This window comes from Ictidomys tridecemlineatus, chromosome 2 (genome assembly GCF_052094955.1).
Source record: "Ictidomys tridecemlineatus isolate mIctTri1 chromosome 2, mIctTri1.hap1, whole genome shotgun sequence".
In the NCBI taxonomy this organism is placed as follows: Eukaryota; Metazoa; Chordata; class Mammalia; order Rodentia; family Sciuridae; genus Ictidomys; species Ictidomys tridecemlineatus.
Genome location: NC_135478.1, coordinates 158,584,806 through 159,738,238, shown reverse-complemented (window position 1 = coordinate 159,738,238; position 1,153,433 = coordinate 158,584,806). Strand labels below are relative to the sequence as shown.

Here is a 1,153,433-nt window from a genome sequence, read left to right as displayed (position 1 = left end):
TAACACAAATAAAAATGTTTAAGATTGTTCTAGAAGGTAATTTTTCTTCTCCAAAACAGAGTTTGGCAGCAGTTTAGTTTCCCCCCTTACTTTCTCCCTTTTCTTTTCTCCTATATATTCTTTGTAACTTCAAAAACTTTTTACACTAAAAAACATTCTAATTTCCATTTGATATGCTTACTTTTACTTTGATGTTGTGTAGCTGATTTAAAGCATTTGGAATCTCAGTGCTGTGAACTGTGATTAGTAATGTCATATTTCTTAAGGTTATTTTGTTCATACTTTGCACATTGAATTTTGATCAAGTAATACATAAAATTACCTTGTTTATTCATCTCACTCTATGGTAATTGTCATAAAAATATAACTCTAGTTTAAATTAATAATTGATCCAGCAATTGGAGAAATAGGAAATCATTTTATTTAATTATATCCTTCCAAGAGAGCTGATGTGAAGAAATTAAAAAGTGTGTTTCATACTTTAGAAAGTTATAAGATCTTAACCTTCATCCATTGATTTGATTCTGAGGATGATAGACTGGGAATGGGTACTGTCAATGTGAAATTTCTAAATAAAATGTTTTATTTTCTCCTCTGAGAAATATACCCCATATAACTGGGTCATTTTGATTCTACATCTCTTTTTGTTTTCTTCTAAACCAAGGATCCAGTGTCACTAGGTCACTGCAGTTTAAGACTGCCTGTGTAGTGTAGCTGGGGATATAGCTTAGTTGGTAGAGTGCTTACCTCACATGGATTCAATCCCCAGCACAAAAAAAAAAAAAAAAAAAAAAAAAGACTGCTTGTGTTAAAGCTTTCCACATTTGCCAAATTAAAACTATCATAATGGTAATAATCATCATGATCAAATGATCTAAATTGGTTTGTTTCACACCACTACAATATGTTTCTGCACATGTAGTCAAGCTGACTATGTCCCTAGGATAGTTAATCCCATTCAGCTCTCTGAAGAGTTAATGAAATACTATGGGGGGAAACTATTATTCAAGTTGTGTCATGTATAGAATTTTCACATAGAATTGTTCTTCCTTAACAAAGAATCCACAATATCCAAAATTCCATAAGTATTGATGTTATATTGGTTACCAATTCTTTGCAAAACTACATCATTTCAGACTTCATTTTAGAAAGTTTTATTCCTAAATATAAACTTTGAAATTTGAAGCTACAGTAATAACTTTGAATAGAGAAATAATTCAATGTTTACAAACAGATGTAAAAAAATTAGATCAATCCAGTGAATATTTTTTCTTAATACTTTTTCAAAGATTATGTTTACTAATACCTTACATATGCCCACCATGGAGACAGATAGCCAAGAGAGAGTGCATTTAATATTTATGTTACCTATAGGAGAAGGTAGCATGTATATAAAAGAAGGATAAAAAGACTGAAAGAGGAAGGAAGGAAGGAAGGAAGGAAGGAAAGAAGGAAGGAAGGGTGGGTGAAAGGGGGAGAGAGAGAGAACAAAAAAGGAGAAACTGACCATGATGTAGTTATATCTGACATCAGCAGAACCAGTAACACTGAGGTACGAGAATTCCCACAGTAAAGGAGGATTTTCTAGCTTATGTGATTGTTTGATGAAAAATTAAGGGAAAGTTGAAGGATTAAAAGATACAAATTGAATTCTTTTTCATATTCCAGTTATAATGATGGAATTTCTGAAATATGCAAAGTCTAAAAGAGTGTTCAGTCACCTATGGGCTCTTGGAGGCTTAGCATACTCTCACCTGTCCCTTCTTTCATACTCAGTGACAAAAAGATGAGTCAGGAAAGTGTCAGTGCCTCCATGTAACAGAGATAAGCCCTGAGAAACTGTCTTCAATCAAAGAAACACAATCAGAGTCTAAACATCTATCTAGCCTACTCAAATCGTAACATGACCTAGTAAAAACCAGTTTTCTCTCTATTTGTTTGGGTATTATCACTTTTAAAAGAAAAATTCCCTTTGCCTCACTTCTGGGTTTTAACTACTCACCTTTACCTTTTACCAAGACCTCTGCTATTTTATATGACTTTCACCATAATAATAAAATGAGTTTAGCAAACTTATTTTCCGCTTGCCCTCATCATCATCTAGTAACCTTCCATAAGTTTATCTTGATCTATGAAACCACTGAGTATCCTTCTATATTCAGGATTCTTGCTTCAAATGACTGTGAGTTTCCTGTCTTACTATTTTTTTACATCAAGGTCTCAAATGAAAATTATAGTACCAGAAACATACATTGTATTTTCATTAAAAAGGTGATTTTCCTCAGAGCCACAGGCCCTACTGTATCATAAAATCTGATACCACCATTTTCATGGTACCTAAGAAAACAAAAACTTCTCTCTACTCCACAGACTATTTTTGTTGATCTTGTGTGTTGATCCCAGAGATAATCATCTTTCATTTAAAACCTCATATGTGCTTTTATTTATCCATTTGCTTCTACATTAATTCAAACTCAGTTTTTAATATTGTCAAGTACTTGGAAATATAAGAAAGCTACAAATACAATAAATAGCATAAAAATGTCCTTTCCCTCATAAGCTGACAAATCTAATTGCTGGGATGAAAATAGTTTTTGATCAACTAATTCTATGTAGGATACATGCTATAACAAAGAGGGCTCTCAAAATGCTTGGAAAACAAATAAGAAATCAAAGATGGCCCTGAAGTTCATAGATTAAGGAGGGAAAATATAGATGTTGTCTTGAAGATAGTGGTCAGAACTGGCTATGTAATATACAGGGCAGAGTAGAAAATGAAAATGCAGGGCTCCTTGTTTAAAAATGATTAAGAATATAAATGCAGCAATAGCAGACCAAGCGTAGGTCCCCTAAACATGATGCTCTGTGTGACTCCACCTGTCACATGTCCATGAAATCAGCCTTTGTGCCCATGAAATGTGCAACTATGTGTGTCAAGCGGACACTAGATTGTTCGAGTCTGAAGCTCAAGAGAAATATCTCACACAGATATTTGTGAGTTGTGATAAATTAAAGATGGCTAAAAATTGTTACTTTAATCATCAGAAGCTGACTTATCTCCTTCTATGAATGGGAACTGGCCCTATAAGTATTAAAACTGATCAAATCTAATGTAATGACAGTAAACATTATTTCAGATTCAAGATTTCAGATATGTGGTAATAAGAACATTTTGTAAAAGCACGCATGTGCCTTTTCAAAAATTTCTTCTAACAAAACTTCTATCCATTGAAGATTAAAAAAAAAAGAGGGAAATTTCTGTCACTTTTGTCTGAGAGAATGGAGTATGTTTTGATAATCAGGAAGCCCACAATAGTTCTAAAGGGATTATACCATTTGGTACTAAAAAGAATAGAGATAGTTCAAGTGAAGTGATCTTTAGTACACGCACTTTCAAAGACGAGGACCCAGCCTGAGAAAGATAGCTACATATGTGGGATGTTTCTTGGGTAAAGAATAACCAGTGTAACAAAATCAGGAGCTCACACCATAAGGTCAAAAGACACAGAGAATTAATCTAAGAAAGCGGAAAGAGTTCCAGTCGAGGCACTGATGTGCTCATCCATATTTCAGGATTTCTGTACACCACACTGACTGCTGATTCTATATACCTTCCTGGTTTCTGAATAAGTGCAACTGTTAAATTCCACATTCCTCATCTCATGGTTGAATAGTCCATTTGTGAGGCTCTTTAACTTTTATACTTTTATTCTCTGTTTCTTAATATCAAGAGGAGCCTAAGGAACCTCTTCCATTCTTGGACCTGACATAGATAATCAAATGAGGACTTTGAATCTAATGCAGTAACGAAACGAGACATTGAGGATCATGGGGAGTAGAGAGAATCTTTTGGACATAAGATAAATTTAAATAATTTGTGACTGAGTTATCATTCTTGTAGACTAAAGATGACCAAAGAATTTTGATTACTCTTTCCATCAACATGTGGAATTTATTTTCCTTCCCTTTTGAATTTGGGTTGGCCCCATGACAGCTTAAGAAACAGGATGTGGTAGAAATGACAACGCACTAGTCATAAACACACTTTTTAGGAGGACTTACATCATCTCCTTTCCCACCCGGATTTCTCACTCATGAACACTTCTTGGAGTTTAGCCACCGTGCTATAAGAAACCCAAAGCCACATGTATAAGACACATGTTGATATTCTAATCAATACTTTCAAATGAACTTCTTGACATATCAGCATCAAATGCCAGTCCTGTGAATGGGCTTTCTTGGCTGTCCCATCATTTGAGCTCACAGATAATGCAGCCATAGCCAGTTTCATATGGAGCGAGAAAGCAATCTAGTTTATCCCAGTCAACACCAGGATTAGGAAGTAATATTATTTTTGGGGGGGGGGGGTGGAGTGGGTTTAAGCCATTTAATTTTGGAGTAGTTTCTTCTGCAATAATAGATAATAGATACAGGCCTCTTCTGTGCATAAGGGGTTGATAAAGAGACGTGAAGGAAAGTGGATCAGAATAGAATCCCAAGAATTCTAAAATTGATGGACAGAGGATAAGAAACCAACAACAGATCTGGGAAATAGGTTTTAAAAGGTAGAAGGAAATCCAGATTTTCATGATCTGTGAATCAATGGAAGAGAGAGAAAGGCCGCAGAGTTAAGTGCTAATGTGAGATCAAATAAGACAAAGCTGATAATTGCTTGATACATTTAATGACATAGAAGTTAAAGGTGGCCTGAGCAAGAATAAATTATCAAACTGATAGGTAAGAAGTTAGAGGTAGTTGGATAATTAAACATAATGAATAGAAGGAAACAAGTAGATTTTTTTGAAGAGCAAGGAAAGTTGGCATGAAGAATTTCAAACTCTCCTTTTCTTTCTCCAACCCCATTTCTGCATGTGTATGTGTGTGTGTGTGTGTGTGTGTGTGTGTGTGTGTGTGTGTGTGAGTGTGTGTGTGTGCGTGTGAGTGCACATGCAATATGGGGTGTATATTAGAGATACAGAGATACAAGACCAAAGAGAAAGGCAAAAATTGAGAGAGAGAAACATAAAGAAAGAAATCTTAAAAGATTTCAATTACTTTTAAATGACAGTGAGAAGGAGAGAAGAGGAAAAACGTGAGCAGAGAAAAAGAAAAAGTAATATTTTACTCTTTCTATAAAATATCCTCAAACCACAGAACATCCATTTAGGTGCTATCTATGTCCATTGCTCAAACACACTGTAACCTCAAAAGAACATTTTCTATAGCACAGACTTTGTAATAACATGGTGGTATCATGATCTGAAAGAAATTATTTACTGATGTATCAAAATGGCTTTGTTAAAATGCATGTGATAGACTCTCTAATGAAAATTTTATCGTGAGATTTTATAGCTCAAATATACTTATATCAGAGTGAAATTCACCTTTTAGATAGAACATGCCTTCTTTTGGGAAACATTATGGGCGATATTCAGAAGTACAAAAACTTCTAATTACTTAGATGAAAATCATATACAAAATATTTGCTTGACAAGCTTCTGAAAGTCATGTAAGATTATGGGAAAAATAGTGCCCTTCCCCAAAGTATATCCATTCATGAATAAATTTATACTGGTGCAGAAGAGCCTTCTGGGATCAGAATGATGTGTACACTCTTAGTTGAATTATTACATTCAACTAAGATCAAGGTGTAAAAAAGAAAAAAATGGCACCAAAAGGGAAGAAGGTATTCCAAACCAGTGACTTGGGTTCAACCCTAGGCCCAGATGCTTAGAGAGGAGAGCTTCCTTTGCATATTATGAAACTTGATGCAGGAAGCCAGCCTGATCCTGCTACCCTGGTACTGTATGTCAGGAGGAATTTGGGGCAACAGTACTGCAAAGATGTGAAGTGAAAGATAATGTTTACACCTAAGATCAGTAAGTTATTCTTCGGGGTGAAGGCAGTTTTCTTGTAAAAAGAAAACATAAAAGATATCCTTAATTTCTGTCCTGGAAGTCCCTTCCAATATAAGAAAATCAATATGCTTCAACTTGAGTGAGTTGGGTTATCCACCAACCATTTTCTTTCCTTGTGTTCCTCCCCTTTCCTAAATGCTTAATTTCTACTTGTTCAGAATTTTCTTTACTGAGCCATTTTCTCCAATAGTTAATACTTTAGGAAGTAAACAAAACAGGAAATTTACATTCTATTCTTTTTCTGTTTTCGGGAATTAGAATGTCCAGTTTTCAGCAGATCATGAAGAATAAAATAAGTATAATTATAGGACCAGTTAAAAATAGCATATCAAATAATTTGTTTCTAGGATGATCTTATGAAGCAAAGCATAGGCCAGAGCAGATTTTTTTGAATGCATAAGCAATACTTGCTCAATTCCACCTGCCACCATTAAAGAAAAGTAAGCAAAAGGGTACACTGACAAAATGTGCAATTCCTCCAACCAGTCAAATATTCATGAATTGATTTTTTTTTTTTTTGCCTACACTCAGCAAACCAAGAAGTTTCCATGAGCTCAATGAGTTTCCAAAATATGTCTTTGTTCTGACTCAACTCCTTCCAATTACCACACTCTTTAAGTACCTTCAATATTTTGACAATAATTGCAAGTACTTTCAAAGTTAAAATGAGTGCGTTAAGAAAATGTGCCATAGCAATACTTGAAAACTTTCCATTAAGTGCTAAAATATCTTGTTTTGTTTACTTGGATAAAACACAACAAATAAATCCAATTACAATCTTACGTACACTGTCTGGCAGATATAGCATCAAACCACCAATAATAAGAGATATTTTCAAAATATTAACCAACATCTTCTCAAATTAAAATGAAGCCATTATAAGTAGATGGAAATGTTAAGTGTTCTGAATTGATCAGCATATATTGTATAGACATATTAAATTTTGTACTCCGTCTCGTAAATACTATAGTTATTACATGCAAATAAAATGTTTAAATTTTTAAGGAGATTGAAATGTTAACTACTCTAATTTGATAAATATACACTGTATACAAGTATCAAATTATCATACTATACCACAAAAATTTATACAATTAAAGTTATATAAAATAAATAAAACTTATAAACCCCCCACAAAAATTTTTTAAAATAATTGAAGCCAATCAGTTTCTAAGTTATGAAAACTACAGTTAGAATGATGGTACTCAACAGGGAAGATTTTGCTCCCCAGAAGCATTTGGTACTATCTGAAGACTTTTCTGTCACAAGTATGGTAGGTGGTGCTACTGGCATCTTTTGCCTAGAAATGAAGTATGCTGCTAAATATCTTCTAATACACGACCTCTCTCCCACAACAAAGAATTACCAACTCAAAATATCAGTGATACCAGATTTGAGAAATCCTGATTTGGGGTTATCACAAATTTCTTCTTCTTTATTCAGGAAACTGCCTCGGTTTGTATTAATAAAATCATAGCATGAGCATGTAGGAAGAAATATATTAACTAAATCATTAGAGTTTTAAGGAACTAGAGGAGATAATTACTATTACTATAATGACAGCAATACCAGGTAATTCAGAACCTAAGCAAAAAGCACTTGTCTGAGGCACAAAATCTTTGTACTATTTGATCTTTGATACACTAAATTAAGAATGCTTTAAAATATGGATAAACTCTCCAACATTAGAAGTTTATAACAAACTTTATAACACGTTTTAAACGTTAATTTTTCTGATGCAGCTATCAAAGAAGATATTGAGATACTTAACAATGAACTAACTCAAGATGTTTTATTGTTATAATGGTAGTTGAAGTACTAGACTAAAGGAAAGTAATAATTGAAAGTAAACTAAAAGACACATATTTAAATTAATACAGTGAAACTTTATTAATTGATACTTATACTTATTTATACTCATGTGCTAGTTTCCAGATGCAAAAAAAAAAGGAAGAAAAGGCTGTTTAATTCAATAATCTCAAATAGCCTAATTGAAATTACCAAATTTAAAGACATGAAGGAGGAAAATTGAGAATTTTATCAGGAAAGAGGCAGCCATGTGAGATTCTTTCCTAGCAACATCTTTCACTCTCCAATCTTATCATTTAAAGAAAACACCAATTCACAATAGCAAAGCGATGGAGAGAACCTAGGTGTTCCACACAGATGAATGGATAAAGAAATGTTGTATTTATGCACAACGGACTACTTCTCAGCCATTAAGAAGAATGACTTTATGACATCTGCCAGTAAATGGATGGAACTGGAGACTGTTATGCTAAGTGAAATAAGCCAGTTCCAAAACAATCAAAGCTTCCCTCTGATATGCAGAAGTTAACTCAAAATAAGGAGAGGAGAATTAAAAAAAGGAAAGTAAGTGGAGTAAACAAAGGGAAATGAAAAGAAGAGAAGAGGGATGAGATAGGGAAAGTCAGTGGAATGAATCCAACCTAACTTTCCTATGTACATACATGAATATACCACAGTGAATCTCACCATCATGTACATCTACAAGATGCTATTTTTTAAAAAAACTATAAGTAAATAGTAAACAGCAGAAATATCAGAAGAGTAAAAGGAAGGAAAAAGTGGATGAAAGGAAGAGATAGGAAGGTGAAATACTGCAAACTAAATTAGAACAAATTATATTCCATTATTCCATACTTTTATAATTATGCCATAGTATATTCTATTGTCATGTAGAGCTACTAAAAAGAAGCAATAAAAATATGTAATGTGGGAAAATACAACACTATGCCTGACATCTTGAGATGTATAACCTATGTTTCTTTTCATACACAAACACATACCTTAGGAATGAAATCATTGTGGACTGAGGCATGTCATATCTGAAGCTCAGGCTTCTCTTACAAGTTCAACTGATTATTGGCATACTTAACTTTCTTGCTGTTGTGAGACTCAGTGGTTTTTCATCTTTAGAGACAACAAGAGAGGGAGAATCTCTGTTACTTCATATCTCTGATGTATATGTGCTGATTTAAATTACTGGACTGATTAGATCAAGTCAATCCAGAATAGCGCCTCTTTTAATTAGTACAAATCAACTGATTAGAAACCTTAATTAAATCTGAAAAGTCCCTCCACCTTTGTCTTTGAAAAGATCTACTCACTTAAGTACAAGTTTTATATTCAGAGATCTGTCCTATACTCAAGGGCAGAGAACTATATAACTGCTTGGATCAGAAGGAAGAAATCAGAGACATCTGAGGACTCTATGAAACATATTGGGAAACTTTAGGGGAGGAAATTGCAGAATAAAGAGCTCAAAGAGAAGGATAAAATATGAAAGGAACTTAGATCCACAATCAGCCTCTTTCTTAAAGGCCTACCCATGTCCCAATGCGAAAAGTTACCATGTCACTTATGTCATTCTTCAAACTGTTTCACCCAAAGGACCAATTAGTTTCCCTATGATCAATGACAAAATAGACTACATTTCTATTCAGGCACCTACACTGAAACTTTTAAGCCATGACTGAAGTATACATACAAGAAATAGCAAACATTTTCTGGAACTTGCTTAGTTTTCTAAGATAACACCGTTCTGGCATTTTTTTCCTAATATGCCTTTAAACTTATTATCATAATAAAAAAAATTAAAATACAGTGTGACAAGGCAGAACCATACTGAAGAAAAAAAAATCATGTTTTTATAAGAAATTGAGGTAGATATAAATTGTTAAGTATAAAGTTCAATAAAATTTGTCACAATGATTTAACAGTGATTTGAATTTAGATTTCTAGTCATATATATTCAAAACTTATCTTCAAATAAAGGTTGCAATTTTTTCTGATTATAGTTAGCATTTAATTTTTTTTTTAATCATTTCTTTAGGGCTGGGTATATAGCTCAGTGGTGAAGTGGTTGCCTAGCATTCTTGAGGCCCTGGGTTAATCCCCAGCACTTCAAATAATAGTAATTTGTTTAGCCTTTACATATTATTTCTAAACTTAAGGGGAAGGATAAAACAATAGAAAATAGCAAGGAGGGGTAAAATAGTATTCTTATTATAATTAATTTTCTTAACATTTTTAATTCATAAACACAAACCATATAAAATAACATAGAACAAAGTCTGTTATTCACTTGATTGTTTCATGAAATCTTAAATTGAGTACTAAATGAAAGTTGAATCTCATTCCTGTATTTACAGTGATGGTTTTTAGTTTATTGATTTAAAAAATATTTTGCTTCTCTTTTCAACAGGAAGTATGAGATCACTGATAAAGCTTAAGCTCACATATCTTGATAGAGCACTATTCTTTGCACCAGTTATATACTGTACAATTGCATATTTTAAATTATTTATATTTCAGAGGAAAGGGTTAGCTAGGTAATTTATGAACTAACAGTAAAATCCTAGTCCACAAAACTAGCTGTAAAGGACACAATTGAAGCTTACTTCTGTGTATGATTTCAGAATTAAGATCATCATGTTATTCTCAAAAATAACAATGAAAAGTTACTTTTTGAGAAATAGAACAACAGATCCAAGTTTCAAATCCCTTGGACTTAGAACATAAATCAGGTAAAAAGATATAATTTCATATTGAGCCAGTTCTCTATTAGAAGGGGATGTGGGTTCTGTGAGGCATGCACTTAATCTGACTTATGCACACCACAGTGTTGTCCATAGAATGTACAAATAGCCCTGTGAAAAAGGTTAATCAAATGTGCAGTGTGACTTAGGATAAAATGCCTGGGATGGCTGACCAATTCGATTCATATCTCCTACTGGAGATCCATAATGTCTCAATTCTTAATTATCTAGTCTTTTGTGCATTAGAAGAAATGGCCAATAAAATGTCAGCCAAGAAACACACTGTTCATTCCTTTCAGGTTTATTTTAAACCTATTGCACTTAGGCTAGAGCTAAATCAATTTTTCATGAATATCTACCCTGGTAGATTGCACCTCAAGCCAGTTCAGATCCCCAGAGAATTTTAAAAAAGAGATTTATCAAGTAACAAGTAACACCTCAGGAAAAAGAAACAGGGTTTTTAATTGCTTTGTGCGCTCCATAATTGAAGGCAGGCACCTTCTTGAGGCTCTCGCTGCCAGGAGGAGTGAGACTCCACTTGGCCCTGCCTAATTAATCCTGTGATACAAACCTTCTGGCTTCAATTTTCACATTTCTGTCTCTTTTTAGAGGTGATAATAAAACTAAAAATTTATGTTGGTTACTGTATGACTATAACTGTGCCAGCGGAACACAAATAAAGCCATATGGGCTAAGGAGACCTCGTCTCCACATTTCTGGTTTCCCTGTGGTACAGGCGCAGGGGCAAGCTTTGTGCTAACGAGAAAAGGTAGGGAAACTCAATAGCAGGGTAGAAGTGCAGGTCAACCCCTTCTTGTGAGTTTGCTCTGTTGAGATGACTCATTGAAACATATGCCTTTTTTATTAACAAAAAAAAATTCTCAAAATAGAAATATATACCCTGAAAGCTCAACGGCTCAGTGACTACATATTGCTAAACTGAGCTAATGCTTTTAATGAGAAACAAATTGGGCAGCTTACCCTTATAAAAAGCTGTCAGAGTGACAAGTGGAGGGCCTATTATCTTAATAGCTTACATATTAAGACTAGTGTAACACATCCTTTAGAAAGTGGCCCATGCCACCAGCAATGTCCACAGTGGAGCTGGGATGCGTAATACACCCCACATCACCAACTGGCTCCACTATTGACTCAGGTGAAAATTATTTTGCATTAATGGAGAACCTTGATACGTAAGGTGGCATTATTATTAAATGTTCATCTAATGATAGTTACTATAAAGTGGAGGTGGCATTAAAGAATATGTTCCATCAGTAATACATAGTTCACTCCAGGTCAAAATCTGTGCATAGAAAAGCATGTACATTTGCCCTAATATTAGGTTATAAGAATTCCAGTTGTGTTATTTAAAGCAACATATGAAAACATTGAAATCATACTTCATGTTTAAGATTTTGAGCAGTTTATTTTTGCCTACACAATATTTATTTTTCCAACTTGAAATACCAGTAGCACAGTATTTTCAAAGATTAAAAACCTGAGAGGTATATTAAACCATGCTTCATATATGTCTCCTACATTTTTGAAAAGAGAGAAATTTCCACAAATAGTGTTACTTGAAGTATTTTTATAAGTACATAGATTTTTCACAAGCTATATGACTTTCTCTATTTAACTTTATTTCTTTTAAATCTATGTTTATTTTGAATAGACTTTCCACTCATTCTGCTCAATTTTTAAAAATATGGGAGCCATCTGGTGGTCAACAATTATATTTTTTCTTAAAAATGAAAACAGTTTTGTGTTTATTACAAAATAAAATGCTACTCTATTTTGTGATTTTGTGAGTTCTTTCCCCCCATATAACTGTTTTAACAAAGCAACAAATACTCTACTCATATAGGTGTATTTAAATACATTCTAAACATCAGTCTAACTTTTCAAATACTTGGTTTTCACTATATCCTCTACTCATTTTGTGTAAATATCAAAAGGGTTATTCTTTCCATATATTTCATATATGTACCATGAAGTACTTTAACTTGTGTCAGAAGTTGAGAAAAATATAAATACATCCTTAAGTACCTTATGAAATGTCAGTTTTGATACTTTTTAAAACAAAACATGAGTTTTTAATGAAATACTCCTCTAAAAGGGGAAGTTTGGAGAACTAGGTTCAAGGGTTCATAAAAAGACACTGATATGCAATAGACTTTACAAAGAAATGCCTGAAATGCAAACACTATAAATGTAGGTTCAAGTACTATAAAGTCCAATGATATGTGAAATATCAAAACAGAACCAACATTAATAGCAATTGTTGAAATTTTATATTCCTTATTCATACAGTCCAGAAATAAGCTATTCACCTTCTAAATTAGTATATTGTGTGAGTGTGTATGTGTGTGTGTGTGTGTGTGTGTGTGTTATGTACAATACATTTTGGTCTGTTGTGAACACATTATTACACAATTATATCACTCTAATCTCCATCTCATGATTAAACTGTTGTTTATGGCTACAAGCTATAGTGTTGTAAACTTTTTGTTGCTGTTATCATTGAGCTTGGTTAGTAGTTTTTACTGCTAGTAAATTTGCATTGAATAATTATTCTATGGCAGGTTTTTGACTAAGAGCTTTTATAAATGATCTCATTGAGTGAGTCCATGTGAAATATTACCTCAAGGTACTATTATCTTCTTATTTAACTAATGAGGCATATAAGGCTAAGAGAAGTTATGAAATATCAATAAGAGTGAGTGGCCTTGGTTTGACCTCAATTCTGACTCCAACATCTATGCTTTTATCTATCATTCAAAACCAAAATGACAGCTAGCCACAGTAATCACTTGCAATTTTTCTTTTTCTAACAGCGTAAGAATGATGTCAATCATTTTTGAATTAGTAACCTTATAAGACAAATCAGTTACTTATCTATCAAATGATGTGGGAAGTAAATTAATATGAAGCAGTCAAATGTCAGTATAATTGTTCATTGGACACTCTCTTTTTCCTTCTCTATAACAAAGTCTGCTTCCACTCAAGCTAAGCATTTCTCTTACTCTGGAGTTGAGGAGGAGGCTCCAATCTCAGCACTCTGAGGACAGAGTGATTAACCAAGGCGGACCACAGTTGCAGGGCCCAAGCCAGGAAAAGCAGAGATTTTAACTTACCTCTGGGAATGATGGTGACAGACAGTTCCTGTCAGATCTCTAAACTGAGATAATCTAGGTGTGAAGTAGTACTCACTCCTTGGACCCCTTGCTAGGACTCTCTTCTCACACCCTTCAGTACTTGGGATAACAGAAGAGATGAAGGTGAACACCCATGGCAACATGAAATGAGAATTAAGAAAAGCAGGAAGCCTTGCCTCCATCTACTCATCTGTGCCTAAGAACACCAAGGCAGGATTGCTCTTCAGAAGTTCCTTCAGCATCTGAGCCACCCATGAATCCTGCCAGTAAACTCATTGCTCTTTCTGGTTGGGTTTGGGTTTTGCTGCTGTTGTTTTGCCTTGAGCTGGTTTGAGTTGGATTTTTTTCACTTGAGCAGAAGAAGTCATTAGATTGTACAATTATGAAATATCAAGTTTCACTATGGCAAAAAGCTGGGATAACCACTGTTGGCCAATAGTGTCTTTGGGTATGTTTTAAAATAAACATTTTTTCCCTAGGAAAAGAGCCAGTGTGCCTGCATATGGCAGAGAAGTGTGACACAAAGCACCAGACTGATTTCGGCAAACACAGGGATAAGCCAATTTCCAAAAGCTCATAGTTTTAATCCCCACTGGTGTGTAATTTTTGTTTTTATCTCACCATTAAATGTGTAAAAGTGGACTCAAAAATTTTATGTTAAAATAACTACAACAGCAACAAATACACACACTTTTCTGATATTGCTATGATCACATTCAGGCCAGACATAATTCCTATTAGAACTCTATCTTCATAGTCTACTGCTATGGAAGCAGGGTAGACATATTGTAAGGAATAGTGGAAATCTGGATAGTCAGAACAAATTTAGCTATTGTGACTAAACACAGGATGCATTAAGCTTTCACATTGGACCACTGTATTTAGTGTCCCAGCTTTGCCACTTGTCTACTGTATTGGTTGGTTAGTCATTCTGAATGGCCTTTTTCTTTGAAATAGAAAAGAAGAATAACAAGGTCAATTCCAGTATATTGGTAATCTATGGAAAGAATCTAAAACAGATGTTTGATAAATGACAGCATTGCAGTGTTTTTTACTATAATTATTAAAGTCCGTATTATTAACTCTGCATACATTTTTGTTAACTAAAGCACTAAAACAAAACATAATAAAAAAAAATTTGTTTCACTCTTTGCCAATTTTACTTATTGTGAGAATTCATTATAACTTTCAAAAGGTATTCACAATCAAACCAGCAGTTAGATAAAACAATAAAGTCTAAAAATGTTATCATCCTTGCAAGCATATTAAATATTCTTTTTGATTTTTGTTTTTCCCAATGATTATTATTTAAATGTTAAGCATACCTGCCTCCAACTATCTCATATTTTGGTTTTCTGTTTCCTAAAATATGGGGAGAAGAGTTTTGTAGAGTCAGAGCCTGGGCCCATAATATACACAATGTATTATATAATTTATATTCAACCATTGTTTTAGATATATGTGTGTGTGTATGTGTGTGTGTGTGCGTGCACATGCAAAAATTTGCATTAAAGGGTTTAATATAAGAAGGATTTATTTTAAACAGAGGTAAGCTGAATTTGAAAGTGACACCCTGCATATGATAAAATAGTCCAGTAATTTCCTAATTTGCCTGTGAATTGCAATCACCAGAGAATTCCTAAAAGCTTGAATGCCTGTCTTATTTCCCACCCACATGCTAGATTATCATTTAATTTTCTGGAGTCTGGGCTTGGCTTTGAAATGTCACCGTTTTAAAAGTCACCCTAGTGATTCCAGTATGCAGTAAGTTTCACAAACACTGGTTTAGCTCCCCCCACCCTATGTCTCTCTTATCGTTGCTCAAGCAATTTCTGGCTGTATCATTTACTTTCTTTAAGAACAAGAACATTCACTATATTTTTTATTTGCTTCTTTTTAGATATACATGACAGTAAAGTGTATTTTGACATATCTTACATACATGTAGTATAACCTCCCATTCTTTTGGTGGTACATGATGAGTTACATTGGTCATATATTCATATATGAACATAAAAAAGACAATAGAATGACACTTATTATTTAAAAATATAAAATGAAAATTAAAAACATTTTTCAATTATTTAATCAAATTCATGTTTTCTGTTTCCCCAATATTCAGCACAATCTGGTAAGAAATGAAGAGGAGAAGAAAAGGTATAGGGAAGATTCTTTCTTAAAAATTTTTTAAAATACACTTTACATGATAGAACAAATATACATACAAAGAAAATTCTAAGAGTTTCTTTAGTGTCAATACTTCTGAAAGACCTTAATCACTTGAAAATAGTAAAAATTTCATTGAAGGGAATCATATAAGTCAGCCATCAGAGAGAAATCCACAATAATTTTTCTGTTGTTTATTAACATTTCCTTTAGCACACTTTTATTGAATGTTTGTTATAAGTCAGCCACTTATTCATCTATCTAGAAACCACTTGACTGGTTTTCATCTGCATTGAAAGTGAGCAGATAGATCCATTTATGCAGCTGTTTTCTGATCCAAAACAGTACTTTCCACATGCCTTCAGGCTGTCATCCAATCCCATCTGTGTGGACATCAGGAAATACAGACACTGAGACTTTTGTGAATGGGAGGCATTAATGTGTCCATAATATTCATATTCTTCAAAGCAACATACAGTGGAGGAAAAACTTCCACATTTATACAGATTTCTTCACTGATTTCTGAATATCCCAACTAACACAACAACTTGACATTAGTAAAAGATTTCCAAGTTTTTTGTTTGTTTGTTTGTTTGTTTGTTTTTTGTCTTAAGAATGCAAGCACTACTTCAGGCTGTACAATAAGGAGTAAAGGTGATGAGGGAAAAAGAGGATTTAGCATTGTTCCTGGGACACAGTGGCCAATCAATAAATGCTTGTTTTCAAGACGAAGGCAATGTCTTGTTCCACTGTCTTGAAACAATTGTATTAACTTTTAAAGTGCACATAAAATAATTCATTGGTCATTTTAAAAAGCATCATAGTAGAGAATAGGAAAGATAGGAGAATACAACAGTCACTAGTATGGTAATATGTAAAAACGTGAATGTGTAACCGATGTGATTCTGCAATCTATATATGGGGTAAAAATGGGAGTTCATAACCCACTTGAATCAAATGTATGAAATATCATATGTCAAGAGCTTTGTAATGTTTTGAACAACCAATAAAAAATGGGAAAAAAACTGACTAGTCTTAGCTCAGAGGACATTTCTTCAGAGAGGTTTTCCTAACTAGCCATAACTCTGGCCCTCCACCACCCATTTGCTCCCCATCACATTATTGTATTGCGTTCACAGCACTTCTCATTATGGTATTTTCTGGCAGTGTACTTGTCTTCTCTGTTTCTCCAGCAAGAATATAATCTTTCATAGGAGGAGGAACCAGGAATTCTTTTTTCTTGTGGGATCCCCAGAACTTGGAATAATTTCTGGTATATAATACACATTCAATAAATATTTGTTAAAGATGGAAAAAAATAAAAATAAGTAAAAAAGCAGCATTATATCACTTTATTAAAATTAAAAAGAACAAATACAAAGAAAAAAATTAATGCCACCTACTCCCTAACTTACTATTTTTTTTAATTGGAGTAGGTTTCCTTATTAGGGTTCAGTCCTTCAAAAATGAGTAGCTGTAGATTTGTAGGTGGTGGTCTGAAGGCAATCAAAAGTATTTTTGCCTAAGGCAACTTGAGAAAGGGATACACAAATAATCAAAAGTAGAATAAGTTTCCTGATGTCCTTCATGACATCTTCACTCTTTTTCCCAACAAACCTAGAGGAAACCAAAGTTATAGAACATCTGAACTCTGTCCAAACTTCAGCTGTATTTTTAAATTTCGGGTTAGGATGCATAATACATTAAGGCTATACAAATTTTATTGTGCTCACTTTAAAATTTATATTAAGTAGATTGCTACATTATGGTAATGTACTAAATTACCTAAGGCAAAGTAAGACAATGATTAACTGACTATAAACATTGGTTTATGGTCAGTTTATAAAGTATCACAATGATTAACATTATGCATTTTCATAACAGTAGAAAATTGCAGGCTGAAATATCTGTGGATTGACTTGGTGCCATTAGGAATAATAAAACAGTGGTATAACTCAGTCTCAAGTTACATCTTGAGAGTAAACTTTGTTCTAAATCTCCTCCCTAAGTGGTTGAGAAATTCATTAATTTAAAATGCCCAAGGCTTGCCAAACACAAAAGTGAGAGTGCAAGTGTTCATACAGATATATTAAGCAAAAGATGCCTTCACTAACATTTTAAAAAATAGTTTTCTTCAATATTTGTCTTTAGAATATCAAGAACATATCAATTTTATTTATTTTCCTTTCTCAATGATAAGAAAATATATGAAATAATATCCAAGATTTAGATCGCACCATTTAAATTTCTTTTTAGTTACAAATGGACACAATGCCTTAATTTTATTTTGTTCATTTTTGTATATGGTGTTGAGGATAAAACCCAGTGCCTCACATGTGCTAGGCAAGCACCCTACCACTGAGCCACAACACCAGCCCATAGATCTAACTTTTGAAAATCGATTTGAAATGGGACATAACTCCTTCTGGAAAAACCAGACAACACATAAAAATAAGAACCTGGAGGGGCAATCATATTCTTTGATGGCAAAGTGTTGGCATCTAGGTGAACCCAGAATAAAGTATATGGGAATCAGGTTGGTAGTACATAGGAAGTCATAGTGAGAGATTTATGCTGGAGAGCACTGAGATAGAATTGTCTGGACCTGAATTCCCTCCTTGCCACACAATTGCTGCATAATCTTGTGCAAATAACCTTAATTTCCTTATTTATAAAAAGATGCCAGGATGGTAGCACACACCTATAATCTCAGCCACTGGGGAGTCTGAGCCAAGAGGTTCTCAAGTTTCAGGTCAGCCTCAGTGAGACCCTGTCTCAAAATGAAACAAAAAAGGATGGGGATGCAGCTGAGTGGTAGAGTACCCCAGTATGAAAGAAAGAAAGAAAGAAAGAAAGAAAGAAAAAAAGAAAGAAAGAAAGAGAAAGAAAGAAAGAAAGAAAGAAAGAAAGAAAGAAAGAAAGAAAGAAAGAAAGAAAGAAAGAAAGAAAGAAAGAAAGAAAGCAGTTTTCACATAGGAGTTCATATCTTTTATAATCCAGGTCCCAATACAGTTAAAGGTTTAGATTAGATGTTCAATAAAAACAGACATTCATTAACAAGTAATGAATGACAGAAGAAAAATAGAAAGTTTCCAAATTAACAAAACTATACTCACATGCTTTCACTTTCATTAGTATTCATATGTCCATTTAGATACTTATTTGCAAGCCTCTTTCCTGCTTTCTATTATCTAAAAGATCAAAAGAAAATATTAATTGAACAGTTCAATTATCATTTTCCATGCTACATTTCTTAGGATGCAGTATGTATATGCAACATGGCTGCTATAAATAATAATCTGGAAAATAATAAAAGTTAAACTCATTGGTTTTTTTCTGCCTAATAAAATATGTCAATATAATGTCCCTGATCCGGAGTGGGTTGTATGACAGGAGAAATAGCAGCAAAGTCATTTCATATCCAAATATAGGTGAATGTTAATATTTATTGATATGGATGGAATTATATAGGCAAAGTTCTCACTTACAAAAAGTTCCACATATCCTAAATGATAATGATAATCAAATCTCAGTTGCTGAACTAATTTTGTTGTTTTACCCTTAAAAACAGTAGGAGGATAAATTGATATCATTTTCAGCATATAAAAATTCTTCACAAAAAAATCTAAAATATGGTCTATGAGGTATGAGATTTTTATTGCTCTGTAATGAGATGAGTACAGAAATTTGAATTGGTCCACATTATCTTTCAATGGCAATGTGTATAGTTGTGTGCCTTTATTCTCTCTCCCTCTGTTACATTTTTTAGCTCATATTTAGTTATGTGGAAACACAATTTTATATCTGTTGAAGCTAATACAAAAAATGAGACCTGTATTTTGTTAGTCTGTTTTTTAAAGTTTATTTTCTAAATAATTCATCTTTATTGTATTTTATAAAAGTATCAATTGGTAACAGATTTTAAAAGAGAGAGAGAGGAAAAAGAGAACTAGCTCTCTTCCACAGATAATTTGAGAAGCACTATCCTAGAGCAGGAAACCCTTTTCCCAACATTACATATTTTCTTAAGAAAACAAGACTATTTTTAACTTATTAAATAATTTTCAATCCTTTTTTCCCCCTAATCTTTCCAAGGTGCTGCATTCCATTTGTGTGCTCTGTACAGATCTTTCTTTAATAAATCATATAATAACATGACTGAATTTAGCAACAACACCAATTTTGATAAGATTATTTCCTGCTTAAAATGCTTTAGAAATATCAATTTAACAAACATTCCAATGCTTTCAAATACCCAAAAGACCCTCCAGGTTCTGCCTCTGACTCTTATTTCTTTTTAGCCTGATCTCCAGGTCTGTACTAACAACCATAGACATTTGCTGTCATCTTCAGGCCTCTGGATATATACTTCACTATTTCATGGAAGCTTCTTCTCTCCTCCTGTCCCCACAACACACACTCATAAATATTCACACATATGCACACACACCCATGTCTTACACTTGCTAAGGCCTACTCCTTCTTCAGCTGACAGGCTACAGCACTTTCTCTAGTCTTTGGCCTCTTACTTGTACTGTTAGTACAATTTCTCAAGTATGAAATTTACTAGTTTTGTAAAATGTTTTGAATAGTTCTAATTTTCAGTATTCTTTCACTCTACAAGGATGAGGATGTAACTGCCTGAGCTTTTGTGTTCCCAGAAACTAACACCATGTCTGACCCAGAGTAGGTTCTCACTATTTACTGAAGGAGTTAATGCTTACAAGAATTCATGACCTAGTGATTTAAAATACATTCTTGTGTTTCATATTCTTTCAATATAACTCGAATAATATTTTAAGACATCATAATTATGTGGTTAACTTAGAGAGAGCCTACTATACCCTCAATTTCTTGTCTTATTATTATTACTTAGATGCTACTTATTTCTGTGCAAAGCACTAAGTACTTATTATTAATAGTTTAATATTACTTAGTACTATACAAAGAAGTTTATAATAAAATTCCATCTTCTCATTTTCAGCAATTTATATTTTCAACTTCTCAAAATTTTCTTAAATTCAAATACTGTTCTTCAATATGATGCAAACTCTTACATACAAAGTCAAACATTAACAGAGAGGTAAAAACCTCTGAATTGCACTGTGTTTTCATCTTAATTTGAAATTAAACTCCCTATTAGCCCACTATTTCAGATTAATTTGCACTAACTTTAAGTGCAGTTACATCCTCAGTACATGCCTTCTTATATTGGTCTTTTAAAACAACACCCACCTGTTATCTTTAATATAGGAAGTAATTTAATAACTAACTCAAAAGCACTTATTTCTTGCCATTTACTAGAAACCAGGCTACATAATATGGTTTTTTAAATTTTTTTTAATAATCTCCATACTCACTGTAGTCCTCTAAGGCTATTGCTATTGTTTCTGGGAACCTGAATCTGAGAATGATTAGGTGATTTATAATGAAAACAAGGTATTCAAGCCCAAGTTTTCAAATTCCATATCTAGTACTAATGCAAGTCATTTTCAAATCATCATTACTGATATTTTCTAAAAATATATATGAAGAATTCCTCTGAGATATGAAAACTTCAAAATAATGGATAATTCAAAGATAATAATCAATATATACTCAATACATTCACTAAAGCAATCGAAAGCCATTTGAAAGCAAAACATAAGAGAAAAAGTTTAGTGCATAAGAAAAAGAAGGAGAAGAAATATTAATAATGAATAGCTGAGTCATATGTCATCACTTCTGGATTGATAGGAAAGGAGCAATATAGATCTCCCACCCCGTAGTCAGAGGCTTTGGCTTACTGAAGGTAAGCAACAGTAAGTCTGTACAATTTAAATTCAAATTTATTTAACAATTTTCATAGCAGGGAAACCTAGAAACCTTTGTATTTCTCTTAAGTATAGTCACATATTAAATGTGGGTCAGAGATGGATTAACTTGGTTTCCTTTCCTTTCCTATGTGACATTAATATTTGTCTTTGTGCCAGATCCATCTATTCACTCCTCTGTTTTTCGTTCTTTTTTTTTTTTTTTTAAAAAAAGAATGCTCATAGGGAATGTGCTTTCCTATGACACAGAGGCCCCTTATAGAAGAAGATCAGGTTGTATCCACAGAGCACAATGTCATTCAAGTTCTACAGCCTATGAATGCAGCTATAGTTGCTTAGAATCCATGCACAGCGAATATGTTAATCCAATCACTCAATCACCAATCAAGTTTTCCCTTATATAGCACATATTGTGGCCATCTTGTAACTAATGTGTAGGGTCAGATATGAGTCTAGTCTACCACAAATACTACTTTGAAAATGACTTTCAGTTATTTGTCACTACACATCAAAGAAAATCTGATAGTACATATATAGAAACCATGAAAATTTAAGGCAGCAATTATAGGATAGTCTCTTAAACATGTACCTATTAATTTCATTACATTTTATCCTATAAATAAAAAATCATTAGCCTTTATGTCCAATGAAAATACTGTTTTTAAAACTACCAAACTGGCAAGTAGATGTTTAATTCAGAATGAGTTCATTTTTTCATTTTATTACACAATTTTGCTGCTATGAGAATAAAGAATCCTCTTATAAAAAATTCCACAGTACATGAACAAGTAACCAGAAATTTAAACCAATTATGTTGTAATAAGGCAGACTGTTGTTTGGAAAATGTACAGATATTCTTCAGAATAACATTCACATGAAATGGGTTTTGCTTGTTGCTTTGATCATAGGGTTAGAAGTGATGAAGGAGGAAATCTTATTCACTATCCAGGCTAAGTGTGGAAACCTGTATTAAGCAATCTGATAAGCTAAGTACAGAACATTAAGTCTCTAGAAATAACTTGCACATACACCTGAAATAGCAGAAAACAGAAATCTTCAGGTTTGCATAAATATATCCACTTTCCATTTATAAGAGCAATTACCACTACAGGAAATGATATTTCATAGGGATTAATGACCAACTGAAGGTAATGAGTCCTGCCTTCATGTTAGGTCATCAACTCCCTTCAAAGATGAAACCTAATCAATCTGTCCTTATTGAGCTGATACTATATAGATACTTTAAAAAATAACTACCTCATTTAATGCCAATAAACTCTCGAAGATTCAGGAACACAATCCTCTTCAGCAGAACTTCACTGATTGACTTTTTCCCAAAAATCTGCAGAGAAATGTAACAGGCTGACAATAAAGCTAAAATGCACATCTACAATAACAGCCACATTAAATCACTGACTATATGAACTTAAAAAGTTCCGTTACTGTAATTGTTGTTTGTAGCATTAGGTAAGAATTGCTTTTACCCACTTCACCATGTAGAGTGACAATCAAGCACCAGGTATGTATGTATATTAGGATTTGGGAATACAACTTGACTAATGTATGGTCACTATCTTCCAGGGAATTATTGTACACTAAGGAAGAGCACCACATAATTGAAGAGTTTCAAACCAAGTAAAAAACTCCACAATGACTCAGAGTTGGTCAGGGGGCTTATATAACCCAGTTCTTGGAGTAAGAGGTGATTAGAAAAGCTTAATCATAGAAAATGACCTTAAAATAGAAAATAATCTGGCTAATATGTGAACTTTACAGGCAGAGGTGATAATGATATGCCAATGCTTAGAGGTGATTAAAGAATCAAATTGCACATTAAAGTCAATGCAAGTTTTCCTGGGCTCAATAATATAGGGCTGGGTGATGAAAGAAGAAGAGGACATTAGAAATAAAGTCCCTTGCAATCAACATGAATAGATCTTATCATGGAGGCAGTGGAAATTATTTTGAGGTTTTGAGTGTGGAACTGACTTAATGTGATTTTAGAAAGTTAATTTTAGCAGAAGAATTAGGAAAGTTTACCCTCAGCTAACTCTGTCGGAAACCCAGACCTGTGACAAAGGTAAGAAGTGATACTTCCACTGCAGGAAAGATAGATATTGATATCAAGGGATCATGATGAAGAATGACTTGAAATTTAATGGAATGAAAGAGTTGGGGAGGGGATGTCATTCCTGGAGAAAAAATGAACAGGAAAAACATAGCTTCCTAAAAGTAGATATCATATTTTTACCATAAAACTTGAGAAGTTTTAGGGTAGGTCATTTAAGTAAAGATGTTTGTTTGTTATACTATAGACATATGGCCTTCTTTGAAGACAGAATGCTGGGAACAAAACAAGATCTGGTATATATCAGCACATGTAAATTCAGATTAAAGCCTTCAAAGTGGATTGGATTGCCTTAGAGGATAGTTTAAAGGGCAGAGAGTGGGAAAGAAGAGGGGAGGGGAACCAAACACAAAGCTAAGAATGGTGGGAAGGGATAGAAAGTACATGAAGACATGTACAAAGAGGAATGCAGACGAGGTAGGGAAACATTAAGGTGAATGTGTTGGTTGTCCTAAAAGCTGTAGTAAGATGTGCCAGAAATCATTCCCTCTTCTCATCGTGATGTTAACTTCAATTTGGGCAATTTCTGTATTCCATTCTCAGCCATTTTATTTGGATTTTACCCTTAGGATCTAGAAATTGAATATATATGAAGTCAGTGACACCAGACCATTCCCTTCCTGTCTATGATGACTGGTTCAAGAATGGGCACAGGAATCAAATCGTGTCAATTATTGTCAATACAATTCAATTATAGACTTCTGAGTGACTAGGAAAATAGATTTTTTTGAAGAGTGTGTTTCAATTCTGTGTGAGGCACATAAGTGTTCTCCATACAGTCTGAGCAGCGAGTCAATCCAAAGGTACCTGGGGACAATATGTACTGTTGATTTCACACATACCCTTGATCAGAAACAGGTTACAGTAAGAGGAAGCCAATTCTCCCCAACTTCCCACCAAGAGTCACTGTCCCAAATAGTTCCATGTTTCTTTGCTTTCCTACACTCCAATCTACTTAAGAAATGGCTGCCATGTTTAATTTCTTATTTTCATTATTTTAAATCTTTTCTTCTGACTATAAGAAAAATATAAAATCATATACAAACTCAATATTGGATAAAGTATAATGTGAAAAATTAGTACCCATTTCATTACTCGAGGATACTAACTAGTAAAATTCCAACATTTACTAGTATCTTAATATTGTGTATAACTAAACTAAAGAGAAACACATCTGTCAAAAACTGAACTTAACCAGAAGGAAATGTGTTAAAATGTCAAATTAGGCTGTTTTGAATGGCAAGAATGTAGATGAATTTCATACTCCATTTGAGAGTTAGCATATCATCTCTCTACATTGCACTAGGGTGAATGAATTTAAGGATTTTATTATTCCTATATAGCCATGGTTCAGATCTTTCTATCAGAGATTGGGAAAACAGAAAGGACAAAGCCAGCATTTGTAATTTTCTCTTCATCTTTAAAAAGACACAAATTTGTGGTCGAGATTATAAGCACCACAAGACAAAGTTGGTGCTGCAAAAACAAGACAAGTAAGGATATATATTCCCTATAAGACATCACAGCTTTATGCTATCATCAAATAAGTGTGTGGGATTTGGAAATTTCAATAAGAGGCACACATGACACCAGACTTTGTGTTTCAAATTGTTGTTTTAAACTAGTTAGAGAGTATAAATGTACTGAAGTTTAAGTTGTGGCATACAGAATTACCCAAGTCACCTTGACAAAAGAAAACTGGGACAGCAAGTTGTAGTTCTGGATTCATGAATCAAATACCAACCAGTTTGGACAAGTAAGTTTTGACTACATTTATAAAATAAGGTGTTTCTATCCTGTTTTCAAAATCAAAAAAAGAAACTAATTCTTACAGAGTTTAAAATGATTTTTATGTTTCAAGATATCAGTATCTTCACTAAGAGGGAATTTTTCTTTTGTGGGTTACTTTCTGTAAAAATTAAGTAAACAAACTTCATAGGAAAGTACACCAAGGCACAGTCCCACCTTCATTTCTGAATAAGAAGTTGAACTGCTAAAGTGGCCACATCCTAATTTATATATAATTCTCCATGTCATTGTTTGGAACTTAATAATAAGATGATATTTGAGCAGTAAATAATATATCAAATACTTCCTCTTCTGATAGCCCACCTCGGTATAGATTCACTGTGTACTGCTTCTGAAAGTCTAAGTGAGATTTAAGATGACTCCCAGATATTTTAATTCTGTGATATAAATTAATGGCTTCAGCAAATATTCTAATGTTATATTTCTCCTTACAAGAGTTCCTTAACAGTTCATGACTCCTAACCAGGGCTGATATTAAAATCATGCTCTGAAGAAACATAATTTTAACCTGTCAAGTAGTTCAGATCCTTTCCAAGATTGAACAAGGATTAATTTTATTTAAGGCAATAAAATTTACTGCATAAACCCAAACTTGTAGAAATTATATGAGATTCAGTCTCTAGCTCTTGAATCAAAGATGCTCTTAGCTTCAAGGGCCTATGTGTCCTTCCTTCTCACACCACTCCAGACCTTACCCACAATTAGAAGATAAACTTTCCACCAGGTGTCTCGGTTTATATACATGCTTGTCTCAAGACACAGTAGAAAGTACTGTTTTGATTTTTAATAAACAGATGACAAGCAATTATTAATTATTATTCAGCATATATATTATGATTTCAGAACTCCCTAATAGAGAACCTACACTATTTTTTGTGTTTCTGTGGATTGACTCAGTTCCTAAAGAGGTGTCTATACTGCTTTACATATTGTTGGCTTGTACATTTTTGGGGGGGGGTGTCCTGGGAAAGTGGCTGAGATTTCCTATTTTTAGGACTTCTCTCTCTTTAAAGGCTCTAGTTGTCCTGGTCACATCTAGGACTTAAAGCTCAGTAGGATATGGAAGGAAGGCAGGAGTGAACTCCCTTTATCTTATTGTGGTTATCTGAAAACCCCCTCTGGAATTTGACTTTCCTTCCAACTTAGGGATCAGTTAAGATGCAGTCATGCCCAATCCTTGGCCCCAGCTAGTGCATTACACTTCTTTAATAAAGGAATGTTCTCCTAAGCCAGGTTTCCGGACATTCTTTATCTCTAGGCTGGAAAGTTACGTCTTTACACAACAGTTTAGATGAAGCAGAGATAGGAATGAAGTCTGGACCTCTTACTGTCTCTGCACAGCAATCTAAATAGCCTCTATGAAACGTGGAGGCTTTGTGAAACACAGTGTGAAAAAACACTAGCCTATAATGATCTTCTAGAATCTTCCAGGCCCCAAATCTTTAGAGTCTATATAACTCTAAACTACCAGTTTCTGGTTTAAGATTTTAGTATGATCCTCAGGTTCTAATATAAGAGGTTTATATTATGGCCCTGTTTCAGTCAGTATTTTTGCTGCTACAACCCAAAGAACTGACAAGAACAACATAGAGGAGTAAAAGCTTATTTGGAGGCTCATAGTTTCAGAGATCTCAGTCCATAAATAGATGACTTCACTCCTTGGGGCCTGAGGTGTGGCAGAACACCATGGTGGAAAGGTGTAGTGGAGGAAAGCGGCCCCTGAGGATATGGCCACTAAGAAGTAGAGAGACTTAAACTCAACTCACTATATATATTCCCAATACATGCTCCCAATGATCCACCTCCTTCAGTCCCACCCTACCTGCCCATAGTTACCATGCAGTTAATCCCTATCAGGGGATTAGCACACAGATTCAGTTAAGGCTCTCATAACCCAATTATTTCATATCTAAACCTTTTTTACATTGTTTCACACCTGAACGTTGGGGGAGTGAGGGAAGGATAGCACATATCTAAACTGTAACAGGCCCCAATTTCCCATATAGTCACCATGTTTGGAGGACAAGATTAGATTATGATACTGGCCCCTCATTCCATCAAAAATGCCCCCAATTTGGTTATTTACTGTGAGATGGAGTAAAAGATTATAATAATACATGAACATAAGTAAGTAGCAGAAATGGCAGTTTAAAGGTTTTGAGTACGCTAGCAAATTTCCACAATCTCATGAGTTAAGATCAAGAAGATCCTACCAATATGCTATAATTCGGTAAAGCCCTGGTATCCTGTGGGATGGATGCGAATCCTATAATTAGACCTGACATCTTTGTCTGGAGTGGACACTGCCCTCTGGCTGCCAGCATGAGTTAAATTCTTACAGAAGCAAATCAACACTTCTTCACAAGGAGCATCTTCCCTTTGGGAACCCAATCTTTGATGATCTCTGAAAGCCCCTCATTCTGGATCATGAAGCCAATACCCACTTCATACTCTCAACAGCAGAGCATTTCGGAAGGGTCTCATTTCAGTTCTCTGTTTAAAGCATTCAATATTTCCAATGAGAGGGGATTTAAAGAAAAAAAAAAGTACATTCTGCAAGAATAAAAATAAACAAACCTCATAGAAAAATCACAATGAGACAAATTCTTTTACCAGTGTCTCTGGCTTTCACATGTTTTTGCATAATGAAAGGGCTAATATAACATAACAAATCTTAAACTGTTTTCACAAGGAGTGGAAAAAAGATGTGTAAAAGTATGCTCTGTCTTGCTTCCTTCTGTTCACAATGTATCTAAATAAAACAAATGGTGTTCTTGCTCTTTCTGTCTGTTTCCCAATCTGTTTGGATAGTAGCCACCATTCCACAGCCAACGATAATATCTGACACTTCCTGACATCATGAAAGCCACCATCTGTCTATCACCGAAACCCTGTACTTTTTAAAGACTACTTGGCTTGATCCTTAATGAAGCTTCAAGTTGAATGCACAGATTGGTTTAGAAGGAATACAGGGAATAATTGACACAAGGAATCTGTATAAAATCACGTTTCCATTAGATTCCATGTGAAAATATAAAATGAAATATTAAGGTCCCATTGCAGGCAGAGAAGGTTTGGTTTAGTTTCAATTGTGTTTCATTTCCGATTTGTCTGTGAAAGTTTACACAGCGTTGAACACTAGGAATAAACCTAAACTAAAACCTAAGCTTTAAATTCAATATTTCCAGTCTTGTAAAATTAAACAGTTAGACATGACCATGCAGTGTGTATATTTGAGCTATGGAAAAAGAAGAAAATCCATCAATTATTTTCTGAAGGCTTGAGAAAATCATGCCATTTAAAGTTGAATCAACTTCTTCTTTAACACCTGAATGATTATCCAGGAAACAAAAGAAGGTTCTGTATGTCTTCACTTGTAAATGTCACAGGTGAACACAAACAACGGAGCGCTGGCAATGTCCAGTCCCTCTTTGTTTTATTAAACTATTGTAGCTCTATATGTGCAACAAGGAAGTAAGTTAGCAGAGGAGATTGAAGAAGAATATTTTCCTAAGTGACACTCTTTCAAGAAAAGTAAGACTTTCCAGGGAAAAGACAGTATAATAATATCATATGCAAAATTCATTACTGCACTCCATAGTTGTGGTTATGAATGTTGATTCCCACTAATGTCTTTTCTGTCTTTACTCCAGTGTTATCCTTACCAGTTTCATGAACCAAGTTTTGTGAAATCTGAAATTTCTTCTACTAGGCAAAGAAAAAACTGTGCACATACATGTTTATTTTATGTTAGGCTCAAGATCAAGCACTTTGTACTTGTTATTTTACAAGAGTTTGTACACTGTTATTATCCTAATGTTTTGTGGAGGAAATTGAGGCTTACAAAGGGTCTCTCACTTGACCAATATCCCACAGCTAATAAGTGTGAAATCATAGAGTCAAGCCAAAATACAAAATACTATGATTCAATGTCTGTGCTTCCTTTCACAATCACCAGACAGTACCTCTTGGTTAGCCCACATACTCTGGTACATTTTAGCCATAAGATTATAGAACTCAGAACAGCAGTGGAGGGGTAGGGGGTGGAGAATATGTGTTAGAATTTCCTTAGCCACTTGAATGACATCTTTCAAAATGATCATCATGAGATGACCTATCCCTGCAAGAATGCTAATGTTCTAGAAAGGCAAGTGACTCCAAACCAGGTTATCAGCATTTAAAAAAATTAAATTTAAAAAAAACCCAGATCTTATTGTATTTTATCCACGTTGTATATATAAAATGATCCCTGAGTTGACTATAAAGCAGCTTCATTGCTACTCTTTGCCTGTCCAACTCTACATCAATAGTGTGTTTTCAGATGGAAAGTGAAGAATGAATTATCCACTTGAAATAATGGTGAGGGAGGCAGAATGATTGACTTGAGTAGAGAGGCTGTCATAACACTAGGCTCTTACTCTACTAAAAGCACCATGATCCTTAAAACCAGTAGATGCTCAGGGGAGCTAAACTAACATGTTAGCCAAGCTTCTTCCTAACTTGTCATAAAAATAGCTGTGATCTTTTTCTGAACTAACTCAGAATAAGGTATATATGTTTATATCACTGAGTCTTCCACTTTCTGCTTATCACCTTACCTTTTGAAAAAAAAAATAGAAAATTTAAAATAGCCTTGAATTAAAACATGAGCAAAACAAGCAGTTAGTCCTCTTATTGTGTGTGTCCTGATAGTACTGGAACTCTCCATAGGCATCTAATTTTACCCTTTAATTTAATAGCACTTAATTGCTTCTCATTTGTTACATACAAACACATTTATTTCATGTAACACTTCAAATTTAGGCTTATGTTTCTCAACTTGGAGATGAGGCACTGTATTTTTTAGCATAGGAACAATACATGAAGCAAAAATGAAGGCAGATTGTTTAAATAAAAAGTGAATAAATTATTCAAAGCAGCTGTTTGGATTTGGAAGGAACTTTTCCGTGTTAATTAAAACCTCTTAATTTGTGTTGTACTGTTGTGGAAGAGTGGAGTGTAAATAAGCTGGAACAGAATGCAGCTGCCTGCCAGCCTTGTCCAACCAGGGTGGGTATGGCCATTAGATTCCATCTTAACCTAAAACTGTAGAACAATATAGGCAAACAGGTTTTTATAATGATACACATTTTCACTTTGAAAAGATCCAAGGTATTCACTAAGAGTATATTGCATGTTTTTAAATGATGGGGAAAGTGGCAGGATTGGCAATATGTGTACTTCAGAATAAAAAGAAAAGGACTGGGGCTGTGGCTCAGTGGTAGGCTTGCCTAGCATGTGTGAGGCACTGGGTTTGATTCTCAGCACCACATATAAATAAGTCAATAAAATATAAATAACTAAATAAAATAAAGGTCCATCAACGACTAATAAAAATATTTTTATAAAAAAAGAAAAGGAAAGAAAAAGGGAAGGGAAGAGAAGGGAGGGGAAGAAAGTTTGTCTCATGAGGAAATAAATAAAGTGACTGATAATATTTGTCCATCATTGCCTATCATCCATTCGTAGAGGTTATGGGAGTTATTAAGTAAACAAGAAATAAAAGAACCATATTACCCTCAAAGCCTACTTTGTCCTCACCCTTTAAATCTCAACTCATTCTTTTTGCATAGATTTATTGTGTTTTGGTTCTTACTCATTATAACCTACAAGTTGTCTTTAAATAAAAATATTATGGACATAGTCTCTAAGCATTTATTGCAATGACTATTTATGAGATTCTCATTTTATAACTAACATCAGAAATTTGACCTTTTGGCATTCTTTTAAAAAATATTATATACAGTGGATGATTCCTAAATAAAGTCTTTTCTGATTGTATACTGAAAACAGTATCTATGCATACTAAACTTATATGTAATTAGTGTTCATGAAACATGTGGTTTCATATATTTGTTATGTGTTTTTTAACAAAAAGATGGAATTTTTAGCTTATTTAGGCGAATGGTATTAAAATGTGTTCTGTAGAAGCAGTTGTCAATTTTTGCTTTTAGAACAGGTTTGGTGATATCAATGTGCTGAAAAAAAGATAAAATTGTTGGATTTCCACAGAGACACATTGGGAAAAGCCCTGCACCTCATATTATGGTTTGGAGGAAGCAACTGAAAAAAAAAAAAAACTGTTGTTTCTACACCAGGTTTTTATTTTTTTCTAATAAGTTGATGTTCAAAAGTCATTCACTGAGTATGCAGGCAATTTGAACAGCGCCTGCAGTAAAAGGGTGGGCTAGAGAGAGGAAGAAGGAGAGGGAAAGCATTCATTATTTATAGATATTATTCAACATAAACAACCCCAAAGATATTTGTAGAAATACCTAGAGTATAGGGAATTGTGTTGTGGGCTGTGGATCTTTCATTAACTATGCAAATTTACCAAGGCAAGTTAAGTGAAAAAAAGCATGCATTAAGTAAGAATGTTTATAACATGAAAATATGACCTAGCTTTAATATAATACATTTTAGGCTTCTGTGTTTTTTAAATACAGGCAGCAAGTAGAAGAGTAGCTACTTGGCAACAAAATACAGATGCTGCTGTCACCGCCTTCAAAGAACCCAGTAAAATTTAACAATGATAACAGCCCAAAATTAAAAGGGAAGAAGATACAGGATTGAATTTGGTTGAATAATGTGTAATGTATATTCTTAAGAAGATGATTTAGGCTTTTACTAATATAGTAAAATATAGAATGAGAAAGGAAATACCTAAAAAATGCTAATTTAAGAAACACCAAACAACTGGGCACCATAGCACACACCTGTAAGCCCAGCAGTTCAGAAGGCTGAAGCAGGACAGTTGGAAGTTCAAAGCCAGCCTCAGCAACTTAGTGAGGCCCTAACAACTTAGCAAGACCCTGGCTCAAAATTAAAAATAAAAATAAAAAAGGCTGAGGATGTGGTTCAGTGGTTCAGTGGTTAAGCATCCCTGTGTTCAATCTCTGATGAAAATAAAACAAACAAAACAAAAATACAAAACAAGTTACACTCATGATAAAAAGTATACATTAAAGAGAAATACTGAAAGAATATAGGCTAAATCTTAATAATGGTTATTTATAGATGAAGAGTTGATGGAAATTTTTTTATTCTTGTTTTTAGTTATCTAAATATTTTTCAAATTCCTCATTACGAGTGTGTATGTGTGTGTATATGTGTGTGTGTGTGTGTGTGTGTGTGTGTGTAACTTTTGTTATATTTACATATACTTAAAACTTTTAGGTTGAAAAAAATATGCTTATTCTTTAAAAGGGTGAATTCATTATACCATAAAAAATTATGTTGAATTAGTTTTAACTATTATTCTTTTCCTCCACAATTTCACTCAACAATAATTTTTTTTCCAAGGAAGTCTTTTTTCTCTCTGAACTTTTTAGAAGACTGCCTTTTTAATTCTGACTAAGGTAAGCTTAATACCCTGACTCATACCTACTACTATTACTTTTATTTTATTTTTAACCCTTATTATAAATTTTGCTGAAAGGGTCCTTTTTTCTTATTCATTTTGGTTTTAGTTGAGAAATTTACTTTTTTTAATTGCAAAGACAATAGCCTAAGATTAAGAATGTGGCATTTGGGGGCAATTACCTGTGTATAAGATGAAGACATCCACTTTTTAAAACTTAAAAGTAGACTATTTTTTTATCCATTCATCTATTGAAGGGCATCTAGGCTGATTCCATAATCTTGCTATAGTGAATTGTGCTGCTATGAACATCGTTGTAACAGTGTCTCTGTAACATGCTCTTATTAGGTCTTTAGGGAATAGACCGAGAAGGGGAATAGCTGGGTCAAATGGTGGTTCCATTCCCAGCTTTCCAAGAAATCTCCATACTGCTTTCCAAATTGGCTGCACCAATTTGCAGTCCCACCAGCAATGAACAAGAGTGCCCTTTTCCCCGCATCCTCTCCAGCACTTATTGTTGTTTGACTTCCTAATGGCTGCCAATCTTACTGGAGTGAGGTGGTATCTTAGGGTAGTTTTGATTTGCATTTCTCTAACTGCTAGCGATGGTGAGCATTTTTTCATGTACTTATTGATTGATTGTATGTCCTCCTCTGAGAACTGTCTGTTCAGGTCCTTGGCCCATTTATTGATTGGGTTATTTGTTATCTTATTGTCTAATTTTTTGAGTTCTTTGTATATTCTGGTTATTAGGGCTCTATCTGAAGTGTGTGGATTAAAGATTTGTTCCCAGGATGTAGGCTCCCTGTTTATCTCTCTTATTGTTTCTTTTGCTGAGAAAAAACTTTTTAGTTTGAGTAAGTCCCATTTGTTGATTCTAGTTGTTAACTCTTGCGCTATGGGTGTCCTATTGAGGAATTTGGGGCCCGATCCCACAGTATGTAGATCATAACCAACTTTTTCACAATGGAGTATTACTCTGCATTAAGGAACGACAAAATCATAGAATTTGGAGGGAAATGGATGGCATTAGAGCAGATTATGCTAAGTGAAGCTAGTCAATCGTTAAAAAACAAATACCAAATGACCCCTTTGATATAAGGGGAGTAAACAAGGACAGGGTAAGGACGAAGAGCTTGAGAAGAAGATTTACATTAAACAGGGATGAGAAAAGGGGAGGGGAGGGGAGGGGAGGGGAGGGGGATAGTAGAGAATAGGACAGACAGCAGAATACATCAGACACTAGAAAGGCAATATGTCAATCAATGGAAGGGTAACTGATGTGATACAGCAATTTGTATACGGGGTAAAGTTGGGAGTTCATAACCCACTTGAATCAAACTGTGAAAGATGATGTATTAAGAACTATGTAATGTTTTGAACGACCAACAATAAAAAAAAAAAAAAGTAGACTATTTTCCTCACTACAAATGTTACAGCATAACAAGCATATTGTTGGTGTTGAGAAAATATAAATGTCCAAACTAGTAATATAAAAATGTTCCAAAAAAGATTAAGTTTTAGTGTATATTCTTCTAGACTTTATTTTTTTTTATCTGTAAATTCTTTAAAAAAGAAGTCCTATGATCTTGATGAAACATAAATCACAATTAAACTTACTTCTTTTTATATCTACTTTATTCTTGAATCTTCCCAAAGAATGTTATTAGTTTTTTGATTGTCAGTATATTTCTACTGCATTCAATAATTTTGTCCTTTAATAAAAATAAATGCACATTTCAGTCATTAAAAGAAAACTATAAATGTAAGGCATCAATTCAATAGTCTTCTTTTGTTATTTTCACTGTTCTTGTTGGAATGTCCATTGTCACTTCTCCATTCACAAATCATAGCATTTTCTCCAAGCTCAATCTTATTCCTTCCATTAAAAACTTTCTTTTGGAGATGTCCTCAATTCCCAGGACAACTCTTCAGCCCATAGTATCTTGCATGAGGTAGGGACACTGACAATATCAAGCTTACAATTTCAGATTTCATTTCTAGGTCTCTAATTCATTTCATTCTCTCTCATCTTCACATTTTTAAGGTCTATTTGTTAATAGAAATACTGTAAAGTTACTATTTAGGGGGGATCAGTGGGGAGTTCAGTTTTGTTTTCCAAAGTTTGAAAGTCTCTCTCTTTTAACAACCAAATTAATTACAAACTTCAGGTTATGCAAATATACAAAGAAGTAACACATTTTTGTTTTATCTCCTTACTAATCTCACAGATTTATAAGTTTTATTAACTTTTTTAAAAAAATTATTGGTTCTTTTTATTTATACATAATAGTAGAATCCATTTTTTAAATTTATTTATTTATTTTAATTAGATATATATGACAGCAGAATGCATTTTGATTCGTTGTACACAATTGCAGCAAAATGGAATATTACTCAGCATTAAAAGAGAATAAAATTATAAAATTAAATTGATGGATTGGGAGAATATCATGCTAAGAGTAGAGTCCATTTTGACATAATTATAAAATCATGGAATATATCTTGTTCTAATTCAGTCCCCAGTATTTCTCCTTCTCCTTCTCATCTCTTAGCTGCTGTTCCCTTGCCTTAATTGACCTTTGTGCCATTAACTCATATTTTTTAATTAATTTATTTTGGATGTTCTTGATGGTGAGATTCACTGTGGTATATTTATATATGAAACTTTTGAATTGACTTCACAACTTTCTTACCAATGATTTCCTAAACATTGCAAATATTTTTCCTGGAACTGTAACAAGAATTCCTTGGTATATTAATCCAAATAATTTAGTAACTTTTAATACAACAAATTGAGCATATGATTTAATGTAATTATGATAATAGATAATTTGTATAGAATATTATGTGATAAGTATGAAACATTATACTTTATACCTTATACACTAGTTCTAGGGAATTTTTTTTATGTGAGCTAGCACAAAAAATAAAAGTGATAACTTATTTTGCTCAAATGTGATCAGAGATTAACTATACAAATGAAGTACATAAATGTTTCTTTAAACATTTTAACACTGATTTTTTTTTAAATCTTCCTTTTGTCAAGTAAATTAGATATCAATGTCTTTCAACACAGGTATATGCAACAGGTGCTTGTGTTTCCAATGCACAGTCACTATTCTTAAAGAGATAGAAGGTATTTTGATTCCAGTATTATAATCAAAATATTGTATCTTACAAAATGCACATCAAAACCATAATTTTCCATGACGTTTTCAACTATTATATTTAATCTAAGTCAGCAATAAAGTACAAAAGGAAAGTCCCTCTCTAAATTTAACATCATCCAGTATTTTCCTTCCTCGTATACTGTTTTATTTTACAAATCACAATTGCTATGTGGACCTCTGAATGCAGACACTCTCATTTGCATAAAACTACATTTACAAAAACAAAACGCCTGGAAATATGAGAAGGAAAAAAGCTGCCACCCAGAATCCTGTAGCTAAGCAACAGGATGTCTTCTCTTCAGTAACCAAATTATCCAGTCACCTCCTGTGGGCCCCAGAGCTCTAAAGGATTTCCATCATTTGACTTTAAGTTAAACCATTTCTGGACTTTTGAACCTCAAGCAATCAACACTATGTCAAGTTTATGGGGGTATGGATTTCCATCCCAAATTGGTCACAGCAGTCTTCCTGGAGGTTCTGCTCTCTCACAAACCATCTTATGGAATACTTGGTGGAACTGACAAAAAATAGTATGAATGGAAAACATAGTTATTCATTAAAAAAGAGGAATGTTTATACCTATAATTAGTTGGTATACATTCTGAGTTTCAATGGATGTTTCTTCCATATGCAAATTTTCTAATTTCAAACACAAGAAAGTATTTATGTCTAAATCCATAGTTTAAAGATGAAATTGCTTTTACTAAACCACCAATAAATTTATGTTCTAAGACAAAGTTGACCAAGCTCAACTCTTTTAATATTTTTTTGAATATGGAATATACTTTTAGAAATATGTACATATGCCAGACACCTAGGACTTTGGAACCTGGCAAACCACCTCCTTTTCTTTCTTTCTTTTTTTTTTTTTTAATTTTAGGAACAATGCCATCTTAACAGATGGGTGTTAGTGTAGGCATGCCAGGGAATCAAAATGTACATCACGTTCCACTACAAGGGGGTAGAATCTCATCCAGAAATGTCCGTCTGTGCCACTGGCTAAAGGAATATTCCATTGCAACTCCACCTCAGAGCCAGGTCACTTAAAACAGTAACTTCTAAAGCCACAAATCAGGTTTGGCTTGTTGTTGTTGTTTTGGGGGTATTTTGCTTGCTTGCTTATTTTTTGATTTTCTCATTCCATTAGAAAAATTAAGATGAGTTATTATAATCAAATTTTAAGCACCAAAACTAGGCCCCTTTCCTAATTTTTTTTTTTGACTAAGTGACTTACCTGAATAGAAAAACCATTTTGTTGAAATCAGAATATAGTTTCTGTTAAGTATAACCCCATTGGTCCTTCCTGACTAAATAATTTTGAAGTATTTTTTTTCCCCTTGAGAAAGTGTAGATAGCCATTTTTAAATTGAGAGTAGTTTTTCCTGACCTGCCCTACTAAGCAGAGTTGTACCAGTAGCTACAATGGAGTCTGCAACCCTGAAGTTGTGCATGAAAGTTCAACAGTAGTACTAAAGAAGCTACGTGCAGATTCTCTGGGTTTGACTAAAGTATAAGAGAAACATTCCCCGAAATAAAGGAAATTTTAATCTCTGTAGATTAGGTCCTTTGTATTCCTTGAACATATGACTTCATACCATTTAACAAAGCAAACTTTCATTAATATGGTCAATCATTCATGTGTAAAGGGTTTTAATTCTGATTGCTGATACTAAATGTTTTGGTCTTAGGTAATAATGGAAATTCAAGGGCTAACATCAATTACTGAGACAAATATTTTTAAGTTAGGTCTGAAAATAATCTCATCTTAAAATTCGCACTGTTCATATTTATAGCTGTTTTGCTCACTAGTCAAATTATTCCAGCTACTAATATATTAAATTTCACTGAGTATAAAAAGTAAATATTTTCATTAAATTATTTTAGGAAGTTATCAATTAATATGCATTCCCTAATAAATTGTAAGACAAACTTACTTTAAGCATGTGTTTCGAAATGTAAACTAAAATATTTTAGATACATAAGGTCACAATATAGTCTCAAGGAACATCCTAATTTATATCAATCATTTAAGTCATAGCCTTAAATATGACATTTTAAATTTTTGTTTTTTAATTTTAGTTCTATGGGAATATTTTGCTATTATTGTTATTAATGAGGAGTAATATCCATTTTCATAAGTACAGCAACAAAGTTTAGGTAAAACAAATTCATCAGATGGCAGTAAGAAATATAGTGTTCTAACTATTGAAGCAATTACACTTAAGTCTGTTTGGTGTACATTGTAATGCAACATTCATCATTTCTAGGGAAAATAAAATTTCATATTACGATGTATAGAGACTCTCTAGTTTTTTAAATTAATAAAGCAAAATTGTTGGTTAAATTCTCAAAATAAATACCTAATTTGTCAATATAATTTGCAATTAAATATATTGCAAGCTTTGAAAAGAAAAGTGACATATTAAGCTGAATGAACTATATAAGGATATAATCATCTTTTTTAAAATGTACATATCCCAACTAAATTTCTTTCACAACAGGACCACAAAATCACCTGGTGATTAACAGCTGTAAAGCCAGACATAAGTTTTTCATCATGTTCAGAATATATTGCTCCTTTTGATGAACTACTGTGGGGGAGAAAAAAGTCCAGCTGTCACATACACAAAGTTATCTCCTATTGGCTATGAGAAGTCTCTAAATGTTACTTGCTTTCATTTGCTCTTCTCATTTGCAAATGTGCCAAGTCGACTAGCCTTTCTATTAAAATAAAGACTACCTTAGCCAAACAAGAAATTGGACAGATTCTCAGCTTTGTCTGCAAACATGAAGAGGAAAAATACACTAATGGAAGCAGCATGATTCTTCATTATGGACCCCTCCAGGTCTTGAAAATCATCCAACAAGCTATCTCATCAAATGTTGAAAATCTTCCAAGGATCCCTTTACACACACCCTTTTTAAGTAGTGAGTTCCCATCAAAGATTTTCTCCATTGGAAATGGAGAGAGGGGCTTCTGGAATGATTTCCATTCTCTAAATCTTTTCCAAGTTCTATGTAAGTATTGACAAAAGAGTCAAAAAACCTTTTTTTCATTTTGCAAGGATGGAATACCTCCAAAGAAGTCACCTATCATCACGATTTTCAAGGACAAATCTTGCCTATCGTTTGATGGTGGAAATTATCCAATGGATATGTATTTGCTTCTAAATATATATCTTCCTTCAGCCTTGAGGAATGGAAAGATTCCAAGGTCTCCTTCTGTCAAGAATCTCCCTCACACTTACATACACATCATAGATATATCCCCCTTTTCACTACAGAAATATTTCCAACTAGGAGTCTTAAAGTTACAAAAAACTTTTGCCAATAAGCAATTCCTGCTGGCCACAATGGTAGTTGAACACACCTGTAATCCCAGGAACTCAGGAGGCTGAGGCAGGAAGATACAATTCAAAGTCATTCTCTTCAACTTAATAAGGCCCAAAGTAACTGAAAGAGAAGCTTTCTCAAAATAAAAATAAAAGAGTTGGGAATGTATGTCAGTGGAAATGTGGTAAAGTACCCCTGGATTCATTCCCTAGTTCCAAAAGACGAAAAAAGGAGAAGGATAACTACTAATCATACTGTGTTTTTATTTTGAAGAAACATTTTCTTCAGGTACTCTACTGCATTTTAAATACATGATAAAGAAAATTGATAGTATTTATATGTATACAGCAGAGCATTATGAACTATCTATTATAATATTTATATTATATCGAATAGTTCTAGTTATTTTTTGCTATTCCAAATAAAAATCATCATATAATAAAAGTTTAAGTAAGAAGAGAATATTATCCAATTTTTTGCTTAAAACTGGGAATCAAACTTGAGGTGGAGTCTCTGAATGCTAAAAGAAGGTGTTGCAGGTGTCCTGAAACCATGTGAATAGGAGCCAGGCTCCAGATGGACCCAAAAAATGCTACTGTCAACAATGCCAGAATACGTCTGCTGAAGGAAGGACTAAAGCCATCATGACTGTTTCAAGGTCATTTCCAGAACCACAGTGTGCCTTTTGGTTCAGTTGTTCTCTATTTGTGGCAGCAATTTCTCTTTGAACTCTCAAACCAAAGCAGTACTTGAATTTGCCTGAGTTGCTTTTGACTCCATCTCTTCCTATGTGAATGTGTTCAGAGAACAAGTGTTGACACAGGATTTTCAGAACATCCAGCTGAGCACAGGTGAAATTACTCATTTTTCCATAAGGTCAGATTTGAAAAAGACGCATATTCATGACTGACAAGAAGAATGAAGGAGATTCAATATCTGAGAAATAAGAATAGGCCATTGATTGAATAAGGTTATTCTTAAAAAAGAATGCCTGCTAAAATTATTGATCCAAAACATTTTCATTAAAATGTGGGAAATTATGTTCAAATGTCTTGTTTCCTTTAAGATGGTTTAGTTCACTTTCTTAGTGGGTAAACTCAATCATTTAGAGCCTTATGCACCTTCAAGGACTATCATCCAGAGTAAAAGCTTCTAAGATTTAGAAAACTACCATAAAAAGAAAATGAACAAATCAAAATTCCATTGCTCTGATATGACCCCTTTGATGTACTTCTTTAATTATAATACTTTTATATGATTTTAATCATGTTGCACACATGTTGGTTTATAAATTGATTTGCCCACTAAATGCAATGAAAAAAGCATTTTACATTTTGTTTATTTTTCAAAATTATACTTTTCTATGACTGCCTAATATTCCATTAAGCCAATATGCTACTGGGAATGTAATGATCATATTTTCATATGTTTTTTAAACATTTACTTTGTTTTAATTGCTTTTGTAATTAACACATTTGTAAAGATTGATCTTTATAAGAGTATTTTTTAGAGAGAGAGAGAGAGAATTTTTATATTTATTTTTTATTTTTCGGGGTACACAACATCTTTGTCTGTATGTGGTGCTGAGGATCGAACCTAGGCCACACGCATACCAGGTGAGCGCGCTACTGCTTGAGCCACATCCCCAGCCCTCTCTTATTTTTTTAAGGAAATTTTTTGTTTGTAATAACTTTACACTTATAAAAAAGCTGCATACATAGTACAGAGAGCTCTGATACAGCAACCTCACCAAAGCTTCACTTTCTCCTAATGTTATACATTTGTAAGACTGATTTATCAAAATTAAGAAAAAAAAATACTGGAATATTAGTATTCACTAAATCCAAACAATTAGGATTTCAACAAGTAGAAATTAAGATTTTACTCCAACTGTAGTAATAAGAAATAATTTACTTTAAATAATTTATTTTTAATGATGTTACAGGTTGATATAGGAGAAAAAGTAATTAGACTATGTCTCTGTAAGGCTACTAAAAGACAAAAATAACCTCTCATGTGATTTTGTAGGTTTTTATGTTTAATAAGAGATTAATTATCAACATTCATGGATAAGTCCAGATATTTCCATTCTAATTCTAATTGTAACTAAAAAAAAAACTAGGTGATATTAATCAAATGTTAAAAGTGAAAACAGTGATGTTCCCATTCAAATTCAAATTCCTAACTTTTTATCTAGGAAAAAAAATTATCGATATGTTCCTGCATTCTGACATATGTTTGTGCAGATGTTCAATATTTATTGAACTGTAATTATTTTTTCAAACTTCTCTCAGGTGCTAAAAAATGAAAATTATTAAAATAAACCTAAAATAGTTGACTGTCCCCTCAGAAACTTAAAAATTCAGAAATCTTAAAACAACGTAGGCTGTTCCCATAGTTAATACATAATTGTGATAATGGAGAGCACAGAAATGGCCATGCAAGTTTTTCTGATAAATTTAATCCTAAAAGATGTGGAAAAGAAAAAATGACAATGAAAAACTATGTAGGCAAAATATGGTGCCAAAAAAATGAAGAATTTTACCAGAATTACTAAAACTTTGGAATTTTGATAGTTGCTAAGCAATACTGATGTTATCAAGGCCTTTCTCCATTCCAAGAACTGTTGGGCAATTCATTCATTTTTCTGAATAAAGAGAAGCATTCAGCTCTACAAAAACAGCTATTTCAGTCCCCTTCTATCTAATAAATTGTAGGCCTCAATACAAAACTCTAAATCAGAATGAACACATCATTTTGGTGGGCCTCAGAAAAAAGTGGTTGCCAAAATAAATAATCAACTAATTTTTATTGAGCACTTAGTCTGTACCAAGCATGATTTTTTTTGCACTTTCCATGTATTTATTCCAGTAATCTTTATGACTAACCTGAAGCAATCTCTACAATTAGTTTTATTTTCCCTTGAACAAACTAAGTAACTGAAAGTCACGTAATGGGTTTAATCAGGAAGCAGAGGAGTCAGTACTGAAATTTGAGATGTCTAATTTTAATACTGGAGCCTATGTCTTCCCTTAGCCTACTAGAGTGGAGAAATGGGAAATGGAAGGGTCTGGTGAGTGGAAACCATCAGAGAAAAGAGCAATGAAGAAGCCAATTGTCTGAGTTCAGGAGATGAATTAGACAACATGGTGTTTATAACAACATAAGAAATTAATTAGCTGAAATGAAGTGGATGTCTTGAAAGCTTTGAAAACTGGGTAGAAAAAAATAGATTAGAAAAATAAAAGTATATCAATTTATATCTAATTTTCATACTTATATCACAACTAATAGAACAGCAGAATGCTACACTAGGATAACCTTAGTTTAAAAAAAATTACGTGAGAGAATAAAATTATGGTATTTGCAGGTAAATGGATGGAGTTGGAGAATATATCATGCTAAGTGAAGTAAGCCAATCCCCCAAAGCCAAAGTCTGAATGTTTTCTCTGATAAGTGGACACTGGTCCATAATGCAAGGGTGGGGGGCAGGGACAAATGGAGGAAATTTGATTGGGGAAAGGGGAGGGAGGAGGAGGGAGGGAAAGGGAGAACATGGAGGCAGGAAAGATGGTGGAATATGATGGACATTATTACCCTAGGCACATGTATGCACATATGGTGTGACGCTACTTCGTGTACAGAGAAATGAAAAGTTGTGCTGCAATTAAGAACAATGAATCAAAATGCATCCTGCTGTCATATATACTTAATTTAAATAAATAAATTTATAAAAAAATAAATTGCATGGACAGTTCTTTTGTTTTATATAAACCTCCTATTAATTTAGACTATTTTTATTAAGAAACAAAATTATGCACCATATCCTTTCACTTTTACCTATATAATAAAACAGCCATTGCAGACATTTATTTGCTGACCCTTGATTTAGTTTCAAGTGTTCATAAAAATCTTTCCTTTTGTTTTTCATGTATCTTCTAGGCATTTTGAAAATGCCTAGGTTGTTCATATTTCAAATTCTGTCCATTTGGTTGCAACCTAATTAGTTGTTTTGAGGCCCCCTTTCTTTGGGGCAGTTTTTTTTTTTAATCTCCCAATGACTGCTACAGAGCTAGTCATCATTGTGGATCCAAAAGGAAAGTAGATGAAGACATAATCTTGTCTATCACCTGCTCAGATTTAGCATAATCCTCCTTTTCTGAGAGCAATCTGCCAATTGACAATATTCTCTTATAATTCAAAAACAAGAACTTTTGTACCAGGCTTCCTTATCAAGCACTGTGTTTTCTTTTTTCTTTCTTTTTTTTCTGTTTAAATTTTGATTTTGCTCTCACTGTTTAGGTTTTTAATAGTAAGCAGGTATTTGTCAAAATTGTGCTTATTATCATGGTAATGTCAAATTATTTTAAATAATATTTAATGATTTTCCTACCATTAGAGAAGCTGAATGCAGGATATTTTTATATCTGAGGTTAAAATCTGTCCCAAGTTTTACTCTCATTTTCACAATGTTTCAAAAGTAGAACATTGTTAGTTAGGCACTTTATGCACTCCACATCACCATCGTTAAAGCTCATAGTTATTGAGCAGATAACAAACATTTTATAGATACTAATATAATCCTCACATCAACCCTTTCAGGTAACTCAGAGTTTATACCCATTCTGCAGATCAGGGTATAAACTGAGGCACTGAGGAAAGTAAATTGCCAGAAATTCCATCTATTACCTTATGGTGCCAGGATTCAACCCAAACATTTTCATTCTTTAACTTACTCTGTTAGACATATCAATATCATTTTATTTAATGTATAATAGAAGGAAATTCCTTGGTTAACATATTGATTATTGAAATCAATAATAAAAATATAATATCCAAAGAGAAAACATTGTATGTACAGAGATGGAGGAAGAGAGAAAGAGAGAACAGTTCAAAATTTTAAAAATTAGCAGTGTTGTTAAAACTGGTTTTGATTTACAGTTATATTTTTCCAATTGCCCAGCCATTTATTTGTCTAATATGACATCCCTCTAAAGCAACTATCATGGGCACCACTGTGAAAGGTATTATCTAAATGTTTGAATTAGTTCATAATGCTCTCATTATTTACTTAAGAATGATAAAGAAATTTGATTCCATAATTACAATCTAGTATGTTAATATTTTACCTTTATGGAGGCACATTTATTGCTTGAGTACTTCTGAAATTAGTTAGAAAAAAATATATTGCATGTACGTTAAAGTGCCTTCCTGTGTGCATATTACTTTAGAAGCATCAAATGCTGCACATGCTGAAGTGAAAAACACCTGGGAATTATTGACAGTTCATTTTATTCAGGTAACTGCCATTCTACATGTGGTCTATTTTTTTTATCACTAGATTCTGAGGTTAAAATAAAATACCATCTGTTTACTATTTATAACATGGTTCAATGAATAAAAAAAGAATATATTCCAAATGATTACAAATAAAAGGTAGACAACACATTGTTTCTAATGTTTCTTATGAAGTGATAAATAATTCACTATTATTGAAAGACATTGCAAATATAAGATGTATTATTAAGTCCAGTATTGTGTTGGCTCACAATGATCAGACTGAAGTTTCTGAGTAGCTCAGGCCCTGTTCTATGTCCTTGGCATTTTGTTTTGTTTTGTTTCTAAATTTCCTAGTAATATAGATACAGGGAAATAGTCATAGGTAAAAGATTTAATAGTTAAATATAGCTATCAAAGTGAACTAACTTGACTCCCATACCAAGTCGGAAATCAAAGACTGTTTCTCAGAATAGAATAAAATTCAGTATTCTTGCTGATGATAGTACAATAAATGACTTTGATAAACTCTTGAAATCAAATTTTTGGTTTTGACAATACAATGTTGAAATAAGTTGAGCAATTTTTAAAGATTTGATTATCTTAGATTTTTTAATCTATACAAAGGTAATAAAAATGAATGGCAGGGTAAGGATGAAACAAAATCATGCATGTTAAACACCTAGCCAAATGTTACTTTCTAGAAATTGAGAAATATTTCATATCCTGGAAAATTCCAAATGTTCCATGTGCTTCAATTTAGGAGTTGGGGTATTATAGTGATGAAGACCCGAAGCTTTGGCTGCCACAACTTGAGCCTTGTCCTGTTCTCTACTAACTGTGTGACCTGAGGATCACACAGCCATCAATGTGCTCTATGAAGTCAACAGTCAATATTGCCATGTGAATTCGTCACATTGTACCATGGTCAACAAGGTCATCCCACCTTCTACCATCTTTTTCTCCACACCCTCTCCTCAGCTCTTCTCTTCCTCTCCCCTTTCAGAATAGTAACAAAACTATACAGACCAATACATAGGAAATTGCCTTATTCTTCCTGAATAGTCCAACCCAGGCCATGGCACCTCATCAACAAAAGTTGTGCAATTTTAATCTCTTCTAATTAGTTATCTTTTAAATTGCCAGATGTTTTATTTGGCATCACAACTGGACAGATTAACTGAAAACAATGAATGCAATCCAGACGGGGGGCCTAGAGAGAACATCATGTGGCTTTCAATTAGCAAGGTTAACAGTTGGAAAACAGATGCCAACTTAAAAAGAAATGCATAGCTACTGAATTTCTGGATTACAAATTGATAAACCATTCTTTAAAACTAACGTCTCCAAATCTATTCTCTTCAGCCTCAGATTTCATTTTTCAAAGCCAATATTCTTACAGATAACCTTGAAGAAGAAAAGACAAGCAGCAGTCTGTTTACTCAAAAGAAGTTAAATGGTGCATGTAACATCTCTGTTACACAGTACACAACAGTGACTGACTTTAGCCTTTAAATTACATTTGTCATTTGCTTTTTCCATCAAGTGACCTATACTTGTTTATGTTGGTAGATATCAGATAATGCCCTTCAGTTTTCAACTAACATTGAAAAACAAAGACACTCTGATTAAACAAAGAAAATCTCTGTTGGCCAAAAACCAAAGCAAGAGATAGTCCATAATACTCAGCGTGACAAATGTTTACTGAGAACAAGGCACCAAATGGTGACTTCTAGATTTTTTTCCATTACTTGCCCTCCTTCCTCCCTCATATTTAATAGAAAGCTTTTGATTCAGCTCTATAATTATAAATCCCATTTACTTATTACTTAATATTTTGTGATATTGAACAAATTAGTTAACCTCTCTATGTTTCAAAATCATTTAAAAAAAAGAAATGGCAAAATTATTGTAACTTCCTAATAAAGTTGTGGAAAGAATGAAAAGAGATCATATATGTAAAGTTCTGTAAACAATAATTGGCATACAGTAAGAGCTCAGTAAAATTTGTGCACTCAATTTACCAGAGCAACTGCCCTAACCTGTAAGGGTGGGAGAACAGAACTTCATTAAATCACAAGTGTATATCAACAACTTGGTTATTAATACCACCTTAAACAAAAGTCATGTTTTAGGTCTGTATCTGTTATGGTTTGGAAGAGTGTTCCCAGAAGTCTCATGTGTAAAAGGCTTGGTCCCGGGGTAGTGGTATTGGGAGGTGCTGGGACCTTTAGGAAGAAGAACCTTGAGAGAGATCCTTAGGGCATTGGAGGCATGTGCTTATAAGCAAGCAATATGCCCCATCATGCACTCCCACTCTGATGTTCTGCCTTGTCAGAGGCCCAAAGAATTGGCCCCCACACCTTGCACTAGAATTTCCGGATCTGTGAATCAAAATAAACCTCTCTCTTTATAATTATCTCAGGTACTTTGTTATAGTAACACAAATCTGACTATAGTATCTTCAAATTGTAACAGAAGGTCAGGAGTCAAATGTGTGACTTGGCAAGACCCTTTTGACAGCATTTGAAAAACAAACTGAAGTAAGTCCAGAAACAAGATTATAGCAACTGTCAAAAAGAAATATATTGAGGACTTAAATACAAGCAACAGCCACAATTATGAAAAAGGATGGAAGAAACACAAGGTGAGTGAAAGAGACAGAAATAACAAGTATATTGATGATGAAACATGGGTAGTACCAAATAAATCAAAGTATATCAAGCTATTTTTTTATACCTTCTAGAGTACAGAACCATCTTATTTTTTCTCTACCGTATGCTTCATACCACAATATTACTAATCCAAATTTACCTGTCACTTTCTAAAGAATTATAATATGTTATATCATGGAAGACAATGATTACAGATGGTAAAATATGATTACCTTCATTAGTCTATCAGGCTAAACTATCCATATGTTAATCAATATATTTATGTTAATTGCTAATTTTCATGTCTCGCAACAAAGGTGCAAATTGTGGCATCATCTGACCTTCAAGGCACACATGATACCAGCAATGCTTTTTTTTTCTTAATAAGTTGTGCAACTGCTAAAATTAATTGCACCCCAGGGCTATTATATTATGCATGAATTGTCACCCAAATGAATGACAATGCTTCAGAAGGAGTAGAAAAAAATAGAGATTTAGATATGTTCTTAGTGAATGCTGCCAGCTACATGACAACTGACATGATGCCCAATTACAAGATTACCAATTAAGGCTATCAAATGAGCTCCAGCATTTTGCCTATCACCAGGATTTTCAACTTCAGTTTTTGAATTTTCTTTCAGTAAACAGAGAAGAAACCTTTGCAGAATAGTTTCTTGATTCTCTGAAACTAGGAGGTTTGATATGTCACTAAATATGGTAATTTTGCTGAGGCCAGTTCCACTATATAATAAAATAGCAACAATAGTTTTGACTTTCCTTTTCCTAACTCAACACTCAAAAAAAAAAAAAAAGCTAAGAAAGTTGGGTTTCTATTTCTTCTGAATTTAAGAAGACTGAAATAATGAAGGAGAAATCTCAAAAATTTTATTTCATTGGCAATACAAGGCTTTGTTATGGAGAAAAGCACCCTACAAATATATTATATATTGTCTTCTCTATTGGGAAGTAATTAGCTAGTTAGAAATAACGCATTTATAGCTGCCTTGTTCAGATATAAGGTGCACATATTAGCTCATATTCTTCAAATTTCTTCAGATGTAGAATACAGCCAGCTTTTATTTTACAAGATAATATTCCAGGATTGTCTCAATGCTTTGGGTAAAAATATTAGAAATGTGTGTATATGTGGACAAATATAGCATGACCTACAGACATACAGGTATATTCACTATAAGAGAGTACTGCTTAGGTGGACGTGATGGACCCTCACGTCCTTATACAAGACTCTGCCTTTGACCTCAGAACCCAGCTCACCTCTGAAATCAGCCATGCTTCTCTAGACCAGATTGACTACCCAGATGACTCACAGAATCATGAGAAGTGACCGAAGACTTTTTGTTAAATGCTAGTTTTGATATGGTTGAATCAACAATGGTAAGAAAGAACTGTTCTACTATCTTAAAACACCGAGATTATGAGGTCGATTCAGTAACTAGGTTTTCTTTTGCAGTCAAACATGACTAGTCATCCAACTGACACAGAAGAGAGTCACAAGCCTGTGGGAAAGAACTGCTAGTCTAGGGAACAGATAATCAAAATCTACAGCTGGAAGTGTTGAGGGAAGACTCTCATTTCAGTGAGTTTAATATAGTTTTGTAGATGCCCTGATTTTCAGTAAGAGCTTCAAAACTTGAGTGGAAAGAAAGGCCACCATTCTGCTTGGCTTTGCTGGACCATGTGTGTTCAATATAGAGGTTTCAGGAATGTTTTCTTTTAAGAAAATGGTCCCACCTCAAAAAATTGTTACAAAGTTTTGGAAATTACTAATCTTGTTCAACTCTATTAAGACTTATTAAACCAAGAACCAGGGAAGTAAGGTAGTTTATTCAAGTTTATGTAACTGGATATTACACAGCAGGAATTCAAACTCCCTTCTCTATCCAGATGACTTGGCTTTTGTCTCCTACAACATCTGAGATGTCTATAATGGAGGATGAAGATAGCTTCTGCAACCTTACATAGTTAGCACCTTGTACACCAAAAAATATCTTAGAAACTATTGTTTGATTTTCTCTTTAATTCAGTCAATCAAGTTTCCATCAACAAGTAGGTGCTATTTCAGATGTCTTCCCCTTGAAGGTGCAGGACTCATAAAGTTATAAAGTTATAAAATAGCAGGATTCAAATAGACTTTACAAAGCTCTAAGTTGTATATTCCATTCTGTTTATAAAAATATATTTTCCTTCCCCTCATACTTATTTTTTAAAGAAAATTCAGTCCTTTACCTACGATTACACACACACACACACACACACACACACACATTTTAATATTGTGTTTGCTCTTATGTAATCACACTAAAATACAATTTGAGTATCGTAAATGAGCTTCATTATTTTTGCAAACCAAGAAGAAGTCAATAGTGTTTTCTTCCAAGGTCAGCACTAACAAGTGCACTGTAATTTTTTGTCTTCCACTCTGTAACAAAGAGTGAAATCTCAGTTGAAATACATTCTGAGAAATAACTGTTTAGAATACAGTTAACTTTTAGATAAAAATTAAAATTCCTTACTCTTCGGGACACTCCTTTCTCATATTAACTTGCACATCTGGATTTATCCATAGTTGAATTTTTCCAAGGTGCATCATTTTTTTATTTCATACATGACAATAGTGGAATGTATTACATTCATAATTATCCATCCACAGCACAATTTTTCATAACTCTCTATATAAAGTATGTTCATGGCAAATTATGCCATTATACATGAGCTCTCTTATTGATTTATTTTGCATTACAATTCTTAATACACTTTTATATCACAATTTATCATATCTCTGTTTGCATATAAGGTATGTTGACACCAAATTCACATCTTCATACATGTATTTTGTATAATGATGACCATCTCCTTCCACCATCCTTGCTATTCCCCTTCACCCTCCTTTTCCCTCCCACCCCTCTTCTATATCTAGAGGTAATCTTCCTCCCCTGCTCTCCCTCCCTACCCCAATTTGAGTCACCCCCCCCTTATATCAGAGAAAACATTCAGCATTTGTTTTTTGGGAATTGGCTAACTTCATCTAGCATGATCTTCTCTAATGCCATCCATTTCCCAAGGTGCATCTTTATTGAATAATCTTTAACAAAAATAACTTTCCATTTTTGTATGCAACATAAGTGAATATGTGTATAAATAACAACTATTTATAAGCAAGTTATATTCACCAACTCAGAAAGTCATAGGTAGAGATAGAGGAAAATTTTATGAAGAGTCATATATTTAAAGTCCTTAATTCTTTTAGGATTGTTAGTGCAGAGCTGCTATACCTTAGATACATTTTGGACAAGATGCTCCTCCCTGGCACCAGTGAAGAAATCACACTTTTAATGCTCTCATAAAAGTGACACAAAACATAGACAACTTACCTCACAAATAAAAATAGTCATCTCCCTGCCTTGGAGGAAGAAGTTGTAGAGAGTGACATCAATTAACTTCAATTACAGCTCCCATCCTGGGGACCATGTGCCAGACCCTTTCATTACATTCAGTCATTCACCGTGCATTCTTTTCCGACAGTCTGACCAGGCAAATTTTATTATCGCCTCTTTTTCACAGGTAAGGAACCTGAATCAAAAATATCATATGAGGAGAAATACCAGTTATTTTATAGTAGAGAAACTATATAGACACTACTTGTGGTTGATAGACAAATATCCTCTACCCCAAGAAGTGCACGCCATAATCACTAGAACCATGAGTATATCATACTACTTGGCATAGGATAATTAATTTTGCTAATCAGGTAACCTTAAAATAGGGAGATTATCCAGGATTAAGCTGGAGGACCCAATATAATCAAAAAGGTTCTTAAAGAGAAACAGAAGAGATCAGTTGGGGAAAGATTTAAAGATTCTGTAATGTTGGCTTGAAGAGAAGTAAGATGAACTGAGGAACCCAGGCAGCCTCTAGAAATTAGAAGAGGCAACGGAATAGATTATTTTCCAGGGCCAGCAGAAGGGAGCACTGCTCTACTGATCCCCTGATTCTAGCCTGCTGATACACATGTTGTACATTTAGCCTACAGACCCAACTTATCTTAAATTTATGTTGTCTAAGACATTAATTTGGAGTTATTTGTAACAGCAGAAGGAATCACTATATCAATTTAACCAAGTAACACGTTGTTGCCTATCAATAGTGTGGTCATGCTGATAACCTGATGTATGGGGAAGGCATCTCTTCTCTGAAGACTTCTTCCCCCAAACCTGGCATCCCAACCTAATCATCAGTTAAACCCAAGTAGAATATGCATAAAGAGTACTCTTCAAAACTTTCAAAGTCACAAAGAAAAACAAGACTGAGAACCTATGATATATCAGAGGAGGGTAAGAAGACAACATAACTAATCAAATGCAATGCTTTATCTTGGTTTAATCTTGGAATAGAAAAGGGGAGTTAATGGAAAAACAGTTGAAACACAAATAAAGCCTATAGTTGAATTGAAAGAATTATGGAAAATTTAATTTCTTGGTTTTGACAAAGGTACTATGGTTATGATCAGTGTACTGATATTTCAATATAAATATATTCCAAAGGCACATTCCTGAGCATGTTCAAGATTTAAGTAATCCTAAATTTTATCTGTTATATTCTCCCTAGTATATTTGCTCTGTCCTTAGATTTGTAATCCACTCAAGCTGACCTTCTTTGTCCTACCATCCCATTAGTTCATCCAAAGTCAAAATTATCTGGAAAAAAGGGGAACAAGGTAAAATTTCCCACGTGTTTGAAAATATCCTTAAGTTTTGGAATAAGGAAAGTTTCTATAACTAACCACCTTCTCAAATTCTCAATTTTTTCCTATTTAGTTATTTCTTTTCTTGTTTGATTTTTGTTTTGAAATAGGGATAATCTAGAATAGACTCTGGAGTAGATGTTGGTCCAAAACTGTAGATGTAGATGTGACATCTTATGTCATCATTGGGGTTGAATAGAGAGTAATGATCCAAAGAGTTATTATACTGCGCTAGACACTATTCTAAGCCTTATCTCATTTAACCCATCAAGTATCCTTATGATGTATCACCATCTTTACTCATTTCCAAGTGAAGAAATGGAGACATAGGGAAGTAAACTGCTTCACAGCCAATAAGTGATAGAACAAGATTTCAAACCTCACCAGTCAGATTCCATTACTATGTGTCTGCTAAAACTGTGTGGGCTGAAAAGATGACACAGTAATATTCTTATGACTAATGAATGACTTTAGTAGCTAATACAAATTAAACTTTTACCTGACTTAAACCTAACAACTCCCCATATGAAGCAGATACTGTCATAGATCAGAGTCCCTGAACAGTAACTGCTGAGACAAACAATAGAATGCAGAAAGTTTATGGGAAGAAGCACTGTTAAGATTGACATCTGTAGTGGAAGAGAAGAGAGTGAGAGACGGAACTGTTGGCTTTGGTGAAATCGCAACAGAGTTCTCAGTCAATCTCCAGGGGGCTCTGGAGCTGGGTGACCCTGCAGAGTTATACAAAATAGGGCAAAGTGACTGAGGATTTCTACACCCTCAGTAATAATCACTGGATGTGGGCTACTTCTTGGAGGGGTTGAGGTCTTAGGAGATGAAGGGAGCAATCTCCAGGAGAGGACACAACTGCAAGTCATCAGTCGCCAACTCCCCAGAAGCTGGGGAAACACGCACTTCAGTGCTGGAGTGTAGGCAGAGGGCCAGGTGGATTCTGGGCAGTGTGCCAGATATTTACAGATTAAAAAAACTGAGGAATAGGGAATAAATTACATTCCTCAAATGAGATAAATAGTAAACCTGTTAGTCAAGGTTTTCCAAAGAAACAGAACCAAGAGAATATGTGAATGGATGGATAGATATTAGATTGATAGATAGATATATTATAAATAATTAATTCTTATAATTATGGAGAGTTAGAAGTTCAAATCAAGGAAAGCCAGTGGTCTTAGTTTTAGACCATTGACTGGAGGTAGGTGAAGAACAATGTCTAGGCTCCAAGACAGGCACAGGGAGAATATTCTTTCTTATTTAGTGTTTTTGTTCTTTTCAGGATTTCAACAAATTAGGTGAGGCTCATCCACCACCATTTCAGTCTATGGAAACAAATGTTAATATTATCTAGAAACACCATCACAGACATACTGAGAATGATCAACCAAATGTCTGATTACCCTGTAGCCCAGTCAATTTAACAAATAAAATTAACCATTACACTAAGTTATGTAGATAAGGTATGATTCCACATTGGCTAGGCTCCAGAGTGAGTCCTAGCCAGTGTGCTATGCTGCCTCAAGGTGTGTAAGAGCTATTGATAACCAAAGGAGAGGTTAGCTGGTGCATGATGGGAACCAACACATCAACCCACTACAAGGACAGATCCCTAGCTCAGTCCAGGATGTAAAATGCTTCCTGAGAAATGCCATAATAATGTAAGAATAATTTGAGTGTATGTTCTAATTTTACTTATAATAATTACTAGCTATCTTTAAAAATAATAATACAAAATAATTTATTAAAGAATAAATTAAGGGACTGGGGTTGTTTCTCTGGGGTAGAGCACTTGCCTAGAATATGTGAGGCATTGGGTTTAATTCTCATCACTGCATATAAATAAATAAAATAAAGGTCCATTGACAACTAAAACATAAGAAAAAAGGAATAAATTAAATTTCCAAAAGTTTCTATGTAAAACTATAAAAGATAAAAATAAATATTCAGGTGCAGTAGTAGTAGTGTAAGAATAGAATTCCCATACCTACAATCTTTAACTTTCTGGTAAATTAGGCTTTCTTCAACTAGAACTCATATATGTGTAATTAACTCTGCTCATAGAGGGCAAAGGAATAGAATTCTGTACGCAAACATATTTGTGAAAATTTATATACTGAGATTTTTTATATATTAACTCTAACTCAAATAATTGAGTGGTTAATTTAGCAATCCTGAGTATCTAAAAATATTTCTTTTTTTTTTGGTTAATTTAACAGCAATAGAATGAACTATTAAACTTTTTTTCCAAAATTATTAAACTTAGGAAGGAAGAGATGGTAAAAAGACTAGCTGGCTTAAAGTTTAATTATAGAAAGAAACATAAAGTAATTAAAAATGAAAAATATTTTAGACACTTTGTATTTTGTGTCTCTTTTTGACTCATATGCCTCTGAAAAACTAACAAGTCCCACTTTGCCCATAACTCTATTTTCATCTTGTCCTTAAACATAAAGATGGGAAAGTATCAAATGTCTGTCTAAACACAAGCATAATACTTCTATGATAGAGCATTCCCTGGATTTTCTAGTACAATAAACATTGCCTAAAAAGGAAATGAGTCTGGTCTGGCATTAATTCCTAGTAAATTTATTCTATAATCATTGCATTCTTTTCTTAGATTCATGAAGTGTCTGTTTATTAATCCATTTAATAACTTGGCCAGGGTTGAAGTCATACCCACATATCAATTCTATATAGTTCATAAGCTTTCTACTATTTGATATTTGTAAGATTTCAGTCTTTGACATCATGCTATCAATGGTTTCCCAAAGATCATTCCCAGCAGTAGGTAAGCATAAAAACTATTTTATATAAATTTTAATATAAAAATTATGATCCCTTTTGGAAAAGACATTTTTAAAATATCAGAGCTCCCATCCACAAAAGTTCTCAAGCAAAGCTATAAAGTTCAGTGCTGTTCTTTTCCTGGCTTCTTTGTATTCCATACCTTTTCAATGTAGTGTTATATCAACCATCAATGAAATATATTCTTTCCTTGAATAAATGGCTATTAGGAAGCATATTTTTGCTTCACTGCTATGCACTAAACACTGAAAACACAAACAAAAATAAGAGAAACTCTAAGCCTATGGAGTTCATGCTCTTATTAACATCACCAAAACTCATTTTATATGAATTGAGAGACCCCCTTAAGTAAAATATTTTCTAAAAATGCACTTTTAAGTTGAATAAATAGGTTCAAACCAAAGTATGGTCAAGGAACAGTTATCCTATTACAGAACTACTGAGTCCTTAATATACTCAAGTGTATTGTGAATCTGTAGGTGAAGAATGGAATATATAATGTTTTCCAAACTTATATGGCCATAGAATCCCCCTTTTCTCCTTTAGTCTTGTTAAGGGAGTACAGATTTGCAGAAAGAATGGGTGTATCTAATCTGCATAGGAAACAATAGACCTTAGGAGAAACATAACTTTAGCAAATTGCTACCCCTGATTCTATCTTCAAAGTTGGTTCCAAGCCAACAGATGAATGAGCAACAGAGACCACATGCAGGAGGGAACCAGATTTAAAAAAAAAAAAAAAAAAAAAAAAAAAGATCTTACAGGAGAAACAGTAAATAATTGGGTTGAGCAGGAGTTTTTGTTGTTGTTGTTTTTACTAATGTGAGTAGCTTCAGAATGTATGTTGTACATATGTACAATAATTCTTAAATTCAGGAGAATTTTTCATTTATGTGACCTAATTTTCCATCAGATGGATATTTATATTTATTTTAGGAAATCATCTTGAATCTTTCAAAGCAGGCTCAATGCTATCTCCTAATACTGATTCTCATACCTAATGGAGCATACTCACAAAACTCTTGGAATGCTCATCAAAAATTATGAATTTCTCAATCTACAAAAATTGTATATCAAAATCTTACTTTTAAAGAGGATTCCTCTATTGATTCATATGCACAATGAAATTGGAAAGACAATGAATTTTGGTTCAATCTGTCCTATTCCTTCTCCTTAAATTTAAGAAACACCTTACAATGCACCATTTTGAATGCTCAGAGCAATGAGCTAGAGTGTCAATACAGGCATCAGGAACCCACAGGTGAATTAGAAGCACTATTGTGTCAAGAGTGGCAACTTCATTAAAATGCAAACCTTTTAAAAGGGAAAAATAAAAGAAACAAAGATGACTAGTTTGAGATTAATTTCCATCTCATTATTGCAAATTGGGAAAGCTAAGAAGTCAGAAGCTAAGAAGACAGATAATGAGCCTGAAGATAATGAGATAATGTATTTCTAGGCATCTTTAATACATATTTATTTCTTAAGAAGTTAAAATCAGGACTTGGAATGGAGAGTTCTGAGAAAATGGCTGCTTGAGTTTATATCCTGATTCTCTTAATCTCTCCTCAGTTCCTTGTTAAAGAAACTTAACAAATAAGTTAATCTTGCCAGTAAATATTACGCAGAAAAGCATAGTTAGGTAGTCATTGTTTCACTACAATGAACTAATAGAGTTACTGAAAGTTTTATAGACCTTGGCAATAGATATGGGTAATGTTTCTATGACAGGTTAGAGAGGGATTTCTATGATTTGCTTTCCTGGAGGGGTGACCTCATTAGCTAATAAACAAAATCTGGAAGAAGGTGTATCATAAGCTTAATAATTCGTGGTCCTTTGGTCAAGAGAAGCCATTTCTCTTCTGCTTGGTCCTAAAATGGCCTGAACTGAGATGGGTTTCTCTTTATTCCTTAGCAGAATATTCTCAGTTTTTCCTGCCTGGGGGGCAGGGGGAACTGTGGAAGGCTTTTAACAGGATTGCCACACTTCAAAAGATACCAAAATTAGTTTTTGCTGTACTTATATTACTTATACCTGTGGACATGCAAATAAAAATTACAAACCAGGGATAGAGATACCATAAGCATATTGACTAGAGAAAATATTACCTTTCATATAAATAACAAAACACTAATATCTAAAATATATAAATAACATTTGCAAATTAACATAAAAATATTTAATAGAAAATGCAGTCAAAGATTGTGGAAAAGTATGAAGAGACATATATATTAATATGTATTTCAGAATTACAGAAAAGTGGAAATAACACATTTTTTTAATTGTTGATTCATATGGTTAAACACTAAATTAAAATCAATGAAATAGAGACATGAACCAATATGGATAAATCTCAAAAATCTAATATTACATGCAAAGAAGTACATGAACTATAAACATATGATACTATGTACAGACTTTATAAAGTATAAATTAATATTATATTTTATTAATGCATATATGCACAGACATTTTTGAGCTTGCATAGGTAAAACAACAAACTGAGGACAACAGTTATTTCTAAAAAGAGCAGATGAAAATATGACCTCATCACTTATTCTTACTGCTGAATCTTTAATTTTTATTTCTAAAACAAATCAAAAAAGGGAGGGAAGAAAGTAGGCAAAATGTTATACTCTCAGATGCTTATTTTAGAAAGGTTTTTGATATTTCCATATTCTTAAAATATTATTGAATGTAAGGATATTAAAATTTTCTGATATGCTCAGTAACAAACTCAAATTCTCAATTTAGAAGAGAATCACTAAATTCTAATTATAATGAATATAAAAGATATATCTAGACATAATTTTAAAAACTCCAGTATAATGACCAAAGTTTACAGGATTTTAGAGAAGTAAAAATCAAATAAAACAAGAGAGTATTGTGAGACTAGAAACAGATTTTTCATCTTCAATGTTAGACAGCAAAATACATTCATTTATGAATTATCACGAAGAACAGTGATTTCCAAATACTGCCATTAGCTAAGATGTAATTCTTCCATGAAAACAAAATAAAGACATTTCTGACAGGAAGGAAATAATGTATATACTTAAAATCACCTGTATGATTTTTGAGAAAAACTGTAGCCATAAAAATGCTAAATGACAACTTTGTAAGACAGTTAACAAAATAAGGGAAAACAATGAGAGCAGAGAAAATTTTTTATATGGAGAAATTAAATATATATAAATCTCAGCCTTTTACTATACATAAATTTGAATGTATATATAAGTACATACAAGTATTTGAACCTTTATAACTAGGAATTATAATAAAAGCATTAAATAATAAAATAATTATTCTATAAGACATAGTTCAAAAATAAAAAAATTGAGCTAATCAAATCCAGGAGTTGTAAAGTCATTCCAAATATCTTCCTCCCTAGAGATTTAAAAAAAAAATGATCCTATTAAATTTCTTGTGTAAGTTTAGTAATTATTGTAATTATTCAGTGTTTCTCTGATAGTAGATCCATTTACATATATGCTCACAATAGGCATGTAGTCAGTAATAAAGTAAGAATATAGTAAAAGTTAAAATAGGGAGGAAAATAGTAATAGAAACTTAAGTCAGCATAGGAAAAACAAGTTGAAACTGGGAAAAGGGAAACAAATTTAAGCAGTAATCAACTTAAAATATGATAAAGCTATCTTTAAAATATCATTAGTCACAATGAGTGTAAGGTAGAGAATTTGTTTATTCAAAAGAAAACACTAACAAATTGATTAAAATACAGAACTCCAGTGTCATGCCATTTGAAAGTAAACCATGTAAAATAAACTATCAAAGACAACTTGAAAATAAGGAATGAGGGGGCTGGGGATGTGGCTCAAGCGGTAGTGCGCTGGCCTGGCATGCGTGCGGCCTGGGTTCGATCCTCAGCACCACATACCAACAAAGATGTTGTGTCCGCCGAGAACTAAAAAATAAATATTAAAATTCTCACTCTCTCTCTCTCTCTCTCTCTCTCTCACTCTTTCTTTAAAAAAAAAAAAGAAAATAAGGAATGAACAAATTGTACACTTACAAACAAAAAAAAAACAATGTGGCAATAATGATATAAGACAGAGGGCAAGTCGAGGTCAAAGGAAAGACTAATCAGATCTTAGGGGTATTACACATTTATTAATTAAGTTGAACAATATAAAATTGATATTTTTTGGCAATTGGAAATTTGCCCTAAAAATATTGGAAATGTGTGAACATTCAAATATTAAAAGTCTAGGGCTGAGGTTGTGTCTTAGTGGTAGAGTGCTTGCCTAGCATGGGTGAGGTACTGGGTTTGATCCTCAACACCACATATAAATTAATTAATAAATAAAGGTCCATCAACAACTTAAAAAAAAATTTTAAAAGTCTAAAAAGTAAATCAAACTCATCACTATATTATAATTCTAGTGAACCAAACATTATTCAGTGTTGAGAAATGTTTAACATTACGAGAAAAAAAGAAAAGGTTAAAAAAATCCATAAATCTTATAAATATGTGCAAAACATCCTTTTTAAAACTATTTCTAACAAAACATGTAAGAAAAACAAGACTAGACAAACTAAAGTAAAAATTTTTATGAAAATTAATTTCGAATATTTATTAAACTATAAAATAGTAAAGATGTTTCAAAGAAAATTAAAAATAATATGAAGACAACCATTATCACCAGATTTATTTAACTTGCTTTTAATAAAATACAGTGGGGAGATATTTTAGAAAGGCATAAATACATGAAAGTCAGTAAAACCAATATTTTTATTTTCCTACAATATAGCTGCTTTTGGAAAAGAAAATACAAAGGATTATTCTCAAAATTTTTAAACTTAATAAGAGATTAGCACTGTAGGTACATAACTTACTAATTTTCTTTATAGTTTCATTGGATAGTTGAAAGTAAGAAACAGGGATTTAAACCACAATAACAACTGTTGAACTTCAACTGGTAGAAGAGACCATCAACAAACTGTTCATCAAGCAAAGTTAAGTCAGTTGTTTTTTGTATTAAGAGAGATCACTGCCTCCATAGTCTCTTAGTAGATCTTGTCAGGACAAGGACAAGGAAGGAGTATCTATAAACTGTGGTATTTGATTTAAGATAGGTCTTCCCAAGAGTGTGATTCTTTACTGGAATCTAACCTAGTTCATATTATAGTAGTTTAGGGTTGACAATCATGCAAAGTGAGTGCTTTGAAGCAAATGTTAAGGAGTAAAATCCAATGAGGAAGCTAATTTTTCTGAAAAGGGTGCTGTTTATCCTAATGAAATAACATTGAATAGAATTTGCTCAAATAAAAAAAATTGATGAAAATTCAATTACCATTATTTCTAGTGTTATTATCCTGAGCAAATATTTCCTAGAGAGATAATTATCTAGTAATTCAGATTAAATAGTAAAGTCACCTTGATATAGTCATCTTTCTAATCCTATCAATCTGTGGCTATTAATAGTTTTATAGTTTATGACCAAATTTAAAAATATCTAAGACCAAATGTAATAGAAGACATACAATATATACAGATATTTTTAATGTAATACAAAAGAAAGTTGAACAAGGAAACAGAATAACTGAAATGTGTTCTGATGTTTTATTATTATTATATAATATTTTTGCAATTCAAATCAAAATCTTTAAATAATTCCATAGAGGTGAAAAATGCTAAAGTCTATTTTTTATTTATATTAAGAAAATATGTATATAAAAGTTTTAAAGTTTTGAAAAATGAGAGATAATTAACTCTATAATATGCTAAAGCTTTAATATGTCTTTATTGAAAATTATATGGAATTGACTCAATAATAGCTAAATTAGTAAACAAATTAGAACATCAAGAAATAAATGCAGGAGTATTTGGGAAGTTATTGTCCTATAAACACAGTAGTTCAATTGAAAAAGATCTTTAATTTGCTGTGTCTAGCCATCTAACTAAAAAAAAAATATGGATCACATGCTTATATACTAATACAAAGCCTACATGAAATAAAATTCCTGCTGAGAAAAAAAAATGATTAACTTAAAGATAAGAAAATTTACTAAACTATTATTGTAATCTTTAGGAGAGGGAAAACTTTTACCTGGAATGAAACCTAAAACCAAAGACATAAAAATCATGTATTTCACTACTTCAGAACTCATTTGCAAAAAAACATAATTATCAAAACCAAAGACAAGATATAATGAAAGAAAATTATAATAACAAAATTTAAAAAAACAAAAAGTTAATATTCATAAGAAAATGATCATCTTGTTATGGTTTGAACAAAAGAATAAATACAAGATAAATATCTGAAGATGGCAGAGTTATGGCATCCAGTGGGTGTGGGTTCAGCTGAGTCCAAAAACCTGACCTGGCAGAGACCTGCAATGGGCATGATCCATTGTGACTAGAAAACCAGGTGAAATTCAGTCATGAAGAATATTATACCCAAAGGAATTAGGGACATTCGGACCTGGGAGATCCTGTGTCTCGAACCCTTTGAGTCTGGGAGTTGGCAAGACCAGCTGGGGAGGACCAGGAACTTGATTAGGCATGGATGAAGTGAGGGGGGCAGTGAATGTGTACTTCAAGACTGAGCCCAGGAAGCCTAGAAATACAGGAGCCACTGGTGATAGAGGTTGCAAAAGACAGGCTCCTCTGCTGCAGGAGTGGAACCCAGGGGAGACTCTAGTGGTGCATATTTCCAGTGTGCAAGTCAGAAGCAAATGGGCTCCAGAGGTGTGATGGTTTAAAAGCTCCAGACCCCTTATCATTCAACAAGATATACTGGGTCTAGCTTTTCCCAAACCCTGCCTTTAGGAGCTCTCCCTCTGGGAATCCCTTTCACAGAGCTCTATAGCATCCCCTTGCTTTGAGTAGAGATGACAACACCATCTAACCCCTCCAACCTCATACTGCTAAGAAAGGAAGCTGAGAATGGGAAACTTGACAAAGTCCACACACACACACACACACACACACACACAAAATGATCTGACAGTCTCTGACTATAAGTCTTGAGGTGTTCATTGAGCAAGGCAATTGGGAACGGACAACCAATGTATAACATTATTGAGAATCTTTTGACCACAACAGAAAAAATTTCCTAATCTTCCATCAAGAAAAAAGGCACATCAAAAAAATTGTGCACCATGATCAAGTAGGATTCATCCCTGGGATGCAAGGATGGTTCAATATACGGAAATCAATAAATGTTATTCACCACATCAATAGACTTAAAGATAAGAACCATATGATCATCTCGATAGACGCAGAAAAAGCATTTGACAAAGTACAGCATCCCTTTATGCTCAAAACATTAGAAAAACTAGAGATAACAGGAACTTACCTCAACATTGTAAAAGCTATCTATGCTAAGCCTCAGGCTAGCATCATTCTGAATGGAGAAAAATTGAAGGCATTCCCTCTAAAATCTGGAACAAGACAGGGATGCCCTCTATCACCACTTCTATTCAATATAGTTCTTGAAACACTGGCCAGAGCAATTAGACAGATGAAAGAAATTAAAGGCATAAAAATAGGAAAAGAAGAACTTAAATTATCACTATTTGCGGTGACATGGTTCTATACCTAGAAGATCCAAAAGGGTCTACAAAAAAACTACTAGAACTAATAAATGAATTCAGCAAAGTGGCAGGATATAAAATCAACACGCATAAATCAAAAGCATTTCTGTATATCAGCGACAAAACTTCTGAAACGGAAATGAGGAAAAACACTCCATTCACAATATCCTCCAAAAAAATAAAATACTTGGGAATCAACCTAACAAAAGAGGTGAAAGATTTATACAATGAAAACTACAGAATCCTAAAAATAGAAGTAGAAGATCTTAGAAGATGGAAAAATATACCCTGTTCATGGATAGGCAGAACTAACATCATCAAAATGGAGATATTACCAAAAGCTCTCTATAGGTTTAATGCAATGCAAATCAAAATCCCAATGGCATTTCTTATAGAAATAGAGAAAGCAATCATGAAATTCATATGGAAAAATAAAAGACCCAGAATAGCAAAAGCAATTCTAAGCAGGAAGTGTGAATCAGGCAGTATAGCAATAACAGATTTCAAACTATATTACAGAGCAATAGTAACAAAAACAGCATGGTACTGGTACCAAAACAGGCGGGTGGACCAATGGTACAGAATAGAGGACACAGAGACTAATCCACAAAGCTACAACTGTCTTATATTTGATAAAGGAGCTAAAAGCATGCAATGTAGGAAGGATAGCATCTTCAACAAATGGTGTTGGGAAAACTGGAAATCCATATGCAACAAAATGAAACTGAATCCCCTCCTCTCACCATGCACAAAAGTTAACTCAAAGTGGATCAAGGAGCTAGATATCAAATCAGAGACTCTGCCTCTGATAGAAGAAAAAGTTGGCTCCGATCTACATACTGTGGGGTCGGGCTCCAAATTCCTTAATAGGACGCCCATAGCACAAGAGTTAATAACAAGAATCAACAAATGGGACTTACTTAAACTGAAAAGTTTTTTCTCAGCAAGAGAAACAATAAGAGAGGTAAATAGGGAGCCTACATCATGGGAACAAATTTTTACTCCTCACACTTCAGATAGAGCCCTAATATCCACAGTATACAAAGAACTCAAAAAATTAGACAATAAGAAAACAAATAACCCAATCAACAAATGGGCCAAGGACCTGAACAGACACTTCTCAGAGGAGGACATACAATCAATCAACAAGTACATGAAAAAATGCTCACCATCTCTAGCAGTCAGAGAAATGCAAATCAAAACCACCCTAAGATACCATCTCACTCCAGTAAGATTGGCAGCCATTATGAAGTCAAACAACAACAAGTGCTGGAGAGGATGTGGGGAAAAGGGTACTCTTGTACATTGTTGGTGGGACTGCAAATTGGTGTGGCCAATTTGGAAAGCAGTATGGAGATTCCTGGGAAAGCTGGGAATGGAACCACCATTTGACCCAGCTATTCCCCTTCTCAGACTATTCCCTGAAGACCTTAAAAGAGCACACTACAGGGATACTGCCACATCAATGTTCATAGCAGCACAATTCACAATTGTTAGACTGTGGAACCAACCCATATGCCCTTCAATAGATGAATGGATAAAAAAAAAATGTGGCATTTATACACCATGGAGTATTACACAGCACTAAAAAATGACAAAATCATGGAATTTGCAGGGAAATGGATGGCACTAGAATAGATCATGCTTAGTGAAGCTAGCCAATCCCTAAAAAACAAATACCAAATGTCTTCTTTGATATAATGAGAGCAACTTTTTTTGAACAGAGCAGGGAGAAAGAGCAAGAAGAAAAGATTAATATTAAACAGAGACATGAGGTGGGAGGGAAAGGGAGAGAAAAGGGAAATTGCATGGAAATGGAGGGAGACCCTCATTGTTATACAAAATTACATATAAGAGGTTGTGAGGGGAATGGGAAAATAAACAAGGAGAGAAATGAATTACAGTAGATGGGGTAGAGAGAGAAGATAGAAGGGGAGGGGAGGGAGGATAGTAGAGGATAGGAAAGGTATCAGAATACAACAGTTACTAATAGGGCATTATGTAAAAATGTGGATGTGTAACCGATGTGATTCTGCAATCTGTATTTGAGGTAAAAATGGGAGTTCATAACCCACTTGAATCTAATGTATGAAATATGATATGTCAAGAGCTTTGTAATGTTTTGAACAACCAATAAAAAAAAAGAAAAAAAAAGAACCATTTTTAAGTTCTGTGTTCTGAATGGTTCGTACACATACATATTGGCCTCTCTTCTCATTTCTAGCATTTATTGAAGCTAGTTATTTTCTTGACTCTGTCTTTTGAGGGCTAGGGGTTTTGATTAGTAGAACTTGGTTTTGTTTTATGTTGTTTTGTTGTTGTTGATGTTGATGTTTTATATTGCTTTTGTTCCTATTTATTTTTCTTGATTCTCTTCCTCTCTTTTCTTTTGCTAACTACCAAATTAAATTGTCATGTCTTTCACTTTTCCTTTAATTTTTACTACTGTTCTCTCTCCTTCCCCCTCACAATTATGACATCCTATACCTTTTCTGCATTCTCTCTTCACCTTTTTGATATATAAAACATGTTTGCAAAAGACTATCTTTACTGTTGGCAATTTCTTACCATACTATATCCATTTATAGTGCCAATCAACATTGTAAATATCATAATAGAAACTTTGTTTATTTAGTTTAATGCAATTCATTATTTGCATTGGTTGTTGTTATTATTTGTCTACCCCTAAAGTGTGAAGTACTGGAAAACTTCAGGAACACTATAAAATTCATAGAGTATGAACTGTGCTCACCTTACCTCATATTCTTACTAATAAATGGGAAGACATACAAACAGTATGAAAAAGCAAGGAAATACGCCATCCTAAACATATACCTCATTAAAAGAATACAAAGACAGCACAGAGGAGGAAATGTCAGAGAAGGATTTTAGAAAGTTCTTAGTTAACTGGATCTGTGAAGTGAAATCAGAAAATACAGAGAGTGAAAAGTTACTTCAATGAAGAGATAGAAGTCATGAAAAGCAATCAATTGGAAATCCTCAAAATAAATGGAATCAATAAACCAAATGGAAACTCAATGGAAAGCCTCACCAGCAGACAAGACCACTTGGAAGATAGAGTTTCAGGCAACAAAGAAAAAATATATAACTTGAAAACAACAGTCTTTGAAACTCTTGCCAGAGCAATTAGGGAAAAGAAAAAAAAGAGGGGGAGATGGAGGGAGGAGGGAGAAAGGGAGGAAAAGAAAGAAAAGAAATTAAAGGGATACAAATGGAATAAATACAGCTCAAACTATCCCTATTTATAGACAACATAATCCTATATTTAGAAGACCCAAAACTCTACCAGAAAACTTCTAGAACTCATAAATGAATTCAGCAAAGTATTATGATGTAAAATTAACTCCTATTAAAAAAATCTATAAATCAATTGTGTTGCTATACACCAATGATGAATTAGCTGAAAGAGAAATCAGGAAAACCATCCCATTCAAAATAGCCTCAAAAAATAAAATACTTATGAATCAATCCAACAAAAGAGGCTACGGACCTCTACAATGAAAACTATAAAACACTAAAGAAAGAAATTGAATAAGATCTTAGAAGATGAAAAGATCTCCCATGTTCTTGGATAGGCAGAATTAATATTATCAAAATGGCCGTGCTACCAAAGGTGCTACACAAATGTAATGCAATCCTTTTTAAAATTCCAATGATATTCTTCATAGAAAAAGCAGTCATGAAATTCATTTGAAAAAATAAGGGGCCCTGAATAGCCAAAGCAATTCTTAGTGAGAAAGGTGAAGCAGAAGAGGCATAAAAATATCAGACCTTAAATTATACCACAGAACTATAGTAACAAAATCACCATCATATTGGTACCAAAATAGATATGAAACCAATGGAACAGAATAGAAGACAGAGAAAAACCCACATAAATGGTGTTATCTCATAGTAGACAAAGGTACAATGAACATAGATTAGAGAAAAAATATGGCCTCTTTCAAAAGTGGTACTGGTTAAACTAGAAATACATACATAGCAGAAAGAAATTTAAACCCCATTACTCACCCTGCATAAAATTCAACTGAAAATGGATCAAAGACAGAGGCATTAGACCACAGACCCTGCACCTACTAGAGGAAAATGTAACCCAACTCTCCATCAGGTTGACTTAAGAACCAACTAACTCAACAAGACTCCTAAAGCATAAAAAGTAAAATCAGGAATCAATAAGTGGGAAAGTATCAAACTAAAAAGCTTCCTCACAGCAAAGGAAACAATCAAGGATATGAAAAGAGAGCTACAGAATGGAAGAAAACCTTTGCCACCTCCACCTCAGATAGAGCATTAATTTCCAGAATATAAAAAGAACTAAAAAGATCGTAACAGCAAAATTAATAAATAAATAAATAAACAAACAAACAAACCAATCAATAAATGGGCTAAGGAACTGAACACTTTACAGAGGCAGAAATACAATCAATCAACAAATATATGAAAAAAAAATGTTCGATATCTATAGCAATTAGAGAAATGCAAATTGAAACTAAGATTTCACGTCACTCCAGTCAGAAGGGCAATTATCAACAATACAGTAACAATAGATGTTGGCGAGGATGTGGGGAAAGGGTACACTCATACATTGCTGGTGGGAGTGGGAATTGATACAACCACTCTGGAAAGCAGTATGGAGATTTCTCAAATAAAACCAAGAATAAAACTGCCTTTTGACTTAGTTATACCACTCCTCTGTATATATCCAAAGGAGTTAAAATCTGTATACTACAATGATATAGCCATATGAATGTTTATTTCAGGTCAATTCACAATAGCTTAACTATGGAACCAACCTAGGTGCCTTTCAACAGATGAATGAATAAAGAAAATGTGATACACACACACACACACACACACACACACACACACACAATGGAATATTACTCAGCCATAGACTATCATGCTAAGTGAAATAAGCCAATCCCCCCAAAACCACAAAGGTTGATTGTTCTCTCTGATAAGTGGATACTAGCACACAATAATGGGGGGAGGGTAAGTAGAAGTTCAGTGGGTTAGAGAAAGGGGAATGAAGGGTAGGGAGGGGGACAGGAATAGAAAAAACAGTGAAATGATTCTGACATAACTTTCCTATGTACATATATGAATACACCACAGTTCATCTTCACATCATGTACAACCACAAGACTAGGATCCTAATTCACCTAAGTTATACTCCACACTTGTATAAATATGTCAAAATTACTGTCATATATAACTAAAAAGAACAAATTAAAAATATAAACACAGGGTATTACCAAGTATTTCACAAAACAGAAATGACAAATGGAAAATAAAATAAAAGAATGCTAATTGTAGCTAGTGGTCAAGGAAATTCAGTCACTTACCATTCTGCAGGCATCAAATTTGTATAGAAAAAAAAAAAAAGAAACCACACAGTGGTTTTGAATGAAGATAGGCACCTACATTCTATGGTTTAATATTATAAATTGCCCTTTTTTTGAAGTCTCCAAAAATAAAACTGGCATATACTTTGAACCAGAAAAATCTCCCTTAAGGATTTAGCCTGAGGATAAATATGGAACATTTTGTAAGTGATTTATAGTTGTATGTGGAGTAATAATTTTAGTTAAATTTATATCATATTTTTACATATTACAATCCATAACCTGCTTAAAAACATCGACATGAACTGTACAATTGTCAAGTGGTGAAGTGACATGATTTTAGCTCTTTTTATAATAATGAAAGTTTATGATTTTTCTTCAAGATAGATATTTAAAATAAAGGCAATATAAACATATAAAAGTTTTATATGAGAGTCAATTTTTTCAGGAAACCTATGATTTTTTCACCTTGTCAATTATTATTCTTTCCTTAATTATACAATTTCTGAACTATAGAATTATTATAACAATTTATGAGGCACTAGGCAAAATTAACACACGAATATCCCTTTTTAAACCCTAAATTCTATATGCTAAAATGTAGCAATTTTTTTTCCTCAAAATTCTTTTCCCAACCATTCTCTTTCTATTAATCTTCTTACCCAAAACCCTGGGAAATCCTCTTCAATTCTTCACACTGTTTATATGCAATCTGCTTATAAGTCCTACTATGTTTTATTTGAAAATCATTTTGCATTTTTTACTTGTATTTCACTTTTATAGTTTGCATTGGTAGCAAACTATTTGTTGATTGACACTGAAATAACAGGTTGTACACATTCTCCTGAAACATATTCTCTTAGACACCCTTCTCACCAAGATCTTGTCAAGGAACTGCTCTCCTCTCCTTCCCAAGTACCTATCATGGTTTAGTTCAACAAACTCTGACAACTCATCTTGCCTGGCTCTTGAGTTTTTTATGGAATACTTTCTTCCTAATAGTCTCCATCTTTACAACAGTGGCCCTCTGGTTCTATCCAGAATAACTTCAAGATCAAAGCTTAGGCAAAGACATAGTGGTTGCCCAAATCCTGTTAGCAATTTAATAGCCCTTAAAAATATACTTGATTTTTATTTAAAGCAAAAGCCTAGCAGAGTTTGAGGGAAGGGAGGAAACAGGTTCACTCCTCTATTGTTCCCAGCAACTTACCTCTTTGCCAAATTTACAGTACATCCCTCACAAAACAAGCTTCTGATGCTTAATGAATCTGTCCTTCACAGAACTAAGTTTACTAACCATCGCTGGTGCCTTCAGTTCTTATAGAAATACTCTTCCAACAACCACGGAGTATTCATTCTCTGAGAGTCAAGAAAACATAACCATCTCCATTGTGTTATATTTTAATGGTGTTGCTCCTCTTCAGAGCTAATCTCAGCTCCTCTTACAGATGGTACCCCAGGGACTGCCTGTTTATCCTACTGCTTAATCCCACTTTATGCTAAATTCTATTTGCTTTCATCCACCCTCTTTCTTGCTCACCTACAGAAATAAAACTTAGAAAGATTTTGACTCAAATTTCACTCTTGCTTAAAGACATTTCTTACTAAATCAGAATATATTTTTCTCCTTTGGAAAACCACTGCTCTGTTATAAGACTCACTATGCAAGTTTTGTATCGTGGCAGAAAATTCAAGTAAGCAGTCATCAGGAACTTTTTGCTTTTGAGTCCTTATAATCACAAAGCACATTCCCAGTGATCCATAAATGCATTTATCCATCAAGTTCCACAAGTTGTAACAATTTGTTTATAGAAACAAATTTATAACCAAAAGTAAGTTTAAGTGGTAATGAATTATTTTTTCTTTTCAATAAACTCTTGCCATGCCACAAAAAGTTCTCACCAAAGAATACTTAAATGGAGAATCAATAGGCTGCTCACTATTCACCCAACATATTTAACACAATGAATTGTAATATTATATATTGAAATTGTATTTTCTGCCTCCAAAATCTAAAATTTGAATTGTCTAAAATACAAGTTTTTAGGCAAGTACAAATGCTGGCTCTCCCTTTGTATCTGCTGATGTCCAACAACCATTCATTGTTTTTCAGTCTTAATAAAACAATATAACATGGGGAAGAACAGGAGTCTAAGAAATACTAGGGAAGAGAAGAAACAGGAGGAAGTTTATATTTGTATGTCTTCTTGAAAATGTTTCCTGTATTTTAAACATTCCCAGGACCAGGACCGTTGTAAGTGCAGAATTAGCCATTCCTAATGTTGTCTATACATCTTTACCTGAGGAACTCAAATCAAGAGCACATCAACCTAAATGATAGATACCTGTTCTGTCAACTCATCTAGATTTATTCATGCATTTGAGAATAGGTGTTTCTTCCATATCTTCCTTTCCTTTTATCATGTAAATACTGAGTGAAATTTGATATGTTTCCAGATTTCCCACAACATTTCTATAAAGTTCTATCAGAAGTAAAAAATTATCTGTGTAAGACAATGGAAAAATCTTTCTGGAACATAAAGTTGGGCATTCAGTAAGATAAAGGAGCTAATTAAGCAATAATTTCTTTTAAGGACAATCTGCTTTACATCGAAAAGAAAACGAAAGGAGAGTCAATTAGTAAAACACTTGTAAAAACAACACTAATCTAAAATACTGACTTTCATTCAAAACTGTGTCTTCAAAATTTCCTTAAACTGCTAATTAAGCAGTGTAATTACTTTTACAATCATATTTCATAAGTGTGACTTAAAGCTCCAGAGTTAATGGTTCAAAGATTGTGGTTATTTAATGTTTTAGAAAAATAATAAAATCAAAATATTTTAGCAGATTTTAATATAAAATAAGAAATGGGTATGAAAAAAACAATTCAAATAAAATTTTACCACAAGTGGAGAAAAATCCACATCTAATTATGAAACATTAGTAGGAAAGGTCTGTAGTTTTATTATCTCCTAGTGAAGAGAAGGGTGTTAAATGTAGATATAGATATGGATATATAGATATATACATCAATATCAGTCAGCATTTAGGAAAAATGTTTTTAATAAAGTGCTAGATATATAAATGCAAAAGCAACAGGTTGTATATTTCTAAATTTTAAAAGTTTTGTTCCTTTTCCACTCTAGAATTACTTTGAACTTTTCCTCCTGCTAAATTTGAAACTTTTTGTGGGTCATTTTTAGATATCAATGTTATAATGTGTATTTACTATATTTTCTTACTTGAAATTAAGATAAGTTTTATTGATTATTCCTAATTTTATATGATACAAATGTTCATAATAGCCACTTATTGATATTTTAAGACTTTAGCTCACTTAATGACCACTTCATTACATTTTAATTAAGAATAGTTCAAAGTTAAATCTGAACCAAATGGAGCTATTAAATTGTGTGTGTGTGTGTGTGTAACTTTTTCTTTAATAAGTCTATTTTACTTACTTTTTCCTTTTAATGATGAACATTTAATTTTGCAAAAGTAGTTCCAAATGATACCAGGGAAGTGAAAATTTATATCACTTCTAATCACTTTTTAATAATTAGAATCCAAAAATTTATAAAACCTCTTTTTTTTTTCCCCCTGAAATTAAGTAGCAGCTCAACCATTGCCTGCTAATTGATCTCAATGTGAGTGAGGGCAGAAGTAAAGATCAATTATCACACAGTGGTATCCATAACATAAGGGGAGCTGCAATTAGAAGCTTCTAAACACCAGATTCAGTAAGGGTTTGTTCCTCTGTATTTTCAATGACCATGAAATCTTCCTTCCAAAACCACATACAATTTCCTCTGAAAGTGATTTCAAATGAGATGAGGAATTGGTTGAATTTAATGCATGTGCTGAAAAATCTAAAACTTGTTTCATTTTATTGCTTAATTCCCTGATCCTTTGGAAACTTTAATTCTCTTTCAGTAGTATAATAAAAGCCATATTCAACCTTGGAGACATATTTAAAAGAAGATATTTCTCAAATAATTTTTATAAACATTTTCTAACAAGAAATTTTTTCACTGCATGCCATAGTGTGACCCCTGATGACTTAAGGAACTTTAACAGGGCATCTATAAATAGGGTACAGGAACTCTCATTTACTCAAAAGAAAAATATAGGCAACACTCTTCTCAAGTTCTTTTGAATTTCAGCAAAGGTCAATACTGAAAAGAATTTGCTTACATAAACAAAGTAATTTCAGTGTTCTCACCTTTAGATAAAGAGAAACAATAGAAAAATTAAATATAATTACATTTGAGGAATATGGTTTAAGTGAACCCAAAATTGTTTTTCAAATGGTGAGTGTCAAATCTGAGGGACTGTTACAATCAATAATACAGGCAAAGTTGGAAGGCAGGGACTCACCAAGCGATTTTATTGGGCGGTTGCCGGAGGGGAAAAAAAGGAGAGGCAGAGAGAGGAGAGCGGGGCAGAGAGCAAGAGAAAGAGAGTAGAGGGAGGAGAGAAAGAGGAAAAGGGAAGAGAGGAAGAGGGGAAGAGGACAGAGAGCACGAGCTTAGGAGCTTTGGCTTAAGAAGGGTTGCATAGGCTGGTGCTGATTGGCAGGGTGACTCAGAAACTGTGTCTAGCCGGGATTGGTTGAGAAAAACTGAATCTGGCGCCCTTTGCCCTTCTGCTTGGCACCCTTTTGGAGAGGAATGGGAGGGGTAAGGGATTGCCTGACGTTCTCAAAAGACTGAAACAACTTCAGTGTCTCCCACACTCCCAACAAAAGTAATCTTGGATCACCATTATTTAGCATTTTATGAGATATGTAACAAAAGGCATGCTTTTTTTTATATTTACATGTATTTTTTTTAATTTGCATGGCATTAATAGAAATGTGGAAAAAAAAAACGAGATTGAAGAAAAAAAAAAAAAAACAGAAATGTCCCAAGCAAAGCAAACTTTTCATATAACGAACATATTTTTGTTACTTCCATTTTCTAAATTGTAGGGATATAAAACTTTTCACACAGTCTCAGATCTAGAGAGCGTACCACATTTGGCAGATAGATGAAATTATTTGAGTTATGAGTTGATAATGAGAATGGGTAAAGGTCTTGAGTTTAGCTAAGGTAAAGGAATTGGACATATACATTGATATATGTAGTTAAGTAAGAAGTCAGGAAAAACAGAAAATTATGTGATTCAGTATATCCATACTGAACTCCTGGTAGACACAGTTCAAGATGTTTAAAAAAAAAAAAAAAAAGGAAATTTGAGAATAAACATCTAACCTCTGGTTTCCCTTCTTTCTTGGAATAGGCATCCCTATGCCCAAAAATACTCATCATGACAGTGATTGGTCAGAAACTTTCAGTTCAGCCTTGCCCCTCACTGAGGCAAGAGAATGATAGATTTATTTAACATTTATTAAACAATTACTTTTTGAACATTGATTATGAGTATGGCATTCTATAGGGCAATGTGTATACAATAGAGATCAAAACATGCATGACCACTTCCCTCAGGAGCTTATAATCTAAGGTAAAGGAAAATAATAACCAAAGACACAAGGACTCAAATAAAGACTTGGATACTGCAATAACAGAAAAACCCAGATTGCCATCCTACATTGAGTTCCCCAGAAAAAGAGCTTAGATCAGAGTTCTCGTACAAGTAAATGAGGAAGTACTCTGAGGAAAATGGTATAAGCAGGAAAGAGTTAAGCAACAAAGTAGTCTCAGCTTTGGACTAGGTTGAATCTGTCACCACAGGAAGCTTGAGAACATGAATTGCAGCACAGAGTGGTCCCACATTGAGTGTGCTTTTGTAGCCTTGGTCATTGGGTGATGGCGTCCAGGTAAAACAGGAGTGGCAGGAGCAAATACTCCTTTTGGAATGATATCCAAGTTAAGAGCTAGAGGTTGTACAGTATTTACCTTGAAAAAAACAAAAGAACATTCAAAGTAGTGAAAGAGGTTGGTGGTTACCAAGTATTCACAAGAAGATGGTGCCAGCATAGGGCAGAGAGCCAGACAAGTAGTAGATGGTGCAATCATAGAGACTAGGTCAAAAATTTTGGTTCTATTCTGAGAACGATGGGCAGCTTTTAAGAGTTGAAAGCAGAGGAGGTACCTAATCGGATATGCATTTTTTAAAAGATCATTAGAGAAAAATAATCAGAGTGGGTCAAGGGAAGATCTTAGAATACCAGGTGATAATTATAGGAATCTAGAAAGAATTAACGGTGGTTTGAACTAGAACAGTGATAACACACATGAATAAATATAAATGGATTCAAGAGATAATTACCATGTTAAACTGACAGAGCATGGTGATAGATGGGTGCCCTAAAGGGTATAATGATGTATAACAATACTAATCCAGTTTGCTATAGCTATGTTGTGCTATCCAGGAACTGGCACAGAGAGAATTCAGTTAGCTCAATCAGAGTTGATTACTTGCCCAGCTGTAATGAAAAAAAACCACAGTACAAGAGAGTTTAGGTTAATGGTGAGACAGTTCTAATAGTGAACAAACTGGATCAAGCACATAAACTAGGACAAGGGAAAATGAAGAAAGAATTGGAGTTACTTTTAGGGAGAGACAAAGGTATCAAATTCTTGAAGCTACTGACTAGAGAGCCAAAATTTATCCAACTGTTATGTAGAGTTTGTCCAATCATTCTAATTGTGAAATTGTCCAAGTTAAGTAAATTAAATTTAATGGCAGTAAATTCCTGGGAAGTGTGCATGAAAAAAATTACAGATGGTTTTTACATGCACAGGAGAAAAATATTATGGTTATCCACTACCAAATGTAGACCTGGTTCAACAATGTATATCAATTGTACTGAAAGCAAATCCATCCCTGAGATGATAGAATGGAAAACAGCTTGTACCATTTAGGTATTAGTTAGTCAATATGCTCATCTCAGGAATTACTAGAAGTAAATAGTGAATTCTTTATTTCAACTCTAAAACAGATTGATAGAAATTTGAAAAAGCAATAAAAACATATAAATAAATAAAAAAAAAACGATTTTGGAATGTTCTAGGGAATGAACACTCAGATCACAGTAATCTTGGTATTTTAAATGCTTGGAGAATTACTTCACTTACTTATTTTTGAATCCATACACACAACCTCTGTGAGTTTTGTGTACGTTTTGTAGCCCTTGAATTCCACTAATGTCAAGTAAATGGAAACACGAGTGGAATCAGGAAGCAAACTCTGCCGTGTGTTCTCCACAGGAATGATGTGGAACTGCCCAACAGGCTGCCCCAATTGGCAAAGTGGATCTTGGATGTATGAAAAACACATCTGTGAGGACCAGTGTGTAGATCAAAGGTTGGAAAACCTATTTTTATTTTAATGTTATAAAAAAAAAACCTTCCTGGTCCAAGAAACACATAGATTTTGACATAAAGGCTGCAAAGAGAGAAGTCAAAGGCCTTCAGTTTCGAAGTCTCTCGAAAGGATCACATAGTAGTGAAAAGGTGGAAATGAAAGTGCTGAAAATATGTTTTTCTTTTAAATCACATAAAATTGTAAGATGAATTTTGGAAGTCTAAAAATAGCTTACCACAGCAGAATGGATTTTAACATGTTCCATACTGAACTTTTACTTCTGAAAATAAACTATGTGCTGTTTATAGCAACAATGAGTTGTTCTGTTTTTCTTAAAGGTGATTACAAATGTGTCAAGTTGACAGTTGGGAGTTCAGAAGCAGAGCTGTTCACATTATCAGATAATATTTTTGCTGGGCCGGGACTATGTCTGCATTAATTCTAATTTTAAAAGGTAAAATAGAAAAATATGGTACTGTGCTAATAAAATGATTATTTTAAGAGTAGTGTTGTTGTGTTAACTCATTTCATGCTCCTTCCCCTAATCTGGCATCATATCTTCTCTTCCTCCCACTGTCCCCAAAAGACCAATTTTTTTTTTACCTCAAAATATCTATTCCTAAAGACAAAAATCTATAACACTATTTCTGATGACTAGTTAATTGTTTATCTGTCCAAACCAGAGTTCACCCTATCATAATCTCCTTTAGATGGAAAAGCCACCATTGCTCAATACCTTGAAAATAGGAACCAAAACTGTTGAGTTTTGTATTAAAGTATGAAGTTAGATGTTCCAAGGTTAATGCTGAAAAAGGACCTCCAGTCACTGAATAAAGCAGAACTTTCCACTCCACCGTGGTTTGCCAAGCTTTTGGTGGACAGGCCAACACAGGTTTATAGAGTTAACCTGAGTAGCTTTCTATCTCATTTATTTTTATAGGCTCTTCATTTTTAACAGTTTTTTTTCTTTTTTAAAACAGCCTTTTTAAATTGTTTTTGGCAGTGTTTTAGATTCCTAATGTATGCGAGTTCTCAAAAATATCTGGTAAAACTCAAACAGTACAGAGAGATGAATGAACTCTTAAATAGTTTCCAAAAAATTTCCTAATTTTGATATTTTTCTGTAATCAACATAATACTTAGGGAAGTCATTATAGCATATGGGGGGAAGCATGTATGACCTTAATGGCAATGAGACTTTAATACATTACAGACATAGATAGGTCTTAGCACCTTTAGTATATATTGTGCCTTTAAACTTTGAAGGGAGTATTAGAAAAGCAATTTGCTCTTAATTTAAATAAATTACTAACAGAACAATGCATAGTTAGAAGAGTTTTATCTACAGTTAATTATTTAGCTAAGGGATTTAAAGCTCTGTGGTTAATGGGTGTCTCATTTTTGTAACCAAAGGTTAGTTCAAGCTTTTAAATGCTATCACAGGTTGGCAGCAAGGCTCCAGTTGGCCTGCATTCTTTCAATTTGTTGTTTGCTACCTGCCATCAGCTTCAATACCTCGGTTTGCCAGCTGCTCTCGTGTGTTCTGGGTGGCCTCACGCGATGCAGCTATTATGTGCAATTACACAACCATTCCCAACCACTTAAATCTAACATTTACCCCAGAGCTACAAAGGCAAATCGGTTCAAACCTGTCCAGTTCCACGCGTGTACTAATGTGTAAAATGATTTTCATAAGGTTTTGTGTCAAATTTACTAGGTGATTGTGAGGAAAGTACACCTTTACCCTAAGATCAAAATTGTCTGCCTCCCTTGCACTGTGTGAATAGGAATATTCTGCTGAAAACTGGGGGAGCTATTGTTTCTGGTACTCTCTGATACTCATGTTTTCCAGGACTGGGAACAGATGGTGCACCACCTGACTCAGAACAGTCTAATGTAAGATTCATTGTGCCTCACAGGAAATCAAAGATCAAGCAACAATACAGAAGGTGACGCAGCACCTCAGCAACCAGTCACACAGTATGATACAGTCAAGTGGCGAAAGGAGAGGGGAGGAGAAAAAGAGATTAAAAAAGAAAAAGAGAGAGAGAGAGAGAGAGAGAGAGAGAATATGAAACGAGCAAACAATATAGAAAACAGAACCTTCAGCCCTTGAAGATTAGTATATAAAAATATATCCAACCTCATCTGAAACCTTTACCCAGGACAATAACTTTCATTCCAAAGGACATGAGTATCTGAGGTTTCTGTTGTCAGTCCTAAAGGACAATTCTGGTGTCCTTCAAGACAAATGTAAATCACTTCTGAGGCACAACAATGGAGAATAATGATGCCGAGTTCATTGAATTTGTGATTTTAACAAAGCTATTGAAAAGGGGTCTAGGACAGGATAGCTTGGGTTACATGGAATAAGGTGCTTTCACATCTACTAAGAAAAGAAATAATGTAGAGCCCAAAGCATTCCCAAAACTTTCCTCCATCTAACCTAGAAAAAGAATAGGCAAAGGTTTGCGTATTCGCCAAATTTTCCCCACTGCCTATTGTTATAAATAAAATGTTACTCATTTACGCTCACTCATTCCTGCACCATCTACAGTTGCTTTTACACAACATCAGTAGAGATAAGTGAGTTACAACAGAGACTGTGTGGCCAAGAAGGCCTGATATAGTTGCCATCTGAGCTTACAGAGAAAGTTTACTAAACCCTTGAATTATTCAAGGGCTGTCTCCTTTGAATAATCTACATGTGAATACAAACTTTACCCACAGTGAAAAATGAGTGAGAACCCCTATAATAAGTGTATGCTACATATTTCTTTAACTTTTGGAAAGAAAGCAGTTGTCTTGGGCATGAATCCCTTGTCACCTGCTGAAGATATTATGTCTCTGGCTTTTCCACTCCACACAACCCACCATTACCATGTTTAAAACAGCACCAGCAGCAAAGAGATTAGGATGGCCCCTTAATGGTCACATGGCAGCTTCTGACTTCCCAGTGGAAAGAACCCATACAAGTAACATCATGGAGCAACTATGTGCTAATTGGTAGCCTCTCTACCCTTACGATGCTATAGCTTGCTGAATTGTTTGCTCCTGTCAGGCTGTCACAACATAAAAAAGTTACAGGCCCTAGACAAATACCACGTGAGGATGTATTCCTAACCTTGTTATCTCTGTAACTGGTTGTAACACAGACTCACCCCCAGAGACAGAGTGGCATTAAAGTGCAGTCAAGACATTTACAAATAAATTACTGCCCGAAAAAAAATCATAATAAGTGAAACAGCATTTCATCCACAAAGAGCACACTTGAAAATCCGTTATCAAAGTCAATTTGCTATTTCCACCCTACATTAGCCTAATATGATGCACACAAGGCACAGTCGGTGGTGTTCCAGCACGGACTCTCCAAAAAATAAGCCTTTAAGGATTTCAAAATATCTGAGAAACTGCGTTACTGGTCAAGATAATGGCATTTTTTATAACAAATGAAAAATAGCAGCTGAAATGCATAAAGGCATGAGATTGAGCATGAACAATCTGGTTCAGATACAACCCCACCATCTGCCACTTCAGGCATGCTTCTGAAGCAGGTCAGTGCTTCACCTATTTTATATTTTAAATAGGTATCAGCTAAAAGAGTGGCCCTAGGGACAGGGAGACCTTTTCCTACTGTCCTTCTTCAAGATCGTGCTGAGAGTGACATCACCTCCTGTTAAAATCCAATCGTCCCTCCAACTCCAAAGATGATTTTCCGATTTTCTCCCAAAAGAACAAGATCATAATAGACAGATAAGTGACTAGTTGGAAGCATTGAGGACAACTTAATTAAAAAAAAAAAAAACCCTTCAGAGATTAGGAAAAAGAAAAGGTAGAATTAATTGAATGATTTGTAGCAGGTGTATGTCCCTCTGTCTGTTTGGTATTCACTCATGTTTGATAGGAAGACTATCACCTGTCATTGACAAAATGGCCTGCCTTTTTGTTTCTCTCATTGAGCCTTTTCAGTAGGTCCATAAAAAGCTAAATGGCTTACTGTATTGCTTCCAAGGAATTAGGACTGCTATTAAGGGAATTTTCTTACCACTGAGAATCACTCTGTTGGAGACGATTAATAACATGTTCCATAACTTACATATACATTGCCTACATTCTTTGCATACAAAGTATTTCATAATAAAAATAGAGAAAAGCTAATTTTAAAAAAATCTTTCAGATTTTTTTTAAAATCCTTTGATTCACAGAGTTAACTCAGTAACTTAATTGAAATGTCAAGAACAGGTCTCGGAGAATTTTTCCTGTGTCATTCTCCTTGTTGAGTTGGTATAATATCTATAATGGTTTTTACTTTTGTTCTTAGAATAATCTCATTCTATAAACCTTTCAGATGGGTTTTCCAAGACTGTAAACCTTCAAGAATATAACATGATGGACAAATATATGTATATTTGTATATATATATGCCTCAGTCCGGCTGCAGCAAAATAACCGGGGGGGGGGGGCAACAACTTGTGTAGATTGATACAGCAGGAGTAGGAGCCCTTTATTGTAGGACCAGAGTGATATTGATACATTCGACACAGCTTATCTTAATTAGCATAAACTAGATACAGCAGTCAACCAATAAGGAATCTCCACACTTAATGGCTCCCTGGCGTTACTTCACAAATCACTCCCTCTGGCATTTTGCCAGGCGCCATCCAGACTTGTTTACAGACTCTAATATATATATATATATATATATATATATATATATATATATATATATATATATATATATATATAGAGAGAGAGAGAGAGAGAGAGAGAGAGAGAGAGAGAGAGAGTCAAAACTCAAATGTGCCACCAATATTTCTTTGTAAAATAAGAAAACATGCTACTGAAACTATCAGTATAATTGAAAATTAATGGAAAGAAGGAGTTATTGGTTTCTTTATGACTTTATATAACTTTCTCAATAACACATTTTAGTTATATCTCAATATTGAACTGCAGGAATGGATATTAAATTGCTTAGCAAAAATCAAGCAATAAACAATTTAGATTATAGCTTATAGCCAGAATTTGATTCCCCAGGTTTAAACACATATGAATAATTTGAATCTTTTACAGAAATTTCATTTAAAAAATCTATTTACTGAAATAACAGCTTCCAATGCTAACCTGTGATGCTATAAAGAGGAAATAATTATACAGGGTTAAGAAAGCAAATTTTTCAGAAAAGGAAAAGAGCTCAATCTCGCCTGCATAGCCCCGCATGGAATAAGTCAATGCAGGGGATACCAATTTTGCATTGACATGAAAATTAGTGTGAGTAGTTCTAATATTATGTTGATATGTTTTTAAATTGTCCAACACTTAGATCAACAAAACCAAGTGGAGTAATTCATTCAACAAATATTTACCGAATACATTCTGTACCCCATGGGGAACATGGAACAATTTGCAGTGAAAGGCTTCTAGAAGAATATGACAGCAAAGTAAGTTCTTAAGAATTAGCTAGGTCAAGGGTGGAAAAGGAGAGAGTCCTCCCAAAAGTGAGAGGAGCTAAATGATGTCTGACAAAAGAGGAAGCAGCTTGCCCTTGCCAGGATATAAAGCACAAGGCACTGAGGGAATAGTTAGAGACGAGGCTGAAGATGCAGGCAAGGATCAGAGAAGAGGGCTTCTGCTTTGAGTTTAAAGGTTTGGACTGGATCTCCTTGGTTATAAGAATTCAGACGGCTGGGGATGTAGCTTAGTGGTAGAGCACTTGCCTAGCATGTTCAAGGTTCAGGGTTTGATCCCCAGTACAAAAAAAGAAACCTCATTGAAAGACTGTAGGCACAAAGCTTTAAGTGTTTAAATTGACACTTGTAAAGGATGAATGGTCTAGCTTCGAAGTGGAAGATGGATTTGATTGGGACAAGAATGGAGAAAGAAGACCAATTAAGAAACTAATAAAGAGGAAGAAGCCATATGAGATAATGAGGATGTAAACTAAGATGATGGCCATAGGGCTGGATTAGAAAAGATGGATTGAGTTCTATAAATCAGGGTAGTATTATGTGATTTATTAAATATGGTTGGAAAGGAAGAGGGTTTGTGAATTTATTTCAAACTTTGACCTAAGTTTCTTGGCTGTTATTTATACAACTAAGCCAGAAAATACAGAATGAGAGAGAGATTTTTGTAAAGGAAGATAATCACTTTTCAAGTTTCTTATGGGTAATCATCTGGTGGTGCCAAGTACACCAGAATAGAAAAGTCTCCAGACAGTTTGAACCATATCTTTATGTTTGAAACATAAAACTAGTTGAGTAGATGAGATGCTCAAGTAGGCATCAGAAATGGAGATAGATGAAAAGAAAATGAATAAGAGATAAAGTAGAAGCAATAAGAAAGATAGAAGACCCTGGAGAATGTCTGATCATAAAAGCCAAGAAAATAGGGACCAGAAGAATCTAAATGGCAAATACAGCAGAGAATACCAGAAAACAAAGATTAGGAAAGGACTCTTTTGGCAATTAGAAACAATTTGAAGCCATGTTATAGTGGATAAATGAATAAATAGAAGGTTCATGTGTAATGTTATGTTAATCAAAGTAATTGGAAAGATTCTCAAATATCAGTAAATAGAAATGAAAACCTAATGTCAAATTTCATCAGACACCTGGTACTGTAAGGTAATTTTTCTTAATCTGACTAGGTTAGTATTCATTTGATTATAAAAGACTGAATTTTAAAAGTTGGAGAAATGTCACCATTAGAATGGAGACAATATTACTACTTAATAGAATTGATATCTAAGAATAGTGTGGGTAGAAAGGAAAACAAGGTGAACTGGGATGTGGAGGGTAGATAATGGCCACATTATTCCTCTCAAGTCCTTTGAAAGCAATTCTCCATAAAGACATTGTCACAAAGGACCAATTTCTGTCCATCCTTTACTTTAGGAGGAAGTGCCTTATTCTCACACACTAGAGAAAGAATAGCACATCACTGGCTTTGGGGACATGTAACATTATCATGACACATTATATTCTGAGCAAATGTGTTCTTTAAAATGTGACCATAAATTATTTCACCATATTCTCTCCCCATCTCTATTCTCTATTGAAAAATAATAGAAGACAATAGTAATTTAAAATCTGATTCATAGGCAAAAACTGCTTTCTCAGAAAAAAAAAAAGCAATTTTGCAAAGCCACTGATGAAGTTCAGATGATTCAATCACCAACCTCAACTTTTAAATGAAAGTCATAGTTTCCCCCTCACTCTGACCAGAATATATTACTGCTGCAAAGCAATTTGCACTTTGCAACTTTAAAGAGAGCAGAAAGGACTAGACTTGCCAGAAGGCACTTGGGCAATTGTCACAAGCAGATTGTTTATTCTACCCAGAGGTTTATTATTATTTTCATAGTATTCTGCAAAGATCAAGAGAAAGTGCTAACAGACTCTTTTTTTTTAAGATAGAGTTTAAAGTATTATAAAACATCAAATCACTTGACAAGTTATACAGGTAGGTGGTTCAAATAAGTATTTTAGCAGGGAATACATTTTATTTTCATTTTGTTCCAGAACCATGTGGCTCATTCAAATTAACAATTGAAAAGGATTTTCTTAATTTTTTTTCTGATTTTTTACCAAAACTCTGCAAGTGATTCAGTCCTTAACCCTAGTAAACCAATAGTGTTTGAAATAAGAATCAATGTTGGCACCAGAAATTACGATTCTGTCCTTTTTCAATTCCAAATACAGTTGATAAGAATTACATAACTTCATTGTTGAAAGCAATAGTTTCATAATTTATGAGAGACACAAGCAAATAAAGGAAAAAAATAAAAAAGAGGAGCTCCCTTTGTAATGACACATAATGAGAATAAATCAAGTTCATATCATGTTTCTGACTATGCAATAAAATTGCCCAAGCTGGGAAACCGAGAAACGTTTCTATGAGTTCCCTAGGGGTACCATAACAAAGTAACACAAACTGGATTTTTTAACCCACCCAGAAATTTGTTGTCTCACAGCTCTGGAGGCCAGAAGTTCAAGATCAAAGTGTTGGCAGAATTGGTTCCTGCTGAGGGTTTGTGAGGGAGAATCTGCCTCATGTCTCTCTCCGAGCTTCATATGGCTTGCTGCCAATCTTTGGCATTCCTTGGCTTGTAGACACACACCCAATCTCTGCCTTCATACTCATGCTGAATCTTCCCTGTGTGCACTTGTCCAGATTTCTCCTTTCTGTAAGGATACTGGTTCTATGACAATAGGAGCCTGCCTTATTCCAGCATGTCTTCATTTGAACCAATTACTTCTTCAACCATTCCGTTTACCAAATAAAGCCACTCCATCCTCCCCCACATTCCACCTTCAAATTTATTTTTATGTTTAACCTTTTCCTCCCAGGTCCACTGCTATTGCCCCTGAAATATCTTACTTCATCATCACTGAAATAAAATTCCACACATGCTGGGACCAGGCAAGACCATTTTTTTCCCCTCTACGTCTGCACAGCAAGCAGTCTCATATTAGCTAACTCTTTATATAAGGTCTGTTTAAATCACTTAATGATTTTTAAGTGAAAGACTTTATTAGCATTTATTTCTTATTAGATTTCCCATTTTTAAACTTAATCTTCATTTTATCCCACTCCTCTCATTATTAACAGACAAATCTTTGAAATATTTTTACTATGCTCAAAAATGTTTATTGGTTTTCCATGACTTACAAGATGAAAAGTCCAAATTTCTTAGTCTGGCACACAAGGAACTTCATCTTGGCCTGAGTTTCCCCCTTCAGTCTCATTCACTGTATCTAAATCCATGTCTTTTGTTCAATAAAAGTGGTAATGGTGGCTCCTTGAAAATCCCATGCTCTTCTGTGCTTCCATATCTTTTGTAAATCTTCTCTGTGCCTAGGCTGTGTTCCTCACCTCATTAGCCCCAACACAGACCTCCGTGTGAAGCCTTCATCAGTTTCTCTATTGTACATTTTATATCCACCTTTAATAGAACAGCCCACATATTGTCTCTTTAAAAGCTTCCTTTTGTGTTTTATTCTCTATACATCTCTGAATTCTCTGTGCTTCTTGAGGACCAGATGCAAGGCATTTCCTTTGACCTATGTATTCTCAGCACATAATATAGGACAAGGGCAGGCACCCAATAAACATTTGCTGAATAAACAAACACATGGAAGGAAAACTATGTGGCCTAATGTTCATTTACAGAGCTTACTTTGGACCCATTTATTAGTAGGAAATGTGATTTGAGGTGATTACAACTGTCCCTCAAAATCAGAAGCCAGAGTTGATAGAAACCCCTGTTTCTGCAGTGGCCTCAATATCATTCTACATCAAGTCCAGTCCAGCCAGAAAGGCCAGCGAATGCTAAGGGACACCTTAGTACCCCTTTGTTCCTAATGCTTTGCAAATATTTCCTTAGACTAAAGGACGGAGGAAAAATCAATACACTTAGGTTTATAATCTAGTGATGTCTAGTAAAGGCCACGATTCTAAGGAATCATATGGCAAGTGTGGGACAATACTTGCCCTTTCTTGATACATACTAATAGAGCAGGCAGTTTTTGAGCTATGACTCAAGAATAAAATTAAACCAAATCCACCAAAATCAACAGTAGAATTTGTGTGTGTATAAGAAAGAACTATACTTTGTAGCCTGATCGTATAGAGATATTTTTTTTTCTTTTAGCACTCAGGTGTTAAAGATTGAGTTTACTAAAGAATACAGTGGGCCTCTTATATGTGAGGCTAGCAATGACATCAGCAAAGAGTTCAAAATCTGGAAGGTATGTAGCTATGAGGCAGACACTGATGCCTTGGACATTTAGCCTTCTATGCCAAGTTTTTGTTATTCAGGTATCATTTAATTATGGGAGCTAGTAGGTTGATTTCTTCACAGCTCTGTTTTCAAATGGTACATGGCTTATACAAGATAATATCCAGCACTAAAAATGTAACAATGACTTCTTTCTTCAAGAAGATCACAACCTATTGAGTCATCACTTTATGAAAATAATGAATCGCATTAAATGTTTGAAAAGTTTTGCACCAAGTATACTGCAACCCCAGAATAAGAGGTAAATAGCATTATCTCCACTGTCCATAAAAAGAAAGAAAAGAAAAAGAGAAAGGAAGAAAACAGAGTTACAGGAACTTTCCTACTACCTAACACTCTATCATAAGAACATTTCCCAGTGTGGAATAGGGGGAACAGGGAGAAAAAATGGAAGCTGCTTGTATTTCAGCTTGATCAATATGGAGCACTAGTAAGAGATTGGAAGCAAGAGGAAGACAGAGACAAGGTATCTCTAACCATATCTCACTTCCTTGGATATCATCATCATCTTCTCCACAGATTCAGTAAGGATCATGGAGTCCTGCCAGGTTCCTGGATTCCATATACCTGACCCTTATACCAGTGGATGGCAAGCAGCCTCTTGCTGGTACTAGTCTCTAAATAGCATCTTAGCTTTTCCATCAACTGGACAATATACTCTAAGTATTGGTTTTCCTCAGTTTTAAATATTTTGTGATTTATACTTTCCTGGTGGGCTTTTATATGCATAGTACAAAAGAAACAAAACTAAGAATGGAAAGTACAAGCTTCTTTCTCATACTCTCATACTTTCTCATACTCTGGGATCTTCTATGTGTAAAACATTGAGTAGTCAGGAAACTGATAATTATCTCATTCTTTTAAGTTTTCAAAGCGGCTGTTAAGTTCAAATTACTAATTTTTTTTGACAAATTAATGTCAGAAATTCTGACTTTATATAAATGGGATGGTAGAAGTTAGTGAGGTAATTAGGATTTAAAGCTTATGTACACTGTTTAGCACAGTATCAGAGAGGAAAATAAACTGATCTTCATAAATACAAAATGCTAGAAATGCCACTTTGAATCCAAAATCTGCTAGAGCTTTGACATTGGGAATAAAAATATTGTTACCTGAAGGAGAGAAACAAAATTTTCTTTATTACTCTAATTTAATAATAATAGAGACAGCATGAATCAAATTTTTCATAAGTAAATCAAGAATAATAAATTATTTAAAAACTAATACCAATAATAATAATAACTATTGATGAATTGTTTTTCATGCTAAACATCTAACTACCCTTAATCACTTTGTAAAGGCACCAATTCTGGATCTCTTTGGGGAAACTGAAGAATTTAGACTTGTAATAATATTTTTCCAAACATTGGTACACAAGCCTAACAGTCATATAATTAAAGATAATAGTGACAGTTATTGCAATATCTATCACTTAAATAAAAAAACAAAATGAATTTTTAGAGAATGTTTTCTTTTGATGAGAGAAGCTTAAGACCTGCCATGAGTGACTGTATAATATATTCAGTCTTTTGGGCAGGATAAATGAGCTGGCTCCTGACTTAGTCACTTAGTTTATGACTCAGTTGATAACCAGTGACTAGTACATGAATTTTAAACAGTATATTGTTGTTGTTTTTTAATTCTCAGTCAAATATTCTTTAATTTATAATCCATAATTGACCATTTGTTTAAGGCAGGAAGCACAATGAACACTGATGTTGAAATGCAATAAGGAAACTAGGGGCATAATGATATAATTCTGCAAATTCTGTTCAATTTTCCTTTCATCAGATGAAAATTCTTGTGTATATTTAGTACATCAAAAATCAGTTTAAGAAGCATAAACTAATGTAATGATTATTAAATATGGCTTTGAATTATGAGGGGAAAGTTATCCTGCATGCAATATGTTATTTGCAGATTTTTCAAATAACAGCTTGAATCTTCTCTTATTTATCTAATTAGAAAAAAACTAATAGTAAAATAAACCCATTATTTATGTCTTAAAGCTTCAGGCAAAAATTCTTCACATTAGGTCATAATAGTAGCTTTTTCTCATAACGTAAATATTTAAATTGTATATTTTAATTGCTGTTTATTCACACAGACGAATATGCACTATTATTAGATTGTTAAACTTATTTTTCAACAAATTGTGATATATTAAATAAAATTTAAATTTAAAAACTAATTTTGATGAAAAAAATAAAAAATTGTATTTTTTAATTGTTTCTGTTCTTAGGATTATACATACGTATTTATATTTTTAAATAATTTAGTAATCAAGATCTCTATGTATATTGCATTTACCTACTTACTTAAAATATTTTTACCATATGCCACTCAAAAATTATTTTAAAAATTAAAATTCTACAAACTCTGTAAAAACTACATATTCCACTGAAATGTGTTTTCAAATCAAAGTGTGTGGAAAATGCTTAGTTTGGCTAATCTCTGAAGTCTTTTCAATTAAGACTTCATGAATCCAGTGGCTTTGATGATCTGAATTAGACTATCCTCAAAGGAATTCTAATGTCATAATTTGGATCTTTAAATGCCAAACTCAGGGGGAAAAAAAAGAGGAGGGGAAAAAAAGGATTTATCAAATATTTCTTTTCTGTTTTCTATTTTTCTGCTGCCCCTCTCCTCTTATTAAGTCCTCTTTCTGGGCTGTGTGATCCAGTTTTTAAATCAGGCTTAATGAAAACATTTGCATTATCTAAAAAAAATATAGAAACCTCTATTTTTTCTCTTGGAAGATAAGAAGAGTATCATTTGAGGCTTTTGAGAATCTAGGGTCTGGTATTTAGGCCTATTTACTCTTTTCCTCTTTTATTTCTAACTTCACAAAACAGAGACCAATGAAACTGAATCATTATTCTTAGTCAAAATGGAACTGAACTTGATGGAGGATGGTCTATATTGAACACATTGCAAAGTGTTCTTGATTTGAACACTTATAAGAATCCATGGTTTGTACAAAAGAAAAAGAGAACTCTAATAAGCAGTGCATGCACTTTTCAGTTTCCAATCACTTTGTGTAAGTTCCAGAAAGAAGACTAGCAACGAATATTTACTTGACAAATTTTCTGGTTCCCAGTACCATTAATCTTGAAAAGAATTTAATAAATATATCTAATATTTTGCCTCAATTCTAAGTTCCTGTACCTTGAAATCCCAGTTTAAATTATGACTCTCAATGCAAAAGCATCACTCTTGGAGTTAGGTGGAGATTTGCTCTGTTCTTTTCCTGTAGGAAAAAATGAAGAAAGAGCCTTTATATGAGAGATGTTACCCAGGTAACTAAGACGATAGTTCAAGTTTAGTAGCAGGTGTTTTGTTTTTGATACTCATTACCAGCACCTAATCTGTTACCTTAATATTTTTGTTGAAGGAAAGTTTAGTTTTTACTTTATATTTATAATTTCTTAATTCTTTTTTTTTGTTTTTGTTTTTGCTTTCTATATTTTTTAGTGAATGGAAATTAGGACAATAGTGCTTCAAGAGACTGCTTGGAGTGACATTAGAGTTGCATAGGGATGAATTATTCTTTTAAAATGATCCTTTGCACAGAGCATTTTAATACTTTCTGATGAATCTCACCAGTAAAATTTTGAAATACCAGCATTATTCAAGGAGATATGGTGCTCTTGTTATATAATACTATTTTTAGAAAGGCATATATTCCACTCATAATGAAGTGATTTCAAAACATTTAAATGAAATAAAATTCATGCTACACTAACACTATGTTGAAGAATTTTTAAAACTTGCGGGCCTTAGAGTTATCATGAACATGTGCGATACCTTCCTACAAAGATTGCTGTGTTTGTCATATCCTTTGTACATCATGAAGATGATATTTTTGTAGTGATTGATTAGTTTAATAGTGAGTATTATAAATATAGCAATAATAGTAAAGAATAAATAATCAATTTCCACAATAGTTCATTTTTATAGAAATGTAATCCATTGGATATCAGAAATTTCTCTATTCCTTACATCTTTATTTTTCTTTGAGTTTCTTTATATATGACAGCAGAATGCATTAAAATTCTTAATACACATAGAGCACAATTTTTCATGTCTCTGGTTGGATACAAAGTATATTCACACCAATTCATGTCTTCGTACATGTACCATCATTTATAACCCCTTTCCTCCACCCTTCCCTTCCAACCCCTCTTCCCTATCTAGAGTTTGTCTATTCCTCCCATGCTCCTTCTCCCCATCCCACTATGAATCAGACTCCTTATATCATCTTTATATTTCATCTTTACCTAAAACTTAATGTGCACCTATTCCAAACTAGAAAACCCACGGATTGATGTTTATATAAACATCATCTAAGTGAATTTTCATTGAAAACTTATAGGATAAGAATAATAATCATCTACATGATATTAATGTAATAATATATCTAATATAATAATATGAAATAAACATTTCGTGTAATAACAACATAGGTGATTTTCATATACATGTATGATTATGAAAATCAGAACATTTGGTGTTTGGAGTGAAAGTGGCAAAGTCCACCAAAAATCCTATACTTACTTGTGACAATTTCATAGAAATGAGCATATTTTCCTCAGAGTTTACTCCAATTTCCTGAATATGCCTCTCCTCATTCTCTTTGGATATAGATGATCATTCTCAAACCAGTGCCAGGTCAGAAGGGTGACACTTCCCTGACCAAGTCTAAGTCTTCTACCCATGTTTGGAAATGGAAAATGGAAATGGGAATTACCAGTCTATCTAAGCCATGTGCACTAAAAATAGGAAGAGGAGAAAGGCCTACCCCACAGAATTTCTGGGCAGCAGATCAAAATATAAATGTTTTTATTTTGTTCTGCTCCTTGGTTGCTAGTATCCACTCACACTACTCTCCCAAAATAAACATTCAGAACCGCCTGGCTTACATCATGCAACCATCCCATATACAACCAGAAAGTCTCACTCAATCCTATCAGGAGGCAACTCAAAACTCCATCCAGTTATTATATAGAGGTATGCAATGAAATATGATTAAACAGCCTCAATACAATAGATATACCATTAAGGAGAGAAACAGGGTCTCCTGAATAACACCCAACTGAAAGGATAAAGAAGAACAATAATTATAAATTTTAGTCCACTTGGGCTGCTATAACAAAATCCCATAAATGGGGTGGTTTATAAACAACATAAACTTACACTTCACAGATCTGGAGGCTGGAAAGTCCAAGATCAAGGCACTAGTGAATTTGGAATCTGAGATGGCCCATTTCCTTTTATATTCTTGCTCCTCATGTGTTGGAAGAAAAAAGGATTTCTTTTATGAGGTCATTAATCTTATACTTGAAGGCTCTGCACCCTTGCCTTGACCACCTCTCAGAGCTCTCAACCCTTAAAATACTGGTGACTAGGCTTCAACATATGAATTTTAGTGTGACACAGACATTCAGGCAATAGCCTATTTCAAAGCATAGGCTATATGTCCAGGGGCTGAAGAGAACAAGAATTCCTAGTTATGATAATGAATCAGTTGCTCAGCCAATTAATTGAGTTTCTCAACATTCTGTTCTCTGGTAAAATCCTCCATGAATTTTATTCTTCTTGACCAAATTTTGGTTGGGTATTGGAAAATTCCTTCCAGATGGGTTGGAACACTTCAGAACCCAGATCTTTCTGAGATAAGTCATGACTTTTGCATTAAATACAGAATAACAACATATTTTGCTCTTCAGTCTTGAGATTTCTCTAATTGTATACTTTCTTTACCTTCTTAACACTTTGCTTATATTTAAATTCCTTATATGTGCTATGTTTTAAAACCTACCAATGAGAGTTTTTATTTGCTTCTATTATTTTTTTGCAACCAAAAGTGATAGGAATATAACAGCTATGATTTAAAATTGCCAAGTCTCAAGTCCTTGCATGAAAGAAGTAATCAGCTAGGAGGAAGATTAAAAAAGACAATATGATAAAAAGAGCCTGTCTGCTGTTGTCATTATTGTTCACTTCATGCCTTTGATTGGAAGTATTTGTTAAACACCAACCAAACAAACAAACCTTATGTGGTAATTAGTTGTAGGTTTTTAAACCTCAAATTCATCAAGCCAAACTTCGGATCCATCATTTGGGGATAAGAGACCACTGTAGTGATAAGAATAGCATAGAGAAGTCAGGAAACATTAAGTCTCAGTGAGTTATCTAACCTATCAGTATTCTGAGGATAATATAGACTGTGGTAGACTGTGGAGGACTCTGGTGAACATTAAGATGCTTCCAAATATAGTTTTGCCTTCTTTCTTCTGAAACACAAAGTAAGTTTATAATTCTCTGCCTCCATACAATTAAATGTGGACTCCTTTAAAGGTTAGATGTGATTTGATTTAGCCAGTAAAATGTTGTCACAGCTGAATGAATGATTAAAAAGACAGTGAACAATTCTCCCCTTTCTTATTCTTGTTATAATTGCAATAAGCAATTATCTGAGCCCCTGTGAAAAGGTGTGATGCCTTCCCTTCCAAACCATATTGGGTACACAATGCCAACAATAAATATCTTTTTTTTATTAAGCCACTGAGTTTCAGACATTATTCCTTTAGAAGAATCAAATCAGACAAATTAAATATGATATTGTTAATGAGGCATAATAGAAGCACATAAATGTATGTTTTCTTTATTTTAGCTAGAACTATTTAATCATGTTCAAAAACTTTCAATGTTCTCATCTGTAAAATTGAGATAATATCCATATTCCTTAATTCAAATATGTAGTGTGAAGTTTAATTAGAAGTCTTAATTTTCTCTTAATACAGAAGCTATGAGGTGGAACTCAGTAACTTTTCTGACCACTGCTTGGTGTTGATTATTTCCATAATTGTAGCTTCCTTCGTTTCCATATTTATTCTTCTACAATCTAGCTCTTTATTTTTCTAAAGTCTATCTCTTTCAGTTCCAGACACTGTCACTGATAAAACATTCTCTCAGGGACAGGGATGTGGCTCAGTGGTAGAACACTTTCCCAGCACAGATGAGGCCCTGAGTTCAACCCCCAGTACCATTAAAAAGAACCTCCAAATTCTCTTCATCATATTTTAGGAAAAAAAGTGAACTTTCTGAGTTTTAAAAAAATCATAGATTGTTTTTAAAGAAATAAATCACAAATTTGAATTGGTAGATTCTCAGTTACTGGAATCCCCATGTCCCTAATAGATGGCATTTATCATTTAAGTTAGCCTCTAGAAGTGAGTCTGTTGGAAAGACAAGAAGAAAAGAATATAACATCTAAGAATAAGAATTTATCCAGAGAGAATATATTTGTTACAAAAATAATGTGTTGAAAGGGGGTAAACATGCAGTATGCAAAGCAGTTCAATCCTCAGAAGCATATTTTACTTACATTCCTTTTCCATTTAAAGGTACGCTACATGCATGAAGTGAGTACCTTGCACTTTTAAACCCTATAATTTCTTTCCCTGACCTTTGTTTTTCCTCACTGTTTCAGAATATATCCTTGTAAACACTGTGTAATGAGCTCTTAAGACTCCCTTCCTTGGCATATAAAGACAGTGTTTGAAATATTACAGAGACCTCTATACATGAAACTGTTGCCATCAAAACAATAGAGCAAGGGAGAATCAACCTTGGAAAAAGCTAGAAGGATCATCTGACAAGTTAGCCAGAGTCCAAAGACATATAGTCAGAAAAAAAATATACTACTGCAATTTTCCCAACAGAATTGTTATTTGTAAAATGTTTTCATGTTCATCTATCTCAAATAAAGTTTTTTTATATATTAGTAAATGAAATAACAGCTGTATGGTGTGATTGCCACTGGTCAACTTCTATTCCACCCTAGTTTCTTTAGCTCACCTCACTGAAATTCGCTGTTCACAGGGATATAAAGAACTATTTTAAATAGGAAATTCACATTTGGGTACCAAGCAGCACATTGGTGTCACATGCATTGATTCTGTAGTGAAACAGCAAACCAAGATCTTTCTGCATTACATGATGCCACATCTCCTTTCCTACTTCATTACCCTGGATTTCTTTCATGATGCCAGCTGTTTTTCTGGCACCAGAAGTGAAGACTAAGGCTAAACTATTCCCACTAAAACCAATGCTGGTGTCATAGCTCCAGATGTGCCATTCTGGCCTGTCTTCCACCAGTTGGAGTTAGAAGGCACATCTCCTCCAGGCCTGTTTTAGATTTTTCTTGTTTTGCTTGGATTTCATATTTTTGCATCATCCTTATGGGCACTGTGTTAGATAAACGAGTTGATTGCTGTTACTCACGAATGAGTTTCACAGCTCTTCATGCAGAGGCTTGCGCCTTTTTTCATGACATTCCCCATAATGAGAATGATATAGTTCAAAGAATCTCAAAGAAATAGAAATTAATAGTATCCATTCAAGGTGAGACAAAAGTCACAGTGTGGCAGGGAATCTGTTTACAAATGCATAGCTCTATGAATGATTTTCAGCCAGTCTTCCATGTAAATTATTGGAATACTGAGGTCACTTGCTTTGTTTTGAGCATATTTTATGATCCTTTTCTTGCAACAATGTCATAATGTTCACTTCTTTATCAAACTTTAAAATTTTGATCATCTTCGTGGTCCTACAATGTTAAGATTGACACGGGGCAAGAATTACCATTTTTCACCAAAGTGGAACCCTAAGAATGGGTATTTGGGCTTGAATTCAATGTCTGTATAGCAACCGTGCTCACCTGAGAATGAAATGAGAGAAAGGACCACACTAATGTCAAGCACACCAGGCAGAACCTCACTAAGAATTCTGTTTTAAAGAAACAGAATCAAAAGCAAATGGGCTTAATCAAAAAGAGTCTGTACTACCTTATGTATGTGGATGGTGCAAAGGTAGATATGTCATTAAGGTACTTCATTTTGTCCATTTCTCCTCATCCTAAGATTGTTTAGATGCCTGCCACCATCCCAAGAACAATACCCACATACCACACCTTCCTCAAAGACAGAAACTGCAGGCTGCAGCCAGCTCTCTCAGAAGGGTCAGGAGTTTTCTTTCCCCAGTCAACACCATCTGCTCAGGTTTCTATGGCTGAGATTGTCAATTCCTAAATAAATTTCATAGACAAGGAAATATTATAAAATCTACTTAGGGTAAACTCTGTGAAACAGTCATTACATCAGGAGGGATGAGGTTGTACTAATGGGTTGATCAGAGCATGCTTGTAGATAGAGGCAATCAGCCTTTCATGCTACCCCAAGTCACTGCCTCTATACTGGGAGAGTGATGGAAGAAGAATCACGAGATCCATACTCTTAATAATCATTAAGGTCTATCTTGCACCTTGGAAACATGGTCCAGATTATGGTGGAACTTTTATGTGGAACTTTTCCTGGCTAAGAGATTATGCAGGCCCCACCTTTGCAATGAGCTTTCTCAGAACTGAGAAAACCAAAAGCTTCTGAATTCTGAGCATTTGGGGAATGAAATCACAAATTACACTGAAACATTTTATGACCTTTAATATACAAGATCTCTCGAACAAATTTACAAGCTCAAAAATTCCCTGTTTGAGGAACAACCTTAAGCAATTGATTTGATGGAAATCGAGGCATAAATTAAAAGATGGTATCACCTTAAGGATAAAACAGTAAGCTGCTATTACTCAGAGAGCACATAAGATACGTACATCCACATACATATGCACTTTAGTCATCCTATAAATTCATTCTTCATTTGTAAAGAAACAGGAGGGAAATTCTGAAGTCTTCTTTAACCATTGTGATTCTCAATAAATTCTTGTATCAGTTGAAGAGTGTCTATCAGCAATTATAAACAGTTTGGCCCACAGATACGCCCCCTGGATCCCTATTTAGGCTGGTTTTCCTCTCTATATTTTAGATAAAAGCCACAATAACTCATCTAACACCAGGCCCAAATCACAATTTCCTCTAAATTCATCCTCTAAATTCACATCTCTAATGGTATTAAAGAACCTCTCATAGAGCAATGATCAAGACACAGTCACAGCCTGTCTTAACAGAGGTATATAGCTAAATTAACAATAAGGCTATTCCTTGGTGAACAAAATATAAGAAACAGGAGGACGTTCAAAATTATCCTTGCCTCATAACCAGAGACTTTGCTATCATTGTTTTTCAAAATTCTATTAAATAACATACTCTTTCTCTTCTTCTTTTTTTTTTAATTTTTAATTTGACAAGAGTCGAAGAAATTGAGTATGTGCCAGTTTTAGCCACGCTAAGGCAGGCACTCAACACCTACTCCTGGAAATTTGCTGTTAGGTGTTTCGAGACACTTCTGCCCTGGATTATCACTTCAGTTCAGTTATTTCTATAGATGGCTGATCTCAGTTGCTTTGTGACAATTGTGTCTAATTTTGTTCTCAGAGGGAAACCTGAATTCCAAGAGCTGAGGATTCCTAACTGTTACCTCCTAGGTACAAACTACAATTTTCACTGTGGGTGTTAAAGTCAAGATTTTAAAATATTGGTTCAGTATCACAACATGATATTAAATTGATATTGAATTCTTCTTGCTCTTTTAAATATTTTCCTACAGAGAGAGCCTGCTCTTGTAAGATTATGTTTTCTCTTTCAATGAAGTATGATAACACATTTTTAAGGCATGGAATTTCCATACATCATACTCTGTCTGACAATCTTGACAGTAAAACAATCAGTTTGGGGTACAACCAGCATTTGGAAATGGCAGGTCATACCTCACTTGCCCTGCTAAGTAAAGGGGCTTGATAAATTACAAACCTCACACACCTTTACATGTTAAGTGATGGTATGAAAGGTTTGCAGACCAAAGAGGTTTGCACTACATTTCTTCAGGATGTTGCTTTAACCAGCATTTTATGTCCAGAACCTAGAATAATACCTGGCACACATACAAGAACTGACAGTTATTTTGAGAAAAGTTCATTAACTCACAAGTTGGGAAAGAGCTCAGAGCAAATATTCTCCTGCTAATGTACTTAGAAAGCAAGCAGATTTTTTTTTTCTAAATAATCATATCCAAGGTGAAAATATAAATATCTACAAAACAATTAATTAAAAAATGATTCCTGTTTGGAACAACCAGAGTTGCAAAATACTCTATCATGAGCAATACTGGTTTTTAAATTCTATAGATTCAAACACTTATTTTTATGATTTCTCTGCAAAGTCACACATTTTTAAGGAGTCAAAATTATCAGAAAATTTTTGTGCACTTTATTAAAACATATAATCTTATTAAGAGAAGGGAGATTAGGGACTAAAATAAAGCATATTTGTGAAAGTATATGGATATTAAAGCATTACAAAGGTGTTTGTGCCTTTTGATTTATTTACCTAGAGCATACATGATTAGAGAATACATTTTATTTTGCATATTTTAAGTGTATAAAGAAAAAAATACCATAAAACTGATATTTTTAGCTACTTTCAGCTTCTTAAGAAGTTTGAATTATAAATAGCTTGCAATTCAAAGTGTTGATTAAAGTGTAGTAAATATTTTTGAGGGTGGGAAAAGTTGGTTGAAAACTTATTTGACTATTCCTTCTTTACAAAACAGGTGACCAGTCATCACCAATACCACTTGTAATTTTCTTTGGCTTAAACAATTTAGAGTACAACTTTCGTTCACTTATAATTCCAGTTTGAATCAAAGCATCTACTACCCCAAGCATCAATGCTCTTCAATATCTAATTTCACAGTTTTCTTAACACGTATCTCATGTTATTTATTATAGTCAGAGGCATCCCAACACCTTGTCTATCCCTGCTACCTTTTAAATGGTTTATCTGGCAAACCATCAATCACAAATCATGAAACATATTTTAAGTTAAGTAAGATCAGTTAAGAAAGAAAACAAAGCTTGTGTGGTCTAATTGGAAGCATTACTCACATCAATAAGTGATAAATGCTTGTTCTGGGGAAGAATATTTATCCCCCAGATCTGTCTGTAATGTATAATACAAACAAGATTAAAACTTCCCAATCACCTCCTAACTTAAGGCCATAAAAATATTGACAAAAACAACGCAAAGTTTTTGTGAAAATTAAAGTTGTTTTTTTTTTAAATCTCAATTTCAATTTCAGAAGGTTGCTTGTATTACCAAAGAACTGAACAGATGTATTTTATTTATTTAGGACTGATTCTCTAGTTAAAAGCAAAGCTCATGAACAACTTGAAAACAATACCTAATAAACTTTTAGAAATGTTGTAATATATTTCAAAAGCCCAGATAATTTGGCTTATTTGAGTTTATCCTGAATGACATGCTCTGGAAGTTTTCAGTAATCTCTTATTTGATATTTATACTATTCAAATAAGTTTATTAGTATAAAATTTAGAATTCAGAATTTATTGCTATTACATATACTATTTTCTATCTTATGGAGGATACATTAAATTCATCCAAGGAACTATATTCTCCAAATAGAAAAAGACACATGCTTTTGTCATAAAATTTTAATTTAAAGAACATAGATGTATCACTGATTCCATGAGGTCAATTGCACCACCGAAACCACATTAACCAGGTGATGTTCATTCACTTTGCAGGTAATTTATTATAACTGCAGCACTGTTTCAGGGATGGTTCACACAAATAATTTAACTTAGGTAAACACCATTTTCCAGTAATGATAGGACAAAATAAACTTTAGGAGCATTTATGAACAGTAACATCGCACTTTCAGTACACATTTGCCAACCTATATTTGTTGTTTGCAAATGAATTAACTATGGCTTGAAAATCATTAGAGCCATCTGCTTTGATGGTAAGGAAGAACTTCTATGATTATTTTATTATAGGAGCACAACTAAGAACTATTTTAGAATATTTTTAGCATCATTTACCCTAAATTTGACATGCTATCTAAAAAATGAACAGTATTATCTGTTCTCACTGAGGCTCTTTATATATTCATTACTGAGAAACCACTTTACAACAAGTAACTCTCTGTGCAGTTTTTTAGAGACGTTGAACATGAGAAGTGCCAATTTTTCCTTCATTAAAATCAGTTCTTATGTTTACCAAAATTTCCAATGTGATTTAATCCTTTAAGCAAGAATTGATGAAAGGAAAAAATTTGCTTAACAAATCAATTCCTTCAGTTGTTTTGAAAGAGTCAATAAATTCATAATATACTTTTGTTCAGTTTACTTTCTAGTTCAAACAATTTAGATGAGTGTCATTTTTAATGCCATCAACATTTGAATGGCACCTTTTTCACTTGCTTGAAAAGTATCAGCCTTTATTTTCTAATGGATGTTTAATTCGGGGACATGCTTGCAATTTGATGGCTAGTATCTGCTTGCATGTAAACACAATGGGAGATAAAGCATGTGCACACATGTGTGCACACAGAAGATGTAAACCAAGTATTGTATCTGTTTTTCAAGGATGTATGCATTTCTCAAATGAAAGGAAGAAGAAAGAAAAAAAGGTGAGGAAAGGGAGGGAGAAGAAAAGAAAGTTCACAGATATTTACCTCCGATGGAAATTTCACAATAACTACAGATTTTAAATAAATAATATTAAGACAATGCTTTTACATTTAAAAAAATCTCCATTTTTCTTTTAGAATGGGGATAGTAGATAGTTGATTGCAAAGGAGAACCTGTTGCTTTACAAGTACACTTAAATTAGGCAGATGAATGGATAGATAAATGGGTAGATAGAAAAATAAATCAAACTTCATTCCATCCAAAGCTCAATTAAGAAATAGGGGTGGGGGTGGGGATTTACCTTAGTGGTAGAGCATTTGCTTGTAATGTTTAAGGCCTTGGATCAACCACTGCACTGTCATAAATTTTTTTTAAAAAAAGGAAGAAAAAAAATCTGCATATGTAATAAAGAACAATCATCTTCAAATTTAGAAAAGTGTTATTTCTTATCTCAGTTTTCAGTTTGGAAGGGGACAAATATATAGTTTGTAAACCATCAGATTAGTAGATTGAAAGCTCTGAAACTGTGGATTAAGAAATATACTAAATATTCACTGTAACTGTTTACATAATGGTCTTTATCAGCAGAATACAAACAGGTGGGTAGATAGGTTGCACAAATGTTTCTCATAATCCCAAATGTGAATAACAAAACACCAAATGCATTTGCTTAAGACAGTGAATATAAAAGCATATATCCTTAAAACTTGAGGTTTGTTTATTCAAAATAGAATTTCACTACCTGGTAGCTGATTTTCTTTTAGATTGTTGAGAAAAATGTCACAATAAACTAAGTAGAGGCTTCAGTTGAAGAAGCCAAAGTCGACCAGAGACTGGCAGTAAACACCTGGACTCTTCCTTTAATTAGAAAGCAATGTAAAAGCAAGAAAGAGGGCTCAAGATGTAAACCATTGTCTTTTTGTAACAGTGGAAGCAGCACATCATTGTTTCTGTGAAATTCATTAGAAGCAAGTTTATCAGGATCTGTGCACGCACATTAGGGGAAATAAACAAGGCAAGAAGTATCAGATGGCGACCACCGAAGGCCAACCCAGAGGCTGGCCACCAAGCTCTTCAGTCCATGGTTAGCCCTGTCTATTGATTTATTCCAAGGCATGGCTCTTCCCTAGCTGACAGAAATTTCTTTAAATTCAAACATGATACCAATTAATTTATTTGTAGATAAGTCATTCTTTTCTACTTCCCAAAGAGCTTAGAGAAACTTCCCCTGTAACCTACCCTAGGACTATTCAAAATAGTAATTAGGTAATATCTAATATTTGCTAGAGTACCTATCATAATGTAATAATCCTTACCAGGTCACCTTTATTACCAAATTGTCTTTTGTGCAAGGTAAATCCCCACACCTCTACTCTAATCAACATCACCTACTCTTCTGCCCACTTCAACATCAATGACAGACAATTTAAAGCTGCTACCATATATAAAGTATATATGCTTATCTTACTCTACCTGTCTCAAGAATGAGAATCATTCTCATTTTTCTATTTTTGTCTATATGCATATTTTCCCTAAAAAGATTTTGCCTGTTCCATGAATTGATAAATGAAGCTGCTAATACCTACAAAACTCAGATCCTTTGCCCCATCCACTACCCTGAGACCCATATTTTTAACACTCAAATCAATATGTATGTTCTCTGCATATTCCAAAGCAGCATGTTCAAACTGGAAGTCATTTCTCCTCCCACGGCTCCCAAACATAGTCCTACTATATTCTCTTCCATGATAAAGTACAATACCATTTCCACAATCATCACATTCAGAAAATTGACATTAACTCTTCATGTATTTCATCAGGAATATCTCCCAATTTTGTATCCTCCTCTTTTATCAGAAGCCTCCTGGATCTCTGTTGTTATTCCTGAAATAAGAGTTTTCTCAAAAAGCAGTTATTATGACCATTTTTAGAGGTGGAAATTTAAACTAAATAGAATTCAATGCTTCACTCAAAGATACACAGCAATTAAGAATCTGACCAAGTTTCAAATCTAAGAAAACTGTTCTTTAGCATGTGGTTATAGGAAGCTTCCACACTCTTTAAAATAATTTTTCACCCAATAAAGTTTTGGCATACTTGTGGTATTCTTATGAATATTTTGCCACATTAGCTTTAAGACTTAGAAACTCTAAAATTATTTTTATTAATTAAATTTTATTATTTAAAAAATAATAACCCAAAATATACTAATAACATATATTTTTATAAAATGTGACAAAAAGTTCAAAAATAGGAATATTTAATAAAAGGATGTTGTTTTAAATGATTATTCATCTTTTTAATGTTTGGCTTAATAAAAGATACTAGATTTTCATGTCTGCTCCTGCTTTCAATTTGATATAAACTGTTGTATTGGTTTAATTAAATAAGGAAAACCTTGCTGTATATTGTTATACAATGAAAAAAATGGAAGAGTATCTTAATAACCTTTTCACATAATTGTGACTATTTTATTTCACAGCAGAACTCAAAAAAAGTAGTTTGTTAAAAATCAGTTTCAATATTGTATCTGAAATCCTATAAACTTTATAATGCATTACATTTAAGTCCATTGATTTAACAAGCATTTTATTATGACTATTATCCATACAAATCTTTATAACATCATTTGTTAGTCATTTGGAACATATTAATATATTAAATTATACAGAAATTCCAAATATCACCACAGGTCATTTTGTATTTTAAAAATCACACTTATCAATATTACCTTCAATTTCATCAGAAAAGTTGCTAAGTATTAGGTATAGTAAATGATGAATATAAGTTCATAAAAGTTCTGATTATCTCTTGAATACATAAATTTTACTATTGGTAACACCTATCAGTTTTTTCTATGAAGTAATAAGTTCCCTTCCTCCATGTTAAAGAAAATTTATCTATTGCCCACATCTGAATAGTGGTATTCTATTTTGTGTCAGACATTTTTTCAAGGACAACTAAATTTCCTAAAAATTGTGATTAGTTCAGTTTGCAGCAGAAATAATCACATAAGTACATTTCCTTGAAAGAAGTGTTGTGCCTAGATACTTAGCAGCTATTGTATATGAGTAATTCTTATTACTTCTTAAATACTCAACTCAATGAGTAACTGAGTAATACTTAGTAAGTTTTCTTTCCTTTTTACGCACTATTAGCACATTTTGGTGTCATTACCTTTATTTGTGCCAAGGAACCAGGAAAACTATCTAACATTGATTTCATACCAGAAATGCAAATTTCAACACAGTGAAAACAATCATATAAGTTCCTTGTCCTATTATTGAAAGATTTTGACTTGGCAAACTCCCTGAGAAGATCTCAAACATGATCATATCACCCTCCAGAGCCTATGTTCCTAAGGTTACACAAGATCTTCCCCACTTGGAAAATTTTTCCAGTGGAGTTGTCAGGTATGTGGTCTCTGAGGTCAGAACACGAAGTTTTAAGTCTGACTCTACTACTAATGCCTATGCAACTCAAGGCAAAAAAAAAAAATAATAATGTTAGCAATAATTATTGATTAAATTAGTAAATTAGGATTTTAATCCAGCTTGTCTGCTGGTGTGCAGAAAAAAAAAATCTTAAATTCTCTATATGCCATTGAAGTCCTTCATATTCAGATTTTAGTCTCTAGTCTCTCTGCCTGCCTTCCTCTAACTTTTCTCTAAGGTACCAACACCCTAGAACAGCCAGGATTACCCTGCCCATAGTCAACATTTACAGACACATCAGACCACATATTGCACATCTACTTGACTTATGCATATTTGCTTTGTGGTCTTTCCATCTTCAGTACAAACCCTAGTACTGCAGCCATACATGTTTTTATAAGAGCCTCAGTTCATTTCATTTCACTTCAATGTCTATATAACTGGTTTCCCTTTATCGTGGGCAGGCATCTTTTACAATGGAATGGATGAAATAACAGGTTGTTTTTATATCTTTCAAGGATTTTAATTTAGAAGATACAAAAGAAAGGGATTTATAGCAAAGCACTGTCAAAAAAATGTTGTCTTTCAAAAGAAATTATGAAAATTTCTCTTACAACGGGAGGAAATTTTGTCTTATCTAAAGATCTATAATTAGATGTAAATGAAATCTAGCTGAATTAAAATATCTTGAAATTGCAAAAAAGTAAGCTAAATTCCCATATATAAATAATGTGATAATCTGGAAGAGACTGGGAAGTGAAAGAGGTAAGGCTCTACCTGGAGGACCAAATCTCTCTAGAACTGATGATGGGTATCTTGGGACTGGCAAAGGAGGTACATCAAACAATATTTTTTTTTGGAAGGTGGAATAGAATATGCATACATGATTTTTTTATCTTATTTTTCTTTTGCCTCAAATTTTCTACATTGGAAGTGTCACAAATATATAATTTGGGAAAAATCTATTTTAAAAAAATAAAGAAAAAAAAACAACACAGAGTTTCCCAATCAATAAAACTTTTGAAAGCCTTTTTAAAGCCATTGGCTTCAAGGAATAGTAAAACATTTTAAGCCCCAAAACATTGATTTCAGCTAATGGAGGAAATTATGTTACCACTGCTAGAATTCAGGACATGCTACCCTAAATTATGGTATTATGTCATTTGAGAAAACAGCAGAAAAAAGAAGGTTATTTTCACCTCCTTCCACACTTCTTGCCTGAAGCAAGGCATAAAAGAATTCTCTGACTTTCCCCTGAAGTAGGATGTAAGAATCTCAGTCCCTAGGTGCCCTCCCTGTACCCAAAATAAAGGAACACTTTTATCTCTGAAGTCACAGGATAGAAGCCTGACGAAACAGGCCTTGCTTAGTTCCCCCATTTCACTATCATTAGATCATATACTGTTTGTCAGTCATATGGCTGCACAGCTGTGCACTTTTTATCAAACCTAAGCAAAATAGAAGAATAGTAGCAGAAGTTAAAATGTATTTGCACCTGCATTTTTCTCATTAAAAACAGGGTTAAGCTGGGTATGTTGGCACACATCCTACTCCTAGCACTCTAGAGACTAAGACTTACTTGAGCCCATTAGTTTAAGACCAACCTGGGCAATATAGTGTCTACAAAGAAGATAGAACAAAAACAGAAACACCCCAGGGTTCCCTCTTTCTTTCAATCTTCATTTACAAAGACTTCAATGCTATGTAAAACTTACATTAAGTAAATTCATATGCTTTTCTCTTGTTAATCTATCCTTTGTTAAGGGGACCTCAGCCATGAACTAAGTAAGGAAAAGACACTATTTTTCTTCCCCACAGTTTCTAGCACTCAAGAAATCACCTCTCTACAATACCATCTTAACAGGAACAGATAAAGATGAAGTTTAGTAAAGAAATAATAAAGATCCAGAGGTTGTTTAATTACAGAAATAAAAACAAAACCCACAGAAGAAAGGAATATTTAATAACATTAACATTGACTCTTGCCCCCCTTAAAATACATGCACCATAAACACACACACATACACATGTGCACACACACACACACACACACACTTTCCAGCACCTCTAATATTCATCAGCATATTCATACAGGTCCCTAAAGGTTACAATTATATCGGTCTCTATAATAACTTTGTTGTCTCTGGTATCTGCTAACAAGAGTTCTTGAGTGCAAGACGATCCATGGACTATGGGTAGAAGGAGTTAAAATGTATTCACACCTGCATTTTTCTGATTAAAAAACAGAATTGTTTGCAATACTTATTTTATAGGGTTGCTGCAAATGGTATGTAAGTTAATTTACTGAAAGCAGGTAGAATATTTTGGAAGAAAGTTCCTTGATCAATAAATGGCAGCAATTATTATTGTTGCCATTACTGTTTATTAAAAATAAGACACAAGTTGAGTTTTACCTATATTTTTAATGTGAGGCATCAGTGACAACTTCAGAAAGACATATATCTCAGATATTCATATTCAAAATGTTCACTGACATGTTTCACTTTTAAAATTTTGGATACCATTGACATGGAGAAAAAAAGACCAAAATTTCATTCCAATCCAGTGTGAGCCTAAATTCAGCCAAAGTGACAAGCTCTTTCTGTATCACTGTAAATGAAGTTTCTCCTGCCTAGAATTCTCTTACCAGCTGAGTAAATCATTCAATCCTCAATGTAATCATCTGTAGTCCTCAGAATTTTACATTTCCCTTTCTTCCCACTTCTTTCTTCTCGTAGTGAATTATGCATTTCTGTTTTATAACACCAACCTATTGTATTGCAATTGGTTATAAGTTTGTGTTTCCTGTTTAATTATGAACTTCTTGTGGACAGAAACTTTCTCTTAGTAAACATCTCTCTGATAACTAATGGAAAGCTGGCAGTCCACGATTGCAGAACAAGTATTGAATGAACTCTCTTTCCATCTTTATGTAAGATAGAAGAGTTTCCTTTCCTCTAGGATAGTAGAGGAAAAATGAATATACACATATTCATAGCAATCACAAATCTCTTTTATTTTGGGGGTTATAATAATATGGCCAGAGATTGATTCTACAATGACATCACCCCAGCGGTGAAGACTGTAGTTTTTCTTGCCTTCTCTCTGATTTTGATGTTTTAGCAAGATGTTCAAACTCTTAACCCAGAAAATGGCCCTGGGAGACTGCATGATGCAGGAGGAAAGACTCACTACAGTGGAATAGAAAACCTCACTTTATTGGCTCTGCCACTTGGGAACAGGATTTTTTTTTTTTTTTTGTAAAACCCAGGGATGCTTAACCACTGAGTAACTTCCCCAGACCTTTTTAAATATTTTATTTAGAGACAGGGTCTCACTGAGTTACTCAGGCTAACTCTGAACTTGTATCCTTCTGCTTCCTCCTCCTGAGCCACTGGGATTACAGGCATGTGCCATCATGCCTGGCTGGGGACAGGATTTTTGAGAAAGATATGTAAACATTTCTGTTATTCCATTATTTTATTAGTAAATTAAAAATTACAATGTTTTGTTTTAGTTTTGATAACACAAAGTCACAGACCCCACTGTACAACGTGCATTAATTCCCTTATACACACTTGACACCACTACTAACACTGCTGAATCCACCCCCACCTCTAAAATAGAGCTCATGTTTTTCAAATTATTTTTAATGTTAGATAACTAGCTCAATTCTTTAATAAAGGAAGCTTCTGAATGACAGAGTCAATCTCTTCCTCTTCTTTAAGATTCCCCTTCAATGCCAAGCCTGGAACCAAACTTGCTGAATCAATATTTGTTCCTTGAATTGAATTGAGCTGATAGTAGTATTTCCCTCCCAGTTTGGTTATTTTCAATGTGTACTGATGTAAATTTCGCTGTGGATGATCCACTCTCTCAAGTACACAGTACATGTGCCCTCGCTCAGCCAGCCAGGCTGTGATCACCAGCCAATTTTCAAATGCAAGCTCTTATTTTTTTTTTTTTAATTCTAGGAAGTTATAAAAATAACAATTCTGCCATCACTTTCTAATTCACAAAGTGACTTCAGTCTCTTGCTTTCTAATTCCTTTCATTTCTCCTTTATAGGCCTGCCAATAGCCTTGGCCTTTGCAGCTTACATATTTAATCAGAGTAACCAATGCTGAGAATTTTTACAGGGAATTAAGTTTGATTTGTTTTGAAATATTTATTTATTCCATATGGTGTTTAAAACAACTGAGTTATTTTTGGTGTTGGAATGAGGTTGCAGAACCCAGATTTGAATTTAAAAAGAAAAAAAGAAAGAAAGAAAGAAAGAGAGAGAGAGAGAGAGAGAGAGAGAGAGAGAGAGAGAGAGAGAGAGAGAAAGGAAGAAAGAAAGAAAGAAAGGAAAGAAAGAAAGAAAGAAAGAAAGAAAGAAAGAAAGAAAGAAAGAAAGAAAGAAAGAAAGGAAGGAAGGAAGGAAGGAAGGAAAGAAAGAAAGAACACAAAGAAAAAGGCCAGGAGTAGTTCTGAAGAAAACGTCTTCTGTAAAACAAAAGTAAACATACAACTGAGGGATCAGATCAGGAGATTTGACAATATCAAAACGAATTTTGTTAAGGCGAGAGTCCCTAACACCTCTCCTCAGTCTCAGGTCAACACTCAGTTGTGCACTAGCATGGACACTTTGCTTTCCTCTCTGTGAGCACCATGTAACTTCCTTACCATAGGACCCTTAATTTAGCTGACAGTGGCAGTGGACACCCTCTTATCTAGGTAATGATGTAAGTACTTATGCAGTCTGTCTTCACGTTCCTAGGTCCAGCCCTGTGAGGTGTCCAGGCCTAACTCCTGACATTGTCCTCAGTGATTAGTGATTGGTACAGCGGGGTAGAGATGTGCTCTGACTTTGTCCAATCAGTAAAGCATAGTACTTTTCTTCTATAGTTGGATAAAGATAAAAGCTCCATCATCCCTTATTCTACAGTTAGAAATGGGCATCCTGACACTGCTGCATCCATTTTCCTATGACAAAGCAAATGAATAAATAACCTGAGATGATTAAAGAATCAAAGAAACCAATCCTGATCATCAAACATGCTAAAAGTTTGCTAACATACAAACGAACCAAATATTGCCGTTAGTGCTAAAGGCAATGTGAGGTATGTTTTGTAGTGGGTTTTCTTGTTTGGTTGGGATGTTGGTGCTTTGTTTTCTTTTCTTTTCTTGTTTTTTTTTTTAATTTTTTTTTATTTTAACAAAAACTCCTGTACCTAAGCAATGAGGCAGAAAAATAAAAGTCTAATAATAAAATCTTTTTGCTGGGTTTCTCTCTCTGGGGCCAGTAGAACATGGTGTATATTACATGGTGTATATTATTTTACACATTCCTTTATCAAAGTAAACTTGCTCTTTAGACCTGAACCATGCTCACTGGGAAAGACTGTGCTGGGAAGACCGCTGCTTCTAATGTATGTTACGGAGTTGATGGTAATAAACATTTTAAACCAGTTAAGTGCATCATTGCAGTTTCCCTTCTCTCCGTGGTTAGAGGTGTGAGTCATGCTTCCTGTTAAGCCCAGAGACAGTGCCTCTGTTTGAGGTTTTATTATTTGGTAACAAAATGGAAAGCACAGTGGTTCTCTGTCAGTGAGCTGGAAGCAATCAACATTTACTAGGCTCACACACAAGAGAAATGCAAATAGGTTTCATTTGCAGGGATATAAGTTGGTGGCTTGACTCAAACACTTCGTACTCCCAGGAAAAAGGAAGTTAAACCGCAGGCTTAATCCTTGACTAAATCTTGAGGCATTTGGAGCCATAAAGTAGAAAATTAAAACCAAAATGTGTTCTTCCATTCCAAAACCAAAGAGCTGAGCTCTTACTTCAGAGGCTGGCAAACCCCTCCACTTTGGCCCATTCCGCTTGATTCTACCCACTGGTTTACTTTTACTAGCTGACCCCCAGAATGTCGAAGGCAGAGCCATGAAACCATGACTCTCAGTTATTGGACCAGAGATTATGTGGCAAATTAGGCCTGAAAGGACACCAGGTGCTTCCAGTGATATATACAGATGGTCCTTCATATTCATGGGTTGTGTGATCTCAGATTCAACCAAACATGGATGAAAGCTACTTGCAAAAATGAAATTATGCCCATACTGAACATGTATAGATTTTTTTTCTCATCATTATTTCTAAACAATACAGTATAAGAACAATTTACATAGCAGTTACATGTGTTTGATATTACAAGTGATGTAGAGATGATTTAACATATATGGGAGGATACGCATATGGGAATTGCAAATACTCTGTCATTTTACATAAGGGGCTTGAGCATCTGTGGAATTTAGTATCTGTGGTGGCCCTGGAATCGGTCCCTCTTAGATACCATAAGACAGGTGTAATTGCTGAATTTCTGGGCATAACTACCCAGGGTCTTTGGGCTGTCTAGGAAAAAATAAATAAATACTGATCTGAGAATTCACAGTCCTCACAGTTTTAACAGTCATTAATTACAAAGTATGGTAACTGTAGCATAAAGGTGGCTAATATAGAGAAGAGGAACCAGCTATGTCCTTCAAAATACAAAGGTCTCAGCCAATAGTCGTTGATAGCAATGATGTATTTCCTTCAGAAAGCAAGTAAAAAAAAAAAGAAGAAGAAGAAGAAGGAGAAGAAAAAGAAATCAAGAAAAGTAACAATTACTTAAACTTAGCTTATGGATGCCTGATTGTATTCCACAGAGGTTTTTACCAGGATAGTTAGAATACTTTAAGAAACCTCTGACTGCTGGGTGTGGTGGCACACGCCTGTAATCCCAGTGGTTTGGGAGGCAGAAACAGAAGGATCGTGAGTTCAAAGCCAGCCTCAGCAACAGTGAGGCACTCAGCAGCTCAATGATATCCTGTCTCTAAATAAAATACAAAATAGGATTGGAGAGGCCACTCAGTGGCTGAGTGCCCCTGAGTTCAATCTCCAGTACCTAAAAAATAAAAGAAAAAGGAAAAGAAAGCTCTGACTATTTTTGAGCATTGTTCAAATGAAATGATTAATATGAGGAAAATAATCCAGACAACAGAAGTTGCTTATGGTTTGTTTAAAAATTAATGATTTGGGAACAACGAGGTAGACAAGTAGAAAACTAATTTTGAGAACCTATTTCCTAGGAGTTACTTTAAAACTCTGGTTTATTTAATGCTCAAATAAAGAAAAATCAGAATTCCTACTAACTCAGGATTTCAGAGACAAAACACATTAATCTGTGTTTCTACAAATACTGAAGTATTGTAATGAATGTTTGGAATACTTTAAAGTGATACATTTTCATACCTTTCATGAGTTCAATCAATAAATATTTGATGACTGCAAATGTGTTTGTGAAACATAGGAGCTATTGGTCTACAAAAAAAAAAATGAATGAATGAAATGAAATGGAAATTTCGATCTTCCTGAAGTTCATCTGTCTGGAAAAGACAAAAGGCATGAAACTGGGTGATCTTCATTAGGACTTGACATGCAAAATGTGTGTCCCAGTTCTCAGATTTGGAATTTGATATTTATTCTACTTAAAACTAATAAGTTAGCCTGTTTCTGCTTCATAGATGCTGGCAGAAAACAGGAGACTCATGGTTTAGCAACTTTAATGATAATACACAGCTCAGCAGCCAGCAGGAGCATTAACGTGTTGACTCAGTTTCTCTTACAGTCTGCCAGGCCATGTTGTGAGGTGCCTGCAGCCCCAGTGTCTTGTGTACAGGGGAAAAATACTGAGCTGAGGGGGTCTACCACTTTCCTGGTGGTAGACTAGCCTGCTGCTTGATATAGGGGAAGGCATTAAAGAATCCCCAGGGCTGGGGTTGTAGCGCAGTGGTTGAGTGCTCGCCTCACATGCATGGGACACTGGGTTCGATCCTTGGCACCACATAAAAAATAAATAAATAAAATAGAGATATCGTGTCCATCTACCATTAAAAACAAAAACTTAAAAATTTAAAAATTAAAAAAAAAAATCCCTAAGGCTGCTCTTGGTAAGCACAACAGCAGGAAATAACTCCCTTAAAGGACAGTTGGTAACTTACTTTCTTGGAATGAAGGCAAGAACACAGAACAGCAAGGGACCCGTGAAGGACATTCTTAGAACACTAGTCAGGATCTAGAGTGCAATGCTGGAAATGTCATGTATTGGCCAAAACAGGAAGTCTAATCTGTCTCTCTGCAATGTGTCAAATATCTTCTTTCAATATACCTAGGGATTTCCATCTTATTACATGTGAATCCCCTTCAGGTCAAAGAAGGAATTCTGGCACGTATGAGGGTGCTGATTGCAAAATGAAGTCCTATAGTATAGAAAACATGCAAAACACAATATACCTACAGTAAAAATAACAGTATGAGTCCCATTTCTGTGTTCTCAAGGTTATCCCATGTTAATCCCTGTTGAAAAAGCCTAGATGATAAGTAAAATGTCCTCAGAATTAAATATACTTTGAGTGTGTTTTTAAAAATATTTTTTAGTTGCAGATAAATACAATATTTTTATTTATTTACTTTTATGTGGTGCTGAGGATCAAACCCAGTGCCTCACACATGTGAGACAAGTGCTCTACCACTAAGGTACAAACCTAGCCCTTCTTTGAGTATTTTACACAGCAGCAAATATAATAGCTTGCTTTGTTGGGGAAAGAGATATAAACAGAGTAACAGTTTGGCTGGAGGCTGGGATAGAACAAGGTCTGGAGTCAACAGAACTAGTTACTCCAATAGAATTTTTCATTCTAAATTATTAAGGTTTGGTATATCTGCCAATGTTCAGTTCATGGAACAAAAGTTATTTTATGCATTCTAAATCCAAAGAGTTTCAATATTGAAAATTTAAGGACTGTAAAATCACTGGGAAGGCTTAGGAACTAAAGTTAGGAATACTGCTACCTTTAATCCCAACCTTAGGCACCAATGGTGTGCTTCTTAAAAGCTCTACAGGAAGATGACATGATTTAAAGAATTTATGGGAGCTCCCATCCAATATTTCACCTGCTGCATTCAATTACTCTCAAAATTCAGATGTTGAATATCTAACCCCCAATGTGATGATATTTAGAGTTGGAGCCTTTGGTAGATCATTAGATTTAAATAAGATAGGATTAGTGCCCTTGTGAAACAGCAGAACTTTGTTCCTTTCCTGCCTGGTAAGGACACAGTAATGAGGTGGCCATCTATAAGCCCAGAAGAGGATCCACACCAGAACCTGACCATGCAGGCACCCTGATGATGAGCTTTCCAGTTTTCAAAACTGTGAGAAATGAATGTTTATTGTCTAAGTTGTTTTGTTCTGGACATTCTAAGCAGATAAAGATAATCAATTTAGAGTTGAAAGGTGAATTGTATGTGTCCATACATGTGTCCATACATTTCACTTCTTCTCTATGGGAAGTCATCCATCTTCACATTCTGAATCTCATACACAGTGTTTCATGGTGACAAACTCTGGGACTTTGCAGGGGAAATCATTCCAAGAAATGTAGTTACAACCTTTTCTCTGTGATAAAATGAGCAATTTTGACACTTGATCCAACCAGTTAGATTATTAAACTAATAAGTACATGATAATAAGTGTCATGTGAATGTTATAAAATGAGTGATATGAGAACAGTGACAGGACAGATAAATTTACTTCTGGTCCATCAAGAGTTGGGTAAACAGTGATGGCCTACAGCAGTGCATACAGTTCAAATGATGGCTGGCACCACCACCACTTTCTAAGCCTTTTCTACCAGGACAGCTCCCTTGGCAAAGCTAGTGACTTTGGTAGAGATACAGAGATGAGAAGATCTCTCAAGAGACTCCCAGGGATATGAAAAGAACAAAGAAGAACATAGAGGTTTTCAGGAAACTTGGGTGAGTTGTTTATTGGCAGGTGGTAGCAAGCACCAAAAACATTTATCAAAAAATAAAACAACCCAGAGCTGGGGTAGAGCTCAGTGGAAGAGCACTTGCCTAGCATATGGAAAGCCCTGGGGTCAATCCCAGCAGCACAAAAATTAAACAAGTAAATAAATAAAATCCAGTTGGATTTACTGACACATGTAATGAATTACATCTATTCAAAAGAATAAAAATGAAATGAAATAAGGACTTTCCTGGTAAAGATGGGAAATGATACTGGAAGCATTGTTTATAAGATGAGTGAGTTTGAATGTGTAATTAAAAAGAAAATAAACTTTGATCTGTAGAAACCACCACATTACATTGCTTTTCTTTAGCAGCTGTACCTTTTTGCAGTTCCCGACATCAGGCTATAAGGGTTCCAATGGTTTTTTTATGATAGTCCTCATAACAGGAAAGAGAGTATAATTTATTCTGGTTTTGATTTTCATTTACATGATGATTAGTGACATTAAACATCTTTCTATGTACCTGTTGGATATTTTTATGTTGTTTTGGTGGAAATGTTTATTTCTGTCCTTAGCCTAGTTTTTAATCATTATAGTTTTTTGATATTGAGTTTTAAAAGTTCCTTATATATTTTAGAAATTAACTCTTTCTCAGATTAGTTGCAAAAACTTTCTCTCATTCTACAGGTTGACCTTTCACTCTGTTGATTGTTTCCTTTGCTGTGCAGAAGGTTTTAGCTTGACATGGTCCCATTTGTCAGCCTTTGCTTATGTTTTGTGGTGTCATATCCATGAAGCTCATTCCTTAATGACGCATACTATATGCCAGATACTGTGTTAGATGTTTGGTATGTTACTATGATAAAACCTTACTCTCCCCTCAGGGGGTTCACATTTTATAGTCAAGCATATAAATATGTCAGGTAATATAAGGAATAATATTTTAAAAGTGTACTTTTAGCTCAAAGGAGAGAATCTGCTATATATAGTAAGGATTAGGCAGTTTGGGAAGACTCAATAGTGGAAGTGATTCTTAAGCTCTACCTTAAAAGAGAAGTAGGATTTGTCAGGTAGGTGAGGTTGGAGGAAAGGAAATCTAAGCAGCTCTAAAGGCAGAAAGAAAGTAGGGAGTTTGCTTTAGATGCCGGGGTACCTCTGATACTTCATACATTTAATGCATACATAGCTTCAGCTTCCATAAGTAGGTTCATCATTTTTATATTAATTAGGGTTTAAAAATAACATGGCTTTAAATGCATCAACATTTCTGATTCTTTAAAAGCATGTGCATATTAGAATACGTCCTTTATTTTGAATCACATGGAAATCCATAGTAAATGGTTTGAGCCTATTGCAGAGTAGGGACACCTTAATGCTTCATTCTAATATTAAAAAAAAAACAGAATTCAACCAAGATAAATAACAATCATAAGGTATTTCAATAGGGAGAAATTTTTAAGTATTTTTCATCAGGCAATTTATGGTTATAGATATAAACTATCACTCTTGCTTTCTTTTCATCTTTTTGGAATTCATATCTCAAAAACACATATTGATGTCATTTTAACTTTGAAAAATTTATGTGAAATCCAATCTATATTTATTTTGCTTTGGTCTTTAGTTATCTGTAACTACCTCCTCTCAGATCAGCACCACCAAAACACCCGAATATTAATCTTGGTAGTAATGATTTATCTGTATTTGGTTACTACAGTCTTACATCCCTGTGTGTGGTCTTAGTCAATTTATTTAATTTTCCTATTAAAATTCTAACATTATAGAGCAGGAATAAGGATAATACATAAGAATTCTTTGAGGGTTAGATAAAATAATATGACAAGAGGATTAGCTGAGTACTTGGCCTAGAGCAATGTTCAGTAAATACTAGTAAATCAACATTTTCTTAAGTGTACATACTACCTCTAACTATATATAGGATTCCTATGAATACCCTAAGTTAAAATAGTGCTTGGGGGCAAAGGAGTTACCAGCTTCAGCATGAATTTTTTCATCTGTTTCACGTATTTCTGGTAATGTCTGCAAAAATAATGAAAAGAAACAAGGAAGATGCCTTTCTTGGAGAACTAAAGAGCCTATGAGTGAAAACTCACCCTGAAGGGAGAGAATTATTAATGTCCAACTTGATTCTACATACATTCTATATTCTCAGAAGAAAAATTACTCTGAGTATAGTCTGGCATCAGAGTATCAATGGCCCAGCACCATGGATTTCTCTCTGGGTCCTGAGAGGGTGGGAACTGTGGGTTAAAAACAGAAGAGCAAGGGGAATGAAAAATTAAACACTAGAACACAACTTGAATTATTTCAGGTTTTGAAACAAACAAAAATACAAGCTGTTCCATTCTAAACTGCTACAAGTAATCTGTGAAGCTATGTCCTCTGAGGAGCCTTGTAATGACTGGTGGTCACAAAAGTTTCTAGTGAAGTGTGGACATGGTTTAGAGACACCCTGGAAGACCATAGCAGGAACAGCAACAATACACACAGGTGTGAAAAGTGGGAACCATCATGCTTGAAGTGCTTAGCCTATTTAACTGGTTCTAGCAACTACTCTTTTGAGAAGGATTATTGTTATGCCATTTTACACCTAAAGAAAAACTGTAAGTCAAATTAAGAGTGGTAAATGTGTAGTTCAAGAACATTCAGTTACCAAGGGGCAGTGGCACACACCTGTAATCCCAGCAATTTGGGAGGCTGAGGCAGGAGGATCGCAAGTTCAAAGCCAGCCTTGGCAATGGTGAGGCACTATGCAACTCAAGAGATCCTGTCTGTAAATAAAATACAGAATAGAGCTGACGATGTGGCTCAGTGGTAGAGCACTTGCCTAGCATGTGTGAGACACTGGATTCAATTCTCAGCATCATATATATTTAAAAAATTTTAAAAAGTTAGTTTTAACTCAAGCAATCTGACTTTAGGATCTAAGAATTTCTAGAACACATGTTAGAAAACCTCTAGAGCAGAGGTCAAAAACTTTTTTCAATCAAAGGCCAGATAGTAAATATTTCCAGCTCTGGGGATCTTATGGTCTCTGTCGCATCTACTAAACTTTGTCATCGTAGTGAAAAAACAACAACAAAAAAACAGCCCTCTGTATACAAATGGGCATGGCTGTGTTCCAACAAAAGCTGATTTCCAAAACCAGAAGTCAGCTAGATTGGGCCCCCAGGCCACAGTTGGCTGACCCCTGTTTCCTTTAACTGCTGTGGCACATGATGTGATCAGTCTTAGGAAAACACGGCTTATAAAAACAGCACTCAAGCCTGAGTCACATCTTTTTCTTCTATTACTGTTAAACTCTCTTAAACTGCTACAGGTTAGTAATCAAAACTGATTTACTTCATTTAGTGAGACAAGTCCCCTTCGGTCACCATGCCAGAAGCAGAGCCTGGGTATGAATTTTCCATAGCAGGTCATTAATTTTGGCACCTCTTTTGCTGCACCTGTTTGTCACCTGTGCTCTGCTTGCTCCCATAAACTGCCCTCTTTCCCTACACCTGCACCAGCCCATCTTCCTCTCCCCCTTTCCTTCTTAGTCACTTTCTGTTAATTTTTTCAGAAATTTCACTTGCTGTCTAAACTTTTCATTTATTTTCTTTAAATCTATGACTTTTATTCCATTTCTCTTAAACAGCTGAGTTTATAACACATTTGTTTATATCTGTAGCATCTGCAATTCTCTGGATAACATATGAATTCTATAGGTACTTTATATTTTTTATTCGAAAGTTTAATTTTTAATAAAATCAAAAGTAAATATAACATCAGCAATCAGGAAAAGATGAAAGGACAAACATTATAAAGTTGAAGTAAACCACATTCCTTAAAGAAACTATTTATTAGAGCTGGAGGAACATAACTAACAATACATCCATGACCTCCTTTCACTAAAAATGATGAAATCAAGAATTTGGAATAATTTATCTAATTGGTTGGTTTACTACAGAGCTGATTCTGAAATTATGATCTGCCCATTCACTATCAAAGGCTCTTTCTAGTTTCATTAGATCTGAACCTGTGAAAAGCAAGAGAAGCATTTCTAAATTGTTTTTTTTTCCTTCTTCCACTAATCTAACATATTGCATCCTTATTCCAGATTCTAATTCTTTAGGCAAAATGAATAGAGCCTGCTCCCTCACTGACACATGTTCCTCTCTGCTGTACACCCCCATAGATAACAAATATGAGGATCATAGCTCTTTCTTTAAAGAAATTCAGGTTTAAGTAATTTCTTCAAAACTTTGTTTGATGAATTCTAGCTATAAAAGAGTCTCAAGGTGGTACACATCTTTCCTTTGTTGGTCTTCTTTGTGTAATAATCAGATTATCTTTGCTAAAACACAACTCTGAATATGCTGCTGTGATGCTCAATAAAAAAAAATATTCAAAGGCTCCTCATTATTTCCTCACACTACAAGCATTTGCTTAATCTTCGAGCTTTGTTTTTCGTTTTCCTTTACCTAAAAAAAATAAAAATTTATTTTTCTCTCCAATTATTCTCATCAAAACCCTAATATTAATTTGCTAGGACCACCATAGCAAAGTTCCACCAGTTGGGTAGCTGAAACAACAGAATTTTTTCATTTGTTTGTTCCTGGTGGTGGTGTTGAATCCAAGGTCTCCTGCATGCAAGGCTGGCACTTCACCACTGAGCTATAAAAACAACAGAAAGTTATTGTCTCACAGTTCTAGAGGCTAAGAAGTCTTGAAATCAATGTTATTAAATTTCCAGAAGTCTTCCTGGAATGATTGGTTCCTTTTGAGGGCTGTAGGGAGAATCTATGCATGCTTCTCTCCTTGTCCCCGGTGGTTTACTGGAGACATCTAACAAGCCCAGTTTGTGTCAGCATAAAGCCAATATTCACATTGCATTCTTCCAGCATCTCTGTGTCCAAATTTCCCAATCATAGTAGAAATATGACCTCCCTTAGCCTTAATGACCTCATCATAACTTCACTACATGTGTAAAGACCCTACTTCTACTTAAGATCACTTTCTGAGGCAGGATGGGTCATGACTTCAACATGAATTTGAAGAGAAACACAGTTCAACCCATAACAATTCTCTTTGTATTTCAAGGTCTGGTACAAAAGCACTGTTTTCCATAAATCATTTCCCCACCTTCAGGATGAGGAAATATTTGCCCCTGCTGAGCCTCAAAGTAACAATTCTCTGTCTCCAATACAATATCACATGACATACTTCTTGAAATCAAAGCATTGTAGCTTTCTCCATTTGCAACTTTACCCCAAAATCTATTATGTCATCTGATATGCAATAGAAATTGAAACAGGTTTGCTGATTGAAAAGAGGGCCATCTAACCCTAGAAGTGACAGTGACTTTCAGGTTAGACACTTCTAGTATATATTAGAGCACAGTGCTAAGAAACAGTATAATATTGTGGTTAAGAGGATACCCTTGACAGACAAATTGATTTTGTCACTTATGTCTGTGTATATGTAACCTGATGACATTCCTTAACTTCTTGCAAATTTCTCAAACATTTCTTCATTTATAAGATATGACATGTTATGCCTACGTTGAAGAATTTGATTGAAAAATGCTTTAGATAGTACATGCAAACTCTAACCAGTGGTAGTTAATGATATTGCTATCTAAAACAGCTACAAATTATTTATAATACCAATGAGACTTCTAAAGATGTGTAAGAAGTTTATATATATATATATATATATACATATATATATATATATAATATATATAATATAATTTAGCATGACTATAAGTCACAAGGAAGCCTCCATACACACAGAGAAAATTTTTTTGAGCTGGCTTCATGAACAAGGAAAAATATAATAAGGGATACTTTGTATAAGATTAAGGAAACAGTGGTCACTACTGGTCAAGGAGAAAAAGAACCAATTGTATCAAATTCAGCTACAGAGTCTACCTTTGACTTTTTAGTCATGCCACACAATTAGCCAGAAAAGCCATTTTCAAATATCAAGGGCAATACAAACAGCGTTATTATCATCACTCACTCTTCAAACCAGTGACCTTTACTTTGGGCTACTTTCTTTGGCAAGGAAATTTGGCATGAATCTACTGAAGTAACATTAAAATGGTAAAAATCTGCTCTTATAACTATGTTGTCTTCATGACAATTGAACTAAACACCTAATTTTAGGCTCAGAGGTAAAAATGCTTAAGCAACCCCCTGAGACACCCCAGCAGCATATTTATCAAAACGAGTTAAAGTCACCTTCTGAGTAATTGCTATGGAGGTGTTTTCACAGAGCAAAGAAGTCACATTTTCTGTGGGTTGTTCAATTGATCACTAAGTTCTAGTAACAGGTGCATCTTGCTTCTGGGGCCTTGAAACATGACAGCCTGTAGAAAGACTATTAAAATCGCTTTGCTAACAAAGAAAAATCAATTGTTCTCCACAAGGAGGTGCCCTCCAGCACAATCAATATACAATAGTACAATGCTGGGCTGTAAAGTCTGTGAACAGATTTAAGCTTTTGATTAGATAAAAGGCACAAAGAGAGGGAAGAGGTTTTTCATCTCTCTGATGGACTCAGAGAGATAAAATATATTTTGCTGTAAGTTGTATTTGCTTTTCCTTCAGTAGATCCACTCGTTAAAATAGTTTATTTTCTCCCTATTGAGTATAATCCTTTATAAAGTATCATTTTACCTGTTTTCAGTTCAAAGTATGTGTTGAGGAGTTGGAGTTGGTAAGGGGCATTCTTATGAGACTAGTTCAAGAATAAAAATGAAGGGAACTATGGCAAGAACACTATCAGTTGCATTGTTAAGAGCTCTGGATAAAAACTATATGATATTTTTTGACTTTTCTGCTAAATATAAGACATACATGAATTAAGATGTCAGTCAGGTCTTGGTACTTTCTGTGCATTTTTCTAACAAATCAATAATGATCTGTCATTTAAAGACATATGTTTCAAGAACAGAAAAAAATGACATTTTCATGGCATTTACAACCTCTACATATTTTTATAAAGCTTTGCTGGCATGCCAACAATCTTTGAAGCAGGTACAAAACTGGAAATAAACCTCAATTCCAGCTGTTCAGACAGGGGAAACGCTCACTCTGCCTAACAAAGAACTGTATGTTGAGAACATGAAGTGCTTTTTTACTCAAAGGAATGTTACAATTGAATATTGTAGACAAAACCATTGAACAATTGTCAGTAACTTTTATACCAACCTAGAATGTGTATACAGAAACAGATTTGAAATTCAATGTTAAAAATGTTAAGTGTTCTTGAATTTACAAAATCAGCAGCACAAGTCAGGATTTCCATAGAAAATTAATTATATGCATTGGTTGAACATAAAAAAAGATAGTTTGCGGTGTATTTGGTATTGGTGAATGCACTTTATTAAAGAGATTTTTGTTCACAAAGATCAGCTGCTCATCAGCCTCGTGCACTAAAATTAGCAATCTCTCGAATTTGAGCTTAACTAAATCAATCCTGTCAGAGGAAGAAAGAGAAGTCAAAGTAAGTTGCCAAATCTACATAAATGTAATTCTCATTTCATGCATGAAAAATAAAGGTTTGGACTCTGACAGTGTTAGGGACTAAGGCCCAAATTCGAAGACAGATGAGTGCAATAGAGTCAAAAGCCAGGATAGATGTTTTCACTAACAGCTGTCCATATATGTGCCCACCTTTCAACTGGTACAACTTAAACAGGACTCTCTTTTTTTTTTTTAATTTATTATTTTTTTTTTATTGGTTGTTCACAACATTACAAAGCTCTTGACATATTTCATACATTAGATTAAAGTGGGTTATGAACTCCCAATTTTACCCCAAATGCAGATTGCAAAATCACGTCGGTTACACATCCACAATTTTACATAATGCCCAATTAGTAATTGTTGTATTCTGCTACCTTTCCTATCCCCTACTATCCCCCCTCCCCTCCCATCCCATCTTCTCTCTCTACCCCATCTACTGTAATTCATTACTCTCCTTGTTTGTTTTCCCATTCCCCTCACAACCTCTTATATGTAATTTTGTATAGCAATGAGGGTCTCCCTTCATTTCCATGCAATTTCCCTTTTCTCTCCCTTTCCCTCCCATCTCATGACTCTGTTAAATGTTAGTCTTTTCGTCCTGCTCTTCCTCCTTGCTCTGTTCATAGTTGCTCTCATTATATCAAAGAAGACATTTGGTATTTGTTTTTTAGGGATTGACTAGCTTCACTAAGCATAATCTGCTCTAGTGCCATCCATTTCCCTGCTAAATTTCTATGATTTTGTCATTTTTTATTGCTGCATAGTATTCCATTGTGTATAGATGCCACATTTTTTTTATCCATTCATCTATTGAAGGGCATCTGGGTTGGTTCCACAGTCTAGCTATTGTGAATTGTGCTGCTATGAACATCGATATGGCAGCATCCCTGTAGCATGCTCTTTTAAGGTCTTCAGGGAATAGTCCGAGAAGGGCAATAGCAGGGTCAAGTGGTGGTTCCATTCCCAGCTTTCCCAGGAATCTCCAAACTGCCTTCCAAATTGGCCGCACCAATTTGCAGTCCCACCAGCAATGTACAAGAGTACCCTTTTCTCCACATCCTCGCCAGCACTTGTTGTTGTTTGACTTCATAGTGGCTGCCAATCTTACTGGAGTGAGATGGTATCTTAGGGTGGTTTTGATTTGCATTTCTCTGACTGCTAGAGATGGTGAGCATTTTTTCATGTACTTGTTGATTGATTGTATATCCTCCTCTGAGAAGTGTCTGTTCAGATCCTTGGCCCATTTGTTGATTGGGTTATTTGTTATCTTATTGTCTAATTTTTTGAGTTCTTTGTATACTGTGGATATTAGGGCTCTATCTGAAGTGTGAGGAGTAAAAATTTGTTCCCAGGATGTAGGCTCCCTATTTACCTCTCTTATTGTTTCTCTTGCTGAGAAAAAACTTTTTAGTTTAAGTAAGTCCCATTTGTTGATTCTTGTTATTAACTCTTGTGCTATGGGTGTCCTATTAAGGAATTTGGAGCCCGACCCCACAATATGTAGATCGGAGCCAACTTTTTCTTCTATCAGACGCAGAGTCTCTGATTTGATATCAAGCTCCTTGATCCATTTAGAGTTAACTTTTGTGCATGGCGAGAGGAAGGGATTCAGTTTCATTTTTTTGCATATGGATTTCCAGTTTTCCCAACACCATTTGTTGAAGATGCTATCCTTCCTCCATTGCATGCTTTTAGCCCCTTTATCAAATATAAGATAGTTGTAACTTTGTGGATTAGTCTCTGTGTCCTCTATTCTATACCATTGGTCCACTCGCCTGTTTTGGTACCAGTACCATGCTGTTTTTGTCACTATTGCTCTGTAATATAGTTTGAAATCTGGTATCGCTATACCGCCTGATTCACACTTCCTGCTTAAAATTGCTTTTGCTATTCTGGGTCTTTTATTTTTCCATATGAATTTCATGATTGCTTTATCTATTTCTTCAAGAAATGCCATTGGGATTTTGATTGGCATTGCATTAAACCTATAGAGAACTTTTGGTAATATCGCCATTTTGATAATGTTAGTTCTGCCTATGCATGAACAGGGTATATTTTTCCATCTTCTAAGATCTTCTTCTACTTCTCTTTTTAGGGTTTTGTAGTTTTCATTGCCCAGACTGAGTCAGGAGGATACACACAATTTGAACAGACCAATATCAATGGATGAAATTGAAGAAGCCATCAAAAGACTACCAACCAAGAAAAGCCCAGGACCGGATGGGTATACAGCGGAGTTTTACAAAACCTTTAAAGAAGAATTAATACCAATACTTTTTAAGTTATTTCAGGAAATAGAAAAAGAGGGAGCTCTTCCAAATTCATTCTATGAGGCCAACATCACCCTGATTCCGAAACCAGACAAAGACACCTCAAAGAAAGAAAACTACAGACCAATATCTCTAATGAACCTAGATGCAAAAATCCTCAATAAAATTCTGGTGAATCGAATACAAAAACACATCAAAAAAATTGTGCACCATGATCAAGTAGGATTCATCCCTGGTATGCAAGGCTGGTTCAATATACGGAAATCAATAAATGTTATTCACCACATCAATAGACTTAAAGATAAGAACCATATGATCATCTCAATAGACGCAGAGAAAGCATTCGACAAAGTACAGCATCCCTTTATGTTCAAAACACTTGAAAAACTAGGGATAACAGGAACGTACCTTGACATTGTAAAAGCTATCTATGCTAAGCCTCAGGCTAGCATCATTCTGAATGGACAAAAGTTGAAGGCATTCCCTCTAAAATCTGGAACAAGACAGGGATGCCCTCTATCACCACTTCTATTCAATATAGTTCTCAAAACACTGGCCAGAGCAATTAGACAGACGAAAGAAATTAAAGGCATAAAAATAGGAAAAGAAGAACTTAAATTATCACTATTTGCAGATGACATGATTCTATACTTAGAAGACCCAAAAGGGTCTACAAAGAAACTACTAGAACTAATAAATGAATTTAGCAAAGTGGCAGGATATAAAATCAACACGCATAAATCAAAGGCATTTCTGTATATCAGCGACAAAACTTCTGAAACGGAAATGAGGAAAAACACTCCATTCACAATATCCTCCAAAAAAATAAAATACTTGGGAATCAACCTAACAAAAGAGGTGAAAGATTTATACAATTAAACAGGACTCTCTGATACCCGTTTTCTGCACCACCAGAGGAGGGCTGTGTTCATCACTGATCAGGCACTCCACAGTCCTCCTGTTTTCCTATGGAAATACTCAAGGGAACTCTGCAGGCAGATAAAATTGATAAAAAAGGCAAGCCTAGAGATGGAAAATAATTGGAGGAGTAACAGAAAGGGTAGAGCTGTAGGCAAAACTTAATGAATATTTCCAGTGTAAAATGCTAACAATGTGAAAGTCATAGTGTCTTGGATTTTACGCATGTGTATGTTTGTAAGGTCATTATGTTGTCTGAGAAATGATAAGAGCATTAATTTACACTAGACTTTCATCAATTAAAGAGTGTCAAAACCTTTAGAATAAATGTTAACACATTAAATAATGTTGTAATAGTAAAAATAGTAAAAGATTGTATAACTAACAAGCTAATGAGCATTGAATTAATAATTAAGAAAAGAGAACTTCAAAGAATAAAGTTTCATAGATCAGAAAAAAGAAATAGAAATTGCAAAATGATTGATTTAAATGTAAACTTACATAAATACATTGAATGTAAATAAATTAGCAGATTAAAATACTATAAATAAAGAATTAGATGCTGCTTTTAAAAGATACACTTCAAAAATTAAAAATCAGAAAAGCCAAGACAAAAATAGTACAATAAAAATTATTGAAAAGAAATTAAGAAAGCTTTGAAGTGATAATATTAGACAAAATAGACACTAAGTAATGATTCATTATTAAAGATCAAAGAGCTATTTAATAATGATAAAAATTGAGGTAGTAGGAAAAAACAAGAATTCTAAATTTGTACACACCTAATAGCCTCAAAATATAAAATGCGAAATTTCAGAGAACTATAAAGAGAAATAATCTCACAATTATATTGAGATTTAATACAAATATTTTTTTCCTAAAAAGCACAAGTAGATAAATCAGAAAGGTTATACAAAAACTGAAAGACATATTTGACAAATACATGCTTCAACTTGACAACTACAGAATATAAACTAGATTAATCTGTAAGGGAATATATTTGACTTCTTTTTTTTTTTTTACTTTTATAATCATTTATTTTGAACCATTTTGAGTACTCTTAGTAAAAAGTTCCAAGGTTTTCCATATATCATTTACCCAGATTCCCCCAGTATGAACATCTCAGGTAATTGTCATGTAGTGATCACAGCCATGGAGTCAGCATTGCTACAGCATCATTAACTGAACTCAGGATCTTCCTTGATTATCACCTGTTTTATTTATTTATTTATTTGTTTGTTTGTTTGTTTGTTTGTTTGCTTGCTTGCTTGTTTGTTTATTGATTTGTTTATTTAACAGCAAAATGCATTACAATTCTTATACATATATAAAGCACAATTTTTCATATCTCTGGTTGTATACATAGTATATTCACACCAATTTGTGTCTTCATACCTGTATTTTGGATAATAATGATCATCACATTCCACCATCATTAATTACCCCGTGCGCCCTCCCTTGCCCTCCCACTCCTCTGCCCTATCTAGAGTTCCTCTATGCCCATGCTGCCTCTCCCTATCCCACTATGAATCAGCCTCCTTATATCAAAGAAAACATTTGGCATTTGTTTTTTTGGAATTGACTAACTTCACTTAGCGTTACTCATACACTGCTGGTGGGACTGCAAATTGGTGTAGCCAATATGGAAAACAGTATGGAGATTTCTTGGAAAATTGAGAATAAAACCACCATTTGACCCAGCTATCCCTCTCCCCGGTCTATACCCAAAGGACTTAAAAACAGCATACTACAGGAACACAGCCACATCAATATTTATACAGCAGCACAATTCCCAATAGCTAAATTGTGGAACCAACTAGATGCCCTTCAATAGATCAATGGATAAAAAAAAATGTGGAATATTACTCAGCAATAAAAGAGAATAAAATCATGGCACTTGCAGGTAAATGGATGGAGTTAGAGAAGATAAAGCTAAGTGAAGTTAGCCAATCCCCAAAAGACAGATGCAGAATGTTTTCTTTGATATAAGGAGGATGACTTCTTATAGCCTATTATAACAGGGTATCTTGGGCTTCAGTTTTCAGACATTGCTCTTATGGGTTAAAAAATGCCCTTTGGATTTTCAAAGTTTTACTTATATAAGTTCTGCTTAATTTTGTGTATTTGATCTCGTTAACTTCTATGCAAAAAGCTGTCTTTTTGAGATCCAGTTATATAGATCCAAATCAAACTAAGAGTCATTCACAGAAGCACTTCCTGAAAAGATGGGAGTATTCCAATCAACCTTTCATTTCACTCTAACCCCTGAAGACACAAGATCCGGTTAAGTACCTAAACCTATAGCAAGCCTATTAAAACCCAGTGGAATGAGAGAGGAGTTTGCCAATGAAAAATGTTTTGCAGAACTGCATAAAGTTACATCATCCAGTGTTGGGACCTCAGAGGCAGTCTTTGATGCTGGGTAGTCTTAGAAAATTTTAAAAGAAGCATTCATTGGTTTTTTGAGGGGTCACAAATTCATCCCTGAATCTCTTTAGCCAAAAAAATAAAAGTTTCCCTTTTTTAATGTCTTTATTAGGGCATTATAGTTATTCACAATATTGGGGTTCATTTTGATATAGTCACACATGCATGAAATATAATTTGTTTCACTTCAGTTCCTAGTACTTCTATTTCCCTCCCTTCATGCCTCCCCCTTTCAATTTCCTCTACTGATCTTCCTTCTATTTATTTGTAGTATTTTTTAAATTGGTAACAAATTTCTCTTTTAGCTTTTTATTTGGAAATAATTGTAAAACTTCACAAAAATTGCAGTGATATTACAAGGAACTCCCTTATTTGGATCCCCCAAATTTACTAACAACATTTTGGCACTTTTATAATTTGTGTATGTGTATATGTAAATGTGTATTTCTAACCATTTCAAAGTGTGAATGTTGTAAATATCATGGGCCTTAACTCAACTTGGAATTTATTTTCTAAATACAATGGCATTTTTTCCCATAATCCCATAATTAGCACAGTTGCTAAAATTGTGAAATTTAATACCAATGAAATACTATTATATAATGTACAGTAGTATTTGAATTCCATCAGTTGTCCTGACAGTATTCTTTTTGTAACTTTGTTTCTGCTGTAGAATCTGATCCTGAAGTATGCAGTGCATTAGTTGGTAAGACATTTTATATTACTTTAATTTGAAATAACCTCTCAGCCTTTCTTTATCTTTCAGGGCTTTAGCATTTTTTAAAAGTTTAGGCTCATCATTTTTGTTTTGATCCTCCTAGGGTATGTCATTATTTAATACAGATTCTGCATTCTTGGCAGGAATACTACACAAGTGAGACTATGTCCTTTTCAAGGAATTCCATTAAGAGACACATAGTGACAATTTGTCCCTTTGTGGCTTGTGTAAGCTTCATCACTGTGAAAAGATGCAACTGGCATGATTTTTTTTCCCTATAGAGTTGCTATATTTGCTACCATATTGCTAAATAATTCATAGGAAGATGCTTGGGAACTATATAAGTACCTCATTCATCATTCAAATTTCATTCCCTAGTTTCAACATCATTGATGAATCTTACCTGAAAAATCTATTGTTATGAAAGCTGCAAAAATTTGAGGTGTTCTCATTTGACATAGGTTTCAGAATTGACATAATGTAGCAAATGATAGTCCCACTCATACTATGTATATATTGGGGGAGATGTGCCCACAAAGAAATGGGACTATTGCACAGAATAAAGGGAAAAGGAGAGAGCATTAGTCAGACACGTTACTGTTGCCACAGTCCATGGTAGGCTATCTCAATGACTCTCTGGCCAGAAACATACCATTAACTAAAGTATAAGAATCAACCACAAGAGTCTCATAAATCAAGGAAATCAAACCCACAGCTTATTTCTAATACTTATCTAATGACCAAGAGGATGATTCTCTAGCTCTCAAAACCCCATCCCCAGAAAGGGTCATATATAGCCTACTTCAGCTAAAGTTATGTGAAGTCCACTAAGACTTTCTCACAATATTCCTCTTGTTTCAATTATTTATATATGGAAATGAGTCATCCAGAAACTTAGGGGTTTAAAGCAAAAAATATTTTATTTTTACCTTTCTTGACCCTGGGAGTTGACTTGGCCCTGTTAAGAAGTTCTCGTTTAGGGTCTTTCATGCTGTGATGGTAACTGGCTGTCATGCATCCCATAGGTGTCCCCATGTCTAGAAGTTGTTATCAGCCAGAACATGGCCTCTCTATGCAGCATTTAACTCCTCACAGTACAATGGTAAATATCCCCAAAAGACGGCTAAGTGCTGCCTTTTCTGCCATGACTGTGCTTCAGAAGTCACATAGCAACACTTCTTTAATGTATTGCTGATTGAAACAGTCAAAGTTCAATACAACTCATAAAGGAAAAGGGAACATTGACTTTTAACAGGAGGAATGATAAAGAATTCTGATGTTCCATTTTTAAGCTACCATAATTCTGACTGAGGATTCTGACCTTAACTTCAATATTATGTCATAAAAATTCTGCTTTAACCTCTTTTTCCTTTATCAGATAAACCTCAATTGCATGGCATATTATTAGCAAGAAAGTGGTGTATTCTCTTGATAATTCATCCTAAGGCCACTAATTTATTATCATTATGGTTTAGATATGAGGTGGCCCCTAAAAGCTCATCTGTGAGACAATGCAAGAAAGTTTAGAGGTGAAATGATTGTGCTGAGAGCCTTAACTTAATCAATGCTTTGATCAACTTGAATGTATTAACTGGATGGTAACTATAGGCAGGTAGGTTGTAGCTGGAGGAAGTGGGTTCTGGGGGCATGATTGCAGAGTTTATATTTTTGTCCCTCATGAGCAAGAGTTCTCTCTGCTTCCTGGTGGACATGTCTTGATCTGCTTTCTTTCAATACATTCTTCCACTATGATGTTCTGCCCTACCCTGAGCCCAAAGCAATGGAGCTCACTGACTATGGATTGAGACCTCTAAAACCATAAGCCCCAAATAGATTTTTTTTTCTCCTCTAAAATTGTTTTTGTCAGGTCTTTTGGTCACCACAACAAAAAAGCTGACTAAAATAATTATGGATTGCAAAATTCTGATATTCTAATTCTATTATATTTTTATTATTTGCTAGTTTAATACTTTTATGAGGTTAAATGTTTTCTCATGAATTGCTCAATATGGAAAAATCAAGACAAATGAGTGTTTTTTTTTCTATTATCAAATATTTTTTAAAGTTATGAGCTGTTATTACAATATTTTTTTAACTGGTGGCAAGTTAACTTTTTTGTATTTTGTTTTTTCCTTCTTTAATGTTTTCATTTGTGTGTGTTTATATTCTTAAGACTCCATGGACTCATATATGTGTGGTCAGCTTTACAACTAAGTTGCCAAACCATCAAAGGGGAAAAAAAATATTTTCAAAAAATAGAGCAAAGAAAACTGGTATCCATATAGAAAATAATAACTACATCATACTACATACACAAATTAACTCTAAGTGGGTTAATAGTCTTAATGATATGATCAATAAAATGATAAATAAAAAACATTGGGATAAATCGTTGTGACTTTGGATTTAGTAAAGAATTCTGAAGTATTATAAAAAAGCACAAACAATGAAAGAAAATATAGATAAACTGGACTTTATTAAAATTCAAGACTTTTGTGTTTGAAAAATCATCACTAAGGAAATAAAAGATAATCCAAAGAATGGGAGGAAAATATTCGCAAATTTTATTTCTAATAAAGAAATTTTCTTGTGAATATATAAGGAACTCTTCCATCTCAATAATAGACAAACAGCCAATTTAAAAATGTGCAAAAAATCTGAATAAACATTTTTTCAAGGAAGAAATAAACACAACTGGTCAAGGAACAAAAATATGTTTGATATCATTAGTGTTTAGAGAAATGCAAATTAAAACTAGATAATACTTCATAACCATTGGGATGACTAGAATCAAAGTCAGATAATAACAAGCATTGCCAATGATGTGGAGAAATTAAAATCATTGCACATGGTTGATGGAAATGTAAAATGGTGTATATACTTTGAAAAATCGTCTATTAATAATAATGAAATTATTAAAAATGAAGCTACCTTATGACCTAGCAAGTATATTCCTAATTATACATCTAAAATAAATGAATCAGATTTCCACACCAAGACTTGAACATAAATGTTTATAGTTGTATTATTCATAATAGTAGTCAAAATGTAGAAACAAACCCAATATCCATCTACTAATTAATGGATAGATATATGTGGTATATCCATACAATGAAATAGTATTTGGCCATACATAGGAATGAGTACAGATACATGGTACAACATGGATGAAACTTGAATATGTTCTGCTAAGTGAAAGAAACCTGTCACAGGAACCAAATGTTATACAATTCTATATACAGCAAATGTCCAAAAGAGAGAGCTCCATCAAGACAGAGAATAGTGATTATTTAAGGCTGGACATGGTAGAGACAAGTTTTCTTTTTGAGGTGATAAAATGTAAAATTGACTATTATGATAGTTGCAGTCTGTGAATTTATTAAAAACTATTTAATTGACATGTCAGAATGTCTGAAACTTATTTCAAGTGGTTCATTAAAAATATATGCAGGAAAGGACTTTGAGAAAGAGAAAAACTTTAATATGGAAATGATGTTTCTAAATGAAGGGCACGTGCCTATTCATTGAAGAGTCTTCCAGCTTCTTTTGTAAGACTGAACATTTTCAAAATAAATATTAAGGTAAAAGAAAAAAACTATTTAAAAGTACACTTCAAGTGAATGAATCATAATATGTGGATACATCTCAATAAGCCTGTTCAAAAATGAGCTCATAGGGCTGGAGATGAATTAAACATATTTAACATACATTCAATTCATTGTCATTACCATTTATGATGCTCAGATTCTCAAACTTGGACAGGGGAAACCTGTTTGAATTAGTTCTTGAGTCTGATTGGTATATCTTATCTTTGATAATTTTCTTGATATTTATACAAAAAGATGTTCTATGCTCTTATTTTGCATCCCACAAAGAGCTGACTCATTATATCTCCAAATAGATCTGGTTCCTTTCAATTGGAAATGATCACAATCATTTACTGGGGATGCTGTTGCTATTATCCATTTTTCCCAGAGAAAACTAAGTTGTTTGTTTTGTTTTTAAAGTACACATTGTACATGAGGATCATAGGAGTTTTATTTAAACTCCTTTGTCCTCATCTGTATCTCTTTTAGCATATAACAAGAATCTTAGATCTTAAGGATATTGAGGATAAGAGAAGATCACATAATTACTGATTTGCTTTACACATAGGATAATGTCAAAATAATAAAATTACTACTACCACAAACAATATACTTAAGTATATTTTTTAAAATATTGTTTTTTCTGAGGTTGGGTATAGTGCACTAGAGATTCAGAATCAAGTAACTGTTTTAAAAGTCCCATTCCCGGGGCTGAGGTGTAACTCTGTTGTATAGCTCTTAATAGTGCGTGCAATACTCCAGGTTCAAATCCCAGAACCACATGCACACCAAAGAGGAGTTACATTTCCTCTGTTTGATTATGCTATCCATTGAAGACATAATTTATCTCCTTTACTTCATTTTGAAAATTATAGCAATTTAAAATTTTTGATTTTTAAATAATTGTGTGACACATTTAAAACTTTCCAAACTCAACCATAGCTGTTTCCACCAAGGACATAGAAAACTCCAGCTATCTAAGTATGTTATTTCCAACACAACACAAAACAGACAAAAATCCAGATAATAATAATGATAATAATAATAATAATAATAACTAACTATACTTTTGTTCATTTTTGTTTATTTGCTTTAGCTTACTAAGACAGCTAAGATGACATGTTCCTTCAAGTAGAGAGAGGGCATGTTTTAGGCAGAAAAGAAGAAGAAGTGGCAGCCATAAAAAAGGTAATCCAAAGAGTAATATATTAATTCTTTTAAGGGACAGTTTAGAAACCCATGAGCCTCAGATCCAAAGAAGTTTGCACACACTTGGAAACTCTTTGGCTGGCTCTTCACCAGGTCTCCTTGAGGAAGACTTGGGGGCAGAGCAGGAGATATTCTACAATGTATCTAATCAAGCTATCAAAGTTGAATATGTAATTTACTTTGTTCTTTCCATACTCACTTTGGTCCTCCACATTGTACACCTATTTACCTAAGTAGACTAATTTCTGTGTCTTTGATGGACAGTCTATCCCCTTACTGCCCTCTAATATTTCCTTTTTGCTTCTCTGAGCAGCTGTCATTAGATCTAAACATTCAGATCATGTCCCCCTTTTCTCTGGCCATAACCACCATTGTCTACAGCCTTCTGATGCCAATAGTTATGCTTAGTCTGCATGTACTTTGGGATTTTACAATTCTCGAATATGAAAGGTTATTCAAACTAAGAACAATTATTTTTCCTTCAGATGTAGGAAAAAACAATGTTCCCAGGCTTTTACCAATGTTTCTCCTAAGCCCAGGTTATATTTACATCTCCCTATAGTTAGAAATAAGTCAATTACTTTAATATTCAATAACCTCTCTGAACTTCCCCAGTCACTTACCTTAACTGAAAAGATTTCATTGATTTGTTTTTGCATGGTTACCTTTTATGCAGGGATATAGCTTTGTTATGTTCTCTAAAATGACCTTGACATGATTCACCTACTGCTTGATTAAACTTCAGCAAAAGTTAAAATAATGGCACAGCAGATCATCCTGTGACCCAGCACTCTCACTTCTATGAATTTAACCAAGGAAACTATAAGACAAAAGTACATAGATTAATCAATTCTTAATTTATGATAACACTGGGGGTGGGGGGAGTAAAACCAAACCCAAACCCAGAAGTAAATATATGCAACACTGGAAAACTGGTATAATAAATTGTACAACATCCACACAGTTCATTATTACATAACATTTAAAATCATTCTGTGCAACAATACTTAAAAACACAAAAGGACACACAATTTGTCTAGGTCAATAGGTTCAGTTATGAGTTGGCTACTCCAGAATTACTCCCAGGTTAGGTAGCAAAAGTTGAGACTAGATAGGATTGTTTTTTCTGGACTCAAAAGGAAAAGAAAGCCAAATGCAAGAACCATAAAAATTCTTGAGTGAAACTGCAGACAAAGGGGCTGGGGATGTGGCTCAAGCGGTAGCGCACTCGCCTGGCATGCGAGCGGCCTGGGTTCGATCCTCAGCACCACATACCAACAAAGATGTGTCCGCTGAGAACTAAAAGATAAATATTAAAAATTCTCTCTCTCTCCTCACTCACTCTCTCTTAAAAAAAAAAAAAGAAACTGCAGACAAAGTACATGAAATGCAGAGATTTGTTTGTTTGTTTGTTTTCTATCTTTTGGTGTCAAAATTAGCACAGACATAATGTATGCATTAATAACCTTTAGTAAAAGGAATATTATAAGAGCTTTCTCAGCCAATTGACAGGTTCAGAGCTTCACCACATTCAGCCTCCCTGCTTATCACCAAGGATTCCACCCAAGCTCAGTGGAAAAACTAGACCCTTTTTTGCAGTGCATTCTATATTTCTCTTCTCTAACCCATTTCTATTGGTCAGCTCCTCTTTAACCCTCTTGCTATCCAGTCTAAATACAGAGGTATAACAGAGAACACAATTCTTTCATTCCATTTCCTCCAACCCATAGGCAAAGTTTTGATATACCTTATACCACTACCACTAAAGATGACTATGTATTTTAATATGTCCCATCATCTGGCATTGATTGGATACATGTGCTGACTCTGCTAAGGTGAATGTGGCAAATAAGTTCAAGAAAAAAGTCACTGTAAATTTAACTGTGTAACTCTGCTGTTCATTCTACTCATATTCTTCAGCTGTGTTTTCCAAGGAGCTAATTTCTAACACTGTCTATCCATTGATTCTCAAATCAATGGGTTTGAGAATGGCTGAGGCTCAGTGGCAGAATGCTTGCCTAGCATGGGTGAGGCACTGGGTTCAATCCTTAGCACTGCATACAAAAATAAGTAAATAACATAAAGGCATGCTGTCCATCCTACAATTTTTTTTTAAATGACACAGGCATTAGGCATCCATGATTTTCTCCAGTTGGACAGGTCAGTGTCAAGATCCATGGGCTAGCTGTCTCTTCAGTCACACTCCACTCTTGGAATTGACCTGCAATGACAAAATGAGCTGGGTTCAAAAAAGCTGGCTGCTACATTAAACTAAGAAAACTGTGAAGAAATCATGCCACACACAGACATGAGTTTCTCAGATCAATTGTGGGATGGCTCTGCAACCTCAGTGGTCCTCTTCCACACTGGAAGGCAAGAAAGAGTGAGTGCACCCGGAATGCCTTTATTTATAGGGAAAAGAAATTTGATAGAATATTCTATCCAAATAAGGCAGGGGATAATATTTCAAAGATGGGGTCTTGCTTTGTGATATCTTGTGGTCAGCAGATTGATTAACATCTTTTCAAATCACACCCATCTCAGGTGCTGTGTGGGATCACAGGCAGAGCAAGAGGAGAGGCACACTTGTGTCACACAGCCCAATCAGCGTGCAATGCCAGACCTGTCCCCTCATATAGATCTAATGCCCATGCTCACATACACAGCCCATGGATGGCTTGCAGCACCCCACCTTTCAAGCTCCAACCACCACTGTGAAGTAGGTTCACTGTGCACTGGTTACTAGTCTGACTGAGCCCGGTGATTCAGAATGTCCCACCCACAATTGACAAGAAGAGTTTATTACTTATAGATAGTCAGCAAGGGACAAAAGCATTCTTTGTGAGCCCGTTCCCAGATGCCAGGAAAAGCTATCCAAGGAGAATGGAGTCTCATCTGCACATGTTCCAACTGCACTGCAGATGAGGAACCCCAGGGAGTAGCCCACACTAAGTTTTACACTTCAGCATTGCTAGGCTAAAGCACTGGAGGACAACCTCTTTGAGGGGGACAGTGAAGGAGACTGAAACAGAGTTTGGCTATGGCAACCAGTTTCTTCCTATCTCAAGATGATGCACTTCCACATATTCTACAGTTACTGAGAACTACAAGTGAAAAAGTAGAGAGAACTGGGTTCGCCTAAGGCCACCCGGAGAATCATCCAGGAACTACCACCTAACTGGATTTGATTTACTAATTTGTAAAAGTTGATCCACTTTTTGATCTTATTAATTTCACTCTTGGTGATATTTATGATTCATGTTACAGAGTCCCATGATTCTGAATAAAATCAGCATCAGTAGCCCATCTGGCAAATTTTATTAGTTATTAAAACTGCAAACTTTTCCAATATTATACCCAGAAACACCACAAACATCTGAATTTTTACCATATTTCTTAGAATGCATTAGTCATAGTTTCTACCTTTTAAAATTTTAGAGTTGAGTGCAATAACTTTGCACAGCCAACTCAGTTACTTTCTTAGCAAATGAGTCAATTTTCATTTGTTTCAAATGTCCATGTTTTTGATCATGTTCTTTCATTTCCAGGTGAGTTCTATTTATGACTCCATGATCAGCTTATGTATTTTCTATTTTTTTAGATTATTTCTTACATACATGACAATAGTGGAATGGATTACATTCATAATTATCCATTCACAGCAGATTTTTCATAACTCTGTATATAAAGTATGTTCACACAAAATTATGCCATTATACATGAACTCTCTTTTTTGCATTACAATTCTTAATAAACCTTTATACCATAATTTATCATATCTCTGTTTGTATATAAGGTATGTTGACACCAAATTCACATCTTCATACATGTATTTTGTATAATGATAACCATCACCTTCCTCATTTCTAACTGTCATAGCAAAGTTATTCACTAAACTTTTAGTGTTATATCTATATATCAGTGATTTACAGTTATTTATTTATATAACAAGTAAGGTGTGTCTCCTGACATATAAACTCTGAAAACAAAGAATCAGTCTTATTCAGCACTGTCTTCTAGCACAGAGCATGATACAGATGAAAAATGTATAAATGTTTGTTAAAAATGAATATATGCTCAATCCTGGAACCATTCAAGGACCAGGTAATGCCCAACCTAGAAAAACACCTGTTTTAGTCAGCTTTTCCACTGCTGTAACTAAAAGACCAGATCAGAAAAACTATAGAGGAGAAAAATTTTATTTGAGGGCTCATGGTTTCAGAAGTCTCAATCCATAGACAGCAGGCTCCATTCCTCAGGGCTCAAGGTGAAGCAGGACATCATGGTAGAAGACTGTGGCAGAGGGAAATAGATCACATGATGATCAGAAAGCAAAGAGAGACTCCACTCACCAGATATAAATATATACCCCAAAGTCACCCCCCAATTCCCACCTCCTCCAGCTATACTCTACCACTTAGTTACCACTCAGTTAATCCCCATCAGGGCATAATTCGCTGATTACATTAAGGCTATAACCCAAACATTTCTCCTTCAAACCTCCTTGCATTATGTCTCATAATGTCCACCCACCTTGAGCTTTTGGGGGACACCACATCTAAACCATAGCAATGCCTCCTTTGGAGATTTAGTGTTACCAGATCATGGAGGAGTAGGGTGCAAAGTCATAAGTAAATTTCCCAGGGTTTATGATGAACTTAATGAATATACATACATTAACCTACTATGCTGGCCTTGAATCCAAGGCCTACACTTCAGGACTTCCCTGTCCCAGTGGGACTCAATCATACAGGTTTGTGGAAGAAAGTAATCCAATCAAAAACAGAGACCCTAATTTCTTGCCAGGATCTGGTGCAGAGTATGTTCTAAATAAATATTTAACAATTTAATTATATCCCCATACGGTTATCAAAATGTCTAATAGTCCTTGATATATTGCAAGTATTTAGAAGAGCAAAATGATGCAGAGAGACATTTGGACACTATCCAAACCATGCTTTTTTTCCAAACTATTGTACTGATGCTAAATAATCCTTTTCTTATTCTTCTTTTTTTTTTGGGTGGGGGGGTTACTAAGGAACCAAGGGGTGCTAAGCACTGACCAACATCTCTAGCCCTTTCTATATTTTATTTTGTGACTGGTTCTCCCTAAGTTGTTTAAAGCCTCACTAAGTTGCTAAGGCTGGCTTTGAACTTTCGATCCTCCTGCCTCAGCCTCTTGAGTCCTGGAGACTACAAGCATGCACCACAATGTGCCCCACTAAGTAATCCATTGTTTTTTAAATCCCAGTTTTATAAAAGAAGAACAAGAAAGTCCCTTTCTCCTGTGAATCATAATACAAATGGCAGTTGTGATTCAGTTCCAAACAGCTTGAATACTGTTGGCCCCTAGTTAAACATTCAAACTCTCATGAGCTAAACTTGTAAACTAAGTCAGTGCTTAGCACCCCTTGATTTCTTTGTACCAAAAAAAAAAAAAAAAGCTGATCGATGAGTTTACTACTGTCTACTGATCTTTTCAGATCCACTTGGATCTGAATTCCATCTAGAATTTTTAAAATTTAACAATTTATCCCAGAAATGTTACAACTCAAAACCAACACATTTGTCCAGCACACCATTGCCCACAGTTAATGAATTTTTTAGGCATATTTATTCATCAGAACCTGAGCCCATTTGAGAAAATTAATATGAGAAAAGGAAGAAAGACAAAATTTATATCTGGAGTTGATCCATTATTGTATGGTATATTAGAAGAAAAAATCTTATAAAAGTTGATCAAAAATATTAAAGAATTAGAAATTTGTCTCCACTAATCAATAGGCTTGTTTTTGACAGTTTTATGCCAAGTGAGTTTTAATAACATTTTTCCTAAAGCAACAAAACATGCCCTTTCTTTACCAGGTTCAATAAAATAGTTTTCTGGGTACAGTAGCTGAGCTCATTTTAACATTGTTAAAATTTTATATTCTTCCTATATGGGTTGTTTCTTGCTTTTTAAAATTTTGTAGATTTCACTATTATGCAGTAGAAAACACAACAAAGAGCCTGTTAGGATGTGAGAAGCCTAGGACAGACTCTTCTATAGATTTTTGTCAGAGCTCAAAATTTAATGCAAGCTGTCTGGTGTATTTCTGACTACATCTGAAGTTCTGAGTGGGAAACCAGAATGCTTGGCAAACTAGTGAGGTTCTTGATAATCCACGTTGGCCTAGGACAAGGGGTTAAAAAAAAAAAGACATGGGTCACTGAAAAGAGGAAACATAAAACTGAAATCTGAGTAGCAAAATGAAAAATATAAGCATTGACAATCAAGATATATAAAAAGCAAAAATGAAAGAGAACTATAAGGTAATTTTCAGAAGAATGATGTAGAGGAAAGAAGGAATAATACTTATAGTTTTAGTTAACAATTTAGAATAAAAATATTAATTGTAAGTAAACTAGATTAAATATCAACATAGTCAATTGTACCTCATAGATATCCATGGCACTTTGTATATCTATTTGCAATGTAGCAATTAAATAGGCTTTTTTCCTTTCTTATATCAGTAGATGTGTGGATATTCAAGAAAGTAAAGGAAGAGGCCCAAGGACAGCATTGGGAAGGACAAAAGGGTAAATGGGTTTCTGCTGCCACAATTGATACAGTGTACCATAGGATCTCCAGAAAGACAATCACATGGGGCAACCACATGCCTTAATCCTACCAAAATAACAAGATACAACAGGGATGGTAAAACTTCAATAAATTGCACTACTAAAGCAGCGACTATGACTTATCTGCTGTTATGGTTAAATATGAGGTGACCCCCCCAAAGCTCCTGTTAATGCAGGAAGGTTCAGAGGTAAAGTTATTAGATTGTGAGGGTTATAATCTAACAAATCCAGCCAGTTTCAATGGGCTAACAGGTGGGTCATGGATGGAGGAGGAGCATCCCAACTGATGTGCCCCAGAAGGGTGCATATTCCCTGTAGTCCCTCCCCACCCACCAACACACACTCTGCTTTCTAACCCTGTCATGAGCTGAACAGCTTTGTTTCCCTGGGCCCCTATGGTGCACCTCCTCATCCTGGGCCCAGAGTCATGGTGTCAGATGTTTATGGGCTGAGACCTCTGAAACCCTAAGCCCCAATTAAGCTTTACTTACTGTAAGTTGGTTTTGTTGGGTATTTTAGTCACAGTGACAAAAAGTTAACTAAAACAGAAATTGGTACCGACAAGTGGAGTCATTGCTGTGACTAACTTGACCATATGGTTCAGAAGCCTTTGAAGTAGGTTTGCAGTACCAATTTTTGAAAAGTTTAGAGATGCAAGTCAGAAAAGCTTTAGAATGTTGTAAGTGGAGCTTAATGGATGGTTCTGGTGGGAGCTCAGAAGATCAGAATAGTGATGGGAAGGCAGAATGTGTCCATGAGGTTTCAGAGAGAAAGAAGAACTCCCTTGGGAATTGGAATAGCGGTCACTCAGGGTGTAGTCTGGCAAAGAACTTGGCTACATTTTGCTCATGTTCAGAGATTTTGTATGATGCTGAATTTAAAGGTTTTGCACTTGTGCAGAGACTTCATAGGACGCTGAATTTAAAGTGATGGACTAAACTAATCTCATGGAGGGAATTTCAAGGGAGCATTGCATTCAGGCAGACGTGGATTATTGCTAGCAGCTTTTAGTGAGGTTTTCTGTGAGAAAGAGAAGAAGGAAACAGAGATAAAGAATTTTTAAAACTTGTCATTTTGCCAGAGAAGGGCATATAAAGCTTGAGCCAAGGAAGAAGTGTTGGTGAAGTGAATGAAACCCCTAAAGAGATGCTAACTAAGAGACAATAAGAAAATGCCTTCAGGGGATCTCAGGAGTTTGTAGGACTATACCCACTGCAGGATTCAGGATTCAGTTTGTGGGACTATACCCACTGCAGGATTCAGGATGTAGAAGGGACAATTCCTTTGGGAAGAGATCATGGAAGTTATTTCACCATGCTAAGCCATCCAGGCACTCAGAGGCTACTGCTGCCATGATTCCAGGGGCCTACTAGGCAGTAGACCTTGACATCATCTATGGTGCCGGTTCTAGAGGAATGCAGAATGCTAAAGTTAATGTTTCATGGAGGATTCCACCAAGATTTCTAAAGAATACCTGGGAGGCTAGATAAAGTATAGCAGGGTCAGAGTCCCTGCAGGCTGCCCCTGGGAAGGCAATGCATGAAGTTATAAATGTGAAACTAAAGTTGGAAGGGACATCTCAAGAATTAAAAGATGCTATCAACATGAACTTTCTGCCAAAAAAAGCTGCCAGCTCTGAAAAGAAGAGACAGGCTAAAAGCAAGGCTTTGTACAATACAATGGTAAGGCCAAAGGGCCAGGACTTTTCAAGCCCTTTGGAAATAAATTCTCACAGTTCTGTGTCCTAGATGCTGTACACAGAGTTATGGAACCTGTTTGCCCAGCTGGGTTTCAGTCTTGTTTTTTTTTTTTTTTTTTTTCCATCCTTTCTCTCTGTGCTCCCATTCCTCCTTTTTTGGAATGGAAATACTTACTTCATGTCACAATATATTTGATATAAGAAACTTACTTTTTATTTTTATAGGATTCATATCCAAGAGTTTGCCTTGAGTCTCAGAGGAGACTTTAGACTTGGACTAGACATTTGGGAGATGCTGAAGTTGTTAAGACTATGGCACTTGAAGATGAGCCAAATGTGTTTTGCATTGTAAAAATGGAAATGAACTTTTGGGCACCAAGGGTAAAATACTATGGTTTGGATATTAAGTGTGCTAAAAAATCTCCTATATTATACTGTGAGAGGATAACCTTATCAGTCCATCCCAGTTTGAATAACTGAGCAGTAACTATCTCCACTCCTTGTCTCTGCTTTCTGACCTCACCATGGGCAAGCAGATTTCCTTCACCAGGTTCACCAACCATGTTGTGCTAGCTCACCTTGGGCCAAGAGCCAAAGAGTTGGCTGTCTGTGGAATGAGACTTCTGGAAATTATGAGCCCCAAATAAAACTTTTCTCCTCTAAATTGCTCTTGTGTATTTTGGTCAGATGATAGAAAGCAACGAAAACATCTGTTAGTCGTGAAATTCATTTGGAAAAACAAGAGGTCTAGAAGAGTCAAAGCAATTCTTAGAGAGAAAAGTGAAACAGGAGTCATCACAATACCTGACCTTAAATTATACTACAGAATGATAGTAACAAAAATAGCATGGTATTGGCACAAAACCAAAGTGCAGACCAACGAAACAGAATAGAAGATACAGAGACAAACCCACATTTGTCTAGTATCTCTCCTAGACAAAGGTGCCATAAACATACTTTGGGAAAAGATAGCCTTTTCAACAAACGATGCTGAGAAAACTGGAAATCCATATGCAGCAAAATGAAATTAAACCCCTTTCTCTCACCCTGCCCAAAACTCAACTCAAAATGGATCAAGGACCTAGGCATTAGACCAGAGATCCTGTGCCTACTCGAAGAATATGTAGGCCCAAACTTCCTATCATGTCTACTTAGGAATCAACTTCCTCACTAAGGCTTCTAAAGTAACGCAAGAATCAATATTTGGAATGAATTCAAACTAAAAAGCTTCATCAAAGAAGTATGATCTGTCAACAAATATATGAAAAAATGTTCAACATCACTAGCAATTAGAGAAATGAAAATTGAAACTACTCTGAGATTTCATCTCACTCCAGTCAGCATGGCAAATATCAAGAACACAAGTAACAAAAAATGTTGGTGAGGATGTAGGGGAAAAGGTTCACTCAGATATTGCTGGTAGGACTGCAAATTGATGCAACCACTCTAGAAAGCAGTATGGAGATTCCTCAGTAAACTTGGAATGGAACCACCATTTGACCCAGTTATCCCACTCCTCAGTTTATACCCCAAAAACTTAAAGTCAGCATGCTACAGTGACATAACCACATATGTTTATAGCTGCTCAATTTACAATAGCTAAGCTGTGGAACCAACCTAGATGCTCTTTAACAGATGAATGAATAAAGAAAACGTGGTCTATATACACAATTGAATATTGCTCAGTTATAAAGAAAATGAAATTATGGCACTTGTCAGTAAATGAATGGAACTGGAGAATATCAACCTAAGTGAAATAAGCCAACCCCCATCCCCACTACCTCCCCCCAAAAAACCCAAAGGCTGAATGTTCTTTCTGATATATGGATACTGACACACAATAAGGGTAGTAGAATAGAATTTCACTGGATTAGACAAAGGAGAATGAAGGGAAAGGAGAGGTAATGGGAATAGAAAAGTCAGTAGAATGAATCAAACAGAACCTTCCTATGTTCATATAGGAATACATGACCAATGAAGCTCCAAATCATGTACAACCACACAAATGGCATCCTAATTAAAATAAGTTTTATTCCATGTATGTATAATATGTCAAAAAACAGTCTAAAGTATATCTAAAAAAGAACACAGTAAAATAATTGTTAAACTCAGAGTACATGAAACAGTAATTTTGTTTTTTAAACCTGGGAAAGTCTTAGCTCCAGGCGATAGAGAAAGCAACAAAGGAACAACTATTTAAATTTAATTGAAATAATAATAGCAGCAGTTATCACTTACTGACCCTTGCTCTCCAGATGTTACATGTTAATCCACTTAGGTAGTTTTTCTTTATCAATCTTCACTTTCCTCTATAATACCAGCAACTTTTAATTATATTTTACAGATGATGAAATCAAGGCTCAAAAAAATGCAATCATTTAAGTAAATTTATACACTAAGTTAGAATCAAACTCTGAGCGAAGATCTGCCTGACTTCGAGCCTATGCTCTGAAATATTATCCTGTATTGAACAGAGAGAAAAAGGTGTTTAATTGTATAAACAGCATAAGGAACACATAGGTAAAAAGGTGACAATGGTATTCTAGAATTTGTTCTAGTCAAGGGATACAATTAATGGATATGTCCTATAAGGTAGAAGGGTAAGCTTGGTCTTTGGAAAATGCAACTGGATGAGAGATTAGACATGATTTTAAATTTATACCAAAATTGAAGGAGCAGTGGACTATATCTACAGTGAGAGTAAACATGTTTTCAAATGACACAGGTCTATCTTAAGTAAATAATTATGTATCCACATTTTAATTTGTATATAAAGTAGTAGATATTACAGTTATCTTTACAGTATTCACTATACTTCCATACTTCCCCAGAGCTTTACAACTCAATGATTTGCTTAGAACTAATCTTCCCATGTTCTAAGAATGGGTGATAATTGGAGTAAATAAGTAAGAGTAATTCCATTATCCTCTGTGATTTGCTCATAGCAGGGCATGTCACCAAAGTCGGTCTATTCAAGATAAAGCCACAGGTTTCTATTTGGAGATTTGGATGAAATGAAGAGTTATTTTTTTCTGGATAGTCCAGTGCATGACTTTGAGACCTTGAACATCAAGATCCATTTCATCACCATGAGGAACTCAATTCAAGGATGGAGCTGACACACAGAGAACACTGGGAGTACTACAGATCTGGTAGTCACAACCAAGTTACATCTGAAACTTTTATTTATTCTTAACTTTTCCAGTTACCTGTACCGACAAACTGACTTTGTTTGAATTTGTTTAAATCAGTTGATTTTGTTTTTGCTTTTGTTAAGTCCAATGCAACATATGTAGTGTTATAAAATCAAGCTTAACACCACTCTACCCACTAAGAAATCAAGTTTATATTTCATGATGCCAAATCCTGCCCCTGAGAGCTAATATCTCTGCACAAACTGTTTCTTATGAAATTATCAGACCCTCCCACAGCTCCAAATTGTTATGCTATTCACCTATAAATGTTGCACATTCTAGCCAAAAATGGGTTGTACTTCCACTGGACATCTGGTGGATGCCTCAAACATAACATATCTAAAACCAAAGTCCTGGTCTTCTCCACTCAACATCTCAATTGCTGGCAACTACATTCTTCTAGTTTTTCATGCCCTACTACTGTTCCCAACCTTCATGCCAGTTATGCTGACCTTCTTAATGACCTTGAATAGGGCAGGCACTCACCATCTTGGCATTTTCTCATTGACTATTTCCTGTGCCTGGAAAATCTCCCATCTACGGATCTGCCTAGTTAATTCATTTGCTTGTTTTCAGTATTTTCTTAGATGTCACTTTCTCCATCAGGCCTATATTCCTCTCTCTCTCTCTCTCTCTCTCTCTCTCTCTCTCTCTCTCTCTCTCTCTCTCTCACACACACACACACACACACACACACACACACACACACACTCCAAAACCCCTGTCTGTTCTTACTTTTTTCATAGGACCCAACACTTTCTAACATACTGTATATTTTGTCTGTGATGATCTTTATTATATATTTTCTCTTTCTATTAGAATTAAGATCCATGAGGCATACATTTTTGTCTTTTTTAAACTAATATTTTACAAATGTTAGAACATTCCTAGTGTATGAGTAAATTTTTGTTGAATGAAGAAGTGAATCACTCTGCCCTCAGTAGTCCAGCATAGTTCTTCATCCCAAAGAAATGTTGGGCATGAGAAGTTTTCATTTAAAGTCTTTATACTCACACTGATTTGTGATGATTTCCCATAGACATTGAACTGAATGCAAAAAAAGAATCAACTTTGATTTAGAAATTCCAAAATTCCATAAACAGACATACTGATATTTGGATGGCTAAGTAAAGCTCATTTGTTAGACCCTGATGACAGGTTAGCTCTGAGGACCATTGTCTCTAATTCTGTTGCTAGTATGTGACTAATACTGAGTGATGTATGAGATTACCCTGGAAGAAAAGCCATTCATCATATCAGATTGCTTCCAAGCCAAATCCATTTGCTATGATCTGAAATAAAAATCTTTTCACTTTCATATGTCCAGTTAAGAAAAATTCAGAATTTCCTCTCATTTAGGAGAATGTTCAATTATATAATGAAATAAGATAAAATATTTGACTTTGTGATTATAATAGTGTCATGAACTTTTTTTAATACTAGCACATAGTTTTTATCCTGTGGCACATAGTTTTTGTCCTGTGGCTTTAGTCAGAAAAATCCAAAGTGTGAGGAAAAATTCTTGAAAGATGAGAAGGAATTAGAGGATGAAGTTGGAAGAGTTGTGGACAGAGGAAAAACATGAACAAAAGCATAGATTTATTAGGGGGAATAGTGGGCATTCAGGAAAACACAACGTGTTCTGGAGGGAAGAAGGGAGTGTGTGTGTGTGTGTGTGTGTGTGTGTGTGTGTGTGTGTGTGTGACAGAGTAATAAAGTAGATGCCTCTAGAAGGATAGCATAGATCAAATACAAAGGGTTTTGAATAACATTCTAAAGAATTTTATCTGGCTTTTTATGATGATAGCCACTGAAAAGTTGTTTTAAGCAGTGGAATAATAGGACTAAGTGTCCAACTTAGAAAAAAAATCTCTGTTTGCAATTATGGGAAACAGATGAGAGGGGAGCAAAACTGCAGGTAAGGAGGCTTGTGTGAAGGTAGTCTCAGAGAGCAAGATATGATATGGACCTAAAGTAGATCAACAGCAGTAATAAGGGCAATGAAAGGATGACACAAAGAATTTTGCAAATGGGGTCTCAGTAACTAACAAAATGGTAGGATAAAACATATTCCAAGATACCACCCCCAAATTTCTGTATGTGGGAAGGGCGGATTGCTACAGGAAGAGAGAGGAGTGACTATAGACTGAAATAGGGCATAATCACTATAGAACAAAAGAAGTGTTGTAAGATATTTGCTGAGTTCTGTTTTGGAAACATTAAAATTTGAGGGACTTATGGACTATCCAGTTTGAGATGTCTAGCAGTATGTTTGAGAGTAGGATTTGGAATTGGGTTTGGGAATTTAGAATTTTAAACACATCAGAATAAGTGGTAACTGAAACCATAGGCTTCAAAGAGATCAGGGAAAAGCAGCAAGTAAGGCTAGAAACAAGGATACCACTAGAGTGAAAGAACTCAAACTGAGGATGCAGCAGTGACCCAAAAGGCAAGACCAAGCAAAACCTGGAAGCCTCTTAGACACAGAGAAAGTAATCATGCTACCAAAAGCATTGTCTCTAAATCCCATGAAAATCATCCTAGAACTGAAATTTCTATAAATGCTAAAACTCTTTTCATTTCAACATGCCCTCTCTATGCAGAGAAGAAATTGCTTTGTCCATTTTGAAATATCTGATTCATGGCAAGAACATTTCTTCTAGTTTTCCTGGGTGTAGTATGCCTACCACTGTTGATTCTGGCTATAGTCAAACTTTAGGTCCTGTTGTGATCTTTTCTATTCTACTGGTTCCTGTTTACCTTGTTGATGAGCCTTGGCCAGTTGATCCTGTTGGACTAAGCCATTCTTTGTTCAGCCCCCATCCACTCCTGTTCCTGTTGGAATGACACCAGATCAGAGTTCACCCTTATCTGATTTACATTGAATTGCTGTTGTGGACCCCTTTTGAATGTTCATATCGTATATTCTATCCCAAATCTCTCAACAATCACCACAGGTGATTTTGCAGTTTTAAAAAAGTATTTAGTCCCAAATAACATTCTAACCAGGCATGGTGTGTGCACACCTATAATCCCGTCTCCTTGGGAGACTGGGCAGGAGAACTGTGAGTTCAAGGCCAGCCTGAGCAATACAGCAAGACTCCATCTCAAAAATAAATGCAAAGGAAAAGTTGACAAATACCAAATAGGTTATTTTTCCACTGTAGTGTTCCTAAGAACTGCTTGAAGACTCATGCTACTATATCCTAATGCCAATGATTTGGCCTAAAAACAATATTTCTGTTTTACTTAGCTTTTTCGCTGCTGTGATTTAAAGACCCAACAAGCACAACTGTAGAGGAGGAAAAGTTTATGTGAGGACTCTTGGTTTCAGAGGTCTCAATCCACAGACAGCCATCTCCATTCCTCTGGGCACCAGGCAAGACAGAACATCATGGCAGAGAGTGTGGCAGAGGAAGGCAGTTCACCTGATAATCAGAATACAGAGAGAAAGACTCCACTCTCCAGATACAAAACATATTCCCCATAGCCATGCCCCCAATGAACCACCTCCTCCAGCCACACCCCACCTGCCTCCAGTTCCCACTCAGTTAATCTTATCAAGACATAATTCACTGGTTAGGTTAAGGCTAATCATTTCTCCTCCAAACCTTCTTGCATTGTCTCACACAGTCTCACAGCCAAACCATAACAAATATAATCTCTCTCCTTACCTTGTCATCAAAGGATATTCAAATTCTGATCTGATCCTTCTTCACTAGCCTCATCCACCATATACTTTCTCCAATTGCCCTCAATTTCCATCAGTGAGGTCAATGGATCATCTGTAATAGAATTGTTTGAGATTCTGATTCCTGAACCTCACTCAAGGACTGATACTGAAACTCAGGAATAGCTATATGAGAAAAAAATTCCAAGTGATTCTAATGTTAAAGGGCCCAGCCCTAGTTATTTAAATGAATTAAATGAAAAGTAGCAGTGGTGTTCATATAGCTTAAGGTACATTAGCATTATGGTGGAAGCTCGAACAGTATGTGAATGGCTCTAGTTTTTCTGTTGTCAATTTTGGAATTGGGAGATTGGATACACAGACTGTAAAAAAATTCTCAGAAGATTCGGATCATTCCAGATACCCCAACCCCCACCTCCTCTCACCTGCCAGTCCCCGTGAACCACCTGAAATTGTCCATCAAATTCATATACTTAGGTCATATATCAACTCATCTCTAATGATGTCTCCATATTCACATTCAAACAAGATTAACTGCTGTCATAACCGTACTCAAATATTCATTATATATTTATAATACAAAATCCCCCACATTGAATTATAGTCAATGGCCTCCATGTCTTTCTTCCCTACTAGTCTGTGAGTTCCTTTGAAGGTGCTTTGACTTCCTTTTATTTGTTATATCCGCACCATATTCAATGTTGAAGCAATTAAGAATTGTGTATTTTTATAAACACAATAGAACAAATTTCTCAGTGAGAGTCATGTATGGGGGTGATTTTGACCCTCTTGACGCTAGAAAATTCTGTGTGGCCATATGTGAAACAGTTCAATTAACATTTTCTTAAATTTCTTGTCTGAATATTATTATAATGACCATGACCTCATTTTAAGGTGTTGTCTCTACTAGGGAAATTCAAGATGAACTCCAGTGTTCCTTGCCTTGAAATTCAAAAAGAGTATTAAGGGACATGGGTAGTTTGTTTACATATATTGTATTACCCTACCTAGAAAAAATACTCCCACTCACTGAACTCAAACACAGCTGTGTGATATTCTATGGCCAATCACTATGAAGAGCAGAGTGTGACTTCAAGGAAGAAGCTCTAAGGGCCAGCAGATGAGTTCCATGTTCCTTTATCCTAGGCTAGCACGACTGTCCACATTCTGGCTTGAGACTACAATATCAGAACGGAAGCTAGAACAGAATGCAGCTGACCCATAAGGACCATGTAGGGAAAGACCAAAACAACCTTTGTTTTTATAAGCCACATAGCAACGTTTGGTATATTCTGACTGATAGAAGTGACATTGGACCCTTGAACAACCATAAGTGGAGTTCCCCAAGTAGGTATGATGATAAAACTGAACACGGAAAACTTAACTAGTTGGCTTGCTTTGATGAATGTGTTTAAATTTTTTTGAGTTTCTTTGTGAGGAAGAGGCAACCCAAGGGACACTTAGAAGTGTGAATGTGTTTGTGTATGTAGAAATTTGACTATTAAAGTTAATTAGAGATCTACTGACAGGTAGAGACAATGGCTACAGATGCTATACATCCTACTATGCAACAGAATCCTGCAGGGAAAGAACTATCCAGACCAAATGCCCATTATTCTGGTGGAGGTTTACTGGACTTCACACATTAGTGAAAACTAAGCAGATTCAACATTTATGTTTATAGTGATTTATGAAAACTTTGCACTGGAATTTGAATCTTAAAAAAAAAAAACTTTGCACTGGAATTTTTATTCAAATAACCTGTTGGCTCTTTTAGTTTGTGAAGAATGTTCTCATGTTCTTGACAAACCCTTGATCAGAAATTCATTGCATTTCTAATATTATGGTACATTGTCAAGATAGTTCTTCAATGAAAGGGTGGTATTTGAAGGCTTGACATAGTGTCTTCCCCACCCTAAAAAAAGATTTTAATTGTTACTAATATAGGTGTAAGTTTATTCATTCCAAGTTTTTCCAGTTGTATGTTTTCTTGCCCTTTTGAAAATATGTATTCTCTTTTGCTACTAGCCACTTCATAATCATCCTTGTTGCTATGCTCTGATTTTCCTCTGTACCTTTTTGTTATTACAGAAGGAAATGTTTCTAAAGAAAATAAATTCCATCTTCCAGAAGGAACTTTAGTAATATATTCCAAAATCAATGAATCTTTTCCAACATCATCTAATAGATCAAGCATCAAGTTACATCTCTTGGGTGATATCTGACATTGTAAACTCATAAGTTAAGTTGCTGTTTTCTGTCAACTCATTGCATTCTCTGGTGTTATTTCTCCTCCCAAGTGATTTGCATTTAATACACACATTTTTCACTTATACCTGGGTGCAGTTGTAATGCTACTGGCCTTTAGCAGCACCTCCTAGTTTGTAATGAATTGTTTCATTGGAATATTTCTGTTTCCTCCTGTTCATTTAATTAGGTATCGTATTTAACTTGCTCCTTGAAAGTGGGATCTAACATGAAATACTCATGTGTTCTGGTGGAATAATCCTGAACACTAAAAAGTCAAGCAGTCAACAGAACTTGTGTTATCTTCTTCTTCTTTATGGATTTTTTTTTGGGGGTAGGCAGGACCTAGGATTGAAACCAGCAGTCTTCTATCCCTGAGCTGCATCCTTTTGACTTTTTATCTTTTATTTTGAGACAGGGTCTCACCAGATTGCCCAGGCTAGCTTTATACTTGCGATCCTTCTGCCTCAGCTTCCAGAATAGCTGGGATTACAGGCTTCTACCTGCCCACTCAGCATCTCTGTGTATCTTTACTGTTAGGCCAGGCCAATGTGTTGACTTTAAAAATTGGCTTGTCCTGAGCTACAGAAAAAGATCAGATAAACAAGTCTACAACAGAAGTTTGAGCATGAAGTGACCCAGTGATAAAAGTAAATACTTTTGAAAACAATCAAAATCTATGAGGCTAAACCTGTTTTCTTTTTTTTATAAATCTGGATTGATTGTGTACTTTGTCTAGAGTCGTATGGGGTGTTCCTAGTCTTTTATTCCATTTCTTTTCATCAAGCCCAGGAAAGCTGTGTGAATGTTAATGCAGACTGAATAAATTCTGTGATCACTGTAGCACCTTATAATGATGTGTTCCCAAGTTGCATATCATGGTTGATTATTACTTCTTCTTCTTTGCAATCTTTCATTTAATATCCATTTCTTACCCTCGTGTTAATATTCCTGACTATTTGAATTTGTTTTAGAGTTCACAAAATGCTGCATCAAATGTTTTTCTAAAATCTAAATGTATTACATCTCCCACATTACATTCATCCACTAATCTTGTAATTCAATAAAAAAAAAAAAGCAATCAGATTTGTTTGGCATGATTTGTTCTGTATAAACCCATGCTGCTTATTGCTCAATGGTGCTTAAATGATAAGTAGTGCTCAACGCAAATTTCCTCATCTAACTTCTCATTTTAGCTCATCTCAGTAAACTCTATAGTGTTTTTATTCATAGACTTTTTGCCTCCTGTCACATACTTAGTTTCTAAGCCCTAAAATCTAGAGAACAGAAAGAGCAAACTGGCTTTATAATAGTACTATTTTTGTGCTTTTATGTCCCTGCTTTATCCATTTATTATCTCCACATTTTCTTATTAGATTTTTGCTAAATTTATTATATGGATACTTCCTTTATTCTCATTTTCCTAGAACATAGTTTTATGAAAAGAGTTAATTAGTGAAGGTACAACAGGACTATGAAAATAAATTTTGTTTCAAGCATCTCCATTGAGAATAAAGGGCAGTGCCTTGGTTATATCTGTACGATTTCTTTCTCTATATTACTCATATAAGAAACATACAGTTGCAATTTCTCTCTTAAACTTAAAACTTGAGGGCAATGATTTTATTCTTATGAATTCTTCCACTTTTGCTTTCACTTGATCATGATAAGTACTTGTGAGAGATTGAAGTGTGTCTCCCTAAAAAAAAAGATATGTTGGAGTCCTAAACTGCAGTCCCTCAGAATGGGACCTTATTTGGAAATAGGGTCTTTAAGAGGAAGTTAAAATGAGGTTATTACAATGCACCCAAATTCCAATATGACTGATTCCTTGTAAAAGTGGGAAATTTGGTCAGACACAAAGATGTGTAGGGGGAAGACCATGTAAGAAAACACAGGGACAAGATGGTTATCAAGGGAAGAGGTCTGGAACAGATCCATCCCTGAAAAAAATAACACCTTCTGCCAACACCTTGATTTTGAACTTGTAATTTCTAGAATTGTAAGACAATTATATATTTCTGTTGTTGAAGCCACTATTTTTGCTTTGTTGCCACTTAGAAAACTAATGTAGTACCCTAACCTACATGTACATTGTTCTAATCATTATTCCTTTTCTATAACCTGGTAAATATTTCTGGTTCTTACTAATCACTGTTTTTATGCACATGTACCACATTAGCAAAATCCTAAAGGCATCAAAATACTCTTGAAGAAAATGAAAGGACACAAAGGATATTCTAATTCATTTTCAGCTCTGAAGATGGACAATAATAGTATTTCTAGTGGCTTTAAGAAACACTTAACATCCAGCAGATAGTTTTCTTTTTAAGTTGCTAGTTACATGGGTGATGACTTTTCATACATTGTTCAGAACTTGATAAGACAAGTCCCCATGTCCTTTTATAAGCAAAAGGGTGTGAACACAAATCAAAGGGAAAAATCCTTGTGTTCTCTCCTCTGGGGCTATGAATTTTGAGTGGAACAATACAAAAATGGGAAAAAGGTTGACAATTAATGACATAAACAGCAGTGACTTAAATTAGACCTCTGATTATTTCCTGATCCTGGGACTTTGTAGTTTTTAAACTACGTTCTATCATTTCCATCAATTGTGCCACCTAATCATGTTCATTCTGGTAAGTAAGTTGCTTTTCTGATTAAAATGGGCAGAATAGTGCTGTATTCCTTTTCACAAGGACATGTCTACAGTTCATAAGCCTTAGAATATATTCAATTTAACCTCACACAAACCCAGATGCATATGTCTCTAATTCCCATAAATTCTTGTCATTCCTTGACTGATAAATTACAAAGTGTGTTAATATAAGAACAGAATTCATAATAACGGTTGAGGACCACCATATAGAGAGAACAGAAAAAAAGTACAGATCAGTTTTATCCAGGGCAGATAGTGTGATGATTTGATCATAAAAAGCTACCCAAGGTAAGTATTTTACCAGGCTTATATAGAACTATTTATCTAGAATTCAGATGAAGAGTGAATTTATTTTTCATAACTTTGAGATAGAAGTGGGCACTGCTAATAATATTCTGGAATAATAGGTGTAAGCCGAGACCATCCCTGGTGAACAAAAACTATCCTAGCTAACCTTGGGTACTGACATGTACCAACTTTTGGGCTTCATGCTATAAAATGGTCATTGCAGTGTACAAGCAAATGGAGGGCTGGCATCACCCATGGTTAGACGGATCATGTGAATCATGTCTATCACTTTTTGTGAGCATCAGTGGTAGGGCCAGTTGTTGGCAACATACCAAAAATAGCGGTTCCTGTCACTTAGAACCCACAAACAACTAATACAGCACAGTGAGGAATCCCAGTGTGTACATGTACACAGCAAGCAGGCATTTAATCAATGCATTTAATCAAGATGCTCAGGTTCAAGGCAGTCAAGATGTTAAAGTAAGCAACCTGCCCTGCTTCATTTTTAAATTTTCACACTCTGCTGCATTAGGTACTATATACACTTACACTTAGTGATTAATTAAATGCTTCATTTCATAGCAATAGGTGTGAATGAACTTAAACATTCACATATTTGAATGAAAGTATCCTTGTCTTTCATTGTCAAAAGCAAGATGTAATCTACTTCTTTGTTGCACTTCTTTTGCACAGGGTCTAAAACACATTATTTGGCACTAAATGATATACCCCATATATTTATTGTGTTTAGATATACATGGGCTGCCTTTTTTAGTTTGAAGAAAGGAATCATTTTTTACAAATCATTGTATCTTCCAAAGTCTACTTATGCATTTAATTTGGACCCAGAAAACGTATAATCAACTGATTTTATAGCAATGTTTAATACCAATTGGTAGAATATTTGCATTTGGGGCTCTTGAGGTATTAAATAAATGTACTTCCCGACCCAGAGTACATTAAAATGATTAATCCAAAGTCTATTCTAATATGAGTAAATGATTCAATACACAATATTTGCTTTTTCTCTTTTAGGATCTAAATTATCTAAATATTTATTTTCATGTTTCTCTTTGTTTTGGTTGTAGAAGTATGCCTCAGGGGTTGTGTATATCAAAGTTTTTTTTTTGTGAAAATAACCAATTCTGGGGAAGAAACTTTTTCCAGTTTGTTCTATTTCATAATTTTCTTGACACTAAATTTCAGAGCTAAGTTACAAATTTATTTGAATGACCATTTTTAGGTTATTTGTAGTATGCACTATTTACACCTGCAAAACAAAGGCAAAGAACTATCAATTTGGAATACAACTTCTTTTGGCCTGGTGTTATATATTTGAGGGAAAATTACACAAAATAAGAGAATCTGGTCTCTCCAGATGAATGAATATTTCAATCAAGAACCAAAAGTTTAATCCATAGTAAATGATTCTAACTAAGATACTTTAATTTATGTTATTAAGTACCATAAGGGACAGGTTTTGAAAGGAATATTAAATACTTTGGAAAGTTAAAAAAATATTCAATTGCTGTGTTAATATAGTGCTCAGGCTAAAAAATATGGTGAAGAGGTGATAGGGAGAGGTTCCATTTATCTTGTTAGCTTAATTTCACCTTAATTAAACATTAGCATGAATACAGCATATGTTTCAGTTTGAGAATTTTCTCTTTAAGAATGTTGTCTGAAATTATCACTGTCTTAAAGAGTTTAATCATAGACTATAGCTTCAATATGTTCATGTCTACATGATATGTTAATCAAATATGTCAATTCAAACTAAAGAAAGCATGAGTACAAAATATTTTTTTCATGTGACTTGTTTTAAGAGACTTTTTGTATTTATTAACATAAATTAAAATGTTGAGTTGTTCCAAAATACCCGATAAGTTAATTATTTGAATGTACTTTTTTTCTTGCCACAACTATTGAGCTATGTAGAAATAGTGTTTATACACAGTACTTATCTTTTTTCTTAAAAAAGCTATCGAGCTATAGTATAAAAATCAAAGCCAACCTATTAGTAAATGAACAACAATTACATTATTAGAAACATAAAGTTGCATTTTTTTCACATTTCTGATCCTAATGTATAATGTTTAATGTACAACTAAGTATTGCCTGTAGTATTTTAAATAATATTTTAACTAAGAATAAAAATCTAAACATTTGGGGAAGAAGGGGTGATGATTGCACAACACTGTGGATGTAATTAATGCCACTGAATTGTATACTTAAAAATGACTAAAGTAGCAAACGTTATGTTCAGTATATTTTACCACAATTTTTTATAAAGAATGAGAAGTTTTGTTTAAAAAATAAATATTTAAGACTATTTTTAAGAGTTAAGAAAGATTTCTGTGGTTAATTTAAAAAGAATAATATTTTGCAGTTTAAGAAGTAATGTCACATGCATTATTTTACTTTTTAATTTCACCAAAGCTGCCAGTTAAATTTGCATTTTAAATTTCCTATAGGACAACGAAGTTCTTTACAATTTATATAAGAATGTCATAGCCCCCTTTGCAGAAATGATATTAAAAATTAATATGCATTTATAAAGTAATTTCTATTCTTTAGTTCTACTTTATAAAACAGTTTTTGTTTCTTCTGAGTCATGTGACTTTGAAACATTTAGGCCTCATAATTTTTTTCTGAGAATTCTTGTTTTCAGAAGTCATGTTTAATAAATAATGCAAATTATGGAGGCTGTGTGTTTGACTTTCTGAAGATTTTTTTTTTTTGCACAGGAATTATTATTAAGCTGTATCCTTCTCTGATAGGAAAAAGAGTGTTACTTTAATCATTTTGTTTTCTAAATGCTTTCAGAAATTTAAAATTTTTACTTAAATCCATGATTCCTTGCTTCTGTTATTTAAATAAGCAGTGCTTGATTTCCTTTTTAGGTTTTTGCATACAAAATATTCAAAAATTTTAAAAATTTTTAATAGTCCGTGCTTCTGCAAAATGTGAGTCATTGTAATAGACATTTAGTGATTAAGAGTTACATCAGTGAAGCATCTAGGTCCGAGTTATGAACTTGCCTTTGATCACATGGTATCTTAACACAATGACATTTCATTTTTGCCATTAGCTTCAGCTTCTCATTGGACAAAGCCAGGAAGGATGGAAGCAGTAATATAAGTCATGTTTCCATGGTGTTTGGCCTAAAGAACTTACTGAAATGATTTATATAATTCTCTTCCTAAAAGTTCTTCCTGATACATTTATCAAAGGGATTAAATGAAAGAATATTTTAAGAAATTGGAACATAGAACTGGAAAAACAAAATTTATCATGTGTCCTAGTATCTAAATTATCCAGAAAGTGAATGGGAAGAAAATGATAGAAGTAGTGCAGAGACATCACTCAAATGATTTGGTCATAAATTATTGAAATGATCTAAAACTATTAGAATGCAGTTTAAACTTTAGATTACATTTGTCAGTTTAAATGTGCCACTATTCAGAGTGATCAAGACAGTTCCATATTTTCCATTTCTGGACTTTTATTTTATTCAAATTTTGAGCATATTTAACTTGCTGTAATTACATGAATTTCATAGCATGTTTTCTCAAACTGTAAGTATAATTTTAATACAACCAAGTGAATTAAAAAAATTTATTTCCCATAGAAACATAAATATAATTTTAGAATGGAACCAAATAAGAATATTGGAGTCTATGTATATGCAAAAAGAAAACCTACCTTACATATGAATTCATAAGTCAAGCTATTATATATACACTTTTAATTGAACATTCTAAAATCATCAGTATTTCTATAAAGCCATACACTAGTCTAATCAAACTTTCTTCTTAAACTATACTTTTCCATAAACTTTTAAAATGTCTCTTTCAAAGAAAAATCAAGCCCTAAAATTGCTAGTTGAGTTCTAAATAAATTAGATCAGCTCTCCAAAGTCCCCAGGAGGCAGCCAGGTGGCCCCTCCCAACCTCCTGTGGGCCCTCCCCCAATCCGAGTCAAATTCTTGTGTTTTGTCCAACACAAATACCTTTCTGAAACTTGACTTATATGCAATTCTTATCACAATTACACAATATGTACATTAGTCTTCTTTTAAATTTCTTCCTAACATTATTTTTATTCAAATTGTATGGTTTTTAATAACTCTAATTCCCCCCCTTTTTGTACCAAACAGCAATGGGAAAATAGCTTACTCATTTCTTTTTTTTTAATTTTAACTTTTTATTTTAAGACTCAAAGTAATAAAAATTCAAATGGCCTTCTTCTCTGTAATGTTTTGTCACTATAAGCTCTGAACTGCTTTTCATAATAGATAAGAGTGGCTTAATTTAGAAACTCCTGCGATCTGTCCAAATGCTATAACATCGAGCAATAAATTTTTTTCCTTGTCATATAAAGACAAGTTAGACATTTTTACAACTGTTCCTTTAATTAACAAGAGACATAGTCTATGTATTGTTCTTACCATTTAAGAAGGAATTATTTGCAAATGTTAAGATCATAGAATAACTACTCATAATAACAGTAAAAGAAATTTATTTTAAAAATATAATCTGACTTGTAAAAGATTAACTGTGCTATTACTGTTATTATCACATCTTCCTTTTTTTTTTCCTCATTATACAATGTTTACTTGCAGTGAAGGGGTGATCTGAATAATATAATAAGTTGAAGTGATTACCAGATGGACTAGTGGAATAGTAAACTTTAATATAGCAAGCTTTCAAAACTATGAAGTATAAGGGTCAGAGTATCTTAATGGTAAATGAAAACATTTCATAATACTAAACTTAGATTCCTTGATAGAACTTTTCTTTGTCCTTGAGTAAATAAGTTAGCATTTTTGCTACACAGGGTCTTCATTATATTAGGCTGGATAAGATAACAGGTTTCCTTGGTCCCCTCCCATGCCCACATGCTAATCCCCAGAACCTATGAAAAATTTCTCTGGCAAAAGGGACTTGGCACATGTGAATAAGGATCTTGAGATGGGGGAGATAAGCTTGAGTTAGTTGGTAAAATCTAAGTATAATCACAGGTATCCTTAAGATTTCAGAAGAAGATTTGACTATAGAAGGGATGTGACTAGTGAAATAGAGATTGACATGACATAGGTAGGAGCCAAGAGATACTGGCAGCCTCCTGAAGCAGGAACAAGGATTGCCTCCAAAAGGAGCCAGTCCTACAGACATCTTGGCTTAAGAACTGGCCCTAAAACACCTTGGTTTTTGCTCTATAGGCTAATGTTAGACTTCGTATTTCCAGAACTAGAATAATCTTGTGTTGAATTACTAAAGTTACTATAACTTACACAATATCTTCAGGAAACTGGATCTCTAAGGTTCTTCTGTGATTTGAGAAAAATGCTCTGCATTGCTTGCTTTGTGTATTTTTGTTTTCAGGTATATTTAAATAGGTATAAATTGAAAAAAAGCATTTTTTCATTAGTTATTTGAGATATAAAATTCTTTGTAGTTAATCTGTTGGATATTAGCATGTCATCAACAAGAGGCAGTGAATACTAGTGGAGATACTCCATTTAGTTTCTCTTACAAAGGGGAAAGAAGACATTATTTCAAATTTCTATGTTAGAATAGCCAATTCAATTAGAAATTCAAAACACGAGAATCTTGCAGAAATCAGCTGCCAGATTTATTAATCTACCTGAAAATTTAAAAAACATAAAAATACAACCAAACAAAAAGTAGAATAAAATCCAAACGTAAAAATAAAAACCAAAAAAAGTTGATACATTTCCCAAAAGAGTTTATAATGCAATATTTTGAATCCTTCTGTATTGGTAATATATTTTCTGTAGGCCAATTACTTATTTAGTTCAGTGAGTCACTACCATAAACAGCAATATGTAATCTGTCCTTAAATATTATATAATGAATGCCATTTCTTTCTTTGATCCCTTAAGATAACTCATGGCCTAATTCTTCCTGACTGACTAGAGTTAGAATATAAAAAGAAAAAAAGGAACAAAAAAAAAAGGAAGAGAAAAAAATCCTCAATATGACTTTCATTTAAACATATTTTAATGACCCACTAAGTTTTCTCTTCAGTTTCACCAAATGTCTCATATAACCATTTTCTTTCCAATAAAATTTCCACTGAATATTTTTAAATCTGTTTTTGTTCTAAGTGTTGCAAATGGCCACATGAGCATAGTGGGGTTTAAAAGAAAAAAAAAATAGTTTCTTATTTTTAAGGCATACTTATTAGCCCATAAAGGGCCAAATGATAGGTGACAAGTATATAGAACAATCGTTGAGATCACAGGTTACATACATATGTTGAAGTAGAATTTTTTTTGTAGGAATAATGTGAATAGTATTGATTTTGGCATGTGGGTTCCCCAATAACTATTTAGAGAAATAGCTGTGATCTGTGTAGTAATGGGTAGCAAGAGACCATCTTTAAATAGTCTTTCTGGTGCTTATCATGAAATGCTTTCATAGGTCTATTTTAGCTTCATGTATATGATGTTTTTTTTAACATTTTGCTATAGACTCTGAAAAAAATGCTTCTAGGATATTAATGGATTGAACAAAATTCATGTCACTTTCTTGATTCTTAACAAGCTATTCAGCGATACCATTTACTTATGGTTCTTTCAGAGTGAATGGAACAAGTCCTGCCTTCGATTATTTTCTCCAAATGCAAAACAAAATACAAAACAAAATCTTTCAAACTTCAAATCTTTAAATCTTCTTTCAAACAATCCAGTCACATTTACAGGAGTGTCCAAAACGAGATGATGGATAATATCAGTGCCAGCACTATGTCATACAGCAAACTTCCTCATATTCTTTGACAGTTTGTAATTTTCCATTTCACCAAAAGTTACAAAAGTTTCCACAGTTTCCCTTAGCAAGCTGAAGCTTACTCTTCATTTGTCAATGTGCATAAAAGCTGCTCATAGCATAGCATAGCATGGCATAAGCTATTTTTTAAGCAATAAATGGTTTGAGTCATCTATTTTGTCCTGAAATGCTATCTGTAGTTAACTGCACTGCTTATAAATGGTCATAGTAAATTCAGCATGAAAGAGAATATTACAGAAAAGACAGCAGCAGAAGCATTAGCATTATCTAATATTTATATATGTTATCAACATAACACAGCAGTAAAACGTTTAAATGCATATCAACGGGTACCATGTCTAAAAATTACTATAGTACCTATTTAGTGTAGTGGATATTTTTCTTAAAGAGTGCTTGCTGTAACTAGAACAGCATAATATGTGATTTAGTACAGTTAATTCTTATTGATTAAATAATGTATTTATGTACTGGAGGAAGAGAAAGGAGACAGATATTTTTTGCTTCATTGTGATCCCAGATTTAACATATAAATGAAGATTCCAAAGGACCATGACATGTCACTATTTAACTGAAACAGGCTTTAAAAATACTTAAAAGACAGTATGATATGTAACTAAAGAGCAAGGTGGCACCAGATAATGTGTAATGCTACTGGCCTATGGCTCAGATTGGAGCCAGAGTCCAAAACTGTGCCCCTCATTTACAGTCATGGTGATTACTCAGCTTCAGAGAGAACTGCCCACTTGCGTGGTTATCCTCTACGAGTCATATATAAAGCAAACAAAACAAAACAAAACAAAAGGTAAATGCAATCCCTAAATACCTTTTTACAAGAGGTGCAAAAACAGTCATTCCTAACAATTAAACTGCCATTTACAGTAGGTTTTTTTGTACACCTGCAGAGCCTCAGAAATGACGGGGGAAAATGCTCAAAGGCAAATAGTCTCCAAGTGGATATTTACACAATGTGAAATTAACTGTACCATAGGTATCCAGAGAAAATGAACATTATCTTATGTTATTATGAAATCGACAGACACAATATAGCTTCATACTTAAAACCTGTAGGACCCCATCCCAAAGCCTAAGTAAAAAGTAATCCCCAAATCCCTCTGCCCATTCACCCATTACCTTCCTGTTACACAGAATAAATGTTTAGATTACTCCCACCCACCCTCAAATAAAGTGCGCAGTCCATGGCAGACCATAGAATAATGCAACAGGAAAAGCCCCCTTTTGTATTATTATTTTAAAATAAAATACAAACAACAAAAATAAAACAAAGACGGAAGAGAATTCAGTGATTCTCTATATCTCGCAGAAAGAGAGAAAGCACGAGGATGCCCCCTTGACTGTCACTCATGTTAGTACACGTAGCCTTCGTTGTAGGGATGAGGGTTGCAGCAGCCCCCTTCAGGCATGTAGGCCATGCTCTCATCAAAGTGAGACAGAGGCACCGTGTCCTCCTCATTGATGTGACGCTCCATGTCTGTCTTCAGCAGTGGGCGCTGATTATCTGGAAAGGCCATAGAGAAAAGGGCTTCTGGATCACACACAAACTTGTAGACGTATCTCTCTCCAGCCACCTGATGAGAACACGGAGAAAAAAGCCCATCCTCACCATCCCCAGATGGGGAGGGGAAAGGAAGGGGGGAAAATGATTTACTATAGGAGAAAGTTGAATGAACAAAGGCAACCCAATACATAGCAGGTATACACACAAAGTTAAAAAAAAAAAAAGTCTTCGTTTTCACAATAAATTGTGATTCAATCAAGGAAAATACAAAATGATAACTGAGTAATAGTTAATCCATTCAGATATAGCTACGAATTTCAGCAGTTTGCTTGTTTTAATATAAAAGCAAAGTTATGTTGTTATTTTTTAAAAAACAATGATCTCACGCAAGCATTTCGCATTGGAAAATTTTTTATTTCATTTGAAGGCAACATCTACATTTGTAAAAATTTATATCTTTAAGGTATGGTATCTCCCTCTCAATATTCCATTTTGAGAACAATGGAAAAACTAAGCCTTGAAAGTTTAAAAGAAAAATGTGTTTTATTCCTAATATCCCCCACCTCCTGCTTTGTGTTGTGTATTCTCATCTAAAAAAGCAAAGATACATTGCCTTATTTAAATGAAAGATGAATCAAGAGGACAGCATTATCGTGGGTACATCACATTTTTAAAAATGAAGGGAAGATACATTAGATGGAACTTAAGGATGTGTGTAAAGTGTCAAATTGAAGCAAGAGGTGTAAAAAAGTGAAAGGAATCTAAAATATACAACGCATACAGAGGAAATGAGAAAAAGAAATGTGACAACTGCCTGAAATAAAAGAGACATACCATAATGTGTAGGGAATGACATACCTCAAACTTAAATTTGGAAGAGTAATGCTTCTGTAGAAAATTATAAGCAATCAAAGGAGACAAATATGGCTCCTACTGAAAAATAGTGCTGACATGTTCAACACCAGGGCAGGGGTGCACATTCATAGTTCTTTGTATTCACTTTGGTTTTGTGTGTATATGTGTGTGTGTGTGTGTGTGTGTGTGTGTGTGTGTGTAGCTCATAATTTCAGAAAGCTGAAAATTTCTCAATGTCTTTGTGCTCCCATATGTCAAAAAGAAATTGCTATTGGATTTGTGGTGTGGGGGAACAGTGTGTTCACGGTTTCTAAACTATTTGTATAATTTTTGGGGAAAAAGAACAACTGCCAAAGTCTTAATCCTCTGAACTCCGTTTCAGAACTTTTTTTTTTTTTTGCCCCAAATTTAAATAAGAGGAACCACTTTAGCAAATTCAAATAAGCTGAATATGCCTGAGTTTTAAAAGAGGCAGGACTTAGTAGTGTTTATGAATCTGGACATGTTGCTTAACTAACTCCCTCCTCAGTTCCCTGCCTTGTGAAATGAAAACAGGAATGGCTCCCTGGAAAGCCACTGTGGGACTGAGAGGAAAGCCTCTTGCACAGTGCATTGCAAACAGAAGCCTCACAGAATTATTTACTTTCCTGCCTTATGCAAAGGAAATTAATTTCTTAAAGGTGAACTGGTGAAATTATCATAAAAAATAAGTAGAAAATACCAGAAACAACCTGAAATATTAAATTCGAGTTTTTCTTTTCTTCCCCCTCCATTGTTCAAAGTATTTGCAGGGAAAAAGGAAAAAAAAAAAGTATATGGCCTGCATACCTTTGAGTGTTTTATAACCTGTTTTATTTTGTTTGGGGCTTCAGAGAAAGAAGGTATATATTTAGGTATATTTGCTTTTCTGTCCAACATGTTGATATTGGCTATAATTAGAAGTGATGTGATAAATGAAAAAGGTTTCACCACAGGGAATTTAAACGGATAACATGCAATCAAGATTATAAAATCTCTTGAGGACTTTGTCTTTACTCACTGTTTCCTCCTGTTTCTTTTCTTTTATTTCTTTATTTATTTTGAATAAACATTTTTAGGTTGACTACTGTATTTATTGAACTATATTAAGTGATGCTGAGTTTAGAACAAGAGCTGACATCCAAACAATGAAAGTGATGTCTTCCATTATTAGTATTACAATCACAATGTGAAAAGGGCTGTACATTAAGTGTCCCCAAATTACAATACTAAGAGAGGAAAAACAGGGATTTTGTGGGCAAATGAATCAGATGAAAACAAGGAGGCATCTTTGTAAGCTGTACTTTCAAAGGTTAAATATTTGAATTATGTTTTAGCTTTTGAAATTTCAAAAGTAATTCAGAGTTATTGGTTACTGAATTAGAAATGACAGATCAAGGGGGGAAAAAAGCTTCCTAATTATATCATCCAGAATATAGTCACTGTTTAAAATGTTGGTATATATTTTTCTAGGCATTTCTAAATTTTGAAATAGAGCACTCCTATTGTCTAGGTACAAGGAGCATTACTACACCATTTCTTCTTTCATAACTACTGAAATTAATTACCAGTTTTAATTTTAATTTTTTTTCATGTTTAGACTCATTGGTTATTTTTATTTTATTTTCTAGCCTTTTAATTTGTTTGTGTGTGTGTGTGTGTTTGTGTGTGTGTTGTATGTGTGTACTCTACATAATGCCCACTGTCAATTCATTGAGTTTTGTCAATGAATAAACATGGTCATGTAAATATTTCCCCTACATGTTGAAGTATGTAATTCTACATCTTTTTTTAAAAAAATAAAAAGGATGGCACAGTTTTCCACTGAATGAATATACTAGAATTGACTTAATCAACAGAACAGTGCATAAGTTAAAGAGGGAAGGGCAGAACATTCTAGAAAGAATGTGAGTGATGCACTGAAGTACAGATGTGTCTAGGAACAGCCAGACACAGAATGGCTATATAGGCATGAGGAGGAGGGATAAGTTTCACAATTAAACTTGTAAGTGTCCTCATTGTGCTAGCCATGAATATAATGCATTTTTTGCATTGAGCTATTGAGCATCCTGCCATTCTTTAAGTCATAAGAAACACCTCAAAAGGTCTGTCATAATTAGCATTTTACTTTCCTAAATTAACTTATAAATTAATGGTAAATAGTTTTCATTGGCAGTTATAGCCTACCAAGGGCAAATATGAGGAATAATGACATTTTTACTGGTATAATTCAGGATCTATATCATTATGTGATAGCATGTTGCCTTATTAACTTATTAAAATAAGAGGACATGGAATAAGACAACAAATGGGAATCAGTAGTGGTCCTACTAGTAATAAGTTTAAACATATTTGAGAATATTTAAGATCAGGTATGACATTCTGTAAATCTCTGTCTACCACTGCAATAGTCTGGATCTTAAGTGTTCTCCAACGGTCTATGTGGTAAAGTTTAGTCCCACACATGTTGCTGCTGGAGGTGGAGATAACTTCAAGAGGTGCAGCCCAGTGAAAGTTCTTTAGACCACTGGGGCCTGCCTTAAAGGAGCAGTGAGACCCTAGTCTCTTCTCTTTCTCTCTTTTGCTTCCTGGCTATGAGATGAGCAGGTTTCCTCTACCATGATATGCTGCCTTGCCATAAACCCAAAGCAAGAGGGCTAATTGATCATGGATTGAAACCTCTAAAACTGTGAGCCACCATAAAACTTTTGGCTTTATAAGGTGAATTACCTCAGGTATTTTTCATCGACATGGAAAGCTAATACAAATACTGTGTTTAAAACCAAAGGAGCAATTATGGGTCTTATAATAATTTTAGCTGAGAATGCTCTTAATGGTCTAGATAAACCACACATGCCTTGGCTTACCATGACTTCCGGATGTAAGCTAGGCTAGGCATCTATCATTTTATAGAGGCTTTAATTATGCCAGGTGCCATGCAAAGTATCTCAAGTACTTTTTATTTAATAATCATGACAACTTTAATGATGTAAGAACATTACCATTTAGTAAAAGAATCTGTTCAAGAAAGTGACCCTAGCGTTGAAACCTAAATGTGCCTGCACTTTCCTTCACTACTTTGTAGTGCTGCCCAGGGAAACTGTGATGGACTGGTACTGAGCTCCCATATGATGAGGAGGGGAATGAAAATGAAGAATAAGATGTATGTGAAAGGATAGGGTTACAAACTGAGTATGGAGGCGGGGTGGAGGGTGTGGAGACAGCAAACAGTCACATATTTTGAAGGTAAGATTCAGGAAATAGGGAGCAATTGAAAATCCAATTCAACTTTATCTTATAAGGATTTTAAAAGTTCTAACTTCTGAGATGGCAAATTCCAGAGCACCAATTCCCTGTGTTCCAGAAAACTCAATAGTCCTACTGCCCTCTATTAAGTTTTATGCAGCGACTGCCAGTTTTTCTTGGCACAACTATGATGCCATAAAAATATGCCACAATCTATAACATGTAACTATGTTTGTCTCCCAAATAAACAAAGAATAAATTGTAAAACAGAAATGTCCACAATGAATAAATCATCAACAAGGCAATTAGATTTGAATACAAATACAAGGCAGAAGGACATCATAACAAATATCTGAATGTTTAATCTTTATTCATTGCTTCCTTCAAAGATTTTATATTTTATTGTATGATTCACTTATCTCTACTGTATTTTTAAGTTACTTTCAAATATTAAAGGAAGCTCTTTTGGGATAAAATGACATATATTAAAATTTGTTCTACCAACCAAAAAAGACCTAGAATAAGTAGTTTAGCATAATAGGCTATTAGGTGACAAAGCCAGGCAAGATATCAGCCAGAAGAAAAAGTATTTTTCCTAATGAGTATAAGAAATATCTGAATGTTTAAGAATCAGAACATTTTAAAAAAAAGGGGGGGGAGAAAGAATTCATTAGCCTAAGAATCTTTATTTGCATTGGAATTTATAAACAAACATTTCAAAAACACAAAGTTGTGGAGAAAGCTGCAGAATAACAACTTCTTCTGGAGAGTTACAGATGCAGCATCAATACCGACATAACTTTTCTTTTTACTCTGTGTAGGAAAGTGGAAACTTCCAGAAAGCCTATTACTTTATATATAATATTATTACACATTTGTCTGTAATGTCCATGAATTTATAAACAGAAAGGCTTAGAATACCAAAACCAAGAGCTAAGCATTTGTTAGAATAAGTGAAAACCTTGCTTCAGCAATGCAATGATATGTGGCTTTTAAAGTATGACATGCAGATTAATGTGCAACATTTCAATGAATTTTAATGCTGTATTAGCTGCTCACCTTTTGCATGATTCCCTTCTCATAATAATAGCGAAGTGAGCGGCTAAGTTTATCATAGTTCATAGCTGGCCTGTTTTTCTGAATGCCCCAACGCCGGGCCACCTGCCACCAGAACAAAATTACATTATAGTGTTAAGGATTAGCAAAGGTTCACAAAAAATAGGTAATTAACTACTTCTAAACCCACCCAAACTTGTTCAAATCAAAGATACAAGTAGCAAAAGCTATCGTGATCTGAATTTCCTGTGCCCTGGTTTGCTTTTTAAACCAGGCATGCAGTGATCATTCTGAAACATCACAATAGAATTCTTTGTCACTATTGTTTTGGATACAAAATTAAATGGAAATAAGGGAATGTGTTTACAACAGAATGAACAGACTGCAATTCACCAAAATGAAGCAAGTTTTCCATTCTGAGATACACTATTTTTTTTCTTTCTTAGTTTTCCAAACCAAACTATAGATTAAAAGCTGCTTTAATGATCTCTTTGTAAAGGTGTTTTATTGAAATTATGATAAACCAAAGAAAAAAGATATCCTGCATAACTCTATGTAAAAGAATAAACAAGTGGGCAATGTATATAGCAGAAGGAGAAATATACAAATTAATAAACCAAACTACAAATAATTTTTATTGCCTGAAGCAGCATCATAATAAAATTGCATCCAAAACCAAACAGGAGAATCAAGCATTCATACATAGTTGGATGCTAAAAATAAGAAGGAAAAGGTCATCATGCATGAGTCCACAAACAAATATCTTTAAAGCAGAATGTTCGCCTCATTGTTTACTAAAATTTCTGAGAGCTTTTGAACATGTGACTTTGGCAGAATTCTTCAAAGAGCTTTAAAAACACATCTCCTTTTTCTATGTACACACCTCCCTAACCTTACTACTAGGCTGGGCGAGCGGAGGCCTTATACAGAATACTGTGTAGCCTGCTTTCCCTTCCCCAGCTAAAGTGTTCTCATTCATTTCCACTTTTATTAGTCTGAGCAAAAACTGCAGCTGCCATGCAAACCTAGGCAACCCCAAGAGAGCATTATCTAACAGGTTTAGTGTGTTCCTTCGTTTCCATGAAATTCCGAGTTGTTGCTACGTCATATATACTAAAATAGCTTTTCTAAGAGATCATTCTGTCTGTCTCCACTTCATTAGCAACAACCTTTTCCAGGGTTTCTTTTTCTTTCTTTTTTTTTTTTTTTTAATACTCATCCTTGCTATTTTTTCTCTCTGCTGATTGTATGCTCTCAATGAAGATGTACTTTAGCCACATGAATCAGTATACTTTTTCAGGGTAGAGAGACATGATATCACAGGGACAAGATTACATACCCAAGCTGCCAATAACAGTGGCAGATATATCTTAGTTTTCCAGAAATAAACTTTATTTTAATGTTAAGGTTCTGAGCAATACTGAAATGGTGTGGGGAAAAGCGGTGTTAAGAAATGAAAGTATTGTCTAAATAAAATATCTTTTAAAAACTTCACAATAGACATCAGTGAATCTTTAATAGACATGGCAGCTGAACAGCATGCAAACTTTGAGGAGATGTGAAAATAAATGCTTATCCCTTCAAATTAAAGAACAATTGAGGAATAATTATTCATTTATAAATGATTCTTTTCTAAAACCTCACCAGGATTCACCTGGAAAATAAAATATCCACAACAAAGTTCAAGAGGACATTCTGGAGATCTCTGGGGAGATAAATATGATTTTCTTAATACCACAAAAGAGTATTCCATCTTTACAGAGTTTGATTCTTATGAGACCTGGTAATTCTCATCACTGTGGGTACTAGTCCATATTTAAGAAAACTACAAGGCATTCTTAAACTTGTTTTAGTGACATTTCTTCACAAAGCTTAGGGGAATGAGGCAAAAAAAAATAAGTCTATGAGATTCAGACAAGAAAGAAGCTTAAAATTAACAGAAAACACAAAAAATTCCTAGGCCAGGTAGACCACCCATAAGCTAAGGAAGTCCACTCAGTCTCCACCTGTGACCTTCCAGTGCCATGCATGGTATCCAGCACCACCTGAAGCTAAGGCACAATTGTCAACATGGAGTGGGAGGTGGAAGCAACACTTTCAAGACTTCCTTATAACACTCATTCAAATAGAAACTTAGGGTGTTAGTGGGGAGAGCAAACTGTGGCACAATGGCATTCCTCCTTATTTTTCCACAAATTAAACAGGATAATGTAATAGAACAAGTATTAGTTAACTTTTTTAAAAAGACCTGCCTGTGTATATATACATGGAAATCACAATGGGGTCCCAACTATCAGACATCCTGGTGCTCAACAATCTTGCCTATTATAAAAAGACTTTGACACTGAGTCTCAAAGATGCCTTAGTAATTATTGCAATACTTTTTCCTGGAACATTTCTCTAGGATTACTGATTAACTTGAATATAATATCTCAAATATCTCAAAAAGAGATATTAAAGATTATGTATTTGCTAAAGTTATCTGTGCAGGTAATCAGCACAGATCTAGATGAAATGTAAAGAAAACAGAAGCCACAAGTCAATGGTTTTGGAGACACCTTTCCTGAGTTGTGCAGACATGTACACAGAGCTGCCATGTAGGGCAGAGGGGAACTATGGGCCACACAGGCTAAAGAAATTTCAGAAACCTGTTACAAAGAAGAAATTTTAACAAGGCATCACAGTCATTGCCTGATGGAAGCAATTCCAACAGTAAGCAATGCAGCAATCAGAAATGAGATTCACTTCATTTTGAACAAAAGCCTTAGGAAATATTCAGTACTTATTGCACAATTCCCATTGAGTTAGTTACCATTTGTAAATGGTCTACTGGCTCTGAATTACCCATTCCTTTTTTTAACTTTATGAGTCTGCTACAGAAAAGTTGTTGAAATGTCAGTTTATAGTACATAACAGATGTAACTATATTCCTTCTCTGTGTTAAAAAAAATCACAGAACCTCAGAATTTGATGGAACTTAATGGTCATCTGGTCATATCTACCACTTATTCAAACTCAAGCATCAGAAAGATCAATAGTTGTTATAAAATGAACTTAATCACTTGCAGAATGTTTATGCTTCTGAGTGGATCAAGAATTACTGACATAACTAAGTAATGTCCCTTATCTTAACAAATACATGACAAAAATTAAAAAGTCCTATTTCTGCTCAGTTTATTTTAATCACAGGTGAAGGGAAATAACTGTTTAACTACTAAAAATCCCTGTTGGACATGCTCAGTTGCTGCATGAATCAAGTCTTACAACGATTATTAGCATCTTCCATGAAGAGAAGAGCACACTCTCCCATCATGTTAGAGGGCTTTCAAATTACTTTGTTAAGCATTTCTAGTCTCAATTTGTTACTGCTTCACATTTTTGTGGTTCTTTCACTTACATCATTTAAGTACATCTACAGAAAAACTAATTTTCTTTGACAGCCAAATTGAGCTTTAGACAGACTCCAAAATTTAAACACCCAAACACTTATTCCACTCTAAATAAGGGGCATTTTCAGTTTCTGCTACTCTCTCTCTCTCTCTCTCTCTCTCTCTCTCTCTCTCTCTCTCTCTCTGTGTGTGTGTGTGTGTGTGTGTGTGTGTTTGGTGTGAGGCAAGGGAGATACTGCAAAAATCGAACCTCTAGTACAACTGGTGTGTTGATGTAAATCAGAGGATACAATCCTCTTATTTCATAGTTTTTAAAATACACTCTTGCAATAAATCATCTCTTAATAAGTTATGTAATTTTGTCTTCTGAACATCAAAAGAGGACATATTATTTGATTATGTTCAATATATCAAATAATAAACCCAGAACATTTAAGATATATGGGCCCAGTAGCCAGGTTATGGATATCCAGTGTCTAAACAAATCACTTTGGATTCCAAAAATTTTCAACTCTTACTAAATTTTTCAGCTTTGCTGAGGTGTTTAGATTCAGTAGCCAATATAATCAGTCACAGGCATGTCAGCCAAAAATCTTCATGGTTTTCTTGGCTGATATTAACTCAAGTCAATTTTTAAAATAACAGAGAAAGCATTTTAATAAAACAAAAATTTCATTGAATAGTCAGTCACCTTTCCCTGGAGGTCCAAAGTGTTATCGATGGATTATGCTATAGTCACTACAGTAGACTTATACCTAAACTAAGTCCTGGGGGAAAGAAAATTTTAATTTTAGGAGCTCTTCATGGAATTACTTCATTTGTGATTCTTTATGAAAATACTTGATTTGTGTGTGCATTGCAAGGTAAGGAGACAGGATTGGGAGACAGTTGAATACTTGGTTGAAAGTGTGTTCCATACATGTATATTATCTCTATCCAGAATGTCTCATTTTAATAATCCCTTGTATACTATAGCAATATTTTAAAGTTTATCCCTACTTTCCAATGGTGTCTACACAGTCCAGATGACTTGAAACAGATATCACTAACATTCAAAAGGAAACAATGTCTCTACCAAGCCTGTGTCTTGTAAAACACTCTTAAGTCTGTGAATTTTCCACTGTATATTGTGGCATTGGATGTCTCTCCCCATCCCCTAACTGTTTTTCACCTCCGCCTTACGCATGACTTTGGTCCTTAAATGCTCCTCTCCAAACCTCTTGATAAAATCCAGATTGTCCAAATAATGACTGCTAATTCAAAAGAACAATTCCTCTATCTACAAAATTAGTTGCGCCTCAGCAGACATCTCCCTTCTTTCCTAATCACCATGAAACCTCCTACCTCCTTCCCCAAATTAAATGCTCTTTTAGAGACTTCTCCAGTTTGGCCTTCCTGAATAAAGAGCCATGCTAATGGTGTTCTGTTTGATTTTCTTCAACATTCTGTAGGACAGTATTACAACGGAAAGATTATAGAATAAATTAGTAGTTTTAAATGTTGACATTATTCTTTTTTGTCCCACTGTCTAATTCAAAAGGTAGCCAGAGTTTTAAAACTACATGTTTAGCATATTAATCAAATATATCAGCTCCTTTACATCATAGCACATCTTATTCTCCCCTAAATAAAATTTACTAAACCAACCTCTTCAGGTTCAATCAGCTTAAATTCCATGCCTCTACCAGTCCAGGCAATGAAATGAGAATTTGAAGGGTCGTCCAGAAGAGCTACCAAAAACTGCCAGAGCTGAAGTGATCCTCGCCGTTGGTACGTGGGTCCTTCCCGATACATTCCTGGCTCTTGTTTGATATCCCCTAAATTAAAAATTTTAAAGGTTCATCATTAGCATCAATATTATGCTATTTATGTAAACTTTTTATTAAACCAATGAAGAAAATGGCTAAACACAGCCACTTTGTGAAATATAATGTAATCCTTAAATAAAGATTTAAAATAATTAAATGGTTGACTAAATCTGCAATCTGTACAAACTTACCAAGAACTATATGTAATATATTCACGTCAAAAATATTGTAAAAAGGTGCAGGAAAAAAAATCCATGGATGTCATTTGCTTACAAAAGTTTTGTATAACTTTTTTTTTCATTGATTTCTCTAAAAACCATGATATACATTGTTATACAGAATACATATATGATGTTGTAATGAGAAAAAGAAAAAAAAAGGGTGTCACATTAGATTGGATAGAGAGAGGATGGGAGAGGAGGGGAGGAGTAGGAGGATAGGAAGGGCAGCAGAATAGAATAGACAATATGATTGATGTATGTACTTTCCGTGTATGTATTATATATCAAAATGCATTCTACTGTCATGTATAACTAAAAATAAATAAATAAAAATAAAAAAATAAAAACATGATATAAGGGACTGAGATGTATTTCAGCCGTAGAAAGTTTGCCTAGCAAACTTGTATGCAGCCCTGGGTTCATTCCCCAGCACTACAAGCAAATATAGTAACAACAACAATAATAATTACCATAGTACCTAATCATACTTATTTGCTTCTTTGTTAATGATATTACTCACTTCTCTAAGCAACATTGAAGAGGGAGTAATCAATTTTAAGCTCAGGGCATTTTATTTGTACAAATTAAATTGTGCAAACTATAATTTGCAAATACCTTATTGACCTATGCATGACAAACTATTGAAAATTTTAATGTGCATATTTCAAAGCAAATGTAATAGACTAATAAACTCTGAGTTAAGTAATGTGCACTTTATATAAATTAGAAAACTCTCCTGGGTAATTCATAGCATACTAGATTCTCATCATACCATCTTTCTTCCACACCTTCATATACCTTCATAGAGAAATTATCACTTTCTTACTTGGCAACAAATAAAAATTCTCTCTCATATTTCTTTAACTCTTATTTGTATTTCATTCATATGAATTTGCCAATTTAAAAATATGCACGTCAGATATTTCTGTGGAAAAAAAGCTATTTTTAAGCAAGAAGATTTGTTTATTTTAGATTCATTTGGCATTCATATATAGTATAAAAATCTAGTAAATAACAATGAAGGTTATTTAGCAGTGTAATGCTTCTTCTATAAATCTGGTCATTTATCTTGGCTTAACAAAGCAAAACACCTAGTGTCATAATCATTGATTATTTACTGCTATCTCCAGTCAATTGTCTCAAAATATGTGGAATTGGTCACAATGGGGACTGAGTGTGTACAGTCAAATGAATACATCATTGTTAATGCATGAAGTTTTCTTCTCCACTAAAGAAACAATTCAGACAGGATACACTCAAGTGGATCTATTGACACTAGTGTGAATTTTAAAACAGACCAAATCATAAGCTTTCTAATTTTTTGGGAGGGGGTCTGTGGAGAGAAATATAACTCTTAAAAGAATTGCACACCAAAATGCAAAGTTATTCAGTCCCTAATTGCTAAAAAATCATTATGTTGTTTTGTTCTAAACTAGATAATACAGGAGTGTATCTTTATATTGGCTTCAAAGACAGTTTTATTTATCTTAGTTTTTCATTATGAGATTTATAAAAATTTTTCATGAGGGTAACTAAACAATTATGCACATAGAATGAAACACTGTTACATTTTTATTGTTTCTATAGCATTTCAGCCTATAAATGTGACTGATTGCACTGACCATGTACAATGAAACAATAATCCCTTGTTTTTTCTTTCTTCTGTTCTCTATTACATGGCAAATACTATCTTTCAACAATGTTCTCTTAGTATAAAATTGAAGAATATTTAAAAGTCAAAGGGAATCAATAATCAAGACAGCCAGTTCCCTAAACATCAGTGTAATTTGGACCTGTAAAACTATAACATAATCTTGTCCATAGCTTTAAGATAGTTTTCCTCCTCATGTGTTCTTGCTAATTTTAACATGACTTAAAATATGATGCTCACCACAAACAAAATAAACTGACAAAGGTCATTCCTACAAGTAAAAGCTTTAAGCTTTTTCGCCTGAAAGAAAAGGCTATATGTTAAGAATTGTGATGTTCTTCTAATGGTGTTAAATAGCCAGTTCTCACATATGAAACGAGGCTTAAAGTATTTATTACAGAATAAAGCCAAAAAAGTGACCCCCAAAGTGACTTTGGAATAAATCTAACAATTTAAAGGAGGTAAAGGAAGTGTATTTTCCCAAGACTCACCATCCCTTCTGAATGGTATAAAAGAATGAATAGCAAAAGCTTGGGAACATAGACTTCAAGTAACTAATTAGAGATTGAAAAGCAATCTGAGCATGTACTTTGCTGTTTAAATAATGACAATTAAAAACTCTGAGAGCTCCCAAGTCATTATAGCCATGATCCCCAAAGTTTGTGCAATCAGCTAATCAGAGGGCCCCTGCTCGTTTCCTGTTTAACAATCAAAGCAGGAAATATGGAGACCACTCTGAAGAACCACTAAATGAATTAACTGTTCACTATTTACCCAAGCTTCCTCATAAATGCCGACTTTTGCCACCTTGTCAAGAAAAGAAGATTCTATCTAACTTGACACTTTCTTATAATATCTGAGACCTTTCCATTGCAGCAGTGAGTGATTTTTAAGAAGATGCTTTCCTAACTCCCTTTTAAGCAATTACAAAGCAATGCTACATTAGTAATGTGCATCTTCCTTGGAAAAAAAATGGGGAGGGGGAGCTAACAATCACTAACTAAATGGGCAGTTATGTTGTTTCTGTCTTCCATAATGCATCTTTTCATGAACAATAAAAGAGAGGAGGGTTTGCATTAAGTTCTCAGTGCATCCACAGTAGCATGCTTTCTGCCCTGCTTTGTTAATTACAGGATCAGCTTTCAATAAATCTCAAATAACAAGCTGAATGTGCTCAGTAGGGCAATGGAAAGACCCTTCTTACTCTACACAAACTTGGCAAGCATGATGCTCGTTGGCTATATCTCCCAAAATGGACTGCCTCATAGAAAAAAAGAAAAAAAAGGTTCTTAATGGGTAGAAGAAAGAGAGAATTTGTAATAAGTTATGTTTAATTAGAATTGAGTACATGATAAATGAAGTGCATAGAAATCTTTAAGTAGTGATGTCAACTATTTTCAGAAGGAAGGGTGATCTCTTCAATCCCTCTCACAAAAAAAAAAAATCAAAATTTGAAGCACACTGAAAAACCTACCATCAAATTTCTCTGGCACAACACAGGTGTCATCATAAAACTGCCTGGGACCCTTTTCAAACATACACCCTGTTGGGGGAAATGGGAGACATTTATTCATGATACAAATTGAGCTGGTTAGTACTTTAAAATATAATCATTAGCACAAAAATTGTGGTAGAAAATGATTCTATGACTTTTCGGCTCTGTGACCCTGGATAAATTTATTTAGATTCTTTGACTCAGATTCCACTCTATATAACGGAAATACAGTAATACCATCTATCTTATAGAGTTGTTGTGAGGATTATATGATTTAAGGTATACAAGTTTAGAATGGTGCCTAGCTCATGGTCACATGTAAGTTAATTGTCACCCAAATATTGGCAAACCTAGGTTTTATAATGTATCAAGTCATTTTTAGTTTCTTTTAGTTTCCTTATTCAATGAGAAGAGAGTGAAATCAAAGTGAATTACTGGCATTTACTTTGCATTATTACTCCGTTGTTCTCGAACATATTTATTTCACAATCCTACTTTCTTGTGGAAGTATCTAGGTAGGTAATCTCATCTTTAATAGCCAAGATAGTTGGGGGGACTTTCTTTCTTTCTTTTCTTTTTTTTTTTTTTTTTTGCTGTAACATAACTTAGTCCACAGAGAAATTTCAAAATAAATTACAGCTTCCCATAATCATTTTTTCTCTTCCAAATATTCTTGACTGTGGTTCTTAATCCAATTGTTGTTGTCTTTAATTACCAGGAACAAATTTCAGCTGGGCATGGTGGTACATGGTGGCTCAGGCCTGTAATCCCAAAGACTGAGGAGAATGAGGCAGGAGGATTGCAAGTTCCAGGCCAGTCTCAGCAATTTAGCAAGACCCATGTCTCAAGATTAAAAGTAAAAAGAACTGGGTGATGCAGCTCTGTAATAAAGTGCTCCTGGGTTCAATCCCAGTACACACACACACACACACACACACACACACACACACACACACATAAATAAATAATAAAAATTTAAAAAGAAGAAAAGAAATTTCACATAGTTTATAGTTTTTTTTTTCTCAAGTGTATTAATCGCTTTGGTTGTTACATACTAGTAATATCAGCAATGATAATGACATTGCATTTGTGCAAAACTGGGTCTCAAATATTTTGGATTTACCATTTTATTCTATCATTTAAACCTCCATTAATATCATCCAAGTAAAATAACCAATAATAGATCTCATGCAAAAGGATGCATCTAGGTTTTACTGAAGAAACAGTGTTTAGGTCAAGAACTATTCACATATTTCCAGAAATCCTTTAGTGGGGATGATAGTCAGATGGAATCACTTTTATCTACTACTTTGCAGATGTCAAAGTCTGTTAGAGCAAAACTTTCCCACCATGGTTACCACAAAATACAGCTGCAATAAAAACTCCTCTAGGCCTCTTATGTGAAATCCCATTCTTTTTTTTTTTTTTTTTTTTTTTTTAAGAGAGTGAGAGAGGGGGACAGAGAGAGAGAGAGAATTTTAACATTTATTTATTTTTTCTTAATTCTCGGCGGACACAACATCTTTGTTGGTATGTGGTGCTGCTGAGGATCGAACCCGGGCCGCACGCATGCTAGGCGAGCGCGCTACCGCTTGAGCCACATCCCAGCCCCCGTGAAATCCCATTCTTAACAATTACGTGTCTAACTGTATAAAATCCAGGATTGTTAAAACTACATGTTTTATCAAGAAACAGACCCATGACTTAAGTCTGTAAAAGCAAACCTGAATATTACTCAAAGACCATTTCAGTAGATTGCAGTGCAGTAAGGTGAGCTGATCTATAAAAGCACAAGTTCTAGCTCAAAATAATGTGGTTGTTGCAAAAAATGAACACAGAAATGCACTTTTCAGCTATTTCTATGTACATGACTCATGTTAACAACCAAACACAAGGTATCATGACCCGAAAAACTTCCTTTTACTTTAAAAATATAAAGTTTTAAAATAATGGTTTAGGGAGCATGAACGAGTTTTCTAAAAGCATATAAATGGTTCATTAAATGATCCCATATTTGGAATGTCCAATTATTTTTAACAATATTAATGCAGAAGTTAAAGTATGTAAGGACTTACCTTCTGTTCTGGGATGAGCCAGGAAGCCTTCTTGCCTCATGTAAATGGAGTGGCAGCTAGGCACTTCTGAAAGAGGAAACAGCATTGGTCAAAGCTGGGTCTGAAGCTGAAAGGACACTGCTGTCAGTGGACAGGGTGAAGACAAACAGAAAGTTACAAAAACGGGCACAAGTCCCCATGAGAAGAATCTGTCAACCCCTGGTCAACATTTCCAGTGGGGCCCACAAACAAAACGTAAGAATGAGTATATCATGGTGAACACTGATTCTCTGGAACAGGACAGGCTCATAAATTTTAAGTTTACCAAAATCAAACTTGATCAGGTTCAGTTCTAACAGCATCTCCACATGAAGGTAATAATGTTCTTCAAATAGTATCCTGAGTTTGTTTTGGGGATACTTATATAATAAATTTATGTATCTCCTGGCTGCTTATATGCAAAGCAGAAATCAACAAATGGTTTGCCCATAGTTTATTTCATGAACACAAGATAGAAATTAGTATGAATAAATAAAACAGTTAAATTTCTTAAAACTTTTAAGGTGATTGCTATTGCTATTGACTGGCTTTTTCATCTTAAGAATATAGATCAAACTAAAAGCCACTAAGAATCTAAAACAGAGATAGAGCAACTTCATAGCAAATACGTATTACTCTAAGTGTGAAGCTTTGCCTACATGACTACAGCATTTAATTCCTGAGAAAACAAACTTGAGTAATGGGTACACCTGGGTCATAATGATGGCTCCAAATTTAAATTGTCTAATAGTTTAGAAATGGGAGAAAGGAAATAAGTATACATTAGAGACAATGGATTAAAATTCAAGTCATTCTCTTACTATTAATTAAGCTGCATAAATTTTTACAAACCATTTTGTGTCTATGTTTCCTTCCTTCCTTCCTTCCTTTTTTCTTCCTTCCCTCCCTCCTTCCTCCCTCTTCCCTCCCTCTTATAAAAGATTGAACCCAGGGGTGCTTAACTGCTGAGTCACATCGCCAGCCCATTTTCTATTTTATTTAGAGACAGGGTTTCTCTCAGTTGCTGAGGCTGGCTTTGAACTCATGATCCTCCTGCCTTAGCCTCCCGAGCTTCTGGGATTACAGGTGTGTGTACCACTGTGACTAGTTTGTGTCTATATTTCTATAAAGCAAAGAGTTGGGTCTGGTGATTCCTGAAATCAATTACAGCTTCCCCCAAGTTCCTTGATTCTGAATATAGATGTTCACTCACATAAAGAGAGGTAGATCAATGGTGAAGCAGTGAACCTCAGGACCTTCCACTTTTGTAAGAGTCCCTTTTGAGGTCCTGTACTTCATTTTGGATTTGCCATTTTACTTTTTTCTTCTTAAAGAGGAATTCACCAAATTTTTACATGTTTTAGTTCCAACAAACCTATGCCCAACCCAGTGTATAGCAACTACAAGTTCTGCAGGAAAGTATAAACATGTGTTCAGATAATTTCTATCTTCTGCATGTCTGTATGCATTACTAAAGTTTTCTTAACAACATGTACAAAAATAAGCTTAAAAATGCATATAAAAATGGACTACTTGACACAAAAAGTCTTCTTTGCCATCACTTGTGATAAATAGATGACCCCTGAAAAAGTAATGATGAACATTTAAAGGAATTGGAACCCAAAGGCCCTTATCTTTTCATAACCATCCAGCTATACACCAAGTTGTTACAATAGATAGCACTATTTTCTGACTCCAGGGGGATCTGGAATGTTCCATTTTTTAAATTCGACATATTTAAAAAACTTTGTCTACTGATGAGAGGGGTGTCTACTGATGAATGACAATCACAATGAGGAATTTTGCTCATGGAAAAAATTTTTATCTAACATGGTTTAGATAAAAACATCATAATGGCAATCCATAATACTAACAACATTTAAATGTATGAAGGAATTGATATCTTTCAAGTTGAAAATACTATAAAATTCATTATCAAATATTTCATTATAATATGCCTTCTTTTTATAAAGTGTTATAGAGCGTATAATTCTCACTGTACACAAGGCAGAGTTAACCCTGTGTCCCGATATCAGCATGTATAACAGGGTAGTAGTAATATAGTTGATCTTTTGTGTTACTAAATAGTGGAGCAATCCATTTTATCCCAACTTTTTAAAAACAATGACACTTCAAATTAATTTTTCATGTTATTCTGATTTATTACCAGGCATAAGGTCGCTGGCAGCAGCTGGGCTGGAAGGGACAGTGTTAATGACAGCCATCAGCTCCACAGCTGCTCCGAGGCAAGCATTTTGTTGTACCAATGTTGACACCCTGCCACAAAATACTTTTACTGACTGCTGCACACCTGGAACACGGCTGTAAAAACAGCTGGTTGACTCTGGAGGTGGCTAGAGGAAAATACATAGGCTAAATTCTATTACAGTAAGTGTGACTAAATACAGTCTTGAGTTCCCACAGGGGGAGAAAAGAAGGAAGAGAGAAAATGCAACGTTATTGAGAAATCTGCTATTCAAAGCTGACGGACACCTTATAAAAGTATTCTAATATAATACAAAACTAACATAATCCTGGGTAAGGATTATGACATCAAAGATAAGATGCCGAATTTCACTGTAACACTCATGTATCTGTTGAATTAGCTGATTTGTTCTCCACTGTATTTACTCTGTAAGAGTCTTCAAAAATTTTAACTATCCATCTATGATATTTAAAATATACTCATTTAAAATTCATAATAAACTGCTAACCATACAATAAGGCTCATGCCAATATCATTATATTTCCAAAGGCCTATTTTATGATCTAAATTCTAAAAAAAAAAAAAAAAAAAGAAAGCAATGAATAACAATTTAGGAAAAAAATACATGTATGAGAATATAATTGTGTTTTTACCAATTCCTCCTACTGGCTATTACACCCTAGGGTAAATGAAATTAACATCTAGCTCTTAAAATTGAGACACTTGGCTAGCGTTGTTTAAATCCAGTCTATCCTTAAATCGGTATCCTTTTTATGGTCTAGAGAAGCCTGAAAAAATATGGCTAAGAGGCTTATTCCCATAAAGTAACTAAAGTCATGTTATCCTAAAGTGATATCAGTTAATTTATGACTATCAGAGTGGGTCAGACTCTAATCAAATTGTAGAAACATTTCCAAAGTGATTATTCAATCAAATGACTAACATGGTTAATTAGGAGCCATAAACATTGCTCTGAAGTTCATCAAAGTAATGACTTGCCCAGAAAAATTACTGCTAATTAAATTGCCTGCTGCTTTCATTTCTACCTTATCTAATAAAAAATCCAACTGACGAAGTTTGGCATTATATTTTAACTTTTGCTAAATGCTCAACTAAGATCCAAACTAGCTAAGTGGCCACTTCAAAGGCAAACGTTTTGTGGTAGGGAATGGAGGCACTGCATATATATTCATTTCTGTTTTTTCATGAAACAAAACTTGAAAAATTTAACAATAATAATAATAAGCTGTGGTTTAACCTATACAAAATGTTAAGATGACAGCATATTTGCACTGTCCTATTGTGCATTCTTGGATTTTTTTTTTTTTTTTTTTTTGGTACTGGGGTCAAATCCATGGATGTTTAACACTGAGCTACATTCACAGAGCTTTTTTGTATTTTGTTTAGAGATAGGGTCTCGCTAAGTTGTTTAGGGCCTCCTAAATTGCTGAGGCTATCTTTTGAGCTCACAATCCTCCTGCCTCAGCCTCCCAAACTGCTGGGATTACAGAGGTGTGCTACCATGCTTAGCTCTCTGGATTATAATTTTAAGATCACTAGTGTAGCACAGTGATTACAAATAAGCACTTTGTCATCTAACACATATGATTCTGAATCTCATATCTGATATTTCGGGGCAGTATATGGCATTTTGTTAGTTGTTTGGCATCATCAACTCCAATCTCCTCAACTGTAAAATGGGAATACTAATATTGATATTAGTTTTTTGGAAGACCCCGAGGGGTAAATCAGGTACAACACTTCCCACAGTATCGGCACACAGTAGGAATTTGACACATGGAACTTTTAACAACAGGACATGTTTTAAGTGATCCTCACAAGTAGCCACACAGAATAAAGAATAGCACTTAAAACTAAGAGTAATTTTACATCCAAATAATTTTGTATCTAAGTTTTTATCCAAATTTGATGTGCAAATATACATATATATTTATATATTTGTCTTCACAATATTTGAACCCAGGGATGCTCTACCACTGAACATCCCCAGCCTTTTCTAGTGTCTATTTTGAACAGGATCTCACTAAGTTGCCTGATTTGGCCTCAAACTTGTGATCTTCCAAGCCTCAGCCTCTCAGGTAGCTGGGATTTCATGCATGCAGCACCACATCTGACTGACTATTGTTCTTAAATCATATAAGATGCTTGACTTGTGTGTTTTTTAAAGTTATTCCTAAATAATCTGTAGAAATCTATCAATCTTTGACACTAAAATATGCTGATTTAGAATTCACAATCAATTTATGATTTATACAGTATACCTCCAAATCTGCATTAGATTTTTTTAAACACCTGAGTATATATCTTTTAAATTTCTTTTTTTACAATATTAGCCCTTAATGTTTGTTCTTAAATAATATTGGTTCAAAAAGTTTTACATTCAATTTATAAATTATGAAAAATAAATGTAAGGCTTTTTAGTTAGTTAGAAACTGGTGGATCAAAGAGCTCTATAACATGACATTAGTACTGACCAAATCAGCTTGCAGAAATTAAACTGCCTACAATTTGTTTCAGATGAGTTCATGGTGATGAAAGCTGATCTAATATGCTCCAAAAATTCAAAGCAGTGAAGCACTGCCATCATTTTAATGTATTGGTTAATGTAGGTACAGTTTAAAAAGAATTAACATAAACGAACACTACAAACTACCAGATTTGGTTAGACTTTACTTTCAGTAATATTATTATTAAAGTAATTTTTGATCAAATTAAGACATGCAGGCACAAAACTTAAAAAAAAAAAAAAGTTGCTTTCTCTGTCTCTTGACTTGTATTTTAAAGCTGTGCTGGGAAATATAATACCGATCTGGGAAGCCTTACCCAAGCTTTGACCACAACGTGCAGTTGTGAATTTGCACATGTAATACTGCTGGGCACTCCTCTGATTTGCATATTTGCTGCCCAGTTGTACAGAATGAAATTTCCCCTTTAGGGCATCATTTGCCTAAAGTTTCTAAAAGCTACATCAGGACACAGCAGAAAGAAAAGATTTGCCATGAATGCCTGAAATCTCTCTACACAGGTTACTGAAATCTCTTTGTTATGAAACAGTGTGCAAAAGTGGGATTATTTTGTATCATAAACTCTGAACAGGGAAGAAAAAAAAGGAAAACAACTACCTTTCATGTGATGCTTCTCATTAAATTCCTGAAGCAATAATCAGTGTATAACTTACTTAAGATTTTAAATTTCCTAAAGTAAATGAGAAATCCCAGAAAACAGAAGTAAAGTTCAAGTTGTATTTTACTGTGGTTTTGAGTTTGTGTAAGTGTTTGTGTAATAGATTGATTATACACTCGACTGACTCCTTATAGAGTTATGTGACAAAATCCAGTCCACAAAAACTGGTTCACTGCATATTGAGGTTCGAAGACAAAATTATACCAAGAACCAAAATGTGTTATGTAAAACATACCTTTGAAATTGTCATGTACTTGATTTTAAAAAGTATGTTTACAGGTTTGTGTGTGTTCTATATATACCTAGAGTCAACAAGTTTTGTTTTTTATTGTTCAACAAATTGCCAAAATATATCTATTTTCTCAAGAAACATTAATTTAAAAAAAACTAATGATACCAATCTCACTCAACAAATGTGAATATTATGACATTATCTTATCAATATTTTCTCCCTTCAACTTTGTACATACTGGTTTGTTTGTTATTTTCCTCTTATTTCCTGGTACTCTCACAGATCACATATAAAACCTTAAAGTGTTATGCATAAATAACACCAAGCTTATGAAGATATGATAAAATGCAAATGCAGAAACATCCTCACTACAAGTTTCTTCTGCTTTCACATGTGCCACTTTAGATTTGGTATAATCAACCAAGAAAGCTCTTATTTTATAATGTTTCCAAAAAGGGATGCTAATGGCAAAGAATTTTTTATATCCACTCTGTTTTTTATACCACTCTGTTGTAGAACAAACCTAAAAGTAATTAACTTCAAAATAAGTCCAGCTCAAACATTCAGGTTTTCTTAGACCTATTTGTGACCAGTCACAAAACTCTGTGAACAAAATATCTCCATCTTGAAGAAGGCAGGGGAGATAGACATGATTTTAAGAAGGGAGTGATAAATTTGGTATTACCTCACTCACACTTAGATGGGATCTTTCTCTTTAGGGTTTTCAGTGAACTGTGAATACAGAAAATATAAAATCTGCAGAGCTATTTCTCCACCACAGCCTAGGTGCATTAAATCTATCCTTAATAGACTTTGAAGGCAGAGAACAATGTTAGACTTTAGTTGCCCACGATAGTGTTTGTAAAATGAAGGAAGGAAGGAGAAGTACATAATGTAGTTAAACAAATTCAGATGCTTTTGAAACATAAAGGCTGAATAGCATCAAATAACAGTATAGAATTGTGCCTATGAAATCACAAATTTCCCATACAAATAAGGATCAGATACAAACAGGATTGATTTATGTGATTTACTAGGCTCCGAAATGTACAGGTTTTACAAGCCTGTGATGGTTTGAATAAGACGGAGTTTAAAATGACATTGAAGTGATAGGAAACACAAGTATTTTGACTAGGTAATTATTAGGTATCTATCTGACAATTAACAGAAGTTTAAAAGAAAACATAAGGGAGGATGCCATTAGTGGTCACAATGGATCACAAAAAATTTATGAAGACATGGAGGATTTAATGCTGAGTTTCAATCCCCAATTGTCACCTGTTAGAATCCACACAATTAGCAACAAACACATCATGGTCAGCTTTGTCCTCTGGGTTTCATCTCTCCTTGAAACCCTTACAACATCCAGATAATTTATTCTGTTTGCTTTGAACATAAATACAACCAGTAAGTTTAGGACAGCTGTTTTCCTGTCAGAAACAGTAGAACAAAACAGTTTCTATCTGAACTTACACTACATGAGTGCTTCTGCTTAAGAAAATCTTTCTTGCTTTGTTTTATCCTCTAGATATCAATGTGTATTTTTAATTATTAGAAATAATAATAGAGAGGGCTGGAGTTGTGGCTCACTGGTAGAGCACTTGCCCAGCAGGTATGAGGCACTGGGTTCAATCCTCAGCACCACAAAAAAATAAATAAAATAAAGGTATTGTATTTATCTACAACTAAAAAATAAATTAAAACAAAAAAGAAATAATAATGGCATCTTATTAAAGGGCCATTACTTTTCAAAAAAATCTATAGAAGTCAAGATAAATTCATGCCAAAAAAATTTCTTTGTTGTTTCCTGAACCCCTAATATGTGCCAAACATAACCACATTTAAGCCTATGAAAACACTAAGAGACGCAAATTATTAACCCCTTTTTATAAATAAGGAAATTGAGGACATGCTCCATATGACACAAATAGTAAATAGATGTCAAGCTTAGGATTTAGTACATTTTCAGTGTCATTCAAAGTGGGTGGTTTTACTTTTCAATGCAAAGAATAAATACAAAACAGATCACCCAGATGAAGCAATAACTGTAGAGACCAGTACATTAAACAGCAAGGTCACCAGAACGAAGAGTTCAAAAATACTTCACTAAGTCACAGAGAAGAATTAAATAAATCACAATGAAACATGCTTGTCATTCTTTCAATTTTGTTTTGCTCTCTTATTTTTTTCATGTTGCTCTTTGAATTACCCACCCTTGTAAAAATGTCCAGACTGCATTAGAAATAATTAAATGGGAAGTTCATATATACCACATGCACACATGTACAGACAGAAAACAATAAGCACCTATTGAACCTGAGAAAGAGTCCTTAAAAATTATTTCAAGTTACTCAAATCCTAGATGGAAACATCTTGTGAAATAAAATAACTCCCTCATCCTTTTACCTACGAAATAGTTAACTCACTTAGGTATTGAAGCATAAAACATTTCATAACAATATTCTAAACCTAAAAACACATATCAAAAAATACGATATGTGTTTTTTTTAAAATTGCATTTTCTTCCCTTTTTTGTTCACATTCATGAAACCCACATAAATAGAAATATCCAAGCATGCATCCTTAAACTGTCTCATTTAATTTCAAACCTCACTCCTGCTTATAAAAACTGTTGTGTGCTCATTTCACCCACTGGCAGTAAGCAATTCTAGGCCCAAGTGTCCCGGTTGTTTTTGTTTAAAAAGAAACTATAAATTACGAGCTATAAAAGTATACTCCACCCCCTTCTAATTCCCTTTTTCCAAGCTAGTACAACTAACAAGTAGATTATCCTTCCCTTCCCCCTTTCCTGCCTGAAAAATTCAAGTTAGACAAACAGAGTGGGGCTGAAATGACATATTTGAATGGAATTCAGACCCACCAGTTCCTGTTTATGTTTCTGATTTAAGAATGTTGTCTTCTCATTCACTATACATTAGGAATGGCAAGGCCATAATGGTATCGGGTTACAAGCAAGCAAGACCAATGGGCATTAATCTTCACTCCCAGTCAACTAGCAAAAGCAGCAGCTGATGGAACACTACACCCTCAGCTCTGTATAAATGGACATTCCAGGGAGTGAGACTGTGTGTGTGCGTGCCTGCGTGTGTGCATGTGTGTGTTTCCTTTCAGTCTCCATTTTATGAATGAAACTCCAGGCTCTATAGAGTCCATTCATGTAGGAGGAATGCTTACAGGGCTCTGCCCCTAGGGATCAATCAGTCATGGGTAAAACTGATATGATTGGTTTAAGACAGCCTACAGCCTTCCATTACTGACTTAAAATGCAGTCCCTGTCCATTTGACCTGTGTTAATGCATAAAGAGTAAATCCAGATCGTACTCTCAATTCTCAAATCAAATCACTAGCCAATGCCACTTACTGTAACTGTAGATTTAGAGCATATTTAAGCATTTCTTAGAAAAACTGATATAGTAGACTGAAGTACTGGTTTGGGAGATTTGCAATTTTAACTCAGAAACAAAAAAGAAACTCCTATGAATAAGACATGCCAAGCAATAGAAAGCAAAGTCAAATCTGGGGGCCAACCCATGACCTCTTTTATAATAACAAAATCAATTAGAAAGACAGAAAGATTCACTGTCACTTTTCACAATTGAAGCACCTAAAAATATCAGAGATTAAGTGATCTACTAGTCCACAAATCACTGGCTGAGTAAAAGAAAATTATCTTTGGATGTTGGAAAAATAGATAGGATGTCAACATTTTCTAAAGGATCAATAGTTCATTCTTTAAAATTCCCAAGTGTTTCTCCACTTGAATTTCTCTAAGCAATAGTTTCAGAGTTAGGAGGTAAAAAATAAGCTGGTGTGTTTCAGGAGAAAATGTAGTCTTAAGCAAATGATGCTTTGTAATGGAATAAGGCCAAGGCTCAGCCTTTGGGAGTGTTACATACCAGGTACAAAAAGCCAAAGTTCATGGAACCATAACATCACTGCACTGGAAATTACCAAAGATGTTAATGCTTGAAAATAAAGTTTTTAGGGAGTAAAAGAAGTTACAAATGAGCAATTATAGGAATTATTTATGAAAAGTCAGTCTTAGACTGAACAGTGTTAATTAAATATATAATGGCTTTTATCAGCCATCTTTAAATTGGGATTTAACTCTGGAGTAAAGAAAACATTTCCATCTTCTAGTGACGTCAAGTCACATGGGAAAACAGTTGCAGTCCACAGTGCCTCTGTGAATCCCTCAACAAATGATCAAGGAAGTTTTACTAGGCTCATAGAAGCAAATAAGAGAAACAAGGAAGTGGCCCCCTCAATTGTTTTAAGCCCATAAAGATTTATTTAATATGATATTATGACAATTTAATATCTTACTCTGAATTTATAACATTTGTCAAGTAAAACAGTAAAGTTATGGTCATATCTCAGAGCTCAAATTGAAATACCTGATACAAGAATGTGAAAAGAGAGTTTATAAGCTACCTCAAAGAACAAAACACAGAAAAAACAACTACTGAAGAGTGAACATACACTAAATTATTAATTACTAATTAACAGATTTTCCTCAAGGCTTTAAGAACTATCCAGTATTCCTTTAGGAATTACTTTTTTAAGATGGTTCAAAGATATGTAAATAAAAATGACAGCATGAATCTGAATATTTGCAAATGTAATATTGCATATTTTAAAACACTTTAATATGCTGCATAAGCTCCATTATGCAACATGTTTAAAATTGGATGACCATTAATACATGGACAATCTTGTAATTATTAGGGGCTCGATGTAATATCCATAATAGATTGGTTGGAGCAGTGGGAGCAGTGTTTATGCTAACGCATAGATAGTCCCCAACATATGATGGTTCAACTTTATCATTTCAATCATTTCTATTAGAGAAATATGGTATAATACTCTCACAAGATGCTAGGCAATGGCATTAAGCCACAGCTTCCAATCAGCCACACAATCACAAGGGTAAATAGCCTATACTCTAGAGTGTACCATGGTTCAGCTATGTTGCATTAGTGACTTACAATGCATTATGGACTTAAAACATTTTCAACTTATGTTCAGTTTAGCAGGATGCAATCCATCATACGTCAAGGAGCAATATTTGGAGTAGTTTGAGGTGTTAAGAGTTCTAGATACTGTGTTTTTTATAATTTTAGGCCTTCCCTTTTACCTATAAGAACAAGGCAATTCTTGTGATAGATTTGTCTTTGCACAAAAGAGAAGATAAACATTGGAAAGAACCTGGGACTTTCCCATCCCTCTTAGGGAATATGAGCAGAAAATACTGTCCCACTTCCTTCCCCACTTTATCTAAAAAGAATGCAACCATGATTTGGTTTTAAAAATCACTAAAATAGGAAAAAATAATTTCTTCAATATGAAATCACTGGATTATAAGTCATATGTGAATGTTCAAGAAGGGGAAATTATGGATGGTAGGCCTTCCATTTTGGAAATAATAAAGATTGCTAGTTTATGATGCCTGGGGTGTTCAGGAGAAATATCTGTTATCTTTACTTCCTACATCCTGTGTCCCATCTAACTTTACTTGCATTTTTTTAAACAACTTCTTTTATAATCACTGCATTCCTTGTGTTTCTGGAACAATATTTTAGGCTGTTTATATGTGTCCCAATTGTTCGGAAAGGATGTAAGTAAATTTAGTAGCAAATATGTAGAGAGTCAATTTCCCTAGAATATATATTCTGTTTATAAATAATAAGAAATTGTTTTTAAAAGTAACAGTTATTTCTGAGCTATTGCTACCCTATTAGAGTAACAAATGCAACAGTAACAATTTAGAGATAAAGCATAGTGAGATTTTGAACTCTGAATTGTTATTTTTTAAAAAGTTTTTTGCAAGTTTAGTCAGTGGATTGAGGTTCTGGCAAATCATCTCCAAAGATATGAAGCACTATCTATTTATATTTGTATACAAATGCAGAAAATTAGCACATTATTCCTCCTGTTAACGATTTCATTTTATAACTCTAACTGCATGACCATATTATAAACTCTGTAAGGGGAAGCCCAAGCAGTGTTTACTAGAGGCATCGTTAAGAATGACTTCACTATTTCCTCTACTATTTGATTAGGATAAGTATCTACCAACACAGCAAAACAGAATAACATTTACAATATAAAAATCTCCCTCTTTTGCCATTTTGGAAATCCAGGAGCATTTAAATCTCTTCATTAAAGTGCCAGCTCAAGCCCCTGGGAACACCAGATATATCTGTCAGTTCTGACAGATGAAAGTTATACTTATTCCAGTTTTAACATATTTAACATGGGGTAATTTTTTTTTAGGACTTCTTTCTCTTTAGTATTTATTTCGTCCTTTCTCTGCCTAAACATAATTTTTATACAAGCTTAGAAGAGATAATAATTTTTTAAATTTAAAAGTTTTTCTGCTGGCCTTTGTTAAAGTCCTAAAGTGATCAAGATGTCTCTGGGATACTTGCTGAATAATGGATGGAGCTAAAATGAAGAATGAAAAAGGCACACACTGTTCTTCCCAAACAACTTTCCTTACATCTGTTTTAGATACTGGAGTACCTCGTAAGCTTACTTGTCAAAAGTGGATCCAGCTGACAGCAGTTTGAAACCCACTGTTCTAATTAAATTGCAAGTCATCAAGCTATCAAGTATTTTAAGAAAGAAGGAGTCAATTTCAGAAAGAAGACCCAGATAAACCAGTGTTCACACAAAGAATTACAGCAAGGTGGACCATTAATTTGTATCTTTTAAATAATTATTATTCACCCTTTTACAGAAGAATTTTTACAAAAGGCCACTTCTTTGATACTCTCAATTCTTAACAATGTTTGTGGTACATTTAAAAAATAAAAGTAGTAGGCATCTTAATCACTTATATAATTTGAGACTATGAATTTGCCTGCCTCGAAGCAGTAAATACCTAACAATAAGAGTAAAATTTGGGAACCATCTAATATGAAATATACTTCTTCCCAAAATGGAAAAGGCATCGCTTTATGGTGTTAAAGCAGGTGTCTTTATTTGTGGATCATGTAGAGAGCCTTTAAGAATTAAAAAAAAAAAAAAAATCCAGATTGAGATAAATGATCAATAATGTATGTAACAAACTAAAATATTCCCCCTTATTTTGAAAAACGTTTTGAACAACCAATAATAAAAAAAAAAAAGTTAGAGAGACCCAGCTCAGAATAAGCAAGAAGTTATATTACTTGGCAGTAGCTATACAAATTATTAAAACTGCACAAATAAATTTGTTCAGCAACTCCAGGCATAGGAGTTTACCTGAAAAAAAAAAAAAGAAAAGAAAAGAAACCATGAATTGTGCACTAAACTAAGAATCAGAAATTTTTTTTTTCATGGGTTTGGGCTACTTCAGGGTATAACTATATTACTGAATGTAAGTTACTTAACTTGAATGAGCCTCTGCAATTTATCTGTAAAACCTGGGTGTGGAGAGGAAATATGAAGTAGTTTTCTCCAGGAGCTTTAATGGATATAAAGTTATTTGTAATTCTAGCAAACATCTATTTGCATCAATTTTTCCAATTAAAACAGGTGGAACATTTGCCACCAGTAAGTGTTGTGCCTCCAATCAAAAGGCCTAATTCATAGCAGCAGGAGTGAGCCTATAAAAACAACTAAAAATGTAAAAACATTTCTGCAGTAGATATATAGGTTTGCCCCTGTAGTCTTCTATTTCTTTTCTACATAAGCTTAACTTTCCCCATCTTCTTACTTCAGCAACTTTCCTCTTGCCCCTAAATTTCTTTTTCACCCTCTTCGTTCCCAACTCTTTGATCACACTGTTCCACCACCTCGCTGAAAAGAATCTTTTAAACTAATGGAAGCAATAGGATAGAATTCAAGGCTAAAAACAACATATTAATATATTATCCCTCCTACCAACTCCTAGGTTAAGATTCTTAATATACCCCAAACGTATATTATTAATATATATACTAATTATAACTATATATTAATATATATACTAATGGTGGAATCACAAGCACTGTGGACAGATGAACATGAACCCCACCAAGTATAATATTAATTTTCCTTTCTTCCTCTAAGGTAGGCCTAGACCCAAAATAATAGAAGAGTCATTTAGGTTTGCAACATATGAGTCTATATAATGCCATCTTTTCACTTATAAGAATAATATGATTAATTTGAATACTTCTACAACTCTAAGTGAGAAGATTTAAAACAGAAAAGTAACGAAGGCTTATTCTGTCTGATTAGGAGAGCAATGAAGAGGAAAGAACTTCGTAAATAATCAAAAGATACAAATCACCTGTCATCATCACCCAGTATTTCTGTATTGGGCCTTACTTTGCAACTCATGTGCCTTACTTGTCTTTATTAACTCAAGAGCCTCATTTTATTAAATATTTTAAAAACATGACTTCTAATGGCTGTGTAATATTTCTTTTGTTGTAGCCTTAACTTATTTTATCATTCACCCACTCTATACTTGAAATATTTCACTCTCTTTTTGTCTGTCTCTCTCAAATATTCATTGGGTATCCCTTGCTATTTCTAGGATAAATTCCTGAAAGTAAATTACCTGATCAAAGTATATGAACATTATATGCTAATATTTTCTTAGAATCAAAATTTTATTTCATGTGCCCACAACTGCCTCAAACATTACCCTAAGCTATCAAAAAATTAAAGTAAATTAAATAGTACATAGTGCCAACCAATTAACACATACAATTTTAATATATTGTCATAAGTGTTTAAAATATCTGCTTCATTGGGCATTCTGAGCCTGCAAAACGACATGGGTATGAAAATGAGTGAATACCCAAGACATTACGAAATGAGACACGGTATATGGATTCTGCATAAGCCACTCCAAATGAATCACTTGACACTTGTAACTCTTTATGTGGTGACTTGACCATAGAGCAAAAAAATTAAATGAAAACAAAAAAGATCATGTTGGATTTGAAAAAGTCCAACAACAAACAAAAACCCTATGCACTGCTTTATGAAGCACTACTGAGCTAGAAGAGGGAAGGAAAGCAACATTAGTAGATACATTGTATAGGAAGTTTTAATACAATATCAAGATATTATTATGATCACACTGTACTAGCTCACCAAATTGGCTTCATAAATATCTATTTTTTAATCTCTTCTCTGTCTTCTGATCCAAATATTTTTCTCATGTCTTGAAGAAAAATGTCTACTCTAGTAACATAATATTTAGAATTTTTTATCTTAAAAATTCAGTACTTGATGTTGCGTTCCTGTAATTATAATTATAACTAATAGACCTTCCATTTCCCATGTCATAATTAATGTCAGGCTTTATTAGAGCACAATTATGCCATCTTTACCCTTACAAGGCATCTTTTATTGTTACAACATTTATGGTATACTGAATTAGTCAATAAAGGATCCAAGAAGCCTTCTCAAAGGATAACCTTTGGATCATAGATGTTAACTGACTTAGAAAATGTAAAATATTTCCTAATGTGCTGTATGTTCAACACCAATAGCTAACAAAAGCAGGTACTCAAGGATAAGTGTATTAGATTTCCTAAGTTATTCTATATGCTCTCAGCAAAGGTGAAAAAAACTAATGACAACAAATTATCTAGGTCATACTTTTTGATTGCAATATATAAACAGAGGTATCAACTTCAGACAGCAATTTGGTAGTTAAAATATATATATATATATATATATATATATATATATATATATTGATACTGAAAGATTAAATTTTTCATAGACACTGGTTATACTGTTACAACTTTTCTTTTAAATCATATCCAAAAATTCCATCTTTATCATTTAACCCTTCAAATAAAACAAAACTGAATTCTATTGGCAACATTGAAATTAAAATTCAAAGGTGGTAAAAATAAATTTAAATATAGTTAAAAGGGGAGAAAATATCATAACTTGATAGTTTCTCAATTTAAACCAGAAGTTTACAAGTCTTTTGCAATATATATGAAACACTTAGAAGAAATGCCCTATGGACCTTTAAAATGTGATGATGTGTTGTGCTTTTAAAGCTTATGAGTTACAGATTCTGTACTTCTGAAGGTCACACAGTGACTAACTGTGAAGTCCATGAGATAAGATGTATGGTCCACAAATAATGGAATTGACTATTTCAGTACCAGCTCTTTTATTTTTATTCTCATTAGAATCCTTAAATCTCTTTTCCATTTCATTTATATCTCCTCAAAAATAGTGATAAATACTCAATACTATGCAACATATAATTGTGTATATAATATAAAAACAAGATGATATATAAGGAGAAAATCACAGAATCAAGAAAGGAGTTTCAACATTTTACTTTTTTGGTATTATACATATAAATATTTATAAAAATCATTTCTAGAACACACAAAAACCTTTTTAAATGCTATGATATATAAATTTTTTTGGAATGATTATTTGGGCTAATTTGTGTATTTTCCATGAAGAGTTTCTTGAAGTATTGATAAATGAAAAAACTAGTGCAGCAAATTAAAATATTGTTTGTGAAATAAGGATAAATCAGTTAATAGGATGGGGATTTAGAGAAATACATTTTATCTGTAATAAAGTCCACTGAATTTCAGGGTTCATCAATAAGTAGCTTCATGGACAGATATAATAAAAGAGGATCTCAATTGAAACTACTATGAGACATTTCAAGAATCCCAAATTATAATCTTTGGGGCAAAAATTCAAATACAGGCCCTCATGCCATGTTCAAATTTTTTAAATTATAAATCAGCCAGAAAAATGGATAAACACATTTTCTTTTCCCCATCTTTAAAGACATGGAATGATAGTAATATGGAAAGATCAAGTCAAATTAGTTATTTAAGGAAATGTCTTAAGATTAGCTCTGGCAAAGGATGATGTGGAGATCACCAGTGACCAGTCTTCAGATAGTGATCCAACTGCCATTTTGCTTCTCTTCCTATCCTTCAACCTATTTATACCACGCTGTGGGGGACTCACATACAAGTGTAGGGGCATCTAAGCTCCACTTTCAAACACTCATGCACAGCTCCTTTGGCCACCCTCTTAGTCCTAGGGAGACACACAGGAGCAGTGTGCCCTGCCTTCAGTAAAAAAATATCTAGATGAACATGCTCAGGCCCTGGAATAGGACTCAGGGCCAGTTGGGAAGGATGCCCATGGGTCTTGTGGAGCTTATGTGCCCTTTGATTGAGACATGCTTCAGAGAGGCCAACTCCCTCAGTCTGGAAGGATGCAGTCAAAGGATCTCAAGGGAGAGAGCCTTTAAGTCATAAGTCTCCTTGCCAAGCTTTAAGGGCAGTTCATAAGAAAGCAGGTAACTTTACACAAGTTGTAAACTTAAGACCTAGAGTCAGTTTTCTTTTCCCCTCAAACAGATCTGATATAAAATCTCAGAAGAAGTATTAGTCAGGAAGCAATAATTCCTTCATAAAAACTGCGTATCTTTGCATCCAGACAAAAGAAAATTATACTGTTCTCCAATATGTCCATGTCTGCAGCCATCTATTAACCATTGTTATAATAATATTAACAATAGTATTTTAGAGGTATGCAGTGCCATTCTTATACACACTAGCATTTATTTCATGCATCTTTTCAAAATACCTGAGATGTGTGAAAAGCAGATGTCCTATTTTCCCATATTATAGCATGAAAAATTCAGCAGAGATGAGTTTAGTAATTTTTCTAAAGTCTCTAGATTGAATGTTAGCAAATTGATATTAACATTTCAAATAGATCTGACAGACTACACTTTTTAGTACTTTCTAACTCACTAAGACAAAGCTAAACTCCATAAATGAAACATAAATCTGTGTTTTGCTATTCCTGTCCTAATCTCTAAGAATTCTTACTTATGGACCCTTGGAGTCTTCGATACCAATAACATTTTAAGTTATAAACAATAAAATGCCCAGTACAGAAGAGTATTGCTTTATGGGAACACTGTTTTTAAATAGCACTGTAGTAACAAAATAGGAAAAAAAAAATAGAATCAATAATAATTCAATGTTACTCTCTTGGGACTCAGAGTATGCATAATTTTATAAATCGCATTTTTCTTTGAACTGATTTCATTTCCAGACACTATTTTGACCATCTGCTCATGCCAAAATGGTTTGATAGTCCAACCCTTCACATGAAGAGGAAGTTTCAAATAAGGGATAAAACCAGAAAGAATCCATTTAAAAATGATCAGGAGCCACCCAGTTTGACAACAGTACTAAACAAATCGACAAGAGAGGTGAAAAGATGACTTATGTGTAATTCCATCAAAGCACAGGCCTACCTGAATCGTATGCAAAGTCTCTAGGTTCCTGTTTAATCATCAGAGGAGGGGGGAAGCTTTGGCTGGCGGCACCTCCAACCATGGTGTTATGTTCATATACCGGGTCATGGTACTCCTGCTTAAAGCCTTGTGGTGGGAAGGGGATGTTTGGCTCAGACATCTGGCGTTGGTACATAGGACGTCCTTCCCTTGGCATTGTCGGCAAAGGAGGAAAGGAATTACAGGGTTCAGAAAGCTGGCGGCGAAATCTGGGGAATGAAAGAGTATGTTTCAGATAAGGTAGTAACACCGAATATTCTTTAAAATACCATTAGAATTTTGATCTGCTTAGTGAATGAACATATTACCTACTAACTGAAGTGTAAACATTTAATGCACACTAGATTTCTCTTCCTATGACTTCTAATTATACAATGACTTGTGTTCACCTTCTAATCTATCCCTTATAGCATGGTTTTGGTATATTTTCAGTTTAAAGGTGTATTTTGAGAAGAGAAGAGAAGAGAACAGTGAACTATTTTGAGTAAATCTGGATACTAACTGCTAAAATGCCCAATGTTAAGTCAATTGGATCATTTACATACCTTCCACAGGAAAAGGCACATATCTATCACATATCTATCTATCTATCTATCTATCTATCTATCTATATCTATCTATATCTATATATATATATGAAAAAGCATGAAAAACAGAGTCTTTCTCAGACTGCATCTTCAGTCTTTTAACTGTTATCAAACTAAACAAAAACCTAATTATTCATTCTCCTTCTGTGATCACCAGTTTTTGAGGAAGCAAGATAGCAATGATTCCCTTCTTAAATCACCAGGATTTTTAATTCTTCAACAATGTCCTAGCTAACAGTATGTTCCAGTGAGAAATAAAACTTGGCATCATGAGGAGTTAAATCCAACCCATTTTTTAAGAGACCACTTTTTTTCCTGTCAAATAGCAACACAGAACATACTAGCTTCCAATTTGCTTCAAATAGGCTGTCAGTTTGATAAAAATAAGCATAAATATACAGCCAACCACCAAAGATGTAGATAACATGCAATGCGCAGATTTAGAGCAAGTCGGACTGAAAGGTCCTCTGAATGTCCTGAGGCCTTGGCAGAAGGCTGAAAATGAGTCCTGTGCTCCTTCATTCTTGGTTACACTGTGTAACGATTGGCTGATCACATAATCGTTCTGTTCCATGTTTCTCATCCATAATATCATTGACCCACCACAAAGCTGTGGATTAATTAAAGATTTAAAAGTGCTCTAAAAATGCCCCAGGAGTGCTTAAAAATAACCTATAAAACATATCTATGACCAAATATAAGCCCATTAACCGCCCCCCTTCAACTAAAAGCATTCCTAAGACTTTAATTTGGAAAGTTAGCATTTAATTTTGGTAATGTTAAATGAAAATAAGGTGAAAGCTAAAGAATGGCAAAATCATTGCTTTAGAATTTCTAAGAACACTCCATCTTTAACGCTAGGCTCACTGGCTGCCATGGAAAGCACTGAAATTCCACCTACACCTGCAGAAAATAAACTTAGAAACTCGGATACTGCAAAACAGTTAGGCTGACTGGCACTGCATTCATTTCCCTTCTCTTGCTTATTTCATTAGCCAAAAAAAGAAACAGAAATTATCATTAGGAACTGTCAAGGAGTGAATCAGAAAATTGTAACTTGAAGATAAAATAAGAACTTGCTCGCTTGTGAAGCCTTAAAAGGAAGTTAATAATGCTTGTACTGAAAGCTTTGTGGGGAATCAAGCCATTTGTTCCTACAAGTTGACCTGATTTCAGTGGGTCCTAGTTGGGGACTATATATATCAAACGCCCAAGGTCCTTAGGCGGCTGTGTGTGCTTTTGGTGCCTATCTCATGATCCACTGACCAATGGTAAAGGAAAAGTGATTGAAGAAGCTACTGGAAGAAAGTTAATGGGTAAGGAGAGCATGCTGATGAACTCCTGGATAAAGAAAAGCAGGATGTAAGTGGTGGGGAATGCTGAGAAACAGAGACAGGGCTCTTGCTCAGTGGGTTCAGGAAAAAGTGCCAAAGGGCTGGCCCGAGGAGTGGAGGGAGGCTGAGGAAAGGAAGCAGAGTGCCGGCCAGTTGGCCTTAAAGCAATCCCAGAGTAAGGTGGGGTGCCTGGCTGGAGGGGGCTATCTGGGGAAAGGATCTGTTCCCAGAGCAAATTTGCCATTTATAACTAAGGGACTGTCATTTGTTGGCCAGAGCCCTCTAAGAAATCCTCCTCAGAAACATAAGGCTTCAGAGATTTTCCTGGGATTGGCCAGCTGGTCCTGTCCTCAAAACTCAGTTGGGGGCAGCGGGAAAAGACCCTGAGCTTCCCTCTGTAGTTCCGGCCGGCTGTTCTCAGTCTCAAATATATGACTTCAAGTTGTGAAATTAAAATGGATTTGGCGAAAGCATTTCAAGTTAGGTCACCTAAAAACAGCCACACTGCTTATTCAGCAGTCATCTTCCTAAGAAATGACTAGTCTTCACTGAGAGCGAACATAATACTCTGAAATTCTGGCTCTCGTTTGAAGCGTGAGGGACTTGGTTATGGAGAACTCTGGGAAGTCACCAGAAGTGGACAAAAGTTGCTTTTTTGTGGTTCAGACCCTTTTTTCCTTTTAGCCCTACACAATGTGCATCTGTTTAATGGCCCACCCTGCAATAAGCATTCTTTCATCTGTATTTACAAAACTGTTTACACAGATGCACATACCGTTTTGTTCTAACAAAGTCTCAAGTCCACCGAGTGAGAAGATGACAGGAAGCATTCAGTAATAACACACAAGGGACTTAGTGATGGAAGCAGAGGTATAGAATATATGGCTTATCTTCACCCTGGAAATAATGTTATCCCCATATTCCTTGTGTCAAAAAGAATAAGCTATAAAGGAGAGATTCAACTGTTCTTTTATACACAGAAAGTTGCCTATGGCACATGTTCTGCTCTCCTCTGCTGATCTAGGGGATTCCTTTGGCTGAGTTATTTTTACAGTGGTGTGTCAGAGCCTGTTACAGCTCTGGCTTACGGATAAATGTTCAGGAATTTTTTGAGCCAATTGTTAACCACAGTTATTATTAATACAACAGCATAACTAAAAGACATATTCAAACAAAAGCAAGAGAAACTCAAAACTCATTACTCCCTAATTATTTTACTACATTTCACTATTAACTATGCTCCAAGGTCATAGCTGCTATATGTGAATAAGAAAAATGAGATGATGCTTTTGAAAAACTTAGCACAATCCTTACAGATTATAAATGCTCGTAATTGTTTAAAAAAAAAAAGAAAGAAAGAAAAAGAAAAAGAAAAATACCGTATAATGGTATGCTGTTGGCTGTTGCACATCTCTTTCCACCTCCACCTCAACACTCAGGACTGTCACAGTGTTAGCTCAGAGTCAACCATCAGGCAGCAGCCACATCAACTACTCAGCAAATGCTATAGATAAGGTCTTTTACTCCCATGTAGTCTACTGGTGCCAGGACACCAGTGGTTATATTTGAGTACAACAGAGAAGAGAGAAGGAGGTTTGGTACATATAACCGACCTGTATTTTAAGCATATTAAGGCTGTATCTCAGAACCTCAAAAGTCTTCCAATGTTTTATTTAAACATGAATTTTTTCATCACTAGGAGTCAAGAATTGCCCATTATAGCATTCTCCCTAGTTCCACACTTGGGTTCTTTCCTTGTTCCTTTGTAAGCCTCTGTATCTTTGTATATTCTCCGTGTGCAGGGTCATGGGTCTGCTGACATTAAATATTCATCACTTAGGAAGGAAGGTAAATGCTTTTAACCAAGTAAGTTATATTATGCAAAACTATGTATAGCTAAACCATTCAATCTAAGGTAAAGAACCTAATTCCATAAGCCACCTACTAAAATTAGTCTCCTAACTTTACAGAACAAGTACACACATATGCTCATAGAAATAGGATGATCTGATTTAAAGTTTAAGTGAAGCAATTTAATTCAAGCAAAGCAAAAGGAAAATGTTCAAATGTCAGTATATAGATTAATTTTCCATTTTTGCAACCAATTTAAATGTTTATAAAAGGAATGTTTATAAATGACCTTCTTTAAAAATTATTTGTAAGTATAGATAGAGCAGCTCTTTCTAAATATATTTTGCACAGATGTGCAAAATTAATATGCTCACCTTAAAACTACTATAGGTTGTCAGATTTGGTAACAGGAATTTCCTCCAGGAATGCTAAGAAGATTTAAAAAAAAAAAAAATGGTATCTGCAGTTTACCTGTGGTCCATAGGGTAGCTGCTATCTGGTATGGATTGCGATGGAGGGAGGTGAGCTGGGAAGGCCCGGTCAGGTTTCGGAGTGTGAGTTGAGTTTGGAGATGCATGATGTAGTGGGGACACTGGAGTACTGGATGGTGTGGGGGGGTTGGAGGGCCTCATTCCCACTTGTGGCTTCTGATCATAGGCACTACCCAGGGAACAAAAGAAAACAGAACATTTGTTTCTTTGGAGCAATTAAAAAAAAATGTTTCTAATCCAAGGAAGAAAAAATATTTTATATGTTAGTCATATAAGTTATTTTTTTTCATTGTTTTTAATGTCAGACCATGTAAACTTCAAAATCATCACACCCTTAAACAGAAAATAGGATAATACAAAATCTTATAATGGCATAAATACATGTGTATATTAAAGTATATATTTTAATACATATATAGACAGTTTAGTATTAAAAATCACTATTAATAAAAGCAGCAGTACTAATTCCACCTATTCTTTGTTTGTTTGCTTATTTGTTTGTTGTTAGTATCAAGGATTAAACCCAGGGGTGCTTAACCACTAAGCCACATCCCCACCTCCCTTTTTTTTATATTTTATTTAGAGACAAGATCTCACTGAATTGCTTAGGCCTCACTAAATTGCTAAGGCTGGCTTTGAACTCACAATTCTCCTGCCTCAGCCTCCAGAACAGATGGGATTACAGGCATGAACCTCCATGCCCGTCCCTTCGAATAAATTTGATTGATCTTTTCTAAATCGTTAAATAGTTCTGAAAGTATAATTCTTCATCCATGTTACATTTTAAACAAGAAATAATATCAGCTTAATATAATATAATGGAGACTATATTTGCTCTGCCTTTATTTGTGGTGGAAATTTAGGCAATACTTTTGCCTTTTTAATTTTTTTTATATTAAATAAATGATCCATGCCATTAACTTCCTCAGATGGGATAATAAATATTAATAAGATAAATTAAAATGTCTCTGATAATTTCAAAATTTCTTGGAATATAAGAATAAGTATAAAATAATACTAATAAGAAAAATAATAGGAATAATAATAGTAATTCGAATTGTAGTCTAACTTTCACTCATAATTATAAGAGAATAAAATGAGTAAGCTTGATTTTATACTATGAATTTAAGTTGCTTTCCTATATGTAGCTTTCAGGAATATATTTAACCAATTTTTGTAATCTATAAAATAGCTGACATCTAATAATTTATTATTCTTCCATCGATATAAAGAATTATATCCAAGTGCAAAAATTCAGAAGTATTGTATGCTACAAATGTCTGCTCTAGCTTTAAAGTAAAGTCCACTGTACTTATAAAATAAAATAAACAAACAAAAAACCCCCAAAACTTGGGTTTGGTTCTACCTGTTCTTTCTTTGGCAGGTGGGGGGGTACCAGGGACTGAACTCAGGGACTTTCAACCACTGAGCCACATCCCCAGCCCTATTTTGTATTTTGTTTAGAGACAGGGTCTTAATGAGTTACATGTTCACTGTAACTGAGGCTGGCTTTGAACTCATGATCTTCCTGTTTCCTCCTTTGGAGCCACTGGGATTACAGGCATGTGCCACCACACCCTGCTGGTTCTACCTGTTCTTTACTAATATTTATGAATAAAAGTCACTGTTATAAAATAGTTCCCCAATTCATTTCCATGAAAAAAGAAACAAATGACACATTTTCTATCTTGAGATATTATCCCCCCTTCCCAATGAACACAAATTTATTCCATATACCTTGTATCACTGGAGAGCTACTGGTCCCCCCAAAAGCCTCAAAATACTCACACAATTCCTCTACTGTTTATTTATGGCTACAAGATATGTCACACAGAACAGCAGTGATTTCAATCACAGTTCTGATCAATGCTGAAATGCAATGACAACTCTACATCTAACAGCTTCATTGATTGGAAATTCTTTAATATTTTAAATAGCTATGCTGTGGACACACAACACCTTATGGAGTAAACATTAAAAATAATACTAAACTATAAAACTCTGACTGATCAATATTGTCTTATACTGAACTCAGTATGTTTTCATACCCACTCCAAGAGATCTTTTTATAAAAGCTTTGGAGTTTCAACTGAGCTGACCCGTAATTTCAGGCTCTGGCAAACCTCTTAGAAAAGCAGATATAAAAGATATTTATTTTCAAGAATAAATAGTAATGAAATATCAGGGATGCTGCTGATCAGCTGCTGTGAGATGGTACAAATCTAAGTATCCAAGTATTACATATCTTGGATACAAAGAGAATATGTCCTAAATGTATGAAGAAACAGAAGACCTTTGTTTCATAATGAATTATGAGGTTAAAATGATGTTATTATAAAACAATGTAAACATTTGGAAATATTTTTATTATAAGTTTCCAAACCAACTTATTTTAAGAACAAAGTTTCTAATGTGATTGAAAGCAATATTCAATAGACAGAGCCAACTTTTTCTTTATGCAATTAGAGGCCAATATGAAAATAAAAGCACGCAATTGACTGTGAAGAGTTTTTAATGAACATATATGTTATCAAATTTTCTAACAAATGAACAATGTACTTTTACTGCACCACCCTTTACTACCATCAGAAGAACAATTGGCTTTTTAATAGATAATAGCCTCTACTAAGCCTTATGAAATTCTAGTTTTATTGCAATTGTCCATGAATGCATTGTATAGATCATCTGCAAAGCCTGTCAGATAACTAATGTACTGCTCTGACTTGCCAAATGTTTCATTTTTTTTCTACAAACTTCCCATCTAAAGTGCATAATGCATTCATTCTAATGGGAACTTTCAAAAGCTGCTTGTGCCAAACAAGACCCTCTTTACAAACCCAAGATGCATCACTATAGAGAAAAGCAACTAACGATTTGGATGAAAATGATTGCTTTAAAATGAATGTTTCTTGAAAGTGTGTGATTGTATGGTAAAGGGTTCTTTAGAGTTCTGCTAAATGCACCACCTAATTAGCTTGTTCCATGCTTAAGATATAACTCAAAAAATGTGACATGAGATTTTATATTATTCTAGATTATTTATTTCAATAAGAACCACTTTCCTATGCATAAACTTGGTTGCTTTACCTGACATTGTACAGGCACTTTTCTCCATAGCTGAATTTAAAGGGCTGTTCTTGACTGCAGGCAGAGCTGAGTTCTGAACATGGACTGTGGGGTTCTTTCTTGATTTTCAGTGGTAGGCCATGAAAAGCCACTAAGAAAACAAAACAAAAAAATCCACAAAAGTTAAATGAAGTTAGGAATTAAGTATATTAATCTCTTTGGCTTCTCTCATTTAACATGGCATTAATAATTCTAATTAACTTACATATATTTAGAAAAATTACATTTGATGAATTTCAGGGGCAGTAAGATTCTGAAGAATCTCTGTATACTCCTTTTATGCTGTTATACTGTAACAAAATATAAGCCTAAATTTTCTCACTTTAAAGTAAATCAAATCACTTATAATTGACTTAGCTGGTAAATTACTATTAGACTTAAAGATGCTGAGTTTTTTTGCCCCAAGTATCATGAGTTTTCTCTGGGTCTAAATCTGAATTTTTTTGTCATAGTTCGATTGTCATTCCATTAAACAATTACCATTGATGAATTGGAGGCATTTTCCCTTCAATAATGCTTATTAAACTTTTATTACAGTGTTCAGTTCATTCTTAGTCATTAAGTTATATTTTTGTCTGCTTTAGTCACTGTAAATTATTGTAATTTCTATAAAATTGCAATTAAAACACAAAATGTTAAGTATGGATTTTATAAAGCAAGACAATGTCAAGAGAAACAGCATGATTTACAGTTCAGTTCTGATTATTCCATTACAATAATTAGCTTCAATTTGAAAAACTAATTTTTAATATAAGAATTGGATTTCAAAAACTATCAAGTTTCAGGAAACGAACACTGTGCATTTGTATGTGAACACAGTTTTGATGAGTGTTCAATAGTACCTGAGATCCAAAACATCCTAGGAAACAAATTTACCAACTAAGCAAATTTTACTCAAATTCATTATCTAAGGAAACTTAATTATACTGAGTTTTCTGCTTCAACATATTTTCTTAATGTACTGTATGTGCAAACACATGCTAAATATGACTATTCAAGGTAGAGAGAAAAGAAATGGCTGGGGGGGGGAAGAAATTTTATCTATCTCCATTTGCCAAGGTGTTTCACAAAACCAGAAAGTTATAATTTAGGGGCTGGAATACAGCTCAGTGATTGAGTGCATGCTTTCATTCATGAAGTCTAGGACTCAATCTTCAATAGTTGAAAAAAAATAATAATTTGTTAACTTCAGATAAAAGAGGATTAAAAATCTCAAAAATCAATTATGAAGACTTGTTTTTATTCTGATTTAAAAAACTTAAAAATAATAACTCTGAAATAAACAGGGCAATTGAATATAGACTGGATATTAGACAATTCAAAACATTGTTGTTAGTTTCCCTGGTTGAAATAATAATGTAATAGTTGTCCAAAAAAATTTTAACATTAAAGATTAACAAAGTGTTTTCAGGTAAAACAATAAGGTGTCTGCAACCTTTAAAATGCCCCAGAAAAATTTATGTATGAAAATAATCAAATTAGAAAAAGGTTGATAAATATGAAAAGTGGAATAATGGGAACATGGGGGTTCACCATATTCTCTTTACATTTATTTAAGTCCTAAATATCCACTTAAAAAGTTTCCAATATATATATACTTTTTAAAAACTGCCAAATATTTATCGTATTCTATAAGAAAATTCTGTCTCCTCTGTATATAGGTAATGTATGTGTTCATGCTACTTCTTAGAAAAATACTGTATGATGCAACATTTGTAGTACATTAAACTGTATTTATTGCTTTTTTGTCAAATATTTTTCAACTACTTATTACTTCTTTGAAAATATACAGCAAAATGTATATTTTCATGTTTTAGCTCTCTGTATCCTAACTATTCATTTTACATTTCCCTAAGGAAAAAAAATTAGTAACAAATAAGAAACTCAACTTGCATTCAGAGAAGTAAAAAATCATATTATACCTGAGATCTCAGATCTACTTTTTACGAATAAAAATCAATATGAACTCAGGAGCTGATAACTATAGTAGGATTCAAGGTTCACCATCTTAATCAAAATATCAGATACATCAGAGACTGTTACATTTCATATATTTTAAAAGTATTCGGAGCCATGAGGTTCAAAAGGACTAGTGAATGGGATTTAAAAAACACTGACCATAAAAGAAAGACTATCAACAAATCGGGCTTCACTAAAATTGTGAACTTCTCTTCATCAAAAGTCATCATGAGAACAGTGCAAAGTAAGCCACAAGCTACAAGGTGTTTGCAATAGAAAGAGCTAACAAAGAATTCATGTTTAATATAATTGCTACAAATCAATGATATTTGACAATTTACCTATTAAGATAAACAAAGGACTTGAACAGGCAGTTTATAAAAGAAAATATCCAAATGGCAAAACAGAAAAATGTACAACAAATAAAAGCCCACAAAAACAATGAGAAAAATGAAAATGTATTCAAAATCTTTACTCATCATAAATTGCAAATAAGCCACATTAAGCTGTCACTACAAACCCATTCAAATGGCTAAGCTGTAAAAGATTGACATTAGCAAATTTTGTTGATGACGTAAAGCAATGGGAAATTTTATACATGCTGCTGAGAATATGAATTGGTATAACCACTTTAGAAAACTTTGGCAATATCTACCCTGGGATCCAATAATTGCATGTTTGGGTATATATCCAAAAAAAGAGTGCATATGTTCACCAAAAGACACGTGTAAGAAAGTTTTGAACCTTTACTCATGATAGCAAAAGCTGAAAAATATCCATTGGTGAGAGAATGGATAAATCAACCATGCCATAATCATACAATATAATAAATATTATACAGAAATAAAAAGGGACAAACTACCTACCAATGCATCCAAAAAATATGGTCTCCCAGGCATGAAGTTGAGTAGAAGAAAACAAGCACAGGAGTATATAAATTTCAAAAACAGATAAAACGGAGAGAAAAAGAATTTCCTTCTGTTGATTACTATTCGAACTTATTTGGAAAACTAGTTAAATTAAGATGAAGTCACTAAAATGGGCTCTAATCCAATGTGACAAAAAAAAGTGCAAATTTGGATATAGAGACATGCACAGAGAGAGAATATCAAACAAAAATGAAGGCAGAGGTCAAGGTGATGCTTCTGCAAGCCAAGGAATGCCAGACTGCCAGCCAACCTCCAGAAGCCAGTGGAGAGGCATGGTACAGATGCCCTCCCAGCACTTAGAACCCTGCTTGACACTTTGTCTCTGACTTCTAGCCTCTAGAACTCTGAGACAATTTTTTTTTTCTTTTTAAGCCATCTTGCAGGTGGTACTTTGTTATGGCAGCCCCAGCAGACTAGTACACCACTCGAAGAAATTCTGATTCACCAAGGCTGAATGGAACAGGATTTTGTATGTTATAAAAAAAAATTTCTAGGTGATTCTCCCCATAATTGGACAAATTCTGAATCTGTCATGATGCTTGGCAACATCTGGATGAAGTGTATGCTGTATCCAGCTCATTGGCACAGGTCTAGCACTTGAAAATAGTTTTAAAAATGTCGAACATCTTTTTGTCTTAGATGCCAACACTCAAGGATCCGTATAAGTTCTACAACTTCCGAAGTTGAGGACTCTTCCTCTTCATAGCATATTTGATGTATATGGGCCTCTTAAAATCATCATTGGCCCCCAAAACTGATTTTGCTTTTTCTGATCATAAGCCAATTAAGTAATCCCATGAATCTGAGTTGGTGAGGATATTTTTGTTCGCTTTTTGATTTGTTTTTTTGTTGTTGTTCTTAGCTGCTGCATGTGAGGGGAAAAGGAAGCCACGCTGAAGATCTTCAACTTTCTACATGAGAATCTTGGGCTACTTTATTTTCCTCACCTTAATTTTCCTGCTTCCTGGAGATGCTAGGTCACAAAAATGACTTCTCTTATTTATCCTGAAATAAGGGTAGTCTAGAGACTCCCACCGAGAGGGCTGGGTTGGAAACATGTTGGGTATTTCATCACAGGGCTGAGAGCCTGAGCGTCTGCTAACAGGCGGTTTTCCAGCTCATTGGCACAGGCACAAGTGAAAGCAGCACATTCATTTTGTGCAATTTGCTTTACCTTCCCACATGGAGTTGGTGCATGTAAAAGGCTGTTAAGTACTAAATTATTCCTTATCAAATCACCATCATCTGGAGTCATGATCAACACTAATTAAATTACTTGTGCTGAACACGGCTCCAGCCTGCTGCTGAGGCTGCGAGGTACATTTCATTTCACTTACAGTCCCGTCCTCACTGGGTCTGGAACAGAGAGCTACAGGCATCTGTATTGTTTGTAGTTTTAATTAAAGTGAATCTCTCCTTCTTCAAGTCTATCAAATCAAGTGAGTTAACTCCTTCATTTCATTTACAAAGAGATGATAGTTCAAAATGATATTATATCTTTATCCCTGACTTCAGACAGTTCATAATTTATCTATGAAATCTACAGTGTTTCTCAGGCATTCCTAAGACACATTTCTCATGCAAACTTTTATGATCCACAACTCCTCCAGACAATCCGATCTTTGGGAAGAGAGGGAGAGAGAAAACTCAAGAGATGTTTCTTGCATTTTTGTCTTTGATGGAAGCTTGACCTTTAAAACCACATCTTAAGGCTGAATAATGATGACTGAGTTCTTTTAATGGTTAAATTTGAGAGATCAAAAATACCAGGACTTAAAAATATGCACTTCCAAAATAAACGTAACCACTTCTTAATTCAAAAGTTTACTCAGGGTCATGGTATTCATCATTAAATGTTTATTAAATTAGTAATTGCTTTCTTTTTGAACTATGAACTATGAGACATCATCTTGCTTCCACTTTGTTCCACCTAGATTTTAGAAAGGAGCCACAATCTTATCATGATTCCACTGAAGCAAAGAGATGCCTTAGCTTTCCACAACCAACAATGCTAGAGTATAAACACATTCTTGGCTGAGTGTAGATATAATATAAAATCACATTTGAATACTTGAAATATAGATGGAGAAAGCACATTTAAAATTTGCTCAAGGAGAATAATCTCCTAAACATTTGTGACACTGAGGCATTATTTATATTCTTAAATTGAAAGCACATCGTGTTTATTACAACTTCCCAGCAAATGTTTGTTCAGAAAATGAATAGTGAAAATAAATGAATGAAGTCTCTATTTATACTTCTATGGTAAAGGTGATGATAACTTGTTACATTAAGAAAGATAGGGCTGGGGATATAGATCACTGGAAGAGTGCTTGCCTTGCATGCACAAGGCCCTGTGTTCAATCCCCAGCACCATGGGGAAAAAAAAGAAGAAGAAGAAAGATAATATGTTTAACTTTAGGTATTGACAATAAATTGCAGTTGAGTTTAGATTCCTATTAGAATAATGCTATAATACTTTAAAAAAAATTATATATTTTACAATTTTCAAAGAACTGTCTCATACTTTATTCTCGACATCCAAGACAAGAACACTTTTTATAATTCCCATTATGTAGATTATTTAAAGAGACATTGCTATAGTTTGGATCTCAAATGTTCCCCAAATATCCAGGTGTTGAAGGCATAGTTTCCAGCCTTGGCAACAATGAGAGGTGGTGAAACCTTTAGGAAGTGGGGCCTCATCGAAGACAAGTCGGGGGTGTGCCCTTGAAGGGGACAGTGAATCTGGATCCCTGCCCTTTCCCTCTTTTGCTTCTTTGCCACCGTGATGGAGGCATTAACCACCATGTCAAATTGTGCACAATAGGCCCAAAGTGACAGGTCAAGCAACCGTGGACTAAAAACTCTGAAAGCATTTGCCAAAATAAACTTCCCTCCTTTTAAGGTGATTTTGTCATGTATTTTTTGTCATAGGCACAGAAAGCTGACTAATACGAGCCTATTGAAGTTAAGCATCATGTCTAATTAAAGACCTAAAACTAAATTATAACAGGGAAAGTATTAGAGCCCTGGGCTTTTGGCTGCAAATATTAAACCTTTCAACATACAATTCAAATTTATTTATATACATATTTAGAATTCCTTTCATGCATGAGCACCACTATAACATTATTTTAGATGTTTCTTTATTCATTCACTCCTTCAGTAATTAATTCACTAATTAATTCATCTACTATGTCCCAGATATGGAATGAAGACAGAGTAAAACACAGTCTTTACCCACAAGAGTTCCATGGGGTCTATTTCAAACTTGACTTAAGCATTTAAAAAACTCCTTAATAAATATACTACCCAGTACCATATTCTCTAAGTTTGATTAATGCATGTGTGTGATACAGACATCTGTATCCATGACCTTACAAACATATTCTTGGCACTCCTATCTAAGCAGAAACTCTTCTCAGAGCATTCATGCTTGCTTTTAGGCATTCTGCCTTATTCAATTTATTACTGTGACCAAAGACATTTAAAAATTCACACTACTTGTATTCCACTGAAGAAAAAATATTGCTATCCAACATCTAAATCTTCCCCTACACCCTGATAACCAAAATGTCACAAGGGAAGGAAAGGTCTCCTTCTATATATGGACAGCTAATGAAAATATGGTGGCAAGATGTCTTGGTTGACCTTTCCCTCTGCTTTCCTCCTTAACTCTTATCCTAAGAGGAAATTAGAGTACCAATTTCTGTGCATATAAAACAATTACACTGGGAAAAGAAACACATGACGACGTTTTTAATTCTTCTCTAAACAGAACCCTGTCTTTGAATCCCTTCTCGGAGAAAATCTCACTAGTAATACAGAGTCTTGAGGCTAGACTTGGGAGGCTTCATATTTCTGGTCTGTTAAAATATATATATATATATATATATATATATATATATATATATATATATATATATATACATACTGTTTTAGCACAGACTGCTATATGGTGTTCTGGAATAGGGGCTGGCCAATTATGACCCATGGGCTACCTTCAACCTCCCAGCTGTTTTTGAAATGAACTTTTAGAAGGACACTCTCCCAACCATTCCTTGGGGTGTATGCAGTCCAGGGCTCCTGGTAAGGTACAGTGGCTGAAAAGAGTAGTCCTGAAAGCAACCATAGAGCCCACAAAGCCTAAAATATTTATCACCTCTACAGAGAACCATTTTCTGATGCTTGTTCCAGAATATGGTCTATAATGAAAAAGGAATGGAGGGGGAAAAAAAACACATAAAAGAGACTGAGTGGAACCACAGAACCTGCTAGTGATAGGATACAACTAAACCCATCAACAAAGGACACTTAATTTTAATCTAACACTTTGTTTACTCTAACTCTCAAAACCCAAAGTATGCAATGGGCATAGTCAATTTATAGGGACATACACAAACTAGCTAATGGAAAATGACACAAAATTGAGACTCTAAAATACTATAAATTTATGAGCTTCGAGAAATTTCAAAGCATTTATTTACTTAGACCAGGGTGACTTATAACATGGAGAATTTTTTATACCTGTCTGGAAAATATAACTGAAAAAGTCAAAACAAATCATGCTATGGACACTAAAATGCTTAGAGATTTAAAAAAAAAAAAATCACTTGGCTATAACAGTGATGGAAAAAAAAAACTCTGTAAAAGTGAAAAAAAGTAAATGGTGTACATAAATTAGATTATTTAAGACCAGATACAAATATGGCATGAAAAATGCATGCAGCCTTTTATACAAATATATGTTGTTAGGAATACACTCAGTAGATGAAAAGCATTCACTTTAAGTTAATATCACTTCCATTTCAGGTGATAAATGGATGGCAATGACCTCAATTAGTGCTCAGTTAAATTCCAGAAGCAAAGGGGAAGGCTTGTGTACAAATAAAGACAATGGTGTCACATGCTCTATAAATTCGTCTTCTAAGACACAGAGAAAAGCAGAGGCCACTTGAGCTGCATCTGAGCCTCTCAAAGACATTCCCAGTACATTCACCTATTCCAAGCCCGCCCTTCTCCACTATGTACACACACCACTCACACCGGCACACCAACATCCATTACTAAAGAGCCTAATCTCAGCTATCAGCAGAGTGCCTTTATGGGGCCATTAAACCATTTCTCTTGTTTACAGTGCCTGAAGAAAGATGTGAATTATGTCTGTGACAAAACAAGCAATAACATTTCTAAACTGCTATCAAAATGCAAACTGAAACACATTTAAGGACAGGGACCCTGATTCGAGTTTTCATGATTTTCCATTATTCGCAGCATCTGGAAATATATTCACCTATAATATTTCTGAGACAGAAATTTAGACCCTAGCCCAGCAAGTTGATTTTTATTTTTTCTTAAATAAAATTCTTGAAGCAGAACAGCTAAAGAAAGGCAACACAAAAGTTTTTAAAGAGATTGCACACTTAGTTCACCCCCTCATGTTGTTTTGACTACATATAAAATACAGATAGAAAATAGACGAGGAGATATGGATAAAGTCCTGAAGGTGACCCTGGACTTCACGCCCCCATCTGACATGAGGTGTCTAAGGACTTGGAAACTGAAGGTAAAACAGAATGAGAAGCCAGGATTCCTTGTAGTCTGCAGAATGCAGCCCGCTGATGATGGCACAGCCTCCTCATGAGGCGGCTATTTCTCAAAAGCAGACTTTGAATTCCACTCTCCAATGCAGAGTACCATTATAACATCTTAACAGAATAAAGTGGATGTGTTCTGAGTTTCCGTCTGTCCTTCATCTCTTCAAAGAATGGTGGAGGCACCAAGATGTGGTCAACTCTCACTCATCTAAAAGTCACTTTTCCACCTTTGAGAACCTAACGATTTAAATCAGAGGCTATAACTTTTTTTTTTTTTTGATTCACAGAGTGGTTCCAAATAACTTCAACTAGTTGTGATCATTTAAAATGCTGCTTTAAAATATTTTTCTGGTTTTAAAATCAAACTAATAGCTTCTCCAGAAAACACACACATACACACACACACACACACACACACATACACACACACACAATATTCAGCAACACTAATCCACTTTCCAGTTTGAAAGAGGTCAGCAATTCAATGAGCCCATTATCAGCTGCCCCTTTGACCAGGACCTGGGTTTTCCTACTTGCCATGTTCTCCACTGTCCCCATGGTTTCTACTCCCAGTATCATTTGCACTAAACTCATTGCACTCATTTTTGTCTTCTTGGCTTCTGAGTATCTTACCCCTTACCTAACACGGAGCTAAGAAGTCATTAACATGCAAGTGTGCACACAGTGTCTCTTTTCCTCACTCACACTTCACCTCTAATCATAAATATTATGAAACTCATGTTACACTTATGGCTTACATCCTCAGACAATAACAAATAATGGCAAAGCTGGCACACACTAATATCTGCCTGGTTTTAAGTCTAACTTCATCCAGTGGCTGAGCTCTGGGCAAGGCACTGAGCCTCTCTGTATTTGTTTTCTTAACACTTAATTGTGATGACATAGCACCTGCTTCATGGAGCACTTCATATAAGGTATGTAGTGAGTCCTTCATGCGAGATGTTAAAGTTGTTATTATTCAAACCCAGAACCAGCAGGTGTTACAGCTGAGTAAGAACACATAGGTTGCACAGAAGCAGATGGCACAGTGGCTAAGACAAGGAGACTGACTCTTGCCTTTACCACTCGCTAGCTAAAAGGCCTCTGGGAAACCAGGTGACTTCTATGCAACAGTTTTCTTCTCTGTGATATGAGGATGCAGACCTTCCTCGAGGGCTTTGTGGGAGAATTAAACAAGGTAACACACATGAGAAAGAAGAACAGTACCTCACAAGAAGTGGTCAGTCTTCAGAAAATGTTTGTTTTTACTATTGTTGATCCAAATACTTCCTCAAACAGAAGCTAAATTGAGACTCAAGAAAGTAAAGTGACTATGACAGAAATAAGCCTTCTAGACCTCAAACTTATCTCACCTGTTCTTTTTTATCTTTTCCCAATTTCTCTTCAAGTCTGTCCATTATACATTATTAGCAAAAAATAAAAAAATTAAATTAAATTAAACATGAGAAGAAATACGTTAGAGGAGAATATTCTGACAAAATAAAAAAAGTAAACAGTATGGCCTGATATAATAAAATAAGCACTCCATTGGGAGTCATATAATCTCTACCTAATTCCTACCCAAAATACAACTAGCTGTGTGACCATAAGAAAATCGTGAAAGAGCTTCTGTTTCTAATCTCCAAAATGAAGGCATTCAGACTCAGTAAACTTTCCTTGTAATTCTAAAACGTCATGCCTGGGAGAAAGGGGAGGAGGTACTGGGGAAGGAAATTGACCAAATTATATTGTCATATTGTGTTCATGGATGAATATGTAACAATAATTCCCACTAGTATATATAATTATAGTATATGAATAAAAATTATTTTAAATAAAATAAAAGCAGGTATAATAAGTCCCTGCTTATTGCTGTAAAAGAAAAAGGGAAAAGGACAAAGACCTGATACAAGAATTTCAAGGGTATAAAATCCTGAAGCCGTTTAGTAAAATGGGCACAAAGCTGAAGGTATCACTGCATCCTATGAAGCAACAGACTTGATAATGACCCTCAATCACCATGAAAGAATAAATTCAGGTTAAATATCCTATCTAAGAAGGGAAGGTGCATAATGCACATTAGAAATACGTGCAGCAATGCGGTTGACATTTTAAAACACTGGATGTTCTAAAAGGTGTTTCGGAGTCTCCTTTAAACTCGATTACATGGACCACCTACTTTCCAGTTGATGTGAGAAAGTAAGATGTTATTATATTAATAAAACAAAAGGCAGAATCAAAAGGCAGAAAGTTACATTCCTAATTTTAAAAGCATCATTAATTGAAAAACAAAGAGATCAAATACACAATGTGTTGATTCTATCCCTCTAAATTTTGAAGTCTAAACTTAATATAATGGCACTTCAGCAGTAGTGGTACTAAATGATCCTCATCTTCTCAGTCTAATTGCCAGGAAAAAGTGCCCTGGGAGGAAACTGGTTCTTCCATCTGGAAAAGGGTAAGAACAGGCAAAGGAAGGCCTAATGTACGAATAATCCAAATCCGATAGATTTTGCATTTTGCATTGGCTTCAGATCAGATCTTCCTACCCCTACTGGTCCAGTAGATGGAAAGCAGCACGACACATTTTTTTTGGAAACAAATTCTGTACAGTGAGCCCAAACATACAGTACTTCATATCCAACTGGCAGGAACAAAACTGAACAAGCTGCAACTATTTGAGAAACAGATCTAATAAACTGAAATGAAGTCCCTGAATCAAGATACCCATCCAAATCTGCACCATTCAAACATTGTTCTGCTTAATAAATTTCCTAATTATGACCTTTATGAACATGGAAAAGACCTCTTCTACTGAAATTGTCTTTGTCTTGATATATATACTTTTTAAGGCTTGCAAAGTTTCAAAAATAAGAATTACTTCTCTACCTGGTAACTTCTTCCAAATAATGGATAACGGGTATTTGGAAAAGAGTATGTAGTATCTGCTGGGGTGGGGCTGGAAGAGCATTCCTAGCTTGGTTGGGGCTGGAAGATCCCAACACTTCCCAGTGCTTCTGAGTCCGGCATAAAAAGGTTCCAAGGAATGCTATGACAGATGGGTCTGCGGAATATCCAGACACCAACAGGGCTCTGTCCTGGCTTCTGACTGGCCAGAAGATGGGTTCTTACCACAGAAGAACATGTGAAAGGTGGGCTTCCTTCTATCCTGCATCCTCTGCCTCATCTACCATTCCAGAACAAAGCCCCGAGTGCTGCCTTCTGTAGATGACCTGTACAGTTCTCTAACCAACAGTTCAGAAAAAAATGTGGTAAATATGTTCTACAAAATTCAATGCCTCCCAAAAAGTAAGCAGAACATAGACACATCACAACTGATGAAGATAATTGCATCTAAAGAGATCTTACCTAAAAGTAAGAATAATGTGATCTTCAGTGTTCCTTTTTAATTAAATCGCAAACACAGAAGCTCCAACCAAAATTTTTACATTAATTACTTTAACTATGGGCCATACTAATATGCAAAACAGAATTAAGATAATATTGCATTGCCACAGACCACTGCCAAATACTAATATGCCTGTCAACACTCGGAGTAATAAGTACTAAAAAGCAGTTTCTAAGATTTGTAAATTTTACTCGTTTAAGAACAAGTAGTCAAATAAACATTTTTTATAAAATAAAATATAACCATTTTCTCCAGCAGTATTTTAAAGTCAATGAAATAAGTAATTAGTGATGCAAGTACTTGCTTAAATAAATTTATTACTGTGGTCTTAAAAACTAGAGCCGTATAATTCTAATTTTATAATTAATCTACATGCATTAATATGATCTGGACAAGTCTTCCTATAAACCCGGAAGTAAGGCATAAAGAAGACCTCCTGAAATTCCAAATCCGTATACCACACTCACAAGTGTAGCAAAATTATGCAATTGTTTTAGTTCTTCAAATGTTTATACATTACTTCTTTTAATATTTATCCCCTAGAAACAATCTTTTGATGTAAATTTGGTGACCCTTTGCTACTGAAAAAAATTCCATTTTCTTTGGAGTTATCAAGTCCTCACTTTTGATTCACAATTTCACATGCTTTTCTTTGAGTCTGGATGTGAAAGGAACCTGTAATTTGCATCATCTTAAATTGACCATTTTAGCACCAAAATGATATGCTGGTAAGTATGAAGCAACACTCAAATGGTTGAAGTACACCTGCAGCATTTGATGTCACCCTCCTGAAGACAAGAATGAGATCAATCCAGACATTAGCCACTTGGCTGCTTGTTCAAAAGGACCCCATCAGTAGACAATCAAAGCTGAAAATATATTCTCAATACCAGAGCTAGGAAAGTTTGCCTGAAAAAGAAAGCCAGCTGGCTAGGGCCAAAAAAAGTACCTTTCTGTAAATGCCAATAAAACTTTACAGGCTGCCAAAATAACAAAGAGTGATTACAAAGGAAACTTTGCAATTTTCCTGACAATAAACACCTTCTTAAAAAGAAATGATTTGTCACCTGGCCTCAACTTATAGCTGTTAATGCTAGCTGGGGCGATTCCTGCAAACACATTTTATTTAAACCAACTACTCATTTGGTACTATTTTTTATAATTTATATCCCAAAATAAATTTGGGAAATGTCCTTTAAAGCTGCCTTGTAATATTTAATTCAGTGTATATTAGAGCAATTTCCATGAAGAATCACCACTCTTCACAGAACGATGTTTACCTAAAAGTATTTCATCCATACTCTTCATTTAACTCTACTAGATTAAGAATTGCCCAAAAGGAAAGGGAGATGTATGAAACATAAAAGCAAAGAGTGAAGGGGAAGGTACTTTTTCCCTGTCGATCAAGCCCTTTGTTCATTTTCTTTTTTTTTTTTTTCTTTGTGGGGGGCACCAGGGATTGAACTCAGGGATGCTTAACTACTGAGCCACATCCTCAGCCCTTTTTATTTTTTATTTTGAGACAAGGTCTCCTTGAGTTGCTTAGGACCTTGCTAAATTGCTCAGGCTGGCTTTGAACTTGCAATTCTCCTGCCTCAGTCTCTGGGATTACAGATGTGCACCACTACACCCAGCCTTTTTGTCATTTCTTAATGATAAATATTAACACCTACAGCACGAGTGGTGCCAGAATAATAAACCTTAAGTCTCTATTGACAAGCCCAGCCCCCACCCACAAAACAGGAAGCAAACAAGCCCAATGTTAACAAAGCTTCCCAGCAAGACATAAATTTGACCATTACATAAACAAGAGAAAACACACATGGACTTATATTGGTAGAGTGCTTGCCTCATATGCACAAGTCCCTGGATTCAATTCTCAGCACCACAAAAAAGAAAAAGAAATTCTAATTTTACTTTTTAAGTATTGGAGGAACAAAATGTAAATATAGTGATGACATAGATCACATTTCAATGGCTACCGGATATAACCCCAAGAAAACTAACATTGGGATGAAGAATTTTAGATTTATATTAACATTTTTGGATCTAATATTTGTGGTTTCTTTTACACACTCATTTTTTTTTTCCTACAACAACACACCTCTAATTTTCACTGTTACCCAGTTGGGAGTTCATGAATCACAAATGAACAAGGTCTTATTATAGTATTTCACAAGGAGTTTAAGGTATTATTCTTATCTGCCTTCATAATCTTTAGAAAGAGCAATTATTGAAAAGCAATCATGGAGATAAAATTTGTTATATCTGACTTCAGTATCCTGCAGGCAATTTATGACATATCTACACAAATTTACAATATTATTTGATTTAGTTGATAGGATCCAGTGATTTGCAATTATTAGAACAGCTGAAAATATATAATGGAGTAATATATGGCTATTCATTAATGCATATACTTGGAACCTAAGAAATGTTCTTAATTTTAATACTATTAATAGTAATCCAGAAGGGCTTCTTAAATGTATAGAAAATTATTACTTAAATTTTATTACACTTTATACAGTTATTAATGTAACTTCCCGTTTGGTAGGTTCAAAGCATTCCTACTGCTTTTTTTTTTTTTTTAATCAACTCTAGAACCTCACTATTACCTTTAAGACACACCTTTAGGTTGTGCCACAGGACAACTCCATAAGAGATCCTCTGATCCTTCAGGAACCAAGTTCTATCTAATGGGAACCAACACATCTCACCTGCTACTAAATTTTGGCTCCACAGAAACAGTGTCATGGCAAAATTCCAATGTATATTTTTTTACTTTGACTTGCTAACTGCAAATAAGAAGAGATTAAATTACCACATTAAACATAAAATGTAATACAGAACTAGGTAGCAGTGATGTACAGGTGTTATTGGAAATGGAAACTTGAAGCACAGAGGCAATAATATTTTAACATTACAAATCTTTTTACTTCTATCTTGGGCAGAGTGTTTGTGTTAACATCAAAGTACAAATCAAATCATACTAATCCCTGCATAATGCAAGTTTTTATGTTATTCGTAATATACAGAAGACTAGCTAAAAAATAACTTCTGCATTTGATTTTATTCTTACACAAATTTCACTTATTATCTACTAATCCTTGAGAAATTTTGAGATGTGATTATAAAGGAAAGCCAGTTATAAATGAATCTCTCTTCTTAAATAAGGTGGCACATCTAAACACTGACGCAGTCTAATATACAACCGCATTCTTTTAAATTGCCAAAATATCATTTACTTCTATGTCAATCTAAAGCATCTATTTAAGTTTAACCTTTTGAGACTCTCAGATATTAGTTCATTTGAATAAATAGATTTTATAATGCCTGTTGTAGATCACAGATTAATTAGAGGAACAGTCATTTTTCTGAAATTTACTGATCAAAGAGGATGATAGACAATGACAACAAACAGCCCTGTTGTTTACCAACACAGTGCAATGTAGGAGAGTTGTATGTTGAATGGATTTTTTTTAATATTCCTCTTTTATTTTCTGAATTATAATCTAATTCTTTAGAGCAGAGTCCTGCCAATGTATCTCCTGTAACTCCAGGTGTAAGGTGGCTATTAGGTGTATTAAATACTGTAACCGCCTGATAGATTCAGCAGCTTATATTAGCACTTAAACAGACAAAGAAGATTTATACAGTGCTCTTTGTAATTGATAGCTCCAAGAAACTAGAAAAATATGAAGATGAAAGAGCGCTCTCCTCTCCTTCCAAGTGTGCAAATAGAAAAGATGAGCTTTGGAAAAACACATGGGTACCACCTGCAAAACAATCGTATGATCACAAACATAATAGGCCTGGTTTGCATTCTCCTCCTCACCCCTTTGAAGTAAATAGGCGCTTTGTAAATTGAGGGTGTGCATAGGGATAAAAGTTAAGTCAGATAAAGCTGGATTCTCCTCTTCCCTTAGGATAGTGCATAAATTCTTAGCCAGTGCCTATTTCACTGAATTATCACATTAGATTCTACTGATATAATTATAAAATTTAGTTCATTCTTTAATATCTGCTTTAAATGTGGTTAAATGCAAGTGCACCTATATGCTAAAATACTTTTTTTTTTTTTGTACCAGGGATTGAACCCAGAGCACTTAAACACTGAACCATATCCCCTGTACTTTTTTATGTTTTATTTAGAGACAGAGTCTGACTGAGTTGCTTTGGGCCCCACAAAGTTGCTGAGGTTGACTTTGAATTCATGATCCTCCTGCCTCAGCCTCTGAAACTGCTGGAATTATAGGCATGAGCCATGGCACCCAAGCTGCTAAAATACTTTTTAAAAAAATGAGACCACTTGGGCTTTTTTATCTTTTTTCTCTACTTTCTCTGCCCCAGTAATGTGACACCTAAATTCATCCAGGTTGGCCCATTTTTTATTTCAATGAACCCCAAACATGTCCTAGAAGAGGACATAACACACAATAAGCACTATGTAAGTACTAACTATCATTACCCAGTTGGTGGGGAGGCTATAGGTCCATATCATTGCTAATATTTCATGAGACTGAGTTTCTAATTCCAGGTCATGTTTCATTGTTTCCATGAGGCCTTTCAAAACTATTTCAATTTGTATTGATCTCTCTAAAAAGAAACTACAGAATTTAGTGTCTATAGAACTAATCTGTAGTCAGATAGTACTGCCTATATGTTGATATAATAGCAATCACGTTAATAATTATGAATGTTTTGACTTTATCTTTATTACACTTACATGGTATCCTTCCTATTCCAATCCCCTTTGGAAAATGAAGAATGAAATACTGAGAGATTCAGGGACTCACCAAGGTCCCTCAACTGGAAAGTAGCCAAGCTCCAGCTGCTACATTAACTCCCCATCCACTGTATCTTAACTGCTCCTAACCTGTGTCTCCCTTCTTCCTCCAAACTTGTCATTATGCTTTCTGAAGGCAGAAATCATGTTGTTGTTGTTCTTGTTACATATTTTAATGTTGGAGAATTATATTCCATATAAATAAATACTTAAATATTTACTTTTCTTAAATCTTGGCATTGTAACTATGGAAGTCATCCATATAAATTCCACAATGAAATGGCTCTCTAATTAAAACTGTATTTTAAATATATAGTTTGCTCTCTAGAACAAATAGTTCTCTAGAACCATTTTGTTTTTGTTTAATTGGGAAACACAGATATAATATTTGGTAGTTCTGTGCATAGACAGCTGACACACAATCTGAAAAAGGAGCACGGTCCGCTACAAATCTGCAGTGTATATGCTGCTGCGTCTGCTGTGCTTCCTCTCTTGAGTGGGTAGGGTAGCACAGTGGAATGGAAGCAGAGTTGTAATGAGCAATAATATCTATCTAGGGAAGCTATCCTACCAGTGTGTGGTAGCAAGAATAACATCACAAACCAAACTCTTTTATTGCTAGGTCGATCAAATACAATTGTCTCAAATTCTTTCAACCATACTATCGATATTACTATTCTGAATATTCATTACTCTTAATGTGGTTTATAAAATCCTCTGGGGTCAAAAGATAGCTAAATTAAATACATATTGGTATTGTCTTACTTCTACAGAACAATTGAGTTATTCAATACCAACCTATGTGTTAAAATTTTGACAAAAATTATGTCCTTTACTCATTATATCAACCCATTTACTTTTACATTTTGCTCACAAAGCCCAAAGAAGTAATGAGCTCCAAATCACAAAAGTGGTGAATTATAAAACCAAGATTTGAACCTGGACATGCTGGACTCCAGAATTCACACTTTGCCTCCTAAGCTTACAACTATACTTTTTACTGCAATGCTAAATAATTCTCTGATGCTAATAATTCCCTTTGGGGGATGGGGAAAAACTGGTTTCTCTTTTTCTTATATTTAGCAGACAGAATCCAGTTGAAGAAATTTAATTATAAATTATTTTCTTATTGTTTTTGATTTTCCGTGAAATTGGAAAATATAAGAATCTGTTACAAATGATGATTACACTAATGCTTGTGAAATACTTCGGGTCAAACATGTCTGGTCCTGTAGGAGCTGACTACTACTTAACAAATGATTTATTGAGGAAGAGCTATTTTCTAAGGATGGTCTTTGGTCATCCACAATTTAAGCAGTAATTACTTTTAATATGGGCTTAAGGAGGGCCACATATAAAGCCTAATATCACTTCACTGCAAGTAGAGTTACAGCAAGGGTCCTGTGGATTCATTTTTATTATTTAAGTAGAGATGATCATAAAATTAGCACCCTTCTAATGTAGTTCTCATCTTGATTATTGCTATTTAACTAGTGAAATTTTTTCTTCAGGCTGAATGAACACTATAATTATTATTGCTTTGCATTGTAAAGGTTGCATCTTAATTGAAAAATCAACACTTTTTTCCCTTTCAATGAATACATCAACTTCAAAATCAACAAAAACACTGAAGATGCAAGCAATTTTGCTAGACCCACAAATTAATGTGTCCTTGATCAACCAGAATTCATAACCCATAATCTCAAATAGAAGATGCTAACTGAACCTATCACTGGGCCTGTATTACAAGTATCATTATGTTTCTACCTGAACGTTCTATTTGTGAATGCATATGGTCAAAGTGTCAGTAGGTTTGAACCAATAACATTTCTAAGCTTGTTCTGCTGACAATATATCATAATAGATATGCCCTCAACTACATAACAAAATCAACAAAAAAATGTGCAGTTATTTTTGTTACTATTTTATAATATGTGTAGACTTGGCCTATAGGTTCATAGATATAGATATAATTCCTGGCATGGAAACAAAACTAACATATAATATAAAAAGGTAAACTGATCAGATAAAAGGTACTTGTGATATAATATGAATGGTTTTTCATTAATTATTTTTAGTTGTACATGGAGACAATACCTTTATTTTGTTTATTTATTTTTATGTGATGCTGAGGATCAAACACAGTGCCTCACATGTGTGAGGCAATTGCTCTACTGATGAGCGACCTCAGCCCTGAACAGTGTATTCTTAAACACTGCATATCCTATAATTTATATAAAGAATAAAAGCTTCTATAGTGTCTTCTTGGAATTATATATATATATAAATACACACACATATATATATATATATATATTTCATTAAAACATATGCAATGTTACACAAACACATAGTCAGATACATACTCATTTACTAATTAGGTCAAATAGGAGAAGGTAATATCATTATGCCCTTTTTATGTAGGAGGAACTGAGGCCCAGTGATCTTAAGATGCTTGTATGAGGTCATACATCTTAGTAAATAGCACAGATCTGAACACAAATGACTAATGTTCTGCTCTTATGTGATGTACTGTTCTCAGTTCCCTGGATAATGCTTGTCCTGTTTATAGTACATGGCTTTAGTGTCTACAACATTGAAACTATAAATAGTCCAATGGTTTTTCTTTTTTTTCAAGTAGTAATAAAGCAAAATGTGATGTTCAAATGTGATGTTAAATTAATTTTTGCAAGTTTTAGCAAATGTTTTTGGCCTAATTACACCACTGTCCAGAGATATACATTGTCCAAACCAAAATTCAGAAATTCATTTTAGGGAGATTATTTTGTTAAGCAAACATTCAGGATTCCTGAAGCTCAAGACCTATGTATACATAGGACTTAACTACATTTCTATAATTCAAAGCAAGAGGATGAAGATTTTCATAGAATAATAAGGAAATTAGCTTCCTGCCTACTTCACCTTTGCTTTCATTTATGTATTGTATTGTACACTATGTTATAAATTAGAAGAGCCCTGTAAGTAATAAAAAAATTGTTTTCCATTTTTACTGCATTATACAAGCATATAAATTTATATATGTATAAATACATGTAGCAAAAATACTTGTATATATTTACTCACTTGTATAGTCATACCAAGTAACTAAAAGCCATGATTAACACAATTTGCTGGAAAGCAGACAAAAGACAATGTTACCAGATGAGTCCTGGTTCTGGCATGTACGACCTAGAAGACTCGGGAGTTACACCAAAGTGGTAATGGACCTTGTCCATTCTCCATATAACCCAGGGTTGTTTTGAGAAGAAAATGAGATATGGGATATAAAAATGGTCTCTGAACTCTAAAATGCTAAACAAATATCAGAGATTAGTGTTGCTGCTAGTATTACATTTATCTTTCAGTTCCTAGCACCTAGCACAATGCCTGGTGCTGTGAATGTATATTGGCTTAACTTGGTTTTCATTTTGAGAAAGCCATGGTAGGAATTCAACTAAAAGGACAAGATGCATTTTGCCAAAAGAAACATGCTAAATCTTAATAAAAGTGTCATTCAACTTGACTACATAATAATATGGAATAAAAGCATATTATTTTCAATTCTGTAATCATAAGATTCATGTGTATTTTGCTACATGTATAATCACTGAAATTTACATTAGGAGTTTAGGAGGTATGTTAATACCAGACTTAAACAGAAAAAGGCTATGTGTGTGCAAGTGTGTGTGTGTTTGTATACACATATGAGGGTGGTGGAGATTCTAATAAATACATTTGACCAAAATTTTAAGAACAGTGAGAATGCACTATTTGGCATAAAATTCAGATGGAGTCCTTTATATAGGTAGTTTAGTTTATGAATACATTACATAAACACATAAATTCGTATGTCTGCCTCTATACACAAAAGGGCCGGACCATGTATTCCATGAGCACATTATCTAAACCTTAAGAAACTGCCACTTAAAAGCTAAGGGTCTAAATTTCCTCTTTGATCAATGGGATAGCTTTATCACAAGATGGGACTGACAGTTATTGATTAGCTGATAACCTTCTAATGTACCAGCCTTTAATCTGCAATAAAACCGTGAATGAAAGTTGAATTCTCACAAAAAAAAAAAAAAGGAAATAGGGTTTGATTATCCTGGAAAGAAACAAGAATGGGGACATTCTTGGGAAGGAAAAAAAAATCAAGAAAAACAGAGCACTGACATCCAGTTACTTGGCTGTCACTGCAGACCTGTGAGTTTAAGACCACTGCATCACCTGACATTCTGGCCGTGGTGCCAAAGACTGGAGAGTCAAATCAAATCAACATAATAAGGCTGTTGTGTCCATCAGAATAGAGAAAAACAACCTCAAACAGCGGTAAAAGTTCATTTCACAGCATGAATGCCATTTCAAAGGAAAAGCTAACACTACTGAAGGGTTTACTTCAATACTATCCATACATCTTGCTAGGAATGAGCCATTCTTAACCCAGTCCTGTGGCCTTGATAGTGTTTGACAGAACTTTTGCTGGCAACTTTGCAGCTGGAAAGAATTCTAAGAAGGGCATCCTGTGCTTTAGGACTAAATGTCAGTATTGAAAAGTTAAGGGGAAAAATAGAGAAAGGGGGATATGTATTTATAATAAAAATGCACTCAGTTTTGTGTGGGTTTATAGATCTTGATCATAATTAATGTGAAAAATCTAAATAAGAATCAACTAAGAATTATGTGTAGACACGCTAAAATTAATGAAGTGGATAAACAAAAGAGATATTGAACCGAATTCATCCTTTCATCCAACATTTACGTTTTTGTGCATGTGAGTGGCAGATTTTAAAAGTATCTTTTTAAAAAACAAAAATGGGTGATAAATGTGGTCTTATTCCAGTATCACAAATAGAGGATTCGATAAAGAAAACATCACTAATAAGTGAAGTGATGTTCACTTGGTTCATTGTTTTATTTGCTATTTTTCCCAACACATAACTAAGGTCATACACTCTTTCTTCTTTTAAAACCAGATAGGAAAAAAAAGAAAAACATATAAAGTCCAACAGCTATTTTGGATTTCTGTATTCCATCTTTAAGTTTAAAATGTTGATATCATTCATTTATAATATCTCTTCCCAAACTGCAGCTTGGGGTTTCTATTCACAATTACACTGAAAATTCCATGAATGCAACCAGTACTACCAGCACTATTTCTAAAAACCTCAGCTGCTGTTTCTACTGCCACCACTGCCCAAATGCTTCTTCTCCCCAGTAAGGAAAATGTGTCAAGGCTGAAATATTTGAAAAATCAAAAACCTGTACGTAGACAAGATGTATCATCAGAAACCTCTCTCAAATTCTGAATAAACAAGAGAAAATCCATGAGGCAGAGAAATGCAAGCCCTGCAGCCCAGATAATAAGTAGAGAATCTCTCAAATACCAAGCTGTCCCAACTTGTTTTCCCACAGCTATAAGCCCATATGAGTTCACAGAATATTTGTCCTGGCAAAAATTTCTACAAGAAGGTTCTCCTGGTCTCTTTTAATGTATCATGCCTTGATTTTTCAAGTATCATCAATGTCCTGAATGGGGGTCATTATTTGTTAACTGTGTACTTTTTATACTTCTTTTGTTGTTGTTGTTGTTGTTGTTGTGCTGCTTGGGATTCAACCCAATGCCTCATGCATGCTAGACAATCCTTGTGCAACTGACCCACATCCCCAGCCCCAACCATATCCTTTTTGTTTTTGTTTATACTTTTTCAGTGTAGAAGCAGCTTTGAAAATTTGTTAAATGGTCTGAGTACTAGCTGTCAGGGAAAGAAGAATATCCCCACAGACCAAGCAACCAAGCTGGGGACAGTTCAACCGAGCTGTGCAACTTCCATCTCCACATAACTTTGTTATTTGATTTTTTTATGTTATTTTATGCCCAGAATTTCCCTTTATATCAATTGAGAACAATATCAAGTTATTTCAGAGTATTTGTGCTAAATAGAGATTACTGAGAAATATATTGTGAGAGAGGAGTATCAAATAATATTTATTAGAGAGCCCTTATCTAATAACTGAGGTCTAGCTCTAATGTTACATATGTGCAAACATATTCCCATTATCCCTCAAGAAAAATGAAACAGGGAGAAAAAAAATCAAAGCAGATATTTGCATTAGATCTCAAACAACTCTGTACATTAATGTTTTTTAAAATGCTAAATACCCAAGAAGTTATTTATTCAGTTCAATTCAATATTCAGTGAATTCCTAAATGTGGACCAGATAAAGATAAGCAGTACATGATCCATCCCTCTGCAAGCTCATGAAACAGGAGTAAAGTTGGATGTCACTAAATTTGACTAAGAGAATCAAAGAATAAGTGATGGCCGGGTGTGATGGTGCTTGCCTGTAATCCTAGCAGCTCAAGAGGCTGAGACAAGAGGATCTCAATTTAAACGCCAGCCTCAGCAATGTCCAGGAGCTAAGCAACTCAGTGAGATCCTGCTTCTACATAAAATACAAAATAAGACTGGGATGTGGCTCAGTGGTTGAATGCCCCTGAGTTCAATCCCCAGTATCTCCCCCTCCAAAAAAATAAGTGACATTAGAACTGAATCTTAGAGAACAAATCTGTAGTAGAGTAACAGAGTTGGACAATACTCTCCATGTAGTAATAATAGTAGTGAACATTAAATACATGGGGCTGGGAGTGTGGCATCGTGATAAATTGCATGCCTAGCATGTGAAAGGTCTTGGTTAGATTCCCAGCACCACAAAACACCAAGCAAACAAACAAACAAACAGAAAATAACCTTAGTAACAAACTATAGTATGTGATTTTTAAAAAGTTATAAGATAATTTGCTTATTCCCTCATCACAGAAATTTGGCATAAGCTAAATAAGTATGGTCACAGACACTGAAGGCCATTCAGTGGGCCACAAAAGCCATACCTTTGGGCAGAGTTCATTTTTAGAAGTAAACTTAATATGAAAGAAACAAAATCTAAGCTCATTTTCTGCAGAATTTAATGAATCAGAGTCTGAATACACAATGGTTATGAAAAGACACTGTCCCCCATACAAGTTCACAACACCTATCTTAGGATGTTGTGATATATAACTTCCTATATCAGATACAGAACATAAGCTCTGCGATAGCAGATGATTTTTTTTGTGGGTTTTGTTGTTGTTGTTGTTGTTGTTGTTGTTGTTACTTCACCACTGTGTCATTTGCTGCATAGAACAAAGCCAGACACATGATGGGAACTCAAAATATATTTGTTGAATAAAAAAACTTGTAGAGTTTTGTAAACCTATCAGTCATCCGTATAGACACAATTGTATAGACATATGTACTTAATAAATAAATGTTAAGCTGAAATCTCATAAGGTAAGAATTATTCCATTTTAACAATTTATTGTTAAATAAATTTATTATTCATATTTGAAATCATAAAATTAATTTTATGATTATGGATATGGATTTCATTTGTAACAATACAATCATTCCAATTTTGCTAACAGAATGGTGATATAATATATCCCTAATATGAGATAAATAAAGAGATCATCACAACTGAACCTTTCTACAGAATTTCAAAATCACTTATAACAGAATTATAAAGCCAATAAATAGGAGTGATTATGAAACAGATAGCTTAATGTTGTACCCACAGTAAAAAACAAATCCTTTTTTTGTTAAACACTAGATTTAAATAATATTCAAAAATTGCATATAAAATCATTTTACAGAAATAATTCTTATTTATTGAAAGCTTAATTAGTCATTGTATTACCAGATTTTTTTAAGAGAGAGAGAGAGAGAGAGAGAGAGAGAGAATTTTTTAATATTTATTTTTTAGTTCTCCGTGGACACAACATCTTTGTTTGTATGTGGTGCTGAGGATCGAACCGGGCGGCAAGCATGCCAGGTGAGCGCGCTACCGTTTGAGCCACATCCTCAGCCCTGTATAACCAGGTTTTTAATCTATGCATTCCTGATATAATGCCAATAATTGAGCTCTTCAGTTATCATCACTCTCAGCTACAGTCAGATGCAAGTAGAGCTTGTTGGCATATAATTCATTAGATTTTTAAAAAGCAAACAGTATCAAACCAACATTTTTACTTAGTGACACACAGCAGAAACTCTCATTAGAAGAAAATTCAATAAACAGACAAAAGCAAATATGCATTGTGAATTTTAAATAGATGTTTATCATTATAAAAGAAAAATGGAAAAAATAAGGCTATAAATAAAAACCCACAAAAAGCAAACACTTAATATACAATTATGACATAAAGGTCCACATGTATTAGTTTAGCTCATATTATTTCCTCATTAAATCTGATTTAATAGAATTTATAAAATCTATGAAATCATGTCCCAAAAATACAATTATTTTCATGACGGATATTATTTTCCAATACTAGTAAATATTGTGTTTGCTTTTATACACATCACAGAATATTTGTGTATTTCTATATATTTAAAATATTAGAACAAAGCTTACAAATTTTTCTTTTTTAATTTTTTTTAGTTGTAAATGGACCTACAATATCTTTATTAATTTTTATGTGGTGCTGAGGATTGAACCCAGTGCCTCACACATGCAAGGCAAGCACTTTACCACTGAGTTATAGCCCCAACCCCACTACAAAATTTTCTTCTGTAAATTATTTTCCACCCTATTCTTTACATAGGTTTTCCAAAAAAATATTGTTTGGCTTGTACCCCTTAAAGGGCCAATCACTGCATAATATGCGAGGAGTGGTGGTACAGGCCTATAATCCCAGTGGTTCCGGAGGAGGCTGATGCAGAAGGATCACAAGTTCAAAGCCAGCCTCAGCAACTTAACAAGACCCTAAGGATCTTAACAAGACCCTGTCTCTTAAATAAAAGTATTTTTTTAAAAAAAGGACTGAGATGTGGGTAAGTGGTTAAGCAACCATAAAAAACGAAAGAAAGAAGATACTGATTTAATATTGAGTGAACTTCAAAAAAAGATGGCACAGATTACTTTTCTCAAAATAATTTGTTACTAATTATAGGCATGGTTGAGTGGAAAATATTTGTTGACATACTTCCTTTGAGCATGTTTTAGAAGTCAATTTAAAAGATACGTTATTACATGAAGGGCAAAACTAAGAATAAAGAATCTAGGAGGAAAATGCTAAAGACTTGGTTTTAGATATATGTTTTTAGCATTTAGCTATGGTGAATAGTTAGCCTCAGTTTTACAGAGTTTTTAATTTTGCTTTGTTTTTTAGATTAAACCTTGGAATTATGTCTGACCTATCTATCTTAACAAGAATGAACTGATACTGGATACGTTGATGCCCAACTATAATTCCAGCGACTCAGGAGGCTGAGAAAGGAGAATAGGAGAATCACAAGTTTGAGGCTAGCCTCAGCAATTTAATAAAACTCTGTCTTAAAAATAAAAAATAAAAAGGGCTAAGAATGTAGTTTAGTGCTAAAGCACCCCTGGCTTCAATTCCTAGTACAAAAAAAAAAAAAAAAGGTAAAACAAAAAATATATCTAAAACTATCAACCACAGGATATTTTATTAAAATTAAGATCAAGGCAATTTTCTGCTGTAAGCATACAGTCTTTATTTTATTTTTTTTTAAAGAGAGAGTGAGAGACAGAGAGAGAGAGAGAGAGGAGAGAATTTTTTAATATTTATTTTTTAGTTTTCGGCAGGCACAACATCTTTTGTTTATATGTGGTGCTGAGGATCCAACCTGGGCCGCACGCATGCCAGGCGAGCGCGCTACCACTGAGCCACATCCCCAGCCCATACAGTCTTTATTAATAGTTTCTACCTGCACATTATTCCCCCATTAATTATGTTTTTTCCTAAGGTCCACTTTTAATTTCAAATATGCACACAATCATATTTAGATTTTACCTTTTCTACTTGAATGTGGAAGAAGAAACATAAAATCATAATGTGATGTGCTGTGTCTAAGAGATGATTTAGTTCTGTCAACTTTTAGTTAAGTTAAAGGTTAAGGAAATGTCCTCAGTGTGCCATTGTGATTTTGTTTCTTCTATCGGATCTGATGGATTGCTAGAAGACGACCTGATTTGAAAAGTGCATTCCTTGTGAAACAAACACACACCAAACTAAAATTTCTGCCCTCCTGAAACAGTGGTTGCTAGGTTCTAAACTATGACAGACACAGGGCACATCTGCAACAGTGTAAAAATAGACTATCTAATGATAAGAATCCCTACCACAAAAACTGAGCAGGATGGGCCAACAATGCCCTGGTTCCCCTCTAATCACTATTGGAAATTTTATAATTTACTAGTAAGGCTTAAAAATCAGAATTTGCTCCTGTATGACAGTGAGTTACAATCAGGATTGATTCTCAAATTTAAAAGTAAGAGAAAATAACTAGAAAATAGTCTTCAGAATTAGAAAATATGCATGATTATAGCAAAGACAGCAAAACAATAAGAAGCTTTAAAAATTTAATTTTTATGTAGATTTCACTTTTAATTCTTTAGTATATTTGAAAATAAAATGACAATATATTTCTTACCTAAAATTTTCAGAAGCTGATTGCATCTGTTATAAATTTTATAGCTGTTTGCATAACAGGGTTCATCAGCTTTGACACTTCCACCTTTATTGTTCTGCAATTAAGTAAATAACAGGGCGGGCACAGTAACCAACCTCAGGTTCCAAAAAAAGCCTGCATCATAATCATCTATCAGTTTCTCAGAGATTCAGGACCCAGTTCCAGATCTATAGTCAAACTCTCACAGGATAAGAAATACTATGCTGTATTTGGAGAAGCTTCCCAAATGATTCTTATTCATGGCCAGGTGTGAATAAGATTACTGGACTCCAGTAGAACTGCACAGCAGATTACTGTCAGTCAAATAATTAAAATCCATACCAAATGCTACTTTAATAGGGCAACAAATAAAATTTAAAACTGATGAATTTAGAAGTTACAGTACCAGCATGTTATTTAAAATGTGGGACAAGTAAAAGGGAAAAAAATAAATTTTTGTCCTACAAAGAAGATCAGAGTTGTAGGATAAAGGAATGACTTCGTGTGTGTGTGTGAGTGTGTGTGTGTGTGTGTGTGTGTGTGTGTGTTTTCCCAACTCTATAAGTATATTGGTATATTGCCCTAATAAAATATTCTAACTGTAAGAAAGAAAAAAAAAAGGGGGGGAAAGCATTAAACAGCAACAACAAAAAAATATAGAAAGGAACAGATTTTTCCAGAACTAATTATTACTAAGATCTCAAGCAAATTACCTCAAGTGAGGAAGGATGGGACAATTTATCCTTCAAACGATTAGCTTGAATTCCACTTCAGTAACAAATTTAATTGTCCCGCAAAATTTAAAATTTTTTAAAAAATTGAACACAGTAACAAACACATAGTCTCAAACCTCAGAAATGTAGCTGGGAATGGGATGATGCATACCTATAATCCCCACTACATAGGAAGCTAAAGAACAAGGATCACAAGCTCTAGTCCAGCCTAGACCCTGTCTTTCAAAAAAAAAAAAAAAAAACAAAATTCAGTGGTGGAGCACTTTCCTAGCATGCACAATGCTTGGGTTCAACTCCCAATCCAGAAAATAGATAGATAGAAATATAAAGGTGAATATCCATCTATCCTGTGATAATTGAATTTCCTTACATACCTCAATGAAATAAGAAGCTTCTATTTTCATTTATTGCTATCACCGTAGAGAAGACTGAAATGAACTAATGTAACCAAAGAGAAATGAAGTAGTTATAATAAAAACACTACATAACTTTGTAATGAATAAAATGAAAATTAGATGTGAAGGTTAGTGATGTAAGTAAATTTAAAACATATAATTTAAAATATAAGATTATTAAGGTAAAATTTTAAAGCATGATTTATAAAAGTTTCAGTTTATGTACAATTTGCATCTACATCAGAAAGATAAGGCTCATCTGTGTTTTCAATACTCTTGATTTCTCCTTTCTGTTTATTTATTTGCTTATTTATTCATTGGATACTAGGAATTGAATTCAGGGCTGCTCTACCACTGAGCTACATCCCTAGTGCTTTTCATTTTCTTTATTTTGAGACAAGGTCTTGCTAAATTGTCCAGACTGGCCATAAAATCCTTCTGCCTCAAAGTTGCTGGGACTGTAGATGTACATCACCACTTTGGGCAGGAGTTCTCCATTCTGAAGAGATACACTTCCATTTTTTCCAGACTAAAGTGTATCCCTAAAGTAATTCAATGTGTACCAACAGAGTTACCTAAGAAGAATGTATTGCTAAAACACAAACAAATAAATGTATTCAAACCATGTTATTTGTTTTCTGGCATGCACTTGTAGGAAGTTGTTTGATTTATTTATTTATAATTTCTATACTTGTTTCAAAGTTCAGCATCTTCAAAATTTAGTAAGCTGTAGTATAACATGATTGGATTTCAAATTTCTAATTGATATATTAGAAAATAAGGAATACTCAGAAAGATTATTAGAAAATTCCCAAGTGTTAAGGTTTAATTCCCTTTTCACAATTTTTGAATGTTCTCTTCACTACTCTTCCACAAAAATTCAAACATGTTACAATCAAATGCATTTTCTTAACTGAATAGAATATGGCTGTTAATCTGGCTAGCCTTCAATTACTAAAAGACTAAAGCAATAAATGAAAATAGAAGCATTTTATTTCATTAAGGTATATAAGGAAATTCAATTATTTACATTTGAAAAAGTAGCTCCATACGCTTTATAGAGGAGCACACAACAGGGATAAAGTTGTTTTGTTTTGGTTTGGTTTGGTTTTTTTTTGGTACCAAGCATTGAACTCAGGGGCACTCGACCTCTAAGCCACATCCCCAGCCCTATTTTGTATTTAATATAGAGACAGGATCTCACTGAGTTGCTTAGTACCTCAATTTTACTGAGGCTGGCTGGTTTTGAACTTTCAATCCTCCCTGCCTCAGCCTCCAAAGCTGCTGGGAGATAGGAACCCTCTGAACCACTAAGCATCTACAGAGAGACATCCACCAAGCATTTATAAAAGGCATTTCGAAGACCATCTAATTCCCAGTTCTAGTATTTCATAAGCTTCACCATTCAGAAATCCTCCTTACAATCTATTCCAAATGCTATTCCTCTTCAAACCATTTTCCTCTTGTTTTCTCCTTAGTGAGGACTGAAATTAGCTGTCAGCCTCATATGAACAAGTTTTTTTTTATGTCATTAGAAACATAAAATAAAATACGCTTCAACTTTATTATAGACTATTTCTGGCTTTTAATTTTGTTATTAGAAGTGCCTCTTATTCTCATATCCCAAAGCCATGTTAGTTAATTTGTTGATATTCATTAAAGTAAAATAAAACATTAATCTAAAGAAACTTAAACTTTCATTGTTTCAGCAAGTTTCCTAGATTGAGACTATATATATTGTTTTAGACACAATTACATGTTTCTCCCTTTAAGAGAATAATGAAAACTCTGAAAATACTAGTGAGGAAATAAGCTCTAAGAAGCTAATCATGATTACCATGACAATTTTACTTACTTTGCTTCTATAACATGTAGGGCATGTTGAATCTGTCATCTCCCAATCCTTAAGGAGTTCACTCTTACGGAAGGCAGACATGTATCTAAGAAATTCTAAGACATAATCCAAGATACAAAATGATGTATAATCCTGGGAACTCTGCAGAGTGTGGGTAGCAAGAAAATAGTGAGGCAGGCTTCAGCAAGGTCAAGTTTTCATGGAGTACAATAAAGGAGAATCGTCAGCTTGCAAAGTGGAAGTGAAAACTTTCAAAGCAAAATGAGGCATGAAATGGAATAATCTGCTTGGAGGATTGAAAAATTGGGATTAAAGTGCTGAGAATGAAAAGGGACAGGGGTGCTAGAGTAGCAAGGGTCAAAACTAAAAAGGTAACCAGGGCCTGGGTTATACAACAATTTTCTGTACAATCAAAGAATTAGGACTTTGTCCTGCTGGAAGTTTAAAGAGAAAATTAACAAGGCCAGATAGCTGTGTGCTAATGTCACTGCAAAGGGCAGGAAGAAAAAAAAAAAAAAAAGCAGAAGCAAAAAAACCAATTAAAAAAAAAAAAAAGACTGATTCAGAAGTTCAGTCAAAGCCAAATGTGGGTGTGAACTAAAGCAAGGAAACAGGGATGGAGTAGAGACTGTGGAATTAAGATGTGTTTGAAAGGAAGAATCAATAATTTGGTTAGCAATCTTGGATGGTAAGGGCTCCAGGCAACCGAATTGAAATCACAGTTTTTTTTTTTTACTTTGGAGAATAATGCCATCAATTTAAAGGAAACAAGAATGAGAAATGTTGCCCAAGAAAAATAATGATTTCAACACTGGACTTGCTGAGCACCCTAGTAAAGATCAGGGTTGGTGTGTAAATGGTGTTTTACACCAACATAAGCCGAGAACGGAGGGGTGAGTCCAGAGGTGTTGCCTTTTTCTAATTTGAAGAGATCCTAGTGGTAGATGAGGTGAGGATGTCCAGTAGCTGAAGAAGGGAGTCCCAGGCTGGAAATAACAATGTGGCAGACATCATTTTGGGGGACTATACTGACCAGGAGAGTAACCAATAAGCCACACATCTAAAATTAATCAAAGTTAGCTAAGATTAAAACTTGAGTTCTTTGGTTCCATTAGCCACATTGCATGTGCTCAATGGCCAATGTGGTTAGCAGCTACTGTACAGTCAGTGGCACAGATGTAATTTCCATCAACAGCAAACATTCCATGGGACAGCACTGTGATACAGTAGAAGAGAAAATGTTTGGGGACAGAACCCCAGGGAAAGACGAGATGCACAAAGAAGAGAGAAGAAAGATATAAGAAATGAAGAGTGATCAAAGGAGGAAAAAGAGAAAGAAAAATATATATATATCACACTACTTTGACCAAGAGAAGAGTTCAAGGGAACAAAATGCTCACGAATGAGAAAAGCTGAAAATAGGTCAAACAAGAAAAGGAGTAAAAAATTAGCTCTAGGTAGTTTATTTTACCCTGACATTTGGTATTGTATGGGAATTGTTACCAATTTCTTCAAATGTGAAATGATTCAATGAGATTAATTCCTTGACTCAGATGACAGATTTAGCTTTTAGAGAGAAGAATTCAAGCTCCCCACGGAAAGCAAAATGTTAGAAATAATAACCGTTGCCTTCCCGCACTTTCATCAGTAAGGGGATACCTTGCTTGGCTGTTGTCCTTGGCCATCAGCCTTCTGCACATGTTTTGAAGGGTCTCTCATTCGGGTCTATATCATTGCTGAATATGTTTCTTGAAAGCATAGGACAAATACCTGCATTCAGATCAAACTGAATGCAAAATTCTCTTCTCATATCAAAAATAAAGCTGATAGAACAATGGTTACCAGGGGCTGGAGAGATAGAAGAATGGGAGGTAATTGTTCTATGAGTAAAATTTCTCTTTGGGCTAATGGAAAAGTCAGGGAAATGAATATTGGTGATGGAAGCACAATGTGAATGTACTTAATGGTCCTGAATTGTACACTTTTAAAAAAGGTTAAAATGATCGATCTTTTGTTATATGTATTTTATCATAATATGCTTTTTGATCAAGCTTACCCAAAATAGGCAAATGGAAGAAAATCCAAAAGAAGTTTCCCACAACCCTCTATGCCTGGGAAATTTAGGATAATAAACATAAAATTTGAAAACATTTCCAACAAATATCTGTTACTTGAAGTAATGTGTTTGTGATACTAAGGTATAAAAATGAGTTTGATTGTAAGGTATTCTAATATTACTGTTGACATTGCTTCAGCTAATATGATCTCAAAAAATAAAACAAGTTATAGCTCTAAATGGCATGGACAGAATAAAAATGCATTAGGCCAGTTTCACAATCAAGATGGCATTTACAGTCATTCCCTTATACATAGTTTCACTTTCTACAGTTTTATTTATCTACTATCCACCACAGTTCAAAAATATTAAATAGAAAATTCCAGAAATAATGTATAACTTAAAAATACCTTTCTCTCTAATATATTCTTTTAATTAGTCTATTTTATTTTTCCAAATTTCTTACTTGTGCCTAATTTATAAATTAAGCTTTATCATAGGTATGTACACATAGAAACAAAAACACCACAGTACACGGTTCAGTTCTATCCGTAGTTTCAGGCAGCCACAGAATATATTGGATCATATCCCCTCACAGAAAAGGGAAAACTACTGTAAAACTTGCTTCTAAGGTCAATAGGTTCAGTTAGTTGGTAGACTGGCAAAGCATAAATTTTAGCAGTAAACCCTAAGGCAACTATGTTAGTACAGGCAAAATGCTCACTCTGCAATTAAGGGAGGGCAAGCACCCCATGAATCACTCCTCATGCTTTCTCTGACAGTTGGGCCCTGGAGTAAGGTTCAGGAAAAGGAACCCTGAAAGGACCCTGAAAGAAACCAATGGCTGCTTCCATTTGTGTACCTGCAAACAGGAAGCAGAAAATTTCAGACTAAAAATTAAATCAAAGCAGGTGACAATTTATGAATGTAATGAATGTTTGGTCCAGAATCTTTTGTAAGCTATACAATAACTAATCTCATATGGATTTTAACTCCAACTGCCTCCCCTCAGCATCCAGACTTTTCCTGGTGAACATATTGGCCAAATGGAAGTAAACACTTGCACATTCATGGATCACACTCTTTGTTTCCTCTCCAAAGACAAGTACAAAATATGAAGAACAGAACATTTAAACAAATCAGTTGTCCTCGCCGGCCGAAGAAGTTTTGCTCAGATCATGCATTGATTCTGCTGATGTCACAACCTGACAAATAAAATCACCTTGACTGTAAGCTTAAAAAGACACTGGTATAACATAAGACCAGATACTAGAAGCGCAAACCAACCCCAAAAGAAAGAATGAAAGAATGAAACATACAAGAGATGAGTCATACTATACTTACAACTTTCAGCCTGATAGTCTGGCACAAACTGCTCATCATTGTCAGGTACCTGAGCTGTGGAAGAAGGAAAAAAAAAAAAATTAAGAGAAAAACTGCCAAGGCATAAGGAATGTCAACTCAGATCTGTCAAACACGGTCTTTTTAGGCTGAGATCAAACCTATTATTATTTGCCAATAAGCTCCTATTTAAAATGGTATTGACAGCGCTACTTAGTAGGAGAAACAGAAGGGATCATTGATGTCAACGAGGAAATATAAATATGTCAGAAATATGACAGTGGCAGGTGTAGTCCCTCGGAATTTCACCCTACCAGATGGAAATAAAAGAGACAAAAAATAAAAATAAAAGAAGCTCTAGGATTTCTATTTCCTGCAGGGTTTCATTTTGCAAGAGTGGAGCAAAAAATATTTCAGTTCACCCACGGCCAGTGCTTAAGCTGCCCATCAAAATGAGCCACACGATTCTTTTAAATCATACACAGGTATCACACACATCCCTCTGCATGTGTACAAACTACTGCTTTTGATATGTTCCATCTCTTACAAATTAGACTGGCATAATTAAAAATGGCTCAGTGGCACACGCCTGTAAACCCAGGAACACCAGAGGCTGAGGTAGGAAAATCATAAGTTTGAGGCCCACCTGGCCAAATAAGTGAGAGACTGTCTCAAAACAAAATAAATAAATAAATAAATAAATAAATTAAATGAAATTAAAATTTTTAGAAAAGGGCTGGAGATGTAACTCAGCAGTAGACCACCACTGGTTCAATCTCCAGTACCTCAAAATGTTTGCCCTAAATTTGACAAGAGGTTGCTATTAAGTTTTAAAAATGAATGAAAAATCATTAATTTGAGTCACATTTAACAAAAGTAATATATTTTGATGATTAGTCATAATAATAATTAAAAATAATAAAACAAATGCCATCTTTTCATGCAAAATATTTTCCTGGCATCTATGCAGCATTAATAAAAAGAATATCACTGTTTCTTCAGTTCTAATGTCAAATGACTTTCCTATTTCAAGTAAAGAAAAAATACTGAATAGCAAGGACTTAATGCATTTGGCAACAATCAAAACAAATTTTTCACTACTAAATTGTTTTTATCACAATTGATTTAGGCATAGAAATAACCTATTCCAAACTGACAGAATATTACTAAAATGAGTTTGCACAAATATACAGACTCTCACATACAGAAACTACACAAACAGAAGTTAGGTTACTTTTAATTTGGTAAACACATAATAAAGTATCATACTAATTAACTTTAGCGAGGATCTGATTAGCTGATATAGTCTTATACAATACTGAAACTTTTTTATCTCATTAAATCATATTAAAACAGACATCAATTAATTTTTTTAGAATGAGCTTATTCTGGATGAGAATGCTAATTAAAATAAATAATCAGTCTCTGCTAAAAATGTCTCAGGCTAATAATTGAATGGGTTAAGACAAATCTGTACAAAGTGGAATTTCATATTAAATATCCTATATAAAAAAAATCTACCATTCATAGAATTAAAGTTTGTTTTTCTCAGTTTGTAAACTGGTATTCTTTTTAAAGTTTGTTTTTCTCAGCCTATCTAATAGTATTCTCTTTAAATAAATATTTGTCTGAATAAATCTATTTATATTATTAAGAATATCACAGTCTAATGAGGCTCGCCCATTTGTGAAGTATATATGATTTGACATTTCAATTGTTTTCCCAAAAACTCTTACACACCAATACTTTACCTTATTAAAGTCACACCATCCCCTACCACCAAACAAAACCAAACAAATTAAGAACTTCTGCAAGTTTCTACTGATGCCTATTTGATTAGCCTATACTAGTTGAAAGGGAAAGTTTTCTCTTCACTTTCCACCAGTATCTATTATTATTATGTAATAGCTTGAAAGTCAGGCAAACTTCAACTCACAGCTCTATGACTTGCTAACTATGTAACTTTAGGTAAGTTATTTAGCCTCTTTAAATGTCATTTTACTCATCAGTATAGAGCAATAACATACAGGTTTTTGTTAGAATTATATAAAAGTCTCTACCCGATGCCAGATACACACTTTTTTATTTTCAGTCCTCCACTATCTACTCTCTTCCTTCAAATCACAATCGAAAAGTACTACAATCATTCATTACATGCCCAGTTACTCATGTCTTAATTTCTAATGAATTCTAGTGGAGACAAAAAAAAATTATTTAAACAAACAAAACAAAACAAAAAAACCCCTAAATTTTGTACAATAGCATTGTGTTAGCTATTAACAACATATTTTTGACATTACTGGCAGTTTGATTTGTCTCATAGATTTATAAATTATGAGTGTAGTGTACTATATTTTGTAATAAGTCTTCACACCAAAAAAAGCAAGGGTTTTAAATAAATACTCAACCAATAACAGCAAGTAAACAATCAAATCCTGCACATTTTTCTCTGATGTCACATGCTTTGGTTTTCCTTCTAACTTAACTAAATAGATGTAACAACTGAGGTGCAAAATTATCAACCACAGCAATTACTGTGCTTTTTAAAAATCCATGTTTATAAGAATCTAATAAAAATGTAATATCCCTTTACAGGAATAGTTAAAAATAGCTGGTGAGTAACAAAAGTATATTTGTAACTGAATATGCTGGTATGAATGTCCTGAAGGCTAATTTCTTTTTTTTTTTTCCCTTAGTATCATAAGACCAAGTCAGAACTCCATACACAATCATTGCAAGAGCAGCAGCAGCAAAATGCCTGATGTGGTGTGTGGTATGTATTGGGACACGTGTAGGGGGAAGAAGGCAAGGCACAAGGGCAAAAGAATCCAGTAGCTGCACTTCACAGATACACAAAAAATAGCTACATACTAACAATTTGTAAAAAGAGTAAGAATAAGAACTGCTATTTCTGTTCTAACTTCTTTACATACTGAATAAATACTTCACACTTAGGCTTGAACATATTACAGAATTTTAACAAAAAACATATGACTCACATTTTCACAGAAGCTAATCTTAAGAAACTGAATAGACCAAATGAAGCAGCATGCTACTTAAATAGACAAAGGCTTAAGTAGACCTCTAATTTCAAGTTGGAGTAAAAGGAAAGCAGTTAACTAAAAACACAAGTTGGATCTGGGCAAGGAAAATATGACAAAGTATTGCCACACTGGTATCAGACATTTCCTTTTTTCTTTAATTCACGAGAATTTTGTGAAAGAGCAAACTACAGCTGCCTGGAAATTTGTTACAAGCCATTCCAACTACAAAGTTGAAAATTAACAATACAGACCAACCTAAAGGTGAAAAAAAATTTTTTTTTTCACTGCTGTCTAGTATTATAAGCTACACTTGAAAGAATCACCTTAGGGGAATAAAAATGTTTCTCTGCACTATGTGATTAAAGAGAAAGGGAAAGAGGAAGAAAGGAGAAAAGGAAAAAATATATATCAAAAGACCAATAAAAGGCTTTCAAGGAGATTAAGCATGTAGATTTTATTGGTAATAGCTGGAGCAGCTCTATCAGTTCATTAACATTAAGACAAGTTGCTATCAAGTCCAGGGTCTGGGCTTTAAAAGGGTAATATCTGCACTCTCAGCTACTTGCTTTACCCAGATTATTATCCAAAGTTGTTCTTTAATTTTTCTCTCTTTTTACTACATCATAATACAGATTGTGGGAGAGAACTTCATAAAAATATTAATAACTACCTAAATGTCAGAAAATCATCAATGCTCAATTTTAACTTTAATATCCTCCCTAACTAACATTACATTAAGGATGGACAATTATGAATATAGCTTGCATTTACTTTATGCCTATTTGTAACTCTTATATAAAATAATATTCACTACTTAAAAAAAAAAGTTAGCATTTAAAAATTTTTCAAGGTCACAGGCAAGTAAGTAACCCTCCCCCCTCCCCCATATTCTCATAAAACTAGGTGCCTGTTGGGTTTTCTTTTAAAGCTATGGAAAAAAAGCGGAAAAATTACAAATAAAGCAAATGTCAAGTATAAAAGGGGTTAATATTTAATTAAAACCAGTTCTATCCACTGTAACAATGACCTGGAGCCAAACAAGGCGGAAGATGTATGAGTCATTCTTTCTGCCCGTGAATGAGACAGCTGATCTCCTCAGCAATTCCTCAAGACAAGCAGGCAGGACTGGAGTTCTGCCTCCATTCACAAAAACACAGTCCAGCATGAGCCATGTGGCCCAACCACAAGCTTTTCATGTCACACCCTTCCAGAGAGCTAAAGCAAGTAAACTTGAACTTGAAATATAAACATACCAATTTTATTGCTCTGTCTCAAATAGAGCTCAGATCCATTAAGAAACACATTTAAATAAATGGCAACTTTATACATACACACATATATTTAACCTATCGTGCTTTACAGGGAAACACAAAGTACAAAACTGAGGAAGAAAAGAAAGAGGAAAAGAAGGGAGTATCAGAGGAAGGAAAGAAGAAAAGAAAGGAAAAGAAAAACCATTCAAAAAATATCTTATTTTACTGGCTTATTATTCAAGTTGATTAACCTAAAACTATAGCAGATAATTGCTGAACTTGGTAGCATTTCACTTTGAATCAAAGGGTTAGAAACAAATTTTTTCAAAGAAATTGTACTTTATTTTAAGTAAAAGTAAAACAACAAGAAAATCAACCTTTGCGCTGTGAATTCCTTTTAATCCTAAATTGAAGCTGCTTCAGGCCATGGAACAAAATAATCATCAGTTCACTAAGCCTAGTTTTATACCACATCCGGTTTTAACATTAAAATGATTGTTCCAATGTAAAAGCATTAATTAATGCAGAAATATAAACATATTTAACAAACAAAAAAAGCAGACCATTTCCACATGACCGAAACACCTTTAGTATATTATTGATATATGTTCTGGAAAAAACAAGAGTAAGTTTTTTTTACTTGTCTTGAACCTCAAATCAGCTTCAATTTCTAACTAAATTGATCTGCAGTGACTTGAAAACTTGAAGCTCAGAGCCAACTAGTTATTTGCAGCCCCAAATTTTCTCTAATGCCACAGAAGTCTGACAGTATTATTATTATCATTTTATTGCAAAATTGTACATAAATCAAAGGGAATAAAGTTTTTCTCTGAAATGCAAGAAATTACAAATTTCTTGTAACTGAACTAGAAAAGCTCAGCAATATTAACATTTATTAATATTAACATTTATTAGGATCCCCTGGAAAAATTACACTCCGTTAACAAATACAACTTTTCTATTTAAAAAAAGGAAAAAGAAATCTTTCTTTTTGTAAATAGCCCATAAATGAAAACCATTTACATATTTTCCATGAACATTTAGAAGTAAAATAAATTTATTCTACCTGCTATCTTTAAATCAAGTCTAAATGAGAAGTCTTTTCTATATTATAGTATATCCTGTTACAACAAATAAAGGAGGGACAGCCACCCTAACAACACCTCCACATCAATTTCTAAGAAATTGTATGAATGTTTTTAATGCATAGTTCTTGATTCCTGTTTTGTATGAATCACATAAAATAATGTCATTTTTAAAGTTTAATTCTTTTCTTTGCAACATAGGCAAAAAAAAAGCACATATCTAATATCGTGTTTTTAAAAAGTAGAATATTTAAACAATAAAAATAGCACATATTATTTAACTAAGAAACATCATAAAATGACTTTGAATATAAATTTAGCTTCAGTCTTAAAAGCAACTGAGGGGAAAGTAATGACATTTCTACTTTTAAGATAGCCTGACAATTACTGGAAAGTCACATCAAGGAAAAAGAAAAAAAAAAACTTATTTTCATGAAGTAATAATAAACTTTGGAATAGAAAGGTTGTTCTTGGAAACAAAACTTTGAAAGTATGACAGTGCATGAAACTTGACTTACTACACCATTGAAAAACATTTTACTCGGAAAGCGGTGAACCCCTGTTGACTTCTTCCTCAATATTACTGATGAAATGGAACCTCAAGACTCTTAGACTCACACAGAATAGGTCAAAAGCAGCTATGCATTTACATCAGATATTTACTGAAATTTATTATTTTTCTTAAATTTGTTTTAGTAGATAAGCTGTGATAAACTTCAGTTTAGAAGAATATAACCCTTTCTTCACTCAGTTTTTCCATCCTTCTATTTCTGTCCCTCATACATACACAAGAGGTTCCATTTTAAGTAGGACTTTTTAGGACACTAGACACTACAGCACTCCAAATAGGTTAAGTACAAGAAGTTATCCATGATGTTGATAGGATTGATATTTGAACTCATTATTTCATGGGATCAAATAATCGAAATTGCCTTCCTGTCCATATCAATCTAATTCAAAAGAGAAAGAATCAATAAAGGATTGTACATGGTGAAAGTACAACATGAAGCATCTGTAGCAAAATTTAAAATAGGCATATTCTCTGAGTTTTCTTTTTTGTTTTTGTTTTAACTGCTGCTATGGTCATTGAAAACACTAGCATTTTAATTTTCTTCAGAATAAGATGAATATTTTAACTTGTGATATACATATTTTAAAATTTTAAACTGCATTGCTAGTGCTTAGAAAGTGATATTGATATTAGTATGACATTATATCCTTAAAAAAACATATTTTACATCAATTCATTGGAATCAAATATAGGGGTAAATGAAAGAATATTTTGAATCGAAAATACTAGTTGCATTAAAATCCTCAATAGAACTGCCTTACCTTTCTCAGTTTCCTCTTAGAGATAAAACACATTTTATAATTCATAATAATTTACTCATGACTAATCCATGTATTGCACTTAGTCTAATATATAAAAATTTTTACAGAAAAAAACAAATTAAGCATGTTATATATATATTATTTCTCAAAGATTTAGGGACTTTGATAATTTTTTAAAAATGTGATAATCATATGACACATTACAACTAACTTGAGTCTCATGTCTAATAAGATTTTTAGACTGTTTAACTTCCCAGTGGGATTCTAACTCATGGGAAAAATTTGATTAGTTGCCAATTTTTTTTTTTTTTAGGGTCAAGATGCCTTAAAATTCATGGTCATTTTCTTGGCTATGGAGCATTATGAAAAGAAATATATAAATCGTTTGTAGTGTGCCAGTGGAGCAATGTTAATTTCTGGATATCCAGAAAGAGATTAAATGGATAAATCTAGCTATAAATAAACCAAGGTAATTTGGCCATCTCTTCTTAGCTAATATTGTTCAAGATCTGGGTTAGTATAGTTAAAATATTAATGCAAAATAATATATTTAATTACTAAGAAGAGAAAGTAATAGTAAAAAAACTTTTTTCACTTTTAGATTTTTTTAAAATTACATTATCAACTTTTTGCTTACATCATGGCTTGATAAATTAATATAAACTATTTTGAAAATGTTTAAATTATTCTAAAATGCAATCTTATCCAGTTTGTAAATTGTAGCACACCTGAGTAATTCCTGAATTTAATTAAGCTTATGAGTTTTTTCTAAGAAAAAAAATCTATGTTCCAACCAATAATTAGTAATTTTCTAGATTTATTTAATATAAGCTAAATCTTCAGATTTGTTTTATAAGTATGTTAACAATCGTGAATAAGAATATTTTGTACAGTTTTTAAAAGTAAGTTCAAATAAATTATCCAAATCACTTATCTGAGCTACAAGACACAAACAAGTCAAAAGTAAAAAAAAAAAAAAAATGTACTGAAACTGATTATAAAATGCTAAGAATCTGTCAGTTCCACATTTTAAAATTCCAGGAACAGAGTTGCTATGCACATTCAAAATCTGCCAGCAAGTGCACTGACTTGGAATCAATCAGATTTAAACATCTTAAAAACCAATAAACCTTCCATAACAATTAAAAGAAATACTTTAAGTTATTTTGGAAAAGTGAATAAATTCCCTCATAAATATAATGTCCTTTCAGTCTTCAACTTTTCAAAACTAATAGCTGAAAGTTAACACAAGAATCTCTGCAAATTTTTCATAAAAAGTAATGTTAGAATGTATGTCTTACATTGCAATAATAAGTAATATGTTACAATAAGTTTCATTTAGAGGGACAAGCAAAATGACCTTTAAGTATAACAGAAACTTTCATTAATACTTACCTTTCATTAACATACAAATACAATCATTCTTTCAAAGGACTACTAGGAAAGCCATTTAACTTAAAAGATTCATAAAGACTGCAAAAGCTCTTTGGAAAACTAGAATATCAGCAAAACAAAGAAACTTATTTTACATGCTAACAGCAACTTGGTCAACTGCATACAAGACCACCGGATGAAACACATCAGTCTGCCTTAAAATAGCCACAAGAGCACTTGGGTTCCATTCAGAGACCCTCTTTCCGGTTAACCATCTTAAAAATCTTTTCCAAAAATGACATATTTCCCATAGAATGTGAACACAGAACACAGTTTATACTCAGCACTTAAATATCTATAATTTTCTGTTTCCCGCAAAACAAATCATAAAAATAATATTTCACCTTGATCATATCAAATCCAAAAAGAAAATTTCAAATCATAGTTGCCAACAAAAATCCCTCAATATCAGACATTTCTGAAGAAATATAAAGCTTCTAATGCAATGCCTCATTGTTTTTTTAAATAAAGTTGCACACAATAAATATATAATAGATTACACCATTAAACTTTATCAAAAAATAATCCAAAATGCCTTTAAATATTTCCTTGCTAAATATTAAGTAAATCCTAATAAAAGTGACAAAATAGCAAAGGTCAATTTCAATAAATATCACATACACAGTAATACACACAAAACATTTTTTAAATCTCATATCCCCCAAAGGTTGATTTTAAACCCCAAGATTTCCTAAGTATTGGATACACACCTAATGTTCTGTGTTGTGAGCAAGGTGGAAAGAAGACACTTGCACTTAAATCTTGAAGCATCCCGTCCTGATGAACCCAGAGAAACTAATTTCTGCCATCAGAAAAGTCCTCCACCAGAACACCAAATAATGATATGCGCTGCTCTAAAGGAAACAGCAAGCCAGCCGGGTTCTGGCTCTAGGAGGTCTCTCGAGGTACAATAATATAAACCTGATCAATTGCAATTAAAATCTGAACAGAGGCTTAGAACTTGAAGTCTTGGTGCATTAGTTCTTGCCAAAAGCAGATGTGATTGTGAGCTGGAAGCAATTTCTCCTGGTAATTTGTGATGACACTGGGTAGTGCAGCCCCAGAGTCCCCAAAGACAAACTCATCAGAGGCTCTAATGTATGCATGACACATGAGGTGGCTCTTTTAGAGCTCAATTAATTGGGCTGAACATTAAGACAGCAAGTTCAGGACTTTTTTTCCCCCTTCTAGAGTTGCTTTTCTCCCCTTTTAAGCAATTTTTTTTTTTTGCCTTACCTTCTGCAAGCCATGTTTCCTGTAATTGACTTAGATCTTGAAAGAGTTCTAAAAAAACAAGTCAAAGACATAAAAATAAGATTTGCAAATCTTTAGACTTCATTAAATAAAAATGTTTGTCATGAAATTGGCATTAAATATGAATTTAATTTAGGGAAAAGGAATAGATAGAAGAAAATAGGATTTATTTAGCTTAACTATCTCAATCACCCTGCCTACTTTTGATGCCTATTAAACAACACTTTAAGAAATTCTTTAATCTACTAAATAATAGTCAATCTCCTCTCCCTCCCTCCCTCCCCCCCCCCGTTTTATTTAACAAATAGCTTAATAAGTAAGTAGCTCAGCGAAACCAAAAATCACGTTAGAATTCACAAAAAGACTGAGGTGAAGGTGTTCTAGTCACAAAAACCTTCCTTAAATATACTCAACTCTGGCTAAAACAGGAGTAGGGAAAAGATTGGAAAGACTGGCATTTTTTGTCTGTCTTCTGAATCTTATATACAAGATATTACCATAACTTGTGGTAACTCTCAAAGTACTGTTTACAGGTTTAATGCCTCAAAATTAAAAGGTACAACTTTATATACTAGTTTTTAAAGAAAAATTTCTACATTAACAGGTTTATAAAAGTCAGAGACTGATAATCCCCTGGAACCAGTTTATTATCAAGTTTAAAACTGCATATCCTGTCATATTGGGGAGAGAAAGGGATATTCAATAAGTATGAAGATTTGAGGAAGTTTCAGAATTCAACTTAATACCTAATTAAGTTGCAGTCTGTACTCTGTTAAATAAATCTAAGTATCTTCAGTTCAATATGAATGCACACATATGGCTGAAATAATTTATAATACATTGACCTCCTACCAACAGTTCATAAAAAGAATCTGCAACCTAATTTCCTAAATAGTATTGTAATTATTAATTAGGCCTTAAGTATGATTCAGTGAACACTTTAAGGCCTATTAACAAGATGTGATGACTTCACAATGTAGTCATCAAACTCACCCATGAAGATTTTTGATAATGGTGTATTAGTTTAGTTTAAAGTAGATGGGAAATCAAACAATCTTTTTATTGTTTAACTTAAAATAAAGCTGAAAGAAAAACATAAGCAGTATTATAACTGTTTACTTTTTCCTACTGTGTTGGATATATTTAAACTGTTATCTTAGAATATAGAATTAGTTATATGTCATATGGTCAAAAGCAAACACAAAACAATGATTAAAAGAAAAATGTCATTGTTAAGTTTTTGTTTCCTTATTTTACTAGTTTGTGACAGGACCATAAAATATTTCCCTGGGCAAACCATCATATAATGTAAACTGTTCCAAGTAAGGTCTTAGTTAAATTCAGTAATTTCAAAGTTTATTATTTTTAAGGTAAGAATGAAGTGCTCCCCTTGTTTATGAGAGTGGAGTGTAGGTAAAGAGGGAGGATTCAGCTCAAAATCAAACCTCACCTTCTGAATCATGAGCCAGATCTCTGTTAATGAATTTTCTTTTCCTGACATTTGTTGGTTTCTCGTTACAATTTCTCCCACGCTGACTCTACAAAGGGAAAGATAAAATCCTTTAAAAGAATGTAAACCTCAAATGTCACACACAAAAAAATACATGCATATATAACATAAGTCTACTGGATCCTCTCTTTGAATAGAAAAAAATAAAAGTTCACAGGATCAATTCTAACATTCAGTTTCTGCCTTCATTTGACAGTGAAAGCTTATGCTGAGGATTCAATAGGCATGGAGAGTTGCTTCCCACCGACGATCCTAACACTGTTTATCAGTCATACATATTCTGGGTATCTCAGCATCGAACATTAAATTATAACACTTAACATTGTTTCTAGGCTGGATCAATACTAGATTAAAATACAGTGAATTATATCCTCTCTCTCACATAGTCCCTCCCCCCAAAAAGCAAAAAGAGTGGAGAAGTGAAAAGAGAGAAAAAAAATGAGAAAAAAAATAACAAAAAAACAAAAACCCATGTAAACAAAAAGTGTCAGCATTTGTCTCAACTTCATTCTTTTCAATGTGGCAGACAAACCCAGCCACAAACTTTGAGTGCAGCAGCTGCTGCTGCCCTCCATCTCCTCTTCCACTCATCTTGGGCACTTTAATCAGAAAAAGGAGTCTTAAAAATAAAAATATGCCTTATCCAAATCACTGAAAGGTAAGCTCATTTTGAAGATTGGGCTTCTAGAAGCACAGTCGCCCTACAGTGGCAACAAAGCAGATAAAGTATCTGCAATCCCAACCCCCTGCCCCCTCCCTTCTCATTCTCTCTCCCCACCCCCCGTCGGAGTCAAGTTTATAAACAGCAACTTTCGAACTGATCACTCACATTGGTGACCATGTAAGGCACTTGCTGGTCATAAAATCCATCCATTCTGCTGCTCTTCGCAAATATTAGCCCAGTATTTTATATTTTGAGCATTTAGCTGGAGATTTCCTCGGGATCTGGACTTCTATCAACCTAGAGGGGAACAAGATGGCTTTTAGGCTTTAAAAAAAAAATCATGAATGAAGCTTTTGAATTTGCATAGCTAATTACCCTCCGACAGTCCCATTCACAAAAATAACCCTCCCCTACACCGCCTCCTTCACCTGGATCCAAAGAGAGCCCAGAGAGTTCACAATTTACATATTTTCGGTAGTAGCAAAAATCCGAACAAGAGGCGATGTATTTATTTACACTCTCGATGTTTCCCTGCGCGGTCGGTGTACCCCGGGCAGCTCTGATTCGCAAACGTGTGCAAAACTAGCAATGGCGATCAGCGAGACTTGCTTTGCACCTAACGGGACTAAAGAGACGGAGACACCTCTTTCATAAGGATAGTTTTTGCAACCCACAACCATGCAATTATCTGGAGAGACATAAAAAGTTGTTGGAAAGACCCACCTGAAGGCCACCGCTGGGCGAACGGCTGCAAAAAATTCCCTCCAAATTTAATAAAAACATTAATTATTGCCCAGCACTTCCCTTTGCAAGCCGAAAGCGACTCTGACAGAGCTCAATTCGGTGGTTTTTCCTCTACTTCTCCTCCAGGGGCCTCCAATCCAAACTGATGGATCGCTGCCTCCCATTGGCTCCACGTCTCTTTCACAAGATCAGATTTCGGGCTGTCAATCAGGAGACTTGCTGCCCCTTCCCGCGGGTCTCTTGTGCCCCTCTGCCCAAACGAGTTCTCTGTCCGCAGGCGCAGGGTCCGCACCCTGGAAAAGCCATGGAGAAAATCGACTTCCTTCCTAACTCGCTGCTTATTGTTAAGGCGCCTGGGGATACTGAAACCATGTGTACCGAATCGCCAGTTCTCAATACTGGTGTGTTTGGTCCACTGTTGGGCTGATTTCCTTAAACATTATTGTTGAGGTTCAGGTATATACTCAGAAAAGCGATTCACAAAGCCCCTGCTTCCTCCTCGCACTCCTCTCCAAGATCTCCAACCCTTCTACTCTTGACCTGACAAGGATCCCACCTCGCAGTCTAGCCTCATTCCCACCAAGCTTTTGGCCCAAGTTCTATTCTCGTTTTTCAACACTAACCTTCACCAATTGCTTATCGAACCATTATTTTTTAAAGACCCATTCTAACTAAAATAAGCTCATGGGACAGAAAAAATAAAGAATCTTTGAGGAAAACATCTGGGTATAAAATCGAGGAATTGTTTATTAGGAGAGGTTGTAATACTGGGAGGGAGAACTATATTGCAATCTGGGTAAGGAAATACATAAAAATAACATTTGTCCCTACGTGTACATTGGGAAAAGGCACTTCAAGTCCACTGTGGGGGTGGGGAGGAACTGCGAGGGGATAGGGTGGTTTGGATATCCGAAGGACTTGCTTGTTTCCTGAGCTTTTGTTATGTATACATGGAGGCGGAGGGTGTCACTTACTGTACTTGACGCTTTCACTTCCTCTCCAGCTTTTAAACAGACAGAGCCCGGAGTTGGGGGCGAGTGGTGAGAGAGCTCGAGTTACAAGGACAATAACTAGGACGTTAAGTGAGAACTGCATTTCTGAAGTCACTTTCCCTGACTCTCCTATAGGACTTGAAGGACTGAAGGGTCTCTTTGGAAGCCCTGGTCCTACAGGGGAAGTAGGAGGCCAAGGGGAAAGAACCGGGAACTGAATGGTGACGAAATTCATTTGTGAATCTGGTAGCGGCCAGAGCTAGTGACCAAAAGAAGTTTCCTGCAGCCGTTTTGCCTAATAGGAAACGTGCTGCGGTTCTCAATTTCTATTTGAAAGTTCCCTTCCTTAAATAGAACCTTTGGAGACGCATTAAAATGGAGTGTGAGCGCCGAAGACTCAACCAAGGACCCATGGAGGAGGGACAGTATCTATGTCAAAACCAACCAACAAAACCCAGCACTTTTTGCTGGGGAAATAACTAATAGCCATGAACAGCAAGGATACACTACCGTGCACTCGCTGAAAATAGAGTTCACAGCGCTCTCATCTAGAAGCATTTTGAGCGGGAACTGTATTTTAACCCCTGCCAAGGAGGGATCCCGGGAACAGCCTGGGCCCGGAGGTTGGAATAGCGAGGCTCTCGGGTGCTTTCTCAGGGTGCAACTACTAGAAGGGACGATAAGAAGGGTGTCCTGCCACTATGCATTCCCAGGATAAGCAAGACCTTGTAAGCAGAGCAAGTTTCTGAAGACCTCTGCCGCCGGACCCAGACGGGTATCCAGGGTAACCGGGAGAGGGTGGAGCTTCAGTTCAGAGCCCCCGCGAGCTTCTCCTGCAGCCAATAACGAACCGTAAATTCCCAGCCCATTGTTGTTTGTTGCTGACCCCGCAGCGCTCCGCTCGGCGATTGGCCGACTTAGGGAAGGGGGCGGAGTCCATCCCGCCCCCTCAGCCACCTTTCGGCTTCATTCACAAAATTCCGGCCTTTCTGGGTCACGTGGTTGGGGGCGTGGAGGGGCAGGGGAAATGACACAACAAAGGCCCAAGTTTCCCAAACCGCAAAACTTTTTTTTTTTTTTTTTTAATGCCTTGCCACCTCCTCTTAGTCGCATCAGTAGAACAGATACTAGATCAGGAAGAGGCGCTTTGGATCTGGGAGCAATAAGGACAGAAAAAAATAGTTTCGAAATTAAAGGAATGCTCACACGGGAATAATTCCGGAGTGCGCTGCAAAGGAAAAAGCTGCGCAAAAGAGAAGGGAATTGAGAATGGGGAGAAAGTTTTAAGGAATGACTAGTAACTAGTTTGTTGCTTCAAAAGGTGTGTTAAAAGTGCCAACAGATCGATTATAGAAAGATCTCCGTTTGCTCACTTAACACCCTGTAATTTTCATTTCTACCTTTGATTTATTCCACAGTAACAATTTTTTAAAGCTTGTTTTAGGAATATTGGAGGTTTTCATGATCGTTCTAGTTTCCATTTCCAAACTCCATCACTCCTTCCCAGGCCAGGGTAATTTCATCACTCTTTCACAGGCCGGGCGCTCCCGCGCCCCTTCTCCATCCCTAGAGTGGAGGGGCAGTTGGAGCGGCGCCCTGAGCCTCTAATTTTACTACGTTTTGCAGAGACTCCATATTTTCCCTTTTGAATTTTTTTAAAGGACTCATATCTGTTAACTAGATGACTTTCCAATAACTGAAAAATGAAGTTCTCATGTGAATAAGCAACCATCTCGCTACAGCTCTGTTTTAAACAGTAGAGCTTGTTGAGATAAATGTCCTCCCCTTCAGAGCGAAAGGTTGAACCCTGCCGGTTCTCTCTCCCTCTTTCTCATCTCCTTTTCTACTTTGATACTTAGTGAGATATATTCTCTCATCATTTCTGCGCCTTGAAACTTAGTGAAACACTACTTTCTGGCCTGGGGGCTGTTTATCTTCTATGCTGGGTACTGGACCAGGGGTTGGGTGGAGGGGTGGAACAACAGACCTAGTGGCCAGACATTGGAAAGACTGAAACTTTTTTAGAAAATGTTACAGTGGTGGAAAATGTCCACAGAGGCAGCTGTTCCATCTACAAGAGAAGAATGTCAAAAGTTGCACAAAGTTTCCACTACTTTTGAGAATGTCTTTTAAAAATCAGTTTAGTAAATGCCAGTCCTTCTTGAATGGAAAATTTCATTTTGGCAGGGTTTCAGACATAGAATGGCAGAGCAGAGGCCAAGAAGCTTTGACATTTATTTACTTGTATTTTGAAATCCCATTTGGGTTTTCAAATAAGAACTCTTGAAAGTACCCCCCTCCTCAAAAAGTCCATTTTTTAGTTTAGAAAGTTCTAACACTTTTAAATAGTTTGTGTATAAAGTTATTTAAATCTTTATGGTTCCTTTGCAGTTATTTCGTGAAGTAAAGTAATATTCATTAATGGCTTTTCTGCAGTGAATTTATGGCATTATATTGAAAATGCGTGTAGTTAAAGTGAATTTCTTAAAGCAGTTTAAGAAGCAAACTAAAATAGTGCTGTTTGTTTAAAAGGGTTAATATGATTAAAATGGAATTTTCTCAAAATTAGATTAAGTAAACTAGTACTTTAATAACTTGTTTTATAAAATACTATATAATGCAAATTTTTGATAGCCTAGTTTACACAGGGCTATATCAAACAGATAAGGAAAAAAAATATAGACTACTAAGTAGCAAAACTGGCAAAGGAAATGAACACTTAAAAATAATTCCAATGGAAAAAGAGTCCTAACAGAATGGTGACAGATTATCAGTGGCTTTAATAGGCTCTCTGTGGGAAAGGAAGCTGGAATTTGGGAGGAGGGTGGAGCCTAGGAAGAAGGTAAAAGTAACAAAGAAAGATATTGTAGAAGATATTCCTTTTCCCATTCTATCTGTAAACTCCCTCAAGTAGAGAAAATATAAGTAACTTATGAACATATGATAAAAATAAAATCTTCACTGGAAGTGAGGACAACAGATATTTTAAAAATAAAGAACATTTTTATCATCTCAAGTTGGGAGTGTTTCAAATATACAGAAGTATGAATATTAGGATGAAGGTTCTCACATATATTCTGGTTGAAATGTGAATGTTTTTCTTTTTTCTATCTTTCAGAAGTAAGTTTATAATATGTACTAGATCCTGAAATGTATAATATCTATTAGACCCTATAATTAGATCCAATAATCCTGATTTGCTCTACCACAAATATTAAAACAGTGATACATTAGGATATAATGAAGTATTTATAGAAAGAAAAATCTAGAAGCAATTTAATATCCATCAATGAAAAAAAAAATGAATTTAACAAAGGTGCATATTCCCAATCTTTGGAATTCAATTATGGTTATGTGCCAATTATGGTATGCTAGTTCTTTGGTTCACAAACTTGAGATAACATAAGAAACACTATATTTAAAAAATTAGATTCCTCAAACTAAATAATAAAAAGAGCTGAGGATGCAGCTCAGTGGTCAAGTGCCCATGGGTTCAATCACTAGTACAAAAAAAAAAACCCAAAAAACAAATTCCTTAGTGGATGCAGAGGATTTCTAACTCAGCAGGATTGACCTGGGGTGCAAAAAAACAAGTCACACTGAATTTCTGATGCAAATTTTTCTGCAATTGATCTCTCAGCCGAGATTCCTTGGAGAATCTTGAGAGGCCTGCAATGTGTACCAGTACAAACATGTTTTGCTTGACCCATACACTGTTGATATTCATGGAGAATTCATATTTATAGTTTAAAATTCAGATTACACAAAAAAATCCAGCCTTCCAGTATTGCTGGGGAAATCAGGGAATATAACACTGGGCCCCAATTCTCACACGGCAACCATCTGCAGGAGTTGATTTAAAAGAGCTGATGATTCATTAAAAGAAATATGCAGTTTTCAATTTTACCATGGTCCTCACTCTTCCTCAACGTTTTCTTGTCTTCTTTATGCTACTACCAGACTTCTGTAATGATCTACATGTGCCATCCACAACTTACATTTGGTGTATCATATTAACTGGGGGAAAAAAAGTAGGAAAAAGAATATTCGGTATCATACAATTGTTGTTAAAAAAGAAAAAAAAAACAAATAGTATATATAAACATGGGTGTGTGTCAATTTATATAAACAATATACATATTCTCAAACTTTTTTCTTTATTGTCCCCTAAGAAATTTGTTTTGACATTTACTTTTATTCCTATTTGCTTTCTTCCCATTACATTTTAATAATGCAATTATAATGTGCACCTGTTTATGTCTTATATTCTTGGAGAGTCAAAGACCACTGGGATACCTAAGATCCATCCCTCTAAGAACCAATATTTAGCATTTGGGGACAATATCATCACTGAGAATGATTACACCTATACTGAATTTCTTTTTGTAGATACTATATTTACCTGTAAATGTTGTTTTTTTTTTTTAATTTTATCACCAGAAAAGAATGACATAGAAAGATATCCATCCATCTTTCATCAAAAGTTATAGTTACCATTAGTAGGTCTGGTTGGAGGTAAGAAATAAAAGATAAATATTTCTTCTAGTACTTGAAATGGATTGTTACAATCCAAGTATCATAGGCATACTTTAAAAAAAAAATCTACGTAATGGAAGAACAAATTAATAGTTTAAATTAGAGTTGGTATTGCAAAGCAAAAGAAATTCTTTCAGAATAGGTGGCAGTGGGTATTATCTTTGAAAGATAAAGTTTGAAATAACTAATAAGCAAGGACAAAAGCATGAATGCTTTGGAAAGGGAATCATTTGCATGTTTTTTTTTCTAATTGGTTATGCTAAATTGGTAACTTTAAACAGTAAAATATCAATAGACTTTCACCAATCACTACTTCTTGTGATTGTTCTATGGACATCAATGAGAAATGCCAAAAAAGGAAGAAAAATTAGAAATTAATAAACCTACATATTACAGAAATATATTTAGTACCATGTAACTTTTTAACATTTTTTTCAATAATAATTTAAACATAAAAATATTTTCTTGCTTTATTGAAGTATGATAACAAATACAATTGTTTAATTTATTATAATGAAATGTTTTGATATATATGTACATTGTGAAATAATCATTACAATTAAACTCTAACATTCACCACTTAGTCACCTTTTATGTGTTGGGGTGGGGTAGTGAAAGCACTTACTTGTTCTCAGGAACAAGAACAAATTTTTATCTAAAAGTTATTTGTACTCAGATTTTTCTTGTCTTTTTAATTCAGTAATTGTGTGTTTGTGTGTGTGTGTGTGTGTGTGCATTTTGTTTGCTTTCAGAGCAATCACTGCCACACAGTGCTTAGGTTGATAGTTGAAATTTGTTTATATTTTAAAGGAAGACAGTTTATAAGCTTCCTGTCCATTCATTTATTAATTAATTTGACAACACACACAAACACCTTCTATGTGCTTGTGACTAAAAACACAGGATATCATGGAATTTATTAAATGGAAAGAAATAATAAACATCTACACAGAATATAGAGCAGTGAACAAATACCAGCTTTGAGATCCCGTAGTGATTTTCCCTAAGTCTAATTTGGGGTTGAGAACTAGGAAAACATATTTATTCCAGGAGGAACTCACAGGGCAGGTACTTTGGGGAGTCAGTCTGAAAACATTATTCCTCCTAATGTTTAATATACATAAAATGTTAACTTTATTCTTAGTGCTTTAAATCATTCTAAATCAAATTATAATTCAGGAAGATAAAATTATTTTTCTATAATGGACTTTTGCAATCATTTTTGTTCTTATTACTAACCTGCCTTTTACATTTGAAAACATTTCATTATAATAAATTAAACAATTGTATTTGTTATCATACTTCAATAAAGCAAGAAAATATTTTAATGTTTAAATTATTATTGAAAAAAATGTTAAAAAGTTACATGGAATTAAATATATTTCTGTAATATATAGGTTTATTAATTTCTAATTTTTCTTCCTTTTTTGGCACAGAAACATATTCTTTGTGATTTCTGAGGCTGGGATATTTACATATCACAGCAAAATATCTGAAGTATGTAATTCAGAATCATAGCTTATATTAATGTAACCTCTTTCTTTTTATTTATTAAATGCAGTGTTTATACTAGATGTTCTTGCAACTCCTTATAAAATAAATCCCCCAATTTTCATATTTTTAATCAATGATTATGTTGAAAAAATAAGCAAAAAAAAAAAAAAAACAACAAACATTGTGTGGTGGTGGAATGAGAAATGGCATAGGACAAGCATGGGTTTGTATTCTGGCTCTCACACAGGTCAGATTATTTCATCTCTTTGAGTGTCAATTTCCATACCTGTATAATGGATATAAAGCCTATTTTCCAAAATTGCTGCCAGGAAGAAATGAACTCATTCATGTGAACTGTCTAGCCGAGTTGGTACTCCATAAAAGTTACCACCCTTATGCATTTAAAACTTCTCTATAGCATATGACAGTACATATCTCCTTTCTAGGTCAGCCTGCATTTGTCTGAAGCCATTGAGATCTATCCATGCAACATTCTATATGGGTTTCAGGACTGTTCTTGACACAGGCCTGATGCCCTGCCCACGATTAAAACAGTTTCCTGGCTTCCTATCCATATAGGTGCCAATGCAGACAAGGGATTGTCTGCTGCTCAGACATGAGGTTGACACATCAGAGTCCTCTCCCTGTTCTATGGTGGTCAGCTGACTTGATGCCTGTCACAGCATACCCATTATCTTGCAGTTAAGATCTCCTTACTGAGTTCAAAAGTCTAGCACAACAGGAGACTTCGACTCAAGAAAGTAAAACATAATAGTAGTCCAAAACCAAGCAGTTTCTAAAAGGGGGCAAAAAGAATGGCCTTGTGTCCATCACTTCCTTAAACCCTAGAAAGTCTCCTCTGAATAAGGGTCACCAATGATATTTAAGTCAGCTTCTTGGTATTTGAAGAACAATGTGTCTTTGAACTTTGTAATAGTGATTTCACTTCTTTGTGATCTTCTTGAATTCCCTTTTATATTTAAAATGTTCCTTTTGTCCTGAATTTCTTCTCAAGTTTAAAAATAGCCGTTTGACTACAGGCATTTCATGTGAGCACATCAAAGAAAGCTACAAATCTCCTTTGTATCTGTTTGACACATTCTAAATAAAACCCAGGATTTTGTTCTTGATTCACTAGATTGTAAACTGAAATTATTCCCTCCTTCAATGTGTCAAATAACATCAGTCCTCATTGGTTTGTCAAATATATTCAGGAGGAATATGGTCCACCCAGAAGTAATTTTTTATCAATTATTTATCAATGGGGGTCTAAATTTTCTTAGGAAAGGTTCGCATGTGACACTTTTGACATCATTTGAGTCAATAAGAAAGGCAGCATTATCAAAAAAGGCATCCAAAACACAGAATTTCACTGCTTGCAGTATGTGTATCAATGGGACCTAAAAATAATCTTTGCATTTAGAGTCAAAACAAAGATATTCTTTTCTATACAGGCACTAGTTGTCACACCTATTCCTACTGAAATCTACTCAGAATTCTTAAACTAATAAGTGTTATCAGTTAAAATAGAGGAAAAGGCCATGACATTTATTATAAATAGCTCTTGTCATTTGACTCATTCCTGACATAATGGGTAATAAGAGTGCTCGGATTCAGATAATTCAACCTTCTAACAGGAAGACACATCAATAGCTCATCTAGTTCGTTATCAATGACATAACTACTTTTATTTTCCAACACGCAGAGCCATACTTTAAAAGATCTTGCTAATTCTTGATCTTGCCAATTCTTACTTAAGCCTTCAATATCTGGTCACTAGTCAAAACACTCTAGGTTATATCTGCATTGAAAGACCTTTGTTAGTCATCTATCACTGAATTAAAAAGTATCCCAAAATTTAGCAGCTTAAATCAATCTACACTTACTAGTTTATGTGATGGAAGAATCCTGGAACACCTTAATCCTGGAACACCAGAAGGGTTCGGTGTTTCTGGCTTACAGTTTCTCTTGAGTTAAGCATCAAGCTATCAAGAAGGAGGTGAGTCATCTGCAGCTGTAATATCTGCTTCCAAGTGCACTTGTGGTATTTGTCAGGTCTCAGTTTCTTGTTGACCCTTGATCATATACCTCAGATTCTTGACATGTGGATTTCTCTATAATGTTGCTAACCACTTGGCCTCCCCAGTGTAAGTCCAAAGAGAAAGTCAAAGATGGAGGCCACAGCCTTTCACAATCTTCTCTTGGAAAGGACCTACATAGCTTCTGTCATATGCTATTGATGACACAAATCGACCTTTCTACATCATAAGAGCAGGGTAACAGAAGGAATGAAGACTAGGGGGCTAGATCATAGGTGGCCATCTTGGGAACTGGATGCAAGACCTTTTATTCTTTTTAACATGTCTAATCCATCACAGATTGAATAAATATATTTGCTCTCTTTATACAAAACTACTTCTACTATTAGACCTAAAATTCCAAGATGGAAGGACTCTATCTTGTTAGTAATTATATTCCCATCACATAATAGAATGGTTGCCTAGTAGTAGCCATCCAATGACTATTTGTTGATAGAATTAATATCTACTTTATTTTTAAATCTGCTAAAGCAAAGGTAATCCAGAACTTTAAGGTACAGGATCTTACAAGGATTTGACATCTTAAGCTGAAGACTTGTTCAGTTAAAACTAAATTCGTTATGCTGATGTTTAAACTTATTTCCTCATCTGAAATTTCATTGGGCATTCATCATTATGTACATGCAGATATTGTGTTAAATTAGGAATGCACAGTAAAGAGCATTCCCCGCCAAGACAAGATCATAAACTAAGAGTAGAGACACAAAACAGCAAAACACCTCTTCAGAGGGCTCTTCCATGACCCAGCTCAGGTTCCCTTGAAAAAGAAAATGCAACAGAAGCAAAATGGTGTCATTTGCACTAAGATTCCATATCAGCAAAGAAAATTCAGTTGTTTATTTGTAAGATCTGACCTTCCAAGAAACTGGGAGATAAAAGGTAACCAAATGCCACTAATTCAACAAAATATTTCTTATATTCCTTATAAGAAAGATAATCCATCTGCCAGTTTTTCCTTTCTTCATCCCTCTTTTATTGTTTCTGCCAGTAAAATTTACCCATTTCCTTAGCTCATTGGAACTCCTTTCTACTTTATAGTCTGGATGCAGCCTGGTTCATAAATCAACAATAAAAAAAAATACTTAAATTTTCAAAACTCAATTTGGTAAAATTTTGTTCCTTAACAATTCTAAATCAGACACTCTCTAGCATATTAATCTATTTTATTTTCATCATAGGATTTAGCTTGCTCAAGGTAAGATGGAAAATATTACTTTGTCCTATGAGTTGAGTCCTGTTCCAGACTATCCACGACAAAGCATACAATTTGTTTTGCTTCATTTGTGCTTTCACTTAAGTTCATGGCAATACTTTTTTTTTTTTTTTTTTTTTTTTGTACCAGAGTCTGATCCCAGGGGAGCTTAACCATAGAGTCACATCTCCCTTCCTCTTTAAATATATTTTATTTAGAGACAGGGTCTCTCTGAGTTGCCTAGGGCCTCACTAAGTTGTTGAGGCTGGCTTTGAACTCTCAATCCCTCTGCCTTAGCCTCCCCAGCCCCTGGGATGACTAAACATGCACCACCATGCCCTCCTCATTGCAACATTTTGATCCCATTTTGTTTTGCACTGAGACCACTCCATCTCCTCTAGTTCTATCATTTGTTTATTTATTTTTAATTTTTTTTAACTTATTTTTGTGGGTGCTAGGGATAAAACCTAGGGCATGGGGTTTGATATGCTAAGCATTTTACCATTCAGCCATACCTCTAGTCCCTCTTCAGTTTTACATTTAGGTTGTAAAAAGGATATAAACACAATATTCTTTTTCTTCACTGATTCTGCTTTCATAACTTTTATTACCTAATTTGGTTTAGAACTAAGTGATGTCAATGCAAATTTTGCATGAATAAGTAATGACTGCAAACGAATCTGTTCAAATTAAATGAAAATTAAAGAGACATTTTCAAGGACTTTTTTTCTAAAAATTGATCTGCTTTCAATTAGCTTCATGTAAAATTATATTTCAGTAGTCATGGAATTAGCAAGTAGCCCACTAGCCCATGACAAGTAAAATGGACCATTAGGAATTCATAAAAGTTTGGATAGAAGAAACTTCTTTTTTAAAAAAGAATTGTCTGTCTTGACTTTTAACTGTTCATTTGCAAAATATGGGGAGTAGAGGGAAAACTGGAAAAAGACACTTACTAAAGTTCTGGTTTGTGATAGGCTGTGTAGTAGGTAAATCATACACTGCACAAACCTTCTCATGGATCTTTTGAACAAAACCACCATAGCAGCACTAGTGACCTGTTTTGCAGCAGAGAAGATGCTAAAAAGAAGATTCAAAGTGAAGAGCCAGCAAAGGGAAACACTAATGGATAATGGCGTAGGTCTGATTTCAAACATTTTCCAAGGTGTTTTCTGAACAACTCTGCTTACACAATAAACAGGACAGTTTCCCAAAGTGTGTCTTGAGGGAAGGACATTAGGGGATTTATCTGGAAAATACAAACAAATTAAAAAAGTTGCCAAAAAAATTTTGAAAGTTTAAGGAACTCTTGGTTGAAAATAATTAAACCATTTTTTTTAAAATAGCACTCTTGCATTTATGAGAGCCTTTAGTATGCAAGTGTCCCTGTGAATCAAGGAGAATCTTAGATGAACAACTATTACTGAGAATGGCTAAAATGACTTTTAAAAACAAGCCAAATTCTTAATATTTTCATGGCCTGAGCGAACAGAAAAATTGTAAATTTAAGCAAAAGTCCACATGGCAAAAGTGTTCATCCCAAACCAGATCCAAGTGCAAGCGATTAGAGAAGTTGGGTACTGTGGCCTGTGAGCTGGAGCCTTTGCTACTCAGAGAAGGGCAGGGGGTGACTGAGGTTCGACCCAGCACAGTGACTGTCTCAGTCCAGGTTCTGAAGCTGTGGGGTGTGCAGATTCCCATTTCCCTCCTCTCACTTTATTTCTCTTCCCTCTTTGGATCCTCAGACAGATAAATCACTTACTGAAAGTAGACCAGCCTAGGAAAAAGCAGGGAAGGAGCACAGTAGTTATCCCAAGAAGCCAGTCCAGATTCTCTCCCTTGGGAGATTGGAGTATTGTCTAGTTTCAACATACCCTGCCATTCTGTTTAACAGGGCAGAAGCTTTGTTCCTGTCCTCCCCACAATCCATACTGCCACTCTGGTCCTCTGGCCTGAATGACATCCATCCTCTTCCAACTCTCCCTCTTGTAATCCTCATGTACCCAACAGGGCATCAGATTTTCCAAAACCCTTATGTATCCAACTTTTACAAAACAACAACAATGAAAAAATTAAAATGCAAAACCCAATAAGCATTAAAACGTTTTATCTTTGTATTTCTGTGGGTATGATACGTGGAGCCCATGAAGTATGGAGTCCCATATGTCTCTTTCTAAGGGCAGAACCACTGGATGCATCCAGATTCTTTCCTATTCCCTTCTATTGTCTCCCACTTTCAAGAATCAAAAGAGATAGAATGTATACATATATTTCATATTCATAATCTCATTCTCATGGTTAGCTTGGGTTCAACAAGTCTCTCATTTATGGCATATATTTAATGGAAGAATTATGAAGAAAAGGAATGTCCCCTTCCTGTTTGGTAAAATGGATACAATATGTAGAATTTAATAAATAGGTGTTGATATTACCAGGAGGCAGCTTTCAACTATAACAAAGAATTTGCTTCCTGACTAAAGTCATATATATGGGTATAATTTCTGGGCACAGGGAGTTTATAAAGGAAAGAGTTGAAATTTTAAGACAAGAATTAAAAGGGAGAGCACTTTAGGGTAAGTCCATGTTTATATAATATAAACACATCTTTTAAACACATGAAGGGGGAGTCAGAAAATATATTCATAATATAATCTGTCTTCTCATTAAAAATTTGACTGGCATATTTTCTGGCAGTCAAGGAAAGCAAAGATACATTTTTTTTTTTTTAGTGTTTAGATGTAAAAATTTCCTAGACACTTCAAAAAGACAGTGAAATAAGTATCATTTATTATCTATTTTGTGTTAGTTATTGTATTTTTTTTTGGGAAGTGGGAGAAAACTTACTTTATTGACCAAATATTTTTGCCTTTTCAGATAATACAAAGTATAGTCAGAAATATACTGAGAGAATTAATTTATATGTCTGTCTCTATTTTCTTCAAATGAAAGATTAATGACATAAGATTCTCTGTGTTCTGATATAGCCCACCCAAAACTTTTCAAAATTTCTATCATGACTATGCTTGAGTTTGCTTAACTATAAAAAAGAAATTTCTACTCATCTCTATTTTTGTTTCTGTCCTAAAACCATGTGATTAAGTCCACATATTTGGAGTTTAAGTGAATAACTTCATTTTAATCTTATTAAAGTATTACAAATGATTCCTGTTGATCAAAGCAAATGTAAAAAAAATATGTATGCATATTTTGACTTTACAGTGATTAGACTGATTTCCAGCAATGTTTCTGTATTCAAATTTAAAAGAATGCTGGCATTTTGACATTCTGGGTCTTGTTTAGCAGTTGGCATATGTCTAGTACATGCCTCTAGAACAGGGCATTTATTTAAGAAAATCATAAATAAAACAAATACACTTTTCTTACCTTTAGTGAATTAAATACAATACATATGCTAAAGGAGGATACTTATTTCAAAGACACTGTTATTGCCTAAAACATTTTCAAATCTCACCCTTTATAGTTCCATATTCCATCATCATTGGACATCCATGCTCGTTAGTTTAAACAGAAAAATATTTTCTATTTTTCATTTCTTAAATTCATGCATTTTAATTTTGCATAGTAGTGGAGTTCCTTGCTTCATACTTGTACATGCACACAATAGAAAAAAATACTATTTATTCAATTTCATTCCCAAGTACCTTCCCTTTCCTTTCCCTTTACCCTCCCCCTTATTCACTTTCTCTACTGGTTTCCATTCTATTTCCATGTGAGTCCACCTTTTTTCTTCCTTTTTTCTCTTTAACTTCCACATATGAGAGAAAACATACAATCCTTGATTTTATGACTTTGGCTTATTTTGTTTAATGCAATGTTTTCAAGTTCCATCCATTTTCCTGCAAATGACATAATTTCATTCTTCTTTATGACTGAATAAAATTCCATTGCATAAATATACCACATTGTCTTTATCCATTCATTTGTTAATAGTCACCTAGACTGATTTCTTAATTTGGCTGTTGTTAATTGTGCTGCCATAAACATGGGTGCACACATATCAGTATAGAATGTTGACTTTAATTCATTAGGATAAATACCAAGGAGTGGTACAGCTGGGTCACATGATGGTTCCATTTCTAGTCTTTTGAGGAATCTCCATATTGATTTCAATAGTGGTTGTACCAACTTCCAAACCCACCAGCAGTGTATAAGTATTCTCTTCTCTGCATTCTCCCTAGCATTTATTTATTTGGTGCCGGGGATTGAGCCAGGGATGGTTTACAACTGAATTACACCCCCAGTGCTTTTTAATTCTTTAAATTTTAGGACAGGGTCTTCTTAAATTGCTAAGGGTCTCATTAAACTGTTGAGGCTGGTCTCGAAGTTGTTATTCTCCTGCATCATCCTCTTAGTTGCTGGGATTGCAGGCATGTACCATTGCATCTGACCTCTCCTGCATTTATTACTATTTGTATTTTTGATGTTACATTCTTGTTGAAAATGTTTATATAAAAGAGTATTTAAGTGTGGATTTTCTTTGAAACAAACCATATGGAGGGCAGCTCACACATAAAACAAGATGGGTAATGTTTCCTTTGCCCCATTTTTTTGTTGTTAGTTCACTAAATTGGGTAGAGGTGAGATACACCAACAAGTGCTAAAGAATGTTCCATTCTTTTTAAATTTCAAGTTTCATTCTTGGTTTTTTAAAAATAAATTTGAGAGCTTCACATTTTTTCTATGCTTTGAAGTATTATGGAGGATTTTAACCTATAGAACAAGCCATTCTAACAAACTACAATTTTATTTCAATTTTATTGAAACATGTTTATTTGACATACTACATATAGTTGGAACTTTGTCTTTTGTTTTCCAGAGGAAAGAAGACTATTACATTTATATTAATTCTTTTTATTTTTTTAAATCTGTGTTGTGTTGAGAATTGAACCCAGGACCTCTTATCTGTTAACATGTGCTCTACTACTGAGCTACTTTTAGTCTTAGTGCATTTTCAAAGGATATTCTTTTTTTACTCAATACTCTCGGCCATTATAATTTTTAATTCCTAAATTCAAAACAAGAAATGTCTTCAACTTATCTCAGTATTTTAGAGGAAAGGACTCAGGGGATGTGAGAAGGGGAGGGAGAGAAGAAGTGTTGGAGAGTGACAATGGTGAAATTATACTGTTATATTGTGTACATGTATGAATATGTAGCAATTATGATTCGATCATGTACAATTATAATGCATCAATAAAATGTGGAAAGAAAAAAATTTAAAAAACAAAAATACATGAAATTTAAATTTCACAGTTCCCAAGTAAAATTTTATTGGAACACACAAACACCCACAAAAAATTTCATTTTATCTTTATGTCATTAAATCAAATCTAAAACTGATACTAAGCTTCATCTTCCTTGGCTGCTTAGAGAGCCAATTTGGGTCATTTTGGCAACATTCATTCACCTGTCTAGGGATTTGTGCATAAGAACTCAGTAATTTCACAGGATGACTGGAAAACTCCAGAAGCTCTCTGTGCCTCAGTCATTTGGGACTGTAGTGACATGCTCAATATACAAATCCTCTTCCTCTAGAAGGAAGAAAATGTCAGTCAAAAGAATGTTTGCTAAGTCTTTCAAGACTGGTCTTCCTAAAAGGTCCATGCAGTGAACCATCCACCCTAAGTCCTTCCATACTCTGTTGTTTCAATAAGAATTGTTTCAATATCTTCTCTCTCTTCTTTGATGCTTTCCGCCCGCTGCATTTTCCTCATTTCTCTGCTTTTCTTTTCAAACTTCAGCATAACCTCTTAATAAGCTGAGGTGAGGCTTTTGAAAACAAAATCAGGGAAGGATATTCATCTTCAGGTTTAAAAAAAAAAAAGGAACAGAAATGCTGGCTGCTTTTAGAATGAGGAAGGAAGAGAAGATAGATGTAAAAATAGAGTGTTATTTCTTTCTGAGCCTTTCATAGCAGGGAAAACAAGGCACAAATTAATATCTCAATCAATTATTCCTTCATATACATCATGAATATTTGTTTTCTTTTGTTCATTTTTTGGTACTGGGTCTTGTGATGTCATCCAGGCTGGTTTGAACTCCTGGACTCAAGTTAGCCTCTTGCCTTAGCCTTCCCATTAGCTGAGACTATAGGCATGTTTTCATACTTTTCATTTTGAAACAGGGTCTCACTAAATTGCTGAGGGCCTCTCTAATTAATTCATGTTTGCCTCAAACTTGCCATCCTCCTGTGTCAGCCTCCAGAGTTGCTGTGATTACAGGCTTGTGCCACTGTTTCTGGCTCAATTTCATGTTAATTTCCAAGGTGGGGAAGACTTTTGAAACAGTTACTAGAGCTCTAAATTCTCCACGTTACATTGTTTTAATGCTGTTTCATGTTTTTATCAAAGGGGCTTGAAAGAAATTTAAGAATTCGACTATTTCAGTATTATCAACAAAATGTATGGCTAACTGCATAATTATAGATTATGTTAAGTATCATGGTAAAAATGGCAAGCTTTCTAAAGTAAAATCTTATTTTACAATATGGTCCATCAATGTATTTTTATATAAGCCTTTGCTTAGGTTAAAAGCAATCTTGCAAGAAGGCAATGATTTGCTAAAATTATTAAATATTGAGTATTTTGTTTAATGGTCATTTTCACATGGAAATGTGCAAAATATATTTCAATGTATTTATATAAATGTGCTCTGTGAAGTCTTCTCTAAGGAAGGATTTATCTGAGTCTACAATTTTTGGTAACATTTATTGGAGTCAAACAAGGTGACTTAAAAATTTAAAACTTAAGCAATTTTCTTGTGAATTCTATCTCTAGACTAAAAATCACAATTTTTCATTCTTCTGTTTGGTACAAGCAGGAAACAAAACTCAAACCATTAATATTTTAAACATAATTTTATTCATTTCAATTTCTGCTGTGAAAAAAATTATTGTAATGTCTCACACTATGACAACTATGAGTAGTAAAGAATAGTTAGTACAACCAGTTATACATACATTTTGTCAAATATGAAATCAAAACTGTCTGCATGTATTTGTCACTTTTATAATGGGTACATGGAATATACATTTCTATAGGTTTAATTTCTCTTACTCTCTTACAAATTGCACTTGTTATAATGAGGAATACTTATGATTTTAATTTTAAAAATAAACTATTTTGAAAAATTATGTTCATTTTCAGATATTATATAGATATATGCAGAGTAGAAAGTAACTGTAGATACACATGAGGTAGGTAGATCTTATTCTCAAGTCATCACATCTTTCTGATGCTTCTATGCGCTTTGCTATGAGACTTTGGAACTTCTTCCACTAGAAGTAATAATGGAGGTTTTGCAATTATTTCCTTTGGCCAATGAAATTGGACATAGAGGGTAATGAAACAGTTCAGTCTATTCTTAGAGTGTCTAATGGTAGGCTAAGAGAAAAGCAGGCCTCAGGTAGTTAGTACAATTTTATTTTGGCCCCGAGATGCAACACATGTTAATAAAACCTAACTTTGCCTTTGTCTGTAGCTAAGTCCTCTGAGCTGCAACCTGAAGAAGAACCCATCATTGTTCAGATGAACCACAGTTAACCTGTCTCCTAAGCTTTAGGGTAGATGCTTCTTACACACCACTGTAACTGTGATTGTTGATTATATAGCATTGTTGCAAACTTTCACAAAAGAAAAAATAAGTACACTAATTGATGATGAAATAATGTTTAAATCATTTCAACAGGGAATTAATCCAACATACTTCTGAACTCAATGCCAGTCTTTGTTTTTTTTTTTTTTGTTACTGGGGACCGAATCCAGGAGTACTTAACTACTGAGTCACATCCCCAGTCCTTTTTATATTTTATTTAGAGACAAGATATTGCTAAGTTGCTTAGAGCCTCACTGAGTTGCTGAGCCTGGCTTTGAGCTCTTGATCCTCCTGCCTCAGCCTCACCAGCTGCTGGTGTGTGCCATGGCACCGGCTTCAGTGCCAGTCTTAATTGTTTGATCTGGCCAAGTCACTGTGGTTCTCAGGTTTTCAACTATATTGATAGTATTAGGTAGGGTGAATTTTAAAACCCATATACATTCAATAATGCAAAAATGCCTTTTTATTTCAAAAATAACTGAAAATACAAGAAGATAAGTATAAGTTGAGTGTCTTTAGAGAACCATTATGGTAAATTACATATTACTACCATTATTCATTGAGTGGTTATTGTAAGATATCTTGAATCCAGAATTATGCCACTGTGGGGGATCATAAAAGGCAGAGGTGATGTGTTCTTTGCTGTATGAAATTAAATATCTAGAAGGGGGCATCTCAATACAGAAAAAGAAAAATTGTCATTAGAATATTACAAACTAAGAACTTTGAGAGGATAATCTCCTTCACCTGCAGAGATTAAGAAATGCTCTTGGGAGGACATGGTTTATGAGCTGGATCTTAGTGAACATGATTTCAACAGGAAGAAATTTAAGGCCATTTGTTGACAGGAAGGGCATGGAAACATGGCACAATGGATTACTTATAAGGTTGAGCTTTTCTATTGTAGTACAGTACTCTACATCAGGATCAGATATAGACATGGCTGAAAAGAGAGGTTCCGCACCATATTTGTTGAGGATTTTGGTTTTTATTTTCAGGAGTGCAGAACTTTTCATGTACAGAATGATTCCAAAGAAGAGTATGCAGTGAATGTTTTAGAAAGCTCTAACTGGTAGTATTGGGGGCTGGGAGTGGGGGAGCGGGGAGGAAAGTGAAATTCCAGAGAAGACAACTCTAGAATGGAAGCAGATTTGCATGAAAGTCGTCCTGGGCATTTAATTTATTTTCCACATTTTTATTAGTATACTTGTATATAATGACATGCACACAATCTAACAATATAATTTGGCCCATATCACTCCCCAGCATTTCCCCAGCAGGCCCTGGGCATTTTAAACAGAAACCATAGCAATGTACATTTATTTTCTTTCAGAAAGACAGCATTTTGATAAGATAATATGAAACCTTTACAAAAGAAGCTTTATACTATTCCTGTATTATAAGAAACACAGCATTGTAAAAATGAAATTCAAGCCAGGTGCCATGATGTGCACCTGTAATCCCAGTAATTTAGGAGGCTGAGACAGGAGGATCACAAAATTTAGTGAGGATTTGTCTCAAATAATTAGAAAGACCAGGAGGTAAAGCACCCTGCTTTTGAATCCCCAGTACCAAATAATTATAAAAAAAATAAGTATTTAGGTGACAGTCTTGCAATTTTTTATGTGCATAAGAATTTTCTCATGAAATACAGATTTCTGGGGTGCAACCTTACAAATCTTGAAGCAGTAGGTATTATGAGAGATCCATGAACCTATATATTAATATGTACCTCAAGTAAAAATATGCAAATCACTGTTTAACACTTGTTAGGGAACATAAAAGTAATAATAAAAGAAAATATTTTTTGCCCACTTCCCTTTTGCCAGATACGTCGTTAAGTGTATGCATACACACATTTTCTAATTTTGTCCTCATAGTAAGCCTAAGATGTGTCTATTAGTATTATTTTCCAACTTACTGAAAATCAAGAATTGGAAGGATTAAGCAGAACTTTGAAATCACAGAACTAGGAAGGGACAAATTCAGGATATGAGCCAAAGTTTATCCAACTTCAGAAAGCACATTGAAGAAATCCATGATATTAAAAACTAACTTTTGTCTCTCCTCTTGTTCTTTCCCTTTTCAAAAGTTTCAACTGATTGGGACCAGTGCCACATTTAACAAGATTGCCTGATTAAATTTACTCCAGTAAAAATTTCATTCCTAAGTAGAGAAAGACCAGCTGGAACATAATCAGACATCATAGTGGGATGCCCTAGATATGAAGATGCCCATCCTACCAAGAATAATACATATGCACATAGCAGTAATTCCAAAATAAATATAGAAAATTTCTACAGCATGTGTTATTATAACCATTTAAGCAAAAACATAAGAACTTTAAAGTGGGACATTATCATTGCCTTGAACATTTTTTTCTCCCTGTCTCAAAATTGACATCTCAAAATAAAATTGTGATCTTGAAGCCTAAGCATTAATTGTCTAAAGGAATGGCCCACAATAAAACATGATAAAAGTCAGATTTAATTTTATTCAACTGTCTCTTGCCTCAAACTAGTGCAATTTTTTTTTGTATCAAAAGGCACTCATTTACCTACATTTCTTATGATACAGGAAACAGTAGTAGTTTATGTTTCCTTCAGAAAAAAAATGAGGTAAAATATATTCATGGGTTATAGTCAAAGTTCAGTCAGAATTAACATCTATTCCATTGAGAAACAGGATTAAAAACAGAAAATTAATACATATCACACTCCAATCTTAAGGAAAAAATACACAAGATTTCCATGAGTTGGAGTAACATTTGAGATCACTTATAATTCTCCAGTTTTGAATCCAACAGCTATTCATTATGATTTCCTCTATTCTTGAATATGACAGCTGAGGAAAAAGTGGTGGCAGTGTGTCATCACATTAAGTGGATACTGCGTTTTTAGTTACTTTCTTATAAGCAGTGTTATTTTATGTAGTCACATTTTCCCTTTGCTCCCAGAAGTGAGATCATAGTGTTTGGAAAACTTTCTTTTAATATTGTAGTTAGTAGTTCAAGTCAATTTCAAGTTCTTATTCTTTTTCCAGGCCTTTGGAGTTTATTCACAGTTAAACTTTTATTTGAAGTTTATTCAGAATCAAATATTTCCCAGATACCTTGCTAAACTCTGTGTGGGCACTGATCAGTGAGCATGGATTTCTCTGCTTTTCTTTCCATTTGTATCCAGCTTGCTGTGAATCTTATATCTTCAAGGAACTTAGTAAGCCAGAAAGAACTAGAGAAAAATAAAAAGCCTACTTGCTACCATGAGCAGAAAGTTTGGGACATGATAAAGAACACATGTTTGAAAATTTTATTAAAAATTATTTAAATTCTCACTTATTGTAGTGTTAAAATTTTTTGCTTTCAGAAGATACATTTAACCCGTCAGGTCCTATCCACATATGTTCTCTGATTTACATTTTGGTAGAATTATTATTATTTTTTTCTTTTTAAACAGGCATTGAACCCAGGGGCATTTCAACACATCTCCACCCACCCCCCTCCCCCTTTTTGAGACAGGGCCTAGCTAAGTTGCCTTTGAACTTCCAATCCTCCTGCCTCAGCCTTCTTAGCGGCTGGGATTACAGTTGTGCACCACCATGCCCAGTAGTGCATACTTTTTGATTGCCTAATAATGTAAGAACAGCTTGGTAGTAGATTTTTATAATAATGGAAGACTAAGGACATAATGCCAAAATATGTTCATTTATTGGAAAATCAAAGCAAAAGTCCACTGAAATAGATTAAAAGAATGTGTAAATGTAAGTAGACAATGATACATCTAAATCAATAACAGTTTTACATATAATCAAAAAATAGTTTGAATATAAAAGGACTATATTTCTAATAACAATACAAAACCAAATACAAATGAATGGAACATATATCAAAAAACTATAAAATTTGTGTCTTTTATAAAATAACTTTGCATATTTGAAGGGAAAACATGAGAATATCAATACTGAAGTGATGTTATGCCAAATGGATGTATAAATTTACCACAATTTCTCTAAACATCCCATTCAAATTTTTAGGCTTTTCTTTATTCTTTTCTTTTTTTAATTTTTTTTGTATGGAAATTGAATCCAGGAGAGCTTTATCACTGAGATACATTTACTTTAAATTTTGAGGCAAGGTCTCACTAAGTTGCCAAGGCTGGCCTCAATATTGTGATCCTCCTACCTTAGCTTCCTGAGCTTCTAGGATTAGTGACATGGGCCACTGCACCTTGCCCAATTAAAATTTTCTTAGATAAATGAGCAAATAAGAAAATGTCCCAAAGTTTCATCAAAAGAAGAGTATTTGAGATATAATTGGAAATATATTTTATATCACTCTTAATGAGTAAAATGTTGTATATGCATAAGATTAATAAACACTTAATTGGAAAGAAAAAGTAAATATAAAAATAGAATTTAATATGTATATAATAACTAGAATGTGATGATGTAGCTGCTGATTAATAGGGAACATAATTAAATATTTGGTATTTGGGAAATCATACATCAATAGTTCCTTTATCATATTACCTTTTTTTAAAAAAAATTAGGTTTGAATAGACTAAATATGATGATATTGAATATCATCTGGTTGCAAATTTGATCAAAGATTTTGACAGCATGTATCAAAAAAGTGAAAATGCACATAAAGAGACTTGTGTTAGTTTCCCAATATTGTCACCAATAACCTGAAGTAAATCAATTTTAAAATAAGAAAGGTTTATTTTGGCTCACAGCTTAGGAAGTTTCCCTCCACAATCAATTGGCCCTGTTGCTCAAGGCCTGTGTCTGCACATGCTTTGTGGCAGGATTATGTGCTGGAGTAAAGCTTCTCACCTCAGGAAGCCAAAAGAGATGGAAGAAGATGGGGCTATCACTCCACTCTCTGCTTCTAGGAAATGCTTCCAGTGACCTAATGACTATCACTAGGCTTTACCGCTTAAAGGTTCCACAATCTCCAAGTAGCACCACTCTGTGGAGAAATCTTTTAACTCATGGGCCTTGGCGGGACATTCCAGATTCTAACTGCAGCAGGAATGAAAGAAAAAGTTGTGAGAATTCATATCTTGAAAAGCAATGGAGAAATGTGAAGACATCGAAGTATAGAAATTTAGCATATTTTTGAACACAGAGAAAATTAGGCCTGACTAAACCGGTAACAGTTGAGGATACATATGATCAGTTATGACAGAATCATCTAATAGAATGTTCTGCAACCATTTAGAATGACAATAGCAATTGTGAATGAATTCTGTTTATTCAACTTGCCAACATTTTCATGTGCATGTGAATATAATTTTAAAATGTTCACAAACACACATATCTTGAAGGAAATACATAGAAATTTTAATAGTGGTTATTCCTTGATCGTAAGAAGAGTAGTAATTTTCCTTTTTAAAAGTTCTGCATATATGAATTTTCTTATCTTCAAATATAAATATGGTGTGTTTTTAAAGTGAAAAGGGAACAAGAAGTATGATTTCCTGAATCTTGAAAAATGACACAAACAAAAATTAAGGAAATAGATTATTTTCCAAGGCATTCCAAAGTTTTATTGCCATTCTGATGGACTTGCTACCTACATCAACCTTGTAGAAGTTTATTCCAAAGTTATCAGTATCATCATTCATTCACTAAGTTGGTCTTTATAGACCATTTGGTATGTGAGGGTAACACACAGAGAGGAGGTTCATTTGATTAGAAGAATGTAAGGTGATTCTATTGACATTTTGACATCTATTTTGTGATGAGAATTAGGCAGTACCTTTGCACAAGACAAACAGAAGATGTGTTCAAAAAATCTTTTAAAAAACCCCTTAGCATACAATATCCTTTCCTACCTCTTCCAAATTTAATTGTATCTGGTTATAACTCACAGAACAAAAAGGAAAGTGTAAATTTTTCTGATATTTGTCACATCATAGACATTAACTTCTCTTTGACAGGCTGTCACTTAGACATCTCATGCCATGTGCTTCAAATCCTAGATTGCCTTTCCTTTGTTCTTGTCTCCTTTTCTCCTTCCTTCCTTCCTTCCTTCCTTCCTTCCTTCCTTCCTTCCTTCCTTCCTTCCTTCCTTCCTTCCTTCCTTTCTTCTTTCTTTCTTTCTTGTGATGCTGGAGTTCAAACCCAGGCCCTTGACATTCTCTACCACTGATCTACACTCCCATTCTAAATCCTACATTATCTTGATCATAAAGTCATGATCATGTGTAGGAACTCTGTAGCCAGTATGTCTATATTGAAATTCTGTCTTTGCCTCCTAAGCTATTATGACAACCTAAGTACTCTATGCATCATTTTTTTTTCACTTTCAGGAAAGAAACTGGATTTTATGATTTTTTTCTGATTTGTTTAAATGTTAGCTCCAGTTTCCTCTGTAAAAACTGTGCTGTTTAAAGCAAGTATGATTGTAGGCAGCCAAGCCTGGCCCAAATTTCCAGTTACCTGACCTCTTGGAGCAGTCATGATAAACTTTAAACTACTAGGCTTTGCAGAAGAGTTCTGTGCTTGATTTGGTCCTCGCTTTCTCATCTGTTAGTTCAAATTTCTTAGTTTCATTTCCTCTTATGCAGCACACACCTCAATGCCTTTGCAAACTTTCTGTCTAAATTTCACCCCAACTCTGCCTCCATTCTGAACAACTCTTCTTATGTTGAGCCCAGGCACCACCTTCCCCAGAGATCTCCTAACCATTGCCTTAGAATAGACTGTGTTCCTTTCCTAAGTTTTCAGCAATAACCATTGCTCTCTTATAGCACTCAGTGAATTATACAACAGGTGTATAGTTGTCTCTCTAAACTATAAACTCTTTGAAGACAATCACTGTCTAATATTTTGTTTCTACACAGTTCTTCCCAAAATGGATGTTGACGAATTCCTTGTGTTCTGTCCCTTTGTACCTGGCAATGATGTACAAATTCACACTTCAGTGTCTGTTTTCACAAGTCTTAAGTATGGCTCATTTTCTGGTGTTTGTATTTATGTAAGTCATCTACCTTGTCAATATGACACAAATGTCCACATACTTTTCATTTGCTATGGTTTGGATATAAGGTGTCCCTCCAAAGCTTACATGTGAGGCAATGCAAGGAGGTTCAGAGAAGAAATGATTGGGTTATGAAAGCCTTAAACCAATCAGTGAATTAATCACCTGATGGGATTAATTGAGTGGTGGCTGAAGACAGGTGGGGTGTGACTAGAGGAAGTGTGGCATTGGGGGCATGGCTTTGGGGTACATATTTGTATCTGGCAAGTGGAGACCTATCTCTCTGCTTTCTGATCATCATGTAGGCTGTTTCCCTCTGCTACACTCTTCTGCCATGATATTCAGTCTTACCTTGAGCCCTAAGGAATAGAGTTAGCTGTTTATGGATTGAGATCTCTGAAAAGGTGAGCCCTGAAATAAACATTTTCTTTTCTTCAGTTGTTCTGGTTGGGTCTTTAAAATCATAGTAGCGAAAAAAGCTGACTAAAACATCATTTTTTAATTATGCTATTTCTTCAAGGCAAGCTATTTGCTGCCTTACATATTAGGCTGCTCTGCAAACACAAAAAGCATATGGGATTTTTGATCATGGACATTTTGTTTACCTGTTTTCCTTCTTAATCACTTTGCTCTCTGGTAGACTGACTGTTAAAATGTATAGAATATAAATTGAAAAGGAAAGAAGGAATATGGGTAACCTGTGTGATGGATAGGCTCTTTTAAATATTTGAGAGTTTGGCTACTTATCACTGCTAAAACGTTGCTTCTTAAGAGCAAATATTTATAGTGTTATACATTGTTTAAAGCTCCTATTGGTAAAGACATTGCCCAATCATTTAGGCATAGGCTCCAAAACAGAGATCCATAAATAATTCTGTAATCCTACTCAAAACTAAACTAATTAATCTTTTTTAGCATTCACAGCAGATATGGAATGAATCAAAGAAATAATTAACTAACACATAAAATATGCTTATATTTTAATCCATAGCAGCATAGCTCAAGTCTGAAAAAGCTGGGAGCCTTCTTCTATTTCATTACAATCCGCATTCTTGCCAGCATTAGAGCAAGCAGCCCAGCATCTCCTCATAATCTCAAAGACCTCCATCAGTAGTTGTAGCTCTATTGAGTTTTCATCAGATTCATTCAGGACTACCTAATCAGAATCATCTGGACATGCTTGTAAAAAATGCAAATTCCTTGGCACTATCCCAAATCTACCAATAATTTTCTGGACATTGTGAAGAGGGAACCTTCTCTTTTTACCCACCTTTCAGGTAGTTCTTATTCATGCTATAACCCTAATGCTGCAGAGGAAAAAAATGCTATATTCTATTTCATGATTATGAAAAAGATTACATAAAAGAAGAAATAATATACTTTGCACTAACTATGAATCAGGAACTATAATTGTATTTCTTTCTCAATAATAAAAAACAAATATTTCATTAATAAATTTAAAAATATAGAAGGTAGGGTGGAGAGAGGAGAGATCTTGAAATAAAGAGATTTATTGCTTTCTCATTAGATTGTATTCCTCCTTGCATTTTTTCTCCACTCTGCACTTAGAGTAGAATTTTAAAAATCTGTTCTTTTAGCTTAAAAAATAATTATGACAGACTAGTTTCTTTCTTGAAATTAGTGCATTTTTAAAAATGATATCTTACTTCCAACTTTTGCTTCATTTTCTGGCAACTATTTATATTCTTTAAATGAATTATCAGCATGCAAACCTCCTGTTATTTTTCCCAGTTTAAAAAAGTCTCTATCAACCTCACTTATTCCTCAAGCTATCCCTTGTTTCCCTTCCTCTTTTACAGTGAGACTCCATCAAATATGTTTCTATACTTTCAAACATTTCTCTCTACCTATTCATTCTTCAGTTCACTCTGACCCTCCCCAGATTCCTCTTATCAAGACCACCAAGCATTTCCATGTTGTTAAAATCAGTGGTCTGTTCTCTGTCCTTATTGCATATGACCTACCAGAAGCATTTGGCAGAACAGATGTGTTCAAACTAAACTTACTGATTTCCAGGACATGCACTTTTCTGGCCTCTTTATTTCCTTACTGTCTGCTGCCTCTCACGTTCCTACTTCTGGATCATCAGCCAAATTCCTGGTTTGATACTTAAAAGAACTTCCCTTTTCTGTTGTTTCTGAACCCTCAAAGGTCTTATCCAGACTGAAGGGCTTTTAAATACCCCCCTCTATTCTGAATATTCTTAAACTCAATATTTGCAGTTTGGACCTCTTCCCTGCTCACTTGACTCATACATTCCATCGATTACTTGGAGCGTCACTTGGATGTCAAATATGTGTATTAAACAGGCCTCACAAAGAGCTCCTCATATCCTTCTCTTGTGAGCTTACTTCTCTCATAGCTTTCCCCATCTCTGTAGATGGCAAATTCATATTGCCAGATACTTTGAGACATTCTCAAATTTCCCCTTCTTTCTCACACTCTACAAAGGTGAATCCTCTTGACTCTTTCTTTAAATGTATCAGATTCTGGCTACTTTTCCTTTTTTCCACTTGCTTACATCTAGTTCAGGCCTCCATCATCTCACACTTGAACTGGGACAATGACCTCTTAACTCTTCTTAATTTGTTTGCCTTTCTTCCCCTTAAATCATGCCTGATATGACAGAAAGTTTGCAACTCATCACTCCTTCTCTAGAACCTTCCAATTTTTTTTTTTTATTTCACCCAGAGAGATGAAAGAAAAACCATTGCAGTAGTCTATATGGCCTTATATGGCATATTAGTCATCTCTGATTGCATAACAACATAACAAACTTTGCGATTTAGAACAAGGCAGTTACTTAACACAAGGCACTTCAATTGGTTCCTCAGGCCCAGGGTCTCTCACAAGGTTTTGGCTGGGACTCCAGTGTCACATGAAAAATCTACTTTTAGAAGATCCACTTCTAGTATTGCCCACACCATTGTTGGCAGGCTCATGTTTTCTGTTGGCTGTTGGATGGAGGCCTTCCTCAGTTCTTGCCATGGGTCTCCTCTGAGGTTAGCTCACACTATGGCAGCTTGCTTGCATCAGAGAGAATAAAAAAATCAAGAGAAGGAGAGCAAAATTGGAACCCATCTTTTTGTAACTTGATCTTGGGAGTGACATTCCATGATTTTTGCTGTGTTCTCTTCATTAGAAACAAGTCACTAGGTCCAGCCCACACTCAAAGGGTGGGTGTTAAACAAGAGCACGAATCCCAGGAGGTAGGCAGCATTAGAAGCAACTTCAGAGCTGCCCACCACAAGAAACTACACCCTTCCCATTACACATCTGACTTTATCTCTTGAAAATTTTTTCCTTGATCCCTCTACTTCAATTACACTGGCTTCTTTGTTATTCCACGTTATGAGTCATAGCTTCTCATGCCATTTGGGCTAGATATATGAAGGGATTTTTGATTTTTAAAGGTTGCATCCAATTTGTAAGAAGTTATCTGAAGCAACTAGGATGATGGTGATCTCATTGGAACTTCACAGGAGTCCATTATCATGAAGCCAGTGGCATGTTAATCTTGTTGCTATGAGTGGGTTATGTAATGTATTACTATGTATTTATAATATCATGCATGATGAAAAATATCTCAGGAGTCATAAGGTTCGGGTTTTGTGAGCTATAGGATTCTTCTGGCCAGTTATAACTATTAATAGGTAGTAAGTGAATATCTGTTATACCAGGACCTCTTCATTGGCTAAGATAAGAATGTCACAGTGGCTACATTGCTCAAAATGATCAAGGAGAAATGCTGTATAAAAAGTCAAAGTACAAATTCAAATGTAAGGCTGAAAACATGCAACTAAATATTTTTAACAAGAGGAAGTAAAACTTCTACACAAGTTAACCAGATCAAGCTTCATAGGAACTTGACTTACTGATAACCCAGAGAGAATTTAGAAATGAAATGCAAAACAGTATTATAGAATATAGGTAAAATACACCAATACCATAGAAGGATGACCAAAGATATGGCCCTAAATAGTGACTGTAAAAACAATGTACATCAGTAGTCTGCTTTGATGGAATAGTGATGGGAAGTGAGAAAGTCTGAAGCAGAAAATTATTATTGGATTCCATTTTGGTGAAATATTTGTTCTACCAGATGTTTCATTAGTGACTCCTTATAAAGGTTGGTTATGTTAGTATACTCCTGCAGAGGAAGATCAGGCTTTGTGCATTCCAGTAAACTTCACAGAAGCTTTATAAATATTAAATAATCAATTCCAACTCAGCAAACAAAGGATCTTCAACAAATGCTCAATACTTTCCCAACCATCACATCATATACAGAAAACTGTATTTTTTAAAAAACTGAAATGATATGCTTAAAGTATTTCTTTTTAAATAATTTACTGTCTTCCACAAAATGTATGCAGCTGATTTAATAAGAAATCATGTTTTTGCTGAAATATCAACACAATTTTTGAGTATTTTCATTAGCTGTGTGTCACATGCTAGGGAAGAATATTTTAAAAGTAATTTCACTATATTATTTAAAGGTCCAGACCTTTAATAATTCTTATTCTGTAAAAATGTTGCTGTAAGTTAGATTTCTAAGGCAAACACTCCCATTTGCTATGTAGTGCATAAATACTAAGATTTTTTAATATTATATACTAATAGGTAGAGGTCATGGTTTTGATTAAAAGTATCTAATACTAGCTAATCATATTCTGGGTTCACTTTACTCAATATTGTTACCTGACATTTAAAAATTAAATAGAAAGAAATGCATCTAAATCTATGCTACACATTTGAAATTGATAGTTTACATTTGGTATACAAGGGATAAAATTTATAGTCCTGGGTGACAATTTTATGTAACAAGCCATGAGAATGTAAAATTCCATTCAAATTCTTTTCTTATCACTATTCATGAAAACAGCATTTCTCAGCTGGGAAAGCTAACAGTGATATTACATGGTGACATTATTTCAGAAGAGTTGTCTACGATGCAGAATATCTAATTTTTTCACACATGAGTAAGGACTATGTAAAATTTAGCATTTAATTTGCATTCTATATGCAATATTCTAAAGGGCAAGGTTAAGTATTTTTTGAAATATTATAATAACCTGAAATTAATTTAAAAACAAGAATTTAATATTTATGCATCTTTTTTTCTTCCAAGTCTTTCCAAATAGCTTTGCCAAAAGAATAGTATATCTTGATATACGAAAGATACAAACACTATTATTGCTGCTTAAGTAAAATGGAAACTGGAGCATGGAATTGCATAAATGATTTTTCTAAGGCAATCCAAATCAAGTATAGGAGCACAGGAATAATATATCCAGAGTTTCATTATGCCTCAGTCTAGTGTTTGATGCTTTTCTTTTAAATATTAAAACCAGTAGAATAGCCTAATAACGTCACGTGCAAAGTACAAAGCTGTTAACTGCACTGTTTTTATAACCTAACAGAATCATAGTCATTGCAAGATCATGCAACTTTATCCCCTTGGACAAGGAAATTTAAATCTAGAGGAATTGTGACTTGTCCAGGGCTATGAACTATGCAAATATTACAGACTAGACTCAAACACCAGTATCCTTCATGCCTTGTACAGTGCTGTGCCCACCATGATTGAAGTGAAAAAATTGAATTGACTTCCCAGATGCACTGATCCTTTATGCAATTAGATTAATGATTGAAAGAGGTACAAAAGATTCTGACTTTAATGTGCTTTAGATATAATCTGACCTTGATGTGTTGTTCTCACTCACCATGTTTCCTAAAAGACAATACGATTTTAAAAGTCTTTTTTATTTAATTCAGAAAGATGAAATGTTTGTTTACTACTCTTCACCTTTGACTCTCCACCTAATTTATTAGCAAAGCCACTAACTCTTGTATTCCTGAAGTTTAATTATTTAAAGCAGGGTCAACAAATTTTTCTGTAAAGCATTGGATAGTAAATATTTTTGTAACTACTCAAATCTGGTGTAACCACTGGTGTTTGTAGCACCAAGACAGCCATTGAGGTAATGTGAGTGAATGGAAGTAGATTATGATATAACTTCTTTTACAAAAACAGGTGATGAGTCATGGGCTTTATAACCTTAATCTAAAGTACAATGATTGCAAAATGAGGACCAAAATAATGATATACTGTGATGTTTCAGTTCAGGAGTATTTCAGTTCTAAAATAAAATCACCATCAAATCTGGAGCTACAGTTGTTCTAAGTTATGTCTACAGACATTCGCATTGGCATACCTTTTTAAAAATAAAACTTATCTTTATCTTCCCAGAGATTTCTTTTTTTAAAAGTTATCTTGAGTATTATCATTGGTGTTATTTTTTTAGAAGAGAAAATTGAGAATTAGGCAACATATAAGGTTTAAATAAATCATTGTATACTTTTAAAATTTTAACAAAAAATATTTTGGAACCCTTGGTTCTCACATCCATTTGTCTCATCTGTCACTTTTGCCTCTTGAGAATCCCAATGAAATGCCAAGAAGGCAATTAAAAATATATATATATATATATATATATATGAACCCATAAGTTTGCAGAGAACAGGAGGAGAGAAGTTGATGGGCCAGAATTCTCAGCACACTTTTGGTAGGTGGGAAGCAGCAGCGGTGGTGACTCAGATTAGTGGAGGAGGCTAAGCATAAAGCGCTGCAGAGGAGGGCAAGGATGAGAAATGGGCCAATGCAAATTTCCAGCTGCAAAACTTCAGGGGACTAAGAACATAAAAGCATCAGTTAAGGAGGAAGTTAAGATGTGAGCCATGGAAGTAGAGAGTAGGAATATTGTATTAAAGGGTACACATAAAATACATAGGTGCATACTTTCCCCACCTAGATCCCCAACTCCAAACACTTCCAACATCCCATCAACTCCTCCATTAACAGTAGGGACTGGAAGCATCCTCCGAAGAAATATAAAAGCTCAAGGCTCAGGGGCACTCATCCAAAGAGGAGCTGGAGAGAAGAATGGAAGAGAATGCAAAGAAATCAACTCAGTCCTACAGGAAAGACATGAGCCTCTCTGAGCTTCTTTTCCTGTCCTGCTTCCAGAACATCAGCTCTAAATACAGAGGAGTCTTGAGAAATTCACGATTTTGGAGAAAAAAAAAATAGAGGACAACAAACAAACCCCTAACTATATATTGATACATCAATATATATGATATACGAGGGTCCCAATTGCCCAACTTTAAATCCCAAACCCTTTTCTCTCTGCCTTCCCCTCTTTGATATGCATTTCCTCACTCCCATCCCTGGCCCACAGTTCCTAGAAAGTCTCCAAAGTGAAAGAGAAGACACAAAGCTTAAAAAAAAAAAAAAAAATCACAAAAGGAAACCATATCCCCAAAACAAGAACGCAGAAGAAATAGACTCAACATGGGATATGGAAGAAAATAGATGAAGGTATTTATTATAGCTCTGAATGAGAATAGAATTCTACTATAAAGGAATAATGATAGAATAATGAGAAATCTCTTAAAATTAAATGTATGATAGTGGGGCTGGAGATATGGCTCAAGTGGTAGCGCGCTCGCCTGGCATGCGCGGGGCGCTGGGTTCGATCCCCAACACCACATAAAAACATCAACAACAAAAAATTAAAGATATTGTATCCACCTAAATACTAAAAAATAAATATTTAAAAAAGTGTATGATAGTGGATATAAGTGTAGGAAACATAGAAAGATTTAAAAAAAGAGAAATTCTCATAAATTAGAATAAGGGAAAAAATGAAAAATGAAGAAAAACTTAACTTAGAGGATTGATTTGAATGGGCAACATTGAACAAATAGTTTCTAGAAAGTGACAAGAAGTAAGACAAAGGAATAAATAAATTATCAAAAAGCAGTACTTTTTTTGAGAAATTATTATTTTTACAGAAACTATCTTAAAATATTTTAACATTTTCTAGTTTGATATTTCAAAACATAGAGAATGGTTGTAATATAGATCAGAAAGTATTATACTGTAAAATTTAGAGCAAGTTTAAAAGTTAGACTATGGAAATTACAGATAATGCAAGAGAGGTGTTATAACTGCTATATTCCACTTTAGTCATATTGTAAAGTGAAATACTCTATTTTGGTTGGGTACCATACATTAAAAAGGTTAAATACTCTAAGGTATAAAAGTGATGGATAGCAAGCAATTCTGTATTATTTAGTCATTGCTGGATAACAAGACATATCAAAACTTTGTGGCTTTGAACAATAATTGCCGCAGTCTGGCTGGGCACAAAATCATGAGCCACTCACAACCTTGTAGATTCAAACAGCAACTCTTTATTCCCAAACTCACACCGGCACTCTACACACGTTCTGGGGAAATTCACGTTCTAGGCAAAATCCACTCCTCCACTCGGCTCTGTATCCCCCAAAATACTCTCTGAATCCCAGGAGAACTCAATAGGAACTCAAGGAGCGGGCATGCCTGAGGCAGCAGGATGTGTCCTATTCCCAGCAGGGTATACCTTAAACCTGGAACCGCCCTAATCCAGTAGGATCCTCCCTAAACCCAGATCCACCCTGGTCCTTGAGCAGGGTCACCTTTCTCAAACATACATGCAATGTCACTGCAAATGTCTAAGGCAAGTCCATTTCCACGAGTCCTTCCTCTAAGCAACATGGGGTACGCTGGCAAGGAAATTGTCATACCTACTTGGCTAATGGCTCTCAGCAAATAATCATTTCATTTGCTCATGGTTCTGGAGGTCAGCAATTTGAGCTGAGCTAAGCTGAACAGTTCTGCCAGTTCTGGGGTTATTCAAGCAACTGCAGCCAGGTAGTTATTCTGGGACTGGGTAAATCCTTTAAGTGTCTAAAGATTGGTGACAACAAGGTATAGTGCAACTGTAAACCACAGTTCCTTTTTCTTGGGATAGATTGCAAAGGCATGCACATATGCAGATGAGATACAGTTGTGACTATTATATAGCAATCTACTATATTCATCCCAAACCACACCACATAAAGAATGGTTGGAAAAAATGCTTGATTAGCCTATGCTATAGTATAGGAGGCTACGGTAGCTAATTTGAACATTTGAAGTGACGTTGGATATTACACTTCTTTTTAATGGACCCTACAAGTCAAACAAAAGATGCACATAAAAATAAAGGGAGACATTTTCTGCCTAATATAAAGAAGAACTCTTTAAAAATTGTGAAATGCTCTGCACGGGAAGATTTTGGGTACATATTGGAGTACTGCTTATTTTAAGAAGTGTCAGAAAATATTTGAGTATAGAAAGACATTAGGCTACATGATGTTTAATATCTCTTCTCATTCTGGATCCCGTGAGTCTTTACAATCTATTGGGACTATATATCAGTGGCCAGGACTAAATATTATGTTTGGGAATGGTCAGTGAGTAAATGACATGCCTGGGTACTGAGTTTATAAAGAGAGCAGAGAGGAGGAACCTTGGGTGATTCTGAGACACCAGGGAAGGAAGACGAAGCTGTGCCTTACAAAGGAGTAAGTAGAGGAAGGGAGAACTTCAGAATCACTGATTTAACATAGTATGTCATCTTAGCATTTATCTCAGCATGTAAAACTTCATACTGCATTCAGAATAGCTATTTCACCTTATTTCTCTCTGACACATAAATCTTTTTCATCTGAAATTCCTATTTGTGAAGTTATTACTTGGTTCCAGAGTTATTCAGGCTCAAATGGCTCCCACCCCTCAGAGTTTTCCATTTATAATAGCATCCTAACTAGTATATCTTTCCTGGGAGGATAAATTACAATAGCTGTGGGTTTAAAATCTACGGTTACCTTTCAACTTCCTGCATTTTTAACAGAGTTTATATTCAGGCTCTTCAGAGAGAAATATGACTAAACAACCAGGAGAATGTTACATTACCTAATCCAATTGTACATTAGTGGCAGGATAAAGATGAACTCTAGGCCCTATAAGCAAGGTAGACAATTTCCTGGAGTCTCTTGTTGTCTCCTACTTAGAGAAGCTTTTACCTGGGACTGACTCCAGTCTGTAATGGTCAAAGTTCTTGATATAAAGAGACATCCACATTTTTTATGAATCCCCGCCTACTGATAGAGCAACAAGACCTGTGAATTGAAAATTTAGTAGATAAAGCACCACAAAAGGAATAAAAACAAAAGTGTCAATGAAAAATTAATTATAAAAAGCATTTTCAAATGGAATCATGCAGCCCTCTGGTAGTCAGGTCAATCTGAAAGAGAAATATTTAGTTCCAGTAGGAGAAATGATGAGAATATAAGCCCTCAATGGGGTTTCTTCCCAATAAAGCTTAGCATTGGATGTGGCTTGAATGTGGGTGGTCATTTTATTAAGGCAGGTTAAGCAAGGAGAGGAGGGAATTGCTGGTGCTTGGGAAAATGGGTCCTCTTGGTCTCACATATTCCTCTGGCTTTCCTCAACCATGACCCAACAATGGACACGGAGGCCTGCAGCCTGTTTTTCAACCTGGAAATTCCTTGGCTGGCAGAATTGGCCCTTATTTCCTTGGGGGAATTTCTACTAATGGAGGTATCTGTTTTAATATATCCATTATTAATATTTCTCCATTTTCTCTAAACTAGACTATCTAAGGAATCCACATCCTTCCTTCCAAATTTCTCTAGGTTTTTATGAAGATAATCTTGTGTTGGGTTGTATGTATTATATTTTCTTTTCCTACATATTATGAATTTTCAAAAAAATCACAACAGATCTTTATTATTTCCTTTTTGACTTTTGTGAGCCTTTTATTTATTCTTAGTTCACAATTCAGAATGTCTAGCATTATATTTACACTCAGAAAATAGTAAAGAAATGTTCAAGGATGATTTCATACCAACAACTCCTAATTTTTGTATTTTTAAGTATCTCTTGTCTTTTTCTAATACTTAAGCAATCCATGCTTCAAATACTTTTTGCACACTTTTTTTTTTTTTTTTGGTACCAAGGATTGAACCCAGGGATGCTTCACCATTGAGCCACATCCTCATCCCTTTGTTGTATTTTACTTAGATTCAGAGTCTTGTTGAGTTGCTTAGGACCTCGCAGAATTTCTAAGGCTAGTTTTGAACTCACGATCCTCCTGACTCAGCCTCCCAAGTCACTGGGATTATAGGTGTGTACCACTGCACCCAGCCTTTCTGCACATTCTTTAGAATTGTCAAGAACAACTCTAAGTTAATTGAGATGTGATTAGTAACTGTTCATGTTTGCCCATATTTTTATGTGTCATTACTAGTGAGCAATGATCTATATCCACAACATATTTTGGGGACACATAGCAAGTAAATGCTATACTGTAACTCTATCCCCAAACCTGAAAGAAACCATTGGTTAACTTTAATGAAGACCAGAATTTCAAATGACCTCCATCCTGTTCTTTTGTTCTTCCCGTTAACTAGCATCAGGACAAATAATTTAATTTTGGTAACTTTATACCATTGATATTGTTCCAGATCAAGATATATGGTTCTATCTCATTTTTTAAGTAGTACAGAATATTTCTATATATTATTTAATAAGTTTTTTATTGCTAGACATGTAGGATACCTTTTGTTTTTCCTCTGTCATAAACAGTAATTCAGTGAAAATTCCAGCATACACACACAGAGTAAGATGTATTCTTGCGGTAGAACATAATTCTGTAAGTAGAATTGTTGAGTAAGAAGAAAAAAATTTATGTGCCAAAAATCTACACCAGTTTATACTTTCAATTAACAGTTCTTGAGAATATTTTTTCTCTAAGACATTGCTAAATTTTTTGACTCTGATGGGCAAAAATATGTTTATTAGTATTTATTTAATTTTTACTGGGAGTTACCATCGTTACACATTTGTTATTTGTTAATTTTGTAACATGATTATTCATATCCTTTGCCTATTTTTGCATTTGGTTTGTCTTTTTTTTTTTCTTGTATTGGAGATTGAACCAAAGGACATGTAATCACTGAGCCACATCCTCAGTTTGTTTTGTATTTTATTTAGAGACAGGATGTTGCTGAATTGTTTAGGGCCCTACTAAATTGCTGAGGCTGGCCTTGAACTGGTGATCCTCCTGCCTCAGCCTCCTGAGCCACTGGGATTACAGAAGTGTGCCACCACACCTAGCGTGGTTTGTCATTTTTGTATCAGTTGGCAGGAAGACCTTATAATATATTAATGTTATAGTTCAACACTAGGTCTGTATTATTTTTTGTGAATATTTTCTACCTGCCTGTTATTTTAGTTTTTCCATTTGTTTTTTTCCCTCTTTAGGAAGAGGTCTGCAGGCTACTACCTAATCACATTCCCTACCTGCTTACTTCATAGAGATAATCATTGTTTTGAAATTTACTTATTTTCTTTTTCCTTATTTTAGATGGTTCAACTACATACGTTTATATTCCTAGGGAGTATAGTAGTGCATTTTTATTATTTTTGCACCCTATATTTTATGCAACTTGCTATTATTCATTTATTTATTTTGGTGCTAAGGATTTAACCTAGAGTGCTAAGCATATTCTCTACTATACTCACAGCCAATATATTTCTCAAATTTGACTAATCCAAGTTGGTCCTGTATTCAATGGTGTGCTGTCATATTAGTCATATCAGTGCCCTCCCACTGATCTCCCTCTGTCATCCCTGATTTGTAGTCCTGATAGTTTCTGGAACTGAAATACCATGACCCAAGAAGTGTTGTAACAGACTCAAGGTCTTAGAATTCACTGGTCTTACTATGTTCCCCATCATCCTGAAATGGATATTTGAATGCAGTTACAATGCCAGCTAAGTGGCAATACTTTGCAGGGCTGGGACAAGGTTCTTCAAAAGGTTATATATTCTCTAAATCTGCATGTCGTTTATAGGTGCTGTACTTCTTGTAGCCAGGATACAAATTACCAGTAGTATTATAGATTTGAGAAGATATATGCCCAGTGGGCTCTCTTGGAGCCTGGTTGAGCAGGGTCTACCAGATTATCAGATCATAGGCACTCTACTTCCAAACTGTTTATATTTGAATCATGTATGCTGTATTTTTTCTCCGTTGGTACCTTTGATATGAAAAAGTTCTCTTCTACTTCAAGTTTGCCAAGTGTTTCCATCATAGTTTGTGAATGTTCTAGCAGTTTTTTTGCAACTAATAAGATGACCTTGATCTTTTCTTCTTCCTCCTCTAGTCTATTAAGATATAAATAAAATTTAGACCTTTATTTATTTATTCCTGTGCTAATGCTCTTTTGACCCTGGAACAACCTAGCTCCATAATGATCTATTAGTTTCTTTACATACTATTATAGTCTTTTAATATGACTCAACTCTAAGCTTCTCTTTTCCATGTCTCTGGATTAAAATTCTATGTTCACAGGATGGAGTATTGGATTGGCTCTCCTTTAATCTCCAGCCCCTTTTTGAGAACTTATCCAAGGACAGAGGTGAATTGAAGTTTTTTGAATAAAAATACCATTGTCATGACCTTGTCAGCTGTACCAAGAGACCTTTATTTGTCCAACACTAGGAGTACTCAGAGCATAATATATACTAGGCATTCTAGGTTTTTTGTTGTTGTTGTTGTTGTTGTTGTTTGTTTGTTTTAAATTAGGGAGAAAATACTAAACACCATAATTAAGTAAATATTTCAATTTCATAAAAATAATTCAATTATAAACTCTAAACATATAGTGCTTTATTTCTATGCACATGAAATACTTGATCTTTCTTGTGAGTTTATTGTATTTTTAATTGACAAAAATAACCATACACATTTATTGTATTAATTGTACATATTGTGGTGTTCTAATGTGTTTACATATTGTACAATGATCTTATTATAAGCTTATTAACATAGTAGTGAGAGCTTTTAAAACTGTCTCTCTTAGCAATTTTGAAAAATATTATATATTAACTATATTAACTGTGCTGTCACATAGATTTCAAACATTTAACCAAAACTTGGTGCCTGTTGACCAACATCTCCCTAATCCCCTCCCGTTCAACTCTGGCTCCTGGTAACCACTGTTCTACACTTTGCTTTTATATATTCAACTTCATTAGATTTCACATGTAAGTCAGATCATGTGGCATTTATCTTCCCAAGCCTGGCTTATTTCAGTTAACCTCATGTCCTCCAGTTTCATACAGACTATAGTAAATGACAACAGCTCTTTCTTTTTAAAGGCCTTGTAGTATTCCATTGTACATATATACCTCCCTTACTTTACTCATCTGTGATAGATACAGGTTGATGTCATCATATCTTGGCTAGTGTGAATTGTGCTTCAAGAAACATGGGAGTACAGATGTCTCTTCAATACGCTGATTTTGTTTCCTTTAGGTATATACCCAGCAGTGGTATTACTAGATCATGTGGTGGTTCTATTTTGTTTTACTGTTTTCCATAATGGCTGCCCTTTATTTCTCAGCAACAGTCCTTTTTTGCACAACCTTACCAACATTTGTTATCTTTTTTGCATTTTCATAAAAACTATTGTGACAGGTGTGAGGTTTTAATTTGTATTTCCCTGATGATTGGTGATATTGAACATTTTTCATGTACCTGTTTACCATTTGTATGTCTCCTTTTGATACACATCTAGACAGGTTCTTTGCCCATTTTTAATTGGGTTATCTGTTCTCTTCCTATTGAGTTCCTTGTATATTTTGGATATTAACTCTTTTTCAGATGTATGGTTTGCAAATATTTGCAGCATTAATCTTACAAGGAAGGGAGTCAAAGAACAGAATTTCTAAAATAATTTATTCATAATTGTTCTTATAAGTTATTTACTTAGTGGATATAATAGGTAGTTTGAAAAGTAGGACATGTTACATTGCTTCTCTATGAATGAAGATCTATGAAAAGGGGATTGTGAGGATTAAGTAATGTATTTAGAGGAAGTTAGAAATAAAAGTTGAAAAATATAATATTGTAATGGTTAGTCAGCGTCTAGCTTTTCCTGAATAGTTTTGCCAGATGATAGCTTGATTGTGAGCTCCCTAAGGATAACAATCAAATTCTTGTCATTTTGTTATCCTAAAAAATGTGGCAAATGATCAATGCCTGTGTATTTGATGGAAGAAAAGTGGCCCTGGGGAAAAAGGGAAATGGAATTACAATACAGTATATATATCTGAAAAGAGACTAGTAAAATCATAATTGTAAAGGTGAACTGGCATCACTGAATAGGAATGTGTATCCAGAGGAAGAAAAATTGGAGAAGGAGAGGTCAGGCCAGGCTGGACTGAGAAGCAGGTATAGGAGGGAGGACTTGATAAAACTTCAACTCAGCTACCACAGGCAACTGTCCATCTTCCTCTTGTGCTTGTGCCAGTCTGTCACTCTCCCCCGATTCTTTGAAACCATGCAGATTCTACGAGTCCAAGGAATATTTTTTTCTTTTATGGCTTTGAATCTTTAAATCATATTGGGTTGATATTTGACATACTTGTTGACAGCCTAAATGGATTTTTTAATAGTGTAGCTCAGATAAATCTTTTGTTGTTGTTGTTGTAGGGGAGCCAAAAATGTTTTTATGGCTAACTCTAGCTTAATAAGCAGCCAGAGTTTTTTTAAAAAATGCAACCATTTAATTTTTAATATGGATTGGTTCCTTTTGGTAATTAAAAACAAACATTTTGTAAAACTGCCAACATATTAATCAAAATAATGTAGGGTTTTGTACATTGGACTTTTAAATATGCTTTAAACCCTTCTGGGATGGAATCATGAAATAAAATTGAAACAGATGGAAAAAGTGTCTTTTATTGCTCATGCTTTTTTTAAAAAATATTTTTTAGTTGTAGATGGACATGATACCTTTATTTTCTTTATTTGTTTATTTTTATGTGGTTCCAGGGATTGAACCCAGTGCCTCACACATGCTAGGCAAGCGCTTTACCACTGAGTCATGGTAAAGCCATGACTGGCCCCACGGCTCATGTTTTATGTAGAACCGAGGTCATATGTAAAGTTCAGCAAAGGTCATATTAAACTTCAATAGGTTCTAAAGTTTACTTGGGGTAATACATATTTAAAGGTTTGTATCACTACAATGACATGTAGCACCAGGAAATAAAATAATAAAACAACTATGTGTCACCTTGGTTATGGAGGTCTTGAAGTTTTTGCCCCAATCAAGTTTGATCAACAGTGGCCAAATCCCTTTCATTTTTCATTTCATTAGCTGCAGTGTGAATCTATTGCTCTGAATTCAGGGTGATAATATATCTAGATCTTGCCAGCTAGAGCTAGAGACTCCCTGAATTAACCAGGGACTAAAGAAGAGAGCCCCTAAGGGGAGCTTGAAGTTTGCTTTCTTTTCCTTCCTTCTCTTCCTCTCTCACTTTTATTCTCCTCCTTCCTTCCCCTGCCCCCTTTCTTTCATGTCTAAAGAGCTATGTCTCTAGTAAACTCGCAGACATAAGGATTATCCAATATAATTATTTCAAATATCCTGGAATGGGGGCTGAGGATGTGGCTCAAGCGGTAGTGTGCGCTCGCCTGGCATGCACGGGGCGCTGGGTTCAATCCTCAGCACCACATAAAAATAAAATAAAGATGTTGTGTCTGCCGAAAACTGAAAAAATAAATATTAAAAAAAATCTCTCTCTCTCTCTTATCTCTCACTTTAAAAAAAATTCCTGAAATGGTTATATTTGTGTGCTTCTACAAAATGTTCTGGCCTTTCACTCACTTTTGCTATTTCTATACTACAGGCAGTATTCCAGAACTTCTCTAGCTATCTCAGCCATTACATGAGTGAAAAAGAAATCAATTACTAGTTATCATTTATTGGTTTATAATAAAATTTGACACATTAACATTCTTATTTTAATATCAAACATTATGTGTCTTATTCTTTTACTAATATCTTATTGATTTTCCAACATCAAATTCTAATTAAATAATATAATCTATCATTTTGTACTGACAGCTTTTTTGGTTTAATCAGAATGTTCTGCCATTAAGATATTAAAAATGATCAGAGGTATTCAAGCTATATCAATTCCATTCTTTCAAAAGGTAGAACTGAGATTATAATAAGGTTCTTAGTTCTCAAATTTGTTTTACTCAATAAGAAAAGCTAATTTAATAATATTAAATGATCATCAATTAAATGATGGGCTTTATAGAAGTTAGTTTAACAAAGTGAATTCAAAAGAACATTACATCTCTTCAAAGGTAATACGTTGTTATTATTTTTAGAGGCTTAATAGGGTCCAAGTGCTAATACTTTGGCTTGAATAGCACTTAGAAGTTTAAAACCCTTCAAAATAATGTGAAAGTATCTGTGGAGGTGAAGTTTGGACTGAAACTTGAACTGCCCTATAGATCTGTCTGCTTCCTCCTGACTGTTAGTTTTTCCATGTATTTTTGCAGTACTATGAAAATGAAGATCACTAGACTCTCATTTTCTTTATGTTGATGGAGCCACTGAAAGCCCCAAACTACCACAAAGTCAGGAAATGCAAAATGTGGTCACTTTCCACAACCTATTATGAAATAAAATTGCTTAGTATTCTTGCGTTATGTGAGGTTTCAGTTATTGATCTGAAGCATACATCATCAACAAGCAAATAAGTGAATGTGTGCCTCTTCCCCCACTTCATTTTCTATAAAGAATTATCCTGATATTACAGCCAACCACGAACTTTACTCTGATCCCCAAAAGATTAGTATAGGTATACTGCAAAAAGCAACAATTAATATGTTTTATTATTATGTATTATTAATGTGTAGCTTATTTTTGTGGTGAGATTCTAAAATCATTTTTTAAAAAGACATCTGTAGTTCTATGTTTGGAAAAAATGTAAGTATTAATATTTAGAAATATTTCAAGTGAAATATGGTGTACTGAATTTCTGGCTATTGAAATCTGAGGCAGTTTTATAGATGCCTCTGAATTGGTCTTCAATATTTTAATGATCAAAGGTAAGAAGACAAGACTTACATTTCGCTAGTTAGTGCAGGTATGACTTCTTTTAAAGTGAAACTGGGAATGGAACCCATGGCCTCACAGTAGGCACATGGTCCACCACAGTGCTACAATTCGTTTTTCTTAAATTTTATTTTGAGACAGGGTCTCACTGTTGCCCAGGGTGCCCTTGGACTGTGATCTTTTGGCCTCAGCCTCCTGAGTAACTGAAATTACAGGTTTGTGTCACCATGTTCAGCTATTAATGCAGATTCCCAAATAAAATTATGTAGGCTAAAGTGAGCTTGCATTTAAAATGAATTTGAGAAGTCTTCCATAGTTCCTCTAAGGCTCTTCCAAGTCTGTAATATAAAAGAGTATAGAATTTATACACACACACCACACACACACACACACACACACACACACACTCACACACAGCAAAAATTAACTTCTGTGTCACTCTCAAAATACTCTTTATTTACAATGCAGTGGATTAAAAACTACAGAACCCTAAAGAAAGAAATCAAAGAAGACCTTAGAAGATGGAAAGATCTACCTTGCTCTTGGATAGGCAGAATTAATATTATCAAAATGACCATACTACCAAAAGCACTATACAGATTGAATGTAATTCTAATCAAAATCCCAATGACATTTCTCATAGAAATAGAAAAAGAAGTCATGAAATTCATCTGGAAAAATAAGAGACCCAGAATAGCTAAAGCAATCCTTAGCAGGAAGGGTGAAGCAGGTGGTATCAATATACCAGAACTTAAAGTATACTACTGGACAATATTAATAAAAACAGCATGGTATTGGCACCAAAACAGACTGGTAGATCAATGGTACAGAATAGAGGACACAAAGACTAACCTACAACATTACAATTATCTTATATTAGATAACGTCACCAAAAACATGCATTGGAGAAAAGATAGCCTCTCAACAAATGGTGCTGGGAAAACTGGAAATCCATATGCAACAAAATGAAATTAAACCTCTATCTCTCACCATGCACAAAACTCAACTCAAAGTGGATCAAGGACCTAGGAATTAAATCAGAGACTCTGCATCTAATAAAAGAAAAAGTAGGCCTTAATCTTCATCATGTCAGATTAGGCCCCATCTTCCTTAATAAGACTCCTATAGCACAAGAATTAAAATCCAGAATCAATAAATGAGATGAATTCAAATTAAAAAGTTTCTTCTCAACAAAAGAAACAATCTGTGAGGTGAATAGAGAGCCTACACCTTGGAAGCAAATTTTTTCCCTCATACTTCAGATAGAGCACTAATCTCCAGGGTATATAAAGAACTCAAAAAGCTAAACACCAATAAAACAAATAACCCAGTCAATAAATGGGGCAAGGACCTGAACAGATACCTTTCAGAAGATAATATACAATCAATCAACAAATATATGAAAAAGTGCTCATCATCTCTAGCAATTAGAGAAATGAAAATCAAAACTACTCTAAGATTTTATCTCACTCCAGTCAGAATGGCAGCTATTATCAAGACAAACAACAATTAGTGTTGGCAAAAGGATGTGGGGGAAAAGATACACTCATACATTGCTGGTGGGACTGCAAATTGGTGCAGCCAATATGGAAAGCAGTATGGAAATTCCTTGGAAAACTGGGAATAGAACTACCATTTGACCCAGCTATCCCTCTCCTTGGTCTATACCCAAAGGATTTAAAAACAGCATACTACAGGGACACAGCCACATCAATGTTTATAGCAGCATAATTCACAATAGCTAAATTGTGGAAGCGACCTAGATGCCCTTCAATAGATGAATGGATAAAAAAATGTGGCATTTATACTCAATGGAATATTACTTAGCAATAAAAGAAAATAAAATCATGGCATTTGCAGGTAAATAGATGGAGTTGGAGCATATCATGCTAAGTGAAGCTATCCAATCCCCAAAACCAAATGCTGAATGTTCTCTCTGATATAAGGAAGCTGATAGTGGGGTAGAGATGGGGAGCATGGGAGGAATAGATGAACTCTAGATAAGGCACAGGCAAGGGAGGGGAATGGAGGGACATGGTGTTAGAAATGATGGTGGAATATGATGGACATCATTACCCAAAGTACATGTATGAAGACATGAATTGGTATGAATATACTTGTATACAACCAGAGATATGAAAAAGTGTGTTCTGTATGTGTAATATGAATTGTAATTCATTCTGCTATCATATATAAATTTTAAAAAATTAATTAAAAAGTGAAAAAAAATATTAGGAAACAGACATGTGCACCTATGGAGGAAAGATCATATAAGGATGTGGCAAGAAGGCAGCCATCTGCAAGCCAAGGAGAGGTGCCTTGGAAGAAACCAAATCACCAATATCTTGATTTTGAACCTCTAGACTGCAAAATTGTAAGAAAAATGCATTCCTGTTGTGAAAGCTGGCATTTTAGCCCTGGAAAATTAATGCATCTATCAAGGTCAATTTTCTCCTGTCCTTTGGAAAAAACAACAACAAAAAAACCCCTCATTACATCAAACAGGAGTTGGGCTTATGACTCTTCTAGGCCATGATCATTACAGCTATGACAGCCAGAGTCATTTACTTAGGCCCCAAACAGGGTTAGTCAGAGTCTTTCCATGGGCCATTTCTTTAGAGGGATGAGGAATGGTTCTAATTCTTGACTTAAGAGTGTAGTCCTAGAGCACAAAATCAGATGCAAGTACCAGCCTAGGGGAACATGGCAGGTGTCCAGAAAGAGGCAAAGGTGAGAGGAAGCGAAGGAAGCAAAGGTACTTCTTAGAGATGCCTTAATTTCTGAAGCCTTAATTTTATGAACTTCTCTCCCCAAAGTTTCCATTTTAAGTTGAATTGCTGTTACTTTTCACTAATAGAATCCCAATTATTCTTATTTTTTGTTATAGAAATGAACATAGGACTACTAGAAAAGGAGTCCCTTACTTAGAGTTGATATGTTATGGGTTGAATTGTGTCTCTCATTCACCACAGCATCCCACCCTTCTACCACGAAGTCTTCATGCCCAGCATATTAGAATGTGACCTTATTTGGAGCTGCTTCATATTTCTATCATAATTTCAAAGCATTTGTTTTCATATAACAGTCCTTTGTTTAGTGTGATTGTCTACCCTCTCACGCTCCCCTAAGTGATGTGAATGACTTGTCTTTATGCAGGATGCCATTTTAAACATGGCTATGCTTCAGGTACATATTCTCCAAATGCTCATTTGTTAAAGATTTGGTCCCCTGCACATGATATTATTGGGAGGTGGGGGAACCTTTCAGAGGGGCGGATTATTGGGGATGTCTTCAGATCATTGAAAACATGACCTTGAAGGGAATAGTTCCTTTCTGCTTCTTTGTTTCACTTTCTGGACATGAGATGAACCACTTTACTGAACTTTCACCAGGATGGGCTACTTCACCACAGTCAAAAACTGCACCAGGACCAATCTAAAATGGACTAAAACCTCTGAAACCATGAGACAAACTAGACCTTTTCTTTTACAGGTCCGTTATCTCAGGTATTTTGTTATAATATTAGAAATGGAATACAAATGTATATGATTTAAAAGAATGAGCGAATCAATTTCCTGTTTGAAAACCTCCAAATATGTTTGTCAGACTTAGAAAAAAAAAACAACAAAACCTGACATCCTTAACATGGGCCTCAAATCCTGGCCTCATTTCCCATCATGTACTCTTTCACAAAGCTCAAGAAGAAATGGTCATCTTGCTTTTTGTTGATAGACTAAGCACATTCTTAGTTCACATTCTCAGCTCCTTTAGCCTTCAGTCTACCTCTGGGTAGATTTAATGCATCTCCCCATACCAACAATATAAAATAGTAGCACATTTTACTTCTTACCTTTTTCATTACTTATGTTGTTCTTCATAGCATTCATTAACACCTAATATTTTTTATTGCATATTTATTATTTATCTCTGCGACTAGAATGTAGGTTCTCAGAAAACAGATGTTGTGTATCTTACTCACTGCCTTATGCTCAGCATTAAGAAAAGCTACATAGGACAAATGACAGAGTTACTGTTGAATGAGTGACTCACTCAGTGTGTCCAAGCTTTTCAATGGTGGGCATCATCTCACACTGCATTGTTAGATTACCAATCATCTGTAACCCAGTCTTCAATATAAAAAAAAATACCAAATTATTTTATGTGCATGGACAAATATGTAACAAATGAAGCTCACTATAATGTGTGATTATAATGTACTAATTAAAAAAAACCCTTTGGTTGAAGTTATTTTCATATGAGGATCTTAATTTCATGAGTGGTAGAAGCTACACCTTTTTTTTTTAAAGGTCAGTTATCTCAGGCATTTTGTTATAGTATTAGAAATGGAATACACATGAATATGTATTTAAAAGAATGAGTGAATCAATTTCCTGTTTGAAAGCCTCCAAATATATTTGTCAGACTTAAGGAAAACACCTAATGTCCTTAACATAGGCTGCCAAAGGCCAATGTCTCGGCTTGGCACCAGAATCACAAGCCACCACACACGTCCAGGGGCAAACGTGTTCTGCCGTCTCCCGCACCATTCACCTACTCCACGAGGCTCTCTCCAAATCCCATTTTAATCTCACGAGAACTCAACGGGAACAAGCAACAGGAACACCCTAATCCCAGCAATAATCTTCAACCTCTAACTTCCCTAAAACCCATTATCTTAAACTAGCAATGCCTTAAACTCAAGGAGCCGGTTACTTCCTCAAACCTGATCAGCTCTAAACCCGGATCCGCCTTGGTCCTTGAGCAAGGTCACCTTATTAAAGCATGCATGCAATGTCCCATCGAATGTCCTCTAAGCAGCATGGGGTACACTTGGCAAGGAAATTTCGATGCGTCATTCCTACTTGGTAATGGCCCTCAGCAATAGGCCTCAAATACAGGTTCTATTTGAAACCTTAGATCCTTACTTGATTAGGTATCAGAAGAGGAAACATCACTTGAATTGCTTATCCTAAATTTAATATTTGATTTTTCTGCTATTAAATTATTTTATTTCACCCTTCTGTTTTTCACATTATCTTCAGTTTTTAACATAGTATCAATTAATTGTATGAAATGTCCAAAGGAATGGGTACATTTCAGGTCTAGAGTAGAAAAGGGTCTTATTTGGGACACCTCTGACACTGACAAACATTGTTAACACTTCTGTATATCTTAAAGAAGGAGAGATAATAGATCAATTATATTTAATGCAATAAAGGATATGAGTCTCTTAAGGAATAATCTGGATTATACCATATAGATGATGAATAGTGACCAATTATGAGAAAAGGAAAAAAAAGAATGAATAATTTCACTAAAGTGTATATACTTTAGGGAAATAATTTTAAAATTCTTTTACATAATATAACTGAACATAGAATCCCTGAACTAAAATGTCAGAAATTCAGATTGAGGTTAAGCTGCAGAATAATTGTGATTTAAGGCCAAATGACTTAAACTTTTAGCATTTCAAATTTCTTACAAATTATTTTCAAAGCATCTGATCAAGATACATGAAATGGAGAGCCATATTCATCTCTTCTTTGAACAAGGTCTTATTTGTACTAGCAGGTGAGGTTTCAGCCTTTCTTTAAAAACAAAATCCATGGCACAGTAGACTAGGGTAGTTGCAGACCTTCCTAAAGGGAAAAGTTAAGTAGATATATGACGTGCACAGTAGGGAATCTTTCTATCTTAAACTTTATGTTCTGGTCATGCCATGTAAATTGAAAAAAAAAATGAGACATTTTGTTTACCTAAGCAGAACATTTTTCTTTTGAGTTAAAGGAATAGGAAGAAAGAAAGGAATCAATGCTGGGTCCACTATAAAAGTAATCTTAAAAACTATATGACTTAGCGGTTTTTTTTAATATTTAATTTTTAGTTATAGTTGAACACAATACCTTTATCTTATTTATTTATTTTTATGCCATGCTGAGGATCGAACCCAGGGCCTCGCACGTGCTAAGCCAGCACTCTATCGCTGAGCCACAACCCCAGCCCTGACCTAGAGTTTTTGTCAGCTTTTTTGCTGTTATCACCCAAAGACTTGACAAGAAAAATTTAAGGAGAAAACATTTATTTGAAGGCTCATGGTTTCAAAGGTCTCAGTCTAAGAGACCTGCCTCCATTTATGGGGGCTGAAGATGAGGCAGAACATCATGCAGAAGAGTGTGTTGGAGGAAAGTTGCTCAGGACTTTACAAGAAAGGAGGAGAAGGGGGAGGAGGGGGAGGGGAAATGGGGAGGGGCGGGGGTGGGTGGGGGAGAGAGAGCTGTTTTCCCCAGGACAAAATAAAAACACTCAAGGAAAACCCCCCAATGACCTATCTTCTTCTAGCCAAACCCTAATGGTAATTCTTTTAATTCCTATCAGGGATTAATTCACTGTTGGGTTAAAGTTTCATAACCCAATCATTTCACCTTTAAACTTTATTGCATTGTCTCACACATGAGGTTTTTGGTGGACACCTAATATCTAAACCATACACTTAGTGAAAGACACTGCAAATAGCAGCTATTAAAAGGAAGGCACTTTTTTAAAAAAACATATATTCCTACATCAGTGTTTTATGGTTTCAGATCTACCAACCCAAGGCCCATAAATCAATTTCAAGGACTTTGTGACTTTGGATGGGGAATATTTGAATTTTTATTCTCATTAATTCCCAGCAGAAATTTAGTTTTTCCTTTAATTATATTCTACAGTAACAACAGTAGAAGTATTACCTATAATTTAATCACCAATAGAAATTGGAGAGTTTTTAAAATCACATTAGGGTTCTTGGTGATATTACAACTTAATATTTATGTTCCTCACATCAGTGGTTATTATAAATAATTCTACGTCTTGTTATTTAATGTGTTTATGAGTCACACAATTCAAAAAGATTTGAATAGCAGTAATTCCATGTAATTGATTTCCTTTATAAATCTATATACTTTGTTTTATGAATCTCTAAACAGTTTTCTCAAAAATTATTATTATTATTATTATTATTATTATTATTATTATTGCAGGGATTGAACTCAGGGATACTCCACCACTAAGCCACATCTCCAGCCCTATTTTGTATTTTATTTAGAGACAGGGTCTCACTGAGCTGCTTAGTGCCCTCGCTTTTGCTGAGGCTGGCTTTGACCTCGAGATCCTCCTGCCTTAGCCTCCTGAGCTGCTGGGATTAAATGCATGTGCCACTGCACCTGGCTCAAAACTTATTTTTTAACGGACTACCAAAAGATTCTTAGCATGAAAAATAGTTTAAAAATCCTCTGATAGTTTTGTGTTTTTGTACTGTTACTATATTGTGCTAAGATTTATTATTATTATTTTTAGAATTAAAGTTTTATAGTTTATACGTAGTATACATATAGTTTATACACAGTAGTTGGGTTCATTCCAACAAACTCACACGTGTATGGAATTTTCTTTCAGTTCTTGATTCGCCTTCTTTACCCTTCGCCTTTTCCCTTATATCCTCCTTCCTCTCTCTCATTCTGCTTCCTCAACTTTACTAGACTGCATTTTCCTCATCTGTTAATTTATATTTGATTGGTTCTTTCTACCTATGCATACAGGCGAAGTGAATATTTATATATGCAAATAACATGATTTTTTAAAGAATTCATTCTACATTGCCTCTCCTTACCCATCCCTCCACTCTGTCTCTTGATCCCATTTTTCTGCATTACTAATCTTCCCTTTAACTTTATGTTATTCTATTCTTCTCCTCCCTTCTTTATTTTACTCTAGCTTCCTCATATATGAGAAAACATTTGATCTTTCAGTTTCTGAGTTTGGTTTATTTCACTTAGCTTCATATTCTCTATTTTCATCCTCTTACCAGCATTACCATAATTTTATTCATTTTTATGGCTGATTAGAATTCCATTATATATATAAAACTGTGAGATACAGATACATATATATATCACAATTTCTTAATCCATTCATGTATTGATGGGCATCTGAATTGATTCTATAATTTAGCTATTGTGAATTGTGCTGCTATAAACATTGAAATGGCTTTTTCACTGTAGTAAGCTAATTTTAGATCATGTGGGAAAATATCAAGGCGGGGGATAGCTGGATCATGTGGTGTTTACATCTCTAGTGTTTTGAGAAATCTCCTAATTGCTTTCTAGAGACATTGAAGTAGTCTGCAGTCCCACCAACAATGTATAAGTGTTCCTTTTCCCCCACAACCTTGTTAGTTTTACAGTTTATATTCTTGGTTCTTGTCATTCTGATTGAAGTGAAATGAAATCTTAAGTGTATTTTTTATTTTCATTTCTCTAATTACAAGAGATGGTAAATACTTTTTTTTACATATTTGGTGGCTGTTTATTATTATATTGTATATTATAATTATATTATGACCCATAAAATAGTTAAGAATATATTATATACTATATAATTATATATTATAATGACATTACATAAAATATGATATAAAACATTATATAAAATATAAGTTATTTTATTTTGATAAATTTTATTTTTCAAAATTATTTTTAAGGACAAAGTAAAAATAAGAACTAGGGAAAAATATTTCTTAAAAATCATCATGCTGATATTACAAGTGAGGTCAATAAAATAGCAATACTAAAAAGTACATACATTAAATTTATAAATTTGTGTTATAAAATAAATGGGAAGGTGACTATCTTCTAATAAGGAATACCAATATGATCCTGAAAATTGATTCTATACCAAAAAGGAAAGCCATATGACCTCTTAAGACACAGTGTCTGTAATGTGGATGGATGTATGCTTGCCAGAGAGCAGTTATTGAGATGTTTCCTTAGCTTTAGGCTGTCTTTGAAGTTGCGTATGTGAAAGTCTCTCAAAGTGATGAGATTTCTTGGTAGTTTCAATATTAAAGCCTGTATTATTTGCATATTTTTGTTAACAAATTTCCTAGACAATATTGTTCTTGTAAAACAAACAAAAATATCTGATTTCTGTTATTTCTTTATTTCTTTATTTTTATTTTTTAGTTCTTGGCGGACACAACATCTTTGTTTGTATGTGGTGCTGAGGATGGAACCCGGGCCACACGCATGCCAGGCGAGTATGCTACCGCTTGAGCCACATCCCTAGCCCCTATCTGATTTCTTTAAACTATCTAAAAAAGAAAAATATTTGAATGGAACATTGGGTTTGAGGCACTACAAAATGGTATCAATCAATCTCTATTTTTAAGGACGTCAGTCTACTTCTAGGAAGAAAAAGCACTTTATTTTTTAATTCCTAAGTAATTATTGAGGTATTGTTTCTTTCTTTGAATTTTTTTTTTTAGATCTAAATAAAACAGGTTGTATGTTAGCCGTTATATTTAAAAAAAAAAGCTTTATGGTACATTGAGGAATCACTTCATGAGTTCTAAAGATGAGAGGGAAGTCTGTTGACAAAGAAAAACAAATTTTGGTACCAGTAAAAAAGAAATCCTGAGATCAAAGAATTATTTAAAAAATCCTAAAAAAAATGGTGGGTTTAAAGATAGGATAAGTTTATATTATTTAATTTGGAAGAGCCATACCCTGTTTCATTTGTCTATTATATGTTGGTTATGGTTTGTACATGAATGTGATCCAAGGTCTTCTGACTTCTTTTTCTCACTATTTACCTTACTTGAACTTTTTGAGTGGGGTGAAGGCATGAGGAAGGAGAGGAGAGATGATGATGAGATATTTTAAAAGTTCATTTTAATCTTGCCTGAAAAATTTATGGTACAGTTGATACCATTTATTTCCAACCACAATCTGTAGACTAAAATAGATATTAACATGCCCTTTAAACTCCCCAGAGGGATTTTTAAAAGGTGCACTTTATGAGAAGTTAGACTAAAAATAAATACGCTTTTTTAAAAGAAATAGAGTAAATATATTTAAACATTCTGAAACTAAAGCCACATATTTAACCATATAATTTATATTTATTCCTCCACTTTGATAAACAGCATATGAACTACAACCTGACAATAAGTTTATGTATCTCCATTCCAAAAATTCCCCACAAATCCAAATTTCTTTATCTCCCTGGCCTACTAGAGATTTCTGCTTAGAAACTAAATAAACACCTCAAATTTTATGTGTCTTAAGCTTAAATCTGAGCTATGATGTGCCTGCTCTCTACCCAACCTTACAACAGCTTCTCCTACAGTCTTTGCCTTTTAAGACACAAATATTGGGTCTTTTTATTCACCCAAAGCAAATCCTTTTAGTACCCTTTTCAAAATATCTACCTAATATGTTTACTTCTCAACATCCCCAAGACCACTATCCTGATCTAAATGACCATTCAGCTCCTACTTCAATTACTGCAGCATTCTCTTAACTTTCTTCTTTGCCTGCTACAGTCTGATACCAACCTAGAATAATCCTGTCAAAACGTAAGAAGAGTCTGGCGTTTTTCTGCTCATGATCTTCTAGTGGAAACCAACCTCACACAGGAAAGGCCCAAACCTGTGTTCTGACTGCCAAGGCTTGTCAGGATATGCACCTTCTCATCTTACTGCTCATCTCCCTGTCCCTCTGTGCCCACAGTGACTCTGTGACCTCATTCCCTGATATTCTTCTTCTACTTAAGTTATTCTGCTCTCCTTTGCACATACCTGTCACTTTCCAGCACAGGGCCTCTGTGTTTATTTCCCCCTTTGCCTAGAATTTTCCAATACATTCATTATAATGCTCCTATTTTCCTTGAGTCTTTACTGACATGCAACCTTCTCACTGAGGCCTTCTCTGGACACTTAGTCTAAAATCATCCCTCTTCTCTCTATTAGGATTCCACAACCCCTTTCTCTGTCTTATTTTTTTTTTCTCCTTGCATCATCACTATTTTAAACTACATTTAATTTATTTATCTTTTTCATGTTTTATCTCCTTTTCTATAATATAATTTTCAGGGAAAGGATTTATTTTTGTCTTTTTTTTTTTTGTATGCCATGTAACCTAGAACTCAGAACATTGTGCAATGTGTAGCAGTTGTAAAATAAATATTTGTTGAATAAAAGATGAAATGATAAGACATACAGAGGTAGTAACCAACTACCTAGATCAGTATTTTTAGTATAAAAAGGAAACTCAGCCAAACTTCTCCAAGTTATGAGGGAGTAACTATGGGGATATGGATCCAGAAAGACAGGAATTTTGAGGCTTCCTCTGTGATAATTCCAAGTCAACTCAAGGAAGTAAGAGTATATAGATCTTTACTCTCATAATGAGTTGTTAATTCAGCAGCTCTGGGCAGACCTGGCTCCTCTTTCTCTTGTCCAGATTTACAATATATAAAATATGTCTTTTCTGGATTACTCGTTTGTATTCCTTCCTGCTTTGGGTTGAATGGAGTCCTTGTTCTCCCTCCAGCCTACACCCCCACACTCCCGGCGAAATGCATTACGAACTTTTTGCTTCAGTTCTCTCTACTGTTTGCTTTTCTCGGTCTCATATGGATATTATAAGAGAGTCTTCTTTACAATTTATATCGTTGGCAGGTCTAGAAGTTGGCTGTCTTGAGACATACCTCTATCACACCATCTGTGACAAAGGCGGTAGTGTTGTATGCATTGCATAATGTCTCCTAAGGACCCCTGTTTAGTAGAAGCTGTGAACAAGGCATGACTAATTATAAGAGTCTTGGAAAAATTATGGCATCAAGATTTATGGATTCAGTAAAGCACAGTGACATAAGAAATACCACAATTATTTTATAAACATTACAATTATCACAATGCATACTAGTATGACCAGTCTGTCAATCCACAGTCATTGAGCAATTTTTATCTTATTCACAGTTCCAGGAAATATTCCATGGTAGAGAACAAAATAAGCAAAATACACAAGATCATTGCTTGTGTAATACTTAATGCTGGAGTATAAGAAAAACAATAAACAAAAAATATATTCTAATGGCAATAATATTATGCAGAGAGTTTTAGATGGTATGTGTTATTTTATATTGGTAGAAACAATCCCTCTGTTTTAATCAACTTTTTTGTTGCTATGACTGAAGGACCCCATGAGAACAATTGTAGAGGAGGAAAGTTTATTTGAGGGCTCACGGTTTCAGAGATCTTAGTTCATAGAAGAGTGGCTCCGTTCCTCAGGGCTCGAGGGGAGGCTGAACATCATGGCAGGAGAGTATGGAAGAGGTAAGCAGCTCACATCATGGTGATCAGAAAGCAGAGAGACTCCACTCTCCAGATACAGATATATACCTCGTAGCCACGCCCCCATGAATCACTTCCTCCAGCCAAGCCCCACCTGTCTTCAGTTACTACTCAGTAATGCCATCGGGGATTAATCCACTGATTAGATTAAGGCTATAACCCAATCATTTCTCCTCCAAATCTTGCATTGTCTTACATGTGAGATTTGGAGGACGATCACATCTAAACCATAACTCCCTCTAAGGTGGATGTTAAACTGAGATGTGCATAACTAATGGTACCAGTAGTGGGGGAATAGCAGTTCAGGTTAGAGCAGCACACATTACACATATTAGCTAAAGTATAATAAATTTGGTAAATTTCATAAAAATTAATGACAGTGTGGTTATAGAGTTTGGGTTGCGCTGTAGAACAGTATGCTATGAGAGCTAAGAGAAATTCTAAAATTAGAATTTTGGAATTTGTCTTAAAACACTAGATGTGCAGCAATGTTATTTACCAAGTAAGGAAGGCTGGGGAGTGAAAAGTTTGGTTGTGCCTAAATATTATATTGATTCTCAGAACCTTCCTCAATATGCCTTGGTGGGGCACACCTTAATCCCAGCAACGCAAGAGGATCAGAAGTTTGAGATCAGCCTCACTGACTTAGAAAGACCCTGTCTCAAGATACAAAAATAAAATAAAAAATAAAAAAGGTTTGGGGATGTAGCTCAGTGGCAGCACATCTCAGGGTTTAATTGCCAGTACTAGGGAAAAGTAAGGAGCCTTTTCTACCTTGTTAAATTGTCCTCTATATGGCAGGGGTAGAAAACATGGATCTCTCAGACTCACATGTCAGCAGTTATTGGTTTAGGTTTTGCCAATGAAGAACTCTTGTGTGAGATTTGGAAGGAGAGCAAAAAGGAGAAGCCATTATTTTTTGGTGGGAGATGCAGGTCACTATGCAGATATTAGAGATGGAAGGCATGGGATTTGTTTTTTTGCTAGTGGCTTCTAGATGTCCTTCTGAGAGTCAGAAACTTGAGTGCTGCAAGTATCTGAAACTACTAGCAGTGGTTTCTGTGTTCAACGCAAATTCTGATTTGGCCCTACTTGTGGCTTCCCCAGCTCTGCCAATGGTCGTATCTCTCTCTCTCTCTCTCTCTTTTTTTTTTTCCTGGATCAAATGAATGTTTTATTATAGAAATTATGGGCCTACTTCCTCCATAAATAAATCTGTGCAGAATTGGGAAGCAGGACTGTGACATCTACAGGAATGAAGAAAGCATACCCTTAAGGCTCAGGGATCAGTACAAGACTTTAGCATCCTCCCATTTTCAAGTACAAGAACAAGGCTGCTGGGATCTTCTTTGGAGTGGAAACAATAAAACCCATGATACAGGATCTCTCAGAATTTGGGGGTCCATTGTAGATTTAACCTATGACTCAGGTCCAAAAGTCTCAGCTTTCTCTGCCACTTCCAAAGCTAGCTTCCCCTTCTGGTCAAACAGCTCACACCTGATGGGCATTTCCAGAGAGTAAAATGGATTCTTTTTTTTTTTTTTTTTTTTACTGGTAAAATATTCACTTTATTTATATAAATTTTATATTTATGTAATAAAACATTCTTATGGTAGTTATTAAGAATCTCTTTGCTTTTGGGGATCATAAATGGAAACAGTGATTGAGTCTGTCCTGAGCAAGGCTGATTTAAAATGTTTTTACTTTGAATAATTTCTAAATCTTTACAACAATGCTTTATGCATTTTTATATGTGCATCATACCTTTTTAAAAAAATATTTATTTTTTTAGTCATACATGACAGAAGAATGCATTTTGATATATAATACATACATGGAACGTACATACATCAATCATATTGTCTATAGAATGGGTTCTTGAAGGAAAAGTCTGAGTAAATTTCATAAATTTTTCGAAGATGAGATTCTATTGCAGCTTGCCCAGGATCTGCCAGCCCCACAAACTTTATCTGAGTGGAACATGGAGGTCGCCGGCATGAGCTTCTCACTGGAGGTGAGGCAGGGCTGACTGAATTGAATGAACACCCAGTAATTAACAGGATTGCCCAGGTACTCCACCTCCTCTTTCCCGTTGGCCACGAATTTGCTGTTCACTTCCATGCCATTGATGGCCAGCACTGTGTGGTCCACCACAGAGCTGAGGCTAAGTGTCAGCAAAGCTCCAAGCCAGGGATCCCAACAGGAAACGGGGGCCTGGAGCACAAGTTGTATCATTCTTTAGTTCTCTGAATTAAGTCACTTCCTGAAGGACATGCTTATGGTGGTTAATATTTTCCTGAAAAATATTTGACAAATATAGGCAGAATAAGCTTCTGTTCTGCCTTTTGAATTTCAAGAGAAAAACCAGAGATGGAGTTACAGATTTGGAAGTCACCAACAAATAAATAATAAACATGGAATATGATGAGGTTTCTTTGCAGATAAGAGAAATGAGGTATGAGAGAATCCTGGGTTTCAAGTTTTTTTGAAGACAAATAAAAAACAAATCAGAAAGAATACCAAGAAGAAGGTACATCAATGAATTAGAAGGAAATCCAGGTGGTATGCATTATAAATGTAAAGTCAAGAAAGTGCTCAGCAAGAAGGGAGATTGCTGACTAGAGAGGTTAAGGAGGTCTAGCTGATAAAAACTTATTTTGAAAGTGAATACATTTTGGATTAGAAAGGAAAAGCTATTTAGCTGGGTTTGAACATGGAAATAAAAGTGCTAATGCATGTAGGGGTCTGTGGATGGAGCAGTTTGTAAAAGATGGTGTAAAATGAACATTTAGAAAGGCAAAAACAAACAACTGGGGATGGCTTGAACACTAATTGAAAAAGTTTGGACCTTTTATTTTTCCTGTAAGTAATGAGAGCCACCCAGTATTTGAATTGATGAAAATTGTAAGTGGGGCAGACCATTCAAAAAATAAGGTGAGATAAGCAGAAGGCATTTTGTTATTGGAGGACATATAGTAGGCTTGGATAACTTATTAAATATTGATATAAAGTGCCTCATTTTTAGCAGTTTTGGTTGAACCAATGAGGAGTAGGATAAATTATTGATAAAAAAGGAAAGTCGAGAGGAAACTGGTACTGCCTTTCTGTAAAGGTGGCATTTTTAAACATAGAATAATGGTCACTCAATGGAATCACAAGAACCAATTAAGAGACAATTTCTTAGGAAAGAATTATGCGAGCAGTTTTTTATATTATTTATTTTTTATTCTAATTTGTTATATATGACAGCAGAATGCATTACATTTCAGATTACACATATAGAACACAATTTCTCATATCTCTGGTTGTACACAAAGTACAGTCATACCATTCATGTCTTCATACATGTACTAGTCCATCATTCCACCTTCTTTTCTACCCCCATGTCCTCCCTTCCCCTACCACCATTTATCCTATCTAGAGTTTATCTAATCCTCCCATGCTTCCCCTCCAACCACATTATGAATCAGCATACTTATATCAGAGAAAACATTCAGCATTTAGTTTTTTGGGGATTGGCTAACTTCACTTAGCATTATAGTCTCTAATTCCATCCATTTACCTGCAAATGCCATGATTTTATTCTCTTTTGTTGATGAGTATAAAAGTTATGTAATATTAATATTCATGAGAGGATATGCATACAATATATGTGTAAAATATGAAGCATAATAATAAAAGGAATAAACTGTAAATTCCAACTCAAGAACTAATATTTATCAATACCGATGATCTGCCTTCCCTTCCAGGATACAAACCTTGTGTTATTGTATAGGAAGTTAGCAGCATCCTGAAAAAATAAATCTTTCCTGAAAAAAAAAACTAGTTTTACTAAATATTCATGTTCTTAAACAATATCTTGCTTAGTTTTTTTTAATTTAAAGTTTTAGAAAAGTACATAATGGGGCTGGGGATGTGGCTCAAGCGGTAGCGTGCTCGCCTGGCATGCGTGCAGCCCGGGTTCGATCCTCAGCACCACGTACAAACAAAGATGTTGTGTCTGCCGAGAAGTAAAAAAAAAATAAATATTAAAAATTCTCTCTCTCTCTCTCTCCTCTCTCACTCTCTCTTTAAAAAAAATATTAAAAAAAAGAAAAGTACATAATGTAATTTTGCTTTTTCTCACTCAACACAATGGTCTAAAGTTCTCTCTTTTGCTTTGTACAACTGAAATCAATTCATTTTTATTGTATTTCTAGCCTTTTCTATCATGAACGATTCTTATGAAGAATAAGTCTCCTAGAACACATATAAAAGTCTGCACAGTGTGAATTAAAAAATGTAATTGCAAGAATGAAATTATGGCATTTGCCAGTAAATGGATGGAACTGGAGAATATCATGCTAAGTGAAATAACCCAGTCCCCTAAAAATTAAAGTCTGAATGTTCTCTCTGATATGAAGATGCTAACTCACAATGGGGAGGTGGAGTAGGGAAGAATGAAGTACTTTGGATTACACAAAGGGGAATGAAGGGAATAGGAAAGATAGTATAACAAATTGGACATTACTATCCCTTGAGCATATATGACTACACAACCAATGTAATTCTACATCAGATACAACCAGAAGAATAAGAAGTTATAATACACACACACACACACACACACACACACACACACACACATACATAATGTGTAAAAATACATTCTACTGGGGCTAGGGCTGGGGTTCAGTGGTAGAGCGCTTGCCTAGCATGTGTGAGGCACTGGGTTCAATTCTCAGCACTATGTAGAAATAAATGAATAAAATAAAAGTCCATCAACATCTAAAAAAATTTAAAAAAAGAAATACATTCTACTATCATGCATAACTAATAAGAACAAATAAAAAAGAATGAAATTTCTAGAACATAGTTTACTGTTATGTTCAAATTTGCAAAATTTATTAGAATGCACAGTGCAGTAGATCCTTATGGTATCAAGAATTTTCAGAAACAGTAAATGTTGTCCATGAAGTTAACAAAACATTATCAAATTTTGGTTTTAATATTCATTTTCCTGAGCACTAGTGAGATTAAAGACGTTTTCATATGAATATTTAACATTAAACTTTCTTCTGACCTTAAGTGACTGATCCCTTTTTGGTCTTTTTTATGGATTATTTGGCTTTGTAAAAATTATTAAGGTGGGGATGTTAATATTCTAGAATGTAATCCTTTATTACTTACATGATTCCAAATATTTTCTTCCAGCTTGTAGTTTTTAATTTTACCTACTTTTTTGATATTGCTTGATGAACAGAGATTCTCAATTTTAATATAATCAAAAAATCAAATTCTAGGTCTAGGTGTATAGCTCAGTGGTAGAGCAATTACTTAGCATGCAATGAGGTCCTGAATTTAAACTCTAGCACTGAAACAACAACAACAACAACAACACAAAAGAATAAATCATTTTAGTGTTAGTGATTATGTTAAGAAATCCTTCTTGCTTCAAGCTCATGAAAATTATCTTTTATTTCATCATAAGAATTGTGCCATTTGACCTTTCCCGGTTATGTTTCTATTTCACCCACATTTCATTGGATAATTCTGGAATAAATAAAACTTTACTTACTATTATACAGATTCTGTAAAACATCTAATAATGATTAAGTGAGTGATAGAGGTCAAATTCCTTTGTAAACAGATTTTTTTTTTTTTGATAAGAAGTTTATTTGGGGAAGGGTGAGGGCAGTTGAGTTGGCCAGAGGAGATTTAACTGTGATGAAATGACAATGGAATGCTTGTCTATTCCAGGAAAAGGCTCTGGAAGATAGAATGCCATTTGAAGTAAAGAAGTCCTCCCTTCCCCATGGTTTTTTTTCCTTTCTGTGGTTTCAGTTACCTATGGTCAACTGAAGACAGAAAATACTGAATAACAAATTCTAGAAATAAACAAATTGTAGTTCTAAGCGGAATGCATTTTGAGTATTGTGATGGACTTTCATGCCATCCCACTCCCTCTCACCTGGGATGTGAGTCATCACTTTGTCCTGCCTACCAGCTCTGTAAATACTACCTGCCCTTTAGTCATCACACCATAGCCATCTGGATAACTGGATTAACTGTTGCAGTACCAAAGAACTTGTGTTCAAATAACCATTAATTTAATTAAAAATGGCTCCAGAGTGCAAGAATAGTGATGTAGAGGAGGACGTTAAGCATGGAAGGACAAAATTAACTTTGGTACCATGTGGCAACACTGCCAGACATATAGCAGAAACATAGTACTGCATGCATAGCGCTTGGTAATATTGAAGATTTCAGTCATCTACACAGGAGGTAGGTCTTGAAATACATTCACCATAGATCATGGGGACCAACATGTAATACCAATTGATAAAACTGTAAAGCCTTTGCTGCCTTCCACCAATCAATCACTGATGTAGGATGGTTTAGGAGCTATAACTTCAAACAGGAAGACCCCTTGGGCCAAAGTCAATTCCTGGGAAGGGACTGAGGTCTAGACCTTTAGTGGCTAAAGTTCTTGGCAGTTAGGAAATGATCCCCAGAAAGGGGATTTTTAACAATTTTTAGGACTGCTATAATGAGTTTACAAAGTAAGTTTAGAAAATCATATTCATTGTTGTATTTCTAGTAAAAACACAGTGTCAGAATCATAGTAGGCATCCAATAAATAGTTGTTGAGAGAATGAGTTTAACACAAAGTAGACACAATAGGAAAACATTTCTATTCCCCCTAAATTGCTTTAAGTCATTTATTAAATAATTCAATACATCACATTGAATAGACTTTGTAGAAATCTATGTTTTGATCATCTTAATTGGTAATTGTTGTGCTCAGCAGGACTCTGGCTGCATGTAATAGAAGTTCAAATTGAACTAGCTTAAACAACAAAAGGGATTTGTTTTCCATTTATAATAAAATGAAAGTCCAGTGAACATTTCAGGTACCGTTGGTTCTAGGGGTCAACAGAAACCCCCCTACTTTACCCTATTGATTTAACCTACCTTTACCTCTTCTTTTATTGTCTTTGTTTTCATATTTTTCCTATATCAGAAAACAAAACAAAACATGATCATTAGAAACTCACAATCAGATATTGCTATTATGGCAACTGCATAAAAATTTTACTTTCCCCTAAGAACCTTAAAGATCTAAGTAAGACTTGAGGTGACTTTGCTTGCATCACAGACAGAACCTTTGATCTTTTGTGGTAGCTGGATGAAAAGAACACTTTAATGATTAGCCTGATTAATGTGTACCCCCATGGAGCACAAAGAACAGGCATCCAACCTCACTACAATTGCATAGACCAGACGTCACTGTTTTCACTTCAAGGCACTATATGAATTAAACTCTATGATGTCCCACTCCCAACTACATGGACTAAATACTGTGTCCACCTCACTCCAACCAAATGGACAGGGAAGGATTCTTACAAGAGAGTGTGGTTCCTAAAAGAGAAAGAATGAAGATATGCATGAATATTTATATAACTCTATCTACTCAGTTAATAAAAGTCAATTTTATGTAGTGGGAAAACTGGAAATCCATATATAACAAAATAAAATTAAACCCCTATCTCTCACCATGCACAAAACTCAATTCAAAGTGGATAAAAGACTTAAGAATTAATAGAAGAAAAAGTAGGCCCTAATCTCCATCATGTGGGATTAGGTCCCAACTTCCTTAATAAGACTCCTATAGTGCAAGAATTAAAATCAAGAATCAATATATGGGATGGACTCAAACTAAAAAGTTTCTTCTCAACAAGAACAACAACAAAAAAGCAATCTGTGAGGTGAATAGAGAGCCTACTTTTGGAGAGCAAATTTTTACTCCTCATACACCAGATAGAGCACTAATCTCTAGGATATATAAAGAACTCAAAAACCTAAACACCAAAAAATAAATAAAATCAAAAATAAAAATAACCCAATCAATAAATGGGGCAAGGACCTGAACAGACACCTCTCAGAAGATAAAATACAATCAACAAATATATGAAAAAGTACTCATCATCTCTAGCAATTAGAGAAATGCAAATCAAAACTACTCTAAGATTTTACCTTACTCCAGCCAGAATGGCAGCTATTAAGAAGACAAACAACAATAAGTGTTGGCAAAAGGATGTGGGGGAAAAGGTACACTCATATATTGCTGGTGGGACTGCAAATTGGTGCAGCCAATATGGAAAGCAGAACCACCATTTGACCCAGCTATCCCTCTCCTTGGTCTATACCCAAAGGATTTAAAAACAGCATACTACAAGGACACAGCCACATCAATGTTTATAGCAGCATAATTCACAATAGCTAAATTGTGGAACCAACCTAGATGCCCTTCAGTAGATGAATGGACAGGAAAACTTTGGTATATACACACAATGAAATATTACTCAGCAATAAAAGAGAATAAAATCATGGCATTTGCATGTAAATGGGTGGAGTTGGAGAAGATAATGATAAATGAAGCTAGCCAATCTCAAAAAAAAAAATGCCAAATGTTCTTTCTGATATAAAGAGGCTGATCCATAGTGGGATAGGGAGGGTGCACTCTAGATAGGGCAGAGGGGTGGGAGGGGGAGGGAGGGGGCCTGGGGTTAAAAATGATGGTGGAATGAGATGGACATCATTATCCAAAATACATGTATGAATATATGAATTGGTATGAATATACTTTGTATACAACCAGAGATACGAACAATTGTGCTCTATATGTGTAATAGAAATTGTAATGCATTCCATTGTCATATGTAAATAAAAAAGAAAGAAAACACTTGCTGATAAAATACAAAAATTTTTTGTACTTTCCAAAATAATGTATTATTACACCTATTCCAGAAATGTTAATTAATTACTTAGAATGTAAAGTTTATCACTCAACTTATTTCCTACTTAAAACTATGAATCAATTGCTATGTATTTATGAATTTGAGCATATTGAAGAACAAGTGTAATAATATATCTTTAAATATAGATGGGGTCCCCCAGGCAGCATTGTCATATTAGGAACCCCAGATGGGCAAAGTTTTAGCGTTTGGAAGAATTTGAATCTCTAGACTAATAGGCAATATGTAACCCATTTCTGGTTTTTATGTCAATTTTGACAAATTTCGATGGTTTTTATAGAAGTTAGCTTGTTCCCGCCTCACAGTTAAACAGCTCACCTGGTCTTCCTCATGCCATGTGCCCACTACAGATTTGACTTCTTACTTCATCATCATACTAAAGTCATAAGATTTAGATCGGAGCTTGGACGCATTTTCCTTTTTAATGAAATTACATGATTAATGACAATTATCCTTAAGATAACTATCATCTGGTATTGATTTATCTTGAATTATCTCACCTTTGGTAATTTTATTGAGCTTACTAGATGCCTGTGTCAATTAATGTATAAGGAACACAATACTTGTCTGAAATGGGTTTTTTTCTTCTTTATACATGAAATTGATATACCTGAGGGAGCTTTTGCCATATCATTTTTTTTTTTGTTCTTTTCATGGAGCAGCCAAGCTTATATCATCTTGCAGTCTATAGTGAAAAGCCATGGTAAAGGTTTCTTGATGGTTGCTAAGTTTTATTTCAGAATTTGTAATACATTGGACAAGTATGGTTGCATAGAACTTTATTTTTAATCTTCCCCAAAACACATAAAGGACTTGCTAAACAAGTGAACTTGATGTATTACGTTACAGAGAAAAACATTCTTTTAAGAGAAACAAATGCTTTCACTCATGATAGATTTCCAGTAATATGAATTGTATATTCCTTATAAACTATATAATTTCATCTTAGACAGGTACTGTCAGTTTGATTGATATTTCTGTCATACTCATTTCAATTATTTTCTACACACCAGCTAAAATATCAAAGATATTTGATTGGATTGTTGGGTGTTAAAAAATTATTAAATTTCTCAAAAACATGCAAGTATTCAGGTTTTATAGTAGTTTGAACAAGTTTTTTTCAATTTGAATTCACAAATTTTTTTTACATGATTTAAATTCTTTCACGGGTGGGAGGATGTGATAGAAAAGCAGTAATATACCAAGGAGAATAATTACTAGAGCTTTGAGAAAAGTAATATTTACCCAAGATAATCAACTGTTTTTTTAAATGAAGTTATTGCATATGAGAATGAGGAAATTATCCAGAAATTTGTGTTATTTATCCAGACACTTGATATCCTGCCACATAATTATAATGGTTATGTATGAGACTGATGACCAATAGCCCTTTCTTATGAGGATTTCCATCATACCTATGGTTATGGGGGGAGGGAAAGAGAAATTTTGGAAGACACCTCTGTGGCCCTTTTACAGTTTATCAATCCAAAAGTGATCATCCAAATTAGGTAAGGTTGTTCAAAATCCTGTGTAAGGATTTTAGGAATTAGCATTCAGAATACTGAGTTTTATCTCTTTCTCCTAATGACTATAAGGTATAAAGTGTGAACTGTTTTTGACTGACCTAATGTGAAGATGAAGAATAAATCTGGCATGGAGAGAAGAGCAAAGTTAAGAGATGCAGAGGATTACTATGAGCACCTACATCCCCATATCTAGTAGTTCTTCTTATTCAGGCACATTGTTATTATTAACAATCCTTATTGGTTATAAAAGATGAAGATTATGCCATTTGTAATCAAAATATTCAGCCTAATATAATTATTGTTTTCCCAATGGATTGTAGAGAGAAACTAAGTTTCATTTTGTACAACAGCTATAATCCCTACTAGTACTGGTATGGGCTACCTGGAATGTTGTGTTGAAAGTGAGTCATAAGAATATTTGTGGGATAGAGGGCAGGGGAGAGAAGGAGGCATGATCATGTAGAAGAGTCTTTTCAGCTTTAGAACAATTTTGAGCCAGAAATATTTGTTGGGGTCTTTTCTGTGTGTTGCCGATTCTGTGTCTTACTACATCTGTGTGATTAGAGGATTACTTTTTCACAGCTTGCTGTATTTTTAACCCACGTGTTTTCCCACTGCCTCTGTATACACCTGGTGTAAACTTTGGCTTTCTACCACCTTATTTCCTGATTTTACACATTGAGAACCAGCTCTGACCTGAGCGACCCAGCACACTTTCCAAGGTGTTGCAACTACACCTTCTCCAACAAAGTGTGACTTTCCACCCCCTGCAATCTTCCTTCCAACCTTGCCTTTCATTGCACACTTTCCTCAGCCCTTACATCCTGATACCTACTCCTCTATCATAGTGTAATAGTTCTTCCTATTACAGTGTTTCTGTTCAAATGACTGTGTTTTCTTTCTTCTGGTTGGTTTCAGATAATACCCCTCTTTATGATAAAGTCCATTTCTGTTTCTTGTGACCACAAGATCTACCTTCAAAGAGGCAGAGCACATAACTGTTTGAAATTCAGGTGCTTCTGCCCTTGTCCTTTGACTTCACAGAATTCCATAAAACTGACCTCGAGGCCTAGAGCTGACTGTACATGCCAAGATGCAGAACTCTTAGTTCATTTTTGATGAACATAAGGTTTGACATATTTGTCAATAGTCCCAGGAATAGTTTTGCATACTATAATATTTAAAAGCCACAGGAGAAGGGCAAACCAATATGATTAAGGTTAAAGGTATGTGGAATAACTGACTCAGAGAAGCTTAATGTGTCTCTATTTCTATTTTAACTTCGTTCAAGTTCATGAATCAACGAGCGAGGGCAAAGTATGTAAAACGAGTAAATTTTCAAATAGATTTTTGCTAGCCATGAAAGCTAATTTACCCATTTAGAAACCATATAATCTTCTTGATATATTGCATATGATCTGGGGCTGTAAGTCAATTTCTTTCATTTAAGAAAAAAAGTCACAAAATAACATGAGTGGTTATTCAGTGATTGATTTCATTAGAGTGTGTGCCTAGCAAATTTCTGCAGAATTTGAGTTATAGATATTAGTTTACTTTGGCATGGAAAACCTTAAAACATAAAAAGTAGGAATGAAGATCTTATAACCTCTCACCTATTCTACATTTGAATGTGCTTAGTGATTAATTACATGACTAACAGACTGAAAATTTGTTGTATGATTTGTTTTGTGATAAGCATTCATATAAAAATGTGAAATAGAAGAATTAGAGGACAAGATTGAATGGATATAATGCACTAATTTTAGGGATTTTACTATAATGAATACTTTCAAATGATGTAGTATATATTAACAACAGAAAGTTAAAAGTAATCTGACAATCAATAATTATGCGATAATACTGGAAAAAGCAAAGTACAATGATTTTCAGTATAGCTGACTCTTTAGAGATAAATATCTTATAGAATATGAAAAATGAAGAGCATCTCTATTTAGAAAAGCTGATTAAACATTATAGTGTGCAATCAATATAATATTTGTAGAACATCAAAAATTTGTACCTAAATATTAACCTACTCAAAGAAAATTATGACTAGATCACACTACATTAAAAGGAGACACTGAAAGGAGACACATAAAAGATTCTATGAATAATTTACTTTTTCATAATAGTTGAAAATTATTAGATTATGAATAACAAGTCAAATATAAGGAAGTAGTTTTAAAATATATTCTTGACATATTATTCAATTGGAATATAGACTTATAATTGAAAGTAAAAATAATAAAGGCACAAGGGTGTTTTGCAGAGAAAAGTGAAGAAATGTATTAGAATACCACAGAACTATTTTTCCTCTTGAATTAAGGCAATAAATGGCATTTAACTATATACTTTTTGGAGCGATAATTTTCTAAAACAAGTATCCTAATTCTAAAGAGCATGCTTTTAAGTAGTATTTCATGGGTATTTTCCTTAATTTAAACACATTATTTTTAAGTAGAATTATATACTTAAAGTATAAATCAAAGGTGTTCAGAAATTTTGAATTCAACAAAATTGAAATAAGATTGAAAGAAAACTTCCCAAAGACTATGACAGATTGTTAGTGAGTAATAGTGGAATGTAAAAAAAATGCAGAGAGAAATATTTAATATCTAACTTGGGCTCTAGATGCAAAGAAAGTTGTAGAAAGAACACAATGAAAATATATACTGAAAACTGAAATTCTTATGTCTTGTTTATTTTGAAAATCAAATTTTTGATAATATTGTTCAATAACTAAATGCCACTTATATTTGGTAAAAAGAGCTCAAATAATTCCTCAGAAATCTTAGAGAAAAATTTTAAATCTGTATATAAGGGTACAAATATCCATTCCCAATCCATTTCTGAAATACTCTAAAATCCCACTATCTCCATAAGGCTATTATTGAAGGATAGCAGAGATTATTGAGAATATAGTTCTCAGTTCCACATCATAATACCTGGAGTGATTTGGGTGATTTTATTAGCTTTATTTGCTTTAGTTATCTGTGAAAGTAGAAAATAATACTTACCTCATAGGAGTATATGAGGAATAAATAAGTAAGTACATATGGAGTGTTGAGAATAATGCTTAAAACATTAGGATGCAATCTTTATTTAGAATCATTTCAATAATTTTTATTATTATATACTCATGACAGTAACAATTGATCATAATTATGAATTTTATTTATCAGTCTATCTACATCTTCTGGAATAGTCTTGTTTAAATTCTTTTTTGCTATTCTATTTATTGTTTATAAACTTATAATGGTTCTCTGGTGGCTTGACCATCAGAGGTAAGTTCTATCTTTAGATACTGAGTCATACTAAATACTAAAACTAAGTCATCTTACTTTTTTGAGGCATTTCCAATTCACCCAAGGTTACATTCCATTTGTTTTGAGACTGACTATCTTTCTTACACGGGTCTTGCCTTTGTTCTTCAATCCAACTGGTCTAAAATAGCCTTTTCTCTTTTCTAGTCTTTCTGAGTCTGTTCCAAAACATTTCATGAAGTCCCATTTGTGCTTGAAGTCCCTTTGTCTTTATTCTTTAATCAGAAATATTTATTCAGTGACTAATCTTTGCAAGGCCTGGCTAAATTCAGCAGAGAGTCAGCAGGCATAGTCCCTGACATTGCTGACTCTACAGACAGGTATAAAAGAAGGGCAACAAAATAGCAACCAGACCACAGTTCATTTGCTTAGATTGTGCTTCTCTACACTCTTCACAAGACGGGCTCCTCTTCAGTCATTTTGGGTCTCAACTCCAAGGTCACCTTCCAAAGATGCCTTTTTGACCACCCCATCAAGAAACACGCATGTCTACCTACAGTCGATATCTTACATTGCCTGTTGTATATTCTTTGTAGCCTTTCTATTCTGGGAAAGTATGTTTTCCATTGATGAATTTGCTTATGAAAAGGGAGTTGTATTGTCCTCTGCTCTTTTCCAAAAGCCAATGACGACAGTGATGTGGTTATATATTTATGTATGTGTGTGTGTGTGTGTGTGTGTGTGTGTGTGTGTGTGTGTGTGTTGCTATAGAGTAAATATTAATGTTAGGTAGAGTGATTCCTTCAACATTATTCTCTTCTATTCTTTCTTATTTTTCTTTCTCTATCAAAATTGCTATAGCTGTGGCATTGTATTAACTCTATAGGCAAATTTTAAGACAGCATCTTTCTTACTTTGAGACTTCAAATCAATACATGTATAATATATTAAGTTCAACTATCAAGTATAGTGTTGATTGTATGGTTTTGGTTGATTTTGTGTGCTGGGTATCTAACCTAGAATCTCCTGCATGCTAGGCAAGCAGTTTATCACTGAACTATATCGCCAGCCCCTATCTATAGATGTTTTTATGGATTCTTTTTCCAAATTGAGATAATTCTCTCTATTCTTGACTTGCTGAAAACATTTTTTTTATTGTGAATTGTATTTTGTTAAATTATTTTTGTGGGACAATTGATATAATTATTTGACTTCTTTTTTTTTTAGGCTGTTGTTATGATAGATGTATTACATGGAGGTCTAACTGTTTAGTCCAACTTGTACACCTGGAATAAATGGCATTTGGTCATGGTGAATGCTTCTTTTATGCATTTTTGTGGAACTGTGTTTACCAATTTTTTTTGAGGATTTTGGTTGTGAATTCTTGAGAGATATTGGCATTGGGGGGATGCTTTCAAATCAGGGAAATTTTAATACCATAAAAAATTAAGGAATGTTCTGCCCACATCTATTTTGGAAATAATGTAAAATTTCCAAAAATGATGTTAATTTTTAAATGTATGATATGATTATTCAGTGAAACTACCTAGAGCTAGAGATATCCTTATTGTATGTTTTAAAAATACAAATGCGGTTTCTTTCTTTCTGCTTTCTTTTTTATTTTTAGTATTGGAGATTGAACCCAGGGCACACTACCACTGAACTGCATCACGGTCCCCCTTTTTAAAAGTTTTATTTTGACTCAGAGTCTTGCTGAGATGCCCAAGATGGCTTTAAATTTGTAATCCTTCTGCCTTAGTGTCCCAGGTAACTGGGATCATGGGTGTGTATGCCTCATCAGCACCTGGCTGAATTCAATTTCTATGATAGTTATGTGACTATTAAAATCATCTACTTTTACCTTGGATCAGTTTAGGTAGTTTGTAGTTTTTGAGGAATTTGTCTGTTTCTTCTAAGTTGTCAAATTATGAAAGTTTTCTGTTTATTTTCCATTAGATTTTAGATGGCCAAGGAATCTGATATCCCCTAATTTATTGCTCATTTTGGTGATATTTGTCTTTTATTTGGTGATATTTGTTTTATTGTTGTGAATGTCTTTTTGTTTTATTGTTGTCAGTTTTGTAGAGGTTTGTCAATGTTATGGATTTATTTGAAGAAACAGCTTTTGTTTTATTGATTTTCTCTATTGTTTTCCTCTTTTAAATTTCAGTGATTTCTGTTTTTATTATTTCCTTCTTTCTACTCTTGGGTTTCTTTCTCTTTTTTTTTTCTAAGCTATTCAGGTTGGGTTTTAAGAGAGTGATTTGAGAATTTCCTTCATTTGTAATATCAATATTTAGTGATATAGTTTCTTTTTCTCATCATGTTGGCAACTACATCTTACCTTCTTTGCTATATTGTATTTAATTTTTATTCAATTATCTGTATTTTTTTAAAAAAGTCCTTTTAGTCTTCCTTTTTCAGCCATAGAGTTTTTTTGTTGTTTGTTTGTTAGTTTGTTTTAAACACACATAAGAAGGGTATTTTCTGGTAGTTTCACTGGGGAATTATTCCAAACATTTAAAAATTAGCATCACTGTTTAATTTAAATGTGTTTGGAAATTTTCCTGTTGTATTTTATTGATTTCTAGAAGGAGTTATAGTTACAGATTACAAGTTATGATTTCAAGTATTTTAAATCCCCTAAGACTTTTGCTCTGGCCCAGGGTATGAATTAACCTGGTGAATTGTTCATAGTTACTTAAGGAAACATAAAATGTGTATCGTCTATTGTTAGGTGGAGTGTTAAATATATGTAAGTTTGGTCCTTTTGGCTGACTGTATTGTTCAATTCAGCTCTGTCCTTGCTGACTTTCTATCTGAAAGTATTGTGGGTTGATGAAAGAGGAGAGTTGAATTTTTCATTTATACTTGTGGATTGGTTGGCTTCTGTTTCAACTCTTGTCTGTTTTTTTCACATGTTTTGAAGCTTGATCTTTTTTGTATTTGTTCGAATTAGTTATACATGAAAGCAGAATGCATTTCAATTCATTCTACACAAATGGAACACAACTTTTTATTTCTCTGGCTGTACACGATATAGACTCATACTATATGTGCAATCCTACATGTGCCTAGGGTAATGATGTTCATCTCATTCCACCATCTTTCCTGGCCCCATGCCCCCTTCCTTTCTTTATCTCCCTTTTCCCAAAGTTCTCGAGGCTTGTTTTTTTTGGACGGTTTTGTTTTAGGACCATAGGACTTATTGGTAGCCTCAATTAAAAAATCCTTATCTTTCCCCTCTTATTTCTAGTGATTTTCTTTTCTCTGACTTCTATATTAATGGATATTTACAGATATTTATATTTTTAAAAAATGTTTGAATTGGGCTGGGGATATAGCTCAGTTGGTAGAGCGTTTGCCTTGCATGAACAAGGCCATGGGTTCAATCCCCAGCACCAAAAAAAAGTTTGTATGGTATAACTTTTTCTGTCCTTTTAGGTTCATTGCATTTGAAGTAAATTCCTCACAAATAACACATAATTGAGTTATATTTTATTCTTTTTGAAAATGTCTGCCTCTTAAGATGATTATTCACATTTAAAATAATTATTCATCTGTTATAGGGCTTAAGTCTAATATTTTATTATGTGGGTATTTGTTGTAGTTCTCTTTCCTGTTTCCTCCCTTCCTATAGCTCACTAAACTTTTTTTTTTTAAAGATTTTATCTTTAAAGATTTTTTAAATATTCTCCTTGTCTGACTTCCATAGTGGCTATGGTAGATGGTCTTACACATGCTATTTATCACAGATACAATATTGTACTAATTGTTGTAAAATGCAAAATCCTTACTTTATTTTTCTTTAATTTCTTTACTTTAGATATCAATATCTAGAGTATCAGATGGTATGGTCTGAATGTGTGCTCCAAAATTCATATGCTGAAACTTAATCACCAATGTGACAGCATGAAAATATGGGTGAGTTCTTCAGGAGGTGATTAAGTCATGAAAGTGGAACCCTCATGAACGGAATTAGTATCCTCATAAAAGAGGTTGAAGGGAGCTTCCTGGCCCTTCCACCATGTAAGGATGTGCCATTTACCACTTCTGCCAATGTGAGAAGGTGGCACCAAAACTCTCCATAGAGTAGAGAGCAAGCTTTAACCAGACATAGAATCTGTGGGACCTTTGATTTATGAATTTTCAGCCTCCATGACTGTGAAAAGTGAATTTCTCTATAAGTTACCCAGGGAAAGATGTTTTGCAGGACCAGCAGGGACTGGGTAAAACAGATGATATTGTAATTTTGTATTTCAAATAGCAAATATAAATCATAAAATTCATGAGGAAAAGATGGTCTATTTTATGTACCCATATTTTTGCTCTTCTGTTGGTCTTTGTTCAGTCTTAATTTCCAAGATTTTCACTGAAGTTTGTAACCCACACTATTCTGTTTGGACTACATGGTCCTAATGTTGAAATGGTATTAAAAGTATTGGCTAGTCATGCTTTACACAAAGTCCATCTCTATGGCTACTTAATCCTGACCCTATACTTTTAGTCTATAAAATTGCTTGATGCTGCTTTCTGGTATATTCCTTTTGATAAGTAGTTAATGGCTTGTCATTGGGCACTTCCTCAGATGCCCAAATAAGTAAATTGTTTGAGACTATGTTAAGACCTGAAATACTCATCGCTGTGGGGGTTTCAGAAAAACATTCTGAGAGGAAAATATCCAAAGAAATTGCCTCGAAAGATGAAATAAAAATGGCAAGGCCAATGTCTCGGCTTGGCACCAGAATCACGAGGCACTCACAGCTTTGTAGGTTCAAACAGCAATTCTTTATTCCCGCTCTCACACCGCCTCCACACAGGTCCAGGGGCAAACACGTTCTGCCATCTCCCGCACAAAACACCTACTCCACGAGGCTATCTCCAAATCCCATTTTAATCTCACGAGAACTCAACGGGAACAAGCAGCAGGAACACCCTAATCCCAGCAATAATCTTCAACTTCCAACTTCCCTAAAACCCATTATCTTAAACTGGCAACGCCTTAAACTCAAGGAGCCGGTTACTTCCTCAAACCTGATCAGCTCTAAACCCGGATCTGCCTTGGTCCTTGAGCAAGGTCACCTTATTAAAGTATGCATGCAATGTCTCATCGAATGTCCTCTAAGCAGCATGGGGTACGCTTGGCAAGGAAATTTCGATGCGTCATTCCTACTTGGTAATGGCCCTCAGCACAAATAAGAGCATTGTACCAGATGATTTACAGAAAATCTCATTGTATTAATGAACAAGTATCCTCTTTCCTCCTCTGACCTGTTATAGAGCTGCCTAAGGATTTGCTTGCTGCTGTTGGTGAATGATCATCACTTTTGAGCAATTGCCCAAGGATTCCATGCAATTGGCCTGGTTCTAAGGGCTTCCAGAGGCAGGAGATAAGACTGTATGAAAATCAGCTACCCTGCATTTAGCAAATAGTAAAATATTCATGGAAAAGATTAATTATTGTCTACATTAATTTAAAGATAGAAACTGGAAACAAAAGCTCCCATATTTGAGTTTGTACTGACTCTGGAACATTCTATTTGTTTTGAAAAATGAAACAAATGAACCATAAAGGGACTCCCATATGAGGTACTGCTGTTTGCAAATCACTGTGGATGTTCTGAGATAAAAAAACAAGGCATGCTGCTGCCCACTAAAGCAAATCTGTGCCAGAACCTACTATGATTGGAATTAAGAAGCTGATATCCTAGGTGGCTTTCTTAAAGAGGTGTTCTACGTCTGTGAAATGAGTGGACACAGGGGAATTTAAATCACATAACAATGTACCAGATGACAACATCCTGATGATCTATAGCAAAGCCCAAACTGTCAACAAAAGTTTCCCTGTTTGGCAGGGGAAAAGACAAAGTCTGAAGCTCATCTTGCCAGAATGTAGTTGGCAAGTGGATTCATTGGCTTTTTACCTCTTTCTGCCAGGAAGATACTTAAATGGATATCGGCAGGACTTGATACATATTCTAGGTTTGGGTTCCCATACTCACTAACTGAAGCCAATACTACTCATGCTCTCACAGGACTAGGACAAGAAATTATTGTATATTAATTTGATCATCCTAGTTGTGTTTCTTCAGATGAAGGCATTCACTTGTAGTGCAATGATGAATACACAAACAGAAATATCACTATTAATGGACTTCTTCCATTCCTTGTCACCCTAAAATGTGATGGGTTAATAAAAACTGACAGAGAAATGCAAACACCTGTTTAAGAAGATGCAGGTGACAAAGAATTTGAGTTCTATAAATTTCCCACCTTACATTTTGCAGTTTAATATCAAGAAGTCTAATAAGCAGTCTCCATTGGATAAATTATTACATACTTGTAAAATTGGGGAATAGCAAACGGAGGATGATACAGGCATTTATATGTAAATTTTCACTTATATGTAAATACATATTTTTTAAAATGTAAGACTTAGAATTTCTGGACTAAAGCTATTATCCCAAAGGTTCATAAGATTCAAAAACAAACAATGATATCTCTTAATCAGAACCTTACTGAAAAAATTGCAAAGATATTGATGGCATAGATTTTTTTCTTCTCTAGACCTTGCCAAGTTGGGCCTGATTTTGCCACATATGTTGCTACCTACTGTATGTGATGGCCCCATTTCTCCATGCTGAATCACTCCAATGCACTGTCACTAGGAAGAATAAGAGAAGAAGCCCTAGAATATGCGATCATGCTACCGTAAGTATGGACTATAACAGTGACTTAACCAAAGAGACCTATTTCAGTGAAAAAGCTTTAGATAAAAAGTAATGATAAATGCAAGAAAGGTGAGTTCTTGTAAGGGAAAAAGAGTCACAATTAAGGGGTGATACAAAATGGGAAATGCTAAGATATTTTTCTCTCTCCTCTAAAGAGGCTTGATATAAATCAACTCCTTTAATTTCAACTTAGATGCCTTTGAGTGAAACATTTGCTGAAACCTCCTCCTCTTCCAAAGAATTAGAGGAAGCTTAGCATTAACTCACATCCATTCTGGAGTGGGTCTATGTCTTCAAAATGAATAAACAGGAGCTCTGACTATGATTATATAAAATTATGAATATGGCTCTGTGTTGTGCTTCACATTTAACTGTATGTGTCTATTAACAAGAATCTATAAAAGGAAGAACAGAGAGATGATATTTACTGAATAAAATCCAGAGAACACAGGTTCATAATAATCAGAATAAATATTGTGTAGCCATTTATTGAGATAAAGGTTAAGAAAACATGGTAGTGTATGATTATAGAAGATTATATGTGACATATCCCAACTGTCATAATAATACACATAAAAATAGTTGTTTACTATGTTTTTCTGGACAGAAAATTAATATTGCAAAAGCTAATAAAACATGACAAAACTGATATTGATACAACTCAACAACAATAAAAACCAAGTAACTTTATTATAAAATAGGCAAAGACCATGAATAAGTACTTCTCCAAAGAAAATATACAAAAACCAACAAGCAAGTTGGAGAAACTCAACTCTCTAATAAGTAGAGAAATTCAAATTAAAATCATGAGATATCATTTCACATACTTTATAGTTTTCACGTGACCACTATTAAAAATAGCATTGTGTGTGTGTGTGTGTGTGTGTGTGTGTGTGTTATTACCACAGAAAATACATGTATTGGCAAGGATGTGGAAATCTGGGATCCTTGAGCATTACTAGTGGGGGTGGAAAATGGTGAAACTACTGTCAGAAAGAGTTTACAGGTTATTTTAAAAAACCCTAAAACTACTTCTGGGCATATATCCAAAATAATTGAAATCAGGATATTAAAAAAAATATTTGCACACCTATGTTCATTGCATCATTATTCATGATAGCCTAGAGACAGAAATAGCCTAAATAGCCATCAACAGATGAATGGATAAGAATATGTGGTATATATCTACAGAGGACAATCATTCAGTCTAGAATAAAGGAGATCTTTGTCACCTGCTCCTATAGAAATGAACCTTGAGGACATTATACTAAGGGGAAACAAGCCCATTACAAAAGAACAAACATTGTGTAACTCCACATACATGAGATATTTAGAGCAGTCAAATAATGAATAGAATGTAAAATTCTATTGTCAGGGCTATAGGAAATGAGAAATGGAGTATTGTTCAATATCTATAGAATTTCAGTTTTGCAAGATTAAAAAGTTCTAGAGATCAGTAGCAGTACAATGTTGTAATACAATAACGTTAACACTACAAAATTATACACTAAAGAATCTGTAAGAGAGTTAAATTTATTTTCTGCTAAACATTTTGAAAAAACTTTGATATTGATATGATGTCAAATGCACTGAAATATGAAATTAAAACATCCAAGGGCATTATGCCTGTGGGAAAAATGGATAAAAGAAGATTAAGACTTACTTAGTGATAGATTGTTTATAGTTCTCAATCACTCAGAAGGTGTATTACCATAAACGTAAAGGTAGTTAAAGACCAGAGAAGCAATTGACTTGTAACATTAATACAGAAACACAAGAAAGTTTGTGCTGATATTGTTGGATGGTCCAGCCATCTGTTGAAATGTATATCAACCCCTAACAGAACATTACAAAGGTATTAATGTGATCTTTATGTGCATTTTGATTATCTATTTGATTATGCATTATTATAAGTGAATAGTTATTGACAAACACAATCATTATAATTCCTGAAGCTGTAGTTTATCCATAATAAATGTCCATTTCAGTCCAAATTGTGCACATTGTTTCCTCATGCTAGCACCTTAATCACTTTGGGTTGTAGTAACAAATCATCATAGACTAGATGGTTTGAAAAATAGCAACTTTATTTTTCACAATCTGGAGGCTAGAAGACTGAGATCGGTTTGGATTTTGGTTAGAGCCCTCTTCTGGACTGCAGATGCTGACTATACTCAAACAGTGGAAAGAATTAAGTAGCTCTCTGGTCTCTACCTGTTAAGGCATGAATCCTACCCCTGAAGTCTCTATTTCTATATACTAATCACTTCCCAAAGCCTCCACCTCCAAATACCATCACATTCGTATTAGAAAGTCAGCATATGAATTTTGTGAAGGGATCCAGTCTACTCAAACTAGTAAGCTTTTTTAAATGACAAGTACACAGTAATATCTGTCACTTCCCAGCCCATCTTCCTATACCAGATTTCTACTTTAGAATTCTATCCTTCTTTTAAAAAAACAGTAAATGATGATTGATTTGCTAAACATTGGTCAGATTTCAAGGAATATCGGTGCAAGTTCTTTTCCTTTATTTTTACTGTATGCTTAAAACTTAGTGAAAATCACAAAGAAATTTGTGACTTATTTCTACTCACAACATTTATGGCATCAAAGGTGAAATTGCAGTAATCAGTTATTATGGCTTTTTCTACAATTTTACCAAGGACTTGTCTATTTCATTTCCTTCACAATTTAGAGACTTCCCCCCATCCCCACCAGTTAGAATAGCTAATGCAATTAGACAATAAATATGGACTGTAACATTTTAAAATATTTTTGGTGAGATTTTTTTTTTTATTGAGCACACCAAAGATGGAATTTTCAGAAAAGTTTGGGAAAAGGAGGTCTAAAATAAGAAGTAGCATAAAGAGGGAGAGAAGATGGCCGATTAGTGGAAGAACACTGCAGTTCCTCAGCACCAGAATTACAAAGTGGAAAGCCTGCTTCTCAGAGAGGTGGTCACTGAGGGAACTCAGTGAAACTTAATACTGACTGTAGAATAAACCATAGAATCACAGAAACTCAGAAACTTGAACATAATATAAGAAATAATACATCAGAGACAGGCCAGGTTGGCTGCCAGCAGCAGCAGCAGCATCGAGGAGGGGGAGGAAGTACAGGCAGACAAAGGACACAGTGTGGCCAGCAGAAAAAGAAATTAAAGAGAAAAGAAAAGGAATATAGAAATATTAACTAGGGAAAACTCGTGGATTGGAGAAGAGCAATGGTTTTAATGGTAATAGAGTCCATAAGGGCAAATCCCCAAATTGCTTGCCCCAGAGGCAGGAAGCATTCAGTGGGTGCAGAAAATGCTCCTGGGTACAGGAAGCACCTGGCGCATGGCATGGGGTGCAGGAAATATCTACAAGCGCTCTGCAGCTGTAGAGATTGGAAACTCATATAGGAAGTTACAAGTAGCCAAATAAAAAACTTCCCAGAGGATGCCTGAACCAGAGAGACTGAAATGGGCAAAAAGAAAATTATACCTGGAATATATAGACTCTGAAAAACAGAGCAAAAAGTTCCCTTTGTGGCTGGTGCTACGTAAGAGGTATTGAGAAGTTGCCTTTAGCAGCCACACAGAAATAGCTTCTCTCCAGGGCAGATGCCCACTATTCCATATTCATAGTGATGAAGGTGAAGCTTGTGGAGATTTAGACCCTATACCCTAAAAGTGGATCTTATTAGAGACCCTAGAAATTCAAAAATCCTGCAGAGACCAAATCTCCCCAGAAATAGGGAGGGTGTATCAAATCTCAAAAATCCATCCATAGAATTCCATAGTTTGGCCAAGACTAAACATCAACTATTGGAACTTCCAATTTAGAACTCTGCTCCAACCCTGCTACAGAAATACACATTTTAACAGCAACGAAATTGTGCTCTCCTACTCTTTACTGGGAGAATGAAAGCTGAGATCTAATACAACCAGCTTTGGCCCCAAGCCACAACAGTTAGACACTAAGGAACATTAAAGTGTTACCCCCAGTCTATTAACCAAGGGTTACAAGTTAAAAATAAATACAAAGAATGATAATCCACCCCTACCAAAAGTTTTGACCATTTTAGTGGAATAAGCCCTTCATTTCTCAGTAATATTTTTCTTTTTTCCCCTAATTTTACTATTTCCTTATTTATTTTTTTCTTCATATTTCCAATATTTAAAATATATTTTGTGTATTTCTTTTTAAAATTTTAATTCTAACTTTAAAAAAAATTGAAAAATATTATTTTATTGTATTTTATCATTTTTTACTTATTATGCATGATTTTTTTGTGTGTATGGACATGTGTATATGTACTCTGTGAATAGGTTTGAAAAATATGTGTATATTCACACAATTTTATTTTCACATTAATTACTTTCTTCTGCTTTGTGTATTATTAAGCCTTGATTTGCTTGTTTTGATCATACATGGGCTGGTTTGTTCATACCTCAGTTCTTTCCCTTCTTATCTCCCTTTCTTCACTCTCTTCCCCCATCAACAACCAAGACTTTCTGTTCCTACTTCCTCTCTCTCTTTTTTTTTATTACATTCAGTTGTTTATTTATTCTTTTTAAAACTTGACAACTGCTAGCTACCTCCTGCATCATCTGATAGCTTTTTAAAATATTTCAATCTTTCTCTCTTCTTCTCATCTTGTTTTCTCTTTACTTAAGAAAACTTCATTGAATAATAGATTTATATAGTTTATGTAATTCCTATCCCAGTCATGTTGCTGTGACTATGAATGCAGTGAACAGCATAGTATACACCTGTTGTCAAAAGTCTGTTCCCATTCAGTATTTTTAAATTATTGATATTGATGTTAAAAGCTGACACCACCATTCCTATATAGGTGGTAATTATTATTACGGGTGTCAAAGTAGACCCTGGACATTTATCTTAAGGCTGTACATCTATTGATGACATTAGTGGTATTCCAGGTTCCCCCTTTCTTCCAAGAGGTACTAGAAAGTGATTGGGACATTTCAAAATGAGATCTTACTGCTGAGAAATACAACTCAGCCAAGCAACAGTGAATCTCACCCAATATATGAAATATCCCCACCTGAGCCTTAAAATTATTTCAATTCATGAATGGAGGAGATAAAAATCCCAAACCAATAACCAGTTCCTAAGGAGAAACAATCAGAGGATACCATTAGGTCCCACTCCTTGATGCCTACTTATATATCGAAAACAGAAATTCCAGAACAAAAAACATAACAACACATGAAGGGACACATGCAAGAAAGAGGAAAGAGAATCCATCTCCATTGATGTATAAGTTTGAGACCTAAAAACATAAGGAAACAGGCAAATAAATCTTCCCTCAACATTAACCAATTCCTCAACAAAGGATTCCACAGATATGGATGTGGATGAAGTTCCAGAGAAAGATTATTTAACAAAAAAGATTATTAAAATGTCCTGTGAATTGAAACATGATCTGAGGAACAAATTAGAGAGAGAAGATGTGAGGGAAGGGGAGGGGGGATAGTAGGGGATAGGAAAGGTAGCAGAATACAACAGTTACTAATAGGGCATTATGTAAAATTGTGGATGTGTAACTGACGTGATTCTGCAATCTGCATTTGGGGTAAAAATTGGGAGTTCATAACCCACACTTCAATCTAATATATGAAATATGATATGTCAAGAGCTTTGTAATGTTGTGAACAACCAATTAAAAAAAAAAAAGTGGTAGCGTGCTCTCCTGGCATGCGTGCGGCCTGGGTTCGATCCTCAGCACCACATACAAAACAAAGATGTTGTGTCCGCCGATATCTAAAAAATAAATATTAAAATTCTCTCTCTCTCTCTCTCCCTCTCCCCAACTCTCTCTCTTTAAAAAAACAAACAAAAAAAAGAGAGAGCAAATATAGGAGATGAAAGACCATTTCAATAAAGAAAAAATTGAAAAGAAAACAATCTGAACTCCTAGAAATTAAAGACTATCAATCAAACTAAAAATTCACTTGAAAGTATCATCAACAGATTATACTGCCCAGAAAATAGAACTTCGGCCCCTGAAGAGAGAACTTCAGTGTTGAGAGCTGTCCACGGGCTGTGTGTGGACATTGTTGGCATCACAGCTCAGTGAATAGGAACATCTGGTGTCTGGGAACTTCCATGGACATTTCCTCTGTGTAACAGTTCCCAGAGACATTGTGAACTCCTATTCCACTCTGCCATGTCCCACACAGTGCCTGAGATGGGTGTAACCTGCCAAGATGCCAATCAACCTACTGAATGAAAGACATCATGAAGCAAGACTCCGCCCTTGAAACCTTACCCCTGCCTTTGATGTACCCCCTTAAATTCAATGCTGGAGCCATTTTTTTTTTTTTTTTTATTGTCTAGCTCCAGCTCCCATGTGGACAAAAACCTATCAGGGGCTCTTCTTTTGAAAATATCTTTCTGACTCTTTGTCTTTTGTTCTTCACTAATTATTCCAGACTTTAATTTCTCAGGTGGATTACACCCTCCTTGGCAGGAAGAAGAATTGCCACCCGTCCCCCACCAACGAGATGCTTGCCATCTCTCCATACTTCAACCTTGAAGACAGGGTAGGTGAACTTCAGTACATGGTATACATAAAAGGGAAACATGGTAGAACATGATCAGAATATACAATATCTATTCTCCTAATCTATGGACACATTGAAAGACTAAACTTGAGAATCATTAAGGCATTAAGAGGCATTAAGAACATTTCCAATGAGATAATAACAGAAAATTTTTCCCCATTATCAGCAAAAATATAGATATCCACATATAGGAGACATACAGGACCCCAAATAGACCAATTATGAAAAGAAGTTCATCTAGACACATAATCAAAATGCCTAACAAGGAAAATAAGAAAAGAATATTAAAATTTGTGAGAGGGAAACATAAGATCAAAATTATAAGTATACCAATAAAGTTCGCTTCTGACCCTAAAATCAAGAAGGCCTGGAATGAGATACTCCAAGCCTTAAAAGAAAACAATTTTCAGTCAATATTACTATACCCAGTAAAGCTCGTTCAAATTCAATGGGGAAATAAAAACTTTACGTGACAAGGATAAACTACAAGAATTCATAATCATCAAACCAGCAGTACAAAGAGTACTCAAAGGTAACACGCACATAGAGGATCCAAGAACAAATCCCAAAGCTCCCAATTCAGGATTGGGAGATCAATAGAAGACTAATAACACAAATAAGAATCAAGACAATTATATATGACAAAAAATCAAAATGGCAGGAAACTGCAAATACATATCTGCAATAATACTGAATATAAATGGCCTCAGCTCCCAAATAAAAAGACATAGATTAGCAAACAACTATATGTTGTTTTTAAGAGATTCATTTCATAGGCAAAGACACTCACAAGCTCAAGTTGAAAAAATGGAAAAAAGTTAGTCCATGAAAATGAAGTTCAGGACACGAAGCAGTAACTATTCTCATAACTGACAAAGCAGATTTCAAGCAAAAAATTAATCAGGAGAGACAAAGAAGGCCACAGCATTCTTGTAAAGAGAACAATCTAACAAGAAGATAGAATGATAGCAAAAATATATGCCCCAAATGTCAGCACACTCAATTACACAAACAAAAAATACTCCTCGACATTAGATCTCAATAAACTCCAGAACAATAATACTGGGTAATTTCAACACACCCGTATCACTAATAAGCCATTGAAACATGAAGTCAATAAAGATATTTTCAACTGAAATAGTACCATAAATCAAATAGTCTTAGTAGACATTTACAGACTATCTCACTCAAAGACAACTGAATTTACTATACTCTCAGCAGCTCATGGAGCCTTTTCCAAAATAAATCACATTCTAAAAATGTTTGACATGTCTAGCAATGAGGGAAATTCAAATCAAAACTTCACTAAAATTTCATCTCACTCCAGTCAGAATGGCAATTATGAAGAACAAAAATAATAATAAATGCTGGCAAGGATGTGGGAACAAAAGTACACTTATACTTTGTTGTTGGGACTGCAAATTAATATAACCACTCTGGAAAGCAGCATGGAATTCCTCGAAAAACTAGGAATGGAACCACCACATAATGCAGCTATCCTACTCCATGGTGTTTCTCCAAAAGTCAGCAGACTAAGTGATATATTCACCTCAATGTTTACAGTAGCACAAATTACAATATCCAAATTATGAAATCAGCCCAGATGTGTGTCAAATAGGTCAAGAAAATGTGGTATACATACACAATGGAGTTTTATCTAGAAAGAGAAATGAAATAATGGCATTAGCTAGTAAATGAATAGAAATGGAGAACATCATGCTATGTGAAATAAGCCAGACTCAGAAAATCAAGGATTGAATGTTTTCTCTCATGTGTGGAAGCTAGAACAAAATAAGAGAAAGCAGGTAGTGGGGGAGACCAGTTATCATAAATATATAGAGAAGATCTATGGAGTAGAAGGTAGAAAATGAGAGGGAGGAAGAAGGATAGGAAAGGGAGGGAATATGGAATCATTTTAACAAAATCAAGTTATATGTGTATATGAATGTACCACCAGGAATTTCACCTTTATGTATATAAAGAAAGTACTAATCAAAAAATAGATAAACAAAGGAGCGAAAGAAAGATAAGAAGAGTAAAGGGAATAGGGGGAGGGAGGAAGAGAGGAAAAAGGTGAATGGGATTGAAATCAATTTCTTTGCATGTATGATTCTGTCAAAATGAACCTAACTATTATATATAACTACAATGCTATAATAATTTTAAAAAGTAAGAAAAGAAATATGAACTAAATATAAATACACCCTCACACAAATAAACCAAACTTGCCATCACAGTGTTAATAAAGTAGATGAAAATATCCTGACCAAAATATTATTAATTCAAAACCAGTAATATATACATGAGACATCACACCATGACTAAGTGATATTATTGCTGAAATGCAAACTTGATTTCACATTTTGAATATCAGTTGATATAAATCATCATATTAATAGATTAAAGATAAAATTATATGATCCTATGACTACATCTGACAAATTTTAGTGCCCATTAATGATAAAGTCTCTGCAAACTGGAAATAGTTAGGAACTTCTTCAATCTAATAAAAGGCACTTATAGAGCAGCTATAGCTAGCTGATTAAATAGAGAAAGGCTGAATGCTTTCTTTCTGTGATCAGGATAAGAAAGGATAACCCACTGTTACCAGTTCTCTTCAATTGTTGTACTAGAAGTCCTAGCCATTGCCAGAGGAAAAAAGATAAAAGAAATAAAAACGTACACATTGAAAAAGAAAAAAGAAAAGAAGTACTGTAAAGATTTCTATTAACTGTGTGTTATGGTTTGGACATGAGTTATCCCCTATAAAAGATCATGTGTTAATGCTCAGAGGTGAACATTATTAGACCTATATTCTTTTTTAATTTTTTTAAAAAATTTATATATAACAGTGGAATTAATTACAACTCTTATTACATATATAGAGCTCAATTTTTCGTATCTCTGGTTGTATACATAGTATACGCACACCAATTCGTGTCCTCCTACATGTACTTTGGATAATAATGATCACCACAGTCAACCATCATTAATTACCCCGTGTCCCCTCCATTCTCCTCCCACCCCTCTGCCCTATATAGAGTTCGTCTACTCCTCCAATGCTCTCCCTCCTTATTCCACTATGAATCAGCCTCCTTATATCAAAGAAAACATTTGGCATTTTTTGGGGGGGATTGGCTAACTTCACTTAGCATTATCTTCTCTAACTCCATCCATTTACCTGCAAATGCCTTGATTTTATATGAGACCTCTATTTTAACCAGTGGATTAGTCCATTTAATAGATAAATAATTTGAAAGAACTACTGTGCTGGGTGGTAAGTATAGACAGGTAGGATGTGGCTGGTGAAAGTTGATCACTGGGATAATGTCCATAGGAATTGTATTTTGTCTGGCTCTCTCTCTTTACTTTCTAGCTGCCTTGAGCTGAGAAGCTTTCCTCCACTATACCCTTCCACCATGATATTCTGCTTCACCCGAGCCCACAGCAATGGAATTGCTTGACTGAATTCTCTGAAAAAAAGAACCCAAAATAAACTTTTTCTCCTCTAATTAATTCTTGTCAGATATTTTGGTCATAACTATGAAAATTGGACTAACACTCTATCCTAATGCTTATCTAGCCAGTTCTAAAAACTATGCATGTGAATATACACTTTTGTTTACTATATTCCAACACCTACTTATGAAGACGTGTTTTTTAAATTTTTTTAAAATTTTTAATGATTTTAAAAATATTTGACACCAGAATGCATTACAATTCATTGTACACATATAGAACACACTTTTTCATATCTCTGGTTGTATAAAAAGTATATTCACATCAATTAGTGTCTTCATGTATGTACTTTGGATAATGATGTCCATCACATTCCACCATCATTGCTAACACCCTGACCCCTCCCTTTCCTTCCCCTCCCTCTGCCCTATCTAGACTTTTTCTATTCTTCCTTGGGCTCCTTCTCTACCCAACTATGAATCAATATCCTTATATCAGATAAACCATTCAACATTTTGGATTTTGGGATTGACTAACTTCACTTAGCATTATCCTCTCCAACTCTACCCATTTACCTGCAAATTCCATGATTTTATTCTCTTTTATTGCTGAGTAATATTCCATTGTGTATATATACCAAAATTTCCCTATCCATTCATCTACTGAAGGACATCTAGGTTGGTTCCATAGTTTAGCTATTGTGAATGGTGCTGCTGTAAACATTGATGTGGCTGTGTCCTTGTAGTATGCTGTTTTTAAGTCCTTTGGGTTTAGACCAAGGAGAGGGATAGCTGGGTCAAATGGTGGGTGGTTCCATTCCGAGATTCCAAGGAATCTCCATACTGCTTTCCATATTGGCTGCACCAATTTGTAGTCTCACCAGCAATGTATGAGTGTACCTTTTTCTCCACATCTTTGCCAATACTTATTGTTGTTTGTCTTCATCATAGCTGCCATTCTGACTGGAGTGAGATGAAATCTTAGAGTAGTTTCGATTTGCATTTCTCTGATTGCTAGCAATGATGAACATTTTTTTCATATATTAGTTAACTGTATATCTTCTGAGAAGTGTCTATTCAGGTCCTTGGCCCATTTGTTGATCAGGATTTTTTTTTTTTTTTTGGTGTTTAGCTTTTGAGTTATTTATATACCCTAGAGATTAGTGTTGTATCTGATGTACGAGGGGTAAAAATTTGCTCCCAAGATGTAGGCTCTCTATTCACCTCACAGACAATTTCTTTTGCTGAGAAGAAACTTTTTAGTTTGAATTCATCCCATTTATTGACTCTTGACTTTAATTCTTGCACTATAGGAGTCTTATTAAGGAAGTTGGGGCCTAATCCGACATGATGAACATTAGGGCCTACTTTTTCTTCTGTTAGATACACGGTCTTTGGTTTTATTCCTAGTCCTGATCCACTTTGAGTTGAGTTTTGTGCATGGTGAGAGATAGGGGTTTAATCTCATTTTGTTGCTTATGGATTTCTAGTTTTCCCAAAACCATTTGTTGAAGAGGCTATCTTAAGAGGTTTATTTGGCTTGCAGTTTTGAAGGTCAAAGCTTAGAATTGGGCATACCTGTTAGTTCTGGCTCTGGCAAGCATGGTGATTGCAGACACATCATGGTGGGAATGCATATAGAAGCATGTGGTCATATTTTAAACAACAAAACAGAGCCAGAGAGACTGTGGACCCACAATCCCTTTTAAGGGCACATTACTGATGACCAAAGGACCTCTCCCTAAGCTCAAATTTTTAAAGGTTTTACCACCTCCCAATACACTGCATCACTCTGAATACAAGTTCCCACTATAGCACATTGTATATGGTTTGAATCTGGAATTTTCCCGCAAAGCTATTTGTTGAAAGCAAGTCCCTGGTGAAGCAAGGTTTGGAGGTAAGGCTCTGGGGAGACTGACTGGATCATGGGGGCTCTGATCTCACCAGTGGATTCATCCACTGATGGCTAATTGGACTATTAGGAAGTGAGACCTACTTGAAGGAGGTAGATCACTGGAGGAGTTTATCATCTTTTGGGTCTTTTCCCCTCTATTTCTCTGCTTCCTGGCTATTGTAAGGAGCCTATCCACCATGATGTTTCTGCCATAGAGTCATCCAAGTATGGTCTGAATCCTCTGAAACTGCAAGTCTTTCCTACTCTAAATTGATATTATCAGGCTTGTTGGTCACAGTCACAAAAAGCTAACACATACACACACACTAATACACGTAACTAAAGCTAAAATGATCACCTATAGTGATTAACCAATTTTTCTTAAAAAATACATTTTTAAAGCAGCTCTGCAAATTCTTGTTTAATTGAATCATATTATAAATTTTATGCTTTCTTGTTTTTTTTGTTTGTTTCTTTTCTATTTTCTTTTTTTTTTTCTCTTTGGTATATTCTCTTTAGCTCTCTACTTGGTCCATTTAATAGACTATAGAAATTAAAGTAAAGAGAAACTATCCTAATACTCTCATGAATTAACTATGAATTAGACTCTGGGAAAAAATTGTCATATGAAATATTTTTTCTTTTTTAATTTCTAGAGTTAAGCATTGACAATATAAATGACTTTTAATTAATTTTTTTAAGTCTTGGAAAAGTTTATTTAAATCAATTCTTATGGGCTGGGATTGTAGCTCAGAGGTGGAGCACTTGCCTAGCACATGTGAGGCATGAGTTCAATCCTTGGCCCCACATAAAAATAAGTAAATAAAATAAAGCTATTGTGTCCATATACAACTAAAAATATTTTTAAAATAAATTATCTTACAAATACAAAGAAGCTTAATATGAAAAACAGGCTAAAGTCAAATTTTTCTGATGAGGATGCTAAGCTTATTGGAGCTCCACTCACTTCTACCATCTACATCCCCTACACCTTTTTTCCTGTCAAATCTGTACCGAAATTGATTCTTCAAATTACTTGGAATTCATTTAGTCCAATTAGAAAACTTGTGGATACCAATATTTCCATTTTTATTTACTGATCTACAATTCTTAATACAAAATTTAATTTACATTTAAATGAATCATATAAAAAACAGCCCAATAGCTTAGAAAATATATAGTTTAACCACTCACAGGAGTTAAATAAAGTGTCACCTACATTTTATTCTTGAGAGGCTATATATTTCTGTAGTAAGGGAGCCAGAATTTGAGATAATACAGTAGTTTAGAGCCTCATAAATTAGATGTTTTTCTGTGTGGCAGTCAAGACAAAGTATTAGATTCCTAAATCATTTGATATAATCCAAGTCATAATGAGACTAGATATGTAAAAGATATGTGTTGTTTTATTAAGATTCAAAATTCATGTTAAGACCTCTAGCTCCATCAAAGTGTTTACATTTTAAATCATTGTTCAAGGACATTGGTACTTACTTTGTGTTAATGGCCATTCAGCAATGTGGAGTAAAAAAAAAAAAAAAGCACTCAGTCCCCCAAAATATAAAACAAGTGCCTACATGAAATAGGGTACAGAGATGCTTTGGGCAACCTTCCTTTGAGTATTCTGTTGCTCAGTTTTCATTTCTGTTTCATTAGACCCAGATGGTGCAGCTTCTCAACATACCTAGTAGAAAGGCAACAGCAAGATGTTCACAAACTAACAGACTTCCAGTGATGAAAATGTGACTGTTAATTGCAAGGTTTTATTTCCAGATGTTCAGATAGCTGAGTGCTTTTCAGACAGCACAAAAAAAAAAAAAAAGCTGGCAGAATAGATTCAAGAAAGTAAAATAAGACAAGAAATAGAAAACGACTGAAGTTTGAGAAATATGAAGTTACCATAGGAGTGGATATTCAAAAAACTTGAGCGATAGGAACATCTGGGAGATATGCAGAAGATGTACTAGGAAATAGAACAGCCACTTTAGGTTCACTTTGTAGATCATAAAACTCACGATAATTTATTTAACTTGCCTAGTAATGCACACTATTCGTCTGTTACTAGGCCTTTATTGTGAACATCAAGAATTCAAGATGAGCAAATTAATTTATTAGTACTTTTTAAAATAAGTAATATGATTAACTGCAAAAGCTCTGTGGTCTTATCTTTTAAGTACTCCTATAATTCATTATTCTTTCAAAAAAAATTCTACCAATGCAGAATATTGCCATATTTTTTATTAAAGGACAGTTGCAAAAGTACATATATATAATCGTATAAAAATCAGATTTAACATATGTGTAAATATTTTTCATCCAGGATGATAAAAAAGGTTGATTTTATTTGTAGATTTGTGAGCATGATAAGAAATAAAACATAGGTAGCTTTTAGGGAAGTTTAAAAGGACAATTTCATGAAGTGTGATATACAAGCACTGTTGATCATATAACAGTATCTCCAAAACATTTAAAAAGCATTAACCTTCAGTGTGTATATATTAATTTGGGCAATAAAGAGTAAAAAATGTAATTCTATTCTAGAATTTAAACTACATTGTAAAATATATTTATAAATAATATTTTAAAAGGAGGCAATGGTTTCTGGGTAAGATATAATACACTGTGGCCAGTAAAAGTTACTGAAAATTAAGAATATAATATTAATAAAACCATAATTTTGAACACAAGAGTACTTTGTAGATGTGGCTAGAAAATTCTTAATAAAGGCAGAGGGAAATATTCTGTAATTTTGTGGTGCTTGGGAAACAAAGTCCTCCTAGAGAAACTGCTTCAAACTCATCTCTACCTCCAGATATAACCTTTATTGGGTGGATGGACCCTTATAAAAAAGGTATGCTCAAAACCTGAAAATTGTGGAAAAAATACTCCACAATATTTAAGGCCACAGAAACAGAGATCGATCAGAGAGTCCAAACTCAGATGAATGTCTTACTGAAACCCTGACTCACCCAGACCTATGTTTTCTTCTTCCATTCAACACTTTTTAAATAGCTCACTCTTGCTACATGGATTTTGAAGAGAAATCTCATGTTATTTTTATCCTCTATCAGTGTGGCTAAGCAACAATTTTTCCCTCTGGCTTCATTCAACAATTTATGTTTGTCTTTGGTTTTCTGTAATTTGACTATGGTATGCTCAGATGTAGATATTTTTGTGTTTGTTTTGTTTTATATTGTCTCAGCTTCCTAAATCTGTGGTTGTTTGTGTAATTCAATTTGGAAAACTCTGAGCCATTATTATTTCCAAGTGTATTCAACGTCTTTATTTCTTTTCCTTCTAGTATTCCCATTATGTATATGTTTCATCATTTGTAATTGTCCCATGGGTATTTTAATTGTTGTTTTTCTTTTAGCTTAGATCTGTTTAATCTAGTGATCAGGACATCAAAGATATTCTTCATTTTGTTAACAGTGCTTTTGATTTTTAACATTTCATTTTAATATTTCCTTAGTTTTTCTATCTCTCTGCTTCCATTACCAGTTTGTTCTTGACCATTAGCCACTTTTTCCACTGGAGCTTTAAGAATATTAATAATCGTGTCTTTAAATTCTGGGTTGATAACTGAATGATCTCTGACATCTACAGATGTGTCTGGTTTGGAAGGTTACTTTGCCTGTCCAGACAATGTACTTTGAAGCTTTTAAGTATGTTTTGAAAGCCAGACAGTGTACCAAGTAAAGATAAACGAGATAAATAGTGTAAATTTAGTGTGAACTTCCATGTTGATCTAGCTAGAATGTTATGCTATATTTAATGTTTGTCATAGAAGTCAGTAGCTTCTTGTAGTCTTTTTAGTTTTGTCTTCATTGTTGTGTTTTGGTTTCCATGGAAACTCCTTAAAAAGAGCCTGCATATCTCATCTCAGTTATGATCTACTCTTATTACTGGGTCTGTTGATGTAGTGGCAGAAGACTCTTGGGAAATGAAGCATTCTATAATGTGTGTTTTGTTTGAAACTTTTTGTTTCCTTGTTTTTCATAGTGGGCTTGACTTCTGGAAATTAACTTTTGTAAGTGTTTCTTATTTTTTCTCCTCTTATGGGAGACAGCAAGATTAACATGACTTATAGTTGTGTAGTTGCTCATTGTCTAGGTCAGATAAAGCTCTAATAAACCTAGTTTGCTTTGAGAGTAGGCTTTGATATGGAGAATGCAATTTTTGGAGAATATTTCAGAACGGTTACTTTCGTTTCCCTGATATTTACCTTAAGAACCTGCTTCAAGGTCCACTTGTTATGGAATTTATTCTAAGACACCACTTATTTCCTTTCCTTACCATATTATAGTAGCTAAGGTCTCTAGAAATAGGTGAAGAAAAGAGTATGTTATGTTTTTAGAATATTTTAGATTTTTCTTCTTATCTTATTGTCTTTGTCCTTTATACATTGAACTTTAAGGCTTGGTATCTATATACAAGTCTTTTTACTTCCTTCCAACATTATTTTTGATAATTCATTTCCATCTTATGACTAATTTTTTTGTTCAGACTGGAAAGATTTTATTTTTAGTCTTTCTTTCGTTCTTTCTTTTCTTCTTCATCTTAATTTCCTTCCAGTCCTCTGTGGATTAGATGGTGGAGTTTCTGAATAAACCCTTTATGACTTTCAACTTGACACTTGTAATTTGATTTTTTTTCATGGTTTACCTTACGTTTCAGGAGATTCTTTTATTTTGCTTTACATAGAACAGATTTTTTTCTTCATCTATTTATTTTATCATTGTTTTCAGTAAACTTTTATGGTGATAACACTGTTTTAACTGTTTTTTAAATTGTTATTCTGACTACCATAAACCCATTTTCATGAAAATAGTAATTTCTCAAATAATTCTGAAAAAGTCAAAACTTTTAAATTCTCTTTTATTGGTTGTGTTGTTACCTTTTCTATAAGTTAAATTATTGTGCTTGTTTGTCTTGGTCTTCTCTTTCCTGCTGTCAATTTTCCTCAATGACAGGTAACCCTTAAACATTTGCTTATTTCTTCTTGAGCAATAAATGAAGTTTCTTGACTTTTATAAATGAAATGCCTAGGAGTGATCAGGTATGTTGAAACATCTCTTGCTTCCATTTCTAATTTCTGTTTTCGTTTTGATTCCTTTTACTTTTAGAGAGCAATCTCCTAGTAAAAAAGATTCTCTCTGACAATTCCAGGCTAACAAAATTCCAGTTACCAAACATCAACTACTAGCTTTGCTTTTGAAAAAGTTTCAAAAAATAAGCTGATAAGGCACATTTAGACTGCATACCACAAGTCCATTTTAAAAGACTTATCAAGGAAATACATGTTAATTATAATACTTTTTAATCTTAGATCATACTTTTCTTTTAAAAGGCAATCCTCCCACTCTTATTTTAAAATATAATATAGATTTGGATTATTATGAAGTTAATAATTTTTCCCAATCCAATTTTAAAGGTAAATATTTTTCTTTCAATTTGCTGTCATTCTTTTCCACGTATCTAAAGGATTTAAAATTTTGCCTTTTGGTTTATTATGATAGAATAAGGAAGCTTTTTATTGTACGAGAATAAATGCCATGAGTTAGACAGTTATTTTATTGAATAAAATATGAAAGGGTAAAGCTCAAAATGCAAAATATACTACTTGTTTACATCTTTATATTTGGGAATTCATTCCTAAAGTTCTATGGAATATTGGAGCAAAATATAGACTATACACTATGAAAAATTACTTTTTGTTTATGACCTGCATACCAAATTTTATTATAGACTTTAGTTTGAGACCTAAAAATGATTGTTTGTAACTTATAACCTAAAAATGAAGCTGTTCTGAGTGATCTAATACATGTACTACCAAATCCAAAAATTATTTCAATTTCAATAATTACTAGTACAGTTATAGATTAATTGTATTGATACAGGAGAGGAGGACTATCCTATTGGAAAAGTAACATTTTCTGTACAAAAAGATCACTACCAACCAGTGAGAAGTAGAAGAAAGAATGGTGAAGATCAGCATGAACCTGGGACCATTGCATAAGAACTACAGAGAAGAGTTCTGACCTGGAGACAAAAAGCCTTTTTCAGAACAGGATCAAAGCCCTGAAGACAGAGAGGAAAACTGCAAAGAGCAAATTGCTGAAGGAGATCATAGAAATAAGCTCTCTCCTCTTGGAATGAACTTACTGAAATTTTGGGGACCATTCAAAAATGCTTTAAATACATCACTGAAGGGTTTCTTCAGAAGAGACTCAATCTAACAACTGAAAGTTCTCTTGTTGAAAAAGGAGAAGAAAGGGTTTTTGTTATGTAATGTGCTATGCTTGCTTTGGATACTGCAGTTTTTAAAATGTCTAATATATATATGGAAAAGAAGAACAGAAGGACACATCCTATATAATCATATTTCATGCTAATTTAAATAAGGAAAGCACTGCCTTTTGAGGTGTACACTACAAGATGAATTTAATAGAATACAGGACATTATGACAAAATAGATATAACACGTTGCTTTAGATTATTTTGATAGTCTATAGATCTATATTTTATACCAATTTGTAATTTTGTGTATGACTATCTTGAGCAATTTATAGCATAAGATTACAGAGTAGAAATGAGCTTTGGCTGGCAAGTGAGGTGACCACTGAACACTTACATTTATTTCATTGTGGCTTTGTTTTCTCATCTCATATTTTCAGTAAAATTCATTCAAAGTGCTGCTGCAAGATTGTGTTTCTCTATGGAAATTACTCCAGAAAGAAATTCAGGTGCTAGTGGTGGGTATACATTCAAATTATTAATGCTTTCATCTATAAAGTAACATTTTCAATAAATTAAAAATGGATTGTCAAATTACACGGCAACTTGGAAATTCGATGTTGTCAAGCCCACACCACAAGCTCTATGTGGAAACAAGAAAAAATGATTTGTGAGGCTGATTCAGCAAATGTTCTAAATAGTCTGAAATTTGCTCATATTGTGAAAGATAAAACTTTAGTAAAATCTGAAAAAGCAATTAACTTGTAATGTGAAATATGTAACTTTAGAAGAAAATGTGCTTTTGGAAAAGTGTATTTTAATAGCTGTATAAATAAACATTGGTCTGATATTATAGATACTTGAATGCCTGGAGGTATCATTGGCATTTTCCAGTTATGCTCTGTTGCATCTGAAGCAAAAAAAAAAAAAAAATCACAGTTCTTAAATTTAAGAAGGTCTCCAGATCACTTGCTAGAATCTGAAGGTGTACTTTATTTCACTAAAAATAATCAGTAAGAATTTATGATGTAGTGCAAGTAAAATATGATTAGAATCCAGGAAATCAAGATTGTAGTCTTCATGTCACTACTGGCTATATGTATGATTTTGTTCAGCCCATTTGATCTTCCCAGGGTTTTAGGCCCCTTTTCTTTTAACTACAGAGGTGAAATAGTAAACCCAGATCTATCTTTCCTAATTCTAAGTTGCTGTGCTTACTCTGATGTTCTTTGTACACAGAAGAAGTTATCAATGTCCCAAAGAATCTGCAGATGAGTAAAAGCCACTTCATCTGCTCCTCATTTTACATGTTGGCAGCACTACAATTAAAGAAAGCTTTTCTGCCATGAGATGAGTAAGAGATTGAGATCCATCTACTCTGAGCAGACTGGCTTCTCTTCTCTCTGCCATACGCCCTCAGAATGAGTGGGATGCAACTGCCAAGCCAAACTTGACGAAACTGTGGATTTGAACATTAGCCTAAAATACAGAAAAAGTTAAATGCTATTAAAACTGCCTACAGTTCCATTTACCCTTCAGCTTAGTATTCATTGATGGGATTCTGTCATTTAAATACATTCTGGTATTCAAGTATTTCAGTAGCTCCCCGCCCCCCAACTTTTTATCTTTGAGAGTAATGTTTATGGCATTTTCTTTTCTCTTTAAAGAAGAAGTGTAAAAGGAAAGAAAAATAATGGGTTAGATAATGCAATCACTGTTCTAACCTTATGATGCCACCTAAAGTTTTGAGAACAATGTCAAGATAAAGTTTCATTATGAATCAAATTTTAAATGGTAGAGATTTTTATAATGCTTCTTGATGGAAGAATATGTTTAACCCCTGAAATAGGCTGGGATTTTCAGCCAGGTTTCAGGGGTCCATTTGGATCTGATCACTTCTGTGAATCCTGCTCCCCACTGAGCTGACTTGGCATCCCTATCCTTCATCTTCTACTTATTATGATTTGGTCTTAAATGTCCCCCAATGGCTCATATGTTGAGCCTTGATACCCTGAACATAGCACACTGGGAGGTGGTGGAACCCTTTGGAGACAGGACATGGTGGAAAGAAGTTAGGTCATCAGGGGTATGCCCTTAAAGTAGATCCTGGGACCTTGGTCCTCTCTCACCTTTCTTTGCTTCTTGGCCACTATGAGGTAAGTAACTTTCCTCTGCCACATGTGTCCATGATAATGTAGTGCTGTGCCACAAAGCCCAAAAGCAATGAAGCCAGATAACCAAGGACTACAACCTCTGAAACTGTGAGCCAAAATTATTCTTTTCTCTCTTAAGTTCATTTTTCAGATATTTTGTCACAGCAGCAGAGAACTGACTTCTCCACTATGCCATAGCCTGCATACACACTTTCTAGCATCCATCAGTTTTAGCCTAGCCACATGAAGTGTTTCAAATATGAAGGAAGAGCCATTGAGGACAGACTTGCTCCTATTTTCTAATCAAAAAACTATAGACACCTGACACATTGTAAGCACTTAAAAATACATGTTGAATAAATGAATGAGTCATGCTTCTCTGATTCTGGATATACCCTTTGGAATCTTTCTTTCTTCCTTCCTTCCTTCCTTCCTTCCTTCCTTCCTTCTCTTTCTTTCTTTCTTTCTTTCTTTCTTTCTTTCTTTCTTTCTTTCTTTCTTTCTTTCTTTCTTTCTTTCTTTCTTTCTTTCTTCTTTCTTCTTTCTTTCTGCTTTGCTTAGAAGATCAGAAAGAGATAATGGTTGAGCTTTGACCAACAAATTAGTTATCAAAATGTAAGAGGAATCAAGTTTTTGAAAATGAGAGGAAATTTATTCTAGCCAATGTTGATGTAATCTAATATTAGATAAAGTTTATTTTGTGATGGGCTCTATCTTAAGTTCTAATTTACATATATTAATTAATTTAGACCCGATTCAATCATATGTGACAGTACCACTATAATTCCCATTTTACAGATGAGGAAACTGAGGCAAAAAATTTAAGTAACTTTATCATAGTCTTACAGACATTGTAGAGCCAGGATTCAGGGCTGTGCAGTCTTTTTCCAGTGTTCATGCTTTTAACCCTTTGTCTCTGGCACTTGAAACTGTGCTGTTGTCAGCCAGGTGGAACCATAATTTTAGAATTAATAGAGATGACTTAATTAATTAGGATTGGAATACATCATTCAGTGGAATCCGTAGTCAGGGATAATGGCTAAAAATACTCTATCTGGAGTTGTTTTATTTAGTTCTATAAGATAAGTGTGAATAACTGCCTCATTTCAAAAGAGAGTTAGTGTTCTAAAAATTTGTCATTGACTTTGGTTTGTAAATCTGGGAAATAGTTCTCCTACATCTCTACTGTAGCTTAGACTGCAGAACCAATGAGAAATTCAAGGAAGCTTTGGAAATTCTCTGGCCAGCAACTGCATTACCTCACTGACCTTCCAATACTGTATTGGCTGTCTGACGATCCCTGTGACAATAAGAGCAAAAATGTGAAGATGTAGAATCTGTGATCCAGGAATTGAAAGTCATCTGGACAACCTTGACGAACTACTGTCCAGAACACCCTGTGCCCCACACATGTAGATTGCTGTCTTGCATTTCAGTAGGGGCGGGGATCTAGTATTAATCTAAGCCACCTCAAGAAAGGGAAGAGAAGAGGAAAAATATAAAAGTAAAAAGAATACTTAGCATAATGCCCATTTATCAAGATAATTTTGAATTTTCTGAGTCTAGAAATCATTACAGCACTAAGCACATAATAAGTACCAATTTGAAAAATATTTACTTTTGATTAACAGCATGTACTATTTTTTTCTAAAAAAATGGTAATTAAGCAGTCAGACTTGAGAGAAGCATATTCCAAATCATCAAAAGAGTCCCTATTTCTTCAAGGGCCTGAAAAGATCAATAGCAGCTTAAAGTTAAATTTCTTTTAGTAAATTAGGTACATTTACATTACTTTAAATAATATTTTTTTTGTTTTAGCTGTCAAAAAGAATAGTTACATAAGGTACATTTACTACATATATTTTAAATTTTTATTAGGAAATTGAAGTTTATGTTACTGAACCATAATACTGTTTACTGCATTTTTGTAGACACTCTATTTCATGGAAGATGTACTTCACAGCAATTATCTATGATGGATTATTTCATCTTATTGATTATTTCTCCACTATTGTTGAGTATTTAGAATGTACTTTAAAAATATGAACTAGTACCATACAAGTACTGAAGATGGTATATGCAGATGCTCATTTTTTAGTTTCTAATATCCTTAAATATATTACCCAACAATTTGTTATTTAAGTTATTACATCTTACATAAATATTTTAAATGAGAGATTAAGGATACAATTATATTAAGATGAACTTGAATATAATAGAATGATTTTCAAATGCTCCAGAAAAATCTGAAAACCTAGTAAGGTATCCTTACAGAACATTCTTCACAGCTAAATCAGTAGCAACTGTGAGTGCCCCTTGTCATAAATATCAACTGACACTCCTGAATCTCTCTTACTTACCTGTTGGCATCTTTCCCTATTATTGATTTCTCTCTCTCTCTCTTGTCATATGGCTCCTGTAATACAGGCTCCTGGTGGTTTTTCTTTCACCATCTGGCTGTGTCTCCCCCACCCCCAGGTTATTTTTCCAGTTCTTCAACCTTTACCCAAGCCACAAATGTTGATGTTTCTCAAAATCTATAGTCCAGACATCTCTAGTCAACTTTTTTTTTGTTCTATAGATATTTAATCTAACATATTTATTTAAATAATTACTTTATGCTTTCCCTCCATTAAAAAATGTTTGAAAATCCAGACTACCATATCTATGTTCCTCTGACATATTTCCTTATATTTGATGGTGGCATCAATAGCTATTTCTTTGCTTAAACCAGGAACAAGAAAGTCATCCTTTTCTTGTCCTCCTCACTAATCTTTTATAATCAATTACCAATATCTCTACATTTATATTTGTTCCGTTTTTTTTTTTTTGCTTCTTCTGTTTTCTTTCTTTATGCTCAAAGCAGCTTCTTCAGTTACCACAAGATGTAGTAACTTTGGCGCTTATATATATTGACATGCTTGTCTCATCTCCTTACTACTTTTTTTTTTTTTTTTTTTTAAGATAGGGGCCTTGCTCCTATGTTAACCAGGCTTCTGAGTTTTATGATTCTTCAGCCCCAGCCTCAGGCTCCTGAGTAGCTGGGATTACAGACATGTTCCATATTACTATTAACATCACCTATGCTGATCTAGGCATCCACAGACTCTCCCACACATATATTTTGATTGTATGTTTAAGATAAACTTAAAACACTTTTGATTTGCACTCTACATGTTTCAACAATCATATATCATAAATAGGCTGATTTCTGTACAATCTGAAATTATTTTATACCATGGTCTTCATCATTCAAACTTAAACTGTTCATCCCAGTTAAAAGCTTCTCTCCTGACCAAAAAAATTTCTTCTTTGTCCTGGACTCTCAAATTGACTACATTCCCCAATATCCTTTGCAGTTAGATGTAGCCATAGTTCTGAGTTTTAGCCAGTTTCTTTTTCTTACGTATACCTTCTCTTCTCTGCCTAAATACTACATTTATTTGAATAATTGTGAGAGTGACACAATTATGGGGCCAGAGAGTAACACAGTATGGGGGCCAGCTTTGTTTCCATTGTGAAATAAGGTTCATGAAATCTGGATAAATTGTCTCTAGTTTTCGTGGACAAGGGGAAGGTAATGGTTGTATCATTTGAAGTCTAATCTTCACTCTTTTCATTCAGAATTTTTTATATACTGTATTAGTTTACTTTTCCTAGTTAGACAAAAGGGAATTGAAGTTTTGTGAGTTTACAAATATATGTAATTAATTAAGTTAATATCACTTATTAGGAAAAGTAATGCAAAATTATGAATACAAAAGTAGGTTCAGGGTCTTAGAGTGCATTCATGTGAGGGAAGCCTGAGACATAAGCTTCATTGCCTTTTAGTAAATGTGACTTACCTTGGTGCATTCTGAACCCATATGAACTTTATTTTTCTTGTGGGAAGTGTAGTCCTGAGGTCTTCTTTTCTATGAAGGTGAGTTACCTTCTTTTGATTTTTTCCACATTTTACTGCCTTCTTTCCAGATATTTTTTCCTTTGCTTTATGGTCAGAAGAATAAAAAGGAGAGTGGACAACCTTTGGTTGTTTCATTCAAGATTCGGAGATGTTGCTAGGGAATTATTTTTGCACAAATACCAGCCTGGTTTTAAGACATGCAGTAGGACAGAAGCCTGCTGTGCTCCCTTGTCTTACTCCAGTATGAAATTGTATACGTTTCCTGTTTTACATTTATTGATTTAGGTGGTTATTATTGCTTGCCTGGCTATTTTTGGAAATTTATTGCATTTTTATTGTATTCAAGGAGAGAAAAGATTTCTGAGAGATTTCTTACAGTAGAATAATCCAGTTGTTCCTCAGTTCTTTGAAACTGCTCTCATCATGTTTCCGCTCCTCTCAAGGGCACAGTGACCTCTGTCTTTGAACTTGTCTTCCTAGATCTCTTAACATAATTTACTATGATTGTCCATTGTCATTTATTGAAAGATGATCTCCTTTGGTTTTCCCTGAAAACAGCCTTCTCCTATTTCTTTTGGCAATAATTTTTGCTGTCCCTTGGTTGGATTTTTCTTTCTTACTTCTGAAATAAAGTTGTATTCAGAGTTCAATATTGAGCCATCTTCTTTCTCTCCACACTCATTCACTGGCTAAATATCAATTGCATTCTAAAGATTCTTACACTTATGTCTACAGCAGACTCCTCCTTTGAGCTCCAGAAATGAATATCTATCAGCACATGGATATTTCACAGCCATCTGAAACTTGTCTGAACAAAACAGAATATTTTTTTTTACTTTATCTTTTTAAAATACTTTATCCTTTTAAAAATTCTATTTTACATTCCATATGAATTCTGCATTTGCACAAATATGAATAATGAATTATTTTGTTCATGTACTTACAATTGAAAAGTAAAGGACACGTATGAAAGGTGTGTATGCATAATCCATGTGTCTAAATTAATAGTTATTAGTATAGTAAACACAGTGTATGCATGTTAGTGAGTTTAAGAAATAGGTCAATGTTGATAGTTCTGAAACATTCTTTGTGGTCCTCTCATATGTATCACCTTTTACAACTCCATCATGTAATCACAATTCTGATTTTTCTTGAATTTCTATATTTGTTCCATGCATATGTAGATATTCATATAGCTGTATGTATTCCTGAATATAACTATACATAACTCTCTATGTACATGATTGATATACTATATAACATGTATTTATAATTTTAGAAAAATTGATCAACAAAAACATATTAATGAATCCTGTAATTGACGGACACCCATAGGAAAATATGATAAATTTAACAGGTGGGATTGGGGATCATTGGGGCAAAACTATTTGCATAAATAGCAATGGGACAATTAATTATGTGAATAGAACAAAATTAAATTGTATTCTCACACCAAACTACTTACACAAAAACACTCTTAAGAACAAATAACAGAAAAAGAGGTGACAGCTATCAGAACAGGAATAAAAAAGAATGATGCCATCTTCTCACATATGGTGATCACTACTATTCAGTCATCATCAATATCATGAAAATAGAGGAAAAAAAACAGATACATTTAAGAAAAGGAAAACATGGTTATTAAAAGGAGGGAAATATAAAAATTGGAATACAAGAAAAATTATTACCTAACAGTATTGGTTGAGACAGAAAAATAAAAAGTTAAAACCAGAAGCTAAGGTTTGGAAGCTGAAAGGCTAAGAATTTATTACGTTGGAACAAAGCAATAATCAACATACGAGAATAAGATTAGAGAGATAGAAAAAAAGTGGTAAAATTAAGATAAATCTAACATGCTAATGATAAAAAATTTGATATTAAAGGAAGCGGAGTTAAGAGTTCAAGAGAACAAAAAAGAGTGAGCAAAAAGCCTTAGAATGCAACAAGGAATACGTAATACAGAAAGATTATTGAGGATCTGTCCAGCCTCCTTGCTTGCCTGAGCTTCTGCCATTGTCTTCAATGTTCTCCGTGGAGACTTCATTGTCTCCATGTTCTCGGAGATCTGAGGGACAGAGGATCATTGCTTCGCATTTCTATTTCATTATGTTTTATCTTCTACCCTTCACAGAAACCTTATTTATTTCGGATATACTCCCCTTTGTATATTGACATTTTACTCTTGCCTCTTTTTTTTTTTTTAATTACAAGAAGAAAACTGTTAGATTTCCATTTCAAATCTCCACAGTTGTGAGATTGTTTTCACATACAAATAAAACTCATGCCATACTCACACAATGTTCTAAGCATAATGTGTGTACTTAACAAGCAAGTATTCACTCCCCAACTTCCAGGAGCAATAAGTACCATCTTATTATTTAAAAGCAAATCCAGTTTGACTCAGATTCTCGATGATGAGAATCTTTGAGATTCATTGATGCTGGGAACACAGGAAGGTTTGATCCTCCAGCCCTGGTTAAATGGCATCATTGCTTTTTTGCCCTTCACCACAGGACCACACCACCTACTTCCAGTCTGTAAATGCCTTCTCTTGGAGGCTCGGGGGTGAATCTCACTCACAGCTGAGGCAGCTCCTCTCCAGGTACCTGTTTAGATTTCACAGGTGCCTTCCTCGACTTCTTCTCTGACTGTTAAGAACAAACAGTCGGCTGTATACATCATTACCCAAGAAATTCTAATGATCTCCCCCAAATTCTTCCTCATCTAGTCTCAGGGTAGATTGAAATCACTGTTTTGCAAGTCCATCACCTTTGCAAACCTAAGAGCATCCTCATACTTCTACCTACTTTCTCCAAAAAAAGAAAAAAATAAGTTTTTATCTAAATAATGAAGACTTGATATCTCAGGGGCAAGAGATCTTTCTGGGTTCCTGGAAACCAAAACTATTGACTGTCCAAGCAAACAGAATAAAACCAAAGCAAAGCAAAAAACAAACAAACAAAAACTCACACAAAAAACACCTTTTGTCACTTCAAGCTTTTCTTACTGGCATAAAATCAAGATCTCAAGGAAAAGTTTCCCTGTAAACATTACAGCTTTTCTGAATCCTCTCTGGTATTTTGTCTCTTAATTTTTTAGTATTCCTGTGGTGGGTGTTTCATGACAGTTTATTTCTGCAACTGCTCAGACTTGGCCACCTGTTTATCTCTATGGCTCTTGCTGCTCTGGATGCTACTGGAATTGATGACATCATTGTTCCTTTTCATGCCTCCCTCACAAAATTCTTTTACTCTTGGAAGTATAAGGTCCTCTCCCTCTGGCTGCATGTATCTTGAATATATTCTTTGCTCCCTTTCTATGTTCTCGCTCTCCTCTGAAAAAAATGAGAGGAAGAGTATAGTAAGACCTGTCTTTTAGATGAAAGAAAGAAGCTTTCAGGTTGACTTTGACCCTAACCCTTCTTTGATATTTCTTCAATTGCAATATCAAACAGCACCTAGATTCCCCAGTCCATCTGAAATGGCACAAAATATTGTAAGTTAACTCTTTTCTGACCACTTCTCTGTGGGTTGCATTGATAGATTCTAGCATACTCCTATATTCAGACAAATCATGGAAAGATTTTAATTAGAAATCAATGCTCATAAGAGAAAGCCTCCTTTGCACTGGTTGACTTTTTTGGGGGGGTGGGGGCTGCTGGGTTAGAACTCAAGGTCTGAGCATTCTAGGCAAGTGCTCGACCATGGAACCATACTCCCAGCCTGCTGGAACTGTTCTATTTGTGAAAAAAAAAAATGATAGCAGCTTATGTTTCTTCCTAGCAGCTGACTCAGCTTTTACTTAGTCTGACAAAACTCAGATAGGACTTTTATTATCTTCCTTGTACCATCTTAGAACTTCACAGAAGAAAAAGACTGAAGAGGAAAATGCAATGGGATTTACCTCCTGGGGCTTTAGGAAAACTTGGGGATCTTCATTTTTTTCCTAGAACAATTTTTCTGGGTGATGGAATTAGCATTTAATTGAGGCATTGCTTTCTTCCATGGAATATCACATTACCTAGAACCTGTCATCTTCCGGAAAATGCTTAGGGTTGAACTCATTAGTACACTGCTATTAATTGTCGGTTTTAGCCACTTAATCGAAAAAGCCACTTGTTCTTAGAAATAGTTAAGTGCATCTTTTCAGTTTTTCCATAATTCTCTGAATGGATCTAGAAATTAGTTATCAGCTGATAGTTTTTTCCCAACTCACAAAACTGTCTACTATATTAAATTATCTAACATTAAGATGTACAGATCTAAATTACAAAGTTGACACTGCTTTCAGGCTTACACGGGACTCTTATTTTTATACATTGTGTAGAATAAACACTGAGAATGTTATTTTTAGCAAATAAACTTATTTTAATAAGAAACTACTTAATTTTTTTTCAAATGCAAGTTAAATGAGAATGCCTGCTTCATAATTAAAATATGAGAAAATTACCAAACTCTCTGAGGCAAACTAAACACAGGAATTCCTGGGTGGCACTTTCCACTTACTTTTTAGTTCTCTTACAAGAGTTTTTAAAGTTTTCGACCTATAGTGTCAGTGAAAGCTCTCCTGATGAACCGTCTTTGATCCCTGTGCACTATAAATCAGTTAGAAAGTACAGCATAAATCTACCTCAAGAAAAGCAAAGATATTTACATATCTGAAAAGTTCCCTGGCCTGGATCTAAACATTTAGTTTTCAAAAACTAATTTACTTGAAAGTAAATATTAAATAGGTTAATAGAACATATACTAGTTTCAAACCATAGACAGCAATTTTGTACATTTTAATAGATTATTTTACATGTATCATCTATCTTATGAACATCTAAAGTGATATTTTTTCCTTTCCCTTTCTATTTTATTCTATACAATGATTCTCAGCCTCTGCATCTTCCCACTATATAACTTTACCCTCTTATCTCAAGCCATGACATGACATCATCTCTCAGCATAGACAACAATATAAATATATCTTTTTGTTGTGGAGAGAAGAAAAAAATTTAGCCACACTAAATATGGTTTTGGTTTTTATTATATAACAAATGCCACAACCTGTACTGACAGCAGAGTCACATCTCTATACTGCAGATAGAAAATGAGAGAATTGGAACTTGCTGTGCTAAACTGCTGAGATCACCATCATACATTATTAATTAAAATAAATAAGAAATAAAAGAAAAAATGACTTTTGCTCCTGCTATTTGAAAGGTCTGTAGTGCATTATCTAGTCATCAATTCAATTTCTTTTACCACATCATGCACCAAATTTATACTATGTGGGTGACAAAATTCTCTCTATGACCTTGTCACTTTAAGTTTTCATACCCCCCCCACTCTACTATCTTTCTCATATTCACTAGAAACTTACTTCTCTGAATTTTATGCTCACAATCACAAAGCTTAGGAATAAAAGCCAAGTTGCTGTCATTGATGGGTTATTTCAAAATAACTAAAAATAAGATGAGCAAATCTGTCACTCAGAAAACTTAGACTGACTTCAACATTTTGTTGTTGACCTTGAAAGAAACAATTAGGCTACACCTACTAGGCTTCATAACAGACGACTATTCTAAGATCTAAAATAGTAGATCTTAGAAGATGGAGGTGGAGGAGGAAGAGGAGGAAGAGAAAAAAAGAAAAAGAATCATCTTATTGAAAAATATGTTTAAGTGAATTTACTAGACATTGAACTAATACAGCCAGCCTTTTAAATTTAAAATTAAAAAAGCCTAATTTTTCATATAGTCTTTGGCTATTTGAAATATTTCTGTATATCCATTACTATTCCTTCTTTTAAAATGGGGAGACTAATAACTGTAGGCTGGACTTTTAATGACTAGAATGTGGTGAAAATCTTGCTGTGTGACTTGGTCATAAAAAATATAACTTTCTTAATCCAAGATCTTTTGTATCACATTTGGGGGAAGCTAACTGCCATATCGTAAAGATGCTCAACTACTCTAAGAAATGTTTCTGTGGAGAAGACTGAGGCCTCTCAACAACAATGAGCATCAACTTGCCAGTCATAATAATGCACCAGAATTGGTATTATTTTTATTTTTTTTCTATCCATTTTTTCAAGAGTTAAAGATTATCATATCCTATTCAGTATTTTCCTTACTGCAGCTGATGTCTGACTCTCGTCACATTTTTTCATTCCTGGAAAAGCTTACCTCCCAATTCACTGTCACTTCATCACAACTCTAGCAGTAATTCTTGAGAACTTTACTACTTATGTCGATGATGCTCTTAGTATCTTGGTCTTATCCTTTAAAGCTGGTGTCCCTAGCTACTCAATCAGAGGTAATGTTTCAGAATTTGCCATTACCAATACCTGAAGTTCCCCCAAATTTCCTTCACATGCATTCTATTTTCCAACAACCACTTTCTATCTTTCTAGTTCACTTGGACTAAGATTCCAGCTCCAAAAAATACTTTAACTTTGGATTTTCTGCCAGATGTCTAAACATCTAAGGTGTACCCCAAAGATAATATATTTGAGAAATAAATTTCTTGTATCCTTCTTTTCAAAAGCTGAGTTCCTTTCAGTCTTTTTCATCACTTAAAGACAATTCCATTCTTCCTGTTTCTCATGCCAAAATCTTTGAATCACTCTCTTTCCCTAACACCCTAATCCAATCTGTCAATAAATCATTTTGGCTGTACCTTCAAAATACATCCAGAATCTGACCATTTCTTACCACCTCTTCATTTGCCATCCTCATCCAAGCATCCTCATTCACTGGAATTCATGTTCAACCCTCCCCATAGTCACCAGCATCTTCCACAGGCCCCTTCAGTCTATTTCATTACAACTGTCAGATTACTTCCTGTAAAATATAAATCATACAAGAGCAAACCTCTGCTCATGGATCTTCAAATTTCCCATCTCATTTCATGTATAAGTGAAGTTATTGGAAATGATCTGAACTCCTGATGAAACCTCTGACGTCATCTATTACATTTCTACCCAAGAGGTTTCATTTCCCTGCCACACAACTTCTCTCTCTGTCTTCTTGAATATCTTCATGTAATAATAGCCGGCTTCCCCCAGAGTGAGTGATCCAAGGGAAGAAGGTAGAAGTATCAATGTCTTTTATGACTTAACTTTAGACATCACATGTCATCATTTCTTTTAATACACTCTGATTACATGAGCCAACCCTGTTCCATGTAGAAAAGCACAAGACAAGGATGTGGATATTAGGGGGTCTTTTTGAAGACTAATAAAGATTTCCAAAAATGAACCAGTTTCTACATTTTCTAGCAAGGGCATTATATTTTTGAAAAAATGGGCATAGATGCTGAGGACTGGATAAATGGACTTTTTTAAATGGTGTAAAAATAGGTATTTTAACTCAGTTGCTTATGTTCAGAAAACAGTTTCTAATTCATACTTCCCTGCCTGCATTCAATACACTCCAGCATTCAATTCTTCAGGAAGCTTGGCCAGATCAATCAGTATACAAGCAAAGATAGAATCTCTCAACTCACATAATAATAAAATATCTTTACCGGCACTCCTACAGCAATAATGGTTGCATAATCCTCATTAATTTAACATTAAATATCCAGCAAACATTACCTCATCATGTAGGTCCTGTTGTTACAGCACTATCAGTTCCATTGCTTTCTATCAATTTAAATGTATTCTTTTGAGCAGAAATAGTGATGAAGCCCATGCAATTTGTAGATTTGCAATGCAAATTTTAGGTTGTAGTAAAAACAACCTGATACAATTAAATGGGATTGATTACATTGAGAATTTTATCACTTTTAGAGCTTGTATTATATTAGTTAATAGATAAAAATGCAATTATCAACATTAGCAAAATAATTTGCTCATGATAAAACCATAAAATACATTGTGATCATAATTTTAAGTATCCTATAAAGTTTAAAACAGTCTAGTCCAACATTTAGCCCAATAATGTCCTCTTCAATATAAACTACAGGTGACCATCTTGACCAGTGGTGAGTAAAATTTTTCTGTGAAGAGAAATACAATAAATATTTTGGGTTTTCAGTCCATAAGGTCTTCCACAGCTACATAGGCCTTGTAGTGTGAAAGCTGCCATAGATGATACATGAAATAAAGAGTGTGGCTGTGCTCTGTTATAACTTTAATTATAAATGCAGGCAGTGAGCTGGATTTGACAATGGCTATAGTTTACCAATCCCTGATCTAGATCATGGATCATATGTTTGGAAGCCAGGCTTAATATATGACTGAGGTATGAGTTTGGCTTGAACATTCTTGATTCCATGTTGTTTAGAAAGAAATGCACTAGGCCAATGAATTCTTAGAAATATTCATCTTAGATTCTATTATCATCTTTTACTAAAATTGTGTTTATTGTACATTTATAAGTGTATTTGAGTCCAATTCAGACTTGGTTTTAAATCTGTGTGATGTCTCAGCACCCCTCAAGGTAACCCGTTTAATGATTAAACATATTTAAATGAATAGACCACCCCATCTCTGTGCTCCCTCAGCATACTACATTGTTTTATCACACTTTTATTAATTTTAATCTTGTAGTTGTTAGTGTCTTCTACCTTATTTAAAACACTTTTAGAGCTAATATTTTATTAGTTAATAGATAAAAATATAATTATCAACTGATATCATGTCTTATTATTTTTGAACCTCAGCATTTAGCACACTGTGCAGCACAGAATGTATGCAAAAGAAATATTTTTTTTGTTGTCATTGATTCATTAATGCAGAAAGGTCTTCCTTCTTCCTGATCGTCATCATTCATCACTGGATATGTTCCCAGTTGTTGGCATCCCTCTTAGAATGAATGCCCACTATACCACAATAGTGTTTAGCAAATCATTATTTTGTGCTAACTACACACCACTGAACTGGGACAGACTCTAGTAAGCTCCATGCTTAACCAGGGACAGGTAAAGGTGGGGGTTCTTATTTCTTCTTCTTTTCCTTGTAAGTACTTAAGGGTTATTTTAAGTATTCTGAAATTTATGTAGGGATGGGTGTTAACACCCTTGGTCTGACAGGATTGTTTTGGTACAAGTCTCACCTATTGGCCTCTATTGATCTTCAACTGTACCTTCGAATACAATGGAAGGACTCTTTAGATTCCTGAGATATTGTTTCTGGACCACAGATAAAACTTCTTAAAACAATCAGTGCCCCTTTTCAGGTTTCTTATCTATTTTTGACTTAAATTCAGCCTGGCAAGTGCAGAGTTTGTCAGATGCTACTGGGACTCCTGTGGAATACTAATGAAGTAAGACTCCCTTATCTGTAACACATATAATTGACAGAAGGCTACTATTAAGCATATGTAAAGAAAATTTCTAAAAATCCACTATAAAGAACTCACCAGTACATTGACGGGCAAAGGTAACACTATAAAATGAGCAAACAGGAAAACTGCAAGGCCGGAAAAACCTCCTCAATTATCAGAAAAGCCCTGTATACCTATGTGGACATATGTATTTTCTTAAGACAAACTTTCATGTGTATCCTATTTATCGTTGTCTAGGTATTTGTATCAAAGAATTCAATGCCAAAATTGTGTTCCTCCATATATGAAGGTACTGAAACATCACACTGTACCCCATAAAATTATGATGATGATGATGATGATTAAGTTTTGTGGATTGAACTCAGGGGGCTTACCCACTAAGCTACATCATCCCCAGGCCTTAAATGTTTTTTTTTTTTTTTTTTTTTTTTTTTTTTTTTTGAGACAGAGTCTCACTAAGTTGCTCAGGACCTCACTAAATTGCTGAGGCTGGCTTTGAACTTCCAATTCTCCTGCCTCAGCCACCTGAGTTGCTGGGATTACAGGTATATCCCACCATGCCCTGCTAAGTTTTACAATTATTATGTTAAATTTAAAAATTGTGTTCCTGCCATTTTTTTCACTTGCTTTTTTGTTGGTTCCTCTAATTTTTTTCTACAGGTTTCTTTTTTGTGATTTTTGGTTACAGCCATCAAATTTTATTTAATCTCTTCTTTAATCCTATGTATGTATTGTGACTTCTGATTTCTTTATTTTCCTCCCAAACCTCTAATTTCTCTAATAGAAAGTTTGAAGGCATTGACAAAGCCCATGTGACTTATGATTTCCTATCATAGAAAGATGTAATGCATGTTTCAGATTTCTTTTTGAAACATTTCAAATGTACTATTTTGAAACACAATAAATTTTTGTTAAATTTAATGAAATGAAGGACTTAACATCTCTTTTTCTTACAAAATCAGAAAAGCAGGCAGCATGAGTGGGGTTTGAAGAACATTATGCGATTAGCCTTGTTCTACTCAGCCTCTTGAATAGCCTTCCTCTGTGGGTAGTTCACAAGCTTCTCCTCTTGTGAGAATTTTTCACCAAGAAGACTTTCTTTCTTTTTTTTTTAGTTACAGATGGACACACTACCTTTATTTTATTTACTTATTTTTATATGGTGCTGAGGATCGAACCCAGTGCCTAACATGTGCCAGGCAAGTGCTCTACCACTGAGTTACAAACCCAGCCCCAGCAGTGTGAATATCTTGAATTAGATACAAATAGCATTTGGACTGGAGTATGGTTTACCAGGTAGTTAGGAAAAAGCTATACTATACATGGTGCTTTTTTTATAGTGAGAAATAGTGACTGTACTATGAATATTCTTTGGATAAAATCAAACAAGTAAAATGTGGGCAACACCTTGGATTAAAAAAGAATTAAACTTCAGGAGTCTGAATCCCATTGTTGTCAAATAAATTTCACTTTATGCACTTGCTTGATGTCTAAGGAGAAAACAGAACAAAATTATATTTAGAGGTTTACAAATAAGGTGTATACTACTTAAAAATAAAAACTTCAGAATTTGTCTTATTAGAACATTTTCCTCTGTTTTTCTCCTTCATGGAAAGGTGTTTTTTTTTTTTTTCCTACAGTGAGGATATTTTTCAAGCAGTGGTAAAATGTCTGAGCATGAAGGAAAGACAGTGAGTTGGATCTTTCACCTCCTGTGGCATTCGTGTTGAAAGAGTACATTAGGGCATGTGAATTGACAGCTTTAGATAAATTATTCAAAGTCCTCTATATATTTTGGTTGATCAGGAGCAAAACCTTTTCTGCAAGGTGTTTTTCATAGCATTCTCTAGAAAATGCTGTAAAGATTAGGAAAGCATGTGGTATAACTTAGAAGTTTTTATTTCAGGCTTAACATAATTGATGTTATTGATAATGTAACCACTATCCAGTGCACCAAGGAAAGATTATGGTTTAAAAAATATATTCTTAGAAAATAAAAAAAAATCTATATGCATCCTGAGGGTCAATTTATCTTTTTTTTTGGGGGGGGGTGGAAGCTTTTTTTTTCTTTAAAACCTTATAATAATGATCCATTGGTCTATGAGGATTTTAACTATAATTGTGGGCACTGGAAGTCAGAATTCAGTTGATTTTTCTGCTTTGGATTTGGAAATCTGTGTGTCATTTAAGTTAAATTTTCTTAATACTTAAACATCCCTTGCTTTTCAATAAAATTCTACTTTTTAAATACAAAATTTTCATTTTTTATTATCTTTAACAGTTCCAATGTTAGTAAAGAGAATCGGCCACTTCTTTAAAGGTGTGTTTCTGTTCTTAAATGAAATAATTGCCAGAAATACTTAGAGATAGACTAACTTGTAGTTAGTACCACTAACCTGTGGTATTGTAGGCTCCTAAGAAGAGTATGCCATAGAGGCTGATGTGAGTATCCCCCAATTCCTTCTTGTTCTTTCATCATCTTAACTGAACAAGGTTGGAATTTGTATGAGCCAAGAAGATTCCTTTTACTTCTTTACCGCAAGGCTCACTAAATCAAGCCAAACAGTCTACTTTGGTTTTTTACCCCTGATTGGAAATCTACTGTTCTACTTTGCTGTTGAGGAAGCATGAAAATTTTCAATCATAGAAAAGCAATGACTATCTTCTTTAAAAAGTTTTGCCCTCTCTATGGTTTCAAACCCTACCTGGACCAGCTAGGCTCTTCAAAGGCAGAGAGGAAGAACTGTGCAGAGAGAAAGGAAGAGAGGAAATGCTGTCCAAATTCATAAAACTAACATAATAAGCAACATTTTTTACCCTTACTCTTTCAGGCACTGTCCTATGCACTGGAGCGCGCTCTCTCTCTCTCTCTCTCTCTCTCTCTCTCTCTCTGTCTCCCTCCCCCAATCCAGAGATACTAAGAGTCAGTGGAAGACCAATGCAAACAGTGAGTAAGTGAGGGAGCTGGTGTTCAAAAGGAATGTTTGAGAAGGTAACAAAGAATTTAGATGCTGTATTAACCTTTTTCTTCTCACCTAAAGCTTTGACTTCTAGTCACGTATTTCCATCTTGCATACTAAGGTCCTTGAATATAGGGTACTGTAGGGACAAACAGAAAACTTGACCCACAGAGGGCAAATGCCAGTATTTATTTACAATTTTGTTTATTACTTTATTATTATCATAATCTTTTCAACTGCATAATTTCTGTAGATTTCCAAGGAGGGGAAACCATAGGTTTCCCGTGAATGAAATCCACTGAATTATATGCATTTACTGAGGTGATACAAACATTTAACTTCTGTTTAATGCCAATGTCAAAACATCCATGTGTGCATCCAGAATCCTGCATGGCTAATTATCTAAAGTATTCATTCGGAGTCTATGCCATTGAGAGTTGGTGTCCTGTGGGATTGCCTTACTTTGGATGCAATTTTGTAGGGGAGAAATATTTTTACCAACTTTGTTTTCACATTTATTTTGCTCTCCTGATGAACTTGCTTTTTCAAATATTCTCTAAGGACAGGAGAAATTAATAGTAATGAGCTCATTTGGAAAGAAATGAGCTCATGATCATCTTGGCTTTGTTCACACTGCGGTAATGGCTCCTGCTCATTTTATTTTAAGGAATTTTGCTTAGGCAAGATGCTGAGTACAGCAAGGTGGTTTTCACTAAAATAAATTTATTGAATTTTGGTGAGCCTCTGGGACAAAAAAGGAAAGACAATTGCCTATAAAATGTGGAATTGTTATCTTTTGTCGGAGAAGAACAGTAGGTGTATGCAGCTTCTAGGTGATAAACATGTACGTTTCTAACTTCATTTGTACACTTGCCAAGTCTCCCCAGCAGCTGTCTTCATTACAGCCCATCTGAGCGCTAATAGAACAGGTCCAAATTTTCCTGAACAACATGCATCATATCTAAACTTTAAAAAGGTTTTTATGTCATCAATTGGAAAGTTTCTGACAGTATATGCATAGTAAAATTTAGAGTGTAACATTTGTGGAGATTTTTATTTCCTTTGGTTTACATAAACACTCTGTTTTCCAAAGGTAGCATATTTAATAAAGGAGAATGAAAATGATAACAGAGTTTCTTCCATGAAACAAAGATCTGTTACTAAATTAGAAATACTGACTAGTAAGATTGTTTTGTCCTGATCATGTTAAAGGAACGATTGTATCATATCACAGGTTCTTATTTTCAGTACACACAAATATGAGTACCCCATTTCCTATTTACTTACCGGGAAAACTTTGGGAACAGAGATGGAGGAAAAACTTCTGTTTCTGATGGTGATTCTATGATGGTGATGCTCCTAGGTTCAAGTCTGAACAGCTCATAAGTTTTCTTATCCACGGTGAGCAGTTTAAGGTAGACTTTTGGAACCATCCCTACTAGTTTTGATTTGTAATCACGGATTCTCTACTTATTCTGTTGCTTTCAGTAATTTGCTTCACTTCTCTGATTTTGCACATTTGACAAATAGGGATAAGGAAGAGCATTGATTACTTATCAGTTACAACTGATAACATAATCTCTGCTAGATATTTAGCATATTATCTGGCACATGTTGCTAAAGGAAGAAAACGATGAGATCCTTCATATGAAAACTGAAGAATCTTACCATGCACTAATTTTCAACATTTGGAAACAAAGGATTTTTTGACAGGACTTATGAAAGGACACAGAACCTATCCTGAAGGCTGTAGTGTATTCTGCAGCTATCCCTAAAAGGGGCTTAAAAGGTGGTCAAGGCCATGTTGCATAGACTTGATGATTACTATGGGAATAAAGCTCTAGCCTTTCAAAAGAGGAATGAGGCACGTGGCTCCTGGTGTGTGTGTGTGTGTGTGTGTGTGTGTGTGTGTGTGTGTGTGTGTGTACAGGGGGAGAAGAGGAAAAGAGTACAAAAGCCTGGAGGTTACAGAAAGCAGGAATCTTAAGAGTCTGAAATCCTGAGTACTGCCTCCTCATCTGCAGCTCACAAGAGTTGGGAACAGTGTTTAGAAATGGATTGTTAGTCTGGTGGTCATTGGTGCTTGCATTTGTCAGGGTTCTCCCCAGGGACAGAACCAATAGATTTTATCTACAATTACAAGAGAGAATTTATTAGCTTGTCTTACAGGATCGGAAGCTGGGTCATCCTACACAGACCTTCTGTAGGCTAGAGAGCCAGAGAAAGCATTAGATGCTTAGTTCTAGAAGCTGAAAGCCTCAGAATAAAAGAGACCACTGACACTGCCCCAGCCTGAGGCTGAAGACTTGGATACTTCCTGGAGCATCATGGGAGAGACCACATTCAAAGGCTGAAGAAGCTGGAGTCTGAAGTCTGTAGATAACTGCAACTGCAAAACACCACATCCAGTCAAGAAGTGTAGTGTGTGAGTGTGCGTGAGTGGGTGCACGCACACTTCCCTTTTCTGTCTTTTTCCAGCTGGCCCCAGCCTATTGGATAGGGCTTCCCACCCCTGAGAGGGTCTTGCCCCTTAGTTCCCTCACTCCTATACCAAGAGTCTGGAGACACTCTCACAACACACCAGCATCTGTTTTCTTATTATGAAATTTTAAAAAATATATTTTGTTTTCTAATTTTTAACTGATACATAAAATTGTGTTTTTATAGGGTATCATATTAGGTTTTGATACATGCACACATTCCATAATGCTCCAATCAGGGTAAACACAGCTGTCTCTTCAAACAATAAACACATCACTATGATGAAAACTTCAAAATCCCTTCTCCTAAGATATTTTGCTTCTTTTACAAAACAAAGTATATTATCATCCTCTATCGCCACTTCCCTGTACAACAGAACATCACAACTTCTTTTCCCATCTAATTTTAACTTAGTACCTGTTGATCAACCTTTCTCCATTCCTCCTTCACTCTATTCTCCCCAGCCTCAGTAATCACCATTCTACTCTCAGCTTCTCTGAGGTAAACATTTTTAGATTCTGGATATGATTGAGATCATGTGATACTTGTATTTCTGTGCCTGCCTTATTTTACTTAACACAAAGAACTCTAGTTCCATCCTTGTTGTTGCAAATGATAGGATTGGTATGGAATTCTAGTCAAGTAAGTCTCTTTGAACTGAGTGCCCATGTTTAGACTATGAGAAGTTTCAGTACCTACCTTTTAGGATGATTATGAAAATCAAAGTGAATACCACATGAAACACTTATGACAGCATTAGGCTTATTATAGCACTTAACAGATATTTTGTTAGTAATAATGGAGTTTTCATAGTTAAATGATGGGGGATATGGCAGCTAAAAAATTTATGAAAATGGATAAGAAAAGATGTTTCATATAAGTTTGAGTAACTGAATCAGATGCTTTTATTAGAATATGATGATTCAGTAAAGCCAATCACTTAATAAGAGTAATGATAAAATAGATGAATGGATAAAAATCTGTGGTATATATGCACATGGAATATTATTCAGCATTAAAAGAGAATAAAATCATGGCATTTGCAGGTAAATGGATGGAGTTGAAGCATATCATGCTAAGTGAAGTAAGCCAATCCAAAAAACCAAAGGCTGAATATTTTTTCTGATATGTGGATGCTCATCCATAATGGGAGTAGGGGTGGTGGAGCATGGGAGTAATGAAGGAACTTTAGATAAGGCAAAGGGGAGGGAGAGACAGGGAGGGGGTATGGGGGTAGGAAAGATGGGGAGATGAGATAGACATCATTACCCTAAGTACATGTGTGAAGACACAAATGGTGTGACTCTACTTTGTGTACAACCAGAGATATGAAAAAATTGTGCTGTATATGTATACTATGAATTGAAATGCATTCTGCTATCATGTATAACAAATTAGAATAAATAAATAAAATTTAAAAAGCGTAATGATAAACCAGTTTACTGAACTCTCATTATGTTACAGGGACTGTTTTAAGTTCTTTATATATCACAATCAGTCCTCACAGAAGTCTTGTAACATTAGTAATAACCCACATTTTATAAATAAGCACAAGTGTGAAATTTAGGACTGTGATAGAACATAAAGAAGAGCAAACACAAATTCATGTACATGAATAGGCATACGTACAGACACATTCTAACTAATTTTCTTAAAGGTTTTGATAGTTTTCTACTAAATTAAGTTACAAGAGAAATGTAACAATTTACCATGCTTTGGTTTCAAGTAAGATATTGAAATTACTGACAGGAAGTTACTCTTTGGAAATAGTTTGTTTTTAATAATGACACATTTATAATGATACTTTACGTTGCTCTGATTTTGAGTCTTGAATTCCACACATTTTCTCTCAGGAGAAGAAGTAGAGAGACCAGCGCTGTCCACCAGAATTCTGGGGTGTTAATTTCACCTACTTCAACCTTAAGTTTGTAATTTTGGTTAAATGAAAACTTTTGAACCTCTTTTCTCAATCATGAAAATGAGCATGGGTTAGATCTCATTCTAAAAACTGCTTCAAGGCACATAGATAAAGCTAACAATGACAACAAAAAAAGAAACATTTGAAATGGCTGTTTTTGGTGTAAGTATATTATCATGGTAAAGTAGTAAAATATTTCCCACTACTGTGAAGAATCCACTGTGCAACTTTTACAGTGTGTTGAAGTGCATATTTGAAAAAAGAATTCATAAAACATCATTATAAGGAATATTCAGGTAAATTTTTAATTTTATTATTTCAAGAGTTGCAAGTAGATTATGTATATGGTGACTCAAATTACACATAAATTAAAATTCTCTTACATTTTAGATGCCATCACTGAAAAACAGCTATCTTTAAATTCCTTTGTAAATCAATCCATATTGATTGCTTTTCGTGTTCTGATTTGTATTTGTCCTGGTAGATGTAAATTTTCCTGTATGAATTGTATATAAAATTATGGAGTGACTAGTATAATACATATATAAAGTGTTCTATCATCAATTCATATTGTATGTTTAATTTATTTTGCTGTTGCTTTTTCAGGAGAATGCTTAAAGTTGACATTACCAGAAGATTTTTACTCAAAATTAAAGCACAAGTGAATGGTTTCAGGTTCTGATTATATGATGAAAATATTAACACATGAAATAAACATGCTTAGGGTCCTTTTATCATTTTAGAGACATGGTTTACTTTGAACTCTTAAAATTGTTTATGACACAGAAGGAGACGCTTAGCAAATAATAGGAAAAGCACAGACATCAAATGTAGATTGTGGTATTTTCTAACTTTAACTTTTAGTTACCAAAATCCAAGACTAATGAGAATTTATTTATTTTGAATTATTTTCAAAAGAATTCTTATTTTTATGGATGAAAGAACAAATTAGAACAGTAGCAAATATCTAATAAGATGTCACAAGGAAATTTTTTTTCAAAAAATCATTCGGATTTGATTACTAAAGTAAATGTATAAGGCCACCAAGAATCTAAAAATATTATTTCTTAGGATGAGTGAATGCTTGATAAATAACTGGTTTTATTTCTTTGTAAATTAATGATGACATCTACCTCTGAAATGCAAAATTTTACCACCATGGCAGTAAATAATTATAGGAAAGCTGGAAAGCTAGTTGTGTGAATAAAATGTGACATGTATGTAAATAAATAAATATGCATATTTTAATGTATTTTTTATATTGGAGAAAGCTACTAACTTAAAAAAAAAAACAAACATAAAAAAGCATAGTGTGTCCAAACTACCATGAGTTAGAATCTACTTCTTCAAACAAAATTAAAGAAGTCTTGAAATCTCTTCTTCACTTAATGCATTTCATTCTCCTCTGTGAAATACAAATAATTATTCTGCACTTTTAAGAGTTTTTCTATTTTTAATTTAAATTGCTTTCTACCTGATATCATGGGCTTGGATCCCAAGGACTTGGCTGGCCTCCTTATTCATGGAAGGAAATGGTCATAGATGATGCTTCCTTCTATTGAACTCAGTAGCAGAATCTTTTCATTGATGTCTGTTTCTTATGACATTTGGTTTATTTTTTATGTAACAGATTTGCTTTTTAAAAAGGCTCAAGTCAGAATGCTTTTTCCTGGAATTTTCTTCAAATTTCACTACACATACATTTTTAAAAATTCACTATTCATTATTTATACTGCTCAAGTTCACGGCAAACTCTCTTATGTATAAACACTGCATCATTCATTTCAATTTCCAGGTGGTACTGTCCAAATACAATAATCACGGTGATCACAAGAACAGCTTTTACTTCTTTAATTCATCATTGCACATTTATTCTTTCCTTCATTTCCTTCTCCCCCCTTTTTAAAAAATTTTCTCATGATTTTGGAATTATGTCTTATGGATGCAACCCAATGAGCTTTCTGCTACACTAGGTTGTTTCTTTAAGGTAGCATTTTATAAAAGCTAACCTCTAAATAGAAAAGATCTGGTTGTAAATATTAGCCACTAACCTGGACAACATTATCAGTTGATCACTGAGACAGTACTTGTTTCAGGAATCATTTCATTTCAATTACTGAAATAGTGATCATTACAGTGGGAAACATGAATCATTTTTGGTAAAATATAAAATTCTAGTTCACTTTGTCAAGGGGATTCTGAAGAAAGATACAAAAGACTGAAGGAAGGAAAGTTTTGCTCAATTTACAATATTGACCAAGACCAGATCAGGCATACTGGTATTAAAGGGGTGCTGGGGCTGTCAGTATGTATGTATGTATGGTTCCCAGGAGAAGCTGAATTATGAAATGTGAAGGGGAGAATCTGAGGACAGCAGGAAACCTGTAAAAGGATGTGATAGAATCTCTTGTGACTCCCTCTTACTGTGATGTCCTGGGGTTCTTGTACTTTCTCTCTGACCACAGGAAATAAGAGGGACATATTTTGCACGATTGTGAGAGTTGGGTGAGAATCTCAACCCTTGCTTTCTAAGACTTATATTGTTTCGATTCTTGTGTAAGAGCTGACTAGGATGTTTGCAGAAAAGCTTCCTCTCAAGGTAAAGGAAACCAGACCCTTAAGTAAAATGTCTTTGAGGAAAGGAAAAGTCTAAGCTTGTGTTTCAGCTTACTACAGAGGTTCAAGTAGTAATGGAGGAGAGTTGGTGTGAACACAGCATTTACCAGAAGAAGAAAGCTCACCTCAATGGTATAAACACTGCATGGTGTTATAACATGGGGGAAATGGCCAGGTTTTGAGATAGAAGGAAGGCAAATATTACTTTGCAACAAAAGGTTGTTGTCACTCCTGCAGCACTGCTGAGTGTCAAGCATCCACCGGGCACAAGCAAGCAGCATCACAAACAACTTGGTGGACCCTGCTCCTGAGCATCTGGTACAGACATGATCAGCAGGGAGGAGAGCGAGAAGAGACTCTGCACTGGGCAATGGTGCTAGAGAAAAGGACGCTTCCCCATTCTTCCATGTAAATGGAAAGTTGAGGACTGGCCTGGGAGATGCATGACTTCCATAGTAAACCAGTAAAGAAAAGCAAAAAGTGAATATGTTAAAAAATAGTCATTAATATATTTATTCTAATGTGTTGAATAAAGGGACTCATTTTATTGGTAAAAATTGCTACAAACATCTTTAAATAATTGTTTTATTCAAAGGAAAAGAAGTATTTTTTTTCTAAAACTAAAATGAATTACAGTATTAGGTGTCCTCTTGCACACCATTATAGCCAGATAATATTATTTTCTGTTACTTAGTGCTTCTAAACCAAGGTTTCAAAACCAAAAACTTGAAGATATCTAAGAGCCCATATTTTTAAAAATTACCAAAATTATCTCTATAGTTCAGATAAGTATGGAAAGATTATATTTTCTTCTGACATTATTGCCATTTTACAGTTATTTCACTCCTAATTTTTAGTCATGTATTTACAATGCTTTGGGGTTTGCATTTTATCCAAGATGTAAGTTAAAATTCTGAAAAAAATTTCCAGCTACTGTCTTCTCCACACTTGAGTTATCTCCATTATCATTAGGCTTTGCTTGTTTAAGGGAAGGAAAGTAATTTTAATATTTGCCTACTAAAAAAATAATTATGTAAATTACTTCTAACATTAATCAAACTGTTCTCTAAAACTAAATATTTTGGAAATAATTACTCTATGTCATACACATACTTTTTTGATAATTAACATCATTTGATTGTAATTATTTTGTTTCAAAAGTCTCAGAGTTTTGTAGTTGTTTTTTTTTTCCCCATTTCTGCCTACTTCAACTATTTCTGGAGATAATTCTGGAATATGTAGTTGTTTTATTCTTAGCTTTATCATTAGTCAACTGTAGAAAAGTGGCCAAAGACCTAACATTTATTTGCATGTAACTAAAAAAAAAAGTTTAATGAGAGCTTTTGTCAGGTCTGAATATTTTCTGATACAAATTAGAGTTGTGACACAAATTTAAAATATAATAGGAAATAAATAACTTTGTTTAGCTGAAGATACCATGAGAGAGAATAGTATGCAGCTTTTAAAAATATCTATTACCAAGGCTTAGAAAATGAATAAGTAATTTAAGTTAAAAATGAGATAATATATTTAAGGCAAACTTTCTTAAATTTGAAAAAGTGAAATTTCAAATTGGATCTGAAATAAAATTTCCAGTAACTTAATAATACTTACAAAAGTAGATGCTATAATGCTCTTCAAAATATAGTGTATCTAGAAACTAATGGAGATATTAATCAAAAGGTACAAAGTTTCAGAATAAGTCCTGGTGATCTACAACATAGCACAGTGACTATAATTAGTAGAAATATATTTGAAAATTTCAATATTTCAAAATTGCTAAGAAAGTAGATTTTAAATGTTTTCACCACACAGAAATGTTAAATATGTCAGGTGATGAATATGCTAATTAGCCTTATTTAAGCAATATGCAATGTATGTATGTATCATAACAACATATTGCATCTCATAAGTATACACAACAATTATTTGTCAATTCAGAACAAAACAATTTAAAATATCAATGGAAGATTATGGTCTATAATGGAGTACTGATTTGATGCTATTGTTTCCTATCTTCAAATGTCTATTTTCCCTTCTCTTAAATTGACAGGGATGTCTAGTTTAGGAATATTTATGAACTAGGAGAGTAGCTAAACTCTAACTTAAGATCAAAAAGCTCAGAGTTTATTCTTGAGTTTACAAATTTTATTGTCTGAAATATTAACCCAAGGTGTTTGGGTGTTTTATTTATTTGGAAGCAAATAAAATTTATTTGAAATCAATGGATCATTTAGAAACCTTCATTTGCTAAGCCACAAAATATTTTTACCAAAGGGTTACCATTGAATTTTTGGTTATGTGAACAACTGCATAATGGACATAATGAGCATTTTTAATAATCCTTTAAAATTTTTATCATTAATATGAATTGCAATTCCTTAAAATTAACATAGGTTGTATATGACCAAAGTCTCTTCCATTAAATTTACTTTGCCAATTTGTGTGTGAGGTAGCATTTATATGTGTGTGAATAAATGAGCATTTAGACAAAACTTGTGTCTTTCTTTAAAAAAAATCTCTAAAAGGTAAAATACACATATTGAGAACACACAAAAAACCATATCTATGATATAACAACTTTAAAAGAAATGCCAGATATTTAGAACTGCATATGTTAAGGTAATTTAAAATATTACAAGCCAAAACCCAACTAATTCTCCAAGGATGTACAAATAGAGCTCACAGCATGTGGTTACTAGAGAGCATAGAAAAAGTTACAAATAAGCATAAATATTTTGAAAATATTATTTAGCCCATCTGCAGCTCTTTATATGATGCTGAGTGCTGTAAACTCCTGTATTATCCATTTTTTACCATTTCCAATATAAGTCACAATTTGTTTAATGACTAGATGCAGTGAGACAAGCTTTGAATGCATTAATAAATTCTTTACTAAAAAGGAGATATTAAAACCCATGCGTTTCCTAAAATGGCAAGGATAGAAGAGAGTAAAGGAATATGAAGTCCACGTCTGGGAATTCCTAGAGAGCTGACCTCTGAATTGTACTGGAAGAGTCTGCTAAGTCAGCTATTATCCAAATCCAACACCTTCTGATGTCATAGTTAAGCTCATTCTTCACTGCTACACACCTACCTTGACTCAGGACTCTGGTGTTGATAAGATACTGTTAATGTGTATTCCTATTATTCTTGTCCTTTCCTCACTCCAAATAGATTATTCTAATGCAGGAGTATAAAAACACATTATCATATAAGAACTTCTAAGCTACTGACATTTATACAAAAAATTGACAATTTACTTTATTCAGTATGTAGTCATTTTTCAGAATATATTAATGGTATATTAGTAATTATTTTTGTCAAATAACTGCGATAGCTTATCACTAATCATGTCATTATTCTTCCACTTACTGAATGTTTGTTACCTATTCATTGAAGTCAAGTTTTATGTTAATTTTCAAATAAAATAATAAATGAGACAATTTCCACTATATTAATAAAGATTATATTCCTGTGAGAAAGATATTAATTTTAAAAATACACAAAGTTTGCAGCAGTGATCGCTGCCATGAAGTTGAGATACATCATACCTCAACAGCCTACAGTATGAATTCTGCAAAACTTGTCCTGTTTTGTGGCCCGAGGCTGGAAACTCACAAACTATAATTCTAGATAACTTTTAACAGGCATCATTCAAAAGAGGGTTGGACACACCAAAAGTCATCAGATTCTCCCCAACTCCTCCTCCTGGTTTATGGCTTTCACTTATGAAAGGACATATGCGTTCCCAGTAGCATCTGTTGAGTAATAGCAGTATAAATTTGGGTTCCTAAGTTTCTTTATGATGGTGGCATTGTGGTTCCAATAGCTGCAGTTACAATGTCAGAACCTCCAACAGTGTAAAACAAGCAGCCCATGGAAAGTTTTTTTTTACTGGAAAGTAATGTTTTAGGTATCAGAACGTACAGACAGTTTGCTCTGCCTAGAACATTTTTCATTCCCTCGTTTTCAAGGTGAAAACAGCCCTAAATGGAGGGATATATATTTTAGGGATTGGAAGAAAGCCTTTTTGACTGAAGAACCAAAAACAAGAGGAAGGAATAGTAAGAGATAAGGCTGGAGAGGAAGGAAGTTGACTGAACATACAATATTCACAAACTCTAAGTAACTTCAGATAGTACAAAAGAAGCCGTAAAAGATTTTGAGACATGCATATTTTCTGTTTCAAAATTTTAACTTTACAATTGGAACTTTGCCATCAAATGATTGTCATACAATATATGAGAAGTTTTGTTGAAGACTGCTTGAAACAGAGTCCTTACTTTTTTGGGTAAAGGGCAGGATGTTGTTTGCCCTATCACACTACATAATAATAATGATAGCAACAGTAATTGTGGGAGCACTGTGCATAATATCTTCATTTTTTGAGAGATAGTATGCTACAATATTTGTAACAGATATTGCGATAAGCATTTAGCATGTACACGTTAGTTCTAATAGAAAGTGGAGAAAAGTGTTAGTTTTTCTAATTTATGAATGAAGAAACAGAACATTATTATTCTGAAGTAACTCTCCAGAAGTCAAATGGCTAATTTGGTTTAGTACTGTCCTATTCCTTTTATTTTTGGCCTGGTGATTTTTTGCTTTCTAACCACCTAAAAAAAAAGAACAAAATATGTGCTACTAATCATTTAATATTATGACTCAAAATAATTTATTATCTTTCTTTGCTCAATCATATTCTATTTCCAAGATAATTAACCCTCCAATTGCATCTGTCCACCTGGATAAATATGGACTAAATTGACTTGAAAAAGGGGCATTGTCTTTTCATAACTGAAAAAAATAGTAAGATTATTATGGTGGTTAGAATGTCATCTTCACCAACACTTTATATATATATATATATATATATATATATATGAATGTATATGAATGTATATATATGATTATATATATATGATTGTATTTATATATGAATGTATATATATATGAATGTGTATATATATGAATGTGTATATATATAAATGTGTGTGTATATATATATATATATATATATATATATATATATATATATATATTTGACATACTTTTCACACTCCCTTAAAGTTAAGTTCTGGAGTGACTGATGTTTATGCACACCCTTATCCATTTCTATAGTGACCTCAGAGGTTTTAAACTCAATTTGACAGCATGGTATCATGTAGTTCAGGAGTGAATAAGAAATAGGCTGTTTTTGTCTAATGCCATCATTTTTAAAATTGTATCTATTATTAATTACCTTGTATACTAGAAAATAAAGCAGCATTATTTGTTTTAGAGTGTTAGGGTAGAGTATTAGGAGATAAAATTGTATAATTGAATATGTTTAAGGACCTTAAATATCATTTAGGGCCTTGGTTACTGGGTTAATAATTTAGATTTTTAAGTAGGATGAATAGCTATTAAAGGTTTTTAATATATAAATGGAATGATCTTTCTTTTTAGAAAAAAAATCTTGTATCATGTGGCAAGATCAATTGAAAGAAGAAAATACTGATAGCAGGTACATCAGTTAGGCAGTTATTTTAAAAGTTCAAATAAAATATAAGGAACAAAAAATAGACAATAATGGTGAGGGAGAAGTAGAAGGTGAATGAAAGTGTGTCAAATAAGTGAAATAGAAAAGACCTGGTGACTAGGTAGGAAAGAGAGGGTCATGTTCTCATTAAGTGGAAAAGCAAATATGGACAGGTGAACAGTAGCTATGAGGAATGTGGATGAGTTAAGTTTCCAGCATGTTGAACTGGGGACACCTGTGAACCTTTGAGGAGAGATACATGTAGATAGTTGGACTCAAGTCTGAAACTTTGAAATGGGATCTATACTGCTGGTAAAGATTAGAGTATGGGTCAGTTTTTTTCCCAATGCACATTCCAAAGTTTTAATCACCTAAGGATGTGAGTTTTATTTTAATTTCTCTACTTTGTCTATCTGGAACACAGACATGGATTTTTGTGTTAATTTTTTCATGAAATTTAATTTTTTTCCAAATCTTAGACAAAATTATTTTTCCCCCAAATCTTAGATTTTATCTTAAATCCAAGAAGATACTTCCCTTACCTAAGTCACATTTTTACTTATCCTACCTTGAAAGGCAGTGATATAATGAGTAGCTGGAAATGACAAGGGGTTGGTAAGGAGGAAATGTTCTTGAAAGATATTAAGGTAGTAGAGTTGATAAGTCTGATAGTCATGGCAATCTAGAAGGAGTGGTTCAGGGTTTTCCTGAAATTCTGACTTCAGTCATTAAGTGTATGCCAGTGAAATTCACCTCTAAGAAAGTCAGACATACAGGAAGCGGAAGAGATTAATGCCAATAGTTGAAGTTGGTTTTACTGTGGGTATTTTTAGTTTAATATACATGTGGCATACTCAAATATAGATGTGGAAATAGGCAGTAAAATATAAGTTGGACTCGAGATATAGATTTGATAATTCTAGGCATGTAGGTAAAACTATGGTTATGGTAATATCCATCCAGTATATGTAATGAATTGAATACAAAGAATTAGAAAAGAGAGTTGAGAAGGCATGATGTCAAGAACACTATTTAACTTATAGGTGGAGAAAGAGAAGCCAATATGCCAGGGTTAAAATTTGAAATATTCAATATCTCTAAAATATAAATAAATCAATAGATCAGATATGTTTTAAAATTCCCTTTAATTTTCCCCGGAAGTTATCTACTTGCCTACTTATCTATTTATTCCTCAATTCACACACATTAGTACTATTAATTGATTAAATTAGTCTAATAATTTTCAAATCACCTGTGGAGTTTTGGTGATAACTGGTGTGATCTTTCACTTGGTAAGGTTGTTAGTAGATGAACATCACTTGCCTTTGAGCTATATTTGATGTAAAGGACACCATCAAACTGTTCCAACAACTTCCATACTTAATTTATACTCACTAGGTAACTTCAAGTTTCAATAATATCAAGGATATTGCTCACTGTCTTGGTTATTTTTTTCCTTCTATTTCTATGAAATGAGATTTCTATTTAACATTTTCTCTATTATAAGTTAAATCATAAATATAGTTCCTTATTATATTTTATTTAGCTAGATCAAACCCAATCCTGCAGGCTAGGAGAGGCAGTGTAGCAGGGTGATTATGAGAAGACCATTAGTTGTAATATCCCAGAGCCTCATTCCTAACCCTGTTATAGACATTTTAAAGAATATCACTGTTCCTCCATTTTCTAATGTGTGAAATGGGGATGGTAGAATTTAAATGAGTTCATTTATATACATAATCAGCCTGGAACACAGCCTCTACTTTTATTGACAAAATTAACATTGTTAATACCTGTAAGGTTCTGGTGTGTTTTCATTCATCTAAATGGAGGGGTAGTTTATAGGGACAGTGCAATGTAGGATACACAGGAGGGGCAACCCTAATTCTCTCCTGCTCCATTTGCTTCCTCTATCCCCTGCAGCCTCCTTTCTATGGCTCATTGGTTTGTGTTCACTTATGTCACAGTGGCCTCACATTAGCCCCACATACTCAAAACCACTTTTTTAAACTGTCCTCTGCTTTCTCACAGCCCAAAGTCCATTCAGTGCACGGAATCTGCAGCTTTCGCCATAGCCTTTGAGATAGAATTTCTGTGATTGTGCTGGCTGGCAGGTGAGATCTGCTGCCTCCCCTGCTGGTGTCGGATCAGGGGTAAGAAGTGTAGGTATGAGCGAGCATGTAGAGTCATGCAGGTGTGATAGGCTATAGACACTGCTCAGCTTTGGTTCTTCCCAAAGCCTGATGGCCCTGGGTGGGTGGTATTGCAGGAAGGAGACATTTCCTTAGTCCTATGGCTAGATGAAAGAGAAACGAGTGCCCCAAACAGTGCCTTTGAAATGGACTTTTGGGAATTGACAGATATTAGTAAAGTCCCTAATAATATGAGAATTATCATTATCATGAATATATATATATATATATATATATATATATATATATATATATATATATATATATTGCTCTACCGCTGAGCCACAATCCCAGCCCCCATGAATATATTTTTAATATATTTTTAATGAGAAATTTTTCCCTCAAACCAACTTATTTCATGTAATGAGGGTTTGCAACGAAAAAATGGAGTAAATGAGAGAGAGCTATTTGGGGCTTGTTAGTGATTGCCACCAGTTTTCAGTCATCAGAAAGACTTCTATTATAAATGTTTAGTTTGTGTCATTTACATATATTCTTAACTTTCATACACTTAGCATCAACATTTTACAATCTGTATTGTCTATTATTTTAGCTTTCATAAGCTTTAGAGGGCTTATAAAATTATGTAAATTGGAAAAATATTATCTCATCACAAGTCTTTGGAAATGTAGAATGGCCAGATACTGATTTGAGATTTTAAAAAAATAAGGCTTTCTAGGAATTATTTATTTATTTTCCTCTCTTCTGGGGTGCTAAATTAATTCTTGTCTCTAACCCTAATTTGGGGTTTGGCTTTGTTCTTTCTTCTTCTAACCCTCATTTACTTGCTTCCTGTCTCTTCTTCTTTCTCTCCATTCTTCTCCTGCCCTTTCTCTCCCCAATGACTTTAAGAGGAAGCACTGTCCTAATGCTCCATTCATAATTTTCTCAGTATTTTTATGAAAAAAGGCAACAGCATATGCAGGGCTTGATTTCTGTGCCCATGCTCTTACTCATGTTCTCTTATTCTGAATTCCCTTAATGATACTTTCCTTGTGTAAAGTTCTAGATTTTCAAAAAAACATTTGCAGATCCATTTTTCTTTAGATGTCTTTTTAAATTGCTTTACCAAATCACCATTTTCTCCATTGAACATGTGCCACATTTACCTTATTTACTCACACAATCCAGTCTTTAATATACTTAACTTGTCTAACAGATATATAAACCCTTAGAAAAGAGATTGTGTCCTTTTAATTTTTAATTGCTTCAGATCCTTTGCAAACTATCTTTTACTTAGTCAATGCCCAAGAGATATCTGCTTAAGTCTGTTACACAGAATTAAATTAGAAATCAGTTTTATCCCAAAAATTCAACTCAAGACCACATAATTCCATCCTCCTGGCTTGCTAGCTTTTCTTCGATCGATGAAATTGCCATAATAATGTTCACAGCAGCAACTCAGGGCACAAAGCACCACAAAGTTGAAAGGGTTGGTTTTTTTTTTTTTTCTAGGTAAAAATCTTTTTTTTTTATTATTTTTTATTTTTTTATTGGTTGTTCACAACATAAGGGTTGGTTCTTAAAGACACAGAATTCAATCCCAAAATACACAGCCTCCTTTCTTTGTGAGGAAAGCCAGGGTAGCTATTCCAGCACTCCCAGTGGATGCTCACAGGAGTAGGCTGACTACTGAACTGCTGAAGTAGCTCATTTACAGAGAACATTTGGCTCAAATGGCAGTAAGGAATGACACTTAAGTAAGTGGTTAACACTTTTATTTCAAAAAGCAGCATATCTTATATAACACTTTCTGAGAAAATAATTAAGATACTGTAATTAACTGAATCCGATATTTTAAACACAATAAGAATGTATAGAAACTTTCAAATGTGGGTTTATTCAAATTTTATTTAAATACAATACAATTTAACTGGGAGTTTTAAGTGGTGATTCTGTCTTTCACAAAATGAAGCTCTTTTGCAGATTTTCATTAATTTATTTTCTTAAATTTTACAGCCTTGATGTATCTTACAAGGGTTTGATCTTTTAATGTAGAATATAAATAATGCTTTTAATATTTTTTGATGGTATATGTGCCATGAAATGTCCATTTTCCTTTTTATAACCAATACAAGACAAACTAACACTAGCACAAAAAGGAATGGAAGCTTTTAAAAATCTTGTCCCACTCAAGTAGCATACAGTCTGACATTCAAAACAGATTCTTCCCTGAAAATTGTAATTGCTCTCCATCCTCTTCGAAAAGGAAAACAGAACATAACGTAGAAACATGTATATGATTCATTGGTCCTCGATAGATATACATTTCTGCCTGTATTGGCTGTCCAAGGAAATGAAATGTCTAAACCTATGGTTTCTTTTCTTTTTTTTTTTCATTTAAAATTTTTTTTAGCTATGATCATATGACCTTTTTAAATTAAAAACTTCTTTACAATGTTATTTCTTTTTCAGTTTCTATAAGCTATCTCTTTCCACTACAAAAAACCGATGGGCACTTTTCACATTAAATACACATGAAAGTGGAAAAACAAACTTATAACCTTTAAGTTTTCTGGGTGTTATATAGAAATCTCCATTCCTATTTCTTAAAAGTGTGGCTATCTTGGTTTATTCTGAATTCTCCCCATTTACCAACTTAGCATTTAGTACTTACTATTCAGTACTGAGTATGGCAGTGTTTAGCAATGTGCATCTTTTTTCTCCCTTTTTCTTTGGTTCCCATACTTGGGTCCAGTGTTAATTTTCATGTTAAAGCTTTATTCACTTAAAACTGTTAATCATTATGTCTACTATACTTAAAAGAGGTTGACTCACAACTCAAATTCTCACCCACACACACTGAAGAAAAGTTTCCATTTTGTAAAGCTAACATTCATTATTCAGTATTTTAATATGTCATAGAACTTTCCATTTAGAATTTTACTTAAAATATATATTCTTCACATGAAGCTGTCATATAAAGGAAAGAATATCTTCTCTGATTTCAAAACCATCAAAGTAGATTTTTAAAAACTACTTTCCAAACCCCAGGAGTAGCATACTTGAAGGGCAAGAACAGCAGTATCTTTTGAAAATGAATTGGGAAAAGTCAAATTGGATTCATATTTCAACATTTCTTAATGGTACTAATGATTCCAACTGACTGAACAGGTGAGTAACTACTATTAGCACTAATTGTAGGTATGTAACTACACCGAAGCAAAACTGCATCTCATTCTTTCAATTATTGAAATCATGTAGGCAGGTTGTTTAATTTGCCTCATCTCACTGTCTCTCTAACAGCTTTGCAGTGCACAGATTGTTCAGAGGGATTCACAAACTGTTGCCGCCTTCAAACTATATACTACTCTAAAAGGTAGCCAAGAAATAATTGTATGTTGTACTGAACATAAAATAATTTGTGGCTTCAAACATGTTTTTGACACAAAGCCTGAGTGCCCATTGTAGAAAATTTTGTCAATTCATGTGAAAATATTTACTACCTGTAACCATAGATACACAAAATCATTGTGTGTGTTATGTAACATTATGTCAGTAATGCATTTGTTACTGTTTTGAGATTTCTTTTGGTCTAGATTACTGTTCCGTCAAATAACTTTTATTATTATTATTGTTGTTATTATTATACTACAGTAAGTGATTGCTATACTAAATTTGCAATTTTAATCATATCATAATTTTCCTGGGAATGCTAAATTATGTCTTAATTTTATTCAAAGCTTTTATTTTTAAAGCAATTAAACTTATTGTTGATTGATATTTACCATCCAATGTTCCTGAAACACTAAAAGAGTATGCTTTATACATAATCTTCCATTATACCACAGTGCTAGAGAGTAGCTATTTGATATAACAGCATTCAGTTGAGTTTTCAAACCAAAGAACTAAAATTATAGCAATTTCACTTGAAATCCATAAATCCATGCACAGGATTGTGTTCAACAGAATCACTAAATGCTATTTGTTATTCAAAGATGAATGAATCAATAGAAAAATAGAACTGATAAATCATTGGCACTTTAATGCAGAGTGGAGAGGAAAACTAATAAATCATGCATTTCAAGCACTTGTTTTTCTTATGGCATGTTTGAAAACATAAAACATGCAATGATGAGATGCAAGTCAATATGAATGAACAATACCAAGACTGCTCAGAAGCATTTCATTTTATATCACAAGCTTAAAGAAACACTAACAAAAGTAGTAATTCCATGATTTCTTTAAATAATCAAAGAACCCAACCATGCCATGAACACCTTAAATAGTGATCTAGGCCATTTAATATTTCCAAATAAACATTTGAAATGTCATAGAGATGGGACTGGAATATGTGAATGGGAGGGGGCTAATTGCATGCATGATTTGATTCAATGAGCTCAATATTATTACAGATACCAATTTATACTAGAAGGGAACTGATACAATCATTTACTTTCTTCAAGTGCACTTAACTGATCCATTAAAAATTAAAGACATCTATATTTATAAAGGACCAAATAACCAAGAAATTGGCTCAAGCTTTGTGCTGTATGATGTATTGTCTATGAAAGGTGAGAATTTTGATCATAATAAATGGGTAACTCACTCTCTTCCAGTATGTTACCTCTCAAAAATTAATCATAAGAACCATAAATTTTTTTCCACATAATTATGCGTTAACCCATTTCTCTGAAGCATCTTTTTCTGAAAATTTGGTGAGAAACACATTAATTAAGCACATATTTTAAAACATCTATTTGGTTTCTGGTGTGATTATAAATTTTCTTCTATATTCTCATGCAGAAAGGGATAAAGCTTGCCATATTATCACACTTCACTGCCAAGAAACATATTTTCATTCATTTTTTGGAATTGAAAACCAATGAACAAAATAAAAAGAAACATTTTCTATTTTTTAGCACAAGAAAATCTTATACCTGATATGTACTTCCACTCAGAAGAGTTAGGATGTTGAAGGAAAAACTATTTAGTATCATAGACAACTATTGAATAGAACCTTTGAGTTAAAAGTGTCTCCTTAAGTCATCAAAGATCATTGATACACTAAGAGGGAAAAGTATAGCAATCTGCAACTATGATCACTGCAGCATTACTGATTAATGCTTATTAATAATTAGAATCACACTGAGACTTGTGTTTCCCATGGTATTTCCTTTTCACGTTTCACAGGTTTTTCTCACAGATTAGTAAATGGAAATTGAGTAAGATGCAGTGGGAGACATAAAACTCTATGGGAATGCATGCAACAAAAGTATGCAGTACCACTTCATGTAAACTTCTGCTTTCTTCATGCAAAGGTGCCTATAAAAACTGAGACAATAAATTTTCTAATAGCTGAATTTTACATTAGCTTGGAAACACAATCTATTAAACCAATTCCATGATTTTGCATGAACAGAAGACTTGAAATGGTTCGAAGATTTCCAGCATAAATGTTCCATGGCCCAATTATTCTAATTAAATTTCTAAGAACAAAATCATAGAAGATTATTCCTTGCTTCGGTTTCTTGTTCTTTTGACGAGGGAGCAGAATAACCCGGTTTTTGGAGGAGGGCCCATCAGCATTGGGGCTTGGTTCTTGTGTGTGATTTTTATCTAGAAAAAAAAAGAGAGAGAGAGAGGAGTAATCTCCAAATACAATACTGATTTCAGAGAATCCCTGCTAAGGTTAAAAGTATTTCATTTGTTACTGAAACACCACAAGAGTAAAATTTGCTTTCAGTTTTTTTTAAATTTCTAACATACTTTTAAAGGAAATAAGGATATGCATTTGAATAATATTTCAATGCTAAATATACTAACAAAAAATAAAATTTAGCTGAAGTCACATTTAAATATGATGTTATCTCTAACCTAGCTAGTAGTACTGTAAAACCCACAAACTCTTTATTTAGGCTATACAATAACCGACTATAATTTCTTGACCATTAGTTATGTATTATTTATTGAAAGCAGGAAAAGATGCACCATTACTGTATCCAGAGTCCCAGTGATGGCCCCACATTAACATGTGCTTAGTTGGAGAGCCTTATTTATCTTGCTAATCATATTGTTTCTTTCTTTCAACATGAACTGCAAGGTTTAATTCCCAAACAATCATTAAGAATGAAAGTCAAAAGTTAACATGCAAAAAAGGTCAGAAATGATGAACTAGCTTTCTAATTTGTTAATTAATTGGTAATAGAAAAGAATCAAATATTGAAAAGCCTGCTTAAAACACTTGGAGAGACTGTTCTAAAGCTACTCGTTTTGATTTCTTTAATATAAAACTACGAATCACCTTAAATGAGACAACCTTAAAGTAGATTATGTCTGCAATTTTCCCTAATTCAACTCTAAATTAGAGAAGACATTTTATGAATATATGCTATGCTCAAAGCTAATTGAAAGCAATTATCAAAGTGGCATTTTGTCTGTGACTTTAAGATACATTGTAAGATAATAAATGATTCTCATTATGTAATAAAAAGGTCACATCTTGCCTTTGGGCTAGTGACGCTAAGAGTTTTTCAAAAGCAATCTGAGACATTTTCTTTAGCTTACTGTGACTAATACAAGAACCATCGCTTATTAAATATCAGTTGTCACCTGCACGGTATCCCTATCAGAGATGAGTATTTCTTTCAAAAAGAAACACCACCTCATTAAAACCTGCAAAAAATATATCTCTTAAAGTGCATACCTGACATTTTCAAGTTAAAATGAATATCCTTCACTTGTCATTCATTAATAGCAATGAAACAAAAAGAAAAAAGTTTGTCACATGAACAGGATCATTAAAATCAGTACTAGGCTTTTGGCAAATGGAAATTCACTTCACAGCCTAGAAAGACAGGAGTAAGTGAGAAACCTTGAAAGAATGAACAACTTTATTTAAGTCTGTTGGAATCAGGTTATACTAGAAGGGTTCAGTGTTCTTCTTTTCACTGTAAAAATAAATTGCACTTGTAAAAGGTCACTAGGCTAAGCTGGCCCCAAATCTCTGGATATCTTACTTTATTATATTTTTGTTATCTTAAGAAGTGGGCAGATGATAGCCACACAGATGAGATGCCAAAAATGTACCTGTCTGTATAGATTTAAAATGGTCTCTACCAAATTTTCTCTCTTAATAATTGTTTTAGATTACACTGAATATTAAGCCATTGATTTTTAAACTCCTCTGAATTCTAGCTTTAGACAAGATCTAATATAGTATCAATCATCATTTATTCATTTTATGAAATTTATTCAGCCTCTATTATTCTTTGGACATTTTACCAGGAACTTAGAATAAATAGACCATACACAATCTTTGCTCCCAAGAAATTATAGTCTAGTAGGACAGAGAACTTGAGGAAGCACATTTAATATTATTATCCACACTAAAATAGGAGGCTAAGCAAAGGCACTGTATTTTTCTGTGCTGGAAATGAAAATGAGTCAATTTATACATGCAAAAAAAATATTATTTTTAAATGAGTACCTGGGGAAGTGTTTATTACCTATTACTTACATGATAACCTTAAAGTCAAATGAAACAGCAGGTAAAATTAGAAGACATATTTCTGATTCACAATTGATAGACTAACTCCTTTAAAAGGTATAGTATAAAGACATTTCAGAAGATGAGATAATTTTATTCAATTGTTATTAAGTCTTTGGAAGAAATTACTTTTATAGTCACATATAAAATGAGCATCAATTTATGACAAAGTATAGCCAAGATCTTACAAATTATTGCCTATGATATTTTTTTGTTCTTGTGTGTTTTTTTTAGATATTTGAATTTTGTTGGATCATGAGTATCTTTATGATACTCATGAATATCCTTCTTCAGAAGAAATCATATGTTCTTATTCCTTTGAAATAAGAGTATCTCATTCAAATCTCTTTACAGACTTTGACTCTGTATCCTTGTTACTAATAATTCACTTCTATTTTTCTGTTTTGAAAGAGTTTAACAGCCAATTCTATTTTTACAATTATTTATAATCTGATTTCTTCTTTGTTTAACTTTTCTGTTTAGCTTCTTTGTTTAACTTTTGGTCAAAGTATACAACTCTTTTTAAAATCTAACTTTATTTCTGTAAAGAATTAATTCCATATCCTTTTTATCTGTCCATGGAAATGAAAAACAACTTGTTATTTCCCTCATGATGAGGGGAGGTAACATGGAGGAAACCAGCATTCACAAAATATCTATAATGTGTCCACATTCTCTGCACATATCCTCTCATTGGAAAATTACATGTCTTTGCATATTTGGGCAGAAGCAAAAATGTACCCATTAGAGATAAACCTGGAATGAATGCAGAAGTTACAACATTGCCGTAAAACTGCAAGGTAAATATTGTCTGTAAATGGAATGGTCCCCTATCAAAACTCTTCGTGTCTCTTGAGTACCTACTAGTTTGAAACCAACAGCAGCAGAAGAAAGGATTTCTGCTGCCCATAGTTTTTCTATTTGTCTTTCTATTTGAAATTAATTTTGTCCACATCTAAAAATATGGAGATTAAAAGTTTGATTTTGGTTTTAGTTTTATGAAACAAGGGTTTAACATAGAAACCAATAACCAAATCAAAGATTAAAAGCATTGTTTTTTGTTTGTAAACTGTTAACATTATTAAGGTTGCATAGTGTGCTAGCTTTAGCTCCTAATAGTAAAAATGTCACCACAAATATATGCAATTATTATTTATCAATTAATTTTTTTTCAAAGACTAATAATAAGAATACAGTATTTATTTGGCTTTTATTCTAGGCTGAGTTTTATGTCCATTGTTTGCTATCTGGGACTTTTGGGATATTGTTTTCATTCATTTCTCTCATTGGTACTGTAAAGATTTTAAAATAGTGTCTTATTGGTTTCTTGTAAACATAAATGAATCAATGTACACAAAATGCTTAGAATGTTATTTGGCACATAAAAAGCACTCATTAAATGTTAATTATTAGTAGGAGAATTAGAGTAATGTTATTGTTAAGAACCATCTCTCCACAAAATGAATTAAATACAGTGTACCTAAAACTAACACAAAATTAACAGAAAATTACTTACACATATGAAGTAAACTATTAGAAGAATCAGAACAGTTCATCTGAGGAATGGACATGTGACACAGTACTATTGATGAGACAAGTCTATAATTGTAGTTTTTCAAATATTATCTTGATATAAATGTTAAATAATTTTAAAAATTCCCTATGCAGTGATTATATTGTATCCCAGTGTCCTTAATTCTTCAAATGCAGTCCAAAAACAAGGCACTTACATCATTCTTAAGAAATACAGACTCCCCATAACTTCTGAATCAGATTCTGCTTTATACCAAGAATCACACATGATTTATATGCATGTTTAAATTTGGGAAGCCTAGGTCCATATGTCATTTTATTTTCTTCCTAAGAGGCAAGGTCAATAAATCACTGCTGACTGAAAGAGAACAGCATCCCATAATATGACTGAGAGTTAATAGTAACAAAACAAATATTTTCAATTACTTGTTATCTTTATTCTTAATCTTCTAGGTACCACCTAATTTTCATTTAGTGCTGGAGATTTCAAGTTAAATAGCTTTTTTTCTTTTCTTAACCTAGGAATTTTCTAGTCTAATGACAGTGAGAAATATGTGTACATGTTGTGCTATAGAGATCCTTTCAGTTTGTCACACACACACACACACACACACACACACACACACCCCATTAGGATCATGGTAGAAGGACAGTGATGTAATTAAATGAGTTTCAGTCACACCATCATAAATTAAGGGTTGGGTGCCTGACCAGAGGCAGGAAAAGGAGGTATACAGTTAATGTAGTAATTCAGAAAAGAAGTTTAAGAACTTTAGTTATGGTAGTGCCAAAGACATTGCAGTAGGGGGCATATATAAAAGGCATTTAGGAGGCAAAATCTATAGGCTGAAGCAGATGACTGGATGTGTGGTATATTGGAAAAGGAAAAATCTCTAGTATGATTCCCATGCTTTGGGTATTAGTTGTTAGTTGTGAAGTGACACTATTTTATAGCAAAATAAGCATTTTTTTTTTTTTTTGGCAGGGATGAGAATCACAAAGTTAGTGAAGTCAGAATTGAATGTGACATTTTAAAGGAGAGGTTCAAAATTTTTTGAAAATGTGAGTCTGGTGTTTAGAATGGGGAATAGATCTTCAGACAGATTTAGTTTTGCTACACATATAGTAACATCATTCACTTAGATTACTGAAGAATGGTATAGCAAATATAAACAGCAGATGTTAGACTTTGTTACTTGGGAGTATGGAAATTAGAGGATAATGCAAGAGAATGATATCCTATGAAGAATATGAGTACAAAGAACAGGAGAGGCAGGAGAAAAAATGGAAAAAAATGCCATTATGTAAACATTTCCAATCCATCTTCAGTGTGGCTTATTTCTCTTCTATTAAGTAAGGCGAAGCCTTCATATTCCATTAATCTAGTAATATGCCTGTGTATAAGATAGTTTTGTGTCATTGTGACCAAAATTCATAATAGAAACAACTGAGAGGAGAAAAGGTTTATTGTGCCTTCTAGTTTCTGAAGATTAGTGCATAGGTGGCCAGCCCCATTTCTCTGGGCCATAAAGATGAGGCAGAACCTCATGGCAGAAGGGTATAGTAGAGGAATTCTACTTAGTTCATGGCAGCCAAGAAGCAGAGAAAGGAGAATTCATGGAAAACACCCTTCCAGGGCACATCCCCAGTGAACTATTCCATCCAATTATTTCCCACCTTCAAATGGTCTATTCAGTTATCAATTCATTTTATGGATCAATACACTGATGATCCCTAATGATCCAGTTGTTGCCTAAAAGCTCACCTCTGAAACTTGTTGTATTGGGAGGCAATGCTTTCAACATGTGAGCTTTGGGATTGGAGAGGACATTGCAGATTCAAGCCAAAACTGTATGCATGCTGACATTATTCACAATGGTCTGCATATAAGGGACGTAAGGTATTAAAATGTTTAACCTAATTCTAAATACAGAAATAATCATATTTGAGAGCTACATATGTAGGATCTTTAGGTAGATATCCATGTAATTCTGAGATTGGCAGATATTTTCTGTAAAGGGCTAGAAGATATGTGTTTTATACAACAGGCTATGTGGTCTTAACCTGAACAACTGAACAGTGCCACTGTAGACCATTGGTACTTTTAGACTCTATGTAAATAAATGATTGTGGCCATGTTTCAATAAAATTTGTTTAAGAAATAACATTTGAATTTCACATAATTTTCTCATTATAAATGTTTTATTTTTTTCAACCATTTATAAATATGAAAACCATTTTTAACTCTTTAGTTGTACAAAAATAAGAAGTTGGTTATTTTGGCCCATAAGGTCATAATGTGCTAATACTTGATGTTATTAAGTCAAATACTAAAAAGTAAACCTAGAATTATGAAACATAAAGTGAAATAACAAATTTTAATTTATAATCATGATTTATTGGGCTCATAGCTAAAATATGGATAAAAGTAAAAATAATTTTCTATGGTATGTCTTTGCTCTATTGAGTGCCACTATTGGAATCTATTTTGTTAAAAATCTGAATTGGAATATATACTAACTGCCTTGATTTCAGTATTATACCAACTGATCAAATTTGGTTTAAGTACGTAAAGTCTTTAATTAATTCTCATTGTTGTGTACTAGGGTGAGCTTAATAACATGATTCTTTGAAAGTACCTCAGTGCATAGCAACTTACTTTTAAAATAAAAGTAAGGAGTCTAGGAGCTGCGGGTGGTAGCACATGCCTATAATTCCAGGAACTTAGGAGGCTAAGGTAGAGGGATCACAAATTACAGATCAGCCTCAGCAATTTAGCAAGACCTTCTCTGAAAAATTTTAAAATTAAAAGAATTAGGATATAGCTCAGTGGTAAAGCACCCCTGGATTCAATCTTTAGTATCAATCAATAAATAATAAGTCAATAAATAAAAATAGAGATATTCTCTCTGAATCTAGCCAAAATTTTCTTTCCCTGCTTCATCTCTTTGAGAGTTCATTATTACTGGATTTAATCAGCTACCTTAAAATAAATGGGATTTTCAGAAAATAAATGCCATTGAATATGTGTGGGCAGACAATTTAGCAATTATCTAGAACATTAAAAGCTACTTCAGATTGTATCCTTTCAATAATAAAAACTATTTTGAATTCAAATATGTAGCTGAGCCATATGACAGCAGGGATAAAGTGCATGCTGAATTTCTCAGGTCCATAACTGCCAAAAAAGAAAGGCAATGAAACATAATTTTCTAAAATCCCTTCCCAGCTTCTTTGTGATTCTACCCATTATTTTCTGGAATGATAGTAATTTTCAAGTTTAATACTAAAGTCTTTGATCTAACATTAAATTCAGAGAAATCATTGTGAAGATTTAAAACAAAGTCACTAAAAAATGAGGTTGAGAGGTTTATTTGCTGATGAAATTCACAAGCATTTTAAATATGTATGGAAAAGAAGAACCTTTTTCCTGAAAGTAATGGGCTATTTGATCACATTGCAAGAAAAATAGTCATAACTAGACCTGAAATATCTTTTAAGATATAAATTTTATTTTCCATTCCAAAATATTTTTATGGCTCTAAGTTGGTTGGCAATGAAGGTCAAAGACATTTGAAACCATTTTTATTTTTCTAGTGTCTCTATGGAGAAATTATACCCACAATTTTAACCCTGTTTTTCTGTTTATCTTTTTATAGGGCATCTTCAAATATATGGTCACATGAAAAAAAAAAGAAAGAAAGAAAAACAATAGCAGAACAAAAGAAAACATTTTGGTGGGGAGATTCTCCTTCCTGATTATAACCAAAGTATATTTGCAACTAGAAGTTTTAATTTTCTTAATGAACAATGTTTCATATAAAATTTTCTATGTAGGCTTTCTCATCTAGCATAGGGCTTCAGAATATAGACTTGGGATATAACATAACAGTTTGATTCTCACCTTGGCCAATGGTCAGCTATAAGGTCGTGGCCAATGGATATCCTGTTTTAGACTAAAGCCTTAGTCTGTATTTATTAAAGAAGTATAAGAATAGCACCTACTTTGTAGGATCACTGGAAGCACCAAATGAAATATGTCATACATATACTTTATAAATTTTACATATTATTTTTAGTGTAATTATATACAGTTGAGTTAAAACCACATTTTGCTAAGCCATCTTCTATCTGAGATGACAAAGCTTTCAAAATATCTTGGTGGCACTGGGGAATTGCATATTATAGCTATCTGCTTTCTCTGTGAAATACCAGGCAGCATAATTCCTGCCACATGGTAGTTTCTACTTCCACTCAAAGGAAAGATTAGGGTGAAAAAAGTGTGGGGCATTTACTAGTCATCAGGAGTCCAATTCTTAGATTCAGCCATATCCTTTTCTCTTTGGAACATTATAGCACTGATCTAAAGACTTTCTTCTCCCTCAAAGTTAAAGCATTACATGTTAATCAAATTGGATACCCAGTTTTGATGTCTTATCCATAAAACATATATTCAATTGTGTAATGATAATTGATATTCTCAACAATGTGTCCAGATCAATGATTAGGGAGCATAATTCAGTTGAACTAGTACTAAAGTAGATGGAGAAAACTACCTGATTGTTTTCTGGATTCTATTTCAAAGAATTGTCTTAATACTATTCAGTTCCTCAAGATAATTCAGAAACCAGGATAATCCTTGATACTGTCTTTTTCTTACCTCCCATAACCAATCTGTTTATCAAAGTCAATTTATTGTATCCCTCAAATATTTTGGGTATTTCTTGATTTTGCCCCCTTACTCCCACACTTTAAGGTCCAATTACAGAAGTCCTCTAACTGCTCATTGACTATCTTTTTAATCCATTCCCCACCCAGATTGTTTTTTTCACCATGCAAATAAGCTAACAATTCTCTCCTGATTAAACTTTTCTTTAATTCTATGAGACTCTGAAACTAAGGCTAAAAATTCCTCCTTTGGGCTTCAAGGTCCTACTGCTCTGAGTCTTACACAATTTCCTGCTTGGCCCCATATCTGTTTCTGTCCCATATCTATCATTTTCTCTCTCTGATCCTTGTCATATCAGGCTCCTTTCCACACTGCATAGGACACTCTTTCCTTCCTTTGGGCTTCATCATTTCTTCCTCATCTTTTCTTTCTCAGGTCCACTGTGAGATTTTTGAAAGCTTTCTGGATCTCTTTTGACCAAATAAAACCATTCTCTGTCATTTCCTTATTGTACCATTGAATCACAGTACCATGAACTTTTCCTTCATAATCCTTATATCATTATTAAAATCTTATATTTGTGAGAATATTTGGGTAATATATACCTGCACTGATTTCATAAATCACATTTTGTTTTGGTTTTCTTTGTGCTGTTCCATTGTAATACTCTAGGACAAAATGTCAGCACTTGTTGTCCATACATCATGTTGACAAGGCATTATTAGGTTATTAATATATGCTTTGTCAATAAGCATTTGTTAAATTACTCACCAATATTCTTGAGATGGTTTGGGTAAAATAGCTGCCTTATTTTATTAATTTTTATTCATTAATTTGAACATCTTATTTAATAATATCCATCATGTTCACCCCACAGAATTATCATGATGACACAATGGAATATGTTAAAATTCCTTGAATTTCTTAAGTATCCTTATGAACCATGTGCAATGTGTTCTGAATATCCAAAAAATAAAAACAATAAGTTATCAAATTATTTTTAGTTTATTTCCTAGAGGGGTTTTAAGTCCATATATATATATATATATATTTTTTTTTTTAAATGGGTAGGAACCTTTGTAAAATACTGGACCAGTTTTTATTAACAGATAAGAAGGCTTACTCATTAAAATTTTGAACAATACAGATTGTTGCTTCTTAACAAAAAGCTTGGAATATGTTTTTGGCCTTATTTCCTAATTTTAATACAGAAAAATCAAAGAAGACAAAGAGCTAAATAAAGTGTGATCAGAAGGCAAGTGTAAGAGAAAAGTCAAACTCAGGTCTGGTGATTCTATTGTCTGTATCCACCAGGAGACAGATTTCCAACTGCTGAAAGAAATTAAAACTGTGAATTAGTTGACAATTTCCACCAACAAGGAGATTACTTCTAACTGTACCCATTTTAGAGGAACTCAAGTTTGAACTAGATGTGAATATTGGTCCTCTTGAAAGCTTAAAAGTCTATTAGGTACAACAATTTCATCCCTTTTAGCACATTTACAGTCTATATCCATATCAATATGAATGCAAAATTTATTACAGATTTAGCATGTCTCTTTTCAATTTTGCATATTGTGTTCAACTGGCTTTGGAGTTACTGTTGGAGACTACAAAAATGAGAGATTATTATCTTTTAACCAAAATGAAATGAATTTCTCAAAATTGAAAACAATAACTTTCAAAGTAAATAGAAGACCAATTTATGCTTATGTATAATATTTAAAGAGATATATTAGAGAAACATAAAAAGTTAAAGCCCAATTATAAATACAACATTTGGGAAGGCTTTTAAAATATAATGTAGGAAGAAAAAAGTCTTTAAAATATTTTTGTGCAAAATGCAATCAAATTTAATCAGTTTGGCATTAATTAAGCTCTAATAATGTACTTCAGTAACTTCCCTAAGTAGTGGATCCGTTTCCCCTTCATCCAGGTCGATTTGTGCACATTATGGTGTCATCATAATTTTAAAACATACTGAGAAAATGACAGAGCTGCAAAATTAAAATAAATGATTAATGGTATTTTTTTTCATGTTTTGTACTAATAGGTATTACTGAGACTTTAACTTAATAGAGCTGTCAAGCTCACAGGTTCTACAGATCCAGCTATGAACCGAAATGAAAATTACATATTCCAGAGACACCTAAAGATGACACTTTGGAATATTTTAAATTTTAATTAGTAGGTGCAATTGTTTTGTTCCCCTGTAACCACTGCAAATTAATTGGAAATTAGTCTCATTTTTTTTTTTTTTAAACAACCTGAAATGAAGAGATTGGTGCTTTACACCTTAACATTCTTGTTTGGGGGCCAGAAAGCACACATGCAGTAAATTGCATTGTCAATTACAAAAAACAACAACTCTTGTAAAATTAAGAAAAATTATGCATAGATAAACAAAACTAATTAATGCATAAGTAACAGGGGAACACACAAAATAATGCCCAACTAAACACAAACGTGTCAGTCTTTGGAAAAAAAATTAAGGTTTAGAAATGTAAATTTATGCAAAAGTATTTACCAATTAAGATTTAGGTAAAAGGGTGCTATTAATCTATGTTTTATTTAACTGCTTTTAGGGTATAGTACCACTCACACCTTAAAAGCCTACTGCCCACTAGAACAGCAGTCTGATTGTTCAAATGTTTTAAGATGGCAGATGACTGTAATTTAATTTTCTATTCCTCAAAATACCAGGATGTAGGCTCATTAAATAACAAACTATAGTATTTCCTTTTTTAAACTTTCTCATTATTCACTATTTAAATATTAGACACACTGCAATTTCTAGGCACAGCAAAATGTTCATTATCTGTACCTACATGTTAAATATTTTCCTCCAGATAATTTATGGGTTACTATTTTTCTTTCATGACTGAAAACACAGCACATTCCCTTGTTGAATTTTTTTCTCTTTTGAAAGCAAGTCATTAGAGTAGCTTAACATTCTTTAAAAAGTGTGTCTACTAAGCCAGCAAGTGTTAAGTTTCAATAGCTGTCTAACTTTTAATAAGAAAATAATATTTTTATCAAATTTTCACAAGACTGATTATTAGGAAATCAACCTGGTACATTAAACATTATTTTATAGTATTTAATCAGTTTAATGCAAGGGTCTTGGGAGATTCCGGTTTGGTAAATTTGCAGATAACTTTCATAGCATTATTCTATTCTGAGTAAATTTTAACGTAATTTACTTTTTAGATGATTATTAATGATGTTATATATTTCAACAAAATGCTGTCTTTTCCTAAAATGAGTTTATCTGTAAATGATAATATGAAAACAATGTCTCTATTTTCATAATATTTAAAGATTTATTAGCCAAACTTAAAGTGTCAAATTTTGTTCTAACATAAAATAATATGGGTTTGACTCTTATTTTCCTGTTGCATAATTCAGGATTATAGGGAAGTTGGTCTAAATTATAAAATTAAAGAAATCTAGATGAATTATTAAATATAACAATGTACACCCTAAAATCAATGCTTTCTCTGTGTTGCTAAATGTGATATAAAAATTTTCAAGAACATTTAAATATTTCCTTGTGATGTGTAGTAACTCATTTTAGGAATAAGGAAACAGTTTCAAGAAAATCCATTAAGTAACTCTCTGAAATCCAGAAGTCACTGATATAATAGAAGACCTAACCTTGGACTCTGGCCCTCATTCCTACTTTCTAACCATTGTGACACTCTTTCTTAACAGCAATTTTCCTAAGTAGTTTTTCCCTCCCTCCTTACAGGAATCGAATGAAACATTGCTTTCAAGGAGTGAAAAATATTTTTAACTTCTGACTGCATTTAATTTCTGCTAAAGTGCAAGAAAAGTTGACTATTTCACTTGCAGATGCCAGCTTCCTCAAAATAACTTTTAAAATAGTGAAACCTAGAATAGGTCTTAAATAAAAAGCTGAAAACAGAAGTTTTAATAAAACTTCTGTAATAAGAGAGTAGTAAGACTATAACTTCTAATTTGTTTTTGGTCTTCAGGTCTTTCGTTAGTTAGCTTAGGTATTAGGCATAAGGAGATTTACCTACTGTAAAAAAAGGACGAATTCTAGCTATTTGCCTTCTTCTCAAAATTGCTCCATTTTCTCATAAGTCTTTCCTTGTGTACTGTTTAAATTTAGGTTTTACCAGGATCTTGGCAGGAAACATAGTTCTACCTTTGAGTTGACATTAAGAAAACTTATTATTTAGCTAATATTCAAAAGGGAGGTATAAGCACAAACTATGGGGAAAATTAGCAGATGTCAATGTATTTTCTCATATGATATTAGATAAAATGCTCTTCTGAATACTATTACAAAATAAAAAAGATTTTCATGATATTCAACTTTGGATCTTTGAGAGGGTCATTAAAGCAGTATCCTCTTAAAATGGCTTATTTTTGTTTTTAAAAGTAAATGTTCTGTATGACACTTGCTAGGGAGAGAACTACTAGGGAATGTCCACATGGAAAGGCACCTCACTGGACTGGCTACCTGCTTCACAACTAGATGTTCCCTTTTTCAACACAGTGTACTTTAGGACTCTTCAGAAACATGGCATTTCCTCTTTTGAACTTTTTATCCTTAGGCAAACAGGCTTAATGGACTGATGACAGGTTTAAGAGTAGAAAAACAGGTTAGAAAGTCCCAGTCACAGAACTCTTTGCTTCTTGACCTTGGATCACCTAACCTTGCCTCCAGGTCTAGAAGTCTCCCATACTAACAGATAACTAATAACAGTCTTAAAATGAATGTCTCTGTCGATAAAGTAATGGAAAACAAAACCTCATGTGGTCATATACATCATTCTTGATATAGAGAAATATCTAAAATCTTAATCTTGTCTTTAGAGGTAAATAAAAGAGCTGTGCTTTGGGGCCACATTATTTTCTCTTAAATAGGTAGATGCTGTCTCAAATTGGCTAACTATAGGACATAGGAGTAGAAAAAAATTAAAGACGGTTTACCAAAATGGGTCTGACATTAAGATTAAAGACTTAAAAGATTTATTAGATATAGTTAGTATTTTTTAAGTGATATGAAAATGCGAAATATATTGTGAAATCCACAAGTTAGTGGATTAACATGCATGGGTAATAGGCTGATGGAATGCTGACTCTTGGAGAGAATTCAGTCACATCTAAGAAGAGCCATGAGCAATATAATATCTAAGGATATAGGGGATGATTTCAGGTCTAGCCAGGAGGGAGTAAGTACACTCTACTCTGTTGCTCCCACTGGATATGGCTACAAACCCTGAACATCCTATACCAAGCCTTTGTCTGAGGATACCAAAAAGTAAATGATAACAGACAGATTAGGGAAAAAAAGTCAGAACATTAAATGTTACAGAATTGGTGATGATGTTCCTGTTGTTGTTTCTCCCTTCTTGTATCTCCTGGCTTGGACTTAACTGGAGCTTCTTTATTTATATTGGGCACTGTATACCAAGTATACATAGAGAGTTTCAAGGAAAATCCTATCTTTCTCATTCAAAGAATAGGAGAGTAAAGCCCTTCGGATCAAAGACAGTAAGGAAAATAAAATGTTGTACAACAACCCTACCACAATCTCTACCAACACAGGTCCATAGCCAATTACATAGTAGCGGCAGGTGTCTAACAATTTAGTGCAGGACAGACTTTAACTCATTAAAGGAATTATGGGCTCAATAGGAGATCCCTGTTCTTTCTTTCTCTCTGTATCCCCTTGCCATCCTGGAGGAAGATGCTACTTCAGGAAATACATGGCAGAGCAGAAAAACTAAACTCTTGGATTCTTGCTAGAACATGAGACTGCATGGAATGAAAAACATTAGAGAGATCATGGAGAGGAGGGAGCTCAAGCAAGATATTCTGCCAAGCTTTGTAGAATTCCCTGAATTTGCTCTTTATTTGACTAGGCCTGGATCTGACCTTAAATAGAATACTGATAACTTATAACTGAATTTGAGTGTAGGCTACCATTGGGAGTCCAGACAGACATATAGATCTTTTACATGCAATATAAATTTGAACAATATTACAAATACTTTGAAAACTGAGCTGATATCAGGGCCAAAACTTATAGAAGATGAATTAACATCTGTGACCTGAACCTAACCTGGTAAGGCACCTGCTAGAATAACAATAATGACAACAGCAATGCAATATTTTCCATGGGAATTAAATAATAGCCAGGCCCTCAAAACATGATATTTAAGATGTTCAGGACATAACTCATAATTTCTCAAAATAAAAAGAACCAGGAAAATTTCAAAACGTATACGGTATAAGACACCCAGTGATACAAGCCTTGAGATGATATAATTGTTGAGATTAACAAACAAGGAGTTAGCAGCTATTATAATCATGTCCCAAGAAACAATGGGAGATACTTCAAGAGTAAAGACAGAAAGTGGTAGGTGAGAAATAGAAGATACAAAAAGAATCATTGGAAAATTATACAACTGAAAATTCAGTTTACAATTGAAAAATACAATTATCAAAACAAAAACTGTAAGTTTTTAGGCTCAAGAATAAAATGGAGATAAGAGGGGAAAACAGCAATGAACTTGAATGAAGTAAATGTTTATTATCCTATCTAAATAATAGAAAGAACAAGAGGAAAGAAAAAAGAATGAATAGGCTCGGAGATCTGAGACAATAAAGTATGTAGTATGTACATGTCATAAGAGTTTTAGAAGAAGAGGAGAAAGAGTGTTATGTAGAAATCAGTATTTGAAGAAATAATGACTGAAAACTTCCTGATTTGGCAAAACATAAATCTACAGACACATAAAACTCAGTGAAACTCAACTAGTATAAGCTCAAAGAATTCCATGCCCAGACTCATCAAAATCAAACTGCTGAAAACTAAGAACAAATTAAAAAGTTTAAAAGCAACCTGAGAAAACCGACATATTACATAGTGCAAGCAATGATTCAAATGATTGTGGACTTACTGGAAATCATATTATGTAAAAGATAGTATGCAAGGTGTAAAGGGGAAATAAAGAGGAATCTTAAAATGCTTACAGTTAAGTCAGAAGAGCTGGATGCACACACACACTAGCAGAGAGAGAAGCTTGTGGGTTTGGACACCATGGAGATATTAGCAGAGTCACAGAAGTACAAAGGATCAGGCAAATATTTCAGACAGATAGGGAGTTAAAGAGACTTCAGGAGGAAAGTGCTTTTAAGCTTGGCATTGAAGAAGAGCTTTTAAAAAACTTTTTGTGTATGCAAGTACCTATAATCCCATCATTGTCCAGGAAGATTTTGAAGTAACTTTAAAAATACATATATCCTAAGAAAAGAGAATAATTAATTCAGGCAATCTGAGTAAAAGGGAAACATTAAGTATATAAATATAATAAACCATTGGTAAGATTAGATGAAAAAAATGCAAACCATGGGTTTCAGAGAACTGTTGGAAGAAGCTATAGATTTCCTGAAGCTTGACTGGAGGCTAGAGAATGAATTTATTTCTAAAGCAAAAAACAGAATGGGAATTTTAGGCACAATACAGAAGGAAGCAGTATTGTTAGAGCAGGTAGCTAGACAGATGTAAACAAAAGTGTGGAAGGAAAATTCAGGTTCCACCCCTGGGTGGCACCCATCTGGCTGCTATATCTCCCCACAGACCAACTTGTGCACCAACAGCTCTCTGTCAATCTGAAGAAAGGATACAATCATCCTCAGAGGGACTAGTCGTAGATGACCTTGGGATCATAATTCTATTGTTTGCATTGTGTTTTGTCAGGAGTTCCATAGACTTTGGTGACATCTCTCCCCACTCACCACCCCCACCTTTGTTTTATTTAGGTAGTGATAGGAACAGTTCTGACATAGTAAAATTGGTACAGGTGCAGAAACTTAGGCAGGTGTAATCATCCCACCCAAACTGAATAACTCCTGAGCAAGGAGGATACCAAGCAGAACTTAAAACCTTACAGTGCAGAAGACCACCCCTTTCTCTTGAAATGGCCAGCTCCATGCTCTCTGGGGTGTACTTTTGTTTTGTTAAATAAAGGAGCATGCTTACTTATTCTCATCTGCTCTCTGTATAGTTTGATTTTAAGTTTTTTTGGGGGAAGACAAAAACTGAGGAATCTCCACCCATAACAGTGTAAGTATGAATCTTCCAGAAGTGGTCCCTATGCAGCATGCCAGGCTGGTGCTAGTGTTGGGGGTATAATTTAAGGCTGTGATGAGGATTCTGAATTGTATGCTATGTGAAAGGAGGAGGTACTGGACTTGAATCAAGGAATGCAAGGTATCACAGCTGTGGTGTTCAGTAGTAATTCTGGCAGTAATGTGCGGCATGGCTGTGCTACACTGAGAAGCAAAACATAAAAAGTTCAAAAATATAAATAAGCTAATAAAGATTGGATTCTGTTATAAATAATGTGTTTTAGTTGATTACTACTTTTAGAGATACATTAAGACTCTGAAGAGGAACTGAGTGAAGCAGTAAGCATCAAAATTAGGAGAAGGCAGTAGAGACCAATAGCCTGCTTACTCTTACTATGTAACCTTGGGCAAGTTACTAGACTTCTTGGGCTTCCAGTTTTTTAAAATTTATGATATGGAGATTATAATAACTCTACTGACTTCTTAAGATTTTGTGAAGATTAAATTATTGATGAATATTAGCACACTGAACAGAAAATAGTATATGGTATACATTTAATAAACATTAGGTGTTGAGGCAAAGGTTCCCCTTAAATAACTCCAGTCCTTTAAAATGTCTAGAAAAATCTATAGGCCTTCATCTACTTAGCAGTAAATTTCTGGGTCTGGAAAAATTTACATTTACAAAATCTTTCATTATCAGTATCAGTGGCCTGAGATTAATGGTATCTAGCAAGTGATTAAAGATTAAATAACGGGCTGGGGATGTGGCTCAAGCGGTAGGATGCTCGCCTGGCATGCATGCAGCCTGGGTTCGATCCTCAGCACCACATACAAAAGAGATGTTGTGTCCACCGAAAACTAAAAAATAAATATTAAAAAAATTCTCTCTTTTTCTCTCTCTTAAAAAAAAGATTAAATAACATCTTATAATTATGATTATTTTTAATAATTAAACACAAAACCGAGATATATTAGGCCTCCACTGTTCCTCTTTACAATTTTAAAATTGTGCTGGAGTTTATGAAAACAAGGACCAAAATGAAGATATATATATATATATATATATATATATATATTTTTTTTTTTTTTTTTTTTTTTTTTTTTTACAGGTATCTGTAGTAACTGGGTATGGGGAAAAGATCCCATCTTTCTAGATAAGTGTGCAAGCAAACCCCAAATGTTCAAGTCAAGGAGGTGCTAGAGTCAGTGGAGGGAACTGTCATTCCAGTCAGAAAATTGTGTTTCACTGAAGGGAAATTCAGGGCAGCAGGAGGCCTCAGAAATAACAGGGATCAAATTCTCCAGGCAGCAAGACCACCAGACTCAGCAGGGAGCAGCTAAGTGCTAGGTCAGGGCTGTGTGGCATCTTGAAAGTATTTACACACAAGAAGCTGACATTGGGTGAGTAGGTTCAGGATCCAAAGAGGTATATACTAGAAGGGCAAAGGAAGACCTACACACATAAATACTTTCCAGAAGTTACTGTGACTGCAGTTGTCACTTTGATGAGTCCTCATATTATCACCTGTGGTTTGTTGTTTCACCATTTAGCTTATGATCATGAATAAATTCCTTCGCATTCTCTATGATGTAGGAGAAAGTTTCAGGAATTTTCTCTACCTTATTCATAGACAATGTGCTAAAGGGATCCTGCATTAAAACCTAATTGGTATTATATTTCATAAAAGTGTAACAGATAATAACTAATACAGGCTTATTATATGTCAAAGAATCTGTACAATAAATACTGTTATAGCTTGAATCAGAAACGTCCCCGATGGGCTTATCTTTTGAAGGCCCCAGTGCTACCACGTTTAGAGGTGGGAGGTGATTGGAATGGGAGTCATGATCTGATGGCATTATTCTGAGGTGGTAGAAACCTTAGGAAGTGAGACCTAATTGGATAAAGTGGGTCATGAGGGGCATGCCCTGGAAGCGTTTATCTTATCAGCAGCCCCTTCCTGTCTTTCTCTCTGCTTCCAAGCTACTAAGAGTAGAACAGCTTTCCTCTGCCACACCCTTTCACCATGATATTGTACTGCCCCTCAGGCCCAAAGCAATGGAGCCATCCAGCATGCACTTCATTGAGACCTCTGAAACTGTGAGCCCAAATAAATCTTTCCTCTTTTAAGTAGTTTTTCTCAGGTGTTTTTCACAGTGAGGAAAAGCTGACTAACACAAATACACAATGGATAAGTAAAAGGAAGTAGCCCAAGGAAGTTTACTTGTACCATACCAGGAAACAGAAGGATTACATCTTGTGAGTTGGGAAAGTATATCTTCTCTGATACATTCAAATCTTTGCTTTGAGAATATAATGAATAAAGATAACTCAAAATAACTTTTACATATATTTATATATGAAAAATATGTGAATGAATTGCTAGCCAAACTACATTATGTTCAGTGAAAAAAGATTTAGTAGAAAGCATTTTTAAAAATGTGATACTACCCCATGAAGTGTTTAAGAAATTCACAAATTCAAAATGCACTTGGTATTGGCAATCAAATCATATTTGAGGCACAGTGCTATACTCTGGCTGTACTAAGCTGGCAAAAATTTGGGCTTATATCCTCAGAAAAGCAGCAAAACATGATTTCAACATAATTTTGGAGATACTGACCATGGAGGCTGAGTTTGCAGGTGAGTTGGTGTTAGAATGGGTGCAGGAGTAGAAGGGCAGTACTCAGGCAGGCTTTGTGGAGGAGGGGAGGCTCAGAAGGAGTTTCAAAGGATCAATTGATGCCATTCAACTAAATAAGAGGAAAAGTTTCTTTGAACAAGGGAGAAGTATATGAAAAGGTAAAATTGAAACAGGAGATGAAGTTGGTAAAATAGGAAATCTATCTCAAATTATTATATTTTATCAGATAGAAAATAATTAAATAATTTTAAGTAGAAAGTATCATGGTGAAATTAGTATTTTATAGTGATCATTCTCATAGAAATGTGAAGGATTATTTAAAATAGAACAAAAAATGGTGGTGGAAGAATATATGTAATATTTGCCAGGAATGAGAGAAACGTAATGGGCCAAGTCTATGACAGTGGTAGTAGGACTGGAAGAAAAGATTCTAGAAATAGGTCATATCATTAAGTGGGCATGGTAATTGAATTTGGGAATATATAAATAAGCATAGTATGACTCTGAGATTGCTAGCTAAGAAAACACTGGGTGTGTAATAGTTCCACTAAATCAAAATAACATAGAGAAAAGCAGCAGATCTGGGATATGAGGAGAGGTCAGTATTTGGAGAACAGGAAGAAGAGACAGATGAACAATTCATTTTGGTTATACTGAATTTGAAGTTTCTGATGCCATGTGCAGTCACTTCTAACTTAACAAAACTTTTCTGGGCACCCATCAGTTGTAAAATTTGGAGAGTTAATGGGTGTTGTGTGTACAGATACAAAATAAAGCTAGACCTAATCTTTGTTCTCCCCTATCCTATCATGTAACTCTCTTCTTCTCTCACCCCAGCTGTTCTTCTTCCTGTTTTAGGAATATAAGGACAACAGAGTCAATATGTTCTCTGTATTCAGGAGAGAGGATCAGAGGAGGAAGAAGGTAGAAATAATTTCACTCTGGAGTCCAGCCAGAATAAAGGTTCTGCTAGAACATTTTAATATACATTATTCTAGAATTAAGATCCTCTTAAGTTAAATATGCTTATTTGCATGACTAAATAGTTATATGGCTAAAATATATATTTTTTAACTTGGTGATTATTACAATACTATGAACACAGGGATATTTAACAAACTTCTGTAGATTGATTTTCAGTGAGAGAATTTAAAAAGTCATAAAAATAATTTAAAAATATATATTTCAAGGGCAAATTTAAAACTTTTGGTCTTTGCCTTTCGTCCTATTTTGAAGTCAGGATTAGTAAAGTTTATAAACAAGTATTACATTGTTTCTTAAATCACTTTTTATTGTGGTTATATATATATAAACTTACCATTTTAACTTTACATTTTTAAGTTCATTAGCATTAAATACTTTCACATTGTTATGCATCATCACCAGCCATCTTAGGAACCTGATTTTTAAAAAATATTTATGGATTTTGAATCAAGACATTTATTGCTTGTCCTTCTATTTTATATATTCTATTTAAAGAAAAATAAAACTTCTGCTTTCTTCTAAAATTATATCTAGAGAAACTCTTCATAACTTGAATATCAGTTCATGGGTATTTAAATTCAGCAAAGAATTTTAACATTCTACCAATTCTTATGTTCTGTAAGAGAAATATTGTGTTATTGATTGAAGAAAATAAAACACTTTCTAGTTAAATCATACTAATGCTATGGATATTAAATATTCTCTTCAATTAAAATGAAATTTAAAGTTCAGAACTCCATGTGGTTCTAGGAAAAACAGAGTGAGCCAGAATGTGAAATAACAATAATGAGCCATAGTCTAGTACAGTTCTTGGCCCAGTGTAGGCTGCAGTGCATGTTTTAAATGAGTAAGTGAATTTACAAGAAGAGAAAATTAAATGTAAATTATATACACATTATTACTAAAATAACAATTGTAGATCATGATAATTAAGAAGTGAAATGAATATACTATTACTAACTAAAATAAAAGTTAAAAGTATTATCAAAAGTACTATGTGAAATAAGCTACAATTATTCTTAAACACTATTTAAATTTCAATAGACATAGTTTTTTTAAAGCTGGAGAAGGTCAGTAAGTGATTTGTAAATGGTCACATTCTGGAGGTGGCTCACTTGGGTACACTGGGATCTTTCCAGGGTGAGATCCATGGTAGACGCAGTGATGAAGAATGAGGACTCTGGAGCCAGGCCACCTGAGTTTCAGTTTCTACCCTGCCACTTAATAGGTGTGCAGAATTAGACAATCTGTTTAGTCTCTGCCTACCTTAGTGGCTTCATCCATAAAGTGAGACTAAACAGGTTATTTTGGGAGAATTAAATATGTCAACAGAGAGAGTACCTCAATATGTACACACAATAAGAACTTAATAAATATGAATTTTTATCATTGCCATTTCAGCTTCTTTACTCACAACATAGTATAGAGACTCTACTCTCCCAAAGAGTCTAAAGGAATACAATGAATATTCATAGAAGTTATTTGGTTTCATTGTTTTTTAAAAATTTATTTTGTTGTGACATGACTGATGAATAGTGACCTTTTATTAAAGACAAGGGAACAACTGTCACTATAACCACTACCATTCTGCTTTACAATCATGAATACCATAATCACTGCAACTACTATCATTACCATTACTAGGAATTTTTCCACTATTTCCACCATAACCATCATAACTACTATTACTCTTCCACCACTATCATGAATGTCTCCAAAATGTCATTACCAGTAAAACTATCACTGCCACCACCACCACCACTACTACCAACATCACCGCCATCACTACCACTACTTCTACACCCTTAACATCTATGTGAATATAAATTTGAATTCAGAAGTGTCATTTGGAGAGCCTAAAGAGGAATAGACAAAGTATAAATGTAGACATTCCGGTAAGTAGAGGGAAAGGAATTTTTAAAAAGGATATTTGGAACCAAAAATAAAAAATGGCAGAAAGCACAGGAAATAGCCAATATTTTTAGGAAATAATGAAACAGAATAAGAAACGAACAAGAGGTTATGTTTATGTGCTATACTTAATGTTTGAGCCAACAGCTCCAGAGTTCAATCTTAAAAGGTAAAATTTAAAAATTCCCTTTGATTTGCTAGGGTGTGCTGTTTGGAATCAGTAGTTTACATTATTTGAACTAAAAGTTGAGAAAATGATACTTCAATAAAGAGATCTGAGTATGAGTTTCATATTTGCCGCATAACAGAACATGAATAAGTTATTTAAAATCCCAAAGACTCACTTTTCCATCTGATAATTCAGATGTTTATTCAGGGTTCGTGTGAAAAATAATAAATTCATTCAACATCAGCACTTAACACAATGTTTATACAAGATGAAGGCCCTGTACTGTTATTCCTTAATCAGTTTCATTTCCAACTTTACTAAGTAAATAGCATTGTCATTTATAGGTCCGAGTTAGCCTCAACTAAAACTCCTCGTTCATCTCCCATTTCCCATCTCAAAAGAATGCATTAGTAAATTCTTCCTGCTCAAAACTCCAGAATGTAGCTCAAATTACATACCCTTGGCAAACTTTAGTTTTCCCTTTTCCTTCCCTGCCACCTCCCAGACAACAGGGATAAACCTGTCTCTTATCTGCTCCTCAGCATATTCTCCACATAGCAGTCAATGTGAACTTTAAACATGTAAGTCAGATGATACTTAAAGCATTTAATAGCTTCTTATTGCATTTATAATAAATAAAATACAAAAAATGGCTGAGGATGTGGCTCAATGGTTAAGTGTCCCTGAGTTCAATCCCCGATACCAAAACAAACAAACAAACAAAAAATAAGCAATAATAAATGTTGGTGATGATGTGGGGAAAAAATGTACATTTATACATTGCTGGTAGGACTGCAAATTGGTGTACCACTCTGGAAAGCAATATGGAGAGTACTCAGAAAACTTGGAATGGAACCATCATTTGATCCAGTTATCCCACTCTTTGGTTTATACCCAAAGGACATAAAATCAGCATACCACAGTGACAGAGCCATATCAATGTTTATAGAGGCTCAATTCAAATAGCTAACTTATGGAACCAACCTAGATACCCTTCAACAGATGAATGGATAAAGAAATCATGGCATATATGCACATAGGATATTACCCGTCCTTAATGAAGAATGAAATTATGGCATTTGTCAATAAATGGATGGAACTGGAGAATATCATGCTAAGTGAAATAAAATAATCCAAAAGAACCAAAGACCAAAAGTTTTCTCTGATATGAAGATGCTAATTCACAATAAGGAGGAGGAGGTAGGTAGGGAAGATAAAGGTACTTTGAATTAAACAAAGGGAGGGTAGGAATGATAGTTGAATGAATCAGATATTACCCTATGTGCATATATGATTACATAACCAGTGTAATGCTACAATATGTACAACCAGAGGAAGGAAAAGTTAGATTCCATTCATGTATGATGTGTCAAAATGTGTTCTACTGTCATGAATAACTAATTAGAAAAATAAAAAAAATGATATCATGTTATGAAGACAACAACTATGGTAGAAAAAGGGGGATTTTTGTTTTTTCTATAGAAAAGCAAACCCACAAGTCCCTAAATGGAGACAAAATAACAGATGAGTAATAAATTCAGGGAGACTTATGTCTGAAGTTCCCATAAATAATTTTCTCATAAGGTGTTCTGAAATAAACACAAGAAAGTTTAGAAACTTTGTATTTTGCTTAGTTCCAGAGTTTATAATTGATCCATGGTATTTAAAGTTATACGTAGGTTAACACATATATTCAAAAACTGAAATTTGTCAAGGGAATATAACTGCTAAACCTTGAATGCAATGGCTTTGATACATAAGTAAGAGGGGAATTATTTGATTATAGGTCCTAAAGGAGGCAAGACAAAAGATTAGATACTGTGATTATTTGTTTGTTATTTTCATTTTGTAAAAATGAAACTGACAGGGTATTTTAGCTGTCCTGTACTCACTGTGCATGGTGTCTGCATCCATGGTTCCCCATCAATCTGCATTGGCAGAGACTTGCTAGTCCTAGGGAAAAATATGTCCCTGTAAGTATAACATTGAAATATATCATATAAAAGACTATATATAGGGTAGATGATGATGAGACCAGGGAAGGCAAATGTGGTAAAGTGGACCTCTAAAGTTATCTCATCTGAAATGGAGATATTTATTCACTATTAATGAATACTCTGAAAGGCACCTAGGTCATAAGAATGTTAAGAGCTTCCTGGTAAATATGGTGTTAAAAACAAAAATTATTAATGCAAAAAAATATGTCAGGGTTTATTTTTAAGGATACAGAATTCGTACATCCAAGAGACTGATTCCTTGTCAAAATGGACTCCCCCCCCCCTTCACCAGTGAAATAATGGGAAACTTTCCTTGGAAAATTTCAAATTTAATTCACATTTTGTTTTACCATACAATAACTTATTACTATTTAATTTCACAGAAACAGTGTTGCAGTTAGGCTATGAAAGAATTTAAGTTCGTAGTTGATTAATATCTTTTTTATTATTATTTTGGATGTATTTACTTGATAAATACTTTAGTGCCTCAGTGAACTTGAGTGTGCATGAGCATAGAGCATAGTGGAGATTAAATTTGCATATTAGAAGGGACACATCACCATTTCCATGGTAGTCAACAAGGGAGACTCAGATTTCAAAGGACCTGATAAGTAATAGCTAGCCAACACTCTATAAAAATCTGCCAATTTCTATCATTTTGAAATATAAATATTAACCATTGCTCATTTGAAGCAAAAATAAATGTCACTATTAGTCTTGTGTGCTTTTGATTATTTTTGGTGAAGTTATGTCAAACCTCTCTGTCAATTACAGAAAAAGAACTACCTGATGACCACAGAAGAGCACTGAGCCAGTCTTCGGCCAGCACTTTTCAGTCCTGTGTATATTTGCCCCATCTCCATGGCTCCTTCCAAACCAACCACCTCCAGCAGCTGATCACTCAGATCTGAAAGAAAACAGATGCCTTTAAGTTATAGTGAATATGCATATGTCCAAAATTTGATGTTATTGGATATTATGGAAATAATGAAAGCCCCTTCACAAAGAAAGATTCTCTGTCTTAAAAACAGAAAGTAAAGATGGCCTAATTCTATAACTCTCAGTTTCACAGAACCTTTGAGGTTCTATGGAAAACGATGTGCTGTCAGCTTATTCTAAAACAAGTGGGAAGAAAAAATTCTGAGCCAAATAATGCCAAAAAACATACCAGTAGTTTCTAACATCAACAAACTTAATGTTATTCCACATGTATATATGGAACATTTATACATCCTACATCAGACATTTGGCAGCAAATACACATCTCATCACTATAAATAAAGTATGAGGATATGCTGTCAAACATGATTTTTAAAAAATTACTCAAATGAGAGACCTTAGAGATCATGGAGTTGAATCTTTTTATATTATAGACTAGAAGACTGAATCCCCAAGTCCTTGAGTGACTTGTCCACAGTCTTAAGTAACTTTGTGTAGAAGTTCAAGAAAAAATGGTCGTTTCTAGAAATGTTTTCTTAAGGAATATTCCCTACCAAATTAATATTTAGGAGCAGATTAGAAAATTAGCACAGTGCAATTATTTATTGTTATTAGGAAAAAAACATTAAAGGTGGGCTAATATTAATAAGTACTACTTGTTAGGTGTTTATCAAGTAGCTGTCACTGGACTAATCATGTTCTATTAATCTCATTGGCTCCCCCTCAGAACCAATTTAAGAAAAATTAAATTATCCCCATTTCTAGAAAGAGAAGCTGAGAATCAGAGAAGGTAATTTTTTATATTTGCACAGTGAACAAGTGATACAGTCAAATATCGAAAGCAGCCACTTTAAAGCATAAACACTAGGCTAGTCTTTGATAAATCAGTTATATGAAGAGCAGACACTTTTAAAACTATATAAATGTCACTCAGGAGTAGAGGCTGAACTCGCATCAATAGAACCCAGAGATGCTGCCCCAAGAGTCCATTTGCTCAGGTACTGACCTGAGTGCTGAGACCCTGGATTTAGAAGCAGTAGTATGGGTAATCACACCCAGTCCATTTCTATTATAGCAGTCCCATATATTCCTAACGTGCTTTTAAATGAAAATTTAAAAATTCAGACTGTTTTAGTAGAAAAAAAATCTAGAGGAAGTGGCCTACAGTGGGAATGCATAATGATGATACCAAATAAACATGTGCTAGTTGGCCATAGCCAAGTTAGACTCCTAGAAAAACAAGAAAGTTGTTTTCTATGGAACCATTTTGTATAGAAAGCCCTCACTCCTCATTAATGAACCCCTTCTAGCCTGGAGTTCAGAAATGCTAATGATTCACTTTGAGTGTAGTTCAACTGTGGCAAAGAGCGTTTGAAATCTCAAAGTTCATGAGGCCTATGATCATTGGAAATTTTAAAATTTTCACTTACAACAGAATGTGTGACCAAACCATCATATGTTTTTTTAAAGCAAATGATTAAAAAGTATTAATCAAAAAAATTTAAATTGTAGCTGTGGCATGAGATTGCTCCAAGTAAAAACAACCTTTCAGGTAGGAAATAAAATGTTACCAAGTCAGAGCTCAGAGCTTCCACCTCGCTGCTCTAACCCCTATTGAGACTTATTTCTCATGAAGCTTATTCTGTTTCTAGTTTAAATTTATGTTGCCAAGAACAGATGGACAAGGAATAGAAACATATTCTTTCAGCTGTAGCCGGCACTAAAATGTGCTTGGCTCTGTAGCCTGGGTGTTAATATACGCATTTCTTAGATATATGTCAACCAGAAAACAGCATTGTGGCAAGCTCTAAAGCCCCAGATGTGTGCCTGGTGATATTTATAAAACAAAAACCACCAGCAGCACGGTCACAGGACTGAAGTTCACACTTGGTATTGTAGGTGTTGTACTGTCTAATTCCTAGAGAGGTGAAATTCCATGTTAATTTTTTTAATGATCTGAGGCTGGTTGATGGGAACTATTCTAGAAGAAACGAAACACTTTCTCGCAACAGAGTTAATCTGTGAGCCCTAACTTTTCCATGAATCATAGAGATTTGTCTACACTCACACCATATTGCTGCTGTCTGCCACCCTCCTTCTATTTTTTCTTTCTTTTAATTTGTCTTTGTTTTTTTTCCTGCAAAAATACTCTGAAAATCAATTCTAGTATTAATAATCACTAAAGAAGCTATTTCTCATGAGTTTACAACACCTAGGCTTTCAAATGATTATGTTGTTGCTAACACAATAAACTGTATGGGAATAGTGGAATGTTTACAAACACTGGCGAAAGTATAAAGTGTCATGGGGTAGAGACAAAAACAAAAGAACTAAGTTTGTGACACACAAATCTTTCTCTCATATTGCATGGGCAATTTTTGATGCAGTGCAATCTGCACAGTATATACATAACTGATGCCCTGATGTGTGATCTTTTAGATCAGTCTTGATTGATTTTGTATAGAGTTTCTATCCATATATTTTTTGAACCCTTTTTCTATATGTGGTATGCTCTGAATATCAAGTACTTCTTCACCTCACATTCTAGCCAAAATTTAAGTGCAACTCTCCCTGCGATGGCCTAATCACATTAACTTATTTAATTGGTTTGCTACCTTGTTATTGATTTCACATTTTAGAATAGGAGTAGCAAACTATAGTCCATGGATCAAATCTACTTCACTGCCAGTTTCTGTATGGCTTATGACTTAAGAATTACTTTTGTTTATTTAAAAACTAAAAAAATGTAAAAGAATAATATGCTGACACATATAAAAACTGTATAAATTTAAATTTCATGGTCCATTAATTAGTTTTTATCAGGCATAGTCACACTTATTTAGTCTGTTTCAGCCCTAGTACTATAATCTCAGAGTAGAGTAGTTGTGACAGCAACCATATGGTCCACAAAGTCTAAAATCTTCACTATCTGGCTCTTAAGATAAAATGTTTGCCAACCTCTTCTTAAGAGAAACATGAACTCTTTCAGATCACTGAAAATTTTACTTTAGCTCTGCTTCAATAAATGTTAAATGGCATCGCAATGGCCTGAAAGGCATAATGTGGCAGCACTGATTCCACAGTGCCTGTATCTATGTATAGAGAAGCTGTTCTCAACCATGGTGCCTTACCACATTGGTGGACTAGGAGATTTGCCACAATACATTTGTTATTTATCATGAAATAATAAAGTTTCTAATTAACCTTATTTCAAAAGGAACCAGAGGAGGTTAACTTTCAACTTTATGCTCAGTCATTGCATTTTTGTTACCTTTTTTTGAGTATGCAGAAAAAGAAGTGGAGTTACAGATAGGAGGGCAAAAATTGCAGCCAGACTTGGAGATCCAGGTGAAAGTTAGCTCTACCTTCTAGAGTTACCTGCAAGCATGGAGACATTCTCACACCCTGATATAGGTGTGTGTGTGTGTGTGTGTGTGATGTGTGTCTCCTCAGGAAGATCTTCCTTTTGTTCAATTGGATATTATAAAATATATTTTTGAAGAGGAAAATACTACTAGGTTTTTGAGTTAATGTCTTTCCAAATATCTCCATGGGAGTAATGGTGGCAAGATAATCTTTCAAATTAGGTACTTTAAGTTGTAAGATTAAAGTCTTAGGAGATGGTTCTGAGGGAAAAACTTAATTAAGTCATCAAAATTGGGTCATATTATAGCTAGATTCTTAATACAAAGTCTGTGAATCTGAATGGGGGAAAATACAAATTTATTATCAGTAGCCTGTAACTGAAACTAAAAGTTATTTCAAGTATAAATTTAAACAAGAAAACGTAGTTGTAGTAGCAATATCTATGATCTATTGCTACTGATAGTTATCAGGGACATTTCCATATTACATCATAGCTATTATAACTTCCTTTTAAAAAAAAGATAGTAACAAATTTCAATCATCCACAATCCCCAAATATCTTCAGTTGTCCCTAGAAAATAATAATCTAAGGTTTGTTTTATTTAAATTAAAAATATTTGTATACATGTAAATATTTGTATATATATAATATATATATATATACACACACATATATATATTTTTTAGTAATCCCTTGTTCTCTGCTAGATTTTTGAAGTTAATTTGCTAATAAGAAAGCACATATATTACTAAATCAAAATTTTAGTATTATTTCAACATAATTGACTACATTTTAAGCCTATATATTTTATCCTTTGAATTTTAAAACACTATTTTGAGAAAAATCAGTAGATTTCAATGGAATTACAAAGACGACTATATCACCAAAATGGCAAGAAACTCTCCTTTACAATAGAATTTGCCTCTGCCTTTGTAAATCTGTTCTTGAATATTGTACCATATTATTTTGCTGCATAGGCAATCAAGGGTATGAATATAAAATCTAAAATTAGGGGCACAGATAGAGAATGCAAGAGCTGCATAGCTAATAAGTGGATAATATTTATTCATTGCTTAGTCTCTTCGGTTTGACAGTTATGCCCTGATAGTATGTCTCATTTTGTAATTGTTTCAGACTACCATATGTGGTGGAACAGAAGAGGATACATTGCAAACACAGACTGAATGTGGGTTGTAGTATTTCATAGAATATAGTTAGTCTTGCTGGAGGGGAAAGGGAGCTGGAGCAAGGCAGGTGAACCTTTTGCCTGGTGCATGATGCATGGGCATGACATGTGGTATCCAGCAATGTGCTTCCCCACTGTGGGAGACCACCTGGAGGTATGCTCAGTGACTCAATAGTAATACTGTAATAATCACAACTTGTTGATTATAATACCATTTATTAAATCCTTATTTGGCCATGGCAAGACCAGACTAGCTCTGCAGTTGGACATCCCTTCAGAAGTGAAGATATGTAGATATGTAGATTGTATGCCCTTTCAGTGATGTTTTATTTATCTAGCAATGATTGGAAACATTTCTGGGATCCAAAGTAACCAATAACCTCCCCCACCCTCTCACTGTGTATTGAACGTAGGGACACACAAATACCAAACCCATACTCTAACACCAAGCTACACATCTGGTTCCCAGAGTAAACTTAAAAAAAACAACAACATATATATGTGAAATACATTCATTAAAGTGAAGATTTCAAGGATTCTTCAACATGTCCACCCATTGCTCATTGATCCTTAATTTAGATGTACTTCTCATAAGCACAAATAACTACTTTCCATATCTCCATAAATTAAAACATAGAAATGAAAAAGGGGGTTAGCAGAGAAAGTTTTAGAAAGAATTTATGTATATAAATATAAAATGTTTTTTTAACAATAAATAATTTATTATAAAATATCAGGTCTATTATCAAAAGAGGGAATGGGAAGGGTTGATATATACATTGTGTGCTTTCTATTAACACACTCTCTGCTCAGAGCTTTACAGATATTTTTTCCATTTTTCCCCAATAATCCTGGTATTATTCTCCTCATTTTATTGATGAATAAACTTGTTTATTGATGAAACTGCTCATTCAAATCTTCACATGTAATATAAAGCCTGGTGTTTCAGCTAGTTATGTTTGACTGCAAATTCCATGTGATTATACATACTGATAACAATAATTAGATGTTATCAGTGATAGAAGAGAAAAAATGCTACAAAGGAATATTTATTCCTTTGAATATATTCAGTGAGCATGCCTCCAGGAGGTCTCCCACAGTGGAGCAGCACATTACTGGACTCCACACAACAATAAGTGTTGCCCTTCAATAGATAAATGCATATATATATATACACACACACACATACACACACACACAGGAAAAAGATAGCCTCTTCAACAAATGGTGATGGGAAAAGAACTGGAAATCCATATTCAACAAAATGAAATTAAACCCCTATCTCTCACCATGCACAGAACTCAACAAAAAATGGATCAAGGACACTTAGAAATACAACCAGAGACCCCACATCTAATAGAAGAAAAAGAAGGTCCTAATCTCCATCAAGTGGGATTAGGCCCCAACTTCCTTAATAAGACTCCTGTGGCACAAGAATTAAAATCAAGGAACAAAAAATGGGATGGCCTCAAACTAAAAAGTTTCTTCTCAGCCAAAGAAACAATCTGTGAGGTGAATAAAGAGCCTACATCTTGGGAGCAAATCTTTACCCCTCATACATCAGATACAGCACTAATCACTAGGGTATATAAAGAACTCAAAAAGCTAAACACCAAAAAAATAAATAAATAAATAAATAAATAAATAAAATAAAAAACAAAACAAAACAAAACAAAAAAAACAACCCATTCAATAAATGGGCCAAGGACCTGAAGAGACACTTCTCAGAAGATGATGTACAATCAATGAACAAATACATGAAAAAATGTTCATCATCACTAGCAATCAGAGAAATGCAAATCAAAACCACTCTAAAATTTCATCTCACTTCAGTCAGAATGGCAGCTATTATGCATACAAACAACAATAAGAGTTGGTAAGGATGCAGGGAAAAGGGTACACTCATACACTGCTGGTGGGACTGCAAATTGGTGCAGCCAGTATGGAAAGCAGTATGGAGATTTCTTGGAAAATTGGGAATGGAACCACCATTTGACGCATTTGTCCCTCTATACCCAAAGGACTTAAAAACAGCATACTACAGGGACTCGGCCAATGTTTATAACAGCACAATTCACAATAGCTAAACTGTGGAACCAACCTAGATGCCCTTCAATAGATGAATGGATAAAAAATGTGGCATATATACACAATGGAATATTACTCAGTAATAAAAGAGAATAAAATCATGGCATTGCAGATAAATGGATGGAATTAGAGAAAAAATGCTAAGTGAAGTTAGCAAATCCCCCCCAAAAACAAATGCTGAATGTCTTCTTTGATATAAGGAGGTTGATTCATAGTGGAATAGGGAGAAGGAGCATTGGAGGAATAGACAAACTCTAGATAGTGCAGAGGGGTTGGAGGGGGAGGGAGGGGGCATGGGGTAATTAATGATGGTGGAATGTGATGGTCATTATTAACCAAAATATAGGTATGAAGACATAAATGGGTGTGAATATACTATGTATACAACCAGAGATATGAAAAATTGTGCTCTATATATGTCATAAAAATTGTAATGCATGCTGCTGTCATACATAAATAAAAAAATGCTACAAAGGAATATATATTTATATATTATATATCATATATAATGTATATTATATATAAATATATATTATATACTTATATATTTTATAATTAATACATATAATTATATTATTATTTATTATATTTATATAATATATTATATTTATATATTATATATTAATATAATTTATATAATTATAATATATTTAAATAATTATATTATTAATACATATATTTATATAATAATATTATTTATTATATATTATATATTTATGTATCTTATACAATTATATAAATATATAATATGATATAATATAATATATATGCCTAAAAATGGTGCTGCTAACAATCCTACCACTAAATTGTTTTGGATGTCATCACCAAATTAAGACACACTACAGAACAATTTATAATGATTGCTCTAGGTCACATGGGAATTATCTCTGAAGAATCCCCATAAGCAGACTAAGAAATGTAAATCACTTTTTGGAAAGATTTGTATCCAAAATGGTTAAAATGTAAAAACTGAAAAGATTGTGTAGGCTAATTTATAAATGGATTAACTAGAATTATTGGGAAAATTTAGCATGAAATATTCATTTTCTTTTGAAATTTGAAAAACAAAGGGTTAATGTCTTCTCGTGCTCGTGTGTGTGTGTGTGTGTGTGTGTGTGTGTGTGTGTGTATGATGAAATCACATGCCTGATTTTAAAAATGCCTTTTAAAGAATGGATTTGATCATTTCTTCTAAAGCCATCTGTTTTTTTTTTTTAACAACCAGCCAGAGATGACTATAACTTTATGTGTTTTCATTCTAAAATTCTGATCTTGTCTAAATGGATCCAAAAAAAGAAGACCAGAAATGACAGTGTTGTCAACAACCTCCCTATTTTGACAGAGAAGTTCAGGGCCTGCAGATCACTTTGTTACACTGTACTTGAAAAGTGATCTTCACCACGGGACACACAATCCAAGGAATCATAAGCATTTCTTTCATAAGACCCATAGAGGTTAATGCATTGCTGAGATCCACAGCGAGCATTCTCAGGAAAGGTATGCAGAAAGTCTATGAGCAGAAGTAGGTGGTGACTGTGCTGCTCCTAGGTTGAGAGTTGGTTTGTTCTGCCGGGCTTTGTGGAGGGACTGAAGGCTCTCACTTGTTTTCTGTGTGAATGAGCCGCTAGTGTCTGTGGGAATGTTTTCACAGCACTGTGCCTCTTCTGCCCTCTTCTATAAACTAAGCTACTTCACGTGTCTCCTCCTATTAGCGCCATCACTGAACAAAGCAAATGCTCCTGAATGAAGGCTGATGTCAGGGAATACTGAATAGCTTCTGGAAGGGCATCTGGAAGGACTGAGCCAATGAGGGGGGTGAAGTCCTCAGGGAAATCATCAACCCTTATTCTCCTAAGAGACAAACAGTTTCAGCAAACAAAAAACAAAAAACAAAAACAAAACAAAACAAAACAAAAGTTCCAAATTAAAATCTAATTTCTTAGAGGGCAATATCCATATTACCTAACGTATGACTATTTAGTCTTTCCATTCATTTTCCAGGAGCACTTCGAAAACACTCATTTTCTTGCAATATAGTATTTAATATTTCTACTGTTCATTTATTTTACTTTCAGTGAAATATGAAAAAATAGATTTTTTAAAACGTGGTGCTTTTGAACTCACATATAAATTTAATGCTAAAAATTAAAATGAGGACAAAATATAATTATAGGGAATAGTGATTTACACTAAACATTTCCTGTATAACTGAGCTGTTTTGGTATTCAACTATCCTGGTTACATATAAATATTATACTCCTAGCAAGAGATTGAAAGACTCTATTATATTTGGGGTTATTGTGCATAAAAACATTGCTGGTCAGAAGTAAATCTCATTCTCCTGGCAGTTTGTCTTCAGAGAGAAGACTACATGACTAAATGAAATTAAATTCCAGCAATGTTCCTTTGGAACTTTTTGTTGTGGGGAAAATATAGGATTATGTCCTGAAGTCTGGTGTCTTGGCCAGAGAACCCTTGAAAACCTGCTGAATTCAAGGCTCTGCACAATAGGAATGTAATAATTTCTACTTTGAACAGTGTGTGTACTTAGGGAGCTTTGCTATTAATACAGGACTGAGGACCCATCCATGCACTGAGACAGGACCTGTCATTATCCTAAGTACAAATCCCATTTCATATCTTCATTGCCTCACTGTTTAAAGATGAACAGTTCTTGACTCATTGGTGCCTCTAGGAAAGAATTATTCCAGTCCAAAAGACATAGCTAAATTTGTTTTCCATCTATTTGAAAGTTTATAACAGATTGTGGACAGATGGACCATCATATCTAATAGGCTGTCTGCTAACAAGTTAGTACAGCTTAGTATATACCTGAACACTTCTATTTTGCATATATTCTCCTTTTTCCTCATTATTGTGCAATAAGGCAATTTTATTTTATGACCTTATGCTTTCAGAAAAAGAATTACACTATTATCCTGGATTATTACACTGAATTATATTGACATAAGTAGTTTTTTTTAAATGGGACTTTAACATTAATTCCATTTGTAAAAACTTATAAGTAATACAATATCCTTTGTCATGTCAATTATAAAATAAGCAGAGAAATTCATTCCATACATGAAATCACTTAGAAGAGAAAACCTGCAATGTACTGCTGTATAGGAGATTTTTGGTATTCAGTCACCTCCTGACAATTATTAATCATGTTCTATGAGTTTCCAAAGAGCTCTAATTTTTTAAAAAATGAAGAATAAGCTTTTGTGTATAGACATGTTGAAGGATTCACATAAGTACAAAAAGTCTCTGTGAGAAAGTTTTCCTTTACATTCTACAAAGCATGCTATTTTATCTCTACAAAAGAACTACACTGATATTAATCCAGCTTTTAGAAAACACAGCAACATTCATGACTAATAGTAATGTGAAAGTAAAACTGGGACATTAAAAGTACCTTCACTCCTAGCAACACTGGAGAATATAAGGGAAGTTCAAATGCAAACTTTCAGACTTCTAGGACTGAGAAACTAAAGACTTTATCTTCCCTTTCAAGGAGTTACTTTGGGGGATGGGAGAAACCAACCCCCCCCTCCTCTCTCTCTCTCTCTCTCTCTCTTTTTAATTTTATTAATACTTTGCCAATGTATCTCATTCTTCTTACACTTCATTTTACAAGAGATATATCCTTTTTTTACTAGTTTAAAATACTATTGCATTGATAGCCTTGGTAAAAGAAAAATTATTCTATTTAGCCATATTCTTTTAAAAGTTATTTGTTTAAAAGGGCTTCACTGTATTGGTCTTGTAGCCCTTCATACAACAGAACAAAAGCAGTTCTATGAAAGAAGACTAAACTTGGACAAACCGTAAAAAAAAGGGGGGGAAAAAAAGCAAAGTTCCTCTCTGTTTTTATCAAATTTGATTGCTGCAGCTGTTCCCAGTTTCTGTATTTTAAAAATAGCCTTATTCAGTGCCTTGTTGGCTAAAGGCCAGAGTGCCATTAGAACATGCTGTACGGAAAACCTCTATTCAGTTACAGATACAGAAATATATTTAAGATCAGTGGGGGTCATCTGCAGCAAACACTTGTAAAGGAAAATAGAATTTTAATGTGTTTGGACGGATCTCCACTTTTACTAGCTAGTTTCAAGCTCCTGTGCAGACCCTTCCTATTATTATTTTCTTCTCTTAGATAAAAATGTGGAATGAGTATCAACTTCATTGGAAAAATAACTGTTAGAATGGTATGTTTCTCCAACAGCAATTGTATGGCTGGCAAACATATTTCAAAGTATACCTATTATTGGTCTCGGTTGGACAAGTTCACAGGCATCCATCCACTGGAAAGGTAGGTAACTGAAAAATGCTATAAATGAGTCATAACTACTTTCTCATATAAGCTTCCTAACTGAAGTAGACCAGTCTGCCCACCTCTCCTCATAAATGAGCCCAGGGGCTCCTTTTGGACAGATTGATTTATCCCTTTGGGCTCAAAGTATGCAGAGATTGGGTCAAAGAATTGAATTGTTCCCTGAGTTTCAGAGCTGACTTCCACATTTTCTCAGTTCATTCTTTTTTTCTCAACAAAGGAGTTTAACTAGACTTGTCACTATACAGATTCATTCAGGAGTGTTAATCTGAATTACAAGTAAAAAGAAAATATTCGGCATGGATCATCAATAAAAAGAAGGAATTTATTAAATTCAGGGAATGAGAATAGTAAGAAAGAATTAGAAGGTGAAGTCTAAGGAGAACCTAGGAGAGAAGAGGAGCTTTCATTAGAGAAGTGTACACCAATCTCAAGGCGTGAAGCATCTGAGAGTTAACTTTTCTTGAAAGCTAATATGCTAACCAGCCACCATTTGGTAAAGACTGACAGTGGGTATGAGCCTCTTGGGTTAAAGACTAGAGACTTTATTTCTCATATCAATAGCAGTAGTCAAAGAGTCAAATTTATATAAGTGCCCTGACCCTCAAACATAAGGTAAAACAAATAGATTTAGTATACACCTGCATGTACAGTGGAGTGTGTTATAAGAAAGACCTGTAGGTTGGAGAACCTTGATCTTTTATAAGGAGCATGAGCTTCTGATCTTTTCCCAGCTAACAAACTGGTTAAAAAAATTAACCATTATTAACACCCTGGTCAAATGTGAATGGTAACCTAGTTGGTACCAAAGTAGGGGAGATTTATAAAATATTTTGCAGTCAGAAATACTGGTCCATCTGAGTGGATCTTAGCTATTACAATTTAACAGGGTTCTGAGGCCTCCACTATATCAGACATTGGCCTGGTTGCTGCATCTATAAGTCTATAAAGTCATTGGACAGGATGAGAGAAATAGAAGCTCATGGCCAATAATGAGCTAATGTTAAATAGTTAACATTTGGTACAGTTATGCTGACCAGAAAGCAGCTGTAGATAAAAGATACTATACTGAAATATATTATCAGTTCCTAGAGTTTTAGTGCTAATTTTTTGCTTTACCTGAAAGGTAACCTCAGGAAAGTCATGTAATATTTCTGGGACCAAGATACCCTGTCTCTAAAAGAGAAATGGTACTGACTTTATTTGTCAGTACCATTTTTTTAAAAAATTTTATTTTGGTCAACCCTACAGTATGTTTTTCTTACTTATTCTTTTTCTTTATCCTCCAGACTAAATATACTTTATGAATAAGTGGTAAAATTAGAAGTTCTCTGAATGTTGTACTTTTTTTTTTTTTTTTGTACTAGGGATTGAACTGAGGGGCACCCGACCACTGAGCCACATCACTAATCTTATTTCGTATTTAGAGACAGGGTTTCACTGGTTACTTAGTGCCTTACTTTTACTTAGGCTAGCTTTGAACTCATGATCCTCCTACCTCAGCTTCCCAAGCTGCTAGGATTACAGTTGAGCCCCACTGTGCCCTGCCTGAATAACATACTTTTGATAAACCAACATTTCTATGAAAGTAGTTTGAACAATATTGGAGGCAAACTAATTAATAAGAGTGATGTGACTCAGATGAAGATGTGACTAGGAATATTAAAGTGTGGGTATATAGAATGAATAGAACAAAAGAAAATGAAATGAAAATGTCTGATCTAAGAAATCATTTGGGTTAGATAAATGTGAAATAAAGTTCATCTCATGAAAGGGTCAGAATATGAGCATTCCCCCCATGAAGTCAAATGTAACATATTAACTAGGAGGCACGAGACAAAATTGGGCACACCTGAAGAAAAAAATAAGACCCAGACTGCTCTAATTGCAACCGGAATGGGACAAAGCGGTTATACCCAGATGTTCTATGTAAAAGGCATAGCAGAATAAAAAAAAAATCAATGAATTCACTTAGTAAGTAGAACAAAGTTGCACTACAATAGGACACGTGGTATCCTATTGTCAATGAAGCTATTTAATAGGGAATTAAATGCAATGACTTCACTATGTTATTGCTTCATAATTTCTGAACTAATAGTAGCAGTGATGACAAAGTATACTTTTTCTTAAATAGTTTAAACTATTTTTTAATAGTAATCTTACAAAACAAGGTATTTGCTATTTATCACATGCTTATTACAATTTTTGAAACTATAAAAAGAGAAAAAAAGAAAGTATTGTTTGAGTGCTTGGTTCAGTCATTCCTGAACCTAGTCATGAATTTTCCACTGAAGTGAGCAAATGTATCCATTTTGTATCTTTGCAATCCAACAATACATATTCATAACTTTATTTCTAATACTTCTCTGTGCAAAGTCTAAGACCTTGTCTAAAATACTGTTTTCTCCAGTGAGGCCTGATTACCACTGTCCAATCATAAAGAAAGCTTTACTACTTCTCCTATTTAAGTGATGTTAACCCTTTCAGGCTCAGTTTAATGACTACTCTCCTTTAATGTTTTGTCCTGTCATTTGCCTTCTTCTAAAGGTTATAAAAACACAATATCTTTATGACCCATTTAGTTTGCAATGAGGCAGCAATCAGAGAATTGAAATTTCATATGTATGGCTCCTAGCATGCAAGACCTAGCAATTAGAAAATAGCGCACATTACTTTTTACTTTGATGTTTGGGGTTTTTTTTTTTTGTTGTTGTTGTTTGTTTTTTGCTTTTCCTAGTGGTCTCTTATCACAGTTTCCTATTGTTGAGCATAATCAATATGAATATTTTAGACCAGCTTTCATTTTTCCTCCACACTACCCATGTGGTATATCCCCATTTTTATATAGCTACTCTGAATAGTCAGTTATTTCTTTTTGTTTCTTCTTGCTGGGAAATCTTGCCAAGGATTTTTATTTTTATGGGATAAATTGTATCTTCATATTTATTTTGTAGTAACATACAAATGGCTTAACAATTCTACATAATATATATTTTGTACATTTATTCACTTATTTCATCCAATGAAGTAATATTAAGCTTGAGGAAAAGTGCAATAGATGCATCTATGCCAGGTAGTCTGGAAGGTACTGGGTGTGAAAAAGAGTAGTGTCTTCAAGTGAACATATAAAACTTATTAAAGCTTTGCCAAAAATGGCAGGTGCTTAGCTCCAGGAACTGTGGTTGGTGGTGGGGAGAGTTAGGCTGGAAGGAGTTCAGAGAAATAGTAGAGCTGTGGGTATTAAACAACGAAAGAACTTAGACCCTTGCCTGGTAGCTTGGACCTTCCCTGTGGTTTGCTGAGGTGCAGTTAATATTTCTAAGCCAAGTATAGAAATGGTTAGCTTGCATTTTAAAAGAAAAATTTAGAGAGTTGTGGAATTAGAAAATTTAGAGAGTTCATTCAGCTATAACAAAAATAATAAGTTGGGTGCTTATCAACAACAGAAATTTATTTGCCACAATTTTGGAGGCTGCAAAGTCCAACATTAAAGTGTCATCAATATCTGGAGAATGACTACTTCCTTGACAGCTGTCTTTCAACTATGAACTCATATGGAAGAAGGGGCAAGGGGGCTCTCTGGGGTCCTTTTATAAGGTTGCTAATTCCAATTATCATAGAGCCTAAGCTCATGATTGAATAATTTCTGAAAGGTTCCACCTTCCAATACTATCACCTTGAGGGTTATGATATCAATATCCCTATTTGAGGGAAATCTGTCGACATATTGTAAGGAAATGGAGTAAGAAACAGGGTGATTGAAGAAGCACTGAAATGATTCCAGTGAAAGATGATGAGTTAAAGCAAGGCTGTGTTCATGGCAGAATGTGGACAGGTAGGTGGGGAGTGTCTAAAGGGATGAGGATGCTTGGTTTCAGGCTTTCGAGACAAGCTGGTGGTGAAGCCACCAGCAAAGATCTGGATAGCTGAGAGAAAAGCAAGTAGGAAAGTCAACAGCAGGGTAACTGCAGCTTAGAATGTGCTTATGTTGTTGGCTCTGTGGGGTGTTCACAAAAAACTCTCATTAGAGAGGACTGCTTAGAGAACATATATCTGTGGATGTAAACATTATTTCCAAATTAACTTAAAGTCTTTGGGGATAAGAATCATATAGTGTGTTGTTTTGGAGTTTGTTGTTTTGTTTTAGATCCCCAAATGCACAACCTGGCACAGAATAGACAATCAATAAGCATATGTTGAATTAGTAATAATGCACTGAATTAAGTAAACTTGAAGCCTTCCTGACAGCCTCCTATAAGTGTCTCCAAAAGAAAAATAGATTAGCCTTTAAATTTGGTTTATAGGGAGGACTATTTGGGGAAAAAATGGCTCAGGATTTCAGAGAAAATGTCTTAAAGTAGCAAATGTATTCTTTTTGATTAAAAGTAAACATTGATGGATTATCTTCTGTGTAGTACTCATTTCTTACATTTATTTAACTCTGTTTAGTTTCTTGCATTTTTTCATGTTTAATGTATGCTCACAGTACTTGAATGTTTTATGCTTGAGCCACTGTTACATGGATGTTTTAAAATTTTTACTTGTAATCAAAAGCATTCCTTACTGAATCAGATGGAGAAAAATGCAATATAAAATCAATTATTTACTTACAGTTTTACAGCAAATGTGTAGGGTTCTTCCCATGATATCACAATTCACAATTATTCCCTACATCTCAAATTTACTGATGGGAAAATTATTTGGATATCTGCCTTTAGCTAATAGCATTTTACCTTTTCAAAGGTAAAACACACACACACACACACACACACACACACAGACTTTTTTTATATAGTCATTCTCTTTTTTTAATAAAGTCCTTTGTAATTATTAATTATTCTCAATATTTATCATTATTCCAAAATAATGATAATTTCACTGTTTTTTTTTTTTACTGACTTCTCTAAAGATTGAAATCAATGTGTCATATTCTTGGGTATCTTCCGAATAGCATAAATAAATTTGAGTATGATTGGAATAATAAAATAAAAAGTTAACTGCCTGCTAATGTTTTGTGTTTTCAAATATTTTTGAATGATTAAAATCTGACAGCATTTCTAAAATTTAAATTCTTTGTAATTTAAATAGCCAGGTACTTATTTCTTGTTATAAACACTAATGATATCATCACGTTGCTGGTTGCTAGAAGTATTTTATGAATTTTGAATTCTATTAAATGATGATTTACTTTTTCCAGATAAGTCACCAGGCAAGAGGCCCTTACTTATTACACATGTTTTTCAGCATATGTTGCAAGTTTATTTTAATGCTGAAGAGGCACATTATGATCAAAGCAGAATTCTGCCCAATTTAAACTGTTCCAAGCTATTTTCATACATTCACTCATGTAATACTGTAAGATTTACATTAAAATGAATACTTGTCTACAATTAAGCGATTCAGTCAACATTTAAAAAAAAAGGTGCAAATGTGTGCAATGTGAAAAAAAAAATCAACAGATGTGCAGATAATCTCTGCTTGGGGCCAGTATCAAAAAGAAGAGTATCCCCCCACCCGCCCCGCCAAAATCCAACATTTATTTTTTCTATCCTCTAACATTTCTTTAAAACTAAGTTAAAGGACACACACACATACACAAATCATGAGATTTTCTCTTATGATAATAATTTTATTAATCAATAATAAATGGGGCCAAAGAGCAAATGATACACTGCAAATTCATCAGTAGAACTTAGAGAAGGATGTGTATTTTGGTTTCTCCTCATTCTTATGTTTCTCTATTCTCATAATGAATAAATTTCAAAGCAGAAATGATTCACACACAGAGAAGATTACATATGTATAAACCAAAAAGATTAGCATGAAAGAATTTAAATGATAGTTAGACAGTTAAAATACAATAAAGTGCCTCAGGTTCTGAAGGTCAGTGAACCTGAAAGCCAGTGCAGGCCTGTAGTGATACAAATTGTGTAGTACTTGACCCTGGGAGGAATCATTCACATTGTAGTCTAAGTGAATTTTAGCCTCTCAAATTTTATGAAGCACACTGAGCACACTCATATGTACAGGGCCCTGGAACACATCAGGAAGCTATAGGAAATTTGAAGAGGTTAGTTCAGATGGGATGATTTTGATCAAGTACTCCATAAAGTATCATTTGTTTCAATGAAGTATATTTTGGTGACCACTAGAAGGCTATCTAGTATCCATCTACTTTAGCAGGAGTAGGCAAAGAAAAACAATGCTGATTGATAATCTATAATATTTGGACATTCTGAAGCTTCTTGCCAAACAATATCCATAAATGGTACTTAAGTGTCATCTCTGTTCTTTGCTTCCCTCGTGAACTGCAAGATGTTCATCTCTTTGTCAAATTAACTGAGTTTTCCAATGCCATCTATTTAGAAAATATACGACTAGAAATAGTACTCCCTGGCAATACTATTTCAATATAATACAGGGAAGAAATGAGTTAATGCTATTGTATTTCAATAATGTTGTACTTTGATTTTTTTCAACATAATTAACATTTGTGAAAATTACTGATCTGTATTCTATGAAATCACATACTTTAAAAAAACGAGGACAGTGCTTTTATGTACAAATAGCAACATTCTCTGTTTTCATAGATGAAATTTTGACATGGAAACTTCGATCCTGGGGATTCTTACATGTGCATCTGTGTCCAATATGATGTAACTCAAAGTTTCACCTGTTCTGATTAATTGTAGGGCTTCTACAAAGTTCTAAAAGTAGACTTGGTGAACTGAATCTTCTAAGACAGATGTGTGTCTCTATTGATAAATCTGAGCAAGAAAATGATTAGCCTGAGGTATTTGATTAAATAACAAACTATAATCTATTAGAGGAGACCACCTCTCCACACACATTTAAAATGAGGGAACATAAAACTGCTGAGAAAATACAGGGTTTATGATTTGGTGAGAAATTAATATGTCTTAAATTGTGTCACAAAAAACTTCATTGGCTCTTTGCCCATGAGAACTAAGAGGTTCAAGCTCTTAGTCAACTGGTTAAAAGGGAGTTTTCAGAGCATTTAGAGTGTTGCAAAAATATCTCAGACCCACATTGTCACAATAGGGCAGCAATTATTTTCTACAGAAAATATAAGGATGTTAAAAACAAGGTCATGGGTATGAGAGAGGAACATATGCTCATGTGAATCAGTTCAAGGGAAAAAGAAATATATTGAATTGTTTCTATTCTTTATCTTGAATAATTATTTTCTAGCAGTTCTTTAATATGTGATAATGAATTTTACTTGGGAAAACTTCATGCGCTCAAACAAGCTTTCATTGTGTGTGTGTGTAGGTTCACGACATTAGGTGTTCAAAGAATACCATTTTTTTTCTTGTTAATCATTTCAATTCTGTCTCCATGTTCTCTTTACTCCATCCTATCAGTAAATTCCACCTCAAATATTTTAAAGGTCTATTTCCTCTCTAAAGATGGTATAATATCCAGTAAAATATGAAAACAACCTCTTATTCATGGTCCATCCCATGGGCACAGTTATTCATGTTATACAGGTTTGCCTTCTGATGCCATGAGCATTTGAACTGAGGAAACTTCCTGAGAATCATCTTGGTTGTGTCCCCACATATGTGTATTCACATCTGTTCCAAGTGAGGATTCCTTTCCACCTCCATAGTACTCTTCCAGGGAGCCTCTGAAATTCTATATTGTTTTCAGATTTACCCACAGTAACTATCTCTCTTGCCTGGACCATCAAAATCTTGTTTCCCAAACCTTCTCTTTCCTTGGGATACTTCATGTCATTTCTGCTGGGGAGGCAGAAATCACAAATTGTTGACCAGACTATTGAATCTGGTCTACAGAATTCTCTGGCTCATAAAATATTGTGTTCTGAATATTTTAATGTTTGTTAACATTTTTAATAAAAGTAGATTCCACATAAACATGTGATTCTGAGATGCTCTGAAAGATTAGAAGATCTGACAACACTGGTGAACTTGCCCTCCTGCAAACCTCCTCCTTGAAGTGCGGTAGACCCTTTCCACTTCACTGAAAGCTCTGCCCAGGGTGCTTCACTACTGGCTTCTGAATGTATTTGTGAGTTCATCTTCTGAGCCAAAGATTTCTAACTGCCTTTACCTTGTACTCTGCAAAAAGTCTCAGGGACAAAATGTGGGAAAGATCCTTCCTATATCTGGAAACCAGTTAATAAATAATAAAGCACATATTCAAAATAAAATTTTGTGTTCTAACTATAAGATCTTAATTCTTTCATGAGTTGACATTGTGGAAATGGAAACAACAGAGATGAATCCTCATAGAGATTATAGTCTAATAGAGAAGGTGTGTGTAGAATTCATATAGGCAAACAGTCAATTAATACACCAATTGGAAATCATAATAGGTGATATGATAGAGCCAAGTTCAAGGTGCTAGGTAATTTGTAGGAAGGGAAATTAACCAACCTTAAGGGAAGATTTCTCCAAGGAAGGCATGTGTAAGTAACAACCTGAAGAATATGAGACTCATCCAAAAGAGAGGGCTGGTGATAGTGGGTAGAGGAACAGCATGCAAAGGAACAATGGGTGACATAGAGCCCGGTGCTCAAAAGGACTTCAGAATTATCCAAAATGGCTATAGCATAGAACTTCAGGGAGCAGGAGGGACAGATATATTTGGCTAAATAATGCAAGCAAGTGCATGCACACAGGATTTTATAAAGCCTGTTAGAGAGTTTGGCTTAAGTGAAGAACTGTTGGCTCCCAGTTGAATGTTTTATGTAATGGATAACATAATCAAGATTTTTGATGTTGAAAAATCATATGACCCCTATGAAATCAAGTTTCTTTATTCATAAAGCTGAAATGCCATAAATCCTAGTTGTTTCACTGAATTATTGCAAAAATTAAATCAAATAATATATGCTGTAGTTCAGCAAACTCTATGATGCAAGTCAACATTTTATTAGATAAAATTCATTTAATGCTGCAACTCTTTTTATAGGAGGTAACCAAGCAGGATCTATCATAGATAAATAAGTCTTGTTATATAAGATAGTGGTAGTAGAACATCAGTTACTAGCAAATATTCAATTGAGGAGAAAGAGAGATGGTACAGAGAGCATAAGTATTAGGGTAAAAAGGCAGAAGTTGCCTTCCCCTGCCTCCTTTGAGGTTAGTGTGTGATCCATCAGTGTGTCATCCACCAGATTGTAATCTTCCAATATCTGATCTAGACTTTGCCACTCAGGTGCACCAGTGAAGGACTAGCTAAGAAAATGGTGCTTTAAAGAAAAAGGCAGAAATACTTCTGGCCAGGATGACATGGACATTCTATTCTCTAAGGGTCAGTGTCAGAGGTCCTAGCAATAACCATGTTTGTCCAGCATCTCCCTATGAGGGCTTGCACCCTTTCCCAGAAGCAGAGGCAGTGAGCTCCCCGTGGAAAAGTCAGATGATGCACTTTGTAAGCAGCCTCTGGCTGCACAGCTTTTAAGCTTCATTCTCTGTCCTTTGGGGAGACTCTGGAGACACACTGATGGATCACATGCTAACCCAAAAGAGGCAGGAAAGGTAACTTCTACATTTTTACCCTAATACTTAGGTTCTCTGTACCAAATGTCTTTCTCCTCAATTGAGTATTCACTAGTAACTGATGTTCTACTATCACTATCTTACATAGCAATATTAAGTACATTCCTTTTCTTCCTTAAGTGAAAGTGGATCCTGCTTTTTTCAACTTAACTTCCTGACTGATACATCTAAGTGCAACCATGATTTTCACCCTGCGGTGGCAATACATTTTTTTTTAATTTCCTCTCCTTTACTGTACTTCAGAACCATGACATGAGAACTGTGAGGATGAGAGTATAAATATGGGACAAAAAAGAAGGGAAAGAAATGAATTTCAAGACTGTATCTTCAAATGGAACTAAAATACATTTAAATCATTAACATTTAAGCCTATATATAACTTATCAATACATTTTCTTACGTGATTCTTGAATATCCCTATGGATTTTTCCTTGTAAAGCTGTACTACACTATCTTTTTTAGCAAAATTTATATGATTAAAGGTTCAAGTTTTGTAATGCATGTTCTGGTCCAAATTGTTGCCCCTTAGGTTATTAATTATGTGACCTTAAAAAATTAATCTTTGAAAGCACCTTTATAGAAATAAAACACCTATTGAGAGAGTATATTCAGCACACTTAGTGCCACAGTGGCATAGGACAGGTCCTCAATAGTTGCTATTAATGTCAGTAACAGTAAAAATTATTTATTTGAATTTGAAACAATATTCCAAGGATGGAACAGGAGACTAGTCCCCAGGATTCTTGAACTGCTGGTGTGAATATTTGGGAGCCCTAAAACTTGAAGAAGAGAACTAAGACTAGTCTAAGATAAAGATATACATTTCATTTTAACTTTTGAAGGAGGAGGCAGGAAAGATAAATGGTAGTTCAAGTTCTACTTCAAATAATCCCCATCCCTTTTACTGGACACAGAAGATTGTTATACAGCCACAATTCCCCCCTCTTTTTATATTTCTCCCCTTTCTACTAAGTTAAAGATCCATATTTCTTTGTGCCTTTGAGTACACACATGCCATATTTATATTTCTGTATTGAATAAAGGTTCAAAATAAAATAGTTGTATTAATTTTAAAATATTCAAAGAAACAAGCAATTATAGGTTTTCTCATCTTTTTCTGCATTATAGCTTTAGTTTTTATATTTTGGAATATAGGAGTAGCAGGTACCATCTGCAGGTAGCTTGATTCTAAAACTATTCACTGAAAATATTGCTGTTGTTTGTTCCATCCTATTCTGGTGCCCCAATAGGTGTTAAAAATAAACAAAAGGACTTTCAGAACCTCCTGGATATGGATAGTTTATTTTTTTTTCCATTTATCATTTTTTCTTCTTTATTTTTTCATGTTAGATTCTCCTCTTCTTTCCACTAAATCTCTTAATTAGCTGACTTCGTGGTAATCTATGTATTCTCCCAATTATTCACTAAATTACTGGAGTAATACTGATATAATTGTGTACATCTTTTTTTAATCTATGTGCTGTACACCTCAAACATAATGCACTTATAACTATATGATGATTGAAAATAAGTAGCACTAATATATCTAGGACATGAATATAAACCTGAATAAGTATTACTACTGATTAAAAATAATTTAAACTTAAAAAAATCACCACTCATTAATTTTTAAAATGAATTTCTTCTTTAAACATTTATTTGCTTCAAATAAATAATGAAAGGCAGTCATAACCCCCCCACAACCATAATTATGTATCATTGAAATTCATTTTCATGGAGACATAGATGATAAAATTAGGTATTTGGAAAGATACAGACACTGCTTGCAACTATAAAAATCAGATAAAAACATTTTGATGCCCTTTCTCACTTCAGTGGGACAGCAACTATACAAGGCTATTCTCTGGAGTAATGATCTTGTCTCCTTCCAAAGGCTTTTTATCCTATACTCAAGAGGTCATATTCAGTCTTCAGCTGCACAGAGCTCCACTCCTATTAATTTAAAATGGGGGTTTCAGAGGTTCACATTCAGCAAAATCTGTCCCTTCAGAGGTAAATTCTACCAACCAATTTCTCATTGAAAAAATGAGAGTTTATTTATGGAAAAGAAAAATCTATTTATAGAATCTGTCTCCTTACTAGTAAGAAACAAAGAAAGCTTTTAAATGGAGTTAATAAAATATCTTTTTGCTTAAAAAGTTCATTTTAATTCCATGCTTCAGTAACATTGTTTTTGGGGATTCGGGGGTATTGTCATTATTATCGTTTTGTTAAGTTATCTAGCATATGGAAAAGGTTACTCATCCCATGGGTCTCTCTTTTAAAAAAATACATTGAACATTCATTGAAAAAGGATGAAAGAAATCTAGTGAAGATGCAGGTGCACTAATAAATGGGTGATCTTTGGATTACAGTATTTATATGTACTATGGCAAAGCTGAGCAGAAACCTAAATGTTATACATACAAAGTGGTACAACAAGAACATCTGTGTTGGGGGGATTGAACTGGCATGGCTAACACCTCCAGTGCCAGGTGCAAAGGAAATTTCAATACAGCTTGAGTAATCTTGACTGCAAGCATCTGCCTGCATCAGATTATCTCTGATGTTCCTAGTCCACCACTATCCATTTGAGTATTTATGTGATACATCTGGTGGTTCCATGGCCAGGCAAGAAGAAATGATGCCTCTGCTACTGGGGGCAAATGCCTCACTCTTTAACTCAATACAAAGGCAAGTAGGAGTTCTTTTCAGGCCTGTGGGCAGCCAGCCAACTCCACAAGACTGATTAGCAGATAGCACTCAGCATGATAGCTGCTTTGTCCTTTCAGTTCAGTTACATATCCATGTGCATAATCTGGAGACATTAAACTCTTCAGTTTGAAATTGTGTTTCTAAATATTATTGCCAGGAAAATATCAGGGTTTTAGTGTGTTGCCATAATCATAACAGCTTTAATGTGACTTGGCTCAATCCTAAGTCTCAACATACATCTGATTTTCAGAATGAATATGTGTGGAAGGGTAAGAGAATGGTGGAGCTCCATCCATCAGTCTCCACAAACATAAAGGACCCATTCTGCACAACGATTATGTCCCTTTTCTCGAGTCACCAAATCTCCCTCTCCCTCAAGAGATGACCATGCCACCCACTGCACAGAAAATTTAAGTTACCAGGTGGCCACTGCTTCAGAATTTTACAGTCTTAGAACCTATACAAACCAGCACCCACCATTCTCCTTGTTTCCTGTTACAACAATTTGTGATAACTATGTCTGTATATAGTAAACTTGTATCCTCCTGCTTTTTATTCCTATCCTTCCCTGATTTTTCACGTAGTCTCCCTCTGCACTGAATTTTTACCATCTGAAGTTTAACCTGCTTAGTTTTAGGATTCTCTCATTAGAAGAAAACCTTTATAGATGCTGTGTCCCTCTACAACTCTCTCCTATTCTCTTCTTTCATTATCAAACATCATTACATATTTCTTTACTATGTTCTCCTCCTACTCACTTCTTAAATATTCAAATATGGCTCCTTCCCCCAACATTTCATTAAATTTTATCACGTTATTTCATGTCCATTCATGCTGCTAAAATGAAAGGACTTTAATAGATATTTTTGCAGCATTTGACAAGTGTGACTGTTAACTTCTTCATGCAGTCCCTTTCCTTAGACTCTACTTTGTGATATTCACCTTCTTGTTTTGTTTATTTGTCAATAAACTTATTCCCAGTCTCTTTTGCCTCCCTTTCCCCCAATATTTAACAACTCAAGAATGGAATTCTGCAGGGCATTGTCCTGGACTCTCTTTTCACTTACTTTTTTTCTTGGAAACTCTCATTCTCCAACATGGCATCAGTTTCCATCACTTTATAGATGACTAGTAAATCTTAATCTCCACTTTAGACTAGCTCTGAATTCTAAACTTTAAACCTTATCACCAAAATATTCCTTCAATATCTGAACTAGCATGACTCATAAATACTTCAAATCCAGGAGTTCTGAAGTTCACTTATCATTCCCAGTTCCATACCGACACCTATTCCTTTTCTCGAGTTCCTTGTCCTATCAAATGTCACTACTATGCACTCAATTTATTAAGCCCGATATTTTAAGTCATTTTTGACACCACTGTCCTTCTCCTTTGCAAAATCTATCAATTTACAAGTCTTGGCAAATAACTTTAAAAAATTAAACAAGTCATTCATGACTATGTACTTTGTAAAAAATGGCTACAGGGTCCTTTCATCATTATTCTTAATCCTTGACCATCTTACTTTCCCTAGAGCTTATACGAATTATGAAGTATATATAGTCAAATCTTTAGTCTATTCTTACATGTGCTCGTACATGTAATAGTTTAATTTTGAATGTATTAGTTAGTTTCATATGTTTTCACCAAAAAAGATAACATACTCTGTAATTTTTTCAGCACACACACACATATATAACTCATTTTAATTAATGCACCAAATATTCCAAATACCAGATTATAGGTATCACATGGTTACCTTTCTTATATTTAATGTTAAGATTTCTCTTTTTTTTCTGTTATAATGTTGCAATGAATATCTTCATATATGGCATTCTTATATGATTGTTTCTCAAAATGGAAAATCATAAATTTAAAAGATAATGCCAGATTATGGTCCCAAATTGTGTTGGGAGAAAATTCTCTAAGAATTTGTCACATTTTTGTATGTCTATCAAGCAAGGCATTGTTGATACTTTGTACTACTTTTTCTTTTCTTATTTTAAATTGGTTCTTTTTAGTTATACATGACAATAGAATCTAGTTTTATATAGTTATATAAGTATGGGATATATCTTACTCTAATTAGAACCCAAGTCTTGTGAATGTACATTATGGTAAGATTCATTGTGGTGTATTCATATATGTCCATAGGAAAGTTATGTCAGTTTCATTCCACTGTCTTTCCTTTTCCTATCCTCCCTCACTTCCCTCCATTCCCTTTTGTCTAATCCATTGAACTTCTATCTTCTCCCACCTCTGCCTTAGTGTGGGTTAGTTTTTGCATATAAGAGAAAACATTCTACCTTTGGTTTTGTGGGATTGGTTTATTTAACTTAACATGATAGTCACCAGATCCATCCATTTACTGGCAAATGTCATAAAATGTCATTCTTCTTTATGGGTGAGTAATATGGCATAGTGTATGTATATCACAATTTCTTCATGCATTCATCTGTTGAAGGGTACCTAGATTAGATTGGCTCCATGGATTAAATATTGTGAATTGCTGCACTATCTTTTTCAAAGATGTGTAGAAACAGCCTTAGAAGATAAAATATCTCCTTCCAAAGAAAAGGGAAGGCATGCTTACTCTTCAGGAAAATGATATTCCTCCCAAGCTTGGAGTTCTTCTATTATGTGAATCATTGTATAGGCAAAAATATGTTATCTGGTCCTATTTGTGCCATTCTGTAGGCATTGGGGCCTAGGAAGCTGGTGCCAACATGCTGATGTTCTGAGTATTGCTAATGCTATGAGTGATAAATAGTACTGCCCGCTTACCCAGAATTTTTGTGTCTTCCACCAGCATTTACAAAACAATGACAGAATATCAGATTCGTCATATTATGGCCAATAATTGAGAGTAACAAATTTTTATTTTTTGTTCCCAATAAAAGAGGATAAAATGGTATTACATTAGTTAATCTGCATTTCCATTATTACTCTAGTGAGATTGTACATGTTGCATTTTATTCTTTCTCACCTATATTCAAAATCTGTGTGGACTTCTTAAGGCCAAAACTAGTGTGTTATGTGTCATGAGTATTGTTTGTTTTAAATATTTTTATGGGCTCAAATTATAGATGCATAACATGATTTTGAAAATATACATAGTGCCAAGTTACCACCTTTGACAACAAATATGTGTATGTGAAAGTGCGAAGGGAGGTGTGCTCATAGAATAATTTAAAAGATTCATACCAATGTGCTGGTAATGGTTATCTTTGGAAGATAGAATTATGAATGATTTTTGTAACTTTTCAAAAATCTACAACCTTTATTTTCTATGTATGTGTCAGTGCTTATATATTACATTTAATAAGAAACCACACAAATGTACTTTTTAAAAAATTCTGTAACTGTAACCTAGCTTCCTTCATCTCACACATTGAATGGGAACTTACATGGACTGGGAAAGTCACTTCATTTCTTACAGACCAGGTTCTACATCAAATGATAAGAGAAAGATATTCTCTGAGGTCTCTTAGAGATAAAAAGCTTAAATTTCTAAAGGATATGTATAAGGAATCTACAGTAAAATTTGTATATTAAAATTTTAAAGTGAGTAATTCAGTTTCATTTATCAACAATATCTGCTCCAATAATAATCATAATTGTGAGTAACTATCCATGTTTTCTTTGCCTTGAATTGAAATTAATATTTATATTTTTTTACTGTCTTGAAACATGGAGTATTTTTCTAGATATCAATCTCTGAATCTAGTATTTAATTCCAATCTCTATGATTTTACTTTCCTCATTTTCAGTAAAAATCATCACCAATATTCTTGGTTCTTAATCTGCTACAATTTTCTAAAGCTATCCCAATGCTCTGAGACTGGTGTCAACTTCTGAAGTGATTAAATACACACAAGATTTACATAGAAGTCTATAGTGACCAGGCATGTTGGGAATTCCAAAAGACCTATTCAGAACTATTATCTTTTGGATCTGGAATGTCCTCCCCAAATCTTGTCTGTTGAAAGGATAGTTTCCAATACAGCAATGTTCAAAGATGGGGCTTTTAGGAAATGATTGGATTATGACTGCTGTGACCTCATCAGTGGATTAATCCAGTTGATGGGCTAATAATTTGAATTAACTATTAGGTGGTAATTGTAGGCAGATAGGTATGGACAGAGGAAGAAGGTTATTGGGATGTGGCCTTAGGGACTATATCTTGCCCCTGGTCCCTTTCTCTTTCTCTCCTTCTCCCTCTCTCTTTTGTTCTCCTTTCTGGCTTCCATGAACTGAGCAGTTTTCTCTGTCATGCATTTCTGTCCCAGGATTTCTGCCTTGGAACTGGCTGACCATGGACTGAATCCTCTGAAACCATGAGCCAAAATAAATCTTTCTTCCTCTAGACTGTTCTTGTCAGATATTTTGGTCACAGCAATGAAAAGCTGACTAACACAAGAACATAAATAGGAAAGAGCAGAGAACAGACTTCAAAACAAGATAAAAGCAAGAGAGATGCAAGTAGGAAAACAAACAAAAACATCATTCTTCCAAGTATAGACCAGTGTGATTATATTTCACATGGAGCTCAAGCCTTCTATTCCCTTATTCCCCATATGGGTGGTCTGGCCCTTGACACAAAGTTATGTTCCCTTTAAGGCAGTTGACTCTTCACCCTTTCCTCACATTCCTTTTAACCTTTTCATCCCTTTGTCCATTGATGTCTAGGTGGTGACAAATCCATTTCATTTGAACCCGTGGTTCTGCCCACACTTTTGTAGTAAGTTCCTTAGTAAATAAACACAATTTTATTCATCCTAACATCAACTTTTAATCTGTTTACCACTAGGACCCTTATTAATAAGCAATTATTACATTTCATTTGGCTTTAAGATAACTAAGTCTTACTTGGTAAGGTAAATTTATTCATATAAATGCACAGATTTTACCTACCATAGAGTTTTTTTTTGTTTATAAGACTAGTATTTGAAGAGTTCAGATAATTTAGAATTTACAAAAAAGCAATAATTATTTCCAGTATAAGTAATTCCAATATTGATATGTTCAACATAGATAACAGAAAAATAAATGTACTGGCTCATTCAGAGGAAATGAAAAAAGAATTTGATACCTTTTTCAAATATATAATAAATTTAAGCATTAGCCTAACTTAGCTATGGCACTTGAAATCATATTCACAAGGTCACAGCTTAAAAGTTATAAATCTTGATCGAATTTATTTTATTTATCTCAACACTAAAACCATCTTACAAAAGCACTCAACAGTTAAATAAAAATACCACTCTAATAAAAATCCAGTGAAAACCACAATGATATTTGCTCAACCTCATAGGTGAATGTGTTGGTGGTCTAAGATGTCTGCCAACAAAAGTTCTTTTTGTACTGTAAATTGACTAAAGGCCAAATGCTAATGGAAATGAAGACCTGATCTGTTTTGGAAGTGGCTCTGGCCCATGATGAATAAGAGATGGCTTAAAGAGAGATAAGGGGAAACTGATCATATTTTTGTCCATTTATGGACTTTCTAAACTAAAATATTACATTTTATCTTTTGAGAAAGAAACTGAACCACCATTCTTGGGACAGGTTTCTTTTTTATAGCTTTATTGTAATATAATTCACATATAATAAAATTCAACCATTTAAAATGTGAAAATAATTTTTTTATTATATTTGAACATGTATGTAACTATCATCACAGTAAATTTGAGAATATTTTCATCACTTCAAAAAGAAATTCTATATCCTTTAGGTACTGATTCCTTATTTTCCATTCCTTCACCTCCACGTTCAATCCCAGTGTCTACTCAGCAACTAATAATTTATTTCCCACCTCTGTACATTCACCTACCCCAAATATTTCATATAAATGGAACCACATAATATGCCATTGTTTATACTTCAATTTTTTTCACTTAACATTTTTAAGGTTACTCTATGTTGTAGTATGCATCAGTATTTGTTTATCTTTTTGTGGCTGTGACCAAAAGACCTCAGGGGGAAAAAATAATTTTAGAGGTGGGAATGTTTAATTGGTGCTCATGTTTCAGAGGGCTCAGTCCCAAGATGGCTGACTCCATAGCTCTGGGCCCCATATGAAGGGGAACATTATAGCAGAAGGAAATGGAGGAGGAAATCAGCTTAGGAAATGGCGATCAGGAAGGAGGGGAGAGAGAGAGAGAGAGAGAGAGAGAGAGAGAGAGAGAGAGAGAGAGAGAGAGAGAGAGAGAGAGAGAGAGATATGAACTCTACTCACCAGGGACAAAAATATAAAAACCCCCAAGTTAGTGACTTCAGTGACTTACCTCTTCCAGCCACACCCTACCTGCCTACAGTTACCACCCAGTTAACCCTCTAAACTTTCTTCTCATGTCTCATGCATGAGCTTTTGGAAGAACACCTCATAACTAAACCATAACAGTACTTCATTCCTTCTTATGAATCTATCATATTTTGTTTAACCTTTCATTTACTGATTGACATTTTCATTGCTTTGACTTTGGCTATTGTTATGACTTGGATCTGAATTGTCCCCCAAAAGCTCATGTGTGCTCCCAAAAAGCTTGTTGCCCAATGCAACAGTGTTCAGATGTGGCCTTTGGGAGATGATTGGATGGAGAGGGCTCTGACCTCATCATTATGGATTCATAGCTTAATGGGATTTGGAAGAGGAATTTTTTTTTTAAATAAAAGTAAGCTTTTCTCTGTTTTCTGGTCTCCATGAAATGAGCAGATTTCTTCTACCATGTGCACTCTGCCATGATGTTTTGCCTCATTGTGGGCATAAAAGCAATGAAGCCAGACAACTGAAAAACAGGGACTGAAATCTCTGAAACTGTGAACTAAAATAAATCTTTTCTCCTTTAAGTTGATTTCACTCAGATATTTTGTCACAATGAAGCAACACTAACAACGTTTATGATCTTACTATAAATCTTACTATAAATATAAATGTTCAGGTTTTTGAACACATGCTTTCGTTTCTTTGATATATACCTAAGACTACTAAATTATTTATTCTCCATTTATGTGAGATTTTGCTTTATTTTTATATTCTGTTGTTAGGACATACATTTGTAATTATTGTACTATAAGAATGATGCTTTGTTTAAAAAAGTTCCTGTTTATCTATACGAATATTCTTTATTTTAAAATTTATTAGTATAGCTGTTCCACATTTCTCATGATTACTGTTTGAATGATATATGTTTTCCCAGTCATTTACTTTTAATCGCTTATAATTTTTAAAGTTTGTCTCTCATAGACAACATATAATTTCATCTTCCCCCTCATTCTTATCATCTCTGTCTTTGATTGGGTTGTTTAAGCTATCCACATTTAGTACCATTACTTATTAACTTAGATTTTCTTTTTGTTTGCAATGATTCATTTTTCTGTATCTTTTTTTGCTTTCTTTTGCAGTAAGAGAATATTTTATATTGTAGAATTGTAATTTCTTTAATGATTTTCACTACATTTTCTTGAGAAATCTTACCATATACTTTTTATAAGAATCAACTTCAGTTTTATCTTACAGTAATTCCAGTGAGGTATTGAAATGTTACTCTTAGATAACTATTTCTTTGTCATCTTTTTGTGATATTATTTTTCTAACATTACATTAATAAGTGTTACAAATACAATATTACATTACTATAACTATTATATTGCATAACTGCTATATTTTAGAAGATGAGAGAAGAATACAAGTACATATTTATATTTCTGTCTATTAGCTTTATTTATTATTTCTGAAATCTAGAGACAATTTCTAACTCAATATTCTTTGTTTTCACCCAATATATTATCAAATACGTTACATTTCTATGTTATACACCCAATGACATTTATATGTAATACAGAAGTTTTTTAAAAAGTGGAGAGAAAAGGAGAAGAAGTTGCATTTCTAACATATCCTATAATTATATAGTTATTTTTATCATTACTCTTTGTATTTTAAGGTGGATTCAAGCTACTATCCCAGGTCAACCAGAATATTTTCCTGTAGTATTTCATGTAAAATATGTTTGTTACCAACAAATTCTACCAAATATTGTTTATTTGGGAATGTTTACTTTGCTTTTACTTATGGAAGTTAGTTTTGCTCGATATAGAATTTTTGATTGAGTTTTATTTTATCTCTGAACTATGGTATCCCAGTGCTTGCTAGCCTTCATTGTTTCCAAGAAGTTATTCATTAATCTTATTGTAATTATCTTGTACTACATGAAGTGCATTTCCTCTTCTTGCTTTTAAGGTTCTTTTCATCCTTTGGGCTTTCAATATTTTTACTATGATGTGTATGTTTGTGATTCTCTATATTTATTTTTAGTGCAGTTTGCTGAGCTTACTATATAAGCAATATTTTTTTAATAAGGTTGGGAATTCAGTCATTATTTGTTTTTACTTATGTTCCTTTTTCTCCTTTTCTTCTGATATTCCATTACACATATGTTTGCATACTTGATGTTCTGATATTTCTTTGAATTACATTTTTCTTCATTTCTTTTCCTCTTTATTATTTGGATTACATAATTTTTATTGATCTATTTTGAAGTAACTAGTTCTTTTTTTTTGCCAGTTAAAAGTTAGTGAAGTTTTCATTTTAGTCATTATAGTTTTCAACCCCTGGATTTAAAAATGGTTCTTTTTAGAATAATTTCTCTTCATTGATATGGTGATAATATTGATTATTTGATATGTCATTGTTATATACCTTCATTTACTTATTTGAACATATTGATAATGGCTACTTTGAGAACTTTGTTGAATCCAACATTTAAGTGCAATCACACATAGTTTCTCCCCCATCCTCCATATACGAATTATAATCTCCTTCTTCTTTCCCAGTCTTATACTCTTTTAGTGGAAACTTGACACTTGAAACTTTGTAAATACTTTCTCCCATTCCCCAGCACGTTGTCTTTTTTTTTTTTTTTACTTATTTGTTTAGTAACTTGTTGGATTAACTCAGTGTCTGTTCCACTACAACCACCAGCCAAAACCCACCCTTCTCTGCTGTCATGTGAAGCCTCTGACATTGCTCCTCAGGGAATGCAGCCTTGGAAATGCCTCTAGTCACACTGCACTGATAGAGATATTTGACATGAGCATCTTTTTGAGTATCTCTTTCCATAATATGGCAGCCCCACAACTTGCCAGTTTGTAGTGTTTTTGTTTTAACAGTACCATAGTACACTAATTGCTTGACCAACAGATCTAAGCAAATCCAAGATCATTTGAAGAGATAGTTTACAAGATTTGAGGTTGAGATTTTCTTTGAGTCCAGGAGAGCAATTCCTAGCCATTTCTTTCCCTTTAGCAAAGTAGCCAGCCTACAGTTTAACATCTATTTACACCAAATCTGCCAATCTCTTTCAATTTACTATTTACCATAACCATCATTGTTTTTGATAGATCCCTTAGGTTTGAACTTCTCAATACTTTCTTACAAATGAAATCAGTGATTGTGGAAAGAGAAATGGAACTTTTTATTTTATAGCTTCAATCATCCCACTGCAAAAATATCTGAATTATAGTTTCAGAGCAGGGATGGGACAATAGCACATTTCTCTCTGAATGACACCCCAATTTTAGGTGCTGAGTGCTCTATGGATGAAGGGACACAGTATTTTTCATAGATTTTCTTCTATGTAAATAAATATATCTTTATCTAGGCATTATATGACCCACACATGCCATTCTAAACACAATTTCTGGAGATTTTGATGTCTCTAAGAATTATAAATTTCCAGAGACTTCAACATTTTTAAAAACAAGTTTTATAAGTTTTAGTAGGGAGTAAGTCCACTGAGTTCATTGGGCTGGCATATTGTACCAGAAATTTTTATTTTATATATATAGCTGTTGGCTAGGGGTTGGCCAGGACTGGATTTACAAGATCCAGCTTTATATATTTACAAGATCCAGCTTTATATATTATAATTTGAGGTAAATTTTAGGAAAAGAGAACTGTTAAGCATGTGGATCTAGGTATTTCTAGTGTGGGGTGCATGTGGATGGAGCAATTGTAATATTTACAAGTCCTCCAAAGTGAAATTTTCCAGATAGAAAGAAGTTCATCATGGTTATGAAAGAAGCACAATAACTAGGTCCAGAATAGAATGGACGAAGTTAGAAAATCTGTAGTATGACCTGGACTTCTTATCAAATAGCTATGGATTTTTAGAAAAGTTTCAACTTAAAAAGTTGTCTTTTATATAGCTTGGATGCAGTAGTCAAGACATTGATTGGTTTTGATCAGATTAATTAATGATGTAGATGACTAATTGGGCTATTAAGAAGCAATAGCTAGAAATGAAAAATAAGAAAAATTAGTGAGTTAATCATGAGTATAATGTTCTGCTTTCTCTATCATACAAAGAATTGAATTTATTCTTGTCAGGTTTATGATGGTGAAATGTGCTATTGTTATGAAGAGGAAATTTGTTTATTTTTTAGTAAAAGAATTCAGACCAAGCTTATAATTTTTTTTCTCAAATGAATTAGGAAAATACTATTCTCTATAATTTACATAATTTGTTTATTTCAAAAATTTTAAATTTTTACTTAGTTATAGAAATCTAAGGATTAAAATATGTTCAATCATATAATAAATAATCTTTCAGAATCCCAAGATAGTATAATAGAAGTTAAATAAGTAAAAATAAACCTATAGACACAGAAGCATACCAGAAATCATTACAAATAGTTGAATTTCAGAGAAAAAAATGCTATTATAAATATATAATCTCTAGTTACTCACTTTTCCCGTGATTCTTAGATTTAAAGCCAGATTCCTTCATTATTTCTGACCCAATATGAAACACCATCTGGCATGTGCATGTTAAGAGGATTATATGTAAGCAAAATAGATATTTTCTCTTCCCTAAGACTTTTTCAAGTCATGTACAGTATTTAGGTTTGAAATATGAAAACCAAACTGGTAAAGAGGGAAAAAAAATGTTGTTTAATACCTCTTTTATAAAACTAAAGCAATTTTACATTGCTTTACCAATTAACTCTTTTAATTGGAATTCTGTAACTTCTCTTTTAAATTTTAGCCTCATGACCATTTTCCTTGAAGAAAGATTATAAGTTGAGATGTTATAGAGGAAATGATAAGTTAAAGATTTTATAATTATGTTACATACATATGCTAAGTTAAATCTTAGATCTTACTAAATTTATATTGACTAAATTTTCCAGATAATTATCAAATGTTTTACCAATATCCACTTCCATTGTACTTATAGTATGTAAAATAAATCAATTAAAATATAATATGGCATTGGAATCCACAGTTGTGATTACTTTTAAAGGGAAAGAATCCCGCCAATGTTTTTTATGTAAGTAAATGTTCTTTTTTAAAAATTTACTTAGAATAATAAACTTTTAAAGCTAGTAACAGATTTAAAAAGAAGAAAGTTGAAACTTTTCTAAGAATCCATAGCTATTTGGTAAGAAGCCCAGGGTCATACCAAAGATTTTCTAACTTGGTCCATTCTATTCTGGACCTAGTTATTGTGCTTTTTCATAACCACGATGAACTTCTGTCTGGAAAATTTCACTTTGGAGGGCTTGTGAATATAACAGTTGCACCATCCACATGCACCCCACACTAGAAATACCTAGATCCACATTCTGAACAGTTCTCTTTTCCTAAAATTTACCTCAAACAATCACAGTGTCAGTGTTCAGGCTTCAAAATATGGTCAAATTATGCAAACTTCTACAGAAGTCTATAAGCTAAACATGACTAACCAATACAAATAAAATAATAGACTATCATAAAATTAACCAAAAAGAATTTGATAAGATCAATGCACTAGAAATGTAAGTCAATAATATTTTTTGTTTCAAATATGGAATGATCAAATGAGGTTCATTTGGTTCTGTCTTGTCAAAATTACACAGGAAGAAAAAGAAAGAAGGAGGTAGTCTGAGGAGGAAGAAAGGCAACAATCTTATTTATCCATCTATTCCTTTATGTTGGTCCACAGGAAAAAGAAAAATAAGCAGGTACTAAAAACATGGAACAAGTTACAATTGTTCATATGTTTCACACACACTTATGTAATATAATGTTTATCTCTCATTTATTTAAAACAAAAGAACAGCAGGAAGTAAAAAGGGGCATTTAAATTTTGAAATTCTATTAATATTTTATTTACTCTCTTTCATCTTTTGTATATAAGATCATTGTATTTCAAAATTCTGAATGATCATGTGTGCTACTATAAGATATAAAGTTAAAATAGCAATTTTTTACTGTTGTTATTAGGTTGTGTCTGACAAGAATGCAATCTATTAAGCCAGTATTTGCTAAGTTATTGTCCATGTTGAACTAGCTACTCTACATAGTAGTTTAACTAACCTCATCCTATAAGCTCAGGATTTCAGAATCATAGAGAATCTCTGTCTTTTCAAGTAAGTGCTATTAAGTCATCTACTTCTGTGGCTCACTAATTACAGTGACAATGAGGTTATTTGTAATTTAATTTTGTTTTATTTTTACAACTGATGTCTGTTAGGCATACTACAGGCTAGAAACATCTTTGGTTTTTGTTATTATTTCATCACTTTAAAGCAAATAATGAGGCTGACAAAACTAAGGGACGAAGACCAAGTTTTGCTAGACATGCTCTGGCACCCAGGCCACTTCCCATTACAAAACCTTTAAATTAATACAGAAAACATACTCATTGCTATTTTAGTGATGTCACTGTCTGAAGTTGCCCATTATAATCAGAAGGTTCATCTTATTGTTGTAAAACTAAAACTAAAGTTTGAAAAGAAACTAAATTTAGTGTACATAACTTGCAAGTGTAACATGGGCATACTTGAACACACAGTGTACAATACTGTATGGGTGCGTCTTGATGGTAGCCACTCAGCATTATGCACAGAGCCAAGTGGCTTGCCAAGCACAGGGAGCTATGAGCAGATGTGAAACTGGCAAATGATTTTGCACTTGATGCAATCAGAGAAACCATAAAAAAAAATGAACTATAAAGTTTTCAAGGTCAACCGAACACTCAATCCGTGCCATTGGTCTAAACATATTAAACAAGTTTTAAAAATTTACTCCTGCCTGTCTCAAAGCTAATTTCTTCTATCATCACTACAGAGGACTAAAACTTTAACTACCTAGCTTATTTGTTTTTCTCTTTTAAGTATATGAGTATTTCATTTAAAAATATTTTCCTATAAATCATGAAAATTCAATGAATTAAGAGGAATAGCATTTAAGATTATTCATAGTAAATTTGAACATACAAATTTCATTAAGGAAGTGAACAATTTGTACTGAAATCATACATACACAAACACACGCATTCACAAATATGTATATATATATATATATAACTTGTATAATGTATATATATACACACATACATACTATACATACACACATGCATAGTAATTAAGATGTAAAAGAAAATTATCATATAGTCTGATCCCTACATTTTATAAAGGAGAAAATCAAAATATATGTGCCAAAGTATATTGTACAAACAATGGGAGAATATATATTACACCAAATACATTAAATTATATTGTATCTATAAAATCAGCAGATTTATTTCTTTATTAGAGATAGTTTCTAATTTTAAACATCATTCATTATCTTACTTATTATAACCCATTTATGTATGTGTTTGTGGTGTGTTTTGCATACACATTTACCTTGTTTTCCTACAAAATTTATGTCACAATAGAAATTTAAAAAAATTAAGTCATTCAAGGGAAAAATTCTTGGGGTTAAGGATATAGCTTTTTCAATAATTACAAAATAGATCTATCTTTTATTCAATGACTGTCATTTTTTAGGAAGAGGGTACCGAGTACTGGTACACTTAACCCCTGAGCCACATCCCCAGTCCCCCCTTTTTTTTTGTATTATTTAGAGACAAGGTTTCACTGAGTTATTTAGGCTTCACTAACTTGCTGAGGCTGGCTTTGAACTCTTGATCCTCCAGCCTCAGCCTCCCTAGCCATGGGGATTACAGATATGCACCCCACACCCAGTCCTGTCATTTATTCTTGAAAAACTTGTTTCTAAGTTAAAAGCTGTGAAAATTTTTTTAATTAATTATAGTAGGATAAATTATGATGTGTTCTGTCTCATGCAAAGCTAGTCAATTTTCACTGATAGAAAAATGTATTAATTGAATGCTAGAAAAAAATATATATAATAAACATTGATTCAAAAGTAAGCAAATGTGGTTTGCACATAAGTGAAATGCAAGGGAATTTTATTTTCTTTGCCAAAAGATGAAGCTATCTCATAGTGAGAGATGGCTGGTGAAGGAGGTGTGAAAAACAGTTGGTCTTTGGAAAGTTCATGCTTGTTGCATCCTCTTTTTCAGTGTCTTTACTTCCTTTGAACTCATACTTAACCTATACTAAATCTGAACCTAATATTATTAGGGGAAAATGAACATTTAACACAAAGTGCTTCAAAACAGGACAAACAGACTTCATATTCAATAGACTGCTGAGTTGTACAAGATGCCTTATCTTCATTCTCACACTTTTGAATACATACAATTCTAATTTATTCCATATGACTTTTTGTTAGTAAACATGACTTCACATAAATTGATGAAGACATTTTGCCTAAAATCATAATGTCAAAATAATATTTATTATGGCCTAGTCACTTTGTGTGTTTTTTTGGGGGAAAGTCATTTCAATGGGAATAGAGGAAGTTTTGCCTGGAAAAAAAATGACATTTATTTTCAAAAACACCTATGGTGAAATGCCATTATTTGAAGAGATACTATGTGTGTTAACTTTTTTTTTTTTTAAGAGAGAGTGAGAGAGGAGAGAGAGAGAGAGAGAGAGAGAGAGAGAGAGAGAGAGAGAGAGAGAGAGAGAGAGAGAGAGAGAGAGAGAGAGAGAGAGAGAGAGAGAGAGAGAGAGAGAGAGAGAATTTATTTATTTTTTTAGTTCTCAGCGGACACAACATCTTTGTTGGTATGTGGTGCTGAGGATCGAACCCGGGCCGCACGCATGCCAGGCGAGCGCGCTACCGCTTGAGCCACATCCCCAGCCCTGTGTCAACTTTTAAACTCAGAAATTCTCCACAAATTAAGAAAAAAGAGTGGAGATTAATGACATCAACATAAGAAAGACCAATAGCTAAACTGTTTCAAGTGTAAAGCCAGTATGACCAGAGAAATACTGCAACATGGATAACACTGCGACATTTTATTATAGCTCTACAGATTCATATTTAGAAATGTTAGCAAAAACTTTAGAAAAAATTTTCAAGGCCAATAGGTTATCCTTGCTGGTTTTACATCTTCTACTCTTTGATGTTTACTTTCCTCATTTCAGTTCCCATAAAGAACCATCCTTTTCTATTCTGGAGCCACCTCCATATCCGGTATTGCTTCTGTCTGGATCCCGCCTCCAACCCCCATTGTTTTTACTAAGCCCAAACACTCTAGCAAAGTCTTGCATTCTTTCCTGTGAGATGATATGTGTTCCCAACATCTAAGCCTAACACAAATACTTTCAGGGTAATTAAATAATTACTGTTATTTTTTGTCTATTGACAATTATGCTAAAACCTCCAGAAAGACAAGGGCTAAATCTTTGTTATTCAATGCTGTTTGACAGATTAGATTAAGTAAGGTTAGAATACACATTTTAAAGCTTTCCAGAGGATGGTATAGTATTTAACAGCATTTTATAAGAGAAAGTATTTGATAGATAATAACTTGTTAGCATTTTGAAAACAGATATTATAAGAAAATCATCAAAGGGTTATGCAGGAGGCTAATTGCCATCTCAGAAAATTAAGTGAAGTTTGTTAAGTATTTTTTGAACATATATTTTGTTCCAAATTAAGTAAATTTTGTTAAAAATACTTGTGGTGTTGTACATAATATATGCATATGATTACCCATGTACATGTATTTGTGTGGATGTGTATATAGTTTTTCTGTTTGGAATAGATGATAATTTTCTGCTATCCATAAAATAATTACATAAAACAAATTATTGTGTTCTATTTTCTGATTATCCCTTAAGATTCACTATAATGTGATTTTGATTACAGATGATCCCATTAACTGGTTTTTAAAAAGAGAAGGAAGAACCAAGTCTAGTTGATGTGCAGTTCTGACATTTACAAAGAAAAGAGAACATTGTGTTTGGGGTATATCAGTAACGTTATTCAATTATATCAGTCATTAAGTGTTCTTTAAATGTTTAACACCACCTAAGCCCCATCCTATGGGTTTAGAAAAGTTGATATGTTTCATTGAGTTATCCTGTTAGTCCTTATGAGAATTATTAGGAAGACTTTCATACCATTCAAATCTCCTGAGTGGTTGCATCCTGAACAATGCATATATTTTTCTGCTGGCTCACCTCAGTTTGCTCAGGATCCTTCTCTAAAATGCTGGGTTCCTCCTGCATTCTTTTGCCTCTTAAAAAATTCCCTTCCTGTATTTTATACAATCAAGATCTATCAGTAGAGCTGGGTGCAGTGGTGCATGCCTATATTCCCAGCTGCTAGGGAAGCTGAGGCAAGAGGATCTCAAGTTCAAAGCCGGCTTCAGCAACTTATCGAGGACCTAAACAATGAAGCCAAAATTAGACAGGCAGTCAATATAGACAGGTGAATTGAGTCAGGCTGGGTCAAGGAGGCCAATTTGAGTGAATCTGGGAAGTTGGAGACTGCACCCTGAGGGACTGAAATACGTTCAGGGACCTTTCTCCACCCTTATTATGATAACCTGCCCCTGCTTCAACCTGTTGCTAAGGTAACCTGTCCCAGGGATTGTCACTCCCTACAGGGAATTGGGAATCATGTCTCCTTCTTGCCCAGATCACTCCACCTTGGCCCCTCCAGCCCATCTGCTTCTCACCTTTTGACCATCCCGCCAAGCATCTCCTGGGCCTAGTTCAGTATGCAGGAAGGAGAAAGATAAAAGGGAAGAGAACAGGAGAGCAAATAAAGCCTAGGACATATAAAGAAAGTAGAATACCCTCACTTTTTGGGATACCAGGATATCAGCTGTAGTCAGTCCCCTTCTCCCTCCCGGGAGAAGTCTATGTTACCCCTATTTATTTATTTTTTCTTTACAGAGAATGTAGTTTGGTATTATTTTTAGATAAAATGTTTGTGCACAGTGCAACAAGTACAGTTTTTTTTTTTTAAGAGAGAGAAGAGAGAATTTTTTAAATATTTATTTTTCAGTTTTCGGTGGACACAACATCTTTATTTTTATTTTATGTGGTGCTGAGGATCGAACCCAGCACCCCATGTATGCCAGGCAAGTGCGTTACCTCTTGAGCCACATCCCCAGCCCAAACAAGTAAATATTTAAATCTGTTTGGAAAATGTGACTTTCTTTTTGGGTTTCATACTATTAATTACTTCTTCCATGATTTGTTTTACTTCTTTATGTCTTGTAACTGCATGGTTCATAGAGTCCTGAAATTTAGCTCCAGTGAGTCCACTTCCACCTGGTTTATGAAAACAACAGAGTTTGCCTTCCTCATCCATTATTATTGTCAAGTTTCCTATTGCCAGATGCTCCTCCTCTCCAGTACAGTCAACTATCAGCAAAGTGCCATCAAACATAGCAATGAAAGTTACCACAGGGTGAGTTCTAATATTCAAATAACCTTTCTTCTTTAAATTAACTTCTGCTAAAGCAGTTTTCTTCATTTATAGTAACCTCAGGCAACATTTTTTAAAGCCACTGACAAAGCAAATGTGCAGGCATCCAAAATGTTTCCATCGTAATCAAGGCAAATGAGATCACAGTATAGAAACCAAGGAAGCTTTCCTGAAGAAACGCAAAAGTCCTCTTTCTGAATTATCTGTGAATTTTCAGTGACATTTGCAATAAACTGGTTAGCTACTTGGGTCTCTTCTCCAGGAGGTCAAGACTAAAATCTTGATAAACACAGGGGTGGTAGATCTACATTAGGAACAATATCCTTTATTAGGGGCATCTGTTGGTGGTTTCGCAAATTCTGCTTTAACTCCATAAACTACTGTAGTATTTCCCAGCTTCACTAAAGCAGAACCATCCGTGGTACTAATTGGAACTATGTTGACAGTTGTGGTTCTGAATTTGCCAAATTCTCTTCCATTAGTATGACAGTTTTCTTTCAGAAATCTCCTGTAATACTCCATAGGTTCTACAGTTTTGAACCTGACCACCATCTTCCCACATGTGTGCCCACACCAGCCTATGTTACCCCTTTTTAAATAAACCCAGCTTCATATGCTTGCTTCAGAGTGCTTCTCTAATGTTGTACTTCAACATGTGAGGAAGCAGGACTTGTCACCAGTAACCAGCAGTATCAGCAACTTAGCTAGGCCCTAAGCAACTTAGTGGGACTCTGTCTCTAAATAAAATATATAAAGGGCAAAATGCTAATGGCAGTACTAGATATTCCCTTCCCTAGAATATATCAGTCTGGCCTTCTCAGGGACTCCACCTACCAGTGCACTTTATATGCAACCCTTCCCCTTCAGTGCTTTGATTGTCAGGAAACTGTGTCCTTTATAGGAAAATGAGCACTTAAAATTTCTTCCTCTTAAAGTGTAAGGCAAATTCAAGGGGGGAGTGAGTGTTAATCCTTTCAGAAGGCCAGATGTGGCTTCTTTTTTTTTTGTGAATTCAGAATGATTGACAGTGAGATCATGCATTTGCTTCAGGAAAAAATCCCATCCCGCCATATAGAGGGATCTAGATCCTGGAGACAAAAACAAGGAAATCATTAGATTAGACCAAATGCTTCCCCCCGATTTTTATTTTTCCATCTTAACTCACCCAAAATGGGGTATGCATTAAGATAGGACCAATTCAAACTCCTAATTTGGAAGGCAAAGAACCAATGATTAAAAATGCACAGTCCTGCTAGAAGTATTCAATTAGTTTAAAAAGTTATATTTAGTGAAAATTGTTTGGTTATTTTACTAGGTTAGTGTTTGATTGGCCTTGAAGCAATGAACAGGTATTTGTAAGACAAAAAAGTGTTCACTGAAATGGCAGCTTTCCCTAGAATAACTGGTATGCCTGCTATAAGGAAAAATTCCAGGCTCCAACCTATGAGTAAGAATTCTTTACAAGCCCTAATATGTCAGTATCCAAGCTCCAAATATTATAAGATCTAGACAACATCCAGAGTAACAGGAAGAATGTGATCGTCACTTTAAAATACCATTTTGTCTTTGCTAGACAAAAAATATTCAAGCTTGTTATCCATGCTTGTTAATTAGCCTTAATGGTTACAAAAAGGAAGAATCATTTCTCTAGGTGTCTTGACTAGAACTGAAAAAAGAGAGGGAAACACATGAAGAGCCCTCAAGAAAATTCAATCTTATGTATAAAAAAGGGCTTGCCTTAAGCTATGTTCAGGCAAAGAAAGAAGAAAAGGGACATAGAAAAGAAGTGGCAGGGAAATGACTTTTCAGACAATTCCCCACCCTAGTCTGGTCACCCATGACAAGTAGGGCTATCTGAAGCAACTTTGAGTGAAGAGCATTGTAAAAGTTTTCTCTTTTTCTTTGTACTTTATACATTAGCCAAGGGAGGATGTTCATATTTGCTATTTTGTAAAGCAAGATTTCATGCCGACGCCCTTTGTTCTTGCTCTGAAGTTGAATCCAGAATTTTCTTTTTGATATCAACAAGTCTGAGAGGGTGACATTGCAGAATATCTTCCCACTTCAGAGATCCGCATAAAAAAGAGATAACTTTTTTTCTTAAAGATCTTGGGACTGAATCCTTAGGATGGTCTGTAAAGCAGGAATATATCTGTATTCATTGAAGTGAATATTTTGTGTACCTCAAGAAATTGCCTAAGTATGATGATCAATCAACCAAGAATATTAAGCATAAGCTGTGTGTGTATGGGTGGAGGGTAATGGTAGTACCAGAGGGAAACTGTCTCTACAAGAAGAACCAACTATAGAGACAAAGGAACTGGAGAACTGGGAAAGCTGATGGGGAGAACATCTGCTCACAGTTCTCTGCCCTCCCCACCTTACACCAGGAAGTGGAAAAAAACTGGAAAATAAAGCACTCTCCATCCCCCACTCCATCACAAAAACACTCGGTAAAGCCCTGGCTAGAGTAAACTCTGAACCTCAGGGTGTGAAGGCTCCTATTTTGGGTTATGTGAAAGAACCCTAAAATGCTTGGAAGCCATCTTTATCTTCTTGGTGAGTAACAGCCCTGTGAGAGCTCAAAACCTTTGGTTATGTGCTCTTCTTGGGATGAAATGGTTCATTGGGAGAAAAAGCAAGGGAACTTTTGAAGGTTATTGACTTTTAACACAACTCTATTTTTTCAAAATAGTTAAAAAATTAAAAAAAATTCAAAGTAAAATACAAATACTATTCTCCAAAAGTACTTTTGAGATTTCTGAAAATGTAGGTAGATATTTATAGTTCTTAAACTGAACCTATCTTAGTAATAACATATTCCTGTCCTTTCTGAAAACATGGACAACAAAATGCTAAGTGAAATATTTGTTATAAACACATATATCCATGGGTTAAATACTCCAAATTCCAAATAATTTATTAAAAGTAAAAATAATATCTTAAAAAATTAACTTATGTGAATTGATTATTTTTGCAAACATGATTTTATAATCTGAATACAAATAATAAAAAAAACAGTTCAACATATTCTCATTTTATTTTACCATCCTATCTGGTTTTTACTAACACCTATGCCCACAGAAAGCAATTTTATATTGATGCCTTTCTATTGGCAACAGTAAAATCTCAAGGGACTTTTAAAAGGTGACAGAGGGGGTGTATTCCCAATCTTATATCATTGCAGTATTCACTTTCCTTTTCTGTTTCTGCCCCAACATTTCATAATTATATCATTTTACAAGAATTGTGTAATTTACATAACCACCTAAATTGTCATAATTGCTAGAAAGTGCTGAAAAAGCATACGGTAGGCATTTCAGATTCATTTCTGCTCTCTGTTTTAAACTCATTTGAAATGCCTTTTGCATAAAAATTCTTTTGGTCAACAAAAAAGTAAGTTGTGTTTGATTTTGCAGGAGCCCTTTTTGTTTCTTTTTAGGCTGATTTCTCCTTTTATTCCAGAAGCCTTTCCCAGGTATTCTACCTGAGTAAAGAGAGGGCACAAGGACCTGCTCTTGATTTTACACAAAAGAAAACAGAACAGAGAAGTTAACTGACTGGATTTGCATGCCACAGGTCATCTCTGCAATTTTTTTTTTTTTTTTTTTTTTTACTTGCATGGCTTGTTCATCCTCTCATACTCTTATCTACTGCATTTAGAAAGAGGAAAAAGGAAAAATCCAAGAATGAATGGTCTCTCAACAGTTTTCTCAGCATGCCATTTCCATTATAATTATCTTAACCATCTGTTTTGCTTGGAACAGGCAAAAGAATTTGATATTAAGAAACTAAACTGTCATTCTGTACAACAGAGAAGGGCTTTGGAAATTGGATCTTATTTCAGGATACATGAGTGAATATCAATTTGGTCAGAGGGTTCATCAGTAAAGAAGAAAGCCAATATTTGATCCTTATTCTTTGAAAATCAGTGGCTTATGTAATTTTATAAATAAAATTTTAAAACTAAAAGTCATTGCAGCAGATTGTATATGGTATTTGCTAAAGCTATAATCAGGAAATGTGAGCTAAAACACTACTAAACAGGTCAGGGTATTTGAAAATGGCAAGTAATTTTCTTTAATTCTGCCTTAACTTCTGTAAAAATTAATCTATCCTTGCATACTTAAAAGACAGTGTATTAATGTTGAGCTTCCTGAAGTTAGTTTGGCTGTTATGTGACACTATAAAATTCTGTGGCAACATAAGACATATGCATAAATAGCAAGCCACATTTCTGGAATACTTACCTTCTGCATGTATAAACATGCATGGACACATACACACTGCACACAGCACATACATATACACACATACAATTTATGCTACTAATAATTCAGAATTTGAAATGAATAATAAATGAACCAATTCACTTTTTAATTTTTTTGTCAAATATTAGTGTAAAATATGCATTTTAATTATGATTTTAAATAAAATTTAAAGACTGATATACTTATCATTCAGTTATAGGCTTTTTAAATTATAGATATTATGTAAGGATACCAATTGTACTTCAAAATCATTAAATAAATTAATTATAATTGTTACAATTTAACCAAACATCATAACAGGTAGTTAGTAACAGAAAAGGCAGATTATCACTTCCAAAATAAGGAGGGAAGGCAGAATAATTTTCTAAGGAAAATGAAAAGAATATTGAAATCAATTCAGGAAGAATAAAATGAATTATTATTTATTATTTTTTTCCAAAATTTGGAAAACAATAGCAAAGTTAAGAGAAATCAGAGATTCTTTTAATATGAACATCTTCCAATTATGAACATCTCCTCATCACACTAACACTCAAGAAGAACAAAAGAAAATAAATTAAACAACGTATATTTTTTATAAAGACAGTTTTGTGTATTCAATGAGAAACAAATTGAAAAACAATTTATACTGCAGATAGACATGACATAGTCCTATCTGTAATTATAGTCAAATGATTTTAGAAATGGTGGGAAATCTTCATTGAAAAATAAAACAGAATTTATATTTCCTAAAATTTAAGCAAATATAACTTTCTACATTGTGAATTATATACCAGGAAAAAATATACATTACAAATTACAAATTTCTCTTTCATGGGACAGTTATCAAAAAACTTTTAAATCAACAATTTTACATGTGTAAGCCAATTCAATCCTTATCTCCTGGTAAACCAAAAAAAAAAAAATCAAACTTTTGAAATAAAATGGAAAAAATATAAAATGAAAATAAGTACATATATCCCTAGACATCTTCAGAATTCAAAATAAGGTGTTTTTATTTTTTTCTCATGGTCACTTCTCAGTTTTCTTTTCCTAAGTGATATTTATCTTTTATTTTTTTAGTTTCTTGGCAAAGTGGTAGACCAATATATCAACCTGGCATACACATCCTAGTAATCAGTTTGGAGTACAGAGAAACCTATTTCTGAGATTGCTCACATTCAATCCCTTCTCATGAATAAGATTCATGTTTGATGACACAGGTAAAATCCCACAATCCAACATGATACTTGCCTAACACATTTCTACAAAAATAATTCATGATGTCTTTTTACTCTGTTGAAAAAATATAGAGAGAAGTATTTATATGCATATTATTTTTATATTTCCATAAAATGAAACTGAATCCTTTATTGAAATAAGCACCATTGATGTTATATTCTCACTTGTAGAACTAACAGATGGGTACAGGAGCATCCAAATCCCTTTATTAACTTTGTATTGATGCAGTCTTGCACTTTATGAAGTTGGATTCATCACATCATGGTGGAATTTAAAGAATTTTCCCCTTCTCAATTCTTTTCCATTATAACTTTTTATTTTATCCTAAAGATTTTCAGTTATCGCATCTATATCTTCTGTTATTAAGCTTAAAAATACTATAGTAATTAGAATAGTCTAAATTCAGGAATAAATTTAACATTTCTTGAACAATTATACTAATCAAAGATTTTGTGGGGCTTGGATTATAGCTCAGTGACACAGTGACTGCCTTGCACACGTGAGGCACTGGGTTCGATTCTCAGCACTGCATACAAATGAATATATAAAAATAAATAAATAAAGGTATATTACTAACTAAAAAATAAAAATAAAAAATCTTGTAAGACATGAAAAGAAGAAAATCCATTAAAGTGTACAGAATAGGTACTCAGTAAATTATAGCTATTATTATTCTAAGTCAGAATTATGTACATTTATGAAAAAATAAAATGAACTCACTTAATAAACTAGGTAAGTTTAGTAGGAACAAATATTAAGGCAGCAGTTGGGTACTACTCAAAGGCATTAGTTGACATGCTACATATTACATCTGAGTGTACTTGATACTTAGTTTTGGTAACTAATTTAAAAGTTCAGTTAATTTTTAGATGCTTGTTGAAATACCATAGAAATGTAACCTAAGAAAATTATCAGGCTTGTCTCAAATTTAAGTTTAAAGTTTAAAAAAAAAGGATTTTACTTATGAAAAAGAGATACAGACATCTACAGCAAAGATTATATTACAGTGAAGAAGGATTTTGTTTTGTCAGCAATAGCATGTTTTCCAAGGGAGATAGATGAATGCCCACTCCCAATGCCTAACTTTGTAACTGCTTTTGCTGTTTGTTTCCTCTCATTCATTTTGCATCCGTGTTAGGCTTGCATCTGTTTATGTACTTGTCTATTATTCATCTACAGGATAACTGCTCAGCAGTCATTACTTCCTTTCATATCTTTTCTGCATCTTTTGTTTCCATGGGTTGTTTTGGCAATAAAACCAAGAAACGGGTACAAAGCTTATAAAAAAGTGCAGTTGGAACATCATGTTTTTACAGCTCTAAGATCATTATTGCTTATTTCAAAAAGTTTTAAAAAATGTTAAAATGTATTCAGCAAAGTTTAAAGCTCATAGGTATGATAGATTTGAAAATTTGAGTGAATGGAATTTAAAAAGTGTTTTCTGGAATGGCTCACTACTGTTTGATCTTTAGATGGCAGCCTGCCTTGTGCAATTTTCTGTTTACTGTACATTTTAATATCAAAATCTCAAGCAATGCAGTCATAGTAATTTCTTACATTTATATAGCACTTCATAATTTTATTATGTGTTTACCCATTCATTATGCCCGTTAATCTTTCTAGATAGATAATTAGCATCTTCATTTTAAGGACAAAAAAAGAGAAAGAGTATCTATGTTAAATGATATGCAGAGGTCAAAAGGTCAATGAATCTCCCAGCCTAGACTAGAATCTACATTTACTTAATCCTGGTATGGGCCAGAAAAAGCCTCACAATATAAAGTTGTGCCAGGCTTCCTGAAGGTCAAGGGATGAAATATGATTTTTTTTGTCACAGGGGGGGGGGAGTCATAGATAATGTAAGAATGGCTTTATGTGTGATCCTAAATCATTATAATGTCCTCTTACCCAATAAAAATCTATTGATAATTAAATTTCATTAACTCAGGACACAAAAACTTTACTTTCTATGCCAAGGGACCCTTTGATTCTATGAGGTCTTCCCATATACTCCAGATTGTCTAAATTATTTCTCTTTTGGTTGGGGGGATACTTAAGGATTGAATAACCCAGAGGTGCTCTAACACTGAGCCACATCCTCAGCCCTTTTTAGTTTGTTTGTTTGTTTGTTTTGAGACAGATTCTCCTTAAGTTGTTTAGGGTCTCATAAATTGCAGTAGAGGCTGGCCTTGAACTTGGAATTCTCCTGTCTTAGCTTCCAGAGCTGCTGGGATTACAGGCATGGGCCATTATACACAGGTACATTTTGTTATTTATTAAGTACCTGATTCATGCTAGGGTGGGCCCAAGGTATATTAATTTATTTTCAACAGGTAAGTTGAAGATACAAAAAATCAAGTTTGAAGAATCAAAACCAAGACATCAGTACAAGCTCTTGCATTCTGACTATGCTATGTGTTTGTGAAGCTTTTATATATTTACATAAGATTATTTGTAGAGTATCAAGAATAATTTTTCTTTATCAGACCTTTTTAATTTGTTCATTAAGCTTTTGCAGCTATGAAAAATGTACAGAATTATCCAAAGGCAGTTACAATGCTCTTCCTTCAAATGCAAGGTCCACTAGTCAAAAACTATGAAACTCCTTAAAAATTGACAGGCATAATAAAAGAAAGAAAATTATAATAAAGTCCTTATTTACTGTTTAGACTTGGTTGAGTTTAAAATGTTGAAAATATCATTCAGAACTGGTTCTGACTAGGGCATGTATTTCTATCCAAATGATACAAAATTCTTGTTTTGGGAAATCTAAAGGATGTCTCATATTTAGAGCATCACTAGTTCTTTCATTAAATGCCAAATAACTCCAGGGAACCATAGGTGATTTTCTAAATAGTGCTGAGCAGGTTAATTGGGGACAAAAGTAACCCTCAGCTAGCCTGACTATTATGGGATTGAAACCCAGTAAGTAAAGGGATGGAGATGAGAGATTGGAGTGTAAAGATGAAATGATAATTCTACAGAGATTTAACTGTCTTACCATATTCCTGATTTTATAACCTAGCTGAGAAAGATTTTAGGTGTTATTGTTGACATGAGATATAATTGGAAAATAATTTGATACTGTTACCTTAATGGCCACTATATATAAAATTTTGATTAAACATCAATGGGAAAGAAAAAGGGGAGGGACTGTGTAATAAAACAGTTGAGGTATACATAGTTCTATATTTTCCCTTACCAATTACATATTACCATATGTTCTTATTAAGCACAAATTACTGCCCAATAACTTTCATTATTTTCTCTCCAAACACTGGGTCCCCTTCCATCAAAAACAAAACAAAACAAAAAACAAACCCAACCAACAAACCAAACAAACAAAAAGCAACAATTTACTAACCTTTTAATGCCTAGGTTCCATATAAAATAAATTTTCAATGAGAACTATGTCATGCTTGTGAAAAATCATAGAGTTTTAACAATTCATTTGATTTCTACCCCCAAACAACCAAGAAGTGTCAATTTTTAAACACAACCACAATTATTTTTAAAGTTATCTTTGGAGTGCATATACTGTCATTAAGTGATAAATAACAACATGTCTTTATTTTAGACTATGTGTTTCAGGATTCTCCTAAGAAGCCTCAGTGCATACTTTTTTATTCATTATCAGAGCTGTCATTGTTGCTAACTACCATGAAAAAATAAACTACCCCCCTCTTTTAAGCTCTTAAATAAAAAATGCCAGAAATTGCCCCCTTACTTCTATTCCCTCCTGGAAAGAAAACCATTCAGTGAAAAGGCTTAACTTCTGCCATTTGGGACTCCTATTTACTTACAGAAATAAAGAGAGAAAAAGCAAGTTGCTAGAACATGTACTATTCTGCTCTGACATCTTGCTCTTTATTGTTATCTTTCAGTCACCAAGTAATTATCTCTAAGTGACAGTGAATGGTTGGAAAGATTAATAGAAACTGCTTATGGCTTAAAATAATAAGCCTTCGAGGTCTGTGAAAAATTTTAAATGTGCCTCTTAGTGAATTTGTAGAACCTGGGAGTTAATCACTTCACAAACCCATGTGAGAGGTCCCTCTGTCTTTTTCAAGTAGCTGTGGTCATTGACATGGTCTACTGCCCATTCAGCTCTGTCCTCATGTTTGACTTTCACTCATAAATGCTTATTAGTGCTTAAAAACCAAGAAATGGCCTAGATGTGACTTAATTTGTGTTCTAAGCTAGACTGACCCTTTCAGGGCACTAATTAAATATATGGAGCTTTCTTCTAACCCATCCCCACAGTCATCTAATAAAAGTAAGTATTCATTATCATCATTGTTATAAATGATAATATTAAATTATATATACACTATGTATAAAACAAAAGTTCACGATATAAAAATAATTAGCAGTCCAATCTTCATTTAGTAGTGAAAACATAATTTCTCCTATGTAAGGCTGTAAACCTTAGCTATCCATGTGAAGACTTTGTAAATAATTATTCTACACAAATACTAGTACTTTATAATTAAATATGCAAAAGTTCCTAAATTCAAATTATATAGCTTAGTATGAAAAATTACATGTAAGTAATACTGTACAGACCTTATGCATGTCATAAAATTATCCTAAAATTAAGCTGTTAGGAATAAGAAATTAGAAAATAGGAAATATTGCAAATTATAAGTCATATTTTTATTTAAGTGAATGTGAAAATGTTTTGCTATAACTAGTGGCCTTTTACTTAAAAATAGGAAAATAATTAAAATCAACAAATAGTAAAGTTTATCTGCCTGAACTCCAGGAACTTATAAATATTCTAGAAGAACATATATAGACATGACAACAGAAAGAGGGAGAAAATTAGAGATACAATATGTAAAATGCAGGGAAAAATATTTAGAAAAATGAACAGTTTTACAAACATTCAAAAGGACTAAAAATCAATGATTAAATAGTAAAGAAAATACCTTGCTGTAAATTGTTTTTAGAAGCAATAGATATAATAAATGACCTGTAATAGGGAAGTAATTCGACATATCTATATAAAAGGACCAAATGAACATTCTTCAGTCCATATTTATTAGGCAGATGATACCTGATGAATGGGAAAACCTTAGCTGATTTCATTTGATTGCCTTAGTCCCTGACCTGCCTGCAGGCTGACAGTTCTCTTCACAAAGACCAGTCACCAGTGGTTACCAGTCTTGATCTCCTCCAGTGTAGAATGAGTTTCCTTTGAATTACTGGTGCAGGGTGTGTATTAGGATGGATAAATCAGCCAAACAGAAAGGCCTAACAGGGCAAAGAAGCAGTAGGGCACCTGTCCTTATATTGTCCTGAAAGTGACCTCAAGTATGACTTTCTGCAAGGTAAGAGGTAATTCTGTCTCTACTTTGGCTAAGCTTATATCACTCACAGTAAAGGTCACAAATCCTGACAGATTTTCTGTACTTAAGAATCAGATTACTGTTTGTCTGAGAAGGAGCAGAGAGCTGTGAGACCTGCTTCTCTTAGGAATCTAGGTCAGAATTCATCCAGTAATGCCACCCAGGCCCTTCAAAGCAATATCATACATTGTGGAAATACTTTGAGCAAATCCTGACGGTTGTTCATAAATTATATTACAACCTGAAGGGAGAAAAAGTTATTCTGTGCCTTTTTTGACTCCAGCTTTTCATAAAGTAAGTCATAAAATAATTAAGATGACCTCAGAGCAAGGTCATATATAGTTCTTGAATTCAACTATACCCTTCATAACCTCCAAGTCAATAATAATAATAACTGAAGATGTTAGTGCTTCTAGATTCAATAGAAGTGTCATCAGCAGTTAACACACAAAAGCCACATCCAAATATATGAAAGATTTTTTTAAAAGCTTATGAAGCCTTTTGTGTATCTCTGAAATGCCATAGATTTTGGGAATTTGGACTTTATGCAAATAACAAGCATAGGCATATTTATTAACTGGGTGACAATACCTGAAAATTGGAGATAAAAAAGAATATGATGGGGAGAATAATCTTTTTTTAAAAAATCAGATTCAAACATTAAGTGTAAATAAATGAAAAACTGAACAAATGCAAAAAGACTATTTTTAGGTGATTTTACTTTTCTTTAACAGAGAGGTAGGAAGAATGGAAAAGGAGAGGCTTACATACAATTATACATATTGCTCTGAATTTATATAAATATTATCAAAGTTATGTCCATGCTTACTAAAGTGCAGGGAACTTTACAAAGAACTTTCGCAGTTGCAATTTCAAAGTGTGGAAGGTGAAGGTATTGGAAATTAAACTGAACATCCCATTTCCTTCAAGGGGGAGGCAAGTCTAAGGAGAAAAACAGGTGAAACAAGTGACTGAAACTGTTGGTTAGAAGCAAGTAATACAGATACTTTAAAATTCCTAGAACCAGATGGATGCAGTGATATTAGCTTTTAATAATGAATAACTGACTCAAATATATTGACTATCTTTAAAAGTCAAGGTCATATGCTGCATCCACCAAAAACACTATTTGAAATGGGGAAAACATACTTTTAGGCTCTGGCATGTCATTTCACTTTCCAAAACAAATATATTCAAGAATGTCTTTAGAAGCATTAGTGTAGCAAAACACATTGCTTTTCAAATATTTCTTTCTGAAGTAAGAAATTCCAGATGAATTATTTCCTTGGTACACTGCATCTGTTAAATACAAATCTCTCTTCTTAATATTAACACTATTCACATAATAAGTCTAAGAACTCAATTTTCTTTAACTTCTTCCTCCCATAAGTGCACAATTTGTCAAATTTTGATTCAAAATAACACATTTTGCCCTACCGTGATGGACACTTGTAGTCCTAGCTAGTGAGGAGGCTGAGGCAGTAGGGTCATGAGCTCAAGGCCAGCCAGACAAACATAGCAAGACCCATTCTCTAAATAAATAGATACAACAACAAAACCAACTAACCAAAAGAAAACAACAATAATGTTGTCCTTTCTGTTTCCACATCCATTGTTATAATTTGAGAAACTAAACTGGGATTGCTAATAACTGTTTTCTAGTGTCATTTGACATTGGTCAAAACATCTAATCTTACTAAAAGAAAGGTCAAAACCTTTAAATTTACATCTCTATTATCAATATTGTCCTTCTCTATATAAATAAAGTGCTATGGGACATTATTAAAGAGAAAGAGAAGGAGTCAGAGAGTGAGGATGAGCTCAGTCTTCTAGGTACTCATTATCATAAACTCTGGCCAAGAGGTGGGGGGCCTGTCTCCAAGTGCCCTTCAGCATTTAAATATTGTGGTTTTTTTGCAAAGACCAATGATATAATAATAAGAATGCATTAAGCTATTTTCACTAAAAGACAAACTTACAAAAATTACAATAAGTTTCCCTATATTTATTACCTTTGTGAAGCAAATGTGTTGACCAGATTGAAGTGAAAATGAAATTATTTAAAAACCATTTCAAGTTGTAAATAAGAATTAACATTTTAATTATAAATTGGCATTCTGAATATAAAGAAGCCTTATTAAAGGACATTGCTTAACTGTCTTATCTGTAATGCTTAAGCTTCAATCAGTCCAGGAATCTACTACTGTTCAAATGAATTTTCTGTGTCAGTATAAAATAAAGTGTGTATATAAAGGTCAGTATTTATTGAATGGTGATTAATTGCAAAATGTAATTTTAAGTATTTCACATTTAATCTTTACAATATTCCTATATATTATATATGTCTTTAAATTAATGCTATTATACAGTTGAGGGTACTAAGGGACAGAATTGCTAAGTACCTTGCCATTATTGCCCAGCTGGTCAGCAGAGGAGACAACAAGTCAAGAGGACATAATCTATACCTGTAAACCTACATTCCCACTTACTGTGGCAAACTGCTTATTAGGTTTTGTTGAAAATATCTATACCCATCTTTTGGGCTGAGAATGGAATGTAATTCAGTATAAAACTGAAACAAATATAAAACACACTCAATAGGGTTGGAACTCTTGCTTAATGCCTTTGTTTTTATTTTCTGGCTTATGAATAGGGACTGGAAGTAAATTCTATCAAAGGTGACTTGGAATTGTCCTCTGAGTTGTGTCTGCCCTCCCCACCGGTTTTATGGAGGTACAATTGGAAAACAAAAATTCTATGTATTTAAGATGTGTAACATGGTGTTTTGCTATACATATGAATTGTTAAACGATTACCATACTCAAGATAAGTAGATTACTTTTTATATGTGTGTAGTAAAAACAATAAATACCCACTCTCAGAAAATTTCAAATATATAATGCACTATTATTAACTTGGTTCTGTGCATTGTTAATTATACTGCAATCCATACTGTGCATTAGACTTCAGAACTTACTCATTGTGCATAAATGAATCTTTGTATCCTTTGACCAACATCCTCCTATATGCCCTAGCCCCTCACCATTGCAACAACTTTTCTACTTTCCAATTTTAGAAATTTTATGTTTTTACATTCTACATTATAAGTCCCTCAGTATTTGATTCTCTGTTCCTGGCTTAGTCAGTTAGCATAATGTTTGCTAAGTACATCAATGTTGTTTCAAAAAGTAGTATTTCCTTATTTTTAAAGGCTGAATAATATTCCTGTGTGTGTATGTATGCATGTGGTTTTGTTTTTCTTGCTCAAGGATGCTTTGGTTATTTTTAAAAATTGTTCCAGACATATTTTAATATTATTTTTTCCATTTTGGTACAATATGTCATTGGAGTTTTGATAAGGATTGCATTGAATTTGTAGATTGTTTTGAGTAACATGGATACTTCAGTACTTACTAATTCTTCCAATTCACAAACATGGGTATCTTTCTATTTATTCATACCTTCCTCAATTTCTTTCTGCTTCATAGATTTCAGTATGCATATCTTTCATCTCATTGGTTAATTTTCCCCTAAGAATTTTGTTTATTGACTTTAAGTGGGATTGTTAATTTCTTTTTCAGAGAGTTCCTTGTTTGTGTATAGAAATGCAACATCCATCAACATCCATCATATATATATGATTGAACTCAGAGACCCTTAACCACTGAGCCATATCCCTTGTATCCCTTGTATGCTTGGCTAAGTCTTCTTCCCCACAGTGAATTGTGTCTCTCCCCATGTGCTGCAAGGGCTTGGAGGAGGGTGGATGAAGGTAGTGTAAAATATCCTTTCTATCCTCTCTGATATCTACATTCTTATTTCTTCTATTCCACTCTATCATCTTTTTGTTTGTTTGTTTGCTCCTATCAATGTACTTTTGCATGTAGATAGTTGTTGAAATTGATTTTTTTGTAAAGAGATGTATGCTATAAAGGACTACTCTGCCATCCTGCTGATGTCACTCAAAGATCCCCTGACATGTGTTTGTGTCCTCCTCTATATCTTCAACTCTCTGGCCCCAGATTATATGTATTCCATTGTCTAATATTTCCTAGAGGGATCCACTGCCTCATCTTAATGACAATTGAAAACAGCTACAGTGTCCTATTTTTTTTATCCTTAATGCTTCTATGTCAGAAATCTCTCTGGCATCTATGGTCCCCCCATCCCCAACACATACTGAAAGATTAGATTTTTCAATATTCTGATGATAATGATGAAATTTTAAAATATTCTCACTTAACTTGGCTTAAAATATTTTCTGTATGGAGGCGAAAATTAAAGTGACTTTCTTAGCATTTTTTATTCTCTCAGAAATATGTATATATTCTGTGAATGCAATTCAGCCTGACCATACTAATGATTCAACAACTCTCATTCTCCTTTCCTTCTTTCCTTGCCATTTGCCTTCCCTTTCAAAATGCACACCAAAAAATATCCACTTGGGTCAGTTAGCCACCTTTTGAAATAGAACTCATTGGGCAGTTTTCTTGTGTTAGGCTGCATCTATGGACATTGGTCTCCCAAATACATAGTGTAAATATTTATTCCTTTGGTTGAAGTACTAATGATTGCCAGTATCAGTTATGAAGAGGAGGGGTTTACTATATGCAATAGATAAAACCTGGTGAGCCAGTGGTAACAAGAAACTTTCCTGAAATTATGTAATAAGGAAAGGAAAAAGGATTTGGGTTGAAGGCATTATGCCTGTCTTATATTCTCATGCTGCATTCCAAAATAGATTTCAGATTCAACTTGAGAGGTTTTCTCCACATTTACAACTGAATCTTGTTAAACATATTCATATGTTTATGAGGATGTGAGAAGATTTAAGAGGCTGATGAATCATTGGACATGATAACTCTATTACTCTGAAATTGACATCACATGATAGACCATGAAGATTAATTTTACTATGGAGGATTAGTGGTATAAGAAAGGACCACAGGATGAACTATCTGGTTTGCATTTGAGTTTCAACACAGGTATACAGTAGATAACATGTTAGATTACTTGACAATTCTGAATCTCATGCAGTTTATTCATATATGTATTCATTAGTAAAATAATCATACTTCTAGTTTAAAATCTATAATATTAGAAAAGTTTGTTTTATCAGCATTATACACAGAGAAATCTATGTATTTCAATTATTGTTTCAAACTACTTCTAAATATTTAGAAATTTTTCTAAATATCCAAATGAGTTTCTTTCTTTGTTTACCCTGTTTTTCCTCTAGAGCAATCACTACAGTGTATGACTAAGTTTCTTGTAAAAGAAAGAAAAATGAAAAATAGAACCCAACTGAGATTTTTCCTTTCTTTACTTCATCCTACCCCATATCTCATAAAAATACTATGAATATTCAAAAATACTGATGATTTCCCTTGAGTGAACAATGTAATGTAAACAACTGGATTTTTTCTTTTATATTTAGCAAGGCAGCCAAAAGAAGTTGAAGGAAGTCCCACATTTGATTTTCTATATATTAATAATATTAAAAATACAAAAATTTTTCAGGAAAAGAATGAGTTATGAAAGGAAAGATGATTATGAAAAAAGGTATATGTGAAATATATATAATATAATAAGGGTTGAACATGGTATCAAAGCAATTAAATTTGGCTTCGCTTAACATTGTTCTCTATTGTCTGGCTAAGAATTATTTGTAATCAAAAAACTTGAAGAATCCTACTCAAAGACAGATGTAAACTTTCAAACAAAAATAAAATATTCCCATTTTGAGTCTTGGAAAAAATAAAATAATTTAATTAGATGTGTTTTAATGATTAAAATATTTTAATATTAATCACCCTCCTATTGCTCCTAACCATAATGCAATCAGCAGAGTCAACAAGTGTATGCTCTTACCATGGTAAAGACCCAAGACATAGAATTCAACAATTACTAATAGGGCATTATGTAAAATTGTGGATGTATAACCGATGTGATTCTGCAATCTGCATTTGGGGTAAAATTGGGAGTTCATATCTGCATTTGGGGTAAAATTGGGAGTTCAAACCCACTTCAGTCTAATGTATGAAATATGATATGTCAAGAGCTTTGTAATGTTGTGAACAACCAATAAAAAAATAAAAAATTAAAAAAAAAGAAAAAAAAAGACATAGAATTCAATTAAAGATATTTCATTCTACTCAAAGCCTTGGCCCCTAATTAAGAAGAAAGAATTCTTATAATCTCTTTAGAGAACTGTAAAACAGTAAGTATATCCAGAGATTACTTGGTAACCCTTATACTATTGTAAAGGTAAGAGAGAAAAATCAGTGTTACAATGATGTCCTTACCCTTGCCCTTTAACACACGCAAAACAATACAATGTACTCCTACTTCTAGCTTCTTAATATTGACCTCTGATGTCCTACTAAGTGTGAGACTTAAGGCACATATTTCAGTCCCTATTTTCTTGAACTGATTCTGAGGCTTCTGGAACAGCTCTGTGTGCCTGAATTTTTTATTTCCTTATGACAATGTTCTCTTGGCTTTATCTCATTTTTTATTGATCATTTCTTTTAACTCTTGATAGTTTTGTCCATTTCATTCAGCTCTTAAAAATCTAGTTTGCTTGTATATTTATTTATCTACTTAATATTTATTGTCTACTAAATCTACATTTACTCATTTTCTCTTTAGATACAATTTGCATTTATTTTCCAATTTTCCGTTTTTGTTTTTTTTGTACCAAGGATTGAACCAGAGTTCACTTAAACACTGAGGCACATTCTCAGCTCTTTTTAATTTTTTTTTAAAGTTAGGTTTTTGTTAAGTTGTTAAGTTTGCTAAATTGCTGAGGCTAGTTTTTAACTTGCTGTCCTCCTGACTCCACCTTCCAAGCTACTAATGATTACAGATGTAGGCCACCATACGCAGCCATTTTCCTAACTTCTTGAGTTGATTTCTTAGCCTATTAATTTTTATTTCTCTTTCTTAGTACTTCTACTTTTCAAGTACTTTCTTCTTTGCTGAAACTCATTTGCTATAAGTTATATATTTCTTCTTTCTTATTATATAATTTTGCCTCTAACTACTATTTGAGATACCGCCCTTGAATCTATAGTATTTTATATTTAATTTCATTTTACTATTTCCTCAATTTCATTTTTATGCTTTAAAATTTCCAAAACATATGGATATTTGAAATACTTCTAAATATGAAAAATGAAATGATCTGTTCTGTGTATTTTAAAAGATTACTCTGGCTGTTAACAGTGGATAAAATATAACCAGAGTAGATGCTGAGAGACAAATTATACATTACTGCATAGATGAAGAAGAAATGTAGGAAAGCAATATACAGATTAAAAATATACACTGAAGTTAACAATGGACAAGGCAAATGACAGGTAGCATCATTCAGATCAACATCAATAAAAATGTGAGATGACCAAAAATCAGGATTAAATACTTTCTCCCTTGCTTTTCTACATGTATCTCTTCTCATTAAATAAGAAAAATTCATATTAAGCTTGATTGCTATCTGAACTCTTAACTAAATGCATGGTTCCTACCTCCAACAAAAAGATCTAATATTTTTATTAACTTGGAAAACAGACTCTAAAATGGAGTCAAAACAAAAGAAAGGCATTTCTTGTAAGTGTCTCTGGATAGGAAAGCCAAATGAACCAATGCACTATGATGAGTAAAAGTTGACTTACTTGATAGAGAATTCCTTATGTGAAAAGCTTAGTATGAACACTGTTCAACATTCACATTTTTGGTAAACCAGAAATATATTCTATGTAATTTATTCAATGGACATAGTTTCACAATTTTTAATAGACAACCAGCATAAGGAGACTTGGTATATTAAGGGCAGGTAGAAGCATGCTTGAAAAAGGAACTTTGGATAAGAAGAATACAGATTGTTTTTGTTGGTGCATTATGTTTTTTTTCCTTTTCACTAAGAACCAGTAGTTAATCTTGATTAAATACATTTTAGATTTATTGACTGGAGGAGTAATTAAAGATACATTTTCCAAGACTATAGATAAAATGTGCAGATAGCTGAAATCAGGGTAAAGTACAACAGGACATTCTTTTCTACTTTGTCTTATAGCCTTCTTACATAATCCAAGAACATTAATCAGTTCAAATTTGCCTGAATGGAAGAGAACAAAAATTGCTAGAGGGTGAAAGGGATGGGAGGGGACAAACTCAGAGAAGGCAAATGCAGCTGTAGCTCTCCAATAGCAACAAGTGTTATGGAAATACACATAAGCACAATTGAGTCTATGTACAGCAGGGACTCGGTCTTTGGTATGAAAAAGAACACACTTTTCACAGTTGATTTAATTTTCCCATGTTATACAATGGAGTAGTGAACATATAAAGGAAGAAGAAAGAATTCATAGCCTTAAGGTAAGTGTGTTGTCTCAACTAATCCACACACCAAAAAAAAAAATACAACAAAACAAAAAGCAACAACAACACAACAGAAACATATAATTACTCCTAGGAAAACTGACAATTTTAAAATTATTACTGGGAGGCATTTATTTTCAACTGAGAAAATTTTGATTCTTAAAGCCTAATTTAAATCCTGCTCTAATTTGTAATGTAGTATTTGGATTCATGACTCCATGAAATTTGCTCATCATGATCAAAGATACTATCTTTAAGCATAACTTTTTTTTTTTTAACTCTGTAAAATTCTCTTCTGAACATAGCTTTAAAAACCCCTTGGGCATCTATCTCTTTCCTCCCAGGAACAGAATATAAATTCACAAATGGACATTGTATCCTACCAATGAATTTTTTCGTAGAAAGGAAAAAATTAAATACAAACTGAAAGTGGAAAGTGAAATTATATATAGTGATTATTGACCTATAAAGGCTTATTTTATAAACTTATCAAGAAGGATTATTTAAAAACCCAATACTGTCACAATAACCAGGGCTGTTGAGTAAATCCTAATTAAATCTTCTTCATTTATTCAAAATATAGTAAAATTTTATCAGTGAAGCTCATGTATTTAAATGTTCTTTGTCACTGCAGCTACCTTATAAATATAGAACATGTGAGATACTCAGTATATAGCTATGAGAGTCTCTTCTCAGGAAAAAATAGGAATTTCTGATATTGTCATTGAGGCACTAAAATTACAGAAACGTTTGATTGTTTCTGTCCATTCCTCCATCTTTGATCTAATATTAAATGGTATTTCTTATTTTCATAAGCATCTTATTATGTAAAATAAACATATTTCAAATTGTTGAGCACTTTTTATCTTTTAAGTTTGCAATTATGCATGTTCTGACTTTGAAACATTATTGCAAATTAAAAACAGATTTAAAACACACACATCTTTACACACACACATACGCACACACACACCCTTGAATTTGCTTAGGAAAGAAATCCATCAAAATAAATAATTCATGTTGGGATGGACTGAAATCTAGTCTTTTAGGAGGTGCCAACAGATGGTTTACATTTATAGAATGCACACTTGCTGACTTCCAAACAGAAATTAAAATTCATAAAGTATATCATTAGGACTCCTTATAAGCAGCATTATGTTTATGATATGAGTTTGGATTTTCCCAGGTGAACAGTTTTCCATCATAATTTTACAAAGAAAAAAGTGAAACAAATTGCTTTCCAGTACTATTTTGTGTTAGCAAGTTTAAAATTAAACTATGCTGGTGATCATCCACTATAGAAGCCACTAAACTCAGATATAGATGAGGCTGCTGTTTTCAGGATGTTCATCATTTTATTAAGAATTCTTGGACATTTTTCATCATTAAAATAATAGGCATTATTATTACTAGTAAAATATGGCAGCTTCTCTAGCCTTTATTTCCTATTACATCCATCAGGCTAGAAACTTTCTACCAACATGATTAAGACTTCAGTTTATTAAAGGTCAGGGAACTAAGCAATTTTAGTTAATTTAAGCAACTCTTTGGCTACGGTATGGCCACTTAATACCATGAAATTATAGTAACATTTCAGTTTGAGTGAACCTTGCTACTAACCAAAATGTTAACATTTAACTTGGGCAAGGTTAAGACTAAAATTTGCTTTAATCCCAGAAAAAGAGATGATTTATTGCTCATTAAGGTTTTGTCTACATAGTACAAAGTGAAATATTGTCAGTTATACATTTAGTGAAATAAAAAGAGTCATGAACATGGACAAATAGAAAAAAAATAAGCCCAGGACTGTTATATACTAAGTTTAGCTAGTGGGTTATTTGATCAAATTTACTAAATAAATGACAAAGTCTTTTAAGAATGGCAGTATTTACAAGTGCAGAATATAAGAATATTAAAGTAATGAACTGGACACTTGCTAGACACTTTTAACCATATTTTAATTAGTTTAAATTATTCAGGCATTTTACTTTCATTTTCTTCTTCAACATTTTGGGCTGCCTAATACCAAAATAATTAAATAGTTCTGGTGGCAAAAATCTATCAATTCAGTTCAAAAACTATAAAAATATAAATGTTTTGATATCATAGAAATAAAAACAACTAGTGCTTTATTCTGGAATTGTTGGTTTTCAATCAACAGTTTTAATAAGGTATAGACAGTTTCCTACTATTTTTATGTAGAAATACCTAAGTGCTGACATGAATTATTCCAAGCAAGTTTGGTATTTTTCCCCTCTGCAAACTTTAGATATCATATACCCTAGAATGGATGAGGTACAGAAGTTTTGAACATATTTGTTCAAGAAAGACAAGAAAAATTGAGTTGATATTTTTGCCTTTTCACTTAATATCCTCAGTTGTAATAAGGAGAAGGACATGATACCTAGATTCAATGTATTCATAAGTAATTCAATATGGCTATATATATACATGGCCAAATATAAAATAAGATTGAGAAACATCATTTTCCTTAAAATGGATATAAGAAAGAAACCAAATACATTTCAAATGTATCTTTACACATATTATATACATATATTACATATTTCATATATATGTGTTGTATATATGTATGCATATACACAAAGCTGCTCACCTCATGGTAGCCGGAAGCACAGAGAGAGAAGCAAGAGCCAGGGAGATAAGATTTAATATATGTACATATATTATGTAGACATAGAATTTCAATATTTCAATAGAGAAACAATGGTGATATTTTAAAATTTTGTATATTAAAATTTCATATTCTTGTAGGTCTTATTCCTTTACAAATAGACACACAGTATTCTAAAAGCTTAAATTCCATATTCTTTCTTGAAAAGTCATTGGCTTTAAGTGTCATTAAGAATACAAAACAGAAATATATTTGTCATGTAAAGCTTCTGAATTAAACAATTTTAAAAGAAGTTATGAGAATAAGATTATGTACGGAAAAATGTGGATTTTTGTGGAGAATAATCAATAATGTGGATTTATCCTCTCTGCTTTAGGTTTAAAGATGGTGTGAGGACATAGGGGGCCCTCTGAAGCATAGGCATTCCCCAGATGATGATATACCATTGAATCTTCAACCTAACTAAAGAAACCCAATAGTCCAATGGTGCTGAGTAGAATAAGTTTAGCATCTTTGTGCCAAATCTTTACCTTGAAGAATAGAGAGTGCTATAGACTAAGTGCTAGTGTTCCCTCATAATGAATATGCTAAAATCATCCCCCAATATGACAATATTAAGAGGGGGGATTTGAGGCAGATTATGAAGAAACTAGTGTCCTTAAAGAAGAGGTCTAAGGGAATATGTTTGACCCTTTTACCTTATCAGGATACAACAAAAAGAAACTCTCTGTGAGCCAAAGAGCTGGCCTTCACCACACACCAAATCTGTCATCACTTGGACTTTCTATCCTCCAGAAAGGAATGGCTTGGAAGACTTCTCTGGGCTTAGAGTCAGTCACCTGCCACAGGTCTGCTGCAAAGGCTAGTGTGAGAAGACAAAGGTGGAATACCCACATAAGGAGTAGACGTGGGATGGTATATGCAGAGCTACAGACAAATAAGCTCCAACCAAAAAGACCACTTTCAACTAGAATCATCTTTCAGTTTAGAACATTACTTGGGCAAATTGCAACAAATTAGACAAGGGTCCTTTCCCAGGGAGCAAAAAAAGTCAGAGGACATCTCATGCAACAAGTTAGATTTTCCCTTTCCTACAAGAGGTGGTCATAACCCTTCCTGTGTTAGTCAGCTTTTCATCACTGTGACTAAAATATGGGAAAAGAACAATTTACAGGAGAAAAAGTTAATGTGAGGCTCATAATTTTAGAGGTTCTGTCCTTGGGAGGGGGGGGGGTGGACATCTGCATTGTTTTGGGCCTGAGTAAGGCAGAGCATTACAGTGGAAGGGCATGGTGGAAGAAGCTCTTTAACTCATGGTATCTGGAAGTTGAAAGAGAAAAGCCTGTGGGGGGTGGGAGTAGGGTGGATTTAATCCCCAAGGGAAGATCCCCTGTGACCCATCTCTTCCAGGCATACTCTACTTCTTACAGTTATCACCCAGAACAGTAGTTATTTCAAAATTATTAACCCACCAAATGTATTAATCCACTGATTTGATCATAAGTCTCAAATTCTAATCCTTTCCCCTCTGAACATTCCTGCATTAACAGAGGAGCTTTTCGGGATACCTCATATACAAACCTTAGCACTCACCTCATACATCTGTATAATATCTTGGAAGGAGTCGGAGGAGGAGAACAGTTGGTTAAAAACTAGAAAGAGGTGCACATTTTGTATTAGAAAGACTAAGAATACTGCACAAAGATTGTCAGAACAAGCACATTTGAAAATAGATAGGACTATGTTTTTGTTTCCTGCTATTCAGCAGAGGGAGGTAAATTAGACTAAATTATAGATAAAACAAACTAAACAATTACTACATACCTTGGTAAACTGTTAGTTTGTAACCCATCAACAGCAGGCAATATTATTAACATTATCATCATTTCTTCTTCATTTCATTATTTTTCAGTCTCCTTCCAGGCTAATATTTCTAATTCCTAGTAGCTATATCCCTCTTTAAATATGATGTTGAGACAAACCTACATATTCTAACATCTACTTCTCTTCCTAAACTCACCCATTGCCATTTTACATCAATCCCTAGTTCATGTTCCAGCATACTCAAAAGATTGCTGAAACTGAAGCATGCTATTCTCTCTTTGGCTTCTGATCTTTGAACAAGCTACTCTTACCTCTTTCATTCTATGCCTGGCTAAACCCTATTGATGGGTTTTAAAATCAGTTCTGATACTACTTCCTTGACAATGTCTTCCAGATTGATGTTGACCAGAATAATAAGCATAATACTCTTTCTTGCTTTTGAGCATTCCTCAAAATCAAGGATGAAAGCTAATCAATGTTGAGAATATTGGGCAAGAGCTGCCTAATTTCAGGACTCCAGTCTCCTGGAAATTGATTGTTGAGTTTCCTTTATACTTTAGGCAATATTATATAATTTTATTTGTTACTATCATAAGCCAAACAAATTTTTTATTTTAGATGCAACTTAAACTGATGGTCTATATTGAAATGAGATATATGTGTATATAAGTAACAAAGAATATTCATTCTAACATGCAGTAAGGCTTATGTAGGAAGAGTAAATATAAGGGGGTTTCATGATCTATCTTGTGATTACTTCTCTGTTTTATTTTTGTTAGTGTATACTTTAGTTTCAGAAGTTTCTTCTGTGTTTGGAATATTTAACTTTCTCTCATATCCTAATTTAAAATTTCATTCTCACAGTGGTCTCAGTTCAGATGGCATTTCACTGTACTACTCGGGTTTCCATGTTTCTACACTACCTTCCCTATTTTATAGTAGTTGCTGCACATAAGATATGTTTTTTTACTATTCTGACACTTTCATATCCCGTTCCTTGTGTTGTGTGGTCACATCCCTTCCTTGATCGGGTTTATTCCCACATTTTCTCCTGGTACTTATTTTGGAAAATCCTTCACCACTTCTCTATGATTGAGTTATGAGACACACCTATGTATCCTATAATATACCATCCTGTCTTCAGTAGTTGCATTTTATATCTATCAATCTTCTTTGATTCAAAGTTATTGAAGGCAAAAGCTGATTGTTTCTCCATACTCTTGCTGTGTACCTGGCACCAGCTGGTTCTTTATAAATCCACTGAAAATAAGTGAACAAATTAAAAGTGAGTCAATGATTGAGCCAAAGTTCTATGTACTTTTCCCCAAATATGACTATTCTGGAAAAGTAGACATATATAAAACATTTCCCAAACTGGGCTGTTTATATGAATTTCAGTTTGCCTCTTAATTCCTATTATGAGAGGATAATATAGTGAAAATAATGGCATAATGGAATAGTTTGAATTGCTGAAGAATCCTTTTACCCTAGTTCCAGACTAAGTAGGGAAATGCTGTTGAGTGCTACATTAAAGGCAACTTTTTCTATGGTGGCCTATTCTCTCTGCTCACTTAATTGTAATTTTTACAAGGCAAATAGCTATCAGTGTATAGTGAAGCTATCAGACTCTTATAGATGGTTTTAAAATACTGTTTTTAGTTTGTATGCCTTCAAATTGCGCCTAAATAACAGAGTTATTTTTGACTGATTGATTCTAAGAATTTTGCTATTACAGCCAAACTATGACATTTTGCATCATATATTTTTAGCATTTTTAAAGAATGAAATGCTTTTCTATTTTTTAAATGATTTTTCATTTTGATTTTCAGCCAAATATCTCAAAAATTCATAGCTCCTAGAACTCACAGAAAGTTAGCAAGGCCAAATAAAATACATGTGGTTTACTGCTGCAGCTGTATATTTTAAAGAAAGCTAATATATTCACTAATTCTTAGAAAAGCATCCGCAAATTGCTGTGTTTGAAGAATGTTTGTAGTTATACAGGCTACAGATGATGTCATTTTGCTGTTGCAGGTAAAGAGGCTTCTCTATGTTTTATCTTTCAGATTATGTTTGTTGAGATTCTAAATGAGTATACCAAAAATATATCTATCACTATTTATCAACAATGCTCAAAATAAAATGACAGTACTCCACTGTATCAATAGATGTCTCTTGGTATTTTTACCCTCTATTATTCTAATAGTTCAATTGCTTTCTACTACACAAAGGAATATATATTGGCTTAACTAAATGAATAATACTGTTCACTTTAATACAATCTAATAATTAAAATATTCTCTAGTAAGGTCCTTGATATTAATGATCTCTAACATTAAAATTTTAGCACTTAAATGAGATGATATGTTGGAAGAGGCTTTGTTTTAATTTCTTTGTAGTATGAAGTGTCAGTTCTCTTCTAGAGATGAGATACTTTGTGTGTGAATGAATGTCTTCAAGGCCCACAAAGTGTGGAAGATTAAAAATGCTGCAAATATGTTAAATGCTTTTCTTATTAAGCCTCAGAAACTTCTGTGACTACCTCAACAACAACGAGTAGAAGAAGAAAAAAATAAAAAAGGCAGAAATGAACTGTGCCAATCTGTGGTCCAGACTTTAGGAAAGAATGGCAGTCCCACCTCTTGTCTCAACATTTTGCTCTTAGAGAACTGAGGTAGTTTTTAAGAAGCTTGACTATTTAGCTAGAGAAACACCATGTAGAGGGTCTGAGTCTATATGCAGAGAATGATAAACTCAGATGAATCCACCCTCTCAGCCCTTCAAGCTGAGGTTCCAAACTAAATACCACCAAAGGACCAAGTCATGACACTGGAGTACAAAAATTACCAAACTGCTGAGCCTCAAAGCCATGAGTTGTAAAATATTTCTGTTGCTGTAAGTCACTGTTTTGAGTTATTTGTTATATAGCAAGGGATAACTAGAATTGAGAGTGTAGAGTGTGATTCTGTAAGCTGTATCTATTTGTGATTCTTTTTCACCAAAGTATTTGAGAATAATTCTACTAATCAGGTTACAAGATAAATATCTTCATAGCATAAAATGACTCCAAGAGTATATAAATTGAAACTACTAATCTATAATTTTAAAGTTAATGAAAAAAACATAGAATTTTGCCTCTCTAGTATTACCCAATTTCCATTTCCATGTTGGAGATAACTCAGCTGTACTCATTATGATCTAGCCTACTGGTGTAACCACTCTGTAGAACTATCTGATACCTAGATTTTAAAACCTCTGTTTTACACATTAAATCACACACATATGCACACACATAGCTAACACACACACATATCACATACAGATCTTCTATCACCAGTTAATAAATACTTTATAAATTCCCTTATAAAGATGTATGAGATTCACCCACCACTTATAGGCAGCCATTTATCTAGGGAGGAACTAGCTACAACAATAAGTAAGTAAATAAATAACTCATGGGTTGGAAAGCACCATACATATTTTAGTATTCATATATATATATAAATACTTCAAGCATATGCAGGGTTATTGATTTAGAATTCAGCAGGATGAAGGGCCCAAAGAATTCTTAGAATAACAATGTAAAAAGGCATAAAAATTTTTCTTCCAATTGGTTTCTTTGAAGGTTTAAAAATGAAATTTGTATGATTTAAGAAATGAATAAAAGAAATATATTAGAAGATGTAGGTTCTTTGGGGTTCCTAGTATTATTAATCAATTTTAGACAAAGTCAATTTCCTTTAGAAAAAACAAAAGCACATACAAATTATGTAGATTGTGCAATTAAATCCATTTAATCCCTATAAAGCATGATGTATTTAGAATATTCATTGAACACATTGAACAAAGATATTTTATGTATCACTTCTGATAGGAAAGGGGTTATTGAAAAGTAATGTGAATATTAGAATGTTAGGTAACTTTTATTTTGATGGTGGTTCTGTAAAATGTAAATGCAATATATCAATTATGTATTATGGGTAACCTCTAGTCTTCAAACAGCATGTTAAAACAACAAACATTTATTGTCTCACAGTTTCTGTAGGTTATGAATTTGAAGGTGGGTGATTTTGTCTCAGTCTTTCATGAGGTTGTAAGTAAGCCATCAAGGAGCATCTGAAGACTAATTGTATCTGATATGCTGCCGTGATGGCTCACCCACCCATAGGGCTGTTGGCTAAAGGCCTTAATTCCTCACTGGCTGTTGGTAGGATAATTTATTTCATTGTCATGTGGCTCTCTCCACATGGTTGCCTGAGTCTACTCATGGCATGGCAACTGGATTCCCCCAGAGCAAGGGATTAGAAAAAAGGATGAAGCCACAATGTCATTTATGACTTAACCTCTGCAGTCACATGCCACCATTTGTCCTTTATTTTGTTTATTAGACATGAACCACTAAGTCAATAACACACTTAAGGGCAGAGGAACTAATCTGCACTTCTTAATGGGAACAGTATCAAAAAGATTTTTAGAAATTTTATTTATTTATTTATTCTAATTTATTTATTCTAGTTTGTTATACATGACAGCAGAATGCATTTCAATTCATAGTACACATATAGAGCACATGTGTTTAAGTCTTTTGTTGTACACAATGTAGAGTTGTACCACTTGTGTCTTCATATATGTACTTGGGGTAATGATGTCCATCTCATTCTACTGTCCTACAGACATGTTTTAAAATCACCATAGGCTGGCTCACAGATTTGTCAAAAATCAACTTCATTGGTTTATTTGGTACTAAATTAGAGGCAACAATATAGTTAGTGAACATTTCATTGCTGTGAGCCATAGTTAATGAGTAGTTTTGAAAGCCACAGTCTTTCATGATATATTTAGAACATACACTGAACACATTCATGGGCTCTCCTTGAATTCACTATTTCCCTCACTCTACCTCTGAATCTCATAAAAATCAAAAATATCTCAGGATTCAAACTCATATTCTGGGTAGAGAGGTAGCATTGCAGTTCAGGACAATAGCTAGATCACAACCAGCATTGAATTGCAGTTCATGAATATAGAAACTTACTATTTCAATAAAATCAATTTACCTTCTTTATTTTGTTAGGGAGATTTTATTTTCACTCCTGAGAAGTGTTCTAATATGATTTGGGTCCAAACTAAATCTCAAAATCAACTACATAGAGAAAATTTTATAACACATTTTCTTTTAATGGGTGGCAAATATTTAACTATTTTGCTAAAATCCTGTAATACTTCGTATCAAGGAGACAGAAAATTGACAGATGGGCATTGTGACAAGATAGAAAGGTTCTGACCTTTCTGAATCATAGGTCATTGATTTCTATGTCTTTCACTAAGTTTAGTATGAGGCTTTTATTGTTTATTGCAAGAGAAAGTTATTAAGTTTATTTCATAATAAAAGGTTTTACTTTCAATCTGCAGGTAGATGGTAGTGGAAAGAGAAAAGTAAAGTTGTCAATATTGATGCAGCTCCAGTTTTATGCTATTCTCTCTCTCTCTCTGCTGTTTCTTGAGGTATTTCCATTTTTACTGAAGACAAACTGCATTGTATTCTAATTCTGACTCCAAACAGTTTCCCCTGTTCACTCTTAATTTCTGCTCCCTTATAGTTCTAGATGGCATATGGTAGCTCATGGTAGTTCATCTGCTCCTCTTCATCTAGACTTTCAGCTCCTAAGACACTGTTAAGGTTATGGTCTGTCCTATGTGGATCGGGGTTGCTCCCATTCTTTCAACCAATCCACTCTGGCTGGGGTAGACAGGAATTGTTAAAACACTGACTCCTCAGGAAGCACTGTGGTCAACTTTGTTTCTTTTAGGAGGAGCCATCGATAAGCCTTTGCCTATGGTGCACAATTATAAGTAAATAAACAAAAATGTCATTTTAGTCCTATCTCATCTACTAATTATTTTTATAGTCTTAATAATCTTTTTATATCTTCTCTTACAGTGAAAACAGAAAGTCATCTGGTAATTTAATAATTAGACATATTGAAGACCTATTGTTTGTCATCATATGTGCTAGAATTTATGAGGTCTTGAAGGATGCTTCAGAAGATTTCCTGTCTTCAAAAGCTCCTAGTGACTAATGGGAATGGGTTGAGATAGACAATCAAGAATTTTATACTTAGTGGAGTTCAGATAAGAAATAACTAAAAGAGAGATAATAATATTTTCCTTACCTACCTTATAAAACTGATAACATTAACTGATATAACGTAGGTACAAACCTTGAAGGGAAAACTTAAAAAGTCAAGTTTTGAGAAAAAGAGACTTACAAGAATACAAATTTCTTTTATGACTAAAGAATAACTTAGAAATCAATGACTCAGCAATTAAAATTGACTTACATTATTTAAAACATTTTAATGACTCACAGCTTTTTCAAAAAATTATGTAGCAAAATCAAAATTCACTTTCCCTAACCTGAACTCCTATTCAAAGACACCATGAGAAGCAGAATATGTAGTAATCCATGCTTTGTTGCTCACTGTTATTATGATCCTGTGCAAATCTTTTAACATCTGAGGCCTCAGTCTTCCTTGATAATATGAGGTAATTAGACCAAAAGAATCTTGAAGGTCCTTGTAGCTCTGTGATTCTATTGCATCTTGTCCAATTAGTCAGTTACCTGTCATTACAGAGATTGTGGTGTATGCACACATTTTAGCACAAAACCACAATTTAATAACAGGGCACAGAGGCCACAAAGCCTCCTGATTTGGTTCCATTACTAATTTATCAGGGGCTAAAAGCAACCAAACTGAGGATCCTAGGCAGACAATGGGGCCTTTGAGGGGCAAGGGTAGAATCATTTAAAAGGAAAGCATTACCATTCTAAAATAATAGCAAAGCACATGGCCTGAGTGCTCTGAAAGAAGGTACTATAAGAAAGGTATTCTCAGTTTAAATGCCCCAACTCAAAAGCTCTTAGTTAGGACTTTGTAAGAGAAAAAGAAAATAGCTCCCTATAAATTGTTTTCATCAATATTCTTTGGTGTATGTGCCGGTGTCAAAGGGATAAAGTAAAGACAAATAGGCTTTTCCAAAACCTAACCATATTATGTTTCCTATTCAGAATGAAACTAACTAGGAAAAGTAAAGCAGAAGAGATATTCTTGGGCTCCTGTTTTGAATATTGAAATGCATACAGTAGTACCCTCATGTTAGTACTATAGTTGTATATCTTTTGTGTTCAACTCTCTTTAATGCTTTGACATAAAACATAAGCATACAGTAATATAAATGCATATTTGTGACTTTATTTAATCTGAAGAGGAAAATCAGATTGTAAGCATAATAACTATTATTGCTAATTATGTCTTTGGTGTAGTATCTCTTAGAAACAATAGAAGAAGAAGGTTTATAGTATACTGATTTGGAGAACTAGATGAATTAATGGTCAATAAATTTAAAATAGCATGAAAATATATATAAGAATATGAACTTTCATGTCATAATCAGTAGGGCAAGGTGTTTGTTCACAGATTTTCAGCACTAAAGTTCTTCATGAAAATTCTGCACAAACACCAGGTATTTTTATTATCATATATATATGTAAAATTATAAGTTGGAAGGCAAATCTCATTTAATAAAAAGGAATGCATTTTAAATTGTGCATAGATAACAATAAACTATACAAAATTAAAGATTTAGGTTATAAAACATATTTTTCCAACCATTTTTCTACTAAGATTATGCCTTGAAGAAGCTCTGCACAGTTACTAGAAGCCTGCACTGCACAGTAGTTATCTTTATCTGCCAGGCTGTTAGCACCTTCTTAACTGTATCAACTGTCACTCTACTTTTGTTGTCTAAAACAGATGGAAAGCCTTTTCTCTCAGACTCATTAGTGTTTCAGTATGACAAAATAAATCCTACAAGAACCAAGAAATGTTTATAACTCACCTTGTTGATTCCTAACTATTTAATAATTTCACTTATCTTGCAGAAATGGCTGTTGCCTAAAGTATCTTCAGATCCAAGAGAGATTTCTGAATAATCAAAGTTTTGAAAGAGAAAGGTTATACAATTTGTGAATTTCAGAAGTGAGAATAAGTAACCTATTTTGGAGAGTATATGAAACGGTAGAATAAAAGGATGTTTCTGTTAATAGTTAGAATATGGAATATACCCAAACTAGAAATAAAGATAATGTAATTTAACATGTTGGTCCCACTATTAGTTCTAATTTCATAAGAAATATAGCAATGATTCTCTTCAGGATATGTAATAATATATTTGGCAATCTCATTTCAAAAATCATGATAGAATAGGGACAGGAATTACACAATTACAGGTGTAATTGTGGTTTGTAGATTCAAGTTAATTGCTTTATAGCCAATTTAAGTATATCTCAAGCACTGTAGATTCTTTGGTTTAACACACAGTTTTAGTAACTATAAGGCTAGAATAATAGTTTGAGAATGATTTGAGATATTAGTATTTTCTTAAACATGACATTGGTGGATCTTTAATGTTTCAGAAAATACATTTTAATACACAAATAAATGCTATAGCTATCACTAAGAATAAGTTCATTTCTCTTTTGAAAAGTATTTTCTAAAACTTAACAAACATAATAGCACTCAGTTGTTATAAGCAAGTGGTTCTAACGCCATCCTTTGTTTCATTTATTTATTTTTCATCAGTTTATATTGAGGTTAGAATGTATATGTATGTGTATATGCTAAAAATACACCTGATATTCATAATATTGTATCCATAGGTGATCAATATGGCAATATGTAGAACTAATTATTTAAAATTTTACACTAGGAATGACTTTTAAGAGGGTTTTCAATTATTGGAAATATAATTGCTTTGTAGAAAAATTTCCTTGACCTCAGCAGTGATTTCCCTTTCTGATGGGCCAAAGGGATTTCAGCTGATATGAGCGTATCATGATTTGCTTTGCTCATTTGCAGGACTCTTCCAGGATTGTGGTTGAAGGAGATTGTTTATGTGGTCACTGACTCCTTGCTCCTAAACATCTCCTCAAAAAAATGCGAGACATTTGGATGCTTCATATTATTTCTTTGGCTTTTGGCACTATACCTGGGAGGTTCCCCAAAGATAACATGAAATGATAGGTTCTGTGTTTAGCAACAGCTTCCAAATTTTACACTATTTCTGGACAAAAACTCATCCTACCTTAATAAAACCAGACAGAATTTTCTTAATAAAATATAGGCTCCTCAAATCACTTTTTAAAAACATGCAATGATCCCACGTTATCACAAATTCAACAATGTCTGCATAGCATAAAAATTCCTTTATAAACCCACTACTACCTACTTGTCCTGGTGTTATCTTTATCAACTGATATATTTCCTCTTTAACTTCAGATTTAGAGTGTCTCACTCTCTGCTAATTTTTCCTTTATGTTTGTCTGAGTTAAGGCTGCTACAATAAAACACCATAGACTGGATAGATTAAACAACAATTCCCTTTCACAGATCAGAAATCTGGGATGTCCAAGATGAAGGTGAGGGCAGATTCAGTATCTGATGTGGCCCCTTCCTGGTGTGCAGACACTGTCTTTTTGCAATATCCTCACATGGCAGGGAGATTTTAGGTTTTCTTGTTTTCTTATAAAGGAACTAATCTCATCACAGGAACTCCAACTTCTTGATCTCATCTATACTTACTTATGTTCCAAAGGCCCCACCTTCAAATTTCATCACATTGGGCATTAGCCCTTCAACATATGAAATAGAATGGGGGCATAAACATTCACTCCATAGTTCTGTGTTATGTATATGTATATTTGTCTATATTTCAAATGCGGTTTCTTGTTGAAATAGCCTTCTCCACTACCCTAAATGAATTCTTTTTCCTTATTCAAAATTCAGATTAAACATCACCATTTCTGAGGCATTCCTCTGTCACCTGTGGACAGAAGTAATTAACACTTTATAGGTTACCATTGCTTTGAATGTAATACTAAGCTTATTGATACTGCATCATAGTTTTTTTTTCTGTTTTTAAATTTGTATATCTTCTGATTTGGGGGCAGGTGAATATCTCATACACCTTTATAGTACTAACTCCTGCCATAGGCATATAGAGTTGTCCCACAATAAAAATTGAAGTAATGTTTGATTATGAACATTCTTTCCACAAAGAATGAAACACATAGTCCTTGGTCACAATTTGACATGAGTCTATTTCTTCAGCTAAACTAAGCTTACAATTTAAATCTTTTTAACATTTTTCACTATAATTGCTTTTCAATCTGAGAGGAAAGCAACATTTAGCAAGCACTTAATTGCAGCATGTGTAGAAATGAGTCAAATGGTGTGCATGTGTGGAACTTTTAATAGTTCCAAATCACACAAGGTCTCTGCCTGTTGGAAAGGCTGTTCTTCTCTATCTAGACATTTGACAGCAGACAAGAAACAGCTATAACAAATAGTGTCTTTTAATAAAATCAACTAGCAATTCTTAACAGCCCAGGGGTCAGCTATTGCACAATGTCAGTGATGTCTTGTCAGTAACAGGGTAGAAGAATTCCAGAAGTTTTGAAAAACATTTCCAAATATAATTATAACTAACATGGTCTGATGCATCCAGCCAAATTTTAGGGCAATTCAAGTTGTAAATATCATAATAGTCTGTCATTTATTCATGTGTTTATATAATAGTTAAGTATTTAACTCCTAATTCATAAAGAACAAAGAAATTAAATGCAAGAAGTTCTAAAATTCTTTTTATGCTTTTAGTTGCTAATTTCATATTCCACAGTAATAGACCTAGTATACAAGGAATATTCTCTTTTTAACATTTAAAAATTAGATGATATAAAATTCATATTAAGGTGATATAAATAGTTGAAGCTTTATTTTTTAATGACACAGTCATACATAATTTGCCACTGATAAGACCTGTGGTCTCACTATTTAATGACAGAAATTATTTCAATACATGATCCCACACAATTTCCATCCCCTATAATAAAGGCAAGAAAGCTGTTGATTATTTTTATTTAATTGTAGAAATATATATTTTATTACATTGTACATACTCCTCTTGATTCAAGATCTTTTTGCGCTCTAACACTTCCTTGTACTCTACTTTTTAGAGAAGTATTTTATCACTTAATAAATACATGATAAAACATGAGTTAAATAAATTATAGTATATTTACAGGATAAAATATTATGATGCTAATGCAATCTTTTATTTTAAAATACATATATGATATAAAATATTTTATTTTAAAATACATGTATGATATGAAAGAAATACCCAGTGTATACTTTAAGAGAAAATTTTAGTTATGCAATATTATATGCATAATAATATCCTAGATTTGTGTTTTATATATATATATATATATATATATATATATATATGTCTTATATTTGTGTGTAGGTTAGAAAATTGCTGGAAAATATGTACAATTTCATTAGAGGTACCATGCCTAGGTTATATTACTTGAATGATTTATATTTTACTTCTGTGCTTTTCAGTATTATAAAAGTAATAATCCTTAACATTTAGAATATAAGAATATGGGAACCATTTTTTTAAAGAGAGAGAGAGAAAGAGAGAATTTTTTAATATATTTTTTTTAGTTTTCTGTGGACACAAAATCTTTTTTTTTTTTAAAGAGAGAGTGAGAGAGGAGAGAGAGAGATAGAGAGAGAATTTTTTTTAATATTTATTTTTTAGTTCTCGGTGGACACAACATCTTTGTTGGTATGTGGTGCTGAGGATCGAACCCGGGCCGCACACATGCCAGGCGAGCACGCTACCGCTTGAGCCACATCCCCAGCCCCACAAAAATCTTTATTTTATTTTTATGTGGTGCTGAGGATCACACCCAGCGACCCGCGCATGCCAGGTGAGCACACTACCACTAGAGCCACATCCCCAGCCCCTGTGAACCATTTTTGATGAAATATTACCTATGAATTATCTCAGTATAACAACCATTAGCTAGATATTATTATAATATTCATTTGAAAGATCAAGAAACAGAACATTTATAAAAAACTTATTTTTTAATTTATTCTTTTTAAATAATTTTTTAATTGACAAATTATATTAATGGGCTACAAGGTGATGATTAGATACATTTATACAAAGTGTAATGATTAAATCAAGATGAATAATATTCATCACTCAAGTTATTTTCTGTGGTAAGACATCTGAAATCTACTTAGGTGTTTTGAAATATATAATTCATTATTATTGAATACTGTCACCTTGTTGTGCAATAGATTTCAACACTATTCCTTCTAACTGAAGCTCTAGACTCTTTGCCCAACAAATCTACATTCCCTCTATCATCCCATCTCTTATACCATCATTTTATTATCTGACTTCATGAGTTTGTTATTTCTATATCCACATATAAGTAAGACCCTGTGGTATTTGCCTTCTGGCCTCACTTATTTCACTTTGCATAATTGTCCTCCAGTTTCAACCATATTGTCACAGGATTTCTTACCTTTTTAGAATTGAATAGTATACCATTATGCATATGAACCACATTTTTTTTTTACCCATTCACCCATTTATGAGCACTTAGATTGATGGCATATCCTGTCTACTATGAATCTTGGCTTTGGTGAACATGAGATTTTAGATCTCTTTTCAACATATTGATTTCAAATTCTTTGGACATAAATCCAGAAGTAAAATTGCTGATTAATATGGTAGTTCTACTTTTAGTGTTTTGTGTATCTCCATACTATTTTTCCATGATAGTAATACTAATTTACACCCCAATAATAGTGTACAAGTGTTTTTCTCTACAAGTATACCAATACTTGTTGATGCTCATATTTTTGGCCAGGGCGTACTGAAGATTGAACTGTAGGGCACTCAACCACTAAACCACATCCCCAGCCCAATTTTGTATTTTATTTAGAGACAGGGTCTCACTGAGTTGCTTAGCACCTCGCTTTTTGCTGAGGTTGGTTTTGAACTCAAGATCCTTCTGTCTTAGCCTCCCTAGCTGCTGCTGGGATTATAGGTGTGCACCATTGTGGCTGGAAACTCTCATATTCTTGATAATAGTAACTCTAGCATGTGAAATGATATATCTTTGCAGTTTAATTTATAATTCCCTAATAATTAGTGATGATGAGTATGTTTTTCATGAATCTGTTATTTATATATTTATATAAATATGTTTATAAATTCATATATTTATATGCCTTCTTTTGAGAAATGCCTACAGATTCAAGTAATTCCTGTCAAAATTCTGATGGCATTTTTCTAAAAAAGAGAAAAAAAACCCCTTAAATTTATATGAAAATATGAAGGACCTGAGCTAAACAGCTAAACAATTGTGAGCAAAAAAGAACAAAGTTGGAGGCAACACATTCACTTAAAAATATAAAGTGATAATACTCAAAATAGTATGGTACTGAAATAAAATGACACATCAACCAATGAAATAGGATAGATAGCCCAAAAATAAACCCATTATCTTAGAGTCAATTTCAGCTTATGTTCCAAGAACATACAAAGGGAAAAGGACAGTCTCTTTAAAAAAAAAAAAAAAGTTGCTGCAAAAATGAGATATCCACATGCAAATGAATGAAACATATGATGAATTTAAATATAAAACTTCAAGCTATAGAACTACTGGAAGAAAACACAAGAAAATCACTCTATGACATTAGGCTGGGCAATAATGTTTTTGGTTATGATCCTAAAAGCTCAGGCAACAAAACCAACAGAGACAAATGAAGTTGCATCAAACTGAAAAGCTTCTGTATCACAAAAGAAAGAATGATTAGAGTAGGGACATCTAACAGAACAAAAGAAATTATTTACAAACCATAAATCAATAAATGTTCAACATTCAAAATATATAAAGAACTCAATAACAAAAAATTTTTTAAAAAGATACTTTTTTATTGCAAGATGTAGCAACTTTATTTTTTTAATTAAACCATTTAATTATTCTAATTTGTTATGCATGATGGCAGAATGCAATTCATTTCATATTACACATAAAGAGCCCGTTTTTCAAGTCACTGATTGTACACAAAGTATTCTCACACAATTCATATCTTCATACATGTACTTAGGGTAATTATGTCTAACTCATTCCACCATCATTCCTACTCCCTTGTCCCCTCCTTTCCCGTCCCTCCCCTTTGCCCTATCTAAAGTTCCTCCTTTCCTCCCATGCTCCCGCTCCATCACTATTATGAGTCAGCATCCTCATATCAAAGAAAACATTCAGCCTTTGGTTTGGGGGGATTCATTTACTTCATTTAGAATGATATTTTCCAACTCCATCCATTTACCTGCAAATTTCATGATTTTATTCTCTTTTAATGCTGAGTAATGTCCCATCATGTATATATACCAAAGTTTCCCTATCCATTCATCTACTGAAGGGCATCTGGGTTACTTCCACAATTTAGCTATTGTTAATTGTGCTGCTATAAACATTGATATGACTATGTCCCTGTAGTACACTGTTTTTAAGTCCTTTGGGTATAAACTGAGGAGTGGGGTAGTTGGGTCAAATGGTGGTTCTATTCCAAGTTTTCCAAGGAATCTCCATACTGCTTTCCATATTGGCTACACCAATTTGCAGTCCCACTAGCAATGTATGAGTGTGCCTTTCCCCCCTAGATCCTTGCCAACACTTATTACTGTTTGAATTCTTGATAGCTGTCATTCTGACTGGAGTGAGATGAAATCTTAGAGTAGTTTTGATTTGCATTTCTGTAATTGCTAAAGATGTTGAACATTTTTTCATATATTTGTTGATTGACTGTATATCATCTTGTGAGAAGTGTCTCTTCAGGTTCTTGGCCCATTTATTGATTGGGTGATTTGTTATTTTGTTGTTAAGATTTTTGATTGCTTTATATCCTAGAGATTAGAGATCTATCTGATGTGCTTTATGGTAAAGATTTGTTCCCATTCTGTAGGCTTTATATTCACCTCACTGATTATTTCTTTTGCTGAGAAGAAGCTTTTTAGTTTGAATCCATCCCATTTATTGATTCTTGGATTTAATTCTTGTGCTATAGGAGTCTTATTAAGGAACTTGGGGCCTAATCTGATATGATGGAGATTTGGCCTACTTTTTCTTTCATTAGGCCCAAGGTCTTTGGTTTAATTCCTAAGTCCTTGATCTACTCTGAGTTGAGTTTTGTCCATGGTGAGAGATAGAGGTGTAATTTCATTTTGTTACACGTGGATTTCCAATTTTCCCAGCACCATTTGTTGAAGAGGCTATCTTTTCTCCAATGCATGTTTTTGGCACCTTTGTCTAATATAAGATAACTGTAGTTATGTGGGTTTGTCTCTTTTTCCTCAATTCTGTACCATTGGTCTATAGGTCTATTTTGGTGCCAATACCATGCTGTTTTTTCTTTCTATTGCTCTGTAGTATAGTTTAAGTTCTGGAATAGGAATTCCACGAGCTTCATTCTTCTTGCTAAGAATTGCTTTGGCTATTCTGGGTCTCTTATTTTTCCAGATGAATTTCAGGTTTGCTTTTTTCTATTTCTGTGAGCAATGTCATTAGGATTGCATTGAGTCTGTATAGTGCTTTTGGTAGTATGGTCATTTTGAAAATATTAATTCTGCCTACCCAAGAACAAGGGAGATCTTTCCATTTTCTAAGGTCTTCTTTAATTTCTTTCTTTAGCATTCTGTAGTTTTCATTGTAGAGGTCTTTTACCTCTTTCATTAAGTTTATTCTGAAGTATTTTTTTTTGAGGCTATCATAAATGGGGTGGTTTTCCTAGTTTCTCTTTCAGAAGATTTGTCACTGATGTACAGAAATGCCTTTGATTTATGAGTGTTGATTTTATATCCCGCTACTTTGCTGAATTCATTTATTAGTTCTAGGAGATTTCTGGTGGAATGTTTTGGGTCTTCTAAGTATAGAATCATATGATCTTCAAATAATGATAATTTGAGTTCTCATTTTCCCATCCATATCCCTTTAATTTCTTTCGTCTGTCTGATTGTTCTGGCTAGAGTTTCAAGAACTATGTTAAACAGAAGTGGTAAAAGAGGACACCCTGTCTTGTTCCAGTTTTAAAAGAATTGAAAAGTTCTACTTGTAGTTAGCCACACTTCCTTACACTGTATCCTTAGAGACTATGTTTTATGACAAATCAAAATAACTTGATTTTTTTCCCCTAGTTCCTAATAAGTGTTTCTGGTTGATTTGACCATGTATGTATTCCCTGCCCTAACTGACTTCCTAAAATACATTGCCATTGTGTGGGTGTTACGAAGTTGAACAAGACATGAAACTTTCTACCTTGTCTAGAGGCAAGCCTCTGATTGCCCACAATTACTGCTATCATAGACAGGCCTTACATCACCAGTGTATCAAAATAGGGGGAAGCATATGGTAAGCAAATGTCTCATAGAGAAGATGCCCTTTCTACTGGGCATTTAAATTTCCCACCTTATTCATCTTTCTCAAGGCATGCTGAATATATCAGACTGAGTAAGGACAAATAAGAAAGATAAAATATATAGTTATTTAGAAGAGGCCAGGAAAGCATTATTTTCTGAATAAATCTCATAGACCACTTTGTGGATGAGTTGTCAGTTGGGTTGGGTACGCTGCTAGTTATGCCAAACTGCATCTGGTAACTCACATTATGTAACTGGACAATAATATATGCCACATGATGGATATCAAATGTCTTTTGTTTTTTAAAGCAATTATGATACGTATTTTGAATGATGCATCTACGTATGTGGAGAGCTGTTAGATAATTTAAAGAAGCAAAGAACACATATATAAAATAAAAATGTGTTTAGCATATTTGAAAAATTCTTGCCCTTAATATTCCTAACAGCAGTCAGCATTTTGGGGGCAGGTTCAAATACTTAAATGTATGATATTTTTCTATTAAAAAAATTAAAAAGGAGACCTATGTTTGGCTCTTCATTTACTATATTAGTATAAATTGTATACATCAATGGATCAGAATAGAGTTTTTGGTTGTTGTTCTCTAATTCTCTTTAGAAGGTATAGTGCTTAGAGGCTGGAGATCTCTTTACCTAAGAAAGTTTCAGTGTCAGAAATCATTATTTATAATTAGTGCCAGTGCGTATTGAAGGGTTCTCGGCAACCACCACCGGAAGCAGGTCATGAAATCTATTTTTAGAGATTTCACTCAACACCTGTGAGCCACCCTGGCCCAGAGCTGTGTGGTATCACTTCCAATACTTCTGAAGGGTGCCTCATAGAGCACTGGGGGCACAATTCTTTGGAAGGACAAAGTCTTATAATTGGAGAAACTTGTGAAACTATATAGCTGCATAAGTTATTATAGTTTTAACAGGAAAATTCTGGCATCTAGAATTAGAACAGTGAAAGAATACAAAGAAAGTATTACTTAGACACAAAAACTTGTATAAAAGAATATGAAAAGACCAAAATTTGCAATTAGGATCTCTGTGGTAACTATCTTCATTTAAAAAAGGGTAAGTCAGAATCAGGGATTGAGTAATTGTCCATACAATGGAAATTTGCTTATCTACATAGAACTAATCTTGTTATTTATACTTTAAACTTTTTATTGCCCTAAATTTTCATTCTAGTAGTCCTTTAAGTACGTTATAAAGAGGTTTTTTTTTTTTTTCTTTTTTTCCTAATCTTTCTGGATAAGAAACTTTCATAAGTTCACTGAATGTTCAGTGTCTGGATAATTTCTGAGATTCCAGACTGTGCTTCAATAACTGTAGTTATAAATACATAAGCATATTATAACTTAACATATTTCAGTTATTATTAGAATTATAAAATATGTGCCAAAAACCTCAGACAATTTTAGAAAAATGATTCAATGGACAAAATGACTCCATGATATAATTTTTTTTCAGCTGCAACCAACACATTAGCCACTTAGATTACTTTCTGTATTGGTCACACCTTCTTAAATAAAGTGATATATACACATATGGACTTCTTAAATCATGTTTATTTTTGGTATATGTGGATAGAAGGGAAAGCGAGACCATGTGATCTCTATCATCTCTTTAAGCACTAAGATTCTGTGAATATGGTTTAAAATATAATATTTCTTTCCATTAGAAAACAGATTTATTAACTTATGGTGAAAGATTTATTAGACCTTATGACTCTAAAATTCAAATATGACACAGAATAAAAGCTAGACTTTCAGTATGCTAAATATATCTGATGAAAGTGTAGGAAGATCTTATTGGTTCTTCTAGCATCTGTCCTTTTACAATATTTCAAAGGGTTCTTAAGTTTTGTATTTCAGTGTCTCTCTTCTATTAGGTTAGCTTTGCCCCACTGAAGTAGCATTTTTTAACACCTTTTCTCATAAGCAGAATTTTTAATGAGAAATTTCTAGAAACATCTGAGTTGTTCTAAATGCCTGTCACCATACTTGGCTTTTGGTAGATTAAGATTTGTTGAAATATCATCCATTTTCTTATAGTTAAAAGATTTGTTGAAATATCATCCATTTTCTTATAGTTAGTTTTATCTACCTCCATTACATGGTCTACAAGACTGATAATGAAACCAGGTTATATAACAGTATGAGTAGGATCCACAGTTAAGGTGGTATTAGATCATTAACAGGAATACATTGCCAATTGGGGATTTTTGACCAAAGTTTTACAGAAAAGCAACTTTTTAAACTGAGAGAGGAATAGTGAAGATGCAATAGAAAAAGGTGCATACGGAGATGTTTGAATGAAAAAGGTCCTGAAACTGAGCTTTCTAGAACTTAGTGCCCAATTATTCTTTAATTAACATGCTTAGATTTAAGGCATCTTAAATTTTTAATTAATGGGAAGGTATCTTAGCCTCATAGAAGACACTGTAAAAAATACCTGAAAGGCGAGAATTTAAAACACAATGTTCTGAGATCTTCCACATTTAGAATCTTTAAACTTTCTGTTCACAAAGCTACCTTTTTTATGATTGCAATTGTTAACACATAAATTGTTCAAATTAATGGGATTCATTGTGGCATTTCTATTCATGCATGTGTCATGCTTTGATCATGTTCACTCTCCTGCTCCCACTTTCTCCTACCCCTGCCTCTTGGCCCTCTCCCCATTCATAACAGACACTCTTCTATTCTCAGGTCATCTTTTAAACACAATAGTATTCCATGGCATTGCCTCATTTCCTCATTTATCCTGTTGAATATATGAGAGTCTGTAATGGAGAGGAAATGTCAGGAGCAGCCAAGGCTACACTAGTCAAGGTTTGCCTGTAAATAGGTTTTGCAAGGTTTTATGCTTTTTTTTATTTTGTTAGGAGTAGACATAGAGGCAATGGAAGGGCCATATTAGAGCTGGAAAGATAGTGTTTGCATGTAAGAAATTCCACCTTCAACTTTCTGAACTGATTTTGAGAATTTGCATCTCAAAATCTGAGTGTCTTTATAATTTGTGAGACTATATCTGAAGTTTTTATTTTGCCTTTTACTGATATATCCTTAAACTGGTGGCTCAGGAGAAAAGAATTATCCTTATTTTAAAATAGTTTTTTTTAGTGTCATGCCTATGGTGTATTTCATACACTAAATCAAATTCATATTTGAAAAGAATTTACTCAGGTACTGATTGAAGGGATTATATATCTAGGCCTACTTGACAATCGCTGTCCCTTATTTCAGTTCAATTGTATAGTCCCAAGAATAAAGTGCTCTTGCACCCTCAACCATTAGCTATTGTTATTTTCTTCCTTGTACCTTTTTGTCTCTGATTTTGTCTGTTTCCCTTTTAGCCTTTCACCTTATTCACATCCTTTCTTTTCTCTTTGCCTTCAGCATTATGTCCTTGTAGAGTAGCCAAAGTCAGCCTTTGGTTGTTAGTCAGACTCCATGGGCAATTTTCTCAATGTTTTCATTGTTTACATGAAAGCATCCAAATGTATAGCAAATAGACCAGCTGGAAACCTCCCGGCAGACAGACGTATCCAAACAGGAGGTTCTTTGATGTGTTGTGGTGGGTCAGTCTGGTTCTGCTACCAGAAAGAACAGCCCACACCCATATGCACTGTTGCTCCTGAATGGAAAGATTGCGATAGCATCCGCATGGACTGGGCCTCAGCCAAAATTTAGCCCCCAGCATATACAGTGAGACAGAAAGATGTGACGGCGACAGAGTTTTGGAATACTGTGTATAGCATGCTGTTCTTTGGCATGCTTCTTCAGAATGTAAGAACAGATTTCTCCTAATTTTCTAAAGACACATTGTTTATTGGAGAACTGGTCTTTAAAAATAAGTATAGGTTTGAAGACAGTTGGTCAATTTAATACTAAGCTCAGTATTTATTGTAGATATTATGAAAATTTAATTTGAAATGTTGCAATAGTTTCTCATGCTTGAAAAACCATTTAATTTTTTAAAATATATTTTTCAGGATGTGGAAAGGTAACATTATTAATGGGACAAATACAGTTATTCTGGACTTTAAATTAGAGAGATGCTGTAAAATTTATCAATAAAAATAGAAAGCTTAAAAGCAGAAACAGATGTATTTGAATGCATTTCACAAACACAGAGTTTATAAGAATAATATATTTGTATGAGTGTGCATTCATGTTACAAAGCATACTAAAATCCTTATTGAAAAATAAACACTTCATAATATTTAAACATTCTATGTTGCAAAGGATCAATATGGGATACTAACACATGTGTAAGTCAGTAGATATATTTGTTATAAATGATTTTAAAGGATAATATATTACAAATTTCTATCTAAGCCACAGCAATATGCCACCATAAAGACTAATACCATTAAGAAAACAATTTCAGTTTTTAAAACTACCGCTTTGTCTATCACTATAATTAAAAAAATTAAAATATATAAAAAATGGTCAACCTCCTCTAATGAAAGTGATTCTATAAGATAATGAAGTTAGATAGACATGTCTTTAGACTCTGCTAAGCAACCACCTTGATCAAGGCAAAAGAGACACTGTAGATATGATATCCTTATTAGGAAGGGAAACAGCTGCTGCATTTTTCTGTCTCTCATGCTTATTACTCCAGCATGGTCAACCTGAGTACAAAATCATCCACTGACACTCAAGATGTGTGCCAAATCAAATACTATATCCCAATCCAAAATGAATAAAACACTGCTACAGATTTGGCAGACATCATAAGCAATATGCAACCAGTCTGGAAGACTTGAAACTACCGGTTTGCAGGTTAGACTAACAGATAACATGTTCACAGACATACTGTAGGTAAACATAGGCTCTGGGGGGAAAGCTATGTGTCTTAATCTAAGCAGCTTGAAATTTTCAATGCTATTCATTCCTAGAAAGACATTTGAAAAATTGAAGAGTAAAAAAAAAAAAAAAGTTCTCATATCCCTCTTCATGATAGATACAATATTGAATTCCACAAGCTTGCTGATTGAAATAAAATTATTTGGTTTTCTCTAATTTGAACATCTAGAATAAGGATGATTTTGAGACTTTACCCATGGCCTGAAAGCATACAAACTGTGAGAGGTGGAATTTGTATCACTCATAAAAGGCTATGCTATTCTAACACATAAATAATCCTGATGTTTTTGGTGGTTTGGTGTCTACCAGCATCAGTGCTCTGCTTCCACAGTTTTATTTTATACTCACAATACATATCCATCAAAGGTGAACTGTAAGTTGTCTGCACCTTCTCTTCTCTCACACTCAGGCCCACTGGGCACCCTCTATCTGGATCATTGTTTTTGTTGTGACAGGGGGAAAGGACACCTAAGCTATACATTAGCTCTTATAGCTTCTGTCCAGAGCAGACACCAATAACTTCTACTTACATGCTATCAGGCAAAGAGAGTTTCATGTTGCACTGGATGTCAATGGGTCAAAGGAGCCAATGCAATCTTTTCTTCTATCAACATAAAGTCTTTGCAGACGAAAATAACATTTTTCATAGATAATACCAGACAATATATATTCTAGGAAAAGGAATGTCCTGCTACTGTGGACTTCAGTAGGGAATGTTAGACTAATAGATACTTGGGTGGACTACGACTCACAGTCAAGAAAAATGTTCACAAATAACGGATACATGATGCTAGCCTTTGAGCAGTAGGAGGAAATGCCAAAGTATCCTACTATCTAAAAGTAGGCAAATGCTATAAAATATTAAGCATAGGGAGATGAAATAGTAAACAATTTTCTCTTTTCTGAGTTCAAGGAGTTTCTTCATTTCTGAGCCAGATATAAGGGAAAAAATTCACTTATGATTCAAGTAATCATGAGATCAAGCTGTTTGAAATGAAATGGGTCATAGATTTTTGAAATGTGGGCTATTAAGATTTTGGCTTTTTCCTTGGCAATCCCAAAATGGATTTGGTTTAGGAATCTTGAGTCCTTCTCAGGGGAAATTCTCCTATCAGTATTAGAAGGAACCTGTAATTTGGGGGTCCTAAAGACCTGGCTGTAAAAGAAGCTTGAAATTCTCTCTGACATTTTTGTTTTGAGGGGAAAATTTTTCAGTGTAATTTCTTTTAGGGATGCAGATAAGAGTTTTAAATTTTTTCACTAAATTTTAAAAATATTTTTATATTAAAAATATTTTTATATGTAGAAATACATTCAGGTGATTTATCCATTATATGCAGAAAATTGTGACATTACTAGTGAAAAGAACAAACCTTAAAAAATAGGCAACGAAAATCCTGTTGCCCTGAACATTTTGCTTCTCTAAGCAGCAAATCGCATTGTCCTTTTAGACAAAGCAAACACTGGCCTAGAGAGGCAGGAGCTAATCTCAGGAGTTTCAGAGAGTATAACTTCTTAAAATGGTCAGTAGCATCTATTATTTATCTCCTTTTCAATTTCTTCACAAAAGAGGCACAATCTCAGAGGGACAAATGGTCACTTTTGAAATTTGAACATTGTGTTTATCACGGCTATGAAAAACAGTGGAAAACATGACAGTTCATTTGTTCTGCTTGTGAAGAGTCCTTTTGGCTCAATATTTTGGGGTTTAAAAGCATAATTGTGAATGTCTTTTGGGAAGATATAAATTACAATGTTTGAATTCAAGAGTCCTCTCCGTGAGAAGTTACCTCACTTTGATCTGTGGTGGGTAGGAAATGATTCATTTACATGGTTCTTTTTCCCTCTTGCTGGGTCTTCCCTTGCAAAATCTCCCAGCTCTGTCAGCACTGACTTGGAATGTGGAGCTTGGAGGGGCCGCCTTTCTCACAGTATTTTACGCATATTCAAGCTGTGAAAAGTGTCGCAGCAATACTCCCATTCTGTGTCAGCTGAACTGTATCTGCTCATACTCACATTTTGGATTGATGACAATTCAAAACGAGTTATTTGTTTTTTTATCAATTGTCACAAAATAAAAGGAATATTTCAGCAGTGTTTTTCAGTCTCCAAATAGGAAACCAATTTTTAGACAGATCTATACCATTCCCTCTTTGGGAGTATCAATCCTTAAACCAGCAGGTGAGGCTACGTTTTATTAAATGGCTCATTCTAATTCAGATCCTGGGGTGGTCTTACTTATGGATGAATTTTGCTGCTATGCCAAGAAAACCATTTAACCTATCTGCACTCAGAGACTGCCTCTGTGTACCTGCTGTCTGATTTCAAACCATGAAATGAGATGCTTCTGTTTTTGAAATCAGATTTCTCAGAGATGCTGGTTTGATAGTGGCTACTACTTCATTGAAGAAAGAATAAGACAAATAAGCAGAGCTTTGACCACTACTGGTTTCATGTTAGGTCATCTCTACATGATGCAAAATTATACACAAAAAAAATGAGTCATCTGGTATCTTGGGCTTTTTGGACAACCAACTCAGAAACTGAGAAAACTGAGATGATTGCATGCAGTTCATCCTTAGAATAAGAGAAAGATAAAAAAAAAAAAAGGAAAAATTCAGTGGACATGTATTGACATGTCTTTTGAGAATATGTTTAAAAATTATTGTATTTTGCTTAGAGCTATTTGTTGACCATTATTAGTGTTACACACATATTTTACTTAATAGAATAGCAATTATTGAAAAGTCTGTAAATAATCTTTCATAAATTTTGTTACACAAAAATAGAAAATCTGTGCAGAAGTCATGTTAAGAAAAACAGTTTGCCTGAATTTTCAGGTACATGATAAAATTACCTCAGTGCCAAGCTTCTATTTGCACCTGTGTAGATGAAGCCTGACAGATTAAAGAGAAATCTTCCCATAGATTTTGGTTTCCATTTCATTCTGGGGTCATTCACTGTGTCTTCTCTTTACAGGGAGGGGACTAATATCTTAAACCTGTGGCTGATTTTTTTTCTCCATATGTTATGTCATTTATTGTTTTCTTTTTAATTACCACAGAAAATGTGTTCAAGAAACTTGTAAGACAAAAATAAATAAATAAATAACACATAAATCATCTGTCATGTCACCACCAGAAATAGCTACTGGCAGCATATGGTTTGCCCTTCCAGTGTTTTTCCATGTTGCTTCCTCCTCTTTTTCTACTCCCCTTCTCTTTTCTACCTGCATACTTCTTCCTATGTGATATCCTCCAGGATCCCCACAATCTACCCTACACACCTTTTAAAACACTCTAGTTTTAAACCCTGTAGTAAATTTCACTTGCAATAAATTTCAAAGTCTTCATGGTGTTCTGGCTGGTGGTCTTTAAAAATCTTTGTGTCTGACTTTGTATACTCTGATTTTTTTTGTCCTATTCTGTATTTGCTTCTTATTGCTGATACAAATTGCCACTAATTTAGTGACTTAAAGCAACACAATTTTTAAAATCTTTAATTTCGGGAGGTCAAAAATCCAAAATTGGTCTCACAGAGTTAAAATCCAAGTGTTGGCAGGCTGCATTCTTTCTGGCTATCCCACAGCACAATCTGCTTGCTTGCTTTTTCCATTTTCTAGAGAGCATTGCTTGGCTCATGGTCGCCTAGAAAACTAGAAACTTTGATCTGCCTCACCTCATCTCTTTCTTCCACTTATAAAATCTCTTAGGAATACATTGGGCTCACCTAGGTTATCCAGATAATCTCTTTATTTAAAAGCCAGAAGATTCACAACCTTATTTCTTCTTTGCCATGTAACATGACATATCAACATCTTGGGAGAGGAGCCATCTTCTGCCTAGGACACTTCCGCACACTCTTCAGAGTCAAATACTCTTGCTGCCTGGTACCTTCAGGCACACCAAACATGCACAGCCTGTGCTGGCCCAACAGCCACAGTGATGTGCAGATCATCATACTTGACCTTCTAAATAACTTGAAAATTTTAGAAATGCTGGAATTTTGAAAACTGCAAGAGGTGAGAAGATCATGAGTCTGGAGCACAAGTTTATTCAGCCAAAATTTATAAGGAACAATAAAAATATCTATTGCACTGTTCTGACATTAGTTTGCTGTGATTTACCAAATATACACTTTATCTTTTTCTTTGAATAGAACTTCTTCAGAAACAAATAATACACTATGCAGTGTTTTGATGGCTATTATTCCATTGTTAAAACATGCCAAATATCTTATATAGGATAACCTTGGGAATTCAGCTGGGACAAGTGACCTATCAGTCTATTGAGAGAATCACACAGGTGACGTTTAATATACAGAGTAAGAAAATTTTGGTGTAGGTTTCAGAGGGTCTTACTGGAGTTGAAAAGAGATTAACCAGGAAAGGTCATCTAACACAGTCTAAACCAGAGAGGTTCAAAAACTCTTTCCAAACAGAGATGAACAACTATTGAGGGGAGTATCTGTCAACAGGTACCTTTCTTTATCATCTTTTTCCTTCTACTGGAAAGGAAATTCCTTTTTCCCTTGTGCCCATCACTAGCATGCAGACTAGTTCCTGGCACATAACAGGTTCTCTAAAGGTAAATGTTGAATAAGAAAACAAAACAAACAAAAAACTATACACACACACACACACATATACACATATATATGTATATATTTATATATATATAATGCAGTTTTTCTTTATAAAAAAGTCATCATACTGAATGAACTATTTAGGAATATGCTTTGCTTTCCTTTGGCAATATGCTACCACCATTGACTGATCCCATTTTACTGAAATCCAATCCCAAATATATCTGGAACCATAATTTTCTATATTAGATATTTATAGTTATAGAATGTAAAATATTTTCTTGGTACTTATTAGAGGAGCTTTAGAGACCAAATGTAGATTATAATTTCCCAAAGCCTAAAATCTGCATTTGTAAGAGTCTGTTCAAAGTTGTGTTTTAGATCTTTCCTTATCTCCATTCCTATCTGAGCTCACAGCTATAGATCCTGCTGCCTCACTTATTTTTTCCTGGATAAGGTTTTCTCAGCTAGCTTATATTCAATACACTCTTAAAACTTGAAGGCTATGCTTGCTTTCCAATAAGCTCAACCTATAATTCTCCATCTTCATTGTTTTGAGACCTTTATGTTATATAATTCTAACAATTCTTGTAACTCTATTTCAAATATAACAAATGATAGTGGAGGGGTGATAGTGGAAATAAAGTATTGGATGGAAAGTAGGTGGTAGCCTAAAACATAAAGGACCATTTTATAATAGTTTCTGGTTGGCTACAAATGTATAGTTTTTAAGGGGAAAAGTAAAAGGAAAAATACCTGTGTAGAAAAGAACATAAAATATGTGGGATTACATTTCTTTATATCATAATCTTCTAAAATAGCTTCTGATACATATTAAGGACACAATATTAAGTGAATGAATGCATAAATTATATATGAATGAGAGTTTTTGGGAAAAGCTAAGTTTGTTGCAATACAGAAAAATAAATATATGAATACTACTATGGTGCTTCATTTAAACCAAGTACTACATTGTGTTGTAGGCAAAAACCATTACCCACAATTTAGCACCTCTGTTCTCCCTCTTTCCTTCTCTTTTTCTCTGTGTGGCTGTTGTTGGGCCAGCACAGGCTGTGCATACACACACAATGTATTTACCCATCGTGATCAAAAACTCATGATTTGACTGAAAAGACAGGCGAGTAAATAAGAGGGAGGGGTCTTTAAAAAGAAAAATAAAAGGAGCCACAATCTATAGTACATGGAGGTGGGGAATCAGGGACTGTTCTTGCACCTGCTCCTTTCTTATACTCTACTACACATCTCTAAGTGATATGCTCTCCATTCCTAGATTCTGAGAAAGGCTAGCCAGTGAACTGCTATCATGTGTATATATCTGTGACAGTTATTTAGCAATAAACAAAGCCCTCCACAATAAACAAAAACAAATAAAACCAAAGTAGAAACAAACAAAAATCCTATATTATGAGCCACATAAAAATACCGGAAAATGATGTATTTCCTACAACACAGGACATGTGGTTGCTACATTCCTGTAGCAGGAACTTCAAAACACACATAGAAGAATGTGTAATTATACTTTCATATTTCTGAAGACATGTACCAAATATAGTGTATTTTTCTAAATCCATTAATATTTACAAACAATATGAAATAAACATTTTCTAAAAATTAACTCAATAAAAATGTTTCATTTTAGCCGTCACGTTCATTTTAAATGATAACATATATTAGCAAAGCATACAGTCTTATTTCTTAGTCCTATTTCATTTCTTTCTCCTCTTATCTTCTATCTGATTTTCCTTAAATTGTCAATGACATGATTCAGGGATTGATGCATATGATTATTATGCAATAATCACCCAGTTTATGACTTATTCTAGTTTTAAAAGCCCTAAGTGGAAATGATTATTCATTTTTATTAGTAAATTAATCTTCACAACCTGTTTGATACAATTAACTGTACAATAAATCTATGAAAACTTTGTCAAATCTAAATTTTCCCTTAACTTTATATTTTCTTCCTCTATTATGTCATTTTATTGTTGCTCTTTCTGAGACTTATTACTCAATTTCAATTGTAAGCATATCAACTCTCTTAAGTACATCCAGAAACCACTTTTAACAAATGTATCATTCATAAGAACATCTCCTCTGTGGCTGCACTGTTTTTCAGCTTCCTGGTTTTGAATAGTCTTATTTCTATCAACAGCAAATCTAAAGGTACCTCATTTCAACTAAAGCAAATGGCTGTTGAATTCACTGACTCACTCAGCACAGAAATTCATTAGACATTGGTTTATCAGTCAAAGATGACATTTGTTTTGAGCCAGATGGGTTTTCTTGAGGAAATCCTTTAACTGGATGCAGATTTGATTACATTTTAGTTTTCCTACACTATTAGGCATCAGGGTTTCATATGGCACAAGCAGCCTGCAATATATTTGTATATATTTGATACAATTTTAATAGCTAAAGTTTTAAAAATAAAAGATTGCACTTTTCCTTTAGTTTATGTATTTGCGAGATTTGACATTTTATTTGTTTTAATACATGTATCGTCTTGTAAATACATTTTTGAATCCTAAAATCTGAGAATGTATTTTTAAATCAGAGAATAAACAATAACAAAAAGGAAAAAGTCTCATTTGATTAGGATGTCCAGTAATGACACAATGGGAACTGTTGATTTGAGACATAATTTTTGCTTTGGTATCAGACTCAGTGTCTCCTCTAATTTCCCACATCATACACATCTTAACAATTGGCAAGTCCTGAGATTTCTATCTAACAGAAAAAAAAAATTTCTTTTTCCAAACACCATTTTAATGAAGACATCTACATTTGTTGCACACAACAGCAGTATTAATCCAATTTGCATCCTATCTTTAAATATGACTGCTTAAATCCAGTTTTATAAAAGCAGCCAGTAACCTTTTAAAAACATAAATTAGAAAGCTCTACTTATTGTAATAAGAACCATAACTGGGCCAATCCTTCCTGTGAGGACAGTAACAGTACTGAGTACACAAACACATAATATATATTCACACACATTCACAGATACAGATGCATATGCACATACACCTACATAAAAGCTCAGAAAGTTAATAAGAAAGTAAAGACTCAGGTTCAGCCTCTGGCTAAAGATGGAGATCTGGAGAAGTAGGCTACTTTCCCTGTGAGTTTTTTCGTCTGTTCTAGGGGATACTCCATAGAGTATACAGTGCTTTTGTTGGACTCATGGGACTGAGACTTCGAGGGTCCACTAGAGTAGGGTGTTGGGCAAATTCCCCTAGTCATGAGTTTGGACACCAAATAGCAATGAAAGCAAATTAAAATTAGGCAGACTCATGAGAATGGCAGGTGATTCTTTCTATCTCTCTCATCCTCTGCAGGAGTGATTATGAAAAAATTAAACCCAAGATAGCAAAATGAGAAAATCTCAGAAACATGATTTTGAGTAAAGAAACTGAGACACACAAGCAGAGTACTAAATGATCTTATTTCAACACATAAGATATGTTTAGGAATGAATTTTTGGATGTTAAATTTATAGGGTAATCAAGACAATTTATAACGAAAGTAAGATAATGGTTCCTCTAGAACAGAGAAGAACCTTGCAATTGAGAAGAGGACAGGAAAAATTTCTTGGATACTGCCAATTTTTTTTTTTTTTCACTTTTTAGGTGATGTTTACACAGGCAATGACTTAGTGATAAATCATTTGAATGTATGCTTTGTTTTGAAATTTGTGTGCTTGCATGCTCTATTTTAAACTAAGAATATTAAAGTATATATTGGTTTTATTGCTCCCTATTGAAAATCTTCAAATTATAGGCCTTTATCTATTTCCTGTTCTTATCCAGAAATACCTTTTCTTTCCTTTGCTCACTTTACTCTAGGTATAAGGAATTCCTCCATTTTCTTCAAAAAACACAGCATCTTGACCACTTCAGAATCTTTGCACTTCAACTCACTTTTATTTCTGCAGTACACTTCTATTGGCTTGTCCCATAATTACTTCTTTATCATTCAACCTCAGATTAATTGTAGCTTCCTCACAGATGCATTTCTTGACCACTCTTTCTAAACTGACAACTGAAAACCCAATAATTACTCCATATCCTCTTGTTTATTTTCTTCATTTTAGAAAGTACCGTAAGATGAAATTTAATTTGCAATTTTTATATATATCTTTCACTTAATGTAAGATTTTTATATAAAACAAAATCTATGAGGATAAGTAGACTTTTGGTGTTTATTCTCATCATCAAATGAATCTGTGGCCATGAAAATCATTTTGAAAGGGACTTTTGAGCTGGGTATGGTGATACACTCCTCTAATCCCAGTGACTCCTGAAGCTGAGGCAGGAGGATTGTAAGTTCAAGGCCAAACTCAACAACTTAGCAAGGTTCTAAGACACTTAGTGGGACCTTGTCTCCAAATAAAAAATAAAAAGGGTCAGTGATTAAATGCCCCTGGGTTCAATCTCCAGTACCAAAAAAACAAAAAACAGGAACTTTTTGCAGTTCCTGAAGATTAGTCTATTTTACTAGGGGTGGTACAATAGACTTATAATAACATTGTATAATTTGGTTATAGCCATACTGTTAGGCAGTAAAGATATTAATTAGACCAAATATCTAAAATTGTCTTAGACAAGCTAAGTTGATAAACAAAGTTTCATTACTGATTATTGATCCTTTTGACACTGTGCTTTATAATTCAGCCAGTAATATAATTTATCTTCCATATATACTGTTTGAATTTTGGTGTATTTTCACCCTTAATCCTTTTCTTTACTATGTGTTATTTCTTTGTCAGACCAATTCCGGTCTTCATCAAGCTGCATTGTCAAAGACATCTCATAAATCATTGTAACATTCTCTGTCACTTTGATACTTTGATAAGTCAAAGTCAGCCTGCCAGAACAGTGATGGAAATTTGGAAGATCAAATGCCACATACACTGCCACACTGACTCCAGATAACCACTGAGTCATTACTTTAGTTATACATAGGCCCAAAAGCTTTAAAGTGAAGGTGGCTCAGTGCTCACTGGAGGTTTTCATTCACTTTGTTTCCCCAAACTCTCTTGCCATCATGAAGGCCATCCAAAGGTTGAAAAATCTATTGAGTACTATGAGAAAGAAAGCTAATATATAAGCACATAGTTTAATGAAAACCTTGACTAGTAAGTATGCACCTTCACTCTTGTTTTATCTTAGTATTATATTGCCTACCCTGGTTCATGGCTAGCTCCTATGAACTAACATAAATTCACATGTGCACATACACCATTCAAGCAAACAGGATGAAAATATTTTTTACAAAAATAACAAACCAGGACTGGGGATGTAGCTCAGTTGGTAGAGTGCTTGCCTTGCATGTACAAGGCCCTGGGTTCAATTCTAGCACCAACAAACAAACAAACAACAACAACAAAAAGACACCAACCTGTAATTCCTCACCCTGAAGGTAAGATTTCTACGTATGATTCAAGTTTTTCAAGTTAAAATTACTACCTTTCAGTTAAATTATTTATTTATTTATTTGTTTGTTTGTTTATTTATTTATTTATTTATAGAGCTACCTAGGCTGTCAGCATTCTACATTCAGCATCATCACATCCAGTTAATGTAAGACAGCTTATTTTTATATTGTGGTGTTTTATAGATTTTTTTATTGCACCATTAAGAGCATTTTGATTTCTGCAATATTACCAGATTTTCTTGTCATAATACACAACATTCCACAGTCCCACTTTGTGCTAAGCCTCATAGCATTCACTTACATCTAGTTTTCTGCCTCAGAACGCCAGGTAATGAGATGAGCTTCAGCAAAAGAAATTGCTGGTTTCGTTTTTCACATTACAGCCCAAACAGATTGTTTTTTCTTCAATTGCTAGCCAATACTCAGTTCACACATATTTCCCCTGGTAGGTGAGCACTGCCAATTTAGTGTCCAATAGTGAGCTTACAACTCATAAATGTCATTTGATTTTCAGTTTTTAAACTGAGAAATAAAATGTTTCTTTCAATATTCTGTGAATTTTAATGGAAATTCTCTGGAATTTTTAAAGTGCTCAATAAAGTAAAAATTTGTTCATTCATGACATGTTAGGACTATTTTAAGCCTAGTGAAAAATATCAAGGTGATTTATATTATTGACATTGACTACTTTGTGTAATCTTACAAAACTATTTCAATATAGGCAGACTCCAGCTTTGGAGCTTGTTTTGCACATACCATTACCACATTAACTATGTTTTCTCACTCAAAGTATACACATGTCTCACAAAATGCATTTAAGACTCTCACCTCATTTTTGATGATATTAAATAGAGGTCGAATCTTTGGTAGTTATGTCTGAGGTTGACATGAGGCAAAGAAGTCAGTCATAATTAGAATAAACTGATATTAAAGATAGAACTCATATATATATATATATATATACACACACACACACACATACAGAATCTCACACATGTGTGTGAATAAAATGTTAAAAATAATGAACTTCAAAGTTTTCTGAACATGTGAACAACTGCATTTATTTATAGGCTTAATGGCTTGTGATCCATCAGAAGGCACAAATGCCACCCTTCTCAGAGACTAGGTGTTCTCAGCAGTGATCCTATATGGTGTCTGTATAATTTCTAATCTCTGACTTGTCAACAATTTTACAAAAGCAGTAAAACTCATAGTCTTTCTGTGTTTCTCACTTCATAAGAACATGAAGAAGCAGAAAGTTCTATAATAATACAATAGCTTGACCAGTTCTTAATAAACAGGACTACTAAATTTCCAGCTACTTTGACTTTTCTTTCAAAGTTCTATGTTTAAACATTTTCCCAAATGATTAATATTTGTTTGCATGACCATTCAAAGGAATAAAAGAATAGATGAAACCTATGTTAATTCCAGGATTTAATACTGAAGTTGGCCTGAAATCTAAGAGACAGTATTTGTTGCTTTCTTTCTCCTTAGAATAATTGCAAGTAGGATTTTAAAGTTCATTCTAAAGCAGTTAAAAATCTTGAGCAGCTATTTAATTATTTGGAATCATTCTTTTTTATCACAGTGATATCAGACATAGACATATATACATATATGAATTAGAATTATCAATAATACAAGATATAAAAGTAAAATTGACTGAAATAATAAAAGGCTTAACAATGTATAAAAGTGAAAATAAGAAGGGAAAAAATATAAGATAGTGAAGGGGCCTGGAGGTATATGAGTGGTAAAGTAAATACTTAATACAATATTAACATTAAATTATTATTTCATCTTCATATTTGGGCTTTCATGAAGTCATAGTTGTAGCATTCCATGACTGAATACTCAAGGTCACTCCAGGTCAACTGGACTTTAAGAAATAACCACACAGTGACAGAGAAATACCTTTTTCTTTGGGTCCTATGATGGATCCTCTGACCTTAGGTCAGACCTTAAGTCTATGGAAAGAGAGAGAGAAGCATGTGCTCTACCCTTGTATTGGGAAGAAGCCATTCAAATTAGGCAAGGGGTAGGAGTACAAGGAAACAGGTGAGTGTAGCTCAACCCCTCTGGGTGCCACTCACTCCTAGGGTCACTCCCAGAGCCATACCTTATTATCAGAGCAAGGGAAAAGCTTGAGTCACAAGTCATGGCACTACCACACCAGACTACAGTGGTCTTTCAGATCCCTGTGGTACATCAGGACTTAAAGATGCAAGTATTTGGAGTGGCTCCCCACATATAGTAGTCTTTTTCTCAGGATGTCTGGAAAGCCCAATTGGCAGAGAAATGTTCCCTGGATCCTTGGACTGTGCCTCAGAAATGGGTCATTGCCTTTTAAGAAATGTTATGCCGAATTTGGAGCCATACTAGTTTTGATAGAGCTAAGCCTTATCCTCACTTTACTATGTACAGACTTTGAGTTTCAGCAAGATTTCAAATGTTTAATCTTAGTTTGCTCACCTGAAAACATTGGTATTTATGAATATTAGCATTTGATGTGCACAAAGTTTATCCTCAACTTCACCTTTTCCAAGTCCTTCCCCATTTTTCACAAAGATTCTTTGGGTTACTATTGAGTGCCAGAAACCATACTCAATCCTGAGAATATAAGAGGAAATAAAATACTTATGTTCCTTGTCCTCATGGTGTTTATAGTTTGGTAGGAAAGAAACAAATAAATAACAACAATAAAAAACACATAATCATGCCAGTAATTGGCTAATTGTATTGTAATTTCATACTGTCTTATCTTTGTAACTCTATCCCTGTTGCTCCATAATATCAATATTCCTTTTCTTCTTTGTCTACTTAATCCATTCTTATGTTTAGGTCTCATCAAAATGGCAAATACTCTAACTTCTTTATTGATTTCAACAAAATTTGATATCCCTAGTATGGCTTTGTTACCAGTACTTCCCCATTATAACACTAACATTATGTCATCATAATTACTGGTTTAATTTTATTTTCCACCCTTTTTTTTCTATTTGAATTTCTTGGCATACCATATTATACACAAATATTAATAGAAAAATCGGTAATTAAAATTTATGCTTAATTTTGTATCACAGTATAGAATCAAATACCTAATAACTAGACTGTGCTACAGTGCTTGCCTAGTGTGGATGAGGCACTGGGTTTGATCCTCAGCACCACATAAAAAACAAATAAATAAAAAATAAAGGTTAAATTCTTTAATAAAATTTCTAATAACTATCTTCAATATCTTAAACTATAACTCTAATTTATAAAACTGAAGAATTTTAATAGTATGGAAAATGCTTATAGTCATTTAATACTTTCCAACTTCAATTAATTAAAGTCTTCCATTGAAAATGATGTGGTATTATAAGGTTTCATCCAAGACACTTAATTCAAGTTTTAACATATTTCTAATGTATGACTGGGCATATTAATTGAATAAAGTCAAATAAGAGAAAAGGTTAAATACTTTAAGGTGTTCTAAATGAAAGATGAACATTGGTTGCTATGTATGCATGTGGGAAAAGAATAGTTGGAACTTATCTTAGTATTGAAGGAACATGCCCTTATATGTACAAATAAAATACAAGTCTTTACCATGTATAGTACTGAATGTCAACTAATAAGTGGTTGAATCTGTGGAGGATACTTAATGTTAGTAGTTAATATAAATAAAATAATGTTAGTACACTCAAAGGAAGGAATTTGTTTCCCTTATCCATTTTAACTGTATCCATTGGGCTTTTCTCTGATATTGTATCATCTTTTCTTTTAAGATCATAATATCTTACTGAAATTTTATTTAGCTCTTTAGTTTTCTGCCATTCAAATATTTCCATATTGACTTGTTTATGTAGCTTGTTTATATAGCTCCATACCAGACTTTATTCATGTGATTCTATATCATAAACATTCTCAAATATTATGAAAAATGCCTCAACCTATGATTTTAATGACTATGTAATGATTAATTTGATAATACTCTTAATTTGACTATTTATATTATTTATTAATAACAATGAATTTACTTGTATATAAATCATTTTCTAAGATTATTAACATAATATTTTACAGTGGTGACTAAATTAAAATATTTAAACTTCTTTCTTATAGTATATACTTAACATTAACATATTATTTAACAATATAATTATATATGTTCCAAAGGAGTGTCACATTACAAATTAAATGGTTCTTCCAATCACAAATACTTTTGCCAAGCTTTATAAGCAATAGATAGAGTAATGTGTGGGCATAAATGTTCTACTCAGTATATTGTATGAATGGAGAAGGATATGGAATTAATTATATGGCCACAAACATTAAATAATGCTAAAAAAGCTATTAGCTAAATCTAAAATCAAGTGTAAAACTGCAAGTATTAAGGTAGATAATGGGGAAGTGTGTAGGTGACATTCAAAACACAAAAGAGGGACTATTAAACCTGGTGGGAAGCCCATAGAGACTAGGCTAGGATAGAATGCAGTCTTGTTTCTAGAAAAAGCCAAAAACACAGGACACATTTTTCTCAGTGACATATTTTTTCTTAGTTCCACAAGTAGGTCTCCAACAATCTTATGCTCTTTTGTTCCAGGATTTAAGAAAAATGCTCCAAATTTCTTCCACTTTGAAAATGGTCAAATGCTACTTCCTTTACAGGATTATTGTTGGGATTAAAGGACATAATCTGTTAGAGTCAGTGCCCTGCCTGTTTTGCTCACCACAGATCTGCAGGGGTTGCATATAGTAGAGCTTCAGTGCCATTTTTCTTAATGGACCTGTGTGAAAGCAAATACCACCCTGATTAATCACCAATTCAAGGCAAAAAGTGAAAACCAAAGGGCCTCTATTGCAAGAGTTAAGGAAACCTACTTTTCTGCAGTCAAAAAGCAAAGAGAGGACTATGCTCAAAACTTAGTCATAAAAGCTGCAGAATTCAGAGAAGTCTGGTTTCCAACTCAAGTTCAAAACCCTGATAGTAATGTATGATTATATGGAGAGATGTAATTAAGAAATTGGAATTTCTAGATTCTCTCTGGATCACTTTTACTTTTTATGCAATTGTATACTCCATACTCCTGCTTGAAGATCATATACAGACCTAAAAACTGGCAGATTCTTTATAGGATAATCAGTGCCCTTCCTCAAGATTACTATTATATTTTTTTCTTGAAAACCAGACCAATATTGACAGTCAGGTATCAGCACAACTAGAACACAGAGTGCATAGAATGTTATAGGACTAGTAAGAAAGAAGAAGAGCAATCACTGAAGTTGCTGAAGGATCTAGAGGAGCTGAGAAGAGGCACATGACATGGATCCTGAGGGTCCTTGACAATGTCTGACAAAATATACTTGAGTGCCATATTAGATATGGCAATTAATTGATATGGAAGCACTCTACTGTGATACAAAATTTAAAATTCTGGCACAAAACCTAGAACATGGTGTTAAAAGCTTCCAGAATGGTTCTTAGAAGCTTGGAAAAATTTATAGCCCACCCTAACTGAGGTAAAAATTCCAGAACTGCCATGAAAGATGAGGAAGGGATTGAAGATAGCATACTGAGCATGCCTGAGATGATATACATAAGGTTAGAAAACTCACCAGATGAAAATAATCCACATTATCAACCACAAGATATTCTACTTACTAAACAATAAGAATTGTGGTTCAGAAAGGGACAACAATATGCAGTGGCACACATCTGTAATCCCAGAAACAGGAGGCAGAGGAAAGAGGATCACATGAGGCCAGCCTAAGTAACATACAAAGACCTTGTTTTAAAGTTAAAAAAAAAAAAAAAAAAGGTCTGGGGTGTAGCTTAGTGGGAGAGTAGTCCTGCATTCAATCCCCAATCCAATCCCCAGTAACGCACACACACACACAAACAAGAAAAAAAAAAAAAAAACACAGAAAAGGGGGAAAAAAACACAATGGGACAACAGTGTCATTGAGATGCTCAGTGACAATTGTCCTCCATAGGTCAGCTGATAGGACATAGTACAAAATCATATTATAGAACTGGGGTTCCTGATAAAAATTGGGAGTGATAGAATCTCTAAATAATAGATACCAATAAGTTGTAGTTAATGACGAGAAGAAATATAGATGCAATTAGTACAATGAGCAGAAAAAAGTGGAACTTAAGAGGAAGCAGTACTAGTAATTAATACATTCTTCATTGCTAAGAAATAGTTTTTTTTAAAAAAAATGTACTCTTAGTGAAGGAATAAAAATCATATTAGATCCTTATTCCTGAGTACATTTTTAAAATAATCTTTTTGGTGAAATGAGAAAAGTACATTAAGCACCAAACAATGATGTCAGATTAAAGAATGGAATTTCCATAACTGACAGAGTTGTGAGCTAAACTGATCACGATTTTTTTTTAATGGAACACCCTTTTTTATTCTTTTATTTAAGCTTCAAATAACTTCAGACTTGGATATTTGGAAGACTTATTTTTTTCTTTTATAACTGATAACATATTGTTCCAATAAGAAAATCCAATTTATAAAATGAAAACTAGGAACTCAGAAATTTTATGTTTACCAATGAGAGCTTAAAATTAGCAACTATCATTTTTTTATATTATATAAAAAACTATCTCAATAATTAAAATCTTAAAAATGTAGAAATTTTAATTTTCAAAAAGATTCATTTATGGTTTTTTGTGTAGGCAAAAACCAATTCAAAGTTTAAGATAACTCCTGTTAATTTTACTGTAACTATATGAATATTAATGTGTTTTATATTGCACATTTCAACTAACCTTTAAGAAACTACCACTTGTTCAATTTTAATATAAGCCAAAGAATAATATGCAGCTACATATTTGTGTTAGACTTATTTTTCTTCATATACTTAAAAACAAGATATTATAATAGGTTGAATATCAAAGCAGATTTGAGAATGCAGCTGTATTCTATTAGGCCAGACCTTAAGGATATTTACAGGTATTCAAAACAATGTTGTTATTCTTATTAATTTTTTTGTTTTTTAAAATGCTGCTATTTAAATATATACCATTTATATTAGCATGTGATAATTTATTATTATTTTCAAATAAATAGACAAAATATTTTTCTCTATCCTAATTTCTCATCTGTCAAATTACAATAGAGATAGACATAATCTATTAAGCCAAAGATTTTCTTTTGGGGGGGTCTGTAATAATTTTTAATAGTGTAAATGGGTCTTTATACAAAAAATTTGAGAATAACTATACTAGTTCTCTAATGGGGCTAGATAAACTGAGCAATAAACTGAATGTGGGTTGGAGACCTTTGAAAGACAATGACTTGCCAGAAGATGAGAGATAAATTCTATGAAAATTCAGCTCTCATCTTTACATGGGTCTGGAGATCTTCAATATGTCAGAGAATGTTCTCCAAAGTAAAAGATAAAGTAAGTATCCTGTACTTCCCAGCACAAAGAAAAAAGTACAACATTGATAGCTCTTTAGGATTTGGAGGCAGCATATGTTGCACTTGTGAGGCATAGTCTTCCTTCTTCATCTAGTAACATAAAAGTTTTAAAGCTTTGTGTCAGATGCAGGAAAAGAAAGGACTCTGGAGTAGGTTAGACTGAAATGTATTCAGCTCAGTGACCGGAGCCATACAGGACAGCACATAATTCCAGATATAAGTATGGTTGAAAAGATGCCTTTTGGACTTCGTAGCAAGCCTAATAAAGAACCATAATGTAGGCCCTATGGCTGTAGAGCAAGGCTATCACTACTGCAAACAGAATTGTGCAATATAAAGCTAAAATAATTCAAGTAGAAAGCAGCTCTGGTCATGACACTAGGAATGTGTAAAAAAAAAAAATCTGATGATGTGATATCAAGTAATGATACTACCATTTCAGAGGCCCACCATAACCCAAATTTTGTTCAATCTGCTGCATAACTTTGCTTTTCATTACTATAATATAATACTAGCAACTGGGAAACTTTATAATGAAAAGGGATTTGCTTAGCTCACAGTTCTGAAGGTTTAAGGACATGGAAGCCGCATCAGCTTAGGTATAGTGAGGACTTCATGGCAGATTGGAGTACAATAGTGGGAGTGTATGTGGAAGGAGACCACATCACTGCACAGGAAGCCAAGGAGAGACTTGGGTGTCAGGCTTAGGCTTTTATAATAACTTTCTATCATTAGAACTAATGCATGGCTCCCATGAGAACTATCTTCATCCCTTCTAATTACAGTTCCCCAGTCACCTAAAGACTTCACTCTAGGCTCCACTTCCTAATGGTCTTACCACTTTCACAACACTGAACTCTAACCCTTGTTCACAAATGGTTGGAATATAAATTATTACTACCACTTATAGAAGTACCTGCTAAACTAAATATACACACACCCTATGACCCAGCAATTTTCATTCCTCAGTATGTACACAGAAGAAATGTATAATGTTCAACATGAAAATTCATAGAAGTAGAGTTAACAGTACTCCTGCACTGTAAAAATATGTATATCACATTATACATATTATTTAATAATAAAAATATGAAATTATGGAAGCCCAACTTATATAATTCTGTTTACATAAAATTCAAAAACTAGAACAGCCTATCCATGTGAAAAAATTTAGAATATTGAGTACAGCATGTGATTGGGACTTCTGTGGCATGGTCATGTCCTGTTTTTGATCCAACAGAGTGGCTATGTACTTTGTCAAAATTCATCAATTGTACATCTATAATATATGCACCTTTCTGCACATGTTATAGTTCATTATAGTGTTTGGGCTTTTAGAAAGCATAACACATAGTGGGAGAGGAAGTAGAGATAGGAAGGTATTTTTGACAGGAGGTCAAAGTAATCCTATTTCAAGAGAGTATACTTAATAGTAACCTATTTTCAGTGATCTGAGGGAAATAAAAGAGAAGTCATGTGAAAATCTGAGGTAAGAATATTCTAGACAGAGGGAATGTCCATACAGTTTCTGAGATGGTATAATGTTTGGTGTACTTCATGAGCATTAAAAAGGCCATTTGAACTTGAGTGGGCTTAAGTGAAATGGAAGCCTGCCACAAATCAGATGGGCTGGGTACATATTAAGCTATTGAGCAAAGAACCTCCATACTTATTGACATTTATGGTCTTAATATGATTGTTCTCTGTTATCTGTCCATTAAATATACATGACAAATTGCAAAAAATGGAGAAACTTTGATTGAGAAAAGGGTAGGGAGGGAGCATGGGGGCAGGAAAGATGGTGGAATGAGATGGACATCATTACCCTATGAACATCTATGACTGCATATATGGTGGGACCCTACATCATGTACAACCATAGAAATGTAAAGTTGTGTTTCATTGTGTACAATGAATCAAAATTCACTGTGCTTTCATAGATACCTAATTAAAATATATATATATATATATATATATATATATATATATATATATATATATAAACAAATTTCAAAATGATTTTTTTAAAAGCCTGTCCACTAGGCTTACAAAAAAACCCAAAAAAACAAAACAGATTTAACACAAGGGTATTCAGTTTACTCAATTCAAGAATAAAGTCCCATTTCATTTAATCTTTAGGTTTCATCAATCCCACATAATTCCCAATGAAGATAGAAACTATCAGTTAATCAAGAACATAGTTGAGAAAAAAAGTGTTATTAAAAGCATAATCTGTTCCTTTATTGTCATTTATGGAAAATGAATTCCATGCACATTACAGACATGCATATTTAAGTTTTGCTGAGAGACAGTCATATTTAAGACATGACACAAGCAACAATGGAAACAAGGGAGAGTCATTCTGTAAAGGGCTATATTGCCTTATAGACATAATTACCTCAAGGTTGTCCATGAAAAACAGGCAATAACATTTGAGGTGATTGATATCATCAAATAGCAAAAGAATATGAACAATCATTATACTTTCTCTATTTTACAAGAACCTAGACATGCATATTCTAACTCTGTGGGAATTTTTGATTTCTAATTAAAAAAGGAAAATCATCAATATAATCACCACCAACAAAACAATAACAGTTTATGCAAGAACAATAGAATACATATTCAAAGTCTCAGTATCCCTCAAAGTTGCAAATAATCTGCAGTGAGATCATGACCCTACTGCCTAAAAAGTATTGCATCAGGAGCAGGAGGAACTAAACTTTAAACAAAACCATAGAACTACTATTACCTTTCCTCTCTTACTGAGTCTACATTAAAGTACCATAAATCTTGTTGACAGTTATTGCCACATCTATTGGTGCACAGTCAGTGCCAGTTTGAAAAGAGTTTTGCAGCATAGCTAGGGCCCATTACCTGTCCCCTGTCTTTTCTTACAATTTATTTTCACCCCAGCAGGCAGCACCTCACAATGTCATTAATTTGCTAGGCAGTTTGTATTTTCCATAGAGCCTACTTTTGAGAATGCTCTTAGAAACAACTCTGTGTATCACCAGCAACACATTGAATTTCCAAGAGGGCATCAGAAATTTAAGAGCAGCAGGGACAACCTAAACTGGTTGCTAAGGTGACTTGGACTGGGCTGCAAGATCAGTAGGGGCAGTAATTTGCTTATGTGGGTCCTAGGGATTCAGTACTGGGGCCATCACAATTTTAAGAAAGTGAGAGATGTTAGACATGTAACAAAGGAAATGAAGGAAGAAAATACTGTATTCCATGATTCTCTGTGAGGAAAAGGCAATACATGGGCAGAGAAAACTTAAAGAAATAACATGCATTATTAAGTTATTTTGAGAACTCTAATACCTGAAAAGAGTCAACTGTATTCTAATAAACTCTTATTGATACAAATATTCTAACAGAAATTGCTCCGTTCTTCATAAAATATTGTAGAAAAATAAAGTAATTCAAGTGGATCAGAAATCTGTCAGGACCTAAATCTTTATTGGACAGTCCTTAAATGTTTTAAGACTTGAGAACTCCACTACTTTAATCATAATACAGTTTTTCCGGAAAGGAAAATTTTCACATAAACTGAAATATTAATCCTATTTGTTTCTAATCATTCAGTGGTGCCAGGATTAATTCCTAGAAGGACTATTGATTCAATAGTGGGAGAATGACCCCTAGTCCTCTGCTTCCTCTTACAAATGTGACCCAAATGCTTCAATAATACCAGAGTGGAATCTTTCACATATTTTAAATTTTATGAACAATAATTAGAGCATCTTACATTTCCACCGTAAATTATTATTTAAAATGTATTGAGATGTACAGATAATCCTCTGTGGTAGACAAATCAGAAATGCTTGTTTCCATCTACAGAGGTTATGAAACAAACGTGGCCAAATTAATAATTGGCCCAAGATTACAGATTTCTTCCTCTTTTTACCATATGATTATAGCTATAAACTTATACTCCAGCAAAATAAAAACTAAAGCTCATCTATAAAAAATTCAGTTGTCTTCAATGTTCATGTCAAAGTTCTTCCCTATCAAGGGATACTGACTTAAAAGAAAGTAGACAGAAGGCATCATAGGGTGAGAGAGAATTCTGGGTAACATAAACCATTTGGTGTGATAATAGTTTACTCCTTTTTCTTGCCCCTGGAATGATAACCACTTTTTATCACATACCTCATGGGGAGTCATAAAACAAATCAACAAAAGAATGAGAAGTCAAAACAGAATTTCACTGAGTTTCCCCATAGCTTCAGAAGCTACTGTCTCCTGGTCCATGGATAACTATAACTGTACTACAAGAGACAATCCAGGAGGGGTTGTTCAGTGCATGGCAGGAATCATGATAGGATTGGCCTTTTTATACAGAAGAGGAATAGGGATGAAATCTGAAGAATACATTATTCTTAAAGGATCACTGCTATTGGTTCCCTGGTTCTCTGATGGAGACTTCCAAAACAATATGCATTCAAGTGCTGTTATTCTGTGCTTCGTTTCAAACACACACACACACACACACACACACACACACACACACACACCCGTCCAACACATCTCTGCAAGATTTTTTTTATCTGAGTACTCATTATTAAACAGATTTATTTACAAATTCTAACAACAGAGGTTTTGTGTGTCCATTTTTCTTAGTTTAATTCAAGTTTTATGCATAAACAAATTCACTTATTTCAATTCTTTTTTCTTTATAGTGTTTGGATAACAGAATGGTTTCTCGACTTGCAAAGGATGTTAAATTTCAATATCTGCCATAAACATCACATTCATTTGCTTCCTCAAGAATGAAAACACCTGTTATAGTTTCTTGTTGATTGCTGATTTTTAAATGAACATTTGGATGAAAAGTAATGTTTACAAAGATAACATATATAAAATATTCAAAAACAAAACAGCAGAAATGAAAAACAAAACAGAAAAAAAACAAAAAAAATCCAAATAGAAATCCAAAAAGTTGATTTTAACAAAACTATAAGGCTATGTGTGTAATGAGACCCACTGAGCCAGATACAGTGGCATATGCCTGAAATCCCAGCTATTAGGGAGGCGGAGGCAGGAGAATCATAAGTTCAATGCTAGTTCAGGCAACTTAGTGATACCCTGCCATAAACTAAAAAAATAAAAAGGGCTGGAAATGTAACTCAGTGGTTTAGTGGCATAACAACCCTGGGTCCAATCCCTACTACTACTATAAAAAAAAATAGTCCTCATTAACAAAAGAAAAGACATCATATTAATGAATAATTCTAAAATAACACTTAACTAAAAAATGTATTAAAACCTAAGATTAAACCTGTAATTCAAAATAGCACTACTCATGTGTCAGCATATATGTTTTTATTAAGATAGAAGAACTGTTTTTATTAAGATAGAAGAAATATATATATATATATACATATATATATATATATATATTTTTTAATCAAAAGAGCATCTTTCCTCCTGTTGGATCAGGTAAAAGATGCATGCATTGGTTCCCTGCTTTTCACTAGACTCACTAGACATCCTGGTGCTTCATCTTGGTCAGCTGGTCAAGATAATGTGAAGAAAAGACTAAACTATAAGCAATCATTACCATCAAGTACAAAAAGTATGGTCAGACCATCACTAATTAATATATTGTTTTATTCTTCCTGAATTATTTACCAAAGTATGTATCCACTTGCATATGATCTACATGTTTGAACATGAAATATATCTCAGATCTATTTTCTATTGAAGAGAATTTTAATGTACTCATTCTCCTTTAAATTACTAAAGACCTTACTAAAAAAATCCATAATCCTTTGGTGCAAGAAATCTAAAATTAGAATTCACTTATACTCATTGATTTTCTCTCTTTTACTATTGTTCTACAAAGATATTTTTAAAACTTGAATACTATACACTTGGTAATAAAATGTTTCATGTGTTTTGGGTAAAGAAGCATTTATTGGGGAAAAATATCAGTATATTAAGGATTATCAGAGGAGATTAATATGAATCATGAGAAAAAATTTAGTGCTTTTAGATATTAAATATTTTTAAAATATAGTTATGTTTGTGTTTCATTCATAGAAACTGAGTTTTACAAATAGCAGCTAATTCTTTCATTAAATCAAAACCAAATTACTAATTTCAGTATTAATGGTTAGCTTTGACATGTTTAAAAAGGGTAGAAAGTACTTAATAGACCTGTCTTCAACTATGAAATGAACAACTGTTCAGGGAAATGGAATTGTTCAAAGATACATTTTCTTTCTGCCAATCTGTGAAATATAATACAATTATTCTCTTTTAATGAATCTCTCAACTAGGAATAATCTTTTAGCACTTGAACAGGTAAAATATAATGATAATGGGAACAGCTTTGTAAATAAAAGGATGAAATGAGATTGTTATTTTGTGCTATATTATGGGATAATTAGATAACAGTGCCATGTTCATCAGGCATTTTAACTTTCTCAAAAAAGCTCTCCAGGGCTTATTTAAATTAGTCATGTTTATCCATGTAGACTTTTAGTTTATTTCAAATGACTGGCACCTTATAATATTCAGGCCTCAATATTTAGCCTAACCTGATTAATAGCTGATACTGTACAGCAGACAATAGACCTTACCTAAAACAAATGTTAAAAAAACAGAAGCCCTAACATTATAAACTCATAGTTTATCAAGGGAAGAATAATGGAACTGTTTTTATTAAGATAGAAAAAAGTCACTTAATGTAAACGGACTGTTATTTATACAAATTTCTGTCAATTTCTAAAAAAATGGACTGGGCTGAATACTATCCCAGAATGTACCATGCATATGTTAATTAGCTCTAATAAATGACGATATTCATGGAAACTAAATTCATGGCAAGGGACTCCAGAAGTTGGTCCCTTTGGTTAACTCAAACTCAATTATTCAAAGATAATTAAGTAAATGGTAGAATTTAATTCTTTTAAAAACAGGTTTCTTTGCTGTTTACTGAGACCCCCAGCACTTTTGGTAGTTAGATAACTGTGCCAGGAGGACCAGGTATAGAGTGTGCCATTTTATTATATCCATAAAGGTTATCAAAAAATTGTAAATAAAAAAAGGTGAAGTTCAAAGTTCAAAATTTCCCTGATATTACTTCAAACATTTAAATGAGATGCCAAACCACAATATGGTATAACTGAATATGAATTCTCATCTAGGTAATAGTGGTTAATTTTTCCACCTTAATGGAAAGGAAAACATGGTATTTAATAGCGATCGGAAAAAAATAGAACCATGACTTAGGTTTTAAACAATGTAGTTAATTTCATGCCTTCTTAAAGAGTTCTTTCACATTTATAATTTTAAAGTACTCCCTAAGTTATTGTCATGTCTCTTGATAATAGAAAAAATCATTATAAGTCCCCGTGGGGACATCTACCTCCTGATATTCAAATAATTACCCTCAAAGGACAAGGTTACTATAGTACTTTATATTTAGAAAATTTGTATGGATGGTCTCATATTTGAGATATAAAATTTTTGTGGACACGATTTGAATTCAGATTCTACAATGTTATTTAACTGGATGAAACTTATGTAGAGAACTAATATTTATTTAACTTGAAAATCTATTTTGTATTTCCACCACTGTGTAACCAACCTATATATACTTAAAATTACTTTTCAGCCTTAACCTGGGTAGAAAACCTGCCATTATTTTCAACAGACACAAGACTGGACATATAATGTCACAGAAACAATATGATAATTTTATCACCAATATCAGACATGTACATGTACAGAAAATGACATGTTAAAACATTTGTATTTTCCATCTGGTTTTGAAGTTACAATAAAATCAATTGTTAGAAATGTGCAATGGCTCAGGATAGCATTTAGCATTTTGAAAACAAAGAAGGTATTCTGCCTTCAATGCCATATAAGCTAAACAGCTTGGGGTTTCATTAAAAGCCCTAAGTAAATGAGTCCCTTTCCTTGGACCCTTGCACCTATTAGATTGACTGATAAATCATATACTTTTCAATATGCAGCTGTTACACAAAGCACATTTCTTTGCACATTTTCCCAAATTCATTTATTCAGCCATTCTTATCTTTTTAGATTTTACCCATTTTTGTTTTCAGGAGTGAAACCTAAAGGGCAGTGATTTAATTTATGTTTTAGAAAACAGAACTTTCCTATTTAAATAATTATCTATTATTTTCAATACAAAATGACTTCGCAGCTATACCAATTTTACCATAAGAAGTTCTAGAATTCTACCAGATGTCAGCTTTTGGTTTTAGAATCATATTTAATGTATGATTTTTAAAAATTGGACTGTTAAATTAGAGAAAAAGGGACAATAATAATGGCCTTAAAAGCATAAAGTTATTTTATACAGCTTCAGAAGCAACATAAAGAGTATTCTAAAAATTGTCCTCCACTATTTTCAGTTGTCCCTAAATATTAATTTATTCATATTTCTGGCTTCTGCTTTTAATGTTCCCAGAGGTTAGCATTTTGTGTGAAGTTTTTACAGTACAAGTAGAAATTTCAAAAATGCTTCTTAATAACATTATATGCTTTATCACATAGCTAGACCAAAGATTATACCTGGTCCTATATTTTTATTATATTTTTATGTAAAAGAATTGTCTTCTGTGTTACAAGACAAAAGTATTTGTTACTGATTTATAAACTTTAAAGGCATACTTACATTAAGACTTATGAGTTACATAACATTAAGACACCCAGATATATCATATAATCTTAATTGCAAGCAGCAATTCTGATATAGATAGCTTTATTAAGCATATATTTGATTATTTGATTGTCCATTTCTGAAATTTTTCAAAAGAGGCGATTGAAAAACATATGATTAGGAACTCATTTGGAATTATCTTAAAGGTTACTAGGTAGCAAATGTTTGAATCTATTTATTTTCAACTAATGCAATTATCTTGGTATTAGAATATGCACATATTTTTGTGAAATGAAACATCTCAAATACCATGATCTTTTTTTCAACAATTTAACATCCAGGTATAATAATGCTACATGAAATTCTTTTCTTGTTTCTAAATTTAATTGATTTAATCACTGAATTTAAATGCTTGGAAATTGTTCTGCTTGCTGGGGTTTGAATGCCAAATACATCATCTACAGTTCTAAAACGAATATTGCATTTATATTTAGACAACTTAAAACACTGCCTTCTAAGTTACCCTAAATAACCCATAGAAATATCTGAAAAAATTGGTAATAATAGATGTCAAATGTCCATTACCATAAACTTTCTGATATACCTAACTTCTGCAAGGTATTGCAAGTAATAGTTTTACTATTTAAATGATTTTTGTGCAATTCTCCGGTTAATACTGTGTACAAACACATAGATTAATCTCACCTCTTCCAGAGATCATCACCCTCATTTTCAATATGAAGATATTGAAATTATGTATAGTATTACTCTTCAGAGATAAAAGGAAATTCAAATTTTGTCAAACTTGCAGACATTCTCTAATTCATTCTCTTTGATCAATTTGGTTTGGATTGATTTGTTTTGGTTTGTTTGTCTTCCTAATTTCTGGAAATTTTTTTAAAAAAACTGTAATGATAAAGCCATTTGATGTAGAGATACTCTGACATCGCATCAGATAGATAAAAAATAAACAGGGATATAGTCTTCTATGGATACACAGTGCTCCAAGAAATCAAGTAAGGTGTGATAAAGGCAGGTTTGGTATAAAGTATCTAGAAAAGCTTGTTCTTGGGAAATCACTACGTAGTAAATTTTATGCAAGAAGACGACAAAGAATAAAAATAGTTTTTATACTAAGTAGTCATGCTTGGAGCTATGTCAAAGATAAAAGGTGGTAGAAGTTGCCTGTTTCGGTTTTCTAAACTTTAATCTGTTTTGTCCCACCTTCATAATTTTTGCCACATGTAATTACTTCCTATGTTATTATTTATTTTAATTGTTTTACTCTATTTTCAGTTAAATGAATTTAGGTCAAATGAAAAATTGCAATTACCATTATAAATAATAATTTAAAACAGCATTGCTAACAGAAAGAAGACAACTATAATAGTAAGTATATATGAAACTAGTAAACTTTAAAGTATTTGTGGACCTGCTAAACCATCTCAGTTTTCATGAATGAGTGCTTGGTGGGCTTTGATAAATTCTGACCAAATTAAAAAAAAATAGGGTTGTTAAATGTGAATGAAATTACTGAAAATTTCCTGGATGACATAATATGTTAATCAGTTTTTAAGATAAACTTTCCTGTGACAAGTACCTGGCTAGCTATACTATGTGCAGGGTAGACAGACATCTACTTAATGAGGTTTCAAGCAGGAAGTCCAGCTGCTCTTGGCAGCACCTCCCTTAGCTTCTGGCAAATGCTTGAAACTCTATGGTTTGAATGTAATTACTTCTGCTCAGTCATTTTCAAACTTTTTAAAGCAGTCAACAACTTTTGTTTAAACAAATGAAGCAATATTTTAAAAACAAGTAAATAAAAGAGAAAATCAAAATTTTATTTGTACAAATACATTTCAGAGGTTCAAGTTGTTAGCATTTTCAGTTAGTTGATTTACGGGAATAATAGGACTATTTTGATGAAGTCAGTTGCAATGTTACAGCCATCCTGCCTTTCTTAGATTTCTACAGTTTATTTTGGTTGCATGGTATTAGGACTATCCTGATGCAGATATATAATTAAGTACATGAACTTTTTTGCATCTTACTTGGTCACATTCTGATTCCATTAGTGGAAAGTGTAAGAGTTTAACTTGACTATTCAAAGGTACATCAATTAGAACTAAAATAGGTCACATTCCTTAAAAGGTCCTCACTTTTGGTTAAAAAACAGTTTTCATATATTTGTTGAACAGGGTAGGGAAGAAAAGAAGTACTTTGGATTAGACAAAGGGGAATGAAGGGAAGGGAAGGGGAATGGGAATAGGAGGTAGTAGAATGATTTGGACATAACTTTCCTATGTGCATGTATGACTACACAACCAATGTAATTCTGTACAATGTATAACTAGAGTGAGAAGTTATATTTCATATATGTATAACATGTCAAAATACATTATATTACCATATATAATTAATAAGAACAAATGAAGAAATTAAAAAATTTAAAAGTAGTTTTCAAAGGTGCTTTTGTAATCCAAAGTTTTCAAAGGTGGCTTTTGTAATCTAAAGTTTTCCACTTTAGTTAACAGAAATTTATTATATAATGTTACTTCTGCCTGGTTCATATTCTTCTAAAGTTTAAATTAGTAGGATTTATTTTATTCTGCATAAAGACCTAAAATTTTTAATTTCATGCCTGGCTCCTTAGCCACAGTTGTGAATATGTTTAAATCAAATTTTCTCTGACTAAAGCATGCTTGTGATATACTTTGGTATAACCCTATTATTGGAGCTAGTTAATTAATGCAATTTCTTTATGAGCAAAAATGCTATTAAAAAGGATCTTTGTTTTCATTTAAAATATTGGTGTTGTAACCTTGTTTTCACTTCTGCTGGTTGGTATGTGCTGTTTTGTTCTTGTGCCAAAAAATGTGTCTGAATTTGCTGGTCTTTTAGTTCCACTGAGTTCACATACACTATGGTGGTAATGTGTGCATTTGTAGCATTTTTCTCATTAAATATGGAAAGGCATGTTCTTTTAAATGACCACTGAAGAGTTATACACTTTCCAATCAATACCACAGTTATTTATTTATATGTGTGTGTGTGTGCGTGTGTATGTGTGTGTGTACACAAATGTATATGTGTGGCATGTATATTTTTCTTTATCTCCTTCAATCCATCTATTTCTCCCTCTCTCTCTCTCTGTCTCTCTCTCTCTCTCTCTGTCTCTCTCTCTCTCTCTCTCTCTCTCTCTCTCTCTCTCTCTCTCTCTCACACACACACACACACACACACACACACACACACACCCTTTCATTCCACTCCTTTTTTCTAACTAGAGAGAAGAAAGAAGCAGAGAAAGAGGAAAGCCAGAGAAAGCTGATTTTTTCTGGTAACACAAGTTAATCATTTGAGAATAATATGGCAATGTGTTTTTATAGAATATAACATAGGCTATTTTTTTTCATTAAAGACTTTTTTCATGTTTCAAAATACGGCCATGTTTGACCCAAGTTTTTATAGAGCTGCTGAAGAATTACAGTTGTAACTCAATGGAACACAGTATGAAAAATAATGTTTTAGCTAGAGGCCTTTATTTCTTTAATGCAAATACCTCTACCTCCATGTGCAATCATTCATTTATACATTAATGTGAAGAAATTTATTAGACATCTTTCTGAGGTTAATTTAGAAGAGGGGGAGGTAAAGATGAACTCAGCAACTAAAAGACATGGGAAAGATTAAATATTAAGGCTGGGAGCATTGAAAATCAACTTGGCTTACTTTACAGATTTACTTAAAGACTATGCTATCTTTATATAATACACTTACTATACTTATAAACACACACACACACACACACACACACACACACACACACACACACACAGAAAATCCCTACTGATTTAGATGAATGTGAGCATAAATATGTTTCAGAATTGAGTCCAAATACTTTAGTATATTTCAATGAAATGATAATATAATGCAATGAGTTACTTATAATTTTATTCAACCTTGAATTAAGTCAACAGTATAATTTACAACAAATAAATTTATTGACTAAAAATGTTACAATCTTATGTGAATATCTTCAAAGATTGCAAGCTAGTGAATTGTTCAAGAGTCCCAGATCACACATAGCTTGAAGATATTGAGGATATGATGAACCAAATTTAATCTTGCACCTTTGGTCTATGAAATTTATTTAAATAAATTTAAAATATAGTGTACACATTTTATTAATATCATATCAATCTGCTTATTAATAAAATATCTTAGCTCTATCACATGAATTTAGTTATATGCTTCTTCCCCCACCACACAGAAATACTTTCTAAAGTTTAGGGGGAAAAGTTTCCATTCCAAAATATAGTAAAAAATTAGTTGCAACTTGTGATAAATTTTTAAAGAGTCATACAATGACCTTCAAAAACGATACACTTACAAAAATGTATTCCTGACTCACAAATCCAGGATATTCCCACTTTCCTCTTTCTCAGTGTGTATGGGAAATTAGATCTAATAGTTCCACATTAGAAAAAAAAGGCAGAAATGGAATAGAGAGGTTTTCCTACATTTATGGCAGTAAGAATCAATGATAATAGCTGTGACTGGTTTGTCTGGGCTTTATTTAAATCATACATTCTTGAAAAAAAATCATATAAATATCAGAGTTAGTAAGGCCAGGCCAATAGAATCTCAGCTCTGTGCAGGGCTTCACACACATATGTCCATAGAGATATTTGTTTGGATAGAGTACAGCCCTGTTTCTTAGAAAGTTCCAGTGGATGAATGTAGGCAGCTGAGCCACTGGGAACCAATTTGGACACATACTGTAATGTGTACAAGCAAAGGATCTGCCTAATATTGTAATGTAGTGGTCAAATAGAAAAACAAACCAATAATATTTTTGTATATATTAGTTTATATGTGATTAGTACAAAATATTTGTAAAGAAAGAGGGAGTGTATATATATATATATATATATATATATATATATATATATAACATAATAGTGCAATCTGTGGAATTCAAAAGAAAACTTTATAATTTGGTCTTAGTATGTTTCTTAGGCTAATTCTAATTTTCAGAAAATTTTAAACATTTTTAAACTCTACTAATCTTTAAGATGATATTTAAATATGAATACAATATTAATGTCAATATCTTCTAAAAGCTAATAATCATATTTATTTTCTACTTACTATTAATTCATATAGGGCAAGCCTCTCAATTTTTCTAGGTATGTCTCCTTTAAAGTGCTATTTTGTCCATATTTTCATATAGTTATATTGCATTCTGAGTATAAAGTATTCTAATTGATTTTTTAAAATCTTGCTTATACTGAATTCCATAGATATTCACTATTACTTCTACATTTCAGAGGAATCAAAACTTCTAGTCATTGTCAGGTCTTAATAACCTTTTCCTTCTAGAGCATACCCAACTCTTTCTCCATCTATCCTTGTCCCTCTCATCATGATACTGAATTCTGTATAACAGAAGTCATTGCCTATTGCAGACACCTAAATTAATTACCAGTTACCCCCCTCAAAAAAACAACAACATAGAGCTATTTACTACCACAAGTCCACCAACTACCTTCAAATTTTATTTATTTTTTTACTTTGACAATGTGGTCTTATTTCTAAGGCAATCAGTGGTAGTAGGTAAATTGTAGATGGTAAAAAGAAACATTATATACATTCATTTTATTGATTTTTTAAATTCCTATAGATTTTATGAACAAAGATATTACTTTGTTTATAAAATTTACCAAGAAAAATTAGATGTCATATCCCACTGTGAAATATATTACAGTGGAGTTGAAAATTCTTCCCCATAGTCATTGTATCCTATTTTATTAGTATTTGCTCTTTGTTTCCCAGGTGTCGTGTTACTAACTCTATGGAAAAATAATAGCAGATAGTCATAATTTATTGTAGAACATTGAAACATTCCCTGATATATGGTTCTTAGAACAACAGTTTAATGTAAGACAGTTCAGTATCACAGCCTGACTGAAGAAAGACAAGAACAAAACCTCTTAGGATTCAATCTTAGACATGCCTAAACTAGGTCCTTGTTAAATTCGTACATCCTGACTAAGATGATTACATTCCAGAAGAGCTAATGAATACCCTATCCTATTTTACTATCCATTATATATATAGCACACATTTTAATTTTTGTGGGAAAAACCCTAATCAAAGAATGAGAACAAGGAAGGAAAATATTCAGAATCCATTGTGTAATTTAGTAAAACTTGGGTATGTGATACTATGAAAAATACTACTGCATAAATATATACATTTGAGTGCAATGAAAAACTCTTTAAAGGTAGCCTTTGAATTCAGATTAACAAGCAATTTGACAGTTAGTTATTAGGAACCTTACCTTGACTTGCAAACTTCAACTCTTTGGCATCTGTGAGTGTGGTCCTTTTGTCAGACCCTTTCTTCTCTATCCGTCGATGGCTTCTTCTTTTCTTAGACTCTCCCCAGAGGTTGGATCCTCCATGCATGCTTGGTATATTCAAAATAGCAATTCCTTCCAGAGAGATGTTTATTAAGTCAATCTGTACGCCATCACACTGGGGGAAAAAAAAAAGGAACATAGACTGGAACATAATTTATCTTTCTTTGATTTTTTCCTTATCTTTAAATAAGGGCTTTTAAATTCACCATTGTACCTTTTCTAAATAAGCTTTTCAAGAATACCTAAATGCTTATTATAAATATCAACATAAAAGATAAATCAGTCACTAGTATTAACTTATTATCACTAATAATCCTTAAAAAATGATAAAATTAAATCACTAGAAAACTTCCGAGAGAAACATGTTTAGTGTCTACAAATGTGTATCCAGCTGCAAATTTCCAGTATGTTACAAGGAGGTTGATTGTAGGAAGAATGGTCAAATTTGAAGAAGAAATTTTAATGATTGTCACCTGACACCTATTCAGAACATATTGTAACACATTGAAGGGCACTATTCGGGAAAATAAAGAAATAGAATTCTTGAATCATGGCTTACATCTTTAAAACAAAACAAAACAAAACAAACAATAACAACAACAAAAAAGAATAAAGTGTTTTAAAGGTAAAGTAAAGTCCAAAGCAGTAATTCTCAACCACTCTGGAGTGACCAAGAATGGTATCTTGGTCTAGATTAAGTTCTAAGCAGGACATCAAAGGCAACTGGAAGCCCAGTTGTCCAAATGAATATAGAGAGCTAGGAAGATCAAGTAAGGGAAATGATAAGAACAGCAGAAAAAGGGAAACTCCAAACCACTCTATTATGGTAATGGCTTGCTAAAAACCCCAATTAATTAGCCAGAGTTTTTGTTTTGGGCCTGGTGACAAAAAAACCCTGCTGAATATAAAAAGTGTGGACAGTTCTTTGCTGTATTCAGTGTTCACTTTTTAATTTTTTGAACATTTTGATCATTTCCTCTGATGGGCATGTGTGGAGAATAACAGGGCCATTGTCTAATTTTTGAATGACTATGTATTAATTGATACGCTGTAGGTTTTATAAAATGGTAGTTAATATAAATATATCCCAGAAATTATTCTCCCATTTTCAAATACAAGTCAATATGAGTAAAGATATACATACATAACTCTGTTAAAAAAAAAAAAAACTTTGTTAGGAATAAGCATTTTATAAATTGAAGCAAATCTGCAGTGGGATTAGTTCATTTGCCATGTCTTATAAAAATAATAATCATTACTACTAACTTCCTCATTTCTCATAGCAATCAAAACTTTTAGACTTACAAGAGGTAATGCTCCACCAAAATGACAACAAAACACAACCCTCTCTTTTACATTAACTTCATCACACTGACTCTAGAACTGCTTCTTGTTCACCAAAAAATAAAAGCTGTGAAATAAAGCAACATTTTGAGCCTAGTTGGCAGAGATAGAAACAAATTCTAGAGAAAGTGCCAAGTTTTCATTCCATTTGTTTCAAGGAGGGTGAAACCAATATCCGAATGATGACTTTTTTTTCCCCTCAGAAATAAGTGATTTTCCCTCCTTTTCATGTATTAAATTAAGATGATTTCTTTTTACTAAAGAATTCTGCTCATGTGTATACTCACTTACCGCTATATATTCTAGATAAACAGATATTAATTTCATAATTAAAAGTAATCTTGTGTAAATACCCTGCAGGCCTCAATGAATCAAACACATACTGTGTGTCAGGCCTCCCACTGACTTCAAGTGGAATGTACTGGCTGGATAATTAGATAGTACATATTTTTTAACCTTATTTGCATGCATATTATATCTTTTGCACACTGACAAGCAGCAGTAACAACAAAAGTCAGATTACCACAGGGAATTCCCACAAAGAAGTCTTCATTCCTTATAATTTGCAGCCTAAATTAAAATAATTTGATCTTTGACAAGGATGAAATGTCAAGCAGAAGGGGGTCCTCTACAAGCCACGGCCTGTGGCTTCTGAAATCTGCCTAATTTATGTCAGTCACTTCTTAATACATATTTAAGTATTACACGAAAAAGATGATAAATATGCAATCTGACACCTTTGGTATTTCCCTGCTGTTAATTTATAAAGGTCTGGCTTCCCCCAAACTGACTAAAATCATTTAAATAACAGAAGAATTGTGAAATAAGCTGGAGTTGGGGCCTGGCTTCCATTTTCACTCAATATTGAACACAGCAGGTAATACACTAAGACAATTATTTGACTAGGCCTTAGAACCCCACTGTGACAAGTGACTTTCAGAATTAGTGAAAGAGGATTCCTTTGTTCATCTGCAGAAAGGGAGAGCATGCTGCAAATAGGCTTTTTTTTTTCTTTTAATTGAACTAGTGGAGTTACATGTGACAGTGGAAAAATACCAGTGTATACTATTATTCATGTTTGCACTATTCAGAGTCATGTCAATAGTCGTTTTAAGGAAACAGAGTGGGCTGTTACTCTAAGAAGTGAAAAAAAAATTCTTAAGGAGTTACAAAGAAAAAGAGCTGTTGAAGAACACTGATGCTATTTGGGAGCAGGACAATGTATTTAAATAAATTGCAATTTATTGATACTTTGTTCCCACTAGTTCTTGACCCCAGGTAACCTTCCTCTGTTTGCTTTAATGTTATGTTCGTTAATCTGGAAATTTTCAGTGCTATTGCTGATAGAGACCACGGAATGTAGCACACCAGTTGAATACAGGAAAATAAAAGCTGAGGTGAAGGCTATGAAATATAAACAAGTGATAATATTGTGTCAGATAATATTTTCATATGCTTTGAAGATTTATGATTTCTAAAAAGGTAGCTACAGAGGAAAGAATATAAAAGCTTAAACGCTAACAGCCTCAGTTATACAATAAATTCTGAATATTTTTATTGTGTAGGAAAAGGTCATTAACATATAGAACTGTGGGAGCTATTTATAGAGTGCAATGCTATGATGCCATTGTCTACCCTTCTTCATTTTAAAATGAAAGACCTTATTCTAAAACAAGTTTACCTAAAGGAAAAGAATATTTCAAAAATATTTTGGTCAATGTATATTAATCCTAGTTTATAAACTTTGGAGAGCTATAACTTTTGATAGATAATTTGATGAGATTAATTAAACATTAATGATGGATTGTAAATCTTTTATGTAATGAGTTTGACTCTGTAACTCTATCAGATAAAATTATTAGTAAGTTTACTCACTAAAACATTAAAAAACTGCTTTATAGTTAATCTTAGTATTAGGACCCACAGAGTAAAAGCCATACTGGGAAAGAGCCTTGTTGACTTTAAGAATTCTGTTTTCCAGTTTATGGGAAAACAAAAATCTCATCTTTCAAATTCTGAGAACTTGGGCTGGGGATGTGGCTTGATGGTAGAGTGCTTGCCTAGCATGTGTGAGGTTCTAGATTCAATTCTCAGCTCCACATAAAAATGAAAAAATAAAATAAAGGTATTGCGTCCATCTACAATAAATAAATAAGTAAATAAATAAAAATTCTGATAACTTATTTTGTGAACCTGATATTCTTTTTGTCATTTGTTAATTCCTGAGATTAGATTTGTAGAAGTACTTATTCATTGTAATAAATTTCAGCATTTTTGGATGAAAATTCCTGACTTTAGAATTTACCATCTTTCTTAGGCTCATTAACAACCAAGTCTGAAATACTGGAAGAATGTGTTTTCTTATTCTCTTAACAGCTTTTTCTGCTACATGGGGCAAAATGAAAACTATGATCTTTATAGTTTAATTGTAGATGCAGACCTGAAATATTAAAGTATATATCCACTCCTTCTCCCAAATAATTAAATGCAAACTTCACTTTTAAAATGTATTCTTGTGGACTGTGGTTGCAGCTCAGTTGTAGAGCAGTTGTCTAGCATATGTGAGGCACTGGGTTTGATTCTCAGCACCACATAAAATAAATATATAAATAAAATAAGGTATTGTGTCCATCCATAACTAAGAAAAAGTATTGTTTTAATTTTAAAGTTTTTAATTTTATCTATTTTTTCTTCTATAATATAACTTGAAATTATTAAAATTAAAATCTACATTATAGGTTATATATATGTATATATAAATTATATTTGATAAGTGTATATTATATATATTTCTAATATTTTCTTGATTTTAAACATTTTAGCAGCAGCAACAACATGATTCTTATTTCTCTTAAATTACTGAATAAGATGTTTAAATCTACAATAGAGATATAATAGCTTGTCTCTAATTCAGTGTTTTGAAGAAGAATAAATCAGGTAATGCATATGTGTTGCTTAGCACAAGGCATGGGGTAATATTAATAAATTTTAGATATTATTATCAACTATTGTCCCATGATATTTATTTCCTCTCAAACATTTGTCCCCTTTTGAAGGAGACAAATCTGATCTGATCTATATAAAAGAGGAATGTGGTATAAAAAGAGACACAAAAAATGGCTTGTTTTTGAAGAAGCTGCCAATAAAACATATATTCATTGCTTGAGGTTCTGTTGTTACTAAAGTGGTTTATTCCCTGTTATATATTTTTCAAACCATAGTTGGTATGATATTTAGGCCACATAGGAAGCAATAGCAAGCAGAATCAAATTTCCGAATTGCTGTTTTTGTTCTATTTAATTATGAAGTAACCTTGAGGGTAGAAAGGCTTATTCTGCTAATATGATAGACTGGATTCATTAAAATGTGAGCAGAGAGGCAGATTTGGCATTGACATCTATCTACATGTGCATGTGTGTGTGTGCAAGCGCACACACATGCACACACACACACACACACAACTTTCAAGATATGAAGCAATATAATGGAAAGTGCATACTGTGCTGATTGATTTGTAAATACCACTGTAGTGTTTCCCAGAACAAGCCAGTAATGCAAAGCCAGAAAGTTGGCCTTGGAAAATATGTACAATCACAACTATAAGAAAAATAACTTAGCTCTAATTGTCCAAATTTCTTTGAGTGTCTTCTAAATAGTTTTTCTATAAGATGTAAACAGTTCTATAGAACAAAATCACTCACTTTTATCATTGTATAGAACTTTAAAGATCAATGTTTTCCATATTTTATTCAAATATCTTTTGCTATATGATACAACTTTTTTTGTCTTGACCACTTTTTACTTTATAACACATGTAACATTGCTTTATTTATTGAAAGTTTTTCAAGGGAGAAGATGAGGTAAAGAAAGGATAAGAAGGTGCAGAAGGGTTTGGGCTCTCTAAATGTCTTCAACTAGAGCCATACTTCTAATTTTTTTTTTCCTTATTTTTGGCTTCTGCTACAGATTTTCTTGAACATAGGTTTCTGAGAAAAATAAATGCTCAAAACTTATTGTATAAAGCAACTTTATAAAAATAGTAATGCTGAATGTAAAGGGAAATTGCAATTTTTACAATAAATACATAACACATATAACTGTATTTAAAAACATATATGGCATAAATTGCTATATATATTAGATTGTTTATTATTAAAATATACATCTGTGCTATATTTTCATTCATAATTGTATCCATGTGATGCATATATAAAGATATATTATTATAAATAGTAATCACAGAAAGTCCACATTGAAATTAAAATTCTTTACTTTCTGTGATCAAACTACTTCTTAAGGTTATGATCTCATCCAGTTATGAAGGGTTCTCCCCATTTTATAAAACATCTAGTGTTACTTCTAATGATTCACCTTATTTTCCAGTCATGATGAGAAGAAAGTACAAAGAGTTTATTTGGGGAATAATGTCATTTTGATATTATTACTAATAACATCAAATTATAAAGTTAGGACAATGATGAGCCTAGCCAGGCCATTATGAACCTATGTGATCCATCACTTCTGTTTACTAACCTATTACTTGAATGTTTGCCACTAATGATTTAAGTATTAGCAGTTTGTGAATTTATGTTTAAAATGAAAAGCATCAAAGCCAATATTTCTGGATTCCTAAGAGATATTAGGAATTTATTTTTTATTTTTCATGTTTATTATTTGGTTACTTTGTTTTTGTCCTTGCCATTTATTAAAATGCAACTTTTAATTTTCCTTTATCCTTAAAATCTCTCAACGTGTCATTTTCTTTAAAATATGTCTCCAAAATTTTAAGTCCTAAGGTGTCTATGTATTTTTGGTAGACCTATGTGCTCCAAGTCTTTTGAAAGTGTGTCTTGTCTTATTATCTTTGCTCTTTTTCTTGGCATTTTCACTTTCTATACTTGTAAGGGGAAATGGCAACCTTGGGAACTGTGAAAACCTAGTTAATGAATGGGAATGGAATGGGAAAGTATACTTTTTAACGTTGATTCATGAAAGTAAGTACAATTTTTTGTGAACTGTGTTTTAAAGGTTATGAAATATTGAAACTTGAAAATACTAAGTTTTTTTATATATTACAAAACTTTTTCTTTCATTTCATCCACGACTTTTATATCTTTTCACTCTACATTCTCTATGCCCACTAACTTCACTAATTTCCATAGTTGTGTTCCACTTCTCATCCTTCTATATTATATTAAAACAACCTGAACCCACATTTAACTTTATTCTAATATTTCAAATTATGCTACTTTCTTTAGAGTGGCATAAATGACATTTTAGCAACTTGAATAAACGGAAGTGGGTTGCTTAAATTTTATTTCATCCTGTGAGCTACACCACAAACATGTGAAGAACAAAACACAAGCCATTCCATACTATTATAAAAGGGAATTAATTTTCCTTACTTCTATTTCTACAGATTCATGGAGCTTCTTGCAGGTGGCTGAGAAAGTTTCAGACGTGCCAAACTCAAAATACCAAAATTTGTTCTTCATTCTGAAAAAAAAAAAAGAAGAAAAAAAGAAGCAGCTCAGACAATTATCAATAACAGAAAAGTTTTTTTTTTTTAAAAAATGGCCTAACTTTGTCTTGCAATACAAGTAATAAAAAAGGTTTGAAAAATAAGACATCCAAAATGTAATAAATGATCACATAATTTTCAAAGCTTAAACGTTGGTGTCAAATTGTGTGATAGTCCCTAAGGGGATTACAGGAATGGGTTGATCTGACAGATTCATGTATATCTTTAACTTTTCTAACTATTGGTTGATAAGATTTCTAAAAATGTTTTAGTGCTTATGGTTTTCTGTTTTAGGTAACTTGATTTAGGAACTAAGCATTCTGTAATCATAAAGAGAAACAAACATTTTCCCATTTCATGTGAAAAGATAAAGTATAAGCATGTTACATGGGCATGGTTATAAATTCATTAGAAATAGGCATGAATAGATAGCATATTATTAAGAAAAATAATGGTGATCCATAAAGCTAATATTTAGTAATTTAGAGATTTTAAGACATTATTCTTTCTCATATTTCAGTAGCAGGATATTAAGATACACTGTGAACAAAACAAGGAAGAAATAATGATATAAATATAACAAAAGTTGCAAAGAAAGTAGAGTTTAAAATATTTCAGTATTTAATCTTTTTTTAGGTATTTAATCTTAATGTAATATCATGCAATTTTTTCTCCCATGACCCAATGATATTCTCTTTAGCTCTTTGCTCACTTAATGTAAGTTTACAAAGTTGACTATATTTTTCTACTATCCATATTGTACTTAAAAATTCATTCTTGAAAAAAATAGACAGTTTTGAATTATACATATTTCTGATATGGTGTCATGCCCTCAATTAGAAAAACTGCAGGTAAATTGACATACACATCTTTACATACAAAATCAAAACATAAACTTCCATTTAGTATTTGAATATCTCTCACATTAAACTATTTTGTGTGACCTATAAATATTGATATCTGTCTCTTCCATTAGAATGCAAAATGTTTTGATAATTAAAAAGATATTTGGCAAGGGAGTTTTGTACTTGATTCAATGCTGTTATTGGTTAGGAAAATGGTGTGAAATCCAATAGAGTGGTTAGTAATCTGCTGTTAAGTAGAGTTTATGACATGAAATTATAAACTATAAAAGTAATTTTATTTATCTACACATATTCAATAATATCTAGGTTTATACTAGGATTTATTTCCATACAAAATTTTCACAAGCCCTTCTTGTATCAGCCACATTCAGGTCAGTAATCTGAAGATCAAAACAGGTTTCAGATTTCATTGGATTCTGGTACCATGTATCATTATTATTTTTCAGATAATATTTTTCTTATTTAAAGCCTGATTGTATACAATATATATGCTTTTATAAGTTGACATACTTGCTGAAGTTATGTAAAATTAAAAACATTTTCCATTGATTTATCATTGTAATAAAAATGGACATCATTTTATAAGTTAAGAAAAAATTGTTGGTCTGAGATGGTCTCAAGACATTTTTAGTGGTAAGATTATAGGCATATGAGATAATATTTAAAAAATTAATTAGTTAAATAAATATGTGCAAAAAATAATGTGAGCACACTTTGATAATTCAACTAATTTTGCTTTAGGGAATGCAAAAAAATCTTTAAAGGAAAAAGTTATGTTTAATGGTAAGTTAGTAGAAAGCAAATAGAGAAGGAAGGAAGAAAGATAAGTTCTGAGCATCATATCAGTGCAGTATGATGTGAGAGTATGCTGAGTATGGATGGACAAGTGCAGTGAGGTGTGTCTCAGAACATGTATGCCACAGAAAAAGGTTAGATTTGATCTTGTATATTAATAAGATGAATAAGAGGCTGACAAGTTTATTAGCATTGGACTGACATGGCCAGCTTTATTTTATAGATAAATATGTCTAGTAGAAAAGAAAAAGTGGTCTGGAATGTTGAAATGCTGTTGGTGTTGACAGAAACGTGGCTGTTGGAATAATCCAAATGAAATATCATAGGAGGCCTAAACTAAGTGACAAGGGAAATGGAGAAGAGAGTCCCAATTCAATAGACATAAATGAGGTAGAATCAATAAGAACTGGTAATATTGGATTACACTTAGATTTATGCCATACCTAGGTTATCTCTGAATGTGCTTATGGGAATAACAGAGTATTTCTCTGGAATAAAAAGAGCCATGGGTTCATATTTTGACAGGTTCTATGATCTAATGTATATTGTGTTACAGTTGGAAATTAAATATACAGATGAGGCTTTCAGGTGCATAGAAATGATTATACCCTATATTTTCCATTCTGCCTATCAAAATTCATCATAGTTTAATTTAGGGCAATGTGGGACTTTGATCTGCTAACCAAGATTTACTCACTTTAACAAATACATCAGAAGAAATAGAAATTCTGAGAATTTACATTCAGCCTTTATTCACAATATTAGTTAGCATTACTGCTCATGTGCAAAAGCTACTTTAAATTCTCCATTATTACAACCATTTTATGTTTCACTTAGATAAATATATAGAGGTAATAAAAAGCACATAGAGTCAGATTCCACATGACAAATTAAAGGCTGTGAAATTTTATTTTTTCAACCAAACTGGTCTTTAGGTTGTAGAAATGCAAAAAAAAGCCATTTAAGCATGTATGCTGTCTATTTTTATGACTCACATTATAAAATGATCCAAATAATTCAAACACAAATTTGTCAGAGAAAACAAATGTGGACTTCAAGAATGTGGTAAATGGGCATTAACCCATTGTGAAATGGTCACACCAAAAATCAAATTCATTGTATTTATGGGCAGGTTTTATGACTTCAAGCAAGATGACAAATGCCCCAAAAAGTCCAAAAAAGTTATCCATGCAATTCTAATTTAATTGACATATTAAATCCTGTTCAATGAATTTAATTGTAAACCTACAGGTTCCAGTTTAATATTCAGAGTGCTTGGCTAGCAGATGTTCATGTTAAGATGAAAAAATTTCCATTTCCAGGCATTTTGTTACTAATTTTACTTCTATTATATATCCTGAAAGAAATGTGAACTATCAGAGATTTTCCTCAAGCAAAATCATTTTTGTCATTATAAAATTTAGTTAATATTTAGTTCTACAAGTTTTTAACTTTCAAATAGAGAATTTGATTTCTAGCCATATATATATATATATTTTCCTTTGAATATTTCTTTCTAGTTCATTGCTTTTTGCTTCAGCTTTCATCTGTTTGGTAACAACAATGCCACAAACATAAAGCAGAACATTAAGTACCAGTGCTTTTCTCAAAAGAATACAAAAGAACTTAATTATATATAAATCTCATTTCTAACAAAGATGCATCATGAAGAGGGAGATGCTATTACTTCATTTATTTTATGTAGCAAGCTCTATATCATAAACACACAGAAGTTTTTAATTCAGTGAAATTACTCTTAAAGGTCATCTTTTTATCTTACAGAGATTTTAAAGTTATTTTTATGTATTTATGGGGATATAGAAGATTCAAACCAATCATTTAACATGTATGAAACTGAAAAGTCTTCTGTAAGACATCTTCGTCCCTTTTCAAGTATCCTGAACTCAGTGATTCTAACTAAATTGCATGGATAACATACTCAACAAATGAAAAAAATAAATCCTCTTTGATCTTTGGTTTTCAAATGAAAGCAAAATCATAATGTCCTAGGTAAAAACCAATAAATATTTTACTTATTAAGGATGTTTCAAAATCCTATCTTTTTCATTATTTTTGTTTTACTTTTGTCTTATTACTATCATAGTTTAGTAGTCACTTCAAAACGGAATAATTTTCTAATGTAAGTCTTAATCTTAACAATTTGATGGCATAGCTTTGAAGCATAGTAGGGATTTGGTCTTGACTAATATTGCTGGTGTTAGGACTTCCAGTAATGTCAACTTATTGTAACAGTGTTTTAAAAAATGTTATATTTATATCATAGAATCAGTTCAGTTTTATTCATTTTTCATTGCCAAGAAATATTACACTAAACATTAGTTGTAGAACTACTCATTTATTCCTAAATGTAGTGAAATATTACTTTTAAAAATATATTACAAGGAAAATAGAAGAGCTCCTGGGGGAACTGATTTTACCAGTGAAAGAGCAGTGTTGGAAAGGTGCAACTCATCTAAGGAAAAGCACTTGCAAAGTAGCTGTGACAAGCAGAATGCTTGCAGGGCCATGGGGCCCTGTCAGTGCAAGGTCAGTCCAGGAGAAATGAAGGGGCATGTTGTAGCTTATGTTTTTCATCACTTTGTGAAGTCTCCTGGGCAAACAAATGTCATCTGTAGAGACTAAGGTAATAGGTATTTGTTAACAAGAAGGACCTGACCCAACTCAGATAAATTTACCAATTTAATTATTTCTTTTGATTGGCAACTACAAAAATCACAAATAAATAGTTATGAATAAAGTTGTTCTAAGTACAAAATGATGGAATGAATGGGAACTTTTACTCAAATTTATTTTTAAAAATAGCATCAAATATTTAAGTATATAGGTGTTACATATTTGATTGCAGAAACGTAAGACTACAAATAATGAGAGCAACCAAGAAATCATCCATGTGAATGTGCCAGAGAGGAAAGTGACCCTATGTTTTAATATCAGTATAAGTTATGTAAAGAACTCCATTTCATTTAAACTCTCTAACTCATGAATTTTGTTGTTGTTCTTGTTCATAGAATTGTATGTCTCTTATAATACAGAATGATCCTTCTGATATTATTTTATAGGGAAGAAACACTGCTATGATGACTACAATGGGGCTATTTTATATTTACACCAAAGAAAACAAACATTTTTCATGCTTCCTTACAATGGACAGAGCTATATATTTTTTTAAATGACATATAAAAATGCCTGTATCTAATGCTCATTCTTTTTTTTTTAAATTTTTTATTTTTTTTATTGGTTGTTCACAACATTACAAAGCTCTTGACATATCATATTTCATACATTAGATTGAAGTGGGTTATGAACTCCCAATTTTACCCCAAATGCAGATTGCAGAATCACGTCGATTATACATCCACAATTTTACATGTGGCATCTATACACAATGGAGTACTATGCAGCAATAAAAAATGACAAAATCATAGAATTTGCAGGGAAATGGATGGCACTAGAGCAGATTATGCTTAGTGAAGCTAGTCAATCCCTAAAAAACAAATACCAAATGTCTTCTTTGATATAATGAGAGCAACTATGAACAGAGCAAGGAGGAAGAGCAGGAAGAAAAGACTAACATTTAACAGAGTCATGAGATGGGAGGGAAAGGGAGAGAAAAGGGAAATTGCATAGAAATGAAGGGAGACCCTCATTGCTATACAGAATACAACAATTAATGCTCATTCTTAAGGTGTGATTGTTAAACCCAGGGAGACAATGAAACAAGCTATAGAAACTTCAGACAGAATCATATAATACTTTATCTTAGTATGTTTAAAAAAAAAATGGATATTCTAAAAATACAATTTTTAACTTGAATTACTTTCACAAGAATAAAAAAACTTTCTCAACTGTATGAAAATATGAAAATATTCAATCAAAAATCAAATATTTTTTCAGTTATTTAAAAAATTGGTTATATCAAGGTTTTATGTGAAATAATTTTCTCCCCATTATTTATGATCTAAATGTTCTCTTTTTCTCACCTTTATATTGCACAATACATGTAATTAATTGAATGAAAATGAAAAAGTACAAAAGCAGCAGTGTTGTCACATTATAGTCTGTCCTGGATAGGTACATGCATATAGTAAATCCCTAAGAGCAGTGATAAATTTATAATTATACAAAATGTAAAATGAATGTTAAAGAATGTTTAAACAATGACCATGTATGTTTAGAACCAAATATCTTTCAGTAGTAATCATATCTTCACTATTTAAAATAAATTTTTCATAATAATAAAAGTTTCTTTAGGAAAATGTTAGGAAGATTGAACAACATTTGTGGTAGCAATAATTACAGCTGTCACTGAACATGGCGCTGTCTCAGGTAAGCTTGTGGGTCATAGGAGTGATTCTCCTGATATTTTATAGGAAATACCAAAATTTAACTCAAGAAATCCTCTTAAAAGTTTTTTCCCCAAAAATGTTTCTCATTAAATATAATAATAGATTTTAGCATCACGGGAAGCTTTTTCCTAGACTATAAAGAAAATGTTCTTGATTAGACAGGTCATCATTAGATGACAACTTTGTTCCTTTTTCTATTTAAGGGCTTTTATTTCCTTCTCCTGAAGCAAACCCTCTAAATAGGACAGTATAATCTAGAGCTGATGAATGGTACCTGAAGAGAGAATACTGTCAGCTTCTGGGAAAGATTTCCTTCCTGGTAGAGACATACATGCAGAGTGGAAGCTCTCCCCTCCTTTACCATTTTTGTGTGTTGTCACGAAAGGATATTATAATCGGAGATGGAGCAAACATTTTGTTACCATGAATGGGCAGGCAAGGGAAACCAAGAGATGTTGGCAAAATAGAAGGTAATTTTCTGTGTAGTTCAATATTATGAATGTGTTATCTTGAGTCATGGAATTGTGCATCTGAATCCACAGAAAGGAATTATCACCGCCATCTCTCTATTTTAAGTGTATAATTTTTTTTTGGCGGGGGGGGTACAAGGGATTGAACTCAGGGGCACTCAGCCACTGAGCCACATCTCCAGCCTTATTTTGTATTTTATTTAGAGACAGGGTCTCACTGAGTTGCTTAGCACCTCTCTTTTGCTGAGTCTGGCTTTGAATTCTCCATCCTCTTGCCTCAGCCTTCCGAGCTGTTGAGATTACAGGTTGTGTGCCTGTAATATAGTTGTAATATAGTTTATAGTTGATCACATTGAGCAGGTGGATAAGAGCCTGATAAGTTTTAGGTGCCACAATTCAATTATGTTTCTACATTTACCAAAAGGAGGATGAGACTCCAGACTATGTATAATACATCACCAAGATATTGTTCAATGGTAGACCTGCTAGAAAATCCATATATCCTTCCTAAGCAACAGAAACACTAGCTGGATAATGGCAATTGAATATATTGAGTTAGAATATGTAATAACTGCTTACAACATTCACTTTCTATCTACCAATTGACTTTCTTGAAATACCTTGGTGATTTCCCTGATAATTTTCTTTCCTCTCGCTCTTTCTCTCCCAGCTCTTTTTTCCCCTTCCCTGTTTTAATTGTTTTTAGAGAAAACACTGCCAATCATCTGGAATAAGAATATAAAGTGCATTAGTTTTAATACAGTTCAACATGTATTTCAGAAGCACATAATAAGTTTCAGGGAAGTACAGTACACATAGACATGCAAAGCAGTTTCAACCTAGGGAGTTTAAAACAGTTTAAAACAATTTTTTTTTTTCTGTTTGTTTGTTTGTTTTTTCAGTACTGGCAATTGAACCCAGGGGCACTTAACCATTAAACCACCTCTCCAACACTTTTTTTTTTCATTGTTTATTTTGAGAAAGGGTTTTGCTAAGTTATTTAGGGTCTCACCTAATTGTTCAGGGTGTCCTTGAACTTACAATCCTCTTGCCTCAGCCTCCAGAGTTGCTAAGAGTACAGGCATGTGCCACCATGCCCAGCAATTCCACATACATATTTTTGAAAAACACATATACTTTCATCACTGAAGGGCCAACTGATATTTTTCTATTATCCTAAATGTAATAAGATAATTTTAAATCAATAATTTTGTCATAGAATATATTTTGCCCTGCTGTATTTTTGTCTGTGTCTCCTAAGGTTTAGATGCTATATTTTGTAAAACTTGCAAAAATCAAGAAAAATTACACTTCTCTAGCTCCTTCACACATTATATTCCTTACCTATATTCTGTGAAAATTGCTGCAGCTTTACAACTTAAAAAAAAATACTTCTAATAAAAGTTGTTTCCATTCCCTGAAAATTAGTTAAGTGCTTTACCTTTTGTTTCTCTTCACATTTCAGCAGTCTTTTTCCAATTCTGTAACAAGAAGCAAAACTCTACATTTTGCAAATGCTGTTCACTTTAAAATGTCTCTGACATTAGAACTAAAAAAGGAAATTCTTTCTCTTCCAGTATTATAGAGGAGTTCTATAAACATTAATTATCTTGAAAAAAATAAGGGGTAGGAATCAGACTATGTGAGTTATATTGACAATATTAATATTTTAATCAAATTGAAGAATTACTTGGTCCAACATATGAATCAGTAGATCCATTATTATTTAGATTACATTTTTTTGTCACTGATTTACATCATGAGGGACCCAGATGACTCCCTGAAACATCATGATCTTCTTTTGTTTCTAGTCATGATGCTATAATTTATACAAAATATCTAGGCTGACTTATACATGAACTAATTGACAGATATAAGCAACATCATTTGGAGATTAATCATTGTGCCAGTACTCCAAGTGCATGTAAGATAATTTTAAGATAGATGTGAAGGAAACAATTCCTCTCTTTTTTTCTCCACTACCTTTTGTTTTATTTTAAAAACATGCTAGTATATACTATTTTCTCCTGTTTGAAATTATGCCCATATCAGCAGATAATAAATGGAGACTAATTTCAAACTGAAGTAGTTTTCTAAGAAGAAGCTATTTTCAATATATATCACCATCAACAAATTGCCAAACCACTAGATTTTATTATATTAAAACAATAGTAACATGTTGCATTGATTTCTAGGATTTAAACGAAACAACATCTTTACTTTTCCATTGAGTCATAACCAAGTGTTTATAAAAATAGAACTACAATCTGAAACTAGATACAGCATTGAAGTTGTCACATTCTGAATATTGTTACATATTTATGGTCACCCATTCAGCCCAATGACTCATTTAAAGATGTTTCCTGTTCTGAACAGATTACAGAGATTAGAGAAACTATTCTATTGTACTTTGGTCTACCTATTAAATAGAAAACAGAATCTCTGAGATGCTCATTTTAGTGGGTGGTCACATACTCTCAAAATAAGTCATAATGTATATTCTTATATAATGTGAGAGTTCATTATTATGAACTCATGATACCACTTATGTGAGCAGGATCTTTATTTCCTATTTCTCTAAAAATTAGAAGCTAGTCATTTCAGACACAGGAATAAAAAGTAACTTCCTTAAAAACATGAAAGACCAAAGGAAAAATGCATATTAATGTTTCTTAATTATTAAATATTAATGTTTCTCATTAATATTATTAATGAATGATTAAAGTTTTTGTCCTCATATTGATCACAGCAATTAGTTATATAAATGTAAGAAGAAATTGCCTGTTATCACTCAGAAATAATGAATCACTCTCCCCTTTGTCATTCTTAGAAGAGAATGTATATACCATAGAACACACTCCCCATGCATAAAACCAAACTGATCAAACTGTTAATTCAATCAATTGCTGGAATACTTTTTATAATAAATGGCAATTATATATGTAATTACCTTATTATTGAATACAACACAAATTTTTAGTGAGCACAAATTCTTCCTATTCCTCTATGCTTCCTTCTATATAGTGGAACTAGATGGTTTCTCCCTTTTAGAGGTAAATCTCTTGTTTTACTCCCTTGAATCAGGACTAGCTTGTGGTTTAAATGAAAACCCAGCCTCTAGCTCATCTACCAATGTACTGAAGTGGAAGAACTGCTCAACTAATCCACAGAAATATGAGAACAAAGTGATTGCTGCCTATTGCCAGTAAGTTTTGGTGTAGTATACTCTGTAAGTACTGAGAAAAGAGATGAAAACTTAGTACATAACACACGGTGTGCTAAGCACAATATAAAAAAGTCACCAAGAGCTTTCACAAACTACCTTCCAGGATAGTGGGAAAGACAGCATTCTTCACATGTATACAATATAATTACTATGGTAATAAATGAAAATGGAAAAAGTGAAATAGTTAATGAGACATTATGATTACTTTAAAAAAAGTACATTTCCATCACCAGTGATTCTAAGCAGAAAGACCCTGTGGTAAAAAGGAACAGATACCTAAAATCCACTGAAAAAAAGGCCATCAAGCCTGGATAAGGAGCCTTAGCTCACTGAGAAATAAGATCACACTGGCAGGTAAGGGCCAGATATTTACAGTATGGCCTATTTGTCTTATGAATGATATTATTAGAAGCAATGCTTGTATGAAAAAAAAATACATAGAAAAATTTGGTTTCATTGTGTATGTCTTCTTATTTTTTATTTTTTTTGAGGCAATTATTTGCTTCATGAGCATTCTGGAAATGGCAGCAAAATATGCTCCTAAAAAATCCAGAGGCAGCACTTGAATTTCATTATTAATCTTTTTTCATATTCAAACCCTCAGAGTTTGAAACTAAATAACCTAAATACATCTAATAATGAAAATGAATTAAACAGAATGAGCTTTGGTAATTGTGATTGTATTTGTCTTTTCAACAAATAGATTTTTACATAGAATATAATGGGAAAGTTGAAAATAGTAATATAACCAGGCAAAGCAACAAGTTTCTATTGTATGGATTGACTCTGTGCTATGCAGTCATAAACTTTACTAATTTAGTATAACATCAGGAGTGTGCAAAACATCAAAAGGGTGATGAAATTTTTCAAACTCTTGTTCATATAAAAGGAGAGTGTCAAATAAAAAAATCTATCAATTATTTTCAAGCAGATAAAAACTAGTAAAGTACTTCTATTGGCAACAATGTCTTACTTTTTGAGTTCTAAAGATACAAACAGCCACTAACAATTCTGTTGTTCCCTTTCTTTATTAGGTTCATAATATAATTACTGCCCAGAAGAACTGTCAAGTGACCAGAAGGAGGAGGCAGGCAGTGATTACTCATTTAAACAATAAGCTCTTAAAACAGGCAAGAAGAAAAACAAATTTTAAAAAAAAAGAAAGAAAGAAAAGAAAAATTCTGAATTCCTTTTGTTACGGTCAATCGTCACAATAGAGTAATTTTCTCTCATCATCTGTAAATCTATCATCTTGCTAATGCTATGTAAAATCATTTTCATTGTAGCACATAATATATATTAATAAGCTACTAGACTTTTTCTAATATTCTACTTTCCTTTCCACTTTAGATTTAACAATCATATAATAATCACTATTCTGCTTGCGAATGAATCATATGCAATAGTAAGGAAATAGCTAAGAGGGAGATGCCGCCCATGAGAGATTTAATCATAGGAAATGGCTGACTTTTTATTTCCAATAACCATCTGCACTCATGGTAAATCAGGTGCTAATGAAGCTCAGGCCCAGACTGCACAGGAGCATAAATCTCAAGAACCAAAAGTCATGGAGCAACAGACATCAGAAAAACAGAATTTTCTAAGGAAATGTACCAGGATTATCATACAGAAGGTCACCATCTGCAAATGTGTCACATAAATGAATATATTTGGTAGCTGTAATGGCACTTTATGACACTGGCTGTAAACATTAAATCTCTACATTATTTTTTGAAACATCACTTTCAAATATTATGATCGTTTGTGGTTTTATATCACCTCTTAGACAGTCAACATCTTGAGGGTAGGAGCTCTCCATGCCAGTGTAAATTTATCTCCTACACAGTACTTTGCACTCATAAGGACTCAGGATCTGGAGAATAATGATGGAAATAAACTTATTTATTCTGGAATCCTACTTTAAGAGCAAGAAAATACTGCAGAATTTTTTTTTTTTTAAGTGAGTGAAGAAGCCAAATCTAAATTGGGCAGAATCTGTACCACATGGGGAGTTTAATTCAATCAACATGACTATTTTCTAAGAGTTTTTGTCTCTCTGTTATCCATAATCCTCAGCTTCATGTGCTGCTCAGCTATTGTTCAGGTGATATGCACAATTAGAATCAGAATGGAGGTTGGGGGAGGGACAGCCCAGAACAGGCTGGCTGATAGAGTCAAATTCTACATCCCCCCCAAATATTCAAGCCTGAGAATCTGACAGAAAATCTTTTCTATATTCTAGTGTAAACCATGGGCCATGTATTTTATTAGTGATTATTAATGGTTACATTGTCAGCCATTTATAAATAATCCAAAAGCAGGGACCTGAAATCATAGGTAAAGCTGAGATGTGGGATCTCTATTAACATTTGAAACAGCCTAAGTTCCATAGCACATAATTTGCCCCATTTTCCCCACTGGTTTCCATGTGTGCAGAAATCCCAGTGAAGTGCCCAAAAGGTTCTTCTCTCACTTTTGTAAAAAATAGATTTGAAGGCACTAAAACAAAACCTAATTGCTAGAGCCAATTATTCTGTAAATAGCTTTTATAATTACCTGAGGCAGACACTTCAAGCACTAGATCGTAATTTTCCAAGGATCATGGACACAAGGAGAGTTTGACTACAGTCATGAACCCTCTTTTCTGAAATATATACTTGACATATAGGAATAGGATTATGCCTAAAATTTCAGAAGTTTACAGTCCTGAAATCTGTGCATAGCACCCAGGACTGTGTAATTCCACATCAAAAGTTGTGACTACAGCTGTGTTATCAAAATTGAGGATGAGTAAAGATCTTAGATGATACCATAAATTACAGACTTTGATACAGAATATTATTTTCTTCTTATTCAAAGTTACTTTATCAGGTTAAATCACAAATACAATTTCAATTTGTATTTTCATATAGCTCTATGTGAAATAAAATGATAATTCTTTTCATTTAAAACTGAGAAGATACATTTATCATTTAATGTATATATGGAAATGATATATAGAATTGTATTCAGATAATGTTCTAGAGTACTAGTAAGAATTCACAAAATTAGAGTTGTTTATAATTGATGAGTGGGACTCAGAGGTTAGAGGCTAGTTAGTCCATACTTCTGCCTCAGGAAAATTTACGTGGCTGTATCCTAAATATGTTGACATTTGATCTATAAGAAACTTACTTCCTGTTAGGACAATGACCATTTATATATATATATATATATATATATATTCATATCTCTTCCTTTCTTATTTTTCATTTATCTTAATACATGACAAAGAACTGACCAATCTTTGTTTCATAATTTAAATTATTTTATCTGAAGCCAAATCTAATCTCTTTCAATTCAACACAGATAACATGAACTGAGAAGTGACTTTGCAGCATGTGATATTACATATTAGGCATATTTTAAGATTAAAAAATAGTATTAAAATGGATGTTAGTAAAAACCAAGTATTACATTTGAATTTAGAGTTTTCTTCAAAGATAGCTTATTATGTTAAAGATGGTATAAAATTCTTCAAAAACAAATTGTGAAGAAAAGTTTGGTTTATGTTACAGCATATAAAGCAAGGGTATCATAACTTATGACAACAAGTAACAGATGAGTCCAAGAAACACCTGCTGAAGCAGTGCTCTCACAGGCATCTGCATCCTTGGGACCTGGCTCTTACTTGTTTTGTGACATCTTTACCATTATGAGAAAGATTTATACAAAGAAGTAAAGAAGGTTCAAAATTTGTTTTTCAATTTATTCTGTACACTTAATTGTTTGCCTAAAGTTTCAGTTTCAGTTCTTTTTTTTTTTTTTCTTTTCTTTTTTGGAACTGGGGAGTTTGATTTTGAGAATCCAAGGCAGACATTTTGCCACTGAGCTATATTCCAGCCCTCAGTTTCAGTTCAGTAACTTTCACCAAAACTCATTTCCTAAAATAGAATTTTTTTCTTGCCTTACTAATAATTTTCATAAAAATTTTCATAATAATTTTCATAAAATTTTTCCTAAAAAGGAAAGGAAAGGAGGGCAACTTCACTATGCATTTGTCACCCAGGACTTCTTTATTCTTGCTGCAAGTGTTGTCCAAGTGGTCTGACTCCTCCAAGTAGTAGATGAGGTAGAGAGAGTAGGATAGCTCTTATCTGATTTGTACTGTGGTAGAAAACTTCCACTAGCATTTTCTAGTTATGCTATATTTTTAAAATTAACTTTCCTCTTGGGCCTTTGCTTTCAATCTTCAGAGATTCTTTCCTCTGCATTCCTACATCCTTCACCCTAACACAAGGGATCTCTCTCTCATTCTCATGCAGTCTCCTCATGTGGTCAAGCATACCGCTACTTCCCCAGTCCAATTTGACCTCCTCCACATCCCTTGGCGTCTGCTAATCCAACTCTCAATTTTTTCTGCTGAGGTCTCTTTGCCCTTTCTGAAGGATGTAACACAGATTAGTTCCAAAATAGCTGGTATTCTTTCTCCCCTTGCTGTGAGCTCACACACCTAGCCAACAGGCTGCAATGTTCTACCCTGGTAAACTCGGAAATCACAATATTTTTCAAACTGTAGTCCTCCACATCACTAGCCATAGCTCTCCATCCTTTGCTCAGATGTGACTCCTACATGATTACAAACAAGGAATTAATACATGTTAAGATCTTGAAGCGAGTTCTTTAAACCTACTCTCTTGCCTTTATGTCAGGAAATGTTACAGGGAGTGGCCTTGTTGGAAAGGGAGGGTGGACTTGCCTGCATGTCTTTCTGCAGAGACTCATCTTCCAAACTCTTCCAGTCTCCATGCAGGGCTCTCTTATAGCTTTGGTGTGGCTGAGTGCTTCATCAGTGTTCAAATTAGTTCTGAATATACACCTCTCTTTGGAATGTGTCTCAGCTGAAACTTCTATTGTACCATGTGTCTCAAATAGAAATCAAGTCTTGCCAACCCACTTCACCCAACTCAAAACACATGTCCTGATTAAAATTCTTCAGAGACTTCATTTGAATTTAGGATACAATATAATTAAACTTATACAACCCCACATGATCTAGATCCCTCCTGTCTTAATAACTGTGCAATAATAAAAGATACTGACACCGATCTTCTTTATTTTCCATGAAAGCATGCTCTTGCTATACAGCAGGTTTCTCAGTCTCAGCACTATTAATGTTTAATGAGTAGATAAGACTTCATTGTGAGGTACTGTCCACTCGATGCAGGATGCTTAGTAGCATCCCTGGTCTCTACCAGATGTCAGTAGCACCTTCTCCCTTATGACAATCAAAAATGTCTCCAGATCTTGCCAAATGTCTCCTGAGGAGGAGACAACTTGTCCATCTATTGCCTTGCCAAACTTTTAAAATGATTCTTCCTCTGTCTAGATGTCTTTCTCATCCTTCAACTAGAACTCTTGAACTCACCTTTAGCTCTGAAAGACTTCCAGAATAAAATCAGGTCTTCTTATGGTGAAATATCTGACTTCACCTATTCTTTGTGACACGTCCATGTTAACAATCCTCTTTCCTCTCCCCCAAAGACATACTTTTTGAGTCAGTTCCATGACACATGTCATACATAAAGGCCAGAAAAACAGAATGAGACCTTTGATAATGTAGTTGAAGACTGACGCAAGGCCAAGCTTCCTTGGAGAGCCCTCCAGACCATGTAACACCTTGAGAGTAATAAACAGCTACACGTACTATACATGTACTCTATGTCTGAAAAAATGACACATTCAGTCCTCATCATGAATCAGCTACTAACACTGCCTTCATTTTACAAATAACATAGCTGAGACCCACAGAATAGTTAATTAGTTCAAGGTCAAATATTGACTTAATTAGTGAGCTTTCTCAAGCCAGACAGAATGCCTTAATTCTTTATATATATAATACACACACACACACACACACACACACACACATACACACACATATTTAGTTGTAGTTGGACACAATACCTTTATTTTATTTACTTATTTTTATGTAGTATTGAGGATCAAACCCAGTGCCTTGCACATGCTAGGCAAGTGCTCTACAGCTGAGCCACAACCCTAACCCCTGCCTTAATTCTTTATACCTGCTTTTCCTTTTGTCTGGAATTTTCTCCTCCCCAAATAATCACATTTCTGCATACTCACCTTCCAGGTATTTCCTTTAATGGTAATTTCCTTTAATGGTACCATCTTAGGGAGGACTTCCTGATGCCCTTATGTAAATTTATAATAGTACCCTAATCTCGTATTTATTTTGACTTGCTTTCTCCCATAGCACTCTCCACCCACTAAAATACAGCTTTCCCTCAACATCCATAGGTCCTGATTTCAGGACCCCCATGAGTAACAAAATTCAAGGATGCTCAAGTACTTTATATAAAATGGCAAAATATTCTCATATAACTTATGCAAGTCTTGCCATATTAGGATTTTATATGATTTAATACTATTACAATCATCTGTAGATTACTTACAGTGTACAGCATAACACAAATGCTATGTATATAATTGTTATACTGTAAGTCTGTAGGCAAACAGTGAAGGCAATTTTTTTTTCTCATAATTTTGATTCAATGCAGAACCTGCAGGTATGGCATACTGACTGTGCTATTCTTTTGCTGATTATCTCCCCACAAAGACTAGAAGTTCCTTTTCTTGAGGACCACACTTTAATTTCAATGCTTTATCCTTAACAACTGCAGCACACCTACCTCACCCATGGTTCATGCTCCATAAATATTTGTTGAACAAATGAATGAATAAATGTGCAGTCTCAGCGTAAGGGTGTTAGGAGTTCAAGTAGGCCAGACAGCAGAATCCTGTGTTGCAAAGTAGACTTTAATTTGCTTTAAGAATTGTATTCATATTTGTTTTCTGCCCATAAGCATTTTGCTTACATAAATGGTATACAGATGATCCCGAATACAAGGGAGAAGTGATGATTCTCTTGCCTCTCTAGTTTCTGCCCTGAGACAGAAAATGGAAAGGAACACCCTGAGTCAGAAAGCTGGTGGAACCCTGCTTATACTTGTGGTAGAAGGTTGCCAGCTTAAGGTGTGTCTGTGCTTTCAATAACATCCATAAGTAGCTGTGGCCAAAAGCAGATGGGCCAAGAGAATTTTTCATGATACATCAAAGTTACCTGCTATAATAATCCACCACTAAACCATGAAACAGGTATGTACTCTCATTACAAAATTAACCTTACATGAGATGAAAATTTTACTAGCCCATCCCCCCAAAATTAACAAAGTTACTAGCTATGCAATTTTTCATTTTAAATTAAATCAAAGGAATAATTTTCCTCTCTCCCTAAACCCATTAAAAGTCCAGTACTTTATAGCAGACACGACATTGAAGGATTTGCAAATTAATGAAACCATTGTTACAGTGCTTTAAATTTTAGGGAACAGAATTATAAAAACCTTTATAAAACCACGACTCTCCCACCCCTGCCTTTTGAGCAGCACATGTGTTGCTTATTTGAATACTAAACCTGTGTAAAGTCGTTTTGTGAACACTTACTGTTAAAATGACTTTTCTAGGAAATATAAAGGCTACCTCAATATTTCCGGAGACAGATTAGAGAAAATGTTCAAACTGTAATCTTATTCTATAAAGCAGAAGTGAGATTTTTCAAAGTGACCAAACTTGGAAGAGAGATTTTGAAAATGGTGTGAGATACTGGGTCCCCTTATCGGCTCCAGAATCCAGGAGAAATATTTTCAAGAGACCCAAGGTATAAGGCTATAAACAGCATGAACTTTGTAACTTCAGTCAATTTCTGGGAAGGGTAAGTATAACTGTGTTTGCATTTCACAGGCTCAAGTAATATGAAGTTAAGGATACAAGTTAAAGGATAGTTCTGAACCAGGAAGACTGATACTATTTTGTGTCAGGATATTCTGAGCTTTGTCTCAAGAGATTTCATCCTTTGACCCATTATGTAGAATTGTTTCTTGATTAGGCTGTTTCAAAAAGAAAAAGGACAAAAATAGGGCTGAGCAGTGAGCCAGCCAAATGTAGCTTTTATAAATCTATCCCTAAACTTGTAGTGAACTCTAACAATGGTTTCATTAATTTAGCAATCACTCAATGTCATTTCTATTATAATGTACTAAGCTCTTAAGAGAGAAAGAAAAAGGAAAATTATTTTATTCCCATGATTTAATTTAAAATGAAAAATGAAAAATTGCATTGATGGTAGTCTTGTTAAACTTTTTTGATTTGCATTTTGATTTAAAGTCTGGAGTTTCTTTTCTTGAAGACCATGCTTTTGTCTTCTGTTTTAAAACTCCTCAATGAATATCCTTATCTTTCTAAGATAGTTACAAAAATACTTGACTTGAATAATTTTAATAAAAAGACATATACTTATAAATTGGTAATAAATACAGCCAAAAAGGGATGCATATTTAAACAGTGTATACCAGGACAATGTAATTAGCAGTACCTAACTTGTCAGTAGGAAATATGAAACCCCAACCCCGACACCCATCACTGAGCATGTACTCTATGCTGGCTGGGTCATTCCCCTGGATTCCTGAGATCTTCCAGGGATTCATATCAAACCCCATTCTCAGGGTGGCTTGGACCCATTGTTGCCCGTGTGGAAATCTTTCACAACCACAGCCTTCCCTCAGAAGGATCCCTGTAGACAATATAATACCATCTCTTGCTCATGAGTGCTCTTAGATAATGTTCTAAGATTTCTTTCTTTTGAATCCATAGGATGTTCTTTGAATGGGAATTTCCTAGATCTCCCCAGGCTACTATAATGCCCCTGTGATTCGGGAATGCAGTTAAAATATCTGGGTTATTCACAGAAATTCTTGAAATAGTTAATGTTTATGGACAGCCCAGCCAAAATTGTTGAATTGTGTAGCCCTGCAAGTGAATGGTTTCCACTGAAGGCAGAAAATAATGGAAGACAAATAAATTCAATTCTAGGCTCACAGGGCTCTGTTTCCACCCTCTGACTTTGAAGATGACCACCTTATGGACCTTGATTTTCTTTGGAGAGCCAGTCATTCACAGGAGAACAGGCAAAGACTTTCCAACACATTTGCCCATATAAACAGTATTTTTTTTTAAAAAAATAGTAATGTTAATTTCTTGTTTCCCAGTATTCATTTCTTAGTTTGACAAGTGTATCACGATTATATAAGATACTAACTTAAAGAGAAAATGGGTAAAATGAATGCAGGAATTCTCTGTGCCATCATTATAAATTCTCTGTAAACCTAAAATTAGTCCAGAATCACAAAACCATTTAAGAAGTTAGTGAGTGGCAGAAGAGAGCTGCAATAATTCAAAATCACTTATATTCTTAACAATGCTGCAATCAATGTTTTTGAAGGCTTGAAAATTATGTATTACCTGTCCTAGAAACATTGAGAATATTCATTGAAGACAACATCAAATACCTAAACAATGTCTATATCAGTGTAAGACAATCATAGATTTAGGGCAAGATGTACAGTAGGATGTGTATTAAAAACTTTAAAAAAAAGTTACTAAAACATGCCTTATTTTAACTTGAAAGTACCCTACTTATTTGATTTAGGTTTCTGTTTTACCAGATAATTATGCAAATAGAATTGAAAAGGGAAAATAATCTACTTTTTGCTCTTGTCCATTATAAATATATGCACATTTTGGTAAAGAAGGAAAATGGTTGTTAGTAAAACTGATTTGTAAGGATAGGAGGAAATTTTGATTAAAAATAAAGTACAGCATAATGAGACTGGGGAAAGTGTCATCTGAGGAAAATAATTTTTAATTTTTTTTCCAGTTTTTACCAACATATTTTTGACAATACTATAGACAATTATGCCACATGCACATTTTAAAGGTTTTTTTTTCACATTAACCTAGACTTCATAATTTTCTAAATTTGTTATTTGTAAATCAAATCATTTCTCTGGCTTCATTTTCTTGTCTCATTATGCTGAATTCAGTGTTTGTTTTGAAGCCCTCTTTACAAAAGACGTCCCATTTCTTTTCATCTTCTTTAAGTCCTCAACCACGTATAAAATCATTTTTATTAAACCATTTTATTAAACCAATTTTTATCACACCAGTGCTACTAGAAATTCTGCAATGAAATCCATCATTAGGTGACTCAAAAAAATTAGAGAGATTTGCCTTCCACTTTCTCTTCATTGCCTGCTCTTAAGAAAGGTGGTAATTCCAGGAAAAAGGAAAGAGAGTGGGGACTGTTCTGATTGGTGTCAGGTAGTCCACTAGTTGATGATATCAGCTGACTTTAAGCAGTTGCTCTTAACTATAATTCTTCTTCTAAATTCAATGTGAGGTTTCTTGAAAACATTTATTTTGGTAACTGTGAAGTCCAGTGGTATTGTTGATGGAAACTGGATACATATATGCTCTGGACATCAACTGTCCTGTCATCAATGAAGGGATCCAATGCATGTTACACACCTAACTGTATCCATCTCTGGCAGAAATTCACTTTCAATTATTGAAGCAGTTATTATGTCACAGACCTAAAAGACTGCTAAACACTTTTAAAAATTTAAAACAACTTGTTTATCACAAAATAACAGCAGTATGTTTCAAATTATGATTAACTGGGAAAGAAAATGTAGAATTTTTTGAAAGTTAGGTGAAGAAAGGTAAATGAAAAGTCAAATAACTGGTGTTTTTTTTTTCTAAAGAAAATAAATTCTGTAAAGGAATACAGCTATAAAAATGCAATACAATATTCACACTGATAGTTATAACAAGAGTTCCCACTAGGCTGGGTAATAAATATTACTTGTATTGTTTTATTTGTCTTAGCTTAAATATTCTTGAAAGATATTTATTCACTCTACACATCATCTAAATATATGATATGTATGATTGTGACATAGATAATTAATTTTGTTAATTTGAAATATTTTGTGATTATTAGAAAATTGAAATTCAAGAACAAAAAATATTTCTTTCATCATGTATTGATTAAATATAGTTTTTGCAGGGTCTATTAGGTACAATGCACTACATTAGAATACTATATATTGCTTTAATTTTTTTCTAATTATTTCTTTCTTATTTATTTTCCAGTCAGAGTGTATATACTGTGTTTTAATTTTATAGACATTGTGTTAGGCAAAATGGTTAACTAAACCCATTTTCTAAATGGATTTAGTTAACCATTTTGTGAATGGATTTTCTTACAAGGCTAAGGGACTTTGCAGATGTAATTAAAGTTACAAACTTTTCAAAATATGAAGTCCTATTACCTAATCAGAAAGTTCTTCAAAGCAGAGAAGTTTCTCTGGCTGAGTAGAACCTGCCACTTCATTGATAGCTCTGAGATGGAAAGGCCTAAATGTAAGAACTCAAGGAAGCTCTCTTGAGGAGAAGGGTGGTGACCAGCATGGAAATGGAGACCATAGTCCTGCAACTGCAAGGGACTGTTTGTCAACACCTGCAGGAACTTGGAGGTATACTCTTCCCAGAACCTCCTGATAAGATCCCAGCTGGAAGGCTGGGTTGTGGCCCAGTGATAGAGTGCTTGCCTTACATGTATGAGGCACTGGGTTCAATTTTCAGCACCACATATAAATAAATGAATAAAATAAAGGTCCATCAACAACTAAAAGATATTTAAAAAAAAAAAAATGGAGCCCAGGTGACTGACACCTTGATTTTTTCCTTTGTGAAACCCAGAGCAAAGAAACCAGCCAAGCCCACTCAGACTTTTGACCTACAGAAACTAAAATAGTAAATTTATATTGTTTTGAACTGTTAAGTTGGTAATTTGTTATAGTAGTAATAATGAACTAATACAGACAAGGTGATAACTACAAATAAATAAATATGAAAATACCATCTAAGCATTCAGTTCATCTTTCCCTTTAATATACATGTTATTCTTAAATATTGAACATTGAAAAAAAAAATACTCTATTAGGCATTTAATTTTTATTATAGTGAAGGACTTTGAGCCTATTTATTTTAGGAAAACTTGACACTCTCTGAGAAAGATGTATTCCTGAGCCAAGTTTATCTTTTGTAATGGCCTCATTCAGCCCTCCCCTAGCATTACTTCCCTCTCCCTCCTTCCTGGAATAAAGACTCTGTTAGACCAATACTCCTGGGGTTCTCTGCTACGCACACCCACAGTTACCTGGAAACATACTCCTCTGCCCAAACAGACCTAAGCCACTTTTATAGCCCACACAGTCTCCTTCCCTGATGACAAAATGTGCTATCTGCAACTTTGGGCCCAAGGATAAGTAAAGGCACTACTGTGTGCAGGAGTTATGTGTGGATTGGCACCCCTGTAGTGGAAAAGAGCTCTTCACACTGCCTGAGGAGCTAGGGTAAAGAAAAGAAGAGTAGCCACTGGCAGAGAGCTCGGGGCCTCACTGTCTCTGCATTTCTTTTCCAGGTGAGAAACTCAAAGGGTTGGAACCTGGCCTTTATGTTGTGTTAAGGTAATCATATAGAGACTATTTTATTTAACGCTGTTAAATAGATATAAATTTTTTCAATGTTTAGGAGGGCGTGTGTGCATCCATTTGTGCTTTTTTTCCTCCAGGTTTTTAATGTCTCAGATATAGCTCTGAGGATAATTCTAGCAACCAAGACTTATTGAGTGCCTTCTATTTATTAGACACCATCCAAAAAATTTTGATGCACTCTTGTATTTACCACAGATCACATCAATCTGAGATAGGAACAGTTTGTATACATGTAAGAGATAAGAAAATGAAATTATAGGAGTAGAGTGATCTTATTAAGAAATCCTTTATCTAGTCACACAAATTTCACAAGAATTCTATTTCTTCAGCATGCAGGAAGTGGGTGTTCCTCACACCCCCAGTTTTCCCCTGTGTTTAGCCATGGCCTAACAACAAAGCTTTTGATGACTGAAATTGGTCTCAGAGGAATAGTGATGATGTTTGTCATAGTTTTAGTTTCCATCTGTTTTTAAAGTGGGTTTACACACAAATCTACTGATCTAGAACCCTAATTCTTCATTCTGCAACCTTTTTTGAAATAATGCAGTCTTTTGGTGAGTGTGACCTCTTTCTGGATCCTGAAGTATCCATTTCACATGGGTTCAAATTTAGCTATCCTTCTCCATTTTATTTATACAAAGCAATTTAATCTTAGGAATGCAAATAGTGTTCATCTCAGATTTCTGCTCTGATAGGCTGGTATCATCTTCCTGAATAGTTCTGCTAAGAGAATCATGGGATATAATAAGAAAGAGCACACTTAGAAGAGAGGAGTGAGAGTATGTTTTCCTTGAATTTCTTATCTGCAGTCAGTAAATTCCTTGTGCACAAATACAAAAATAGGTGTAATTTATGTCTACCAAATAATTATTCAAGAAGGTACATTCAACATACAGAGAATTAGATGGTTCTATATTAACTCAAATATACTTATTTTCTTTAAAAATAAAAACAAATAACTACACATCTTACTGTACATTTATACATTTGCCATAATTTGGATGTGGAATGACCACCATCTGGAATGGCCCATGTATAAGGCTAGGTGTCCAGATTGGTACTATTGTGAGGTGGTGAAAACCTTGAGGGGCATAACAGGAGATATTTAGGTTATTGTGGCTTTGCCCCTAAAGGGGATTGTGGTAGTCCAGTTCCTCCTCTTTCTCTCTTAGGATACATAGTTATGAGGTGAGAGGTTTTGCTCTACCATGAGTTTTCAGCATTGCCACTCAGCAATGGGTCTACCTCATGATAGAATACAGCCTCAAAAACAATTCCAAAATATACCTTTTCTAAGTATAAATTATTATCTCAGATATTTGTGATAACAATAGAAAGCTAACATACCATTTCCAAAGATCTTTGGATACTTGAATGTGTGTGTGCATGTTCAGAGGCACACATGATATCACACACACATGCATCCAAAAGTATAAAACTTTAGTTTGCCTCATGGAAGGAAAAATCTGATCTTACTCAGAGGCACAATTAAGTTTAGACATCCCTACTGTTAGGTATGACTAGTTAGAAAACCTTAGTACATTATTGTGGCTGATATTACAACTCTTAGGAAATTATACATTTGGAGAACAATACAGTTATCTTTTAAGAAAGCACTATTTATCACATGAACAACCATGAAGATTATGCACTGTAACTACCTTCTTCTGTATATAGATAAGAAGAAATAACAGAAGATACTCAGAGTTTAAAAATGAAAACTTGGATGGTTACATTTCTGAATTTTTGCTTGGCTAACAAGGGATCCTTCAGGAAATTGAAAAAAGGAAAGAAATATGATAGAAATGCACTGGCTAAGAAAGAAATTGAATAATATCATCCTCGTTCTGATTTCCAAGTTAATAATATTTTTATTGTTCTGAGAAAGAGCTTCCTTCTCTTTTTCTTTGGAGTAGTCTGCAGAGAAAGGCCTATGGTAATATGAGATTCAACAAGAATATGTTTTTAAAATAGCTGTTCCTATTTATAATGACTTTTTTTTTACTCTCAAGAAGAACATTGGAGGAGATCACAGGGTCCTTGAATAACACTGTTATTTCTCCACCTTTTTCCTCTGGAATTGATGCCTTGCCTGTTAATCTGAGGTACATCAGTTCCTGTAGTAATATATAAGAAAGCCAAGGATTCCTAGGATAATCAGGTTCAGAATCAGTTTCAAACTTATGGAGTCATTTAATCAATTATGATCATATTTAGCCACATGTAGAATAAAATCCAAATCATATAAGCTTAAGGGAAATATGGGGTTTCATTTTGTTTTCATTTAGGAGAAATCAGGAGGTATCTAGACCTCTATGTGACTTTCCAGTACATCAGGGGCCCAAATTTCTTTCTGCTCTGTCATCTTCAATGTGTAGTTTCTATCCTCATGGTCCATAGTGGCTTTGATTCCTACCATTGTACCAGACCAGTAGAGTGAAGAAGCTGAGGAAATAAAGGGGAAGGAGGGGTGGGGAAGGTGCATGGGGGCAGGAAAGATGGTGGAATGAGATGGACATCATTACCCTAGATATATGTATGATTGCACATAGGTACAACGCTACGTTGTGTACAACCAGAGAAATGAAAGTTGTGCTGAATTATGTACAATGAATCAAAATGCATTCTGCTGTCATATGTGCCAAATTAAAATAAATTAATTTTAAAAAAGAAGCTGAGGAGAACAAAAGGAGGTTCTTTTCTAACTGAACCAACTTTCTTCGCATATCTTCCGTGTATGTCCCATACACTTTTGCATGTGTCTCATAGGCTATAACTTAGTCACATGGACACATGAAATTAGAGAAGAAGCTGGGAAATATGATCTATTGCTAAATGTGTTTTTCCCATGATTTTAAACTGAGGTTCTAATTGTAAGTAAGAAGGAGAGGATGGCTATTATGTATGTCATTTGATATAGTTTGTCTATTGAGAATGTGTTTAAACAGGCATTCTTACTGATATTGCACAAAGCACAAAATTTTGTGTATAAGAACAGGGTCAACTATATCTTGTGGCTGTCCCTCATCCTGGTCTATCATGGACTGAAACTTCTAGAGTTGAGGTGTGCACTGCCCAGCTTTCAGTAACAATCCAGGTAGGAAGTTCCATATTAAATTTGGCATATGTTATTAAAATGTTAATATATCTGAGAGAAATAGGCAAGGCTGATTTAATTACTCTATGTAAATAAAGCTTTAAATAAGAAGCAATAATAACTTTGAAAATTTGTGTGGTTTAATGATTAAATTGAATGTGTATCAAATAAAGTAAATGACATTTTCTACCTTATAAATAATTTTCCTTATTCTAGACCTAACATGAATACATGGCATTTAGTATAAGTATTGGCAAAATACAGCTTTCAGGCCAAATATGTTTTGACTCTTTTTCTGTTAATAAAGTTTTATTGAAACCTAGCCACCCTCTTTGTTTTACACAGTCAGTGTCTGCTTTCAGCCTATATCTGAAGCATTGAGTAGTGTATGAGACCACCCTGCCCACAAAGCCCACAATATTTATTCTGGAATCATACAGAAAATGTTTCCTTGTCCCTGGTATAAGGTATGATAAAATCCTGGGCACATTGAATTTCCCTTATATGTAGAGGTTAGAGCCCACAAAACTGTTCTGAAAAACTTGCTTAAATAGTAACTGAAATATATAGCAGTCATTTTTTTTTAACCTTAAATTTTTCCTAGGGAATGACAAATTTCTTCCTTACATAAACTAAACATTTGCTCCAGAAGTTTTCCAGGGTTATAACTGTGTCTGCCAACTGCATTTGGCAACATCTGGAGACATTTTCAGTTGTTACAACTTGAGGTTAGAAGGAGTTGCCACTTTCATCTAAAAGGTAGAGACCAGGGATGAATGTAAGCATCCTACAATGCACACATCTTGAGCCACAACAAAGAACTGTTTGGCCCCACATTCTATTAGTGATAAAGCTGAAAAACCACAAAAGAGTGAGAACTCTCCAGGACTGACAGGTGGTTCTCCTTCATCAGGAGAAATCAGTGTCCTCCAAAGTAAAGAGTCTGTAGCATCACTTATTGTGGGGGGAGGGACTTTGCTCAACATACATTGATTTCCTCAGTGTTTTCCCCTCTAGATGAAAAAACCTGCATGAGTAGCTCAAAGTTGATTTAAATTTTATTTTTATTTTATTATTATTTTAATTAATCTCCTATATGGACTGACACAACATTTCACACATAGGTGTCAGGGATGAATGTAAGCATCCTAGAATGCAGGGGTCTTCAGCATTGTAGAAGACTAAATGCTAGTCCCAAGTTTGGTTTTGAGAAAGAAAAGTATCCCATGGTCAAAATAACTTATGGAAGGGTGCTTAAAATGCCATGGTCTTAGAAGTTCACTGTGCATCTCCAAGTTATCTGTGGCACTGAGAATACTGATTAATTAATATGTGAACTGTGGACATAGCTAACTGTAGACAGAGTTCTACAGAAGATGCACTAAGTCAGTGGAGAAATGATCATAGTAGAATTTCTAAACAGTGTCACTTTTGTAACTAGATGGCTGAATTAAACATGGTTATCAGAATGAAGTATAAAAGAATTCCTAAGTAAATTAGTTTGGAGATTTCACATCAGATAAAGCTTAATAAGTGTAGTTAGTGCTAGCATTTTAGAATCTTTTTTGTGTATATGTGATGGTGCTGTTGGTGGTCAAAAATTCCTTAATAATGTCATTATATACACAAAACAAAATGTGTAAGATGTCAAAGTAAACAAGTTATATTGTAGTATAATGATCAAAATATGAAAATAAATTTGTAATATGTTAAAATGCAACTATATTCTTGTTAAAACATTGAATAATAAGATATAGCAGTAGCTCTAATAACTGATAATTTTGAAATAGTAATGAATGTAAATTATATTTTAAGAGAACTGCAATAACTGTGATACTATATGAAAATATCTGACATTTTTATTTTAATATAGCCCCAGGTACTGTTAATAGTCCTAGAGTATCATTCAAATTGAAGAAAATGCTAAATTTTAGTTAAGTGAAAATTAAGTTTAAAAATATTAAGAGCATTTGATAATAGTGTTATGTTCATTTTGAATTTCTAAGAGTGAAGAATGTGGGATTATTTGAACTTTCTTTAATATATGAACTTTCAATATATTTCAAAAATACAATTCCACAAGGGATGTGGGAAATTCTGCTTTAGTGCTTTAGGCCTAGAAGATTCTAATGTGATGATGCAATATTGCATTTATAATCATTGTTTTAAATGAGTGTTTTAAATCCAGTTCAGTTCCATAATAACATCTGTTGTTTTCTTTACTGATGTATTTAACTTTCAAGATATGATTTTTAAAAAATTCTTCAAATTATATACTTTTTTCTTAGGAAGTATCTCCATTTAAATTCCCAGCATGAAAGAAAAAAATGAGTTGTCTCACACCTCCACACTTACCAAATCTAGACTGACTGTGGCCTTTTGCTCCAACACATGACTTTTGTATCAAGTATAATTCCCTTCTAACTAAGTAGCCTCATTCATAAAGAAAGACCTGTGGCAATAAGGTAATTTTTTGCCACAGGAATCATAACACAACCATGTGCCAGTTGCTGAAATAGTTGCACAGATTTTCATGAAAAGTAAGAGATAAGTGAGAAAGAAAGTGAAAATTGTCAGCCCATAAATTACTGCTGCCCTTGGTCTATAGTAATTACAGCAAAGATGTAGTGAACTGTCCCTCTGGTGAACTCTAGCAAACTGGTCTTTTAAGTTTATTAGCATATACATGTACTGCCCTCTCCTAGGAGCACTGGCCTCTTCTAAAGGATCAAAGGTTTTAGGGGCAGGAAGAGGACCAAAAGAGAGAGAGAGAGAGAGAGAGAGAGAGAGAGAGAGAGAGAGAGAGAGAGAGAGAGAGAGAGACAAACGAAGAGAAATTATTAACATGAATAGATTAATTTTTACATTTATTAATTTTAAATGATCTCTCCAGTAGAAACCTTCTAATTTGTGATTTAAATGATACTAGCCATCTTAATGACAATAGCTGTAGAGAACAGGGAGGTTGCTAAATGTTGTACTGTGAAAGCAAAACACAGGGGAGACTCATGATAAGCCATTTAAAAGCATAAACTCAAAGGATCAGTCATTATTCCTATCACATAAACATATACACTGACATATATATATTTTACATTTTCATTTCTTCCTATTTCATTCTTCTTATTTTATACCCTCTCAATTTGATCTTATGAGGGAGTTAATTTACCTATATTACCATTTTACAGGTTAGTTTTATCAATTAAAATAACATTTTCAAGTCATTGCTAGGAAATTCTTTGGCCAAGATTGGATGTAGGATTCCATTTTTCAGATTAGGTTAAGCTTTCCTGAAATAATGTTCAGAAAAACAAAATGCATATACACTTGTTCCATTATTTTAAAAAAATTTAAGCAAATAAACAGAAATATCTAAGGAAACTTTTAAGGAAAAAAGAATGTAAGGGTATAATACTTTAATAAGAAGCAAAAGTCCTTATTCTGGTCTGAAGGGATTATAAGTCTTTTTAAATTTATACAATTTTCTGTATTATCTAAATTTTCTACAATATGTAACTTTAGTTTTCATCAGAAAAAAAAATTCTTCTGAAATAAACATGATTGTATACCTTTTAAATTTTAAGAATAATCAAGTCAATGAATGCCAAGGTTCTGAACTGATTTTTATTAATAAGCAGAGAAAAAAGAATTCTAACAAGAAGCACCATTGCAAAAAAATATAGAAATGGGCATACTGATGACAACTAAGAAAAGAGCACAGAGCTGAAAGCAGAAGCTTGTTGAACTCTCTTCTCCCTCTCCTGCCAACATGGAATGGAGAGCTTTTATATAGAATTTCAAGTGCTGTCCTTTACCCCTTTGTTAACTCATTCTAAGCATGAAGGCAAGCACTCTTGGAAAGATCATTTAAAACACTCCCTGCCCTTTCACTATAGTTTCCCCATACCTTGCCAGCTTAAACTGCAAATCACAAACCATTGTTTTGTTGCTGTTATTGTTGAAGTCCACTCTTCAATATTATCACTGATTTAAGAGTTGATGTATTTCTAAAAGTCAGACTAATATGGCAGCATTTTGGATGAGCCTTCTTTTGTATGGCTGCTTCATTCCTTTGTTGGAGTTACACATTTTCTGTGTGTGGGATTGAGGAATCATGGAAAATTGCCACTTGTGTGATAAATTACTGTTTTCACCCATCAAACATCGAAAATGCTCCATACAAGCCTTGCACACCATTATGTTGTCCCATCTAGGACCCTTTGAAAGTCAGCAGGGTGCATCTGGCTGAAATTCAGTCAGGCGATTAAATTTATTCAAGCTTGGTGAACTTGAGAGCTTTCAAAAGGAGAGTAGCTGAAGGGATGAGATTATAGTCCTGACAGGACTCTGGAAAGGTGTCTGACACCTGACGGCTCACAGTGAGGCATGGTACCTGTTCCCATTGATTTGCAACAAAGTCTTTCTCAATAAGTATTTCCACTTAACATTTCCTCTCAGGGAACCTGTGCCATTGAAGATATTTACGAGTTGCTTTCAGCTTAAAAATAAATCACCTCTAATTCCTCTAAGCGAAATCAATCAAAAACCTGTAAAAAATGGACTGGTTGTTTGGTCGATTCTGGCAGAAAAGTAAACAGCACTTCAGCTTTTCTCCGCCATTAAGGCCTAAATGGCCTAGAAAGTAAATCAATACTTCTAGTCAGCCTTCTGGCTATTGTTTAGCCAGTAGATATGGATTTACTCTGGCTTACTGCACTCCTTTGGGACTAACCTATAATCCTCTGAGAGGAATAATAAGTTCGTTATCTAGTTTAGCTCTCTGTTGTACATTTAAATGGACCACATCCATCAGCCACCCTTGTTAAAGGTAAAGGATGAGGGCATCTCATTCAACCAGCTTTATAGTAAAACACTTTCAACATAGTGAGAAGGAAATTATAACTCAAAATTCTACTGGTTGCCAAATGACCTAAAAACCCTAAGTGGGGGTGAGGCAATCATTTGAGTATGAAGAGATACCTCAAGCTGCTGTATCAATACAAGAAATGCTGCTAACCCATTTATGAGTAAACTAGGATAGATATGTTAGAGACAATAGAATCTTTCATTGTTCCTATTAACTCTCAAATATTTCTTTTGAAATCTCTTGTGATTGTGAACAATAAAAACTGGTCAGAACTTCCCTTTTATGAAATCATAAACCAAAATGCCTCCTCCTCTCCATATCAGCAAATGATTTAATTTTAATAGCTTGGACTAATAATATTTCAATAAAATTTTCAAAGATTTTAGAAAACCAGAATTCTAGAGAAAATATAACTCTTGAACTAACTTATTTGCCTTGTCAATTTAATAAACTAAAATTCTCCTTTAAGTGCCACTCACATTTCCTAGCTTAATATGAGCAAGTGACAATGGAGGAATAATTTATGTTGGAACTATTTTATAGCTTTAATCCTTATGTCATTTTTCTAATTTCTTGGTAAGAGTCACAAAAAGATGAATTTTGCTCATCTGAAAGTTTTAAAATTTAGGTATTTATTGTGCACAAGATATTTCTTCAACACAGCAACAACCACAATAAGAAAACAGAAGCAATATTATACATCCAGGGGCAGTAGGCATCTCTCATTGCATTGGTCTACATTTCACTTAGATCTTTCTCACAATATTTAAGTAAAATTATCACAACAGAAGTGCTAAGGGGAAGTATAATTACTTTAATAACACAGACACAACAGAATTTAGAAAGTAGACATGTATGCAAAGTATACACATTTAAGAAAGGTTATCAATGATTCAAAAGTAGAATAGGGGAACTGACTTGTTATATGGAGAAATTTTTGCAACTTCCTTTTTCAGGAAGAAGGATTTTTACTGCTTCTCTCCTCAATTTCTGAAAAGTTTGTTCTAGAGAGAATATTTAATTATGTGATCATCAGTAATAGAGAAAAATTAGTCAAGAAAAAGAAATATAAAACCAGTACGCATTCAGCTTGACCAATTATTACCTATACATGCTAATTAGAGGTATTTGGGGGATTAAATAAATCTATTAACAATTAATTCATCTTTAGGAATTCAATTAAACATTAATTTATGTGAAAATAAAAAATTTATATCCTTTGTTTTTATGCCATATTTTCAATAAGTCTATGTCAAGAGTTTATGTCAGATCTTGACTTTTGCAAGCAAAGCTAATTTTCTCTCCTCATCACCTTTCACAATTTCCATCCTAATTCAAGACTGAGCTTCTAAGAAGGGTAAGAGAAGGTAACTTGTAAGTACTCTTCTCTGTCTTTCAGATACAACATACGGATAGTTGAAATTCATACTTTCAACTTTTGTAAGGCATATATGCTTAAGGATATGCATAATGATAACTATATTCTCATTATGGGTTGGGAAGATATTGAGAGACTCTACTAATTATATAAGATGAAAATCAGACAGTACGAATACTCTTACCAAAATGAGTTGATTCCTTTTAAACTTTAACATCCTTTTTAAAAAGAAATTTTACTTAAATTATTTGAAGATATGAACATAAGTTCATTGTGTTTTTTGAAACAATATCATCTATATAGGCTGATAGAACCACAGAATACCTATTTCTTATTTGTTGGGAACATTGAAAACTTAAATGCATACAACTTTTCTCTGTATTTTTTTGCTGTATTTTCATTCTGATATTTCAAAAATTCTAATATATATGTAGGAGCACTGTGAAATTAATAGGGTAGAATTTGCCAGTCAAAACTTTATGACTATAAGTTTATACATTTTATCTTGGAGTTGTCACTCGTAGATAATGACAGTAACACATCAAGTAGCAGGACTCTAGCTGAATACTTATTTTTATCAAGTCAATAGCATGATGTAACCACCTGAGATATTTTTGTGAAATATTTCTATATCCTTATAATTATCAGTGAATGCTATATTTTTTTGTACATGATGCATGATTGTTGAAAATGTATAAGTAAATAAATATAATAATCATTTGTATTGTTTCTGCAGTGGCAGTAGAAGTTTAGATAATTTATCAGTGGGTCTTTGGGATTTCACTGGGGCCTCCAGAGTCACTGACAGAATGAATGCACTAAGAAGGGCAGATTTAGTGCTGTTGTGTGCTCTGAGGGAGTGAAGAATAGTTGACAACAAATAATTTTGGTCAAGTCCTATTGGAAATTCCAAATACCATGGACAAAAAGTGGCCACAACTAAAAAATAAGAATTCAAGAGTATTTAATCAGCTGTATTTCACTGACTTAAAGATCTCTATGTAGCAAGATAAGTTGGGGGTAAGAATTTCATTAATATTCTCCCATACAAAAGAAAAAAACCTGCTAAAGAAATAGCTTTACACTAGGACAAAAGTATTTTAGAGAAGATTTTACCAACTAAGGCTGAAGGGCCAAGCAGGCTGTTTTCATTCTGCATGTACGTGTATACTTCATTCTATGAAAGAGTACACTGATTTGGAACCCCTAAGTGAAATGTTATTTTCCCCAAACACAAATTCATCCTCATTAATAAACCATATTACAATAAAATTAACTCAGTTAATAATATATTTTTGATGTTATTGATATACATACTGTAGAAATTTGTTTTATTTTTATATAATGTATATAATATTTTAAATATTATATCCTGCACTGCAAAGCATAAGTATTTACTATTTGACCCTTACTGAAAAAGTTTCCAACCCTTGTTCCAGGATATCATACTGCTTTCTAAGGGTCATAAAATATTTACTTTGCCAATTTAGCTGATTCAACATCTTTGGGTCTTTATATTCTTTCACTTCCTCTCACCATTTGCTTTACAATTTTATTGTTCCACTCTTGCTTATGAAACAATAAAGTATAATATTTTTATAGTGTCTAATGACTTCTTTGTTTCTAAATCTAGACAAGAAATTCTGTGCCTACTATGGTTCTGTAAAAACTAAGCAAACTTGGGCTGGGGCTGTAGTTCAGTGGTAGACTGCTTGCCTAACATGCATATGGCACTGGGTTTGATCCTCAACACCACATAAAAATAATCAAAGGCATTCTGTATATTTATAACTATAAAAAATTTTAAAAAAACTAAGCAAACTCTATGAAATGACTTATATAACATGATGAGTGTGAATGCCACCACAGTCTTAACTAAGGGCAATAAGAGTCTGAGGACACAGTCCAAAACAGAGAGGAGACTGTAGACACAGCCATATAGTGAAATTAAAAGTATGTATTTAAAAGTTCACTTCATCTTTTTTACATTAAATAGCAAAAAAAAATATATCCCTTTTTTCATTTAATTCATAGTAGTATCTACAAATCAGTGATGAAAAAGAAGATCAATTAGGTCATTTAGTTCCTTTCCAGGGTTCCAATTTTCTCATTCAACATATTAACATTGCCCTGTCCAAATTTAAGTGACTGAAGAGATGGGTTTCCACAACTTAACTTGGAAGATATTTCTAAATCAAATTCATCTGTACCAAAGCATCATTAAAGACTTTGCTATTAGAGCTATACTAAATTGTTCTCTGCTTAATTGCATCTCATTTGTCCTTTATTCCCCTTGGCTACCCAAAGCAAACTCTTTTTTTTCCCTTTGACTAGATTTATTTGAGACCAGCTTATCCAGAGGTATTACTGATAAAAAATATGTATCACTAATAGTTTCTGTTTATTAGATGTATTATTGCTTAGATATTTTCAGATCTTTTGCCCAGAAACCACAGTGGAAAGGGCACCCTTGCTAACAAAAATAACCACATTTCATAGAAAAATTTCTTAAATTCATCAGGGTTCTGGTTGTTTATGTCTAAACATTTCTTACTACATTTTCAACACTTCAAACCATGAATGCCCATATAATATGCCATTGTATCTGCACTTTCTTCCTGCTATCCATTTTCCCATCAATGCTCATATTTTTATTTTCTGAAACCTCAATCACATTAAGCTTTCTTTTTTTCTGCAATAAGCACGGCTCCCATACCCCTCATTGATTAAGTCTAACTCAAGAAATTCTGAGGATGCTAGGTTCAACAGCATATTGTTCTCTTCTTCCTGCCCAATTGATGGATATCCTGTAACACAATCTTGAATTCAAAAATGAGCTGATTAAAGAAGTATTAAGAAAATCCATAAATATGACTAAGTCAATCCATCAGTGTTTTTCTTAGCAGGGTCAACTTTTTCTGCATGTAGAATATACCACTGCCAGGAGATAGTAATGAACTACGACCTCTGAGAGTGTTGCAACAGGAACTAACGACAAGAAAACATTTGCTATTAGAGCAAATAGACTCCTAATCAACATATTATTGATCTTTCATTTTTGTCAAGGTCACTTTGTGTTTTAAAAAATGATCCTACACTAAGGCTTTAATAGGAAAAGTAGACTAATTTGATTTAAAGAGTAAATGCTATTAATTATGAACGACAGTCAATAAAAAGCTTGTTCTTCCAAACATAAAGGCAAATCTTCCAGTGCCTTTGATTTATGATAATGAATACAATGATGAAATATTTTCACTAGTCTCTTTTTCTCCATCTCATTTTGAACTTTTATTTGCTCATAAATTACAAACTCTTTAAAATAATCTCTACAATTCAAAGAAAATTTTGACTGAAAATATTTTTTTCATTATTATTACTATGCTCTTTTAAAATAGAGAATTCTTTTACACAGTAATTTGACAGGGTCTCCAGGAGAAACATAAGAAAAGGGGAAAAAAAGGGGGAAAAATCCTATTTTATATTTAAAGATGCTGTTAAAAATTTTAAGGTAGTTATGAGAAGTTGATGTTCAAATATACCATACAGTGATAAGATTTAAACACAAGCTGTAACATTATGAAATCCAGATAGTTAAAAAAATTAGAAAACTACCATGTTTAAATAGTATCTTATTATATGTACAGATGTGTACTTTATCATATGTAAAAGTATATATGTAAATAACAAATCGGTAACATTCTAGATAATGGAATATTAAGTATTGGATTTTTTCTTCATATTATTTCATCTGCAAGAAACTAAGATATTAGTTGTTTAGCTAATATTAAAATAAAACTCAGTAATTTTAAAATAAATTCTTGAACCTATATATGTAACATATTTAATTATTGGTCTCTCCAAGGTAAACAGTAAATACTTTTTTCTTCTAAAATGATTTAATCATAACCAATGCAAGCTATTCTATATACTACTTCAATAAGCTAAAATTTCTTGGTTATAAAATATGCATTTGAAAAACTGCCTTCAATATAAGTTTTCCCATTGTGAGTCATCAATATGTCAACTGAAGCTTGCTCTCCTGGACTGTAATTATGTGACTATGTCACTGGAGAATGGCAGAGCGGGTCAACCTCACCTGTCTGTTAGGATGCAATTTTCTTCTTTTTATGAAAGAACAATTTATTGGTTAGGATAATATATATTTTAATATACTAACTAAATGTGAATAAATGCCAAATACCAGTCTAGTGTACTTGCAAATCTTACCTGAGCAATCCCAAATATTGTTCTGAATTTTATGAAGATGATTTATTTGAAAAAACAGTGGCAAGGTAAAAATAAAGGAGTATATCTCTGAGAAACAAAGGGCACAGAAGTCTAGCTAGGCATGGTGATTAAATGACTAAAACTTTACATTCAACAAATATTTTGTACCATTTATTTAGCATTTAAAAGATTATAATTTCTAGAAAGAAAAGCTATTCTGGTTTCTCATCAAGAATCTCATTAATTCTGGAGTTTTTAGGTATTATTTATTAATCTTTCCATATTGGGATTTAATGCAAAGAATATACTCATGCTCACTTCAAAGCAGGAGAAATCCCCATCTCCCTGTGGCATGGGCTAAAAAAGGCTACCATGAGATTGTATTTGTAGATGGACTGTCTTCAAAACCTAATATTAAACAATACTGATGAAGTTAGGTCAGTGCAGATAGCATATTTAAACAAAATCAATGTTTTATTTTAAATATGCTACAAGCACTGTCTTAAACTGCTTCTGGCTGCGTTTCATACTAGAGTGACAATATGCTTCAATCCACACCCAATTCTCTCATATCCAAAGCTGTTATGTATCTATCTACTGAGTTTATAGAGTGATAAAACTGTACAGAGGAAGGCTAGACATACATACACAGGTTTCTCACTGAATAAAAGAGGCAGAAGATGTTGACATATTCTCTCTTATTGATTCAGGAGAGAGAAAATTTCCAGCAATGTACTAAAGTTGATGTTGTCTACTTATCCATTTTATATTTTTATTATGAAAATTATATAGAAGAGTTGAATAAATTGTATATTTTAAAAAGAGTTCTTGAAGTGTGTGTGTGTGTGTGTGTGTGTGTGTGTGTGTGTGTGTGTTGAGCAGGGCAGGGAAATCGTTTTCTTGCAATTTTATATAAGTAGGACATGATTTAAATTTTCTTGATGATAGACAATTGGACAATTGATTATTAGCATTACTGGTGGTGTTGTACTATATAAAGAGCTGAAGTCACATATGTCTTTTTTTTTTTTTTGATATAGAATTGGACAGGGGATAAGACCTGTGAGTGCACTGAGCTGTTCTCTCAAACTGTTTAATCATAGTGGTTGCCCTACTTTTAACATGCAGTCTATTTTAGCAGTAATAGAAGTACCAGCCCACATTTGCACCTTTCCCTATTTGAATTAACCAGTCTTATCAGATTCTATTCTTAGTTACCTCATTCCCCCTTTACTTCTTTTAATGTAGCAAAGATCACCTCTGTTGGAATCCAGAACTGCCGGGTCCCTCAAGCCAGCAAAGCTGCTTTTTCTATTGTCTCTTCACTTCTCATTTCCATTAGCTTTACAGAATCTCTTCAACACTTCCATCACTACTGCCATGGTCCAATAGACCCTTCTATGTCATGTACTTCCTATTTCATTATACATTTTCACTTTTGTTTGATCATGTTGTGTTTCATGTTATTTTTCTATGCTTCTCAGTTCTTAAGTGAAAAAAGTGGTTTGCTCTTGTCAGCTAATTAGAACATTTATTGTATGGATGCTTTCTTATATCAAGTGAAATCTTTGGATCTTCTGCCTCTTTTAGAGAAATTAATTATTTCAGAGTGCTCATCAATTCAGCTTTATTTTCAAGGAATTGGAAGCCATCTTTTGTGTTTATGCTCTCTCAAATGAATGGGGTGCAAGAAGTCTGATTTCAGGTAGCCAAAATTTTATTGTAATCTCTGAACACTTGGCATTGATGCAAATTTTGGAATCACTTCAAAGAATGCCTTCCATATTGGAGAAAATGCCACACAGTTGCCATAAATACTCACCTACAGCAGTTTATCTAAATATCTACTTTGATCTCATCTTCTTGAATGTTTTTGATCAATGATAATGACCAGTTGGAAAGATTAAAGACGGAAAAAATGAAGAAAACTCAAGTTTTATGGTATCCATTGTGAAACATTATGCTAAACCACATTTACCCATAAATAAATAGTGTCCTAAGTTTCCTTGAACTGAGGCCTTGAAAATGTCCTTGTGAATACAAAATGTAAATTAGGAAAACAAACACCTTATAATGAATGTCTGTGAGATCTCTATATGGTATTAAAAGTATAATTCATTCAAAAGATTGAGTGACTGACAACCAATGCTTCAAGCACAAATTCATATTATGGTTTTGACAGATTCACACTCTCATTTTGAAAAGGAATAGTCAGGCAAAGCTACAATATTCTACTTTTATAAAAACATAAAACTGGCACATACAAAAGCAAAATCTTGGACTCTGTTTTTATTATCATTTTGCTCTTCTCAAATGAGCAAATCATCTACAGAAGTAAAAGATTTAGTAGTGATTTTACTCTGATGAGCCAAATGATGAGGGTATACCCAGAAGAAGGATTAGAAACACATCATGGGAATGGAATCAGAGTGAATTGTGGTTCGAATTTTTTTCTGGAGATATCTATGGAGTGATATGAACTTAGGATGCTAACACTTGGTTTGTGACTTACAGAAGCATAAAAAAATAACAGAAACACAAACAAACAAAAGGGAAAATGTAAAAATATGCAATAGAGTGAAGCAAATTAGTGGCCTGCAAAGGTCATGATCTTGAGCATCATTCAGGTTTTCAAGTTGGTTGTAAGTTATGAGTCCAGCTTGATGCTAGAGGGGATTTAGGTGCCATGTAATTGCAACTTCAGCAGGTTCTCTTGAGGTGAGAGATGACTGCAAATTCTGCAGTTGAATATAACACTCACATTTCCATCTAATGTTTGCAAAGGAAAGGTATGGTGTAAATAATAAGAGATTTGGAATCAAGATGAATGCAGGAGTTTGCTCTACAACTTATAAAACATTCAAATGTGAGTTAGTTTTTAAACTACTCTATACCTAACTTTCTCACTGTCAAAATAGGAATATCACCACTATTACCACCATTACTCCAAGAATGACAGTGGCTTCAAGTATTTGACAACATATCTGAAAATATTTTAGTATATAAAAATATGTTAGTATCTCTTATTATAAATAATAATAACCATTAATTATTGGATGGGATATGCTTCTGAGAGGAAAAAAAAGAATTTACCATCTCCTTTTGAGTTTTCAGTTCTTCAATAACTTCACATGTGGTAAGTGTTCTAAAACCTAAACATTTAGTAGACAGAAGCACTTAATTTATCTGATATCAGTTAAATTAAGAAAATTTCCTTTTATCCTCAACACTTTAACATTCTTCATAGTGCATTCAATCCTGAAAAAGCAAAACAGATATTTATGCTTTAAACAAATAACTTTTAACAAATACTATAGCCAAGTCGTAGGGTTGGAGGAAGAAAAGCAAATTAATTACTATGCATTGTGATAATTCTATACATTTACTTTTATAAAAAAAATCATTTGGAATTTGACCAAGATAAAAGAAAACTTAGAGTTGATAGTGCATGAATTGAGACACACTTTGGGATGACATCCAAATTATGTGTTTCTAGAATGGCAAAGAAAATCTACTTCAACAGGGTGTTCTTTGAAAAAGCCATTTCTCTTGAAGTTCTCAAAAAAGAGACAGAATAGGGCACAGACTATTCTGAAGTCTTTGAATCTAACAAAATGAAAGTTTCAAAAAAAATCTTCATAGACTGCCAGATTTACCCTTTTTGATGGGATAGATACACAACGAAAAATATTAACAAATTTTTAAAATTATTATGAAAACTACCATGAATTTTGCCAAGAACAAAAGGATTTCCTTTCAAAGTATTTTAGGGGAAGTTCTATCTAAGTATTTAACAAATTATCACACAAAAAGCATTTACATACTGAAGTGTATGTAAAAATACTTTCTAAAAAGTTATTTTGAAGTACTATATAAATCGTCTCAATTAGATGGCAAGTCTAAGACAAAACCACCCTTTATGGTCTCCCTTAGAGTCAGCATCATTATTGTACTTCCTTTTGACTCTTAGCAATGCCAAACATAATGCATATTCAGTAAACAGAACAACCCACAGCCTTCCTTTCATTATGTTTAATAATTTGTGACTTATAGAAGTTAAGCAGTGATTCCTCAAAGAAATCACCCATCTGATCCAATAAAAATTCGAGTATTTCAGGCCTCTTCTGCTATTTCTTCACTGGCCAAGTACAAGCATATACTCTGGCATTTGGACAGATACTGGTGCCTGTACAGAAAGCACCATATTCTCCAGAGATCTGGCAAAGAACAAACTTCATCTTGCCAGTGTAGAAATAGCATTAGAGCAAGACTAATTGCTGGAAAGCCTGTTCAGAAAGATTTGTCATTCAGGATGGTAAAAATAATCCCACTTTCAGAGTACATTCAAACTTTTCTTAAATTTCTAGTATTTAATAGAGATCAAAACATTTCCATTTCCACAAGTGAATGCATTTTATGTAATGCCACTATTTCCTTTGATTTGAATTCAAACAGGGAAACTAAAATTTAAAAAAAAAATCTGTCTAGACGTACCATGTTTGTTCCTTTTGTAAGTTGAAATTTATTAAGCCTGAAATGTGGCTTAAGGAAGTATTTATTGTTCCATAAATACCTTATTGAAAAGTAAAAATGCCAAAGGGAGAACTTCTTGAGGTATACAGTTGAAAATACAGTAAAGCCAAATAGGCTAGATTGCTGTAATGGGCCTAAAGATTTATAGTAAAGAAAGAGTTGCAGGGAATCCAACACACCAGCCTTTGCTTGACTGCTTCCGAGCTCAATTTGCTGCCCTGTGCTAGATACACTGTCTTTTTACCTATAACATTTCAAACATACCTGCTTATTTCACTTAGCATGAGGTTCTCCATTTCCACTCATTTACCAGCAAATGCCATAATTCATTCTTCTTTATGGTTGAGTAAAACTCCATTTTGTATACATACCACATTTTCTTAATGTACTCATGTGGATGGGGGCACCTGGGCTGGTTCTAGAACTGAATTGCTATAAACATTGAGTGCCTATATTAGGCATGTATATATACTGAATATATCACAGCAAATTATTTCTTTATGTATATCTATAAACCATCAATTAAAAAAAAAAGTAAACAGAAGGAAGACCAGTAGAGGGGAGAAAGAGGCAGAAGTGGAAGCAGAAGGGTAGAGAAAGAGAAAGCACTAGGGACTAAAATAGAGCAAATTATATATTCTATGAGTGTATGATAATGTCTAAATGAAACACATTATTGTAAAATTATAATGAACTATTAAAAACATAAAAATAATATGACTGCTTATAGCAATAGTGGCCAGAACCTCTCATGACATTAATAACTTGATTCTGACAGTGACAACAGGTATAATGAAAGGCACTGTTTCTAATTAATATAACTTTTCATGCTGCATTTTTAGTAGAATGTTCTCTCCTAGAATTACCATCAGAATCCAAAATGTCTTCCATTATGCAGTGCTAAATTGCCATAATCTATGTGAACCAAGTCCAGAGTAAGCCTGATTCTTCACTCTTATCCTTTAATGGTACTGTGAACATAGTGTTGGATTTCTAGCATCTACAATACCTAGTTTCCTTATTTACCATCCATTGAACCTAAGCAAGCATATCTGTGATTTGTAACTCAAGAGAGCCAACATAACCACAGTAAATAAAAGAGAAACATGTTATGATGTTAAACCATGTGCACTGCTTGGCATTCATTCAGTTCACTGTAGCTGAAAAAATAACTGTGAGGCTCCATATCCCATTAACACTGTGTTAATTATTGTCATTGTCTCATCAGTGGTTTGTTTATGACAGCTCTGGCTGACAGGAATAGTGGGATGTTCTGTCAAGGCCATCACCTGATGAGATTTTTATTGGCAAAAGATCTTTCTTTCCTTTACTCAACTATGTTAGGGGAATCAGTGCTTCATTAACTCCAAGCATAATCACTTCCAATAGGCTAGTTTTTAAATGTTTCAAACAATTGGCATAATCGTCTCTTCCTAGCATTATAGTTAACCAATTCATCCTCTAAAAATGAGAGCTTCTTCAACTTCTCTCAGATTAAAAGAATTTCAGTTTCTTATAGTCAAATATGAAAGAGAAATATAGTCTCACTGGGAATACTTTTTAATACTGATAATATTTTTTATTTCCTTATTTATCATACTTGTGTATAAAACAGTGTTAATACAGGGAAAAAATTGTGTGCCAAGAAAAAACTAGTAATACACACACATGCACGCACACATATCCCCCCCACCCCGAGACAATTTTCAACTGATAGGAATAACTGTCCATTTTCTTTTATATATGTGCAGGGGGGTTAAATATCACTAATGGTGGGGATGTGGCTGTGGCTCAGTGGCAGAGCACTCACCTAGCACGTGCGAGGCCCTGGGTCCGATCCTCAGCACCACATAAAAATAAGTAAATCAAATAAGGGTATTGTGTCCAACTACAAGTAAAAAAATAAATACTTTTAAAAAATCACTAATGGCAAGGGAAAAGGGTACTACAGATTCTTTGGAAGGGAGTGATAATCATTGTTCTCTTTTCTAATTCATATAGACTATCTGAAAGTGATAGATATATTTAATTTCTTGTATGATATTTAAAGTTTATTATTCAAAATAGAAAAGAGGACAGCATTGTTCATATCATTAAAATTATTTATCATAGCCTATTTTGGTAAGTGAAAATATTTCTGGCTAACTAAAAGTTACTTACAATTTCTAGTTCATAGAATAATTCTAATTTAATTATAGCAATGCTAATCCTGTCTTCATTAATGCTTAATTTTAATTCAAGAAACTTATTTTGTTACAAATTTTGTCTTTCAGATTTTTCTGCTTCTTGACCACTGATAAAAATTCATCACAATGGATATAGGCTCCAATCTAAAATTTAAGATTATGTTTGTTTTGGATTGAGTTTCCTTATTAATGTCACTAGAACAAAATGTACTGCCCTGTTTATGTGGCAATACTGTTGGGAATATGTGATGTTTATGATTATGACAGCATTCAAAAACCAGTACCAAAATGGTAAGGTTATTATCCATAGCTCAGACATGGGCCACAAGTAGGCACAGTGTGGTGGTTACTTTGATACATCAATTGACAAGTGTATGATTCCAGTTGTTTGGCCAAATACCAGTCTAGACGTTCCTGTCAAGACAGTATTTTGTAGATATGATTACCTTTTACACTAGCAGATTATGGATAAAGTCGATAACTCTCTATAATATAAACGGGCCTTATCCAATCAGTTGAGGGTCTTAAGAAAAGAGACCAAGTACACCAAAAGGAAGGAATTCTACTTTTTGGACTACAACATGGAAAGTCTCCCTGAGCTCTGAGCTTTTTTGGACTAAATACTAACCACATGAGCTCTTGCTCCCCAGCCAGTCATTGTGTCACACTCTCCTATTCCTTTCAGAATTGGACATGCCAGTCCCACAACTGTATACCATAGTTCTTTAAAACAAATCTCCTCTTTTTCTCTGTCTATATCCACAGTAATTCCTTGATAGAGTGGAGATTGGTTCTAGGATCCCCAGTGGATACCAAAATCTGCATATGCTTAAATTCCTCATATAAAGTAGCATTATAGTATTTGCATGTAACCTATTCACATCATCCTACATACCTTAAACCATCTCTAGATTACTTGTAATACCTAATACAGTATAAACACTATGTAAATGTTTCTTATACTGTATTATTTAGGAAAAATTATAAAAGTCTTTACATGTTCATTACAGGAGCAATATTTTTCTGAATTGGAAACTAAATCCACTGATGTGCAACCCACAAATGGGAAGGCTACCTGTACTTCTTTTGGATTTCTGTTTCTCCAAATACCCTGGCTAATAAAACAGGTATTTGCTGGAAGAAATTATATTCAAGTACATAATTCTATTACATATTTTGAACGCATACTCTCTCCTTTAATAACAAAGGCCTGATGTTCTGGAGTAAGATCTTCTCTCTCATTGTGTCATAATTATTTTCTGCTCCTAGAGAGCAGTAAAGTTCTGCTGTTACTGCCTCCTCCTTCCTCTAGTCTTATGCAAGCAGGAGAGTAATTAATCCTCATGCCTCCTTGAGTTTGGTTTGGCTTTGGCACAGCATGCTTTCCCTAGCAAACCATAATTGATTCTGAATAATTGATCAGTGACGAACATTCAATTTTCTTTATCTTCTCTTCCTCTCATTCTCTTATGATATATGTTTTCTTTGGGGAACCATTTTCCATTTTAAAAAAGCCCCAAATGCAAGGCCTTTTAGCAATCAAATCAATTTATGCTGCTTTCTGCCAATTCACATCAACTCCAATGCAACTCCTCTTGGAGAACTCTTAGGGAACCCTAATTAGTGTCCCGTTGTATCCATTAGTTTTCAATAAGGAAGTAAAGTTCTTATGTAAAGACCTCAGAAACTATTTACATGTGACTGCTTTGTCATGTATCTAACCACATGATGTGCTTTTTTTCTTTTCAAATATTTTTAGATAAAGATTGTTATTGAACTTACTAAACCCTCTGTGAGTCATGCAATCAGGCTGACCAGTCACCTAAAATCAGAAATTGTGATACTATCTAAGCTTTTAAAATTCATATAATGAATATTCTCTTCATTTTTCCCTCATGTGGAAGATTGCATTATAATAATGATTGTGATAGGGCCCCACATATCTAGTAAACACAATTTTTTAGCAATCAGAAAAAAAAAAACCTTGCTACCAAAACAGAAGTAATATTTCCTTTGAGGAAAGTAGTTTTCAAAAGTCCATGATTTGCTCCTGTCAGAGAGAAGTGGATATGCTTAGTGTATTGTGCAAAATTAAGTTCACCACCAACCTAGCAAGTTTAGAGATCTACTTTCCTCTTATAGTCAAAAGACAGGTAACAATGAAAAGTAACAGTGTAGTAGGTTAGAAAATGTTGGACATTGTTATTTTGAGATGTACCACAAATGACCCAGTATTTCCATTTAACCCACTGTTTCCTTTGGAGGTAGTGTCTTTCCTTCTCTTCCCATCTTTTGAAATAAGACATGTAATCATCACTTTCTCTTTACTAGATATCATGCTATCCATACCTTTCCACTCTGATGGAAGTCAAAATATTTAAATGGACAAATCTACAAATGAATCTTTTTTTCTCATTGTTCTTTCTGCCTAACAGCAAAGTAACAAATACACACAACAATTTATTATCAAAAATTCTACTACATGACCTTAACAATATCTTTCAAATGACATTTTCAAAAATAAATTTCATTGTAGAATATGAACTAGGGAATCACAAAATCCCACTTTTAATATAGAAATTCTACCATTTATTAACTTTGTAATGTTACTTATCTTATGACTTCTGAAATAACTCTTCCTAAAACAAATTGTAACTTAGTATTCAATTTAATGCAGATGCCTAAAATTAACATTAACTGAATAATCAGGAAGTGCCAGAAGCTTAGCTCAATGCTGGAAAGAGGGAAGAACGACCATTTTATCACACAATACCCAACATATGTTATCTAGTCACTCTCTCCATCCCTTCGTCCACACCTCTCTCAATCACTTTCTTTCAGGTTCCTCCACTGCATCTCTTTTGCTCTGCTCTAATGTTGCCTTCATCACAGTGTTTTCTTCTTGAATTCTCTGCTACTCATTTCTGTGAACCTACACTTTCTGTGTTTCCTTTAACCTTATTGGTTGTTCCTTCTTGGTCTCTTTTGTTCCCTTTCTCTTCTCCCCTCAGCCATTAAACACTTTCAAGAGCCCAGCTTTAGTCTATTGCACTATCCCCATTATCTCCTAGGAGAGAATCTCACATAGCTCTTGGGAAAAAAAAAAAAAAAAAAACACCACATAAAATTTGATCAGACCTTAATTCAGATCAAAGTCCCAATCTCCAAAAAGTTGTCAGATGTCACCATTTACATCTCACATCAAATACATCTAAGCCTAATTTCTTGATTTATACATTTCAAATCTACTTTATTCCAGGTTTTCAAAACTAGTAATCTTATTCATTATTGTTCATTTGGACAGCTTGCACTATACATTCAAGCAAATAACGGAGAAAAATTCAGTCAGATGCAGTTTGAGGTAGTGTACACCTGTAATCCCAGAGATTTTAGAGGCCAAAGGAGGGGATCATAAGTTAAAGGCTAGTAGCAACAATTAAGCAACTTAAATTCTTCAACTTAACAAGATCCTATCTCAAAATAAAAAGTAAAAAGAACTAGGGATGTAGCTCAGTGGTAAAGTACTCCTGGGTTCAATCTCCAGTAGCCCCTGCCTCCCCCATGTGAAAAAAATTCTACTACATGCCCTTATCAATATCTTTCAAATAACATTTTCAAAAATAAATTTCAGGTTAGAATATGAACTAGGGAATCACAAAATACCACTTTTAAAATAGAAATTCTACCATTTATTAACTTTGTAATGTTACTTCATCTTATGACTTCTGAAGCTACTTAATCTCTATAAATGTCAGTTCCCTTAACTATTAAATTTAAAGCATAAGAATAATTATGCATCAACTTATACTAAGAGTTAAATGTGTTAGGCTTTCTAAAGTCTATGACCAGATTGTCTCAAATATTTTTCTTTCACTTATTTAGAAAAATATGTGCCATAAGCCTAGTGTGCCTCATTTGAGGTGTTGAGGATAACAGAGATAAATCAAGACAGACAAGTTTTCAGACACCACAGAACTACAATGCAGTTGGAGAATACAGGAAAACACAGTCAACCTGTATGTAAAACAATATTCATGTAAACTAGAGACTGTGAGTCAAGGAATGAAAAGATTCCACATGTGAGAGACTAATGGAAACAAGGTAGATGTTGTAGGTTGGTGAATGGGGTGAGACTTGAAGGCAAAGGAGCTTTCCATAGAAAAAGAGAGATCTTTCTAAGCCAGAGGCAGCAGGAAGGGCAAAGAAATTAGGGCAGAAAAGAACTTGGTGTCTTTCTGTAATAAACAAGTATCCATACTAGGGCTGGTGAAGAAACCAGAGTAGGAAGTCAGAGTAGGAAGTCACAATTACTTCTAGGATGCAGAGGAAGAAAGGAGAAGGTGGTTTTAACCAGAGTCCAGATACAGAGTCACCCAGTCTAAGATGGAATATTAGATGTTCTGCTCAAGGCAAGTTGGGTCCAATGAGATACAACAAATCTCACAGAGAAGAAATATATCTCCAAATATCCCTCTTGTCTCTTCATTCATTATCCCACCAGTAACTGAACCAAATAAGATGCCAGATAACATAATAGCCTGGCAAACATAGCTTAAGAATCATTATCCAAATATATTTAATAGAGCAAAAGACAAGGAATTTATCTGAGAGCAAGTTGGCCTAAATTAGCAGAAAATGCTTGAGGTCATGAAGGGTTAATTTTGGCAAATAACACCAATGTGCAGGAAAAGGAAATAAATCTAGAAATGTTAAATTTATAGGGATACAAACAAAAATATTTCCTGATCCTGATTTTAGAAGTTGAAATCAGATAAAGGTGTGTATCTACACATTGGTGTACTCCTAAATAAAACTACATTTTAAAGCTGTAACTAGGTGATAGTTTAATGCAGTAAACAATAATAAATTTCAATTTTGGCCCTTGGTTTTATGGGAAAAAAACAAGCTCTTAGCATTAAGTAGAATGATCCTCTTTGGTGTTATCTAAACCTAGGAATCTTGGAAAATGTATAGAGTGAAATAAAACCTCTAAAAGATTCTAAACTTTCTGCTATTAAATTAAGTAGCTTCTTAAACAATTAACTTAGATGATATAAGATATGACCATATTACATATTGTTTTGTGGAACTATTCAGGTTATCAACAATTTTCTCAAGAGCTATTACTAGACTGGATATAGAAGTTAAGAGTATAAATTGAGGGACTGGTCTATGTTTGGTGTTTTCCGGGAAGACAAAGAAAAGGAAAGAGGAACATATTGGTTGAGGATATAATCAAATAATTATCACAGGTACTATATGAAGAGAACATTTAGTTCAAGAAGATGCATATAGAGTGTGGGGGGAAATGCAGGAATTAATTATCTGAGGATATAAGAGGTTAAAAAGCAGTGGAGAAGAAATGAGAGAGCTAAAAGGATGTGAGATGTGATATAGGAGTGTTTAGTAGACAAGCAGCCATGAGAAAGTGGTAGGGGGAAGACAATAAGGGGCAGTGACTTGGAAGACATCAGACATATATATCAAAAAGCATCCATGAGTCACAGCAGTGGGACTCTCAGGAAACCTGAAAGCAGATAAACTTGTGGAAAATGGGAATCAGTATGCCAAACCTCCCCTAGTTAGAATTAATCAAAACCCCTTAAAGGAACTATTTGTAAAACATCATGTCACATCCTCCACTTTTATGAACAGTCATCATGACACTCATAAAAAAAATTTGCTGAGAGCTATACAAAGGGTAATAAACCATTTAAGGGAAAATGTGAAACTAAGAGAAAAACAAAGGAACCTCAAATCCTTAAAAACTCCAGATTCCTTAGGAGTCATGTTGGAGTCCTCTGAAGAGGATGGTCCCTATATCATGGGTTATTTTTCACTTTTTAAAAAATAATTATTTTTAATTTTTTTTTCTTTTTAGGTATATACAACAGTAGAATGTATTTTGATATATTAGAATAAGTTATTTCTCACTCTTTCTCATAGACTACTAGTTGTTCTTATGTATAACACATTTGAAATTCTTCCTACAGGATTACAGGAATGGATGTCTGTAGCCCCTGAAGTCACTTTGGCTCCTCTACAACAGAAGTAAGATGAAGGTATTGATTCTAGGGTATGAATCTGAGTGGGTGAGGCTAAACAGAATGAAAGTGATAGTTCTTCCAGTTCAGGAGTTCCAGGAACTATAATCCTAGGGAGCTAGAAAGTTACCTACATATATTTAAAATTTGTCCTGAATGTATTCATGAAATGTGTTAATTGTTTATAGTATCTATTATTCAACTTCACTGAATAACAAACAACCTTGAAAATTTCTCTGGTTTACAGGTAGCACACATTATGCCACTAGGTCATAGGTCTATGGCTTGACCATATTCAGTTGATCTAAGACAGGTTCCCCTGAGCCACTCTGCTCCAAGTTTCTGGTAGGGGGATTTTGATCTAAGATTTAGATTTCCTGTTATGTACATTTGTGTTAGAGGCCAGGCTGATTCTAAACTACTTCAGTAAGCTTTCATAAGAGGAAGCAGAAGAGGCAAATCTAACTACACAAATAAAGTCTCAACTCAACTCATATTACATTGGCTAAAATATATACCATGACTCACTGAAATTAATAAGTGTTTTACTTGTTTGGATGACATCTAGCAAGCTTTGTGGTGTTAAAGACAGAGTGATGGATTCAAATTATGATGCAAGAAGAATGATGACAAATGCTCTATAATAGGTACTTGGGTAATCTTTTGAGACTATTGATAAATGAGTGGGAGGTCAACAGATATTGGCAAAAAGAAGAGAGAAAATAGATAGAATTAGTTCTAAACTTTGAAGAAAACATAATCCAGCTCCCAAATCCTGCAAAGCATAGAAGAAGAAACAGTCTGGAAAAAGCAACAATGCAGTGCTACCAACACGCAGAAATCAGAAAATCCAGTGTGGGTGTTATTGAAAGCTTAGTCCTTGTCCCTGATGCCAATCCAATAACAAGGATATGGTTTTGAGAAAAAGAAAAGAGGTTTATTGCTTTGCTAGCAAAAGGGAAACACAGGGGACTCTGTCCTAGAAGCTGTATTTCTACCCATCAGTAGGAACAGGGGCTTTTTAAAAATGTGATTCAAAGACTACATTCTAAGAATTCTCATGTTCTCTGTTGAAGCTGTTGTTCACTTATTAATCTGGAAAACTGTAGTCTTCTCATACAGTCCTCAAAGATCGAATTACTTTGTTCATATGGTGGATGTATACTCAAGGACAGATAAATCTGCCCAAAATGGGAAAGAAAGGTAATTCTCTTTCTCCTGAGATTAGGAAGGGGGATGAGATTAGGGAGGAGCAGGGAGAGAGGAAGAAAAAGAAACATGTTCTTTTAAAAATAAGTTGCAGGGCTGGGGATGTGGTTCAAGCCACATGTAATGTGCTCACCTGGCATGCACGGGGTGCTGGGTTTGATCCTCAGCACCACATAAAAAAATAAAATAAAGATGTTGTGTCCACTGAAAACTGAAAAATAAATATTAAAAAAATTCTCTCTCTCTCTTAAAAGAAAATTTTTTAAAAAGTTGCAGTGTCAGAGCAGCAAGGGCTATATTCAAAGCATAAAGTGGACCACTGTTACATGGCAGGGGGTGGGGTACACTGAACAGTAGTAGTCATTAGGATTTAAGTTGTGTATCACATACTAAGGAGATGCTACATATTATAGCAAACACAATTGTGAAAAAAAAATTCACGAGAGATCTTGATAAAGTGACCATATGCTTCTTTCAGGGTTTAGTAAGCAGTTACTTAGTTGAAATTTTGATCTCTGAGGACATAACAAAGTATTTGAAATTGGCAATTTATACAATTTGCCACTAATAAGCCCCAGGTGAAAGAAGCAGGAGAAGTGACCATCGCCAGGTTAATTTTCATGGAAGTTCTTAGGCCATTTGTCTTGGGTAGAGTAAGTATGGAAATAAGAAAACATCTCAAATTAATAAGCAGACAATTATGCATTTATGTGCTAGCATGTGACTGGTAATGGGCCTAGCCCTGATGAGGAACATAGAAGGATTACAAGACAAAACAATTATTTTCAATGAGTGAAACTGACCACAATATTAATGTTACTAGTGTTAGGCTGAACCAGAGATATTTAATAATTTATTATATTGAGATGAAGGTAAAATACCATTGAAAGATATATCTAGCAACCTTCCAAATTCCAGTAACAATTTCCATTTCTTACTCATTTTATAATCCTAGTCTTCCTAGTTCAATGATTTTTAAAAATTTTAAAATTTTCAAATTTAATGCTTCTCTTGTTTATTACTTAATAATCATTGGATATCATGAATTAAAAACAAACTAGAAATAAAAAATAAAAACAGTATACCACAATTAACAAGGCCTTCTACCCATACCAAAATGTGTCAGGTATCCTTCCACCAATACTTCTGAACTTTTATTTGCATCAAACCTATTTACACCAATTATGTGTGTGTGTGTGTGTGTGTGTGTGTGTTGTGTGTGCATAGAATCTTTTTATATCTTCTTTCAGAGGAGCTTAACATATTTTTAAATTTATAATATAGTTGTATATTTTTATAAAGTCTGGTTCTGTATAAGTTTCTATTCATTTTGATCCAAATTCATCTCATGTGTACATTCATTCTATTTCCAAAACTTTTGCTATTCCTATCTCTAAGACATTTTTATTCAGCAAGACACATCTAAAATAGATTTCATCTACATTCACTTATGTAACCAACCATATTTATCATTTATATTTCCAAGCACTTTTCTTTCAAGAATTATTTAGCATTTATCTATTGTTAAAATGTTTTCAAAAGTCAAATCTTAAATATGGTAAAATCTATGACTGAATAAATCTGGCCATATTATAGGGTTAAAATTATTATCAGACATATGTTATATACATGCCCCATATTTAAAATTAAAAGGAATTTAACAATATGAATAAATATTTACAATATAAAAGGCATGAAAGAGCTCTGATGAGTCAATTTCATTAAAAAATATGCCAGTCAAAACAATAAAATGTAAGATCAGATAACTCATGGCAAGAACACAAATATACTGAACATTATTTGTACTCAAATATGTAAAAATTTATTTAAGATTAGTTTTTATATCTTCAAATAACAAAATATTATTCTTTAATAATAATAGTGATGACTCAGATATGGGTTGGAGATCTAGAGATTAATATAAAGTCCCTAGGACACTGGACAATAAATATCAAGATATTAAATGTATTATTTATCAAATCTTATTGTATTCAGAGAATCTTGTATTCAAATTGTTAATTTTCTCCTTGCTTGCTGTCTAATCTCCCTAACTTCTTTTGCTTTTTGAATCTTAACTTACCTTTCTGTGTAATAGGGACCATAATAACCATCTCAATGGGTGGTTGTAAAACACACACTTTGGCACATTTTCTGGCAAATAATAATTACTCTCCAAATGCAATATGCTAGCATCTCATCATTCTTTCTTACTTTTCCTCTGGAAATAATTACAGATAGAAACAAAGTTCAACCCATGAAGATGTTAATCAAAGTATCACCTATAGCAGTAAAGTAAGAGGACACTGGTAGAATACACTGTCACATTCATACATTGAAATAATATGTGGCCACTGAAGCAATATTATAGAAAATATTAATAAAATTATTTGGTAAAATCCTCAGCAGTTTTTGATAGTCTAAATAATTGAGTTGTATAAGTTATGTGTATTTTACTATCATAATTTTGTTTACATGTGGGGGAGAATTATTCATAAAGGTAAGCATTTATGTGTAGAGGTCATGCATCAGTATATGTGACTATACGCTTATGTGTGATACTATATATGCATGTATAAGCCTCGAGGAAAACCAGAAGCCTGTAAACATTCATTCATTCAGAAATATTCTACAAATTCCTGCTCTAAAGTAGATACCATACTAACTTTTGGTGATAATAAGTAATAAAAGACCAACACAAAATTTTGTTATACAGTAAGCAGTATACCTTACTGCTTACTGTATAACAAAATTTTTAGATATTGTTAGAATTTGCTCAAAATTTGATTTCAAATTGCACTAAGAAAAATGCTATGAAAAGACAATGTTATAAGAAAGTATGTAACTGGGATGGTTAGTTTTTAAAAGGAAGTCATAGTAAGATTCCTTTGTAAAGGAATTTACATTTGAACTAAAATTTAAAAGAAGAGCAGAACCTGTATAGTGGAAAGGGAGGAAAGACAGCTCAGGGAATGCTCTAAGGTAAAAAGCAGCAAAGGAGTTGACAAAGGAGTCTGGTGCTCAGTGAGGCTGGAGAGGCAGGTGTATTGACTGACCAATAAAACAGGGTTTATCAGAGGAGGTCATTAAGGTCAAATGATCTGAGATTTGTTAGGAAAATGTCAACTGGCTATTCACTGAAGAAGAGAATAGTCAGTGAGAATTGTATTCTTGTTTGAGTAATTCAAGGGGCAGGAGACAGAAACCTGGGATAGGATGGAGCTTATGGACAGGGAATGAAGTGAGTAATCCAGGAGCTTTTTATAAGACCAAATTAAAATGATATAGCAAGAGAGCCCTATGAAGAGTACAATGTGGAGACAATAATAATGCCCATCTCAGGTGGCTATGGGAATTAAAAACAAAACAGTAAATCAAATTTTTAGCACTCAGCACAAGGCCAGGCACAGATAGGTGCTGATATTGAGGGAGAAGGAGCTGCTAAAGGTGGCTAAATTCATAATGAGATAAATAGCATTGCCATTCTTGGAGACAGTAAATGTTGGAAAAGGATCAAGTTTGAAAGTATAATTGCAAATTCAGCTTTGTATGCACAGGCCTTGAATTACTTTCCAAATATTCAAGACAAGATGAGGTAGTTGGAAATGAGCTCCGAAGTCAGAAGAGAGGTTTGGATTATATATAAAATTTGGAGGATTACCAACGATGTCAATAAGGCTAAAGTTGAAAGAGCCTAGTGATGAGCAGTGAGACAATCCAGGTAAAGGACAATTAGCATGCAGGAGGGATAAAACCAGGTGTGGCCAGATGAGAGTATCACAGAAGCTAAGTGGGAAAAAAAAGTGTATGAAGAAGTATCCAACTGCAGTGAATCTTGTGAGAACTCATGTAACCTGTACCTAAAAGATGTTTGACCAAAGAGACTGAGATGCATGGCATTGGTGCCCATAGCAAGACTGATGGATGTGTAAGACAAGAGTGGATCAGACTTAAATTGGGAAGACAAAAAACATACAACACATCAGTGTTTTGATTACAAAGAGTAGGAACAAGAACTATAACTTGAATAAGGCAAATTTTTGAGCATATGAAGAATCTTCAAATCTTCAAAGAGATTTGCTCTTTGAAGTTAAAAGGCTAACTCTACATTAAACCTTTTCATTTAATATTTAAAAATCAAATGTTTATTTTCAATGACATTTGTACTCTTTTTAATATATCATATATCCTTTAAGTTTACAGGATTTTGATCATTCAGAGACAATTCAAGAAAATAAAGATTCTAGTAAAATATATGATATTTTAATATGTGTCAATAAAAAAGTTGAAGTAGACAACTTAGGGGGAAAATATGTATCCTTTCCAAATGCCTAGAGCTTAGCAAGTGAACACTCCATGTAAGAGACTGGGGCTGTAAGAGTTAGACATAAGAGAGTGCAAGGAATTTGAAGGGATAGGCATACTTTACCCTCTGAAAGCAGAATAGAGCAAGCATTGGAAGATTAAAAAACGTACTTGAACAATTGAAAAAATAAGAAAGGAAACAAATCCTATGCTACTAGGAAGGCCATTTCAATATTATAGGACATATAAATTGTTCTGAAGATGATGCAGAATGGTAAAGCTAAAAAAAAGTGTTTCCCATGTAGTCAGGCATAAAAGTTAGGTTTGCCTCTGCCAATAATAAAGAGGAGCATCTTGGATAAGGCATTCAATTAATAGGAGCTTTAGTTTCTTAGTATATATATTTAAGAGGTTCCCTGTGTTACCTGTAAATCACTTACAACATTAAAATCCTGTACAACGTTACCAAAAGAAGAGGGATGGTATGCTGTAAGAAAAAAAAAAAGAAAAGAAAAAAAAACATTGATTTAACTTTAACTATCTGTATATTCTTATTTTTCAGAATTTTTTAGGGTAGGTCTCTGTGTAAATGGGGTTAAAAGCTCCACACATTCCTTGTTTTAGTTCTGAATAGGTTGGCAGGGGTGTGAAGTGACATTTTCTAGTCTTAGGGATGTATCAAGGGCACTTAACATTTCTGACAAGCTGAGTCATTTGATATTATTCCCTTTGTACCTTATCTATTAAATTCCTACCTCTGTGCACATAATTTTTAACAAGTACATAAAATTTAAATACTCTGAAGAAAGTAGCTAGTAATTTTCAGACTTTTTCGTGGGATCTATGTTTAAACAAAAAAAAATTTACTATAGAATCTCAATAGAGAATAGATTTAGAAGTTAAAAGATGTATTTTATAGAAGTAAACAGATAAAAATAGCATATACAATGATGAATATAAGTATATGTGTATTATTTCTTGATTTGTTTTCTACAAAAAGATTAAAATTAATTTGGCTTTATGCAGCAGCAAGTCAATGATTAACTGAATCAAATGATACTCAGTTATCTTTAAATAGAGCTTTGCTGTATTACATCTAAGTAAATAAAATTCTATGGTGTATCTTCTCAATCATATGTTTTATGGAACCTGGATAACTTGTAAAATTTTGGAAGGTAATAGATACCCACTCGAATTCTTAAACATTGCTTATTAAATTTATAAAATATACACTGTATGTAAAATATATACATTCAGAATTTCTTTACATTGTGAATTATGTCCAAATCTTACCATTTCCTTCAAATCTTCTCTATTTAAAATTAGTTCATTTCTACATCTCCAAATACATTTATTCAATATTTCCTTTGGTGATCAATTCAAAACATTTCCAAGTTGCAACCAATGCCATCCATGGATAAGACTGTATCTGTTCACCAGGTATCATAGCTTATTAGACAACTTCTTCTTTTATGTACACAATCTAATAATATCATATTCTAATAGCTACTGAGAATTTTATAGATTTTAAATTTTACTGATTTTAAATTTTATTGAGTTTTATTAATTTTAAGGATAAGAACAGAAACATTATTATGTTGTTTCTACTAAATTACTGTGAGAACTTAGGAAAGACACTTGATTCCTCTGTGCCCATAGGGATTTTGGTAACAATTAGGAGTTTTATGAAATCTTTTTTCCAACTAAAGTTTTCAAGTTCCAATTTTAAAATAAATTATAATAATGACTTTTTTATTTTTTAAATTAATTAATTTATTTATTCTAAATAGGTATATTTGATAGCAGAATGCATTTTGATTCATTGTACAAAATTGCAGCACAATTTTTCACTTTTCTGGTTGTACACAATGTGGTGTCCCACTATGATTGCTAACCCCTTGCCCCTCTGCCACTCTCTTACTCCCCACCGCTCTGCCCTATCTAGAGTTCCTCTATTTCTCCCATGCTCCCCCTCCCTACCCTACTATGAGTCAGTCACCTAATATCAGAGAAAACATTCTGCATTTGTTTTGGGGGGGATTGGCTAACTTCACTTAGCATAATCTGCTCTAATGCCATCCATTTCACTGCAAATGCCATGATCTTGTTATTTTTTAGTGCTGAGTAATATTCCATTGTGTATAAATGCCACATCTTTTAAATCCATTAATCTACTGAAGGACATCTAGGTTGGTTCCACAGTTTAGCTATAGTGAATTGTGCTGCTATAAACATTGATATGGCTGTGTCCCTATAGTATGCTGTTTTTAAGTCCTTTGGGTATAGACTGAGGAGAGGAATAGCTGGATCAAATGGTGGTTCCAGTCCCAGTTTTCCAAGGAATCTCTATACTGCTTTCCATATTGGCTGCACCAATTTGCAGTCCTATCAGCAATGTATGAGTATGCCTTTTTCCCCACATCATAGCCAACATTTATTGTTGTTTGTCTTGATAATAGCTGGTATTCTGACAGGAGTGAGATGATATCTTAGAGTAGTTTTGATTTGCATTTCTCTAATAGCCAGAGATGATGAACATTTTTTCATATATTTGTTGACTGATTGTATATCCTATTCTGAGAAGTGTCAGTTCAGGTTCTTGGCCCATTTATTGATGGGTTATTTATTTTTTTTGTGTGCTTAGTTTTTTGAGTTCTTTATATACCCTAGAGATTAGTGCTCTATCTGATGTGTGAGGGGTAAAGATTTGCTCTCAAAATGTAGGCTCTCTATTCACCTCACAGATTGTTTCTTTGCTGACAGGAAACTTTTTAGTTTAAGTCCATCCCATTTATTGATTCTTTGTTTTAATTCTTGTGCTATAGGAGTCTTACTAAGGAAGTTGGGGCCTAATCCACATGATGAAGATTAGGACCTACTTTTTACCCTAATAGACACAGAGTCTCTGGTTTAATTCCTAGGTCCTTGATACACTTTGAGTTGAATTTTGTGCATGGTGAGAGAGAGGGGCTTAATTTCATTTTGTTGCATACGTATTTCCAGTTTTCTTAGCCATTTGTTGAAGAGGCTATATTTTCTCCAATGTATGATTTTGATTTTGGCTCCTTTGTCGAATATAAGATAATTGTAATATTGTGGGTTAGTCTCTGTGTCCTCTATTTTGTACCACTAGTCTACTAGTCTGTTTTGGTGCCAATACCATGTTGTTTTTATTACTAATGCTCTGTAGTATAGTTTAAGGTCTGGTATAGTGATGCCACCTGCTTCACTCTTCCTGTTAAGGATTGCTTTAGCTATTCTGGGTCTCTTATTTTTCCAGATGAATTTCATGATTGCTGTTTCTATTTCTATGAGGAATTCCATTGGGCTTCTGATCAGAATTGCATTAAATCTGTATAGTGCTTTTGGTAGTATGGTCATTTTGATAATATTAATTCTGCCTATCCAAGAGCAAGGTAGATCTTTCCATCTTCTAAGGTCTTCTTTGATTTCTTTCTTTAGGGTTCTGTAGTTATCATTGTATAGATCTTTTACCTCTTTTGTTAAGTAGATTCCCAAGTATTTTATTTTTTTGAGGCTATTATAAATAAGGTAGTTTTCCTCAATTCCCTTTAGGAGGATTTGTCACCAATATACAGAAATGCCTTTGGTTTATGGGTGTTCATTTTATAACCTGTTACTTTGCTGAGTTTATTTACTAGGTCTAGAAGTTTTCTGGTGGAGCTTCTAGGTATTGAATCATATCATCAGCAAATAGTGCTAATTTAAGTTCTTCTTTTCCTATAGGTATCCCTTTCATTTCTTTCGTCTAATTGCTCTGGCCAGTGTTTCAAGAACTATGTTAAAAAAAAAAAGTGGTGAAAGAGGGCATCCCTGTCCAGGTTTTAGAGGGAATGCCTTCAATGTTTCTCCATTTAGAATGATGTTGGCCTGGAGCTTAGCAAAGATAGCCTTTAAGATGTTGAGATACGTTCCTGTTATCCCTAGTTTTTCTAGTGTTTTGAACATGAAGAGGTGCTGTATTTTCTCAAATGCTTTTTCTGCATCTATTGAGATTATCATATAATTCTTATTGAATCTATTGATGTTAGTTCTTTATATATCCTGCAGATATGTGCTCTATCTGAAGTGTGTGTGGCAAAAATTCGCTCCCAAAATGTACGCTCTCTCTTAACCTCATTGATTGTTTCTTTTGCTGAGAACAAGCTTTTTAGTTTGAATTCATCCCATTTATTGATTATTGATTTTATTTCTTGGGCTTTAGCTCTTGTTAAGAAAAACAGGGCCTGGGTCAACATGGTGAACATTTGGGCCTAGTTTTTCCTCTATTAGGCACATGGTTTCTGGTCTAACTCCTAGGTTCTGATCCACTTTGAGTTGAGTTTTTGTGCATGGAGAGAGAGAGAGAGAGAGAGAGAGAGAGAGAGAGAGAGAGAGAGAGATTTTCATTTTGCTGCATATAGATTTTCAGTTTTCCAAGCACCATTTGTTGAAAAGGCTATCTTTTCTCCAATGTATGTTTTTGGTGCCTTTATCTAATATTAGATAACTGCATTTATGTAGGTTTGTCTCTGAGTCTTTTATTCTGTACCATTGGTATATGTGCCTATTTTGGTGCCAATACCATACCATTTTTGTTAGTAGAGCTTTGTGGTACAGTTTAAGGTCTGGTATGGTGATATCTCCAGTTTTACCTCCAGTTTCTTGCCAAGGATTGCTTTGACTATTCTGGGTCTCTTATTTTTCCAAATAAAATTCATGATTGCTTTTTCTATTTCTATAAAGAATTAATTTGGGATTTTAATTGGAATCACATTGAATTTGTATAGTGCTTTGGGTAGTATGGCCATTTTGACAATATTAATTTTGCCTATCCAAGAGTATGGGAGATTGTTCTATCTTTTAAAGTCTTCTGCAATTTCTTCAGTGTTCTATAGTTTTCATTGTAGAGTTATTTCACTTCTTTTCTTAAATTGATTCCAAAGTATTTCTTTGATTTTTTAGGCTAATGCAAATGGGGTAGTTTTCCTAAATTCTTTTTCAGAGGATTCATCACTGATGTATAAAAATGCATTTGACTTATGGGTATTGATTTTAAATCCTGCTACTTTGCTAAATTCGTTTATTAATTCTAGAAGTTTTTGGTATAATTTTTTGGATCCTTTAAGTAAAGAATCATGTTATCAACAAATAATGATAGTTTGAATTCTTCTTTTTCTATTCACATCCCTTTAATTTATTTCATCTATCTAATTGCTCTGGCTGGAGTTTCAAGGACAATGTTGAATAGAAGTGATGAAAGAGGGCATCACAGCCTTATTCAAGATTTTACAAGAAATGTTTCAATTTTTTTCTTCATTTAGAATGAAGCTGCCCTTTTGTTTAGCATACATAGCTTTTATGTATGTTGAGGTATGTTCCTACATCCCTAGTTTTTCTAGTGTTTTGAACATGAAAGGGTGCTGTATTTTGTCAAATGCTTTCTCTCCAGCAACTGGCATGATTAATGATTCTTTAGGTTTATTTGATGTGATGAATTACATTTAATGACTTCTGTATGTTGAACCAACCTTACACCCTGGAATGAACCTTACTTGATTATGGTACACTATTTTTTGAAATATGTTTTATATGCAATTTGCCAGAATTTTATTGAGAATTTTGGCATCAATGTTTATCAGGGATATTGATAAAAAAAAAAAAATTTTTTTTCCTGATGTGTCTCTGCCTGGTTTTGGTATCAGGATGATACTGGCCTCATAGAATGATTTTGGAAGGGTTCTCTTCTTTTCTATTTCATGGAATGATTTGAGGAGTACTGGTATTAATTGTTCATTGTAGGTCTTGTAGAATGCAGCTGTGAGTTGATCTGGTCCTGGGTTTTTCTTGGTTGGTAGGCTTTTGATGTTGTCTTTTATTTCCTTGTTTAAATGGTGTAAATCCTCTTGACTCAGTTTGGGTTGATCATATGTCTCTAAAAATTTGTTGGTGTCTTTGAGGCTTTCAATTTTACTGGAGTATAAATTTTCAAAATAGTATCTAATTTTCTTCTGTATTTCAATAGTGTCTGTTGTGATATTTCCTTTTACATCACAAATTTTAGTAATTTATGTTTTCTCTCCCGTCTTTTCCTCAGGGTGATTAAGGGCTTATCAATTTTATTTATTTTTTTAAAAAACAGCTTTTTGTCAATTTTTTAATTGTTTCTTTTGTTTCAATTTCATTAATTCCTACCCTGATTTTAATTATTTCCTGTCTTCTACTACTCTTGGTGTTGGTTTGTTCTTCTTTTTCTAGAGCTTTGAGATGTAATGTCACATTGCTTATTTGTTGACATTTTCTTCTTTTAATGAATGAACTTAATGCAACCAACTTTTGTCTTAGCACTGCCTTCATAGTGTCCCATAGATCTTGATAAGTTGTATCAGAGTTCTCATTTACTTCTAAGAATTTTTAAAAATCTTCTCCCTGATGTCTTCCGTTATCCATGCATCATTCAATAGTGTATTATTTAGTATCCAGGTGTTGGAGTAGCTTCTTTTTTATTATTATTTTCTAGTTTCATTCCATTATGGTCAGATAGAATACAGAGTAATATGTCTATTTATTTATTTATTTATTTATTTAATATTTGCTAAGACCTGCTTTATGGCATAACATAATCTGTTTTGGAGAAGAATCCATGTGCTGCTGAGAAGAAAGTATATTTGCTTGTGCTTGTTGATGGATGGAATATTCTGTGTATGCCTGTTAAGTCTAAATTACTGATTATTTTATTGAGTTCTATAGTGTCCTTGTTTAGTTTTTATTTGGAAAATATATCCAGTGGTGAGAAAAGTGTATTAAAGCTACCCAGTATAATTGTGTTGTGGTATATTTGATTCTTGTAGTTGAGAAGGGTTTGTTCAATATACATAGATGCCCTCTCTTGAAGGTAGCATTTTTTAATTCAATCTGTCAGCCCATGTCTTTTTTTTTTTTTTAAAGAGAGAGTGAGAGAGGAGAGAGAGAGAGAGAGAGAGAGAGAGAGAGAGAGAGAGAGAGAGAGAATTTTTAATATTTATTTTTTAGTTCTCGGCAGACACAACATCTTTGTTGGTATGTGGTGCTGAGGATCGAACCCGGGCCGCATGCATGCCAGGTGAGCGCGCTACCGCTTGAGCCACATCCCCAGCCCCAGCCCATGTCTTTTAATTGATGAGTTTAGGCCATTCACATTCTGGTTTATTATTAAAGTATGATTTGTATTCCTTTTTTTTTGTTTGTTTTATTTTTGGTTTTTAACTTGACATGGTTTCTCCTTTGATTGGCCTTTCCTTTAGTATAGTTCCTCCCTTTGCTGTTTTTCATTTCCTCCTGGAATATTTTGCTGAGAATACTCTGTAGTGCAGGGTTTCTCGCTGTTCAATTCTTTTAACTTTTGTTTATCATGAAAGGTTTTTATTTTATCATCAAATCTGAAGCTCAGTTTTGCTGGATATAAGATTCTTGGTTGTCATCCATTTTCTTTCAGAGCTTGGTATATGTTGTTCCAGATCTCCTGGCTTTGAGGTTCTTGGTTGAAAACTTTGCTGATACAAATTGATCTCTCCCTCTATGAGATCTGATTCCTCTTTTTTGCCACCTTTAAGATTCTATCCTTATTCTGTATGCTACAAATTTTCATTCTAATGTGCCTTAGTGTAGATCTGTTGTAACTTTGTACATTCAGTGTCCGTGTAAGCCTCTTGTATTTGGTTTTCCAATTCATTCTTCATGTTTGGGAAATTTTCCAATATTACTTCATTGAAGAGATTGTGCTTTCCATTGGTTTGAATCTCTGTGCCTTCCTCTATCCCAATAAATCTTAGACTTGGTCTTTGATTTTATCCCATAATTCTTGGGTATTCTGTTCATGATTTCTTACCATCTTCACTGTATTTTCACTTTATTTTCAAGATTGTATATTTTATCTTCGTTATCTGAAGTTCTGTCTTCCAAGTGATCTAGTCTGTTGGTGATGCTTTATATTGAGTTTTTTATTTGGTTTATTGTTTCCTTCATTTCCACGATTCTGGTTGTTATTTTTTTTTCCAGAATATCTATTCTTGAAGTAATATTCTTTTAAAGTAATCTTTTGCTACCTGTATTTTCTCCTTTATCTCTTCATTGGTATGATTAATTTTTCCCCTTATTGCTCACGTAAGTCATTCTTTAATTCACAGATCATTTAAATTATGTACATTCTACACTCCTTCTCTGACATTTCATCCACTGCACTGTCAGTTGTTTCTATTTTTGTAGTATCTTGGTTTTGGGGGGCACCTAATTCCCTTGTTTTATCACATTGTCTATGTGTCTTCCTTTATTGCAGCACAGACCTGAGATATTACTGGTTCTACCCTAAAATCTTGTATTGTCCACACAGATTACCTGTACCTCACCTGGAATTGGGCTTCCAGTCCCCAGCCAGTGTACCAGGATTGATGCTACTGCAACTCAATGTGGTGGCAGCAATAGTGGAGGTAATTCAAGATAGCAGTGGGGGTGTCCCAAGATGGATGCAACTACTCTCAGAGTTGGGGCTAAAAGGGTGGGTCTTAGAATGCTTTGTGCTGGCTCTTTGGAGATGCAGCTGCCTCCATGGCCTGTCTATTGTCCCAAGGTATAGGCTACCACATGGGGAGGGATATGGTGATGTCTATAGCCTGGGCTTTGACTTGGGTTGTCCAGTTGCAGGGGTGATCCTGGGCCTCATCATAATGTCTAATTCTATGACTTCAGATTTCAGTTTAAGCTTGCTTTGAGATTGATGTATGCAGATATTACATCAGAAAATAACAGAAACTGTGAAATAACCTTCATCTTCATATGTCCACATAAAACATTTTTAAGAAGCATGGTAAAAGGAGGAGGGAGGGAGTTTTCTTGTCACAGTGAGTTCAGCTGTAACATTTGGATTGGCAGGAATTGTTAGAATAATGAGGCATCTAATAATCCAGAACAAAATACCTGAGATATATTCTCTGAATAATTTCCTTTTGTATAAGCTGGTAAAATTAGCCTGGGATAACAGAAGCATTTTATAAATACTATTTAAAATTATTAAAGTTCATAGAATTTAAGGAACTTTCTAGATTATAATTTGCAGTTGTGTTTAATTTCTGTATCAATGTTACAACTGGGAAATATAAATTGTTTCTGGTCATTTTCATTTACTATTTTATTCATAAGCTATACCTTTGTGTTATGAATGCTACAAGTAATTAAAAATAATCAGAAGAGCTTTCTTCTCTGGAACTCGGATAAGAAAACTGAATAACTGTGTCTTTGGTATATTTGAAGTTACATATTATAGTAATAAAAAAGAAAACAAAAACTTCTTATAGTTTGGATAGGAATTTTGTTGAACATGTTATATATTCATTTATTTTTAAGAAATCCCGGGAGTTTTAAATGTAACTAAACTCAGGTTTGCTTATATCAAAGTTATCATTTGACTATTAATGAATACAGCTTTCTGTAACACAGTGATGTTTATAGAACTCTGTGTACATATATCTCTGCACTAGGTATCTACAGATCATAATTCTTCTCAAGTTTGAATTTCCCTGAAATCATATATATGTGTGTATGTGCATGCATGCACACACACACCATACCACACACAATCTTCCTTCAATGGCAGACATATAATAAGAATTTCCTCTAATTAATAATGCTTACAATGCAAAGCAAGGCACAGTGTCTGGTACATTGCAATTACTCTACAATGTGAACTATTATTATTGATAAACCTCATGTCTTACACCAATTTATCTTTTTATATACTATCATTCAACTACAAAAATAAATAACAATATGGACTCTGCTTAAAACAGAGTTAGATTGAGAGTCTAGGTACTTAAGTTTAATACTGGGAATGTTAATTAATAGTTGCTTTAATTTCATTAACATTTTTACCCTGAGCTTCTCATGACAGGTGTCAAGCAGAGATAGTAATAGTGACCTCAAAGACTTATGGCTACGTGATAAATGTAATAAGAGTATGTATAAAATGATCTATATCAAAATGGCTACAGATGAGGAATTTTAAAAAAGTTAAGTGAACCTGAAATCAGGAAATAAAATTGTTTCTTAATATATAAATGTTTGTAAACATTCTCAATATTCTCTACATCACATGTTATGCATAGCAAATGACAGAGATCGGTCCTACTTCCATCTTAAGAAGCTGTCATTGAGTATGATTATTGTGACCAAGAGAAGGAGAATGTTAGATTCTTTGGAACATGAAAATTTACTACAAAAAAACTTTACATAATTATAATAAATTATTTTATTCAAAATATTGAATAAGATAAATAAAATAAACCTCTGAAAAACTATCTCATCTATTGGAATCATCAGAATGAGAAAGTAGAATGAGAAAGTATTTTGAGTAAATTATGTTAACATGACACAACACATTTCTTAGTTCAGAACCTATGGAAAATATGAATAAAGCTAAATTGTATGCAGAAATTTACAAGGAAATAGTTATTTAAAGACATTCCAACAAATTTTTTTGCCTGATTCTTAGTTAACTATAACACTGTAGAGTTTTGGATATATAAACTGAGTTTTGCAAAAATTCAAATCATCATTCCATTTGGCTTTTAATGACAATGAAGGAAATTGTGACTATCTCTTCATATTGGTTTTATGGCTGAAAAGAATGTAAAAAAACAATGTCATTTTGTAAGGTACTGGTGTTCCTCACTTTTCTCAACATTACCTTTGAAATTGTGTCAAAATTATTCAAGGTACAGAAGCCTAACTTTAAAAACTACTAATGTATTAGAACAGGCCTGATAGTGCTGCAGGAAAGTTAAATGAGCAGGAAAAAATAGTGCACAGACATACAGACATCCAGACTCCCAGTTAGCTATAACTGACACATACAATAATATAGAAAACAAGTTAAAAATGACTCCTAAGTATCAAAGCATGAGCCTGGTTTTGGGACTACAATAATAATGGTCTCAAATACTTTTTATTTCTTACTAATGTCCATGGATTTGGGAAAAGAAGTATGCTTGGCCAGGTTAAAGAGAAAAAGAGGCCTTGTATCAGGCTACTTCATTCATTTTCATTCTGAAATTTGAGACCATATAAGAATGTTAATTCACTTTAGATATTAAATTACTAAATCATTATCTAGCTGATGAGAAACAAAGAGTTTGCTCATACTTTAAAAATATAATGCAACTTTAAAGAACAGAAGTTTGGTTGCTTAAATACTTTCAAATAATCAAGAATTGTACCTGCTGTTTACCAGCTGTCAGAGCATAAATGAAATGTTTTTTAGCTTCTGAAAACAATACATAAATAGATAATGATAATAATAAACACAGTCCTTACCTTTCAGCATTTTGCTCAGACTTAAATAGAACAATTTACCTTTTAAAAAGACTTACTAAACTGTAAACTATTATAGTAATATATTAGTCATTGCTATTCTTGTTATTTTTCCAGATAAGCTAAGTAATATTTATTCTATAATAAGTTATTCGATTATCTTGGGTCATTCACCTCTGGAATTTTTTTATTTGAGAATAAGGAAATGTTTTACCTTTGAGCCTTTATCAATGGAAAACATTTCACTCAATTTCAAAATATAATTTCTACAAATATTTTATTGGGTAGAGTTATTTTTAAAAGCTCTAAAATAAGAACATGGTGATAATGGAAAACAATGTTTAGTACCAACATTGAATAGGCACAAAAAGCACTGTTGTAATTAGCCATGTTTAGACATGTAGCTAAAGAAAATATACCTCCGGGAGAAATTTTGAATGCTGTTACTATTTTGAAACAAATATGGGACTCAAAAGTACCTATTTCAGTGATGGTATTAAATGTCTCACCATTTGTCCATTATAAACCCTTCTTTTAGGATTTTATAACTAGACCATAAAAATTCACTTCAGCCACTCCTTAGCATCCAAAAAAGCTATTACAGCCTCCTGGGAAAATAATAAGCATATTTATAGAAGGTATATATAAAAATATTGATATATTATGTTTACCTATTTTTAAAAATGCACTTGTGACAACTAATCTCCTTTATCAATTTGCTGAATCATATTACCTTCTTCAGTTCCATTAACCTAAAAGGAAAAATACAATTAAATTCAGTCTTCTTTTAATTGTTTCTAAATATGATTAATCTAGTATCAACAAAGTATCACTATACTTCAGAATTTGCTTGCAGGTCTCTAAAAAGTCAGGGGAAGGCTAAATCTCCCTTAGTGGGAATAGATACATATTTATTTTCCTGAAGTTTATTTCAATTGTGTTATTAATAAGAATTTCTGTTGGAAAAATTGTGTACAATTGAAAAGTTTGCTATTAAGTAAAAGAAATGAAGCAACACCTGTTGTCTTAGATGATTTCTTTAGAATTAGGAAGGTTTGAAATCATGGCTATTTCATTTAGATAAAAGACTATCCATTTTTCCCCCAGTTTTCACATGTAGCACATGGAATACAAAGATCTTCCAGGTTTTATTAATTTCAATAATGAAAGGATTCCCTTGAAAATACCTTTGTTGTATTTATTTGATAATGTAGTCTTAAGTTTCTAAATCTCATAGGATTTTGATTTTTTTTCTTAACTGTTGAAAATTCTCCCCTTAAGACCATTTTCATGCTTAATCTTATGGTTCTCATTAGTGAGATTAGGTAATTAAGAATGTTACAGGTGGAACACATTCTTCACAGACTGATGATGATGATGATGATGATGATGATGATGATATAATAACAATACAAGTATACTCATACAATTACTTTTTTTAGTACATTCTGTCCCTTTGTTCGGTGTTAGTTTCTTTACATGTACCATCTAATTAAATCCCTAAACTAAATATGAGATTAATCATATCCTTATGTGGAAAGTAGACTCTATGAATGATATGACTGAAGTAATATGGTATAGGTAATTATTGTCAGTGCTGGGACCCAAATTCTATTCTGAGGATGAAGCCTATATTTCAAATCAAAACCTAGCTATATCTTTAGAAAGAGGTCACTATGATTTGGTTAAATTAAATATTTTAACAGCAACAGAACATAAACTAAGTTACAGATAAAAAAAAGACAATAAATAGTCAGATTGCTTGGCCGTAGACAGAATAACAAAATATCCCTATGCTATTTTTTTCAAATTTGGATTATATTTTTTGCTATCCTAGACACTACTTTTTAAAGTTGCTACAAACCCTGCTATTCAACTGTGAATGTAAGATAAAAAATAATGGACTATGTTTAACTGTCAAAAAGAATAATGCTATTTATCTTTTGAATTCTCAATGGGATATTAATTACTTTTAAACTAATAAAATAATCTGACATTTAAGAAGTTTTAAATGATCTCCTAACCAGTGTAAATGCAACTTTAGTCATTATAAAACAGGTTTTGAAATATCATCTCGCCCATAATTAGTAGAAAAAGTCAATGGTTCTAGGTATAATTCATTTTTTTATTTGAGTATGTAATTACTGCTTAGTAGTTCATAAAATTAGTTTGGATATACTTTGAGAGGCTTAGCAATAACTTTGAAACTTTTAACTCATGAGACTGCAATTCAATATAAGTTAGACTAATTCAGAAAAGAAGAATTTAAAAAAGTTAACTGAAATCATTGACATTTTACATAATGATGATTACATTAAAAGCACTGACACACATTTACCATTTAGAACTACTCTAACCTTTTAATTTGGCACATGACAATATGTTGAAACTAAAATTCCTGATCTCCATTTCATCAGTCTTTTTCTTTGATACTGGTTTCCTCCTAGGAAACAGCACTTCTACTGTTGCTATTTTGCACCAAGTGTTTGACTTTTTATCATTTATTTCTTCTTCAGACCCCACATAAAATCAATGAACAAATCTAATTAATATTAATTTCAAAATGTATCCAAAATTCAGTCACGTCATCATTCACCACCATTTCCTTAGTCCATCTAATATCAATCTTTGCCAGCACTTGGGCACAGGTCTCCTAACTGGACTCACCTCTTAAATTTTTGTGTTTATTCACTGAGTTTTTCAATATCCAAAGTTGTCCCTGAACACTTTGCCAAATCCCATTATTCTGTAAAACTTATTGCTCTTTTTCTGTCTTCCTGCCACCTTGTCATTTTCTTCTTTCAATCACTCTGCTCCTGCTATATTGGCCTCCTTTCCTTGAATTTACCAAGACTGACACTTTTCCTGAGACTTCATGCATATTCTATCCCTTGTTCCAATTGCTCTTTCTCCAGATTTCTGCCCATTATTTCCTCTTTATTTTTAAAAATCTCTGCATAAATATTAATTTTGAAACATCTTCTCTGACCATCCTATATAGAAGAAGTGTTAGCTCCATCACTCCATAGAAGTTTTGCTATATTAAGTAATATCCATCATTTATTTACAGTCTGCTAAGTGTGCTACTTATTCTTATTCATAACCTTCAAAACAATTCTAAGAGGTAGCTTTTATTTCCTTTTTATATTGAAGCTTATGGAATGTAAGTACTGATTAACATTTATAAAACACACTGAAGGTACAGCTAAAATTCAAACTGGGACTCCAGATGTTTTAGTCCTGGTTCTTGACCAATTGCCTAAGCTTACTTATTCTTTTTAACTCCATCAATTTCAGAAAACAGTAAATCAGAGGCTCAGGTACTATTACAACAAAATCACAATAAAATTCCTACTCATTGCTCATATAGTTAATGAAAGATAAGGATCAATCATATCATACATTTGCTTTATACACAAATCAGCCTGTACATATTTGCCAGAGGTGAAAAAAAAATGTCAACTACATACATGATTCAAATATAAACCTCACATGAAGGGCATGAATTTAAAAATGTATGTAAACATGCATCAAGCCACTACTGGTACACCTACATCCAATACACAGACCCAATTAACTATAAGCACTAATCCAATAGTCAATATTACATTAAAGCCATCGAAACAGTAATGTTTCCTGCTCGGAGAGTAAGCATTTCAGTTTCATACCGCATTTATGTAACAGCAGGAGAGAGAAGACAAGTTATCTTTTGACAACATCCTGCAGTATGTCATTGACATTATCCTGTAATTAGACTTGTATTAAAGATGATTAATAATGTTTTTGGTGCCTAATCAGTGCAATCCCAAATCAGCATATATAAAAATGAACATTTTAAATCACTTTAAGAAGGTATTAGTTATAATAGTCTTGTTTCATTCCCTTTAAAGTCATCTCAAATCAAGTAACAACAAAATACTTATCCAATTTTGTTGAGATTCTTTAAAAAGAAAAACCATGGTATTTAGAGTACTGAGATTCAATTGTTTTCAATTAAATTCAAACTCTTGTTTCTAAATCCAGTTTTCAGTCACTATTTTGACTGTAGCTCAGAGTTTCATGAATTGATAGAAAATTGAATATTCTGAGATGAATATACCATAGGCTACCTTTACTATATTTAATTTATGGATTAAAAGTACTTATATAATTATTACTTCATTATTTTAAATTAAATCTATTTAAATTAATATTTCTGTTTCCTTGTGTTTGTATTTAGACTTTCATTTTATTTTATAAAAATACTTATAGAATTTCATAAAAATATATTTTACCCTTAATCTAAAATTACAGTAATTGTATGCATCCACTAGTCCTTACATTATACATCTTCAGTGTTTTCACATTATTATATTCAGTTTGATCTTAAATTTGAGGAATCACCTTTTATGAATTTAAGGATTTTATGGGTAAATTTTATATGATTTTCTAGAATTGAAAAAGTATGGGGCCAATGAGAAATCTGTCTTTATAGTCAATTTGAAATTTTTTATCCAAATATTCTAGGCAATCTGTTTCTTTCTATATTTTGAATCCATTTTAGGTGACAGTGATAGGGTATGTTGTTGGGTTGTTCATTTCATCATTTCAGAATACATCTGGCTCTAAATACTGAATTCATGTCAATATCAAATCTATATCAATTTCTTGAAAGTTATCTTGAATTGTGTCTTTGTATTTTTAAATTGTTTATTATGTAGTTCTTTTCTACCATAACATTAATTTATGTAGGTCCTTTCATTTGCTCAATTGTCAATCAAAAATAATAGGCAATTTTTAATATAATCCCTATAATATACGAGGTGCTATTTTTTGTTTTCTGCCTTACCTTTATAATCATATCCATAATCTTGCACTATTTTCTTTCATTTCCATTCATTTTGATTACATCATTAATTCTGAGTCCTTTATGACACAGTCAGCATTTTTTGAGTTGCACACATTTTGATTTTCATTTTAATAGTCGTTTTACATTTTATCTCACATCTTTCTTGATTCTTCCTGGTTCAGTTTTTATCTTTGTCTCACTGTATATTCTGAGATCTGAATTTTTGCTTTGATCTGTTACACTGAGGTTTTTTGGATGTCCAGAGAAGCTTATGGTTCATGATAATAAGATTCTTATGACTACCTTCTGCTCATTGCAATAGTTTTCTGCTCGGTTTGCTCAGCTCACTATTTTATTCATCTTTCTTCTCCTTTTGCCCACTTAATCACAGTAACTAGCCTGTACTAATTAAGTTTCTATGTTATTACCCTTATATAATATGAACTTTTAGACTTTGGAAGTGTACTAGTATTCTGCCTGTACCTATATACTCTTCTAATGTATTAATTTTTCTCATATAACAGTATTTAAGAAAAAACTGGAATGAAATAGTTGATCTCATCAATTTGAAAATTCAATTTTCTTTAAAAATACTATTTAAGTTTCTATTGTAAATCATTCAAGAAAACAAGTTTTGTGCTTTACTTGTTATTTATGAAAGCTATCTCTGGAAATATCTCCTGATCTCCCAAAAGTCATGTATAATTTTTGAATTTTGACACATATTAAAGTAACATTACTTTTTTGGTATAGAGAACAAATGAATATTCTAATAGATTAGGATTTGGAACAGTATCAAGGGAAAATTCTAAAGAAATCATCATTGTTCTTCCAGCACAAAATATTGCAAATGTAATTTAATGCCTAATTTTTTTCCATTATATATTTGGCATGTAAACAAAGAAACTGTGGACTTTAATGGAGAAAATAAAGTCTTAATTATGTAAGATGAATACATTCCAGAATTAAATATTGTCTCTATGATTAACAATGCAACATTGTACACTTAAAATTTTGTTGAGGGTAAGTGTTCTTACTAAAATAATTTTTTTAAAATGTAGAACTTTAAAAACTAATTCCTCATACCAATCAATCATTATTCTCTATTTATTTTTAATAGCATTGCATGTTCAGCTCTTTGATCCAGAGCATTAATAAATAAGTAATAAGCTTAATGTTAGGTTCCATAAACTAATATTTATAATAAGAGTTGGGTTCATTTACCCATCCAGTGGATGCTGTTCTTCCTGTGGGCCATGGCAGAGCCGCCCCACTCTTCATAATCATCTAACTTCCTATATAATTATCTTAGTAAGCTGTCCTCTGGGATACAAGTTGCTATATTTCTGTCCATCTTATAGCCTTTTCCCATGAAAGGGAGATGGCAACCCTCCTCTCCAAAATAAGTTTTTATTTTAAACTAAATTCAATAATTAAATTATTCAATGCTATTGGATGTTACCTTGCTTTTCATTTCACTATCAACGGTTTCCCCTGTGATTCATTTGCAGAATGTACACATATTTCTAATCCAAAATTCATTAAAGAAAATCTAGTCTTGGATCTAATTCTAGGATTCTGACCTTTGTTTTTAATTAGCAAAGTTGCAATATTGCATTATTAAAAGTACTGAAACCTCAAAAAGAAGAGTATGATTTTCAAAAATATTTTAATGAACCTCAGAGTGAAATTACCCAGGTAAACTATTAAAAATTATATCACTGTTAGGATGCTTTCATAGCACCTATTAATTAGCATAATTAATTTCATCTTCTTTAATGATCTTAACTCAAATGACATTTGGACTTTCTCTTTCTCTGGTTACTTTATGCTTATTTGTGTGTTTTAGCAGTAATGACTTGCAGCCTCAGCAAATGATAAATTTTATTTTTTATACACAAAATATTTTTCTGGTTGCCAAGACCTAATGATTTATGGAGATGCATTTTATTTTTTTAAAACATAAGCGGTTAGAACAATAACATTAATAGGAAAAAATAATCAAGTAGATGTGGTTATAATTAAAAATTACAACCAAATCTAGGATAGCAGAGATTAAAATGTTCTTTATTCAGTAATGTAGAATTAACATAAAATAGCTTTGATCATTCTAAAACTATTTGTGCTTTATGTTTGAGTTTTCTATATATTACTTACAACTTTATTGGATACTGGATTAAAAAAATAAATTAAATCTAAACTGAGGCACAGTATTGACTCAATAGAAAATGTGCTTCACTATCAAAAGTATGCTAAACATACTCTTAAAAGTTTCTCATTAGACAGTATTTACTTACCACATGTGACTGCACGTGCCAGCTTTATTCAACTGATTTATTATTTTGATTACATACCTCCTAAATATGTTTTCAACTAAGATAATTGTGTTAATTTGCATCTTGAAAGGGAATATTTCAGGACAGAGAATTGTCTTCAAGATAATCTCTGAGGAATTAAAATATATTTTCAATTATTTATCATACGATTTTTTAAGGTTAATTCTCCACTTACTCTATAACCCCTAAACTTCCCCCTAGGGCTCTCTCTTAAGCCTTTCTTAGGAAATGACTATAAGATTGTGCCTTAGAGAATTCTAGGGAAAGCTTTGTAAGGGCAGAAAGTATTGCTCTTTAACTGTAAAATAAGACAAGGAAATAAAAGCTTATTTTCCCTATAGCATAGTAGAGATGAAATTACCAAAAACTATATTTATATAGATTTTCCTAAAGGGTTATAGAGTGACAAAAATCATTAATATGTCATAGTAACTATAGGACAATGCCTTATTATCAATACTGAAGTTTGGTAAGTGTTGAACTTAAAAAAAAAGATTTCTTTTTCACTATAAGTGTTGATATAAATCAAACACAAAATTCAGGGATACTAGGACAAATTAATTCTGACTTAACAGATTGCTGACCTAAATTGTCAGTGTAACACTAGAATAGTCAGATTAAGAAATGGGGCTTAAACTGCCTCATTATCAGGTTGTACCTTGTCACTGCTTCTTAGTGAAGCTGATGGAGCTGCATTCCTGGGTCAAAAGAGCAAAGCTAGCCAGTTTTGTTTTTTTTTCTTTTAACCATTCTACCAAACATGTGACATTTGGAGAAAGCACCAGAAACACTTTGTTACCTTGTACTTGCATTCTACAAAAGAAGAAAAGAAAATTAAATACAGACCCTCTCATTAAAGTGATGTTATCAAGCCAGATTTTATTATGTGTTTATTGAGAATAATTTACTGTCCTAATTCCTATACAGGTAACATAATAATTTAGATACAAACAGGAAGAAAAGTGCAACGATCTTACTTCCTGGAGTGACAGAGGTTGGAGCATGGGTAAGATTCCAGTGAACTACACTTATGAGGGGTTATGAATTATAGATGACATCACAGTTAGATGCACTATTTCATCTCAAATTAGAGCCAGATATTGGGAAGCAAGATGTCCTTCTAGCAATCTTAGTAAGTGTTGGTTGCAAGAACATGTTTCAGTCTAGCGATATACTCCTTAAAGAAACAGGTAATTAAATATTACCTAATTATCTTCATTACATCTTTTGAAAGGTTACCATTTGTTCCATGGTTTAAAATCTAAGTGATAAAAAAGGAGTGTTCTGATTATACTCTCTAACCTTTAAGTTTCTAAGAATTTTTGAATTCCTACATTAGCATGAAAATTACATAATAATGAGGGAACCCTTTCTGTTATTTTTTAACAGTAGTTCAACTTCTTTCCAAGGCAAAAGTACCATGCATTCTACTGGAAACAACATAACTAGATAATAGTTCCACTAAGTGTCTTTAAGGGAAAATATAAATAAAAAACAAATGGAGGAGTCATTAAAGAAGGTTTAATTTCAATATTTGTATTAATCTTCAAGCTGTCCCCTTTACATTTTTTTTTCTATACTAGACTCAATTCTGGTAAAAGCTAATGTATTTTCAGTGTTAATTATATTTTTTATAAAGGAAAAAAAACATGAGGCTTCTCCCAATAAGATACAAATCTTATTTGTTAAGTTTAAAATTTTTAATTTTTTATATTTTAGAAATCATAACATATAAATGCTTTCTCTATGCAGCATTTATTAACAAATAATTTATATCTTCTATCAGTCTGCTTTTATAAAATCCAACATTGGAGTTTATGAGATATATTGAGGCATATAGCTGTATCTCAAATCCCTTCATTGCCACTGATATTCTATTATTTGAATTTCTACCACAGTTTTATCCACCACTGATGACACAGTTGACTCCAATGTGTTCTGCCTATTTAAATAAGGCAAAGAATGTTGAACTTTCTTAAATAAAACTCCGGTACACAAAATATGAAAATTATTGGTTCTTAGATATCAATGTGTACATATTATAGATTATGTTTAAGATTGCCCTTTGCTTCCCTTCCATGCCAGCAGTTGCACTGTCAAATCTTATTCTGATAGTTTTGGAATGATAACTTGTATTTTACTTTACTTTTCGTTAGTTAAAACCCATTGAGTAGCTTTATTGGGCCACAGGTTGTTTTATTTTAGAATTGTTTTTGTGTGTGTGTATGTGTATTTTGCAGATTCTTTTGCCAAATAGTTTGACTTCCTCTTTACATTACAAAGAGTCCTTCTAACATTCCAAAAACTAATTCTTTGTCAGTTGTAGGCTTCATAGTTTTCTTCCACTTTGTGTAGGCAACCTTTCCTCTGTGGTTTGTTGTTTGATACACAGAAGTTTTCAACTGTGATGAAGCTTTTTTTGTTGTTAACTTTCCAAATATTTCACAGCTCCAGTCTTCAAAATTTGTTTCCCTCTCTGAGTTCAAAAACTGTTCTCCTATATTTTCTTCTAAACAAGTTAAAATTTCTTTTTTAAATTTAGACTTTCAGAGCATTATAATTTTATATAAATTTTCTAGAAACAAAGATTATGATTTTTATATTATTTCTATATCAAAAGAAATGCTTCCAATTTTCATCATTGTATATCAGGTTTGTTAACTTTTTTATAATAGTGACCTTTTTGTTTCCAATATGCTAAGAATTTTAATCAGGAATATTAAATTTTATCTACTGCCTTTATTTTATGCTAAAACAAGATATTTAATAAACTGTATTTTATATATTTCTTCCATAATAAAAATCCTGACAGTGAGTCACCTTCCATAATAAAAATCCTCACAGTGAGTCACCACACCAAGTATGTTAATACTTGGAATTAGATTTAGTTTTCCTATCTCATTCTGAATTCAATTTCTTTTCATCAGTATGTTCAAACTGATAGAATGAGGGGGAAGGATTTTTTTTCCTCATACTATAGATTGGTAAATATTTATACTACTAGAATATTTGTTAAAATTTGTCTTCAAAAATATCTGTGAATGAACAGGTTCACTCATTTTTAACTACTGAGTCAATTTCTTCAATGGGTTAAACCTAGTAAGATTTTTTATTTCATCATCATTTATATTAATATATCAAAGGCCACATCCCCAGTGATCTACATCCTCCCGAATGCCCCATCTGGCTAGAGTAAGCACCCAGCAGTCCTTCCAAATTTTAATACATTAAGTGTATTAATCCACTGATGAGTATACAACTCTAATCCTTTTACCTATGAACTTTGCTACATTTGATATAATCTTCCCAAAACATGAACTTTATGGGGTATACTTCATATCCAATCTATAACATTTCTACTTACTGTATATGTTGTTACTTTCTATATTATGTAACATATACCCATATATTCTTAGCTTTCTTCTAATTTCTTTGAGTCTATCCTAGCTTTTTAAGTTGAATAACTGTTTCATTAATTTTTGGACTCCTGCCCCCCATAGTAAGTATTTATAGCTATATACCTACTTTAAAGTTCTACAGTAACTGAGTCATTAAAGTTTAACATATAGCAATTTATTATACATTATTTCTAATTTTATCTAATGTGCAATATAACTTTGGTCTATAATGTGTGTGTGATTTTGAAGTTCTAATGAAGTATTTAGGTTTTTTCCTGTAGTTGATAATAGTTGACAATAATATTGAGGATTATTCTTTTGTGTGAAAATATGGTTTATATGACAATAATTCTTAAAAAAAAGTATCACTTACATGGTGGTCAACTATACATATTCAAATTGCCAATATCTATTTTATAACTGTCCAGGTTAACTTATAATGATATGTATTTTGTATTTTCTATATTTTTTCTTTTATATGCATTTTTTGCAAATCCTTTTTTATCTTCCTTTACATTATTTGAGATTCATTTCCTCAATTTTTACTTTTACTAGATTGGAAGTAAAGTGTGACACCTGAAGAATTCAGTATACATCAGCACCATTAGATCCTATGATTTCTCTCCTAACATATATGTTTGAATTATACTTTGTTGTATACCTCCTAATTAGACATTACTGATTGATTCAGCTATTTATTTGTAATTATATTTTACACAAATTGATTTCCTCTGCATACACTAAACAGTTTGTTCTCGGGAAGACATACATTTTAGAACTTCCTAGAGTTAATGTTTGTTGAAGAGAAGATCTCTTGCTTTTTATGGGAAAGGATTTCATTTCCACTTGATCTCAAAATATAGGTTAGCGTATTACTTAAAAATGGGTTGGCAATTACTTCCTTTAAAAACTCTGAAGATTTTGTTTTCAATATCCTGTCTTCTAATGTTAATGAGTAGCCAGTTGTCACTCTTGTTGTGTTCTTTTGATGATAATCTGTCCTTTCTCCCTGGTATTTCTAAGGTTTCTCTTTTTACTCAATAATTTTGCTTCGAGGAATCTGGAAGTTTTGTTCAGGGGTTTTTGTTATAGTTGTTTAGGTAGTGGTGTTGCTTTTCATAGGGTTTATTATGATTCTCAGATTCAGATTTATATACTTTGTTACTTCTGCAATTTTTTCATCATCATTATTAGTTTACCTTCTCTTTACATCTTCTTTTGCAAGCCAATCACGTGCTTCTCTACTTAATTTTTCTTTTCCTTTTGTTCTTTTTCTCATTTGTTATTCTGTTTTCAAATTCATTGTTACTCTCTTTAGCTGTGTTTAATATGCTTATTATCCTCCATTTGGTTTTTTTTTCAAATATTAATAATCATATTTTATATTAGAGATATTGGATTTTGCTTGTTTTCCAAACTTATCTTTTAAAAAATATATTTTGTCCTCAAGCTTTAAATGTATGAATTGTTTGCATTTTAAAAAGGCTTATAATATGTATCAATTTAATTCAATGTTTATTGTTTGTTTTATTTATTTATTTTTTTAATATTAGCATAGCTTGCTTTGTTTCTCTGGTTTCTGTGTCATGTAATTTATACTGCCATCTCTTGTCTACAATTAGGGCTTTATCTGATTTTACGGGTGAGAATTGTATAAGCCCTGGGTTGAGAGACACTTTCTCCAGATTGAAGATACTCTTAGTCTGGTAGATAATCAGTGGTCCTTTCAACCTTGAAGTTCATTAAATTCTTTACTTTTTTATTTTCAAACCTTTAATATAGTGAAAGTTTTTAATCTTAAAATTGCATGAAAAACTTATGTTTTTTAGTTCTTCATGAAATTTTATTATACCAACTTTGTGAACAGGCTGAAACATATCTTTCTCATTTCTTCTGTTGAGCATGATTTTTTTTCCCCCTCACTGTGCCTTTTCGCTCAGTTTGAAGCATTTCAAAAAGTCCAGCTTTGTGGTAAAAGTCTCTTTATAACTTGAATTTGAAGAGGTTGAAGACTTTGTCTCATGTCTCCAGTACAATATATATATATATATATATATATATATATATATATATATATATTGAATTCTTAAGACATGCCCAAGATACCATTGTTTCCAGTTAAACTTAAATGTTTAGCTTTTCTCCCTGTCATAGTTTTCAGGCTTTAGAAATTCTCTTTTACTTGCAATATGGCATGAATTTTAAAAGGTGTTATCTAGAGTTTGAATGTGTTTGGTTTGAAATTTCTAAGTATAACTATCTACCATGATGAAGAAACTAAATACAACATTTAAGTATTTTAAAAATTTCTGTGTATGAAATTCATTTGAAACCACTGGATGTTATATAAACACAATTATTCCTTATATGAGTTAAAAACAGTCTCCTTTCTGATAAATACACTTATATATACAAATTTGGAAAAACTTGACAACAACTTTGGTACTGTATCACTTGAATTTCATAAATTTTCTTAGTGTCTACATGTATATATTTTAATGTTAATGGTTCTGAACAATAATAATAATGATTAATTTTATGTAAAATCTAATAAAAATCACATGAGGATTCTTAATTTTTCCCAAAATCCTAAAATGTGGGGGTCTATTTTTTTTTGCTTACACAAAATCCTTACTTTTACTATTCTACTAATTTACTATTCTACTAATGACCACATAAAAGGCATTTCATGATGTCAAAATAGTAAAACCAAGGAAAAAATTAATTTTATTTCCAAATTACAGGTTTATAAATTATGCTAATTTTTAGTAAAAGCATTTCCCCACAATTTTCATAATAAAAATGGAAAAAGACTGCACTTATCTCTTTTTCTCTCAACCTAAGTATAAAAAATTACAAAATATTTTAAAACACAAACACATTGGTTTTGTAACAGTGTTAGGGAAAAAAATAGACATGAAGATAAAGTAAAATAAAAATTTAAATTTGAGAGATTGAGAAATACATAGGATATATCTGCATAACTTAAATATTAAAATCTTAATATCATAGAAAACAAGTAACTAACAACTATCATTCATAATATCAATTCCTGAATGAATCATTAAGTTAATACAACCTTATAAATTATATTGAAACTTCATCAAGAAGATTATTTTCAATAAACTGGTAAAAGATAAATGAGTATACAAAGATAATTCTGGTTAAGTTACTAACAGAAATTTAACAAATCACATCACATGAAAAGTTTGTGAGGGTAATTTTTAGCAATACACTTCACCAGATTTAATTTAATGAAAAAGAGAGAGTAACAAGTGCTAATATTCTAGTCAGGCGTGGTAGCAGACACCTGTAATCCCAGCAGCTGAGGACACTGAGGCAGGAGAATCATGAGTTCAAAGCCAGCCTTGGCAAAAGTGAGGTGCTTAGAAATTCAGTAAGACCCTGTCTCTAAATAAAATACAAAATTGGGATAGGGATGTATGTGGCTTTGTGGTCAAGTGCCCCTGAGTTAAATTCCCGGTACCCACCCACCCCCACCAAAGTGCTAATATTCTAGTGATATATCAAACTCTGAATAAAGTAAAATTAAAATTAAAATTTAATTAAAATAAAAACAAATACATTAAAGACATTTCAGAGAAAATTGTTTTTAAAAATTTTATATAATCTTTTTCCTAGCTTGTTTCTTTATGCCTGTTTTGCTTTTCTTTGTAGCTCCTTTGATATTTATAGAATAAAAACTTGCATGGCTTTTACAATGATAAATACTGGTATAAATTGCTGAGGGCCATTACCAAGTAGGAATGATGCATCGAAATTTCCTTGCCAAGCGTACCCCATGCTGCTTAGAGGACATTCGATGGGACATTGCATGCAATGTCTCGGCTTGGCACAAGATTCAGGAGGCACCCACACTTTGTAGATTCAAACAGCAATTCTTTATTCCCGCTCTCACACTGCCTCCACACAGGTCCAGGGGCAATCGCGTTCTGCCGTCTCCCGCACAATTCACCTACTCCACAAGGCTATCTCCAAATCCCATTTTAATCTCACGAGAACTCAATGGGAACAAGCAGCAGGAACACCCTAATCCCAGCAATAATCTTCAACTTCCAACTTCCCTAAAACCCATTATCTTAAACTGGCAACGCCTTAAACTCAAGGAGCCGGTTACTTCCTCAAACCTGATCAGCTCTAAACCCGGATCCGCCTTGGTCCTTGAGCAAGGTCACTTTATTAAAGCATGAATGCTTGGTAATGGCCCTCAGCAATAAATAAGTAATGTCTGTGATCTATGGATTTCACATATTTCCACTATGTACCCTCTGTATATAATACCAATGAATTTCACCTTCCTTTGCATTATTGTGCACAAGGTGAAATCAGTAATTATTATCAAGCAAAAAATGATTAGGGGCTGGAGCTGTAGTTCAGTGGTAGAGTGCTTGCCTAGCATGTATGAGGCCCTGGATTCAATCCTCAACACCACATAAAGATAAATAAATAAAATAAAGTATTATGTCCAACTACAACTATAAACAATATGTTGTTAAAAAACGAATTGATTAAAACTGACAAAACATTTTGAATAGAATTATCCACCAAATTTCATAATTGTTCCTTTTCTTAATTTGCTGTGTTCTATTTACTTTATTCAATTGGTTAAATGTTTTTTTTTTTTTTTTTTTTTTGCTAGGAAAAAATTCAAAACTATTCTGAAACATGAAGAATCAGCAAAAAAGAGATAGGTTAAAGAAGACCACAGAAATGGACCCTAAAATGAAGCTAGACTATCTAACCTGAAGTCTACATACATTAGCAACAACTTGGATTTAATTAACAATGATTATAAGATAAACTGAAACAATTGTTCAATAGTTTCTATCTATAATCTTAACAGATGAAAATTTTTCCAAAAAAAAAAAAGGAAAAAGAAAAAGGTGGTACTGGATATTTAAAGATAAAATGCTACTAATGACTAATAAAATATGTCAGGTCTTTTGTGCTGCCGAAATTCACTAGAATCCTAAGTCTTACCAAGAGGGAATTTTATTTTGAATTGTTCAGTATTTATATTTATATTTACGTTCATTTTTTATTCGTAAGTTAAATTTGAATCATTACATGAATGGTTACTGAGACTGAAAAGGGATTTGAGAATGCCATAGGGATAGAAACTTAATTCAAAACAATTAAAAGGAAAAAATTTCCAAGAGAAAGATACAAATATTCAGCTACATAAAGGAAAAAGGTCACCAGTAGTTAAGTCAACCAAGTCTACCTCAAGATAATTTACAATTGTGTTCTCAAAGGTTAAAGAAAAATAGAAGGCTGCAGGAGAAAAGAAACAAATAGCATCTTCATATGTACCAGTTCTCCTAACAGCAAACTTCTCAGCAGAAATCTCACAGGCAAAGAAAGAGTGACATGAGATTTTTACAGTATTAAAGAAAAAAAAAATCTGCCAACCAAATATACTATTCTCAGAAAATTATCCTTCATAAATAAAGGAGACATAAAGACATTCCTATACAAATAAAAGCTGGGGGAATATAATTCCCACCAGACCAGTCCTAAAGTACATAGTAAAGAAAATTTACTATGTACTTTAGAGACAAAAAGGCAGCATTAGAAGGCATAAAACTCAATGGTCAGAGTAAAAATATAAGAAATTGAAAATATTCTAACATTATAAACATTATAACCTCATTAATATGTTAAGTTACATGCAATAAAGAAATATACAAAATTGGAAACTAAGTTTTCAAAGTATGAGGAAGAATGGAGTGCAGGTGAAAAGCTTCTCCTTTTTTAAAAAATATTTTTCTCTATTTCTCACTTTTTTACCCCTTTTCTTGTGTTGCTGTAGTTTCAAATAGCTTGTTATAATCAAAAGACATTTTTTTTTGTAAGCCTCATCATGAGCAAAAAGCAAAAATCTGTAATGGACAAACCAAGTATAATAAGCAAAGAATAAAACTACTAGAGGAAATCATTAAATCACTAAGATAACTGAGAGAGGGAGAAAGAAAGAATGGAATTACCATAAAACTAGAAAATGTGTTGTAAAATGGCTATAATAGAACATTACTTATTGATAATTACTTTAAATTAGAATGATTAAATTATTCAATTAAAAAGCAGGAGTGTCAGGCGCAGTGGCACACATCTGTAATCCCAGTGGCTCGGGAGGCTGAGACAGGAGAATCATGAGTTCAAAGCCAGGCACAGCAACAGCAAGGTGCTAAAAAACTCAGTGAGACCGTGTATCTAAATAAAAATAAAATGGGGCTAGGGATGTGGCTCAGTTGTGGAGTGCCCCAGAGTTCAATCCCTGGTACCCTCCCCCAACAAAAATTTTAAAAACTGGGGATATAGCTCAATAGTAGAAGGCTCCTGAGTTCAATCTCCAGAACCTAAAAAGCATGTGTGACTAAATAGATTTTTAAAAAAGAACAAAAAATAAAAAAGCAACAACAGGAACATGACCCAAGTGTATGTGGTTAAAAAAAATTCAATTTACTTCTAAGAATGCATAGACTGAAGAATAAAAAGATAAAATATTATTTTTCATTAAAATGAAATCCAAAAGAAAGAGGGTATAACCATGTTTAGGTAAAGTAAATTTAAATCAAAATCAGGAAAAAGGCAAAGCAGGGGAAAATAATTCTAAATGTAAATGTACCCAAGTATTGGAACATTCAAACATATAAAGCAATGTTTTAAATAGCTCTTTTTAATTGTATAAGAACACAATATCTTTATTTTATTTATTTATTTTTATGTGGTGCTGAGGATCAAACTCAGTGCATCATGCTTTCAAAGAAAGAGCTCTACCACTGAGCCACAACCCCAGCCCCATAAAGCAATTTTTAACTTGAATGCAGAAAGATTAGAGTCCAATACAATAATGTAATATCCCATTTTCAACAATGTGCAGAACATCCACACAGAAAATTAACAAGGACAAGGGAACTAGAATTAAACCCTCTAAGGAATTGAACCCTATACCAAAAGGACCTATCACACTCCTACATAAAATTTTACCCAACAACTTCAGGACACATGTTCTTCTCAAAAGCATATAGAGTATTCTCCAGGATAGATCATATGATAGGTCACAAAACAAGCTTTGAAATTTTAAAACATATTAAAATCATATTGATTATCTCTTCTGAACACAGTATTAACAAACTAGAAAGCAAATACATGAAAAACTTTGGAAACTTCTTAAATTAAGAGAAAGAAAATAATTTACTCTTGAACAATCAATGGATCAAGGAAGAAATCAAGAAGGTAATTTTAAAAATACTTAAAACAAATGAAAATGGAAGTGCAAAACAGAAAATCCTGTATAGCAGAGGCAATATTAAAAGGGAAGTTTGTAGTTATCCATGAAAATCCATGCATCAAAAAGCAGAAAGACCTCAAACAAACAATTTGTCACCACATTTCAGGGAACTATAAAAAGAAATACCAAACCCCAAATTTGTAGAAAGGAAAAGTAATAAATATCAGAACACAAATTAATGAAATAGATACTAAAAAGCAATTCAAATGATAAAGAGCTGATTTGTCTTAAGGACAGCACAATATAAAAAAGCCAAAGCTAGAGTAAGAAAAAGAGAAAAGCTCAGATAAAAAACAAAGATGGAAGGAGATACTTAACACTTCACACCATAGACATACAAAAGATTGTTAGAGATTATTATGAACAGCTATAAACCAAAAAATTCATAATCTAGAAGACATACACAAATTCCTGGACATAAACACCTTACCAAGATTGAACCATGAAGAAATAAAAATCTAAAAAAAAATAATGAATGATAAGGTTGAATTAGTAACAAAGTTTTCCATTAAAGATTATTTTACTTCTGAGTTCTACTAAACATTAAACTAATCCTTATTCTTCTTAAATCACTCCAAACAATTGAAGAGTCAAATGTGGTGGCACATGCTATAATCCAAGTGACTTGGGAAATTGAAGAAGGAGGATCACAAGTTTGCAGCCAGCCTCAGAAACTTAATGAGGCTCTATAACAACAACAACAACAAAAACAGATCTGGGGATGAAGCTCACTCCTAAATCACCCTTTAGTTAAATTCCTCATCTCAAACAAATAGACCAAAAAACCCAAAAATATGAAGAGAGAATTATTTCAAATTAATTCTCTGAGGCCAGCATTACCCTAATAACACAAAGGAAAATATCTCAAGATAATAAAGGCCAAATATAATTAGCCAACAGCCAACATCATACAGAATGGGGAAAAGGTGAAAGGCTTTTCTCTAAGACTTGGAAGAAGAGGAGGATACCCACTTTCACCTTTTTAATTCAACATTGTATTGGATATTCTCATCAGAAAAGTCAAGAAAGGAGAAGAAATAAAGAGCATTCAAATGGGAAAAGAGGAAGTCAAATTGTCACTCTTTGCTGATGGCATAATTTTATATATAGAAAAATATAAAGTCTCTACCCAAAAGTATTAGATCTACTGAATAAATTTGGCAAAGTTACAGAATACAAAACCAACATAGAAAAATCAGTAGTATTGTTATGTATCCAATAGACAATTTCCTAAAATAGAAACTAAGAAAACAATTCCATTTACAATAGCTACAAAACAAGATAGAAATAAATTTAACCAAAGAGGTGAAAGAGCTCTATGATGAAAATTATAAAACATTAATTTTATAAAGTATTATTTTATAAACATTATTTTATAAAACATTTGTTTTATAAAACATTAATTTTGTGTGTCTTTCCCACACAAAGGGGAAGACATCCCATGTGCAAGGATTAGAAGAATAAATACAATTAAAATGTCTATACTACCCAAGAAAATCTAAGGATTCAATAAAATACCTATCAAGATACCAACTGCAATCTTACTAGAACTAGAAAAACATCCTAAAACTTATATGGAACCACAAAAGAGCCCAAATAGCAAAAGCCACCTTGAAAAAAAAAGAAAAAGCAAGAAATGTTACACTGTCTTACTTCAAAATGTATTGCAAAGCTATGGTAATAAAAGCTGCATGGTATTAGCATATTCTTAGACACATAGACCAATGGAACGAAATAAAGAAGTAGAAATAAACCCACACAATTAGAGCCAACAGATTCTTGACAAACATACTAAGAACTTGTATTGGACAAGGGGTAGTTATTTTAATACAAGTTACTGGGAAACTTTTTCATACACATAGAGAAGAATGAAACCAGACTTCTATGTATTATCAGTTACAAAAGTCAACACAAAAGGAACTGAATACTCCAATATGAGAAACTATAAAACTCCTAGAAGAAAATAAAGAGGAAATACTTTAGGACATAGGAATGTGCAAGAATTTATTGGTCGAGACCCCACAAAGCACAGGAAACAATTGCAAAAATAGATAAATGAAATTAAATCAAACTATGAAGTTCTCAGCAAAGGAAACAACAAGTAAAGAGACAACTTACAGAAGAGGAGAAAGCATTTGTAAATTATACTTCTCACAAAAGTTCAATATCCTGAATATATAGGGAATTAAAAAAAAAACTATCTATCCTCCAAAAACCACAACTAAAAAACTGGTAACAAATCTTAATAGAAACTTCTCAGAAGACACATAGATGACGAAAAAGAATATGAAAAAAAGTTCAATATCATTAATCATCAGGAAGATGCAACTCAAAACCATAATGAGATAGCACCCCTCTTCAGTAAGAAAAGCTAATATCCAAAGAGACAAAAGATAACTATTGTTGGTGAGAATAGGAAGAAGGAACCTTTGAATACTGCTGATGGGAATGTAAATTATTACAGTAATTACAGAGAATTAGCAAATAGTACAGAAGTTCCTGATCAAATCAATATTAGAAATACTATATTACCAGTAATCCCACTTTTGGAAATATAACCAGTGAATATGGGAGTGATATCTGCACTCCCATATTCACTGCAGGACTATTCACTGTAGGAAAGGAATGGAAACAACCTAATTGTTCATCAATTGATGAATAGTTAAATAGAATGTGATATGTATACATCATGGAATACTGTTATGCTATTTAAAAATAAAGAATGAAATCTTATCATTGTGACAACACGGATGGAATTCAATGCCTTCATTTTAAATGAAATAAGCTATACACAAAAAGGTAAGTACTGTGTGATATCATTCACATGTGGGATTTTAAAATAATACTCCAATAGAAGTTAAGAATATATTGGTAGAGCTGGGGATATAACTCCCTTGGCAGAGTACTTGCCTTGCATGCACAAGGCCCTGGGTTCAATATTTGTATATATATGGTTATCAGAGGGTGAGGAGGGTATGGAGTTGAGAGAAATGGGGATAGATTAATTAGTGAGTCCAAGGTATAATTAGATAGGAGTAAACAGTTCTGGTGTGCTATTGCCCAGCAAGATGATTATAGATTAAAAGAGTATATTGTACTTCAATAATCTAGATGTGTCTGAATGTTTTCATCACAAAGAAATGATAAATGAGAAGATAAATATACTATACAATTACGTAAGCAATAAAATATCATTTGATATCCCTTAAATATGTATTATTTTTAAGTTTTTAAGTATTAGTGAAAATAAAAAGTAAAAATAATAAGCAAAATATACAATTACTATCAAGTAAGTTAAACATTATTTATTAAAGAATTTATGCCTACCATACACATATAGGAATTAGGACATAATATGATATAATAATCATATGCCTTTCAAATATCTGACCTTCTAAAACACAAACTCTCCAACTGGTTTCAGTGAGCTTTTTCTCAATCAGGAAATGATTTATTTATTGTTGTTGGAGGTAAATTATAGCCAAGTGTTAAATGTACAAACGTTGACCATGGCTTGCAACATTCTATTTTATGTGGTGCTAGCTTTCTGTTTATATACCTTTGCATTTTACTAATTCGGTACAGACAAAACTGTGTCTTAATGAATTGTCTGTACGATTTCTGAGATATAAATTCCAGGTTATTTTGAAGTTATGCCTGTTTGTATCATTCGCCCACTCAAGACATCACACATTCTTCCAACCACCCCCTACACTTGGAACAGGCACCCAATTAATATACGCCAGGCAGGCCACCTTGCTCTTCTCCTTCAAAAATTCTGAAAAAACCATCTGCTCTGGGAGGCATTCCAGCTACAATAACCACCTACTTCTTTCAATTGCCTATAATATCTGCATCCACTTTCTTGAACACTGATTACATTTTTTACCATTACAAAATCTATATAGCAAGATAATTTTTTAAATCCCTCATAGTGGTATTTAATCTTCTCTCAGACTCCTACATTCCCTTAGATTAGTAAGATATGCTTGCATACACTCTTCCATGACAGAATGAGGAAAAATGAGCTTCTAAATAGTAAGAGAATTAACATTGACTCTGGGATCAAGATGTTTAGCCAACCCAGTTAGACGTTCTGATTAGTGTTTGTGCCACTCATGGAGACTGTTCTGTCAAATTGTCTAATTGGATTCTTGTGAACATACTATAGTGTAGAATGTAAACAATGTAATGAATTGTTGTTAAATTAGCATATATAGAATTTCAAATTTCATTATAGGATACTTGCTAGGCAATGACAACTAATTTGATCTCATGATATTTTTATAATTTTTTTCATGGAATAAAAAAATGAAACATATTCAGAACATGTTCTATCATGAAAAATAGACATAACAAAGAAAATTTCTTTTTTTTTAGACTTTTAAAATTTATATAATTGTCATACTGGATGATAACAAATTCCTGAATTCATGTGACTTTTCTCCCTATTATGTCAACAATATGCAGATGTTCGTGGGAATGGCCTTCTCTAGGTAATAAGCTAAAGACACACATTTCTGATTCTAGCAAAAGTCAGGCCCTGTGAAAGATAAAGGCGTTTCTTTGTATTTCCACAGCAGGGATTTCAGATTAAGAGACAGGTACCAGAGAACTGAGGACAGAAGAATTAATACACTGAAACTATATACTAAGGAGACACAGTGGGAAATTTCTGCCAAACTAAAAGTGCAAAGCACTCAGTGTAGGTGGTAGATGGCAAGTTGGAGCCAAATCATAGGAAAAGAGAGCCAAGAGATTAGATGTAAGCTCTAGTCCCCTCATTCTTTCCAATGAGAAAAACACCAAGTAGGAAGAGGCGATCAAACAATCCTAGCCATGGGAGGCCCTTTCCTGTGACCGAGAAAGACAATTGTAGCTGCTCTCATAATTTTAAACCTTATATTGTATGGGAGCAGCAAGTGTAGCATGGCTGGAGGAGGCATCCAGTCAGGTACAGCAGGGGAGGCCCTAACAAGGTCATGCAGATCTTACTATGGTGAGCGCAAAGTATCCTAGTTATAAGCCCCCCCCCCAAAAAGAATACACACTCAAAAGTGCTAGAAGGATAAAATAGGAGGGAGCATGGGTTAGGATGAGTGATAGGTGACTGCAGGATGTCTCTAATTAGTTCCTTTTCTCTGGAGGACTCAAATACACCTTTTTAAAAGGAGATGCTTTATGCCTTTGGTACCTAAACATTGCTAGAGGAAGGAGGAATGGAAGGGCATAGCCAGGGATTGGAGAGATGTCTAGAAAAACTGGATGGCTGCATGAATGAGAAAAGGTTTTGAACCAAAAAATGAATGAACTACTTTTAATTGACAAAACCAGTTGTTTACTCCATCAGTGAGAATGATGACTCAAGAACAAGATGGAGTAATTCCTACAAATTAATGAAAATTATTCTTTTCTACAAACATCTGATTGCTCCATGTTTTACTGCTTATTTTCTCATAGTTAATATCAAAGCTAGTAATTCTTATATAAAAATTTAATTTGCTCAGCTATTCTTAACTTGACCTAAAAACATTTAGTTAAAAACAGAAAATAATCATTAAAATTTCCTTTTAAATTTATTAAAAGAGGTTTAAAATTATATCATTTAATGACTACTGTGTATCAGGTACATGATAAGCAATGAAGATACAAATATGAATAAGATATGGTTCTTACCTTCAAAATTTTAACCTAATAATTATTTTCTATAACAGTCCTATTAGGAAGGCTTTCAAGAAAATTTCTCCTTTTTTTTTTCATTCTTTATGTCATTCAACAAGTATGTTTTGAAATTTTTTTTCAATTTATTTGGAAAGGTACACCTGTTTTTTGACTGTTTAGAAAATATTAATTATCACCATCAATATGCTTGCAATATTTCCTGCCAAATAAAAAAGAGCAAGGATGGCATACATCTCTAGGCTTAAACATCTCAAGATCACATAAAATAGTTCACATAAAAGCAAATTTAAAACTGTAAATCATCATACACATGTTATTTTTTTAATTTACACAAAAATGATAAAGGTCAACAGTCTTAGAATCTAAAAGAAATAAGGCAATTACCTAGGATCTGTTAACAATTTTATCCTCATGTGAACTCAAAAGTATTCAACACCAGATCTTAAATTAATATTCATTTTGAATTTAAGGGAAAAAACCTGTACACATTGAATGACACATATTATCCTTTCATAGGAAGCATTTATATTTCTTCATCTACTTAGCCCTGAAGAAATATATATCTAGCAACCCACACTTGAGTAGCTATTGTTTGTAAATAATTTATAGTATATCTTGACAAAGGCATTTCTTGACTAAAATTTCCACATAAGATTTCCCTGAATGAGAATTTAGCTCAAAAACTCCACAAGGACAGTAGAATATAACAAGATATAATGAATTTATATTATATAAGGAAAATGATAAAGTATATAAAAATGAAACAGCTAATGTAAGCTAATATAATATATACTTTTGTGTGTTAACAGCAAGAGCAATGGTTTACACGTAAAGTGCGAACTATATGCTGGGCACTGCTCTCAGTGTTTGATAGTATTGACTCATTTATTCTTTTCTGCTCTATGGAGAAGGTACCATTGCTGTGTCATTTGATACAGAGTATTGAGCTGCTTGCCCAGGTTTATCCTTTTGGTAAGTGGGGAAGCTTGGATTTGCACTAGGACTGTCAAGTTCTAGTGTGTTTGCTGTCACTGCTATAGCCATTTCAAATACCAAAGTATGTGGCTGTGGTATGCATTTTCTTTACTGACAAATAAGCGAAGCTGGTGTTAATAAAGGACTTGTCTGTTCTAGAGTCTCTGTTTCAATTATTTTTATAATTCACTATTTTGTGTAGCATATATGGATTGGAACTAGAATGCATTACATTTTGTAAAGAATCTGTTTCTATGTTACTGCTCAAAATATCACTTAGTAGAGTGCCTGCCTCAAACTGTGAGGCACTGGGTTTGATCCTCAGCACCACATAAAAATAAATAAATAAGATACTGTGTCCACCCACAACTAAAAGAATATTTTTAAAAATATCACTTAAGATGAGAAGTCTACTTAAAGTCCTCATCCAATGTATTCTCAACTGTATATATTGTATAGATCCCTAAATCTCAGAACACGAAACGTCTACTCTTCTGATTTGCTCTTAAACCTATTCCCAGTCTTTAGAACATTTTCTCTCAGAGCAATTGTTTTTCATGTGTTACAGAGGTAGCAAACTTTCTCTGTAAAGGACAAGGACCAGATAGTAAATATTTTAGGTTTTGTGGGTCATATGGTCTCTGTCACAACTCAGCTCTGCCCTTGCAGTTCAAATGCAGCCATAAACATTAGAAAAAAAAAAAAACAGTGATTGGCTGAATTCCAACAAAACTTGTTTTCTTTCTTCCTTATTTTTTATTTCTTACAAAGGAAGCAGAGGGCTGGAATTGGCATGATCCTTGATCTTACTATTCAATAGTGGGAAGTTTTTTTTTTTTTTTGTCTGCCTGTTTGAAGGGAGTATATTTTGAAAATACTTCCACATTTAGAGAAGCCACTTAATTCTTTGGCATTTCCTGTGTATCTCTATAAAATCTGTACTCTCTTCTTGACTGTACTCTCTTCTTGACTTTGATTGGAAAACCATGTTAAGCCAATTCTTGTACATCCCATATTTTCACAAATATTTGTGTTTGATATAACAACTCTGAGTAATCTTACCCAAACCATTCTAATATATAGAGGAGGTAAATTTTATAACCAGAAAGTAATACATTGGCCTAATATCAATTTTGTATTTTTTTTTACTATCTAGCACTATTTGCATTGCATAGAAAAATCATATGTGATTATTATCAGATCCATGATAATTCTTGCTTAACAGAGTTTTCAAAAACTTCAAAATCATTTTCCCTTTCCAAGGATCACCTAATATTTCTGACACAACTTCCTAAATTGCAGAGAATTATTGGAATTCTACATTATAGTATATAACATCATGCACTTGGGTTATAATGATAGTTTTGATAGTAAATTCTGGAGGGAATGAAAAGGAAAACTGGCATCACACTACATAACATGCATTATTCAATTTAATTTAACCTTACACCAAACCTCAGAACTAAGTATTACTATTCCATTGTTACAGGTAAATGAAACAGAGGCTCTAAATTCTAAATAAGTTACCTCAGTTTTCATAGATGATAAGACATAGACTCTAACATCAGCAAAGAAAAAAAATCTGAAAGTTTATGCTCTTTGTATGACATCATGAAATGTTTCATGGCTGAGTTGTATGTGAAGCCCAATATGAGCTTCACATTTCTCGACCATCAATTTACTTTTTGTTTCTATAAACTCTGATTCTAAGTCTCTGTATTTCTTATTGAGAACTAGGAAAACATGCTTGTACAATTTGAACAGTAAAGTTAAAAATCACAGAAATAACTTAAATATGAGTTTTGTTACTGTTTATATGCTAGAGAAGTTGGAACATTCTGAATGAAATTAAAATGCATTTCATTGGTGTGGAATCATGAGCATTTTTCATAATTGTTTTGTACAAAATTCCCTGGGTTTTCACAGCTGTATAAATGCTCCCTCAAAGAAATATGTGCAGAATGAATAAAAACAGATGTGGCATTTTTGCATGTTATCAACAAAAATCTCTTTTTATTTTACCTTGGCAATATTTTACTATAACTTCATTTATGTTATAATTATGTACATGTCAGTGTCAGTACTTACAATGGTTTTCAGTAGGATTTTCTGGTTACTTATATTTCTCTAGAGATTACCTTTGCACAGAAACTAATTTTGTATGTTTTCTTACATGAAACCTAACCTTTCATGCTGTGCACTCAAAGCTACACCAAATATTCTCCACTCTATTAAAAGTAATTGAGTCAGAACATTTAAAGACATTTTAAATGAATGTGCACTGAATATTCTCCAACTTGGTCAGGAAATAGATTTAGGGAAGTTTTTAATACCCTGCAAACTTTAAGAAGAGGAAATTACCTTTCGTTATTTAAGGCTAGAGAAGATTGGGCTTTGGACCTGTAAGACAACATGCTATCATCAATTCCAAGGCAGGAAAAGGGTCTGTGCTAAAGTCACCAGTGGCTCATAAGCTGTGCTTTCACTGTTGACATTCAAACATCAAATAGGATTCATTTTGGCACTCAAATATAGTTAATTTTGTGTAATATAAGCTTAAAAAGTATACATATTCACCAATACTCATAAATAAATAGTCAAATAGCTCAATACTCAAATTCTCAGTAACATTTAATGTTGAAGATGTTAGTACACATGCACAAAACAACCCTATGTGACACTTCTAAAACTAAATTGCTCAGTACAAATGGAAAAATTTGGGAGAGATGTAAGTGTTGTTTTTTTAGGTGGATATTCTGACAAAATCTCATACCAATGTTTTACCTGTCATGTTAATAACTTCTTATGTTATTTTCCAATTGTTGGTCATCCAAAGTGTTATGTTAGTTTAACATTAACTTGGAATATTAGCCATATTTACTTTAAAAAGTCTGCACATATTCTACAGCTTTTACTTGTTTCAAATTTATAAAAGAGATCAAATATATTTTAACAAGCACCTACACAGGTGACATAATTATTTTATTCCAATCTGAAAACCTAATTATCACCTTCTTATGAGGACAAGGATCAGAATTACAGGCAAACTAATATATCCTATCAGTGGGACAGTTTGTCACTTTCTTAAATAATTATTGCCTTTGCAAATACAATTTTTACTAGCTTCATATAATGAAGAAAAGAGATGGAACCCTCTCACACTATTACACATCAAAATTAACTTCCTACAGGTTTTTAAACTCTTTACATATCTTTAACTGTACTGGATCATAAAGTAAAAATGTTGGCACTATTAGCTTTTTAAATAATAAGAGGCCAATATGCACACTTCAGTTTTTGTTTGCTTACTTATTTATTTACTTATTGCAGTCATGAGCATTGAACCGAGGGCCTTGCATCTAGGCACATATTCTACCACAGAGCTATGTCCTTAGCCTTTTCATATTAGCTTTTATAAATAAGCAAATTTCATATACTACACAGATTCTACTCATGTTATAATATGAAAAACTCATAATTCACTAGTAAAGATAGCATATAAAAAGATCTACATCTTTAAAAACTAATTGGTGTTACTAAGCAATTACCCAAAAGGAACAGTTGTTAGAAAATTTTCAGTAAGTAGCTTCCATATAGTAAATTCTTTTTACTTGTTTATTTTTCTAAATGGAAATACAAGAATTATAGTAATATATGTATATAAAATATATAAAACTTGTTAAAATAGTCTTAAAGAAGACAGAATTGCTTGTACTTTTGAAAAGTTTCTAAAACAATATTTTGCAAGATCATTAAATACTTCTAAAATAAAAAAGATACATGGAAAAAAATCTTATAAATAGTCTATAGAGTAAGTCATAGTAATGCTATTATTTTAAAATTTAATTACTTGCAAAACAGTTAAATTTTTTGAGAATGATCTCAGTTCCAATTAGAAAATTATTTCAGACATTTTGACATTTATTTAATATGCAATGCTACAATTAGAAAAGAGTATCAACACTTTGACTTTGACTTTTACTGAAGCAAAGCTCCTTTCACGTCAGGTTAAAACTGGTCTTGTTCATCAGATGTGATCAAAAGCTCCCTAATTAGTTAGCAAGACTGAGGTACATAGATGGCCTTTGACTTCCCACCACAGATTGCTAAGATTTTGGCATTTTATAACAGTGTGCTGGCTGGCATTCAAATGCAACTAAAATTACACTTTGCTAAAAAAAATGCATACTACCACCTGATAGGATTATTGATGTGAATCCTAAGTCCTGGCAAAGCAACACAGCAAAAGAATGGCCTTGCTAGTGTACACACAGAGGGAGGACTCATCCCCATGTTTTCCTGGTGGCTGAATTCCTGCAAGGCTGAGTGCATATGGGTGTGCGCCCTCTGCTGGCTTGATTCTTCTTCTTAAAAGTACTCAAATGTGTTTCCAAGTGTTGCTTACAGAAAAGATGTCCTGTTAACAAACTATGGGAAACTCTTAATGAATTTAGATTTTAAACAGAATTTCAGACAATTGAAAACAAGGTGATTCCGTGAAGATAACTGTAAAATTGGATTCCTAAAATATTTATAATGAAAGCTAAAGGAAAAATTTGATAAATTATTTTACCTCAAAAATAAGAGCCTCTGATAAGTATGTATTTTTAAAATTGATAAAGCTATTTAAATAAACATTAAATAAATATTTCTGATAAAACGAATAATGTGTTATACTGAGTTTAATGATTTTTGCATAATATATAAAATGCAATTTGAATTTGCCCATTGATTTTAAGTTAATTTCTTCAAAAAACATAATTATATTTATAACAAGTAGACTACGTTCAATATTTGTAACAAGTAGAATTTAAAATGACAAACTTCAGCCAACTACCCAGTTATCCCTACTCTAGATTTAAGTGATGTTCTAGCTTGTACATTATGGAACAAAAAGAGCTCCTTTATTTCATAACTTTATTAAATTCTAGTATTGACATGTGACCTAATTTCAGACCAGTAAAATCAGTCATATATGGGATTGGCCCATGTATTTCACTGATATCTTACATTCAACATGTGTAGAACTGAACTCATCATCTTTACCTAACATACCTTTTCTTTATATTCACCTTATGGTTGATATTGCCAATATTCTGCCTTTCTTTACAACTTTCACTCATCATTTTCTTCCCCTCCACATTAATATAATTGTCAGTTACTAAACTATGGAACAATAGCCACCTTTGCCTTCTACTAGCCTATATCCTTAGTCTTATATCACATCCTTATTTAAAATCCATTGTTTCATATTAATGGATAAAGGCAAGTTTTCAAGAGAACTACCAAAGTTCTATGTTTTTGTTTATATTTTAATTATTTTTCAATACATGGATTTAACCCAGAAACAATTTACCACTGAGCTATATCCCCAGTCCTCTTTATTTTTTTGAGACAGGGTCTCAGTAAATTGTTTAGGACCTTGTTAAGCTGCTGAGGCTGGCTTTGAACTTGTGATTCTCCTGCCTCAGTCTTCTGAGCTGCTGTGATTATAGGCATGTGATACCAGGCCCAGTTATGTTCTGTATGATCTTACTATGATTTGCAATGCACATTCAATCTTCAATTTCTCATATTTCCTTTTCCTTCCTTCCTTCCTTCCTTCCTTCCTTCCTTCCTTCCTTCCTTCCTTCCTTCCTTCTTTCCTTCCTTCCTCTCTTGTTCCCTTCTTCTCTCTTTTTATTATACATTTCTGTTTAATAACACTTTTCCTTAACACATGATATTCTTTCTATTTTCTCCAATATCACTTGTAATAGTCCTATTGCTTTTGTCAAACCATGATTGGGTATTGTGTCAACTAAAGTCTTGTTAGTGATCACTGCCCCACCACTGCATATGATTTTTCTCCTTTATATCCTCTTCATATGATTTTTAAATGCTGCATTCATCTAACAGTATTATATGTATTTACTCACATGTAACTTTTTCTTACTAATTCATAAACTAGTTGGTTGGAATATGTCAAACTCATCTTTTCTCCTGAGCTACATAGTAGCCATATCCTTTCAAGGAAAGAGATTCCCATCTTCTGGTGAAAGTGATTGTTTCAGTATCAGACATGTGACAGACAAAGAGGCAACAGAAATGGAAATCAGGATTCTCTTTGTCTCATTTTCTCAGGACACTGTGGGCTTGCAAATGTAAATTACAGAATTGTTTTTCACTATAATCTAATCCATTGTGAGGACAAATCTAACATATGAAGGAAGTTGGACATAATAATAAAAGAAAAATGAAATTAGGACCCGCTAATTTTATTTATCTTTGTATTAAAGTTGGTCTGAAGCCTGCCCTTATCATATTTGTCTTGAACCAAAACTTGCTTTATCTTTTGAACCAAAGTGAGGTGGCTTTTGAAAATTTCTTAACAGATGGATTTGTTTTTCTCAACAAGGGCTTTTCTTTTAAAATCATACCCATACGTGTTTACTCTGTGATGTATTAAAGGAAAACTAAAACGTGGCTGTCATCCTCTTTAGTTCCCTCTTCCCTGGAGGGTTGAGAACTTTGTGGAGTTCAGGCAACTGAGCACAAATGCCACATCAGAGTTGCCGAGCACACGTTAGAGACCCAGGTATGCTATTAGAGTTTATATCCCTTGCCATCTGCCCAGAAAAGAGGTCTGCAAATAAAATTCCAATGATGCTTTCAGACTCTCAAAAAACTATCAAGGAGCCAAGATGTGAAAATGTTTGGTGACAGTTAAAATGCCCTAGAAACACAAATGGAATGAATCAAGAGAAACTCCAGAGGTGGGGATTGCAATCAGAAATAAGTGATAAGGTCATGAATCATAATTATTAAGATTCATTGGGCACTTACAATTTGCTACTATCAAAATGTTCTTTGTTCATTGTTATTTTGTCTTTGCAATAACAATGCAAGATTGGTATCATTAGTATCATTACACTAATTAGAAAGTAGGCACAGAAAAAGGAGCAATTTTCCAGAAACCACACATCCAGGAGGTAGAAGAGCACTTTTTGAAGCCAAGGTGTCCTAAAGAGTATGCAATGAATGTATGCAGGAGGGAAAAGGTGAAATGAGGAATTCTAGGCATGGCCTTCATTAAGACTCACTGATTTTTCGTGCTGGGCACAGTGGCACATGCCTATAATCCCAGCAGCTAGGGAGGTTAACACAAGAGGATCAAGAGTTCAAAGTCAGCCTCAACAACTTAGTGAGACCCTGAGAAACTCAGTGAGATTCCTGTCTCAAAATAAAATACAAAATAGGGCTGGGGATGTGGCTTAGGGACCAAGTGCTCCTCAGTTCAATCCTGGTACAAAACAACAACGAGAGAGAGGAGAGAGGAGAGAGAGGAGAGAGAGGAGAGAGAGAGAAAGAGAGAGAGAGAGAGAGAAATTCCCTGGGGCTGGGACTGGGGCTCAGTGATACAGCACTTGCCTCACATGTGTGAGACCCTGAGTTCAATCTTTAGCACCACATAAAAATAAATAAATAAATAAACAAAGATATTGAAAAAAAAGGAAGAAAGAAAAAAAATTCCCTGATTCATCATGGAATTAATGAAAAATACAGTCTATAGGTCATATTGTCCTCATGGTATATAAAGCTGGATCATCCTTCTTAGAGATTGTATGACCACAAATGTTGCTGCTTTCAGTGACATATTATATATAAGAGTTGCATGCGTTGGAAGCATCTGTTTGAATGTGTCCTCAAGCTAGCCTAAGCACAGAAAGGAGCCATCAACCAGGAAATAATGGTTATGTTAGTCAGTTGAGGAAAGGTTTATTTTAGCTTACAGTTTCAGGGGCTCTGGTCCATGACCAATGGACCCGGTTGTTTTGGGTGCTAAGGCAGAGTCTGTGGCACAGCCAAGTTGTTAACCTCATGGCAGCTGAGAAGCAAAAGAGACAAGAAAGTGCCAGAGTCCCAAAATCTCCTTCAAGGGCACATCTCTAACGACCTAACTACCTTCTACTAGCTCTACTTACTAAAGGTTCTACCACCTCCCAATAGCACCATGGGCTAGGGACAAAGTTCAAAACATGGGCCTTCGGGAGGATATTTAAGATCCAGACTAGAGCAAATGCAGTCAAACGATGTCAAATGAAAATATCGTTAAGATTGCTAGAATGTTATCAGATGAAGAAGATCCAGGAAACAAGGTAGAAAGAAGACAGTTGGAAATTTCAATAAAAGATATGACTGAAAAATTAAAAGAGTAAGAGTCATGGAAACAAGAGCACAACATGAAAAGTCAAGCTGATATTTAGAGACATAGTTTAGCCCATGACTTAAGAGCATGGCCTTTGGGTGTACTACTATGAAATATATATGAACAGTGAAAACAGAGAAAATAACATTTTCTCCATACATTGAAAACAGAGAAAATAACAATAGCTACAGAGTAGAGATATTTAAATAATTAAATAAAACATCTCATGACAAAAATAGCTTAATGACTTGGAAGAGATATTTCTAAATAAATAGTATCCTTTACTACAGTAGTACATTGTGGTTTTATCCCCGTTAAACTCTGTAGTTCCTTTGAACCCAGGGCCTGACATTACTTGTATCCCAAACTCCTGTGAGGAGGTTTTAGAACATATTTGATATTCCTCCATTTGAGAAATGATAGCTATATCCCTTTACTCTAAATCTGAGTCTTTTAAGAGTTTTAATCAATAAAACCATAGTGAGCATGATACTATGCATTCTCCAAAAGTAAGTCAGAATAAGCCATATAGTTTTTGCCTGTTTTCTTGGGGCCCTTAGTTTTGGAGACATGGACTCTCATGTGAGAAATCTGGTCACCTTAGATCACCACAATGTGAGAAATCCAGGCCACATGGAGAAGTCATGTGCAGGTGCGCCAGGTAAGGTCTCAGCCACCAACTGGAATCAACTACCAGACATGACAATAATCATATCTCCAGATGAGTCCAGGCCCCCACTGTTAAGTTAACTCAAGTTGTTGAGTGTTTCCAGGTGAGAGCTCAGATATCATGAGACAGGAACAAACCATTTCTATTGTACCTGGTTTTAATTTCTGTCCCACTACAGCTAGGTACATAATAAAATTATTGTACATATTGCTAAGTTTTAAGTAATCTGTTATGTAGTAATACTAAACATAAAAAAATTTTGATAGGTAAAAGTGAGTGTTGCCATAATAAAAACAAAAAATGTGACATTTACTTTGGGACGTGGGCAGAAGCATGTACTTCAAAAGAAAGGCATTAGTAAGTATGGCTTAGGTGAAGCAAGAAGTAACAAAGTATCTAATTAGTTCCAATTAGTCATGCTAGGGGATTGTTTTCTAGGTAAGATTACCATATAATGAGGTGATTAACTTCTTTGGAAAGAGTTAAGATAGACTTATTTTATGCTTAATATGTTCTATAAAGAAGTGTTACAACAAGGGTCCTAGAAATTGTTCCCTGGGATAAATTCTACCCAGAATGATTTTATTCCAGAACAACCACAAATCTCTTTTAATATGTTACTGATATAGAGTAAATCTGATAATTCTAAATATTAGAGTTTGTATATTTAAACTTCATATCAAATCAACTAACATATGACTTTATCTATACAAAGAAAATAATAACTGAATTCTAATCAATTTCAAATGCTGGTCTACAGGCTACCCATGAACATCAGAGGAGATCACTGACATCAATCAAGGTTATAGGTCACTCCCCAAACTAGACTGTTCATTTTTTCTTTTTCAAAAACTACTTGATTACAAGGAAACAGTCTTACTTGGGTTTTTCTTCTGAAGTTTTGTGGGCATTTATGAATTAAGTACTGCTACTTCATAAATCTTGCTGCATATTTACTATCCTAGGAAGTGTGTGTGTGTGTGGGGGGGGTGTGTGTTTGCATAGCCCACATACAGTTTTACGTAAAAACTAATACAAATCATAGGAATAGCAAGGCAAAGTCAAGGAGTAAAATATAAGCATGGAAATGATACTAATAAACTGTAACTATCTTGCAAACTGAAACTAGAATTAAATAGTTAGTATCTCAGTTGAAGAATATATAACCAATCCCTACTTCAACATATATTCTTTAGTTCTCAGGAGTCACTCTAACTTTTATAACCCCAGGGAATAGCCTTCCTACTGTTCATTTAAAATACAGAATTCCCCTGAAGTTTACATTCTTCAGGAGAACTTGTCATTATGATCTCTCTGTAACTCCAAGTTCACTTTCCTCATTGGCTTAGAGATTCCTCAGGTTCCACATCTATTGCATGACTATTAGATAAACAGGATTTCCTAGAAAATGTTTGCATAATAAATAATCAACCAAATCAATAGCAGATAGGCAGTATTTTATCCAAGTTCAGGATTTCAATTGAGATTTTTGTTACTCTACTGAAGTAGAAAAGAAAAGTGGGGAAGTGCATGGAGGGAGAAAAAGAAATGAAGAAAGAAGAAAAGAGGGAGAGAGCAGCAAAAGAAAGAATAAAGTTACTGACTCCAATCCTTATTTATCCTCATGCACTCTATTCCAAAGAGCTATCTTCCAAACATGGCTTTTCAGCAGCCTGGACACAGAAGTAAGTGTTCATGTTTTATGATACCAGAAAATGATGGAGGAAACTGCAGGTAAAGCAGAGGTTTTCCTGTCAGTGTGCACACAGTTAGATTAAACCAAATATCTAAACAAGTCTCAACATACAAATGAAAATCTAGGAAAAGAATGGCAGTTTGTAAATTATTTGAAAAGCCTTAAATTAGAAATACATGTACAGCAATAAGTATGAAAGATTTATATAAAATGATAATGTAAGAATGGTGTATTTTAGACTTCTAGGCATCACAAATATATGAATATATATATATATTTACATATATTTATTATTTACTTGCCATTTGTCTATACCCTATATGACTTATATGCAAACAATAAGTCATCAATCTGGAAAAGTTGGTTTAACAATATTTCTTATATAGAAAAATGTCAAAGAATCTTATCTAAAGGGTAAAGTTTTATAATCATGTACAGTTAGAATAAAAATGAGAATGGTTCACTAAAAGTAGACCAAAGTTGGTACTGGTATGCAGAAGAGAAAATTACACAAACTTTTCACAATAAAATTCTTTGAGTATATGATTTTGCCCAAAAGTTTTCTATGCAATGTTGATATGGCTAATGAATAAAGACATTATAAAATACTAAAACTTACAAGTATTTAATTTTAACATTAGAAGTAATGTTAAGAATACTAACAATACTAGTTGTATTATTAAAATGGTACCACTTATAGAAAGTAAAATATGCCTCAAAACATAATAATTTGCATTTTTAAACAGAAATGAAATTTTACTATATAATGTAGTTATCCTGATGCAAAGGTAAGGTCAAGTACCTCAACAAAGACATATGTATATGTGATATAGATTCCATTCAGTTTTCTATATTTATTGTTTTTAATGGAGAATAAATGTCAATTATTTAAAAATCAATTGTTGTACACATTAAAAACTATTACAAGTGAGTTAATATATGAAATAAAAGTTTCATTCTTAAAGAGTTCAAAGTGCAAGGAAAACTAAATTCTTCCAAAAGCAATTTGGCATGCATACAGATTAAAAATCTTCAGAGAAACATATGAGAATAACTTCTATATTTATTATAGAAGTTATTCTATAATATAGAATATTCTATAATATAGAAGTTATACATTAATATAGAATAATTTCTATATTATTTCCTGTTATTCCAACTCAAAAGTATGTCAGACATGTTGTGGGCTGAAATTGTGGCTCAGAATTGTGTAAGGCACAGAGTTCAATCCTCAGTATCACATAAAAATAAAATAAAGGTATTGTGTTCATGTATAAACAAAAAAAAAATCTAAAAAAAAAATGTATGTCCGCCATGTATGTAAAAGTATATGTCATGAAATTCCCTGAAGACAATTTCAATTGGTTTTATTAAACATACATTAAAATTCTTATAGTTGATGAAGAAAATTATCTGAATACATAATCATAAAATTAAAAAAAAAACCTTAAACAACTTCATACCTTAAAAATTTTATTACATTGAATTCAGAGAAACAACTTTTCAATGATACTTTACATTATAGATAATAATATTTGGTTAGAATACAGCATTTTTTTCTGTTACTACTTAATCATTGTTTCATTTTTAATTTCATATTTTATTCAAGAACTACAGCTGGATTTTTTTCTGTCTAAATAACAAATGGTAACTTTCCATTTTGTCATTGTTTCCTGTGTGCTTTTCTTTCCCTTTTAAACATCAAATTAGAAAGTTAAAAAAAATATTTAGGTTTGGTTTCTCTATTTTTAACTTGGAAATTGTAATTTTCCATATCCAATAGAGCAAAATATCTAGAAATTTATAATTTCCAAGTTAAGAATATATATTCACTTATAATACAGTTTAAAGTAAAGAATGCTCAGGTATAAAACTGGCATTTTAAAATAAATAATAAAAATTTATGAGCTATTTTGGTTAATAAAATATTTGTTTTGGTAATATATCTCTTCAGATTGATACCATTTATGGAAAAATGAATTTTACAAATTTCAGCATATGGGTTGGTATCACATGCTCTGCAACTAATAAAATAATTTATTTATAGAATTGTCATTCTCTCTCTCTCTCTCTCTCTCTCTCTCTCTCTCTCACAGACACACAAACACACACACACGAAGAGTGATATACTGTCATCAGTTCAATACTGTCACCAGGTAAAAATCAATAAGTGGTCATAATTATATTTTGTTGACCTATAAAACTAAAAATAAGAAGCACAAAACTATGAACCACAAAACTAATCTATAACTGTGTATTATTTATTTGCAACTCAGAGTGCTCAGGGATTTATCTTGTAGAATTTGTTTGTTTTATATTGCTGTGTTGTGGAGGTTAGGTACATGAAAGTTGACAATACTAAAAGGTATTATTGATACTTGAGTGATAATTATGCAGAATCAAGACTCATTTTAGGCATCCTGGAATTCTAATTTTTTTCTATTACTTTTTTGTCACTATAAAAACCATGAACCATAAAAGCAGTAAGATATTGGGAAGAGAAACGTATTATGAAATAATAAATAATTTAATGAATAAATATCTATTGAGTGCTCATTTTATTAAACACACTGCATACAGCAAAGTCCCAGAGTAAAAAAAACAGTAAAACTTATTCCATGAGCTCACAAAACCTCATGTCAAAACAAACAAACAAAAAAAAATCAAGTATTGTTCTATAGAATAATTACTGTAATTTTGAAGGCAAAATTTCTAAGTTCATGTAGGATATTAATTTCCTGGGTAATTTTGAGAGAAAATTCACCACATAAATTCTGAGTTAAATTGCCTTACTTACATTCATACCTCAATTTCAGTTTTTTGGTTATAGAATCCTTAAGAGAAAAACCAGTGAGTAATTAGAAATGAATCACTTTTTTCTGAACAGGGGTCTCAGTAAAGTATTTCTGTTTCTTTCCAGAAGTTTAGAGACCAGATGCCTTTAAATAAGCAGTAGAGACTTTATGGGATAGCATCTTTATCATTACTAGTCATAGTGCTTATGAGTTGATTTACTTTAGTTTACTCGACGAAAATTATTTTAAAGTAATACATTAAGAATTTAAATTGATTCTTCAAAAACATGCTATGACTAAAATTTTGAAGATCTTTGAAAGATCACCATTTTTTTTGTATTACAAAAAACATGTCACAGTTACTTGCAAGTTATTGTTAATATTGCATAGTTAGACTCTTGGAAATCAACATTGTTTTGGATTTTTTCTATAAAAATTATTACTTTAAGTTTTCATAATTATTAGTATGTTGATGGTTAGTTGTTAAAAACCCAAGAACTTAAAATACTCTAGATATTTTAAGACAGGAAAGGTGTAATATCTGAGAAATTACAGAAGAACATCACTATTATTGTAGATATTTAGAGTCAAATTATATAAATATTTTAAACACCAAAGTTATGTAACATATGTTGTCAAATTGTAGTAGCAAAGGTGCTTTAAAGAGTTTTAATGTAAAAGATGATAGAGGTTCTTATGTAAATTTAGTTTTATCTTAAGAGTTTAGAAATTTTCATAGCATGCTTCCTTTCAATAGTTAACTTAGATCTACACAGAAATCTGAAAAGAATACGACATAAACCTCTCAACTAGCACTCTCTTAAGCACCGGAAAAATCATTACCTTTTTCAGTTCTTTCAATTTCTGTCATAAGAAGCATAGAGAGCAGAACTATATATTTTGGTAATTAATTTCCTTAAGATAATGTTAGAAACATCATGTTCTCTAAAATATAAATGAATTTCAAGGTGAGCATTCTAGAGGATTATATTAATGGCATATGATTTATTGTGACAAGAGATCTGATCTGAAACACCATTATTAGGAGTACTTAAAAGAAAATCCATTTGTGAATTCCTGAACATGTGAAAGTGTGCTATGCCTGAGCTAGTCTCAATGTTGAATTCCAAAATCCACCTTTGAGGAACATCTGAACTTGCTTGAATAGGATATCTTGTCTTCAGAGAATCTGGTCAGAAAGTATTCATATTCTGAATGTTTACATTATAGTTTAGGGAATTATCTAAATGCTTGGAACTCTAAGTAAAGACAATCTACAAAAATATAGATGGAAATGCAAGTATCTAATTGATTTGGAAATGTAAGGAGTTTTAGGGCTAACTGCTATCTTAAAAACTGTTGGTCAATAATATGTTAAATATCTATCGTATACTTTTTTCAATTTTTCCAAATTTTGTTAAAATTATAAACCTTTCGATTAAGAAGTTTAATGAAACTCAATCAAAATTAACTTAAGTTCAAAACTATACAAAACCAACTGCTAAATTGTTTACTAATACACATATATTAAATAAGCAGTGTAGACTTATTTTAGAGGTAGGAATGAAATGCCTTCCTAATCCCCTTGCCTTAGGATAGCAAGTTCATAATATTAGGCCTTATAGCACTTTTGTGTAATAATTTTCCTCCTCCACTAGATTGTGACCTCCACAGGGCAGAAACCTATTTTGCCACCATTCTAGTGCATATCTCACACACTTGCCTAGTCTGGTTCTTCACTGCTCTGGTTTCCTCAACAAAAGTAGTGAGTCACCAACCAAACCTCTCACTCTGCTAACCAACAACAAGAAATCTCACCTGCTGACCCTACCTGCAGAGCTAGGTAAGGATGGAGACCAGCCATGGCTCATTTAACCTATAATGGCTTGTTCCATGGAGGGGACCTGGTGTTGAAGTGGAAGTAAAAGAGATGTTCATTCCCCAGACCTTTAACTGGGTCATAATCACCAGTGACTGGGTCACTAATAAGTCCATACTACTTCTATTTTATATTATGTCTACTTGGCTTCAAGTTAGGTAGAGGACATTTGGATACCCTCCCCAGATAAACTGACGCCACTAGCAGCACCAACCTAAGGGCAATAAAGAATGGGGAAAGGGGTGGAAATGCAAAGGAAGAGGAAGGTACATCCCAGGCCACAAGGCTTGATCAGAGACTGAGAATTAAATTTGAGCCTATCAAGGTCTGCAATCTGTCCTTGGCAGTACTGAACAAATACAGAATTTTTATCTAACATCTTTGGCTTTATGAAGAAGTCGAGTGTCTTCATTTACAAACCACTGGACCTTAGTGTCCAGCACAGGGCAACACTAAGGGTACAGGTTCAAGAAATGGGATGAATGGCTGATACCCATGAGACCTTCAGGTTTGACTCAGGAATTGCCTGAAAAGTCTTTCTTCCTTGACACATCCTTTAGTTTTCTTTGTGCTCCTCACAATTGGTCAATATAGCCCTGGTGCTATTTGCATTGTGGGCTCAAAAATTCTTGGTTGAATGAATATAAACTTGCAGATGACTATCTGAGCAGTTGCCAGGTCAAGTGTTCTTTCTGGAATATCCTTCATTCTTCATTCACCTGATCAGTTTATTCTAATGTTTGAGTGGTTACCAAATGTTACACTCTCTTAATGGGCTCATGGGTTTCCTTCTCCAAAAAGCCTTTCTGACTTCTTCTTTAGGAACTCCTCTTCACAGTGGTCACTTGTCTATGTGTACCTCTCAGCCTCTAGACCAAGATGGTGCCTTGAGCACAAGAACCAATCCTGTTTAACCTCTCTGTGGCTATTACCTGGCAGAGCATGATACGGGACTGGGTTCAGGCAACGAGTATAAAAGGCATCATCTCTCTTGGAAGAAATGCACCTCTGGAGAAGATAGATCCTGCATGGCATTCCAGCTTGCCAACTGACAAAAGCTACCTTGTTTTCTATTAGGTTGCATATTAATTAAATGTCCTACCAAATCCAGAAATAAGGTTCTATACTATCACACTGAATTTCCAAGATAATCTTTATCTCTTCATTATCTCTTCAACCTTTTGTGGAGACAGTAGGGCAGGACAGGCCTCTTAATATATAGTATTTGTTAATTCATATTCCTGGGTTAAATGGATAAAGGAGATGAGGTTAAAACAGGATTCTAGGGTTTTTTTTTCCCTCCAGTCTAATGTCCTCCTCTCTCTCCACCCCAAAGTAACCCAGAAAGCAGTGACTAAGAGAAGATCAAAGTATTGATATTTTGTTTGGCAAGTGAAAATATAAGACATTAGGAGTTAAAAAATATAAGTAAGGCTGGGAATAAAGGGAGGTAATACAAGGTGATATATTTCCAGGCTGAAAATTACTTCATGAAAGACTTGAAGAAGCACAGGAGTTATGCCAATGGGTACTCTGAAGGATTTTCCAGAGGATGTACCAATTGTAGAACAGATACTTTGTGGCAATTTATGAAAGAGACTAAAGAAGGCAGAATTCATCAGCCTGTCTCTCTAGCTCCCATTTCCCATTAGTCAAATTTTACCCATGAGTATGCCCCCATACTTCTAGATTCCCAGCCCATACTTGGAATCAGAGATCAAATGCCTTGTGGTGGGACACTGCATCCAACTCTGGAGATGGCAGGAAGAGGCAGAAACTTGGCACATGGTTATTGGGAATTTGATGCAGCCCATGCACAGTCAAATACTTTTTTTGTCTCATTTTCCAGAAGCAGAAACATGGCATAATGAGCAAAGACCTTTCCTAAGTTTACATGGCTAGTAAGAGGTAAATTCTATATTTGAACAAAATCTGGATCTGGAAACTGTAAGAACAACAAAAATAACTTGGATTCTATGTGGTAAGGAAAAAGAGTCACTAAAAGGTTTAAACCTGGGATTTACATGAAATAATATCTTTTTAATAAAGTTTCCAATCTCCACTGTGCTCTATCTTCCCATCTATCTAACCCTGGCAACAGCAGGTGGCTCCAGAGAGGTAAGGGCATTCAGGGTATTTTTTTTTCTTTTATTACTATTTTGACTAGTGAATATATGGAAACAACTTTCTTTTTTAATATTTATTTTTTTAGTTATAGGTGGACACAATGTCTTTATTTCACTTTATGTGGAGCTGAGGATCGAACCCAGTGCCTCCTATATGCTAAGCAAGAGCTCTACCTCTGAGCCACAACTCCAGCCCTAAGGGCAATTTTTGAGGGTTTTGAGGGCTTCCAGACTGAGATCAGAGCTTCATTTAGGCTTCAATACTACATTTTAGTCTTTGTTTCACCTAAGTCTATATATACGTCAAAATGAAGAGCTGATCAAACTCAGAAAGCATCTGGTTAGAGAAGCCAAAATGAGAGGAACTGATTATTGACCTAAGGACTGGGAGCATGAGAACCATATACCTGTCTACTGTGGGTCAGGAATCCATGTATGCTGGCCTTTGCTGATGAATTATTTGATATTGCCTGAGATGGCCAGGTATCATAAATTGTTTCACCACATCAATGTCATCCATATCTAGTATGTTTTCACATATATTGTCCAAGCTCTTCAGAATGAAAGACCATAGCCTAACTTTCATACCTGCATATATGGGATGGATGGAGTGGTGCACTATCTACTTCTGGCTCACTCTCAGGCTTGCTGCTCCATCTCAGCCTGAATTAAACAACTAACTCATAGGGACTGTGCAGAGGTCCACTTTAGATCAGAAGGGAGAGCAGCCTTGATAGTGCCACAGAAGGATGGTCCAACACCTCTAACTCTGGCATTCTTTGAATTCACCATGGAATGTGTCGCTGTATATCATTATAGAAGTCATTATCTGTCTTTGATTTCAATATTCTCTGTAACCTATTTATAAGTAAGATTTACTCATGTGTCAAATTTACAAGGAAGTTTCAATGAAGTAAAGTTCACATCCTATGAAAATATTGAGGTATACAAACACATTATTGTAAATATCATATAATCATATATTGGGCAGTGAAGAATGTTATAAATTAGTGCTATCAAGAATAAAAAGTGAAATGGACATATGTAAAAAGTGGAGTCTTTATTATTAAGAAGAATTAAAATTATTCAGCAGAAAGTAACTCATTAGCTTATGACACAAGAGGGAGGGTCATCAATGTTGGCAATCATATATAGGATTTGATTATCAGATAAATGCACTGATGTATCTCTTTATGTTTTCAATTGTCTCCCTCTGATAACGCCCAATTCCATTTCTCTCACTCCAGAATTACAAAACTTTTCTGAATCCTTCTAAAGATATAATGTGCACTTATCAATAACCATATATGAATTCTTCTATTGCCTTTAAAACAAAAATTACAGCTTTTTGAACTCTGAGATAACAATAAAACTATAAGTTCATGATTTATTATTTTTAAGATAAGAAACAAAATGATATCTAAGGTAAAGTACAATAAATAAGAACTTATTTGTTTTAATAAAACACTTAGGTAAATTTAATGAAAACTCTGATACAACTTCACTAATCATGCAATTTTTTTACTAGGATAATATAAAGCAGTATGCTTAAGTGTACAGTTTAAAGAGATCTAAAATAATTTTGAAAGTATGTCTTAATAGCATTTATTTATTACTAATATACATGGAAAAATTACTTTAATATACTAGGGTATGACAAATTTGAAATAAACAGAAGAATTTCCAGGTGGCAGTTATCTAATGAATTGCGTGGAATATTCTTGGCCAATTGTCAGCTTCGCCAAGTACAGAGAAAACAGCCTTTTGTTTTGAACATTATTGTATAAAATCACTCAAGTATTTATACAGAAATACTGCTTATCATTTTTTAACTTTATGAAATGAATAGAGTGTAAATGAATGTAACCTGAAGTAGAAGACACTTTGCTTTTTCTGCCTCATTTTCTAGGGGAGTGAGGTTAAGAGAGACATATTTCCTCTAGCATGGAGCCAATACAGAGCCAATGATTTCTCTACTCCTTTGAGTAACTACAAACATTTATTGTCTAAATTTTGAAAGGGAAAATGTTTGCCAATTGGTATTATGAGAAAACTTATTTTATGTCAAGACTTTCCTCTGTGAGCAAAAACCCTTTAAGACAATTTATACTGGCATTGACATGGCTGTTACTTTGCATTTAATTGAGGCCTACAGGGAACCAAGAGTCCAAAGACTAGAAGATTTTTAACATACCTTTGGACTTTTCCTTGGGATTAAAGATGATCACCATTTACATACTAAGCCATGTAAAGGTTACACGAATGTCTTACCTTAATAAATTATTACTGTCAAAATTTATAGCATTAAATGTAATTAAACCTAAAAAGAAAAATTCAACTAATTTATACTTTAAACCATTATATATAAAATGTTTTTAACAAAGAGATAATTTATTGTGACACAATTTGATTACCATACTTGTAATTTCATCCTTTGTTACCTTACCTACTATTGAATTTCTCTGGGTGTTTTTCTCTCATGATGTGGAATCTGTGTGCAATGGAGGCATCCTAAAGGGAGAAATGGGGGAAAAAAACAGAATAGTTTATAATCCTATTATCCTACAGAAGTATAAATTTAAAATGACCAATATTTTAAATTCAAAATAGTTTTGTCAAGATGTTTTAAAATTGACATGTAATCTATGTTAAACCTGAACTAGTGTGATTTATGCTATCATGTCATGATTGGTTACTGGTCATCTTTACATCTAGGAGTTGATTTCTATTTGTTTTATATATATCCTTTAAAATATCTAATTTTGGTACCAGACTCACAGTATGTTTAAGATAGCACATAAAGTCATAAATATCAAATAGTAGTTGAAAGTATTGATAAAGAACAGTTAAAAGGACAGCCTAATTGGGAAAATGATGGTAGAAAAGCTCCTACTTCTTTGAGTGGGTACAAAGATAGTATGATGGTGCTGGTCTAGTAGAGGCAACTATAATACTTGACTTCAAAGTCAAGTCCTTGGTTCAGACCACAAGAAGTTTTCTGAACCATTTTGCTTAATGGTAAAAAGCAACAAAGAGAAAGACTTATTTCTAGAGAACTGGTAACAGGTATAACTCATCTCTGAAACCCTAAGTGTAACAGTTCTGAACTCAAATGGGTGTTTTTTACTATCAAGAAATCCTTAGGGTTTTTTTTTAATAAAAATTACAACGAATGTGTGAGGTTGGTGGGATATTGTGATTCAAACTTTTCAAGGGTCCATTCTGACATTAATGAGTTAAACCTATCATATCAAGTGAGATATTTTCCTATTCCTCATCTACATGATTAATCATTCAAATGAGAAACTAATATATTTACCAGTCATCTCAATAGTAAAGAGCTATTGTCGTGATTAAATGTTATTTTGTCTCATAGTGAAGTTAAAGAAAAAGATCCAACACAAAGGAATAAAGAAGTTGTATATTTAAGAGAATCTTGAAAACACTAGTCAAGGATTAAAAATCTAATGAATGAAATGAAAAGGCTCATGTGCTTACTCATGCATAGTAAAGCATGAGGCCCAACAAGAGAGGGACCAATGCCCAATGCAGATGGCAGAGAGTTGCTTATCCCTGCAAGAAAGGGCTAACAATCATTTTTTTTCTGAATAAACATTTTACTTTCTAAAAATTGTCAAATGTTTTAATTAATCCATAAATGAAAGAACTCATGGATATAGGCAGATGAGTATAGAAACAAAACCTTTAAAAGTCACCCCAAAATTTCTCTATTTCTACTTTTTCAACATACAACTTTGTTAAAAAAAAAAAAAAAACAAGGTCAAGTTCCTGGTTTGCTAGGAAGTAGGAATATGAAAACATGGCTCATGTTTATTGATCCAATAGCTCTCAAACCTAGTCACAGAATTTCTCTTTAGAATTCTAAGTCATAATCATATTATAGATTATGAAGTTATCTTATTGTGGTATGAAATTGTAGAAAAATCTGAACTGAGCTACTTGTAATATACATGTGGCATGATCATTCATTAATTAAAAAAAAAAACTTTATCCCTACTCTGGTGCAAAATCAATTTGGAATGCCTTCTAATTAAATGTATACATCAGCAGATCACTTAAACAAAAGCACAGTAATATGAATCAAAGACTGAAAATGAATGATCAATATTGGTTACTCATAGGAAGAATATCATTGAATTTTCTCTTGTTTGAATTATTTGTTTCTGCTAATTTGGAGAAACAAATTTATACAAATGGATTATGTAGTATAATTTTCTTTACAAGTGTATATTTTTTCAAATAAAAAAAATTATTCTTTCTACAGCAACATAAACAGGATAGAGAAAGGGAGAGAGGAGTAGAGACAAGGAGAGACATATAAAAAGAACTAGACTAGACTTACAATGGAGTACACTAATATGGACCATTAGGACACCAAATAACCAGAGATGAACTTAATATTGGCTCTAAATCCAAGACACTCAGGCAATGGATCATTCATTCAGTAAAAAAGAGGGCAAAATAAAAACTAGTGTGAAACACTGGGAGGCCTTTTCCATGTTGAATGGGTTCCACCACAAAGAGAGTTCTGGCTTTGCTGACTATAGAATTGATAGGAATAATGACAGCAGGTGTTCATTTGGATGAGAATTCAAAGTCACAAGGGACCTTGTCACTTTGGCATTACTCCAAGGGGCTTCAAAGAGTTCTGCCAAATGCTGGAAACTTACTGAACAGTCATATTTCAGGGATACTTAGGATTCTCTATCCAGAAACCAAATAAGAAAGAACAAAAATGACATTTTTAAATAAATTGTGCCCTTCCTGTCTTTATGTGGTATAGCTTTCAGGGAACAGAGACTAAATCAACATTAATTCCACTTCCTAAAATGACACTGAATTCAGTTAGACTTTCCCTACTCTAAGCCTTGCAACTTTGAGCAAACTGTTTATTCATGGAGAGTCAGTGCTTTCTTATATTGAAGAGAAAATAATGTACCTTATAACTACCTTGATGGAGACTAAATGAGATTATTCTATATCATGACTGGAACAGTGATTTGTAAGGCAGATGCTCACTTATTTTATAAACAAACAAGATTTTTCTGGAATGCAAAAGGAGGTGCTAAAACATGCTTAAACAACATAATTTTCAAATATGTTTACTGACACTTAAATTGGTTTTGTTATTTCCTGAACTATAAATAGTTTTAAATTTTTTAAAATCACATCTAAGAAGTAACAATTTTCAAAAAGCAAAACATAAACTCATGTTATTTAAGCAGAAAATTTTAAGAGTAATTTCAAAAGATATTCTTACATATGAACCAATACATATAAATATTCATATATAAAAGAATCAGCTTTTTAATCATATCTATCCCAAGTACTTTTGCTCTTCTGAAAATTGTTTTCTTCTTATATGGGATAAAACTGCCATAAATATTCAAGGTTCCATTTTAGGATATTAATTTGAAGTAAATGATAATTTTCTGTGGATTATATTTTTTAAATTGGGAGACTATTCTGTAAATGCTGATATATTTGAGTATATAGTGAAAGAATATTATCAATTCTAAAGACTTTATTAAAATGTGAAATATATTTCACCAAATTTTTCCATGGGTACTCTCTTTTATTCTGTTTAAAGAAATTTTCACAAGTATGTTCACAAAACTTTCAAATACATTGTTTTAATGTTAGAATATTAGATAATTGTACCAATTAAAAGTCTTCTAATTTCATACCATTTTAGGATACAATGTAAATTTACAAATAGGTACCATCAAAGAGGTTATTCCAAAATACAACTGTAGAATTTAAAATTAATTCTTGAATATTATATGAGTTTTTGTTGTTGAAATGATTCAGCTCTTCCTTGATTATGGGGAGATAAATTCCAATTTTTCCCTGTATGCAAGCTTTTTATCCCCCTAAAATTGTAACTTTCTAAAATATTTCAAAACTGAAGCTTTCTGGTCCTCTATTTATAGAGGGTTTTTTTTGTTTTGTTTTGTTTTTTTTTTTTTGTTTTGTTTTGGAGAGGGATAACCTGGGATTGAATTCTGGGGCACTCAACCTCTGAGCCACATCCCCAGCTGTATTTTGTAGTTTATTTAGAGACAGTGTCTTACTGAGATGCTTAATACCTCGCTTTTGCTGAGGCTGGTTTGGAACTTGCCATTCTCCTGCCTCAGATTCCCTAGCTACTGGGATTACAAATGTATGTCACTGTGCCTAGCACACTGAGTATTTCATTAAAGATTTCCAGTGATATATTTTTCTTTTTTGAGCTATTATTAATACAAAAAACCCAACAATTTAAGTGTGTAATTTGATAAGTTTTGACAAAGTAATAACCACCATCCTATCATATGCTATATACACATTTTTATTTCTTCTCATGTGATATACTTACTAATGTTCATTGTTTATTTCAATGATGTATATTAAACTGACTGGATTCAAGAGATAGCTCTATATTTTACTGAATATTTGACCTTGAAAAGTCTGCTTAGACTTTCAATGCTCCCATTTACTTATCTTAAAATAAGAATAATACTAATAATCCTTGATTTTTAGATATAATGCTAATACCTGGAGATAGATAGAACTGTGCATAGCATGGAGAAAGCAAGAAAATAAATGCTAGCTGTTATCATTATTGAAATATATTGATTATGATTTTGAGACTCATATTATTTTTCTCTTTGGTTTATAGATACTGTAAATTAAATTCCATAATTCTAAAGATGGAGCTCTTGGGAAAAGTTGTGTTTTAGTATTCAACATTTTGTGGATTTTAGAAGGATTATACCATGCATATATTATAAATTATTTAACAAACCTAAAAGGATCAGGAACAGTATGCTGTAATTAAATTTCACATAAATATTTCTGCACTGTACATATGAATATTGACTCAGGGAAAGATAGATTGGCATTACAAAGAGGAGGTCAGTTCCACTTATATTTCTACCAAAGACACTAAGAAAATTTTGGTTTTCAAACCTTTGTTAGACTCTGAACTTTTAGATGAGAGTTGTAATGCTATAATATATTTTTCATTTGTAATTAACAATCTTTGCTCACCTGATAATCTTTATCTGGGTATGATATTTCTAGAAGTCACTGTTTTTGCCTCTTAAGATTTTACTTAAGAAAATGATTATAATAATCACAAGTGACATTATTTAACAGGTAGGTTTTATCAGATATTGATTATATGAGATTCTGCCTTAATGAATCAGAGTTATTTTTTCATGCTTTACAACAGTTAATAACACATGGAAATTATTTATTTCTTAAAGTTTTTAAAGAATTTATTTGTGAATTGTTGGCTTAGTAATTTTTGGACTAATTGACATTTTAGTTTTCTTCATTTCTCTCCCTATTTATATTTTCTATGTCTACATAAATTAATTAAAATGCCATTTTTGTGATCTTATCGGTGGTGGGCTGAATGGTGGTTCTCCAAAGATATTGGGTCCTAATCTTGGGAACTTGGTAGATTGTTTGCAGAATGATATCAAGTTCATGACTGATATTTCTTGGGAATTGTGACTGTTTCTACCTGCACTAATTATTTTGGAATAGAAATAGTCATAACTATTTAAAATAGTTAATAGAAATAGCCATAACTATTTAGATAGCCATAACTATTATATTTGTTCGACCACTATATTTTAAAAGCAGATCATTTGTTTTCTAGTTTCATAGGTCCACAAATGGAGAGGGATTTTACTCCTAAATGAATTATACCAACTCTCAGTTATGTTTAATGTACATGATGAGGTTTGGCACTTTGAGCTGATGATATTTAGATGAGATTTTTCTGTTTCATTTGATGTTGGAAAGGACTGAGACAAGTGAACACACTGGGATGGAGTAAACACATTCTGTATACAGGAGGCATGAATCTGGGTTTGAGAGGATAGACAGGGGTAGGAAGAAAAGTGATTCTTAAATATATTACATACTAATTCCTAGAAACTGAAAATGTTACCTTGCATGGTACTATGGCTTGAATACAGTTTGTTTCCTAGGAAAGTCATGTTGGAATTTATTTCCTAAATGCTCTAGTCTTTGGAGATGGGGCTTCAGGTAAGGTCTTGGGGTCTTGGGGGTGGAGCCCTCATGAGTGGATTAGTGTTGCTGTCATAAGAATGGGTTTATTATTGTGGAAATTTGGCCCCCTTTTCCTCATATTTACATGCTGGTTTGCATTTTGCTTTCCACCATGAGTGGTAGTACATGAGTTCCTTACCAAATATTAACATCATGCCTGTGGAATTTCAAGCCCACAGGGCTGTGAAACAAAATAAACCTCTTTTCTTCATAGATTACCCAGTGTTAGACATGCTGTTATAGCAATAGAAAAATAGACAAAGATATATGGTAAACATTTTGCAAGTATTATTAAATTAAGTATCATGAGTTGAGAATATTATCCTAGGTTATTGGGAGCAAAATATCTTCACAAGTTTTCTTACAAGAGAGAGAGAAGAAAATTGGACAGAAGAGGGACTCCATGTGCCTTTATCAGAATTGACTGGAGTGATACATCCATGGTACATCCACTCAAGAAATAAAGAAAACCACCAAAAGCTAAATCTTTTATGGAATTTCTTCTCCCCTATAGTGTCTTGAGGAAACACAAACTATCTGAAAGTTTGATTTCAGCCCAGTGACACTAAATTTGTATTTGCATTCTCTTAAACTGAGAGAGAATAAATGTCGATTGTGCTAAGCCACAAAATTTTGTGATAATTTGTTATAGAAGGCATAAAAAGCTTACATATCATTTAGATTTTTTGAGAAAAGCATTATCTTTTAATTTTTTTTCTGAACCCATTGTTGTTCCTATTCTCAATTATAATTTTTATTACCTTTGCACATAATATGATATTTCTAATTTATAATTTATCAAACAAGCACATAAGTTAATTAGAATTGGGCTTGCAAGGTCTATAAGTCAATTCCATGAAGTAGGCACTAAGAAATAAAACAGCAAAATCCTAGAAAGGAAGAAATATTTGTTTATAAAAGAAAGACTTACTGTAACCCCCAGATAATACTGCTGGTGATCTATTTATCATGCATTAAAGGTCTTTTAAAATACCATAGAATAGATCAAGAATAAAATGATAACAGTTATATGCACTATGAACAAAACATATCTTTTTAACAGATGATAAATATTAGGAAGAAAGAATTCAAAGGTGCCCCGCTGACTGGCAGACTTACACCAGAGACAAGGCTCTGACCAGGCCCTGGACCAGGACCACTTCGCTGACCCACAGACCCACTCTGAAGCCCAGGCTCAGTCCTAGGACTGCCCTCACCGACTTGTGCAGAACCTAGGCCAAGGTTAGTATCATAACCCCTTGTCGACCAGCAGACCCATGCTAGAGCTCAGGCCTCAGCCCAGGACTGCCTCACATACCAGCAGACCCACACCAGAGCACAAGCCTAGCACACCTCCACTTTGGGACACTGCAGCCATTGCCATATCCCTCCCCATGCAGTAACTTCCACTTTGGGACAACTGAAAGGGCATGAAGGTAGCTGCATCTCTGAATAGGCAGACCACCCTTTCAGCCACAGCTTTGAAAGTGGTTGCTGCATCTTGGGACACCCCTACGACTATATTGAGTTACCTTCGCTATTGCAAGTACCATCTTTAGTTCCAGTAGCATTTATCATGGGACACCAGCCAGGGTCTAGAAGCCCAACACCAAGATGAGGTACAGTTAACCTACAGGAACACTACAGGTAAAAACTGTAATATCTCAGATCTGCACTGCAATAAAGGAGGACAAATAGCCAACATGAAAACACAGGGAGAAAAGTGCCCCAAAATCCAAGATACTACAATAAGAGAATCCATGGAAAGTGTGATGAAATGCCAGAGAAGAAGTTCAAAATATACATAATTAAAATGATCTACAAATTAAAGAATGCTTTAAGTAGCAAATACAAGCAAAAATTGACCACTCCAACAAAGACATAAGAGAACAAATACAGGCGACCACTGATCTCACCAACAGAGAGATAAGGGAGCAAATACAGACAATCAATGACCACACCAACAAAGAGATAAGGGAGCAAATACAGGTAGCCAGGTAGCAAAAGATTACTTCAAGAAAGAGATAGAGATTCTAAAATTAAACAACAACAACAACAACAACAAAAAAAAAAAACAGAAATCATGGAAATGAAGAAAACAATAAACCAAATTAAAAACTCAATAGAAAGCATAACCAACAGACTAGATCACTTGGAAGACAGAACTTCAGATAATGAAGATAAAATATACAATCTTGAAAATAATGTTGACAGCAGTGAAGATGGTAAGAAATCATGATCAGAATAACCAAGAATTATGGGATAAAAATCAAAGGACCAAGTCTAAGATTTATTGAGATGGAGGAAGGCACAGAGATTCAAAACAATGGAAAGCACAATCTCTTCAATGAACTAATATCGGAAAATTTCCCAAACATGAAGAACGAAATGGAAAACCAAATACAAGAGGCTTACACGGACACCAAATGTACAAAGTTACAACAGATCTACACCAAGGCACATTAGAATGAAAATTTGTAGCACACAGAATAAGGATGGAATCTTAAAGGTGGCAAAAAAGAGGAATCAGATCTCATAGAGGGAGAGATAAATTTGTATCAGCAAATTTTTCAACCGAGAACCTCAAAGCCAGGAGATCTGGAACAACATATACCAAGCTCTGAAAGAAAATGGATGACAACCAAGAATCTTATATCCAGCAAAACTGAGCTTCAGATTTGATGATAAAATAAAAACCTTTCATGATAAACAAAAGTTAAAAGAATTGAACAGCAAGAAAGCCTGCACTACAGAGCATTCTCAGTAAAATATTCCAGGAGGAAATGAAAAACAGCAAAGGGAGGAACTATACTAAAGAAAAGGCCAATCAAAGGAGAAACCATGTCAAGTTAAAAACCAAAAATAAAACAAAATAACCGGAATACAAATCATAGTTTAATAATAAACCAGAACGTGAATGGCCTAAACTCATCAATTAAAAGACACGGGCAACAGATTGGATTAAAAAATGCCTTCAAGAGAGGGCATCTATGTATATTGAACAAACCCTTCTCAACTACAAGAATCAAATACACCACAAAACAATTATGCTGGGTGACTTTAATACACTTTTCTCACCACTGAATATATCTTCCAAATAAAAACTAAACAAGGAAACTATAGAACTCAATAAAATAATCAGTAATTTAGACTTAACAGGCATACACAGAATATTCCATCCATCAACAAGCACAAGCAAATACACTTTCTTCTCAGCAGCACATGGATACTTCTCCAAAACAGACTATATGTTATGCCACAAAGCAGGTCTTAGCAAATACCCCCTAAAAAGAAAAAAAATAGAGATATTACTCTGTATTTTATCTGACCATAATGGAATGAAACTAGAAAATAATGATAAAAAAGAAGCTACTCCAACACCTGGATACTAACTAATACACTATTGAATGATGCATGGATAACAGAAGACATCAGGGAGAAGATAAAAAAGTTCTTAGAGGTAAATAAGATCTCTTGATACAACTTATCAAGATCTATGGGACACTATGACGGCAGTGCTAAGACAAAAGTTCATTGCATTAAATTCATTCATTAAAAGAAGAAAAAGTCAACAAATAACAATGTGATATTACATCTCAAAGCTCTAGAAAAAGAACAAACCAACACGAAAAGTATTAGAAGACAGGAAATAATTAAAATCAGGATGGGAATCAATGAAACTGAAACAAAAGAAACAATTCAAAAAATTGACAAAAAGCTGGTTCTTTTAAAAAAATAAATAAAATTGAAAAGCCCTTAGCCAACTTAAGGAACAGAGAGAGAGAGAAAACACAAATTACTAAAATTTGTGGTGAAAAAAAAATATCACAACAGACACTATTGAATACAGAAGAAAATTAAAAACTAGTTTGAAAAGTTATGCTCCAGTAAAATAGAAAGCCTCAAAAACCCAACAAATTTTTAGGGGCATCTGATCAACCGAAACTGAGTCAAGAGGACATACACCATTTAAACAAGAAAATAGAAGACACCATCAAAAGCATACCAACCATGAGAAGCCCAGGACTAGGTGGATTCACAGCTGAGTTCTACAAGATCTACAATGAATGATTAATACCACTACTCTTCAAATCATTTCATGAAATAGAAAAGAAGAGGTCTTTTCCAAACTCATTCTATGAAGCTACTATCACCCTGCTACCAAAACCAGTCAGACACACATCCATTTCAGAACACTGATGCAAAAATTCTCATTAAAATTCTGGCAAATTACATACAAAAACATATTAAATAATTAGTGTACCATGATCAGGTGGGGTTCATTCCAGGGATGCAAGGATGGTTCAACATAAGGAAATCAATAAATATAATTTATCACATCAATAGACTTAAAGATAAGAATGATAATATTATATCAATGGATAAAGAGAAAACATTTAACAAAATATAACACCCCCTTTCATGTTCAAAACACTAGAAAAACTGGGGATGTAGGAACCTACCTCAACATTGTAAAAGCTATGTATGCTAAATGCAAGGCCAATATCATTCTAAATGGAGAAAAATTGGTAGCATTCCCTCTGAAATCCTGAACAAGATAGATGCACTCTTTCACCACTTCTATTCAACATAGTCCTTGAAACTCTAACCAGAGCAATTAGACAAAAGAAATTAAAGGGATGTGAATAGGAAAAGAAGAACTCAAACTATCATTATTTGCTGATGACATGATTCTTTACTTAGAGGATTTAAAAGACTCTACCAAAAAAAAACTTCTAAAATTAATAAATAAATTCATCAAAGTATCAGCATATAAAATCAATACCCATAATTAAAATTCACTTCTATACATCACTGACAAATCCTCTGAAAGAGAAATTAGGAAAACCATCCCTTTTGCAATAGCCACAAAAAAAAAATAAATACAATACTTGGGAATCAACAAAAGAGGTGAAAAACCTCTACTATGAAAACTATAGAACACTAAAGAAAGAAATTGAAGACCTTAGAAGGTGGAACAATCTCCCATGCACTTGGATAGGTAAAATTGTCAAAACGGCCATACAGATTCAATGTGATTCCAATTAAAATCCCAATGTCATTCCTTATAGAAATAGAAAAACACATTATGAAACTCATTTGGAAAACTAAGAGACCCAGACTAGACAAAGCATTTCTATTAAGAAATGTGAAACAGAAGGTATCACAATACCAGACCTTAAACTATACTACAAAGCTATAGTAACTAAAATGACATGGTATTTTCACCAAAACAGATATGTGCACCAGTGGTACACAAAAGAAGACTCAGAGACAAACCTACATAAATACAGTTATCTCATACTAGACAAAGGTACCAAAAACATACATTGGAGAATAGGTAACCTCTAACAACACCATTTGTTGAGAGAACTGAAATCCATATGCAGCAAAATAAAACTAATCCCCCATCTTTCATCAAGTACAAAATTCAAATCAAAGTGAATTAAGGACCTGGGAATTAGACCACAGACCCTGTGCCTAATATAGAAAAAGGTAGACCCAATAGCTCATATTAAATATGGTTGTTCTTATATGGGTTTTATCCCTTCCTATAAAGTTTGCAGTAAATATATAAGAAAGTTATTATTATATTGCTTAAACCATAGGGACCAATACATTACTACAATATCCACCTATTTTCTCTAAGTATCAGTTGACTATAAAATATTTAACCAAAACACTTTGTTAAGAAAATCATGGACCTAAATATCTCCCAGGTTCTGTCAGTATCCATTGAATAATATAAAGTTTCAATGTTTTCGTCAAAATTTCTGAGCTCCTTATAATAGAATTTTTATCTCATAATTTGCATTTTTCTTTCTTTATTAGAAAAATGTGACAAATGTATAAATTTAAATAGTTGTAAATTAGATTATAATCATGATATGTGCCTGAGATTTTGCTTTCAAAAAATTTAGGTCAACACCATATATTTTAAACTATTCTTTCAATAGTAAATTAAATACTTAAATATGTTTCAGTGTTTTTCTGATAACTATTATCTTTAGTAATCAAGGTATCATTTTTAGTTAATGCAGAAATGCTGAATCCATTAATTACATTTATGTCTGAGTTTCATTGAATTACTACAGTAGCTATTCACCCTTTTAAAAGCTGCAAATGCATTCTGCGATTTCAGCCAATCTGTAAAGAAAGAACTGTTGCTTCTGAATACTAGGAATTTGAAATGTGATATCATGTTTAATAAAGTCAAGCTAGGCATAATGTTTGGGTTTGCAAAATAAATCCAAGTCAAAACCTCAGTCATCGTACTGGGGATTGGAATGACCAAAGTACAAATGGCAACCAGTAAACTGGGATGCAGTAGCATGAGGAACAGGTACTAAAACAGGCAGCACAGAGGCTGCATTGCCACAAAGGAGGAGGAGAAATGAGGCTGAAGAAAACCAAGCAAAATTTTTTTTTTAATTTACTATTTTTGTAGGAGTGGAAATAGATCTCAATAAGGAGAGAAGAAATAAACCTGTATAAGAAACTGATGGTTCCTCTGTAGGATTATACTGGGGTAGGGAATTGAATAGTTTATTAGAACCAGAATTTGAATTAATACAACTTTCACAACATAAGTATGGAAGTAAGGCTTGCTGTAACCTCCATAAACTCAATAAATGTCAACAGAATCAATGTGGCATTCAAGGATAAGATACAATGTATAATTATGTAGTTTTAACTTCATTAATATCCTTAATAAATTTATGAGAGTGTTTTAGATAAAAAAAAAAGCCTGGAAATCTAATTGATTTCTGTAACTCAGTATAAGTCATAAAGTTGGTGTAGTCAAAACAAAAAGCCAAAATATATGTTATCTACCTATAAGTATTGTATAGCCTTGGACTGTCTCTAAGAATTACTTCCAAAAATATTCTATTTTATAATAAGAATGATTTCCAAAATATTATTAAATTCTGTTTAAAAAACAATCATATTACTAACTTGGTTGATTTAAATAAGGTATCTCCAAGTGAGGGAACACAGTATATTGATTTAACTCTCCTTTCATCTGGCAGCCATGTGGCTAGCTAATAAACAATTAAATCCTGGATTTCTCAAGTTACTCTCTAAGTGGGAATGGTTATTTAAGTATTGTTCCTTTCTATTTCCTCCACTCTTAATCAGCACCACCTTACAGAGCAATATGCATCTATCAAAGATAGATTGACCAAACTTCCTTTACATGTCCTGCTACCTGGAAAAAGAGGATATAATTTGTAACCCCTGTTTGTAACTCTTCATGAAGCCAATCACTCCCAATTGAAACACAGACACTAATTCCCTCACCCTCTGCACCTCTGAGAACCTTAATCTAGTGATTCTGCAAATTCTGCAGTGTGATTTCTATAAAATATTTAATTCAATTATTACTCTGTTTAAAATTACAATACTTTATATTTATGCAGAGTTGTGTGATTTGTAAACGATCTTCTGATAAATTATATATTTCAACCTTATTAATTTGTGTAAATTAGATATCTGACCTTCTGAAACAGAAACAGGGCATTCATTAATATTAGAAAGAAAATATCTAAATGGGTTTAAATTTGTGTCTTTTCAGAAATGAGGCTGAGTTTAGTCTTTTGATTGCTAATCCATTATTCAAGCTTTTACTTCAACACCTAGCAAAGCATCATGGATCCTAAAATAATAAATATTATTCAGAAAATGAAAAAGTGATTATGTTCATAATCCTATTCTTAACCTAATGGTGAGTTTTGTTTAATTAATGATGTGGTTTCTAGGGAGTGTTTGAAAGCAAAATGATGTTATTTGGTTCTTATTAAATAATAAAGAGAATTTGAACTTATTTTGTTCTCAAAAATAAATTTTAAGTATTATTTTCATGTAATCACAATCCTAAAAGGACTGAATCAGTAAACCAGTAGCGTGAGACTATCTTCAGATATTAAGTTATAAGACTTGAGTCCAATATCTCTCAGTAAAAATACCCATATGCCTCAGGGCTTCAGAGAGCATTATAAAAAGTGACCACAGAACTCCATATTAGTGAAGTAGTATTTGAAAGAGAATAAAGACCTATGGTATAATCCGCATAAATAAATAATACTGAATTTGCAAAGACTTCAGAGACAAAAATATTTTCTTCTAATATAAGAATTAAAACCTATTGTAAATTCAGAAAAAAAAGTTCTAGAAAACAATAGGAAATTTTGTTCCTGTTAATCTTTGCTTTTACTTTGTTCCTGAAAGAATCTGCAAGTAGTTTGTTGTGACTGTCCTATGCATAGGAGAGAAAGGAACAATAGTGCCAACAACTGTTATCACTGAAGGAATTGCCCTGTAGGAGGAGAGATGGGGTAGATATAGTCTGAGGCAAATGTGATGGCTATATTGAAAGCCCTGAGGAAAAATCTGAACATAACAATGACAGTGCTTTGGTAATGCTGAAAGTATATCCTTAGATATTTCCACCAACATGAAACTTTAGATCTATTTCCTGTGTAAGAACAAACATTTTACAATTTTGGCCTGTTTGAATATAAATCAATATAGTTGTCACATTTATTAGAGTAACACCAATTGTGGGGTGTACAGAAGTAACGGATATTAGATTCTACTTTAAATTTGACTTCACACAAATCATAAGCCCTATCCCTTGACTTCATCCCATGAAGTGTTTCTAGAAAGTTCAAAGAAGTAGTGGTCAAAATATCTTAAACTTCTGAATATCAGCCACAAGACTTTCTTAAGAAGTTGCTATATATAATTGGAATTCTATAAAAATTTGTCTTAGTAAATTAATAAGACATTTGGCCCTAAACTGTAATAATATATTCAACTTCCTGCTACTGCCTTCACCCAATGAACTTCACTGTTCTTCTGTTTCTTACAAAGCAAAAGTTTAGATAACATTTAGATAAACTCTATAGAGAGCACAACATAGGGAAGAATTACAGCCCCATTACAGGGTTCCTTGTGAGAGAGAATGCAATTTATCCAGCACACATATTATAGGGCTGTTTCACTGAAAACAGGAAAGTTCAAGCAGGTGGTAGAGGGAAAACTAGTGAGTTGTGTCAAAGTTGGAAAATCTAGAGGTGATAGAGATTGAAAGGGAGGGGCAATGTTAATATGAATTTCTGTGTTCCAAGGAAATATGAATACAGATGAAAGGTAATATTTGGGTCATCTTCTAGGTTCAAATTTTCTTCAAAATAGGATTTCAGAGGTTATTTCTTTATAAACAGTTCAGGCATTTTATTTATTTATTTTATAGTTTTAAATATTTAAAAATGTTCTATGAAACCTTCTTCTGTAAATATTTATTTTTCATGAAGAAATAGCCTAGGAGAAGAAAAATAAAACAAGATTCTTCTTAGAATAGAATTGAGTATATATAACTTCTGGTTTAGGACTTGCCAATCAAATCTTCTTTTAATAAACATGTGGGCACTGTTACCATTTGCCATGGTTGAAAGTACAATTTTCCACAGTTGTTCTAGACCTGATGTTTTATGCAGGTCTAAACCTAACTGGGGTCTGACTTGAGTTTTGACTCTGCAAAAGTCCTCTTAGTTCAGATTTTCCAAGAGTATTTCACACAGAAACTTTTTGTATTTATTAGGCATTTTCTGCTCTTCTCAAACCTGTACCTACTCTCCTTCCCTGTTCCATGGTTGTGGGGGTTCCCTTCTTCCATTGTAAAACTCGACCCCATCCCATCTACATTTGGATCCTCTGTCTTCTCAATATCTCAGAAACTTCATTAACTTGGGTATATATATTCCTTCTTTTCTGTGTTTTTTATCAGCTCCCTCCCTACTGTTTATTTTTTTCTAAACCTAAAATTGCTTAGGTACCAATAATCTAAACTAGTTTCCCGTAATCTCCTATGCCTATAAAACGTTATCACACTCCTCTCCCCCTTCACCTAAACTTCTTACAAATAATGAATAAAATTTGTCTTTTTGTGGGTTCAATATTAGAGAATAAAATAACATTTAAACCATGTGGTAGTATTATGGATGGAAATAAATAGTCTTGTTTATGAAAATTTGAGAGGTTAAGTATAGGATTGGGTGACTGATTGCATATAGATTGGTTGAGTAATAATGAAGAGGAAGGGATTGGATAAGGCTCCCTGGATTTTAGCTATCATAACTTCATTAATATGGAGCTTCCAATTCAGATACAATAAAACAGGAAGTTTGGCAGATGACAAAGTCCTACTTGGTCATTTTGAAGCTTGTTGCTTGTTTATCTTTTTATTGAAATGTCATATATATACATATATAAATACACACACACACACACACACACATATATATTAAACTGTATAAAATGTTAATTAGATACAATTGTTCTACTCACATTCAGGTGAAATAAATAGCACATTTACATGATTTCCAAAGTCTAGTTTTTTTTGTTGTTGTATTTTTAAACATTTCTTAGTGAGCCTTGACTTGAGGTTCGCTAAACATTATCAAAGTATGGCATTTATCTGTAAGTATTATGTAAATGTTTGAATGACTGAACATGTAAGGCCTATTTATCTCTAACTTATGAACTAGTATGCAACCATGATTATGTCATGGTACATATTAATGTTTAAATAATTAACTAAGAAAAGGAACAGATTAATGGATTTTTGAGAATATTAATAGGCTACATTAATTGGAAAACTATTAGAATCTCAAACAAAAATATATGTAAAAAATAGTGCTACAATACCAACAAAGCAATTTTTTCCAGGATTTATTTTTCTGTTGAAAGTTGCCAAAAATAATTTGTTTAGATAAAAAACAATTAAAACAAAAATGTTGAAAAACATGGAATTCTTATATATAATGGTTAATGATTCAGATTTTGCTACTTTGTTATTACAAAAATGTTGATTCTACCTTAATCTGGCAAAGTTAAATAAGTAACCATTTAATTTTTCATTGGGGGAAAAATGAAATCAAACCAACAATTTCTTCAGAATATAAAAGTCTTTCTTGGAATCTGTTTCCTACCAGCTTCTAGCAGTAGATCCAGAAAAAATGATTTTCTTTCTTTGAGGTACTTGAAAGGAATAAGTGAGAAAAAATAAGAGAAAGAGTTGAACTAATAGCTACAATAGAGAATATACTCTAATGATAGTTATTCTTTTTCTCATTTTTATGAACTTACAAATGTGAACCATGTCACTGGAAATTAAGAAAATGTCAAATTTCTGACTTCAAAACTATGATATTTTAAGATACCTGTGTTCCATTTTAAATAAATCAATTAAAAGCACTACCTTTTCTTATAAATTGCATAAATGCTTGACGATGTGTTTTTTTAAATAACTAAAATATTTACATTAGTAACTTCATACATTAAAATTTGTTATAGCTATTGAACTTGTGTGTTTTTACCCCTGATTTGTCTGGTATTATTAAAATGTAAGCATTTGAGGATGTGTCATGCATTTGCTTTAAGATCTTGTTAAGTGATACTGGGACACATCCAGCTACTTTCTTGAATTTATTTATGACCTCTCAAAATTTTCTGGTGGAGTTTTGACACAAACAAATATAGGTTCATGACAGCAAAGAGAGATAATTTAAGTTTTTCTTTTCCTATTCATATGCCTTTCCTTTTCTTGACTGATTGCTCTGGCTAGAGTTTCAAGAACTATGTTGAATAGGAGTAGTGAAAGCAGCCTGTTCTTGTTTTTAGAGGAAATGCTTTCAGTTTTTCTCCATTCAGAATAATGTTAGTGTTGGGTTTGTTATATATAGCCTTTACAATATTGAGTTAAGTTCCTTCTATTTTTAAAAATGAATGGATGCTTATCCTGTCAAACACTTTTTTTCTGTATCTATTGAAATAATCATGTGATTCCTGTCCTTAAATTTATTTATATGGTAAATTACATTTATTGATTTCTACTTGTTGAACCAAACTTGCATCCCTGTGATGAAATCCACTTAATCATGATGCACTATCTTTTCAATGTGTTTTTGCATGCAGTTTGCCAATATTATACTAGGAATTTTTACATTTATGTTCATTAATTTTATTGGTCTGACGTTTTCTTTTCTTGAAATGTTTTTGTGTGGTTTTGGTATCAGGGTGATACTGGCTTCATAGATTGAGTTGGCAGTGTTCCCTCTTCTTCTATTTCATGGAATAATTTGAGGATGATTGGTAGTAATAGTTCTTTAAAGGTCTAGTAGTACTCAGCTAAGAATCTATCTGGTCCTGGGCTTTTCTTTATTGAAAGTTTTTGATGGCTGCTTCAGTTTCATTACTTGAGATCAATTTGTTTAAATTTTCTGTACTCATGATTGAATTTGGGTAGGTTATATGTCTCTAAGAATTTGTTGATATCTTCAAGATTTTTCTAACTTATTGGAGTCTAATAGTTTCTGATGATCCTTTCTGGGTTTCAGTATGTCTGTAGTGATATTTAATTTTTCATGCCAAAAATCCATCTTCATTCCTTTCTTTTCTGCAGCATTCAACTACCAACCCTGATAAAATTTAGTTCAGTATCTGCAGCCTTGTCTTCTCTCTTGATTTGCAATCCCATGTTTCCAAATCCATGCAGTTTTCTTGATAAAAATGTAAACTCAATAGTGTCTTTTCCTTGAAAGTGGGTCATCTTCTTAAAATGTTATTCCCATCAGTGATGCCATTACCCTATTTCTAAGCTAAACAGGCTGAGAGTTAGAGTTATTTCATATTTTTCCCCTTATCTACCATATCTAGTATAGACCAATCTTTATTAATTGTAGTTTTTCATTTCCATTTACTTTACATTAGTTTAAGTCTGATCATAACCCAGGTAAACTACTTAGGAAGTTCCAAATGATTCTTCCTGATGATAATCTGCCCCACTACTACCATTCATCCTAAATTCCATGACTTATTTTAATGCAATAGTCTTTCCCATGGAAATTCTAAATATGAGACATAGCTTTTGAAAACTCTGCATCCTCTGGCCATTCTATAAGTATTGCCTCTAGGACCCTACTCACAAACTTACAAATATTTAAATATAGTATATATATATATATATATTTCTATTCCCACAATTAATTTACTTCCAATTAACAAACATTTTAATCTGTTACATAATTATAAAATAATTTTACAACTCTAAAAAATAATATCCATGTTCATCTCATAAAAGCAATACGTGCCAAGAAGTTCAAATCCTTTTGATTACTTACCTTCAAAAGCAATAAAAAGCAACAATAATAAAATTACATATTTAGAGTGCATGGAAAACAGAGTTAAATTTTCATGGAGATGAAAAAATCAACTGTATGTTTGTAGACCGCATGGTACGGTTTAACCACAGTCAAATAGCAAAAGGTAAAATCATCTATGTATACTTTCATAGACATAACAATTTTTAACATAACCATTTTGAATGCTTAATCAGTACGAATTTTAAGAGGCATATTTGTCTAAAGTTGCTATCTGTGATAAAATAGTTTTATATTATTTTTAGCAACAAGGTTCTATGATTAGGCTCAAAATATGTGGTAAATTATGTTTACCTTAATAAATTATGGATTATAAATAGTTTTATGTTTCACATTGCTATATGAAGACTAAAAAGAAGAGAGATTAAGTCAACACTTAATCAATAAATGCTAAAAACATACAGCCTTCTAAAGTTTTGGATTTATCCATAAAGAAAACTTCTCACATACAAACTAAGAAGAATCATCACAGAATTATATATGACATCTGTATATACATTAGAACAATTAAACTGTGATCCTAATTGATGTGCCACAATCCAATAAAAGACAATTATAGCCCAAAAGCCCCATGTTATTTTGGCATCAGTGTATTAGCTTCACTATCTTAAGGGCTTTGGAGGTTGAAAATATACAAAAATTTTCTTCATACAAAATTATTAAAAAAGTACCCCTTCATTAAAGAAAAAATAAATAAATAAGATGTGTTGATTTATGCAAATTTTTCTTGTGAGAGTATATACTCTGTTATATTAATGTTGAATCTTCGATCCTCCACTATCTATCATTTTATTTTGTATGTTCATGCAGCATTTTGATTTATTAGATGTCTAACTGAAAATGTATGAACTTCATGAAACAATTTTTATTTAATATTTCTAATGGTATAATTTCTTTCTGTTTTGTGCTGATCTTAATTCAGGACACCACAACCCAAAAGAGGTAAAAAATAATCAGTTTTTCAAATACAAAAATTTGAATTTAAACTAACTATTTTCATCTCTTTTCAAATTAACAGCATTTCTAAAAATGGCTTTCACTTATTAAGAATTACAACCACATTAAATTAGTCTTACAAAAAAATATTATGGGGCACATTGGATTGAAATATTTTGCCAGGCAAAACCTCATCCATTCTGACATCAATTATGCAAAGTGAGACAAAGGATGAAAGTGCCTGTGAGTTTTTTAAGGTATTCAAAACTACACATTTGTAAAGCACTGCTTTGCTTCCATGATTTAGTTAAATCATTGTATATATTTCAAATTATATGCTGCTCATTTTCTCTAGCAGGAAAAGAAAAAAAATTAAAAAATGAAGACACTGAAGTAGTATCTAGCACTACTGATGTTAACAAGCCTAATGGATACATATGACATATGGTTTCATGAATACTGCTCTCTTCACATAATTACAAACACTAACTCAAAAAAAGCCTTTCAGTAAAGCAAAGGTTTTAGAAGGTAGTTTAAATTACATTTGATAGTACCATTGATATTTATCACAATTTATATTTTCTTTATTATTTTAATAAAAGTCCAAGTATATATCCATTGTATTTCAAATTGGCTCATGAGTTTCTAGATACAGTACCCACTGATCAGTGCCTATATGGCATTCAGACACAAATCTTACCTCACACACACAATGGAAAATACTTTGAAGTGAACACATAAGAACCTACAATACCATTACACAAAGAATACTACAATAATGGCCAACAAATGGCTTTTTTTAAATGTATTATTTGTCACTGAATATAATGCCATTATAACAAGAAACCTTTTGTGCTTTAAAAGGGTATGTTTTGTAGTAAAATATTTATGCTTTTAGAAATTTCCAGACTATATAGCTGATCCACAACAATTTCACTGTTATTACATAAAATTGTAAATTATTTCTCTTAAATTATTAATATGATTGAAAAAAGGAATATTTCAGGCTCATAGTCTTTTGAAAGGACAGCAAAATAGATGAAACAAACCAAGATGACAATTTCAGCATTTAAAATCTACACATGATAATTCAAACAAATGTTATGACATTTAAGATAATGAAAACCTTCATTTATTCTACTATCTGGTATGAGTTTTATTTCACATATAAGGAATAAGAACAGATGTCCAAATATTGTAATGCCAAAAGAAAGTTAGGGCATATCTTGATTAATACCCTCAGAGCAGCCTGCAGTGTCTCTTTAAAACTGGCATGTACTACTTCAAAACAACTCTTCAAAATCCATTCTAGGAAACATAGCTAGACAAAGCATTCCCAAGACAAAAAGAAAACAATAAAGTTCAGTATAACCCTTTTAGCTATGAGTTGCATATTATTGACATAACATTCATTGCAATCAGCAAATGATTAATTGCAAATTTGTTGCTAAATTGACTATACACACACACACAAACACACACACACACAGAGTTTCAGGCTACTGCTAAAGAGAAAAAACTTATGTTAAAAATTATTGGAGACTTTTTGTAGAGAATTAATTTTAATCAATATACTTATTGACTACAGAGTGGAATGATGACTTCCTTAAATAGTTAGAGGTACCCATTATTGTAGACACTCAAATTAATATTTAACATACTGACTTGCATGATTTTAAAAAATTTACTAAAGTAGCACTTTATTGCCTTACCTTTAACAAACAGTCCATGTTTTATCAAACATGTACACACAATTTATTTTTAATTTGAAATGTAGAATGAAGAAATAATGCCCATATGGTCAAACTTACACTAACTGCCTGGAACAATTTGTTCTTGGGTTTTTAAAGATAAATTTTAGCAGAATATAAAAAAACATAAAAAATGAGAAGATGGTATTATGCGTAGGCATTTGTTAATCAGGTACAAATGACTGTTATTTCCATACAAAAGAACAATTTTGGGGTTGTTTTACTCATACTGATTGAACCAAAAGGAAATGTTTATTGACTATTGACCTATATGCTATATGCTATGTTGGGTTTCAAGACAACACAATTAAATAAAACACAGGCCCTGTGCTTAGGAAATCATAATTTTCACAAGTTTCTTTTTCTCTTCCTGTCTTATATTTGAATATATGTGTGTGTGTGTGTGTGTGTGTACATATATATATATGCATATGATAATAAAGAAGAAAATAGAAGGTGAGCTGCTTCAGATATTTACAATTTTGTGACTACTAAAATTATTTTGATTATTTTTAGTCCCATTTTCATGTAGTAAATCAAAGTCAATACACTAATAGGAATGAATTTCAAATTGCAAATGAGGGTTCTTCAAGATATAGGTTGTAAAGGCAAGAAAGTCTCCACACTAGCCCTCCACTTTAAGATTACACTATACTTTTGGGATAATTTTACAGTGTTCTGAAACTCTATGCCCCACATCACTTTCCTTAGATAGATCTACCCTCCTGATTTGTTCCAAGAGAATATTTAGCAGAATGCACTGCTATATTTTATCCACACACATGCAGCTATGTGTCAGGGAGCATAAGTAGCCTAAGCCACATGATCTAGAGATACCAAGTTGTATAGAGCTAGTAATCAACAACTGGAAAGTTTCTGTGTTGTCCTGAATAAGAACACCTCATTGAATTATTGTAGGTTGGATATATATTACCATATATATAGTTGAACAAATTGAGATCTAAGAATGCTAGGTAAATTGTGTAATTTTGTAAAATCAATGGGAAGTTTGAACCTAGTTCAACTGTGTCCCTCTGCTCTAGGAGACAGATGATTATTTTATTTTTACTAGCTGTTGAATTGTTTTATAAGAACAGCTAATATTCCAACATTAACAAAACCCAAAGCACAAGTATTGCTATACATTTAATACAATCAATACAAACACATTATCTCCTTATCTATTTTTGTTTTTAGTTAGATTCTTGTAATTTTAAAAATACTTGGGATTAGTCTCTGTGTCCTTTATTCTGTACCATGGTCTACCAGTCATTTTGGTGCCAATACCATGCTGTTTTTGTTACTATTGCTCTGTAGTAGAGTTTAAGGTCTGGAATAGTGATGTCACCTGATTCACCCTTCCTGCTAAGGATTGCTTTAGCTATTCTGGGTCTCTTATTTTTCCACATGAATTTCATGATTGTTTTTTTCTATTTCTATGAGGAATGCCATTGGGATTTTGATCGGAATTGCATTAAATCTGTATAGAGCTTTTGTTAGTATGTTTATTTTGATAATATTAATTCTGCCTATCCAAGAGCAAAGTAGATCTTTCCATCTTCTAAGGTCTTCTCTGATTACTTTCTTTAGGGTTCTGTAGTTTTCATTGTATAGCTCTTTCTACCTCTTTCATTAAGTTGATTCCCAAGTTTTTTTTTTTTTTTTTTTTGAGGCTATTGTAAATGGGGTAGTTTTCCTCATTTCCTTCTCAGAGGACTTGTCACTAATATATAGAAATGCCTTTGATTTATGGGTGTTGATTTTATATCCTGCTACTTTGCTGAATTCATGTACTAGTTCTAGAAGTTTTCTGGTGGAGCTTTTTGGGTCTTCTAGGTATGGAATCATATATTATCTTATATTAGACAAAGGTGTCAAAAACATGCATTGGAGAAAAGATAGCCTCTTCAACAAATGTGCTAGGAAAACTGGAAATCCATATGCAACAAAGTGAAATTAAAACACTATCTCTCACCATGCACAAAACTCAACTCAAAGTGGATCAAGAACCTAGAAATTAAATCAGAGACTCTGCATCTAATAGAAGAAAAAGTAGGCCATAATCTTCCTCATGTCAGATCAGGCCCCAACTTCCTTAATAAGACTCCTATAGTACAAGAATTAAAAGCAAGAATTAATAAATGGGATGGATTCAAACTAAAAAAGTTTCTTCTCGGCAAAAGAAACAATCTGTGAGGTGAATAGAGAGCATACATCTTGGGAGCAAATTTTTACCCCAAACACATCAGATAAAGCACTAATCTCTAGGATATATAAAGAACTCAAAAAGCTAAACACTGAAAAATAAATAACCCAATCAATAAATGGGGCAAGGACCTGAAGAGATACTTCTCAGAAGAGAATATATAATCAATCAACAAATACATGAAAAAATGTTCAACATCTCTAGCAATCAGAGAAATGCAAATCAAAACTACTCTAAGATTTCATCTCACTCCTATCAGAAGGGCAGTATTATGGAGACAAGCAACAATAAATGTTGGTGAGGATGTGGGGGAAAAGGATATACACATACATTGCTGGTGGGACTGAAAATTGGTGCAGCCAATACTGGAAGCAGTATGGAGATTCCTTGGAATGGAACCACCATTTGATCCAGCTGTCCCTCTACTCCGTCTATATACACAGGACTTAAAAACAGCATACTACAGGGACACAGACACATCAGTGTTTATAGCAGCACAATTCACAATAGCTAAACTGTGAAACCATCCTAGATGCCCTTCAATAGATGAATGGATTAAAAAAACATGTGGCATATATACACAATGGAATATTACTCATCAAGGAAACAGAATAAAATCATGGCATTTGCAGGTAAATGGATGGAGTTAGAGAAGATAATGCTAAATGAAGTTAGCCAATCCCAAAAAACAAATTCTGAATGTTTTCTCTGATATATAAGGTGACTGACTCATAGTGGGGTACGGAAGGGGAGCAGGGGAGGAATAGACAAACTCTAGACAGGGCAGAGGGGTGACAGGGGAAAGGAGGGGTCAGGGGTTAGCAATGATGGTAGAATGTAATGGATATCATTATCCAAAGTACACATATAAAGACACAAATTCGTGTCAACATACTTTATATACAACCAGAGAAATGAAAAATTGTGTTCTATATATGTAATAAGAATTGTAATGCTATCAATTTATTTTAAAAAATCAACAAAAAAGCTTAAAAATGGGAAATAATCATGCTTTAGTCTATCAAAGGATTTTTAGTCTAGAATAGAAATGTTTCTCATTTAAAAGTATGTAATTTATATTTATTCATCCTGTATTTTTGAAAAGTATCTTTTGAAGGAAATATTTTCTTAGCACATTTGTTACCTCGAATATTCTCCTTAATAACATTTGTTAAAGATTCTTATTTTGCTTAAATGTCTTTACATCTCATTAAAGTTTATTCACAAACTTAAGTGGCTCATTTTTAAAAATTGTTTTGCAAAGAATACATTAATATAACCAACTTAATTAGCATATAGTATTACATAATCATAGGAATAAAAATTTAAAAGTGAAGTAGGATAGGTAATAAGCAATGGAATTTTTAAACTTAAAAGGTTTTAGAAATACAAGCTTAAAGATTTAGAGGATGAAATAACCCACCTAAATGTTTGTGTTGAACTAGGAATAGAATGAAATTCTGAATTAAAATTCAGGCATACTTTTATGACAAATCATCGGAACTGCCAATTTAGGTAATTGGTTTGTTTGTTTTTTTGTTTGTTTATTTGCTTTTTTTTTGCCTCAAAATGTGTACTACTCTGGGTCAATGAGTTCTAATATTTATCCATAAGCCCTAATAAGAATTTTGCTAACAAAGAAAGGAAAGCAAAATTAATTTGAATTTTGCAAGGAGAAAATATTAATTACAACTGACTAAAAATTGCTTGTTATATACAATGTGATATTTCTTATCTTGCCTAGTTTACTGATGGGACAGTAGATTATAGTTGATAAGGAAGATCTGGTGAGAGGAAGTACTTGGTGATGGAGGTGGAAGTCAACTAGGTGTTGAAGCCAAAGACAAGAAAGACATTGTGTGTAAACATGAAGGATTTGAGTGAAGAGTTTTAATTTCACTTGATTGAAACTTGAGTCCTCTTCATGAATTATTGAACAGAGGGAGGAAAATGGTATTTCTTGGAGATGGGCCTCATGCTAAAAATGTTTCTATGATTCTGTTTTAGAGAGATTTATTATTACTAAATAATGTAAGTTTTTCCATAGGTTTTATAAGTGGTAAAATGTAACAAATAATGTTCTAAATTTATTTATGCTCAATATAATTTGTGTCATTTTCACTGTTTTTTCACTTAAGTATATTGAGTTCTGAGTTGTTCTATATTAGCACTTAAGCATTGATACCATTTATCATTATAGTTTTAGGTTAAGAATTATCAACCTGGGCAGGAATAAAGACTTCACTTGGTTTTTTAAAAATAGGGATCATTTAGTAGCAAGTTTTGCTTCTTAGAAATAACTTCAAAATAAAGATGGGTGAACTTTTTGCTATAAAGTCTACAGAGACATGATTATTGGCTATTAATATCACCTCCCAAAGATTCATGCAGGTTAATTTTGGGTCAAGTCTTAACTGAATAGCAAACCTGGAAGTAAAGCCAGATTAGGGATTGATTAATATAATCAATCATAAAATTGTAAATGTTGAATCTCACAGATCACCTTATTTGAAAATTTCTTTTAAGCTGGGTACAGTGACACACACTTGTAATCCCAAGAACTCAGAACACTAAGGCAGGAGGACTACAAGTTCAATGCAAGCCTTGACAATTTAGTAAAACCCTGTCTCAATATAAAAATAATTTTTTAAGGGGTGGGAATGTTGAATACTACCCCCGAGTTCAATCCCATGTCTGGAGAAGGGAAGGAAAGGCAGAGAGAGAGGAAATTACCTTTTATAAGCAAGGGAACTTAAATGTTCATAAACAGAAAAATTTACAAATAGTTAATAAGCTGGTGGCCGAGCTACACATCCTGTTTCTGAGTATACAACCTTTATTCTACACAAACTTTAATGTAAAGTAGTAAAGAAATGAAATACATTTTGGCAAGTAAATGCCAGAAGTTGCTTAAAGCATGGCCCAGTGTAATAAGATAAAGGAATGATTAAATGTTTTTCCACATGCTGAAAACCTAAAAATTATCACAATGGATGAGATTTTTAGCTCATCCCAATATTTTCCATTGGCACTAACACTGAAAAGAGGACATTTTGTCTACAGGTCAACTTCAGAGTTGGAAATTCAAATCAAGACAACTATAATTCAAACAGTCTAGTTTTTGCTGGAGGAGTTAGTATTCACAGACTTGTCATGACTTTTCAAATATCTTACATATTTTTTTCTGTTTCCTAATTTTATGTTTCATAAATTTTCATAACTTTTTATGTACAATTTATTTGCTGTAAATCAACCCTAGCTTTTAAGAGTCAAGCAATGACCCTTTTTCTTTTATTTTGAAGTTTATTAATATTATTGCCCTTTAACTGTATTGAACTAAACTATAAATTATCTTATACTTCATCTTTTTGATGAAAAATTTCAAAAAACTCATATTATTTTAATTGATCAGTTTTTTAATAAAATTATTTTAACATTGCACTGAAAGATTGCTCATTTTTTATTATTAGCTTGTTCATTCATCTTGCTCTTATCATATGCTTAGTACTAGAGTAAGTGTTTAAGAGAAGAAAAGAACAGATTGAAAAGTTTGTTTTCCTTTGCTCTCATCTTTCCTCAAGTGAAAAAAAAATCAGAAGTACAAATTGAATTTCTAGTAATATTTCCACATAGTTTGTAAAATCTCTTCACCATCAATCTTGCTATCACTGTTAACAATAATACAAACAAAAAGGTAACTAATATCTATTCCTCTTTGAGATCAGCAGGCTGGTGGTACTGTAAGCATAGTGCTTTATGGCTGGGTACAATATTTGCTTTAGGAGAGGCAGAAGCAGAAGTTGAAAAGATCTGGGGACATCTAATAATGTGAATTTGAAGGATAGCAAGGAAAATGTTATTGGGTCTAAAGAAAAGTGGACCTCTGTTGTACACTGACGAAATGTTTACCAACATTATTCTTTCCTGTTGCATGAGAAATAGAAAGGGCATCTCATGAACTCATGAAAACAACTGAAAATTTCTAGGCAATTTGTAGAAAAGTGTCCATTCACAAAATCTAGTTGCCTATTATGAAATACAAAGGAGAGAAGAACAAAGGGACATAAATTTTTAAAGCAGATTTTTAGGGAAAACATTGAGGCTTCAGGGCTTGATTCATTCTGAGATAAAGTTGTTTTTCAGCCCATACCCTAACCCCCTTCCTTCTCAGCAAAAGATCCTCAAGACAAGAACTGACTTCTAGGAAAAGATTCAACCCAGTGCATTGCCAATAACACAGAGATATAGAATAATTATAAACCATGAGGTTGTAACTGCAAGATTCTTTCTTAGGACCTCAAAATTATTTAAACATCTTCCAGGTAGGATTTCTAAAGCCCCTAGTGGTATGCTTTGCATTCTTGCAGTTAATAGGTTTTTAAGAATCGCAGGGTATTGTCCCACAGAAGCCTCATAGGCAAAACCAAGTAGAGAAAAGTCTTGCAGGAAGGCAAAAATGGCAAAAATGGCTATGATTTTGTATAATTAAGTAGTCTTGTAACTGTACACAGATGAAGCAACTGAAGTTTTAAAAGAGCTCTTCTGGTTTGGCTGAAAGAGATAAAAAAATAATATAAAATGAAGAGGTTGTTGAAGCCCCAAACCTACTATAAGAAGGTAGAAGGCTGTGAAAACTTCTTCATGAAAAACACAGGATATCTTTTCCTGGAAAAGAAATAATGATTCATACAGCAGAACCAAGAGCTTAGAGAACCATCTCCAGGAAAACCAACAGTTCTAAACCAGAAAATGGCAGTATGTACTATGCTGGATTTTAGAATTGCTATGAATCGATGAATTCTGTGTACACTGGATCTTGTCACTTTTTGAATGGGAATGTCTATTTCTGTTAGAACTATCCCATTTTATTTAGGATTTATATATAGGGCTCAGATCATTTGTCTTTTTAGTTGATCCGTCCTTATTTCAAGGTAAATCATACTCAAGGAACTGTACCTAACGATGTGTTAATTATTCTTACAAGACATATTTAACAATCTTAAAATTCTTAAAAAAAAAAACCCTCATAGTCGTGTGTTCATCATCTAAAGTTATGGATCACCCTTTTTCTCTTGCATTGTCTTGAGATCTGCTTCCTTTCCCCTTAGCACTGCATGGGTTTCTTATATAATTTAGTTTTTGCATATTTTGAATTTATGCCATGATCTATGTTTTGATTCTTCTCATTTAAGACTAAGTGTTAATCATTTAATTGAGAGCACCCTTCATGTAAGAAGTGTATTATCTGTGGTACCTTTATTCTAGAAGTGGCTTTCAAAAATATAGTGGAAGTGAGATTAACTCCTGGATTTATTCAATGGGTCTCAAATAAAGGTAAGAATCTGTATTCCACTTGCTCTGGATTCCAGTTGTTTCAGGTACAGATGCCCTGAAACTTAACTATAAAACACTTTTATAGTCAATGGAATGTGATTCAAGAAAATTTTCATATAATAATAAAATGGAAAAAGACTAAAGGAGCAAGTCTAGTCAGGATATCTTTGTAAAAGTCCAGAAGAGTGCTAACGGATGCCTGATCTAGACAGTGACATTAGGAATAGAAAGGAGGGGACAGATGGAAGCTAAACTAGCTATTAACAAGTTCCTAAAACTGCTTTCTATTAAAGCTGCCTTAGAAAATGAAAATGCACTGTTGTAGCACTAAAACAAACACAACCAAAAAGATGTTTTCTTAACTGGGAAATTATGATGTGCAGTTATGTTTGGTATCTAAATGCAAATTTTGCATGTAGGCTGCATTTACGGAAGAACTGAAAACAACCACAATATACTATATCACAGTAGAAACAAAACAAACTAGCTGTACTTGGCATAGTAATGATAAGCCCTTTAAATTAAATCTTTATGCAGATTCTATTTTATACTCCAAACTTTTCATGGAGCCTTGTGTAATTCTGATGTGTAAACCAACAAATAGATATGCTCTGTGTATGAAGTAGCTGGTTTGGATACCAGCTGGCTTGGCTGTACGCCTTTCTAATGGTAATGAAGTCACACAGCTGCTAGGACAATCAGCTGGAGTTCAGATTATCACTAGCTAAATGGATATCCATTGACTAGCTTCTTATCCGGACTCATTAAAGTTCAGTATTGACAAATGAAGAGTGGCTAGAGATTTACAGCTAAGAGGCATCTAAAATGAACTTGTTGACTTTTTTCCCTATAGCTTTCTCCTTGTGATTCACAAAATTTCATTCATTTGTGATGTGCGATTAGTAATGCACTGTAAAATTTTAACCACTCTTCCACTTAAAGTTTTTAAAGTGAGTATACATTCTAAAGCAAGCATCCAAAAGAAATTATCAGTACATGAAACTAAAAAGAATTATCAAAAGTGTTAATTTTCCTTGAAAAAAAAAATTAGAAAAAAGCATGTTCCCCACAAAAAGTTTATAACTGGCTTGAATTTGATTTTTTTGTTTGTTTGTTTTAAAGACTCAAAGGTATTTTAATGAACAGTTTCTAAGGTTTGAGTATATCTAGATCACTAGTTAATATGGTGTTAAATACTAAGGTATTTTTCTCAATAAACAGACTAATAAGTCATGTGAATTGTAGTTAATTCTATATTAATTCCTCGAACATGTATAACCTTTAAAATCCTCAAAGAAACAAGAAGTAGGATTCACATCTGCTAAGTCTAAAGCGGAGAATAAGAAAATGAGAACCAATCACTATGATACAGCTCTCCAATATTCTTTCTTCATCCCATGCCACAATCAAGAAGTAGAGCTCATATACAATGTCCTACCTCTTGCCCTCAAATCCTATTCAGTTCCTGGTTTTAAATTTTGTTTTCTTTTATTTCAAGATCTCTTAACCTCCTTTTCCCCCTATCCATTTTCATCCTATCTTTATCTCCCTCTAGTATATAAAACAGATTTCCGGCTACAAATTTGCTGATGGGAAGACTATGAAAATATTCAGTCCATGCTACCCATTTTTTTTTTTTTTGCCTCAACTGTCAACTTAAAGTAGCCTCCTACATGTATATCATTTTTTTGCCTTAGACTCTTTTCTAAGCACAAAACAAATTTTAGTAGATCTTCCTTAAGAAGACAATAGAAGTAGAAAATGCTCGAGTAAACAAAACTCAAATACCCTGTTGTTTCCTTTTTTACCACCTCCTCGACTTAATTCTCTAAACTTGTTTACTTTCCTCGTCTGTTTACTGCTGATTCTAAAAGCACAGCAATGTTCTTCCTATGCTAATACTGTGACTTAAATGTTCTCATGTTCAGCTAGGACAACAGGTATATCTTCAAGTATACGTATCACCAAGTAGATCTTACGGCATTCAGGATAAATCCTCTAGCTCATAGAATGAACCCAAAAAAGATGCCAACACACTATGACTAACCCTTCTTCCTGGTAACTCAAAATAAAAATTCTGGCAGAATCCTCTGATTAGAAAAGAACAAGGTTCTAGGCCTCCCACAAACCAATAGATGTAAAACTCACCCACATGGCTGCTCTCCTGACTCAAAAAGGAACGTTCAAAGTAAGACATGACCTTCATGTAAAGTACAATTTTGAGGAGGTAAAATGGCAAACTCCTACACTCAAAAACTACTTTTCTACCTCGGAAACATTTGTACAAAAAGGTGAACAATATGCAAATAAAGCTTCCCAGTGTGGTACAGAGCTGCAGGAGGAATTACTCTGGAAACTCACTGAGTCCCTTAATCCCTTTAGATATGATAAGTAATAGAAGTTTCACTTTTATTCATTCATTCATTTATTCACTCACTCACTCACTCATAGAACAAAAGTGTGCCATACATAGTGCAAGGCAGTGGGGACACAGAATTGGAGAGCTATACATGCACTGACCTCTGAGGCCATCATCACATCTGGGATCCTTGGGAGTCCCTGACCGTCCAAAATTCTATAAGTGGGATAACAGAGCTATCATTATTCCCTCAAATTATTCCACAGACAAAAGATTGATTTCTGACATTATCTGCTATGGTGAAAGCTGTTTGTACTCCTGATATGTTATGCTCTATTGTATTTTTTGGCAGGTTGACCACTGACTAAATCTAACCAGTGGTTTGTAAGGGAGGTAATATGTGTCATTTCTGGCCTGGCATAGCCTATATTCCTTCTTTTTGACCTCTTTCCTATTCCATCTGCAGGCTGGATGATGCCAAGATAACAATGTAATCACAATGTGGCAGAGGCACTAGTGCCTGTGCCTCATACCTGATTTATTTAAAGACGAGCTTCATGACTGATGTGCTAGATAAGATTTCCATGTGTTAAGCCATACAGATATGAAGGGTCTGTTTGTTGTTGCAGCACAACTTCATCTAGTGTACTTCATTTAAACAATTACATAGTATTATAAGTCTGACTCATTTACTTCAAAAATTAATAGCAACATATTTTTTAGTGCTTATCATGACCATTCCAAAACCTAATATCTCTTTCATACATTTTGGCCCTCAAAACTTAGGAATAGCTGATACTTTTTTCAGGGCACATTGTCAGTTTTAATGAAATACTTGGTTCCCTTGAGCCTACTGCCAAGGTTGTTTGTGAAATACTAAATATGTCATTCAAAAGTCTCAATGGTCATTTAGTAGGCAAAATGATAGGGAATCTACATTCCACTTAATATTTAGATATTTTAAGAATTAAAGTTTTTGAAGAAATTTTCACTTTGTGTCTTGCCCAGAAATTTACACTGTTTTTATTTTAACCTTCTTTTGGAAGAATTCACGGATTTCTATCTTCTTTCACCCTTTCTCTTCAGTTATCCATGAAGGCCATATGTTGAACCAATGTGGTGCCCCCTGAAGCAGGTTTTCTTCTTTCAAATGCTACATCTTACAGCATTCTATGTACCAACCATAGAAATTCCATTATGTTGGCACAGGTCTGACCAACTTGCAAGGAGGCACAATGCCAAATACACAGATGGCGTGAGGGGAAAGTGCCAAAAAAACATGTGAATCAACTGTGGGTATTGATGGCATAATTCCCAGACATGGAAGTCCAAACACTTGTCCATCCTAAGCTTATAGTACATACTTACAGATACACAGATTTGCCAACAATAATCTAGCACTGAGTTAGATTAATTTTAAAAATATTTTTTAAAGCCATGCTTGGCTCCTTAAGACAACTATGAGGCAATGATTATACAAAGGTTGGTTCAGACTTTTGTCTTTCCCAAGTGATTTCTCAAAAGACAATCAAGCAGCATATCTAAAAAATTATTTCTACTTATATAAGGTATAAACAAAAGTGTACCTTGGGTTTATGTAGGAGTTCTGTGTTTGGGACTGGGGTCCCTGATCACTTCATGGCTGTGGCATGCTTGGTGCCTGGGAAAGTTTCTGTGCAAAGGCATAGGATGCCCAGTTGCTATGGTAATGCGCTCCCTGCTAGAGTCTTATCAGCTTCAACCTTAATCTTAGGCACATAACTCCTAGGAATAAAGGAACTTGCTTGCTTGATAACTACAAGGTTTCACCAAGCTCCAATGATCCTAGATCTTCCTGCCTAATAGTAATTTCAGACAATGGACTTTCTTGAGAGCTACACAAAGCCCATAACATTACATATTGTAATTGTGAAATGTAACTGCAGAATAAGCAACCTTACTGATACTCTAGACAATAATATAGTTACAGTACTAATGACCTAATGTAACCTATTAGTATAAATAAACGTGGCCACTTGGACAAAGAGCCACTCTACCACCTTCCCTGCCTCTGCACCTTTTTCTGTCTCCTCTTTATTATTATTCCTTACAGGTTTATTTATATAAACTGTACTAGTAAACCAAGAGAAAAATATCAATAAATTGTACACCAAGAACAGATTCTTATTAGCATATGAAGCTTAAAATTCTGACTATATTAAATATGCATCTTTGACCTTTCCTGCCTGTTTAAACTAAATTTTTATTGAGTTTTATAAACTAATAAACTTTACTATTGGATCTGGATCCATGAACACTTGTATACCAAATTCTAAATGCACATTTTGAAACACCACCAACATATTCCTCATCTGAACAAACTGAAATATAATCCCAGAAGATCATGTCCCAAAAGTCCATGCTAGTTTTACATTCTTTACAAGATGGAATTTTTTGGCTTCATTTTATGACCAACAAGGATTTTAATACTTGATGTATATCCAGTGACTATCCAGAGAATACTGTCTTGTGAATTCTATTAACTTTTTAAGAAATAGGCTTACTCTGGAAGTTCAACTTGAGTATTAGATAGATTACAATGCTCTTAGCTGGCTTGAAAACTCTCTAAAATCTCTTCCTATCAACTCCACCTTTATTTACTTATTTATTGTCTCAAATCCTCTTCATATCTCAGGTCTTAGAAAGTACCTTTCAGCAATTTCCCCAAAGAAGCTAGTATAGGATTACACAATTTTCTAAAATTATAATTAAACTATATAACTTGTTTATAAGTTTTATCACTTCTTTCTACTAAATATACTTAAAAGCCTCCATGCTCCTTAATTATAGAACCTAATTATAACACTACTTATTTACTACATAGGATTCAAAATACCACAAATTATAACATCTCCCTTAAAGCCAAAGTTACACATCAAAACTTGAGAAAGCTTATTTAAACTAAACAGAGATGTTTTTCTTAATGACAATACACTTAGTTTTTTATTTTTTTCTTTCCTTCAATCTTGTGTCATTTATTATTTACTAGTCATTGTTGAGCATTTACTACATGTCAAGAGCTGGGGCAGATACAAAGAAGATATGACATATAACCAAAAGAAAATTCCTCTTTGGCATAAGATTCAGAATTGAAAAGATTATATAACTTCTGCAATGAATGCATGAAAGGAGATGAGGTTTTCATTCAAGGTAGAAAATGACATCCATTATAAAAGTGCTATTAATAACATCCTTTTAATGTTTAATAGAACAGAGTGATTAAGACAGAATTCATACTTTATTATTCTATCTTCCACATGTATTAAGTAGGTTTGACCACATTTGGGGTATTATGTATAATTAAGAGTAAAGCTAAAAAGTTTTTTTTTTAATCCATATGGAACATAATAGACATCTGTGTCATTTAGAGTGAGTAGCTTAATCTGCTCTTATTTAATGCAATTTTTGTGTACTTCTCACTTCTCACTAAATTAAAAAGAATTACATATGAAAACATAATCAGAGGAAGATCTTCAAGAGTTTATTCACCCAACTTTAATGCAGAACGAGATCTTTGAAATTCTAATTCTAGGAGCACATATTACTCAAATACTTATTGCCTATTTTTAATGCTATACCAACAATAATTTACTAAAAAAAAGATTTTTGAATGCAAACATTGCATTTTATGATCTATTGTTCAAAGGCCATAATTTTTATTATGGAACTGTCCAATTTTTATATTAAAATACAAATGAAAATATCATCTTTCTTTAGATGTTTTTGTGTATAGGAACTATATGTGGTCCATATGTACATACACTCAAGGGTTTAGAACAATATATACTATTTGCTGAAAAAGTGTTAGAATTAAATTTAAATGGACATATAGGTGATTTTCTAAAGCTAAAAATGTCCTATTCAGTTATATTGTTCCATTAGTTACTAACTAGTAAAAATAGTCTACCTTTCATTTTGTACCAAAATCCTTTGGTGTTGCATTGGGTCTACTGACATTTCCAGAGAGTTAATTACCACAGAAGTAATCTGATTCTCTTTTAACATGTTCCTTTTTTTATCAATGCAAATTAAAATTAAAATCCACAGATAAATGATAAACATTAAACATCTATAAAATGCCAGTGAAACCCCTACTAATTAACTTGAGAACTGATTATATTTTGAGTACTATTTAAATTGCAAGGCTCTTTCTAGCCAATGAAATTCTGTTTTCTTTTACTAAATGAGTTTAAAAAAGTGGTTTCCTGTTGAATTATACAGGTACATTTCCCCCAACTGTACAAAACAGTTAAATAAAAAGTTTTCAAAATTAAAATTTTTAACTCAGAATTGATAAATGAAAACATAAATCAGGATCATTTTTCCAATTAAAAAAATTTTTAACAAATAGGATATATTAACTTGACTTTCTTAAATGCTACTTACCAGTTGAACTCTAGACTTACTGATTGCATAATTGGAAAATGTCAAGATATTTTTAACTATTATCTATATTGTATATAACTTGATCATAATTTCAAATAATTTTATTGAAAAATTTGAATATAAAATTTTTGTGGGTTGGTAATATAACTATAAAAAGGCAAGGGATTAAATATTTGTTATTACCAAAACATATGCTTATCAGAATCACAAACATATTAGTTAATATGAGATCTTATTTTATATCAAAAAAATGTAGTTTTAATCTATCCTGTATCATATTCCGTGATAAAATGAATGTTTTGAATTAATTAAAAAAAAACTTACAAGAAAGATGTTGGTAATGCCCCATTTAAAAGAAAAAGAGACTAAGGGTTAGTAGCCTAAAGGTTAACATTCAGGGAGTGTTAATCAACAATAAAAATTTCTTCACTAGGGGACTGGGGTTATGCTTTGGTGGTTCAGCACTTGCCTAACCTGTGTGAGTCACTGGGTTGATACTCAGCACCACATAAAAATAAATAAGTAAAATAAATATATTATGTCCATCCACAACTAAAAATATGTTAAAAATTCTTCAATAATAATCCTTAAGTTTATAGGTTTAGATAAAGTTAACAAATAGAAACATTAAATAAAAATGAAAAATTGAAATAGTAGAACATACATATATTTTGTTACTTTCTTATATTAATCAACAATTATAAGAAAATTACTCAAAACACTATGAAGAAACTGATTCAGACTATAAGATTATGTGCCAAGAAAATAATGAAATCAGTGAATAAAAATCAGTGACTAAAATCAGTTCAAGGCCCTATAACAAAGATCAAGGTTTCAAAGTTGATTGTTTGAGATGGATTCTGTCTCAGACATTCATGAGAGGCAGACCAAACACTTCTTTTCCCGACTAGTATGAATAAATCAGAGTCGAAATAACCATCTAACATGTTTAATAATTAAATTTATTAAACTATATTTTTATTTTTCTATTAATACGTACATTAACTACTTGAGAAAGGATATAGGTATCTCATCCAAAAAGCTATGAATCAAGGAAAGGAAAAAAATCAATAAAAATTTCTATATTAGGTGTTCAAAAATTAAAGTAATTGTATAGTAGTGTTGCAATCTGGCCAAAGGAACAGAGTGCAACACTATGTCTTTATCAGTAAAATATTTGAATAATCACCTTGACCATTTTTTCATAGCTGCTTGGATTACATGTAAATGACAAAGTACAGAGCAGTAAGAGGACATTTCATTCCAAATTGCTAGGTAAAAAGGTAGATTTTTTTAAAGAAGTAAAACAATTGTTGCACAACATAAACACACAAAACAATCTATTACTCCAGGAATAAGTAATCTATTGATGTTATTTCCTCCCACATGAAACAGAAAAATAAACCATCAAGAAATACATAATTTGAATACAACTCAAATTAATACTAATTAATTAAAAATACAGCTATAAAATCAAGCTATACCTACTCTATCACTAATGCATACAATTTCATTAATTTTCTGCCTAATTTAAGTATTCATTGTGCTTTCCACAATCTGTAATTTGCATCATTTGTTTAGGGTTGCATCAAAGTCAGGAGCAAACAGCTGAAATATAGAAGGAAAAAAAATAGCAAAGGTAAGAGAGGACAGCTGCATGGTTCAGAGGCATAATGAAGAACCTATACAGCTCAAGGGGTACTCAAGGGTACTTAGTACCTTGTTCCAGCTTAATACTTCCATGTAAGAGAATCAAGAGGAATACTACCATATGCGATTTTTTTTCAGAGAAATGTGAAATTAAAAATTGTAAGACTTTTCAAAAATTATCTGCTAAATATTTTAAAAATTTATGAAAAAATTGACTTATGGAAAATTAGGAGATACAAGTCCCCTCAGACCCATGATCCAGGAAAAGAGAGAATCTTATTAGCACAGGATTTACAGGTAGATGGCTCTCAAATTTTAGCAAGGTAGCAATCACTCAGTGAGATTACTAAAATACAAATTGTTGAGCCAACTGACCAGACATTGATTTAGTAAGCCTAAAACAGGGTCTGGTAAATCTACCTTTCCAAGAATTTCCAGTGATGCCAGTGGTGCTGTTTAAGAGACTTTAGTTTGAGAATCACCAACCTACATATTGATTTTCTCTTTTAATGAAGGGAAAAAAAATCTGGAGCTTCTATTAGTTTTTATTTTTTTAACACAAAAAGGTTTTTATTTCTCCAAATTTGATATTTAAGTCTTCTAACATCAAGTAAAACTGAAAACCTTACTGTTTCCTCACTAAATCTGCTACTTTTATTATCAGTTTCAAATTTTGTCTACTGTTTCATTTTTTTAGATATAAAATTGGAAACAGAATGTTTATTTAGGCTATTAGGACTGGGTTAGAAACATCTCTAGTATAGCACTAGTTGATTAGATCGTTCTAGAATTATATGGCTATTTAAACAATTTTATTATAGTGAATATACATTATAAAATTCTATCATTGTGGACTGGGATTCTGGCTCAGTGGTAGAGTGCTTCCCTAGCACATGTGAGGCACTGAGTTCAATTCTCAGCACCATATAAAAATAAATAAATAAAGATATGTGTCCATCTACAAAAAAAATTACCAAAAAAAATTCTGTCAATTTAATTGCACAATTCAATGATCTTTAGTAAATTTATAGATCCTATAACCATCCCAAATTTCAATTTTAGAATTTACTCTTATTCCCAGACCAACCCTGCAAAACTCCTTCAAACTGATTATAATCACTCCCTCTTCTGACCAGCCTAAGCACCTCTATGATACCTCTGTATATATAGGTCTGTATGTATAGTCTGTTTTGCATATTTCATAAAAATGAAGCATATAATGTGCACTATTTTTATCAGACTTCTTTCACAATGCTCTTGAGCTTCATCTATGTTATAGCATATATTGTCATTTTGTTCCCTTTAACTACTAAGTAAGCTGTATGAATGTATCACATTTAATTTAACCTTTCACCAGGTGATAGGTGTTTGGATTTCTTCCAATTTGGGAATATTATAAATAATACTGATAGAAACATTAACATATAAGTATTTGCAGAGATAAATTTTCATTTATTGGAGGTATATTTCCACATGTGGAATTAACTTTTCATGAAACTGCCAAACCATTATCTCATGTAACTATATAACTGGGAATTAATCGTCACTAAACAGAGCCTTGCTGGTTTTTTTTTTTTGGGGGGGGTGGGTATTTCTTTGTTTATTTTGTTTTAATAAACTCCTTAGTGAGTATGTAGAGGTGTGTCATTATAAATTTAATGTTCATCTCTTAGTACTTACTAATGTTGAGTACTTCTTTTTGAGCTTTTTAGAATTTTAAATTGATTTGTCATTTTTACTACTGGATAATGAGAATGATTTATGTAATTTAGAAAATGTTTCTAATCTGATATAGAACTTACAAATATTTTTCCACTGTGGTTTGTCTTTTCTTTTTCTTACTAGTTTTTTAAAGGGTTTTAATTTATTGAATTCCAATACATCATTTTAATTGATGTTTCCTATTTTCTATATGTCTAAGATATCTGACTCAATTTAAGGTTAGAAATATTTTCACGTTTCCTTCTAGAAGTTTGTAGTTTTAGTAAATATCATTATTATGGACATTGTTAATTCATATCATTTCCCATTTTTTGGTCAGTCTAGCAGGATTTTGCCAGTTTTGCCATAGTAGCAATGGATAATTCTGATTAGTTTAATTAATTGTATCTCTTTTGTATTTCATATTTCATTGATTTCTGCTTGGTTATTACCTCTATTCTGTTTGCTTTAGATTTAGTTTTCCATTTATGATTTTTTTTAAGGTATAAACTTAGGTTGTTGATTTAAAGCCTTTTTCTCTTTTGAGATGAACATTTAAATCTGTAAATTTTTCTCTGAATAAAATTTGTATATGTTGAGGCTTCATTTTCATTCCATTCAAAATATATGTGAGGGAGGTGGTGTGATCTTTCTTTGATCCAAGGGTAATTAGAAGCATCTTGTTTAAATTCTATCAATGAGATTCTCCTATATTTCTGTTTTGGATTTTTAATATAATTTTGCCATGATCAGGGCAACACCTTGTATGATGTCAGTCATTTTATATTTTATTAAGACTTGTTTTATGGACCAGAAAATGATTTCTAATGGAAAATGTTCCATGAGTGCCTGAATGAAACATACAGTCTGCAGTCATTTCGTGGGGATCTACAGAGCCAAGGAATCCTAACAACAAAAGTTTGTAGTCTTCGTTTATCTGGAAAAAAAAAATCTTCTTTCACATTCATTATTAGATGGTAATATTGCTGAACCCATATGAAAATATTTGAGACATTTTGTTTTCTTTCAACATTTTGCATATGCCAATATGTGCATTTGAGCCTCACTCTTACTGCATAGATGTCAGGCACTTTTGTACTATAATCCCTCCAATCTTAGAAGAGTTGTTTTTTTCTTTTGCTTCTTCCAAATTTTTCCCTTTGTCTTTGCCTTTCAACAGTTTGACTAGATATATCTCAGTTTGGAACACTTAGTATTGATATTACTTAGGGTTATTTAATTTCTATAATTGGAAGGTTATGGTTTTTCATCAAATTTAAGGAGTTTCCCACTATTGAATCTTGAATATTTCCCTCTTTTCACTTTGTTCTCTCTTTTGGGGACACACATTATACATACATAGGTATACCTTATATTGTCCCATAGGTCTCATGTTTTTTCTTCAGCTTTTTCTCTATTTGCTTTTCAGATTAGAACACTTCTTTCTATTAATCTATGCAAGATAATTGGTTCTACTTTTCTGACATGACAGGTCTGCACTTTATTCACTCTAGTGAATTAATTTTGTGTGTGGGGAGGTGTTGGGGTTGTAGTTCAGTGGCAAAGCCCTTGCCTAGCATTTGTGAGGCACTGGGTTCGATCCTTAGCATCACATAAAAATAAATAAAGGCATGCTGTCCATCTACAACTATAAAACAATTTTTAAACTTTTGTTATTTTATTTTTCATTATCACAATATAAATTTATTTCTAAATAAGATTATCTCTTTATTATTCATTGAGTCATTATTTTCATGAATCCTTAAACAAGATATTTTTTATTGCTTGAACATATAAATACGAGCAGTTTTTCTAACTATGTCTACTTTTGCAAATCTCAGAATGTTTGAAAATGGTTTTAACTACTTTTATCCCCTGAGTATGGGTCATATTTTCTTATCTCCTTGTATTTCTTCTTTTTTAAAAATACTGGACTTTTGAGATATTGTACTTTAGCAACTCTGAATTTTGACTTTGTTTTCTTCAGTTTTTTTTTTGCTAGTTTTGTTGTTATTGTGTTATTAGTTTGTCTTACTAAGCTTGCCTGAACTAAATCTGTGATGTATGTTTCTAGTAGTGTATAATATCTGTAATGTTTGCTCAGTTTAAAACTTGGCACTTTAAGGGTCACCACAATGACTACATACTTTAGTGTTCATCCCAGTGTATGAGTTTATATGCTTGGCCAGTAAATGTTTCACTTTCAGCTAACAGAACTTTATCTGGCCCAAACAGTGAACAGTTTTGGATTGTGTTTTCCAATTTTTCCAGATTCTTACTCTCTATGAAGCCCTCTGCTATCTCTGCTGCATATGAATATGATCTATATGCAGGAATCCATAGCTGGCTTTGGCATGATATGTTCTGTGTGGTGAATTCACATAAGCTCTGGACAACTGGGAATACATGTAGAGTTTATCAAATATTGTGTCTGAAAGAGTTCCCATTAATTTCTATCACATACTTGGCTAGTCCCCTCATTCACTGGCTGCAATGTCTACGACTGCATGGCCAGCCTAATGAAACTACTATCCCTGCCTGTTGACTTGCCCTGAGGTGATCACTTTAACTGACAATATGCCCTGTCAGGTAAATCATCTTTGGTGGCAGGAAGACCTGTCCCTCCCTAATAGAACTACCATATTGACATAGCTGGGAAGGGGACTGATTGGAACTTCCCCTAGGAAAAATGCCACAGAATTATACACTGACCTTAAGTTAGAAAAATAAAAATATAAATATTTCTCAGTTCATTTTGTGCCTTTGGTTGAATCCTAAAGGAAAGAATTTCTTAGTTTTGAAAGGGTTGTCCAGTTTTATAGTTGATTTATGGAAAAAGGATTTGTCTATTCCTTACTTTGACATGCCATTCATTGATTTTTCATTAGTTATTTCATAAAAGATATTTAAAATAACAAAAGTTGAGATTAATAAGCCTGTCCTATCCTTGTGTAGATGAAGAAAACAGACCATAATGAGTATGAAACTTCTTAAAATTTAATGACTGAAATGAATCTAAACCCAACTTTCTAATGAACAGCAACATTCCTTCCATAACTGTATGCTTCCTGAAGTCAGAGAATCAGAGAATTTAGAATTATAGTTAATTGTCACTAGCTATTGACTTTAAAATAAATGGTAAACTTCAATAACAGAAAACGATGCCACACTGAATGGATATCCTTTTAAATATGTTCCTTTCTTACATAATGTTCTTTAAAAACATTTGAAAATAAAATTTTTTCCTGTCATAACTTCTCTTAAGCACTTCATTTTAACATCACCTCCTTTGAGAAGAGGCATCTTGGAAACCCATCTAAGAAAAACACTACCACTTCCTCTGTTCATGAAAATTGTTTCAAAATGAGATGACTAAGTCTTTTTAGTAACTGGTACAAGCCATGTCCCATGCCTGTTCTCCAGGCACAGCCTTCTAGATTTGCTGAAAAATGGGTCAGGATCTACTTAAAAGATATGTTGCCTTCATACAGTTCAGTAACCAGCCTATAACACAGTTTTTCATATAGTAAGCTCAGGATTTCTGAGGATATTTATGCTAAAATTGTTCTTCACATCAAGAATACATTATAAAACATAAATGTCTGTATTCTAGATTTTAATATAATTTCAATAAAATAGTCATAGGGCATATTATTCAGTAATAATTATTATATACACATCATCTACAAATAATTATGAGGCATATGGATATAAAACTGATGCTGAGTATACTTTACATGAAATGTTGCTTGATATAGAGCTGTAGTAATAGAGCTAGTCATATCAGTGTATGAATCCCAATTCCACTGCTTTTTACCTGTGTGATTTAATATAATTTGGTCTGTTTTAGATTCCTCACCTTATTAATATGAGATTAAAATATCCTCATAGTGTGTTGTTGTGATAACTAAATCACATACTTTATAGATAATATCAGTATCTAACATATAAACTACAGCTAATATCATCCATTACTAGGAATCTCTCAGCTCTGAATGAGTATATAGCTATATCAAATAAATTGGTGATTTTTTTTTACTTTGTATGTTTCTAATTTAAAAATATTTGTCTTACATCTATTTAATGAGAGCTAAGAAACATTGCCTAGTAAATGTAATATTTTACATTTATTGCACTATGTTCAAAACAGATATATTCCATATTCTTAAGTTTCTTTAAAGATACATCAATGTTTAAATTTAAACTTGAAAAAAAACCACTATCCTTTGAAGACTACATTCTAAACAAATTGGTTAAAATATCTTTATTCTCTCTGGGTTTAGGTAACTATAACCACTCTTTGCTTCTGGCCAAGTGAGTGCTGAAAGCAATATTCTTTTCATGTGCTAGCCAGGCTACTGAACCATCTTTGTCTCTCATGATATCCTCAAACCCTGAGTCCATCTTTAGAAATAGTTCATTCACTAAGATCTTCTTTACATAATACCAGTTTGAATGTGGTATCTATTTCCTGCTGGACTTATGAAAATATTAAGGAATTACTGTTATATTGTCAAAAATGATAAAAACACGACCTCTATAGAATAAATAAAGTGTCCTTAAGAGTAGAATGGGCATACTAAAATATTTGTAAGTAAAATGACATCACTCCTGAGATTTGCTATAAATATTCCATGCCAAAAGTGGGGGGATACCAAATTAAGTCAATGTTGATAATTACTGTATGGGGAGAATGGCATTTTATAGGGTTGAAGGCTTTCCTAATAAAATTTTTTGAAAATATTTTAAATATTGCTACATTTAACCTTTTTGATAAGTCATTTTTAATTATTATCTCTGCTTTGGGTTTTTTGTCATGAATACAAATAGCACAACTGTTTCTAAGAGGAGTAAATTACTCATTCCTCATTTGTTCATTTTTGTAGCCCTGTTCCTGGTAACATTCTCCCCATTCCAGTTAAGAAGTTTTTGTTTATGATTCCAAATTTCATCTTCATTTGTACCTGGGAAGCTGAAAGGTGCATATGTGACCTTAGTCTCAGATGAATAGAAGACAGTCAATGGTTTGAGTTAGACTCTTCTAGAAATAAGAATGACTGTTCTGGAAATTATACTCTTTTGCTACATTTATACACTGTCTTGAAAAGAGTGTTATCAAGTTGTCTCCATTAAGCAGCCGAGAAAAATCATTCTGCCCAACAAGGGATTCTCTCTTGTTACACTAATGATTGGGTGCATGTCCTTGGCAGGTCACTTAAGTGACTTGGTCTAATGACCTTTAAATTAGAGACATAACTATTGATAGTAGGCAAGACGTGATGAGTCAATTACTATAATGAATACAGAGGTACTGAAAAAAATTTTTAAAAATCACTAGGCAAAGTAAAATAGTTTTATTTGTGAAATATATAATTTTTACTTTGAATTTTAAATATTCATTTAGTTCATTTCTATCTTAACATATTTCTAGGAATTTTAATGTGTTAATATCACAATTTTGTCCATATAATTCAATTTTGAAACAAAGAAACAGTATTAAAAAAACAAAATATTACTTTGGAGAGAGAAAATTTTAGAATTTTTAAGTCAGTAAGAAAAATTATTTAGTATGAATTTTTTACATATGCTGAAAAAATATGTACATACTCAACCAAAGCTAAAGAGACTAAATTTTATTTTATATTTGCTGAAGCATTATTTTAAATTTAAATTGTATTTCAATTTAAATTGTAAATATCCCTTTACTTCACTGCTAACTTTTTTCTTGACATGGTTTTCTAAAAATTTTGAGAAAAATGCACACTTTGTTAAAATTCCATGTGATTTATTTTATATTTTCAAGGTCAATATATGATCATCCCTTTAAAGCTTGGTTTTTAAAATCTCACTGCTGTGAACAATGAGACCAGAACAATTCTTTGTTGTGGGGCTATACTGTACTGTGCAGTTGTTACATAGCAGCATCCCTGGTCTGTACCCATTAAATAACAGTAGCACTCACCACAGAGAAGCTGGGACAACCAAAAAATGATTTGGGACATTTCCAGATGTCCCCTGGAGTTAAAATTACTTGCACTGAGAATTAATGTTTTACAGCAATGGATTTGCTTTATATTTGCCTATATTCTAATTATTTCTCAAATGATGGAATGAGTCAATAAAGCAAAAAAAAAAGAAATATTTGAGAAAGGAATTGTGACAAGAGATAGTTTTAAAATTAAAGAATTATTCTAAATTAAAAAAGTTCAAATAGCATTTGCTAAACATAAAGATCTATAAGAGGGTACCATAACAAACTGATGCTTAAAAAACTCAAGTTGCTTGCAAAGCTTGGAGAAATGGTATATTATGGAAGACAGTGCCTTTTCACCAAACTGATTTTCATCTTTTCATCATTTAAAGCAGTTCATCTTAGTGAAACAATAAATTTCAAATTTTTGTACTTGTGAACCAAAATTGATATCTCTTTCTCTCTCTCTCTCTCTCTCTCTCTCTCTCTCTCTCTCTCTCTCTCTCTCTCTCTTTCTCTCTCTCTGTCAGTAAATACTTTTCTCTGAGTTAATTCATCCATCTTCCTTTATGTTTTATTTTGTTTTACCTAAATCTGATGTAAAATCTGGTTGTTTCAAGAGTTATTTGGGCTTATGCTTATGTGTTTACCAATCCTACTGGTGGTGACATGCTCAACTCATTTATTTAGTTTTAAATGCTCTTACTAAATATCCTCAGCATTTACATTTAAGGATGGTCTAATACTACTGTGAAAATGTTTAACTATCTAAGCACTGATCTCTGATAGCCTTTTTGTCTTCTCTGCAACCACAGTCAGCCAAATTAGCACATTATACCACTACTAACAGTGTTACATCTAATTTAAAGACAAAATTTTAGATGTAATCACTAACTGACTTGCCAAGGACATGCACTGGATCATAAGTGGAATGAGAGAGCATCTGTATTGAGAGATCCTTTCTTAGGCAAATTCACTGGCTAGCATAATTAACTGTTTACAGAAGGGAATGGGGAATACAATAAACCTAAATAAATATTTGAGAAATTACATTGAGTTTTCTTCTATTTAGATTTTAGCAGCTCTATCAAAAGAGAAACAATGATCAAGAATAAAATAGCTCGAATAAATACCCAAATTGTTGGTGAATTAATAACTTTACAAATATTATTAATAGAGAATGCACTAAGAACTTAGTATAGATTTAAACTTAACGAGGCATTCCTACATACACTTGACCCTACATAAACTAATTTTGGAAGCATCAAGAAAAGGATAATATGTTCATAAAGTTCTATAATTTTGGTTGAGTTTAAATGTTTTCCCCTGTTGACATGAATAATCCCAATTCCCTTTAATATGATTATAGTGAAGATAATTATATATAAAATTAAACATTACATAATTAAATGAATTACACAGTTCAATAGGAAAATACAACTGTGTAAAAGTATTTCTAAAGCAGCAACTTTTATTTAACTCCTAGAGTGGAAAATTATCAATTCTTGCCATGCAACAACTCAATAAAAAGAAAATGTGCTAACTATGATCTTTTGCTGAGGTGCCAGGTGCTGGCACTTAAAACTTCTTGCTATATGGAAGTGAGATAGAAATTTTTAGCGTGTGAACCTTGTACTATGTGATTTTAAATGGTCTATTAGTATCCAAAAAAGCATCCTTGGGTAAAGTGAAAAGAAACACCTTAGGGAAAATGACTTGCTGAAAAGAACAAGTTGATGGGTTTCTTAAATTTTAAGTCAGTATAAGCTCTGTATTTCTCTTTTTGTGGTTTGTGTTTGCTTGCCATGTCAAAAATCTACAACTTTTCTTTAAGAGGCTTTTCCACTGTAAGAACACTGGCTCTCACCTCCACAGAACAGCTCACTCTGTCAGACAAGTTTTGCTCACATGCAGCCTTCAGTAACCTTTCTATAACTGAGTCATAAACCCCTAAACACAGGGGATGAAATCACTGACAGTGCCTTACATATGGTGGTGTGAATGCACTACAATAATTGCTCCATAATTACATGGTAATTATTGACCATTTAAGTACATTTAAGAACAGGGTGAGTACTATGTAATCAAAGACTAATTATCTGATTATTTCTGTCTTTTAAACTGCAGGCTTACAAGATATAAAAATTGCAAGTAACGTGGTGATTAGTCATTGAACTACATGGTAACTTGAAATATAATTATGAAGTAATCTCAGAAAATGTATTTGTATTGTAGTTCTCCTAAACACTAATTGCAGAATAGCTATATTGTAACACACATTCTATGAAGGTATAACAGAAAGAAGATCATCAATAAATTATGCTAATAGGACATAAATATATAAGCAAAAATTATATGAGTCATTAAATAAAAATGTAAATGGGGTATATATTTTGTAAGACAGATAATCAGTATTTGAAATAAGAACTGTTATGATTTGAATATAAAATACAAAAGTGCCACTGGATATTTGAATACTTCTTACAGAATTTCCTTTTATACTCCTTTAAGAAAATCCAATGATAGGGCAAAAAACTGGGGCAGTGATAGAAAAGTGAAATGAATAATTCTGGACAAATTCAACAACTAGTTAACTGCACTAGGGTTCAATTACTGAACCAGATCCAGAGTATAGCCTAATTTCTTAAGACACTGTAAGATCCACATTGGCATCATTTACAACCCTCACCCTTTTCATCCTGAAATTCTAAGTGAATAAAAACTATTTGTATAACTCTATGCAAGGATGCTGAAACACACTAAAGATGCTTACCCCAAATTAATTTCCCAAGTGTGTGCTTAATGTTTGAAAAGAATAATGAATAGACTCTCTCCTGAAAATTTACTTGATATAAGCTGAGTATAAATGGAAATTATGGCGCATCTATGACAAGCAACAAGAGAAAGGTAACTATAATTTGTATGTGTGTGTGTTACAAAAGGTGAATGTCAACTGTTTTTTGAGCACATAGGCTAAAAATTAATAATCTGTAAAATGTATTTGAGTGAAGAACTACTTTTTCTTTGGTAACATGATTGAAGACAACAATAACACAGGACTTGAAATAAAGACCATGTTGATTCCATTATGAAGTAATTGCAATATTTTATATGTGACATAGATGAAGAACTCTGGGATATCTTAATATTCTCATTCTCCATAAAAATGTCCTTAAGAAATAAAGAAAAATTCCATATCTAAGGGAAAAGAATGATTTGAGAGTATCCAAAAAAATTAATAATACTATTAAAATAGAACTTGGGGAAAAGTTTCAAAAGAATAGGTCACTTTCCTGGCTGCTCCATGATGTGAAACTGAGAAAGCAGACAAGTGGCATCTCAGCAAGGTAGGTGAACAAACAAACAAAAAAAGCAGGGAGGACATTATTGGAATTTAAAACTGGACATTCAAAGTAGATTTGGGACTCAGTACGATGGGTATAATAAAATAAGGAAAAAGTGCCAGCACAATAGCCACTACCATGGTTAAGCAGGAAGTACCAGCCAGAAAGGTCTCTTAATGAACAGAGTAGAGGGATAAGGGAACTAAAAGAACCTGAATATTTAGAAGGCCTAAAACATGTCTGGGTATGGAACACTTAGAGATCAAGGACATTACCCAACTAAACTGAAGGGGGAGTTGCACAATATCCTTGTGCAGGAAAGAAGCTGCCATCTCTCCAGGGGGCAAGCACAGAGCAAAGGAAGGAAGCATTTTGCAGCCATGGTGCAGGGACCAGAAATTGAGGGAACCAATTCCTTGAAAAACTGAGTTTGGCCGAAATATAAGCCCAGTGAACACAAACTGCGCAGCGTAGAGTATGCTTAAGTGACTAGGAGAAAATCAAATATGGAAAGAGGTTTATACAGGGGACAACTGGTTGTGGAAACCCACAGGACTCTACTACTCCCTCTCCAATCCAGCTGCTTGCAGGATCAGCTGGAAGAGACATGCCTATCCAGGAATTCAAAAGGGCAAGGGTAGGAAAGATTGAGTTTGGAGACTAAACCCAAGACCAGGAAACTTAGGGTCTGCAGGTGATGCAGGGGATTGAAAATTGGCTGCTCCACCACATGAGTAGAATGCAGGGGAGATCCTTGGGGTATAGTCTTCTTCCAGCATGGATCATCAATTACTGGGCACTGGAGGTACACTGATTTAGAATCTCCAGACCAACTTGCATTCAGCAAAGGGCTTGGAGCCCACCTAAACCTAAACCCTGTTTATAGAAATTCCACCTATGGGATTAGCTCTCTCACTGAAGCAAAACAGAAGGTGGAGCATCATTCTCCAGAGGACCCCACCTAACATTGCTGAGAAGATAAACTGAGAATCTTTTAAACTCCATGAGAAACAATTCTTTAGTTTTTCATTGGGATTTTTTCCCTTCCTTTTTTTTTTTTTTTTTTTTTTTTTTCCTTTTCTCTGTTTAACTGTGACCTTAATGGGACATGGACATTTATGAGTACATGTTTGTTTTTTTCTCATTTCTATCATTTTTGAAGACAGTTATTTTTCATGGATTAGTTTTTTTTTTTTGTTTTTGGTTTTGGTTTTTTTGAGGACTAGGATATTTGATTGTATATTTTAGTTCCATTTTTTATTTTTTATTTTTATTTTTTTAAAATTTTCTAAAAATATTTATTTTTAGTTGTAGTTGGATACAATACCTTTGTTTTATTTATTTATTTTTATGTGGTGCCGAGGATCAAACCCAGGGCCTCGAACATGCTAGGCAAGCACTCTACTGCTATGCCGCAACTCCAGCCCCAATTTTTTTTTAATTTCTCTCTCTCTCTCTCTCTCTCTCCCTCTCTCTCTCTCTCTCTCTCTCTCTCTCTCTATATATATATATATATATATATATATATATATATATATTCCCTTACCTGTTTCCCTTTGTTCTCTTTCTTCTGCTAATAGCCAATTTTTATTGACCTCTCTTTCACTCTTCTTTAATTTTTTACTTCTATCTTCTCCCTTCCTTCCTCGTAATCATCACATCCTATATCAATTCTGTTTCCTCCCTGGTCACCATTAGAAATTGTTTGTGAACTTGTTGTTATTATTATAGGCAATAATTAATCATATAATTCCCATGAATTGTGATAATTAACTTTGTAGGCATCATAGTAGGAAGTATTTTGTTTAATGCTATATATTGTTTGCATTGGTTGTTGTAATTATTAGTCTCCCCCTAACCAGTGAGGTACTAGAAACCTTTAGGAACACTATAAGTCCACAGGGTTATAACTCTACTGCCTCAGATCCATACTGTTAGATGGGTAAATACACAAATAACATGAAAAAGTGAGGGAACAGATCATCTCAAACAAACCAAGATATTCCAATAAAAGAATGCACTGACACAACATGAAAGAAAATTCAGAGAAGGAGTATATAACATACTAAGTGGGGCTGGGGAAATAGCTCAGTTGATAGAGTGCTTGTCTCACATGCACAAAGCCCTGGATTCAATCCCCAGTACCACAAGAAAAAAAAAAAGACAAGAATGTACACAGTTAAGTTGATCTGCAAAGTAAAGGACAGTATGAGGAGTGAAATCAGAAAAAAAAATAAAGTGAAAGATCACTTCAATAAAGAGAAAGAGGTTCTTTTTAAAAAAAGAAAAAAAAAGCAGAAATCCTCAAAATGAAGGAATCAATAAACCAAACTAAAAATTCAAATGAAAGTAACCAATAGACTAGATCACTTGGAAGACAAAGTTTCAGGTAATGAATACAAAATACATAATCTTGAAATCAAAGTAGACCATGTAGAAACAATGTTAAGAGACCATGAACAGAACTTCTAAGAAATATGGGATAATCTGAAAAAAACAAATTTAAAATTTATTAGGATAAAGGCTCAGAGATACAAATCAAAGGAATACACAATCTTTTCAGTGAAATGTCAGAAAATTCCCCAAATATAAAGAATGAAATGGAAACTCAAATACAGGAGGCTTACAAGACCCAAAATATACAAAATTACAACAGGCCCACACCAAGGCACATTATTATAAAAATATCTAACATACACAAAAAGGTTAGAATTTTAAAGGATGCCAGTGAAAAATGATAGGTTCACAGAGAGAAAGCAATTGAGATCTCAGCTGATATCTCAAACCAGACCCTTTAGGCTTGGAGGTCTTAGAATAATATATACCAAGCTCTGAAAGAAAATGAATGCCAGCCAAAGATAATATACCCAGGAAACATAAGTTTCAGAATTGATTATGAAATAAAAACTTTCCATGATAAACAAGTTAAAAGAATTCACAACTAGAAAGCCTGAACTACAAAACATAATGAAGAAGAATTGAAAAATAAAAGTGAAAACAGCAAAGAAAGGAAATACACTATAAAAAAAAAGAGTGAGTCAAAGGAGAACTAATTCAAATTAAAACCAGAAGTAACTCAAACTGACAGGAAATAAAAATAATATCTCAATAATAACATTTAATGTAAATGACCTAAAGTCATCTATCAAAAGACAGACACCAGCAGATTAGATAAAAAACAAGACCCAACAATATGATGTCTCCAAGAGACTCACCTCATATGCAAAGATGTCTATAGAAGAAAGATAAATAGAATGGGAAAAAACATACCATTCACATGGACCCAATAAACAAGCAGGAGTTTCTATCCCCATATCAGATAAAGTGGACTTTAAGCCAAAGTTAATCAGAAGGAACAAAGAAAGACATTTCATATTGCTTATGGGAATTTTACATCAACTTATGCCCCTGAACAATGGAGCATCTACATACATCAATCAAAACCTTCTCGATTTCAAAAAACAAATAGAACTCAACACAATAAACATATGTGACTTTCTCTCACCACTAGACAGATCCTCCAAACTAAAACTAAATAAAAAAGCCATAGAACTAAAAAGTAAAATTAACAATTTAGATTTTACAGACATACATAGAACGTTTTATCCATCAATGACTGAACACATATATAAAAAAGGCTAAAATAGAGAATACCTCGGGTCACAATGCTACTCTCAACAAATACCAAACAAACAAACAAAAAAACAGACAATACCTTGCAACTTATCAGATCATAAAAGAATAACATTAGAAATCAATGATGAATAAAAATATAAGCTACTCTAACACCTGAAAACTAAATTATATGCTACTTAATGACAAAATGATAGCAGAAGAAATCAGAGATTAAACAAAAAATACTTAGAGGTTAATAAGAATAACAGTACAACTTATCAAAATATCTGGGCCACTTCATAGTAGTGCTAAGAGGAAAGTTCACTACATGTGCTCATTCATTAAAAGAATAGAAAGTCAACAAATAAGTAACCTAACATTACATCTCAAAACCCTAGAAAGAAAAGAACAAATCAACATCAAAAGCAGTAGATAGGAAATAATTAAAATCAGAGCTGAAATCAATGAAATCCAAACAAAATAAACAATCCAAAAAAACTGACAAAACAAAGTAGTTCTTTGAAAAAATAAATGAAATTGATAAAGCCTTAGCCAAGCTAACAAAGAGAGAGGGAAAAAACCCACAAATTACTAAAATTTATGATGAAAAAGGAAATATCATACTGGACAGTATTTAAATAAAGATAATAATCAGAACCTATTTTAAAAATTTATACTATTAAGGTAGAAAATCTTGAAGACATTATCAAATTACTAGAGAAACATGATGGACCCAATTGAACTAGGAGTATATAGAAACTGATCAATTTCAAGCAATGAACTTGAAGATACCATCAAAAGACTACCAAGAAAGAAAAGCTCAGTACCGGACAGATTCTGAGCTGAGTACTATCAGACCTTCAAAGAAGAACTAACACCAATCCTCCTTAAAATCATTCCATGAAATAGAAAGGGAAGGAACCCTTCCAAACTCATTCTACAAAGCTAGTATAACTCTGATACTAAAAGCAGAAAGAGACACATCAAGAAAAAAAAAATCTGATAAATATCTCTGATGAAAACAGATGCAAAAATTCTTAACAAAATACTGGCAAATCACGTATATAAACATATTAAAAAGATAGTGCACCATATTCAAGTGCGGTTAGTCCCAAGGATGCAAGGATGGTTCAACATAATGAAATCAATAAATATAATTCATCACACCAATAGACTTAAAGAATCACATGATTATATCAAAGAATGTGGAAAAAGCATTAGACAAAATAAAGTATCTATTTTTGTTCAAAACACTAGAAAAACTAGGGATAGTAGGAATATACAACGACATTATAAAAGCTACATATGCTAAACCCATTGCCAATATCATTCTAAATGGAAAAAGAAAACATGAACCAAGGAACAAGGAACAAGGCACAAATGCCTTCTTTCACCTAGTTATATTCAACATAGTCTTGGAAACTCTAGCCAGAGCAATAGACAGAAGACAGAAATTAAGGAAATATAAACAGGAAAAGAAGAATGCAAAGTATCCCTACTTGTTGATGACATGATTCTATGTTTAGAAGACCCCCCCACAAAAAAAAACACTAGAAAATTTCTAGAACTCATAAGTGAATTCAGCTAAGTAGCAGGATATAAAATTAGCACCCATAAATCAATTGCATTTCTATACATCAGTGATAAAACCACATAAAGAGAAATTAGGAAAACTATCCCATTCACAATAGTCTCAAAGAAAATAAAATATTTGGGAATCAATCTAACAATAGAAGTGAACATCCTCTACAAAGAAAACTACAGTACACTAAAGAAAGAAATTGAATAATAACTTAGAAGATGTAAAGATCCCATATTCTGGGATAGGCAGGATTAATATCATCAAAATGGCCATACTATTAAAAGTGTTACACAGATTTAATGCAAGATTTAATGCAATTCCCATTAAGGATCTGAGGACATTTCTTCAGAGAAATACAAAAAATAGTCATGAAATGCATTTGGGAAAATTAGAGATCTAGAATAGCCAAAACTAAACTTAGAAAGAAAAGTGAAGTCGGAGGCATCACAATACCAGGCCTTAAATTATACTACAGAATTATAGTAATAAAAATGACACGGTGGGCTGGGGATGTGGCTCAAGCGGTATCGCGCTCGCCTGGCATGCGTGTGGCCCGGGTTGTGTCCGCAGAGAACTAAAAAATAAATATTAAAAATTCTCTCTCTCTCTCTCTCTCTCTCTCTCTCTCTCTCCCCTCTCTCACTCTCTCTTTTAAAAAATAATGACATGGTATTGGCATCAAAACAGACATGAAGACCAACAGAATAGAAGACACAAAGAGAAACTCACAGAAATTACCTTGTACTAGACAAGGGTACTATAACATATATTGGAGAAAAGATAGCCTCTTCAACAAATGGTAGTGGGAAAACTGGAAATCTATGTATAATAAAATAAAATTTAGATCCTTATCTCTCACCCTGTATAGAACTCAACTCAAAGTAGATCAAGACCAGAGATCCTGTGCTTACTAGACAAAAAAAAAGTAGCCCCAAATCTCCATTATGTCAACTTAGGAATCAAATGCCTCAATAAGATTTCTAAAGTTCAAGAAGTAAAATCAAGGAATAACAAATAGAAATGTAGCAAAAGAAACTATCAAGAACATTAATAGAGAGCCTACAGAATGAAGAAAATCTTTGCCACCTGCACCTTAGATACAGCATTCATCCCCAGGATATATAAAGAACTCTAAAAACTTAACAGCAAAAAAAAAAAAAAAAAAAAAAAAAAAAAAAAATCAACAAATGGACAGAAGAACTGAAAAGACACTTCACAGATCAAATACAAATGGTCAACAAATATATGAAAACATATTCAACATCACTAACAATTAGAGAAATGCAAATTAAAACCACACTGAGACTTGGCAAGGATGTGGGGAAAAAGGGACACTCACATTGCTGGTAGGACTGCAAACTGGTAAAACTACTCTGGAAAGCAGTATGGAGATTCCTGAAGAAACTTTGAATGGAATCATACCACTCCTCGGCATATACCCAAAGGACAACATATTATTGTGACATGACCACATCAATGTTTATAGCAGTTCAATTCACAATAGGTAAGTTATGGAACCAACCTAAGTGCCCTTCAATTGAAGAACAGGTAAAGAAAATATGGTATATATCCACAATGGGATATTTCTCAACCATAAAGAAGAATGAAGTTAAGGTATTTACGCGTAAATGGATGGAACTGGAGACTATCATGCCAAGAGAAATAAGCCAAACTAAATATTGTCTCTGATATGCCCATCCTGAGTCACAACAGGCCATTAGGCACAGATGGGAATAGTGGAGGTTCACCAGATTGGACAGAGGGGAATTGGGGGAAGGGTGGGGAAATAGGAATCTGAAAGACAGTAGAATGAGTCTGACATATCTTTCCTATGTTCATATATGAATATATGAACAATTTAATTCCACATCATGTGCAACCACAAGAATGGGAAATTATATTCCATGTAATTATGATATGTCAAAATACATTCTACTATTATGTATATCTAAAATGATCAAATAAAAAAACCTAAAACTTGGTTTCTTTCAAATCTTTTGTTGCATTTTTGATATATTCTTAAAGTGATTGGTTTTTATAGTGTTTGTCTGTTTTTCCCAAAGTTCCATGAAACACAATATAATTCTGAGTATATTTTAATTGCTTATTTTAATCTTTGATTTATATTGTTTTGCCTGCTATATTCCTTCTCTATAGATTTCTACACTACAACAAATTATACTCTAAAGTAATTTAAAATATTGTCTCATACAATTAGCTAGATACATATCCATAGTTAAGAGAAACGCTATTAGTAGTCACTTATAAACTTGTTAATCTTTTGACCTGAGCAGCTACTCATAAAGTGAAATCCAAAATGAACTGGAGAAGATTTATTTGATAGCATCGATTAATACATGTATCATTACTGAAGTATTTCCTTTGATTGAGGATTCATTATAGGTCTTTATCTTATTTCAAAATGTCAATAATCCTTCTAAGACAAGAATGCCATTTTATTAAGGCCATATTTTACAATATTGTAGCTTAAGTTACTTATAATTTGCTTTTCCAAAAACAAATCTTACACTTCCAATTTTAAAATAAATTACCATATACTATTTTACAAAGGATAAAAATACAGAAGATAGTACAGATCATATTTTAAATAATGCCTTTGGTTACCATCTAGAAAAGAATTAATAAATAATTTATATAGTTTGTCATTCTGTGCATACAATAACTTATTTCAAATTTCCTCTTTCTTATTTTTTTTTAAATCTATTGTGTGGTGTGAGACTTGTGGGAGAAAACAATGACTATTACACAAAATGCACAAATGTATCAAATGTCTTCATTTTTTATAAATGTTCATGTATTATATTAAGATGAATAATTCACATCTGAATTGACAGCCACAAAATAAACTTCTAGGAATATGAAAAATATATGACATTATTCATTATTGTACCATCGTTGACATATAAAAAGCTGTACATACTTCCCTTGATCCCAACTTTCAATTTAAAATTCTTACTTAATAGAGAGGTGAAAGTCAAAAGTTGATGGCAAATATAAAACATAAAATTATATTTTATATGACATTACTATGAGATATTGAGTTTCTCACAAAATATAGACAACATGTAGATACTGTTCATAGTAAGTTTCAGAGAAGGTGCCATAGACAGTTGTATACAGCAAGGTGGTTAAATCTGACTTCTTTTTTTTTTAATATTTATTCACAATACCTTTATTTCACTCATTTATTTTTTACGTGGTGCTGAGGATTGAACCCAGGGTCCCACACGTGCTAGACAAGCGCTCTACCGCTGAGCCACAACCCCAACCACTAAAACTGATTTCTTAATCATGAATATGCATGTAATTTTCTTAGACTAAACATCTCCATTGTCTTCTTTCCTCCTACCAACTCCTTTCCTTTTTTATGTCACTTTTCACAAATTTAAGATGCTCTTGTTGTGAATGTATAGAGAGTTCTTATTTTATCTATTTTTCCTTCATTAAAAAAACCTTTAAAAATACAATACAGCCAAATAATCTAAATTAAAAGCACAAAAATTAAAAATAAAAATCTGTCACATAATATGGTAAATTTAATCTGTTTAATAACTTGCTAAATATTGTCACAAGTACATTATAATTCTTTCCTTCCGTTCCTATACTTCCAAATATATGTAAAGGGCAGCTTGTGCCCTCAACTATACTTTTTTTTTATATTCCTTGGAATATTTGCTATGCCAAAGGGAATGTCCACTTCTATTATACTGAATTATACATTTACAACAAGTAAATTTTAGACTTTATAAGTTATACTTTACTTTCAGAATCAGAAGTTTAAAATATAGAGAAAGGTTTTGTTAAATATCAAAAAAGGAGGAAAGAACAAAATAAAGACAATTTCAGATATCCATAGAGATCAAGATAAAATGATAAATGTAAAATCAACAACATCAATAATTTCATAAATATGGATGAACTAAAATGTGAATTAAATGGAAGAAACAATCAACCCGGATATAAAACAAGGTTCAACTGCATACTATCTATAAAATCGTGCCTTGGAGTCAAGTGCACAAATAAGTAGAATGCAAATGTATGAAAACAAGCTATTCCATATAAATAATTTATCTATATGTGAGAAAATTAAGAAGATAATATCTATATGGATTGCATTTATCTATATGTGAGAAAATTAAGAAGATAGTAGAGCTGGAAGGACAAAGAATTATGCTTCATGTTGATAGAGTCAAGACATAAAGAGCATGTATTATTAGAAAAGTATGTCTGGAGCTCTAAAATACATGAAGTACAATAGTTGCAATAAGAATAACATTTGAGTATTTAAATACTGTTAGTATTGATGACACAGAAAACCAGTAAAAATAGAGAATACATAAAAAACACTGTTAACCAAATGGCCTAATATTTACATAACCCTCTATCCATAAACAGAAGCCACAAATTTCTTTCAAATGTCCAGGTATTTTTATCCAAGTTAGACAACATATTTGACCATTAAAAACAGCATAAGTAATTTTAAGTTTATTATAATCATCTGAGGGATACAATTCAACCAAAATTAAATGCAACTGGAATTCAACAGAAATCACCAAATATGTGTTCATTTATCATCTTCTGAAAATCCATTGCCAAGAGGAAATCACAAGGAAAATTTCTAAACTGAACACAAATAAAATTATTTCAACAAAATTTTTTGGTTTCAGCTACAGAAATGCCCAGAAGTAAAGTAAGAGTTGCCACCATCAGACACAACAAAATCATTTGATAAAATTCAATGCATCATGATGAAGAACCTATCAGTAATAAAAGAGAACTTCCTCCAATATATAAATGACAATACTCAAATCTAATGGTGAAAGACAATGCCTGTTTCCCTGAGATTTTGGAAGAAGAAAGTATGGCAGTTTTATCCAGCTCAGTAAGGAAAAAAAAATACATACACACACACACACAAGTCTAAAAGAAAGTAGTAACCTGTCTTGATTCTATAATACCTGTGTCCTATATGTAGAAAATCTTAAGATATATATAAAAATCTATTAGAAATATTAGCTTTATAAGGTTTCAGGTTCAAGATTGATATGCAAGTCAAATGTATTTCTAAAAAAAAAAGGAAAGGTATTCATTTCAAATTAGCATTGAAACTAAAGTGGACTATTTTAAAATAATAACTTTTTTAAAAAAAGGTTTAAAATCACCAAAGAAAAAATTTAAAAGTCTAGGTAAATGAAGACTCCTTCCATATGAAAGTGTTCAAATTCTCAAAATAAATAGTTACGATGTTACGTCTCACCACAATAATATAGAGAAAAAAATAAAGAATGCCATCTTCATCAATATCCTAAAAGGCTGCTACTTAATAGAAATTGACAAAGGTAAGCCTACAAATTTATAGAAATTCAAGGTAAATATAATAGCAAAAATCTTTGAAAGTAAACACAAATTTGAATTTATATTACCAATTTAAAATTAAAGTTAGAGGGGGCAATCCAAAATAGTGGGCCACAGGGAGGCAGCAAGCATTCTGTGTGTGTCTCTGTGACCTGGAATTCAAGTACTGAGAATACTGCTTCTATGTGAGCAATAGAGGACACCCACCCAGCTGCTTCCACCCAGGAAGCACATCATGGGCTCTAGGACCAGCATCAGAGTAGGACTCCCAAGTACTTGCACAAGCAGGACAACTGGGTCCTTAGTGGGACCACTGGCATCAACACTCACACAAAACTTTCAACCACCCACCCATGCAGAAATCCTGGATACCACTCCAACATAGGACTCCCATCCACTACCCACAAGTAGGAATTCTGGCTGCCACTCCCATGTGGACCCCCATCTACCAACGTGGGGCTCCCCTGGGTCATCTCCATTTTGGGACTCTGCAGCAACTGAGGTAAGTTCCCTATGACCAATAGCTTTACTGCACCAGGGGATATCACACAGGTTCTGAGCCAACAGCCATAACACTGCATGCCACAGAGCTCACCACTGACTGAACACACCACCCAACACCATCACCTAGCTCCCTACCACCCAACCTGACAACTCATTGCTGAAAGCAGTCACTTACATCTTGGGTCACCTTCATCACCACTTTAGTGGGGGCAACTTCCAGTCTGGAACTCCGGATGACTTGGTACCCATAATTTCCAAGCCCTTCCCTCCCCAGCAGCCTCCAACCCAGCACAGTATCTGCCCAATACAAAATACCTCTCCATTGGAAAGAAAGGTCCCTTATTAGGATGTAGAAAGGGAGAGGATGAATAAGAGACACTTTAGAGACTAACATACAGACCAGGAACTATGAGGTCCACAAGCAAGATAAGGAGATAAGACTAGGCACCTATGTCACATCAGCAGGCCCCAGAGGAGATCCTTGAGGTGAAGTCTCCTTTGGTGACCAGAGGGTGCCACACTCTACCTCCAGGTGCCTTGCACCCAAGATCAATCCTCTCACCCTGGTAACATTCACCAACCTGAGGACAGAGATAACAGCTAACAACAGATAGTTACACCTAATGGATAAGAAGGGAAGCAGGAAAGCTACTGATCTCCAACCAAAACAATCCTTGTTTCTTCCTTTGAGATTTTTTTTTTCTTCTTCTCCCTCTCTATTCTCCCACCCTCACATCCCCAACATATGTGAAACCAATGTGGATTAGTATACTGAGGACTTGGATGTTTGAATAGTATATAACATTTGTGTTGTACATTCTTTTTTCTGCCACTTTTACTTTTTTAACATTTTTAAAATTTTTCTTAATATATGTGTGTTGGTTTTATGTACTCTACTTCTTCCTACTTACTTGTCAATTACTTTGTCTCTCTTCTCCTGCTACTAACTTTCTTCTTTAGATTCCTCTTTCATACTTCCTAAGATATAATAATGATATCCTCCTCTCCTAACTCCTCAGCATATCATCCTACACCTCATCCCCAGTTCTTTGTCCTCCATCACAAACGTTAAACACTTTTGCAAACCTACTGATTATTGTAGATAATAAATGAATTCACCATTTATGTACATTGTGACCAAATTGTAAACATCTTAATAGCAACTATTTGATTTAAGATTGTATATAGTTTATATTGAGATCTGTTAACATAGTCCTTCCCCTGAAAGGAGAAGTCCTGAAACCCTACAGGGGAACTATAAGCCTATAGAGTAAAAACAGTAATACCTCAGAACCACATTGCTAAAAGGAAAGATACATGATCAACATGAAAAGACAAGGGAAGAAAATGCCCCCAAACAAATCAAGATACTCCATTATTAGAATCCATGGCCAACACAGCTGAAGAAATGAAAGAGAAGGAGTTAAGGATGTACATAATTAAAATATTCTGTGAATTAAAGGAAGATACAAAAGAGCAATACAGGTAGCAAAATATAATTTCAATAAAGAGCTACATGAGCAAATACAGGAAGCAAAAGATTACTTTAATAGGAAGATAAAGGTTCTAGAAAAAAAAAAAACAGAAATCCTGAAATGAAAGAATTAGAAGTTCAATCAAAAGCATCACCAACAGATTAGACCACTTGGAAGACAGGACCTCAGACAAAGAAGACAAAATATATAATCTTGAAAAAAATGTAGACCACACAGAGAAGATAGTAAGGAACCATGCGCAGAATATTCAAGAAATAAGGGATAGCATAAAAAGAACAAATTGAAGAATTATTGGCATGGAGGAAGGCATAGAGTTCCTAACCAAAGGATTAACAATCTATTCAATGAAATAATACAAGAAAATTTTCCAATCATGAAGAATGAATTAGAAAACCAAATCCAAGAGGCTTACAGGACCAAATGCACAAAATCAAAACAGATCCTCACCAAGGTGCAATATAATGAAAATAACCAAGAGAGAAAATAAGGAGAGAATTTTAAAAGCTATAAGAGAAAGGAATCAGATTACATATAGGGGGAAAACAATTAAGTTATGTGCAGATTTTTCAACACAGACCCTGAAAGCTAGAGGATCCTGGAACAATATATATCAAACACTGAAAGAAAATGGATGCCAACCAAGAACCTTATAGCCACCAAAATTAAGCTTTAGATTTGATGATGAAATGAAAACCTTCCACGATAAACAAAAGTTAAAAGAATTTACAATTAGAAAACCTGTATTACAGAACACCATTGCAAAATACTCCGTGAAGAGGAAATGAAAAACAACAATGAAAATCAACAGAGGTGTTACACTAAAAATGAAGCTAATCAAAGGAGAAACCAAGTCAAGTTAAATAACAAAGCTAAACAAAAATGGCTGTGAATACAAATCATGTTTCAATAGAAACCTTGAATGTTAATGGCCTGAACTCATCAATCAAAAGACATAGGCTAGCAGATTGTATTTTAAAGAAGACCCAACAATATGCTGCCTCCAAGAGACTCATCTCATAGGAAAAGACATCCACAGACTGAAGGTAAAAGGTTAGGAAAAATCAGACCACTCACATGGACTATGGATGCTAGCAGGGGTTTCCATCCTCATATCAAATAATGTAGACTTCAGGCTAAAGTTAATCAAAAAGCATAAAGAAGGACATTTCATACTGCTCAAGGGAACCATACACCAACAAGACATAACAATTATAAGTATATATAACCCAAACAATGGAACATCTATCTTCATCAAACAAACTCCTCTCAAATTCAAGAGTCGAATAGACCACAACACAATAATTCTTGGTGACTTTAACACACCTCTTTCACCACTGGATAGATCTTCCCCTCCCCCCCGCCAAAAAAAAAAAAAAAAACTGAGCAAAGAAACTGTAGAACTCAATAAAAAATACAGTCAATAACTTAGACTTAACTGACATACATACAATAATTCATCCTTCAGCAAGTTGATACACTGTCTTCTCAGAAGCACATGGATCCTTCTCTAAAATAGACCATATATTATGCCACAAAGCAAGTCTTAGCAAACATAAAAACGTAGAGATACTACCCTGCATTCTATCAGATCATAATGGAATGAAATTAGAAAACAATGATAAAATATAAAATAGAAGCTACTAAACTAAATAATATGCTACTGAATGAATGGGTTGCAGAAGACATCAAGGAGGAGATAAAAAATTTGGAGGTAAAGGAGACAACTGATAGAACATATCGAAATCCCTGGTATACTATGATGGCAGTACTAAGAAGAAAGTTCACTGCATGGAGTTCATTCCTTAAAAGGAAAAAAAAGTCAAGAAATAAATGACTTAATATTACATCTCAAAGCCCTAGAAAAAGAAGAACAAATCAAAACTAAAAGCGGTAGAAGACAGGGAATAATTAAAATCAGAGCTGAAATCAAAGAAATTAAAACAAAAGAAACAATTGAAAAAAAATGACAAAACAAAAAGTTGGTTGTTTGAAAAAAATTAATAAAATTGACAAACCCTTAGCCATACTAATGAAGAGAAGGATAAAGAAAACTCAAATTACTAACATATGTGATAAAAAAGGAAATATAACAATAGACACTATGGAAACATAGAAAATAAGTAGAAATTATTTTAAAAACTTGTACTCCAATAAAAAAGAAAATACCAAAGGCATCAACAAATTTCTAGAGTCATATGATTTGCCCAAATTGAATGAGGATGATATACACAATTTAAACAAATCAATTTCAAGCAATGAAATAGAAGACACATTCAGAAGCCTACCAACCAAGTAAAGCCCAGGACTGGATTGATACACAGTTGATTTCTACACACATTTAAAGAAGAACTAATATCAATACTCTTCAAATTGTTTCGTGAAATATAAATAGAGGGAGCACCCAAACTCAGTTTATAAAGTCAATATCACCCTGATTCCAAAACCAGGCAAAGATACATCAAAACAAACAAACAAACAAACAAACAAACAAACTTCAGACAAATATCTCTAATGAACACAGATGCAAGAATTCTCAATAAAATTATGGCAAATTGAATACAAAAACATATCAAAAAGATAGTGCACCATGATCAAGCGGGATTTATTCCAAAGATGCTAGGATGTTTCAAACTATAGAAATCAATAAATGTAATTTATCAATAGACTTAAAGAATCAAATAATCATCTCAATAGATGCAGAAAAACTTCGACAAAATATAGCACCTCTTCACGTTCAAACACTAGAAAAACTAGGGATAATAGGAACATATCTCAATATCATAAAAACTATCTATGCTAAGCCCCAATCCAACATAATTCTAAATTGAGAAAAACTGAAAGCATTCCCTCTAAAAACTGGAACAAGACAAGGATGCCCTCTTTCACCACTTCTATTTAACATAGTTCTTAAAGCACTGACCAGAGCAATTAGATAAAATTAAAGGGATATGCATAGGAAAAAAGAAATCAAATTAGCACTATTTATAGAAGATATAACTGTATACCTAGAAGACCCAAAGAATTCTACCAGAAAACTTCTAGAACCAGTAAATGAATTCAGCAAATTAGCAGGATGTAAAAATCAACACCCAGTAATCAAAGGCATTTCTGTATATCAATGACAAATACTCTGAAAGGGAAATGAGGAAAACTACCCCACTTACAATACCCCCCCCCAAAAAAAAGAAAAGAAATACTTGGGAATCAACTTAACAAAACAGGTGAAAGACCTCTATAATAAAAACTACAGCATAATTTATAAGCATAAATAAAGAAAAGAAAGAAGATCTTAGAATATGGAAAGATCTACCTTGTTCTTAGATAGGCAGAATTAATATTGTAAAAATAATCATACTACCAAAGCAGTATACAGATTTAATGCAATTCCAATCAAAATCCCAATGAAATTCCTCACAGAAATAGAAAAGGCAATCATGAAATTCATCTGGAAAAATAAGAGACCCAGAATAGCTAAAGCAATCCTTAGCAAGAAGAGTGAAGAAGGTGGCATCACTGTACCAGACCTGAAACTAAAAATACACAGCAATAGTAACAAAAAGCATGGTATGGGCACCAAAACAGACTGGTAGACCAATGGTACAGAATAGAGGACACAGAGGCTAACCCACAAAAATTACTATTATCTTACATTAGACAAAGGTGCCAACAACATGCACAGAAGAAAAGATAGCCTCTTCAACAAATGGTGCTGGAAAAACTGGAAATTCATATGCAAACAAAATGAAATTAAAACTCTCTCTCTCACCATGCATAAAACTCAACTCAAAGTAGATCAAGGACATAGGAACAAAACCAGAGACCCTGCCTCTAATAGAAGAAAAAGTAGGCCCAAAATCTCCATCAAATCAGAGTAGGCCCCAACTTCCTTAATAAGACTCCCATATCACAAGAATTAAAATCAAGAATTAATAAATGGGATGAATTCAAACTAAAAAGCATCTTCTCACCTCATCAGCGAGGTGAATAGAGAGCCTACTAATTGGGAAGAAATTCATACCATACGCACGTCAGATAGAGCACTCATCTCTAGAATATATAAAGAGCTCAAAAATCTTAACACCAAAAAAACAAAAACTCGGTCAATAAATGGGCCAAAGAACTGAATAGACACTTCTCAGAAGAAGTTATATAATCATTCAACAAATATATAAAAAAAAGTTCAACATCTCTAGCAATTGGAGAAATGCAAATCAAAACTATTCTAGGTTTTCAACTTACTCCAGTCAGAATGGTAGCTATTAAGAATACAAACAACAATAATTGCTGGCAAGGCTGTGGGGGGAAAGGCACACTCATACAATGCTAGTAGGACTGCAAATTGGTGCAGCCAATATAGAAAGCACTAGGGAGAATCCTCAGAAAATTGGGAATGGAACCATCATTTGACTCAGCTATCCATCTCCTCAGTTTATACCCAAAGGACTTAAAAACAGCCTACTACAGTGATGTAGCCACATCAATATTTATAGGAGCACAATTCACAATAGCTAAACTGTGGAACCAATCTAGATGCCCTTTAATAGATGAATGGATAAAGATACTGTGGTATATATACACAATGGAATATTCCCCACTATTAAAAGAGAATAAAATCATGGCATTTGCAGGTAAATGGATGGAGTTAAAGAATATAATGCTAAGTGAAGTAAGCCAATCCCAAAATACCAATTGCTGAATGCTTTCTCTGATATAAGGATGCTGAATCATAATGGGGTTGGGGAGGAGCATGGGAGGAATTTAGGAACTATAGATAGGTCAAAGGGATGGGATGAGAAAGGAGGGGGCATTTGGGTTGAAAAGATGGTGGAATAAGATGTACATAATTACCCTAAGGACATGTATAAAGATACAAATGATGTGACTATAGTTTGTGTACAACCAGAGATAAGAAAAATTGTGTTATATATTATAATATAAATTTAATGAATTCTGTTCTCATATGGAACATATGGATTTTTGAGCTCTTTATATATAAAATGGAAACTTCATACATTTCTAATAACAAATTAGAATAATAAATAAATAAATGTTACAATAATCAAGATGGTGCAGTATCAATATAAGAACTGGAATGTATTTTTGATAATTTATTTATTGGTAGTGGGGATTAAACTCAGAGGCACTTAAGCACTGGGCCATACCCTCAGCCCATTTTTGTACAAGTTATTTAGAGACAGGGTTTCCCCTTTTTAGTGCATCCTAAATTGCTGAGGTTAGATTTGAACTCATGAACCTCTTCCTCAATCTCCTGAGCCACTGGGATTACAGGTGTGTGCCACTGTGCCCTGCTGTAATGTATTTAAATAGAAAATTCAAAAATGCAGTTTGGTATTTATGGCCAATTGATTTTTAAGTATAGCACCTAGAAATTTCACTGCAGAAAAGATAGTCATTTTAACTAATGGTGTAGGCACAATTTAATATTAATGTGCAAAAATATCTAATAAAGTTTGACAATGATGGATCACAAACCTAAATGTATGAGCTAAAATTGAAAGAAAACCTTTAAAAAACCATAGGAGAAAATTTTTGTAACCTGGAATTAGTCAAAAAATTCTCAGATATAACAATAAAAGGATGATTCGTAAAAACAAAAAAAGAAATTGAAGTTCATCAAAATTAAAATTTTGGTTTCCAACAGACATCATTAAGAAAAAGAAAAAAAAATAGACCCATTAAGAATACGTGAAAAGCATATCACATTAAGGATTTGCATTCTATCTAGCTATCCTTTCATCCATCTCTTTAAAATAATTTCTAACAACCAATAATAATATTTAAAAAGCATCCAATTAAAATATGAAAAGAAGGTTTGGAACAGACATTTAACTAAAGAAGATAAACAATTAGGCAACTAGCATGTTAAAAAGTTCAAAATATCATTAGTTAGTAGGGAAATCCATATAAACACCACAATAAACCTTATATATTGGAGAGGCTTAACAAAAGAAGAGACTATAGATAAGGTAACAGAATGTGAATAAAATGGAAACTTCATACATTTCTGATAGAATGTAAAAATGAATAGCCACTTATAAAACTTTTTGCAGTCTTTATTTTTTAAAGTTAAATATATATGTATCAAATAATCCACAAATTCCTCTCCTAGGTATCTACCCCAGAGAAACATACCCTTCACCTAAGATTTGTATGTGAATGTTCATATCAGTAACTATTAACAGGTAAAAAGTGGAAACTATTCACATGTCCATCAACTGATGAAAATATAAGCAATATGTGGTATTTATATATCATAGAACACTGGCAAAAAAATAATTACTGATACAGCTTCAAAAAATGGAAGGAAACGGATATAAACACTTTATATTATAAGGTTCAACTTATAAGAACTTTCTAGAAAAGATGTAAAACATATTGGTGGTTGCTTAGTGTTGAAAGCAGGAGGAGATGCTAATTGCAAAGAAGAACGAGAGAAATATATGGAAAATGTTCTAAAACTGTTTCTTGGAATAAAGAGTCAGTAAGTAAGATGGTGTAATAGGAAGTCCCCAACTCTAGTCCCAGTATAGAAATTTTGATTTAAAAACTTTTCATAGATACAAATATCATGGTGAAAAGTCAAGGGATAGGCTACAACACTCTGAAAGAGCATAAAAACAGGAAACAGTATTAAAAGAAGATTTTTTAAATGTTTCCCTTTGTTCCTGCCACTCCCTTCTTGATACAGTGAAGCACTCATATAGATACTTTCAGTATATATTTATCTCATAAAGAGAGATTGAAATAGATATTCCACATTTCAGGGTACAGTCCAAGAAGATATTTTCTGCCCCACCTCACAGGGAACACTGGGGCAATCAGCATGGAAAAGCTATCAGTGTATATCTAGAAAAACTTTCAGCACCTATGAGCAGGCAACTTGGCAGTAATCTATTTCAGCAACCCTGCCTAAATACAGAGTCCTGATAACTAGCTCTGCCCAGTAGGTGAACTCAGTCAACCCTTCCCACATGGGAAGCAAAGAACTCATGATCACAGATGCCAACAGTTACTGTTGCTCTAATTGTTTAGAATCTCATGCTATGCTGACTAGTCAAAGTCCTTCTCTAAAGACTAGATGAACTGTCCACTTCTAAAAATGTTCAGACATAAATACAAAGATGAAAGAATTACAAAGAATGAAGGAAACAAAACATAACACCAACAAAGGAAACTAATGAAGATCACAAAAATGACCCTGAAGAAAAGAGGAACTACAAATTTTCTGGCAAAGAATTCAAAATGATCCACAGAAATAAATTGGGGAACTACAAGTCAAGAAAATAGATACCCAAACAACTAAATATGAACAAAATGAGTTCAATAAAGATATAAACTATTAAAAAAAAGAACAAGGAGTATGGCTAAAGAAGATCGTGACTGAACTGGAAAAAAAAATGGAAAGATTCAATAATTGGCTAGATTCAGTTGAAAAACTAATGAACTTGAAAACAGGTAATTTGAAACCATACAGTCAGGTGGGCAAAATGAAGAAGCATACTGACAAAAGACTGCAGGACTTACAGGACATCATCTTATAAAATGACATATTTATTATAGGAGTTTAAAAAAGAAAAGAAAGAGGCAGAAGGATTATGCAAAGAAATAGTGGCTGAAAACTTCCCAAGTCTGGAGAAGGAAATGAACACCCAGATTCATAAAGCCCCATAAAACCCAAACAAGTTAAATCTTAAGAGTTCTACACTGAAACACATTTTAACAAAATTGCTAAAAGACAAAGCCAAAGATTTTGAAAGCAAGCTTACCACAAACAAGGCAACACTTAAAATAAACCATCAGGATATTTCTCAGCAGAAACTCCATAGGCCAGGAGAGAGTGGAATGACACATCGAAGTACTAAAAAAAACCTGCCAATTCATAATAGTGTATTTAATAAAACTATTCTTAAGATATAAAAGAGGAAGAAAAAAATATAAAAGGGATGAAGGAGACATTCTTTGCCAGATTAAAAAGAAACTGCAGAAATTTGTCAATACTAAAACATGTGCTAAAGAAAGTTCTTTGAGTTGAAATGAATAGATGCTGTTCAGCAACATGAGAAATATTTTAAAGCACATATCTCACTTGTAAAGGTAAGTATATAAGCAAACATGGAATACTTAAATCTTACATAAAATCACTTTTTTAAACTTTAAATTTGTTTATGTATTTTGATTTGTTATATATGACAGCAGAATGCATTTCAATTTATAGTAGAGATACAGAGCACAAGTTTTCTTATCTCTGGTTGTACACAAAGTAGAGTCACACCATTTTTGTCTTCATACATGACTTAGGGTAATGATGTCTCATTCCACCATCTTTTCTACCCTCATGCCCCCTCTCATCCCCTTCCTCCCTTTTTCCCTTTCTATAAAGTTCCTCCATTCCTCCCAAGCTCCCTACCCCCATTATGGATCAGCACCTACATATAAGAGAAAACATTTGTTTTGGGGGGATTGGCTTACTTTTCTTAGAATAATATTCCCTAACTCCATCCATTTACCTGCAAATGCCATGATTTTATTCTCTTTTAATAGTGAGGAATATTCTATTGTGTATATATACCACAGTATCTTTTTCCATTCATCTATCGAAGGGCATCTAGATTGGTTCCACAGTTTAGCTATTGTGAATTGTGCTCCTATAAACATTAATGTGGCTGCATCACTGCAGTAGGCTGTTTTTAAGTTCTTTAGGTATAAACTGTGGAGAGGGATAGCTGAGTCAAATGATGGTTCCATTCCCAGTTTTCCAAGGATTCTCCCTACTGTTTTCCATATTGGCTGCACAAATTTGCAGTTCCACTAGCAATGTATGAGTGTACATTTTTTCCCACATCCTTGCCAATACTTATTGTTGTTTGTATTCTTAATAGCTGCCATTCTGACTAGAGTGAGATGAAATCTTATAGTAATATAAAATTTAAAAGATAAAAAGTAATAATAAGTACAATTATGTTAATGTATAATATGAAAAGAACTAAACTAGCAACAATAACACTGTGTTTGTAGTAAGGAGAATAAAAGTATGGAACATTGATGTGTGATTAGAGAATAGTTGTTATCAGTTAAAACAATGCAGGTTCAATTCAGCCTCATAGTAACCATGTGAAAGAAGGAAAGGAGATCACTACTAAAAAAATCATCAAACCAAAATTGAATACAAGAGAATAACAGAGGAAAAAGCATAACCACAAAATAGAGAGAAGACAACAAACTGGCAATAGTAATTCTTTACCAACAATAATTACTTTGAAAACAAATTAATTACATTTCTCAAGAAAAGTAGAATAGAAAAATGTATGACAAATGCAGTCTACAAAAGTTACATCTTATATTTAAAAACACACCTGGGCTGAAAGTCAATGAATGAATAAATTTATTCTTTGCAAATGCTAACCTAAAAAGAGAGGTTGGCTATACTTAGATCAAAGAGACTTTAAGTCAAAATATAATAGACAAAAAAGGTCAATACATAATAAACAAAGATTCAGAATAATAGAAAGGATTAACAATTATCTATATATGTGTCCAATTCAGTTAGAGAGTATCTAATTATTTAAAACAAATAGTGACATATCTGAAAGGAATATTATAAAACAATAAAAAAGAGTAGAAATCCTTAATACTCTACTTTCATTAATGGATTAAATCATCCTGAAAGAAAACCAATAACAATACAGAAACAGCAGACTTGAATACCATAGACCAAATGGTCCCAATAGGAATATTCTGAACACCTATTCAACACAAATGGGATATATATTCTTTTAAGATATTCTCAGAACATTATCTAAGATAAATCACATGCTCATCACACACACACACAAAATCTCAAAATTTAAGAAGACAAATTTGTTATGTTTACTGACCACAATGAAAAAAAAAAGTAAAAGCAAAAATCGACTAGAAATTAATAGCAAAAGAAAAAGGGTAATATTCACAATTATTTGGAAATCAAGAAGCAAAATCTTGAATGATCATTAGGTTTAAAAAGAAATCAGAAGAGGAGTTAGAACTATTTTAAGACAAGTGAAAATGAAAATACAACATATCATAGCAAAACAAGTACAGAGAACAAAGTTTTTGGCAATAGATACATTTTAAATAAGACATTTCAAATAAATAAAACATTTCAAATAAACAACTTAACTATTTCTCAAGGAACTTTAAAAAAGAAGAGCAAACTTAATCCATAGTTTGTAAAAGGAAAGAAATAATAAAAATTAGAAGAGAAAAAAATAATAAAAACAAAATAATAGGAAAAAATAACAAAACTTCTTAAAGTAAATAAAATTGACAAATTCTTCTCTATAGATTATGTAAGAAAAAAGAAGACTCAAAAACACAAAATCAGAAAGGGAAGAGGAGCCAGTATAACATAAGAGTATTATGAAGAGTTATATGCAGCAAATTGGACAACTTATAAGAAATGTATAAATTCCTAGGAACATACAATCTATTATGTCAGATTCAAGATGATAGAGAAACCCAAAAAATACCCCAAAAATAATAATAATTAAGGTTGACTCAGTAATCACAATCCTACAATAAAGAAAATAATACACTAGATTTTTAAAATTCTTCTAAAAATCAATTCTAATCCTTTAAAAATTCTTCCCAAAAACAGAAGAGGTAGTAAATAATTCAAACGTTCTATAAGATTATCATCTTGATATCAATTCCAAAAATGCAAGAAAGAAATTCTATCCCTGAAGGACATAAATGAGAAAATCCTCAACAAAATATTAGTATACTAAATTCAATAGCATATTAAATAACCATATACCATGATCCAATAGGATTTGTCCCCAGAATGCAATAATTGTTTAACAAATACAAATCACCATCTTAGCATATAGAAATCACCATACAGATATACAGTTATCCAAAATACAAATATACAAATGACCATATTAGCATAATGAAGAACAGTAAATGCATAATAATCTCAAAACATTCCAAAAAAGCATTTGACAAAATTCAGTACCATTTCATAGTTAGAAACTCACTAAATTAGGTATACATTAAATATAGAAAGAACTCATTCCAACACAATAATAGCCATATTTGAAAAGCCCACAACTAAAATCATACTCAAGTGTGAAAAGTAAAAGATTTTCCTCTAAGATGTGAAACAAGGCAAGGATGCTCACCCTATTCACTTTTATTCAACATAATTATAGAAGTCCTAAACTGAGCAATTAAGCACACAGGGAAAAAATATATAGATTTGTAAAAGAATAAAATTGATGAAGGATGCTAATGAGGAGTAGGAGAATGAGAAACAAAGAGGCATCCAATTTTATGTGAGAAAATAAAATTATCTATTTTCTGATGATATGATCTTCTTGGTAGAAAATATTTAAGACTGCAACACAACTGAAGACAGTAAAATCAAACAAAAAGTAGAGCTAAATTTCAGATTATACAGTTAATACAAAAAATCAGTTGCATATCTATAAATCAAAAATAAACTATCCAAAAATGAAATAGGAAAATTGTCCCATTTATAATACCACCAAAAATAATAAAACACAGAAATAAACCCAGGCAAGGAGGTAAAAAACCTTGTTCACTGAGAAACCAAAAAGTCTGATAAAAGAATTTGACAGACACACAAAAAAAATGGCAGGCTATTGAATAGAATGCACTGGAAAGCATACAGTGTTAATATGTCCATACTACTCAGAATTAATTTATATATATTCTGTGAAATCCTTATCTATTCTCAAAAATGTTTTACATAGAAAAGGAGAAATTAACATTGCTAAAATTTTGTGGAACCACAAAAGATCACAAATAGGCAGAGCAATTTTGAAAAAATCAGAGGCATCACACTTCCTGCAGTAATCAAGGTAGTATAGTACTGATATAAAGATAGATATGTGGACCTATGGAGAACAATGGAGAACCCACAAATATGTAGTCAACTGTTCTTTGGCAAAAATGCCAAGAATATACAATAGAGAGGGAAAACTGGTTATCCATAGCCAAACCAATAATATTGGACCCTTAGCTTAAGGCATACACAAATATTAATTCAAAATAGAGTAAAAGCAAACTCAAAATCTAATACCATGCAATCACAAAACACCTGAGGAAATTTTCTTGCTCTTGGTAATGAATTCTTTGACATGACACCAAAATCACATGCAACAATAGCAACAACAACAAAAAAATGGGACTACATCCAACTAAAAAGGAAACAACTGACAGAATGAAAGAAGCAATCCATGGAATGGGAGAAAACATTTGCAAATCATATATTTGATAAGTCATTAATTTCCAATTTCTATAAGAAATTCCTTCAATTCAACAGCATAAAACAAAAACAAATTTAAAAATGGGCAAAGGATATGAATAGACATTTCTCCAAAAATAAAAGTCACAGTATATGAAAAGATGGTTGACATTTTTAATGAGAAAAATAAAAATCTAAACCACATGAAGTGTCACCACATATCTGTCAGAATAACAATCAAGAAACATAATAAGATGAAAACATGTGGTGAGTTTGTGAAAAAAGTGAAATATGCATAACGTTGGGGGTATGTAAAATGGCATAACTGCTAGAGAAAGTTTCCTGCATTGAACTGTGCCCTTACAATAGGCTAATTGTATGTTATGTAAGTTATATTTCCTAAGCCTACTTTTTCTTAATGCTGAGATAGAAACTTAAGAAAGTTATAACTTTAATGGACAAAATTAAAAAAAAATCTCACTTGTAATTGCAAAAGCTCATATAATACACAGTCTCTTGACAGCCATGGTGATTCAGTAATAAAAAAGCATAGTCCTAAAGTTGCAACCCAGCTCCTTGAACAATGCACTAAAAAGGTTTACACTTAGTACATGTATCCTTTATTCACCTTCGCACTATTGATTTTCTTCTCTACTTCATCAAGATCCAGAGGGGGATATTTTACCACTAAATATTCACAGTATATGGATTGGCTTTGGGGGTACCCACTTCAGGGTATTTTTATTTCAGGGTTTTTATGATTGATCATGTCTTTTTAATTCTCCATAATAAATGGCTGAATAGTTTTGACTAATCGCCTGTAACATGAATTTTCATGTGATAAGCACAAAAACATCAGTGAACATTTTCTCTCATTTGTGGATTTATCACATGAGTGGCTTCATTTATGTGAAATATTTGTTAGCAGGCAAACTCTGTACTTGGTCTTCCAAGGTGTAGGCAAATGACTGCATGCCAGAGTTGTCGGTATCATTTGATAAGGAAATTTGTCCATACATCACTTCTTGGATGTAATACTTGTTATTAACATTTCAATTGTTGTTTTAATACTCTCCAGTCAACATGTGGCATATTTACCATGAAGATGTAATTTTAATGATGCCTTAGAAGTGCTGGTCTCTTTCTTGCCTTTGGCAAAAATAAGAGTTATTTATTTTGCAAGCATTGTGTGACAATTGTTTCGAAATAATTCAATTGGTTTACAAAAGAGGTTATTGTGCTTTGTTTGAAAATTAAGGAAAAGTTCATAACCCAGATTGGCAGAGATATCTAACCTAAAAAGCTCTGGGGTAAGTTAAAAAAAATCATCAATCCAATAAAAGCTCATTTTAAAAGATTTTTATCTTCATAATTCCTATCATCTCTTCTGTTTTGTCTGTTTATACAAAGTCATGACACTTGCTAATTTGTTTATCTGAGAATATACAGATTTACCTTCTACAATTTATAATATAGTTCGGTTCACTATTTGAGTTACAGCTTTTATGAGTGATTTTATCATTACATTTATATTCCACTGGCTTATTTTGAGTTTTTCATTTTTATGAGTTGTGGATAAAACTCAATGTAATAGTAACCATGTTAACTACATATTTAAAGCACACAGCAATAACATGGAATTGATTTGAAAATATTTAATGAGAGGAAATTTAGCCTGAGTATTACTGAGACAAAATAATCAGCTCTGTCTTTATCATTGATACAGCCCTTCAGTGTATTGTCTATTAATAGTATAATAGAATATCTATGAAAATGGTAACTAATCTCACTTTTCAAATTTATGAAATATATGTAAACAAAACTACTTCATTTTGGTTTTATCTGAAGCCAGCAAATAGCTTGTTGACATTTGACAGATCAAAAAGATTCATGGTTTAAACTCCAAGAAAATTATTTTGTGTAATAAGAATTGTAGTACATTCTACTGTCATTCTTTAAAAACTCAATAAAAAAGAATATTATTTGTTTCTTTTTTTTTCCAGACACACTCATATGACAAGTGATTACATATCCAAAGGACTGTGAGATTCACTCACTTGTGAGAATAGAGAACAATTCAAGTGGAAGCTGAGTAGGATGGGGATAATAATGATTGGATGCTAAGATAAATCAGTCACAAGCATGGATCAGTCATCAACATCACTCCACGTGTGAGCCACACTGACCTGCTTCTAAACTGGATAATAAGATCTGGTGGTACCTTAGAGTCAAAAGAGAAAAGTGGCACTGTAGTCAACACATCTTGCTACTTGTGAAATACATCAAATAGAACAGGAATGAACTGAGTCCACTGAAGACACACAAGTAACAGATGAAATATCACAGAGATGTTACCACAATTGTAAAAGTAAACACTTCAGCTGTCAACATCTTATTCAGAAGCAATAGACTAATAATCACTTATAGAAGGTTACACAGAAGCACTATTATTCCAAAATTTTCCAAAGCACATAAATAATTCTCTTACTCATAAACTACTTTAATTTTCTATAAACTTGTTCATTTCTTTTTTTTTTTCAGGGATCAAACCCACAGGCATTTAACCACTAAGCCATATCCCAGCCTTTTTTTTTTTTTTTTTTTTTGAGATGGTCTTTCTAACTTGCTCCAGGACTTGCTAAGTTACTAAAGCTATCTTTGAACTTAAGATCCTCCTGCCTCGGCCTCCTGAGCCATTATGATTTCTATAGACTTTTTCTAGCAATCCCAACTCGTTGAGAGTGGGAAATAAATTATTGCATTGAACTCCATAGCCTTGGACAGTTTAACTGACACATTTGGAAATCTTTCCTCATGAAGGTATAGAAAAATACACCCATTTGCAGGCAGCTACTATTAATAGGGCCAATTCCATCCCTGGCATGGAATTTATAAGTTCCATAGATTTGAATTTATATGCTTGCTAGTCTTGGGTGAAAGAAATACCAGTGTACCTAAACAACCTTGAGGTACCAGCTGCCGGGGGGAAGAATTATTGTGCAAGTGATAAGGCCCCAACCAAGCCAATTTCCCACAGCCTCTTGCTTCTCCTTTATCTAATAAATTCCTTTGATATGGTGGGCTTTCTCTCTTTGTTAGTATCAGACCCATCAGGTCTTTTCCACCCATCAAGCTCACGCTTTAACTATATTTCTTGTGTCTTTGTCTTTATTTAATACGATTTTATCAGCCTTTTATTTCTAGTCAGCCTATACCTCTGAACAGTTTACTTATTCCCTCCCCATGCAGGTCATGGTGAGATCACCCTATCTATCCATGTACACTTAGACTTTATGTCAGTGACTGTTTTTATTCTGTGTTCCAGGCATGCATTTTTGACATTAGTAAATCAGAAAATATTGTGAAGTTCCTCAATGCCAAATCCATTACCAATGGCTTATCTGTGTCTTTTTTCTTACTACATTTCCATTTTTTTAATCCTAACAGTCCTATAACAGTCCTATTCTGTTTCATTATCATCTCATATCATTCAAATTTGTTATTGACCTCCCTAGCTCTATTTTTATCAAATTTAAATTAAATTTGTGGAGGTCAGGTTTTGTTCCCCCAACACTGTTCCTTTCAAAGGATCAACTGCTTTTCCAACATCTTCCTACAGTTCCTCATGACTACATTTTAACTTGCAAACTCCTTGTAATTGTTGTCAAGGTCCCCCAGGTTGCTCTTTTGCATCTCTTAGGGTCATTAACTTCTTCCCTGTAAGTGGCAGTGATCACTTCCCCTAAATAGGACTCGAACTATGTGTATTCTCCACTTACAGCTTTATTCACATCATTGTTCTTGCCCAGAAAAACCTAACATTCTTCATTTTCCTACTTAATACCTAAACTTCTGCAAATGATCCTACAGAAGGAGATTCTCTGTACAATTTTACTGGTTTTGCATTTTACTATTTTGCCTGGTCACCTGAACCAACCTGTAACTGTCTCTCCCCTGCAGAGGCAAGAGAGTCTTACATTCAAATATGGATATAATGTTTTTGCCTGTCAAAGGTCCAAGTGCACAATTCAAGAGCTCTCTGTTGGGAAGCACTTTGATTGTGAATATGTGCCTAAGACTTCAATCATACCTATTGTATACCAGAAGACTTTCAGCTCAGTTACCAACTTGCAGCTAGAGGACATGGGAGGATTTTTATCAATAGTTACTCAAAGAAAATATCCTATCTCTAAAACCACACTATTTCCAAAATTTTACAGGGAGTGTGGGAAGCTATATTTTGCCATGATGGTTTTGAAACAATGGACCTAGATAGGTCTATTTGGACCATTTAAGGATTTCAAGATAACAATATATATTCAAGTGTGAGATAGTTTCCCACACTATAAGCTATAATGCATTACTTATCTATATAATTTTATTGGCTCAGAACCATTAGAAATTGAAATAATTTCTAAACATACATGATGAACAAATGTCCGTTTGTTAATACTACAGGGCATAAAAAGTATATATTAATTTAAAAACCCTAATTATAATAGTTACAACTTAAAAGAATGAAATGACCTACTTAAAAGAATGAAAAAGACAGTGTTTATATTTTGATACCTCCCTGTATGCCAACTGCATGAACTTGGGAAAAGTAACCTCTCTGAATGACACTTTTCTCTTCAGTAGAATGAGACAAGAATAGTAGTGACTGACTCAAACAATATTTAGATATTGAAATAAAATGCTATTTGTAAAGTATCTTGAAGAAATGTTCACATATAGAAGCTCAAAGAATCATAGCTCATTGCTATGATCACAAATTAAAAATCAGAATTCTGCAACTCTGAAGGTACTGACTGGTTATAATTCCTGGAGAGGAAGCTCCATGAATCCTTTCAAGATGTCAGCATACTCCACAGGGATTCACAATACAGTAAAACAAATGAAACATAGGACATTGAAAAAAATGAAGTGTATCATGTAAATTTTCAAAATAGTATCATTGTGATAACAAATAAATAGGTTAATAAAAATTCAAATTACATATATTATTAAACATGTTGCTGTTGATATACTCTATTTCTCTCTATGTTTTAGTCATTAATTCTGAGCATTTAAATGATCAAGAGATAATTTAAAATATTTTTTCAGTTATAAGATAATAGTTTTATATATAAAATTACATATATTTAGGAAAATTTTAGAAAATCAGAAGAAAGCTTTTGGGATGGTTCTGGTTGTAAGATAGCAGAAGAAAAAAAAATATGTTGTTTCAGGTCCTAGAACTAAAGGAGATATAGATGAACTGAATAACTCATGTAATAAAAATTACACAGAATATAAACATTTCTATGATTTTGTGTTTGCCTATGCTACTAGAATAGCAATGGTTTTCATCAGTCTTTAAGTTATTTTTATCAAGAGGTACATGCTTATAGGATAAAGTGAAAAAGTTAATACAGTTTTATTCAAATAAAGAAAAATTTGTACTGTAGTAATTTTAATATTATCATGTATTTGTAAATTCACTTATTTTTTTATCTACCAAAATGTCAATAGCATCTTTTCTTGTCACAGATCTCTAACATTGCACATATACAATTCAAAATTCAATGCATACTGTAAAACAATTTATTTTTTTCAAAAAACTAAAAAAATATCAGTGGCATTTTTAATTATGAAGATAGTAAAAAATTTGGTGGTTTGGATAATAGTAATAAAATTTGATATAGTGTTTTCAACAGGGAAATTCTTGTAGGATAGGGTAATAAATTCCTTAGCAGTGTTGTTTTCTCTTTTTTAAAAGTTCTTCTCTTTCTCTGCTTTCTAGGCTTTCTCCCAAATGTCAATTTTCCCTCTCATTCACTCCCACTTGTATTTTTACTGTCAGATGCTTCTTCATGTTGATGCCAAAATATGTCCCTTTTTTAAAAATCAGTTTTTTAAACACTTTCATTTTCTTTATACCTGGTACTACTTCCTCCTTTATATTATTATGCTTTCTACCCTCCTGACACTGCTAAAATGTTTAATCTGTCTGTTTTTTATATATTTTTATGTATTTTTTCTATTACTTTCTAGGCATTCATGTTTTGACAGTCATTAGGAGTTTTTGTCTATATTTCAATTCCCCTATTTTTGGATACCATCAAAAATCAAGAGTGCCCATGTATCTTGCTTTAGATAAAAAGTTAAACCAAAATAATGCATGCCATTAGCAGTCAAACACCTTAAGGAGAGTTTATGGTTAATTTGACCATTAGAGAAACTAACAAGCAATTGTGGGTCATCAATGAGGATAATGTGGATTAGACTACACTGGCAACATATCTTAGACATGTAGCTTAGATAAAAAATAAACTATTATTGCCTTTAATCTACTCAGATTTAGGGAGATTGATACTTATACTAGAGAATTCTGGCATGAGTTTAAAAAGATAAAAATATATAAAAGTTTGCTTAGCAGTTTGGTGGTGTCCACTAAGGAAAGTATTATCAGAGGCTTAAGAGAAGTAGGTGATGATCCACATTATTTTGGGTGGAAGAAATTGATCCTGTACTTAAATATGTTGAGCTCTAGAAAGAAGCTTAAAAAAAATGGAAGTAATGTACATAGATTGCTAGTGGTGGTGTGTGGCAAGGTATCCTGAGAGAGAGATGAGCACAGAAAAGAATTAAAGAGTTTTCAAGCAGAAACAAAGAACTCATAGCAAGAATTCATCAGGAATGGAAGAGGAAACTGTGCTGCCCCATATAGAAAAATATGAAGTTAAAAGAATCTTAGAGAAACAGAAATAGATTAAAAGTCAGATTTTATAAAGAACAAATAAGATACATATTAAAACATAATAAAGTACCCTCCATTTATTAAATTACCTCAGGACAAGAGGGAAATTAATTTCTCTTGTTAGAACTTCTGAAAGATGGAGGCACAGTGGAAAAAAATAAAATTAATGGCTAATCATGTGACACAGCCAAATTTTTCATTTGGAATAGATGAGTAGGAGTGGGGAATTACAAAGCTCTCTCACTGAAGTTATGAGATTAAAGTATTCTTCAAAAAAAACAGTGGATAATGGGGTATATACAATGCTGCAGATTAGATCCAAACAGATATAAAGGCAACTGTTTTAGAAATATATTGACAAAAGCTGGGTCTATAAAAGATTGTGAATCTGTGAGAATAAAGATAACCTGGAGTCTCAATATTGGAGCAGAAGGTTCACTGTAAAAACACAATATCTTTTAAGAAGTACATATTATAAACTGTCTACATTAGATATGGCTGAAGAGGAAAAAAAAATACAGCACAAGAAGAAACTATGGAGAACAATCGAAAATAGAGCTTTTGGAGACCAGAATAAAGGCTTATCAGCTTCCGGTACACATCTCAGAGTTGTAACTATCACAGTATCTGATCACAAAAATCTAAGAATTAATGCAAAACATGTTCTGCTGGGTGACTCCCACTCTTTTTTTTTTTTCCTGAGATCATTTGTTTTGGTCAACCTGTTCCTGATCCATCATCATGTACAGCATGAGAAAGAGGGCAGCTAACTCCTTATTTTGGGTTCCAGGTTTATAGCTCAAAAGAGGCCTGGGGAGAACTCATGTAGACAATTTTTACCACCTTCTGAATGAGAGACAGTTCTTTTCTTATTAATAGAACCTCTCTTTAGTATGGGAACAAATTTCCTGTTGCTCAGGTAAAAGTATCCTCACCAGCAGCATCATTATTCTTCTAGGTATGATGGCAACTCAGGTCACTCATTCCTGACTGCCTCAGGAATGAGTACATGTACTGCTGGCTTCATGGGCAAGGTATTTGTACTGTCACATGGGTCTCAACTTAGGGAGCTTCCTCACAAGTGGCTGAATACTGTACTGCTGCATTCTTGAAATTATTAGCAATTTTGAACAAGGGATTCTTCATTGTTACTTTGCACTAGGCTATCCCTCAAAATTATGTCACTTGAGTGCAAGTCCAAACTTAGTTTCTTTTTCTCTGAGAACATCTTCATTTCACCTTTTTTTAAAATATATTTTTTATTTTAATTGACACAAAGTAATGCACATATTTAATATACCTTACTTTGTTCATTAGTGTACATGACATTTAATTTCAATTAATGTACTTAATGTACATCACATTTTAAAACATGTATATAATATGTAATGACCATAGGAGAATACTTAGCATATCTATACTTCAGATCCTTATAATTTCTTTGTGCTGGGAAGATTCAAAATTCCACTAGCTAACTTGAGATATTTAAATACTCCCTGTCAACCACAGTTATCCTAGTGTGCTATAGAATACTGGAAGCTATTTGTTCTTTCCAAATGCTCTCTTCTATACCCATTAACCATCCCCTTACCATTTTTTCTCCCCTGTACAATTCCCAGGCTGCTAACCACTACTCTGTTACCTACTCTATCTTCCACATACAAGGAGCACATTCAGTATTTGTCTTTCTGTGCCTGACTTATTTCACTTAACATAAATGTCCTCAGTTCAATCTGTTATTGCAAATGACAGAAGTTCATTTTTTGTTTGTTTGTTTTTGTCACTCTGTGGATTGAACCCAGGTCCTTGTGCATGCAAGGCAAGCACTCTACCAACTAAGCTACATCCCCAGCCTCAGGAGTTCATTTTTATGGCTGAATAACATTCCATTGTATATATATTGTTTTTATCTATTCACAAATTCAGTGTATACCTAGATAGATTCTGTATCTGATATTGTGAATAGTGCTGTCATAAACATGGAAATGCAGATATCTCTTCTACATAGAAATTTTATTAATTACCATTGTCTATATATCAAATAGTGGGGTTATTGAAACATATGTTAAATTCCAGTACTAATTTTGAAAGAAAACTTCATACTGTCTTCCATATTTGCTGTACTCCTTTACATTCCCATCAGCAGTATATCAGAGTTCCCTTTTAGCTACCATTGCCAGTTTTTGTCATTTTTGTCTTTTTGAGAAAAATTAGTCATTCTAAATAGAGTGAGATGGTATCTTATGTTTTTGATTTGCATTTCCCAGAGAACTGGTGATGTTGAGTATTTTTCATAACTTGTTGGTCATCCGTGTATGGACTTTTGAGAAATATCTATTCATGTCATTCACTAACTTCTTAAAGGGATGTTTTTTTTCTGTTTTGTTTTGTTTTGTTTTGTTTTTCCAGTTCCGGGAAATGTATCCTTTGTTAGATATAATAGATGAGTAGTTGGAAATTTTCTCCCATTTTGTAAGTTGTCTTTTTGCTCTTTAGATTGTTTTCTTTGCCATGCAGAAGCTTTTTAATGTAATGCAATCACATTTGTTATTTTGTGCATATATAAAACATCTTTGCCCAGAACAATGTCCTGAAGAGATTTTCACTTTTTTTCCTAGTCATTTCAATTATCTAGGACTTTCTGTTAGAACTGGGCAGTAACATTGTATCCTTTATTCTGAATTTCAGACAAGAAGTCCCCAAAATGGAGAGTGAAATTGAACCAGAGAATACCATCTGGAAAGCTCAAAATGAATTGAGTCAAAAATCAAATGAATCAAGAGATGGAACAAGGAATTTGGCATTAAAGATGCTGTCAAACTCCTAAACTCAACCTAAAAACAGAAAAACTCTTGGCCCAGTTATGAGTCAATTCCATTCTATAATATTCTATTGAATAATGTTATAATATTACATTGAACAATGTTTCCATTGTTGGTACATTGAGTATCTTTATAGTTTAAGCTAGCAAGAATGGTATTTGGGTCATGAGAATCTCAAGCAGTCCTGACCAAAACACATTTTCATTCTGTATTGAATTGATTTATTTGTTTCTACAAAATATTCTCAATTATGCCTAAAAGCATCACCCTTTACACTAAGTTTTTTCTTGATGAACTAATATCCACATAATCATTAAGCACAGAAATCTGATATAAATTCAATATTCAATATGGAATGTTTAGCAAAATATGGACATGGATTGAAAGATCAAATATTCTGGCTTCTATTTCTTTTGAATTTTTCTGTACCAACAGGTACTCAATAAAGACTGAAAGCTAAACCTCTGATTTGGCTTAATATTTGTTGCATATGCCTCTACATCCTCCAAGAATTAGCAATAAACACGTGGCATTGTATGGCAGTGGGAACTAATCTAATCATTAAAAAAATCAGGCTTTAATTTTGAAATTTTTCATTTCTGCACTCACAAGGAAAAGGATACACACTTCTATATTTCAAATAGAAACTGAAAATGGAATAAAATGAAAATGTATGACAATTATATTATGATAATATGACTAAAGTATTAAGATGAATTGTTAATCATTACTTAGCAAATTACAACTTTCTTATGGAGAAAATAATACCTTACATATATAATGAATAATATTACACTTGGGCTAATATGGTTGTAAGTTAATTATAGACTACACAGCTGATTTAGTTTCATTTACCTAAGGAGCTGTTCTGACCCTGTTGCAGATTAATTACATCTTCAGAAATACACTCTCATTTATCATTGTCACTTGCAGCATTATAGCTCGTAGCAAGAATATAGAGCTTTTTTTAATGTTAAAGAATTCCTTAGCTGTGATACATTTTGCAAGTTTAGTCATTAAAAGCACACGACAGCCCAAACCAGGTAAGATTAAATTAGCTATGGAACATTAGGAAAGTTCATGTCCCAGAAATTAAATGACTATAAAAAAATGAAGACTCTGTTAAAATCATTCTAGTCAGACTGAGGACTTTCCTATATTTAATAGCAGTTCATGGATGATCTCATGTTTTGAAATAAAATATGGTATATTAGGAATTCCTTAACATATATTTGAAAAGTTTTTTAAAAATATTCTCATTTTCTAAAATTATTAGAAATAACCAAAATGATAACATGCTTCTTGTTTTACACATAGATAATAGCACAATAGTGTATATATGGAGATATAAATATATATTCATATACATATTCACATCTATATTCCTAATTATGTAGTCTTATTTTAATAGTAGTGGGAGACCTATATTTAATTTTATCTTACAATAAGACTGTTCTTAATTAAATATAAGCAAGAGAAAAGCCTAAGGGAATCTTCAGCATCAAATTCAGTAGAATATTCATTCATAGGTAAATGATTATTCAATACCTGTTTGAGAACTGTTATATGTCAAAATATGTGCAAAGAGTAGGCATACTTTAATAAGTAGCTTACATTCCTTGAGTCAAGAACCTCAAATTCTCTGGGAAGCTAGACAAACATGCACAGAACTGAAAAAAAATATTAAATGTGGTTAGGATCCAATAAAACTATGTAAAAAGTAGTGTAGATACCCAAAGACTTTTTGAGAGAGGCAAATCAAGAACTGGTTATTTGAAAATGGATAGCAGCAAATCTCACAACTTGTGAATGAGAAAAGATTGGGTGCCTTTGGGAGAACCTGGGAAAAAGGAGATGGGGAAGGTTAGCTGCAGGCCAGAATGTGATACAAAGTGTGGATTTCATCAGCATATTAAATATATCACAGGAGTCATGATTAGATAGTAGTAGTATGGGTTTGTGCAATCAGGACTGGAAGCAGACAGCAAAGAGGAAGCATGAAAATTTTCACTATGCATTGTTAGAAGAATCTGAGACACATGAGAACTTTAAAATAAAAAAGAGAGAGAGAAAGATTTAAGGAGGAGTAGAAGATAAACTCAACAGTATTCCTTTGTTAGTTGTGGGGATTTGTGAAATACCAGGAAAAGAGATATAAGGATGATCTACAGAATGCTATCAATCTGCACAGATGGTAGTAGAAATCATGTGTAGGACTGAGATGACCCAGAGAGATGCAGACAGGAAAGACCAGAAAGCAATACTGATGATTATTAGCAATTAAAGGGCAGAGGTAGTTAGAAAATATTTTGAAGGTGATAAAGATTCAGCAAGTAGTAAGAGAATGGGTAACTGGTTATGGAGCCTTGAGGGAGTGAGAAAAAAATTAAGAAACAAAGTGAGTTAAAGCTAAATGTTGCAAAACACTCACAAAACTAGCAGAACTGGACTGGTTAATTTGATGTCAGGGGTGATGGTAGCCACAGAAATTTTAGGAATGTAATATGGGAGAAATTAAGTAGAAGGACTGCAGAAGCCAGTTTACAATATTAAAACAAATGGGTGATGAAGTAGTGACAGTTAAAAATAATTGTTTTGTACTCAAAGATTACCTAGAAATGATGATTTCAAGGAAATTAATGTATATTTTCCAAGTTCTTCTTTGTGCAAATAATAATTTTAAAACATTATGCTTAATATACTCTATTTTATTTAATATCTTATTTAAATGTTTTAAATAAAATAGGACACTTTATTTTCTTCACAGATCTGAAGTTCTTGTAAATAAAAAGATATGGCAAGCGAGCACATAGCACATGCCTGTAATGCCAGCGGCTAATGAGGCAGAAGCAGAGGAAGATCGTCAGTTCAAAGCCAGCCTTAGCACTAAGCAACTCTGTGAGACCCTATCTCTAAATAAAATACAAAACAGGACTAGGGATGGGGCTTAGGTTTAGAGTGGCCCTGAGTTCAATTCCTGGTAATCCCTACCCCCACCACCAAGCTTCCCCCAAAAATGACATGGTAACTTTCTTGAGTGATAAAGTTCAGGAGAAAAAACTTTTAAAAATACATTTAAGTCTAAAAATTCTATATTAGAGAATTGTTATCTTGTGAGGAAAAATACAATTGAAAAAAATATTAGCAATTAGTTGCTTAATGAAAAAATATTTTAAAATTTATGAATAAAATAAAAAGATTAATTTGTTTCATTCTGATTCAATATTCTCTTTTTAGGTTTTTAGTTTTGAGAATAAATCAAATTACAGTTTCTAATATTGGTTGTTATATGATAGATTTATTTTGAAAAAAATAACAATTAATTTCTATTTTATGCTTAATATATGTTATCATTCAGAAAAGAACCAGTTGAATATCATTTTGTTTCATAAATATACTTTTTTTCTTGAAGTTTAATGTGGCCTAATCAATAAGGCAGAAACAATATACAGTTGTAAGAAAATATCTAATTTAAATTTGCAATAATATCAGTAAAATAAATTGCTTGGACATACAATTATCATGTATATGAGATTAATAAATTTTTGTGATTGATAATTTACTGGAGTTAAGTGATTCTTGAGATAAATAACCTCTTTCAGAAACTAATGTTCCTATTCACATGTCCAACAAAATTATAAAGTTGATTTACCAGAAAGAATATTTTATACCTGTATAGAGTTATGCATCACAAATTCTTGATATAAAAAAGGAAAAATACATTTCAGAATATTACCTTTCTGTAATGAAAATTATAGAAGTCTTATAATCTACATTTCATTGCTACCTTGATCAATAATTTCTCAATTTTCAAATGAAGAGTTTATTTTTATTTAGGATCCACATAATAATTATTATGACTAGTATTATAAAACAATTATCATTAGACAAGCAGAATTTTACCAAAACAAATTTAAGTTATGTGAAAGCAGTAGCTTTTAAAACTTTTATGTTTTATACTCAAGTGGTATATTAAGTAGCAAAAAAATTATATTAATAAACATTTTGATCATGTTCAGAGCCCAAGACCTCAGAACCAGGCCAAAAAATTCTAACTTCTTAACCATTTGGGACATTATGCACATTCTACAGTTAAAGTATTTCCTTTATACTTTCAGTAAAGGCACTGAAAAATGTGTAATGTGAGAAAAGACTGATAACTAGAGAAATTCTGATGGGTAACCATTCCACTTACTTAAAATTTATGGTTATGAGAATTCAGTAGTCATATTTTTCCCACCCTGGCAGAATAAGAGGCTCTTAGTGACTGACTAAAGCTGAAGGATATTAAATCATAACCATGCAAATATCTATTTGATAGGACATTTGGGTGATAATATACATAGTGCAGTAAAAGTCTACTTGTCTTTGTCAGATTTTTACTATACTTGGAGAACATTGCCACAGTGAGCATAGACACCTCTCTGATTTCAGAAGAAGTAATGTGGATAAGGTTTTAATTTTCATGTTGGCTTTCACTTTTTACATAGTGTGTGATACTAATTTGTTTCTGGATATGTTCTACAAAAACTAGAGGACCTTTCCAGAAGCCTTTGCGATTCTTATTGCCTTGCCTGATTCTGCTCATAGTGCTGACTGCTGTGTTGAAGAGTGTCCAAATTGGAACTTACTGGGATGATTAACAGCTGCTACAAAATCAATACTCTATGTAGGGAAAACAGAATTGGGCTAACATGGCCTTACATGAGCACTATTTTGTGGCTGAATATCTACTGATGTCAGCAAGCCAAATATAATTTATCTTAGTGGAAGCATTTCCATGGATACAATCCATGGGCTTTTCAGGCTTGGCCTCAGAGATCCAGGAGATGGGGAAGATAATTCATAGGTATTAAAGACAGGTCATTACGCATCTCCTCACTTGTAAAGATGATCATTGTTACTCTTAGTAAGAAATGAGTTTGCTTAAATCTTCCATTATTTTAACAACTATTATGGTTAAAACACTAAGCCCTATTAATATTGTTGTTGTAACTTATATTAAAACAATTCTTAAATTTTATTCCCCACAAATTAAATTGAAAGATACACCAATGATTGTGAATTTGTCTTATTATACCCAGATATGATAATTTAATTACAGAACAGTACAGAAGTTGCTAATATATGCCTTAAAAGCCTTCATATTTATTATATATTTTGTAAGGCTAAATGACTTCCTATTATAGTAAAGATAAACATGCTACCAATTCAAAGGGAAAGTCACTCCCTAAATCATTATTTATTTTTATCTCTTCTATCCACATTCAAGGGTTGATGCATGTATATGATGTTTTACCTCCATTATGCTACAATTCACACTTCTTCATGGCACCAAGTTCTTCTTTATATCCATTATATTGCTTAACTCAGGACATAGAGCAGACAAGTATTAGAGGAATGAACTAATAAATAAACTCTTTATGATTAAAATACTAAAGAGTTCTAGGATAGTAAATGGCCATGGCAACTCAATATTTTAGAATTTTTATATACTGGGGGAATACCATTAGAAGTTAATAAATATTTATTCATCAATGTCATTTATCAATCACAGTAAATGACACATAAAAGAAATATTTTGTTACTACATTTAACTGTATTCTTTACTGGGAATAATTTTGAGTACGAACACTCCTCCCTTCCTTATGTGCACACAATGACTCTCCCTAATGCAATATGGTAATAGTTGCTCTGGTAAACAAAATGTCACAGCAGGAAAAAAAATAATATTTAAAATGACTTTAAATGATTTTTAGGTGGGCAGGTACCAATAGTTTGACTTCACTCCTTGCATATCATAATAAGCATGGAATCTCTTTACCTTCCCAAGCAGTAGAATAAGAGAATGTTCTCGCACAGGGAACTAACATAGTATGGATTTTATTCTTTTCAGATGTGTGAGCTTTCTACCAGCATTTTAATCAGAAATTGATCCTCTAGCTTAAGGTTCTGATGGTTATAACACAACAAAATAGGATTAGTTTTGCTATGGACTTGGAAAATCACAGCTATCAATAAAATCAGAAAGCTGGAAGATAATATTAATGATCCAGTAAATGTAGGCTAATTCTTATGACCTTTTGACCTTTAGGATGCCTAACATCAAATCCCTAAAAGGGAGCCAAAGAGAAAGTTGAACTTTGAGAAGCAAATGGAAAGAACAACATATGAAATGGAAGAATTTACCAGCTCAAGGCTGCTCAAATGAATTTATTGTATAAAATGTATCAAATAATGTAATACAAGATAAAATATATTTCCCATCCAGTAATGAAATTATGACCCTATGCAATATATCACTTTTTCTTTTCTTTTGGCTGTGGTGGGGTTTGAACCCAGAGCCTCTCACATGGTAGGCATGTTAAAAAACATCTTTAAATTTGAAATTATTTTAAATTCACTTGTTTATTGGCTAACCCCTATGAAGATGTACAATGGTAAGAACCACTTTTCCTTCTTGTATTCTCCAATATGTTTTTGTTTATATTCCAGTGTTGAAGAGTATCCAGTATATAGTGACTACTCAGATATATAAACAAAAATGCTGTAGAAAGAATGAATGTAAAAAACAGAAGAATGCATGAAATGAAAAAAGAACAGCAGCTATAGCTAATCCCGTGATCTAGGCAACTAGAACAATGTCAAATCCACATTATTATTAAAACAATTTAATAAGAGGCAATGACAAAGAGTAGGTTAAATGTGACTATTTGAGAAATTAAGCATCATGGTATAGGTTTTCAAGTATTCAAATACATTTGTGCAATCCTTTGAAGTTTTAAAGATCACTCATAGTTCCACCAAACTTTTGAATTACATATGTACAAGAAATAAATATCCATTTTTCTCTCTGTCTCTTCATCTGAGAGGTAAACTCTGTTAACATTTGGTATAGGTAGATATTTTTTGAGGACCTTTTAAATGTCTTTAGAGACCTAACTATATAAAAACTATTTCACTTGATTACCATTGTCATCTCTAGCATGTACCATTTATTGGGCACCAGTGCTCAAAGGTTCTAAGAACTTCAGTAATCATTCACTCAATCCTCACAAACTCCTTCAAGTACTTTTAATATCATTTTACACAAAAGAAGGATAGGAGAAACAATGTTTACTTATGGACAATTTGTTATTGTCATTTAATTTTCTATATTTTGGGGACTTCTCAGTTCTGGTTATATACTACTGTCCAATTAATAAAATCTTCTCAATAGGATATCATTAAATATAATCGGCACATTGGTTTTTGTATTCTTTTTTTCCTGTGCAATGTGTTTTTAAAAATAGGATTAATAGCTCAAAGGGTATTTGCAATTTTAATGGATATTATCAAATTATTCTCCAAAAGATTATTCTAATTTATAGGCCTATTACACAATAGAAATTGATTTTTTAACATATAGACCTCAGATATAATCAATCTTTGTGATTTTTAATAATTTGAAAGGCAAATGTTAATTAATTATTAAACAATTTTCCATTTCATTACTAACTAAAAACATTCACCATTTATTCATTATAGCAATTTTTATCATCTTGGTCTATTTTTGTACTACATGCTTGTTTTAAAATTATGAATTCCATATTTTATCTTATAAATCTCATTTTTATTATTTGCTTAAAATATTTTCTATGACATTTAAATATTAATGAGTTTTCACATAATTTTTTTAAATGAAAGATTGAGAAATTTTAACTGTAATTTCTTTCATTAATGGGTTTGAGGTTTTCTGTTTGCCTCAGACAAATTGCTCCTACTCCAAGATGACAGCAATATATTTTAATATTTTCTTCTAATATGGGTATATTTGTATTCTTGGTCCATTTGATATATATTTCACATGAACAAGATATAGAAATATATATTTATTTTCATTCAGATAAATAAGCAATTATGTCACATAATTTATTGTGCCCTTCACCTTCATCAAATGATCTGAAATTTCAACATATAGCAAATATACAATATTTTCTACATCTGTAATTTGTTTAACTTTATATTCAGTTCTATTTAATTACTCTATTTTAGTTACAGTAACTTAGTAGGATTTAATACCCTGCAAGAAAATTGACGATATAAGGTATTCATTATTTCAGAAAATTATAAAGGCATTTTTGCCCAAGTACAATTTATAATTAATCAAAACCAGCTACCAGTAATCCTATTAGGATTCTCAGTAGCATTGGGCTAAATGTAAAAATTAAGTCTTAGGAGTACCTGATTTCCTAATAATATTAAATAGTCCCATACAGGAACATGAATCAAATTCTTATTATTCAGATCATATTTTATAAGTTTGCATATATTATTTGGCTTGCCTTGTATAAGCTCAACATCTTTCTATTAAAAGTAAACCTTTGTGTTTTATAGTTTTGTTGATATTATTAACTATTTTACTCATGTTACAATAAATGGTAATATAAAGGAAAGTTATGGGGTTGAAATAAAAATGTATCTATCCAGTATTCACCACCTTATCTTTTGGTTTACTAGTTCAATTTTTAGTTGATGCATACTTACTATGACTATATATCACCTTCAAAATAATAACCTTTGTCAAACTTATGGGACATTTAATTTTTTTTATCATGAAGTTAGCTCACTTTTCTAGAAGTATTGACTGGAATAATAATAGAAAACTTTGTTTTATTCTTGATTTTACTTGGAATATCTTTAGTATGCTATAATTTCCATATTTTAGCTATTGATTTATAGAAAACATTGCAAATGTTCTTCTAATTAGCTTTTAATTATGAAAAGTGGCAACCCTGTTTTTCATCTCAATTAAACAGCTCTGCTAATTTACACCCATTTTAGCTTCCTTAAAAAACCCTACTTGGTCAAGAAGTTTTTTGTCCTTGCATGTATTATTTGAATTTACTTGATAACTTTTTGTTTACAGTTTTTGCATGTGAATTTTCTTTTGGGGTATATATTTATGAAATATTTATAATAAGTTTTTCTAACTATGTAAAATAAACTGGGAAAATTTCCCATTAAAATCCATAGTCTATTATTATTATTATTATTATTTTAGTATTAAGAGTAATGCTATGATGGATAAATTGAATAGAACCCAGCTTTAGTAATTCTATTACTACAGTTTTACATTTTCCCCTTTGGCTATATGCTGAAAGCAAGGGTTCTTGAAGGGTGATACTAGACAAGCAATACTGGGATTACCTAGGATCTTGTTAGACATTTAAATTTTTGGACTTCATCTCAGACATACTAAATTTAAAAAATGTGAATGGTGGCAATTTGGCATTTTGTAAAGCTCTTCACATTATTCTGATAATATGCTTAAGTTTGAGATCCATTGGCTTACATGCTACTCTTCCCTCTTCAACAAATTTCAGTTCTTTATATTTGGATAAAAAATATTCAATTTATTCTGTATTGCCAGAAAAACACAGTTGATATACTCATAATAACTTAAATATTTTCCAGAGCTTTGGTTATATCTTGAATTAATTATGTTGTGTATTCATTTCTTTCTGTTAAAAATGTTCTTGCCAGTTTTCTATATATTCTATTTACTTATTTGGAAGATAAGGCTTTGTGTTTTATATATAATTACTATTTTGGTGTTTCCTCCCAAGGTATCTTACTGTCATTAATTCATCGTAATTTTTGTTTGTTTTGTGCATTTCTCCTTGGTCTTTGATTATTTGAATATTTTATTATATTTTATAATTTAAAAAACTTTTTTAAAAAGTATAAAACCATTATGACTGTAATTTTTGTTTCTGGACAGTTTGGGACATACTTTACTAGGCTTTGCTATGAACTCTGCCAGTATAGATTAACATCTAAGTAATGCCAATTCATTTTTTATTTTCATTTTATCTGAAAAATTTAGAGTAATATTTAATTAAAATAATTAAATTTCTAAATATTTTAATGTCTTTTCATTGGTGCCAATACCTGTCTTTATGCTATTTCGGTCAAATAATTATCATTTAGAATCTCTACAAATTTATTATTACAGTATGAAGAAATTATTAAGATGATTTTCCTGAAATATAGCCTTAAAATTTTGATTCATATTGTTTATCATTCTTAATGTTTTATATTTTCTTATTTATCTGTTTGTTATAATCAAATTTCCAAGGTGTTCTTTTTTATAGATCTTTCTCAAAAGTATTATAGATATATTTATTGTTTACATTTTCTATATCTACATCTATACATATAACAGTTCCATTGACTACACATACATATAGTTATCCATATTCTTGCCATTTACATGTACATATTTGTATTATTATCTATAGAATATATGTAAATAATGAGTTTATGTTTATTCTTTCCAATGCATGTATAGAATCACTATATTATTGTTAATGAATTTTCTCTCTCAGTTTACATTATATTTGTATCTTATTTCTTGAAATAATAGTAAGATCTCTTATTTTTTTGTTCATCCTATAAGATGAAAAGTTATAGATTTTCCTTTGAAATTTCACAATATATAAGAATAGTATATGTCCTATGTAGCTTACTAGTTTCCTTGAATTTTATCTTGGATCTAAGAATTATCTAGGAATCTGTTCTAAAATTTTCAGATGATGGGATTTTTAGATCCGCTTAATATGTACTTCCCATATGATTAAATTATATCAGACCACTGAGGGGAATTGAGATGGTGGATACAATCATCAGAATATGTGCATGTGTGGGAATATCACCATGAAATCCAAATGAACCCAAATAAAATAAGAGGTATCTGCTTAAATGTAACACTGAAGTCACTGAGATTTCAAAATCTTGAATCTGAAGCATTTGTAACCTGAGATGAGATAGAAGCTGTTTCGTGAAATTTCAGGATATCACTTGACCCACTAGGTACCTAACTACATCTTATTTGAGTCTCTTTAATTTCCTTCGTTCCTTCCTTTCCTCTTGCCCCCCCCTTCTTCCTCCTTTCTCTTTCCTCCCTATTTCTCTCTTCCTTTATTATTTTCTCAGAACACATTACATGATGTCTACCCTCTTTATAAAATTTTATAGTAAAATAGTGAACATTATTACTGACTACAGTTTGAATAAATGATTTAAAGATCTCTAGAACTTATATGTTTGACTGAAACTTTATGCTCATTGACTAATAATTCTTGACTTTCCCTGCCCACAGCCCTGGTAACCACTATTCATTATTCAGTTTTATGGATCTATTTTAGGTACCTCAAATAAGTGAAAATATGCAGTATTTTGTTTTCAGTGATTAGTTTATTTCATCCAGATAATGCCCACAAGGCTCGTCCTTGTTGTTGGATATTTTATTGAAGAATTTCCTTCTTTTTAAGGCAAATGATATTCATTTATATAAAGATATCACATTTTCTTTATAATTAATCTATCATTGGTCATTGGTATTTTTTCTACATCATTTTTTGTTGTTTCTATATATGTTGTTCTATAACATTATTCAAATATTAGAAAAATATTTCTTCTTACACCTTGGATGTTGACAAGTGCTACAGTAAATACAGGAGGGATAATCTTTTCAAGATCCTGATTTCAATCTTCTGAGATGTATACCAAAAAGTGGGATTGCTATACTACATGATACCTATATTTTTAACTTTCTAAGAAACTTCCACACTGTTTCTAATAATGGATTCACCATTTTGATTCACACCAACTCTGCAAGAGTCCCAATTCCCCACATCCTTGGCTATACTAATCATCTTTATTTTTTGGAAAATAGCTATCCTTATAGGCGTAAAGTGATATCTCATTGTGATTTTGATTTAAATTTCCTTGATGATTAGTGATATTAAGCATATTTTCATATAGCTGTTCATTATTTTAAATGTCTTCTTTAGAGAAACATTTATGCAATTCCTTTGCTTGTTTTATAATAATGTTATTAATATTTATTTATTTATTTATTGCTATTCAATTATGGGAGTTCTTTATTTTTTCTTGAGGATTAACCACTTATCATATAAACAATTAGTACATGCATTCTCCCATTCCATCAATTGGCTTCACTCTGTGGGTTAATTCCTTTGCTATGCAAAAGCATTTTAGTTTGATATAGTCTTACTTATTTTTGGTTTTGCTGCCTGTGCTTTTGGTGGCGTATTTAAATAATCAGTGCCAACACCAAAGTCAATAAAGTTTCCTCATCCATTTTCTTCCAGGAGTTTTACAGTCTCAAGTAAGCACTTAATTCATTAATCTACTTTTATTTGTGTGTGTGCTATACGGGTTCAATTTCATTCTTTTAACTATGAATATTCAGTTTGCTCAACAGTATTTTAAAGATATTTTCCTTTTTCTATTGTATATTTTGGCAACCTATTGTATATATTGTTCCAATTGTTGATACGACTGTCTTTATGCCAGTGCCATTCTTTGTGAATTACTGTTGCTTTGTAATATAGTATGAATTCAGGAAGTGAATTCTCTTGCTTTGTTTGAAATTAATTTGTGGAATTTTGTGTTTACATATGAATTTATGGTTTTTTTTCCTGTTTCTATAAAACAAATGTCATTGGGCTATTTTGTAGATTTTACGTTGCATTCGTAGATTGCATTGTGTGGTATGGACTTTTTAACAATATTATTCTTCGATTTTTTTTGGAAGAATGTGAGAAATATTAGCATTACATCTTTAAATGTTTGACAAAATTCACTATTGAAGCTATCTAGTTCCATATATCCTTTGTTGGGTAGTTTTTCTGTTAGTGATTCAATTGCCATGTAATTTATATATCTGTTCATATTATTTTTTCATAATGGATACTTTGTTTCTAGAAACTTTTTTTTCCCTCTAGCTTGTTCAAATTGTTTTTAATAGTCCCCTTTTAAAATTTATGTTGTATCACTTATAATGTATCTTCTTTAATTTATTGTTGTATTCATTTGAGTCTTCTTTTTTTCTTATTCTAGCTAAGGATTTGTCAATTATAATTAATTTCTTTTAAAAAGCCCTTTAGTTTCATGATTTTTTCTATTTTAAAAAATTTTCCATTTCACTTATTTCTCCTATAGATTTGCCATTTTCTTTTAACTTTGGACTTGATTTATTCTAACCTTTTTTTTTTTTTTACAGTGTTAGGATGCTTATTTTTAATGCACATGTTCAAACATGAACCACCCTGTTAGTTTTACAGCAAACCTTAATGTTGGTAAGTTATATTTTAATTTTCATTTGTCTTGAGATCTTTTCTAATTGTCCATTTGATTTCTTTGTTGATAAAAGGGATGTTTTTGAGTATGTTTTTTAATTACTGTATTTTTGAAATTTTCAGATTTGCTACTGATTTCTAGTTTTGTTACCTGCACATAGAAAGGGTATTTCTATTTTAAGATGAGAACAACTTAACTTGAACTGTGTGAAAAAACTATATTTTAACTTCTCATGTCATGTTTTATGCTTTTATCACATTTTACATCTTTTCATATTATATGTTCTAATTTATATATTTTTAGTAATAGTTATTTTTTAGTGCTTTTTGCTTTTAACTTTTGCACTGGAATTATAAGTGATTTACCCATTAACATTATGGAGTACAGCCTCCTGTGTTTACCTTTATTAATGGATGTCATCTTTTCTTGTGCTGTTTTGTTGCTGGTTAGCATTACAAGTTTTTCAACTTAAACAACTATATTAAGCATTTCCGGTAAGGCATTTCTAGTGGCAATGAACTCTCTCAGTTTTGTTGTCTGAGATTTTCTTTGTCCTTCATTTCAGGGGACAGCTTTACAGTGTATAATTATTTTTTGTTGGCAGTCCTCTCACACCCCGCCATCCCACAACAGTTTAAATATATGCTCCCACTCTCTAATGACTTTGAAATTCCAATGCAAACGTCATCAGTTAATTTGATAGTTTTTCCCTTGCTTGTGACAAGTCACTTTCCTTTTGCTGCTTTTAAAGTTCTCTTGGTCTCATAATTTTAACAATCTGATTTTAATGTGTTCAGTGTGCTTTTTTTAGTTCATCTTATTCATCTCTACTTAGGCTTCTTGGATCTTGTTGTATATTTTCTTCTCCACAGCTAATAAGAGCTAATTCTTTGAATAGTTTTGGTTATTTCTCTCCTCTCCTGAGATATCCAGAGTGTATACCTTAGTCCACTAGATGGTATTCCATAAGTGTCCTAAGTTTTCTTCACTCTTCCTTTTTCTTTTCATTTTTCATTCTGATTCTTCAATTCATTCCTTTTTTTTCTTTGGCTTTTTTGATAATATTTTCCAGTGATCTGTCTTCAAGTTATCCTTTTTTGTGCTTGATCTACTTTACTGCTGAATGCTTCTGATGAATTTTCAGTTCACTTATTATGTTCTTCAGTTTCAGGGTTTTTACTTGATATTTTTTATCATTTTGTTGAAAATGTATCCTTGTTTATTCATTGTTCTTTTGAATTCAGTGAACATTTTTAATGAAAGTTATTTTTCATTCTCTGTCAAGTAAATCATATAAATATTTATTTAGGATGAGCTTCTGGAGAATTATTTTGTTTATATGCTTAAAACACTATTGCCTAGTTCTTCATTTTCCTTAGTGTTCTGTATCAGTAGTATCATCACAGTTGACAGCTGCCTCTCCCAGTCCTCACAGACTAATTTTATGCAGAAAGCCTCACCAATTAACCAGATGAGAGGTCTTGAAGACTTGACCAACTCTTTGAATCTCTAGGGAGAAATGGAAGCAGCATTTTTGTCTGATTGCTGTGTGCTTATGCATAAAATGGGAGTTTGGGTTTGTAACAGACAAATTCTCCATTTCTGTTCTCCTCCAGAACTGTAGACCTATGTTGAACCTGTCAGAGTTTGAAGACTAGTGAGACAGATGCTAGTTTTTAGGGAAGTCCTGAATAAATTTAGGTATTAGATGTATGGATTTATGCTTTCCCAGATGGAAACTGAAAGCTGGAATTTTTCATTCACTTGTTCTTTGCTGAGCAGTGTGAAGGATCAATGTTGTCAACCAGGCTAAGTCCCTGCTCTGTTTTTCCCTAGATGACTAAACAAACTCCAGATCATCTGGAGTTATGCCAGAGTTAGGGTCTGTAACACAGGGGTATCCTGAATCTTTGTACCAACCTCAGTGAGTCTTGTTTTTATTCTCCCAAGGTGCAGGAGCCTTTTACTTCATTTCTGATTTACCACTGAGAATTCATCTTTGAGTTATTGTTACAGTGGTGTTTTGGGGGGGATTAGGGTAGTAAAGATGCCATGTTGCTGACATCACTCCTGTTATTTTTACTTTAATATCAAAAAAATTTTAAAACTTGTGGTAAAAATTCCTGGGCTGGGTATATAGCTCAGGCATAGGGTACTTGCTTAGCATATGCAAGGCCTTGGGTTCAATCCCAATACCATAGTAAATAAGTACACAAATAAAATTTTCCTTCTTTATTATTATTTAAAATAGAACTACTGTATGATCCAGCAATCCTATTAATGGATATCTATCCCAAGGAAATGAAATCAGTATGTTGAGGAAATACCTGCCTTCCCATTTTTAAAAATGTAGCACTATCCACAATAGTCAAAAGTTTTAAACAACCTAAGTATCAATCAACTACTGAATGGATAAAGAAAATGTGGTACATATATACCATGAAATATTATTAAGCCATAAAAATAATGAAATCCTAATATTTGTGACAATATGGATGGAGTTGGTGATCACTTTGTTTCATTAAATAAGGCAGGCATAGAAAGCACTGCATGAACTTATATAAGAACTTAAAAAGTTGATTTCATGAAAGTTTAGAATAAAATAGGGGATACCAAAGGCTAGGAAGAGTAGGAAGAACCAGGGGGGTGGGGGGAGAAAAGTTTGATCAATGGATACTAAATTGCACTAAGTAGGAGTAAAAAATTTTGGTGGGCTATTTTACAGCATTTTTACATTTTACTTATGACTAGGTGGGTACTTATATCTTAAAACTATAGAAAAAGGGATTTTTAAAAAGTTTTCACCATGAAGAAGTTATAACAGCTAAGTAAATATGTTTAACCTAATTCTACAACATATATCAAAAAATCACATATTACTTAAAGTAATATATACAAATATTATATCAGTTGAAAAAAAATAGGACAAAAACATTAGTCTTTTAAAAGTCAACTTTATTGTCCAAATTTCTCCATTTATTTATTCTAATTTATTAGACTTCTTGGCAATTTTCATCTAGTAAGCCATTGTCTTCTTGAAATAATCTTTTGTCTACCCAAACATCTTATTCTTTAATTTTCCTTCTGCTTCATTTGCCTTTACTTTTCAGGGAAGTTCCCAGATCCTCCTTCGCTAGCAAGTATCTAGGTATTAATAAAACTTGAGGTTTTATCCTAAAGTTTCGTTTCTTCTTTTTGAACTATTTACCATTAATTACATCAGTGTATACTGATTTAAGTATTTGCTGCAATAGATGTAAAATAATGGGCAAACTTTTCATCCATTTTCTGACTGTACACTTTTTTGCACTGTGACTAAATTCCATCGAGAGAACAAGTTTGTCTTTCCACTCCTTATATCTAAGCTTAGCCATGTGACATTCTTTGACCAATGAATCATTCACAAACTTGATGCAAAGGCTTGAATAGTGTTTGAACAGTGGGGTTAATCCTCTGACTACTGAGAATTCTTCCACCAACATGTGATAAAGCCATGACGAAACAGCATATCATAATCATACCAGTAGCCAGAATAAACTGCAAGATTCATGAATGAATCATGGACAGACTAGTCCCAGATAATTTGCCACTGATGGTTCTCCATGGAGGGTAACCACAGACTTTTAAACACGAAATCCCATAATTAAAACTTTGTTTTGAAACTTAGTCTTGAAGATTAAGCCCTGAAGCTTTCTTTTCTTTCATCCTTTTAACACTATGAATTCTGTTTTCAAAATATTTCTTAAGTATATCCAATTATTTCAGTGATCATGACTCTTAGTATCTTTACCTGTCCCTGACTGAATAAGATATGCTAAACTGGCCTCTTTGCTTCCATTCCTGTAAATCTCCATGAGGCAACTGGAATAATTTTTAATAGAGTAGTTCTTTTAATTGACTTTCTTGAAGTGACTTGTCATATTAACAAATATTTTTCTCCATAAGTCATAAAAGATTGTTGTTAAGATACTATCTATAAACTTGAACATTTTTTCCCATTTTGAGGTATGATTATCACGTCATTGATGCTATTTCCAAACCTGTTTATGCAAATTTGGGGTTTAATAATATTTAATTACATATAAAAAGAATATATGATTATAAATATGTTTTTATGGAAACAAGTCAATTGCTGTGGGAAGGCTGTTGTAAGTATAATGCTGGAATTTTGCTCTTTAATTACATCTGAGAGATAATTATTAATAATTATTAAAAATAATTGTAAAAATCCAGAACAAAATGGAATACATTGCTATTTTAGTGTTTTTTGATTTTTTGCTCCACTTTCAAGAAACTGAATTGGCAATCATAGGTGGCTTATTGTGGAGTGTGATTTATATATCAAAGTGTGAAAAACTCTAGTGAATGGCCTGTATTTGAAGAAAGAATATTGGCTGGGCTTTTTAGAATACGTTGACCAATTCTATTATATTTATAGGTTTAAAATGAAATATTTAAAGTTGTATTATCATTTCTATGATACTTGTTTTGTCTGTCTTTCAATTAATGTCTGACTCTCACCTCTAGTAGAAGATATCCTGCTATCCATAAACTGTACTACTTTATTTTTCAATTATAATCATTCAAACCTTCAGTGGCTTATCACTAAAATGACAAATCCAATAGCTTCCAAGAGCCTTACAGACCAGACTGTAGCCATTTCTACAGATGCCTTTCATGTCATTCACTCCCACTCTCCCTCTATGCTCCAGGCACACTGGTCTAAGTGGTCTTTGAAGACACAAAGCTCTTTCTCACCTCGAGCCCTTCACATACAACTATATAGACCTGGTATGTTCTTTCTATCTCTTTGGTGTCCAGCTCAGTATTCTTCAGATCTCATTCTTAAATGAAAATTTTTATATAAGCCATTCCTGACTATCAGATCTAAAGTTGATGTCCCTTATTCTAGGTCATGGTAACTTTTGTTTCTTTCACTTCATTTACCATGTTTAAAAAGCTTTATGTTTATTTATGTTTTAGTGAATGCCTATCAAAAAATCTCCTTTATTTGAGAGTTGTCTGAAACAGTAGTAATCTTTATGGCAAATGAACAAGAGAGGTCAGTGCCTTAATTTTCAAGACTGATTAAGAGAAGTGATTATCCAGTAAACTAGCCAGAAATTTAACAGTCGGCTTTGGGAATGAGATAGTCACAATGGGTAAAGATACACTGTTAGAGAAAGCAAAGGAAATCTTAGTTATTTTCATATCACTGCTTAAATGAGAGGACATGTAAATAAACAGAAGATAAAAAAACTAAACCTGATGTATAATTTTTTGAACTTTGAATATGATCCTCAAAGAACACATGGTTCCATCTAAAAGCAAAGGGGAAACGATGTACTACCTCAAAATGTTTGAGTACAAATTCTAGTTAACTATACTGATACAGGATTGATATCTTGGAAGCCAGGATCAAAACAAAATAAAATTTAAAAAAAATTGAGGCAACAGCATGAGTACACCACAGAGGAGAAAGTCTCCACAGAAAAGTCACTAAACAAGCAAGCATTGACAGTCCATGCAAAAGAATGAAAATCCAGAGTCGTTAAGATATACAAATACAATTTCTAGTTTCTAACAAAAATATGCAAAAGAATATGAAAGTATGTTTGGGTCCCTGGTGTTGGACTTAGCAAAGACTTCATAATAACTATTATAATCATGTCAAAAAACTAAAGTTAACCATATTTAATGAATAAAGGAAAGTATAGCAACAATGATTCTTCACACATAAAAATTCTAATTAAAGATAAGAAATGATTAAAAAATGAAAATTCTGGAGTTAAAAATTATAGTACTCAAAACAAATGATCAAAAATTCCTAAAGAGATTTTAAAAATTAACATCATTCATAATATCCAAAGACTGTAAACAATCCAAATAGCCATCTATTGGTGAAGGAATAATGTATAATACACACATATAATGAATTATCATTCAGCAAAAAAAAGGAAAATTGCATTCACATAGTTTACATGAATGAACTTCAAGCAAATGTTACGTAAATAATCAAGATGAAAAAGACCATATAGAACATGATTTCCTTCATATAAAATGTCCTTAAAACAAGCATTAGAAAACAGATTAGTTATTGCTTAACATTGGGGGAGGGAGTCAAAACTGTTTACAAATGGGGATTAGAGTTCTTGTTTGGCTGTTAAAATATCCCAAAATAGGGATAAAATATTAAAATCATTAAAAGTACACTCAAATGAGTGAATCAGGTTATGCTGAAGGTACACACTAATAAAACAACTGAAAATACTGTTTCATATCAATATGATAGGAAAGCTGTATTTGTTTTGTTTGTTTGTTTGCTTTTATCACTGTGACCAAAATACCAGAAAATAATAATTTAAAGGAGGATAGTTTATTTTGGTTCACTTTCCAGAAGTTTCTATCTATAGTCAGCTGGCTTCACTGCTTTGAGACTTATAGTGAGGTAGAGACATGATGGTTGATGTGGCAGAGGAAAGCTATTCTCCTCTTAGTAACCAGGAAGCAGAGAGAGTAAGGAAGGGGCTGGAGACAAGATTTATGTCCTTCTAGTGAACTCCTTCAGTGATCAACCAACTTCTTCCAGCTAGGCTTCACTTCCTACTTTTTCCACCACCTCCCATTAATGTTATCAAGTTATAAAACTCTCAGTGAACTAATCCACTGATGAAGTCACAGTCCCATGATACAATTACTTTCATAAAGCATTGCCTCTGAAAATTGCTCCCCTTGGGGCCAAGCCTTCAACACATGAGCCTTTGGGGGACATTCAAGATCCAAACCATAACAAGAACTTCTCAGGATCAAGATACATTACAAATACATTGCAATAATAATAACCATCAAAGTATTAATTCATTGTGTATTTTGTCTTTATTATGTAGCATTATTTGAAGTCCTTAAATTATAATCATATTATATGTAACTTTCTAGAAAGGAAATAAATAACATGGTACTAGTAAATGAATACATTCAGATTAAATAATTTTCTCAAGGACGCTTACAGAGGTAGCTTGACCCTTCATTTAACAGACTCAACTGTTACTTTTTATAGTGTGTGTGTGTGTGTGTGAGAGAGAGAGAGAGAGAGAGAGAGAGAGAGAGAGAGAGAGAGAGAGAAAGGAGAGAGAGAGACAAAGACACAGAGAGAAATAAGATGTAAAATTTATACTGAAATACATACATCAAATGCAATGCAATGCTATCATATATGTATTTTTACCTGCATAATTATTGGATAAATACATGTAAATAAAAGAATTATAAAATGATCAATTCCTCAACAATTAAAATTTTCATATCTTATAAACCATTCTAAGCTTCAACTTAGTAACAAAAATGGTCAGGCTGAAAAAATGGATCCCTTTCCTTTGTTTAACACATAAAAATTTTATAAATTGCTGATATTCTGACTTTAAATAAATTCATAAGCTTTATTATTGCCTATTAGAAGAGGTGTTTTGCTGACACAAAGATAAAATAAATTATTTATAATCAGCAAATTTTCATTGTGTAACAGTTTTCATACAGTGTTTATCCAAGGCAGGTTAAAAAAAAAAAAAAAAAAAAAACAAGATGCAGTGGAAAATCTTACCACACCAATGGAAAAGTAATTGTTGATGATACTGTAAGGCACTGGGTCTCCTTTCTCATCTTTGTCATTAGGTATGACTTCAAACTTCCACCTGTCCAACATGATTTCTGTGCTGGTTTCAATGTCTTTTAGTATTTTCATCAGATTCTCACCTTCATAACCTAATGAAAAAAAATTATCTTGAGAAAAAAAGCTAAAAAGTAACAAAAGCTGTTATTTTGTCTTTAGATGTATTCATGGATATAAATTATTCTAAAGCTAAATAAGGCATTTAAAGTTAATTCTACCACCAAAGTAAGAATTAACTATAATCTTACCATAAACATACCAAGATTTTCTTAGCTTTTATTTGCAATGCATATTTCTGTTCTATGGTTCAAATTTTCAGTACACCCAATTGCCAAATGAACATATCTGTTGTATATCCCCACAAATGTTTCAATACATTCAAACCATCTTAGAAAGATATCACCCTCCACCCAGTTGCTGAACCTAGATGCCATTTTAGACTTTTCATTCCTCCTTTATTCTCTCCTCTAGCAACAGAGGAATTTTAGTTTAAATAAAAAGATCCTGCTCTTTTTTGTTCATTGTAATTCTTTTCTGTCTATTCAGGTGCTCTTTGTCTCTTTAACTAGTTTCCTTCTATTCCTTCAGCATGGTTTTGATAACACTTCTTTTTTGAAGCCACCCTTCTAAAATAACAGATCAGATGCCCCTCCTCTACAGTCCCACAGATGCAGGTTTCAACATCAGCCTTAGCTTAGAACGGACACACTGCACTATTGTTATTTGTGTTTTCCTCACTACAAGCTCTGCTTGCTAAATCTTCATGAATCAATATTTTAATGAATTTGCTACAGAGGAACAAAAAGCCCAAACAGACAGTGTTTGTCTAACAATTTTCTTAAGTTTATCTATGGGTATATATTAGTAGTTAAAACTGTAGCCTCATCTGCTGTGTTACTGTTTTTGTTTTAGTATTAGTTTCCTCTCCTGTCAAATCTAACCTTGGCTGGGAAGATAAAATGAGACATGGCATAAAAGAGGCCTAAAACTTAATTAAAAGTTTTCAACAATATAATACAACTAAAGATAACATCAGAATTTGAAATGTTGTATTAAGTTAAACTCTCTTTTGTGCATGTGTGCATATACACACACCTGCATACATAAAATATACTTCAAAATAATATTTGAGTGGAAAATATTTTTAATAGCTTTTTTTTTCCACATTCAACTTTTGGCTTGTAACTTGCTAATTTACTTGTTAAACAAGGAAATATCAAAGGTTATTTGTCCTCATTAGAGCTGTTAGCATACATATATTGAAAAAAACTCAATGGGTTAAAAGAAAAAAAAAACAGGTACTCTCATATGTCAATATTTCCTAAAACATAGTAAGTTATATTAAAAATGGATTTGCTTAATTATTTATAAGAAGATGAACACAGTCCCACACTAAAAATACTACTTTTGGAGACAACCATTAACTCTTACTTTTCAGAGATTTAAAAAATAATTATGAACCATTTTATGCATACAGCAAAAGTATAACGAATAATAATTACATAGAAATTATTGACTATTTTTCAAAACATATGTCTGATGCAGTGGTGCATCCCTAAAATTCCATTAATTCAAGATTCTGAGGCAGGAATGTCCCAAGTTTGAGGCCAGCCTCAGCAACTTAGCAAGACACTAGGTAAAAAAAAGGGGCCTCGGAGGTGTAACTCAAAAGTAAAACATCCCTGGGTTCAATCCCCAGTAAGAAAAGAAAATAAAAATTTTATTTATATATATATATATATATATGGAATTTTAAAATGTGAATATTAATAATATATACATAATTTAATTCAGTGCCAAAACACTGAATGACTTCAACTTAAAGACTAAAATAATCACATTTACTTATATCAAATTTTTTAATAGTTCTAGTATCATTTTCATTTTTTTAAGAACTATTAAGTTAGCTGGGTATGGTTATTTATACCCGTAATCTCAACAGCTGAAGAGGCTGAGACAGGAGGCTCACAAGTTGTAAGCCAGCGTCAGTAACTACCGGAAGCCCTAAGCAACTTATCGAGATCTTGTATCACAATATAAAATAAAAGGCACTGGGGTGTAGGCTCAGTGGTTAAATGCCTGTAGGTTCAATCCCTGGTAACAGCAACAACAACAAAAGAATAAGAATTTCTAGTCATCAAAATAAAAATTATATATGTGTGTGTGTGTGTGCATTTCTCTACTGAATTAAATTTAAAAGCAGTTAATTATATTCACTTATTTTCCAAGTTTTCCTTTTGTTTTAGAATAAGCAGGATGGGTAGAGGAACAAGATGGCAGAGTACAGAAAGGAGGAAGGCCCAGCAATGCCTCAGCACCAGACTTAGAAAGCAAGCAAGTTACAAAGGAACCTCAATGAAACATAATATTGACCTGTAAAAACAGAACACAGAGCTACAGAAAGTTGGTAATCTGAGCACAAGTAATACTACCTTAGAGATGTGCAGCTCCAGCTGCCAGTGGAGGAAATGGAGGAATGCAGACAAAGGAGCCGTGGAACCAGCAGATAAAGAAATGTTAAAATAAAGAAAAATCGGGAAACCTGCAGTTTACTAATGAGTTGGTAGGGTAAGCTTCTCTGGGAAAACAAATCCTAAGTGGTCCACTGAGGTGAAAGCACTTGGTGCGGGCAGGAAGCCCTGTACAGGCAGACACAGGAATGCAACATGGAAAAGCCTCCCCCAGGGCAGAGCCCGGAACCTGCCAGCAGGTGAGGAAAACTTTCCCCGGGAGCTGGAATCTGGCCCCACGAAGCTCCCACAGCTGCATACAGAGATGGGACCTTGTAAACTCATAAGGGAAATTGCCAGCAGTCGGAGAACAAATTCCCAAAGGTGCCTGAACCTGAGAGACTGAAATAGAACCAAAGAATGTTTTAGGTGAACCACTTAGCATCTGGATCCCAAGGGAGAAAAATCCCATAATGGCTGGCACCCCATAAGAGCTACTGTGAGGAGTTTCACTGTGGCCACAGAATTGCATCTGATTCCAGGAAGAAACGGATAATTCATATCCATAGTGTTGAAGGTAAAACCTGCCGAGGCTTGGTCCCTATGTTCTAAAAGTGGATTTTTTCCAGATGCCCCAGAGATCCAAAATCCATCAGTGATAGAAGCTCCATGTCAGTATGCAGAGTAGATCAAATCTCAAATACCTACCCACAGAACTGCAAAGTCCAAATCCCCCAAACGGGAAATTTCAATGTAGAAGTCCGCATCATCTACACTATAGGATTACATAATTCATCAGGACTCCCCAGTTTATTTCACCCAATACTGGGAGATTAGAAGGTGAGCACTACTATAATTAGCTAGCTGCTAGGTGAGGACCGCAAGCACAGTGGCCAAAAATAGGGAGTTAAAAATAAAAGTAAAGACTGAAAATCCATGGCTGCCAACAGATTTGATCACTGCAGTAGAAACAAGCTCTCTCGCTCTCTCATTAAGACTTTCTCTTTTTCTTTCCTTTTATCTTCTTTTTTCTTTTCCTTTTCCTTATTTCATTATTCCTTCACATTCCCATTTTTTTATTTTTTAAATTTTAAAATATTTTTCATTTAAAAAAAATTATTTCATAATGTTGTAGTATTATTCTTTTTTTTCATTTTTGCGTGATTTTCTGTGTATGTAAATGTGCATGTGTGGTTTTGTATACTCACACTGCAAGGATAGGTTTGAATATATGTATACATACACCAAGAAATTTACTTCAACATCATAAATATTCATGCAACTTACACATTAATAGCCCTCTCTTGCATTATTTAATTAATTCATTAGTTAGCCTAAATTATACTTAGATCAATCATATGAAACTTTTTATCTAAGACCTTATGGTCTTACATAAAAAACAATAACTAATTCCAAAATCAGTACAATATAGGAAATAATTAACATCAGAGCCGAAATTAGTGAAATTTAGCATAAAAAAATGGACAGGATCAATTCAACAAAGAAGAAAAATAAAAACACAAAATTGATAGACCCTTAGCCAATCTTACAAAAAAAGAGAGAAAACCCAAATCAAAAAAATTACAGGTACAAAAGGAAATGTCAAAACACACTCTTCTGAAATCCAGAGGATCATCAAAAACTATTTTTGAAAATGTATATTCCAATAAAACAGAAAAACTAGAAGTCACTAAGCAATTTCTAGACACATAAGATCTGCCCAAATTAAACCAAGAAGATATAGAAAACATAAACATACCAATATCAATTAATGACATTGAAACATCAATTAAAGGCCCTCCAAAAAAGAAAAGCCCAGGACCACATTGATTCTTGGCTGAGTTCTATTATAACTTGAAAAAGAACCTACACCAATCTCTCTCAGATCATTCCATGAAATTGAAAGGGAGGGAACACTCCCAAATATGTTCTATAAAGCCAATATCACTTTAATACCCAAAACAGAAAAAGACAGAACAAGAAAACTGTAAGACTAATCTTACTGATGAATATAGATGTAAAAATCCTTCACAAAATATTATTAAACCACATTCAACAATACAACAAGAAGATAACATACCATGATAAAGTGGATCGCATTTCAGGGATCCAAGGATGGTTCAACATACTCAAATCAAAATAAGTAATCTACTACTTAAACAGAATTAAGAACAGAAATCATATAATCATCTTAATAGATGCAGAAAAGGTCTTTGATAAATTCCAGCACTGTAAAAATGCTGGAGAAGCTAGGGATAGAAGAAATTTACCTCAACATCATAAAGGCTATTTATGACAAACCCAAAGCCAACATCATATTGAATGGAGAAAAACTAAAAGCATTTCCTCTAAAATCAGAAACAAGACAAGGATGTCCACTTTTACTACTGCTATTGAGTCTAGTCCTCAAAACATTAACCAGAATGATCAGGTAAGAAAAAGAAATTAGAGAGCTACAAATAGAAAAAGAAGAAGTAAAACTATCTCTGCTTGATGACATGATTCTATATCTAGCAAACCCCAAAGTCTCTACCAGAAGACTTACAGAGTTTATAAATTAGTTCAACAAAATAGCAGATATAAGCTCAACACCCATAAATCAATAGCTTTCCTATACTCCAACAATGATTCAGCTGAGGAAGAAATCAGAAAAATCATTCCATTCACAATAATCTCAAAAACAAAAGCAAAACAATAACAGCAGGAAAACCAACAACAACAACAACAAAAAAAAAGGGAATTAATCTAAACAAGGATGTGAAAGAGCTCTACATTGAAAATTAGGGAACACCGAAGAAATAAACTGAAGATCTTAAAAGACAGACCTCCCATGTTCTTGGATAGACAGAACTAATGTTGTAAAAATGGCCATACTATCAAAATCATATACAGATTCAATTCAATCTCCATCAAATATCAATGACATTCTGCAAAGAATTAGAAAAAACAATCCTTAAATTTATTTGGAAGAATAACAGACCCAGAAGAGCCAAAGCAATTCTAAACAATGAAAGCCAAATAGTAGACATCATAATACCCATTCTCAAATTATACTACAGACCCATGTAACAAAAACAGCATGGCACTGGCATCAAAACAAACATCAAAACAAACAGAGACAAACCCACCTACTTACAGCTATTTGATACTTGACTAAAAATGCCAAAAATTTATCTTGGAGAAAGATAGCCTTTTTAACAAATGGGGTAGGGAAAACTGGATAATAATATGTAGAAACATGAAACTAAATCACCATTATTCACCTTGCACAAAAGTCAATCCAAATGGATCAAGACTTAAGAATTAGACCAGAAAACTTGCAACTGCTAGAAGAAAACATAGGGTCAACACTCCATCATATTGTTGCTGACACTGACTTCCTTATCAAGACCCCAAAAACACAGAAATAAAACCAAGAATCAATAAGTGGGATGTCATGAAGTTAAAAAGCATTTGCACAGCAAGGGAAATGATTAATAAGAATGTGAATAAAGAATCTATAGAATGGAAGAAAATCTTTTCCAGCTAATCTTCTGATAGGGGACTAATATTCAGAATATATAAAAAATATCATAAGACTTAACATCAAAAAAATAAATAAATGTGCAATACCGAAATGCAGATTTCTTAAAAGAAGAAACACAAATGACTAATATATGAAAAATGTGCAACCTTTCTAGTAATCAGGGAAATACAAATCAAAACTATAATATTTGATTCTATTCCAGTCAGAATGGCAATGGTCAATACAAACAGTTATAAGTGCTAATGAGGTTATAAGGAAAAAGGTACACTTGTACATTGTTGGTGGGACTGCAGACTAGTACCACCACTATGAAAAGCAGTACTGAGATTCCTTAAAAAACTAGGGATGGATCACCGTATGAACCAGCTACCACACTTCTTGGTATTTTCCCCAAAGAACTAAAATCAATATGCTATAACAATACAGCCACATAAATATTTATAGCAGCACAATTCACAATAGCTAAATTATGGAATCAACACAGATGCTTTTCAACAGACAAATGAAATAAGAAATTTTGGTATATATACACAATGAAGTTTTACTCAGCCATAGAAAAGAATAAAATTATGGTACTTGCTGACAAATGAATGAAAATGGAGACTACTATGCTAAGTGAAATAGACTGAAAAACTCAAAAGTCAAATATTTTTTCTCATATATGGAAGCTTAAATAAAATTTAAAAAAAAAGAAGAGGGATGAATAGGATATTGGAAAGACATAGGGAGATTAGTAGTGTAGCAGGGGACTGAGTGGCAGAACAGAGGGATGGGAAAGTAGAAGCAATGGGGAATGAATTTCTAAAAAATCACGTTATGTGTATATATAAAAATACCACAGGGAATTTCATCTTCATATATATTTTTAAAGAACCAATCAAATATAGAAAAATAGATAAGTAAAAGGAATCTAGCAGACTAGAGGAAGAAGAAATAGGGAGGGGAGGAAGACAGGAAGGTAAAGGGGTGGTAAAAGGAGGGGATAATAAACTAAAATCAAATTCACATGCATGTATGATTTTGTTGGGAGGTAAACCATGTATAACTATAAAGCTCTAATAAAAACTAGAGTGAGCACCATAGTTTTTAATTATAAATGAATTAATATATAGATGCATAGTGTGTATATACATACACACACCTACTCATCAGAAAAGTAAGTAAATAATAAGGCTTTAAATAAATTATTGAGCTTGCCTTTACCCATATCTCAGGTTTATAGCAGCATTGTTCATCCTAGCACAGAACAAGATAGGAATAGTAACTAAACAGGAAAATTTAGTGAAATTTAATTACCAGGGCTAGATTGTAGGAGCTCAAAATATTTACCACTAAATATGTTTTCACAGATTTTTATGGCTAAATCTGAGGAAGACTGGTATCAATCAGTCTTATAGCCAAATAAAAAGGGAAAAGCCAATAAATAAACGTATTTTGAGAATTACAACATCTGGAGTTGGAAGCTAATTCACAAAGGCATACTGCAAATTGTAGTCCCCCACTTAACAAATATTTACGACATGCAAGTTTGTATTTATGTATGCCATGCAGTGGCATATAGCCATTACTAAGCATTCCTGAAGTTAAGAAGATTGAATTATTTTAAATAACCAAAACCATTAAATACACAAGCAAAAGCTTGTTTAAAGGAAAGCATGATGGCATTTTCTGTCATTAATTTATTTTAAAAGTGTTAATCACTCTTGTGTAAGAAACAAAATGAGCCAGGAGTGGTGGCACATGCTAATAATCCCAGTAACCAGGAGGCTGAAATAGGAGGATCCCAAGTTCAAGTCCAATCTCAGCAATTTAGTGAGGCCTTAAGCAACTTAGTGAGTCCCTGTCTCAAAATAAAAAATAAAAAGGGCTGGAGATGTAGCTCAGTGGTAAATTGCCCATGGCTTAAATCCCCATTACTGTCTCTCCCCAAAACAAAAAGGAAAAAAATGAACAAAATGAAAATACAATATTTATTTGTTCTTTAATGACATAATTTCTGGATCACTTAATCTACTTAAAAATTCAAATAATTTTTTTCAAATGAAAAAAGCAGAAACAAATATTTGTAAAAGTGTGCCCCATTTAAAACTCTGTCCCTTACCTTTATACTCTATGCAAACAAAATTTTGCTTCCAATATTCTTCAAATTTTTGTTAGATTAATGATGGTTAACAAATTTTCCAAGAGAATGCTAATTAAATATTTTTCAAATGCCTTAGGAACTATTACATTATTACAGTGTAACTCTTTCTAAAATACGGAAATATTGTCCTGTAAAAAAAGTCTTCAAGTCAATACATTTAACTGACATTAAGTGAATCCAGTGATTATTAACGGGATAAAGTACTTTCACAAATATTATACAAAGTACTCATCACAAGCACTGGACAAAGCAATTTAACAGTTTTAAACCAGCTACCTAAGCCCAAGAACCTAGGAGGCAGGCACCATTACTAACTCTGAATTCTGATGAGGAAGGAGTAGAATGTACACAGGTGCTCAACAACATGCCCAAAGCTACACACCTAACAAGACATAATCCCACTTCACATATTTCCTTATTAATAATCTCTAGCCAATGACTTTTGTTTCTCTAATTGTTCACGTTGGGCTCCTTGTTATCTGTTTTTTCCCAAACCCCTTGTCCAGTTCTCCAGCAAGTTCAATCTGTCTAAGCCTGAAAATGCACTTCAAGGTTCTCTACTTACATCACAACACCCTAGTCCAACCTTTAAATTTTCCAGTTGGGGCAACTATAATTTGCATTTTCATTTGTACAATTATACTTTTCCATATTTTCACATTTTTGACCAGTTTATTTTCCACTAAAAAAATTTCTATTTTTAAAAATACAAATATTGGGCTGGGGATATAGCTCAGTTGGTAGAGTGCTTGCCTCCCATGCACAAGGCCCAGAGCTCAATCCGCAGCACCAAAAAAATAGAAAATAAAAAAATACAAATGTCATTGTATTGCTCTACTTCTGAAACTTTTTAGATACACCTTTTGTTTCAAATTCAATCAAATAAAATTCTTGACAGACAATACCCTGCATTGTTTAGCTCTTTACTGACATTCTATACTCACAGTTCACAATACCCCTAACAATCCACCAACTTAGTGCTGCTTGAGCAACCCCTCCAACCTCTCTGAGTCCTCTCAACAGGAAGCTTTTTCTCCCTCCTTATATTTTAAGTCCAGCTTAAATGTTTCTTCCTCAGAGACACCTCCTTGACCAATTAACTAAATAGCCCATAGCTATTATTCATTTTTTGTAACCCTGATCATATTTTGTAAATTGATTTATTGTCTATATACGCAATAAAAATACAATCTTCAAAATGGTAGGAAACATTCATTTATTTCCTTACTCTATATGTATAACCTAGAACAGTGCCATCATGTACCAGACACAAGGAATTCATCACTAATATAGACTTTGACATGTACTTCAGTGCTTCTCTTTGTCTATCTACAATATCTTTATGTGGTTTTATATGACTCACTAGATTGTAAAAAAAATGGACTTCTTCATCAAAATTCAGATTTAATCCACTTACTTATTTGGAAATAAAAATAAAATTAGAAATTTCCAAATATCAAATGTATGTTTCAGAAATGCACTTCAAGGTTCCCTTCTTTTAAATCAATGCACCTGTATGAGAATTGGCAAATATATCTTAGAAGCAATGCTTACGTCTTTATCTCTGTAGATTTCATGATATTTAACTCAATACCTGATGATTTTCTTTTACTACAGTACATTCTTATGAAAATTCCAAATAGATTATATTGTAAGCTTTTTACTTAGTTTATAATTCTCCCCATCTAACATATATACTAGTTGACCAGATAGTCGACTAGGATGGAATAATATTTCTCAAATTTTCTGTAAATCAGAAAATTCTCTCCATCTAATTCTCTCCATCTACTTAGAAAGTGTTTAAAAAGACAATTGCTTGCTCAGGTCCCATCTTCAAAGATTTCAATTTACATATTTAGGGTAAGATCAGGTCACTATATTTTTAACAAGCTCCCCAAGGGCTTCTGATTCATATACCCTTAGTAGAGTCTTTCCAACATCTCTGAGTTTAGATGCTAAAAATATTAATTTCAATTCTTGCTTCTTTAGGAAAATGTGTTGTTCCTCTGTAATCTTCAGATAATGTGTTAGTGACAGCTCAAAATATTTTAAGACCTCATCTTGGAATGCCCTCTCTCTACTCACTCTTTTCTACATACTATTCTATTTACAGTTCTTTGAGTATGCCATGCAATTAACCTCTTTTGAACTTAATGTTTCCTCTATGAAGACTATTCCCAGTTTTATATGGCTGTGTCATTGTCTAATCATCAAATGAGGCCTTCCCTCATTTGGTACCTATTGTCTTGTTAGTACAAAGTCTCTCCATTTATATACAATTTTATGCACCACTAGATTTTAAGGACCTTTCTTTTTTCAACTCTTACCTCTGTATCCCAATTACAGAATACACTGGATAGCAAAAGCTGGTATCAACTATTAAGTATTACTTAAGGCATTCATTTCTGGGAAAGTCATTCATCAGTATTTCATTTTTTTTCTTTGTGATTTTTTTCACATACCTTATATATTAAAAATCTGAACAATATCTTAGAGTCCATCTACATTTACCTCATTTTTCTAAGCAAGAAAAACAAAAACCAAACACAGTTTAAACACTCCCAAACTGAGCTTATCATTAGTACCTGATTAAAGCCAAATACCTGTACTTGCTTTGTACTATATTTGCTCTTCCACTCCATACTATTGTTCAAAATCATATATATATATATATATATATATATATATATATATATTCCATTCTATTTGCTAAAATCACATGACAATTATCACACAATAAAGAAATGCTAGGTTGTTTTTATGGGTATGTGTATGTACTGTGTTCCTGCATCTTTTCTCATGCAGCTGTTTTACCTCCTCCCCATCGCAGGCACCTCGCTAGGTCATTGCCAGTCCCAAGAGGCAGAATAGCAACTGGAGGATGCTTGACTACATTAGCCTTTTCTGTGGAAATAAAAATAAAACAAAATGTTGATCACAGATAGAATAGCAACAAAAATGGTAACCTAACATTAAATGAAAAAGATTTACTTATAATTTTTATTCATTTGTGACAATTGATAAAAAACAAACATAATTATTATCAATGTGACAGGGATTTTTCAAATAATAAATGAGAAAACATTTTAAAATACCATAACTCAGCTGAATATTGTATTTTTTTGTATGTAATCGTGTGTGTGTGCGCACATGTGCGCATGTGTGTGATCTCTGTTAAAATTCCCAGATAGTCATATACCTGCAGTATCAAAACAGGAATGTGACCAGGATACCTTATTAGATTCCAATATAGTCCTTTTTATAGCATCAAATCTAGATCCATTGTACTTTAAGGAATAAAACACATAAAAACAACTGAATTGTAAGGGAGAATAAATTGCTAATATTGTCCTTGAATTGTTTCTACCCACGTGCTGTTTTCTGTCAGAACAAATGAAGACAAAGTTAATACTGAGTAACCTAAGATTAGGTTTTTTGATGAGATCAATCTTTATATCATATAGTGCTTTGAATTTAGAGCAGCATAGATCTCTGTCATTGAAATTCCATATGCTTTTGTTTGAAACATTTTATGCCCCAAGTGAATCTCACAATTGTATATTATTCTTTTTACTTTTCACACCCTCTTTAGTCCTTTAAAGTCAGTGTGGAGATGAGTATAAGAACAGAGGGACTGGGTAATTAAGGGACATGCCACAGATGTAGACTTTAGGGATTAAATAAGCCAAACTCCCCACATTTTTCACTCTGAAATCCACACAAGTCCACAGATACTTTTCCATTAACTTAGAAACTTTTGTAATTCTTGAATTCTGGTTTTCTTCCTTGATAGAGCATATAAATACTGTATACCTTTTTTTTATTGGAAGGACAAGAGCAGAATATTTACTGATTATTTTGTAAAATATTAGTATATTAATGTTGCTAGACTCTTACCAAAAGTGTTACTTATAACATGTATTTTTAAATTTGAATATTTTCAGTATATGAAAAAATATAATCCAAATCAACTAATATAACTTTGTTTTAATCTACAGAGAACAAAACTTCTTAGGTCAATTCTTATTGTGAAAGGATCTGATTCTATTAAAGAAATGTGGATTCAATAACTGGAATGAGATATAAGAGTAAATAAATATTTGTTTGGATTTATTCCTTATAAATGCCAATTTATGTTGTAACTAGTAATCTAAATAATAATAAGTTCTTAGAAGTGCCTAGATCTTAAAAATCAGTTTACATTTTCAGAATTTATCAAGTTTTCTTGTATAGTATTATCACCTTTCTATCCTCAATCATATATTTGTTTTTGTGTTTATAAACTCAAACTCTTTAACTACAGAGAAAATACAAAATAAGGTTAAAGTGTGCCTTCTCACCCAGCTCTGTCAGTTTATAACTCCTAGGCTTTGCTCTAGTTATTTGGCCACTTTAAGCTTAGATTACCTGTGTCTAAGATGAGGTTTGACAGATTTATGGGGAATTAATGAGATGATTTAGGAATATCCAATAGTTATAAATAGGTAGAAAAATTAGCTATGGTAATGATGATGACAGTTGCTGATAATGATATAAATATATACAGAGGGTAAGGTTTTGGGACTTCACATTTAAATCAGGTAAATATATCCATTTGTCACAGACTTTATCAGAAGTGCTAAGATCCGTTTGGCTTCCTTTCTAGGGCAAAGAAACAAGATTTCCTAGAGCCTGATTTGAAAACAACTCTGAAGATTTAGAAAATGCTATGAGAAATGATTAGAAGTTATTTCTAAATTCTTGTAAATTATATCAATTAAAATTCTAAACGATAGAAGAAGGAATTAATCCAGTTACTGTACAACCTGAAAGATGTCAACTTACATAATTGCATCCAAAGATCCTAATGTTGACATTTGGTAGATAGATACATAGAGAGATAGATAAAACAGAATTTTAGGTCATTATTCTCACACAAGCCACATTAAGTACTTTTCCTCATTACCTATGCAATCCAGAATCCAGCCCACGGTTCCATCTCCACCACAGGCTAACACTCTGAAGTCAGGAACATCCCGGAAAAAGTTTAACCTGAAAAATAAACATGTTATGGCACATGACTGATATTTAAAAATGAGGATTTTGTTGGTTTTTTTATTCCTGCCATTTTATCCAATTAACTATATTTCTATTTTATAGAAACTACAAAGTATTTCATTGATATTTTACATTTCATTTAAATATATTTTATAATTATATATTCCAGATTCTTCCTTTTAAAATATTTGGTAATATGTTCCAGATGACATACTAGATATTTCATTTTTTTATAAATGATAACATTTTAAAATATAATAAATCCTGATTTTCATTAAAATATTCACCCAGATGTGATCTGAGATCACATAATCCAGAATGACATAAACTTTATTATTTCATTTAACAATTTTTATCAGTTAAAAATTATCATTTGAATAATAATTTAAAAATCACCATGTCAGTAAATACAATGCCTTTAAGACTTTTCTATTTTCCTTATCACTGGGAGAAACTGATCAGGCTGCAAGTGGGAGTATAGCCAACTCTTTGAGCTTTTCCTTTTGACTTAGAATCAGCAAATAGTAGCCAGACTTCACCTTGTCTCTCAACCTGATGACTAGTGTTTACTACCCAGGAACACTCAAGCTTAATTGCTGGGTCAGCTGTGATAAATACCCACTGCTCTTGTTACTGCTGCATGCAATGTGCTTATTAATGCAACCTACCTGGGAAAAAGTCACAAACACAGGCAATACAGCCAGTTATACAGTCATACATGCCTATTTTATTGCAAGAAAAGAAATTAAACAGGAAAGAAACCCATGCCTTCTCTTCATTTGCCCCAGATATAACCACTGGTAATCATATAAAACCACTGAAGTAATTTTTCTATACACTGCATATGAATATAGTGATGTAGGTAAAACATTATTACACACACTTTTAACCTGAATGGGATTGTGACACAGTGTTCATTTACTGTGCTTTTTTAAAACTTAAAATGTGTGTCAGAGATCTTTCTATATTGTACATAACATACATATATTATGTGTTGACTCATTCCACATCATAATTTCAAAGTATCACAGGATGATTTATAATAAGTGAATATACTCCAACATTAAATTGTTTCTTTTTATGTGTTTACAAACTATACCTAGTGTTTCACTAGCATAAAAGTACAATAATTCACAATATTAAAAGTATATTTGTGTGTGAATATGTATATGTGTTTGAAGCCTAGTCTTCAGGAAGATGTTTGGTACATCATCATTTGAAAAGTCTCTCACTGTGGCATATGTTAGTGGCCATTTCCTTGCAAACCCAAAACAGTACATATAAACAACCTTATAACATTTTCTTTGATAATGAGTAAAAAATAGCATCTTGCTATTTTTGGGTGAAGCTCACTTCCGTGTTTGCTTTTGACTTGAGCATATTTTCACAGGTTCCAGGAGAAGCATGACCTATGTGAAGAGCATCCTCAAAGACTTACCCCTCTATTGAACTAGTTGTCTTTTTCATATTGTTTTTTAAACTCTACATATTACATGTGATATTTTAAATTTACATAATTTTAAACTTTTGTCAAAGTTAAATAGTGCAAAAATATATTTGAAATGTATAAAAAATAAGTAAACCCCACCATCTGGCAATAACACTCATGGGTATTTGGAATAAGAAGCTTCCATGCATTTCCCTATGTTTAATTCTGTGGATATTTGACCTTTGTTAGATATTTTGCAAGTATTTTTTCCAGTTTATTGCCAATGTATTTGCTTATATTACACATAGTATAATAAATACCTGTGTTGCAATTACTACTCCAGGAGGTAGAATATTTCCAGTAACTTGCATATTCCTCTGTATTTTTCCCTGTAGCACTGCTCTTCCTCATTCACAAAGGTGAGCACTAACTGAATATAGGCTGTCATGCAAATTTCATAACCAACATATTGCTTTCTATCTTTTTCACTTAACTTTGGTTCATCAATGTTGTTGCTGAATTCTTTGCATTTGAAACTGTTCTTTTATATTTCTACAGCTGTGTAGTATGCTAGTTATGGCAATATGCCTTTTTAAACCCACGTCAATGGAAATTTGGACTAGTTACTTTTATGTTCTTAATAAAAAGTACATTCTTGCTTCTTAGTGCTGCTGGGCAGTAGTTACTTTGGGTGAGGTTATTAAACATGCAGTTTTACAAGACAAGTAATTTCCCCCTCAAAAAAACTGTACCATTATACAATGTGTGAGCCTTATTGAATCTATCCTCTCTAATGCTTCTAATGACATGCATCTTAATTTTGTGTAGTTTTTTCTTTCTATGAAAAATTTCCCACAATTTTCTACCCATATTGTTCTTGTTGTTTGGCAAAAATTCTTTACTTGCCATTGATTTTAATATTTTCTGGTTTGTATTTTTTTCAAATATTTTACAAGATGGAAGTTTTTTTCATTTACTTTCACTGTATATGTTAATGAGTAATATTTTGGTTTCAGTGTATTCAAGGTTATCAATTATTTGGTAAGTGACTAGTACTTTCAACCAGTCTTTTTAAAGAAAAGTTTCCTCAGAGGTCAGAGAAGAATTCACATTTATTCTCTTAAAATTTAGCTTTATATTTGACATAAAATTTTTTTTCTTCCTATCCATTTTTTCCTTCCTTCATTTTCCTTGCATCCATCCATTCTTCCTATCTTCTTTCCTTCCAACCTCTTTCCCTTCTCCTTTTGCTACAGTGCACAAATTATTTGGGCTTATTTTATACATATGAATTTACTGAATAATTCAACTTCTACCATGCAAACTTCATCTTAAATCTAATTTTTATATATGGGTGCATTTTTCTTTGTATTCTCTTTGTTGTTTAATTCATGGATTTGTGCACCTCTGCACCAGTACCACAGTCTTACAATAGCTCCAGCTTTCCCATAGAGTTATGTATCATAAAGTATGATGAATCTTGGCATTTTGATGTGCATTTCAAAGTTAACATGACATCCCTCCAAACTAAAATTAAGAAAAAATAAAAATAAATCATAATTCTGATTGGAGTTGGATTCAACTTATGAATCAATTTTGGGATAAACAGCATTTGTATGTTAATTTTTTTTATCCATGAACATAGGATTGTTCAGTTTATTTAGGTATTCTTTAGTGTTCTTCAATAAAATTTTGAATTAGATGTTTATGAGTATTACATACATTTTTGGATGTATTCTTGGTTATTTTATAGATTTTGTTGATATTTTCAATACTTTAAAAATTATGTTTGTTAATGTTAAAGTTTTTACTGCTAGTATAGAGAAATATATTTGACAATTGTATATAAATGTCATATTACTTCTACCTTTTGAATTACTTATATTTTGTTTGTAGATTTGTTTATGTATACAATTGTGTTATATACTTATAGCAATGATATTAGTCATCTCCAATTTTTGTAATTCATTCTTCCTCAGTTTCATTATCGTGGCCAGAATTCCAGTATATTATGGTATATGATGATTCTGAAACCATTCATAGCATGTTTCTGAATTTCAAAAAAATTAATTTCCTGAGTCTGTCTATTTAGAGTGATATTTGTTATTTGGAATTTCTTTTCTTTTTTAGAAAAATTATTGACACATTTTCTTAAGTTAATAGAGTTCCTTTTTCCTTCTATAATAGTAATTTTATTATGAATAAATGTTTACCTTTTTCACATCTTTAGAGATGTTGATTTGGTTTCTCTCATTTAATTATCTGGTATGAATATACATTTCTGTATTAGGAAAGCATTCTTTCAATTCTTTTATGTATCCAAATTGGTCACTGCTTACTAATATTTTTGTAGAATATTACATCTAGTTTACTCAAATCTTGTTTAGAAGCTCTAAAACTAGATTCAGGAACAAAATAGATCTATTGTTTTTCTTATACATATTGCTTCTGTTTCACTTTTTAAATAAAATTATGTTGCCATTTTTAAAAGTTGCAAATTGCACATCACCTTTTTGGGAAAAACTTGTATAATTTTAGAAAATTCTTAATAACTGGTAACACTCAAATGAAAACTATCTAATTTCTGGTGAGTCCTTTTTTTAAAAAATAGAAAGGTCTTAGATATTAATTTCAATTCTTTAATGTCTATTGAAAAAAATGCTTTTTTAATTATTTGCACATTAGTATTTTCCAGTTATGTTTCTTTAGCAATTTGTGTATCTCTCTTAGATTTTCTAACCCTTTGGCACTGAAGCTCAAGACAGGTTTTTGAAACATGCTAGCAGTGGAAACATTTACCACAGAGTTAATGGTGTCTGGTGAAACCTAACCATCCATTGACTCACCATTGTTCTTCTACTCCATGATGATGTTTCATCTGTTATTCATTCTTGTTTTCTTTTAAAATTGTCATCATTGGTTCTTCAGCAGCATCCTACCCCCAAACATAAACCCCACGTGACTGTCAGACCAGCTTACTCTCTGTAAATTGATTGCTAAATGGATGGAAAATTGACCTCTCTTTATCTCAATTTCTTAATCCACTCAATCCATGCAGTTTTTTCCTGGGGATTCATTCATTCCTTATTTCATTCATTCATTGAATAGTAGCCTATAATCATTCTGATTCTCCATTTGCTTATTTTTCAAATGGAATTAACACCACCTGTTTTGTTAACTGTTTACATACACATAATGAGTTTGTGTTATACTATCTCTAGGTCATTACAAATTAAATTATGTTTTCCCCTCATTAAAAGTGTGTATATGTGTTATAGGTCAGAGTGCTTCTCTTCTATTTCCCAACTACTCCATCCTCAGTGTTCTGGCAGAAGAGTCACCAAGATAATTTCTAAAACTTCCAAGCTGGACTGGACAGTGAGGAGAGCCTTACCTACAAACTGAAATCACGGACAGTGGACAATTGAGAAACTTGTTTACACCTCTGGGACAGCAGGTGCAGCTGTGACCAAGGACAAACAATTCCAAGAGATTTGGCCAGAGTCAAAACACAGAACTCTAGATGTTACTGATTTTTCATCCATGAAGACTACCAGGACAAACAGCTGTGAAGCACACACTTCACAGGTCATCTTTCCAAAGGGGAGGAGTGAGGAGAGAGTGTCAGAAATAAAATCTCTTTGGGGAACTTCAGTAGTGTGTACTATGCTTTTCATATATCAGTATCAAAAGGTTAGTATGTATAAACATTTTACAATGAAATAATCATGGTTGGATTCTGAATTTATTTGTGCTATTTTAATGGACCTTTTTGAATTTAAAAATTTAAATTATTTATTAAGGAGATTAAAGATGATTAAGTTTCAACATTGGTCATTAGAGAATTGATCCTCTTGAGAGTTTACTATTTATCTGCAGTAGTTATATTTGGAAAGTGATCCTATGTTAATGTATGGATTTAGTAGTTCTATGTCCATTGATTTCTTCAGTTAAGCTTAGTAACAACCACTATAACATTCCCTAAAGTTCCAGTTATGCAAAATGAATAAAGTATGGAGATCTGCTATACAGATCTCTTATGTTCCTATGATTGTCAATACTGCATTGTACACCCAAAAAATTGTTCAGAGGGGCATGTTATTATCACAACAAAAGAAAACTGAGTGATGAAATATGATGCAAAAAACACTGAGAAAAAGATCATTTCTTCTAAGACTCAGAAGTTTACTTTCCTATTTTCATAGGCATGAAAATAAGTAGGTTTTTATTGGTGCTTAATAATAGTTTCTCAAAAGCACATCAGGAAAATATTTTAAGAAAGAATAGAAAATTACAATACCAATTTCAGTATTTTGGAAAGTGTTTTGTGATCAGATTTCTTAAATAACATCATAGAGGTATTTATTTTGATTCAAATATTACATGTTATTTTTCAAAGAAAATAAGATATCACCATTTTATATGATGTTGATGTATTGTTTATAAATCAAACTGATTAAACAAATATAAATAAATGTATGTCTATTAAACAGTATACACATTGCACATTATGTATTATAAAACAATATTCTTTAGTACATAGAGGAAATCAGTGTGAGATTCATAAATTTTTTTCTTACCGATGCATAGTAAGTGCTCATTTTAATTACACATATTTATATCTTTTCATATTGCAGAAACACTAGGCTGACAGATAAAAAATGTCTTTATCATAAGTCATCAACTCTCCTCTTGTTCTTTTTTCCTCTTATTTAGGAAAAGTAATTTACTTTAGGAGTTTCCTAAGAAAGATCTGAATTCTGATCTAAGCATTTCAAGGCAGAAACAAGCATACTTATTGCTTATTATTATGCTCAATTCATATTCACACTTGCATACACACAGTTACATATTATTCTTAAAGTTAAAAGATTATATGACTTCACAATTGCCTCACTAAAATCAGGCTGGAATTTTCTGGTGCCTGTTGTTACTGCTGTTTTTGATTTATAGTCATGAAAACCAATTTGTAATAACTTCTATCTCTTCTAATACACAGACCACATCTGTACATTCCTTAGTATTGTTGATGTCATTTTTGTTGCTGCAGTATCTTTAAAAGATACATCCCTGGAGCATTTATGCCCCCTAAAGTTTTATCCTATTATTTATATTACAAAATGGCACAGGGAAAGGGGGACATTATTTAGGTTTTAATTGTTTTCTATGAATCTTGAGAAGGTCAGTGTTATGCTTTATATGTACGGTGTCCCCCAGAAGATCCTGGCTAATGCAGGAATATTCAGCTGGGCTTGGTGGTGCATGCCTATAATCCTAGTGACATGGCAGGCTAAGGCAAGAGGATCACAAGATCAAGGCCAGTCCCAGGAACTTAGTGAGACTTTAAGCCTTAGTGAGACCCTGTCTGTCTCAAATTAAAAAATAAAAAAGGCTGAGAATGTAGCTCAGTGATAAAGCACCTGGGAGTTCAACTCCCTGTATTTAAAAAAATATATAATAATAAAGCCAGATTATTCAGAAGTTAAAAGATAGATTATGAGAGCTGGTACCTAATTGGCCCATTCTCATTTGAATGGATTGAATGGTAACTGCAGGTGGGGAATGGCTACCAGAGGGTTCCTGGGAGTGTGCTTGGAAGGGGTAATTTTCCCTGCATACTGCATGCCCTCCCCCACCAACTCTGCCTCCCAGCTGCCAGGAATGGAGTAGACCACAGCCTTCTGTGGTGATATACTGCTTTCCCTTGGGCCTAAAGCATATGAGTTTGTCCCACTATGGGCTAACCCTCTGAACTTGAGCCAAAATAAACTTTTCTTCCTCTAAGTTGTTCTTCTTTGGTATAAGGGTCACAGAAATGCAAAGATGACTGAAATAGCTTCAAGGTGAAAATTCACCAATTAATGTAAAGACCAATCATTTCAAATAAAGTAATACTAATTGTAGCTATGATCTCATATTTCATATCTTATGTACTTTAATGATAAATTATAAAGTTTAGGTAAACTAGAATAGATGACTGTTTCAACAAATCTGGCTAGTCTTTTGAGGTATTGCACAAAAGGTAAATGTATACTCTTTAGTCGACATTTCATGCGAATAACTAGAATAGTTATTTCAAACATAATTTATAATCACTTAGGAGATCTGTATAACTTAATACTGTTACCATTATATCCAGACAAATTTTCAGAATATTTGAGAAAATATATATTGCAGTGATCCATTAAATATATAATCATTAATCTCATTATCTCTGGATATCTCAAAAAATTACTTATATATTATGTATATAAGGAGTAAAGGGACAGAGAAAGAAATGATGAAAGAAAAAATAGAGAACATTAACTACTGGGAAAGGTATGATATTTTCTTATTAAATAACTTTATTTATATTTCCTAATGTAAAATGTGTTAGAAATGAGAAGAAAGTAAATAATAGCCTCTATAATGTAGACTAAATTTTTCCTTTTTTGACTAATGTATATGATCTTTGGAAAATTAATATTAAAGGAATATAAAATTTATTTTATCATTTTTGAATAAATCTAATATTTAGGGAAATATTCTTGATTTTATATAGGAAGCATTCCTAACTTCATTACTTTCAGAACACACCTTTGTAAAGATTTTTTTCTTCTCAAAACCTGAATTTTTTCTAGTACATGGAAGACAGTTATTTTTTAAGATTATTTCAGAGAGATACAAACATGACTTATTATTTAAGAAACAAGTAACTGATGTTAAACAGAATATACAGGAAGCAATGGTTTTAGAGTGGGCTATGGCACTGTGCCCTTATAGGCCAGACCAAACCAGAATGGAGTCATGTAATCAAATGAACTTTGTAACAGATTAGCTTTCCAACAAAATAGGAGATTTACTATAACCAATCAGAAGTGGCTCATTTGCCTGAGTCAGCATGATAAAGAAGTTTCCCATATTTTAATCCATTAAGAAAAGTAACTTAGAAATATCACTCCTTATGCCTGCTTCCTTAAGCCCTCTCTTCTGTCTATATAGGCCACTTACCCTGTTCAGCCCACTGGAAGACTCATGCTATTTTATAAAATGAGCTAATGCACAATCCTAGATTAACAAATAAAAGCCAATTAGATCTTTAAAGTAAATGTTGTTGTAATTTTGTCTTTTGACATTTAAGAATATAAAATATATTTTTCAGCCATTATCGCTCATCTATAAATATAAGTTTTCTCCATTAGAATAGGAGTAAATTGGGCTGGGGATGTGGCTCAAGCAGTAACACACTCGCCTGGCATGCACGGGACACTGGGTTCGATCCTCAGCACCACATAAAAATAAAATAAAGATGTTGTGTCCACCAAAAACCTGAAAAATAAATTTAAAAAATTCTCTCTCTCTCTCTCTCTCTCCTCTCTCTCTCTCTCTCTCTCTCTCTCTCTCTCCTCTCTCTCTCTCTAAAAAAAAAGAATAGGAATAAGTTAATACATATTATTTTCCCATACTGTATCTATAGTTATACAAATGGAGTGAAGTTTATGATCATGCTATATAAGCCTCCCTCTCTGAAAGTACTTACTGAATATTTAAAGCTGACTATTTTGAAGTAAATGAGCCTAAAGTGAAAAATACAATAAAAAGTTACTAAATAGGGCTGGGGTTGTGGCTTCGTGGTAGAGCGCTCGCCTAGCATTCAATCCTCAGCACCACATAAATGCAAAATAAGGATATTGTGTCCACTTAAAAACTAAATAATAATAAAATAAATATTTAAAAAGTTACTAAATAAACCAGAAATTTCATATTCTTCTGATCTTTCAAAGTTAACTTAGAAATGTTCATTCTTCATGTTTCTAATTTGAAAACAGAGATATACAGTTTGTGATCCAAAGTTCACAGTTTAAACTAAACCCTTAAAATGTAGCATTAAAAATATGATTAGGTTGCTCAGTTCTAATTCATTTTCTCACGCTAACATTTTTATTATTAATAATTAGGGTGAGATTTTGTTCTGTATACATGAGATAATTCCACTGTTTTAACCAAATATGCTACAAGGAAGTATTTTTAAAGAGAAAAAAAATACTTATGCTTTTATAGAGAGAGAAAAATTATTTTGTCTAAGATCAATTACAAAAAAATCTTTAAATACCTAAAAAAGAGATTTAATAGAAAATTCATATACTTTATTTGGAAATACATCTTTATAAATAACAAAACATCTACATTTATTTAATTATTTGATATACATTCATTAACCACAAATGTGTATCAGGAGTTGAACTAGATTTCACAAATTCAAAAGCAAGTTAGCATTCTTGCCTTCAAGTATCTTGCTGTATTGAAAGGACAGACAAAAACCCATGCAATTTAGGTAACAGTGTGATGTTCCCTGAGGATGGATAAATGCACATTAGATAGAGTTGGTTTAGTAAAAATGCATACATTCAGGTTGACTCTTGAAGCATGGGTAAGAGTTAATTTGCTAATGAACTTTAGGACAGGTGTGAGGAAAGACTGAGGGAAGAGTTGTAAGAAAGAAGGTAAGTCTAGAAAATAGAGTGAGTAGATGAAAAAATCTGGAAAGTTTGAAATAATGTCAGAGAGGTTGGAAAAGTTGTTTCTTATGAATGTTCTTTCCATTCACCAAATGAGGAGTAAAGGCCATGGGTGGATTTGCAAGAGAGAGAAGGAGAGAGAAAGAACAAGCTTATTATTAGACATGACAATTTGAGATATCTACGGGACATGTGTATTTAAGAGTAGAAATACGAAATATAAGTTAAAATAACTTCCTTTCCATGATCTCTGACAATCACTCTTCTAGGGCTAGATGGAGTAGTGGTTTTCAGAGATTTTTACAAGGTGTTTTTTAACTTTATTGACTCAATATCATAGTCATCTCACTGCTCCCCTCCCCAAGGATTCTTAGTGACTCTAAAGTCAAAAAGAGAATAACTGAATAACAAATTTGTGTTTGTGTGTGGGGGGAGGGGAGGCAATTGTAGGCATGTATGTGTGCATATGATGTGACAATTAAGGTTTTTATTGTAACTAATAGAATGTTAAAATCTTCTTTTGATACAGTTATGTGCTTGGCACTATCATTTCAAACATGTTTTTTTCATGTACATATATCTTACTGTAGTAAGAACCATGTTTTTGTAGAAATGAGATGTTCTGTCAAAAATCTACATTCAAATAACTGCATCTTTAGTGCTGAACCTTTTAAATTAGTTTATGTTAGCATATCACTAATTTCTAAAGTTGCATGCAAATGAATGCTTCCAAATGTTATTAGTGTCCATGAATTGAATTAGCTCAAATCACTATGCAAACAGGTTTTCTATTTAAAGCATTCTGAGCATTCTGATATAAATATGATATAACTTGCTCTTTTTACAGTTCTGCTAATGGTGCCAAAATACTAATGGCAATCACTTCACTTATAGCAAACATAAGAAAATTTGGAAGTGAAAATGAACATTAATTTAAAATAGTCATTTGATCTGAATGAAAAATCATGCTTCAAAGAGTGATATGAAAAGGGACTTTCTGTAATCTAAATGATTGCACTTGGGCAGAGAATTTACTATTAATTTTATTTTATTTATTTATTTTTTTAAAGAGAGAGAGAGAGAGAGAGAGAGAGAATTTTTTAATATTATTATTATTATTATTTTAGTTTTCGGCAGACATAACATCTTTGTTGTATGTGGTGCTGAGGATGGAACCAGGGCCGCACGCATGCCAGGTGAGAGTGCTACCGCTTGAGCCACATCCCAGCCCTTTTCTATTAATTTTAAAGCACATGTTGATACTTTCTCAGTTTGTTATTAGTTTTCACATGGCCATTTATATCACTAGGATTACAGTTGAGGGTGATAATGTCAACAAATATTTCACACGCATTATAAATTCATCATACTTTTAAGAAACAGAAATTTAAAACTTACTCTTTCAATTACAAGACATTTTCAATTCTGAGTTAATTTTGTTGAAAAGCTTTGTGGCAAAATAAAAAGCATTGCAAGTCACAAATATTTATGGATGTAAACCATATGTTTAATGAATAAAAACACTGAAGAAGAGAATATGAGCTATATACTATGTGTTATTGACAGGACTGCTCATCTTCTCACATGTATTTCATATATGTAAGGATTCAACTTGATATGACCCACAGTTACCATGAGTTGTACCACCATGACAAGTAACCCTGACAGGTTCCCCCACATAGTTTTCCAGCATACTGTAAATAAACAAAACCACTAGAGTGGTAAGTGAAGCTTTACAATGAGACCCTGGCACCATTAGTGTCAGGAATGTGCCTGAAGTCAATGATACTGGCTTGTGATTAACCAGGTCTATTCCAAACAAGATGCAGTCACTTTTGTTCTATTATTTCCTCCTTCTTCTGGCCCACGTAATGGGGATCCACCTGGTCTTGCTGCCACATAGGACCTTGCTCTGTCAGTATGTGCTTAACAAATTGTACTCTGTGCAATCTTGAATCTTTTTTCATCTTTAGTTACATAGGATCACGTAGCCAGTTCTCATACCCTGAGATTAGTTGTTCTGAAAAAATGCACATGTAGTATATGATTTCGTACAATCTCTGTTGACATTGTTGCCTGGTATACTTGTACTCTTTGCACATCCCTGGGAGATGTCAGGAATAAACCACAGCATATCAGCTGGAATAATGATTATGCCAACTCTTAAAAGGAAGTTGTAATTTCTTGCTGAGAGTAGAAAGAATCAGGAAAAGATTATTTTGTGGTCACTATTATATATGTAAGTGATGACTCTGGTCATTGTACATGTGTCTTACATATTGCTATAGAATAACTGCTACATAATCATTTTTTTAAATTATGAGATAATTATAAGCTTTCTTATTTTTACTATGAAAGTCATGATTATTAAATTGCTTGTATATGTGACAAACTTGCATCAGGGAACTTGATGGACAAGGATAGATGATAATTCATTGAAAATACTGAAATAAATAGTTATTTATTATGCTTGATTTTTGTAGAGAAAAATCAGAAACAGTTTAAAGAAACAAAAGAAGTAGTGGTTTTCAACAGTTCAATGATCTAGTTTTTGCATGTGAGCTAACAGTTTATCATTTTAAGCAAATTTGGGAATAACTTACTCCTTAGGAATAGATACTAATTTTACAACATTAAATAATTAATTTATAATATTAAGGTAGCCCCAGTCCATTATTCTAACATGATTTCATCTTTTCAGACACTTCTCCATAGGGAAATGTCTTTATGATTGTTACCATCTACAAAACAATGATGATTTCTGACATTTTATTATATTTTATAATAAATATTTTCCTTATTATTTCTTTTTTATTGCTTAAATGATAATTTATTTTTTTATTCTTCATGGTTAACATGTTTCATGGTTAAATAACATTTAGTCATATAATTATATATAATTTTTAAAAAGTATTTTAGAATGTTCTGGCAATTTCAATAAGCAATGATCTCTAAACAAGTGAAAGAAACAATATCTATCTATCTACCTACCTATTTATCTAGATAGATAGGTAGATAGATAGATCTGGTAACAGCCATTAAGTCAATGTTTTTTCTGTTCTCTATGATATGAGTAATAACTGTTCAGATTTTTCAAAATTTTGAAGTCATAATGCATTTGTTGACATGTATATAAAGTGATTAAAGAGCTACAATACCTCAAATGGGAAAATTTCTTGTTCAAGGCAAGAAATTATGTAATCTTTAATTGTATGAGACTGTTATGGGTTTTGCTGCTTTTACTAATTTACAGATCTTAATTTGAAAGAATAAGTCATCTTTCAAACTCAGGCATTCCAGCGATCAAGGCAGAGTTATGCTGATGTATTTAACTGTGAGAGGGCTTGGATCCTCATATTTTACAATTAAGAGATAAGTTAAAAGCTTTTTACATTAGTAAAACATTAGATTTTTGTATTTTTTGGATACTTCCAGTAGAATTGGATTGAATTTTGATGGATATTTTCTTAGTCTTTTGAGACTTCTTAATATAACTGATATTAACAATAACTGCTTACATCTCTGAGACAATTTCATAACAAGACATGTATATAAAAGGTCATAATTTTCTAATTAAAGAGGGATTCTATTTAAATACAAATATGGTAGATATCATGTTATATAAAATGATGTTTTAAATTAAGAAAGTACAAAATAAATAGACTCTTTTATATGTTGTCTAAATTGCACATTTATTTTAATAGGATTATATATTTTGAAGTTTCACTATAGAAATATGTCTGATATTTGGAATACATAAGACTGTAGGTTGATAAGTTTAGTTTTTAAAATTATATGTGTACTATATTCAGTTAACATAGATGAAATAAAAGATTTTTATATAGCACTTTTCTCAAAAATAATCAATGTATAATTATGTTCAATAATGGGGAAAATTACATATTTTAAAAGAATCATCTTGTATTTTATTTTGAATTCAATAAACAGTTATTGTTATTTTACTTACAAGTTTTAAAGATAATGTGAGAATAAGCCATCTGTACTTTCAAGAATCTTAAAGTCAAAGGGAACAAGTAATGTCACAAGTATACAATAACTGATACTAACATTTTTTAAGTCACATTAACATGTGGAGTTAGTTTATTATAACTAGAGATGTACATATTTATTTAATGGTATTAAGGAAAAAGATCTGATTCTATGAAGACCAGAGGAGCAATTTAAAATTTACATTTAATCAACTGCTATGGCATTACAATTACCCTGGGAGTCATTCAAGGACAGGGAGAACTCCATTTGATCTGGGAACAGTATTTCATACAATATAGATTGCCATCCACATTTTCTGGACTATACTATGTCCATAGTTTAGGAAATACACCAATTCAATAGCACTGGCTGATAATATGACTCACACTATCAAAGGCTTGGAAAGGAGAAGAATGGAAAATCAGTGACAAAAGAAAATTATGTAAATAAATTTTTCAGAATTTCTCAGACCTCAAATAACACAAAGCAATGCCAGGCAGTAGTATTTCTTCACTGAGCATTCAAAAGGCTCATATTCATGTTGGCAGAGGTGAAGGTTATGGAAGGAATGAACAACATTTATTTGCTTTGGACAACAAAGTAGCTACTGACTTTGGAATTAGCTATCATCAAAGAAACAAGTTCGTGAGTTACAATGTATACATCAAGGGGATCTAATGGATCCTTTCCACAATGGAACTGCAGCAATTTGAACTAACTACATTAGACTCTTGTATCAACTGGATTTCTTTTTTTTTTTTTTTAACCATTTTGCCTTTGTCAGTGATCATAGCAACTGAATTACGAATGTCTTATGCAATCATGTCTTGCCTTCTCCTTAAAGAATTACTTTCTCAAAACAAAAACAGAGAAAAGACAGTAGTTTTATAGCCCTGGGAGTAAAAGTCCTTTAAATAAGTTAATTGGTTAAAGCAGTTGGCCAATTAGAATACTGAAATAGTCTACTTAAGATTCCAGTCACTGAATCAGTGGAAGACTCTAAATAATATACTATCCAGTGGATCTAGAATGTACACTGATCTACAAGGTGTCATTTCACTAATATCAGAATACACAGTTCTGGGGTCAAAAGGCAAATCTTGAATAATAAAAACTTAAATTTTATTTAAGTAATGATCAATTTTAGATATAAATGAAGCTGGGCCACAGGGTTCCCAGATATTTGGTCAAACATTTTTGTGTTTGATTCAGTGAGGACATTTTTAGATGAGATTAACATTTAAATTGGTGTACTGAATAAAGAAAATTTCCTTCCACAATGTGGATGGCCTTATCCAATCCATTAAAGGACAGATAGAAAAAAAATGTTTGCCCTCCTTTGAGTAAAAAAGAATTCTGCTGGAGAACATTTGACTGGATTATATACTCTGTAGATTTTGGATTCACCAGCTTCTATAATCTCATGACCCTATTCTTTTAATGTCTACATCCCCACACCCCCTTAGATATATGTAATATACAGATATAGATATAACTAGATAGATATATCCTAGTGGTTGTGTTTCTCTGGAGGACACTGTCTAATATGTCCACTTTTGAACATTTTTTTTTCTGATCCTCTTGGTTTTCAGCTCATAGGAGAATTTAAAAACTAAACAGAGACAAGCTGGCATAAAAGATAATAAAGTTTTTACTGAATTAAATGCTAAAAATGGACATTTTCATGTTCTTTTTCCCACTAGACAAACACACGGATAAAGGAGATAAGATGTAATTGACTCTCACAACCCAGGGATAACTGGTTTGTTGCTGCACAGTGGGTATAGGCAATACTACTATGGTCTCTCATCTCACCATTGGTTTAGTCTCTACGCCCTAGGTTACAAAGAGTAACGAGCAACACCAGATCTTAGTGATATAACATTACAGAGGCTTTGAATATCATTCATTCTTCACACATTGGAGTGATCAGGCTCTCTATTCCTGTCTTCACTTCATGATACACACTAATTATAGAGTCAGTATCTCGAGTGTGGCTGGTCATTATGGCAAATGAAAAGAAATTGTGGAAAATATACTTCTGCCTATAGTTTAATGCAAGAGATAGTTATATGTTGACTTTTAACACCTGGGATGAAAGGAACTGTCATAAAATCAAGTGTCTTAGAGGAAACCTAGAGATATCTGATAGACAGCACTAATATTGTCATGTGCCAACATGCCTATCAAAAATGTACATGAGAAAATATTTTTTCCCCTCCACAAACAATTCTACCAAAGTACTATCAGGTAAATATACTTAGTTCACTCTGCTGGGTATAAATTACTGGCCAGCTAAGATAAAGTAGGAGAAAAATGCTAGGTTCCACCAACAGCTTTTGACCAGTTGTGAAACCAGGACTATTGACTGTATAAGATTTCATTCTTTTAATTATTAAAAATATCACTTAAATTCATATTTATAGTTAAAATTGGAATTTTTTGGAACACTGAGGGAATTGATAAAGAGAGAACATCCATTACAAAGAGTTTTCCAGAGAAATGTAACTTAAACTTAGATATAGTAACTGTGACATTGGGTTGTCTAGAGGACATGACTATTTTCAGATATGTTCAGGAATATCCATATGGTTAGTGGTTATCTTTTCCATTTTGCATGTTCATAGCAAAAGTTATGTTGTTCCACCCAAATGTTAAGACTGTGGCGGATACCTACTGTTTATTCCTACCAAGAATTCATCTTTCTTCCTCAATGACTCCAGCATCATCATTGGTTTTGAGGAAACAATCTGTTTGGATAGTTTCAACTGGACTATCAGATAAGATGCCCAACTCCACACTAGCCAAGGATGTGGCATGATAAATACATAAGCTTCTCCATGATATGTGAACCTTGAGCACAGAAATGAAAACACTAAAAACAATTGACTGGAATCCATTACTCTGAACACTAGCTACCATGGGACTTTTCTTTTTATTGATGCTCATTTCCTCAAACTGTCCTGCTTCCTATTTTCCTAAACTAATAATTTCCCAATTACTAGTTTCCCTAATAATTCAATGAGCAACCTCATAATTTTTAGTATATGTTATTTGAATAATAAACTAGAGCATATTTCTTTGCTTAGAAAATAAACATAATTGATGCCATATTTAACTTTACAATTGATTAGAAAAATGCAAATAAAAACATAAAGTACATATTTTCACTTCTCAAATTAGATATAGAGATTAATATAGATAGCCAATTTAAGGGAGGTTGGGGAAATAGGAATTATATACTATTGTTGGGATTATAATAAATAAATATAATAAATATTATTTTTATTACTAAAAGAAAAATTTTGGATAATAATTTGGCAGAACCAGATAAAACTTAAAGTTGAAAAACTTCAGTCAAGCAATTTTACCTATAGTGACTTATTCTGTGAAACTATTTGAGCAAGCTTTCAAAAGTACATAATAAATCAATATCAATAATAATAAATACTCAACAAATTGATAGAGTTAAAGAATAGTTGTCAATAAGTAGAAAACAAATGCAATCTAAACACTCATCAACAATGGATAGCTGACAAACTTACAGAATACCATGCAGGCCTTAGAAATAATGAAACTGTCTATAACTACCAAAAAGGACAAGGACAAATAATTACATGCTTTTGACTAGAAGGAGCAAGTTGCAAATCGATATAGTCTATACTCCAAGTTATGTCAAAACATCTATTTGTCTATCAAATATATATTTGAATATATTAGATAGAAAGATAAGAGATATTAAATAGAAATATATGCAAGACAGACATTTGTTTATATATGTATATTTGATTGTTTGGGAAGATATACCCAATTATACTGGTAATTTCTAAGGAGTGGTAATTCTTGAAGTGAGACCAGTATCTGCTTGTTTTCTGCATAATATTCATTGCAATGTGCAGGCTTCTTACAATCACACACATACATATAGTATATACTTTCATTTTTTCACATATTAAATTAATACTATGTAGTATATACTTCCACGTTTTCATATAATAAAATTAAAATAGAGTAGAGGATAATGAATGGCCTTAAACTGAAAGAGAGAAAGAAAACATGTAAAGTATATTTAAGTGTAGAGGCAAAAATAAATAAGCAAATGAAATGAAATGAAATGAGAAAATGGGGCTAAAAATCAATGCTATTGTAGTATATTTACAAAGCTATGTTATTATTATTAATTAATATCAATACAAACATTATTGAAATTTGTAACATTTATTGACATACTATGTGGAAAGCACATGATTATGTACTTCATAGGCATTGCCCATTTAACTTCACAACTACTCTATGAGGTAGGTACTGCCCTCATTTTACAGATTAGACAATGAAGGCCCAAATAGGTTAAATTTACAAAGCTAGTAATTGGTAGAGCAAACAGACACTCTGCTTAACTGTGAAATGCAAAAAAATTCTAGGTTTACTTGGTTTTGTGGGCCTACAGAGTTCTTGGCATGACTAAACCTTGGAATTCATTATTCTCAAAAGTCCAGAAAACATTAAAGGTCATGAAAAAGAACTACTCTAATTGAGCTTATGAGTTAATATCAAGTCTTTACTTCGGCTTGACTTTTTCTACCCTGCTTCATTCTGCATGTGGTTCACCTAGCCTATATTCTGATCATCATTCCTCTAGATTCTGGAGCTCAATAAAGGCAGTATTTGAACTAAATTGTTGTGATTCTGGTAAGCCTGCCTTCTACAGAAAGGAGATTCCTCAGATCATGTCTTAGTATTTGCAAACCTACCTTAGAAAGTAGGTAGCAAGGCATAGAAGAAATAAATATAATTGTGGGAGCCTATGCTAACCAACTGTATTTTATTTACATTTATTTAACATAAGAAACAATGCTATATATTGTACTCAGCAATTTGAAGAGTACAATTTCAATATTTGGTATATAGTTGCCAAATATGAGTTAATTTAAATCATACTATTTTTTTAAATGGAGCATGCAAAAGCTGATTAAACTCTTCTCTACTTATGTGGTCTAAAGTTTACTCTCATGTTGATAGAAAGAAACGAGGTTAGTGGAAGAAGATAAAATTAATTATTTAAATAGGCCAAAATAATGATGATTTATTTTGGTACATATTTGTGATATGAAAATCAGATAGTTTATATTAAAAAATAACTTTATCTCACTTTATCTTACCCATTAACAATAAAATATGTTACAAAGAGTGATATTCATTAGATTTTGCAAGCAATAAATTAAGATATTATATTATGATTTGAATTCTTTGTTAACTAGTTTTCTCCACATTCTGGAGCAGATCTATATTTTATATTTAATAAGTAAAAGAAAGGAGAATTGTAATTCAAACACATGGCTTAGTAGTTTTTTAAACACAAACACTTGTCTAGTATGCTGTGTATACTGTTATTGTTATTAGTATTATTAGTATTGTTTCACAATGTTTAGACGGGAGGAAATTTTTACTTATAATGGAATGTCAGCTATTTCAATTAACATTATCTGTATTGTTTCTCTTATGCAGTTCACATTAATTTTGTATATACTGATCCATCTGTGTTATTCCAGTAACATTGTTTATGGATATGATAGTCTGCTTAATAAATTAATTACTATTAAGCAAGTTAATGGTAATGATATTATCCTTGGACTTACCCTGGCATTGGTCCATTCCCAGAAAGACTGTAAACCTGTCGAGGATTTAGTAGATACTGAAATTTTCTGTAAATTCTATAAAGATAAAATATAGGAAGAAGAGAAGTAATTTAATTATAATAAGGGGGTAACATCTCAATGTTATAAATATGTAATTGCAATTAAAATATTTGATATGTATTGCATTAATAGTATCAGAAATATAATATCTCAATAGGAAATAGAGGAAATAGTAGTTCTCAAAAAATAAAAAGAAAAAGAACTTGTTAGCCATTGTAAAGGCAATATATCTTAGAAGTCAGAAATAATGATACATTCCAAATGTGCATAGGCATTTAGAATATTCTCCAACTCACTTTTGAATTCATTTAGTTAAATAATTGGGTTTCAAATAAATATTTGGAAAAGTATTTCAGTAAATTACTTAAATATATTATCTCAATGAATAGAAATACATTCTTTTCTCCATAGAATTCGAGATTGAGTTGTTGGGCCAAATTAATAGAGATCAAAATTATCTACCCCACACAAACCATGGGGTTGTATACCTTATATGTATTTATATAAGCAAAGAATGTAGCCTCAGATGGCAAAATTATTTTATATAAACAATTATCGTGACCTGTTAATTCACAAAACTACTGTCTTAACAGATATGTATTAAATAACTCATTTTTCTGAAAGAAAATAATTTTAATATAACAAATCAAACAAAAGTGTTTCTAAATTCTTATATCCCATATGGTTTAAATTTTTACACAAAATATTTAAATTAAAGGGTGATATTTTGATTGGGGGATTACTTTTATATACACATAAAAATATTACTCTATATTCTATAAATGCATTTATATGATACTTACTGATAGAAATTCTGTAAACACACTATGTAATACCTACATATATTTCCCCATCTTCAAATCTTCAATAACCCCACATTCTAGTTTCTGATTAGTATCTGAAGAAAGATCTTGGAGTTATTCTCAATAGATCCTTTACCCTGGCACCAGAACTCCACCAGAGGACCATCTTGTGCCTTCTAACTGAGAAATGCCTCTCAAGCTGGGGTACTAATATTCACTGGTTTAGTTCAGGTCTTTAATTTCTCTCATGGGCTCTATTAAATTTTTTAATTAATTTTTTTATTTATATATGACAGCAGACTACATTACAATTCTTATTACACAAATAGAGCACAATTTTTCATATCTCTGGTTGTATACAAAGTATATTCACACCAATTCATATTTTCATACATGTACTTTGGATAATAATGACCATCACATGCCATCATAATTTCTAACCCCATGCCCCTTCCCTTCCCCTCAAACTCTTCTGTCCTATATAGAGTTTGTCTATCCCTCCCATGCTCCCTCTCCCTATCCCACTATGAATCAACCTACTTATATCAGAGAAAAAATTCAGCATTTGTTTTTTGAGGATTGGCTAACTTCATTTAGCATTATCTTCTCTAACTTCATCCATTTACCCGCAAATGCCATGATTTTATTCTCTTTTATTGCTGAGTAATATTCCATTGTGTATATATGCAACATTTTTTTATCCATTCATTTACTGAAGGGCATCTAGGTTGGTTCCACAGTTTAGCTATTGTGAATTGTGCTGCTATAAACATTCATATGGATGTTTCCCTGTTGTATGCTTTTTTAAAGTTCTTGTACACTCATACACTGCTGGTGAGACTGCAAATTGGTGCAGCCAATATGGAAAACAGTATGGAGATTTCTTGGAAAATTGGAAATGGAACCACCATTTGACCCAGCTATCCCTCTCCTCAGTCTATGCCCAAAGGAATCTTATTAAGGAAGTTGGGGCCTAATCTGAGATGATGGAGATTAGGGCCTACTTTTTCTTCTGTTAGACACAGGGTCTCTGGTTTTATTCCTATGTCCTTGATCCATTCTGAGTTGAATTTTTGTGCATAGGGGTTTAATTTCATTTTGTTGCATATGGATTTCCAGTTTTCCCAGCACCATTTGTTGAAGAGGCTATCTTTTCTCCAATGCATGTTTTTGGCACCTTTGTCTAATATAAAATAATTGTAATTTTGTGGGTTAGTCTTTGTGTCCTCTATTCTGTTCCACTAGTCTCCCAATCTGTTTTGGTGCCCATATCATGCTGTTTTTGTTACTATTGCTCTGTAGTATAGTTTCAGGTCTGGTGTAGTAATGTCACCTGCTTCACTGTTCTTGCTGAGAATTGCTTTAGCTATTCTGGGTTTCTTATTTTTCCAGATGAATTTGATGACTGCTTTTTCTATTTCTATAAGAAATTTCATTGGAATTTTGATTGGAATTGCATTAAATCTGTATAGTGCTTTTGGTAGTATGGTCATTTTGATAATATTAATTCTGCCTATCCAGGAGCAAGGTCGTTCTTTCCATCTTCTAAGCTCTTCTTTGATTTCTTTCTTTAGGGTTCTGTAATTTTCATTACATAGATCTTCAGATTTATTAAATTTTTCACATTCCAGTTCCTTCCCCTACTACTGTTTAGGTACAGACATATTGTTTCCAGGATGAAATTCCAATATCATCCCAATATGGGCAAGTTAATCTCTTATCTTTCCCTTAAACTTAAACCTTGGTAAATCATTCCTAGTTGGCATCAAGATTTTTCATGAATTTGTCTTTCTCTGTCCTACATGTGGGAAACACCTATTTAAATAACAAACAATATAAAAGCTACTTTTTCTTCAAAGACTCTCAGTTTTTAGATATTTCCCCATTGGATCCTCCATAGCACCTTTATTTCGAACATTTCTAGTTTAACATTTATCATATACGATTCAATATATCTGCTTACATGTTTGACAGCATGCATGATTTTTACAAATCTTTATCCCCAAATCCTAGTATTGTTTAAATTTGCCCAGTGGTTGCTGTCTGAATGGATGATATGTGAACACTTTCATACCTGTTGCATTATATAGGGAACTGTTTGTGCAAATATAATTCTGTGACTTTTGCAACTTATATGACATATCAAAGTCAAAATAGCTGAAAATATTTTAAAGGAAAAAACTATGTAATCCCATTGTGAAAGGTATCTTGTATGCATACAAAAAGTTATACTTACATTCATAATAAATCTTTTTTAAAACATATTTACATTTCATTTGATTTTGAATGGTTCCAGTGAATGGATGAAGAGAAAACAGAAGTTGCTATGCATACAGACTACGCATTCAAATTTGCCACCCTCTCCCCATAAAGTTTTGTTTCCTTATCATTTTATCCCTATATAATTGGTCTATAATTTATAAAAAAAATATGTACTGAGATAAGGGAAAGACAGTTATTAAGCTCAGGGTCATCATACATGATTAATGTAATTTTAATTAGAAGGAAATGTAGTTTCTTTTGGAAATATATTTTTAATTCTTTTCTATTGATTTCATTTGACTTTACTCTTTAACATAGATTTAAATCTTATCTGATTCTTTGTGAGAGATATTTGTATTCAAGGTAACCACAGTATATTTTTGCTTTAATTTCCTATGCTTTTGGGGTCTTGTCCAAAAATATTCTTGCCCATTGCAGTGTTGTGAGTCATTTCCCTTATCTTTTTTTTCTAGTAGGTTCATAGATACAGATTTTATAAGGTTTTAATACATTTTGAGTTAATTTTTATAAAGGATGAGAGTGACCTAATTTTAATCTTTTGCTTGTGGATATTCTCTTACTACAATATATTGAAAAGACTGTCTCCAACACATGTTGTTAATACCTCTGTCAAAACTCAGCTGTGGAAGCACGAGTAAAATTCTGGACTCTTTTCTGTTCCATCTGTCTATGTGTCTATGTCTATGACAAAACCATGTTTTGATTACTACTGCTTTATAGTAGATTCTGAAGTTAGTGTCATGCCTCCTCTTTTTTTTCTTTTTGGTCAATGTGTCTTTAGTTACTTAGGTTTTCTGTGTGATTTTATACAAATTCTAGGATTCTCTTTCCTAGTCCTATGTAATTGGTATTTGGTAGGGATTCCTTAAAACTAGAGATCACTTTGGGAATCAGGGGCATTCTACAAAGGTTGATTCTTCTAATCTATGAACACGAACATCATATTTTTTGTGTCCCATTTAGTTATTTTAATCAGTGTTTCATAAATTTCATTGTAGATATCGTTCATCTCCTTGCTTTGGTTTATTATGATGTATTTTAATTTTTTGGTAACCTTTATAAATGGTATTATTTTCTTGATTTCAATTTTAAATACTTTGCGATTGGAATATAACAACACTGCTGGCTTTTGTATACTGATTTTTATATCCTATACTTTGCTGATTTCAAATTAATTTGAATTAATTCTATTATATTTTTTTCTGATGGAGGGTTTTGGTGGAATGTTTTGGACTTTCTATATGGAAGATCATGTCATATGCAAACAGTAAATATTGGATTTCCTTTTTCCTATGTGGATGCCTTTTATTTCTGTCTCTTGCTTGATTATTCTACTTCAGACTATGTTGAATAAAGTGGTGAAAGTAGATATCCTTATTTTATTCCAGATCATGGAAAGAAAGCTTATAATCTTTCCCCATTCAGTATGATGTCAGCTGTGGGCTTGTTATATTTGGCATTTATTATATTGAGCTAATTTTATTTCTGTGCTCACTTTGTTCAATGTTTTATCATGAATAGGTGACTTTTCTGCATCTATTGAGCTAATCACATGGACAAAAGAGATTATATCAAACAAAAAAACTTTTGAACAGCCTAAGAAACAGCCAACATAGTGAATATGCAAACTATACAAATGGCTAGGGGTTGATATCTGCATGTATAAGGAATTCCAAAACATTAACAGCATAAAAAATGATTGAAAATAAGCAATAGACATAAATAGATATTTCACAAAAGAAGATCATCAGGTATATGATAGGTATATGAAAAAAATGCCCCAAATCACAAATCATCCGAGAAATGAAAATCAAAATCACAATTAGATATCACCTCATTCCAGTAAGAATGACATTATTAAAAATACTACAGATATTAAGTACTGACTAGGATGTAGAGAAGATGGATCTCTTGCACTGTTGATGGGAATGTAAATTAGCAGCCATTGTGGGAGATAGTGGAGGGTTCCTTAAAATATTAAAAATAGAACTATCATATGACACAACAATCCCTCTTCAGCATATTGATTTCATTTGCTTTGGGTGCATACTTCAGGTGCCTCTTCAGCATACTGATTTCACTTTGGGGTGTATGCACCCAAAGCAAGTGAAATCAATATGCTGAAGAGGCACCTGAACACCTCTGCTATTGTGGTACTGTTTACCTCAGCCAAGAAGTAGAAACAACCAAAGTATCCCTCAACTGATGAATGCAGTAAGTAAATAGTATAAATTGACAGTGGAACATTATTCCGCCATAAAAATATTGCAAATATTGTTTTTGCAACAAAATGTATGGAACTAGTGATAATTATGCTAGGACAGAGAAAAACAAGGGAAATAACCTCATTCATATGGAATTTTTTTAAAAAGTTGGCCTCAAAGAGATTGATAGTAGAATGGTGATTACTAGAGGCTGGTGTGACTAGGGGGAGGGAGGGTCTGTAGAGAGACTGATCAGTGGGTACTTAGGGTTAGAGAGGAAGAAGCAGCTCTGTTATGCTATTTCCCAAATGATGGCTATGGATAATAACATACATTTTAAAAAGCTAGAAGAATAGAGTGTGAGTTTTCAAATGAGAAAAAAAAAGGATAATGTTTGAGGAGATTGATATGTTGAAACTGATTTAAATACTACACAATATATACATATAATCCAAACATCACTTGGTACTTAATTCATATGTGCAAGTGTTATGTCGTTATGTGCTAAAGAATAAATTTAATTTAAATAAAAAATACTCAAAGGATAGACAGCTAACAAACTGCAAATGGCACAATAGAAAATAATTTTAGTATTATTATTCAATTACAATTTTAAACCTGTTTGAGCAAGGCAACCATTCTCTTAAGTAAAATTTTGTGAAATTTTAACTATTAAGCTATTATTTATTTAAAATAATTCATATCTTGGGCTGGGGATGTGACTCAAGCAGTAGAGCTCTCGCCTGGCATGCGTGTGGCCCGGGTTCAATCCTCAGCACTACATACAAACAAAGATGTTGTGTCTGCCGAAAACTAAAAAATAAATATTAAAAAATTCTCTCTCTCTCTCTCTCTCTCTCTCTCTTAAAAAATATAATAATTCATATCATGCTTAGCAGGGTACAAACATAAATATGTTAATGGAAATTTTAAAAACACATTTTATGCAGAAGTAATATTTGTTTTTGATTGAAAAATGAAGAATTCTTTTCATTTCATTGAAATACATTCAAAATTTAAATAGTAGGAAAGGATATTACTTTGCAAATTCTATCATTTATGAAAACATTTCCAATTGTTACTAGTTGAACCACAAAAGACATTTGTTTTCCCATTATAGTGCTTGTGTAAGTGCTTTGTCTGTTTGCTTATATTAGGTTGAGGTTAAGAAAGATATCTAGACATCATGAAGGTAGGCATAGCTACAGTTTTGTTTGTCACTGTCCTCTTTAATAGGACATTAGACTTATTCTTTAAGAGAATGATTTTTATATTTCTATTAAATATTATTATTTAATCACTAATCCACTATAAAATGAAATTTTATGTCATCAGCTAGTATATGAAGATATCTGATAATGCAGTGTATTATTATTCAGATTAAATATATTGTGCTTTTCCAGAAAATATGGCTTCATTTTCTCCAAAATGTGCATGCAAAATAATTGTAACAATATATTTTGCCTAGAAGCTGGATATAAATTCTGCTCCTAAGTACTTGGTTATGATTTATCTCCAATCACCTGATTAAGAAGTTAGAGACTCAGTTTTTATTCAACAGTATTTATAAAACCAGGTTGTAAGCAAAGCTCTTTGTTAAGGGTTAAGATGGTAGGTGGGTTGTGAAGAATGCAGATACCTGAGCTATAATAATAAAATGCTTACAAAAAAAGCCATTACATTAAGTTTTAAACTATAAAAATTATTAGCAGTACATTATATGTAGATGCTGGAATTATATATTATATATAACATTAAAATTATATATATATATAACATTAAAATTACTAAATAGTGAGGAATAATGTTCTAAACATGTGCACATCACAATTTTAGCTGATCTTTTTATATTTATGATATAGAAAATAAACATGTTATTTAAAAGCATACCGTTCTCCTTGCTTCCCACCACTTTTGGGGTTCACAAAGACTAAAAGCGGATGAGTTCCAGGAACAGGAGTGATCTAGGAAAAAAGGTTGGTATATGGAGAAGTTATTAGGCATCTGATATATGAAGAAGACTCCTTGCTATTTCTACATCATGAAATTTCAGTGTACAAATTCATGAATGTGACACTTTTATTCTATAAAGTGTATCAAAAGGAAAACCTCTGCACAGAGAGGTGTGCTTGACAATCTAGAAGGCAGAGGGGAAGGCCCTTAAGAAAATAAAATAGCTGTTAGATGAAAACTATAGAGTTGCAATTTGTGAGTCAGTAAGCAAAGGAGCCAGAATAAAGAAGAATTTCAGGGAAAGATCATAAGCAAATAGAAAGATCAAGTGATACAGAAGGCTTCTTTTAAAGAGGCCCCCTTGTTCAGAGCTCTGTGGCCTTTGTGGAATCTACCTTTCAGACCACACAGGAACTCGAAACTCGGCAAATGTCTTCAGATGCATTTGGGCTGAGAAGTCTGTTCTGAGCAATCTTTCCTCAATGCTTTCTTTCCCAGCGTGGTGAGCAGAGTGCCAGTGAATCAAGTCTATTTGCTAAGATTCCTTTGGTAAAGGGTCTCTCTTTCACTTATCAAGGACTGTCCATGTCCCTACTACATCCTGTGTGCTTCATCACTATTCACTTCTCTGTGGAACAAGAAAGATCAAGTGCCCATCCTAATGGAGGTTATATCCACAGGGAGAATTATACACTAAACAAACAAATACATACTATTAGTGAAATGTGCCATGAAGGAAAAGGAGGTAAAGTGTCAGGACTTCATTTATGTGGGTAGACTTGTATTAAACAGCATGTACAGAATACTTATTTTTTTTTAACCTGAATTCAATGTTAAGAGAGAGATGTAGCTGATAGAATGGACACTCTACATATTAAGTTGAAAAGTTTTAGAATAATCTGCTTTTGTGAAAGTATATTCAGAGTATTCTTTGTGCAGTGATATGTCTCTCCTAGAAAGTATCCTTAAATATTTAATGAAACAATTGAAAACAATAATGTCACCATATCATGCCCTTCCTTCCTATTCAATAAGTCAGAATATTCTAATAACATATTTTCTTCCAACTCTTAAGTACAATGGCATTTTTCTAATGAGTATAGACAATTGGAAAATGTTAAACTCCTCACATTAGCTAAATGAGAAAGTTGAGTAAGATCTTCTTAATTCATCTACTCTTATCCAGCTAGTTTTCATTACTATCTATCATAGTGTCTGACTGTTTTACTTTCCTTAGTAAAGAGCACCAGGGTTCTTCTTTCCTAATTTGCCTCTAAATCAACTGGAAAAGGTGAGCTGGAGTAACTTCTGTAGCAACTTCCCAGTTCACCCTGAACTAAAAGTTCTCAATTAATGAATGCATATCCAGTACCTACATATTAAAGACCTTGGGCTGCTGATATGTGCTTCTCTTGCCCATTCAAAACTGAACTGAAAAAAAAACACACCTATGTCTAATCATTAGTGTTCAATTTCCATTTTTCTCTTATGCAAAAGTTAAACCTACCAAACAAATATTTTACTTGATTTTTCACCTTAATTTGAAGTGTTACTCCTTACTTTTGAAAACAGGTGAGAATTTCAGGGTAAATAAGGGATTTTGAGCAGAGTATTAAATCTGAACACACATATTGTTTTCTCTTTTCATTCCCAAACTCAATATTAAGCTTACCACTATATGAGTTTACATATAAATATAAATTTAAACTGGTTCCAAATTTGGAATTCTTTTAAAAAATATATTTTAAAATGTAGGTCAAATATATTTATTTTGTGAAATATTTAAGGCATCAACAAAAAGATCAAATAAAGGTCAGTAATACTTGTGTTATAAATTCCATAATATTATGAATAATTAGTTAGATATTTTAGTAGTCAGTAGAGTATCTCAAAATAAAATATAAAATCTAGTCTGGGTGCAGTGATACATGCCTTGGGAGCTAAGCCAGGAGGATCATAAATTCTAGGTCAGCCTCAGCAACTTAGTAAGACCTTGTCTCAAAAAATAAAAAGTAAATATATATATATATATATATATATGTGTGTGTGTGTGTGTGTGTGTGTGTGTGTGTGTGTGTGTGTGTATGTAATATAATCACACATACACATAAGAATGAATGGGGATATAGCTCAGTAGTAAGGCACCACTGGGTTTAATCCAGAGTCCTATAAATACATACATACATACATACATATTCAGGCATTATTTTTAGGAGTTGTATTCCCCAGAGAAACAGATAAAATGGACTAGAAAAATAGGAGAGAATTTAAAGAATTTAGGAGAATGGCGATATTTCATAAGTGACAAAAGTCAAATATCCAATATGAAAATATTAAAATAAATTTGCAGTTTTCATCACATCTACTCTTACTTCAAAAATGAGACAAATGTTGAAAATATAATGTGGTATTTATTTGTAAGTTATCAAGTACTCTGGATTTGTGCCCCTGAAGCCAGAATTAGACAGGCAGTCAGTATGGATAGGTAAATCAAATCAATGAAAGAGGTCTATTTTGAGTGAGTCTGGGAAGTTGGAGACTGTCCCCTAAGGGATTGAAATGTTAATTCCTTCAGAGCCCTTCCTCCACCCTTTTCAACAACCTGGCCCAGCTCAAACCTGTTGCCAAGGTAAGCTGTCTCTGAGCTACAAGGTTGTTAATGTGTCCTTGGCTACTCCATCCAGCCCTTTCCCCTTCAGCCCACCAGTTTCCCACCTTTGGGCCTTTCCATCAAGCATTCTTGGGCCTAGTCACCTATGCAGGAAGGAGAAAGACAAGGGGGAAAAGGCAGGAGAACAAAGGAAGCCAGGGACAAATAAAAAGGGCAGAACACCCTGTTTCTTGTGATACCATGGTACTAGCTATGGCCCTCTTCTCCCTCCCGAGAAGTCTATGTCACACCTTTTTAAATAAGCCCTGCTTTATATGATATATGATTGCTTTGCCTCATTGTGCTTCTCTAATGCTCAAACTTCAAAACTTCAACATGTGGGAAAGCAGGACTCATCACCAATACCAGCGGTATCACCCCATTTGATGATATTAACAGGTACTTGACATAATGTAATCCCTATTTAAGGGGTGATATGTGATTGAACAACTACATCACTGAGTCTCTGGTGTTGAGGAACATATTATGGTGTTAGACTAGAAATGTTAGAGTTCCAGGCAAACCTGTCATGTTTTTCTATGCTCATTCAAAAAGCTTTAAAATTGTGTTAACCTTTGCAACTATAAAAAGAAGGCCCATCTAACTGAGTAAATTTGGATGCCAAGCAAAGACAGAACTCTTAGATTTGAGAGCCAAAGACCTGCAGTACTGCATAGTCATTTTCAAGTCTGACAAGTTAAAAATAAACAACTACTGAGTTCAGTGACAGTCTGAAATAAGCAGCAGTATCTTAGTGGTAGAATCTGCTTTGGCACTTCAGTACCATATTCCCCTTTGCCCTGGGTAAAAGAACCTGGTGCATATGGTAATTTAGAAAGATTCCATCCTCCTATCCTATCTATATTTTGGAAGTTGCTGCTGCTTACAGAATTTACACACACACACACACACACACACACACACACACACACACATACACACACACATATACACACACAGACACTTTTTAAGAGCTTTAAGAAATTGTAACTTCTGGTGTCTTATAAGGTAAAAGGACACACAAATACATAGAAAAAAGAAAAATGTGTTTATGTTTTGTCTGGTGAGATCTCTTGGAAGTTACTATGATTAAATTATGTCCCTCCTGAGATTCATATGTTGAAGCTCTAAGCCCCAATGTAATAACACTTGGAGATGGGGTTTTCTAGAGATAATTAGAGTTAGGTAAGGACATGAGGGTAAGATACTTATAATGACATTAGTGCCTATTGAAAAGACAAGATTCTCTCTAGTCCTCCATGTCTCCCTCTGTTTCTCTTTTGGAACACCCAGTGAGATAGTGGCTGCCTACAAGCCAAGTGGTCTCGAAATTAATCTACCTTGTGTGTACCATGGTCTTGGATACCCTAGCCTCAATACTGTGAGAAAGTTCCTAATCTTTTACTTCCTGATGCCAACATGAAATTTGGAAATTACAGTAGCCATCTTTGCTCATTAGTTGACTTTGAAGATGTCATCAATGGAGGACATAAAAGAGAACAGTAGGATTGGCATTACCAATGAGACTGTGTAGTTGTCTTAGTGCCAGAGAGCCTACTTCTGGACTTTATTTACATGACAGAAAAATTGATGGCTATGTTTTTCAATACATTGTTGTTTTGTGTGTTCCCTGTTTTTGTTGTTTCTCTGCTAAATCCTGCATAACACAAATGTAAATGATGTGAACAAAAGCAAGTTCTATAAGGACTCAAAATGGATACAAATCATATCAGGCATAGAGAAATACTTTATTCTTCATCAAACTTATTAATATATCTAGTCTGGGGGTGGGGGAGAACAATTGTTCCTTGATATCAAAACACAGAATGGACTCTGTATTTTTTCTCATATTATGCTATTCTTATTTTTAATATGTTCTTACTCATTTTCAGTCAATTCGTTTATGTCTGAAAGAGTCTGAGACTAAGAAAAACATGTAGTCATTATTAGATGTGATATTTCAGTTACTTAATCTAATCTATTTTATTTCAGATTCTGGTTTCCAGAGAGGCCAATTAGGTAGAAATAACTTCATCTTCTATACAGAATTTAGTCTAGGGGAGCTAATTTATACTATAACGTGAATCATATCTACCAAATAAAGGAATATAAACAGTCCTCTCAGTTTCTAAAACAGTATAATTGATTTCAGTGAATAAAGATTTATGTAAATATCTTTCAATAACATTTTTTAAATTCACAGTGATAGTTTCATTTTTATTTTTTGAAACAGTCTATTGTTAGTTTTTTTTTTTTATTGCTGTGAACAAAATACCTGACAAGAGCAAACTACAGAAGAAAAATTTAATGGTGTATTCATAGTTTCAAATGTCTCAGTTCACAGTTGGCCGACTGCATTTCTCTGGGCCTGAGATGGGGCAGAACATCATGGTGGAAGAGTTTAGTAAAAAAAAAAAAAAAAAAAAAAAAAAAAAGGTGCCCAATTCATGGCAGCCAGGAAGGAGAGAGAGAAGAGAGCAAAAGAAAACAAATATACTTGCAAGGAGCCTGGCACAATATATAGTCTTTAAAGGCATTCCTCCAGTTATCTACTTCCTCCAAACATATCCCACCTGCCTAAAATTACCACCCATTATTAATCCACTAAATGGATTAATCCATTCATAAGGTAGAAACTCATCATTGTCTAATGATCTCATCTCTGAACCTTGGTACATTTTAGATTATGCTTTTAAAGCACAAGTTTTTCTGGAAACATTCTTAGATCCAAACTATAACAAATCTCGAATTTAGAGAAAAGTTACAAAGACTGTATAAAGAGTCTTTCCCCTGAACCATCTGTTAGTAACTTCAAAAAATAGTTCTCCATTACTTCCACTTAACTTCAGCATTGTATACCCTCAAGAAGCATTCTGTTTAACACATACAACTATCCATCACAGGAAGTTATTATGATTCAAGACTAGTTTCTTTTATTTAACATATTATTGAAACAATTGATAAAACTTCAGTGGGATCTGAGGATAAGATAGAAAAAATTTATCAATGTTATAATCAAGTTTACTATTTCTCTCTTGGACTCTCATCTATTATTTAGAAGAATGAATTTTGAATTTTTGCTTTTATATAAAATTTTTGAAATGAGATGTAAATGTTAGTATTTTGCAAACTAATTTATTGACATACTAAAATATTATACTCAGTCATAGATTTTGATGGAATGGGAATCAAAAGAAAAAGCACAAATATGCCAAGACTCTGTCACCATAAAAACTATTCACTGTTGGAAGTATATACTTAAACAGCATTGGAGAGAATCTTAAAATGATACAGTAAATAAACAGGTAAAAGCTAAGATTCTATATCTAAAGACAAAAAAACCCTGAGCCTGTTCCCAATGTCTCATTAACCCATCTCTGTGCTTAAATATCTCTACAGAACTCTTTCTCTTTATGAAACAGTTTTTAAGAATGTTGAGATATACTGATGAAGAATAACAAAGAAGATGTTGATGAACAGACAAAATATTCGGGGTAGCTTTGGTACTTTAAATCTTGAAAATAGTTATTAATTAGGTAAGTGTGAAGAAAATTCCAGAAGGACACTGTTCAAGTTGTATTTTTCTTTTTGTTAAATAGAGTTAATCATGTAAAACATATTTTTTCATTCAAAGGGGCTTTTTAGTATAATACATTTAAAGAATATGAAACTTTGGAGTCAGACTGATTGTGGGTTCCAGTTCTACTCCTCCTCTTGACATATATCAATACATAGTATATTATATTAGTATATATATAATATATATATCATCCACATATATTTATGTTCCTTTTTGGTACCTTTAATTATCATCAATATGTCTTTACTCATAAATTTATATTTGTCCTTTAACTTGAATCATACATTCACTTGATGGTCTTCCTAATTGACATTTCCATTTGGATGTCTGACAGCATCAGAAATTTCTCCCCAAACCATACTCTCCCAAACTCTTCATTCATCTCATTCAATGGCAATTCCACCATTTCAGTTGCATGGACCCACTATGGTGATGTCTCTGACTCCTCATTTTCTTATAGACTACACTTAATCCATCAGCATATCCTTTTAGTTTGATCCTCAAATCATTTCTCCATATCTGTTGTTCTACACTGACAAGCTTCCAGCCTATTATCACCCCATCCTATAATTCAGTAATTTACAGAGCATTCAATGCAGCAATAAGCGAATCTTTACAAAACCAATAATTTAAATCATGTCATTCTCTGCTTCATCCTCCCCTTCAAAATTTCCTCATCTCATATCAAAAGACAAAGTTTTCATGAAAGTTTTCCCAGGACTTATAGCATCTAGCTGTTGTTTCTTCTCTTAAGCACTCTCTACTGCTTGCTATCCTACTCAGTCTACTCCAAACATCTATTTCTTTTTGATCTTACAATTGTGGGCATACACTTACTGTTTTAGTCAGCTTTGTGCCAATGCAAACAAAAGACTTAACAGGAACAAGTTAGGGAGAGAAAGTTTATTTGGCACTCATAGTTTCAGAGGTCTCAGTGCACAGATAGCCAACTCCATTGTCCTGGACCCAAGGTAAGGCAGAACATGTTGAAAGGGCATGGAGGAGGAAAGCAGCTCAGGACATAGCAAACAGGAAGCAGAGACAAGGCGCCACTCACCAGGGAAAAAATATAAATTCCAGAAGAATGTCTCCAGTAATCTACTTTTCCAACCATATTCTACTTGCCTAAAATTATTGTCCAATTAACCAACGGTTTAATACACTGACCAGGTTTATGATCTTATAACCCAGTCGTTTCACCTCAGAACTTTCTTACATTGTCTCACACAGGAGCTTTAGGGGAATGTCACATATCCAAACCATAACACTTGTGTTAGAAGTTACAGCTTCCCATTTCTCATAATGCTTATGTACAAATGACTCACCTGTTTTAATAATTTATCCAAATATCCTCCTTAGCCATCTTCTTAAAATTATAGAAAACACAGCTCTATATTTTTCATATTACTTTTCACCTAGTAAAATATGTATATGAAAAAAGTGATTCTGTTCAAAGTTTGCTACAATACTTAAAAATATAGAGCAATAACTCTAAATTTAGAGAATTAGAATGACAATTATGATCTCAGTATGAAAGAATCACCAGGATTAAGGGTTCTGAGTGAGGGACACACATATAGGTAACTATCAAATGTGTCTCTCTCTTTCACACACACACACACACACAAATCAAATACAGGAGATTAATTGATAAGCATACTATACATTTGTTTATAGTGCAATAGTGCATGTATAGGTGATAATCTTGGTGATTACAAAAATAAGATAAAACATAAAATAGACAAAGGGGAGAAATGATTGTTGGGGCAAGACATTGGTTTAGTTTTAGATACTAAGTGAAAAGGTCCCATCTTCCTACCTTGGGTTTAAAGTTTGAGAAACTAAGAAACTAGATTCTTTCGCTCTCTGGTGACCCTTCTATTTGGAAATTTCAAATAATATTTAGGACAGGGTAACTTTAGTATAATACATTTTAAACAATTATTCTTTTTAATTTTTTTCTTTTATCCATTTACAGATGGGTTGGTCACCTGTATTTTTATATCTCCTGCATCTTAAAAAATTGTAGTTTCAATTACATTTGATAGTATCTAATAAATGTAAACCTATGGTGTGAGAAATGACAAAGACAGAGTGCCTAACCACCGCTACTTGAAGTCCCCTAGGACTCGGGTTAATTAATGAGACTCATCCTAAGGTTATACATGATCTATTACTTCCTCTAATTAGAAATAATAATCCTGATCATTATGCTGGTTAGCTGGAAAGACGTAAGATGAATGTGCTTAACTATGATTAATAGTCTTCTTTAAGCAGTGTAGATCTCTCCTGTCACTGAGTTATATGCAAACTGGACTGCAACTCAATGCTTTTTTATGATATGTAATTTTTAAAGCTTAGAGAAAAATTCATTTTCTGGTAGATGTTTTTGGCTTTTCTGGTTAAAAAGCAAAACAACCTTTTAACCATTTTAAAATCAATCATTATAACACAATCTTTTACCATTTTGCATGAAATAACTATCTCAAAATTTATCATTTTACTTTTTTGTATTTTCTCCAAATTTTATGAACACTTATGGGGATCCATTCTGCTAAGATAAAACAGACTTTTGCACATGATAATACACCAATTCACAAAAACTGAAAATTTATTATGACATTACAATATCAGTTATTTACTGCTGTTTTGTTAAGGTTAATGTCTACATTTTACCTACTGACAACTTCAGCTTCCACTTTCATATGCCAAAAAAAGCTAAAACAAGTAAATACCTGCTTGGAGAAGCCCACACATCCATAGACAATGTTAATCAAGTAGGGTTTTTAATGTGACTAATTTAACTATAATAGGGCCAAATATTTCAGAATCATTTTAAATTAAAAGATAGAACTTGTGTTGCTATCTCAATTTAAACCTTTAAAATACTGTGCATATACCATTTAATTTTGGTTTTGAATATGGAAAAATTCAGACATGATTACTTAAATCTTAAGAGGCTGAGTCTACAAAAGTTATAGTTGTAGTGAATATATGATTTTTATCTCAATACCTCAAGCAATATTAGAACACTTGGGAGAACAAGGCAGTCAGAATTTTGACAGTTACACATATGTTTAAATTTCTTGAGCAAAGAGACAGGTTATCTGTGTAAAACACAGAATTTGAGTCAGAGAGTCCTCCTTCAGTAATAAGCTTTATCAATGAATGACAGGGTGGCGTTGGGAAAGTTACCCTACTTCTTACTATTAATATAATTTTGAAAATGGTGATAACTATAAGGGCATTGATCTCATGTTTCTTTTGAGAATGAAAACAGGCTAATATGTATAAAATATCACCATAATGCATAGGTTATACTAAACAGTGATAAAAGATAACATGCTTCTTTTCCATCATGAGAAATATGTACCTCGCTTTGACTGAAATATACTTGGATTTCAAAACCAGTGTTTCGATTCATCAGTTGTATGGCAAGAACTCAGTGTGATTAAATTTTAAATTGATCAATATTTCCAATTGACACATTAAAGTCAGATGTTAATTTTTTAAATAATTTTTTATAAGATTTCAGTGAAATTTCTTTGCTATCAAAATTGTGAAAAAATTAGAACAAATATATGTATTAATTAAAAAATTGTGGACAGATTTCATATTTGAGGACTTCAATGAAATGCTATGCTAAATACATAGATATGATTTCTGAAAATTACTTTTTGAGTTAGTCTTTCATAATTGAATCATATACTCTGATGCATAATAATTTTATATTTCATAATTATCTTTTCACAATTTTGTTAATAATTTATGAGATTTTCTATTTGAAATGTGTTTTAATAGATCAAACCAGATCCCTTATTATATATTTGTAAGCAATAATCACTGAAGTTTCCATGAGTTATTCAAGACAATGAATAAGCAAATATTTAGGCATGTATTATATACTCCTAATTGTGCTTGTAAATTGAAAAATACAAAAAGATGTAACATATTTTCACAGGTAAAACAATAAATTGTAATAAACATAATAAAATTGATTAAAATCAATAATATGCTAAAATCAATCACATACACTAAATGCAAGTAATGACATAATCTGTATGTTAAGTGGTAAGTTTTCCTGGACAATGTGAAATTTGAAGCATATTGTTAAGGAAAGGAATAAGCAATTGAAAGAAACATATAGATAGAAAAATTAAAAATTAACTTCCCAATTTCATAGATTAAGCTCATTTTGTTGACTGTTTATATTTTGGAGTTAAAAGTAGAGGTAAATACATAAAATATATTTACTCTATAAAGTAACTTGAAATGCAGATGGAAAGAAATGCTCTTTTGATATCATAGATCACAGAGAAAATACACAGGTTTTTAAAGTACTAGAAAAAGTTTAGCTACATGTGTTTAAACTAGAAATATATATATGGTTTTTAATTTTTATTTAAAACTTTGAAGTATATGGATAAATTGTAATAAATTTCTTTATAATTTATTTAGGAAAAAATATAACCATACAAATAGAGTTCCTTTGTTTTCTTTCCTAAATAATAGTTTTACAATAAAAATGACTCCTCAAAATCATACCCATACTTAGTATATATACAAATGAAGAGAGAGTAGGAGAGAACATACTTGTAAATGACACATGTGTATATAATAAATGTGTATATTTAGTATTAATTTGAAAAAACTTTTAGAGTGACAAAAGACTTTTCCAATTTGAGTTTAATGGAGATAACATCATAAATGATTAATCTAACCAGAATGTCACTCTGTCAATCAACTATAAGACTGACATCTTGATAAATTAATAACAATCTTTCTGAAACTGTCTACTGAGCTAACATAAATGTTAAATAAATGTGTTGATGACTGAACATATGCTGTTCTTTGAACATAAGAGGAACAAACATAAAATCCACTAAGATTTGTAATTAAAAAGTCATACCTGTAGGCCTTGTCCATCAACAGTAACAGAGTTGGCTCTTTGCATTTTGTTCCTATCATTTCCTTTGTTTGGTTGCTGGGAACCACTCTTTTCCTTTTTCACTGTTGCTTGTCTTTCCTGTAAGAGAAATATTTTTTAAAAATAAAATTAACATAAAATATTTCACTAGATGGTACAACTAATAAATATCTCATGGTTACAAACTGAGGCCCAACTTCCTAATTTGGAGTTGCTACTACATAATACAAAAACTACTTCTTTAACTGGCTCCATATATGTGATAGTTACATGATGAAAAAAAATCAGTTAAAGAAACAATGCAAAAGAAAGCCAAATTGTAATTATTTCTCTGTGTCCAATTATTGCTCTTTATCAAAAGTTATTCACAAACAATGGGATATATAAATATTATAGGATTATCACTTGAAGAATTTGGTAAAGAGTTGCTAACATAATGCTCTTAAAGATATGCAATATTGTAAACAAATTCTAATTGCATGATGGATTTTGAAGGTACTACTTATATCAGGGGTGGCATCTAAAAAAAATCCCATTCAGCCCCAGCTAATTCTTTAGTTCATATATATTTTGGAGTTGTCTGTTTCCTTTTTTTCACTCTTCCTATAACCCAGCCCTGTCAACTTTTATCACCACTGCCTGAGCTTTTATTCAAATGATATCCTTCTCATGTCGCATCTAATAGCCATGATTTACTCAAACTTTAAGCAACATTTGATAGATTGGATCTCTTCTCACTTCTTGAAAACTTGCCTCAATTTGCTTTCAGCACACTTCTTTCTCTTAACTCTCTTCTTACTTCATTAACTGCTCCCTTACAGTCTCTTTCACTCATTTGTCCTCCAGCTTTGCCACCTATAAGACTTAGCCTCTTCTTTATACCTCAGCTTCACTGTCTATACTTGCTCTCTAGGTAACTTCATTTCAACATTAGGTTTTCAAATTCAATTTTATGAAGACTTCTAAATGCATAACTCTTGATTCAGAACTCTCCCTCAATTCCTATATATAAATGCCCTTTCTGTCTTTCCATGTATCAGTCCTTGGACAGTTACCACTTCCATTAACATGTGGCTCATGTGATAGTTCTCTCTTTTGCCTGGATTGTTATCACCATCGCCTAAGGGGTCAATCTCCTTCCAGTTTCATCTCTCTGTAGTCAATTTTTTACACAACAGCAACATTCATTCCTTTTTACTCCACTTCAGCAACTCTGGCCAACTCATTGCTCCTTGGTCACAACAATCCTGCTTTTAATTCAGGGATTTTTGCAATCATTTTGTACTATGCCGGAACATTTTCCCCTGTGTATTTGCTGCGTTTTGTCCTCCCATCATGTCTTTGGTCAAATATCAGAAAGCCTTCTCTATTTCCTTTAACTTCCTTTTAAATATAATTTATTACAACCTGAATAGTTATTTATGTGATTTATTGAATGCTTGTGTTCTTCATGTTAATCAGAGTCCCACAGGGAAAGAATTTTCTTTGGATCACAGGTCTGTGTTAGATCCTAGATCAGTGCCTGAGGGAAGACAGAATAAATGAATAAAGAAATAACCTCAAAATGTTAAAAAAAATCGTTTTTAAAAAAGTACCTAGATAATTGTGTTTAGGATTTGGGGGCCATGTCTAGGCTTGATGTGAAAATGTTGTTCTGATTAGCAATGCCTGGTTAAGGGTGCCTATGTGCTTTAGTGACACTTATTTCCGATAAACTTATCCAGATATATATTTCCTAGTCCCTCTATCTACTTGTTAAGTATCATTTAAATTTCTGTAACTTAGAAAGATGTTTTTAAATAGCTTCAAACGTAAGCTCTTTTTAAAACCTATTAGTGATAGATAGATTAGAAATCTCTTTTGACGAAAATAAATGCTAATCAGTGTAGTCTAGTCATCTTGCAATTGCATGGTGCAAAAACACTGAATACATTTCGTGTATGGTTGAAAATGGATGGTATAATAGAATTCCTGATATTCAAGTTCTTTGGAAAATGATATGCTTTCATATAAGCATAATTTCTGGCAAAAATATTGATTTTTTAAAAAGAAAGTTCCTTCTTTCTAAACTTGCAAATTAAAATTTTATCCATATTGTAAACAGTATAATGCATAAGAAGAGGAAACGTGACTTGAATCCCATCTTTGTTACTTAGAGATGTGATATAGACAACCTACTCTTAACAAAATGGATAGTGTTTTCTATTTCGAAGAGTTGTTTAAAGTTTAATAGAAAATCTATAAAGTCTTTACCATTGTGTTTATATTATAGTATGTGCTCAATAAATTAAAGTAGGAATGGTTCCTCATGGCAGGCCTTATTTGTATTGCCACCATGCAAAATGGTTTCATATTTTCAAATCATATATATGAAAAAATTACATTGGTTACATTAGGAATATGTTTGAATAAGATCAATGCTTATATTTGAAAATGTATAGTGCTAGGAGTTAAAAATACAAAGTTAGTGAAAACAGAGATAGTTTATTTCAGGGTCCTTTGATGTATGTATATATAACATAGAATGAATATTTTGTAAAAATGTACAATGTGAAAGATATACTTGAATACAACTATTTTGTTACATAATGCATTTAAAAATTTATTTAGGACTTAATTCTTAAATTGCTTCAATGAGAAGAATCAAATAAAATTCAAGTTCATTAGTCACACTAGAACTGGGTATTTATACCAGATCATGTATATATGTTACATGTAAAACTTAAGATATGTATGTATAAATCTATAAAGAGCTAACAAATCATCTATCAACCTTATTTTATTCTAGTCCATGCAAAGAACTAGGAACTGCCTATGTGGTAAGAAATTTTAGCTAGCAGAGAGAGCAGTTTTTATCTGGTTTCTTGTCCTTGAAGGAGTCATAACTCTGAGCATGCTGAGAAGAAGAAGACTAAATGTTTTAGAGCACACTAGTGTAAAAAAATAATAATAAAATCCTAAAATGAGTTTTCAATTGATGAGGTTTTATTTTTGAATTCTAATCTGAGATATTAATTTATAGCAAATCAATTTTTAAAATCCTCATCATATAAATATTTTTGTATTTTATTATAAAATCTAGCTAATACTAAATGGTAAACATTCATTTAATCATACACATACATTAAGAAAAGCAATGGATTTCTTTGGAGAAAAATGCCAGTAGGTAAAATTATAGAATTAATCAAGGTTGAAATATTAAAAACAGAAGAGACTTGTGGTCATTTAATTTTCCCCAGGATTCTCTTATTTTTATTTTTGACTCTTATAGAGGTCTGTCTGGGATATTCACTGTATTTTATTTAAGCAACCTAGTGAACAGGTGGGTAGTTGGATACATTTTCCTATTTCCATTGAGGAAATCTTATTTTTGTATGAGGTACAGAAAAGGAAAGCAATTGCATCCTTCAAAAAATATGCTGTCCTCAAGGATTTCACTAGCTTGTTCAGGGGGTTAATTAACCCTGACTGGCAAAGCTCCACTGTGATATTTAAGAAGAGTTATTTCCCAATTGTTACAGTTATTAAAAAGTTTCAGTAAGAACTCAGAAACCTTATTTTGTATCATCAATCAGGATAAAATTACGCTGTGAGTAATAGGGGGCAATGTTCACCATTTAACCTTCAGTTTCTTTTTTTGAGATTTTGGGCTCAAAACCACAAAATAAATTACAATGTTATAATTAAGGCAAATTTCCTTCTGCCAGATAAATTATCCTAGACATAAAGATTTGGAAAATTGTCGTGTTAATCAATAGAAATTATTCAAACCCTGAAAAGAACTACTGAACAAAAAAGCTTGAAAGAATATAGAACATATAATACAAAATATAAAATACATTTATTGATGTTTGAACATTTTCAAATATCAACCATTTGTGTTTGCTATGCAGACATTTTAAATACAAAATTCAGGGTTTTGTGATCATTGGACACTACAAGTAGCACAACAGATCTTGAGTGGGGAATATATTGTATTAGAATTCCAAAAGAATAATCAACATAATAAACAGACAAGAAAAGCCAAAGAAACCATTCACAGAAAACAGAAAGATGAAATAAGTGAAATAAAAAGACCTCACTTTAAATATGTGTTCTTAAAAAAAATCTTTTTCTGTATCATGCTGATTCTCAGAGGTAGAGTATTTGTACATTGGTGAAAACTGCTTTCTCAAAAGGGTTGTTTACCACAATACTTAAGCCTGCTGCTATCGATCACTGGAAAACCAGAAGCAGCAAGTGATGATTACTTTGAGCGCGAGATTTTCTCCTTTTTGTCCAAACTCAGCATGAGAGACAGACGGCAGAAAAGCACCTGGACTGGGATAAAGCTATGAAGTGCTTTGCTGCCAACAGCTTCCATCCCTCAGATCCTGGAACTTACTCTCTCTGCTACTGTACAACTTGTGGTAAGAAGACAAATATGGCCAATCCTGTCAATAGAGCTAGGGCATAAGAATCTCCCAGAAACCTCAGAATCTTAACCCCAGGTATCAAGTATATATTCGTAGTATTTAAGGTGTCTCTCACCATATTCATCAGAGCTCTCAAAAGAACTCTGAGAAAACAACTTGTATCTGCAAAGCTACAACTTTATTAGTGTATATTATTTGGGGTTTTGAATATTTTACTAGCTTAGAGAAAAAAATCCATTCTAAAAAGTGGCAAAGGTTCTAAATCTACTAGGAATCCTTGGATGTTGCCTCAAAACTGATTGCTGACTAGAGAAGTCGCATTAATACTTAAAAAATATTTTATAAAGTTTTCAACATAAATATAGTAAGTGATAGATTTAAAGATTCTCACTTTAAGAAAATTAAATAAGTTCATATTGAAACAGAAATAGCTTTGGGCAAAGACAAATGTCTGAGCATCTGAGCATTGTCTCATTATTTTGTAAACTTGGGCAACTTATTTACCATTATTAGGTCACCATTTATTCCACCTTTAAACTGGAAAGTTTCATGTAAAGATAAATGGAAATAAAGGTTGACTTAAAATACGTACTCAGTAAATGACAATATTTTTTGAAGTACAAAGACATATCATTTTATTATTAAGATCATCACAAGTATGTTACTCAGGTCATAGTAGTAAATGTTGGGTGTTGTAGAGAAGAAATTTACTGTATTGTAATTTATTTGCCACTGCATCACTATAACTGGAAATCGTCATTGTAATGATATTGGCCATGTCCTTGGGTTAGATATGAAACAAAAAAAGTTGAAAATATGAAACCTGGAAATAAAGTACCTGGAAGAGCTACTTGTTTCCTGAGCTAGAAGGGACATTTTGATCAACACATCCTGGTTTTCATACATCACACATCATGTGCATATTTTCTCAGAAGATAATTTCATACTGCACATAACCACCTACAAAATTTCTGTTAAAAAATTCCTGAGTGGATTTCTTCAATGAATTTTAAGAATGAGAGAGTCCATGTCAAAATAATTTAATTTTGGCTATGCACTAGCATACTGAAGCACAATTATGAAATAAGATTGTGTGTGTGTGTGTGTACAAAATGTACATATGAAAGTAGACAGAGGAACCAGTCTCAACTTTGTCCAAGTGACTTTGTAAAGCATACTGGCAACTGGCTATAGTAACCTAAAGCTTTCTAACAGCAACGAGGCAGCTCTTCATATGCTTATCATATTCTTTGTCTCTATTAGTTAAGCTAAATGTTAAACCTTGTGATTCCTGTGTTATTGTTTGATCTGTTTTTGTCATTTTCAAGTGAAATGTGTCCTCTTGTATTATAACTATGTAATTTAATTACTACAGTTTTTAATTTTGAGTACAAAATGAAAGATTTGTTGCCATGAAAAATTACATGCAGGTTTTAGAAAGGCGTGATAATATAAGCTACATATGTGTTGGAGCTGGTGGTGTGTAAGAGGAATGGTTAAGTTTAGATGCAAAAACAATGTGTTGGAAATTAATCATAAAAATGGAGAAAACTTTATATTTAGATTGCTTCACAGATGTTCTTTAATTTTTGTTACACTTTAAAACAACTGAACCTGAGTATCATGGATAATAAGACTATGACAGAGGCAGGAAAGTCTATATGCCACTTCCCATTAGAAAAACTGTCCTCATAGAAAGCCCTTCATCCTGTGTCAAAGGTGGAGTGATGATGATACATTTGCTTTTTTAGTTCACTTGTTAACATATGTGTATATCTTTGTGTATGTCCTTCCTATTCACTCTAACCACATTTTCAGTTAACCTAAGTGCAATTTTTCCTGCTGGTAGAACATAAGGTTCCCTGTCTGAGTGTATATATGTGTATTCACACACGCCCTCATGCATATATCCACACCTGGGTTTAAGAAAATTTTTGGAACAACATAGCTTAAAAATGTATATAATGATTTTTGAGGGATAGTGGAAAATTTAAATCAATGTAAACCAATATATCTTGCCAGAAAGAATATAAATAGTATAGGAAGAATTCTGAAAAACTTTTTATCAGGAAAAAGATATTTTAAAAAATTGAAAAAAGCATATTGTAAAACTAGAGAATTTGACTTGCTTATTCAGTGTATATGATCCATTTTATATGGGACTATGGGAGACCTTTGGAGATTAACAAAACTAAAATGAGAAATCTAATTTTCAAATGTAGTATCTATATTCACTTGATGAATTTATAATAGCCGTAAAATAAAGTCAATATCTTGAAGAGGTAATATTAATTCTCTCACAAATAATTAATGAAATGATATACTCTTCTAATATCTTGTCACTTGAATGGGGAAGTTAACATCTCTATTTAATAATAATTATGATAATAATGCCATCAATTCATTTGAAGGATACAAAAATAAGTTTAATATTTCCTTTAGATTAGAAACATTATACTTCAAGCATATCTCTAAGCATATTTTCAAGTTTGTATCTGATTTGAAACAATAGTTTATTTTAATTCATTGAGGCAGTTGACACTGATTAGAAAATTATATTTGGTGGGGAGGGGAGAACAGTTATACTTTTGTGCAATTATGTTATTCTCTAATTAAATTCATATTCTTATGTAGTATTCATATATTATAAATAATTCTTTCTGAAGCAGGTAGATTCAATTTTCAGGCAAACAATACCATCTGAACATTTTCTATAAAGATAATAACAATTGAACAGGAGATTGTCACAGAACATTGTGAGGATTTTGCTTCATCAATGCAAAGACAGAGCTAATACTGTAAGCAAATGTGGTGATGCTGATGCTTACATTTATTTTCAAAAGATGAAATTTACTTGTGACTATATTTTTCTCCAATGACTTTCTATGCAATATCAAGTGCTATATGATTAATACAGATGTACTGTCTTTAAAATAATAAGCACTTCAAAGTGAGGAAGGATTTCTCAATATAGTATCATGGAAAGCTTCACTTTTATGATTTTAAAGGATTGAATAATATTGGATTTGTTTTCATATGATTATATTTTATGATAAAAAATAAAAATGACACTATTTTATGCTCTAGTTAGCTTTACTAAGTAAACTTTATGTTTTCTCTATTTTTTTCATATAATATCTTATATCCCCAATTCTTTCCACAAATGCAGACTGGAATCCTATCCCATTAGTGAAAATATACATAATCTCATTTCCATATATTGGAATAAAAAGAAAATCAAATATCAAAATTGATGTCAGTAGGTCACTGAGCCAACCCCCCATTTTTTATAACAATATAATATGCACAATGAACTATAATTGCAAGTGTGAAACCTTGTTTAGCTTACGCACCTCAGGAACTGAAACTCCTGAAGTGGGCAGAGTCTGCTGAAAAAGAGAAGTTCATATTAAATCTGAAAAAAAAGTCAAACTGAATACAAGATATCAATGAAGATTCTTATAACACTATATGTCTATAAATAAATGTACAATTTAAAAATTTATTCCCTTGGCATCATTTTCTATTTCCTTAAATAACTGATATCTTTTCATTGAATTAGGAATGTTCTAAGACAGAGTGGGCTTGGTTGTGAAATTATTTATCCAAAATACACCTGAATCTACTCAAAGCACACTGATAAATATCCTTGATCAACCTCATAGACCTCTCTACAATATTAATACATTATTGTATTTTGGGAATGGAACTCATCTTCAAGTTCCATTATCCTTTGTAAAGAAAATTATAAATTTCCCCTTTACTGACCCCACTATTTTATTTTCCAATCCAATTTTCATTACTTTCTAAAATTACTGTCTTTTGACTTTATTTTGTGATACTCTGAAAATAAAAAAATCATTAAAATCAATAAAAAATAAAAAGATTTAAATTAATAAATTTTAACTTGAGAGTAATTTATAAAGACAAGGTTAAATACATGAACACTGACCTTCATGACAGTGTATCTATCTTCAATTATCTACCACCATCATTTTGCTTGTGTGTATGTGAAAGAGTGTACATATGCATGTGTGTGTTAAGAGAGAAAAAGTTGTTGAAATTCCAAAAACCTGAATTCTGAAAAACATAGAATGTAAAAAACAAAATTTGCAAGAACAGATGACTAATTGTGCACATAATACTAGATAAAAGCTTCCCATGGAGAAGAAGAATAGGACAACTGGATGGGAAACTGGGAGCTCTTATATATTGTATGCCCCTGGAAAAGAGAGGGCTGTTGGTATTTTCCATTTGCCTCCACAGACTCAAGCTCACATAGCCAAACAGAATATAGATAGATGGATTTTAGATCATCAGGATGGATATGAAAAATCTGAGAGCAGAGATACTATTCTGCTATCTTACTCAGTAGAACTCCAGGAAAGTAGCAGGAACCAAAAGAACAAACAAACAAACAAATAAAATACCTACATCAGAGATAGGTAAAACCTCATACACTCTCACAGTGGCACAACATAACAATGGACCTGAAAATTTTAATGCACCTAAAAGTGGCACACAAATAGAAGAGATGTAAGGAAACTCTAGAAAAAATTAAGTTCTCCAGGAGTACAAATAGATTTACAAGATATTCCCATAATTTGTATAAAAATATGATGGATGAAATTTTGTTAAAGAAAGAATTCATAAAATCTAGGAATATGAACCCTGGTCAAATTGAAAGGAGAATTCCTTAAAAGTAATTTCTGTCATTTTGAATGTGAATTGACAATAGGGTTTATCAAGTTGCCATTGAATTCTTCAAAATTTTAGTAATATTCTTGACTTTAAAGTCTAAATCACCCATGTAACAGCTGGGACAATAGATAGTGGGCAAATGTTTTGGCTTGTTTCCATTAGAGCCAGTGCAAAGTCATTTGTCAGACTTACTGTCTTTGTTTCTTGGCTCCTTGTTAAAGTTTAAGTTTTGAAAAAAAAATATTATAAGACAATGATGTTGTGCTTCCATTTTTTTTATAGGACTCTGTTTGCTGCCCCACATCAATCCAGATTAAATGTTTCATCCTATGGATCATTTTTCTGTAGATAAGGAAACATGGAAGCAAATAAGACACCCCCCTAAACAGTCTCCAGAGCTGGAGTTGCAGATGCCTTCTACCCTGCAAGACTGTGTGCTCCCTACACATACATCTGTAGAGGGTGAGTCATTGGAAATCAAGTGAAAAAATTAAGGTCATCCAAATGTTTTGGAACAACAAATGCAATGCAAGGTTCTGCTTGAATAGATCCCGCTTGACTCCCAAATCTACCAACAACAACAACAACAACAACAACAACAACAAAATGAGTAGGTAACAGCTATAAAAAATCATTTATTTGATAATTGTGGACATTTTTAAATATGGGCACAATTATCAAATAAATGTTTATCTTTTAGAATTATTGATAATTTTCTTAGTTGTGAAGATAATAATATCATTGGGTAAAAAAATTGCTTTTAGTCTTGGAAGATGCTTGCCAAAATATTAGGGATATATTATCATACAACATGCAATTTACTTTCAAAACTTTCAACCTAATAAAATATGCATTATGTTTGGCAATATAAGTAAGTATCTAGGCTTTGGAGAAAGAAGACTAGAGAGATGCACAGAAGGAAAAAGTAATATTTCAGATAGGGTCCAAGAAGACAATGCAAATGGATCTGGTGTTAAAAATGCAAAGATTACCATGTTGTGCAATAAATGTTTCATTTAAAGTATTTAAAAATACGAGATATTGTGGGATGAAATTGAACCCTCACTACCACTTTGCTGCCACTGTATAAAAAACCGGTATCCACAAAGGATACCCATGCTTGGAAGATTCCCTTTCTCAAAGCAGTATGGGTTAGCTACTGTTATATACTGAGAGCAAGTAAGGTGGTCAGAGAGGTGGCAAGATGAAGAAGGTGAGAATTTTTTCATTACATCTCTGAGAATGAGATAGCTGTTGACTAAGGTAAAGAAAGAGGTTGAAAGTTATCAATGTACATGAAAAGAAGCCACCAGTTCTGAGAATTCGGCCAACATGCATAATCCTGAGATCAACTCTAGAAATTCAATGAAGAAGGGTAATAAAAACATATATATGAACTCAAAAACACCTTGTTTAAGGAAGTATGTATTAAATTAGCATGCCCATAAGTAGCTTATTCTTGAGATACAATCAGAAAACCATAGTACCTAGGATAAAAAAGTAAGTGGAAACTTGTTAGAAAATGAATTCAGATGTTATATTACTTGATTTTTACTCTTCTGTACATATACTTAAATATCAAGAATAAGCAGAGTAAATGTTTTAGGTGTTTTTTTTTGAAAATTATCATGAGCATATAATTCTAAATGTAATATATTTTTAATCAGAATTAATACAGGAACAGTATATTTTTATTTAATCAAATGAGAGGTGTGACTACAGAGGAATGTGATTGATTTTATTTAATCAGTATCTTTTAATATTAAATAGAATACACAGTACAGATAATTAGTTTAAAAGATGCATTTGCCTTCAGGGCACTTATTAAGTTCAATCTAATATCAAAGAATTTTTTAAAATCCTATTATTCTTAAGTATTAGGATATTTCTTGTCTTCATATTTTCTAATGTGTAATCATTTTAAATTGACAATTTAATCCAGATTGTCATAGGACAAAGAAAAATCTTTGGTGGAGATTATTGGAGGTTTGACTTAGTTAACATATAATAGTAGCACAGTATTCACATTAAAAAGGTCATTAGTTATTTCAAGACTAAAGTAAAATTAACAAAATTAGGCCTTCTACTTACATAAGAAGTGTTCATATTTTTAAAAAATTGCTGTCATATCCTTGGTCTCATTTAATCCTTTTAACCAAGATATTCCATTCTTGCAGATTGAGAAACAACAGATCAGAAAGATTAAATGTCAGGCACCCAAAAAATAAAGTTAGTAAAAGAATGTTGCTGTATTTTTACAACAAAAGAAATAGAAAAGGAATGTTTTCTAAAAGTTACTCTTTAGGCCAAGTCTCATGTTTTAAGTGTTTGGGAAAGAAAATTATTTTAAAACATTGATAAAGATTACAAAACATGGTTTTACAAAGAACTGGTTTGAAGGTTAATATGGATTAATTTAACACAATAACTGTTAATGCCAAATAGAACTATTTTAAATAGCTTGTTTTCCTTTATATGCAATAGGGTATCTCTGGCATCAACAATAAGTGAGAGATAAAGAGAAAAACCAGGCCAGAGAAAAGAAAATTTGTATTCATCAAATGGCACACAATGCCAGCTGAAGAGGTAAGGTTTTTTTTTTTTTCCTTCACATGATAATAAAAAATATATATACAGGGCATTTTAGGGTATGGAAACTAAATACATTTTTGTTTCCATGAATTTTATTTCCATTTTTTAGTTATGTAATTTGATTATGCTTAAAGTTTTTGTGGGTCCTTAAGTATGTTTACTCATGCAAATGAACACAATTTAAATTTTTTAAAGGAAATGAGATGGAAATAATTTTATACTACTTTTGCCTTTATAGGCATTTTTAATTAAATGTTATTTCATTGTATTACAAACACCAATCAGAATAATATTAAATTACGTTTGGTTTTCTACTGACTCCTTGGCATATCTAATTAAAATATAAAAGAAGACATTTCAGAAGGTGCATTTGTTATAATCTTATCCAGGGTGTCTTACCTAACCACTTCTCACCTGAGTCAATATTTTCAGCTTACATTTATTTAATGATAAAAATTCTCACCTTGATTATTTTACTATCTTTAAATAATGATCACTCACAAAAATATTCTATTATCACTCTAGTAAATATGATTGTTAATGCATCTTGCAGAGTTCTGTCTAGAGGCCTTCGAAAAAAAGAAACTGTGTTCATGTTATATATTGTTTCCTTTGCTGAGAAGAAGCTTTTTAGTTTGAATCCATCCCATTTATTAATTCTTTATTTTATTTCTTGCACTTTAGGAGTATGGATATGGAGGTCAGGACCTAATCTGACATGATAAAGATAGTGGGAGAACATCTCTACTACACACACATCAGATAGAGCACTTATCTCCAGGATATATAAAGAACTCAAAAAACTTAACATCAAAAAAATAAATAACCCAATCAGTAAATGGGCTAAGGAACTGAACAGACACATCTCAGAAGAAGATATATAATTGATCAACAAATACATGGAAAAATATTCAACTTTTCTAGTAATTAGAGAAATGCAAATCAAAACTATTCCAAGACTTCATCTTACTCCAGTCAGAATGGCAATTATCAAGAATACAAGCAACAATAAGTGTTGCCAAGGATGTGGAGAAAAAGGAACACTCATACATTTCTGGTGGCACTGCAAATTAGTGCAACCACTATGGGAAGCAGTATGGAAAAAACTTGGAATGGAACCACCATTTGACCTAGATATGCCACTCCTTTTTCTACAACCAAAGGACAGCATACTATAGTGACTCAGCTCTGTCAATGTTCATAGCAGCTCAATTCACAATAGCTAAACTGTGGAACCAACCTAGATGCCCTAGATGAATGGATAAAGAAACTGTGGTACATATATACAATGAAATATTAGCATTGAAAGAGAATAAAATTATGGCATTTTTAGGAAAATGGATGGAGTTGGAGAATATCATGCTACACAAAGTAAAATAATCCCCAAAAACTAAAGGCTGAATGTTCTAATTAGTGAATGTTGATCCATAATGTGGTGGGGGGCACATGGGGGAGAATGGAGGGACTTTGATTGGGCAAAGGGGAAGAAGAAAAGGGGAAGAAGCATGGGGGCAGGAAATATGATAGAATGAGATGAACATCATTACCTTAGGTACATGTATGACTGCTCATATGGTGTGACTGTATATCATGTACAACCATAGAAATGAAAAGTTGTGCTCCATTTGTGTACAATGAATTGCAATGCATTTTGCTGTCATGTATAACTATTTTGAACAAATAATAAAAAAGGAGACCGTGAGACTCCTTCTACTCCTACTTTTAGTATGTGTGTATGTGTGTGTGCGTGTGTGTGTGTGTGTGTGTGTGTGTGTGTGTTTATAAAGGAAATACAACCAAATCTATAGGTAGGGATCATGTACCCAGTGCAATGAATGTCTGAAAACTTTAGTGGCACCAAATGTTTTCAATGAAAATAGAATGTGGCAGTGTGCACTGGCACATGCCTATAATATCAGTGTCTTGGGAGACTGGAGACTGATGCAAGAGCATCGTGATTCAAAGCCAGCCTCAGCAACAGCAAGCCACTAAGAAACTCAGTGAGACATTGTCTCTTAAAAAAAAAAATAGGTCTGGGGATGTGCCTCAATAGATGAATGCTGCCGAGCTTGATCCCCTGTACCACCACCTCTGTCCACACACACAAACAAAAGAATATAGAATGTGTCCTTCTGGAAATATAGAAGCCATTTCAAATATAGATTTCCAAATATGAACACACTTCGAAATAACAAATAAAATCCTTTCTAATATTATTGTCTTGCCTGTTTGATTCTCACATGAAAGAAGTCATTAGAAATAAGTAATAAACTCAAATTAGTTAAGTCTCATAAACTCATTAGCAGTTGATATGGTTAAAGAACCTTTCTTCAATTCATTTAAAAATTTTGTTCCACACTAAGAATATTTGTGAATTTACACACTTGTAAAAGAATCTCACAAAAACTGCTAAACCTATGAGCCCCACTCTCTCTTATGTTCTATTCTTTCCATTTTCTTCTCCTTTATTCCATTGTTTTTCTGTCCGTTCCTTTTATGAAATTCCAATGTATTTCTTCTAAATAAATCTCATTTGCTGCAAATGTTGGAAATTACAGCATACATATGAACAATAGGTTTAAAACATGGGTATTAATTAATCTAGTGTTAATTCTTTAAGTTGTAAATTGTGTCATTTTAGGTAAATTTCTTAATCTTATTAAACTGCACTTTCCTCATATCCACTGTATACAATTATACCTAACCAGAGGGTGGATATATATATATATATATATATATATATATATATATATATATGTATATATACACACACATACATATATATGTATATATATACACACACATACATATATACCCACATATATATACACATATACATATATACACACACATTACTTTTATTCATTCTATAAATATACACACATATATATGTACATATGTAAATATATATAAACATATATTGAACTTCTCTAAAAATAGATAACTGATTTATTAACATTAGAAGTGAAATGATTCACTTAGTTTTCACTGCTTGATTAAGAACTCAGCAAGAAAATTATGCTTCCTTCATCTGGAACCATTTCTAAAAAAAATTTTTTAGTTACAGATGGACATAATATCTTTATATTGTTTACTTATTTTTATGTGGTGCTGAGGTTCAAACCCAGTGCTGAGGATCAAACCCAGTCTCTCACATGTGGGAGGCAAGCACTCTGCCACTGAGGCACAACCCCAGCCCCATCTGGAATGATTTTTTGTTGAAAATAAGTAGAATGAATAGAAATGAATATTTTTCATGAGAACACCTATGTGGAGACTATTAGAGAAAAAGAATGAGAAATGAATGGAGGGGAGAGGAGAGATTCAAGACAAAGAAAGAGAGGAAAGGGAAGAAATGAGAGAGATAGACCTCAGAAGAGAGGGAGAAAAAATTCTCACTGCTGTTTTTTTCAATACTAGATAATTTTCTACCCAAAGTTTGAGCAATAAAATAATGAAATTGAGAAGGATAAAAATGAATGGGAGCTTATAATTAAAGTTATCATTTCTAAAATTCATTCCATTATTGACTATTTATGTTTTGATTATTCTGTAGATCTTTTGCTTTATATATAATTGATACTGATTTATTAGGTATAACTAATATGTGTAAACTATGTATTACCTCTGTTTGTATGTGTTTAAGATAGGCTTTGAGTGTAGCTGGTGGCTTAGAGAACAATCACCCATCAAGTAATCTAACATAATACATTAATTCCTGTATGTTTTATTTCATAAAATTAATCTATAATACTTCCTGTTGTCTCCATTTTTCCTCTCTAAAAAACATGAGTTCTAGAAACATATTATTGTACAGTTGTTTTACCACTGCCTTCCAGAGTAGAAAACAATCACTGTAGCTAATGAAAAAATATTGATAATATTATTTAGAGTTAAAGCTTAGATTTCCTTTTCATCATCTGTGGAAAAAGAACTTGAATTAAAAACAAAGAGTGTATAATTGAAATTATTTTCATCCTTTGTCCCTCTAATTATTCACTGATCTCATGCCAAAGCATCTTCTAACCAGGTTAAAGTCCAGTTCTGTACGTTAGGTTAAAATTCAATTGAGTTAAAATTTTACACTGACTGCCAGTCAACCTTATCATGAACTTTCATTATGTGCATGTAATTAATTGGGTCTAACGAACAATATCAGTACTAAGTTATAGACTCTTTTCCCCTGACCATATAATTAGAATATAATTACCCACAGGATATCAGAATGATGCAGAACCTTTCCTCTAAATGCGCCCTCATTAGGAAACAAGTCTCAATGTGCATTTATTCAATCAGTGTGAATTAATTAAAATGTTACTGAAATAAAAGAGGGTAGCAATAAAGAGTATCTGACATCTATTTAGAGACTATCACTTGAGATCTGTATGCACAGTTTATGTTTAAACCTATTTAGCTCAAATAGGAACTTTGCCATGTAATGTGATATACATTCAGCGTACTAGGACAACCGATTAAATGAATCAGTGTGTTTTTTGAAAATAGTATAGTACAAGATGGCTACAAAATTTTACAGGATTGGCTTTGATTCTAGAGACACAATTATTGTCTGTTAATTCCATAAAATACATTATCATAAGATAAAATTATTTTTGTCCACCAAATATATTCTAACTCAAAATATTTAGGCAATTATTTATTAATCCCATATCCTTACATTACAAAGCTGACATATTTGTACTAAAATGCCTTAGAAGATTATGACTGCAATACCCCAGACATATAAATATACTACCTTTGTCTTTTAATAAAATACTCAATTACTTAAGCTAACTCAAGATATTTAAATAGATTTTCTTTAAACAGAAAATTTGTGTGTACCTAAGAATATCTTATTTTTTAAAAAATGCATAATATATCATACCACACAGTCAGGTTATATAACCCATGGTAAAAAATAGTAAATGCGTAAAAAAGAAGAGGGACATATGATACATATCCCAAAAGAAGCTGCTGATTCACACATTCTACCTATAAGTTATTAATCTTCACTTCTCTAGAACCTGGCATGCAGCAATACTCAGTAAAAGTTTATTAAATAAATAAATATCTCTGAAAAGGAATATTCAGTATTAGTCCAGGACAATGTCATAAAAAGTAACAAAAAATTCAAAGGGCTGTATGTAATAAAGAAACATATATATTTTTAAGCTTTCAACATCATCACATCTTTCACAGAACTTTTTAGATTTAGAAATAGGTTTTTTAAAAACTTAGTTATGATGGTCAGAATTTGGCATTCATTCTCAAAACAGACATGCATTGCTTTATCATGGAAATTGTGGATGAGCACTAAGATAAACAAAGCCCCTACCAATTACTATTTTTCACATGCTTTTTGAGAACAAATGATAAGAAGTTTTTAAATTATTGATTTTTTATCTAAGAAACTTGAACTCCATAAGATTTTGTAAATTTCATATTCATACACTTATATATGTGTATACATACAGATGTAAAAATACAAATATAAAAATCTGTTTTTAAATGTTCTGAATGCATGGTTTATTTATATTCTTGAATGATGTTCAATTTAGCTGTTAGACATGTCTTACTGGACACAAAACAATGGAGGAAAATAATGTTCCCACTCTGCTTTAAGCAAGTAGATAGACTGTCTCATACAGATTTGCTTTATTTTTGATAAAACAGTTTTCTCTGGATTTCAGTAATAAAGACATGAAGTGATAAAAGCTTGTTAAAAATGTCACATTTGAGTAACATTCACCAAAAGCCAAATTAACTATGGGTAATTCCTACTATAACCCAAAAGATTTCTAAACAATTCAAGTGTACTTTCAGGGCCCAATTTGTAATAAACATCAGTTTTTACTTCTGAATTACCCTGAGTAGATATTTATGGCATTTTACATGAAAGAGCATATTGCTTAAGCCATATTTTAAACATCGGATTTTAAATATAATTATATATTCAGAGAAAAAATATCTTGATTCATTTTTCATTCTGAAAATGTTCCCTTTAAACTTTGTATCTGCAAAGTCACATTATTTTATAAAACTGTCTTTTGGATGTTTTATATAACTACAAGAACATAACAATCAAAAGTTTTGCCAAATTTATGAATGAAAGGCTTCAAGTGATATTTCAGAAACTAAACATGATACTATTTTGACATCTACTGATATTATTTTATCATATACTTTAAATTATTGGCTTTTAACAATAAAATTCAATTATGAAATTTCAGTGATTAAAAAATAAAAATCTTTTTTCATTTTAATTTTCATTTGACATTTATGTCATTGATACATTTTTTTCTTGGCTCAGAACTGATAATTGCTAAGTGTAAAAAAATTTTCTCTCAGAAAATATTATTGAGCATCTAGTTTCTGTCAGAATGGAATGAGGTACTAGAGCTAGATAAAGAGATCAACCCTTTTGATATAGGTGGCAAGGAATACTATTCAGTAAGCAGAAAGAATAGCCTCAACAAGAACATGTCAAGTTCTGTTGATGCTATGTTGATCATGTGTCCTCTGTGGGTCATCCAAGAAGAAGAACAAAGCAGAGCACATGGATCCAATGGGTGTAAGAACAAGCTTCACAACACTCAAAACTGGGAGATGCAACCATGGATCTGGATGATGCAATTTAGAAAGACCACAACAAGATAAGAATACAAAATGAAACTCTAGCATATATTTAAGAATGAAGGGAATGCTAGGAATTTAATAGGTTGACAAAGTGTGACTTCAGGGGTAAAATAAATCAGAATTTGTTCCAAACAAAAGAGAATAGTGTCTACAATATCAAATAAAAGGAGTTTAGTTTTGCTTGAAAAAAAAATCTAGAAGAAATACAGTGGATGAGTGCTATAGAATATAAGAGAAGAACATTTTAGTGTCAAACACTAAAGAGGATTCAAAAGAGATCACTCTTGGAAAGGGTCTCAAGTACATCCTGTTGGTAGTCCAAAGCAGATCCTTTGCTACCTTGCCAAGGCACCTACCTCTAGCTACTAAGTGTCAACTACTGAGAGCTCTTAGCTATCCCTGTTTTGCAAAGAATTATCCCTTGCTTGTAGGAGCACATCCTCCCAGCAATGCCTCCAATCTTGGAAAATTCCTAGTCTGTGAGTAACCAGTAATGATTAGACAAGTACAGTCCCTTTGCCTTAAGTTAAGAATAACCAATCTTGTGGTATGATTTTTTTATCAGTTCATTAAAATTATACATAACTGTGAGATTACATTATGCCATATTCACACTTGCATATAACATAATTTGAAAGTCCTAAGGTAAAGTCCTAAGGTGAAGTTCAAGGCCAAACTTTGTGATCACTTCCTTGCTCCCAGTTTGTCTTCTTGCTTTTTGTGCTTTGGAAGAACATTTCTTTCCTAAATCACTCAGAGTTAACATACTGTCATGATCTGATCCTTGGACACCCAGCTTAAAACATGTAATTGGATTTGGTAAGGCTGGCAAGAACAATTTTAGATGTATTTTTGTAGTAAAAAATTAGACTAATGTGGGTTAAAGAGGAAAGAAGAGATGAATTTGGTGTAATGAGTCTGTCTGCACACCAACCTATACTTAAGGTGATGTGAATAGGCAGATTCTTGTGCAAATTCAGAAAGTCTTGCATACAAGGAAAAACAGCTCTTCTATTGCTATGGATTCTACAACCTATGGAGAGGAAGACCAAAGTTGGACTACTGGACTAAATCAGGAAGCTCTTAAGAACTTAATTTATATAGCTATGTTGGATTATAGTTTGTCTGAGTTTTTTTTCTATTATAAATTAGGGAATTAGCATATTTTTCAAGGTCATGACAAGTTCCATTAATGCAGAAAACTAAGAAGTGTCAGGAGACAAGGTAGGGAATACTAGAATGAATAAATGTGGAAGAACATAAATAGTGAATGATTCAAGGATATTGAGGGAATGGTAACTAAATGTAATAATAGGAAAATATTTTTAGTTAAGATGAAGTAAGATTTATGTAACAGGCTGGGCACAATGGTGCGTGTCTGTCATCTCAGTGGCTCCAGAGGATGAGACAGGAAGATTGCAAGTTCAAAGCCAGCCTCAACAAAAGCAAGACACTAAGCAATTCAGTGAGATCATCTCTAAATAAAATACAAAATAGGACTGGGGATGTGGCTTGGTGGTTGAGTGCCCCTGAGTTAAATTCCTAGTATTCCTCACCCTCCCCAAAAAAGAGAGATGCAATAAAGAGAAGATTTAGTATAGAAGTGTATTTTTTCCTTGGTCAAATAAGACCAAAAATGTCACAAAGTTCTTGAGAGTATTAACAACAGAATGTCAGGCGATGGATTTTAACCTCTAGACTGCACGGCAAGGAGTGGTCATAGAGGACTAAGCACAAGTATTATTTTTCCATATAAAGGGGACACTAGTTGAAGTAAGGAACAAACACAGAAGTGAGAGAGACATCACTGTATTATACAAAAAAACTGATGTGTGGACCAACAATTGCATAGAAATTAATTCCTCCTCAGGTTTCAAGTGAAAATTAAAAAGAGACAAACTATATTTAATACTAAAACAGAACAAAGCATATACATAAATACTTTATGATCATCCATTTAAGCAGGAATCATTAAAACCACAGATTACCTTAGCAAGGTGAAATTTAAATGTCTAGTGGTGAAGGGAGTCTGGTTGTTATTACATTCAATATTTAAAAATTAGGAGATGGGAATGAAGTAAAGCATTTCCTTCTATTCCATTACTATAAAACCTGGATATTTGCCCTGCCCAAATCCCAATATTCCATCAAAGGGAAAAAGCAGAAACACTAACATAGAAGTTCACATGTTTGGAAGCTTTTATTCCATAGTTTGTGACAATTTAGTCTCACCATTGTTTAAATGTGATTAGCCAATTTTACACATACCGGCCAACACTGGATATTGTCATTTTAAAAATATTTTCCCAAATGGACAGAATAAAAGTAAATCTTGTTTTAATTTCCATTTGTTGATTACTTATGAGTTCCAAATTTTAAAATTATTTTTAATTATTTGCTATAATTTACAGAGACATTTTATGTTTATCTTTGCCTTGATTTGTTTAATCTTTACCATTTTAAAAATTATTTTTGGCAGGGCATGGTGGTACATGCCTGTAATCCCAACAACTCAGGAGGATGAGGCAGGAGGACATCAAATTTAAGGCCAGTCTCAGCAACTTATGGAGGCTCTAAGCAACTTAGTGAGACCCTGTCTCAAAGTAAAAAATAAAAAGAGTGGAAGGTATCTCAGTGATTTAGATGCCCTTGGGTTCAAACCCTGGTATCAAAAAAAGAAAAAAAAAACCTATTTTTCACTGCTTAAATCTATCCACATTTTATCTTTCATTTAATAGGAAATAAAATAAAAAGGTCTTGCCTGAGCAAAAATTATTTAATCCATGTTTGATTTATTTTGGAAGAAACATAACATAGGACTTATTTTACTTTAGTTTCCATGTGATTCTACAGTAACCTCAAGAATATTGCTATGACAGTATATATGATAGTTATGTTTATCACACACTCTATTACTGTATGTAGTTCAATACATCTTTGGTTTTCTACCAGTTCTTAATATCTTCTAGAGATAATACTACCTTATTTTAAATCACTATAACTAACAAACATGTTTTTAAGTTTTTTTACTTAGATTAGGTCTTCTTATTCTTCTTTTTCTATTGTATAATATGTTTGTGCATATTTGTCCATCCAGACAAACTTTAAAATTAGTTTTTAAAGCACAAAACATTGCATAGAAATTTCATCAAGGAGGAAATAAGTTAATTTGAATACATGCAGGTTCTTTTTTGTTCAGCTTGATTTTCTTCATTATTCTTAGACTTCATAAAATACTTAAATTTTGTTTTATTTATTTTGCTTAAGTTTAGCCTGCTCCCTTTCTACCCAGTTCCTATCCTCTTTTTCATTGCAGGAGATTTTCTTAATCCTCTCTCCTCAATTACTGATGTAGTATTCAACAATAATTTTATACTATTCTGATACGAATATATTTTACTTCTACTAAGGCATTATCTTTACATCTCTACAACCTTTCTTAACTCTGTATCCATCTCTTTCAAATCAGTTTATTTTTGAGTAGATATTTCCTTTAGTATTTGAATATCTAAAACAATTGTAAGCAAAATTTTCTTTTGTTTGAAGCAAAAATTTGTCTTGTATGATATCCATCTAAATTTGACTTACTTGTTTTTTATTTGCAGAATTATTACTATTTCACTTTAGCAACAGATAGATTTTTATACTAAAATGCACTTTGGCCATAGGCCATAAGTTGAATTGACCATTATTATAAAAAGCCAAAGGAAACAGAATCCACTAACCTGGTTATTGCAATGTAGTTGTGATGCAGTCTAACACTAATACAATATCACACAGAAACAACCTCAGGTTTCAGTGACAACAAAACAATAAACAGTGTTTTCTTCAACTAAACACCCTCAAACATTTATTATCATTATTATTATTATTATTTTTACTTTGTGTTAATACTAATACAAAATTCAGGGGCAGTTTTGGGGAGATTTGTGATATGAATTTCTAACATATAACTTGATTTTGGCATGAATTTTCTACAATTTTTAGTGCATATTGTATTTTAAGTGAGCAGCCTTGAATATTGTCCATAATTCACAGACCACCTTAAGTCATTGGCTTTTCTAGAAATCCCAACAAACCTAACTTGGCACAAGTTTATTACTTTAAAAAATTTTATAACTTGCCTTGTGTACATATTTATGTTAGGCAGAAATCATTATAGAAACTTGAAAGAATATTTTTATAGCCCTATTAAAAAATAAACCTCCTAAAAATGGACCTTATTCATATTCATATACATAGAAACAATTATAATTGGCCATAATAGATGAACTTTTACTTTGAGAATAGACCTTGTTTATAAATGTGCATATTCTATATAAAATAGTTCATGTCAGCATAAAAATGGGTTCCAGAGAACCAAATAAATCCAATCCAACTAAGACACTGTAACAGATACATGGTTCACTCAGAAGCATGGATGATGTAATCCTCATCTAGTGATGTTTGGCATTTCTCCTTCTCCTATGCTACAAACTTCAAAGTACACGTACATAAAGGTACATAAAAAATATGACTAAACAAAAGTGAATGTATACAAATCTCACAAACATTACAGAACCCTAGGGTTTAATGTGTTCCTTACTGGAATTTGAATGTCAAAGTTTATTTCTATAGCTCTTAAAAATTAAATAAATAAAAAGAAGTCATAGCTTATGAATAATACCCTGAAATTGAGTCTGGGTTGGATTTTCAAAATATGGAAAAAATGAGATTCCCTTTTTCCTATCATTACTATGATGACAATTATGAATTGATCTATAATGAATATTAATTAAATGAATATTAAGTAATGACACTGATGAAACATTTATTGAGAACTGACAATGTGCTTTATTCCACTTTTTTGACAAAAGAAAATTGCACAGGTGCAAGCCTTAGGTAGATTACATAAAGAATTTCAAGAAAATAGATGAGTTCAGTAACTGTGGTGAGAGGTTAAAGAGGCAAATAGAAAAGAAGGGTGAAGCAGACAAAAATGATATAAAATAAAAACTGAAGCTCAGTGCAGCAAGACACATCCCTAGTCAAGTATTCACACCTCCTCACCAGACAGACATTTCTGGAAGTTCTATAACTAGCCTAGGGAACAAACTTACAGAGAATTCAAAATCTAAATTTCAGAATCATATGGAATTCAGATGTCTCCCTCCCTCTTTAATTGGCTGATGTTTAACATTGGAGTTGTCATTATTAACTCTCACTGGCTAGCAGTAAGTGACAGCAAAAACAAAGATCCCGTAAACCTTGGGGTCTGAAGAAGAGACACACCAGACTTCATCCCTAACAGACCTTCCGACATTCGGAGGAGGAATGACTTCATTTTAACACATGCTCTAAGGAAAGACTTCACATGCTCTATGCTATTTAAGATTTAATCACCATATTTACAATGTATAATTTAGAATTCTTAAAATTGTAGAAGAGCAAGTAAGATTAGAAGAGGAGAAGATGCTGTGACATATGGTTCCCTTAGGGTGTTACACGTGGAGATACGTCGATTGCTGCTTCAGGGATACAACTTGGTTACATGCAGAAGAAAGAGGTTGAATTGGAACCATTTGAATATAATATAAAAATATTTTTATAATTTATATTGTTTGGAGTCTGTGAGCTAATTAGCTTCATTACTTATCTTGTTGGCATTTGTAAAAACTCAACTCTTAAAAATTAATGACTTAACTTAAAAGTTAAGTTAGTAGTCCAGAAAGAACACACAACATTTAGTCCAAAAGGGGCAAATGTTTAATATATTCATTGTTTTACATCAACTTAATGCCTATTGATACATAATACTCATTTGTACATTCTGATGATACAATTAAATTTTTAAAAGAACTAAAATATTCACCCAATTAATTTCAAATTTTTATTTGTTTATGCTGAATAAATTTTCTGTTTTAGAAAACATTCCAATCTTTATTTCATTGATTTACAGATGAACTTATAGTACATAAAAAGTAAAAAAAAATTATTAATTCTGACTCATGTTTAGAAGAAAATGTCACAGTATGGGAAAAATGATTAGTCTCATTTTTAATATTTAAAATGTTCACTAATGTGTTACTTGTAATAAAATAAGGAATAGGAAGATGCTAGATACAATAGTGTTTTAACTAAATTAGGGATATACTCATTTAAAGAGATAGATTATGAAGTTATTAATAGTGATGTTCCATAGTAAATGGAACTTAATAATATAAGTTCAAAATAGGATATTAAAATAGGATGCTACAGTGACATATCAAGTTTAATTACAAAAGAAGGAGACTAAACGTCAATTTTATTATATAACTTACACATTAATACTGGTTTTATATAACTGTCACAGGTTTTTAGTTTTTCCTTTTTTGATTCTGTATCTTTTAAAATTTTTTTTTATTTATAAAAGGACACAATACCTTTATTTTATTTGCTTATTTTGATGTGGTGCCAGAGATCGAACACAGTGCCTCACTCATGCTAGGCAAACGCTCTACCACTAAGCCACAACCCTGGTCCTTTGTATCATTTTTTTAAAAATATTTTTAGTTGTCAATGGACCTTTACTTTATTTATTTAAATGCAGTGCTAAGAATCGAACCCAGTGCCTCACACATGCTAGGCAAGCACTCTATCATTTAGCCACAACCCCAACCCTCATTCAGTGTCATTTTAAACTTTATACAGTGAGTGCATAGTTATTTTATAAATGCTGTTAATTTATAATAAAAGTTAGCATCCACTTTTTAAAACTCCAATACTTACAACAGATGATACTGACTGAGTGTTAACTCGACATTGGGAATAGCTCTAAAGCAATTCTCATGAATTAATACATTTCACAATTGGAAAAGAGAGGGACAAAATATTAATAACTTGCCTCTTGTCATAAAACTAGTAAAAAAGCCAGAATTCAAATATGGGCAGTATACTGTTCAGTGATGTTCTAAGTAACTCTCCAACTGTAATGTATGAATAATCTGCATGCTACTTAACAAAGTTTAAGCTTTTAAATTGCATTGATTATATATTTGGGGTAGGTGCATAAAGTGTTATATGTGATATTGCAATACAGATTTTCCTTATGAGAAATGACAGTGATATATACATACACATACATATACACATTCCAAATGCCTGTTTCTGTTAGGTCTCTTGCCCTTTTGAATTGGGTCACTTGCTTATGATTGATTTATATAAATTGTTTTTATAATTCAAATGTGAGTCATCTGTCAGCATTCCAAAACTATTTGAAGGAAATGACTTTCCCAGAGACCCAGAGTTCCTGTTAGAACTCCAGTACCTAGCTGTCTCTCCTTTCTGGCTGTCACTATTCCATGCTTATGTCTTTCTTTCTCTTCTGTCTTCCTTAGTCTTCCATCTCTGTCTAAAACCTTTAAGTAAGGTCTCTAGATCACTTATCCCAAATAAACAAATTATCATTTTCTTCTGTTAAAAAAATAAATCTTATAATTTGCCTATGACATTCCTGAAAAAGAATGCCTACACTCTCACCCATTTTTGATTCCATGATTTTAATGAAAATTTCTTGGCTTACCATCAAATTTCTTTGATCTCCAAATCAGAATCCTCTATCACTTGAGGCTATTGAAATATACTAGTTACCGGCTCTATCTTTATTAATTACTATCATATAGTGACAATTTCAACAGTTTTCAGGGTGATTTTCCAAACCTAGCAAACACCCTATCACATCAGTGGAGGTACCAAGATGAATGGCTGCATATTGGATCCTGTAATAATCTGGAACTAATCTATTGCCAGATAAAATAAAATTCCAATATTCTATTCTCTGCTAGTCATTTTCCTGGTTCCCTCATTTTCTTACTCTGCTGGTGTCCTATCACCATCTAATACGGATACTGGATACTCTCATCTCTCTTCCAGTTTGTGTTTAAAATTTATTTTACATCACACTGACAAAAAAAAGTTGTCTTTCTACAACACAAAGCCAATAATATAGCCTCATATTTACATTAAATGAATCCCAACTCTTTGACAAGACAGACCGCACTTTCCACTTAGATCTTACCTTGTCTCTCTAGCCTTTGACAAAAATGCTTAAGAAGTATTTTATAGTTCTATAATCACACCATGCATGCTGTCAGGACTTTTGTCAAAAGAAAGAAAGTAATGAATGAATGAGTAAAGTAGAGAAGAGTGAGAGAGTTTAAAATGTAAAGAATTGAGTGTTGTAGATCATGTTCACATGTGGGTATAAATTTAATTCTAAGCTTCCTAAGTATAGAAAATAAAATATGACAGTAATTATTCAGAAAGTTTCAAAAGACAACAAACCATAAAAACCAGAGTTGAGAATAATTTCTTCCAAGTAATAGAGGGCATTTCCAACATACCTTTTGGTTGTTTAATGCCCATCAGTTTGAATAGAGTGAAGCAATTTTGTAGGCAAAAAAACTTGGCCAATTTGTTTAAATATGAGTATTTAAATAGTTAATGGATATAACAGTCAAATATTTGTTGTTCTTTACAGAAGTAACCTTTAATTCTTACTTAGCAAGATAGAAAAAATAATGTAAAATGTAGAAATTGAAGCTGATTTATCAGCACATACAAGACTCAAAAGGCTTGAGAGAAGAGGTGTACTTGAAAAATTACAAGTAGTTCATTTATTCTTGATTTCTAGTGTGTGAGGTGGTTTGTGAAAGATCGGGTGGGTTGATGAAGCTAAAGAACCTTGTTTATCATGCTAGAGAGTTTGGAATTCAAATAATGAATCAGCAAAAATGTTATGTGTGAAAGAGTCATCACATTTGCATTTTAGGAAGTAGACCCAGGAAGCAAATTGGGGCTGTATAAAAAAAGAGGTAGTTCATCAAAGATACTACTGGGATAATCCTGGGGAAAATCAGGGTAGTATATGAGGCAGTTACATTTAGAATGAATTAAGAGATAAGATTAAGAACATTAGAATATGATAAATGATGATAATTTGATATTTAAGATAAAGAACAAAAGTTATCATTCAGTTTCTGGTTTGAGAAAACTGGGGTCTCCTAAGGAGAAAGGGTAGAAAAACAAATTTAGGAATGATAATAACACTTGGATTCCAACCTGGATTGCCATTTACCAGCCATGTGACAATAGAGAACTCACTCATTCCCTTCTGAGTTTCTTCCTATGTAAAATGGAGACAATTACTATATTTACCTTATGGGGTCACTGTGAGGATTAAATGAATTAATATATCTCATTATCAATAATTGCAATCTCCCAATTCATATCTCATTTTCTCTATTAAAGGGGGGCCATTATCCTTGACTCCTTATCTTTGACTCTATTGCAATTTACAATGTATTGTTCCTAACATCTGTTACTGCATCTCACTCCCGTGTCCTTATTCCCTTCATTCCCCAGCTTAAATTCAATAGTCAACCTTTATGATTGTTAGTGTACATATGTTTTCAACTTCTTGGTTTTCTCCCTTCATGATGTTTTGAAAAACACACAGTTTCACTATGACAGGGCTATGAGAAATATAACAGAAAGTGAATATAGAAATATACTCATTCAAGCTTACTGATTTTATTCTAAATGAATGATTGTTAAATAGAGGTGGCTTATCTCTTCTCCTTGGAAATCATAATATATTTTTTGGATCCATTTAATTTCTACCTTCCTGTGCCACTGCTGGATAATGTCTTCCCATTCCTCAGACTTCTAATGTCTTAAATTATCCTCATTCTCAGCCAATTATCCAACTTTCTATTTCTCTGAGTAAATAGACAAGTTATATCTTTTATTCTATTATTGTCTTCTTATCATAGCAGGTAGACTGTTCTTTTTAAAACATAAGTCATGGCTCTGGGCTGCTCTCCCTCCTTGAGTGAGCACAGAGTCCCAGCACGCTGGAATGGATCCCCAATAAATCCCCTTTTGCCAATTGCATGGAGTAAGTCTCTTGTGTGGTCTCTCCCTCCGACATTCCACCGGACCCCCCTTACATTTGGTGTGTTGGCCGGGAACAGCATATCGCCGGACAGGGAGACCCTAACAACAGACTGCTTCAGGGGGTAAGTAAGGCGCCTTTCTCTCTCTCTCTCTCTCTCTCTCCCTCCCTCCCTCCCCTCTTTCTTCCTTTCTTTTCCTTTTCTCCTCCTTGTTTTTCTTTCGCGATCGCTCGGGTTCAATTTCTGGCTTAGTGGAGAGCATAAGCTCCCAGAGAGCATCTGTCTTTTGTGATCGCTCTTTTGCGATCGCTCGGGTTCTGGTGTCTGGCTCAATGGCGGGCGTGAGCTCGCAGAAAGCATTCGGGTTCGGTTTCTGGCTCAATGGCGGGAATGAGTTCCCAGAGAGCAGTCGGGTTCGGTTTCTGGCTCAATGGCAGGTGTGAGCCCCCAGAGACCGTGAGGTCTCAGAGCCTTTTTGGTTTTGGGTTGGTAGCATGTGGTTTCCAGTGGAAAACGTGAGTTTTCCCGGACTGTGGCTGGCTGTTGCGGACAGACGTGTCATTGGAGTCACAGGCCATGTTCTCCAGAGGGACGCCCTGGAGGACTCGGGGAGAAACAGAGGTGCCCTCATTGGGGCGGGGGGCGAAAAGGCCCCCCCATCGGTGCTGCCAACCCGTCTGGTTATGCCGGCTACTCTTTGTTTACTGTCTGGGTTGAGTTTACTGTTTGTCTTTAATCTTTGACTCTGAACTCATGTTAAACGTTTATTGTGTGTGTACCTGTTTGTGTCACGTTTGTATTGTCTCTCTGCCTTTCAGAATGGCCCACCCTCGGAGTTGAATGGCCCCCAGGAGAGTCCCTCCATCTCTCTCTCTAATCTGCAAAGTCAGAGATATTGTCTTTCAGCTGGGCCGCATGGCCATCCAGATCATGGCTTCTAACCTTTCAGGATCTCTGCAAATCTCTTCCTGCATGGGTGGGGTCCACGCAGTTTGCTGGGAGGATTTCACCTGGTGTTAGGGCAGATCTGTCCTGTCCCTGTTCCTCCCGGCCGGCCCCTCCACCCACCTGTCTTTCGGCCTCTCCCCAGAGGAGGGGTGCTCCAGTGGGCGGGGTTGGAGGTAAGGTCAGTGGGAACCACCCCTCCCCCTCCTCTGCCAGCGACCATTTCCACCAGAGTGTGGTGGGCGGGTCAGAGATGGAGTCCACAGGGGACTGCCCCCTCCCTCCGACCACCTGGCGAGCGGGGGAAGGTGGCTAGGGGCACCTGGCCCTTTCCCTCCCTTGTGGAGGCAGAAGGGACCGGGTCCCCAGAGGTTGCTTGGGAATGCAGCCCCAAGGCGGGTGGTAAACTTTGCTCCCCTTTGTTAAACAAAAGTAGGAAAACAATGTTTTCTTTCCCTCCCTTTGTTGGCTTGAGTGAACATGGAGATGCCTGCTGATTAAATTGGTGTTAATTGGCTTTGGGGGATGGGAACCAAATTTTCAGTCACAAAGTTTGACACTCCCAAGGGGGCTTTTAAGAAATCCCCACTTTGCTTTCTTGGGGAAGCCTAGCACTCAAAATAACTGCAAGCAGAGGATGAGCATTTTGGGAGCTGGCTACTAAAAAGTTAGAAAAGAAAAAATATGCCTAGTGCCTAAGGTCAAACCAAACTGGAGGAAAGCTAATCTTGCAAGTGAAAGGGAAAACTGAGGAATTCCCAGCAGCTGTCAGAGCCTTTTTCGCTTTGGGGAAATTTCCTCATTTTTTTCTCTGCACTGTAAGGATTACTACTCCACCTAAATGCAGTAAGTCAGTCACACTGAGAATTTGACCTTGCATGTGTGTTTGAGAAAGGTGACCCTGCTCAATGACCAGGGTGGATCCAGGATTAGGGTGTATCCTGCAGGTTTTAGGAAGTATGTGGGTTTAAGATAATTTGGGTTTAGGGTGTTCCCGGTTTAAGACAATAGGGGTTTTAGGGAAGATGAAGGTTAAAGATTATTGCTGCTGGGATTAGGGTGCTCCTGCTGCTTGTTCCCATTGAGTTCTCATGAGATTAAAATGGGATTGGGAAAAAGCCTCGTGGAGTAGGTGAATTGGTGGCAGAACATGGATTTCCCCAGAACCTGTTTGTGTAGAGGCCAGTGTGAGTTCGGGAATAAAGGATTGCTCTTTGAATCTACAAGGTGTGTGGTGGCTCGTGATTCTGTGCCAAGCCGAGACATTGGCAGCCCCTATGTGAGGACATCTTGTCGACTCATGGGAAATCTAAGGTGCCACTGATAGGAGTCATAATTAAATGGAAGTTCAAAACCTGGAGAGATTTTTTTTTTCCTTATCTGGTCTGTTTTAAAGGTTATTATAGATTGTTTCTTGGGGATAATCTAGGCTAAATGTGTGTCTAAAAGACGTTTCATTGTAACATCTGGTATCTAAATGACTTTGAAGCATTGTATAATCTTACAGTTAAAATTTAGGGTTAGGTAATTGTTTAGTTTGTGGTTTCAGACAATTCATGCCAGAGAACTTAAATACTTAGGATAGAAAATTAAAAGAACTCAACTTCCAAGTTGGCAAGTAACTCCCAATCATTCAGTTTTATTTTTTTCATCAATTTTTGAACTGGGTAGCCTAAGGAGATTTCACTAGGTATACAGTGCATTGATTTGGGCAAGGATAGTAAATTATGATTTGGTATCTGTTTCTCTGTGTGTAAGATTTAGGGAAAAAAGTGTTAAATTACAACGTTGGTCTGGCTTATTAAAATGACATTAGATAATTAAATAATAACAGTCTTGGAAATTTTCAAAGCTTAATTTCAGATATGCATGTTAGTGTGTGGTTCTCTTTTTAAAATTTTTCAGGCAAATTTAATGTAACCTAATGCTACTCTAGGAACTTCAGAACAAGGAAAGTGGCTTAGAGGACCTAAAGAAATTTCTTCTGATGGTAGAGATCCTATTTCTAGTTTTATGTGAGCAAGTTTTTCTAGTGTAAAAAGATATAAAATTTTGGGAATCATTTCTTAAATTTGTATCATAATTTTCAACATCCAAACCTGGAAATATAACTTAAGGTTAAAATGCCTTAGGCCTAAAGTGTCTGCTCAAAATAGCAGTTTTTCCCTGCTCCTTCCAGACCTTAGCCAGGGGTTAAGCTGATATGCAAACAGAAGCAGCTTGGAGCTCAGGCCCAAGGGAAAAAAAAAAAAAGAGTAAAAGTGTCTTTTTACCTGAACTCAAACTAGACCAAACCAAAAATTAAATTGTATGGTATTTAGTAACTACTGGCCAGTCATCTTTTTTTTAGGACTCTTGCTTTTTCTTAGATTCTGTATTTTTTTTTTTTTTTGAGCTCGTGATTCTGATCCTACAGACCTAGGTTAATGTTTTTCTGATCAGTAGAGTTTTTTTTGGAACATTGCAATGGAGATTTCATCTGCAAAAAGCTACAAGGCCTTCACTATTGTTACGTGTGCACACTCTTGTTATGTGTTGTATGTCGGTATGTCTGTATGTGTGTATGTCCATATATCCTGCAGTGATATGACAACTGACAGATGAGGAGCGCTCATGAAAAATTAAAAATGGATCCAAATATCTTTGATTCACGTGATTAAAATGGTTCAATTTAGATTGGGTAAACAGATAAAAGTAAAGATGTCTTTAAGATTAAACTTATAAATTTCTCTAGGTGTTCAAAAAGGCCCTAATAAAATGTTAACTCTGCTTAAATTCAAAAGTTTACAAGTATTGTTTCAAGATGTGAACAGAAGGAGGTTAACAGATGAAAAAGAGAAACTAGAAGGTTCTAGGTATGGATTTAATAGAGGAAAAATGTGTTTCTGGATAAGAGTTTAAGTAAATAAGAGGGTTTAAGTAAGTGATAAAAAAAAGTCTGTGTAAGTTGGTTATAAGTGTAAGTTTTTGAACAGGTAATCTTTAAGAAATTAAACAGCTGATTAAACAAGTGCTGTTGTTTTAGAGAATTGTGCTATGTTATTTCTTTAAAAGCCAAACTTGGTTAGCATAAAATCATCAATGCAATTGTTGATGTTACTAATGTGTTCATATCTTCCAGGTATACAAGTCTGTAAGGTAGAAGCTTTACAAACTGGTGTTCTAAAGTTGTATGGTAATTTTAGGTTCAAAGAAAAAAAAAACATGTTGGAGATTCAATTATATCATTTGTGTTCTATAACTGGACTTGTTATCAGTAAGATATATAAAGTTCTATGTTGCTTTCTACACTGAGACACAATTTGAATGAATTTCTAAGTTAATGAGAGCCTAATCTGGGTAAAGGTTTTATTGTAAAACACAGAAGTACTTTGCTACTTTTCTACAAAAGGTTAAAAGCTTTCGGCCTTTCTTTAATTCTTGTTTTAGATGTGATATTATGTTGTGTTTGCTCAAGTTCACAACAATTTATGTAGGCTTTGTAAAATGATGTCTAAAAAGCAAAGATCAGCTTCAGAACTATAGTATTTAAGACTGTTTCTGTCAAGTGTGTCTGTATCTGCCAAGAGAGACTGCATGAAGAGCCCCACCTTGAGATAAGGCTCTATGTCCCATCTCACTGTATGTGAAAGTGACTATGAAAGAAGTAGGCCAGATTTCAGTGCATTTAAGGTTGTGTCCAAAAGTTGGTTTTTGTCACGATTGCCAGGATCTCAAACAGGGTATTATAATGTATAACTCTGCCAGAATTCAAGGTAGCTATTACATAAACTAAATATGTTTTTATCCTAGTTAGTTTTGTTTTGTAGTTTGCTTTTAGATGGTCTAAGGATTGCCTGTTAATGTTTTAAAGAGGTACTGCTTTAAGAACTCACAACCTGGCTTAACTTAAGATAAGGAGTTATCACCTACAGAATAGAGAGGTAGGTACTAAAGCCCAGTACTTAGTATAAGGCTGTTGAAGTTTATTTGCTGGATGTTTAAGATTAAGTTTTAAAATTAAAGTTAAATTAAAGGGGCCAAGAAAACCAATATTTGGCTCTTTCCCTCTAGTCAGTCTGAATCAGGGATAGAGTCTTCTCCAAAGGGCTCTGCAACTCTAGGCCACATAACCTCCTGATCAGGGAGATTAATGAGACCAGTGGAGGACAGAAAGCCAATCAGTGCATTTGCTGTGAAGAGGAGGGTCATCAGAGAAGGGAGACATCCCTGATGCTTCCGAGGGAAGGCACATGGTCAAGCAAGGCCTGAACCCATCCTAGCGCAAATGGCACTAGCAGAACTGAGAAGCTGCTGTGAAGTTCCCGAGGACTCCCAGGAGATTCAACTGACTGTTAATAATAGATGGAAACAAAGTCAGTTTGACTTGCTTCATCTTAAACACTTAGCAAAGACGGTCGAAGCCAAAACATAGCTATACCTGGACATTTTAAATGATAATAATAGTTAAATGTAACTTCCATAATTAAGTAGACTGGAGGCTACAAAAGAGATTCTTAGACAGAAATGCCTGATAACTGTCAAAGGGACTGTTAGAGTAGTTTTAGTCTAAGGCCTTTATTTCTAACCAATGCAGATAGGCTTGATGTTTGCTAGTATGGTTATCCAGCCCTGAGTAGCAGAATTAAAGATTTCTCTATTAGACACAGAGGGCAGTAAAAGGATTTTGCAGGATCAGATGGCATTAAATTATTAGACTATATCTTAAGGGAAAAGAAGTCTGTAACCCTAAATGTTAGTTGTTGTGTTGACATCCCTGACATTTCTGACAATGTGACAAATACCCTTAAAGATTTACATGCTCAGATAGAAGCCATGTCCTCAGTGACTTTGTCATGGAGACAGTATTTTAGCTCCTGGTTCTTGGTATTTCCTGGTGAAAAACATTGTTAATCTTTGTCTTGGCCATTATACTCATTGGCATATTTCTGTGCTGTGGCATTTCTTGCTGCATCAATCTGTTTCCAGTACTAATGAATTCTTGTTTCTCTTATAGACCACCTATCACTCGAATGGCCCTCCAGCCTATTACTTCTCAATTGGACTTTTAGCATGGACCACTCGATAGACCTGATATTTTTAAGGGGGACTCCAAACTGCTTGCCCCACACCATCCCTTTTCAGCCTGAAGAAGCCAGAGAGATCATCTTCGTCCCCCTTCCTCACAGCAGTAAAGAGTTCCCAAATTAGAGGGGGGAATGAAGCTAGATTTAAAGCTAGGTAGTCAGTGTAGTAAAATCGGGGTCTAATACCAAGTGAAATCTAAAATGGAGGCCATGCTAAAAATGATTCCAGGAAACACAGGACAACGCATGGTAATCAGAAGGCAATATGCTCCACTGACAGAGATGAAAAATGAGACTCCCCAATAATTATGATTCATTACTTTTAAGATTAAAAGTAGTCAGAAAAAGGAGTGGGGAATGAAAGGGTAAAGTTTCTAAGCTGGAAGGCTTGAATTAAAATGTAAAAGATTAGGTATTATTGAGTTCCTCTGTTACACCCAGATTCCTGAGATAGTTAAGACAACACTCTACTAGCCATTTAGCCTAGAACCCTGTGCAGTTTGTCACAGGGCCCGAACCAATCAGTTTGAATGTGTACCCCACTTAGGAATGACCAATCACCCCTGCCCGAGTTGTTCCCGCCAATGAATTTGCCAATCACGTCTCAGAGTTGTTGTTCAATTTCCCCGCGCCTCATGATGATTTGTTCTGATGTATGCAAAGCCCACCGCCCTCTCCAAAAAGTGTACTTAAGCTCTGCTTGACCTTTGCTCTGGGCTCTGGGTTGCTCTCCTTCCTTGAGTGAGCACAGAGTCCCAGCGCGCTGGAATGGATCCCCAATAAATCCCCTTTTGCCAATTAAAAAAAAAAAAAAAAAACATAAGTCATGATTTTCCTTTATCGACAAAACATTTAATGTCTTCTTAAAATCAGAGTAAAAGTCAAATATCTTACTATACATAGCCTCAACTATGTTACCTAATATTAAAATCTTGTGATCTCTTTGATCTTCTCTTCTCCAATTTTTCCCCTACATACTCAGGTCCAGCCATGAATTTCATGTTGGCCTTCAGGTATGCTGGGCATCTCTTGCCTCAGTGTATGTGTCCTGGCTGGCTCCTGTTTGTGAAGCTCCATACTAAGAGCCATATGGTGACTCCTCCAAATGCCTTAACTCTTTACTCCAACTATCTCTTTAGAGAACTCTTTCCTGACTGTCTCATAATTGCAACCCCAGAATTTCTTTTCTTTACCTGCTTTAGTTCTGTTCTTTACTTTGAAAATTAATCACTGTTTTTTATTGTATAATTCAAGGTATAAAATTTAAATACTGTTAAACTAAAAACATGATGGACCATTGTTTTGGCTGACCTTCTGCACTGGGCCCTACAGATCAGACCAAATCAAAATGAAATTACTAATGCTAACTGCCACATAATAAAACTGCAACCATAAGGAAGTAAAGCGATCCCAAAACAGGCTCTTTTTCCTAAAAATAGGAGAATCTATCTACCCAAATCAGTATAATAAGAAAGTTCCTTCTGCTTTAATATTTATTTTAAAAGTAGCCTGATGTTGTTTTTCTATTGCTGTTCCCTTGTCCACACTTTACACAATTCACTGTTCCACTATTGCCCAGTCAGAGCTCTCATGCTATTTTATAGAATGGGGCTGATCTTGAATAATGAATCACAAGTAAAAGATGATTAGATTTATAACTACATTTATTATAATTTTGCCTATATGCATGTGTCTTTCTGTTTCTTTTGACTAAAAACATATGCATGTATGTAAAACATACACACAAAGTAAAATGATTACTACAGTTAAGCAAGTTAACATACAATTTCCTCACATAGTTAAGTTTTTCTGTATAGGTGATAAAATCACCTGAAATCTAATTGCTTAGTAAGTTTCCAATATACAACGCAGTATATTCACTCTGGTTTTCATTCTGTATGTTAGATCTCCAGAATTTTTCATCCCTCTTAAGTTAAACTTATCATTCTTTGACCAATTTCTTCCCTTCCTCCTTCCCTAACCCTTGGAAGCCACCACTTTACCCTCTGTTTCTATGTATTTAAAAGAACCAGGTACTAAATAATTCACTTATTTGTATTATTTATTGTCTACTTCACCTCACAGGGGAATGTAAACTCTATAAAGCAAAGATCTGTTTTGCCTTTTACTGTTTTTTTCCCCTACCAATAATAGTGTGTGGTCAATGTTAGACACTGAATAAATATTTATTGAATTACTTTGTTTATACTTTTAGCATAGTGCCTGGTATATATTCTTAGATGTTACATTTTTATTATAGTAAACTAAAGTTGCAGACATTAAATTTCCATGACTTTTTTTAAAAATGAGAAGTGTATTTTAGGTGTAAAATAGTTTATTTTGCAAAATAAGTTTCACTTTAGAAACAATTTGGATTTCTAAGATCAATATCACCTCTGAATACCTGTTTCTCTTCCTACCAAGGTTTGTTCCTTTCAATTACTTTCTTCATGCATTTTTATTTCTATGTTTATAGAATTAAGTAACTATTTTGCCAGTACTGAAATTTATTGTTCAATAAAACAATTTAAACAACAGCTAATAGCAGTGCATAACTTTTTTTTCAAGGTTTTTGTAATCATATATGTGATAAATAAATAAGAGCTATAATTATTAAATTAATTAATAATATCTTGGGCATGTACTTAAAACAATATGGCAACACGAGGTTGAAGCTCTGTACATGTGTGATTCAGGACAGAAGGATGAGCTGAGTAGACATTAACATAAACACAGGGATGCACCAACATGGGCAGGTTGACATCATAATTCCAGAAGATACAGAATGAAAAGGAACTGGGAAAATGTGGTATCAGGAAAGTCAATTAAAGGTAAACATTTGTGAAGGATGCAATGGCTAACAGTTGTCAAGTACTTCAGAGTAGAGAGTACCACAGATTAAATAGAAAATGTTGTGATATAATTCATGATTAAAAATAAAATGATTGAAATTAAATATTCAGAATCAAGTGTGTAAGAGTAGCAACAAAAGACTGTGCAATACTTTGGAAGACAAAAACATTCATATAACACATTTTCTACACCTTTCTCAAAGAAAGAAGGAATAGAATAATGAAAATAATGCACCTCATATTTTAATTTATATAACCAGAGCTGACACAAGAATCTTCAATTAGTGGTTTCTTCCAAGGCAAATGGATAGAATACTGAAATTTCTTTTAGAGTTAAAAATATGAGATCTAGAATGCATCTAAACCAACAAAATTACTATACTTTAAAAAAGACTTTTAAAATGTAAAAATTCTAGAGGTCCTTTTTCTTTAAGATAAAACGTAAAAAGAATAAAAGTGATATCAAGTGAACCTAAAATATATAGCATTTTATATGACTCTCATTATTTTTAATTAATATCATTTACTTAAAGCTGTCTAATAAATCTTAGATAAAGAAAGGAAATTTAGAATTAGGTATTGCTATCCTCAGCAATATGGCATTATTTTATTTTCATCTATTTTTTTACTCTGATAAAATGAAAAGATTTTAATAGTTTTGTTAAATAAAGGCATTTAAAATACAACAAGTATTTTACAGATAATTACAAAATGAATCATAAGTGGGTGCAAATTGAGTAATTTGATTAATTTCTACATTGACCTTTACAAAAGTATTTGTCTAACATTTCTTAGTTGTTATATTTTCATTATAGCAAACTGAAGTTCCAGCCATTAAATTTTCATCTTGTTTAAAAAAAAAAAAGTGCATTACGGATATAAAATAGTTTGTTTTGTAAAATAACTTTCATTATAGAAACAATTTGGATTTTGAAAATGAATGTTGTCTTGGAATATCTTCTCTTCTTAGCAAGGATTTTCTTTTTGGAGTTACCCTTATCATGCATTTTTCATTTCTATATTTATTAAATTAAATAATTATTTTGCAGGTAGTTAAATTATTGTTCAATAAATTAAAAAAAAACATAGTTAATGGCAGTGCCTAATTTTTTTCAAGGTTTGTGTCATCATTTTAAGTAGCCTCTGGTCTGAGAGAACTCAACACTGCAGATATATAACATGCATCCCTAGCAAAATTGCCCATAAGAATAACTTCATTATTCTGGGAAGCTAGATCTATAAAATATGTAAAATGTAGAAGTGTTCTGCCTATACAATTTCTGGTAAGTACAGTATGACTAAGTGATAAAACCTGAGTCAGCTTCAGTCCGAGCATACCTTACTACAAAGTGGATTGTGACATGAAGGAAAAAGGAAATACATTGAGTAAAGGTGTTCTGCTCCAAAGTAATGATGTTCTTCCTTGACTAATAAAAATTAGCTCCAAAGCACTTAATGGTGCAATGTACCAATTATTCCTAGTATCCCCAAGTTAGAGCAGAATGGTAAGGACTCACCAGGACCACTGGACAGATTGTTGTGGGTGGTAAAATATGGTCCTTCAAAGGTCCACAGTCACATTCAGGTTTTAGATGAGAAGCACATTTATTATGCAGCTAGAAAAATAGAAAAGAGGGTAATATCAAATTCTACATGACAACAGCAAACATATGGCAGATTACATTTCAATTGAGGTACAGCAAATATATTAAAAATACATTAAAATAATTACCAAAGCAAATAAACAGGATTATAAAGAGATTTGCATTACACTTGCCCCCATATATCTACCTTAAATAAGCTGTTAAGAAACTTTCATGACACAGACTGTATTTTCTAATTCTCAGAATCTTTTATATTAAAAACATGTTTTTAAGTTTTACACCAAAGAAGACTGATTTCTTTGACAAACACAAGTTATAGTCTTTCCCTTTCTCTGCATATCTGTGAGCAAAATCTTGAAACCACTGTGTACGGTGGATGCTTTTTCTTTCTCTCTCTCTCTCTCTGTCTCTCTCTCTCTCTCTTTTTTTTTTTGACCCTCCTGTTTTCTCAAAGTCATTCCAAAGTGCACAGCTCAGTATGGGGCATAATTGATCCCATCATTAGTTTTAACTTTGTAATTCAATATGTAAATGTAACCAGAGATTCATCTCAGTAGGAGCAGGATATAAATAAAAGAAGATGATTATGATTATAAAAATTTATCTTTACATTGTATTTATAAGCTCAGTATTATAGCATATACTCATATAATGTACTATTTATTTTACAACATCTATCAACCCAAAGTTATATTTTTATCAACCTGATCGTAAATTTAAATTAACATGTTATAACACAGTGTATTCAATAGTAATGTGTTTTAAATCAAGATGGTATTTTTTATTGGAATAGTACAGATTTTAGAAAATAATACTTGCTTAAAGGCAAGTAAAGATTTCTTCTCCCACAATTTTATATCAATTTAATATTAAATATTCATAATTTATAAAAATTATACATTTTAATATGATAATATGTCGTATTTTAAAAAAAGAGCTACAGCATTTTTCAGTTTTGAGTTGAAGACCATCCATTTATGCTTTGGCTGTATTAACTTACCTTTGGAAGCAGTTAATTAGCAAATAAGGAAGGAGATATATGAGTGCTAATTTATTGTTGGTGATGGAACTGTATTGAAGGGGTATTTTCATGGTCCAAGAATCTGGAATGTTCGTCCCACTAACTCCCTGACTCAGGGTTCAGGATGTACTAAACTTAGTGCATATTAGGCTCTAGTACATGGAATGTACTATCTTTACACATACATCCATAATTACCAGCTCTGCTTCACAGTGACATATACACTTCTCTATACAAAAAGAGTTTAATTTTTATATTAGGGTCTCCTAATCCTTGACAAGAGGTGTTAAAGGTAAAGCCATTGAATACTTATACACAATAGAACTAAATAAACTAAATAGTCCAGGCACAGAGGTGCACACCTGTAATCCCCATGCCTTGGGAGGTTGAGGCAGTAGGATCAAAAGTTCAAGACCAGCCTCACCAACTTAGTGAGGCAATATGCAACTTTGTGAGAAACTATCTCAAAATAAAAAATCAAAAGGACTCAGAATGTGGCTCAGTGGTTCAGCTCCCCTGGGTTCAATCCCCAATACCAAAAAAAAAAAAAAAAAAAAAAAAAAGAATTCATATGGGAGGTATAATAATTTTTTAAAAGAACTAAATAAACTAGCACTCTGAATGGACAAATGAAAATCCATAATGTCCTCAAAAAGAAGAATAGTTTAAAATATATATTTTAAAGCTGGGTGCAGTGGTACTCACTTATTATTCCACATACTTGAGAAGCAAAGGTAAAAGAATCTCAAATATGTGAGCCACAGCAATTTAGTGAGATACTGTCTCAAAATAAAAATAAAGAGGGCTGAGGATATAGCTTTGTGGCAGAGTGCCCCAAGGTTTGATCTGCATTACTACTAGTACACACACACACACACACAAACACACACAAATACATATGTATTTGTGGGATGAATGGGTACCTCAATAAAGATATGTCAAAATCCTAAACTATAGTAAATGTGAATATGAACATTTTTGTATACAGAGCCTGTGTAGCTGTATATAAGTTAAGATATAGCCATATTAGTTTGGGCCCTAATCCTATGACTGTTATCCTTATAAGAAAAGGGAAATCTGAACAGAAAAATATAGGTACAGTGGGGAAATAGCCATGCGATAACAGAAGTCAAAATTTGAGTGATTCAGTTAAATGGCAAGGAATACCAAGAATTTCTGGCAATTACCAGAATTTAGAAAGGGCCAAAGGATTCTTCCCTAAGACTTTCTTTTATTTTGGACTTTTAGCTTCCAGAATTGTGGGTGAATAAGTTTGCAGATTTTTAGAAAATTATTACTCTTGGTTCTTTTTAGTTATACATGATATCAGTATTTAATCTGACATAATTATGAAAGCATGTAATATAATTTGTTCTAATTCAGTTGCCAGTACTTCTTTCTCTCCCCTCCTTCTCCCCTGCTGTACCCTTCCCTCTACTCCATAGGTTTTCCTGCTATTTGTTATAAGAATTGTAGGATACTAGTACATCAAGCACTATAAAATGTAAACTAAAACCAAAGGCAGACTATGTATCTTAAGGCTGTTCTGTAACATAGTTGTCACAGAGTAAAAAACAAAACAAAAACTTTAGTACCTTGATCTTGCACAATCCTTTTAAAATGAAAAATACAGCCAGGCATGGTGACACAGGCCTATAATCCCAGCGCCTCCAGAGTCTGAGGCAGAAGGATTGCAAGTTGAAATCTAGCCTCAGCAACTTAGCAAGGCTATAAGCAACTTTGTGAAACCCTGTCTCAAAAAAATAAAGAAGGCTGGGGATGTGGCTCAGTGGTTAAGCACGTCTGGAATCAATCCCTGGTACTAAAATAAGTAAAATAAAATGGAAAATGCAGATTCTAAGAAACTGCTACACATAGCAAAATCTGAAATGAAAATCTCCTTTGTATAGTTTGAGAAAGTATTGAATTTTTAATTCTTATCCACACTGTAAAGATATCCTGGTGAAGCAACAGGGTAGGTACTTTGAGGCTCATGCAAGCCCTGTCAATAGATGCAGTCAAGAGGACTCTATTAACTAAGAATATTCAGGAGTACTTTATGCTTTTATAGAGAGCGGAATGTGTCAGCTGGTGAGTATATTTGGATGGTCCTCAACATCATGATATTAGAACATGATGCTGAGAGCATTAGGTTAGAACAAGTTTGCCTACAGGTCTAATTTAAGTACTATATTGCTCAGATACATACTTGATGACAAAATATAAAATGTGAAAGCCAGTAAGAAAATGCATACATCCTATGATTATTTATCCAACTGAAAGTTGAACATGAGTTTTGCTCAGAACATAAAGCTGCTCTAAAAAATAAAGCCTGGGGCTGGGATTGTGGCTCAGCAGTACAGCGCTCGCCTAGCACATGCAAGGCCCTGAGTTCAATCCTCAGCACCACATAAAATAAATAAATAAATAAATAAAGATATTGTGTTTAACTACAACTAAAAAATAAATATTTAAAAAAAATTAAAAATAAAGCCTATCAAAAGAAAGCAAATATCAACAAAATAAAAATTGGTAATTGAATTCAAAGTACAAAATATTTTTTTAGGTTACTGGTAATATTCTTTTTGGTCAAGTGCTTCTGAGGTGGAGTATTCATTTGTGGAAAGTGATTGATCTCTACCCTTAGAATAAGAACAATTTACTGTATATATGTCATTTTTCAATAAAAAATTCAAAAGAAAAAAAAATGGACATTGTCAAAGATAACAAGTTGCTTAAATTTGGGCCATGGTTTCAATGTATTCTTCAAAAGTTCACATGTTGGAAACTAAACCCCAAATACCTACATTGATGGTAGTTGAAGGTCAGGCCTTTGGGAGGTTACTAGGGTTAGATAAGACATGAGGGTAGGTCCTCCATAATTAAATTAGTGACCTTATAAGAAGTAGAAGAGAAACCCAAGCTTGAACACTTCCTCTGCCATATAATACCTTCTGCCATGTTATGACACAACAAGGCCTTCACCAGATGTGTCCCCTTGACCTTGGACATCTTAGCTTCCAAACTATAAAAAATAATTGCCTTTTTAAAGAATAAATCATTCAACCTGTGATGTTGTGTTATAGCAAAATAAAACAGGCTAAGACATTTTGTTACTATGTCATTTCATGAATAAGAATATAAGAAAAAGACATAACTGAGTCCTTCTCAGTATCAATAAGAAAGTAAAGATCGATAAATTGCCTTAAAGGTAGCCCAGACTCCAAATCAGTAAAATCCAGGACACAAAGAGCCTCATCAAGAATTGAAATAAACAAAGCATTGAAAAATACTGCCTCGTGAATAAAATAACCAGTGAGGCACCAAAGATAAGGAATTATGTCCTGTTTTAAAATTTTTTTTAAAAATGTTATTCATGGTTATTTTTGTGCTCTTTTTTAGGTAAGATATAGAATTCTTGGATCATTACTTTTATATATAAGAAATTCCCCCCCTTTATTTATTTATTTTTTAAGAAAATTTCACCCCATATCTAGAAAGTCATAAAACATGAGCCATGTATTCCTGGAAGTGAAATAAACCCTTAGAAATAATTTCAGGATTTATGACAGCTCCTACTAGCACCTAATTCAGAGCCATATCTATGTGTATTAAAAAAATCTGTCTCAAAATTAGAAGAAAAATGAAGTGTGTATATGTGTGTATGTGTTTATAGGGTAAAGTTGAGAAAATAGTGAATGTATTGGCCAGAGAAGAAGGTGGTAGAATTTAAGAAGTCAAATTGAGAAAAAAAATAGAATATAAATGGTCACAGAAATGTAGATGTCACACAAAGAAGAGAAAAAAAAATTACTCTTCTAAAAGAAAGAGTCGGTGGTCTAATTTGAGGGAACATATTTATTAGTTGCTACAATCCATTGGCCCTAATATTTTGCGTGTTCAGGATGCATACTTAATGCTGGTATTTACTAAAGATAAAGCATATGGTTTTGGAAACTTTTAAATATTATAGTTAGGAGTTTCATATTGTAATTAAAAGAGTATCATTATATAATACCACAAGTTAGTAATCCATACTTATAAAATAGACATTCTTTTGTTAAACTAAACAAAATGTATGAAAATCCCATCCTGGTGAGTCCTGACTAACCAGGAATTGTTCATCTGGATAGTAAACAATTCACAACATATTCTAAATAGAATGTCAAAGAAACCCTCTTCATGGGAGTGAACAGGTATAAGCAGTGGGTTCTTAATGATGGCAGGATGTGAGTACGAGAGAGGAGAGAGAACCACAGTGAATATTTTGCCTGGCTCAAAGGATCAAAAAAGAAAGCATGGAAGACAAGTTGCCTACACAGTGGAAGAGTTTTTCCACTGTTCTTATTTAGGTTTTTCCTGCTTTTGTTTTCTAAGTGGTTAGATTTTCAAAAGGATATAAAATATCATTCTAAGAGCTTACCTAGATACATACAAGATGGCAAACCAGTATAATGCACCATCAAGACACCACAAATACTGACTGAAAAACAGTGTGAAAATGGATTTTTTTCTTTAAATATTTTAATGCATTTCAAATGTATTTTTAATACTTGCCTATTTGATGCAGATTTGACTGTCACCGGATGATATTTGAAAACAAAAGTTAAATAGGGCATGCATTTGGAATTCAGTATTTATCAACAAGAAGAAAACTGTATGAGTATTTCAAGTGAACTTCACAAGGCCTTCTTCTAAACTCAATGCTCCATCATGAATTTTATGTAATTAGGAAACAATATGTGACATTGACCTACCCCTGAAACAAGAGTGTAGTCTAGAAGTGTAGACAGTATTAGTAAGCAGACATGATATTACTGAGAACAATTCAGTCTTTTTTGCGGGCGGGGGGAGGGGGTAGAGTAAAAAGTATTCAGAAAAAGGAAATATTAGTATCAAAGAAAATTCCAAAGAAGATAAGGAAGTTAACTTGATTCCTGAGATGTAGTAAGAATATAAAACAAGTGCATTCAAGGGAATTGGATGCGTGAAATAACAGGCACAGGGAAAACAGTCTTCCCAGGGGACTGCCAACCAGACATACACAGCTATAGCAGAGGGAGAGAATGGGGAAGGAAAATATACGGATATGTGCTTAGGTCTCAGTCTGAGTTTTGAGGAAGTGAAAACCAACTTGAGGTAGCGGGTGTTGAGGGCTGCATTTATCATCACAGGATTATTATAGGTTGCTAAAGAAGGCATATGATAACAAATTGGTATTTTGGGAAGATCTTTCAGGAGGTCGTATGCAGGCTGTATTATAGGAAAAGTACCTTCTGTCAGGGAGGTAAGCCAGAAGATTCTGACTCTAATCTAGTCAAGAGGTGCTAAGAGCTTGCACTAGGGTTGTGAATGTAGAGACAAAAACTCAGCTCTGGAAGAGATATTTTAAGGAGGAAATGTCAGGACTTCGTGGTAGGTTGTATAAATGGATAAAGGAGAAAGAGTAAAATAAATTGACTTGAAACTCTATCTTCAAAGACTAGAAGTGTGAGGGCAAAACATCTAATCTGTCTGATAGAAAACTGTAATAGCAACTCATTGTGAATATAGATCAATCAAGTTGGCTTAAAATTAAGTGAAATTCAAGTCCACATGATTTTGGATGCTTTTAGTATATGCAGGTGCTTTTGTGACTTAGACCAGATCATTAGAGATTGTTCCAGAAGTAAGAAAGAAAGGGCATGATCTCTCTTCTTGAGGTACTCTGGGGACCCCAGCATTGATTTTGGGAACCCATGTGGCACTTTACCTCTCACCAAGGTGTTACTTGCTGAAGAAGGTTCTTTTTTAAACATTTCTACACTTACAGTGACAACTTTAATTCTTAAGATAACTTATACTATGATATAGACTTCATTAAGTACATTTTACAAATTAGAAAATTGGCCCAAACTTGTTATATACATGACCCAAAAATGGCATAGCTTGTAACTAACAGATGTGATCTTAAGGATCTGGTTGGCCTGACTTATGATACCAAGTCATTTCCAGAAGTCATATATAAAGGGAAGTACTGGCTTTTGGGGGAAAAAAATGAAGCCAAGTTTTATTCTCTTGGTTTCTTTCTGCAGTAGATTACTTATGGAATCCATTCTAATAGGCCTTCCAAAAACACTGACAGTGCCCTATCCCATCACTCTCAGAATAATGTACAGTAGCTCTTTGTAATTAATAGCACTTTCTGGAAAGTGGGAGGACAAAATAAAATAGATGATTTTAGAATCAAATCTGTAGTAGTAGGTAATGGTTGGTCAAGGCAGATCAGTTTTATCCTAAAATTTTTATATTATGGCTTATGAAAAAAAGTCTAAATAGTAATTACATAAATATTCAGAAGTAAATATATTCTGTTATCAGGGAGGCACAAAATTATTAATTTAATAAATATATCCCTATAACTACTTAAAACTCTTGAAGTAAGTTAGGAATCTAGCTCAGTTGGTAGAGTGCTTGCCTTGCACACAAAGCCCTGGGTTCAATCTAGCACCACCAAAAAATAAATAAATAAATAAAATAACAACTCTTGAGGTACAGAAAGCCTGAAGTTACTTTTAAAAAAGGCTATATATTCTTCCAGACATACAATAACATATTATTTTAAATTTTCAAGCTTCTTTCATGAGCAAAACAACTGGGATCACAGGGTCTTTGGAGCTCAAGACTCAACAAATAAGGCTGAGGTTGGCCAGAAGCTCAGCTCCTAGGAGAGTTTTGCAAAAAGAGAACTATTTTTACTTTTTCTTTTTCTTGACTCTGCCTAAACCCTATAATACTCCCTTTATAGCCTTATTTCCTGAATAAAACTCAGAGATTTTAATTGATTTAGACCTCAAGAATTTAAAGACATTTACAGTTCATGTTGTATTCTGCTACATTAAAAAATAAAATCATCTTCAAAAAATTTGTTGATCTCCAGTATAAGAATCAAATATTAGGGACATATTGTCTGAGCTGATTTGGGACATGAAATTTCTACATTTTTAAAGGTACGGTTTGTTCAGAGTAATACTCTTTCTTATAAAAAAGGAAGTGCTTCATATCCTATAAGGCAAAAGCCAGGGTCAAGACCAAAGCTCAACTGGTCTTGGTCAAGTGCTTGGTCATCAGTAGGTGGTAGTGCTAGAGTTAGATTCCAGAGTCAGTGATAAGAGAAACCATTAAAACAAAGAAAGTAGAGGAGAAAAACAAGTTGCAATGTAAACAAGGACAGAAATAATTTTAAGATGCTTTGAGTACCAATTAGAGGCTTTTTTGAGCCCACAGATCCTATGATTAAAATAAAGTTACAATATATGTCACACACATACCAAATAAAATAAAATAAAATAAAATAACACCTTTAAAAAATGTTGTGAGGTGGAATTAAGAATTGAGTTCTACCCAATCCTTTTCCTATTCTCATTGCTTACCATTGGCCATGTCCTCTGATTGCCTTTTTGGGAACTTCTAGAGTTCTAAGGACACAATCTGAAAACCATAAGATAGTATCATCTCTGAGGCTGTTACTCAGTTCTAAAGTTCTGGATTCTATGAGGGCAAAAGCAGGAAATGCTTAATTAAATCAGTCCTCACTCAAATTTTTCACAATAATTTCCACATGACAAAAATATTAAAGACAAATTGATGACTGCCAAATGGCTTGGTGTCATTTGCAAGAAGAAAGAGATTCATATTTTACAAAGTGTAGGCCTTCTCTCCCTTTGGAAGTGAGATGAACTAAGAAGCTTCTGTGATTTTATGCTGATTGACTTAAATACTCTAGAAGGTCTTCCAGACATCTGACAGTATGGGATACAGAGTTTTCAATATGAGTGACTACGGGATTTGTCTGCTAATGTTACTCACTGTGATCTGACACCAAACACAATGCAGTCCTGTCAGTCCCTGGTAACATTTAACTGTTTTGTGGCACTTATCACATTTAGTTGGACAGTTGCCTTCAACCCAGTAATGGTGCATGACCTAGAACAGAAAAACAGTATTGTGGTAAGAGAAGGATCCATAATTGCCACCCACAAAAAGCAAGCATGGTCACAAACTTACATCAGTGTTCTTTTTGGACTTCACATAGGTCTTGATACAAGAGGGAGGTGCTCTAGCCACGCATCGCTCATGAACTGTGTACTTGCAGACTGAAAGGAAACAGGTACACAAATTCAGAGCTAATCCTGGTCCTGATTGCAATTTTATAGGGAAAGAATGACATTAACAGGACCTCATTTCATATCCACTGCTCACTAATCAATCCAATCAGCCACATCAAGGAAAAGCCCAAGTCGACTGTTTTTACCATGGAATACAAAAGGCCAATTAGTACAGGAAATATTATGCATGTGAAAAACCAAGACTCCTCTATCATGGCATAGCAGGAAATGCTTAATTAAATCAGTCCTCACTCAAATTTTTCACAATAATTTCCAGATGACAAAAATATTAAAGACAAATTGATGACTGCCAAATGGCTTGGTGTCATTTGCTAGAAGGAAGAGATCCATATTTTACAAAGTATAGGCATGAGAGCAGCTGGTGAGCATGGGAAAAAAAAGCCGATGAATTTATGCTATTTTGTCTATTGATTTATCTAAACCTTAAATGGCTGATTAGTCTATTTCTAGAGACTAGATTTCATCATACATGCCAGGCTTTCAGTCAGTACAAGATCATTCGTCACTTGACATCATGGCATTGCCTGTCCAAAAAAAAAAAAAGAAAAAAAATATCTTTGCTCAGCAGCATATGGTATGATATATATGTAAGCAAAAACTGATGCTCATTTGCACACATGTATATATACACATATGTAATCAAATATATATATGTGTATGCACATAATATGTCATAAAATTAACACTTTTTAGCATTTTACATATTTTTGTGCTTTGACTCTGAATATAATTAGGGTCATAAAAGTGGCTCTCTAAAAATAATGCTGGTTCCAAGTTAAGAGCTCCAAATGCATACACATATAGAATAAAACAATCTTAATGATATTCAGGTAGTCCTCTTCATAAAAATGAAAGCACCTAAAGATTTCCTGAAATATAAATAAAAACCATTAAATCCACATAATTTATATATATATATACACACACACACACACACACACACACACACATACACACACACTAGAAAACTCTTCTAAACTGTTAATATCTGTGATTTTGGGGGGCAACACTGAGGAAGAAAACATACTTTTAAAATTTTACTACAAGTAATTATGCCAAGATTCTTGATTTCACCCTACTAGTCAATTAAAAAAAAAAGAAAAAAAAGTTGTGAACAAAATTCTCACATTTATATAACACCACTCACCTTATTTGAGAGTCATTTTGTTTCATGTCCTCCTATCAATAGAATTTACCATAAAATATTATTCTCCTTAAAAAAAATCATAGGACTTTAAAAGCAAAGCATTTTCTTTGGGTATGCAGAATGTTCCAGAGTAAAGAACGTTTCAAATGTGGCCACCAGAAACTGTCTTCAGAGATAAAGGCAAGTTTCATGGAACTTCATTATCGTCCTTTAACACTTAGGATAACAATATCGTCCTTTAACACTTTTTTGGTGTCAAAAAATATATCTGGTGAAAAATACATTTCCAAACTTATTTCTAAACAAGCTGCTAGCTAAAAAAAAAAAAAAAAAAAAAAAAAAAAAAAAAAAAAAAAAAGAGGGGGGAGGAAAGAATAGGAAAACAAAAAGAAAGAAAATAACAACAAATCTGAAAACAATATACTGTATGCTAGCCAGATAAAAACTTAACTGTGCAAAAGTGAGAAAGTGGAGTATATATAATAAGCTTGATAGTTTCAGTAACTTTTTACATAGCAGAAAAAAGTGTAGATAGACATATTGCAGGATTAATGAAGAATGCTAGCCCTCAATGAAGAGGAAATGATATGTGTTCTACTTTCGTAGGAATGTCAGAGAATACAAAATATTCTCAGATAGATATGCTATAGAATTAAAAATACTTAGGTAATTTTTAAAGTTAACTCCTTCATACTCTATTAGAAAAATTCTAAGTGGCAGTAATGAATTAATAGAATAAAAAATAATTGCAAATATAAGTGAACTGAAGTTAGAAAAATGGACACACTTACAAACTTGCAACCACATCTGAAGATATTCTTTATGAGAACATTAAAAATAACACACTTGAGGTGTTAAACTTAATTTGAATACCAAACTACTTTTAATCAGTTATTTTTTTTAAAGACCTGATGGAATTACACTATTATAAGAAGTCTGTGTGAATAAATTGCCAAAGTTAGGGAGATAAATATAAATAAATAAATAACACGTAAACTGAGAAATTCGTGGAAACTACAAATTAGTGAAAATTCCAAAAGAACTCAAAATCATGAATAAATTAAACTATCATGGAAAGTAAATGGCTAAAGAATTAGAAAAGTTCCTTCACTCTTTTTCAGAGGAAGGACTTTCCAAAACTGAGTAAAGGTAAAACCAGAGTGACTTCATTCAGAGGTCTGCAGAGCAATGTAAATGGTAATTCAGAGAGAGTCTGGATTACTTTATCATTTGATAAACAGGACTCTATAAAACAGCCTTTGCTCACTGGGGGTGAGGGCATCCAGGCAGAGCAAACATACTCACAGGAACAGCAGAGGCCCTGCTTCCCCACACCAATCAGCATGTTCAGGCAAAGATTGCAGTAGGCAGGTTTGTTAAAGTGCTTGAGTCGCCACACATGCTGTCCATCATCCTTCACATTCTGCACAGGGATATAAGAGAAACAGATTTCACTTAATGAAATAAACAGTAGAATATGTAGGTGCCAATAAAATTCAGAGCTGGACTGAAGCATTTGAAGACAATCTGTTATTTCATCTCTGACTTTCTCCAAGATCGCCACAGAGTCTTAGAAAAACACATGTGCTCTAGTGGAATGAGACACCGCTAACAAATCGTGGATGCTATAGCAACCCACAAGTTCTTGTCAAATGTCAGCAGTTCAACAGCATACCCCAAACCTTCATTATGATCTGGCAAACTGAGCACTCCCTCAGAAGAGGGACGTGTCTGCCTCGCCTTTGAATTCTTAGCAAAATTCCATAAACAAGTGAATGAATAAAGAGAGAAAATTCTCTTGAGTGTAAGTGGTTGAACAATGAAAATTGTAAAAATTAGATTAACCCTTGCTTAGAATGGGAATATGAAAAACTCCCAATGATGGTTAGGTCTTATAAGAAGGCAGAGGATTGGGATGGGCTGGAAAATACAGCACTTACCAGCAAGATATGGTGTTACTTTAGAACGTAATTTGTGGATAGTAGGCTATGTTATATTTTCTAATAATATATTCCATATCTCAAATAATAAATTTAAATGCATCAACATTTTAAGGGACTAAATTACATTTCCTTCTTGCTTATGTCTCTTTTGTAAAATAAATGATTTTATTATTAGAGAATGATGGTAAACTGCATTGCTATATGTATAACAATCAGCTTAGTTTTTGTCAACAAAACCTTGAGTTTATATTAATTTACACACCATTTAGCAAAAACTCTGTGATTATTACTTACTGTTTTAAGTAAAACTCTGCATATCATAATAGCTACTTCTCTAATGGATGTTTAATCATACTGTATAGTTCAAGATTCAATAAAATGAGTCTTGAACGCCTTACAAGAAGGTCAAAATACAGATATAAAGTTATATATTTCATTACATATCATTTTACCATCATTTTCTTCATTGACTTGTGTACTCCGTATTCACTTCACTAATTTGTGTGAAACTTAATTTCAGACATAATTTATTGGTACTCTATTGACACCACCATAACTCATAATTTTTCAGGTTAGCCAAATTGTCCCATTTCTTAGAATTACATTCACCAAATAATTTTTGAGCATTTACTATGTATTGAGGAAATCATTAATTCTGAGGTGGTATGATAACACAAACATCTAGATCATATTGATTCTTTTGATAAGAAAATATTAATATTAACATTCCTAACCACTTTTTTTCTATTCTCAGTCAAGAGACAAGCCATCAGATTTATAATACCAGAGGAAATCTATAGTAACTAATTCTTACATTAGAACCAGAAATTTCAAATTTGCATCATACTATGAAACATTAATAAAAATGGTTTATCTGGGAGATAATTCTCCAAGGATCTCTTGAATGTCTGCATGTTTTGGAAGCAGAAGCACTATCTTTTTTTATTCCTCCCTCCCAAGAAATCTTTTCAAACTTACTGAAAAAAAGCTTTGGACAATAAAGATGTTTCTCTAGCCAGTAGAGAAGGCAGGTTTATTTATTGTCCAGTCTAATAAGGATAATCTCTTTCTTCTAAGCAAAGATTAAACGGATTTCTTTACTGCACATTAAAAGAGATTTAGTTTCCCTAAGGTAGAAGTTCCTAACTCGGATGCTGTACACTGCAATTAGTTGGGTCTCACTTCATTTTCCCCATGAAACTTAGGGAGAAAGGCAAACAGATCAAACATGAAGTTCCTGATGCTGCTTCACTGTGAGTACTAAAACCCATTGTCTCTGACCCAAAAGTCTCATGTCCTCTGCCAGCTTCCAGGAAATGGTGGCAAGTTAACACATTAACAACACATTAACCTGAAAGAAGGGTAAATCTAGACCTATAAATCTCAATAATGCTCATGTTTGGCTTTCTGACAAGGGGCTAATGAGATCTCAACAAAAGCAGCTAGGCATAAGGTGTCAAGGAGAGAACTTCAGAAGATATAATTTCAGTTTTCAAAAACTCAAGAAATAGACTTCATAGTAATTTCCTAATTGAGTTTGGGTTTAGATGAACCATAAGATTTCAAGTCGTAATAAAATGTGAATAGTATACATGTTTAACTTTGCTACATTTTGAAAACTGTCTATATTTAAATTTCTATTGCTTTAAAAATTAAACATCCTGATGTAAAAAAAGTTTAACTATGGCATTGTTAATTTTTAAAACTAACAAACTTTAAAATTAGCAGTTAAATTTTTTGAAATATTTTTAAGTAAAAGAAGAAAGGAAAAAAACTATTTTTCATATGTATTACCATTTTTATATTCCTTGTCATTTTATTTTTAAATGATTGTCCATTATATGTGAATAAGCCTCATCCTGTTGGAGAGCACATATGGACTAAGTTAGCTGGCATTTTCCTTATCAAAAAATAAACAAGTCTGAATGTGGGTGTTCTGTCAATCAGAACACTTAGCCATGTTACAGGCTGCAACTGATGTACAAATCCATTACCCAGGCATAAAACGCTTTACCAAAAAACAAATCAAATAGCTTTATAGCTCTTAGCCGGATGCATTGCCAAAATATGCAAGGAATGAAATATGTATGTGACTTCTTTAAAAGAAGAAATTGAAACCAGGAGCCAACTACTTCTCAGCAGTGCAAATTATACTCCAACTCTCTGTATTTTCATGTCTTGTCTTGTTTGTCTTATTCAGATTGTAAACTTAGTAGGGAAGAGAAAGAATCTGTCCTTTCCTATATCCTATCAGCCAATAGAGCATATTTCTATTAGTGCTTCTGTTACAAATAAATATTTATTGCCAAGAAATGAATTCACTTTTATATTAAAAAAAAAAGAAAAAGAAAAAAGAAAGAAATGAACAGAGAATCCAGAAGGCTTGGTTCCTGCCTACTATGAAAATGTGAACCGGCCATTTCATCTTTCTTCTTCTTATTTTCCTCTCTAATGAAATCAAAGTACCCACTTTCCTTTCCCAGGCCTTCGTGTGAGGTTTCATTATACAATACCTGTGAAGTTAATTTAGCTCCTCAGAAGACTGGTGTTATATAAACAGCAAATATTATTACCATCATTGGGTTGAGTTGTGTAACATCCCAACATATCAGCTAAAAGAATTAAGAAAAATATTCATAGATTTTTATGTACTTTATTTCAGAGGAAATGTGTTAATTTATTTTCATTACCAGATATAGCACTGCAGATTACAATGTAGCAGCTCAGTTCTATGCTTAGGACAGAGAGAAATGTTTACTGAGTCTCAGGCTGGTCTACTCTTAAGAAAGAGCTTCATGTCCTTCCTTGATTCTCAGTTTCCTAGAAGCCAAAGGGATGTTTCAAATGGGAGAAGGCTCTTTGCACTTTTTCAAACTTAATTTCCTTATCCTAGTGGTTTCTAAAATTTTAGGATTTTCCTAAATATTTCAAAGATCAAATATAATGTTCAACTGAACTTGAATCACTATATCACTATAAATATTTTTATTTTCAAAGACCTCAAGGAGAAATTTTACAGATCCCAGTATAAGTACTCCTTCCCTGGCACTCAGCCACATTTCAACTGACTTATTTAGAACACATAGATGAGCCAATGTGGAAAATTACTTTAAATTCATTATCAATAAAGATCACTAAATTGTCTTACTATTTTGTTCAAGATCTCCAAACAGTAAATGTCAATATGAAAGAAACTACTCATTTAGACAAAAAAAAAAAAAAAAAAAGCTATATCAGACACTGGTCAATGAGAAAACAAAGATAAATATTAAAATTTGGGGCAGATTTGCAGTGAATTGCTCATCACCAGACTACACCTTCTGAGAGCAGACTGGGCCCCTGCAGCTCAGATGCAAACTCAATAACATGTGAAACCACATGTTCATTTTTCTTTTTCAATACCTAATCTGAAATCTCAAGAATTGTCACATATATCTGGTTTTGAAAGTTCTTTCTATATTGAACCATGTATATATAGAGGAACAAAAACTGTAAACCAGGGCTGGGGATGTGGCTCAAGCGGTAGCACGCTTGCCTGGCATGCGTGCGGACCGGGTTCGATCCTCAGCACCACATACAAACAAAGATGTTGTGTCCACCAATAACTAACTAAATAAATAAATATTAAAAAAAACTGTAAACCAAATTAACATTGTAAAAATTGGAATACAAATCATAATTTTTAAAAATATAATTTAGATTATTAAAAATATGTTATCATTTATACTGTACCACTCAGAAATTTTATCAGAGAATATATTTCATATTCTTTTATTCTATCAAGAAAGTTAACAGGTCTTAAACCATCTCAATCAAAGGAAGAGTTTATGTTACTTCTAAGGATTAAAGGCCAATATTCTTTGAGATATAATCATTCTCTTTAAAACCAGAATAGATTAGATGTGGGCACAAGAGTCTACACCAAGAAGTTAAGGTCATTTCAAGGATACCTGGATGGATAATATTTACATTTATTATATGTGTATAATAGGTGAATGTGTATTTTTGGTTTTAGGAATTAAGGAATTTCTAATAATATGAATTTGGGGATTTTTCTTGAACAATTTAGTAAAGATTCAAGATTATGGTTTTCAGGAATTTAAGTATTATTAATTGTCTTGTTGGTCTCAGAAAAGAAACATTAGAACTAAAAAAAAAAAAGGTTTTGAAAAAGAAAAACATCTTCTTGACTAACTTTCTTTTCATTTTTTAGAGGAAGCAACTCCCTGGCACAAAATGTCTGACTTAATAACAGTCAGGATGGTGATCAGTTCATGAAGTCCACTGCTTCTGTATCTCACTCATGTCTTGCTGTGGTTGTTTGTGTGCCAAGTCAGAGGTATTCTAGAGTCCTGTCTCCTGAATTATTAAAAGTAAATTAAAACATCTTCTGTTTGTAGTATGACAAATTAGTAACAAAACAGATCAGCAGTTGGCACAAAAGGTGGCACGTGGTTCAAGTCTGTTAATCAATCTGTTTTATAAATAAAGTTTTATTGGAACATAGCCTTGTTGGTTGCTTTTTTACAATCTCTGTGATTACTTTTGGGCTATAACAGAAGCACTGAGCAGTTGGGACAGAAATCTTTATGGCCATAAAACCTAAACTATATAATGTATTTCCCATGATAGACAGGTTCCAGTTACTGAAGCAAATAGTTGTTAGTGAAAAGAAAAAAAAAAGGGGGGGGGGTTTCATTATATAAGGCTTGAAAAAATCCTTCAATAAGATGACTATTGAAAAAAGAATAAGTTTTTTCATATGCAGTGGTGCATATCTGTAATCCCAGAAATTTAGAGGCTGAGGAAGGAGAATTAAAAATTCAAACCCAGCCTCAGCGACTTAGCAAGGACCTAAGCAACTCAGTGAGACCCTGCCTCTAAATAAGATATTTAAAAAGGCCTGGGAATGTGGCTCAGTGGTAAAGCACCTCTAGGTTCAGTCCCCAGTCCCCTCTTCCCTCCAAAATAAATAAAGAATGTTTCAAGTTAACTTTTGGTAGTGGTCATCAAAATCATGTAATCATTTAAACTCCCTATTTTCCTTCAAATGTAAGAGACACTAAGACTTGGTACTGTTTTTGACCAGTTTATCTTGGGTTTTGTGAAGTTTGCATTAGTGCTTGTGAAAGAAATGACTCTTTCTTTTTAGTGTTTGGTGAAGAATTAAGTCCTGATAAACTACATTTCTGATTTTAGTAGATAAGCATATTTTATTTAAAATAGAGCATTTTAAATTCTGTTAATGGAGAAAAATAAATATAGTGAAATCATAACAATTGTGCCTCACATGAGAACAGAGGCTTACTCTCTCAGAATGACATTTTTATCTATGCTATTGGCTCGTCCACGGCAGTCACTCTCAAATACACTGTGGTATTTAACACCCACTATCAATTAGAATCTACTCTCCAAGCTCATAATTGACAATAGACAAGAATATATAGGACAACATAACAAGGCAAGCTTTATAATAAATGGCCAGCTTCAAACTGAAGCATCTAGATTTCCAATTTAATAAGCAAAAGATGTGGTGGGGGTTGGGGCTCTATCACCAGGGATCAAATTCTCTACAGGTAATAATATAACACATTAACTGCCTACAGAAAGGAAATAAATCTCAATTACTAAAAAAAGACTCTCATCATTCAATTGTCTTGGTGTCATTCCTGCTTTTTACAACACTTACAATGCCTTAGACTTAAAAAGCTATTTTTAACAGAGAGGTATTCTGTTTTATGATCATTACACATGATTACAGTGCTTATATATCTTATTAAAAGATACTTAAAATATGGTCGCCTTACTCTTTTTTTCTAAATGTGAAAGAAAAGGGAAATTTCTTTCAGAATCCTAATTCACAGAGGAAAAACATCCAATCTCTTAAATATATTTGCCTTATTCATGTTAAACAATGTGGCCCTGACATCTAGTGGCCAGAACTGGGAACACAGCTCTTTTTACAATTAACAAAACCCTAAATTTATTTTTCCTGTCAATCTTAGAACTAAGAACATAAAATATTAATTTACAAGTTCAATTAACAATAATTTACAAATAATTAACCAAATATACATTAAAAGCAAAGAAATTTCATTCAATGTAACTTACTGCTATACCAGAAACTAATGAAATATCATTTCTTTAAAATATTTAGTTAAATCTAAACAAATTTGTGAACTATGTTAGCCATGCTATTTGTATAATTTTACAAGAACCTCTATTTATAAATTAAAATTTAAGCCTTTTATAAACAATAATATGTAAAGTAAACCATTATTTCAACATCCTCTGTGATGTTTAAAATAAATGTAACAAAATCTCCATTTCTATACTTTCTTGTCTCACATATGACTACATTTCATTTAGTCATTCCTGTATCTCCTCTGCTTTCATACACCAATTTCCAAAAGCATATAGAATACTCAAATTTTAGTTTTGATAATATAAAACTATCTTCTAGAGAACCATTATCATTGGCTCTCCATGACTAGAGTCTTCTAACAATTGTTTTTCAGCACAGAATGTAAATAAAACTTAAAATGCTGACATTTTATATTTTTTCCTTTTGTTCTTTCATCATAATTCAATTTACATAATGCTTTTATCAACAGGTATATTAAAAATTAAATAATTATAATAGGGGTAATTAAATAATTATAATAGGGGTATATAACAAGTTATAAAAGATGCTAAATTATGTGTAGTATACAAACATAAGGTACAAGGAAATACTGAATAATTAATTTTCAAAGTGTAGAAATATGTATTTATGAGAAATAATATCTATATTCATTATCTTTGTCATAAATTATTTTAAGGTGATGTCCTACATATCAACTATTAGTATTTTTTTCTTCATCTGACAGAGACTAAAATCCCAGTGTTCCTATGAAAGGTAACATCAAAATAGCAGTAAATAATTTGAAGTTCCAGGTAAAAAGAAAGGATAATTTTCTGAACTTCATCTATTTATTTGTAAACTCATATATAATCCTAAACCCTAAACCTATCTACATATTCTTAAACCCATTTACACAAACATGTTTATATATACGTTCATAGGTTTCACAAATAGACTGTAAAATGTCTTGAGAGCTGACTTAAAAAAATTTGTTGTGTTGAATAACTGGTCTAGTCTTAAATCTGCAAAATTAGTTTTGCTGGTAACAAGAAGTATGAAGAGTTTGAGGATCAGGAGCAAAGTGATAGACACTATGTTCTTGTATCTCAAAAATTTAAATGTTATGTGTGTCAGAGTGGTTTCTATCCCTTATACTCTTTGATTCTAAGAAAATACGCTATTATAGACATATTATAGTTCATTCCTATTCCAGAATTAATGCTAAATACAAAAACTAGTTTTTTTCTGTTGATGTCACCAGGTTTCTGAATTAATTTCTGAAATAATTTTATGGCAGAGTTAGGCAAGATTTAGTTTCAAAGTCATTATTATATCACATCTGGTCATAGATTGATCTACTTTAAACCCCCAAACTATATATTTAATTGCCAATACATGGCACTTAGGCACCAATTTTTTTAAAAAAAAAAACTTTTGAGAATTAAATTAGAATAAGAACATGGGTTGATCTGCAGAAATATAAGAACAACATTTTTCATATACATGTATATCTCTCATCCTCCACCAATACCTAATTGCCCTCTCCAAGTATGGGATATCAATAAAATAGATTATCTTCATGTGAGAGGGAATATTGATTGAGATAGAGCATCACAAGGACCACAGAATACAACAATAGTACAGAATTTCTTACATTAAATGATATATGAAGAAACAACATTGGGGAGATATGCAGTTTTAAAAAAAGTATTGCACTTTAAACAGAGGAAAACAAAAGAGAAAAAATACACATGTAATCCTAAGGTATTATTTTAAGAGGATCAATATGTTTATGTCAAGTGTTACCACATAAGGAGCTACTGTTAAATTGCACCATGGTGTATTTATTAAAAGTAGCAGGCACTCACTACATGCTTCGTGGTAGAAAACGGCCAGATCAATTTATAATCAAAAGGTTAATAGAGAACCCCACTGAGTGATTGCCAGGCCACCCTTCTCCATGGAATTGCTTACATTTTCCAAGCCCAGGAGCACAAGAAGTGGGATTGTTGTCATTCCTCCTTGAATCCACTCCTCCAGAGACACGGTTCCATCATGATCATAGTCAATTTCTTCCATCATTTCGTGAAGGATCTGAAGAAGAGGAGATCAGTGAAGACTTAAAAAGAAATCAATAAAATGCGTTTCACATAATATAGCAAGGCATTACATTGAACGGATTACAACAAATTTTGACTAGTAGCAAAACGGAGAGTTGGCATATATGTTTTGATAACTCAGTACAACATTAATCCTATTACTGAGAAAATAGTGACTTAATGATTTTTGGAACACAGCTAACTACATTGATCAACTGCTAGAAATAAGTGCTTAAATTTCTAATATTTTTTCAATGAAGAGCACAGCTAAAATAAGTTAACTTTAATTTAATAGTGAAAGTGGTCTTTAATTACTTCCTCAAGATGATTATTTTTTTTAAGATTCATATATATGCCAGAAAATGTCTGAACAAATTAATTTCATGGCAAAGAGCTCAAAGAATTCTTTGCTAAGTAGTAAAGGGTAAAAGAATAAAGCTGTTTTTAATTGCCTATCAGAACTCAATAGAGCCCCAAATTTAAATGACCTAATCATATTTAATTAGACTTCTTTTCTAAAGATAACTTGCAATAATGTCCCAAAATGTTCTTCACAGTATTGTAGTACATTTAACCTCTTTGTGGAATGGTGATGATGTTGGTACTTACTTCAAATTATAAATAGAAGACCCCTGCATATATCATGTCACACAGTATTGTTTTATTATTATTAAAGTAAATTATATGAGTTCAACCATATGACCCTTGGCTGCTGGAAAGACAAAGTACTTCCCATCTCAAGATATCAAGGTGGCAAACCTGGTAAGAACCCTAGTGAGTTATTGCCTTTATATAATGTGGGAATTTCAAACAATTAAGAACAAGCAAGAAATTCAAAGAACATTATAACAGAAACTTTAAAAGTATAATAAATAAAATACTTGGTTGGGGCTGTAGTTCAGTAATAGAGAGATTGTGGAGCATGTACAATGCTGTTGGTTTGGTCTCCACCACTGAATTTTTAAAAATTTTTTGGTAAAAAATATTGTTTGCCTAAACACTTCTGTGCTTGGTGTGTTTCCTCAGAAAGTATTTTAAAATCCTAATGTTTTCCTTCATAGCAACACAATGATCTGTAAGTACAGAAAAAAAAATTTATTTTAATGTGCTGGAATAATTATTTAATTATTCTCAAAATAAAAGATAAATTATTTTAAATTTGATAAAATGGCAAAAGATTCAGTTTAAATGCTCTGCCTCTTGAGGGGGATGCTCATTAACCAATGGAAAGGAATAGATGAGAATAAACTAAACTCTTACCTAATACTAACGTTAGAGCTGGGATTAGTTGAATTAAAATTCCTTCCAAGGACATCTGAGCCTTCCCTACTAGTTATGATCAACCTCAAATAATCACTTATTGTTATTCATATATGCCAAGTTAATAAGACTCTCAAACTGTGTACATTTGTTCAAAATGAAGATCACTGTTGAAGCAGTAGGCAAGATGAAGCAGTTACCAAGATAGCAAATGACATGCTCAAAGGAAGGCCTTCATCTTTATTTTTCACACTGAAACATTCAGAATAGAGGCCAGCTTATCAGACCACACATGACAAATAATGCTACAGGTATTATTTCTATTTTCCCATCGGTATTTGTCATAGTTAGGCTGTCCAGCCACTTACTATCTCCTTCCCAGCATCTAGATCTTTCTTTTTTCAAACCTACACCTCCTGTCACCAAATATAATTTTTGCTAGAAAATGGTGGTACCCACTTCTACTTAGAAAGTTGTTAGGAAAAAAATCTCCCTTCCTTTCCTCAGTTGATTGATAGATGAACAATCTCACAGGTCAAAAGGTAGGGAAGAGGAAAGAAAGCTGTTTTAGATTACTATAACCAAAAAGGTCAACAGAACTTATAAGAAATCCCCTGATTACAGTAAAAATAGTACTAAGACAATTGAGCAATCAATTAAATACATGTCATCATCTACTTTTAAAAATATATATATATTTTTTAGTTTTAGATGAACACAGTATCTTTATTTTACTTATTTATTTTTATGTGGTGCTGAGGGTCAAACCCAGTGCTAGGCAAGCAATATACTACTCAGCCACAATCCCAACCCTCATCATCTACTTTATCATTCCATACACAAAATACAATCTGTTACTGATAGCTGCCAGTCACTAGAAGAAGGTTGGATGCATTTCTACATCAAACAAATAAACAACAACAACAACAACCCTCCCCCCAAACAGTTGCATTACGACTGGAAAAATCCAAATCCAATTATGAATGGTACAATGTTTTGCACCTTATGTATTTACTGTGTAGTTTAGAAAGGAAAATAAATGATTTGAGCTCTTGTAACACATATTCATGCACTTATCATGCTACTAACTGTATAAATGCAAAAATTGGTTTACAGACTTTTAAAATTCATATAAAATGCAAAGCATTTCAATTAAAATTGATCTGTATTTGCTTTATTCATGTAATCTTAATTGACTTCAAAATGAACTAAAATTAGTATTTTTTATCATCTTCCAAAATATTTCTTACAGCTAAATTCACAGAAAATTATATTTGCTATGCAGATTATTTTAATATCCATTTGAATAATGCTGGAAGTTTTAGTACTTCTACTTAAGTAAGAAGTTTTTATTAAAGTTATGAGGCATTGTTTCTTTAAACAAATTGATTTAAAATTCCAAGCTTTATTATGAAGAAGCCAAAGAGCTTTGGGCTTTCCTTGGAGAAGGAACAAAAGTTAACTGATGAGAGCTTTAGAATACCACAAATACTTTGTCTTATTTAGAATCCTTTTTGACTTCTCATTAGAAATAGTAACTTAGAGTGACTTAAAGACAAAAATCAAATGTTACTAGTACATTTAGTCCCAGGAAAGACAGAAAGAAAGAAAGGAAGGAAGGATGGAAGGAAAGAAGCAAGAAAGAAAGAAACCTTCTAGGATTTAGTCAACAGTTAAATCATTCTTATACCTACTGGATTAAGTTCAGTGACATCCCATTCAAGGTACTCAGCAACGTGCATCATTTGACTGATGATATTTTCTAGCTCCTGAAAAAAGAGAAAAAGGGGGTCGGGTGGGGGAGAGAATATATGAATAGAAGATCTTATTAATCTTTGACTTAAAGGAATTGTTTTGTTCAACAAGTAGCTAAAAAATTAAATAATACATATATTCCAATTTAAATATTTTATTAATGATATAGAGAAGAGGAAACTAAATAGAAATTCATCTTGTACTTTGTCTAGAAATTTCCACCAGAAGAGGGCACAATTATACAAAGAAAGGCTTTCTTCTACTAGAAATAGAGGGCCTGATGAAAGCAGAAGTTTATGTATATTTTCACAGGATGTGATTTTCTAAGTCACTGACCATCCTGACCCTTTGGCTTCCAAGCAGATGTGCACGGGTGGAAGGAAGCATCTGAGAGCAACTGAGAGGTTTATTTTTATTTTGATACACTGAGAACATATATTGACTCTTCCAGTCATTTATTGGGATAATATGCTTTGCTAGGAGGATATTCAGGGTAAAGGTTTGGAGGCTAAGTATATGTAGAGTTTATTTTGTGAGAGGATAGAATTTTAGCTTGAATTTTTATAGTATTCTGCTCAAATTTCAACTCTTTAAAGACCTACTGGTGAATACATATGGCTTGGCTAAATAAAATTCAAATATTTTTCAGATGCATGTCTTCAATGTTTCAATTTTCTTTGCCTATTTTCAGAAAAGATCAAACATGGCTTTATAAGATACTTTTGATTTTAAATGGAGATATAACATGATTTTAAAAGTGGTATAATTTCAAATATAAGAAGTATAAAAGCATTAGGCTTGAAAGTATATTAGTCAAAGATTACGCTGCTTCACCCCTGATCTAATATATGTGGTCAATGTTCATTACATGAAGAGGGAAATATGGCAAAAATTAGAAAAAGCAGGTCCCTCTGATGAAGTTGTAAAACCTATATTCTCTCTCTCTAAAAAATATATATTATGTTATTAATGCATGATAGGAAGCCCCACAACAACATAAATGTATATTAGAAATTGCTAAATTTTGAAACTTGCAAAAATTGTGTATTTGAATTACTAAATTATCACCTAGTCCATGTTTGCTTATAAACAACTCAATGGTTTGGAGAGGTTGAAGTCCTTGGATGTGTTTTTAAGAACAAGAACTATTTTTCATGGACTACATTACATAGTCTTTAATCTCTAGATTCCTCATCACTAAACATGGATATTCTAATTTTTCCTAGTTGATAAAGTTGCTGCCAAGATTAAACATCTTTTTATATGAAATATATTATCTAGTTTAGCATATTATAAAAGATCAATAAACTTTAACTCTCACTATGAGAAATACTCATCATTTTCCAAATTAATTTCCAAATCAATTTTTTCTTTTTTTGTCCTCCAAAAGGTGAACTGCAAATGACTACAGAAGGTAAAATTTGAAACTGATACTGAAGAAAATTACTGGGCAATGGATTATGTGGATTATGTGGAGAAAACCCCCAAATTTAATCACTAAGAAAAAAAGAGTAATTACCATAAACAAATCAATTTAAAACAATTTATCCTCAATTAATTGTTCAATATTGGGAATACTGCAATATATGAATATTACAAGTAATCTACTATATATGTTACCCCAAAATGGCCTAAGACCAAAAAAAAAAATCTGGCTGAATTTTCAAATCCACCAAATTTCAACCCATGGTTAAAAGCCTAGTGTAAAAAACATCCTTTTATTTTCTTTCTTTTTCTTTTTTTCTTTTTAGTTTTTAGAAGTTTATTTAGTTTTCTTCATGTGGTGCTGGGGATTGAATCCAATGCCTCATGTGTGCTCGGCAAGCACTCTACCACTGACCCATAATCCCAGCCCAAGAAACATCATTTAAACTTAATTAAAAGAAACATTAAATAAAACAGATTCTCATTACAACACAATATGTAGTATTGTAGTTACAATAAGCATACTGAGATATCTAGAAAAAACTCATAATTCCTAGCTGTGAAATGGTACCAGAAAATGAGAAAATTTATCATGCACCCCCAAATTACTAAATGGAAAACTCAAGATAAGTAGGCACTTAAAAGCAATAGTCTGAGGAATATTCTAGAGACTTAAACATAAGTCCCACAGTCAGAGCATCAGTTCAAAGCAGTGGTGGTCATTTCCTGCAATGGGAATTATAATTTCATTTCTCTGGCAATGCTAATATGCCACTTTCCTCCTCAGTGTTACATAAACATGTCTCCAGCTTCATTGCTCCTCTTGTAAAATTCTATTTGAGTTTGCCACAGGGGGGCCCACCACACAACCAGAGAAACTCATCATCAGAGAGAGTATGTATTTTAGTCATTGTCAAATGTGTGAAAACATTTGGTGTAAATGTGCCTGTGCACTTCACAATTGCCAGAACTTGACACTCTTATTATTCATATTTTTCATTAAGACAGAAGGAAATAATATAAAGTGGCAAATATGTGATCAGCAAATACATAGTACATTATTGAATGAAACCTGAAATAGACTTTCATAGAAGATACTGATGTGCACACTGGAATGGAGGCTAATTTCTCATAGGACATACTGATGTGTACTTTGGAACTGAGGCTAATTTCTACTTTTCTGAGAGCTAACTATGATCTCTGTACATTACAAATAAAATAAACATTTGAGTGTTCCTTCCAGTTAATCATACAGAGATGGTATTTTTTTCTTTCACTAATTTTTATGACTTAGAGTGCAAGCTGCATATGTATCTAGATGAGAGACTTTACAAAGGAAAGTCTGTCAAATCAATAAAGAGAGGTAATCACACTGCCACGAGACAACCATTTGCTATGAAAATATGTAAAATATATTTATGTGTATATACATACATACACATATATATACACATATATACCCACACACACCTATATATATACACATACTTATTTCAACAGCATGTATGACTAAGAATATGTTTTTAAAAGTGGAAAAATAAGGAAATAATCAAATTATTAAATTGACTTTATAATTCCTTTAGATTTTATTTCTATTCTCAATGTTTTCCTTAGTGTCAAATCTTACTGATAGTTTTTCTTTCTTTCTAGACCAGTGGTCTCAACTTTATCTAATGTTTTATTCAATGTTGGAGTCTTTGTTTTTTATCAAAATTCTGCGCAGAAAAAAAAAGTCATGTTTTCATAGCAAAACTATTCAATACAACAATCATAATCCTGTCTCCTCAGATCACTCCTTGGAAAATGATAAAAATGCTGTGTGAATGGATGTAAATTATATTAAGTGTGCCTTCTGTGGTAATAGCTATAAATTTATTCATTGCCTTTTTCAAAAGAAATTACTTTGAAATTTTCACAGAAAATTTGAAGGAAAAAAATTACCGAGCTGTCCAGGAAGCCATTCCCATCTGTGTCATACAGGCGAAACATAACTAGAATAAAAGAAGTGTTAAAAAAAAGATAATAGGTGAACAAGATCAATGTTAGTTTAAGGCATATTCTTTAAAACTTTTCTGTTGAAAACAAATGTTAAAGTTCTCCATTGCTCAAAGAAATTATTTGCGAGATTGTTTCCCAAGTTAAATTGAAAACAAATTAATTGTTAATAAAATTCTAGATATCAGATATGAAATCTACCAAGTTTTGTTTGTATCTAGGAAACACTGAAAAAGCACCATTGTTTGTTCAAACTCTTATTTGGCCATTAAATGTAAAAACTCAAATATAACAAGAGAAAAGTTGAGACCCTCAGAGTCTCAACATCAAAGGGCTAAGTGGATAAGAACAAACAAATGATTTGAAATTTAAAAAATTAATTATAAATTGGAACCGACCCTCCAATCTTACAGGAACTTTGCCCAACACTGTTTTCTTATCTATAAAGGGAGGTAATCACAGTGCCAAGAGACACCCATTTGCTATGAAAGTTAAGTAAAGCAGTACACTCAAGTGCATGCCAGAAACTGTAGGTTCTATTCAGATACAACCCACTGTAATGGTTGATCCCCAAACAGTGTGGAAGCGGATGGAGGAGTACAAAGAACAAGTTCTTTCTGGGGAATGTCAGCACACAAAATGTATTGTTTTCATGGCTACAATGGTTCATCTGTCTAGATCTGTGGTAGAGCTTCATGGGGTAATTCATCTTTAAACTAATCAAGTAGGGATATGGAGAATATGGGTTACATGTTAGTGAGCTCAGGAGAGCAGGACAAAGCCTTCCCAGCCTGAGGATTCCATTGTAGAATTCACACTCCACTAGGAGGCTGTGGAAGAGGCTGCAGGTGCCCTTTTGAGATAAACAGAGAAGAATGATACAGCTGTAAAAACAGAAGAGTGGAAGTGGGGGTGTGTGTTGGCTTTGTATAATTTCCTGTAGGATCTTGGTGTCTGAGACCTACAATATTAAAACAGACATTGATAACTAGGAGGCATAATTATGCAATGACCTTGATCAAATAACTGCCATTGATTATTATCATTTTATTTAATGATTTTTATATTTCACCAGTTGTAAGATATGATTATTTATAAGATTTAAAATTATTCTACATATCACTAAAATTTAAAATATTGCCAACTTAATGATGACATTCTATTTTTTTGTAAGTGGGAAAAAATCTAAAAGATGTTAAAATATAAAGGGGGAATGTAACTATTGAATTAAGGGAAATAAATATTAGGCCAACTCACACACTTAAATATGCTTATTTGCCAACCATACAGATTATTCCCTCTCATCTCCTCAATAAATGAGAATAAAATGCAGTAGAAAAAAAAAATGCCTACCACAAAATGGACAATGAGATTTTCAAGATTTTCTAGTGTAGCAGCAAATAGTAAAAATTACCTTTGTAAGTACTAAGAAGTTATAGATTCACTCAGAGAAGAGGTTAACAGCAGGAGGTCAAAGCCACAGAGAAGTCTAACTGTTCTTTAGAGGGAGGGAAACTGTGGTTTTGTTCATCCTCAGTGGAATAAAGTTCTGTAAAAGCATCTTGTATAGTTTAGACATGTGGAGACCCAGTGCCCACTGGTAGCAAAAAGAAAATTATATCCATGAAATAAGACTAGAAGCATATAAGGATCCTGCTGGGATCAAAGTGGATTATCTGTGAAGTCAAAATCTGATTAAAAAACAAGTGTGAGAAAAGTCATCATATGATGTAAAATAGGTCCCAGATATGGAATGAAAGACATAGATAAAAGGAAAGAAGGTGAAAAATAAAGAAAGAAAAACTCAAAGTTTTGTCTTAAAGCTTCTATAGTCAAATAAAAGTGGTTCTAGAAAGATAGAACAAATGAAATAAAGGGGTAGGACATTATCAATGAAAAGTTTAAAGTACGAAGAGCACAAGTTTCTAAGCCAAAATTTATGGGGTGGGGGCAAAGTTGAGAATTAATTAGCTGTATGGATAGAGAAAACTATCGAGTTAGGGGAAAAAACGCAATTATTAACTCCATGGGAAATAAATGTTTTTTGGTCTAATAAGCCTATAAAACCTTTCCCTTTTAAAACTATCTTTATAAATAATATGGGTAAAACTAAGCTTTAATCTTTGTTATAATAAGACAATTTCTTCTCCATATTTAAAACAGAAGAGAGATTAGTGGACTAGAAGAAGGGAATTGAGGGAAGAATGAGGGACAGGCAAAGGGAGGAATGGTGCAACGAAATCGACCAAATTATCTTATGTATATAAATATATCACAGTGAATTTCACCTTTACGTATATCTATAAAGCACTAATTTTAAAAATGCATAAATAAAAAGTAAAGGTAGGCTTCAAGATAAGTGAATAACTGAACAAACAGATCTTATTTCTAAAACCAAGATAAGCATACAGAGGTTTATGTGTAAAAATAAAGTAAGCCCAATATTGAAATTATTGTATCAATATGATGATTTCCAAAGGTAGGTACTGGTTGCAAAGTTATGACCTAGTTTAACTCACTTTTTTTCTAATTTTTGGTCCCATAATTTCACTTTATATAGAACCAATTATGTGCCTACACATGTATTTAATTAAAAGATCAGAGCCAAGGCATATTATGTAAGAAAAGGGAATTCTTTATTCTTATAATTTTTTTCTTCCCCAAAGTTCTACTGGTTTCTATTTTTCTTACTGAATATACCTAGTATACATACTATGTTGTTTGTAAACTTTCCATGATACATTATTGATATGAAAATATTAATATAGAACATATTATTAAACATTAGAAATTGTACATTTTTAAAGACCTTTAAACTAAGGTTTAATTTTCAAGATTTTATAGGTATATGTACTTCAATAACTATTTAATAAACTTTAAGGGCAGAGGTAAAGAAAATCAGCTGTTTAGTTTTTGCCAACCAGTGTAATGGAATAATATTTTTCACAATAAAAACAGAAATAAAATAAATAGGGCACTATATGGTAGGTTAAGAATCATGTTTCAATTATAACCAAACTGGTGGTCAAATTAATAATTAGTGTCTTGGGGCTTTAGTTTGTTTCACTGATAAAGTATAGGAAGGCTGACCAGATGATCTTTTGGTTCTCTTCAGTATAAAAATTCAGTGGTTTTAAGGTACTACACATAGTAAGTAGTACCTTTACCTTACAGATTCCTCTTCATTATCTGCATGTCGATTATCTACTTTCCAAGTATTTTCCTATTGATTTCTCTTCCATGATACATTTTCAACAAATGTAAGGCATGAAGGAGAGACACACATCTTCATAGAGATTTCAAGACGATTTATCAAGCAAGGTAGGTCTCCAGTCTGGACTGGATCAGAAATACACTGAGAGAGAATTTCCCCAGGAAGGTAGAAAAGTTTAGAGTTTGTCTGATAACTGAGAGGTTGACCAAGGAATATTGTTGGTGTGTGTGTGTGTGTGTGTGTGTGCAGGTTCAAGCCAAATGTGAGACTGGCAAGAAAATGTGGGTCAAACTGTAGAGCCAGATTTTATGTTATGGGTTTAAATTATACTTATTTTTCAATTGGAAATCATCAATTTCATATTTTCCTTTATGTCAAAATAGAAAGAGTCAAGTATACAGATAGCAGTGGACATGCTTTAGGTTATAGGGGACAAAGTACAAGAATTCACAAGACAAAATACAAGAATTCAAGATGATTATTAAATAGGTAACATGCAGGTGTTTGAAAAAACAAAGTGTCTGCTTTACTTTCAGCTGAGAGAAACACTGGGCACCAAAGGGTTGCTGGGGACTTGTGTAGAAATATAATCTACAGAATTATATCTTTATTCCACTAAATTTCTACCACCCCAGGATGTGAGTAAATGCATTGGATAACCAAAACTAAGTGTGAGAGAATACCTGACATCATGGTTTATGAGATCCATTTAAATTTGAAGGAACAGAGGCCAAAAGGTAGCAGGCAAATTCATGAAGAAGTGAAGTGGTCAAGGTCAAAAAATGTTAACAGACTGTTATTTATTTTTTTAACAGATACCTATGTGAACTGATAAAGGTGAAGAAATTTATGTATGCAATTACTAGCTCATCTAATCCTCACATCTACACCATGACATAGTCACTATTTTATGATCCCAATTTTACAGTTTGGGAGACTAAGTCCTGGAGAGGTTTTTAAACTGGACCAAGTTAGTGTCTACCTGGGATTCATGTTTAATCAGTGTTTAGAGTCCAGGTTCTTAAGTACTACTGTGCTCTCCTATATTTAAATTAGACTAGGAAGTGCACAAAGTCTGTGGTCAAGAGAAATTCTGGAGTTTACTATTTTAGAGTAAGAGCAGTTCTTAAATGTTATGAGCATTGGGGGATTTCAACAAAGGTAGGTGGTGCAATCCACCACCTGGTGGGTGGTATTAAAGGTTAGAAAGGCAAGGCATCCCTGGTGTCATGTCCTCCTCCATTCATTGGAATTGTTGGAAATTGATACCAACAAGGGAAGATTAAAAAGTGGAATGCCCTTGTAGCACCAACACCAGAGAGACAGAGCAAAGAGATAGACACAGAGACAAGCACACATTCTTTCTAAGAGCACATGGGGACAAGTTAATAAACACCTTCTACTTGATAATTTCAGGACAATCAAGATCCTCAGAGAGAAATTAGGATGGGGTTAAGAAATGGCTTGTAATAGGTAGAAAGCTCAAAAAACATTTGTTCATCAGTTTCTTTTCTACAGGATAAGCTTTATATGAAACATTATGTAAATATCTTGCAGAAAAAGACAGAAAGGGAGATAGAAAGTGGCAGAAAGAAGTGAATAGATGTATAAAACATTATTGTGGGGAAATGTCTTCCTTTTCTAAACTCTGACAGTGATGCATGCATTTTATCTAATAACCCAGGTGAAAGAATTTTATAAGCACTGCCACTATTCCAGGAAGCACAACAATTATGTCACATGAACTGTGTATGTGTGTTATGGTTTAGATGTGAGATGTCCCCCAAAAAGCTCATTTGGAGATGATGCAAGAAGGTTCAGAGGAGAAGACTGGGTTGTGAGAGTCTTAATTCAATTAGTGAATTAATTCCCTGATACAGTAGTAACTGAAGTGGTAGAGTGTGGCTGGTGGTGGGAATTGGGGGTGTGGCTTTGAGGTCTATATTTGTATCTGGCAAGCAGAGACTTCCTCTTTGCTTCCCTCTCCACATTCTTCCACCATGATGCTCTGCCTCACATTGAGCCCTGAGGAAGGAGTTGGACTTCTATGGACTAAGATCTCTAAAAATGTGAGCCCTCAAATGAACTTTTCCTTCTCTATAGTTGTTCTGGTCTGGTCCTTTAATCACAGCAGAGAAATAGCTAACTAAAACAATGTGTATGAATGTTTACTCAAGAGAAAAAAGTTGCATGAACCGGTGCTTCTTTAAATGAGGTCCCTGGGCCAGGAGCATTAGCAAATGTGTCACAAAACCAAATTCCAAGCTCACGTGACAGGTCTGCTGAATCAGAAATGCAAGAGTGGGGCCCTGCAAGCTGTGGGCACAGACCTATAGGTGATTTTTATGGGTGATAAAGATGGAGAACCTCTAAATCAACATATATGTATTCCTTTCTACTTAGCTACCTGAAAGTAAGAACTGAATTCAGTATTCACATACAAAAGTTAAGTACTTTAGGTGCTTGATCACACCTTGTAATTGCTTTTCTTTTAATTCTTCTGTTTAATAGGTCATAACCCTTCTAAACTAAACAGTATTAAATGCTTTTTAAAGTCTTACTAAGATTTTTTTTAATCTGTAAAAGAATATATGAATGAATATTAGGAGTCTGTAAGTGTGCATTTGTAGGAGAAAATGTATGACAAATTGCTAAGAAATTGGGTGAGGGGGATTGATTCTGATTTAGTTGATGTGGGAAGGGTCAGGCATTGGCATTATAAAATAAAAAAGTAAAAAATACAAACCTGATGGTTGTGATAGATAACCAGATTAAGGATCACAAAGTAGGAAAACAGAGAAGATGACTAGGGTATCATTTACTTTGAGGAGTTTGATAAAAACCCCAATAGTAACAGAAGAATATGAAAACACTGTTTGGGGGGGAAAAAGGGAAACCTTAGATCAATCTGGTATAAGCTTATAAAAAGAACTGGGAAACTCAAAGAAACAACAGAGCAAAGGGTGCTGAGAACTATGAAGAAAAGTGAATGTCATATTGGCTTGACTTGATTCAGCAAAAGTTTTTGAATGGCTCATGAGTTCATATTCTGCCTGTAGTGTGGACAAAGGTCAGGTATGTTCAAGAACTCTAACTGAAAACTATAAAAGCACGCTTATTAGAAATTGCACCTTAAAAGCAACACACTTCCATTTGACCCAGAAATAATTAAACTGCAACAAAGACCACTGGGGAGGATTGATGGGGTCTTTATTCATTCTTAGATCTGGAAAAAATATTTGTCTTTATATCTTCTTAATCATCCCAAATATGGTTCTGATAACACCTGAGCAAACTTTCTCTCTGGCCATTACTTCAAAAGAATTCATTGAACATTAATATTTATGTTGGAATGAGAGAAATTTCTGTAGGCTCTTAGGAATATGAAATAAATCTTGAAATATAAATATGTAACATTTATGAATAATAAATATATATTTAAAGATGATGTGCACATGGTTTATTTATAACCTAAGCAGGTGTGACTCTTGAATAATCTTATTTTGGTAAACTCTTTATTTGTAGGAGAAACATTATCAAAAATTAATAAAGTTGAATTAAAAACACTTCCTAATCAAAACTTAGAAATATCACAATGTTTTACATTTACTTTAGAAATAGTAAAGTTTGGATTAATTAGCTTCACCATCATTTTAGTAGTAAATTTTTAAATTCATCTTAATGATATCTAATATAGTCAAATTAATTAGATTATTTAATAAAGTTTCAACATTATATTCATTAAAAGCTTTGAGAGATAATAGAATATCAAATGATCAGGCTTAGAGTAATTGAAAAATATTTTCTTGCATTGCAATGAGTATAGATTGCCACCAGAGAGAGCTCAGTCACTATATTTTATGAAAGAGAATAATTGATACTTGCAGCAGATAGGAACTCTCTACCTGTCACAGTGAAGGAACAAAGGTCTTGTTTAATAATTTGTAATATCCAGAGTCAAGTCCTATAAATAAGACTCTCAGATTTGGCATTTAAGTGTTATGTTGGTATTGGCAAAAAAAAAAGGGAGAGGGGATTATTAACACTGAAAATTGCAATAGAGATTTATCCATGGGAGAAGGATACAGGCGGGATATATAAAGGGATAATTTTTGGCTCACTAATAGGAACACCACTTCATACCATACCACTTCACACCAGAATCAATACTTTTTCACCAAAGGATGCTTTGTGACAGTATTATGTTAACTCAAAAGAATTGAGGACTTTCTTTAAAAGTCATGTAAAAGAAAAATATGCTTAAGAAATCACTGGCTATAAATGGAACTTAATAAATTGAAATTGATGAGTCTTAATATTTTTAATTGAGTCTCAGGAGGAGGAATTTATATTGTTAAGCAAGGTTACTTAATTTACAAAAAATTTAGACAAGCATAGTTGGTGCAATTTTAAGTTCATCAATATCCAGTTTGTTCCCCTGCCTCCAACCACAAAAAGCAAATTAAATGAAGAAACACATACACTCAAGTTTATCCTCAGGTCTTCCTCTTTCAAGGAGAGACAGGTAACAGACAATGTCCTTCAGGTGGATTACTTCTGGGGAACACGTATTTGCAGGAGAAGTACGGGGAGGAGTGATGGCACCTTTATTCATTCTCAGACCTGGAAAAATACATTTAAAAACATTCAAAGTGCTCTCAAATTAAAAAAAATGAATAAAGAAAATAGAAAACACACAAAATATATAACACCTGCATATTTATTTGACAGAGAATGACCCACTTCTGTGGAACTCCAGTACAGAAGAGACACATATGTCCACTGACTGGAATGTGGAATAGAGAACTCTTTGGGATCCAGGAACATGGGGGCTGAGCTGCCTGACCTAGGTATTAGGATCAGGATTCTGTTGTCCAGGGTGAGCTGGCATACCATTTCTACTACACCTTTCTCTGTCTTAGGCAATGACAGATAAAAATTGGCTAGGAAGACAATGGAAATGAGCCTTTCACAAAAACTGAAGAAATATGAGTATGTCAAATTGTGATCTATATATTGATCATAAGTAATCATTTATTCACAAAACAAGTATATATGTCAAATATTTCTGAGAACCATAAATAAGACATCCTTTATGCCATTCAAGGAATTTGTGGATGAGTAAGAGTGAAGAAAACATAAACAATCTAGATAATTATGATGGACATTTAATTAAGAGGTAAAAGCACATGACTACAGTATGATTTTAATGTGGTTATCACTTCATTTAAAAAAAAAAACCTTATTTATTGCCTTGTTCCAAGACAAGAGTAGAGAGAACATGAACATCTATTCACAACTGATGGTAATTGCTCATTTCCTATCTGATCTAACTACAACTTGCTTACAATAAACTTAGTCCATTCTTACAGAGAAATCTCTGAAACCAGACCATGTGTGCCTTAGAATGCCTGAGGGTAAATATCATTATATTTTGAGGTCAATTTGGCAACAACAGGCATATTTGGTTGGAATACCTAAAGAGCTGAATGGGTGCCAGATTCCTAATTGACCAGTAGAGAATGGAAAGGAGGGAATAATCCCAACCAAATACAGTTTTGTAAGCCTGTCTTTTGGTACCTCAGATTTGCCTTCCTGTTCATCTCTTAGATACTCATTTCTTTAGGTATATTATATCAATTGAATACCTATCCTCTTACCCTGCTATCTTAAGATTGTCAGGCATATAATTTAATGCTTTATGAAATGTCTTGTTTTTTTCCATTGTCAATATTACTAATAAAATATATGATTAATTGAATGTCTAATATATAGCATGATGTATGGTAGGGGCTTTAATACATACCACTCAATTCTCATATTAATCCTATAAGAGAGATTGCATTTTCCCCCTTTTAAGGACATATGCATATTACTTTACCAAAGTTGCATAGACAGCAAGAAATTCAATTCTTTTTATTCTACAAAAGTGGTCTACAAACTAATTTTTCTTCAAGGTCAATAAAGAGAGAATTTTTTTTAAAAAAGAATTTATATCTTACCCCAGCACATGTCACACTAGTGAGTTTTAATAAATGCCCAAGTATTTTGTCCTCTGTGCTGACCTACCGTTATTCCATTTTACCTTATTTCATCTTCCAAAATCTGTCAGAGACCCTTTAACCTGAGTTTACTAGCCACTGACAAATCACATCCAGTTTCAAAAACAATACTTTAGATACTTTCTTCATTTTCTTTACTGAAGTTTTACTTATCCCAGATATCTGTACATTCAACTCCCATTCGTACTTATCAATAAAGGGACATAAAGGGACGGATTTTTCTTCATAACAGAGGTATTACTATATATCTCTAATACAAAGTATTAACTATTTTTATAAACCAAAGAAGACAGAAAATTAAAGATAATCCTGAGCTTTAAAAAATACCCCAAATAATTGGGACTATCCAATTAAAGATTAGCCAGCTGCAGAAATAAGTTCCAACTTGTGATAAAAGACATTTTGGCACTGACCCTTGACACAACCTTAACTTGCAGACTTGAAGAACACAGCACTTGAATTATGGTTGGATAAACTATGACCTAACTCATCCTGCCAGATGAGCTAATCTTCTTTCCCCCTGTGGTACTGAAGTGATTTAATCAGCTCAATTTAATTCTTTAATACAAAAACTCAGAACAAAAAAAGGAAGAAAGAAAATAACAAGTTGTCTCATTTATTTGAAAGAAATCTAAACATTTTATGTTTTCACTTGTTTAGAAGTTATTAAATTTTCATTCATTTAGAATGATAATTTGTACTCATAAAAAATAAGGTGCATGATAATTGGTTAACTGCTTTCATAATATAGCATTGAATATAAGTAATCAGAAAACTGTGAGGACCACATGATTCTCTGTTTTTCTTCCCTATTGAGTAGGAGCCTACACATATACATTTATCCTCAGATTTGAAGGAGCATACTCCTGTACTAAAATTGTTTTTTTTTGAGGAAAATATTTTCCTTTTTACATTCATGAAATTTTCTTAAAAGTCCTAGCATACATTTAATTGTGTCATAGTTTTACATTAAAAAAAATATAAAACAAATAGTCATCTATCTAAAGAACCATTTGAAGAACTAAGTAACTCTCCCAATAACCTAAATGTAGTCAAATTCCGGAAGGAAACTATGTACTTTTTTGTTATGACTTATGGTAGCGTGCATCAAAGCATAAACTGTCAATGACCTTTTTCATGAATATTTGGTAACAAAATTTATAGAACTGGACCTTATTAATATTCTAAGACTTTTTATTTTTAGTGAAGCTTTAGCCTTATAGTAAATTTGGGGAAGATACAGATATTTCTCTTTCACTTCCCACACATGCAGCCTCTCCTTCACTATTGACATCCCTTCAGAGTGGTACCTTTCTAGCAACTGAAGAATCCATACTGACGCTTAATTCCACAGTCTTCACTAGTTCACTATTTGTGTTTTACCTTCTATGAGTTTAAACAAATGTGCTGCCACCATAGCCTCAAACAGAGAGATTTCACTGCACTATAAATCTGTGTTCTGCCCATTCATCTCCCAACTTCAATGTCTAACAAAGCACGGATCTTTTTATTTTCTCCTTAGTTTAGCCTATTTCAGAATATTATATAGTTGAAATTATAACAGCACATAGCCTTTCTAGATTGGCTTTTATCACTTAGTAATATGCAAATAAGTGTACTCTATGATGTTTTATGAGACAATGATTCATTTCTTTTTAGCACTTACATTCCATTGTCTGGATATACCACAGTTTTTCCCTTCACTGACTTTATTAAATTTTGGGGTGATTAATGAAAAAGCCCAGAGGTTTGTTCTTGCTCCCAATACTCTCTTCAAGATCAACCCACTTTCTCTTAGGTAATGACAACGTTTCTTCATGTTTTCATTTCATTTACTGAAAGCAGGCTTTGGGGTTTACACCCTAATTAACCTTTCACCTTTTCCATTTCCCTAAGTCTAGCTGACATGTCTCCACTATTTATTTTCCCCTGCTACAGTTCATTACTTCTTAAGCACTTTGTGTAAATTATCATGAAGAAGCATAGGAAACAACACATAAGAGATTGCAAGCCTACTTTCTTGACTACGGCTCCTCAGTGAGATGATAAGCAGCATCTTTTATTACTTCCTAGCAGCAATAGCCTGTGATGAAGAGACTCAGAATCTTTTTTATTAATTTTTTATTTCTTTCATTTTTCTTTTTTTCTCTTTCTTTACCCTTCCATCTTTCTTTCTTTTTTTTCCCCTTCCATTCTAGGGTTCAAACTCAGCACCTCACCTGTCCTAGGCAAGCACTCCACTACTTAGCAGCATCCCTAGCCAAAGAGGGTCAAAATTCTACTTCCCATTAAAAAAGACTATTTACCTCTTCCAAAATTGGTGAAATTCTCACTTCAGAATTGAAAGAGAACAGGAAGTTAAGCAAAACAAAAGTTGGGTTTTTTTTTCCTCATATGTAGCTCTGAAGATCATGTGATTCACTGATACTCAATTTCTGGTTTTCTCACTTGCCCCAGGTCATACTATTTTAAATATTTCATCACAAAAGTGAAGCAAGAGCAAACCCAGAACACATGAGAAATGTCCATATGCCCCAAACATCTATGTATGTATATATACTCATCATGAAGTAAAGTACACAATAAAAGTGAAAAATAAACATTGTAATTACAGTGAGTTTTACCAGGAATAATTATTTTGTACTTAGCACCTTTCTGTGTTTTTAAAATGATTTGATGCATACATACAGACATACACATACACAGAGAACATTCTTCTCAATATTTTCATTATAAAGTAGCATTAATAAAGTTGAATATTGCATGCTATTATCATTTCCTTCAAGCACATGGTTTTCATTCCACTACAATCTAGACATTTTTCTTGAAACAATAAGCTAAAAAGTTTTGTTCTAATATATATCTTTAATTCTGATCTTAAAGTTTAGTTATTAGCAAACGAGTTTTTAATACATGTTAAATTGGTACCTCTGATGCAGTTTGTCTTATTTTCAAACAATTTCATTTCAGATAATGGAAAGGTGGCATTATCTTGTTTACTGTCATCTTTTACAATGAAATATGCAAAATTCATGCAATTAATTACATTTATAAACTTAAGAAAATAAAACACTAGGAACTTAGCTTTTCCATTTTTATTCTTTTTCAATATTCAGAAGTTTTTTAGTCTTAAAAAGCAATTTATCACATAGTACTGTGGTATAGTTATATTTCCAATATCCACATTAAAATTCAGGTTGATCAGCATAATCAAGAATAGAAACATTTGACAGAGTACTGCTGTATATTTTATGATCCTTACACTTAATCTCTTAACCTTCCGAATATACTTGTCTAAGGATAGTATTATAATTATTTTGTATTCGTTATGCTTACATAAACTGGCAGAAAAAATTAAATACACCAGATTACAAATCAATAAGGAATGTAAAATAGTCATTCCTCAAAATGTGAGTACAGTCTGTGGGATGTAATCCCTGATGTGAGACTGGGGCCAGACATATCTCCCTGAGAATGTAAGCATACTCTTAGATTCATCTATCTGGAGATTGGCATAAAATCTGAATAAAGCAATTATATATAGTTGACTTGAAGAAGAGCAGGAGTTAGGGGGTACTGTTCTAGAAGCATTGGATAAGTTTATAATATATAAAAATAATAATACATGTATTCCCACTTTATACTTAAGAAAACAGGGGCAAACTTGTATTGCAAAGGTACAATTCTAAAGGCAGTCTGAATTGAGGCTTTATAATTTAAGGTTGATTCTGTGAGGCTAGAGAGGGAAAAAATAAATCTGTCTCTGCTCCTCAATAAATGACTTCTGCCTTAAGAGGTACCTTGATAATATATATAGTATACATATTATATATATATCCCACATATGAACATGCACGTATCCCCAAGACAATCAATACAAGCATAATAATTTCTTCTTATTACAATTAATTAAGCCTCTTGGTAAGAACATTCAATAAGGTCATTTGCAGAAAAAACTTTTCCCATAGTTTCAAGTACCTGATTTTCATTGCACAGTTTTTAATTCCTAACTTCCTATGGACAAAAAAGAATTGCAGGTTTTTTTCTTTGTAAAATAAGTACTGTGGCATAACTCCTTGGTATCATAGAAAACATGAAATGAACTAAATTCTACTATTGATATCACAGCCAATTTGTATGCACAGCCCAACATCACAAATCATCAACCATTACCCCATCAGATTGGCAAGGAAGGGCTGGTAACTAAGGAAAGGGTACCTTAACTTATTTTTAATTATCATCTTCTGCTTCCTTTATCACTTTTAGCCATTTCCCTCTTCCGTATCACTGGCAGTATGATTATTTTCTGGCATATAATCTTGTAATGACTTTGATCTATGCTGGATACAACTAATAATTTAGTATTACAGTCAAAACCATTCTCCACATGGCTTGATGGCCATTCTCACCCCTCCCCTTGCTATTCTCTAATCACTTCATCTTCACTAGCCCATGTGGACCTCTCAGTGTTCCTAATCAGATCTACTTTCCTCCATCTCACACTACATATATTTACTTATTTGCTTGTCTTTTTCTTCCCACTAGAATTAGGATATAGTTTATATACTGAATATCCCTCAAAGGTCCATGTCCTAGGGGCTTGGTTGCCAGAATGGCACTGTTGAGTAGAACATTTAAGAGGTGGGGCCTATCAGGAGGTCCCTAGGTTATTGGGGACCCACCTTTGAAGGGGATTATGTGACTCCCTCCTTCCTTTTTCTTTCATTTGATTCCTTGCTATGAGGGGAGTAGTTTTGTTCTGTAATGTGCTCCCACAATAATGTGCTGTCTTGCCACAGGTCCAAAGCAACAAAGAGATTCAATTATGTACTAGAACTTCTAACACTGTGATCCAAAGTAAACCATTTTTCTTTGTAAATGAATTACTATTTTGTTATAGTGACAAAAAGCTGACTGTGCAGATTACAAATAAATATGGAAAAAATTCTATTTTTCTCACTGATGAATCCTCAGCGATGTGAACAGTAAGTAGCACATTGTAACTGAACAGTTTTCACCAAATAAATATTAGATGTCTTAAAATTCACAAACTGTCCTTTCATTAGACATGCTTTTAAAAATATAAATAGCAATGTACTTGTTGCTTTGTTTTCTTGGAACTCCCTTTCCACCCTTTTACATCAGTATATAATCTTCCCTGACCACTTCATGTAAAAAAATCCAGATGGGCCCTACCATAGCTCACATCTCTGTTACTGCAGTCTCACTTGAGTGAGTATCTCCTTCACTGTGCTCTCTTCATCATCAGTTTACAAGTGAATCACAGCATTTATTTTATGGTAATATAATTGATCACATAATTTTCTGTCTATTCCTGATTGGTTTTAAACAATCTTCAACTTTCCTATAGAATTTCTGGTCATATAATATGTTTAAATAAATGTATGGTTAGATGCATGAATTAAAGAATGAGTAAAATAAGTAACTAAATGCACAACTGATTAATTAACTACCTGATCTGATTTAAAGGGTGCTGGGGGAAATCTTATCTTTCTGTCCTATCAAATAACTAATAAGACCCAACAATTAAAAAAAAAACTTACAATGAGCTGTGGCTAACACCAGATTATAGATTCAACATTTTGGATATTGTGAAGCCTTACAGAAATAACTATTATAGGTATGAGTCAACAAATCATACTCTCTTTTAGTTTCTATAGTTTTTGAGAAACTAACTGTAACCAATAACTGCTGTTAATTGCTGTCCTTTAAGAAAGATATTTTAGCTGAAGGCAATTAATTTCCAGAGTGTCTGTGTAGAATTGGTATTAGTTCCATAGGGACCATACAAAGATGTTATAAGATACATATGCTGCTTCCTTTACATCAGTGCCAGGATTGCTTTCTACTGGCACACTTTGGTTATGCCTATGTCATTGATCATTGAGTTTCTAGCATGGAACCCAGTGTGTGCTATGTAATTAGACTGAAGCTTTAGTAGAGGCTTTAAGGAGGAGTTGGGTTTTTCTTTAGGGATAAGGGAAGAGGATACATAAAGCAAGAAAGCACCGAGTCCTAAGAAAGCACAGAAACTTCAAGTCATAGCAAACAGTAGGCATGAAATGTATAGGACTGTGGGAAAACTCAGTAACCTGCATAGTGTTGTGCTTCAGGCTATGGATCTAAATATTATCGTCATCCTAACTAACACAGTTAACACTGGCAACATGCCTGGAACTTGGAGCCTCACTAAGGAAGCTTCATAACGGGTATTTCAAAAGGTGAGAGTGAGCAAGATTCCATGTATTCCTGTCTCCTGCACCCAGTTCCTTCACATACTCAATTATAATTGTTTTTAGAATCAGGGATTTATGTTTGATTGAAAACCACGTTTAATATAAAAGCCCTACAATAATTGATGGTAAGACCTGAAATTTGTAAACCCAAAAGTAATATAATCAGGTTTCTGATAGAACATTTGGAGATGCAAATTCAAGTTGGGAGCCACACTAATTGAGAGTCTATGACATAAACAATGATGAATCAAATTATGATTGGGAAGAAGTGGTCATCATGACTAATCAGATTATTCCGTGATGAGGAATGAAACCCTGAATAGTTGGGAACATCCAATATTTAGTGCTAGGAAATTGATAGATTTGGGGTGCCATTCACCAAGAGAGAAGGTACAAATAGAAGAAGTTTTGAGTAGAATATAAATAGTTTACTTTCAGACATAGTTTTAAAATATCTTATGGAACACCCAGAGGATGTACTACATGTGGATATACTTTATGAACTAAAGAAACAGTTTTCAGTTTTATAGGGAGTAATTGAAGAATTTTATATTTGATTTTAGCTATATTTAAGTGTTGTGAACAAATGTCATTGTGTTGAGATTGTGGGGATACATTTAAATGAGCTTAAGGAAGTTTGGAAAGTTCTATAAATGTTTCTAGTGGATAGTATCAATAATAGGCAATTTTATAAAATATTTATTTTAAAGCTTAAGAAGTTTTAAGGTCATATAAACACCAGGTATTAGGAGTTCATAGTGTCAGCAATCTCTATATTTGTGAAAGCCATCTCAGGTCTTACACTATTAAAGTAGAAGTGATAAAATATGAGCTCAGAATATCAATTTATATTTGGGAGGTTGGGAGGTACTTGTAGAAAATGCAGAATTCTAACTCAATGAAAAAATGTTTATAAAGTGATTGACTCTAAGGATGAAAATAAGAAGAGTAGTTCCTCATTGAATTGGCAGAAAAGTGGAAGATTAGGGACCTGGCATTTATAAGAAGGGGCAGAAGGTGCATGAGACTTCTGAAGATATTTTATATTATGAATATTTTCAAAAAATCCAAATTCCAAAATGGGAAGAGTAGAAGTGATTTTACCTTCATGTAGATAATAAAAGTACCTTATTTTGTAACCAAGTATTTCACAAAACAACTCACGCATATTATGAAATTCCAGATGAATCATTAGGTATTTCAAGTCAAACAAAACACTGCTACACATATGCATATACTTGTGCACAAACCTTATACCTATTTATATTATATTTTTATATTGAAAAAATTTATTTTATGAAAACTAAATGTCTTACTTGCAATATAGCTCCTATATTTGACAATTAATCTTTGATGAGAGAAATTTTTTTCTTTTTAATTTTGCATTTTATTGAGGAACTCTTATTTTTCAGCTGACATGCACAGTAATGAATAGCTATCCTATTACTGGTGGTATTGTGGTAATTGAATAATGTGAAATCTAACAGGAAAAACAAAAATTTCATGATAGTACCTTTCTGTTCAAAAGTCACTGTGATTTTTCAACCACAAATACACCTTATCCAGATAATATATTATTAAAAGGAAGGTTCTGGGAACAGAAAGACATTTATGTTTTCAGCTTCTGAGTCAAGAAAACCTTGGTCCTTAAAATTTCATTGCTGTCTAGTGTTCCTTGTTCTTTGGGATAAACTATCAAAGATATTTTTGAAAAGAAAATAGGGTAGAAATGGTCTTGGAAAGGACACTATGCACTTAATTCTACAATGTGTATGCCAAACTTTGAAAAGAAATGGAAGTTAATGTATCATTGCTGCATGAGGGCATAAGGGTCACACAGCCTTTTTCCTTTCAAGTCGATCTGTGAACAATGAGACTGTCCCAAATGAAGTGCAGCCTAAGGACAAACCCTTCCTTATTTTTTCCCCTTGATTTGGTTTTTACTCCTACTAAATCAGACATCTTCTATTTATCACTTAATATATGCTGTTAGAAGAAAAGTAAATTTAAGTATAAATAAGTTATTAAAATCTCTTTCTTTTACATCCTATACAGACAACATAAACATGTATAGGATGTAAAAGAAAGAGATTTTAATATTTGTTATATCTAGGTTTACAAAAGGAAATTACCACGTTGAGAACACCCTCTTCTTTATCAAAATCCAAGGACAGTATTAGTTAATGCAAACTGCAAGGTCAGGTTTGTTATTTTATTCAATTTGAGTTACATGCAATCAATTATAGCATGAAGACAGAACTGGGAAGTTTTAATTTCTAGGTCAATAAGGAATCATCTCATTTTAAAATGTTTATCCTGGAACATTATTCAAATCTCACACTACGATTTATGGACCAACTATTGAAATTCAGTCTGAGAAAAAACAGCAGGTGTGATTTTTTTTAATCCATGATGTAATAGGAATTATTTAAAGAACTAAAAATATATTAGAGGAAAAAATATGGTAAACATGGTAAGTTGTCATATATCTCATGGGTTACCATATGAAAAGTGTTCACTTGATTTTTAAAAGTTTGTACCAACAGCTGATAGCTCTTAGAAAATTAGGTAACATTCTTAACAGAGAGGGTAGAGTCACCACATAAAGTATAATAATGCCGACAGTTGATCAGATATTCTAGCTTTGTTTAAGGCTCAACCACCTGTTTCTTAATTATATATTTTTAAGTTTTTAATTATTAGTGTAGTAGCTATTAAACTTTTCCTTGTCTCTTATTCAGCACTTCAGTATTTTACTCTGTGATATTAAGGTTCTTGTTCTTCAGATCATTGGCTGCTCTCCTAGGATCCCTGAATTACCGTCAGGGAATTTGGAACATCACAACAATTCTCATAATAATACTAAGATAATGTTTGACTCTCATTCTGTCATGAATGTATAGCAAGGTTCTCAAGAGGCCCTATGGTATATGATATGGCAATAGAAACAAGCTCAGGTAAGATTATCCAATGGTCCTCAGTAAAGATAGGCATTAAAGAGATTAGTAATAATGCAGAATCATGCCACATTTCTCAGTCATTTTGTTTTTTAAAATAGCTATTTTTAATAAAATAGGTTAATTTTGTTAGCATGAAGTGGGTTGATCATTGTTAATTTTAGAATATCTCATCTTCAATACAGTAAATACCAATAGATACCATATACATAAAGAAAAGAAATATGATATGTCAAGATCATTGTAATGTTTTGAGCAACCAATAAAAAAAAGAAAATTATTTCTGATCCGCAATAATATTTAAGCCTTCAGAAAATCCCTGATATTGAAGAGTGAGAAATATTTCAATGCCTACATTTCTCTGTTGCCCTCTGAACTCCTACTGGGTCTTTAGGGGACACTAGATAGAGACGGAAGGCAGGAGGAAGGGGAAAGGGCAGGCTAGACAGCCAGCTCTTCATCATTTCATCCCTACAACACATGGTTCCAGTGGCAGTAGTTTCTATTCTCCAGCTTAATGCCTTGCTAACAAGGGACAGGAGCTTTCTGTTACATGGTCCAACACAGACCACCGTGATGCAGCCTCATGAGAGCTCTGAGGCCCAGGGCTACAGACTCCTTCTTGAACTCCTGATCTATGAAAGTCAGCAAGGAAGGACCTGCTCCATAGCAATCTTAGGGCTAGATCTTCCAGGTGATGCTCTCATCTCAGAACTATTTCCCGGATCAAGAGGTCCTTCCTCCATGCCTTTGGGTTTTGAATACTTTAACCTAGGGGCAGCATGTGATTCTTACTCTTCTTACTATCTAAACATTGGGTCCCCCCTTTGCTTTTTCAATCCTCCACACCATTAAGACAATTTCTGATTTTGCATTATTTTGTGTAATACAGTGAAATTTCCATTTTCCTAACTGAATGGAGATTGATACTGTTATCAACAAGTATTAATATACTTCTACATCTCCAAAATGCTACCCATAACAAGAGAGCCGACCACCTTTGTGTTAAAAAATAATAATTATCAGAGATATAAATAAAAACCATATTCTGAGCTTACAAATCGAAAATTGTGAAAGTATACTGGTAATTACCATAATTGATTTTAAATATTGTAAGTTTTCTAGACATACTGCTTTGAGATTATATTTTGAAATATACAGTTGTCTATATTTGGTCATTTAAAAATAATACTTTTCTAAACTTTATGTCTTAAAATTATTACCTCAACCTGGACTTGCAGGTTGATAGATAATGATGGATTATGTGTCCTCTAATGTTTAATTATTATTTGGAGACATTTTAAATGATTTACACAATCACAGTGTAGATTATAAATCCTGAAAAAAAGACAATTTTAATCAAATTGTCATTTCCCTTTTAATGAGAACTTGATACTAATTTAGCTTTTGAGATTTTAACTGAATAGACACTTTTAAAGTAAATAAACTTACCACCTGAAAGGAGAGCAGGCTTACTTTTAACCATTGGGCTAGAATGAGGAAACTTGTTGCTAAATGACATGAAAAGGTGTGCAGTGAAATCATCGGGAAGCTCGGCTTCCAGGAATGTCTTCATGAATAGCTTGAAACCTTCAAAATCTATGGTCTGAAAAACAATTTTTAAACATATATTTTAAGATCCAGCCAAATGTTAAGATTTAGTGCTATCTTCAAAATCATTAGTAGACATTACCTCCAACATTTGTTATATCCAGGTTTACAAAAGGAAAATACCAAGTTGAGAAATAGGTTGACCAGTCCTACACTAACATTGGCAATGGGATATATGTCTCACCTGTAGTGGTATAAGCAGGAAGAGAAGGAAATTTCCGGTTAGATGTTTCTATTTCCACAGTATCTGTATGACCTGAAAAATTTGCTCTCTGAAACTCAATTTTGTCGTCTACAAATTGGTGTTCTTATTCCTGTCCCACCAAGTGACAATGATTCGATCAGATGATGGTGTGAACAAGCCAATGCAGAGTCTTACAATCCCAACAGGCATACACAAGGAAAGGAGATCCTTATCTCCTTTTCTTGTTCATGATGGTGAGTACTGCTTTTGACAGTTGTCAAAAGTTGCTGACTTGTTCCAACTAAATACCGAGATCACTTGATAAAATAGTGGAAAACTTCATGCACAGACTTTCAAAGAAACATAATTCAAGATCATTACACACCCTTCTTCATTATAGAACCATGTTGATTAGAACTTAATTCAAAGAGCATTATTATGGCACTGAGTGTTGCTGTGTCCACTTGGTGAATGGTGACAGAAGCCACCTTCAACCTCAAGGTAAACAGGAACATTGCTCAAGAGCCATCAGAGAGCTTGCTTTCAGCTCCCAGCAGAGGAGGACAATGGACCAGAGTCTGACTTCTGATGGGGAAACTGGGAACAAGCAGGTGGTACTCTGGGGACAAGGCATGTGAATGGTATTGTATTGCACTTGGCCAAAACCTCTGTGACTGAAGAAATAATGATGTGTATGTTTCCTGAGAAACAGATGTGGACAATGTAGAAGAGAAGGCCTGTGGAATTATCTTGGGTCTTATTCATTTGAAAGGACTAGAAGATCTACAGAGAAAAGGCTGGAATAAAGCCACATGGGTCAAAAGAAAGAGAATGTAACTGCAGATGGGCTTCATAGGGAGCCCTTTCAAGGGCCATTTTTTTTCTTACCCTGCTTAATGTACTGAGATAAAACTAAAAATAGGACAAAAACGAAATTTGGCAGGCTGATGCTTTTAATTTTGTTCAAACTCCTGGCAAGTGAGAATAAAATTAATTTTCTAAAGTGTTATTTCAGAATCTTAAAAGTCTATTTTCCTCTATAAAAATATTAGAGGAAGGTGTTGAAATACGATCACCCACCACCTATTATTATCATTATCACTGTGTTATTGTTATAATATTTTGAATAAACCCCAAATGGAATATAACAATCAGGGATATCATTAGATAAAGTAGATTTTTTAAACCTGGATCATGTACTAATTCAGTATCATTTTTGTAACTTAATGTAATCTCAAGCAAAAAAAGTGAAACCAAAAACTTCACTTATTAATAGTTCCAAGACTCTGCCTACACCTCAATCTGACATTTTCAGTTTAGTTTAGTTTTGTTTTGCTTATTCATTTTCACAAATAAGACATTTATATTGGTGGCTGTAAAAAGACTTCATTTTCTTTTATCTTAAATAAATCTCCACCACCACCACAAAATATTGTGAAATCTGCTAGTAAAGTGAATTACATAACTAAAATCTATGAATAATATAAATATATGAAGAATAGCCTTAGGAAGTAGTTCTTTCAAAGAGCAATTTAACAAAATGAATGCAGTCAACATTTCACAATACAAAGATGAGGCCCACTTCTAGGCCACTCTATTCAACCTAAATTTTGAGAAGGGGCACTTACTCACACTAATAGCATTCCTTAGAGATTAACAATTACAGGGGAAAAAAATACATTCAACCAGATGAGTGACCAACATTGGTAGATGATCTTCAACATGTATGATGACCTTTGGGGAATTGAGAGTTGATTTAATTGCAAAGTGATAAGGAAGTTTGTGGAATGAAAATACTCACAGGCATAGTGGTTAAAAGCAAGATTAATCATGGTAGCACTTCCTTTTCTGCCCTGCATCTTCTGTGGTCAGCATTTTGTTTTCAACATAACAAGTGACAAGGTCTATGGTATTGGAAGTCAGATTACCTGGGTTAATTATTGGATCCAGTATTGGCTGTGTGACTGTGGAAAATGTATTTAATCTCTGTATGCCTTAATTTCTTCATCTATTAAATGTAAATAACAGTACTTACCTCTTAGCTTGTTGGGATAATTAGATTATTTACTATTTTTAAAGCATCATAATGATATCTGGCACACACTAAATATTATAAGTAGTTAAACAAAAATAAACAATATTTGTGAATAGAATCATCAGTATTAATGTTCAGAATTCCAAATAATATTGAAAAATACACTTCAAATTTATATACATTTTTTCATATGCATTTAATAAGCCATTATATGATTCACTGTTTTCATTGTTGGTTAGAGAACTAATAATCAAATCTGAACTTCCAGAAGGTGCAAAGGAGTAGAAATTACCAAAAGTTTTTCTCTGGGTCTCCTTTTAGAATGCAACTATATTTGAAAAAGTTATTTCAAGCTTAGAGTTTAGCTTGGTGACAGAGGAAAACAAAACCCACAAACAAAAACAAAAGCAAAAGAAAGGACTTCAGAATAAAACAATTCTATTTCAGAACCCAATACTTCCAGTTGCCCTGAGTGATATGGAACAAGGGCAAGAAATTTATTTGCTTTTTTGAAGAAAACACCTGCCAAATCTCAATTGTGTGCTCTTTACTCAGCTTTATGTACCCAAGAAGAATGGTAACTGTGATTTAATGATGAAAACTAGAACAATGTCCCACAAAGAGAGGAAACAAGCTGAAATACCTAGCATTCCTTCCTCCTCTTGAACAATATATTCCTCCTCAGCCCTCTTTTTTTCCCCTTTCTTTTCTTTTTTAGTACTCAGGAAGTGTTTCTGAGCTTTCCCTAGTATCCTAGCTCTGCCTTGCTCAATAAGCAAAAAATTCAGTTTAGTTTTATTTCTGGCAGCTCTAAGCCTTAATTTCCTCTATATAAATTCATATATGAGATCAGCAGTTCAGGGTTGTTGTCTAAATGTAATAAAAATTGGTGTAAAGTGTTTAACATACCCTCGAGCACATAATATGTAAAATAAGTAAATATTAAAAAGAACAAATAAAAGGAAACACTGTCTTGAGGTTAGATGGATGTTCTTTATTATCTTAACTTGCCTTTTTATTGTTTTTAAAAACTAAAATTCACTGTGTCTTCCCAAATGAAAACCTCAGATTTTCTGTGGCCTTAAATTATTTTCCAATAACTATTCTGTTATTATGCAACATTAATTTAAAAACTGCTTTTAGAAGGCAGGAATTTAAAAATAGATACTATGCTATTTTTTTTTTTAAACCTATTACCCTGTAAGCCCAGCTACTCAGGAGTTTGAGGCATGAGGATCACATGTTTGAGGCTAGACTGGGAAATTCAGAGCCTTTCTAAAAATAAAATATAAAAAGAAGTGGGATAGAACTCAGTAGAGCATTCCTGGGTTCAAACCCCATTACCCCCTAGCCTCCACAAAAGAAAGAAAGGGGATAGAAAGGAAAAAGCCTACTATAGAAAAGCAAAGATTTAATATTTCCTTAGTTCTTAGTGACTTCTAAGAGATTGCTGAAAGGGTACTGATGATGTTAATTGTTTCTTCAAATTTTTTTCTGTGTTCTTGGAAGTAGAACTTTCTTTTGCATTTTCTAATATACATGGCTTAAAAGGCTGCAAAACCCAAGGTTCATAGCCCGGTAAGAGCTGACTCAGTGTTTCTAATTCATTGAGGAATTGGTTCTTCAATGTTCATCCTGAGAAATTATCCTTTTTCTTTTTTCATTTGTAAAAGATATTTTAATATCTCCTAAAATTCTATGTTGTCTAAATTATTAGACATTTTTTATATGATTGATGTCTTCATACATTTTTTTATCTTAGTAGAAATTTTCCAAATTTAGGAATCAGAGTTTCTACTCCTGCCTTTAAAATTGATTATTTAATATTGTGGCCTTTAAATAGAATGAAATCACTTATAGACATATCAGCAGAAACATTAATGAGAAAAAGTGGATGAGATTTAATTGAGTGTTCAAAAAATCTTATTGAGGGCTGGGGATAAAGCTTAATTGGTAGAGTGCTTGCCTCGCGTACACAAGGCCCTGGGTTCAATCCCCAGCACCATAAAAATAAATAAATAAACAAACAAACAAACAAACAAACAAATAAATAAATAAAAAGAATCGAATTGAATATGAGCTCCTACAAATACAGGCACAATCTACTTGAATGTAAGCGCCTACAAATATAGGCATAATGTTTAAAATTTTGAAAAATTTTTTTTTTCCTTAAGGAGCAGCCACAGACTATTCAGAGAGATATCAGAGAATCTGTGACAAATGCAGACTGAGGGCGCTGCTCAGATGTTGCTGCCAAATTGGCATAAATTCAAACACATTTCTATATGCGTTTCATTATTATAGTTGACCATCTGGATCCTTTGTTTTTAAATCCCCTTTAATACTAAGGAAATAACACTGGTATTCATTTGAATATATTTGAAGTGAATGAAAATAAATGTAATTTTATCATTAATTTCCTCTGGCAGTTTTGGGTTGGGAATTTTCTCATGTTCAGCAAATGATCATTGATCATCCACTCTGTACCAAGCATCTTATAGGTGTTATGAAAAGAGTGTTATTGAAACACACACAAAAGAATCCTTCCCATCAGGGAGCTTATCTTCTAATGAAAGGAATAAGAAAACAACAACAAAATGTGCTAGAGGCACCATGTTGGATGGTATTAACTGCTATAGAAACAATAAAGAAAGAAAGATTTAATATTTGGGGAGATATGGTTGCAGTTTTAAACCAAATAAGCTGTTTCTTGAATAAAGATATAAAGATGATGAGGGAGAAAACTTATAGAAAGACAAAACAGTTAATGCAAAGAGCCTGAACTGTAAGGATATTCCTGTTTTTGTGGAATTGATACAGGATCTATGAGAAGAGTAAGAGACTAGAACAGGAGGGAGGGAGAACTCCAAAAAGAGGAGCCAAGGAAAGGATTTTTGGTGACAAGTGGACTGGGGAAAATCATGTAGAATTTTCAATCATCAAAGGACAGTTACAGTGTTAACATAAAGTCGGAGGAACACACTGGAAGGTTTTTAGCAGAAAACCACAGGATTTGACTCAATTTAACAGAATCCTATGAACATAAAACTCATGTTTATATAAGACAGAAGATAGTCCCTGTAAAGCTTTTTACATTTTTCTAACAAATGCTTTTGTGTTTTAAAAGACATGTAATAATTAATTAATAAAATGACTTTTTGAGCTATTAGAGATGAAGTAAACATCTACAACCACAGCCAAGGAAAGATTTCCCCTCATCTATTTATGAGTGCTGATTGTCTGATTGTAAGTCTAAATGTATAAGATACTATGTTAGCTACTGGGCAAAATAACACTGACAAAATGAGTCAGTTAATGATTTAAATTATTAAGGGGTTTTCTTTTATCCTTTCCATTTCAAGTTTGCTTTCTAATGTATATCATTAACTAATTATGTTAAATTGAAAATTGATGTGAAGACCATTAAGCCAAAGTATAGATATTAAATATGTAAGATGGCTAATTTTCTGAAATTTCAAGCACATATTTTTGATATTAATATACTTTCAGAAAAAAATGGTATTTTAAAATTTTCCATTTCTTATGGTTATCTTGGATTGTGATTGTATTGTTCCTTACTTTAAATTTCACAGAATTCCTTGATAATTCCCTAAGACTGCCATATAGCAATTTTCTTTGAAAAGAAATAATGAACAGCATAAAACCCTTCAATATTAATTTTAAAATTTGTCCACCAGAGGTTTATAATCCATAAGACTATACATTGCCTACAATCAATCTTGCCTAAGCCTAGCTTTTATTAAGGATCAGTAAAGAGAAAATGAGAAAATGCATATTTTTAGTAAAAGATCATATATGGCAAAAAAAGAGCTAATGATGCTCAAAGTTATTTTAGTGATTACAAAATACTCATTATGGATTGGAAGAATTTTAATGAGAATATTTTTAATGTGGTTTCCAGCATGCATTGTAATTTACTCAACTAACATGTGTACTTCAGCTATAATCAATCTCTCTTAACCTGATGAGATGGGGCCTTGTCTATTTTTCAACACTGTCACTAGTACAGGATTGAGTATTAACAAAACATACATATAAATACATACACATTTTCTCTTTGAAAAATGAAACCCATTAAAGATATCATGAATACCCATATACATGTATAATTCTAATGAATGATGTCAGTTTTTTTTATTATTCCATTAATTGAATGTTTACTTATAAAGAACATTTCCAAAAGTTATACTCTAGGTGGTGACACATGCCAGCAGATTTGCATGTGCAACTCCTCTTCCCTGCTGGACTGTAAGTCCCAATCCTACTCTGTGTCAAAAATTATCATGCCAAATAGGCCAATGCCAAAAAAAATACAAAGGCCTAATGTTCTCTCTGATACGTGAATGCTAACACAAAACAAAAGGAAAGGGAAGAATAGAAGTAAAGTGTATTAGACAAAGGGAAAAGGGCAGGGAGTAGCGAGAGGAATAGGAAAGACAGTAGAATGAATTGGACATAACTTTCCTATGTTCATATATGAATACACCACCAGTGAAACCACATCATATACAACTGCAAGAATGAGATCCTAATTAGCGTAAGTTATACTCCATGTATGTGTAATATGTCAAGATATACTCTACTGTCATTTATATATTAAAAAAAATAAAAATAATACATGAAACCCCCACACAGTGATCAACATAGGATCTTTTATACTGTAAGTCCTCATTATTTTTGTGAAGTATAGACAGTAGGATGGCAAAAAATCATGAAATTACGCTAAATTATATCTTCATAGGCAACCTAGCAAGAAATAAACTTGGCTAGGTAAATGATAAAAATTTTGGAAAGTAGAATGAGTACAAAAGTTTCTCAGCGGGGATATATTCCTTCACTTAATGAATTTCAAACAACATTATTTCAAAATATAACAGACTATAGCCATATATTTACTACTGTAACAGGATAAAATAAAACAAAACCAGTAAGAACAGTGTGACCAAGGGTTTCAAATACATCCTATTTCAAAAATTCTGTTCTTTTGAATCCATAAATGCCCAAATCTTCCAGGATTAGCACTGGGAGAAATATCAAGTTGAGAAAGATAATAAAACCAGGAAACACTCTGTCAACATCTGAAAGTGAGGGATTAAGATTTTACAACTAGGTCAGGGAATTTACTATTTTTAGGACTTGAGAATCTCCTGAATTGAAACATTTTGTCAGCAGCTTACAAAGTGGATTTACTAGTTTGACACTCTTGGGTAGCAAAGACCATTCTGAGCATTTCCATTTCTCTCACAGAACCATATTCAGTATCTAGTACATATTAAACATGCCACAGTCAGTGCATTTGGGATGCAGTACAATAGTTTTGTATATGTTTCAAGTGTTTTTTCTCTGTATATTTATGACTCAATTATGGGTGTTTTTATTCTGTTTTCCTTCTCAAAGTCTCCACTCTTTCCTTTTAATCTTTATGGTCAATGATCTCCTCCATTATCCTTAAATGGAAAGATGATATTGGAAATTTGATTACAATGCCAGTTGCATTTAATGGAAACACTAAGTGTGGCAATGCTTTAGGAACTGAGCCAAGTATTTTGTATGCATGCGATAATTTAATAAGTAGATGCTATTATTACTCCTATTAAATACAATTCCAGGTTCAGAAAATTTCTTTAAATAGCCCAACACCCAAAGCTTCTAATTATCACCAAAGACCTAAATATTACTAACTTTAATGCCCGTGTTAACAAAACATATACCTAAGTACATACACATTTTCTCTTTGAAAAATGAACCCCTCACCTGTAGGTGAAAAGTGCAATTTTGTAGAAATATTTTGCAATATTCATACATAGTACATGACATTCTGTGGTTGATTTTTAAAAGGTAGGTGCACTGATCAGTATCAATAAGCCTACCACTTTAGAAGAAGAGCTACTCACACAAAAATGTATAAAAATAAAACGTAGTGATATAATACTCTTGTCAGTTGCCCAGTTTTGAAAACAATTGTCACTTTTTCTGCAACCTTTGATTAAAATTGTAACATATTACCTACATCTGAAACATGTTCTAAATCGGTCCCTGACTTTCATTATAATCTGCATTGCCACCTCAGTTGTTTTTACTTTATTGCTTTGGATATCTCATCTTCTTTTCCACTGAAGTCTATTTTACACATCATCTTTGAAGGTATTTTTCTAAGAGAAAATTTTAACTTGTTCATCTTAAAGTTATTAATTATGATTTCCTTTACCTATTTTAAAAAACCTTAAAATTATTAGACATTCTAAGACATTCTACCCAAATAATTAGATTAATTTACCATCAGTGCTCTTCTGCTCAAAAAACTACTGCTGGTGATTAAAAAAAATCAGAGACAAAACCCTAAAAATAAACTTCTTGTTTGGCTGGGTACCCTTTGTTCTACTTCTCCTTGGAAAAAAGCAGAGAGGTCGCCTCAAGATAAAATACCAGCATCACTGTTTTCTATAATCTGGTATTTAACTCCTATTTAATAAATGTTATTAAACAAATGAAGGACAAATGAATTTATACACTATCTAAAATTCACACTTAAATTTTGTTCTATTAAACTAAAGAGAGAAACAATTTATTTTCCAAATCCATTTACATTTATTCCATAATCTCACTTTTGAGAAAGTAACTGAATAGAATTGGCTTAGTTGTACCTTATGTACTCTAAATAATTACCTACATTTTATTTTTTGTATGATTATTATAGCAGTTTGTGGTAGAAATAAATCAATTTTGATAGCTATCACCTAGCAGTCAAATCATTAATACAAGTTCTCAATGTAGAAAAGATGTAGCAGATGGTTCATTCTCAAATTCTGTTTTCATAAATAAACGATAGTGTATCTTCATAAACATTGAAGTTTGAGTAAAAACTGCAAGAAGCTATTCAAGGTGATTTGTTTAATTATGTTATAACTAATTAAGCTAACAAATATAGATATAAATAACTTCTCAAATTGTTGAACATAATTTCATTCTATGCTAGAACAATTTTCTGAGTATGGGGCATAAAAAGTCAAGCCCACATATTGAAAGGCGAAGTACTGTAGATTCCATGAATAATCAATAGATGGTCAATATCAGGTTAATAACACAGAATTTCAGTTGGCAGTTTATTTTTCTGTCTTGTAGTTTGCCTTCAAAACTTGTCTCCTCTGTAGGTTTGATGAGAAGGGGAAAGTCACAAACATGACACTAATGGTAGTAGAAATGCTTGTAGAAAAAGATGTCATTCCTGGTTCAATACAGTTGTGAGAGATGGAACAAATATCACAGCATGATAGTGCTTACATTGGGACAGCATTCAGGGTTGAGGCCAGCATGGCAGTGGAAGCAAATATTGTGTCATGTCCCCTCCCCACCACATGATAGAAAGAAATAATATAGCAGTCATACTTCCTCATGTTTGCATAAAAAAGGTGAGTGTCTAAAAAAATTAAGGATGCAAGATTGGTTGGTGTTATAATCTCAGATGTTCTAGCTAAATTTCTCATTTGGTACATGATTCAGAATTTTTGGATAAAATTATGTTGGTCACTAATGTGTGACCTATGGTGTCAGTGTCTCTAAATGCTAATGGGACACATACTCTGAGCCACTCATAGAGCTGATTATTTCACATGCACTTTAGAATTAAAACCTTTTAACAATGCAGTTTAGCTGCTACCCTCTGTATTTTATAGGTGAACAAGGATTCCTAAGGTTGGATTTATACTCAGTTCAGCCAGATTCTTTTTTTTTAAAGAGAGAGAGAGAGAGAGAGAGAGAGAGAGAGAGAGAGAGAGAGAGAGAGAGAATGAATTTTAAAAAAAATATTTATTTTTTAGTTTTCGGCGGACACAACATCTTTGTTTGTATGTGGAGCTGAGGATCGAACCCGGGCCACATGCATGCCAGGCCAGCGTGCTACCACTTGAGCCACATCCCAGGCCCTTCCTTATGCTTTCTTTAATGGAAAACATTGGATATGGTTTAGTAATTTTCATTTACAAAAGGATTTCCGTATTATTGTTAATAACAATATCAATGTCAATATCTTTTATAAAGACATTTAAAATATTACACTTGAGCTGGGGGTATAGCTCAGTGGTACAGTATAGTCAAAAACTGAATATTACATTAGTTAGCAGCACTTCAATATGTAGGTTCTAAATTCTCAGCTTTTTTTTTTTTTATTAAGGGATCACAGCAACTTACTTGTCTGAATGTAAAACATACAGACATTAACAGAAACAACAGTGCACAATATCAAGTGCAAAGATGAGGGAAGCCCAGGGAGATTTGAACCCTAACACAGTCTTAGGCCAAAGACCAACTACTGACAGGAAAACACCACATGCAGAGAACACTGGTACATCAAAGACACAGGTAGAGCAATAGCACAGGTAACATTCTCATTTTTTTGTTTGTTTGTTTGTTTTTGTGGTGCTGGGGATTGAACTCAGGGTCTTGCACATGCAAGGCAAGTACTCTACCAGCTAAGCTATATCCCCAGCTTGCTTTTCAATATTTTTTAACCTTTTGGTTCCCCTCAGCTTTGCCTGGTTTTTCTATTCTGCAAGAGATTTCTTGGCTACTAAAGAACAGCAAATGGAACAAAGGACAGACAAGGAGAAGAAAAGTAGAAACTCATGCTGTCTAGGACTGGTGTCTAAATCCACCAAGACTACTCTGATATATGATTATATTTTACATGCAGGGCATTAAATCACTGTGCTTATTGTTACAGAAAGCATCAGAATACTTGAGAACAAAAAACAACTTTTATGTATCCAGTATTGCCCAAGAGAAACAATAGTATAGTTTTAGAAAACTCATGCATTTTAGTAAGAAAATATGCCTAAGTTGGTAAAAAATATATCTATATGTGTATACATGTATGTGTATCTATATGTGTATACATTTATCACATATATCTATATATGTATACATGTATCACTATATATATATATACACATGTATCGCATATATCTATATGTGTATACATGTATCACTATATAGATAGATAGATAGATAGATAGATAGATAGATAGATAGATAGATAGAATTATCTACATAGAACACCCAATAATGTGTTGTAATTCTATACATTCAACTGAACTAGTGACCTATAACTTCCCTGGAAGAAAGTAATAGAAATAACAGACTGTTTACCCTTTTTCCCAGGAGGACAAAATTAACAGCTTTGTGAAAGTTATGTTTCACACAGAGAAACAAACATAAAATTGTAGACAAAACAAAACAAAAAGACTGTATCATTTTATTTTGAATGCAATTTTTAAATCTTCCATTTTAAATTAATAAATTGAGACTTTCATTGAATAAGCTAATTTATCAGTCTCACTTGTCTGAGTGAAATTAGAAAATTAAATTCCAGAGTATACAAAACTGAAGTCCATACTCTGGATATTCTTTTAAATTCTATTAAGGTAGCTATTCCTCCATTTAAGACACTGTTTTGAAAAAAAATTCTGTTATACCTGACCTCAATTAAAAATTTATGAGTATTATAGCTAATATAATACTATGTAAACCTTATTGATTCCGAAGTATAGTTTAGTGGTATTGGATGAGAAATTCATAGGTCATATCAGAATAAAAGAAGAAAGATTGTAATAGAAAAGAAAATGTCTTACTTGGTTAAGAATGTCTTGTTTCTGTGCATGCAAGGAAAGAAAGAATACATGTGTTAATGTAAGATAATTTATACTCATTATCTCATTTCTCTGATAATTATATTAAAAGTTCAAGTTTATAGATTGGTTTTAAAACATATACTAGGCCTAGATCTCAAAATATGATTTTTGACAGCATCAGCACCATAAACTGGAAGAGTGATAGAAATACAAATTCAGCAGCCCCCACCCCAGAAACACCAAATCAGAAACTAATGGAAGCAGAGAGACAAGTAACATTTCATGTTTTAATAAGCCCCCACATAATTCTGATGTACACTTGGATTTGAGAACCATTGACTAGATCAGTATTTGAATAAGCAAACAATTTGAACTGACATGAGACAAATATAATGAATAACACATATTGTATGATGAAAGTCATTGAAAGTGGATAATGAAAATATGAGCTTGCAAAAAATATATTAGATAATGAATACTTATTCTCCATTCTTCATGTTTCCTTTTATTAGCATAACATGCCAATCTTTTCTCCATGCTTCTAAAGATTATATATATTATTTCCACACACTGCCAATTTATTTGAATTTTTTAGATATCAATAGAATAATTTGGAATTGATTTTAAAATCCAAGGCCAAAACAAAAAATTATGTGGAATTCTAATGGTTCCACTACTCTCCTCAGATCATTTACATGTCCTGACAGTGTTTTATAGAAAATCTTTTTGCTAAGACAAGGTCTCTGCTACAAACTAGTTGTAATAATACTCTTAACTTCATATTATTCATATAAGATTAGGCAAAGACCAATAGGAGCAACCTCTTACCTTGCCAGTCACAGGTCAGCAACAATTATGTGTCTGTGATATGCCACACTTATTATAAAAGCAATAACATCCACTACCTTCCCCTTCCCCTATTCTTCGTAGGAATCAGGGCCTTCCTGCTTTCTATGGCTTAGTCAATGGAGGAGGAAATCTTAAAAACGGGCATCAGCCTTAAACTGGGTCTCTGAATAGTAGTTTTAATTGTGGTTGTTGTCATCCATCTAACTAGTTAATCTTTGAAACATCATTTTACTTTTTTAAAAATAATTTTTTTTAATTTAAAGGCCTTGCAAACTTATGAAATTAGATATGTCAGTTCTTTTAAAGACCTTTATTCAAAGAATATTTAAGGTCATTGTTTGGATATCTGCTATTGATTTCTTCAAAGGACAAAATTTTCTTTAAAAGAATTAAAATAAATCATTGTGCATATTAAACATAATATTTCTACTCAACTAAAATAGGCTTAAGAAGTTTATATCTTCTTTGGATCAAGTTTTCATATACAACTTTTAAAAGTCAGTAATGCAAGCAAATTATAAACTAAGGAATGCATATACTCCTTTAGCAGCTTTACTTTGTATTGGGAGATGCAATTTAAGGGACTTTCTGTTTATTCTCTTCACAAATGTATTTAGTATGGATTATGTGTCATATCTATTTTAGAAAACAAGGGATTAATTATTTATTCTAAAGTCAGCCTTGATTAATCACTTCTCTTGTATTATTGAGCATCAATAAGAGTCATTCATGCCAAACAACTTTGGTCTCAACTTTGCTCAAGACAGAGTGATGATTTCACCTATGAATTAACAGTAGAAATTCTTTCATACTACTAGAGTAACTTTTCATAAATAAGGACATATTAAAATAACTATGGGCGTTAGTATTTTCATTCTCAGTAGAGGACATTCCTAATTATTTCCAATTGGCTTTTATAAAATACATAACTTCTTTCTTTAAAAAATCACAATACTTTAAAATTTTCACCTGAAGGAAAAATTTCTGTCAATATTCAGATCAAAGAGTGGTTTCACTCTTAATTTAGAATTGCTGTTGGGTCTTAATGAGATCCAGCTTTTTGTTTATCCACTCTCCATTATTTTAATTATGCATCTCTACAGATCTGTGCTTTTACAGAGAGGTATTACATGATTGAAGTCTGACAACATATGTGTGTCTAGCAAAGAACCTAGAAATTACCACAATAAATCCAGTATATAGTGAATGATAGTCCTCATGAAATAGATAATATTAGCAAGACTACATCTTGGGAATTGTTTAAATAAGAAATCACTGAGGTAAAAAGTCTATGATAGCTTTCAGCTATCTTTAGGGAGAAAAGTAAGTTTTAATCTCTGTATAGAGTAGATAAATATGCATGTTTTCAGGTAATATGGTGATTGTTAATATTAATGACATTTTTCTTTTATAGAAATTTAGTGTAGTTGACATCTCTAATTTCCACACTCTGCTTTCTTGGACTTTGAGATTTTCAATTCTACAAATTAAGCCATTAATATTATTTTTCTCACACTAGAGCTTCTAGGAAAATAAATTGTGAGGGAAATGCAGACCAGACATTTGTTTTGTTCCTGATAGAGGAAAACAGGAATAGTTTTAAAATTGCCTTTATTTTCCCCACCTTTTTACCATTAAACATAATAATTTTATGTTTTAAAAAGAAAATAAATCTTAGGCTAAATAGATATAAAAATTTATCATACTGTAGAGAGAATAAGCAAACGTGACAAAAACACCTATGAGAAATAATTGATAGGGATTTATAAAACAATAGGAATATTTGAAGGTTAGAATCTAGAGCTTAGAGAAGAATACTTAAAATCAAGTTCTAAATATTCCAGAGAAGAATAAGATTGAAAGTCAATCAGGGACTGTGTTCTTATAATCATGGAAATGCAAAAAAAAAAAAAAATGACAACAAAAGAGATACTACATCTTTGTCTGTAAACAAATCTATCTAGATGGTACATTTAGGTAAAATTGTGTTTTGATAAGAGCAGTCTATTTTTATTCCCATAAAACCCAAATAACACTTGGTGAAGCTACAAATTAACTAATTTTAATACTGACACTCAAAATGTAACACTTCTTAACTAATATTAAAGGAAAGACTTTTTAACAAATGATTAGGAAAGGGAAGACATTCATTCCAATATGGCATGCAAAAGTAATTGACAGTTAAAAAAGAGAACTTCAGGAATTCAAACCATAATAATAATAGGTTAAGCACAAGATTGGAGGAAGAAATTACTTTCCTTTAGTACAAGCTGGCTCCTTAAAATGACAAAGTGATTATGTACATCACAATATCTTTGGGGAAATAATTTCCTGAATGGGACAACTCTCATGCCCCACACTAATGCCCATATTGGTTGAAATGTGAAGGTTATAGAGTGAGAATCAAGCACTCTCTCTCCACTATCTGATCTGATTTCTTGACATCTAAAAAAAAATAACACTCCATTTAAATGATCTAACTTTTCAAGCATATAATGTAGAAATACAATATCATTAGTAATTTTGAATGAAAAACATGCTATATTTATGATACCTTCAGAAAAGCATTTTGTTATGAATATTTTTTTATGTATGGTATATGGTAATGATTTATGGGATGTGATATATACATGTATGTGTATATATGTATACATATACATATATGTGTGTTTATGCACGTAAGCATATAATATATATATGCCTACACACTATACATATTTTCAAGAACTTTTAATGAAGAAATACCCACTTCTAACCATAATAATTAAACTAATATAAAGAAAAAAGAAGTTTTACCCCTTCAGGATTATACTTTGCAAGCACGCCGTTACCATGGAATTCTTCAAGAACATCCTTTAATTTCTTTGTAGAATCTACAAAAAATAAACAAAAACACATAAATTGTTTAATATGTCTACTATGATCACATAGTACAGGCCAGAATAAAAGATATAAAATGTAAAATAATCATCAACAGAAATGAATTTAAAAATCATCATGTAAAATGTAAAATTTTTTGAAATGCCATTTATTTGGAAAAAATGACAAAGTAACAAAAACGAACAGAAATAAGTATATTCTACCACGTATATTGCTTAAGAACAGGCCACTGACTCTATATTATATGAATTAATGAGCAAATAAGTGAATAGGCTATATGTTCTCTTCATTTATTTCCATAGCATAAAATCTAAATAAATGAAATACACAGTTCAAAAAGAAAAAAGAGAACATAGTCATTCCTTGTCAAACTTTACAATTTATATTTTCAAATATCACTGCATTAACTAACAACAACATTGTTAAAGTTTTATATCATATTAGGTGTTGAGATTGACAGCAAAATAGTGTCCTAAACTAAAATAAATACTCTTAGAATTAATATTTTAATATTTTATTAGACTGAATGTACTATTATATATTCAGTGTACTAAAACAATGCTCTCATAGAAATATAATTTTGATTAAGCATCTCAGATATATGGTGCATTTAAGTTAGTTAGAAACAGTAGATAACAAGTATAAGTCATCTAAATATTCAATCAAGTTTAAATAATAGTGAATGAATAATCTTGAAATAAAGTGTAGGAATTATGTAGATTCATTTACAGAAGGTGGCAGGAGTAATTGTATCCGAGCAGTTGAATATAATTCTTTCTGACTTTGCCTAAACTCAGTATTTTTTTTTTTTTTTTGGTAGTGTGCATTAAACTTGGGGGAACTTGATCACAGAGCCACATTCCCAGACCTGGTTTGTATTTTACTTAGAGATAGTCTCATTGAGTTGCTTAGTGCCTGAGTGCTTGCTGAGGTTATCTTTGAACTCACAATCCCTCTGTCTCAGCCTCCTGAGCCACTGGGATTACAGGTGTGCACCACTGTGCTTGTCAAATATCTCAGTGATATTTGATCTGCATAAAATATTTCCCAGTTCCAAAAAAACCTCATTTTCAAATAAGCTTTTGAAATACCTGTTAGAAAATCCACTCTTGATGAGTGTCCATCAAATGTATCATGCCTATATTTTGTGAACTCTATTTTCACTTGGAATGTACAATTTTCTTCCTTTATATTTGAAATCATGTGTGTTTGTACGTTTGTGTGAGTTATTTTTAATTGAGATAAATTTATATAACATAAAATTCACTGCTTCAACTATTATAAATATGCAATTCTTACATTTTCAGTACATTCTCAATGCTATACAAACATTACCAATTGTCTGATTCCAGAATATTTTCATTTCCCTGAAAAGAAAGCCCATAGTTATTAACCATAACTCCCCATTTTCCTTTCTTTCCGGTCCTTGATTACCACTAATCAATTTTATTTGTATATCAATTTACCTATTCTGGACATTTAATGTAAACAGAATATAGTTTCCTATATTTTTCATTTTTAGTACATATTGTGATAGCAATTTTTATCTGTCATCAGAGTTAATTTTCGCTCATGTCCCTTACTAGACTGTAGGTTACCCTAGCACAGAAAACATATATTTACATTTTTACCCAACTTCAACTGTATGACAAAGCTGAAACAACAGAATTGCAATAAATATTTGGATTGAGTTGAAGATGTAGCTCAATGACAAGGCTGGGTTTTAATTCCTGCCACCACCATAAAAATAAAGTGGGATTGATTGTATGTCCTCCTCTGAGAAGTGTCTGTTCAGGTCCTTGGCCCATTTGTTGATTGGGTTATTTGTTGTCTTATTGTCTAATTTTTTGAGTTCTGGTATACTCTGCAATAGCTGGGTCAAATGGTGGTTCCATTCCCAGCTTTCCCAGAAATCTCCATACTGCTTTCAAAATTGGCCACACCAGTTTGCAGTCCCACCAGCAATGTACAAGTGTACCCTTTCCCCACATCCTTGCCAGCACTTGTTGTTTGACTTCATAATGGCTGCCAATCTTACTGGAGTGAGATGGTATCTTAGGGTGGTTTTGATTTGCATTTCTCTGACTGCTTGAGATGGGGAGCATTTTTTCATGTTGTGAGGGGAATGGGAAAATAAACAAGGAGAGAAATGAATTACAGTAGATGGGGTAGAGAGAGAAGATGGGAGGGGAAGGGAGGGGAGGGGGGATAGTAGGGGATAGGAAAGGTAGCAGAATTCAACAGTTACTAATAGGGCATTATGTAAAAATGTGGATGTGTAACCGATGTGATTCTGCAATCTGCATTTGGGGTAAAAATGGGAGTTCATAACCCACTTGAATCTAATGTATGAAATATGATATGTCAAGAACTTTGTAATGTTTTGAACAACCAATAAAAAAATAACAAATAAATAAAGTGGGATTAATTTAACAAGAGCCCTTCCCAAACTACAACAAACATGGTAATTGTGTTGACATGGTTCTTGTCGAAACTTACATTACTGCAGAGATGAAATTATGTATTCAAAAGAAAGATGAAGCTGATCCCTTATTCCCAAATCCCTCTTGTGGGTAATAAGGTAGTATTCTAAGGAAAAGGACCCTTTTACACCTTCTTGCTTATAAGTAGATACAGAATCTTCTATGCATACCAACAGAGATATAAATTTATAGTAATACACACAATCTGCAATGTCATATTCCAATAAACTATTTTAACTATATTGTAGCTCCATAATAAATGAAAGGGGAAGAAAAGTTTTTGGTTTCTTATAGATAGGCTCCAACAAAATTTTTGGAGACACTGCCTAAAGCTGGTCTTTTCATTTCAGGTTTCCATAAGAGTAAAAAGACATCTGTATGTAACTGCCCCCAAAAGGGTAAAAGTTCTAAAAATTATTCATGTTATATTTTACTGATTTATAAATCATAGTTTATATTGTACTATTTCCAGTACAGAGAACATGAGCTAAATTAAGAGTCAAAAATCTTTATTTTTTTTATTTTTTTATTTTTTTTTATTGGTTGTTCACAACATTACAAAGCTCTTGACATATCATACTTCGAACAATAGTTTCAAGTGAGTTATGAACTCCCATTTTTACCCCAAATACAGATTGCAGAATCACATAGGTTACACATTCACAATTTTACATAATGCCATACTAGTGACTGATGTATTCTGCTACCTTTCCTATCCTCTACTATCCCCCTCCCCCCATCTTCTCTTTCTATCCCATCTACTATAATTCATTTCTCTCCTTATTTTTCTTCCAATTCCCCTCACAACCTCTTTTATGTAGTTTTTTATAACAATGAGGGTCTCTTTCCATTTCCATGCAATTCCACTTTTCTCTCTCTTTCCCTCCCATCTCGTGCCTCTGTTTAATGTCAATCTTTTCTTCCTGCTCTTCCTCCCTACTCTATTCTTAGTTGCTCTCATTATATCAAAGAAGACATTTGGTATTTGTTTTTTAGGGATTGACTAGCTTCACTGAGCATAATCTGCTCTAATGCCATCCATTTCCCTGCAAATTCCATGATTTTGTCATTTTTTTAGTGCTGCGTAATACTCCATAGTGTATAAATGCCACATTTTTTTAATCCATTCATCCATTGAAGGGCATCTGGGTTGGTTCCACAGTCTAGCTATTATGAATTGTGCTGCTGTGAACATTGATGTGGCAGTATCCCTGTAGTACGCTCTTTTAAGGTCTTCAGGGAATAGACCAAGAAGGGCAATAACTGGGTCAAATGGTGGTTCCATTCCTAGCTTTCCCAGGAATCTCCATACTGCTTTCCAAATTGGCCGAACCAATTTGCAGTCCCACCAGCAATGTATAAGAGTACCCTTTTCCCCACATCCTCGCCAGCACTTGTTATTATTTGACTTCATAATGGCTGCCAATCTTACTGGAGTGAGATGGTATCTTAGGGTAGTTTTGATTTGCATTTCTCTGACTGCTAGAGATGGTGAGCATTTTTTCATGTATCTGTTGATTGATTGTATGTCCTCCTCTGAGAAGTGTCTGTTCAGGTCCTTGGCCCATTTGTTGATTGGGTTATTTGTTGTCTTATTGTCTAATTTTTTGAGTTCTTTGTAAACTCTGGATATTAAGGCTCTATCTGAAGTGTGGGGGGTAAAAATTTGTTCCCATGATGTAGGCTCCCGATTTACTTCTCTTATTGTTTCTCTTGCTGTGAAAAAACTTTTTAGTTTAAGTAAGTCCCATTTGTTGATTCTTGCTATTAACTCTTGTGCTATGGGTGTCCTGTTAAGGAATTTGGAGCCTGATCCCACAATATGTAGATCGTAGCCAACTTTTTCTTCTATCATACGCAGAGTCTCTGATTTGATATCAAGGTCCTTGATCCATTTTGAGCTAATTTTTGTGCATGGTGAGAGGAGGGGATTCAGTTTCATTTTGTTGCATATGGATTTCCAGTTTTCCCAACACCATTTGTTGAAAATGCTATCCTTCCTCCATTGCATGCTTTTAGCCCCTTTATTGAATATAAGATAGTTGTAACTTTGTGGATTAGTCTCTGTATCCTCTATTCTGTACCATTGGTCTACCCGCCTGTTTTGGTACCAGTACCATGCTGTTTTTGTTACTATTGCTCTGTAGTATAGTTTGAAATCTGGTATTGCTATACCACCTGATTCACACTTCCTGCTTAGAATTGCTTTTGCTATTCTGGGTCTTTTATTTTTCCATATGAATTTCATGATTGCTTTATCTATTTCTACAAGCAATGCCATTGGAATTTTGATTGGCATTGCATTAACCTATAGAGGACTTTTGGTAATATCGCCATTTTGATGATGTTAGTTCTGCCTATCCATGAACAGGGTATATCTTTCCATCTTCTAAGATCTTCTTCTATTTCTCTTTTTAGGGATCTGTAGTTTTCATTGTATAAATCTTTCACCTCTTTTGTTAGGTTGATTCCCAAGTATTTTATTTTTTTTGAGGATATTGTGAATGGAGTGGTTTTCCTTATTTCCATTTCAGAGGTTTTGTTGCTGATATACAGAAATGCCTTTGATTTGTGCGTGTTGATTTTATATCCTGCCACTTTGCTGAATTCATTTATTAGTTCTAGTAGTTTTTTTGTAGACCATTTTGGGTCTTCTAGGTATAGAATCATGTCATCTGCAAATAGTGATAATTTAAGTTCTTCCTTTCCAATTTTTATGCCTTTAATTTCTTTCGTTTGTCTAATTGCTCTGGCCAGTGTTTCGAGAACTATATTGAATAGAAGTGGTGATAGAGGGCATCCCTGTCTTGTTCCTGATTTTAAGGGGAATGCCTTCAATTTTTCTCCATTCAGAATGATGCTAGCCTGGGGCTTAGCGTAAATAGCTTTTACAATATCAAGGTAAGTTCCTGTTATCCCTAGTTTTTCTAATGTTTTGAACATAAAGGGATGCTGTACTTTGTCGAATGCTTTTTCTGCGTCTATCGAGATGATCATATGGTTCTTATCTTTAAGTCTATTGATATGGTGAATAACATTTATTGATTTCCGTATATTGAACCATCCCTGCATCCCAGGGATGAATCCTACTTGATCATGGTGCACAATTTTTTTGATGTGTCTTTGTATCCGATTCGCCAGAATTTTATTGAGGATTTTTGCATCTAGGTTCATCAGAGATATTGGTCTGTAGTTTTCTTTCTTTGATGTGTCTTTGTCTGATTTCGGAAGCAATGTGATGTTGGCCTCATAGAATGAATTTGGAAGGACTCCCTCTTTTTCTATTTCCTGGAATAACTTGAAAAGTATTGGTATTAATTCTTCTTTATAGGTTTTGTAAAACTCCGCTGTATACCCATCCGGTCCTGGGCTTTTCTTGGTTGGTAGTCTTTTGATTACTTCTTCAATTTCATCCATTTATATTGGTCTGTTCAAATCGTGTGTGTCCTCCTGACTCAGTCTGGGCAAATCATATGTCTTAAGAAATTTATTGATGTCTTCACTATCTTCTATTTTATTGGAATATAGGTTTTCAAAATAGTTTCTAATTGTCTTCTGTATTTCTGTGGCGTCTGTTGTGATATTGCCTTTTTCATCCCTTATGTTAGTAATTTGAGTTCTCTCTCTTCTTCTCTTCGTTAGCATGGCTAAAGGTTTGTCAATCTTGTTTATTTTTTCAAAGAACCAACTTTTAGTTTTGTTAATTTTTTCGATAGTTTCTTTTGTTTCAATTTCATTGATTTCCGCTCTGATTTTAATTATTTCTTGTTTTCTGCTGCATTTGCTATTGTTTTGCTCTTCATTTTCTAGGGCTTTGAGATGAAGTGTGAGCTCATTTATTTGTTGGTTTTTCCTTTTTTTGAGGAATGACCTCCAGGTGATGAATTTCCCTCTTAAAACTGCTTTCATTGTGTCCCATAGATTCCGATAGGTTGTGTCTGCATTTTCATTTATCTCTAAGAATTTTTTGATTTCCTCCTTTATGTCTTCTGTAACCCTTTGATCATTCAGTAACATATTGTTCATTTTCCATGTGATATTGGATTTTCCCTTCCTTCTTTTATCATTAATTTCCAGTTTCAATCCATTATGATCAGATAAAATGCATGGTATAATCTCTACCCCTTTATATTTATTGAGGGTTGCCCTATGGCATAATATATGGTGTATTTTTGAGAAGGATCCATGTGCTGCTGAGAAAAAAGTATATCCATTCGATGATGGTTGGTATATTCTATATATGTCAGTTAAGTCTAGGTTATTGATTGTGGTATTGAGGTCTATAGTTTCTTTATTCAACTTTTGCTTGGAGGATCTGTCCAATGGTGAGAGAGGTGTGTTGAAGTCACCCATAATTATTGTGTTGTGGTCTATTTGATTCTTGAACTTGAGGAGAATTTGTTTTATAAACTTCGAAGCGCCATTATTTGGTGCATAAATATTGATAATTGTTATGTCTTGTTGTTTAATGGTTCCTTTTAACAGTATATAATGTCCTTCCTTATCCCTTTGGATTAACTTAGTCTTGAATTCGATTTTATTCGATATGAGGATGGCCACCCCTGCTTGCTTGCGAGGAGCGTGTGCGTGGTATATTTTTTCCCAACCTTTCACCTTCAGCCTGTGTATGTCTTTTCCAGTCAGGTGAGTCTCCTGGAGACAGCATATTGTTGGATTTGTTTTTTTGATCCATGTTACCAGCCTATGTCGCTTTATTGGAGTGTTTAAACCATTAATGTTTAGAGTTACTATTGATATATGGTTTGTTCTTCCAGCCATAGTTGATTATTTATCTCGTTTTTTTTTTTTTAATTGCGTTTGTTTCACCATGATTAGTTTTCCCCCCTCTGTCTGTCTTTACTGAGGTACTTCCCACTGTTGGCTTTGGTTATTGTTTTCCGTTTCTTCCTCGTGAAGTGTTTTGCTCAAGATGCTTTGCAATGCTGGTTTTCTGGCTGCAAATTCTTTTAGTTTTTGTTTATCGTGAAAGATTTTTATTTCGTTGTCGTATCTGAAGCTTAATTTTGCTGGGTACAGAATTCTTGGTTGGCATCCATTGTCTTTCAGTGTTTGAAATACATTATTCCAGGATCTTCTCGCTTTCAGCGTCTGAGTTGAGAAGTCCGTTGTTAACCTTATTGGTTTACCCCTGAATGTAATCTTTCTCTTTTCTCTTGTAGCTTTTAATATTTTCTCTTTGTTCTGTATATTGGATATCTGCATAACAATGTGTCTTGGCGTTGGTCTACTGTGATTTTGTATGTTCGGTGTCCTGTATGCATCTACAATTTGTATATCTGTTTTCTTTTTTAATTCTGGAAAGTTTTCTGTGATTATTTCATCTAGTAGATTACTCATTCCCCTTGTTTGAATCTCTATCCCTTCCTCTATCCCAATGACTCTTAAATTTGGTTTTTTTATATTATCACATATCTCTTGTATGCTTCTCTCATGATTTTTAACCAGCCTTTCTGAGATGGCTAGCCTCTTTTCCAAATGATATATTTTGTCTTCATTATCTGATGTTCTAGCTTCTACTTGCTCCACTCTATTAATGATACTCTCATTTGAGTTTTTAATTTGGTTTATAGTTTCCTTCATTTCTAAGATTATGGTTTGATTCTTTTTTATAGTCTCTATCTCCTGATAAAGATGCTTAACTTCTTCCTTTATCTGTTTGTGTAATACATTCTCAATGTGTTCTTTCGCTGCTTGAATTTGCTGTCTCTTATCCTTTTTAAGGTTCCATTCCATCTGTCTCAGGTGTTCCATGAGTTCTTTATATGACCATTTTTCTGGTGATTCTATATCCTCCTGAATATTTAGGCTGCCCTGCATTGTTTGCACTCCTTTTCTTCCTTGCTTTTTCATGCTGTTCATATTGTTTCTTGTTCTGTTTGACTGCTGAGTTACTGTTTACTCCTATAAATATATTTGAAGCTTGGGAGGAAAGGTATTAGAAGGGATGGGTAGAAGTCACTAAAGAGAATAAGAGTAAGCAGGTAGAATTCAAGGAAGGGGGAAATAAGAAAATTAAAAAGAGATGTAAAGACAGGAGAAAAGAAGGATAGAAAAAAATAGAAGATTAAAAGGGATTTAAAGAAAAATAATAATAGTAGAAATGGAAAATGAGATTTAAAAAATAGAATAAAATGAAATAAGATGGATTAAAAAACATTTAAAAAGACAGCAAAAAAAAAAAAATTTATAAATGCAGTCCTAGAGTTTGATTAACTGCTCTTCCAGTGGGTGGAGCTATGCCCACCGGGCCAAGTTTCTCCTCTCAGTAGGCGGGAGTCAATCACTGTGCAGCGGTACTTCCTCCCGGATTGGGCGGGTCTCCATTCCTGCTGTTCGCTGTGTGGGCGGGGCCTTTTGCAGAGCTGGTCAGGGGTCGTTTGCAGGGTTGGCAGGTGGAGGGTGGTCGTCTGCAGCTCCAAACCGCCAGAGGAGGTTCACAGGGTTGGGCCCTCGGGGCCGGGCAGGCAGCGCCTGCTCCCCCACTCACTGCAAGGGTGTAGGCAGCGGCCGCTTGGCGGTAGCCAGCAGCGGTTCACCGAGCTGGTCTGCGGGGGCCCAAGCAGCCAAGCAGGCAGCGCAGGCTCCCAAGTTCACTGCGCCGTGTGAGCAGCGGCTGGCTGAGGTTCACCAAGCCAGCCCGGGGGAGGGGGGGGGACAGGCAGACAGCCAGCAACGGCTCCCAAGTTCGATGCTACGTGTGGGCGGTTCACAAAGCCGGGCTGCAGGGACCCAGGCTCCTAAACTCGCTGCAGCGTGTGGGCGGCGGTCGGCTTGGGTTCACAGGGCCCGCCCGCGGGGGTCCAGGCAGGCAGCAATGGTTCCCAAGAACAATGCAGTGTGTGGCCTGCGCCGGCTGCGATTCACAGAGCCAGCTCGCGGGGACCCAGGCAGGCAACGACCGTTCCCACGAATGCTGCAGCGTGTGGGCAGCGGTCGGCTTGGGTTCACAGAGCCCGCCCGCGGGGGTCCAGGCGGTTAGTGTCCGCTCCTATGCTCACTGCAATGTGTAGGCAGCGGCCATTCGGCGGCCCCGGCGGGACTGTGCCCCTGCTCTGGGTTGCCGAGATTCAGTATTTTGTGACAATCTGACACCTCCTATTAAACTTACTAGTTCCAGGAAGGTCTCCTTTCAGAGGAAATTTGCTTGAAGTTTCCCAGCAGGACGCATGTGGGTGTATTAATGAGTCTCTCTGATCCCCTTACCACGGAGGCATTGTATGTGCTGCCTCTTCGCTGGCAGCCATGTTCTTCCTCCAAAAATCTTGATATATGTGACTGTTATTTCCACAAACTGAGGTTCAATTATGAACTTGGACTAAACAATTTAAGTATTTCATATTCAGATGACTTACTATCAATTCAACTTCTTCCTTTTCTAATTCTCAAGTTCCAGAACCAGTTTTTTTAAGGGGGGCAGATACCAGGGATTGCAGTCAGGGTCACTCAACCACTGAGCTACATCTCCCGCCCTATTTTGTATTTTATTTAGAGACAGGATCTCACTGAGTTGCTTAGCACCTTGGTTTTGCTGGGGTTGGATTTGAACTTGCAATCCCCCTGCCTCAACCTCCTGAGCCACTGGGATTACAGGCATGCACCACTGCACCCAGATAGTTCCAACATCTTGATACAAACTTACCTAGGATCTAATTTCCACTTCACAAATGTATTTTGGAACTCTTTTGTTCTTCTGTACTTGTCTCAATAACCTTTCTTGTGCCTAGTCTCTCCAAGATTGAGGCCTTGACTTGTCTGGCTGATCATCTGCAGATTGGGGTTTTGGTATAGGAATACCCAAGGGACCTAGATATCCATAATCTTTGAACAGCATTCTTGTATGTAAACTGCCTGCATATCTGCTTTGATTCTCAATTTTATCAGCTTGTGAATTTCCTACTGTTGTACTTTACCTACCTTCATGAGAGAACTCATAGTATCTTACTTTGTAATTTCACTAATTTTTCAATTCCTTCCTGTCTTTTTGAATCTGCTTTCTCTGGATCATGTTTTGTGAAAAACAGTGTCAGGGCACTAAAGAAGAGAAAGGATTCATATCTAGGACTGACTTACCCTATAGGAACAGACAGATACTAAGGAAGTAACATCTGGATAAAAAGTCTATAGGTAAGACATGGTGTCAGTCACATTGCAGTTAATATCAGCGCTCCACATGAAAGAGCACAATGACAGATTTTGGACTCAGGAACACTGAGAAATCCAGGCAGATAGCTAGCCAGGCAAGGCAGCTGTGAGCTAGGGGATCAATTCACAGTTGATACATATCTATAATGGGATAAAGTTCTGGTGATCAGGAAGATAGGCCAATGAAGTGTGAGGGAGCCAAGTGTTGGGAAGTCAGGTTCAAAAGTTGTTTAATCTTTGGGTTATGGAATTAAGATGGATGTTCAGCACAGAACATTGAATCTTGTAGAAATAAAAGGAGGGTTTATCAATTTTATTTATTTTTTCAAAGAACCAACTTTGGGTTTTCTCAATTTTTTAAATTGTTTCTTTTGTTTCAATTTCATTGATTTCAGCTCTGATTTTAATTATTTACTGTCCTCTACTGCTTTTGGTATTGATTTTTTCTTCTTTTCTAGGGATTTGAGATGTAATGTTAGGTCATTTAATTGTTGACTTTTTCTTTTAAGGAATGAACTCCAAGCAATAAACTTTCCTCTTAGATAGCCTCTTTAACAAAAGGTGCTGAGAAAACTGCAAATCCATATGCAGCAAAATGAAATTAAGCCCCCATGCACAAAACTCAACTCAAAGTGGATCAAGGACCTAGGAATTAAACCAGAGACCCTGTGCCTAATAGAAGAAAAATAGGCCCAAGTATTCATCATGTCAGATCAGGCCCCTAATTCTTTAATAAGACTCTTAAGGCACAAGAAATAAAATCAAGAATCAATAAATGGATGGATTCAAACTAAAAATCTTCTCAGCAAAAGAAACAAGCAGTGAGGTGAATAGAGAGCCTACAGAATGGGAGCAAATTTTTACCAAATGCACATCAGATAGAGCACTAATCTCCAGGATATATAAAGAACTCAAAAACTTTAACACCAAAAACACAAATAACCCAATCATTAATAAATGGACCAAGGACTGAACACACACTACTCAGAAGATGATATATAATCAATCAACAAATATATAAAAAAATGTTCAACATCTTTAGCAACTAGAGAAATTCAAATTGAAACTACTCTAAGATTTCATCTCACTCCAGTCAGAATGGAAGCTGTTAAGAATACAAATAACAATAAGTGTTGGTGAGGATGTGGGAAGAAAGGCACACTCATACACTGTTGGTGGAACTGCAAATTGGTGCAGCCAATATGGAAAACAGTATGGAGATTTCTCAGAAAAACTTGGAATGGAAGCACCATTTGACCTAACTATTCCACTCCTCAGTCTATACACAAAGGACTTAAAAACAGAATACTACAATGATGCAGCCACATCAATGTTCTTAGCAACACATTCACAATAGCTAAATTATGGAGCCAACCTAGATGCCCTTCAGTAGATGAATGGATAAAGAAAATGTGGTGTATATAGACAATAGAATACTATTCAGCAATAAAAGAAAATAAAATCACTGCATTTGCAGGTAAATGGATGAATTTGGAGAATATTATGCTAAGTGAAGTAAGCCAATTGCAAAAACCAAATGCCAAATGTTTTCTCTGATATGTGGATGCTGATCCATAATGGGGATGGGGGGAGCATGGGCAGAATGGAGGAACTTTAGATAGGGCAAAGGAGAGGGAAGAGGAGGATGTGTGGGTAAGAAAGACAGTGGAATGAGATGTACATCATTACCCTAAGTACATGTATGAAGAGATGAATGGTATGACTCTACTTTGTGTACAGAGATATGAAAAATGTGTTCTATGTGTGTAATATGAATTATAATTCATTCTGCTGTCATGTATGACAAATTAGAATAAATAAATTAAAAAAGATCATTGTAATGTTTTGAGCAACTAATATAAAAATAAAAAATAAAAAAATAAATCAAAAGGGAGTCATGAATTACAGCAATTCTGAGACACAGGGATAATTCCAGAGGTGCCTACACTTGACTTGTGGGGCAAAGGACTTGGAGAACAACAGTGGATACCAATTGCAAACATGACAGAAGCACATCAACCTTCCCAAGAAGTAATTTAATATTAATAACCACAATAGAAGATTGTGCTTAATTGGGGTTATTCTTTCCATTACTAGCAGAATCATTTAAGAACTAAGGTAATACCAAGTCTCAAAGTTGGACTCATTCTACTTGGGAAACTCCCTTACAAAGTGCTTGGAGATAGACAGCAGCTGATAAAAGCATATTTGCCTCTTACAACTTGTCTCTCCAGCACCTGCTTTGCTATATGAATACTTCCTGGTACTGGGAATGTCCTGGGAATTCCTCTCATATTGACTCAGTCACATAATAAAAAATAAATGAGAATTAAACTAGCTGTTTAAGGAATGAATATTAAATTATTATGTAGTTTTGCAAATTCTAAATTGTACATAATTTTAAGGAAAATCAAATTTCCTTTCCATAAGCCTGAAATAAAAATAAATTAATAAGGGCATTTGGCAGTGTATACCCAATGGGTCCTAAACCCTGCTACATTAAAACAAACAAACAAAAATAAAAGTTTTTAGTTTATCTCACATCTCTTTAAGCATTGTGACATCTTGAATGATCTTTTTATAATTTCACTGCCTTTTTATTACAAAAAACTTCAACAAGTCCTTATCAGGTTAATCTCAAAGGCCACATGGAGTAATGAAGCAATGTAAAATCAGATAGATTTGGATTTGAATCTTGGCTGTAGAATTCTTGGCTGAATATACTGGGCATAGTTATAAGTTGTCTGTGACTCAGTTTTCTAATACTTAAAATTTGAATAATATTATGAATTTTGCAATACTGTATCTAGCAAGGTGCCAGTGTCTAATAAATTCCTGTTCCTTTGATACAACTTCAGCCATCCTTCAATAGTTCCATATTTGCCTTCAAATTTAAGTATAAACCCTTCCTATTGGAATCATAGGTATGTCTAAATACAATGAAACACTCAAATTAATAAATATTTTCTATCCTTCCAAATTTGCACATCAATATCCAGCCATTCAATTCCCAAGGCATCCCCTGAGTGCAGAGTTCTTTCTGTGTTCATGATATTACTTTTGGCCAGGATTCCCTTCAATGTCACATGAAGTTCAAATATAATGTGTCCTATACTTGACCTGCCAGCTTGTCCACCCTACTTCTCAGGACTTCCTTCAGTCACTGTAGGTAGTACCTGCCTCTCTCTGGAACTCCTCATAAAAGCTCTTAGAATCTACATCTATTAGTGATAGCATGCATATGTAGTATTTTACTTTGAAAAAGTGTTTATTTTCATTTCAAAGTCACAATGAATTTACCTTTTTCCTACTTAACATAAGATCATTATCTATTAAGAGTCACACAATTAAAATCAGCTGAAAAAATTTGAAGAAGTGATTACTTTTATATATATATATAAAAATAAACAAACTTATTCTCTTTCTTTGAAAAAACATAATTGTTTCCAATTCAACCAAGGAACCAAGTTAGGAGTTTATGACTTATTATTTAGTTAATGAATTTTATTATTTATTTTTACAGTACATAGATATATTTGACTTCTATTTACTGTTTTACATTAATGGGTAAAGAATATATCTTCAGTATATACTAAAATATAAGAGAAAGCAAAAGAATCATATGGATACTTTCTAAGTTTTACCATGTTTACATTTTTGCTTGGGTTATGTTTTTATTTGACAATAGAATTTATATTGATAATAATAGAATTTATATATAAATATATGTTATTTCTTCTGAAAATTTCAAAATACATGCAAATTTTTCATAATTATTATTTCATATAATTACTATAAATATGTATTATGAATAAAAACATAAAATTTTCATGCTTCATTATTAGGGGAAAACACATAGAAAAGTAAAGGCCTATGATATAGAATTAAAAATTATTCCTCAAGCCAACCTCAACGCAAGGCACTAAGCAACTCAATAAGACCCTGTCTCTAAATAAAATACAAAAAAAAATTGTTCTGAAAATAACATATGCTCATTATGCCTCATAAGAAAACCTGTTTCTGTTTGTTCCCAAGTAAATATATTTTAAAAGCATTATTACTACCTAAATATTAGTGATAGTGCTATGAGAATACCAGGACATATTCCATGGTTAACAAGACTACCTAACATATAATGTGCATTTGCTGTTTGTACAAAATATTTGTGAAAGCTAACTATAGATTCATAATTTAGCCCTTTAGTCATCAAAGTAGACAATTTCAGGGTTCCAAGTTACAGTGAGGTTGGGTGAATTGTGAAACAGAAATGATAACAATATTACCTTCATTGTGCTTTTTCTGGGATTAGTATCTGGTACATGGTAAATAGCAAATAACTATAATCCCTTATCATCATCCCAGTGACCTCTGGGATTGCTTTATTCCATAACCTTAATTTAAGGTTACTCTCCATCCTCTTTATTAAAAATAAATTCTATAAATACTTTAAACTCCCATTTTTTTGAGCCAAAACCAAGAATATAATTTAAACTCTTTTAAAGTTATATTTAACATACTAATTTAAAATTTTTGTTATGCAAAATTCAGTTCATGTGCAATGGAAATAAATGTAGTCATTATATGTGCTGAATCAAAACATTTAATGAAATGCAATTATGAGTTACAATTCTGAATCTGCACATTATTTCAAAATTTTAAACCCACGCTAGTTCATAAGATGACAATTTTATTTAGTTTTTTTTAAGTCCTTATGTGGGTTGCAAAGTACTGAGAAACCAGACATTCTGGCAACAATACTGTATTCTCTGATCACAATGCTAATAACATCCTCTTTTAGAACAATATAAAATTACTGAAGTTTCCAACTAGTTTCTGAACATAAAAATTTTTAGTTCTCTGTACATTTACAAACAATCTTAATATCAGGCAATGTGGAAAAAGCAAAATCTTTTATCTTGCAAGCATTCAGGTTTTAAAGGATAAATTGCTCACATACATATATTAAAGAACCCAAAACTCCATAATATTTTCAACAAATCTTAAATTCTGAATAGCACTCAGGGAAATGTAGCATATTTATATTGTGGTTTTGTGTATCTTCTCATCTTTGCCACAGCTTAAGAGGCTGTGATGATCTCAATGTGAGAAGGAGGCTAGGAATTGCATACATAATTGGAAGTAGTTGAGATGTTTGTTTCTAGACTTTGCTTTTAGATGACCAAAGGGATAGTCCCACAAATGGTCTCTTTTTTCTCCCTCTAATTCTGAAAATATTAGAAGAAACTATATTGGAGGACTCTTCCAGCCACAATATGTTATGATAATAAGATCCTGATATATATATATATATATGTATATATACATATATATATATGTACATATATGTATATATATATAAGAGAGAGAGAGAGAGAGAGAGAGAGAGAGAGAGAAGGGTCTACATATTGTCCTACACTGCTAAATATTCCTCTCTTGATATTCCCACCACTGATTTTTACTTCTTGCAAACCTTACCCTACTTTTTAATAGAAAGATCATGCTGAATAATTTGTAAATTTTTAATCTCACTATCAGGTAAGCAGATAAAGCAGAGTCTGGCTGGAGGTGAGGAGTGCAAGAATTCCAGTTCAGAAAGGAAAATGTTTTTCTTACATGTTGAACCAGTATTAGAACTTCTAGTAGTGTAATTCAGATCATATTTATAATTATACTTATTACTCTGAAAAGTAGTACAGTTTGATCTAGTTCACATAAAGCTTAAACCAATTATGTTAAATTTGATCTTTACCTACACTGTGATGATCAATCTTCAGGTTTTTCAAAATTTGGGGGAGGAGGACTGACAATGACATAGTATGTTTGTGGACATTTTCCCTCAGTTCTGATTATCCTTCTTGTCTGGTATTCAGAAGGGACTGAATACTGAGTACTGTTTTTATGAAATGACATCTCTCACAATGCACATTCTAATGTGGAATATTTGCTACAACAACTTCCAACAAACTTTGCCATATTTGCTATCAAATAAAAATCCTACTCCAGTGCTAGTTAAATGTGTTAACTGTTCAGAGGTGAGAGGATTTCTGATGCACTTTTGCTGTATTTCCGATAAGAGGACCAAGGTTAGTCACACATTGTTTAAATGCTTTTGAAGATCCAAAAAGAAAGAATTGGATAAGGATGATGATCTTAGAAAGGAATTTACTTACAAAGCAAGAGTGAGTGGGTTTGGGAGATTTTGGTTTCATATAACATCAAACAATTTAAAAATCAGGCATAAGCAACTCCAGTGAATAGGCTACAGCAGTCCCCAGGGAACTGGAGGACTCCTTTGACCAATATGCTCCTACTACAGAGGAAATTCTTCATCATGTAGACATTGTTTTCTTTCTTTTCTTTAACCAATACCATCTCATAAATTCACTTAGTAATTAGAAAACCTGTCAGGAACATAAAAACTGCCAAACATAAGACAAAATTATTTATTAGTTTCCTAGGTCTGTTATAAAAATTACTAGAAGTCTGGTGATTTAAGCCAATAGATATTTATTCTCTCATAGGTCTGGAGACCAGAGGTCTGAAATCAAGGTGTTAACAGGGTTGATTCTTTCTGGAGGTCCAGAGGGAGTATCTATTTCATGCCTCTCCATCAACTTCTGGTGCCTGCTGGAAAACCTTGATGATCCTTGACTTGACGTCCCATCACTCCCATCTCTGCCTCTGTTTCCACATGGCCTCTCTGCTCCTGTGTTTTATAAAGACACTAGCCACTGGACTTAGAGCTATCCCACCAGAAATCCAGGATGATATCAACTTGAGATCCTGGATGTAACTGGATTTGCAAAGACTCTTTTCCTTAATAAAGCCACTACATGTTATGACTTAGACATATATTTTGGAGCCATTTTTTTTTTTTTTTGGTAACGGATTAAACTCAGGGGTACTCGACCACTGAGCCACATCCCGAGTCCTATTTTGTATTTCATTTAGAGCCAGGGTCTCACTGAGTTGCTTAACTCCTCAACATTGCTGAGGCTGGCTTTGAACTTGTGGTCCTCCTGTCTCAGTCTCCCAAGCTGCTGGGATTACAGGTGTGTGCCAACACACCCAGCTAGAGCTACTATTTAATTTACTAAATATTGGTTTTAGGTAGAGATAATAAAGACGATGTGTAATCCAAACTTTTATGGAGAAATTTCTCTGAAAACCTAGGGCTTTAACAAAATTTGTTAAAGTCTATTGTTTTTAAATTATTTGTTAGTTCAGACTCTTTGAAAAACACAAGCAGGTAGAAATACCTACAAAAAAATAAAGGGAGGAGGAGCAAGAGTAGGTTGGGAGAACCTCTAGACTGTGAAGCAAATCCAATACCAGTGAAAAGGACAAGGAGGAAGAGGATGGGATAGCAAGGTCTCAGACAGTGGCACAGTGGTCTCCTCAAGAATAACAAGGAGTTCCTCAGAAAACATGGCCCTTTGAAAGAATTCTCTGTTGGAGAGGACATCCTAGATTTACTACCACCATTGCACTTGATTTGCCTGGGAGCAGTCCAGGGAGAACATGGCCTTGGTGTCAATACTGTAGCAAATCTAAAGTGTTACTCCTAAATGATTAGGAGGTAACCAAAGCTCATGTGAGAATCTTTCTATCATCATTCACAAAATAATACAAGAATTGAAAAAGAAGGAAAATTCTGCAACACAGTCCCTTTGATATCTCTAGAAAAATCAAATCTGGGAGCATCCTAGGACATTCTTCTAGTACTATTGATTGTGAGATTATATCCAAATGATCTTCATGACTCCCAATCCCATGGTTATTTTTAAAGCAAATAGTATTGGCAATCTTAAAGGCATATTCATCTATGATGGAGATAAAATATTTGGAGTGCTTATAAATGGGGATATTAGTACTCTGACAAAGGATTAATTTATTAAAAGATTAATTTTATTAATTAATTTTATTAATTAATTAAAAGAACTCAAGTTGGTCAACTGAGGTACAAAAAGAATCTCATGCCTAATAATGTCCAAAGTCTGGATACAAGAAAGATTTCTCTAGGTTGTTCCTAAATTTCCAAATATTTATGAACAGAACTACACATCAGATATTTTTATATATTGAGGAGGCCCAATTTACTACAATGAATAGTATGAATACTGAATAGTGTCTATGAAATACAATTACAGAAAAGAGTTTAAAAAGCTTAATTTTTGTTATTAACTGGAAGAAGACAAAAGATAAATACTTGATGCAGAACTTTAAAACAAATTTCAGAACATGTATACAAAAATAATTTGGCAAGTATACACGAGTATGATATGAATATAGACATCACAGACTCTCTGTATCACCAGATATATTCACATAAGCAAAGTGAATTGAAATGAATGTGAAATGAGAGTTTCAATTCTCCTACTGGTATCTATGGCATCAGTTAGTGGTTCACAGCCATTTATTTGTAGACAGACACACAAATATGGGAAACCTGAAAAGCTCTCTCTCATTTGGGCATGGCCAAACATCAAGCATTTATTTTTTTTCTTTCTTACCCCCACCAGGTCCCTCCCATCACCCTCCTCTCCAGTCAGCAGCGGTATTGACTGCATCTTCCACATCTTACTTTTTAATATTAAAATTCAGTCAGGAAATCTTTTTTTTTTCAGTCAGGAAATCTTTAATGTTTAAATTTCTAAAAATTCTTTATTTTTTGTCAAGAGTTCTGTTTATTCATTGCATCTTTAACATATTATTTACTCTTCTTTCTGCTTAAGGCAAATGTAATCTGTACCCGAAGCTTACAGGACAGGCACATAAAATGCTAAATTAATTAGGTATTACAAGATAAATTGGTGCTTTAGGACTTCATGTTATGCGGAATTCTCTGCTGGGTCTTGTATAGATGTTTAAATATTTATTATTATTTGAGAAAATTTGGTTGGGTGTTTTTATGTGTTGGAAATATATTTCTGTCTATTAAAAATAATGGCAGACAGGCTCTTCCTATTAAAGAAAATCAGTAGACAACACATTTTTAATAACATTTTAGGTTTAAAGGAGAAATGAATGCATTATATTTCTTATGTCAAAATAGTATATAAGTGGTGAATTCAGTGAAACTAACTGAAGAATCACAAAGTAATGAAGAGACCAAAGAGTAAAAAAGTGAGGAATAGCACTGGGATTTAAGCAAGTAGAAGTCGAGATAAATCTGAACAGTTGCAGTCCCCAATATCAGCTTTTCTAAATAAGGGATTCTATCCTCAAGATAAAGCAAAGAGTGATGAGGGGCTCAGAAAAATATGATGAAATTGTCTGTCTCAAAGAAAATTCTGGAGGAGAGCACAAGAGGACTTTTGCACTGGATGAAAGATGAGAGATCACAAGGAGATGTAAATTGCCCATAAGTAAAATTGATTATACTGGCCAACATCTGTGGTAAATTCTTTTGTACTGTAGTCTGTCATGCATCATGATAAAGGCACGTAATATTAGACAGTTATATTTTCATGAACCCACATGGCCTCACATTTGTAGTTTCCAATGCAAAGGGAAAAATTTCCCCAGACAATAGGGTGTGGCTCTTGTAAATGGGCTTAGGTAACTAGAATTTGTGAGAGCCCCTTGAATTATTTGATTTTTGGTCTTTACTTGCCTGAGTGTTATGACCTCATATAGGAATAAAACTTATATAAGGGCCAGTTTAAAATTCTGGACCGAATGACTGGACTGAAAGATTTATAAAACTTGGAGCATCATGTTGTCTCTATAAGACTGAGAAGTTCTAGTAAATAATTTCCTCTAGATTTAAAGATAGGGAGGAAAAAATATTTAAATAAAGAGAATTCCAAAAAATTAAACTCAAATTTTTACTTAGTAAGAGCTTTGCCTAAAGCACATTGTTTAAGCACATACAACATTAAAGGGAAGATTTCAAATTTTGTTCCACTCAAAATCTGAAATCGCAGAAAAACTAAGAGGCAGTATGAAATAAATTGTCAAAAAACTTTAGGTTTCCTCTTATTTATATGTGATTATCATTATTATTTTGCTCTAGTATAACTTGAATGTGTCATGAATGAAGCTATTTGATTAATAACTTTTAAATAACTGGCCCTTTGAAAATGTTATTTAAATCTTAATTTGGTTATAATTGGATATCAATCATCCTTTTCCCAACCTTAGAATCTATGAAGTCATATGCAATAGTCTTCTCAAAATTATTAAATTTTCGAGGGAAGTCCAAGTTAATAAAGACAGATGGCCAACTAAATGAAATTGGAAACCAATTTATCTAAATTTGTTAGATTTTAAAAAATAATTTCTTATTATCTTAGACTTTTCCACTCCCTTTTCTCCCTTTCTTTGCTTTTATTTTCATCACAGATTTCTTTACATGTCTTGGCTATAACTCTGCAGAATGAAGTCATATTAACTAGTATGTTACTTTGCGGTTACTTGGAAGCGGTTTTGTGTTTTAAGGCAGGATCATTGCAATGTTTTATGATTATGTAATTAACAATTCCCATTTTAAAAAATGAAAGCACTTCAACATAAAAAGATAATCAGTCATAATTTCTAAACCTGGAAATAATGTCTATTATCTGTGTGTTGAGATTCTTCAGGGATATTTTCAATAAGTGGACATAAATGCATATTTATAAAACTGGGATCAGAAATTACAGAAATAACATTAGGAATTATGTGGCATTTTGAAGATGCACTTTCACTTTGCATATATTAAGTATTTTTTTCATGGTAATAAGTATAAACCCATTCCACCAACATTACTGACTGAACAGTGTTTCTTTGTATAGTTATATCATAATTTAGTTTATGAACTGGCTTCTTTGGGGCATTTAAATGAAATATTTGTTAATATTCATAGTCTAATAAAAGGAGTATATATAGATTTGGGGAACATATTTCATTCTATTCTTACCATAAATTCCAAAAAGTAGTGTTGATAGGTCAAAGGTTTCACTAATTTTAAGGCTTTGCTTTATATCCTTCTAATCTAACGTTCAGCAAGTTTGAACGAACTAAATTTGTCACAGCAGTATACAAGAGGAAAGTAGGATTATTGTGTGTAAAATCTGAAATAATTTATATGTGAAGCAAATTTACTTGCATTGTAACTATAAGAATCAAACACATCAAAATACCATATTAATTCAAACTTCATATCACTGTAAATCACTTAAGTGAACCTAAGTGTAATTAGCAGATTCTCTGATTTACTTGCATTATAGTTGAGTGATTACTGATATCATGTTCTTAAAAAGAAAAGGAATAAAGAAGAAAAGTGGTATAAAGTAATGAGAGGACAGGATTCAGAATTAGGAAACCTGTTCTACTAGGATAAACATATTCCCTGAATCTGATGATGATGATTGTTTTCATCTTCAAATAAAAATAGCATTGTGGGCAATCTCTAAACCTTTCTAGTTCTAAAACTCTACCTCATGTACAACTACAAGAATGGGATCCTAGTTAAAATAAATTATACTCTCTGTATGTATAATGTCAAAATACACTCTGTCATGTATATCTAAAAAGAATAAAATTAATTTAATTTTAATAAAATTAAAATAAAATAAATAAAATTTATTAAAAATTAATAAAACATTAAATTCTATATGAAAGTGGTCTAAGGAAATGACTATTACTTATTTTTGTAACTTTTTCCCATAGAACCTCACTCATAAATTACCTTGCATGAAATCATCATTTTATGTGCCATAAGGATCATATTAAAATCTATTTTTAAAATAAGCATGCTAAGATGGTTATTAATCAAATATCATTTCATAGGATTACCTAAAAATAAAATAAGAATTGATTTTCCAGTACTTATTATTCTACACTCCTTGGCAGATGGAATCATTTTTCCCATTGCTTGAAATTTTTCCACAAAGAAAATGGATAATTTTGGTATTATGAAATGTTATTAATAAAGGAATCTTATTAATTGGTTTTATATTCCCTGTATATAGGAACAAGAGAGAACTGATGAAGGGGTTGACTTCTTTCATTCTTAAATAGATAGTTTTATATTTTTAAATATAATATGAGTTATTTATTTGTCCTAATTTTTATTAGGACAACTGTTTTAATTAACAAAAATTTAGAAAGGGTTTGCTATCATGCAGCACATTGGAATGCACTCTCTGAAAAACTTCTTTAAAAGCCCTCTGTTTTCCCAGAAAGGCAGAACCTCAGCCTCAAGGACTGAAGTTCTCTGTGCTTCTCCTTTGCTAGGAAAGAAATAAACCTTTTTCATTTTTCTAAAGCAAAACAAAACAAGATAGAACTTCCCTGTTTTAACAGTATTATATTTTTAATTAATATGTAATAATTATAAACATTGTTTAATATAAACATGGATAAATATACATGATCAAAATATGCAAACAGCAAAAGATATAGTGTTAAAAAAACTGAAGTCTACTATAAACCTCAGAATTCAATATTTTATCCATTCTATTTTGTTAAAACATTTCTGTTTCTTGTTACAGTATCTGTTGATTCCCTGATATTAAAGGTGAGAAACAGGCTTATAACACACTCAAAGATATTCAAAATTTTACTGGCTATATTATTGGTTTTATAATTCATCCAGTGTGATTTACAGATAGATATCAGAAATAGAGGATATGGACAATGTTTATAGCAGCACAATTCACAATAGCTAAACTGTGGAGCCAACTTAGATGACCTTCAGTGGATGAATGGATAAAAAAATGTGGCATATATACACAATGGAATTTTACTCAGCAATAAAAGAGAATAAGAATAAAATCATGGCATTTGCAGGTAAATGGATGGTGTTGGAGAAAATAATGCTAAGTGAAGTTAGCCAATCCCTCAAAAATAAATGCCAAATGTTTTCTCTGATATAAGGAGGTTGACTCATAGTGGGGTAGGGAGGGGAAGCATGGGATAAATAGATGAATTCAAGATAGGACAGAGGGGTGGAGAGAAAGGGAGGGGGCAGGGGATTAGCAAGGATGGTGGAATGTGATAGACATCATTATCCAAAGTATATATATGAAGACATGAATTGGTGTATACATACTTTATATATAAAAACAGAGGTATGAAAATTTGTGTAATAAGAATTGTGATGCATTCCACTTTCATGTATTTAAAAAATAAAACAAAAAAAAAGTCATAGAGGAGATGGATATTCTGGGATGTTTCTAGTGAGTACAACTGAGAGTTAGGTTGAATGGGCTTATTTTTCTTTCTCATTTTCACTCATAAATCACTCTAATAAAAGTAAGTTTACTCTAAGAACATGTATAAAGACACTAATGGTGTGATTCTACTTTGTATAAAACCAGAGATATGAAAAATTGTGCTCTATATGTGTAATATGAATTGTAATGCATTCTGCTATCATATATAACACATTTTTAAAAAAGTAAATGTTTTATCTAGTTAGATCCCAAGCAAATGAGTCCTTTCTCCTGCTGACCTTCTGCTGCTTCCATAGCCTCAGCTAATGATAAGGTGCTACAGCCAGAGATATGGCATCAAATTTGTTAGCATAATTATGAAGAGTGAGCATTTCATATTTCACATCTGTAGTTAGACTCATTAGGTTAGAAACCTAATGGGCTGTAGACTGCTTTACTTCTAAGTAAAAAAGCTATAGCCTAACTTAATATGGTTCATAATGGCTTTTACATATGTTTCAAATCCTGTGGAAATAGAATATAACTTTATTCGGCTTGTGGTATATGTATCTCTCTCTTTGCTTTTTAAAAATTGAGTTTTACAATAGGAAAATTTTGGGCTAAATAGGCAACAGAAATAAAATCATATATCAAGATGTTTCCCATATTAAATGGAGGGAGTTTGCAGTATTTTTGTTGAAATGGAAGGTACTTTTTACTCCACACAGAGCAATCTAAATTTCAAAGACTCAGAACATAATGAAATACAAAGCAACAACTCTCATGAATAAAATTTAATGCTGTCATTAAGCAGTTAAGGATCCTTAAGCTCAAGAGGATCATTTCATGATGGTTCACCCTTACCATTACACACTTCTGGATGGGTGACCAGATGCTATTAAAAAAAAAAAAATCCTGAATTTTGGGCAATTCAGTAGCCTGGGCTAACTCATATGAGTTCTTCTAATTGGCACTTTTTGTACTTCCAACTGGAATTTTATTACTGTAAATATTCCACTAAAAGGATCTATTTTGGTCTTTCAATTCTAGACTATCTGATGTGTATTTTCGATGGAGTCTAGGTATATCATTTATTTCATTTTCACTTTTTCTTTCCCTAGTCCTGTATTGGGGATGGAACCCAGGTCCTCTGCCACTGGGACATACCCCCAGGCTGGCAAATTTTCTTAACCAAATCTTTACATTTTTATTCACTGATGGAGATTTTTTCTTCTTCTGTGGTATTTTATTTTCACAGGGCTGATGTAAGAGCGGGGCATGGAATGCAAGGAAATGAGTTGTGCTGACTCCAAGCTGGGGCACTTGGATAATGCATGCTTCTGCTTCCTTGTTTCTGACAGCTGGAAAATGGGTAAGACCTGGACCCAGATTAAAGTAGGTAAGAAAAGGAAGAGCCACATGATACGAGTAATATCAGTATCTAAATGATCCTCAGATGGCCTCTAGATTGGAACATTCCCCTATCTATTTTGTACCTCAGTATACAAGCTTCTTTATTCTTATGTCTTAAAATTTAGGGTTTCTGTGTTTGCATCTTAACCCATCCTAACAAAAACATCTCAGTATTTTGCCTATTTTTGTATTATAAAATTTCAAAACCACTTAGCAGCACTTACGAACATAGGCATGCGATACTATCATTTACTTCTTAACCAAATGATATTATTGGACTCTGAGAAAAGAAGCTATATTGCTACGTTAATTTTGTGCCACTTGAAGGAGGATGTTCCAAGGATCAGTTAGATTCCATTTTCATATATTATACCAGTAGTTCAAAATATACTATATTTTAATTTGGATGGTATTGTGAGCATGATATTCTTGGCCACTTGTTTAAAAAAAAAAAAAAAGGAAAGGAATACTTGTCTCCTGCTAAGGTGCTTATGAAATACACTAGACTTTATACCTCTGTGTTGTTTTCTTCTGTATTAAAAATAGATACATGGTTTGCATTTGAGTCATAAAGATCTTCAACAATATAAATTGTATTAAATAACATTTTTAATATTTGACATTATAATTTTATTTTTTTCTGAGAATTCCTGCTGATTTCTGATGTTTCTTGTCAGCATAAATTTTTGTTGTTTCATGTTATTCTCTTAAATCTCACAAATAGTAATACTTATATTGCTTTTGAATCCTAATTTTCTCTTTTATTATGTTTTTTCCTAGATTCAACTTTTCATCTTAAAGGTTTTTTTTTCTTTCAAACTATTATTTTCTTCAAATAATTTGTGATTCTTGGTTATTCATTCATATTTTGCATCAATAAAAAACTGAGGTTTGTTTCTTTTACAGTTTTCTATGTCTGTTTATCAAAAAGCAGCTAATCCTATCAAAAGGTGAGCTTTCCTTAAGGTGTGTGGTTGAGCAAGGTATATATTGTCTTACAACATTCTAAAGACACCACAGGGAAATATTCTGATATAAAATAATTTTTATGAATATAACAACCATGGAAACTCATCTATCCTGTTCTTCTTTCAATTCAATATTCTTCTGATTCCTCTTTAGGTGCACTTTGATTATTCTTTAGACATTAATATTATTTACATTGGTCAAATATAAAAGCTACACATCCAACTTCTTTGAAAATATTGGAAGGGAATAAATGCTGCTAATCATAATCCATCAGTAACCTGTATGTGGACTCCCAATTGCCTCCTAACGGTCTATTCCAGCTATAGCCAGGGGTTTCTATATCCATTATTACTTAATCACAGTTTTTTCTTGGTTTTATTTTCTTTGCTCTGGTCTGTCAATTAAATCACATTTATTTTCCAGTCTTGATAGAAATTACTCAGAGACTTATTGTTAATCAGGAAATTCTAACTTTCACATCTTTATTTAAATACCCTATTCCACTTGAAAAGCAATATAGATATTTGCAGTAAACATTTTATATGTGATATTTGTATTACTATGTATAGTCCACTAGGCGTGTTCTTATTACTGTATCATAAGGTGATATATTTATTAAGACTGTATCATTACAAGCATTTTGAACAATGAAGCTTTTGTCTGTGGCCATGACCAGTTAATTCAGGAAAATCTAACATCTTTCCTACTCTTTTTTTTTTTTTTTTTTTTGGTCCTTAGGGTAAGGCACAGAGTTTGATCATCTTCAATTCTTTTTACTTACCATATACTTGATAAATGTGGAAAGCATTTTAAAGCACTATATACTTGACCATGTGGTTTAATTAACGAGATAAATAAGACTACTGAGATCACACTATGCTTAGATGTTAATATGTTGTCTCCCAAGCTGACTAGCACCACCAATTTGTGGGTATATCTCTGGGACCATATATAAATTCATTGTTTCAAGAATACTTTTTTCTTTTTTATTGATTTTTTAAAAAAATAAGTGACAGAAGAATGCATTACAATTCTTATTACATATATACAGCACAAGTTTTCATATCTCTGGTTGTATGTAAAGTATGATGACACCAATTTGTGTCTTCATACATGTACTTTGGATAATGATATCTATCACATTCCACTATCCTTGCTAATCCCCTGTTCCCTCTCTTTCCCTCCCACCCCTCTGCCCTATCTAGAATTCATCTATTCCTCCCATGCTCCCCTTCCCTACCCCACTATGAGTCAGCCTATTTATATCAGAGAAAACATTTGTCATTTACTTTTTGGAGATTGGTTAACTTCACTTAGCATTATCTTCTCCAACGTCATCTATTTACCTGCAAATGCCATGATTTTATTCTCTTTTATTGCTGAGTAAAATTCAATTGTGTATGTATGCCACATTTTTTTCATCCATTCAACTACTGAAGGGCATCTAGGTTGGCTCCACAGTTTAGCTATTGTGAATTGTGCTGCTATAAACCAAGAATCAATAAATGGGTTGGAATTAAACTAAAAAGTTTCTTCTTAGCAAAAGAAATAATCTGTGAGATGAATAGAGAACCTACATACTGGGAGCAAATTTTTACCCCTCACACATAAGATTAGAGCACTAATCTCTAGGGTATATGAAGAATTCAAAAAGCTAAGCACCAAAAATATAAATAACCAAATCAACAAATGGGCCAAGGACCTGACAGACACTTTTCAGTAGAGGTTATACAATCAATCAACAAATATATGAAAAAATGTTCATCATCTCTAGCAATTAGAGAAATGCAAATCAAAATTACTCTAAGATATCATCTCACTTCAATCAGAATGTCAGCTATTATGAATACAAACAACAATAAGTATTGGTGAGGATGTGGGGAAAAAGGTGCACTCATTCATTGCTGGTGGCACTGCAAATTGGTGCAGCCAATATGGAAAGCAGTGTGGAGATTCCTTGGAAATCTGAGAATGGAACCACCATTTGACCCAGCTTGCCTCTCCTCAGTCTATACCCAAAAGACTTTAAAACAGCCTACTACAGGGACACAGCCACATCAATGTTTATAGCAGCATAAAAAATACTTTTTCATTGTCTATTCTGCCTTGTGCTCTAGGCACTGGGAAAAATATGTAGAAAACAGGAAGATATATTTATTCTTTTAGAAAATAAGACTAAATAAAGGACCTCATAAAGTTAGGAAAGTCTATTCTAGATCAGTATAAAGGCAAGCAGAGGGTGAGGAGATTGGTATGATGGACCATAGTTCACACTCACATGAAAATATTATCTTTTATTGTTGGAAGAATTTATATGACTCATCTTCCCCTTTAACTATTCATTTGGGTATTGTTTAAATTTTTTGTATGTTTTTTGAAGACTCATGTCATATTGAATTGTTCTTGCCATCCTGGAAGCATTTATTCAGTAAGAAACATACAATGAGAATGTTAAATATTATTTTAAATAATGAATAAAAATTTATTGATAACCTGACCAATTAAGTGAATTTTAGGAACATTTGAAGCATAGGGTTATCCAAAATATGGATCATTCCTATACCCAGGGAAATATATTTAGCAAGGATTATAAACTCTTTTTGTCATTACCATTAAGTGAAAAAGGAAGTAATATGCACTTCTGAACTACTGATTGCAAGAAATTAGGAAGAATTTTGAAGTGCCTGAAATATTTGCAATTATAGAAGTAAAATATGTTAATTCACCTTCCTAGTGAGTCTTGCCCTTATATGTGCATTCCCTCTTGCGTACTAAAGCCATTTCCTTTATGCTTTCACTATTTGACTCTGCTGTTTGACATTAGGGAATTGTTGGAGTGGTTATGTTTGTTCAGTTCTATTTTCAGCAAACTGCTCATTACAAAACTCAAATGCATGAATTATTAATGAAATTGGCAAGTATAAATATTTTTGCATTTATTTTGTCATAATTAATTTAGCAAACATCTTTTTGAACAGAGTTTACATTTCTAAAGAAAGGGAAATAATTAAATACCAGGTATGTTTAATGCAAACATTACTTTTCAATGAGTATACTGAGACACTGATTGATTCAATGATTTTATCATGACTTTCAACTAGGAATTGCATGGGATGGGTTACTTTCATAATTAGTGGTTATTTACATTGTAAAACATTTCATACACATAAAATAATAAATTTAACATAAAATATAAAAGGATAATCAAATTAATATCCATGACCCAATTTAAAACCTTTAACATCATGAATGCTAGTGAAGTCTCTTGTGTATCCCAGCCAGATCATAATCCTGAAAATTGGTTAATTGGTTTTCTTGTGTGTGTGTGTGTGTGTGTGTGTGTGTGTGTGTGTTTTGTGTGTGTATGTGTTTTTTATTTTTGGAACTGGTATTGAACCCAGAGGCTTTCTGCAACCAAGCTTCAGCCCAACCTTTTTTGCTTTTTATTTTGAGACAGGGTCTTCCTAGTTGCCAATGTAGCCTTGAACTTGTGATCCTCCTGCCTCCATCTCCAGAGTTGCTAGGATTACAGACATGTACCAGCACACCTGGCTAGGAATCATTTTTTTCAAACTCAAAAATTATGCTCATGGAATTTATTAGCATTGATATTCTAGCTTTAGTTCATTTATCTTCACCACTTATATATCTCCAAAATTTACATAACATAGTTTTGTTGATGAACATTTTTGTGTCTTAAATATAGGCAATGCTTCTAAAATATATTTATATAGGTTTGTGGATATATGTATTTGAGTTGCCTTGAGAAATTACTCAGAATAGAATTGCTCAATTCTGGTGTACATGGATCTTCATTTTGTAAGAAGCATTAACTCCATAAATTCCTCCCCAAAATGTACCAATTTATACTGTCAACAACATTGCCCGTTATTCTTTCAGTTACATGTCTTCACCAATATTAGTTGATGTCTTTATTAATATTAGTTATTATCAATCTTATTACAGTTGGATGGTGTAATGAACATGTATCCTTTTGCAATGTACTTTTTTGGTATGCAACTGAGTACTGATGATACTGAACATTTTTGCCCATGATTACTAGCTATGCATAACATTTATTATATAAGATATCAGTAACACTTTTTCTGTTTTTTATTAAGTTATTTTTTGTTTTTTACTGATTCACAAAGGTTCGTTTTTGTTTTGGGAGAGAGACCCATTGCTAGGTATAAATGCTTACCAATATCACATTCCATTATTTGAGTTCTTTTTATTTTCTCATGATGTCTTGATATCAAAAGAAGCTCCTTATAATATAGTCAAACATATAATTAATCTGTATTTATGGCTTACTACATAACATGTTTGGTTTCAGAAATCTTTTCCTAGCATATGGTCACAAATACAGTCTCCTCCATCATCAAATGAAGCATTTATATTTTTTCTTTCTTATATGCCTATTATGCAAAGGAATTGCCTTTATTTGAATAATACAAAAGGAATACAATTTATTTTATTATTCTACATATATTCAGTTAGTCAGCACAATTTATTTAATTTTCTACTTATTTATTCACAAATAACACATCTATTATTTAGTCTATTTTACATATATGCACAAGTATTCAAGTTCTTGGCTCTTAATTTCATTACTCTAATTGTTTATTCCTTTGATAATTCCACAATATCTTAGTGGGTACAATTTTATTAAAAAACAACTCATTACTTCTTAGGACATACATTTTAATTTCAATAGATAATACACCATTCTTTATCTTTTGTTATCTCATTTAATTTTAGGATCCATTTCCTTGAAGGCCTTCGTATTCCCTAAATTTTCACTGAGATATTTATTATAATACACTTAGGCTCATAGCTTAATTTATGAAGGATTCGTCTTACTTTTTCTTCAATATTAGGTCTTCTTGGTGAGGTACATGGAATATTGTTCCATCCATTTATATCAATTTGAACATTTTTCCATGAAGTTTTATAATTTTATCTATTAGGTTTTTACATATATTTAGATTTTTTAGGAACAACATATTTTTCTTTTTATTATAAATTATATTTTCCAGTTTTTAGTTTTAAAACAAAAACTTGAACTTTGTTCTTTGTTGCTCTTACTGTCATCAACCTCATTATCTCTATTAATAATTCTTCAGCTGCCTCCAAAATTTTCTGCATTTTTAAAAAAGGATAGTCATGTTATCCATAAATCATGAGGATTTGACCTTTCTATCTACTTCTTATACCTTCTTTCTTTTCTTATTTTACTAGAGGCTTCATTTTAATATTCAACAGAAGTAATAGTATATGTCTGTTTTGTGTTCCTGGTTTGAGAAGAAATACTTGCATCATTTTACCAATGATAATTGTTATACTCCTCTATTAAATACTTTTAATCTAGATGAAGATATTTTCTTGCTTTCTGGTTTGACAGAAATTAAAATCATGAGTGTATTTTGAGTTTTATTAAATGTTTTTATTGCATCTCTTATTCACATGGATGGCTTAATGCAAAATTGCATTAATTTGAATTTTAACTTAAAAATACATTTGCATTCTCCATATATGTAATTAAACTATGATACTGTATCTTTCCCTTACTTCTATTTATCCCCTTCAGCTTATGTTACTCCCACCTTCCCACTCCTTTATATGTTGTATCCTCTAACCTACTCTTTGGTCACAGAAAATAATATATATTCTTACACCATTAACATCTAATTTTAATCACATCTGAACAACAAAATAAACATGGAACATTCTTGGTCATGATTTCCTTCCTTCCAAATTATGTCACTTCTCTTGCAATGTTAGTTACCTATTTTTCATTCATCACAAGAAATTACTATAATTATTTATACACTTAATATCTGTTTAATTTCCTGGTGTTAGTCTAGGCTTCCAGAGCAACCTGGCTGCTTTGTTCTCTTACTGTTCCTGAGTCAGCTATTTTCTTCTTTCCTTTTTCCCTCCCTCCCTCCTTTCTTCTTCCTTTCTTTGTTTCCATCTTTGGCCATTGGAATCATTCCATGTTTCTTGAAACTCAACTATAGGGCTGGGGATGTGGCTCAAGTGGTAGCGCGCTCGCCTGGCATGAGTGCGGCCCGGGTTCAATCCTCAGCACCACATACCAACACAGATGTTGTGTCCACCGAGAACTAAAAAATAAATATTAAAAATTCTCTCTCTCTCTCTCTCTCTCTTAAAAAAAACCTCAACTATATATTTAATGCACATTTATTACAGAAAAACTAGAATGTGTCTAGTCTGCTGTGCTACTAGTCAGTCTCTTCCAGACACAGGTATCTAGAGTGCAGGTCCTATGTGTATGACACTGTTTCCAAGAGCCTTGCTGACCAGGAGATGGAAGTAACAATGAACCTTCTACAGGGAAAGAGAAGAAAGTACGCTAAATGTTTCCAGTGACTTTTACCTATATTTCCTTTTTACCTTAGCATTTTACACTTGTTTTCTCATATGACTTATAAAGTCTAGAAAAAAAAGTAAAAGAAAAATGAAAACTTAATATGATATAAAAAGAGTGATACTGAAAGCATTTATAATAAATTTTATAAATGGAATTTTTAAAAATCATTTTCTGATATCTCATTAAAAGTACTTGAGAAAAGTACAAAAATCACCTGGAAAATTTATTAAGTCTAGGAAATGGTTTTAGCTTTTTGTTACTCAATCTTCCTGCCTTAGCATTTCATTTACTTTGACTTTTTTTTTTTTTTTTTTTACATGTGCATATGTTCTCTTGTTCTTCTACCTTCTACCTTCTTCTATCTTCTGCTAAGGAATGGTGCGGCCAAATGGCCCTTGCCAAACGCAGGCCCCTGACATTGGATTTTCCAGTCTCTAGAATAGTTAAGATATAATATCTCTGTTTGTTTTATATTGCCCAGTCTCAGGTATTCCGTAACAGTAACACAAAATATACTAAGGTAGTTTTGAACACTCAAACAGCCGGTAAGAAAAGGATGATAGTTATAGAAAAAAACTGAAAAACAAAAAAATCTTATAGGCCAAGTGTGGTAAAGTATGTCAATTTGGTCTGGAGGATCAAGACTCAGTAGCTCCTTCCCACGAGCTTCTTTGGGTGCTCACAAGAAATGTAGTATTCAGGCAGAGGCTGAGAGGACCTTCTTCCCCCAGCTGGTACAGGCATGCAGGTAGCCATTGGTTTTCACTGGATGTCAAGCACAAACTTTGCATCCTTCATGAACATAGAGGTAAAGCTGTTTCTGGGAAATGAGCAGAAAAATCTCACCTTCCTGAGTTCTTTTTGACTTTTCTTTAGTGTTTTTTAATGTATTGTCTCATACAGGTTTTAGTGTTTTCCCTAGAGATTACCCTACATTTACACAGGTATATAAACAAATATATAGACTACTTGTATCACCATTTTACCAGGTTAAGTGAAATGGAAAATTACCACCTTCCATTCCTTTATTAAAGAAAATTTCTTTAAATATTATTTAAATTTATTAAAGATATATATTAAATATATATATAAGTTTATTAAAGATAATTTATTTAAATATTTCTTCTATATGTATTTAAGCACAAAAGAAATGAAAATGTTTATGGACACATAGATTTGCACTCAGATATTCAAAGCCATGTCATTCATAAGTATGAGAAGTTAGTACAGGCAGTAAGTGGTGATTAGACTAATCTGCATGGTTTTTTTAATATAATTCATTTATATTCCTATACTAGTATGATAGGCTATGCTAGCATATAGTTTATAAAACTTCATAGCTGAAGTGGAGTGGATACTTCATGGAAGCTATTAAATCTACCAGTGTCTTTTAAAGAATGACTTTTATGGTTATGGATGGTTATGATAGCAAGAAGGTGGGAAACTAATAATGAGAGACCTAAGGGCAGCACAAACCAGTTCTTGAAGACAAAAAGCAGAAGTCCAGTTGGGGCTGGGGATATAGCTCATCAGTGTTGCTCTTGCCTAGCATACTTGAAGGCCTGTATTGCTGAAACCATCCAACCAACCAACCAACCAACTAACAACCCTCAGAAGTACAGTTAAGGGAGAAAGACTAGCCTTCTATTTTGCTGATTCACATAAAAATTTGTAAGTAAATAGAAAAAAAATATTTGACTCATCTTATGAATTTTTTTCTTTTTCTGAATAGTTCAGAGAGGTTGTTTTCAGCTTCATCATAAAATGTTTAATGGTTTCCATTACAAATACAATACAAGTGCATCGTTCTTACTGATTATTCCTTTATTGAAAGTTCCAGAGTGTTCTATTCCTATGGCAAAAATGACACAGATTAAAGGGCGTCTTGCCAGCTGGAATTATCTAAAGAATATTCTGACAATGTTTCCAGGAGTATATTCCTTAAAATAGTCAACTAAGTGGGAGGGGTTGCTATTAGTGTTCTAGAAATAGGTTTGCTTACGAATGTCAGGGAGCCTTGACAGAATTCTGATTGATAGTTTTACAGTCATTTACCTTGTTTCAGACCTATCATTTGCTTTGCCTTTCCAGAACAAAATGTTCTAACAATCATCAAGTATGAGAATGGGGAAGCTCTGCAACTTTTCATGCAACCCTAATCCCCAAATCCAATTAGCATTCAGCCTTGTTATGTAGCTACCCTTCTAATGCTTTTTCAACTTCATGCAGTTCTGGGGTTCTGATTAAAAACAGTGGGTGGCCTTGACCACGTAAGGTGCTTCTTATAAAATCACTGGGAATCTAGCTGAGAAAGAAAATAGATCCAAAAGAAGGATAGATATTACATAATAATTAAAAAAAACAAACATTGACATGTTTCAAGAAAGATATTTTCAACTGAAACAGTCCACTAACAAGATGAGAAAGATGGAAAACAATATCATTTATATTTGTGTAATATTAATTTGGACAATATGATCTAGAGAGAAAATTAAACTTACAATTATTGTCCCTATTATATATCACACATATCATTCAAAGTTGTACTAATTATTTCATTCATCTTCAAAATGATCTTCTGCAGTTCCTGTTGTTTCCCCCCATTTTATAGAGGACACCAAATAAGATCAGAGAGAGTAAATCATTTACACAGGTTAGTAGATCCCATAAATACAAAGATAACTTCAAATCTAGGTCTCTTTAATCCTGAAGATCCAAGTATGCTGGAGCGATGATTGTTGTTGTGTCCCAGACTTGCAATTATATAATTCTATCTTCTCATAAACATAAATAAATATAAATAAATTATACAAATTAACTTCTTACATTCTCCGTAACTATATTTTCTTTCAACAACCCTGCAGAGTCTTTAGAATGTGTCTTAAACAAATTCATAATTATGTACAAATATGAGATAACTTGACAAATGCTATGGGTAAATGAAGAAGATAGGATACAACTCAATTAAAAAAAAAGCATGTATTTGTGTGTGTGTGAGTGTGTGTGTGTGTGTGTATGTGTGTGTGCAAGAAAGGACTGTTAAATTTTATTAGATAGCCAAGCACAGTGGTACATGCCTGTAATCCCAGAAGCTAGGGAGGCTGAGGCAAGAGGATTAGGAATTTAAAGCCTACCTCAGCAACTTAGTGAGGCCTTAAGCAAGACCCAGTCTCTAAATAAAATATAAATAAGGACTGGAAAAAAAACAAAAGGACTGGGGGTATGGCTCAGTGGTTAAGTGCCCTCAGTTCAATCCCTGGAACCAAAGAAAATTTCATTAGGTAATAAAGAGCACAAAGTAGCTATGAAGAAATCATGAGAAAAGTTTCTATATACTACCATGGAAATAGCTTCAGGGTTTAGTTTATGTAAAAAAGAAAAAAAAAGAGTGAAAGAGAAAATATACTTTAAAGACATCCTATTTAAGAAGGGGAATTATAATAACATGTATTAGATTTTTCTTTTTTACTCAAAAAAGAAACAATAGAGAAGTAAATAAGAACCTACTAAAAGAGTTACCAATAATAATTTAAAAAAAAACAGGTAAGTAAAAGGATGAATGGAGACAATGTTTTGTGGTCATGGGAATGAGCCTTCTAAAAACCAATTTCCTGCTTCATTCAACTAAATGATTAGGAGGCTTAGTGAATTCTTCAGCAGGGACAAGACTGGACACAGTTTCAAATAACCCTGAAATTAAATTCTAACTTTTTTGTTTTCTTACTGTGTAACACTTGAAAATTACTTAACATTTGAGCTTTAATTATATTATTGAGATTATTATTCAAAGGGATGTAGTAAAATGAAATTGAATAATGAATGTAAGTTCCATAATAGGCCTTAAATAGTGTTAAAGAGCCCCGTTATTATCACCATTGCTCTCATATTTAGTTCTGGTTTTACGATATGAAGTAGAAAGGAAATAGGTAATATCTCTTAGAATCCATGCATAAAAGGCCTCGTACTAGGTAATCCTCAACTCACATAGTTTGGCAGTGATAGAACTAAAACAAATGTTTTGGGAAAAATCAGTCACTTTTTCTACCCATTCATAAATGACAATCCTGATATTCTGAAATATCTTTGTATTCATAATAAAAATAAACTGGTAGACCTAAATACAAAGATGAACCTGAAAGTAAAAAAAAAAAAAAGAAAGAAAGAAAGAAAAAGAAAAAAGAAAAATCTTTCAAGCAAACTGAGAAAGTTACATTGAAAATATATTGTGAAAACAGTTTTAGTTGTTTAGTACAGTTACACTTCATCTTTTTGCATAAAGGCTTTAAGTAAAAGCACCCTTACCTAGAGTATAGGTCAAGTATACCTTATCTGAAATGCTTGGGGCTAGAAATATTCCTTTGTTAGAAATGTTTCAGATTTTGGAATATTTTCATATACAAAATGAGAATCTCAGGGAAAAAGGTCCAAGCCTAAACATGGAATCCATTTATGCTTCCTATATACCTTTCATACATATTATGAAGATAAATTAATAAACATTTTTAATGCACCTGTGGTTTGGTCAGGTGTGGCATTTTCTACTTATGTGAAATTATCACTAAAATCATTTCAAATTTTGGAACTCTTCAGATTTCAGATTTTAAAATTAGGAATCTCAACCTGTATTATTACATTAGTCCCTGAAAATGTTTCTTTTAAATACTTTAAAAATCACTTCCACTATAGAAATTTCCCCGTGGGAACATAATATAAAAATGAATTTCATTGAACATTATTTCCACTTTAACTTTCTTTAATTCATCAATTAAAAATGTACAAATTAAATGCATAAAGAAAGACATTTTTCAGAAGAAACACTAACACTTTTTAACAACAAGGAAAATGTAGGTATATAAAAATATACACAGATATAAAAAGTTCTATAATGAAAATCACCAGTTGAGATCTTTGAAGAAAGACTGCACATATCAACATATTTGTATACGATATACATTTTAGAGAAAAGAGGAAGGTGAAAACACAGGACACAAGAGCCCGACAAGCTTCCTAGAATGCCTACAGGGAAAAAAAATGGGTGTACTGGCGGAAAAAAAATGGGTGTACTGGTGGCTATTCTACATAAATATTATGGTGACATTTAAGAAAAATAATGGCAGTCATTCTGGCAGGAGGATGTTGGAAATGCATTCTACATGACAGAAATGCCACGCCACGTAAAACTATGCAGATCAGAAAAGAAAGAATGGCTCCTGTCATCCTTCCTAACTGGACATGATTGGCAGTCACTACTGCCTCAAAACGAAAACAAAAACAAAACAAAACAAAACCCCCTGCCCTTTTGTCCCTACATACCTCACTTGTGACCCTCAAATACTCTCTTGCCTCTTTCCATCTTTCTATTTTTACTTTTCTGGATGTGTTGATTACTTTCCTTCTATGCCAGAGGACCTGAGCCTCATATTCATATAAGACTGCATAATCACAAACTATTGAACAGGAACATTATGGTTTTTTCCACCTATTTGTCCATAAAGTCAATCATAAGCACCTTGTTGTCATCTTGCAAGGTCAACAATACATCAGTACCTTATTAACTCAAGGGTATTTCAACTCTCCAGTTCTGTCATAATTGAGATTGCCAGGATCTTGATCCTCTCTACAATATATCACACTGGTCCATGTCACTGTCAACATTCTGATAACTGGATCTAGGTAGTGAAAAGTAGCAACTGCTCTATATTTATTGGTACTCATTTGCCTGACAGAGGTTGAAAAATCAATCTGGCTAAAATTTAGGAGTCTTCTATCTCAGGGAAACTTCTAGTGGTCCAAAGGTATGGGGCATTTAACATATCTTTTCTAAACTGAAGGATGAATTGTGATATCTGACTGTAATGGTCAGAACCTGGAAGGAAGAAGATTAGAAAAACTAGTGACAAAGAAATTTGGGTATAATGTATATGGATAGCTCTTACTTTGGCAAAAAAAAATCATGAGGATATTTATGTCCCATGTGAATGCTAATGAAATAGTGGCTTAGCACATGAGAATTTTAATAGTCAAGAGGATATGATGGCCCACTCATTCAAAACTAGTAAGGCTCCTTCCCTAAGCCCCCCTTCCATCAACCAATGTGTTCATTGTGTAGGGATGAGGATTTTTCACGGTGGTTGGGATGGGCTTCTACTTACAGAGGCTAACCTGGTTGTGGTCACCTCTGAGTGCAGAATCTTAAAGCAGCAGAGACTGAATCCCCAGCATGGCACTGTTCCTTTGAGATGATCAATCAGCTATCTGCACTCCTTCCATTTTAGAAGAGTGTTTTTTTAGTTTTTTTTTTTTTCCTGCTTGAATAGACACTTAGTCTGTATGTCGATTTGCTTTCACTACATATAATATTCTACCAAAGCTATGATTCTTATCCTCATCGACCTACACAATGCCTTGTCCATCATCATGTTATTCTACACAGCTTTGATTCTAATCAGAGAACTCATTCATGGAAGAAGAAGTACAGCAATGGGTCCATTATAATTGCTGTCAAATTTGGGAATATCCACCATTTCTTATGGTCCTTTGAAATTAAGAGTTTGCTTTTTTATTATAAATTAAAGACTATTAAAATTATTTTAGTCATTTCTAGTATTGATTTAGTTTCCAATTTGCACAATCACTGCCACCAATAATACCACCACTGAAAAAAATGATATAATGGCCTTTTAAAGATTTAGTTATAATGTCAGGTTGGTGGCAAAACATGCTATTTCTATGAGTGACCCACTAGCAAAAATTTTGCTTCCTGGTCTCAAGGGTTTCTGCTCTATTCACCTAGAAGTCTCCATTTCAGAGGGAGAAATGCTTCCACCTGAAGATACAACCTTTCCATTGAACTTGAAGTTACAACTACTACCCAATCATGTAAGATTTTGACATCTTTGAATCAACCAACAGGAAAAGAAGGGAGTTATAATGCTGACTAGGGTGATTGATCCTGACTATGAAGAGGAAATTGAATTAATCCACAGTGAAGGTAAGAAAGAGTATTTGTGTAATACAAAAGATCCCTTAGGGCATCCCTCAGTATTAACAGGCTTGTTGATGTCAATGAAAAACTACAATGAGTCAATACAGGTAGGAAATAGTAATAGCCCTGACCTTTCAGGATTAGTGGTTTGGGTCACATCACCAGGTAAAGAATCATGACTAGCTGAGGTGCTTTATGACCATAAAGGGATGAAAGCATGGAGACTGGAAGTAGGTAGTTATAAGTGACAACTATAACTAAGTAACCAGTTATGGAAATAAGAAAGCAAAGACTGTAAATGTTATGATTTTCCCCTCCTTGTTTTACTATGACTATGTATGCATGCATTTGTTCCCATTTCTGTTCTCTTACATTTTACCATTAGATGTCTTGATTTTATATCATAGTATTGTTAATTTTACATCATAGTACTTAATTTATGAAATATCATGAAGAATAAACATCACTCAAGGACTTCACTTTCTCTTCTGGAGAGAGGTGAGTGCAATTGTGTTTGCATACAGGATAGTTGTACCATGTGAGGGAGACTTATGACCACATTATTGGTTTTAATTTCAAGGTGGGTATATGAGTGCCAAGTTGGCATGGAGTGGACTTGTGATGGTTAGTTTTACATGTCAAATGTATTGGCCTTGGGGTGTCCAGATTGATATTTATTTCTCAGTGTGTCTAAGGAATGTTTCGAGATTAACACTTGAATCAATGAACTCATGAAGTAAATTTCTATTCCAAGTTTGAGTATCATCCAATCCGTTGAAGTCCTCAATAGAACAAGATAAAGGAAGGAGGAATTCACAAACCCACTTTTGTTGTTGTTGTTGTTGTTCCCTTATATACCATACTGACCTGGAACATTTTATCTCATCTTCTCCAGTCCTTAGATGGCTATTCACACCATTTTTTCCCTTGATCCCCAAGCCTTTGATCTCAGACTGAATTATACCACCAGTTTTCCTAGGGCATCAGCTTTTAGAGAGCAGATCACAGCACTTCTCAATCTCCATAATCTTTTGAGTCAATTCTTCATAATAGATCTTTCTCCCCCCCACACACTTCCCCTCCCCTCCCCCCCCCACACACGCTCTACACACATACTCCACTGTTTCTGTTTTTTTGGAGACTCTAATACAAAAATATATAATATTATAATTGCTGTCAAATTTGGGAATATCTACCATTTCTTATGGTCCTTTGAAATTAAGAGTTTGCTTTTTATATAAATTAAAGACTATTAAGATTGTTTTAGTCATTTATAGGATTGATTTTGTTTCCAATTTGCACAATCACTGCCACCAATAATACCACAATTCAATTGTAAATGACAAATCATGACTGCAAATCCTTTCTGACTTCCACTTACAGTCTCTTTTGTTATTAATCATAGAAAACAATATTTTTTTCTGCTAATGTTCAATGCAATTAGCAGACTACAGTAGAAAGTATGACATTTCAATTGGTAGATCCACCAAAATCTCAGCAGCTTAAAGTCTGTGGTATGTTTTTGGATCCTTAGCCTTTTTTTAAAATTGAAGATGTTATAACATATTATTTTTAATTCCTGTGAATTTTTCCAGACATTAAAAAATATTTGCTTGTTAACATTCCTAATATAATCTAATTTTTAAAACAATATGGATTTGAAGTTTTACCAAATTAAAATGGATTTTAATACAATTCTACTAGTAAAATTTAAGAACTAAAAACTTTGGAGGAAAAAATCGTGAGTACCTATAAAACTACATGGATTTAGCAAATGTCAAAATGGATGCATTTTTCTTTAGTTCATTTGTAAAAATCAACATAAAATTATAGATCTACTAAAATATGTGTACACATTCCTCTCATCCTCACTGAAAATAACCATATTTCTAAAACTAGAGTGATTCTTCACCATCCCAATTTTTCATACATTTTCTGAATATTTATTCATATAGAGACTACTTATTGGAATGAATGTTTTCATTCATTAAATAAATTTTCTTACTCACAAAAACAGAAAATTAACTATTTTTTTTAAAGTTTGAGGTTAATAATGCTATAACAAGTAAAGCAGATGAAAACTATTTGGAGACTATAAACTGGGAGTAGGATGTAATTTAAATAGGGGACAGAATGTGTGCCTTTTGGGAAGCAGTTATGTGAGCAAACATTTGAAGGAGTGATTTATTTTCCTCAATAATTATTACATTGGTTTGGATCTCCATAAACAAAGATAAATATATGCATTTCTTATTAAGGTTTTTGTGCTTAATACTTTAGCATTCATATTGCTATACTAGTGCTATATGTGTGCAAAACATGTGCAAATAGTGACTAATCACTATAATTTACCTACATGTCTCCTGTCATTATTTTATTTTCATTTATTTATTGTATGCTTCTTATTAGTACTTGGTAGATTTTTAACATCAAATGGCCTTTCTTTTCTTTAAGACCCATGTTCTAACACATGTAACATCTTCTTTATAGATACACAGTGTCCTGGCTACTTTACTACAGTACTTTGTAAGAGTCACATCTTCTTACTGTAAGCCATGAATATCTATTATATCTGCCTACTTGACAGCCACAAGCTGCCCTCCCTTTTATGGCAGCACATCAGTTTCCTTTAAAAAAATCCATTTGTTCCATAGCCATAGGGATGAGTACTTAACTTAGGTCTGGGCAATTAGATGTAAGGCGTTTGTTGCAAGGATGAGCAAGTGCACTGAGACACCTGTTAGCATCATTAGCTCCAGAAATTTCTCTCAGCCATTAGAAATAATGATAGCTCTCTCTGCTAGGATTGCAAACTAGTAGGGAATTCACCTAATACTGTTGGGGTCATGCTGCTAACAGAAGAAAAGACAATGAAGTTCTAGGGGAGAGAATCAGAACTGAGAGAAACACAAATTCTTCAGAAAATAAAGCTAAGCCAGAGATGGAAACAGTCCTGGAACTTTTCAGATGAGTCAATAAATTCTGTGTCTCTCTTTCCAGTAGTTAGTTAGAGTTTGGTTTCTCCCTAACTGTAAGAGTTCTCTCATGGGTCATATAATGTAATGGCCTGTTCTCCTGTTTGAATCACCTACTATATGATAGATAGTATATGTTCCTTGAGGACAAGGTCGTATCTCATTAACCATCTTATGTTCTGTCTCTAATGTAATGCCCAATTCAACTATTTAATAAAAAACAATAAATGAAAATTAGATCAAGCAGCCATTTTCATAGATAATTTGCTATAGTAAATAATTATTATTAATTAATGGATAATTTATCTATAATTCTAGTTAAATATCTTGAGTTGGCAGAAAGTATATGCTATGTTTATTCCATTCTCCTCTGTGGTAAATCATTATGAAGAACAGGAATACTGGAATTGAAAAAAAAACAGCTATCAATTATGGTGTCAAATCACATTGATAAGATAAGTATTGATGCACATCAGTAATAATATAGATGAGGTAGAAAGGTTGGACTTGAACCTGACTTTTTCCAGAGATATCTCATACATACTTTAGACCACATCTCACTTTAGACCACATGTATGAAAGTAAGCAATGGGTCTGTTACTCTGTCTCTGTCATAGAAGCTCCTGCTTTTTTGGATAATATCATATACCAGATATGCCATGGTAGAGAAGAGTTGAGTATTATTGCTTTAGAGCATCTCCATCTGATAGTAGTTTCTTTTATTGTTTTGTTTTTTATATAAAAATGTTGTTTTGAAAATCATGCCTTCAAACTAGCTCTGACAACTGTAATATTTTGTGGCATTTATTTATATTTCTTCTGTATGCATACATGCTTTGGTACTGTTTTAAAATAATTACACATCATGGCATCTCTTCCATATATTCTTCAATATGCAACTTCTAGGAATAAGGATATACTTTACAAAACAATAATCAAATTATCAAAACACCTAAAAATAATTGGTAGCATTCATAGTCTAATATCCAAATTATATACTAATAACGTCAGTTGTCATACAAATACTCATTAGAGGTTCCTTTTAAAAATAAGTTTATCCATTGCAAATGCTTCTTTTTATTCTAGAACAACAGGACTCCTGTGAGTGATGTTTATATATTTAAAACATCATTTCCTGATTGTTTCCCAAAATATTTGTGCCAAAAATTGTTTTTATTTTGCTACATATAAGATCATATTATAAAGAAATTATGTTCTTAAAGAAGATGAGTCCCTAAACAAGTAATAAATAATTAGCAATATGAAGAAGGCAAATTGATTAGCAAGTTGGAATGGTTGTTGAAAAGATGAATAGAACCTAAGTTATGTTAAGCAAAATAAGCCGAAGGGTTATTTGTTTTCTTTTATATGTGGAAGCTAGAGGGGAAAAATGTGGAAAAGAGGCAGATCTCATGAAAATAGAAAGGAGACTAATAGAGTAGAGGAAGAAGACCAGAGGGAGTGAGGGAAGAAAAGGAGAGGCACTAAGGAATGAAATTCACCAAATTATTTTTGGGGCATGCATGAAAACAAAAAACTTCACTCTTATGTATAACTATAATATACCACTAAAATTATAAAAATAAGTTAAAATAAATAAAAATACAAAAATAGAAAAATATGGAATACTATACAAGAACTCTGCATTAATACTTCCTAAGTCTTCATCACTCTCCACCAAAACTCTGAAGAGTCCAAATGAAATATAAGAAGATAAAATTAACTAGGGGTATAAAAAAGATTTCACTGTCAGGAGTTAATAAGAATAGACTCGAGGCACTGAGCTTGAATCTGTAGACAATAAAGGAGTGTACAATAAAGAATGAAGATGATTAATATAATAATTGAAGAAAAATGAGTCTAGCAGAAGAGATTATCAAAGGAAGTAAAACATGGACATTAGCTGCTAGAGTAACCCAGGTAGACTGATGAGAGTGAAATATTTGCTTTTAATTCAGTTTTCATATTGCCAGCAAATGGCCAGAGGGTCTTCATGAAATAGTGGAAATAACTATGCTAGGATAAAAATGTTCCAGGTGATCAACGGAGACTCATCACGAAACAGTTTTATAACCCTGTACAACTCAAGAAACATGCCTCACCCTTAAAATCCTCAGTTGAAAACTGGGAGGGCAAAAGGGATGACAGTTGAGAGGATGGCTCCAGATCCCTCTCAATTCTGGAAGGCCTCTGTCATATCAGCCCTCCTCCATTTATCCTTGAAGTTGCTTCAAGTTTCCAAATGATGAGGAAATTAAAATATTTATTTTTAACAGCAGTTAAAAAGAACATAAAAAAACTAAACTCATGAAGGTGAGAACTTTAGTGGAGGCTGAGTTTTCTCCATAGCTACTGTGTAAAAGTATAAGAAAAGTATTTTAAAAGAAAAACAGGCAGCAGAAATGAAATTGTGATTTCATTTACAGTAATTCTAATACTTAACTGCAAACTATAGGTTCTAGGAGTTCTCAAAAGAAATACTAAAAAGGGTCTATGTTTTCAAGGTCATATCAAAAAGAGTGAGTGAAACATCAAGTCAAGGCTCACAAAGGGAGGTATCATCACACAGAGAGCATAGGTGGTGGTTGTATTTGAACTTCCATTCATGTGAGAAGTTTAGAGCGTTACCAAGGGACAAATTTGGTGTCCTCCAAAAAGTTTCTGTTAATGAAGAATGCATAGCATTAAGAGATTTGTTTATGCCAAACATTTTTTTCTTAAGTTATAAGTTAATATCTTCCAGAAAATCAAATGATGTATCTGCCTTACAAACAGATCTCACATCAACTTTCTACAATAACTGGACCAATGATGCAGCAGTGTTTGGATAATAAGGGGGAAAAGGGGCAGAAAAATTTAAAAATAGCATATGTTATTTATTTTCCTTAAGAAAACTAGGTTCTTCTCACTTTAGACCACATGTATGAAAGTGAGCAATGGATCCCATTACTCAGCCATCCCCAGGTGCATTTGGGGGCTATCAAAGTGTTGTGCTAACATGAAAAAATCATACTTCTGCTAGATTTCTAATCTGAAATTTCTAGGATTGAATTCACTTCCCTAATTTCCACTAAATCTGGTACATAAACACAGGTTTAACCATGTGTGAGTCCTTCAATTCCTTTAGGTCACTGAGATTCCACATAGTTTCTTAATTGTAACTTTTTCTAGATACTTGAAAAAAAATATGTATATTGCAATCATGAATGACTTAGAATAATTAGAAATTGGCCTGAAACTAAGAAAGGTTAATTAAGGGCTAGATCAGTTGTCTTTCCTGTTTTTCTTTCATTAGATTTCTGATAGAATCTAGAGTTTTTCTTTCTAATAGAACAAATAAATCTACTCCATGATCATTTAAATATTTTCTGCCCTGTATTTTTTATTCAGACTCCACTATATCCTTCTAAAGTCATTCTTTAATATGAAATCATTTCACATGAAGAAATATTAGCATACTGAATTCCAAAAATTAAAAAATGTCTCTAGAATATTCTGAACTACAACTCCCAGGGTCCCAAATAAATTATCCCCATTTCACATTTTCTGTTGGAATATATCTTGTCAAATACCCTAGGCTTCAATCTTTCAGCCCTCTTCACTCTATTAATTCTTCTCTCGGCTCCCACATGCGAACTATTTTTGGTATAAAAACTCATTTTTAAGGCAATATAATTTCAACAACTAAAATGCCATGTGTGCTTGGTTAGGTTAAATTTAGCCTTGTGAAATTGCACTGTAGCAATTTTGTAGCATCAGTAAATTCTTCCCCATCTCCAGTTCCCTTTTATCACCAACCCACAACTATCATAGCACTATGATTTCTTCCCTTCTAGTAAGTATGGCTTTGAGGACACATGATCCAAACCAAGGAGATAAGTAAACAGAATAATGTACTAACTATGATCTAAAAATTGGCAAGGAGAGTTCATGAAATCCAGAGAAACAAGGCACATAGAAAAAGTTGACTGTTCTCTAACTTTTTGGGTGCCCTATTTAGACTAAGACCATTCAAAGACTTGTGAAAAGCATATGATAATTTTATTAATAACTAGAACTGTTCCAAGGATGTTCACTGCCTGAATTTCTAGCACATTCAGTATTTTTTACTTCCACCAATTCCCATTAGCAAGTATTAGAAGGAAAGGAAGTGATATATAGATAAGCAATTCTAAATAATTCAACATTTAATTTTTGCTTCTGTTGCAATAAAGTACTCTCATCCATGTACCTATGAGGCATATTTCCCTAACTTTCTGCTACCATGGTTGCTCTTGGAAATGTAAAGCTACCACATAAATGAAGAACAGGAACAGAGAAATGCTGCAGCATAACTGCACCAGGATGTTTGTGCCTGAAGTGTCACCAGAATGGAGGGACAGAGCAATTTATAGCCACCAGATACCTTCTCCTTGGGGAGCAGCTATTTCATCTCTCTCATTTAACCATTCTGCTTTACCTTGCATTCCCTTTGTCTACCATAAACTATATAATAGGACTTTAATTTTGCACTCAAAATAAGATTACATGCAATTTATTTGAAAAAATAATTCTAGATTTATTGTCATGACTTAATCCTGCCACCATATTTCATGTTTCTAAACTTTCACATTTGGTGTCTTTTCTCATAAATAATATTCTCTTTGAATCTAATGATTTTCCAAAAATTCTTCATTAAGTTATCTTTATTAATTATAATTCAGTAGTTATATTATTTAAACATTTTTGTTGGTGTCATCTGAAAACTAAGAACTGAATTATTTAGTTATATTTTCATGTTATATATTTGTTTTTAGTGAATAATTTTGGAAATTTTTCTTCTATCACTACATTTTAAACATGTTTTAGTAATATAGTTATGCATGATTTTCGTGTTCATTCTTAATCTTTTTTATGCCATGAATTTTCCTCACCTCTGTATTTTTTCTTAATTGTTGGAGAACCAATGTGAATATCACAAATTAATTCCTCAATATTCTTTCTCAAATGTATAATCCATAACAACTAGAGATTGGCTGTGATGCACAATTCTGTTCAATGGACTGTGAGAGTATATCTTGGGAGAAAAATACCTTCTTTCATAAAATACAGCTTCAAGAAAGTTTGTCTTTTTTTCAGCCTCTGGATATTAGATGTGACTGTTACCTTTTTGCCAGAGGTCAAACCAGTGCCAAGAATAGCAAAGTAAAGTGATGGGAAATCCAGAATACTTAATGATAACATTGAGCTATTTTTATCAACTCTGAACTGTGAAATGGGAAATGATGTGTGTATAAATATACATGAAGATAAATATGTATATATCATAGCCACTTTGAGTCAGGATTTATGATACTGCATCTTCTTCCACCAAGATTGACATTTTATCACCTGTGTTTCTCAACTCCTACCCACCTTGATGCCTGGCGGTTATTGCAGCAATCACTGATGTTGATTTAGTTTCTAGCTGATGGTAGGTAGATTTGTGCTCACCCACCAGAGGAGTAAATGAATGAAGAACATGAACAATGGAATCAGGAAAATCCAAGGGCCATTTCTACCTGCACATTAAAGATGTACTGCCCCTCTTAACCTTAATTTTCTTGGTCAAATAAATAATACAATCTTGTAAATTTGAAAGGATGATCAAAGGGAATAATGTGAGAAAAGGAATCAGTGAATGTTTTACACATGATAGATATTGCTTATTATTATAGGATGATTATATATATTCTCTGTCAATACTTTGTAATAAACAACTCCAAACCAATATATGCTCATAATAACAATGACTTCCTTCTTCTACAAATGTCATTCAGGGATGAATATCTGAAGATAAATCTGGCTTTGTGTCCTACACAGCTAGTAGGACATGTTTAACACATAAAGTATCTATTAATATATTTTTCTGAATGTATGATGTTCCTTACATAGTATGTGTCAATATTTTTCCCTCTTTTCAAATTGATACTAAAGTTCAGACTCAGTTCCAGTTTTTGAGATTTTGAGAAATAACTAAGCTAAAGAGTTTTCTGAAGTCCATATCCAGGTTGCTTTACTTTGATTAGATTCTCTCTTGGGGATCTTAACATAGCCCCATCACACACAAATGAGACAATGTTATTGTGATACCTTATGTTCTTCATCCCACTAAGAACACATCTCAAATTTTGACAAATGTTGCAAGTTATGACCAGTAATAAAAGAAATAAGAATTAATTTACCAAAAGTCCAAGCTCAAAATTTGGTTTTAATTGAAAAGAGAAGGGTGAAATCCAGCCAGGTATTATCATATTTTAAAAAAGTCAAACAACTAAATAGCAATAAAAACATCTAAAGTTAAGAGACCAACTGTAACAACATAATCAAGGAGAAACTTGATTATCTTTCAATTAAGAAAATGAAAAAACATTGGACTTTGATTTGTAAGGATTTTGTTGTCTTTGAAATGTTTAATATCTTTGCTTTTGCAGAAAATTATTTTTTTTTTAAATTTGAGAGAGGTATTTTAATTAGCATTTTTATTCTTGCTAGGGAAATGCATGTGTTTAATTTAAAATAAACACACGTGACACAATATTTAGATTATATTGTCAAAACCAATTGTCTACGTAGTGTCTATTCACATATTCCTCCAAAAATATTGATAACAATGATATATTACATGGTGAAGTATATTTTAATAACTTATTATGAAACTTAATAACACAAATGCACATGTGCATGCAGAAGCACACAAATTATGGTATGATGCTGATACCAAGAATCAATTCTGGTAACAACAACAAAAAAACAGTAGGTGTCTCATTTATCTGCCAAGCCTAATTCTGAATTTCTCTACTATGTGCTAATCTAAGAGAGAACAACCCAGATACCAACTGGGAAAAACTCCAGATTTTCCCTTGAGCACATAAATCGTGACTTCTGCTGGGAAACTGTGATAATACCAATGTTCCAGAAGATTAGAACATGAATTCTTAAAGAGTCTTAAACTTCTATACACTCACTGAAGGGGGGCCCTTAACAGCTAAGCACATTTGTTTCAAAAATATCAAGGGAAACTGGGCCATTGTATAATCCTCCTACAAGTAACTATTGAAAGAAGTTTAAAGGTATTTTCCAGAAATATAAATAAAATGAATAAATCAGGGGAGGCCTAATTTCTATTCATCGTTAATTCAAATACTTAACTCTGCCTCCTCTGATGCATTCAGTTCTAGAATTTTGAACCAGTAGGTGTTGATGAGAATGACAACACTCATACATAAAAAAGAAAGCAATGAATAGCCAGGTTCAGTGACTTGCTATGCTCCTGTGGCAAGGACAGACAGCTCATTCAATTTCTGTGGTAACCCTTTCCCTTCTGCCTCTTGCTGTTTAGTCACAGTGTCTGAAAACTGGGGAAAGCTCTGAGAAGTGGATGTGAAGAATGGAATTGTAAAATAGCTGCAATATAAGGCAAACAGATGAGAACAATGACTGTCTAGAAAACAAAAAGAATACAGTCCCTTCCAGTCAGATTATTTTATCAATCAAGATTCTAAATCTCTTACTTGTGAAATGGAAATTTATCTTTGCAGGTGAAGAGAAGGAAATGATTATTGGCATGTTAACTGCTGCTGAAACATGGCCATGGTTGGATGTGATCTGATTATGTCCCAGCAGTTTTAGCATTGAAATTTAATCCCCACTGTTAGAGACTGAGAAGGTGGAAACTATTAACTCCAGTGTTTAGAGACCAGGCTTTTAGGAGCTGAGTAGGAGTAGAAAAGATGATCATAGTGGAATCCCCATGATTGAATGCTGTTGGTTTTATAAGAAGAGGGAGAAAAAGCAGAAGAGACTTTGCACATATGTTCTCTGTCTCTTGCCTGGTGATACCTAGGGACTGCCAGCAAGAAGGTCATCACCAGAAGCAGCCCCTCATTCTTGGACCTCCAGAATTGTAAACCAAAACCTCCTTTTGTTAAAACTTACCCATTCTATGGTATTCTGTTATTGGCAACGAAAAAGGACTAATACAAAGTATATTTACATTATGACATACTCAAAATCTGTATATTAGAGATAGTGATATTTTCAGGGGATAAGAAAAAAATCAGAGAAGATGAATTTTATGAAAGTGCAAAGACCTGAAATCAAACATTACTATAGAAGTAATCAAATTTTTGCAATTTAAAAATGAAAATAAAGTAGCAAATATTTAATTGTTCATTTAAATAATTGAATATATCTAAACTTTAGACTGTTTGCTTTCTTCTTTATACTTCCTCTCTGCCGACTTCCTCTGTCTCCTGCTTTCTTCAATCTATACTCTGTAATCTCCAAATGTCAAGTGTCCATTGTCTTTTATAACCTATTTTTTGCCCAATATCTCTCATTCATTTAATACATCAGTACCTCATGTGTATAGTTCTGGGGGAAAATGGTACACGGAGGCCTTGCCTTCAAATTATACATACTTACAATAAATAATTTCATAGACCAATAATAATAATGAGTGGTAATAAATTGCTGGGCTGTGCCCCCATTATAATTATTCACATTTTACAAATAAACTGAGACACAGAGATGAAAGAACATATCCAAAGTTGCAAATTCAAATCAATGCAGTTCAATTCTAACCATATATTCTTAATTTCTACTCTATATGCCTTTATATATATATGTACATATATACACATATAAATACATCTACAAATATATATTATATAATTTAAATATATAAATACATATTATGTATGAATATATAATAATATATCTACATATAGATGTATTTACATAGAGATTTGTATATATATATATATAATAGAGAGAGATGTGTGTTTACATACATATGGTATATAAATATATATATATATATAATTATAAACTCCTTGTTTTTTATATATATGCATATATATATAATAAACCTACTAAGACATAAAACTAAATTAATTATCAAATGATGGTATAATCAATAAATGTAAATTCCAAAGAGAATGAGATTCAGATAGATATAAACATTCAAATAGGACATCATTGCTATTACCACCCCCACCCTCAAAACACACATTGTCTATATACTCCATGTAATGTTTTGGGATATTTGGGGGTTAAAATATATTTGTGAAGAAAAAGAAAATAGAGAAGAGAGGTACTAGTTTTTTCTTCTTTCAATACATTGCCTGGTGCCAGTTCAGTGTAGGAATTACCTTGAAATATTCAGTCCTCACTTATCTAATGATTGTTTGTGGTTTTAAGATAGACTCAGTCACCTTTTATATAAAAAAGTACACATTCTGGCTCTGTAAACTACCTTCTACATCAAGGTTAAATTCATGGGTTTTTTTTTTTTTAACCCACCTACTTTGGGGGCTGGGGGATTCTGAGTGTAGCATGCAGGAGGCCTTGGTTCGAATTCCTGTACCTCACAAACCAAACTAATAAATCTTGTTTATAAAACATTGAGGTACAGTAGTGTTTCACTGCTTTCCAAATTATGCCATAGTGCATTTCAACAAGGAGTTTATAATGTAGTTTGTCAAATGTTAAAAGTCCTAAAGAGATCTTGGATTTGACAGTTAGTAGTGTCTATTATAATGCATGCAAAAATGTCCTTAGATTGGGTATTTTAAACATTTTAAATCACTTGAAACTGCTCATGTAATCAGGAAATTATGTTTTACCATCATGGCTTCCAGTGAATTAAAGTCTTATGTTAGCCAAGCTTCATGAAAAATTAAAATCATTTCAAATTTAATCAAGAGAAGTACAAGAAAGCAGCAAATACTCTCAACAAGCACTGTCTGTCATTGATGGGTAGTCAGAAAATGTTTGAGTACAGTGTATGAATTGCTATGGAGTATGGTATTCTTTCTCTGCTATAACCGTTCTGTTGGATTTAAGGTAAGAAATTCTAACCCAAAATTACCATACAGATTCAACTGAGAGAAAGAAATTGGAAAAGTTTGAAGCACAATGTGGCTCTGTACTTAAATTGACCTAGTCCTACAAATTGCAGTGCATTGAATGAATACTTTTCATCTCAAATTTTAAAGTCATTACTTCGGAACAACTCAAGTATTTGCAGTAAGTATGTTGAGGTGTCTGTCCTCTCTGTGAACATGCTCAATTAGATTCCAGGAATTTCTAGGACATTTTTCTATAGTCAGCTAGTTATTTAGGTATTTCAAAAATTGTCTATTCATACCTAAGTCAATAACATACCCATGACTAGGAATAGTGGAAATTTAAAGTCAGAAAACTTTAATTTCTATCAAAGCATATCTAATCTTCAATATAACCTTTCAATGAAGAGTAATTTTTCCTATTTACCTTAAGTGTAATTGATTCACTTCATCCATATTTATTGAATGTCCATTATGTGTCAAATGTTCCATTCATCAGTTGGATATAGAATCATGAATAAATAAACTATATTCAAGGATAATGGAGGATAAAAACAAATACATAAATTTATATCACATTAATTGTGGTGAATGAAGGTAATAAAGAGCATATAGAGGTGGATAATTCAGGGAGGAAAAACTTCAAGTAGGCAGGAGAGTCCTCAGAGAGAGATTGGCATTTACGATAAAAACTGAAAGATGAAAAGGAAACATCCTGGAGCAAAAAATCAGAAATACAGAAGAAGGGAGTAGAGTGTGACAAGATCCGTGGGGCTAGTCACAGTAAACAAAAGAGAATCCTGTCGGTTGACTTTGAAAACTGGCCAGAGATTGTCTACGTGACTTTTACAGGGAGTGTTAAGAAAACTGTATTTTACTTTTATACAATTTGAGTTTAAGGTTTCATGCAGGGAGAATAACATATTTAAAATTATATCTTCTGAGGATTTTTCTGGCTTCTCTAAGAAAAATATGTTGGTGAGAGACATGGTAGGGGGCAGGGATAGAAGATGACAAAGAAGTAAGATGCTACACTAGTTCAGAAAAGAAATAGAGGTAACTGGGTTTACAGTAAGCACAGCATAACTTAGAATTATTTTAGAGTTGACCTGTTGGCAGATTATATGTTGAGACAATTTATGTGTTGAACATCTATTATGAAAAATAACTTGGTTTTTCCAAATTTATAAAAAGGTGATAGTATAAATTCAAAATGCAATAGCTAAAGGAAGGAACAGAGTTGTATTTCACTTTTTATTTTTGATGGAGAAGAAAGGGAATCAAGAATTCATTTTTTGAATTGTTAAATGTGAAATTCCAGTGAGCCATCTAATTGAATATGTCAGCTCGATGGCTGCATATTTAGAGCTGAAGTTGAGAGAAGATTGATTTATAAATATACATTTGAGAGTTATTGTCACATATGTGGTATTTAAAGCCTTGGAACAGATGATCATATAGGAAATTAAAGTTAAATTTTAAAATGGAGAATAATCCGGAACCAGCCAATATTTAGAGGTCATGTTGAGAAGGAAGAATTTAAAGTGAGATTGAAAAGAATGATCCAGAAATGAGCTAAGAAATAGGAAATTAACAGATCTGCAAGAGGAGAGATGAATATTTCAGGAAGAAATGATCAGTTAATTTGAAGAGTTGAGGTAAAATAAGAACTGAATATTGACCATTTCAACCTTAGGATTAATGGTTTCGGGATTGCTGTTTGCAGAAGTCGGCCAGTCAGGTAAATGAAAGGATAAATAGATAGGTCTAGTCAAGTTTCATAGGACTAGCAATTCTAGAGTACATTTTCAGGTTGATAAAAATGAAAGAGAATAGAATTAAGTCAGTGAGAGGCTAGTGAAAGGGGGAACATCTAGAGATCGATGAACATGGAAGCTACTGAGATCATGGAAGCATTAGTATAAATGATCAAAGAGATGAAAGTGTTAGCTTCTTCAACTATCCTAATAAGCACAAGCCACAAATTTAAAGACTCAATCCGCTGATAATGAAGATCTATTTCAAGAAATTTTTTTTTTATATCTCAGAAATCAGGAATGACTTCAAGTATAATACTTTTCTACTTAATACCTTAAGAAGAATTAGATGATGCAGTCCTTTTTCAGCTGAATTCACCAAGGATTTAAACCAAGTTAACAATTTTTATTGTAAATAATATATTTTAAATTTAAGAGTGAAATTTATGTTTAATTATCTCATTTCATATAATTATAAGTATTCAAGATATCTTTTCACACTAAAAGAAAATTAAGTGAAAAAAAACCTATTCAAAAAATACAATTAAGAAAGCAGTGAGATTTCAGTACAAACTTAACCAAATTAGATAGGCAAAAGAATTGCCAAATTAATAGATATTAAAATATGTATATAAGCTACAAAATGTAATTTTTAATCGATTCTCCTAAAATCCTATTTCTGATCTTTCAAATTACTACATTTTATTCCTAAAGGCAGCAGATTAAAAGTGTTTTTTGAATTTTAAAAATTTACCTCTATGTTATACCAAACATAAGCTATATTTACTGTAACAGAGTTAATATTTGGAGCAAAAACCAGTTACTATAAAATCTAACTAGGAGGAAAAACTTCAAGTACCTCCATGATTTTAAGTTTTTAGCAAGTTTTAACTGAGAACTAAAAGAGTAGATTATGCAGGCTTCATAATATCAGATTTTAAATTAACATCTGCATTAAAATATGAGTATCATTTTCACTAAAATAAAAAATAAACAATGTGTAAAATTCAGTACCCCTAAAGAATCGTCTATTGCCAAAATAAAAACCAAAACAATAATACTCTGATAGCATAAATGTTTTCCCTGTTCCTTCCTAGTTTGCAAATTACCTGAAAGGCATAACCTGCATTACCATGGCTTTTCTTCCAGATTCATATTGTTTCTTTTCATTGATATTTTTACTCTCCCTAAAGAAAGACTAATAGATAAATTAAGTAAAGTTCCATGTTAGCTCCCTAAAAAAATACTAATAGATAAGTAAGGGTCCATGTTGGAAAATATAATAATTTTTGATTTTGACAATTAGGATACTTTTGTTTTCCTCACAACTCTCTGATTAAGATAGAAAATGGAGAGCATGAGGGAGGGAAATAGGAAAAAATACTAGAGAGAAGACAGATTGGAAAAAAAAAATGTGAGATAGATCAAATATAGCTATTTTGTGGAATAAAATTAGCAATATAATCTTATTCCTCATCAGAATTCAGAATTCTACCTTATATCATATAATTAAAAAATGATGAAGTTTCTCAAAATTTATTTATTATCCTCAACTTGGAGGAATTTATGTGTATGATTTGCTTTGAAACAACCAAGGGGAGTTTTATCAGAGAGTAGACAACATATTAGGTTTATTTATTTTTACCCTTTTAAAAATTATTGTTGATCTGTCTTTGCCATTCAGGATCAGAGCACATGAAGTCATATAAAACATCATTTAGAGGTTCATTTTCATTGGTAAAAAAATCATTCACTCTGAATTTTTTTCTTTTAGTAATATGTTTTTTTTCTATATTGACTAGTCACAAAAGAAACAGCTAATTTAGTGGAGATATATATCTCAAACTAATTTAAACACACGCATACACACACACACACACACACACACACACACACACACACACACCACATCCTACATCCTATGTAAGCAGAGATTTCATAGAGCACTCACTTTTCAACACTGTTGTTCTGTGTGTGTTCCCAAGTGCTATGCAATGCCTGGAACCCAACAGGCTTACATGAATGAACTACTGTCTAGACCAGGACTGTTTCAGACAAACTAAAATGTTCAACAGGCTCCGGGATTGATGCTGCCGCTCTTCAAATATACAATTTTTAAAGTTCACATTATGAATAATCCAGGCTGTTTCTTCTCTCCTTAAAAATTACTCTCTACTGAAAGAAAAGCCATAACTGAATCCTTATGCCTGCAATGTACCCATTAAGGTACACCATAAATGGAGGATGAAGGAACACAAATATGGAAATGCCTTAGCCTTTTTGATTCATGACATCTTTGTCAATTGCATTTATATTACAAGTTTCCTTTGGCTCACTTACTAGATCATACCTTCAGCATTTCTTTTTCCTGCTGCTGCCTGGGGCAACCTATTTGATTTCTGCCTACATTGCTTAGGGGCTTGCACACACTAGCAGTGTTAAACTTGCAGTGAAAGTAAGAAGAGTTTCTAAGTGCTTCGACAACTTACCTGACCTTCCCATCCTTCTTCCCACTGAAGCCTGGAAATGGATTCTGCCTAGGAGAAATATATTCCTCCATGGAAGCCTCTGTTTATAACCTCTGGTTATTTCATGAGCTTCTTGATGCTTTCCAACTGACTCCAAAATCTATAAGAACTCTCTCAAATCTACCCTAAAGTATGTATTCAAGACACTTTTAAACTTACCCTTTTCTTAGCCTAGAGGATTCCAGGCAATATCACAGTTAATATTATGTCTTCTTATTTTTTTGTATCAAGTATTTGTATCTTTTAAAAATAATTAAAATTTATGGCAGAATGAGGTTTCCTCATCCCTTTTTTCTTTTTCTTGCTTTCTATTCTCATTTCTGTTTGGGAATAATTTGGCCGGTTTATGCTTTGTTTTTAGTTAACTATCACCCCCAAAATAGCACATCAAGATCTAGCATAGCAGAGTGATTAAATGCATGGATGCTGGAAATTATCCACCTGATTTGAAACATGGTTCTAAAATTTATGTCTGTGACTTTAGGAAAAGTACTGAACTTCTCTGGGCTTCAATTTCCTCATCTTTATGACGATAATAACTGAGGGTCTTATAGACTTGCTTAGAGATTATTATGTTAATAAAGTTAAAGAATATACACTTAGAATAATGTAACCTATGATACACTCTCAATAAGCTTTTTATAAGTATTAGAATTATAAGCCATTCAAGATATGCTCTGAGTGTTAATAAATAATCAGCATTAACCATTTGGCTTCCCTTAAAAATGCACTAGGCTGAACATTCTAAAATAGACTCAATGAACTATCTTTTGATAACATTTTTGCTAACATAGGATGATTCCATGAATAATAAATAGCCGATTCATACTACACAGGACACCAAAATAATGGTCTTGCCAACTTTGACTTTGCAAGGCTCAGGCAGGTTGGAGCCAAGATGTTGCAAATGACTACAAAAAGAAACAGGAAGGGAAACAAGAGAAGGTCAGAAAACAAATGAGCAGAAATATATTCCTCCATGGAAGCCTCTGTTCATAACCTCTGGTTATTTCATTCTTTGTACTCTAGATATGCCCCATTTTTTGTACTTTAAATGTGCTTTTGATCAACTACTCATAGTATTACAGTCTTTGTGGAACAGAGCCTGGACCTGGACTCCCTTTAAAAATTGTGTAGAGTAATAAATAGTATGAAAGCTGTTGGAGAAAAGATTTTCAATGATTTTTGACCTGTGGAAAGGCCCCACCTAAATCCATGCATACCATAGATAGTCCCAGAAACCTCTACTGTGGCATTTACACTGATGACAGAGGTGTGCAGAACACTCTGAGAAAGTAATACCAACAATATGGGAACAATTAGAACTCCAATGGTAAACTTGCTGAAGGAACTTAAACACTGAAAATGTTTCTACTCCAAAGTCAGGATCAAGTTTTACTAATGTGTGTTAGAATGTCTCTCTAATAAATTTCCTGCAGAAAGCATTGGATAAAGTCATATGGTATCACATAACTTATCCAGTATTTAATATGCAATGGTCACAAAGAAATTTGAGGATTCTTTATGGAGAAGAAATGTCCATGAAGGGTGTGGTAGAGCTGCAGGAGCCTATGTAACATTTAAGTCATCCACATGTAGGCTCTGCTCTGTGTGAACACTGAGGGATAAGTAGCATGATTTCTACTCCATGTCACCAGGTGTTGAAATCTCAAAAATAAATAGTGAGACTATCAAGAATGATCTGGGGAACAAAAATGTGAATAAGCCATAATTATAGTGGAAATATGGACTCTGAAATATCTGTGAAATAATGGCAGTTCAAATGTCAGCTTTGAGGTGGAAAATGGAGAATCTTGGAGAAAGTGGCAGTATCTCTGCTATACTGAGTTTGTGGAGTTTACAGTTCAGAAAGCAAATATTCAACATGCTAGAGAATGCCATGAAGATATATAAGCCCCTGACCACCTAATTAAGAGAACATAGAATGTATGTAATTTTGTGATATACTCTGACATTTTTACAGTGGACACAAGACAGGACAATTTAGCATAAACAGTTAGTTGACAATCAAGAGCTGGTAGGAGCAATATATGGCCCAGTGCCAACCTCTGCCAGCCAACATCAATCTCCCTAAGATGTCTAGCATCCTTGTGATTTTAATTAATTTAGAGAGAAGCAAGAAGAAAAGTCAGAGGTTAAGGAAAACTAGGAAAAAATAGAAATAGTTCAAGGGGCATGAATGATATGTCATCACAGAAAATGTGATTGAAAGCTGAGATGGTAGATGTCATGGATGGTTGGAATGATAATTTCTAAAATCTTCACCTTTATGGATAGGGAGAGTATCCTAGGCAAATTCATATGATTCCCCCAAAGGACATCCCATCTTCTGTTAGAGCACAGACTTGGGGTTGGGGGTAACTGTGGCACAAGCTGGTAGATTATGTTTCCAAAGGATTCTTTCCTAGAAGTGGAGAAAATGTCATAGTATTGGATTTGGCAGGGCTGATGATAATAGTGTCTTATTGGAGTTCCTATATGGTGAGTCTCTGAGAAAAGTGCAAATAGTCCAAAATGTTTGCACGAAAGATGAAGATGATTCAGGACAAAGTCTCAGACAACTATTACCATTTAGTCTCTCTCTCTTCAATAACTGTTGATATATCTTTCAGTTCTGTGACCACAGAAATTGATGTGTACATGGGCAGGAGTACTAAGGAGCTCCTGAAGCTGCAGAAGAGAATGAAATCAAAGAAGTGGTACATGTGGACCAAGAACAAATCTCTAATATCTATAGGGAAACGATAAGCCATGAAAATTTAATGGAATTGCACAAACATCTGGGAGACTCCCTTGTCCATGACAAAAATTCAGTTGCCAGCATTTCTTGATTTTTAAATGTGAAACCTTTGTTTTTTCCACTAATCCTAGTTTTGAGGTTGATTTTAAAGGCCAGTGGATTTTTTGCAATCTGGAAGAAACTGAGACGAAAATCTGGAATTCATTCATTATTTGGTGGTTACAAAAATTCAAATAGTAACATACTTTGCTGCCAAGGTATTTATGATAATAGAAGTTAAATACCATTCTGGACCTTCACTGACTTGAAAGGAGTTCTCAAAGCATTTTACAAAAAAGGACTTAGTGGTAAGATTGGGGATATTTGTCCTGTTCTCTGAAACCCTTCTTTTCTGTGTTCTATAATAAAGCACTGAAAAAAATCAGTTAATGGTGACTGATACTTGCAAGAAAAAGGTGTGTATGTATATGAGGTATGTGTGTGTGTGTGTGTGTGTGTGTGTGTGTGTGTGTGTGTGTGAGAGAGAGAGAGAGAGAGAGAGAGAGAGAGAGAGAATGAGAATATGCTTGTGTGTCAGGACATCTTTATTTAAATAAAATGAATGAATTAAGTCTCTTTTTCATGGGGAGGCTCTAAAAAACCAGAACCTAAATTCTCCTTCATACTTCCAGGATGAATATAGAAAAAGGAGTACGTTTCTTACATTGAATTTTAGGGTATAATTGGAGTGGGTCTGAGAATTTTGGAGTAGGGCAAAGGAAAAGATGGGAGATCAGAGACCAAGTCAAAGAGATTTAAATGCCAAGACTCAGGAACACCTTTGCAGATATTGGGAGGTAGCCTGATGGGAAAAAATGTATACTTAGTCACCCTCTGTACACTGACTATAGTATTAATGGCTAACATACGCTTATATTTGTTTGAAGACAATTCTCAGTGTTTCTTTTGTTTCTGTTGCAGCAGAAGCATTAAGTGCCTTTCTTACAGACTATTATTTCAAGGATGTTTTTATAGTAAACAACCAGGGGAGACAGATTATGACTCCTTCTTGAGCAAAGAGCAGATTTGTTTACTGTCCATTATAAAATACCCAGTTCTCTAAACATGGGGATCTCTTCCTGTGACACAACTCACTGCTTGTATGAATGTCACTTGGCATTTTTTATAATTCTCAACAAGAAATAAAGAGAGGGAACCACACCCAACAGGAGGTAAACGCTACTTTCTTTATTTGACATGATTAACGAAGTTCTTTGTCTCTAACCCAGAAGGCCCATGTCTCCAGCATGCAGACATCTGCAGTGGGCTACCTTATTACTTTATATAGAGACAAAAAGTCTCAGGTCCATCATGATATTGGCCATATTCTCACTTATAAAATACAGTTTGGGGTATAAAAAATAATAATTGCTCCCTAAAATGCTTAAACAAAGCTTTAAGAGAGATTGCAGGATTTGAATATAAACTGTTCTAAAAACTTTTTTTAAAAAATTAAAAATTAAAAAAAAACCTGGGCTGCTTTGAGCAGGAGTGCATTTCTCACATAGTCTCATAGAACTAAAATGCAAAATTCAGTAAATAATAAAAATAGAAATAGAAATATGTGTTTGGGAAAAGAAGAGATACTGAACTACAGAAACAGTAAAGAGAGTAGAAAGAAAACTCAGAACAGTCTAGTGGTAACAACAAAAGTGATAATTAACTTACATATGGTGGCTTGCTGTTTACAAAGCATTTATACACATGATATTTTGAGCCTTAGAAAAATCTTTGAGATAGTCTTCATTATTTTCTTAATTACACAGTTCAGAAAATTAAAGTTTGGAAGCGTTATGTAACTTGCTTAAGGCTAACACTAATGTGTTAGGAAAATAAATAGTAGAGACAAAAGACCTAAATAAATTAAACCCAAAACAAAAATCTAGATTTGGCCATCAGTTTGCAAACTTCTTTCACCAATTACTCATTTTACATATGAACTTCCATTCCTATTGTGCCCTTTTTCCCCCCTATGAAAATTTCTTACTTATATGGAAGAATAAAGTCACTCAATTACCTTTACTTTAGTTATGATCTTTCCTTAATCTTTTTATAATCAGGATCCTATAAAACACTCTCTTGTCATTTTTCTTTTCCATTTATCTCACCAAATATATTGTTTGTTTTTATTTTGCTCTCTTTTGTTACTGGGGATTGAACCCAAGGAGCACTGTACCACTGGCATACATTTCCAGTCCTTTTTATTTTTTATATTGAGACAGGTCTCACTCAGTTGCTGAGGGTCCCACAAAGTTGCCAAGGCTGGCCTCAAACTTGTGATCTTCCTGTCTCAGCCTCCCAAGTCACTGGGATTACAAGTGTAAATACACTAAATGTTCAAGACTATATGCATCTTGGTTGTTATCCTAATTTAGACCTCACTTATGAAAACAATTCTCTTCTTTAGATGGGGAATATCATTCACTCATTTATACCTTCCTTTCTTTTATTAATACTAAGTTTTTAGTTGTTTTCATGCATCTCTCCCCTTTCCCCTGTCTTACAAATACAATGTTCCCTAGAACTCTCTCTCCTTCCTTGTCTCCCGAGTCTGCTTTCTCTGGACATCTCATCTATGGCCATGATTTGATAACCAGTCACAATGCAAAGAAACACCCCTTCCACATCTATGGCTCAAATTTCTTTCCTGAGCTCTATCTAGAACTGTACATCTGGATCTGAATGTTTAAGTCAGAAAGTTCGATTGTCCAAAATCAAAACACAGTTTCTATCTAAACCTGTCCTGTTTGTATTATTTTCCTGGATTGAATGGACCACATTGACTTAAGTTCTCCAAGATGAAATACCCTACCCTTCTTAACTGATGCTTGCATTCAGTTCGTTTCCCTGCAGATGCTCTAATACATGCCTACTTGTGTATTAACAATGCCTTAACTTCCATGCAATCCTGCGTACTCATTAAACTGTACTAATAAAGTATTTTGCTATTTGATGTTTAACACACATCAAGATACTATATATTAAAGTTCTTCTGAAATCCATATTTTATAATTTCACCATTTCCAAAATTAATATCCTCAATGTCTCCAAATGTTAATAGACAATATATTATCAAAGAAACCTTTGTGACTCTTGCTGAAATCTTCAGCACTTACACACACACCCCCATGTTCACACACAGATGCTCATACCAAAATATGTGTACATACCAATATGTACTTCAATTCTTTCCTAATGTGTAATATTCTTCCATGCCTCTGCACATTTTCTAATATCTGCTTGGACATCCTCTTTCCTCTTTGCAATGCTTTCAATCAAAATTGAAATTCCCCTATTAACTTTTATTCACATGAAACAGAGATAAAAGCTTTCTAAGAAATATTACATATGATTAACATACTAATAATCCATTTTATTGCTTTATCATCATTTGCCACTATTTTTCTGTATAGACTTTAGTAAGATCATGGATTAAAAGTATCTCACTACGCATTTCTACATTATCAGAGCCAAGCATAATGCCTAAGAGTTAAAGGCACTAAATAATGTTGGCTTAAAGAATAATAAAGGGGGAAATTTAAATTCCTGTAGCCTGCATACTCATTTGCTTTGGGATTTTTGTTATTTTTTTTTCTTGTGTCACTTCTTACAATAATGTAGATGGTAGCAACTAAGGAAATTTCTAGTGAATAACCACTTTTCATCTACAATGAATTAATGATGATTTATGTAATTCAGATACATAAGCCTCAACAATTTTTGTTGTAATTTTTTATAATATTAGTGATAATTAATAAAAAATATCATTTATGAAGAGGCATAATTATCCTCATTGTACATGTGAAGAAATGGAAGCCTAGAAGAGTTTACAATGATTGGCATAATGTTCTAAAGTAAACGATAGTCTATATTTTACTCCTATAATACTGATCATATTAGTAATTTTCATGAAATATTGCATTACTTCTAACACTGGGAAGATGGAAGGAATATACTTTCCTACTTCCTAGAAGTTAAATGTGGTCATATGAAATCTTAGATCAAAAAAAAAAGTGTTCCTATTTCTACCAGCACTCAATTCACAAGCTTCTCTTCCTCTCCCTTCCTCTCCCTCTCTCTCTTTCTTTCCCCCCTCCTCTCTCCTACAACTGTCGATTTCTAAAGTTGATGGATGCTCCATCTGCCCAGGACAAAATTGAGGACAATGTGAGATTGAACCATTTGCTAACTCAGATAAAAATATAAGAAATAAACTTCTGCTTTGGTAAGCCACTGAGATTTTGTGAATATTTTAATGATATCATAAATTGGCTTGACCCAACCAATACTCCATAGAAGTCATAACTTCATTATTGAGGTTCATTTAATCACAAATCTAAATATAAAGATTCTGAAAATTTTAAAATAATAAATGTTTAATACTTACCAAAATTATATGTTTTGGGGCCATAAAATAACAGGAATTTAAACATTCATAATTATTATTATCTTTTACTATTTCAAGAATTAGGGATTGAAAGATTTAAGACATATGGACAACAGGAAAGCAAACCAAAAGGAAATTTAGTTTGAAGCAGTTCAACAAATAGAAAACAGAGCCAGATATGAGGCAGAAGAGATTATGCAGCCAACATACATTCCAGAAATACAATCTGGGCCAAAGCCAAGAACTGCTGAGTTAATCAATGTGAATCAGAAGAAACAGGGTCAGAAATGAGAAACGCACATCAAAAATAGGGCTGCTGATTCACATTTCAGATCAAGTATCAGGGCAAAGTGAAGATATTTCAAATAGGTAGTATACTTGAGTAGACCTAAATCAGAGTAATGGAAGGTCCTCTGATATTAAACTATCTCAGCCACCACTATCATGACCCTAATCATAGTAAAAATATTGAATTCAAAACACCTTAACAAACATTTTCACATTTAATCATTAGCATGACTCTATGAAGAAACTAAGGTACACATCACAGCAGTAGGCTTCAAATCCAGTTTTATCTGACACCAAATTATGTGTTCTCAGATGCTATGCTAAATGGCCCTATGCCATTTATCCTTTTGTCTTGTACAAAGAGAGTAATTATCAATAAGTGGCTTGGCCTCCCAAAATAGAGCCAATCTAACACAGGGCATGAGAGAGAAGTAAAAGCTAATCTCAGCATGATAAATTGGGAAGAGGGCTAGCACATGATCTGAATTTGCTTAACAATGAATAAATACATACATGGTAGGAGGTCAAGTCTCTTCTCCCATCTTGTAGGAATCAAGCAAAAATCAAATCTCAAAGACACAATTAGATCCTAATGCTGGATGGAAGACTTCCTTAAGGAGAAAAATAAAGTTCTGAAAATAGAAAAGTACTATGCCTTTATTACAATTTCTTCATGATTTTCTTTTATTTCTTTTTTTCTCTAGCATATGGTTAGTAAAGGAAGAATGATGGAGACTTCAGGGACAGAAGGAATGAATTTGGGAAGAATGGTAAAACCTGTCTGTATATCAGGCAGAATGCCATTTTTTGTTTACATAGGGCCCAGCTCAATATACCAGAGAGGGAGATCACATATATACATTTGGACCAAGATTTTAGTTAGCAGCTGTGCTTTTTTGTATTGTATGCAAAAACCCTCTAGAAGATGACTTTGGATAATGGAGATATTAGGATCTTAATCCCAGTTCTAGCTTTCCCTATTTTGGAAAAATGATGAATAGCCAATTTATTGACATAACAATATTCATCACACAAATAAATTGTTACAGCTTTGTATTTTGTTGTCAAGAATCTGTGTCAGATAGTCCGCCAGAAACATTCAATCCTCAGAGAGAATGCTTGCCTCCCTCCCAGGATTATTGTGAGGGTTGAGTGAGGTAATATTTGTAGGTTGTTTATTGTAGGGCACTATGAATCTTTACAAAGATAATCGTGACTATCTCATTAAATCTTATATTAAAGAACATTTTGAGGTAGAATCAACTTTGCCTAGGTGACACAGCTGAGGCCTAGGTAGTTTATGTAACATACTCAAGCTTATCCCAATAAATACATAGAAGGAAAGACTGGAATCCAATACCATTAAATATTAGTTTGCCTGCACAGATGGTGTTTTTTCCACTAAGTCATGCTGAATGCCTTCTCTATTGCAAGAAATTTGACATCTAGACATTTAGGCATATTGGTCCATAGTTCAACATATGAGACCATCTCAAGATAAAATTTAAAGAAGGTTTTGGGATGTAGCTCAGTTGTAGAGTACATGCCTGGTATGCGTGAGGCCCTGGGTGTTATAAATAGCACACAATTTGTAAAAGTTTAGAAATGTTCCCACCCTAATAGCAGTATTTTTCAAAAATAATTTATATGCCATATAGCATGCTTTATATATGGCAAACAAAAAGCTAATCCAAAGTGACAATATGTGGGCAGATAATGACTCACTTGAACATATCATGTAGGTTTTACATGGAAGGTATTGTTATCTATGAAACATTGAGTTTCTTAACCCTTTGCTGAGCCACAAAACCACAGCAGGAAGCACTGAAAGACCAATAATGAGATCAGCTCAATTCTCCACCCTGCAGGAGTGAGAGCTTTCTATCTCATAACAGCAATTTGGATGACTTTATATAAAAAGTAAAGATGAGAATTATACTCCCCTCCCACATATCAGTGGAAATGCTTCCCATGGAGTGACTCAGCCTGAAATCCCAAACAGGAGCATGGTCACAGCGTGCTGCAGGCAGCCACAGCAGGCTCTGCATTAGCTGCCTGCAGCCTTTGTGGGGACAACATAGAACTAAGGCTGCCAATAGCACCAGAAGCTTCTACCTTGTGAACAGAATTTAGGCTTGTAGCATGGAAAAAAGAAAAGATACCAATTCTTCATGTTCCAAAATGCAGCCCTTTTCTATTTGATCAACAACAAGATAATACATTCATTAACCCTCCATTAAATAGTTATATCACTAAGAATTTGCCAAGCACTGCCCACCTTACTTCACATATAAAATTCATACAATTTAATACTTAAAATGGGTACAGAAAATGTTAAGACACTTGCCAAAAACTATCTAAGGTAGAGTGAGACCAGGATTTTTAACATGAGCTGCCTTATGTGCTAGCTGCCCATCCAGGAATGCTGGACAAGCTTTGCCCTTTCTTTATCTCCAATTAATTTTATGAACAGCCTAGAAGTCAGAAAAATGGGATATATTGCAGTGATGGCAGTGAGAACCCCAAATCAGATAAGTAACTTGTGGAAATGACCTTTATGGTATCCTCTAGGTTCACCATTAAATTTTTGGCTTTTCTACCATCTCAATTATTTTGCCCATCAGTTCCAAAGCCTTCTCCATCCAAAACCAACCAACTAACCATAAAAACACTTATTTAATACACAACATGTGTAATCTTAGTGTGTTTCAAACATAGTTTTAAATCTATAACTTTTAAAAAAGATTTAGTCATTTAAACATATAAAAAATTCTTATTGAAAAAAACAAAATAAAAGTAAATCTAATCTACCACTTTTCTAATAGAATATAGAGGAATTTAATTTTGCCAATATTGCATTACAACATGAAAAATTTGATCCTTAAATACCCCTAATAGCTGATCGCATGCAGAAAACAGTATGGAATGGCCACTAAATTTAGGATCATCAGATTATAAGTTTGTTTCCAGTTATTTTTTGGCTATGGCAATTTATTACACAAGCAGACATTCTAGTTGTTTGATATACTTTGCTTTTTGAATTATATGGAAAACTTCTTGGGAGAAAAAAAGTCTAGCACATCTCATGTCATGTTGACTATTTAAAAAGGGAAGTAAATGCAATGTTCGTGGAACTGGAACTATTTTTTTTTTAATTCTCAGTTAATGTGTATGTAATATGCCTTCTCATGAAATCCATTCTAATAATGTGCTTTCCCTCACTGTGTCACTTTTTATTACCAGTTCACTGAATACTTACTAAACTTAGTCTCAGTTCATTGCAATTTTTACATTTATAAAAATGTTTATCACCCCGTTTGAGCATTTCCACAAATTGGTTAATTCAAGCATTCTTCCATATAAAGATGGTCCTCTGCATATAATGGTTAGACTTAAACATTTTTTTTTTTTACTTCATGTTGATGGTGAAAAAGTGACACAAACTCAGGAAAAGCCCCACCTCAAAATCTGAATTTTAATCTTATCCCTGGCTCACAATAGGTGGTATAATAATCTCTGGCAATGCTGGAGAGTGGCAGTGAGCTATAGCTCCAAAAAGCCATGTGATCACAAAGATAAAAAAGCCATATATTCTACTGCATACTGTGTTACAAAAATATAATGTTCAGTAGGTTAGGAGTATTGAGTTTGTTTTTAAGTTGCCATGTCTTCAACTAACAATGGGTTCATTGGAATACAACACACTGTAAGCCAAACTATACCCCCATATTCCTTAAATAATAAAATACAGTTGGCTGCTTATATTTAATACTTCAGAAGAAATGTCCTTCTGCTTATCAATTCAAGTGGAGTTTCCGTATCTGATAAAGAGTAATTACAGATGATACTTTAGCTATCATAGCAATAATGTGCCTATTTTATATTAATACTTCCATAGGCATTTTTCTTAAGAGTACCCAAACACTAGAGAATATACTTTAAAAATACAGTCAAGTTTATCATAATTAAAACCCAACTCAATGTTTCTTTACTTAAAGGATCTTATCACCATAATCCCCCATCCTCCAAGTCAAATCTGTACCTAAATTAGACTTTTCTCTCTCTCCTCCTCCTCCTCATTTCTCATATTTGATCATTTCCCAAATTCTTCTCTGCTAGTTTCAATGTTACAATATCTGAATCACTAATTTTCTAATCATTTTTCATAATCCACATTAGTCTACACCAAGAGCTGGCTAACTGGTCCAACTCTAGTCTCTTTCCATTAGTATTACTCAAGTTTGGATGCTAAGTATTTCCCAAAGGTCATGAGTATAAAGCTTAGTCATTAACTGGGCACTACTTCTAGTTGGTAGAAATTTTAAGAGGTGGGAATTAATGGGAGGTTTTGTGGTCACTGGGGAGCATGCCCTTGAATGGGTAATAAGACCCCCTAGCCCTTTCATCTTTTTTTTTTTTTAACTCCCCAGCCATCAGGTGAATGACTTTGCTCTGCCATGTACTCCTCACCACGACTTGCTGCCTCGAACAGGGCCGAAAGTAATGGGGGAACCTACTGTGCATTGAAACCTCCCAAGATGTGAGCCAAAATAAACCCTTCTTCTTATAAACTTATTACCTCAGCTATTTGTTTTGATAACAAAAAATTGACAAACTAAACCCCAAAACATTTTCTCAGTCGCAAAATTAAACTTCTTGAAGCATACTCGTATTCCCGTCACTCTAGCATTTATAATCCTACAATGATACTTCACTGCCTGATTCTAGTTTAGTCTTATGCATTTTGATTCATTTTTATGACCTTAACTCCATTTAACCTCAATTTGTGATGTGACTTATCTCCCTTCCTCAAAAGTATGGTTAACTTTTCTTTTTTTCCCTACCATTTGCTTTGTCTTTCATCTTAAACCAAATTTTTAAGTTACTTTAAAAATCTGACTTTTTCCACAAAGACTTTCCTATTCTTTCCTCTGAGTGAAATCCAAAGCACCACAGAACCGTAGACTTTGCTTGTGGCACTTAAAATATCCTACCCAAATGGAAAATTATTATGCATTAGTTTGGGGCCTTTAATAAACTGTAAATTCCTGAGGGGAGGGTACATTTATCTGTTCATATTTGCATCTCTTGCAGCACCAGGAAGAATGCTATCCCTAAAGAAGATGCTCAGAAATATTTACTTAATGATTGAATATAAACAGTACCAAAGGGCATATGATAATTAGAAATCATAGGTAGATCATTTGGGGGTCAATTTAAGAAATACTGAATATAAGAATACAGGCAAGAAACAAGAATTTTGCTATTCTAGGCTAATTCCTCCTTTTATTATAAACAAATGAATTGTGCTTCCTAAAGTTTTGAGAATGAAGATTATAGTTTGTTGTCAAAATGTTTGAACCCCCAAACATGGTACTAGTTACATTCTTATAATTATTTACTAAGAAAGTAAACTTGTAATTTACTAAGAAAGTGGATTTGGAACTTCCTTGCAAACATCCAGCAACATTCTTAATGTCACTCAGTGTAACTCAGTCCTCTCATTAAAAAGGTTCTAGCATACCTTTGAAACTGGCCTTTTCAGAATATGGAGTACTTAGCATTATTCCAGGAGTATAATATGTACCCTGTAAAGGGGATAGTATTCACTACTTTCATCACATTTACTTTTTTATGTTCTAAATTCCTCTTTTGCATTTAACCTTTTCTTCTTCTTTGCCTTCATATTATTCAACTCATTCATAATGCTCATCTCCTATATGCCACACCATCTCTCTGCATAAGTAGCACCAGATGCTTCGATTTTTGCCTCTTTTACTGCTGTGTGCTACTGGTTCTTTTCTTTTTTTCCATTTTTTTATTCTGACAATCGCAATGTTATTCCCTCCACTCTCCACATTGCAATTATATCTTCTATGCCTTATTTTTTCTACTTATCCTCCCAGCCTTTTATTATTTCCTATTTATTATTTGCTTCTTTTCTCTCTTTAGTACCTTGACCCAACTGCTGTTCATATTTAAGGTCTAAATTTGCTTTCGGAAGAAAGATGTATTCCTGAAAATCTATAGTAAATACAAAGTTCTTATAAATAAGAACTGCCCATACATTTAAAAAACATGTTAAAATACCATTTTATGCATTGAATTATCATGTCCTAACATTTTTACTAATATACACAATGACCGGTTGGCTTAAGGTCTTGACAAATTCTCTGTCATTGCAGTCTCTCACTGTAATGCTGTAATGTATCTATGATTTCCTACTTCCAGTCCCTTTGAAGCGATAGGTTAACAAAAAGAAAAGATGATTCAGGCCATAGGGACTCAAGCCATTACTGTATTTTCCTTCTCATTACTGTCTTTGTGTTCCTGTCGGTGCTCTACTTTCCTACTATAGTATCACCAGTTTCCATTCTGCAGTGTGTCTTTGTTTTGCTTCTACTACAGGTGGAGTGTTCCCCAAGCTTAGTTTTGAGTCACAGAGACTGTTTTTTTTTTTTTTTTTTACTTCTAGATTTGATATTTATCTTTTCCTTTTTCTCATGCCAAAAAGGTAGTCATGAGTCAGCCTACTTGTGAACACAAGACAGATCTGCACCTGTACATATTTCTGATATACAGTATCTATGGTCTTTTCTTATAAATGAATGATACCTTTTTTTAACAAAAGAGCCATGAAGTCATATTATCAATGTGAATAATGTGAATACTTACACTCAGCATATTTCTGAAGTTGGGAAAATTCTGAGGGGCTGAGGTGGGCCCATTTCTCCTGATTTGTCATGGTGGAGATAAGTTCTCTTTCATACCAGGAAAGGAATTCTTTATTCAGGTGTTGGGCAGAACTCTATGCTTCAAAGATCCCAAGTGGCATGTTTCATGATGAAATATATGAAGCTTTCAAAACACACAATCTGTCCACATGAAACTGCCGTAGATGTTTGTAGTTTCAATAATGTGTTAAAGCACTGAGAAAAGAAAAACATAAAAATCAAAAGATTAGCATTATTGCCCCAAGGAAAAAAAGTTAGCAAGTTATAAAATAGTAAGGATTGTCAATTTTGAAATCATATATTTCAAAGTTATTTTCGAATAACCTTTAATTGCTTTTTTATTCTTTAATAGCATTTTAATACATATTTCCTAATCACTTACATGAATGAAATTAAAACAAAATGTAAAGGAGTCAAAATAAGCATTATCACCTCTAGAGTATAAAATTGCTAATTTACTAGATTTCCAGCAATTATTTGGAATGGAGTTCAGCTATAGCATATACATTTGCCATGATGCAAGTAAACTCTGGGATTTTTCTAGCTATCAAATGAAGATAGTAACTTTAGTTTTAAAAATCGCAATACATTTGCCAAATTAAAGAAAGTCCAAATGTTTGAAAGCCTTGCTTAATGATAGTAGATGATTCTAGTGTGAATCATGTTTTAAAATAAATACCTAGGTTGTCATGGACTTAGATTCACTGGCAAATCTGTAAAGACAAAGTGAAAACCCATCTGGTTTCAACTTTTTTATCAGAGACTATAATCAATTGTTCAGCAATCAACCCAACTACCACTGTAATCTTTAAAGAAAATGAAGTATTTAGAAGAAATTGCTTAGGTTCTGAAATTGCATCACTGAAAGGCTTATTTATACAGTGACATTAGCTAATGTCAGAGTGTTTATTCAGACAAGGCTCATTTGGTTTTAGGGCCTTGCCTTTGCTTACCATCTCTTTATTGTTCTACAGTATCAATCCCAGTACCCCAAAGTCACATCCTTATTACCTTGTTTTTAACAAGAATAAATAAATAAATGAGTAAGAATTTAAACCTCTTCTTTTCGGTCTTATTTGTGCAGGGTTCCTGTACTCAGCTTTGTAAGGTGGTAGTTTGTTACTTAATGAACAAAGAAGAGTGATCTTAGTGTGTTAACCGAAGATAAATTGCAAAGCAAACTGAAACAAATGGGGACATGTGATGGACATTTCTTGAGTCATCCACCCAGTTTCTTTCTGCAGATTCCATTCTTCACACTGATTTAATCCTAACATTTTGCTTCTCTTCAGTTACACGCAGTTTGGGTATAAAACGACTTGTTCTGCCCTCCCCTATCCAAAGAGGGACAGATGATTCAGTCACATTTGGCACATTACAGTCTCCTGGGGCTTTAAATGTGGAGTGCAGAGTGATTCAAGGACAGGGTGAAAGCAGTTGTAACGAACTCATTACAGAAATAATTGGATACCTTTGCCTGTCTGAGCCTGGATCTCCAGCTATCTTGTCCTTTCCAGAAGTTAGTGATATTCTTTAATAAAGGATTAAATGTGGCCAGGCGAGATGGTGCACGCCTGTAATCCAAATGGCTTGGGAAGCTGAGCCAGGAGGATGGTGAGTTCAAAGCCAGCCCCAGCAACTTAGCAAGGCGTTAAGCAACTTAGTGAGAATCTGTTTCTAAATATATATGAGATGGGGATGTGGCAGCTGGGTCCAATCCCTGGAGCCAAAAATAAATAAAAATAAATAAATAAATATAGACATATGCCAAGATACCATGCTGTACTCCATACATATGTTCAAATATTATCTTGACAAGTAAGGTAACTAACACTAAGTGACTAGAATCTAGTAGGTGTGGCAGAGACTGCTAGAAGTCCCCTCAATATCCATTCTCCCTTGCTTCCTTGGTAACAAAGCCTTAATTTTATTCAGTGAATATATATATCTATCAAAATGACTATACCTAGGTTCTGTGCATGGAAAAGTGGCCAATAATCATGTAAGTAGATATTGGTTGAGGCATACAGAAAGTTTCCATTAGAATAAAAAGTTAGGAAGTGTCCTTTTAAATATTTTTATGTCTTCCTCTAGCTACCTACCAGAAATGTTGACAAATATAGTAGTTTCTTTTGTTATTGGTAATAATAAATAAAATTGAGAAGGGAAGCCAGGGGCTAAGCATAGTGAAGCCCAATAAGATAGACCTGGGTAGGCAAACAATTAACAACAAAATAAATTTGGGCCACATCCTGTTTTTCTAAATAAAGTTTTCTTGGAGCAGAGCCATATTCATTAGAGTAACCCTCAAAAGACCAGATTTTGAAAATATACTTAGTAAAGAAGTCAGGGCATTATCCTGAAGGCAGTAAGGAAGAATGAAAAGACTACCAGAAAAGAAAAAATAAAGTCAGAAACCTGATCAAACTTGCATTTTGGAAAACAGGTCAATATCTAAGTTTAGTTTTTTCTCTGTCTTCTGTTATTAAAATAGCTTCTTAACTAGCTTCTTGAACTCTCTCCTTTCTTTAACCCGGCCAATTCTCATATTTCATTTGTTATTCTTGAATGGTCATAAACTAAAGTGACTCCAGAGGCCTGATGACTTACCAACAATTAATAAATTATAGTAGTAATGATAATCAATCCCATCGGGGCACAAAATCACTTATGTTGCCCCTAACTTTTTAGGGGCAACATACATTATTCATTAAATAATATAAGTTAAATAATTGATTATAAAATATAATATCCAAACAAATAAAACAGTGATGGAGTGATGTATGAGTATAACATTATAAATTGAATCATCAGATTTTAAATCACCAGATTTAAAATCTAAGGATTTTAAATTTGAGTTTCATATACTTAAATGAACTGAAGTGCAGATGGAGAATAGTTTTCCAGTCAAATATTTTAACTAGTGGAATCAATATATCCCAAGCTTGTCAAAAGAGACATGCTGCTGGTATAATATCAAATCCAGAGGCACCACTATTCTTCATGCCTCAGAATGTGATGAAAATGATGGCAGCACTTTCTCATAGTCTCTGCTTCTTCATAAATAGGTAGAAAGAATGCAACACTATTCAACTGAGAATCCCTATGGTGCATTCACAGATTTCCTGTTTCCTTGCAGAAGGTTTTCTTTAGGCACATAAAACGAGTGCCAGGAGGGATCCACTTTACTGGCTTTTGGAAATCAGTCTAATTCTGGCTTTCTCATCTAGTCAACAGATGTGGCACTTTGCCTAGTTGGTGGCAGAAAATAATTATGTTGAAGGAGTTGAAGAAGATTCTTTGGCCTATTGTACCTGGGCTAAAACATTCTTCATCATTAAGAAAGGAGTCATTTACCTTGTGAAGAAGTTATTAGTCATGATCTAAGTAAAAGAGTCTTCTGGGTTGGATGCATTGTTAGTCACATTAAGTATAAATATTTGCAAACTTATCACAGGTCAGTATGTCATGATTCCAATCTTCAAATAAAAGTTGGTAAACATTATGGCACACTGAAGAATACATGTATACAAATGTGTACAAAAAGATGTTATGATGTCTGAAAATATTGACTAGGAAGGTCATGAAACACAAATTATAAGGTAAGCAGTGAAAATATATCTTGGGGGTGAGAAAATGCAGGGTTATATCATAATCATAGAATTGCTTAATGAAAAGTAAGATCAAATTAAACAGAATATTAATTCTATAATTTGATTTATAGTTACTTCTTTATTTAACCATGAAAATAATTTAAAATGAGACCCAATGTTATCCTAGGCATATTCTCAGAATCTGGGAATGTAGTAATGTGTTAAATAGATATTGTAACTTAATTCCTGGCTCTTGGCAAAAGGGAAAGATCTATATTAAATAACCCAATTATACAAATAAATAATTGTGACCTATTATCAGTTATATTGGGGGAGGGAGAAGAGGCAACCAGATTCTGTAAGAGAGTACACCAGGATTTCCTGATATAGTTTGGGATGTTCAAAAAGCAACCTATAAAAGAAGATATATTGAAACCAAATAATAAAAGTGGATTAATAATTATACACTTCAATAAGGTCAAAACCATTCTGAGAGCCTAGATCTGAGAAAAAAGTAGAAATACTAGAAGCTCTCTGTTATGACTCAAATATGAGGTGTCCCTCAAAAGATCATGTATGAGACAATGCAAAAAACTTAGAGGTGAAATGACTAGGTTATTTATGAGAACCTTAGGGTATTAATCCCCTAATATGTATTAACTAGATGGTAACTATAGGCAGGCAGGGTGTGAGGTGGGTCACTGGACACATGCCTTTGGGGTATATATTTTGTTTCAGATGAGTCAAGTTCTCTCTCTGCTTACTTGTGGCCATAGCCTGAGTTGCTTTCCTCTGCCACAATCTGCCCCCATGGTATACTGCCCCAACTCAGGCCCAGAGCTATGAAGTCAGCCATCTGTGGACTGAAACCTTGAGATCAAAAATGAACTCTTTCTTCCTCTTATCGTTCTTGTCAGGTATTTTAGTCATAGCAGTGAAAAATCTGACTAAAACACTGTCTAAAGATGACAATTGTGATTGGACCCTGGTGAATAAAAAGCAGTAGGCCTTAAGAGCAAGCTGCAAAAATAACTGTAGAACTAGATGGGGGAGAGTCTCTAGAGGTCATATTAAGGATAGTAAAACCTGCCATAAGTGATTATGAAGGTATCGAAATATTTTGTGCAAATGATTAACATTTTTCATGTATATTTTAAGAAGTCATTCTGATCAATAGAAAAGGGACAAGAACAGAAGTGGGAAGACCAACAAGGAGAGCTTAAAAATTAGATAAGAGCTAATGGCTTTAACTAGGAAAGAGAAAATAAAGACAAGGGTGTTAAAAAAAAAACACAAAGTCAACATACATTTTGAAATTGGATTTGATAATGAATGGTTTATATTTTGTATAAGATGAAGGATTAAGAATGGCACCTATATTTTATTTTTTTCACTTGTAATATTTGAGATGAATATCAGGCATCTTAGTTGAAAGTACTAGTAGATGATCAGTCTAGAGCTATAGGGATATGAGGTCTGATATTATAAATTGTTCAGTATAGATTATATTTTAACCAATGAGATAGGTATGTCTGTCCTATACGGTGGATATGGAGCTGTGGCACTAAGCTCTGCTAAAGACAGACTTATATTCATCTGCTAAGAGTGTAATCATCTGACAGTCTCTCCTTCTTTCTGTCTTTAGAAACTGATTTAGCTTTTAAACCAAGGTAAACTTTACAGATAGGAGTCAGAGATGAGATGATAGTTTGTGCATTGCAGTCCATTCCTTACTGGTCTATATTTATTCCAAAGCTCCCCATCAGACTGGCTGAAAATACATCAGTATCTGTTTGTAGTGTGAGGCTATTTCTAACTGGTCCTACATCTCCCACTCTATTTTCACCTGTGTCAGATGTGCATCATAACCTGAAGGATTTCCCTACCCTATCCTGCTTGCTTTTTTCTTCTTTTTGTGCTTCATAAGAATACTTTCCTGGTGAGCTTATACATCCCTAATTCCATCTCAGTGTTTCCTGATAAAGGATTCCAGGTATCAAGTTCCCAGTACAAAATAGTTGATACACTTAAAGTGGGTAATAACGAGTTTAACGAAAGGATTATATACAAAGAACAGACATGGGTAAGGGAAGCTAATAAAGGATGAAGGGGTATCCAGTACTAAAAATAGTTGAGAGCTAACTAAGCTTGCAGCTAAAGGTGGGCTTATGAACATGCTGAAATGACACAAGATGTTTCAGCTAACAGACCTTGCCTAGCTATGTAGAGGGTTCTCTATATTAGTGGCTATGGTCTGAATACCTGCTCTCTTTAACCTCATGTTAAATGTAATTGTTGATGTATCAGTATTAAGAGCCGGGACCTTCAAGAATGATTAGGCCACTCTGCCTTTGTGGGTAGGACTAAGGCCATTTTTTTTAAAAAAATATTTTTTTAGTGGTAGTTGGACACAATACCTTTATTTTATTTATTTTTATGTAGTGCTGAGGATCAAACCCAGGGCTTCCAATGTGCTAAATGAGCACTCTCCCCCTGAGCCACCGCCCCAGCCCCAAAGACCATTTTTAATAGGCAAGTTTCGAACCTCTTTGCCTCTTTGCCCTTCTGCTATATGATGACATAGCAAGAAGGCTGTTGCCAAATGCTAGCACCTTGATTTGGATTTCTCCAAATCAAGAGTCTAGAACTGAAAGAAAATACATTTTTGTTCATTGTAAATTAACAAATTTTAGAAATTCTGCTCTAGCAGCGTAAAATAAATTGAAATAAGAGCCACACCCTTAAGGAAAACATCCATCCATCTTAGAATGACCTAGCTGGATAGGAGTTGGGGTAATTTCTTTCTCCCTTTTCCTCCAGTGCCTTACATTAACTAAACCCAACACGAGCCAGAGAGCAAAGACCTCTACCATAGTCTTACCATTGTAAAACAGCCTCATGAAGCAGAGAGCAAGATGAGAAAGGACAAATGAGGCATCTGAAGTGGCAAAGATAGCTATCCAACACATCTGGGGCCAGAATGTAGTGGGAGAAAGATGGTCCAGGATAAATCTCTAAGGCAGTTCCAACATTTAGACCTCAGAGATAGAAACACACCTTTCCCACTTCCCCCACTCCACCTCCAACAAACAACTAGAACAATGTGGAGTTGAAGGAGAAAAAAAAAAAGATTACTTCAAGGAGAAAGGTAGAAGGCATTGTCCTAAAGTCACTGAGTCATTCATTAAGATGATGATTGAAAGATCCAATGGCAACATGGTAGTTGCTGGTGACCTCATCTACAGCCTTTTTTTTTTTTTTTTGAGGCTGAGAAGGTAAGACCATAAAGCTTTTGTATTGCTTCCAACAAGTTTACGAATGAAGACTTTAAATATCATCAACTCTTTGAAAGGTGTGATTGTAAGAGGTGCAGAGAAGAATGTGTGATTAGGTAACAAAACCTAAAGGGCAAATAGTTATATTTTTCCAATTTTAATCAGATGAACCTGCATTCCCCTTAACATTCTGAGCCCAGTTTTTACCCTGTGTGAAGTGAATCACTTAACCTAAGTCAGCCTCAATTTCCTTTCTCATGAAAAGTGGATAACAACCACCCACCTCAGAGGTATTAGCATTTAACCAAATAACATGCACATAATATATAACAAAAGATCTCAATAAGGATTATTTTTCTTTTGCTTTTATAAATATGTATTTAAGATGTATTTGTAGCATTTAGACATATATACAATATGTATTCTGGTGTGGGGAGTATACAAATCTACAAATATTTCAAAAGATTATGTGGGTGGCTTAATATAAAATTCATGATTGTGTTATTTTGGGACTCTGCTGACATATTAGAAAAATCTAACAGAAAAAATTCAAAGAAAATCTTTGATGCTGCAAAAAAGAGACATATTACCAGCTTTGTATCCTGAACAGTTTAAAGTCAGGATTCTGAAATTGAATTAGTATTTTATTTTATTCAGTTTAAAAACATTAAGTGAATTTCAGTTTTTTTCTTTTCAGATATGACTTTAAGAACACCTTTACAATAAAAGCTGGCAGATTAAGTGAAGATGAGGATCCCATGTATAAGAACAGGATCTTTTTTAACATAAAATTTTGAATGTGAAGTCATCAGGCAGGTTCTATTTTCCAAGAACAATGACAGTAATATTGTTCTCACATGGTTTTATAGAACCTGTTATAAATGCCTTTAAAAGATTATTCTACGTCTCATCCTCTTGTACTTGTAGGACGTTGACTTCCTTAACCAAGACAGTGGACAGTAGAAGTGAATCTATATTTATTTCTGTGTCTACCTCATAAAATGTCACTTTAGTCTGTCTCTTGGAAGCTAGCCAACATATCCTAAGAAACCCCAAGCTAGTCATGTGAAGACCAACTAGAACACTTTTAAAGGTTTAACTTGGACCATCTTTCTCCCACATGGAAAAGCCTTGTATGGGTACCAGGCATCAAACTAGCTAATGCCCCAATCAACAGCCAGCACCAATCCCCAAATATGCAATAGAGAATTATGACAAGGATGTCTTCAGATGAGTCTAGCCCAACCTGTCAGGTACCACATTCTCCAAGCTTAGAGTCTTCCCAGTTGAGGCACCAGACAAGTGAAACAGAAACAATCCACCTTACCACTCCTATTCTAATTTCCTGACCCACCAAATCCTGGAGTGTGATAAAATGATTGTTTTACAACACTAAGCACTGGTGGTTTGTTTGCAATATTAACCAGAAAAAGTTACTTAGGGCAAAGTTTGGCACATACAGGAAGCAAACAAAAATACCATTGTCATTGGTATTGTTTTATTTTAGCATATTCTGAATGAAATTTGTGTGGGGGTTTACTTCTTAATTTACCATTCTTACATTATATGATCAGTTTCATATTGTCTATCAGTTCTCATTTCCTTCTGTAGAAAGGAATATGGTCTTTAGGAGTGGAGCATAAATAGTCCATCTGGGTTTTATTCTAACTTGGGACTTTTTAGTGTGGATTTCTGGAAAATTAGGACTAGGGAAGAAAAATAAGGGGTAGGGGAGAATCTACATTATTACTATGTTTTAGAACGGGTAAATATTCCAAACTCCAAAACAAAAAAAAGTCAATTTTGTAGGCCATATTTTGCCAAGGAACAAAGCATGTTTTTGTCTTTTAGAAAAGATTTTCCAATACAAACAAAAATGAATAGGAGAAAGAATGAAGGAGGAAAAAGAATAAAGGATGATTCTTTCCTTTACCCTTGGGATGCAATAATGATTAAGGAAAAATGCAATTGAATGCTTATTCTCAATCTGTCTGACCTGGGGCTTTTTCAATAGAAACAGATATTTCCTAGAATATTGATCATTGCAAGTTAATAAATTTATCTTTGAAAGGTTCTGTGCCCCATTTACAAAAGCAGAAACTGACCCCCCCCAAATGATTTCACATCTATTAATTCCCTTCGTGAAGAAGCACTGACGTAATACATATTCAGACTTTTTACTGAATTAAGAATGTGGGTGCTTACCAATTATACAAATTTCTTCTATTCATTAAAAAATAATAACTCCAGTCTCAGGCACTTCCTGGAAATTAATGATTACTGGCAAGGAACTAATATCTTTCAAACCTTTAATCCCTAGGAAAAAATAATCTACTTTAATTCTGTTATCTAACTTCAAGATAGAGTACACAACTGCCTAAGGAAAATTACTATTGACACACAATGGGGACCTTTTTACCAAATGATATTTGATGTCCTCTCTGAGAAACAGCAATTCTTGCAATAATTCCACCATATAAAACAGAGTTGTACTCAATTTATACACAGATATAGATGCCAACAATAGAAAAACATGTTTTGGCAGTATATCATTTTTTTTTCTTCTAAAAACCTACTACCTTACATTTTTCTCATATATTCTGGTTCACCAAAAACACCACTAAGAAATATTGACAATGTGATTTTGTCCTTCAGTTTTCTCTATTGTTGTTAGTATTAAAATATAAAATGCTGCTTTTCCTTGCTTGATAAAATGTTAATTTTTTGTTAATTACCAAGGATATGTATCTAAGAATATTTTAACCACAAACTGCAAAACTTTTTAGAAGTGAATTAAGAAAACTTTTGGAATATGAACATTTTTCTCTATTTTTTTTAAACAGCAATTACTATGATTTTCACATGCTATTCTAAAAGCAAAACATACTTTGTCTCCACCTCTCTGGCCACTGCATCACCTCAGATCTTTATCTTACCTTGATTCATTCATATGTAACAAACTCCCTTTGTTAAATTATCTGCACTGTAAAAAGTCCCTCAGTAATTTATGACCCCCACATCTAACCTCCTTTAATGGTCCTTTATTACTTAGAGGTTAACGTTCAATTTGCAAAACTAAACATGTATAATTACACCAAAAAGTCTACACTGGTTAAGCATATGACATTTTAGTATAGTATCTTTGGAGCTGAATCTGTCCTAAAACTGTCACTTTCATATGTAGATTCTTTATGCCTGATTTTCATCTTGGGCAGAATGATAATACAAATGATCTCAGAAGGCTTAACTCTGTTGCATAAGGTCACTAGTGCCTGCCACATCCCCACGCCAATTACATTAGATGGCTGAACTTAAAGAAGGGTTATGTTTACATGTTGTGTTTTCATTTATAATCTACACAAGTTTATCTCCAGAATTGCAAAGCAATCAATTGACTAAAGAAATTAGTTTACCTTTATGTTAATGGTCTACTGAAAGAAAAATATATTTAAAAGCTTTATAAGCAAAGAAAGACTTAAAAATATTAAACTCTGAACTGGAATACTCATATGATAGGGTGTAATACATTCAAGAGAACCTGAGATCTAGCCCTCTTAAGTAAGGAAACACTGACAAAAGGAACCACATTATAAACATAGGTTTCCAAAAACGGATATTGAAAATAAATTACTTTTTAAAAATAATGCAAGGTGTGATATGAGATTATAATATTTTACATCAGGTCTATCTCATAAAAGGTTGGTAAGCAGCAGCTTCTTGGAGATCAGTGAAGAAATAATGTACCTTGGGCTTGCCTGGTTAGAAGGGACTAAATTTAGCAGCACTTGGAAGTCCAGAGAGCCTACATCACCCTGTGTAATCTACTTTCAACTAACAGATGCCTCTGTCAAGGTTCCTGAACAAAAATATATATCACTTCAACTTAGGTATAGTTCTAATTTTAAGGCATCTGTTATAAATACATGTCTAGGACATACTAGAAAAGAACAAAGCACTGAAATTTTCATTATGTAAATCTATTTCCCTTGGCCAGCAGGAACAACTGATACCTCCCACCCCACCCCGCCACACACACAAACACACACACACACGAATGTACACAGGCATGCACAGATCTGCTTGTTCACATGAATGTATTTGTTAAGCTGATAAAGTTTTATGACTTCCTTGTCAGTTATAAATGATTACACTCTTTAATGAATCTCTCATATGTTGCTTTATTTACCAAAAGATTCTTTTCAATATAATATTTTTAGGAGCCTCAGATTCTCTCCATCCTTCATTTTTTTTTCATATTAGTTCCTAAATTAGTTCCTATTTGATGTTCACTAGATTTGACCTTTGTTATAACTTACTTTCTGCTCTATGAAGCGTGCCTCACATGTATCTTGAATTTTTTGTGAAGTAACAGGTATAAACAATAGATACAAATTTTACTGTGAAATGTGTATTAGATAACACATAAAAATATTGTTATTGCTAAGTAATACCATTGGTGTTTACTGCCAATATACTAATTTATATGATCAAATGAATATCAGTAATTAACATAGTCCTAAACCTATAAATGCCTTTGAATCTCAAGAGCATATATTTCTATCATATTTAGTGATAGATCTAATCAGGTATGGAATGTTCTTATAGCATTCAAAATACCTTTTAAAAGGGAATTCAGAAGTGAACCATTTTTAACTGATGAATTTTCCTCAATAGCCTCTTGAGGCTTATTTGAGAGTTGAAATATTCTAAATTAAAATTTTTGAAACTCAGCGGAATAGGAAACACAAAAATCCTGAACTCTTCTTTGAAAAAAAAAGACTCTTATATACATATAAAAATATAGTGTTTCAATTGATCTTTATTCAATGGGTAAGCATAGATATTTTTCCACAGTCACACAAACTCACACCTCATGGGTTGGATCTTAAATGTCCCTCCAAACCCATAAATTGAAAGACTTAGTTGCTACATTGTGGAGCTATTGGGAGATGGTGAAACACTTAGGAAGTGAAGCCTAGTGGAAGGAAGTTGGGTCAGTGGGGCATGCATGGCCTTGAAGGAAATATTGGGACCTGAACCTGTCCTCTCTCCTTTTGCTTCCCATGAGATGAATAGATCTCTTCCACCACACATTTCTGCCATAATGCACTATGTCACCATGGCCCAATGTGGTGGGGCCAGGTGACCATGGATTGAAACATCTAAAACCATAATTCAAAATAAACCTTTCCTCCCTTTAATTTTTTTCATCTCAGATATTTTGACACAGTAACATAAAGCTGAAAAAAATCATGTAAATTCAAAACAATATCAATGCTATTTATTATTTCTGTACTTCCTTTATTCTTTTAATGCACATGTAACATACATGGTATGAACACTGTATAGCATCATTTTATTCATCTTAAACTTTATGTAGCTTAGATCACTCTGCCTATCTTTTAAAACAACTTGCATTTTTTTCTCTCAAGTTTTCCAAATGTATCCATTAATATGGATATGCATAAGTAGCTCTAGATCACTGATTATCATGATGATGCAGAGTAAAAGTATTCATTGTATAACACACATGATTTATTATTCTGATTTTTATTTATGTAAGTTTAAACTATCTCTAATTTCTTATTTTTAAAATTAATTATTCAATAAACATTCCATATATGCCTCCTGGGCACATAGTTATCTATGGTATTGCTGCATTTTAGAGTATGTTTTAACGTAGGCTACTCAATTTATCTTCAAAAATAACTTATTTTAGTTTAAGTATTTGCCCATAACTGTAGGGGACATATTCTAGGGCAAGCCCCCAAAGTTGTACTTCTGTAACTCTTCCCTTGAGTATGAGTGGAGTCTCTGACTTCTTGTTAACCAAGAGGACCTGGTAAGTAGGATGGGACATCATTCCCTTGATCAGATCACACATCATGTCATGGTTGATGGGATTTTGAGATGAGATGAAAGCTGTTAATCAGTTGACTTTAAATTCATCAAAAAGGAGATTATCCTGAGTAGACTCAATCTGCTCAAGTGAGTCTTTCAAAAGAGGGCAAAGAGGCCAGAGAACTGAAGCAGCAGAGGTACCCCCCCTGCATCCCATCTTCTATTTTGGTGGGCTTCAGGAAGCAGGCTTTTATGAATTCTTTAGCCTCAAGGAAGTACATTCTGCCAACAATATTAAGGAGCAAGAAAATGGATTTTTCTGCAGTACAACTTCCAGATGAGAACACAGGCCTTAAAATCCGTGCCTTTATGAGATTCTGAGAAAAGAATTCAGCTAAGTCATACCCAGAGTTCTGACCTATAGAAGCTGCAAGATAATGAGTATCATTTGAAGCTGGAAAGTTTTAGGAATTTCTTACAAAAGTATCAAAAACTAATATGATAGTTATGAGATGGCAACTTATCTTTAGTTTGCATATTTTAGATTCTACAATGCTTAACATATTTTCATGTGTCATTTCAACATCCAGTTTGTCTATTTATAACTTTTTTCCATGTTTCTAGTCTGATAAAGTTACCCCATGGTATTTATGGAGGATGGGTCTAAGAAGCCCTATGGACACCACGTCTACAAATATTCAAGTTCTCCATACAAAATGGCATAGTATTTGCATGTAGCCTATATAAATCTGGTCATGTACTTTAAATCACCTCTAGATTATTTATAATGCCTAATACAGTATAAATACATTGTAAATAGTTGTATTATTTATGAAATAATAACAAAACTTAAAGGATGCTAGTTTTTACTTATAAGTAAAATACTCTTACCACATGTAACAGCATTTTTTTTTCATCATAATACAGATGAATATTCAGGATTCTGGTGAGGAATAGGCATGTAGAGGTGAAATTGGTTCCACTATTACAACACTGCAAGACATAACAGTAACCACACTGCAGGGCTTGTCTTGTTTTCTGTTGCCTTTGTAAGATGCTGCTTCACTGAAAACAGCAAGGATTTCGATTTACTTATGTTGGCTAATTGTCACAACCAGATTGCCCATAGCAGATCTCAATGTTCAAGAATGACTCCAGTTAAAAAGGCTTTAAATATCAACAGTAATACACTTCAGAGAACAAGAATGATTATACTTTTCTCATCTTCATTATAAGATATGAATGCAATGTTTTCTGGGAAAAGTTAAAGTGAAAAATATGATAGAAATACAAATATATATGAAAGAAATGCAAGATGTACAGAAGCAGGAAATTCTACATTAGACTAAGAGCCTGTTCTGTGGAGCAAAAACGAACAAGATTTGTTAAGTGGGGGGCATCAGCCTCAAAGGGAGTATAATTACTTGGCCTGCAGAATGTGTGTTATCATTAGGTGGCAGAATAGCATGAGGGATATAAAGTTGTCATGGTGTCAAATGGCATCAGATCAAGGAGTAAAGGGAAAAAGAACCACAGATCTGAAGCAAGCCAGAAATGTGAGTGGGAACATTCAGCAATTGACTCAGAGATGGAGAAAGTCAATCAAGTGAATCATCAAAGCAGTTGCTATAAACTGGAGGAAAAGACAGGTTACAGACATTTGAATCAAACTTTCATTGAGTAAAAAGTGTATACCATGGCTGTTAGTTCTGGGTAAAATAAACATGATTAAGCAGCGGTCCCAGATCTCAGTGATCTCCCATACTATTTACAAAGACAGATTTAATCACATTTATCTTTATACGAGGCAGCCTGATGAATAATAGAGTGTTTCAGAAGCAGAGAGGTGGAAATACGATTCTGACTGCGGAGATTAGGGGAAGCTACAAAGAGGAAGTGTAATGAAAATTTGACCTTGAATTATGTGTGCACAAGAATAACAGGATATGAGAGAAGGTACTCCAAGTAACAGGAATGTCATGCTCAGTAACTGAGGAATGATCCAGGAAGAGTGCAGATTGTGGATGGATGTTAGAAACAGGAAACTCAAGTCAGGCAAAAAGGGGTCAGAATTGGACAGGAGATTTGAATACCAAGAAAAGAGGCAAGTGAGGAGAGCAGAATCTGAGGCTCCTTGTTAGTCTCGGTAATGTGATTTGATTTCCTAGTCCTATGTGATAACAGCCACAGCAAATTGTTATTACTTTATTACATATGTATTTATTCAGTTAGAAACAGACTGTATACACGAGTGATAAAGAAGATGGAAAGCTTCACTTCAAAAGGCTCACCAAGAAAGCTGGGGAACTGGGGACCACCACTTTGCACATTAGAATATGGAAGAGGTAGCTAGCAGGTTATGAATAGAAATAGACAATGGCATAAAAGGAAAAGGAGAGATACATATTGAGGGTTTTTTTTCCCCACAATAAGGGTGTTGTTAAAATTCTCATTTCCTTATCCATTCTCACATCTTTGAAGATAACCCTTCATTCTCTAGAGACAATATGTGCTTCCAAAGCAACTTTTTAAAAATTTCCAAGTTGTTTAAAAAAATTTTCCTTTATGCCCTCAACTCCTTTCCTAAACAAATTCAAACAACTGGACTGCACATGTGCACCTTTCACAAGAATTTGTGAGAGAGACAAGGATCTCCTTAGGGTTAGATACTATTGGTATTTGACTGGACATAGCATGTTTGCAAAGTTGTGCATAAGTCTAGAAGCAATAATGTAGGCAATAGGCAATGTGACCATAAACCTTACCAAGAAATTAGAAGACATTGATGGTACAAACTTAATTTTTACTATCACAAATAAGAAATAGCAAGAAGACAATTTTAAACACTGAAATAATAGAAATGCATCTTTGCAATTTTATATTTAAATAATACATTATAACAACAATGTGCCAGGTATTTCTCTTGTTAAATCATTTTACTACTTTTCTTTTGTCAATTCTGGGAATTGAACCCAGACCTCTGCAGGTTAGGTAAGCACTTTACACTGACTACCTCCCCCATTCCTTTTTATTTTTTTTAACTATAAAGGACAATTTAATGTATACTTACTATAACCTAGGATTTCTGTCATTTTAGAATTAGTGAAATTTTAGAGCATATAGCACTTACCTAAATGTTTTAGATTTCAAATCCATAAAGGTGTAGCATTTTGTTACAAAAGAGAAATTTCATTTATTTTTTTATGATTCATTGCCTTTCTTGTAACATGTGCTTCTTGGACCAAATTTGAGGTCTGATAATAATCTTTAACATGTTTCTTGATGTTTCTTTGATATGTGTACATGAGGACTACCCAAAAAATTAATTTGTGAATTGCAGACAAAACTAAATTTGGATATTCAGTGGCAGAATATTAATCTATAGAAAATTTTAAATAAATGCTTTTACAGTTATGAGTTTTGTAGTTTCAAATGGCATAGTGATATGTTCAGAAGACTGGATAAAGCAATCTTCTTTTTGCTTCAGTCATTTCTCTATTGCACATATTGTTAATTTACAGTTTCAGGGAGTCTTTGGGCAAACTAATATCTGCAAGATTGTGTAAACATATGTGCACACATTGAACAGAAAATTCATAGATTTATGACATTTTGTAAAGGTTATACAATTATAAATATTGAGATCCTACATTTTTCTTGGAATTAAAAAAATATGTTATATTGGCTGGTTTTGTGTTGCTATAACAAAATACCTGGCTCTGGACTCTGATAAGAGGGTTATTTAGCTCACAGTTTGGTAGTTGCATATCCAAAATTGGGAGGCCTCATCTGTTTTGCCTCCAGGGAGGACCTCACTGGCTGGATCACAATATGGAAGGGAAATGGAAAGGGAATCATGTTATATAATAGCAAGAAGACAATTTTAAACACTTAAATAATTTTTAAATGCATCTTTGCAATTTTATATTTAAATGATACATATATATTACTTATATATAATATATGTAACATATATTATATATAATATGCATAATATATGCATAATATATATAATATGCATAATATATGCATAATATATATAATATGCATAATATATGCATAATATATATAATATGCATAATATATGCATAATATATATAATATGCATAATATATGCATAATATATATAATATACATTATATATATATATACACACACACATATCACCAAATGCACAGTGTGGCCTTGATTTGTATCCCACTCTTGCAAAAATTAACTTTTTCAATGAAGTTAGCACTAATCTCCTTTGAGGGCAATGCCATCAATGACCTAATTGACTTCCAAGAGGCCCCAACTTTTAAAGGTTCTATCACTTATCAAAAATCATCACACTTGGGACCAAGCATGCAGCACATAAATTTTGGGGGGTTACATGCCCAAACCATAGCAGGTGACATATCTCCTCATAAACAATGCATGTCAGATTATTTTCCTGATATGTGTTTCCATTATAATTGTTTTCTTAGTGGTGATGAAATGTTCCAATATAAGGGAATTCTAACTTGGAATTCAAAGCTGAGATGATTTCCACACAGTCTGTTTTTATTTCCAGCTACTTGGCAAATGTAGACTACTAGAATTATTTTACTATCATATTTACTATGCAAATCACATAATTTAATTTTAACATTATTTTATGATATTTTATATTTCTCAGCCTGTATGGATTCAATAAGATGTAAAAACTATTTCTGTTTAGTTGTATGTTCAAAACAAAAATGTTATGCTAAATATGAAAAGATATTAAAATGTTGATTTTCAATATAACTATATTTAATAAATTTCTGATATGGTTAAAAATTAAAAAAAATATGGCTAACAATTTTTCATTAAAACATTATGAAATATACCTATGAGAAATGGGTAATATATGTATAAAAATTTGAAAAAATAAGTATATTCCTTTATACCTACTACTAAATTAATGAAACAGTATAGTTATAAAAACGTACAGCCTATTTGCCTCTACTTAAGACCATTCTTTCTACAAGGTCCCAAATTATGATGTAATTGTCACTATACAGTTTTACCACTTATGATATATCCATAGTCAATATATTATCTAAATTTATACTGTTTTTAATATAGTGATGGAATCACACTGCATTTTTCTTCTGTGTTTACTTCATTCCAGCAATATTGTTTTGAAGTTCATTCATTTTTTCTACACAGCTCTACTCCTTTGTCTGAGTACATCAACATTATTCTATTTGCTTGTTGAAGAATGTTTGAGCTGTCTGCAGGTTTTTTGCTTTCATGGAAATGTTGCTATGAACACTCTTATAATTGTGAGGTAATGCCTGTAATCATGAGGTAATGCCTCATTATTCTCCAGAGTTTTTTTTCCCATTTACATTCATATTAGAAGTTAGTTCTCACTAGTACATATTATCACCAATACTTCTTCACTCTGGCTTTTTATATTTAGTCAACATGGTGAATGTGAAATGATATCACATTATGATTTTAAATTCCATTTCTGACATTTAATAAAATTGAGAGTATATATTTTCACATTTTTTTTTGTTTCTCTAGTCAGCTTTATGGAAGCAAATCAACAAAAATTTTGTATACTGTTAGCCCTTCTTATCTGCAGCTTCTGTATCCATGAGATATGCATCCACAGATTCAATCAACTGAAGATCGACTTGGACAGAAAATAAATTTCAATTATATACAATTTTTCTTATCATTATTCCCTAAAAATACAGTATGGCAATTATTTACATCATATTTAAATTTTAGATATAAGTAGTCTAAAAATGACAAACTATCTAGGACCATGTTCAGAGGTTATTTGCAAATATTATACCATTGTGTAGATGTAGATATCAGGGGGAATTCTGATACCAATTCTGAACCTCTGATACCAATCTCCCACACATACTGAGATGCAACTGTATATTCAATGCAGGATGTGATGATTTGATATTAAATTGTGAAATGATAATCACAATCAAATTAATTTAACATATTTATCACCACATATATTTACCATTTTTCATGGTGTGCACATAGTAAGGGCAACTAAAAACCATTTTCTTGTCAAATTTTAGATTCAACACATTCAATATATTTATAATAACAAGGGTTTTAAATATCCCCAAAGGCCCATATAAGAAAGGTTTGGTCACCAATCTGTGGTGTGGTTGAGACATGAGGACACCTTTACGAGATGAAACCTAGTGGAAGTTTCATTGGAAAAAATGCTCATTTTGGTTTAGACATGAGGTATGTCCCTAAAGCTCATTTGTGAGACAATGTAGGAATGTTTGGAGGTGAAACGATTAGATTATGAGAGCAGAATCTAATCAATGGATTGATTCATTTATATGGATTAATTGGGAGGGGGTAGCTGTAGGCAGGTAAGTTATGGCTAGAAGAATAGGTTACTGGGGACATGCCTTTAGGATCTATATTTTGTTCCCAGTGAGCAGAGCTCTCTCTGCTTCCTGTTTTCCATGTTCTGAGCTGCTTTCCTCCTCCATATCCTTCCCCCATGGTGTTTTGCCTCACCTCAGGCCCAGAGTTTATAGAGCCGGCCAACTGTGGCCTGAACCTCTGATACCATGAGCCAAAATAAACTTTTCCTCCTCCAACTGTTCTTGTCAGGATTATTAGTCATAGCAATTAAGAAGCTAATTAGAACAGCTTTTAAAGGAGATATTGGGACACTGGCTTCCTTTCCCTCTCTGCTTAATTGTCATTAGGAGAAAAGCAACTTTGCTCCACCACATGTTTGCACCATGATGTTCTGCCATGACCTGGGCCCCCAAACAGTGGACCCTAGTTATCATAGACTGGAACCTCTGAAACTAGGAGCCACAATATACCTTTCACCTTTGCAAGTGATTATCACTGGTATTTTGTCACTGTAGATGAAAGTTGACTAATATAGTTAAGTAATGTTCTCTTTCATCACCACACTATATATTAGAATAATAGCTAACAATTATGAAGTGTTTCTATAGCCTAGGTACATTATTATTTAGCAGTTTTAACAACTGTTTGGATGAGGTAATATTATTTCCATGTTATATATTAGAGATTGAGATGAGGAGTTTAAATGAGTTTAAATTGTTTATCCCACATCACATACAATAAGTGATGGTGTCAGCAAACTCATGGAGTCAGTAGAAGAACCTTCACTCTCAGCCAGCTGTATCACCATCATATTCTGTTGCTATCCTTATGCAAGAATTAAATATTTCATGTTTATATTAAGAAGTTTAGGGCAATGAGAACAAAGGCCAAAGGCTAAAGAATGCCTGTGTCAGCTGGGTGTGTATTTATATTTATATATTTATAAATATATTTATATTTATATATCCATACATATAATCTGTTTTATCTCTTGATTCAACTGTACCATTTTTGAATATTTGTGTTCTGTCACAATTACTTTAACTCTACTATATTAAATATACTTTACAGGTCACAAAAACATTAAATTTACTTCTCATATATTTTATTTTGCTCAGAAATGATTATTTAAAATAATTTTCAATATGATTGATTTTACAAATACTATAAAAGGTAACAATAAGAGCACTAGTACTAGCAATCAGGAAATAACATTTGGTTAGGGTGGAGAGACCAACTTACATATTTGATACTATTTTTACTAGTATTAATTTTAATTTATTTTTACTTGGTGGCTCAGAGATGCCAAGATATTTCATATTGTACTTCTTCCAGTTTTACTGATGTTGTGAAACTTTACATATCTAGACATTCATAATTTGTGCATGGATGTGTGTGAATTGCATGTTCATATCACCATTTTCAACTGAATTTTTGTATTTTTCTGAAAAACTTTCTTACTATAGTTCATACCAAGTAGTATTTATTTGTGTCTGTTACATGGTGTAAATATTTTCTCTCATTTGGATTTCAAGAAATTTCAGCCTACATTTTAATTCTTCAGCAAACATTTTAACTATGGTAAACAAAACTAATAAGTTACATAAAATTTGAAAAATTTTAGTTTTGTACTTAATTTTAAACTACATAATTTTAATATGCTAGAAAATGGAGAATCATTACAGACACACAAAAAAATACATATATTTTACAGTTTTGCATGAATAAAACAATGTCATAACATGAACTGAAAAACAGTTGCAAAGTTTTAAATTTATCTTGAATTGATGGCTAACAATTATGTATATTTAAAGGGTACAAAGTGATGTATCTATGTATACACTATAGAAAGATTAGATCATTCTAATATAACACATCTATCTCCTCATGAACTTATTTTTCAGAGTGAGAGTGAGTTTTGAGCAAAATATATTAAATTTAAAAAATACTAATACTTTTACTATTTTAAAAGTGAGGCGCTGTCTCTGCGAAATTAAAATTACTTAAGGGTTTTTCAAGCAATCTCATTTATTTCAGAGATAATTACATATCATTTTTATTTTATAATAGTTTTAGATAAGATACATTTCTATAGGTACTCCCATTTGTTTAATTCACTTAGACGAGACAGTCTATATATCAAATATTCACCAAAAAGAATGAGGAGGAGGAGAATAATAAGGAGGAAGAGGAGGAGGAGAAACAGCAGCAGCAGCCACTGTTAAAATAAGACACACACACTCACAAAAAAAAAACAACCAAACAAACAAACAAAAAAAAAAACCACTCATATAATCAGAGTAGAACTGTTTCCATAGACTATAAGAGTCCTAGAAATACAATTAGCATTTTTATAGCATCTACAAAAGGCCTAGCGTGTTACCATATCCTAGGGATACACAAGGAAATGAAGCACACTACTTGGGGTTGAGAATTACCAGTCTGGGGTGGGAATGGAATGTTTGCATGTACATGTACTTAACATACAGAGATAAATGCAAATAGAATTATAAGATATGTTCTGGTATAACAAACAACTGAGTCTGTGTATTAGAATGTTTCCCAGAAAAGAGGTATTTCAGCAGAATCCTATAGGAGTATTGGAATTAGTTAAGGAGAAGAAACAATATATAAAGACAGAAAAATCTGTAATAGCCAGAGATGTCACAGGCTATTTGATAGGACTGAATTGAGGCTATGGATAAAGGGATGATAGATAGAAAAAAATGAAACCAGAATCTAAGGTGAAGTCTTATGATGCTATTTTTTAGATGATGGTTATCATTTTTTTAAATGTAAGGAGAATTTTGTTGTGTCATTCTTATTCCAGACAGAATTCTGCTGGCATTTAAGAAAGGACTGCAAGCAGAGCTACCAGTGACTATGCTTTGCATGGTGTCAAGTAGAAATACGCCAAGGTAAGACACAAGGCCCTTGTAGTGCAGATAATAGAAAATGCCAATGCTAGAGATATTCCACAGTAAAGTTACAATGCTAGAGATATTCTGTGGTAAAATTACAAAGATTTGATGATCTCTTGGCTAACTAAGGAGGCATCAGAGATGACCCCTGTAAATGTTAATTCCATTAATGAGACTCTAGAAAAACAATGGATTTTTGTTAAGATTAAGGATAAATTATTTTAATAAAAATGTGGTTCATATCTGATATTATCAATTCAATCTGTGCTTCCTACTCTCAGACCCATTCCACTTTCCTAATATATTTCCTTGATTTTCAAACACTGAACAGACTTGCATACTTGGGATGAATCCATTTGCTCACAATGCAAATTAAACTATATGATTATATTCCTCTCATAAATTGTTAGATTCAATTTGCTAATATTTTGTTGAGATTTTTTTAAGTGTGCTCATGAGATAAATTGGTATATTGTTTTCTTAATTCTTGTAATGTATTTTCTGGATTGCTATTAGGGTAATACCAATTACCTCAGCTTCTATTTTTTGAAATAGAGAAACCATGGATGGTACAGAATTTACATCAGTTCTTCATTAAATATCAGATAAAACTAACCTGTGTATCCACATGGGCCTACAGCTTTCTGTTTTGGAAGATTAGTAAGCACTGATCTAATTTATTTAATCAATATATGCCTCATCATATTGTCTATTGGTTCTGAATTTATCTTTCAAGGAATTTGTTCATATCCTGTAGCCTGTGAAATTTTAAGTATTGATTTATAGTATGTGTTTGCTGTTCACAGGGTCTATAGTAGTGTCTCCTCTTTTCTTATATATTAGTACTTTGTGTCATTTTATTCTTAGGTTGGCTAGAAATTTATCAACTTATTGACTTGGTTTTATATATTTTCTCTATTGATTGCCTGTTTAATATTTTATTGATTTTTGCTTTAATTTTTACTACTTATTTGGCTTACTTTTGATGTATCCTGCTCTTCTTTGTCTAATTTCCTATAATGGAAATTCAGAATACTGATTTTAGGTCATTCTTTTCTAATAAATGCATTCAGTACCGTACATTTTTCCTCTAAGCCCTGCTTTCACTACTTCACATATTTTGATAAATTTTATTTTCACTTATTTTAATTTTAATTTCTCAAGGTCTTTTTCTTTTACTAATGCATTTTTTAGAAGTATGCTATTTAATGTCCACAATTTCTGGGTTCCAGTTATCTTTCTCTTATTGAATTCTAGTTTAATTCTATTGTGATCTGACAGTAGATACTGTATGATTTCTGTTCATTTAAATTTGATGAATATTATGGGCCAGAATGTGATCTTTATTGATTTATTTTACATGAGTTTCAGAAGAGTGTGTTCTGTTCTTGCTGCATAAAGTAATCTGTATATTTAAACTATATACAGTTGATTGATGTCGAATTAAACTATGCTGATTTTTTTAATGCCTGATGAATTTATCTCTGACAGAAAGAGTTTTGACATCTCCAGTGATGATAGTGAATTCATTCATTTCTTCTAGTTCTGCTCATTTTGTCCTACAGAGTCTAATCCTGTGTTAATAGGTGTATAAATGTTAAGAATTATGTCTTCTTGGACAATTGATTCATTATCAATAAGTAATATTGATTTATTTATCCTTCTGATAAATTTTTTATGAAGCCTAATCTGTCTGAAATTAATAGCTACTACTATTTTACAATTATTGTTAACTTGATATATTTTTTCTATTCATTTGCCTTTGCTAGCTATGTATTTTTATATTAAAATGAGTTTCTTATGGACCACAAATACTTGGTTTGTATTTTCTTTTATGAACTCTGATAATCATGTATTTTAATTGGTATATTTAAAACAATCATATTCAACGTGATTAATAATATAGTATTTATCTTTTGCTGTTATTATTTGTTATAATTCTTCTTTGTATGCTTTTGTAATTTCTACCCTTTTTCTATATTTTCTGGTTTTGCTTAATTTTTTTTTTTTTATACTGGCGATAGAATCCAGGGAAGCTTTATCTACATCCCTAACCCTTTTTTAATGTTTTTTTTTTTTGAGACAAGGTCTTCTCAAGTTGAGAAGGCTGGACATGAATTATGATCTTTCTACCTCAGTTTCTCAAGTTGCTGGGTAAGTGAGCTTATGGTTCCATTTTTTCTCTTTTTTATCACATAAAGAATTTATATTTACTTTTTAATGTTTCCTAGTTTCTGGACTAAAGTATGAAAAAATACATCATTATCAATCCAATTCTTCTATGAATTAACTTACTGATTTACAAGTGAATATCTTGTAACAAAATAACCTAATTTCTACCTCCCTTTATTTGTATTACGGTTGCTATTCATTTTACTTATATATACTTGCATTATTGCTATTGTTAATTCTGCTTATATATAAGCTTATATAAATAGATGTATATATGAGAAAACACTCTTGGTATTAAATTATATATATATAGTAAATATATTTTAAAAGATTATACACACTCATTTTTATTTTTAATATATTGTTATCTTTTAAAAAATTAAGATATTAAAATAAAAGTTTTTATATGAACTTATTCTCTCTTTGGTGTTCTTCCTTTCTGTAAGCCAGAGATGCTGACTTACATAATTTCTCATCTCTCTGAAAATTTATTTTACCATTTCTTGTAAGACATGCCCACTGGCAACAAAGTCCCCTCAATATTTGAGAAAGTTTATTTCTTCACTTTTGAAAGAAAATTTGTAGGATACAGAATTTTAGAATTGGGGTTTGTTTTGTTTTTCTGTAAACACTTTAAATATTTCACTTTATTGCACATATAAGGTTTCTGTGAGAAAATGCTAGATCCATGGTTTGATATGTGCCACTAATTTGAGAAATTTTATCATTATTGCTTCAAATATTTATTTCTCCCCTTCTTTCTTTATGCTCCTCGTATGCCATTATGCCCATGCTACACCTTTTGTAATTACCCCTAGAATTCAGGAATTCTCCCTTTGTTTCTTTGATTCTTTGTTCTTATGTTTTTTAGTTTTCAAAGTTCCTATTAAATGAAAATATATATATTTTCTCAAGATAAGAGATTCTTTACTTAGCCATGTCTGGTTTCCTAATAACCTCATCAAAGGCATTCTTTAATTTATTATAGTGTTTTTTATCTTTAATACTTGTGTGGGGGAGTCCTTTCTTAGAATTTCTATCTCTCTGCTTATATGCTCATCTACTCATGAAGTATCTTTTTTATTCATTATGGTCAATGGCATATTACTCATAATTGTTTACATTTTTGGTCTGATGATTTAACATCCCTGTTATGTCTCATTCTGATGCCTGCTCTGTATCTTCAAATGTGGGGGTGGGGAATGGATGACAATTGTTTTTGCCTTTTAATATGCCTTGGAATTTTTATGATATCTAATTATGATGCACCTGGCAAAGAAAACTGTTGTAATCTTTAGTAATGTGGTAGAAAAATGTTAGGAAAAAGGAACTGTTCTATATTTCATGATTAGGTCTTAGCCTTTTAAGGACATGGGGCACATAATGTGAAAATAAAAAACATTTACTCAAATAAAAATTAGCAATTAGCTTTTGATATCCTGTTATCAAGATCTTATTTCTGATACAGAAACTAAATTGTACTAACAGAAAACTGATATAGTGTTATATATTTGAAATAGCTTCAATGAAGTTTGAAGAACAGCACCACCTACATTTTTGTTTACATTTTAATATATTTGGCTCTCCAAGAAAAGTGCATAATCCTCATTGTCATTTAGTATTCTATGAAGAAATAAAATTGACAACTAATAACTTCATTTTGAATAGTAAAAATGATAGTAGCTGTGGATAAGTTTGATAGCCATCAACAAGATAAATCAACTCAGTCTATTCTACAAAAACAAATGACAAAGACCATACAGAACTCTGTATTTAACATAACTCAGATTTAATTTAATCTCAAGAATGCATTTATTTTCTTTCCACTACTTTTAAAAGTATGGTCCCTGTATAAAGATTGCTAAAGAGATGGTAATTAGTAACAGACATATATGTTCCTAGCCTAATGACATATCTCAACTTCTCATTATTTTAAATCTTCTAAAGAATTCTCTCAAATGAAATAACTTTTATTTATTTATTCATAGTAAATAATCTTTTTGAATGACAGGAATAGAGAATATTAGGTACTAGTACTAACTTTTTTACTTATACTAATAATTTTTAAAGTGAGCAAAAATATAATGTCTAAATTATTTTATAGTAACTATGAATGATAAAAGTAAATCTAAAGTCTTAAAATAATGCATGATGTATTTCAGATGGAGTTCAGTGATGATCTTCATAGATCTTAAATAGAGATAATTCTGCCTTCCAAGAGATATTTGTTAATATCCAGGGAGAATTTTCTTACTACTGCAGGATAGAAGAGGGGTCAGTCACAGTGTCTTATAAACAGGCCAAGGATGCTCTCACATATCCAGCAAAGTACATTCCTACCCCACAACAAAAGATTATCTGGCTCAAAATGTTAATAGTGCCTAGACTGACAAACCTGGTATACAGCATAGAAGTATAAGCTAGTGCTTTTTGGACATTAATATGCATAAGCTTAGTTAGATTATATTTTTATGACACTGGTGATTATTATATGGGACATATAATTATCTAAAGACAGTATTCCTATTTTTAATATATTCATATGCACTTATTAAGTAGTATTTCAAACAGTATTTTCTAGTTAATTGTTTTACTGAAATGTCATATTTTGTTTCAAAGCACTTTAAGATATAATTTCTAATGGCATATAAAATATTCAAAGCCAATACTTCTTGAAATAATGCATTTCCTTTTACCAAAATGGTACTTGTTAAATGACTCGCTAAAATTTGAAAATGAACTTTGTGTTTGCTGAAATTGAACCATTTTTTTTTCAAACTCATTTGCTGAATCATATTTGTGAAAAACAAGCTGTAAATATTTGGAAATTATTAAAAATAGATGTAATTAAGTATATAAGTACCCCTAATGAATCAAATTTTCTCCTTTGTTTTAATAAAATACAAAACCAACTTAGGATTGTTTACTTCTTTGAGAATCATCATTATAAATAATGTTAGCATAGCTGAGAAAGTAAGTTCCTTAAGATAAATATCAGAATAATTAGGATTAAATCTTTAAGATGTCTAGTTCTAACTTAAATGTCTGCCAAACCAAACAAATCAGCTATCTAGTCACACACAGTGAACATAATACCAAATACTATCAACAAGAAATACAGCAGTTTTATTCAGGTGTTGACCAATTGACTTATAGCTATTTCCAATTCTGTGCAAAATGATCTGGTAACAGAATAAGGAAATTTGGAATCAGGAGGTCAAGATAGAATTCCAATCTTTTTGAATGTAGTAAACACCTCTCCATAAAACTAGACCTTCTTCTTCTGGCTCTAGTATAACTATAAACTCTCCTAGGGTCAATCTTTCATTGACAAGAGTGTAAAATTTAGGGAAAGTTTTGTGGTAAAATATGGAAGCGGCAGCTATTGTACATAGTTTACAAAGAAAGACACCTCTTTAATTACTCCCTTAGTCACTGGTCCCATCTGTAGCTGCCTCCAGGTGTGCCTGTCTTCCCTTCTCTCTCTACAGTCTCACTCCAGAACCTACCTGGAGTAACACTGGCACTGCCCCTCAACCCCATGTCTCCTCACCCTGTCCCTTTAACCCCTCCTCATCATTTTACTTTTCATGAGCAATTTCTCCTCCCTCCAACTTCTTTAATTTTCCATTCTCCCTTTTGTAAATGAAATAGGGTTAATTTTCGCCTGTAAATATAATATAGAAAAATAGCATCTATCTTCAAGGATTGTGAAGTTAAAGGTTTTATATTCTAGCCCACTCTCTGCTGTATGTTTAGGCACTTATTCAGTGTTAGTTCCCTGCTTCCTTGCATGGATACAAATTTCAAATTCCTCAGGGAAGATGGAGACATAAAACAGTTCCATGGAGATATCTGGAAAAAGAAACCCTCATCATTGTTTATCTTGGAGGTAAAGAGAGAACATTTTTATCAAACTGTAACATCTAGAAAGACTGTCCTTACAATCTAAATATTGCCAGACTTCTTCATAACTAAATGTGAAGAATTTTATCTTACTATAACAATTGCTAAAGTAACCAAGTCTACAGAGATTAGGATTCGCCTTTTTCCAAAGGGAATATTATATACAAATAAAAAATCTTTTTAAATTAAACACAGTGAGTAATGTAACACTAAAAGTAACCTATATAGTTCTTGGAAAATAGAACTCGATTAAGAATTTAACATTGGTTTTTACTTTGTAATGGCATCACTTTGATATTTTGTCATAGTTGATAGGATTAGACAATTAAGATTTTACTGGTTTCATAATTCCTTGTGTATTTTAAAAGCTTAAAGATTTCCTTTTCTTATTAATATATTTCATTACAACTCTAATTAATTACACAATCCTCCTGTAAGGAACATTCTTTCCATTTTTGGAAAACGTTTAAACTTTCATGCTGTGTCATGGTATTGTTATTAATGTTCATTCTTAAATAAATAACTTTATAACAAAGAGTTATGCACTTTACTTTGAAAAGAAGTAATCAGCTGTAACTCAATAAGGTTTATCTGAAAATTCTTATTGAATTATGTAAAATAGGTGATTAATAAGAAAACCCTAACATGCATTTACCATGCTTGAGTATTTCTGTTCTATACTTATCATTTTAAACTATTACATATTTTACCTACATTATACTTCTATCTATATAGTTTTTTAATTAATTTTGTTCTGCATTTAAATAAATTTACAGATCTCTAATCAGTATTGATGGGTCATTGGATGGTAATATATCAACAAGAGATTGTTCACTAATTCGTATGCTATACCATAAGATCTAGCTTATGATTTGGAAGGCAAATTTAATGTTTTATAATCCAACACTTTGTAAAAATTTCCTCGACCACTGTTATTCTTCTAGCAACACTGAATACTGAGATACAGAATTGTATCTGGCATGTCCTGTAGCTCTCCATGGCTTTCCCTGTGGATTTAGGGATCACCTTTGTGAAAAACCCTTCTAAACTTGCCTCCAGCCCACTTTCTCATCTGACATCCAAGCCCTCAAAATCATTCACTGGGGGCTGGTGATGTGGCTCAAGCAGTAATGTGCCCGCCTGGCATGCGCGGGGCACTGGGTTTGATCCTCAGCACCACATAAAAATAAAAATAAAGATGTTGTGTCCACCGAAAATTGAAAAATAAATATTAAAAAATTCTCTCTCTCTTTTTAAAAAAATAATTAACTGGGGATCTTCACTAGGTACCCTATAGATACCTCAAATGAGGTGACCTCTATGCTCTGATGTTTGTACCACTGGTAGCTTCCTGAAACTTGCAGGGAATGTATTCAAACAACACTTATTGATAATTAAGTAAAATGAAATTAATAAAGACACAAATTAGTGAGTTAATTCTTTATAAGATACCTTTCGAACAGGGTATTTTCCCCATCATCTGTGAAAAATTCTTTTCCGATTTCTCTAACTACAGAAATCCTGCAAAGACTAACAAGTCTGACCTTCTAATCAACATACAACAATTGCACTTATTTATGGACTGTAATATTTCTATAAATATATACATTGTGGAATGACCAAATCAGGCTAATTAATGTACCTATCACCTCTCATGCATATCAGAGGCTGAGATTTGAGGACTGGAAAGAGAAAAGGAGATTTTGGTTAAAGGTACAAAGTCTAACCTTCTTAAGAAAATCTGTCTTGGTATCATGATATACCCTACTGTGATTTACTGTTTAGGGTCAATCCCTCACAGTTTATCAATGTTTATGAAATTTTTATTTCCTCTGCTTTGGATGTTTATATTTCTAGATGTTTGGTATACCCTAATATCATCTAGAATTTAGCTGAGACACACTTGGACTGTTTCTTAGGAAATACGGATAGAACAACACTGGAAAACATTCTAGGAACAAAGGTCATTAACAGGCCAAGAAGAAGTGCCCAGCATTGTTGAGTTTGTATAAAATTAATATTATTGAATTTTATCTTAAATCACTAAGATACAGTATAAACATGTGAAGGTGGATGTATAAAGATGGATAGCATGAAACAGACATTCTCCAAATGAATTTTCATATTTACACACTTTGCATACTTTTTTAATTTTGGAAGTTTGAAACACTTGCTCTGAATTTGTTGTTGTTGTTATTAAAGCTTCTATTACTGATAAGGCACTTTGCCCCATATAAAGCTATCACCAAGACAAGAGTGTGATTCTCAAGAAGATAAACCTCTCCAAGTTCTTTGTGAAGCAAAGGGCAAAATGGTGATTCACCAGATCTAAAAATAAAAATGAGTTTGTAAAAATGAAGAATTGAGCATCATAAGTCATCTCTGCAGTTTAAAATAATAAGAACCTGTCATATCAATCTGTTCACATTGCTCATTACATAAATATGCCACTTACAAAGCACATCAGTTTCTCCCATGAAGTACTATTTTTGAATAAGAAAGTGATGGAACATAGATAATATATAACCTACCTTCTACCACAAGGAACACTTCCCTTCAACATTCAGTCAGTCAGTCACAAATAACTGATTAAAAGATTTTGCTGTTCAGCTCACAGGCAGACTTAGAACTCACTCTAAACAGCCTCATAGTCAAAAATGCTAAGAGATGAGTGATGTTTTTAGTATGTGATGAAACTTATTGTTCAATACATGTTTTAGAATCATGAACTTTGCAGAAAGTAACTGGAAACAGTATGCATCTTACATAAAACTGTACTCTCAATGACTAGCTCAGGTCTTGGTTTAGGGAAGATCTAGGTAAATGCTGGTGGAATAAACAATGCATTTTATTAGTCAATGTTGATTGACTAATAAAATGTATTGTTTATCACCATCATAACTGTTTATAAAGCTCAAGTTGCTGCAAAAATTCAGAAACTGAACACTTCTCATTTCACTGACATTAGATAGTTTCAGAATGTGGCCTTTAAGCTCCCTTGTTCTAAAATATGAATAGTGCACTCCTGGCTTCCTGTGAAGGATATCTGCTTCTTAAAATATTTACAATTTTATGTAATATTTTGGAAGCCAATATGAAAGAATTGAAATTTAATCACTTGGCTTTAATATGTAAGTTTTAAAAAGTAACCAAAAAGTAGAATCATATAGAATCAGATGCAAGTAATGGGAAATTCAAAACACCATAAAAGATAATAAAAGCATCCTGTTTGAGAAACAAATCTTTCCAAAGTATCAGTTAAGCTTCATAGGAATAATTATCTGTCTCCAGAAATTTTTGCTGGGGAACAACATTCTGGCACAGAAGTTCAATTAGTCACTACACTTTTCTATTACATCTCTGCAGTCATCCATTCATACATTCAATTTAGCCCACCTTTACTTGTTCGAAGATAAAAGAAAAATAGGCATTTTCACATTTCTCTTTAATCATAGTTAGCCTTGATCAATAGTACCATAACAGACAACATATTAGTATGAAATGGATTAATATCCTCATACTCTGATCATAATGATAAAAATAAATCAGGCAGAAAAAGTATAAGGCTGAGATAAATTTAGAGTTAATTATAACAAATAATAGTTGTCCAAACATATGAGATTTTTAAAAAATTTTAGGAAATATACCTAATGATTGTGATGGGAAAAGGTTCAAATGGAAACAATAAATATAAATACCAAACTAATATCAATTGCCATAATTTACTTCTTATCACAAAATATATATACTTATTATATGTATATATATGTGATATCTACATATACATATACAGATATTTGCACATATTTTGTAGTGATATGTACATGTATAACAATTCATAGTTAATGTTCAGTTCCATTATATTTAAGCAGTTGTCCATAAAGCCCAAACTATAGACTCAGTTACTGAAGATCTATACATTGAATGAAAATTATTAAAATATTATTTACCTTCTTTGACTTTAAAGAAAGAAAATATTTATGATTCACTAATGCCTTTATGTGTTACATTTTATTAATCAAAATATAGAAAAACATGACTGGATGGGGCTGGGGATGTGGCTCAAGCGGTAGCGCGCTCGCCTGGCATGCGTGCGGCCCGGGTTCGATCCTCAACACCACATACCAACAAAGATGTTGTGTCCGTCGAGAACTAAAAAATAAATATTAAAAATTCTCTCTCTCTCTCTCTCTCTCTCTCTCTCTCTCTCTCTCTCTCTCTCTCTCTCTCTCCCTCTCTCACTCTCTCTTTAAAAAAAAAAAACATGACTGGATATCGCACGATATGGAACAGGAGGTTCAACATTGGATGTATTCACAGAACACTAATTAAAAAAAAAAGGTAAACTGTAAGTGGATTGAAGAGAGATCCATGGAATGCAGGGAGGAGAGTAGTGGGTAACAGTTTGAGGACCAAGTGCTACAGAGGACTAAATTGGAGCTGGTTGTGTTCCATGCCCCTGTGATAAGTCAGGGTTTTTCCTCATGTTGTATATAACTAAAAAAAAATTAAGAAAAATTTTCTTTAGTGTTTTCTATTAAAATATGAAAAATAGCTACTCGACTGAGAGTGAAACAGCAGTGATTTTAAAATATTTCTAGTAACAACAATCTTTTTTTGAATAAAATTTGGCTAGTGTACCTAATGTATCAAACAGAGGATGAATTTCTCTAGTTGAAGACGGAGATATACTCAGTTATCCCACAGTAAAGTTCTACACATACAAGCACAAATTCACCTCCAGAAATTTGTTTTGTAAAGGTACAGAAAATCAGCACCTGAGATCCTCTGCTCTGCCCCAGTCTTTTAGGTTTCTTCATTCTTTTCTGTTTAATCAGGATTTATTATGCCACAAGTGAACTCATTGATCATTTAAGTAGACATACATTTACCATAATGTAACTTTTTGTGAAAACAAATCAGTTGATAGCTTAATGCTTTTCATTTATATTATCAGGAGCACATAATCTATAAAAAAAAAATCTTAACTTTCCCCTCTATAAAAAAAAATCTCACTGTGGGATTGTAGTGAGGGAAAACTATTGTCCTACTTTCTAATATAGTATATAGTTCTACCTATAAATTATATATAATTAAATATATATAGTTTCATATAAATTAATATATATACACACAATTAGATAGTTCATGTATTTCCTCTATATGAAAAACTGATAAAAGAAGCAAAGAGATATTGCTGCAAAACATTGAATTTATTTGAAATAATCTTTTTCATTCAGCAAGTAAAAAAAATTAACAAGTACAACAAAATTTACTATACCGTGAGCTTCAAGGCATTATCCAAAATCAGTGTCCCCACATAGATTATTAGACTCATTATAAAATATTAGATGAATAATATAAATTTTCCAGTTGTTTTTCTAAAACAAGCAGGCTCCAATTATTTTTCACTAAGGTGAAAAAACAACAACAAAGAATTCAACATGTAGTTATTTTTTAAAATCTGTAAGAATATACAGTAAGGAATTTTTTCTTGTGTGTTAGAAAATGATACCTATCTTCTTATAAAGAAGTTGATTGTGTCATTAAGTAGATGGCATGGAGTTGATGAATTTCTTTGAAAGCCATAGAAAGCATATAAAACATAAGATGCTATAAGAACAATTTGATCAACATCATATTAAGGGAGATGTTTATGAAGGAATGAAGCTGTCTCTATAAGCTGCAAATAAAATGTTTCATTTCTTTATAGTTATTTGCCATCCAGAGCTTATTTTACTCAAATTTGCATTTAATCTCTATTTATATTCATTCAACCTAAAAACAAATATCTGAATACAGTAAACTAAAGATGAAAAAACAGAGAAGGTGTTACCCTCATAGCACTCCTATTAGGGCAGCTGAAGAATTCATTTAATAGATGAAAAGTCGACTTGAAATAGGCAGAACATAATAGTATATAAAGAGCAAACACTAACAGAAATGAACCCATCTTTTAGCTGTCACTCCAGATAATCCTCTGAGATAATACTGTGCTGTAGTGTTAAGAATCACACAAGAAAAGTATCGTATTAATCAGCTAACTGACCACATGTCACATGTGACAAATACTTCTATGATAGTTTTGTCTAGCATGCTACTGTCTACCCCTACAAAAAAAAGACAGATGTTTGGATATTGATAGTTCTATTTGAAAATTAACAATGTTTAAAACCTCAAAATTAATCTTCATAAATTCAACATTTCTCTTTGAAATAGGCTTAGATCAAGTCCTTGTAAGCTAGGAACCATATGAGTAACTGAATATTCAAAAAAGTTATGTCCTCTATTAAAAATGAAAAACTAGGCTTAGGATATTAATGTCTAATGTCCTTATTGATAGCCAATGGAATTTCCCTTATTTCTACAGGGAAATTCTGCTTTATTATACTTAACTATAGTATAAAATCTGAAAACTTCAATAATTCATTTTATAGAAGTCATCATATTTTTATTTAAGCAACATGGATAATTGTACATTATATATTTAAAATATAACAATTTGCAAAGCTATCTAGAAATACAAATATTTTGTCAGCTATAATTCAGTATAATATCTCATGATTTTACCTTTAATCTTTCAATTATTTATTGGTAAAAATAAAACCATTAAATTTATATACATTTATTTATAAGTGCTTGCCAAGTATGTTTGTTTGTTCGTCTTCCTTCTTTCCTTCCTTCCTTACTTCCTTCCTTCCTTTCTCTTGGTGGAGGAAAGGGGAATGTACACTCACTTCAGTGACCAGATTAGACTATGAAGAAAATCCTCTCTTCTAATACACTGTTGAGTTAAAAGTGAGATCTTTATATTATCACATATACATTTTTGCCCTGTCTACTAAAAATATTGAAGTTAGAACTCAAGCAACTTTTCTCACTTGTTTTTCTTCATTTTATTCTTAGGTTTTGATGCTTATTTAGTAGCAGTACTTACTTGGTATCAGTTTGTTTTGCTTATTTATAAGTTTCATCAGATTCACCTCAATACACCTTAATTGCTTTCCTGGACTTTATAATATTTTATAGCTGATTTTGAACTCCATGGAACCTAACCACTGAGCCACAATCCTAGCCCTATTTTGCATCTTATTTAGAGACAGGGTCTCACTGAGTTGCTTAGCATCTCTCTGTTGCTGAGACTGGCTTTGAACTCCTGGTCTCCCTGCCCCAGCCTCCCAAGCTACTGGTAACAGGCATGTGCTATGGCACCCAGTCACTTTTTCACTGAATGACATGGAGTTCTAGTTGTTTCAACTAACTAGCAGACACATTTTGTACTGCAACCAGCAAAAATGTCATATATTCAATGGTAATATTTATATTCCCTTGAATCAAATAATTAAAACCTAACCTGCATTTCAAATCACTTAAGTTGAATGCTATTAACATCCACTGAACTTTGTTTTCAGAAAATAAAATTTGTCAAAGTATATGATTCCTATATCTTTTGCATTCTACATGCTAAGAATAGTGTTTTGTGCTGGGAAGATAATTTCTCACAAAAAAATCTCCAAAAGTACAAATTAAGAGCATTTATATGCTCTTTTCTTGTGTAATAATGCTGGGATAGTTGGGAAGTTTTCTAACTGTGTTTTGTTTAAGTACTGTTACTCTTTCCAATCCCAAAGAATTAACATGTTTTTTACCCTACAGAATTCTTGCTGAAATTTGCCCATTTTTTTTTGTTTTATTTCTATTCAAATATTCTTTAGAAAAATTCTGTTTAAGGAAATTGCTCCGGTGGTATGTTTCCATCACCCCGTATACAGACTTTGCTGGGCTACTTGTCTGTGGTTTATAACTTATATGTAAAATTTTTTTGGCATGTTCTCATTGTGGCAATGCTTAATAGATGTTTATTTACCAAAATTACTTCAAATTTTAAACATTTCCTGAGAGATAATTAAATAATTATTATTCACATTTGAACAAATAACAGTATCATGAAGTTTTTAAAAATATGCTGACTTGTCATAGGAAAAAATCATTCATGAAACAAAAATTAAATCAAACTTCTTGCTTTCAAGGACTGATTATCATTTTTTGTTGTTGTTTAGTATCTCCAGTGTCTACATAGGTGTGTGTTCTAAAAAAATTTCACATTTATAATCAAAATCTGTATTGGTACTTCACTCCAATTAATTTATGGAAACTTTGAGATGTCTCAATATCAGAAAAAAGCCGATAATATTTTATCAATAAGTTAGATATACAGAGTTTGTCAATAAAAATTCTTTATGTCTGGGTTAGGGTTGTGGCTCAGCACATGCAAGACACTGAGTTCAATCCTCAGCAACACATAAAAAATAAGTAAAATAAAATAAAGGTATATTGTGTCCAATTACAACTAAATATATATATTTCTTTATGTCTGACCCATGCCCATAAACCCAGTTAACAAGAAATAATAATAATAATTCACATGTTAATGGTTTCCACTTTCACTTTTTAAAATTCATCTGTTTTCATCAATGATAATGAGGAGTAAAAGTTTCTACTAATTGCTTTTTAACATTTTTTTCTTCAGTTATTCCTTCATTGGAGTTTTGAAAAGATTTTCAGTAACAACAAAACTAACATTTACCACATTTCTTAAGTAGGTAAAGAGTCTTCTTCACAAACTATGATTTTATTGGGTATAAAAAAATTCAAAGAGAGAGATATTATTTATATCATGTGATATATTAAAACATCTTAAAAACTAACTTTGCTTTCCTCCCATTGAATTCACTATGAATCTTACATTTGCTTTAGCTAATGGGCTATAGGTCATAAGATCCTGAAGCCATTTAACTTTGTATCAAAAGCCATCACCCTCTATTGAAACACAACTACCAAAATGAATGCTCACTTCTTCAAATGATTAGATTATAGTACTCAAAGTCCATACTTTTTAAAAATAATAATACATTAAATACTAATGGCCTCATGTTACCAGACATAACAAAATGTCTGGTATTCTAGGTATATTTATTTTAGCCAAAAGTAATGTGAATCAAAACAATATTTTACAGCCCACAGTAATGTAGGTTTCTCAAATAATGACAAATAAAAATAATCTACATTAATATATTTCAAAATACTTGTGACTCAAGTTATAGGACATCCTGTTTAGTATGTTAGCTAGCCAAATATATCTAAAAAGACAATTTCGTTTGGTAAATTTATATGTTTTATACTTAGTAAATGCATATGGTCAAATTTATATTAAATAGAGAGTGTTTCTAGCACTTCAGTTTGCTTCCTAAATGTAAAATCATTTTTTAAATTTTTCATACTTCATCTTATCAGATTCTTATAAACATATTGCATCCTGTATAAATATTTATGTATTAAGTAAATTCTAGTGACCAAGTTTTAATATCTTAAATGAACAAAACCCAAAAGGTCTTCCTATGATGGTAAATACATATGTTAAGAACAGACTTGTAAATCCCCATTCTTTTATTTGACAAAAATGTCTTTATCCAAAGCTCCTATACCTAGGAAGCAAAATCAAGCAGAGTATTCCTTTTCTTCACGGTAAATTATCTGTATGCTGAAAGAACATATTACATATGTCATTTGTGGGACAAATTGAAATTATTTGTAAATGGAATAATACAGAAGACATTCAAAGTAATAATTGTCAATTGTAGGTCTGATCCTTGTTTCCTCTCATAAGAGGGCTCCAGTTTTAGAAATTACATTTAATGAATACTTCTCTAGTTTATCACTCAAAGCATTTTGAAAATTTTCCCATTACTTAGCAATTCTCAGCTTTGTTATCTGCTAGTCTGGTATTTCTAATTTTAAAATTATATTCCTTGGAATCCTTATAAAGATTCATTACTGGAATAATTTCTATTGAAGATTTTGATTAGTAGTGATTTTAGGGATGCAATACTTAAAAACTAAAGTGTGGAAGACTGGCTTCAGGCAGGAGTGGGTGGTGAGTTTGCAAACTCTACAGTAAGAAAAAGTCACATCGTTTCAAATAACCTAAAAGCGGGTATTGTCAAGTTTCAGGAGTAAGCAAATCCCCCCTCACACAGGATGGTGGTAAAAGTTTGGATTGCATCCTAGTAGTACAAAAAGCCCCTTAAAAGATGTTGAATATGGGAATAGAGATACAGTATTATATAATTTAAAATTATGTATGAAATTGTTTAAATTCACATTTTGTTGAAAAAAAATCCCTAACAATGTCTCTAGGAACCTAATACCAAGCTTATAACTCTAATCACCAGTAAAGCTTTGTGTATAAATCTATTTACACATCACATGTAGGGAATAATGTTTTGCTATTAGTTCTACAATATCCCCACTGATTTTATTTACTCTTGTTACTAGCCTCATAATAATATGTCAATAAAAATTCCTTGCATGTCTATTTTAGCATCTTTATTTTATTGAATGAATGAACAAATAATGATGGAATTTTTTAGCCTCAAAATATAGAAAATTTTAATATAAGTTACGATAAAATAGCAGTTGATAAGCAAGACACTTCCTTACATTCTTGCCAATGTTAGAGGTGATCAAAAGGTTTTAAATTTACCAATCTTATGGGTAAATTTTGTTTTTACAATACTGTTTGTGTTGTTGTGTTATTGGTTTATTTTTATGACAACTATTGAGATTGACCACCTCTTTACATGCTTGGCCATCAGAATTACTTCTACAGATCCAATTGCTTTTATCACACAGAATTAGTTCTATGGCTCTCATTTTTCAGGACATTCTTGAACACTAGAGAAATTAAGCCTTTGCCTAGTATATTATAAAAGTATTTTCTCTCAACAGATCATTAGCTTTTCATTTTTATTTAAATAACTTTTCCATCAAAGTATTTTAAATTTTTATATAATAAAACTGTCAAAAGGACCTTCTTGGGTTAGGCACAGTGGCAAACACTTATAATCCCAGCTACTCAGGAGGCTGAGGCAATAGGACTAGAAGTTTAAGACCATCCTTGGCAATTTGGCTGGGAGTAAAACTCAGTAGCAAAGTATTTGCTAGCATGTGTGAGGTGCTGGGTTCAATCCCCAGTACAAAAAAAAAAAAAAAGCAAATGGTTTCTATAGCCTAACCTAAAAGTTGGAACTTACTGCCTTGTAATAACATGAACCACTCATACCTTTTGGGAAATTCATTTCTCCAATCGTTGAGTCAACCAAGTCTATGAATCTCACACATCCCAATTCTCCTTTGATTCATTACTGACATATTAGTTCCTTCACTAATTGAATAAAAACTTCATTTTGCATTTTATGAAAGTCATATTCTTTTTCTTTAAATTCAAATCACTGTTTCCCAAGCAAGAGATTTTTTAATTTGTTCCAATTCATTCTACTTGACAGTAGAATGCATTTTGAAACATCATACATAACTTCTTATTCTTCTGGTTGTACATGATGTAGAATCACACCAGTGATGTAATCATATATTCAGATAGCATAGTAGAATGAATTAGACATTATTACCCTTTCTACCCATGCTTCCTCCCCTTCCTATTCTCTCCTCTATCAAATCCAAGGTAGCTCTATCTTCACTAGCCCTGCCCCCATTTATTATAAATTAGCATCCCATATCAGAGAAAACATTCAGCCTTTGGTTCTTTGGTATTGGCTTACTTAACATAGCATGATATTCTCCAGTTCCATCCATTTACTGGCAAATGCCATAATTTCTTTTTTCTTTAAAGCTGATTAATATTCCATTATATATATATAATATGTAAATATATTATATATATACATATATATATGTATACACACACACACACACATTTTCTTTATCATTCATCTGTTGAAGGGCACATAGGTGGGTTCCACAGTTTAGCGTTTGTGAGTTGAACTGCTATAAACAAATTGATGTGACTACTTTACTAAAGTATGCTGATTTTTAAGTCATTTGGATATAAACCAAGGAGTGGGTTGATGGGTCAAATGGTGGTTCCATTCCCAGTTTTCCAAGGAATCTCCATACTGTTCTCCATATTGGCTACACCAAACTGTAGTACCTCCAGCAATGTATGAGAGTACCTTTCCCCCATATCCTCTTCAATATTTTATTGTTGCTTGTATTCTTGACTGTTTTGATTTGTATTTCTCTAATTGCTAGAGATGTTGAACACTTTTTCATATATTTGTTGATTGGTTTTATTTCACTTCTGAGAAGTGTCTTTTTAGTTCCTTAACATTTATTGATTAGGTCATTTGTTTTTCTGGTGTTTTTTGAGTTCTTTATATATCCTGAAGATTAATGCTCAATCTCTATGTGGTAAAGATTTTCTCTCATTCTGTAGGGTCTCTCACATTATTGTTTCCTTTGCTGAGAAGAAGCTTTTTAATTTGAATCCATCCCATTTTTTATTCTTGATTTGACTTCTTGAGCTTTAGGAGTCTTGTTAAGGAAGTTGGTTCCTAAGCTGACATGGTGGTGATGTGTGACACTTTTTCTTCTATTAGGCACTTGGTCTCTGTTCTAGTACCTAAGTCCCTGATGTCCACTTTGAGTTGATTTTTGGGAAGGGTAAGCAATAGGGGTTTAGTTTCATTTTGCTGCATAGGGATTTCCAGTTTTTGCAGCATCATTTATTGAAGAGGCTATATTTTCTCCAATTAATATTTTTGGCATCTTTGTCTAGTATGAGATAACTGTATTTATGGGGGTTTGTCTCTGTGTCTTCTATTTTGTACCATTTGTCTACATGTCTGTTTTGGTGGCAATATCATGTCATTTTTGTTTCTATAGCTCTGTAGTATAGTTTAAAGTCTGGTATTGTGATGCTTCCTGCTTCACTCTTCTTACTAAGGATTGCTTTGGCTATTCTCAATCTCATGTCATATTTTTCCAAATGAATTTCATGATTGCTTTTTCTAATTCCATGAAGAACATCATTGGGATTTTAATAGGAATTGCATTAAATCTTTATAATGCTTTTACTAGTATGGCCATTTCCCAAGCAAGAGATTTTGATAATCTCAAATAGAATGATTAATAGAGAAGTGCATTTTGAAGGCAAAAACTGAAATAGCTGAATATGCATGTGTTTAGCAGACTGGAGAGGAACCAGTATGAGCAAGAAAGAATGAAAGTGAATAATTGATGGGGGTGATCCACAAAAAGGGTGATATTTGACAGCCAGAATGTGTAGTAACCAATTGTATTCCTCTGGAGGACGAGAGCTCCCTCTCAAAATAGCAGAAGAAAGAAGAGGGTTGGGAAGGGTTCATTACAGATTACTAGACTGTACTGAATTTAATATTTCAATTCCTTGATAATATTTCTATATGAAACATGCGCTGTGGCTATCTGAGAGTTGGGTGAGAGATAATGACTGCAGTTTTAAGAAGAGTTGAAAAGTTAAATGTTATTTTTTGAGAGCATAAAAACATGCTTCTCCGAGAAAAAGAAAATATAATAAGTTTGCTGGAGTGAAGTGCCCAGTAGTAATCATAAATGTTCCCCTTCTTGTCTTTATCTAACTTTGCTCTTTTCCAATAAATAGCTGTCTCATTGGGGAAGCTTCTGTGTCTCTTTTACCCAAATCGGAAGCCCCATAACCTCTACTTTCTGAACATGACACATCCAAACCATAAATCCCATTAAGAACCATTTAATTGTCCATTTATCCTCAGTACTGCACTACAAAAGGAAAAAAGCTCATCTTTAAATGACCGGGGACTTCCGTTTATTCTTTATGCCTGGACATTCCATAAGTTATAAATAAATAGAAAGCCATGTCAGATTGACCTTCTCCCTTACCTTAGAAAGTTTTCACATAGCTTTTTTAAAGATCTGTACTTATCCTGCTCTGCTTCCCGAAAGGAGATAAATATGTTCCCTGACAGCCTGACTTTTTCTGAGGCAGCACTCAATTCATCACTCTGCTCCTAGAGCACATTTTCCAAATCCTGACAAAAACATCCCTGAAGACTTCAGAGGGGAAAAATAAACTCTCATCTTAGGCTCTGTAAATTACCACCAAGTATAGTCATGAATAAAATGAGAATCTATCCTGATTTATGCTTTTGAAACATCCTAAAAATATGGCCCCTCATGCTCCTAAGGCCATTGATCAGTCCAGAGAAAATTAGGCAGGAAACAGAAAAGATATTCTGTTCTGTTCTATGTCATTTTAAAGGAGGCCAATTATTGGATATTTCTGAGTGAAACAGTATAAAGCTATGTTCTACACCTGTCCTAAAACTGCTTCCTTTAAATTATGTAAAACAACAACAACAACAACTAAGGACTTAACAAAAAAGCAGGGACATTATTGCCAGAAGAACTTAGTTGCAATTCGTTTAGAGTTCCTGGGAACACAGAAAAATGCATTAGCCCTGATCCTTTTAGATAACTACTGACCTGAAAGCTCCTATGTTGAAGAAAAAATATCTGAGCCAGGTAACTTGATGTTCCTTGATGGAGAATGGAGCCAAAACCTCTGTGTGTTCTGAAGGAAATAGGAGAATATCTAAAGGTACTAGATGGGATTGCCTACTTCTATTACAGTCATTCATTCACAGATATTTCAGTAACTATGAATTCTACACAAATAAGTTAAGGATCCTCATGTACTATAGAGATAACAAGCTATAACATATACACACGGCTAATAAGATATGTCAAAATACATAAAAATGGGGAACAACAGAACCTGGAGTTGGGGATGGATAAAGATTGTGAGAGAACTGGATGTTTCCTGGAAAGAGTGAGAATGGAGCTGTTTCTGGAAAAGAAGAGTTTGTTTGTTAATTGTAGGATACTGGGAATTGAACCTGGGTATGGCTTGGTCTACCGCTGAGTCACATTCTCACCACCTCCTCATTTTTGGTACTGGGGATTGAAACTAGCAGTGCTTTACCACTGAGCTACATCCTTGTGTTTGTTTGTTTGTTTGTTTGTTTTATAAGATCTCACCAAGTTGCTGAAGCTGGCCTCATACTTGTGATCCTCCTGCCTCAGCCTCCCAAATGGCAGATTATGGGCATGTGCCATCACACCCAGCTACAAGGAAAAAAAAAATTAGAAAGGAAGATATTGTAAGGAGGTTCTACCAAAAGTAGAGGGATAAAACATTCTAGGCAGAAAAATGCAAGGCACATAAAACTACACAAATAGGGAAAATAAAAGGCATGTTCAATAAGGTGCTTACACATGCCTATGTAGAGAGATGGAGCATAGTGGGTGGACAACAAAATACAGAAATTGTATTCATTCATTTGATCTTTGTGCCATGGACTCTGGTAAGTGAATTTCCTGGACTTATACCATGAATTAGCCTGTACATGAGTTGCTATTTATAATCCCATTAATAAAACAGAAATTATGATGAAATAACCAATGTCCCACAGCTAGTGAATATTAAATGCAGAATTTAAACCAGGTTGTTTTTAATCACTGTGTTAACAACTGTGACAAGCTAACAGGACTTTTGCAGATGCCTTTTGTTATTTGTCTGAATGCCAGACCAATGTGAATATGCAGGAAAGAAGGAAATTTTAGAAAGAAAGAAAAAATATTTTGAGCAAGGACATGGGGAAATCAGAATCTTCCATAGGGAAATTGACAGAATAGAATAAAGTTTCAAACAAAGAATTGACTGAAAATAGAGAGACCAGAAATTAAGAAAGTGCAGGTGAAGAATACAGTGGGTGAAATTTAAGAGCTTGAAAATACCTAAAAGCAGCAGAAATGGAAAAGAAGGAGTCAGTGTAAGAGAAGGCCAAACAGCAAACATCAGGTGAGGGAAGTTGAACCAGCTGTCATGGAAGCTAGGAAGATTCTAGGGAGTGAGAATATACTAAGATGACTGAGATCTGAGTGTAGAAGGAGAATTTGGAGTGATGACAGTAAATTGAGTTTTGATACTATTCTTTTTTTGGATGGGGGGGCAGGTACTAGGGATTGAACTCAGGGGCACTCAACCACTGAGACACACCCTCAGCCCTATTTGATATTTTATTTAGAGACAGGTCTCGATGAGTTGCTTAGCGCCTCACCATTGCTGAGGCTGATTTTGAACTCAAAATTCTTCTGCCTCAGCCTCCTGAGCTGCTGGGATTAAAGGCATGTGCCATTGAGTCTGAGGATACTATTCTTAAGTTGTCAGTAGGATATGTTCTTGAGTCTAGCAGGCTTATCACAATGGTTCAACGTCCCTAAAATTCAACATGTTTAAATTGAATTCACAAGCTTGACAAAAATATCAGCAGACTAAAGCAATCCTGCTCTAATTCTCTTCTAATTGCTGCAAGGCCCTGGCTGCCCTGCTGCTTGTGCCTGAAGTCTAAAGTTTGTTCTTGATTTCTCTACCTCATTTTTCCATATGCTTATATTCAGACTGTTACAAGCCTCATCAAATTGCATTTTGTAAATCCGACTATAAAAATATATTTTTCATCACTTCTACCATTACTATTATGATTCAGGCTAAAATAACCACTCACCTTTATTGCTTCCATGGCTTGCTGACTGGCTACCTCCTTCCTTCTGCCTGACCTGCAATTCATCTTGGACACAGCAGCTAGGGTAATCTCATCAAACTACATTATATTGTCCATATCTCCCATGTCCTTTAAATCCTCGATTATTGACAGTGCTCTAAGGTTAAAGACAAAATGGCCTGTACCTCCTGGATTCTGTTTAATCTCATATTATGTCTAAACCAGCTAGAATGGACTTCTTTTAGCTCTCAAATTTACCATGCACTAGACTTTTTACATGCTTCTCTATCTTCTCTTTATTATGTATCCATGCTATAGATACATAGTAATGAGAAGATACATTCTTCAGAACTCAGTTCATAATTACTTCAAAAAGCCTCTTAAACCCTCTGGACACTAGATTTAGAACCCTAAGGTATAAACTCCAATTTATTCATGTGATCATTAGATTGTTTTTCTCCATTTCAACACCAACAATTCACACTTTAATTAGCTTCAGTCAGCTTTTGCTACACCACTCTGAGATAGAAGATAGTCCCTTTTCAGAATCAGAAAAGACAATTCTTTCAAAGTCCTAAAGTCAAAGCAAAGTCAACCAGCTGGTCCTCTTAGTTGCAACTAAGACCTTTCTGCAACATTTCCTTCTTGAAACACTTGGTTAGTGGCATCTGAGAGCATCCTGTTGGCATTCCCCATTTCCTTCATTGCTATAAAATAATCTAACCCAGTTCCCTTGGTAGATTTCTCTACCACTGTTCTGTCATGAAAAGTTGATTTACATTCAAGACTTAGCACTGGACATTCTTCTCCATGGAAACTCAACCTTTATGTTCTCTTTCCAGCTTCCAGGTTTACACAGTTTCCATATATTTTACCTCCAACAAATCTCCTTAAGTCTCACATGTCAAACTGCCCATTAACATCACCTCTCAAGTATCTTACAGGAATTTCATAAGTAGGTTGTTTGTAGAGGGATAGAACACATTTTCAAAATCTAATATAGCACATTATTTAAAATAGTACCCACTCTCCATCTCTTTCCTCTGCCCTCACTTTTTTGTCTTACATATAAAATTATATTTAATCTTTACTTCCATTCTCCATCTTTCCCAAGAGAATCTACGTTTTGATTATACCATTTTAGTACAGCATTTCCAATGCCTAGAACAAAACTTAGCATCAAGTAGATGCTCAAAATATATTTTGTAAATTAGATAATAACATCAATCACTCTCATTGAACTGAAATCTCACTGGGGCAGTCAGTTTTTGTAAGTTTGATTAGTATTGTTTTTCAAGTGATTGTCAAATGGTGGTTAGTTTTAAATGCTTCCTAACTGCTGGAATGAATAAAATAATATTAGTGTAGTACAGACATAACTAATAACAATGGAAGATAAAATTTCAGAAATGAGTGAAGCTGTCAAACATGTCAAATACAAGGATGACAAGAATTGATAATAGGCAAAAGCATTTGATAATCAAGAAATTATTAATACATTTCCAGGCCAAATTAAATATATACTGATAGCAGGTTAAAACTGACTAAGCAATTAGTGGGAGGTACACAGAGGCCCCAAGAGCAACCTGATACAGTAAACATTGTTCCTAACACATAGATAACTTTAATTCCATAAAGGGTTAAAAATTCTTGCACCATTATACCAGTATTCCCCTGACCTCTAATTAAGATAGTGAATAGGGAGGGGACACCTTAAGTGTTCAAAAGGCCAGCCCTCTTCATCATCTTTCTGTGAGCAGGAGTCATACATCTGGAAATTGCAAGGGTAGATCATTGTTTAGAATGTATTACATAAAATTTTGTGAAACAATCAACATAGAAATGGTAGGTGGGCTTGTTCATGTATGCCTGTAATCCCAGCTATGCAGGGAGTAATTTATGTATAATATAAATTTGTATTTATATACTTATGCAAACACAACTGTGTGTGTGTTTGTTAGTATAAGAGAAATAGACTTCGGTAGACATAAAGATGAATTAAAACTGGAATGCAAATTAAAAAATTAGCAATCAAAAGAGAATGCTTGTTGATTCTTCACAATTTCCCTTGGTTATCCTCCTTCATCTTCAGCTCTGTAAAGGAGAGTACTCATAGAGCTTAATAGTGTGAAGACAGAATATTGTTGTAAATTGAGTTTCATGCAGTATATTGCTTGCACCCTCTTTTGTAAGTATTAAAATCATGAAGTATCCTGGACTAGCCAAGTTTTTTAAGATTAATAATTTTTTAAAACATTAATTAAAGATTATATAACTTGCACCTTGCTGGTTTAACATGAATAAAGAGAAATACCATGGAATTATAGCAGCCAGGAAGTATTATATTATATATAACACAACAATGAATTCATGAGCCATTCCAGTGAAGACTTTTTTTATCATCAATTCTAAAGTAGTCAAAACAAAAACTGCCAGTTCAGGTTCTAGCATTGGCAAGAATGAGGACCATGGTTCAGTATGTCTGGCAGCCCCTACCATTTTAGGGAATTTAATTGCTCTACAGAAAAACACTTCTGTATTTCATCTCTTATCTTTCTTCAGACCGTCCGAAGTTCCAGTACAATAGGTCTGGCTATGACCCATCACAAACCCCACTTAAAAGGAGATGGGAGAGGAAGATCATTTTACAGTTCAATTCAGGAAACTGGAGCAGCCAAACACACTAGCAGAGAATAAGCATCCCATGTGTAGTAACAGGCCAACAGTACTTATAATATAAGAAAAAACAAGTCTTCAAAGGTATCAATTAATAGTTTGTATTCCAGACCTCGGCAACTAAAGTATAAATTGAAAGGAAAGGAGCATAAAATAAAGACATAAAATCTTACTACTGTTAAAAAAAAAGTGGAATAGCTCAATTTGAATCTATCAGCTTATTTCTTTAAACTCAAAATTAGTTTTCATTTGTTTTTCCTATATGACATGGGATAAGTATCATACATAAATACATTAACTTCTTTCAGTAATGTCTACAACAAATGAAATAGAGAAAAAGTTAAACATATGTGCATTAAAAAATAAATCAGTTTGTCAGGATTTACCTAGTCATAAAATCTAATGGAATTTTCCAGTCTGACTCTTTTCATTCTGGTTTTCACTTTTCATAAAATCATATTTTAAAAATCTCAGATAAAATTAATGAGGACTGGGCTGGGGTTGTGGCTCAGTGGTAGAGTGCTTACTTAGCATGCTTAAGGCCCCGAGTTTGATCCTCAGCACCACATAAATGTTAAATAAAATTAATGAGGGCATACACTATATTGTGTGCCAAGGAAATTGAGTATACTTTTTTGGGGGGGAGGGGTAGGCCACGGTTAACCTTATTTATGATGCTTAAATAGAATTACATAGGAAAAAATTATTATAAATTCAAAGGCTATCCTAGATACAACCTCATTCTATGATTTTTGAAGCTGAAGGTAAATGGAAATTGCACACTTGCAAAACAGACTAGTAAATTGCTAAGAGTGCACTACTTGAAGATGAACTTTGATAGAAATCAACCTTTTCTTCTAAAAAAAAAACCTTTATTTATTTCTCTAAGCAATTTGATTCTATGGGGGAAAAGAAGGAGGATGAGAAGGTAGGTGACAAGAATGAAGAATCTGAACTTTTGACTATCCACTCCTGAGTTAAACCTGAAAATCCTGATAAAACCTTTTATAATTTTTTTTTTTACACTTTGTATAGAAAGTATTTGATGTGACTGGGAAAAATCTTTTCTTTTGTTACTATCAGCACATCATCACTTAAATGTGACCCCAAGAAAGTGACAAAGCACTAGGAAAAGTAGATTCTTATCTTCTGTGCTTTCTATGTGTGACCTCTTAGCCTTCTGTTTACTTCCTATGATTCCTCAAAGTCTCCATGCTTGTATTCGTCAAATTCTGAAAATAACCCTATCCTTCACCTCCTTTATATTCAGTTCACAGTCTGAATACTTATAAATCAGTTCACAAAATGTCATAAATAAAACAAATGCCTATGTCTACCTTATCTTGCTAACGTTGTCGAAATATAGTTCTAAATACTGTAACTTTGTTAAATTAAAAATAATCTCCTTCTCTCAAAACAGAATAATATGATTGAATATTTTCTCCATAAAGAGCAAAAATATTCATTACTATTTCATACCAAGAAGGTATTCTAAATAACAAGCAATTTCTTATAAGCAGAAAAGAATAATGATGATGTATAGGAAAAGAGAAGGTATGGTGTATTTCAGAGAAGGAAGGAGATGGCCATTTACCTATTTAACAGAGAAGACTTAAAGGAAAAAAAATGTATTGTTTTCCCAGAGAGATCTTTCATGAGACAGCTCATCCTCTCCAATCAAGCAAAGGGCATTGTCATAGTTCCCTTGTTTATTCAGTGCTTTTTAGGTATCTGTTTGGTGCCAGGCGCTATTATAGATACTAGAAAAAAAAATGAACAACAATGTGAGTGCAAGTAAGGTAAAGAAGTTACTCTGGCAGCGAGGATCCTCAGAGCACAGTGTTGAAAAGAGTAGAGCAGCAGTTGACACTCTTGAAGACATAAAGAGGGTCCATGTCCTGAAGCTTTTTCTAAAAGCCAGGGACATAGAGAAGTTAGGGGATCATGGGAAGTAAGGTTGAAGTGTGGTAGATATTAATAATTTTACAAAAACTCCAAAGTCACATTGCTCAAGTGAGAAAGAATAATGATTTTCCTGGATGTGAAATGGAAGGAAATGAGTACAGAGAAATGAAGATTTAGACAAGACAGTTCTTTAAGTTGTATAACAGGCCTTGTCTGGATAGTAAGAAAAGGGAAAAAAGAGTCATTGGAAGAAAATGAGGTTGTTGAGGTACCCCAGGTTGGTGGGAGGTAGAGTGAGCCATGTGATGACTGCATTATAGTTCATGATTCCCAAGGTAACAAGTTCCAGGCAATAACAAGATTCATATGGAGCAGTGGTTAACCTGGAATAGATAGGAATGCTGATGCAGGTGAGTTGAGGGGGATTTCTGCCAGAGGTAACTGACGTCTTGATCTATGTAACTTAACCAATCTTAATGATGACAGGAGATACAGATAGAAACTTTGCCATCCAGATTTCCACATCTGAAGGAGTAATAAGGAAGATCATAGATGACACTGAGAAGTAGGTGTGGTATTTTAATAAAATCAAAAAAATAAAACAATCTAATTTTGATTAATTCTATTCATGTTTTCACGTTTTCTATGTCACATCCAGCTGCGTATAGAATGACATTTTGAGGTAAATTGCTATTATCATAAATCAAAGATCATCTTCTCAAATAGCCTCTTCCCAATATTGCTCAGATCATAGTATATGGCTCTGGAAAATAAACTTTCTAAACTTAAAACATTCTCCTCTTGGTTCAAAGGAAGAAAATTTAAATTCCAGAAATATTCTCAGCTGAGCACTGTAAAACCTTCACACCTCTTCAGTTTGTTCCTTTCTATCCTTCCTCCCCTCTTTATCTAGAGGTGGTACCCCTCTTGGTCAAAGTGAACCTATATCCTCTGTCTTAGATACATGAGAATGTGGGACTGATAAGATCTATCAAACATCCCTTTTCTCCTCTACACTTTTTAAATCACTCTTCACTTCTCATAGATATTTAAATATATATATATATATTATATCCCATCTCAGAAAAGTGAAAGCTTCTTCAAACCCCTATTCTTCTCCAGAAAACAGTTCTTTCTTTAAACCTTCATAGATACAACTTTTGAATGAGTCACTGTCTCTCTTTCCTGAACTCCTACACACTCCACACATTTTCTTCTTAGTTTCACACCCTCCCCCCACTTCAGCAATGTGTCTTTAGTTAAGACCATCAATGATCTCCTTGTGTTCAAAGGCAATTGATATTTTCCAGGCCCATTTCACTTCACCTCTTGGCAGTAACCAATACTTTGTCATTCTTACAGCATGCTTTCTCTGGGTCTTCAGAATGCCACAGATCACTCTTGTACTTTCCATTCTCTAAGACAAGCCATTTGCACTCTTTACAAGCTTGTCTTCATCAAAATATTCTAAAAATATTAGGATGCATCTTTTTTCCCCTAAAAGTATCTTCTTTTTCATTCTAGCAGTATTTTCTCGGGGATTCTTATCTATGCCTAAGGATTCAATGCCCATCTATAAGAACAAACTAGGAAAGAGATGTGTAAGTTTGGTCATATCTCTTTTTCACATAGCTAACTGTTCACTCCAGAGTTGGGTTGGATAAACAAAAGGAATATTGGTTTTCATGGGAAAATAAACAAATAATAACCTCTAGATATATCTTTATAAGTGCTTTTGTCATCTTTTGAGTGAATTTCTGGTCTTCCCTCAAGACTCAAATCAGATTCTAAATTATCTGATTAATTCCTTAGTCTCTTCCTCTCCTCATCTCCTATAGCAACATGTGCCTACTTCTGCCGCTACATATAGCCATGGTATTTTAATTTCTACATCTACATGTCTTCCTCCAACGTCAACTACACAGTTAGGAGCTCCTTAGTGTCAGAGCCAGGTTTTATTCATAATTTGCTTCCCAGAACCTACTGTCTAATGCATGGTAGGTATTCAAATTTTTAAATTAATAATCAAATGCTAATAGACCACTATTTCCTAAATTGTACTCTGGGTTTTCCAAAGGCATATTAGTAGATGCTCCCAGAAGGAAGGATTCTGTGATTAAATAAGGTCAGGGAAGTTTGTTCTCCATCCCTGGCCAGCACATGCTTGCATCTGGACTACGCAAATTAAAAAATTAATGGTTAAATTGGGAAAGATTTCCCTCTCTTTTATGATTTTCCTTCTCTTAATACATATGCTATTATTCTTCAAACAAGTTTTCTTTACCATGTAACATAGTTTGGATTTTCCCTCATTAGTATCATCAAACAAATGCTAAAGAAGCAGAGGTTATAGGACATTCTTTTGTCTAGGATAATCACTGTACAATACAGGTGCAAATTCCAGGTGCAAATTCCTTCAAGAAGCTTTGATGCTTCTTAGTGCAGAAAAAAAAAATTGATCAGTGTAGCACTGCTACAGTGTTGACAAATACATCAAGTCAAACACATGTTTTCTTATTTTTACAGTCATTAATATAAACAATTAAGGTACATTTACTTAATCATAAAATAGCAATATTATAGTCACTTTCAAGCTATTCTTTTTCTGTTAGAGAGGAATTTTTAATGTTTATTTTTTAGTATTTTTTGGTTGACACAACATCTTTATTTTATTTTAATGTGGTGCTGAGGATCAAACCCAGCGCCCTGCGCATACCAGGCAAGCACACTACCACTTGACCCACATCCCCAGCCCAAACTATTCTTTTTTAATTGCTCTTACAAAGATAATATAGTTAATTAAGCATCAAATGCACCACCAAGTAGTTATGCAGTTAAGTTGGATACCAGAAGGATTGGTAGGTCCAAAACAAAATTTCTACTTGAAGCTCAAAGACCTTACCACTTCACTGTCAGAATATATTGTCCTTTGGACAGGGCACACTCAAAATCTGAGACTAAGCAAAACAATAGCCCCTCCTGAATGGCTTTTACACTACACTGCTTTCTTCAACGTGTGACAGGGAACCTTTATTTACCAAATAGAAAGTTCTAACATATGCTGTGGCACACGACATTATGTAATAACAAGGCACCCATTCTGGTGATCAGAACTCTTACTAAGAACAACCGGATCACAAAGTGACTCATCAGCTTGCGGGCTCTTTCCTGATTCTAGTAATTTGGGACAAGTGTGGGGAAGTTACAAGTCGATAATGTGCAGCCCAAAATGACAGGCAAGAGAAGTTACTAAGCAACATTAAGTACTTGCATATTTCTAATCTTTAAAAGCTGCCCGAAGCTGAATAATTCTATAATATAAAGGGAAAGAAAAAAGCAATGTGGGAGTCATGTTTTTGACTGAATGAAAGTGTTTTGCTCGATAATTCTGAAATTCTGATTCACCATGAATTCATCTGTCTTGCTCTTAAGGATTCCTTCAAGTGTACAATCCCCTTGAACTCCCTGTCACCTTATACTCACCGTCAACTACAGAGGGAAAAATAAAACAAAACTGATGAGGTGGGGAGGGCACAAGTGGTCCCTGTTAATCTTGAGACCAGTCTGTTCCCCTGCCACGAGGCTCTTCTGTTCTTGGTGTCAGCTCTTTGTCTCTCATAGCAATATGAGGACAGCACATTAGGTGCTTGTCTCCCTGTTGAGGTGTTTTTACTTCCATCTTTCTCTTTCACTGAAGTGCAACTTTAGGTACTATGGGCACTTGTCTGCTATCATTACTCCTCCTCCACTGATAGTGGCTCAGTGTCTCACAGAGTAGCCCATTGGTGGCTGAAGGATGAAACAGGATCAGGGTCATGGTGTCAGTACTTCTGTCTTTAGGCCATGGCCTTCATATCTCCATTTGTATGAATCAAACTTCCCAGTAGCTATTACTTGCAGTCTCCAAAATGTACAGAAGCAAAGGCATGACAAGCAAGAATTCCCCAGCTCTATTTTTCTTTTTTTTTTTTTCTTTTTCATTAACCAGCAAAGGAATTCTTTGGTCAAAAGCCAGGGAAGAAACACTTTTATAACACCTGTATCAGCAAAACAACTTGCTGAATAAACTACAATCTCATCTTTTCTGTTTGAAGTTCTGTTTTCAGGTCAAGTATCCTATAATGCTTTCTCATAGCACTTCTATTTCTTCCTCCTTTCCAGTTCATATAACTCAAAAGGAATCAATCTAGGAAATAGTAATTTTCCTCACAGAAGAGGTCATGTTTTCACAGTGTGCTTAGGTACAAATAGCAGAGTAGTCTATATAAAACAAAATAGAAAGTCATCTTATATATCAAATAGGTAAGTATGACTACATTTGATGAATGTCAGAGAAATTGAAATGAAAGACCTCTCAATATAGGTTTTTTGTTTGTTTGTTTGTTTGTTTTTACAAAAAGGAAAGGGAACTAGAATTTCTGAAGATTAATTGTGCATCAGCCACTACTCAGGAAGTGTACATGTATATTTAATTTATCTATATTAACAGTTATCTTTATTTTTGACTTTGTAATTCAATAAAAAAATTTGGGCCCTAATAGTAATTAATAAAACTCCTTATAAAAAGTTTAAATAATATTTAATAAATGTTGAGTTACATTAAATATTTTTACCAATATGAAACTAATATAAGGGTTGTTTTTACATTTAGATTTTAATCCCTATATCATTGTAACTAAGACTAGAATGGCAAAATTCTGGCTTTTTTTGCATATTGAGAAATTATTTGTACAGTGAATTTCTTCACACCTTTATTCACAACTTTATCTCATCATGATCAAAACCTGGAATTTTTTTTAAAAAAGTAAATGTAAAGCAAGGTCCAACTGCCTCACTGGGAAAACGTCATTCTAAGATTACTCTGTTGATGTAACTCCAAAGACCAGACATTTTTTTTTTTTTTTTTTTTTTTTTTTAAAGAGAGAGTGAGAGAGGAGAGAGAGAGAGAGAGAGAGAGAGAGAGAGAGAGAGAGAGAATTTTTAATATTTATTTTTCAGTTCTCGGCAGACACAACATCTTTGTTGGTATGTGGTGCTGAGGATCGAACCCGGGTCGCACGCATACCAGGCGAGCGCGCTACCGCTTGAGCCACATCCCCAGCCCAAGACCAGACATTTTAAATAGCTACCATACTTCTCTTCCCATCTGTCCTTCCCCTTATTGTAATTCTTATTTGATAATTCATGTGGATTAGGAAGAATAACAAAATGGAATGATTTTGCCTAAGACATTGCTTTTTAAAAACTATTATATCTGAAAAATAATAGTCTAGTTACATAACATTTAAATATTTATTAAAAGAAATTTTAAAAACTAGGGTTCAAGTAATCATATAAACTGAAAATACTTCTTTGAGGGAGGGAAGTTGGGAATAATTTCCTACTACCAACCTTGACTTCAGTCTCTGTAGTGGTACTGAAGTATGGAAGGTCTGTTTTCAGATAGGATTCACTATTTGTTAGCTACCACTGAATTAAAATTTCATAAGGTATTTTTCCTCAAAGGAAATAAGAGTTCAAAAAACAATTTTAAAAAGCACAGTTTCACAACTTTCACACTATTGTCCTATAAGGGCAGGACACCTTTGATGACTAACTCATTTATTCTAATATTTATTTTTATCCTCTAAAAAATACAAAAATAACTTGATATCAGAAATGAGGGATCAATAAAAATTCTACCTTATGATTTGGAAATAAATGTTATTTCATTTTCCAAAAATATCTTCCCCTATATTTTAAATACTTAATACCGGTTGAGCATTCCTAATCTCAAGTGCTCTCAAATCAGAAACTTTTTGAGTATAGCCATGATGCCACAAGTAGAAAATTTCATACCTGATCTCATGCAACAGGTGAGCTGAAAAACAGGCACACTAAAAATATTGTATAAAGTTACCTTCAGGCTATTTGTATAACTATATATGAAACAAATGAATTTCATTTTCAGACGTGGGTCCCACCCCAAGATATCCTATTATGTATATGCAAATATTCCTGCAAAAAATCTGAAACACTTCTTGTCCCATGCGTGTTGGGTAAGGGATACTCAATTCAAACCACACAGGGGAAGTAAATGCATTTTGAGTAATTTTAGATACCAACCAGGAGTTTTGTTTATTAAAATATATTCCCTGGCTCAAAATTTACACCTTGTGTTTAAAAGGCAATTCTCTAGTCTTTTTGGAAGGTAAAGGTGAAATATTTTGCACGTGGGTCTCCCTATTCCTTTTAGGGAATAGAGTTGGAGTCCTGAGGTCAGTTTATTAAGAGAAGTATTTATTGAGCTTCAATGGCATGTTAGACACTATGCTAAACACTAAAGTTCTAAAAAAATAAGTCTTGTTTCCCCTCTTCAGTGTGGAAACAAGACCATTTCAACTCTGTGGCATATTCAACGAAGAAAAACACAGATTTTGGTAGAATCTCAGATCAGCAGTAAAATCCAAATAAAATCCCCAGTGGGTCATGACTCTACACTAAAAGCTTAAGGGCTGAAGTTTCATTACAAAATGACACACGTGAGTATGGTGTGAGGCCAGAGGATTTGGGGAATCAAGAAGTAAATTCCAGCTGGACACAATATTCTAGCCTGTAATCCCAGTTACTTTGTAGGCCTAGGCAGGAGGATGGCAAGTTCGAGGGCAGCCTGGGCAACTTAGTGAGATCCTTTCTCAGAATGAAAAATGGAAAGGACTAGGGATGTCGTATGTCAGTGGTAGGGAGACTCAGGTTCAATCCTCAGCACCAAAACAAAATAAAACTGTAAATTCCAGAGAGACAAATATAAACAGAAACAAAGGAGGTATAAGATAGTATGAACCGTAGAGGATTATAATAAACCAATGACAAATAGTAGACTTTCAAGCTTTTGGTTAAAAATCTAGTTTCTAGAGCCAAACTGTCTGGATTCAAGCCCCCACTGTATATCTACAAGTTTCTAACTGTGGAAAATCACTTAACCCTCCTGTTCCTCAGTTTGCCCTTATAAAATGAGAAGGAAAAAAACAATTAGGATTATCAAATAAGGGTAATGTCAAGATTAAATGTACAAGATGCTTATAAAGTTAGCTGGCATATAGTAAACATTCAACAAAAGTTGGTACCATGATTTTTAAACTGTAAAAAGATGAAGGCCATTTTCAATACTACTTTTAAAAATCATCCCTCAGAATTGCATTCCCAGCCCCAACGTGAAATGTCACAAATGACAAGGGAATGAATCAGGGCCAAGAACGTGAACATATTTGCAAAGCTCCATCACTACATACATATTTGACAACAGCTCAGTAGCATCAACTCAGCTTGTGGAGCACGCTCATTTACTTTCTGATTTGAAGGTAACAGTTTTTATGTTCCTTGCATCTATAGTGATTGGCATGTTGCCAATCAAAAATAACCCAGTCAAGGACACAGTGTTTCAAATTTACAAGGCAATACAAACTCCCTATTAAAAGGCAAATCCTCATTTCAAATTGTTGACTCAGAAAGTCCTTAAAAAAGAATTTCAGCTGTTTAAATTTAGCATGCTGAGAAAGACCAATCCTAAAATATTGTTTGGCTCTATGCCTATAACATTTTCATTTTATTCCTTGTTAGTGTTTGTCTTCTGTGATAAGAAGACAAGTGGCAGTAATCATGTTAGGCTCCGTAACACTTCACATTTTACCTAACACTTCACATTCTGTTTTGCTCCTCAGTAGTTGAAGATGGCCTTTTGCTTCTTGGCAAATTTTCAAGAAACGATTATGCAACAATCAGTGATATTTCCATGCACTGTTTTACCTCTACAGTCATCATCTGGCCTTTTTCACCCCACTTTTCTTTGAATCATTTTTTTCCCTCTTAAAAGTGTGTAAAGATTATCTGGAGATAAGCCTAACCTCATTTTTATAATCAGATCTTACAATTATTTAAAGAGATGTTTCAAGTCTGTGTTTTATCTGCGACTTTAAACATATCCACCCCCCACACATGGCCTAAGGAGTCTTTTAGAGAACCTCAGAACAAAGGATCTGGACACATTTTATGTGTCTCCTACCATGTCATCCATTTATTTTCCTTTTATCCCTCTTCCAACTTCATTCCTCCCAAATGAACTCCAGCATCTTCCTGGCAATGTCCCCAGCTTCATTTCCACAGTTTGTAAAGCCAAAGCGGAACCTGAAATTGGATGGTGACTATGCCAGGTTTGGATCTGGGGTTAATTTAGGTTCCAATTTTGGGGGTTCCAATCTTTGGTATCATCAGAGCAGAAAGATCTCCCCTACCTGATGTGACTTCTCAAACACTCACTTACCAACTGCATCCACAAAATGGTAGACTTAACACACCTAATCATCAACAGAGTACCATTTGAATAGTTCAGGTAAACAACAACAAGAAGAAAAATGACTAGAAATTGGAGTTAGTCACATTTGTGGGCTAATCCTAGTCCATTATCTACCAAATATGTTGCTTTCAACATTTCTTTTATTCTATGGAACATTGAATTCCCTCCAAATGGGAGAGAATGCCATCTCCCTTCCATAGCTGTTATACCATAAATGAAACAACACTTTCAAAATACTTGACCTAGTACTGCATTGACTATACTTACAGAAATTATCATTATCATTCATTGTGCAATGAGCAAATTATGTATGGAAATAATCGGCAGAGCTCTGAAGGAATTGAATCTACTTCACGGTTGATACCCAGGGTCAACAAGTACATGGGCTCTTACTTGAGGTTATTTTATGTTGGTGTTTTATAAGAGCGAGAATGCTGTAGATAGAATAGGGGCTCTAGGAAGAGGTTTATTCTCAGCTTTGCCTGAATCTTCCTCTGGGCAGGTGCTCATAGGTTAGAGGTATTACTCTTAAGAGAATTCTGCAACACTATCTTGCATACATAAATACAGCTCTGATCCTGAGTCAGCCAGAAGAAGCATCCAGGAAATAATAATCTTAAAATGTCATATCAAGCCTATATATATCATATTTATTATTATTAGCAGACAAATTAGATTTAGGGACAAGCAACTATCTATGTCTGACCTGTGTGGCTACAACTCTTTCTTCTTTCAGTAGTGTACAAGGAAAACCATGACTCACAGGATACTTTCCTAGTTCAAACACTGTCCCAATAAACCTCACCAATGGTTTAAACCTTAAAATAATTGCTTTCTTTCAAAAACGTAACAGTTTTCTTAACAACATAATACAAATTTTTCTTATCAGTAGGACCAGAAAAGTGTGAATCAAGGTTATTTCTATACTTCACCTCCAACTACCTAAGTTTCTGTCTTTAAAGACATTTTCATAAGTTGTTATCAATGTCTTCCACCTGATATTCCTTCTCTTTAGATTGCTACCTGAAGTTCAAGTATTCATCTCTTTTAGAGTACATGGAACTGCTTAAAAACTCCTTCAACCTATATTCTTCTTTACCTAGATCTTTTTTATTGCTGCCTAAACTTTTTAATCACCCTCATGTATGCATTATCATAATACAAATACATAAATACATAGCAAATACGTCCTCTGGATTATATTTTACTCAGTGACTCAGAAAGTCACATGTTTATGCAGAGAGAAATTTCATGTGTGGAATGGATACTACAACAATACAATGCCAAAAGTACTAAGAAAAGCTTTGTATCTAGATATCGACAGGATGAGCAGCTAATTAGACTAAACAAATTACATCCTGGACATATTTTATTTTTAGCAAACTAATGAAGATTAGGTGGATTAAAGAAAGTATAATACAATTTAAAATTGAAATAATAGGATAAGAGTAGGCTTTAATTTCCTCTTTTCTCATGGCAGAGGTCTTCAGAAATATTGTGCATCACACAAGAGTTATTTCAAAAGTTTGTAACCACCTTAACCTATAGAGTTTATGCTACTTTATAGGAACATCCAGTTTAAAATCCTGAATTCTGTTTTCAGTACTTTCTAATTTACATTAGTCTTTCTTGGAGAAAGATGTAATAATATAGAAATTTCTCCAATGATCCTCCAATTAAATATAACTTTTTTGTGTACCATATGCTTTCAACTTGAGAGACTCGTTTTCTTTTCTTTTTCTTTTTTTTTTTCTTTTTCTTTTCACCATTATAAAATTACAATCTATGAGAGGGCCTGGCTAGACACTTCAACATATTCAGATTAATAATTCCCAGTTTCTCTTTTAGAAAAAAGACCTTTAGTGTTCTGCCTGCATTCATGCTTATTTGGGCATTTGCTTTACAATGGGCTGGCCCTTACTGACCTATTTTTAAAAGAGTTGGTTATCTGCAATTTGAGTTTAAGTTGTTTTTTAAAAGTTTTTTTAAGCCTTCATTTTCTGCCAGTGAACACAATGCTGCTTAGTTTCTAAGTATAGAGCCATCTATGTAAAAAATCACCACTGTGAAATCACAAGGAAGATACTGTTGAACAAGTGGAGATTACTGCAGCAATAAGAAACTGGGGGAACTCTCTGCATGCCACCCACTGAAGAATATTTGAATGTGATCATATTACCAGTGCCCCCTAGGTTGTTGTTGCCTAGCAGTAACCCAGAGCCTGAGTTCACATTTCTTTTTCTTTTTTTTTTTTCTTAATTTAATAAGGTAAATCAAAGACATTTTTGTTTTGTCTGCTTGTTTTACGTTTAGGAAATAAATCAGGAGTGAAACTTACAACCATTATCTAGAGCATTTGGAATTCTAAACCAGCCCCATTGCTGATTTATTTTTTTAAAGGCAAGCTGCCATCTCATCAGTAACTTTCAGCAGACCACTTTGGAATTAAATCTAGAACACATCTACCAGCTTTGTTGCTTAAAATCACAACAAACCGGGCACTTTCTGCAGACCTAACTAGCAATCAGCAGTGCAAATAACTGAGTAACACGACCACAGCATAACTAGGACAGGAGTCAGGGAGACAAACCGAATGATTGCACATTGCATGGGAAAATTCAAAGCTGTGTTTTTCTAACTTTCCTCTCCATTTCTTTTCAGCTTCCCTTCCCCCGCACTCCATACTCAGAAGCCACTCAAATTGCCAACCGTGTCCAGTTTAACTTACTGCAGTGTGATGCAGGCGAAGGTTAGGGGCATCTCCGAAAGGGAGAGCGACTGCTTTTCCGGAGAGGAACTGGGACCGACCAGCTCTCAGGATCCTTTCCAATTCACACGCCGTCCGCTCAGTAAGAAGGCTCTCCCACAGCTCGGCTTCCCCTGAGGAGTGGAGCTAAAGAACTCTGCTCACAGCATCCTCCTCCCTACTGCCACCCGCTTCCAGAACACACTGCCCCTTCAAACTAGTGTCGGAAAAGATGGAAATCTACTTCCAGGCAACAGCACCGGCTGCCTGCAGTCCACCAGTCCCTGATCCTTTGCAACTCAAAAACAGCGGAGGTTGAAAGACATGAAAGACGTAGGTTTCCGGAGCTTGAAAGTCAATTTTGGCGTCCCTCTTCCCCACATCTCACTCCTCCCACTTCACCCTCCTCCACTACGGACCTCCTCTCCTACTCAGGCTAGGTAGGGCAAAAGATTATTTTATTATTCATGCCAATAAGCATCAAGAACACTGGATTTACCAGATAATTGGAAATACCTGTTGTCCATGACTAACGCTCTTCTTTCATCTCTTTTCATCCCTTGATTTTTATCAAAGACGCCTTGATATTGGAAGTCTGTTCAGTGTGTGTGTGTGCGTGTGTATGTGTGTGTGTATGTGTGTGCGTGCGCGCGCGCGTGCGGTGAGGAGGAGGCAATCTGCACGGCTGCAAGCAACAGCCCTGCCTATCTCTGGCTGCTGCTGCTGTTGCTACTATTGCTGTTGGAGCACAGGGGAAAATCAGGGAGACAGGGCTTCACAGCTGTTTAACTGCTGGTTGAGTTATTAGATAGAGGAGAAGACTGTATAGGTTATGAGTGACTGTTATTGAGACATTAAACTGAATTCACTGCAATTACTACCATTCAGTGTATATCTCCCCTCCCATGAGAAACCTGATACCTGTCTCCCCTCTTTCTATAGAGTATGTAATCTTTGATGGGTCATTGTTCAGCAACCACCTGCCTAATCCACGTCTATGAATTGTGGCAGCTGCGCACACTATTGCTGCATTCCAGCTTGGTAACCCAGGAGTGGATGAATAAGGATGAACTAGACATTTATTAAGATGGAAAATGTATATATACGTAACCAATCAGGACACACATAAAAATGATGATTTTCAGCCATGAGTATCAAATAAGGCATCGGATACTAAAAATGTAGGCCAGTCAATAATCAGGTTATCTGATAGAATATGTGCAAACCCTGATAGTTAAAGAGAGTGCTTAACTGCCTCAGTGCAGGTTACATTGATGCATGTGTCCATTGGGGGTTCTTAGCTTCCCCACACACTGTGATTTTGATGCATTAATATTGCCCCATTAACTATAAATTCTGCTGAAATCTACTTGTTACTTTTGTTTATGGGCTCTCCCTCTCTCTGGTTGTTGGTTACTTATTTTCTGCCCTCATTTATTTCAATATATTCTCACTTAAGGTGATATTCAGCGGAATTTACAGGTTAAAGACATTCTAATTCCTCTGAAGTCTAGGATGCATCTTGATACCTGACGTCATTTACTCTAGCAATGATTTATTTTCACAGTTGTTCTGTAGATTGGTTCATCATGAAAAACCCTTACTAAGTACCACTTAATATTTCTAATCTACTTTCATCCTTCAGTTGTCTGAGCTAAAAATAAGCTTAATTCCTTTTGATTTTATTCCTTATGTACACCTTCAATTATTTCTGCCTTGCTTTGAGTACTTTCATGTTTGCCATATATTTTCCCTGTCATAAGGATTTCTATAATCAGGGTTAATTCAGACAGTGGAGAATACAGAAAGAAGAAATTCTTGGGAATATAACAAGAAATCAAATGGAAGAAAAAGAACCCCAAAAGATTAATACATCTCCTGATTTGTTTATATAAGAAAACTACAAAGACCAATCAATGAACAAAGCATCTTTCAATCATCCAATAAATAAATTTGCCAAAATAACCATAATGACAGAAGACGCCATAGGCTAACATTTTGTATTAAAAATCATATAATATCCTAAGTGCAAAAGGTATCCAGAATTTTTTAAATGTCAAAATTCTAATAAAACATACAACATATTTTTGCCTATTTATGCTTTGTCTATTAAATAATTATTATATAAAGCACAATTAATATTAAAATCTGAAAAGTAACATCTTATTTTTGTACTTGAATCCACTGCATTGTAAGAAAGTAGTTTCTACCACCTAGAATACATTATGGTACATAAAGCCAAGGGCAGGTGGTATGACTTTAAGCTTATTCTGGCCCTAAAACTCCTTTCTCAGGAAGAAACACTATCAGGATCACAAATTTCATAGTTTAGCAGGTTTTTTATTCATACTTTACCATTTTAGTTTTTGTCTTTACCTTTATCCCTATTTTGAAATTCAACATATTTAGGAAAAAACACTTGAACATTCTTAAGAGACAAAATGTATTAGACATTTTTATTATAAAAAAGGAAGAAAGCTAAGCATTCAGTCTGGGTAGAGAAGAAATAAGCACAAGATATTGAGATTATTGGTATTTTTTTAAACAAATCTACCTAACACTAATTAAATTGATTTGTTAAAAAAATGCTCATAGCATTACTGAGAATTAAAGAAAAGAAAAACAGTCTTATTGACAAAATTACAAGATTTGGTAATGAAGAAAATGATCTTCATTTGAGGACCAATCCTTAATTCTTTACTGTTATAATTCAGGATTTCTATTTTGGGGGAGAATTTACAAATTGCTGCTTTTGATTCCTTGTCTATTTGTTTAAGATGCTTCTCTACCCCCAAAACTTCATTTAAAGAAAATTCTACTGGGATATTTATATAATTGATCAATTTTTTTTTAAAAAAAGTGGTAGAAAAAAGAACTTGCTCTATAAATACTCATTAATTTAAAAAAGCAACACTTTAAGTAAAGATAGAAATAATCTTAATTTTTATCTAAATCTCTTTCATCATCAACAAATGTTTTCTCAAACTAAATTATTTAATGCTACTCCTTTACTAGAGAAAAAGCCAAAAGTTTGCAATGTTTACAAAAGCCATGTTTGTGTAGTTCACTCATTTATCTCTAGTATCTACCAAAGTGCTTAGAATAGTAGGTGCATATTAGTTTTTTTAAAAAATATATTAGTGAATAAGGAGATAATCTATGAGTGTGGGGCATTGGGAAGTTAACTGAGATGGGAAAAAAGGTGTTTGCTGTCTTCCTGTCCTAACTCAGCTGTTAAGTAACTGTGGCACTGTAGGAAAGTGGCACACTTACCACCATCTTTAAGCATCCTTTCAGGTCCATCCCTCACAAACTACACAAAATTGCATGGTAAATCCCTACTCTTAATACTGCTCCAGAGTGGGTTTCCACTCTCCAAAGGCAATCAATAAAATTCCCTATAATCTCATATCCTGATCATTTTTGCAAACCAGTTACATCAAGGACCTACTTAATCCTTAAGAAATTTACAGCTCTCCCTTGTCCCCCTTCTTTGACTTGCCAATCTGGATCTAGGTTTGTGGAGACTTGTTTAAAAGCATAAAAAAATAGGTTGTTGCATACTTGTGTAAGAATTCCAAAAAATGTTAGAGACTTTTATAGACCTTTTATCACTCTCAATAATGTGATTCTTTAAACAAATGATGATGGGAAATAGCTTGTATAATGAAGTATATTACTTTCAGTAGATAAATTTATAATTTAAAATTCCAGAAGATAGAAATTTATTTTTAATCATCCCTTTATGTAAACAAATGCCTAAGAATCACCTTGACAATTGCATGTATCCACAAGAAATTAATTTTAAACAGCAACAATAAGTAAATGGTAAAAAGATCAGTAGAGGGAAGGGGGGAGGGAAAGGGGAGGTAGTAGGGACTGAATTAGAACAATATACACTCCATGCTTTTATAATTATTTCAAAATGAATTCTACTGTCATGTATAACTAAAAAGAATTAAAAAGGAGAATAACCTTGTCATATTAATTTTATTCAACAAACATTGACCATCTATTTCTCTCAAAAGTATGAAGAAATAGTTCAATTAGTCATAACATCTGCTTTTAAAGGACATATGGTCTCATAAATAAAAACTGTTAATTAAAATTAAGAATGTTTATGTTTCAGAAAAGTCAAATCATTCAGATTTATGATAACATGATTTAAATCCTTAATAACTTTGATTTGTATGATTTTTAAAAAAAGAACTACTTCCTAAATCGACTAGTTGAACAAACTGTCACATGGGAACTTTTCCACTGGTTTCAAATCTATGAGTCACTGAATGTAGGTTACAAGGCTAGGGGAGACCCAGAAAAGGCATGATTTTATTTCACTCCTTTAAAAAAAAAATCATCATAATATATTGGATTTGGATAGGCCCTTAGACTTTACCTAATTCAATTTTCATCTTTTATAGAAGAGAAAACTAACAAAGTATATCACTGTGGCTTTTTGCTGGAAAGACCATCTTACCAGTCTGCTGAACCCAGGCTTTGGCACATAACAGATACACTTCAACTCCTAGCTAGGTCAATATCTACCTGAAGACCTTGGGACAATTATCTTCTCCACACCTCAGTTTTCTTACCTATAAACTGAGGATAATGATAGTCACTATACTGTAGAATGGTTGTAAGAATCTAGGAAGTATACAGTGCAGGAGAAGCCCACAGCTCAGCACCTAGTAGGGTTGTAAATGTGTGTGCAAATGAACACACTCATAAGCACACCTAGAATAGCCATTTTCATGACTACTGCCAATTCTTTCTTGGAACCACAATTTCTAAGGTTAGTGCTTAATTACATAACTCAAATTATTTTTTCATTTGTTTATTTGTAACCAAATTTGTAACTGAATGGAGATAGCCGAATCTAAATGATTGACTTTGGGGCAGTGAACATCTTGCTGAGGTAGGAGGAAGCAATATTTAAAATCAAAGAGTTCTTTCTGTTACCTAACTGGTGTTTTAAAGCAGCACAACTGAGCAGTGATAAATAACACGAATTAGTGAAGAAGTTGTTTAGTCAAACTTTCTTAGGCTCTGACAATATAAGAAGTCCTAAACTACATACATAATAAAGGAACCACGAAAAACGCAGAAGATAATTTAAAGGACAAAATAGGAAACCTAGGATAGTGTTGTAGTTTTGCAGTTGAAGTTTTAGGTTGGAAATTAGCAGGCTGTAATACAGCCCAGCCATCTATTTGGCTGTCTCAAAGATGGATGTAGAATACAGTATAATTGATTTAGCAATGGTCATCCACACAGAGTTACTGAAAATGCCCATATTTTATAGTGCATGACCTCACTTTATTATTTAGACCAATGGTTTACAAAAAGATAAGGCATACATATTTTGTAGTGTTTTTTCTGATTCTTTCTTAGGAATCTAGATATATAGATTATAATTATTTCTGTGCTCACTCTAACCTTGAAGGACATCCCATCAGTATCCTTAATACTCTGCACATCATTTATTTGTATTCTACTTGTTCTTGAGGCCAAATTATATACATTTTTCACAAAGCCATATAAAAGGAAGGCACTTAAAATAGTTTCAATTGCACTGATAAGTAGAATCAAACCAATCATTTTATTTTTATTTATTTTATTTTATTTATTTTTTTTTTATATTTATTTTTTAGTTTTCAGCGGACACAACATTTTTGTTTGTATGTGGTGCTGAGGATTGAACCCAGGCCACACGCATGCCAGGTGAGCGCGCTACCATTTGAGCCACATCCCCAACCCCAAACCAATCATTTTAAAGACCATTTTTTAAAGAGAACGGGTAACCTCCATTCAATACCTAAATTTATAAAACTCCATGCATATATTTCAAATAGATACTTTAGCGTTAAGCTACTTTAATGATTAAATATTATTTATAGTTTTGTTTACAGTGAAAGAAAAATACTTTAAGAAAAAAATGCAGAATTTTTTTTAAGGTTTGGACTTGAATAGCTTTTTATTGCAATTTTATTAAACTGAAACTTAAATTTCTATAACTTTCAGAAGGGTGGGTGACCTGAAAGGGAGAGTCTAAAAATTTGCAACAGTAATGATAGCCACATACAATATGCATTAAAAATGGAGATATGTATAGATTGAATTGGGGGTAATTTTACAGAAAACTTTGTTGAAAAGATAGATGTAATGTGATAGTAAAGAATAATGACAAAATTCATTATCATTATCTTTACTGTTATAAAATCAGCCATCTGTGTAGTATTTGTCCTTGAAGGTAGTTTGAGAATCTGAGGATGCATACCTTCTCAGTCTACTAGCTGAAGATAAATACAGATATTAGAATAAAAAATATGTTTGCAAAATAGAAAAGCTCATTCTAAACCTCAATTAAACATCTTAAAAAATTGAACTCTATTGTTCTTTATGATAGCTTTCTTTTGTACAATTTCTCTGCCTCGAGTTTGAAGAGTTAAAGGAGCAAAAGCTTAATCATGTATGTGACCCACACAGCCCAAATAGCTCTGGCTGTTAAAGCTAATTCATTTCATCCCACAGTGAATAATTCCTTCCTGCATATTGTAACCATATTTTAAAATGTCAGATTCTCAAAAAACTTAGCATAAAGAAAAACTGTCTGAAAGAAGGGTTGTTTTGTGCAATGCTATTTATAACCTCTTTATCCTTATCAACACCCAATATCATATATACATTATATTACTGGGACTCAGCTTCATAGATCTTCTTGGAGGATTCTGAAGAGGAATTATTTTGTAGAGATGGAAATAAATATATTTTTCACTTGAGGTTTTAAATACAGTTATGAGTAGACCTAGCCCAATACTTAAAAGTAAGTTTCTTGACTTGTACAGAAAATTAAGTCCTCCAATGATCTTTATTACATATCATCTTGCAAAATAAGAATTGCATAATTAAACCAATGAGTAAATATGGGTATTTTTTTTTAAAATCAGTCACTTCTTTTCTCAGTTTTCATGACCTGAATTGAAAGATCATATTTTCCCTGGGTGCTTTATCTAAAAATGGCTTTTACATCAATAAGAATTGACGTCAAAACTGTGGGGGGAAAATTGTTATCCATTGTGATAATCATGGGAAGCTGTGATGTCATAATGCTTTATTGAAAAGATTTCTTCCAAAATACTTTTTAAAAAGACTAGAACATATTTCCTTATGTTCATTTTTTTTGTTCACCAAAACATATTCACTTTTAGAAAGAATACTTTTATGCTAGTTTCAAAGAGATTTATAATAAACAAATGTTACTTCATTTATTACAACTATCTTATGAGAGAGATACCGTTTTTACTTTCAATTTTCAGGTGCAATAACAGAGGCACCAGAATTTCATTTATTCAAGGACTTACAACATGTAGGAAAGGCAAAGACTGCTTTTCATGATCTGGTTCCAGAGGTGATATTTTCAACAGGTCTTCTGTTTTGACTATATAGTTCTAACAGATAAAATATCATTTAAGTGTTCAAAATGTAGCTGATTAATCTATAATTAATCAGTATAGGATATAACTAACTCTTGAAATAATTTGTATCAGATTTGAATCACCTGAAGGTAGGTTTATGATGAATGCTATCTCACCATTTTATATAATCAAATAGATACAATTTTATGTATGTCAGGAACATAAAATTTAATGATAATTTAATGTTATTACACTCCAAATTCAAGCTTCCCTTACCTTTTTTATTATGTATTTTAAGCATGTGTTTGTTTACTGCAACTTAAAGTTTGTGTCAGATATACTTCATGCCAAAGTATAAAATAAATGTATAGAGCCAATCACTAACTTAATAACTGTATGGGCTTTATAATGTACACATGTGGTCAAACATTTCTCGTCAGTTTTTCTGTAACTGGCTCCACATACATTATAAAGTCATTAGTAGAAGGGCCCTATCTTTTTTACTATCTTTAGTTCTTTGAAAAGGGTATGGAATAAGAAATGTCACCTAAATTATCACATTATTAATAAGTGTGTTTTTGTTAGGATCTGTCCAAATGCTGAAAATATTTTCAATAGTTGATCCCAAGCACTATAAATTTTAATTTCTGATGTTATAGTACAAGTACTTATATTTTCTCATTTTTCTTTTGTGGAGATAATAATTAATTATACAGTATATTATTTTGGAAGAACATTTGTCAATCTCACTAACTTTTAAAATCTATAAGGTACAGGATTTGAAGGGGATTTTCTTCACCACTATAGTGCCAACACTTCACACAATATCTGTCAAGTTGTCACTGAAGTTCAAATGATCTATTAATTATCCAAGTCTAAATTAAACTGACAATTCAGGAACAGTTGGTGAATCTATCCCCTTTCATTCTCTTCAAAAAACAGACTGTTTTTTTCCCAAGTCTATATCATCTGATAAAGTTATATTTATTTACCTGGTGTTCTTATGAGTGCCTTATGCTACAGGGCCAGCATCTAGGTACCATGACCCAGGGCTGCCAAACTGCAGCAATTTTGTGTTTCATTCAACCTAGATAAAAGACTGGAAATATAAAAATAATCCAGGGCAACTACTTTAATAAATCATTTTCTAATATGTGTTTTGTGATTTTGTTTACATAATAACATGTTGAAATATTATGTCACTAAAACAGTATACAATGCCAGAAAAAAAAAGGAGGTTGATGAACAGCTAATATGTTTGTAGTATGTTCAAAACACATCTCTTCTGATGGTTTTGTACTTGTTTTAGCTTCTGTTTCCATCTATTTATTGTCTGATTCCCCTTCCTGATAACAAACAGGTTGTTTTCATAAAATTTCATTGGAATGTAAATCAAGGCATCCATGCTCCCAAAGCCAAGGGCTCCATCTAAGAAGACAGATTCTGTCCCTAGCAATTTGAGTTTCTCCAACAATGTTAAGTTATTGGAACAGACTGATTCCAAGTAGAAACACCCTCAGATGTTTCTATCTAGATCTCCAAATAGGACTATTTCCTAGTATTTCTAAGTTCAGAAGCATGGAGATTTATTTTAGTCCATTAACTATTTCATATGGGTTAAATGGTATAATTTTGTGCCAACTGCCAGAATCAGTTTAACTTGTAATAAGAAATTAGCAACTAGATAAAACCACAGTTAAACATGGAGACTTTGCCTCAGGAAAATGAGTTCACTGGGTAGTGGTTAGGGTGATTTGTCTAGTCACAGTAGAGAGAATATATTAGAAAAAAAAGAGACAAACACCAGTAGGATTGGCAGGAGGCTGTTGAATGGTTTACATGAAAATCCAGAACTGTTCTAATGGAGCTAAAATGAAAAGTTTTCAGTGTTATGTCGATTCAACCATAACATTCATCATTGTTTCTTTCCTTAGCTGCACCCAGGCAGTACTAAGTAGATGCCAATAACAAGGCTTCTTACTGTAAAGGAAGTTTGTCAAGGTGTCTGTTTTATTACCTATGTCATTTTCATGATATCATGGTGGTTCCAGCCTCTATCTCTCTTGCAGAATGCTTAGTCTCCTTGCATATCCACCTCTGATCTACCAACAGATTATATTTCATATTTTATTAAACAAAAAACCTGGCCTATGTTTCATTCAAGTTGTTCCTCATTGTTTTAAATCACTACCCCTTATATAACTTGTTGAAGGTAATTTTCTTTCTCATTTCCTCCAGACTTTGTGGTTCTTTTCAAGAATCTCACTTAATTCAACTTTCCTCTCACAGCAGATGATCTTTCTGCTTACTTCAACAAGAAATATGATTCTGGCCAGCTTTCAGCTCAGCCTCACCAGCCTTTTACAAGTTGTTCTAGCACCATGGACCGTATGTCACATCATGCTACTGTGTCTTCACGCTCTGTCACAACCATACTTCAGATGTCTTCTAGGTCTTTCTAGACAGATGCCCCTGTGACCCTTCCTTGGTTTGCCTGGCACACAGAAAATCTTTGTTTCACACTCAGGATGTTTTTGTCTCTTGAAAACATATGGTTTGCCCATCCTGCCAACTTGCATAGCACCTATATACTTAGTAATTATTTTAACTTTTTATAATTATTTTTTTTTACATTTCTTAGAAAATCCCTCTTAAAGTTCCTATTATTCCCATCAAAACATTTATTATCCTTGCCCTAGAAAATTGTGTCCTATGTACTGCACATGATGCTAGACACAGCAAATATAAACACAAATATCAAGAACCTAAATCTACATAGAATATGACAAACCATTCTAAGATTACAGAGGAAGAGAGTGGTTACAATAATAAGAGTGTTAGGAAAAAAGAAGGTAAACCAAAATAAATAAAAGTAGAAACATTCTTCCTGGGATAGTTGACATTGGAGAAGAACTTTCAAGGATGACTTACTCCATGAAAAAAAAAAATGGTAAGGTCTCAAACACACAAAGAGCTTGGAATGTATCATCCCATCTTTACAATGAGTCAAAGCTAATGAAACGGAAAATCAATGATTTTTCTTAGACCCATCAGAAAATTGAAATGACAGGCAAAGTACTAAAGAGACAAGCAAATACAGAGAGTCCTAGCTGAGATCAGGGTACCCTGCAAAAACCAGTGGAAGCCGGAAGTGGTGGTAACACTGAAATGTGATCACACGAGTTTCTCACAGTGAAGGGAGGAAAATTCCTTCCTTCATGATTTGGGGAAAAGGGGAAATTGTTTTGAAATATGTCAAACAAAAGTGACCATTTCAAAATATGCTCTATGTTCTCTATAACAAAAGCTTGCTTTCAAGGGAAATATTTGGCCAGAAGGATCCCTTGAAAATGCCAACCAGAGAACTCCAGTCTCATCTACTACTCTTGTTTGACATAATGAGACAAAAAATAAAGGATAATAAATGCAATGAAGATCACACTGCCAAGGGACACAGATCCACTAAAATCACTGAGATGTAATCATAAGATTATAGAAAGTTACCTTCCCTAACACCTACCACTTTCATAACTGGAGTAACAAAAGAGGTAACTAGGTCAACATATCATTGAGACTCGGCAGCAAAGTAGAGACTCAGAAAGGAGCCCTAAGCAGTAAGGGGAGCTACTGTTCTCAATTCACACACCTGAAACACAATCCACAGCACCTGGAGGGCCTTGGTCATGGATGAAATTAGCAGTCACTGCCTCATGATATACCTTTACAATCTCAGGCTGTGTTACTCTGTCCCCAGTGATTTCTCTTACACCCCCAGGTTAGACAGAACCTCCATCAAGCTTCTACTGACAATTCAGAGTCACTGTTACCCCTCTGAGGAAGAGGACTGACATCGAAGGACAGGGATGGCTGTGGATAGACAGATAGATATAGGTTTGAAAGAAACTGTAATCCTTCCCTCAGCTGTTCCAAAGACCCCTACCTCTAAACTGAGAGGGGTTAATCCAGGGATGTTCAGTTGTGTACAGTGGAGAATACAGGAAAACCTCTTGGGCACTCTCCATTTTACTTATCAATAAAAAACAAGCCTAAGAGAGGGCAACAGGCTGACTCTAATTATGAAAGATATTTTTGAGAAAGCCAAAAATAACAGGGAAGCAGCTAGAGGAAATTTAATCCTCCCTCTGGCAGCTACAATATGGTAAACATTAGCCATAGCTGAGCTCCTAGCCATATTAACATGAATGATCACATTAAAGTCTGAAATGAAAGCTCAGTTTCATTACCAAATACAATTCAATTTGTTTGGTTTTACACACACACACACACACACACAAAAAAAAAAAAAAACAAACCCAGAAAAACAACAACAAAAAACAATTAAATAGGAAATATTAAAATAATTAATATTGCTAATGGAAAAGATAGAGAGCATTCAAGAACAGATGAGTAATGTGAACTGAGATATGAAGACTCTAAGAAGGAATTAAAAGAGAATACTAGAAAAAAAAAACACAAAAAATCCTAATACTAAAATATAAATTAAGAAAGTTTAAGAAGGTCTGGCCTGTAGACTGAATGGAGACGAGAAGAAAATCAGTGGGCTTGATGATATGGCAAGAGTACTTACTTTAAATAAAATGCAAAAAATAAAAATGTAGAACACATGAGCATTAGAGGATAATTACAAATGGTGTAACAAATATAATCTGATGAAGAATATATTAAGGGAAGGAAAGAAGAGAAAAAGAAGGGAGAGAAGGAAGAGAGGAAAGTAGAAGAGAGAAATAGTTGATGTTGTAACAGCTAAGAATTTTTCAAAATTAATAACAGATATTCACCACAGATCCAGGAAGCTTAGAGAATAATAAGCCAGATAAAACAAATAAACAAAAGCCATTTAAAATTAACAAATATTATAACTAGGCCTATCATATTTAAACTGCAGAATAGCAAAGCCAATGAGGAAATTTTGATAGGAGCCAGAAGAGAGAAATGCCCAGCCTATGGAAGAAACAGAAAAAAATAGAGTATAATATTTATAATGTTGAAAGAAAAAAGTCCACCAATCTAGGTTTCATATTCAATGAAATAATCTTTCAAAAGTAATAAAAACCTTTTCATAAAAAGAAAATTAAAAGATGATTTGTCACCTGCAGTTCTTCCTTGCAAGATATGTTAAATAAATTCTTCAGATATTTTTTTTTCAAAACTTTATCTTCAGGAACTTGGATTTATCAAAGAATAGAAGGACAACAGAGAAGAGGTAAGTTAAGGTAAAAGAAAAAATTGTTATTTATTTGAAAGGTAACGATCTAATATTAGTAATAAAATTGCAACAAAATATAAGGTGTGGCATGATTGCAGCTTATGGATGCATGAAATGAATGATAGTGATGTTATATGGGATGGGAGAAAAAAAAGTAGAATTATTTATAAAGGCACTTACACTGCCTGTGAAACAGTCATAATATAATTGAACATGGACTCAGACTTATTGCAAATATGTATTGCAAGATCTAGGGCACCCACTAAAAAAATTTTAAAAGAAGATATGATATTCTAAAATAAGGAAAACTTAGAATTAGGTGAAATGCTCAAATGAAGACAGAGAAGATAGTTGAAAAAGGAAAGGTAAAAAAAAAATAAATGCAATGATTAAAAGACAATTTCAAACATCATAGATAACAATCTCATTATATCAGTAACAATTTTCAATATGAGTGATCTAAATACACATAATTAAAGATAGACTATGAAGGTACATAAAATAGGTAAATAGTAAAGACCCACTGTGTGTTTTCAATAAGACCTTTAGATATAAAAACTTGGATACATTAATGTAAAGCAAAAGGTAAAATTGTTTCATACTGTTACTAATCAGAATGAAACTAAATTAACTATTACTTTCACACAAAGTTGACTTCAAAGAAGTTCATAAATGATAAAGGGAAATGACTCAAGAAGACATAACAATCATTTATGCACATGTTCCTGCAAAGGGAATAAAGTTCATGAGGCAAAACTGATAAAAGTACAAGAAGAAATAGACAACCATAGTATAGTAAAGATTTTAAAACCTTCAAACAGATATTGACTGATCCACCAGCCAGAAAATCAGTAAGCACACGGTTGAACCATGTATCACCATCAATCAACTAAATCTAATTGATATTTGTATAAGACTCTAGCCAGCGGCAGCAAGTACATATGCTTCTCAAGGCCACTTGGGATACACATCAAGATAAACTATATTATAGTCCATAAAATAAGTTTAAAAGAATAGAAATCATGGAAGCTATGTTCTCAAATACAATGGAATTTTATTAGAACTCAATAACAGAAATAGAGCTGGAAAATATTGGAGATGACACACTTCTAAATAATAAATCTCAAGAGAAATTTTAAAAGATTTTGGATTAAATAAAAAGGTACGACTTATATAAAAAATTGTGAGATTAAAAAAAGCAGTGTTAAAAGGGGATGTTTATGGCATTGAATTCATATTTTATAAAAAGAGGAAAGATCTAAGACCAAGGATCTCAACTTCTCCCTTAGGTAACCAGAGAAAGTACAATGATATAATCTAAAACAACAAGAAAAGTATTAAAATTGGAGAAGAAATAAAATTGAAAACAAAATCAATAGAGGAAAATCCATGAAAGCAAAAGCCCAATTCTTTATAGGATTGATAAAATTACAGTCAGCTGGCCATGGTGGTGCATGCCAGTAATCCCAGCAGCTTTAGAGGTTGAGGCAGGAGGATCAAGAGTTCAAAGCCAGCCTCAGCAAAGTGAGGCACTACTAAGAAACTCATGAAACCCAGTTTCTAAATCAAACATAGAATGGGCTGAGGATTTGTCTCAGTGGTTGAGTGCCCCCCAAGTTCAATCCCTGGTACCAAAAAAAGAAAACAAACAAAAATTCTAACCAGGCTCTTCAAGTAAAAACAAGTATTGATTGTGAAATAGAGTTCATTGCCACTGATCCTATTTTAGAATAAAAAGATAATTAAGGAATAAATAGTATTACCAGTCAATGCCTACAAATTGGATAAGTTAGATACCATGTACCAATCTCTTGAAAAACACAATCTACTAAAATTCACAAAGCAGAAAGTAATAATCCAAATAGGATGTATTTATTAAAGAAATTAAATCAATGATTAACAATCAAAACAGAAATGTTATGCCCAGTTTTACTTAAGAATTCCAACAAACATTTTAAAAAGAATTGAAATCAATTCACTATAATCAACTGTAAAAAAAAAAATCAGTAAAGAACTGCCCAATATATTCTGTAAGGCCAGCATTATGCTATTATCAAAATCAGACCATTAGAGTTCAAGAAAGGAAAGCTATAGACAAATATCTCTCATGAAGATAGACATAAAAATCCTCAAATAAATGTTAACCAATTGAATAAAACAATATATAAAAAATTATAAATCACTAGGGGAATTTATCCCAGGAAATGCATACCTAGTTTACCAACTAAAAATCAATATAATAAATGTTATATATTATTATATAATATAGTCATAATAGGCTAAACAAGAAAAATCATGATCTTAGCAGTTGAGAAAGAAAGAGTTGTCAAAATCAACACCCATTTGTGATAAGAAAAAAATATCTTAGCAACTAGGAATAGAGAATTCCTTCAACTTGATAAAGGACACTTGCAAAAACTCTACTGCTAACATCACACTCATTGAGAACATAGATGTTTTCTTCTAAGATTGAAAAAACAACATGGGCATGTCTCCTCTAAGTGTTCCTACTTAATATTGTACTGGGATTTCTAATTAATGCAATGTGAAAAGGAAATATACATATTGAGAACAAAACAATAAAACTATGTAGATAGCATGATGATGATGATGATGATGATGATGATGATGATGATGATTTTTATTATTATGGTTATTATTATTTGTCAATTCTTGGGACTTCCACAAATATAAAAATTCTTCTGGAACTAATGAGCAAATGCAGCAAGGTTATAGAATACAAGAAAACATGTATTAAAAATTTGCCCTCCTATGTACTAGCAGTGAAAAAATTGGAATTCACATTTCACAGCACAATGCCATAATACTCCAAAATAGTAAGTGAAATTCTTAGGTAAAAACATCTAATATGTTCAGGATGGTATGATGAAATCTATAAAACAATAACAAAAAATCTAAGAAGATTTAAATAAATGACAGATATTCCATATTCAAGGATGGGAATACTTGTTCTTTTTTGTTAGTTCAGTTTTTTCCAATATAATCTATAGAGTTAATGCAAGCCCTAACAAAATTCCAGCAATTTATTTTGTGAATATTGACAAATTAATTTTTAAGTTTTCATGGACAGGTAAAAGACTCAGAATAGCTATTAATACTAACAACAAAGTTGGGGGACTGACATCACTTGATTTCAAGACATATTATCCAGTGACAGTAATCAAGACAGCATTATAGTGGCAAAGAATAGCCAAACCATTTGATGAAACAGAACAGAGAGCCCAAAATGCACTCACAGAAATATAGTCAACTGATTTGATGTTTAATGTTTGATGAAGTAAAGGCAACTTAATTGAGAAAAGGAGGGTTTGTAGCAATTGGAGATCCATGGGAAAATGCATATACACTCAGAAATCTAGACAGATCTTAAACCCTTCCCATAAATTCATTCAAAACAAATTGGAAAGAAATGTAAAACCCAAAACTGACACAGGGAGAAAAAAAAACCAGCAGAAAATTCTAGGTAAAATTGTGTTTGGCAATGAGATTTTAGATATACTGCTGAAAGCACAATCCATGAAGAGGAAAATGCTGGACTTAAAACTCCTCTTTGAAAAATGTTAAGAGGGTGGAAAGATATGCCATAGCCTTGGTGAAAATATTTGTAAAACACATATTTAATAAAGCACTTGTACTTAAAATAGAAGATACTTAAAATTAAATAAGAAAAAAACCCCACAATTTAAAATTAAGCAAATTACCTGAATAGACACCACACACACACACACAAAGGTATACATAGGGCAAAAAGAAGGTATACAGATAACACATGAAAATCTACAACATCATACATCATTATGTAATTATAAATTTTTACAATAATAAGATGCCCTTATACATTTATTCGAATGGTTATAATCCAGAAACCCTCTAATACTAAATGCTGGCAGGATGTGGAACACCAGTAATTTTCACTCCTTGTTGAGGAGAATATGAAATATAAAACATAACTTTGGATCCACACAAAAATCTGCACATGAATGTTATGACAGATTTCTACCAATTGCCAAAACCTGAAGAAGTCATTCAATGGATGAATAGGTAAGAAAACTATTGCACATCTCCAAAATGGAATGTTATTTGATGATAAAAGAAAACAAGCTATCAAGAAAACACATAAACTTGAAATGCACTTTCCCAAGTTAAAAAATAAAAAACTCTGAAAAGCCTACAATGCTAAATGATATTCTCAAAAGGCAAAATTATAGAGAGATGGTAAAAATGTACCGTGGTTTCCAAGCATTCTGGAGGGAGACAGTGATGAACAGGTAAAATTATTAGGGTATCAAAACTATTCTGCAAGACACGGTAATGGTAGAAACATGAAATTATGTATTTATCAAATTTCATAGAACTACACAACACAGATAGTGAAACTTAATATAAATTGTGGACTTTAATAATAACTGTACCAACCAATATTAGTTCATTAATTGTAAGAAATATAGGAGATTAATTCAAGATGTGTGAAGCAAAATGGTAGAGCAAGGGTTATGTGGATACCTTCTATCAGTTGCTCAATCTCTCTGTAAATTTTACTATTCTAAAAATAAAATGGATTAGTTTAAAAGAAAAAAAAATATGATGTCTATTTCAAACTGAGAGCAGAATTAGAAAACAGCTGGCTTTGTAGGAAATTTAAGTTATTTGTGTAATACCATGGTTCTCCACAAAGGGTTATTTTACTCCCCAGGGGATAGAGAAGGTCTGCAGATGTTTGTGATTGTCATGGCCAGAATACAGACCTGGGGATGCTTCTAAAAAATTTTCTAAATGGAACTTACAACAAAGTATTATCTAGCCCTAAATATGCATATTTAGTGGAGTGGTTTAGAAAATTGCAGCCAAAGTGATATGTTTTTGGAGGCCTGGGGCACAAAAACTAAGCAATAGATAATTTGAGCAATCAAGCTAAGAATGTTGAAATTTATTCTAACACTATGGGGATATATTAAAGAATTATATTATTTAAATTTACATTTTTTAAAAAATTTCTTTGCTAGCAGCAAAAAACAGCTTTACTTATGCTCAGCACCTAGACATTCCAACATGTTCTGATTAATTATGTTGCAAACTGTCACTAATAATTTAATCAGGCTTTTCAAAAAGGAACAAACAATAAATGAATTGTCCTCTAACAGTACCACTCCATTCATTGGTACCAACCCAGGTCTTCAAAAGAAATGTCAGAGACTGGGACAAAAGTTTCTTTTCCAAGTGATATGGGAGTATGACAGTAGTGGTGGGTAGAGGTCTGTTCATAACCAATGACAAAGAATAAAATTTGGAAAGAAAACTCAAAGTGGAGCACTAATTAACTGTTTTTTATTCCTGAGTATTTAATTTAGAGCAATTATAAACAATAGTATTTTTAATTTCAGTTTTCATATGTTCATTGTTAAAAACACAAGATAAATTGCATTTGTGTGAACTATTTCTTATCCTGCAATCCTTCAAAACTCACTAATTGTTCTCAGTGACTGTTCCTTTGTTTATCATTTTAGATATTTTGCCATTTTCTATGTAGACAATCATGGTTTGGGTATATAGGAATAGTTTTCTCTCCCTTTTTAATTTGCCTCTATTTCTTTGTATTGCCTTATCAGAGTGGCTAGAAGTTCTGGTATTATATTTAAAACAAAATCTTTGCTTAATCCTAAACATCTATCTAGTCTTTCACCATTTTGTTTTGTTAGCTGTACATTTTTTTAATGTTCTTTATCAAATTAAAGAAGATACCCTATTTCCTAGTTTGTGGAGAGTTTTTAATGAGTATTAATTTTTTTTTTCAAATACTTTATCACATATATTTTCAAACAGATTTCTTTTTTTAACCTGTTATTTTGGTTGATTACATTCTATACATTTTTCTTTTGTTTAAAAAGATTTTATAATTGCTTCATTTTCATATTTTGTTTGTTCTTATTAGTTATACAGGACAGTAGAATGTATTTTGATGTATTATACGTATACGGTGTATAACTTCTAATTCTCCTGGTTGTATATGTTGTAAAATTATATTGGTCATATAAGCACATAAAAGAATGAATCAAACCTTACTAGCCTATCTTTCCTATTCCCACTCCCTCTCCCTTTCCTTAATTCCCCTTTGTCTAATGCAAAGAACTTCTATTGTTCCCAAATACCCCCTCCCCCATTGTGAGTTAGCATCTGCATATAAGAGAAAACATGGCCTTTGGCTTTGGGGGGGATTGGTTTATTTCACTTAGAATAATATTCTAAAGTTCCATCCATTTACTGGAAAAGGTCATAATGTCAATCTTTTTTATGCCTGAGTAATATTCCATTGTGTATATATACCACATTTTCTTTATCCATTCATATGTTGAAGGGCACCTAGGTTGGTTGCATAGCTTAGTGAATTGAGCTGCTATACTTGGCCATTGATGGCCAAGTCTCTGTAGTATGCAGATTTTAAATCCTTTGGGTAGAAACTGAGTAATGGGATAAATGGGTCAAATTGTGGTTCCATTTCAAGTTTTCTTAGGAATCTCCATATCTCTCACCCTGCATAAAACTCAACTCAAAGTGAACTAAGGACTTAGGCATTAGCCCAGAGACCCTATGCCTAATAAAAAAAAATGTAGACCCAAATCTATATCATGTTGGCTTATAAACCAACTTCCTTAACAAGACTCCTAAAGTGCAAGAAGTAAAATTAAGAATCAACAAATGGAATGAAATCAAACTAAAAACCTTCTTTAGAGAAAAGGAAATAATCAAGAATGTAAAAAGTGCACCTATAGATTCGAGAAAATTTCTGCCAACTGCACCCCAGAGTTCTTTATATATCTAGGATATATAAAGAACTCAAAAAACTTAACACCAAAAAAAAAAAAAAAAAAAAAAACCCAAAACCCCACAAATGGACCAATTAAAGAAATGAGCAGAAATATGATTGGTCAACATGTACATGAAAAAAAAAAATTCAACATCTCTACCAGTTAGAGAAATGCAAATTAAATCTATACTTATTTCATCTCACTCCAGTCAGAATGGCAATTATCAGGAATACAAGTAACAATAAATGTTGGTGAGACCGTGGGGAAAGAGGTACACTCTGGAAAGCAGTATAATTGCTTTTGAAGTAACCTTTATTACCATGATATCTACTCATTTGATTCATTTTGGTATTCACATCTGCTGGCTTTCTTTTCTCATTCAGTTTGTGATTTTCCTGTTTTTTTTTTTTCCTATAACCAGTGATTTTTTTATTGTAGGTTTAAATGTTTGTTCCTAGTCAGCCTTCTGCCTTTTTTCCATCTTTCAGAGTCTTATTTTTTATTGTTCTCACATTGTTTAGTTGAATTTTTGTTTTGATTTTCAATTTTTGTTTGTTTGTTTTAACTGGGAAAAGCTATGAAGAATAATCTGCTCTTATTCCTATGGAACCAGCAGTTTTGATTTCTAGTTTTGTAAGATATTTTTGCTTTTAGCAATATGTTTGATCAATTTTTATGTCTCATCCTTCTCAAATGTCCTCAATCTTTGGTAGATATATTTAATTCGTGCATTTTATTTCTGGTTCACTCAGTATTTACTGTCTGCATCCGAATTTGGTATGTAAAATGCTTGTTGGTAATGCCTGCATTCTTTTGTGTGTATGCTTTGTAAGTTTTAGCAATCTGCTTATTTTCCCTCAAAATTTACCATTGAAATTTTTTGATAACCTCTCTGCATGTGGTTCTCCACAGAAGATTTTCATTTGCTTCTATGTTTGGAAGGGTTCCAGGGACTCTTCCACCCAAGGACCATTTCATTATAAATTTTGAGCTTTAGGTTTTTAAGCCAGTCCATCTGATAATTTGAGCTGTAGATATTGAAGGAGCAAGTTTAGCATTACTACTTCACCATTCAAACATCAAGTTTGAAAACAGGCAGAGCCCCTTTTTTCTGGGAGTACTTGGGTAGTAGATATTTGTATTTACCTGTTTCAAGGATGATTTAGAGCTTTTGCGTTTTGATAGTATGCAGGGATAGAGAGGACAGTGGTCTCCTCTACTGCATCCTGTATCCTGGTGACATGAAACATCATGTCCATCTGTTTTAGCAAATGTTCTCAAGATAGAGAAAACTGGCCTCTGTATGGCTCACTTAGCTGTTTTCTTTCTTCTTTTGTTTGTGCCATTAAGTACTAATTTTTTTTTCCACTTTATTGACTTAAAATTAAAAACATTTTTTCTTTTTGTTTTTCAAAAGTGAGTATATTTGAGCATCTGTTCCACCACACACTACTCCTTAACTTTTTAAAAAAATATCTATCCTGGGGGCTGGGATGGTGGCACAGTGGTGCAGCACTTGCCTAGCACGTGTGAGGCACTGGGTTCAATTCTTAACAACACATAAAAATAAATGAATAAAATAAAGATCTATCAATATCTATCCTGACATATGAGGATGCTAGCTAGTTTTGCATTTTTGTTGTTGTTGTTTTACAAACTGAAAAATTTTAAAGCAAGAAATTCAATGCACACTCCAATATAAATCCTACAACATTAAATCCAAAAGCCATTGAAGGATATAGAATATAACTTCCCCCAAGAAAAGGGGACCGGTATCCCCCAGGGAGGAGGGAGGACAATGGGTTCTGGGAGAGAAAAGGTAAACATTAGACCCTGGGCCCTGGACTTTCATCTCTTCCCAGTGGCAATAAGTGACAATGAGGAAGGAGGTAAACATTAGGTTCTGGGCTCTAGTCTTTCATCCTATCCCAGTAACAATGAGACCTGGAGGGAGTTAAGGTTTTACAGCTGTTTTCCTGAATTAGATTTTTAATCTAAACTACTAGCTTCCTGACTGCTCAGGCAGCACATCCCAAGTCTCTAATGATTAAGTCACCCCAGACATTCTGCTATGATTAACTTTCACTCAGACCTATAAAAACAGACCCCTGGGGCTGGGGTTGTGGCTCAGACGTAGAGAGCTTGCCTAGCACATATGAGGCACAAGTTTGATCCTCAGCACCACATATAAATAAATAAAAAGGTATTGTGTCCTCCTAAAACTAAAAAAAAAAGAAAAAAATATTTTAAAAAAACAAAACCAAAAAACAGCCCCTTCTTGTAACCAGTAGCTATTTTCTCCCCTGAAAATGTGCCATTCCACCACTGCTCCAAAAGACAGCTTGCTGATCTGAGTTCAGCTCCCATTTTTGGTTATTTTTGCATACAACATGGTCAATAAATATCAAACACAAACAAAAAACCCTTAAAATAACAGTAAGACTCTGTCTACTTTTAGAAAGGTATACTGCCCTTTTGCTTTCTATGAAGAAAAAGAACACTTCTTTTAATAATAATAATGCTTCATTTTCTCCTCCAGCTATATTCCATATTCATAGAGAAAAGTCAGAGAACTTAGAAAAATCAAAAGAATTTTTAAAAAATATAAACCAATTATATTAAGCAGCAGCTGATTTACATTTTGCACCTTCTCCTTTCCTAAATATTTATGTGCTAAATTTACTCTAAAATCCCCGATTTCGAGATCCCATTACATATTTAATTTACAAGAACTACGTTGTTGACTAGTTTATTTGGAGATAATCTGTAGTCAATTCTGAGCCAGTCTATAAAGAGGCAAGATTGCTACTGCAAATATATCCCTCACAGTGCAATGTCTAGATGATATCACTCATATAATTATTGGAGTCGTTTGGGCATCTGAAAACTCTGATTAAATAAGATTTTTCTTGCAGAAGTCCCTTCGACTTGGGAAACAAAACCATTTGAAATTATATTCATATATTGTGTTAGTCAGTTTTTTATCACTGTGTCCAAAATACTGAGCAAGAACCACTTAGCAAACAAAAGGTTTACTTTGGCTCAAGGTTTCAGAGGTTCAGACCATGGTCAGCTGGCTCCATTGCTCTGGGGCCAAAATGAAGCCAAATGTTATGGCAAAAGGGCATGGAAGGGAAGTGTCACTCAGTTCATAGGGACAGGGAAGCAAAGAATGAGAGAAAGGGATTGCAGGAAGGTAAACCCATTCAGGACACTTGCCCAGTGGCAGAACTTCTCCAGCCCCACCCTACCTCCCTACAGTTAACACCCAGTTAGTCCAATTCAAATTAGGATTGACCATTAGGCTAATCATGTAACCTCCTCCTCCTGCATTAATAGAGGAGCTTTTATGTGGCAACTCATATTCAAACTATAGTATGTAATAGTTTGTAAAGTAGGTATGCTACTATAATGATGAATCCTTTCAACAAACACATACTGAGACATAAATTTATGCTGGACATTGATGATTTGGAAATAAACATAAAACCCCGAGTTAATGGAACTTGAGGCTTATGGATGAGTTTATAGAAATTTATTTAGTAACAATTATGCCAACACAAGGCATTACCACATATTTTTAAAATGTTAAACATCTAAATACCTAGTTTCCATCCCAACACTGTAATCAAAAATTTGTAAGAATTTTACTTAAGATATTAGCATCTAAAAATGGTGAACAAATGAGTGTTCTTTTCTTGGTCAGATTGAAAAAAAAATCTAATTAAATATATTTTTTCTTATAAAATTTTTGTTCTCTCACAGCTAATTTTTTTCTAAATAGTAATATATATTAGTGCTGTATTAACCTCCTCAGTGCTTCAACCCACTGTTTTTTTGTTGTGTTTAATTTGTCACAGGAAGTGATCTTAAAAATGTCACCAGTGAGGGGCTGGGGTTGTGGCTCAGTAGTAGAATGCTTGCCTAGCATGAGTGAGGCATTGGGTTCAATTCTCAGCACCACGTATAAATAAGTAAATAAAACAAAGCTCCATTTACATATAAAAAGATTTTTTTTCACCAGTAACCTCTTGTTAAACAAACTAGGTTGCACTGTTTCTCTTTACCCGAATTACTAATAGCCCTCCCAAGTTACACTATTTTTCCAGATTACCATGCATTCTATTCACATTCAAACTATAGTATATAATAGTAAAATAGGTACTCTCTTGTAAAGATGAATCCTGAAACCACAAAATTATACTTGTTCAAGCATATTACTTTACACCACCCCCATGAGGCAAAAATCCCTCCATATTTTTTTTAAAGAGAGAGCGAGAGAGAGAAAGAGAGAATTTTTAAATATTTATTTTCTAGTGTTTTTGGTGGATACAACAACTTTATTTTTTTTATTTCATTTTATTTTTTATGTGGTGCTGAGGATCAAACCCAGTGCCTGTGCATGCCAGGCAAGCGCACTACTGCTTCAGCCACATCCCCAGCCCCCTCCATATTTTTAAAACAGAAAACAAGCCAGGAATTCCAAACACAGCTCATTTCACATATAATTAAATTTAGAAAGGTCATGAAAAATGGAATCAACACAAAATAGCTACTATCCCTAAAGACTCCAGACTCTGAAGTAGCACCAGAACATAGGTGATCATCAAAGCTACTCTGCCGACCACAAATGCATTTTCAGATAGCTGGGGGGTTGGGGGAAGGAAGGGGGGGGAGTGGATGATTAGAACTCTGCTTCACTCTGGGGTCACCTTGAAAATTTCTATGTTGTCCTTTTAGAAGAATTAAATGGCACTGGCACTGTTTTTGTCTGCTGATGCTAAAAGAACTGACAAAAACTGGAGACAGGAAGACAGTCCTTGCTTTCCGCTGACCTTTACATCTTAACACCATTACCTCCCAGCTCGTAAAGAAACCTTTTATATACAGTTTGTAGACATTCAACCCCAATATCATAGGGTGCAATATAAAATTGGTAAGCTGGACAGTGACAGACAGGATCAGCTATACATTACCCCACTTTTGATGAAGTTTTGCTTCCAGATTAATCTACTGCCTAAAGCATCACCACTTAATTCTGCATTAAATTATTCTCTATCACCAGAACACATTTAAACTTTCTCATTAAATTCCTTATACCAGGACATTTTGTATCTCTGGAGTTCAGTCTGGTTCCCTTATCATCTTTGCAAAGGGTATATATCAATCCTTCAATTCTGCTCTTAAATTTGATTGCCTAGAAATATTTTCCTTAGGCTCCCAGTTAAACTCATTGTTTACATAGTGCTTGGCATACAGTCCTGGGAACTATGTGCTGAGTAGATGGAGTCCAGTTTTCATCTACATTTGTATCTCTCTCAAGATTACTGCATTCTGCTTCCTTCAAATAATTATTATTATGCTAATTGTGTCACTCCTTAAGTTCCCTCAGGGTTGAAATGATATTTTACTCTTGTCTGTAGTCTCCAGATGTTAGGTGCTTATTAACTAATGAAATTTCTGAAATGGATGTATACAAAGATAGAAAAAAAATAGCAGAGGTCTTATGAATATATGAATTTTAAATTTAGAAAGGCAAGAAGCTTAACTAGCTCCTTCAGAATATGAATTTCTTAGTTTTTGTGCTTTGTGCTTTGCTGCTCTTCAATTATGATTAGTATTTAAGAGATAAAACTAATTTTCAGCAGCCCTAGAAGTTTCTCTGTTCATTTGACATTTGAAAATTACAAGGCATTACTTTAATTTTTTTTTTTAATCAATTACGGTCCATAAGCTGAAAACTGAAAGCACTTCTCCCCAATTATGGGACAATCCCAATAAATTCCTCTTTGGAATCCACCTCTGGATCCAGAGAAAGGATATCCTTGTCAGTATGGCCCCACCTACCCACCCAGTGCATAACAAAACACTGGCTCTGACCACCCTTTCACTGCTTTTGATCTGCAGATAATCAGTGTCCCCAGGAAAAACTGAAACTCTGAATTGCCCATCAGCATTAGAGTTGATAAACAATGTTTCAGTGCTTTAACCTTATGAATAATTTCAGATTCTGTTTCAGCAGAAAATTAAGTTATTTTTCCTTACTAATATTCAGAATTACTTATGTTAAAACATTAGTTATAGGAGCTGCTTGAGGTGATACATGCCTTTGATTCTCAGCTATTTGGGAGACTGAGGCAGGAGGATCTCAAATTCAGGCCAGCCTCAGCAACTAATGAAGGCTCTTTAGCACCTTAATATAAGACCCTGTCTCACAGTAAAAAAAAAAAAAAAATTAAATGCTGGGGATCTGGGTTCAATCCCTAGTACCTAAAAATAAAACAAGAGTTAAAAAAAATGTTGCTCCTATAAAAGTCACTTTTAAACAATTTCAATGATAAACCTAACTTTGTTCTTTGCCAACTCTGTAAATAAGCATTTGAAATATTAATTTAAAATATGCTATAGATAAAAGCAAGCAATTATCTGATATTCTGCTGGATTATAAACCCTACAAGTGCAGGAATGTTTGCTATACTCTACATCATCAATCCTATGATCTCACTGAACTAGAAATTAGTTTTCATTCATTTATTTTTCATTATTATTTTCAGGCTAATCTACTACTTTTTAAATTTTCTGGTTAAGACACCAAACTAGAGAAGATGTAAGTAATTAGAAATCATTAAATGCTAATTTTAAGATAATTATATGATTTTAAATACATATTTCACCAGCATTTATTGCTGTTTAAATCTCTAATATCCTGCCCAATATAATAAACCTGTGTAAAATATGCAAAGTGAAAGATATTTCACAATACTCCCTTACACAGATGTAAAATAGATAAAGCCAAGCGATTACAAAAAGAAATGTCTATTTCAATCAATCCCTTAATTTGCCTTAAAACTCCTTGTGTTATATTGATTTGTTTTTTATATCTGCCCAACTTCTTAAATTCAATGTGTTTTTATCAGGGACTAAAACAAAAACAAGGCAACCCACATAACTGAATTTCTTGCAGTCATAATTGTACCTACAACCTAATGTTACATTTGGAGTCTTGTGGTTTTAAAAACACATTACAAACACCAAGATAAGCCTTAGAGCCAATTTGAGTATTATTGGACAGGAAAGCATTCAAGTGCCTGCTTCTTTCTGAGAATATCAGTTGACAAATCTATGATACCAGGTCCTGTCTTTGGGTGCTCTAATGAGCCTGCAAATGGTATCTGAATTTAAACTGGCTTTGGCAGCCTTATGGATCTGTAAATTCTGGATATTTCTAAATGGAATCATTAACAAAAAAGTACAACATTTATTGCAAAAACATGTAAAAGAGGTAGCTGTGTCATAGTGAGATATATATCCAGGAGGAAAACAAAATTTCTCTTATAGCAACTACAAGGCAAACTATAGGTTTTGAGTGTACCACAGGAGTTTCACCAAAGCTCAGTCATGAGCATTAATTATCAGAATGACAAGCAAGGAATTTTTTTCCTAAAAATATTCAAGACAACTTCTGCAAAAAAAAAAAATTATATATATATAATTTAATGAAATTATCATCTGCATTTTTGACAAAAAGCAGTCAGGTAAACCTTCCATTAATTATTTGCACTTAGGTTATGGTAATCATACATAATAGCAATAATTCTATATAAAAATAGAAAGTGATGAAACTAGTGAATGCAGAATAGTTAAGGTGTGTATGATATTCTTTTGAAGACCTTTAATGTATCATACATGCACAATGCTATTTCTATGCTGTTAGACTGTACCTTAGTTTTAATTGTGCTAATTATATTGTGGCTAAATCAGAAGGCAAATAATTGTTCTCTTATTCTGCCCTCCACTCTCCTAGATTCCCCTCCCTCTTTTATTTCTTCCCTTTTCTCCATTCTTTCCTTTCTCTTCCATCTCTTTCTTCTTTCTCTGCTGTCTCAAAAAAAATATTGGACCCATTCTATAGGAAAGTACTTCCCAGAAGTCAGATTAAAAGGTACATTCTGATTCAATAGGGCTTTGGAATTGTTTATTTCTAAAATGTTCCCATCCCAAAGTGATGCCCATGTTGTTGGTCTGTCAACCACATGTGGAGTAGCAAGACCATTAATTTTAGTTTGGAAAGCGCTAATCTAGGCAAAAGAATCCAAATCCAGCAAGCAATCTTTTAAAACACATTATGAAACATTCAGGATCAAATATCAGAATATAAATAATAGATAGGGAAAAAATAAATGAATATAGTGGAAAGAGAAGAAACTTTTAATAAAAAGCAATAAGGAGGCAGGCCCAGTGGTACATACCTGTAATCTCTGCTAGTTGGGAGGCTGAGGCAGAATGATTACAAATTTAAAGGCAGTCTGGGCAATTTAGCGAGTCCCTGTCTCAAAATAAAAACTAAGAAGGGCTGGGGAAATGCTCAAGGTAGCATGCCACTGAATTCAATTCCCAGTACTGCAGGGGGAAAAAAAAAAAAGGCAATAAGGAAAAAAGACAGACTGGCAGAGACAATAACAAGGTTGATTTGTTTTGTTTTGTTTCTGTAATAGGCAGTGTACACCTATTGTCAGAGACAGGTTAGGTCAACAGATTGGAAAATCTGACTATATAAACAAGAAAGGAGAAAACAGATGAAGAACTGTCTCTGTAAAATTGGATCAAAATCACCACTGGAAGTAACAAATTTGAATGAAAAAGATTGCTTACTTCAGGGTAAAGACAGGTTGTGCAAGCTCCTAAAGCATACAGTAGGAGAGACCAGGGAAGTGACAGACATGTATTCTGGAGTAATTTTCCATTCCCCTCTCAATCCTTAAGTGCTGTGATTAAATCTGATTTGCCTATAAAGATGTTCCAAACAAAAAAAAGTAAGGAAAAGGAGAACTGGGATGGAAGACATTATAGATCAGAGCTACATAGGAACACAGGGTAGCCTGTTTGCGAGCTCAACTTCCTTTCCATCTTCTCCTGGCAGCAGACCTAGAATTTTCTTTGGTAGACCATCCTTTCCCCTTCCCACACCATCCTGCTGAAACTGTCATTCTGGGTTCCATCTTTCCAATCCAATAAAACTTGCCTTTCCAGGAATGTGGACCTTGCACAGTGTTACACAAGCGCAGAGAACATTCTAGTGGTGGGATATATGGGAAATGAGCCTTTCATTCACATCACTGAGGTCCTTGCCCTTGTCTCTCTTCCTGCCATGGTATGAATGTTTGACTTTGATTTTTTCTAATTTTTCTTCTTCTACTTTTCCTTGTCATAAGTTGAATAAAATTAGACTTGCAAGCAAAGAATCTTAATATAGTATTATGTACTGGGGTTGACAATTGACCTACTATTTGGTAGCTTCTTATGAGCAACAGTCTGAGAGACATTTAGTATACAGAAATTTGCTTTTACTCATTCTTTAAGATGACAAATTCAAACTTCTAGACACAGTAAAAGCTCTTCTTATATTCTATGTGAATACCTTACATTCAATTAAATTAAGCTTATATATCTACCTCCTTCACCAAAACTGAGCTCTTCAAAGTAGACTATGTCTTTTTTTAAAAGAGAGAGAGAGGAGAGAGAGGAGGGAGGGAGAGAGGGAGGGAGAGAGGGAGGAAAAGAGGGAGGGAGAGAGAGGGAGGGAGGGAGGGAGGGAGAGAGAGAGAGAGAGAGAGAGAGAGAGAGAGAGAGAGAGAGAGAGAGAGAGAGAGAGAATTTTTCATATTTATTTTTCAGTTTTCGGTGGATACAACATCTTTATTTTATTTTTCTGTGGTGCTGAGGATGGAACCCAGCACTCCACTTATGCCAGGCAAGAGTGTTACCCCTTGAGCCCATCCCCAGCCCAGACTATGTCTTAATACTGTTAATATTTCATGTATTATATTCTGTGCCTACCATCAAGTAGGGGATGGGTAAATGTGTATTTTTCCACAGTATTAAAGAAGCAGTAAGATCAGACCTTTTTTCCTCTGTTTTCTAAAGAATGTCTCAATATTAGAATCACTATTTGCACTGAGTTTTGATAACGTATAAATATTTGGTTGTTTTTGAAATGATTAGAACAGTGTTTCATCCTTAACCTTAAAAGAAAAATTTTTCCTGTATTCAAAAAATCCTCTGCATGTAATACTCTAACTCTGCAAAAATCAAACAGAACAAAGGGCCCTTGAAGAGTATCAGAGCATATTCAGAATTTTCAAGGACATTTTACCAAAATCAAAATTCCTAGTATCTCATAGTCTTACCTACTGAAAAGCATATGGTTGATAAAGAAAGGCAACATGCATGTTTTGTTACCTAAAACTGGGGATAGTGCTCAGTTTTGAGGGCAGGTAAATGATAGAATTTCCCCTGTTAGTTTGTAAAAGTTTACCTGAGGGCAGGTAAATGTTGCCCTGTGATTAATTTTGTCTTTGAGGTCATTTTAGGGAATTATTGAAAAATAGAATTTCACTTTTATGGAAATCCACTAAAAACCCTCATGCTAGTTAAATACCCCTTATAATGGCTTATTCGCTTAAGTGTTAAAAAACCAACTATTGATCTGATTGATTTTCATTGCCCAAACACACTCTATATATGTATATGCATATATATATATATATATATATATATATATTCCCTATATATTTTTAAATTATCAATATGTATATGCAAAGTTTTTACAATGTTTATGCTATCAATGCATCTAAATTATTATCTAAATTCTATTATCTAATATTTAGATAATAAAAGTCTTTCATGTTTCCAGATGTACCTTAAATTTATAAATATGTCCAAATTCTGATTGAATAAAGTTTATATAAATGATTTTCTATGGAAAAATGTTCCACTTTGAAAAGACAGACACAATTATACATATTATAAACTAAAAAAACCAGCTATTAAACCATTCATACACATGCACGCACACACAAAGGCACACTCACATATAATATGCATATATAAATTTATAAAGTAAGATGATCAATACCATCTTCAAGGCATCCTAGCAAAGATTAAATAACTTACACAGGATGTCTAGACAGTACACCTGTTCTTCACTGTGTTTGTTGCCTCTCCCTCTTTCCTGCTCTAATATATATGAATATACATATAAAAACACACAAGTGCTCAAGTAGTTACACATTTGTGCAATACATATGTGCAGTGATCTAGACAACCCTGGACATTCTACATGTGGTCTCTATTCAAAACACAAAAATATCAGTTGTTTAAAAATGTGAATGTTTCATTTTCAAAATCCTCTGAAAGGGCTAAGAGGTATAAAGAATGGTATCTAAGAGATAAAAGAGAATGCAGAACATGAAAGGAGACCCTTAGAACAGTCATTTAATAGGTATATGGGATGCACTGATTGTAACATGTAAGCACATATTCAGCATTATAAATTTTTCTTATAGCCCAAATAAGTAAATCTTTCCGTTGCATTGTTTGTCTTACCTGATAAAGTAAATATATGCAAACCTTTCTATCAAAATAAAAATATATTTCTGAAATTGTACAAATATCTCTCTATAATGCAATATACTCCTTGAAAGCATTTTGTCAAGAACACAAAATCACTATTCAAAGTTTAATATTTCTGAGGTGATCAGTCTATAAAAGCTACAAATAGTGTCAGATCCTATTTTGGTTTAGTTATATGTCTATGAACAGTAAGAAAAACACCTAGGTATTACATTTAATGGTGATAAGCCTATTAATTGACTTTAACAACTCCTTAGACTGTCTATTTTAGGAGAGTGTTACTGGGATCCAATCTAGGGGTGTTCTACCACTGAGTCACATCCCTGGTCTATTAATTAATTCATTAATTAATTTATTTATATCTTGTTGCCCAGGCTGCCATCAAACCTCTGATCCTCCTAAACCAGCCTCCCAAGTTGCTGGGGTCATAGGAGTACACAACCACACCTGGCTGGATTGTCTTTTTCAAGTAATGTATCTAAAATAAGACTCTGAAAGGACAGAATATAATTTCATTTTTTAAATTCTCAAAGTGTACAGATCATAGTTTTTGTTATGGTAAGAAAAATTATTTAAATACTAGATGTAAGATTAAAAGTTATATTTTTTATTAACATTTGAGATAAACTACTTATTCTTTCCCAAAGTCCAACTAACTTTAGTAAGTACACCAGGGACGATTTTAAATGGAACTGTGTCATTAAAAAACCCATTTTCAAATAAATTATTCAAATAGTAGTGTTGTAATAAAAGAGAATCTGAAAATCTTAGATTGTATGAGGGCAGGTCTTTAAAGAAACAGCACTAATGACAGAAGTTTTTGATATGCAATTTAGATAGGACTCTACTATTATGGGATCCAGCTAATTAGAATCAGCTGAATGAACTGAATAGGAAGGAGAAAATTTTTAAGAATATTTATTTAATCAGAATCTTAGCCTGAAGTACCCTAAATTTATGAAGTACTTAAATGGATTTCATGAAGAATGAGTACACACACCCAAAGTGTTACTTTAAGCATACAGTTATTTGTGAAGATAATTTATAGTTTATAGAAAATTACTGAACTGCTCCTTAAGTAATTAATGATGGTGATTTAAATGTTAAGGAATAATAGCAGATATGAAATCTTTTTTCTTATTTCATAATTTATTCCAAGAAACCTGTTAGTAATTAACAAAAGGAGTCAAGCCATAATCACTCAATGAGATCACATAAAAATTTTAAGAATAACACTAAATTTAAATATTAAGAATTATGGAAAAACACACAAAAAATTTGATTAATAACTTGGACAGGAATTAATAAAAGATAGTTAGACATGGTGTAAGTTCAAAGAGATACAATTTTGAAATTACTGTATTATTATTTGTAACTCAAAACTTTGTAGCAGTTAATTTTAGAATCCAGTAAGAATTTCTTTGGAGCTCTATAGCATCAAAAACAATGCTCCAGCCATGAGAGAGAATTAAAAACTGTGTATAAATTGTTCCAGTGCTTTTATGACAGGTAGTGCTAAAACTACCTAATTTCATGTCTATTTTAGAAAAAAAGAATGAGTATTCCAACTGTTTAAAATAGTTTGAGGTGAGATACTCTGGTTAGATATGAGTTATCTCCCAAAGCTCATGAATTAGACAATTCAGGAATGTATCAGAGTTGAAATTATTAGATCATGAGAGGTGTAATCTCATTAGTGGATTAATCCATTTGATAGATTGATAATTCGAATGGACTACTGGATGGTAATTCTAGGCATATGGAGTGTGGCTGGAATACGATCGCTGGGAGTGTGAGCTTGGACTACATTCTCATTCTCTCTCATTCTTATATTTTTTGTAGTTGTATATGGACAGAATGCCTTCATTTTATTTGTTTTTATGTGTGCCAAGGATCGAACCCAATGCTTCACACATGCTAGGCAAGCGCTCTGCCACTGAGCTGTAGCCCCAGCCCTGCCCCTCTCATTCTTGTTCTCTCATTCTCTATCTCCCTCTCTCTCTCCTCTCTTCTTGCTCCCTCTTTTCCTCCCTCTTCTCCCTGTTCCTCCTTCCCCGCTGCATTGAACTGAGCTGCTTTCCTCTGCCATGGTGTTGTGTCACTCAGACCCAGAGCTATGAAGTTGAGGGACTATAGACAGAACCTCTGAAACTGTGAACCCCAAATAAACTTTTCCTTCTCTAAGTTATTCTTGCCAGCTATTTTGGTCACAGTGACAAAGAGGTGACTAACACATGAGATTTCTATTACTTTCAGTGAAAAAACATGCCCAGTGAATACATTGAAATACAACTTCATGCTGTCTTAGAATTCAATTTTGTGAATATTTCAGTATAAGTCTAAGCAATAATAATGTTTCAAACACAGATGAACAACATTTCATTAATAGTCTATTATGATTATTATAAGAACCAGAAATATAGATGCATCTACTATAACTCAAAAGTTACATGTCTAATACAATATTTAAAAAGCATTACATATTACAATGAATAAAAGTGTTAAGGAGATAGGTAAAGTGAATATAAAACCTAGTTTTTACATATAAAAATAAATTAAAGAATGGTAGTGTTGAACATCAATATTCTAATTACTTATGCTTATTTATCATACTTTGGTCATCATTTAGAATTTGCAAAATTTTTATTTTTGATGACATCAACTTTATACACAATATTTTCATAATAAATAAATGAACAAATTATAGTCGTCCCTTTGTACTTCTTCTTGCAGCTTTCATACCCATAATTTTCTAAAGGAAAAAAAAATATGAATTTCAAGGGAAAATACTTTGATTCTAATATTACTATGATGTTGTGCTATTCAATATTGTTCATTTATATATATATATACATACATATATATGTAAATATATAAATCAAATTAAATAGGTATTAAACATTTGATATATAATTGAATTGTTTTTCTTTTGGGGGGATACCAGGGATTGAACTCAGGGACACCCAAACACTGAGCCACATCCCCCAGATCTTTTTTTGTATTTTACTTAGAGGCAGAGTCGCAGAGTTGCTTAGTGCCTTTGCTGAGGCTGGCTTTGAACCCCCAATCCTCCTGTCTCAGCTAGAATTACAGATGTGTGTCACCAAACCCTGCTGATTGAGCTTTTAATAAATAACATTAACATATGGGTATTCTTCACAATAAATTTTAATTCCATATAGGTCTATAGCATTTAATTCCACATAGGTCCATAGCAATTGTGCCTTTTTTTTCTCATTATCTTCTTAACACGTTCAATGGACCTTTCATTTCCTTAACTACCACCTTTATTTAGGCCAAACATCCACTTATTTTTACACTGGCTTCTGAAAACCTTTTGCTGCATCCTAATCACTGTAATCTTTGGTTTAACCTAAATGCCCCCACCTAACACACATACACATTGCATATAAAATAAAATTTACATTTGGTGGTTTTGCATTAGAAACTGCACATTTTAAAATATAATATACCTCAATAAAAGCATCCTTATCACCTCTTCTAAATTTCATACATAAACACAAGCACACAAGTATCAGACACTTAGAGTTCCAAATTTCTTGCTTCACAAGAGCCCTGTGGTTGTGTTAGCAGAGAAAATGAAAAGTGACCAAAAAGAGTGTGACTTGCCCCAGATCACTTAGTTATTGAATTATAAAGACGGGAATATCACTTGGGTATATTCTGAAAGCTCAATTCCAAGCGCTTTTCTCATATTGTTGGCCACAGTATCAATACAACTTGGTAAATATCCTGTAACATTAGAATCAAGTTTCTTAAAGTGAATCAGCTTTTCATTATGTTCTGCTGATAGTGTAATTCAACAAAATCATCCATGTCATATTTTATGATAGAAATTAAAAAGTATTTCAAAATAAAATGGTATATTTAAAACAATCAGAAACAATAAGCCATATTCTAAAAGATATTTTAAGTGGTAGAGTAGTAAAGAGATTAATTAGCATTGTTAGTTTGTCATTACTTACAAGAGCAATTAACAAAGGAAAGGAAATCCAACTCAAAGACTTTCACTAGGAAAGAGAAATTCTAATTTTTGTGATGAGTCATCTTCTTATCTTTGTAATGGTTCAGTTTGTTATGTTTAAACGTAAAATGCATAAGGTCTGTTTAGGCATCTAAGAGCCTAGCAACAAGAAGTTTGTTTTAAGCCATTTGTTACTTTGCTTGTAAAACAAACTCCTTTATATAGAAATGGAAAAACAAAACTGTTCTCTTATGAATCTTTTAATTTATCTTTCTGGCATTCCATTTGTTTCTCCTTGAATTATTGTTAACATGTAAACTTTTCCTTAAGATTTTTTTTTCTTGCATCTTTTGTGAAACATGTATAGAAAGTATACATACATTAAACTGAAACTCTTAGGTCAAAGTAATGAGATTGTACAGAACACTCAGGAGACAATTTAGTGTATGTCATCATACAATAGTAGGCAGAAAATAAAACCCCTAAGAAGCATTCTTCCAGAGGGAAAGACAGAGAGAGAGAGAAAAAATGAGCGTTAATTGTACTGTAATACAATACTTATCTACCAGGGCATGTTCCTAGATCTCCAGTGACTGTCTGAAATGAAGGATAATTCTGAATCTCCTATCCACCATTTATTTTTCCCTAACAAATGTCTAATAAAGTTCTAGGTGCAGTAACAGATTAACAATGATTATTTACAATAGATTTTTGCAATCTCCGTATCCTATTCTTTTCTTTCCTTGTTACCGCTTTTGTTCTTTTCACTGAAAGGAAGAACTTCACAGCTTATCTGGCATGGCTACATTGCCGGCACTGTCATCTTATGCTTTGTGTCCATTCTTAAGTAAAATAGAGCTTATTTAAACAAGTGCTATGATTTTAAGACAGTCCATCTGATAACCCAGATGGCTACTAAATGATTAACAGTGGGTAACATATACTGTGTGGATATTCTGGAGGCATGATTCATGCCCAGGCAGGATGGAGCATAACAGCTCAAGGTTTTATTATGTTGTGCAGAATGTCATGGCAATTTGAAACTTGTGAACCTTTTATTTCTGGAAACTTCCATTTAACATTTTCTGACCATAGATATTCACAGGTCGCTAAAATAACCGGAGGTACAACTACAAACAAGGGGAGGGACCTTCTCTATCATATATATCTTAATATAAACGTTCAAAGAGAAGTTGGGAAAGATAGATGTTGAAAGTATTATATCAGATATGGTGGCTATATACTCATTTCCTCAGAACATTTTTATACAAGCATGTTATTCTTTCCCACAGTAATGGGTTCCATAATGGCACCAAGCCCATTATCAATCTGCTTTTATTGCAGAACTTCTCCTCATATTAATTTCTATTCATCCCCATCACAACATAGGTCCACCTGCTTAGTCAACACATTTGAACCAATAGTCAGTAGTGGCTCAGGGTGAATGGCTATATATTGACAGATTTTAGTATGATATATTGGCAATTTTATTTTCCTTCTCTGAAGAGGAGCTTGTCAACAAAGTAATCTTGCAAGGTACCAAAAAATGGAATTCGGGAATATCATAACGTATCAGAGCATCTAAAATAGAATAGCAAACTGAGACCACAAACATTCTAATCTTACCTCCCCAAGTCTTTCCTCACTGGTTTATTTTATTTTTCTAATGGAAAGGATTACTTTTAATTCACTTACTATGAAAATTCCTAACAATTTTCCCCCATGGATTCTACTGAAATTTCTTTGTGAATTTTAAACTTAATATGGAATGGATTTTAAAGAGTGTTTTGGCAAATATAATTCTCTAGAACTCTCCTCACTCCAATAAAATATATTAGACCTCTGCATGAACTGTGGTATAAAAGTAATTTAAAGTGCTACTGAGTTCACTAGAATATAAATTTCTGAACCTTAAGACAACAACAAAATAGAGTTTAAATCTCAGTAAAGAAACAAGCAAAATATAACACAACATGGTTTCCCTTAAAATAATCAATTGAGAGGAATAATCTAATAATGGTTCCTTAAGAATATAAAAAAGTTGAAATTAAGCACTCCTCAAATTCATCTAGAGACTATAAAAAGGATTAAAACGGTTAGTGACAACTTTGGTCAAATCAGAAAAAATAAAATTCTATCTGGAAGTAGGTATTTATAATTTAGATCATGGAATTCTCTATTTAATTTAATAAATTATGAGTTATAATAAATAATTACTATTAGAAGTGAAAGTCATCCCATTGGCTCAAGAGACTGAGGCAGGAGAGTCGGGTGTTCAAAGCCCACTTCAGCAAAATTGAGGCACTAAGCAACTCAATGAGACCCTGTCTCTAAATCAAAAATACAAAAAGATCTGGGGATGTGGCTCAGTGGTTGAATGCAACCGAATTCAATCCCTGTTTTTTTGGGGTTTTTTTGTTGTTTTTTTAAGTGAAAGTCTAAAATTTAACATTTAGACAATCTTGAATAAATCTCATATTACAATTATTATATAACAAAAAAATTTGTATGCATTGATGAAGGAAATAAATGGAATTTAGAAATGAACAAGGAAAAATTATAAGAATGGCTAGGTATATATTAAAGGAGTTAAAAGTAAATTTTAGAAGCATATCCATTGAATTGGATTAATCAATGCATATCTTAAAATAGATGTGGAGATATTTAGCATGAAGTAAATATGAAAAAATACTCATCTGAAAAAAATTCCTTGGGGAAAGAAAGGAAATGAAAAAAATGTGTTTAGGATGTATTCCAAAATAAGAGAGAACTTATAGTTAATTAGATTCATCTTGTAGAGAGAGAACAAACAGATCATGGAAGAATATTTCTAGAATTGAAGAGAAATACCAATTATCCATCAATACAAAAAATTAAAATGTGGAGCAATAAGTAATATTACACATACATACTAAAACTATTGACCAAAGGCCAGGAGTAAAGGGTATTTCTGTTGCTTTCAGACTTCTCAATAGCAACAATGACATCTAGAGGAGTTGAATAATTTTGTCAACAAAGAGAACGAATAACTAATCAAAAGAGAAAAAAAAACAGCTGTCAATCAGCTAAAGTATGGTTTTTACAAAGACTATTTTTCTAAACTGAAGGCAAATTAAAGACACTTCACAGATAAAACTAGAGAGAAATACCACAACGCACCTGCACTAAAACAAAACAAATAAACCAGATAACTAAATGATACATTCCAAGATGCAGCAAAGTAAACCCAGGTGGGACATTTGAGATATAAAAAAGAATAGCAAGGAAACAAAGCACAAATTGGAAAGGTTATTTGAAATTCATGTAAACAACACAAGATTTAATCAGTATACTTATGGAAATTTTGTGAATCAAACAACTTTTAAAAGTACAGGAAATAGATACAAATAGTAATATCATAAAAGAAACAAGTGGAAAACAAATACATGATAAGATTTCCAATCTCATTTATAACCCTAAATTGAAAATTAACAATAAGATACTAAAGATTAAAGTAATAATAAAAAATTACCCCTAAAGAAAATCCAGGGCACATAAAGTTTACTGAGTTTCTTTCAAACATTAAGGAAGAACTAATGCCATTTCTTCACAAACTATTTCAAAAAAAAGAAGAAGAAGGAAATTACTTCCTAATTCAGTTTACAAAGCCAGGATTACAGTGATACCACAATTAGAAGAGACATTAAAGAAAGGGAAACTATAGGCCAGTATCTTTTGAAATATCAATGCAAAAAAATATAATATACATATTATATGTATAATAATGTATAAAAATATTATACTATCTGATAAGTGGGATTTATTACATGAATGCAAAGTTGGTTTATAGCCTATGATCACTTAATATAACTCATCACAGTAAGAATAAAAAAAATAAAGTAAAAGCATTGGACAAAACTTAACATGCTTTCACATTAAAAAAAAATTACTCAAGGGACTGGAGTTTTAGCTCAGCGGTTGAGCGCTTGCCTTGTACAAGTGAGGCACCACATATAAATAAGCAAATAAAATAAAGGTCCATCAACAACTAAAATTAAAAAAAAATGAAGTCACTGAATACAAACAATAGAAGGTACCTCCTTAACCTGATAAGGGGCTTTTATAAAAATCCCACTGCTAATATGCTACCAAATGGTGAAAGACTGAGTGTTTTCTGCCTGAGACTGGAAGGCCAGGGTGTCTGCTCTTGTCACTTCATAGAAGTTTCTACAGATGTTGGCAGATTTATTAATGATTGTCAAAACTTTTAAGCAACTGAGATGTCCTTCAATGGGTGAAGGAACAAACTATTGCAAAAGAAAGAAACTCTCAATTGTGAAAAGTCATGGAAAAATCTTACATGTATCTTGATAAGTATAAGAAAACAATCTGAAAAGGCTACATACTATAGGATTCAAACAATACGACATTCAAGAAAAGGAAAAATGATGGAGATGGTGAAGACATCAGTGGGTGCCAGAGGTTTAGGAATGGCTTAGGGGAAGGAGAGAGAAATAGGTGAAACAGAGGGATTTTAGAGCTGCAAACTATTCTATGACACTGTAGTGGTGAATATATATCATTATAAATTTTTCAAAAATCCATACAATGTTAAACAGTGAACTCTAATATAAACTGTGTACTCTGGTTAATAAAAATATTGAAATATTAATTAATTTATTATTAAATTTGTACCATACTAAGTCAAGACTTTAAAAATTGAAGATCCTCAGAGGATGGGGTATCAAAGAGGTCTATTTGAACTCTACTTTTTTTTCAGTCTGTAAACATGAAACTGCTAAAAAAAAAAAAAGGCTTTAAAGTAAAAATAACTTGCAGTTTGAAAACTATAAAGAACCATTGAAATAAATCAATGATAATCTAACTAAAAATATATGTTTTAAATTGTGCTCCTCTACATTTGACATCTTGAAGTCCTAACCCTCAAGTACTTAAGAAGGTGAATTTATTTGGAAATAAGTTTAATGGCAGGAGTAATAAGGTGTAATGACAGTGGCACATGCCTAAAATCCCAGCGCCCAAAAGGCTGACATGGGAGGATCGTGAATTTGAATCCAGCTCCAGCAATAATTTAGCAAGGCCCCAAGTAGCTCAGAGAGACCCTGCCTCAAAATAAAACATATAAGGTGTGAAGGATGCTTCTGGGGATGAGACTTAATGGTTAAGCACCCCTGAGTTCAATCACTGGTACCAAATAACAACAACAATAATAACGTGATTATCATAGTGGAGTAGGGTTTGCACCAAATCCAGTGACACATGCTTGCAGGAGGATGCCAGGTGATGACTGCAGTCATGCCTCACCAGGAACTACCAGAAGAGATACCTGGTACAGATCCTTCCTCAGCCTTCAGAAAGTATGGTCCTGCTGACCACTAATACTTTCAGCTTCGAATGCCAGGCACAATACATTTCTGTTGCCTAAACTACTCGATTTGTGATATTTCGATGTGGCAACCCTGGAAAACTGGCACAACATTCCATCTGCATAATCAAATGACTCAATATTGTTAAGAGAGCCATGCTCCCCAAATTAACATATAGATGCAATCTCTCCCCACCTCCCCCCTGGCTGGGGATCAATCCCAGGCCCAGTGCATGCTATGAAAAGTGCTCTACCACTAAGCTACCTTCCTAGTCTTCAATAATATCTTGTGAGAAGTCTAGTTGAAATATTTAGAGAAATTGACAATTCTAAAATTAATATGTAATTAACAAGGAAACAATAGCAAAAATAATCTGCAAAAGAACCAAGTTCCTTATCTCAAAACCTGCAACAAAGTAGAGTGATCAAGAAAGTGCAGTTCTGGCCTAAGGATATACTGGTAGACATGGTAGACATATATGCAATATATACAATTCATTTAAATTGGAAAAGTATTTGCAAATAATTACATGTATAAATTATATATATATAAAACAAAGGAATTGTACCTAGAATATGTAAATAACAGATACTAGTAATAAGGAGATTAATAATCCAATTAAAAATTGGAGAAAATTTTAAACAGATGTTTCTCCAAAAAATAAATGGCTAATAAGCATACTGAATATGCTCACAATCTCAGGAAAAGACAAATGTAATCCACAGTGAGATATCACATTCTCATATAGTAGGATGACTGTGATAAAAAGATAAGAACAGAGGTTTTCATTAGTGTAAAGAAAGTGGAAAGCAGCTATATTCATATTAGATATACAATGGACACAACCCAAATGTTTACCAACTATAACCAAATAAAATGTGGTTTATCCCTACAATGGAATATTATTCAGTCACAAAAGAAATTGAAATGGTGGTACATACTACAATAAATATTAAGCTGAAAATCATTTTCTAAATGAAAGAAGTCAGTCACAAAATTACACTTAATACTGTATAATAACATTTATGAGTTATTTCCAGAATACGAAAATCTGTGGAGACAAAGTAAATTTGTGTTTGCCTGGGCCAGGGAATGTTTGGGAAGAAATGTAAGGTAAATGCTAATCATCACAGTGTTTCTTTTGGAGGTGAGAAGTATGTAAAATTAAAAGTAAACTTAATTTACTTAATTTCCATGAAACTTAGTGAATAACCACAAACTGATGAATTGTATAGTTTAAATTTGTAAAGTATATGGTAAGAGAATTATGTCTCAATATATCTGTTACAAAAAAATAAATGAAAGCCAAAAGCAACTAGAATAGGAAATGTATTACTTGGTAAAATAATAAGATAAAATACTTTATAAAGTTAAAAAAATCAGCTCAAAATTCAATACACTATTGAAATTACATATACAGTAAAAATTAGTATGCTAAAAATCACTGTTAGTCACAAAATTAAGTATATGCCTACCTCTGCATAAGGATGCAGGGGTGGGCAGAGAAAGATCAAATAATGGAAGAGTACTCAGAGAGAGTGGAGATATTGCTAATATTTTGATTGCTTAAGTAAATTGTAATTCAATTATATTACATTTAGCATATATTCTATGTACTAGAAATTGTTTATATCTAATGCCTATTACATAGTATTGCTAAAATTAAAAGAAAACTGAGAAAGGAGGGTCTTGCTAAGTTGCTGAGACTGGCCTCAAACTTTTAGCTTCCTGTTTTAGCTTCCCAAATTAATGGGATTATAGGTGTATCCCCCCATGCCTGGCACATTTTAGTCCATCTTCACAGCATATCTTCCTACTGCTAGCCTTTGAACATGGAACATGTAGTCTTTCACCCTTTCAAGGCCAATTCTTGGTTTTTGTTCTTGATTGCATTGCTATTAATGTAGATATCTCATCTTATCGGCTGTATTTCTTATAGTGTTCTCACCTGATCTGCTACTTCCAGTCTTTTCCACTTGGTATATAACATAGTTGAATGTATCCAAACTATAAAAAAAGAAAACTTAACCATAAATAATATAATTTTCTCACCTTATTTCTTCAACTTATAATTTAGCCTTGATTTGCTGTCTCTATTTTTTCAAATTCAGTTAATTCTCAGAAATCTGTTCCCCACCCTCATCATTTCAATAAAATGACTTTCTAAGGATTACAAGGACTTAATTTGTGAAAGATAAATATTTGATTTTGTGACTATTCTCAATTCTCTCCTCCACATTCTATTCTTTCATTTGTTCATTAATAAGTGAACAAACAAAATGATTCTTGAGTGCCTACCTTGCATTGGGTCAAAGAAATTTGTTGCTGTGGCCTTGCTGTCAATGGACTTCCACCCTCCAGCTCAGAGAAGCATCAAAGCACAACCAACCCCTATGTAGTCACAAACTGTAATGAGACCATTAGGCAAGACTGTGTGGTGTGATGAGGGATGAAAACAGGCGAACCCAATTTATATTATAGCACTAAATCTCAGCTTGGCTGCCAATAGAAATTATCTCATGAAATCGGAGAGTTATCCACACCTAAAACCTGCTCCCAGAAATTCTGATATAATTGATATAAATGGGTGTGGTATGGGCATCAATGTTTCTTTAAGACTACTTTAGGTGATGCTCCTGTAGAGCCCAGGCTGAGTTCCTTTATAAAACCACAGGTTCTTCATGTTCCAGATATGCAGTATCAGCATCACCTGGGAACTCATTAAAAATGCAAATTCTTAATCCTCCAACCCAGCCCTACTGCATATGAAATTATGGGGCTGCAAGTCAGCAATCTGTATTTTACTAAACCCTACACCTGATTTTGATCCTGCTCTGAGAACCACTTTACTAGGAGATAAAAGAAAACTTTTCTGAATTCCTTTTTTATCTATTTTAAGTTGGTCCAGTAAGGGAAGGACGGGGCGGGGGTGGGGGGGAGGGGGGAATGTCAAACACTTAACTCTTTCACTTCCAAATCAAATTGCAAATCAAGTGCTAAGGTCTACATTTCTAAGAAGGCAATTGATGTCCATGGTGCTGACAAGAACAATCTATTGGCAGTGGCAGTGGAGAGCATTTCAGGTGTGTGAGGACAAAGGAAGAAAATGTATAGAGAATTATATTGAGTCAGAGAGGTATGAGCAGAAGTTAAAAAAGAAAAAAAAAGGAAAACCATGTGGAGCTTTCCAAGGAATATCAATGATTTAAATGTTAAATTAAAGGAAATTATTAATAGTCAGGAAGCATAGTGATGTGACTAGATGTTCATTCCAAAGAATTCTTTCATCCAATGAATTCAGAATAAACTGGAAGGAAAGCAAAGTCAAAGTTAAAGGATTAATAAGAGGATATTTTAGTGGTCAAGCAAATGTGGTTTTTCATTACCAATCGAGTGATGAGATGTACAAAAAATTTAAATCTTCATGGAGGAAGATTGAAAAATCATTTGTTTTGGATATTAGGTAAAAACAAAAAGATAGAAAAATAACATGTATGCTTAATAAAATTGGCTTTATGTTTTAACCTCTGAAGAACACTTTAAATTTCAGTAGGAATCTACATATCACACACTGGTATGTAGATATTTCCCTAAACTTGCGACAAACTTTAGACAGAATATAAAAAATAATCTTCTCTACACTGGAAATTGAAGAAACTTTAACATTAAGACATTTTTAAAAGTAGACAACTGTTTTAGTGCACTTTTTTACTGTTGCAACTAAAAGACCCAACAAGAACAATTTTAGAGGCGGAAAATGTATTTGGGGACTCACAGTTTCTCAGTTTTCAACCCTTAGAAAGCCAGTTCCATTCCTCAGAGCTCCATTGAGGCTGACTGTGATGACAGAAGAGTATGGCTGAGCCAAGAGGCTCACATGATGATCAGAGAGCAGAGAGAGACACCACTGGCCAGATGCAAAATATATATTCCAAAGCCACATCCTCAATGTGCACCTCCTCCAGCCATGCCCTACTCTCCTTCAGTTATCACTCAGTTAATCCTCATCAGGGGATTAATTCACTGATTGGGTTAAGGCTATCACAATCCAATAATTTCTTCTCTTAACCTTCTTGCATTATCTCACACATGAGCTTTTGGGTACACCTCACATCCAAACCATAATACCAACAAAGGAAACATCGAGAAGCAGCTATAGAGTCAGGATGAACTACCAGCAGGCTGTGAGGTAATGACAGACAACAAAAGAAACTTCTAGAATAAGAGTGAAACCAATACCATGTAAAGTTGCTGAGAGGTCAAAGAAAAGGAAGTGGACATTTGAATTAACAACAAAGATCATTTGTAAGAACAAGTCTAATGGAAAAGTTGGGGCAGAAACAAGGTCTTTCTTTCCAGTTTCAAAATGAATAAGAGGAAAGAAAGTAGAGAGAATATATATGAGCAATTTTTACTATAAGTACATGCTCCTTAATCTCCTTTCTCTTATTTTCTTAGTTGTTGAAATTCCTCTCATTTCTTCTCTCTCTGCAGACTTTTCCTAAATTATCTGAACTCTACTTATTTCTTTAAGCCAAACTTGTTCCTCATAACTGGTGCTTTACCTTTGATGACATTCCTTCTGGAAGATTCTATGTAAGAGAAGATAAAAGAAAAAAGAAAAAAAAAAACATCTCAATGGTGTCTCAGAGAATGGAGGCATCTCAGAAGAAAACAGCTAATGGCATCCAAGTCAGTGTTCAGCTTCAGAAAAGTCTAAAACTGTTTGCTCAAAAAGATGATGGAAACTCATTTTGATGTCACTAAAACCAGTAATATCATGATTGTGAGGGCTGGCTTCATCATTGATAGTGCAAACTGCTGCTGCTGTTGCCTCTATTTATTTTTGTCTGTATGAGTCCTTTGTTGGATAAGTATAACTTAAGTTGGTGGCACAGACCTGTTGATTTGCTGCATGCAAATATTAGTACTATTTTTCAGAAAACTCTTCAATAAAATATCTTTAAAAAAAGATGCTGGAAGGAAAGAGTCCAGGAACTAAAGAAACAGAAAGAAATGTTTGAAAATTACAACAATTAAAAGAAGAGGAGGGCAATGATAAAGCCAATTAAAGTGTCTGAGTGAAATGGTGCTGCTGTAGATAAACCTAGCTCCTCTCTTCACAGTACTGAAATGTAAATCTCATGTAGATAATCACCACATAATGACTTTTACTAATAAGATAACCAGAGTCGAATCTGAAAGGTGAGCATATCTTTATTTTGTTTTAGGCAATTAGTATTTAATCACTTGGAAATAACTTCTAGAATTACACTGAAGAGGCAGATTACAGATAAGTGTGGTTTCAGGTAAATGTAGTCTCATCTCATGTGATGGAGAAAAGTGATCCTCTGAAAGAGAATATAACACTAAGAATGGCAAGGCTCAAGGTTTAGCAAGATGTATCAAAATATGGAACAAATTCAAAGTAGGCTAAATGCCATCTCAGGTAATTTTAATGAAGATGATACCTTTGACACAGTACAAAACTGAGTAGAGATCAAGAGACTGAAATAATTTTCTTTGACATTCATGTGTGAAAGACCTGACATGTTTCAAAGAATTTCAAACACAGTACTTTATATAGTAGGATCCTTCCTAAACCTGAATGTCTTGCCCCCTCCCCATGGCTCAACTGGTCACAAACTAAAGGACTCCCTTAATTTGTGAAAGACTGTGTACTATTGCCCAACAAATTTGAATAACAGCACACAATTTAATCACCTAAAGTTTTGCTCAATGTTTGGTAAGGATTTTAGGAAGGCTTTATTTAAATTCAAAATGAGTTCCATACTAGTAACTTACTAATGGCCCCATATTTTCAGGAGATGAGAAATGGGCTGCTAAATAATTCCATTAATTCAACAATTAAAATATGTTCTATTTGTACCAAAGAAGTGACATGATTGAGTAAGACAACTTTTCAGCTTTTAGGAAGTGGTTCACATCAGGCAAAAATTCATTTTCTATTCATTATTATTGTGACATCATAGACCAATGTATTTGTGTAACAATATATGGGCACACAATTTTTTTAAAAGGGATAATTATACCTTTGCATGCAACAATGAAAATGTATAGATCAGAAAGTGGCTGGGCTTGGTGGTGCACAGCTATAATACTAGCAACTGGAGAGAATTATCCAGGAGGTTCTCAAGTTTGAGGTCAGCATAGGCAACTTAGAACTTATATCATTATAAAAATGGCTGGTGGTGTAGCACAGTGGTAAAATGCCCCTGGGTTCTGTTCCCCATACTTAAAAATTTGAAATATGCACGCACACACACACACATATACATTATATATAAAAATATATAATATATACATTATATATATGAATATATAATACATACATTATATATATCATAAAATGTCTGTATTAAATGTGGATTTTGTTTATGTCTGAAGTGTGATTCTTCGGTTTAAAAAGGGGGAAAGAAGGCAATTTCTCTGCCTTGGTTCGTTCTCTCTCTCTCTCTCTCTCTCTCTCTCTCTCTCTCTCTCTCTCCTAGGCCAAAGTGCAGTTAAGAGGAAGTTAAACATTTTTGTAGTATTCCTTCCTGTCCCTACTTCCTGGCTTTCTTCTCTCTACCTTTAGAAATCTCTTACAAAGCAATGAAATCTTTAACCTAAAACCTGTCAATCATACACTTAACATTTTTTTCAGAGTCTATAAAATGCTTTAGTTAAATTTGTGAGTCTTTGTAATTTTCTAGTTTCCTAGTTGAAATTTTCTATTTCAATCTGTAGTGTCTTATTAAATATTTTGTCCCATTATGTTTAAAACAAAGAGATCTTTAAAATATTTAACAATTTTTAGCTTGATTCAGTGCTTCCAAAAATAAGACACTAGTCAGAACTTAAAAATGCATGACACTTCTTTTTTTTTTTTTTTTTCAAATACATTATCTATGGAGCTTTCTGGAAATATTCCTAGCAGAAAAGTTTACTATGCTGCTTTGGTCTATGTAGAGAGTTATTTATTCTCTGATGACAGTGGGAGAGATAAAATAATGTGATCTAGCATTGGAGATAGTTTCTTTTTCAACTATAGTACAAAAGTAGAATGTAATAATTAAGGTTCAACAAAGCATAGGAAGAGAAGAAATAGAAATATTCTACCCAATAACATTGAGTAAAACTTTACAGAGAACAGTCTAAAAAGGTAGGGAGAGACATATTAATATTTCCTAAGACTAGCTATTACCCCACCTAATAATGGTTGTGAAACTCCTTATAGTACCTATTGCCATATACTTGCTTTATAAACACTTATTTTTCACATGAGATTGACACAATCTATTACCTTGCCTGCTTATAATTATAGTTGTTAAAACACCTGCCCCAAACTATTATACATGTAGTTACCTGAAGTCAGATAATTCGACAAAGTGAAAAGCCTCAATTATGAAGCTGTGAATGAATGATAAGAGAATACAAGCATACAGTGAAATTGTAAAGTTTGCTTCACACACACAGCATAAACTGTGAAAGCATAAACTTCATACATGTTGCTTTAAAATACTTTTTCAAAATATATCCTAAGTAATTAACAGTTATTTGATAAAATGTGTGCTTATGTAGGATCTGTTGTAATGTGGAGTCTGTGATGCTGTACATAAGTAATTTAAGTGCATTGGTTTGAAACCCTTATACCAATTCTAGATTTTCTTGTTTTAAATTCCAGATTTCCAAGCAATTTTTGCAGCATGGGTTCACGGGAGTTAAATAAACATCCAGTCCACCCTGATGTCCATTTCACTAAATGTCAGCATTGTCCATTTGCTAATAGGTATTTGTGTCCTGCTGAACTGCCAAACTTGCCAGTATGTAGCCAAGGCCTCCAGCAGGTCCCCCTGAACTCCTGAGGATGGGCTTTGCTGTGGAGAGAAGTCCACATGAATTAATTCTGGACAAATGAAGGGAGGAAATGGCAGATAGTGAATGCATATAACTGAACTAGACGGTTCCCTAAATTGCTAATCTCACCACACCCCCATTTAATCATTTAATATCTCCACACATATACACCCTCTGGGAGATGTTAATAAAATAGGAGGAAAAAAGCCTGAGCTGCAGGAAATTTCTTTTTCAGTATTTTAAGCCAAAAGGGCCTGATTTTCATTCACTAATGATTGGTTTTATTATCAAATGTCCCAAAGATGCTTTTTTTAATTAAAGTAACCAACATTTTCATTGCTTCAAGTTTTCCAGCTTCTTTGTATATTTCCACAGGAGTATTATGCACATCCCTGGCCACATTTCATCATCTCCTCACAAGTAAATGTAACCCATGAAGTAAGATGCCTGCCACATGGTGGGCACACAGCTGGATGGATTTATCTCCTTATGCTGGGGTCTCTTCACCTTCCATAGAAGTTTCTCCTGAAAAGGAATCTTCAGGTGGGTTAACATTTTGTGCATAAGGAAATGTCAAAGATCATTTCTGAATACATAATCTAGATTTTAATGTCAAAAGCCAAAGAATAACCTAGCCACAAACTGAACAGTTCCATTTTTTATATTGTTCTTTAAATTCCTCTGTCAATTTTTGAAAAAAAAATACTGTTATTAATTTGGTATTTTCATTTTGTATTTTGTTTGGGATTTCATTGAGTTAAATAAAATAGAAAGGATCAATAGAAGGTCAACTTGACTGAAACCTAACATCTTTCCCAGTCTGGTGGCACATGCCTATAATCCCAGTGGTTTGGGAGGCTAAAACAAGAGGATTAAAGTTCAAGGCCAGCCTCAGCAACTTAGAGGGGCCCTCTCAAAATAAGAAAGACCAAGAGACAAACCCACATAAATAGAGTTATCTCATCCTAGACAAAGGTGCCAAAAACATACTTTCGACAAAAGATAGCCTCTTCAACAAATGGTGCTGGGAGAACTGGAAATCCATATTCAACAAAATGAAAATCTCTCACCATGCACAAAACTCAAATTAAAGTGGATCAAAGACCTAGAATTAGACAAGAGATCCTGCACCTAATAGAGGAAAAAGTAGGCCCAAATCTTTATCACATCGGATTTGGCCCAATTTCCTTAACAAGACTCCTAAAGTGCAAGAAATAAAATGAAGAATCAATAAATCAGATGTATTCAAACTAAAAAGCTTCTTCTCAACAAAAGAAACAATCAATGAGTTGAAGAGACAGCCTGCATTTTGGGAGCAAATTTTTGCCACATGTACTTCAGATAGAGCACTAATTTCCAGGATATATAAAAAACTTAACACCAAAACAAACAAACCCAATCAATAAATGGGCTAAAAGGCTGAACAGACACTCCTCAGAGGAGGTTATAAATTTGATCAACAAATATATGAAAAAATGTTCAATATGTCTAGTAATTAGAGAAATGTAAATCGAAACTACTGTAAGATTTCATCTCACGCCAGTGAGAATGGTAGTTATCAAGAGTAAAGATAACAATAAATGTTGACCAGGTTGTGGGGAGAAAGGCACACTCATTCATTGCTGATGGGAATGAAAAGTAGTGCAACCAGTCTGGAAAGCAGTACAGAGATTCATTAGAAAACTTGGAATGGAACCACATTTGACCAAGCTATCCCACTCCTCTGTCTATACCCAAAGGACTTAAAAACAGCATACTACAGGGACACAGCTATCTCAATGTTTATAGCAGCTCAATTAAAAATAGTTAATCTGTGGAAGCAACCTAGATGCCCTTTTCAATAGATGAATGGATAAAGAAATGAGCAATGGAATATTGCTCAGCATTAAAAGAGATTAAAATTATGGCATTTGCAGGTAAATGGATGGAGTTGGAGAATATCATGCTAAGTTAAGTAAGCGAATTCCCCAAAACCAAAGGCTGAATATTCTCTCTGATAAGTGGATGCTGATCCATAATGGGGGGAACATGGGAAAAAAATGGACGAAATTTGATAGGGCAAAGGAAGAGAGGTGTGGGGAGGGGGCATGGGGGTAGGAAAGATTGTGGAATGAGATGGACTTCATTACCCTAGGTACATGCATGATTGTACATATGATTTGACACTACATTGTGTACAACATAGAACATAGAATATAGAACATAGAAATGCAAAATTGTGTACAAGGAAACAAAATGCATTCTGCTGTGATATATATCTAATTAAAATAAATAAATAAATAAATAAATAAATAGGAAATAAAGAAAGACAAAAAGGGCTGGAAATGTGGCTCACTGGTAAAACCCCTCTGGGTTAAATCTCTAGTACCAAAATATAAAATGAAAGAATAACACCTGCAATATTAACATATTTACAAATGTGTCTTCTCATTTTATAATTTTGAATATTTTTCCACCTGCTTAGGTCTTTTATATTCTCCAGTAAAATGTAGTAAATTCCTTCACAGAAAGAGTTCACATTTATTGATAAATTTATTTCTAGACATTTTATATATTTTTTGCAGTTACATTTTCCCATTGGTTACCACTGGTTATATGAAAGCTCCTGATCTTGGCAGACTGATTTTAAACCTGGCTTATTAATTTTATGCCTGCAATTTGCCTATTCAATAGAGATATTTTTAAAAATACAATTTTCATTCTTCTAGAGCATTTTGGGTTGAAGAAGAGTTATATACCTTTATTCATTCCATCTGCCCATTTATTTTTATTTTTCTTTATCTACCATTGATACACAACCTCCTCCCCAGTCCTATATTCCCTAGTTTCTTGGATTTAATATTTTTAATTGGAATCTGGAGAGGAAAACTAATTTCGGTATACACAGTCCTAGAGTTCATCTAGGACAACATAACTCATTTGTAACTTAGTAACATTTGTCACTAAATTACATAATGCCTTGCTAGCTAAGTAACTTTTCCAATGTGTCAACCTAAGAGAGGTCAGTGGAAAGCTCAGTAATTTAAACATTTCAGGTCTGGAGAGGTTACAGTCATTCCTCCACACTCATTATTGTGAGGGGAAACGGAAACTGTATAACATCAGATTTTTCACTGAAAGTAAAATAGAAAAACAGCAGCATTCTCTAATATTTCTCCTTCACTTTCAATTTAACCAAAATTTTTCTCCTACCTCATATGAAAATGACTATGTGCTTATGAATATTACATACATATCCACATACAGTTATTATATGCCTAGGAAACATCCAGGTTTTTCTTTAAGCAAAATGATTTTCAATCTACTCCTGGTGAGTGTACAACTTTTCCTTTAGCTTCTCAACAAATTGGTTACATTTGGTGTACTTGCATAGGGAAGACTTTTTCATCAGTGAATTGTGACTATGGGCATGAATTACAAGTTAGAGATCTACCCCAGGGAGCCTTTTGTAGACCAATCTGCCTTCTAAGTTACAAATATGTGAAAATTAAGATCAGCCTCTTAACTTTCTCCTGTTACTATTTTAGAGTCTAAAAATCAATAAAGTTAAAACATAAACTCCAAGTACTATTATGTGGTGAATGCATTTAGTTCACTGCTAGAATATTATGATGCTACTCAAAGTAGCTTTTAAGAACATATAACAATAGCTTGGAACATTTTGATATATGAAAAGAAGAACAACCCATAGTTTTTATATACTACTTGTTTACAAAAGAGAATTTTTGTCTTAAAAAATTTTTAAATGGCCCAGCACTGTGGCACATGCCTGGAATCCTAACAGTTTGGGAGGCTGAGGCAAGAGGATGGCAAGTTCAAAACCAGCCTCAGCAACTTAGCAAAGGCCTAAGCAACTAAGCAAGACCCTATCTTAAAATAAAAAGTAAAAATAAAACCAGGCATGATGGTGCATGCCTGTAATCCCAGCAGCTTGGGAGGCTGAGGCAGGAGGATAGCAATTTCAAAGCCAGCCTCAGCAAAAAGCAAGGTTCAGGCAATTCAGAGAGACCCTGTCTCTAAAATAAAAATATAAAAAGGGACTGGATATGTGACTCAGTGGTTAAGTGTCCCTGAGTTCAATCCCCAGTACAAAAAAAAAAAAAAAAGAAGAAAAGAAAGAAAGGAAAAAGTAAAAATAAAAAGTGCTGGGGGCTGCAGATGTGGCTGGTTTGAGCAGTTAAATGCCTCTGATTTTATCCTTGCTACTAAAATAAATAAATAAATACATAAATAAAAATAATTAAATGGACCAAAAATATTAATAGTACACACATTTAGATATTAGAACTACAAATAATCTCATGACTTTATTTTTTCTGGTATTTATACAAGATTGACTAAAAACTATATAAAATTTAAATAAAACATCATCAGAAATAGTACTGTAGTAAGGGTAAGCAACAGTAGAAAGAAAGTAAACTAACTTTACATAGTAATTCAGTAAATTGATTCTACAAATAGCATTTCTATGATGAAGTCAGAGCAATTGCAGAGGAATAGATTGACAATGAATATGGTAATTTTCCCCCAAAACTTCATCTGATACTAACTACTGTCTATCTGTGATACCCTTATCCTTGTCACACAGTAGATCATCTTCTTATGCATTCTGATGTCAAAGTGAATATTGTATATTTAGTACTAATAATTCACTTATCTTCTCTTCCTCTCAAATTTTATGACTTATAGTAACAAATACTTCTCTTGCTGTCAGACAAAGCTAAATATAAGACATTGGTAAATGTTTTATGACCTAGGATCTCAGGGAGAAGGGTTCAGGACAAACATCAGAAAACACAAACATTTAAAGACTATGGCATGTCACAACAACTCAAACTCAAACATTTCAGCAATCCTGATCTTTGTGATAGTAGTCTATTGTAGGGGTTGTGCTGACATGACTAATTTATAAGAGCAATTCAAAACAGAGGTCTCTTATGATGGTACTGCTTATTATGACATGTATTCTAGTTTAGGAAAAAATAAACTAGAATTCCAGTATACTTTTCCTAGTTTTCTTTTATTCCATCCTTATTTTGAATATATTCAGTTGTGTTGTTTTCCTATTTTCAAAATTTGTGCCATATTTCGAAAACATTTGAATATTTTTATCGTTTTGGAGATGGTTCTGCACACAACTTCCCTTTAATTTATTTATTTTTATTATTGACTGTTCATGCATTGACTTATTTCCATATTTCTCCATCTTCTACTAAAACAATCCCAAGTGGTCACCCCAAAATTCTTTAGCAAGAAAAACTTTCCAAATTTAAAAACACATATTTTTGATTTTTATTCAATGGTCTATCTCATTTCTTTGTGTTAACTTTTAGCCTTAGATGTCTGGAATGAAGGTGTCATGGTGCTGCAAAACACAAGTATAAGGATGACCCTCAGCCAGCTCTGAAGAATGTAACTGGGAAGATAGTTTCTAGCTATCAACTTCTAGTTTATCACAGCTTTTAAGCCAAGACCACTCTTCTTCATGTAGCCACAGCTGATACATGAACAAACAACGATAGAAAAATTAGACCAGATTTTCTCAACCCAGAACACTTCTATTAGGAAATCTTTCTTTCAGACCTCTCTGTTGGATGGAAGAGTTTATCAAATCTAAAATATGGTGTGAAAGTTCCTCCTGCATAATCCTGCTTCTTTCCTATCACTATCCTACTTTTTACAAAGATGTTACTCATGAATACAACTTTGTACCCTATTAAACTTCAGTCTTTACCTTTGCTGATCAAAGGATCCAGTTTTCAGATAATACAGAAATTATTTTCTAACAACACTAACTCAAAATGTTACAGATTGATTAACTATAATGTCCTTGCACTGGGAAAAAGCATAACTTATTGGACTTCAAATCATATAGGATGGTATGTGTGTGAGTTCTTTACAAACACCATCTACCAAGCATAAAACCATTTGTCTAGAACTGAGTAAAAAATTATAAATTTGAACAGTATATGACACAAGACTATAATCTCAATTACCATCAGTTTAATTCATTATTCATTATGTCATGGATTAGATATTTTATGAGCCATTTCCAGACCCACAAAACAGAGAGAAATCTTACATATCCATAGTTTAAATACACCTTTTCTCTAATTTCAGATGTGAATAAGCCACTTTTTAGTTTGAGAAAGTTTGTCTTCATTGGCATGTTACTTATCCAGCAGAATTTCAGGAGACATCACATTGTTCCCTTCCTTGTGTACTGATTAAAATATTAGCAGTACCAACAGCAGCAAAAGCAGTTGCTGCGTTTTCAAAAATCAAAGTCACACTAATATTTTTATGTTTTGAATGAAATAATTTATTTGCAGACAGAGAGCACATAGTTATGTTTAGAAACAGATTTTAATCATGATACTAAAAAATCATGGTTTTGACTATTTACTCATTCAAAATATAATGAAACATCTATTTTTGCTTTCACAGAAGACATTAATGTTTATGGAATTTTTGAAAGTAGATGTATTTGCACGTGTGTGTGTGTGTGTTTGTGAGTAGGCAAACAAGTAGAAAATATGGCAATAAGCTTCCCTACAGTTATTTCAAGTGTTATTTAATTTTGGATTTTCTATTTTCATCAAACATAAAATTTCATAACTGATAATATATAAGGTATTACATGATACAGGTTTCTATTGATTACAAGGGACAAACACTCCACTAAAATGAGTTTTGGCAAGATATGGACTTGATAGCTCATTAGTGAAACTATAAGTCTCAACTACTAGAGCCAAGAAGTGAGCCCCTCCTTTACTATTGTGTTCTTACTCTCTTCATTACTCACGTTTGCATCTCTTGGACTGGTTGTTTTACTCTCTCCAATAATCCATCTTTATAAATATAGAACCTTTGACATAAACAGTTTCCAGGGTCTCATCTTCTTTATCACATTCCATGATAAAAAAATCCTTTTTCTATAACTCTAACTTTAAAAATTCATAAGAACCTATAATCCCAGCAGCCTGGGAGGCCGAGGCAGGAGGATCAAAGTCAGCCTTAGCAATTTACCAAGGCCTTAAGCAACTTAGCAAAACCCTTTCTCAACATAAAAAATAAAAACAGCTGGGGAGGTATCTCAGTGGGATTCCTGGGTTTAATCCATAGCAACAAACAAACAAATAAAACAAAATGAACAAAAAAACAGAGGCAAATGAAAATTCATATGATGGCCTTTGATTATTTTTCTTGCTAGATGCTTCTTCCTGTGACCTCAGAGGAGATTACTAATAAGGAAACCCTTTATAAAATGTCAGAGTTTCTCTGAGAAATAGCTTTATAAAGGACTGAATATACAAAAATGCACAAAATGAGCACTTCATTGTGTAACATAAGATGGAGAATATGTTCACCAAGAAAAATCAAGTGGTGTGTGTTTTGTTCCCTCAGTTTAATTCAGCATATTAAGTATTGATTGAAGTAATCAATCAATTAGGCACAATAAACTCAGTGAAGTTACCTATTTAATAAGTTGCAAAAAAATTTGAGAATTCAAATGTTTCACCCTTTTTATGAAAAATTAATGAGGCTATTTCCTTCCATTGAATTTGAATTTGAGTGAGGGAAGTCATATGTTTGACTTCTGAAACTCAATTCACTACTAAAATTCAAAGACAATTGTTTGATAATTAGTAAGCAAGGGAATGACTGAGAAAAAATTTTATTTCCAAAAAGGACTGTTTCAGAGCTCCTGGTTTTATAAGTCTATGTTCCCATTCAATAGCTAATATTTTAGATTTTTAGGACTTCTTTGTAGTACATGGAAGATTTACTCTTATTCACACAATATTATTAAAATCTATCATGTTGCAGGAACTGTTGAACTCCAGCAATACATGGATATAATATAGAATGGACTTTGCCCTGTAGCAACACAAAGTAAAGTTATGACGATAAAAAGGTAAAATTAAAATCATGTGGGTGAGTGTGTGTGTATACACACACACGATATTTGTTATACTAAAGTTATATAGCAAAATCTAAAGTAGTAAAATTGATTATATATGACATAAAGTGGAAATTTGGGGTTAGGGAGAAATTTTACATTGTGGGTGATATCTAGGGAAGATTTGGAAGAATTAATTTACTTATCAGTTGAATTGTGGACAAGAATAAGGCACAGAGTCACAAAACATGTGGTAAGGCACGGAGTCACAAAGCAATATATTTAAGTTTTTCATAAATATATTGGATAAATAGAGAATAAAGCACATAGTAAGTTTTACAAAGAGTTTAGCCAAGACTAGAAAAAGAAGAAACTTTTATATATTGGGATTTATTATATCACACTGAAAGTTTGTAAACAGGAGTTTAATGAGTTAAGAGACATGTAAATATTACATTTTCATTGTTAAAAGACTTTTATGGCAAGAATGTGGAGGAAAGATAGACAAGACTATTAGCAGTTAAATGATATAGGAGGCAAGAGATATAATGTAAATCTAAATCAGTGACACTTAAGATTGAAATTGTAGGCTTGTATAATATTCCAGGATTCTATTAGTTGCAAGTAATGGAGACTCAAATAAAACTAGCTTAAGCAATAAATTCTACTGGCTCACATAATCCAACTATAGACATAATCTGAATAGCATGAGGGAGAAAAAATACATAGAGGGTATGAATTGATTAGATGTGACTAGTGGAAGAACCAGCAGAGAGGCATTGGCTTCACAATATTTCTTTCTTTCTTGATAGTTGGTTTTATGATGTTCATCCAAACTTCATTTGGGAAGATCAGAAGAATATAAGGTAAGTATGATGTAAATTGGATGAGTGGATCTTATTTTAGATATGTATAATTTAACATACATTACACAAATAGAAAGTCCTTGAGGCAGTAGTTTATATGGATTTAGGGTTAATGAAGTTAAATAGTTTTAAAGATATAGATGGAAGCGACAGTAGTACTTTGAGAATAAATATGTTGTAATAAATACATAGTTAAGAGTGAGAAAATTGTGAAAATCAACATTTGAGTACGAGAACAGTTTCTAACACCCCCAAATGTGAACTCGAAGCATATTTTTATATCAACAACTTATATCAAGTAGCTGAACTTTAGTATAAAAAATTCTTGTGAAAATTGCTGATAGAAACTCCAGCACATTTTACAGCAGGGTTCCTAAGATAAATATTTTCCAAACTTTAGAACAAACGTTAAATAAAACCAACACAACAAAAATATCACTTTCTAATGGATTAGCAGTGGTTAATAGTCATAGAAATGAAAAAGGACTGAGTGATAATATAGGAACACCACTATCCATGTTCTGTTAAGTTTACATAGGCCTGACAAAGAAAGAATGTAACATACTATGAAAAGGTGTCCTCGATCCTCACACCACATTTGAATCTTTGGTGCACACCTTACTTGGCAGCAGCCCTACATATTGAAAATCGTTTCCAACTCACACATAAACGTATTCCAAAATTTCCATTCCTGTGTTCTTAATTTGATTGAATCTTTTCCCATAATTTCCCATGTTATATTTCTATACTTCTTTCAACAAAACAGCATCCTATCCAGTTATGATCTTAAGGCCTTTAATCTCTGAATATTTTGTTATGACATTCCATACTAACTGCTTCCTTCCATTTCCTACAAGAAGATGAGTAAAATATAATTTAGCTTTTACATCTCTCTCCCTAATTAAACACGGAGTGCCTTGATGCATTAAGTCCTAAAAGGCTTTTTTATATCACGTAGCACGATAGGAGAAACACAGAAAAAGCTTACTGAATAATGTTTAGTGATTCACGATGGTAATATCAGAATGGATTGGCATCATTTTCCTTGTTCAAGGAAAAGCTCGAATTAGATAGGAATGGCATAAGTTCTTAAGGGGATATTCAATCAATGTTGTTTACAGCCTGAGCTTGTACTTCCTCCATTAGAACAGACTGACCAGATGAGAGATTTATTTGGATTTTTTCCTTGGTCTCATTCCACAATAACCTTAGGCAGTCTAATTAATTTTTGATTTTCTTTCTTTCTTTTTTTGGTCAAGTACAGAGATGTTGTAAAGACAAATCACTGGCAATTAGAGAAAAGGATACCTTTATTTAATTACAAACAAAATTTCATTAAAATGTACTACATAAAATCTACCTTACAAAATTTTACATAAAAACACAATTACACAAGATTCTTCCTGTTTAAAACCCTGAAGAAATCAATCTTAAGGAAGTAATATTGTACATGAATTGTACTTTTTACAATAGACTCTGATACATTTTATTCATTCTGTGTCTAATGCAAACCTTTGCAATGAGCCAATTATTTGAATTGAACCAATTTAGTCCTATGTTTGACGGTGGTTATTGATTCAGTTAAATAACTGAATTAATTTTAACTTTTCTTTTTGGTCTGAAATTTTAGCTGGTTGGCTGAAGATTTTTTTTAAATCTGAAAGATGGAAATATTTAAAGTGAAAAAATTCATCCATATTTGCTAAGGGAAACCTTAGGATTTGAAACCTGCTACATAAGGATATCAACAAACTCTTCATTTCATCCATAGTACATCCTAAAGAATAAGTGCTTTCTGATTTTAGAAACACAAAGTTGACTTTATTAGGAAAAAATGTATTTTATAGTTAAAAATAAAAGTTTTGTTTTCTTTCTTTCTTTTATTTTTAGGTACTGGGGATTGAACTCAGGGGCACATGACCACTAAACCACATCCCAGCTCTATTTTGTATTTTATTTAGAGACAGGGTCTCACTGAGGTGGTTAGCACCTCACTGTTGCTGAGGCTGGCTTCCTCTTGCCTCCTGAACTGCTGGGATTACAGGTGTGTGCCACCACACCCAGTCTATTTTCTTATTTGACATAAATTGAGACCTATTTTTCTTGAAAAAATGCAATTGTAGAGCTTAAAAAACTTAAAATTGTCTTATGGAAGAATAGTCTTGTTTAAAATACTGGAATTCAGTAAAATACATTAGACTAATGAAATTCACGGCACAATTTTTAGCCAGAAAACTAATTAGAGCAAAAGATATGTGTGTGTGTGTGTGTGTGTGTGTGTGTGTGTGTGTGACAGAGAGAGAGAGAGAGAGAGAGAGAGAGAGAGAGAGAGAGAGAGAGAGAAAGAAATAGTGGGTTAGTTAAACTCAACCCAAAGCTGTAACCTACTGCAAAACTTGCTGAGACTAGTAAGTATTCCTATTTCTGACACATGAATGTGAAGGTGAAGTAGTGACAGCCCACTGGGCCATTTCCATAGAGCAGAAAAATTCAAAACTGAGTGACTTTGGCCACTTTCGCTTAATGTTACCAGGAGTAGAGAAGCAATAAAGAATTATATGATCCTCTTTATATATTTTAATCTCAGGCAAATTTGACCTTTCCCCCCCTTCCTTGTTTCAGCAAAACAATAAGTAGGAGGAGAATAAAAAGTTCCATTGACTTACTCTCATATTAATCAAGAAACACTAAGCCTGTTCTAAGTGGAGAAGTAACAGAATGTAACCAATTAAAACAAATGAGCTCATAACTTAAGGTTTTAAGACATTTTATTTGAATAACCTTTTATTTATTGTATTTGTGTGTATGACTATTTGAACCAAACTAAATGCAACATTGCTTTGGATAGAGTGAAAAGTAAGATATATATATATATAAAATATGCAGTTCTTATTACTGTTATCACCATGTGTCAAAAAATATTTTGAATGGAACAATTTATTTATATAGTAAATTGTCCATTTGGGGTTCTTTAAAGCCACAGGTAACATTAAAATCACAGATCTTCAAGAGACTCTTTGTGAAAAAAAAGCATTTTCTATATTTTATCGTTGATAACCTAAAATAAAAAGATCTTAATTATCTTTTTCATTCACTTCCCTTGGCCCTGTTTTGCTTTGGGTGATTTATCAGATAATCAAATGTCAGACTTGGAAGGGACTCCAGACCTTTCCAACATCTATTGCATGGATTCTGCCTATAACTGCCCTGAATCAAAAGTACATTTTTTTTTTAATCCCAAAACTTCATGTGGTAAGGTTCAGGTATCTTGCTCTGGAAAAGCCTGGAATAAATTAAATTGACCCTACTAAAATTGAAGTAAATTTTTATATCTCTCTTGAAATACAGTGCATGCTATTTTTTTTTTAATTCAGGCATATGTGTTTATTAAAACCCATGCAGTTTCTTTTTTAAAAAATCATATTTACCATGTATTTGCACCAGGAAAATGTTGAGAAGTGTTTTGTTTTCACCATTAATAGTGTTATTCTGGGTATTTTCTTATTATGTATTCTCAACTGTTTTTAATATTTAAATAGAAGAAACTCCATTAATTTTTGTAAAATGCTAGTCATTTTTTGGACTTATTTTCCAATCTGTCAAAATTGTTATGATTATTAATTGCCCTATCCAACATTATGCAATTTGTAAAAGAGTCAATAAAACCACAGTAACCGCAACAGAAGAGGATGCTGCCAGGGACAAACTGAAGGTGGAGGCTTGATGTTACCATCAATTTTCCTTAAGTCTTTTTGTATCATAAATACATTTAAGCGAATATCCATTTAATACTTTAAGATGGCACAAAAAGACTGATCCTAATCCCTGTGGAACACAAATGTGCCTGGGGAAAAATAGACAAGAGTGATTGCAGACACTTTGACTTTAGGAAATTTTGAGCTATTTGAAAGTGAAAATTTATTGGTTCAATCCATCATTATGTGTAGTAACATGTTTGGGTCCAATTAATTTCAGTAATCCTATGGTAAAAATTCAATCATTTGTGCTTTCATTTATTTTGCAAATGTTTAAAATTTTTATAAATATTAGCTGCTCTCAGTGATGAAGATGAAGATAAGGATTAACCATACTCATCACTATTTTCAATATGCCAGGCAACCCCTATGTCTAGTAATTTCAACACTGAAAAACACATAGAATTTATTTTTCCTACTACACTTATGCTTCAGAAGAGGAAAAGAGACAACATAGCAAACAAATAAGATGATTTCAAGTACTGACAAATGCTTTACAGGAACACCAGAGGGTAATACAGAAATGTAATGCCTGAAGGCAAGAACATGTTTGGCAAATAATAGAGTAAGAATAAAGTGGATCATAAAGCTAAAATACTTAATGAATGTTAGCTGAATGAATAAATTAATAGCTGAAGGGGAAAAGAAAATGAAGGAATGAATGAATGTCTGAGAGGAGAAAAAAACAAGCAGATATAAATCGGCCTCAAAAATGCTTCTATTTCATCAATCATAAAGGGAGAGCAGGTAAAACTAGTCTCTGTTTTCCTGCCCATTCCCAGAGTTGCATAACAGCCTTTTTTTTTTTTTTTTTTTTTGTGATTCTGGCCCGAAAGGCTATATTTTGCTTTAATGAGAATATAAATCTGGGAGATGAGGACACACTGTAATATCCTTTGGACTCCTTCTTCCAGAGATCAGCCCCAAGCTCTGTGACCAGCCTTTGAAGAGGGCAGGCTGGAGAGCAGATCCATACACTATAATGCCCCAGATCCCCAAGTGGGGTGAGGGAATGAAGGTGTTACAGTTTTCTTCAACCATTTCTGTGTAAAACCCTAAAATGAAGTTTCAAATGCAAATCTTGTTGAAAAATAATTAAAATTTTCTTTTCTTTCCCCAAGGAGTCAAATAAGGCAAACTATTGTGTCACGATGAGATGAAAAGAAAACTAAGCCTTTGCTCCCTCCACCATGATTTCAATTGTTGGGATTAGTTTCTCGGTTGAAGAGCATCTGCAGGTGGGATTATTCTTTTGCTGTTCTGCTCGATTCAAAATATTTTCTGACAGATGGTGATAGCAGTAATAAGAACTGCATATCTCAAAGGTGAAAGAATGCCTAGGCTTTGAAAAGAACTATAATCATAAATAAATATATTTCAAGGTGTTCCTATGTTTACTGAGCTTTGGGATATTAGAGGAAAAAAAATCTTACAGGAAAAAAAAAAAAGGACGTTTCCTACCTCATTTTCCACTTCTGAATAATATTAACAAAAGGCTTGATATTGTGTTCTTGGCAGAAAACTTCAGCCTTGAGATAAAATTATTTGAAGATGTTAAATATAGTACTTTTATAATGATTATTTGGTTCAAAATTTGTAGCTGAGTACAAATATGTAGCCAATGTTCTGTATCCTAACTGCAAGATAGAGACAACTAAACTTAAAACAAATGTTTATGAAGCCAATTAGGCTTACTCAGGAAAAAGACTGAAAGAAAATTAGCATATGTGTTAACACTAAACTTATCAAATGAAATAATGTGCATGGAAAAATTCCTAGACAGCTGAAAGTATTTATTTCATTTCAACGTCATAACAATGTGGAAACTTGCCTATGAAAGTGTATGGGATATATTTTCAAGACAAATCAAGATGATACTGCTTCAGAAAATGAGAGGCCACTTTACATTAGGAACTAGGTGTGATGCAACTTAGTCTGGAATCCTATTTCAATTCACAAATGCCATTTTCAACATAATTGCAAATAAACTCTGATTTCATTTATAGTCTTACTACAACAAAAACTAGTGAAAAGTTTGCATTTTCAATTTATTACCATTCCAAATGTTAGGGTTTCTTGTGTATTAAAAAAGCTATTTAATGTAACAATGGTGGCAAACTGGAGTAAATCCGAGTCTATGATTTTGTCTTTTTGTCAAAAATTGTTATATTTATAAAACTTTTTGACAAAAAAGACAAACAAAATTTCCAGTGTAGAAAACATTGACAATTTTAAATCTGAAGGGTAAAAAAGAAAAGAAAAGAATACCTTGCTACCTATTTCTAAGTTGCAGTAAAATCACTGAACTTAAATAAATTAAAAACATTAGATGAGGGTATAATCATCATATTGAAGTGGTAAATTTGACATATGACTAATATTATATTAGATCTTGGGGCTGGGGATATGGCTCAAGCGGTAGTGGGCTCGCCTGGCATGCATGCAGCCTGGATTCGATCCTCAGCACCACATGCAAACAAAGACGTTGTGTCCGCCAAAAAACCAAAAAATAAATATTGAAATTCTCTCTCTCTCTCCTCCCTCTCTCCTCTCTCTCTCTCTTTAAAAAATATTATATTAGATCTGAACTATATTGCTTAAGATTTGAATGCTTCTTATAAGAATATGATTGCTAAATTTTTAATTCTCTCAAAGATTACAGAAAACACATTGCTTGAATTTTTAAATAAAAATTATCCTTGAGGATAATTTTTAATTTATTTACCTCTTTAGTAATTTTTAAAGTGATATAATAAAAATAAGATTATGATGAGAATTTAGATAACACATAAGAATAGGCACCTACTAAACTCCCCATCTCTTCATCTTGGACATAAAGACATGTATATCTCGGAATGTGTGTATATGGGTGGTGGAGAAAATGGGTAGCTTTATATAGGACATAGGAAATCTAACCAATATAGGAAAAATAGGTTATATGATAAAGAATTATTTTTAAGTGATGTACAATATGCTCTGCTAAAGGCTTATCTTAATATGGAAACTATAATTTGTAAGGGAAGTTTGCCTCCTGAAAATGAAGCTCAATGCAATCAATTTTGAAGTGTTTTCACTAAAATCCAAGTCTGAAATCCTTCCCTCTTCAAATTTCTACATATCCACTAGACTTTTAATTAAATTTATTCTCTGCTTATATCTGTGCTTACCTATATTTAACTTTTGTTTAAAATGCTATTTAAGGGATATTCAAAACATTCCTCATAGAAGTGAAATTTATTTTCGTCTTTGGATGGTGTATAATAAAATCAGTATAATATGGAAAATAAATACTGTTTAGTTAAAAATAATAAAATCAGAAGATGTACATCAGAATTCTAAAACATATCAATTAGGTAAATTATGGATTGAATACTAAGTTATTCAGTAACATCATTTCTCAGAGAGATCTTAAGCTACATATTCTCTATTTTTGATATTTTGATAGTTTTCCTCTCACCTACTATAATTGGGTATTTGAGTAGCACTGAAAACATACTTCAGTTTTTTATTAGAAATATACTCAGAATAATACATCACTCACCAAAAATATTTTGTTTTTCTTTTAGTGTCTCTAGCACCAAGTAATGCACCACAGGAAAAAAAAAAAGCCTTGTAATTAGGTTTATGTGTCTAAGAAGTTATAAAGGAACAAAGCGACCATCTCTGTGATCAATGCCCATCTTTATACATGAACTGTAACAATCATATCTCTTAATTACTCAAAATAAAATTTAGTATTTCAATTCAAATCAGGTTGTATAGTCTTCTTTTTTTTTTCTTTTTAATAAATAAATTTAGTCTTACCAGGAAGGAATTCCTCTAAAGAGTTTCAGATTTGGCTTGGATAAATTAAAAGGCAAACATTACTGGGAAAATTGCCATTTGTCAACTGTTCCATGTCACATCATGTGTGATACAGTTCTCTAAACAGCAAATGTCAGAATACTGACACTCTACTGTACAAACTAAAACAAGTACAAAATTGAGCATAAATGATCCAAAAATATTGGCAGCGATGCATTTGTAAATGAACAGTATTTGTGATAACTGGTATCTTATTTCTAGGTTCTAGCAGGCCTGCTTTTGTTTCTGTAGTACCCTCCTGAGGGGAAGGGGGCAGAGAACAGAAGAGTGAAGTTATTTTTAAAGTTAACAAAGAAGAAATGACTTTGAATCCTTGCTTAATTAAAAATGGAACAGTACAAGTGGGTGACTCACTTCTATCTTAAAAAGCTAAAAATTTAAAATTATGCAATATCCTAAAAATACAAAGACTGATTCAAATGTTTTTTTCACATAATAATCTTCAAATAGATTCCCAAGAAGCTCACCTATTTAAACTGTATGTTACTCTCACTGAATTATATTCTCGTAATTGCAAAATATAAATAAGCAAATGATGAGAAGTTTATTAACTTAAAAAGTTCCTTATATTATAATGAAAAAACAATCACTTACCTTTTAATGGATCAAAAAGTTACAGTACACATTCTTCAAATATTCAAATCTTACCTTAGGAGAAAGATTAGCATGAACTGTTTCTTCATCCAATTGTGATTCAACATTTTCTAACCATTAAGGTACTAATTTATGTATTAAAGCAGAGGTCCTACATGTTACATTTTATTCAGAAATACAGATGACATTTCCTTTTACTAGGTAGCTTAGAGTGACTAGTTCTTGTCATAATGTTGTCATAGTGATAGTGACATCAATGTGCTTCATGGTAATCAGTGCAGCGATTTATCTGAGAAAAATAACAGCACCAGTTCCTGGTATATTTTATATGTGAAATGCTGTAAAACATGTTGTTTAATATATTACAGGTAAATGAGCTTTACTTAAGGAAAGCACTCAGGACTTGAGACTAATTGATTGATTCATATATCTATGAAATGTAGATAAAAACATAAGAGTCTGAAGGAAAGATGGGGATATTGGTGAACATAGCCAAGAGATCATGATTAACTGGTTGCTAAGGAAGAGTTTTCTCTCAAGTGCCTTTGCCAAATACTAAAGCTCCCCTAGTTTAATTATTTTTTTAATCCTTTTTAAATTTTTTGGACTCCAAGAGTGATATTATAGTGATAGTCCACAATTCTGGATTCCATCCTACACAGCCTTGGCAAAATTCCCTCAAGTAATCACCTTCCATGCCAAAGGACTACTGTTGAAAAATGTCTGATGACGTGCTTTCTAATGGTTCAATGACCTCCTACTCCAGTCCCATGATGGTTGTTATCACAGTAAACAATGAGAACAATGTTGGCAGAGCCTCTTAGAGGTGGAGAGAAAATACCCATTTTCAGGTCACCAGAATAGAAAAATGAAGGACAAGAAAAAACAAAACAAAACAAAACAAACAAACAAAAACAAAATAAGTTAGAATTTTTGTGTGCTTACAATATTTTAAAATAGTCATTTTAAAATCAAACTATGATGTAACTATGTTTTCACTAAACATAATTACAGAATATATTGTTAAAATAACAATTCACAATGAACTATATATGTTCATTATTAAATGATCCCATGCTGAAATTTGCCCCCCCCCCATCCCCAATGTGACATCTCTCAATCCTGGAGGCAGTGTCTATTGCTGACTGTGCAGATTCATTGTGAGAAGACCATGAGATTCTTCATGGATGCATGAATCCAACCAGACATCAATTCCGTATCTGCTAAGAAAAATTAATTCTAATTAAAGTACAGGGATAGCAGAGGCTTTTTGGATAAATTTCACTTTATCACAACTAAATTTCAGACTAGAAAGAGTTCTTTTCTCAAACATTTTCTGATATGTGCTCAAAATATCAGTTTATAGGAGATAAACAATGAAAATATCTGGATTATTTCCAATTAAATGTTTGCTTCACTGATTTTTTTCATTGGTGGAACTGTAAAAAATACCACAGCTCCTTTGTCATCCTTCTAATTTTCTTTAAAAATAATTACTTAGGAAATAGTCTGTACCCAAAACGTAAACTTTTAGTTGGTTAAAAAAATCAGTGTGTTTGCTAAGGGCTCTCCATGAATAAAGAAGGCTTTAATTAAAGCTATAGTATTTTCACTATTATTAATAAAATATTTTATTTTTATATAGAAAATCTGAACAAGTTATGTATTTGAAATTAGAAATTTTAGATACTTACTTTATGCCATGTCACCTTAGACTGGTTTAGTGCGAGCCAGTTGGGACAGAAGAGGCAGAAGATGTTTTGGCTGTTCAGACTTCCATACATCAACTTTTTAAATTGTTCCCCCACTTACCGTAGTGTACCCTGGATTTCTGCCACTCTGTCACATTTCCTGGGGCCTAGTGATTCTACATCACTTGTTTTTGTGGATGCCACTGCTGCAGAAATTTCAAGTGAGTCTTTCCCACCAAGTTTCCATGAGCCAGAGATAAGACTGTTACTCTATTACCTGAAATTGCTAGGAAATCTGATCTAAGACCAAGTTTCACGAGACAGGAAGGTTGTCAGGAAGGCTGAGTATCTGAGAAGAACTACTAGAGTGCAGCAGCCCATTAGAGCTACTTTCTCTATTGATCTTTCATTCAGAAAAGAGAATCGACATTTTCTTAGCACTGCTGGGCCAGAGCCTTTGCATCTTAGCTTCCTCACAACTTCAAAGATAGGTATCAGTATTTACACTGTGTAAATAAGAAAATCAAGTTCAATTTGTGCCTTGATAATTTCACATTGAAGATTAGAGAAGCCTGATTCGAATACAATATTTTGACTAAAACAAAGATGGGTCTCTGAGGTCATCAAGATATCTCACTTTTTACTACTTCTGCTTCATGTCTGCTTTAAATAATAAATGTATTTAACTATATTCAAGAGACATATTTACTATTGCAGTATGGGAAGCATTAAAGACGGAATGATTTCTGCAAACCGATGGAGACCTTAACAAAGAATTCTAACTCAGAGTCTGCTTTCCTTCCACCCAATTCCAAAGACCTATAAGACATACCTCTGAGTAAGCCCAGCCAGCAACTGAGGTGCAGAGTCAGACAAGAACAAAATACAATGAGAAGTCAAATAATACACACAGGCACACCCACGTATTGCATACATATGTGTATTATTTGACCTCTCATTGTACTTACATCAGTTTTGAGCTTAATTATTAGACATCTTTGAGTGGCACAAATGGTAGCACAGAGTTTTAGAGAGTAGATATAAGTTCCCCTAAACAGATAGAAATACATTTTGAGATTTGAAAGGAAGCAAACAAGCAGTAATATAAGGAATCCTCGTAGGACAGACTGTAACCATGTGTCCCATTTATATGGCAAAAATATCCTGAAATTTGGGGTTTTCTAGAAGTATGTTGGTGGAATTTTAAACTGTGTTTAAAGTACGAGTTATATTATTTTTTTTAAAGAGAGAGTGAGAGAGGAGAGAGAGATAGAGAGAGAATTTTTAATATTTATTTTTTAGGGCGGACACAACATCTTTGTTGGTATGTGGTGCTGAGAATCGAACCCGGGCCGCACGCATGCCAGGTGAGCGCGCTACCGCTTGAGCCATATCTCCAGCCCCTTATATTATTTTTTGTGATAATAATATTTTGATGTATCCCTTCAGTCAGGGTGGTAGATGGCAGGCACCAGTTTTGCTGTAAAATAATATGAACTGATAGTGATGTTTATATAAAGATTAGTGATATTTTTCTGTAACCAAGAGTGAAAAGTAATGGTGATCATGGACAGAGAAAAGAGCATGAGGTCACCATGGCAAGCCGAAAGGTAAAAAAAGGAGAAAGTCTGGGAAGAGAGAGGCATAGGCTATCATGGACCAGTAGGAAGCATTCATTATATTAAAATAGTACAGATAGTTATAAGCTCTAAAAATTTTCTTTTAGGCATGCAAGTGTACCAGGGTTGTGGGATAAGTAAATAGGGAGCCCAGGAATGTGATAGATTTCCTAATATCAAAAAGAATAAAGGTAATGTTCTTTGTCCAACTCTTCAGCCTTTTAGGATATGCAGCCTGATGGTGTTGCTGATATGGTGGGTTCAGTGTCTGGGATGAAACTGTCTCTGGCACAAAAGCAGAGTAATCTCAACCTGTGAGGTCTTGAGTGGTGTCACATTATCTGAGGTAATATCATCTCCAATGACTAGTCTCTGGGCATTGTGGTCTGGGATATGGGATTGGGATATCCATATTAAGTAGATGCCTATTCAAGTTTATTTGAGTCTGGTTTATGGGTATTATAGTAAAACTAAGTCTCTTGTAAAATCTGAGGGCAAAGATGAATCTGGAAGCTTGACTTGTAAATATCTTTTAAGTCAAGGCTTTCTGGGTACACAGCTAAGAAAGAGGTGATGGCATTTGTGATGTTGGTGTAATTAGCTGATACTTAATTGGCACAATCTGGTATAGAACCCAACTTGCATAATCAAAACCTTAATTAAGGGTGTCAGAACTTAAAACTCCTCAAATTCCAAGGTTTTTGTCTAGATTGATTTGGGGGAGATTCTGCTACAGTTAGGTTTTAAATTGTATGGCAAGACTTGTGCATGTTTTTAATAGGGTGTTAAGCACTATCATATAGGCATGCCCTCCAGTTTACTTAATGGGTCCTTTGTCTCTGTTGCTGGTTTACCAGCTTTATGTTTTAGCAGTATGGCTTGTATTAGCCTGGCCAAATTCCCTGGAATATGGACCTCAGTATTTAATATGTTGAAACAATGGTTTACTTGGAGGGTTTGAGGCTCTGAATAACAAACCAATGAAAACATCCAGACCAACAATAATAAGACCAACAGTCAACAGATTGATCTATTGCTACATTTGACAGGATTTAGCTGTCTGATACTGATTTTCTTCCAGCATGCATTATTGCCAATGAGAAATTGTCTCTTTTCACCATTATGGGATATGATATTGATTTCACTTTTATCTCTGGACATTATATTTATTTAATAAGTGGATTTTTCTGTCTCCCTTCTTGGTGTCTATATGGTCTACAGGAATGTTCCTGGAAAGCTAATATTAATTTCCTAGAAAGCATCAGAAGGAGAGCCTGAATCATTCATTCAACCACCGTAAGCTAAATACTGAGAACGATTTTCTGGTTGGTGGAAGCTTAGGTTCAAATGGCTCCCAAAACAGATGGGCAGAGTCCTGGCTCATTGGGAAATCTATTGTTAACAGGTTCCAGAGAAGTCATTGTTTTAGATCTGGCCTATCACCTTTGCAGAGTTGAGGAAGAATTAAAAATCCATAAAAATTAGAGGAATTTCTATTATACGGTCAAGAATATAATGAGTCTTTTTAGTCATTGAGTTTATAGTCACTGAAGTGAGACATCTTTCACTTTAAATATAGAAAAAAAGATACAAAGTTTTTAAAAAGTGGTTTAAAATATATTTTAAAGGGACTTGGGTTAAAATTATTAAATGCCTGGGGCAAATTAAGAACCCTATACATATTTACATTTTTTTTTGTAACTGAAATAAGAGTTTTGTGAGGAGCTCATTAAGTCTCCTTATTAAAGTAGTTATCTGAGACCTATTGAGGAAATGAAAGTTTTGTTTTGCAGTTTTTCAAGAGCTGGGTTAGGAATTCTGAGAAGTGAGATGTATCCATGACCAACCTATGGCCATTATTAGTGGTCCATTTTCCAGGAAGCATGACACGAGGTTGCCAATCACAGGTAACTTACGCTCACTAATGTCTAGATTTCCAAAGAGGATAAGGAGTGTTATATTGAAGCCTTGTATTATGGACTAAGTATTTCTAGAGACATGTGTGACTTTGATATCTGTGAGGCAAGAGATTGACAGAGTTCTTTATTCTGAAAGGACATTTCTCAGGCAATGATTCAAAAATTTGAAAAAAATGTACAGATAAAGCCATATGCTAACCAGGACAATCCGTACTAGGAAGACTGCCTGAAATTTTGACAATTTGCTGATTCTCTAATCCTGTCCTTTATCAGAAATATGATAAAGGGGTGGAAAGCAACATTCCACAAAGCTCAATATCTTAGGATGTTTAGCAGTTCCATCCCTACATTCGATAAACTTCCATTGCTGCTCAGTCATTTAATCTCAAGGTACTTCCTAGATACCCAAGAGATCTTTGGGTGATATGATCTCCTTCAGCACTATGGCATCTGTCAAGAGACTTAGGACAGTGGAATGTTAGAGTCTGTAAACAAGTCTGGATGGCGCCTGGCATTTTGCAGAGGGAGTGGTTTGTGAAGTAACGCCAGCGAGCCATTAAGTGTGGAGATTCCTTATTGGTTGACTGCTGTATCTAGTTTATGTTAATTAAGATAAGCTGTGTGTAATGTATATATACCCCTCCGGTCCTACAATAAACGGCTCCCACTCCTGCTGTATCAATCCACACGAGTTGCTCGTCACCCCCCCGCCCCCCGGTTATTTTGCCCAGCCAGCCGGGCTGCGACAGTGGAAGTCATCACCTCCTCTGGGTGGAATATGACACAGGGCCCAGGTTCAGATCCATCCTGACCAAGAAGGCCTCAATAGCAATACTGAGCTTGTTGGGCTTCTGATTTTACATCAAAGACATAATGGACAATTGGATATGGAGGAAGGGTCACATATTTATGATCTGTGAGGGCCTCTAATGCTAGGAAAGCCCATTATGTGGCCAGTCCCTTTTGTCCTAATAGTGTATAACACAGAATCAAAAAGACTGACTTCCTGTGTCAGCAGCCCATGAACAAACTGTGGCTATTATAGGTGGTCTAGACTCCAGTAGGCATGACAGGAGGTTACTAAATTCTCTACAGAAAATTACTTAAGGGACTAAAAAATTCCTGCCATTTCTCTCCTAAATCAATGATTTTAATATAGAAAAATGAATGTCTGAGAGACAATGAGTTCATTCATCTGTAGTCCTTTAAACAGAACCATCTGATATTTAGCTAAGGGTATGTATTGTGATTTTTGAGATCAATACATTTCAATGACTACTTTTAGGCAGATAGGCCCTGTTCTTGTTTTCTTTTAGGAGGAATGTATCCTTCCACTTAGATGAGAGGCCAAATGCTAATTTTGTAGAGATGGTTTTACTTTGATCTTCATTTTCTCCGTGTTAAGATCATGCATAATGGTGTGTCTTGTGAGACTTTGTTTCATTGCAAATCTTTTGTCACAGCTGTCTTGGTCACACAATGGTGCTTTTCCTCATGAAAAGAGAATATGGCTCTGGAGATGAAACACAGTTGGTAAGTTCTGTTACAGTTTTCTCTAGGACCTTAGTATACATCCCTTTCTGAGGCATGAGTTTTCACATGTTGCTTGAGACAACTTTGCATTTGAATGTTTTCTGGCATACCTGATGTCATTTTCTTTTTATGAATTTCTCTAGTGTTTTCAGAAAGTTGTTTGTGACACATATTGTCCTTGTGGATCTTCCTGTGTCCTTTCAGCTTGCTGTATAAAACAAAGTGTTTCCCACATCTTTCATAGTTACCTTGATTAATGGGTTGTTTTATGCTGGCACTGAAGGATATTCAGCTGCTGTTTTTAAAAGTCTCCTTACATCTTTCAAAATTATGTAAATACTTCTTTCACTGATTTTTATGTTTGCATGCAAAATGGTTCTTCCAATTAGTTTTTGTGTTGAATTTTTTATCACAGCTGCTAACTACATAAATAAAAGACATTTCTCCAGTGTGAATCAGGGTGTGATAATTCAGATGGCAGTCCCTGATGAAGGCTTTGCTAAACTCATCAAACAAGTGATCTCTCCCTGCCATGTGCTTGCACAAGTGTATGCTGTGGAAATATCTAAGCTGGTCTGACCTCTGGCCTATTCAGGTGAAGGATATCTGCAATGGTCAGGGACAACACTAACACTAGGTGCACCATGGCTTTAGAGCCTCTGCACAGGCATTATTAGATACACAATGACATGTAAGACCTATGAAGGTGATCAGCACCAGGCAGCCAATGTTCTCTCTGCCTAGATCCAACTGCACTGGATGACCCCAGACAAAACTTATAGTGGGCCCTTGCAGGGCCAGCTAATTTTAATATGTAAAGGTTTTGGAGCTATTTACTGGAGTAGGCCCCATTTAATATGGGCTGGTTTGTAAGTAGAAGTATCAGACTAAGCAGAACTTATAAATGAGAAAAATACTGCCTTCACAACCCAAAAAGGACTAAAAAAGATTGGACATTTATTGTCCTAATGAGTATATCAAAGGAAACTCCTTGGAGGTGGATGTGATCAGTGCAAATCATACCTGTGTTGATGGAGAAAGATGGATACTGTTAAGCTGCTGTCTACCAAGATGGTGAATTATAGCAAAGGTGTTGAGGTTCCACATTGGGTGGTCTAAAGAGGTGTACTTTTTCCTTTGAAGGTAAAGGCAAACTACAACTGAAAGGTCATTGATAGCTACTAAAAAGAAATATCAACAAACTCTAGTTTGGTAGAATGATGATAATAATTTTAATAATAATAGGTATTGAGTATGGGGACCTGAATAGATGGGACCACAGCATTGAAGTTTCAGTAAACCACCATGAAGTGCCTTTCTTTATTTTTCAATTTTTTAAAGGTTTAAGCAAAGGAAAAGTGTTTAAAATTGAGTTGAGTAGAAAAGTAGTTGGGATAATCACATTTTTTTTTCTTCTTTTTTTTTCTTTTTGGTCTTGTGATTGAACCCAGGAATGTTTTATATTAATAAGTTTTAATTCTTGAAATTCTTATTTTGACAGGGATAAATGTACGGGAACACTTAAGTCAATTTTTAAATGCCTAAATTTTTATTTAATTTTAATTTATTATACATTGTATCAGGGCATCCATGCCCAAAAAGGGCAATTTTGAGGACAGTAGATACTATGTCTTTGGAAAATTTAGGAAAATGTTTAAATTTAGAAATAATTTCTTTATTTTATATTTAGGTGTTCATTAAGATTTCAGGTAGTATCATGTTTAAATGTAATGGGATTCCTTGGTGGAACTATAATTTGAGACTCAGATAAAATCTATGAAGCTTTAGCTCAATGCATGCATTAGAACAAATTTTAAGGTTAATTTAGGTTGGGCATGGTGGTGCACACCTGTAATCCCAGCGATTCTGAAGGCTGAAGCAAGAAAATCATAAATTTTAGGCTAGTCTCTGCAATTTAGCGAGACTTTCAGAATTCAGTGGGACCCTGTCTCAGCATTAAAAAAAAAAAATAGAAATAACTGGAGGTGTAGCTCAGTGGTAAAGTGGGGTTCAATCCCCAGTACCAAAAAAATAAAGTCAATTTACAATCATCACATTATAGGCACAAAAGTTCAATTAGAGTACTTACTACATGTTATAAAAACATTTTTTATCAAATTTTGAACTTTCAACTACTTTATGGATATGTACACACATATCTTTATATATAGTTATATTGCATTATTTATATATTTATTTTAAAGGTTTCTATATCTTCCTTTTTTTGTAAAAAAAAAAATCAATTATTTGTGCTTCTAGCAACCTAAAGCTGTGTTTTGTTGTTGTTGCTGTTGTTTAGTTTCTTTCTCTATTTAATAACCATAATATAGATCATCTAGATGGAAGGCAGCTCTCATTCCAAGGCTTCCCAATTTACCTCTGAAGGATTAGAGTTTCACTTGAGGACCAGAACAGTTTCTCCCTGGTACAGTACAATAGCCTCCTAAGCTGAAGTACCAGCCTCTTCTCATGTTGATATGCAAGGTCCCTGACTGTCTAGGGTATTGCATTACTTAAGCAACTGGGTAACTTTTGAAGGTATTCTGAAGGAGTTTTCAGGGGTGAGGTATTAGTTTTCTTGCCCCAGAAGCACCCTTTGGGTTAAACATTGGGCTGATGATCTCCCAGGTTGCAGCCCAGAATGTTCCTGAGAGTCTTGAGGACATGAAATATGTGGCAAAGAAGACAGTAGCCTGCTACCCCACCTTAGCAAGAATGGCAACCATGGGTGCCATTTCCCCACCACAGAGAAATTCAATTGACATTTTCTTCTTCAGGGATTTTTTCTGAAACACATTGACAAATCAGGATTCTTGACCAAGTAATATCAAATACCAGTGCCAAAGAAGTAGGGCTCTTTGAGTAGGCCTTTGCAAAACAAAACAAAACAAAAACCTGCTGACTAGAAGCACAATAGAATGCTAACCCCATAATGCACACTTCAAGTGGTCAGCCATTCTTCCTGTCATAAGGTACGCTCTCACTTAGGCATCTATCTGGCCTCTAGAGTTTGCCCCATTAGCAGTTTGTTTATAATATCCTGAAAGACCTGGAGAGACGCAGCAAACACAGGAAGACACAGTGGCTGGCAACTAGGCTAAAAGCACAAGCTCAAGTTCCATGGAAGCAGCTCTTACAGTAGTCTGGAAGCAATTAGCAAGCCAAGAGCAGACTCCTGAGAAGGCATCCAAGTGTCACCGGTCATGGCCACAGCTTTCTGAGCACACTGCAAATTGTTTTATGAGATTTAAGAATTCCTTTGATGTCAGAATTTAATACACTGACACTTGAATAGATGAAAGACAGAATTTCTTGTTGCTTACAACGGCTAATGAGAGAAGTATGTCAGACAGGCTCTCATTAGAAACTGTGCTCAGGGATGGGGCGGTAGCAAAGGAGCATGGCCCGAGACAGCTATGTGGGGTAGCTATGGCAAACAAGGTGGGCTTAACTGTTTCTCACACTTTCAGTGAAATGGTTAAAGTACTGTGCCCAATTGTTGGGCACTTGGCCAGGGCTGATTGGGGCTGTTGTATCTGTGACTCAGAGTAGAAGAGCTTGATGAAGGTAGTGGTTGGAATGTGGACTCTGCTTTCTAGAAATGGATTACTGACCAGTCTATAGCCAGGGCCTCAAAACTGGATCAACACATCATTTAAAGACAAAAAGCCAGCACAAGTATATTACATCACACACACACACACACACAAAAAAAAAAAAAAAAAAAAACAGGATTAATAACAGTAATGATAATAATTCTTAAGTTTTTTTAAAATTTGTTTTGAAAAGTTTACTCTAAATTAACTAGATTAGGCAAGTTGTCTATATACTCTCAAAATCCACTAGTATTAGACAGGTAGGAAGAAAAAAAAATCAATACTATATTTCTAAATTCCCCAAAGGCAACCATTCTTTTTAAAAATATTCAATAATTGGAGAATAGATGGAAACATCTTTATATGCATAACTATTTGATAAAATGCATTAATATTATAAATGCAAATTTCTCTAATCTAGGCATTTCACTTTCAGACATTTATCCTACATCTATCTTTAAAGGCATTACAAAATTACAAATGGGCAAGTTTAATAATTGGTAATATCAGTAAAAGTATTATTTAAATTTTGAACCATCCTATAAATTAAATAATATATATTTAAAAAAAAACAAAAAGGAAACAAAAAACCTCAGCAACAGCTTGAGATCTATGCTATATTATACTACAAAGCAATTGCAACAAAGTCAGCGTTTTTTATCTATAGTGTACTGATGTATCTTTTAGAACTATGTTACATGTTATAACTATCATATTATTGCCTGAAACGCAGTAGGTATTCAATAGTAGTTAATGTACAATTCATAATAACATACATTGAGAAGTTTAAAAAGGAATAAAAAAGTGAAGTATATAGCAGGGTATCTAAAATTAACATTTAATTTATATAAAAGAAGGAAGAAAATAATCATCTTCATTTGCATTTATTTGATGAGCAAAGTGAGTGTATATATACCACATTTTTTTAAAAAGGAATTAACTATGATGGTGAATGGATATCACAGATGGAGATGGGAAAGATATATTGGGTCACCTCCAGAGTAGGTGAGACACTTTAAATTTCATAAACATGTTTTGAACCTGTGACTTTTAACAGTTTACATAATTACTAATTCTTTAATCATAATTCTGATAAATTGTACAAATAAAAATATTGTGTTGCATTCAAGTGATAAAGCACATAGTACTTTAGTAAAAACTCAACAGATATAGAGTATTATATTTATGAAGAAATATAGAAAAACTTGGTTTTAATTACTTCATGAAGACATAAAGCCTAATATTGGGTAAATTAAAGTAGTCTGTTCTTTTTGTAACAAGATATAAAGATTTAGGGGACTTTACCTCAAAGATATCTTGGTAATATAGTAAATGTTATTATGGCATATTCTAGTCTATCATTTATGACTCACTTAGGGTAAAGAGGGTCTAATATAAAAATGTAATTCCAAGCTGTACTCATTCACAGATATATGAAGATAACTTTGACTCCATGGATCAGTGATTATGACTCCTTGACATGACAAACTAACTTTAGAGTTAGATTCTAATGAGTGGTATTTTGTATGTCACTTGCTAATAGCACTTTTTTTCTCCTTTTAATGCAGGTCATAAATATAAAATATTTACCATGTTGTAGATTTTATAACATCATAAAGCAAAATGCAATGCCAAATAATAGATCTGTGTTTAAGATGAGGAATATTAAATATTCGGCTCCCATTTTTATTAGAAAATAATTGAGCATCAAAATATAATGAACATTAAATTAGAAGGGAAAACCAAGATGAAATGCATCAAGATAGTGTCTCTGTAGATGATATAAACCGAACAGTGTGGGTTTATTTATGATTCTTTTTTTCAAGGGAAGCACATTTTCACTTTTGAAGATCAGTTCTCAGATTCCTACTTTAAGTATTAAACATGGTTGAAGATGCCATCTTTTGGCTTCAAGATCTTCTGCTAACACTGATTTTCCTTTTCAATTTCTTTTGTGGTTTTGGTGGTTTTTCTTTCTTTCTTTTTCCCAGCAGCTGAACAGTGAATATCCAAGTGCTTACACCCTGGCCTAATTATCTTGTATTTATTTCTTAAGTCTAAATCCATACACCAGATGACTTCATCTAAAAACAAATGGGTCTAAAAAAATTGGTAAACTGACAACACTGAAATTTACATCTCTACCTGAGTACTCCCCAGTGAACTCCAGATTCATGCATTCAATTTTTAATGTTACATCTGTAATTTCAAATAATGTAAAACTATATTTTTCCATATTAAACTTATCTAAAACCAAACTCCTGCCTGCCAAACCCACCCACTTTCACATTTTGTACTCTTGCTACATAAATAAATTCCCACTTGCTAGGGGAGGAAGAAAAAGTTGTTATTGAGGTCTGTATTATTTTCATACTCCCATCCAACCACCAAAAAATTCTGTTGATTCAACTGCAAAATATATCTAGTATGCTTGTAATTATTTCATCTGTCTCCCTTGTCCAAGTCACTAATATCTTTTATATAGATTATTAAAATACTCTCCTATTCACCCAATTTAACTCATCCCTCCTTTACCCTATGCCACAGCCAGAGTAATCCTTTTTCAACTAAATCAGAACATGTCCTTCCTCTGTTCAAAAATGGATCCTATGCCTAGTTAGATAAATAAGTAATATAGACCATGTAAATACAATTTAGTACATCAGATTAAGTTTTCATTTCCTAAAACATGTTGAAAATTGTGAGTGCATTGACAGGTTTCAAGAAAAAGTATACATAACTTAAGAATACAGGTGATCCTTGACTTACAATGTGGTTACGTCTGGATGAACTTATCCTAATTTGACAATATATTTCAAGAATGCATTCAATCCATCTAGCCTACCTCACATCATGGCTTAGCGGTACAGCACACCGCAAAGGGTCAGTTGTTTTCTCCCATGATCCTCAGCTGACTGGGAGCTTGCTGCTCACTGCTGTTGAGTAACATACCACATATCACTGTCCTATAAAAAAATAAAAATTAAAAATATGGTTTCCATTCAAAACCTATCACTTTTACACTATCATAAGGTTGAAAATTCACAACTGCAATTAATTATAAATCAGAGATCATTTGTATTGCAGTTTGAGAAGTGGGGCATCATAGATTATCTCTAGTATTTGTAGTTGGGTGGTAAACCTTAAAACTCAAACAGAACTTGGAATCTCTAGATCAGCTCCCCCAAATGGCTAAAATTGGGTCAACCTCTCAGAGGAATATGGTGGGCAGTATGGCCCTCAGATGCCCAAACACATCTAGTTTTCGAGGTTTAAAGTATGCCTCTGGGAAAGTACCCAGGTCACTCCTCAATTCCTAAGCACCTAGAGCGCCTAGAGATTCTGTTTTAAAATAAATACATTTAATTATTAAGAGTGCATGCTTACTTTTTCTTTTTTCTTTGAACAGAAACTAAATGTTGGAGTATGCACTCAATATTCTTAATTACTCTTTTTTTCTTAATTACTTTTTAATAAACATGAAGTATTGGTTCATTTGATGAGTTTATTTTTAGAGTTTTTTTTTATTCCAATGAAATGATGTCAGTTTTTTAAAATCTCCCATGTGAATGCTCATTCTGAAGCCTTTGGAGAGTCACTGAATTTTAAATTCCTTTCACAGATTAATTAAGCAATTTAAGGCAAAATAAAATATCACAACTTCCTTATTCTTAGGAAGTAAAATGTCTTAAAAATGAACAACAATGGAAAGAGAAACTCAAAGAGATGTAACATTTTTTTTAGATATTTCAAATTAATGCAGAAGCCCAATATAATATTAACATGGATATACAATGCTATTGTATAGATTTGTGCAATTGACTTAAAATAGGTGTTTAGCACTGCTGTTAATCTATCTTTTTTATCCTATAAGCTTTCTTTCTCAATTTTCTTAATGATTCCATTTTCCCATCTATTTCTAAACATCTCCTGCCTGTCTGCTTCATTTTGTTCATCCTCCCATCTATAAGTTTGGACCCTGTTACACCTTCTCAGGAATAATACTTAATTTCCCTTTCCTGAATTTTCAACCCCACCATCTCAGCCACAAAGTTTATAATAGGTTCATAAAGTTTATCATCCTTAGGTCTCTATTCCATATCTTCTTCCAGTTATAACCTCACCTCTCTTCCACATCATAATCAATCTTTTAAAAATATTATTCACATTTTGCTGTCTCCATTTTCTCATCTCCTGTGCACATACTAACACACTCCATATCAATACAGCTTCTGTAACATTATATTTCAGATAGTCCTTCCTAAGATCACCAATGGCCTTCATCTTATCAAATCTGGGGCACACTGTTGTTCTGCGTTTAATTGATTTCTCAGCAGTATCTGACACTGTCAACTGTTTCTTTTTCTTGAATTATCCTCTTAACTTCAAATGCTGTGATACAACCCTCTTGACCAATGCCAGAATTAAATCAATAGCAATGGGAATGTAAGAAAAAAGAAATAAAGCACATCTCCTGTATACTTGATCATAAAAGATAACTATTATCTGTCTTTCAAAATCACTTCTCCCTTCTGTTATAGTAGCATGTTACTGTTCAACTGTGTTACATTTCCAGACTCCCTTCTAGTTAGCTCTGACCATGTGCTGTATTTCTCTCCAAAGATGTATGATAAGCACTGTAACTACCCTATGACCCTTCTCAGGTATACCTTTCAGAGCCCTTTCCCCTTTCACCTGGGCATGTCAAGGATTGCAGAGTCAGTTTGAGTCCCTGAATGACCAAGTGGAGTACAGACAACCTCTCCTTCATTTCTATGCACACACATATTTCTGGGTTGTGCATAAGCTTTAGCAAGCATGAAAATCACCTGGAAGGTTTGTTTAAACAGAGATTGCTGGATCTCAGTACCAAAGTTTCTGACTCAGTAGATTTAGCGTCACACTCAAGAATTTTTATTTTTAACAGATTCTTTGTCATAGCCTTAGGGACCATTACCTTGGGAAGTATTACCATAGAGTATTGTGCACAAATAAATTTCTATTTTCTTCCCAAGTCATTACTTTTTGAGACTGTTGCTAAAGCACTTTAGCTTATGCTATCTAATTTAGAAATGATTATGGAAACTTGATCAAAACAATCCTATTTCCATGCTGGAATGAGCACCTAATTCAGCCTAAAATAGAATAAACACTTGTAAGTATATTCAGTGATTAGAAAATGAGCAAAACTACCCAAGTTCTCTGGTTTGTCACCTTCCCACTTGTCCTGCTTCTCCTAAAAATGACCCATTCTCCTCAGCCACACTCACCAGTGCACAAATGGTCAAATGCAGGAAAAACTAGGTATTAGAAATTGGAGAAAAAAAAATGAGAAGGCGAAAAATAGAGATACAAAGACACTTCACGAAACAATGTGCTTTTGAATTTTGCATATAAGAAATAGAAAATAATATTTTGTTCCAAAATTTATTTTGTATTCTTTGAGATGGTAAGTATGTATGCTGTTTGGAGCCAAGAAAATATACTGTTCATAGAGAGTGGGTGCACTGGATAAGGCCAGCATTCAACAGAAGTGCTTACTGATTCAATTTCTATAAGTGTTGACAAGGAAACCTTATGAAACTGAGTTCAATCATGAACAGAGTGATCTCAATCAAGCAACCAGATTTGACCATCCATGACTGTGATTTGAACTCCTTAGTAGAAAGGAAAATAAAATCTTTAACATCCTGTAATAGCATATACAGAGTAGGCTCAAGGTAGTTTTGATGGGCGTACATGTTTTAGGATGATTAAGTAAAATAGATATCCATCCTTAAACTCAATGTGTTGGTGAAAATGACTTAATTTTTATAATAGCATAATAATTAAGATATTAAATGGAGAAATGAGAAATGTTAGTTCTCAGTCATTTCGAAATAGAACAAGACAAAGAAGAGAGCTTTAACACATCAGACAGCTTTGTGTAACTGCTTTAGTAAAATGTTGCTTCAATTTGTCTGAGATTTCAAAGATACTTTTAAAATATCATCCTCTAAATGTTCTTAGGTCATTTAATGTTGCTTTTTCTTTCTTATGAAGGATCTTTATCTACTTCCTATAACCAAGATTGAGTTATTCAAATTGACAGTCCCTTAATTGGCTGTCATTCAAGACACCTTGAATTTTTCAAGAAACCATTTGCACAAAATAATCCTCCCCGGTGTTCTTCCTTATTTCCTTATGATTCTAAATATAAGATCTAAGGACACGTAAATATCACCTCTACTTTATAATAGGTATCCTAACTTTTTCCAAGAAACATTTCTTTTGACTTGTTATCGTCTCAAGGCTCTCCCACTTGACCACTATATGAGAAACTGGGAAAATCCAAGCGAGAATCAGATGTGGCAAGTTGAGCAAACCATAAATTGAAAGAATAATTTAAAAGAGAAAGAGGGGTTGGGGATGTGGCTCAAGTGGTAACGCGCTTGCCTGGTATGAGTGGGGTGCTGGGTTCGATCCTTAGCACCACATAGAGAAAATGGAGATGTTGGGTCAACCGAAAATTAAAAAATAAATATTAAAAGAGAGAGAGAGAGAGAGAGAGAGAGAGAGAGAAAGGGAAAAGCCACTAAGGAAGTCTGATGTTACTCTGCTTTTTTAAGTCAAGAAGAGATTGGATGGATGACTACCCAAACCAATGTGTTTCACCATGGTTTTAAAAAGGCACATTTGCTGGAACAAAAGACAGGAAAAAATTAAATTTTGATTTCTATGATGAGTAGGGACCCAGTATGGTATTAAAATGTACAAAGATGACAACAATATGAGAGGTCTTGTCTCAAGACCCAGCTGTTGCAGCCCACATCTTAAAAGGTTAACTAATGCCTTCAGTGGGGGTGAATTTGATAGAAATATGTTCAGAAAGTGACTATTTTTTATTATCTATTCAACCTTCCCACTCCCTGATAGCACATCATGCAAATCTCATAATTCCCAAGTCATTTCTTCTTCCTTTTCAATCATTATGACTCATTCTCACTTATTTAGATGTTCCTTCCAGTCTAAATCAGAGCTCTAATCTCTAACTTCATTCAAAGTTTTCTTTCCACAAATCAGGAATGACATGTCTTTATATGGAAGCATTCATATATAATTTTTAATTTTTTAAAATTTCTTTGTGGAGTGGAATATCTGCAAATTTTTAAAGAACTCTTGGGGAAAAGTTCACCTCAGAATACTTAGTTTTGTATTACATAGTACTACAATATGGCTATCAGACTCTGAGTATCCCTCTCCTGGTAACCTTCCCACTTTATAGTGCACAGTAAAACAAACCAAACCAAAAACTTACGCTGACCTACATTATTCTGTCTTACTGGTCCATACATCCTTGCCACATACAGCCCCTTCCTTTTTTTCCCTTGGGTATCTTTGAGATAGTGGGCTGTTCAAGCCATAGTTCCACTCACAGAAAACTCATGTAATAAGCCAGTTCTAATCATTTACTTATAGTATAGAGGACTAGTAAAGCACTGCATTGTGCACTATTCCAAGGGATGACCCAGGATAAGATTGTGAGATCCTGTGGCTCATAAGCATTTGACAATTGTGTGCTAAACAGTCTGCTTCTTTTAAAGGCACTGCTAGTCTTCTACATGTTTTCCTAAGATCACCTTGACTTGGGAAGGAAAGAATCTCCTTGCCCTGTTATTCACTGGATGACAACTCAACAACCCAGATTACTTCATATTTCCCTAAATTCCTCTACACCTGTTCTTACCTAGGTTGGAAGGATTCTGGATGTAAGCATGCAGAGGGTCAGGCCTGGGGCTAAGTGTGTTATTTGTGGTTGCTGTATAACATGCAATTATTCATTATTAGACTTTCAGGAAATCTTCAGGAAGGAAAATCTTACCAAAGATTTTCCAAGGGGAAATAAATGCAACTAATTAAGATAGCTCAAAATACTCGATTGCCATGTTTTATTAAATAACTATAAGGTAACAACTTGACATTCTAGAATAGGGGAACAATTACTGCTTACTATTTTAAGAAAAAGAACATTTAACTTTCTGCTACAGAGATATTGTTATATTGAACAAGTTACCTAACCTTTATCGGAATTCCCCAACTGGGCTGCTATATTCATTTCAAATTGCTGCTATAACAAAAACCACAAACTTGGTATCTTACAACAATAGGAATAAATTCTTACTGTTTTGGAGGCCAGATGTCTCAGAACAGTTTCACTGGGTAAAATCAAGATGTTGACAGGTTAGGCTGCTTCCTTCTTGAAACTTCTTGAATATCAATCTTCTTGCCTTTTCTAGCTTCTAGAAGCCACCTGCTGCTTCTTCCCACTTCTTTAAACTCTCACTTCTGAAATCCTATCTCCTGCTTTCTCTCCATTTCCTGCCTCCCTCTTATAAAAACACCCATGATCACCTGGTATTCCTAGATACTCTCTTCATCTCAAGATCCTTAACTAAACCACATCTGCAAAGTCTCTTTTACCTATAATGTGACATTCTGAGGTTCCATGAATTACCATATAGATATTTGGGGAGACCATTATTCAGCCTGCTATAGTTGCCTTCAAGATTAAAGTTACAATGTAGATAAAGTGTCTTCCATGACATCTGGAAAAATGGTAGCATTCAATATATGTTTAATTTCTTCTTCTCATATCTTTATCCTATTTACTATGATACATGGTATTTTGGTTAAGGTACTTGAATTGTCATGGTCCTTTGCTGCCTCATTTGTAAAACTAAATATATTAATAAGACTTTCTATAGGGATATAGTGATAAATAACATTGAATCAAATCCTGTCATTCTAGTTCACTTTCTATTTGACAGAACTAACAATAACACACTCTCCCCAACACACAACTATTTTATTGTAATCTTGAATGTAATAGGATATTAATTAGACCATAAAACAATATGGCAATCTGGTCATGGAAGATGAACTAGAATGATAGGGTCAGGGTCATGCATGACTTCCTCTGTGTTTATTTACCATGTGTCAAATGTTACCTTCATAGAAAGGACTTGATTGACCACATATTCAAAAATGGTCCCTGCCCACTCTACCCTTCACTCTTCTCCCCTAACTTAACTTTTTTCTGGTAATAATTCCTATCTAATATTTTATATATTTATTTTTCTTACTATTTTATTGTCTTCTCCCTCCACTATAGATGTAAGCTTTGGTATGATGGAGTTAAGTTGGTTTGGTTCATTATTATACTCCCAAAACAGTCTGATGAAGGTAGAAGCTTAGTTAATATTTATCTAGTAAATTATGGAGCTATATAAACTCATTAAATATGAAAATGCTAAAATTCCTCTTATCTATTTTAGAAAATGGTGATAGATACACAGGTGTTTTATATCTCACTGTTAAAAGGTAGACAGTTGTACACATAAATCATGAGTGCATTTATCATCTCCCCAAAGATTTGAGTAAAACTCAGTGGGAAACTTACGTGACTATCAGAAAGCTATATTTCCTTTTTTAACAACACCTATTCTAGAGAATAAGTGAATCCACAAATAAAATGTGAGAAGATGATCTATACATGATTTTCTATTTTAAGGACTTCATACACATAGCTTTTCTATATTTGAGAAAAGCTGTTGAAAATGTATTTCTCATAATATTTTCCTATTAACTAACCACACAATGTATGCACAAAAGAGAATATTTTTTCAAAGATAAGGCCAGAATCATTACAAATATATTGATTATGTGTGTGAATGTATAATAATTATTGAAAAAATTCCAACTATCATAAGATTGAATATTATAATCCAAGGCATTTTTATGTTTAATCAATAAAGATATCTCATAAAAAAAGACTTATTAAAATTAAAGCAAATAGTGCTTTGAGTATAAAAAATTCTATTTGCAATTCAATTTCAATTATATAGGTTATAATGGACTATTTAACTTAGTGACATGTTTAAGAAGGAGTAACTCTTAATTTATAGTTTTCAGAATGCTGGTCCTTGAAATTGACGACCTTGTTAATACATTGTTGACTTAAAAGAGAATATGCTATTACCTGTTAGTTTAGTTACATTAGATGCATTATTTTGTTTTGATATGTGCATTGATCAATAATGGGATTCTGGATTTGAAAATATATTTATGTAAATAATATTCAACAGATAAAAATGTCTTGTTTTAAAACAATCTCATCCAAGAATCCAATTTACTTTCAAAATTGAGGCTTCTAGCTATCACTTCTAAGGCATAAGCCATGTGATGCAGTCTTAGACTCTGCAGTTGAGCCTAGTTCCAAGTAAATAATTTGAATAGTTTTCCTAACTACATTATATAAACAATTTAGAACAGTATGTATACAATATATTTATAATATACTTTTACTATATTATATGCTTAATCTGTTCATTTGTTCTACTAACACCAAAAGCAGAGTTTGTGTCATGTCTTCTCTAAACATTTATCTCTATTCCAGAATTGTCTTCTATTCCAACTGTCTATATTCTAATTCAATTTGGTTGTTTCGGGAACTGGTGAATGTAAGCACTCTGAATTGTTTACAAGGTACATTGTTCTAAAAGGAAGCCATACTAGATATTTTCAGTAAAAAAAAATACCAGAGGCCTTCAGGATGGGTAATGCTCCATGAGAACTAAGTATACTTAATGCCTTTTAAGTATACTTAGTTGTCTCACAACTGATGTGTGCAGAAGATATGTGAGATGCTACCAAGTGTGAGAACTTCTTGCACTTCTATGGAAAATTATGGAAGGCCTCAAATTCTCTTCATACAGAGGTGGGGTCTCCTTGCCTTCTCTTTTAATTTTGGCTGGTCTATGGCAACTTTGATCTATAGTGTTTAGCACAAGATAAAAGGATTCTACTTCTGCACTTACCTACTAAGAGTACTAATAAACCTCAGCTTAACATAAGTCCAGTTACTTTGCCAAAGATATTAATGATGTGACTCTGAGACTACAAGAAAAGGAAAGGAAGAAAAATATAGCAGAATCCAGAGGTCCAGCTATCCCCACTAAGGCACAAAGACATGTGACTGAAGCAGTCTTGAATTTTCCAGTTTAGCTCAGCCCCAGCTGAATAAGGCCTAGTGACTCTAATCATGTTCCTGTACAGCAGAAGAATCACCTTGCCTTAATTTCTGAGCCCCCAAATCATAAGATATATTAAAGTGGTTGCTGTTTTGGCTTATGGAGTGATTTTCAGATCTAATAGTTAGAACAACCCCCAAATGAGTCACGTTGAAACTTCAGCATAATTACTTTACATGTTTGAAGACAGATTTTGGCAAGCCAGGTCACCAGATTCAATTGCAGAGCTAGATGAAGTTTTGCTCTATGACCTGTGCCTGTGCCACTCTTCTGCAGTAGTCATGAAGATGGCCAGGCCTCACAAATGCACTGTAAATCAAGACTATGTAATTTTGCAAAAATCCTGCAAAGTCACTCAAGTTTTGCCTTCGAAAGCCTGGAAGAAACTGAGAAGAGCGGATCTGTTACCGTGTACGTATTTAAAATCAGTTGGTCTAAAACAGATCAGCTTGCTTTTTCTATTTAAGGTGGGGCTAACATTCATTCACTGCTCAGTGAGTTAAAGACATTTTAACCACTGGCAACTATTACTCAGATGAATAATTCATATCAGAGCTCCATAACATCTGCCCCTCATTAAATTTATTGCAAGATGTTGACCGCATCCCCATTTCCTGATATGAGGTCTTCATTAATTTTCACATAGTTTCACAAATTCATTACATTAATATTTTCTGGATGTCTTTTTCCACCTCAGAAACTTTCAATGAGAGTTTTTCAATGAATCCTATTTATATATAAAGATTAGCTCCTCAATTCAAATCATTCCAGAGTGCTTAGTGTTTTCTGTTGTCTATTCCAAAATTCACATGCCCTCCCCCTGCTGTATTAGTAACTGTGATCGATAATATCCAATCCTGAAAATATGGGGAAGAAAAGAAAAAGGACATTCTTACTTGGTTAAAGAGAAAGTTCATGGAAAGGCTCATACCAGCAAGGCATTATAACTTACCCTAAATGAAAACTCAAATATAAAAGAAGACAATTTTAGCCATTCTGTAGAAGCCTTGTTCATGTTAAAGGTAACATGATGGAGTTGAATAGGTGAAATTGAGGTAGGATAGAGGAATAAGAAATAGGTAGATAAGAAACATAAAGGAAGGATAAGGAAATATGATTTTAATTCAGAAGTTCCATATATATATTTTTTCCAGGCCTGTCACTCCCCAAGTCTCTTTCTAGGCCTGTTGCTCCCCAATTCTTAAGAAATCTGTAAATCATCTGTGCACTACCTAATCTATTCCATAGTCCCCTAATGAATAGATTTAAAAAGATGCATTATTTTGATAATCTATAATTTAGGGGAGGGTGCAGTGCTCTCTACTGATCAGATAATAAAGACGATGACAACCTAAGGATCTGCAGGTTGACCAAACCTCCAGAAACCATTTTGAGATCATCCCTACATACCTTCTTATACCCACCCCTCACACCAAGTATCCTTTAAGAGCAGGGCTGGAATCCTAAAACTGCATCTCTCACTGTTGAGGTACATGTCTTGCTTTACCCACAAAGCCATCCCTCTCTTGAAATTGCTCTCACTCTTCCTTGAATATGTGACACTTTTCATTTTCTGTCTCTGCCTCTGACTTACATGTGCTGAAATTCTTTTCCATCACATATGTCAAGGACCCTACTGCTCTTGAGTAGAGATCTCCTCTCTTTCTGAAAAACTCCTCAGACTCCTCCTCAGAGACACCTCTTTTGTCATGACAAAATAGGTCCACCTAGATTGTCTTGGAAACTTTTAGATCATGGGAATGGGGTTTAAGTCAAAGAAGAAGTTGCTTTGAACCCTCTTACAATTATTTACTCATAAACCACAAAATAAACTATGCATCAAGCAAATGGACAATAAGCATTTTCTTCTGATTAAATATCTCTACTCAGAATTCATAACCAATTAGCAAATATCCCCTGCTTCTCACAATAATCTTAATCAGTCCTTTGATTTGTACAACTCTTCTTAAAATCACTGAATAAACAAATAAACAAGGTCTCAATATTACGAATCTTGTTTTACTGTCTTTGTGTAATACTGATAATAGTTATCTTGTACTATGTTTGTAAGGTTTAGCAATTAGGAATGAGAGATACCTAGTGCAATATACAGTTGATGGTAATATCAGTAAATAAGGGTAATTTTTTCACTTGTATATATATTGTCACATATACATTATGCTTAAAAAGTTAGGCAGCATTCATGATATAATGCCTGGTTTATTTCTTTTATACTTAATTTTTTAGTTGCCCAAGGTCTGGGAATATAAATCTGAATGAACTGTCAGGCAGGGATATCTCTGAATAGGGATGACTAATGCTAATTTGGAGGATGGAATAGAATTTTCATAGTCTATTGGCTTTTGAAAACTATAACTAGAGCTGGATTCAGTGACCTTTCAAATCTCTCTGTCCTTATTAAATCACGATTTTTATCATCAAGAAACAAAATTGTCAGTGTCTTGTATTCTTGATGTGATTGGAATTTTATCAACTATGTGGTAGGAAAAAAAAAACAGAGAAGCTTTATATGAAGTTTTGATATGAATAAAAATATTTTAATAAGATAATGATGAAGTAATAAGAAAATGCATAGTTTTTTCCAGTTTCCTGTTACAGAGTGTGTGCAATTTCAAAATATAATTAATTAGGGAGGAGGCCAATGTCAAGGTCATGTTGTCCAGGAAGAAGACTCTGAGATTGACATTTAAATGCATCTGGTTTATTGAATAAAGATCAACACCTGAGGAAGAGAGAGACAGAGATAGAGACCCAGACAGAGACAGAGAGAAAGACAGAATGTGTTAAGGAACCAGGATTGGGCAGATTGAGAGAGGGTGAAGGTCAGAGTTGAAATGGGGCTCAGCTGACCTTTTAGGAAGCTCTGTTGATGGTATGGCTCTACAGAGTTTCCCCAAATGGAGGAAAGGAAGCTTGCCATTTATACCCTTCTAGCCTTAACCCATGGAGATTGTTTTGTTTTTGTTTTTTTGATAGAAAGCAATTATGGGGAAGAACTCTGCAGTGACCCAGGGCCACAGTCCCAGCATCTGGAGGAAATTGTGTGTTGGTCCTGAAGGAACCAACCGCAGTGTCTACAGCAAAGAACTATTAAATTTATCTGCTATTGTGTTTTAGGAAATATTATCTGTTCCTCTTCTCTTTGGTCTTTGAGGGAATAAGCAAAGTTAAATATTAATTTAAGATTTATTTAGAAAGAAGTTTGAATAACTCTATATTATTAAATCCAACATCAAGACTTTCTTAAAAATAATTATCACTTCTCATTATTGCATGTATATTCTTGCACTGCAGTTTGACAATTCTTTCATCTCACTTCCATCTATATTTACTCTTTGAAATATTAAACTAGGTTTATATGTGGTGTAAACAAATGTCTTTGGTACTGGGTTGTTCATGCCTTTGTTCTGTCACCATATTTTATTGGGTTCCTACTTATTATTTTGTCAATTGCATAACAGCTTAGTTCTAATTTTGCTCTTTTTCTTCCTCAAAATTGGTGGGAAGCTGCATGAGACAAGTGGTGTACCAAATGCAGCATAGCTATTAAATGATTTCCATTGACTATTCAATTGTTGTTGCATAGAAAAAGGAACAGCTTTAGAGGTATTCATGTGGAATACACATCACAAAGTAATTTTTGAGCTGCAAATGCATCTGGTTTAAATATAAAAGGTTACCACTTGATGAATTTATTTAAATTGTAAGAAAACATAAAATATTTGTACGTATTTTTGTTTTCCTTCATTCAATTTCTGAATATAATGTAAATGTTGATCTTTGCTAACCCATTTCCTCTGTATTTCCCAGGTACCTAAATATTATGTCTCAGCACTTTGTCAAGAAAACATGGAAATTTTAAAAATGACTGTTAAATTGTGGACCAGAACCAAATTCTCTCTTTTTAATTTTTTTATCTTAATTTGTTATATATGACAGCAGAATGCATTACAATTCATATTACACATACAGAGCACAATTTTTCATATCTCTGGTTGTACACAAAGTAGAGTCACACTATTCGCGTCTTCATATGTGTACTTAGGTAATGATGTACATCTTATTCCACCTTCTTTCCTACCCCCATGCCCCTTTCCTTGCCCTCCCTCCCTTTTCCCCTTTGCCCTAACTAGAGTTCATCTAATTCTCCATGGCCCCCACCACCAGATTATGAGCCAGCAGCCATAAATCAGAGAAAGCATTCAGCATTTGGTTTTTTGGGATTGGCTAACTTCACTTAGCATTATATTCTCCAACTCTATCTATTTACCTGCAAATGCCATGATTTTATTCTCTTTTAATGCCAAATAATATTCCATTGTGTATATTTACCACATTTTCTTTATACATTTATATAGAAGGGCATTTTATTTATCCATTCAGTAGAAGGGCATCTATGTTGGTTCCACAGTTTAGCTATTGTGAATTGTGCTGCCATAAACATTGATGTGGCTGTGTCCCTGTAGTATGCTGTTTTTAAGTCTTTTGGATATATAACTGAGATTGGGATAGCTGAGTCAAATGGTGGTTCCATTCCCAGTTTTCCAAGGATTCTCCATACTGCTTTTCATACTGGCTGCACCAATTTGCAGTCCCTCCAGCAATGTAGGAGTGTGCCTTTTCCCCCACATCCTTGCCAACACTTCTTTATAATAAGAATGGCTTTCTAACACACTCCATCCATATTCAGATATTTTTCTTATTCCAAGTGTCAGTTTCTGTGTTATTATCTTGGAGTTTTACCATGTGTAAAGAATCATAACTGGGTAAGGATAAAATTCCATTGTGTAAATATTTCAAGGATATATTTTAAAGTAAAACACCATTCTTAGCAAGACATGGGAAGGAGGAAGTTTACAGTACAATGTCAGGGTCACTTTTGGCTGAAAGTGATGGTTGTTCTTCTTGAGGTAAATGATGTGAGCATCCAGTGTAGCCTCCTTGGGTATTACCATCATTCATATTCTACCTCTTGGAGTCTTTAACTTGATTGTGGAAAGTTAAAAGTCCATTTTAACTTATCTGTAGGGATGCACTTTCAGTTAGTGCTGTTTATTTCCCATCCTCTATTGAGTGTCTAAAATCTCTCTGCAGGTACTTATTTCATCAACTCATTGAGCCTAGGGAATCCTAGTGAGTTAGTCAATATTACCTGTGGGATGCCTTTGTCACCCGTATTCAATCTCTGAAGGGTGATATAGTTGCTATAGTGAAAAACTATGCTCATAGGTTACTTGTGCTGTTTGGGATGCAAAAAGCTCTCCTTTTAAAATGAATTATTTGTTTTCACTCCTTTTTATAAAAATAGAACATTTTCTGTTCTGTCAGTTCTGCTTTGAGTGTGCTATTTTAATTTTCTGTAACCAAATTAAAGAATATTAAGTAAATTGACACATTTTTAGGACTTGTCTTACCTGATGTATTTTATAAATGAACCGATATTCTGACTAAAATATTCAATTCGTTAAAGCTTTTTATTCATTTTAGTGAGTATGGTTTATATTAAAGTCTTCAACAAATTTAGTTGATTTTTTAAAACTAAAAGTATTTTATATTTTAGCCTAATACAGTAGACTTTTGGAGTTTAGAGTAACAGAACATTCCATTCTACCATAGACTTAAGATAACCTGGAGCAGCACCATTCCTAAGGCTCCTTTTTAGGTATGAGGCTGCAGCTCAGACAGGCTGAACAACTTGCCTGAGTTCACAGGGCAAGACAGGGTTCCCCTGAAGCTTCTGATTCCAAATCCAATTTCTTTATTGCAAGCCACAGTGCTTGTAGTTATTAAAATGAACAAATAAGTTTATTGGTCTAGTTGAAAATTCCTTTGTGTATGAAAGATTGTTTAAAATTCCATATTGCTTTTTCAGTGATATGTAAGGATATTAACAGTTAAACAATGAAAATCAGAAAGCAGTACTCAGAAACCATTTGAGGCAGCAGAATTCATTTAAGAATTACATCTCTAAAAACCCTTAGACAATATCATAGTGTATTTTTTTCTAAGTTATTCCATTTGACATAGAAAAGATCGACACAGATATATTATAAGCCAAGTTCTATAGCTCAGGGACTTTATTTATAGCTCTCACTCACCAAGACATTAAAATAGTGCCTAGCACTAGGCACTATTACTTATATATTGAGTAAATGAAAGAATTAACAGCTTCTAAACAGCCAACCCATGAGAATGATTTATACAACATCTGTTTCTCAGCAAATTTATAATTAGATCCTTTGAGCTAAAGAATAAAACAAAAATGTTTGACTATTTAAAATGATTCACTGAGGGATGATTTTGGCCATATTATAAATCCTTCATGTTCAGAAAATTTAAATTTTTGATTGGTTTAAAAAATGAATATTATAGAACTAATTTGATGAATAATACAAACTTGGGAACCCTGCTAATGGTCTACTTACTTGGTATGAAGTTTTCTTTAACTGTCTGAAACATATGAGAAAAAACTAATGAGGTTTTTTTTTTTACTATTTATTTATTTATAAAATTTAATTTTGTACCGGGGATTTAACCGAGGAAGACTTACTACTGAGTTAAGTACCCAGCCCTTTTTATTTATTTATTTTTTTTAAATTTTGAGACAGAGTCTCACTAAATTGCTTAGGGCCTCACTAAATTGCTGAGGCTGGCCTTGAACTTGAGATCCTCCTTCCTCAGACTCCAGAGTCACTGGTATTATAGAGGTGTCCCATCCCAGAACTGGCTAGTGTGGAAGGTCTATAATGCAAAATACATTTTCTTAGTTCTTGGGTCATTACGAGTTGGAATTTTAGGTATAAGCAAAATCATTGACAGCAAACCCTCTATACCATTCAGCAGCTGTTTCCTGGTAGCAGCAGTATTCTTCTTGCCTAACTTGCCTAAAGTCAATGTTCCCTGATCATTCAAGACAAAGAGATGGATTCTCAGGTGTGAGTGAGAGAATTGTCTCTTCCAAAGTCAAATTTTCATGTCTCACAGTCTTCCTGTTCTCAGGGAATGGCTAGACTCTATAGCCACAACTGAACAGCTGGCACATACTAACAATTCAAAGTCTACCTAATAGGCATCAACTAGATTTTTTTTTTTATTCTGGTGTTTAACAAGTTAAAATCTGAATATAATTCCAGGAAAGTGTCTTATCCTTAATATTAAAAGCAAGTTTTACACACACACACGTACACACACACACATATGCATGCATATATTTGTGTGTATTTTATTGATACATCATAATTATACCTAATATGAGATTTGCTGTTACATTCTCATACAAGTGCACACTATTGCAGTGCATTTGTTCTGTTTCATTCTCCTGGACCTCCTCTTTTTCTTCCATTCTCCCATCCCCCTGGTTCCCTTCCTCTACTCTCCTCATCTCCCTTCAGTTTTCATGTGTTCCCCTCCCATTTTCTTCCCCCTTTTTTCTCTCTACTTTCCACATAAGAAAGAAAGCATGTGTCCCTTGACTTCCAGAATTAGGTTACTTACTTAACATAATGCTAGAAGTTCTATCCATTTTCCTGCAAATTTCATAATTTCATTCTTCTTTATGGCTGAGTAAAACTTTTGTGTATATATAAATGCCACATTTTCTTTACCCATTTATATGTTGACAGATACCTAGGCTGGTTCCATAGTTTGAATATCATGAATTGTGCTGCTATAAAGGTGGGTATGCATATATTACTATAGTATGATGACTTTAATTCCTTAGAAAAAATACCAAGGAGTGGAATAGCTGGGTCATATGGTGGTTCCATGTCCTGTCTTGGAATGTTTTCTAGCCAGCAAAGAGAGATGGATCCCTACTGAACTAATAGTTGCTTACCTCTCAAGTTCGATGTCTGCAGTAGGGACAGCAGGTTTTTCTGTGAGATAAACCATTTAAACATCACATTCAAGGACACTGTATAAAATAAAATGGACTGTCTTTGATATTGATTTCTTTCTCATAAAACATTCTCTAGAGGAAAATCCAGCCAAAAAAAAAAAAAAAATGAGACCTGATTTGTGGCTGTATCACCAATGCTAGCTTAGACCTAACATCCTTATGTGGGGCCAGGCAAGTTTGAAGAGTGTTCCAAAAAAGTGTTCTGTATCTCTGTATGTGTATATTTATGGCTAATGTGGAGAGAACTACAGTTGAGAATTGAGAAGAAAATGCAAATAACTAAGAGAGTACAAGTCAGGACAGAGTAACAGTAAGAGCTCATCTTTTGAAGAATTCACAAAGAAATTATGCCTTTGGTATAAGCATTTTCATTTTCAGTTGGGTCGTTTTAAAATGTGCCAATATCCTAGGCATTGTGAAACTAAAATATTATTTAAATGAGCAATGGAAGTGTAACTGAGGTGATTCTGCAATCTATGTACAGGGTAAAAATGGGAGTCCATAACTCACTTGAATCAAAGTGTGAAATACGATATATCAAGAACTATGTAATGTTTTGAACAACTAACAATAAAAAAAAATTCTCTCTTCTCTACCAAGGAGAAAGAAGATGGTGTCTGAAATCAAGGCATGGAAAAGCAAACGAGGGGCAAACTAGATGGATGACATGAGGACCTAATGGGAAGTCAGAAGATTGGAAGACAGGTAGCTCTTTTTTCATCTCTTACACAAGTGGAAACTGAGGCTAGCCTGTCCCAGTAGCCTGAGGCTATTATGTGGTAGAGCCTAGACATGAACTCACTTCTGATTCTAAGATCCATAAGATTATTGCCATGAAGGTAAATTTCATTTAATTCTATGAAGCTACCTACCTTCCTTTACTCTTTCTTTCTTAAAAGAATATACAACAAACATAATGTTATAAACAAATTGTAACAAATTTAAACATGAGAGGCAGTGGTATAATATGATGATTTATACTGATAAATCATCTTAGACAAATTATCTCTATTCCTCAGTTTTCTTATTTGAAAAAAATGTGATAAAAATACTTACATCCTAGGATTCTTTTGAGAATCAAATGAGTGCTTAAAATACTGCCTGGCATGCAGAAAACATTCAATAAAGGTCTTGCTATTATCGGAGTTATTTGCTTCATTTAGTTTCTATAACTTTTTACCAACTGTTCAGAATTTTCATTTTCAAATGTATTTTATTGTAATATTAGGGTTAATTTTGTTTTGTTTAAAGCATTGTATATTTGCTTCATATGATAAAAAACTACTTAAATAAAAAAATAAAAGTGCTCTTTTTCTAATACCACTTTTTACTAATACATATAGTAATAATATGTATTAGTCAACTCCATTTCTTTTCTATATGCTAGTTACCTTGAAAATAAACTTGAAACATTGTTTATCTCACAATAAACTACTCCAGTGACAAGTTTAGATGTGTGATATGTGTACTACAGCATGCAGTGAAGGGCTTGGGTATTCATCTATTCATCTGCAAACTGTCAAGTTGAGCTGGCAAGAAGAGCATTGTTCTGCCAGCTGATGGTCACAAGGAATAAAATATTCCTCAAGTACCCAGGTTATATCTCCCAAAAGAGCGAGAGAGCCATCAAGATATAAAATCACAACTGCATAACCTAGGTCCTCACTCTTTACCGCTCTTCATTTCCCGGGTTTTCCCATCCTCCACGCCCACCTATGTTATACAGGTGCAACTGCTAGAAATCAATTCCAAGGGCAAAGTCAGTGAGTGAGAAGGGGAGGTAAACTGGGTTGGAATGGAGGAGGTGGAAAAGCAGGAGTCTGCCTGGGTTGCCTTGGCAATGCAAAGGAGAATGTCAAGGGGGAGGGAGTTACATGCTGATGATAATTGCATTTGCTAGTTGCATTCTATTGTGCTGACCCGCCTGCTTCTCCAGTTCATCTTTCTGAGTCATTAAGTAGTTCCAAAAGCTCTCCTAAGCGGTGTGTCCCCTTCTCTTCTAATTTTATCCCCTCTCCCAGTCCCCAGGCCCAGTTACCAGAGCGCTACCTTTGGCAAGACACTGGGAAAGAGGGCTTTAAATGATTGTGAAAGGTTTTTAAAATCCTGTAGGATAATGCATCCCTGCTGGAGCTCGCTGGAATATTGCTTTGCTGTTCAACCACAGCATGAATTTACAACAAAAGAAAGCTGCTGAAAAACCAGAGAAAATAAATCTGAAAGAAACATCCCACAGTGACACGCAGGCTGTAAATGATTCACCAGAAGAAGGAGGAGGAGGACAAGAAGGAGGAGAGAAAAAAAAAAAAAAATTACTGAGCGGTTTTCTCTAGAATCTAGTGTACCTTGAATTGGAAAGGTCCCTGGATATAAGGCTTTCAGATTTATTCCCTTGCTCCCCCTGGTGGGAGTTTGATTTAATTACAATAAGAATCCCAGTGGTTGTCATATTTGAATACATTGATACCTACTGTGAAAAATTCTTTCTTATAATCCTTCATCACTGACATGAATTATTAACATCTGTAACTGTGGCTTGTGGTTAATAAAGTAACAAAAATTTTCAATTCTTGCAGTCTTAATTGCGATGTGAATACCTTCTTAAATCACACAGTATATTTAAATATTTCAAAAGTTATATATATACATAAATTTATTGCAAAATAAATTATTCGCAGTACTTTTTTGTTTCTACTCATGTTCATTTCATCCTCACTGGTCCCTCTCTACAAGGAGTGCATAAGAAATGGTACAATCTTCCTTTGGTCTAATTATGTTTTCCTTATAATGATTTTTATTCTTCTTGTTTTAAACTTTTGCTCTCAGGGGTGGTTTCATCTGTACTAACTTTCCTAAATTTAAGATTTCTATTTGGTTCTAACTCCTTATTTTAACTACAAATCTCTTATGAAGTCTTTCCTGGTGTTTCTTAAGCACTGACTCATTCCAATGCTCAGAACTTAAATTGGCTTCTTGAAGGCAGTAAAAGGCAAGCCAGGCTGTTTCTAGACTGCTTGGTGTCTATCATCTTGTTTTGAATTTGGTCATAAAGTATGGTAGATTTATCTGAGTGGAAATTTTTTTTTTTCCTATGGAAAAAATTAGTCACTGTACAGATTGAAAGAACTTTCCCTGTAAGAGTCCACTCTTTGCCATTCCTAGACCTTGATTAGTGTTTTTCCTTTTTATATGCATACAAAATTCTTTTGAATCATCAGTGATAGTGTGGGGAAAAGGAGAAATAAGGAGGCATTGGCTGGGATCCCTGATGATTATAATGGTTTGGTGATAAATATATCCATATGCTAGGTCCATTACTGACCCTGTGATGCCAAAACCATATTAAATATTTTGCTTATGTAGTGTCACAATACATAAAATTTTAGGTGATTCATTATGCTTGAATTGCAGTATTTTTCGATGGATCTCAACAAGGGTCCACATCTTCCTGACTGCCAAATTAGTTTATTTCCTCACCAAAACAAAATTTAGGGGTATAGTGGATGATTCTCATGGGTATTCCCCACTGGGAAAAGGATGGGACATCCTCTTCAGATATCTATGTATATAAGAAATATGCTTGGAGAGAGATATGTTTGAAGTACATCCAACCCTCATTTATCACAAGGGCAAGGTGATTCTGAGAAAAGTATAGAACAATTGTTGAATTTATATCTCACTCAGGGCTTCAAGGATTTAGGCCTGAATCCTAAGAGAGGTGGCTAGAAATATCTAAAGAAGTAATCAAACTCTTCTTTTAAAAATCTGTGCAACACTGGAATCTACTTACTGTCAGGATGTGTAATTCAAGAGAAATCAAGGCATCTTCTTTATTTTTCTAAATATTGTTCAATGGAGTGCATCCATACTGAATGTTTCAAAATCCTCAGGACTTCCATGGCAGGAGAAGCACATATCTTGACAGGGATTGATGGGGTCCCAAAGGTTAAACAATGGAAGTCTACCTTGCTGACATCTTGAGGGATCTCAGCAAGGTGATTTTGGACAGCTCTACAGGTGACAAACACGAAAAAAGCAGTAGGTCCACTCAGAGGAGGAGAGAAAACAGCAAACTTGATGGGGACTGACAGAGTGGGTCTAAGCACACCAGCAAATTCTTTAAATTTTCCTAAAATGAATGGAGGTCATTTTACAGAATGAAGGCTGTGCATTAATATGCAAGGGTGGTAGCATGTGCCATACTAATTGATTTCTTTTAATGTTAATTGATGTGTGCTCTGAGAGAATAGGGATGGCAGAAAGGTGAGTTCTACATTTTTAATTGCTTCTCATCTACAAGTCTTAATTCTTCTTTAGGAACTATTGAAGTATGCACTAAGGGTGCAGTAACATGACAGCCTTGGTCCTTAAGGATGATGAATAAATAGTCACAAGAAAACAGGCTTATTTCAATTGGGAGAAAGATAAAAACAAAAACAGCCCATAAAAGTACACTTTGGGAGGGACCTATACATGTCTCAGGTTATGGGATGGGAATCAGACAGGGAGACTGCCCTGACAAAATAACCATCAGTTGACATTTGAGGGAGGAACATTATGAGTAGAGGCTATCCAACAGAAGTTTGAGTTGAGAGATGTTTATGGCAGAATATCTATGAAATGCTGAGTGAGAGAGTTTAGAGTTGGTTCAGGAGTGAGAAAAGCTGGTATTGCCTGACATGATTAATATAGGCAGGTCTAGACAACACAGGAGGCTTTGGTAAAATAGTGACATACTCATGCTAAATGTATTTTTATGGGTACCCAACCATTTATTAGCTTATTATATTTATTTTGAAAGTGCCATGTGCCAGATTCCTTTTGTAGAATTCTTATTTTGTTTGTGGGGAGGGATAGTAAAGAAATAAATAAAACTACAATGAACTTCAGTATTTTAATGAAGAAAGGAAACAGAATGATGGTACAGAGAGAACCCCAGTGTAGAGGGCTTATTAGAAGAGGGTCAGGAAAAAGTCTCTAAGGAGACATTTGAGCTAAAATGTGAAAGAAAAAAAAAAGTCAGCTATTCAAAGCAACAGGGGGAAGCAAATGCCATGATCCTATTATGGGACAAGAGCTGGTTTCTTCAGGGACAGAGAGAAGGTTAAGGTGACTCCTTACAGTGAGTGAGGGATGGTGTTATCAGATGTAGGCTGTGGAAAACATTGCAACTTTTATTTTAATGGAAGTTACTGCAAGATTTGATTCAGAGAAACAATGTTATTGTTCTTGTTGTTTTTCTTGTAGTTGACAGATATTTCTCCAGTGCTGACAGAGTATAGATTGAAAAGGAGAAGGAAGAGAAATAAAGTCTGATCTAAAAGTTATTGCAGGGTCTAGGAGAGTGAAGGTGGAGCAAAATTTAAGATGGTGGCACTGTGCTGGGGCTGTAGCTCACTGGCAGAGTGTTTGCCTAGCATGTGTGAAGCCCTGGGTTTTGATCCTCAGCACCACATAAAAATAAGCAAATAAAATAAAAGAATTCTTTCCATCTCACAACTACATTTTTTTTTTTTAAAGATGGTGGTGCTGAAGACAGGGAGAAATGGAGGTATTTTAGCTACAATTTTGGGTATTAATAAATGATAGAATTTGTTGATGATCTGAGTTTTTCATATTTTATTCTTCTCAAATCTGAAAAAAGTGATCAAGTTGAATTACTAAGTTGATAATTGTGCCATTTCCTGAGATAGGAAAAATGTGAAGATAAAATATTAAAAGCTCTGATTTGGACATATGAAGCATGGTGGGTTTCAGATATTTGATGAAGATGTCATGGGACTAGTTAGAGATGAATCTAGAACTCAACAGGAAGATAAAGATATGAATCAAGATTCAAGAAAAGATTTATATTCTAGTGGTCCATGGGCAGAATTGGGCTCATAGACGTGGTCTACTGCTATATGTTATTTTCTTTTGTTTAAAATTTAAAATAATTATTGACATTAACAAATCAGGAGAACTTACATGCCAATGGAATTTGGTAATAATAGGTTTGCATTTTCATCTGCATAGAGCTGAGTAATGCCTCCCTCATTTGTAGAGCTTCTGTCTTTCCATGTGCCACACTATACCACTTCCCATTGTCTCCACAGGAGTCTGAGGAGTGTCAGATACATGGGTGAAATTTATTCTTATAGCAGATAAATGTGGTAAAGTAGGTAAAAATACTTTTTTCCCCATGTTTGAAATGTGTAAACAAATGAGAGAAAAATCAGAAAAATAAATAAACCCTGAAGGCTCTATTTCACTTGCATCAACCTGCATTATTCCTCAATATTTCTTTTTAAACATATATAGATATTTGAAGTTGTGAATGTCCTCATAAGTAAGACTTCAAGTCAAACAAGTGAAACGCAGCATAGTCAGAAGTGAGTGGAGGGACCATAGTTGCGTTCAAGATCCTGACATGTATAATGGTGTGAGTCTTCCTGAGGTGGGCTTCCCTGTGCTGCATGGCCAAATCAGTTTAGAAATTTTTCACTCTCAAATATAGGATGAGAGGAGAAAGTCAGAGAAATAGATGTCAAGGAGGTGAATAATGGATAGAAGAGGAAAAGGTTGGAAAACAATGATGTTAAACAACAAAGAGCAGCCGGCATAGTCATACATGCCTATTAACCCAGTGGCTTGGGAGGCTGAGGCAGGAGAATCACAAGTTTAAGACCACCCTCAGCAACTTAGCAAGGCCCTAAGCAACTTACCCAGATCCTGTATCAAAATTAAAAATTAAAAAAGGGCTGGGAATGTGGCTCAGGGGTTGATCACCCATGGGTTCAATTCCTGGTGCCAAAACAAAACAAAACAACAAACAAACAAACAAAAGAGCAAATGTTCCCTCAACCTCAACTTCAAACCAATAATGGATAGCCACAGTAAGAATTTTGTTATGATTACTAAACACATTGTAATAGTCATGTTTTTATAGCAAGAAGTACTAAAAAGAAAACTCATGAAAGTATTTAAAAAAATAAATCCTCTGTTTTTGACATAATAAGGAAATGTGGTGGTCTCATTAACAAAATATCTCAGGAATAAAGTGGCCACATCAGCCACACTGATATACCAACTCTACCAAAAATGTATTTCCACATTTCAAGATGATGAAAAACATGCCTGGGTTTTATGCAGAGGTGGTAGCTGCCTCCATAGAACCTACATCTTAAAATATATTCATTGCTAGGCTGCCTTAGGCATCAGACTTCTATTATTCTATGTACTTAGAATAGCCTAAAATAAAGTGTAAATATTCTCCCTTGACATTTCACAAGTTTTCAATACCTGAGGGTGATATACAATATACCAGTTGTCAGTGTAACAAAAACGAGTGCAAATGTCAAGTGAATGGATATTTCTAGATGATAAAATAGCAGAAAATAGCTGCCTTTAGCATACAATGTTTTGTGTGTCTCTATATGTCTGTGTATCACATAAGAAGCTGTAGCTGTTTATTTATTAAATATACATCAGCAAAAAGAAACATATGACTTAAGAAATGATAGATAATATTGGATTCAAAACCCAGCTGACCTGGCCTTTCCCTTATTAAGAGGTAGAACTTTTGTCCCTTCTCTTTTGGATCCGGATGGTCATAAGACTGCTTTGACTTCCCTGAGATCACCTGGATGCTGTAGCATCAGTTTTCTTCTCTTCCATTTTATAATCTCCTGAGCATCTATTTCTCTACCTTGCTCCTCCTACTCTTCATTTCTCATAGGATTTGGCCATGTAGTACAGCGTGCTCACCTCAGGAAGACTCACATCTGTTATATATGTCAGGATCTTGATCTCTACTATGGTCCCTTTGTTCATTCTATCTTTACTCTCATTCATTTGTTTGATTTGACATTTTATTTATGAGGATATCCACAACCTCAAATGCCTATAAATGCTTCCCATAGAAACACTGAGTAATATTTCAGGTTGTAAGAAGTCAAATCTACATGGAGAAAATTTAAAGAATGTGATGTCAGGTGGAGAGAGAGCAAGAGAGCAGCTCAAGGGCCCCAGCATCAGACTATCCGGGATATCCTGGCCCAGCTACCTCAGCTTATACCACAAGTGGATTAGAGACACACCTTACTTGAGGCTTTCCAAATTTCTGTTGTGCAAAATTCTGCAAAAACAGATAAGCCTTTAAAGTGGAGTACAGTCATCCTTGGTGACTGAGAGGGATTGAATCCTTGACTCCCCATAGATACCACATTGTCAGATGCCCAAATCCCTTATAAAAATTAGCCCAATATTTGCATATAACCTATGTACATAATCCTGTATATTTTAAATCATCTCTAGGTTACTAATACTACCTAATACAATGTACAGTCTATGTAAATGGGTATTCTACTCTATTGTAATGACAAGAAAAAAGTCTACATATGTTCAGCACATATGCATTTATTTTCTGAATATTTTCAATCTGTGACTGTTTGAATTAACAAATGTGTAACCCATGGATATGGAGGGCTAACTAGTTTGTTATACAGTGGTTCATAACCAGAATACTATTCAACATGGTTTTTTGAGGATATGTGAAGCAATATATATTTGATACCTCATGTAACTTTGATAAATTGTAATAAGAATCTTAGCAAATAATTATTTGCATAAACTGGTGTAGTTAACAAAGGATTTATAAATTAATCCTTAAAATTCCTCTGTGAGGTAAAATTGTCAAAATATTCCAGAAATAGAGCATATGAAGCTCTCTAGTTCCTTCATGAAAACTGTTTACCTACTATGTGCACTTCTATAAAAGCTATACTTCAAGGAGGGGACAGGTACTACAAATCATCCCAAGAGTATGTGTTTGTTTTGCTTTCAACAACATTTTTGTGTGAATGAAAACAATAGGTATTATTCCTTTGTAAATGAGAGAGATGAAGATCAGAGAAGATAACTGATGGGTCCAAGACACCATATGGCCATGCCAGATACAACACCTGATCCTCTAATTCTAAACCAGATGCCTATCCATAGCTGTCCTGCAGAAAATAAAATAAAATAAAATAATTGTCTTATTTCAGTATTAATGGGACTATGGTACTGTCCACACAAGGAGCAAAATAGGTAATCATTTTTCTTTTGCATAGTATCTGTTTTTACATTATAGAGCAAGGATTACTAAGAAGCATCCCAGTTATCAATCTGTGAGGCCCCTGACATGATATCTACTTCCATAATAAACAGAAGGGAAATCAAAGACAATTTCTTCTTTGGAGTAAAGGACTTTAGGGCATAAGACATGATCTAAACCCAGTTAAGTTTATGAGTAGGAACAATGATGGCCGCATTTATAAACATGTATGTATATATTCATTTATGTGTTAATATCCACATAAGTTTTTCAAGAGATAATTATATTTTTCTCACTGAGCATTCAGTCTGATTTTAAAATTTCTCCAAGATATTTGGAGATTGCCATAATATAGGGGTGGGCAAAAACAGTCTCCTTTAATACCTTTTCTCAGAGGAGAGTGACAGCAGCTAACATTTAATGTTGCCATGACCTGTGTGGTATAATAGCAACTATTTTACAGCTCTCCTCTAGTTTCATGCCATGTCACCCAGACATTGGGTAACAGCAACAGAAAAACCTGCACACCTAAACCTTTCATCAGAAAACATGTTCTCCTCTCTAGGTGGGAAAGATACCAAGAGAGAACTATGCAGAAGAGCATATGAAGCTCTCTAGTTACTTCATGAAAACTGTTTACCTACTATGTGCACTTCTATAAAAACTATACTTCAAGGATGGACAGGTACTGCAAATCATCCCAAGAATGTGTTTTGTTTGTTTGCTTTTAACAACATTTTTGTGTGAATGAAAGCAATAGGTATTATTCTTTATAGTACCAAAAGGAAGACCTGATTCTTTTTTTTAATATTTATTTTTTAGTAGTAATTGGGCACAATACCTTTATTTTATTTATTTATATGTGGTGCTGAGGATCAAACCCAGGGCCTTGCATGTGCTAGGCAAGTGCTCTACTGCTGAGCCACAACCCCAGCCCAAGACCTGATTCTTAGTATGAAGTACTGTGCAATTAGGAATGATGATGGGTGATGGAGGTGGGGGATAGATTTAGCATTAGTATATGCTCTTAAAAAAAAGAAAAGATTGCAATCTTTTGCTTTAAGGAAAGATAAGTTATAGTGTTCTAGTCACTTGATTGTGTTTAACCAAAATTATGTACTTTACAAACTTCTGGTAAATGGGAATAATACTAGGTATATACTGCTCTCAAAAGTATTATATTATCAATATATTTTATCCCATGCTTAAAAAGACATAACATATTAAACAAAGTATTTTCCTTTTCTAGGAAAGTTTGGTTAATCCACCTTCTTCCCTTTCAAGAGCACAGATGTGCACATATTAATGTGTGCGTGCATAATCTTTGCCCTGTTGGGAACTCAAATATATTACTACATCTTGACTTTCCATGTGCTTTCTTATTCATCTTTTGTGATCTTTTCAGTCTTTCAATTCCTAATATTTAAAACCTCAAAAAACCAAGATTTATTTGCCCAGTTTGTGAACTCATCCTTTAGGACTCCTACATGAGTATATTTGCTCTTATAAGAATATGTGGGAGGCGTATTTTGTCCCCATGAGCTATGTAAAAAATTACCCATGCTAAGTTTCTTATTACTCATGAATTTTGAAAATTGCAAATCTCCAAGACTACTGATATCAGCCAATGATTCCAATATCTCCCAAATTACTTTTTAGTTTCAGAAGCCAGACATCATTCAGAAGCTATGGATACTACGGCTGAAGTGTTCAAGCTCACATTACTTGGAAGCCTTCTTAAAAGGCTTACAAGCCTTAAAACAAAAGATGAATGTTTGAAATCTCAGTATATTTGATTTCTATTCTTGTCTTTGTTGTGGTGAATTGCTAGATACTAAATCAAGCCACTAAAGCCAAGTTATTATTTATCTACATAAAAACAAGTCAAGTTCTGGTTATGAATATGGACTCTATATTCTGAGCTTACACATAATAAAAGAGAAGTGATCCTAATTTAAATAATTAGCAATAATTGTTTTTCTAATATATGTAAATATAATCATTATTTAGCTAGTCATGTGTGCTTTGCTGTGATATTGATCAAATGGGAAAGCAAATGGTTTCTACCTTGGAGTCTACTTGCCATTCTGTCTCCTACTCAGCTGATGAACATCTCTGATCCCTGAGGATATATTGATGGGTCTTAACCTTGGATGCAAACAAGAGTCATTAAAGAATCAGTTAATATTTACCTATGCCTGGCCCCACCTTATACCACTTAAATCAAGATCTCTGGTTGGGAGATATGAGCTTCAAGGTTGAAAAAGCTTCCCAGCTGAGTAGAGGTAGATCTGCTGAAGCATTCTCATTCACTATTAAAGAGCCAGTTGTTGCTACGGCCACACACTTTGACACTCTTGGCCTCTGGATTCAATATATAACCTGGTGATTGGTCCCTCTGTGGCTCTAGTGAGTGGTCTGTGGTTCTGTAAAAATTATAAACCTAGAAAAACTACAGTGCAAATAACATCCTTTGAGCCCATGAAAGCTATGTCTAGATTTTAGCCAGCAGAATGTGTTTCAAGCCAGGTATGGAAATGCCAAAGGTTAAGCAGCCATAAGGAGCAATTCTAACCACATATATTCAACAAAGCAATCACAGTGAATAGAACACAAGAGAAAAATGAATACTGTCAATCAACAGATTCTATTTTTGGTAAAATAATCATCACATTTGAGGATAAAAACTTGGCCTTAATGGATTTTGAAGGGGAGCCAGGCCATGAATATAGAAGTCCTAAAACATATAGAGCTGAGCAACAGAATTAAGAAGAAAGAGCTGGGTTTCATTAGAATGATTTCCCTATATTAAAACTTTTTCTAAGCCCATTTTCATTTCCAAGAATGACAAAGACCACTTAATCATTGGGAATTAGGACTAAGGATCTATGATTTGCTAGGTTATGGATACTTAAATTGTTCAGCTTTTGACCTAATTGTAAGTCTCTAAAATTAGTATCTTAACTCAGGAAGAAAAATAGAACCTTACATAAAAATGTAAGTCAAATGTAAGATACTTGATTTGTTTACCTAAAATTAATTTTTAAGCAGCCATACTTATATTTGGTTTCATTCAGAATCAACCCCCCCTCACACACATGCACACACACAAAAATTGTACCTAGATACAGATGTTCTAAATTGCAAAGAACAACTTATTCTTCTATTTTTGGTTCAGTTAATGAGCTTTCTCAAAGGAAATGGCTGCAATGAATTAAAAGAAATCAAATAAAAATGTCTTTCCTGAGTCAAATTAACCATAATCTATTGGAGTTTTACTAAGTTTGTAATAGCATTAGTGGCTCATACATACTAAAATTAAATGGGCAATATTCTCCTGGTATTTTCCTATGAATTTCTTAGCACTTTCATTCTCACAGGTAAACCTGATCAAGATGTGTGACTCAATGCAGTGGCAAATGTCCTGCTTTAAGAAAGTAGATAACTTGGTTCCTGGCTCTCATTATGCTGTAATCCATTCCATGACTTCTGGTAAATCATTAAACTGCCAACTTTAAACTTCTTCATTTTTAAAGGGAATTATATACCTTATCTCATTTTGAAGACTCTTGTGGGACTAGTAAATCCATAGAAAAGAGAACACAAAGCGTTAAAAATGTATAAAACTACACATGTTCAGCAACTGCCTCTTTTTGATTTGGTATGGACATGAAGTTTATGAAAGTAACTTCTATAGATGTGAAAATGCATAATTCTTTCATGTGAGAATTTCAGCCTCTGGATAGATATACAATCTTATCCAAAGAGTAACAGCAATGGCTGTGAACTGAGAAGGAAGTCAAGGGATGTGATAGGTCCTAGAGGATGCCATCTTATCAGGTAATATCATCTGTCATCAGAAACAAAAGAAAATAAATCAAGAAATGATGTTCTTGTGGGCCAAAAGTAACCACAGTGGGATACAGGAGAAAACCCCACTTTGAGGTTAAGCCTCAAAGCAAAATATTTCTAAACAGGTCATGAAGGTGGCTACTAAAGACAGATCAGCCCTCCAGGTTCTTTCAAAGGGCAATATTTTCCTTCTTCTCAATTACTGAGCCACCCATATGCTGATGTTTTCTTCTCTAGTGTTATAACCTGACTCAAAAAATATCTGCTGTCATAAAATAAGCAATTATGATAGATTGTCTTCACTCAAATGAGAATTATCATGTCTCATTCAACTTTGTATTTCTTCTTTGTTCTAGTTTGGATATGAGGTTTCTCCTAAAAACTCATGTGAGAAAATGCAGGAATGCTCAATGGTGAAACGATTAGATTATGAGGACCATAATCTAATCAGTGGATTAATCCTTTTGATAGATGAATAATTTAAATTGATTAATGGGTGGTAAATGTAGGCAGGTAGAGCATGGATGGATTAAGTTGGTCTCTTGGGATGTACCCTTTGGAATTATATTATACCTGGATCCTTGCATTCAAGCTCTCTTTGCTTCCTGACTGTCATGAACTAAGCATCTTTCCCTTACCACACTCTTCTGCCATGATGCTCTGCTTCACCTGAGTCCCAAAGGTATGGATTCATCCAACCATGCACTGAACCTCTGAAACTGTGAGTCAAAATAAACTTTTCCTCCTTTAAGAAGGGTATATTGGTCAAAGTGATGCAAAGCTGACTAATAAACTCCTCTAGAGCCTAACAGAGAATTAACTCGTGTTTGAAGAATGAATAAATGAATCAGAGAGGCACTGGTCATCCCTCACTAAGTTTCCCAAAACAATAATAGGCTCTGTTGACTTCCTGTCTGATAGGTCAGATAGGAAAGGCTAATATTGTCACAGAGCTCTGCTGATCATGATGAAACACCATATTTTCCCAGTTCACTCTTTTAGGGAGATTTTAGTCCAGTGAGAAACAGAGACTAAACTAAAATCTATACACAGTTTAACTGTATCTCACTTTCTGCTAGCAGTAAGGAAAACCCTCTTTGTCCCTTTCTTCTTTTATCTTATACAGGTGTTGAGTATGGAAATAAATGAACACTGAAATGATAATATGAAATATATTCTTAGTCTATTTCTCTAAGGTAGAATACAGAAATATCTGGGTCATTTAAAAAGAAATAAGAAGTCTATCAATAGAAGCTGATAGTTTGTGTTCAGAGGGAAAATGGCAAGAAATAAGGAAGAAGATAAAGAGGGACTGGGGTAAAAGAGCACAAAGACACTGAAATTGTTCACAAAAGTGAAATAAAAACATGAAAGAGAAAAAATCATGCTCATTGTATCGTTAAATTTGATATTATTAGAAAATAATAATTAATATTGGATAATTCTCTAATAATTAAGTAGATCAATATTCATTTGGCACTAAAATACATAAAATATAATTGTAATGATCCTAAAAAATGTAGACTCAAGGAGTTGATTAGATTTCTTTAGGCAACAAAAGTTTTGAGATATGTTTATCAGATTTTAAATGAAGTAATTATTTCTCATCTACTTACAAAAAGAAATAATCATAAATGATGTAGAAGTAATCATACTTTTCTGAAAACTCAGCAGTTAAATTACATTTCCTTACTTTTATTTTGAATGCTCACTAGAAGACATTCTTCTCTTTATATTTCTTTCTTTCTTGAGTAATGATCTCAGAATTTTAATAAAATTTGAGATCTAGATTAAATCTCCCATTGTTGAATAGTTCTAGGAAAATAAGGTGGATGTCTGTCATTCTTGCTGACCATTGTTCAAATGAGAAAGGATAGAATTTACTTCTGAAATTACTGCACACAATTTTAAAACCAGATCACTGGATGTCAATTATAATGATAAGGAAAACCAAACAGCCAAACTATAGTTCCCAGAAGGATTAAAAAGAGAAACATATACTAAATTATTTTTTAAAAAATCACAAGTTAATATTTTTATGGAAGAACAGAAGCAGGAGAAGTATAAGGAGAAGCATAGAGTTAAAGTGTGTCTTCTACTCAGGAATGACAAAATTTATCTTATACCAAGATGAAAATGATGTTGCTATTAGCTTTTGTCATAGATTCTCACTAAATACACATTTTCATGGAAAAATTATACATCTATTTCTATTCTCTTCACGATATTCTGGACATATCTACAGGAGAAGGTATAGTAAAAGGAATAAGCACATCATCGAATCCCCAAACACTTTCTTGTCTATACAAAGGTGGAAAGAATTGGTGTGTGTGTGTGTGTGTGTGTGTGTGTGTGTATGTCTGCACACATGTGAATGCGTGTATGTGTAAACCCTATAAATTCCTAAAATTATCACAAATTTTAAAGAAATTTCTGTATTGAAATCCTGTGTTATATTTGGTGAGGCAGATCAGCTGGGAAGTAATGAAAGTCATGCAGTTGTCTAAAGGAAAAACAAGTATATTTTCCACACCTTTTTTCTCCCTGCTCCCCCAGGTCGGTGGATCTGAGGTAAGGGCAATTTGGAGACTGAGCTTTTAATGTTTGTAATTAGACAGAATGTTCTTTTTTGGATCAGCCATCAAGAAGCATGTGTGCATTTCTTTCTCTTTGTATAAATTTTAGAAAAGGCAAAATAATTTGCACAGAAATTTAGAGCTAGGCACTTCATAGGAGGCTGATAATAGCAATTTTTTTTAATCCTGATATTTCAAACACTGAAATTGATATTTATATTGATATTGATGTTGATATTGAAATTGATATGGAAACCTGTCTTTAACTCCCATGTTATCATGTCATATTCTACCACTAATTCACTAATTTTTGGCTTTCCAAAGATAAACTTGGCCTTTCACAGAGAAAGGAATACAGTATTCCACTCCCTGTATAGCAACCTCAGTAGTTTTCAATGTTATCCAGTAAATGAGTGCTTTTGTTATTGTCACCATGTTTGGGAACTCTACCTGTGAAAGATGATGGACCAACTAATATACTCTACTCAATACCCAAATGCCAGGTTTCTTTTCTATGTGGATGAAGGTCAGTCAGTGAAATGAACTGAGTTTTCCAAGGTAAGGGTCAGTTTGTAGGGGGCTATCTGATGGGCATGCCATCACAGGTCCTTTACTCATTGTGAGAGATCTTTTAAATATTCACTTAACTTGGAACATAAATAATTATTAGAACCTTCTCAACATAATCCATATGAGTTCTGGATATTTTGCTTTATTCATTGATGTATCCCAAGTTATTGGAAGAGTACCAGACATAGAGTAAATGCTCAGTAAGGTTGTGTTACAAAAAATCACTTTCATCAAGTGAAAGTGTTACTATGTATAGTTTTAGTGTGAGACAAACATGCTACTCTAGGACATTTAGGATTATGAATTTATTTTCTTTGTACCCTTGAATTAGTCCCAGGGATCCCAAGGAATAAAGTAAAACACCACTTTCTGTTCTGAAGTTTACTATAATATGCAACACAGATTGGCAGCTTTTATAAAAACACAGCTAATTTCCTAACTTGTCTTAAATTACCTACTTCACTATAAACTGTTTATTTTCTTCATTTGTAGTCTCATCCATATTAGATTTTATGAATGATGGAGAAATACATCCATAATTGATACACTATTTTCTCTATGGAGGAATTCACTGTGTGTTAAAGGATTTCATGGGTGAAATTATAATTTGCAATATAAATGGAAAAGTCAGCACAATCAATTCTTATTTTATGAGTGAGTGCAGAAAAAGATTTAGCTCTTATAAAAGTCAAAAAGCTGGCTTAAAATTTTGTTTCCCTTGTGGTTATAAAATGCTGCTGAATTCTAATGCATGATATGATTTCAATTATTCCACTGTTACAGTTTTGTATGTGGAAAACCACACTTGAGATTAAAAAAAATGTTTACATTAGTCAAATTGTAAATGGTTTTTTAAGCTTTTTTTTTAAATGTCATTTTTCTAAACATTTAAGGAAGATGGAGCCACCTTTGAAGTGAATACTATTCTCAAAGAAGTGAATAAAAGATAGAGTCAGAAATCAGGGAGAGTTAAAACTTGAGCATAGTGGAATGTCATAGAGATCACTTATGGTTACCCAGCATGGGTCTTCCCATGTGCCTCCTTCTGGTAACAGACCCTTCCCTGACAGTGGTGAGCACAGAACCCAGATCTGGCCAATAGTAATGTCCCTAGCCTGGCAGGGCAAATGGCTGCTTTTCTCTGGAATTTGTATGTATGTTGGGGGAGGAACAAGGAGTATATTTATTTTCTGGGTATTAATCTACATAAAGTTAGCCACTATCCCAAGTCACAGGTAGAAGATTGTCCATGGTAGGAAGCAACACCGAAGGGAAACTAAACTGAGAGAGCACAACAAGAGAAGGGCAGTGGCAATGGGTTTGTTTCCAGGGGCACTTCAGGGGTGTCTGGGATACGAGGGAGGCCTTCCTTGAGGGATTGATGTTCAGGTGCTTGCTCTTGATCTCTTCTTCTATGCTGCTCTTCCCTCCACTTTGCCTCTATGATTAGATGACATTTATTTATTATGCTCTTATTATATGTTCCCATAAAAAATTACTGTTTTTTTATAAATTGCACAATTGCACATTTATTTGTTCAAGTAGTGCTCTGTGTTTGTTTTTGTCCTTAGATTTGAGGCCAGTGACTATGTCTGATGTTGCTCACCAATATTATCACAGGAGCTTGCACACTCGAGGTAGTGAGTAGAAGATTCTCAAATGCACAAAAGAATAAAATATAAAATTGGGACTAATTTGATTATAAAGTAAAACAAAACAAAAACAAATTTTTTTTTTTCAAACAGAGAAAACAGCATGTACTAATACTCCAGATAGATCAGGGTCTTATCTCTGTGGAGGTGCTACTTAAATGGTTGACTAGGGGGAGGAGCTAAAAGTGTGCAAATGTTGGAGAATTTGAAACAGGAAAATGATGTGATCTCAGTTTGCATGTAATTAGCATCTCTCTGAATCCTATGTGGAAAATGAGTGGACAAGAAAAGGGTAAATACAAGTCGAAAGACTAGGGTCCTTCTAAGGATCTAAGGAGGAGATAGCTGGGGTTTAAACTAGGGTAGTGAAAATGGAGAGGGAGATCCAAGAATATTAAAGAGCATTTGAATGTGAATATACACTAGTTTATATTTAATAAGTAAGGCTGTCCAATATTTTTATTATAACTGGTTCTGCTCCCTTTTAGCAAACAATATGTCAATTTTCCATTTGCGTCAAAACTACTCAATTTCATATATGTTTCTAAGGTGAGCTTATTTAGTGCCAAGAAAATAGAAATGAGGAGGAGCAGTAATAAATGAATGGAAAGTCAATTATTTGCTATTAAAATCCTTCAGGCATTCAATTTTATGGAGGCTCTGCTACCAGCTAAGAAAGAAACCAATTCATAAAAACGCATAAATGTACTTCATAATGTCCAGGATGTGCTCACCTCTATTTGGCTGTATGAATCATAAATTCCAGAACTTAAATCAATAGATACACAAGTTATAGATCCTTCACTGAAGGCTTTTCTTTATATGATCATTTTATAAGCTATGGGTTGTTTAATTCCATTAGACAAGAAAAAAATTTTAATATGAAACTTATAAAAACTCCTCATAACCAGGAAAGCTACTAATGTTTTTGAAGGATATAGGCTGATTTGCTCTTTTGTTCTTTTGATTTTCAGTCAACATTTGAGCATCAGGAATTTGCTTTATATTCTAAAATTAATTGGAACATTAGTTATACTAGTATATAATACCTGCAAAATAGTGACATATCTAAGTTAAGATGAATGATTGAACAATCAGGTTTTCTTTATTCTTTTGAAAGACCTAGTGAAATGCCCAAACTAAATACTAATAAAACAAACCTAATCTAGTGACCTGAAAAGATTGTAAGGACTTATCAAACAAAAGAAATGAGAAATTAAGAAAGAAATGAACTAAATGGGGTTAGTATAATCATGAAACATATAGTAACTGTAGGATTGGTAACCCCATGCAACTCAAAGATAAGAACTTATTTCATAGGTGAGTTTTCATAACAGAATCCTGGGATCCACATCAGAAGGGAACTGAATGTAATTTGCCTGGTGTCTGCCAAAGAGTAGTAAAAAAACTATTCCACCTAAGTACTCCTGGCTTCAGTGTTTGAAATGGCTTCACAAGCAGAATACAGCTCTCCAAAGGAAATATAGGTGCTCTGATATGGGGAACTCTAAAGGAGTTTATGGGATTGTGGAAGTGTGTATTGCCTTAAGTGGAAGAGTATCCAAAAGTAAAAAAGAGAGACTGATGACTCTGGAGGCTAAGGCAGGAGGATCATGAGTTCAAAGCCCAGTCTCAGCAACTTAGCGAGGCCCTAGGCAACTCAGTGAGACTGTCTCTAAATAAAATACAAAAAAGGGTTGAGGATGTGGCTCAGTGGTTAAATGTCCTTGAGTCCTTGAGTTCAATCACTGGCACACACACACACACACACACACACACACACACACAAAAGTGTGCAAGAGAGACTAAATATAAAACTAATCTCTTCATCACTTCATCATCCTGAATTTCCTTTTACATTTATATATAAATATTAGAATAACCTTCTTAATTCCCATCAAATTACCTATTAGGATTTTAATATGGCGTGTACTAAAAATAGGTAAATTAGAGAGCACAGTATGTCTTTATGTTATGAGCCTCTTGATGATGAGTATGGTGTATGCTGCCTTCTATTTAGGTCACTTTCAATTCTCTCTGTAACACTTTGTAGACTTGCACTTCTATGAAGTTCTTACACATATGTTTTTATATTTATGCCAAAGCTTGGCCTGTTTTCTATATTAATTTCAATACCATAATTTAAAAATATTTTTATTTACTGTTATCTAGAAAATGCAACCATAGTTTACCTAACAAGTTTGGTAAATTAATATGTTAACTTTACCACTTGTATATTATTTTGGATTTACCACATACATACATTTTCCTTTTCTCCCTTTTATTTTCTATGCCAACATATTTTTTCTGGGTTTGTGTAATCAATTAGTACCTCTAGAAAAGTTAACAATGACAAGAGATATAAGAGTAGGCATCTTTGTACTTCTTTCGATCTAGAAGGTAAAGTTTTTACAATTTCACCAGTAACTTTTGATAATGGATTTAGAAGTTGGTTGATATGCTGTGTTGGACTGAGAAAGTTATTTTTATCCCAGTTTGTTTATGAGTGTTGAAGTTTATCAAATACTTGTTATCCATATATTAATAATACTATGTTAATTATTCTTCTTTTTACCCTGCTGATATATGAAGTGCATCATTTTTTGAATATTAAAATGGCTTCACATTCCTGGAATGATTCCAACTTGGTTTTGATGTGATGTGCTTTATATATTTTGCATTATTATTATCATTACTATTATTTTAGGATTTGAGTAACTATGTTCATAAAAATTTTAGTATGCAACTTTTCTTTCAAAGTGCATTGACTTTTTTTTTTTCCTTTGTGGTGCTATGAATGGAATCAGGGCCTTGTGCATGGTAGGTAATCACTCTACCGCTGAGCCACAGGCCAAGCTCAAGTCTGTGTATTTTGATATCACTGTTATGCTGGCCTCATAAAATAAATTTTGGAGGTACTTCTTTCATTTCTATCTTTCAGAATATCCTGTGTACATTTAAGGTAGGACATATTTCTTGAATTAACGATGAAGTCCTCTAGTCTATGTGGTTTCTTAGTTGTTTAATATAATGGATTTTTGAGGCATAAATCACATACCATATAATTTATCCATTTAAAATGTACGATTCATTAGTATGTTCACAGAGTGGTACGGTCATTACAATAATCAATTTCAGGAAATAATCATCATCCCCAAATGAAGCTCCATACCCAATAGCAGTCCCTTTCCATTTATTCCCAACCCCTTTAAACCAAAGCAATTACTAATCTACTTTACAACTTTCTAGATTTCTCTTTTCTAAACATTTTATATAAATGAAGTCACACACTATGAAGGTTTGTGTGTGTGTGTGTGTGTGTGTATGTGTGTGTGTGTGTGTGTGTGTGTGTGTGTGTGTGTGTGTGTGAGAGAGAGAGAGAGAGAGAGAGAGAGAGAGAGAAAGAGAGAGAGAGAGACTGGCTTATGTAATACTTTCAAGGTTCATCTATGCTGTAGAATGTATCAGTATACAATTTCTCTTTATGACCAAGTTGTCCAATATATGTATATACTACATTTTATTTATCCACTCATCAGTTGAAGGATATTTGGATGTCTGTTTTCCTTTTTGTTTAGTATGAGTAATGATGCTATCATAAACAAGTCCTGTTTTGGACACATTTTTCAATTCTCAGGTATATATGCAGGAGTGGAATTGTTTGTTTATATGATTACTATGCTTAACCTTTCAAATAACTGTCAAATTGATTTCCAAAATGACTGTGCCATTTAACATCTTCGTCAGGGTCCCAACTTTTCCAAATACTTTCCAATATTTGTTATTTTCTCTTTGTAATTATAGCCATCCTAAAATATGTGGATTGATATTTCATTGTAGTTCTGATTTGTATTTGACGAATGAATGAAATGTTGACCAGATGAGCACCTCTCATGTGCTTATTGTCTATTTGGGGGAGTAATTTCTATCCCAGCTGTTGTTCATTTTTAAGTTTGATTGTCTTTTTCTTTTTATCTATGCTAAATAAAAGCCTTGCATCTAATATATGATTTTAAAATATCCTGATAACATCACCATCCTTCTAGAAGAAGTAATAAACCTAATGTTAGAAAACCTGCTAGCAGAGCTTTAGAATACATTAGACAAAAACTGGCATTGTCCATATGGGCATAAGACCTAAAAATAAGCCCAATACCATGTGCTGCCATGACATCCAGTGAAAGCAAGTCTAATTACAAGTTTCCCTCTCACTCTCTCCTTTTTATAATGCCCTCGCCAATGAGATCAGGTATGGTTCCTGCTTATTGACCATTAGTGTGTTTAGGTTCCCAATCAACTCTTGGCATTATTTAAAGAAGTCAATCACATGCTCCATGAAAAAAAAAAAAGGATCATCGTACCTTCTCCCTACTACAATGTCTCTCTTCACAGCTCCTGTTTATTCACTCTGTTCTCAAATGTAAACCCTGTATAGCCCTAGGTGCTCTCCTCTCATAGACTCTGAATATATATGATTAATAAACTGCTGTCCACCTCACCTGTCCATTGTCAAGGGTCATGAGTGGCTATTCCCTTAATCCTAAGGTAAAAGTGCTCCCTCACCAATGAAGTGAAAATAAGAAAATTAAAACAGTTGGCATAATGAAGCAGTGTCCCAGCCATAATGGAGGTCACTTGAGAAGCTCTAGCTGACTGCTCTTGCTAACTCACTCATTCTGTGGTACAGTGAAGGCTACCTGGAACAGAACCACCAATGGCTGGTGCACTTGTTTTGCTTGTGTCCACTTTGCTACCTCCTTCAGGTGTTGCCATACTATTTCACCCTAAAATACTCACATATCTTAAACCAAAATTGTTACTGACTTCTTTTCCTGCTGCAGGATCACTGAAAGCCAGATTCAGCCTGTTTGGTGGGTTGTTTTTGAGCTCCCACCTAAAACAGTGACAATGTAGCTTCTTAACCCAATCTATGCTTTCTGGTCACTGCATCTATCCTGGTGACTGTCATTGGCTACTTGGGGCAGCGATATGGACTTTTTTGGTCATTGTGCACCAACAGAGTGAAAAGATGACAGTTAAAACAATTGGCATAATAAACAGAATGGTTCAACAGGATGTGATAGCAAATTAGAGGTAAAAGGGCTGGAGATGGATCTTTTAGAGGTCTATATAAATAAGATTATCCCAGGAAGAATTCATTGTAAGTGCTTGCCCAACTGGTCATTAATTTCAGGCAAGACTAGTGGCTTTGCTCAACTTCTGCAGTGCTGCTGCTCTCTTGATCTATCATATGTTCTTCCCTGACCTCCAAAGGGACTGAGGTACATGTTCATGGTAGCCTGTGGCCCAGGAACTGAAGAGAAAAAAAAAAGAATTTGGTACTAGCTCCTCTCAGGACATCAAGGAAGGAACTCAACTACTCTCCCAATGCAGAGCCCTTAGTCAGTATGTCTGGGTTTTGCTAAGTACTAATGTTTACCAGCATGCCAAAGAACAATCATGTAATCCCATGGCTTGATGGCTTGTCCTTCAGTAAGACAAAATGGCTTGTCCTTCAGTAAGACAAAATGTGTGTGACCCTCAGGGAGATCTACTGGCACTTCCTTCAGGAGAAAGTGAGTACCTAGGAGGCTGTTGGGGCTCCTGAGTGTTTCTCTGTAACCACCCAGAAACACATTGCATCCTGGATGACCAGGCAAAAACAAAAATTGAAAATTCAGACTTTGTGTGATAGAATAATAAATATACTGAAGGAATTTGTACAGCGAGGCAAGTGGGGAAGAAAAGGAAGCCTTCACTCCAAAAAGGTTAGGCCATAGGATGACTTCAATGTATCTGCATAAAACCCAAACCTGACTTAAATCTGGGGTCCTTGTGAGCTATAAAGCAACCATTGCTGTGAGGGAGGCTACTTACGAACTCTAATGATACTAATTTGAGGGTTTCTGGAGAAATAAATTGTGAATATGAGTAGTTTAGAGAGGAATCCCCTCCCCAACACATACACACAAGCAACCCATGTGCACCCGCCTCACCACACTAATGTATGTACAGTGACAAAAACAAAAACAAAAACAAACAACAAGAAAAAAAAAAAGAAAGAAAGAAAGAGAAGGAGGGGAAGGGGAAAGAAAGAATGGGGAGAGGAAGAAAAGGAGAAGCCTGGATATAAGGGGAGAAATCAAAGAATAAAATGGACCTAATTGAAATCCAAAAGTTACCAAAAGAATGAATCTAATGAAAAGATTAAAAAAAAAAAGTAAATTAGCTTTTGCACCTCTGCAACATATGTCCCTAATTAACTTTACCATCTGCAAAAATGCACTGATTGGCAACCTTTCATGACATTCAATTAATACTGGAGATCCCACTAAATTTAAACATAGCAAGTCCCATAATTTTAGAAGAGACACTGAATATAAGATAAAGAATAAATAGGTATGATTTGAATGCCCTATATGTAAGCTTATCTTTCCCCTTTGATCCTTGGGATATGGCTCCTGGTCAAACGAATCTCTCTTTTTAGAGGACTAGGCAAGCTCTTGCTTATGCCTCTATTTTCTCTATTTCTCTGTCTCTGTGCGCGCTCTCTCTCTCTCTCTCTCTCTCTCTCTCTCTCTCTCTCTCTCTCTCTCTCTCTTTCTCAACTGTATATAATTAATGTATATGATTTGGATTAGTTTGGACTTATGCTACAGCCATGAAACCAACACACAACCAAAGGCCTATCTATCAACACCAAAAGTTTCTCTGTGCCTTAATGTTTTGTTTTATTTTATAAGAACACCTCACATGACATCTAGTACACATAGTCATGTTTACTGTAGGGACAATGTTGTTAAGAAGATCTCTAGAACTTATTCATCTTCTATGAGTTTGATTATTTCAGGTGCCTCATGTTAAATGGAAAGTATTTGTCTTCTGTAATGAGCTTATTTATCTTAGCTTAATATCCTCCAGGTCCATATATGTTGTATGTATGGCAGAATTTTCTTCCTTTTTAAGGCTGAATAATATCTCATGTGATTATACTTCTTGACTAGCAGACTGCAGTTCGTTGCTGCCCACTTAATTATTCAAACAAGACAATAATATCTGTCTCCAGGAAGAAGCGGTTATCCTTCTCCAGGAAGAAGGTTTTATTCTCAAATGTAGGCCCCTACAGCCTGTGGTTGTTCATACTATTCTGTAGATTCAATAAAATTCCAAACAAATTCTTAACATGACTTTGTGTATAAATTAATAATTTATTGTTAAAATAAGTATATGGAAAGGGAAATGAATTAGAATTAATTTAAGAATAAAAACTAAGTTGGAAAAATTTTACTGTCATATTATTAAACTCACCATGGAGGCTATATGGTCTTTGAGAAAGAATATATAGCAATGGAATAGAACAGCAAATCAAGAAATAGACTAAGCCATATATATATATTCTCAACTGATTTCATCAAAGGTAAAATGACAATAATTCCTTCTAGAAAGGACAGATCTTTCATTAAATGAAGCTGAAATAATTGGATTTATATATAAAATAAAACGTACTTCAAGTAGCAACATATTCAGAAATGAATTCAAAAGCTACTGATATTTTTTTCTGTTGGCCATAGTACTATGAAAGAGATCACTTTATAATAAATGACCATGTATTATATATTTGTTTTTATGTTACATGGATTATTTAACATTAAGACTCTATAAAGTCACAAAGAAAAAAAATCCCTGGACTCTGGAAGAACAAGAATCATAAACCTCACACTATGAAACTACATGCCAAATTTAGTGAAATATGTAATAAATCAAGGGCATAGTCTGAGCAGACTATGGAATTCTGTAAAAACAGCAGTAATCGATGTATCAGCTTATTACTTCTGTGAAATGGAAAAATTGAGGGATACAGTAACATCTGTGATTTGAAATGAATTTACAAAATGAAAGGAGGTTGGAGAAAGAAAAGTCAAGAATACCATAGTTATAGGACAAGGTTTGAGGACAAAGGAGGTTTCTGGAGACCATTGGTGTGTGTGCCTATTAAGGGACAGCCACATTTTAGGAAAGCTTCATCCAGGATAGTGAATTTTGCTCTTCTGCTTATCTCTTATCTCTGATGGAGATTGTCTTGGTCATCAAATTTCATGTGGTATCTCACCCTGTTGGAGCAGAAAATTCTAGTGCTTCAAATAAGATTGCAAGAAGTGTGATGACCAGGAAATCCAGTCCTACCTCTCTTAGTACATCCTGAGATACTTCTCTGTGCAGGCGGCAGTTAGAGGGATGCTTCTATTATCATTTTTTTTTCTTGCCAAGGTATATTATTTACTTTCCAAATCATCTCTCTATTATTATGTTTAAGAGTTTTCAAATAAAAGACAAGGATATTTTGTATGTTTACGGTTTTATCTCTGGTAATATCCCTTTTCTAGGGCTATATATTCAGTGCATAAAGAAAGGAAGAAAAAGAAAGGGAAATATGGAATGCAGGAAAAAAGGTTTAATATCTTAAAATACTAAATACTCATAATTAGTAACACATTAAAAAACTATTGAACCCCATAACAAAATTATATCACATAGATGAAGAAAACTTTATTACATGAAGAAAAGCAAAAGTCAACATGAAATCCACTTGGTCTAGAGAAGACCTTAATAAGTGACCTAAATTAATGCATATATTTTATATTCTTGGGATGGAAGGAGAACTTGACCAAGTTTTATTACACCCATAAAAAATTGGAAAATCAAGAGAAATTTGTAAAGAGAACATTTTTTTTAAATGAGAAACTCATTACTTTTATGAGATTTGGAAATCTGTATGATCATTATTAATAAGCCCTGGTCATAGAACTAAGAACATTTGTGAATTTAATACCTGAAAAATTACACTTAAACTAAATTGAAAACCTTGAATTGTCTCATGAACTCTTTTGGGAAAACTGCATAAGGAATTGGGGGGAAATGATTTGGTATTTCTAATTTCTTCTTTCTGCAAAGCAGAGTAGGATTAAACATTTAATGTTAAAAAATTATGACCAGAGAGAAACAGAAATTTTAAAAAAATTTAGATTAAAAAGAGTGTTTCCAAGTAAAAAATGAAACCCAGAACCCAGGAATCATCTTTTGACTACATAAAATTAAGAAATGTTTATATAGTAAGCCTTATTATAAACAGCATCAAAATGGATACAAAGAATAAACAAAATAAGAGTTCAATGGTTTCCAAATGTCAATACCCCCAAATAAATATTTGAAATTAGGGTAAAACTAAAAAAATACAAATAAATCTGGTTGTGTTTGGTTTAGGTTTATTTTTCAGTATTTCAAAATTTATTGAGGTTGGCACTACTTTTTGTTTCCACATTTCCTATCAAATGAAAATGGTCTTTACTGTTTCAATTGTTCCCCTGATCAGGTACAACTTCAGTTATAGTGTAGGTAATAGTGGAAAAACTAAGTAAATTAGAATATAGTACATACAGAATCTAATTCTAGAGAGGACAGTAGAATTAAATTATATATTCTTAAGAGGTATATTAAAGCTATCTGTATTCTGGAATCTACATCTTAGTATTTATAATTATATAAAACTTGGATAAAGTATATACTGCCTCAATTAAATAATCAGTTATAACAAAAAGGCATCAATTGTTCAAAAAGGCATCAGATGATTCAGGACTTAGCTGCTGTGAACCTCAGTCAAGCTTCCACATTGTCCTGTATCCCTCAGTCCTCATGATTCACTTTTTTGCTCTCTTGGCCTTCTCCAGTCACTGCACTGGATCACATGTAGAATGGCAGGTGCAAATGGGGACATTTGAAAAAAAGCTGCATTTCAAACTCAAATTCAGCCATTTTTTTTCTCCAATTGTTTCTCTAGTCCTTCAGACATCTTCCTTTGGGAGTGTAGGCTTTGATGTGTAAGGCTGATGTTTTCCTAAGTATTGAGAAGTTTCTCATCCTTTTCTGAGCCATAAATTCCCTCTTCCATTGATTTTCTTTAACGTCACATTCATAGCCTTTATTACTTCAGGCAGTGTCTGCAGTTTCAATCAGAAGCTTTTGGATCTCACTGATAACCTGCATTTTCTCAAGATGTCCACGTTAGAATTTTTAAGAATATTATGTTTTGGGCTGGGGATGTGGCTCAAGTGGTAGTGCCCTCGCCTGGCATGTGTGCGGCCCGGGTTCGATCCTTAGCACCACATACAAACAAAGATGTTGTGTCCGCCGAGAACTAAAAAATAAAATATTAAAAAATTCTCTCTCTCTCTCTCTCTCTCTCTCTCTCTCTCTCTCTCTCTTTAAAAAAAGAATATTATGTTTTATTATTTCAATTTTTTAAATGGAAACATTTAAATCAACAGCATCAATAAGTTTCTGATATCTGACCAATAACCTTGGATTCCATTTTTCCGACACTCTTTTTGTCCATTTGTCATCATCTGTGTCATTTTCTCTAAAGACAGCAGATTCATTAATCATTTTCAGCATGACTTCAGTCAGATATTTTGACTGGCTTTCCTTATAATTGACCTCCTGTCCCCTTGTGTATTGATGATTTGTAGCCTACTCCCCAATTTCTTCAGCTCCAACATTTCGTTCCTTCCAGCAGTTTCTTGCAAAAGCAGCTTCTTGAAGCTGAGCATCTTCATCAAAAACTGTAACCATTCCCTCTGACATTGTTCTATAGCTTCTATAATGTCTGATATTTCAGCTTTAGTCACGTGACATTGGACAGATTTTGATGCCTCCTTTGAGTGTCTGTGTCAAGATTATTCATCACTATAGCATGAAGAAAAATTTTAAGTAATTGGATTTTCTGTTCTTGCTTAAGAATATCTACTGTATCCTCCAGTTTAAAAAAAAAAGCACACTTTTTTGCATCTTTATCAATTGCTATCAGACACAGAGTTTGCAATGTCAGAGGTCTGACCTCTACTCAGGTGGCTCTAGAGCTTCTGTAATGAATTTAATCTTCTCATTGATTTTTCATTTCTCTTTTCAACTCAGGCAGCAGGACTCCTGGCCAGCTCCTTTTCCCTCAAAGTCACATCCAATTTTTACAATTAAAAACAAGGCAGCACCCATAAAATTTTCAAGGGAAACTCAAATAGACTTGAGCCTTGTGGCCATAATTCTCATGACACATCAGAATACCATATGCCTGCCACAGAACAGTATGAAAGATACTTCTATGGCTATCAGTTAGTCCCCCCAGGGTCCAGTGGCCACTGAAGATCTGTCTCTGCCTATTGCCTTGTGAGCTGTAATTTTCTGCCCAGGCTGTTGTGAAGGTTATACTTCAAAACCATATAAAACTCTGGCAATTAGGACATCATCCATGGCACTGTGGGTGTGTGGGGAGGTATGGACAAGTTTATAAACTGCACTCTTCAACTTTGGTCTGGTCATTGCACAAGCAGAAGTGCAACTCAAAACAATAAGGACATAGTAGGCTTTTTCCCTGTGTGTATTAGAAGTGCATTTGATTCCCATAAAATCAATTACTCAGTTTGACCCATTATGATACTAGAATTCTTGACTATGCATGTTTATTGATATATTTGAAGTATTTAAGTCACTTATAATTAATGTTTTATTTTTAAATTAAAAGAGAAAGAGAAAGAATCTGTATTTTCCTCAATGGGAGACTAACATGTTAGACCAATTGTCTTATCAAGAACAATTAGCCATAAAGAAGAATGAAATTATGGCATTTGCTGATAAATGGATGGAACTGGAGAATATCATGTAATTTAAAATAAGCCAGTTCCAAAACAACAACAACAAAAAAAACAAAAACAAAAACAAAGGCAGAATGTGCTCTCTGATATGTGAATGCTAACCCATAACAAAGGAGGGGAAGATCAGAAGTTCATTGGACTAGACAAAGGGGAATGAAGGAAAGGGCAGGGAGATGGGAATAGAAAAGATAGTAGAATGAATCAGACATAACTTTCCTATTCTTAAATATGAATACACAAGCAATGTAACTCCACATCATATACAACCACAATAATGGGATCCTAATTGGACAAGTTATACTTATTCTATGTAGGTGTAATATGTCAAAATATACTCTACTGTCATGTATACATAGAAAGAACAAATGCAAAATTTAAAAATTAATTTTTTAAAAAAAGAACAATTAGTAGGGGTTAGGGTAGAGCTCAGTGGTAGAGCACAGCCTGCACAAATCCAGGGGTTCAATTCCCAGCTCAGAACAAAATAAAAGAGAACTATTTAAAAAAAATCTGAAAGAAAGAGAAAGAAATCCATATGTTTGAAGGCATTTGAGAGCTAACCAGGCTAAAGGATGACTAGGAGAGTAAAGAATCAAGTGGTGAGAAGGACCCTTGATTGCCCCCTCATGCTGCAATGCTTAAGTTAACAAGATGACTTAATTCCTTTATTCTACACTGTAGATTCAGAGTACACAATTATTTCAAGACTATCATCTTTATATTTCTAGAACTGGTTATTAACTTCTCTATACTTCTGCTCTTAAGTATAAGTTTTGCTAAGAGTTTCTAAAAATCTAAAAACTGGCTATAGCATATGCACAAAAATATACCTGTACATGAGGAACTTGAAAGTGAAAGAGTAAATTTATAATCTTTTCTATATACTAGCATCACTTGAAAAATAAATTTCATCAAAGACAAAATTTTGTAGTGAGACAAATTAAGAATTTGCACAAAAAATAAAATCACATCTAAATCTTCAGAATAGCTTCTGCATTTCCTCATGGGTATCATATGGAAGTATTCTTTACTGAGAAGATAGGATTAACTTGCTGTCAGGAGGAATGAAAACTAATCCTTGTTGACACCATATATCTGTTGTGAATGAAGCTGTTGATACATTCTCCTAAACACTCAGTTTTCCAAATGTTCCCTACCCAAATCTTGTCTTTTCCCAAAAAAATATTTTATATAAACAATTTCTCAGTAAGTAGTGTTTTTAAAACTCTAATAAAGATAGACTAACATAATGTCTCAATTGATATGTTATTTGCTTACATAATTATAACATCTTGCTTCCTCTTTGGTGAAAAAAAAATGCAGGTAGAGAAATTTATGCTATGCACATCTACACCTTTTATACAAAATGCATTTTTCTAAGCTTCAAAGAGTTCTCTAAAATGGTATACCTTTCTAAGTATGTTTATTACATGATGTAACTCAATTTGACATGTTAGAGTAACAGTATGTCAGGCTCAGAGTATTTTGAAAAGAAACACTCTTGCTTAAGGAGCTAACAAAAGTCTCACTGTATAAGCTTTGCAGGGTTTGTGGGGTTTGCATTCTCAAAATTGTCATAAAAATGATTAAAAAATACTTTCAGTGTATTAGATATTAGTAAATAAATTACTTACTCTGTTTATTGCTTGGCAGACAGTATTTTAGAAAGGTCAACATTGCTTTTCAGACAAATCTCACCTGTATTTCAAGCCATTCTTCAGTATATTTAAATGCTATTTTTACCCTGATGCTCCTACTCCCCAGGAGGTCCCCAATCCAACGTGAATGTTTGCCTTTCAATTACAATACACAATAGATATATGTCTGGGTGAAACATACAATAATAAAAATAGTTAGCTGCAAGGAACTACAATTAGAAATCCCTTGTTTACAAATAACATTGATCTCCTAGCTGCCAACTTCAGTTTTGTCATAGTATAATCAGCTAGTAAAACAATAATCTGGCTGAAATGGACTTCAACAAATGTTTAACTTAACTACTCTTCATTTTATAGAAAATTGTAACCAGAGAAACTAACGCTTATCCAATTTTTCAATATTAGGGTATGGGAAAAAATTGTATGAAATATGGACTCCCTTCCATCTAAATACCATACACCACACCAGCATGTCCTTGGGGGAACAAAAATATCAGTGATAATGACGAAGAGAATTAGCCCCCGTCACCCAGGCAACAGCTCCATTTTCAGTATAAACAATTTATTTCTAAAAAAAGAGCTAAAGTTATCCCGAGAAAAGATGAACTCATAGTCAGAAGTCTGAAAAGTGTGCTCAATGCAAGAGTTACTCCATCTTTTATCTCAGATAAATCTTTTGTTAGCTGCAGATCTGTTTCTTCATAAAGTTAAAGAAATTAGATAAGGTAATGCATTCAAAAACTCCCTGAAATATACAGAAGCCTAAAAATGTGCAAGATATTATTGATGGTATTCACCATTCCTAAAGTCTAATATGCTCATTTGATAAACATGAACCCTGGAAGCTGATCTAGCAATTTCTCTCAATTTCCTAACATGCAAATTTGCATGTGTTAACATTATATTGATGATATTTCATTTATTTTTAACATAGAAATTTATTTTCTTTTTGAATTTTCTTAAAAGCTTTTCATGCTAACTTGCACATAGAGGGCTAACAATATTTTAAATTTTTATTTTGGATAACATATTTATGCTGTATACATATTTATAAAAGAAGTTGAACATTGTTTTAGATTTATTTAATAAAATAAGTTTTGGGCAGAAAAAATTCTTGAAAGTATGTAAAAAATTATTTTGCATTTTAATTGAAAGCATTCTTCTACTGTACTTTTTACCACTCAAGAAATATGTGAATAATCTAGGGAAGAAAAAGAGTATAAAAATTGCAGTGAGGGCTGGGGTTGTGGCTCAGTGGTAAAGCGCTTGCCTTGCATGTGTGAGGCACTGGGTTTGATTCTCAGTACCACATATAAATTAATAAATAAATAAAGGCCTATCAACAACTAAAAAAAAATTGCAGTCATTTACCAGCCCCCGATTTTTAAAGCATTAGGAAATGATCTTTTATAAATATAATTTAACAATAACTGGGGAAATTTAAAACATTGGACAATATTTGAAAATATATACATGATTTTACTTGTAAGAAATGCTTTCTTTTATAGAATTATTTTATTCACTATGAACTTTTTCTAATATTGAAATTATCCATTAAAATCACAAAGTTTAGAGAGCTGTAATGAATTTAGAATGAGTTTATCAAGGTAGGGTTGATGGTACATTCAGGGTTTTGCTTTTCCATGAGGCTTTTTTGCAATCTGAGATTTTTATTTTGTGACTCTTTTCTTTTTTCTTTTTATCCTTTTCCATTTTCCTTCCATGCTTGTATCCTATACCTATATCCTATTTCTAACAGTCAAAATTTCCTTATTCATCTGAAGAAACCCTAGTTATGATGTTACTGGTAGACTTCAGGGTTTCCCTAGGAGAAGCTAGATAGAATGCACAGAATCTATGTAGAGAATAATATGACATACCTAGACATATCTTCTCCTGTTTGGTAGAGGATGCACTCCAAAGAAAATGTAGGTGAATACATAGGACTACTAAGAAATTGACTGAATAGAAATATGTGTTATTTTCATTCAATTGAAAAAGTGAACATGGTTCAAAGCCTCATTTAATAGTGAGTCATTTGCTCATTCACCATTGAGACAGATGTCTATGCTGAAAATAGCACAAAATAAATTTAGAAAACTATACCTTCCAACTGCTTTACCACTCACAAAAATTTAACAAAAACATTTGTGCTCTAAATTTTTCCTTTTAATATGAGATTAAAATATTAAGCATCTAAATTTTTACTATGAATATTAGATGTAATAACTTAATAAAAGGAGTGAAGGCATACATTAGGATGGAAAGTATACAAAATCATTCAGACATTTCAATGCATTAGGAGATCTAAAATGAAATAGGTTGATTATTAGCCCACTGTGAAAAATGTGAAGCTATTAAGCTGCATATTTTAAGAGCCCATATAAAGTTCACAAATGTAAATATATGTAGAGAAAAAAATCTGTAGAGAAAATATTATCTCTAATAATTGGAATTACAGTGTACAAAGAAGTAGAATACCAACTTGCAAATTAAAAACAAAAAACAAAAGAATTCAAGGTACCTAATTCCTTTCTAATGTCATCATTTGCCTT

The 1,153,433-nt window shown here is 33.4% G+C and overlaps 2 protein-coding genes and 2 pseudogenes across 16 annotated transcripts; all 4 read right to left on the bottom strand.

The window, feature by feature from the left end:
* Positions 1-156,407: 156,407 nt before the first annotated feature.
* Etv1 (ETS variant transcription factor 1) lies at positions 156,408-246,554 on the bottom strand. 6 transcript variants are annotated; one of them, XM_005328762.4, is made up of 14 exons: positions 246,177-246,552; positions 245,882-246,078; positions 245,619-245,750; positions 244,730-244,817; positions 243,262-243,309; positions 233,881-233,934; positions 200,264-200,393; positions 197,157-197,345; positions 192,875-193,122; positions 174,938-175,003; positions 172,842-172,910; positions 169,335-169,504; positions 164,302-164,403; positions 156,408-159,193 (listed from the first exon to the last, which is right to left on the bottom strand). In XM_005328762.4, exons 3-14 carry the CDS (start codon positions 245,661-245,663, stop codon positions 158,972-158,974), a joined length of 1,431 nt encoding a protein of 476 aa, XP_005328819.1. In that variant the 5' UTR covers positions 245,664-245,750; positions 245,882-246,078; positions 246,177-246,552; the 3' UTR covers positions 156,408-158,971. The 6 variants fall into 6 exon arrangements, with proteins under 6 accessions (XP_005328819.1, XP_077896173.1, XP_040147648.1 ...); XM_078040047.1 differs by lacking the exon at positions 245,882-246,078 and having other exon boundaries at positions 246,177-246,554; XM_040291714.2 differs by lacking the exons at positions 245,619-245,750; positions 245,882-246,078; positions 246,177-246,552 and adding an exon at positions 245,294-245,495.
* Positions 246,555-302,603: 56,049 nt separating this feature from the next.
* Positions 302,604-303,306, bottom strand: LOC144370259 (trafficking protein particle complex subunit 4-like; annotated as a pseudogene).
* A 71,089-nt stretch (positions 303,307-374,395) lies between these two features.
* On the bottom strand, positions 374,396-1,026,103 carry Dgkb (diacylglycerol kinase beta). 10 transcript variants are annotated; one of them, XM_078040040.1, is made up of 27 exons: positions 1,025,893-1,026,103; positions 1,008,192-1,008,278; positions 965,149-965,402; positions 894,234-894,310; positions 890,589-890,609; positions 878,564-878,717; positions 866,318-866,458; positions 858,568-858,617; positions 855,141-855,215; positions 852,062-852,181; positions 843,326-843,443; positions 840,752-840,840; positions 840,554-840,670; positions 831,598-831,696; positions 800,731-800,766; positions 792,945-793,061; positions 781,743-781,816; positions 774,503-774,577; positions 754,858-754,943; positions 752,727-752,816; positions 741,725-741,885; positions 638,035-638,099; positions 528,220-528,310; positions 521,390-521,585; positions 402,993-403,113; positions 402,102-402,162; positions 374,396-378,253 (listed from the first exon to the last, which is right to left on the bottom strand). In XM_078040040.1, the coding sequence occupies exons 3-27, from the start codon at positions 965,216-965,218 to the stop codon at positions 378,146-378,148; spliced, it is 2,412 nt and encodes an 803-aa protein (XP_077896166.1). In that variant the 5' UTR covers positions 965,219-965,402; positions 1,008,192-1,008,278; positions 1,025,893-1,026,103; the 3' UTR covers positions 374,396-378,145. The 10 variants fall into 10 exon arrangements, with proteins under 10 accessions (XP_077896166.1, XP_077896167.1, XP_005328826.1 ...); XM_078040041.1 differs by lacking the exon at positions 1,025,893-1,026,103 and adding an exon at positions 1,025,359-1,025,787; XM_005328769.5 differs by lacking the exon at positions 1,008,192-1,008,278.
* LOC101957349 (exosome complex component RRP43 pseudogene) lies at positions 443,594-444,940 on the bottom strand (annotated as a pseudogene).
* Positions 1,026,104-1,153,433: the final 127,330 nt, after the last annotated feature.

Bases quoted from the DNA above. Each gene is read 5' to 3' on its own strand.
- Etv1 (XM_040291714.2), bottom strand. From the start codon at position 245,380: ATGAGTGGAAGAGGAGATGGAGGGCAGCAGCAGCTGCTGCACTCAAAG. The intron at 243,310-244,729 runs GTGAGGTTTGAT...TTGTTTTTTTAG, and splicing joins TCTGGCTCATGATTCAGAAG to AACTCTTTCAAGATCTAAGT. The intron at 164,404-169,334 runs GTTGGTTTAGTA...TTCTGGTGGCAG, and splicing joins AGCTGATTGAACCTGAAGAG to GTGGCCCGGCGTTGGGGCAT.
- Dgkb (XM_078040040.1), bottom strand. From the start codon at position 965,218: ATGACAAATCAGGAGAAATGGGCCCACCTCAGCCCCTCAGAATTTTCC. The intron at 752,817-754,857 runs GTAATGAGGAAA...TTATTTCCACAG, and splicing joins CTGGATTCTGGATTGCATAG to AAAAGGCTAATGTAGTCAAG. The intron at 521,586-528,219 runs GTAAGGAAAATT...TTTTTCCCCCAG, and splicing joins ATGAATCTGTAGAAATAGAA to TGTGATGGCGTACAGATTGA.